At 39.9% G+C, this 986,415-nt stretch overlaps 5 protein-coding genes, 2 long non-coding RNA genes and 1 pseudogene across 24 annotated transcripts; 4 read left to right on the forward strand and 4 right to left on the reverse strand.

Moving 5' to 3' along the window:
- Nucleotides 1–6,989: 6,989 nt before the first annotated feature.
- EPSTI1 (epithelial stromal interaction 1) lies at nucleotides 6,990–122,966 on the reverse strand. Of its 7 annotated transcripts, XM_055244866.2 has the most exons (13): nucleotides 122,215–122,966; nucleotides 98,895–98,953; nucleotides 97,326–97,409; nucleotides 93,970–94,043; nucleotides 93,164–93,247; nucleotides 83,890–83,963; nucleotides 51,314–51,407; nucleotides 43,995–44,027; nucleotides 42,246–42,329; nucleotides 21,734–21,807; nucleotides 16,275–16,374; nucleotides 8,215–8,246; nucleotides 6,990–7,507 (listed from the first exon to the last, which is right to left on the reverse strand). In XM_055244866.2, exons 1-13 carry the CDS (start codon nucleotides 122,400–122,402, stop codon nucleotides 7,255–7,257), a joined length of 1,233 nt encoding a protein of 410 aa, XP_055100841.2. In that variant the 5' UTR covers nucleotides 122,403–122,966; the 3' UTR covers nucleotides 6,990–7,254. The 7 variants fall into 7 exon arrangements, with proteins under 7 accessions (XP_055100841.2, XP_055100842.2, XP_055100845.2 ...); XM_055244867.2 differs by lacking the exon at nucleotides 8,215–8,246; XM_055244870.2 differs by lacking the exons at nucleotides 8,215–8,246; nucleotides 43,995–44,027; nucleotides 122,215–122,966 and adding exons at nucleotides 103,127–103,245; nucleotides 105,122–106,805.
- Nucleotides 58,750–59,854, forward strand: LOC129464035 (palmitoyltransferase ZDHHC4-like; annotated as a pseudogene).
- Nucleotides 122,967–127,569: 4,603 nt separating the features above from the next.
- Nucleotides 127,570–127,902, reverse strand: LOC129464039 (SNRPN upstream reading frame protein-like). Its single transcript, XM_055244876.2, has one exon. The coding sequence runs from the start codon at nucleotides 127,837–127,839 to the stop codon at nucleotides 127,624–127,626; it is 216 nt and encodes a 71-aa protein (XP_055100851.1). The 5' UTR covers nucleotides 127,840–127,902; the 3' UTR covers nucleotides 127,570–127,623.
- A 4,927-nt stretch (nucleotides 127,903–132,829) lies between these two features.
- Nucleotides 132,830–134,056, forward strand: LOC129464036 (spermidine synthase-like). Its single transcript, XM_055244871.2, is given in 2 exon segments — nucleotides 132,830–133,586; nucleotides 133,588–134,056. Coding segments are annotated over 2 exon segments (906 nt in total). The 5' UTR covers nucleotides 132,830–132,840; the 3' UTR covers nucleotides 133,748–134,056.
- A 4,894-nt stretch (nucleotides 134,057–138,950) lies between these two features.
- On the forward strand, nucleotides 138,951–155,595 carry LOC134732565 (uncharacterized). The gene is made up of 3 exons (XR_010115879.1): nucleotides 138,951–139,038; nucleotides 139,959–140,051; nucleotides 155,493–155,595. It is a non-coding gene; the product is annotated as an uncharacterized lncRNA (long non-coding RNA).
- A 6,819-nt stretch (nucleotides 155,596–162,414) lies between these two features.
- On the forward strand, nucleotides 162,415–246,054 carry DNAJC15 (DnaJ heat shock protein family (Hsp40) member C15). Its single transcript, XM_055244872.2, has 6 exons — nucleotides 162,415–163,212; nucleotides 206,272–206,323; nucleotides 209,100–209,173; nucleotides 218,984–219,060; nucleotides 226,208–226,278; nucleotides 244,076–246,054. The coding sequence occupies exons 1-6, from the start codon at nucleotides 163,105–163,107 to the stop codon at nucleotides 244,144–244,146; spliced, it is 453 nt and encodes a 150-aa protein (XP_055100847.1). The 5' UTR covers nucleotides 162,415–163,104; the 3' UTR covers nucleotides 244,147–246,054.
- LOC134732654 (uncharacterized) lies at nucleotides 181,145–185,113 on the reverse strand. The gene is made up of 2 exons (XR_010116037.1): nucleotides 185,001–185,113; nucleotides 181,145–181,455 (listed from the first exon to the last, which is right to left on the reverse strand). It is a non-coding gene; the product is annotated as an uncharacterized lncRNA (long non-coding RNA).
- A 104,490-nt stretch (nucleotides 246,055–350,544) lies between the features above and the next one.
- Nucleotides 350,545–948,517, reverse strand: ENOX1 (ecto-NOX disulfide-thiol exchanger 1). 12 transcript variants are annotated; one of them, XM_055244863.2, is made up of 17 exons: nucleotides 947,968–948,517; nucleotides 821,739–821,804; nucleotides 630,661–630,805; nucleotides 554,912–555,055; nucleotides 553,990–554,124; nucleotides 503,319–503,492; nucleotides 501,887–502,093; nucleotides 497,956–498,189; nucleotides 486,488–486,700; nucleotides 462,470–462,576; nucleotides 458,409–458,526; nucleotides 434,633–434,817; nucleotides 404,835–404,942; nucleotides 400,744–400,800; nucleotides 374,072–374,174; nucleotides 361,436–361,521; nucleotides 350,545–351,508 (listed from the first exon to the last, which is right to left on the reverse strand). In XM_055244863.2, exons 4-17 carry the CDS (start codon nucleotides 554,979–554,981, stop codon nucleotides 351,377–351,379), a joined length of 1,929 nt encoding a protein of 642 aa, XP_055100838.1. In that variant the 5' UTR covers nucleotides 554,982–555,055; nucleotides 630,661–630,805; nucleotides 821,739–821,804; nucleotides 947,968–948,517; the 3' UTR covers nucleotides 350,545–351,376. The 12 variants fall into 12 exon arrangements, with proteins under 12 accessions (XP_055100838.1, XP_055100834.1, XP_055100835.1 ...); XM_055244859.2 differs by having other exon boundaries at nucleotides 553,990–554,127; XM_055244860.2 differs by having other exon boundaries at nucleotides 553,990–554,127; nucleotides 821,728–821,804.
- Nucleotides 948,518–986,415: the final 37,898 nt, after the last annotated feature.

Consider the following 986,415-nt stretch of genomic DNA (forward strand, 5'->3'; position numbering starts at 1 on the left):
AAGAAGGACCAACATTTTTAGTAATGAAGAGAGGAGTTGAGAAAGTATCTTTTCATGTAAAACTAATATAGTATTTCCCTTGCTACTCTCCTACCTTGCATTCCCATTTACCTTTTAAGAGCATTCATCCCATCAGTTTGTCTACAACCTATCCTATGAGGTAAGGTGGAGATAAGAGATTTGTCCAAGGTTTCAACATTAGTGAATGGCAGATCTACATTCTCATATCTTCCAGAAATGCAGTGGTTCCCCTTTCTTTTCCAAAATGCTATGGCTCATGGCATTGCTAACCATCTGCAGGGATTAAAGGACAGGCATTGCCAACTGCCTTTTTGCCTGTAAAGGGGCAAAGCCAGCCCTTTGGTTTGTATCAGCAGCTGCTATTGGCGGGGCTTGGGGTTATTCATAACTGATTAGCTTAATATGATATCCTTATCCCAAGAATCTTTCCATCCTTGATTACCACACCTGGGGTTGGCCAATTACCTGGGACAAATTCCAAAACACTGAGAGAAGCTCTCTTGCAGGGTGTTTCTCCTCTCTTATATCTTGTCTCCCACTTCCGAGCAGCAACCACACTAGTCTCTCTCTCTCTGTGAGTGTGAGTGTGTGTGTGTGTGTGTGTGTGTGTGTTCCGAGGTGAGCAGGCCTATACAAACCTACTCCCAAAGGCCAAGGAAGGTGAGGAGCTGAAGAAAGAAGCTGACAAATCCAGATTCTCAGAATGAAATACTTAATAGGGATTTATGAACAGAAGCCATATCTCAAGCAGCTGCGAATGGTGAATCCCTACAGTGCACTGTTACCCCACAGACCCAGGGCTTACAAATCATAGGGAATTTGCCTAAGGGGAAGATGTATGTGTTTACGATAACATCAAGGTTGTTTTGACCTAAGGGCAGGAATTATTGGTAATTATACACTCTTAACAGTAGATAAAATAGAAATTTTAGAGGCATTTTTTCAGAACTGGCGTTAATCAGAAGTCAACATGGCCGATTAGTATACAAGATGGAGTTACTCTAGCCTGCACATTCTCCCTTCTCAATGTCCCCCAAACACATGCTTACCACCATCACTGCACCACTGTGGCTGCTTTAAATGTCCCTGCACTCAATCCTTCACCAACCACCACTATACTTATTTCTTTCCATCTGTAAAAATTTTCCTCTTTTATCAAATCCATTCATTTACCAAATACTCATTGAATCACTACTATGTGCTAGGCACCATTCAAGGAACTGGGAATACAGCATTGAACAAAACAATGTCCCCAAGCTCATGGAATTTTATTCTATAGTCTTGAAATTCTTTATTAACCACACCAAATCTCCCTTCCTCTGAAATACTACATATTTTGTATTTATGACATCACCATCAATGTATTTACACAGGCTAGAAATATGAAACTCATCTTCTATTCGTCAGTCTCCATCTATATCTAGTCATTTACAAAGTCCTGACTTTATAAAATACGTCTACATTTACTATAACTACAATGTAATTTTTCTAAAGATACTTTCTGAAAGACAACCGGATCTCCAAATTAAATACGTAGGCTTCTTATCTTGATTTAATATCCTGAGAATTCCACATGCTCATTCTTTTGTCCTCATCCATATTCTCACTGCTCTAGCTCAGGACTGTCATCACGGGTCACCTTGAACTGAGGTAATCACCTCCAGCCTCCTAACAGATTGCTCTGCTTCTGGGCTTTCCTCCCTGAAATCTCTTTCTTGGGTTCACTCATGATTTATTTAAAATAAAAAGCTAAATCTAATCAGGTCCATGCCCTGCTTATAACCTTTTAAAAGTTCAAGCTACTTGATATGGCACCAAAAGCCATTCGTGTTAGGTTTCTTATCTCATTGCTTTGCATAGTTTCTATCTCATTTTTCCTACATTCTCTCTCTCTCTGTGTGTGTGTGCGTGCGTGTGTGTGTGTGTGTGTGTGTGTCTAACTCATACTAAAGTTCTTTAGTGGCTGGTTTGTACGATATTGTAGTCTCCGTGCCTAGCATAGTGCCTGGCCTATATTCGTTCCTTACTATAGTTTGAATTGAACTGGGTTTTTGCTATTGTTTTGAATTTGCATGTGTCTTTGATCTTAAGCTTTCATATGTCTGTGTCTTCCTTCTTCAACTGTAGAATGTGTTCCTTGGGGGGATAATTAGGGTTATTTACAAATGTTCTTGTTCTCTTCCTCCTTTGTACATTGCAGAAAATTGTAGGATTTTCCTTTCCACACCTTTAAAATTAAGAATAGCCACATGATTTGTTCTGGCCAAAGACATGTGAACAGAAGTAGCATGTGTCATTTCCTGGAGAAAGCATTGCCTGGAGATAGCACAGAATACTGCCACCATCTCCTCCTCTTGGTGTATGGAAAGCATAAGAACAGACAGAGCCTTTCTCAGTCCTTGACTAAGGTGAGCAGAGGCTTCTGCTGACCTGTGCATGAAGTGCAGCATGGGCAAGAAACAAGTATTGCTAAGCCAAGGAGAGGTGGGGGCTGCTTATTGTGGTCACCATAACCTTGCCTATTCTGACTGCCCCATTGCCTGAGGACAGGACCTGTACCACTTAACTTTGTGTCTCCATTGTGCCACATTTAAAACAGACTATAGACATATATTTAAATGTTGATTTCTGATTTTTCTTAATTCACAATGTCCAATTTCAAATACCCCTCTCCTATCAGTTTCTGTTCTCTCCATACTAAAGCACAATTTCTACTCATTTTAGCTCAACTATGGTTTCCAAAACAGAAATTTCTAATCAGTTCATAATCTGGTACTGATCACTGGTGTAAGGTTTTGTAGGGAACGAAATGTCACCCCCGATGACTGACGACGATTCCTTCAGCTCAGCTGTGATCAGTGTCCTCCAGGGACGGTGAGAAGGAATGTTCGGAGCACATGCCCTGCAGCTGAGCAGCAAAGCAAAGGGGTTGTAATAAATCAGCTTCCTAGGGGAGGTGCGTGTTGCAGTACAGCTGTCCCTGTAGCCTCTGTCCCAGCAGATGGCACGACAACATGGCAATAAATGTCATGAAAATGCGCCTCCCATTTGCCTTTATATGCCTTAAAAAAAACCCTTCACTTCTGAGCATGTAATTCTGTGAGCAGAAAAAAAATGATAATCGTCTGTGATGCTTTTTAAACTCTATTGTTAAACAAGGGAATATTTTTAAAGGGAGGGAGGAATTCCAAATCAGAGCCCCTTCCTTGAAGGAATGCCTAACGTGTATTTATTCTCTATGCAATCCTCATGGTAACTGGAGAGGCATATTCTTTCTCCACATGTAATTTTTATTATACTTCGCTCCAGTATTATTTCACGCACATCAGCATGGAGCTAGTTTCTAGATGTGCTAGTCCACTGAGTTATTAATAAAAACAAAGAGCCCACAACCTTCTATTTTCTTCCACCTGCTAATAGTTCCAACACAATTCCTTTTGCTTCCTCTGGCAGCCACACTTCCAAACACGTCCTCTCATAGCTGGACAAACAAGTCCAGCTAATTACAACCTATCTGCTTAATATCCTGAAATTTAAAATTAGGCTTGTAGGCACTGTTTTTATGATTACATGTTTTTAAAAATTAGAAGTTTTTAGCCAGAGTTATCACAAAACTTTGAATTTTAACTTGAAATTTTTGGCTTTATAAATGTCAAGGGTTTTACTTTACAATATGTCTACACTTACTACAACTACAATGTAATTTTTCTAAAGATACTTTCTGAAAGACAACTGAATCTCCAAATTAAATATGTAGGCTTCTTATCTTGATTTTTAAAAAGTCAACCTAAAGAAAAAATTCAATGTTTCCTTTGAACATAAAGTATTTAGGGACCAAAAGAAATGTCTCTAGTGTGAAAACATACACAAAAAACATACAAAAAATGTGAGTTCTTCAGCCTATCCTGTGAAAGGAATAAGATCTCCTGACCTGTATTATCTACAACTGTTAGCAGCAGTGAATCCGTACTGGTTGCCCCAACCTCAATTCTTGCCTCGTCAGAAGAAATTCAACCAAGGGCCGTAAGGCAGAGAGACTGAGACACGTTTTAGAGCAGGAGTGAGAGTTTATTAAAAAGTATTAGAGGCCTGGCATGGTGGGTCACGCCTGTAATCCCAGCACTTTGGGAGGCCGAGGCGGGCGGATCACCTGAGGTCAGAAATTCAAGACCAGCCTGACCAACATGGAGAAACCCCATCTCTACTAAAAATACAAAATTAGCCGGGTGTGGTGGCACATGCCTGTAATCCCAGCTATTCGGGAGGCTGAGGCAGGAGAATCACTGGAACCCAGGAGGCAGAGGTTGGCTGAGCCGAGATCGTGTCATTGCACTACAGCCTGGGCAACAAGAGTGAAACTCTGTCTCAAAAAAAAAAAAAAAAAATAGAGCAGGAATGAAAGGAAGTCAAGTAAACTTGGAAGAAGGCCAAGTGAGCAACTTGGGAGATTGGGTGCATAGTTTGGCCTTTGACTTGGGGTTTTATATGTTGGCAGTCTTCTGGAGTCGATGATTCCCTTGGGGTGGGCTGTCTGCACGCACAGTGGCCAGCCAGCACTTGGGAGGGGCCACAAGCCCAGTGTGTTTACTGGAGTCGTGCATATGCTTACTTGAGGTGTTCTTCCCTTACCAGTCGAATGTTCCTGGAAGGTCATGTATCAGTTAAACTCTGCCATTTTGCCTCTTAATGCACATGCTTGAGCTTTGTTGCCCAAATCCTGAGATCTTAACAGAAGCTGCTGATCACCAGTTTCAGGTGTTTCTATCTATTGGGAGACTGCCTTTCCTAGGCACTGGCTGCAACCAATTTTTATTTTAGACAGTCAGCTTAACAACTGGCTGACTGGCTGGGTGCAGTGGCTCATGCCTGTAATCCCAGCACTTTGGGAGGCTGAGGCAGGTGGATCACCTGAGGTCAGGAGTTTGAGACCAGCCTGGCCAACGTGGCAAAACCCCATCTCTACTAAAAATACAAAAATTAGCTGGGTGTGGTGGCAGGTGGGAGACTGTAATCCCAGCTATTTGGGAGGCTGAGGCAGGAGAATCTCTTGAACCCAGGTGGCAGAGGTTGCAGTGAGCCAAGGTCGTGCCACTGTACTCCAACCTGGGCAACAGAGTGAGACTCCGTCTCAAAAAAAAAAGAAAGAAAGACAACAAAAATAACTTGGCTGACCATCACTTGATGGTTGCTTGACATTCCTGGTGGGGGGCCTCTCCTGGCCTGCTCCTGTCTGCCTGACTATCTACTATAATATAACTAAACCCAGTAGTAGGGGAAATCCTTTGTCTTGTTAAAATAGGCCACTGGGTAGAGGTTGTTGCTTTGCAGATTTTAGGATCTATCAACATAATACCAAGAAGAAACCACAAACGAAAAAGTGGTAAATCCAAATATAAAAGTGTTTAAAAGTTTATTATTATTTTATTACACAACTGTATTGCCTAAAGTTTCTATAACAAACACCTTACATTGGAACGATTTTCTAGTTTTTATTTTCTCCAAAAAAAAGGGGGGGGACGTTAAAATTAAGCATAGAAATGGTGGAACTTTGGGATTTCCTGTCCAGTTACCTGCGAGTCAGGTTTTATTCCAATTGACTCAACGTGGCAGATTAAATGTGAAAAGTAAAATGGTGGGCTCCTTTAGGCAGCAACTCTTGCTTCTTTCCTGGTTACCTCTGCCTACATAGATAATTTATTAAGCAAGATGTTTACACCCCCACACATATTCTAGATAGTTTTGGTCATGAAGTCACAATTTTCCATATCTGCACAATTTTTAAAAAATGAAACTACACATCTGCACAAAATCTTTGGGAGTGCAGGGTAGGCCAGGCAGTGGAGGAGAAATTGACACCAACTTCCCTGAGAGCTTCCAAAGTAAGAAAGCATCCCTTTTTCCTACATCAACTCCTGTTTGCGTGGTGGAAAATGCAGCAAGTGAGGCACACCAAGCATAGACGCAAAAATCAGAACACAACTGTAAGGTAGCCAGGCTGGCAGGTGTAGGGCCAAAATGGCTGCATGACACCACAGTAAAATGTCTGCTACAGCCGCACATTTACAATCAGTTTGGTGATGTTTCCAACACAGGCTGGGGGATTGAGTTTCCCCCATATACGGCAATGATAAGGATTTCAAATGGACCAAACGTTTTATATTAGTGTCAACAGCACTAACACAGCTTCAGCTGGCGGAGGAGAGGGAAACCAAGAATATCCACATTATTTACTCCAGAGAAACTTCCTGACACCATCTGCTCTCTGTTACCCTGCACCCACCAATGTGGCCCTTTCCTAGCACACCCTTGCCTAGCTCTGAGAACCCCTCAGTTATGTTGCTTGGCCCAAGAATTTCAAAACCCCATGTTTTCCTGAATAAAGAGATTTGGAAAGTTCATTTCAACAGAGTGATCGGTAACACAAAAGATCTCTTAATGCTGCAAAGTACTATAAGTTGTCCTGCTGCAAAGATGATTTGTTGTGTTTACCTTTATTCTAGGATTGAATGCAATGCTTTTGCTATACAATGTGGTGGCTGGGGGATGGTGAGGCAGAGGGGACAGAGGGATTAAGCTAGATTACACAGCATAGAAAATCAATGCTCTTATACTCTAGGGTCTGAGAACTGGTTCAAGGTCACAGAAGTGAAAAACAAAGCCAACTGAACTAGCAATAGGAAATAGATTGCACAGAGCAAAGAAAAAACAAGTTTCTAAAACACGTACAAACCACATATGATGTCTATATTTGTGTCTAGCTGATGTGTATACAAACATTGGCCTTTCTGGAGATAAAGTGTCCCCCTCTGAAAATCAGGGTAACACTATTAGTAAGTCAAGACCAAAACAAGAGCCAACAGTAATGACAGTACTATATTTGATCTATACGGCCTGGAAAGGGGAATTAAAATGAGACCCTTCAAGAGAGAAAACCCCAATAACTTTTCATTAAAAATAAAAATGACCCATTTATACAGAAGTAGTTCAAAATTTATTTATAAATTTGTGTAAAAGAATATAAGACATTTTTTCTTTTGTACATATTTGTACCATAAAGTAGGGATTAAAATATAGAAAGACCTCCAAAGCTTTTCAAAACCTGATCTGAGAATTAGATAAGAATATGTCACTTAGACAAGCCTGTAGCACCCATAGCTCTGATTAAACTGAAAGCATCAAGTGACTCCCTCTTTTTCTACCCTACCAACATCACTCTAATTATTATACTTCCAATCAGAAAAATAATGTAGCATTTCCCTGGCAGTAGAGATTAAATATGAGTTCAGGAATCAGCTCCTTCAAACATGCATAAATGAGGACAAGGAGAAGCCACTCACTCCTGACTGCACAATCAAGTGTGTGGGCAGTTGAAATTAAGGTAAAAACAGTGAAGCTGAACAAAATCACATTAAGAAAAAGCATCTCATGAGGCTTTTCGAGGTCAGTTGATGAAGGCCAGATAGGAGTCAATATTTTCTCATATACCCTGGAAGAAAAAGAAAACAAAAATTACTGCAAGCAGCAAAATAAAATTCAAAGCCTTTGTAGTCAAAAATGAAGTTCTTGCAAAGAACACTCTTATGCATCAAGCTAAAATGACCATTTTTTAAAATTAACAACTTAAATGACCATTGAAACGATTTTATTTTCAAGTCATTGCCTTTGATTCACAAAATAGTCTTGGTCAATAAGGTAATGGCTTGTCAAGTGATGTCTTATTGCCTGTGTTCTTAGAGATAGACTAACAGAGGTCACAAATAATACAGTTTGAAAATGTTGTCACCCACCTCCACAGTTACAGCAAGGATAGGATGAACACATGTGGAACAGAGCAATTTAAATGGAAATGTCTCAAGTAGGGTTACGCTGTATTATGCAGCAGAAAGGTGACTTCTAAGAGGACCTTGAGGTAGGGAGATAGATTGATGAGTCTCCACTCCTACCATGTGCAAAGGGTCAAGAAACCTCCATCAAGCCTTCTGCAGTGCTGGGCCACGCTACGTATGGAATACACACTATTACTGTTTCTTCTAACACTTTGGGAAATTAAAATCTCAGGTTGCCTCATTGGTCATAGGAAATGCTTAACTGCCCTTGAAGACATAGGATTTAGAGTTTCCACAGCATCCCAAAGAGCCTCACCTACTGTATCAGAGGAAATATTATTTAAAGGGATTTTTTTAAGTGACCCACCTTAGATGCCTCAAAAAAACTAATAGAGAACCCTAGAAAAATTTAAAAAATGTATTTTTCACATATAAAAGCAATTATTAAAGAATAAATGTATATGTTAAGAAATATGAGAAGACTGATTTAAATTAACAATGATTAAAAAATAAAAATCAATCCACCAAATATATACACTTATTGGGGGCCTACTGCTTAAGTGTCTGTATGACACTTCAAGAAACCACTGCTTCTTTCCATGGCTTGGTTTTATCATAATTTCTGCCTTCCTCCTTTTTTTCTCTGTCTCTGGCTTTTTACTAATTCCGATACTTCCTCCAATCCTCTGTGAATTGAGGCATAGCTTTCCTCTTTCATTCTTTGGAGAAGCTCTGTCCTCATCTATCAGTCTTTAAATGGTGACATATCCTTAATTTAATAGTAATTCAAATATATTAATATAATTTAAGTTGCTAATTCTATATATTAATTTTGTCTACTTGTTATTTGCAAAACATGTCCCAAATAAAAGTTTAATTTATGGCCTCTCTTCTTACTTTTGTATGATATTCTTTTATGAACAGATGTTTTAAAATTTAATGTAGATATAGTTATCTTTTTTGTTGTTGTTGTTTATACCTTGGGTCTTACAAGATCCTTTCTCAGCTCTTTTTATAAACAGCCTCTCTTATTTTCTAAAATGTAAAAGTCTTCCTTCCTATTTATAAGATTTAATCCACTTAGAATTTTTTTATGAATTATGTTGGGACCTAATTTCATGTAAGTACTCAATTGTCCCAACAGCATTTGTTGAAGAGTCTGTTTTCCCCCAGTGATGTGCTCTGCCCCGCCTGTCATACAAAAAAATAAAAAATTCAGAAATGTTGGGTGTGCTGGTGTCAATTGCATACCACATTAAATACACAATTAAGTCCCCATATATACTTCTTTATCTTTAGGAGTGAATTGGTTACTCTCGGTTCTTTGCTTTGATTACAATTTATGTGAATCTATAGCTTATTTGAGAGCTTATTCCTATCTATTAACAAGGTATAACTCTCCTTTTATTTATTCCACAGCATCTTTCTACAAAATTTAAGAATTTTTTTTTCTTTTTTTTTTTTTTTGAGAAGGAGTCTCGCTCTGTCGCCCAGGCTGGAGTGCAGTGGCGCAATCTCTGCTCACTGCAAGCTCCACCTCCCGAGTTCACACCATTCTCCTGCCTCAGCCTCCCAAGTAGCTGGGACTACAGGAGCCACACCCGGCTAATTTTTTTGTATTTTTAGTAGATACAGGGTTTCACCATGTTAGCCAGGATGGTCTCGATCTCCTGACCTCGTGATCTGCCCTTCTCGGCCTCCCAACGTGCTGGGATTACAGGCATAAACCACCATGCCCAGCTAATTTTAGAATTTTTTACAAAGGGCCTTCCTTCCTTCCTTCCTTCCTTCCTTCCTTCCTTCCTTCCTTCCTTCCTTCCTTCCCTTCCCTTCCTTTCCTTCCTCCCTCCCTCCCTCCCTCTCTTTCTATCTTTTGCTTCTGTGGCCCAGGCTGGACTGTGGTCGGCTCGCTGCGGACTCCCTGCCTCTGGCTCCCGTGGTTCTCCTGCCCCGGCCTGCGGGCTGCCTGGGATTGCCAGCGCGCCACAACCCCTCCCTGGTTTTTCTCCTTTGGCCGGACGCGAGGTTTCACCATGTTGGCCAGGCTGGTCTCCGGCTCCTGACCTCGAGTGGTCTGCCCGCCTCAGCCTCTGGAGGTGCTGGGACTGCAGACGGAGTCTTGCTCACTCGGTGCTCCGTGCTGCCCGGGCTGGAGTGCAGTGGCGTGGTCTTGGCTGGCTACAGCCTCCGCCTCCCAGCCGCCTGCCTTGGCCTCCCAGGATGCCGGGATTGCAGCCTCTGCCGGGCCGCCGCCCCCTCTGGGAGGTGAGGAGTGTCTCTGCCTGGCCGCCCATCGTCTGGGATGTGGGGAGCACCTCTGCCCGGCCGCCACCCTGTCTAGGAAGTGAGGAGCCTCTGCCCGGCCGCCCCGTCTGGGAAGTGAGGAGCGCCTCTGCCCGGCCACCCCGTCTGGGAAGAAGTGAGGAGCGTCTCTGCCCGGCCACCCCATCTGGGAAGCGAGGAGCACCTCTGCCCGGACGCCCCATCTGGGAAGTGAGGAGGGCCTCGGCCCGGCCACCCCGTCTGGGAAGAAGTGAGGAGCTCCTCTGCCCGGCCACCCCGTCTGGGAAGAAGTGAGGAGCGCCTCTGCCCAGCCGCCCTGTCTGGGATGTGAGGAGCGCCTCTGCCCGGCCGCCACCCCGTCTAGGAAGTGAGGAGTGTCTCTGCCTGGCCTCCCATCGTCTGGGATGTGAGGAGCACCTCTGCCCAGCCACCACCCTGTCTAGGAAGTGAGGAGCGCCTCTGCCCGGCCGCCCCATCTGGGAAGTGAGGAGCGCCTCTGCCCGGCCACCCCATCTGGGAAGAAGTGAGGAGCATCTGGAAAGTGAGGAGTGCCTCTGCCCGGCCACCCCGTCTGGGAAGAAGTGAGGAGCTCCTCTGCCCGACCAACCCGTCTGGGAAGAAGTGAGGAGCACCTCTGCCCGGCCGCCCTGTCTGGGATGTGAGGAGCACCTCTGCCGGGCCGCCCCGTCTGGAAAGTGAGGAGCGCCTCTGCCCGGCCACCTCGTCTGGGAAGAAGTGAGGGGCGCCTCTGCCCAGCCACCCCATCTGGGAAGTGAGGAGCGCCTCTGCCCGGCCGCCCCGTCTGGGAAGAAGTGAGGAGCGCCTCTGCCCGGCCACCCCATCTGGGAAGTGAGGAGCGCCTCTGCCCAGCCGCCCCGTCTGGGAAGTGAGGAGCGCCTCTGCCCGGCCACCCCGTCTGGGAAGAAGTGAGGAGCGCCTCTGCCCAGCCGCCCCGTCTGGGAAGAAGTGAGGAGCGCCTCTGCCCGGCCGCCCCGTCTGGGAAGTGAGGAGCGCCTCTGCCCGGCTGCCCCGTCTGGGAAGTGAGGACTGCGTCTGCCCGGCCACCCCGTCTGGGAAGAAGTGAGGAGCGCCTCTGCCCGGCCACCCCGTCTGGGAAGAAGTGAGGAGCGTGCCTGCCCGGCCACCCCATCTGGGATGTGAGGAGCGCCTCTGCCCGGCCGCCCCGTCTGGGAAGTGAGGAGCGCCTCTGCCCGGCCACCCCATCTGGGAAGTGGGGAGCGCCTCTGCCCGGCTGCCCCGCCTGGGATGTGGGGAGCGCCTCTGCCCTGCCAGCCCGTCTGGGAGGTCTACCACGGAGGCCAGAAGCAATGTGGGGGCTGGACGTAGTGGCTCACGCCTGTAGTCCCAGCACTCTGGGAGGCCGAGGCGGGTTGATCACTTGAGACTAGGAGCTCGAGACCAGCCTGGCCAACATGGCGAAACATACGAAAAATACAACAGACAAACCAACCAACCAACCCAGCAACAACAAAACAGGTCTACCCTGGAGTCATACACTAATTTTTTCTATTTTCCTCCCTTTCTGATCCTTTATCCCACTTTCTTTTTCTTCCTCTTCCTTCTCCTTCGTCTTTGTCAAATAGAGGATTGAGTTATTATCATTGATCCATACAAAGTCCCTCTCTCATTTATTTTCTTTAATTCCCACCCCCCATTTCTATTCCCCGTCTTCCCATGTGCAACCTTCCTAATATGTTTGATATGCATCTTTTTGTTTGTATGTATTTTTAGAAAATGTTTTTGTGTGCAAAAAAAATTAATAAAAAAAAGATAATCAAAGAGTATGTAAGAGAAAAAGGAATTTGAGTGTATGTTAGGCAGTTAGTAATCATGAAAGTATTAATACTGATTTTTTGTTTGTGGTATTTTCCAGCTGTTTAAAATTTGTAACTTGTAATGAATAGTTCTAAATAAACATACAATTTTGTATTAGTTTCAAAAAAAAAAGGGTCATTCATATCTTTGGTTGGATCTTTTTATTAGATTTTTTATTTATTCCTAATGTGTAGAAATGTAGTTTTTACATATTGGTCTTCTTCCCAGATGGGGCGGCCGGGCAGAGGCGCTCCTCACTTCTTCCCAGATGGGGCGGCCGGGCAGAGGCGCTCCTCACTTCTTCCCAGACGGGGCGGCCGGGCAGAGGCGCTCCTCACTTCTCAGATGATGGGTGGCCGGGCAGAGGTGCTCCTCACTTCCCAGACGATGGGCGGCCGGACAGAGGCGCTCCTCACTTCTTTCCAGACGGGGCGGCCGGGCAGAGGCGCTCCTCACTTCCCAGACGGGGCGGCCGGGCAGAGGCGCTCCTCACTTCCCAGACGAGGAAGGAAGCGGTCTTTGTCTAATTTTAATTCAAAGTCATGTTTACCTGCTTAATCATTTTGGATAATACTTCCTTCTTTTTAATCAGAAAAACTTTCTAGACATTTGAAATAATCTGTTCCTTGAAAGTTTAATAGAATTTGGCTCTAATATGTATAGGCCTGGTCTTTGTTTAATGGGAAGACAGTAAGACATTGATGTTGATAGTGTTTGTATCACTTTGCATGCCCACCAATAATGTGTAAGGTATTCGTTTCCCCACAGCCTTGCCAACAGAGTATATTGTCAATATTTTAGGAGTTTTTTTGCCAAATAATTTATAAGAAATGGCATTTTGGTTTAATTCTTTTTGAAGTCTGCTTGGTTGTCTTTCATTGTCTCCTATTTTTTCCTCATTATTTCAAATCCAATTTTTATTTCATCAAATGTTTTATACATCATGATTTGAAATTCAGTATCTAATCATTTTAGCATATGATATCATCTGGCTCTAAGTCTTTCTGTTGTGTTTGTGATGTTAAATCACAACCACTTGTTTCCTTGTGTGTGCGGTAAGTTCCAGTTATTGTTTTATGCCTGAGATGCACCAGTGAACACAACAATCCAGTGGCCCCGCCCTTGTAGAATGTGGAACATCCATCACCACAGGGAAAGGCGAAGAGTAAACAGTCAACAGAACATACAAGGAAATTATGTTTTAAAAGTATGTTAGAAGGTGAAGAGTGCTATAGAAAAAGGGAGGGGAGCCTAGAAAGGGGACTGCAGGAGCCAGGGTGAGAGGACAGGCAAAAGCTTTAACTAGGATGCCAAGGTAACCTCACTGAGACCGTGGAATTCAAGAAAGTAAACGAAGGAGGACAAACCATATGGGTATTTCGGAGAACAGTGTAGACAGAGCAGCCAGTGCTCTCAGCAAGAAAGCTGGTGTGGCTAGAGAGAAATGAAGAAGGAGAGCAGCAGGAGAGCCAGAGGGCTAAGAAGGAGTCTGGATCATGCAGCACCTGATAGGCTGCTGGAAGGACTTCGGCTTTTACTCCAAGTGATTTGGGGGGTGATGAAAGCTATTGGAGGGGTATGCAGAGTCAGAATCTTACTTCTGTCACTCTTGTATCAAGAACAGACCGTAGGTAAGTAATTGTGGAAGTCTCCATCTAGGAGACTACTGCAAGCATCTGGATGAGCACTGAGAGAGGCTGGAAGTAGGATAATGATGATGAGGGTGGTGAGAAGCTGTTGGATTGGATGTATTGGGAAGGAAGAGTCAAGAGGATTTGTTGAAGGCTAGCTGTGTGGGTGTGAGAGAGGGATTGCATTGTTATGGAAACAGGAAAATGTGCAGATGGAGCACTCGGGTAAAGGGGATCAAAGAGGTTTTAGACATGTTAAGGCTGAAACGTCTATTACGTATCTTGGATAAGTAGAGATGTGTTGGGTAGGCAACTGGGTACACAAGTCTGGAGTTTGGAGGAAGGAGTCTGGGCTGGAAATAGAAACTTGGGAGTCATGAACATATAGATAGTATCTAATTTCATAAGAATGAATGAGGTCATCATGGTATTAAGTGAACATCAGTTCAGAAAGTGGTCCAAAGTAGATCCCTGAGGCACTTCACTGTGGAGAGGGCAGGCAGATGCAAGGCATTCAGCAAACAGGGATGAAAAGGGGTTATCACTGAGGTATATGAAAACCCAGGAGAGTACAGTGTCCCAGAAGCTAAGTAAAGAAACAGTTTCAAAGAAGAGGGAGTGATTCACCATGACAAAGAATGGCGATCAATCAAAAGATGAAGATTGAGAAATAATCGTTAGATTTTGCAATGTGGACATTTTTAGTGACCATGAAAAGAACATTCTTTTTGATGGGTAGATTCTAAAACCTTATAACAGTGGGTTTAAGGAAAAAAAAAGTAATTAGAGATAGCAAGGATAGGCACCTTTTGATGTTTTACTCTGAAGGAAGACAGAGAAACAGGGCAGTAGCAAGAGGGAAATGTGCTATCAACAGAATTTATGTTGATTTATATTATATGCTGATGGAAGTGTTCTAGTTGAGATAGAACATTCAGCAATTTGGTAGAGAGAAGAGAGTATTATTAGAACAAAGTCCCCCAGGAGGTGGAGAAGATAAATCATAAAGCAAAGCAAGCACAGAAGTGCAGATGTCTGGAGGTCAACAGAGGTGAAGGTGGGAGCCTGAGGAACTTCCCAGGTTTCTCTTGCTGCTTCTTTTAAGTAAGGAAAGCACTGATAACCCCTTTGGACTTGGATATGCCCATCCTACTAAAACTTTCACCCAATCGTCCTCACTATTACATCATGAGGAAACAATGCTCCTCTCTTTGATCTGGGAGGAGTCTAAGCAGAGATTTGTGGCTCACTAAGGCCTGCCAATAGTCATTGGTGAGCCAGATTGCCACATCCTCACATCCTCAGCAGAAGCCTATGTGATATCCATTTATGCTCTCCCATCATCTTCCCCTCAGTCCCAGATAGGTGCTTTCTAAGTTTTAAGAGCGGTTCCATAGAGAAGAAATGACAACCATACAGTGTGTTCCCAAGCCCTGACCAAAACGTAAATTCCAATTGTGTTTCACAACTAAGTTATACAAGCTTGGATAATGTCTTCAACTCACAATGGCCCATTTTCCACATGACTCCTACTCACGTATTGTTACAAGATAGTATGTGTACTTTGTATCACACAGTGCAAAGATCCTGCATTTCAATTATTTTCTCTGTTCCATACTGTCCCTATTCTGAATGCCAGAGTGTAACAGATGAGCATATATTACGGATAAATAGACACATCCAGGAAGCATTCTCTGCAAATTTGCTTATGTTCAATTATCTTAAGTATGTACACATTTATAAAATCCATTCATCAATGTAAACTACTAGATTACTAGATGTCTTTCAAAGATACATGCTATAAGATTTCTAACAGATTCACTTCTCAAACATGACCTTTTGTCTGTCAAGTATTTATTAAAGGAAGATCTTCTCTAGACTTTCTAGGTGAGCAAGCACTTGATTATTTTGTTGTATTTTTACCAGTTTACAGATTTCTATCTGATGTGTGTATATAAAGGGAGTGAGTGAGAGAGAGAGAAGGTAGTTTATGCACTTGGGCTTCAATTAAACTGTAAGACCTATGGTCTTTAGTTTTGATTTTGTACACATTGCAAACCTCACAATTATATATGTTCCAAAGCTTTGGTGCTCATTCAATAATATATCATGCACACAAAATACATTAAACACATATTGCAACACAGTTGCAAGGTTTTCATCACAGAAATAGGTAAGGACATTTCATTTTTTAAAAGTGCCTTTTGCTATAGGGTTTTTAAAAAATCATTTCATAGTGAAAAATTAACTACTGGTTTCTTTGATGTGTTAGTTTGACTGAAAGAATATATTACTAGAGAATGCTTATTATTTTTATAACCATATTTCATTTAAAATCTTTCTGAAAAAAAAAAAATATTCATTTGTTTTTTTGTAGGCCTGGGCAACGGATGATAAAAAGCCTTAGAGTGCAGGCAATGATGCTGAGAACAAAGGGCAGGTGTCATTTTGTATTGTGATTGGCCAGAGCTGAAATCAGGACTTTCTCCCTCTAGCAGAAGCTATTGTGGAATTTGCAGTAATCCCCCTGGCTGACTGCCCATCACACTGCCGAACAGCACAACAACAAAAACATAATATCTGGGGAGAAGAGGCCAAAACATATATTAAAAATTCTCATCGTTTTTATTCTTCAACATTGAAAGATGATTTTTTTAAGAGAAAAGAAAAAACTCACCCAGCTGTTACCGCTATTCATATTCCAACAGCCTCCAGATTGCTCGAGGCCACCTGGTTGACTTTTGCCTTGGAGTCGGTCCAGAAAAGCATTATTTACCCTTTAAAACAATGAAAAATGTGTGTGAGTAGAAAACCTGCTGCAGGGCTGAGAGATTTCTGAGAACCTAATGTGTTGTATGAACTGACCATGGGGATAGCTTCCTGGCTTCAGCTTAGAAGAAATCCATAGAAACTTCTCTTCACACTAACCATATGACATGCTGTTAACCCCTCTTTACTGGAGCTGGTAACAATCTTGGCTCAAGCCAAAGGGGGTACGAATTCTTAACCTGAGAGTTTCAGGCACTCATCTCCTGCCAGTTCAGCAAGACCCTAGTTCAAGAAAGAAACTACAGCCCTCAGAATCATGCCAGCTATGAACCTCAGAGGCTGGAGAAAGACAGAAGCCTCAGCATAAACCAAAACATGAAGAAGAACCAAAGATAGCTCTATGGCATTATTGTTGCACGATAGATGTCCTTCCCATATTCCCTGCACTCCACTGCCAGTCTTGCTAAAGTAAACCCCACACATGAAAAGCAGAAACGGAAGGTAGTAGGGTGATGCTTGTATTATTCTATTTCTGGAGCTTGCTACCTGGTTGTTCACGTTATCATTAATCACTATAAATATCTGTTTTATGGACCTGTGTTTCATATTACAATTTTTTAATTTAAAATAATAAATCACAGGTAACGTCGTGCTCTGAGTTGCCCACGTATGGCTGAATAGAGGCAGGGACTTGGAAGCTGAAGAAATGGCACTGCAATAGGTACCCTATGATATCAACAGATTATTTAGGAAGTGCAGAAATAAGACTATAAGCTTCTTGGAAGCAGAAATACAATGCCTGGTGCATAGCAGCAAATATACATTTATGGAAGGAAGGGAGGCAGGAACCAGTCACATGAGCCTCTTATTCAGTCATGAAGATTAGCAGAATGTGGTCATGGTGAGTGGCTACAGGCCAGTGACTGTGGGAGATTTGGGAACTTTGAGGCAAATAAAGGCTGGGTGGCAAAGTCAAAAGCTGGAGGGGGGTTCTGGCTATCTGCGCTTGCTCAGTGCTAGCTAAGATGCCAGCCATGTGTGGGCTCAGTTGCTGTCTCTCAACAACTTTAGGTCCCATCGGGCTGTGGTTCCACCTCAGCTATTATAAAGCTTCTTTCCCGTCTTACCATAAAACCTACCCAAGCGCCATATTCTAGTCAGCCTGCTTCACTGCCAAGCTCCATGTTTAAGTCACCTTCTCTGAATCTCTCAGCATGCAGATAGAATAGTATCCTACTTCGCTGGAGACTCAACTATCAAGAAAAGGAAAGTGACCCTGCTCCCCATTAAACAACACAACCACTGGTATCCTGGACTGCCTGCATGCTTGGAGCTGTTCTTTTTTTTTTTTTTTTTTTTTAATTATACTTTAGGTTTTAGGGTACATGTGCACAATGTGCAGGTTTGTTACATATGTATCCATGTGCCACGTTGGTGTGCTGCACCCATTAACTCGTCATTTAGCATTAGGTATATCTCCTAATGCTGTCCCTCCCCTCTCCCCCTTGGAGCTGTTCTTATCCAGTCTTTTTGTCATTAACAAAGATGGGCTTTCACTCAGCATCCTCCACCCCACATCCAAACCACTACAAGGCTTGTTTGCTCTACCTCCTGAACACAACCTAAATTCACTCATTTCTTTCCATGGATACCATTCTAGTTCAAATTACTATATCTTCACCTTGCTAGTGCTTTCACTCCCACCTTCCGTAATCTAGTCCCCATACAACAACCTTACTAGATTATGAAAGAAATGTCTTCCTTTTGCTTAAAATTCTCCCATGACTTCCCATTGGTCTTAGAATAAAACTGGCTTATAAAATGTTGTGTTATCTTGCTCCTGCCTACCTTTCCTCCCTCACTGAGTATCATTCTCTTCTTCACTCACTATAATCCCATCACATGGGGTGAGGTGTGATGGCTCATGCCTGTAATCCCAGCGCTTTGGGAGGCTGAGGCCGGTGCATCACTTGAGGTCAGGAGACCAGCCTGGCCAAACTGGCAAATCCCCATCTCTACTAAAAATACAAAAATTAGCCCGGCATGGTGGTGGGCACCTATAGTTCCAGCTACTCAGGAGGCTGAGGCAGGAGAATCGCTTGAAACTGGGAGGCGGAGGTTGTAGTGAGTGGAGATGATGTCACTGCACTCCAGCCTGGGCGACAGAGCAAAACTCTGTCTCAAAAAAAAAAAAAAAAAAAAAATCCCATCACTTGGGACTCAAACAGTCCAAGCTCATTTGTACTTTAGAGCCTCTGCACTTGCTCCTGCCCTGTTTGTAGGCCATCTAAGTCCATCCGTCTGCCCCCAGTCTCTCTGTGGCTGGTTGTTCCTTGTCCTTTGATGTCACCTCTGCAGTGAGGCCTTCCTAAGTAACCTGTCACCTTCAATTTCTTCCTTAACATCACCTTGTGATATGGTCCTCACAGTACACATCACCATCCGAAATAACAGTGCCTTTGATGGTTGACTTACATTTCTCTCCTCCAGATTATAATTTCCACATGGTGAGGGACCCTTCTGCCATGTTTTGCCCTATTCCCGGGGCCTAGAACACAGCCTTTATGGAGTGTGGCCTGATAATGTAGTTACTGAATGAAACAAATCTTCGTGGCGCACGTTCTTCACCCCTAAAAACAACATGGATGACGAGTGCAGACTGCAAAACAGCTCACTGGCAATTGCTCTCAATTCACTCAAACCCTGCGAAGACTGATGCCTTGTCATGAAGACATAAGATACTGTGATTCACTTTTGAGCATCAGTTACTAACAGGACATCAGAGTGGTTGAGCACTCTTTGATACTATAGGAGTGTCCTCAACTTGCCTATGTCCACAGCAGTGTGAGTCAACCAGAGATGATGAGTGGGAAAGAGTTTGCTTCTCTCAATTTCTATCAAGAATCTAAATGGGAGGGAAAAGAACCAATTTCTATCTTTGTTTAATAGTTTTAGAAAGTACATACATGCTACTGTGGTCAAAGTTGTGCTCTGGGTTTTCTTCTGAGGGTTAATTTGGATAAAAACTATTATTCAGGGATGGTTCAAGTTTGAATAAATCAATTCGGTTCATCCCAGTTTTCACCTCATGGCCCAAATCCTTTCAAGTCCTTGACCCCCATGCTCTGTCGTTTCTCTCCGGGGTTTCTACTTGTCTACTCCTACTCAAATAGTTACAACGGGTCAGGTGCAGGTGCACTCAAGCTCATTACAGGTTCATTGAAAAGCTTGTCAGGAATCTCAGTGCTTTCTATTATAACACTCAGAGTTGAGTTTTCTGCAATGTGAACTTTTAAACTGTAGAAAGCATGTTGTCCTTTTGATGCCAATAAAATTGTGCCTTTGGAGAAAACCTAATTTACATCCCCTACACACACACTATATAGCTTGTGTTGTTGCCTTGAGTAAGAATGGACATGGCTATTTTATTAAGAGTTCATTGAATATGTATTCTCACATGATAACATGGGAAAGCTCATGGCACACTTTAAAGGCAATACAAACATAAGCTCTTTTCAAAAATTGATGAAGAGCATAAAATATATATTTAATGACTTGATCAGATACTTCAAAACTAATTACTCAGTTTATTATCTAGAAAAATCTCTTCTTGGATTAAATTTGGAGCTATACATTTATTGGATCTATTTAAGTAGAATCGAAAGAAAGAGAAAATAACTTATAGAAATTAAACAGCCCCACCAATATTTAGGTATTCAGTAGTATGGAAATAAAGAATGAGAGCCAAGATTCCTATAACAAAAAAGTTAACTTTTCCACCTCTAATCAAATAGCTTGGGTGTTTATTAGGTGCCCATCAAAGATAAATATTTTAGCAATGGAGCCTATTAATGTGACACATCACTATGTTTAAGATCCTTAAAGTCTTAGAATTCATTTAATCCTCGGAAATCCAGAGAAATAACTGGCTACTACTAGTTTATAAACACAATCAGTTTATAAATACAATATCAAGTGTTTTTTAAACAGGAAGTATTTTGAGGCAGGCGGATCACCTGAGGTCAGGAGTTCAAGACCAGCCTGGCCAACACAAAAAAACCCCATCTCCCCTAAAAATACAAAACAGACAGGCATGGTGGCATGTGCCTATAATCCCAACTACTCAGAAGATTGAGGCAGGAGAGTCACTTGAACCCGGGAGGCAGAGTTTGCAGTGAGCCAAGATCCCACCACTGCACTCCCACCTGGGCAACAGAGTGAGACTCTCTCTCAAAAAAAAAAAAAAAAAAAAAAGAGAGAGAAAATAATAAACAGCAATAAAATGGCTAAATTATGGCTTACTTTATAATAAATAATAGTTAGCATGCTTCCCCACCACCATCTTACCCAACAATATAGCCTAACCAACATATCAGAGTTTTGATATTTCCTTAAATAAGAGAAAAAACATATAATTAACATTTGTAGTTTTAAAACTATTTTGACTGGACTCTGGGGACAATATAGTTCAGTCAAATAAAAGTGAGCTCCCCGCCCACAGTTAGAGGCACCATCAGAATAGGGAGCTTCCACTCAATACTTTTTAAAGTCTCTCATTTAGAAAATGAAACCACCATAACTTAAAAATACAGATTAGTGAGAGTGGGAAGGTTAAATACATTAAAAAAGGCCATTCACTATCAAAAGAATTTGTTCCTTTAAATTGTGAAAACCCTTACATTCTTCTCCAAGATACTCAAGTATACCCCTAATGAACTCAACCCGTGTCCCCCTAGAAATCTCAGCATAATAATGGCAGACAACATGGTGCTTATTAGCACTGTCCCAACAGTAACATGATATTTTACTAGGTATTCTTAAGTCTGACATTAAGATTAAGATGGAGAGTGCTTAGACTATTTGAAAATTACTTAATGGTTCTAAGATTTTTTTTCTCTAACGTATTTGTCAATATTAAATAATGTTAGTGAGTTTTGTCTGAGCTTTTGTACTCAAGTATGGGTATCTGACCATCTATATTGATGTAATTATTATAACAAAGTCTATAAATGGTAGACCATCATCTCAAATTAGGACGTTTTGTCCTATGGTAGGCAAATTAAATATACCTTAATTGAACACACAACCTAAGAACATGATTCAGTTTTCTAATGTGAGTTTATAATGCCACCTATCCAAGAAAATTGGATATTTGTGTGCATGCACATATGTACACACATGTGTGTACTTATATGTGTAGTAGTTGGCATACCTCATACATATACCACGTCCCAATAACAGATTTAAAGGTAATATGCATTCCAAAACCATATTAATAATGTTACTGTGATGTTTTCCTAAAACACTGTACAAACTTTGTAGGTAATTGATTTAACCAAGGATGCTTATTTTATTAGCCAGTTATACCTCCTGTGTTCAGTCTGGTGGATTTTGGCTCTTTCTTGCTCTTGCTGCTGCCGCTTAAGTTCCAGTAATTCACTCTAGGAACAATAAAAGTTTTAAAATATGGTTTTCGATTAACACGGTTGTACAGAAGACACCCAAATCAATTACATATTTAACCTCAACTGGTACAATATTTCATTTTTGAAACTTTTACTTAAGTACTATTTGGATGTGAAATTATTTTCTTATATATGTAGGTAGCAAATAACTGTGGCTTAGTCAAACAGAATAGCTCTGTGAGTGTAAAATTGCTAGATTAAAAGCCAATGTGCATGGTCAAGATACTAGACCAATAGGTACAACACAAACAGAGAAAAATACAATGTAAGTCAAACTCATCTATGTCTTACAGAGAACAACAAATCAAATTAGTTCCTTCAGGAATATCACACAATACTATTTCTTGGTATTTCTCTAGCATTTCTTTCCTAATAAATTCATAGCAACTTACAAATAAATATTGGACTCAATCTCTCAATCTTATAGTGCAATTCTGTTAATAAAGCATTCTCCATCCTGGAGAATAAGCACTCACCTATTATTGATTAGTTACTTCTAATACCAGCAGAACTTTGAGATCTCTGGAGGAGATACTTTGCTTCATATAAATAACATTATTATAACTAAATCTTTAGCTTTCAACAGTCTGCTTATCTTCTTGGAAGAGGCAACTTAACTTCCAGACCTAGTTACTATGTTTACAGTATTATACCAAAGAACCAATCCCAGGATTTCTCTAATTTCCAACTGTCTACCCTAAGGCAGAATAAATTTTAATCACATTTCAAAGACAAAAAAAATGCAAAGAGAAGAAAATTATTAGGCCCAAGTCATATACCAGTGCCTGAGTCAGAGAGATTTTCTGGTAGAGAAAATACTGTCACGTCTTAACACATACCAATAAAAGGTTGCTATTGTTGTTTTAACTCCCAAACTTCCTTGATGAAAAGTATACAAAAAAACTCAAGGTTCAGGCTGACATTTTATTAACTTTCTTCAAAGACCCTCTGATATTCCACAGTCCCCCAAAATAAAAAGACTTATTTCTTATACTGTGATATTCCAAATACATTGCTCATCAATCCCTAAAGCACATTACTTAACCCTAATTCCTATATATAACGCTAATAAGGGGAAATCATTGAATAATATTTGAGTTTTTGAAATCAATGAATAATATTTGTCCACTCAATAAGAATTTGTTATGCACCTAGCTGCCAAGCTTTATGCTCGTCTCACTCTTGCACAATAGGATAATTTTTTAGTCTACCAAATATTAGCACTCTTTATTAGTACTACCAAGTATACCAGTATGAAAGAAGCTCCTGTCCTCTCCCTCGTCTCCACAATCATTTTCAATTCCTGCATGTGGTTTCATAAGTAATGATCTTCTTCTTAATACTTTGCATGTTTATTCGTTTCTTAATTTTTAAAAAACTGTATTATATTTTGACTACCTACAATAGAAAAAAGATTGATGTCTCTATTACTACCTCCACCCCAATCCCAACTTCCTCTCATAGTACACCCACATCATCATTCTCTTACAACGCTTCTTTTTGTAACATTCAGTGTGGTGGGAGAGGGATTTAGAAATCCTATAGCTCCTCATTCAAGTTTCTAATTCATCCTCCTGTTTTCAACTCTAGGCTTCAAAGGTACGAGGTGCCTCCGATTCCTGAATTTAACCAACTTCTCTGTCTTACTGCTTCTTTCAAATGAGTTCTGGTTTTCCTGCTCCACTAAATCAGTTACCACTGACCATCTAGTTCCAGACTTAAAATTTTGGCTTATAGCTTTGCCACAGTCTACTAGTCTGTTCTTTTGCTCTTGTTGGCTTATGGCTTTTTTTAAAAAATCCTATATTTTCAGTGGCATATGGGGAAGAGAGTGATAAAACATAAGCAAATGAAATGCTTTTGATGTGCAATGTTTAACCAGAAAACCTTAATATTTTCGAATACAAGTCTTACCAGAATTGTATTATTTGATCCTAACAACAATTGCAAAGGCAGGCAGGCAAAGTATTATGTGATAAATGAATGAGCAATACCATCCTCACCTTACAGATAAGGAAACAGGATCAGAGACACAGTTTTAGTAACTTGTCAAGAGCTAAATAGCTTATTAGTAGCAAAATAAAGACCAGGGCTTACATTTTCTTGTATCTAATAATCTTCTGCAGGATGCATTCAAAATAAATGGTTGGAATTAAGGATATCTTCATGGTGGTTCATCATACTCAAGTATAAACAGTCATGTCCAGAACTATAGGACCCATTCACATTCAAAAGTTTAAGCAGAATACATGTAACCTAAGCACAAATCTAAATCCTTCTTGCCAAAGGATGCTGATTATTTTCACTTTCATTAACCCTATTTCTCCAAGGAGCAACTTCTAGTATCTGGCCCATTGTGAGTTTAACACAATGAATTCTGAACAAACTAACTCTCATTAGTTCTGGAGTATGACACAAAGACAAAGTATAAAATACATACATATATATATGCATACTATGACATGTTAGTTTAAAATAATTTTTAAGATAATTTTTTCAGACTTGGCAAAATGATCATGCAACTCGTCTGAGAAAAAAAATGCAATCACCGCCATAAAAAAATCCTGAAAAAGAAAACAAAAAATGAGAAAGAACCAGCTTCATCAAACATTGAAAGATATCATATGAGAACACATGGATGGGGACAACACACACTGGGGCCTGTTGAAGTACAGGATGTAGGGGAGGGAGAGCTAATGGATGCTGGGCTTAATACCTAGGTACTGGGTTGATCTGTGCGGCAAACCACCATGGCACATGTTTACCTATGTAACAAACCTGCACATCCTGCACATGAGTCCCTGAACTTAAAAGCTGAAGAAAATGAAACTATAGTAATTAAAACAATTCGAGTCTAGGAAGAGACATGATACATATGGAAATGTAGTTTATCATAAAGTTGTTGTGCTAAACCAATGCAGGAGACAGAGTTTCATGAATGATGATGGACTAGCTGACTACTGTAACAAAGATCAAAACTAGACCCTTAACTTTGATTAAATAAATTTTACAGAAGTCTGAGATTTGAGCCTAGAAGATGGGAATAGAAGTTTTCAAAGGCGGCACAGGTGAATTTACTTATAAACTTGGAGTGAGGAAGTTCCAGAAGTTATAAAAAGAAAAAGATTAATAAATTTAGCTGCATGAAAATTCAAACTTTTCATTTGGAAAAAATACCATAAAATTAAAAAAAAAGAACTGTTAATGAATGTTTAGGATATGCATAGGCTAATTCAATTTTCATTTATTCATTCATTAAATATCTGAGTGTCTATTATGAGCCAGGCTTGCATCTACATGATAGGCTATAGTAGTGAACAAGATAGATGAGATCTTTGCTCCTTTAGAGTTTATATTCTAGAGAAAGGAAACCCATAAACAAGTGAGAAAAATATCCAACCATAATCCCAGGCAGAGGATTAAAACACACTGATGTGAGATTCAGTGGCTCAGTGACTATTTTAGGTTGAGACTCAGGAAATGTCCCAGAAGGTGGGTAAGGACTTCACATAAACCAATAAGGAAAAAACAACCAAAAAGAAAAAGGGCCAAGGGATAGGAACAGGTAGTTCACAGATAAACTACAGGTTGCCTATCAGTTCAAAATGGTCATTATCTTCACTCAAAATCGAAGAAATATTAAAACAATGAGATAAAGTGTTTCTATTGTATTGACAAAAATCAGAAAAGTTTGACAGAAAACACTCTGGTACAGCATCTAAATTAGTGAAACCTAATTTAGTTTTTGGAAGTCAATTTAGCGATAAGCGTCAAAATGTAAGACATATACATCCTTTGCAGAAGTGTTCGAAGATGTATGTATATGAATATTCAGTTATATTATTGAAACTGTAAAAGATCAGGGAAAAATGTTAATGCCCACCAACAAAATACTTGCACAATAAGTGAGACCATCAGCGCAATGGAATACAATGGAACAGTTACAAAGAATAAGATGGATGTTTTTTACGGTAGAGCAGGGGCCTATGGAGAGATCACTAAGATACATTAAGTGATAAAAGATAGGTTCAGAGCCGTTTTCTTGGGACGCTTCTATATAAATAGAAAATATATACATCCATTCATTTTGGCTTTTATATGCTGGTGTATATCCAAAACATTTATTGAAAAACTACACAAGAAAATGTTAACTGTAATTAACACTGGGTAGCGGTGTTTGAAGTGTGAATGGGCAAGAAAAGGATGCTTTACTATCTTACATAGTTTTTGTTTCTTAACTTTTGAACCATGTGTATATATTATTTCCTCATACCATCAGTAGGAATTTCTTATCAGTGTGAGAGGCCATTTTTGTTTCCTTATGCTTTCCTTTATTTAAAAATCCCAATAAATATGTAATTTTTAACAGAGATATAAAAGAGCGAAACACTACATATGAAGCTAAGAACTGTTACGGAGGAAGAAAAGAAGATGGGAAGAGAGCAACATACATCATCCTATTATGGAGGCAAGGAAAGGGGAGAAGAGATAAAGACCAGGAGGGAAACGGGGACGGGAGCTGATGAGGCATCGCCATGCAAGAAGATTGCTCCAGATGGCTGAAGGGAAGGCGCTGGCATCGCTGCACTCAGGATTATTATCCTATAACTAGCAAAGCGCATTTACTAAGGAGAGGCTGGTTTTTCTTCCGTACTAAGAAGGATAATTTCAGCTAATTAATTTGTTCTGCTGAACTGACAGCCACTGACGATGTGTCTGCATGCCTTATAAGCATATTCTTGGTTCGTTTACTGAGATCCCACACAGAAGTTCAATATCTACAGTTAAGCAAATAAAAAGTAAGTTGTTCTTGTTTCAAGGACCAAGCTCGGGACATGAAAAAGCATCAAAGTGCTCTAAGCAGGAAGACAATGACATGCAACATCTGAGACATTGTTAAGACCTGGCCTACTCAATGCATATTGTCACACACCAACCATTTTCCAGATACTAGGTTCATGCTAAAGGTACAGATATCAGCACAGCTCCATCCTGAAGTAAATCACAGCATAATGAGGCAGACACACCCAGAAACAACTCTGATACAGGGCAAAAAGAAATGCATTGCTAAACACAAAATTAAGCTACATGACATGGGAATACAATGAAGGAATGCAAACAAGAGAAGGGTGTTCAAGTGTTTGTGCATGTCTTATCACTGTGCTACGCAAATCCCTACATTCATACAGAGCTGCATACAAGGGAAGGTACGTTGGTGATATGATAAACAAAATACCATCCTAGAGATTGAAAATATGGAACTTCCTATAAACATTGGCCAAGTGGTATGTGGTAAATGAGGACAACACTGCAAATAGCACCACTGCCTGTGGCCACCCGATGCAGTGCTCACCCAGGATGGCTGCTCTGCTGGGGAGCTGCAGGATGGCACCAATACCTCTGCTTTGAGCCCAAGCCAATAATAAGAAGAGGGGTTGCCATTTCCAGCAAGAGGTTGCAAACATCATTTCTCTGGGCTCCAATTGTCTGATGGTGCCCTGTTCTACAGAAGGGTCAACTATACAACAGACAGGTGTGTGTAAGGCTGGATGCTTAAGAAACCTGATGAGGTTAGAAAGAAAACATGCTCCAAAGCAAAGTTTCATTGTGGTAATTGAAGATGAACATGGAGTCATTTTAAAACCATGTCTGAATCCCAGCAGAGCATGTTCCGACACGGTTCAGCTTGACGGCTTTATGTAAACATGAAAATGCCATCGCCTGGCAAGACAAACTTCTCCCAGGAGAGCCTGTTCTCTCAACACAACAAGAGGAAAAGGATAGTGGAAGCAGGAGAGTTGAGACGATGAAGTCATGAAGTTCAAGAATGCCTTCCTTTGAAGGTTTAATACAGAAGAGCTTTCAGGGGCAGGAGGAGAGTTTAAAGAAGTCCTGGTTCTCAGGCATCCACAGTAATACCTTTGCCTTGAAGGAGAAAGATGGCCTTGGCTATCAAGAATGAGGAGAAAAGGCAGAAGCTACCACTCAAAATTTTCAGAGCACCAACCAAATCAAAGGAAATAAATACTAATGGGTGAAGTAGAGTTTAAAAATAACACAAGTAATGTACACTCTCCTCTTACTATTGTTAGTTTTTAATTTTTAACTTTTTAATTGATAGTTTGTACATATTTATAGGATACAATTTGATATTTTGATACATATGTTGTAAAATGATCAAATCAGGGCACTTAGTGTGTCCATGATCTCATGCATTGATCATTTATTTGTACTGGGAATATTCCAAAGCCTCTTATCTAGCTATTTTGTAAGGTACAGTATCTTACTGTCAACCACAGTCACTCCACTGTATAACAGAACATCAAAACATATTCCTCTTATCTAACTGTAACTTTGTATTTGCTGTTGCTAGTTCTATCATTTTAACAGAGAGAGAAATAAACTTCCAGCTACAACAATCATGGAATCACAGCTCTATGTCTCCCACCTAAAAATATTTCCTACACAAAATGCAAGGAGGAGGTAGGTTTCAAAACTTATCTGCACTCTATTTTATGATCTTTGTTTTCATTTTCATATATGTGAGCATATTTCTAATATGTTATTAAAATGTGGTAGTAATTGCTGCATGGTATTTATTCCAAACTCCAAAACCTTCAAATCCTCTATCACTGAACAAACTGTTTCAAATTTCCCATTAATCTTATGTTAAAAATAAACAACCTTGCCTTGCCCTGCCCGCCTGCCCGCCTGCCCTCCCTCTCTTTCTTTCTTTCTTTCCTTCCTTCCTTCCTTCCTTCCTTCCGTCTTCCCTTCCCTTCCCTTCCCTTCCCTTCCCTTCCCTTCCCTTCCCTTCCCTTCCCTTCCCTTCCCTTCCCTTCCCTTCCCTTCCCTTCCCTTCCCTTCCCTTCCCTTCCCTTCCCTTCCCTTCCCTTCCCTTCCCTTCCCTTCCCTTCCCTTCCCTTCCCTTCCCTTCCCTTCCCTTCCCTTCCCTTCCCTTCCCTTCCCTTCCCTTCCCTTCCCTTCCCTTCCCTTCCCTTCCCTTCCCTTCCCTTCCCTTCCCTTCCCTTCCCTTCCCTTCCCTTCCCTTCCCTTCCCTTCCCTTCCCTTCCCTTCCCTTCCCTTCCCTTCCCTTCCCTTCCCTTCCCTTCCCTTCCCTTCCCTTCCCTTCCCTTCCCTTCCCTTCCCTTCCTTTCCTTTCCCTCTCTGGCCCAGGCTACAATCTACTCGGCTTGCTGCTGCCCGCGCCGCGGACTGCCTGGGACTGCCGGCGCGCGCCACCGCTGCCTGCCTTTTCTCCTTTGGATGCAGGCACGCGTTCGCCATCTTGGCCACGCTGGTCGCCAGCTCCTGACGCCTAGTGCTCTGCCCGCCTCAGCCTCCCGAGGTACTGGGACTACAGACGGAGTCTCGCTCACCCAGTGCTCGGTGTTGCCCGGGCTGGAGGGCGGTGGCGTGGTCTGGCCTCGCGGCAGCCTCTACCCCCCGGCCGCCTGCCTTGGCCTGCCAGGGTGCTGGGATTGCAGCCCCTGCCCGGCCGCCGCCCCATCTGGAAGGTGGGGAGCGCCTCTGCCCGGCCGCCCCGTCTGGGAGGTGAGGAGCACCTCTGCCCGGCCGCCCCGTCTGGGAGGTGAGGAGCGCCTCTGCCCGGCCGCCCCGTCTGGGAGGTGAGGAGCGCCTCTGCCCGGCCACCCACCGTCTGGGAAGCGAGGAGCGCCTCTGCCCGGCCACCCACCGTCTGGGAAGCGAGGAGCGCCTCTGCCCGGCCACCCACCGTCTGGGAAGCGAGGAGCGCCTCTGCCCGGCCACCCACCGTCTGGGAAGCGAGGAGCGCCTCTGCCCGGCCACCCACCGTCTGGGAAGCGAGGAGCGCCTCTGCCCGGCCACCCACCGTCTGGGAAGCGAGGAGCGCCTCTGCCCGGCCACCCACCGTCTGGGAAGCGAGGAGCGCCTCTGCCCGGCCACCCACCGTCTGGGAAGCGAGGAGCGCCTCTGCCCGGCCACCCACCGTCTGGGAAGCGAGGAGCGCCTCTGCCCGGCCACCCACCGTCTGGGAAGCGAGGAGCGCCTCTGCCCGGCCACCCACCGTCTGGGAAGCGAGGAGCGCCTCTGCCCGGCCACCCATCGTCTGGGAAGTGAGGAGCGCCTCTGCCCGGCCGCCCCGCCCGGGAAGAAGTGAGGAGCGCCTCTGCCCGGCCGCCCCGCCCGGGAAGAAGTGAGGAGCGCCTCTGCCCGGGCGCCCCCGTCCGGGAAGAAGTGAGGAGCGCCTCTGCCCGGCCGCCCCGTCCGGGAAGAAGTGAGGAGCGCCTCTGCCCGGCCACCCATCGTCTGGGAAGTGAGGAGCGCCTCTGCCCGGCCACCCACCGTCTGGGAAGTGAGGAGCGCCTCTGCCCGGCCGCCCCGTCTGGGAAGTGAGGAGCGCCTCTACCCGGCCGCCCCGTCTGGGAAGTGAGCAGTGCCTCTGCCCGGCCGCCCCGTCTGGGAAGTGAGGAGCGCCTCTGCCCGGCCACCCACCGTCTGGGAAGTGAGGGGCGCCTCTGCCCGGCCACCCACCGTCTGGGAAGTGAGAAGCGCCTCTGCCCGGCCACCCACCGTCTGGGAAGTGAGGAGCGCCTCTGCCCGGCCACCCATCGTCTGGGAAGTGAGGAGTGCCTCCGCCCGGCCGCCCCGCCCGGGAAGAAGTGAGGAGCGCCTCTGCCCGGCCGCCCCGCCCGGGAAGAAGTGAGGAGCGCCTCTGCCCGGCCGCCCCATCCGGGAAGAAGTGAGGAGCGCCTCTGCCCGGCCGCCCCGTCCGGGAAGAAGTGAGGAGCGCCTCTGCCCGGCCGCCCCCGTCCGGGAAGAAGTGAGGAGCGCCTCTGCCCGGCCGCCCTGTCTGGGAAGTGAGGAGCGCCTCTGCCCGGCCGCCCCGTCCGGGAAGAAGTGAGGAGCGCCTCTGCCCGGGCGCCCCGTCCGGGAAGAAGTGAGGAGCGCCTCTGCCCGGCCGCCCCGTCCGGGAAGAAGTGAGGAGCGCCTCTGCCCGGCCGCCCCGACCGGGAAGAAGTGAGGAGAGCCTCTGCCCAGCCGCCCCGTCCGGGAAGAAGTGAGGAGCGCCTCTGCCCGGCCGCCCCGTCTGGGAGGTGAGGAGCGCCTCTGCCCGGCCACCCATCGTCTGGGAGGTGAGGAGCGCCTCTGCCCGGCCACCCATCATCTGGAAAGTGAGGAGCGCCTCTGCCCGGCTGCCCCATCTGGGAAGTGAGGAGTGCCTCTGCCCGGACACCCATCGTCTGGGAGATGAGGAGCGCCTCTGCCCGGCCGCCCATCGTCTGGGAAGTGAGGAGCGCCTCTGCCCGGCCGCCCCGTCCGGGAAGAAGTGAGGAGCGCCTCTGCCCGGCCGCCCCGTCCGGGAAGAAGTGAGGAGCGCCTCTGCCCGGCCGCCCCGTCCGGGAAGAAGTGAGGAGCGCCTCTGCCCGGCCGCCCCGTCTGGGAGGTGAGGAGCGCCTCTGCCCGGCCACCCATCGTCTGGGAGGTGAGGAGCGCCTCTGCCAGGCCACCCATCGTCTGGGAGGTGAGGAGCGCCTCTGCCCGGCCACCCATCATCTGGAAAGTGAGGAGCGCCTCTGCCCGGCTGCCCCATCTGGGAAGTGAGGAGCGCCTCTGCCCGGCCACCCATCGTCTGGGAAGTGAGGAGCGCCTCTGCCCGGCCACCTATCGTCTGGGAAGAAGTGAGGAGCGTCTCTGCCTGGCCGCCCCGTCTGGGAAGTGAGGAGCCCCTCTGCCCGGCCGCCCCGTGTCTGGGTAGAAGTGAGGAGCTCCTCTGCCTGGCCGCTCCGTCTGGGAGGTCTACCATGGAGGCCAGAAGCAATGTGGGGGCTGGACGTGGTGGCTCACGCCTGTGGTCCCGGCACTCTAGGGGGCGAGGCGGGTTGATCACTTCGGACTAGGAGTTCGAGACCAGTCTGGCCAACTTGGCGAAACATGAAGAATACAACAGACAAACCAACCAACCAACTCAATGACAACAAAACAGGTCTACCCTGGAGTCATACTCTAATTTTTTCTATTTTCCTCCCTTTCTGATCCTTTATCCCACTTTCTTTTTCTTCCTCTTCCTTCTCCCTCTTCTTTGTCAAATAGAGGATTGAGTTATTATCACTGATCCATATAAAGTTCCTCTCTCATTTATTTTAACTCCCACCCCCATTTCTATTCCCCGACTTCCCATGTGCAACCTTCCTAATATGTTTGATACGCATCTTTTTGTTTGTATGTATTTTTAGAAAATGTTTATTGTTTTTGTATGCAAAAAAAAATTAATAAAAAAATAAAAAATAAAAAAATAAAAAAAAATAAACAACCTTGTACATATATCTTGCCTGCGTCTCTCATTATTTCCTCACAATAAATGTATACTTTTAGATCTAATATTTTTGCTTCTAGGAAACTCTTCAGAATTTGACGTTGCCAAAGTGCCTCTCAGTTTATCCTCTCACCAGTAATAGTACTTCAGTGTTTGTGGTATATATTGATACCTACTAGTGGAAGTTCTCCTTACCCCAACAAATACACAAATTATTATTCATATTTTTCTAAAGTTTAAATTTCATTATTTTTCTCTCAGTTGAAATTTAGAAACAGTATTTTCAAATTACCTCAAATTCCATTGAAATTTATTACTAGAATTGCATTAAACTTACAAGTAAATTTGGATAGAACTATAGTTACTGAAATACTGAGTTTTAGCTTTCGGGAACATTAGCCATCTCTGCTTTATTCAAATTGACTTTTATGTATAATAACCAAAACAGCGTGGTACTGGCATGCAAACAAACATATAGACCAATGGAACAGAATAGAGAGTCCAAAAATACATCCACACATGTAGAGCCAACTGATTTTTGGCAAAAGTGCCAAGAACCTAGGGGAAAGGACAGTCTCCTCAATAAACAGTAGTGGGAAAACTGAATATCCACATGCAGAAGGATGAAATTAAACCCTTTTCTCTCATCACATACAAAAAAAACTCAATTTGACAGTTTTCACAAAAGGCGTTAAAAATAATCAACTCAAAATGGATTAAAGACTTTAAATGTAAACCCTGAAACTAGGAAAGTACTAGAAGAGAATATGGGGGAAGCTGCACACGGTGGTTCATGTCTGTAATCCCCACACTTTAGGAGGCCGAGCCAGGCAGACCACTGGAGGCTAGGAGTTTGAGACCAGCCTGGTCAGTAAGGCAAAGCCCCGTCTCTACTGAAAATACAAAAATTAGCCAGGCACGGTGGCACACACCTGTAATCCCAGATACTTGGGAGGCTGAGTCATGAGAATTGTTTGAATCCCAAAGGCAGAGGTTGCAGTGAGCCGAGATGGTGCCACTGCACTCCAGCCTGGGTGACAGAGACTCTGTTTTGAAAAAAAAAAAAAAGAAAAGAAAAGAAAAAGAAAATATAGTGGAAAAGCTCCATGACATTGGTCTGGGCAAGGATTTTTTGGATAAGACTTTAAAAGGACAGGCAACAAAAGCAAAAACAGACAAATGAGATTACATCAAACTAAAAAGTTTCTACACAGCAAAGGAAACAATCAACAGACTAAAGAGACATTCCGCAGCATGGGAGAAAATATTTGTAAACTATACATCTAAAAGGGGGTCAGTATCCGAAATACATAAGGTACTCAGACAACTTAATAGCAAGAGAACAAATAACCTAATTTTTAAAATAAGCAAAAAGGGCCAGGCGCAGCGGCTCATGCCTATAATCCCAGCACTTTGGGAGGCCTAGGCAGGTAGATCACCTGAGGTCAGGAGTTCAAGAGCAGCCTGGTCAACAGGGTGAAACCCTGTCTCTACTAAAAATACAAAAAAACAAACAAAAAAATAGCTGGGTGTGGTGGTGGGTGCCTGTAATCCCAGCTACTCAGGAGGCTGAGGCAGGAGAATCTCTTGAAAACAAGAGGCAGAGGCTGCAGTGTGCCAAGATCATGCCATTGCACTCCAGCCTGGGCAACAAGAGCAAAACTCCATCTCAAAAATAATAATAATAATAATAACAATAAAAAAATAGGCCAAAGGCCTGAGTAGCTATTTCTCGAAAGAAAACATGCAAATGGCCAACAGGTATATGAAAAAATGCTCAACATGACTAATCATCAGGAAAATGCAAACTAAAACCGCGATGAGCTATTATCCCACCCCCATTAGAAGGCTATCATCAAAAAGGACAAAAGATAACAAGCGATGGCAAGAATATGGAGAAAAGGGAACCCTTACACGCTGCTTGTGGGGGTGTAAATTAGTACAGCCATTATGAAAAGAGGTATAAGGTTTGCTCAAAAAATTTAAAATAGAAGTACCATATGATCCAGCAATCCCACTACTGGGTGCCTATCCAAAGGAAATAAAACGAGTATGTCAAAGAGATATCTGCACCCCCATGTTTATTGCAGCACTGTTCACAATAGCCAAGATATGGAATCAACCTAAGTGTCCATCAATGGATGAATGGATAAAGAAAATGTGGGATATACACACAATGGAATATTATTCCACCATAAAAAGAAGGAAATCTTGTCACTTGGAACAACATGGATGAACCTGGAGGACATTATGTTAAATGAAATAGGCCAGGCACAGAAAAATAGCACATGATTTCATTTAAATATGGACTTTAAAAAGCTGATCTCATAGAAATAGAGTAGAATCGTGGTTACCGGAGGCTGGAGTGGTTAGGAGGAAATGGTGAGGTACAGGGAGATATTGGTCAAAGGATATGTAATTACAGTTAGATATAGGGAATAAATTCAAGAGATCTATTGTACAGCAAGGTTAATGACAATAGTTATAACTAATGACAATAAATAATGATCACTTATTATATTCTTGAAAATGCAAAGAATGTTAAGTGCTCTCACCACAAAAATGGTAACTGCGAGGTAATGCATTTGTTAATTAGCTAGACTTAGCCATTTCACAATGTTTATATACTTCAAAATATCATGTTGAACATTATAAATACAAATAATGTTTTCTGTCAGTTAAAATTGGACTTTTGTGGATTCCAGGAAAGTTTTTAATTTTTTTTAGCTGTTGAACAACTATTTATATAACTGCTTTTTGATTAGATCTTTTTGTCCCATAATGTATTTTCTAATTAATTTTTGCTTGTATTTGAGAAAGTTGTTGATTCTTGTATATATTTTGTAACCAACTCTTTTTGTGTTTGTTTGTTTGTTTTGTTTGTTTTTTTGAGACAGAGTTTCGCTCTGGGTAGGGTGCAATGGTGCAATCTTGGCTTACTGCAACCTCTGCTCCCAGGTTCAAGCGATTTGCATGCCTCAGCCTCCCGAGTAACAAGAATTACAGGTGCCCACCACCATGCCTGGCTAATTTTTAGTAGATGGGGGTTTCACCATGTTGGCCAGGCTGGTCTTGAACTCCTGACCTCAGGTGATCCTCCTGCCTCGGCCTCCCAAAGTGCTGGGATTACAGAAGTGAGCCACCACGCCTGATCCAACTCTCTTACTAAACGCCATTTGTTCTCATTATTTTTCAGTTGATTCTCTTAGTTTGCACAGGCAAATTGCTCCCATCCATAAATAACGACCTACTTCCAATAATTAGAAAAGCTCTTTTATTTTTAGTTTTATCAAGTTGGTTAAAAAATATCCAAAACTTGTTCCATTCAGTTAAAACAGGGAATTTTTTTTTAGTTAAAAAAATAAGTTTTCTATCAAATAACTTTGAGTAGCACGAGGTTGGAATTCCCCGAATAATACTGGGTAACAACCAGTTTGGTAGAGGTTGCAAACATCCTTATGTTGTTCATAGTTTTAGTATTTCACCACCGAATATAATGTTGGTTATTGGTTTAGAAGACTATATGTATGTTAAGAAAATATTATTTTTAGTTCACTGAAGTGTTTTTTAATTGATAGTAAAGATTAAAATTTATCAATGTGTTTTTGTGTAACTAAAGATAGCCAAATATTCTTGTCACATGACCTATCCTATTGCAGTGATAAGATATAAAAAGTTTTAATATATAGCTACTTATCTTTGCATTCCTGGAATAAACTCTACTTTGCCTTGGTAAATTGCTATTAAGAGAAAAATTTCATTAGCTAGAATTTTCCTTCAGATGTTAATCTCTGTCTTTATAAGATTGGTCTATCTGTGAGAGAGAGAGGGAGGGAGAGAGGGAGAGAGAGTGTGTGCGTGTGTGCGCGTGCACGTGCATGAGTGTGCACATGCTTCCTTTATCAGATTGTGACATCATGGGGATAGTGAAATAAACTTCTAAAATGTTTCGTCTTTTTTCTTACTCTGAGATAATTTGTAAAGCATAGGGAAAAAAAATCTGTTCCTTGAAAATTTGAAGGAACTTGCTTCTAAAATTATCCAAGTTCAGCCTCCTGGGGGAAGTAATTCTCAGAAAACTTCAGAAATCACTTGCATTTTCATTGGTCTTTATGAATTTTAATTATGTGAGTCATTAGAGTTATATATTTTCCTAGAAAATCATTCACTTAATCCAAATTTTTAATTTATTAGCATAGCATTGTTTATAGTAACATAATTTTAATCTTTTCCAAATCTATGATTCTAGTCCCTCATTTCTAATGCCGTGTATTTGCATTTTTACTAATCTCTTCTTGATTAGGCCTACCAAAGATGTGTTCATTTGTTGACCTTAACAAAGAACAAGTTGTTGGATTTTTATAACAGCTGTTTCTTAGAGTTTTATTATTAATTTCTGTTCTTATCTTAATTTCTTCAGGATCATTTATTTTGTTCTAAATTCTTAGATCAGATGCTTAATTCATTTGTTTTTTTAGTATTGAATGGATTAAAATGTTGTAATTTTCTTTGAGTACAGCTTTACATGAATTCCCTATAAAAGGCTCTCACTACAATTTTGTATGTGTTCTACAATAATAATTTTCCCTATCATCCAATAGTTTGAGTATTTTCTGACTTTCAGTATTTTACTGATTCTTATATATATTTTGACTATAAAATCAATGACTTTCTAAATGACTATAAAACCAATAACCATGCACAATCAATAAATGCAATCAGTTTATCAGATATGTTAAGAAGTTTCTGAAAGAGAGAAAGGAGACAGGTTACATCACCAGGGAAAACCAATGTGCAGGGTACATTGGAGCTAAGTCCACCTGCTTCTGAAGGAGCTCCAGGAGGGAATACTGGGACAGTCACCAAGATGATCAGTTAGAAAACTGCACTGAGAGCAGCTTGGTGGTGGGTTCTTTTCCCTCCCACACTTGCACTACATAGTAGGCAGCACCATCATGGCCCATAAGGTAAGAAGTGAATGAGAGAGGCATGGCTGGGCTCAGGGAACAGGGCAACGTCCCAAGTACCTACTGACTATAAGAGAACACGAGTCTACTCCACACAGAAGACAAGCTCCTACATACCTCATTCAGCAGCTATCCAAATACATATAAGGAGATAAGAATAATCAAACATTTGACAAAGAATTCCGTGGGAGATAAAGATTAAAATGGAAAGAAAAAAACAGTTAATATGGTAAATAGAAAACTTATGTTTGTATAGTTACAAGTATACAAACATTAAATAAGATGAGTTGAGAAAGAATATTGCACTTACAAAGCAGAACACTGCTACTTACCAAATCAGCAATCTTGGTAAATAAACATACTCAATATGTGCCAAATAAGCAGAATGAAAAGTCAAGAAAAAATTTAGTGAGCAGGATGATCTAGCTAAAGCTTTCGTCCAGAATCCAATTTAAAAAAAAAAAAGGCCAAAGAGATAAGAAGTATAAGAAACAATGAAGGTATATACAGAACAGATCTGAAATGTCCAAAGTCCATTTGATAGATGTCCCAGAAATGGAGAGCAAAGACAATATGGGTAAAGAGACATAAAAGAAAATTAGGAAGAAAAAAGGAAAATGGAAGAGAGACATGTATTTTCAGATTAAAAGAGACAACCAAAGGCTATGCAAGATTAGAAACAAAAATAGAAACACTGTGAAATTTCTTATAGTACAGGAAGGGGGAGTGGAGAGAAGAAAAAAAATAGTAAATAAATAAAACAGAGAAAATTCAGTGTCAGTAAAAAAAACTAATAAAAAGTAAATCATGCAGTAAGAATACAAATACATGCAAATATGCTACTAATCATAATAAATGAGAACACAACAAATCTACCCATTAAGAGATTCTGAAACTAGGTAAAAGGAAAACCAGACATTTCTTTCCACTCAAAATCACTTTAAACCATGACACAGAGATGTTAAAATTAAGTGATTAAAAAAATGTCATGTAAATACTAACCAAAAAAAACTGGTAGAGAAATTATTAGAATCAGACATGATAGTCAAAAAAGAAATCAAGCTGACAAATCATTAAATACAAAAAGCAGTATACTTCATATTGATAAAATCTATCCTAAAAGGTAGGCTCCCCTTAGTCTCATTGGTCAAAACTGTATCACATGTCCACAGAGAAACCAATCACAGTCAAGGAGAATAGAATTCTCATGAAGAGTTAGACCACTTTGGGAATAAATCCCTGGAGCTGAGGTAGCACCTACCTTTTCTGAAACACAGTTCACGCAAAGTAGGATGGATACTTGAAGAAAAATCAGAGCCGTAGAGAAGCAGGCAATCAACAATATTTGATATATCACTCTGAAATTATCACAACGCATAATTTATTTCCTTGCAGCATTAGTATTATGGTTTGGCTCTGTGTCCCCAGCCAAATCTCATGTTGAATTGTAATCCCCAATCTTGGGGAAGGGACCTGGTGCGAGGTGATTAGATCACGGAGGCAGATTTCCTCCCTGCTGTTCTCATGACAGTGAGTTCTCAGGAAATCTGGTTGTTTAAAAGTATATAGCACAGCCCCCTTTGCTCTCTCTCTTGCTGGCATTGTGAAGATGTGCTTGCTTCCCCTTCGGCTTCTACCATGATTCTAAGGTTCCTGAGGCCTCCCCAGCCATGTTTTCTTTATAGCCTGCAGAACTGTGAGCCAATTAAACCTCTTTTCTTTATAAATTACCCAGTCTCAGATAGTTACTTATAGTAATGAGATAACTAATACAATTAATTACTACAAATTACTACCAGGTGATGAATCACTATAACATTTAAAAGTATAATATTGTATTTCTATGTCTCCTTTTAACTGTTTACTCCTCCCTTAAAATGTAAACTTCAGGAGAGCTGGAATCTTGTCTATCCTGATCTTAATTATAGCTTCAGCAACTTGCACAAGGCTCAGTATATAATAGGAACTCAATACATGTTTGCCAATAGAATGAATGAACGAGTGCTGGGAGAGATTACTCTGAGACAGATCAACCAGAATAATACAGTTTTTTAAAAAAATAAAAGCCAGAAAAGGAAAGCTTTAAAGTAGTGTTAGTGTTACAGAGTTCAGGGAGAAGATGGGAATTAAAAAAAAAAAAACCACTAAACTGTATGTTCAGAAGGGATTTTACATTTAGGAGGCAATTTCAGTAACAGCATTTGTGAATATAAACCAGATCATAAGGAATTAAGGATGAAGTGGGTAATAAAGAAGTGGTTACAGTAAAATTACCTTTGTCTTTTTTTAAATTTGCTAGAAGCAGAAAAAATAATATCTCTGAGGATAGCAAAATCAAGGAAGGGGTTAGCTGGTTTATTTTAGAATGGTAAGATGAGATGAGAAGTTCACGTGTGCTCTATCATCTTCTTCATGACCTACTGGCACCAACCGTGGCATATTTCTGACAAAAAAAAGGAAGCATCCAGTGGAGAAGAATGTATTGAAGATATAGAAAAAAGAGGAATTACAAATAAATTTCTAGGAGAAGGAAGTGAATCATATGTAAAATATTTAGAGTTTAAACTTGAGGAGGCTCCTTTTGTCCCCAGAGCCAAGAGTAATTAAAAATGTGAAAGTCAGAGAGACACATAGAACAAAATTTATGTGCTGTCACCTAAACTTAACCTAGATTATTTACCTAAGAATTATTCCATAGTAGGTATCCAATAAATATTTGTTGAATGAATGGAATAAACACACATAAATGGGTGCAATGATAAAAATTTATTGTGTTTTGTATCTTTTTACAGTAAACATGATCCTCCTGTTTTCTTAAGGTAAATCATTCAAGTGATAAGGAACGAAAGGTTCTACAAATAAAGAAATGCCTTCGGCCAGGTGCGGTGGCTCACGCCTGTAATCCCAGCAATTTGGGAGGCCAAGGCGGGTGGATCATTTGAGGTCAGGAGTTCGAGACCAGCCTAGCCAACATGGTGAAACCCTGTCTCTACTAAAAATACAAAAATTAGCTGGATGATAGTGGTGTGCGCCTGTAATCCCAGCTACTTGGGAGGCTGAGGCAGGAGAATCGCTTGAGCCTGGGAGGCGGAGGTTGCGGTGAACTGAGATCATGCCACTGCACTCCAGTATGAGTGACAGAGTGAGACCTAGTCTCAAAAAAAGAGAAATGCCTTTAATGAATGTTTCCCAACAACAAGACGTCAGGCAAAAAAAGAGAGAAGCAAAAGTAAGGTAGAATAGATGGATAAATATCCTTGTGTAGAAATCTCTAAGGATGGAATTATTTGTATATTAAAGCTATTCATTTTACTGAAAGCTACGGTAAGTAAAAGGAAATAATTTATGTAAAAGGATACATAATAAAAATATGTTCAATCAGTAACCAGAAAATATGTATATATCAATATTTATCTAAGTCTAGAATAAAAACAAGATTAAGAAATAAAAAGTTTAATTTTCACTATTTAAAATAACTGCTCAACCTGAAAATTAAATCCCAGATCTAGTATTCTAACTGTTAAGCATTCTCTTTGTCAAATGTTCTACTTTTAATAGTTTTTATGTTCCAAATATATATACCAAACTTTTAAAAACACTATTTAAAATCCACTAGAAGTTATTTAAAAATAAATCATATCTACAACTGACTTTGCAACATTCACTGTAGTATGCTAAGTACCTCATAATTTTAAGTTAAAAGCTCATAGAAGCAGATGAACACTTTTATGTCATTTAGCAGACATCATTAAAAGTACAACATGAAATAATTATGTACCAGATTTAGCTTCTACTTGTTAACTACTAGAATCTTACCATAACATTGCCTATTTGATTGTAGATTTCAAGATTGGGATCTTGCCAAGACAAGAAGATATTTATTTAAAAAAAAAAAAACACTAAGGGATAAAAATGTTTCATGGTTCGTCTTTGCTTACACAGGAGCTAAATAAGTAAATTTACAACTCGCATGATTTCTTTCAATGATTTAATGACGACCTATGGTGCACAAAACAGCCTAGTGACACATTTATACCATATGCTGGGTGAAACTATGAATGAGAAAGCGGTTCCACACTGTTGGGAAGAAGATAGCACTCAAAGGGTCAAATTACAGCAACACAAATTAATACAAATAGTTCATTTTTCAATGGAATTCTTACACACAATTGTTGTAATAAATTATCTTGTTGGGGAAAGACAAAGAAAAAATAAATTAAACCAAATCAAGGAAATCAAAATGGGAGTTAGAATTCTAGTTAATTATAGAACTGAAGATACAGATTTCAGACATGTTCTGTAAGAAATAGTGACAGGATTTGTCAACCACTAGCATGGCAAGAGGAAAAGGTGGAAAATAAGAATGATGGGAAAGATAAATCATTTAGTTACCTGGAGCCCCACCCCACTCCCTTTTTTTCTCATTTAAAGGATCTGAAATAAAGTGGCACTTTGGAGCTAACCATGGGTCTTTCTCGTCATTCTCATTCCATGCTGGGGAGCTTCTGGCCTATTAAAAGCAGTTATGACCATCGAGTATGCCACTGACTATTTTCAGTTACCATACCAGAAATTTCACATTGTAATGAAGATTATTCTTTAAGCACTTTTCTTAGAAGACTCTGCATTCATTTCACTGATTTCCATTGCTCAAAACATATGGAATGCCTCACATATTTTTATACCTGTGTAGTGTAACTTGGTTTCACTGTATGTGTATAACCATTTTTAGTGAATATTTATGCCCGTTTCATAACTTTGCATGCCTACTTTCTTATGCATTATCATATTCTCTGGATACCATCTCTAATTTCATATATCTTTGGTTTAAAAATAGCAGTGATGATGGTGGTGTTTTGTTTTGCAGATGAGAAGTTCACCAGTGCTCTATCAACTTCTTGGTGACCTACTGGCACCAACTACGGCAGATCCACTGTGCCTCCACGAGGCCAGGTACCATGAAAGTTTTGACCAGAAGGAGCCATCACCAGACTCTTAAAACACATCCAGAAGCTCACCTTTTATTTCCAATGCTTGTATTCTTGTTTTCAGGATTTTCATGTGTCTAAATATTTCTGTTCAGAAATTCTTCAAAATTATCTAGTACCTCAAATAAACGTTAGCAATAACTAGTAGGGGCTTGTAAGTACCTTTTGATGTTGTTCATCCTTCATCTTTTGCAATTTTCTGTTTTCTTCTGCCTTTAGAGAATCTCTGTAAGCCCAGCTTCTGGCCTGTAAAGGTACAGAGAGAAAAAAAAAAAAATACTTGATAGGATAAAATATTGTCACAGTTCACCAAGCTGCCTACTATGGGCCTGGTGCTAATAACTCAACCACGGTACTGAGCATATAGTAAGCTCTCCATACACACTTTGTTATTGAGTGATTTACACGTATGTCTGAAGATGTCCCTTGGGATATATAAAAAGAAAACTAGTGTAAGCACAATCATCCTGCACATTTGAAAGCATGATCTAAATGTTTAATTAAGCTTTAAAAATATCCCCTCAGAGATAATCAACACAGTTTATTCCTTCTAGTGGAAAGTTTAGGAATTTTCAAGAATATTCCAACTAGCTGATCAGTCAACTTTAAAGACAAGCAATAGTGGCACTGTCTTTAGAAGAACAGGCATGTCTACTGCTCATTAATGGTATCTGATTAAGCAGCTTGTCAACTAGTGGTTGATACCATATAATTTCAAGGATGCATATTTTCTAAGTGCCTGCATCCCTAATCTGGATGAAGCTTATTTCTACCTCTGAAAAGGAAAACAAAGCCTGCTCAGGAACACACGACAACAAAGCCTTTGGAAAGCCAGCACATGCAGGAGAATGCCCTTCAGTGTCTCTGACCCACCACACCAGAGTTCCACACCCTGGCATAGTGACCATGTGTTCTGACGTTTATGGCATTTCAAGTGTTCTGTTTATTTGTCATATGCTTTCTCTCCTTCGCATTGATTTGCAGCCCCAGCTTCTGTAAGGCAAAGAGCTAATAATGCTTAGGAAACTACATGGATCTCATAAAAATCTACCAGCAGCATCATGGCAGCCGGTTACATATTTCAGACCTAGTTCTCAGGACAAATAGTCCATAAATTTCAGGTAGGCTGGTTCCCCCTTTTTCCAGCCTACATGAACTTAATGTAACTTTTCTCAAGCACTTCTTCGTTCATTCTCCCATTTCTGTCGCTATAAAAACCCACATACCATCAAAAAATAAGAACCACTTCCCAGAAAAAGAGAGAAGCTTTCAAAATGGTATCATCTATGGCAGTGCCAGTTGGAAAACTGGAGTTTCCTGTGTTCAGAAATCCCTGGTTTATCCAAACCCTGCTCCATTGGGCAGGTAAACATACATCCTATGACTTTCTCTAATTTGCACCCTAAACTCAAGGGGACTGTGCTAAGACATAGAAGGGGAAAAGTGATTTTCTGACAACCCCTTCTTTTTATCTCTGACAACCCCTTCTTTTTATATTAGAGAAGGCTAGTCTTTATTACAAATATTCCATATAAGACCTAGTAAGGAAGGGAGGGAGGGAAGGAGGGTGGGAAGAGAGGACGGGAAGGAAGGAAAGGAGAGAAGAAGAAAGGAAAGAAGACAGCTTCTACTCAAGATATTAAAAGATGGAATAAAATATTTAGTTAAAGCAATTACAACTTGAATGAAGTATCTAAATTCTATTTGAATAGCCTCCCTTTAAACTTGTCATTTTGTTGTTCTTTTATTAGAATACACGTCTTAGTTTTTGACTTATTAAAAAAATAATAAGGTTACTAAATATCTTATTATTAAATAAGGTACCTTATAAAGGTCCACAGAAACTGGGAAGTCACATGGCATCCGAACTTATGAAAAGTTCAGTTACTTACAATCCTAATGCTTGCGTACCCAGCTGTGATCCCTAGGAAGGACAGGAAGTTTCTGTTCGAAACTAATAGAAGGGAATAAATTGATCACTATTTTTCTTAGCTCTAAACACCAGAAATTTCTAAGTCACTGTATTCACATATTTTTTCTAACATTGAAATATTCATTTAATACAATATGAACACTGTATTTTGTCATTCAACGAAAATACACTTTTATTTATCCTCCCCAAAAGCTATACTTATAATGTACTCATTCTATTAACAGTCTTTAAGCCTCCTCTGTGCAAGCACTGTGTCAGGACATGATTCCAGACCTCAAGCGGTTATAGCTTAGTGTGAAAGTCAAACCAGAAGACTAATGGTTACAGTACAGCATGATAGGTGTTATGATAGAGGAAGCCAAAAAGAAGGATATTTAATTAAACTAGATTGAGGACACTTTCCAAATCAAGTAAGACTAAGTTATATTTCAAAGAGTGAGTAGGAATCAGACTATGCAGGAAGAAGAGCGTCACATGAGCAAATGGGAAATAGCAGTGCATGAGTCTGCTAGGGCTTCCATAACAAAGTATTATGATACTGGTGGCTTAAAGAACAGAAATGTACTATCTTATAGTTCTGGAGGCTAGAAGTCCAAAATCAAGGTATCTTCAGGGTTGGTTCCTTCTGAGGACTATGTGAGAAATATCTGTTCCAGGCTTCTCTTTTTGGCCTGCAGACTCCACCTTCATCATGCATCTCTTCATATCATCTCCCTTGTATGCGTGCTTCTGTGTCCTGATTTCCCCTTTTTATAAAGACACCTTTCATAATGAATTTGAACCCACTCTAGGAGCCTCATTTTAACTTATTTCCTCTGTAAAGACGCTACCTCTGAATAAGGTCATATTCTGAGGTGCTAGCGGTTAGGGCTTCCACATAAATTTTGAGAAGTGTGGGTCTCGACCCATGACAAGCATTAAGTTCTCCTTTCAAGATGGTGGAGTAAAGATGTTCCTGTTCCATTCTCCCCAAAATTACCCTAAACAAAGCAGAAAATGAAATACACACAAGCTCTATCTTCAAAAACCAACAGATCCGTATTCACAGAGGAAAATCTATGAAGACAAAGTAGAAAAAGAAACACTAAATGACTTAGAGAGGAAAAGAGCAAACCTGAAGACTTGCTGGAAGGGGCTAGAGGACACCCATGGGGAGCCAGTTCACTCCACAGAGCAACATGAGGGCCCAAGAAATGGATGCACCAGCTATTGAGGAAGACAGATGGGTAATAGGCAGGTAAAAAGGAATTACTAGACAGTCTCAGTAGAAGCCCTTCACCCCCATATATCTGCTCCTGCCTTGAAAATGCAGGTGCTAATTCACCCAAAACCAACAGGAAATGAAAAGTGTATTTTCTGGATAAACTAAACCACGCATAAAGACAGCAGCAGTGGACAAATGCCAGGCTGAGAATGAAATGACTCTATAAAGTCCTGCATACTGACCAGTGAGCCTCTGAGTCGCTCTCTTTGAAGTTTTCTTCTGCTTCCTGTACCATTTCTTCTGACAAGTAAGAAGTGATATATATATTTTTAAAGTAACAAAGAAAAAGGAGTTTGGAGAAATTTTTTTTAATCTCCCCTTCTTCCCCCCAAAAAAACCAAATCAGTAAAATATTTAGAAGATAAAGTCAAGAAAATATGCCAAAATATAGAAAAAAGGTAGTCAAAGATAACTTACAGGAGAAAATCTCTAAAGTTAGAAGATAAATCCGGGTGGTCTACAATTTGAATAATAGAAATTCCATAAAGAGAAAATGAAAGGATATAAATCAGAGATAACAGAAGAAAATCATCTAGAACTAGAGATGAATTCCCAGACTGAAAATGAATTAAAAAAAGACTTTCACACTAAATCACATCATTACAGAATGCCAGAAAAAGAAAAGATGATATTAAAGTATTTTCAGGGGAAACAGAGAAAATCCCTCATATAAAGCCTGAAATTCACATGGCCTTGGATTTCTCAGGAACCAGTATTCAAAGTTAGAAGAGCAATGCCTCAAAATTCTGGAGGAAAAATATTTCCAGTTTGGAATAGTCGTCAATAAAAATGCAAGCAAAGTATAAGAGCTGAATAAAGATAGTTTCAGACATGGAAGGACCTGAACATGTTTACCTTCCATGTGTCTTCTCTTGGGAAGCTACTAAGTAATATCCTCCACCAAAACAAAGAAATAAAGCAAGAAAACAGAAGAAATGAGGCCCAGAAATCAGAGAACCCAACATGGGAAAGCAATAAAAGCAATTCCCAAGATGACTTTAAAATAGTGGGCCGGGCGCGGTGGCTCACGCTTGTAATCCCAGCACTTTGGGAGGCCGAGGCGGGCGGATCACGAGGTCAGGAGATCGAGACCATGGTGAAACCCCGTCTCTACTAAAAATACAAAAAATTAGCCGGGCGTGGTGGCGGGCGCCTGTAGTCCCAGCTACTCGGAGAGGCTGAGGCAGGAGAATGGCGTGAACCCGGGAGGCAGAGCTTGCAGTGAGCCGAGATCGCGCCACTGCACTCCAGCCTGGGCGACAGAGCGAGACTCTGTCTCAAAAAAAAAAAAAAGTGATTCTCAACCTTGGCTGCATACTAGAATGGCCCGGGAAGCTTTTTTAAACCTTGAAGCCCAGGTCACAATACAGCAGGCTCTCTGGAGGTGCAACCCAGGTATCCGTGATTTTTAAAGCTCCCTAGTGAATCCAGTGTGCAGAGGAGGCTGAGAACTATTGTGTTAAAGGAAAGTCCCAGAACAACAGCTGTGCGCCAGGCCTACAAACACCCAGGACAGGTTAAAGCAGGAGGAAAGAGGGATCCAGGAGGGACAGAAAAAAAAAAAATTGATAAGTTATCTGACAGGCATAAGTTGGAAAATTGTTTAGAAATTTGCATCAAGAGGCATTTTGTAGAACAGTCACAAAAGCTGTCAGAAGACAGTCAAATGTTAAGGAAATGCTAAAATAAAATATGCTTAAAGAGTTGTGCAGAAGATTTAACCAGAGTATACCAACTGGCTTGGCAGTGGGAAAATGTTTATATAGTCATAATAGGGAAAGCTCAAATTACTGAATAATTATAAGAATGAGAGGAAGAAATGAGTTAATAAGTTCTGAAATTGATTAGTCAAGAGATACCAACACATATTAACAGATATTCAGAGCTAACTAAGAAAAGAAACAGGTGGTGGGTTGCAAAGATGTCCCAATCCCTGGAATCTGTGAATGTTTCTTTATATGACAAAAGGGACTTTGCAGAAATTAAGGATCTTGAAGTGGAGAGACTAGCCTGGATGGTCCAGGTGGGTCCATTGTAATCACAAGGGTCATTATAAGAGGAAGGCCAAGAAGGTCAGGGAGGGTGCAGAAGGTTGGGTGAGATGGAAGCTAAATTGGAGCAATGCAGCCATGTGCCAAGGGTTTGGGGGGACAGGGGACAGATGCCCCCTGGAACCTTCAAAAGCAACCATTCCTGTTGATACCCTCATTTTAGCATTTTAAAACTCATTTTTGTTGCTGACCTCCAGAAGTGTTAAGAGAATAAATTTTTGTTCTATTAGGTCACTACATTTGTGGTAATTTGTTCCAGCAGCAATGAGAAATACTAAGTATTCAAAGTGTTGGGGTGGAAGTGGGATTCAAGCGGCACAAAGGGACACATATTAAGTATTTTATTTGACTTCCTAATGAATGAGCATGTGACACATAGATAAAAATTACAATAACCAACCTGCACTGAGTGCTCACAGTAGTGTGAGAGAGGATAGCTGGAGAGGCATTAGCTATAGAGCTTGGCCCCTCAGACATTAACGTGCACACACATCTTCCATGGATTGTATTAAATGCAAGCTCTGATTCAGGAGCTCTGCAGTGGGGCCTGAGATTGGTCTGCATCTAAATCTTTGCTCCTGATTTCAAAAGCTTTGCTTCCCCTTACCTTGCTTGCAAAAGCTTTGCTTCCCCTTACCCCTTTGCAGAAGCAAAGATTTAGACTCGAGGCCAGTCCTCCAGACGCTAGAGGACTAGAAAGGGGCCGTTCTAAAGAAAGAGACAGAATCTAGAATTAAAAGAGGGAGGGAGGGACAGAGAGAGGAAAGGGCTTTGTGCCTAAGCTAAGACATTTTGATTTTATCCTTGAAGATATGGGGGACCACTGAATGATTTGGGGAAATGAAACACCAGGATGAGATTTTTTCACATCATTACTCTTTGTTGAGGAAGTAGGGGCATAAGGCCGGGTGCAGTGGCTCACACCTGTAATCCCAGCACTTTGGGAGGCCGAGGTGGGTGGATCATTTCAGCCCAGGAGTTTGAGATCACGCTGCGCAATGGAGCAAAACCCTGTCTCTACAAAAACTACAAAAGTTAGCTGGGCATGGGGGTGCATGCCTGTGGTCCCAGCTACTCAGGAGGCTGAGATGGCAGGATGGCTTGAGCCTGGGAGGTGGAGGTTGCAGTGAGCCAAAATCACGCTACTGCACTCCAGCCTGGGAGACAGAGTGAGACCCTGTCTAAAAAAAATAAATAAATAAATAATAAAAAATGGTGGCAGCAAACCAGAGACTAGAAACCATTTCGTATTTGACTAGAAATATGCAGTGATGCTCGCTGAGGAAGGTCTGATGATGCTGGTACTTCTGCCTAGGCACACAATACAGAGAACTATATTAATCCACATGTAAAAGTGAACCCTGTAAATATCTGTTGTCTGAAGTCCTAAGCCAAAAGGAATTTTCTTGTAACCACTAAAGGATTTTTCTTGTAATCTTTTACATTGACATAATTTTCTAGTATTTATTAAATCCCCATCTGCCAATGGCAGATCCATTTTTAAAGGAGAAAAGTACAAGAGGAAAACTCTTCTCAGGAAAGTTACATTAGGTAGTAAAATTAAAGTATTAAAAAAAATATATAAATTCTTCCAGCTCATCACACCCCATATAGATGGGAATCACATAGTGTTCACATTCTACAACGTTGACCATAGCTAAAGTAAACTGCAGGTGTCCTCTTTTTACAAAGAAATGTTCTGCACAGAAATGCAATGTACATATTTGATTTTCCTAAAGCATTAGAAATGGTTCTGCAAAGCATTCTCAGAAGAATTCTATGCATATGGATTAGACAGAATGAGAAGAGTATAATATGGGTAAAAAGTCAATTAAATATATTGAACACTGAAACCGTATTAATAGTTTGGGGTCAAAATCGGAGCAGCTATTGCGTGGAGTTTATAAGGAGCCATTCTGGGTCCAGTCCCGCTCCATATTTTCTATTAATAGCTCTGAGGATCCTATGACAAATGCACTAATCAATCCACAGAAAATGCAGCTCTGGGAAACATTGCTAATGCTTTGGACGACAATATTAAAATTCAGGATGGTCTTGTTAAATTGAAGAAATGAGCCAAAATCACTAGAGCAGCACACACAGTTCTGCCAGGTGTTCCACATCACAGGATACAGGGAGCCCTCAAACGGAAAGGAAGACCAGTCAGGCAGGCGAAACTCCAGTTTGTACAGCTATCCAACTCCTGTTCTCCCTCTCCCTCCCTGACAGCCACACGGATATCCAGACAGGTGTTTAGGGCTGTCATCTACACATGATTTAACTCCACTGCCTACAGCTTCTCAACTCTTTCCCCCAGAGCCCTGTAGTGAGGGAAGAGAGATGATGGGTTTCCTTTAATATAACTTGTAGGGCCCACACTGATGAATTTAGACTTTAGAACATCACATTAGAAGCAGAAAAAAAAATTAGGAAACAACTAAAGATTTCTAAGTAGGAGTATAATGACCTCTTCCTAAGGAGTGTCATAATATCTTCCTGACATTTAAAAACATGGTCTCTATTGAGAAAGGAGTAAGGGGAGATGAAGATGAGGGTTCTTTAACAACTGATTTTGCTACCCAAACCCTGAGAAACCTGAGACTTTAAGAAACTTAAATTCGTCTTTTCTTTCAGCTACAACCCTTACCCAGAATCATCCTTAATTACACTTACTTTCTTGTCCCCAATTAGCAAGTCAATAAGCAAGCCCTGACGCTTTCACCTTCTAAGTTTTCTGACCTGCACTCTCTTCTCCATCCTCTCCCCTGCTGTCCTAGCTGAAGTCTTCATCATTCTTCACCCAGACTGATACAGAAGCCTTGGGGGGGCCTCTCTGCTTCTCTATTCCTTTAGAGCCCTCCTTTGCAATGTTACCAATGTGATCCAGAATGAAAACACAAATCTAACCTTGAGCTTTCCCTGTTTAAACATTTCCAATACCTTCAGTGCTCACAGAATGGGGTTTAGGTTTTCCAAGGTGGCGTTCAAATTTCTGCGGTGGTTTTCTACCAGGAGCACCATGAGCACGCAGTATGCGGGGCATTTCTACGTGTCTCACTGGTAAGCACTGTGTGGGGGCATTTCTAGATGTCTCAGTGTCTGGGTGGTGCTACTGGCCTTTCATGCCCAGGGGCTAGGGATACTAAGCATCCTGCAGTAATCAAGTCAACTCACACAATGAACTGTCCCACCTGAATTTCCAGAGTTAACACCATTGGGAAAGGGTCCTCATGGTTCCTGCTCACTTCTATAACCTTCTAGCTCACTTTTCTGCACTGCAGCTACATAACTCTTCTTCCGCAACACAAGCCATGCTTATTTCTTGCATTTATACCTTATTTCTTGCTCTATGTGTCTTTATTAAGTCTGATACCTGGAAAGACTCATCACTTTACTGATTCATAGTTTAAGCTTCTGCTTTGGTGTCATTTCCCAGGAAGCATCTAACACACATGGTCTGACTTAGGTGCTTCTTCCTGATAAGGCAGTAGTGCTTTCTTATTGTGATATGCTTTGTGCTCAGCAGTTTGCTTTAAAACCATTGGTGTTCTCCTTTACTAAGGTTCATTGGGCAGAAACTGTAGGCACTCAGTAGGCCTTATATAGACCTATGAATTTAAAGAATGGAAGGAAGGAAGGAAGGAAGGAAGGAAGGAAGGAAGGAAGGAAGGAAGGGAGGGAGGGAGGGAGGGAGGGAGGGAGGGAGGGAGGACGGAAGGATGGAAGGATGGATGGGTGGGTGAATGAATGACTGAGTGACAGGAAAGACTTCCCTGAGGCTGTTTTAGTCCAGGTGCCCATAAAATAATACAAGCATTATTTTATAGCTCAGGCAACAGTTGAGATCAAAGTTTCGGATCAGGTCATCTGTCTTTAGTTCCAGCATTCTATGATGTACAAGTCACTCTATATCCCTAATCTTCAGTCGCTAAATACCTCTATAAAATGTGCCAGGCAGCACTCTGCATAGCAATTCACTTACCCATGTTGAGGATTGTGGGCCACAAACAGCACTTTGACAGGCACTTCTGTCTGGCGATTCTGTGTTCAGTTTGCTCAAGAACTCAGCGGTTTTGCTACCAGGAACACAAACAGGTGTTAGTGCCTTCACAAAAATATGAATATAATTCTTTATTTTTCCTTTGGATACTAACCTAGACTTATTTGGGTGATGATTAAAATTATCCTCAGCAGAACAGAAAGTTACGTTGAGAACAAGGTGTAGCAGAAATCAAAACAAAATGCTATTGCAAGATTGCATTCTTCAAGAACAATATTTCAAAAATATACAACTAGGTTTATGAAATGTGGACCTATGACCTCATTTTTTCCACTTTATATTACTGACATAAATACAAGTCCTCTCTCAGAGCACATTCCACAGCATGGGGCCCTAATTTGCTATCTGAACATTTAATGCTTAACACTCAGACCTCAGGGTGGAGCTGTGGAACATTCATGCCCTACAACATCCTGCTTCACACCAGTTTTACATTAAGCCCTTTACCCTCTCATCTGCCTCATGGCTTTGACTGCTGTTGGGATACACAGACCCTCTAATCCAGTAGCTCTTTTCCATTTATGGATCACGGAGCCCTTTTGGACCCTGAAAGCAAAAGTGGACCCTCTGTTAACAGACACACACACACACACACACACACACACACACACACAGTCCTTTGCATTTTGTTTCAGAGAGGGGAAAAACCCTCCATAGGGTTTATCCATAGAAGTTAAAAAGTGCTGCTGATTCTAGACTGCATTTCTAATATCTCTTTTTAGCTCTGAAAAATTGACCTAGAAATGTCCTCAGTTTAAATAAGAAGTTCTCTGTTTTTACCTTAAAAACCCAAACCACGACCCCAATTTCCCCTCTCACTTATGCCAAGCATAGAACACTGGAATTGTTTCCTAGTCCTTACCTCAGCGCCTGGCCCACTCTGCCTACCCTTGATTAATTTCTACCCCTTTGTCCTTTTCTCATGTAATTTGTGGGATTTTTTTTTTTTTTTTTTTTTTTGAGACGGAGTCTTGCTCTGTCACCCAGGCTGGAGTGCAGTGGCACAATCTCGGCTCACTGCAAACTCCGCCTCCCGGGTTCATGCCATTCTCCTGCCTCAGCCTCTCCGAGTAGCTGGGACTACAGGCTCCCGCCACCACGCACGGCTAATTTTTTGTATTTTTAGTAGAGACGGTGTTTCACCGTGGTCTCGATCTCCTGACCTCGTGATCCGCCCGCCTCGGCCTCCCAAAGTGCTGGGATTACAAGCGTGAGCCACCGCGCCCGGCCAATTTGTGGGATTTTTATCTCTTCATTGCACATTCACAGCCACATACCTCATTGAGCACTGACTTATATTGCACCAGACTTGCGCAGCCTGTTCCCATCTCCCTCCCTCCTCCTGCTAGCCCTCTGCTTCCCCCTAATATTTTAAGCCCAATGCTAAGATCTGATTCATCAAGTACTTAGGACATGGGCATCAAAGGAAACACAAAGTATCTGGTAAGAACAAATGGCATCCAGTGTAGGAGGAAAACAAGGAATTAGAAACTAAACAGGTGCCAACATCACTTCAAATAATTACTTAGGTAGAACATGGCATTTGAGAAGGTCAGAAGCTTGATCTGGGGAAGGAAGAAATAAAAGTGAAGCAACATACAGAACCCTGAGAAACATAACCCTGAGAAACATTCAGCAGTTGAGACGAGCAGCCTTTCCATTTGTCTTGGATTACTTATCTCACCCAGAATAGACAAGGAGACTAATGAAGTCGCAGAGTCTGGAAGCTGCCCCACCGTCTGGGGCTTTATGAAGTCATCAGTCAAAAGTATAAAAAGAAGAGTGATGCCAGAAGTTTGGATGAGATCTCTGAATATTCTAAGCTGAGTGCAGGCCATAGGAGAAAGCAGCGAAAAAGAAACACTGTGACAAGCAAGGAAGAAACTTCAGACCAAGTTGACAGGCAGCGCCTCAGTTTACTGACTGCCACTTCTTACCTGCCAACGCCAAGCGCAAAGCTGTCTGCATAGCCAGCCTCTAGCTGCGGCCCTTGTGCCAATTATCACTGCCCCACTCATGCCGCAGGATAGAAAGCACAGTGACAGGGTCACAGGACTGCCAGAGGAATACAGGTAGGGGCCTGCAGAGGATGCAGATTACTGCCAAGTGATCAACTATACAAAGGAAGTCCCATGTTACTACACTAACTCGTATTTTTCTACTATTAGCATTAGTCCCTGGTATATAATAAAATTTCCATATATTGGCTGAACTGAAGTGGGATCCCTATAGGTAACTGTGGTTATATTTAACAAAAATAAGATGTAGAACCTGTTTGAGGGGCAAACGAAGGAAAACATCCTCGTGGGAAGTCCAACTGGACTAAGAACCCTGGACTCTAGCACTGTTTTCACCTTGCCCTTGGGGGTTCTTGGTATTATCACTACTGTGACTCTACTGCCTGTTGGAAAGGGGTGGTCCTCTTCCACTTTGTCACTCTAATCCAAGCATAAAAGATTTCTTCCTCTATTCTCCATAGAACGAAATAAAATTTACTTATGTCCAACTTAGGATCTTTAAGGGTCCTTCCTGCTCATCCTTACGTTGATTTCTATGGCATATCCTGAAAGGTCCCTTCAGGAAAATCTGCCTCAACAGAATGCAGTTGTAGCAGACTGCTAAATGGTCATGAAAATTTACATTCTCCTCTTCTGGCCACACAACTTGGCTACGTTTCCTAGCCTCCCTTGTAGCTAACGTTGGCTATATGATTGAGTCTTGACCAATGGAATGTGAGAAGTGATGAATGCCACGTCCAGTACTAACTTATTAGAAAATTCCCATGCATGTGCCTCCACACATTGCTCTCCTGGCTGGAACAGAGACAGCCCTCAAGGAAATGCTGGAAATTGTGCGTTGAAGGTGGTGGAGTCTCTATCAGTTTTGGTTCCTAAATACCTGAGTGGAGGAGGCTGCCTTTCAAATTATGATACAATGATATTTTAAAAAGCAGTCTATGCTTTTTGTGAATTCACTTATATGTAGTAAAATTAGAAACACTTGCCAAGTGAGAAGAGCAGCTCCTGGCATCCAGGAATTGATCTGATGCTCACGTCTAAATCTCAGTGTTATTATAAACTGATCTGATCCGACACTGAAGTTAAGCCTTGTTCCATTGTTGGATGTAAATAGTCACACAGAATATCCACTTCACACAGGGTCATCATGCAATCCACAAAGTACCAAACATCATCTCCTCTAAGTGAATGACCGCTACTTCTTCACTAATTACAGCTTCATAGTCACTCTAGGTCCTTCCTATATGTAAGATTTATTGAGATACCCAATCATAAAATTGTCCCCACATTCTGATGGCACCCAATCCAGAGCAACTCCCTGCCTCCGTAGACCCTCCCCCAAATTACCCAACCAAAGCACAAATCCTATAGTAGGGTCTTTCTAACATTTTCTCACTGAGATAACTCACCATTCCCTATGGTATGCATTTTCCTTTGCTGCAAAGAGTAATAAACCCAACTTGTTCAACTACAGGTATGTTCCTGGTAGTTTTTGGTTAAAGCACATTGACAAATGTTACATACCAGGACAGTGGTTACTGCTAGGGAAAGACAGAGAAGGAAGGGATGAGGGTGGAGGGATAGCTAGCTGTCTCTGTAATATTTATTTTTTTAATTAACCAAATATAAGTAATATCTTAACAATATGAGCTTAGTGGTTGATACATATTTTCTGTGTGTTTGAGATGTTTCTCAAATAAAAAGGGGGAAAAAAAACCCCACACAGACTATGGTGGTGTTTACTAGGGAAAGACTTGGCAGATACCACTCCAGATTTCATAGAACAATAGTTTCCAGAATGCCAGTGGGAAGACCAGCGTGGGGCTGGCTACATGAGAATCATCTGTGGTGCTTCCTAGAAATTACTGGACTCAGGCCTTTGACTCTAATTGAGCATGTCTGGAGTGGGATCCGGGAATCTGCGTTTCTTAAAAGCACCCCTGGTGATGTTAAGAACTACTACAGTGGTACAGATGGATATTCAATATGCATAATTATCTTAAGTCTACATGACTCTGACTTATGAATAATTCATGTTATATAACACATTTGGAAATAAAACCTCGGTGTGTCTTAGGAACTGTCTGTATAAGTACAATCTAATAATGCATTCTACATGTACTTTGCAATAGCTTCACAAACCTGAACTTTGCCACCATGAGGTTTAGGTAAGTAATCATTCATACATGCATGCATACATTCATGCAGGCAACAAATATTTCCTGAGTCTCTGCCATGTGCTTAGCAATATGGGTTATAGGACAATCTAAAGAAGTATTACTTTGCTCAAGTCAGTTTCACATAACCGGGTATGAGCAAATGACATTCACACACCTATAAGCACTCACAGCGCCCATGTAAGTAAGAGAGTGAGAGAAAATCTACTGGGATACACAAACCCATTTAAGAAATCACAAGAACAAGATTTACAAAACAAAACATGAAAGTGAGTAGTAATGCTGGGAGAACTTTGTACTTAATCAAAGTAATCAAACTATTGCATACACTTTACGGAATTCTTTCCCCTCATTTATCTGGTCTTTAATGATTTAATTTTTAATTGCAAAAGTAATACATACATACGAGTCAGAAAATAGAATAGAAATTAGATAAAAATATAAAGAAAAAAAGTGAAGGTTCTACTTAACACCTCTCTCAACCTGACTCCTTTCCCCAAAGGACAACATCATGAATTGTCAGGTATGTTTCCTGATTGTTTTCTATTAATTGATAAGTATCTTTAAAATTACATACAAATGAATAGTGGTTTACTTTGGGGGAGGATAATTAGGATAAGGCAGAGAAGGCCAGCTGTTCTCTAAAATGTGTTTCTCTGCTTCCTGCATATATAGCTAGACTACATTTCCCAGCTCCCACACAATTAAATGTGACTTAGGAGCATATATCTGCATTCTGGCCAATGAAATGTGAGTAAATGTATGGGCCAGGCTGAAGTGATCCACATCAATAACCTCTCACAGCATTCTTAATACTCTTTCCTCCTTCTGTCTGATGATGGTAACTTAAGTGAGCCTGCAAGGCATTTGCAAAGGAGAGTAGAGCCAACTTTTGCCTGCAGCTTTTAATGCCAGGGGGCGAAAGCTAACCTGACTCAAACATCAGCCCTGGATCATTCCACAAAAAAGATATAAACTTCTTGTTCTTTAAGTCACTGAAATTTTGGTGTTTATGTTTTTTAACTACAGCTTTTCCTACCCTAAACTAACAGATTTTTTTCTTTAAGTGGGATACTATATTTTGTTCTGAAAATAGATTTTTGTCATCTAACCACATCTTTGAGATTTTTCCATATTTATAAATATATATCTTATTCCTTTTGGCAGCTGAATAGCATTTTATGATATGGATATAATACATTTAACATTCTTATGGATGGATATTTACGGTTTTTTCCAGTGAGCATCCTGGTATATACATCTTGTGCAAATATGTAAATACTTTTCTAAGATATACACCTAGAAGTAGAATTTTATTCTAATATAGGTTCCCATAAATAGATATGCAATTTTTTGTTTTTGTTTTTTGAGACAGGGTCTCACATTGTTGCCCAGGCTGGACAGCAGCTTTGACCTCCTGGGTTCAAGTGATCCTCCTACATCAACCTCCCAAGTAGTTGCGACTACAGGAGCACACCACCATGCCTGGCTAATATTTTTCTAGAGGTGGAGTCTTGCTGTGTTGCCTGGGCTGATCTCAAACTTCTGGCCTCAAATGATCCTCCCACCTCAGCCTCCCAAAGTATTGGGATTACAGGCACAAGCCACTGCACTCAGCCTATTCATGATTAAACCATGCTTAATAGTGCCAAGCTGATCTACACAAATTTATATTTTCACCAAAAGTTAACTTTATGAAAGTGGCAATTCAGAACCACAGCTAACCTTCTTTAAGTACTAATCCTATCCTGTCTTACACATTCCTGTTTATCTCGGTCACCTCCAAGTGTCCCAGTCTCACCCATCATTCAATATCACTCAGTCTCTCAATCCCACACTGCCCCATATATCTACCACTTAAGCCCCCACACCTCCCTCTAGCCTTCCAAACCTTTCCAAGGGGGCAAAAATCTCTTGATCTTTAACCAAGAATTAACAACTCAGGACTCTTAATCTCATGTCAGAAAGTCTTCCTCAAATACAAAATCACCATTAGGCAAACATCCAGGTAAAAAAAAAAAAAAATGTTGGCAAGATTCATTTACGTAGGCTAAAATCATTGGGCAAATGTTTGCAGATAACAGGATATTGGTATAGTCTTAAAGTATCTCCCCCAAGACATTCATCAATTATAAAGAGAAAAACAATAACTTAACAGTGGAGATCACCTTACCAAATGATCCAAGTAAATATCACCAGTGATAAGGATACTGACCATCATGTATCCTCTGATGTGATGCACTGAGAAGGACACGGCATCACTTCTGTAATTTTCTTGTTGGAAATTCTAACTTCAAGCTATTCATGAGAAAACATCAAACAAACCCAAATTGGGGGAAGTCTACAAAGTAACTATCCATTACCCACTGAATGTGTTAAGGTCATGAAAGAGAAGGGAAAAAATGAGGTACTATCACATATTGGAGGAAATTAAGGAATCATAATGACTGAATGTTTTATGTGATCCTGAATTGGATCCTGAAATAGAAAAGGAGCACTGGAGGGAAACTGATGGAATGTGAATAAGGTCTGTAGTTTATATTAAAGTATTGTACCAATGTTAATTTTCTGATTTTGATCATTATACGATGGTTATATAAGATATTAATGTTAGCTAGAAGAAGGTTTTATTGGAAACTATTTTTCTACTATTTTTGTATCTTTTCTCTAAGTTGGAAATTATTTCAACTTAAAAAGTAAAAAAAAAAAAAAGAAAAAGAGTCTGCCTCATTTTCCCACATTGTCTGAAACCTAACCACCTCTTGAGAACAGTACTTCCCATGACCCCCGGAAATGGAGCTATTTTACTTCTCATATACATATTCCTTGGTGCCTGAAAATGAAGCAGACATCCTGTTTCCTCCCAATCTACTTCCAGACCATTACTTCCCCCATCACTTGCAAAACATGTTTGCTCCTATAGTACCCAAACACAGAATACACCATCCTCTTTGCCAACCTTCTGGTCAACCATCTCTCATTTGTTTAAGATTTCAGCCTTTGGTGCACCCAGGAGGTGTGGGCATAATGTAATTGGCAGTTGGTCAAGGCTGGTGCCAGACCCAGCCTCCTGAAGGAACCATGTCCTGCAGCTTTGGGTGCTACTGGTCATGTGAGGCACACACTGCTGCCCAAGAGGAGCTGCTCTTTGAATTCTCTGTGGATGTTGGGAGGAGGAACACCAGAGCTGCTGGCTGCAAATTATCCAAACAAGAGGAATACCCCCCAGCATGGACTTCCTAGTTCTCTTCCAGCTCTACTGGCTTTGGCGCTAGTTGGTTATGTTACGATCTGTTTTTGCTAGAAAACTCATGATTTGAAATGCCTGGTCAGGGCAGGAGCACAGATATTTTCCTATATAATTCCAGAATGTCTTCAGAAAGCCATGTAAAAATTGCTTCATTACCTCTTCCATACATGAAACCATACCTTCATTATCCTTCACCTGGTCTTCCAAGGGATGGTAAATACTGAATATACCTGGGAAATACTTGGCTACTGTCTAAAGCTAGTTCTCCTGTATTACCTTCATCTGCCCTATCTGCTTCTCATTGTAAACCCATTTATTTCCACCCTAACTTGTGTAACTGATTCTGGCATTATAAGAAAAGCAAATGAATTATTTCTTCAAGTTTATGAATTCGATGAAGTGATGTTTCTAAAGAGGTGAGGTGCTCTACTTATGATTTACGAACACCAACTCGATCTAAGCACTGACTGCAGTGTGTGCGCCATTTTGACCATCATTGGGTTTGGTGAACAACTGCATCTGGGCTTGGAACACCAGTTATTAACACTTTCTCATCTACCTCTTGATGTTGGCGGCCTTGGCTGCTGCCATGGCCATTGTGAGCACTGCATTTCTGGTCGACTTGGTGGTATTGTTGGATTTGTACTAGACTTACATTGACGACCTTGGACACTTCCAGTTTATGGACTTGATTTTTCTTATTCAGTACCTGTTCCTGACCTTTCCAACAATTGTCTTCATGCTGGGGTTGTGGCTGGGGAGGACGTTGTAATGATCCTGAGCTTCCTCCTGGGTAGCTAGCTGCCTGTGCTTTGCTCTGTACCTGGTTGCCACCAACCAGACTACTAATGAGTGGTTCAGAGGTGACTGGGCCTCATGCCAGCATTGCCCCCTCATGGCCTGGCCCTCATCAGGAAAGCCCCAAATCTACCATAACGTTCGCTCCCATGGGCTCTGGAGCAACCTTTGAGAGATCTTTCTACCTGCCATTCCATATCATGAGAGAAAGAAGAAATAAGAATGGAAGAAGTGTCACTGCCTTTTAAATATAGTATGCATTTATTTATTTAATAAAAAACCTTCAGCCTTCCTCCCTATCTTGACTACCGTCAACATGGATATCCTATGTGCTGCCCCCCCACCACAGGCTGTGTTTCTTGATTTCTTGGTCTCCAGTAGCTCTTCTTCGCTCTGCCTCAGCCACACTGCCAGGGCCATACCCTGGACATTGTTGTCATGAATAAATGTCCTCTCTCCAAACTATCTGACAAATTCCATTCCTGAACACAACTTTCTGTCATTCCATATTCTTCTCTCAAGTACTATCAATATAACAACATTCCAGTCTCTCTAGGATTTCCAAACCACTGATTCCCCACCTCTTTCTAACCATCAGCTCCCATCTATTTTAATTCTTGTGCAGCTTAGAGCCCATAGTCCATTTTTTAAATCTTTCCCTTACAAATGCCTTTCTTCCTCTTCTCCCTGCCTCCATCATACATATCTGGAAAAATCTCAAACCTAGGTCAAGTCAACCATCTGCTTTCTCTGAGTCTGCACCAGAACAAGTAAATCAAACTTGGGAAAAATAATATATCTGGTGTTTTGGGATGGGAGGTATGAAGAAGGATGGAGTGATAAAGTAGACTGGCTTCAAATGAAGTCCATTAACTCTAGCTTCATCCTACCGAATTCTTCTACTCCATTTCACTCATAAATTCTTTTTTTTATTATTTTTTTGAGACACAGTTTTGCTCTTGTTGCCCAGGCTGGAGTGTAATGGCGCGATCTCAGCTCACTGCAACCTCCATCTCCTGGGTTCAACCGATTCTCTTGCCTTAGCCTCCTGAGTAGCTGGGATTACAGGCACCCACCATCATATCTGGCTAATTTTTTGTATTTTTAGTAGAGACAGGGTTTCACCATGTTGTCCAGGTTGGTCTCAAACTCCTGACCTCAGGTGATCCGCCTGCCTCAGCCTCCCAAAGTGCTGGGATTACAGGTGTGAGCCACCATGCCCAGCCCACTCATGAATTCTTCTCCTGTACCTTTAGTTTGTTCTCAGTTCTCAGCTGACAATCTCCTCATACTTCATTGAGAATAGAGAAATAAGTCTTTCATCTTCTCAACACAAAATCTTTTAAGTCTTCCTATATCTGTACCTATCTTCCTTTAACAAAAATGTAAAGAGTGCTTCCTCAATTATAATAGGGGAAGTACTCTCCTTTTAATCATTGACTAATCATTAAGCATTGGTTATATATACTCAGGAACCTATTCATATATTCTTTCTCAAGTTTATTTCTTCTGTCATCTCCTTGTGTCTAGTCTTCCCCTCCTCTCCTGGATCGTTTCTATCAGCATACAAACATGATCAATTTAAGAAAACTTTTGATTCCACAGCCTCATCCAGTTACTGCCTCATTTCATTGTTCTCATTTTCAGATTATTCAAGAGTTACTGATAAATGCCAAATCTATTCCCATATCTCCATTTACTCATAAGTCCAATTCAATCAAGCTCCAGTTCCATCATCACACCCAAATCATTCATGTCGAGATCACAGCCATTGTCACTGGTCCTCCTCTCATTTGACCTTTCAATACTAGCGGAGAATTGACTAATTTCTTCTTCTGGAAATATGTCTGTCCTGTTTTCCATGATACCACACTCTTAATTTGCCCAACCTCTCAGATGTCCTTTCATATCTACCCGAACTCTACATGATAGAGCTCCTCTGTATTTGGTCCTGGGCCCTCTTCTCAAAACTGCAATTTCATCTTAAGTGACTTTATCCATTTTCATGGCTTTCTATTTACATGCTAATAATTCCTAAATTTATATTTCCCACATATCTGCTCAGTGAGACCAAATTCATGTGTACAACTGCCCATTTGATATCTCCAAACCATCTCAAACTTAAACTCTTGATATTTTTCTAAATATGTAAACTTAAACTTAACTTAAACTCTTGATATTTTTCTTCCCAAACCTTGGTTTTCACCTAGTAGCCCCCACCTCAGTACATGGCATCACTACACCTCCAATACTTCAAGTCAGAAACTTGGGAGTCATCCTTGATTCTTCCTTCTTCTTCATCCCCAATATCAATATGTCCTATTGAACTTACATACAATATGTAGGTATAGTCATATGTCAGAGATATTGTGAGTTTGGTTCCACTGCAAAAAAGCAAATGAAATATAAAGTGAGTCACATAAATTTTTTTATTTTCCATTCATATAAAAGTTGGGTTTACACTAGATTGTAGTCTGTTAGGTGTGCAATGGCATTATGTCTTGAAAAATGTACACTTTAAAAATACTTTATTGCTAAAAAAAATGCTAACATCTGAGCCTTTGGTGAGTTGTAATCTTTTTGCTGGTGGAGGCTCTTGTTGATACCTGCTGACTAATCAGGGTGGTAGTTGCTAAAGGCCAGAGTTGCTGTGGCAATTTCTTAGAATAAGACAATGAAGGCCGGGCGCGGTGGCTCACGCTGGTAATCCCAGCACTTTGGGAGGCCGAGGCGGGCGGATCACAAGGTCAGGAGATCGAGACCACGGTGAAACCCCGTCTCTACTAAAAATACAAAAAAAAAAAATAGCTGGGCGTGGTGGCGGGCGCCTGTAGTCCCAGCTACTCGGAGAGGCTGAGGCAGGAGAATGGCGTGAACCCGGGAGGCGGAGCTTGCAGTGAGCCGAGATTGCGCCACTGCACTCCAGCCTGGGCGACAGAGCAAGACTCCGTCTCAAAAAAAAAAAAAAAAAAAAAAAAAGGACAATGAAGTTTGCCACATCAATTGACTCTTTCTTTCATGAAAGATTTGTGTGTATCATGCAATGCTGTTTGACAGCATTTCACCCATAGTAGAACTTCGTTCAAAATGGAAGTCAATCTCTTAAACCCTGCCACCATTTTATCGGCTAGGTTTATACAATATTCTAAATTTTAAGCATTTAATCAATGTTCACAGCATCTTCATCAGGAGTAGTTCCCATCTCAAGAAATCCCTTTCTTTGCTCATCCGTAAAAAGCAATTCCTCATCCACTGAAGTTTGATCATAAGATTGCAACAATTCAGTCACATCTTCAGGCTCCACTTCTAATTCTAGTTCTCTTGCTATTTCCACATCTGCAGTGACTTCCTCCACTGAAGTCGTGAGTCCATCAATGTCATCCATGAGGGCTGGGATCAACCTTTTCCATATTCCTGTTAACGTTGATATTTTTACCTCCTCCCATGAATCACAAGTGTTCTTGATGGCATCTAGAATGGTAAATCCCTTCTAGAAGGTTTTAATTTTAGTTTGCCCAGATCCATCAGAAGAATCACCATCTATAGCCTTTAAAAATCTATTTCTTAAATAATAAGATGTGAACATCAAATTTATTCCTTGATCCATAGGCTGCAGAATGGAGACTGCATTCGCAAGCGTGAAAACATTAATCTCCTTGTATATCTTCCAGGCATCTCAAACTTAGCATGTCTGACCTTGAACTTCTGATATTTTTCTTCCCAAACCTTGGTTCTTGGTTTTGATATTTGGTTTAGAAATACTGCCAAATATCCTAATAGGTATTAGAACCAAGGTTTGGGAGAAAAATATCAAAAGTTTAAGTTTAGCCGGGCACGGTGGCTCAAGCCTGTAATCCCAGCACTTTGGGAGGCCGAGGCGGGTGGATCACGAGGTCAGGAGATCGAGACCATCCTGGCTAACACGGTGAAACCCCGTCTCTACTAAAAAATACAAAAAAATTAGCCGGGCGTGCTGGCGGGCGCCTGTGGTCCCAGCTACTTGGGAGGCTGAGGCAGGAGAATGGCGTGAACCCAGGAGGTGGAGGTTGCGGTGAGCCGAGATCACGCCACCGCACTCCAGCCTGGGGGACAGAGAAAGACTCCGTCTCAAAAAAAAAAAAAAAAAAAAAAAAAGTTTAAGTTTAGATTTGCTAACTTTGAGATGCCTGGGAAATATACAAGGAGATTAATGTTGTTTTCATGGGTGATTAGGTGCATTGTCAACAAGCAGCAATATTTTGAAAGGAATCTTTTCTTCTGAGCAGGTCTTATTAGTGGGCTTAAAATATTTAGTAAACCATGATGTAAACAGAGGTGCTGTCATCTAGGCTTTGTTGTTCCATTCGTAGAGCATACACACAATTTAGCATACTTTTTTAAGGGCCCTAGGATTTTCAGAATGGCAAATGAACATTGGCTTCAACTTAAAGTCACCATCTGCATTAGCCCCTAATAAAAGTTAGCCTGTCTTTCGAAGTATGTATTGACTTCTCCTCTCTAGCTATGAAAGTCCTAGATGGCATTTTCTACCAGTAGAAGGCCATTTCATCTACATTAAAAATCTGTTGTTAGGCTGGGCGCAGTGGCTCACCCCTGTAATCTCAGCACTTTGGGAGGCTGAGGTGGGCAGATCACCTGAGGTCAGGAGTTCAAGACAAGCCTGGCCAACATGGTGAAACACCATCTCTACTAAAAATACAAGAAATTAGTTGGGCATGGTGGTGGGTGCCTGTAATCCCAGTTACTCAGGAGGCTGAGGCAGGAGAATCACTTGAACATGGGAGGAGGAGGTTGCAGTGAGCTGAGATCGTGCCACTGCACTCCAGCCTGGGAGACAAAGCAAGACTCTGTCTCAAAAAAAAAAAAAAAAAAAAAAATCTATTGTTTAGTATACACACCTTCATCAATGATCTTAACTAGATCTTCTGGATATCTTGCAGTTTCTACATCAGCACTTTCTACTTCACATTGCATGTTTATATTATGGAGCACGCTTCTTTCCTTAAACCTCATGAACCAACCTCTGCTAGTTTCTAACTTTTCTTTTGCAGCTTCCTCATCTCTCTCAGCTTTCATAGAATTAAAGAGTGTTAGGGCCTTGCTCTAGCTTAGGTTTTGGCTTAAGGGAATGTTTTGGCTGGTCTGATCTATCCAGATCACTTGAGCTTTCTCCATATTAGCAATACAGCTATTTTGCCTTCTTATCATTCACATATTCACTGGAGTAGCATTTTTAATTTCCTTTGAGAACTTTTCTTCTGCTTCACAACTTGGCTAACTAGTGCAAGAGGTCTAGCTTTTGTCCTATCTTGGTTTTTAACATGCCTCCACACTGAGCTTAGTCATTTTTAGCTTTTGATTTAAAATGAGAGAAGTGATATTTCCTTTTACTTGCATGCTTAGGGGCCATTGTAGGGTTATTAATTGGCCTAATTTCAGTATTGTTGTGTCTCAGGTAATAGGAAGATCCAAAGAGGAGAGAGAGATAGACAGGAGAACAGCCAGTAAGGAGAGCAGTTAGAACACATGCAACATTTATTGATTAAATTCACTGTCATTTGTGGGCAGGGTTTGTGGGTCCCCAACACAATTACAATAGTAACAACAAAGATCACTGATCATAGATCACCAAATCAGATGTAATCGTAATGAAAAGGTTTGAAATATTGTACAGATTACCAAAATGTGACACTATGACACAAAGTGGGAAAATGGCACCAATAGGCTTGCTCAACACAGGGTTGCCACAAACTGACAATTTATAAAATTTTAAAAAATGAAATATCGGCCGGGCGCGGTGGCTCAAGCCTGTAATCCTAGCACTTTGGGAGGCCGAGGTGGGCGGATCACGAGGTCAGGAGTTCGAGACCATCCTGGCCAACATAGTGAAACCCTGTCTCTACTAAAAAAAATACAAAAAAATTAGCAGGGCGTGGTGGCAGGCACCTGTAGTCCCAGCTACTCGGGAGGCTGATGCAGGAGAATGGCGTGAACCCGGGGGGCGGAGCTTGCAGTGAGCCGAGATGGTGCCACTGCACTCCAGCCTAGGGGACAGAGCCAGACTCTGACTCAAAAAAAAAAAAAAAAAAAAAATGAAATATCTGTGAGGTGCAATAAAGCAAAGTGCAATAAAACAAGGCATGCCTGTACTTTTCTCTGCACTGACATCATTTAAGCTGAGCTACCACCAACTCTTATCTGGACTACTGCAGTAACATCTTTAGTAGTTTCTCCATTTCTTCTCTTGCCTTCTCAAATCTATTCACAACACAGCAACCAGAGTAGTCATTTCTTTCTGAAAAATAAAAATCTTCTACAGGTTATCCCTGTGGCTTGAAAAAAATGCAGACTCTGTGCCATGGCCTGCGTGGTCCACTTGACCTGCCTGGCTCCTGCCTGTCTTGTCAACTTCATGATCTCTTTTTTTCTCTTCAGCCCAAACACACCAGCTTCCTTTCAGGTTGCTGAGTACCCTATATGGCATTGCCTCAGCCTAGAACTTTCTTTCTCTTTCTCAGCATGGCTGGTTCCTTCTCATCCTTTTATCTTCAGTTCAAATGTCATTTTCTTGGAAAGTCGGGTCCTACCTATCATGCTAAGGAGATGTTCCCTTCCTCGTCCCATTATGCTCAGTCACTTACCCTATCTCTAACACTATGTTCCTTCATAGGAATTGTTCGAATCCTACACAGTTATCCTACACAGTTCTTTGTCAGCTTGTCTATTAATTTCCACATTTGCTCATGGAGCCATATTTGCTTTATTCACAATATATGCCTAGAACCTAGTATAGTGCTTGACACACACCAAGTGCTTATTGGTTTAGAGGATTTTTCTGTTTAGAGTTTTTAAGAGATAGGGTCTCTCCTGTGTCACCCAGCCTGGAGTGCAGTGGCGTGATCATAACTCACTGCAGCCTCAAACTCCTGGCTCAAGCGATCCACCTGACTCAGCCTCCCAAGTAGCCAGGACTACAGGCACGTGCTACCACACCTGATTCATGCTCATTGTTGAATAAATGAAAGCTCCTTCCCTAATGTGAAGTGTTATCAACCCATTGATATTTTTGCCACTGTAATAATAAAATCTATATTTGTGTTTCTCTAATCATTAGTGAAGCTGAATATTTTGATTCCTATTTCCTTTTTTAACTGCTTGTTCAAGTAATTTGCCAATTTTTGAGTTGTTATTTTCTTATTATCCTATAAACATTCTTAGTGAAATTAAGCCTTTATCCAGTATGTTTGATGCAAATATTTTTTCCTAGATTATTATTTACTTAAAATGTTCTTCATTACATCTTCTATCATGTATTTTAAAATTTTTTGTACTTAAATCTATGGTCTCTATGGCTTCTGAGATTTGTATATTGCTTAAAAAGGAGTTTCTACCCCCAAAGTATAAAATCATCCTTTATTACATTTTTATTGTGTTGATTCAATACAAATTGTCAAATTGTCTATTCTTTTGACATTGGTTTGAAAGAAATACTTTCATTCATAGTTAAAGTCCTAAATACTGAATTTTTATATAAACATGGGTCTACTTTAGATTCTCTATAGCATTCAATAATTCAATTCATAGATTGATTACAATGCCAATAACAGTTTGTTATTCCAACCAGCTTTAAAGTTTTTAGTCTTTTATCTCAGAGCAATTTCAGTTTTGGTTTTAATTTTTCCCCAATAGTCATTTTAAAAGATAGTTTAAATTTTTTAATTAAAAAATTAGCTGGGCCTAGTGGTGCACACCTGTAGTCCCCCTACTTGGGAGGCTGAGGTGGGAGGATTGCTCAAGCCCAGGATGTCAAGGCTACAACAAACCATGGTCATGCCACTGTACTCGAGCCTGGGTGACAGAGCAAGACACTGGAGAAAAAAAAAAAAAAAGAAACAAAAAATTTTTAAGTAAATAGACTTTATAATTTCATATTGCCTAATTTCTAATTTTACTCCATTTTTCTCAGGGACTGTGGCTTTCTAGGATTTGGGGTTTTTTTGGAGGTTACCAAGAGTCTTTGAGGCCTCGAACATGGCCAGTTTTGTAGTAGATTTTAGTCAGTCTTTTTAAAGTCAGTATTTATATAGAATATGTGTTTTCGTATAGTGGGTACAACATTTTATGTCTATACAATTATGCTTAGCATTGTCATTCAAATCCTCCTTTCCTTACAGAGTTTTTTGGTTCACTTAGTCTGTTAATTTCTACGGAGAATTAGTTAAATAAAAGGAAAATTTGGCAAATCCATAGTCTATATTAGAGACAAATAGTTTTTGTCGTATGTATTTCAAATCTATTTTGATAAAGATTTGTGACTCACATTTTCCTTTGGATTATATATTTTATCTGCATAAATATCTTTTATCATGTTTAATGTTTTTCACCTTGAATTCAATTTGTCTCATACTAATATTGCTTCTTTTGTTAACATTTACATATATAACTTTGTTTTCAATTCTTGATTTATAGATATCCTTTCTAATCAAATATAGCTAGATTTGTATTTTTTTAGGCAATCCAAGAGCTTTTATTCTAATAAGATAATTTAGCCTGTATACCTTTTTTGTGAATGCTGACTTATTGGACTTAATATTTTGCTTTTTTGTTACTTTTTATTGAAAAATTCCACCTTCTTTTCTGCCTTTTATTGTAAAGGCAGAAATTGATGATCAAATTTTTATTTGTTGCATTATACTTATATGTTTTTGTGTTATTTATCCTAATTTGTACACATAATAAGCACATAATTAAACATATAATAAGCACATTTTTCTATGAATCTCTGGAATTGATATCAATATCCAACATTCACTCATGCAACAAACGAAAAAAACTTATTGTAGTTCATATTCCTGTCTCTTCCTTGTGCCTCTTCTAGTGCTAAAATCCTCCATGATTTTAATTAGATCCTGTTGATTCTTATTTAAACAGAAAAACAAGCATATATTTGACCACAAATGTCACTGTCTTCTTTGTTCACAATTGTTCTGGTATCTATGCCTTCCTCTTTCTTGGATTTATTATTTGTTCGACTAGAGTTCATTTTCATATAATTTTTAAAATAAAGCTCTTAGAGCTCACATAGAAGTGAAGTTGGCTATGCAGATGGCTTGTCTCCAGGATGGGGACCACATATTCTCCCAGGTACAGCATGTTTACCAGGAGCACTTTCTGGGCCCCAGGGCCTTCTTAGTGAATCTTACGCATCAAGAAGAGGTTCTCAGGCTCTATCATTGGGGGTAAAGGCTGGAGTTGGCTGCTTACTTTCCCTCACTTCTTCCTCTGCTGTCCTTGTTGGAGTTACACTGTATTCAGCATCTCTTTCCAAACGCTATCCTAGATTTCTTATGTGGATTGTATCAATTAATCTTCTTCCGAGTTAGCAGCTATTGTTACCCCCTACCCCAGGCTATATGTGAGGAAACAAGGCCCCAAGAGGTTAAATAATGTTCTATTAATGAGGAAAAATGTTATAATTTAAACTCAGGCAGTCTAACCCCCACATCCCCTGCCCTCCCAAAAGGAGAACATGGATGGTACTAGGTTCCAGTGATAAGAAAACCAAGTGAAACTATTTTGTAAAAAAGGAACTAGTCAACTTTTATTTTTTACCAATTATTAACTGCATACAGAGAAAGACAAAAACTGGCCTGGCCAACCTACAGAATGGGAGAAAATTGTTGCAATCTATCCACCTGACAAAGGGCTAATAACCAGAATCTACAAAGAATTTAAACAAATTTACAAGAAAAAAACAACCCCATCAAAAAGTGGGCAAAGCATATGAACAGACACTTCTCAAAAGAAGACATTTATGCAGCCAACAAACATATGAAAAAAAGCTCACTATCACTGGTCATTAGAGAAATGCAAATCAAAATCACAATGAGATACCATCTCATGCCAGTTAAAATGGCAATCATTAAAAAGTCAGGAAAAAACAGTTGCTGGAGAGGATGTGGAGAAATAGGAAAACTTTTACACTGTTGGTGGGAGTGTAAACTAGTTCAACCATTGTGGAAGACAGTGTGGCAATTCCTCAAGGATCTAGAAACAGAAATATCATTTGACCCAGCAATCCCATTATCGGGTATATACCCAAAGGATTATAAATCATTCTACTATAAAGACACATGCACACGTATATTTATTGCAGCATTGTTCACAATAGCAAAGACTTGGAACCAACCCAAATGCCCATCAATGTTGGGCTCGATAAAGAAAATGTGGCACATATACACCATGGAATACTATGCAGACATAAAAAAGGATGAGTTCGTGTCCTTTGCAGAGACATGGATGAAGCTGGAAACCATCATTCTCAGAAAACTAACACGGGAACAGAAAAACAAACACTGCATGTTCTCATGCATAAGTGGGAGTTGAACAATGAGAACACATGGACACAGGGAGGGGAACATCACACACCAGGGCCTGTAACGGGGTAGGCGGCTAGGGGAGGGGTAGCATTAGGAGAAATACCTAATGTAAATGACGAATTGATGGGTGCAGCAAACCATCATGGCACGTGTATACCTATGTAACAAACCTGCACATTCTTCACATGTATCCCAGAAATTAAAGTATGATAAAAAATAAAAATAAAAAACTGGCCTGGCACTCACAGCTAGGCCTTGGTGTTCTCCTGTTGAAAGTAACCAATGTCACATAATGTCAACATCAGAAGAGGTCATTGTGACTATAATAGCTCATAACAAAAACAAGATCACTGTATAACATGTCTGAACACAAAAAAATACACGGACCTTTATAGCAGCATGATTTATAGTCCTTTGGGTATATACCCAGTAATGGGATGGCTGGGTCAAATGGTATTTCTAGTTCGAGATCCCTGAGGAATCGCCACACTGACTTCCACAATGGTTGAACTAGTTTACAGTCCCACCAACAGTGTAAAAGCGTTCCTATTTCTCCACATCCTCTCCAGCACCTGTTGTTTCCTGATTTTTTAATGATGGCCATTCTAACTGGTGTGAGATGGTATCTCACTGTGGTTTTGATTTGCATTTCTCTGATGGCCAGTGATGAGGAGCATTTCTTCATGTGTTTTTTGGCTGCATAAATGTCTTCTTTTGAGAAGTGTCTGTTCATGTCCTCTGCCCACTTTTTGATGGGGTTGTTTGTTTTTTTCTTGTAAATTGAAACTGGAAAACATCATTCTCAGTAAACTATCGCAAGGACAAAAAACCAAACACCGCATGTTCTCACTCATAGGTGGGAATTGAACAATGAGAACTCATGGACACAGGAAGGGGAACATCACGCTCCGGGGACTGTTGTGGGGTGGGGGGAGGGGGGAGGGACAGCATTAGGAGATACACCTAATGCTAAATGACGAATTAATGGGTGCAGGAAATCAACATGGCACATGGATACATATGTAACAAACCTGCACATTGTGCACATGTACCCTAAAACCCTAAAGTATAAAAAAAAAAAAAAAAAAAAATACATGGACCTTGTACGAACTACAAGAGTGACCAAAGATCCCAAAGTTATGGCTAATATGAGTGACTGCTGCTTCTTTATCAATTACAGCATGAGTCTCACTCTGGTCTTCCTTCCTTCTAGATAGAATTGATTAAGATACCTCATCATAGACCTACCCCTGCTTCCTGATAAGATCCAATTCAGAGCAAAGCTCTGCTTCCTTAAACCTTCCCCTAAATCACCTACGTATTAGTCTGTTCTCACACTGCTAATAAAGACATACCCGAGACTGGGTAACTTATAAAGAAAAAGAGGTTTAATTGACTCACAGTTCCACATGGCTGGGGAGGCCTCACAATCATGGTGAAAAGTGAAGGAGGAGCAAAGATACATCTTACATGGCGGCAAGCAAGAGAGAGCGGGCCGGGCGCGGTGGCTCACGCTTGTAATCCCAGCACTTTGGGAGGCCGAGGCGGGCGGATCACGAGGTCAGGAGATCGAGACCACGGTGAAAACCCGTCTCTACTAAAAATACAGAAAATTAGCCGGGCGTGGTGGCGGGCACCTGTAGTCCCAGCTACTCGGAGAGGCTGAGGCAGGAGAATGGCATGAACCTGGGAGGCAGAGCTTGCAGTGAGCCGAGATTGTGCCACTGCACTCCAGCCTGGGCGACAAAGCGAGACTCTGTCTCAAAAAAAAAAAAAAAAAAAAAAAAAAAAAGAGAGAGCGGGTGCAGGGGAACTGCCCTTTATAAAACCACCAGATCTCATGAGACGTATTCAGTATCACAGGAACAGCAATGGGAAAGATCCACCCCCATGATTCAATTACCTCTGACCAGGCCCCTCCCACAACACATGGGAATAATGGGAGCTACAATTCAAGATGAGATTTGGGTGGGGACACAGCCAAACCACATCAACCTGACACAGACCCAAATGCTATAAGTCCTTTCTGACATCTAAGATGGCCCATGGTTCCCCATGGCATGTCTAAGGAGTCTGGAATTCATTTTATAGGCAGCAGGAATAGGAGATAATGAAATCTGTTGTTCAACCAGTAGACTGACATGACTAAAGCTGTGTTTTAGAAAACTAAACTTGACAAAACATGTAAGACAATGAAGAGACTGTTGCAAAGATAGTAACAAAGTCATTGCAGTAGTCCAGGGGGTGACAAGTTATCACAAAAGACACAGGCCATGATTCAAGTGGCATATGATAATACTGACATCAGGGCAGTGGCAATGGGAATGAAAATGAGGTAACATACACTAGGATATCTGCAAGGAGAACTGATAGTGGGTAGAGACTGTGATATGGTTTTAACCATCAATATAATTTTACATTCAATAGGTAGGAATTCCTCTGACCAGATTTTTCATAAGCTGTTCAGTCTTATTCTGAACAAAATATGAGATTTTTGTATCTGTAAGTTCACTTTATTAGCATAAGATAGAAAGTTATGAATAGGATGACTTTCTATTCACCTTACCTGGATTATAAAATTCAAGGCTGGATTTAAGCCTACCATATGGATAAGGGATCAACTGAGCCCTTAAGTGTCTTTCAGAAGCTCCCATGAAGGGCATTAGAAGTTTTGTGAGCATATTGGAAGGCAAACTTGGTGCCTACGTGTGCATATTCAGCTGACTTGCCTGGATTCTCAGCTCTAGGAGACTAAAATAGATGAAGATGTGCCCCATAGGAACTAATCACACTATTATTCAAATGGAAGTAAAGAAGATGCATGGTTTCAGTGGCAAAAATGAAGAAAACTTTCCAATATTACAATCGACAGGCTGAGCTCAAGGTGGTGCAAGGCAATTTAGAAATAGGAAGGCCCTATTTTGGAATGGGCTTGGTTCCAAGAGCTTTTCCAACTGAGATTTTTAGAACTGAGCCCCTTCTGCCCTAGAAACAAGGCTGGAAATTGTACCTAGGAATAAAGTGCAGCCAGGAGAGGTCACAAAAGTCCACCTACCCTACAGTAAGTTTAATTACGGTACTAATCCATGTTGGGCCTGGGAAGAGGAGGTCATTCATATATGCTGATCCCAGAGAAAGCAGACACATTTCCTCAGCTTTACTTTTGCCTATTCTAGCAAAATCCAGATCTTGGTAGGAAGAAATAGAAGCCAACTGCCCAAGTCTTTCTCTCTGAGCTGTCTGTCCCACCCTCTCCAATATCCTCTCCACAGGTAGCCTGTGTTTCTACAGTGGTCACCACCCCCACACCCTACTCAGATATTCCTGACCTTCAAAGTACATATCATGACTCTCAATTACCTATTTTCCCTAACCCCCAAAAATCTCAAGACCTAGATTTAGGCCGGGCATGGTGGCTCATGCCTGTAATCCCAGCACTTTGGGAGGCTGAGGCGGGCGGATCACAAGGTCAGGAGATGGAGACCATTCTGGCTAACACGGTGCAACCCTGTCTCTACTAAAAATACAAAAATTAGCTGGGCGTGGTGGTGTGTGCCTGTAGTCCCAGCTGCTGGGGAGGCTGAGACAGGAGAATGGCATGAACCCGGGAGGCGGAGCTTGCAGTGAGCTGAGATTGCGCCACTGCACTCCAGCGTGGGCGACAGAGCAAGACTCCGTCTCAAAAAAAAAAAAGAGCTAGATTTAGTCGTATCACTCACTGTCTCTGTGACTTTGGGAAAATTTTAATTATCCAAGCCTCCACCTCTAAAATGGGGATGATACATCCCTAATAGGGTTAATCTGAAAATTATATGAAAAAAAGCCTATATGAAATGTGCCAAATACTGAGCCTGACATTCCACAGGTTCAAAATTACTTAGCAAGTGTTTTTTAAGCTTTTAAAATAATCTTTCTTCTTTAAAAGCAAGCTGAAAAAACACAAGAAGCAAAGAACAAAGTCATCCACAAGCACAAGTAGTTGTTAAGTTTGACATGTCCTTCTAGGTCCTGTGTGTATACAGACACAATATCCAATTTTATAGGATTGAGATCTTATCATATGTATCATGCTTTTTCATACCATGAATATTTACCAATTGAAAATCCCAAAGCCATATAAGTATTTTGATAACCAAAAATACACTACACGAACTCAATCTGTTAGAAAAAAAGAATGTAATCCTATCTGTCTTGGGATAAATTTTCATAGAAGGCAAAAACGGCAACAGACCTCTAGATAAAGGTATTGGCAGAGTTCCGATTAAAATACAGCATTCCCTTAATGCTCAGTTTAAAATGAAACATAAACCAACAGAGTATACTAAGTATAATGTTTCTAGGAAAATTATCAGATCTACAACATTAAAATATTAGCAAGAAGGTATGTTTCTATTTAATTACTTAATGTATTCCTGTAATACAACCAAAAGAGATACAGCTACCTCAATGGCTAGCATCAAAATGTAAATATGAACACATCTGTATACATCTCTCCCTTTTTATTTCCTTCTGCCCCTCTTCTGCCAACCTATTGAACAAGCCCTGACCTACACTGCTCAGAAGTGGTTTAACAATTCCATGTCCAACATGCATCTTTTTTTTTTTTATCAATTATAACTCAAAAAAATGTACAAATTGGCTAATTCACTAGCTCTACTTTTTATCATACTTTGTTACCTCAGGACATCTATAAAGCTTAGATATTGCAAAATAATTAACTTGGTCCACAATAAACACAGGCACTTTACTAAAAATGCACATATGGACCTATGGTTATAATCTAAGACAGTCTTCTATATATGGAGATACTAGCAAAAAGCCTTTCCTTTCACCCTCTTCCACCATTCTAGTGACTAAGTACAGAACGATGTCTAGCTCCAAGAGGCAGATTAACAAAGGTCACTCCCAGAAGACAGGACTTCCTAAAAACTAACAAAAGGACATTTGAGAAGGAATTATTTTACTACCTCTACTTTTAACAAACTTTTAGCATTAGGACTTGTTTATCCTTTGATACACACCAATATTAATTAAAATGCACATATAGAACAATGGCTAGATAATCTGAACTAATCTAACTCACAGCCTCTCTCTGCATACTTACTCCTCCCCGCACCTGCCACCATCCAATGAACAGTCAGCATACTCTCCAAAACACCAAGTTCAATGACTCTGTTCCCAAATGCAACCACTCCTGTGAAATAACAACATAAAAATACCTAAAGGGTGTTAGTCTTCTACTTTTAATGCGTTGTGCCTTGTTAAATATCTCAAAAGACTAGCTGTTTCAAATAGGACTTAAGTTTTCCACTGTAGAGACTAGATATAAAATAAGAACCCATTTGTCCAGTATGTACACAATATATAAGGTACAGCAAAGTTAAATGACATGTACATATCATACAGGGCGACAGATTAGCTGAAATTTTCTAGTATGTACTAGCAAAGCAAAACACCTTTTGCAACTTCTTCCCTCCCACCTCCCTCAACCAAACGAACAAGTACAGAGAGTAGTATACTGTTCACAGAGGTGGTTTAACAATTCCACTTCTGAAGACAGTATTTCCCATCTGTTTTTAAAAACTATTTACAAAAAGCATTATTCTAGTAGTCCTACTTTTAAATATACCACGCACTTCAAAGTATACAGAAAGAGTAGATATTTCATATAAGAACTGTCCAATACATACACGGCCCTATTGAATAAAATTGCACACACATAACAATGATTAGAATCTCAGGAATCTTCTAAATATGACCATTTGGGCCTTGAACCATTCCCTCCTTACTTCCTTCCTTCTGCCTTCAATGCAGTTGACAAGTACAGTCATGTATAATGCTTAGAGATGGTTGAACAAATTCATATCCAGAAGTGACTTACAGAAGACGAGCTTTCCTATGAATCTCAAAACAAAGTACACGGAATGTACTGATTTTACCAGGTACTTTCTCATACACTGGCACCTCTTTAGATGTTGCAAAATTAGGACTTATTTGTCCATTATATACACTATACACAGAGCAAAACTAAATGCACAAAACACACAGAAAAATGGTGCCTGAATATATTCAAATATAAACACCAGCATTTTACCTTTTGCAATTCCTTCCTTCCCACCTGCTCTAAAACATTGTATGAGTATGGATAGTACTATACTGCTCAGAGATGATTTATCAATTCTATTTACAAAAGAAGGTATTTCCTATCCATTGTAGCAAAACTATATTTACAAAGCAATGTTTTACTACTTCTACATTTAATATTCAACTGGCACTTCTAAACATCTAGATAGCCTAAATATTTTAGATAAGGAGTTAATTTGTCCACTACATACACAGTAGTCTTGAATAAACTGCACACATCTAAGGATAGTTATAATTTGAAAATGCCTTCGGCCGGGCGCGGTGGCTCACACCTGTAATCCCAGCACTTTGGGAGGCCGAGGCAGGCGGATCACAAGGTCAGGAGATCGAGACCATCCTGGCTAACACGGTGAAACCCCGTCTCTACTAAAAATACAAAAAATTAGCCGGGCGAGGTGGCGGGCGCCTGTAGTCCCAGCTACGCGGGAGGCTGAGGCAGGAGAATGGCGTGAACCCCGGGGGGCGGAGCCTGCAGTGAGCCGAGATTGTGCCACTGCACTCCAGCCTGGGTGAAAGAGCGAGACTCCGTCTCAAAAAAAAAAGAAAATGCCTTCAAACTATGAACATTCTGGACTAGAACCTTTCCTTCCCCATGAACTCAATAATGCTCAAATTTTCAGAAGACAGTATTTCCTAGGAATTTTAAAACAAAATTTATACAATATATTAGTTTACAAACTCTACTTTTGTCATACATAGGCAACCTCTTTAATATCTAGAAGGACTAGATGTTGTAAATTAGGACTTGGTTGTCCTTTATATCAGGGGTTCCCAACCCCTGGGCCAGATGGGTACCGGTCTGTGGCCTGTTAGGAACTGGGCCACACAGCAGGCGGTGAGTGGGCAGTACCACCTGAGCGCCGCCTCCTGTCAGAACAGCAGTGGTATCAGAATCTCTTAGGAGCACAAACTCTATTGTGAACTGCACATATGAAGGATCTGGGTTACATGCTTCTCATGAGAATCCAACTAATGCCTGATGATCTGAGGTGGAACGGTTTCATCCCAAAACCATCCCCCTTGCCCCATTCATGGAAAAATTGCCTTCCACAAAGCCAGTTCCCTGTGCCAAAAAGGTTGGGGATCACTGCTTTATATACACTATAAACACAGATAAGTAAGACAACACTCGCAGACGTAAGGGACAATGGTTACTCTTGCCTCACTATAGGCACATGGGCATAGAGCTCTTTCCACTTCCCCCTCCTCCCTCCTCCCCTGAAACACAATATTGTATTACTCAAGAGGTGGTTTGGCCAGTCCCCACTAAAAACAACATTTCATATGAATTTCAACAAAAAGATGTTCACAAAATGTGTTATTTTACTACCTGTACTTTTAAAACATATCAGGCACTTCAGAACATCTAGAAGAAAGCCCAGACATTTCAAAAAAAAGTACTTAGTGTTGTCAACCATGTATACAGTAGTGAGGAATAAAATACACACACAAAGCGATGGTTAAAATATGAAAATCTCTCCTAAATATGATCAGTCTAGCATGGAGCCTTCTTCTCCTCCTTCTCAGGTCTTCCACCCCAAGTCCTCTTATCCACTGAACAAATGTGGACATGTCATCCCTGATGTCACTTCCAGAGGTGGTCTCACAAATCCATTTCAAAATGTCATCCCAGAAGACATTTTCTATGGTTTTTTTAAGAAGTGAGCATTTGCAAGATGTGTAATTTTATGACTCTTCTATCATAATTTGGCAAAACCTGTTTACATCTAGAAGGGCTAGATGTAGCAAGCGTTCTTTTAAAACTTTGGGGAGGTCAGTTGAGAGCAGTTTTTCCTATGACATACACAGGTCTTCTATACAGGGCCAGTACATCTTTTCCAAAGACCAGTGGGCCTTTCCGTTGCCCAAATGTGGCTTATTATCCTACCGTTTCTCTTCTGACATGAAGGTATGGTAGATGGGAGATCAACCCCGCCTGGTGGCTTCTAGCAGTTTCATGGAAGGCTCTGCTCACCTTCCAGACTGTTAAGGCCTTGATCCGTCATCGTCAAGAATGAGGCAGGCCTCACCCAACTGGGACAGAGTGGTCACCCCAGGCCCCAATCCTGCAGGGTTCCAGGCCTACAGAGGTGGTGGAGTCGGGTCCGTCTGCAGACCCGCCTTCCAGGCCTCACCCCACAGTGCTCTCCATGGTGTTCCCGCAGCTGCCAGGCTTCCCACCCCGCACACCAGCGCCACCCAAAGGGGCTGCATCCTGAAGGCTTCATCTAGGCCAGGCAGGGTTAGACCGGGAGGCCCAGCAGCCAGCTGGGACTGGGCTCAGAGAGGCGGCTGCCTGATGGTCAAAGAGGTGGAGTGGAGAGAGGGGTCCTCCTCTGCATCAAGGCCTGGGCCCTGCCGGTGCACAGCCATGGCAAGGGCTCCAGGTGCCTGCAGTGCAGAGGCTTGCTTGTCTTTGGACCCCGCTTTCCTGGGAGGGCCATGGGGGAAGCGGCCATGCTCTGCTTCTCACCAAGCTCTGCAGGAACTTGAGTGGCTTTTTTTTTTTTTTTTGGTGAGACAAGGTCTCGCTCTCTTGCTCAGGCTAGAGTGCAGTTGCTCAGGCTAGAGTGCAGTGGCATGATCATAGCTCACTGTAACCTCAAATTCCTGGGCTCAAGCGATCCTCCCACCTCAGCTTCCCAAGAAGATGGAACTACAGGCATGAACCACCAAATTCTAAATGCCCCTTCCCTTTTGGAGTTTAGGCACAACTAACCAGCACATTAAAATAGACGTCATAGACTGCCCTAACAGACTCTTTGTGGCAATAAGATACCAAATTCCAACCTGACTCTGGTACAGCATCACATGACAGATAGCAGACCCTGAAGGAAATAAAAATTTTTTACCCCAAAATATATTTCTTCGGCATATTTTGAAATGGCCCTGTAAAGCTGTCTTTTGTGGGAGAAATTTGCATATGTAGAGACACTCTTACCCCTTCCAGGTCTTTCCCAGATCAAGGAGAGATAAGTGAGAATCTGATATTTTTAAGGGTTGAAAAGAGTGGCCTTGGGCCAGGAACATGGCTCATGCCTGTAATCCCAGCACTTTGGGAGGCCGAGGCAGGTGGATCACATGAGGTCAGGAGGAGTTCAAGACCAGCCTGGCCAATATGGTGAAACCCCATCTCTACTAAAAATACAAAACATTAGCTGGGCATGGTGGTGCATGCCTATAGCCCCATCTACTAGGGAGGCTGAAGCGGGAGAAATCGCCTGAACCCAGGAGGCAGAAGTTGTAGTGAGCTGAGACTGAGCCACTGCTCTCCAGCCTGGGCAACAGAATGAGATTCCGTATCAAAAAAAAAAAAAGAAGAGAGAGACTTTCCTTTATTGGTCATCAAGTGGTTATTAGACATGAATTTTAAATTGTTAATGTTTAAAATGTAGCCAATTCTTATGTCTCTAGAAAATTCTTAAAAGAACACTTTTTCCTAATACCCACACACAAAATGCATCTGTCCTGCTTCACTCACCTTCTTACCCTAGCTGGTTAAATAGGCTCAAAATTCAAACCTGTCTTAACACTCTTCCACAAAAACGCAATTGGAAAGATGACTACACCCCCCACCACCAACAACAAATTACCAATTAAAATTTAAAATGCTGAGATTTATTTTACCTAATGTTTTAACGAATCTAAATCATAAAATCCTATGATTGTTTTTTAAAAAAGGCTTATCAACTGTTACTTCACATCTTCTATCTAATAGAAAAGTCCACCCAAAGGTATCACACATGAATTTTTATAAGTAGTAAATAATTACAGAGACTAACAATAACCTTGAAACTTAGACCAAGGCTAACTGCCGATTTCTACCCTCTGTTTTCAGGCTCAAGAATCCTAAAACTAATTGTAAATTGTGAAATTGGAGTCTGTCCCCAGCCAGAGTAGCAGACTTAATACACCATTAATCTGTTCTGCTCTCAGCCGCTCGTTGAAACAGTCACAGTCATTTGATTTTTAGGGAAAAGACAGTACTGCAAAAGTGCATTCCAGAGGTCTTTTCCTAAAAACCATCCTGTGTGCTCCATCTGCATGTGCAATCTGCTTGTGTATTTTCAGCCAGCTTGCACGGGCAGATTAATGCGTACAATTAGAAAGCAGCCTCACAGGCATTCGATAAACTGCCTTCATTATTACACTCAGGAGAGTCCCTTTGGATGTCAATAAAAGCCTAGTTTTCTGCCTGTTAGCTAAATAATTGACAACACTAAAAATAATCAGAAGCAAATGAACGAAGTCAAGAACAAGGTGTTAAGAAAGAGCACATTAAGATTCTCATGGTGGTGCCCCAGGTTGCTATCATGAGCTTTTTCTCCAGCAACTTGGATTTATAGTCCGCTCAAGTCCATGGTTGCCCTCTCTACAGAAAAAAAAATACCATTCCTGGTCTGCTGTGTGAATCACACATTGCAGCATGGTGAAACTAGCAAAGTATTGACTGGTTTGAAAGAATTTCTTATGTATGTTTCTATTTTGTGTTCCTTCATTTGATAGTTTCAGGAGAATCTAATTTGGGAGGTGGGTGTAGGCAGTCTGGTTGGTCTGGCAAAACCTTTGTGCTGTTAAAAATCCAAAGAGGTGGCTGGGCGCGGTGGCTGACACTTGTAATCCCAGCGCTTTGGGAGGCTGAGGAGGGTGGATCACTGAAGGTCAGGAGTTTGAGACTACCCTGGCCAACGTGGTGAAACCCTATCTCTACTAAAAATATAAAAATTCACTGGGTGTGGTGGCATGCGCCTGTAATCCCAGCTACTTGGGAGGCTGAGGCAGGAAAATCACTTCAACCCAGGAGGCGGAGGTTGCAGTGAGCCGAGATCGAGCCATTACACTCCATCCTGAGCAACAGAGCAAGACTCTGTCTCAAAAAAAAAAAAAAAAAAAAAAAATCCAAAGAGCTTTCCTAGACATTTTTTTCCACCACAAACTGATTCCAAGAAGGTATGACAAAGACTTGTCATATAGAGGATCCATCTTTTCTAAATCTCTTTTATATTTCTAACTACATAATTGCTGCTTATTTCATGAGTTATTGGTCTTTTAATTTCAAAAGTAATTCAAAACACAATACTCTTACAAAGAAGAACCTCACACATATACCTCTTCTTGTGTTTCTCAATAGGCTTTAAAAATCAATTTGAGATACTTCTCAATTTTAGCCAAACTCTCTTTTTCCTGGTTATCTGGGACTTTTACAATAAGCCGAAGAAAGAGCAAGAGTGAAATGTGCGTGTAATTGAATTCAGCTCCACTGATACTAGGCCAGGTGGCTGAGGGCAAACTTTTTTTTTCTTTACAGAAAAGGGGTGATTGATCTTCTGTATTTAGTAAAACACAAACTCAAACTGGAACTATAAAAGAAAGGAGGTTGGATGCACAACTTCTAATGTTTTTTAAAACTTCAAGAATCTCTTACCCTTTACTTTGCCATAGAACTCTCCAGAGAATGAACCCATTCAACTATCCAGTCCTGTGCCCAAGGCCCCTCACTGCTAAGTAGGTCTTCCCTCTTCCAATGTAAAACTAGTATGCCACAGGACAATGACATTTGTTCTCATTTGTGACTCTAGGCTACTGAAGTTGAGAGGTGAAGCCAGCTGGACTTCTTGGTCAGATGGGGACTTGGGGAACTTTTCTGTCTTACAAGAGGATTGTAAAATGCACCAATCAGCACTCTGTAGCTGGGATTGTAAAACACACCAATCAGCACTCTGTGGCTAGCTAGAGGTTTGTAAAATGCACCAATCAGTGCTCTGTAAAAATGCACCAATCAGTGCTCTGTGGCTAGCTAAAGGTTTGAAAAATGGACCAATCAGCACTCTGTAAAATAGACCAATCAGCACTCTATAAAATGGACCAATCAATGGGATGTGGGTGGAGACAAATAAGGGAATAAAAGCTGGCCACCCCAGCCAGCAGGGGAAACCTGTTTGGGTCCCCTTCCATGCTATGAAAGCTTTGTTCTTTCGCTCTCCGCAATAAATCTTGCTGCTGTACACTCTTTGGGTCTGTGCCACCTTTAAGAGCTGTAACACTCACTGCAAAGGTCCACGGCTTCATTCTTGAAGTGAGCGAGTCCAAGAACCCACCAGAAGGAATCAATTCCGGACACAAAGCCACCAGCCCAGCCCCTAATCTCTCTGAACTCTTCAGGCTGAGCCTTGAAATAAATTCTCATTCATTCTCTACCCATGAAAGGAGAGGCAATGATACATTCACAGCCTTCATCTAGTGCCTCCCTCCCACCATATCTCTCTGCAAGACAGACAGTTTCTCCTGGTACTTAGCTCCTTAGCCTCCCACCAGCTCCTCACTCAAATGCCTTCTTTAGAAGAAGAGTGGGGAGAGACAGGCTAAGGATTCTGTGATGAAAATGAGAGTGATGCTCCTTTTAGCTAAGGAAGATGACATCACTTATCAACACTTTCATCCTACCCCATCCCATCTCCCATCTATTTTCTGGCCTGGGTAGCAGAAACACAGTACCTAACTTGCTAAGGAGCAAAGCAGAGGGTTGAGAAACATCTCTTCCATTCCTGCCTCTGAATCTTAAAGCAAGAAGGAGCTGCTTATGATAGAGGCAGGATAATTTTAGTGGCATGAGAAATCAGAAGATACTGTGCTTAGAGGGGGAATATGTTGGAGGGTGTCACAAACATGCTCACCCCAACATCTGAGTGATCTTAAATTCTGCAAACAAGGAACAACAATGGAGCGAGAGGACAGGAGGCAGGCAGTGAATATTTCATGTGAAAGTGGAGGGCCCATTACTGGCTCTGGTGGGACCAGAAATTTGTGTACAGCCTCCATAAAATAAAAGTTATATGATCCTATTCAACAAGGACCTCTGTAAGAAGGATCGTTTCAAGTGCCTGTAATAGTCAGGCACTTTTATGTCATTTACATATTTTATTTAATTCTTGAAAATGGCCTATGAGATAGATATCATCTCTATTTAAGAAAAAAAAAAAAAGAAATACTGACATTCAAAGAGTTTTAGCGGGAGCTAGGACTTTGAACCCAGATCTGCTTGGTTCTATTTCTACCACATTTAGAATTAATGTAGGGCCAGAAATAGGATTCTTTGGTTTTGTCTTTTAATCAATGTGCAGGTAACCTGGCTACCAAGAGTTAGGACATGAGCTTATCCTTAAAGCCTACATAACAAAGTAGATTACGTTATAAAGCACGTAGTAATTGCCCTATATCTATTAGCTGCTGCTGTTCACAAAATCATACTGCAAATTACCTTGGTGTATGACCACCAGTTGAGAGTTTTGCCAATAACTACTAAATGATTTCTCAATTCTTGTCTAGAAAAAAATACAAGTGTATAGTATGAGGACTGCTATAAAACCATTAGATAAATCCCTGGTCAGTTTAGACGCTGCTTAGGCACTTCAGTGCAAACATCCTGTTCCTTATTATTGGTGTCCTGGACGTCAACATAAGCAGAAGTACCTTGGATCACCAAAGGATCAAGTCTTCCAAGTTATTTATAATGGGGAATTTCTCAAATTTAGTGTTATTGACTACTAAAGGATACTTTGGTGAGTAGACGTGTCTCCCACCTTACTTACATGGTGACAGAGTTCAATTACATAATTAATATAACAGCCAAACTCCAATACCAGGTGTTTTGGCAAGTTACCATCACCTGAATTTAAAACCTGTGTGAACAATCTGCCTATAAAGGCACAAAGTTCTGAAAACATTAACTTACTATTGCTGATGCTCTCTAAATGCTTCTCTTCTAAGGTTTTCTTGAAGTCTTTTTTTCTCCTCCAGTTTATTGCTCTGAAATTGCAAATATCAAAACATAACTTATTAAAGATGCTTTAAGCAGAGTCATGATGCTAAAGTTACCCAAGGTCCAAAATCCTAAGGTTCAACTGGCCTTGAGAGTCTAATAGAGCATCCTGCTAGAGGCTCCAAGATGGCATTCCCTGTCAGACCCATGGGCACTGCACTGAAAGCCAGGAGCTCCAAGTTCTTTCCACAGCTCCCCTCTCCCAACTTGATTGGTATAATCACAGAACCAGTATTTTGCGTTTTTATTCTTTAGTTCAAATGATAGCAACATGTATTTTTTAAGCAGTGCTTTCAAAATGTTTTAATGAAAACATGAAATTTCCATACTAAGTGTGTTAAATTAAAATTATAATAAATGGTTAAATAGCTCATACAAAATTTATATATACACCCAAATTCTACTAAAGTATACGAGAAGAGATTTTCAATAAGACAACCCAACTCCCTTCTGACTTAGTATCAGATACTTAAAGCTGTTGAGGGACTGAACAGCACATGTCATTAAAAAAGCCATCCACTTGAATAGAAAATAGTTTTTTTATAATTAGCTGTTTGGAGAGCCTGGAGATAAAGGGCTTCATATTTGATATTACTGTCACCATGGCTCTGGCATATTTTAATCCAATTTAAATAACCCAGGAACGTTTGCTTTTTGCTCACCATGACACACTGTCATTTTTTAACTTGCTATGACCTATGAGAAACAAGTAAAATTCCCAGACAACAAATTTAATGGGGAGTTGAAACACATTCTGTTATCCAGGAGGATCATGAAGTTTTAAATGAATCCAAGAGAGACAGTAAGCAGCTGGGTTTGCTTTAATAAAAAATTGGATTTGCCCAGAAGAGGAACTGTGAAAGGAGAATAATGGAAATCATCACTTTCAAGCCCAAACATAAGTCTGGTTCCATCTTTCAAAGAAAGGAAAAAACTGCTTGTATTGTTCATTTCCAAGAAAGTCTTCATTCACTCAAAACTAATTACTAGTCCCATTTGGAAGGGCAAAATGGATGATGATTGCAGTTTCAGAAAAAAAACTAAAGGAAATTTACTACAGTCAAAGAGAATCAATTATAAGGCAAGCAACTGGATTATTAATGAAACACAGAATTCTAGGAGGCAAACTAATAGAAAATTGTAAAATCAAATAAACTTGCTTCTGCTTTAGGAAAAAATCCTGACTTATGAGCACAAAAGTGTTCAATTGTGATGAGTTCCCTGCCTTCCAGGGTGGGGACTGGGGGGTTGTGGTGGATCTAAAAGGGTGAAAGACAGCAAGCAAGCAGTAAGTGTTGATTCAACCAGTATTTAGAATGCTACTCAGAGAACAGTGAGAAAGCCACAAAAACAGCTAGAGACAAAAGTCTGGATTCCTTTAGCGAGGTCAGGAATTGAGACCACTAGTTTTAACCTTTTCGCTAATAGATTCCAACTCACAAACAGTCACACAGTAGCTAAATTTTATCCAACAAAAGTCTGTTTATGGCAGGGTGTGGTGACGCATGCCTGTAATCCCAGCTCTTTGAGAGGCCGAGGCGGGCAGATCACCTGAGGTCAGGAGTTCGAGACCAGTCTGGCCAACATGGTGAAACCTCATCTCTACTAAAAATATAAAAATTAGCCAGTTGTGGTGGCAGGCACCTGTAATCCAAGCTACTCGGGAGGCTGAGGTAGGAGAATCGCTTGAACCCAGGAGGCAGAGGTTGCAGTGAGCCAAGATCACGCCATTGCACTCCAGCCTGGGTGACAAGAGCAAAACTCCATCTCAAAAAAAAAGGGGGGGTCTGTTTATGCCTCAGCAGAAGTTGATAGTTGATGGAGAAGTATTTTGGGGTGAAAAAAGTAGTAGTAGTAGTATTTCTGGAATAGTTGAAAAATTGTATTCAATCCCTATTCATATCAAATGCCTGTTATATGCTTGGTACCATGTTAGATGCTGGGAATACAGCTACAAACAGAGCAGTGCCCATTCTGGAAAATGTTACAGCCTCATTAGGGACACAGACAAGAAAGCAATGATGGCAGTATGCTAAACACATTAGGGGAGAGCAGTTTGCAAATAACACAGTAAGAATGCAGAAAAAGCACTTATATGGATTGTCAGGAAATGCTCTCAAAAGTTCCACAGTCACTCGATGCCTACTTAGTGTTAGACTCCATCCAGAGCACGAGAGCCAAGAAGTTGAATAACACTGGGAATGTGGTTTCTAACTCTGGGTAAGCTGCATGTTATGAGGGTGCTTCTTTCTATGGAGAGTGGACTCACAGCTTTCTTCATAATCCCCAAAGAGCTGATGACCAAATAAAAGACCATGGCTCTAATGAGAGATAGAAATTCTATATCCAAACCAATCTTAAGCAGGAGTGTTCCAGGAGGAGGAGAAGGTAGGAACAGGGTTACTACACTCCATTATATGGGTTGTGCAGCCCAGGGGGTCCCAGCAGGCAGGAGGCGGGTAGGAAAGGAAAAATAAAGCCAGTGTTCAGCTCACCAAGATTTGTACTGCAGCATGTGGCTGCTTTGGCGCAGAGGAGGTGTCTTTTTCTGTGTCTCACAAAGGCACTATCTATCACCAGTCTGAGCACCCACAGAATTGACGGCCTGGATGGAGAATTGGTCTCTAATTTGCACAAAGGCAACCATGGGCTGGTAGTAAACCTGGACAGGAAAGGGGCGTTCCCAGAACTTACATTTTTAATATACAAAGGTACAGAGAATATGTTAGCTCGAGGAAACCCAAGAAGCTCATGGATAAATTGAACAATGTTTATAGAGAGAGGAGTAGAAGATAAGGTTGAGAAAGTAAGAAGGAATAATTATATAGGAATGTATGTGCCAAGTAAAGGAGTTTGGACTTTATGAAACCCAACAGTAAGCCATTATATTAAGCAGGAAAGGAAGTGGCTCACTCTTATAGCAACATGGAAGTTAAACTGCAGCAAGGGCCACAAATACACGAGAACCCCTGGGGTGATTCTCACAGTAATCTAGGCCATAAATTATGAGCCCCAAGTTAAGTCAACAGGTACAGGGAAGAGAGAAGAAAGGACAGTCTTGAGAAAAACTTAAGGGACAGAAATAATAGGAAGTATGACGATATGGATATGGGATGAGTAAGAAAAGGAGGAAGAGTCTAAGATTACTATCATTTGAGAGCATCAGAATGAACATATGAGTTCAATTTTGAATTTATTGGATTTGAGGTATACTTGTGGAATATTTAGGGAGAAATATCAAGCATGCGGTAAAATATATGGTTCCGGAATTTAGAAATATGGTCTGGCCTGAAGATATGAACTGCAGAAATTAGCACAAACAATAACTAGATCCTTAAATGTGGAATTTTTCATCTAAGGAGAGGGGGCCTAGGCCCAGCAGTATCAGAAGAGACCAAGGGATGGGATCTGGTAAGCATCAATAGTGGAAAAACAAGTACAAGGAAAGGATCCCAGGGACATTCAGGAGGGTGGAATTTGAAGGACAGAGTACTTAATAGTTAATTTTAAATTTTAATTTTATTTATGTATTTATTTGAGACAAGGTCTTGCTCTGTCACCCAGGCTACAGTGCAGTGGTGCCATCTAGGCTCACTGCAACCTCCACCTCCCAGGTTCAAGTGATTCTCATGCCTCAGCCTCCTGAGTAACTGGGATTACAGGTATGTACCACCACACCTGGCTAATATATGTGTTTTTGTAGAGATGGGGTCTCACCATGTTTCCCAGGCTGCTCTTGAATTCCTGGGATCAAGCAGTTGACCTGCCTTGGCCTCCCAAAGTGCCGGGATTGCAGGCATGAGCCACTGCACCCAGCCTTAATATTTAATTTTACACAGAGCAAAAATAAGTGAGGAATTTAAGAATCTTTACTGGGATCTTTTCTTTCTTTCTTTTTAAGAGCTTGGGTTTCACCATGTTGTCCAGACTGGTCTCAAAGTCCTGGGCTCAAGCAATCCTTCCTTCTTGGCCTCCCAGTGTCCTGGGACCACGGGCATGAACCACTCCGCCCAGCTGGATTTTTCAATTAAGAACACCATTGGTGATCTTAGGTAGGTTAGAACCAGAGAAGCATTAGAAAGAAAAGCCAAACTCAGCCCACCAACAAACGAGGAATCAGAGAAGGTAAGTTCTTAAGCTAGCTGAGCCACGCATCCCCTGGGGAACATTTTTTTTTTAAAATAGAGATTCTTTGGTTCAGGTGATTGTTAGAAAGTCAGTCCACAGACTGACATTTGGGAACCAAATATGGTAGAGGAGTCTTTCAAGAAGTTCGAACCATAATGCTTGAAACAGAGGAGTTGAAAGCAGACCACTATACAGAAAATTTGTTTTTAAGGTGAGAGATTTGAATACGATTAAATCCTGAGAAAGAAAAACAAAAACAAAACAAACAACAAAACAAGAAAGTGAGAGGAGAAAGGGAGCTTAACTGATGGAGAAGCAAGGTCCCTGGGGAGACCAGAGGGAAGATGAAATGGTGAACACAGGTGGAAGAATCCACGGTACCAATGAGGAAATGGACCTTCTGATTCCTCCTGAGACAGGATGGCAGTAGGTGCAGCAAAGGGAGAGTAAGAAAAGAGAAAAATAAAGATACTTAAGGCCGGCGACCTTTATTTCCTATGAAGTGAGAGACAAGGTCACGTGCTGCAAATGAAAGGAGAGTATAAGAATATAAAGCCAGCAAGGATTTTGGTAATTGGGGTTGGTTCCCAGTTACAATGCAAAGAAAAAAAAATGCTGGGCATTGGGCATTGTGAAAGACCCAGCTGAGATGAAATCTCAGAAATGCAGTGTGGCAAAAGAAAAAACAAAAGTCACATAAGTTTTTCTCTCCAGCAACCTCATTAATGTGGGTTTAGTAGAAATGAAATAATTGAACCCATCCAATTCATGCATAAAAATAATAATACTCTCTATGTCCCCCTTCCAGGAGGTTGATATAATAGATTCCAATGAGATAGTGTTAAAGCACTTCTTTACGTTTATAATTAGGTTAGGGTACTTTGCTGAGTGCTTACCAAGTGTTAGGTATTGAACTAAGGGCTTTGCATATGTTGCATCCTCTAGTCCTACCAGTCTCACTATTACATTGTTATACCCATTTTACAAATAAGGTAAGTGAAGCACAGAAAAGCTATCAGCTACACTCTTAGTACCACATGTTTATTTCAGAGATATTAACATTGCAACATTATGGGGTTAATTAGTGAGATCCTATTACATTTCAATAACCAAAGGCTTAATGCTTCCACCAAGTCATCTACAAAGAAATGCATGATGTAGGAACCACATTTCTCGGAAACACTGATGTTCCCTGAAAGTTTTCAGAAATGGAAATGTTTCCCAATTTATATAAACAACATTGAAATAATTTCCTCAATGTTGAGTTTACCCCTAAAATTGTTCTTAAACTATTAGCCCTTGCTACTACTTGCTTCCTAGAAATAAGAAAGCAACAAGTGTGATTCCTTAACAAGTACCTGTATGCAGCTCTGCATCTAATATGCATAACTTATTTTCTACCAGTTAGTTCCTACTTCACCGTATAGCATTAAAACTAACTGCGCTTCTCAGTGTCTGCATAAAACACTGTGACTTCCAGTGCTTCAAATGACTTTGACAGCCATAGCTACTGGAAAGAGCAAGGAAAGGTGTTGGAAGCCACTCAGATGTTTAGCTGGTTTCCTGAATTCTCTGAGGTTATGATACCAAGAGGTTGGGGAATCAAATGAAGTATAGTTGGTCCTCCTTATCTGTGAGTTCCATATCTGCTGACTCAACCAACTTCCGATGGAAAATATTCAGGGAATGAGGAATAGATGGTTGCATCTGTACTGAATATGTAAGACTATTTTCTTGTCATTATTCCCTAAACAATACAGTATAACAACTATTTACACAGCATTTACATCATATTAGGTATTATAAATAATCTAGAGATGACTTAAAGTATACAGAAGGATGTACATATGCTATTGCAAATACTACTCCATTTTATGTAAGATTTTGGTATCCATTGTGTTGGGGGGGGAGGCAGAGGCAGCAACCAATCTCCCATATCTAAAAGATGGCTGCATCTGGAAAATATATAATACTGTATATTATCTCAAACATATGTAGATCGAAGGCAGAATAAGATGAACCCAGGAAATTGAGAGAGTCTTTAAAATTGAGTTAGAAGATTTTCATATTTTAGGTTTGTGGGTATTATGAAAGTATGGGAAAATAAAATTATTATTTATCATGTGATTATGGGGGGGAAATGTGATTTACTCCCATAGCACTAAATTTGGGTGAAATGCTTGCTGTGGGGAGTTAGGAAAACCTGTCTATTTATGCTGAAAGAACCAGTGGCAAAACACTTGCATCTGGTAGACTGCTTTTTTACTCTAACGCTCTAATGTCTTAGAGACGTTGTCTCTGCTTTATAGATTTCTTGGAAAAGAAATTAATGCATCATTATAAAACCACATAAGTAGTATTAGTTTCCTACTGCTGCTATAATAAATTACCACAAAGTTAACAGCTTAAAACAATACAAATTTATTCTCTTACAGCTCTGGAGGTCAGAAGTACAAAATGGGTCTCAATGGGCTAAAATCAAGGTGCCAGAAAGGCTGTGTTGCTTCTGGAGGCTCAAAGGAAAATAATCAGTTTCCTGGTCTTTTTCAGTTTCTAGAGGCTACCCACATTCCTGGGCTAATAGCCCCTTCCTGCATCTTCAAAGCCAGCAATGGTGGGCTGAATCTTTCTCCTATTATCATCTCTTCGTTCTCTATCTCCCTCTTCCAATTTTAAGGACCGCTGTGATTATATTGGGCACCTGGATATTGCAGGATATGCTATTTTAAGGTCAGTTGATTAGCAACCGTAATTCCACCTGTGACCTTAATCCCCTTACCCATGTAAGGAAACATGTTCCTAGGTTCCAGGGATAAAACGTGGACATCTGGGGGTGGAGCATTATTCTGCCCACTACATGAATTATAATCTATTTTTAAATCGATAAATATCAAACACACAATAGGCCAGCTATTTCCCCAAATCTTTGCTCTCTCTAGCCCTCTAAGTTTGGCTTTAGAATGTGGGTGGTAGGGGAGGGTAAGAAAATACCTTTTTCATTTAGTGCTAAGCAGTGGTGTGCTGGTCAACATTTAATCAGGTCTAGCAGGTAGGAGGAGGAGGAGGGGAATTAATCTGCAGCATTTACTGATTTCTGCATCATAAATATGTTCCACCCCAGTCGGTTTCAAGCTGACAATGATGAAGCCAAGTAGCTCAAAAAAATCCTGAAAATGTGACAATTCTCACAGTACAAGCCAGTACAAGGAAACTACAGAACATCACTAGAAGTATATATATTGTGACAGACTCTAGGCTAGGGAATGCAAGTTACATTTCTGAACTGAATACAACTCAAGTATACCAGTGCTGTCTCCAAATTTCCCTTTGTACCCATAGGATTAACTCTTCCTGGGCCCCACTGACATGACTGGATACTAAAGAGCTGGTTGACTTTCACACCTTTCTGTCTATTAAGGATCAAAGAACATGCACAAATGCTGGCAAGGAATCCAGTCTACTCTTCCCTCACTAAATGCTGCACACAGAGATGACGACCAACCAGAATGAGACCCAGTGTCCCCTGACTTCTTTTGAGAGAGAAGGAAATGAAGGGCAGAAGGGGACCAGCAGCCGGTCGGGGGAAGACCAGAGACAAAGCTAGAAGCTCTCGGGCGGCAATAGGCTGCTTGGATTCTACTTGGCTCAGAGTTTTCTGGGCAGCAGCCATTTGCCTAGGGAGGAGGGCAGTGTGTTTGCAAGCTGATGTCCATGTGTGTGTTTGCTGTGCATTTTAAAATGTAAGTGCTCCATAAGCACAGCCATTATCACTTCCCTCGGCCATTTCCACACTAGCAATGTGAAATAGGTCATTTCTAGATGGCTAATGTTCATTTTTCTTATCTGACACAAGCTACTAACTAGTCTCACATTTAACATGAAAAGCTACAGATTTATCTACAGCAGGGAAGGCCAGGATCATGGTGACAGTGCAGGCCAATCAGCCAGAGAAATCACATCTGTGGAAGAACAAGGATGGGTCACCCCTTCTTTTGCAAGGTCACTTAAATTAATGCTCCTCGAGCTTTTATGTGCACAGGAATTACCTGGGGAGCTTGTTAAAATGCAGATTCTGATTCAGTAGGTCTGAGGTAGGACTCAAGATTCTGCTCTTCTAACAAACTCCCAGATGATGCCAATGATGCTTGTTCAAGGGCCATATTTTCAATGGGAAGGGTCTACAGATCAACTCTCTCTCCCCATCTCTCACATCCTGGCAAATTTATGCCAATAGAATTTCAGTTATCATATTAGGAAAGGGAAAAACACTACTTTTAGACAATGTTTAAACCAGGCATGGTGGCTCATTCCTGTAAACCCAGCACTTTGGGAGGCCAAGGCAGGTGGATCCCTTGAGCCCAAGAGTTTGAGACCAGCCTTGGCAACATGGTGAAACCCTGTCTCTACAAAAAATACCAAAAAAAAAAAAAAAAAAAAATAGCTATAGTGGTGTTAACCTGTAGTCCCAGCTACTCAGGAGGCTGAGGTGGGAGGATTGCCTGACCCCAGGAGACTGAGGCTGCAGTGAGCTGTGATCACACCACTGCACTCCAGCCTGCGCAACAGAGTGAGACCCTGTCTCAAAAAAAAAAAAAAGAAAGAAAACAGTTTCAACCACAAACATTTATGAATAGTGTACATTATTGACCCATGAAGAAATCAGCTATAAATGACCCACACGCCAGCCAATTATGGATATTAAATGACAACGAATAAATGATCTTTAGGACAAGAGGTTGCAACACAATAATTATTAAGGGTCTGCAAGCCTCTTCACCCTGTGCCTGGTGATGACTTACTGATTGTCTTTGTTCTACCTGAAATACAGACTATGCTCTGTAAAGGGAGTGCCTTCTCTAAAATCACATGACCTAAGCATGAATCTTCCTTTGAAGGATAAAATGGAAGGAAAAAAATTGGACGAGGAAAAGAAGAGTGGGGAATAGAAACAGAGAGAGAGAAAGATGGATAAATTTTTAAAGTTACTATAATAAAAATCTTCTACAATGAAACTATAATTGTTGATCAGCAAATGTGAACTAATCCTCCTCCTCCTTACCTTCTCTCTCTGAATTGCCTTCATTTTTTGGAGTTCAGCTTCTTCAGCTTCCTTCTTGATTCTTACAGATTCTTCTCTTTTTAGCTAAATTGTATTGAAATTACAGAGAACGAAAACAGTTACCATTTTTCAGTCTGAACTCTGGAACACAAAATTATGATGAAAGGCAAATTACAGTATTGTTTGTGCTATACCTCACCATGATTATAGGTTGTTACTTCAAGCTACTTAGATCACAGAGAATGGCCGGGCTACGTCTTCTGCCCGTGAAATTTCTGTCTTTGTGTTTCTTCATTGGTCTGTCTCTTTTTCAATGTCTCTGTCTTTGTCTATCTCTGTCTTTCTCTGTGTGTATGTGCGTGTGGTGTGTGTGTGTATTGGGAAGGGAAAAGGGAAGATAATTTTTCCTGATTACAAAACTCAGTGTTCATTGTAAAAATCGCTGGGAATCTTAAATATTTTTTGTACTACTTCCATGACTGGCATGCAGTAAACAAATCCATATTCTTAGAACCAAAACATTCCAAACATAGTAGACTTTAAACTATAGTTAAACATAGTTAAATGAAAAAAATAATTCCCTTAATCGAGGGTCATGCTGAGTGATAAAGGGCTTGGGTAAGAATTGAAGGTATGCATCTCTTCACTTCTCACTTCCTAAGAGCTTTGATCTTGAAAGCTGCCTTTTGCAACTGGTTGGAAGATTTTATACTTTTGGTAAAGTTACTGTGTTATTTCACGGTTACTTGAAAGAGCAGGTACTCATATTCCTTACCAATATTCAACTAAAAGAGATGAATTCTGACCTTTCGCTGGTATTTAGATTGCATCAGCTGGAGTTGTTGTTTCTGTCTGACTTCAGTTTCTGACTGGCTTCCACCTTAGGAAAAAAAAATCCACGAAGGTGAAACATAAATATTAAGCTGAAATGTCAGCCATCGAGGACTAATTAATACATAATAAATCTATAACATGAGTTTTCTTAACATTCGCATGCTCTTGGAAATAAGAACATAGCCAGTTTTCTAATAAGACCTTAAAGAAGGGGAATCACTTAGAAGAGAGAGCTGGATAGAAAGAGGAGGCCATATTTTTAAAACAAAAGAGCACTTTTACTAAGGTTTTTCAATCATGTAGGTATTAAAGTTTTCACTTGGATTGAAATCATACCTCAAGGTCTGTGCTAAACAGAAGAAATAGTGCCTGTCTTGGAAATTGTAGAATATTCCTCCTGCTTGAATATGACCATGCCTGAACCTAGTAAAGATGGTGATCAAAGGTGCTTCTATTGCTTTTCTTCTTCTAACTCTATTGCCTTATGTCCAAGCAGCAAGGCTCAGGAAGCTCTCAGAGGTCTTGCCACTAGACAGGTATGTAGTCTTTATAACCCAGTTTCTAAAAATACAGTGGGAATATTCTAGTTAGTAACTGATCATCAATCCATACTATTTATTGTTCTTTCCTTATATAGTCAAAATAAAAATATGGATGTCAGATTATTTACTTGCTCTCTCTTAAACCTAAAAGAATTTGGAGCCAGAAATCCTGGCAGCTTGACAATCATCTAAGAATTGCCGTTTAGGGAATTCTCAGTGTTTATGCAAGCTTGGTGTGCATATTATAAAGATTCCTTTCAAATAATTCTCTGGTGCTTTGGTCACTAAAAGTGTCAGCTCTCTGAAAGATTCACTCTCACAGAAGATGCATTAAAACAATTTGTGTTCACTATAGATCTTATAATTGAACTGAGAAAGATACCATAGGGACTTTTCTTCTGAGATCCAAAAGGTATATAAGGCCTGTTTGGTGTTGGCCCTTTGACTGCTATTGTGGGGGATGGGGGATGTTTCTTTCAAAACAGTAAGGAATGTTGACGTTTTTCTCTAATGTTACAGCAACTTTTAGTATCTCCTGCAACCATTCCAATATTGTAGGGGGTAGAGAAGTACAGGAGGAGTTGAAAATTAGAAGAAATGGAGAGAGCCACATGTCTAAGCATTTACAAGTTTTGTTCAAAACTCATCCAAAGTGTAATACATTCTAGAATTTTCTTTTCTACCCCCAAGCCCCTCCCACACACACACACACACACACACACACACATACCTGACTATCCCTAGATAATGCATATAACAGGAAGTCAAAATGAGAATCCTGCTCATTTTCTGCTAAGGCTTCAAGACAACAGATGCCAAGCACTTCAAATTCCAAAGGGAGGTAATGGCCCCTCAAAGCAAGATCTGCAAGGAGGTAACTGAAACCTACCTTGGGGAACCTTAACTAACTTCAGCCTATAAAAGAGGTTGGTTAGGTCAAAAGGAGGCAGAAATCTGAGGAAAGATGTCATTCTGAATTCTATGTCTTCTGTGTTTTGAGGAAGGAGAAATCTTCACATCAGATGAGCAGGAGAGGTTTAATGAAAATCAGCTGGAGACCTCAACCTGCATTTTTAAGAGTCTGAAGGTCTTAGTGGATTCATGCCTAGAACAGTTAGAGCCTAAAGGTATAAGGCTGTTGTCAGTTGGCCACTGAGATGAGTCCTCAAGAAGAGGTAGCTACATTACAAACGGCCCACATTCACAGTTTATGAAAAGAAAGAATGCACAAGTATTTCCTGTACTTTTAATGTGATTCTCATGAAAGAGAATGCCAACCTAAAGCCATCTAAAGGGACTTGCCTATGAGGGCCATGTCAAGAACAATGGAACCCTAAAAGGAGTCTACCAAGAGCTAACAGTGAGGCCAAGTCTTGCCGACAGGAAAGGAAATCGTCTGTATCAGGGAAATCCAGGTGGGAGATGGGTGGCAGAGAGTGGGGGATGCTGAAAAACTCGAAGAATCCCAGGAAGAAGAATGAGCAGTCTGCGTAAACCTAGGCTCAAAGAAACAAGGATCACTGCATTACGAACCCCGACCTCTCTTATCTCCCTCCACTTCCCCCTTCAATCCTAGAAAGGTCAGAATCTGGGAACAGAGCCGTGAATAGAGAAAAGTCCAGCCACACTCTGTTGCACTTGCTGTATTCCTACCTGAAACAGGCCTGGGTTAGAGCACGGGAGAAGCTCTCATCTCCATTAGTAACAGAATTTTGATCAGTACCTAAGACTGAACATTAATTACTGAAATGAGACTGTTTTAGGCCTAGAATTAGCTAGATCACTCTACTATTTGAGAGAGACCAAAAAGCTTTAATTTCTTGCATCATCCAAAAAGCCTGGGAAAGACTGGTCTCACATACCCAATCTCAGGGGCCAAGCTAGGAAAGATTAAAGCTGTTTTCTGATTGTACCCTTCGAGTCTGGCTCATTTGCACAAAGGAGGCACTTGAGATTAGCCCTTTTCACGAACTACAGTGGGATGATGATAATATTACTATTACTTCCTCTCATTAAATAATTTCCAAATTAGATTATTTTTACCTATGTTCTTGGTGGGGGGCGGGGTGTGGGGCGGGAACTTCTCTAAAACTATCACAACCGTAAGGGGCCCCTGACACAAGACATGCTTGTATTAACTAAATCTGTGGACACTGTATCCAACCCTTTAAATTTTCGGCTGCTGCTAGAAGAGAAAAAGCAAAGAAAAGATGTGAATCATTCCCATTAGGTGGCATCCCCTCTGAATGATTCAAACACCGGCAAAGGCGGCCCAGACAATTCATCACACTGGCAGCATCTGCTCCAGAGGCCCAGAGGTCTCTATCTGTAGAATAAAAACACAGGTGATGTTTCTCTTATACCCACCACCGGGTTTCCAGCTCACTCTCATCTTCCTCTTGAAACTGACTCTCCACTCCTTTTCTTCAGATTAACATTTAACTGCCATGATTAATATGCTTGTGCTAGCATTTACTCCCATCCTGACTAGTGCTATGACAGGGCATATGCAGCGCCCCAGGTAAGCTTTTTCAAAGTCAATCTAAGAGGCTCTAAATTATTTGGCAATTAAGCCATCACTGTGTTCCCACAGAACTCTGGCATTACAGGTTTGCTACTTGCAGAAAATCAGAAAAAAAAAAAAAAATACACACACACACACATACACATTAAACGCATTCCACCCAAGTAGCGCAATGTCCAAACAAACTACAATGGACATTTGCTAACAGGATCCATAGGGGGCCCCGCCCTCCCGCATTCAGTCAGCGGCTGTGCTTGCGTACCTAGCCGCCTGGGCACCAGGTGAACTGGTTTAGCTCTGTTCTGCTCCTTCCACTTCTCCAGGTTGTCCAGCTCCTGCTCCGCAACTAAGCCAGGCGAGAAATATCAAATCGTCAGTTATCAGACTTCTAAAAGAAAACCAGTCCCTTCGAAGCATAAGAAACAACTATTAGAAGGCAATTAACTACATGTGAGCATGAGTGAACAAGGCTTCCAGGTTAGAAACACAATATTCAGCCCTGACCCCTACGGGTCAGCCTGGGCCAGGCCCTGTGGCACATTCTCACCAAGAGTCAGCACACAGGGTTCAAATTTGAAAAACCACCTGGGCTCCTACTAAAACAAAGAAGTATAGATTTTCCTACCATTCTGGCATTTTAAAAACTCTATATCAAGTTAATTTTTAAAGTTTCCTATAGAAAATGTGTGCAAAACTAGAATATTTTCATGTCAATAAGAACTTTCCACACACAGGTAAATATATCCCCAGAGAATTCTGATGCTCATACTCGCTTTATGTTCAATGCTCCCAAGCTTACTGCAACTCTAGGGAGTGAGGGCTCGGTGCCACAGGTGGAGACCCTTGCTCTGGTTTGGGGCACTCCAGACCACTAAGCAGAGTCGGCTTCCTGGGGAGCAGGGCTCATTTCCTAAATGTTCACTCTGCACGACAGCAGGGGGCGCCAGAGAGAAACTAGTTCTGTCACTCCAGCGCCTCCCCTTATCTCCTCATGAGACCTGTTTCAAATGTCCATTATTAGAAAAACAAATTCTGAAACACTTCAGAATCCGGACCACATTGAGACTTAATCTCCTATTAAGTATTTAAATCAAAAGCTTGTAAGATACCAGAACTGCTGGCAGTTCCCATAGTCCCTGCATGGCTATGATTGTCATATTCTGCACTGACCCACTGTCCCACCCGGGGCTACATGTCTGGTGGGGACTCTTTAGAGATCTTTTTCCCTTTTGTGTCTTTCTGTCCATCATTAGTCATGAAGTTAAATTTCCTACCAATCATCTAATAAAAGAGACCATCGAATTTCAGCATAGCCCCACAGCTGGACTTGAACAAGCCTACAATTTCTTTGTGAACTAAACGAACTTTAGTTCTCTTCCACCTCTAAAGGATAATGCTATAACTTTAAACAGCAGCATTTATATTTGGTCTATATAAATCAGAAAATAAAAATACTGGCCGGGCGCAGTGGCTCACGCTTGTAATCCCAGCACTTTGGGAGGCCGAGGCAGGCGGATCACGAGGTCAGGAGATTGAGACCACGGTGAAACCCCGTCTCTACTAAAAATACAAAAAATTAGCCGGGCGTGGTGGCGGGCGCCTGTAGTCCCAGCTACTCGGAGAGGCTGAGGCAGAAGAATGGCGTGAACCCAGGAGGCGGAGCTTGCAGTGAGCCGAGATCGTGCCACTGCACTCCAGCCTGGGCGACAGAGCAAGACTCCGTCTCAAAAAAAAAAAAAAAAAGAAAGAAAATAAAAATACTTCACACCAAAATAATCCAACTGTAAAAAGAGAGAAGCATTCTGAATGTTAAATGAATGACTATACGTACTTCTTTGTATCTCATTTCTCCGGTTTATATTTGGTGTTATCAAGGTATATGCACTTGTGCTAAAAGGAAGAGAAAAAAAATGCTTATTACCATGAGAAACTACCAATGCATATAAGCCACCAGATATTCTTCCTTCTATTATACTGTATTTGTGATCATTACCATCGAATAGGCACTATGAAAGATAATCTTCTTAAGACCCTGGTCTGAAGCTGGGCTTGGTGGCTCATGCCTGTAATCCCAGCACTTTGGGAGGCCGAGGCGGGTGGATCACGAGGTCAGGAGATGGAGACCATCCTGGCTAACACGGTGAAACCCCATCTCTACTAAAAATACAAAAAATTAGCCGGGCGTGGTGGCGGACGCCTGTAGTCCCAGCTACTCAGGGGGCTGAGGCAGGAGAATAGCGTGAACCCGGGAGGTGGAGCTTGCGGCGAGCCGAGATTGTGCCACTGCACTCCAGCCTGGGCGACAGAGTGAGACTCTGTCTCAAAAAAAAAAAAAGATCCTGGTCTGTTCTCTGGGACCTCACAATCTTGATGTCAAAGTAAAACAAAGGACATGGCCAAATATGGAAATACAAAGCATTCCATGAAGAGTGACAAGTGACTAGTTGGTATACTGTCCTTGTAGGGCTCCACCATTCCTCTAGGTGGTGCTTGTGAGTAAATTCCTTTAAGATTGCTTTAGATTGGCATTCTCTTCCATGTGACCACACCATGGTACAGGAAACATTGGTACATTTTTTGTTCCCACAGGCTGATCCTAGAGGCCATTTGCAATGCAGCCACCTCCTCTTGATGACCTGAGTAACTAACTGGCTTTTAGGCTTTGACTTTTCTAGGCCTATGTCCACTGGGTCTCTTCTTCTAGGGACACAGGTTGAGCATAATCAGGGGCTCAGAGAAGCAAGGAGTCATTTCAACCAGGCGGATCAGGGAAGACTTTTTAAGCTAAAATATTCAACTCCATGACACTAGGAAGCTGTTAAAATATTGTGAGCTTTTGAGGGCAGAGAGTGTGCTTGATTGATGTGTATTCCAAGCCCCTGGCACAGTGTCTGGCACAAAGACATTGGCTGCTTGATAAATGTGGGCTGAATTAAAACAAAATGATGCTACAGACCCAGCGTGTGAGTCTGTGTTGGGGTGGCTCTTTTTTGAGATGATTCATGTGATCCCACAAGAGCCATGAATACTCCGTTAAGCAAAAATATAGCACAGCAACAGATTGCAGCATACATGTAGGTACAGTTTTAAGAGAAATGCTGTGGATAAACACAACCAGCTTATAACTGTAGGATTTAAGAGGGGGAAAAAAAAACCCACCCAGATACTCTTGGAAGTCTCTCTCTTCTACCTGAATATACAATTTCAAAGGGAAAATTAGCAAAGGTTGAACTGTAGAGGCCAAAAGCACTGATCAATAGAAGCCATTTCCTTCCTTATCTCATTATTTTTCTAGCAGCTAGCCTTCAGCCAGCATCAAACTGGGCTTTAATTTTAGACTTGTAAATGTGAGGTGTGCAACAGCCTTTGCATGCAAATGGGGCTGCTGGATGCCCAATTACTTAATGTATATCAGCAGACGTTGTATGTGTAGCCTAGCATGCATACAACGTTATGAATACAAAATTAGGAGGCTGCCACTGGAAATTAATCCCTTGTCCATTGCATATTCTTTGTACACCCTAAGAAACATTTTTCACTCCTGAATTGCCAGTACTTTTTAGGAGCTTGGAAGCTGCAATCCCATGGGTAGTTCCTGGAAACTTGAATATGATGCAGTGGTGAGCCATTCTACAGAGACTGAAAGCTGAAACATGAGATACTAGACGTAAATGCCAATCATGAAATTGCTACACAATCTTCAATGTCTGCTAACATTGTGGTATAGAGCTTCTCTATATACCACAGATTTGACTATACTCCCGATTCGTAGTTCTCAGCCTTTATCGTGCATCATAATCACCAGGAGGGCTTGTCCGCGAGCTTGAGAGTTTCTAATTCAGTAGCTCTGCGATGGGGTCCAATAACTTACATTTTTAACAAGTTCCAAGATGATGATGCTGTTCTTTTTTTTTTTTTTTTTTTTTTTTTTTTTTTTTTTTTTTTGAGATGGAGTCTCGCTCTGTCGCCCAGGCTGGAGTGCAGTGGCGCAATCTCGGCTCACTGCAAGCTCCGCCTCCCGGGTTCACGCCATTCTCCTGCCTCAGCCTCTCCGAGTAGCTGGGACTACAGGCGCCCGCCACCACGCCCGGCTAATTTTTTTGTATTTTTTTATTAGAGACGAGGTTTCAACAGGTCTCGATCTCCTGATCTCGTGATCCGCGCGCCTCGGCCTCCCAAAGTGCTGGGATTACAAGCGTGAGCCACTGCGCCCGGCCCAGATGATGCTGTTCTTGATCTAGGTACTACACTTGGAAAACCACCACTGTAGAGCAATCAAGCTATCTTAGAACATTTGGGATAAAAGAAAACTTAGGGATTCATAAATCACTGGTAAAGAGTTGAATCTCAGGCCAAAGATCACCAGGTCAATTGAGCAACAGTGATGAGACTCCAGTCTAGGACTTTTGACTTAGATCAGTTATCTGTCTGCAGCTAACTTTTCAACTCAATGTGCAAAGCATAAAATATGACCATCCTTTAACTTTAGCCCCTTGATAAACTTCCAAACAATGCAACCTACTTAACTGGGCACTTATTATAGATTTATTATATCGGGGCTTGCAGAGAGTGAGGGGAGATTCCAAAACAGGGATACTAATCACTTTAACAGAACTTACACTTTAGTTAGGAACAAGTCAAGAAACCACAAAAGCACCCCACGAGAATATCCAGCCACTCAACAAGAGTTCTGGATGGGGAAAAAAACAAAACAAAAAAAGAAATAAAAAATAAATTAAAAAAGAATATCCAAACAAGTCTTAAAGTGGAATGATGTAAGTACTCAGAGATCCAAAACAGTGGAGATTCATAGAGACCTCAGAAGAGTAAAAAACTGAATAGCACGAAATAAGAATAGTAAGTTGAGGCTTAAAGAATAGGATCTGAAATAGCAAAAGTGTTTCTTTGCCAGGACTTTGCCAAAAGCAGCTTCACAGAGAATTTTCCAAGTCCATGAGTCTCTCTTACGGAAATTTTGCAAAAGATTTGGAGAGAAAAATCAATTCATTTGTAAAAGATTGTATTCTACAATATCTAATCTGGTTAAGTTTTTAAGTCTGACATCAGACTAGAATCTTCCGTCTTAGGAATAGGACTTCAGTCAATCTATGGCCAATGTGTGTAGCCTACAGGTACCTAATAGAGAAACATAAAGTAAAGGGAAAGAATTAGCTCTGGATTTAGAGGGTTTTTACTGAAAGCATTTTAGCGTAAACCCAGGCAGTGGTCCCAGTAATAAACATTTTATGTAAATTTTATGTGAATTCCTCAGCAAACTTCTTAGCAATATTTTATTGACTGAAAATGCCAAACCTAAAACATGTTATAATAGTCCCAAGAAAGCATTGCCAAGTAAATGGTAAGGAACTTAGCTTCTACTCTATTTCTTAATATAGGAAGAAGAGCTTAAGTCAAAGGATATGCTTTTTATTTTTTAATATCATGTGCCAGAGTGTAATGCCTTAGTAGATACAAATATTCATCCCTTCTTTCTCAGCTTTCTCTTGACATGAATAGCAAGTATAATTTATTAATGTTTTCAGCCAATTAGTTTCTACCCACAGCAAAGACCTTTGCTGTTTTAACCTGTGTGCCATCTCTTCCAACAGCCTGACTCTCAAAGCTGCTGATCTAGACAAGCCCAACAACCAACATTTCATATTCTTGTCATTTCCTGATTAAGCAACATTCAAGCCACTGAAATAAATGTATATATTTGAAAATGAGTCTTCTTAATTACCTCATTGAAATTTAATGAAATATCTCAATTTGTAAGATGGTTTTCACTTTCCAAGAGCACACATCTATGAGATATACTAAGGGAGAATATATGAAAGAACAGACAAGATAAAATGTTTTTCTGCACCATAAGAAACATAAAATAAAAAGATATTCAAGAAATGTTTGGCCAAGCGCAGTGGCTCATGTCTGTAATCTCAGTCCTTTGGGAGGCTGAGGCAGGTGGATCACTTGAGGTCAGGAGTTCAAGACCAGCCTGGCCAACATGGTAAAACCCCATCTCTACTAAAAATACAAAAATCAGCCAGGCGTGATGGCGCATACCTGTAATCCCAGCTACTCGGGAGGCTGAGGCAGGAGAGTCGCTTGAACCCAGGGGGCAGAGGTTGCAGTGAGCTGAGATCGTGCCACTGCACTCCAGCCTGGCCGATAACAGCAAAACTCTGTCTCAAAAAAAAAAGAAAAAAGAAATGTTTCCTTTGCGAGGTCTTTTGAGTTACACAACTGCATCTTGTGTGTACATTCTTGCACAATTTTTGTAACTTTTTATCAATAAGTACTCTGAAAAAAATGTTATGTTGAAGTTATCAAAAATATCTTGGCTGGCTAAAAGTATTACATAACTATATCCCCTGGTGTGTACAAACTGCACCAGATGTAATTTAAATTTCCAATTAGGAACAACAGTGGTTTGACTGAAAAAGAAATGTAGTTAAGAGCAAAAGTTCAGAAAGAGAATTCAGTGAAAAACATAATTTCAAGCAGAATAGTAGACATGTAAAGTCTATAGTCCTGCAAAAAGTTGGTTTGAAGTTTTCATAGTTCAAGAAAATCTCATCCTTGGGTATATATAAATTGAAAAAAAAAAAAAGACTGCGGATAATCAAAGGCATTTGGATACTTATCTTTTTAGATAAGACATTCCATATTGGTTTTTGTTACATGACCTTCAATGTAGGAATCTGAAACTTACTGTTTTCAGTCAACATTGACTCAAAACTTTGGAGGCATTTAGGTTTCCAAAACTTTTTTCATACATAGATCAAATTCCCAAGAAAAATAGAAAATGACAAGACCAGGCTGAGCAAATTACCCTTGACCCCTAAGCCTGTATTATACCACCCCTGATCAAGTGTTCCACATCTCCAGTGTGGAAACGTTTATGAATTGTCTTTGGCCTCAGAAACTACAGAGGCTAAGACACTGTCTGCACACCCAAGAAGCTGATGTGTAATTGATTAGTTCTTTCATCAGTACAACTCATTGATTCTGTTAGAGGGCTGAATAGACACACAGTGGGTAAAGACAGATAAATAAACAGGAAATCATCGAAGCCTTTGTTTATAGGATGCCTTTAAGAAAATTAGAGGCATACACACCCAGGATCTCCATGGCTTAGTGAGATATTGTAAATTCACGCAAACTAGAAAAAAAGTGCTGCTTCTTTCGGGTGGAGGTAATCCCACACTAAGATACATGGTTTGGTATGTATCTCAGCCACAAATCACACCTTAGCTGGGCAAGTGTGTGTAGTCACCAATCTGCACAACCATATAGAACGGACCTGAGATGTTGTATTTCTTCACTTAAACACACACACACATAAGTAAAAGCCACACAAAAAAAAGTTAGCAAGAAGGCCGGGCACGATGGCTCACGCCTGTAATCCCAGCATTTTGGGAGGCCAAGGCGGGCGGATCACCTGAGGTCAGGAGTTTGAGACCAGCCTCACCAACATGGTAAAACCCCGTCTCTACTAAAAATACAAAAGTAGCCAGGCGTGGTAGTGCGCATCTGTAATCCCAGCTACTTGGGAGGCTGAGGCAGGAGAATCACTTGACCCCAGGAGGTGGAGGTTGCAGTGAGCAGAGATCGTGCCACTGCACTGCAGCCTGGGCAATGAGAGTGAAACTCTGTCTCAAAAAAAAAAAAAAAAAAGTTAGCAAGAAGGAGTCACACTAAAGATATAAAGAGTGCATCTGGGACGGGCGCGGTGGCTCACGCCTATAATCCCAGCACCTTGGGAGGCTGAGGCGGGCGGATCAGGAGGTCAGGAGATCGAAACTATCCTGGCTAAAACGGTGAAACCCGTCTCTACTAAAAATACAAAAAATTAGCTGGGCGTGGTGGCAGGCGCCTGTAGTCCCAGCTACTTGGGAGCCTGAGGCAGGAGAATGGCGTAAACCCGGGAGCGGAGCTTGCAGTGAGCCAAGATCGTGCCACTGCACTCCAGCCTGGGTGACAGAGCGAGACTCCGTCTCAAAAAAAAAAAAAAAAAAAAAAAGAGTGTATATGAAGTACAATATTGTAGAGACTCACCATCTTTAAGAGGCCAAAAACCGGTGATGTGATCATCATTGAGATGGAGACCAATTGGTAGGTATACTTACAAAATGTCTTGTGACTACTTCCTTGGTAAAAATAACTGTAAGAAATTCATATTTTCAGAACACAGAGATGTCAGGTCTGGGATTTGATTGGATTCCAGTTACAAGCTAATAAGTTAGCCTGTTACTGTTTCACAGACACTGGCAGAAGACATGAAATTCCTGGATCAGAGACAAAGACTTTATGACTGATGGCACAGTAGGCAGCATAAGCATCAGCTTATTTATATCTATTCTCTCTGTCCTCGAGTCTTATGATGGGAGCAACAGGATGGATGCTGCACACATGGTGTGTTTGCATTGCAGCTGATAAAATGCTGATAAAATTTTTACAGCAGATAGTAAGTGAGACTGGTCTTTGTCCTGGGAGAACAAACCTTACCTCTCAAGGTTCCCAGCTACATAAATAACTCTATGAAATAGGTTAAAGAGTGGTCTTGGCATATCCAACAAAACATAAGTGTACACGAGGCCCTAGGGGGACTCTCTTTTCCAGCAAGAGAATATTTAGTATTAACATTCCTATTAAGAATGGCTTAATGATAAAGAAATTGATATTTGCAGAAAAACCACTTACTTATGAAATGTGCTATATATTTTCTCTTCCCATTATTATTAATAGACTTAGAACGGATTATGTCTATGTCTCAAGCCTTACTCAAGGTTATCTATAACTTAAAGAAAAAAACCAGAAATGCAAGACGTAGTGATGTACTCCAAAATCTGTGCATAGAACACTTAGAAATGAAATTCATGCTTTCTTTCCGAATTTGAAAGAAACACACTTGTAAAAGAAAATTCAGAAAACTATTTTAAAAACATTTAAAAGTCACACATAATCCCACCTCTCAAAGACCACAATTACAATTTTATTTGGGTGAATTTACTTTTCATCTATGCTCTGTACATATTATTACACAGTTGCAATCATATTTTAAGTACAGCTGTACATCCTGCTTTCATTAATAAGTAGTTTTCCTAATTTGATTATATATGTAACATGCTTAATGCTCAATGGCTACATAGTATTTCATGATATTGTTGCGTCATATAACCACTCAACTATTGCAACTGTTTCAATTATTCACTATTATAAATAATCCTACAGGATGTACAAAGCATAACGCTTTCAACAGAACACTGTCCAGAAGAAAACGCTAACAGTCCTCTGAAATCAATACTTTGAACAGGAATGCGGACTACATTTAAACTTTTCTTCCTTAGATATCCTATTTACATTTCAAAAATCTGAGACAACATAATCATATGATTAATTTCCACTCTTATGTGTGAATCCCTTTATTCTTAAACCAGAAGAGATGTAGGCCCTACCCAACATTCAATCTCACTTCCTCCTTGCTAATAGCACTTCTATATTATTCAGACAGACAATGTACCCAATTAAAAGACTACAGCCACCAACCTTCTTTATAGTTAGGTATAATTATATGATTAAGTTTGAGAAATTGAGATGTAAGTGGAAGCCACTGAAAGGGATTTCTAGAAAGCCTCCTTTAAATGGTGGTAGACAATAGAAAAAGCTGTTTTGTTACTTTCCTTCTTCCTGGAAGGTTGATGTGGTAGCTGGTGCTCAAGCAGCCATCTTAGTCAATGAGGCAACCTGAATACGGAAGACATAATCAGGAATGGCAGAGCAGAAAGACAGAAGCAGTCTGGTGCTCTGTGACCATGAAAACACCACATCAGTGGTAACCTGCTGCTGTACTGCCCAACTTCAAACCCTAATTCTGTTATTTCCTATCCGTACAACTTTGAGCAAATTATTTAGTTTTTCTATTTTTTCACCTGTAAAATTGGGATAACTGTCCAGTTCATAGGATATAAAGTGCTATGAACCCTGAATATCTGAGGCAGGCCTCAGTTAATTTAGAAAGTTTAAAGGCCTGGCGCGGTGGCTCACACCTGTAATCCCAGCACTTTGGGACGCCAAGGCAGGCAGATCACGAGGTCAGGAGATCAAGACCATCCTGGCTAACGTGATGAAACCCCATCTCTACTAAAAATACAAAAAAAAATTAGCTGGGTGTAGTGGTGGGCGCCTGTAGTCCCAGCTACTTGGGAGGCTGAGGCAGGAGAATGGCGTGAACCCGGGAGGCGGAGCTTGCAGTGAGCCAAGATCGCGCCACTGCACTCCAGCCTGGGCCACAGAGTGAGACTCCATCTCAAAAAAAAAAAAAAAGAAAAGAAAGAAAGAAAGTTTATTGCCGGGCGCGGTGGCTCACACTTGTAATCCCAGCACTTTGGGAGGCCGAGGCAGGCAGATCACGAGGTCAGGAGATTGAGACCACGGTGAAACCCCGTCTCTACTAAAAATACAAAAAATTAGCCGGGCGTGGTGGTGGGCGCCTGTAGTCCCAGCTACTCGGAGAGGCTGAGGCAGGAGAATGGCGTGAACCCGGGAGGCAGAGCTTGCAGTGAGCCAAGATCGCGCCACTGCACTCCAGCCTGGGCGACAGAGCGAGACTCCATCTCAAAAAAAAAAAAAAAGAAAGTTTATTTTGCCAAGGTTGAGGACGCACCCATGACACAGCTTCAAGAGGCCCTGATGACATGTGCTCAAGGTGGTCGGAGTACAGTTTGGTTTTAGACATTTTAGGAAGACATGAGACATCAAACAACATATGTAAGATGAACATTGGTTTAGTCCAGAAAGGCAGGAGAACTGGAAGCAAAGGTGGGACGACTCATAGCAGGGAGGGGGCTTACAGATCATAATAAATAAGAGACAAACAGTTGCATTCTTTTGAGTTTCTGATTAGCCTTTCCAAAGGAGGCAATCAGATATGCATTTATCTCAGTGAGCAGAGGGCTGACTTTGAATAGAGTGCAAGGCAGGTTTGCCCTGAGCAGTTCCCAGCTTGACTTTTCCCTTTAGCTTAGTGATTTGGGGACCCCAAGATTTCTTTTCATTTCACAGTGCTTAGAACAATGCCAGAAAATAACAAATATTCTATTATAGTTTCCCATTATTTGTATTAGATCATCCCTAGACTACCTACCTTCAGACTTATTTTATGGGAGAGAAATAAAGCCATAGATACTTACTTAAGATACCTAAGGGGACATCTATTGCATTGTATGTAATTATAATAACTATATATAACATATATGACATCTATTTTATATGTAATAAAACTTAGCCCTGAATCACTAGGACATCTCCTTTCTTCATGCTGTGACTGATTCCCTTTGCTGCATCTTCTTTCATAAATATATATCATTAAGTTTTTTCTAATTATTTCTTTATATCCGTTTCTGACTCTTCCTTTTAACAACTGTATCCTGGTTCCTGATTCTTTCCTTTGAATGATAAGGACCACTGCATGAAACAAAGTAGTATTTATAAATAATACATCTTAAAAATTAGTATATATTTTTTCTCCTGTAAATGGTAGCATGATTCTGAGCCCAGGCTTTTTTCATTAAATTATTTATTAAAGTATAATGTACCTACAGAAAACGGCATAAATTTTAAGCATACAGCTTCATAAGAAAAGTTCTTTTACATTCTCCAGATTCCAAAAGAGAAAAGGAAAAAAATAACAACAGGCACAATGAGCTTTAGAATATCACCTAAAATTATATTTCCCCTAATGTTTTAAGAAATTTTAAGCCAGCTGGGCACAGTGGCCCATGCCTGTAATCACAGCACTTTGGGAGGCCGAGACGGGTGGATCACGAGGTCAGGAGATCGAGACCATCCTGGCTAACACGGTGAAACCCCGTCTCTACTAAAAATACAAAAAAAAAATTAGCCGGGCGTGGTGGCGGGTGCCTGTACTCCCAGCTACTCAGGAGACTGAGAAAGGGGAACGGCGTGAACCCGGGAGGTGGCAGAGCTTGCAGTGAGCTGAGATCATGCCACTGCACTCAAGCCTGGGCAACAGAGCAAGACTCTGTCTCAAAAAAAAAAAAAAAAAAAGAAATTTTAAGCCTAACAATCAAAGTTATATATTGTTAAAATGAATACCCATATACTATTTACTTATATTTACCAATTGTTAATGTTTTCCCACATTTGCTTTTTCTCTTTTAACCATATGAAAATAAACTGCAGGGTCATAACACATCATCCCTAAATATTTTAGCACGTATCTCCTAAAAACAAAAACAGTCTCCTACTTAAATATAATACCATTATCACACCAAGAAATTTAACATTAATATTGCCTAATAGTCTATATTCAAATTTCCAGATTGTTTCCATTTTAATATTCTTCCCTACCTTTACCTCATCCTAGCTCCAATTATGGATTACACATTTCTATGGTTTGACATGTGTTTGTAGACTCCCATAAGCTCAGACAATTTCCTTGACTTTTTTTTTTCTTTCTTTCATGACTGACATATTTGAAGAGTTCAGGTAACTTTTCTTATAGAATGCTTCACAATCTGGATGTAAGGAAATGATTATTTCCTCATGATTCGATTAGGTTAAACATTTTTAGAAAGAATACTAGATAGGACATGTTATCCAAGATGCCACTGTGAGAACAAAGGTTGTTTCCTTGTGCAACTAAATAAGCCAATGTGAAAAACAAGATCTGTCTATATGATGGAGTGCAATCACAGATTAAAACAAAGATTAGAAAAAGAGTATGTGTCACCTTCTATTGGCAATAGAAATCAAAGGGCATTGTATTAGTCCATTCTCATGCTGCTAATAAAGACATACCTGAGACTGGGTGATTTATAAAGAAAAAGAGGTTTAATGGACTCACAGTTCCACATGGCTGGCGAGGCCTCACAATCATGGTGGAAGGCAAAGGAGGAGCAAAGGCATATCTTACATGGTGGCAGGCAAGAGAGCATGTGCAGAGGAACTGCCCTTTATAAAACCATCAGGTCTCATGAAACTTACTCACTTACGAGAACAGCACAGGAAAAAACAGCCCCCATAATTCAATTTCCTCCCATGGGTCCCTCCCATGATACATGGCGATTATGGCAGCTACAATTCAAGATGAGATTTGGGTGGGGACACAGCCAAACCATATTAGGCATCATGGCCCTAGGTTTTCCACTTGGAATAAAGAGTCAAAGAGTGCAACCTGTACTTTAGAGATTTCTTTACACTAAACTCTTTGAAGTGTTTATTTCTAAGGGTCAGAATTGCAGGGGACTTTCACATTCTGTATTATTTTTGAAATGTTTGAGTTTTTATAACAAGCAGATATGACTTTACTTTTATAATCAGAGAAACATATTCCAAAGATTTTTAATAGAGAAATATTTAATATAAAGATTTCTTACAGCAGGGGCTCAGCTTTTCTTACAAGATTAGGTAGCATAGGTTTCTGCTCTCACTAGCACCATAGTAAAACAAACACTGGGCAATACTAGCCCTTGAGTTTCAATGATGGTAAACATCTTCAGTTTTTCTACAGGACTTTAATGGATTTTCTTTTAAGTCTTCATATTTGCAGGGGGTGGGGGACAGGGAATTACAAACATTACAGAACAAAGGAACCATCATCAGCCGATTCTCTGATATAGAATAGACCCTTCAAATGCAGTCATCTCCCTTTGATTATTTTCTTTCCTCTTAAGCTTTTGTTTCAGATTCAAATACATTCCGAATAGATGCAATTAACCTTAATATGTATAACCTTACAGCACTCTACTGACTTTGAAGTAAGTAACCTTACTGTGTAATTGAACTAAGTTTCTTTTTTTCTCATTTCTGCTATGGTTCTACTGATTATTATAGGTATTATGTGTTTTCAAGCTTTCATCATCCTGTTGATTTATTGTTTCACCGTTCCAGCTGTCAAAGACTTTTTGAGCAATTCCCATTCATTTTTGATGATATTGTATTTGAACGAAAATGATTGCTCCCCAAGCCTTGGCAGACCACAAATGCGTACCATACTGAGGAATGGAATACAGGGCAGAAAAGTTGGAAATTCCTTCTAAACAGGACCATAATTTCTACCCTCCTGCACAAACAGGAATGTAAATTTGATCTAATCAAACCAAAATGGTTTTTTCCTTTTCATCCACTCTATCTCTTCTGTCATGCACAGAACTGTGCTTTTTAAACTGTCGGAGGTAACCCTCTAATGGGCTATGAAATCAGTTCAACGGATTTATTTTTAATGCACAAGAATAGAAACTGCCAGAGTACATCACATATAATAAAGGTGAAAATTGTTTTGTGAAATCTTTTCAGTTATATATACCCTAATATATACTCAGTCATGTACTAGGTCATGATGTCAAATGAATTGCTCACTGTAGGCTATGATCAGAAGTCTGAAAAAAAAAAATCACTGGAAGTTACTATGTTGTTGAGGTTGCACAGTGAGAGTGAGGTAACTGCTCTAATGTCAGAGGTGTTTGAACCAGAGAGATTCCATCTTGAATAGGGGCTGGGTAAAATAAGGCTAAAACCCGCTGGGCTGCATTCCCAGACAGTTAAGGCATTCTAAGTCACAAAATGAGGTAGGAGGTTGGCACAACACACAGGTCCTAAACACCTTGCTGATAAGAGTTTTCAGTAAAGAAGCCAGCTAAAACCCACCAAAACCAAGATGGCAACAAGAGTGACCAGTGGTTTTCCTCAATGCTACACTCCCATCAGCACCATGACAGTTCACAAATGCCATGGCAACATCAGGAAGTTACCCTAGATGGTCTAAAGAGGGAAAGCATGAATAACCCACCCCTTGTTTAGCATAAAATTAAGAAATAACCATAAAAATGGGCAACCAGCAGGCTTTGGGGCTGCTCTGCCTATGGAGTAGTCATTCTTTATTCCTTTACTTTCTTAATAAACTTGCTTTCACTTTGCTCTATAGACTTGCCCTGAATTATTTCTTGTGTGACATCCAAGAACCTTCTCTTGGGGTCCGGATCAGGACCCCTTGCCAGTAACACTAACACAAGACTACCAAGCTCACCTGTCATTTGTGAAAAGCAGCAGAACAAAGGGAATCCCCAGAGAAACTTTTCTCCTGTAAACTACTTCTCTATTCAAATCATTTTAAAGCTATGATGGGCTTCATGACATGTTATCCCAAAATATGGCACCTTGGTATTTGAGAAAACAGCAAAAGGAGGAAGGCCTCTCTGACCTGCTTCCATCTTTTTCCCCTGAAGCAAGCCATAAAAAATTTCTCTGACCTTCCTCTAAGGTAGGTCATAAGATCCTCATTTCACAGGGATCTTCACTCCTCCCTAAACCCATAAGAAAGAAATGGAGACATAGAGACACAAAGAATTTGAACAAACAGGCCTTGCTAAGCTGCCCCAGTTTATGTCATTAGACCATACTCCTTTTTGACCAATCATACTTCTATACACTATCCACTCTTCATCAAACCTAAGCATAAAAAGACACAGTTTTCAGGCCAGGCGCGGTGGCTGACGCTCGTAATCCCAGCACTTTGGGAGGCCGAGGCGGGCGGATCATGAGGTCAGGAGATCGAGACCATGGTGAAACCCCGTCTCTACTAAAAATACAAAAAATTAGCCGGGCGTGGTGGCGGGCGCCTGTAGTCCCAGCTACTCGGAGAGGCTGAGGCAGGAGAATGGCGTGAACCCGGGAGGCAGAGCTTGCAGTGAGCCGAGATTGCGCCACTGCACTCCAGCCTGGGTGACAGAGCGAGACTCCATCTCAAAAAAAAAAAAAAAAAAAAAAAAGACACAGTTTTCCCTGGTTCTTTGAATCTTCATTTTTGGATGCTCCTATGTCCTATAAAACTTATGTTAAATGAATGGGTATGCTTTTCTCTTGTTAATCTATCTTTTTTTATAGGGATATCAGCCATGAACCTAGGGATACCTAAGGAAAGAAATCTTCCCCTCTATGCAACTGTAAATGTCACATTATTGCTTCTATATTACCACTCTCTTTAGCCTATAGTACTTCTCTTTTCTTAATGTCAATATAAAACAATGATAGGGCTGGGCACGGTGGCTCATGCCTGTAATCTCAGCACTTTGGGAGGCCAAGTAGGGTGGATCATGAGGTCAGCAGTTCAAGACCAGCCTGGCCAACATGGTGAAACCACGTCTCTACTAAAAATACAAAAATTAGCCAGGCATGGTGGTGGGCACCTGTAATCCCAGCTACTCGAGAGGCTGAGGCAGGGGAATTGCTTGAAGCCAGGAGGCGGAGTTTGCAGTGAGCTGAGACGGCGCCATTGTACTCCAGCCTGGGCGACAGAGCGAGACTCCATCTCAAAAAAAAAAAAAAAAACAGTGATAGGTCCTTAGCTAGCTGTACTATCAATCCTTCTATCTATCCTCCATCCATACATCATATTCAAGATCCAGAATTTGGTAGATAGACATAGGTTTAAATACTCGTTCTGTCACTCAAAAAGCCATGAGATCTTGGAAAATCATTTTATTTTCAAGACTCAGTTTCCCCATCTTTAAGGTAGCAAATGGCTTATCATGAAGAGAATATTCAATAATGTACCTGAAATACTTAACACAAGGTCTAGCACATGGCTAATCATTGAAAACACGTGAGCTACTAATTGTTATTTTGGTTTTAGTCTCTCAGGGGTACCCAGTTTAATTATTCCAGATCATAACTAATTTACTTTATGCTACAACAGGATTCCAATGCTTCATTACATTTCTCATTTCAAAAATAAGTCAAATAGTATTAGTATCTGATAATCATTGAGACATCTACCTAGCTCATTGAGACATGTCATTAGGAAGAGTTAAATACTATCTGTTGCTTTATAAACTTTCTGCATGCTAGAGATTGACTTAAATAATCCCCTAATGAATAACCATCTATATTGAGCCATCAAGAAGATTACTCATTACAATCAATCACAGATACTCTCTTCCGATGTACTATTATTTCGTAACATTAAAAGGAACTCCAGCACTATCCAATTCTCCATCTCCAGGGAAGAATACTGGCCTGATGCCTTCAGGCCACTTAGCATCTATAAGCAGAATTTTATTCTCATAATCATATAGAGAAGGAAATTGAAAATCCGGACATTGCAGTGAGGAAGAAATAGTGAAAACAGTTCTAATATGCTCTAATAAGTTTGTAAAAACTTGCACTTAATTTCAGAATATTTTATGTGGCTTATTCAGATGCAAATAATGTGAGTCAAAATGACTTAAGTTCTGTCTTAGACATAAGAAACCATACTTCAGGATTTCAGAAAATAGACACTAAATAGTGATATTTATAAAAATTGAACACTATCACTTAGTGACCTATTATATATCCCACCTTGTATTCCATCTTATAATTACAAAATACTTTACAAAATTTAACAATGCTTTTTAAGGAGAAAAGAGAAAAATCAGGATTGGCCATGATGAACTGCTCTTACTAAACCATCATTTATTCTCCCTTTATCTCCCTTGAGAGTTTGGGGATGAAGAGAAGGATTACAAAGATTATTTCCTTCCCTCAAGCATAACAAACTGGTGGGATGCAGTGAGGTTGGATTAAGGAAATTAGGAAATGTTTTTCTGGGCCCTAAAGGAGGAAATGAGAAAAAGAATGGGTTTCCCCAATCTGCATAGATAACATGCCAACAACAGACATAAATAAGATGTCTAAGTGTTGAGGTTGCACTAGGGTGTTTTAGAGACTGTATTAGTTTGAGTCCTTCAGAAGCTGACAACAAGACGGGGTTAGACATGCGAGAGATGGATAAGGGGGAATGCTTGTGAAGGATGACAGGGGGAGCAGGGGTAGGCAAGGAAAGCTTTGAGAACAAGACTGGGTCTGATTACTATTGCCAAAACCTAAATAAAAGACAGTGAGAGAGGCCTTCCCAAAGAAAATTGTATTTATTCTGGATTGAGCATTGCAATGGGAATACAGTGGGTATATTCAAGAAGGCAAAGGAAGACAAGAGTTTTTTCAGGAAAAGTGAGGAGGGTGATACAAGTTGTTTGAGACAAATATCCTTGGCTACAAGAATCAACAAGGGGAGAATCAGTACAAGGCTGGACAGACAGTTGCTAGGCAGATGTCCTTGCAGAAGTATTTTTTGTGTAAGGTTGTAGCTTTTGTGCAAAGTTGTAGTTTTTGCAGAGCCTTTTGTGAGAGTTCTTGTTATCAGCCATATGTGCATGAGAATCTTCCCTTCATGGCCCCAGCTCCACGTGTTTGACACAAGTGACCTCATTTGATTCTGACAACTTTCATTCTATGAAAGGACCAAAGGAAAGAAGATTGAGTAGCAAGATCCTCAGAGTGTTGTACAGGTCTGAGAAAATCTTGGACACAAATATGGGGAGTCTTCTAGCAAAAGTTGCCTAATAGAGGAGTCCTACACGGGCCAGGAATAGGCTAGCACTAAAACCATCCCAAGAAAATTGTATAAAATTGAGCAAGAGAAAAACAAAACAATAAAATCTAACCGGGCTTGCAGCAGCAATCATCAAGCCAGCTTGCCCTTTGGTCCACTTCCTTGTAGCTGGTTGTTGCTTGCTAGCCCAGCTTTGAGCTGTCCAATGGACAACCCCAGATTTTCTAGCCCCTCACCCTCCATGAATCCCCTTAGAAACCCTTGCCCAGAACCCATGGAAGAAACAAATGTGAGGCTTGAGAATTCCTCCTGTTTCCTGAGAATGTCGCGATGATTAAACTCTTTCTCTGCTGCAAGTGCCATTGTCAGTGTTTGGGTCTGTTGCTGCACAGAGGGCGTACAAGCCTGGCAGTCCTGCAACAGCACTGGCACCCTGGAATGCTCAACCATTGGCTGGGATGGGTGCAGCACAAGCCAGCACTTATAGGCAAGGTGTAATGGATCCAAAAGGGTGGCAGCTGGGGCTGTCAGCTGACTGTGTTCCCCACTGTTAAGTTCTTCTGAAGACAATCTGAATAACAAGTTTCTCTGGCTGTCCAGAGACCGTTTAAACTCCTGTGATATAATAAAAAATAAGTATTTGGTCATGGTCCCTGGATCCTGGGACAGAGCTCCCAAAACCCTTGGGATTCCCAGAGTGCTAAGTGTCTTTTGTATGCTAATGACTATTGGTGAGGTCCCTAGACAGCTAGCTTAAGAACCGAGACTGGTAGCTAGAGAAACCAACTATGCGATTGGAGGGTTAAAACTTTCAGCCCCATCTCAATTTCTGGGGAGAGGTGGGGACTGGAGATTTAATCACCAATATGCCTAGGTAATAAAGCCTCAATAAAAGTTCTTGAACTATAAGGTTTGGGGGTCTTCCAGGTTGGCGAACACATCAAAGCATCTACCCAGAGTATGGAAACACTTCACACCCCACCACCTACCCCTTCATCCCCCAAGAGATGCCTTATGCATCTCTTCCACTTGACTGAGTTCTATCCTTTATGATAAGCCTGTAATCATAAGTACAGTAATTTCTGCAAGTTTTGTGAGTCACTCTAGTGAATTATCAAAACTGGGGAAGGGGAGATGCATGGGAACCCCCAACTTTGTAGTCTGGTGGGTAGACATACAGGTAGCTTGGAGACTCCATTTGCAGCTAGTGTCCAGAGTCTGAAGTGGGGGGCAGTTTTGTGGGACTGAGCCCTTAATTTGTGGGATCCACACTAACTCTGAGTAGTTAGTGTTAGAACTGAACTGTGGGACACCTAGTTGGGGTCAGAGTTAGTTGCTGTTAGAATGACATATTTGGTGTCAGGAAAAAAAACACACACACACAACTCCTAATGATCCTGTAGACCAAAGCTCAAATGTCATGTCTGAGGAAAGATTTTCCTGCTCCCAAGACCAGCTCAGACCCTGGCTTTCCTTGCAAGCTTGTCCAGCCCAGGGCCCACAAGGTGCATGTAGCCCAGGTGGCTCAGGATGGCTTTGAATGTGGCCCAACACAAATTCATAAACTTTCTTAAAACATTGAGGCTTTTTTGAGATTTTTTTTTTTTTAAGCTCATCCACTATCATTAGTGTTAGTGTATTTTGTGTGGGGCCCAAGATGATTCTTCTTCCAATGTGGCCCCAGGAAGCCAAAAGATTGGATACCCCTGCTTTAAAGTATACATATTTATTCACATATTAATAAATCTCTGTCCCATCAATTAGACAGTAAGCTTCATAAGGGCTTATTTTGTGTTGAATAGTTAATTGTTCCTAGTTTTTAATTAGTTCTTTTAAGCTAGAGATCCTCTCATTCCATGGTGGTTATGAGGATTGAAAGAGTTAATATACATAGTGTGCTTTCACATACTAGGTACCACATAAGTGTTATTATTATTATTGCTCATGTTGAAGTCTCTACAATACTAATACGAAGCAGGCTACAAAAATGTTAAGATTAACATAATTTGTGGCTCACGCCTGTAATCCCAGCACTTTGGGAGGCTGAGGCGGGTGGATCACGAGGTCAGGAGATCGAGACCACAGTGAAACCCCGTCTCTACTAAAAATACAAAAAATTAGCCGGGCGTGGTGGCAGGCGCCTGTAGTCCCAGCTACTCGGGAGGCTGAGGCAGGAGAATGGCGTGAACCCGGGAGGTGGAGCTTGCAGTGAGCCGAGATCGCACCACCGCACTCCAGCCTGGGCGACAGCGAGACTCCGTCTCAAAAAAAAAAAAAAAAAAAAGATTAACATAATTTATATACAAATTCAGCTCAAGTTAAGTGTAAAATAAAATTCCATATTATAGGTTCATTTTCAAAATATCTGTTTATTTTCTTCAAACAGCATCAAGCTAAAGGACCAGGTATGGTTAGACAAGTACATGAATGTGAACTCAACCCTGTATTACTAGCACAGGCAAGACCCCATTTCCCAGAATTGGATAAAACTAGGTAAATGCATGTCTTTGTCTTATATTTATCTAGAGGTGATATAAATAATGTAAAATATTTACAAACAAGCAGAATATTAAAAGGAAGGATAAAGGTTTACTTTGGATTAGAAGTTTGTGTAAGCTTTTTTCTCTTTTAATTTGTATAGATAGCTTTGATATTTAAGGACAAGACAAAAATCACCAAGTAAAAATAATTGGGAAAGCCAGTATTAATTAATAAATACTTATAATAACTTAAGTGCAAATTCCATCAAGAACTCAATCTTGGCCTGGCACGGTGGCTCATGCCTGTAATCCCAGCACTTTGGGAGGCTGAGGCAGGTGGATCACAAGGTCAGGAGTTTGAGACCAGCCTGGCCAATATGGTGAAACCCTGTCTCTACTAAAAACACGAAAATTAGTCAGGCATGGTGGCATGTGCCTGTGGTACCAGCTGCTCGGGAGGCTGAGGCAGAGCAGTTGCTTGAACCTGGGAGGCAGAGGTTGTGGTGAGCTGAGATTGCGCCATTGCACTCCAGCCTGGGCAACAGAGTGAGACTGTCTCAAACAAACAAAAAAAAAGAACTCAATATTTTCTGAGAGTCTATCAGAGGTACTCAGAATAATTTAATGGCCGGGCGCTGTGGCTCACGCCTGTAATCCCAGCACTTTGGGAGGCCGAGGCGGGCGGATCACGAGGTCAGGAGACCGAGACCATCTTGGCTAACACGGTGAAACCCCGTCTCTACTACAAATACAAAAAATTAGCCGGGCGAGGTGGCAGGCGCCTGTAGTCCCAGCTACGCGGGAGGCTGAGGCAGGAGAATGGCGTGAACCCCTAGGGGCGGAGCCTGCAGTGAGCCGAGATCGCGCCACTGCACTCCAGCCTGGGAGACAGCGAGACTCCGTCTCAAAAAAAAAAAAAAGAATAATTTAATATATTGATAGCCACAGATTTTTACTAGTATACTTTGTTTCTATGCAAATAGGTGGTTTATTTATTTATTTTTTGAGACAGGGCCTCACTCTGTTGCCCAGACTGGAGTACAGTGGTACAATCACAGCTCACTGTAGTCTTGGAGCTCTGGAGCTCAAGCTGTCCTTCTGCCTCAGCCTCTCGAGTAGCTGGGACACAAGTATGTGCCCCCGTGCCCAGATAATTTAAATTTCTTTTTTTTTTTTTGGAGAGACAAGGGACTCCCTTGTTACTCCTGGACTAAAGCAATCCTCCCACATTGGCTTTCCAAAGTGCTGAGGTTACAGGCACAAGCCCCTGCACCCGACCACAAGTAGGTGTTTTAAACCAGTGTTGTTTTTTTTTTTAACAAGGCACAAACACTCAACTTAAGAGTGACAGCATAGTACTTTACCAGGAATAAAGTTATGTTTTACACATATACACGTGGAAAAATTAAAACCCTATGAAGTTGGTATTGTCTTATATTAAATAATGAGGAAACTGAGGCATAAAGTAGCTAAGGATTTTGTTCAAAGAGCAAGTGATGGCATAATCAGAACTTGAACCCAGGTCTACCTGGCATCAGAGCCCATATTCCTAATCCCCACACTGGGGCTGCAGGGGGAAATTAATGGAAGGATGCATACAAATCTTTTACCATATAAATAAATTCACATTATGAGTGGACAAATGAAACTGTACTATTAAAGCACTTTATCCTCTTTTTTTTTTTTCTTTTTGGTTTGTTTTGTTTTGTTTTTGAGACAGAGTCTTGCTCTGTTGCCCAGGCTGGAGTGTAGTGGCGCAATCTCGGCTCACTGCAAGCTCCGCCTCCCGGGTTCACGCCATTCTCCTGCCTCAGCCTCCCGAGTAGCTGGGACTACAGGCGCCCACCACCACGCCTGGCTAATTTTTTGTATTTTTAGTAGAGACGGGGTTTCACCGTGGTCTCGATCTCCTGACCTCATGATCCACCCGCCTCGGCCTCCCAAAGTGCTGGGATTACAAGCGTGAGCCACCGCGCCCGGCCCAGCTAATTCTACTGAGATATTTGCCATTCATTTTCCTTGGTTTTCCAACTTCATTAAAACAAACAAGTGAGAAAGTGATTCTAAGTAACTAATGGAGACGCAAAAAAAATTCAAAGTCGTCCCAACAGGATCTCAGACATCAAACCCCTAAAAGGGAATATATAATTCTGTACTTACTGCAACTGGTTCACGTGAGGAAAAAAAAAAAAAGGAAGACTCTGTGAGAGATAACTAAACACTTCCTGGTATTTTTTAATGGTTTATTTGAAAATATTTTTAGGAATCGCAAAACAGTGTGCAGTGAGGTCTTCAGGGTATTAAGGCCTGGAATAACCCATCAGAAAGCTGCCTCTTTCTGAGCAATTTGATCTAGCAAGATTCCAGCATAATTACAACCAAATAAGAAAACAGATTCAACAGTTAATACTTATGCGATGATATGAGCTTAAAAATAAATGGTTATATCTAAATAAATGCTTTTTAACAGAAAAAAAGTTATGCAAATCATGTTCATCATTAACTATTCATGGATATCAGACCATATGTCTATGACCTTTGTTACTGTTAAGTACTATAGCTTGTAGATACGTGGGTTACTTGAAAGTAATTGGCTGCTTCTACTGTGGCAAGACACTAATTATTCTGAGGAGGAAAGAAATACAACAATCTCTAATTGATTTCCAGATTATCCACCCCACCTAAGGGTAAACCTAAGCTGAATAATAATATTAAAGGCCTGGTACTTTCAAAAGCTAAGGGATGAAAGAAAATCTACTGTTTATCGGCCATAAGGCTATATACTGTTTCTTAGCAACCAGCGTTTGTCTTTCAGAGGACTAGAAGTCCATGAAAAAGGAGACACTAAAAATAAAACCATTTGGACAGTTCCAATTCACAGAGGCAGCACTTCAAAGGCAGTGATGTTGTGATAAACCATACTGTTGAGTTAAAGAAGTTCATTCCATTGGCTGGAAAGACAGGCTCATGACACTTGCATAATAAATGTTTCCCGGATACTCACGGCAGTCCCTGAACCAAAGACCAGGAATAAAAGCTACCTATCTGTTCCTGCATAGAGCACATATCAACATCAGGTACGAGAGGTACTATGGTCACTCACCTCTCAGCTCCTCTCCTCTGGTTGTAAGAGGCTAGTTTATCTGGGAGTCTTGCTGGGATGTAGGCTTGCTCCTACCTAGAGGCAGAATTTGAATCTTCTACCCCATATCACATTTCTTGTTGACCCTTACCTGTTAGTGTCTGATATAGTAATTCCGTTTAGGACACTGAGCTTAGTTTTTCTGTTTTGTTTTGTTTTGAGACAGTCTCACTCTGTTGCCCAGGCTGGAGTGCAATGGCACAATTTCCACTCACTGCAACCTCCGCCTCCCGGGTTCAAGCAATTCTCCTACCTCAGCCTCCCAAGTAGCTGGGACTACAGGCGCGTGCCATCACACCCAGCTTATTTTTTATTTTTAGTAAAGACTGGGTTTCACCATGTTGGCCAGGCTGGTTTCGAACTCCTGACCTCAGGTGATCTGCCTGCCTTGGCCTCCCAAAGTGCTGGGATAACAGGCTTGAGCCAACGCGCCTGGCCCGGCACCAAGTTTTTTTTTTCTGAGACAGAGTCTCGCTGTCGCCCAGGCTGGAGTGCAATGGCGCGATCTCGGCTCACTGCAGGCTCCGCCCCCCGGGGTTCATGCCATTCTCCCGCCTCAGCCTCCTGAGTAGCTGGGACTACAGGCGCCCGCCACCTCGCCCGGCTAATTTTTTGTATTTTTAGTGGAGACGGGGTTTCACTGTGTTAGCCAGGATGGTCTCGATCTCCTGACCTCGTGATCTGCCCGCCTCAGCCTCCCAAAGTGCTGGGATTACAGGCGTGAGCCACCGCGCCTGGCTGGCACCAAGTTTTTAAAAACAGTAAGGGAAAAGTTATTTCCATACTGGTTGGAGTATGAGTTCTGGAGATACCTGGAAAATGACATCTTACTGGATGCCTAGGCAGTTCCTACACACCCATATCTTTCAATCCTGTTGCCAGTCACAAAACTTAGGAAAGTAGTGTTCCTGGAAGGAACCAGGCTAGTTATTTACCAAAGGACTGCAAACTAGCCGACTCAATTTATAAGGTACCGCATGGATACTTTCATTTAAGCAAATGAGCTTTCATTCAGTCAAAATCCCTGTTGTTGGGCCCCTGTGGTTTTAAACTCCAAGGACCAAGAAGGTGCTTGTGAGTGAGTATGTCTGCGGCCCGGGCTCCCGCCCCGAAGCCAGGTTGTTAAAATACTCACTGCCTCTGGCCCGCGTGCAAGACGCTCTCCCGCGAAGGGCTCTCAGGGGCTGCCTCCAAACCCTGTCTCTGGTCTTCCAGGGGGCTCAGCTCCCCGTGCCGCCCATAAGTGTCCTGGGGATTCCGGGTCGGGCGGGAGGCAGGGGAGGCGCCGAGCCCGGAGCTCACCACTCTATTGCGGGTGTACATGGTTCACAGCCCTCGGGTCCCGGGCCGCCGTTGCTGCGGGAGGGATGCTGCTGGGACGCTTAGCGAGTCTCAAGATGGGATTCCGAAGTGCAGAGGCAGCGGTTTTAACAGCTGAGTTTCGGTTTCTCAGAATCAGCAGCAGACTGCGCCCGCCCCACAGAACTTCCCCTTGTATTCTCCACTGAAGCCTCCTCCGACCTTATCGCGGGTTAACAGCCCAGGATGTTGACTTGAGCTGGCTTGGTCGGCTACAGGTGAGACGGTTTAAAGTCTCACAATCACCTTAGAGGTTAATCAGAATAACTGGGATCAGCCACGGACACCTGGTGAGCGATTAGCCCGCAAAGTGACTACAATCCTGAAAGATACTTGAGAAACTGTTTAACAGGCAACTCTAATTTGAGGTTACCGCTGGATATTTGAGACTGTAAAAAATATATTAACCTTAAAATACCAGAGATTAGGTCAATAACTAAAATCATCTCAACAAAATGTCGCCTTTTATCAGTAATGACTGCTGTGTGGCTGTTCCCAATGCACATACTTTCAAGTTAGAGGAAATGGAAACTGAAATCAAAAGAAAACAAAAACCCACAAAGCCGGAGAAGTAAGCTAAGGTAGACATGATTCTCCAGGCAGCCTTGCTAAGTAATTGACTAGACATTCGAGAACTATTAAAAATACCTGCTCTGTGCAGAACAGTGTGCAGTGGTGATGTGGGGACATTTTAAAATATGGATTTGTAAGGCTCAGTTTCTGTAGGTCCAGGGGTGAGCTCTGGCATTCATATTTTTGAAAAGCTCCCAGATGATTCTGATGTGTGCCAAGGTTGGTCACCAGGGTCACAATGCCATCTACACAAAGATGAGTGAAGGCTCTTCCCTCACATTACAGGCATTCTAGGAGTATCCTAGTAGACAGGTAAACAAATGGGAATGCCACTTTGGGATAAATGAAATGACAGGCAGCTGTGGAGGCACAGGGAAACTAGGGATTGGCCCTCTGAGTAATTCAGGAAGAGGGACATTTGAGAATGAGCCACCAAAGACATAGGAATTCACCAAGAAGAAGGAGATGCTATGGCAGAGGCTTGTCACTTAAAATGACATGGTGTGCACTTAATTCCAGGGGTTGTCATGTGGCTGGAGCACCCCAGCCCTAGGTCAGCAAGGCACTTAGGAGCTGGACTGTCTTCCTTATATTATTGGTGCTTAGAACAAAAAGACACATGCAGGTTTGATAGCTAATGAAAGAATGAAATTGAAGGGTGGGCAAGGGTGGGACAGGAGAGGAGAAAATAATGACAAGGAACGTGGTAGGAAAGGCAGTCAGGATTTCTATGCCATCCTAAGACATTAGGGTTTTGTAGAGTAGGCCAGAGTTTCACAAATTTCAGTAAGCATCAGAACCACTTGGAGGAGGGTGTGTTAAAACAGATTTATGGCCAGGAGTGGTGGCTCACTCCTGTAATTCCAGTACTTTTGGAGGCCGAGGCAGGAGGATCACCTGAGGCCAGGAGTTTAAGGTCAGCCTTGGCAGCATGTTAAGACCTCATCTCTACAAAACAAATAAATAAAACATAAAAGACATTTCACATGAGAGATTAGCATAGATAAACACTAGATGAAAGAGAGAATCGAGTACTGGAAGGCAGCAGAGAGAAGGGGAGATGGCTTTTATAGTGCTTTGAGACCAGCTCTGCCACATACTGGCCACACAACCAAGGCCAAGTCTCTTATTTCCTCAGAGGTCCAGTTTCTTCCTCTGCCCTACGTGGGTATTGTGAGGAATAGAGATCATCCACATCAGTGGTTCTCAAATGGAGTTGATTTTTCCTCTAGCAGACATCTGGCAATGCCTGGAGATATTTTTGATTGTGAAGCCTCAAAGTGAGTAGGTGCTACTAGCATCTAGTGTGTAAAGACCAGGGATGCTGATAAACATCCTACAATGCACAGAATAGGCCCACAAGACAAAGAGTTGTCCTGCCCTAAGTGTCAACAGTGTTGACGTTGAAAAATCCTGATCTTCACAATAGGCCTATCTTACAGCCCCAGTAATTTAACGGTTGCTGTCTTTATGGTGACTTTTAGCTTTGTGACTGGATAGGAGGTAGAACCATTAACCTAGATGAGGGACAAGCTTTGAGGGAAGTTCTAATTGTCTGTTTAGGTGCTGTTGGGTGTGAGGCACCAGCGGGGTGAGAAACGCAGACCTAGAGATCAACAAAAAGAGGAACAGCATGGCCTTTCTGGAGGCCATCTTCCACATTGTTCTTTACTAGGAAAATACCCCTGCAACTCTTGTTTCAGAGAAGAAAATTATTTTGGTGGTTGGATGAAATTTAAAGTTTGAGGAAGGGAAAACCCACATTGGGGGAAAACTGATTCTCCTGAAGGAGCTGGTAATAGGGATGTTGGCCTCAAGAATACACTTAGTTAACCATATTTGTTTCACAACGCAACCACATCTCACACCAAAGTTTCAAACCTGAGATTTCTCACTCCATTCACTTCTTGTTTTACCTGAGATTTCTCACTCCATTCACTTCTTGTTTTACCTGAGATTTCTCACTCCATTCACTTCTTGTTTTACCTGAGATTTCTCACTCCATTCACTTCTTGTTTTGCCACATTCTCAAAGTGTTTTTAAAAATGTGAATGTGAGGCCAGGCGCGGTGGCTCATGCCTGTAATCCCAGCACTTTGGGAGGCCGAGGCAGGCAGATCACGAGGTCAGGAGATCGAGACCATCCTGGCTAACACAGTGAAACCCCGTCTCTACTAAAAATACAAAAAATTAGCCCAGCATGGTGGTGGGTGCCTGTAGTCCCAGCTACTCAGGAGGCTGAGGCGGGAGAATGGCGTGAACCCGGGAGGCGGAGCTTGTGGTGAGCCAAGATCGTGCCATTGCACTCCAGCCTGGGTGACAGAGTGAGACTCCGTCTCAAAAAAAAAAAAAAAAGTGAATGTGATTTATAATGGCAACAGACATCTACAGGCTCCTTTTGGATGCCCGAGAATGGGCTCTCTACCTGTGTATCATCCATTCTTTCATCATAGGTGTGTGCATTTGGGTGAAAATATGGGCTGGCCTTTTACTGGAATTGTTCTGGGGTGCGTTCTTCTACAGCGGTGGCTGGTGGAGAGAAGCAGAGGTGAGTGGGGAGGGTCCTGGGCCCCCATCCCCATTTAGCCAAGTACTTTAGCCCCTTATCTCTTCTACTCACTGGGCTACTGCCTAATTTTGTTTGAAGCAAGAATTCAATCGCTTTTAAGTTTGAAAAACCACCGTACTAGACAATTACCTAGGAATATGTTTTTTTTGTTTTTTTTGTTTGTTTGTTTTTGTTTTTGTTTGTTTTGAGACAGAGTCTCACTCTGTCGCCCAGGCTGGAGTGCAGTGGTGCAATCTCGGCTCACTGCAAGCTTGGCCTCCCGGGTTCACGCCATTCTCCTGCCTCAGCCTCCTGAGTAGCTGGGACTACAGGCGCCCGCCACCATGCCCGGCTAATTTTTTTATATTTTTTAGTAGAGACGGGGTTTTACTATGTTAGCCAGGATGGTCTCGATCTCCTGACCTCGTGATCCGCCCGCTTCGGCCTCCCAAAGTGCTGGGATTACAGGCGTGAGCCACCGCGCCCAGCAGGAATATGTTTTAAGAGACATGAGAAAGAAGTGAAATCTAGTGGGATTGTTAGATTACCTGAAATTTGGCCAATTAGAGGTTCATTTAGGAAATGTTTTTCTTTTCAAATGAAACTGCCTCTGGGAAATAATCATGTATTCGTTCCTTTTGGTAAATGAGTTTAATCTGAGCAAAAGACATTTTGGTTGGGGAAGAGGAGAACTGAGTGAAAAGAAAAAGGATTCCAAAAGTTGTGTAAAGAAAAATGTAAAATGAGGCATTGTTGGGGAATGGAAATTCAGAAATACAATGAGCAATTTTAGCCAGCCCTATGAGCTCTAAGAGAGAAGATTAAATCAAAAAGAAACTTTACCAGTTTGTTTTACTGCAAACATGTCTAAGTGTGTCTTCTGTCTTTCAAGAAAAGAAATGGGAATATATATCTGATTTTTAAATTAATTGCCTTAGATTACTCCTGCATTAATATGTACAAATATAGGCTGGGCACGGTGGCTCAAGCCTGTAATCCCAGCACTTTGGGAGGCCGAGGCAGGCAGATCATGAGGTCAGAAGTTCAAGACCAGCCTGGCCAACATAGTCAAACCCCGTCTCTACTAAAAATACAAATAAGTAGCCAGGTGTGGTGGTGTGCGCCTGTAATCCCAGCTACGCAGGAGGCTGAGGCAGGAGAATCGTGTGAACCCAGGAGGCAGAGGTTGCAGTGAGCCGAGATTACGCCATTGCACTCCAGCCTGGGTGACAGTGCGAGACACCGTCTCAAAAAAAAAAAAAAAAAGAAAAAATGTACAAATATATAGAGAGATACATAAACTCTAAGACTTTTCTTGTCATAAAATGTGTCAATGAAAAAAATCTTAGTTTTTGAAAATTCTAAAAAGTTACATTTCCTTAAATTTGATTCTTCAGTGGAAAGTTAGATTAATCGAAGAGATTTAGGACAGCAGTTATCTAAAGGTTTTTTTTTTTTCTCTTCTAACAAAGGAGTTATGTAAAACTCTCTGAATATTTGGTATCTCCTCATTTTTAGTGTGTGTGTATGTATGTGTTTGAGCATATTTGTATTGTGACAATTTCATGTGAAATTCTTCAAATCCTACCATAGAATTGTGGAATGGTACAATTGTGAGTCACCATAAGTTCATACAAGAAATATCTTTTGAATGATAAGCATATATCATTCTTTTCATCAGACCCTGGAGCTACAGTGGCGAACAGACAGAATCCTGTTATTCCTGCTTCATATTTAGGAGCATCTAACCACTTTATTTTAAACAAGGAGACAGAGGCTTAGAGAAGCCACATGACTCACCAGCATTGTGCACAAACTAGTGGCATAGCTAGAACATAAATTTAAGTCTTCTGAGCCCCAAGTTTAGCTTTTCATATTTTGGAAGATGATTGTGACAAAACGTCTTTTTTGACAAAATTCAGAATTTGGCATGTTGTTTACTTATTGTAATTATCCCAATAAGCAGCTGTGCATTACTTTCTTTTTTTAAAAATTATGAATAATATTTTTATTACATTGTCTGGTTTTTTCTTGGAATCAGATTCCTCGCTACTCCAATATGGCTTTAACCACCTCTTGGTTTCTCAGCTAAGAATGCCTGCCTCAGTTCAGCCTGGAAATCCACCACAGGTACTTGCTGCTGCTGAGAACGCCTCGGGTATAACTGACACTCTTGGTTGCTCAGTGAGGCAGTCCTTCTGCGTTTGACTTGGACTTCCACCTCTGGTACGTGCTGTTCTGTAGTTCGTCTCAGGTGTAAGCGATCCCTTGCCCGCTCCATCACGTCACTGACCACTCCTCAGACAGATGCGTCAGGCATCTCCGGCGGCCGCTCCACTCTCAACTTTCCAAAATCAAAATGATTATGTCAAAGTTTCTGAACCTATCAGAATCAACGTTAATAAAAACCTTAACACTCCAATATCTACCCCTATAATTACACGATCAAATGATCTCTACAATGATACTGTTTTATACAACTTGTTAAAATTTCATGAATTGCAAACATGCTATATTTGGGCTAAAATGTCTTTTCTTTAACAGTGTTAAAATAGTGAGCCTTATAGTGTAGTGCAAAGAATTCTACTTAAGAATGGAAAGATATACTAATTTTTGGATGACAATGTGTACTGTCACTTGAGGAAATGAGGAATGTAGAAATGTGCTTTAAATGGTATTTCCTACCCTCAGATAGGTGGCTGAATTTCCTTGTTTGTAAATTCAAATCTGAGGAGTAGGTAACAGCTGGCATACCTGGGTTCTAACACTGTGTAGTAGCTGTCACAAGATCTCTGCTGGCTACAGGAATGGAAGGAATTTCCCTTAACTTTGGGGAAACTTCTGTAGACTCTGTCAGTGGCGTTGGCAGGGAGATTACCCTGAAGGGTTTCTTTAGCTGTGATAAATGAATCAAACAGAAACTCTGTAAAGTACTTTTCATTTTTTGTGTGTACTTTTTTTTTTTTTTTTTTTTTTTCAAACGAAGTCTCACTCTGTCAGTCAGGCCAGAGTGCAATGGCATGATCTCAACTCACTGCCACGTCTGCCTCCCAGGTTTAAGTGACTCTCCAGCCTCAACCTCCTGAGTAGCTGAGATTACAGGTGTGCACCACCACACTGGGCTAATTTTTGTATTTTTAGTAGAGACGGGATTTCTTTTTTTTTTTTTTTTTTTTTTTGAGACAGAGTCTCGCTCTTTCACCCAGGCTGGAGTGTAGTGGCGCGATCTCGGCTCACTGCAGGCTCTGCCCCCCGGGATTCACGCCATTCTCCTGCCTCAGCCTCCTGCGTAGCTGGGACTACAGGCGCCCACCACCTCGCCTGGCTAATTTTTTGTATTTTTAGTAGAGACGGGGTTTCACCGTGTTAGCCAGGATGGTCTCGATCTCCTGACCTCGTGATCCGCCCACCTCAGCCTCCCAAAGTGATGGGATTACAGGCGTGAGCCACCGCGCCCAGCCGATCAATCTGGTCTCAAACTCCTGACGTCAAGTGATACCCGCCTGCCTTGGCCTCCCAAATTGCTGGGATTACAGGCATGAGCCACCATGCCCAGCCTTAGGAGTACCAGTTATTTTTACCCAACATCTGTTCCTTTTCCAAAGATGCCCCTTCTTAGGGAACTCCTAATTGTTCCGATGTTTTAACTCCAAGCCAACACTTTTGTGAGCCTCATAGTCCTTCGTAAATATCACCAGGTATGTAAGAAAACATGTGGTACAGTGGAAACAGTAATGGCCACAAAGGCAGAAGATCTGAACTTGAGACCTGGCAAAGCCATTTAAAGAGTTTTGTGACCTCAGGCAATCATTGAAACTCTCTGAAATTTGGTTGCTTTATTTGTAAGATGGAAATATTAATCATAATAACCCCACCTGTCCAATCTACCTTTTAGAATCTTGTGAGGGCCATAAATTGCAGCTTGATGCAGTATATATTGATGTTATAATTTTTGAGTTGTCAATGTAAGAGCTTTATATATTTTTTCTAATAATACTTAAATTTGTCCTCAAAGAATTCTTTTTTTTTTTTTTTTTTTGAGATGGAGTCTCGCTCTGTCACCCAGGCTGGAGTGCAGTAGCGCGATCTCGGCTCACTGCAAGCTCCGCCTCCCGGGTTCACGCCATTCTCCTGCCTCAGCCTCCGGAGTAGCTGGGACTACAGGCGCCCGCCACCACGCCCGGCTAATTTTTTTTTTGCATTTTTAGTAGAGATGGGGTTTCACCGTGGTCCCGATCTCCTGACCTCGTGATCCACCCGCCTCGGCCTCCCAAAGTGCTGGGATTACAAGCGTGAGCCACCGCGCCCGGCCACCTCAAAGAATTCTTAACTTCAGTTTTAGTGGCTTTTGGTTTTAAATTGCTAAAGCATCACAGAGCTATATCTGTAGTGTTTTTTTTTTTTTTTTTGAGACAGAGTCTTACTCTGTCCCCCAGGCTGGAGTGCAGTGGTGCAATCTCAGCTTACTGCAAGCTCTGTCTCCCAGGTTCATGTCATTCTCCTGCCTCAGCCTCCCAAGTAGCTGGGATTACAGGCATGCACCACCACACCCTGCTAATTTTGTATTTTTAGTACAGACAGGGTTTCTCCATGTTGGTCAGGCTGGTCTTGAACTCCCAACCTCAGGTGATCCGCCTGCCTTGGCCTCTCTAAGTGCTGGGATTACAGGCGTGAGCCACTGCACCTGGCGAGTGTGTTTTATCATTTTTTTATTATTATTAATTTTTTTGGCACACAAACCAATAAACATTTTCTAAAAATACATACAAACAAAAAGATGCATATCAAACATATAAGGAAGGTTGCACATGGGAAGATGGGGAATAGAAATGGGGAGTGGGAATTAAAGAAAATAAATGAGAGAGGGACTTTATATCGATCAATGATAATAACTCAATCCTCTATTTCACAAAGAAGAAGGAGAAGGAAGAGGAAGAAAAAGAAAGTGGGATAAAGGATCAGAAAGGGAGGAAAATAGAAATAATTAGAGTATGACTCCAGGGTAGACCTGTTTTGTTGTCACTGGGTTGGTTGGTTGGTTTGTCTATTGTATTTTTCATATGTTTCACCATGTTGGCCAGGCTGGTCTCCAACTCCTAGCCTGAAGTGATCAACTCGCCTCGGCCTCCCAGAGTGCTGGGACTACAGGCGTGAGCCACCACGTCCAGCCCCCACATTGCTTCTGGCCTCCATGGTAGACCTCCCAGATGGGGGGGTCAGGCAGAGGCGCTCCCCACATCCCAGACCGGGTGGCCGGGCAGACGCAGTCCTCACTTCCCAGACGATGGGCGGCCGGGCAGAGGCGCTCCTCACTTCCCAGACGATGGGCGGCCGGGCAGAGGCGCTCCTCACTTCCCAGACGGGGCGGCCGGGCAGAGGCGCTCCTCACTTCTTCCCAGACGGGGCGGCCGGGCAGAGGCGCTCCTCACTTCTTTCCAGACGGGGCGGCTGGGCAGAGGCGCTCCTCACTTCCTAGACGGGGCGGCCGGGCAGAGGCGCTCCTCACTTCCCAGACGGGGCTGCCGGGCAGACGCGCTCCTCACTTCTTCCCAGACAGGGCGCCCGGGCAGAGGCCCTCCTCACTTCTTCCCAGATGGGGCGCCCGGGCAGAGGTGCTCCTCACTTCTTCCCAGACGGGGCGGCCGGGCAGAGGCGCTCCTCACTTACCAGACGGGGCGGCCGGGCAGACACGCTCCTCACTTCTTCCCAGACGGGGCGCCCCGGCAGAGGAGCTCCTCACTTCTTCCCAGACGGGGCGGCCGGGCAGAGGCACTCCTCACTTCCCAGACGATGAGTTGCTGGGCAGAGGCGCTCCTCACTTCCCAGACGATGGGTGGCCGGGCAGAGGTGCTCCTCACTTCCCAGACGATGGGTGACTGGGCAGAGGCGCTCCTCACTTCCCAGACGGGGCGGCCGGGCAGAGACGCTCCCCACCTGCCAGACGGGGCGGCGGCCGGGCAGGGGCTGCAATCCCAGCACCCTGGGAGGCCAAGACAGGCGGCTGGGAGGCGGAGGCTGCAGCGAGCCAAGACCACGCCACCGCACTTCAGCCCGGGCAACACCGAGCACAGCACCGAGTGAGCGAGACTCCGTCTGCAGTCCCAGCACCTCGGGAGGCCGAGGCGGGCAGAGCACTCGGGGTCAGGAGCTGGAGACCAGCCTGGCCGACATGGCGAAACCGCGCCTCCAGCCAAAGGAGAAAAAGCAGGCAGCGGTGGTGGCGCGCGCCGGCAATCCCAGGCAGCCCGCAGGCCGGGGCAAGAGAATCAGGGGAGCCGGAGGCAGGGAGTCTGCAGCGAGCCGACTAGATTCCAGCCTGGGCCACAGAAGGAAGAAAAGAAAAGAAGAAAGAAAAGAAAGAAAGAAAGAAAGAAAGAAAGAAAGAAAGAAAGAAAGAAAGAAAGAAAGAAAGAAAGAAAGGAAGGAAGGAAGGAAGGAAGGAAGGAAGGAAGGAAGGAAGGAAGGAAGGAAGGGTGTTTTATCTTGTAATTCCTTTCAGAATAGAAATAAAGTAGTGTTTATAGTTTTACTTACCAATATAGAAATGCCTGGCACAGAATACAGTTTCCAGTGAAGCTGGAACTCTGTTGTCCTAACTAGGAGGCACTGGGCATTCCACAGACATTTTGTGACAATGTTCCATCCTGATATCTTCTGGTAGCTAATAAGAGTTTCATTTCTGTGGATAAGGCCTTGGGTTCTCCTGTTTGACTTGACTTAGAAAAGGAGTCGTATTAGGAATTTCCATGACCTTTCATGTTTCCAGGACTGGGATATGGGTTTGGGATTCGCCACAGGCACATCACATGGGTTAGAGTTCCAGACTTTGCAGTATAGTCCACAGTAGCCCACCAATTATTAGGTTGGTGCAAAAATAATTGCAGTTTTTATCATTAAAAATAATGGCAAAAACCACATTTACTTTTGCACCCACCTAAATATATGGCTCCTCTCCTTGAATTACCAGTAAGACAATCCTTGACCAAGAGACAGTGATGAGAATGGTTAAGGTAATGAGGTTACATGCAGTCTGAAGAAAGTGAGTGGTCCCTGTGTTATCCATCAATGCAGGACACTTCTCCACGTGGCCATGGACGAATCCAGTTCTCCCTCATTTCTTGCGCGTGGTTGTCAACAGAATGTGCTGGGAATGTTGTATCCTGAGATAGAAAGAAAGTGCCTGGGCGGCGCGGGCGGCTGGCGGAGCTGGTCCCGTTGTGCTGCGGCGCCGCGCGCGGCCTGCAGTACCCGGCCCGCGCCCCGCGCCGCCCGCCCGCCTGCCATGGAGCCCGGCCCCGACCGCCCCGCCGCCTCCGGCCCCGCCGCCATCCACGAGGGCTGGTTCCGCGAGACCTGCAGCCTGTGGCCCGGCCAGGCCCTGTCGCTGCAGGTGGAGCAGCTGCTCCACCACCAGCGCTCGCGCTACCAGGACATCCTCGTCTTCCGCAGTAAGACCTATGGCAACGTGCTGGTGTTGGATGGTGTCATCCAGTGCACGGAGAGAGACGAGTTCTCCTACCAGGAGTTGATCGCCAACCTGCCTCTCTGCAGCCACCCCAACCCGCGAAAGGTGCTGATCATCGGGGGCGGAGATGGAGGTGTCCTGCGTGAGGTGGTGAAGCACCGCTCCGTGGAGTCCGTGGTCCAGTGTGAGATCGACGAGGATGTCATCCAAGTCTCCAAGAAGTTCCTGCCAGGCATGGCCATTGGCTACTCTAGCTCGAAGCTGACCCTACATGTGGGTGACGGTTTTGAGTTCATGAAACAGAATCAGGATGCCTTCGATGTGATCATCACTGACTCCTCAGAACCCATAGGCCCCGCCGAAAGTCTCTTCAAGGAGTACTATTACCAGCTCATGAAGACGGCCCTCAAGGAAGATGGTGTCCTCTGCTGCCAGGGCGAGTGCCAGTGGCTGTACCTGGACCTCATCAAGGAGATGCGGCAGTTCTGCCAGTCCCTGTTCCCCGTGGTGGCCTACGCCTACTGCACCATCCCCACCTACTCCAGCGGCCAGATCGGCTTCATGCTGCAGCAAGAACCCGAGCACCAACTTCCAGGAGCTGGTGCAGCCGCTGACGCAGCAGCAGGTGGCACAGATGCAGCTGAAGTACTACAACTCCGACGTGCACCGCACCGCCTTCGTGCTGCCCGAGTTTGCCCGCAAGGCCCTGAATGATGTGAGCTGAGCCCAGGCGCCACCACTGATGCCACCCAGGACCTCGGACCTTGGAGCCTGCGGGGTGCCTCGGCCCCTCCAGCCCTGGGCCAGACCTCCTTCTGGCTCTCGCCCACCAACCAAGTGTTACAAGCCCCAGAATGCTGCCCGGCCTACCCTGCTGGGCGGACTGTCTGTGTGTCTGTCTCTCTGGCGTTCCACCTCCAAGCCTATACCAGCTGTGTACAGCGCCATCTCTCTGCCTTCTGTTGCGCCTCACTCACCAAACACGTGTATTTACAGCAAAAAAAAAAAAAAAAAAAAAAAAAAAAAGAAAGAAAGAAAAGAAAAGAAAGAAACTGCCTGAAATAGCCCAGGCCTTGTTTCTGTCCCTCCTAAGGAATGTAACATCTTGAGTTAGAGAGGGACTGCCTGGGACAGCCCAGGCTTTGTTCCTCTGTCCCCTAGAAGCAGGATGTCCTTCAAAGCTTTGCCCAGTGACATGGCCTCTGAAGTGCATAACCCAGGGCAGACTGCTTTTCGGGGTCCCTCAGCTGTGCTGCAAGTGGGGCATGCACTGTCAAGACTGCATCCTCCCTGGGCAGCTTTCTTGAGCCTTGGGGACTTGTTCACAATGGATCTGAGACATCTTCTGTTCCTTACTATCTGTAAGTAGTAAACCAGTTTCATATAACTTGTGTGTGTGTTCTGTCTCGTTAAACTCAGACAAGTAGATAACCAGTATATTGTGGACCTAAATAGTAGCCCAGGATGCAGTGGGCATAAATATATGGACTCCTGTTTCTGATGGTTGGCATAGTGAACTTTACTATTCTCCATGCAGTGGAGGTTCTCACTCAGGATTAGTAATTAGTGAACCTGCTTCACAACGAAGAGCTTGCTGTTCAAGCTTCTGGTTTTGTCAAATAGTCCTGTGTTTAGATTTTGGCTGTACTATGTACAACTGAGTGACTTTGGGCAAATCACTGAACATCTCAGGGCCTCAGTTTCTTCTCCTGTGAAATAGGAATAATATTTACATGACCTCCTGAATAGTGTTGTTGTATACATTAGGTAAGTATGAAACATTTCATATCATGTATCCAACATAGTATATTCAATAAATGTAGTGATCATTATTATTTAAGCTCTGAAAAAACAAAGTGAGCAGGGCAAAATACTTGAACAAGCACTTTACACACACACACACAAATATCCAAATGGCTAACAAATATATAAAAAGGAACTTCATTTGTCACTGGGAAATGCAAACTACAATCATAATGAGATATCTCTATACACTCAACAAAATGGTTAAAATGAAAGAGAAAGACTGTTTTGGGCAAAGAGGTGAAACAACTAAAATTCTTGCACTCTGCTAGTGGGCTTGTAAATTAATACAACCTTTTTAGAAAACAGTTTAGCAGAATCATCTAAGGCTGAACATTTTTATATCCATCAATTCGATTCCCAGATGTCCAACACAACTGTGTACACGTATTCACCAAAAGTCATATATGAAAATGTTCGTATCAGCGTTATTCATTGGAGTGTAAAACTAGAAACTACTCAAATGCCTATCAACCATAGAGGAATAAATTGCAGTATATTCCTACAATGTAATACTACATAAGAGGAGTTGCTATATTTGTTATTCTGTAAGTACTAGTTGGTCATTATCTTACTTCCTCAGGCCATCCCCATGTGTCATTGGACTTCTATCTAACTCATCTCACTTATATGACTTATATTAGTTAAACTTTAGGCTCAGCTGCAATTGTAGAGAATGAAAATAACTATAGTTTAAACACATGGAAGTTTGCTCTTAGATACTAGTCCAGGCATATGCAAGCCAGGGGCTAGGATGAGGACTTAATGGAGTCAAGGATCTAGGTTTCCCCATTTGCTCTGCTCTGCCTTCTCTACCGTGTTGCTCTTATTTGCATCCAACACATATACAATGTAGCTAGTGAGAAGGGGGAAAAGGATACTGGACGGCAAGTTCATTCCCTTTAAGGGTACAACCTAAAGATTGCATACAATGCTTTTATTTATGTTTCACTGGCCAAAATTTAGTTACATGGCCAAACCCGGTCACAAGAGAAACCGAGAAATGTGGTCTTAATTAGATGTAGGCATACTGTAGTAGCTAGCCTCCAAAGTGGCCTCCAGTGGTTCTTGCCTTCAGGCATTTATATCCCTATGCTGTTTGTTTTCTCCAATATTGAACAGGACTATCTGGTGTAACCTTCAGCATCTATCAAGTTGACTACAATTCTAGGTGACATCTTGACTGCAACCTGAGGCAGAAACATGCTGCTAAGCTGCTCCTGAATTTCTGACTCTTAGAAATTATTTGAGAAAATAACTATTTAATGTTGTTTTAAGCCACTATATGTCAGGATAATTTGTTACAAGCAATAGATAACTAAGACAAGAATTGAGAAGAGGAAATTAAAGTGAAAAGAGAACGGGGGTGGGTGTGGTGACTCACACCTGTAATCCCAGCACTTTGGGAGGCCGAGGTGGGCAGATCATGAGATCAGGAGATGGAGACCATCCTGGCTAACGGTGAAACCCGGTCTCTACTAAAGATACAAAAAATTAGCCGGGCGTGGTGGTGGGCACCTGTAGTTTCAGCTACTTGGGAAGCTGAGGCAGGAGAATGGTGTAAACCTGGGAGACGGAGCTGGCAGTGAGCCAAGATCACACCACTGCACTTTAGCCTGGGTGATAGAGCAAGACTCCGTCTCAATAAATAAATAAATAAATAAATAAATAAATAAATAAATAAAACGGGAAATGTTTGAAAGATTTTGTGGAAAGGAACAACATGGTGTTACATGTTTTTAACATGATCACTCGGGCTGGTATACTGAAAACAGACTGAAGCAAAATGTAATAGATTGAAGGTTTGTGTCCTCCCTAAATTCATGTGTTGAACCCTAACCCCCAATGCGATGGTATATAGAGGTAGGGCCTTTGTGAGGTAATTAGGTTTAGATGAGGTCATGAGTGTGGGACCCTCGTAGTGAGATTAGTGATCTTATAAGAAAAGGAAGAGAGAGGGCCGGGCGCAGTGGCTCACGCCTGTAATCCCAGCACTTTGGGAGGCCGAGGCGGGCGGATCACAAGGTCAGGAGATCGAGACCATCCTGGCTAACACGGTGAAACCCCGTCTCTACTAAAAATACAAAAAATTAGCCGGGCGAGGTGGCAGGCGCCTGTAGTCCCAGCTACAAGGGAGGCTGAGGCAGGAGAATGGCGTGAACCCCGGGGGGCGGAGCCTGCAGTGAGCCGAGATCGCGCCACTGCACTCCAGCCTGGGTGAAAGAGCGAGACTCCGTCTCAAAAAAAAAAAAAAAAGAAAAGGAAGAGAGAGAGATCTCTCTCTTTCCATGTGAGCACAGAGGAAAGGCTGTATGAGGATAGTGAGAAGGAGGCCTTCTGCAACAACAGGGGAGTGTCCTCACCAGATATCGACCCTGCTCTAACACCTTGATGTTGAACTTGAAGCTTCTAGATGTCTCAGAAAATAATCTTTAGTTGTTTAAGCCACTCAATCTATGGTGTTTTGTTGTGTCGGGCCAAGTTGACTAAGACAAAAGGCAAGGGTGGAAGCAGAGAGACTGGTTGGGAGGCTGTTGCAATAATTCAGATGAAAAATGGTGGTAGCTTGGGCCAGCATGGTGCAGCAGAGGTGGTGAGAAGTGGTGAGATTCTGGACATATTTATAAAGTACAATGAACAGGATTTTAAAAGTAAGATGAACAAGAACAGATTGGATGTCAGGCGTAGAGAAAGAGTCAAGGATGATATCAAGGTTTGGAATTTCAGTCACTGGCAGGATGGAGTTTTCATCAGCTAAGTTGGGGAAGGCTGTGAGAGGCATTTCTGATAGTGGTGGTGAGCCAGGTTATAGCCATGAGCTCATGTTTGGACTTGTTTTGAAAGCCTGCTAAATATCCAAGTGGAGTAAGTTATTGAAGTGCAAGTGTGGAATTCAGGGAAAATGCCCAGATTGGAGATACAAGTTTGGAACTCATTGTCACATACAGTATATCCAAAGCCAAGTGATTAAATGAGATTACACAGTAGTGAGTTTAGATCAAAAGGAGTCTGGGTGGCCTTGTCCACAGCCGTAAATTGTAGGAGCAACTTTAACACTGTCAAAGGAGAACTAGAATTCTCTCCCTGCTCACTCCAGTTTCAGAAGTTTAGTTAGTAAGACTGCATGGTTTCTAGGGATGGATATTAGTGAGGTGGGCCAATGTTCCAGTGGTATAGGGTCAACACTAACAGTGTAAGAACAGACAGACGTATCTGAACCTCTAAATCTGAAGTCCAATCAAGAATATTGTCATGGACAAGGGGGAAATGCTGTTGACAAGCAGCTGGAAAAATCAGTTCTTTGTCTTCCAGATCAGTGGTTCTCAATGTTGGCTATACTTTGGAATCACCTGGCAGGCTTTAGCATCACTGAGGATTGGGTCCCACCCAAGGATTCTGATTTAATTGGTCTGGGGTGCAGCCTAGACCCTGAGAGTTTAAAATGTTCCCCAGGATTCTGAGGTACAGCCAAGGTTGAAAACCACCACGGTAGCTAAAGAACGCTACAGTTAATAAGTCATCATTATCAGCACCTTTACAAGCAGCTCCTAGTTTGCTTTTTGTTTAGAAAGATGTTAGAAATGACTAAACTGTGACAGAATGACAGCTCAGGAGGCTAAAAATAGACAAAGTAACTGGGCACAGTGGCTCACACCTGTAATCCCAGCACTTTGGGAGGCCGAGGAGGGTGGATCACCTGAGGTCAGGAGTTCAAGACCAGCCTGCCCAACATGGCAAAACTCGTCCCTACTAAAAACCCAGAAATTTCCCGGTTGTGGTGGAAGGCACCTGTAATCCCAGCTACTCGGGAGGCTGAGGCAAGAGAATCGCTTGAACCTGGGAGGCAGAGGCTGCAGTGAGCTGAGATCACACCACTGCACTCCAGCCTGGGCGACAAGAGTGAAACTCCGTCTCAAAAAAAAAAAGAAAAGAAAGAAAGAAAAAGTATAGGGAGAAGCATTAAACATATATTTTAAGTTGTTTCTAAGTAGGTATTTCTCAAAACATTAGGCCAAGACCCCAAGGATGTGTGTAAACAGAATAACAATTTGGGCTTTTTTGTTTGGTTTGTACCACAGTAGGTGGTGTGCAGTACAGCAGAAGAATCATCAGCTGGTTTGTGAGGGAAGGATCACAGAGCATGGACACAGAGTTTATCCAAACATAGGCTATGTGAGTGAATTTAACACTTTTCAGAACAATGTAGAATAGGTAAGCATATACAAATTGTTTATTTTTATTTTTATTTTTTCTTTTGAGACAGAGTTTCACTCTTGTCACCCAGGCTGTAGTACAATGGTGTGATCCTGGCTCACTGCAACCTCTGCCTCCTGGGTTCAAGGAATTCTCCTGCCTCAGCCTCCCGAGTAGCTGGGATTACAGGCGCCCACCACCACGCCCAGCTAATTTTTGTATTTTTAGTAGAGCTGGGGTTTCACCATGTTGGCCAGGCTGGTCTTGAACTTCTGACCTCAAGTGATCCGCCCACCTCGGCCTTCCAAAGTGCTAGGATTACGGGTGTGAGCCACCATGCCCAGCCACAAATTGTTTATTGATATAAGACATTTTTAACTGTTTGAATAGTGCTTTCGGCTGGGCGCGGTGGCTCAAGCCTGTAATCCCAGCACTTTGGGAGGCTGAGGCGGGCAGATCACGAGGTCAGGAGATGGAGGCCATCCTGGCTAACACGGTGCAACCCCGTCTCTACTAAAAACACAAAAAATTAGCCGGGCGTGTTGGCGGGCGCCTGTATTCCCAGCTACTCGGGAGGCTGAGGCAGGAGAATGGCGTGAACCCAGGAGGTGGAGGTTGCGGTGAGCCGAGATCGCGCCACTGCACTCCAGCCTGAGGGACAGAGAAAGACTCTGTCTCAAAAAAAAAAAAAAAAAGTTAGCCGGGCGTGGTGGCAGGCGCCTGTAGTCCCAGCTACTCGGGAGGCTGAGGCAGGAGAATGGCGTGAACCCTGGGGGGCAGAGCCTGCAGTGAGCCGAGATCGTGCCACCGCACTCCAGCCTGGGCGACAGCGAGACTCTGTCTCAAAATAAATAAATAAATAAATAAATAAATAAATAAATAAAAATGAATAGTGCTTTCAGAATTCCTTCAAACATATTTCTATGTTTGTTTGCCAGAGTATAGCTCCATCTGAACCCCACTCAGCTGACCCCAAAAAGGTCACATTGTTCTTGTGGCTACAACACAGGGACATCATGTTGATGAGACACGTAGGTTTCATGGCACAGAATTGTGAAAGATAAAAGTATTTTGAAGACCAAATCCAAATCACCGTAAATTTCTTTTGCTTTCAATAACTTAACATGACTCAATGTAGAGAGGACAAGCAAAATGCTAGAAAAGTGGTACAGTTTATACTACGTCAGCATTAGATTTGGTGTTTAATTTAGGTTAAGACAATCCAGCAGACTTTGTCCCAGAACCTCATGTATTCACACAGAATCTGGCCACAAAAACAAAGTTGAGACCCAAACGAAAACGATGTTTTCCATTTCTTAGTTGTTTGATAGCAATGCGTTTTCTGAGGCGAAAGGACTGGAATCATTATGCTGTTGTTCCTTTTTAGGGTGTATATGATCCAAGAAAAACATGCTGCTGGGTTATAGAATGCTAAGGTTGAGTTTTAAACTCACTGGGAAAATAAATGTAGCAATCAAATGTATACTGTCGTAAGTAGTAATAGGTGGATTAGCTCTTGGGTACTATCAACAACCTGTGCTTCAAACCAGATGTTTAATTCTGGCTAGAATCCTAAACTGTGTTCTAAGGAGATGACTGACACTGGTATTCTAGGAATGTTAAACAAGAATGTTCTCCGTATTGTCTTTTCTTCTTAAAAGCTACATGACCTTGAGCAAATTACTCAACTCTTCTTAAATTCATTTTCCTTTTCTGTAAAGCCTCTGCTATTTGCTTTTACATGATCTCAGGGACAAATGTGATTATTCCACATGAAAAATTATAAAGTGCTTTTTATAGTTAGTATTTAACAAGTTAACAATGGCATGCTGGATAATTTGCACTTGCAGATAGTATTGTAGCATGCATTAGTGAGATGGTACCATTTTTAGAGATAATGTGAATATTCCCAGCAAGAGAGTTTAAAGATCAAAAAGAAATTTTGCGTTTATTACATTATTTATCCTGATATAACCTGTGAAGAATGTTAGTTTTTTAGTTTTTAAAGATGACATTGGGCCGGGCGCGGTGGCTCACGCTTGTAATCCCAGCACTTTGGGAGGCCGAGGCAGGCAGATCACGAGGTCAGCAGATCGAGACCACGGTGAAACCCCGTCTCTACTAAAAATACAAAAAAAATTAGCCGGACGTGGTGGTGGCGCCTGTAGTCCCAGCTACTCGGAGAGGCTGAGGCAGGAGAATGGCGTGAGCCCGGGAGACGGAGCTTGCAGTGAGCAGAGATTGCGCCACTGCACTCTAGCCTGGGCGACAGAGCGAGACTCTGTCTCAAAAAAAAAAAAGATGACACAAGCAGCTGAGAATTATTGTGCAATAATTAATATGCACACACATATTTACATATTGCACAGTAATATGCACGCACATATTTACGTACATATTTATTGGGCTACTGCTATGTGTCAGCCATTGTTAAGCATTTTCACCTATGTTATGTTAGTTCCAAAAGCAGGCTTCAAATCTAACTCATTAAACTCTCTAATGTTCTCTTTACTAGCTAACTCTCTATTTTATCATATTGGGCATTTTAAAGGGGACACTATCCAGCAAAAAAGTGAGAATTAAAATATATAGTAACATCATACACAAGGCTCCCACAGGTATATGGATGAAAGATACATGCAGAGACAAATGACAAAATATTCTTTTTTTTTTGAGACGGAGTCTTGCTGTCGCCCAGGCTGGGGTGCCGTGGCGCCATCTCAGCTCACTGCAACCTCCACCTCCAAGGTTCAAGTGATTCTCCCGTCTCAGCCTCCTGAGTAGCTGGGATTACAGGTGTGTGCCACCACGCCTGGCTAATTTTTGTATTTTTAGTAGAGACAGGGTTTCACCATGTTGGTCAGGCTGGTCTCGAATTCCTGACCTCGTGATCCACCCACCTCAGTCTCCCAAAGTACTGGGATTACAGGTGTGAGCCACCGTGCCCGGCCAAAATATTCTTTATACATACATAGTGCTGAGGCTCCGAAGCCCACATTCCAAAATATCGCGCTTTGACATGCTGAACTGAAGCCTCAAAGTCTCTCTGACCTTCCCCACTACCGTATACTGTCTCTCCTAAAGCACAGAATGAAGTTGAAGTTCCTTTATCTGCCTAAGATCCAGATCAACCCAAAAGAAAAATTGTTTTTTTTTTTCCCCTCCCTGTAAGACCAAGATATAACCATACCTGAATAAACCCTTTCACAAAACAATGTAATCTCTGTTCCCTGATCCATTCCTTCTCCTTGGTAATCCCCTCAACAGAATTCCTTTTTCCCCCTCCCATAACTTGTTTTGCCAACACGGCGTATGAGCGTCTGAACCCCTGTTGTGGGATGAGTAATCACTTTGTGGTTCTCCCTATGTACAGCTTAAAAAATTCCTATGCCTTTTCTTGAATTACTCTGCCTTTTGTGAGTTGATTTTTTAGTGAACCTTTAGAGGGCAAAGGGGAAGTTTCCCTACAATAGGAATACATTGTTATAAATCTCTTTCAGATGACTTTTTAGAATTTTCAAGTTAAGAAAATTGCAGGCCGGGCGCGGTGGCTCACGCTTGTAATCCCAGCACTTTGGGAGGCCGAGGCGGGCGGATCATGAGGTCAGGAGATCGAGACCATGGTGAAACCCCGTCTCTACTAAAAAATAGAAAAAATTAGCCGGGCGTGGTGGCGGGCGCCTGTAGTCCCAGCTACTCGGAGAGGCTGAGGCAGGAGAATGGCGTGAACCCGGGAGGGGGAGCTTGCAGTGAGCCGAGATTGCGCCACTGCACTCCAGCCTGGGCGACAGAGCGAGACTCCGTCTCAAAAAAAAAAAAAAAAAAAAAAAAAAAAAGAAAATTGCATACCTAAGAAGCTGATGTTAATGCAAGCAAACAAAGGATTTATATTGTGACCAAATGCAGGTTGAGCCACTGGCTGCTTGCAAAATCCAACAACAAGGACAAAGTGCAGTACAAAGGAGGTGACTTCATTTTTTGAAGCTAGCAGTAGGGAAGTGGGTTCAGGCTCCTGCCTTAAGAAAACCACTTTAAAATTCTCAGGCAAAATGCTAGGGTTTAAGAAGTTGGGAGGTGGTGAGGCAGTACAGGTCTACATGACCTGTTCCAGTGACTTGTGTTATTGCCCCAACTGGTGAATGGGCTGTCACCATCTCAGGCTTGTCCAGGTTGTCAATTAGCTGCAGCCTTGAGGTAATCTTCTGTGGGGGAGAAGTCCACAGGCACCTGAATTGTCTCAAGACCTGGTCTCTGGAACTTCTTCTTCTCCTTTTTTTTTTTTTGAGACGGAGTCTTGTGGAGTGCAGTGGCGCAATCTCGGCTCACTGCAAGCTCTGCCTCCCGGGTTCACGCCATTCTCCTGCCTCAGCCTCTCCGAGTAGCTGGGACTACAGGCGCCCGCCACCACGCCCGGCTAATTTTTTTGTATTTTTAGTAGAGACGGGGTTTCACCGTGGTCTCGATCTCCTGACCTCGTGATCCACCCGCCTCAGCCTCCCAAAGTGCTGGGATTACAGGCGTGAGCCACCGCGCCCGGCTTTGTTTTTTTTTTTGAGACGGAGTCTTGCTCCATTGCCCAGGCTGGAGTGCAATGGCGTGATCTCAGCTCACTACAACCTCTGCCTCCCGGGTTCAATCGATTCTCCTGCCTCAGCCTCCTCAGTAGCTGGAATTATAGGCGTGTGCGACCACGCCCAGCTAATTTTTGTATTTTTAGTAGAGACAGGGTTTCACTATGTTGGCCAGGATGGTCTTGATCTCCTGACCTTGTGACGCTCGTGACGTGATCCACCTGCCTCAGACTCCCAAAGTGCTGGGATTACAGACGTGAGCCACCACGCCCGGCCAGTCTCTGGAACTTCTAAGCATACTTAACTAGATAAGCTAGCAATGCAAGCTTATGGTGGAAAGAAGGAGAGTAATTATTATTTTATCGCTAAAAAGTTAATACAAAGGGCCACAGGCCGGGCGCGGTGGCTCAAGCCTGTAATCCCAGCACTTTGGGAGGCCGAGGCGGGCGGATCACGAGGTCAGGAGATCAAGACCATCCTGGCTAACACAGTGAAACCCCATCTCTACTAAAAATACAAAAAATTAGCCGGGTATGTTGGCGGGTGCCTGTAGTCCCAGCTACTCGGGAGGCTGAGGCAGGAGAATGGCATGAACCCGGGAGGCGGAGCTTGCAGTGAGCCGAGATCGCGCCATTGCACTCCCGCCTGGGAGACAGAGCAAGACTCCGTCTCAAAAAAAAAAAAAAAAAAAAAAAAAAAAAAAAAAAAAAAAGGGCCACAGAAGGAAAAGGGGAAAAATACCCTTAAAACCAGGGTACTCAGTTATAGTATTAGTTCCTTAGGGCTGCCATAGCCAAGTACTACAAACTGAGTAGTTTAGAACAACAGAAATTGATTCTCTCACAGTTCTGGAGGCTAGAAGTTCAAAATCAAGGTGTTTGCAGGGTTGGTTCCTTCCTTCCAGGAGGATCTGAGGGACAATCTGTTCCATGCTAGTCTTTTCGCTGCGGATGTTTGTCAGAAATATTTTGGCGCCGGGGGCGGTGGCTCACGCCTGTAATCCTAGCACTTTGGGAGGCCGAGGCGGGCGGATCAGGAGGTCAGGAGATCGTGACCATCCTGGCTAACACAGTGAAACCCCGTCTCTACTAAAAATACAAAAAATTAGCCGGGCGTGGTGGCAGGCGCCTGTAGTCCCAGCTACTCGGGAGGCTGAGGCAGGAGAATGGCGTGAACCCCGGGGGGGCGAAGCCTGCAGTGAGCCGAGATCACGCCACTGCACTCCAGCCTAGGTGACAGAGCAAGACTCCGTCTCAAAAAAAAAAAAGAAAGAAATATTTTGGCATTCCGTGGCTTGCAGCTACCTACAGCCACCTCTGCCTCTTCCATCATGTGGCCTTATTCCCCATGTATCTGTGTGTCTCCCAATCTCCCTCTCCTTTCAAGGACACAGGTTCACCCTAATCCAGTAGGACCTCATCTTAACTTGATTACATCTGCACAGGCCCCATGTCCAAATGGCATCACATTCACAGGTACCAGGGGTAGGTTTTCAAAGGTTTTCTTTTTTTCTCTTTTTTTTTTTTTTTTTTTTGGGACGGAGTCTCGCTCTGTCACCCAGGCTGGAGTGCAGTGGCACGATCTCGGCTCACTGCAAGCTCCACCTCCCGGGTTCACGCCATTCTCCTGCCTCAGCCTCCCGAGTAGCTGGGACTACAGGCGCCCGCCAACATGCCCAGCTAATTTTTTGTATTTTTAGTAGAGACGGGGTTTCGCCGTGGTCTCGATCTCCTGACCTCGTGATTCGCCCGCCTCGGCCTCCCAAAGTGCTGGGATTACAAGCGTGAGCCACCGCCCCCGGCCTGGTTTTCACAGGTTTTCAACATTTCTTTTGGGAAGGCACAATTCAACACAGAGGGTTTTTAAAACATTTTTTGCTGAAACATTTGAGTGTAAGTTGTAATCACATTGCCCCATTACTCCTAAATACTTCAGTGTGTATTTTCCTTTTTTTTTTTTTTTTGAGACAGAATCTCACTGTGTTGTGCAGGCTGGAATGCAGTGGCCTGATCTTGGCTCACTGCAACCCTCACCCCATGGCTCAAGCAATTCTTTTGCCTCAGCCTCCTGCTCAGCTAATTTTTTGTATTTTTAGTAGACAAAATACAAAAGGAATCTCACTATGTTGCCCAGGCTTGTCTCAAACTCCTGGACTCAAGGGATCCACCTGCCTCAGCCTCCCAAAGTGCTGGGATTACAGGCAGGAACCATCACACCTGGCCTACTTCAGTATGTATTTTCTAAAAATCAGGACACTCTCCCACATAACCACAGTATACCCATAAGAATCAAGAAATTAACATGGGTGCCTATTACCATCAAATACACAGATTCCATTCAAATTTTGCCAATCGTTCCAGTAAATTATTCATAACAAAACAAACCAAAAGCAAATTTCTTCCGTGTTGCATTCTTTCTTCATGATCTAGGATCCAATCTAGGACCATTTAGTTGTCCTATCTCTTCTCTTTCAAGCTGGAACCGTTCCCAAGTCTTCCTTGTCTTGAATGATTTTGATATTCTTTGAAGAGTACAGGCTCATAACTTTGCAATGTCCTTTAATATGGGCTTGTCTGATGTTTCCTCAAGATTCCAATAAGGCTCTGTATTTGGACAGGACTACCATAGAAAAGATGCTGTGTTTTTCTCAGTGCATCATATTGGGAAACACAGTATGCCAGTTTGTCCCATTATTGGTAGTGCTGACTATTATCACTTGGTTATGATGGAACATGCTGGGTTTCTCTACAGTGTGGTTATTGAATAATTAATAAACAGTTGATATGCAATTTTCAAGGAGATACTTTGAGGCTATGCAAATATCCTGGTCCTCATCAAACTTTTACCGACTGGTTTTAGCATCCATTGATGTTTTCTGCCTGAATCATTTATGATTGTGAAATAGTAATTTCTGACTCCATCATTCCTTCTATACTTATTAGCTTGCATTGAGCTGTAAGGAAAAGCTTTCCCTTTTCCCTTTGGTATTCATTTATACAAATAAGCACTTGTGGATATTTATTTTATTCAATAGGTTATAATTCATTACTATCATTACTTTGATTGTCACATTTGAACAGTGAAAGCCGCTTCATGCTGGCCCCTGTATCCTTTTTTTTTTTTTTTTTCAATTTTTTAAATATAGAGATGGGGTCTCGTCATTTTGCCCAGGCTGGTCTCAAACTGCTGGGCTCAGATAAATCTTCCCACCCAGTCTCCCAAAGTGCTGAGATTACAGGCATGAGCCACCGTGCCCAGCCCCCTGTATCCTTTTGACACGTCGTTATCATTCTTTGAGTGCTTCTTTTGCTTTCTGGTATAAGATGTTCCAGATTTCTCTTGTACTTTTCCTGCCTCAGCCGTGAAAATATCCATTTCAACAAGGAGACATGTTTCCTTTTAGTGGGGAGTGGTATTTAGAAACCAAGATTTGGGTGCAAAGTATACTGCTTTTTACTGGAGTGTCATTGCTTCTAGGCCCTTTCAGAAGACACATGTAGGAAATATGTGTATGTATACATGTGTACATATGTCTCTATTTCTGTATCTATCCATATAGGTACCTATTGACCCACTGACAAAGTATAGATAGTATGGTAGACAGAATTCTAAAAGCGGCTTTCCTGAGATTCTTGTCTCCTGGTTATTCAATCAAACATTAAAGTAGGTACTGTAGTGAAGGGATTTTTGCAGGTGTGATTATAGTTCTAAACCATTTGACCATAAGATGAGATTATTCAGGTAACCCTGGTCAATTCAGGTGAATCTTTTAAAAGCACAGAGTTTCCGCCAGCTGGGAGCAGAAGGGAAGTCAGATAGATTTGCAGCATAAGAAAGTTTGATGTGCTGTTGCTGGCTAGACGATGGGATTAGAAAAATGTGATGAGGAATACAGGCGGTCTCAGAGCTGAAGACAACAAGATAACAGAAACCTCAGTCCTACAAATGCAAGGAACTAAATTCTGCCAACAATGGCTTTGAAAGCAGATTCTTTCCCAGAGCCCCCAGACAAAGGCCAGCCTGACTGATACCTTGATTTGGGCCTTGTGATGTCCTGTGCCTAGAACCCAGCAGAGCCCTCTTGGACTTCTGACCTACTGTGAGCTAATAAATGTGTGTTGTTTTAAGCCACCAAGTTTGTGGTAATTTGTTACATCAGCAATAGAAAACCAATACAGATAGATATTGATATAAAACTATAAGTTTACACCAATTCTAATCCAATGCCACTGAGCTTTTCTAGTTTCCCCTTTTTCATATCTGTACCTCCAAAAATCAATAACCTGATTCCCACTATCTTCAAGATATTTACTTATTTGCTCAATCCCCTCATATGTAAACAACCTCTTTACCACGTGGATCATCTTGGCCTTGGCCCCACAGCACACAGTGGTTGTACTGGTTAAGTGCCCCTCAATCCCGATCCTATCACATATAGTAAATCTTACTGTTTGAGATGGCTCCCAACCAGACCTTATCACTCACAAGGCCTATGCTAGCCAAGTTGCCCCTGGTCTATGGACCCATGGATGACTTTTTTTTTTTTTTTTTTTTTTTTTTGAGACGGAGTCTTGCTCTGTCATCCAGGCTGGAGTGCAGTGGCGCGATCTCGGCTCACTGCAAGCTCCGCCTCCCGGGTTCACGCCATTCTCCTGCCTCAGCCTCTCCGAGTAGCTGGGACTACAGGCGCCCGCCACCACGCCCGGCTAATTTTTTTTTTTTTGGTAGAGACGGGGTTTCACCGTGGTCTTGATCTCCTGACCTCGTGATCCGCCCGCCTCGGCCTCCCAAAGTGCTGGGATTACAAGCGTGAGCCACCGCGCCCGGCTGACCCATGGATGATTTATATTTATGTATATTTTACTTTATTTAGCATCATTTCAGAGACAAATTATTTGAGAGATAAATGATAGGTATGTACCACTTCGTACTCTAACAACGTTATCACTTCCATTAATATGAAACAGGATTTTGCTAAGTCCCCATTGTTCTAAGAATTGTATTAGATAGGGCGGGCGTGGTGCCTCACGCCTGTAATCCTAGCACTTTGGGAGGTCGAGGCAGGTGGATCACCTGAGGTCAGGAGTTCAAGACTAGCCTAGCCAATATTGCAAAACCCCGTCTCTACTAAAAATACAAAAATTAGCTGGGCATGGTGGAGGTGCCTATAATCCCAGCTACTCAGGGAGGCTGAGGCAGGAGAATTGCTTGAACCCGGGGAGGTGGAGGTTGCAGTGAGCCGAGATCATGCCACTTCACTCCAGCCTGAGTGAAAGAGCGAGATTCCATCTCAATAATAAAAATAATAAGTATTGGCTAGATATTCTGAAGCAATTCAACATGAGCAATATGATGGCCACTGTCAGGCCACCTTTTTTTTTTTTTTTTTTTTTTTAGAGAGGGGGTCTTGTTCTGTTGCCTAGACTAGAGTGCAGTGGCAGGATCATAGCTCACTGTAGCCTGGACCCCCTAGGCTCAAGTGATCCTCCCACCTTAGCCTCCTGAGTAGCTGGGACCACAGGTGTGTGCCACCATGCCCAGCTTTAGGTTGTTGTTGTTAATATTTTTTACAGATGGGGCTCATTATATTACCCAGGCTGGTCTCAAACTCCTGGGCTAAGCAGTCCTCCCAAAGTGCTGGGATTACAGATGAGAGGCACCATGCCCAGGGAGGCCACCAATTTTTTTTTTTTTTTGGTCTGAGATGGAGTCTTGATCTGTCGCCAAAGCTGGAGTGCAGTGGCATGATCTCAGCTCACTGCAACCACAGCCTCCCAGGTTCAAGTGATTCTCCTGCCTCAGCCTCCCAAGTAGCTGGGATTATAGGTGCCCGCCACCACGCCTGGCTAATTTTTGTATTTTTAGTAAAGACAGGGTTTCACCATGTTGGCCAGGCTGGTCTCGAAATCCTGATTTCATGATCCGCCCAACTCGGCTTCCCACAGTGCCAGGATTACAGGCGTGAGCCACCTCGCCTGGCCCCATTTTTTAATGTGGTTAAGTGTAGAAGAATTAGGATCCTGAATGGATAGCTGAACTTTTACTTTGCCTGACACTTTTCTTCAAAATCTGATAGACTGTCTCATCTGGGTATTTTTTTTTGTTTTTTCTTTTAACACCACTCGATGATCTCTAATGTCATTTTGAGATGTTTTTGTAAACAAACATACTGTGATATAAAAAACATATATTTAGTTTTTTTTTTTTTTTTTTTTTTGAGACGGAGTCTTGCTCTGTCACCCAGGCTGGAGTGCAGTGGCGCAATCTCGGCTCACTGCAAGCTCCGCCTCCCGGGTTCACACCATTCTCCTGCCTCAGCCTCTCCGAGTAGCTGGGACTACAGGCGCCCGCCACCACGCCCGGCTAATTTTTTTGTATTTTTAGTAGAGACGGGGTTTCACTGTGGTCTCGATCTCCTGACCTCGTGATCCACCCGCCTCAGCCTCCCAAAGTGCTGGGATTACAGGCGTGAGCCACCGCGCCCGGCTCATATATTTAGTTTTTGTCTTAGTCCATTTTCTGCTTCTGTAACAGAATGCCACAGAGTAGGTAATTTATAAAGAGTAGTTTATTTGGTTCCTTGTTCTGGAGGCTGGGAAGTCCAAGACTATGCATGGTGTCAATATCTGATGAGGACCTTCTTGCATCACAGCATGGTGAAAGAGGTCACATGGTGAGGAAGCATGCACACAGGAGAAAGAATTGGGGCTAAATGTATCTATTTATCAGAAGCCCACTCCCATGATAATGGCATTAATCCTCTCATAATCTAATCACCCCTTAAAGGCCTCATTCCCAATACCATTACATTGGCAATTACATTTCAACATGAGTTTTGGAGGGGACATTCAAATCATAGCAGTCTTCATCCACAGTTCCTGGCACAGAGCTCCTAATATCCTTAGAATTCCTGAGTGATAGGAGTGACAGGAGCATCTTTTGTTACTCAAAAGATGTTGAGTAACAAAGCTCCTTTCAACCATACCATATCATAAACATAACATAAACCATATCAAACATATGACATAAACCATATGAAACATATAACATAAACTATATCATAAACATACTGAGTTTATGATAGTAAGATGACTCTTAGATAATGGAAGCTAATTGTCAGGGAAGCCAACCATGTGTTTAGGGAGTTGGCACTTTTAGCCCCATCCCCTAACCTTCAGGGAGGGGAGAAGGGCTGGAAATTGAGTTCAGTCACCAATGGCTAATGTTTTAATCAAGCATGCATATGTAATAGAACTTCCTATTACTATTTTGTAATTTAAAAACCCTTACGTTTATTAAAATGTAAACCCTAAACAACAGGATTTGAAAAGCTTCTGGGCTGGTGAACACGTTGAGATGATGAGAGGATGGGGTGCCCAGAGAGGGCATAGAAGCTCTGTGCACCCCTCCTCCTGATACCTTGTCTTGCGCATCTCTCCCATGTGGCTGTTTATAATAGTCATATCCTTTATAATAAACTAGTAGTAATAAATAAAATGTTTCACTGAGTTCTGTGAGCCATTACAGGAAATCCTGGGACAAAGCTCATAACAGGTTATGGGACAAAGCCCATAACCTGTGGGGTCTGCAGTAATTACAGGGTAGTCAGTGTCAGAACTGAATTAGAGGACACACACTTGGTTTCCAGGAGGGCGAAGAATTGGTTGGTATGAGAAAAACCCCACCCATTTGGTATAAAAAGTGTCGTGCGGGTAGCCAGAAACGGCTTTTCCTTTTACAGCTCATGTGTTTATTAGGAACATACTTTCTACTTTCTACACATTTCTTCTCTTTTTAGGACAGAGAGAGAAGAGGGAAGAGCTGAATTTGAAAAAATGTAAAACATAATAAATTTTAATTATAATAGGTAATACCCAGAACTTGTTTTGCTATCTAGTAGAAAAAGCCCTCCTCTCTCAACTATAAATTTGGCTGAGAGACAAGGACAAAATAATTATATATTCACCTCCATCTTTCAATAAAGGCAGAAAGAGCTTTCCATTTCAAATTTGTTTTGTTTTGTACCACATGTGGGTTAATTAGATAAAACCATGTCATGTGCCAGATTCAATCAGCCTGAAAATAATCAGAAAACTGATTTTGGCATTGTTTATGCTGTTTTGGCTCAGCTAGACAAAAGCACAAAATGTAAGTTGGCTCCAGAAAGCAACATATGTGTACTGGTGCCAGCTTTTCTTTCATGGGATTATCTCTAGCTGGCACCTGAGCAGCAGAGACTGCTCTGGGTGACCATTAGACAAATCTACATGATGTAGATACCCATTTTCCTCGATTAGACAGTGGACACCATCATGAAGGGGACTTATTTTACTGCTTTGACATAGGCCAAAACTAGCTTGCCAACTATTGGCTGTCAGTCAACTGAAGATACAAGTTAAGGTTAAAAAATGAACCCACATTTTTGTTTGGCATATCCCCTTGTGGCTTCCTTTAAGCTCATTTCTTGATTTTTAATTGGTTATAAGATTAAAAATAAAGGCTGGGCATGATGGCTCATGCCTGGAATCCCAGCACATTGCGAGGCAGGGGTAAGAGAATCACCTGAAGCTGGGAGCTCGAAACCAGCCTGGCCAACATGGTGAAACCCCATCTCTAGTAAAAATACAAAAATTAGCTGGGTGTCATGGTGAATGCCTGTAATCCCAGCTACTCAGGAGGCTGAGGCACCAGAAGTGCTTGAACCCAGGAGGCAGAGGTTGCAGTGAGCCAAGATTGTGCCACTGCACTCCAGCCTGGGCACCACTACACTCCAGCCTGGGCACCACTGCACTCCAGCCTAAGCAACACAGTGAGACTGTGTCTCAGAAAAAAAAAAAAAGATTAGAAATGAAGCCCCGAGGGCCAGGAGCGGTGGCTCACGCCTGTAATCCCAGCACTTTGGGAGGCTGAGGCGGGCGGATCACCTGAGGTCAGGAGTTCAAGACCAGCCTCAACATGGGAAAAACCCCATCTCTACTAAAAATACAAAATTAGCCGGGCGTAGTGGTGCATGCCTGTAATCTCAGCTACTCGGGGGGCTGAGGCAGGAGAATTGCTTGAACCTGGGAGGCAGAGGTTGTGATGAGCTGAGATCGAGCCATTGCACTCCAGCCTGGGCAACAAGAGCGAAACTCCGTCTCAAAAAAAAAAAAAAAAGAAAGAAATGAAGCCCAGAAACCACTCCTCAGCTGTATTTCCTTGTTGTATGCAGTTCAGTGAAATATTATTAAAGAGAAGGAGGCAGAGCATTTCCCTGTCATCCTACCTTAAGGTGGTTTTTTAGTGTTTCAAGGGATAAATATTTTAGCAAATATTCAAGCAATCAAAGAGTAAGAAATAGTCATTTCAAAGACCTAATCATGGCCAGGCGCGGTGGCTCACGCTTGTAATCCCAGCACTTTGGGAGGCCGAGGCGGGCGGATCACGAGGTCAGGAGATCGAGACCACGGTGAAACCCCGTCTCTACTAAAAATACAAAAAAAAAAAATTAGCCGGGCGTGGTGGCAGGTGCCTGTAGTCCCAGCTACTCGGAGAGGCTGAGGCAGGAGAATGACATGAACCCGGGAAGCGGCGGAGCTTGCAGTGAGCTGAGATTGCACCACTGCACTCCAGCCTGGGCGACAGAGCAAGACTCCGTCTCAAAAAAAAAAAAAAAAGACCTAATCATCTGACTGATGATGAGCCCTGCATGAGTTGGTTTTCTCTTCTCTTTTTGCTGTATAAACTATTTGACTTACTGTTAGGTAACTAGAGCACCCTAATGGCGCTGGTTCCAGGTTCTTCTTCCTCAATGCAAGCCCGCCAAAGGAAAAACCAATCAGAGAGAGGTGTTTTTCCCGCCTCGCTCTAAGCCTCACCCCAACCAATCACAAACATCCACGCAGCCCTCCTGGGCATAAAAGAAGCAAGCCCCCCACCGCTCTCTCTCTCCCTCCTGCCCAGCCCAGCCTGCTGCCTCCCATAAAGATCTCTTGGCCGAGCCGGTGTGCCGTGGTCTGAGCGTCACTCTTTCAATTACTACACAGAAAAATAGCATTATATGTAGTTCTTTTTATATTTTGAAAAGAATACTTTCTAGAATACTCTAGAGTGTGGGATGGGTGGTGATCATTGTCTCTAGTATGAATTAAACTCTTCTTGCTTAGGTCACCAGTGATCACCTAGTTGCAAATCTTATGGGAGCACTTTCTCCTTACTTGACTTATCTGTGAGCACCTGGCATTTCTCTTTTTTTTTTTTTTTGAGACGGAGTCTCACTCTGTCACCCAGGCTGGAGTGCAGTGGCCGATTTTTCTATTTTTAGTAGAGACAGGGTTTCGCCGTGTTGGTCAGGCTGATCTCGAACTCCCGAACTCATGATCTGCCCGCCTCAGCCTCCCAAAGTGCTAGGATTACAGGCGTGAGCCACCATGCCCAGATCTATTTTGTTTTTTTAAGACTTACTTTGTTTCAGGCCGGGCGCAGTGGCTCACGCCTGTAATCCCAGCACTTTGGGAGGCCGAGGCGGGCGGATCACGAGGTCAGGAGATCGAGACCATCTTGGCTAACACGGTGAAACCCCGTCTCTACTAAAAATACAAAAAATTAGCCGGGCGAGGTGGCAGGCGCCTGTAGTCCCAGCTACAAGGGAGGCTGAGGCAGGAGAATGGCGTGAACCCCGGGGGGCGGAGCCTGCAGTGAGCCGAGATCGCGCCACTGCACTCCAGCCTGGGTGAAAGAGCGAGACTCCGTCTCAAAAAAAAAAAAAAAAAAAGACTTACTTTGTTTCCATGACCCACTCTCTCCTGGCTTCTTCTATCTTTTTGGCTTTTTATTTGTAGTTTGTCACCTCCTCCCCTCTCCTTCCACTGTCCATTCCTTGAGTCTTGGTGTCCTCAGAGCATAATCTTCACTTTCTTTTCTTACTCTGTATATTTTTCCTAGCTCAGTAGTTGCCAATGAAAGAAATCTAAGAATCACCTTGGATCCTCCCCTTTCCTTATCTGTCCTATTTATTCAATCCCAAATCATCTTGCCTCTATCCCTTTTTTTTTTTTTTTTTTTTTTTTGAGACAGTCTCGCTGTCGCCCAGGCTGGAGTGCAGTGGCGCGATCTCAGCTCATTGCAGGCTCCACCCCCCGGGGTTCACGCCATTCTCCTGCCTCAGCCTCCAGAGTAGCTGGGACTACAGGCGCCCGCCACCTCGCCCAGCTAATTTTTTGTATTTTTAGTAGAGACGGGGTTTCACTGTGTTAGCCAGGATGGTCTCGATCACCTGACCTCCTGATCTGCCCGCCTCAGCCTCCCAAAGTGCTGGGATTACAGGCCTGAGCCACCGCACCCGGCCTTGACTCTATCCCTTTATCATCGAGTTCACTCCTTGGATCAGTTAGAATGCTGTGGTTACAAACACAGAAAACCCAACTAAAACTTGGCTTAAAAATAAGGTAATGGGGCCGGGCGCAGTGGCTCACGCCTGTAATCTCAGCACTTTGGGAGGCCGGGCGGGCGGATCACAAGGTCAGGAGATCGAGACCATTCTGGCTAACATGGTAAAACCCTGTCTCTACTAAAAATACAAAAAAATTAGCCAGGCGTGGTGGCACATGCCTGTAGTCCCAGCTACTTGGGAGGCTGAGGCAGGAGAATGGCGTGAACCTAGGAGGCGGAGCTTGCAGTGAGCCAAGATCGTGCCACTACACTCCAGCCTGGGCGACAGAGCGAAAGACTCCGTCTAAAAAAAAAAAAAAAAGGTAATTATTTTCTCAACAAGTTAATAAATTTAAAAAGGTAGAGAAAGGGAATTTTTAAAATAAAATAGGACTAACATGACATAAGGACTGTCTTCTTCTAGTTTTTGTTGCTATAAAAGAATACTACAGACTGGATAATTTGTAAAGAAGAGAACTTTATTTCTTACAGTTCTGGAAGTTGGGGAGTTGGTGCTGGTGTCTGGTGAGGGCCTTTGGGCTGCATCATCCCGTTGTGGAAAAGTGGAAGGGCAAGTAAGCACATGCAAAAGATAAAAGCAGGAGGGGCTGAGCTTGCTTTATAACAACTCACTCTAGCAACAACTAACCCTGTCCCATGATAATGGCATTACTCCACTTACGAGGAAGGAGCCCTCATTACCTAAACACCTCCTATTAGGCCTCAACTCCCAACACTGTTGCATTCAGTATTAAGTTTCAACATGAGTTTTGGAGGGGACATTCAAACTATAGCAACCATCTACTGCTATGCGTGGACTTTGTTTGGATCTGATGTGAACAAAGCAGCTATTTAAAAGTTTTCTGTAACAATGAAATTTGGATATTAGATGACATAAAAGGTGATCAGTAATTTTTGTTAGATGTCACAATGGTGCAGCTATGTCAGAAGATGTCCATATTTGGGAGGAATGTATACTGAAATGTCCAGAGTGAAATTTCTTGGTGCGTTTTAAATACTTAATCAGAAAAAGGAAAATAAATGAAGAATTGTGGCAGAATCTTGATAATTGTCGAATCTGGTTTTGGGAGATATGAGGGTTCATTATACTATTCTTTATACTTCTTCAATGCTTGCAATTTTAAATACAAAATTTTAAAAATTATAATAAAGGAAATTTTTACTCTCATAACTAAAAAGTTTAGAAACGGGGTAGACATGAAGTGAAGATTCATATAGTCAACAATATCATCAAGGACTCAGTTTCTTTTTAATTTCCTCATGGCTTTCAATGGTGTTTGCTTCATCCTAAGGCCATCTCTTCTCATGATATAGGGACCATATATCCTGGTTTGCTAGACAGTCTCAGTTATATCTATTGTCCTAACATAATTATTTATAGCACTATCTTTCTTTCAAATGTGACCTCATTTTGGATGACAAATTAAATGGTCACCCTAGTTTATGGTTGTCAAATGACTGCCAACTACAATTAGTGCAACACGCTTCTCTGTTCATGTCCAGCTAAAGAGAGAAGCTGCTGTCCCAGAAATAACCAACAAACCTTTTCTATAATCCCAATGTCCCAGAAGGGCAAAGTGGCCATCCATGAAACAGACATCATGGCTAGAGTGATGGGATGCGTTGGTTGGCTTAGGTCAATCAGGGGCCACCCTGAGAATAGGGGACAAAGTCAATGGATGGGTCCATGGTAGGTGGGGCCAAGAGGGTTTAAATGTGGGGAAGAATCCAGGTAAAGCCACTATACTCCTCCTTGCCATATCTTCTGCCAGTGCCCTAGTTTAGGGCTCAGCATCTCTTAGACTATTGCAATAACTTTTTAGCTGATCTCCCTCCTTTTGCTTTGGCCCAGCACTTCACTGCTGCCACAATGATCTTCTTAGTATGTAGGTCTGATCATGTCACTGCCAGATTCAACATTTTTTGATGTCCTGCTTTTACCTATGAGATAAAGTCTAAATGCCTCTGCTTATTATATAAAGCTGTTCAATACTTGGCCTTTGTCTAGTTATCTGTCCACCCTCATCCATCTTCAGTCTTTTCTTTATACTTTAAACTTTAGGAAAACTGAATGACTTTAGTATTGTTTACATACAAGGCTTTCTCACACATTGTTTTCCCAAGTCTGCCTCAAATTTATCAGTTCAGCAAATTTGTTTTCATCCCCACCTTGTCATCTTGATGCTGGCTTCTCCGACTCCTTCCTTGAACATTTCAGGCCCATTTTTGGTGCCCACTGCATTTTGTCATACAGTAAAGCCAGCCTCTTTTCTAACCAGACCAGGATAGTGGTTGGTGGGTTAATTGAAAAGCCAATTAAAATCTGAGATCACAACAATATACATATTTTAACCTTTTTTTTTTTTTTGAGACGGAGTTTCACTCTTGTCACCCAGGCTGGTGTGCAATGGCGCGATCTCGGCCCCCTGCAACCTCTGCCTCCCAGGTTCAAGCAATTCTCCTGACTCAGCTTCCCGAGAGCCTGGGGTTACAGGCACCCACTACCATGCCCACAATTTTTTTTTTGAGACGGAGTCTTGCTCTGTCGCCCAGGCTGGAGTGCAGTGGTGCGATCTCGGCTCACTGCAACCTCCACTTCCCGGGTTCAAGCAATTCTCTGTCTCAGCCTCCCGAGTATCTGGGATTATAGGCGCCTGACACCATGTCCGGCTAATTTTTTATATTTTTAGTAGAGATGGGGTTTCACCATCTTGGCCAGGCTGGTCTTGAACTCCTGACCTCATGATCCACCCGTCTTGGCCTCCCAAAGTGCTGGAATTACAGGTGTGAGCCACCATGCCCAGCCAGTAATTTTTGTATTTTTAGTAGAGATGGGGTTTCGTCATGTTGGCCAGGCTGGTCTCGAACCCCTGACCTCAGATGATCCACCTGCCTCAGCCTCCCAAAGTGCTGAGATTACAGGCATGAGCCACCGTGTCTGGACACTTTAACCATTTTTTTTTTTTTTTTTACAACATATATAAATTACTGTTTCTCAGGCCAGGCGTGGTGGCTCAAGCCTGTAATCCCAGCACTTTGGGAGGCCGAGGTGGGTGGATCACAAGGTCAGGAGATCGAGACCATCCTGGCTAACACGGTGAAACCCCGTCTCTACTAAAAAAAATACAAAAAATTAGCCGGGCGTGTTGGCGGGCGCCTGTAGTCCCAGCTATTCGGGAGGCTGAGGTAGGAGAATGGCGTGAACCCGGGAGGCGGAGCTTGCAGTGAGCCGAGATCGCGCCACTGCACTCCAGACTGGGGGACAGAGAAAGACTCCATCTCAAAAAAAAAAAAAAAAAATTACTGTTTCTCAACCTTTTTCTTCATTATCTCTACCCAAAAGTTTTTTTTTACTTTTTCCCTAATAACACTCCCTCTACCCACATGAAATTTTAGTGTCACAACAGACACAATGTATGTGTACTTTATGTATATCTGCAGGGCTGCAGGGCCAAGGCCTTTTATTTGGATGTGGGTCCTCTGGTTCAGTTCTGCCTTGGATTTCTTCCACACTGGTAATCCATCCTCTATGATTCCTAATTTGAGTTTGTTTAAAATGAAGGTGGAGCAAGACATTTTAAAAGCAAACAGTATAGAATCATAGTCAGTGTTTGTGATTCTCTTCCCATGCTCACCATTCAACAGCTTTTTAAAAATAACTTGTTTTATCAAATCTTTCCAAGGCATTTAATTTCATTTTCATAAAAACAACTATTTCCTCTCCCACAATTATATTTTATCACTATGCGATGTTAGTCAGATTTTGTAATTTCAAAGACAAGACAATTGGTTGGGGATCAACACAACTGCTGGGGGAAGGAGGCAGAGCTAGTGAGAGAAAATACACAAGGAAATAAATTGGTAAAAGAGGTAACATAAATAAAATAGTAACCAACAATTTTGTAGAAGTTACTAAGTATTCTAAGAATACTGTTCTAAGAGCTTTACAAAAGTGAACTCATTTAATCCCCACAAGAGAGGTGCTATTATTATCACCTACTTTACTAATGAGGAAACTGAGGCACAGAGAGGTCAATTGTCTTTGTCAAAAGTCCTTTCAAACAATAAATTTTTAGAACATTTTCCACTGAGATGTTTCGAAGACATACTACCAATGCAATCTGCCTTTCTTTTACAAAGTCTATTGAACATAATGTAATCTGTCTTTGAAGTGCCATAACTAATAAAAGTAGGCCAATGAAAATTTAATATGGCCTCCCTTTTGGGTTTCACAAAAATATTTTTCTTTGTTCTCAAGAAGCTGGAAAATTGAGTTTAAATCAGGAAGAGATCCTTGTGGGGGAGAGGAAAGGACTTCATGGCCCTTTTTTCCACCCTTTCTTTGCTGAGGAGGGTGAATTTACCAAAGAACCAAAGGCTGAGAACTAAGTAATCTTTGTGGATGAGATTTTTCTTTAAAATTGGCTACATCTGCAGGAGTGGATGTCTGAGGCAGCAGTGGAATGAGGTCAGTCAAGTCTATAAGCAGCCAGCCATCTGCTCTCAATAGTTTGGGGTCTGAGCTGAGATGTAATCCTGCTGAGTCCACCTCACCTCCACCTTGCTATATTCTCCCCTTCCCACTTCTTCTATTCCCTTTTTCCTGGCTTCTGCTCTGAAAGCTTCTCTCCAGTTTCTGAGCAGGGGCAGTAGCTGCCCTAACAGGAGCTGAAGCTAACCTGGGTCTTGCTCTAATTGTTCATTTGTTTCAGGCCAGCAGCCTGTTACTGCTAGGGCCCAGCCGCTAGAATACTCCAAACTCCAAGGAATCAGAGACCTTATTTGTATGTTTGACTGTATAGGTCCAATGCCTAGCATAGTTCCTCATTATCTAACAGATACTCAATAAACATTTATTGAATAAATAAATAAATGGAAGAATGACCTGTAGGCCTTGATCCAATTCATTTGCTTAGTTTACTAGTGTCCTTCATAGTTGTAGACCCATTTAACAAAAATTAATTTCTGTAATGAGATTATTTTTGTGAAGAGTCCTGGAATATTTTTTACCCAGTCCTATGAATCACTGTTTTTCATTTCCTTCCATTTGTTTCCAGTTGAAATTTCTGGCATTTCCTCTCTTCCATCTAGAAAAATGTTACCAATTTTTACCTCATCTCAATGGCTAAGCCTTCACTAAACCTTCTCTGATGACCCCTGTTAAAAGTGGCCATTCCCTCCTGTAAACTCCAAGAGCACTATGGTTGTAACTCTTTTCATAAGTGCATTATACAAGTTGCTTCCATATCCTCTCGTTTTCTTTTTTATCCCTATGTAAACGAAAAGTTCTCTGAAAAGGAATTTAGAAGAGAGAGACTATCCCAATAAACAGTTTGCAAACCTGAGAGCCACAGATTTCAGTGTAAAAGGAAGGTTTGGCTCTATTTTAAGTTAGTCCTAGTTAGCCACTTGGGATCCATCTTGAAGGATTGGTTCTTTGAGGTTTATATTTGTTTGCACAACTTCCCTGAGTCAGAATGTTAGACAAATGTTATTCTCCTTTTACAGGTAAGATTTGGAGAGGTTAAAGGATATGTTCAGTTATACAAGCCCAGAAAATAATGGAGGTACACTAGAACTCAGACCTCTTCCTTATTCCTGTAACCACCCAATGGGTTTACTTTGCTGGCTGTCTAGACAGAGCCAATTTATAAAGACAGGGGAATTGCAATAGAGAAAGAGTAATTCACGCAGAGCTGGCTGTGCAGGAGACTGGAGTTTCATTATTACTCAAATCAGTCTCCCAGAGCATTCAGGGATCAGAATTATTTATTTATTTATTATTATTTTTTTTTGAGATGGAGTCTCACTCTGTCACCAGGCTGGAGTGCAGTGGCACGGTCTCTGCTCACTGCAACCTCTGCCTCCCAGGTTCAAGCGATTCTCCTGCCTCAGCCTCCCGAGTAGCTGGGACTACAGGCGCCCACCACCACGCCCAGCTAATTTTTGTATTTTTAGTAGAGACGGAGTTTCACCATGTTGGCCAGGATGGTCTCACTCTCTTGACCTCATGATCCGCCCGCCTCCGCCTCCCAAAGTGCTAGGATTACAGGCATGAGCCACCGCGCCCGGCTGGGGATCAGAATTTTTAAGGACAACTTGGTGAGTAGGGGGAAGCCAGTGAGCTGGGAGTGCTGATTGCTCAGGTCAAAGATGAAATCATAGGGAGTCCAAGTTGTCTTCTTGCGTTATCAGTTCCTGGGTGGGGGCCACGAGATCAGATGAGCCAGTTTATCCATCTGGGTGATGCCAGCTGATTCATCAAGTGCAGGGTCTGCAAAATATCTCAAGCACTGGTGGTAGTTTTTACAATAGTGGTAGCTCCAGCAGCAATTTGGGGAGAGTCAGAATCTTGTAGCCTCCAGCTGCATGACTTCTACATCATAATTTCTAATCTTGTGGCTAATTTGTTAGTCCTACAAAGGCAGTCTAGTCCCCAGGCAAGAAGGAGGTTTGTTTTGGGAAAGGGCTTTTATCATCTTTGTTTCAAACTATAAACTATGAATTACATTTCTCCCAAAGTTAGTTTGGCCTATGGCCAGGAACGTACAAGACAGCTTGGAGGTTAGAAGCAAGATGGTGTTGATTAGGTCAGATCTCTTTCTCAGTTGTAATTTTGCAACGGCGGTTTAATTCCCAGTCCAGTTCTCTTTATACTGCTGTGCAATGCATGTGCTCATGTTCTGGTATGTATTATTATTCTGTGTCAATGTTATCTTCCCTACAAGATTGTAAATTTCTAGGACCTAACTTCTTAGGCATGCTAATAATATTAACTAAGTGAACAAATTAATAGACCCTCAAAACTTTAAATTCAGGAATAGAAAAAAAAATAAAGCTTTTTCTTCCTGTCAGCTGATTTTGCAAAGGGTGTAAGGAGCCAAAGAGCTGCCAAGTTGGTACAGAAGTTGGAAAACACCATAAGCTTCAACTGCTGGTTAATTTTTGCTCTAAAAAGCTTGATGGAGCCCAGGCGTGGTGACTCACGCCTGTAATCTCAGCACTTTGGGAGGCTGAAGCGGGCGGATCACCTGAGGTCCGGAGTTTGAGACCAGCCTACACAAATTAGCCAGGTGTGGTGGCACGTGTCTTTAATCCCAGATACGTGTCTTTAATCCCAGATACTCGGGAGGCAGAGGTTGCAGTGAGCCAGAGATTGCGCCATTGTATTCAGCCTGGGCAACAGGGCGAAACTCCTTCTCAAAAAAAAAAAAAAAAAAAAAGCTTAATAATAAAATGGGCTTTTATATATACAAATCAGCACAAACTCATTTGAGGAAGAGTAAGATTTACCTACTTGCTTACAACTTTTTTTCCCCTGCCTCAGGCTCCTGAGTAGCTGGGATTACAGGGACGCACCACCACACCCAGCTAATCTTTGTATTTTTAGTAGAGACGAGGTTTCACCATGTCGGCCAGGTTGGTGTGATCCACCCTCCTCGGACTCCCAAAGTTCTGGGATTACAGCGTGAGCCATCGCACCCGGCCACAACTTTCTTCTGTGTAATTTCACCTTAAATACAGCATTTACTTGGGGGTGGAGTAAGCAAATTGCCTCTTCAATTTCTCTCCCGGGGTGGGAGAACTGTGGCATTAAACAGAAGTGCGAACAGTAGTTGAGGGTGGGAAGAAAGGCTGCCCGGAAGGAGGTCAGGAAAGCTCAGGCAAGCCCACCCTCAGGCACTACAGCTAGACTCCGAGCTTACTCGGCAGGCATCTGATTCGACCAACATCAATCAGTTCGCAGGGCTTAAGCCCAGTCCCTTAGGGCGGCCTGGGGAGGGGGCCAGGCCCAAGTATATAAAGCTACCTGAGTGTCAGGGTTGGCTTTGCGCCTGCGAGTGTGATTCAAGAACGTCCCAGAGCTCTTGGCTCTTTTCGAAGTGTGACCCCCCCCCCGGGCTTGCACGGGACACGTTACCTAGCTCGGGTGAGAAGGATATCTTCCGGGACCCTCGCCTTTAATAGCACAACGAGCGCAGAGTCCACTGGATCTGCGAGAAGAAACCGCGCTAACTAGTTTGTCCCTACGGCCGCCTCGTAGTCAGTGCCGCGGCGCCTGGAGTCTCCGGGCAGCATTGCCATGGCTGCTCGTGGTGTCATCGCCCCAGTTGGCGAGAGTTTGCGCTACGCTGAGTACTTGCAGTCCTCCGCTCAACAGCCCGACGCCGACGTCGACCAGCAGAGACTGGTGAGTCCTGCCAGCGGCCCCCACCCCTGTCTAGCTCCCTTGTAGTTTCTGCTTCAGCCCCCTCTACCGCCTCACCCTTGAACCTTTGTACTCCCCCGCATTCGCTCACCGTCTGTGCCCTAACTAGCGCTCATTTGTTCAGTGGAGAGACTACTTTGTGCTGGGCTTTGACGTCTGGGCGTGGAAGACGGAGCAGTTCTGAGGATCTGGCTCCTCAAGGAGCTTCCAGTCTTGTCTGGGACACAAACCAGAAAATAGGCAATTGCAAATACGGTATAATAAGTGTTGTATGGGGATTTTTCTGTCTCATAGGAGGCCCTAATACCGTCTTGCAGGGGATGTGGTGGGATCAGGGACGCTTCTTGGAGAAAGCTGTAGTTAAAAATTAAGATCTGAATGAATAAAAACAGTCCATTCAGCAAAGAGAAGGGGAAAAACTGTTTCGGGTACCAGGAGTACTATCTCCAAAGTCTCCGGCACAGAAACAGGGCCCAGTTGGAAACTGCAAGTGGTGTATTCAGGATGACCTGTAGAGCTGGAAAAAGGAAGGGTCTAACAGAAAACTGTCTAACAGAAACATATAGTGAGCCACATACGTCTCGCTCTGTCGCCCAGGCTGGAGTGCAGTGGCAGGATCTCGGCTCACACTGCCAGCTCCGCCTCCTGGGTTCACGCCATTCTCCTGCCTCAGCCTCCCAAGTAGCTGGGACTACAGGCACCTGCCACCACGCCCGGCTAATTTTTTGTATTTTTAGTAGAGACGGAGTTTTACCGTGTTAGCCAGGATGGTCTCGATCTCCTGACCTCGTGATCCGCCTGCCTCGGCCTCACAAAATGCTGGGATTACAGGCGTGAGCCACCGCGCCTGGCGTATTTTTACGTTTTTTGTAGCCATGTTAAACAAGTGAAGAGACACAGATGGGTTTAATTTTAGCAGTGTGTTTTCTTTAACCTGATACGTGCACAGTTGCACGGTAATATTTCAACATTCAATATGAAAAATCGGTGGTTTAGGCTTGTAATCCCTGCGCTTTAGGAAGCCCAGGCAGGAGGATCACTTGAGGCCATGAGTTTGGAGGCCAGCCTGGGCAACATAGGAGACCCCATCTCTGCAAAAAAAAAAAAAAAAAAAAAAAAAAAAAAAAATTAACTGGGCGTGGTGGTGTGAGCCTGTAGTCCTAGCTGCTTGGGAGGCTGGATCTGGAGAATCACTTGAGCCCAGGAGTTTGAGGTTATAGTGAGCTATGATTTCGCCACTGCACTCCAGCCTGAGAGACAGAGCTAGACCCTGTCTCCAACAAAGAAAAAAAAAAATGAGGCAACAGAGATTTAGAAAGTTTTAAGTAACTTGTCCAGGATCATCCCTGGTAAGTGGCAGATCTACGATTCCAAATGCTACACTTTTTCCACTATGACTTGCTGACTCCTTTGAAATAAGGATTTCTGGATATAGTATTCAGTGTATGATATAGCTGAACAAGATTAGGCAGAAGTAATCCTTTTGTGGAGAGTTGTAAAAATCCCAGTATCAGGCTTTCAAGGTAGTTGGGAGCTGTGGTAATTGGAAGATAGAACTAATATTGGTGACTTCTACATCTGTAGGTATTTTTACTTGGAAGAGGAGAGAGTTTACAGAATCCAGAGCACCAGATAGGACGCATCTTTAGTAGTCCAGGTACTTGAAGGCTAAAGTGTAAGCCAGTGATTCTCAAACTGTCTGTGTCCTGTAATATCCTGAAATCCTGAAGTCAGATTCATAGACAATAAAATCTACCTGTAATCATAACTTTTAATAATCAATATAATGCTTTGAGACATAAAGATGAAATATTTTATTAGAAAATAACATGTCTACAGGCTGCAAGCGGCGTCTCGCTCCTATAATCTCAGCAATTTGGGAGGCTGAGGTAGGCGGATCACTTGAGGTCAGGAGTTCGAGACCAGCTTGGCCAACAGGGCAAAACCCTGTCTCTACTGAAAATACAAAAATTAGCTGGGCATGGTAGCACATGTCTGTAATTCCAGCTAGTAGGGAGGCTGAGGCAGAAGAATTGCTTGAACCTAGGGGGCAGAGGTTGCAGTGAGGGGAGATCACGCCACTGCACTCCAGCCTGGGCGACAGAGTGAGACTGTCTCAAAAAAAAGAAAATAACATGTTAACATGTCCACAATTTAAATATGTAAATACTTAGACATTACTACATTAGAAAACATAATGAAGTAATTATTAGTTGCTGGCATATTGCACCAATTTGTAGAATCACTGCGTATGTGACAGCTACCAATGCAAATTGTTTATCAAATGTATTATATTGGCTTTTCAAATAGCAGAAGGACCATTGTTCTTTACAAACTTATTTCTCCCAAATGGCGAACAATTTCTGGTAAAAACTTGAACAAAATAGTGGAATCTCCCTCAATTTACATGGCACTTGCACTTGTGGAAGATTCAGTCTGTACTAAAACAGTGTAATAATGATATATTCATATATAATAAAGTTCTGGACTAAGATTATCATAAACTTTTCACCTTAATCTTTTAAAATTGAGGGATGCAAACAGTTCTTTGTTATACAGGCTTGTCTCATATATTTTAGGACTTCTACGATCAGTAGTCTCCCATCCACCAAATATCCTCCCTTCGATTCAAATTATTGTGCAACCAAACAGAGCCTCATGTACTTGCAGAATGTCCCTAAGGGGTGGTTCTGCTTCTTTTGGGAGTTGTTGGTCCAGGCAATGACCAATAATGAGGCAGAAGATTGTTGATAATAACTTTAGGGAACTTGGAACTACCGAAAGCCATGAGAAGCTGACAAAAGGTAAATATTAGGAAAGAAAAAAAAAATGGCCTAGGTGTGGGGCATATTTGGAAATCTTATTGAAAATAGAAAATAATGTTTGTCAATGAGTTAAAGAAAAAAACTTTCACACTGTATTTTAAAAATGTAATTCTTTTTTTTTTTTTTTTTTTTTTGAGACGGAGTCTTGCTCTGTCGCCCAGGCTGGAGTGCAGTGGCGCGATCTCGGCTCACTGCAAGCTCCGCCTCCCGGGTTCACGCCATTCTCCTGCCTCAGCCTCTCCGAGTAGCTGGGACTACAGGCGCCCGCCACAGCGCCCGGCTAATTGTTTTTGTATTTTTAGTAGAGACGGGGTTTCACCGTGGTCTCGATCTCCTGACCTCGTGATCTGCCCGCCTCGGCCTCCCAAAGTGCTGGGATTACAAGCGTGAGCCACCGCGCCCGGCAAATGTAATTCATTTTAAGGTTTATGAAATATATCTTGTTGGGCTGGACATGGTGGCTCATGCCTGTAATTCTAGCAATTTGGAAGGTCAGGTGGGAGGATTACTTGAGCCCAGGGGTTCCAGACCCAGGCTGGGCAACATAGTGAGATCCCTGTCTCTCTAAAAGAAAAATCAAAAAGAAATAAATATATCTTGTCATATTTGTTAAATAACTTTTTCTTAGGTAAGCTTCTCTTTTGAAACTAAGAACTAATGTTCATTAGCCTGCTTAGGAGATTAAAATAGGCAAAATATGTAGCATCTTGAATAAAGTAGCATTTTACAGTTAATGGTTTAATAGAAGTCATAATCAAACTTTGCACTAGCAAAGCTGTTTCTAATGGAAAAGTAGAAAAAGAACTTTTTTTTTTTTTTTTTTGAGACAGAGTCTCGCTCTGTCGCCCAGGCTAGAGTGCAGTGGCACGATCTCAGCTCACTGCAAGCTCCGCCTCCCGGGTTCACGCCATTCTCCTGCCTCAGCCTCCCGGGTAGCTGGGACTACAGGCGCCCGCCACCACGCCTGGCTAATTTTTTATATTTTTAGTAGAGATGGGGTTTCACCGTAGTCTCGATCTCCTGACCTCGTGATCCGCCCACCTCGGCCTCCCAAAGTGCTGGGATTACAAGCGTGAGCCACCGCGCCCAGCCGAAAAGAAACTTTAAGAGGAGATTATTATCAAATTTTAAAGCAGTTTGAACAAAACTCAGTTTGTATGAAATAGTAGTCATTTGGTTTCCATTACTTTCCTGAAAATTGTAGCTCCTATTATTTTTATTTTTCTTCAATTTTTATTTTAAGTTCCGGGGTACATTTGTGCACGTTTGTTACACAGGTAAATGTGTGCCGTGGTAATTTGCTGCACAGATTGCCTCACCACCTAGGTATTAAGCCCAGCATGCATTAGCTATTCTTCCTGATGCTCTCCCTCCTCCCACCGCCACAACTCTTGTTATTATTAGGATAGTGTAACATGTAAAAAAACTAGACACATATGTTTCATTATAAATAATCCTGATACGTGAAAACTAAAACCTGTCAAACACACATTTTCAGGCATTTATTCATTTCCAAAAATAAGACAGTACTTTTACTATTTTGCAATGATAACATGATTTAAAACATGTTTTAACAATACTTTGAAGCTTACATTGGTAATCACATGGATTATGTACTGTATACCTATATTTTTAACTTTTTTTTTTTTTTTTTTTTGAGATGGAGTCTCGCTCTGTTGCCCAGGCTGGAGTGCATTGGCGGGATCTTGGCTCACTGCAGCCTCCGCCTCCCAGGTTCACCTGAGTCTCCTGCCTCAGCCTCCCAAGTAGCTGGGACCACAGGCGCCTGCCACCACGCCCAGCTAATTTTTGTATTTTCAGTAGAGATGGGGTTTCCCCATGTCAGCCAGGCTGGTCTCAAACTCCTGACCTCAAGTGATCCACCCTCCTCAGCCTCCCAAAGTGCTGGGATTTTGGGTGAGCCACCACACCCGGCCTAACTGATTCTTCCCCACTGTTTTTTACACCATAATAGGAGGCTAGAATGTTAAGTTTCATGGACAGTGACTTTATTTGTTCTCTGGTATGTATTTCTAGCATTTATAATGGTGCCTGATGTGTGGTAAACATTCCAAAAAGAAATTGTTGAATGAATGAATGTTATTCTTGAATGGGAAGAAATGAGAATAACTTTTCTTTCAGTGAATGGAGTAAGAATTTCCAGATGTCTACCAGTGAGTACCATACACAAAAATAGAAAATTCAGCTTATTTAAAACGTAGCTCATTATAGTCTTCCCTGAACATGCTGATTCTCCTCTTCTTTCTGCCTTTCTTGACTAGTGCCATCATCTCCACTTTCTCCTTTACTTCCACCATTCAGTTCATCAGTCACTTAGCCTCATCTCTGTACTTTTTTTCATGGTATTCCTTCCCTTGCTATTCTCTTAGTCTTTATTGTTTCTTCTCTGGCCTGTAGTGATCGCCTTTAAAAACAAGTCTCTTTGCTTCTGGTATTGTATCCTTTCTAAACTTCACACTGCCATCAGTTATTTTTCTACAATACAGACTTGTTAATGATACCATCCCTTTTTATGAGTTTAACACGATCTAAACCTTTCTCAGGATCTTACACAGGACTCTTCATGTACTGATCCTCAAATGACATATCCAGCCACGTTTCCCATCCCCTACATTGCACTGTACCCTGTACTATAGTTACATTAAGTTTCCTTCATGAAATTTTATGGTTCTGTGACTTTACTAGAGCTTTCTCTTCTGAAATTCTTTTCCTGGCTAACTCCTATTCATTTTTTTTTTAAGACACATCCAATGTGAAGCCTTCCCTGACCCCAGTTCCCTTTGCCTAGTAGAAGAAAATTGTTTTATACTGTGTGTTTCCTTAGGAAGTTGCACAAGTTTTTATTATAGTTTATTAAGATACATCAAAATTATTTATATTTGTATAAGCACCTATGGTGTGAAGTCCTCGGGAAACACGTATCTGTGATTGGCATTGTAATTGGCACATGATAGTCATTTAATTGTCTATGAAATAGCTATTAACTTCTATTATTATTGAGCAACTTAATAAATGAACATGGATATTTGATTTTAATATCATATTGACACCTGTATTTTTTCCTCGTAGGGTCCTCTTATATGTTAGCCTCTAAGGGAGAGCAAGAGTCTGTGTCTGTCTTGCTCATTGCTTTTTCCCCAGAACTTAGCATAAGTCCTGGCACATGCCAAATGAATGTTTATATATTTATGTGGTAAAAGCTAAATAAGTATTTGTTGAATGAGTGAATAGTCTCCATCTTTCCTCTCTCCATCACAACTACCACCCCTCTCGTGAGGAGGAAGAATACTTTTTTTCTTCTTCATTTCCCTCTGGTACAACTCTTGTTTTTCTTGGACTGAAATGTTCAGTCTCAAAATAGAAGTTTTAGCATTTTATAGTACTTTCAGGCAATTTATATTTATCTAAAAAGTTATTTACTGCTTATGTGAGAATAAAATGCCATAGGGAACTTGTGAACAATTTTGGTGCCTTTTTTTTTTTTCCAGCTGTAGTAGCTATGATGGAGTGATCTTTTTTCCCAGTTTTCAGAAATTTTTTGATTCATGGTAGTGGAACATTTGAAGTAATTTTTCTGTTTTTTTTAATTGTTGTTGTTGTTGTTATTTTGGTTTTCTAGTGGATATTTGAAACCAGGCAGTGGTAACAGATACACGGCCCATTTGTTGATTTGCTGGCATTATTTAAATAATGTTTCTTCTCTTTGAAATATGCCTTTTTAACTAAAATTAGATATTCTTTATAGATGGGGATGAAGTTTTAAGAATACTCATTCTCTCAGTTCCCAACGTAGTACCAGGCACATGGTTGCTCTGCCTCATAAATTTTTGTTGAATCATTAAATTAACAAATGAGTGAAACCAACTAGCTTGGAGATAAGTAGATTAGGGAGATGTTATAGAATGATGAACGGACAGCCTTAAAGAATTAAAGAATAAGATAAATGAGACTATGTCTCTTTGACTTTTGTAATAGGAGAGGCCTAAAATGTAAGTATCTAATAAATATGTGTATAATCAGAGTACGTATAATACTCTGACTTCTGATGTGCTTTTTCAAGTTTTGATCATTGCTTATTAATATCTCCAATAACACAGGCAGTCTCCAACTTAGAAATAGGTTCTGTTTTTAAAATTTGTCAATTAAATTCATTTTAACAGATTTTTGGGTAACACCAAATATATGGAAGCTATAAACTAAGTGTGTATGGAGAGGATATAAATAAACCAAGATTGCCACCCTCAAGGGCAGAGGATAGCAAACTTAATTTGCAAAGGGTTAGATTGTAAACATTTCAGGCTCTGCAGACCATATAGCCTCTGGCACACATTTACCTGTGTAACAAACCTGCACATCTAGCTGCAACTACACTGTTGTAGACTGAACACATAGACAATAAATAAATGTGGCCATGTTCCAGTAAAACTATTTATGAAAACAGTTGCTCTAGGAGGCATATTTGGAGCAAATTTAAATGCCCAATTAAAGACAGGCTGTCTAAGTGCTATCATATTTTTGTTCATTTATTTATTCATCCATTTAACACTTCATGGAGTCGTACATTATTAGGTAAGGTTCTGAGTCTAAGTGCTATAGTGGATACAAAGATGAATCAAATATGCATTTTTTCCTCAAGGGACTTGACCAGAAACTAAACCTAGACTCCTAGACTAGGAACTCCCCAGCAGTGGAGATCCTGTCTGATTCACTTTTGAGAATGACTTCTAGGGCCAAGCACAGCATGGGATAGGTTGCAGATACTTAGTAAATGTCTTTTCAAGGGTAAGTGAATGAAAGACTAAGGCATAGGTGTCTTAAGATAAATATATGGATAAAATGCTTGATTTCGTAGGAATGAGCCATGGTTTCTTATTTGGGAAATCAGAGAAAACTTTGTGAAAAGTGAGTTGAATGAGTTGAACATTGAGAAAAGGGAAGAATATGAGCTAAGTTAAGAAGATAACAAAATCTTAGGCAGAGGTAGCAAATTCAGATGCTTAAAGGGGCAGGCAGGTGGCACAAATGAGTGAGGGGATGACTGGGTTAAATGGTATTGCATTATATGAGTGATGATTATAGCAAAATGAGAGAGCACTTGCTTTTCTAAAGGAGGCAGATCATTGGAATAAACCATTATTACCAGATGTTTGATTTTTCAAAAGAAACCAGAAAGAGATAAACAAGTTTTTCTAAAATGTAGGTTATATCAAGGAAGAAAAATAAGGAAAGGTAGGTTGGGTTACAACTGTAGATAGCTCCACATGGCAGGTTAAGGAATGTAGACTAAATTTGTAGGCAGTTAATTTTGTAGGAGTTGTGTGGATCAGTGGAGGCCTTCAGGAGAATCAAGCCCAGAGCAGTGTTTAAGAAGGGTTAGAAACTAAACCTAGACTCCTAGACTGGGAACTCCTCAGCAGCGGAGATCCTGTAGAAGAGAACAAGCCTGGTTGAAAATGCGTTACAGTGGGCAGTACTCTGGGAGTGTAGAGGAGGAGATGATGGCAGCAATAAGAGTGATGATAGCCGAAATGTTTTGTGCCAGGCTTTATGCTAATGTTTTAAATGCATGAACTCATTTAGTCTATATAATAACCCTAGGAGGTATAGATACTACTACTATTATAGCCCTCTACTTGTAGATGAATAAATTGAGGCTTAAAGCACTGAAATAATTTGTGCAAAGTCACACATTTGAGAAGTAGATGAATCCCAGAGGTACTCTGCTTTGTTGCCTCTGTGCTCTTACTCAGAATATTCTCTTTGTTTCTCTTTCCCCTTCAACTTTTTAAATTATGTCAAGGTCTAACTAGGAAAACATATAACTTAAATAATATAAAACAAGGGAAATGTAATTCAAGGAATTGGCTTCCTAGCTAGTGGAGTTGTTGAGAAATGAAACAGGATGGTGAAGCAATTCAGAGATTGGGAATAGCAAGGAATCAGTAGTACTCCTAGAGCTGTAGGGCCAAAGGGAGGAGTTCGTGTTTTTCAAAACCACTCTACATTAATTGGAACCATGGATGTCTGTTAAGGGGGAGCTGGAGCCACTGCTGCTGCTGGAGCTGTTGCTAAAGACGGAGAGAAAGGGGCGGTAATACCGTGGATTCTTCTGTCTTTTCACTGTCCAGTCTTTCACCATTGCATCCCATTGGTCTGACTCTACTGGGAGCCAGCTGACAAAAGAGCCTGTAGGACTTAGCTCTTCTAACAGAACAGAGAATAGCCAAGGAATTGATTGTGAATGCAGATGGGCCTGCGACCAACACATTATCTGTTTTCAGCTGTAATTTGAGTTCCACTGATATTGAGAAATTTGAAAGCACAGTCTCCTAAAAGCAGTGTTAGAAAACACCTTTTGAAATGCTAAGTATTCCCTTAATCCACAGTGTAAGGGAAACAGTATTATTTTGTGGAATTCCATTTGCACTGTCTCCAATAGCATTTCCATGCTATTGGAGACAAAATAAGTACTGTTGCCAAGCATGGTGGCTCACACTTGTAATCCTGGCACTTTGGGAGGCCAAGGTGGGCACATCAGTTGAGGCCAGGAGTTCAAGACCAGCCTGGTCAATATAGCGAAACCCCACCTTTAATAAAAAATACAAAAATTGGCCGGGTGTGGTGGCGCACACCTGTAGTCCCAGCTACTCGGGAGGCTGAGGCAGGAGAATACCTTAACCTGGGAGGTGGAGGCTGCAGTGAACCCAGATCACACCACTGCACTCTAGCCTGGGTGACAGAGCAAGACTCTGTCTCAACAACAACAAAAAGAAATAAGCACTGTTAGCTTATAAAGAAAAGAGGTTTAATTGGCTCATGGTTCCATAGGCTGTACAGGAAGCATGATGCTGGCATCTGCTCAGTGTCTGGAGAGACCTTGCAAAACTTACAATCATGGCAGAAGACAGAGTGGGAGCCACCACTTCACATGGCCAGAGCGGGAGGAAGACAGAGAGACAGGGAGGTGCTGCATACCCCCAGAAAACCACATCTCGCAAGAACTCACTATCACAGGAATAGCACCAAGGGGATGGTGCTAAACCACCCATGAGAAATTGCCGCCATGACCCAATCATTTCCCACCAGGCCCCACCTCCCACATTGGGGATTACAATTGAAAGTGAGATTTGCTCAGGGACACAGATCCAAACCATATCAAGACAATATAGTGAGACCCCATTTCTACAGAAAACTTAAAAAATTAGTCACTTGTGGTGGCACATGCCAGTAGTCTTTGTTTCTTGTGAGGCTGAGGTGGTAGGATCAGCTGAGCCAAGGAGTTCAAGTTACAGTGAATTATGATCATACCAGTGCACTGCAGCCTGGGTGACAGAGTGAGACCCTATTGGAAAAAAATAATAAACCAATATTGATACATTATTATTAACCCAAGTCATATTTTATTCAGATTCCCATGCTTTTTAGCTGATGTCCTTTTTCTGTTCCAAGATCCCAACCAGGTACCACATTACATTTAGTTTTCGTGTCACTTTTGGCTCCTTGTGGCTGTGACAGTTTTTCAGACTTGCCTTATTTTTGATGACCTTGACAGGTTTGAGGCATACTGGTTAGGTATTTTGTGGGATAGTCTCTACTGGAATTTCTTAGATGTTTTTCTCATGATTGGACTGGGGTTTTAGGTTTTTGGGAGGAACATCAATCAGAAAGGTGAAGTGCCAGGCTGGGCGCAGTAGCTCATGGTTGTAATCCCAGCACTTTGGGAGGCCAAGGTGGGTAGATCACTTGAGGTCTGGAGTTTGAGACCAGCCTGGTCAACAAGGCAAAACTCGTCTCTACTAAAAATACAAAAATTAGCTGGGCATGGTGGCAGGCGCCTATAATCCCAGCTACTTGGGAGACTGAGGCAGGAGAATTGCTTGAACCTGGGAGGTGGAGGTTGCAGTGAGCTGATATCACGTTATTGCGCTCCAGCCTGGGCGACAAGAGCAAAACTTCATCTCAAAAAAAAAAAAAAAAAAAAAAAAAAAGAAAAATGATGATGTGCCAGTTTCATCACATCATATGAAGTGCACATACTATAAACATGTTTATTGCAATTGATGTTGATCTAATCTGATGTGGTAGTATTTGTGAGTTTTCTTAACTATAAACTTTATTTGCATACTGCACTTTTTGAAAGAAAGTCACTTTGTGCCGCCCACATTTAAGGAGTGGAGAGTTATGCTCTCCACTCCTTAAATGTAGAGTAATCTGTCAGATTATTTGGAATTATTCTGTATGGGAGATTTGTCCTTTTACTCCCATTTATTACATATTTATGTTAGTTTGGTTTCATGGATATTAATTTTATGCTTTGGATTATAATCCACTACCACATTTATTTTGTTGCTCAAGCTATTTTATCTTTGGCCATTGGGATCTCTTTCAGTTGACTCTTGTGTACCTTTGACATACTGCCAACATTGTGGGGTTTTTTTTGAGCACTTCCTTGCTTTCTGGCACTACATGGTGCTCTAGGCTCATTTTGTGTATTTCCTGCCCCAGTCCTAAAATCAGGCATTTCTCCAATGAGTCCTGTGTATGTAACATGTTATATCATGGGGAGCTTCATTCTGGGTCACAACTTCAGAACCTAATCCATTTTTATCCTCCCACCGAAATCTTCCCCAATTCCTTTATCTTTTCCCTATATAGCTGATGAGGTAAGAGCAAAAGATATCCTTGTTTTGGTACACGTGGCTGCTGCTTTCAGTCCATCAAGGACAGTAGAATTTTTCCCTGAAGCTTCAGTAAAGCGCTTTTGTGTCTATTTGGTTTGGGCTTTATTTTTGTTTTTCAATATCTGGTGTTAGGGACTGCTAATGGAGGGAGGATGCTAGGGGATTGTGAAAGGAAGTAGAGAGAGAGAAAGACTCATTAACCTTTCTGCCATTTGTCATTGTATTTCAAGTTTGTTATAGAATCTTAGTACACGTCAAGTGAACAGTGAAGAACCTTTCTTTGGGTATAAGGTTAAATATTGCATATTCATTCCTCTAAAGGACTGAATATAGTCTTCAAGAGAATGATTTTCACTTCCTTTTGGAATACCTAGAATTTTACAATCACCACCACACTGAAAAAACAGTTTTTATATAGTAGGCATTAGAACTGAAGAGAACTAAACCAAGGGAGAAAAGAATGGTACTTTCAATAGCACTTTCCTCCCCAAATAATGCCTAGCTGCAGTGATGTTAAAGTTTAATTCAAGGACTTTATTACTATATAGTACTTAAGAGATTTCTATATTTTTATGTGGTTTTTGAATAATTTCTGTATTGATTTGTAAAAAACTTTTTTCAAAGTACCAATTTATTTTTTAATTTTTATTTTTTATTTCTTTTTTTTTTTTTTTTTTGAGACGGAGTCTCGCTCTATCTCCAAAGCTGGAGTGCAGTGGCACAATCTCGGCTCACTGCAAGCTCCGCCTCCCGGGTTCACGCCATTCTCCTGCCTCAGCCTCCCAGGTAGCTGGGACTACAGGCGCCTGCCACCACGCCCGGCTAATTTTTTGTATTTTTAGTAGAGACGGGGTTTCACTATGTTAGCCAGGATGGTCTCGATCTCCTGACCTCGTGATCCGCCCGCCTCTAGCCTCCCAAAGTGCTGGGATTACAGGCGTGAGCCACCGTGCCCGGCCTTTTTATTTCTTTGAGACAGGATCTTGCTCTGTCTCCCAGGCTGGTGTACAGTGGCGTGATCATAGCTCACTGCGGTCTCAATTTCCCAGGCTGAAGTGATCCTCCCACTTCAGCTTCCCAAGGAGCTGGGACCACAGGAGTGTGCCATCATGCCTGGCTAATTTTTTTTATTTTTATGTTTTGTAGAGATGGGGGTCTTGCTATGTTGCCCAGGCTGGTCTTGAACTCCTGGGCTCAAGGGATTCTCCCACCTCTGCTTCTCAAAGTGCTGGGATTACATGTGTAAGCCACTGTGCCCAGTCCAAAGTACCAATTTAATTTCACATTTTAAAAATTGGATTCTAAAAGTCTGAAGTCTGCCTTCTTATCTGAATACTATTTCAGATTCCATTTTATTTTGTTACTTTTTTAAATTGTGATTGGACAAAATGTTTTTCAGTTTCTGTCTTTTATTTTTTCTTTTTTTTGAGACAGGGTCTCACTGTCATCCAGGCTGGAGTGCAGTAATGCAATCTCAGCTCACTGCAGCTTCTGCCTTCCAGGCTCAAGCAGTCCTCCGACCTCAGCCTCCCGAGTAGCTGGGACTACGGGTCGCACCACCACACCCAGTGCAACCCTCAACAGAGAGAAGACTGGAGTGGGTAGCTCCTACCTGCAGGCAGGTCATCCTGATAAGGGTGTCTGGCCAAGTCTGCAGGTTTTTATGTGCTCAGAATGGAGGAAGTGCATGTTGATTGGTTGATGGGTGGCCATGGGCAGGCCTGGAAAAAGCACCATCCATTTGGCCGATTGGTCATCAATGAACTTCATACTCTGGTTGGTGGACTTCATCCAGAACTGGCAGCCTGGCCCCCAGGCTTCAGGCCAGTCCTAGCTTGAAGGAGGTGTTCCTCCGGGGACCCACCCTTTCCTGCCCAGGAAACTTTCAACCTCCTGCTGCCACCAACATGCCCTCCACAGCACCCTGGCTTTAGATGCTGTGTGGAGCCCACAGGCCCATGCCAAGCTACCCTCAGCCCCTTGGCTGGACCTCCCTCCCAGGCTTGTGCCCAAAGTCTAGAGGGGGCCGAAGTGGCAGGGGGCTGGCATGTCATCACCGCTCTTAGTGCATGCACACCTGGCTGGGTTGAGACAGTGCCTCAGCTTAGCCACAACTTTGCCCCACACTGGAGTAGATGCCGGGAGTCGGGAGAGGCCAGGGAGCGGGAGCAGGCACTTCTAAGCCTGTAGGGGCAGGGGGCTTTCTGGGCCCCTGAGAATGCGGCTGGGCGGCTGCAGCTGCTCCCGGGAGCACTGGCTCCTACCCTGCCAAGCTGATAGGTGGCGAGCCTCCTGCCTGTTCCCAGCTCCCGGTAGCTCTGCTGAATGCCCAGCCCCCATGGTGCCTCCCACTCTGCAGCCAACGTCCTTGTGGGGGCCGCTGCAGATGGGCTGTAGCAGCCACTGCCTTAAAGTAAAATCGGTTGCTGTAAGGGAGTAAAAGTAGCTTTCATTAAAGGGGATGATTTCCCAAGCAAGAAGAAATAAGCAAAGCTACAAAATGTTGCAAATAAGGTGTACATCAGATATAAGCCGAAAAAGAGAGTTTGAGGGGTTCTTGCTGGAGACTTCAAAGTCAGTATAATAAAAGCTTGGAGTACTTGATAGGAAGGAGGCCAACTAGAGATGCAGTGGGATCATTTTTATGATCAGGGTGCAGATTTAAGTGTAAGGATAAAAAGGGAGACACCAAAGATCAATGTAGTTATTCTTGAAGAATGTAAGGAAGAATTCATTTTTAAAGTTTATTTTAAAGTAGACAGGTCAGAGGGTTTTCTGCCTTCTGATGTTAAAACATGTTAAACCCATCTCACCAGGTGAGATCTTCCTAAGATTTTTCTTTTTTTAGTGACCTTTATTTTTACCTCCTGATTTTAAAAAGAAATGATTATGTAATGTTATATAGTAATTGTAATAGTTACCATTTGTTGAATGTTTATCCCATGTTAAATATACTAGTTTATATATATGAATGCCCTAACTTATAAAAATTCGTATCAACCCAAGGAATTAGGTGCAGTCATCATTTTACAGATGAAGGAAAACATGGAGGTCATGTAACTTGAGCAGGTCATGGAGCTGACAAGTAAGGAGCCAAAACTCAAACCATATTTCTTTGATTCTAAAGTCTAATGATCCCAAGACTACGTTTTAATGAAAATATTCTTTTTTATAGCCTGCTTTTATTCTTTACTTAACATACGGTTGCTAAACATTCCTCAATAATATATTTAATTGTTGATCCATATTTTACATGTGCCTGAATTTATTTAATGATTCCCCCATTGTTGGGTAGTCAGATTGTTTCCATTTTTTTGTATTACAAATAAAACAGTGATGAATTTTCTCTTAAATGTTTTTATAGATTTTTCTGATTATTTTCTTAGGATAAATTTTTTGAATCGTAGTTACTAAGCCTAAAGACATTAGTATATTGAAGGTTGTTGATTCCTGTGATGAAAGTAACCTCAAGACACATTGTCCCAATTTGCATTCCCAGCATCAGTTCAGGAGATTGTTCATTGAACCATTCTTTTGATAATTTGTAATACTTTGATTTGTTGGCCAAAATGTATACCTCTCATGATTAACAGGCTGCGTACTGGAGGTATGACAGATTGTCACATGGCCCCATCCAGAGGAAAAGCTGAAAGAGGGACTGGTAATGCCACTTTCATACTTATCAAACTATTCCATTTTTGTATTAAATATAGGAGTATTAAAAATACGACTGGGGAGGCCAGGTGCGGTGGCTTACGCCTGTAATCCCAGCACTTTTGGAGGCCGAGGCGGGCAGATCACGAGGTCAGGAGATCGAGACCATCCTAGCTAACACAGTGAAACCCTGTCTCTACTTAAAAATACAAAAAATTAGCCGGGCGTAGTGGCGGGCTCCTGTAGTCCCAGCTACTCTGGAAGCTGAGGCAGGAGAATGGCATGAACCTGGTAGGCGGAGCTTGCAGTGAGCCGAGATTGCACCACTGCACTCCAGCCTGGGCGACAGAGCGAGACTCCGTCTCAAAAAAAAGGAAAAAAAAGAAGAAAAGAAAATACTTCTGGGGGAAGGGAGACCAAAGAAAATTTTGTGAAATAAAGAATTAAGGACACCAAGGACTGGTGCTAGGATCTAGCTTGACGTTAGGTAATAAAAATGACACTGTATTCTCTAGAAAATTTAAAAACCTACCTAGTAATAAGTTGTACAAGACTTTATATGTTTTTTTGAATGAGCAGATAGGAGTGTTTTGTTGAGTGTGAGCTCACACTGGAAAAAATCTTGAGTAATTTTTTTTTTTTTTTTTTTTTTTTTTTTTTTGAGACGGAGTCTCGCTCTGTCACCCAGGCTGGAGTGCAGTGGCGCGATCTCGGCTCACTGCAAGCTCCGCCTCCCGGGTTCACGCCATTCTCCTGCCTCAGCCTCTCCGAGTAGCTGGGACTACAGGCGCCCGCCACCACGCCCGGCTAATTTTTTGTATTTTTAGTAGAGACAGGGTTTCACCGTGGTCTCGATCTCCTGACCTCGTGATCCGCCCGCCTCGGCCTCCCAAAGTGCTGGGATTACAAGCGTGAGCCACCGCGCCCGGCCCAATCTTGAGTAATTTTTATAATCCATTAAAGGTAATGTGAGAGTAACTTCAGATTGTTGCTTGAAGGCATGAGCTCTGGTCTGGAATTAGGATACCTGGGCTCTAGTCCAGTGTAGACACTGATAATTGTTGCTGCAATTTGCAAGTCATATAATTTCTCAGGCCCTCAGTGTCTTCCTCATAAAATGTGGGTTTTGGCTAATGTTCTCTGTTATTTTTTTCAACTCTGTGATTCTGTGACATTGACTTAGTTTATTATTACAGTCAGAAATGTCAACATTCGTGGAAACTATTGAAAATGAAACAGAAACATCTTTTTGTATAACATTATAGTGTTTCTATACCTAGAAGTCTGTGTGTGCTTTTGCATGTACCTTTCCATGCAATCAAACAGAAATGAAAAATTTCCAGAAAAGGTCAACAAGTAAATTTACTGAGGGGAGAAGTGTGTGATTGAGTGTCTAGGAGTCTCAGGGGGTAGGGACACCAAGGGAAGGCTAAGTTGAAGACATAGGCAAAATATTTCAGAACTTAATTCAGGACTTTAGAAATTCATTGGCCAAAAAATTCTTTTTTTTTTTTTTTTTTTTTTATTTTTTTTTTGAGGCGGAGTCTCGCTCTGCCGCCCAGGCTGGAGTGCAGTGGCACAATCTCGGCTCACTGCAAGCTCCGCCTCCCGGGTTCATGCCATTCTCCTGCCTCAGCCTCTCCGAGTAGCTGGGACTACAGGCGCCCGCCACCACGCCCGGCTGATTTTTTTTTTTTTTTTTATATTTTTAGTAGAGACAGAGTTTCACCGTGGTCTCGATCTCCTGACCTCGTGATCCGCCCGTCTCGGCCTCCCAAAGTGCTGGGATTACAAGCGTGAGCCACCGCGCCCGGCCTCATTGGCCAAAAAATTCTACTAAGATTTCAGTACAATAATAAAATGATAAAAGCTGTTGGTTGGATGAAAAAGGCCCTTTCCTTCAAATGTTAGAAAACAAAACTAAGGATACTATTTAAAATTGAAAGAGATAAATTTGGCTGGGCATGGTGGCTCGTGCCTGTAATCCCAGCACTTTGGGAGGCTGAGGCAGGTGGATCACTTGAGGTCAGGAGTTCAAAACGACCAGCCTGACCAATATGGTGAAACCTCATTTCTACTAAAAATACGAAAGTTAGCCAGGCGTGGTGGCATGTGCCTGTAGTCCCAGTTACTCGGGAAGCTGAGACAGAATTGGTTGTACACAGGAGGCGGAGGTTGCAGTGAGCTGAGGTCACACCACTGCACTCCATCCTGGGTGACAGAGTGAGACTCTGTCTCAAAAGAGAAAAAAAAAAAAAAAAAGGAAAGATATACATTTAGGACTAGTGAATTAAATAGCAGGGATGAGCAAGTTAAAGAATCTCACTCCTAGACCCAAATGAACCTTGAGCTGCCCAGAAGACTGAACCTTTGAGAGCAGCTGTATCTGAAGCTTCAGGCCAAAGAACAATTCTCAGAAGTTGCATTACTAGACTTGACATGTGCCAGCCATCAAGACCCACAAAGCAAAGATATAGAGCCTACTATAGTTCTTTCTTCGTAACAAATTCGTTTCAAATGCTGAAGACTTTTTAAAATATTTTTTTCTGGCTTAATTTTCTAACTAGAATTTGGTTTTGGCTTTGAAATTTTTGTCTCTTTTTGACTTACCTGTTTATCTGTGGGGGTAATAACCTGTTACCCGGTTATCATCTTGAAATGACCCCATAATGTTAAGTAGATGGAAGTTGACTTTACATTTTACAAGTTGTCTGGTCTAATCTGTGTTTAAAATATTCTGCAGGCCTAGTCTGTTTTTAACATATTCTGTATGAAGGGGTAGTTTGCCCCTCCACACCTGTGGGCGTTTCTCGTTAGGTGGAATGAGAGACTTGGAGAAGAAAGAGACACAAAGTATAGAGAAAGAAAAAAGGGGGCCCAGTGGACCAGCATTCAGCAGACGGAGGATCTCGCTGGCCTCTGAGTTCCCTTAGTATTTATTGATCATTCTTGGGTGTTTCTCGGAGAGGGGGATGTGGCAGGGTCATAGGATAATAGTGGAGAGAAGGTCAGCAGATAAACACGTGAACAAAGGTCTCTGCATCCTGAACAAGGTAAAGAATTAAGTGCTGTGCTTCAGATATGCATACACATAAACATCTCAATGCCTTAAAGAGCAGTATTGCTACCCACCTGTCCCACCTCCAGCCCTAAGGCGGTTTTCCCCTATCTCAGTAGATGGAACATACAATCAGGTTTTATACCGAGACATTCCATTGCCCAGGGACGGGCAGGAGACAGATGCCTTCCTCTTGTCTCAACTGCAAAGAGGCGTTCCTTCCTCTTTTACTGATCTTCCTCAGCACAGACCCTTTACGGGGCACATCAGGTCTTTCCCTTCCCACGAGGCCATATTTCAGACTGTCACATGGGGAGAAACCTTGGACAATACCTGGCTTTCCTAGGCAGAGGTCCCTGGGTACTTGAGATTAGGGAGTGGTGATGACTCTTAACGAGCATGCTGTCTTCAAGCATTTGTTTAACAAAGCACATCTTGCACAGCCCTTAATTCATTTAACCCTGAGTTGACACAGCACATGTTTCAGGGAGCACAGGGTTGGGGGTAAGGTTACAGATTAACAGCATCTCAAGGCAGAAGAATTTCTCTTAGTACAGAACAAAATGGAGTCTCCTATGTCTACTTCTTTCTACACAGACACAGTAACAATCTGATCTCTGTTTCTTTTCCCCCACACTATAGATATTTAACATATCTTGTAGATGATCCCTGCCTCCCAACACTCACATTGACTAGATTGTAGTAACAGTGAGTTGAGGGCAGAATCTCAGTCAGAATTCAACATCTAACCTTTGTTCTCTCCCTGTATCCTCACATTTCCCTCCTTGGCCTAACCTCGACCCTATGCTTCAGTTTTAGCTCTACTTTTCTAAGAAGCAGTCTGTGATTCAGAAGCAGAGTACTCACCCAGCTGGCCAGCTGTCTGTTTTACTATCTCTCCATGCATATACATCCATGCAGTCAATTAACTGCTAACTTTTATTTAGCCTATACTATATACTGGGAATACAAAGGTGAATGAAGCCTACCTCTTGCTTTCTAGAGGTTCTAGAGGTTCATAGCATGGTGAGGGAGGGAAGTTTTGAAGTGTAACCTGGGATCACAATGGAGCAGTAAGCTGGGAAGTAGTCAGGTGGTGATATTTAAATAGGTTAAGACCATAACACTGACATTGATTTCTTTCATGGTTGGATGTTTACTTAATCCTGCTGCCTGTCTATAGTGTAGTAGGCCCCCTCTTATCTGTGGGGTCAGTGTTCCAAGACCACCAGTGGATGCCTGCAACCATGGATAGTACTGAACCCTACATATACAGTATTTTTTTCCTATAGTACTGGTCCCTTCATACACAATGTTTTTTCCTATATATACATAATTATGATAAAATTTAATTTATAAATTAGGTACAGTAAGAGATTAACAACAGAAATATAATACAATGGAACAATAATAACTATAGTTGTAATAAAAGTTATGTGAATATGGTCTCTCTTTCTCTGGAAATACATTTTTTTTTTTTTTTTTTTTTTTTTTTTGAGACGGAGTCTCGCTCTGTCGCCCAGGCTGGAGTGCAGTGGCGCCCTCTCGGCTCACTGCAAGCTCCGCCTCCCGGGTTCACGCCATTCTCCTGCCTCAGCCTCTCCGAGTAGCTGGGACTACAGGCGCCCGCCACTACGCCCGGCTAATTTTTTTGTATTTTTAGTAGAGACGGGGTTTCACCGTGGTCTCGATCTCCTGACCTCGTGATCCGCCCGCCTCGGCCTCCCAAAGTGCTGGGATTACAAGCGTGAGCCACCGCGCCCGGCGGAAATACATTATTATAACCATGGAAAGCAAAACTGTAAGAGAGGACTACTGTAGTTTCTTCCTCCTTCTTAGTAGCTGAGAAGCAATATAGAGCAGGCAGTCTCCTGTGTTAGGGACAGGGATCAATCAGAACATCTTTACATGAAGGGTGGTGAAACAGAAGGGCAGGAATGCATTAAGAGTCAACTAGGATGGGGAGCTATGACTCAAGTGCTCCAGCTCCCAAACTGAAAGCCAGCAGATTCAAAAGAGGGAGAGCTTATCTTGAGAAAAAATGTCATGGTGCTGCATAAGGTAGGGACCAGCTGTGGTGGTGTAGCTGGCAAGTCTAAAATTTGTAGGGCAGGCCCACAGTCTGAAAGCTTTCAGATAGGATGAGATTCTTGAGACTGTATTTCTTCTTCTTCAGAGAAACTTCAATTTTGTTCTTAAATCCTTGCAAATGTTTGGTCCGTATAGATTGGCCCACATAGATTATCAAAGATAAACTCCATAGGTGTTAGCCATATCTCCAAAATACTTTCATGGCAACCCCAAGATCAGTGTTTGACTAACTGGGTAAGCATAGTGTAGCCAGGTTGACACATAAAATTAACTGTCACCATGTTCCTGGGTTCAAGAACTTAAAGCCAAATATGCAACCTGGTTTGGCAACCCTGTGATGAGTTCAGGGGCTCCAAGTGCTCTCCAGGCTGTCAGGAAGGACATGGTTGATGACGGGAGCAAGATTTTCTGACCAGTCGTCACATTTATTCACATTTTGGTTTAAAAAAGCTGCTTTTTAAATTTTTTTATTTTATTTTTTTGAAAGGGAGTCTCGCTCTGTCGCCCAGGCCAGAGTCCAATGATCTTGGCTCACTGCAACCTCCGTCTTCCAGGTTCAAGTGATTCTCCTGCCTCAGCCTCCCTAGTAGCTGGGACTACAGGCGTGTGCCACCACTCCCAGCTAATTTTTGTATTTTTGGTAGAGACGGGGTTTCACCATGTTGGCCAGACTGGTCTCGAACTCCTGACCTCAGTTGATCTACCCGCCTTGGCCTCCCAAAGTGCTGGGATTACAGGCATGAGCTGCCGTGCTCGACCTCAAAAGCTTTTTATATTGTGATAAAGTAGAGCCATGACTCAAACACCGTTATTTTGAGTAAATGCAAAACAGTACTTAAAAGATCATTCTTGTTATTATTTATTTACTTATTCTAGACCTTTTCTGACAGTGTGAAAAAGATTATTCTTAAGAAATCATTATCTATAGTGAAGATTTAAGTTTGAGGAGTTTTTTGTTAATTATGCTGGAGAGTGGAGTAACATTCATTTGGGGTAAGCCTAAGAGTTTTGTTTCTTAACATGCTTGGCCTCTGATTTTGTTGTTTTGCCCTTTTATTTACTCACTAGTCTTGCTGTAGATACTAATGCTTGCCTGGGGTTTAAGAGAAATTAAGCAACTTAAAAACGGAGCAAATAGAAATGTAGCTAGGTTTGCCTTTCTTTTTTGCTTAATGTAAGGCTTTCATGGGAATTTGTGTTTTGGGAGAAGTTCAAATGTATTTGCTTTTGGCAGTGGAACAATAATGGTAAAGGTAGGGTATATTAATATAGATTAGTTCAATTTAGATATGAAAGTCTGAAATTTACATTGGCTTGAAGATTTTAGGGCATGATAATTTTAAAAATTCTCTTGTCATTTTATCGTGTCTGACACTTTTTCTTGAATGTAAATTCTCCTCCCCTCCTTATTCTAATCTGCATGTATAATACCCCACTTACCAAAATTATATTGATTTGCCAGCAGTCTTTCTTGTTTCCTCTCTTTTTTTCTTCTTTCCACTTGCTGTTGTTTAAATTCAAAGAGTTTTCTTTGTGGAAATTGAACCTAAGAGTAAGACAGCATAAAACACTGAGTTCAGCGGAAAGTGATTTGCTTGTGATTAACCCTTGAGAATTAACTCACTGCAAGATAACAAAGAATGAATGTTTTTGAAACATCCGGCTCATTCTTCTTTTCCATTAGTAGATGAGACCTCTCCATTTACCCCCTAGATGTTAGGAATTCTCATACTGCTTCGCTTAGGCTTTATCATACTCGTCATGGCATATTGTTAGAAAGTAAGTCCAAAAGAGAGTTCATGACGTCCCCTTTCTCTGCCGCAGAACTCTCACAGTCCTTGCAGCAAAAGGCAGTTAGTGTCATTCTTTCAGTTGTTCAAGACGATAACCTTGACTCGTCTCTATTCCTTTTAGTCGCCCAAGACAACTAAAAGGTCCTTTTAGTCCCTTTTAGTTGCAAAGACTTTATTTTCTTTGTCTTCCGTGAGACTTTTGGATATATTTACCTGGTCCAGGATATTTTGAAGCATGACCATATGTTAGATTCTTAATTAACTAGCATTGTCCATTGTATTTTCCCATTTCAAAACCTTGACTCCATATCCAGTCTTTCAGCAAATCCTATTGGCCTTACCTCCAAACTCTATCTAGTATCTCACCACTTTCCTCATTTCCATCATTAATCACTATAGCCCAAGTGACCATTATCTCTTTCATGGATTATTTTAATAGACTTACAACTCATCCCCATGCCTCTGCTTTTCATCCTCTACAATCTATTCTCAACATGACAAGTAGAATGATCCTTAGAATTTTAATTGAAATAATCTTAGGCCTCTGCTCAAAACAATGATGTATTGTATCACTCGGAGAAAAGCTAGTCTTTATGTTTACCTTATAAGGCCCAGCATGATCTGCTCCCCTTGTGACCTGTTCGACCTTGTTGCCTATTTTTTTCTCTTTCTCTTCCTGCTGTATGCACACTGGCCTTCTGGCTATTTGTTAGGCACACTGGGCACACCTGTGCTTTAGGGCCTTTACACTTGTTCCCATTGCTAGTCCAAAATCTAAGGAATCCTTTTTCTTGCTTTAATTCTTTTCCAAAAGTCATTTTTTTCAGTGAAGCTTGCCCTACTCACTTTAAATTTGTTGCTCTTGTAGCAGGACGAGCTGCAGGCAAAACCTCTCAGACATCGAGCTGTAGAAGGAAGGGCTTTATTCAGCTGGGAGCATCGGCAAGCTACTGTCTTAAAATCCAAGCTCCCCGAGTGCACAATTTCTGTCCCTTTTAAGGGCGCACAACACTAAAGATGTAACTGAGCTCACACCCAACCAATTACGTAGTAAAGAGGGCTCACTAAAATACAAATTAAGCTAAAAGCAGGAGGTAAAGAAATAGTCAAATCAATATCGCCTGAGAGCGGGCTGGGGGGGGTGGGGGGGGTGGGGGAGGGCGCAGGGCAGTGATCGGGATATAAACCCAGGCATTGGAGCAGGGAGTGGGCAACCCCCTTTGGGTCCTCTCCCATTGTGTGGGAGAGGCGTGAGCCACCGCACCCGGCCACTCTGTTTTCATTCTATTAAGTCTTGCAACTGCACACTCTCTGGTCCGTGTTTGTTACGGTTCGAGCTGAGCTTTCGATCGCCGTCCACCACTGCTGTTTGCTGCGGTTGCCGCCACAGACCTGCCGCTGACGTACACACCTCTGGATCCGGCAGGGTGTCCACTGCGTTTCTGATCCAGCGAGGTGCACATTGCCACACCCGATAGGACTAAAGGCTCGCCTTTGTTACTGCACGGCTAAGTGCCCTAATCGAGCTGAACACTGGTTGCTGGGTTCCACCGTTCTCTTCCATGACCCATGGCTTCTAATAGAGCTATAACACTCACCGCATGGCCCAAGGTTCCATTCCATTCCTTGGAATCCATGAGGCCAAGAACCCCAGGTCAGAGAACAAAAGGCTTGCGATCATCTTGGGATGACCATCTTGGGAGCTCTAAGACCAAAGACCCGCCCATAACAGTGGGAAAGTTTCTTAAGATCATTTTCATGTCATTATACCAACTTTTAGAAAATGACGCTTTGCTAGATTTTGGAAATCCAAAGAAATAAAACACAGTCCTTACCTCCAGAAGCCTACATGTTGGAAGGGATTTGAAATAGGCAAATGAGTATTAACTACTGTAATATATATTACAGTAGAAAGATCTGCTGAGTACTGTGGAGTACTGAAGAGTTTTGTTTGGGTGAGAGGTGAGTGAAGAAAACTTTATTGAGAAGATGAGCTTGAAGTTGATTTCTGAGTAAGATTTCCCAGGAGTAAAGCTGAGAGGAACAGAAGGAGTAAGAGTAAATAATATGAGAATGAAAAAAGGACCAACATGGAATATCTCTCACGTTCACATAGGTGCTGGTCATTTTTCATAACCTTGTTTGAATCATTACGAGCATGTCATGATACAGGTATTTGTATCTTAATTTTATAGATTAGGAAATGGGCCCAGAGAGAATAGCTTAGGATCACAGAATGTTGAATTGGAATTGGAGCCCAGGCCTGATTAACTTGAAGCCCATGGACTTTCCATAGCAGCCCCATACATAGCATTCAGGTGTGAAGGAGTAGAAAGTATAAGGGGCTCACGCTTGCTGCATGGATGAAAAACTTGAAGGCTTATTTAGAAAGTAAAAGTTTAGTAAGAGCCATGAGGAATGGGAAAGGGTACTAATTAATGATGAGGAAGATGATGGTACAGAGTAGGCTTGAAGGGCCAGTAGGCATCAGAAACCATAATTGTGTAATGATGCTATTTAATGAGAACATAAGATTTTTCTTTAGCTAGATCTAGCAGTCTAGGATGAGGATTCTCTGTGGTAACTATGCCACCATTTTGAAACCAATCGATTTCACTGACAATTTGCCATCTGTTGCTTTCCGCAGTGCTATTACGCATGTGCCTGGAAGTTTTTAAATCCAAAATATTCATGCAATGTATATGGTCAGAGAGAATGCAATGAAAGCTATGCTTTTTGTAATTTTTGACAAGTGTACTCTAAAGTAATGAATTTTAAAAACTTAGGCCGGGTGCGGTGGCTCACGCCTGTTATACCAGCACTTTGGGAGGCCAAGGCAGGTGGATCACCTGAGGTCGGGAGTTCAAGACCAGCCTGACCAACATGGAGAAACCTCGTGTCTACTAAAAATACCAAAAAAAAAAAAAAAAAAAAAAAAATTATCCGGGTATGGTGGCTCATGCCTGTAATCCCAGCTACTGGGGAGGCTGAGGCAGGAGAATCACTTGAACCTGGGAGACGGAGGTTGTGGTGAGCCGAGATTGCACCATTGCACTCTGGCTTGGGCAACAAGAGCAAAACTCTGTCTCAAAAATACACAAAAAACAAAAAACTTAAATACCCTTATCCCATATCACATAAATTTGTTTTTTGAATATATATCATCTTTTTTTGTCCCCATGGCGACCAAGACAAGATTATTAAAAACTATTAATTTCTAAATTTGACCTAAGTAGAATGTTAGGTTTTTGGTTTTTCTTACATAGAGACCACTGTTCCCAAACATTATGCTGGACCAGTTGGAAAAGAATTTTTTTGGTGGCATTTGTAACTGATTTCATTTTTAAGTATATATGTGCATATATTTATAGAAAGATCAGCTTGTTCTATAAGTAGAAGTATGTGCTACCCTAATTTTGTGTAACAACAACAAAAATATATTCAATAATTAGATTTTCTGCAGGCCTAGAAAATGTTAGCTACTTTTTTAAGCCATAAACGTCTGAATCTTCAAATAAAATGTTTCAAAACTAAAACTTGCCCAAGGCAGCCTTGTGAATTTTTTTTAAAAGAATTAAAAAAAAAATGCCCCATATGGCATCCACATTCATCATCCACTGCTACATATGTGTGACACTTACGGCAGTTTTAGCCTATACCAGGGTACAGGAATACACTTTTTTAAATCGTACTTCCTGATTTCTTTTATTTTCATATCCCAATTTTTCTAAGTCAAAGAAACAGCAACATTTCTCTGTTTCTGCAGAATTTAACCTGGTTATTGCCTAGTTGGTAGAAAATGACTGTAGTTGTGGTACTAACACTATGCCTGATTCACTATTTTACTATCATATTGTCTTTTCAATGTCATTTTTTCTCATTCTGTTACTGGCAGTTTAGTTTTAAAGCATCATTTTTTAAAAAACATTAAAAATAGGGGGGCCGGGCGCAGTGGCTCACGCCTGTAATCCCAGCACTTTGGGAGGCCGAGGCGGGCGGATCACAAGGTCAGGAGATCGAGACCATCCTGGCTAACACGGTGAAACCCCGTCTCTACTAAAAATACAAAAAAAATTAGCCGGGCGAGGTGGCAGGCGCCTGTAGTCCCAGCTACAAGGGAGGCTGAGGCAGGAGAATGGCGTGAACCCCGGGGGGCGGAGCCTGCAGTGAGCCGAGATCGCGCCACTGCACTCCAGCCTGGGTGAAAGAGCGAGACTCCGTCTCAAAAAAAAAAAAAAAAAAAAAACATTAAAAATAAAAAAGTACATCTTCGTGTTTACAACTGGATCAGATATGGTGTTGTGCATATAAAAGAAACAAAATATAGATCCTCTTAGCCCAAGGATATGATACTGAAGTTTAGTAAATGAGAAATAGCATAGTGGTGAAAGCATGCTAATTTTTTTCAACAATAGTAAAATAGAGAACATGTTAATGGAATTATCTGATATTTACACAGTTATGCCAAGTAAACCATAGGTTATTCAAAAACCCCAGTGTGTTTTAGATGTTATTTTATTTTTAAGAATTAAAGCCAAAGAAAGGTATGGTCAGGAGTTCTGTGTTGAGTTACTTACTTAGACTTAGATTGACTCCCTTTCTCTTATACTTCTGTTTTCTACATTCGAAACTAGTTTCTTTTTCCTGTTGGAGTCATTCACATATGTGGAAGTTTGAGGAGAATTGTTACTGTTTTACAGCTCACAAAATCTGTGTCTGAAAAGAAATACCAATGGCTTTTTAGCGAATAAAAAAATGTTAGGTAGTAGATAAATTTTTTTCTAGGAAACAATTCATATTATTCTGGACCTGTTAAAGTTTTGTTTGTTTGTTTTATTTTATTTGTTTGAGACAGAGTCTTGCTCTGTGGCCCAGGCTGGAGTGCGATGGCATGATATCGGCACACTGCAACCTCCACTTCCCAGGTTCAAGCAATTCTCGTGCCTCAGCCTTTTGAGTAGCTGGGGCTACAGGCACCTGCCAACACACCTGGCTAATTTTTTGTATTTTTAGTAGAGATGGGGTTTTGTCATGTTGGCCAGGCTGGTCTTGAACTCCTGACCTCAGGTGATCCACCTGCCTCAGCCTCCCAAAGTGCTGGGATTACAGGCATGAGCCACTGTGCCCGGCCAGTTTTAATTGCTTATAGATCTAACAGCCTTACTATTTCCACAGGAAACTTTATAAGGACTTTTATTCTTTCCTTTAAAATTTTTAAAAATTTTTTAGTTTTTTTGAGACAGGGTCTCACTCTATCACCAAGCTGAAGTATAGTAGCATAATCACAGCTCACTGCGGCCTCAATCTCCTGAGCTCAAGCAGTCCTTCCACTTCAGGCTCCCAAGCAGCTGGGACTCCAGGCACACCCCACCACACCCAACTAACTTTTTTTTGGTAGAGACAGGGTCTTCTTGTGTTGCCCAGGCTGGTCTCAAACTCCTGGGCTAAATCAGTTCTCACATCTCAGCCTCCCAGAATGAAGACTTTTATTCTTATTTCAGATTACAAAATCTGATTGTATAGGATACATGATTTAAAAAAAAATTTCAAGTTGATTTCAACTTCTAAATATGTTTTTGTTTACTATCAATTGTTCATGCTCAAAACATTTTATTTTAATACCAAATTAAAATACAAAGAAAGAGGTAATTTAGATTAAACCCTTTCAATAGAGAATTTTTAAGATTTAAAAAAATTTTTTTAGCCTTGATTTGAAATTGAATAAGGAATTTTAATTCCAGTAAATAAATGGGTTTTTGATTAGCTGTGCTGTATTTTATCGTTTTAGTGTGGATAAGTAAGATTTGATTGCTCAATTTTGGTTATTTACTGAACATCCTTTTTTACTCTAGTGATCTACCTAATTTCGGTTTCTTTTTGTTGTTTTTATTTCTTGGTATTTTATTTTATTTTATTTTATTTATTTATTTTTTTGAGACTAAGTCTCACTCTTGTCGCCCAGGCTGGAGTGCAATGGTGTGATCTCAGCTCACTGCAACCTCCGCCTCCCAGGTTCAAGGGATTCTCCTGTCTCAAGCCTCCCGAGTAGCTGGGATTACAGGCGCCTGCCACCACGCCCAGCCAATTTTTTTATTTTTAGTATAAGCGATGGGGTTTCACCATGTTAGCAAGGCTGGTCTCGAACTCCTGACCTCAGACGATCCACCCACCTCAGCCTCCCAAGGTGCTGGGATTACAGGCATGAGCCACTGTGCCCAGCTATTTTATTTTTTATTTCAATAAGTTTTGGGGGAACAGGTGGTGTTTGGTTACATGGATAAGTTCTTTAGTGGTGACATCTGAGATTTTAGTGTACTCATTACCTGAACACTGTACCCAATGTGTAGTCTTTTATCCCTCACTCGCACCCCTTACCTGCCCCGTGAGTCCCCACAATCCGTTGTATCATTTCTTATGCCTTGCATCCTCATACCTTAGCTCCTAGTTATAAATGAGAACATACAATATTTGATTTTCCGTTCCTGAGTTACTTCGCTTAGAATAATGGTCTCCAGCTCTATCCAGGTTGCTGCAAATGCCGTTATTTGTTCATTTTTATAGCTGAGTAGTACTTCATGATGTGTGTGTATATATACATACACACACACACATATGTATATATATATATATACATATGTGTGTGTGTGTATGTATATATATATGTGTATATCACATTTTCTTTATCCACTCTTTGATTGATGAACATTTGGGGTGGTTCCATATTTTTGCAATTGTGAATTGTGCTGCTGTAAACATGCATGTGCAGTATCTTTTTCATATGATTACTTACTTTCCTCTGGTTAGATACCCAAGAGTGGGATTGCTAGATCAAACAGTAGTGCTACTTTTAGTTCTTTAAGGAATCTTCATACTGTTTTTCACAGGGGTTGTACTAGTTTACATTCCTACCAGCAGTGTAAAAGTGTTCCCTTTCACCATATCCATGCCAACATCTATTATTTTTTGATTATTATTATTATTTTTTTGAGACGGAGTTTTGCTCTGTCACCCAGGCTGGAGTGCAGTGGTGTGATCTTGGCTCACTGCAACCTCTGACTGCTTGGTTCAAGTGATTATCCTGCCTCAGCCTCCCGAGTAGCTGGGATTATGGGCACGCTCCACCACAGCCAGCTAATTTTTGTATTTTTAGTAGAGACAGGGTTTTACCATATTGGCCAGGATGGTCTCGATCTCCTGACCTTGTGATCTACCTGTCTCGGCCTCCCAAAGTGCTGGGATTACAGACGTGAGCCACCACGCCCGGCCTATTTTTTGATTTTTAAATTATGGCCGTAATTGCTGGAGTAAGGTGGTATGACATTGTGGTTTTGATTTGCATTTCCCTGATAATTAGTGATGTTTAATACTTTTTCATATGTTTGTTGGCTATTTGTATATCTTCTTTTGAGAATTGTCTATTCACGTCTTTAGCACACTTTTTTTTTTGGGACGGAGTCTCACTCTTGTCACCCAGGCTGGAGTGCAGTGGTGTGATCTCAGCTCACTACAACCTTCACCTCCCGGGTTCAAGTGATTCTCCTGCCTCAACCTCCCAAGTAGCTGGATTACAGGTGCCTGCCACTACGCCTGGCTAATTTTTGTATTTTAGTAGAGACAGGGTTTCACCATGTTGGCCAGGCTGGTCTCGAACTCCCTGACCTTAGGTGATCCACCTGCCTTGACCTCCCAAAAGTGCTGGATTACAGGCATGAGACACCGTGCCTGGCCATTAGCATAATTTTTGATGGTATTATTTGTTTTTTTCTTGCTGATTGGTTTGAGTTTCTTGTAGATAGTGTATATTAGTCCTATGTTGGATACATAGTTTGCAAAGATTTTCCCCTACTCTGTGGGTTGTTTATTCTGCTGATTATTTCTTTTGGTGTGCAGAAGCTTTTTAGTTTAATTAGTTCCCATCTATTTATATTAGTTTTTGTTGTGTTTGCTTTTGGCGTTTTGATCATTCAGGAGCAGGTTCTTTAATGAAATCTTCGCCTAAACCACTGTTTAGAAGGGTTTTTCTGATGTTATCTTCCATAATTTTTATGCTTTTAGGTCTTAGATTTATCCATCTTAACTTGATTTTTGTATAAGGTGAGAGATGAGGATCCAGTTTCTTTCTTCCACATGTGGCTTGCCAGTTATCTCAGCACCATTTGTTGAATAGGGTGTCCTTTCCCCACTTTATGTTTTTGTTTGCTTTGTGGAAGATCAGTTGACTGTAAGTATTTGGCTTTATTTCTGGGTTCCCTATTCTGTTCTATTGGCCTATATGCCTGTTTTTATACCAGTACCATGCTGTTTGGTGACTGTGGCCTTATAGTATAGTTTGAAGTCAGGTAATGTGATGCCTCCAGATTTGTTCTTTTTCCTTAGTTTTGCTTTGGCTGTGTGGGCTGTTTTTTTGGTGCCGTATGAATTTTAGGATTTTTTTTCTAGCTCTGTAAAGAATGATGCTCGTATTTTGATGGGAATTGCATTGAGTTTATAGATTGCTTTTGGCAGTACAGTCATTTTCACAATATTGATTCTATCCATCCATGGGCGTGTGATGTGTTTCCATTTGTTTGTGTTGTCTGTGATTTCTTTCAACAGTCTTTTATATGATAGTTTTCCTTGTAGAGGTCTTTTACCTCCATGGTTAGGTATATTCCTATGTATTTTTTTGTTTGTTTTTTCTTTGCAGCTATTGTAAAAGGGGTTGAGTTCTTGATTTGATTCTCAGGTTGGTTGCTGTTAGTGTATAGCAGAGCTACTGATTTGTGTACATTAATTTTGTATCCTGAAACTTTGCTGAATTCATTGATCAATTCTAGGAGATGTTTGAAGGAGTCTTTAGGGTTTTCTAGTATACAATCATATCTTCAGCAAATAGTGACAGTTTGACCTCCTCTTTACCGATTTGGATGCCCTTTATTTCCCTCTCTTGTTTGATTGCCCTGGCTAGGACTTCCAGTACTGTGTTGAATAGAAGTAGTGTGAGTGGGCATCCTTGTCTTGTTTCAGTTCCCAGAGGAATGCTTTCAACTTTTCCCCACTCAGTATTATGTTGGCTGTGAGTTTCTTTTATTACCCTAAGGTATGTTCCTTCTATCCTGATTTTGCTGAGCGTTTTAATCATAATGGGATGCTGGATTTTGTCAAATGCTTTTTCTGTGCCTGTTGAGATGATCAGGTGATTTTTGTTTCCAATTCTGTTTAGTATATCACATTTATTCACTTGTGTGTGTTAAACTATCTCTGCATCCCTGGTATGAAACCCTCTTGATCATAGTGGATTATCTTTTTGATATGCTGTTGGGTTTGATTAGTTAGTATTTTGCTGAGGTTTTTTGCATCTATGTTCATCAGGGATTTTGATCTATAGGTGTTCTTTTTGTTGTTGTTGTTATGTCCTTTCCTGGTTTTGGTATTGGGGTGATAACTGGCTTCATACACTGATTTGGGGAGGATTCCCTGTTTATCTTTTGGAATGTTGTCAATAGGATTGGTACTAATTCTTCTTTGAATGTCTGACAGAATTCAGCTGTAAATCCATCTGGTCCTGGACTTTTTTTTGTTGACAGTTTGATTATCATTTCAGTCTCACTTCTTTTTATTGGTATGTTCTGAGTTTCTAGTTCTACCTTGTTTAATCTTGGAGGGTTGTATATTTCCTGGAATTTATCCATCTCATCTAGGTTTTCTAGTTTGTCCTTGTAAAGGTGTTCATAGTACTCTTGGACGATCTTTTTATTTTTGTGGTATTGGTTGTAATATTGTTATAGGAAATAGAAATAAAGTATTTGGGTAGACAGGGAGAAGAGAGTCCCTGGCAGAAAACTTTCCTTCTAACATAAAGTAGCTCAGAAATAGCTCCCTTCTAACCTCATGCAGTTCAAAGAAATCACTTCTCTAACTAAACAAGCAGCCTGAAAGATCAGGCTGTAAATCACAGAGAAACCACTGGAGCACAGAAGGAGGGTGGGCAGTCTCCTGGGTAATCACCAAACTTCACAATGGGCCCCAGTAAAAACAGTGGGCCTTAATAAGCACATTCCTTTCCCTTTAGGACACCAAGATAGCTAAAAGTGGACTTGGGGAGGCGGGGGTCGAGATGTCGGAGGCGGGCGTTGGGGGGGGTGTTGGGGGTTGGGGGGATGCCTGCAGCTGCAAGAAGATGTCTGGGAACAGACACAGAAACTCTCCCTCCCAGATAAGCAAAAGAAGGCATCACAGACTAAGTCTGCCCATATGATCCAGGAATGAAGTGAGAGCTGATAAAAAAAAACTCTGCTCTATACAGATAGCACACCTGGTCCTAACTAAATCGTCAGACCCTAGGAGGATAAGACATCCCCTTCTCACTGGCACTACCCCCGCCACCTGCCACTAACTCCCTCCTCACTAGCCCATTTGTAAAAACCCTGACATTTTTACTAACCCACTCAGGACCCCTCTCTTCAAGGGAGAGCTGTTCTTTCTTTTTGCCTATTAAACTCCTGCTCCAAACTCAAGTCTGTGTGTGTAGTGTGTGTCCGTGACCTCCATCTCCTTGACTGTTTGACCAGGAACCTTGGTATTTACCCGAGACAACGAGGCTGCTTCAATATCTCCTGTTTCATTTCTAATTTAGCGTATTTGGATCTTCTCTCTTCTTTTCTTGGTTAATCTAAAGGTCTACCAATTTTACTTATCTTTTCAAAGAACTGAATTTTCACTTCAGTTCTTTTCGTTTCACTTTTGAAACAGAACTTTTTGTTTCACTTTTGTTTTGTTGTTGCTGTTTCAGTTTCCTTTAGTTCTTCTCTAATCCTTCTTCTTTCTTTTCTCTTGCTGGGTTTGGGTTTGGTTTGTTCTTGTTTCTCTTTTTCCTTGAGGCGTGACCTTACATTGTCTATTTGTGCTCCTTCAGAATTTTTGATGTATTACATACATTTTGATTTAATATTATGAACTTTCCTCTTAGCACTGCTTTTGTTTTATCTCAGAGGTTTTGATAGGTTGTGTCACTAATGCATTCAGTTCAAATAATTTTTTATTTTTCATCTTGATTTCATTGTTGACCCAAAGATCATTCAGGAGCAGGTTATTTAATTTCTATGTATTTGCATGGTTTTGAGGGTTCCTTTTGGAGTTGATTTTCAGTTTTATTCCGCTGTGGTCTGAGACAGTACTTGATATAATTTCAATTTTCTTAAATTTATTGAGACTTGTTTTTTAATTTTTTTTTTTTAGAAGGAGTCTCGCTCTTGTTGCCCAGGCTTTAGTGCAATAGTGCGATCTCAGCTCACTGCAACCTCCACCTCCTGGGGTCAAGCAAGCCTCCCAAGTAGCTGGGACTACAGACATGCACCACCACGCCTGGCTAATTTTGTGTTTTTAGTAGAGACGGGGTTTCACCATGTTGGTCAGGATGATTTTGAACTCCTGACCTCAAGTGATCCACCTGCCTCAGCTTCCCAAAGTGCTGGGGTTACAGTGTGAACCACTGTGCCCAGCCAAGACTCGTTTTGTGGTCTATCTTGGAGAATGTTCTATGATGAATAGAATGTATATTCTTGCAGTTGTTGGGTAGAATGTTCTATAAATATCTGTTAATTCCATTTGTTCTAGGGTATAGTTTAAGTCCACTGTTTCTTTGTTGACTTTCTGTCTTGATAACCTGTCTAGTGCTGTCAGTGAAGTAGTGAAGTTCCCCACTGTTATTGTGTTGCCATCTATCTCATTTCTTAGGTCTAATAGTAAATTTGGGAGCTCCAGTGTTAGGCGTATGTATATTTGGGATTGTGGTATTTTCCTGTTGGACTTATCCTTTTATCATTATATAATGTCCCTCTTTGTGTTTTTTAACTGTTGTTGCTTTGAAGTCTGTTTTGTCTGTTGTAAGAATAGCTACTCCTGCTGGCTTTTGGTGTCCATTGTCATGGAATACCTTTTGCTACCACTTTATCTTATTATGTGAATCTGAAAATTGTTTTGTTTAAGGAGGCTAAATATAGGACCCAGATTCCTTCTGGATGGTAGGGTTTCTGCTGAGAAATCTACTCTTAATCTCTAATAGGTTTTCCTTTATAGATTACCTGATATTTTTGCCTCACAACACTTAAGATTCTTTCCTTCATCTTGACTTTAGATAACCTGTGTTTGTGCCTACATGATGATTTTTTTGCAATGAATTTTCCAGGTGTTCTTAGAGCTTCTTGTATTTGGATGTCTAGGTCTCTAGCAAGGCCAGGGAGGTTTTCCTTCTTTGTCGGGAACACCAATTATTCTTAGGTTACGTCATTTAACATAATCCCAAACTTCTTGGAGGCTTTGTTCCTTTTTTAAAATTCTTTTTTGTCTTTGTCAGTTTGGGTCAGTTTGAAAGCCTTGTCTTTGAGCTATGAAGTTCTTTTTTCTACTTGTTCGATTCTGTTGTTGTGACTTTCCAGTGTATTTTGCATTTCCTAAGTGTGTCTGTCATTTCCAGAAGTTGTGATTGTTTTTTCTTTATGGTACCTATTTCTCTGGAGATTTTTATCCATATCCTGTATTATATTTCAAGTTGGTTTTCACTTTTCTTTGGTGCCTCCTTGAGTAACATAATAATCGACCTTCTGAAATCTTTATCTGACAATTTAGAGATTTCTTCTTGGTTTGGATTGATTGCTGGTGAGCTAGTGTGGTCTTTAGAGGATGTTAAAGAACCTTGCTTTGTCATATTACCAGAATTGTTTTTCTGGTTCTTTCTCGTTTGGGTAGACTACATCAGAGGAAAGATCTGGGGCTCAAAGGCTGCTGTTCAGCTCCTTTTGTCCCATGGGGTGATCCTTTGATGTGGTGCACCCCCCCCTTCCTCTAGGGATTGGGCTTCCTGAGAGCCAGACTGCAGTGATTGTTACTGCTTTTCTGGGTCTAGCCACCCAGCAGAGCTACTGGGCTCTGGGCTAGTACTGGGGAATGTCTGCAGAGTCTCGTGATGTGATCTGTGTTTGAGTCTCTCAGCTGTAGATACCAGCACTTGCTCCAGTGGAGGTAGCATGGGAGTGAAGTGGACTCTGTAGTTTTGTTTAGTGAGTTGGTTTTCTTGAATACTGGTTGTACTAGTAGTACAGTTATTACATGGACAGACTCAGGACCTCTGTTTAGCCAGGATGCTACAGGCAGTGGAATTAGCTGTTTTCTTTTTTCTTAGAGTGTGGTTGTTCTTTTATGAGTTGCTATAATTGCTTGAGTTTGTTGGCCTCTAGCCAGGAGATGGAGCTTTCAAGAGAGCATCAGCTGCAGCTGTATGGGGGATACAAGCTTGCCCTAAGATCACCTGGATAAGTATTTGGTTTTCTCAGCTGATGGGTGGGGACATACAGCTCCCAAGAGATTATGTCCTTTGTTTTTGGCTGTGGGGTGGGTTGGTGTGGGTGGGGTGGGCGGCAGTGTGTAGAGAAGGATCACCAGGTTGGGGAAGGGTGAGGCTTGTCTGAGCTCAGATTGTCTTTGGGCAGGGCTTGCTGTGGCCACTGTGGGGTATGGGGGTGTAGTTCTCAGCACTGGGAACTTGTGCCAGGCTACAAGCCTCCCACTGAGAAAGCAAGCATGGCTTTCAGGCTCCCTGCATGCTGCATCTTCTGTGTTCATATCTGCCCTTCCTGTTTGACCCTCTCCCACCCCTTCCTTGATTCCTCCCAGGAAAATTCATGCTCAATTGAAATTATTACCTGGAACTTTCCTTCTACCTGTGGTCCTTCCCTAATTCCAGTGGCAGCCCTCCCGAAGGACCCCCGTGAGATAAAGTCAGAAATGGCTTCCCTGGGGACCAGGAGTGCTTATAGGGCTCTTCCCGCTGTTGCTTCTACTTTTAATTTTTGCTCAGCTCTCCAAATTCGCTTCAGCTCTAGGTAAGGTTAAATCCTACTGTTTCCTGGATTTTCAGGTTCCCCAGTGAAGATGCATGTTCAGAGGCAGACTTTCCCCCTCTCACACTTTGTTTTTTCTGCTGTCTCATGGAGTTTGCAATGGCAAGCTGCTTCTTTCAAAGGGTCTGTGAATTCTTTTGGTTTTCCTGGTATGTTTCTGGAGTAGTTCTTGGAGCAAAAGTTCATGATGTGAGTCTCCACATGCTGTTTCTGTGCATCCGAGTAGGAGCTGGAAGTTAGTCCAGCCTCCTCTCCACCATTTTTTCCTTTTTGTTGTTTTTAAAGATTACAAGGCCTTTGTTTTTCTTTCTGTAAAATAAGTCTTTAGAAGTAGTCTATTAATTTTATTATTAAAAAATTAAGTTTTTATTATATTATTATTGAATGAAAAGTGAAATATATGTGACAGATCTTCTGATGTGCTCTAGGAGTCGAAAATTGAATGAGAGATCCTCTCTGACTTCAGTGCGCTCATATTTATATATTTATATTTCTTTTTTTCTTTCTTTTTTTGGAGACGGAGTTTTGCTCTTGTTGCCCAGGCTGGAGTGCAACGGTGCAATCTTGGCTTACCACTTCCTGGGTTCAAGCGATTCTCCTGTCTCAACCTCCTGAGTAGCTGGGATTACAGGCATGCACCACCATGCCTGGCTAATTTTGTATTTTTAGTAGAGATGGGGTTTCTCCATGTTGGTCAGGCTCTCGTCTAACTCCTGACCTCAGGTGATCTGCCCACCTCAGCCTCCCAGAGTGCTGGGATTACAGGCATGAGCCACTGCACCCAGGATTTGTTTCTTTTTAAAGAAAGATTCTTATGTTGGAGCTTGTGAGCTAAAGGACTTCAGGAAAACCCACGGAATCCCCTCATTGTATACAGATTTTTGTGATGTTTATTTGTGTTTTCCTGAGTGTCTCACGTGTCCATGTGAAGAGACCACCAAACAGGCTTTGTGTGAGCAACAAGGCTGTTTATTTCACCTGGGTGCAGGCGGGCTGAGTCCAAAAAGAGAGTCAGCAAAGGGTGGTGGATTATCATTAGTTCTTATAGGTTTTGGGATAGGTGGTGCAGTTAGGAGCAGTGTTTTATGGGCATGGGGTAGATCTCACAAAGTGCATTCTGAAGGGTGGGGAGAATTACAAAGAACCTTGTTATGGGTGGGGGGGATTACAAAGTATATTGATCAGTTAGGGTGGGGCAGAAACAAATTACAATGGTGGAATGTCATCAGTTAAGGCTATTTTCACTTCTTTTGAGGATCTTCAGTTGCTTCAGGCTATCAAGGATGTATACGTGCAGGTCACAAGCGATATGATGGCTTAGCTTAGGCTCGGAGAACTGACATTCCTGTCTTATATTAATAAGAAAAGCAAAATGAAATAATGAAGTGTTGGAGTGGCGAAAAATTTTGGAGGTGGTATGGAGAGATAATGGGCGATGTTTCTCAGGGCTGCTTTGAGTGGGATTAGGGGCGGTGTGGGAACCTACAGTGGGAGAGATTCAACTGAAGAAAGATTTTGGGGTAAGGGGTAATATTGTGGGGTTGTAAGAAGGAGCATTTGTCGTATAGAATTACTGGTGATGGCCTGGATGTGGTTTTGTATGAATTGAGAAACTAAACGAAAGACACAAGGTCCGAATAAAAGACGGAGAAAAATAGGTATTAAAGGACTAAGAATTGCGAGTACCCAGGACGTCCAATTAGAGAGTGTCCAAGGGGGTTCAACGTTATTGTTTGCTTGGTTGGCGAGTTTTTGGGCTCTATCCTTGAGTTTTTTTATGTTGTCATATACCAGGCCAGATTGATTTAGGTAAAAACAACACTCTTCATTTAAAAATATACAGAGTCCTCTTTTTAACAGTAAGTCGAGGCCTCGGCGATTTTGGAGGAAAGAGAAATGCAAAGCCAGCAACTGTTTGTTGAAAAAGGATTAGAAACGTTTGAGGTAAAACCAGGAGCCACTAAATACCAAGAGCCTGAGAAACTGCTTGGGTGATTTGACTAATAAAGGCTGGTCTGTTATTGGACTGTATAGAGGTGGGAAGGCCAAACTGAGGAAATATGTCTGACAGAAGGGAAGAAATGACTGTGGTGGTCTTCTCAGACCCTGTGGGAAAGGCCTCTACCCACACAGTGGAAGTGTCTACCCAGACCAAGAGGTATTTTAGTTTCCTGACTGGAGGCATGTGAGTAAAGTCAATTTGCCAGTCCCGGGCGGGGGCAAATCCCCGAGCTTGTTGTATAGGGAAGGGAGGGGGCCTGAGAAATTCCTGAAGAGTAGTAGAATAGCAGATGGAACACTGAGAAGTGATTTCCTCAGGGATTTCCACGATGGAAAGGAAATGAGAGGTTCTAAGAGGTGGGCTAGCGGCTTGTAGCTTACAAGGAAGAGGTTATGAAATTATGACAGAATAGAATGGGCCTGTGAGGCTGGAAGGGGATATTTTCCTTGGTCCAGGAACTATTTGCCTTGTGTGGGAAGAGATTGATAGGTGGAAGTTTCAGTGGAGGAGTGGGTGGGAGTGGCCAGATGAGAAGGAGACAAGGGATAGAAGTTACCTTATCAGCATAAGCATTGTCCTGAGCTATGGGATCTTATGCCTTTTGATGGCCTTTGCAGTGAATGACTCCAGCTTCCGTTGGAAATAAAGTGGCTTTGAGAAGAGTTTTTATTAAAGAGGCATTGATGATGGAGGACCCTTGCATAGTGAGGAAACCTCTTTCAGCCCATATAACATCATGGTGGTGCAGGATATGTGAAGTGGGAGCAGGCATTTCAAATGGCGAAAGCAGTACAAGAGAGGGAGAGTGTGGTGGGAGGTGCCACATACTTTTCAATGACCAAATCTCCACCAAGGGAATGGCCGAAGCCATTCATTAGGGATTTGCCCCCATGATCCACACAGCTCCTGCCAAGCCCCACCTCATTACATTTCCACATGAGATGTGAGTGTGGACAAATGTTCAAACTATGAGGATAAAAAGCAAGATCTTTAGGAGATTAGCATAGAGATTTAGGAGATTAGCCTACCTATCATGTTCAAGTTTCTGTGTAGGACTCACATGATATAGACCCTTGGGCCAAGTTTACCCTGTTGCATTTTTTTTTTTGAAGATAGTTTATTGAAAGAAGTATTTTCAGAGGTGTGACCATGGTTTAAGATAACCAAGAAAGGATGATGAATCACTTAGGGACTAGCAACACTTGGAAACTGTTAATCCATCCAGGTGACAGGGCAAGGGTAGAAATCATGTTCCAGAACTCAGTGAGAGTTGTAGGCATGAAAGAGGAGCCTTCTCAACAGGAGCTGTGGCCAAACAAGAAACAAGGCAGGAAAGAAATGGGGAATAAATTATGCCTTTATTTCTCTTTCCTTCCACCTCTTTTTCTACTGACGCTTCCTCTCACTGGTGAAACCCAACCAGAAGCTAAATGGCAAGTGAATCCCTAGAAATAAGGTGAGGCAGAGATGCAGAGCAAGTCAGATAAAACTAGAAACTGGGTCTTGGGGGAGACAATTGGAAATAATCAACAGAGTGCTCAATACTTATTCGTTGAATTAAATTGAATTTTTATTGTTAATCATAATTTAGCCTTACATATTGGTAAAGTGGAAAACGAACAAATGCCTGATGGTTTAATGTTTTCTTATATACAAAACTTGAAATAAAAATCTCTGAAATTTTGGAGGCAACTGTTTCTCTCATCTTTTGAATGGTTGAAATAGTAAAAATGTTGCAATAATCTATAAAAATTTGATATTAAAATAGCTCAGCTTTTTAAATACTTTATATTTTTCTTTTTTCTTTTCTTTTTTTTGAGATGGAGTTCTGCTCTTGTTGCCCAGGCTAGAGGGCAATGGTGCAATCTTGGCTCACTGCAACCTCCACCTCCTGGGTTCAAGTGATTCTCCTGCCTCAGCCTCCTGAGTAGCTGGGATTACGGGAGCACACCACCATGCCCAGCTAATTTTCATATTTTTAATAGATACGGGGTTTCACCATTGTTGGCCAGGCTGGTCACAAACTCCTGACCTCAGGTAATCCACCTACCTCAGCTTCCCAAAGTGCTGGGATTACAGGTATGAGCCACCATGCCCAGCCTTTATTTTTTGAGAGAGTCTGACTCTGTCGCCCAGGGTGGAGTGCAGTGGCACAATCTCAGCTCACTGCAACCTCTACCTCCCAGGTTCAAGTGATTCTCATGCCTCAGCCCCCTGAGTAGCTGGGATTACAGGCACACGCTCCCATGCCCAGCTGATTTTTGTATTTTTAATTGAGACGGGCTTTCACCATGTTGGCAAGGCTGGTCTTGAAATTCTGGCCTCAGGTGATCTGCCCACCTTGGCTGAGTAGCTGGGATTACAGGCACACGCTCCCATGCCCAGCTGATTTTTGTATTTTTAATTGAGACGGGCTTTCACCATGTTGGCAAGGCTGGTCTTGAAATTCTGGCCTCAGGCGATCTGCCCACCTTGGCTGAGTAGCTGGGATTACAGGCACACGCTCCCATGCCCAGCTGATTTTTGTATTTTTAATTGAGACGGGCTTTCACCATGTTGGCAAGGCTGGTCTTGAAATTCTGACCTCAGGTGATCTGCCCACTTTGGCCTCCCAAAGTGTTGGGATTATAGGCGTGAGCCACCGTGCCCAGCTTTTATTGATAATATTAAAAGCAGTTCACATTTACTGATTGTTTGACGTATCCCAGGTCACTGTGCTAAATCTTTTACATATATTGTTATATTTTATCCTCACATAACCCTGTGAGGTGTCGATACTGTTGCTATGCTGTTAGGATGCATCATTGTACAAAACAAGTTCCACAAAGGCCACAGATCTTTATATTCTGATATTAATATTTCTATACCATTCTGTTGTTGTTAGTATTCTCTGGTTACTCTTGAAATTGAGCACCTTTTCATATGCTTTAGCCATTTAATTTTGTGTGTGTGTGTTTTGTGAAATCACTGACTTAGTCTTTTGCCCATTTTCTATTTGGTTGTCTGTCTTTTTATTATTAATTTGGAGGAAGCCTATATGTATATTTGAATATGTGCCATTAGCTATGTGTTGCAAATGACTTCTGCCATCTGTGGAAGATTCAAGCTGAGGTATTAAGAGCAGGTAGGATTTGGGTAGGCAAAGATGAGTGTTTCTAGTGAGATGAAAGAATAAACAAAATTTTAAGGAAAGAAGATATAATTCACATATGAAATAGTTGAATAGTTTGATTGGACTAAGACCAGAAAGCTCAAAATATATAGCACCAGGGAAGCCCCAGAAAATGGCAAAAATATACCTCAGCAGAAAGTTTTCTTTAAATCAATACGTCTTCTGTTCGGGAATAACCTGTTTCAGGCAGGCTAGACAACCTGAAAGGAACCCCAAAGACAGTTTGCCTCTCTGGTAGGTAGCTCTAGGCTTTCACTCCTCTGCCAGGGAATGAATCTTCTTTTACTGAAATGGCCTTGCTGTCATTGCCTTTTGACAAGGTGTGACTTAAAACTGGAACTGATGGGGGGAGAAGCCTAGAGGAAAGTCCTTCATCTTGTCCTCCGGCTCTAGATTTCTCAGAGTTTTTGCATATTAAAGTTAGAGCACCTTCATGTGGCTGCCCTTGCTGACCTGATGTTTCTCATTATAGAGTCATTCCTTGAAGGTTGGGACTTTGATTTCATATGACTTGGTGTATATTTCCTTACAGAACTTGAAGGCCAATGGCTGAATGGCTTTTTGGTTTTAGCCTCCCTTTAGTCTCAGCCTCCAGCTTACTATGTCTGCACCAATGAAGAAGTATATTCATTCTGTTCCCTAGGGAGATTATGCTAGTGTTTTAAAAGTCTCTGCTGACTCTTCAGGATTTGCCTCTGTCACCGTTTATCACACAAAAATGTTTCTATGGTTTCACTTCTTAATTTTGTATCCATTAGAATTTGTTTTGGCTCCAAATGCCTAAAACCCAAAAATATAGTGGCTTAGGAAGATAGAACTTTTATTTTTATCCCAAGTATTAACAAATAAAGGCAATTCAGGGGTGGGAAGGCAGCTCCCTGATCATCTGGAACCAATGTCTTTTCATCTCATTGTTCTTCCTACTTTATCCAAGAGGGTTGCTCCAGCAATAATGTATGCATTCCAGCCAGCAGGAAGGAGAAATGGAAAAGGACATCTCCCTACCCCTCTACAGGACTTATCAGAAGTTGCATACACTACTCTGGTTATATCTTATGAGCTAATGCTTAGTTAGCATAGCCATACCTAAGTCTAAGGGAGGCTTGGAAAAATATATCTAGCTAAAAACAGGAATTCCTGATCCTACTGAAAAAAAAAAAAAAGAGAGTGGATATTGAGGATTACCATTGATCTTTGCCACATAAATCTTTTGTTATTGTGACACTAATAGTTTCCTGAGATGTTTAAGGAGAAAAGCTCAGAATAATATGGGTATATAGCCAATTTAAAATAAATTCTCATTGGAATGAGCTTATATCTGACATTCTGAATTTTGGGTGCTTATTTTAAAATTTTTACATTGGTCTAGAAGGGTTGATGTTAACTTTTGAATTTTTTATCATTTTTGTTAAGTTTGGAAGCTTGACTTCTTTCCTAAACATTGATGTAAGGTTTCATGAAATTTTTAAATATAGCAAATGCTGTTGAACATTGCAAATGTAAAATATGGAGGAGGAAATATGGGCTTTTTATCTTTATAGAAGATAAATATATTAAACCCACTGTTAAAAATCATCTATAGAAAAAATTTTAGCAAGAGGTAATATAAAAGCTCTTGGTTAGAGTGGATTCAAATATATGGAAATTAAATGAAAATCTAGAATCATTTCAGTTCACTGAGAATTAGCTGATATAGTGAGCAGCAGATAAAAATCCCATAGACACTGCACATTTTTTTAAGTTCTGGTCTTCACAGAGCTTAAAGAAAGTGTAGTATTGTAACGTAATTATTCTCATTATTAAAAATGATTTACTTTTAAAACCCATCAGGTTACATCATAAGTAATATTCATTTTTTCTTCCATAGGTAAGAAGTTTGATAGGTGTAGGACTGGGTGTTGCGGCTCTTGCATTTGCAGGTAAGATAAAGAATATATACCAATAAATTGCAGGAGAAATATTTCCAAATAGCATCTACAGTGATTCATGAGTAGACCCTTAGTATTTTGAGGTTTTGGTTTTCAGACATAATACATTCTCATTCTTTCCACCATTTGTAGTTACTGAACATTTGTCATTGTAGCAAAATCTAGATAAACTTTATAGGGAAGAAAATTAGTGATACAAAAGCCAGGAAAACTAGCTCCAATAATAGTTTATCTTCCTGGCATTTTTTTTCAGTTTGAGGTATAGTATACTGTAAAAAGAAATTTTAATATTATGCAATGTAAGTGGCATGGAGTTCCTTCATTCTCCCATATTTATTTTTTCTTGCCGACAGGTTTATACATTTTAAGCTGTCAGTTCTTTCTAATGAGCATAGTTGTTCCGTATAGTCTATTAATTTGTCTCTCAACATATTGGTATAATTACCTTGATAAACCCAGGAGATTTTTTTCACTGCTAAAATTACCTTTTTCGAAAGAATAGTTCTTTTTTTTTTTTTGAGACGGAGTCTCACTCTGTCGCCCAGGCTGGAGTGCAGTGGCACAATCTCTGCTCACTGCAAGCTCCGCCTTCCAGGTTTACGCCATTCTCCTGCCTCAGCCTCCCAAGTAGCTGGGACTACAGGCGCCTGCCACCACGCCCAGCTAATTTTTGTATTTTTAGTAGAGACAGGGTTTCACCATGTTGGCCAGGATGGTTTCGATCTCCTGACCTCGTGATCCTCCTGCCCCAGCCTCCTAAAGTGCTAGGATTACAGGCGTGAGCCACCACGCCCGGCCCATTAGAAAGGATAGTTCTGAAGATCTAAAGTAAATTTAGTTCTGAAGATCTAAACTGTCATTAACTTACAGTAGTTTTAAATTACATAGCTATATCCTAATTAAATGTTAATTTGAGAATATGTCCTTATTGATAAAGATACTTTTTTGTTCTAGCATTTGTGTTTGTAAGTTCTATAGGTTTGATCTTGTTAATTGGATCTTTTAGGCAAAGCTGCATTCCACTGTGGCTACATGGATTTTAGTAAGATCTAATAGAAAAATGAGAAATAAGAGGGTCTTGTTTTGTATGGTATTTATTTTCTCACAATTATCATTTGAAACACTATTTTAATCTTTTGTCTTGGAAGTAATGAAATACTTCAACAATCAGAACTTTAAAATCTAGATCAGTGGTTCAGATTCTCTTGATGTTTTTGTCATCAGGGTCTTATGTCTCAGTTATATAACTTATACTTAATGAATTTCTGAGGTTTCGTGAGAAGGATGTCATGTCTCAAACAGAATTCTGACAAACTTGCACCTAAACATAAAGGAATTTTAGTATTAATTAGAGTAGGCATAGTTATGAATTCAAATGTAAGATTTTGATTTGAAATTAGACAAAGATGTATTTTTTCCAGGGTCATCTTTGTAAAATGACAAGAATTGGTGTGTGTATTCTATATAGACCACACTATTCCAAAACTCATATTACTGACTAGAATATTATATTAAATAACAGCAAGATCTCTTCCAGAGCCAAATACAACCAAATAATAGAATTTAGGAGAAAGTACACTTAGATGTGTTAGAACTAGGTCTTCTAGTTAGAGTAAACCTCCAGATGTTGCTTCTTGAAGCATTTAACTGCTTTTTAACTGAGATTAGAAGTCAGTCACTGGTTTTGAAGAATTTTGAGGTAATATAAAAGCCACATTTCATACTATTATAAAATCAAATGGAAGATGACATCAATGCGATAAGAGATAGAAGCAAGTTAGGAGATCAGCCTCATTTAATTTCACTTTATTTAATGTTCTTTATCTCAAGACCTTTTTATCTTCACATTTTCCCATTTCTGGCATCCTATCTTTCACTGTAACATGTTTGCACATAAATAACAGTATACATAGGCAGGTAAATTTTTCTAAAAGGTCTAGGTAGTTGAATTTTTGCAGTAGAACTCTTGATTTGCAAATAGGCTTATGGTTAGAAGTTGAATTAAAGCCTGTAGTGTCATATACTGGTTTTCTAGCAAGACTCTTGGAGAAAGAGATACTAGTAGAAGATACAGTCTGATTGGGGTGCAAAAGATGCCCTCAAAATAATTTAGAACCTGTTTTACTATTGACTCTTAGTTGTTAAAACTCAGGGGAGTTTTGATTATTAGGATTCCTAACTAGGGAAAGAACTAAAAATAAGTTTTCAGAGAGAATGGACATCCTCAGTGAGAAACATTGATAGTTAACATCCTTGATAAATATTTCATATGTAATTGCTTTTTAACTTTAGAGATAATTCATTAACCATTTCTGTGTTGTATAGATCATAAATAATTTGTTTTCTATATATTTCAAAGTGATTATCATAAAAAGCAATACAATTAATCATTTTGGTATTATAAATTATCTTTTATACATAATAGGACTTTACAGTTTGTTGTAGAAAGAATACTAGGATGTTGTTTTTTGTGACCTATGCCATAATATAAATGTAAGATATACATAAACATTGAAAGTTTCTAGTTTTATGATCATAAACTAGAACTCGATAAATTTAATGGCTATGATAATGGTATTAACATGAAATTTTGCCCTCCAATAAATTAAAAATTTGAAAAAATTGACCATTTTTCTGGTAAGTTTTGAAATACTAATTGAAATAACATATATAAACTATCAATAAATACTGTGGCAAGCACTTTGAAGGTGTTGATTTGATTTTGATTATAGAAAATACGTTTGCTTTTATTCCTTTTACTATTTAGGTCGCTACGCATTTCGGATCTGGAAACCTCTAGAACAAGTTATTACAGAAACTGCAAAGAAGATTTCAACTCCTGTAAGTTAAACGTGGCTTTAGTTAGAAGACTCATTTTGATTTTTGTTCGTATGACATATTTCAATTAACTTAGAAAATGTCTTGGATTTTCCAGTGTTTGTAGAAGTTTATTTCCTTCACTATGTCATTGATGAGTTTGTCTAATTTACTGGCTCAGTTTCTTTTAAGTTATTGGTCACATTATTTTTATATCTAACTTTATTCCTGGTTTTGACATCTAATTATTATAATCTGTTTAGTAGTATTACATCAACTTTGATGTAACTTATTTTACCCATTTAGTTCTGTTCATTTATTCAATAAACATTTAGTGAGTCCCCATCCCTGTGCCAGGAGCTTGGAATAGCTGATGAACAAAGAAGACATGGTTCTTGTCCTGATGAAGTTTATCCAAGAGTTGATGCCATCTTGAAATTTGAAACTAGTCCCCTTATACCATCATACCTGACCATCTCAAACATAAAATTACGAGATTCCAACCATGAAATCTTGTAGAACTTACACATTTTTGTACCAGCACTATAGCTACTCCGGGGAGCTGAATATAAGTGAAAAAATGAATGATAGTATGTATCTGTAAAAGCAACAGTATGGATTGTAGTTTGCAACCACTGAAGACAATATAAAGAAAAGTCGGTGAGGCCCTGCAGTGTAAACGTTGGCTTCAGGGAAACAGAAGCAGATCTGGGATAGATCAACTTGGTTGAGATTTGAGATTGTCACATTGCTGCAAACCAAGTTGATCATCAGCTATTCTAAGTTCCTGGCACAGGGATAGGGACTCACTGAATGTTTGTTAAATAAATGAACAGTAATTAAACAGGGAAAGTAAATTATGTCAAAGTTGATATAATACTACTAAATGTAAAACTACTAAACTACCTACTTTATTTATGTTATTTCAATAAATATTTCAAAACTTACCAGAAAGACTGTCATTTTTTCCAAATTTATAATTTATTGGAGGACAGAATGTCATGTTAATACCATTATCACAGCTTTTAAATGTATCAAGTTCTAGTTCATGATCATAAAACCAGAAATTTTCAATGTTTATGTATAGTATCTTACATTTATATTGTGGCATAGGTCACAAACAATGAATTTCTTCTTTTAGCAAAGGCATTACAGGCTTGTGAGGCTTAGTTAGCCATGAACAATGACAGCACCAAAGGATGACATACTGACAAATAATTAAACTTAGATTCAAAAAATACAGCAAGTGATTTTACAGTCCTATAAATGCTTGTCTGTGATTAGAGGGAACATAGGTGTATTTTCTGTTTTCCTATTTATATTTTATTTGGCTAAAATATTGGTAGGTATTCAGTAAATATTCTTTGAGCACCTACTACATACTACATTACCATAGGCAGTGGGATATAGTTATGGACCAAAGACATTGCCCTCTAGGAGCTTACATGTTAGTGGAGAGACACAGTTAAAAAAAAAAAAGAAGTAAGATAAATAATACCTAGAAGTGTCGAGTGTTTTTGAGAAAACCAAATCAGGGTAAGAGGCTAAATAGTAACAGCAATGAGGAATCTTTACCTTAGATAGGCCAGGTAAGGTTTCTCCAAGAAGATAAGGGAGCAGGCCATACAAGCCTCTGGTGTAAGAGCTTCCTAGGTGGTAGGATCACTGCAAAGGTCCTGAGGTGCAAATGAGTCTAGCAGCAAGAGTAACTCCAAAGGAGTGTATGAAGGGAATAGTGGTAGCTTGGGCCCAGATCCCTTAGGCCCTAATAGACAATGAAAAAAAACTTCAAATTTTACCTCAAGCCTGAAAGAAAGCCCTTGGAAGGGTTTGAGCATGGAGGCAATGTGATTCGCATTTTAGGTTATCACTCTGCTTGCTACCTAGAGCCAGAGTAGAAGCTGTGAAACCAGTAAGCGGATATTGAGATAGTCCAGGTGATAGATGATGATGGCTTGAAATAGAGTAGTAGCAATGGACACAGTAACATAGTTCTTTAAATGAATTCTATTTATATCATATCTTTCCATATGTTTATAAATAATAAATGGAGAGAATTTCAGAAATTGTTTCTTTTCTGTTATGGTGATCTTCAGTATGCTGTAAATAGAAAATTACCAAGCTTTGCAAAACTACATTATTTAACATTGTAAAGGAAGAGAGAGCAAGAAAATGAGAAAATCTTCAGTACTTGGTAGAGGCTTGCAGATAAGGCAGGATAATTCAAGAGATTATAAGGGATATGCTCATGTAACTCTTTCTTCAGTGGCTCATATGACCTGCTCCCTCATCTCAGAGGAGCCTTACTTGTCCTATTTAATATAAAGAGTCTGAGCCTGGCACCTGCATTTCTTAAAGGGAAATGATGTGTACCCCCTTTTCCCTCCTTGTGGGGCTCAGGGTAAGAAACTTAGCTTTCAATAAATCTGGCTGCTTTTTCACAAAGTGCTACTCTTAGAGTTTGCAGTAAAACATCTTAGAATATCTTTATCATTATCGTAATCATAATTATATTTTTACCTCAGTAAAGATGCAAGTGCTTTTAAACAATTTTAAAAATAGTAATCATTCCAGGGAAACTGAGAAATGAAGTATGTGCATACTTTCTCTTGGTACTAATGAATCCCAATGTCACACCTCACAGTATATACAGTGTTTTGATTTTGTAAATATTGTTAATTATTGAACCAAATAGGGTTACTAAAAAGACAGGAACTGTAATTGTGTGTCACTAAATCTCTGTCATTCAAAGAAGATTGTCCAAGGCTCAAGTTTCAGTGGGGGTTTCTTTTCATTGTTTCTTTAAACTTTATTTGCTTTCTCTAAGCTTTAACATGTTGTTTTTCAATCTTTCTCTTTTTCATACTTTTTTTTCATCTTGCTGAAATAGTGCCTTGCATAAGTTTCTTATATGGAATGCATGGATGGTAAATGTTTTTTCTGCTTTGTTAAACAGTTTGTTTCTTTTGTTCTCACTGTTAATTATCAGCTGCTAGCTCCTTGAAATCTGGTGGAGCCAACATTAGAGAAGTATAGAAATCTCTGCTGAGATTATAGACAACCTGTTGTTTTGGTTTTCTTTTGTTGTTTGGGTTTTGGGATTTTAGGTTTTGGTGGTGGTAGCTTTTTTTTTTTAGCTCTGAAAGTTCGTAGGATTTTCTTTCTTACTGATGTTCTGGAATTTCATAAGAATTCTTAGTGAGCCCTAACTTATTTGAAAATGGTCTTTAGTTCTGTAAGATTTTCTTACAGTTTTTTCTTTTATTATTTCTTCCTTTCATTGTCTCTTCTGCTTCTGGAACTCCGAACAGAAAGATGTTGGAAGTGATAAAAAGATGTCTGTCCTCTATGTCTCTTACCATTTTATCTCTTATTTTCCATCTCCTTATCTTTCTTTGTTCTTCATTCTACAATATTTTCACAGCTTATTTTCCAGATCACCAGGCTGGCCTTTAGCAATGTCCATTCTGTTATTCAGTCTATCCACCGAATTCTTCACATCGGTAATTTTTTTTTTTTTTTGAGACGGAGCCTAGACTGTAGTGCCGTTGCGCAATCTCGGCTCACTGCAACTTCTGCCTCCCGAGTTCAAGTGATTTTCCTACCTCAGCTTCCTGAGTAGTTGGGATTACAGGCACTCGCCACTACGCCCAGCTAATTTTTGTATTTTTAGTGGAGATGGAGTTTCACCATGTTGGCCAGGGGGGTCTTGAGCTTCTGACATAAGTGATCCTCCACCCACCTCAACCTCCCAAATTGCTGGGATTATAGGCGTGAGCCACTGCGCCCAGCCAACGTTAGTAATTTTCTAACTTCCAAGGATTCTTTCTTGTTTCCTTTTTCTGGCAACCCATTTTTTAATTAATGTGGTATCCTTTTGAATATTTCTAAAGCCATTGATTAGAATTTGGCCAAGTTCTGTTCTGCTTCCTAATTTATCTCCTTTTCTTATAGTCAGTTGTTAAGTGTTCATATTGGTTCTTTTTTTCTCCTCCATGATATTGGGTTTGCTCAAATGTCCAATGATCCTTGGTTGTTGATTCATATTTCTGATGACTAAATTGACTAATAGAAGTAATGTTCTTGACTTTTCTTCAGCAGTTTGGTAGGGTTGCTTCAACAGCTTAACTGAAAGAGAGTGTTGACAGTGGGCTGTAAATAACATAGGTGGGTTTGTTAACAGGCATGTCTTTCAGGGCAAGGAGACTAGAGGCAGGATTGGTACCTGGAGAGTCCAGGAGAGGTTAAGCACTGTGTATATTTTACTCCTTGGCATAGCTTCTCACCTCCCTAGGCTTCTGGGTTCTGAAATAGGATCTGCTGGTATGCCTCTTTGGTTCTCTTAGTATCTACCACCCAAAATAAGATGCGTATCAGAAAAAGAGGCATATGGTTCTCTTTCTCAGCCTGAGGGCAAAAGTGACAAGTGCCTGGCCTCTTATGCTCTATATGAGTAGGGTAGGAATGATCTGTTTATATTGTTCTGGTTTAATAAGTTTTGCTGATTTTTTATTGTTGTTGACTCTGAATTTAGTGTTCTTGTTTTCCTGAAAAGGGTTTCTTTTTTTCTCTGGTGTTTGAGGCTGCTGGGATTTTTCTGTACATGCAAATTTTACCTAGGATTTCTTTAAACTTTCTGGTTTGCTATTTATCCCATTTCTTGTTTTCTAGGCCTATTAAGGGTGTTTTAAAATTTACAGTGTCTTTTCTCATTTCAAAGGCACTTTGGAAAGCAAAAGACCTTTATGATTCAATCTGCTCTTTTGAACAAGTGCCCTTTTGCTTGTTTTTTTTTTTTTTTATTAATGTATTAATGTATATTATTGACTCAGCCAATGTCTAATTACCCCTAAATTTTTTTCTGGGGGAGAAAACCCATCCTTCATCTTTTTTTTTTTTTTGAGGCTTTTAATTTTCTGTTTGTGAATCTGTCCTTTTATTTGAATATAATTTTTTCAATTGCATTTATTTTGTTTTATGATCAAGTGAAATTTATGGAAAAATATACTCATTAAAATCATCCTTTGTTAGCTTTAAATCAAGTAGATTACTGTACATAATAAAGTTTATAGTTTATTATAAATGTGTTCTTTTAAAACTATGGGATGATCAGGTTCTTCTCTAGTTGCCTGGAGGACTTTTGTGTTTCAAGCTATTGAGTGAATGAATTAGTTAATGAAGACTTTGGTTTAACTTAGCAAAGGAGACACAAAATAATCTAACATGGCACTACAGCATTTAGTGCTAATTTTAGAAGGAAAATGATTTTGATTTCTGTCGTTTACAATATTTTATGAATGGGATAGTACAAAATAATCATTTGTAAGGTCCAGGATGTGTTTCTGTTTTTAGAAAAAAAAGGACCATTTACTCCATCTATTTGATGGTATACTTGTTCCTCACAGTAATCTCATTTTTTGGATCTAAACATTTTCTCTGACCTACCAGTGTTGTCAGAAAATGGTTCTGCAGTGGCTTATACCTGTAAGTCCTAATATAATGCAATATGGGTATATTATTTTCAAGCTTAAAAGGACCTTTCAGTTTTATTAGTGGGGAGGAGTACAGAGTTACAATTTTGTGCTTTCTCATAACATAGATATTAATTCAAACATAATAATAGATTAAAATACTGTGATAACAGTTGTGTTCTATTTAAAGTTATGTAAGACCTAAAGTTTCTAGAAGTTTAGGAAGCATGATTTTCTCTGAAGAAATGTGTAAATACGATTGACCCTTGAACAACCTGGGTTTGAACTGCACAGGTCCACTTAATCATGATTTTAAAAAATAAACTCAATGAGCCCTCCATGTCTGCAATGAAATGCAGATCAAAAATGTAGTATTCATGGGATGCAACTCACCTACACTGAGGCCAACTTTTTGTATCTGTGGTTTCTGTAGGGCTGACCATGGTGCCTGAGTATGTGCAGATTTTAGTATGAGTGGTCCTGGAACCAGTCACCCACAGGTACTGAGGGTTGAATGTATTTTAGTAGTGAGCAGCATAGCAATTTTTTGTTTTCTCTTTGTATACTTTTCTGCACACAGCCCCAAATGTTAAGTCTCTATTCTCAAAATGGTCTAGATCTTTTGGAAGGGTTGTGTTGATTATATGTCTATATAGATTGACTTACTTGTAATAAAATCAGTGTTTATATGAACTTCTTCCCAACACTAGATTTTAGGTAGCCTTTTCTGAAACTCTATGTCTACCTGGGCAAAACTGAAAGTGAAAAAATTGCTCAGATACCAATACCTGCTTTTAAGATTAATGAGCTTTGTGACTACAGTGGGAATGACAGTTTATGAAACATGATAAATTTATCTTTTATTATGCTGGCTTCAAATTTTAGAGCTCCCTAAGGTAAATAAAGACTCATTGAAATATTTTTTTCCTGAATAAAGAATTACTCTATGCAGTAGTTCAGGCATGATTTAAAAACAAAAGTAAGAACAAATATTTGGTGATACTTCTATTTTGTTATGACTAAATCAACTAATTACCTTTAATTTAGAGAGTAAGGTATGCATCTAGAAAAAATTTTGGTTTCCTGAAAGAAACCTTAAAACCAGCTCCTATTCCTCTAAGTCCCTCGTTTTTTTGAGACAGTCTGTCTCCATTGCCCAGGCTGGAGTGCACTGGTGCACTCATAGCTCACTGCAACCTCCACTTCCCAGGTTCAAGTGATTCTCCTGCCTCAGCCTCCAGAGTAGCCGGGATTACAGGCATGCACAACCACACCCAGCTAATTTTTGTATCTTTAGTAGAGATGGGGTTTCACCGTGTTAGCCAGGCTGGTCTCTAACTGACCTGAGGTGATCCGCCCGCCTCAGCCTCCCAGAGTGCTGGAATTACAGGCGTTGAGGCACCACAGTCGGCCCCCTTACTTCTTTCCATTTCTGTATGTATCTGTATTTCTCTCTATAATCTCTCTTTATATATGTGCATACTCTCTATGTATGTTTAGAAAGATATAAAATTTGTTCAAGTTAGTATGTGTACTTAACCCGATTTGATATCCTTCCTCTCCTCAAAACTTGTGTCAGGGGTGGGGGACTATTTGTTTTTTTACTGGATTATAAATTACTTGAAACTTGGAGAGTATATTATATTCTCACAGTATTGATTCATTGATAGATTAGCATCTGTGTGATGAAGGACAGTCCCTGATCTCTCATTTGAAAAGTGCCTGGTACACAGCAGTTCCTGAAGTGTTTATTGAATGAATTAATTACCAGGAATTATTTATTACCAAGTGGAAATTTATAACAAGCTGTTCAAAGAGTATAGCTTATATAAATGGCCAGATCTGACTCCCTACAACCCATTTTTTAAGCTCTAGTCATTTCCTTAGTTTCTTTTAGTATTCTTCTTTTTCTTTAATTGTATAAACAGCCTGTGCTCATTGTTGAAAATTTAGAAGTTAAAAAAAAGAAAAAAATTATAATCCCACCAGCTAAAAATAACTTTGAAGTTATATGCTTTCAGATTTTATTTCATGTAAGCATACCTATTTTTCCCTACTTCTGTAAGGAAATGGTTTCATGCTTAGAAACGTTTATGCCTGTAATCATATATGTGTATGTTTCCTCCTAAAAGCTAAGTTTGTACATCCTGTTTCTCTGTTTAGAGCTACTGAAAATAGTGTCTTTACTTGCTGTCTCCATTCCTTTCTTCCCATTCTGTCTTAAATACACTCTAATTGTACGCTCACCTCACTTTCTGTAGCTCTTCTCAGTTTTTGATGTCCTCTTTGCTAAATCCAGAGGTCAGTTTGTGGCTCTCATTTTACTTTACCTATCAGAAACTTTGAAACCATTTTTCGTTTCCTCACTCTTGACTTGTAGTTAATTTCCTCCTTTACTGCTAGGCCTTCTCAGCCTCCTTTACTGATTCCTCTCCATTTCTGTATCACTAAGTGTTGCAGTCTTTAGGGAAGACTCCCTTGGACTTCTAATTTTTAAACCTTCTCACTTCAGTCTCATGGCTTTAAATGCTGTCTGTACACTAATGACTCTCAAATGTAAAGTCTGATGTTAAGTCAGACATTCTCCACTTGGATATTTAAGACATTTCAAACTTAATATATCCAAAATCATTCTCCTCATGTCTGTTATTCACAACAAATAAACAGCTGCTCCTTTCCTAAGTCATTAAATGGCAATTTGGCAGTTTAGGCCAGAAACCTTGAAGTCATTTGCACAGCTTGGGTTCTCTGGAAAGCAGAGTGAGATAAAGATTAGCAAGCTATACCTTTATTAAAGAGTGCTCTTAGCATAAACAACTCCAGAAAGAAAGGGAAGGACAAGTTAGGCTTCAGTGCAGTCCTACCAAAAGCCTCAGCCAATCTCACAATAACCTCTAAGCAAGGATGACTCATCGTAGTTATCCCAAGTTGGGGCAAGGGGTCATAGGATTAAATGACATTACCCAGGAAGTGAGTATATATAAGAAGTCCAAGGACTGAACCCTAGAGAAATACAATGTTTCTATCCCATGTCAACCAGTCAGTAGATACAGGCTGCCCTGCAAAGTGGGATGAGCTTGACTTCCTTTAGGCAAGGCAATTCCTAAAGTGTCTGACAGCTGGGAGCTATCAGCCAGCCACAGCCCCAGTGTCTGGGGAGTAAGTCCTTCACTCCTGATGGGGGATCTGGTGAGCATATAACGGTGTCCTCAACGTCATTCTTAATTTTTTTTTTCTCTCATATCCCAAATTCAATCCATCAAGCAAATGTTAGTTCTGTTTTCAGTATACATCCAGAATGTAACCATTTTTATCACCTCCTCTGCTACCAGCTTAGTTCATACCATCATTATCTGTTGTCTGGATTATTGTTATGTTTTCTGAACTGGTCTGCTGCTTCTACTCTTGCACCTTTCTATTCTCTACATGGCAGTTAGATTACATCGAAGTTAGATTGTTATTCCAGTGCTCTGGCTTCTCCTCCCACTTAAAATTCTAAATTCCTTCCATTGTTTACAAGGCCTTCCACAATCTGGTTCCATTATATCTCCTCTTCTCCTTGTTCACGCCTCTCCAGCAGCATTGAAACCTTTTAATCCAGCTTCCCAGCCTCTCTTGGCTTACCTGTCTGCTAGTGTGACATACTCCCTGCTTCATCAGTTGCTCCCCATTCTCTGTTGGCTAGTGTGATAGGCTAAACGATGTCTGCCGTATCAACATTAAATGACTTCATCAAGGTTATCCAATGCGAAAAGTACTACAGAGCTTAGAAAAATTTCAAGCATTTTCCTTCTACCAGTCTGTTTTGTTCTTTCTCTCATATCTTGGTGTAGAAAAATTAATCTTTTTTTTTTTTTTTTTTTTTTTGAGACGGAATCTCGCTCTGTCACCCAGGTTGGAGTGCAGTGGCGCGATCTCGGCTCACTGCAAGCTCCGCCTCCCGGGTTCACGCCATTCTCCTGCCTCAGCCTCTCCGAGTAGCTGGGACTACAGGCGCCCGCCACCACGCCCGGCTAATTTTTTTTTGTATTTTTAGTAGAGACGGGGTTTCACCGTGGTCTCGATCTCCTGACCTCGTGATCCGCCCGCCTCGGCCTCCCAAAGTGCTGGGATTACAAGCGTGAGCCACCGCGCCCGGCCAAATTAATCTGTTTTAAAGTGAAAAAAAGTTAACATTTTTTAAGACTTGATATTGGTCAAAATTTCTTGAAAAGTTTCATTGTTTGGTGCTTCCCCCCGTCCCATAATTTTGAGTTGACTTCTAGTAAAATGGATTACTCTCACTGCAGCTACATGATGAGATTGAGGTCATGCCACCTCATACGTGGAACTAATGATTTCTTGCTCTTTCTTTCCTATGCAGAGCTTTTCATCCTACTATAAAGGAGGATTTGAACAGAAAATGAGTAGGCGAGAAGCTGGTCTTATTTTAGGTGTAAGGTAGGTGTGCAGCATAAGTATTGTTTTGTTGTGTGGCCAAGCTTGTCTTTAAAAAAGAAAATGTTACAATAAGGTTATATTTTCATTTAAAATTATGAGTAGGTGGCAGAGGAGAAAATATCAAATTTTTACATTTGAAAGCCTCAAATCTAAAACTATCCCACTCCCCTAAAAAACAAAACAAAATAAAACAAAAAAATAGGCAAAGTTGTGAAGTACCTTTATTCTTTAACAAGGATCTATAATATTTGAATACTAATGTTTCAGTTAACCAAAATATCCTTTTTTGTGACATTCTCTCTGGACTCAGTTTTATAATTTGATATCATATTTTTAATTATAATCCAGGATATGTTTCATAGTTCTTTTCTGCTTCTGCAGTGTGACATCAAACATATTTATTGTGCTTGTTTCACCTTAGTATCCTTTTATTGTCTAACTTTGGACAATATGAGAGAAAATGATATTGTATGATTGCTGTGTGATATCATTTAACATTTAATGTTAAGAATATTTTCCCCTGTGATATTCATTTGTTTACCATATGTTCCCTTAGAGCCTACTGTCAACTTTTTGTGTGAATTGGTTACAGTATGTCATGTACAACAAATTTTCTGATGATATAATCAACACAAGTAAGCAAATTAGATAATAAAGTCCTGTATTGACAAAAATTTTTTGATATCTTGTAAATTTTTTAAAATTTAAAGATTTTTTTTTAAAGCCAAAACATTTTATTGTTATGACCTAGCAGAAAAAACAAAAGAGTTGGGAGGAGGAGCCCAGTTTAGCTTGGTGCTTTATTTAAGAGATCTCATCTCTCCTTATCAGACAATAGAAAATAGGAAATGATTTTAAGCATGAGAGTCAGATTAGGAAGTTAGCTATGCTGCCAACTATTTCTTGCTTAATATCATCCAGAATGGCATTGTTATTTTTCCTGAACTTTTATTGGCATCCCAAAATACCCTGTTGATGATCTTGAAATCTGAGTATGAAACACATTATAAAACCAAGTACAAAGGTTTTTGAGGATATCCTTTAATATTATGCAGGGTACTTACATTGTTAGAACAGACAGGAGTTGACTATATTTTTACATTCTCTTAAGATATATATTTTTAAAGTTTTATCCCATAGAACTGAAAGCTGTATAAAATTCACTTGGAAAATTCAGTGATTAAGAGCACAGACTCCGGTGTCAAGTACATCTGCATACAAATACCAGTTTAACACCTATTAAATGGGTGCCCCCAGTTTCATCGTCTGTAAAATAGAGAAAATAGATTAGTTTTAAACTGCATAAGGTTGCCGTGAAGATTAAATTATATAATATATGTGAACTTCTTTTTTTGGAAGTTTGTTTTTTCTTTTTTAAACTTTTAGGTTCAGGGTTACATGTGCAGGTTTATTGTAAAGATAAACTCATGTCACAGGGGTTTGTTGTATAGATTATTTTGTCACCCAAGTACTAAGCCTAGTACCCAACAGTTATTTTTTCTGCTTCTCTCTCACCTCCTACCCTACACCCTCAGGTAGGCCTCAGTGTCTGTTTTTCCCCTCTTACTATTTAGCTCCCACATATAAGTGAGAACATGTGATATTTGGTTTTCTGTTTCTGCATTAGTTTGCTGAGGATAATGGCTTCCAGTTCATCCATGTTCCTGCAAAGCCCATGATCTCATTTTTTTTTGTGGCTGCATAGTATTCCATGGTGTATATGTACCACATTTTCTTTATCCTCTCTACCACTGGTGAGCATTTAGGTTGATTCTATATCTTTGCTATTGTAAATAGTGCCACAGTGAACATATGTCTGCAACACATGGTACTTACTAACTACTCAAATGTCAGCCAAGCAAAGCAGATTCTTACCCTGGTTCTGTCGCTTAGGCACTGCCCTGTATGATCTTGATCAAGCTTTTTTGTTTTTGTTTTGTTTTTAGCTTTTCTATACTTTGGCTTCTTCATTTTTGAGTTGAGAGTAATAATATTCTGCCTTGTTGAATAATGTAAATGATACGATGATACCTTTTTATAATACCTACCAAATATCAGGTGCTGAAAAAAATTTGGCTGTTTTCTTTCCATGTCTGTCACGAATGCAGAAGCTAGATATTTGTCCTAACACATTAAGTGGAAAGGTAAATAAAGCTTATCTGCTTTCCTCTAGCCCTTTCTTTTCAGTCAGGTAATGTTGATTATGACAAGATAATTTAAGATATGAGTATATTGCTGTGGATCCATTTTCTGTGATCAGTTATGTAGACTATATAACAGGTAGGTGAAGGCAATATGGAGCTGATCCTTTTGATAACCTATTTTAAAGATATGTGTACTAGATGATTGTGTACATTCTGACATACTGCATATGAGAATGGTTTATTGAAATGCATATTTGAGTCTTTGCCTTATGTTTTTCCTTGCAAGCGGATAGTGCCCTGCAATATAACTCATGTCTATAACAAAAAGCCTGAATTATTTTACAAAGCTGCCCAGGAACATTGTTTTTATACCTGGTATAGTAAGTCCTCACTTAATATCACCCATGGGTTCTTGTAAACTGTGACTTTAAACAAAATGACTATAGTGAAACCAATTTTTTTCATCAATGTTATAAAGAAAGGATGTTGAAGGAAATGACATTATTCAGGGACCTGCCATACATCATTTTGTGTAAAATCACAGTTTTTAAGAACCTGTCAACAATATTGTGTATTATCTGAAATGATGCATATTTATGATTTTTTTTTTTTTTGAGACGGAGTCTTGCTCTGTTGCCCAGGCCGGAGTGCAGTGGCGCAATCTTCGCTCACTGCATGCTGTGCCTCCAGGGTTCACACCATTCTCGTGCCTCAGCTTCCCAAGTAGCTGGGACTACAGGCACCCACCACCACGCCTGGCTAATTTTTTGAATTTTTAGTAGAGACGGGGTTTCACCATGTTAGCAGGATGGTCTCGATCTTCTGGCCTTGTGATCTGCCCGCCTTGGCCTCCCAAAGTGCTGGAATTACAGGCATAAGCCACCACACCCAGCACTTTTATGAATTTTAAGCTTTCTAAAAACTTTTGTGGAACTCTGTTTATAAACTGTATTAGTCCTTTCTCACGCTGCTATGAAGAAATACCCAAGACTGGGTAATTTATAAGGAAAAAGAGGTTTAATGGACTCACAGTTCCATATAGCTGGGGAGGCCTCAATCATGGCAGAAGGCAAAGGAGGAGCAAAGGCACATTTTACATAGTGGCAGCAGGCAAGAGAGCATGTGCAGGGGAATTGCCCTTTATAAAACGATCAGATCTCGTGAGACTTAGTCACTATCATGAGAACAGCACAGGAAAACCCGCCCCCATCATTCAGTTACCTCCCACTGGTTCCCCTCCTATGACATGAGGGGATTATGGGAGCTATAATTCAAGATAAGATTTGGGTGGAGACAGAGCCAAACCATATCACTATATGTTACTCAAAAGCTCAGTAGTAAAAAAAAAAAAAAAAAAAAAAGATGGATCCAAAACTGCTCCATTTGCCACACTGTCCAAGAACACCACTCCACATACCCCCACTGCCAGCCAGATGCATTCTAGGGAGCTGTTTGAAATCTCTGGTCTAGGTAACATCATATTTAAAGTTATATTTTCAGCTTCAGAGTGAAGTTGTGTATACTGGAGGTATATCATCATAGCTACATTTAGTTTTTATACTAAGCTTAAAAACTAGGCTTCTCTCATGTTGTTTAATCTTTACAACAACAAACATGTATTAATATTAAAATGTATTAAGGTCTAAGAGACTTAATATAATGATAACTAGAAGGAAATAAACACTTCCAGCAAAGCAGAATAGGTCTCATTTCCAGAGCTCACCATTAGGAGTCTGATCATTATTATCTTAAAGGCAGAATGTTTTGAATGCCATACTGTGCGTATGAACTTTCCTTCCTTCTGTTTACTTTAGTTCAGTGGTTGGTGGACCTCAGTGTGCATAATGCTTTATGGAGTTTTATGTACAAAACTATGTATACTGATTTTCATAGCATTGTAATTAATTATCAAGGAAATTTTGATGGAGTAATTTTCAGATTTTATTTTATGTGCTCAACTAAAACCTAATATCTAGTATAAAATGAACCTTGCCATATATCTTCTAAAAAATATACAATGGTTCAGCAGAACATTCTCCTATATATACACACACACACACACACACACACACATATATATATATGCACACATATATGTGTGTATGCGTATATGTGTGTGTATATATATGTGTGTGTGTGTGTGTGTATATATATATATATATGAAATTTGGGTTTTACTGAACTTTGGTCTTCATTATTTAGAGGGCCACATGGTGGTGAACTTTATGAAATAAGGTTTTTAAAGCTCCCCCTTTTTTACTTTAAAATTCTTTGCATAGTAATCCTTTATAACATTAGTATTTACTAATATGGAGTATTTGTTATTTTAAGGAGTTTACCTTTTACAGTCATTTTTGGAGGGTGATGTAAAATGCATTAAGCACTTGTATTATATACAATCTTAATTTCTTTTTTTTTTTTTTTTGAGACGGGGTCTTGCTCTGTTGCCCAGGCTGGAGTGCAGTGGCCCAATCTTGGCTCACTGCCAGCTCCGCCTCCTGGGTTCCTCATGCCATTCTCCTGCCTCAGCCTCCCAAGTAGCTGGGACCACAGGCGCCCGCCACCATGCCTGGCTAATTTTTTGTAGTTTTAGTAGAGACAGGGTTTCACCATGTTAGCCAGGATGGTCTCAATTTCCTGACCTTGTGATCCGCCCACCTCGGCCTCCCAAAGTGCTGGGATTACAGGCGTGAGCTACTGCGCCTGGCCTACAATCCTAATTTCTATTTTAAGATACAAATCATAGCTTCAGCCGTAAAGTTATTTAGAATCTACCTAACACGACATGCCAAATACTTACAGAACAGCTAGAAAACATAAGTAATAAAGGCAAGATGTGCCACAGAGCACCTGTGTAGCAAAAAAAGGAGGTGATAAATGTAGATTAGCCAGAGAACTCGAAATCATTGAACTGTAATTTTTCAGTGTAATATGTTATTTCTTAATAGGCAATTAAACAGTATAGTGTTCATACCTCTGGTGTGATGTTTAACAGTTATTTTCTCAAAATTCAGTAGTCTTTTAACCAGACAATGTTTAATTGTCTATCTGGGAGGTACCTACAAGCCAAAAAGTAAGTTTAGAATGCTGCCTCAAAGACATAGGTAAACAGCCAAGAGGAATACTCTTAAGTCCTTATAGGAAAATATTTAATTCATTTTACTCATGGAAGACTATTTTATGTGCTTACTCAGCAATTAATAGTGCATTTTAGTGTGCTTGGTGATCTGTCACTTACCCACAGTTTAGAGGTAGCAAGTAACTGGCAAGGAACTGCCAAAGACTAGAACAATAGCAGAATCAAGGATTGACAACTGATCGCATAGGGGAGGCACTGTTCAAAATAGAACTTAATAACATTCTAGGTCTATTTAGTAGGACTAGCAAACATCTGCAGACCTTGAGAGTTTAATTGGTAATAATGAGAATGCGGCAAGCCATCCAAGAAATGTTAAGTTAGGTTATTTACACTTTATTTTCAAAATGCAGGAGATATCTAATACAGTCTCATAAGCATCCTTTACTTTCATGTGTGCTAGGTTATGGTAAAATCTTTTTACTTATATTATCTAATTTATCTTTAAAATAAACCTAGGGGGTAGGTTTTATTACGTGTATGCTACGTATGAGAAAATTGCAACTGAGTTTAAGCAAGACATACTTTCACAGCTAATAAGTAGTAGAATCAAGAATTTGAACTTATTTCTGACTAACTGTAAAAGCACATGCTTTTAGCTATGATGTTGTGGTTCATCCATGCAAATTAAATTATTTTGAGCTTTACAATAATTACACTGTGGTTTAAGTCAACTATTATCATCCCCATTTGAGACTCAGAAAAGTTAAGTAGCTTAAACAAGATAGTATAGCTATTAAGTAGCAGTAGTAGGATTTTGTTGTTGTTAGTGTTAATTTTTTTCCCTTGCCTAGAAAATGTACTAATGAGCAACATTTCCAATACTGGATAAATTGGGTTTTACCCAAATAATTTAGGATGATTTAATTATCTTCTTTAATTTTTTGTTTACAGCATAGGCTTTAACAGCCAAGCTTTTCCCATGGGTTTTTTTCACAAAGCTAAATAACTATGAGACATAAAGAGTTTTTGAGATCCTCTGTAAAGTTAAAAGGTAACTATAATGAAGCACTTGCTACATTCCAGGTACTGTTCTAACACTTTGTAGGCATTAACTCATTTAATCCTTACAGTTGCTCTAGCCCTGTTTTACAGTGAGGAAACTGAAGCACCAAGAGGACAAAAATTTGATCAAGCTTACCCAATCTTAAGTGGCAATGCCAAGATTAAAATCCAGCCGTGGGCCAGGTGTGGAGGCTTACACCTGTAATCCTAGCACTTTGGGAGGCTGAGATGGGCGGATCACGAGGTCAGGAGTTCGAGACCAGCCTGGACAACATGATGAAACCCTGTCTCTACTAAAATACAAAAATCAGCCGGATGTGGTGGCGCGCATCTGTGATCCCAGCTACTTGGGAGGCTGAGGCAGGAGAATCACTTGAACCTGGGAGGTGGAGGTTGCAGTGAGCTGAGATCATGCCACTGCACTCCAGCCTGGGCAACAGAGCAAGACTCCTCCTTCTTGGCGGGGGGAGGGGGAAGTCCAGCAGTATACCTCTGGAATCCAAATACTTGTCTGCTACACCGTATATACCGCCTTCCTCCCAAATAACTTAGAAGCATAAGTTTTCATACTTACAGTATTGTCTGCAGAAGCTGACTCCCCTAACCTATATGTTGTTTTGTTTTTTAAATTGATTGAGAATAAGGATTGGCATTACAAAGGACTGAAGAAAAACACATGCAACATTGAATCAATGATTTATTTTGATGGTTAGTGGAATTAAGTAGAAAGCTGTAATTTCATATTTGTCCACAAGATGGTGAAATTCTCATTAGGTATAATTTCTTGAAACCCATATAAACCCTTAATTTATAATCTGCATTTGGTGCTATTTATTATAAGCACTTTAATTTCTTTTTACAGCCCATCTGCTGGCAAGGCTAAGATTAGAAAAGCTCATAGGAGAGTCATGATTTTGAATCACCCAGATAAAGGTAGGTAGAATTCCTATTTTTCATAATATGTATATCAAAATATGCTGTGAATTCCTTTCAGATTAAAGTCATTATAAATGATATATGGTTGAGATGGAAGTTTGTGCGCCACATGTATTGTGATTTTTTTCTCATAAATGAGCGTTTAGATTGGAGTTCAGTGATTCACACAAGTAGTGGATTTATATTATCTGCTTTCAAGAACTTAGTTGCTGGTTTTTATATATGACTTCCTGAACCCGTCTGATGCGCCTAGCATTTTTATCAAGAAAAATCAAAAACATGAGTTATGGACTCTTTGGTTGTATAAACTGATTTGGGCATCACGAATTGTATTTATGTAACCTTCAATGTAAAAGCACAAGAGTTAGAGGATTTCCTCCAAATCTGTGAATGTAATATGTCATAGATGATTCTGAATTTCTTAATTTTATTCTGGAAGGCTCTGAGGCTGAGCCATTTGTTTTTAACTGGCCAGGTTTTTAATGTAAACTTATCTTACAGAAAGACAATTATTATAACTTTAACTACACTACAGCTGCTTGAGAGAGAAAGCCCATATGTTCATTGCTGTTTCTGCTTTAAAATAACAGATAGTAGAAAGCTACACTGTATTTCAGATGTCAAAGGGGCGTGGGGGAGGAAAGTGAAGGGTTTCTTGGATTCTTATTTACAGACTTTCAGTTTCCTAATTATTTCAAAAAAATTAAAAACAAATTTTGGATTCCTCTCCATCCTAACCAGTACCAAAATAAGGCATTCTTTTTCAGCTTTCTCACTTAATTACTTACTATAAAAGTTTTTTTCGCTAAGCATCATCTCTGTTGGTTTTTACACTTACTATTCTTGAGTGTGAATAAACATGAAAATAAACTTTGAAAAGAGATTTTGCTAAAAATTTCTAAACAGTTTCAACAGTTACTGAAAGATTCACTCAGCTAATTTACTTTGCATTGTGGGCTTTCGGAGTAATTGGCTGAGAAAGAAATGTGTTGAAGTGCCTCCTTGAAGCCCTCTGTTTCCTAAACAGTCCCTGTTCCTTCCTGGTCAAGTGAATGCCCTTCTCTGATTGATTGCAGTAGGGTCAAGCACTCCTGTCTGTCTTTCTGGTGATTGACAAGTTGTTGATCGTGCCTGTTGGCAAGGAACCAAGTTCTAAAATGTTATCTAACAATATGTATTTTTAGATAGTTGTAGTAAAAAAGAAAATGTTTGTCTATCTTATGAGCCAGTAGTGTTTAAAGAATTACGATTTATTTTGAGATGGTATATTTATTTGAGATGAGATTGTTGACTATAGTAGGCTTACTAATATCCTTTAGTCTGGCCCTGTGTGGGGTAGCTGGGTGTGAAAGAATGGACTTGGGAGCAAGGGATCAGCATTTTTCTTTGGCTTCTACCTTCCAGCCAGCATTGTGGCCTTGAACACTCCTTTAACTCCAAATATGAGTTTTATTATTTACAAAATGACAAGATTTAATTCTAAAGTCCTTTTTGTTTGCATGATTTAATAACCTTTTATGCCTATTCAATTAATGTAGAGGCTGTACCCTATGTTTCTGTTCAGATCAGATTTTTAACTTAAGAAAGATGCTTTTAATGTTTTTGGATTATTGTTCCCTCTGAGAATATATTGACAACTGTGGACTTTTTTGTCCATATAACTGCTCATTCACCCAAAATTTATAAATATTTGGAGTTTCAGAAAGCGCATGCACCTCCTAAAACCCATCCATATACTCACAGTTAAGAACTCCTGCTCTAAGTAGAAGTGTAGTGATAGGAACGTTGGAACTTCTCTCTTTGATGGAGTCGAGAGATGATAGCTCATAAATCTCAAAATTATCTTTTGAGAAGGAAGATTGTTTTGTTTTCAGTGGGAAGCTAACAGATTTTAAACAAAAATGCCTCATTGCCTTTGGAAAGCAAAATCCAAGAGTATTTGGGGAAGTATGAGAAAGCTTTATAACATCGCCACGATACCCAAATGTGTGATACTTTTGTACTATGTAAAAGTATTGGTCCACTACAGATTGGAAATGTTTATTTAAAAAGTACACCTTTGCTGTAGCTTGAGAGGCACTGATCTAATCAATGCTGCCTCCTAAATCTGGGCTTTCTGCTCTGTCTCCGGGAAAATGTCCTATTAGCTCTCCTTCAAGACTTTTAGTGATTAAGAGCTTCCTGTTTCACAAGGCAGCTTGCTCTACTGGTGGACAGCTCTAACTACTAGAAAGTTCTTTCTTGCATTTAGATGAAATCTGCCTGCCTGCAGTGGGGAGATTCTCAACCTTTTCCCACTTACACACCTTTCAGTAAACACAAAGTATTCTCACACTTCTTTATTAGAGTGTTTAAGTCAAAATTAAATTAAATATTGGGATTAAAAACGAGTCAAAGTAATTATACTGTTGAATGGATTTTCTCTAATTACTCTCATTGTAAAATAAGCTAATTTTTATTTGAAGTCCTGGTAATAATATATTGTAATTTCTTACAGTATATTACATTTAAAAATGTGTTCTAAATATTTAGAAAAAGAAAAGGGGGGTGATCACCAAGAGTCAGCATGGATTCACTAAGAAAAGGTGATGCCTAATTAGCTTGGTGTTTTGTTTTGTTTTGGTTTTTTTGATAGATTTACTGGACTGTTTGTTTTGGAGGGTTCATCTTTCTTTTCCCTTCATCTCAATATTTTAGATTTAAGGGTTTGTTAACTAATTTTTTTGGTAAAGACATAATTTTGTTTTATGCATTGATTTTCCTTGATAAATGCTGAGATCCTTAAAAGTAAAGAACATGGCTTATTCTTCTTTATAACTTATATGGCTGACACATCATAAACTCTAAATTCGTAAGTTTTTTTGGTGAGTAAATGAATAAACAAATGGATAAAAACAAGGCAAACACTTGGTAGGTAAAACAGAATTGGGAGTGATAACTAATACATTAAGTAATTTCTTAGATTAGATTGATAGGAAACAACCTGACACTAACCTTCCATTTATTCAAAAATTACTTATTTAGCACCTACTATGTGCCAGGCATTGTGCTAAATCTTAAGACAACTTCAACAAGACAATTAGATCTCTGTCCCTATGAGATCATGCATTCTAATGGAGGAGCAGACAAAAAATAAGTAAACCTATTTCAAGTTTTAGCAAGGCAATAAAGGATATAATGAGCTAAGATAGAAAATATAAGAGAGAGGCAACTTTACATAGGATGACTGGGAAAACCTCTGTGAGGAGACGTACAGGATGAGAAGGAGCTAGCTGTGTGAAAAGTGGTAAAGAAAGTAAAGGGGCTAACGTGCAAAGCCTCTGAGGGAGGAAAGAATTTAGTGTGGTTAAGGACCTGAAGGAAAATTAGTGTGATAGAAATATAATAGGCAAGAGGAAAGATAGCATGAGATAAAGTGGTACCCAGATTTTTAAAACTAGGTGTATGTATGATGATAATGAAATACTGTAGGTTCTATATAGGATTTTAACTTTGTTCTAAACGCAAAGGGAAGTTACTGTCAACTTTTAAACAATAGAGTGATATAATTCAGTATACCTTTTAAGAAGTCATTTTTCTTTCATCCTCAATCTCCATTTTTGATTTTTAAGTATACTTTAATTGAAGTGTAATATGGGCAGAAAAGTGCACAAATCATAACTATATTCCTTCTTCACTTTGCCAACCTTTGCACTGATGGTGTAAAAATATTGGTGGGTAAAACTGGTGGTGTCTTAACATTAGTCAAGGCAGTGACACCAATCTATCCATATATATGCATATGGGAAAAATGAATCATGTGATGCCATATGCAAAATTAATTCTTAATGGATTATAACCTGTTAAAAGAAAAACTTCAGACAAATTTAGCAGAGTTTATTTGAGCAAGGAATGATTCATGAATTGGGCAGCACTCAGAACCAGAAGAGGTTCAGAGGACTCCCTTAACAGCATGAGCAGCAAGCTTTTATAGGCCAGATACAGAAGCAAAGCAGATAAATTACCTGATTGGCTTCTGCTAGGCATCTGCCTTATTTTGCATGGGCATGGTATGATGGAGCATTTACCTTGTTTGAGCATGATGTGATGACTTGGCTGCTTGTGATCAGCTGAAACTGTTTGTTATACTTCTAAGTTGGGTTTCAGTTTGTGTAAGTACTAAGGTTGTGTAGTTTATTATGTAGGAACTAAGTACAGAGACAGCCCCAGGCTAATGGCATCCTGCTTATTTAATTTAACAAACCTAAATATGACAGGTAAAACAAACTTCCATATAAAAAAAACATAGACTTAGGCAAAGATTTCCTATACATGGCATAAATTAAAGGGGAAAATTTTGCCTCTATGAAAAGAAATAACTGGTTATTTTGCCTTTTTTGGAAAGTTGACAAATATTGTTATCAAGGTGCTCTGGCCTCTTAAAAGAAATTGGGCAGCGTTCTTTACTTTCTGAACGTTTGTGTAAGATTAGTCTTCTTTATTTCTTTCTTTTTTTTTTTTTTTGAGATGGAGTCTTGCTCTGTTGCCCAGGCTGGAGTGCAGTGGTGCGATCTTGGCTCACTGCAAACTCTGCCTCCTGGGTTCACGCCATTCTCCTGCCTCAGTCTCCTGAGTGGCTGGGACTACAGGCACCCACCACCACGCCCGGATAATTTTTTTGTATTTTTAGTAGCGATGGGGTTTCACTGTGTCAGCCAGGATGGTCTCGATCTCCTGACCTTGTGATCCACCCACCTTGGCCTCCCAAAGTGAGATTAGTCTTATTTCTAGGTTTTTGTAAGCATTCACAAATGAAGCCATCTGGGCTTGGAGACTTCCTTGTGGGAAGGTTTAAAATTATAGATTCAAGTTATTTATTTATGTTTTATTTCTTTATTTTTTATTTTTGAGACAGAATCTCACTCTGTCACCCAGGCTGGAGTGCAGTGGCACGATCTCTACTCACTGCAACCTCCACCTCCTGAGTTCAAGTGATTCTCTTGCCTCAGCCTCCCGAGTAGCTGGGACTACAGGTGTGTGCCACCATGCCCGGCTAATTTTTGTAGATTACTTAGTAGAGATGGTGTTTCACCATGTTGGCCAGGCTGGTCATGAACTCCTGACCTCAGGTGTTCTGCCTGCCTCGGCCTCCCAAAGTGCTGGGATTACAGGCGTGACCCACTGCACCCGGCCAATTCAATTTATTTAAAAGATAGTTGCTTTTAATGTGAGCATCTAACACACTACTCCATCATAACCAAAAGCAAAAGTACAGAAAGTTACTTTTGAGACAGTATGACAAATGAATTGGCTAGCTGGTCATCCAGGAGGCTGGTACAGTAATCTGAGTGAGAAATAATGATGACCTAGTTTAGGAGGGAGACAAGAAAGTGAATTTGAGATATGTTTTAGAAACAGAAGCAACAGTTACTGCCACTTGATTTGATACAGGAAATTTAGTATTTCCCCTTGATTTCTGAGTCAAAAAATTAGGTAGATGGTGGAGCTATTTACTGAAATGGGGATGATCTAGAGTGGACAGGTGATTGTAAACAGGTTTAGGAGAAAAAAAATACTGTCTTGATGTTAAATGAATTAGTCAGTAGATTGTCCAAGTAGAAATGGAGAATAGGAATTGAATAAATGACTCTAGAGTTCAGAGAAGCAGACTGGACTTAAGAATCATCAATTTAAGATGGTGTTGAAACCAACCTTAAGAGGTCATGGAAAGTGAAAGTATGGATAAGAAATAGGAGGAAAAAAACTCCGAGGATCCAGGTCTAAGGAACCAAACACTTATAGATCAAGTTAGAAAAGGAGAAATCATCAAAGGAGACAAGGAACAAAATGTAAGGAGAAAATGATACCATAGAAGCTAAGAAAGGAATATATTTAAGGAAACCAGGTGATCAACCGGGCTGAATGCTGCTGTGAGAACCATTAAAATAAGGATAGAGAGGAGGGTCCAGAGTATTTTTTCCACATTGGAAGACTTTGATGACCTTAAAAAACAGTTTTAATTGGTGCTGGGCTAAGGAGTGAAAAGATGCGGAAGTTGAGTTAGCATATATACACAGCTGTTTTGAGAAGTTTTGTGAGGAAGAGGAGGAGAGAAAGGGAATAGTGTCTGCAAGAGAGGGATGAATCATTAAGGAAAAAATGCTGTTTTTTGTTTTCTTTTGCTTTTTACTTTTTTTTTTAATTATAAAAGCTTGTTGAGCAATTTTTAGCAGGTTTATGTGTCAATGGAAATGACCAACTAGAGAAGGTGATGATTTAGAAGAGATTAAATTTTGGCGGAAATAAATGTAATGTTTTAAGTCTCAAAAGTCAATTGTATAACTGTGGGACAGAGATTTGGTAGTGTTTCACATGCAAAAGAGCCATGGGACATGTATTTGATCTCAAGGCCTGTAAGATTCAACAGCATAAAAGCTGCTAAAAATTTTATGCAGTCCTAAGCTGCATAGAGGACACATAGTATCTTTATTAAAGACCAAATATTACTGCAATCCTCTGTATTTGTTATGCATTCGCTCAATTAATATTTATCCAGCTGTACTGAGCTAGGCATTTAGATGTTATCTGGGATTTTGTATCTGTTTCTGGATCCCAAATTTTTTAAGGATACTGACAAACCAAACAGTATTCAGAGGAAATTGAACAGGATCGTGAGGTGTCTGGAAACAATGTCATATGAGCAATTATTCATTCAACAAAATTTATTGAGTACTTAATATAAGCCAGATAATGCACTAGATACTGAAGAAGATAACCAAAGACCTTGCTGTTATGAATCTTATATTCCACTGTGAGAGACAATAGTAGATAGGTAATTGGTAGTTTAAAAATGGCCACAGATTCTTCATCGCTCCTCCCATCAAGAGGTGGTCTGATTTTTCACCCTTTGTATTCAGATTGGCCTTTGTCATTTGCTTTGACCAATAGAATATAGCAAAAAATGACATGTGATTTCTGAGCCTAGGCCTCAAGAAGCATTGCAGCTTCAGCTCTTACCTTCTTAGATCCTTGAGTCTACCAAGTGAAGAAGACTAAGCTCCCCTCCTGACGGAAGAAAGACCAAGTAGTGAGAGGCCTAGCTATCCCAGCTTAGGCCCTAGTGAGGCCATCCTGGACCACCCATCTCAGAAGAACCACTCTGCCAATCCACAGAAAAGTGAGAAATAAAAATAACATTGTTGCTTTTAGCCACTAAGTTTTGGGGTGGTTTGTTATGCAGAAAAGGCTGATATAAAAAATGCCCATGATGTCATGGATCATAAGTGCTTTGAAGAAAAAGCAGAGCATGAGATAGAGAATGGCAGCTGGAGGGGAGGCGGTTGCTGATTTACTTATAGCCTTCTTAGAAATTCTAAGGAGATAATATTTGAGCAGAGACCTAAGGCAGTAAGTCATGCAAAATGAAGACAGAATATTTCAGGCTGAAGAAACACCAAGTGCATAGGTCCTGAAATGAGAACATATGGTTTGTTTCTGGAATTATAAGCAGATCAGCTGGAGCATAGGAAGCAAAAGGGAGAGTGGTAGGAAATACAATTGGAGAGGAAGCCCAAGGCTAAATGATGGAGTGGCTTGCAAGCCATACCACAAACGTCAGGTTTTACTTTTAGGCATTATGGGAATGCTATTACCTGTTTTGCAGTATTAGGAAGACTATTTTGGCAGCTCTGAGGCAAATAGGGAGTCAAGAGTGGAAGCAAGGAAGTCACTAGAGAAAATTGTAGTAATCCAAGAGAATGATACTGTTTTGGATGAGGGTTGTTGTAGTAGAGGAGGTAAAGGGGGGTAAAAGGTCTAGGCCAGGCACAGTGGCTCATTCCTGTAATCCCAGCACTTTGGGAGGCCGAGGCAGGCAGATCACCTGAGGTTGGGAGTTTGAGACCAGCCGGGCGTGGTGGCGCATGTGTGTGATCCCAGCTACTCAGGAGGTTGAGGCAGGAGAATCACTTGAACCCGGGAGGCGGAGGTTGCAGTGAGCCAAGATCTAGCCATTGCACTCTAGCTTGGGCAACAAGAACGAAACTCCATCTCAAAAAAAAAGGTCTAATTCAAAATATACTTTGAAGGAACACCCAACAAAGCTTATAAATCAGGGGTAAGAAAAAATGAGGAAAGATGACTCCTAGGTTTTTGGCCAAAGCATTGGTTAGAGAAAAAGAAAATTTGCTATACTGAGAAACTTAGAAGGGATCTATGCAATATCAAATACTTAACATGTGGCATGTATATGTGAAGTCCCTCTTCTATGCCTCTATGAGGACAGAATTATGTTCACTGAGAAGAAACTAAGCAGTGAAAATTTGACCCCTATAAGGAAGACTTTTCTTATAGCTGGAACGCAAGACGTCAGTCAGCTAGTAATTATTGAAGCTTTCTGGAAGTCGGTAGAACAGGGTACTCTTGTAGGCACTGGAGCTACAGCAATGGAAAAAGTGATGTGCAGATAGAGGCAGCAAAGGTAATTTGATTGAAAACTACTAGAGGGCAACTTATTAGGGATGTCATAGAAGGAATTCATTTATTGGGTAAGAGGTAGAATCCTTTCAGACCCTTCCAACTCTGGGTTTCTGTGATTCTCTAATGATCTGATAAACCGAATCAGACTCAAATATTTTTCTTCGGATCCTCTTGTCTCTACATTATTTTTTTAATGCTATATTGAGTTATAATTCACATACCATACAATTCTATTCATCCATTTAAGGTATACAGTTCAGTAGTTCTGATATATTCTCAGACATGTGCAAACACCACACTCAATTTTGGAACATTTTCATCACTTTGGGAAGAAACCCCTTTAGCTATTGTCCCCTCATCTTCCTGTTCTCAGTTCAGTTCCATTGATCGGTCTGTCTGTCCTGTCCTAGTACCACACTGTCTTGATTACCGTTGCTTTGTAGTAAGTTTTATTATTGTGAAATGTGAGTCCTCCTACTTTATTCTTATTTTGTAGAATTGTTTTGGCTATTCTTGGTCCTTCCATAATAATTCCATATGAATTTTAGAACCAGCTTGTCAATTTCTACAAGGAAATCAGCTGAGATTTTTGATAAGGATTGTATTAAATCTGTGAATTAGAGTGGGGAATTTTGCCATTTTAACAGTGTTAAGTCTTCTGATCCACAGAGACATGATGTTTTTCTATTTATTTAGATCTTCCTCAATTTCTTTCAACAGTGTTTTGTAGTTTACAAGTCTGAGTTTTGGACTTCTTTTGTTAAGTTTATTCCTGTTTCATTCTTTTTAATGCTATTGTGAATGGAATTATTTTTATAATTTTATTTTCAGGTTGTTTATTATAAATGTATAGAAATACAATTAAGTTGTATATTGATCTTTTATCCCACAAACTTGCTGAACTTATTAGGTCTAATAGTTATGAGTGGATTCTTTAGGATTTTCAGTATACAAGATCATGTCACCTATGAATAGTGACAGTCTTACTTCTTGCTTTCCAATCTGGATGTCTTTTTCTTTTTTAACCTCATTAGACTGGCTTGAGCCTCCATTACAATGTTGACTAGGATTATTAAGAACAGACATCCTTGTCTTGCTTCTGATCTTGGGGAAAAGCATCCAGTCTTTGCTCATTCAATCTGTGGGTTTTTTGTAGATGCTTTTTATCTACAAACATACTAACACTTAGAGAACTTCTCTCTATTCCTAGTTTGCTAGGTGCTTTTTTCACGAAAGGGTGTTGAATTTTGTCAAATGCTTTTTCTCCATGTATTGAGATCATTATGTGAATTTTATTTTCTTTTGATGAGATTGGCTATATTTATTTTTTGGTGGTAAAACCAAACTTGCATCCCTGTGTTAAATCCCACAGGGATGCAAGGTTTATAATTCCTGCATCCTTTGTTGGTCGTGGTTTATAATTCTTTTTATATGTTGCTGGGTTTGGTTTGCTAGTATTGTGTTTTAGTATGTTTGCATCCACACTTATAAGATATATTGATCAGTAGCTTTCTTATGATATCGTTGTCAGGTTTCGGTGTGAAGATAATGTAGGCTTTATAAAATAAATTAGAAAATGTTCTCTCTTCTATAAGCCATCAGGGGCTGGGTTTTTCTTTGTGGGTAGTTTTTTGTTTACTGATTCAGTCTCTTGTTACAGGAATATTCAAGTTGTCTCTTCTTGAGTCAATATCAGTAGTTTGTATCTTTTAGGAGCTTGTCCATTTGCTCTAAATTATCTAATTTATTGACATACAGTTGTTTCTCTTCTTTTTCCATTGTCTTAGGTTGAAGGTTAAGTTATTGATTTGTATTGATTTGAAGTCTAAAAAAACAGGGTCTCACTCTATCACCCAGACTGGAGTGCAGTGGCACAGTCATAGCTCACTGCAGCCTTGACCTCCTGGGCTTAAGTGATCCTTCCACCTTAGCCTCCTGAGTAGCTGGGACTACAGGCACGTGCCACCTTGCTCAGCTAAGTTTTGTATTTTTTGTAGAGATAGGGTATTGCCCTGTTGCCCAGGCTGGTCTCAAATTCCTGAGATTAAGTGATCCGCGCCCCCCTCACCCTCCTAAAGTGCTGGGATTACAAGTGTGACCCACTGTGCCCAGCCATCTTCTATTTTAACATAGACATTTATAGCAATAAATTTCTCTGCACTGCTATCGCTGTGTCCCATAAGCTGTGGGTGGTGTTATTCATGTTTAATATCATTCTATTATGGTCGGAGAATACAATGGATTATTTCTGTCTTTTTCAACTTAATAAGGTTTGTTTTATGGCCTATTATATGCTCTGTCCTGGAGAATATACTCTGTGCCTTTGAGAAAAATTGCGTATTCTGTTGTTGGGTAGTGTTCTATAAGTATATGTTAGGTCTTGTTAGTTTATAGTATTAAGTCTTCTGTTTCCTTGTTGATCTTTTGTATGGTTGTTCTGTTATTGAAAGTGGGGTATTAGCTGGTATTATAAAATATTTATTCTTCATTTCTTAGTTTCTGTTTTTGTTTTGGTTGGTTTTTGCTTCATATATTTTGGTGCTCTATTGTTAGGTGCACATATATTTACAGTTGTTCCATCTTCCAGATTGATTGGCCCACTTTTCTTTTTTTTTTTTTTTTAAGATGGAGTCTCGCTCTGTCGCCCAGGCTGGAGTGCAGTGGTGCAATCTCGGCTCACTGCAAGCTCCGCCTCCCAGGTTCACGCCATTCTCCTGCCTCAGCCTCTCCGAGTAGCTGAGACTACAGGCACCTGCCACCACGCCTGGCTAATTTTTTTGTATTTTTAGTAGAGACAGGGTTTCACCGTGGTCTCGATCTCCTGACCTCGTGATCCACCCGCCTCGGCCTCCCAAAGTGCTGGGATTACAAGCGTGAGCCACCGCACCTGGCCTGATTGGCCCATTTTTCATTATAGAATGTCCCCTTTTGTCTCTAATAACATTTTTGGTTTCAAAGTTTACTTTGTCTCATTAGCCACTCTAGCTTTTCAGTGATTGCTGCTGTCAGGATATGTCTTTCTCCATCCTTTTACTTTCAGTATTTTTGTCTTCAAATCTAAAGTATGTCTCCTGTAGAGAACATATAGTTGGCTCATGCTTGTTTGCTTTTCTTCTATTTTTAATAGAAACAGAGTCTTGCTATATTGCTCAGGCTAGCCTCAAACTCCTGGGCTCAACTGATGGTCCTGCCTCCACCTCCCAAAGTGCTGGGATTATAGGCATTGAGCCACTGCACCTGGCTGGATCATGTTGTAATTTAATCCAGTCTGACAGCCTTTATCTTTTGATTGGATTGTGTAATCCATTCTCATTTAGTGTTATTATTTATTATTTACTTTTATTTAAATAATTTTGGGGGAACAAGTTGTGTTTGGTTGCATGGAAAAGCTTTTTTGTGGTGATTTCTGAGATTTTGGTGCACTCATCACCCAAGCAGTGTACACTGTACCCAATGTGTAGTCTTTCATCCCTCATCTCCCTTTTCTCTCTTCCCCCCAAGTCTCCAAAGTTCATTATATCGTTCTTATGCCCTTGTGTCCTCATAGCTTAGCTTTCACTTATAAGTGAGAATATACAATGATTGGTTTTCCATTCCGGAGTTACTTTGCATAGAATAATGGTCTCCAGTTCCATCCAGGTTGCTGCAAATGCCATTATTTTATTTCTTTTTATGGCCAAGTAGTATTCCATTATATGTATGTACCATATTTTCTTGTTTTCATGTTGGTTAATGGGCATTTAAGCTGGTTCCATATTTTTACAATTGTGAGTTGTGCTGCTATAAACGTGTGTGCAAGTGTCTTTTTCACATAATGACTTCTTTTCCTGTGGAAAGATACCTAGTAGTGGGATTGCTGGATCAAATGGTAGATCTTTTAGTTCTTTAAGGAATCTCCATACTGTTTTCCATAGTGGTTGTACTAGTTTATACTCCCACCAGCAGTGTAACAGTGTTCCCTTTTCACCACATCCACGCCAACATTTATAATTTTTTTTTATTTTTTAATTATGGCCATTCTTGGAGGAGTAAGATAGTATGGCATTGTGGTTTTGATTTGCATTTCCCTGATAATTAGTGATATTGAGCATTTTAAAAATACGTTTGTTGGCCATTTGTGTATCTTCTTTTGAGAATTGTCTTTTCATGTCCTTAGCCCACTTTTTGATGGGATTTTTTTTTTTTTTCTTGCTGACTGGTTTGAGTTTCTTGTAGATTCTGTATATTAGCCCTTTGTCAGATACACAGTTTGTGAAGATTTTCTCCCACTCTGTGGGTTGTCTGTTTATTCTGCTGATTATTTCTTTTGCTGTGCAGAAGCTTGACTGAAAGCTTTTATTATGAATGTGTGTTGAATTTTCTAAACCTATTGACATGATTATGTATTTATTTTGGCTGGGCATGGTGACTCACGCTTGTAATCTCAGCACTTTGGGAGGAGGAGGCCGCAGTGAGCCAAGATCTAGCCATTGCACTGCAGCCTGGGCAACAAGAGAGAAACTCCATCTCAAAAAATAAATTAATAAATATATATTTATTTTTTATTCTGTTAATGTGGTAAATTACATCGATTAATTTTTGAATGTGTAAGCCAGTCTTGCATTCCTGATAATAAACCTAACTTGGTCATCATATCTAGTCTGATTTGATAAGTGAATATTTTGTTTGTTTTGCACCCGTGCTCATGAGAGATCTGAGTCTGTGGTTTCCTTGTGACATTTTCATTAGGATTTGTTATCAAAGATATGCTAGCCTCATAAAAAGAGTTTAAAGTGTTTTCTTTCTCTTCTGTTTTTCGGAAAAATTCAACAAAATCATGGCCAGGATTTTTATTTATGGGAAGGTTTTTAATTACGTATTTAGTTTCTTAAATATTCTTTTTATTTTCCATTTCTTCTTATATTAATTTTGAAAGGTTTTCTTTTTCTTGGAATTTATCTTTTACATTTTTACATGCTCTGACATGAAGTTGATTAGTTTTTTAGAGAACTAATCTTTCCCTGTGTTGATTCTCTCTTGAATGCTAATTTCTATTGTGATATCTTCCTTGATGCATGAGTTATTTAGGAGTATATTGATTAATATTCTAACGTTGGGATCTTCTAGATGTGTTTGTTATTGATTTCTAGTTTAATTCTGCTATGGTCAGTTAACAGACTGTTTCAATGTTTCTCAAACTCTTTGTTTGGAGGACTTTGTTTTTTTCTCTCCGTCTCTGGTGAACTGACAGCTTTTGTAAAATACAATGAAAATGAAATTATGAGAAAACCGAAGAAAAAAGTATGTATATAAGATCCAGGTTTTACAGGAGTACACTATTGTTTCAAACAGGTATATTTTCTAAACACGTAATCTCAATTTCCAAACCTATCTATGGTCTAATAGCAGTTGTAAGTCGACATTCATCCATGGAACACACTTTTAAATAGCACCATTTATTGTTATTTTAATCTTTGAAGTTTGTTGAGACTTGCTTTATAGCCTAGCACATGATCAGTTACAGTAAATGTTCCATGTGCAGTTTAAAAAAAGATACGTTCTGCACTTGTAGGGTGGAATGTTGTATATGTGTCAGTTAAATCAAGTTTGTTGATGTTATGTAACTTCAGTGTTCTTACTCTTTCATTTTGTCTACTTGTTTTATGCATTATTGAGAAGAGGCATCACTAAAATTGTAGATTTGTGTGTTTTTCCTTTTGGTTCTCTCTTTTCTTCCTTTGTATATTTTGAGGCTATCTTATTAGGTATATTCAGATTTGTAATTGCTTTCCCTTACCAGTAGACTGACCCATGTAACACTGTGAAATTGCCTGTTTTATTTTTGCATTTTACCTTAAAATGTACTTTATCTCATAATTAGTATAACAGTGTCAACGTTATTTTTGATAGTGTATTTTTTTTATATTTCTTAAGTATAGTCTCATAAAAATATATAGTCTGCTGGATTTTTATTAATCAACTTTATTGAGATATAATTTATATAGAATAAAATGCACCCATTTAAGTGCACGATTTGATAAGTTCTGGCAAATATGTATGTGCATGTAACCACTAACAGTCAAGACATACACCATTTCCATAAGCTCCAAAGGTTCCTTTTTGCCCCTTCCCATTGCCAATCCCTCCCCAAAGCCTGGGCAATCACCATTCTTCTTTCTGCCATAGACTATAGATTAAACATGTCTTTTCTAGAGTTTCATATATATGGAATAGTATTATATACTCTTCTTTGTCTGGCTTCTTTGAAGGAAAAAAGTAGTGCAGAATGTTGGGCTCATCATAGTGCATTTCCGTTATCTCCAGGATCTTGGCCCTCAAGACCTGACTGACTTGGTAGCCCTCCAGTGCTTTTATACTGATGTGTTTATATTTTATTTAGCTCTTCTAGTTGGGTGTCAGTGGGAAAGCTGGTCTTAAACATGATGGTTCATAATAGCCAGAAGCAGAAGACCTCTGGCCATATTTAGTGGTAGAAGTACAAAGATACAGAAATACTAAGAGTGAAGGTGAGTGTTCTAATTAAATGGAACCCACTGAATTCCCCCAGAGTGTGTTATTTTTTTATTCTTTTTCTTTTCTTTTCTTTTCCTTCTTTTTTTTTTTTTTTTTTTTGGAGATACGGCCTCACTCTGTCGCCCAGGCTGGAGTGCAGTGGTATGATCAAGACTCACTGCAGCCTCAACCTCCTGGGCTTAAGTGATCCTCCACCTCAGCCTCTCCAGTGGTTCAGACTACAGGTGTGCACCACCACACCCAACTAATATAATTTTTAAATTTTTTGTAGAGACAGAGTCTTATTATGTTGCCCAGGCTGGTCTCAGACTCCTGGGCTCAAGCGATCCTCTCACCTCACCCTCCCAAAGTGCTGGGATTACAGGCGTGAGCCACTGTGTCCAGCCAAGAGTATTTTGTTTTCGTTAAATTTAGGGTATGCATCCTATCCTGTGTTATCAGTCATGATTCACTGCCAGCAACTAGGTATTTTAACCAGGAGAGCATTTAGTACAGGTTACATTTTGTCGGAAGATCTGGAGGAGCAAGTTCTATACTTGGCCTACAAGTATCATTCCTAAACAATTACAGAGCTGCTCTGTCAGGGAAGCTGCTGCCTCACAGGCTGCCACTAGAACTGTGGGAGAAGCACATTTGCTGCCACCACTGTACCACACTCTTGCTTACTAGTAGTAATAATGATAAAGAGGTGCAGGCCGGGCGCGGTGGCTCACGCTTGTAATCCCAGCACTTTGGGAGGCCGAGGCGGGCGGATCACGAGGTCAGGAGATCGAGACCACGGTGAAACCCCGTCTCTACCAAAAATACAAAAAATTAGCCGGGCGTGGTGGCGGGCGCCTGTAGTCCCAGCTACTCGGAGAGGCTGAGGCAGGAGAATGGCGTGAACCCGGGAGGCGGAGCTTGCAGTGAGCCGAGATCGCGCCACTGCACTCCAGCCTGGGTGACAGAGCAAGACTCCGTCTCAAAAAAAAAAAAAAAAAAAAGAGGTGCAGCAAGAAAGCCTTTCCCTCATTTCAGCCTTCCAAGTCTCACAAGAATGGCTTTAATTAATGGAACCTAATGTGAATGAAACACTATAAGAATTGTAGTTTTGGACTGAGGAACTTTTCCAACTATTTAGAGGTAGAATGAGGGTCACAAGAATGTCCAAATGTCTACCATGTACATAAATTAAAAGCCCTCTAACTTAGAGTGAGTGGTAGAGAATTCAACGTTATTCTGAATAAATTGTCATGTCATTTTTTTCCTCTAACATAGCTATCAATAAGTATAATATTTAATAAGACTTTCTATCATCTGTGCCTTTGATTTTTTTCCAACTGCTGAGTGAGCATATTATGGCCTATGATTTAAATATCCAGAATGCGTATCAATTAAAGGTTATGTTTAAGTTCAATTAATATTTTAATATTTGCTGAGGATATTCAAGACATTGAGGACATCACCCTGATAACTCTAAGAATTTAAACAGCTTACCACATTGACGTTACCTAATTCCTGATTGCTAGATTGTCTTCAAAGATAATCATGAAATCAACATATTTCATAACCAAGTGCTTTAAACTTTTATGAGCTTTCTTTGTAACTCTTATAGCATATTCAAGGACATACTATGATATATTCCATAAGTGTTTATAGCAATTCAGATCTTCATATGAAAATGTCAGTGGTATCCTCAAGGGCAAAGAGCTAAATATAGCTTTCTCCAGCATTACCGTTTCTACCACAACACCATGTTTGTTGATCTATTTTCTTTGCTTTCTTTTCCCTTCATAAGTTGGGTGGTATGGTATCAATAAAAGGCCGGAAAAAAGTCAGGACAATTTACACCAATACTAGCTAGATGCTTTTTGGTTTGTTGTAAGCTACTGAGATGGTTTGCACTTAAGGGGCAATACAAAATAAAAAACACAAAGAGACTGGTGAGCTGTAATATGATTGTTAGTCTGAGCATTAAACAATGACAGTATTCAGGACTAGAAGTTAGAAGGTGTATGATGTTTAGCTTTCATGTGACAGTTTGGGGCTAGTATTTTTGTATGTCAAATAGGTTCTGTTTGATTTACAATGATTCTGCATTTGAAATTCACCGCAATTTTCCTCTTGATGTTTGCATTAGAAAGAATTCATTGCAAAGAACTCTAAAAAAGAACTGACTTAATTTTGTTTTGGGGCACTGTAAATCCAAAACTATACTCTGTAAATATTCTAATAGAATCAGAGAAATAAAAATTTCTTTTGACATTATTTTTATCTCTCATTTATTAATATTAGATCATTTATCTCTATTAAGTAAATAGGTTTTTAGCACTGGATAGTACATAGTTGCCTTTTTTAAACATGCATTTTATTTTTGTGACATCATAAGACTTGATTAATACTTTAAAAGACCCCTTGGATTGATTTACCTTCTTCAAAAAGATAACCCTTTTCACAGATGAATGTGTCTTTAAAAAAAAAACAGTCATGGAAAAGACTTATTTTATTTGCCTAACCATCCACTTAATTTTAGAAAATTCTCTGGTCAAATACTTGAAAGGTGAATGTCTGACCAGTGCAATAGTTGAATGTTGTTCAAGTTATTCCTGATCATAACTTTCTTGTATCATTTTTCTCAGAGATTTTTTTTTATTGTTGGACAGTTGTAGGACTTCACTAATCAAGTTTAATTTATACTGTTTTAATTTCTAGTTAGCTTATAAAATAATTTGTCAGAGGATTAATGTGTGAGACAATATCAGAGAAGAGTATTTTTATATTTTGGGGACTTTAAAGTATGTCAATGATGAAGTGTATTTTAATTCATTTTTCTTTGTTCTCTCAGGTGGATCTCCTTATGTAGCAGCCAAAATAAATGAAGCAAAAGACTTGCTGGAAGCACCCACCAAACATTGATGCTTAAGGACCACACTGAAGGAAAAAAAAGAGGGGACTTCAAAAAAAAAAAAAAGCCCTGCAAAATATTCTAAAACACGGTCTTCTTAATTTTCTATATGGATTGACCACAATCTTATCTTCCACCATTAAGCTGTATAATAATACAATGTTAATAGTCTTGCTTTTTATTATCTTTTAAAGATCTCCTTAAAATTCTATAACTGATCTTTTTTATTTTCTTTGTGACATTCATACATTTTTTTAAGATTTTTCTTATGTTCTAAATTCCCCCCCTACACACACACACACACACACACACACACACGTGTGCAAAAAGTATGATTATCAAGAATGCAATTGGGATTCGTGAACAATGAGTAGAACTTCTCTTATTGCTTATATTTACACCCTCATTGTCTTTTTTTCAGGGAATTTGGGACTCTTGAGAACAGGCACTGGCTGATACCTCTTGGAGATATGATCTGAAATATAATGGAATTTATTAAATGGTGTTTAGTAAAGTAGGGGTTAAGGACTTGTTAAAGAACCCTGCTGTCTCTGAGACCCTATAGCTAAAGCATGAGGACTTGGAGAGCTACTAAAATGATTCAGGTTTACAAAATGAGCCCTGTGCGGAAAGGTTGAGAGAAGTCTGAGGAGTTTGTATTTAATTATAGTCTTCCAGTACTGTATATTTATTCATTACTCATTCTACAAATATTTATTGACCCCTTTTGATGTGCAAGGCACTATCGTGCGTCCCCTGAGAGTTGCAAGTATGAAGCAGTCATGGATCATGAACCAAAGGAACTTATATGTAGAGGAAGGATAAATCACATAAATAGTGAATACTGTTAGATACAAATGATATATTTTAAAAGTTCAAAGGAAGAATGTGCTAAACACTGCATGAGAGGAGGAATAAGTGGCATAGAGCTGGGCTTTAAAAAAAAATAATCAGAGATACCATATGATTGGTGAGGTAAGTGTTATTTCTTCTGAGATAAGAATTAGCAGAAATAGATATATCAATTGGAGTGATTAGAGTGCAGCGTTTCTGGAAAGCAAGGTTTGGACAGAGTGGTCATCAAAGGCCAGCCCTGTGACTTACACTGCATTAAATTAATTTCTTAAAACATAGTACCTGATCATTATCACTTTACTATTCCAAAGGTGAGAGAACAGATTCAGATAGAGTGCCAGCATTATTTCCCAGTATTCCTTTACAAATCTTGGGTTCATTCCAGGTAAACTGAACTACTGCATTTTCTCTATCTTAAAATACTTTTTAGATATCGTAGATGCATCTTTCAACTTCTAATGTTCTGTAGTTTAGGAGTTCTCAACCTTGGCATTATTGACATGTTAGGCCAAATAATTCTTTTTTTGTGGGAAGTCTCTTGTGCGTTTTAGATGATTAGCAATAATCCCTGACCCGTTATCTACTAAAGACTAGTCGTTTCTCATCAGTTGTGACAACAAAAATGGTTCCAGATATTGCCAAATGCCCTTTAGAGGACAATAATCGCCCCCACTTGAGAACCATTTCTGTAAAACTTTAATTACTATTTTTTCTTTTGGTTTATAAAATAATGATCCTGAATTAAATTGATGGAACCTTGAAGTCGATAAAATATTGTTCTTGCTTTAAAGTCCCCATATGTGTCCTACTAATTTTCTCATGCTTTAGTGTTTTCATTTTTTCTCCTGTTATCGTTGTACCTAAGAATGCCATCCCAATCCCCAGATGTCCACCTGCCCAAAGTCTAGGCATAGTTGAAGGCCAAGCTAAAATGTATCACTCTTTTTCTGGTGCATCCAGCAAAAGTAATATGAATTATCAGCTTTCTGAGAAGCAGGCATTGTATCTGTCTTGTTTGGTGTTACACTGGCACCCAATAAATATTTGTTGAGTGAATGAATAAATTCCCATAGCACTTTATTCTTCACATGGTACATACCTATAGGGGCTATAGCTTGGTACCTTGTGAAGCAACTCTTGGTGTAACATCCCTTATTTCTCATACTAAAATGCAAGAACCTTTAGAGCAAGGATCTTGCCATTCATCTTTGTAACCTCTTTAGTCCGGAGCACTTGCATTTAGCAGGCATCATAAAGTTTTACGTACTAAGAAAATATTGCTATTTTCTGAATACTATGCATCAAAAAATGTTACCACTAATTTGGAAAGCTCTGCTAAGGAGTATTGGGGCAGTCTCAGATGCACCTTTTAATTGATGTCATATTTTCCTAATCCATACTTTATTCGTGAGAATTTGAGTCACCCCAGCATTAGCTTGGAATTTCCTTAATTCCCATTTTCTTTGCAGGTGCCTTGGAGTCAGATCTGCTTTTGAATACTATCTTCCTGTTATGTGATCTTGGGCTGTTACTTAATTTTCTAGTCAATAACTCATATCTATAAAATAGAGAAAATAATCCTACACACCAGGGCCTGTTGTGGGGTAGGGAGAGAGGGGAGGGATAGCATTAGAAGATATACCTAATGTAAATGACAAGTTAATGGGTGCAGCACACCAACATGGCACATGTCTACATATGTAACAAACCTGCACGTTGTGCACATGTGCCCTATAACAAAGTACAATAAATATTTTAAAATCCTATTGAATAAGGTTATTGTAAAGAATAAGGATGTGTAAAGCATTTAGTCATGTAAACGCTAAAATATAATTTTTACTTTCACTCCCTAATTTAATTAGTTTTATCTTTAATAATACCTTGGATTCAGGGTAAAGTTTCAGTTATGTCCCAGTAATCATTTATTTTACCCTCAAATCTGCAATTTGGATAGAACATGGTGGGGACAGCTCGTCTCTATTCCTTGCAGCATTAGCAGGCTGGAGGCACCACTTCTCTGGCCAGCAAGTTGGGCCTGGTTATTGGCTGAGAGCCTCAGCTCCTTTCTGCGTAGGTTCCTCTTTACATAGGCTTCTCAACAGGGCTACTAGAGCATCGTCACCATAGCAGCTTTGGTCTGAGAGACAAAAACATGGAAGCTGCCAAATTGTTCTGGGTCTGGAAACTGTCAGGGCATCACTTGTGCCATATTCAGTTGGTCTAAGAATTACAGAACCTGCCTCGATTCAAAGGGAGAGGATAGAGAAGACTGAAAGAATCAGTGGTCATCTTTAATATGCAGCAGGACAGGTTTGGGATTTTTTTTTTCCCCTTGAGTCTGTGAAGGCATTACTTAAGAACAAAATCAGGCATGTATAATTGAACTACAACTTTGAGTATAAGCTCAAAGTTTCAGATAATAAATACAACTACTATTTTTCTGCTGTTATTGTTGTACCTAAGGATGCAATCCTAATCCCCAGATCTCCACAACTATACCTACATAGTAGAAGGCTAAAATGTATCCCTCTTTTTCTGGTACGTCCAGCAAAAGTAGTATCACGAATTTTGAGCTCTCTGAGAGCAGGGATCATATCTGTCTTTATTGTTGCAGTGAACAAGTACAGTTGCAGATATTCAGGAGTAATTATCTAAATGGCAGTATAATTAGAAAACTGAATTTTCACCAGCTACACCCCCCACCCCCAACTCCTTATCTGTAAAAAGCTTTATTTGAGTGGTTACCTGTCTTCAGTAAAGATTGCGCTTGCATATTTGCTGTCATTGCATATTCTGCTTAATTAAGCTCTGTTGATATTGCAGTTTCTGTGCATTCTTACATCTTAGATGCAATCTGAGGGACTAGGAAGGCCTTTTAAAAATAAAAATTCAGATGCAGAGAAAGTGTAAGTCATGGACAGTTAATTAAAGGGGAACATAGAAGGCTATTTAGATTTTAGTTGATGGTGCCAGCCTTCAGCGTAAAGTAAAAAATGAAGGGAAGTTTAGTAAGGAAAAAATATTGGGCTTGGAATACATTGTTTAGTCTTCAAAGCACTTTTTATGAAATATATTTTAGACATTCAGCAAATATTGAATACTTACTATATCAGGCAGTAAAGATATAAATTCATTCTTAAAATGTTCAACATGTTCAAACAAAAAACATTCTTAAACAGGAGACTTTTTCCCTCATACTTTTTAATTAACAAGACTTAGTTGCATTAATGGGCATGCTTATGACTGATCAACCAGCAGCGTCATTAGAAATGTATTTTATTCATGTGCAGAAATCTTTTGGTTGTCTTGGGGAACCTTGAACACAGAAAAGAGCTTTTATTGATAAGGTAATTGAACACACTTGACAATTAGCTTAATAAGGTTTAATATCATTTGTGGGAGAAGATGAATCAGCCAGGCTCTTTATGTCAAGAATATGAAGTTTCTCTTGACTCAACCAACTTAAGATGAGCTACAGAGACTGCAGTGAAACGCTAAATATCCAAGTACACCAGCAAATTTCACACAGTGGAACCGTGCTGTCCTCTGGCACCCTGCACCTCGCCCAACAGTCATCAACTAGATACAGGCTCCTGGCTGCAAGGAGGACTTGATGGGAATGAGTAAATGTGTCAGCATAGTCCCTCCCTTCCAGTGGAAAAGCAACCCAAAGAGCAAATCCTTTTAATGGCTGGATCAGTATCATCTACTTGTCAAAAACATTCCATGGATTATGAGTCAGAATTTTATTTATGGTGGCATTACACACATTAAGCAATTAGGACTTTTGTTAGCATAATTTATTAGCTGGAAAAGTTGAGAAGGTTCTCTGGACTCATTTTTATAGGTGGAACCTAAGTGATCTGGATCATTGCCCACCAGCAAAATTGCTGGGCATGGCGGACAAAGAAAATGTTCCTTCTAATGATTTTTTATGAGCTGAGTAGCTATTGTTCCCAGCTGAGGGCTCTTTTCCTCTTTTTATTGTTGCTGAGCAAAAGAATTTATAAAAAGCTCTTTCTTTTGTATTAAAAACCCTGCTCAATTGAAATGCAAGTTCATTAAGTAATGTTCGTTTCTCTTCCTGCCATAATAACCCTTTCCCTCTCTGTTCGATTCAATAGTGTCTAGCAGCATTGGTCCAAATTTTAAGTCTGAACAGACTATATTACATAGACGTGGAGAAATAGATATTCAATCTTCAGCATTAAGAGGGAGCTTAATTTCACATGGGTAGAATATGATCACTCAGGCTAGATGTGGGCCATAATTTTCAAATTAGGATCTCAACTTAGCGGGGGGAATCAACAGTGGCAAACTTCAATTATGACAGGATAAAAATCACATAGAGATATTGGTTCAATATGGACATCTAAACCACAATGCTAAAAACCAATAATTAGAATAAGTTCACTTTAAGAAAAGCGTTAGTAATATTAGCTAACATTTGTTTAGTGCCTGTGCCAAACATTCTACCTATGTTACCTTGATTTTCATAGCTAGCCTAAGAGGTACTATTATGTATCCCCATTTTACAGGTTAAGAAACAGGCTCAGAGGAGTTTAGGATCTTTTCCAAGATTACATAGCCAGTAAGTGGTGGGACTGGGAACCAAATTCAGACTCTGAAACACATGCTGTTTATATTATATTGCATTCATTCTAAACGTGGGAATCAGAATGAAGGGGCTTGTATGACTTTTGGCTCATTCTTTGATGCATGTGACCTGGGGTTATAAATGTGAAATTAGGTTTACGAAAGGATCTAGTGTCATTGTGCGTCATGGACAAGGAGTACCTAATCTCTTTAATTCTTCCCTGGAAGCTTATGATGTCCATCCAAGTGCACATAGCAAAAGTTCTGTTGTAAAGTTTAGCAGAGTGACTTTCTTTGACTCAGAGTGATGATGGAGGAAGCTTTGATAAGATTTTATCTGAAATGTTCATGGACAAGAGCTTTCAAGGAGAACATCCAGAGCAAGTTTCTGAAGACAGCTCATGAAAGTGAAGCAGCAGACCTTGCACAAGAAATGAAGAGATAGCTCAATGTATTAAAGATGAAAACAAGAAGACCGAATTTATTGAAAGGAGCAGAGAGACAATGAAAACAAGACAACTGAAACGAGGTAACTTGCAGCAATTGAAAGGGAATTTCAGTACTTTTATAGAATTTTTAAAAATTGTTTCCTGCTGTTTATTTTCAATTTTGAACCGGGTTATTTGTCCATGCCATACTTTTTTGCCAAATTCCAAAATTCTGTATGGTTTTATAGTTGTCTGGTGGAGTCAATGGAATTTTAGTTACCAGTCTAAGAATGTGTCTTTGAGATTGTCCAGTTAATTCTCTATTTCCAGTAGCTGTAATAAATGGTGAAAAGGTATCTGACTCCTGGAGAAAGTTTATAACTCCTTATGACTAATATTCATAACAGACTTGTGAGTTCCTTGAACACAGATACGCCTATATTCAAGAGCGTATTCCAAAGCTAACTCAGTGATCTTTCCATTTATCTATTCTTGGATTAGCGGTGCCTTTGCTCTTTCCTTCTGTAAATGTGAATAGTTAAGAGTTGACTGCAGAAGTGTTTACACTTTGGCTTCCATGCCTCTGGAATGTTTGTGCGTTGGTGGTGAGATGTGAGACTATATTTGTACAGTCTGCATCTCTTGGGCTGCCCCAGAATGTTGTATAGTGCAGTGCTGAAGAAAGCAGCAGGTACACACAGAAATGCAGCCTTTCCTGGTTAACCCTGCTTGGATCTGAGTTACACTTTGTTTCTTGACTTCTTGGGATTTAGGTAATCAGTTTGCCTTCTACTCTATCCCATTTTGTACTCGCTTACATACTACATTCTTGTTTGGGCTTTCCTTTCTTGTTTTTTGTTTGTTTTTTGTGTTTTTTTTGAGATGGAGTCTCGCTGTCGCCCAGGCTGGAGTGCAGTGGCGCGATCTCGGCTCACTGCAGGTTCCGCCCCCCGGGGTTCACGCCATTCTCCTGCCTCAGCCTCCCGAGTAGCTGGGAATACAGGCTCCTGCCACCACGCCTGGCTAATTTTTTTTTTTTTTTTTGTATTTTTAGTAGAGACGGGGTTTCACTGTGTTAGCCAGGATGGTCTCGATCTCCTGACCTCGTGATCCGCCCGCCTTGGCCTCCCAAAGTGCTGGGATTACAGGCGTGAGCCACTGCGCCCAGCCTTTCCTTTCTTCTTGTAAGCAGAGATTTTTTTAAAACCAATATGTGAAAATACGAGTACACTACAATTAAATAAATAAAATGCTTTTGTGTTTGTTTTGCTTTAAAATTGTAAAGGATAAACAAGATAGTTTTATCTATGTGGTTTTCCCAATGCAGTTAAAATAAAACCTGCCAAAATTGAATTTACACTCAATTTTTCTGTTGTATAACTCTTTTTTTTTTTTTTTTGAGACGGAGTCTCACTCTTTCACCCAGGCTGGAGTGCAGTGGCGCGATCTCGGCTCACTGCAGGCTCCACCCCCCGGGGTTCAAGCCATTCTCCTGCCTCAGCCTCCCTTGTAGCTGGGACTACAGGCGCCTGCCACCTCGCCCGGCTAATTTTTTGTATTTTTAGTAGAGACGGGGTTTCACCGTGTTAGCCAGGATGGTCTCGATCTCCTGACCTTGTGATCCGCCCGCCTCGGCCTCCCAAAGTGCTGGGATTACAGGCGTGAGCCACCGCGCCCGGCCCAATTTTTCTGTTGTATAACTCTTGAAGAACACCTCGTGTGTTATATAACTTCATCTACATTGTGAACTCTTTTATTTATTAAAAGTCTATGTTAGTCTTTCATTTTTTCTACACTTCCCTTTACTTCCTCATGAGATGCTCAGCCCAGTTGTCCCTCAGGACACAGTATCGATTGGTTCACTTTTAAAAGCAGCTGTTAGAAACCCAAATCATAGTGGATAAGCTTTTTGATGTGCTGCTGGATTCGGTTTGCCAGTATTTTATTGAGGATTTTTGCAAATTTACAAGAAAAAAACAACCCCATCAAAAAGTGGGCAAAGGACATGAACAGACACTTCTCAAAAGAAGACATTTATGCAGCCAAAAAACACATGAAGAAATGCTCATCATTACTGGCCATCAGAGAAATGCAAATCAAAACCACAGTGAGATACCATCTCACACCAGTTAGAATGGCCATCATTAAAAAGTCAGGAAACAACAGGTGCTGGAGAGGAGGTGGAGAAATAGGAACACTTTTACACTGTTGGTGGGACTGTAAACTAGTTCAACCATTGTGGAAGTCAGTGTGGCGATTCATCAGGAATCTAGAACTAGAAATACCATTTGACCCAGCCATCCCATTACTGGGTATATACCCAAAGGACTATAAATCATGCTGCTATAAAAACACATGCACACGTATGTTTATTGCGGCACTATTCACAATAGCAAAGAGTTGGAACCAACCCAAATGTCCAACAACGATAGACTGGATTAAGAAAATGTGGCACATATACACCATGGAATACTATGCAGCCATAAAAAATGATGAGTTCGTGTCCTTTGTAGGGACATGGATGAAACTGGAAAACATCATTCTCAGTAAACTATCGCAAGGACAAAAAACCAAACACCGCATGTTCTCACTCATAGGTGGGAATTGAACAATGAGAACTCATGGACACAGGAAGGGGAACATCACACTCCGGGGACTGTTATGGGGTTGGGGGAGGGGAGAGGGACAGCATTAGGAGATATACCTAATGCTAAATGACGAGTTAATGGGTGCAGGAAATCAACATGGCACATGGATACATATGTAACAAACCTGCACATTGTGCACATGTACCCTAAAACCTAAAGTATAATAATTAAAAAAAAAAAAAGAAACCCAAATCATAGACATGTGAATTTTCTCAGAAGCCATTATTGAAACTTGGATTTTTACCTCTCTTACTAGAATAAAGAAGGGAAAAAATAGAAATCAGCCCAACAATACTTTTAAATTGATTTTTACATTTATCTTGTAATGCAAATACCAAAGAAAAGTGCCTAGTTCCTTGGTTTATTTACTTATATCTTGCCTCTGTTATCTTCATATCAATTTTTGGCCTTAGCACTTTTGACTGCATAAAGAACTCTAAACATAGACAATGGTAATAGAAATGCTGACACATCTGAACTGTCAGGCCCAGAACATATTATTGAATATGACTGCACAAATGCCTGGAACCTATACTTAGCGTAAAGAATAAGGCCGCTGTTTTCAACTTCCAACAGGAGGAGAGTACAGACATATGTGCCCTCTGTTTCCCCTCTCTGGCGCTTCCATTGTCTTTACCCTATGTGTGCATGCAGGCAGGCACACACACATACAAACACATCCTGCCCCCTGAAGTGGTCACATCTTAATATCTACTAAGGCCAGTTAGACATTCTGTGGGCCGAGTGTATGTTGCAGTTGCTTAACTGGCCTAAAGGTCTCATGATGTCATGGGCACCATTGAGTGATCTGTTTCCAAATCTGTAGAAGGAGGAGGACTGGCAGTGTTGGGCTTACATAACATAAAGGGCCTGTCTACCATAAAACAGGAGCTTGGATTTGTTTTTTCAGGAGATGAATGTTTTTCACAGCAGTCTAGTGAATTAAGAACAATACACAGAATCCCACAGCAAGCGTGTTCTATTTGACTCTGGTGATAGGATTTATGTATGGAACAACAATTTTCTGTGTAGACATAATTGAATACATATTACCATGATCTGAAACCATGCAAGAATATATATGGTGTGTGGGAAACCTGAAAACAGGTACAACTGATTAAATTATTAGTTTACATTTTTTACTCAAAGTATTTGTGAAGCAGCTATTCCCTACATATGCTCTATGTAGAAATGCAGAGACGAGTAGATGATTATAATGTGTCACCATCTCTTTTTTGGACTGATTTTTTTTTTTTTTAAAGATGGAGTTTTGCTCTTGTTGACCAGGCTGGAGTGCAATGCCACAATCTTGGCTCACCGCAACTGCCACCTCCTGGGTTCAAGCGATTCTCCTGCCTCAGCCTCTCGAGTAGCTGGGATTACATGGACTGAATTCTTAATAGAGCAAGAATGGCAAAAGGCAAGTCCCTCAGATCTGGTGTGTGGCTCAATAATGCCCTCAGTTCCATGAAGCTTCTTTCCTTAGGGCTCTGAGTAAAGTCTCTGGTGTCAGAAGGTATGAGGGTCTCTTGTATTAATAATATCAAGGGAATACAGTGTTTTCCCTCAAAGCCTGGCCAGCAGTTACTCCTGGAGAAAGAACAATCTGGCTGACAAATGTGTCACCCATGTAAACTGACCAGAAATATCTGGAGCCATGAACACCTAGTGGGGTCAGCAATAGGCCAGGCAGTAATTGCTCAGTGCCTCGTTCGCTAGCAGCAGTGGGAACTGCTGTAGTGTAAATTGGTTTTAGGGGCCAAATTGATCAACCAAAAGAGGCTTAGAGATTTTTGGTGTTTGGGTTACTGACGAGGGTTCTGACTTTCTGGATCACATGATGAAATGCATGGCAGTTGCCTCTGCTGTCCTCTAGGTTTTGTGTCTCCCTTCCAACCCCCATCAGCAACCGTTTCTCGTTCTTGAGGCTGCTTAGCCTAAGAACTTTTGGTCTTTGCTGTCTGGGAGTTACAAATCCACAATGGCAGTGAAAGCTTTTCTTTCTCCCTCATCCTTTGTCCTTTCCTACTTTTGGCCTTTTTTCGCTTTTGCACCAGTTACACTTGCATCCATCTGCTAGATGCCCACAGCATCAGGGTGCTTGGGCGTGGTTCCTGCTAGGCAGTTGAGGAGCTCTGGGTCCACGACCCAGCTCTCCAAGCTGCCTCACCTTGTTTTCCCCTTCTGAAATACCACTCACCTACCTGCCCACAGAGAGAGACAGTGAGACTAATGAGAAGGGCATAGGGAGTAATGAGAAGAAATGCACAGCGTGTTCTGGACTCCTCGAAGAGAAGTGTTTGTTCAAGGCATTATTAATATTTTTGCAAGGCACAGTAACATTGATTTTTTCATCCAAGAACCATTTTGCATTTGCACAGAGTAGTCACTAGAGTGTTGAACCATTTTCTTTCCTACATGGAGGAAGTGGCTCATCCTCGGCCTAAGAGCACCAAATTTGAGTTGGCATTTTTTATTTCCAGTTCCAGGCATGAATCTTTGCTCCATTTTGCAGGTGGCTGGAAAATCTTCTGTTTGTCTAAATCTACGTTGGGTAATACTGCATCATTTTAAGTTTTCTATCTGGAGCTCGGTATAGGAGTTCACCAATGCCAAGCATGGGCTCTGTGCATAGAATGCCTTGTATAGGCTCCATGCTGCAAGCCTCCCACACTGATGGATTTAAATTTTTATTTTACATCCCAGCCAATCAGGTATCTGTCTATAACTTGGAGCCAATTAGTATTTTTCACAGAGCCAGGTGCAAAGCTGCCAGGTAACATCTGCAAGTGACTTGCATTGCTCTAATGGGATCTGCATATGTTCAGCTCTATATGAAGATGTTTTTCACTTGACATGAAGTCATCTTTGGTCTTGTTCTCCCTCGACTCCATTAGGCAGACACGCCTACGTGTGTTGCCAATTTGATCCGCTTTCAAAGGAGGTTGGTGCCTTTTCATGATCTTTTCATGATCTAATATTTATGCTGATGCCTCTTGGAAAACTGTATCTACCCATCCAAAGTGCTTTGAGAGGGGAGGGGAGGGGGTGTGGCAACACATCTCTCAGTTACTATCAAGGCATTTTCTGATAATATGTGGTCTAACCTAAATTATCCAATAAAGATTTACTTGAGGACTTTCTAAATTTCTTTTAAAAAATATATCTGATGGAGGCAACTTTTTCTCTAAGAACATACCTGAGTTCCTGTAACTTTGAGGAACGAAGACGTGGGTTCTAGTCTCCTAGTTTGCAGCTAACGAGCTATGTGACTCTAAGCAGGACATCCTTTGCTGAGCTACTTGCATTAGGTGCTCACTGATGGCCATAGGACCTGTAGAAGGAGCACAACTTTCCAAGTCACACTGACCTAAGTTTGAATCCCTGACCCACTCTGTTAGCACAGTCATCTTGTGGAAGTTTTGTAACCTCTCTTTTGGTTTCCTGACCCATAAAATGGGTATAATAATACACACCTCAGAGGGTTATTTGGAGAGTTTAATGATTTCATATAGACATGCCTGTACATGATAGCTTTTCAAAAACTGCTCATTTTCACGGCCTATCTTTTTTACTCCACTGCTTTTATTTTATTTCAAGTACTGTACAAATATTCCAAGTGGATTTTTAAAAGAATGTATAACTACCAATATTTCCAACATCCTAACCTCAACTATATTCTTTTTTTCTGGGGTCTCTTCTAGTACATATTCACATAAAGCCTTAGGAATTGATCTTATAGGAAATGCCTGTAGACAAATATGCTCATCTCTAGATTGGAAATTGAACCAACGTACTTTACAATGACACTGTGGCTAAATAAGAATACGTGTTTAACAGCTGAAAACATCATCCAAGAGCATTTAGAGAAAAAAAGAAACAGCTTTTGGCCAGGATTATGGCAAAGCAAGGTATGATAATATTAACGGCTGTTAATTACTAAGTGCCTGATATTTGTGCCAAACATTCTTTATATTATTTCTTTCATCCTTACAACACCCAGTTAGCTATGCGTCTGTTTTCAAATAACGTTTTCATATGCATAAAAAAAAATTTCACAGGAAACCAATTGGTTTAAAACAACATTTTTTATAAAATTGAAAAACGTTTTGATATAGCAATGTATGTGCCTCATTATTAATGCATTAAATATCAAGATTTATTTCACAAAGAAGGGGTTCAAGAGCATAAGGACTTTTCATAGAACCACATGGTCAGGAAGGGGTAGGATTGGATCTGCTCCCAGGTCTTCTACCCGCATAGTCTGTCCTCTTTCCCCCTTATGCTGCTGCCTCAAGACACTTAGGGAGCTTAAGACTCTTAGCCTAAGTTCCTGAAAACTTCCCTCCTGGCTTAAAGTGAATGCTGGGTAATTTATTTAGTCTGCTCGGGGTAGTCATTCATTCCAACATGATTGTAGTCCAAGGACTTCCCTTCCTTTCAGAACATTTGTCACTTGTCATGTTGCATTTAGGACGCCAGAGGAGGCATCCAGTGAAATGAACAGGAGGCACTTTTGTGACAAATAGACTTCAGAAGCCAAAGCTGGAACTGGAAAAGACCTTGCAGATCTTCAAGGCTCCTTAAGGTGCAGCCTGATGGATTTCCAGATCCGTGACATTTTTAAAATACTCGATCACAGCAAAAAGAATAAACACTGATTTAAAAGGAAGATGCCAGGCCTAGGTGTAAGAGAGAATGTTGCCATTTTTATGTCATCTTCACAGGGATATAGCAGATTTCATGAACTCAGACGTTGGAGAAAGGCTAATGTGGATTTAAATTCCGGGTCATATACTTACTTGTTGTGTGGCTTTGGACAATTTACTGTAAAATGGAGGTGTATCACCTACTTCACAGGATTGCCGTGAGAATGAAATAAAGTGATGCGTGTAACACACTGAACATAGTACCTGACACATGGCTGGCACTCCGTAAGTGTGTGCACAATTCAATTCCTTTCACTAAACCAGTGATCCTCTGCTTTGCCTGTTTCTTAGAATCCCCTATGTAGCTTTTACAAGTTATAATGCCCAGACAGCACCCCGGACCATCAGACTTTCTGGGGTGGGAGCCAGGCAACAGTATTTCTCCATATCCAGCCAACGTTGAGCATCCCTGGACTAGATGCAGGCTGAGTGAGGCCCAGGCACAGAGCACAGCCTGTCTGCAAGGGCTCTGCAGGAACACAACTCAGGAGGGCAGCAGGGGTCAGGGTCTGGGGCAGTGTGGACCTCTCAGCTCACTCCAAGAGCTGCAGGCAGGGCCATCCCCAGGGCCTAACTGAGGGCAAATCACTCTGAGGGCTTTTCTTCTGCCACAGCACTTGTATCCAAGTGAAACAGAACAAAAGGGCAGCCTGGAGAAGGATTATGATCAAAGTGGGCAGCTTAAAGAGTGATAGTAAGGAAAGGGGGAAGGAGACAGCCAAACGGGGTGGTGAGAAACAGCCTGCACCCGCACATCTGACTGCGAAGGCTCTCTGACTTTCAGTGCAACTGTCCAAAGTGATCGTCTCTTTCACCCGCTCAGAAGTCAAAGACTGGGCAACTCATTACTTTGAATAGAGTTTCCCCGAATCATTATTGGGAAGTTCAGTGCGGTCCCAGGATCAGCAGTGCAGCATCATTGGAGAGCTGGTCAGAAATGCAGAATCTCAGACCCTGCCACAGACCTGCTGAGTCAGAATCTTGAGTGGTGGAGCCTAGGAATATGTATGCATTTTAACAAATTCACAAGTGACCGTGATTGAGAAGCACTACTGTGTATAGTGAAAATAGAGCAAACTTTAGGGGCAAACAGCACTTCTGAGTTTGAGCCCCGGCTCTTTCACTTAGTGTGTGATCTTTGAAAGGTTGCTTAACTCCTCTGAACTCCTGTTTCCTCATTTGTAAATTGGGGATTAAAAGATTTACTTTAATAATGGAATCCAAGGAAATTGTGGATGAAATAGAGAGGAGGGGTCTTTGGGCTTGGATTGGAAAAAGAATCATTTTTGTTTTTCACAAATTTCTAACTAAAATTTAGCATTTTCTTTCATTATGAATGTCAACATTTGTTAGCAGCCTGTGACTTTGTCACCAGAACAAGCCACACATATTTCTTTCTTTTTTTTTTTTTTTTTTTTTGGGGACGGAGTCTCGCTCTGTTGCCCAGGCTGGAGTGCAGTGGAACAATCTCAGCTCACTGCAAGCTTTGCCTCCCGGGTTCACGCCATTCTCCTGCCTCAGCCTCCCGAGTAGTTGGGACTGCAGGCACCCACCACCACGCCTGGCTAATTTTTTGTATTTTTAGTAGAGACGGGGTTTCCCTATATTAGCCTGGATGGTATCGATCTCTTGACCTTGTGATTCACCCGCCTCGGCCTCCTAAAGTGCTGGGATTACAGGCATGAGCCACCGTGCCCCTATATTACATTACAGTTGTTACAGATAACTCCAAATATCATTTGTATTCATCGAGTTCAAAATTTCAGTTGCTTTTAGACTTGCTGCTAGATATTTAATGCATTAGTAATGAGGCACATACACCATGATATCACAAATGTTTTTTTATTTTATAAAAAATGCATTTTAAATTAATTGGTTTCCTTTATAATTTTTTTATATGCAGTTGAAAACATTATTTGACGAGAGGTCCATAGACTTATGTCACAAAACACTTTCAAAAGCCCTCCCTGCCTGGAAAGTTGTTGTGATGATTTAATGATGGAATCAAATGTGTCCAACACTTTTTAGAGACTCAAATAACAGTGCCCTGATTGTCCTCCCCAACATTGTCATGTCTTGCTTTCTCCTAAGCCTGGGCCAAAGATTCTCTAGACTTCCCTGGGGGTGTGTCAGAATACACACTGTTTGGTCAACTTTCCCTGCAGGCATTTCTCTGGCTAATCCTGGTTTCATGGAATGAGAGCTGTTGTGTGTTGAGTGCCTGCTCTTTGCCAGATTGGTGAAGTATGCTGTCTTGAATCACATGGCCAGTAGTGGGAAAGCTGGTGGGTAGTCTCCATGCTGCCATGTATATTCCTGGATGGAGCTAAGTCCGGATGTTGGGGGACAGACTAAGGACTCCTGCATCCTCATAGTTCGAGAAGATGACAGAAGGGCTATCAGTGAAATCACTAAGCACCTACAATCTGTTAGTTCTTGTACATTCAATAAGCATTAATTAAGCACTTACTATGTGCCTGGCCCTATGCTAGTCACTAGGATACACAGCTGGATAGGCCATGAGCCTTGGCTCTAAGAAGACTCTATGGGCCCTGGGAGCAGAGAAGGGTATCCTCTTCTCTGGGGCAAGAGGTGGGGACTGAAACGAGGTTCCCCTGAGCAGGTGGTTAATTTGTCAAATTGGCTGGGCACTGTAGTGCCCAGCTGTTTGGTCAGACATTATTCTGGATGTTTCTGTGGGATATTTTTGGATGAGATTAACATTCTAATGAGAGGACTTCAAGTAAAGCAGATTGCCTGCCATAATGTGGGTGGGCCTTATCCAGTCAGTCAAAGACTTTCATAGAACAAATACCGACCTCCTCCAGGGAAGAAGGAATTCTGCTAGCAGACAGCCTTCCGACTTCAGCTGCAGCGTGACTTCTTCCCTGGGTCTCCAGCCTGGTGACCCACCTGGCAGATTTTCAACTTGCCAGCCTCTATAACCTCCTGAGCAAATCTCTTAAAATGGATCTCCCCTTCTATCTGCACCTCCCATTGATTCTGTTTCTCTGGAGCACCCTAATACAAAGTCCAACTGGCTATATTCATTTGTGATTATGTTCCTATGTGCTTTACTTTTTATTTGATTATGTCTCATTACACAGTTCCTGTCCTGGGGCTCTGGGCCCCTGAGGGATTTTCATTTTATTACATAGACCCCTTGTGACAATGGTATATCTGGGCTAATGTAACCAGTGCTGTTTCATTGGGCACAAACTATTTGGGGTGCACTGGGAAGCATGCGTGTAGGAGGGAAAAGGAAAGACATTTATTAGTGCCTACTGGGTGCCAGGCCCTGTGCATTTTACACTCATTTCAGCCTCTAATACTCGGTATACAACAAGGTACATGGAATTATTCCCATTGCACAGACAAACTGAGGTCTGGAAAGGGTAAGTGACTGGTCTGAGCACACCCAGCTAATAAGAAGAATCAAAGATGGCACCCAAATCTCAGGATCTGCCTGACATCCAAGACACCCAAGGCCGGGCTCTTTAAAACATAAAATGCTGTTTCACACAAAAGGTGTTAGGCCCAGAGAAGAGGAGCCCCTTCTCAGGATAGCCATGGCTCCATAGCCCAGTAAAGCTTCCCACCACCAAGGGGCCCTGCAGCCACACCACCCCCTCCCATGAGAGATCCTCTGCATCTTGCTTGAAGCTCATCAGGAAGGTCACCAAACTGTAAAACAAAGGAACCCTTCAGTCTCAGGAGGATCTTTGAAACACTGCACCTCAATCCTTGGCCCCAGAGCCTAGGTTCCACCCAGGGCTCCAGGGCCTCAGGCATTTGGCCCATCAAGTGCTGCTTGACTCCTCTGTATCTCACCCCATTGTGACCCTGGCATTTTGCTCAGCTGATGAGGATATCATGTCAGGCAGCATTGCAGCTCTTGTGCAGCGCGGGAGATTGCATCTATTGCTTGTTTCCTTATCTGTGTGCTCTTTCATTCTATCAGACAAGGAAATTAAATTGGTCTGGCACCATTTGCTCTCTAGAAAGCTACTTTGGCTGCTAAATCCACCAAAGGAGGTGGATTTATTTGGGTGTTTCTTTCCTAAGTGAGTGAACAGGCCTTTTCAGAGCCGCCCACAATTAACTGAAAGGCCTGAGCTGCTGTGCCAGGCCCACCTGTCGTGGGGATGGAAGCCAAATGGGGCAGATGGGATCGAAGCAGGGCCAGAAAAATAGCCTCTTAATTTAGCACCAGAGTCCTCTCCCACTCTGCTCCAGCCCCCCTACAATTGGAAAAATATGGAAGGCACAAATATGAGTCAGAGAAAACCATCCAGGAACCTGGGTGTTAAAACCCCACCTCCAGACTGCAGCAGGGAATGTTAGGAAAAAAGGGCTGAAAACCAAACATCAATATTGATTTTGCTTCTGATGCCTGGAAGGGTCTCCCTTGCCTTGTCCTCTTCATGAATGAGCATTCACCTCTTCATCCTCCAAAGGGGGCCCTCGCTGTTTTCCACAGCCTCTGCGTCCCCATGTCCCCAGGCAGAGAGCCCACTGGCCCTTTTGTATCTCTGGCATGTTGAAATGACCTGCTGGCATACTTGTGGGCTGATGTTATTATGGGTTTTTTTTTTTTTTTGACTTGCCCCAAAAAGGAGCTGAGGTGGATTACAAACTTATAACTGAACTTTAAAATAAATCACTCACTTGAAAGTTGGTGGCAAGATCAGGGCAAAAGGAAATAAGAAAAATGTATGTAAAATATTTACTCCGGGGTCTTCTTGGTGGGCCATGGCTTTGGCCCTCAGCTTTCCAGCAGCCAACCCGAAGCTGGTGCCTATCAGTTCCTTGATTCACGCCGTTCACAGCTGGTCAGGCAAGGCACGGCTTTTCTAGTTCTGAGGCCTAAGAGGAGCTTCGCTCATAGTTTCTCATAAAAAGGACCCTGTGAGGGGTCATGAATAACCTCCTCAACATGTCATGGACATTGTCCTTAGGACAGACATATGTTTCATGGGGCTGTGTCATATAACATCCTTTCTGTCCACCTATGGCACCACATCACCAAGCCCTTCGGGGAAGGCAGTTCTACAGGGTGGCCAATACGATGGGACTTGGCTGTAGTTTCCTGTTAGTCTGCCTAGATTCACAAAAGTCTTTCCGGAATCTAGAGGATTCAGGATGCAGTTCTCGCTTGCCTCAATGGAGATTTGAATGAGTTTATGCAGTAGTTATGAATGAATATTCATTCTTAACCATCGCTGCTGAGCATCTGAGCCCGCACCTTGGCTTTGTGGAATTCCCTGAGCTAAGGCAGATCTTGCCTCCCATTTTAGAGGCTGAAAGTGGCAGCTACTTGCTTTTCTAGCCTCCTTTGCAGGTAGCAGGTGGCCAGATGGCCCAGTCATCACCAAACAGACACATCGCCCCCAAGTTATAACCATGACAAGGGTGCTGGCAGTGGCTGCAGAAGGATAATCTTTTTAGGGTAGCACGTGCAGCACACTGAGTGGGGGCATCCAGTGACTGGAGCTAGCAGTATCAGCAATGGAGACTGTGACCTCCTCACTTGACCCAAGCCACTGTCCAGGCCGTAGGAGCCTGAATGAACTTAGTTCTTCTGCCCTCCTGCTGAATATGTGATCCTCTCGATGTCCCTGTAATGAGTGTATATTCTGCTTAAATCAGCCTGAGTTGGCTTGGTTGCAAGAAAAAACCTGCTTGATGCAAGCAGCTGTTCTTCTCTGCTCCCCACCCATCCATATGCAAGGCATAGGAAAGTCAAACTGCTGTGAAAGCCAAAGATGCATACACACATAAGGACACAAGCCGGGTCTGCTCACAGAGTTCCTGTGATAGATGGATAGAAAACTTGTGGGCCCTGCCTGCAGCACAGGCCTGGGGGCAGAAAGACTGTCCCAGAGCTTGCTAGCCTGGAATCCACAGTCTAGATTTATACTGTCCCATATGGTAGCCAGTAGTCACATGTTACTGTTTACATATGAATTTAAATTAGTTAAAATTTAGTATGACCACTATGGAGAACAGTTTGGAGGTTCCTCAAAAAAATAAAAATTAGGCTACCATAGGATCCAGCAATCCCACTGCTGGGTATATACCCACAAGAAAAGAGATCAGTATATAGAAGAGATATCTGCACTCCTATGTTTGTTGCAGCAGTGTTTACAATGGCTAAGATTTGGGAGCAACTTAAGCGTCCATCAACAGACGAATGGAAAAAGAAAATATGGTACATAGGCCAGGTATGGTGGCTCAAGCCTGTAATCCCAGCACTTTGGGAGGCCAAGGCAGGTGGATCGCCTGAGGTAACGAGTTCAAGACCAGCCTGGCCAACATGGTGAAACTCCATCTCTACTAAAATACAAAAATTAGCTGGGCGTGGTGGCGGACGCCTGTAATCCCAGCTAATCGGGAGGCTGAGGCATGAGAATCGCTTGAGCCCAGGAAGCGGAGTTTGCAGTCAGCTGAGATCACGCCACTGTACTCCAGCCTGGGGAGTAGAGCAAGATTTTGTCCCCAGAAAAAAAAAAAAAGACAGAAAATATGGTCCATATATTAATACGTAATGGAGTACTAATCAGCCATAAAAAAGAATGAGATCCTGTCATTTGCAACAACACAGATGGAACTGGAGAACATTATGTTAAGTGAAATAAGATAGGCACAGAAAGACAAAGATCTCATGTTCTCACTTATTTGTAGGATTTAAAAATTGAAACAACTGAACTCATGGCCACAGACATAGACACTAGAAGGACGGTTACCAGAGGCTGGGAAGGGTAGTCGGGGGCTGGATGGTGGGGAGGTGGGTATAAAAAAATAGAATGAATAAGACCTACCATTTGATAGCACAACAGGGTGACTATAGTAAATAATAACTTAATTGTACATTTTAAAATAACTCTAGGAGTGTGATTGGACTGTTTGTAACTCAAAGGATAAATGTGTAACTCAAAGGATAAATGCTTGAGGGGATGGATACCCCATTCTCTGTGATGTGCTTATTTCATATTGCATGCCTGTATCCAAACATCTCATGTACCCCATAAATGTATATACCTACTATGTACCCACAAAAATTAAAATATAAACAATAAAAACATTAAATTAAATTAGTTATAATTAAATATAATTAAAAATCTGTTTCCACAGGCACATCAGCCACTTACAGAGTGCTCAGCAGCCACATGCACCTACAGACTACCATTGTGTACAGGACACATAGAGCACGTGTCCAGCATCTCACAAGGTTCCATTGCACAGTGATGGCCTAGAACCTTGACATTCCAGGCTGAGTGGCAGGATTTCTGCCTTTTTGAGTCACACCTATTGCTTCTGGTGGCTGACGAGGCTGGGAGTTCCCAAGCAATGAGGCAGCAGTTCCGCCCTCCTCCATCCTGGTGGTCTGAAATCCACACCAGCTGCCAGGACCACAGAGCACTGGGCTAAGGCTCTGGGAACACTCTTTTCCCTGCTGCATCTTCATCTATGTCCCTTTTGCTACTTCTTGTTGGCTGCTTCAGGGGGAAACAAAAGTAAGGACAACCTTGGGTCAAGTTCTCACCATCATTCTCATTATCCTGGAACCTGGACCAGGCTCTGCAGCCTGGGCTGGTGCAGAGGCCATCTCAGGTATGCAAATGAGTGTGTTATGCAAATGAGTGCCTCCTACAAATAAATGCTTTATGCAAATGAGTTTTTGCATCCTCTATCTCTCACACTGGGCTGAGCAGGGACTTTGTAGTTACCCCAGGACCCCGCACAGTGCTTGACACATCAAAGTACTCAGGAAACGTTCACTGGGTACAATGGATGTAACACAGATCCCGAGGGACCTGATGTACGACAATAATTTCCATGCAGAGTGTCTTCCTTTCAGTCCAAGGGAAGGGGGGCGACACAGTAATAATGATGATAATGAGACTGATGATATGTATATGAAAAAATGAAAATATAGAGTATGAGTTCATTATAAAAATGTAAAGAAATTGGTTACATGTGTAAAGAAATGTGGAGTTATGGGCATATTTTTCTTTTAAAATTCCTTCAACGTTGTTGTTACCCATATCAGAGTAGTTAAGAATATGCTCAGACAGACATGGTCCTCCTCTGTGAATGGGAGCCGTTACCTCATTTGGCTATGTAAGGACTAAATGAGATAATGCATGAAAAAATTCAGCGCTGCCTTTGGCATATAATAAATGCTAAGTACAAGGGAGCAATTATTGTTATTTTTGCACTAGAAATTCGTGTGATAACAATAGAGCGGAGCGGGACTCTTGGCATCCCTGTCATTTTGTGGCTGTTGCTTCCCTCCCCCCTGGAGTGGATGGAAAGCTCTGGGCCTGGGTGTGATTTCTGTATCCTGATAGCCCAGCCCTCTGCCCACAGGGCAACTGGGCCAAGTCCCCACTGCGTGCTCCCAGCAAGAGGGCACTGCCAACCTTCTCATACCTTTTTATGCTTCTTGGTTTAAGCCATGGGGGTTTGGAGGGATTTTTTTTTTTTTTTAATTTGAGATCTGTCATCCTTGCAAATGAGTTTGCCCTTTGCAGCAAATCCACACAAAACAGGGACAATCTCCAGTTTTCTTTCTGTTGCCTTTTCTCCTCCCTTCTGTTCGAGTCCTGCAGCTACTAATGAGGGCCTCTGTCAGCTCCCTGGGAGGACAGGAAGAGCTGCCTTCGCTCTCCCCCCTCTCCCTCTGTCTCTCTCTCCCAAACACACACATACAGACTCAGGAGAGCTGCCCTTCTCATCTGGTCCTCCTTTTCCTCCTCTCCCCCCGTCTTCTGCCCTTTATCTTGCTGTTTTCACACTTTCTTCCTCCATTTCTCCTGTGACTCTTTTTCTCTGAATCTCATCATCTCTTCTATTTCCTCTCGCATAATAAGTGTGATATAAGTATTTGCTGTGATTATGATGTCTCCCCCGTCTCTTTCTCTCTTTCCCTCTCTCTCTTCCTGTGTCTATCTTTGTAATCTTTCTGTCTCTCTTGGTAACTGGCTATTTCTGTCTCTCACTGGCTCTGTCTATCTCCCTCTCTGTATGTATTTCTCTGTCGTCATCTTTCTGTGTGCATCTATTTCTGTCCCTCTCCTCTCCCTCGTCTGTGGCTCTTTGGCTGGCTCTTCATGTCCCTTAAATCTTCTAAGCCCCTCTGAGGGCTGTGGTCTGAGCACAGGAAGTAATAAGGAGTATGCCCCACCCTGACCCCAGCCACCCCAAGTCCTCACCACAGTGCCTGAGAAGTGGATCCGCTCCCCCTTGGCCCAAGATAAACATGCATCTCTCTTCTTACAGCCCCTTTTCCTACAGAGAAAATACTGTGCATGGGGTCCTGCCTGGAAAAACTTCTGGTTGAGGAAGTCATTTTGTGATGCTTGCAAAACAAACTTTCAAAAACCAAATGTCTTGAAACAAAATCTTTGTGGCTGTTTAACTGAGTCTACTGGTAGACACACAGAATAACTAAGAATAACACGTTTATAGTTAAAGCATTGCACTTTATCTTCACCCTTTCATAATCTGATTTTTGATACTTCAGCCCACTCTTCTTGTTTCTCAGCATAACCTTTTTGTAGTAGGAGAAGTGCCATTATTAGTGTCTCCATTTTTAAAAGTGGGAACCGATACTCATAAAGATGCAATGATTTGCTTCCTATCAAGGAGTTAATCAGTGCCCCACGGCGCAGAACACTTATTCCCTAGGGACCATGAGCCCCTCTCACACCCCTCCATGCCCCTGTCAGCTCTAGGACTCTGTGATTTCCACCAGAAATCCAAAACATCTCCCGCCAAACCTGCCCAAGAGAGAATCTTTGTGGCTTTTTTGCACATCGTGTCCTTTGTAAGTCATTGTTCCTGCTGCACGTGCCCCCCCCATCTCCAGGCTGAACGGCTCAGAGATTTAACCATGTTCTCGGACTCAGGCCATGGCAGTGAATCTTACAGCCATGCAGCCAGAGCTGCAGCAGAAACCCTGGCAACAGAAGGAGCTCTCTGAGGGTTTGGTAGAAGAAATTACTCAAACACTCGCATTTCTACAAAAGTAGTGACACTTAATTCCTGCTATGATATTAGGATAAACAAAATGTAATCTGCTGCATTGTCCTTGCTCATCCAAATCTTATCTTCTTTTTCTATGTAAGTAATTTGGGGAAAAAAATTACAGAAACCTTCTGGAGCATTATTGTATTAGGATCCGATTTTAACCAGAATGCTGAAAATTTCATACTGAAGGCAAGTGCATAGTTGCTGTAAATGCAGGCTAACTTCAAGGTGAAGGAACTCCCCTGTACAATCGCGAATGCAAATGTTTAAAGCTACTCAACAATTTTCCCCTTGCAGCTGCCCGTTTTATCTCTTGCAAAACTAGTAATGATAGAAGCAGTTGATTATGGTTTACAATAGCAATAAACCTCTCAGAATTGGTTGTTTCCAAAATAAATAGCCATTCTGTTAAATGTTAAATAACAAGTCATAAACTGCTGAAAACAACCAATTTCTTGTGGATTATTGCCTGAATAAATTTCAGCAGGAATGGCAGATCATTAAGCTGTGAGCGTCACAGATCAAAACCATTGGATTAAAAAAAAATCAATCAATTAACTTAAATCCATCCAAAGGAATTCCCATTTTACAAACCAAGTCACACCACACATTTTTATATCTTCTTTTGAGCTTTTCCTTTACTGGTCATGGTTAGCTTGATTCTGGCCAAAATCTTTTCATTCTTTTTCAGAGATTAAAGCATACCTAACCTGGGTGGTTAAATTGGCTCATTCTGAGAGCATGCAGCTTTCCTCAGCTGCATTTTCTACAAGTCTCCATCTACAGTGTTCCAATTGATAAAACACAGACCTGTCCACTAAGTTAAACATTTGAGTCAAGGCTCGGTGGCAAATATATTCAAACTGCAGCTCTAATAGAGGCTGTTCTGGTAAGAGAAGCCAACTTCATCGGGATGATTGACAGAAGATTCCTCACCATAGCAACCAGGGTTATCTCTCTGGAATAACAACATTAACCTCCTTCATAACCAGTTTTTCATCCCTGAGTATAAAAGGCAGCTGCATGCATCTTGTATGATCCTTTATTTTTATTTTTGAATGAACAGTTAGCACTTCTATAAAAATGGGACAAGATGCAGCAAAATCAAATTAATTTTGAATTCCTCTTGAAAAAAAGCATGGCAATGGATCTTGTAGGCAGAACACTTAAAGATCAGGAAGGGTTCCTGTCTTTTCTGAGCATAGGGCAGTAGCAGGGAGAGTTCTATTCATCTGCTGTCTCTGAAATAGCCTCCTGCATCGATTTGCTTTCTGCTGCTGTGGAGGGTGGGAAGGGGCAAATAATTGTTTCTTGTTTTGTTCTTGTCTTATTCTTTGTCCTCACAACTCCCAACACGCGCACACACACACACACACACACACACACATCTTAGAGGCTCTCAGGTGCAAAGCAATGAATGGTCTATGGGAAAATGGTGGGAAAATGCATATTCTTTCTGAAAAAAAAAAAAAGCGTATTCCATCACTTTTTTTGAAAGAAATTGCTAAATGGACCCCAAACCATCTCCTCTGACTTATATCTAATGTTTTGTGGAAGCCGTGGACATTGGTGCCCTGAAATGTCACTGAAGCCCCTCAGCAGCCCCTCACAGAGGTGCGGTGCCATGCTCTGGACCTGACTTCTCATGCCAGTCTCTGCAAGTAGAAAGCATGGCACTCGAGCCACAAAGAAGAAAAACTGTGACAAGGAAAGACAGACAGTCCATCTGGATGGACCACTGCCAAGTCATGTACTTCCCTGTGTCATTCCATCTCAGATGTGTTTCCCATTGGCACCAACTTCATTGAAATTGCCACCTTGAAAAGTGGAGCCATCTAGGTTGAGGCTTCTGTGTCACTCAAGGTCACAATCTTGTTGCCCAAGGCCCTGGTTCTAACCTCAAAGAACGTCAGTCCTCTGCTGAGGAAAGAGGCTGAGCAGGGAAAAGGTGCCACCTGGGCCCAAGCAAAGGGAACCTGGGAACATGGCATTTACAAAGAGCAGGACAGCGTGGGGCCTCAGAGGGGAAAGTGGTCATTCAGCAGAACCACTCGGGTGAATCTCTGGCCTGATCTTGATGTAAGCAGACAAACTAGCCAAAAGGCATGACTGGTGGATTACAAAAGATGTTCTGTGAAGAAATGTTGTTATTACTGAGTTGGAAGTAGGAAGAACTCTTTGAGATCCCCACTGTATTACACAAATGTTGACAGCCTCCTCAGATTCCTTCAAAGCCACCTTATTTCCAAAGGTGCTGCCTGCCCCTCACACCCCTCACCCCACCAACAGCATCACTGTCTTTGCCAAGCCCTGGAACTGCCTGGAATCCAGTTGGGGCCCTGAGTCTGTGTGACCCTGTTACCAGAAAGGGCTCAATTCAGACCCCAAGAGAGGGTTCTTGGATCTTGCACAAGAAAGAATTTGGGGTGAGTTCATGGAGTAAAGTGGAAGCAAGTTTATTAGAGAAGTAAAGAAACAAAAGAATGGCTGCTCCATAGGCAGAGCAGCGGCATGGGCTGCTTGACTGAGTACACTTATGTTTATTTCTTGATGATATGCTGAACAAAGGGTGGGTTATTCACGAATTTTCCAGGAAAGGGGTGGGCAATTCCTGGAACTGAGAGTTTCTCCACTTTTTAGACCATATGGGGTAACTTCCCAGTGTTGCCATGGCACTTGTAAACTGTCATGGCGCTGCTGGGAGTGTCTTTTGGCATACAATATCACAATTAATATATAATGAGCCGTGAGGATGACCAGAGGTCACTTCCATCACTATCTTGGGTTTGGTGGGTTTTGGCTGGCTTCTTTACTGCATCCTGTTTTACCAGCAGGGGCTTTTTGACTTGTATCCTGTGATACTAGTCCTGCCAACCTCCTATCTCATCCTGTGACTAAGAATGCCTGATCTCCTGGGAATGCAGCCTGGCAGATCTCATCCTCATTTTACCCAACTCGTATTCAAGATGGAGTCACTCTGGTTTGAATACTTCTGATAACCCCATCCCTACTGCTGAGCATCCTCATTCCAGGTCACTTTTCCACTTCAGGATTTGGATAAAATACCACAGCCATGGGCATGCGACCTGGCCTCCTGAGCAGCTCCTGAGGAACCAGACAATATCCGGAAATGCAGGGTGTTACCTCCCTGGAGTGTGAACCTGAACCCAGGTAACTGGGTGTGGAGAGTATGTCCTCCCTCCACCCTGAGGTGTGATTCATCCTGGCTAACCTTTTGCAGAAGTTCCACGAGCTGAGCGGACACACTCACAGCAGCCTGTGTCTCTAGCCACTCACCAAGAAGCAGCATCTAGAGCAGCACCATTGCATCACCTTGATCCTCATCTTTCCTGCATTTCCTCCTCTTTCTTTCCTCACCTCTCCAAGGTTACACCTCTCCAATAAAGCAGCCGCACTGTAATCCTTGCCTCAGGCTCTGTATGGAGGACGGGGCTAGGAAAACTAGCTACATGAGTCATACTCAGAGCTCCTCCCTGTGGCAAGCATTTTAGGTAAAGGAGTGGGTGGTGAAAATCATAGCCTTTCTCTATGAATCAGTCCAAAGACTCTCCCCTTCATTTGCTAAATGACCCTGATGTTACGGCCACCTCTGGAAGCTGCAAGTTTCCTGAAAGCTGAGGTTGAGGAAGGGTCGACTGGTTAATCGCTTTTAAGAAGCAGTGTAATGGACCTTATTACTTAATTGACAAAGGGCTTGACTGGTGGAAAATGAAGCCTCATTGCCTCCAAGATGTTGCCATCAGTTTTCTTTAAAACAGAAAAGAAATGTTCTTGAATAATCAAAAGAACAATAGCAATAGTAGCAACACCCCAAGTTACAAATTGCCTGGGCTTTTGGCCTCCTTTAAACACACACAGGGGGCATTGCTTTTTCCTGTCCAGAGGAAAGAAAGCTGATGCTCTTCCCCTCTCACTCAATGCCCTCCTCACAAAGTCTTGCTGACACTGCCTCGTGTAAATATTTCATTATTTACGGGTGTGTTGGTTTATTCTTGCACCTGCCCAGCCATCCTGTGAGCTCTCTGTTTATGTGGAGCCCATGTGTGACTAGTTGGTTGCAGCTGGTGCTAATAAGGCCAAAGCCTGGGTTCAATCCCCAAGGGGGCCAGTTAACTTCACCTGCTCCGTGGCTAGAGGCTGCACTCGACAGCTCTGAATGGAGCTTGTGTTGTATGTAGTGGGCGACGGGCACAGGAGTAGAGGGAAGGGAGGAGATGGTTCAACATGTGGTCCCCACGTCTGCTGGAGAAACAGCCACTGCCCTTAGCACCTTCACCCCCTGCAAAGGTCAGCACTGTGTTTCTTGTTTTTTTTCCCAAGATTACTTCTTTTATCCTAAGGTTAGAGGACATGGGCATGTATGTTTTAAAATTTCCCCTTTTTATTTAATCGGCAAGTATTATGTCTTATGAGTTAAAGAGTAACGCACACTTTTTTTGCCTCAATTCCTTTGGGCATCCATTATTCATTTACTAGAACACACAGCCTACTGGAGAGGTGCATCTGTGGACATCAAAAAAAAAAAAAAAACTAGGTGGAGTTACAGTTTGTGGCATAATGTTTAGTGAAAATATTCAAGAAAAAAATTATTCATTCCACAAATACTTATTGACTGCCTATTATGTCTCAGGCACTGCACTAAAGATACAATAGTGAACAAAACAGACTTTAAAATTTCTGCTCTATGGAGCTTAAATTCCAGTGGGAGAAGGTGGTGCAATAGATAGTAAATAAGAAAAAGGTAGTAAAAAATATGTATTTTACATGACCATAAGTTTGAAGAAGAAGAATAGAGCAGGAAATGGACAGAGGTCACTAGGAAGGGTACTCCAACTATAATAGGATGGTCGAGGTAAACCTCAATGAAAAGTGATGTTAGGGCAAGGACCTGAAGTGAGGGAGCGTGAGCTGCGTAGCTAGCAGAGGGAAGAGCAAAGGTGAGAACGGCAAGGAGGGAGCATGCATAGTGCCGGGCGGGGGGCGGTGCAATGTGGCTGAGGCAGAGGGAGCGAAGGAGAGGCGATGTTCCTGAACTGAACTGGGGTCTGCTCACCTGCTGCAACAAGGTCAAACATCCAAACCGAGGTTTGCAGAGGGAGAAAGGAGGGCATTTATTTGCAGAGCACCAGGCAATGTTGATTGGGCAGCTCATGCTTAAGACCTGACCCCTTGCAAAGGTTTGCAAGCAAGGGTTTTTAAAGGCAGGGGAAATTTTCAGGAAAACAAGTTAATACAGGCAAATTTAAATCAAGGCATGGAGGTTATATGTTGGTTTGGCCTAAGAAGGTGGGATACCTTGAAGCGGGGCCTTTACACATCATAGGTGGGTTCACAGACTTTCTGATTTGCAACTGGTTAAGGAAAAGAAGCTTTGTTTAAAAATTTGGGGTTAGCAGCAAAGAATGTTTGCTCTGGCTCACAGGTGTGACTTCTTCCAGGCCCATCAGGAAGAAAGAATGAAGAGCAGCGGTCGGAGTTCAGTCCCCGGTTCCCCCTTATCCAAGGTCTGTGTGCCAGCAGATACATTTGGTGGGGGTCTAGGTTTTGAAAAACTACTCAGGGACATACGTTAAGAATTAATCTTTAGTTTCTATAGGGAACCAAACATCCCGTGACTCTAACTTCCTTGGCTGTTGTTTTAGGCTACTATTACCTTCTTGCTGATCAACTTGCCCATTTACTTCTCAGGGCCAGCTAAGTGCCTGCAATTTTCCTTGAAGGAACTTAAGATTTTTCATTTCCATGCTTGTGGTGGTGAGGGGAGCACAGGTCCCTAAGATGGGCCCTGCTCCATCTCGGGGTGGGAGAATCAGCCAAGAGAAAAGGGAGGAAGGAGAATCAGGTGGCGTCTACAGGCCCTTGCAAAGCCTGTGGCTTTTTTCTCAAAAAGTTAGAAAAGGCTTCATCAAAGATGTTGCTTCTGAGTGGGATCCCAGGAGCTGATTAGTGTTAACTCACTCATCTGCACTCCGGCTGAAGCAGGTGTTGCCAGACCATGTAATTTGGGAGTTAACGTGTGTGTACCAGGCTGTGTTTTTAGACTTGAAGGCAGAGTGGAGTTAGCATCTGCTCCTGCCCCTCCCTCACCCACCCCATCCCCATGCACTGATACACACTACCGGCCTGGGAGTCATATGAAGCTTATATGGTCCCACCATGGGGGCCCACACAAGGACTGGGATTAGTTTGCCCACCAGCCAAGCAGGTGGGGGCTCAGAACAGATAAAGATTTGTATCATTTCTTGAGCCATAGTTGTAGATGTCAGCTCATGCTTGCTAAAGAAACAAATGAAAATTAACTGGCAAGGCAACCCCAGGGCAACTGAATGAGGGAGAAAGCAAACACTCCCCGGGTTCCAAGCAGGAAGGAGCCACATGGGGGCTACTTTGGGGGGCATGGAGGAAAACGTAATTATAGAACACTTGGAGGAGCAGATAAGATTTGAGTGGGTCTTGAAGCACAGGTGAGTGTGAATCTTCAAATGGGAGGGAGAGCATGACAAGTCATTGTCCCTTTGTGAGAGGCGGTAGGAATTTTTGGAAATGTTCAGGAGTCCGGAAGAGGACCATCTAGGCTAGAATGGAGTGGCTGTGTAGGAAAAGGGCTGGCAGAGAGTGAGGCAGATTGTGGAAGTCCCAGAATGCCAGCTGGAGAAGTTTGGACTTTTGCTGAGGGTGATTCTCTGCTTTGGATGGCAGGACTGTAGCAGACAGAACTGTGTCTGTTCCCGTATGCATATAAGTGTGGGTGTGGTAGCCTTGCCAGATAGAAAATGCAAGAGAAACTCAATGTTAAGTTTGGATTTCAGATTAACAACAAATAAGTTTTCAGGATAAGAATGTCCTGTGAAGCCAGGCACGGTGGCTCATGCCTGTAATCCCAGCACTTTGGGAGGCTGAGGCGGGTGGATCGCTTGAGGCTGGGAGTTGGAGACCAGCCTGGCCAACATGGTGAAACCCCATCTCTACTAAAAATACAAAGAATTAGCTGGGCATGGTAGTGGGAGCCTATAGTCCCAGCCGCTAGGGAGGCTGAGGCAGGAGAATCGCTTGAACCCAGGAGGTAGAAGTTGCAGTGAGCCAAGATCGCGCCATCGCACTCCAGCCTGGGCAACAAGAGTGAAACTCAGTCTCAAAAAAAAAAAAAAAAAAGAATGTCCTATGAAATATTTGGGACATAAATACAGGATGCCCAGGTAAATTTAAATTTCACATAAACAATGTACCATTTATTTTATTTATTTAATTTAATTTTATTTTTTTGAGACAAGGTCTCTCTCTGTCACCCAGGCCGGAGTGCAGTGGCGTGATCTCGGCTCACTGCAACCTCCACCTCCTGGCTTCAAGCGATTCTCTTGCCTCAGCCTCTTGGGTAGCTGGGACTACAGGTGCACGCCACCACACCCAGCTAATTTTTGTATTTTTAGTAGAGATGGAGTTTCACCATGTTGGCCAGGCTGGTCTTGAACTCTTGATTTCAAGTGATCTGCCCACCTCGGCCTCCCAAAGTGCTGGGATTACAGGCATGAGCCACCGCACCTGGCCAAACAATGTGCAATTTTTAAGTATAATTATAGCTTGCAATATTTGGGATGTAGTTATGCTAAAAAAAATTCATTGCTCATTTGAAATTCAAATTTAACTGGACATTGTGTAATTTTATTTGCTAAGTCTGGCCGTCAGTATGTGATGCTGAATAAATGCTACTTACCAATACCGTGAACTCCAGGGCAGAGCCCCCTCCTGTTACACTAACTAGCCTGGAGAGTTCTGCCACCAGAGAGGCAATTTCTCGGCCACTTTTGGGTGCTGACTCAGCTCTCTGATGACCCAAGTTTATGAGTTACCCGTGAGAATATCTGGGCCCCCAGTTTTCTCAAGAGTCAGCCCCAGATCCCCAATTCTGCCTCTCCAAATCAAGGAATAGGGGCCCTGGCTTTTTCCAGCAGCAGCTGGAATCAATAAGCAGCCCTGATGTGTGGAGTGGGCTGGAACACAGCCTGCTACCTTGAGCCCTGTGGTATTGATCGCGCAGGCGGCTGTCCATAAACCAAGCAGGCATGCCGAAATGGGGTACTGTTGTCAGCCTTCACTTTCGTAGGGATGACTCTTCAGATTTCTCTCAAAGCCTGCCGGACTCAAAGGGAAAACCAGTAAGTTCTTTTTTTTCACTAATGTAATGCCTTGGGGAACTGCTGCATTACATTCTTTTTTTCTTCTTTTTTAGTGCAAAGTTGTGGGGGTGGAAGGCAGAAACCACAACAATCCTCTCTCTTTTGGGACTCTCTCTGTTAAATGTGGTCCATCATTCAGTTTCAAGAACTGAAGCACAAAATATAAAAACTAAAGTCATTTTTTATCGAAAGCCTCAAATGTACTGGGCATGATAGTGAGCAGTTTGTAAGTCTTGTGGTGTTTTATCCTTCTAATGATTCTCTGAGATTGATATTTATTACTATTCCCATTTTACAGATTCAGAAATGGAGGCTCACCCAGGCTAAGTAATTTGCTCAGGGCCGTGCATCCTGCAGTGAGTCTGTGCTATGGTCCAAACCCAGGTCTGTTTGACGTCTAACACTACTGTCTGCTCAACGAGCCCCAGACATTGCAAACACTGCTGGCTTGTCATCCTAGCTTGTCCTTTCAGATTCCTGAGTGATGAACATCCCCTGAGAAATTGTCCCTGGTTGCTCTGAAAAAATCCAGGTACCTCACTCTGCTCTCAGATGACTTTCTCCCCACCTGTGTGTTGTAGAACCTCCCTGTGGGGCTGTAAAAACACATTCAACTTTCTGTGTCCTCATTAATCCACAAGGTCCTCCAGGGCAGCGGCAAAATTGTTTTTCTACCAAGTGTGCTCCTCTCTAGCTGCAGGGACTAGACTATTGTTTAGCACACAAGCTCTATAAATATCTGCTCGTGGTTATTACTGTTTTGGAATCTCTTTTCCCATTTGTTTAGGGAGCTTAAAGGATGCTGTCCTGTCACCATGTTTCATTGTGATGCCAGTCTTCTGTGTACTTACCTATGATTTTTACACTGAGTTTTGTATTTGCCTGTCCTCACTGAGGACTCATCTGGCTGGTCCATATCAATATTAATAGAAAGGTCTTCCGTGGTTGAATGACTGAACAAGTATGGTTGTCATGTTGACTGTATTTGCACAAATCCAAGTTGGTCCTCTCAGTGGTTCTTCCTATGATTTGGTGGAAGAGTATAGAGGTAAATGAACCCAATGGGTAGCCAAATTCCTGCACCTGGGATCTCAAGGTCAATGTTTTTTGTTTTTATTTTTTTATCACAGTGATATAGGGTGTCTCTTGGAGACTCAAGAGAAAGAGGGTTGTCAATGAGAGAGGGTGAAAGATGACAGAGTGGCTCTGATCCTACCTTCTCACAAAAGCTTCTTAGAAAATTCAACCTACTTTTGAGAGGAGCACAGGTTCTCAAAAAACCCCTTCCAGGAAGTAGAGAGGCAAACTTTGCCATGATTCTGCTCCCAGGAGTAAACATGTGATCCCACATGTACTCTGCTCCTTCAGGGACGAAAGAGCTATGAAGCTGATGGTTGATCCTCAGGGACGAAAGAGCTATGAAGCTGATGGTTGATCCTCAGGGACAGATATTGGCTGAGAGGACTGGATGGATTTCAGATCTGCCCACCTGAAGCCCAAACGCTAAGGAAGTCTCCAAATGGGGATTATAGCATTTAAACATTTTTTATCTTTATGTTCTTCTGAAGGTCTGAGGCCCTTCAGACTAACAGTGATCCCCCTGTCACATTAATTCTTCTCACATAGACTGTTTTTCTTATAGGTCCTATCTGGGGCAAAGATGACTATGACAGAAATCTCAGCTTGTTCTTGCTGACAGAGTTAAATTTGGTCTGTGTTTTCTCTGCACAAGAAGAAAGCCTGAACTGTGCTGAACAACTGTCTTGAGGGCACATCCAGAGCCAAGTTTATCTCTCTCATGTTCCTCCTTTTATTGTTTTTGTTACTGTACATATTTCAGTGATGTCAGGATTTTTTTTAAGCCTCCACCTTAGGGGAAGCTCAAGAAATGGTCTGTGTTAGCACTGCTGAGGCCAAGACAGTTTCATGCATATAAGCCTGGCTGTTTATTGATCCCTTGGAATGAGAAACCAATTGGAATATCCTGGCTGTAAGAAATATAACCCTTGACCAGCCAAAGTCATTTTGTCTGCCTTCCCTGTTGAAAGAAGCACATTTAAAATTTCTCACCTGGGAGAAACTTCTTGGAAAGAATATTTCATGCAAAAGAATACACTTCTTGGACCTGAGTTGCAATTTGGATTAGAAAAAAATGACCTCGTTTTGTCTGAGCATATATTTTTGTTAGAAGCCATTCTGAGAACAAGAGCATGTGGCTGGGTGCAGTGGCTCATGCCTGTAATCTCAGCACTTTGGGAGGCCAAGGTGGGCAGATCACTTGAGGTCAAGTGTTTGAGACCAGCCTGGCCAACCTGGTGAAACCCCGTCTCTACTAAAAATACAAAAATTAGCCAGACGTGGTGTTGCACACCTATAATCCCAGCTATTGACGGGGCTGAGGCAGGAGAATTGCTGGAACCGGGGAGGCAGAGGTTGCAGTGAGCCGAGATTGTGGCACTGCACTAAGGCCTGGAGACAGAGCGAGACTCCATCTCCAAAAAAGCATGGGGCATGGGTTATTCAAGGGGTTGTTGAGTTGTTTATACATGATCTATATCTTGTATCTTGGAGTAGGTTTTGGATGCATTTTGCTCCACATCCCGAATGAGGGGTTTGAAGCTTGAACTGCTATGTTGATTTAATGCTGTGGTTGCTAGGGAGGAGGCCCCAGCAAAGTTTAGAATGTTAAAATCAAGTGTTAAAATATGCTGGGAGGAAATGCAGAACAGTTCTCAATTTCCAACATGAGAGCTTTATGGATAGTTACTGGAAGAAAAAAACCTCCAAAAATTAAAGTCAGAGATTTATATTTTGTACACATTTTGAATTTTGGAGAATGTTACTTCTTCCTCCAGAGATTTTGTTTTGCTTTTTAAATTAGCCAGGTTTTATGGAATACATTCCCTAAGGAATGCTGAAGAAATTTCCAATCAAGATTCTTGTTTCTAGTGCCTTGAGGGCAACAATTGTACCCAAAAACTTTCTCTCTTTCTTAGAATCTGCCACTTCCAGAGGCCTGTGCTTGGAAGGCAGGTGACCGAGTGGCATTTGGGTACCTTGCTGGAGAATGAATTTTAGCACCTGCTCTGGGGTGACTAGTGTTGCCAGTCCTGCTAGGCAATTGGTTATGCATCTGTTGCAGCTGTACACTTTGCAAAAGATGGATGATGGGGCATGACTGCAGAAACCTTAGAAATTAAAAAAGATATATATATCATCAGGGAGATCTTGAGAATTTGCCATTCAGAGTACAACCGGGAGAAACAAGACTATTTTGAATTCACAGGTTCAAATGCAGCATAGAAGATGGAGGAAGTGGTATTTGGCCTGATGTTTCTCTCAATGTCATTGACAACAACAAGGGTATGTGCTAAAACCAGATTGCAGTGCCTTCCTGATTTCTACTGAGGAAAGCTGTGCTTCTCGAATGCTAATGTGTATATGAATCACCAGAGGATTGTGTTAAATTGCAGCTTTTGGTTCAGTAGGTTTGGGTAGAGCCTGAGATTCTTGTTTCTTGAGCTCCCAGGTGATGTTGAAGCTACAGGTGCAGGATCCACCTCCTCCCTCACTCTTGCCAGGAGAATACCCACCATCTTTCCAATGTCTATCAGACTAGGCTGAGCACTTCCTCTAAGATCTGCTGAATCCTGGATGCTCAAGTTTGCAACACAAAGAAAAGAACCAAAAGGTGGAAACTCCCCTGGGAAGAGATGGGGTTCTCTGAGGTAGAATCAGGGAGGGAACCCAAATGGAAGCAGGGACCCTGAAGGAGGGAGCTGGATGGAGAAAACAGGGTATTAGCAAGACAAAGGACAGGGAGGGATGTCTCCATAGGAAACTGAAGCCCTTTACAACCTCCACCTTCCAAAGACTCAAGTCTGCAAGGCTGTCCTTCCACAATAGAATTCAATGGTTAAATGAAATCTACTTAGGACTTCTATTTCTCACTCATGGTAATGCTACTTTGAGCTACATCTGAACTTTCAATAAATAACTTTCTCCTAGCACCACTATAATCTCGTTATCATACCTATATCAGCAGGACACAATGGGGTACCAACAGAAAACCCCTTCATTTTCTCTTACTGTTGTCTTTCAACCCCAATCCTCCGTGACCTTGGACAGTATCTAGGGCCAAGTGCATAGCTTTTCTGATTACTTCCAGGTAATGATGTACATGCTTATCATCAGATATTAAAAACTTCAAAAACAACCTGATCTCAAAACTGTAATCTCTCAACCTATTTCAAGCTTCTCTCTCTCTAGCTCAGACCAGACTCCTGCAGACACCTGCAGGGAAAGAAGGTGTGAACAATTCCATGCTCTCCCCCCGCTGCTCTGCTGCTTCGGGTTCAGGTTGGACTGGGAGAGGGCAGAGGAGCAGCTAGGGGAGTCAGGAAGTTTTCACCTGAGCTGTTGGAATCTGCAGTTAGGAATCTGCCCTCTGTGTGACCTGAGTCCTAACTCAGCTGTCTGCTAGTTCCCAGGATAATTCCAACAGGAGCACTTACCAAGTAACGACCTCAATCAGCACTCTTCTAGATGTCACGGGAAATGAACATCCTCAAAGTAAGTCTCATTGCAGAGTAATTCAGAGTTGGCAACTTGATTTTTCTCTTTCTTGGTCTCATAAACTGTTCTGCCTCTAGGAAAGCTATATAAATTCCCACTAAAAGCGGCCCTTGCCTTGAAGACTAGTTTGCAGGCATGAGACCTTTCCCTGGGTTACTGGCAGCCCTTTAATTCACCTATGAAGCCTCTTTGTCCTGCAGTCACGGGTCCAAGAAGACGGCTCAGGATAGGCATCCCCACATTTTTTTGCTCAAGATATATAGATGACTGGAAGTGGAACTATGCAAACTGCTAAAACTTTCAGACCCCTCTTAAGAATTTGTAGGATAATGTCTACAAAGTACATTCTAGGTTTAGCATAAGATACTACGGGGAAAAGAAAGAAGAGAAAAAGAGAAGGAAGAACACTCCCCAAAAGTCCAACCTCGGAGGCTCCGTGGGTTTCTGGTCAGGCTGCCCTGATGCTCAGAGGACAAACATCGACGTGGGGCCAGTGTGAGGTGCTGACCCTTGGCCAGACGGGCTGGATTATATTCACGCCTCGGTTCCTGCTCGCTGAGTAAGAATGAACCCTTAATGCTTTGCTGCCATTCACAAGAGGGCATCAGGTTTTAAAGATTCTTTTGCTGTGGGTTGAATTGTGTCTCCCCTATGCTCCCCCCAAAAGATAGGAAGTCCTAACCTCCATACTACAGATGCGATCTTATTTGGAAATAGAGTCATTGCAGATGCAGTTTAGGTCAGACTGGAGTAGGGCAGGCCCCAAATCTAGTAAGACTGGTGTCCTTAGAAGAAGGCAGCCCTGGGCAGACAGAGACACACTGGGAGAGCTCCAAGTGACGACGAGGCCAGAACCAAAGACAGCCAGAGGATGCTGAAGGCAGAGATGTAGGAAGGGACAAAGAAGGATCCTCCCTTAGGGCTTTCAGAGGGAGCGTGGCCCTGCCAACACCTCAATTTCCAACTTTTGGCCTCCAGAACTGAGAGGTACATTTCTGTTGTTTTAAGCAATGCAGTTTGTGGTGCTTTGTTATGGCAACCCAAGGAAACTAATACACCTCACACGGCCCTTACAGAAGGATGGTAATTGCATTTGCTTGCGAGCATATCTGATCTCACTCAATAGACTGGAAGCTCCTAAGGTTCCCTGGAGCCCATTGCCTAACACAGAACAAACACAGTGCATGCCAGTAAATTTTGGTTGAATGAACAAATGTAGGATTTTCAATCTTAATGGTAGATTAAATACAAACAAAATATAAGAATTAACAAGGGAGAAAGGCCTACCTAGATTGGTGTGTATATTTCATTCACAACAACATTATATAATCTTGTTTATGATTTGCATAAATGAGCTATTATGCCATAATTTGAAACTCAAATCGGTGGCGTCTCCCTGCAACATGAATGAGATGAAACAAGTCTTCCTCTCCTCTCTGCATGTTAAAAATGATTGCTGTGTTAGTCCAATGATAGATCCCGGTCTTCACTGTCTCGTAACGTCTCAGCATCTTTTCTGGTTTCTCACTGGGGCTGGAATAGCTGCTGAGGGACTCTTCCTGCCTGTGAGATTTACATTATTTGAGATTTAAAGCAAACACTATTTCAAAACTAGCAGTAACTTCAATAATTGGCGGAAGTTAATGCCCCAAGGTGGAATCTCAGGTCATCAATTTAACCTACCTGGTTCTTAATCTCCAGAAAATAGCTGGCCTCTGGATCATTGCTGTATACTTAAGAGGCCATGACAGAAGAGTCCCAGGGCCTTGGAAAAGATGTGTGGTGATCATCTCATTGGGACTTTATTTTTTCATGGATTCCTTTCTGAATAGCAACTTAGCACATACACAGTTGAGAGGGATAACTGCATGTATGTGTGTGCATGTGTGTTCATGCATGGAGCACAAGCAGCAGAAGAGAAGGATTGGAGGACCCATATTGCAATCACTTATGGGAGGATGTGTAAGAAAATACATGGGAGATAAGAAAAAGAAAACCTAATTAATTAGAATTAATCATTAATTGCAAATTATTAACCAATTCCTTTAATAATTTTGTCTCTCTTTTCACAATTCTTTATCTTTTGTATTTAAAGATTCTGGTTCCATTTGGTGATATTCATTTGCTTCTTATTCAAATGAGATGACCAGGGATAGTTTGGGGGAATTCTTTTTGGACCCTGACAGAGCTCATGTCTTTCAATCCTATCCTTAAATTCACACCCATATCTTCTTCAGGCCAACTTTAATTCAGTCCAACACATATGGGTTGATTTCCTATCTTATGCCAGGCTCAGTGCTTGACAGTTGAATACGAAGATGAGTAACACACAGCTCCAGATTATGAGGAGTTTCTAATCTGGCAAGGGGATGAGATGCATTACCTAGGTGTGACAGGGACCTTTCATTTTCTGTCCTTACGGGTGATCTTTGCCAATCCCTGGAGGGCAATCAAGAGGTTAAGACATATTGCCTCCCAAATCTGGAGTCTTCTCTAGCTTCTCCCGGGTTGTGAGTCTCTTCTATGCAGCTGATCCTACAGGTGATCTCAAAAGCATCCCACCCAGAGGGTTGTACAGGCCCATTTCTCTTTGGGCCAACCTACACTTTAGACCTTGCCAAATTCAATACTTGAGCCTACAATTTAGACACATGGAATTCTCTACCGAATGGCTATTGGTTTGGAGTTTCCGTTTGGGTTCTAACCAATTGAGCAATGGTGCAAGCGTTCCCCAGGGGGAACAAAAAGTGAGATCTATTTTATTGTAGATGCAGCAAGTGCCCAGTGACCTCGAGAACATAGGGCTCCTGGGCAATGCTGGACTGCAGCATTGTGGGGCCCCTGGAACCAAAATCTACCTTCCGATTCCTTCCACCAGAATGGAAGTTATATGGCTCCCAGTGAATATCAGGCTGACCTCATTGAGTCATAAATGAAGGAGAAAGATGAGATAGAAGGGAGGGGAGAGCCTGTCTGGGCTTCCCAATAACAGGCCTGTCTGGTTTGTGACCCAGCATGGAGCCTGCATACAAAGGACCCATCCTGCCTGAGCATAGATGGGCCAAGAGAGCAAGAGAGGGGCTGAGCCTGTTTTCTACTTTTAAAGCCAAGCACCCCACCCACTAGCATGTGGGATGTGATCCCAAGAATTTCTGTCTCTCTTGGATCATGAATCAAGCCAGTTTTTGAAGAAGGGGAAAACAGTAAAATGGGGATCCCCCCTTTTTTAAGAAGGGGAAAACAGTAAAAATGGGGATCAAAATGTACATTCCCATACTTCCTTATCTTGGAGTGGAAATCTCTTTTCCTCTATGAAAACATGGATGTGCTATTGGGTAGGGGAGGCAGCTGAGAATGTTGCTGGCAATGAGGCAAGCAAACTACTACTAGACAAAAACTTGCAAGACTATTTTCAAGTATGTAGGGATTCGAGTTGAAATTCTAGGTAGACATTTCCTTCTCTTGTACCTTCCCCTTTTGGCCCTGCATGAGGAGGCTGTCCCCTCAGATGTTCCATGAGCACTGGTCCTGAATTTCTTCCCTCTGATCATCCACTCTGCAGCTATCTCCTCAGGTCTGCGGGTGCAGGAACACCACATCTGTGTAGGGAAAATGTCGTGCCTCTCTAAGGGTTGATTTAAGACTCTTGGAACCTAGAGCTTCAGCTACATGTGTAATGATGTTTTCTGCTGAGTCACCACAGCTGCTGGGTGCAGGTGGGCTGAGAACTCCTAAATAGGACCCAGGGAAAAGCTACAGGTGGGCTTGTCACCTTACAATCATCTATGAAGTTGCACCTTACTTCAGAGATCACACAGCCTGACCCTATAATCCTACATGGAGAAAGGGGCATGTTTCCAATTTGCCTTTCTTTTAGCTTTGCCTCTTAGGGACAGTGGACACCTCACTGCAGGGCATGGAAACATTGGATCCTCTTCTGCCCCTCCCAGGCCTGGCTGCCTTATGAGGCCATCAGGAGAAACTCGTTGTCACAGAGTGTGTGATGATGTCAAGTGCGGGGCAGTGCCCTGGATTAAATTGTTTGTAGGTCTTCTGATAAAAGCAGGCAGGAAAGAGGGTCTGCAGGTTGCTCCAATATAGACACATAGGTAAATGAGCTTATTCAGGGGAGGGAAGAGTGAGACCCCACAGGAAGTATCAATAAGATTTTGAAGGTTTTCAAAGAGTAAAAAGCTCAAACCTAACAGGTAGCAAGGGATGCACACTGGAGGGAGCGCTGGGGGAGGTTGGGGGAGGCAGAGGGAAGAGCAGAGGCCTTGGGTGAAAAAAGCAAATTCAGCCATGGTTTGTGTTCAGGAAAAGGGAGGGTCAGCTTTTGGCTGTGGTATAGAAAATCAGTAAGGAAGTGAGAAGACTAGAAAAGGCGAAGGGGCTGAAAGCCAGGCTGTGGAGTTGATACTTCATACAGGAGTATCCTGCAGTTATTAGAAGAGTCTGAGTAGAATGATCTGATCGAAGCAGCACTTTAGGAAGGCTAATCCATCACAGCGTGTAGGAGGAACTGGAGGAGAGACAGGCAGGAAGGCAGGGGTCGGGGGACTGTCAGCTAGGATGAGGATGATGATGGTGGTGAAAAGATGATGAAGATCGTGAAAAAGATGAAGATGAGGATAGCAGCTAAGATTCATTGTTTATTAATGACATTCATTATTCTAAGTACTTTGTATCTGTTATCTTATGTAATCCTCACACCCTCCTATGAGGTGAGACTGTTTTACAAATAATAAAACTAAAACACAGAGAAGTTAAGTAACTTGTCCAGGGTAACCTAGCTAATAAGTGGTGGACCTAGGGTACAATCCAGGTGCTCTAAGTTATTTATCCAGGCAAAATGCAATGAGCTGAGCAAAAGTGGAGTGGTGGTCATGGGAAGGTGGAGATGGATTGGAATGTCACAGGGTTGGAGGCCACCTGATCAGATGTGATGGCAGGAGAAAGGTAGGTGGATTGGGAGAAGGAAAGGTGGAAAGGGCCATCCAGCTTATTGCCATAGGTCACTGGGGACATAGGGGGAATAGCAATTAAAATAGGGGTGCCCAGAAGAGGGACTGGTTTCCGGGTGAAGATGGCACACCAGTCAGCCACCAGCATCTCTGATCTGCAGTGCTGCAATTATGTCTCTTTGTCCCTTACAATCATTCTTTACATGGCAACTCCTACATAATGTAAAGCGGATCATGTTTTTCCCCGTTAACATCCTTCAACGTCTCCATAGCTCTCGAATCTAAAAGCCAGTCTCCTTACTCTGGCAGACCGATTCCACAGGAGCTGCCCCAGCCTCTTTCTGGCACCGTGTCATAGCTTGTGGCTGCATCACTCTAACCACCCAGGCTAGTACCTTCAAATCTCTCTATGCTGTCATCACATTGCTTTCTCCTCCATGTGTCAATGTCAGAATCTTTCTCTGGGCCAAATGCAGTGGCTCACACCTGTAATTCCAGCATTTTGGGAGGCCAAGGAGGGAGGATGGCTTAAGCCCAGGAGTTCAAGACCAGCCTAGGCAACATAGTGAGATTCCATCTCTACAAAACATTTTGAAAAAATTAGCCGGGAGTGGTGGTGCACACCTGTAGTCCTGGCTACTTGGGAGGCTGAAGCAGGAGCATCACTTGAGACCAGAAGGTGGAGGCTGCAGTGAGCCATGTTCACACCACTGCACTCCAGACTGGGCTAGACAGTGAGATCTCATCTCTTAGGAGAAAAAAATCTCTCTCTGCTTCTCAATCAGAAAGACACCTATGTTGGTACTTAGGGTCCACTCTGAGAATCCAGGATAATCTTCCCATGTCAAGATCCTTATTTAGTCAAACCTGCAAAGACCCTCTTTCCATGTAAGGTGACATGTATACATTCCAGGGATTAGGACCTGATATTTTATGGGAACCATTACCCAGCCTCCTATAATTTCTGCTGCCCTCCACTTACTCTGTGCAGGAAATCAGCTGTACCCTAGGTGCCTAGAAGGGCATCAGGCACATTGTAGATGCTCTACTGTGATTTATTAAACTAGCAAATAAATGAATATAGCCAAGTGTATTTTATTCTAAAAAGTATTTTCCCTATATGTTCATAATTTAATAACAATACATCATATTGTTTTAATTCTAAAACAGTCAATAGCTTTGATATGACAGTCATCTTATATGAATGAAAACATGATTTAATGAAATGGCATTTTATGAGCTTTAGGCAAAGCAAATATTTGAATGATCTTGTTTAAATTAAATGGCTCTTTTGTGTTCAATAGTCAGCATCACTAAGTGTGTCTATCTTGCTAATACAGTGGCTTCATTATATTCTAAATTATACAATTTAATTACATGTAACTTCAAGCTGAAATATTGGTGAGGTACAAGTATGACCTTTACATCACTTATTAATGTTTTTTCAAATGACATGACACTCAGAAAAATTTAACAAAATCTTACGTTTTTGAATCGGCTTATGAATCAGCTAAATAAAACCTTAAGACACTGACAAACCCAGTTCCAACCTTTGCTTTGCCATTTAATGGCTGCATGATCCTGGGAAAGATATTTGAATACTGTAAGATTCACAGTCCCCACTCTATAGAGTTCTTGAGAAGAGTGAAATGAGTTAAGATAAGCATCTAAAATGTGCCTCCCAATTATTAGCCAATATTAGCTCCATCTTCCTCCTTCCTTTGCCACAAACGTACCAGGAAAAAAAAATTCTGTTTTAGATCTGATAAATAATTCCTGAAACCCAGCATAGCATACATAAACACACTGGCCTAAAATACATGGGCAGCGTAGCGTGTAGCCATCATGAGCCCCGCCTGCTTGCTTTCCCACTGCATTATTCCCTGAGAAATTGCCCCATGTGTTTTCTGGTGTTTGATCCTGTGCCAGAGCCATTTGGGTAGAAGAATGAGAAGGAGTTGAGTTGAGCCCTTTCAGAGAGGACACTCTCCTTTGGGCATCTGGTGATTATGAGAGAGCTTCTTGCCACAGTTCAGGCTGCACGCTGCCGGCAGAGGGAACGGAGGGACTGCACCGTCAGAAGGACAGAGACACAGAGAAGCAGGCGGAAGCATGGCGATGGCCAAGTGTTCTTTGGGGAGAAACAGGCTACATATGGGATAAGATTTTTGGAACATGAAAGAAGGTTCACTTTACCAATCTGAGGCTGCTCAGGCTGCGGTGCCAGAAGTCACACAACATATAAAGCAGAGTTTTTCCTCATGCACTCATCCCTCAGGATCCACGGGATATTGCTTCCAGGACCCCCTCAGATACCAAAATCCATGGATGCTCAAGTCCCTGATATAAAATGGCACAGTATTTGCATATAACCTACACACGTGCTCCTGTTTAGTTAAGTCACCTATAGATTACTTATACCTAACACAGTGTAAGTGCAATGCAAATTGTTGTTGCATTGTTTAAAAGTTGTATGATTTTTTCTTATTGATATTTTTAATTGTTTTTTCAAATATTTTTGATACGCGCTTGATTGAATCCAGATTGCGGAACCTATAGATAGAGAGGGATGACTCGTTTTTTTCCTTCTGTTCTCCCTTTACTCCAGCTCATTATTTATTTCATAGAATCTCAGGTTTGGAGAAGTCCTTAGAGATATTTTGGCTCAACCTCCTTCTCCATGCAGAAATCTCCTTTACAACATTCACGACAGATGGCCGTTGTGGTGTTGCTTTGTTATAATTTATTTTATTTAGTAATTGGTTTTTATAGAACAGCATTAAGTTAAACAGTTTATTTTTCAAGTCTCCATGGAAATGGCTCTCTTTACCATCTGTGTGTGCCTGTCATATGAGATTAGACCCTGGGACTTTCTGCCCCTTGATGGCCTGAACCGTTAGTAAGGGCAGAAAAGGGAAAAGGACTTACCTCACTTCTCAATCAAGACTCCTGGGCAAGATTCAGTGCCAGGGAACGGGGAGGGAAGGGTAGCAATGATTTAAAAGATATTTATTAGCTTGAGAAAGGTCATTCTGACCTTCGGTGTTGTTTCTTTAAAAATAATACTATTTGAGATTTTCTGATTATGCAAGTAACCCAGGTGCACAAACCTTTAAAAATTATTCTAAAAGCACACAAAATTACTAAATATTTGGGAGTCCTGCGATGATACTGCTTCTTCAGTTTTATATTCTGCCCTTTTTACATTATAGTGTGTCATTACATGTTCTTCCATCATATAAGTCCTAGTTATGCATCATATTCTGTTTTATAGCTGTGGAATTATTTACTTAACTGGCCCCTTCTGGTTTCCTCTCACCTTTTGCTTCCTCATGCTGGTCAGAAAAGCTGCCTCTGGCATAAGCACTTCTTAATCTGCCTTGACTTTCATCCAGACACATAAACGCTTGTCCCAACGCATTTGGATGGGATGATACAATTCCAGAGTGTTTCTTGGGAGTAATCATGGTGTTGCTGCGGAGTCCATCTTTGGGCTTTGTATAGTTGATGTGTTAATTACACTCTGTCAAGCCACAAACTTCTATTCCCCAAGCCTCTCTAGGCAAGTACAATCATCTGTGTGTCATGCTGCAAGTGAGGATAAGTCTAAATGGACCCTTTAAATCAGCTTGGCTGCCAACTTTGGCTCTATTGAACTGTCAGGGCCCAGGCAATGGCACGGCCAGCAGTCTTGGCCCATATTGACCAGAATGGGCTGTAGCAGAACTACCAGCCTCGCATCCTATGACAAACGACCCAGGACAATGGGTGGTACCTGGGCTCCCGCTCTAGGAGCAGGCAGCCCTGCTCACATACCACCGCTTCCACCCCTGTCTGGCTTTCTGCTGGCCCTCATCCAAATGGGGCATTGTGCTTTGTTATTGTTGCCGTAAGAAGTGGCAGCAGGGCCTGAAAGTGCAAGATAAACATTTGCAATGGGATTCCAGGGCATCTCCATGGCCTGATGCTTTGAGGAGGACAGAAATAGGAATACTAATGTCCCAGAATCTGAATCTGTCTAGAACTCACTGCTTATTGATGTGGGTTATTCTGCTCTGTAAGGGGACACACACACACACACACACCTCAACCTTTTAGAAGAAATCCTGGGTCAATAATACTCCACCTGCTGGTTCCATCTCTGAGTTCCCCATTCTTGGTCCCATTTGGTCCTGACTGAACTGCTGACCATGAGGCTGACCTTGGCCCTTGGTCCTTGGTCCTTGACAGTCTTGAGTCTGATGACCTCCACCTCCTCTTCACATGGCTCCACACGCTGGATATTGTCATCTTGCTTCCTCTCACATCCTTTGCTAGATATGACTGCTGGTTTCAAGAGGGGCCCTTGGGTGTCAGGCTAGGAGTTGTTGCATAAAAGAATCCCCTTTGGGTCTTCTTTGTGATGTGCTTTTTCACTGGGACTTAAGCAGTGCTGCTTGTGCTCTGAGTCTCATGATAGCAATGCCCAGGCTTTACCTTGTGGCTCTGGAGGGAGCAGGCATGGGCCTTCAGGAACCAGAGCAGGAAAGGAAGACAAATGACGATGCTGTGGTGGCCTGTGGTAGCAATTGATTCTGGCTTTCCGCTCTCTCCTCCCGAGTTATAGACCTTGTCTCCTAGCTGAAAAGACAGGCTCCTGATCCAGGCCTAGCTAATCACAGTGCCCCTTTCCCTGGACACAGCAACAGCCCAGGCGTGGGTGTGAGTCCCACATAGAGTTCATCAGAGTCTGTCCCTGGGATTGATTCATAGATGTTGGGAGAGAAAGGTGCTTCCTTTCCACTGGGTTTGCTAAGCAAGGGCTGCCATGTGGTATGCCATGGGTTACAGAGAAAACAAAGCTGGTACATAAAAGAGAGCAGAGACAGACAAAAATGAGAGACGGGAAAAGAGAACAGCACAGCGGAGGTGCTGAGCACTAGCATGGCCCTCGAGGCCGCTGTGCCCTCCACTGCTACTTCAATTACATGAAAAGCTGCAGCATCTTTCTCAACAATGGGAGCCCATTATTCTCTCATCTTTCATAAGTGAGCTTGTGATGGGCTCTGACACACATGGCCAAAAGGGCCCTGCCTAATGCACTTTCTGATGCCAGCAGGTGCCAGTTTGATTTGTGAATACAGATAAGACATCCCTCCAGGAACTTTAGGAAATAGCATAAGGACACTTTGAGGAAGACTTGTTTCCTGCAGGCAAGCAGGATGAAGTCTTCTGCCATAATAATTTGGATTATAAAAGGGAAGTATGACCTTGTTTGGTTATCATAAGCTGGTGAGCCAGAAATATGTAGGCTATTCTCTCAAAAATTCATACACATCTCTTACCAGATTGGCTTCTGGCTGGACCTCCTGCCCCCGGCCCAGGCCCCAGGCCATCAGACCTGCTCAGAAACTTGTCTGAAACCAAGCCGTGGAGGTCGCCTGAGCTGGACACACCCTCTACCTCACCCAACTCTCTACAGAGAGAAGTTCCTGCAAGAGAATTGTGAGGTTTTAGTGGACAGATAAATGTAGAGCAGCAGAAATAATCAAGAGTAGCATCAAGATTTGAGACTGGGGAGGCAGGTGTTTGGTGAATCCATTAACCTAGAGAAAAGGTTATTAAGGGAAGAGGAGGTATGTGGGAGAGACTAACTCAGAGTTAGACATATTACACACAAAGTAGGTGCAGAACGCCTGGCTCTACTGTGTCTGCTGTTTCAAGAGGTGCTTGGAAGCATAGGTCTCCATCTCAGGAAAGAGCTCCAGGCCAGCACATACACATGTGCATGTGTGTGTGTCCCCTTACAGGGCAGAATAACCCACATCAGTAAGCAGTCAGTTCTAGACAGATTCAGATTCTGGGACATTAGTATTCCTGACTATTTCTGTCCTCCTCAAAGCATCAGGCCATGGAGATGCCCCTGGAATCCCATCGCAAGTGTATGTGAAGTAGAAGTAGACGTCACTGGAGTGTAGGCAAAATAGAAGCCATGAGGGTTGAATAAAATTACTTAAGAAGAGCGTTATATTGGTTTCCCAGGGCTACTATAACAAATTACCACAAAGCAGGGGAGCATGAAACAACAGAAATTTATTCTCACACAGTTCCGGAGGCCAGAAATTTGAAATCAAGGTGTCAGCAGGGCTGTGTTCCCCGTGAAGTCCCTAAAGAAGGACCCTTCCTTGCCTCTTCCTAGCTTCTGGTAGTTGCTGTCCATCCTTGCCATTCCTTGGCTTCCATCTGCATCACTCCTATCACTACCTCCATAGCCACATGGCCTCCCGTCTGTGTCTTCCTGTCTCTGTGTGCCCTCTCCTCTTCTTATAAGCACATTGGTCACATTACATCGAGGGCCCACCCTAATCCCATAGGACCTCATCTTAACTATTTACATCTGCAAGATCCTAGGTCCAACTGAGGTCACTTTCTGAGGTTCTCAGTTGGATCTGAAGTTGGGGTTGGAGAGTGCTGTTTAACCCACTGTAATGGTGAAGAGAGAAAAAGAGAAAGCTAAAGGCAGAATCATGAGAAGCACGAACATTCTGGTGGTTAGTAGGGAAGTGTTAGCAAAGGAAAGAGAAAGAGAGAGAGAGAGAGAGACCAAGAGAGACCACATTCATAGCTGCTGAGAGGCCGGGTGGGGATGCAAGCAGGTCACTGTGTGTGACCATCAGAAAACACTGGTAATGGCAGTTGGGTGACTAACTAACATAGTTTGCCCAGGACTAGAGTGGCAGTCCAGGATGCAGAACTTTCGGTGCTAAAACCCAACAGTACTAAGCACACTGGAATGGTTGGCCACTCTACCCGGGAACCAGCAGTTCTATTAGAACTGAATGTGGGGAGAAGGCAGGGCTGAAGCTTAACGGCTTGGGGAATGAGTGAGCCTTAAGAAATGTACTTGCCTGGGGTGTGATTATGGTTGTGCTGTTTTTCTGACAATTCAACCACATTTGGAATTTTCTTACTTAGGATATGGGCTTGAGTTTTTAATTTAAAGTCTTTGGGTAAGGTCAGCTCAGTCCCTAACCACCAGACATCGTGGAACAACCAAGTTACTGGAGATTAAAGTGTCCCTCAACTGTCGTGAATGCCACTCTGACCCTCCTTGTCTGGAGGGGCCCTTCAGGGCATGCTATTTAAATGAACCCAATTTTGAAAGTTCACCTATCTCTACTGAATGTGATAGCTATCTTGCTCTGTCTTCAGAGCACTTATCTTCAAAATATTCAGCACCAGGCAAAAGCCTTGATTTTTCCTTGAAAAAGAAATTGTCAGGATGTTTGACTCCATCCAGACCTTTGCATGTGTGATTTCATTATTCATAGTCAGCATTCCTCTTCTGGCTTTTGATCGGTAGTTTACAGAATGTGTACATAAGGAGGCTCTCTTTCCCATAAACTGATCTCTTTACCCTCTCAGCCCGGAATAACTTTCCATTTATTCTTTTGATAAAGCGTTGATGCCGTGAGCCAGCATACATTAAATTTATCATGATACAAACACAGCACTACACGCTTATCCAGCCCAGATCAGCAACCAGATCACTGCCAGTGCCCCTCAAGTGTCTCTGATGATGAACAGCAAAGGGGACCTGTGGAATTTCTCATGACCATCAAATCTGAAGAAGGAATTCTTCTGAGAGCAGTTTGCAAAGTCTATCACCAGTATCCAGACTCTATTATTAGCTTGCAAAGTAGTTAAAGAAATCATCTCAGCCTTGACTCACTAATAAGCACTTTTAAATATATATCAAAAAGCCCTCTTAATTAAAATGCTTCAACTGCTTTCCACCTCTCTTCTGATAAAATGCCAATATCATTAACATGGCTGCTCAGAACCTGCCTGCCTCTCCAGTCTTGCCTGGCCCCAGACTCCTCTTTCCCTTCTGCTACTTCCCCTAAGTTGAATATTCTTCATTCTTCTTTCACCTGCTTATCTCCTACTCATCCTTCTCTTGTCACCTCAATTATCACTTTCTTGAGGAAGCTTTTCCTGACCCACCCCATGTCCCATTCACCTACTTGCCCATGATCCCTAGGATACATTAGAGACCTTTGCTTTCATAGAACTGCTACCAAGTCAAGATAGGCTGACATGTGACCATAGCAAGCACCACCAAAACCTCAGGGTGGATGAATGAGGATCCACAATGTTTGAAACACTCACCTTCCAAGGCCAAGTCCATGAACCTGCCCTCTCCTGGGAGCTCACGGTGTATACATGTATATAGATGTGTATTTATAACCCAATTATTGTAACAAATTATTTATTAGATATAGACATCCATATCTTCTCTGCATTTCAAGATAGAAGTACTTTGGGAATAGGAAGATACTGTGTCTGTTTCACCTTTGATTCTCCCACAGTGCCTATAATCTGCACTGACAGACATGAGATGTTCCATAAAGTTCAATTAATTAATGAGTGAAATCATGAGCAAATGATTTTTGAAATCATTTTTTCTTACATATTTTTGAGAAATGTAAGCATCTTCATCTTCTCCCATCAATATTTTTAGAAAGCTTCATTTTCCAACAGCTCTATTTAATAATGTAATTGAAAAGCAAAGATGTCTTTTTAAATATGTACAGTAAAAGTCTGTGATACTTTTGATCCCATAAAGAGTTAATTCCATTTAGTTCAATTCAGCAAGTATTAAGCGCCTATGATGTCAAATGCCTGTAGTGTGGCAATAGAATGCTTCATTTCAGTGGGATAATTTGGGATGAAAAAGTTCTAAACATGTTTCAGCTCCTAAGTCTGACTTCAGCAGTCACAAAGCAATTCTCCCATGTTTAGACTATAGCCATTCATTCATTTGTTCAATAAAACTTTACTGGACATCTATTAGATATGATCATGACTGCACTGAATTAGAGCTCTTGAAAAGTGTGATACAAAAGAAGAGATTGTGCAGGGTCTTGCCCACTTGGAAAGAAAAGTTAAATAGATAAAATACCTGAGTAAGAGTAAGCACTGAATAAGAGACCTGGGTTTAATTTCCCACCTCATTGTGTCGTTAAATAGTGAAGTGAGCTTAGCAAGTCACTCCATAGCTCTGGACCTCAATTTGTTATCTGTGTAGTAAGGGCAGTAGACTGGACGATGTCTAAAGAATATTAGGGATTAGAAAGTCATTGTCCTGGATGGCTCACACCAGTCACTGGAGTTGCTTGGCAGGAAGGCATAACAGCATTTTGTATTTCTAGAGCTCTGTCCCTCTCATGGGGCAAGTGATGGAAGAATCCAGTGGCAAAGTTAGGTTTAGCAGGAAGTCCTCTCCCAATACCAGGGGCCTGAGTCCCGGTGCCATGCTTTGTTTACCTCTATCGCTTGCAAGGATGAAAAAGCATCTCTAGGCCTGGCCCACTATATGGAATCTAATTTGTGGGACTAGATATTTTATTAGCATTTCCAACTGAACTAGTGATTTGGGGTTGGACAATGTCACAGTGAATAGATGATATATTCCTTAACTAGTGAGTATGAAACTGCATAGGAATAAGATTTCACAATGTTATGATATTAATGTACTTTCTAATATTTTATATGATCCATATGGAGATATATTATTTACAGTTTAGGGTAGATGTACATAGGTAACAAAAATAACTGGAGACTCCTTTTGGAGAAGTCTGCAATTGGATCAGTTAGCATACATTCCCTTACAAGTGACTCAAAACCCAACTAGCAATGACGGAAATTTTAAGAACATTTATTGTTTACCCAGCAAGATGTCTGAAGAGGGTGGTTCCAGGTGTCAGGGCCTGGATTTGTGTTTCTGCCATTCTCTTGCTTTTTCCCAGTCACAAGATAACTAACATAGCTGCAGATACCAAATCCTCACATGACTGATGACTGTAACTACAGAAAGGAAGCAGGGGAGATGAACAGACATTCCCTTTGTACCTCTCTCCTAGTATTAGAGAGAAAAACACCTTTCCAGAAGCTTCCCCAGCTGACTTCTCCTCTGTCTCAGCAGCAAAGAAAGTTTGAGAAAGCAGAAATCTGTGGTTTTCAACCTCTACTGTGGAAGGAAGACAAATGAAGAGCAAGTTGGGGATGTCTGTGGATAGGCTGCCAAAGTGCTTACCAGAATCCATCCCGCAGGCCACCCACCGTCTGTAGATATCTTTCCTCTCCCACAGCCACTGTGGGTGGAATGCTGTGGCCCGTTGAGAGAGAACAACTCCACAGGATCATCCAGTTACTGTAGCTAGCACCAAATCTTGCACATCTGGGTGATTTGTAGTCTCCATGCCATCACATCTCAGTGTAGATTCCTACGGTGTAGCAGTTGATACCTAAAAGAAAATGTATCTGCTTCAAATGCAATGATGCTGAAGTTTAATTTACCTTTCATTAAAACTTGCAATTGGAAAAAAATATGATAGGAAACACAATGGTCACTGTTTTTTGTGTTTTTTTTTTTTTTTCACATATCTAGTTTTGTTGATCTAGAATAATGAGGTTGAGAGAAGAATAAACTCCTTGGTTAGCCCATCTGGCAGCCTATAATCTGATCTTTGGGAAAATGTTCCTTATTCATGTCCCCTGTGACCCACCTGAGACGTTAGAGAAGACGCTCCCCTTAGAAATTGCACAGCCTGCGATTCCTCAGGGATCTAGAACTAGAAATACCATTTGACCCAGCCATCCCATTACTGGGTATATACCCAAAGGACTATAAATCATGCTGCTATAAAGACACATGCACGCGTATGTTTATTGCGGCACTATTCACAATAGCAAAGACTTGGAACCAACCCAAATGTCCAACAACGATAGACTGGATTAAGAAAATGTGGCACATATACACCATGGAATACTATGCAGCCATAAAAAATGATGAGTTCATGTCCTTTGTAGGGACATGGATGAAACTGGAAAACATCATTTTCAGTAAACTATCGCAAGGACAAAAAACCAAACACCGCATGTTCTCACTCATAGGTGGGACTTGAACAGTGAGAACTCATGGACACAGGAAGGGGAACATCACACTCCGGGGACTGTTGTGGGGTGGGGGGTGGGGGGAGGGGGGAGGGACAGCATTAGGAGATATACCTAATGCTAAATGATGAGTTAATGGGTGCAGCAAAACAATATGGCACATGGATACATATGTAACAAACCTGCACATTGTGCACATGTACCCTAAAACCTAAAGTATAATAAAATAAAATAAAAAAAAGAAATTGCACAGCCTTTCCAGCTCACTTCATTTTAGATCAAGGTTTTGGGATCTTGATATTGTCTTAGGAGTTAAACAGAGCTCAACGGTCATAGCCTGTTGTTGACCAGCCTTAGAGTCTATCTTGCAATGCAATTGCTTCAAAATCTTAGTGGGCTTTCTGATATCTTTGCTTCAAGTCAATTCCTGCAACCAATGTGTCTGTTTGGGTTCTTTAGGAAGCAGAACACTGAGATGCAGTTAGGAGAGCAAGCAATTTATTTTTAGGTGGTGACACTTCTGAAAGTTAAAAGTTAAGGAGGCTGGGTTGGAAAGGGAGAGGCTTCAGACTATGATGTAAATCTCACACCTGTCACAAGAGATGGGGTAGAAGTAGGATTGGGCAGGAAAATCCTCAGACTATGACACAGATCTGGCAGAAGTCTTTGCCAACTGAACAGGGAACTGCAGAGCAAAGACAGCTCATTAAGAGAGCTACACGTTGGGCAGAAATAGCCAGGCCCTTGGCTGCCTACTGTACTTGTCATTGTCTAGAAGCTGCTCAGAAACAGTATGATTTCCACTCCAAAGCGGAGCAGGATCCCAAAGGACCTGGAGGCTGTCAGCTAACCACTCTCACTGCAAGTTCTTTCTCGAAGGGAGATCTGATTAGGGCATCTCCATGGTGGCCATGGCCCAGGATCTGGTCTGGCTGCTTCATCTGTCTCCCCTCTTTATAGGCATAATGGTGGTTGTTCTGAAGCAATTCAAAATAAGAGGTTGGGTGCAGAGGCTCTATTTTGATCAGACCTTTGCCAGCAGACTTGCCTTCTTTGCCTGTCGAAGAATGCTGGATGAGGGGAGTTTGGGAACTTGGGAATGTTGTCAGCCTTATTTCTTGTTATGTCTACACTCCCCTGCTTCTGACTCCTGCACGTCTCCAAATTATGAAACTCTCAGTCAATTCAGACCTCACACTACTAACAGAACATCTCAGAAAAGTTCCTTTTCTTTCCTCCCTCCTGACAGATTTTCTCTAATCTGTGTTCATCTTTTTCTTGTAGGACTTTGCCAAAAGCTTCAAGAAGTAGCCAACATAACTCAACATCCAAAATGTCGCCTGCCATTTCCCTTAACACTACAGCCTCAGCTGGCACGTGACTGGAATCTCAAGGCATGACAAGCAAGAGTCCAAAGCAAATGTCTTGCTGCCACCCAGTAAGTGTTACAGACATCCAGCCTATTCCAGGTGGACCCTCACTGCCCTCTGCCCTGCCACCTCAACTCAGCCATTCTGTACTTTCAGATATTATCTGTGCTGCTCTATTTACTGCAACTAAATTCAAAGAAATATGTTTGGCTACAAGTAACAGAGGATAGGACGATAAAAAGGATTTTATTTAGTCAACAAGAAATCTGGACAAAGGTGGTTCCAGGGTAAGTTTAGCATTTCCATGACATCAAGGTACCAGGTTGTTATCGTAGCCAGTCTCTGGCCTTCCCCTCATGGCCACAAGATGGCTGCCACAGCTTCCAGGGTTATCCTCACCTAACAACATCCAAAGGCAGAAAGGAGGGTCACAGAAGAGTGTTATCTTTGCATGCCTCCCTCCTGTGATCAGAGAAGAGAAATCCTTCCCAGAGGCCTACTGGCATAGTTCTGTTACACTGCCTTCAGTTGCAAAGGAAGCTTGTAACATGAATCTCTGGCATTTTCATTCTTTAGAGTGGGAGGAGGACGAAGGCGGAGAGGGATTTGGTGCACAGCCAGACAGCAGTGTTTGCCATGGGATCATGCCTATTGATCTTAGTTTTCCAACCTCCAACTTGGAAATAGATAAACCATCTGTCTTCCCTTCCTGGGGAGTAGCAGGTTATGAGTAAATTATGCTGCCAGAGCCCAGAGAGTCCTTAAAACAAAGTACTGTCAATCCAAGGCCCTCATTTCATTAAATCCATATTAGTTTCTATTGCTCATTTGATGGCATCTGATTGTTCTCTGGGATGGGAGGTATTGGCAGAACAGGAAAAAGGGAGAAAATTAGCCCAAATCCACCTTCCCCACCACTCTCTTCCCCCAGTGCTGAATAGTCATGAGGTCCCCAAGTACTTGTTATTTCTGGGGAGCTAGTGAGCCGAGTACACAAGTCTGTGGCTGGGGGATAGATATATTCCAGAAAACTCTGTGCTGGAGCACTGGAGAGGGCCGTTGGAGAGAAGACATATTACTGATGGAGCAAATTCAGCCACCATAAGGAAGTTGGGACAGTATTGGGGGGCACTATACCTTCCTTAGCCCCTGAACCTACATCTTATAAAGCTGCTGATCCACCTTTCTGCACACATTATTCTTTTTTTTAAATTTATTTTAACACCAATGCCACTTGCCAAATAACCGTATTGTTATCTCACAATAATTTTATCTTCCCAATTTCTGTAATCTCAGGATTCTTAAAAGGGTTATGAGAAAATTCTCTTTCGTTTCCAGAAGATGCTGCCTCTGGAAGCAGGCCTGGTTGATGGCTGATTGCAGACTCAGAGGTCTTTAAACCAGTCAGAGTGCCTTGAAGAATCAAATGCAGCCACGTAATCATTATTGCCATTTCTGGCGGAAGCCCTTTAAATTGGTCCAGCCTTACTATGCCAAAGGGCTGGGGAAGCAAATGCAAACAACTACTTGTTCCTCTGTCCTCATGGACTTTCCTCTCACACATCCCTCCCACAGTTCTTGTTTTGGTCTTCCCTCCTTGTGTCCTCACTGCTTCGCCAACATGTCGCCACTACATCTCTCTGACACAAGTTTCTGCTTGCTCCCCGGTGGTTGGGGGCACACACACAGGCCTCCACTGACCACTCCAGGCTTCTAGAGACCTGACTCCTTGGGCCTTCTCAGGTTACTCAAGTTCATCATTACAAGCCAAGAAAAGAGGTTGTAATTGTGGATACTGCCTGGACCTGAGAGGTCCAGCTCAACTTGAACTGGCTTCTTCGGGACTTTCCTGGATCTGGCTTGCAACTTTTCTAGACCGGGGTCAGTTCCTCTGCTCCCCTCTCACATTCCTAACATCTGGCTAGTGCTGGTGTGGTTCCCAGAGATGGGAACGACGCACGCCCTCCACGCCAGGGCTGTCCCAGTGGGCTCTCTCCTCCACGGGCTGATGGGGCTTCTGTTTGTGAGCACTGATCTGACTCTGGTTTCCAAGAACACGGAAAGACTCTGCAATCAAAACTCAGCTCAGCCCCAGTTTCACTCATTTGAAAACTGGTAATCACAAGATATTTGTACCCCAGATGTCAGCTGGGGTCCTTTTGACTTTTGAGATTCAAATGACATTGGCTTCAGAGCATAGTGAACAAAAATGTGAGTCCTAGAGTCCATCAGCCCAGATCCTACATTCGGGTGCTCTTCTTACTCACCGTGTTCTGGTGCAGGTGATTTAATTTCTCTGCTTTTTGTCTATAAAATGGGCATAATAATACCTGTATAATTTGGGGTGCTGATTCAATAAACTATTGCAAGTGGAGCATTAAGAACAATGGCGAGCATACAATGTTACCATTCGCTCTGCCCCATGAGGAAGAAAGACCCTGTTGGATGAACTTACATTTCTTCTAGTAACTTTTGGCTCTGAATTTCTGCTGCAGCCAGAACAGACCAGTTTCAGGAACTGTCTTGACATATCATGCTCTCTGATTCTTTTCTGTATTGTCACCCCTTGCTCAATGCCACCTTGTTTCCTTCACTCTTCCAGATACTTTCTGACCGATAAAGTCGGGTATGCAGAGGCTTCCTGAAGTATTAGGGCAATGAGAAGGGTTTATATTGTGGCATTACACAACTTAGATTTGAATTGAAGATACTTAGTTCTTTTTTCTTTTTTGAGACGGAGTCTAACACTGTCACCCAGGCTGGAGTGCAATGGCACTATCTCGGCTCACTGCAACCTCTGTCTCCCGGGTTCAAGTAATTCTCCTGTCTCAGCCTCCTGAGTAGCTGGGATTACAGGTGACTGCCACCACGCCTGGCTGATTTTTTTTTGTATTTTTAGTAGAGACAGGGTTTCATTACGTTGGCCAGGCTGGTCTCAAAATCCTGACGTCATGATCCACCCGTCTCAGCCTCCCAAATTGCTGGGATTATAGGTGTGAGCCACCGCGTCCGGCCAGATGTTTAGTTCTTAAAAGTCCTTTGACTCCACAGTCCCCAGCCTCTAGCCCTCTCCTCATCTCTTTTCTGGTTGTCTTTTTCCTTAACTTTGCTTATTTCTCTGTTTACTTCGAATAAAATTATTAGGGCTTTAGCTTCTACACCAAAAATTCCTAGTACAGCACTTTCTTGCTCTTTAAAAAATTTTTTGTTTTTATTTATTTTAATTTTAAATTTTTAAAATATACTTCAAGTTCTGGGATACATGTGCACAACATGCAGGTTTGTTACATAGGTATACATGTGCCATGGTGGTTTGCTGTACCCATCAACTGGTCATCTACATTAAATATTTCTCCTAATGCTATCCCTCCCCTAGCCCCCCGACCCTCTGACAAGCCCCAGTGTGTGATGTTCCCCTCCCTGTGTCCATGTGTTCTCATTGATCAACTCCCACTTATGAGTGAGAACATGTGGTGTTTGGTTTTCTGTTCCTGTGTTTGTTGAGAATGATGGTTTCCAGCTTCATCCATGTCCCTGCAAAGGACATGAACTCATCCTTTTTTAAGGCTGTATAGTATTCCATGGTGTATATATGCCACATTTTCTTTATCCAGTCTATCATTGGTGGGCATTTGGGTTGGTTCTAAGTCTTTGCTATTGTGAATAGTGCTGCAGTAAACATATGTGTTCATGTATGTTTATAGTAGAATAATTTATAATCCTTTGGGTATATACCCAGTAATGGGATTGCTGGGTCAAATGGTAGTTCTGGTTCTAGATCCTTGAGGAATTGCCACATTGTCTTCCACAATGGTTGAACTAATTTACACTCCCACCGACAGTGTAAAAGCATTCCTATTTCTCCACATCCTCTCCAGAATCTGTTGTTTCCTGACTTTTTAATGATTGCCATTCTAACTGGTGTTTTGATTTGCATTTCTCTAATGACCAGTGATGATGAGCTTTTGTTCATATGTGTGTTGGCCACATAAGTGTCTTCTTCGGAGAAGTGTCTGTTCATATCCTTTGCCCACTTTTTGATGGGGTTGTTTATTTTTTTCTTGTAAATTTGTTAAATTCCTTATAGATTCTGGATATTAGCCCATTGTCAGATGGATAGATTGCAAAAATTTTCTCCCATTCTGTAGGTTGCCTGTTCACTCTAATGATAGTTTCTTTTGCTGTGCAGAAGCTGTTTAGTTTAATTAGATCCCATTTGTCAATTTTGGCTTTTGTTGCCATTGCTTTTGGTGATTTAGTCATGAAGTCTTTGCCCATACCTGTGTCCTGAATGGTATTGTCTAGGTTTTCTTCTAGGGTTTTTATAGTTTTAGGTCTTACGTTTGTCTTTAATTCATCTTGAGTTGATTTTTGTATATGGTATAAGGAAGGGGTCTAGTTACTGTTTTCTGCATGTGGCTAGCCAGTTTCCCTAACACCGTTTATTAAATAGGGAATCCTTTCCCCATTGCTTGTTTTTGTCAGGTTTGTCAAAGATCACATGTTTGTGGATGTGTGGCATTATTTCTGAGGCCTCTGTTCTGTTTCATTGGTCTATGTATCTGTTTTGGTACCAGTGCCATGCTGTTTTGGTTACTGTAGTTTGGTAGTATAGTTTGAAGTCAGGTAGCATGATTCCTCTAGCTTTGTTCTTTTTGCTTAGAATTGTCTTGGCTATATGGTCTCTTTTTGGTTCTATATGAAATTTAAAGTAGTTTTTTCTAATTCTATGAAGAAAGTCAATGGTAGCTTGATGGGGATAGCATTGAATCTATAAATTACTTTGGGCAGTATGGCCATTTTCATGATATTGCTTCTTCCTATCCATGAGGATGGAATGTTTTTCCATTTGTTTGTGTTCTCTCTTATTTCCTTGAGCAGTGGTTTGTAGTTCTCCTTGAGGTGGTCCTTCACATCCCTTATAAGTTGCGTTCCAAAATATTTTATTCTCTTTGTAGCAATTGTGAATGGGAGTTCACTCATGATTTGGCTCTCTGTCTTAAAGATAGTTCTAGTCCTGAAAAGAACTCAAGTTGCAGCTTTTTAAATAACAAAAATTCTCCTCTATATATGTTGATGATGATAACTAATTATGACAATCAAATATTTAAATGGCACTAATAATAAAATGGCAACTACCAACTATCATTAGCATGTGTTTTACAGCTTAGAAAGCACTTTCAAATTCTTTATTGTCCCATTTGAATGAATTTCCTTTTCAGTTTATGCCTGGAGGATTTGCAAATAAGGGCTTTGTAACAGAGGATGGCCACAAATACACATGCACATGCACACACATGCAGACTCGTGTGTAGCGCTCTGTTTCATGTGATGCTCATGTAAAGCTCCCTGAGATACAAGGCCTCTGTCAATCCATAGACAAAGTCATTGGTTCAGTGTCTATTGATCCTGGGTCCTGGGCTGGTAACCCTGACACAACAGGCCACCATGACGAGACATTACGGCCTTACTTTCTTAGTAGATATGTGTATTGAGTTTCTGAAAATTCAGAGAATGGATGGGCTCATCTTCCTCTGGGATTATTGGGTCATTTCTCAGCATGTCTGAAGCCGAACAGGAGTGAGGCCCTGATGAATCACAGTCAGCATGCACAGTTCAAGCAGGAGAAATCTGAAATTTCAACAAAGATTTAAGTACTTCCAAGCACACAGCCTTTCATCTTTAAGGACTATTTCACAGTGTGCATTTTATACATCTTTATAGGGTCGTGTTGCCATTCCTGGACCCTTATTTCTTGGCAAATTGGGGGTTGAGTGACATTTATAAGTGAATGCATTCAGTGGAAAGCTTGCCATGACATGTATTTCATTGGGAGAGGCCATAAATATTTTTTGCACACATCTGTATATGCATGTGATGCTTCATTTTGGAAAGCAACAATAACAACTGCGTCATTAAGCAACAGAGAGGCTAATGCGTCAGCTGGCCTAGTAGGAAAGACAAACAAGGAACATCTTGTCAAATCAAAATGGATTGTGCTTTGCCACCAGCTGCCTGCTTGTTTGTAGGTCCCACAGTTCAAGGGTTTGAATTGAACCTGCAGTTGTAACTTAGGATATTACCACATCAGGCAACTCACCAGCATCCTTTCTGCCCTCCAAGGTCCCTGCCCTGACTGTGATGGGAAGTTCCTAGATGTCCACAGTGTGGACCAATTATTGCCCAGGCCTTTTCAAAGTGTCCCTAGATAGCTGCTGAAATGGAACACACTCAGGCATGTCCCTAAGGCTCTTGGCTACTGTCATAGCTTTTAACACACTGCATTGTAATTGTCTTGTTGAGGAGGAAAATATTTTTTCCTCTCTCCATCTTCTGTTTATGGCAGAGTTCCCTATTACAAAAGACAGATTAACAAGAGAAAAGCATACATATTTATTTAATGTAAGTTTTATGTGACATGGGAGCCTTCATAGGGAAATGAAGACCCAAAGAAACAGTTAAACTTGAATGTTTTTACAGTCATTTTGATGAAGAGTGGAGCATCATGGAGAAATATGATAGGGCAAGGAGTGTGATCTAATGGTAACAAATTGGGGGAACTTAGCAAGGCCTGTTGATTCAGATTCTTCTCTGTGTCCTTTTGCCTTCAGAGATAAGGATATTCCTTTCCTCCTGGTATAGGGAGGGTACCTCCCACATGAAGTTCTTATGACCTGCTTCAGAGGAATATCAAGAAATCCTTCCTAGGTTTTATGACCTGCTTCAGGAAAGAAGGGCAGAGGAAGGTGACAGTGATCTTCCTGCTTCTACAGTTTTCTCAAATTTTTTCAGCTTAAAATACTGTTAAGTAGTGTGTCCTGAACCCCACTGTCAACTGGAGAATCATGGAGTTTGTAAATTTGGAAAGAAGAGCTTTTCTTCTTATAAAGAGTTGCAGCCTTCAGGCTGGCTGTTCTACAGGCTGGGAAGTGTAGCCTCCCACAGAAACTGAAAGCAGGCACTTCAAGAGAGGGAAGAATGAGATAGAAATGCATGCTGAATGGGTTAGCTAAGTATATATATTCAATAGGTTAAAAGAGGAGCTATAGGCCAGGCACACTGGCTCATGCCTGTAATCCCAACACTTTGGGAGGCTGAGGCAGGTGGATCACCTGAGGTCAGGAGTTCAAGACAAGCCTGGCCAACATGGCAAAACTCTGTCTCTACTAAAAAAAAAAATACAAAAATTAGCCAGGCGTGGTGGTAGGCACCTGTAATTCCAGTTACTCAGGAGGCTGAGGGAGGAGAACTGCTTGAACCTGGAAGGCAGAGGTTACAGTGAGCTGAGATTGTGCCATTGCACTCCAGCCTGGGTGACAAAAGCAAAACTCTGTCTCAAAAAAAACAACAACAACTATGAATATTCATGTAGGGGCATACATATGCATAGTAAGCAAACATCCATCCATCCCATGTTTGCTTTGGGGTGGAGCCTTGACATTTAAATGAATTAAAATTAGGCTTTTTACATCAAAAGGTGAAATAGAGGACACAGAAGCACACAGTGTGCAGCCTCTGTAAACCAGCCTGAACCAGTCCATGGTCAGCAGCCTCTTATCAGGAAGGAACGCTGGTTGTTTGTTGTGTTGAAACCACAAACAAGGAGGGGAGTCTGGCAAGTCTTTCAAAAGGGCTTAGAAACCCTTGGAAAAGAAGGTCTAATGGCCATTAGTGGGGGAGGGGGTATACCGAGGCATGTACGACCTCCCATCCCATCATGGCTAGGAACTCAGTTTTAAGGTTACCTTGGGGTTCTCTTGGCCAAGAGGTGGTCTGTTTAGTTGGTTGATGGGGTTAGGATTTTATTTTTATTTCTCATCATCAATCTGATCACATCTCAATCTCCATTATTAGATCAAAAACTCCATGAAGACAGAGACTATGTCCTATTTATATCCATGTACCCAGCATCTAATACAACACCTGGCATATAATTAATCAATAGGTTTGCTGATTGAATAAATGAATAGTCCTGTCCCAACAGGGAAAAGGAATTAATTTTTTTTTTCTGAATGAAATTATTTCTCTATGACAAAGTTCACCTCCTCGAATTTCCTTTGCCTCACTTTGTCTCTTGCATTGCATGTAGATGATGAATATTGAGAACATTTATACTTCATTTAGTCATTTTCTCCCCAAACAGATATGACAATGAATAATTTTATCATAAAATCAAATAAAAAGTGAAAGGGAAGTATATTGGGTTGGTAGCATAGAAGAAAGGATGCCTGGGGTTGCCGTGAGGCTGAGCTCGATGGAGATGTATCCTTCAGCTAAGAATGGGTCTCAGCCATCTCCTAGGGGCTATGAAATGTGGATGACTGTGTTTATCATGACTAGGAGGAACTTGTGTCTCTTAATGGGTGGGGCTCAGGGATGTTAAACATCCTGTAACATTCCAGTCAAATCTTTATGATGAAGAATTTTCTGCCATAATGCCATTAATATTCAATATGGGAATCATCTTTTTTTTTGAGGTGGAATCTCATTCTGTCACCCAGGCTGGAGTACAGTGACGCGATCTCGGCTCACTGCAACTAACCTCCTCCTGAGTTCAAGAGATTCTCCTGCCTCAGCCTCCCGAGTAGCTGGGACTACAGGCACCTGCCACCACGCTTGGCTAATTTTTTGTATTTTTAGTAGAGACGGGGTTTCATCGTGTTAACCAGGAAGGTCTTGATCTCCTGACCTTGTGATCCACTGGACTTGACCTCCCAAAGTGCTGGGATTACAGGCGTGAGTCACTGCACCCGGCGGGAATCATCTTTTATACTGTAAGTTAGTTTAACTTCAGGATATGCTGTTTGTTTCCTCCCTCCACCTTCTTTATTCTTTTTTCCCTTTCTTCGTTTTCTTCCTTATTTCAGTCTTTTCTTCCCTTCCTCCTTCCAATACTTACTGAATATCTACTAAGGGAAATGGATGGTAATGCTTACGAAAATGAATCAGACATAGGCTTGGCCTCAGGCATTAAAGTCATGCAGGGAAAGATGTGACATTTGTTTAAAAATAAAGAGAATTGGGCAGAAAGAAAGTGGAGGGAAGGTAAAGGTAAAATGTTATAGATCAGAGGAGAGAGAGATGTCCCTGATGTTTTAAATGAAATGCATCTTATAAATCAACACTTCATTATGTTTTGTAGAACTCTGTAGTTTACAAAGGCCTTTCCTATATGTTCTTTCATTTACATTAATACTCACTGTAACCCATCAAAGTTACTTTATTTGCCCTCAGATTTATTCCTCACTGTTTCTCTGCTCTGCTTTGTATTAGCAGGAGCCAGACTTTGCAAACTATGCCCCCATCCTTATTAGCTGGCTGCCAGCTGGGTTTAGCTAATAGGAAGCAATGGGAGATAGGGCCTTCTCCCTTAAGCAGCAGGTAGCTGTTTCTTCTCTGGGGGTCCACTTCCTACGAGACAAGTCTTCTGTGTCTGGACTCCAGAACTCTGCTTCTTCCCTTTTCTCTCCTGCTGAGGAGTAGTATAGCTTCCTGTTGTTGAAATCTCTGGTTTACTCCACCATTGCCTTATGACTCTTAAAGTCTCCACCACCTGAGTAAGCAATACTTTGTATTAAATTCCCTGGGCTGTAAATATCTGAATGGGATTTTGTTTTCTTAATTAGATCCTAAGTAGAAAGAAAGCAGTACGCTTACCACTTTAGAGATAAGGAGAAAGTTAAATGACTTTCCCAAGTTCAACCAGCAATAAGAGGCAGTCCAGGTCTGTCTCCTGACTCCAAATCCAGGCTTTTATCCACTGCCTCATACTGCCTCCCTTAGAGATTATAACAATGAAAATATAATACAAATAAAGACTTTTCCAAGATCATATAAAAGACGTATCAGATTAGAGAATTTTGTTTTCCCCTGTGTGCTTTTAAATTGAGATGAGCTTCTTTTGTTTTTATTGTTCTTGGGAAAAGTTAATATATTAGCTAGATTAGGAGAATGTAACACAAGTACAAATGGATATTAGCCTGACATTTGACAAAGTCATTCACGATAGCCTACTGGAACAATGCATGTTGGTACAGTCACATGGATTAGTAAATATTTGATGCAAGGTTTTAAAAAGTCCACATAGTACCTTATGCTGTCATATCTCATAATATTTCTATGATTATCATTATGACCTCACCTTGGAATGAGGAAAAGTGAAAGTCATATTGAAAATGTTTTCAGTTTAGAAAGTTTTCATAAATATATGAATCAGAGATACATTTGTCCAGGTTACCATACCCTGGCTACAAGGATATTTTAATTATCAAATATTACTAAATTAGTTACTGAATGTTACCAATCACCAAAATAACTAATTTAATAATTATAAAGCCCTATTCTCTGAAAAGACCTTATGGGGATGGACTAGGATCTGAAGTAAGGGCTTGGGGATATGGGCCTGGCAAAGACAGGAAGTGGGGCTCTGTGAGAAGGCTCAGTTTGGAGGGGCTGCTTGTTCAGATTTTGCTGTGATTTGAATCCTATTCTTTCTCCTGGAGAACAAGAAACTAAGAGTGGGAATCCAGAAGCATCAGGTCACATTCCAAGAGTGGTTACTTACACCACATCTGTCATCAGCCAAATCTATTCTGCCTTGAAACAGAGGAGAGAAATAGGAGGAAGGGCATTTGGGCCTTATTTCATAAAGTGCATGGTGTTGAATGCTAAATTATCCATGTCTTTGAAGGGCTGAGTTTGAATGAGTTCACATATACATCCCAGTGATTCTCAACTGTGGATCCTAGATAACATTTGGAAAATTGCAGGCTTGTTTTTGTTAGAAATAATCACTACAGGTGGTTCAGTATATGTTAGTTGTTACGACAGTTCCATACAACAAAGAATTATCCTAAAATTATCACACCTACCTCCTAGGTGGTACATATGGTACTCTGTTAGGATTGTCTGATTAATTCCATGAAGGTCTATACTCCTGGGGTTAAGGCTGTGGCTGGGGTCTCTCCTGAAAAAGAAGGACTTCCTAACTGTCGATTTTCTGGAGAAGAGGTGATTTATTAGGTAAAAACTCCCATAATTATTTGGTGCAAAACATCCAAGAATGTTTCTGCTTGGAACAGATGTAGGCCCACATACGAAAGAGGGTCAACGTGAGATCATATTAGAGAAGCTGGACTTATCACCAATTCCTTTGGGCAGTGGAAGTAATAAGTTGACCTATTTCATCTAACTCCACTAATGTCCACATTGTTAGGTTGGGGGAATGTGTGAGTCTTCCTTTGGTGCGTGTCTCTTAGGGGCTGAAGCAGCCTCCAGTGTCCAGGTGGTGATGGCAGTGATGTAAATGAAAGAGCTGCAAAGGAAGGCAAATCCAGAGAGGAAAAGAAAGCAACTGCAAAGGTCACTCATCTCTTCTCATTTGGGGAGGAGTCTCCTGCCATTGCCTACTTCTTTCTTTTTTTTTTTTTTTTTGAGACAGAGTCTTGCTGTCACCCAGCCTGGAGTGTGATGGTGCAACTTCTGCCTCCCATGTTCAAGTGATTCTCCAGCCTCAGCCTCCTGTGTAGGTGGGATTACAGATGCGTGCCACCACACTTGGCTAATTTTTGTATTTTTAGTAGAGACGAGGTTTTACCATGTTGGCCAGGCTGGTCTCGAACTCCTAACCTCAAGTGATCCACCCGCCTCAGCCTCCCAAAGTGCTGGGATTACAGATGTGAGCCACTGCGCCCAGCCCATTGCCAGCTTTGGAAGATTGAAGTGTTATGATGATATGGCTAGATGTTCATCAATCCTATTTCCTCTTCCTGGGCACATAGACAAAATTTCCAGCACTTGGTTTGGAGCCATATGACTGGTACGGCTCATAGGATGTGGTTGAAATGATATATGGCACTTTCAGACCTGGCCCTTAAAATCTCCTGTGAGATTCTTGACTCTCTCTCTATTCCCTATCTTCATGTATGGTGGAGCCATTCTATGGGAACAACCCAGTTTCCTAGATACTGGTTAAAGGAAAACTGTCTAGAGGAGTCACAACCAACACTGGACTGATACATGATTGCAAATTAAACTTCTGTTGCATTAAGTTACTGAGATTTGAGAGTTTATTTGTTACAACAGCATAGCCTAGTTTATGTACCACAACTTTGAAAGGGCATTAATCAATGAACTGTGGCTGATTCCTGGAGAAAAGGGTATAGTGGTGTATGACAAGGCTCTGCTTTCTGCCTGTTAATGACCTGGATGAGAACAGTGGTAGAATACTGATCAAATTGGAAACTGATAGGAAACAGGAAGGAATACTTCATGTATCTGGTAATAACATAAGAATGTTTCTAAAAATAACTAGAAAATTTTAAATACTGAACCAAATCAAATACATTTCTATAGGGCTAAATGGAAACTACTACACTTATATCCAAAAAGCCAATCTTACAAGTATAGAATAGACGATATGTGAAAAATGACTTCAAGATTTAAAGTGACAGTAAGGTCAATATGAGCTAACATGTTGCAGTTATGTGATATAATCTTCAGCTGCATTAATATAAATACGAAGTCTGAAACTGTAGATAGTAACATTATTCTATTTTTTAGTGATTGAACCAATACTGCGCTCTCTAAACACTTCAGATTAAACTTTAGGACTATCTCTGTAGGAAAAAAATAGTCACCATTATTGTAGGAGCTTGAATTAATGGTATGAGGAATAATCAAAAGAACTGGACAGGTTTACTTTGGAGAAAACTTACTTAAAGGGACCTTGATAATCACTGAAAATACATTTTATCGATATACTTCACATACCATTACACTCGCTCTTTTAAATTATACAATCCAATTTTTTTTATATATTCACAACTAGATAGATCACCGCTATCTAATTTCAGAATATTTGCATCATCCAAAAAGAAACCCTATGTACGTTAGCAGTTACTTCCTACTTCCCTCTCACCCAGAGTTTCTGGTAATCACAAACCTGCTTTAGGTCTCTATGTATTTGTCTATTCTGAGAATTTCATACAAAGGGAATCATATGATACATGACATTATATGTCTCACTTCTATCAGTGAGCATAATGTTTTGAAGATTCACCCATTTCGTAGAATGTATCAGTACTTCATTCTTTTTTATGGTTGAAAAATATTGCATTATATGGATATAACACATTTTGTTTATCCATTCATCAGTTGATGAATGTTTGGGTTGTGTCCACCTTGTGGCTATTAGGAATAAGGCTTCCATGAACAATGCTTCTACTAATGCACGTTTTTAAAACATTTTAAGTTCTGGGATACATGTGCAGAACGTGCAGGTTTGTTAGATAGGTATACGTGTGCTATGGTGGTTTGCTGCACCTTTTGACCTGTCCCCTAAGTTCCCTCCCCTTGCCCCCCACCCTGCAACAGGCCCCAGTGTGTATTGTTCCCCTCCCTGTGTCCATGTGTTCTCATTGTTCAGCTCCCACTTATGAGTGAGAACATTAATGCACAATTTTTTATGTGACATATGTTTTTAGTTCTTTTGAGTATTAATATGGTTTGGCTCTGTGTCCACAACCAAATCTCATCTTCAATTGTAATCCCCACGTGTTGAGGGAAGGACCTGGTGGGAGGTGACTGGATCATGGTAGCAGTATCCCTCCATACTGTTCTCATGATAGTGAGGGATTTCTCACAAGGTCTGATGGTTGTAAAAGTGACAGTTTTTTTTTTTTTCTTGTTCTGGTCTCTCTCTCTTTCTCTCTCTCTCTCTCTTCTGTCACCATGTAAGATGTGCCTTGCCTCCCCTTGGCCTTCCACCATGATTGTAAGTTTCCTGAGGCCTCCCCAGCTATGCAGAACTGTGAGTCCATTAAACCTCTTTTGTTTAGAAATTACCCAGTCTCAGGTAGTATCTTTATAGCAATGTGAAAATGGACTAATACAGGTATATACTTAGGAATGGAAATGCTGGGTCATGTGGCAACTCCATTTAACTTTTTGAGGAACTGCCCAACTGATTTACACATCAGCTGTACTGTTTTACATTCCCACCAACAATGACAACAGTTTCAATTTCTCCACAAACTGTCCAACACTTGCTATCATCTGTATTTTTTATTAGAACCATCCTAGTGGATGTGAAGTGGTATCTTATTCTGACTTGATTTGCGTTTCTCTAATGATTAATGATGTTGAGCAGCTTTTCATGTATTTATTCCCATTTGTATATCATTTTTTGAGAAATATCTATTCAGATTATTTCCCAATTTTTATTGGGTTATTTGTCTTTTTATTATCGAGTAATACTTCTTTTAATATTCTGGATACTAGACCCTGATCAGATATATAATTTGAAAATACTCTATTCCCATTTTGTGGGTTCTTTCAATTTCTTGATAGTGTCTTTTGATACATAAATTTTTTTAATTTTGACAAAACGTTATTTTTTCTTTGGTTTCTTATACTTTATGTGTCATCTCTAGGAAATCATTGCCTAATACAAAGCCGTGGAAGATTTAACCTAAGCTATCTTCATTGTCCATAATTTAGGTCTTTGATGCATTTTGAGTAAACTTATGTTTGAGTAAATACATTTTGAGTAAAAATATGGTATAAGGTACACACCCAACTTTATCTTTTTGCATGTACATATTCAGTTCACTATTTGTTGAAAAGACTATTCTTTAATTTATTTACATCCTGATGTATTATTTCCTTTCTTCTGCTTGCTTTGGGTTTAATTTACTATTATTTGCCTAGTTTCTTAAGGAAAAAGATTAGGTGATTGATTCAGAATCTTATTTCTTTTTTAAAATACAGATACTTACAGCTATAAATGTCCTCCTAAGCACTGCTTTCATAGCCTCCCTTAAGTTTTAATATGTTGTGTTTTTATTTTCATGCAGCTCAAATTAATGTCTCTCATGTTTTATTTTTTTAACCCATTAGTTATTCAGAAGTGTATTGTTTAATTTCTAGATATTTATAAATATTATAAATTTCCCTCTGTTATTGATTTCTAATTTCATTCCATTATGGTCAGAGAATATACTCTGCATGATTTCAATCCTTTAAAAATATATTGAAACTTAGTTTATGTCCTAACATGTGTTCTATCTCAGAGAATGTTCTATGTGTACTTGCAAAGAGTTTTTATTCTGCTACTTTTGGGTGGAACATTCTACAGATGTCTGTTAGCTCCTGCTGGCTTACAGAGCTGTTCATGACTTCTATTTCCTTGTTGATCTTCTGTCTAGTTGTTTTGTCTATTATTAAAAGTGAAGTGTTAAAGTCTCCAGCTATTATTGTTGAACTGTCTATTTCTTCAATTCTGTCAGCATTTATTCTATGTATTTTGGTGCTCTGTTATTAGGTGCATATATGCAAAAATTTTGTTTTGTATTGCATTGAATTGATACATCAATTTAGATAAATTGTCATCTTGGCAATATTGACTCAATATGTGTATATAAGGGTACTTCAAAACATTTGTGGAAAAAATGAAATTCAAAGATAAAAATAAAAAGTATAAACTTTATTTCCAATATAAGCTCCATCAAGTTCAAGATACCTTTATAAGTTATGGTATCAGCCATTTAGCTCATCTCTAAAGAACTGAGGGTCTTGGGAATTTAGCCATGTCAATGCAGTCATTTTTTTGCAATATTAACTGAAGAATGGTAGGTGCCCTTTAAAGATATTTTAAGATAAGAAAAAAAAAAAACAAACCCAGAAAAATGTCAGAAGGAGCCAAATCAGGTCTGTAAGGTGGATACCTAATGATTTCCTATAGAAATTTTCACAAAATTGTCCTTGTTTGATAAGAAGATAGGAGCATTGTCATGGTGGAGAAGAACTCTGGTGAAGCTTTCTCAGGCATTTTTCTACTAAAGCTTTGGTAACTTTCTCAAAATACTCCCATAATAAGGAGATATTATTGTTCTTTGGCCCTTGGGCAACCCAAAAAACTGTTGCCATGACCTTTGCTCTTGGCCAGTCTGCTTTGGCTTTGACTGAACCACTTCCACTTCTTGGTAGCCATTGCTTTGATTGTGCTTTTTCTTCAGGATCATACTGGTAAAGTCACGTTTCATCTCCTGTTACAATTCTGCAAAGAAATGCTTCAGGATCTTGATCTCAGTTGTTTTAAAATTTTCATTGAAAGCTCTGCTCTTGTCTGCAGCTAATTTAGGCACAATGGTTTTGGCACCTATTCAGTGGAAAGTTTGTTCAACTTTATTTTTTTAGTCAGGATTGTGTAAGCTGAACCAATTGAGATGTCTATGGTATTAACTATTGTTTCTGCTCTTGTTGGTCTTCTTCAATTAGAGTGCAAACAAGATAAATTATTTCCCTGAAAGAAGCTCTTTTCAAACTGACGTCTTATACTTCTTAGTGCCATCAAATAGGATTCGGTTCAGACATGTTATAACAAGTTAGTACAAGTTTATTTTTGTGCAAAAAGATTTTGAAATCTGTTCGTAGTTTTTTCATAATATTCATTTTCCATGAACTTTGTGAAGACCCCTTGTATGGTATATCTCTTCACTTACTTAGATATTTTCTAACTTATCTCAGTAATGTTTTATTGTCTCCTATGTAAAGGTTTTACATATATATATTTTTAGATTTTTTTCATATTTATTACAAATGGGATGTTATTGCAAATGGAATCTCTTTAAAAGTTTTATTTTCCTTTTTTCTAGTACAAAGATATATAATTGCTGTATTTACCATGAAACTAGTACTTATAAATTATAAATTTTAATAGCTTTAGGTTACTTTGAACTTTCTACATATATAATCTTACCTTCTAGAATAAAAAGATAAAAGCAGCCAGTTGTTTTATTTCTTCCTCTCCAACTCTTAAATATTTATTTCTTATTCTGGCTGCATTGTACTGGCTATAACCTTTATTACAATATGAACATAAGTGGTGATGGCAAGAGTCCTTGATTCATTTCAAATCTCAGAGCAAAATCTTTCAACAATTTACCATTAGCTGTGATGGTTGTTGTAGGTTTGGATAGGTATTCTTTAATAGATAAAGGATATTCCTTTCTATTCTTTGTGAACAAAGAGGTTTTTGTTTTGTTATTTTTGATTTTTTTGTTTTTGTTCTCCCCTCTCTGACTGTCATTTATTTCTACAACTCCTCGAGAGAAGTTGTCATAAGTGGCCTGTTCCATCTTCATAACAGAGAAGGGCATAGGATACTTAAAGCCTACCTATTCAAAGCATGAATTACAATATATTCCACAATGAAAAAGTGATGACTATCTCAATTTTGAAGTGGATTGTTAAACAATACAGGCTTTTAAAATAAAACAAGACCCCATTCCAGGGGTTGCAAACTGGTGACCAGTAGGGTAAATCTGGCTGTAGATGGTTTTATCTGGCCCATAGTAGTTTTAAGCTTTTGTTTTTTCTTAATTCTTCACCAGGTATACACAAATTTTACATTTACATCTGTGATTTCTGCCTTCTCTTTTTTAAAAAGATTGGTAACAATGGGCCTTAATGCAAAATCAGCTGGAGAATAAAGATCCCTTTTTTACAAGACATGTGCTCCTAAATTTGCCACTGATACTCACATATCAAATTTCTCCTTCTAATTTTGTTGTATAGTTTTGAATCTGGGCAGACTATCTGCAATTTGGTGAAAATGTTGTTTAGTATGTAAATAAACAAAAACACCTAAATTTTTCATGGTTATAGAATGCTGAATAATATAAATTGAATGAAAATAGAAAAGATGAATTAAAGGACGGGGCTGGGGGGAAGTTTGAACTTAAAGATTCCAAAGCAAGTGAAACCATGGTACATAGTTTAGAAAATGTTATATATGTACAACATAAGGTGGACTGTGAGGCTAACTTTAGGAAAACATTAGTAATTTGTGAGGGAAACTGACAGACTACAAAGGTTGTTTCCTTTATCTTCCTAACCTATCAATATCCCACTTTGATATTAATTCAAAATGTTTAACAGAATGACTTCTCTTATAGTTAAGAAAATTTACATATTAAAACACTTATTTCTGAGGATACAGTCTATCATTTGAATGAGAAGACCCAAAGAATGCCTTACTAAACAGTAAACTGCCTTTAAGTATATCATCTGTGATCAATTCAGTAAGACTAAGTCTATTACACTTCAATTCCAAGCATAAAATGTCTATCCGGTAAACTACAAAGAGTTCCTTACAAAAGAAGTCCATATAATTACAGATATTGTAGAATTCCAGGCTCTTCTCTGAAAAATGCAAAGGAATCAATGTTCGAGTACTACGGTAATCCACATCTTTCTCAGGTCAGACTATACCATATACTGCAGAAATGTTTAATCAATTTTGGCAGCTCAGGCCATGAAGCCCCACCACAACATCCTGAACTGTTAGAGTCTGACTCTTGGGTCGCTATTAAGAACTGCAGGATCTTCAAGGCTTTCTGGGAAGCTTTGCTCAGTTTGCAAATCACATAAAAGGGAAGAGTTGCCTTTTCCTGTTTGCCTGGCTTCCCTTCCAGGATTGCTTCTCTTGTCAGTTTCAGGCTCTTTGATATTTCTCTATTTTAAAGATTTCAAAGGGATGTGTAGGGAATGAGTCAAATGACACATACCCACCACCATTTGAGGCCTGATGTCCCCCGTAAGGTGGGTTGTCTCAGAATCCAGAAGTGGCTTATAGTCTGTGATAGAAATCCAATCCTCAGCAACTTCAGGGAGCAGCTCTGAGGAGCCACAGAAGGCCTTGTGGTCTTCCAGATCTGTCACTGTGGGCAGGCCCCACAAGCATGCTGCAACTGTATACTATGGAAATACCCTATAAAGCCATCTAAGAGTGAGAGGTGAAGCCAGTTGGACTTCTAGGTCGGGTGGAGACTTGGATAACTTTTCTATCTTACAAGAGGATTGTAAAATGCACCAATTAGCACTCTGTAGTTAGGACTGTAAAACGTGCCAATCAGTGCTCTGTGGCTAGCTAGAGGTTTGTAAAATGAGCCAATCAGTGCTCTGTAAAAACGCACCAATCAGTGCTCTGTGGCTAGCTAGAGGTTTGTAAAATGGACCAATCTGCACTCTGTGAAATAGACCCATCAGTGCTCTGTAAAATGGACCAATTAACAGGAGGTGGGCTGGGACAAATAAGGGAATAAAAGCTGGCCACCCATAACAAGCCAACCCTTCCAGGCTGTGGAAGCTTTGTTCTTTCGCTCTTTACAGTAAATCTTGCTGCTGGTCACTCTTTGGGTCCGTGCCACCTTTAAGAGCTGTAACACTCACAGGGAAGGTCCACTGCTTCATTCTTGAAGTCAGCTAGACCAAGAACCCACCGGAAGGAACCAACTTAGGACAGAACAGCCACAGGCTGCTACTGCAAAGAGGCGCAAACAGCAGAGATCTCAGCACTTTCAGCATCCGCAGGCAACCCTACATGCCACCCCCGGATGTTCCCCTTCCCCAATGCTCCATTCCCCTTCCCCAATGCTCCATCTGCCCGGTTGGAAGTGGTTTGCGGGAAGACGAAGGGATAGCAAGTGGTAGACTATCACTTGGTCCCCCAAGCACAGGAGAGGCTGGCCAGCATTTATTAACCACGTGGTGAACGGCACGTTGTCTGAACAGTCACCATCAGGTCCTAGCAGCAGGCCAGGTCAGCGCAGTATCTGGTGTTTGGGCCTGGACTTAGGGAACGCATCCATGGCCAAGGTGAGGTAGCAGAGGCAGAAAAGGCCAAGGCCAGCGGGCCAGCCAGCCCCTCAAACTGCAGCCCGCACTGCTGGTACATAGTCGTTGTGTGCAAACTTCGGCCATGCCAGCGCAGGCAGCACTAGCTGTTGGCTGAGCGCAGTCTCGACTTGGTGGCGGTCCGAAGACAGAACCAGGGGCTCAGGCTCTGGCTCCTGCTTTAACAGAAGCCTCCACGGGTGTCTGCTTCTGCGAACTGAGCTCCTCCTGCTGGGCAACTTCAGCTGCAAGATGAGTGTCTCGTCCCTAGAAGCCATGGTTTGAAAGTTATTTTCAATACAATGATTTCAATACATACATTCAATATATACATTTCAAAACATTGATTTTTGAATGTGAAACCCAACTTTTTTTATTAAACCCAAATTGTTCATGGTGTGTTATCTTTTTTGTAGGTTGCTAGATTTGATTTACTAAAATTTTGTATATCATTTATTGCATCTGTGTAAATGAGAGAGCTGGAGCTCTAATTTTCTTTTATTGTAATGTCGTTGGCAAATTTTGGTTTCAGTGTTATGCTGTCCTCATAAAATGATTTGGTGAGTATTGTCTCTTTTAATACTTTACAGAATTTGTCTATTTTATGTAATTTTTTCCACAAATATTTCATGGAAGTCACTGGTGAATTCTGGATCTAGAATTTTCATTAAGGGAAGGTTTCAATAGATACAGAACTATTTTGAGTTTGCATTTGGTTTTGATAAGTTGCACTTTCCTTAGGGCTTATTTCACCTAAAATTTTAAATTAATCGGCCCAAAGTTGTTCACAATGATCTCTTATGAGCTTTCTAGTGTCTAATAGGACCTGTAATGATGTGCTCTTTCTCAGCCCTAATTTTAGTTGTGTGAGCGCTCTCTATAGAAACTCACACCCCTGACCAGGGCTCATTTTTCTGGGCTGGCCAGCTTCAGCCCTGAGCCAACTCTAGCCTTGTGTCTGCTTTTATAAAATAAAGTTTTGTTGGGACGCAATCACACTTACTCATTTGTATATTATCTATAGCAGCACCACAATGCCAGAGATGAAGAGTTTCACAGAGACCGTAAAGTCTGCAAAGACCAAAAAAAAAAAAAAAAAAAAAAAAAAAAAAAAAAAAAAAAAAATTTTTATCTGGTCCTTTACAGAAGAAGTTATTTTATTCCTGATCTAGGCTATCAGTCTACTGAATGAACCAACTTTTTGTCTTAGTTTCTCCTCTCTTATGTTTATTTCAGTAATATCTTTTATTTTTTATTTAAATTTAATTTGCTTTTTAAAATCTTGAAATAGTTTCTCAGATAAATTGATTTCCAGTTCTTCTTCTTGACTGGCTTATTAAGCCATACATTTCCCTCTAAATAAGGCTTTGACTGTGATTCATAAGCTTTGATATATTTTCATTACCATTTAGTTGAAAATATTTTCTAATTTCCATTATAATTTTTTATTTGAATCTTAGGTTACTTAGCATTGGATTTCTTAATTTCCAGATATATTTTCTAGTTATTTTTTGTTGTTAATTTCTAGGTGAATTTTAGAGTCCCCTGGGAATATAGCATGTATGACTTTTTTTCTTTGAAATTTTTGAGACCTGCCCTATTCTCCAGCATATGGTCAATTTTGGTAAATATTCTGTGTGCACTTGAAAAAAAGTGCATTCTGAAATTATGTTCAGTGTTCTAAATATGTCAATTAGGCCACGTTTTATAATCCTGTTGTACTAATCTGTATCCTTACTGATTTACTGTTTGCTTGTTCTATCTATTGAGAGAGTTATGTTATAATCTCTCATTGTAATTGTGAATTTTTTACGTGTCCTTTTACTTCTGTTATTTTGGCTTTATATATTTTTCATACAAATATGGGTTAGGTACATATAATTTCAGAATTGTATGTGATCCTGGTGGATTGACCATTTTATCTTGTGAAACATCCTTATTTATCTCTGGTAATTAACCCTGCCTCAATGTTTATTTTCCTGATATTTAATAAATCGTAGCAGCTAATTCTTTGCTCAGAATTCCAATGTCCTATCTCTTCCTTTTTTTATCTGACCAGTGGATTCACACATCACACAATTCTTTACTTTCAATATTTAAATGCTCTTATAATTAGTACCTGCTTCCTATCAGCAATATATGGCTGATTTTTATTAAGTCTAATCTACCAATCTTTATATTTCATTTTCGGTATTTAGTATAGATGTACTGTATTTACTGATATATTTTAGTAAAGGCTATTTTTCCCACTTGTTATCTTTCTTTTTCTAATCTTTATTGACTCTTTTGAATTAATTATTTCTCATAATTCAAATGTTCTCTGTTAATATTTGTATTATTTTAGTAGTTATCTTAAATTACTGACTTTTTAGAAAATAAAACAATGCCTTTACCTCTCCCAGACAATGTAAGGACTTTAAATCTACTTCCCTCTCCATCAACTTACGTGATATTGTTGACATGTGTGTTGATTCTATATAAATTTTAAATCCTAGAGGATGCGATTGTGTTATAGAGTCAGTATTCTTTTACATTTACCCATATTGTCACTAGTTCTCTTGGTTGTTACTCCTTTTGGCATCTCCTTGCTTCATTGAGAAGTCATCTTTCTTCAACCTAAAGAATACATCAGTATTGGCTGGGTGCGGTGGCTCACGCCTGTAATCCCAGCAATTTGGGAGGCCACGGTGGGCAGATCAGCTGAGGTCAGGAGTTCAAGACCAGCCTGCCCAACGTGGTGAAACCCCGTCTCTACAAAAAGTACAAAAATTAGCTGGGCATGGTGGTGGGCACCTGTAATCCCAGCTACTCAGGAGGTGGAGGCAGGAGAATTGCTTGAACCCAGGAGATAGAAGTTGCAGTGAGCCAAGATCTTGCCACTGCACTCCAGCCTGGGCAATAAGAGTGAGACTCCATCTCAAAAAAAAAAAAAAAAAAAAAAAAAAAAAAAAGTATTTCCTTTAGTGTGAAGCTTCTGTGGTGTTTTTTTTTCCTTAGTTTTGTTTGACTGAAAAATGTCTTTATCTTCTTTTTTTTTTTTTTATAATGAGGCTTTATCTTCCTGCCTTTCTAATTTCCTCCTGGTTTTTATTTTCAAAATTTTAAGTGTGATATTTTCTAGGTGTGATTTCCTTCTATGTATCTTTCTTGTGGCTAATGGAGCTTGGTTAGTATCCTTTTTCTGTTGGAACATTGAGGGTCATCATTATTTCTTCAGCTGTTACTTTTGCTCTATTTTCTCTCCCTGGAACTCCCATTATAGGTCTTTCAGACTTTTCATCATGTCCCATATAATTCTTAAGTTTTTTTCCTGTATTTTCCATCTTTTTGTCCCTTTGTGTCAATCAATACATTTTATTTTGGCCTGTATTCCAGTTTACTAAATATCTTTTTAATAGTATCTTTTTCCTTTCTTTTCTTTTTTTTTAGAGGCAGGGTCTCACTCTATCACCCAGGCTGGAGTGCAATGGTGTGATAATAGCTCACTATAACCTCGAACTGTTGGGCCCAGGTGTTCCTCCTGCCTCAGCCTCTCAAGTAGCTGGGACAAGAGGCGTGCACCACCACACCTGTCTTGAACTGTACCTAACTGGCTTTTAAATCTATCCATTTGGAATCATGCTATGAGGATTTTTTAAAAACAGCTTTATTGAGACATTAATTCACACACCATACAATTCACCCATTTAAAGTGTATAATTCAACGGCTTTTAGTATATTTACATGGTTGTATATCCATCATCACATTTCTTTTTTACATTTAGAACATTTTTAGAACATTTTTATCACCTGGAAAAGAAACCCTGACCTCTTAGTCATCACCACTTAACCTCCCATTATGCCCACCTCTGGGCAACCACTAGTCTGCTTTCTGTCTCTATAGATTTGCTTGTTTTTGACATTTTATATAAATGAAATCATGCAGTATGTGGTATTTTGTGGCTGGTTTCTTTCACTTAGCATAGTTTTCAAGGCGAATCCATATTGTACCATGTATTAGTCTTCATTTGTTTTTATTTCTGAATAACAATACATGTACCATATTTTATTTATTCATTCATCTGTTGATGGATATTCATGTTGTTTCCATCTATTGAGTTTTATATTTCATTGATAGTTTTCAGTTTTAGAATGTAATTTGATTCTTTTTTATATTTTCTGGTTCTAACTCTTGTCAGAACTTCTTGTTAATTTATTGAACATATCTAGCTGTGTCTTATAGGTACAGTATCTGGGTTGTTTTTGTGGTGCTGCTCTGTTTCTGTTTCTTTTTCTCTCGTTTTTTTCTCTTTACCTTGCTTTGTTGTATACCTATTTATTCTTTATTGAACTCTTCAGGTATTTTTCATGAAAAATGGCAGAGAGAATTTGTGGCTCTGGATTATGCTATCCCCTCCAGAGAGGATTTACTTTGTTTCTGGCAGGCATTTCGGCAAGGAAGTTGATCACCTTAATCCAATCAAGCCTGACTTAAGTGTGAGGTGTGGTCTATTGCGGGTTCACCCATGTATTTTAGGCCTCCAATCCTGAAAGCCCAGGGTGTTTACCAGGGCCCCTTCTTCTTAGTGATTTCCAAGCTTTGACCGTTAAATCTGGAGCTGTTTTAAAAGCCCTTCTCTGTTTCTCAGACTCTTAGCTACCACTTTCACTTTGAACATCAGTAACAGCCGTTAAGTATCAAAGTGACCCTGAATTGTGGGTTTACATTTTTTTTGTTTTCTCCTCTTCCATATCTTTGCCTCACAAGTCTTACTTTCTTGATAGTTCTCATGTCTTTAAAAATATTTTAACAACATATATTATCCTGCTTCTCTGGTTATTCTCAGCCAGAAGGCTTCTTTGAAATAATCTAGTTGGCCGATGCTGGAAACAGAAGTCTACCCACAAATTTGCTAAGGATCATTTCTTTCAAGGATATGGTAAAGCAAGCATTCTTAAACATGGCTGATTAGAGTATAAATCTAATTCACCTCTCTAAAAAGCAGTGTTTCAGTTAGCCCATGGCCTTAAACACATTATATACCCTTTGACTCAGCCATTCTAATTCTGTGAGCAAATCAGAAATAAATTATTAGAGAGGCAGAAAATATATTTACATACAAGGATATTCATTAAAACTCTTAATAGAGAAAATTGGTTCTGAACTAAATATTCAATGATAAGGATGATAATTATGGTACATCTATGAGATAGAATAGTATGTGGTGATTCAAAATCATGTATTGAAAAGTATTTGATAGAAGTGTAAGAGATATAAAGAGGAAAATGATATATACTTTTCATGTAACATGATCACAATTTTTAAAAAAGTTATATGTTTAGGGAAAATGCTGGAAAGATACAAACCAATTTTTAATGAACTTAATGTTAGATGGTGAAATTAAGGGTTTTTAAACATTTTCCTCTTCATATATTTCTGTATTTTCAAAGGTTTTTGATATTGAATGTGTACTATTTTTATAATGGAGAAAAAGTCACAAAAAAACCCTAAACTCACTTTTAATCTGGCGGATTATATTCCATTCTTTTAATACAGACTTTAGCAAGCTAGAAATTCTTTACATTTTTAAGGTCTTAGAAATTAAGACGAAGACACTTGCAGAAAACCACATGGGATGTTGCTGGAGAGATGACAGTGAGCAGCTTCATCATGCTCCAGAGAGCAGTGGGCTGCATGACTCTAGTTGTCGTTTCAATAGTTGACAGAGGTTTCCGCCTTTGCAGACTTGGTGGTCTTCAGACTCTTATTGATTGAAAAAATACTTCTCTACACAAGTACAACAGATTTTGGAGTCTTTTTCATTGTGAAAGGCATATATCCAACCAGATTTTATTAGCTACAGTTTTTGTTTTCAAAACCTCTGGGTGTTATTAGGGAAATTCTCTTCTTGAAATTTGAAATTGATTTTCCAGCTGGATGCGGTGGCTCACGCCTGTAATCCCAGCACTTTGGGAAGCTGAGGCAGACAGATCACTTGAGGCCAAGAGTTCCAGACCAGCCTGGCTAACATGGTGAAATCCCATATCTACCAAAAAATTAGCCAGGCGTGGAGGTGTGTGCTTGTAGTCCCAGCTACTCGGGAGGCTGAGGCAAGAGAATTGCTCGAACCTGGGAGGCGGAGGTTGCAGTGAGCCAAGATTGCGCTGCTGCACTCCAGCCTGGGTGACAAAGTCAGACTTTGTCTCAAAAAAGGAAAAAAAGCAGAACAAACAAACATAAAAACTTCAAATCCATTTTCATAAGAACCAATTTTTCCCACTGTTCTTTACAGAACAGGTCATTTATGGGGGGATCTTATCTTTGAAGAGGGAGGGTAAGAAGAGGCAGTTTGGTTATTTGACTGATTACATAGCAACTCCATATGGGATATTTTATTTCACATTCTTGAGTTAATCCTTAATTAATTTCTCATATCTGACCTCTGTTTTCTTTGAAATGTTGGTGAACCCGTCTTCTTCCCACCCACCCCAACACTTTACTTTCTTCCCCGGCTTGGTTTCAGATAACTGGCAACCTTATGATGTTTATTGCTTGAGATATGGACAGGTTGGGAACTATCCAAAGTTTCTCATTGCTCATCTGTAATAATACTTTTCATGATGGCACTAGGATCCTAAATTCTGGTCTGATTCAGGAAGATGGTCTATTTTCATATTTAAATTGGCCTGAAAAAAGTAAGGTCTTGTTGATACAGGTAGGGGTCCACTACCCTGAAATGTTGCTCAAAAGCACATTTCAATTTTATTCAAAAGCTGCTTTGATGTGTATTCCCCCAAAGCACCTTAGCTGAAAATCAAATTTTATTTTAGAGCTTTATACAGACCAGTGTCTCTTTCTTGCTTCCTGTACACCAATAAAATTGTGTATTTCAATTTAACCTCAGTCTGCCTGTGTTTAAAATATAAAGCTAAGGTTAAGGGCTTTCACTGCTAGCAACCCTACCTGGACATCTCTATTTCTAGATAAAACCTTTTACTGAGAACATTTTATTGGTCCTGCAGCTCAACTCTGCCATATATGCCAGCCTATCCTATTAATCCTTAGCTACAAAAATATCAGAATCATTTATGAGCTAAAGTTTTTTTTTTTTAGCTTTTTAATTTTCTGAGCCTTTGTGGTATTATTTGGGTCAGTATGGTTGCTAGGGCTCTACCTCTTCCCACCTGCCCCCAACCCAGTGTCTCTGAGTTGGGGAGAAGAGTCTCAGGACCATGGGGACCAAGAGGCTTTAGGGCTGACCACCTACTCTAACTGGCTGTCTCATGCTGGCCCCTTGGCTTGATTTGGGATGCAAGACGCCCCATCACTTTCCTTTTGTGTTGTTCCTCAAGTCCTGGAATCTCACACCAGCTCACCTTGTTTTTACCACCCTTTGCTCTTCTTTGGGGCCTACTGCACTATTTCCAAATTTTACAGTGTGTTTAGTGGGAGGAGCTAGGAGAAATGGCTCTGCACCATTTTGTATAGACTAGGTGTTTTTAGCCATGTAAAAGGTTTCTTCTATTCAGACTTCTCCTCTTGTTCATAAAATGACACTCTACCTTCAGAGACCACATGTGATTTTAATGCCAGGATTCCAAGGCTTGTTCTCTGTCATATACAAAAACAATGATTGGGTTGAAGTGGTACAGAACCCATGAAATACTCTCTGGACCAGTTCTCCAGCAGAGACGCAGGATTATCTAGGACCCAGTTCCAGACGTCATATTCATACTTCAATGTCATACTCAAATGAGCTTGGCAGAAATACGTAAGTGTGTTAGAATTAGGGCCTGAGGAACCACTGTCATGCTTCTTTCTGCCCTTTCATGGTTAACAAAAACAGACTGACTGCTGAGCCAGGGATCTTTGTTTCTTGGAATATTTTGCCTCACCTGGGTTCTTGCCGCCTAACAGAAGCTTGGCTGTGTCCACATTTTTATTCGTCAAAGCAGGGGTCTCAAGTGAAGTGTGGACATCACCAGTGGGCTTTAGGAATGTTTGGTGGCTCCTGGAGAACTGGTAGAACAGACTGGAAACCTGGGTGTCTCCTGGAAAACAACTTCAGCCACATCCACTGCTAGAGTTCAGACAGAGGCATATGCTGTTCTTGACTCTTCTCTTTCATTTACCTTCCATATCTAAGACATCAGCAAATCTGTTACCACCATCTTCCAATATATCCAGAATCCAATAGCTTCTCTTCATCTCCCTTACTACCTCCCTGACAAGCCACTATCCACTCTCAGCAGACTACTGCACTAGCCCACTAGCTCATCTTTCCTCCCCTGTATCTCCCCTACCCCGGAAATGCAACTCAGATCATGAAACTCATCTGTTTAAATCCATCCAATGTTTTCCATCTCATTCAGGGTCAAATGCAAAGTTCTTCAGTGGCCTATAGTGCCTGGCATGATCTAGCCCTGATACTTCACTAGTTTCATTTGCTGCTTCTCTCCTCCTTGCTCATTTCTCTCCAGCAATGTCTGTCCTTAAACGTGCCAAGCACTCCCCCACTTCAGCACCCTTATCCTTGAATCCCCTGACTGCCATGTTCTTCCCCCACACATCTGCATGGCTCACTCTTCACCTGCTCAAATAGCAACCCTGTCAGGTTTTGCAGACCACTCTGTAAAATTCATTCTCCACTCCTGGGTTGCTCTTAACCTCCTTATCCTGCTCTGTTTTTCTTCATGGCCCTAGACATCACCCAACATAGATATGTACCTGTTTGCCTCTTTGCCCCATATGGAAATGAGAGATAGGACTTTAATGCATTCCTTCTGTGTATCCAGAACCTAGAACAGAGCTTGGCATGTGATGGGCTTCCACTGTTTAATGAATAAATGAAGGAGTAAATGAATCAGATAACCTCGTACATCTTTTCAAGGTGGAACTGGAAAGCCTCCCACAGGAACTCGTCAGAAAGAAGTAAGACCTACAAGAGTTTTAACCAGTAGCTGAGAATGGTAATTCTGAAAACAGCATAATGACTATCTTTAGGCCCAATGCCCACTGGACACATGTCTGGTCTTTGGAAAACAACAAGGCTGTAAATAAGATCAGAAAGATTCATTTACCTGAACTATAAAATATGAGTGTGGAAACAACACTGCTGTGGGAGTGTTGTTCTTCCCCGTTTGCCAGGCATTAGTTTTCCATCCTGTGTAACACAATACCAGACAACATCATTATGTCACAGTCCTGTAGGTCAGAAATCCAGGCAGTCTTGGCTATGTTCTCTGCTTAGGGTCTCATGCAGCTGATGTTAAGGTCTTGGTTGAGCTGGACTCTTATCTGGAGGTTCTGGAGAAAAATCTGCTATCGAGCTCATTCAGGTTGTGGCAGAATCAAGTACCTTGCAGTTGCAGGGCTGAGGGTCCCATGTTTTTTCTGGCTGTCATCTGGGAGCCACTTTCAGCTTCTAGAGGCACCTGCATTTCTCCCCACGTTGCCTATCCATCTTCAAGCAAGCGACAGCACCTCAAATCCTTCTTGTGCTTTGAATCTCTCCGCCTTCTCTCTCTACCATTAGCTGGAGAAAACTCTGCTTTTAAAGAGTTCCTTAGGTTTATGTTGGACCCACCCGGATAATCTTTCTTTTGCAAATGAGGTAGCATAATCACAGAAGTGATAGCTCATCATATTTACAGATTCCACTTACACTCAGAAGGACCCACACTGTGAGTCATTCTTAGAATTCCACCACACATCACAATCCAGCTAGGCACTAAGAGGGTTCCTGGGATCAGAGTGATACCTGATGGAGGAGTAGTGGTCCCCACTGTAACTGCAAGACCATTAGTGGGGGACTGTTTTGCCATGGGGCATATTGAAAGGAAATGGGCTACTGCTGGGAGTGGCAGCAAGATCCTTTAAGCCTGATAGGCTAGAGGCACTTTGCAGGAATAGGCCTGTTTATGCGCCTGTGATGATGACTTTATAGAGACCTATAGAAAGACTTGCAAAGAATTTCCAAAGGTTAAGTGATCCTGCAGGGCCACAGACGAATCAAATGTGAGTTATTACTGTTCAAGTGGCCATGTTTGTGTGCAAACAGTAGTGAGGACTGGAAAAATGTTCCCCAGGTCAGGGCAGATGTTAGTGACTTAATCTGATGAAGTCCTGAAGATCTGAAGCACCGATGACCCTTCTACGGCCTTGTCCTTTCAATTTCAAGATTATAAACCTGGTAAATAGCTAAGCCAGTATTCAACCACAGGTTGTCAAGCTCAAAAGCCCATGAATTTTCTCAAGAACTCTGCCAGCGATGGGAAATGGGTGGCACGCTCACCATGACACAGCACTCCTGTGCCCTATCGCTGACCACACACCACCTTCCTGCAGCCTAGGAATCATCACGACTGCTGTCGACTACCACTGGCAATTAAATCAGAGTTGAAATCCAGGGCAGAACTTAACTCCCATCCCTGGAGACCAAACTGTATCTCAAATTCCGGCAATGCCAGAACCAGAAAGATTTCTGCCAATTTCTTACTCAGCTGCAAAATCATATATTGTAAATGTTAGAGGAGTACCTTGACTCCCTCTATTGTTTAGTTGAATCTGACTAGGGGAAAGGAAGTTAAAAGAACTGAAATCTTTTATACATTTTTGGACTATTAAACTTATAATTCTGGGATTTTCTTCTCCTAGCTTTTCTTTTTTTTTCTTCTAAGTATTTCACTGATTAAAATGAATGAGAAAGGAATTAAAATGAATAAATGGCAGGAATATAGACCCAAAGAGGATACACTAAAGCCATTTGTGCTATTTAAACTTCTTAGAGGGAACTGATGATGTTAACATTAAGAGGCTGTGCTCTGTTCCCGCAGAGAAGCAGGGCAGCCTTAGGCGAGCTGTCAGGAAGCTCTAGTTGATAGAAGTTACTGGAAGCTCTGTAAGGCATTGCTAAGAAAGGTGGGGGGGCAGGGGGCATCTCTTGGATGGTGCAGCAGCTGTATTTGGAACTGGGAAGGCAGGGAAGGGGCTACTGGAGTGTCATGTAGTCCTATATTTTGAAATGCAAAGGTTATCTTCTTTGTATTGCTATTTCTAGGATGCATTCACATGATGCAGCCATCTCACACTAAAGATCAGGTACTTCTTTCTAGATATTTCTTGTTCAGACAACTGAGACAAAAAGAAAAACCATATTTGAGCCTCAAAGACAGCAAACGGAGGTTACTCTTAAATTGGCCTTATGAGCCGGTGATGTAACCCCCACCTACTGCACCACCATTTCTCAGGATCTGGGCGGAAGCCCCAGTGGCCTCAAGGTTTTCTGTGTGGCTGTTCTCCCTTTGGCCTGTTCTCGGCTACCTCTTTGTCAGACCAACTCCTGTTTAGTGGTGCATGGTAGAAACATTTGATAGCAATAACTCAACTTAAGCATACCCTGAGAATAACCCTTATAGCAGACACATCTGAATGTGGGTTTCAAGCTCAGGAATCTGGGAGTGGCCAACCCGGAGATTCATTCCTTATCTATGAGGAACACCTGAGCCACCAGCCCGTCCCACCCACCTGGAACCTGGGTCAGACAGAGTATCTAGGCCCTTTGTGTTGGGTTAAATTAAGGTTGCCAGATGGGGGTTGTTGGGAGAGGGTGCTAAGTGAAGGTGCTGTACAAACTGCATGCTTTTTAACAAGCAACGGTGGTTCTCTTGTCTAGCCTGCTGTCACTGCACCGTCTCTTTGGGTAAGTTTCCCACTGATAAAACCCTGCATCTCGTTTGCTGGTTCTGGGACTCTTCCTTGGCTTCTTGAACTTGGTGCTGTCCCTACTGAAGTGAATAGGGATCCAACATGACAAGTTTTCTTGTCTTAATTTAGGTGCATGCCTTGTGGGGCTCTTCTCTGTCTTGCAAACCTTATCAAATGCCCCAGTTACACACTTGCCTAGAGCCTTGTACTTTGCCTCAGTCACACTTGTGGTTACTACTTAGTAATGCTTATTGAATAATTAATTTATTGTGTGCTGTAGTTCTTTTTATAAATGAGATTGTCAATTTCTTGAGGCCAGGAATTAAGTCTCTTTCGTTCGCTGCTGTATCTGCAAAACCTCGCTCGGTATTTAATACTCAGGCAAGGGCTTGGCAAATATGTGTTGAATGAATTACCAGGAGAAACAAAAAAACTAGAACCCTGGAGCACTGGCTATGATAAAAACATGCAGCAGGTGGGTTTTGTTTTCAATGCACTTCTTCCTCTTGTAGCATCTCTCTTCCTGCATACATCCACACATGCCAGGCTCATGTTCATAGGGCTTAGCTCCCAGTTGACTGTTAGGTATTTCCTCAGCTAACGAACTGAGTTGACAATGACCAGGGCTGTTTTGAGCTATATATGGAGAATTTTAAACAACAGAGATGTTTCTAAACTTCAGCTGCTTGGAAGATTTTAAATTGGTAACCAAGGTAGTGATCTAGGAAATGTCATGTGCTACAAGGAGATTCTCCCCCATACTATTAAAGGAATCTCCAAAATGAGGCCGCATAGCAGATGGGGGAAGGTGGGAGGGAAATTTTTGTGGCAGTGGTGATGCAGGTGGAGTGAATTAGATCAGCTGTTTTTGTTTTTAACAGAAAATTGTGATGGTTGAAACTGTCTGACAAGACAGCTGGCATTTTTATTAAAGCCTCCAGCACCTACGCACCTCAATAATATGAGGAGGAGCCCTGCCTCGTTGATTGGTAGGTGGGTGGGTGGATGGTTATTTGGTTGTTTTCTTCTGGTCAAGCTTGACTTTCTAAATGTGTAATAAAGTCATAAGACTTCCATGCCTTTGCCCGAAATGAGCCTTTCTGGTCAGAATTAACTGTGTGTAGGCTGGTGCTCCCAGAGTGGTTGGTAGACATTTTATTTCCTTTTGTGCTCCCCCAGCAGGCAGTAGCCCTTTTAGGACAGGAAGCCCATTTCCCAGATCTGTGTCCAGAGCCTCAAGCCCAGCGCATCACAAGAGTCACTCCTTAAGACGGATGTGTTGATTTAAACCCAAACGAATGTTTTAGAGGAGCCACCTGGCCTGGCCTGGCCTGGCCTCTCTCACTATCAAGCGCTGGTTGATCATGGAGAAACAGGTCTGAGGCGTCTGGTGTGCGTGCGCATGCGCGCCCTTTCTCCTCCTTTTTTCCTTCTTTTTCTCTCCTGCCTTTCTCTTCTTTCTTCCTCCTTGTCTCTATCTCAGTTTCTGTTTCTGAGTGATTCTTCTCTGTTTCTCTCCCTTTTCCTCCGTTCTCTGTGACATAAAGGGTTTATAAGTTAAGTGCACAAGGAACCCTTGGCAAGAGGGGAAAAGAGGGCAGAAATCCAGCTACACTATGCTGGCTGAGGCGTAAGTGCTGGCATGGGATTTTGTCTGCCCAGAGAAGGCATCTTTTTCTAACGTACACAAAAGTGTTTTGGGGGCTAACAGCGGCCCTTTCCTTCCCTAGAATATTACCAGGGAAAACAGTCATTTTCTACTTTCCTCTGGATCCGGGCTTCCTCGTATCTCAAAAAACCCGTCATTACCCTCCTTCTCCCATCTGCTGACCAAACCTGGGCAGGTTGGAATTGCATTTCTATTGGAAACGTATCATTAAAAGAGTGTTTTGCAGAATTTAGGGCTTGTGTCTTTTTTTCTGCTTATCTTTTATTTTTGTTGGGCTCTTTTGAGTAGAAGAGCTAAACTTTCAATCATTTTCCTTAGATGTTTCCCTCTAATTTTCTCTTCCCAATTGTCTATATAACTAAACCCTCCTAAGCTCTTGTTGATCCTCTGGCAGTGAAGTTGTGTTTATATAACAGTGGTGTTTGTTCCATAATCTCTGACTGAAAATATTCAGGATGGGAAACCTTTGCCTCTGCAAGCTGCCTGACAATCAGAACTGCAGATAGGGAAGTTTGCGTTTTGGGAATGCTCTTGAGATTGAGGTCCATTTCTAATTATCTCTTGTATCTGTAGTTCCTGGCACATTGCTTAGCACATAACAGGCATTCGTAAAGACTGCTGAATGCCTGAAGAAGTGAGTGAATAAATCCTCCTCTAGCCACAGGCTATTTAGGAGACTCACACTAGTATTAGGAGTAGCTGGTATAAATCCCGTCAGGGCAGGCACTGACCCTTACATTCCACTGACCTGAGCTGCAGTGAGATGATACTTGTATTAGGCTGTTGTGAGATTCAAGAAACAGGAGCATGCTAAGGTTAACCCACTTAAAAAACATAAAACACATGGAAGTCAAGGAGACTGGAAACCAGCTCAGTATGTATAGAGAAGGTCTCCCACAAGACCACGCCGATCAAGAGAGCAGGAGAGATTGTTCCCTGACCTGCTGCTCCGCCATTGTGATGACAGTGATTTTGGCCTGCCTCTGCTATTCCCGTTGACTGCTGCTTGCTCTTCTCCAACCTCACACCTCTGCCTGGTGTCTGGCCTTGGAGTTTCTCCCAGTTTCTGTGGAGTCTCCTTTCTGGTGGCTGTCACTATAGGTCCCACCATCCAGCTCTTCTGACTGGGTTGTCCAGCTGTGTCCAAAAGAGGTCCTGCTGTAGAATGCAGAGCCCTTGTACCAGGCTGCATCAGGGACAGTGTCCTGGATGTGGCAAGCACCTCAGACAGGGACTATTGGGGCAGGCATTGGAGGCTTCCCAGAAGTACATGGGCTGTGTGCTTTGTAAAGATTGCTGCTGTATCTTGAGTGTCAAACCAGAATGCTTTTTCAGTTTACAGTCATACCTCATTCACTTAGGGCTGGCTGTCTCAGGAATACTTTTATGATACACACAAATGCAAATCCATGATGGTGCCAAACCTTGTGTAGTCAGTAAAAAGACAAAAGAACCCCAGGTTGACAATAGAGGGAGCACTTTTGAAGCTCTCAGGCAGGGGCACTTGCAGGTCCTAGAGACCTAGCTCTCCTTGATTTAGGGTCACTTTTCCTCAGCTGTGATCTCTCCTTATGTTCTTCACTCACAATGCCTGACAAAAGACGCTGGAGGTACCTCAAAAGTGCCAGAGGTGGTTTTACGAAGTTTCAGTGTCTTTCAAGAAAATGATTGAGGAAACAGAATGAGGCTATTAGGGATTGGCAGAAATTCTTTGACAATATAAAAGAAGGACATCATAAGACTCGTCGCAGCCTGGGAGGACTGCCTGATGATCATACAGAATTGGAAGGAATGATGTTGGAGGTTGTCAAACTTCAGGGGATTTGATGAGGACAAGTCACTGTCTCTTTAATGATTATGCTATAATGACTGTGTGCGTTGCTTATCTCATTTTGGGGAATGCATTCTCCCCACCCTCAAGCTATTTCCCAAGAAATGAACACAGGACAGTTACCAGGAGAAGCGCCCTCATCTTTCCTCTGTCTTCACAAAAGTGGGGCTCACTGACATTTTCTTTGCCAATGTAAAGAACAAACAGGGCTGAATCTGTTCTCTTCTTCCACGGTGAGTGTCGCCGTAAGTCCAGATACTGTTTCCCTTCTGGGGACTTGGCAGCTAGCCTGAACCTCCTGCCTGGGATTAGCAGGGACTGGGGGATGGAGGGGAGGCTGCCCAGGTCATCGTCCTTGTTGCCCTTGATCTCTCCCTTTAAGCAGCAGACACAGTCACTGGCGCCATCAATCTAGCACATTTCATAAACAGTAAATTCATTTTAAAAACCTGCTGCTGAGCAGCCATCTGTCTCCATTTTTGTCAATCTGCTGTTACAGCAATGCTAGTGTACTGTGAGGTTGTCTTTCATTAAAGACTCCTTGATCTGTTTTTTGTTTTTTTTTTTTTTTTGAGACGGAGTCTCGCTCTGTCACCCAGGCTGGAGTGCAGTGGCGCAATCTCGGCTCACTGCAAGCTCCGCCTCCCGGGTTCACGCCATTCTCCTGCCTCAGCCTCTCCGAGTAGCTGGGACTACAGGCGCCCGCCACCACGCCCGGCTAATTTTTTTGTATTTTTTTTTTAGTAGAGACAGGGTTTCACCGTGGTATCGATCTCCTGACCTCGTGATCCGCCCGCCTCGGCCTCCCAAAGTGCTGGGATTACAAGCGTGAGCCACCACGCCCAGCCCTAAAGACTCCTTGATCTGAAGGCGAGCACGTTAAACATGGAGATGAGTTGTGGGCCAGCTGACGGCATTTCTGACCACTAGCCTTTCATCACCGGAACCTGGAGTTTAAAACTTATTTTTGACCTAAAATGATGATATTGATGGCTTCTGTATCTTGCTGTGCTTGATTTACATACTTTAAGATTACAGAGTGTTCTAACATCCTAACTTACTACTGATAAGGTAGGAAAAAGACTGACAAGTCTTATTACCATTTAAGTATTACTGTAGATAAACTGAGGCACAGAGTAGTTAAGTGCCCAAGGTCACATAGCAAGGAGGAGAACTGGGAATATATCTGGAGCTATGGTCTCCCTCCTGAACAACTGAATCATCTCTCTGTATCTTTTTTTTTTTTTTTTTTAAATATCATGTGACCATTTCACAAAATCTCTACACATGGACATTTTGCTCTCCAGAGGCCAGTCTGAGCATAGCAAAGAGAATTGGAACCAGCTCTGAGCTGAGTTGTAGGAAGAAGCCAACACCTGGATCCCGAGCCAGTTTTTAATACATAACATCCTACAATGTATTCTCTTTGCAGCACACAGGACCTCTCTCCACTAATCATTTTTATTAGGAGGAAAACATATTAAAACCAAAAAACCTCAACAACATAAAATCACTGAAAGCAAGCCAAGGATTCAGACAGCACCAGACGGGATTGTGGGCAGTAGAAACACTCTCTTGCAAAGGAAGCATGTTAACTTACACTCAGGCCCCATAGGCTTGTCACTAGATGAAATAATCTGAAGGAACTCAGAGGGTATTTTCCTGTGCTTACCACCCCTAAGCACCCTTACAAGCCATTTTGGATAATAGAAGAAGAGTCTAGGTGGGAAGCTGGTTCAGAGCCCATCAGGATTCCATTATGCCCATGATGTTGGCATGCCCTGTGAACATGTTAACATTTAGACCTACCTAAAATAAGTCAGATCTAATCTCCAAGCATAGATTTCAAGGCAGTAAGCCACCCTGTTGTTCATTCCTGCGGCATCCTGGGTTGTTACCCCCTGCATTGCTCCCCTCCACCTTCCTTTGAGGAAAGTGCTTGGCTTTGACGTGTTCCCTCTAGTGTCTGTGATAATCCTCTTTGTGGCTCTTCTACTGCTTTGTTCTTATTTTGGACACATTGAGCAAAGCACCTGGAATTGGAAGGGTCAGCTTCCCTTTGAGCAATCAGTGGATGCCAAGAATAATACTCCTGCCTTATTCTTGTTCCTTGGGGTGATGATTAACTCTGTGTGCCAACTTGGCTAGGCTGTGGTGCCCCCTTGTTTGTTCAAACACTTGTCTAGATGTTGCTGTGAAGGTAATTTTTAGATGTGGTTAACATTTCAATCAGTAGACTTTGAATAAAGTAGATTACCCTCCATAATGTGGATGGGCCTCATCCAATCTGTTGACGGTCTTAAGAACAAAGACCAGTTTCCTAAGAAGCAGCAATGTTTGCTTCAACATGGCAACATAGAAATTCTGCCAGAGTTTCCGTCCTGCTGGCCTGCCCTGAAGGTTTTGGACTCAAGGCTGTAACATTGACTCTTACTTGTATTTACAGTCTGCCTACCTGCCCTACAGATTTTGGACTTCCCAGACTTCATATTTGCATGAACCATACCTTAAAATAAATGTCTGTCTACCTATCCATCCATCTACCCACTCAAACTATTTGTTCTGCTTCTCTGGAGAGAGGCATAAATACACTAAGCAACTAATACACTTAGTTAATTTCAACATTTCCTTCTCTACAAAGGATTAGAAGCTAATTAGAACATTCTGGAGCTGCCCCAGCCCTGCCTCTTATTAGCCCTGCCTCTTGTGTGATCTCAGGGAAGTTGCAAACATCACTGCCTCTGTTTACTCAACTGTTAAATAGGAATAGGGTATTTGCTGCTAGGTTGTTATGAGGATTAAACGATGTGCCACAGAGTAAAAGTTATGTTTTTAAAATTAAAGCATGTATATTAAAACATATCCAGCACTTTGGGAGGCTGAGACGGGTGGATCACCTGAGGTCAGGAGTTCGAGACCTGCCAGGGCAAAATGGTGAAACCCTGTCTCTACTAAAAATATAAAAATTAGCCAGGCATGGTGGCATGCATCTATAATCCCAGCTACTTGGGAAGCTGAGGCAGGAGAATCACTTGAACCTGGAAGGTGGAGGTTGCAGTGAGCCAAGATCATGCCACTGCACTCCAGCCTGGGCAACAGAATGAGACTCCATCTCCAAAAAAATAAAAAAGAAAAATTACTTGATACAATATCAAATCTATTGATGTTGTAGACATATAAAGATGTTCATGTGTGTTCTAGTATGTGAGGAAGGCGGGAGGAAATGTGGAATGCCCTTCATGTTGTTCCTGAATCATTGCTTCTCATTTTCTGGAGGAGTGTGGTTGGTGTGTTGGTGAAGGAAAATGCAGGGGCATTGGAGGTGGATCAATCCACCCTTAAATCCTTGTTCTCCTATCTTACCACTTCATGATTTAAAGCAAAGGATACTACATTTTTGAGACTCAGGACTTTTTAAGACCCTTAGTTCAACCCTAGCTCTGTAGAGGTGGAGGTCTTGAGAATGTGCTTAGATGGGTCCACAGAGAATTCACCCTGAAAAGGAAGGAACTGGAGGACACATGCTTGGCAGATGACCTTGATTAGTCACCACTAGGACGCAAGACTTCAATGTGCCTATTCTCCAATTTTGCCACTAAATTCATCCCAAATTGGTCAAGAGTGATGGCTATAAAAGCTTGAAGAACATTCTCCCCATTGGAAGCCTAATGAAGAGCTATAAAACCTGGCGAGTAGAGCAGCAAAAGGTGTTGGCAGTCGAGGACAAGAGGAAAAAAGAAAAGAACTGCTGTTAAATGATGAGGGTTTTTAGTGTGAACAGCTGTTGAGATGTCTCAGTTGGACACAAGGGCAGGGGCTTGGAGGGAAGCTTGGCACCCCACGGTCATTACCTGGTGGTGGTGGGGTGATCAGTTTTGACCAAAAAAAAAAAAGGTGTTTTGTTTGTTTGTTTGTTTGTTTTTCTTTTCTCATACTCTAGAGCAGTTGTTCTTAGCCAGTGGAGATTTTGCCCCCCGCCCCAGGGGACTTTTGGAAATGGTCTGGAGTCTTTGATTGTCATGAAGGGGGCTGGGGTTGCTGTAGTCATCTAGTGCATCTAGAGCTGCTAAACATCCCACAATGCACAGGGCAGCCCCACAAGAAAATACTCGGCTCAAAATGTTAGTAGTGCTGAGATTGAAAAATCCTGCTGTGGCGGCCCTCCGTGCCTTAAAGGAAGAGTAAGCAGCCCTGGTACAGACTGTTACACTGGTGGCAATAACAGCATAGGAGTTGCATTGCTTCTCATAGAAGAATAGGAGGCTTAAATGTATTTTGGATGTTTCCTTCAAGACGACGAATTTGCTTGAATGTCTTGCGTGGTGCTGTCTCACCCAAACCAGGTGTATTTCAGAACTGATTTGGAAATGACTTTGAGACCAGTTCACCTATTGCCTCAGCATGATGGTAACATACAGCCAGGACAGAGTCCATGACAGTAAAATGGGTTTGATGAAGTGACTTTGTTCCCGCTGTTCAGCTGGGGCTTTTGGCTCCTCGTTTGATCTCCCCGGTTAGAGTGCAGACTCAGAGTGGCCAAGGGCTGCGGATCCTCCCTTTCCTGGGCCTCCCTCCATTCCTCACAAAGGGCAGGACCTCAAGAAAGAAATGTTTCACAGAGGAAAGTCACCCCCTACTTTAATATACTTCAACAGGCTGACAACCTGAAAAAAAAAATTAGGACAGGAAGGAGAAAACCATCTCAGTGATGAATGTTCTAAAATTAGAGTCTACAATGCATGTATTGTATTTCTTCAGAATATTAATATACCCTCACTGGAATACATCATTGAGATTTCACTGGAAAATTAGAAAGGGCAAGGGAAGAGTTTCAGCCTGAAGGCTATTTTGAATATCTCAAGTGATTGAAATAAACAAATTAAAAAATGAATTTGTTATGTTCAGGACTAGATTTATGACAGGGCAGTACGTTTGAGGTCATTTTTACTGTGGCACATGGGGAAGCCTCAGAAGATTTCTGTGTCCCAAAGACTGTTCACAAAAATCTTTTCCAGATTCTTCTAGCTGTATGGGAACATAGAGAATGGTGTTTCCTATCGAAAATGTTTAAGAGGCTGTCACTTGTTCAAGATCATTTAGTCAGTGGCTAAGCCAGAACTAAAGCCAGCTTCCTGGCTATAAGACCATCACCCTGTGCTGTTCTGCCTGCCATTTGTCATGGTGTCTGACATTCCACCCTTGACAGGTAGGGAGATACAGAGATGATAGGTGTTTGGAATCACGCAGATGTGAGGATACAGCACAGCTTTGCTGCTCCTTTTCTGTGAGGCTTAACTTTTCTGCTTCTTGGTTTTCTCATATGAAAGTAGAGAAAATTATTTGTGGTTTACTTACTCGTGTCATGAAAACTTCTAGGCCTCGTAAAGCTCCTTATTATAATGCAATTATTACAGTGACTTTTTATAACATAGACTGGTGTTACTCAGATTGATTCACGGAACAGTTCTCAAGATGTGTTTAAGATTTTCAATAATTAATGTGTTTCATGGCTAAATAATTGTAGGAGATACCAGTTAAATCAAGGTAAACAGAATAGGAATTCTTAGAGCCTTCAATAGGCTAACAGGTGTGACTTAATAAGAGAATGTAATAAGCAGCATTTCACAAATATGTATGACCATAGAACTTTTTTTAAGTAGAGCATCTGATAATATCTTGTGGGATGCTAGTTTCCATGGGACACAGTTTGGGAATTACGGTAGGTTGATTATATTGATGTGTCCACTCCTTTTTTCTGGGCTCAGATATGTGACTTATTTTGGCTGATCAGCAGTTAACAGGCATGATGCAAGCAGAGACTGAGAAAGTCCTTGCGCATTGAGGCTTGCTGTCTTGCTGCTCTTTATAACTACAAATCTTAATCTTCCCTGGCTCCTTCATCATAACTGTTGTATTGAACCCCTGTAGACTCCGCTGGGGATGGTACCAGGTTCAAGAGGTCAAAGAAGAGACCCAGAGCCAGTGAATGAGACATGAGATTTTACTTGCTTACATACAGGGGAGAGAGTCCAGTGTTGATGGGCTGGACAGAATTATTGCATGGCCTAGTGGTGGTGGGCTGGGCAGGAGAACCACAACCACTTGCAAAAAAACATGTGGCTTATATAGCATTTTCACTTAACACCCTTTCCCTGACAGCCTCCATTTGGCAACTTTCATGCAACCCCAATCTCGGGGTCTCAGTCCCCCATACAGCCCATGTTCCACTGGACAGATAGGGAGCTCAGATGTTCCTCATGGATAAGGAATGAATCTCCAGATTGGCCACTCCGGAACCTCCTAGTTCAGAACACACATTCAGGTGCACCTGCCATATAGGGTCATTCTCAGATGTGCTTAAGTCAATGCTGTCAGTTGGCATTTACCATGTGCTAACCATGAGTATATGCTAGGGTTAGCCTGCTGGAAGAATGAGAAAGACGTGGGGGGAGAATGAGATTGACAAAGCTGAGGTCGTTTGACCTTATTGCCCGAAGCTAACCACTAGCCAACCACCACCAGAAATGTGAGTCTCAGCTGAGAGCCAACTGACCTGGAAAACATGAGTCCAACTAAGATCAGGAGAAATTTCCAACTTAAATTACAAACTTGTAGGCCTGTGAGCCAATCAATGATGGTTGTTTTAGGCCACTCATTTTTGCATGGTCAGTTATGCAGCATTATGTGTAGCAATGTAAAGCTGATACAGGAATTAGAATGGAAACTGATAGGAAAGTGGAATGTTCACACTCTGGCCCCAACTCTTTCCTTTATTCCTGTATGTAAAATACACTCTCTCCCTCCTCCCAAGATCCTTAAATGTCTCATCTAATCATAGCATCAAGCTCAAGGTCCAGGATCTCAAGGTGTAAAACAGGCCCTAATGCGGCTCCTTGGGTACAATTGCTTTGAGTTGAAGATCTATGAGTGAAAAAGATAAGAAATTTGACCTTCAAACCTAATGCAATAGGGTAAGAAAGGACAGAATAAGTATAATAGACAATCCTATTCAAAAAAGGAAAAAATGGAAAGCTAGTAAGAAGCACTGGCTCATAGCAATCCTGAATTCCATCCCTGAAAATGCTGCCAGGACCTTCTTTTCCAGAAGAGGGAATATTCTTGATTAGGCCTCGATTCTGCCTCCTGGAAGTGACTCCCCAGTCCATTGTTTTATAAGGCTCTGTTCTGTACCGTCTGAGTTGTCTTTTCTACCCCCTTGGCTACTCCTGTGTGCTTTAAACAACTTTCTTAGCCTGTTTCCGGATTGTGGAAATTAGAAACCTAGAGGTTTTCTTACATTTTGAAGAGTCTCAATATCTTTTAGTATAAACTGGTGATCCTTTTGTCAATATAGTACCATCAAAACTTTTGTGAGTTTCTTATAAATCTAATGGACCAAAAGCAACCCAACAATACTTTTAGAGCTAGATCTCTCTCTAGATCCAACCATGGTTGTTTGGGCAAGTTAAGTACTGGGAGACAGTGCTCTTAAGAATCCTAGTAGCACATTTGTTGAGCTTACAGGATCTGCTGTTTTCTGTCCTGTTTCTTTCCAGGGTCTTAATAGACGGTCTTAAAGACAAGTATTTGATTAGATCCTTGTCTGAGGCTATATTTTACTTTAAGACTCTTTTGCCAGCTGAAGAGACAGATGAAAAGCAATTTTCTTTTCCACCCAAGAAGTCCTAGTTCCCCTATGGTCTCTCTCAATTTGCTTAGGCACTGAACAGTTATTTTTATAGCCCTTTCATTTCTTGTAGAATCTTACCAGTATGCAGCAGACACTTTCAACATTATGCATGAAAATGTTATTGCTCAAATCTCAAGTTTATTAGGCACATTTTCTACCATCTGAATTGACACATGTAGCAGTTTTCTCATTTTTTTGTTGCTGCATATCCCATGTTGTCATCTTTCCATCCTCTTGTAGCAGTTTCCTCATAATTTTTCTAACCTCTGCCCATTTTTTTTGTTATAGCAGCACCCTAATTCTAGATAACAGTTTCAATGTTAGTTACTCGTTGCCACAAATAATGTTGCATGACAAGTCACCCCAAAATTCAGTGGCTTAAACAATCATTTATTTACCTCACAAGTCTGCAGATCAACTATTGAGGCTGAATTGTTCTTCTTGTCTCTGACATATTTTCTTGAGGAATCAACTGACCATCAGCAGATCCGGCTGGCCTTGGCTGGGGCCACTTGGCTCAGCTGCACATATGTGTCATGGCTAGCCCAACGAGCTAGCCCAATGCATTCTCATTAGCAGTGTCTGAGTACAAGAGTATGCAAACCTAACCATGCAAGAGGGCAAGCACAAATGCACAGGGGCTTCTCCAGCTTCTGCAGCCGTCTCCTTGTCCAAGGCAGCATAAATGATCAAGTCCAGAGCTGGAATAGGACCAGATTACAATGTTACAGAGCAAGAGGTATGGATATAGATAGACCATTAAATAGTGCTGTTAATAACCTCTGTATGCCATAGAAATTATTTCTGTGTAAATATAAGAATTTCTGCCGGGTGTGGCGGCTAACACCTGTAATCCCTGCACTTTGGGAGGCCAAGCAGGTGAATCACTTGAGTTCAAGGAGTTAGAGACCAGCCTGCCCAACGTGGTGAAACCCAATCTCTACTAAAAATACAAAAATTAGCCAGGCGTGGTGGCAGGTACCTGTAATCCCAGCTACTGGGGAGGCTGAGGCAGGGAAATCTTTTGAACCTGAGAGGTGGAGGTTGCAGTGAACAGAGATTGCACCGCTGCATTCCAGCCTGGGCAACAGAGTGAGACCCTGTCTCAAAAAAAAAAAATCCTGAGTTAGAACCTTGTGCCAGTGCCTCCCTGGAACAGAGTTCACTGATTTCCTTGTGGGTTAACTGTATCAGTTTCTTTTCCTTTTCTGGCTCTTTCATAAATTTGTTTGAAGTATTTTCAATCCTCCTACATTTCCTGCCAGTATCATCTTTTTAAAGTAAATTCCATATGTTTATTACCTACAGGGTTGAGTGTCACCTTCTGTTATTTGTCCTAAGTTAGTCATCCTACTGGGAAAAGTGAATAGCTGAAAGAAATAGAGGGAGGAGAAGGAAGAACCCGAGGGGTCAAAAATGATTGCCAAACCCAGAGGTATCTGGAGGTCAGTGAAGTTGTGAATGTGTGTAAATGTGGCTACATATGTATATATTTGTATCAGATGTAATATTTACATGAGTGTGTGTACAAGAATTTTTATTAGTGTGGGTATGTGTGGATGTGTATACATCTGTGTATTAGTGAATGTATATGTGTGTGGTAACGAGCATTCCTTCCCAGTTCATTGAAAATCACTACATGTGACCTGATTAATCATTGAGCCAGTTACATAAGTACTCACAGAGCAAAGCCCTATGGGAAAAGAAGGAAATATGAAACACAAAGTCAAAAGGGTTGTAAGAACAAAGCAGGAGTTGGGGGCTCTTACATCCCAGCTTTAATTTCCAAGTTTGAGAAATTCCAAATGGCATTAAGGACCATTTAACTCCTTCTCTCCCCACTTCCTTCCTCCGGTCCGAACATGGGGAAATATGGGATAAAAACATCCACGTTGCCTTCCCATAAAGTAATATGAAACAGAGGAGCACAAGATGGATTTTATCCCTTTGATTCTCCCACCGAAGTGTTCCATCTTTACTGGAGATGGAGGATCCGGGAGAAGATATCTAGTCCCTTCTCTGTCTCAAGAGTGGGATGTTGTTCTACTTCCTCCAAAATACTTTATATTTGAGAAAACATACCAGGTATGTCTTTGCCAAGACTCTCTTCCAAGAGGCCTGGTTTGAGTTAGGAGCTTGCATGTTATTCACTGGTTTTGTGAGTTCTCAGAATCTCTCAGTGAAGCGTCAGGAATCTGGGGTTCTTTGGAAGTCCTAATTCTAGTTCCACACAGTGCACAAAGCTCTTAAGACAGGTGGGAGATTTTCTGTTATGTTGTATGAAAGCATTTGTTGTTCCAGAGAGGAATCAGAAAGTTGACTCCACTTGATGTATTAGTGGTAATCTCTGAGGGGAAACACTTTTCAATTGTCAGGGGACGGAGAGGCCATGAGATTGAAAACTTTTGCTTGAAGAATTCTGTAATCCTAGATGACCTAGTATTACTTAGTCAATGGATAAAATTACAGAATTACTCTGTAAGGGTTAGTATTATCCCATTTCAGGATTAAACCTCAAAGAGATTAAATCATGTACCCATGATCACTGAATCGGGATAATTCTAGAAGAACGCTCTTGGGCACCTCCCTCTGCTGCCTCTATGGCAGGTGATCTATCCCCTCCAGACCAAATGGCTATGTACTTCATTTACCAGTCCCCCGTGGTAGAGCAGCAATACAAAAATGGGTTGACTAGGCCGGGTGTGGTGGCTCACACCTGTAATCCCAGCACTTTGGGAGGCTGAGGTGGGTGGATCACAAGGTCAGGAGTTCGAGACCAGCTTAGCCAACATAGTGAAACCCTGTCTCTACTAAAAATAAGAAAATTAGCCGGGCATTGTGGTGGACGCCTGTAATCCTGGCTACTAGGGAGGCTGAGGCAGGAGAATCGCTTACACCTGGGAGGCGGAGGTTGCAGTGAGCCGAGATTGCACCACCGCACTCCAGCCTGGGCGACAGAGTGACACTTCGTCTCAAAAAAAAAAAAGGTTGACTATAGGTTAGCTCAGTCTAGATTTCGCACTGTCCCCCGCTATCCACAGTCTAATTGCATACAAGGCTTAGCCTACAAAACCTTGTCTTAGATACACATTGAACCAAAGTTCCCTTTATCTCCTCAAGGAACAGTGAGGTGCAAAATTCTACCCTGTTGTTGCTCAGCCTTAGACAATGACAATTAATCTAAGAATTAATAGTACTTCATATTTGAAACTTGAGTTACTATGATTGCAAGTCTTAAAAATGGTGCATGATATGTTGATTTAGATATAATAATGTCTGTTTAATAAAAGACCCACAATGGTTTTCATACATTATCTTCACCTGAAGATAATGTTTGACTTCCCAGACCATACTTGCTATTCTATCTCAAGAAATACTAGAGAAACAAATCCTCACTTATGCATAAACATATTCAAAGGCAAAAGATTTATTTATTGATGAGAGCCTCAAATTGACGCATTTTTAGCCTTTTCTTCTGAAAAGAAAAATGTTTTCCAAAATGAGATTGCTACCAGATGTAGTGAATTACATAGCACTTTCTCAGATATGAAAAGCAGATGAAATGGAATATTCTGGTTTCTGATTCAGTCCTATTCTTATCTACACATAGCTCTTCTTAAGTGAACTTGACAGTGTTGTGGGCTGATATTAAGATGGACTACTTTAGTAAACAAGAAAAAGGGTTTCACTCCCTGCAATAGCAAATGAGCTTTATAATAGAAATTTCTTTGTGCATGGGAAGATATTACAATTTTCAACACACACTAAACATATTTGCTATTCAAAAAATGCATCTCATTACATGCAATGCACTTGCTATTGTACATTAACCACTTTTTTGCCTTGTATTGAAGACGTAACATTTTCTACTGTAAAATGTCTGCAATTTATTTTTATGCTTCTGTTTTTCCCATGAAGTAAATAGCCCTGTACTGATAAATGTACATTATGTAAGAGGTGAAATGTGCAGAGCAAACATCTCAGCTTGTTTGGGTATCTGTACAGTTTTGTGAGCAGGCAACAGTTAAAATTTTGGACCACAGCAGCTAATTTTATTAACGCAAACAGTCTGTAATTACTAGATTTACTGGAGTCTTTTACTTTGACACTCTCGGCAACTATAATAGATGTGTATGTTCTCTAAAATAATACTATTGTAGCTACAACTATAATTTTTCCTGACAATGTCTCTGCTGGGTTAAAAAAACCATAATTAATACTTTATTTAATCTTTGCATACTGTATACCTAGTCGACCATCATTCAAAATGGCAGTAGCCCAGAGCCATAGTTTCTTCACAGCTGAATGTATTTGACCCTAATTACTGCTCATTGGAAATAAACCAAACAAGTAAAAAGGGAGCTGTAACAAAGAATTCAGGCTTTAATTTCGTCTGTGATGAGAGAACTTTGATGGTCACTACTTATTTGTCTATAAGAGTTGCGGAAGTCTTTGCAGGTTAGAGAATTACAATTATCTTGCTAATGTCAGTCTTACACTTGAACATGTTTAATGGACTATTGGTGGGGATTAAGCTTGTTTTATACTTATTTTATCTTGTATTTAGAAGCATATGATTGACTGTCAGTGGTCAGGATAGGAATAGGCTGATAGGGAAAGGGTTTGTTCCCTTTTCTAGGAATGATGTAGTTTAAGTACTATTTTTGTAGAAACAAATGCCTTCAGTCTGCCTGGCTCTATGTTAGGGGGTGCTTTATGCATGCTGTCTTAATTATCGCCCTATGATGTAAGCATTAACGTTCCCATATTATAGATCTGGGACTAGCACCTCGGTGTGGTTAAGGGATGTGCCATGGCCACAAGGTCAGTGAATGTTGGGCCGGGCTTGACTCCAGTGCAGCCTGAGTGCTCGCCTACACAGTAGGAGACATTTCCAAACATTTGAAGCCTGGGAATGAAAGAAAGTCCACTTGCAAGTAGAGGAGGAAATTGGGAAGTGGTGGAACTAGAAGGACAGTGTTTTAGTGATCTAATATGTAAACACATTCACTATAGCTTGTTTAAAATGGTCATTTTCGGTGCGCTACACAGGATAGTTTCTTCAGCTACTTATGACGGGCTTGTTTAATATACATGTGAACCTTTTACCATTTTGATGAAAAATAAGTCAAGCTATAAGATTTTTAGAGATGTGGTATCTCTATTTTCTCAGTTTATGAGAAGAAACGGAGTATTATGGGAAAAGAGCTCTTATGTTTTGGAGATAAACCACCTGTTGAGTCCAATAAATAAACACAGTAGCCATTTTCTGAAAAAGGCTACAACCGCCCCCCCAACAACAACAAAAAACCCAAGAACCAACCTCAAAGTAAAATATCCCCGACCCTTACCAAGAAAAAACAACTTGTTGTGAATCATAATTTGTTGCATGGACGTTTGTTTAGTCTCATTTTCTACACAATTACTACCAACGTCTTCTATTTTTTTCATTTCATTTTTACCCTCAATGAAAATGAACAATTTATTGAGTTAAAAATAAGCTTCCCTACACTTTCAAATGTTGTTTTTGATGTGGTATTTAAATATTTTCCAACACTGATCAATGACTTTTTCTTACTGTAATAGGTAAAAAATACCTAAGCCAGCAAGAAGAGTTCTCATACAATGGAATATTATTATTATTATTATTATTATTTTGAGACAGGGTGTCACTCTGTCACCCAGGTGGGGGTGCAGTGGTGTAATCTCGGCTCACTGCAACCTCCACCTCCTTGGTTCAAGCGATTCTCCTGCCTCACCCTCCCGAGTAGCTGGGATTACAGAAATATGCCACCACATCTGGCTAATTTTTGCATTTTAGTAGAGTATTTAGTATAGATGGGGTTTCGTCATGTTGGCCAGGTTGGTCTCAAACTCCTGACCTTAAGTGATCCGCCCTGCCTTAGCCTCCCAAAGTTCTGGATTACAGGTGTGAGCCACTGTCCCTGGCCTATTATTCAGCCTTAAAAAGAAATGAAATTCTGATACATGCTACAGTATGGATGAACCTTTTTTTTTTTTTTTTTTTTTTGAGATGGAGTCTCGCTCTGTCGCCCAGGCTGGAGTGCAGTGGCGCAATCTCGGCTCACTGCAAGCTCCGCCTCCCGGGTTCACGCCATTCTCCTGCCTCAGCCTCTCCGAGTAGCTGGGACTACAGGCACCCGCCACCACGCCCGGCTAATTTTTTGTATTTTTAGTAGAGACGGGGTTTCACCATGGTCTCGATCTCCTGACCTCGTGATCCGCCCACCTCGGCCTCCCAAAGTGCTGGGATTACAAGCGTGAGCCACCGCGCCCGGCCAGTATGGATGAACCTTAAAGGGGTTATGCTGAGTGAAAGAAACCAGACATAGAAGGGCAAATGTCGTAAGATTTCACTTACATGAGATATCTGGAATAGGTACATTTGTGGAGATGCAGGGAATAGAAGTTACCAGAGGTGAGAAGGGTAAGAGGATGAGGAGTTATTGTATAGTGAGTACAGAATTTTGTTGGGGATGATGTAAAAGTTTTGGGTATAAATAGTGATGACTGGTTACATAATATTGTGAATGCATTTAATGTCACAGAATTGTATACTTATGACTGGCTAAATTGTTAAGTATTTTACCACAATAAAAACAAAAATTAAAAAATAAGCGTTCTGCCAAGGTATTACAATGGAGAGACACAAAGTTCTAGCCTCTATTGCTGGACCTAATACCTGAATAGATTCTGATTCAACAACTTCAGAAAGTTCCTGTGTGAGTTCTTCTTTCATTAATGTGATAAATATTTATTTAAAAGTAATGATATGTCATGTCAGACTCTGAGGTACTAGAGGGATGAGTAAGGGGGGTCTACTGCCTACAGGAGTGGAAAGACAGCCACATTAAAAAATGATTAAAATACAGTAAATGGGCTGCAATAGAAATGTAATGAATAGTAGGGGAAGCCCAGGAGAAGGGCTCCTGAGGGAATCAGGGCCTCACAGAACAGTTGATAATTGATCTGGGTTTGAAGTTTGAATAGGAATTGGGTTTATTATTTATTATTTTTTATTTCAATAATATGCAGTACATTCTCACATTTCCCACCTTGGGATCTTGGATCTAAGATATTTGCAGCCTTTTCAAATATTTTGTAATATTTTCCCCTTGGGTATGTATAGGCAGATTGGTCCCTGGAGGTAGAAAAACATCTTGGATCATTCTGTGTCCTACTTTCTAAATATTTGTAAGCAAAACCACTTTGAGAAATAATTCAGAGTAAGTGAGATGTGTTCAGGTCCATCAAAGAGCTTGTAATATAATAGGGCAAGGACAGCTGGGTGGCAAGAGCCTTCAGAAACAGTGTGGAATGGCTGTGCAGAGGCAGGAGGAGAGACTTCTGCTGGGGCATGAAGGCTTATTTCACATTTAAGGTTGGGTGGAACTGTGACAACTAGATGTGACGAAGATTGTTTCATTCAAATAGATGAACAAAAGAAGAAAAGCAAGGAAAAAGATGAATCCTTTTCAGAGAAACAGTGAAAAAGCAAGTTAGAGAGGCCCTTTGGGGCCAGATCACAGGGATCTCCAAACCTTCAATATTCTGCTTATTCTAAGGAGAGAAAGGCATGAAGAGTCTTCACCCCTCTACCAATGTGTAAGGATGGTGGAGAATAAAGGAGAATAAAAAAGGATCCAATGGCACTGGATTGGCATTGGGCTCACAACTGGATGGAATGGGTTGAACTATTAATAGAAGTATGACCCCCGAAAAGGAGAATATGTTTTGGAGTCAGTTAGCCTTAGGTTCAAATCCAGATTCAAAAGTTACTTACTGCAAAGTTGGACAAATTACTTAAAACTTCTGAGCCTCGTTATCCTTGTGTGACAAACGGGGATGATACTATTATCTTCATATAGAGTTATCAGGAGGATTAAAGAGGATGGAGTGACAGATATACGTAGTCTCCAGACCACCCTCATAGGCACAGATGTTAGTTCCTTCCCCAGGTGGTCTCCAAAGTCCCATCTGAACTTGAGAGTCTGTGAAATAATTTAGAGGATTAAAAAAAATCCCAAAATAAATGATTCACATAATTGAAGTTAAAATATATAACCAACATATTTCTAGTCAAGTAACAGAATTCATTTCAAGTATAAATAAAAAAATTACAGCCAAAATAGATTTTTCTTTTTTTTTTTTTTTGAGACGGAGTCTCGCTCTGTCGCCCAGGCTGCAGTGCAGTGGCGCAGTCTCGGCTCACTGCAAGCTCCGCCTCCCGGGTTCACGCCATTCTCCTGCCTCAGCCTCTCCGAGTAGCTGGGACTACAGGCGCCCGCCACCACGCCTGGCTAATTTTTTGTATTTTTAGTAGAGACGGGGTTTCACCGTGGTCTCGATCTCTGACCTCGTGATCCGCCCGCCTCGGCCTCCCAACAAAATAGATTTTTCTAGTGCAGAAGCTTATCTCCAGCAATGACTCTAATGTTTTTGGAAGCTGAATTAATCATTTCACTCCCCCAAGTTACCCCGTAGGGCTCATATCCACGTGTTTGGAAATGTTATTTTCTTGTCAGATCTAATATGAGGTCCCTCAGCTTTGTGTGAGCACAGAGCTCAGAGTTGGGGGTTTACCCTGTGCAGGATGTCTTTCTGCTAATGTGACCGCCAGTAATACTTGAAAGTATCAATGCATGTTTGAGAATATCCACCATGCTTTCCATTAGAAATAGCATAGGCTGTGGTACCTTCCCCTGTATCCTTACTAGATAGACTTCATGACTTTATAGACTAGCCACTTTACTGAATTCTTTTTTCCTTGTTGTTTTTCGTGTGAACTGCTTAGGTTTTCTATTTTACAATAACAGCATCATCTGTAAATGATGTCTTCTCCTTTCTGACTGTTGTGTCTTTATTTGTGTCTCTTGAGTTGGATATAAATCTGTCAGGATGATGGTGGTAGTAGGCACGGACTGATGGTAAGGGAAGGTGTGTAGGGTTTAATATGATATGGACATATAGTTTGAATGCCATAGCATATCTTTCTTATTACCAGAATCACATCATATAGAAATTTTCGGGAAAATGCCTTTTTCTTTTCTTTTTGTTTTTTGAGATGGAGTCTTGGTTCTGTTGCACAGGCTGGAGTAAAGAGGCGCAATCTCGGCTCACTGCAACCTCCACCTCCTGGGTTCAAGTGATTCTCCTGCCCTAGTAGCTGGGACTACAGGTGCCTGCCACCACGCCCAGCTTTTTTTTTTTTTTTTTTTTGTATTTTTAGTAGAGATGGGGTTTCACCATGTTGGCCAGGCTGGTCTCGAACTCCTGACCTCAAGTGATCTGCCTGCCTCGGCCTCCCAAAGTGCTGGGATTACAGGCATGAGCCACTGCGCTGGGCCAAAAATGTCTTTTTCACACTGAACTCTGAGCACATTAAGGAGAGGGTCTTTTCTTACTTACCTGTATATTCATAGTGTTAGCCCTGAGCCTGAACAAAACACATGTGTAGATATTTATGGGAGGTAAGAGTAAATACCTTAATTTATCAGAGATCAATAAAGGTACTTATCAATAAAGGTATCAATAAAGGACAAAAAGTCCAATAAGAAATTATGAATATCTTTTCATAATATCAGAGAACATTACTGTTTAGCTGTCTTCCTAAAAAATGTTTCTTTTTTTTTTTTTTTTTTTTTTTTTTTTTTTTTTTTTTTGAGACGGAGTCTTGCTCTTTCGCCCAGGCTGGAGTGCAGTGGGGCAATCTCGGCTCACTGCAAGCTCCGCGTCCCGGGTTCACGCCATTCTCCTGCCTCAGCCTCTCCGAGTAGCTGGGACTACAGGCGCCCGCCACCACGCCCGGCTAATTTTTTGTATTTTTTAGTAGAGACGGGGTTTCACCGTGGTCTCGATCTCCTGACCTTGTGATCCGCCCGCCTCGGCCTCCCAAAGTGCTGGGATTACAAGCGTGAGCCACCGCGCCCGGCCAAAAATGTTTCAATTACAATTAAGGATACTTGTCTTTTTTTTGTGATTCTTATGTAGGACAGCAGGAAGGGGGCAAAAGACAAACTCGTCTTTTTTGTGATTCTTATGTAGGATAGCAGGAAGGGGACAACATTTTAAGTCATATCCCATTTGTTATTAAAATAAAGAGGGGAAGCCCAAATTCTATCTAAATTGTTGGTCCAAGTGTGGATCCCTTAGTTTCTTTTCTAATGTGTTTTCCAGTAAACATACAGATACATAAATCCAAGAGTTAATAAGATTAACGGGCTACTTTGTACCTGCCCAGGACATAAAACAAGGTAAAATTTGTTTATTATTTGTGGATGCTATGTCATACTATTTTAAAAAATCTACTCTAATACTGTATATTAATGCTGTATAATCTCCTTTCTTGGTAATTATTTCCTCTCCAGAATTTTTATATATTCCTATTTGAAATAATGTTTTATCTCTTAATGTCACTCATGTATTTTATCATTTTTAAACAATAGGAGATGGGACTGAATAATGAGAAAAAGATTTCTTAAGGGAGAAATAAAATATATCAAAGAATAATTTGTAAAACCAATATGGTAGAAGTCATATTTATTGAAAAAAATTAATATCTTTGCTATAAAATTTGTAACGGGAATATTTACTGAATGTTTATTTTGATGCATAAACCTGAATGTTACATACCAAGTACAAGACAATAACACTAGTTTTTCCTTTATTTACACTTTATGAAAATTGTTATGCAGTCCATGTTAAAAGAACTTATGATGGAGAATTGTTACATTAGAAAAATAATATTCTTGATAAAGCATTCTCAATGTGTCCAATCATATTTTCTGCCTCTTCAATAAGGCAAGAGTCCCTGGAACAGCATATAACTTAATTTACAAAATACAATAACTGTTTAGACACATATTCAAGTTTTCTTTTGGTATGCTTTTCCCTCACTGTAAAATTTTTTCTTTTTCTTTTTTCTTTTTTTTTACTAAAACAGAAAGACTTTCAGGAAAATGTCATTTAATGATTTCAGCTATACATTACATATACAACTCTGTAGCCTAGCAACAATCATTGCTACACCATCATTAACTTTAAATATTTTGCTTGGTGAGCTATTCTCAAATGTAGCATGTTTTAAGATTTTGCCATCATTATGACTGTGGAATTATTGTTTGGTTTTCATAGGAAACAGATCTGTCACAGTATGAAGCTTTGTTTATTTTAAGGAACTGGTACACAATTACATTTCCACTCACAAGAGAACGCCACAGATATAACTAAAGGCAGGCTTCGATGGCTCCACAAAGGTTGCGTGCTGGACCAACCCCACACCTCCTGCTCCCCCATAGCACAGCCCTGGCCAGGTTCACATGGTTTCATTTCCAGAGATGCTTTGCTCTTCGCAGTTAGGTAGTTTTAATTCCTTCAAAGGCACACAACTTCCATCTTTTTTCCAGTGTGGCTCCCACACCCGTGAATTCCTGTTTGAACATTCGTGGCAGCCTCATCAAAAGCATTTCTATTTCATTTGCAGATATCTGTTAGAAAGGAAGAAAAGTCACTTTGGGGAAAGGAACTCATCTTAAAGGAGGAATGGATTGGGGAAGGATGAGCTTTCCCAGTGATATGAACAGCATTTAGTTTTCTCCTGGGCTGTCAGGGGATGTCCTTATAGAAGGAACATTCAGAAGTACTGAATGTGATTATCCCACCTCCCGAGCAGCTGGCGGGGTGGGGCATGGGTTGGCTGGGCGGAAAGTGCCGAGTTCACCCTTCATATGGATGGCTACCTTACTGGCAGCACCATTCCTGAACAGCCGTCCCCTGATATAAAAGGAGATGGGGAGGGAATTTAAGAGGGCTCAGAGCAAATCCATCACCACTCCTGGAAAGCTACTAGTGGCTTCATCCTCATCCATGAAGGACAGCAATTTTCTAATGCTGCCAAGAGCAGAGGACATTCGGGTGGGTGGATTTGTTGCCACCCAAATTTCTTCCTCTTCCTTAATTTTCATATGGACCAGAGACCATAAAGCTTTCGGAATGGAATCTAAACTCCAAAACCTGCAACAATACGAGTCTTGATATCTAGTCATAAAATTCAGGTATATTTTTTAATGCAACTTTTTTCTTCTCCATATTTTTATTAGATGAATTTTTACACCAATAATTCATTTTAAAGAACAAATCAGCCATAATCCCTCTGCTCTAGCACAGTGATTGCTTTTGTTTTCCTGTGTTAGCATGCCAATCCATGTGTGTGCATGTGGATTTTATACAGCAGGGCGGCCAATTTGGGGTCTGATATTCTGTTTGAATATCCCCAAAATTTGGGGTCTGATATTCTGTTTGAATCCTGTATCTTCATTCTTTCTTACAAAGATAATTAGTCTCTTTAAGCCTCAGCAAATGGAAATAACATTTAATAAGGATAGCATGAAAACTACTGGCTTAGCACAGATTTGGGCACATAGAAATGTTCAATGAATCAGAGCTATTACACTTTTTCATGGTGTAATCACTGTAGAGATATCGTTTTAGAGTCTACACTTTCCATTTAACAATATTAGGATTCATTTAAAAGAGACACCAAATAGACCAAGAAGTCAAATCAACTGTTCATTTAATATTCTCATGGAAAAGACTTCATATGACACATTCAATATTCCTGGGCCTATAATACAAAACTTTAGTTAAATAGAGGCAGTTCTGAAAATTGAAATAAATTGTATTCTAAAATTTTGGGGAATTATTTTGAAATCTGAATGCATTTTCCAATACACACCATGTTAGACGGATGGTTAAATTCCCAGGTCAACCGACAAAAGCCTATGAGACAGATTATGTGAAGGTTCATAATAACTTTGAGAAGTAAGTTTTCTTTCAGTCACCATCAGTGTTCTCATTTCATTCTCACAGCACTCTGGTGAGATTTGTGAGCAGATATTATGATGCATCTCCACTTTATAGCTCAGAAAACTGTGTGAACTATAGAGGGTTAAGTGTTTTATCAAAGACAGAACTTGGGAAAGAACCCAAGAGTTCTTTCATGGGTTGGGGCCTGGGCCTTGATTGGTGTGCCTTAAGCACTTCCCATGATTATCAACAGCCAGGGGTGAACAACCAGGGGTATTGGGAGGTCTTTCTCAGTAGCAGTCACCTGGGGCACTTTTTAAAAAAATCAGATCCCCCAGCCAGCCTCTTCTCTGGAGACCCTGATTCAGCTGGTCTTGGGTGTAGCCCACATAGTCCATTTTTAACAACCGTCCCAGATCATTCTTATAGTCAGGCATATTTGGGTTAAGAATGGGGACTTTTAGGCTGGGCGTTGTAGCTCATGCCTGTAATCCCAGCATTTGGGGAGGCCGAGGTGGGTGGATCATGAGGTCAGGAGATCGAGGCCATCTTGGCTAACATGGTGAAACCCTGTCTCTACTAAAAATACAAAAAAATTAGCTGGGTGTGGTGGCACGTGCCTGTAATCCCAGCTACTCAGGAGGCCGAGAGGCAGGAGAATCGCTTGAACCTGGGAGGTGGAGGTTGCAGTAAGCCGAGATGGTGCCACCGCACTCCATCCTGGGGGACAGAGAGAGACTCCATCTCAAAAAAAAATGGGGACTTAAGCCAGACAAGCTTGGATTTCACTCTGGCTAGGCCTCAAGCTGTGTGACTTTGGGAAGATTACTTTTAACATTTGTAATTCTCAGTTTCTTCAGGTGTGTAATAGATGTCATATCTCTCAGGGTATTGTAAGGATTATGTGTAAAATGTAACACAGTGCCTGGCACAAGTTCTCTCTTCTTATGTAGACATGTATATGTGTGTGTGTATGGAATACTGATAGAAAATGACACTTTATCTAAGCTTTTGTGGTACGGAGTAGTATGTGGTCAAAACTAGTTTTTCATAGGTCCAGGAGGCAATTTTCTTTAAGCCTTATGAGGCCAAGTTATCTTCTCAACGAGTTCCCTTCTTTCTTTTGGAGGAGGACAGCACAGATCATCTATGGTGGGCTCTAGTCTCCGGTCAAATTCAAGTGCCACCCCTGGCATGTCCTTCCCCAGATCAAGGAGAGGCCATAGCGGAACACACAGGCCGAGGTGCCTGCCAGCCCACCAGCACCTTGTTTCCCGTGTAACCGCCACCTCCCTTGGAAATGTAGGGAAGAATATCTGTGCCATTCGTTAGGAAGGGGAGAAAAAGCTAAGTTCTTGAGGGTAAAATAAATATCTGATTTAAAGATAACGTGTAGGAGACCAGCTGGGGTCAGAAGAGGCAGTCCCACTCAGCAGCCCTGCAGCTGGCTGTAAAAAGTGTGACAACTTACAATCACCAGGAAACTTTTCCTTGCCAGACTTTTCTGAAAACACTATTTAATTCTCACCACACTCTCATAAGATAGGGAATAATTTACCAATAAGAAAACTGAGGCCCCGAGAGACTCAGTAAATCCCACAGGGTAACACAGGCAGTAAGTGTGGACCAGACCTCCTGGCTGTGGTGCCTCGTTCTTAACCACCCCTGCCCACCTCCACCAGGGAGAGGACCATGGAGTAGGGACAGGAAATAATCCTCTTGGTCACTGCCTCTCTGGCCCTGGGTGGGTGTAGATGCCATGGAAGGCATCAGTGTACAGGCGGGCAGGGCTCCTCTGTGATGAATACTATTAGAGTGATATCAACATCAACAGCAAAAAACTGAAAACTCTCAACTCACCTGGCTCACACACATTCATATTGCTGATGCTTGGGCACCCCCACATTAACGATCCATCAAAACGGTAAACAAATCATGGGAAGTCTTGGCTAGCATGTACTGAAATGTGGCAACATCTTGTTTTCCATGGTGTCTTTTGACCTGAGCCTAGACTTTAACCACAAAGGAAGCGGGACAGAGGTAGCTACCATCTACCGAGTTTTCACTGTGGGGCAGGGAAGAGTAAGTTCTTCACCCGCATTATCTCATCAGAAAGCTCATTAAACAAGCAAGTGCCCCCCTCACTTGCTGGAGTAAAGAAAAGGAGACACAAAAGATTTGGATCACAGTGACAGAACAATCGGTAACCTCTTCCAGTTTAGTAGTCAGTTAAGTAACCAGTCACTTAACTTCTTTGGGCCTGTTTTCTCATTCTCAAGACAAGGGAATTGGAAAGAAACACACAGAATGCCCTGAGGACTTGGTTTGTGTGCTGGCCTCTCCATATCCTAGCTCTAGTCTTAGGACAAGCCATTCAAAATTTATCTGTCAATTAGGTTGTGGCAAAGATCTCAAAATGAGAGGATGTGATAGGTCTTTCGTGCACCTTAAAGCACAAAACAAATGACAGTCCCCACTTTAGTAGCACTTATTGTGTGCTGGATACTGTTCTGGAATGCTTTTCATCTACTAAGTCATTTAATACCAAGGATAACCCCCCAAAAACCACTTTACAGATGGTGAAACTTAGGCACAGAGATGTTAAATAAGCTGCCCAAGGTCAAACAGCTAAGAAGTAGTGAAACTGGGATTTGAAATCCTCGTAATTACTTAATACATATTTCAGATTTTGAGAAAGCCAGAAATTAGGGTAATGGGAATTAATCTCAAATGTATTAGCTATAGTTTCTGTTGGTAGTGTTAAGATATAACAGCTGGGTTCTGCCACAAAGATGCAAATAATATAGAGTTGTGTAGTAATTATGGAACAAACCACTTCAAATAAAAATCTATCTAAAATATCCATTTAATAAGGCTCTCAGCAGCTGGGCATGGTGGCTCACACCTATAATCCCAGCACCTTGGGAGGCTAAGGTGAGAGGATCACTTGAGCCCAGGAGTTTGAGACCAGCCTGGGCAACATAGAGAGACCCAATCTCTACAAAACATACAAAAATTAGCCGATATGGTGGCATGTCCCTGTGGTCCCAGCTACTCAGGAGACTGAGGCAAGAGGATCTCTTGAGCACAGGGGTTGGAGGCTGCAGTGAGCTGTGATTGCTCCACTGCACTCCAGCTTGGGTGACAGAATGAGACCCTGTCACAAGAAAAAAAGGGATCTCAACTAATTCTAGAAGAATTCCTTAAAGTTCTTTAAAGATATTTGTATCTCATGACAGAAGAAAGATCAGAGAGAAACCTGTATCAAGTAAGTTAGTTTTGTGATTTTCAAACTTTTCCCCTACCCTGACAAAATAACCTTTATGATATTTTATCTTTTAGGATTTTTAAGACAAATTCAAGAGAAAAATTCAATTTGTCCTTCATTTTCTCCCTATGGCCAAAGAATTTTTACTTTACAAATACTTCCACTTACTTCAGTTCTGTTCTCTTCCTAATAATTTGTCAGCTATTATCATCTTGCCGTCACAATATCCTTTGCCTTCCCACTAGTACATTCTTTGTCTTGAGAATTGAGACTCTGGAGTCATTACTTAAACCAAGCACCCAGACCTCACTGGCCAAGCTCTGAGTGAAGTTTACTCCTTTTCCTCATCTCCTGCATGATTTTCTTCCCTGAATCACTTCTGAAACCAGGGATTCTCTCTAAGCTCCTACTCCTGTTCACACATGGAGCCCTGGGTTCCAGGCGAGAGCTGTTGCTTGCCCAGCAGGTATGTGAAGGGGAAGAACTTGGAGCAGGGCCTAGGAATCCAGCCCGGCTTTCAGAGTGATGCATTCCCTCACTCCCAAGCATATTATGAGGAGATTGCAACACACATGGTTAAGGGAGCACTGTGTAGCACTGTGATATAGATTAGAGATAGATGCCATGACTATGAAATCTTTTTCCCATACACCATGTATCTGGTGCTCTAGCAAGTGGAGAGGATAGTCATAACCCTGAAGTTTTGATTATCCTCTTACCCAGGTGGCTTTTGTTCCAAGAAATTTGTGGCCTATATATTTTCAATCTTTGATATTGTCAGTGGATTCTTCCACCTGTTTTGTTTGAAACTTTCTTACATTTATTCTTTTAGGAAGGATTTATTTGCTACAAATACAAAAAAGAAAGAAAGCAAAAGTCAGAAGGAAACAGGCTGTGTGTAACCAAGGAGCTTGTGTGCTGTTAATACCGCAGAGGTCATTTATAAAATCTGCTTGATTTATTTTTTAATTTGCTGACTCTAGGCCAAGCCTACTGCCTCCTTGCCCGGCCTCTAAGCACAGTACAAATGGATACAAGCAGATGCAAATCAATTTGTTCTCATCATGGTTGGCTCCATACCCCATATCATCAGGCAAGGGAAGCCTGGTGAAGAGGGGCTCCTGTTTGGGCTACTGAAAAGACACTGGCAGAGGCCAGAGTGTCAGGGAAGCTAGTTGAAAACCAGACTTCCTTCCATGGGCAAAACTGACTTCTAGCCTTTAAATGCACATTTAAATCTTGTTCATTCTTCACATCCTGGGCAGGGCACAGTGTTAGCACACACAGACACCTCACAATAAATGTTCACAGAGAGAAATACAAAATGTAGATGGGGCAAAGGGAGGGGAGGAAGGAAGGGAGAAAGAAGGAAAAGAGGAAAGAAGACAAGAAGTCAGGAACTCGAAGGAGTGAAGCAAGAAACTGGTAGAGGAAGGGAAGGAGGCAGAAAAAATGTGATGAAAGAAGATAAACAGGAGAGAATTAAAAGGAGAAAAGAATATGGAAGGAAAATGAGGGCAGGAAGGGGAGAAGAAAGAGTGGGTAGAAAGAGGAGAAAGGAAAGAAATGTGGCAATGTTAGCTAAAGCATCCCGGAGGGAAGCCACCAGAAGAAGCATGGACTCGAGGGTACCTTGCTGTTAATCATGACTCACAGATTTCACCCTTCTCTAACTCCTAGTTCAGAGAGTATCTTCCCTACCCAATTTAGCACTTCATTAGTTCATGTCTGATTCTCAAGTCATTTCATAACTAGGCTACAAGCTTGTTGAGAACAGGGTTCTATCTTAGATTTCTTTTGTGCCTTGGCCATCTCCTCTTCTTCTCTGGTCCCTAAGACAGTGCTGGGTACATGAAAAGCACTGAATTATCCCAGCATTCATTAGGTCCCTGGTAACCTTACCAACTTCTCTCACTGTGGTGCAAAGCCTTCTTTTTGTTCTTTATGTAGTCAAGTGGGGAGTATTGTTATCTCTGCTGTCATATGCTTTCCAGAAGTGCTGTAAATATCTAAAAAACACATTCATTATAGTCTGTCTAAAGGATCACTCACTGATATTACTGTGACAGGCTGCTCTTAAGGAGAACCCCAGAATATGCATACTATTAAAGATCATTCAGGTGGGCAATCTCACAAACACTACTGAGAGCATTTCCCCACCCTCACCACCTGGCTATAGTCTGGGAAAGAATGCTATCCAATTAATTAAACAGGATCTGAATCTCCTTTCCATAGCCAAGACATTTAAATTTTGTGTTTGCAGAGGTATGCTATTAGTACAGAAGTGCAAATGATTCTCCCCTCTGTGGGAAATGTAACACATGCCCATGACCTCTCAAGCTGGTCACAGTGGTGTCGTGCCAAAATAGCAGGTCCTTCTATATCCTCCAGCCTCTGTGGCCATATTATGCCGAGTCTGGTTTTCAGAACCAAATCTTCCACACCATGGGCCTTGGGAAGAGGCTGCAGGTGTGTAGAGGGGGGCAACCAGACATGCTTGGAAAACTGAGCCTTCATCTCCTAAAGGATACATAAACAGGGAAGAGCAGACGAACCCTCCTCTTGACTGTAAGAAGTATTCATCTGCTAATGCTCAAGTCAAATGTTTCTCCTGGGCTGCTTTGGACAGACAAGAGGTTGGGCTTGATGGGCCCTGGGGCTGACAAGGGAGATTCTATGTATTGATAGATGCCATTTTCATGATAGTGCTGCCTGTTTTAAAGAGTTTGCCTGCTGTGCTCTGGGCATGATTTTTGGCTCAGCAAAGCTTCAGAAGCCATGGCCGCCCGCAGCCCTTACCCTGTCTTCCTCTGAATGAAACTTTCTTTTTCAAGTGTTTCTCATACAAGAGAACCGGGTGAATGAGAGTGGGTAATTTAGAAAAGGCCAAGAAGAGAAAAATATGCAAATATCAAGAGCAGGAATAATATTTAACTGGAAAATAGCTTATTATTGGGCTACATGGTTTTAGGAAGCCATGTGCAATGTACATGCCTAGCATAATTTAAATTAATTCCTTCCATTCCTAGTCATTCTTACACCCATATGTAGCCTTTGGGGAAATCCTGACCACAACAGTGACATTACAGGACTGCGCTGAACCTGCCTTCCCTGTTCTCATCAGTACAGGGTGGGCACTTGATTTTGCTCTCTGGATTAAAAAGTCTAAATATCCTCTCAGCCTCACTGGAATAGAAAGCATGTGGTCTGATCCCTGGTGCCCAGCAGTTTTAGAGTACTTTTTCAATATACTTTCTACCCCAGGCATGAGGAGGAACCTGACAGCTCTAGTGGGCATTTCATTCAGAAGATGGAGGGCTATCTGGAGATAGGCAGGGGACACCTCTTGTGTTTCCTCTGTGAGGGAAATACTTTCTTCATCATCTCCTAAAATAAAAGTACCAGTCTGCAATGAGATACAATTCCCTTGACTGAATCCCATCCAGAAAGGTCCATCGTCTAATGGCCAGGGACCAGGCATGTGAATTCTCTCTCCTCAGAGACTGGTAAGGGAACATCACAAATCTTACCTGAGCCCTGACGATAAGAATAGAATAAGAGCTTCCACCCGCACTGCACCTCCCTGCCCCCCTACCCCTCCCTGCCGGCCAAAACAAATCAATTCATTACTTATCAATCCCTGCCCATTCCCAGGAGATGATTTTACATACATACATACACACACACACACACACACACACATGCAGGCACACACACTTCACTGGTGATCATCATAGATTCTCAGCCTGCGATGATGGAGTGGAGGAAACAAAGAGTCTGGAATTCTTCAATAAACGACAAGTGGATTCTTGGCCATTTCAGCTCCTACTAAAACAACAACTGCTTCTCAACAAAGGCTTCCCATTTGGGACTTCCAGAAAGGGGAGAACAGAAACGTCAACAGTACAAGGGAAGGATGGTAGCAACAATAGGAATCATTTCTTGAGGGGTTATTCTTTGCCAAACACACTGGTGCAAGCAGTGTTTTGTTTAATCCTCCAGGCAAAGGTGGTGGTGATATTAAGGAACAATGATACCAGTAAAGGGGAAAAAACGGCAGAGAAATCCTTCAAATCTATATGACAACAAAGGAACATTGTGTAGCAAGTCCTTCTCATTTCATCTGAGTTGAACATGAACGCTTTCTCTTACTTCCCTGTGCATGTGAGGGGAAACCATAGAGAAAAAAATAGATGATTCTGAACCTCCAGCATTTTAAAATTCTCTAACTCCTTTCACCCTGTTTTGTTCTACCCTGTCATGAAAGGCATGAATCTGTATGACTGAAAAGATTCCTCTCAAAGGGGAAGTGTTAGATTCATTTAAGAGGTTAAACAGTTTTGGGATCATGTATTGGGAAGATTATTTGAATCAAAATAAGAACACAAGGTAGTCATTTGATGCATGCTAGCCATTGAAAATTTAGCATGATTTATCTGTGTCTGTTCAGGGACACAGCACTGCAGGCTGCTGGTCTGGTCGTACCAATCCTATGCATTTTGCTGTGTTCTATGGAGGACCTTCTTACTTATTTCCATTTTCCTTCATGACCAGAAATTTGACTTCTGGCTTCTCTAGCTTCTCTGTTTTGCTTCTGTGTCCACCCTGCTCCTGGGCTTCCCTAATATTGGTTAATGATGTTGTTTTGTTTTGTCAGGGCCCCTCCCATTGTTCACATGAATTTGACACACAAATCACATTCTTTTTGTCTCTTCTCTTTGGGCATGCAAATACTGCAGTGGGGTAGGAGTACAGCTAATTTGTGGATGGGAAAAACTGAGCTTCAGGGAGGTGAGGAATGATGTCTGGCTCTGGATGTGAGCCTGGAGGGGCACAGCTGAGAAGAATTTTGCAGTCACTTTTTTCTACTTAGAGAACAATGCTGGAAAACAGCCATTAATACAGCTTTCTTGAGTCATATCAGATCTTTATATTTTTGGGATAATTTTTCCTCGATTGTGTGAAGTCCAGAACATGGAATCCTATAAGAATATGGTCTGAGGATAATGCCCTATTAGCCACACTCACCTGATTTCACCCTTATTTTGGGAACTTTCAGGTGAATCTATATTTTTAAATCTCTCATAAGCTTTCCAAATTAATTTGGCATCTGCTAAAAGTCATTGTCATTTTGGATAACTGCTCTTCTTTTTACAAAGACAAAAGCAAGCAAAAAGAAGAGAACAATCTGCCAAAAACTGAGGTCCTTGCAAAAGAGAAGGGCTGATCAACCCCCATAGGCTGCTACGGCCCTAATTCAGTTCCTGCAGAGTCCACCTGCAGCCAGCAATCAACATGCTAAATTTGAGCAATGAAAGTTCACTCGAGCAAAATAATTTACCTTGGAGTCCAGCTGCTGCATGTATGACCAAAGATATTCTATGTTGGCTCCAAAAGGATGGACGTGAAGAAACGTTGATATGATACCTGAATTAAAAAGGCAAACATTGGAAATTATTCAAAGGCATATGAGAATCTCTGTTAAATAATGCTGTCTAACCCCAGTGACTATTTTGTCAGGCTGAGTTATGGTCTTGCCATTTCTAGCAGCACTCAGGAAGCATTCAATAATAGCACATTCTGAAGGCAGTAAGAGTAACATGGCAAACAGAACACTTTATCTCCTGGAATGATGGTAGTTAGCAAAGCTAGACTCTGAGATAATATACAGCTGAATAAATGTATTTCAAAACAAAGACTCCTGGAAGCATTTCAACTACCAATTTTATGCTTGATTTACCAATATAAAATTATAGTTATTGGAAGGATAAAATTATCTTTTCTTTCCCTCAGTGGACTTTGCAGTATGAAAATGGCTCATACAACTGTGTCAGAAATCACACCACCTCAAATTTTCCTGATAATTACAGTTGCTAGATATGAAAAGTATTTAATCTATATTTCCCCCAACTGCCATTGAAGGAAGCCCAAATTCTTCCTGAAACATTTGCTGTTCTCCCTGGTTGTCGCTCTTGTTTAAAAGGAGCCAGCTAATTCTCCCCTTCTTGCTGCTGTAATTTACAAGATCATTTTAAAAGGTCTGGGAATGGATGGTTTGGCTGCAGTTTGATTATAAATTATAAGGCTTTTCCATCGTGAAAGTCAGCTGTCAACATTGTACTGACAAATGAAAAGCTGGATGTTGATGTCAGGAATGAAGTAAAAAGCATTACCTTCCTCTTCTCCCTGCTCCTGGATCCAAAATCAAAATAGTGAACATGAGGAAGTCAACTCCATAAACTGTTGACTGCTTTTTGTTAAGAAGTTGTGCACTTGTTATTCACGATAGCAAAAAACATGGAATCAGCTCAGGTGCCCATCAGTGGTGGATTGCGTAAAGAAAATGTGGTATGAACCGTGGAATACTATGCAGCCATAAAAAAGAATGAAATCATGCCCTTTGCAGCAACATTGATGCACCTGGAGGCCATTATCCTAAGTGAACTAATGCAGAAACAAAACCAAATATTGCATGTTCTTATAAGTGGGAGCTTAACAGTGGGTAGTCATGGACATAAGAAGGAGAAAAGTAGACACTGGGGATGGCTAGAGGCGGGAGAGAGGGACGAGGGAAAGGGCTGAGAATCTACCTATTAGGGATTATGCTCATTACCAGGGGGATGGGTTCAGTCATACCCCAAACCTCAGAGTCATGCAATAGGCCTCTGTAACAATCCTGCACATGTACCCCCTGGATTCTAAAATAAAAGTTGAAAAAGAAAAAAAAAGAAAAGTTGTCCTCAGACTGATAGTTTTAGCTTTCTGTTAAACAACTTTCAAGATGAATTAAATCTGAGGGTAAGCCTTCATGTTCTGTTTTTTTGTGAGCCTTCATGCTTGGGAGCCAGGGCAGACCCTCACCTGTATGAAATGCCATCTGGGTGGGAACAGGTGCACCCAGCATTCTTGTACTAGGTCATCCTATATGTAGGTGACCTTGAATTGATCTGCCATAGGGTTTCATGGCTCCCTGATGCTATGGGATGAGTGTCAAGTTTTTAAAGAAAAGTTCCTAGTTCATCCTCAGGCTGAGAACAGACAACCAAAGGGACTCTCCAAGACCTATCCTCAGAATGCTGCTGTCCCAGGGCTTCTAGAGGTTGATGGTGAGATGGGGAGGTAGAAACAATTCCCACATTTCCCTGTAAAGGTGGAGTCTCAGTTTTTAAAGACTGACCTGTTCTTCCTGAGATACAAAGAACTACCATTTCATTCTGAGGTTATATTCTTCCTTTTTTCTTGTCAAAATGTCCTTTTTTGAAATAATGGCAATGGTAGAAGGCAATGATGATACTTTAAAAATATCTTTAGGTGGAAAAATAGCCACTTTTAATGTACTCAGGCAGCATCGTGTTGTCCCCTCTCCTTATGTATTTACTTATATTTTAATTTTAGAGACCTGGCAGCTACTTCCCTGTGTCTGAAATTCTCAGTTCTGGTGAAGTGTCATTCTAAGTAATTCTATTACTAATAAAAGTTAAAAAACAAAAGCTCATGAGTGATTTCTTTCAAAAAATTAGAATATAGTAGAACTATTTAAACATGATTATTTTCATTTGCATTTCTTTTTTGTTTTAAAAAATTTTTAATTGATTGATATATAATATTTGTACATATTTTTTGGGTACCTGGCATATTTTGATACCTGTATACAATGTGTAATGATAAAATCAGGATAATTTGCATGGCCATCACCTCAGACATTTATCATTTCTTCGTGTTGAGAACATCCCAAATCTTCTAGCTATTCTGAAGTATACAGTAAATTACTGTTAACTGTAATTTCCCTACCATACTATCAAATACTGCAACTTAGTCCTTCTATTTGTTGAATGAGAGAGTAAGGGCTGAATCACAGTTCGTGTAGAGGGAATCCCGTTTCAGGATGGTGAGTGGGGCTTTCACTGACCATCCCAGGTACTATGGCCACTGCTTTCCACAGAGAGCCTCCAACAAGTGATGGGCAGGAGAAGGACAGGGGAGGGAGAAGGAAGAGTCAGCTTTGGCTTTGTGAGCAGGTGAGGGGGTGTTCCTAGTCGGAAGCTTTTTTCTTCTCCTCCCCCGTGGGGTTCTCCCAGGGAGGTGAGGGCTGCTGCAAGGTGGGGAGCAGCATTCCTCGGGTGGACATCTGCTTACACAGCAGGGCTGAGACAGGGAGTGGCAGTGGCACTGCAGACTTTGGGGTGACAAGGGTGTATAAGTCTCCAATGGGGAAAGAGGACATAAGACATGAACAGTCTTAAGTAAACTACCCCAAGCAAATAGATAACAACATTTTTCATATTTAATATCCCCCCTGGCCAGAGAGTCTTTAACATCTCCTGCATAACCTACAGCCTTTTGTAAATGCCCGTGAGTGTATGGTTATCAACATAAATGTCTTTAGTAGGATGAACAGAACAAGTCAGAGGAGGATGGGGTGGGTTGGGGGAGAGGTTGATAACCCTTAGCCTAGGAGATGAAGTGTTGACATGGGTCATTTAGGGACACCAGAAATGGGAGGACCTAGAGTAGCCCCTTTTGTTGCCTCTGTGAAGTTGGCACCCTCTGTGAACATGGATTTGCTCCTCCACTGTCTGCTATCTCTCACCCCCAATCCTGGGTCTGCACCCCAAGGAGCTGTGCTCTTAGTCTTTGTGTGTTCTGGTTCCATATCCAGAACATAGTACACATTTATAAGAGGTATATGTTGAATGTATTTATTTGCCAGAACTGGAAATCGCCAGTATACTAGTTTAAAAATTCTATTAGTCTATTATTGATAAATGGGAATAAATAAGAACCTTAAACATTTCTACAAGTAGTAACAGATCTTTCAAAAACCAGGTAACTTTGAGGTATTATTCACTGAAAATTCTTACTCTTAACCCATCCTGTCATGGATTTAGAAGGATGGAGTAACTTGGATGTTTTGAGCAAGGAAAATTTTCATTGAAACTATTTTGCTCATAACTAAGGGGAAAATCAGATTCTAAAATCAGATTAGAAATCCTGACGTGGACTTGAGTACTCTTTTAGGAGGGTATTCAGAACCATCTCTGTGGTAGCTGATGTTAAGAAGCCATTAGCTTTTCCTTATAAGAGTTCAGCAATTGCCACTAGATATATGTAGGGCCAAGGCAGGCAGTCACAAATAGGCTTCCCAAGCTTTTCCTGTGGATGACAACCCAATTATCCAGCGTTGCTAGAGACACAGCAGAAAGGAAAGCATGAGTCACCATCCTCCCCGGTACCTTGCCTCTCCTCAGCCCACCTCCCACTCCTGCATCTGTCCATCCCTGTAGCACCACAGAAGCATCAGTCATGCCACTTGAGAAAATGTTTCCAGGCCCTGTGATTTTGGATCAGGTTCATTTGAGGGGATCTTTCTAAATAAACAAGTAAAGCCTCTTTGCAGTTTTTTTTTTTTTTTTTTTTTTTTTTTTAAAGGAACTGGGACATTCCCTGGGGATGGAAGAAAGGATGGCTGTAACTCAAAAGTTAATGAAAATACCACAAACCTGGAATATGGAGACTATTTTATGGTCCTCTGGAATGGACCTAAAGGCTTGGTAAAATGAACACTAGGAATGGAGGGTGGTGGATTTAGCTGTTACTGAACTGGTGGATCTCCAAGGCGATGGCTCAACAATTGGACTTGCTTGTTTCCATGGAGATGTAGAAGGCCTCCATATTTGGGAATGGGTTTCCAAAAGTGGAAAAAAAAATTTTAAGTGCCTAATTTAAAAAAATTTTAAAAGAGTAAGGAGTTGTCAGTACTATTGGGCTTTTTGCACATCTCAGAATCTTAAAAACTACTTTAGAAAGAGAAACTAACTAGCTCTAGATGCCTGTGGCAAACCTCGTTAGGAAGGCCCATTTAAATTGGCTACCCAAAAGCACTCTGAGCTTCTCCCATCAAAACCATCTAGTTTATTTTCATTATTGGGCCTCACCAAGACTAAGGATGCAGTATTTAAATTAACCAAATAGTGCCAGATTTGTACTGCTTCATCACTTATTTTAATACTTGAAACACTTAGCAGCCAGGAGGTGGCAAGGTGCTAGAGGCACAGCATCGTGTAAGATAGGCAAGGGGCTGGTCCTGTGGAACTTTTATCCTAGGTGAGCAACACAGATAATAAACACAAAGATGAAAAATAAAAATTTTTAGATAGTGCTTAGCACAATGAGAAAGCACATCAGGGAAGAGGACAGAAGAGAGAGCAACCTGCAGCTTGCTGGAATGCTACCTTACACAAAGCGATTGATGTGGTTTGGCTATGTCCCCACCCAAATCTCATTGAATTATAGCTCCCATAATTCCCACAGTTGTGGGAGGGACCCAGTGGGAGATAACTGAATCATAGGGGCAGTTTCCCCCATACTGTTCTCATGCTAGTGAATAAGTCTCATGAGATCTGATGGTTTTATAAGGAGAAACTTCTTTCACTTGGTTCTTCTCTCTTGTTTGCTGCCATGTAAGACATACCTTTTGCCTTCCACCTTCTGCCATGATTGTGAGGCCTCCCCAGCCCTGTGGAACTATAAGTCCATTAAACCTCTTTTTCTTTATAAAATACCCAGTTTTGGATATGTCTTTATCAGCAGCATGAGAATGGACTAATACAGCGATTAAGTGAAGCCCTCTCCCTGAGAAAGCAGACCTTCTCAAGTGTGAGATGAGAAGGAGCCAGCCATGGGAAGGCTGAGGGAGACCATTCCAGGTACAGGCCACATATAGTGCAAAGGCCCTGAGGTAGAAGTGAGCTGGCAGAACACACTGGGCTGGAGAGTGGCACATGTGTTTAGAGGTAGGTGGTGGCCAGATCATGCAGGACCTTGTGTGCCAGGGGAAAGAGTTTGGATTAGATTTAAATTCTAAATGTGGCAGGAAACCAAAAGAGTGGTTCTAAGCAGGTGCTTGACATGATCTGAATTATGTTTTAAAAATTTCCCTCAAGTTGCTGTGTGGAGGGTAGAGCAGAGGGGGAACTGGGAGGCCGGCCAGTTGGAAGTGTTTGCACGAGACTGGAGTGGTGAGTCGTGATCTGGACTGCAAAGGGAGAAGCGGACTCCAAAGGGAGAGCCAGGGGGCTGGTGTGAGCAGTGAGGCTGGGGAAGAATGAAAGATGAGTAAACAGTTTTTCATTTGAGCAACTGGGTGGGACTATTTTCTCAGATGAGAATATTGGGGCAGGAGCACATTAGGGCAGGAAAAAGGGGAATCGGGAGTTCTGTTTCGTCCTCATTAAATTTGAAATGTGCATTAGCATCTAAGGGAAGAATATTAAATGGCAGCTGGAGATGGTATACATTTGCAATGGCAACAAAAAGGGATTTGAAGCCAAAGTATTCACTGAGATTACCTAGGTAGAGAAGAGGCCTCAAGACTGAAGCCTGGAGAAGCCCAAAATTTAGAGGTAAGCTGAGGAAAACTCATCAGAGGACTCTGAGAGGGTTTAATCAATAAGAAAGTGTGGCATCATGATGGCGGAGAGAAGTATTTCCAGAAGATGTGAGTAGTCAACCACGTAAAGTAGCTGCCAGGTGGAGGGAGTTGAGAAATTGGCGACATAAAATTCTCTGGTGATGTGGAAAAGAATGGTTTTGGTGTGAGGATGCAAGTCAGACTGGAGCAGGCTGGAGAGAGAGGGGAGGAGGGAATGGTGACGGAGCATACTGCGTTGGAGGAATCCTGCTTTGGACAGGGGCAGGAAATGGACTGTTGGTGGAAAGGGGTCACGGTGTCAAGACAGATTTTCCTTCTCGTTTGTTGTAAAGGTACAAGATAGTAGAGTTCATGTTTAGAAATTGATGCACATGATGCTCCACTTATATACAAGATCACTAAGGGGTAATGCAGCTTTCATAATAGTCCTCGTATATTACAGAGAATTGAGTTGAAAAGGACCATCTAATCAAACCTCCTAATTTTATACAATATGAGGGCTTACACACTTATCACAGTGGTTTGGATAAGTGATTTGCCTTAGATTACCCAGTGGATGAAATGCCTCAATCCACAAATATTTAGGACCACTCCCCGTCCCCCACTGCTCAGGGCTGCTTAGAGATCATTAGGTATTATGGTTTCTCTTTTGCATCCTTATACAAAAGATGGGAGTGGGATGGGTTAGCCCTGTTACAGTTTAATTATATTGGTTACCCGATGAGAATAAACTATCACTTAGTGCATTCAGTTTGGTCAGCACATTATTCTCTTTGAGTGGAATGAGAAATGGAATATTGCCAGAATATATTCCCCCTACCCCCAGGCTGCTTGGAGTTTTTACTCCAAACTCTCTGTGTCAGGTTCTAAAGTTCTGGCTGAGATTAGCTTTCTCTACACCTACACTGGTTGATAGTCTCCTAGGAAGCTTCAAAAGACCCTGGGGCCCATCAGCTCACTGGGATAGAGGGGCACCTTGGGGCTTTCCAGAGACCTTGGCTCTGCAGATGAACAGCTGTGTCTCTAGACACGGTCACATCTTGCTGGGAATTACCAGAGGCCTGACCATAAACCAGCCTGAAATAGTCTTGTTTCATGTTGACACCCATATAAAAGCTCCACGGATGTTGAACTGGAGCATCAGCAGGAAAAAAGCCATGCAAAATCTGGGTCTCCTAGTAAGCCCTGAGGGGACAGTTGTCTGTGGGCAGCTGCAGAGTGATGAAGCGCATATGGGAAGTGGAGAGAAACTGTAGGAAACTGATCCAACACTTGTGGTTTGGGCTGATGCTTCTCAGTGCCTTGGGATTCCAAAAAGCTTTAATTTTCCAAAAAAGTTTGTTCCACTTACTTGGTGAGTACAAAACCTGATCTTGTATGGTTGGTTAGTTAGTTTTGTTTTGTAATATTTGTCTGTCTTATTTTTTCGATTAAACCCCCTCAGACTGTATTTGAACCTCTTAGTAGTAAATTGTTCCTGGTACCTGAAATGCCCTTAACAACTTCTTTATCCATCCAGTGAAAACCTCTTCATCCTTTAGGACTAGCTCAGCTGTCCTTTCTTCTGACAAGGCATCTGTAGCATAAGTAGCTCCTTCTCTGTGTCTCTGATTTTACTATGAACCACAGTTCATTGTAATTAACTGCGTTCTTTCTCATTGTCTATGAACTTCTTGAAGGGATATCATCTTTCCACCATCAGCTAACGCATGGGTTAGCATAAACCAGGCCAGAGTTTCTCAAAACATAGTACCAGATATGCCTGCTTTAGTATCCCCTCAGATGTTAGTACTGCAATGAACAGGATCTCTCTCTTTCTTTTTTTTTTCTTTTTTGACAGGGTCTCACTCTATCACCCAGGCAGTTGTGCAGTGGTGCTGCTCACAGCTCACTGTAGCCTGATGCTCATAGGCTCGAGAGATCCTCCCACCTCAGCCCCCTAAGTAGTTGGGACTACAGGTGCATGCCACCATGCCCAGCTAACTTTTTTTTTTTTTTTTTGTAGAGATGGGAGTCTCACTATATTGCCTAGGCTGGTCTTGAACTCCTGAGCTCAAGTGATCTTCCTACCTCGGCCTCCCAAGGTGCTAGGATTATAGGCGTGAGCCACCACACCTGTGTGTGGAGCTAAAGATTCTGCCTTTTAAATAGGCTGCCTAGATAATTCTTTTCCACAATGAAGACTGATTATTCTTATCGTAGGCTCTTGACAAATGTTTGTTGATTTATTGATATGGACATCTGTGCCTTGGAAACAAGATTTAGGTCAATGACTCATTCTTTATGGTCAGTAGTTTTCAGAGAGGAACATACTCCCAAGATTACCTTTCTCAGGTACAGCCTAAATATAACCTCAACTTTATTCACTGACATCACCAAAAAGTTATTGCTTAACCTTCTTTAAAATATTTTTCCATATTCTACTCAGCTGTTTCTTAATACCCACTTTAGGAGGAACATTCCGCTTCTGGTATAGTCTGGTTCTGTGCACGTGTGAGATGGTGACTGTGATGGAAATGATGTGTATGTCCTGATCTGCAGAGGACTCAGGATATGTAAGAAAGTCTGCCCAATCATTGTCAACCTGAGGACAGTCCTCAGGGCACCAGGGAGGTTTTAGAGAAAAGCTGCTTTGTTACAGTTAAAAGTTGCGGAGAAGTTTTTGATTATATCTGGATAGTATTTACAATGAGTAGCATCAACAGGGTGTCAATCAGAGCTGCTGGGATTGAAATCTATTGTGTTGGAATTATTATAAAAAGCAAGAGAAGACAGAGTGATACGGACCCAGAGAGTTATACTCTCAGCTCTCTGCAGAACTATTAGCTTGTCAATAAAAAAAATTTGATCCATTTTTCCTTCATAACAATATCTAGCCAAACACAGCTCCAAAACTTTGGCCCCAAATCAAAAGTAATGACTAATTCTATCCCAAACAACTTCAGTGTATGCCAATCCAACATGTAGGCCATATGTGAAATGAACTAGGAGTTCTGGCATAGACATTGAGCAATGTCAAGCTGACCTTATGTGTGGTTACTATAGCATTATGAAACATAAAATGCTACCCTGCAATGCCCCCATAAAAATAGAATTCTCTAAGGTCCAATTATATGTCAACTTGTCTCCACAAAAATTGATTACAAAATGAATAACCCAGAAATCACAATAATAAAGTATTTTCCAGGGGCCTGTCTTCTTTAGTTGAATTGGAAGACCCATTAATTGTCAAGAAGAAAGTCCGTCAGAATGGTCGAACTCTAATAATACTCAGGATCCAGATCTGCAAAATTCCAAATTATGTCAATGAAATCCCACGGATCCTCTCTAATAAGTATCAACTTTATGCCTTGAAATAAAGACTCTAGTTTTATATAATAGTCATGAGAATGTCTGAGCAGAATATACCCTTTTGCCCAGAAAAATCAGTGTCACAAATAATTATACGTAACTAGAATTGCTCATTGTTTAGGAAGTTCTAGCCTCAGTTTTATTCTTTCTGGAGATAGAATCCATTTGAAGAGCTTTTTTCTCACTCCTTTTCTCTTCCAGGCAATGCTTTGTGCCAGTGTGCATTTCTTATATAACATTTATTTGCCCCAAGAGGGCACTGATCATCTGACTATATTGGCATACAGCATACACTATAAGCATGCAGATGTGATGAAGATTTTGCCAATTAATGTTTCCAAGTTGTGGGAGATTTTCTGCTGTGTCCTTGGCCTTCTAGGCTGGCCTAGAGCATGACTTTTGTGTCCTCTCTACTGACTTAATTATTCCAAGGGAAGATTTCAGGGGGAATTGCAAAGAGTATTTATGACTGCTCCAGATGTACCAGAAGGCCAGAGGGCTCCTAGAATCATTCAGTGTATGAGAATTCTTCAGAAAAGTGTAGCCCCAGCACCAGGAAATCCTTTTTCTCTATTCTGGTCCAGAGCACTTTTGTCCCTACTACAGTCTGTATCTAGATTCCAGAAGCTTCAGGGGAGCTCTTTATGGATGCAAGATTCTGGTATCTACAAAGTATGAATGACCAAACTCAATCAGCAGATAGGATCATTTAGTGGCAGGCAGCAACTGCAGCTTTTGGCAGGATCCATTTTGCTGGTCTTGGAAACTCTTCCCCATTGTGACATTCTTTTGGAGGAGTATTCTCTCTTCGGAGGATTATCCTCTTTTGGCGGATTATACAAAAGAGTAGAAGTATATAGATGTTTTAGAAGTGGGTTTGGCAAGGAAATCACATCTGTTGCCAAACTGTCATTAAGAATAATAAAATAAAATAAAATATTGAGAAAAGTAGCAAGGTAATGGATAACCGAAGGGAAAGTTAAACTCCTAAGTTTATTTTAATCACTTAAGTCTCTGGCCTCCCTTCTACCTAAATATTCTCATATATTGATTCAAAATAAGTGTCACCCCCTGTTTCTCTTTTGCTCTACTCCTAACTTCAAATGCTAGTATTAGTAAACTAGTTCAAAAGACCAACAGTGAGGGGAAAAGTCTTGGAAAATTTAGAGTTGGTTGTGTATGCTTTTTTTTGGAGATCCTGACTAATATTTTTCTTTCTGACACATTTGAATTAACTAATTTTATATGGTTTTTTGTGATACCAAAGACATCAGCAGGCATAGCATGTTATAAATGTAATCTTCCTACCTACTCCCATTAATGTACTGCATATAAAGCACATCATTTAAAAATATTTGAAGTAGCCAACTGAAAAAAGTACATGTATGTGTGTACATATATAAATAAAACCTAATAACTACTTAGAAAACATTGAACTGTGTTCTCCAATTAAAACATAAAAGAAGCAGCCATCTCTAATGAAAGGAAGAAAATAAAGAAAAGAGATTGGTTCCCATTTTTTTAACCTTCAAGTGGACACAATTATGCCTACTTAAAGAGGGAAAAGTTTACTGCAGATCATGAATTGCTTTGTTCATACCCTAAAAGCATTATAGGGAAAAATCACACTTTGGTCACACTGAGTGACAGAGAAACAGCTGTCAGAGTTGGACATGTTTTCCAATAGAAGAAAAATTCAGTTACCAACTACATATGGGTTCGTTTTGGGTTCCTGGAACTGATAGCACATCAGCATGTCTTCTGAGACTTGTGCATGGCACGTTATTACAGCTGTATATCATCAGAGCAAAAAAAAAAATAATTGGTTTTCCTCAGAGTATCTCTAAGTTGATGTCATATTCAATAACGCTGTAGTTGAAAAATCTATATATGATGGATGAACTCTGGACTGTCTTTTGAATTTAATTCCTCATGTGCCAGCTTCTCTAGGCCCTGTTGTACCTGTCAGTTTTAGGTGAGCACATGCAGTATTTACAAAATGCAACCAGGGACCAGGCGCGGTGGCTCATGCCTGTAATCCCAGCACTTTGAGAGGCCAAGGCAGGTGGATCACCTGAGGTCAGGAGTTTGAGACCAGCCTGGCCAACATGGCAAAACCCTGTCTCTGCTAAAAATACAAAATTAGCTGGGCGTGGTGGTGCGCACCTGTAATCCCAGCCACTAGAGAGGCTGAGGCAGGAGAATCACTTGAACCCGGCAGGAGGAGGTTGCTGCTGTCAGCTGAGATTGTGCCATTGCACTCCAGCCTGGGCAACAGAGTGAGACCCTGTCCCAAAAAAAAAAAAAAAAAGGCAACCAGGCACTATTTCTGCCAGATAATGAACTGCTGAAGAACAGTTTGTCCTGCACGTACATTGGCCTCATTCTTCAGTCTTAACCATGCCACCATGGAGCCAGTCTCACCTGGCAACCCCACACTGGGGTCAGTGCCAAGGTACAGCTTGAATGAGTTCTGTGCATCACAGCATGAGGGTGGTGGCTTCCCTTCCTCTGAATTTGAGGGCTTCAAAGACAGCCTTAAACACATAGGCATCTAAGATGGGCTTCCATGCACACTGCCGGCACATCCTCATCAAGAATTCTTCCTTGTAAAAATAAGTAAGACATCTGGATCCACTGAGGATGCTTCTTTCGTTATCCTGGACAAAAGGATCCATACTTGGACAGGGAAGCTTGGAGCCGACTGTCCTGGATTAGCCTAGCATCAGTACCCTGCATGGCCCTATTTGTCAGCATTGCAAGTCTAGCCTTGGGGGTCACTTTAGGATGTGGCCTCTGCTAAGGGGCTTAGAGTTTAATCTCAGGGTTCAAAGCTGCTCTTGAGCCTGGGGATATGGCTTGGTTTGGAACTAGATGCAACCTGGTCTCCAGTTGGAAGTGGCATGCCCAAGCTTTGAAATTCAGATTTGTGACATGTGAGATGCAAATTAGCATATTCTTGAACTCAGTTTTATGTCTGACAATCAGTTAATATATACAGTTACAGAAAGGCAAAACCCCCATTAGTTTGTATGCCATTAATTTGAAATGTATGGAATATAATCTTGATGAAATTAATCTCACCTTTTACCAGAAGACAATGCTGTTTAAATTAATAAGTTAATAACTAAAATATTAAGTTAATTACCTAATAATTATTTAAGAGAACAGATGAAGACAACAGAATTTCCTTACCTATTAGCAGAGCTTCTTTCTCTGATTTTAAGCCTTGGCTTCTTTTCTCAATATTGTTCTCTCGGTCTTGGTTGACTAATGCAACTGTCAACACATTGATTTCCTATAAAGTTAAAAACCAAAAACCATATATGGGTTTATGTAGATTCTGTGCATGTCAATAAAAAACACCAGATCTCTTAAACTCTATAAATGAGGTCATCACTTCTATTTATAACTAAAGATCAAATCTTTTATACAATTGATCTATTTGCCCAACAGTAGAAAAGTAATTATGTAAAGTTAGGCTCTTAGGTACTGCTCCCCGCATACCAAGTAATTCTCTGCACAAGCGGCAAATTTGGCACAAGTTATCTTAGATTTTTGTCCATGTTTTCATTAAACTCTGTTCATTAAAACTGTATTTGATTATAGCTACTTTAACATGTTTTATTTCAAATATGAATAATCTTTGGGAAAGCATACAGGAAACTGATTCATAATACCATGCTAAAAATTTGTGTGAGTGTGTGGAGAAACGGCCTATTGGGGAGCTAAGATAGAATTGTTAGAAGTGTTTTTAAATTGAGTAGGTACGAATCCTTATGAATAAATGCAAGAGGCAGATAAAGCAAAGCTTGGTAAATTCTTTTTTTTGAAAACTAAACATGAAGAGTTGTACAACAAGCCAATAACACGTGAAACATTGAGGCTGGACTATTTTTAGTTCTTTCTGTGGTCTTTTACATTTAAAAACAGAGATGAAGATTTAACTCATACCATCCTGGACTTTTGATATTAGGACTCAAAATGGAGAGTGACTTAATGGAAAGTCAAATTAATGATCTGCATATATGACCTGCATATATGGGATAGTAGAATCATTAGGGAAGTTGAGTCTTACTGGAGGAATGTTGCTCACTGAAAGATGGTTCCAAAGAAGGACTAGTATATTGAGCAGTGGCGGGGAACCTGCAGGAATGATAGAGAACAGGTAGGGGGAGCCGAATGGATGAAGAAGAATTCAGAAGATTTGAACAAATGGGTTGACAGGTGTCCCCAGAACTGGAAGTGGTTATAGGAGAGATATTTAGATAGTTAGTACAAAGTAACAAAACTGGTCAGATCCAAGAATACAGGAAGTATTGGGAGCATGCCGAGCCTGCAAAAAGTGAAAACCACACCTGAAGGCATTCAAAGAAAAATAAACCCAGCACATGCCATCAAAACATATCTCTGAGCTTAATTTAACTTATGAGCTACTACTTTGTAATCCAGGGGTAATTAGAAATTGCCAAGAAAGAAGGCTGTACTGAGAAACTGCAGTTGGTAATATCTGATAAGCATTTTAGAGGCTCCACTTAAGGTCCCACTTACTTGCTGAAGACCAAGTGATGAAGACTGAATGAGAAATGAAAATGCATAAGGTAAAGAATTGAGAAAATCACAGTGATGTGATGATATATCACAGGGAAGAACTTGGTTGGCTAGAGGGTATAACAGGCCTCAGGCTGATGGTAGGAAAATCCCAATAAGGACAGGAGTCAGAAAGAGTTTGGGGAGTGGTCTAAGCTAAATCTGGAGCCAGCTGTACATCAAAGTTTACCAGAGATGAAAGATGCTCTTACAAATCAAAAACAGGATCTTGGGAGCCAGCCTCAATGGAAACACAATGAAGAATTTTAAAATAGAACAAATCCAAAGGCTTATTATGTAGATGGGATTAGAACATTTATAAAGAGGAATTGCAGGAAAGGAAATAGAAATTCTTCCTATGATAAAATTACATTTGGTACTTTCTGATTAGGCTGATTAGGCACTTTCTCCATTGGAGCAGAGCAGGTCTGTGTGTATACATCATCTTTCTAGGGTAGTGGGGTCAATGGGCCCGCTGAATTCTGTTAGTTATATGCCCTAAGGACAAATAGGTCCCACAGGGACATGGCACTGGACTTCCAGGCCTGGGAGGTTAAGATTGCTGAGCAGATGCAGGCTGAGGCTTTGAAGGTCTCCCAAGAGAGGTGTAGGAAGAAAGTGGATGGAAGAACATTAACTAGGATAATGATTGCATCATTAAAAAAATACAAAAAATGAACCCTGGAGCTGAGTGGAAATAATATCTCCAAGACAGGGTGATCTGTTCACAGCCTGGATGGTAATTGGGGCCAAATGAAATTATTCAGAATGAGTTTAGCAGATAACAGGCCCACATTAATTGCCAAGACTGAGTGGTGTCCTGGGGCCATCATACAGTTGAAGATCCAGGTTCATTGAAGGAAATGGACTGTAGAGGGCAGGCAGATGTCAGGAGCCAGCAGAGAAAGGCAAGGGCAGAATAGACAGACCACCTGAGAATGCTGTTTTCTCCCCAGGTCCAAAAGTGGAGTCACATAGAAAGGGGGACTCAGAGCAAGGCTGAAAGAAATGGTGCTGCATCAACAATGTCTACAAGGAGTCAGATAAGACCCAGTGACTCTTGCTTTGATGATGTTTTAGGGTTGGAAAAATTAGTATGGAAAGATAAGAGTCTTAGGGTCACCATTCTGTGGAAGTATTTCTTGAGATTGGATACTGGAGTGTGTCCTCTGCAGACCACCAATGGTGTGTTCTCACGTAGTCATGGCCAGTGACTGGAGTGGACACATCTCTCTGCATGGCTCCCACAACAGTCCAGCAGGCCTTGGCTTGATGGAGACCCAAGGCTTGGCAGACATCCCAGCTTTTGGGGACATCTGTGAGTTTTGTCCAGGTTGGAGATGGAGCTGTTTTTCTGACTCCTCTAGGAGGGAGAAGAACTATGCTGGAAGTGGTACAGTATCATTGAAGCTGATCGGGCAGGCTCCAAGGAATGCTTGCTTGCATCTTATAATAAACTGGCCTCAAGAATCTCCAAAAGGGAAAACATCATTTCCATTACAGTCAAAGGTGTGTCCAAGCATATTAAATAGTCTATAGCATAGCATTGAGTGAAGTGGACCAACTCGTGACCACTCAAAAGAGTCACTACTGACTAAGCTCTGGATCCTAAGCCTGCCTTGAGCATGGTATAAGCTCAGGCTCTTGCTGACAAAAGTCACAGAGCTAATTAGATGGGTGAATGCTTATATCATCCATTTTGCCAAAGAGAACAGTTAAAGTTAATATAGTTGTGTTTCAAGGGATAGAAGACAGGATAGTGATTTTAGACAGCCACATTATATGTTGTGGTTTTACCTTTTCCAATTATTAGAAAAGGAGAGTTTTGTTTTAATGACTCAGTAATCATGGGTTCCTTAGAAAAATAAGGTTAACTTGTCTGTATTTATATTGGTATTGTTCAGCTGAACAAGATAATGACAATTATCGATAATCTCCAAGTTTGGGGTAGTCTACAAAGTAGATATAAGCAACAACTGTACCCTCTCTCTTTGTTTTTATTTAATGTCTAGAAATCTAAGTTATCACCTTTGTCAAAAGAGCTCCATCATCATGATTGGTTAAGGTGAAGGGAATACACAGAGAGAATGTGGAATTAATTAATTCCCAAGCCAATTCCCTGTTGCATTTAAGCTAAGCTTGTTTTTACTTTTAGCCACCGAATAAATATTTATGTTACATATATGCATCACATGCCTACTATATGCCAAGGAGTTCTAAGTTTTTAAGGGTATGGCATTCAAAGTGATCAGAAGTGCAAGCTTACCCAGGGACCAGCAAGCAATTCTTATAAAAGGTCTAAAAGAAAGAAATGTGAGAAGATGAAGCTGGAGAAGTAGGTAGATCATGGTAAGAAGTGTAGATTTTATCTGGGAGGCTTAACAAGTGAAGAGTTCTCAGTTCTGCATTTTAGGACATTGGTTTGGAGGCAAATGAAACTGGAGTCAGCCTACTGCAAAAGTGTATCCATTTTTGCCTTTTGATGATGACAGTCAAAACCCAAAATCAATGGTATGCAGAGTGCAAACAGCATTTAAGAGGTGGAACTAAAAAAAAATCTGGTGACCTGGTGGCTGATGAAAAAATATTGAGAACAAGTAGGTGGCTCAGTGAACAGGAAAATGCAGAAAGAAACTAGTCTGGGAGAAGACTGTGTGTTCAGTTTTGGAAATGTTCAACTTAAGGTTTCTATACCATCTTGTCAAAATATTTTGGAGGAAGTAGGATGTGCACGTTTCTGAACTCAGAAGCACAGCTCTGACAGCTCTTTTTATGGGGCCTTTCTCTGGTTTTGTTTGCAGCAGGAAATCTTGATGTTTTCTTGTGGGACAAAGAACAGGCTTGCTTACACTTGATATAAAAAAGGTAGATTCCCAAGCTCAGTGTTTCTATCTTGTAACACAAACCACTGCATGTGCTGGCATCCTTCTGGACCCCTCTATGGAGATGCTCAGGTTATAAGATCCATGAAAGTAAGTCTGGTGAAGCCAAAATTCTTCTGGGAACAGTCTCTCAGTTGGATTTCATATTCTCTACACAGGACATTCCAACTTATCTTTTTAGTAATTGGGGAACACATATTATAGGGACATCGAATCATAAATTACGCATGGTTTTGCTCCTTTCATAAAAAGTTCATGGTCCTTATTACTCTCTCCACCCCAAATCTCTAGAGAATAGAAAGGACCTTATCAGAATGGGAAAGTTTTATCATTAGAAACATAAAGTTATAAAGACCCTTTATCCTTTTATCACCTTAAAATCCTTTAGCCTGATAGATGCAACATGCCCAGAAGAATGATGAGTCTACCAGATATTCCAGAAAAGAGGTTCCAGATGCCCAGCAATTACAAAGTAGAAGTGAGTGAGCAGGGATGGGATGGGAGGTGAGGAAGGTTACTAAGTACAAATTGTTAGTGGTATACAGAGTACACAGTGGGAAGGGAACATTAGGATGGAGATCAAGAGTTTCCTCCCAGTGAGATCTATTGGATTATGAAGTAGTCTCCCAAAGGAAGTGGCAAGAACACAGCAAAAGCACACCAGACTAGAAAATGCACTGCAGGTAACAATTCTGCACTTGACATGAGATTGGAGATTACCTAATAAATCTTTTCTCAGTCTACCTTTTAACTCTAATTAATTTCTGTGATACTTGGAAGGAATCATTAAAGGGCTGGAGAAGAGGTTTTCAATAACTGGAAACTACATATCACAGACTTTTTAAAAGACTTCTTGAAGAGTTAGCTACTCGAAGGTAGAAATTTCCCTTCTAAGAGTCCTCATCACTTACTTTGAGAAATGATCAAAGTAACTTATCATTTAGAGGAGCTCTTTTTCAATAGTTTATTGAGCTAGAATTGTGCTTTGTTATTTTGTTTTTGTTTCTCTCCACCTACCCAAGCCCCTAAGGACCAAGAAAATGGCTTCCCCAGCTTATAAAATCCTTCTGCTACTGCTTTCACTTAATCATTCCTGTGGTTACCTTACCTTTAGGGCTGTTTTCTTTCTGTTGCAAAGCTTCTTGAATACATGTTGTCCACCTGTGTCTACTGCCTCATCATCTGAAATCTCAGCTTTTTCATCAGTCACTCCAACAAATCTACTCTGAGATATTTCCAGTGACCCTCTTCTTGCCAAATGATTTTTGGGCTTACTCCTATCAAACTAGCCTATCTTCTTTCTATGCTTTGTCCAGAAATGCTCGTAGAAAGCTCTCTCCTCCTTTCCTTGCCACTTCCTACTTACATTTTACACACAGCACAAGTCCCGTATCTCCCAGAGCCATCTGTTTCAGGCCACTTGCAAGGCTTCCTTATCTGCACACATTTCCTACGCCACTTATATGGCAGTTCATCACTTATACGTCACATTTCACCTGTTTGTTTCCTCCGCAAAACCACTGCCTTCTTTAGACAGTGATCACATCTAAGCAAGTGAGGCAGAATGGCCGAACGGAAGCTCTGTTCTAAATCTGTCACATTATTTACATGCTAGATAACTTTAGGCAGGGCATTTCTCTAAGCCTTAATTTTCTTTAATGAAAAACATGGATAATATCCTATGCCTTGTCCCGATGGTTGCTGTGAGGACCAAATATAAGTGAGACAGTGCTTTCAAAAACTATAAATTTCTAGGAATATATTATGGCATCATTATTACAACCATTACTCACTTTTATGATTCACAGGATTGACTGGATATGGAACAAGTGTTAATATATACTTGGGGTACTGAATCCATGCAATAATTTTGTGTAAGACTTTGACTACAATTATATAAAAATATTTATGCAAAAATGATAACTGTGGTTGTGTTCAAATAGTGGATATTTTCTATTTTCTCTATTTTTCTGTCAGTATTGTTATTATCCTTATAATTAAAGAAAGAAAAAGAAACCAATGATATACAGTTGTTGTTTTGAAGAGCTATATGTAAAGATAGCCAGTTGCTGAATACTTAAGTGACATACTGAGTGACACCACCCACCCCCTAAACAGAGAAACCACCGCCATGTGACTTCCCCATGACCCTCCAAGGGCTGGTGGCCTCCATAGCTGCTAGTGCAAGGTGAGTGGGACAGTCGACAAGATCTATGTGGTAAAGATTCTCTATGTCACCCTGGACTCTGCCAGCAGCATACCACAAGGCTCGTTTTCCTTCCCTGCCCGCTTGTTCCATGGCCTTCTTGTGCTGTTGGCTCAGTTCTGCTAATTGCTCGTAGGCCCTACTCTTAAACATCACACTTCATGAAATCTGGGGCCCTATAGATAATTCTCAAGATGTCTATCAGCTACATTCTTATCCTTTACTCACATTTTGCAAAGTATCAAAAGCAATCCATCAAATGATCTGCCAGTTGCCAATAACCTTCAAATTATTCCTTATATGATTAGAACTGTGGTTGGGGGAGGATGGAGAATGGAGATTCCCCTCACACTTTCCTTTATGAGCCAAAGATTAGCACATAGCAGGTGCCCAGTGGCTGATAAATGAAAGAATGAGCCACAAACAATGGCCTGGAATATTGAAAACATGATGATTTGGACAAAGAAGACACTGGTTCTATTTGCCACTGGCCTGCCGTGTTTCTTTGTTTCATTTTTGCTGTTTGTACAAAGACAGGATTGAAGTGGATGACCTCCACAGTGTCTTCCTGCTCCCTGATTCCATGCCTGCTCTGTGCCCTTTTCCCTGTCTTGGACTTTCCCTTCACATTCAGGTAGCCAGCTTGGTACAGACCATATAAACTTATGCTTTATTTCTGATGCCAATAAGAATTAGAGAGGAAAGAGGAAGCAGAGTGAGAAAAACAATAAAAAACCAAATGGATGAGGAAAGGATTGATGCGCATGAGTGACTAAGCTTTAGAATTTTTTATGGTTTCTTATGGGAACATAAGAATGCATCCATCCCCAAAGAGTGAGCAGGAACTCAGGAATTTCCTGTGGGGCAGCAATCCCAAGGCCTTGCTGATCTAATCAGTCGTGAAATCTTGGCACTGCCCATCCTGAAGGTCGTGGGTTCTCACCACATCTGCCCTTTCCCAGCAGCCTTTGATGGTCAAGATCTGTATAAGGGGAGCCTCAGAGGCCCAATAGTTTTCAGCATCAGAGAGACAATCTGAAAGCAGATGTGTGGGGCTCCAAGATGCAGTCATTCATCATGATGTGACCATATTTTACATTCTGAGATGTTCCACCTCATTGGGGTTCAATTGCCGGATCGGGAGCACATACATTATGTTTTTAGACAACTCCAAGAACAGTGTTTTCTAAGATTTCCAATCGCAAAGATTAAAATAGGCGAGAACTAGCTACGGGTCACACGAAGGACCCTTTAAAGAAAGATGAAAACTCAGTGTAGTTTAGTGCCAGAGATATCCAGATACAGCATTTATCTTGGTGGCCTTCTTTCTAGGTCATCTTTGGTTACATTTATTTAACAAACATCTGTACAGTACTTACTATATGCAGGAAGTGTTATAAGCACTTGACAAATATAAACTCAATTGTCATAAGTGCTCTTCAAAGTCAGGCTATTACATTCTCAATTTACAGGTTAAGAAAATGAGGAATAATGAGGCTAATGACTTGCCCAAGGTCACAAAACTAGTAAGAAGCAGACTCAGGATCTGAACCAATGCTGTCTCGCTCCAGAGTCCTAACCACTACACTAGGTTGCCGGTTGTGTCGATATTGAGTGCCTGTGGAGCTCTGTGACCAAATCCCTCCTGAGGGCTGCCTATAGTCCTAGCTCCCTCAGGAGCCAGCAAGGCTCCAGGCAGGCCTGGTGAGCTGTGGTTCTTGCACAAACATGAAAGGAATGGGGAGCAGGGAGGAAGCAACCCAGGGGCTGGCTGAGGAGCAGCATTAGCAGGGACTGAGGGGGCTGGCTGGCTGCTGCTGTTTGCTGGTGACGGACTTCTTTAGTGTGACTTTTAACCACAGTCTGTGCAACGGGGAGGGATTTCAAAGGCAGAGTGCTGGGGTCAATGAAGAAGAAGAGGTGGGACACATGTTCTCTTGATTTGAAGGATGTGGGTAGGGGAAGGCCAAGGTCAAAGCAGCACTCCAAAAGACTATGGTTGGGCCACATGAAGGATTGGCTGGGCAGGTGGAGAGGCTCAGGTAAGGAGGCCCCCGGTGCTTCTCTAGCCACACCCCAAGGATGTGGCAATAAGGTGGAACCACAGAGGTGACAGAAGAGAGAGAAAAGGTGGATACAGAAGCCATTCTGAAGGAATGGAAAGAAGACATTCTGAAGGAAGAATGGAAAGATTCTATGTGTGAAGCAGAGAGGGGCGAGTTAAAATCATTTAAACAAGTCAAGTCTACACAGCTAGCACAATATTGATACCAGAATCAGAGATCACGAAGATTAGAAGTATTGCCTCTAGGCTGGGCACGGTGGCTTGCACCTGTAATCCCAGCACTTTGGGAGGCCAAGGCAAGTGGATCACTTGATGTCAGGAGTTTGAGACCAGCCTGACCAATATGGTGAAACCCCATCTCTACTAAAAACATAAAAATTAGCCAGGCATGGCAGCATGTGCCTGTAATCCCAGCTACTTGGAGGCTGAGGCAGAACTGATTGAACCCAGGAGGCGGAGGTTGCTGTGAGCCGAGATCATGCTACTGCACTCCAATCTGGGCAACAGAGTGAGACTCCGTCTCAAAAAAATAAATACATAAATAAAAAAGTATTTCCTCTAATATTTTAAAATATTGGAGCTGAGGTCTTAGAAAGGCAGCTGGAAATAGGGAAGATGAGGGTGATGGGCTCTCACCACCTGTGCCCTTTCCCAGCAGCCTTCCATGGTCAAGGTCCGCACAATGGAAGCCTCAGGAGATTTTTCATGGTAGTACTTCAGGCTGTGAAGGGCATGGACTTGAGTAGCTATAGCAATGTGAGTTACATTTTCTACATACTGAAGAGAAACAGCTATTTTTGAGATCAAGTGTATTTTTTCATTTGGTTATATCTACAGTGGCATTCAGGCTGGGAATACCCCTTTCCAGCCTCTCTCTTGCATGGTCCCAGTGCACCTGTTGTCCCCACAGAAGTAGCAACCGTGCTGCTTTTCACCCTCAAAGACATCTGTTTGAATTTTATGTGATGACTCTACCTGTAATCTCTACAGAGCAACAGTGTCCTCAGTACCTGGCACAGTGCTCTGTACACAGATGCAACCGATATTTTTAAAAGAAAAAATATAAATAGTAGACGCTCTAATATTACATCAAATGAATTTGTTACTGCATAGAGAGGCCATACCTCATGGGTGAAAATGACCGGCCATCATAAGGGTTTGGTCAGTACCCTGGGCCTGGAGTCAGCTAGAAGTCTATGAGGAATATATATGTATAGCGGATAGTGAAAAAAACTATGCAATCACTTTGGACATTTTACAGCCTTTTGGTCCCTAAATGCATTTATTGTAGTATCATTTTAAAATAACACAATTTAATCTCATAGACTGAAGGAGGTAAGGAAGTTAATTTTTCATTTGTATCTATTATTAATGCTTTCAATGTTTTAAGTATTAACTTTTAATTTTTTTGGAGACCAAACCATAAAAGCTTATAACCTTTTTCCTTTCCTTTCTTTTCCAAAATGTAAGACATATTTTCTAGCTGACTTTCTTAGTAATAACCTTTGTTTTCTCATTACAAATAAAAATATGTATTCACTGTAGAAAATAGACAAAGTAAAGATTAAAAATTAACTGCAATTCTACTACTGGGATATAAATGCTATTAACATTCAGATATTTGCCTTTTATTGTTTATATATAACCCCCTCCCACATATACATAACATATATGTGTTTGCGTATATACATGTATGTATATACTGTTGTTTAATTCTTATTTGAAAAATAGGATTATGATACATATATAGCCCCCAAATAGAATATTCTACATAAAGAACACAGACTTTGATAGGAAAGGATCATTTCGATTTCTTAATGTTTCCTATTAAATACTAAGAGGATCACTGCTGCCTGGATCTTAACTTAATAATGACTATCACAGTTCACACCGTGCTTAAATTGTGGTCTCAAGCTGGTAATTAAATGACTTTCTTTTGGTCTAGTTTTGTGACAGCCATGTTAAACAAAACTGATCTAAAAATGAGAAAAAAAATCCCTTTGTATCCAGTAACCCCATTCATTAAACTGTTAAGTTGTAGTATTTTATTTTTAGTTTTACTATATGCCACTGTAGACATAACCAAATGAAAAAATACACTTGATCTCAAAAATGGCTGTGTGTTTCTCTTCAGTATGTAGAAAATGTAACTCACACTGCTATAGCTACTCAAGTCCATGCCCTTCACAGCCTGAAAAAGTACTAACATGAAAAATCTCCTCAACCAATAAAAATAATAGAGCAGCAAACAGAAGAAACTAAAGTGAAATACTGTTTTAAAAATGTATGTGTGTGCATCCAGAATTAGTTGGTTTGATTTATCTTGTATGATACTAACTCTATTGCTGGTAAAGATTAATTGTATTATGGTGCTCTTGGCATGTTATTTTCTCAGTTCATTTCTCAGTGTGACATTTCTTATTTTTCTCTGCTACTAAGCACCCACTATCATAATTTTCACCTGCTGAGTTTATGTTACTAATGGTAATATTAAAATTTAGAGGGTTTTTTGACCTTTATAGTGGTAAATTAGGTCATAAAAATAGATGGGACACAATCTGATAAATGAGAAAGAGAAAGATTTGATTATTATTAAAGTAAAATCAAATTTTACAAGGTTTTCCTGGCATACTGTGAGATCTTAGTAAACATTGAGTATCTTCCTTCTCTCATACCCCCAAATTGAATTCTATTCACCGCTGCCTTGCATATGCCACATATGAGAACTATTCCAAGAACCAAGTGTTCCTCATTGCTTATGCATGGTGCGTTGGAGATCCTCTGATTATAAACCAAATAATACAAATAAGAGTGGTGATAATAATACTAACAGCTTTTATCGAGCGCTTGGTAGATGACAGGTGCTGGTCTCTTACTATCTCCATTTTACATAAACACTGAGGCACAAGTATGCCTCACTGTTTAATCTGTAAAATGGAGATAATAATAGTAAGCAGCTTCCTTAAGTTCACACACCTGGAAGTTAGTGGCATCATGACTGGGCCCCAGGCACTCACACCCCAGGGCCTTTAGTCCATGCTGCCTTCTGTCTGAATGACCTCTCAGGAAACTATAGCTTCTCCACTTGGTTCAAGCCCTTGATTCCCACCTCAAGTCTGTTCCTTACTGAGAAGCCTGCAGTCAGTCTTGAGTGAGTTCCCTTTTCAGTTGTGTGCCCTCTCTTCATTGGGCCATGTGCTCCTGGAGGACAGTGACTGCTCTGTGATCCAACACGCTCCCAACAGGCGGCATTGTGCCTGTCATGTGGACTTGGATGGACCTTGTTACAAGTGGCTAGTTATGGGTCCACTGATCTTTTTTGCGTATTATCTAAATCAATGTGATTCCTTAAGAACCAGAGTCTCACAATTACTAATGATGTATTTTCTTTTGGGGGTTGAATGGCAGCAAATTTAAACATTTGGATTAAATGACGTATCTATATACCTCAGTTCAGTATAATTTGATTGGAATTTATTGAGCCTCCTCCTCTTTTCATTTATTGAGTACCTACAATAAGGGTACATTTTGTGTTAAGATGACAAGATTCAAAGATGAATAATAGTGGTTCCTGCTATCAAAGAATATAGGAGTCTAGAGGGCAGCCAGCTTTGTAAAATGTATTAAAATACAGTATGATATAAGCCATGTAAAATATATTAAACACAGTATGATATAAGCCATGAAAAAGGAAGAGCCAGGGTGCTGGGGAAGCCCAGAGTGGCACCTAGCCTGTCCTGGGGTGGAGAGTCTGTGGAAAAGTATGGTCCGCAGACTGGTGACACTGGCATTATCTGGGAGCTTACTAGAAATGCAAATTCTCAGTCCCCAGCTTGGACCTGCCCAATGGAAAAGTCTAGGGTGGAGCCCAGAAATCTGTGTTTTAAAAAGCTATCTTTGATTCGATTGCTTATTAAAGTTTGAGAAGTATAGCCTCAGAAAACATGACTCACAGGCACAATAATTAGACAAGAAAACATATATCTAATTAAAACTTGTAAAATAAGAAAGTTGGATGATGTGATCTCTACCACTTCAGTTTTAACTGTCAGTCCACGAGACTTTTATACACGTCTTAAAGTTAACTGGAGTGATGTGTGTTTACCTTCAAGATCACCTGCAGATAATATGCAGAAGGAAGATTTGTACTTCTCACCTAACCACTCCAAACAGATTCACAAGCTGACTGAGGCTGCTGCACTTCCATCAATGCAATCATCAATCGATAAGTATTACTAATGTACCAACCTGCATAGGCTTATTACTGTGTTAGGTTCTGCAAAGAATACACACAAATTCTCCGCTTTAACATTATCTTAGTTGGGGAGATAAGCCTGTCAGAAGTGGGTTGTTCAAGATGGTTGGAATGATGATAAATTGTAGGAATCTGGAGAAGATGGTGATTGATTTGGACTGATTTTAGGGTAAGGACCTAAGAAACAGGAATTGAGGTAGGCTTAAAAACAGGCAGAATCTGCATTGCAGACAAAAAGGGCGATAAGATAAATGGAGAAGCTGAGTTATCAATACAAAATCTAATTATTTAGAATTTTTAGTGAATGGTGCACCAAGCTGAATTTGACTTGTTGACTCAAGCCATTTATTCAGGAAATCAGGCGGACACTTTTTCTGAATACCAGGCTGATAGTTATTCTGTTTTTACCAAGGGGACTAGTTTGAATACTGTCATATAAAATGGTCAAGAATGATATATATGCTTACAGCTGTGAGACTTATATGTTATGCAAATATGTGTGTGTGATTGTGCATGTGTGTAGTGAGGGGGCCAGAGAATTATACTGACACAGGTATTGGGGCTTGATGTAGATTGTACTTGTATACTGTTCCCATAGTTTCAAGTCATCTTCCTAAAAGTTGGCATGGAAAGAAATTGCCTTTGCAAATTAGATTCTGCAAGTCTCATAAACATAAGTAGCTCACCAGCATACACTGAACAGTCTGGAAACTGTCCAGACAGAGAAAGCCACTCTGTAATCTCACAGAGAGGCTGACAGAACAATAGAAACGACGTGTTACTGATCATCACAAGTCTCCCCTGCAAGGACAGTTTCAAGCTGGGAAAGCTGAGACTGAGGTTTTTCCTGGAAAAAAAAATTAATAGATTTCTACTCTATTAAGTGTTCCAAGCCCGGCTGAATGTTTTCAGGGGAACCTAGAGTTTTCAGAGAATGGCCTCCATATACCTGGCAAGGGGCTGCTGCCCAGAGAGGGTGACACGGAAAGACTTCCCTGGCTCTGATGTCTGCACAACTTAGAAATGCAGTCTTTTTTTTTTTTTCTTCTTCAGGAAACTCTTGCTATCTTTCGATAAAAACATAATTTAAAACTGTAACAAAACATGTGAATGCCTTTTCCTTTGGGCAACAGCTTTCCTTCCAAATTAAACTTTTGCTCTGCCTCAATTAGGAATACGTGGAGGAGATGAACATTGAGGTGCAGTTTGCTGAATTTCTGACATTTTGTGAGACCCTAGGTTAGATTTAAAGCCACCAGTGTGGGGTTCATGGTCTTGGAGGTTTGATTTAAATGCCCAGTTATAGCTGGCTACAAACAGGATGTCAGGTCCCCCTGGGCATGGTGGCAGGTCAGTAAGGAGGGAAGGTGTAGCTGCATTTGGTGGCCATGAACTCACAACTGGGGATGGTTCTCACTGTTAGGCCCCAGCAAGGGAAGTGGGGGTCTCCATCAGAGCTGGGAAGAGTTTTGAGGTTGGAAGGATTAGGACACATTTCAGTTTGCTGTGGGAAATTTAAACATATTTATTGCCAAGTCCAATCTTTGCTTCCCCCAGGAAGACCACCAAACATGTTACTTATAGACACTTGAGCTTTTTTGCTTCCAATTCAAGAGCCTTATTTTAGGATAAGCATTTCATTAAGTGTGGATATTTGTGCAACCGCAAACATACCTTTGATGCAAGCAAACTTCACAGCTAGAGTTGGCAGGGCAGTTGCATGATGGTGAAAACTGCTGCTCTGCCGCCTGCCAGGGTCAATTTAGAAGGGCTGATGTGCAGAGCACCATGAAACTTAGGCAGCTCTCCCTGTTCCAGTCTTTCCCACCTTTCTTCCCTTTTTTCTTCATTCTATCTTTGTGCCTACTTTTTTCCTTGTCATTTTCCTACATATTTCCTCAAAGAAATGCCATATCCCAGTGAGCTATGTGTCAATGAGATGGATGAGGTTGGAGATGAGCAGTGTGTGAAGAAATAGAGAATGACTGCCCTTTGCAGCACTGCAGAACCATCCTGGGAGAGCTAGAGAGTACCAGGCAAGGAATCCTTGCCAAAGACCAGTGTCAAGGATGGAGTCAGACCAGCACTGGCTGGTGCATTTCACAACTCTCCCCTTCCTGGTCTCACGTGTGGTTAGCAGAAATGAAGTGGTGTGGAAATCACTATGGAATATTTAATCATCTAAATCATAAAAACAAATGTCTGGGAAGCCCTGTGGCTCCTGAGTAGCATACAGAACTAAGAGGAAGGGGAGTTCACCTGCTGGTTCATCCTTGCTCCTGGCTGTTTTTATACCACTAATCCTGGTGCCTTGTCCCCTCACCTGCTGTCTTCATGAGGCACTAGGGTAATCTTCTGCTTCTGTCCACCTTTTGGACTCCCGACTCTTTCCACAGATGCTACTGAATGTTCCTCCTGTTCCTTGTTGCTCAGGGTATCAGGCAGTGCTAGGCCATATCTCTTGTGAGGCAGGAATACTGTAATTGAGCCCTCTAGGTTCATTTGACTTTAAAATGATATTGCTTGCATGCAAGTCATGTCTGTATGTTTGTATATGCATCCCTTGTTGACGGTTTGGAGCTTACCTGAAACTTCTTGGCCATAAGTAGAAATAAATGCTTAATTTTGGGGTTGGGTTAGAACTCATTTTGTTAACTTTTAATTAATCACTCTTCTTAATCTCACATATTTTCTCGAGAGGATGGACAAGTCTCATTTGGGTAAGGATGGCCATTAACCTTGGTCTGGGGTCCATACAGAGCATAGGCTCCAGAATCCCTAGGCCACAAAGAAGGTTCGGACATAGAGTTCACAGCACACGACCTCAAATAGCATATCTGAGTATTGTTCTTCTAAATTATTTATGTAGTATATAAAATTTGCCTTTCTCTTCAAAATGCAAATATTATTGAAGTTATTTCCTCTCCTGTTGAGGAACTCAGTATCTTCTCTATGTGGTAATATCTAGCCATTATTATGGGCTGTTTATTTCATTATTTACCAAGTAGGGGCTTAGCTTTAATTAAAAAAAGTCAGTGAATCTTCCTCTGTTCCTAAATTCCAATCAAGTACAAAAGCTTCCCTATTTATAAATTGCTTTAAATGATAGCTGAATTAACCAATACATTGTCAATATCCACTGCCTATTATCCATGAGAACAAAAACAAGTAAGATTTTAAAGTCGCACAGCAGGGACTGATTAAAGAAATTAGAGTATATCTGTGGCATGAAATATTAGGCAGTCATTAAAAATCACAAAACAACTGATACCACAGAAGACACAAATTATCCTTAGAGTCTATTATGAATAACTATATACTAACAAATTGGAACACCTAGAAGAAATGGATAAATTCCTGGACACATATAATCTACCAAGATTGAACAAAACCTGAACATACCAATAACAAGTAGTGAGATTGAAGCAGTAATAAAAAGTCTTACAAAGAAAAGATCAGAACCTGATGGCTTCACTGCTGAATTCTACCATGTATTAAAAAAGAAGAACAAACAGTAATCCAACTGAAACTGTTAAACCACAGGCCAATATTCATGATAAACATAGATGCAAAAAATCCTCAACAAAATTCCAGCAAACCTAATTCAGCAACAAATTAAAAAGACCATTCACCATGACTAAGTGGAATTCATCCCAGAGATTCAAGGATGGTTTAACATATGCAGATTAATAAAGTGGTACATCACATTAACAGAACCAAGAATGGAAACCATATGATGATTTCATAGATGGTGAAAAAGCATTTGGGAAAATTCAACATCTCTTCATGATAAAAACTCTCAACAGACCAGGTATAGAAGGAACATACATCAAAATAATAAAGATAATATATGACAGGCACAGTTAACATCATACAAGATAGGGAAAAATGGAATGTTTTCCCTCTAATATCTGGAAAAAGATGAGAATACCCATTTTACCACTTTTACTCAACATAATACTGGAAGTCTTAGCCAGAGCAATTAGGCAAGTGAAAGAAAGAGCATCCAAATTGGATGGAAAAAGCCAAATTAGCCTTGTTCACAGATGACATGATCTTATATTTAGAAAACCCTAATGACTCTGCCAAAAAACTGGTAGAACTGATGAATTCAGTAAAGCTGCAGGATACAAAATCAATGTACAGAAATCAGTAGATTTATATATGCCAACAGCAAACAATCTGGAAAAGAAATCAAGAAAACTCATTTACAATAGCTAAAAAAATGTAAAATGCCTAGGAATAAGTTTAAGTGAAAAAGTAAAAGATCTCTACAAGGACAATTATGAAATACTGATGAAGAAATTGAGGATTACACAAAAAAATGGGAAGATATTCCATGCCCATGGATTGGAAGAACTGATATTATTAAAAAGGTCAATACTACCCTAGCAATTTAGAGATTCAATGCAATCGCTATCAAGATACCAGTGACATTCTTCATAGAAACAGAAAAAAGTCCTAAAATTTATATGAAACCACAAAAGATCCCAAATAGCCAATGCAGTCCTGAGCAAAAAGAACAAAGCTGGAGGCATCACACTACCTGACTTCAAAATATACTATGAAGCCACAGTAACCAACACAGCATGCTACTAGCATAAAAACAAACACATAAGACTGTTAAGAGTAGAGAACCTAGAAATAAATCCATGCATTTATAGCCAACTGATTTTCAACAAAGGTGTCAAAAACATAGATTGGGGAAAGGACAGTCTTTTCAATAGTGGTGCTAGGAAAACAGTATGCAGAAGAATGAAACTAGACCCCTATCTCTCACCATGTACGAAAATCAAGTCAAAATGGATTAAATATGTAAATGTAAGACCCGAAAGTATGAAACTACTAGAAGAAAACATTGGGGAAATGCTCCAGGACACTGGTCTGCGCAAAGATTTTTTGAGGAAAACCTCAAAAGCACAGGCAGCAGAAGCAAAAATAGACAAATGGAATTACATTAAGCTAAAAAGTATTTGCACAGCAAGGGAAACAATCAACAAACTGAAGAGACAACCTACAGAATGGGAGAAAATATTTGCAAACTCTCCATCTGATAAGTGATTAACAACCATAATATAAGGAATTAAAACATAAGGAACTCAATAGCAAAAAGACAAATAACCTGATTAAAAATAGGAAAAATATCTGAATAGACATTTCTTAAAAGAGGACATACAAATGGCCAACAGTTATATGAAAAAAAAGATGAACATCACTAATCATCAGAGAAATGCAAATCAAAACCACAGTGAGACATCATCTCACCTCAGTTAAAATGGCTTTTATCAAAAAGACAAAAAATGATGGATGGCGGTAAGGATTTGAAGAAAGGGGATCCCTAGTATGCTGTTAGTGGGAATGTAAATTAGTACAGCTGTTGTAGAAAACAGTATGGAGCTTCTTGAGAAAAGTAAAAATCGAGCTACCATATGATCCAGCAATCCCGTTACTGGGTATATATTCAAAAGAAAGAAAACCAATATACCAAAGAGATATATTGATATATTGCAGTACTATTCACAATAGTCAAAATAAAGAATCAACCTAGTGTCCATCATCAGATGAATGGATAAAGAAACTGTGGTATGTATATACACAATGGAATACTATTTAGCCATATAGAGAATGGAATCCTGTCAGTTGCAGCAACATGAATGAAACTGGAGGTGATTATGTAAAGTGAAATAACCCAGACATAGAAAGTTAAACACCATGTGTTCTCACTCGTATGGGGGAGCTAAAAAAGTAGATCTCATGAAGATGGAGAGTAGATTGGTTGCCAGAGTCCAGGCAGGGTTAGGGTTAGGGATGAAGAGAGGTTGATTATTGGGTACAAGAATGCACTTAGAGAGAATAGAGTTTGATAGTTCAGTAGGTTGACAAGAGTTAACAGTAATCTATTGTATATTTCAACATAGCTAAAAGAGAAGAATTTGAGTGTTCACAGAATAATGAAAAGTGTTTAAGGCAATGGATATCCAATTGTCCTGATTTGATCATTATACATTATATGAATATATGAAAATATCACAGGTACCTGAAAATATGTACATTTATTATGCACTGATAAAATACATTTTAAAAACCTATTTAATAACATGGGCAAATGCTCACTATTGATAAAGAAAAATGTAGGTTGTAAAATTGTCCACAATATGCTATAAATTTGATAAAAATGTATATACATGCACATAAACAAAGATAATGGAAATAGAAAGAAGTGGAAACTAATTTGTGAGTGGTGAGATGGCAAATGGTTATCTTTTTATTTTTTTCTGCATTTCTACATTTTCCACAAAAAGAAAATGGTACTTAGGGATAACAGTATTTATGTATATTTATATATATGTATATTGGCTCTATAAAAGTTACCAATCTCCATTCAAAACAATTGCTTTTGCATTTATCTCTGGTAGGATTGTCATGAACCTTTCTGGGGAATGACATTCTGTCTCCAAAATGGGTAACTTTTGTTCAGATCTTGGTTTTATCTATACAGGTATCCATGTCCATGTCAGACCATTTCACACAGCACTGAAATTTGTTTCCTTTGCCTGATTTTCTCTAACCTGGCCTGGAGGAAGAAAGTATTTTCACTTCTCTAAACTCAATCTGTCAGCTTTATTAAACCTGCTAATCCTGTTACATGCTCCAAATTCACTAATGACCAAGCAGGTACCACCAACTCCGGCCCTTATAAAAAGGACAAACTTCTAGCCCCAGCCTCCAGTAGTGGAAACATTGTCAGTTGGCATTGAGGTGTCTGGGAAGGAAACTTCTCTGAGCCTTGACTGGATACAAGAACACTCACCATGAGCCAGCTTCTGTCTGTTTTTGACAGCAGTTCCCTCTCTAATCCTTCCTTGGAGCTCTGTACATGCTGGGATGGGGGTGTCCTTACAACGTCCCTTTGCAATCATTGACCTTTTCAAGGGTGCTGGGTTGGGACATGTGTGGATTTCTTCAGATGGAACTATGGGTTTCACAGTGAATTGCAGCACATGCAGTTAATTCACAGCAGAAAATGTGGTGAAACAGCTGGAAGAAGACAGCTGCATAGGGGCAGGGGTTGTAGAGGGAGAGTAGGGTTAGAGGTGGGGAAGGAAACATTGGCAGGAGAAAAGCAATAATGTTACAGGGCTATAACTGGGGGAGAAGAGCAAGTTCTGGGTATGAGCATTTAATATGTGGACAGGGTAATATATTCAATAGGGTAAAGGAAATATTAGTCCATGAAAAGTCCACCTTCTTGACTTCAAGCATCTGCAGAGCAAAGGTGACCTCAGACATCTACAGATATGGGCCCATCCCTCTCTAAAGGGAAGACAAAGTGGCTCCTGATTTTCCAGTTGAGCTTTTTTGGAGGCCGTAAAGTTCTCTGTACCACTCATTGTGCCCCACTTCTGCTAGCCTCTCCTCCCAAGCCTACCATGGAGCCAGTCCTTCCAAAAAAGGTCTCGTCTCCAGAGGATTGCTGGAAAAATACAAATAAATTACTTCAAGCTCATCATTTCCACTGTGATACTGACCTGCAGGCAGAGAATGAGTCCTGATGGAATGAAACAGGACTAGCAGGTTTTGGTAAGTGAAAGGCATGAGGACATGGAGTCAGCTCCATGTGGGGGCAGAAATCACATCTTTATAACTCACCACAGGGTCTCCAAAACTTTGCCCAGTGCCCAGTGTGTCCAAGGCTGGGTAACAGCACTGTCTAACACATGCTGATCACATCAGCACCGCAAAGCAAGGCTCACAGTACCCTATGAGGTAGGTATGGTTATTACCTTCATTTTGGAGGTGAACAAAATGGAGGTGCAGGGGTTCAGTGTATGGCTCAGGGTCACTCAGATTGAAACTGGGCTGCTTCATGTCCAGATCTGTTCTTAACCTCTACACTCTGCTGCCTCCCTCAATGAATGTTCGTGGGTGTACCAAGTAGAAACTGATGTCAGGCTGTGTGGGGACACAAATGAGGTCTCTGTACAGGTCGAGGGCAGCAAGGAGGAAGGCTGGAAGGAGAAACATATGGAGCAGGATGCAAGAGCTGCGACACCTTTGGTCCCATGCTAGTGTTTGCTGGGCTTAGTCCTGGTGGGTCTGGGCTCATTTTCCTTTTTTTTTTCTTTGAGACAGAGTCTTGCTGTAGCCCAGGCTGGAGTGCAGTGGTACGATCTCGGCTCACTGCTACCTCTGCCTCGTGGGTCCCGGTTCAAGCAATTCTCCTACCTCAGCCTGCCGAGTAGCTGGGATTTACAGGCATGTGCCATCATGCCCAGCTAATTTTTGTATTTTTAGTAAAGACAGGGTTTCACCATGTTGGCCAGGCTGGTCTTAAACTCCTGACCTCATGATCCACCTGCCTCGGCCTCCCAAAGTGCTGGGATTACAGGTGTGAGCCACCGTGCCCGGCCTCATTTTCCTTTTGATAGAGCTGTGGTGTGAAACCTTGTATCTGTCCCTTTCTGTTTTGTCTGCTCCTCTCCCAGTTCAAGATCGGGGCCCCTAAGACCAGGCAACAAGTTCTGGGAAGAAAGAATCCAGCCTGAGTTGTTTTTTACCTTTAGAAGATATGGTCCCATTCTTTCGTAGAGGCTTTTTCTTTTTTGCCTCGTTTGGTACATCAGTATGTATTCTCTCTCACACCTCCCTGCCTAAAGGGTGGAAGCTACACTCAGAAACTGAGCAGAGGACTCAGCAAGTGCAGAGGTTCCCTCACATACATCATTAAAATACATGGTTAACGATAGCCTTCTGCTGTGCTGTACTAAACTTGAAGAATGTTCTTTGCACATATCTCTTCCATACACTTCTAACGTCTTTACTCTGACAGATTTAAAGACAGCTCCGAGGATTTACTTTCTTAAGGAGGTGATGTGAAAAACGGAAAAGTCTTTTTTCTTTTGTGTTTTTGTTTTATTGGTGGATGGGAAGGGTGTTCTGTTTGACAGTGGCAACCTTCAGCATCACCAATTAAACATCTTTACAAATTGCACATGGTTTCTTTAACCCCAGTGTGGGAGTGTGAATTGAGCAAATAGAGGAATGTGAGGTAGCAACTTTTCTATAACAGAAACAGGGATGGGAGGAGAGAAAATTCATGGGAAGCTTTTAGATCAAATTGCTTTAAACATTGCTGGCTGAAGCTGTCACTGAATTTCATTCCTCCTACCTGATCCTACAGTTCTCCCTCCCCATCGTTCCCCTCCATCAGACACGCACATGCAAGGATCATAGGTGGCGATCCTGCCGGGAAGAAGGTCATCAAAAAAGATGCAAGATAAGAACATTATATATATATATTTACAATTTAAGATGTTGATTCTGTTATACACAATTACCAGGCACCAGGTTAGTTATTCAGCAGTCCTAGCAACGTGGAGATAGCTCAGAGACAGAGATGAAAAGAAAATTTATAGGTTTGCCTTCCAGGAAAGAAAATTGGGTCTGAAACAACTGAAATCCTTAAAGAAACTGGAATAAAGGTTAGTTTTAAATTTGGTTACACTTAAATGGTTGACTTGCCTATCTGTCGTTAATATATCCAGTTCCAAATACAAAGAGAAAACAACCAGCAGGCGAGAGCGTGAACTGCGCAAGTCCTCTTGGAGAACAAGGCCTTTGCAGTTGACTTCAGTTTCTGGCCCTAACAGTTTTAAATCTGCTTTCAGAAAACTTTTCTCCTGGGCATGCCTTCGCAGAAGATCTTGTGATAAGGGGCAAGGGTTGGGCTTTTTAAGGGTGTATCTGTTTTCAGACCTCAAGCATGCTGGACAACGTGTTGGTCAGATCCTGGTGGTACACAGTAGAACGTAAAAACAACAGGAAAGTAATACTGACAGACCATAAGCTAGATGAGTCTTGAGACTAAGACAAATGAGGAAATTCAAGACTCTACATATCCTTTAGTGGATTCCTTCAGGACAACTAATAGATACTATAAGGGTGCAGCAGCCGCACCGGCATTCTGAATGCCAGGCAATTCCAGAAGTTTGAAGTTCCCTGTCAGACTCCACCACACAGCTATTAATATACAGAATCCCCCAGAAACAAATATGAGATGCAACCAAGATTTATGGATATGTTAATTACAGATTTATAATAGCAACAACAGGAAGTTAAATGCCTGACACACAGGCGTGTGGTTCAATTATTTCATATCTACATTATACAGCCATTAAAAATCATGTCTTTGAGGAACATTTGGTGACAAGAAAAATATTTATGATATAATGAAAAATCAAAACGGTACAAGACTGAAGACAAGATGATAGTACTTATTTATTCATTTATTTATGGGCTTTTCCCTCTGGTCATATACGTGACTGGAAAAAACTAAAATAAAGTGTTAATGGTGGTTATCTCTGAGTAATGAGATACCAAGATTTTTTTTTTTCCTTACCCCTATATTCTTTTCTTTCTATAATTTGCAAGCTTCAAACATACTTTTGTTTTTTACTTTTATAATAAAACATAGTGGTTTTAAAAAAACAATTGTCAGCTCTCACAAGAACACCCAGCTAAGTTGGCACCAGTCCACTGTATAATTGTTATTAATAAATGATAATGCATGAAATTCCTGCCCCCACATGTAAATAATTATAATGAAAAATAATTTATTTGTCTCAGACAATAGCCTCTGGGCCAGAGGCTTTAAACCTTGTGTTCTGACTTAAAATTCATCCTGCCAAAAGTCCTGTCTGCTATATTAAATACTTTTTTATTTGTTGAGACAGGGTCTCACTCTGTCACCTACACTGGAGTGCAGCGGTGTGATCTCGGCTCACTGCAACCTCTGCCTCCTGGGCTCAAGTGATCCTCCTGCTTCAGCCTCCCAAGTAGCTGGTACTACAGGTGCGCCATGTTGCCCAGTCTGGTCTTGAACTCCTAGGCTCAAGAGATCCGCCCACCTCGGCCTCCCAAAGTGCTGGGAATACAGACATGAACCTTCACACCCAGCCTATATTAAATACTATTGATGCATGAAGAGAGAATTAATACCTGTTGAGTATGTACTCTAGGCTTGGTGTTAATGTACATGGTTTCATTTAACACACAAATGAGGAAGGCGAAGTTCAGAAATAACTTGCCTCAGTCACACGGCTACTCAGTGATCAAAGTGGATTCAAACCCTCTCAGTCGGGTTTGAAGGCCTCGTCTCTTTTGACCACCACAAGGCTGGTGGCAACTTCAGATGAGACGTAGACTTCATTTCAGGCATTTAAGAATAGATGTGCAAGGCCGGGCGTGGTGGCTCACGCTTGTAATCCCAGCACTTTGGGAGGCCGAGGCAGGCGGATCACGAGGTCAGGAGATCAAGACCACGGTGAAACCCCGTCTCTACTAAAAATACAAAAAATTAGCCGGGCGTGGTGGCGGGCGCCTGTAGTCCCAGCTACTTGGAGAGGCTGAGGCAGGAGAATGGCGTGAACCTGGGAGGCGGAGCTTGCAGTGAGCTGAGACCGCGCCACTGCACTCCAGCCTGGGCGACAGAGCGAGACTCCATCTCAAAAAAAAAAAAAAATAGATTTGCAAAATATGTTGCCAGTGCTCCTAATGTGAGGGCAAAATAATTGATGATTATTTCTTTTCTTTCACATACCCTAGTGGAGGTACTGGGGAAACTGCCAAAAGGAGACAAAGTTCAGACAGAAAAGAGGATGAGCGAGTAATCCACCAACTGGGAAACCCCTGATAAAACAGGCAGTGATTGTAAAGATTAGCCCAGCCCTCTGCCTAGGGAGGGAGGTGGCCACCCGCAGTGACTGGCAAGGACTGTCAGGCTCTGTTACTTCACAAATATCTCCCCCACCCCCTAGGTCAAGGTGCTGCTCTTCCTTTGTACTGGGTCAGAACCCCATCTCTCAACAGTCATTGCTTCGTGTTGATTACAAAGCCTACGTCATAGACTCTAGACAGGTATCTTAAAAAAGCTGAAAACTTTCCTGTAGAAGGGACAAAGACCTCGAAGATTATCTCACTTTACTTTTTCCATTGAATAATAAATGACTTTTAAAATTTTTCAAAAAGGGCCTATGGGCTAGATACTGTGTTAGTCCTGTCTTTACATGTATCATCTAAGTCAATCAGGAGATCAATTTATAATCAAAACATCTTAGCTGGAACCTCACAATTACAAGTACTTCCACATACATTATTTCATTTGCTTCTCACAATAAGCCTTAAGGAAGGCAAGGTAGGAGTTATCCCCATTTTACAAACTAGGAAATTAAGGCCCACTGCCACTTCGTCTGGCTTACTGGAACAGACAGCAGCTTCCCTGGAAGCCAGGGAGGACTGGCCCTGTGTGGAACGGATATGAAGGTTTTGGTTGAGAATGTGGCAGCCATGTGTCCCTGGAAGACAGGGTGCTGAAGAAGGGTTTTAGGGGAAGGATGGGGGTCATGAATATCAGAGTGGAAAGATAAACTATGTCTCACAACATTGCCTATGGGGAGCTCTGTATGAATGGCTTCCTCCTCTGGCTTTCCACTTTCTCAATCCTGTTCACTCCCCAAAACCAAACCCAAGTCCCACAGATCCAGGAAACATTTCTTGATTATCTAGCACAAAGAAACCATACAGGTAACACCTGAAAGTTTTCCTAGGCCTTAGCTCATTACAATGTTATGACATGTTTTTGAGATAGGCTTTGCCATTCTTTTTACAAGTGAGAAAAAGGAAGCTCAGAGAGGTTATGTAACTTGTCAGGCTGACACATTTAATAAGCAGCAAAGTCTGGATTTCAAACTACATCACATCATAGCTGCCTCAACTTCCTGTACACTTATCATGTCCTGTATCTTGTCATGTGTTTCTTAATTCCTTAACTCAGTTATAAGTTCCCCCAGGGCAGACAACTAGTCTTATATTTCTTTGTAACCCCCATTTCTGTTCCCCTAGAACTTAGCAGAGCACTATGAGCACATAAGTCCTCAATAAACATCATATGTTAAATATCTGCTGGGTAGGAACAATAATGATTAAGTGGGATTTTTCTGATACTCTGAATATTAGGCTCTCTGTTGTATATAATTAAAACAAGAGTGAACAAGAAATATATAATTTCTCCTAGCTGTAGTGTAATCAGGCATTCATTATCGTGTCTAATTCTGTGTTCTGTGAAAAGAACTGCTTAGTAAGCATTTTCTTTGATGAGGATAATCAAATACAGATATCAGAGAGATTTAAAAAAGACAAAATCATCAAACGTATGGAGAGGCAATGATCTACATGGTATAATATTCCACCTGAGACTAAAGAACTTTCAAGGCAAAAAGAATACTTTTTGACAATTGGATATTCAAGGAACACTAAGAGAGGAAGTCACGGTGTAACTGGGATCTTGTACCATCACACATTATTCTCTATCAAGAAGATGGATGAACTGTGCTACTGTTCTGGGTGAGGAACAGAGAAGGAGTACATTTCAAGGGCTATTCTGAGAGAAGGGGTTTGCTCTGAGACCTTTTCAGCATGTCGGTCATTTAGGTACCACCTTCGCTGGCAGGCAAACTTAATGAATATACATGTTATGCGCAACTGATTACCCTGTCAGGTCTCTTTCTATTTCCCTCCCAGTATATCGTCAGTTATAGTTTTGGAAATACAAAGAGCTCAAACAGACTCATTGAAATTAGAATTTTTGATGGTGGGGATTAGCTCACATACTTCTAAATTGACATTTGATAAACCAGGCTAAAAACAGCAGTGCCTGTCAATCACATTTTCTTGCCAAACCCTATATATTAATCTTAAGCTGCCAAGAGGCAGAGCTTCTGATTTCCTTTATGTGGTACATAAAGTGCTACATCCCCATATGTTCAACCAACATCAAGCAAGAAGAACAAATACCAGGTTTGTGGTACCTACATTTGAATCCTCATGGCTGTGGCCATTGGTCTCGACCAATTCCTTCGTACCTTTTAACTGCAAGTTTTAAGGAAAAACAACACAAAACAAAAAAATGAATAAGCAAGCAAATCTCTTAAGTATATCATCTTGTTAACTGATTTATCTGAGGTTGCATTTTATAAAACTTCCAATGAGGTAAAACAGATGGAGCACATATTTCTAATGAGCCTTATTGGAGCCAGTTTGAGACTAATATTTTATGAAGTTTGATGCCTGGCAAAGAATAAATGGGTCTTGGTCATTATTTTTTAAATAATAAGATTAGAAAGCAGTTCCATAGGCATAAAATGTATAAAATTGGTTCTTAAGAATAATAAATGATTTCACTTCCTAGTTGGATTGCTATTAATTTAAACCCTGCAGTGTTTGCAAGTTGCCACCAGCAAAATGATGTTATATTAACGATTATTCGTGAATGATGCATTTTCAGCTGCTTTTAACATGCTACTGTGCTATTAGACAGGTCCTCGAGAATATATTTGAATGACTGACATCTCTGGAGGACTAAAAACGGTTGCTTCTTTGGTAGAGAAAGAGTTTGGATGACATCTCCTCGGCCGCTGAGGCATTAGAAGAAATGATATTTCTCTAATGAGATTTTTAACAGTGAACATTTGAAAACATTTCTCTTTCTCAGAGGCTTAGGAGTAATCAGTTATAAGGAGGTTTCAGGAAACCTTTAATTGTCATTTTATCCTATCCTGATGCAAAACAGACATTTAGAATCAGACGGCAAAGGAAGAGGGTGAGCTGGCTTGCAACTGTTTTGCCAGTATTTTTTCCTGACTAAGGAAAGCAGCATCTCCTCCATTATCTTTTTTTATGCCTAATACAAAGTATTCACGGTAGGAAAAAATACTTAAGATTTGAAAGAAAATCAATGCACATATACCACCAATGTGTTCGATTCAGAACATTGGTTCCTTCTGGCTACTTGTGCATATTAAAATGAAAACTTCTTTAGTTTTTTAAGGTCAGTCTTAAACTCCCAGCAAAAAAAAAGCCCTACCCACTCTATGCCAAAGAAGGGGTTTTGCCAAAGGAATGGTAACATGAAGAAATTGAGGATCGGGTAGTTGATTATGGACCAAAGGCTCTTTGGCTCATTTCCATATCACTCCCACTTAAGAAAAAAGTCTGCCCACTGTTCTTTAGGGCAACATCATTGATGGTTCTACACACGACAGACACAGAGGAGCATGGGCAATGTATGGCATATATGACAAGGCAGAGGTGTGCCACAGTGATAGGAATACTGTCTATTATCACAGCACACAAAACGACTTTTTAAAATCCCCTCACTCTTTTCCTAGCTGAGGGTTTCTTATTGTAGGTATCCGTCATCTTCCTCTTCAACTCCTCTGCTCATCCCACCTTAGGTCCTGTAGCTTGTGCTCCCATGAGTTCGAGTGGGGTTAGCTCAGAAGGTCTTGTTCTTTTTCAGCAGAAGTAAAGGACTATTTTGTGAGTGTCTGTTCCACCTTTACGTGTTTACCAACATAAATGTGCCAGTTGCTCTCCTCCCTTTTAAATAAACTCCATTCTTCCCATTCCATGATGTCCTCTAACTCTGCCCTCGCTTTTTCTGCTCCTGTTTATTCTCCCCTCACTCCCTGTCTCCTGGCATTGTTCACTCCGCTGTGCTCCGTTGCCAGAACCACGGAGGAAACCCCTCCCCGCTGCAGCCAGCCCCTCTCCTTCCTCGAGCTGCAGCTCCAGGACAGCTGCTGCTTTGTTCTTCTCTCTGCTCCCCGTTCTTCTCTCCTTTAGCTGCTACTCTCCCCCAGGTAGGGCTGAACATCCTGTCTGATGGAACCGAGGTTTGTGAACAAGCTCCAGAGGTAGGAAGCTATCCTCATTGTAAAGGAGATGAAAGGCAGGAGTCAGTGGGGCCTGGAGGGACCTAGAAAAGCTGCATCTTCGCAAATGGGAAGACTGAGAGCTTAGGGGTTAGCCTGGCCTTCCCTGGAGGGGCTGGGGCCTGAGGGTGGGAAAGGTCTGCCTTCAGGACCTATCCTTTCTTGTCAGGATGCCCAGCACGGGGCAATCCTGTGAATAGTAACCTGCCAAATCTGCAGAGCAGGGTGTATCTTTCCCTGCATGTGTCCATTTGTTTAGGCCACATCTATGTGGGCACTGAAACTGTTTACGCATAGAGTTAATCTACATAAATCCAAAGAAAGCCTCAAAGGCAGTGGTCAGTGGAGGTGAGAGGTGTCATCAGTGCACATCTGTGTGTGGGTGCAGGGACATGGAAAGAACCTGTACCCTGCACGGCCCCTTTTGCAAGAACCACCAAGGGGTAGCAGGTGAGGGGCTCTTGGACAAACAGCTTGGTAATGGCACCAGCACCCAAAAACATTTGGCGTCAGGCTTAAAGATTCTTGGTATCTTTCTTGGAAAGAGCTATCCCATTTAAATTAATATTGCAGATTTAAAATTCTTCCTTCTCAATTGTATTTTCTAGGTCTTTAATGATTTTAGCTGTTTCGAATCTTCTTCACGTTCTCTTTTTTTTAAAATAATGGAGAGTAAAGTGTGATGTTTCGCCTATACCTGTGTGTGCTCTGCTCTTTAAAAATGCACGCCATAACAAGATATATCAATCCTTTCAGCAAAACTCAGAATCGATTTTTATGACTAGGGTTTGGACTTCAAAATAAAGGATTTGAGTCATTTAGAGAAAAGAGAAATTCACCCCTCCCTACTTCAGTCAAAGCTATCTAAAAGAAAAAAAATCGGGGTGAGAGAGCAGAAAACAGCAAAAGCTCAGAGCTATATCTGGTTGATTTGGAGCAAATTTGGACCAACTCAGTTCCACTTTGCTGGGAGTCTTTTCATCATATAACAGTGGGAAGCACAGTGATTTCAGGTCTCCTCAACTGCAGGCCACTGTGAATTCAGTCAACTAGATTTTTCATTTCAATCTATTATATCTGAAATCACACAGAGTCAGCCTCAGTACAAGTTACTGAATCTATATTCATCATATAAAGATAATTATTAGTTTTATAAAGCATTTTCTTCCAAAGCTATAAAGGTTTATAAACGAATATCTGTACTTTTCTCTCACAAATCACTCATACCTTTGGGAGAAAATAACTAAAAAGATATTTTCTGGACCTCAAACCATTAAAAAAAAAATCACTCATAAAGTGACATAGAGCTGACTTTATATTTTCTCAGATGTCACCTTTGAAGTTATGTATACAGTGTAAGGTTATTTATACAACATAAAACCATGATGAGCGTGAAAAATTTAATACAATCTGCATTTGATTACCCACAGAGGGGGTTGGGGTTACTGTATGCAACTTTTCCTTCAAATTACCATTCATACACAAATTACCATTCATACATTGTTGGCAGCAAGTGAAGGCCAGAAATAGGAAGGCATTTCAAGAGCTCTCCTGGCTCCTCTCATGTGGATAGTGGGCTTAGATTTCACTCTGCTGCCTGCCGAGTGTTCCATCTTACCCTGCTGTAAGACAATACTTTCCAATCCACTTATCAATGTCAGGCCACACTTTTGTATCAAAGAAAGCCAGAATGAAATGATCAGATTTACAAACTTCATATAAAAGGGCTGTTGATCACCATGGTTAGATAAGTACCCTGATGCACAGGGAGGATATTTTTTAAATGTTGCTATGAATCAGTCCTTGTTCATGTGTCTGCAGGAGTCTCATAGGTTACGCTAAACTCATTTTCCTCACTGTTAGACTTAAGAGGAAACCAGCTGTTTACTTTGAAACATACCCCATTGACAGTATTTTGAAACTTTATCAAAATTTTGTTGTCTTCTGGAAGAAACTTTCACACAACACTGGCAGGCTTGGGCAATCTAAACAAGTACAGGAGTGAGGATAGCGATGCTGGGAATGAGGTTATAAATTCCGCATAAGAAAGCTGCTAGGAAGTTTGACAGGGTTCAGACTAATTGTACTGCAGATTATTCTCAGTAAATGTTTGCACGGGCGATGCACGAGGGAGGTATGCATTGGGTTGTTTGAACTGATTCATAAATCAGAGCTGTTTCATGCACTTACTTGTTCCTGCAGGACTTTTAGTAATGCTTGTGTATGGGACTGCTCTTCCTTTGCTTGTTCCAGTTCTGACTTTTTGTTGTTTAACTCCTCCTGGATGGTTAGCAATTGCTGTGAAATTAAAGGATATTTAGCATAAGTAGGACTGAAGGCCAGGTGATTTAAAAATATCCACAATACCCATTCAAAATTATGAGTAGAAGATGTTTACACGTCTTGAAGCTTAATTCAGACCTCAGTTGTCCTTGTGTGTTTTCCACAGTAAGTATCAGGGGCATTGCAGTTTTGACACACTGTTAGGTTGTTTGTGATACTGATGCACAAAACTTGTTTTCAGATTTGTGAAGGCATGATTATATTCCTTTGAGCAAATGCCTATTTGTAAAACTACATAGGATAGTGCTAATACATTACATTCATAGATGAAAAAATTATAATATAGTCATCTTGTCCACTGTTGCTTCATTTCACGTATTATAGTAAAGCTAGCTTTACAGTAACTCTATAAAGCTACTTTGCCAAGTGGCTGGGACCACAAAAGATCCTTTTACTTTCTCTGTTATGACGGTGATGTTTTATTAGATCAGCAGGACTGAAGTCCAAACTGCAATCAATATATCAGCTGAGAAAACTGCTGATATAAACTGTCAAAACACTAAGCTATGGCCTACGCTGCTATTTTTAAGCAGGGCCACTGAAGGGATTTTTGTAAGCCCTGAGCTTCCCTTGCCCTATCAACTGTAACTCATGTGAAGGCTTTCCTTGTCTGCCAAAAGCACAGCACTGTGCAGTGCGAATTCTTTGGGACATGGTGATATGTTAATATATACATAGGCTGAAGAATACATTCAAGAGCTGCAAAACAGGCCCTGGAAACAGCTCTGACTATTCAAACTTTCTTGACAACAAAGGACTAGTTCGAAAAGACAGAAGTGCATTTCTTCTGCTACTGTACATAACAATTCCTGTACTAATCATCTGGAAATGTTAGTGGATTCCTGCCATGAAGAGACCTGTTTCCAACAGCCAGGCTACTTGTTCAGGGCCTTGACAAGCTGGCTGCAGAGCTGCCTGGCCAGTTCCTAACCATCAAAGCCTGGAGAAACACTGGCACTGGATTTCTCAGGCTTAAACCTACCAACTGGAAGGATTAAATTAAATCTCCAAAAACTACTGGTTTGGGGGGATTTCGCAGGGTAGGAAGTATCAGAAAAACACACTGCTTTCCCTGGGGCTTGCTTGTTCTGCTAACTACTGTGGCACTGGGTATAAATGTAAGAACCTACTTTGGTCCCGTAGCATAAACAGTGATTTCTTGCAATTTTCTAAAAGCTCAGTGTGTCCTATTTTACGACCTACCCATGGAATAATCAATCACATGTGAGGTAATGTACACATTCCACATGTGCTCACTTAACAATTTATGGGATTTAATTGTGCATCATTGATTAAAATACAGAAACCAAGGAGCCCTTATTGCACTTTGGCACAGTGACAAGCACCTACATTGTGTCCAGACAGTGGGGAATGGCTCTGTTCCTTCATTCACATTCCTGACTGGCGCCAGAACAGTTCCAAAGGGAACTGGTGCCCTGACTTGGGTAATGCTGAGTGAATTTTACTTCGTGAGACAATTTCAAGTCCAATCCTTAAACCTCTTTTGAAAAATGAGCCAAATGAAAGACAGGAAGTTGTCTTCAAAGGTAGGTAGTTTATGTTTGCTTATTATTGCGCTTGAGGTGGCAAAACCAAAAATAACTGATGTCCAGAAGAAGGGAGGTGGACATTAATAATGGTGTATCTGTATCATCAGACACTATGCAGCCATTTAAAATGAAGTTGCACAAATGTCTTCTAATGACACAGAAGAAGCTCAAAATGCACTGCTCAGCAAAAAAATACATCCAGATTACAAAATTTAACTTTGCAGCATATTCATAGGAAAGGATCTAGACGCTGTCTCTGGGTGGGTGGGTTCATGGATCTTTCTGTTTTGCTTGTCAATTTTCTGGTATATCTGTAACAAATACACACTGCTTTAGTAATGAGAAAAAAATCAAATGAATTTAAGATTGGGGAAGAACAAAGAAAGGAATACTACTTGGACACATCTCTCAGCTATTACCAATACTGTGAATAAATAAGAGGGAGAAGTGCATTGGAGTCTTCATTTCACCCACACACTTACGACTCTTCCTTCTATTAAAACACACACCCACACATACCCCTTTCCCTTGACCACTCTTCTTCTTTTAGCCTCCCTCTTATCTCATCCATTCTTGGATTCACACTTTTTAAATGAAATGTCTTCCCTCTCATCAGTGTTTCCTTTTCTTCTTATGTGTAGGCAATCACTTCAATGATGTAGTGTCTAGATTTTTATTTCAATGTGTTTTTCCAAAACGTATATTGTTGTCGTTTTGTGTGTATTTTTATGTGATATTATGTTTCTTATTGTTTACTATGTTTTAAATTAGCATTATGTTTTTAAGATCCATCCATGTTACTATTTTTTGTTAATAAATGAATTTATTAAAAAAATCTAATAGATTTTCCCCTTTTATTCCCAAAATGTGCTACACATAAGGAAACTTTGAAATTCCCTTGAGATTTTACTGAGCTTGATTTATTATTATTTTTTGTTATACTTTAAGTTCTGGGATATATGTGCAGAACATGTAGGTTTGTTACATAGGTATACACATGTTACTATCTTATCCATGCTTCTGATGGGGTACATCCACCCCATTTTACCCAACCTACTCTCACAGTGATGGCCATTCAGATTACCCCAATTCTTCCCGCTGTATACAAGCCTGCAAAGGAACATGCTAGTACAAGTTCCCTTATGGCCCTATGGGAGGATTTCCCTGGGATGCGCATCCAGTGGTAGAACTCTTAGGTAAAAGAGTGAATTTGGCAAAGCTGCTCTCTGGGATGGTTATGCCAGTCTACCTGCCTGTCAGTGGTGTGTAAGAGCTGCTGTGCTCTACTGAATAATAACACTAAAAGCATTGTTCAGCTTTCCAATTGTTGCCAGTTTAATAGAACACCAAGATTCTTCATCTTTGAAAAATTTTATAACTTCTTTGATTCCCTGTGATTTTAAGCATCTTATATACTTGCTAGCTATGGGGGTTTATTTATAATTTTTTAAATAGTCAAGAGCAGTGGTTCTTAATTCTGACTCTCCATTAATATTATCTGGGAAGATTTTCAAAAAAATACTTATTTCTGGGCCTGACAGAAGACCAATTAACTCAGAATATTGAGAGGTGGGACTCAGGCACTGATCATTTTTAAAACACCTTCACAGGTAATTATTCTAATGTGTAACTGGGGATGAAAACCACTGTATCCTGAAATGCTTATTTAATCTTGCTTATTTAATCTTCAGTCTACTATAATGTGACTTTAATCCCTAGTACTCTACTCAAACTGTTCTCACTACAGTCACCAGTGCCTTGCTAATTGCCAACTAGTATTCCACGTTCTTTTCTTCTCACTACACGCTCTCTCCGGGGGATTCTATTCACGCCCATGGCTTTAACTACACATCACATGTGCTGGTGCTTTACAAGACTGCCTTTACAGCCTCTGCCTCTTTCTTACCACCTACCAGACCCTTCACTTCCTGTGTTTCCAACTGTGCCCATTAGCACACCTACCCTTCCCACCCCAACCAGTCTAAACCTCTTCCCCTGGTATCCAGAGTTAAAACCCTGAAGTCAACGCTGGCCCTTTCATCATCATCTTCACAACCTCTTTGCCGGTTCCTTGACCTTTTCTCCATCCCATCCTTGCTGTCATAGTAAAGGCTACCATCTCCTCTCCTCTGGGTTCTTCCTGTTCCCCCTGCCATTTACCCGACACTCCTGAGAGAGTTGACTTCCCATGAATTAAAGCACTCCCATGATTAAAAGTACTGTTAATTCTCTAACACCTGTAGATAAAATCTAAACCACTAAACTCATCCTTCCCCAGACATGCCAGCTGCTTCCATGACTTGTGACAAGTTTCCCACTCAGAATTCTGCCTGGCTGATTCTTACTCATTCTTTAAGCACCACCTCAAATGTTACTTTTGGCCCAAGATCAGCTCAGATGATGCCTTTGTAAAATTGAAAAGAGCCCCATCCTCTCTAGGTAGAGACAATCCCTTACCAGCCATACGCTTGGGCACTGGCTTTGAGGCTTGATTTCATTCCTATTTACCCCTTTGGCCAGCTGCTCTTGTCCAGGGCAGAACCTACACTATGAAATGTGGTAGCCTTGGGTTCTTCCTCCATAAAAATGTTCTCTAATCACTGAAGCAAAGTTAGTTCATCTATCTTCTTGCTTCCAAAGCACTTAATATGGTATACCACATTTCATATCTGTCTCCCCAACCAGACTACATTCACCAATATTGAGGTCAATGATTAGGTTACCTCTAATACATAACAGGTGCTGAATGAATAAATGAATAAATGAAGGGATAAATGAATGTTTGCTCTTGTTTCTCCACTTCTATGGGATTAAACCATGATCCAACAACAAACAGTAAAAAAAAACACTCCACCAAAACAACAAGAAAAACAACCCCCCCAAAAACCACCTTAGGAATGATAAACTACTAATGTATTGTTCTAAACATATGGATACATAAAACTTTTTGAGGAAAACAGCAGTTTCATTTAAGACATTTTGATTCATTACTTGGCAGTTACAGATATCCTTTTTAATCTGAAAAGAAATATTTCTCAACAGGCTAAAGAAATCCAATCAATGAATTTATAATTACGTAATTTATTCTCCAAGTTTCACCACAATAAGCACAAAATCACCACTATCAGAAAAATAAAATCACTCCTAGACTGTTTTCTGCATTCTACAAAGTTAATGTGCTCTTTTGTTTTCAAGGAATAAACTCATAATCTAATATTTATGTATTCAAAACAATGGTGATTCAAAACTGCCACTCTTCATTTGACTAGAGGTCCTATAAAAACAGGGAGGTAGTTCACAACTAGATCATTTAAGTCAGCCTTTCTGGTCTTTTTCACTTGAAATTTATGAGTCTCTATAATATTCTTTCTAGTTTGAATTTTTAAGTACTAAAGTGCCTCAATTATAGGAGTTCATAAGCAGCTAGAACTTAATCAGAAGAGTCTCTTGGTTGGATTGGCTGATGATAGCATAATTTTAATTTAACATTTGAGAGTGTGGTATTAAACAGATGCACTATTACATTCTTTGGTGGTTACAATTGAGTGTGTTCCAGTTAGACAATTATCCATACGCCAATCAAGTGGAAACACTTGGGCAGACCATAAGCAGGTAAATAAGTGCTGTACCTGACACATCTTGGTATTTCCAGGCCACTGATTTAATGGGATCATTTGTAATGCCCTTTAGGGATGGAGACTTCAGTATGTAATGGGTCTTTCTTTCTGACAAATTCAAAGAGCATTACAAATGTTATTTGGAGCCCTAGAATAAGTGAGATCACATTTCCATTTTTACAGATGGGAGAATCATGGGCACATAGAGATTAAGTCATGTATCCAAGGTCATGCTGTCTGGGAGAGATCTACCACTTGCACAACTCAATTTTCCTACCTCAACCGGTGGTTTCTATCCTGGAAATTCACGCTGCGCTGTGAATTTGGAATGGAAATCAGAACATGCCAAACTTAAAATCCTCCTAGCAACGACTTCTATCTAAACATTCATCATTTCCACTTAGGAGCCAGGCTTGTTAAAGACATGCTTTTGTGTATACTTCTGTGAGCGGTGTGGTAAATTTGACGTCCCTTTAAGAACAACAACCCCTTCCTTGTCTCTTTTCTTAAATTGTATAATTTTGTTACCAAGGTGAAGTTTTTATATAGTTAACAGATTATATAAGGTTGGTTCCATGAAAGTCATAGATGACAGTGCAAATACCCTATGTGAAATACATCAGCCACATCTTGTTGTAAGCTGAGACTCACAGGATTGTGATTAATTCAGGAATCTTTGGCAGGATAGTGTGGGGTTAGGGGAACTTCTGTGGGATGGAGGAGTAAGTACTCTTTCTAAATTTAGGTTGGTGGTGGGTCAGGTAAACTAACACAAGGTAGATACAGACAGTGACACCAACACACACACACACACACACACACACACACACACAATTTCTTTTCTTCTTCTCTTTGTTTCAGGATTTCCCCAGTGCTTGGCTCTTTGTTTAGTTCTAAAACAATCTGCTAATATTTATTCATTCATTCCTTTAGTTAACACTGAGCTCCTGCTGTGTGCATGGTACTGGGATGGGCAATGTGAAAGATACAGAGGAAACAACAGTAAGTAGCCTCTCCTCTAGATGGTGGGTCACAAAGGTTCTTACATGTACATGATAACTAAGTCAGGATAGTACAAAGTAATCTTATAATGGCTATAACTGGTATGGTTTCCATAGGAATCCAGGAGATTTCTAGGGATCAGTTTAGGGGTCAGGAGAATGAGCTCAGGGGATCCATCTTGAATCACAACTTGTTCCACTTATTAGAAATGAGCCACTGGATATTCACGATAGTAGTCTGGAAATATTTGAACCCACAGAATGTTATCAATTTAAATTCAATGTGTTTTTACTCTTTTGGTTCAGTTTTAATAACTGTTGTTCCATCTCTGTAACTTTGCTATAAATCAGATGTCCTACTCAGTGGGATAATCCTTTAAGGCTAGTAGAGTATCACCTAAGGAAATGAGGCCCAGAGGTTTCCAAAGGGAATTCTCACCAAAGGCAAAGGTGGGTGTGACTGTGTCTGACGGTCTCATCCCAGCAGTCCTTTTAACATTTGCTCTACATGGTGATAACCATGAGAGTGTCCTGCCCCATCCTGCCTCTGTATCCTGTTGCCAACCTGATTTTTCCCAGTATTTCAGCCTGCAATCTGAACTCCACCTGTGACCAGCTCTGCCAGATCCTTGTCCTACTGTAGAGCTTGAGATGGACGTATACACCCCTTAATCCCCTTTCTCTTGGTGGGATCCTGTTACATCCCACCACCCCACAGCTTACTGTGTCTTCATGTCTCCCCAGGACTCTCCAGACCATCCACTGCTCCATCAAGTTTTGGTTCTCACTGACTTCAGAACTCTTTAGGAATGTCAGCCTTAGGTCCCACTGATGAGGTCTACCTATGCTTGTTTTCCATCTGACACTGAATCCTGAGCTAATCCCTGATTGTCAGGGAAAGTTTGAGATGTAAAAAATCAAGTGAACATTATCGCAACCTAAGAGCAAGGCTTTGCCTAAAGGCAAACACATCTAACAGGACTTCTGACAGAGGAGAACCTGTCTCTGGGGAAGGACAATCATTTGCCACCTGGTATCTACAATGCTCACTTTTCTCCTTGGGAAAAAAGGAATTGAACTAGCTTGAATTTTCTTGTTACATGGGCTGGTAAGACTACTCAAAATCTACTCTAGTTTAAAATGTCATCTGCTTCCACCTGGGGATGAAACTGCACTCAATTTACACTAAGGTATGAGGGCATCGAAGCCTATGGCCAGTGTATTAACCCTGGCGCCCCGCTCTCTGCCTCAGGCACGGTGACCCCTGGGGGAGAAACATCTCTTGGAGAGAACTCCACCATTCAGATGACTGATAACAGGAATGCTGGATCATAGAAATGAAATCGTGTTCAGAGCCTAATATCCTATTACACTAGGCTATACATATTTAATTCCTTGGGTCTTTCCTCATAAATCAATTCCTTTAGGCCTTTAATCTCGTCAATATCTTTTCTGATACTGAATTTTAAATGCCATTTTCATTGCTAGGCAGAAAGGCAATCTCTCGTTCGTGAGGAGATCAGGCTTCATTTATAGCTGAGAGATGGTGGGAGCATGGCCTTGTTCCCTGACTCTGCTGTTAAGATCTTAATGTCAGCCAGACCTCACAGCCCAGGTGCAGGCCTGCCTAGGTTGATCTCTGAGAGGTCAAGACAATGAACCCTGGGATCATGCCTATCATTACGCTGGGAGCCTGGGACAGCTATGGAGAGGAGTGAGAAAGCTCAAGTGTTTCCAAGGGTCTGGCTTCTCATGGGGGTGCCTGAGGCATGAAGGACCCTGCTGACCCCTGACCTGGCAAGGATTCCTGTGGACCGAGTAAGGCGTGAGATGAATGATGCACACTGTGCATTGAGCAATATCTCCCAGGGCAAGGGTGAAGGGAGGGCACAGGCTGTGTGTTCTCTAGGGGAAGAGAGGGCATGGAGGAACTCCAGAGAACAAGGACTTAGAGCTGAAATGTTTCCAGGTTCCCCAGGGCTGGCCTGGAACGCAGTCGGATTTCCTCTGCTGCAGAGAAAAGGAAAAAATCCAAGAATCTTTGAGCCATGAAAAATTTCCAAAGCGAGGAGTGAGTTTTTTTTAGGACCTCAAGAGGCACAGAGAGGTTGAGAAAACACAGGAAGCCATCTGAGATGCAGATTTGAGGGCCTAAGTCTGCAGGAAGTGGCGGGGCACCAAGGACGGGGCCTGGGCTACCTGCCTCGGTGTAGGAGTTAAGCAGGTACAATTGTACAAAATATAAAAACAATAATAAAACTAAAGGTGTATCCATCTATCATCACTACGCACCAGCAATTCTAAGTAAAATCATTGATAAAACTCTCTTTCCTCATAACAATCTTTTGCTGATCTAAATTCTAATTGTTGCCATTACTGTTAAGATTTAATAATATGTATGTAATCTTCAAATTAGCATATTCTGTTGCTTGCCCTTTAACAAACATTTTATGTGGAAACTGATTTGGAAAATTTCTAGCTTTATACAGTCTGCCCCAGCTCTCTCTCACACATGGACTTAGCTGCACACATTTGTTCTGATTTGAGCTTGCTTTGGATACAGTGTCTCCAGCCTCCTGTAGCACTACATATATTCTGCATTTCTATACTAGATTCAAAATAAACAATGACAGCACAGTTTCGCAAAGATGATGAACTAGAACTTGAGCTACTTCCATTCATCCCACAGGACCACTCTGAGAATTTTTATGTTTAAAATTTAAAACAATGAAACATTTTTGGTTGGCAAGTGAAAATTTTAGTTCATATGTGAAATATGTTTACATTTCAGTATTTTTAAAATTGAAAATTTTCTTTATAGATTGCTTGCTTTAAAACTAAAAGACAAATCAAGAAAATGTTACATCAGAGACACAATACTTGCCTAAATTGTGCCCTTTGCATTTGGTTTTATTAATACTTATGATTTACTGGACAATTGTTTATATACAGCAATATGTTAACTATAATCAAGAATCAAAGTTCAAACTGTTAGGTAAACTATTGAATAGATAGTTGCAATTTTTTCCTTTTATTACACTATTTTATTTTCTTGCTGGCATAAATATACATGAAGTTCAAAAGAAAAAAATTTTAGTCTGCATTTCTTTCTTGGCCATTATTATTCATTCAATTTTATGATAATTAATGAAAATAATGGTGTCTAAATTTAAAGGAGGAAATATTTAAAAAAGGATCCTCTGAGTGTTAAATTTCACTAGGTGCACAATTATCAGGCAGCCAGTGTCTGAGACTGGGAGAGTCATGACCTTGGCCTGTTGGGCAAGGGGCTGGGGAGAACTGTTTCATCAGACAAGATTTTAGAGACCATTTCCTTTGCTTGAATGTGCCCCTGGGAGGGACTGGTGTGAAAGACAGATGCTTCGTGGCATTCCCATAATCCACTGGAGTTACTAATCGTGATATACTATATCCCAATATGGCAACATTATTCTGAAAAGAAATATAGTCAAGGACTGGCAAAAAGGCAAAAATGAAGCTGCATGTTGGCATTTCAAAGGCTAGTGTGATTAGCTCCATTATCAGCTTGCTGTGCAAGCTTGAACAAGCTACTGCTCTGGTCTCCTCTTTTCCCCAAGCCTTCTATCCTTACAACTGTCTCATGAGGAATTATTTGTCATTTGCAAAGCAAGATATCAATGAATTTCTTGACTACAGAACACAGTAAAGGTGGATGTAAAAGTGGTTTGGAAGGCTCTAAAATCTATTTTCTCTTCTACAGATGATTTTCTTAACACTAATTTGCAGGGTCATCTCAGGTTCCCGTTTTTCACTTTCTTCACATGTTAAATAAATATAAGAATACTTACCAGTGGGATATTGTATGACTAAAGAACACGCGTTAAGTATGTGAGGCTCCTTGAATGGCAAAAGGTGCCCACTGAGTTAAATGAAAGTGCTGTCATTATCCTCTTTGCAAAAATGGAGACACTAAGACCCATGAGGTGAAGTGACATTTAAATCATATGAGTGGGCAGTACTGGGGATTAATATTCAGAGAGAAAGGTCGGTTGTTCAGCCCCAGCCTAGCCATGCTGGGTGCCCTCCTTCAGCCCATGTTTAAAACATAGGCCAGCCAACTTGAATTAACACCATTCATGCAATTCACAAGAGAAGGTGTCAAATACCTTGCTGAAGTAGGAACATGTATCAGTGATATTCTCTCCCTTGCCTTTGCTGGCAGTTCTGCTGCAAATGATAATCCAATTTGCTTGGATTTATTTATTCTTATCACTTTTGTTTTTTGCAATTATGTGAGGTGGTCATCACCCAACCTCTGGGCATGTCTACAGTTGTTAATGTAGAAATTTAAAATATTAACATGCTTTCCAGCCAGGTTGGCCCATTTACTTCAATCAAATGAGAACTTGATTGAACAGCTGGGTCTTGCACTAATGCCCTGAAGGCCAACAGAAATTTGTTCTTTCTTTACAGATTTTATAACCTAGTCATGATCGGAGATTATGGCTAGAAGAACCCCTATGGGTGACCTGTAACCAAAGGCCTGTGGCCCTCTTTGGAGGTACCTTTTGCAAAGTGATCTGGGCCTCATTCAGTTTAGCCACTGGAGAACCAAACAATAACTTGTTTTAGCATCATTAACAACAGATATTACCATCATCACTAGTCTCTTTGGTTGCAGGTTTAGGAAAGAAGCTTTTGCCTTAATGATTATAGAATAAGAATATGTGTTGGGGTCCAGAGAGCTTTTAGTTGAATCTTAATGGTGAGAGTTGCAATGATCTAGCCTGTTTTGCAGATCATTGAAGAGAGAAAATACAGCTGAAGGTCTGATCCATCAGCCATAGATGTCTGACTAAGGATGGAAACTTTATTATGGATTTAGAAGGTCTGTATCACCTATATTACTTAACTCCTAGTAATTGTAGAACTTTAGTGAAGTTAATCCAATGATTACAATATTCCCAATTTTTCTTTGTTAATACAAGTAAACATTTTTACGACTAGGAGAATCACACATTTAGGGGCAGGGTAAAAAGAGAAGAATAGCCCTGAACTTAGCACATTTAATCTTTAGGGGGCTCTGGAACAAGATACGTAAATAAATGGGCACATTCATCAATCACTAAGGGAAGTGACAGGGAGAGGAAGTTTGCTCCTTCCCCCAAAGTTTCCAAGTTATTTAAAAGCATTTAGGCTGGTCTGGAACCCAACATTTTAGGAGTGTCAGAGTAACTAGAACTTTTGGAGGTCTCCAAGTTTCACCTATTCCCTACTCCAGGGTCAAGCCCTGGATGAACTGGTGAGGGCTGCATTAGACAGGAACAGTTTCCTCATAGGCTTTCAACCACCTGTAGCAACTACTGAACTTCTGAACTATCTCAGATTTGCCCTTTGAACTTCAGACTCCCTGTAAGGAAAAATAATAATAATACCAGCAGCAGCAGAAAACCTCAACAAATACTGCCATTGTGAAATGTGCCACATATTCTTAACACCTGCTGCTGAAATCTATCTGGCAAAATACAATACAGCACCACCATCTTGCATAGATTCCAAAGTATAGAAAATTATCATCTTAAACCAATCTCCTCTGCTTCAGAAACATTAAATATAGAAAGCATTAAAGAAGTGAGCTGAGTTAGACCCTTTGCAATAAATGGTGTCAGCATGGCCATGAACGATAACAGCAAAAAAGGCTTCCAAGATATGAAAATTAAGAGAAATTAGAGCCCTAGCTTCACACTTATTATCAATATCCACATGCCTGTGATGAAGTGCTCCTCTAGCTTTAGCAATCCCCCTACTCTCAGTTGGCAATTGCATACATTTTAACATTGCATGTGATGTTTACCCATGAAAATTTCCAATCACAAGTTTTGCTGAAGTCATCTGAAAGTCCAGCTGCTCACAGTGATGGCATAAAAAAGATGATCATTTGTGATATATGGGTACTTTACTTAAGTTTTCACTGTAGAAATAGGGGAGGGATAACACCAAGGTTAGTGTTGATGACTTTTCAAAAGGGAAGAATAGGGAGACCACATTTTTAGGGTCTGCTAAAGACTTCATGTAGCAATCTTCTTCTGTTTACAGGAACAATATGAAAATGTAAATCATGATACAAAGCAAATGACATAAATCAGTTACATTCTAGTCCAAGTGATTACATGAGGATTGAGAGAGATTATATTGGGATTAATCTGGGAAGGTTAAATCACATTTTGTCACTGAGGTTGCTGGGGATAACCTTTAACAGGATAAGAAAGTTCCTTTCTATTCCAAGTTGTTAAAACCTTCATTTTTCTTTGGTTGTTTTAGTTTAAAATCATGGATGGATATTTGGTGGCCATCAAAATGATTGTATTATTCTGGTTTTGCCTGTTAATGAGATACATTACATTGATAGATTTTTCAAATGTTGAACTAACCTTGCATTCCTAGAATACATCCAATTTGGTGATTTATAAAATACCAGATTAATTTTGCTTTTCTAAAGGAATTATAAATCTTTGTTTATAACTGAGCCTGGCCTATAATTTTTTGATTTTAACTTTTAATTGTCCTTGTTTTATTTCAGTATTAAGTATACTAGCATTATGAATTAGTTGGAAAGTGTGTCTTCCTTTTGTGTTCTCTGAATGAGTTAAAGGTTGGTATTCTTTTTTTCTTGTTTTTTTTTTTTTTTTTTTTTTTTTGAGACAGGGTCTTGCTCTGTTGCCCAGGCTGGAGTACAGTGGCTCAACTGCAGCCTCGACCTCCTAGGCTCAATGATCCTCCTGAGTAGCTGGAACTACAGGCACGTGCCACCATGCCTGGTTAATTTTTTAATTTTTTGTAGAGACAGAGTTTTGCCATTTTACCCAGACTGGTCTCAAACTCCTGGGCTCAAGGGATCTGCCTGCCTTAGCCTCCCAAAGCGCTGGGATTACAGGCATGAGCCACCACGCCCACCCTTGGTATTATTTTTCTTATATTTAGTAGAACTTGCCTATAAAGCAATTTTGGGTCTGTTGCTTTGATATAAAATGTTAAGCTATTGGCCAGGCACAGTGGCTTATGCCTGTAATCCCAGCACTTTGGGAGGCTGAGGCGGGTGGATCACAAGGTCAGGAGTTTGAGACCAGTCTGGCCAGTATGGTGAAACCCTGTCTCTACTAAAAAAATACAAAAATTAGCTGGGCATGGTGGCACGCACCTGTAGTCCCAGCTGCTCGGGAGCTGAGGCAAGAGAATGGCTTGAATCCAGAAGGCAGAGGTTGCAGTGAGCCGAGAACGCCACTGCATTCCAGCCTGGGCGACAGGGCAAGACTCGGTCTCAAAAAACAAAACAAAACAAAACAAAACAAAACTATTCAAGCTTTCAATTTCTTTCCAATTCAGTTTTGATTAGTTATTTTTTCCTATTGAAATTTGTATCACCAAAGTTAAAAAATTTATCATAAAGCTATTCCTAATATTCTTATATTTCTTTAGTCTCTGTTGCATCTATAGTTATACCTCATTTTTAATACTGTTTTTAGGTTGTTCTCTTTTTTTCTTGATACATATTGCCAAAGATTTTCCATTTTATTCATCTTTTCAAACATTTGGCTTTGTTGATCTTCTCTATCGTACGGTTGGTTACTATTTATTTTAGTTATTTTTATTCTTTGTATTATCCCCTCTACTTTGTGTTTATTATTTTTTGTTTGTTTATTTGAGACAGGATCTCACTCTGTTACCCATGCTGGAGAATACAGTGGTGCAATCATGGCTCACTACAGCTTTGACCTCCCAGGCTCAAGGGAATTATCCCACCCCAGCTTCCCAGTTATCTGGGACCACAGGCATGTGCCACTATGCCTAGCTAATTAATTTTTTTTTTTTTTTTTTTGTACAGATGCGGTCTCAGTATGTTGACCAGGCTGGTCTCAAACTCCTGGGCTCAAGCATATCCTCCCGCCTTGGCCTCCCAAAGTGTTGAAATTACAAGTGTTAGCAACTGTACCTGGCCTATTGTTTTCTTTCAATAGAAACTGGATGCTTACCTTACTGTTACTACTTTTCTTTTTTCCTAAAACAAAGTTTTAAATTTTTCCTCTAAGTTCTGCTTTAGCTGCATCCCACAAGTTTTGATATATTATGTTTTAATTATCAGTTACTTCTAAGTATTTTTAAGTTAATTCTGATTTCTTTTGGAAACTGTAAAAATGATGTATGTTTTAAACTTTCCAGATATATGAAATTTATTTTAGTTATCATTTTTGGCACTGATTTCTAACAATTTAGTGTGGTCAAAAAATGCAATACCACTCTTTTGACATCTGTTGAGATTTGCTTTAAGGCCCAGTATGGGATTAATTTTTGTAAATGTTCCCAGTATATTTGAAAAGTATGATTTTCTTTATATGTCCTACATATTGAGCTTATAGTAGCGTATATTTACAATGTTATGGACTTCACAGTTAGGCCTTTACAAAAACTTCCTGAAAGTGAAGTGAAGTGGCACTGAAGATAAGAAATACAAACCATTAGGAAAGAAATATAAACACCAGAGAGAAGAGGACAAGGTGCACAGAGAGTGAGAGAACAAAATCATGGCATACCACCCTATGTTTAAATGACTGAAAAATGTGTAACACACTGGCTCAGCAAATGACTCAGTATAAAATGTAAATCATGGGTGGAAATATACATATCTTAATACCATGAATGAGAATTCCAAAGCTGGCCAACGAAACCCACTCTGACTGAATCCCTGAGTGATACCTGGTTTAAAATAAATTAAGATGGTAATGGTGGTGGAGGGCATAAAAAATAGAATGTAGTTGTGTGGTGGGTCAGCAGGATGAGTTAAGAGAACAAAAGGAAGAAGAATATAAGATAATTTTTTTTTTTATCTCTTTGAAAAGTCACTGTGTTGGTCTTTCATTTATAAGCACTACTTATTACACTCTTCCTTGGAAACTTACTGCCAAAGTTCAAATATACTTTCTTCTTTATTTTCTTCCCCAGTAACTAAGGCTGTTGTGGCTATTTGTTAAAGGTATGTGTGTCTGTGTGTGTGTGTGTGAAAGAGAGAGAGGGGAGATAGGAATAGAGACAGAGACACCGAGAAGAAACAGAAAGCGCAAAAACTGGAAACTGGAGAGGTAATGAGAGGCAATTATAAAAGAGGAGATAGAAATATGTAGACAAGGAGAGTCAGAGACAGAGACACAGAGAGAAGAAACAGAAAGTACAAAAACCAGACAGTAATTACCAGATGGAAGAAGGTGCATATAGATAAGAACTTGATCATGCAGGGTGTATTCACTGATCAATTGAGTGAGATGGGTGGTCTGTAAAGTGAGGAGCAGATTGGGCACTAACTTGTTTAAGTTTCCCTTGATGACTATTCAGGGTGCTTTGTTAAACAGAGGAGAAAACATAGTCTTTAACTAAGCATCTAACATCTTGGAACTGAATTCCCAATTCCACACTTTGGTTACAATTCCAGACACTTTAACTGACTAAGTTGGGCTGTTCTATTGGCCAGTATTTAAAAATGATTAACACTCTATGTTTATATGTATATGGAGAAAAAGACTGAAAGGCTATATGTAAATGTTAGCAATAGTTATATCTAGGTAGTGACACTATGAATGATTTTTATTTCCTTTTATATGTTTCTTTTATGTTTCCAAGTTTTGTGCATTGAGCATAAATTCTTTTGTAAAATGAAAAAATAAAACAAAAATTTAAATGACAAACCGAGACTCAGGAAAACTGCTACTCCCACCTATATTTCTCTTCCTCTGTGCTTTCTCTTAGTCATATAAAAAGGATTTCTTTTTGCCAAGGCAGGCAGATCACCTGAGGTCACGAGTTCGAGACCAGCCTGGCCAACATGGTGAAACCCCATCTCTACTAAAAATACAAAAATTAGCTAGGCATGGTGGCAGGCACCTGTAATCCCAGCACTCGGGAGGCTGAGGCAGGAGAATAGAATAGCTTGAACCTGGTAGGCAGAGGTTGCACTGAGCTGAGTTTGCGCCATTGCACTCCAGCCTGGGTGACAAGAGTGAGACTCTGTCTCAAAAAAAAAAAAAAAAGAGGAATTCTTCCCCCGTCTAATTCTTCTTTCTTCTTTGTTCCAATGCTGTATTTCTTTGCCCCCCATCAAATTTCTCCCTGCATTTTCTTCACTGCTTTAATTTCTGATGAGAAGGGAATTGGCTGGTCTTCCTAATCCTCATGTTGTCTCTCCTAGCCAGCTGCATAGAGGAAAGCCCTGGAGCATGAAGACCCCCAACTGCGGCCGGAGTTGAAATGGGTAATTACATCAGTTTGGCTGGGAGCAGGACACCTGCTATAGACAGAGCCATGTTGCTGGCAGGGTTCAGGGCTTCAGTGTGAATGAGTCGGCTTCTTGGCATTGGTAGACTAGAAAGAAATGAAGTCAAAGCCAGACCACAAAGAATCATTTTAGTGTCCGTAGCTGGAGGGAGAAAGATGACAATGGTCAGCGTGGAAGGCCAGTATATGTCTGCAGCAAAAGTCCGCTTTGATGTATTACATTTAAGAAAAGATCCATTTCACTATAAATCTGGTACTCATCATGTGATATAGATTGTAAATCAGGAGGCAGTTTCCAAAAGAGGTAGTGAAAGGGAAGGTCATTCAAAGGTCATCCAAAGACTGCCAGGAACACAGTGTTGGGAAAAGCAGAGCTCCTTTATCCTGGGAATGGAAGTCTACTGGAGAGTCAGGATTTCCCATTGCAGACATCAGGGAAAGCAGCAAAAGGCAGAAGGCAAATGATTTTAATAGTCTGCAGGGCAATGCCATTAGTTTTGCCCCTGGCTCCTACATTGATTTGTCTGCTAGCCTCATTATTTTGAGAAGGAATGATTACTAATGAGGATGCATTTGATGATCAAATTAATTAATGGCAGAGCAGGATAACTAATGATATGAAGCCTTTCATAGTTAAATTTTATTAGGGCTTCTCTTCCCCTTCCCAGAAGTGAAGAGATTTATTTTCATGATTCAAATTTAATAAAAGCTGCATGTATGTTACTTTCCTTTCGCAGGCTCTTGCTCTGCTGATGCAAAGACCAAATTAGGGGCTATGACACAGAGTCAGAAAACAGGCAATGGGTTTTTGCCAGTAATATTTTAGCAATCTCCAAGCATATGAAGGATGGAACTTCTTGTCTTCTGCTGTCTTGACGACTGCAGTTCTGAAGCCCTGTTTTCAGGGTACACTCTGGAAAGCCATGGTGTGGGGTTATAGAGGGAACACAGGGGCTGGGGTCAGACAGGCCTAGGCTGCAGTTCTGACTCTACGTGGTGTACCTGTGCCCTGGGTCAGTCACCTGCACCTGACACCTCTAGGTTTCAGTTTCCTACTTGACACACTGGGACAGTCACATACCCCTGAGTTGTTGTGAGGACTGCATAAAATAACGTGAAGGTGCTTTTATGAGTTAACTGGAGAGACTGGGCCTTCCTGTTGTAAGGGGCATTGGAGTAAACAGCACAGGCCACCCTGTGTCAGGAAATTATGACCTAGACTTGTCCCGACTAACTCTGTGAGCCTGAGTCTTCTTTTAAGCCTCAACATCTTTTCATATTTTCACCTGGAATATGGCAATGACAGTTCACATTTGTGAATAGCTTTTCAAAATGTCCTCACATATATGATCACATGTGATGTATGATTTTATCGCAGCAAGCCCTTACTGAGGTTGGAGGCACCTGGTCTCCAGGAGAAGAACTGGAGGTCCAGACATCCTGACTTTCCCAAAGAAGTACAGAAAACAGTGAAGCTGGAGTCACATTTTCCTTCTACTAGTTCAGTGTTTTCATTTCATTATTCATGCCCTTAAGTGGCATGAGTACGGCTTATCTTCTTCCTCATCTTATGACCTCTGGTCAGTGAAGACAGCGAGATAGTCAGTGGCCCATCCTCACTCAAAACTGCTAAAAATCATATAAGGAGGCTTCCTCTCATCTTCATTTTAAGTCTTTGTATCTTGTCCAGAATCAAAAGGGAAAGTGCTCTGAAGACTCCCAAACCTCTAACAGATGTCATGTGTGATCATTTCAAACAGGTAGGGCTTTGTAATGTAAATCCCTAGGCTGAGAATTGGAGAATTGGTTTCTATTTCTGGTTCCAAATGGAGCTAACCGTTCCTTCAAGAGTCTCACACTGAGGTGAGATACTTACCTTCTTGGGATGTACCAGGAGTGTAATCTGCAAATGTCAGAAAATGCACACACTGCCAGCAGGAACCCTACAAATGACCTTGAACAGCCTAAGGTGCCAAGGAATTATGAGGATTATCATCTTGTGGCATGTTATTATAATGCACCATCCCAATATTCTTGGCCGAGGAATGGATAAAAAATGAAATTGCAAACCCTGGAGTAGTTAAAGGAAGACCATGGTGGACCCCAAATTTGGCAACTCTTGTGAACCTTGATGTTTAAGTCACTAAACCTTTTTAAAGCCATGTAATCTGAGAGATGTACATGTTTTATGATTTTTCTGATTCTAGTAAAATGTCAGTGGCTTTTACTATGAATGTGGGAAATGTCTTCTGCATTTCCCACATCCATATTCTATTCTATCCTATTCAGAAAGAAAGAAACTTAATCTGGGTTGTTGAAGAATCAGATAAACATGGGGTATGTCTTTGCAGCCACAGCTTGTAAAGACTCCAGGTTTTTATATATGTGTAAGTGTCTATTTATACATACACATATTTATTTTTTGAGCTTTTTAAAGCTGAATATTTGACTACTTGTACATGACAGTCTAAGAGAAAGCTCCTTTCTCTACACTGTAATAAGATTTTCTTGCCCTGTCCAGTGATACTGAATTATTTTCTGCACTAATGTATAATCTGTCATATATTAAAGATATTAGGATATCATTCTTCCTGAATGAGCCAATAACCAGATCATTGTGTATGGGCTATTCCTTCCTTCTAGTTGAACATTTTTGAGGCTCATGAACTCTACTTAGAAGGTAGATCCTCCTGATACATTGCAACTTAATTTCCAAACTTTCTATCTTTAGTTTTTTTTTACATTCTACATCTAAGTATTTAAATATTTCATAATGGCTCTTAAAATTAGTAAAGTTTCAGGATACAATAACTGTGTACAAAAATCAGTAGCACTTCTATTCACCAAGAACGTCCAGGCTGAGAGTGAAATCAAGAATACAACCCCACTTACAATAGCCACGAAGAAGATAAAACACCTAGGAATACAGCTAACCAAGGAGGCAAAAGATCTCTACAAGGAGAACTATGAAACACTGCTAAAAGAAATCAGAGACAACACAAATAAATGGAAAAACATTTCATGCTCATGGGTTGGAAGAATCAATATCATAACAATGTTCATACTGCCAAAGGAATTTACAGATTCACCACTATTCCTATCAAATTACTAATGTCATTCTTTACAGAATTAAGAAAAACTATTATAAAATTCATATGGAACCAAAAAGAGCCCAAACAACCAAAGCAACTCTAAGCCAAAAGAGCAAAGCCAGAAGCATCACACTACCCAACTTCAAACTATATACTAAAAAGCCACAACAACCAAAACAAACAGCATGGTACTGGTACAAAAACAGACACCTAGACCAATGGAATAGAACAGAAAACTGAGAAACAAAGATACACACTTAACAACCATCTAATATTTGACAAGGCTGACAAAAACAAGCAATGGGGAAAGGACTCTCTATTCAATAAATGGTTATAGGATAACTGACTAGCCTTAGACAGAAGATTGATGCTGGACTCCTAACCTTTCACTGTCTACAAAAATTAACTCAAAACAGGTCAAAGATTTGAATGCAAGATCTCAAACTATAATAAAAATCCTAGAAGCCAATCTGGAAATTCTCTTCTCGACTTTGGCATTGGCAAAGATTTTTTGGCTAAGTCCCCAAAAGCAATTGTAACAAAACCAAAAATAGACAAGTGGGACCTAATTAAACTAAAGAGCTTCTGCAAAGAAAAAGAAACTATCAACAGAGTAAACAGACAACCTACACAGATTGGGAGAAGATATTCACAAACTATGCAGCTGACAAAGCCCTAACACCCAGAATCTCTAGGGAACTTAAATCAACAAGCAAAAGCCAAATCACCCCATTAAAAAATGGACAAGGCACATGAACAGATACTTCTCAAAAGAAGACACACAAATGGTCAACAAACATATGAAAAGATGCTCAGCATCACTAATCATCAGAGAAATACAAAGCAAAACCACGATGAGATACCATCTCACACCAGTCAGAATGGCTATCATTAAAAAAGTCAAAAACAACAGATGCTGGTTAGGATATGGAGAAAAGGGAATGCTTATACACTGTTGGTAGGAATAGAAATTAGTTCAGCCACTGTGGAAAGCAGTCTGGAGATTTCTCAAAGAACTTAAAACAGAGCTACCATTCGACCCAGCAATGCCATTACTGGGTGTATACGTAAAGGAAAAGAAATCATTCTACCAAAAAGACACATGCACTCACGTGTTCATTGCTATGCTATTCACAACAGGAAAGACATACAAGCAACCTAGGTCCCCATAAATGATAAATTTGATAAGGAATATGGGATATATATACACACACCATGGAATACAACTACAACCATAAAAAAGAATGAAATCATGTCCTTTGCAGTAACAGGGATGTAATTGGAGGCCTTAATCCTAAGCAAGTTAACATAGTAACAGGAAATCAAATACTGCATCTTCTCAATTATAAGTGAGAGCTAAACACTGAGTACACATGGACATAAATATGGGAGCGATAGACACTGTGGACTACTATAGGGGAGAGAGGGAGAAGGGCATGGGTTGAAAAACTACCTGTTGGATACTATGCTCACTACCTGGGTGATAGGATCTGTACGCTAAACCTCAGCATCACGCAATATTCCCATGTAACAAATCTGCACACGTACCCCCCGTATCTAAAATAGAAGTTAAGGCTGGGTGCAGCGGCTCACGCCTGTAATTCCAGCACTTTGGGAGGCTGAGGCGGGCAGATCACTTGAGATCAGGAGTTCAAGACCAGCCTGGCCAACATGGTGAAACTCCGTCTTTACTAAAAATACAAAAATTAACCAGGCACAGTGACACACGCCTGTAAGTCCCACCTACTCAGGAGGCTGAGACAAGAGAATCACCTGAACCTGGGAGGTGGAGGTTGCAGTGAGCCGAGATCACGCCAGGGTACTCCAGCCTGGGCAACAGAGTGAGATTCCATCTTAAAAAAAATAAAATAAAAAAATAAAAGTTGAAAAAAATTTTTAAAAGCTCTTAAAATACAATTTATCATTACAAAATGTTGAATTTTTCTTTTAAAGGGATTTCTCTTTTTCCATTTTTCTTATCCTTCTATGCTTGTGCATTTTCCTTTGAAAGTGGTTTTTAACTGGAGAGGAAGAACTGTTTGTTCTTCTGCATCCCTCACTACTTCTGCACATCCTTCCCATCCCTGTGTCTGGAACAGACTCTACTGTTCTGTGTCCTGCACATGCATGGGGGCTTAGGCGTGCCCTACTGTGGACCATTAGTCCTGCCATCTTCTCTTCTAGGACAGGGAAGCAGAAATAGTGTGGAGAGCAAGTTCACTATTTATCTATCTTTGTTCCATATTTCAGCCTCTTCATGTCACCTTTTCCTATTTGTCTTCCTTTCTCGCTTTCAGAAACTACTTTACTTTGTGCATCTGCCTCTTCTTGCTGATTCAGCTGTCTTCACTCCAAAGTGTGCCACCTTAAGTTCCCTTGTCCTTCCTCCTAGACATTTATGAACCTGCTTGCTGTTCCTCCTTTCTTTATATGTTTCCGGGTAGCCAGAACAATTTGCAATACTCCCCACGCTTCCCACCGCACCACTACCCCCTGCCCCGCCCCAGCCACATGGTAACCAAGAATTCATTCAAAGACTGGGTTAAAGTTAAAGGTAAAGGCCCCCGAAACAGGCTCTTGTTCAAGATGTCAGAGGCAATGTATGTGTTTGTATTTTCTTCCTCCAGAGACTCAATTAAAATGTCTGTCAATGAATAAACTTACAAAAACAAGGAGAAAGGAAAGTGAGTTCCAGGAGTTCCTAGTGTATGACAGGTTCTGACATTCAAGGGATCCCCACATCTCCTTAAAATGAAGCCTGCCTGTCAAAGAGCTCTTGGCTGGCCACTGCCCAGGAGAAAGACTCGGCCATGCAGCAGATCCAGACACAGCAATGAGCAAAGCCACAGAGCTTCACAGAAAAGCAAACCAAGCCCTCCACACCTAAATATACACAGACTGCCAGCCATCACCTAGCTCATGAAGAAACCTGTACATAAAAGAGAGAGACTGAAACACAATAGCTAAACAACTAATCCTGGAGTAAAGAGAGATGATTCAGGAACCACAAAGATCTTAAAAATCCTACTTAGTATTCTTAAAAAGATTTGAGAAGATACTGCACCCATAAAATACGAATAAGATTGCATGAAAAGATAACGATTCGAGGACAAAATAATCTCTTGAAAATAAAATGATATGATTATCAAGCAGAAACTTCAATTGGAAGGATCAAAGATAAAGTTAAAATGGAAGATACTAGGAAAAAGATGATGGGCATGGAGCGTCCACCTATTAGGTCCATTTTCTGACTGGTGGGTATTTCAGATAGAAATTAAAAACAGAAGACAAGAGTGAAAAATGATCAGGAAAAAGGAAAGCCTCCTGTCACAAACTCTGGTGACACTCTGTGCTCCTGCCTGCAGCCCTGCATTTTCTCAGTTCTCTGGAGCACTACCTTCTGAAGCTGGCTAGGAGCATCTGGTCTGCTGCACTTTTGAGGATTTCCACAATTTTTAAGGGACAAGGTTTTAAGAAAAAAAAATCCTATAAAATATTAGTGAATATGCTCATTTTCTCTCTTTCCCTAAAGTTTTCTAATCATTAAAAGCACCAATAATGCTACCACAGCCTCCTTCACCACCATAGCCACCAACACAGCTACTGCCACCATTGCCACTATGGCCCCCTTCACCAGCATAGCCATTATCCTCACCACAGCCACCTTCATCACCACAGCCACCATTACCATCACAGCCACCATTTCCACCCCAGTCACCAACTTCATCACAGCCACCTTCATCACCACAGCCACCATTACCATCACAGCCACCATTTCCACCCCAGTCACCAACTTCACCACAGCCACCTTCATCACCACAGCCACCATTACCATCACAGCCACCATTTCCACCCCAGTCACCATCTTCATCACAGCCACCTTCATCACCACAGCCAACATTACCATCACAGCCACCATTTCCACCCCAGTCACCAACTTCATCACAGCCACCTTCATCACCACAGCCAACATTACCATCACAGCCACCATTTCCACCCCAGTCACCATCTTCATCACAGCCACCTTCATCACCACAGCCAACATTACCATCACAGCCACCATTTCCACCCCAGTCACCATCTTCACCACAGCCACCTTTAACACCACAGCCAACATTACCATCACAGCCACCATTTCCACCCCAGTCACCAACTTCATCACAGCCACCTTCATCACCACAGCCAACATTACCATCACAGCCACCATTTCCACCCCAGTCACCATCTTCATCACAGCCACCTTCATCACCACAGCCAACATTACCATCACAGCCACCATTTCCACCCCAGTCACCATCTTCATCACAGCCACCTTCATCACCACAGCCAACATTACCATCACAGCCACCATTTCCACCCCAGTCACCAACTTCATCACAGCCACCTTCATCACCACAGCCAACATTACCATCACAGCCACCATTTCTACCCCAGTCACCATCTTCATCACAGCCACCTTTAACACCACAGCCAACATTACCATCACAGCCACCATTTCCACCCCAGTCACCATCTTCATCACAGCCACCTTCATCACCACAGCCACCTTTAACACCAGCCTCACCATGGCCATCACCACAACCACAGCCACTAGCCCCAACATGGCCACCTTCACCAAAGTCACCATCTTTGCCACAGCTGCCTCCATCACCACAACCAACATTAGCATCAGAGTCACCATCCCCACCACAGCCACCTTCACCACCACAGCCACCAACACAACCACAGCCACCATCCTCACCATAGCTGCCTTCATTACCACAGCCACTACAGCCATTTTCACTACCATAGCCATCATTCTCACCATAGCCAGCAACACAACTGAGGTTACCATCCCCCTCACAGATGCCTTCATCACCACAGTTGACATTACCATCCGTCACCATCCTCTCACTACAGTCACTGTCACTACCACAGTCACCACAGCTACCTTTACCACCATAGCTAACAAGGCCACCACAGCCAGCACCCCCACCACGGCCATCTTCACCACCATAGTTACCTTCACAAGCACAGTCACCTTCTCCACCACAGCTACCTTCATCACCACCCCCACCATAGTCACCAAAACAACCACAGCTACCATCCTCACCACAATCACCCTCACCTCCAGAGCCAATATCACTACGGCAGTCACCATTACCACCATGGCAACTATCACCTCCACAGTCCCTTCATCTCCAGAGCCACCATCACCACTACCCCTAACATTATTATGATCTTGATTTTGACATATAACATCAGACTTAATTATATGTGAGTTTTGGGGAGGAACTGAGTGAAAGCTTTTCTCTCTCTCTAAAAAAAACGTACTTACTAAGCAACTAAATAGTTTAAACAAGATTGCAGAAGACATGCTGAACTTACCCAAGGGGTCAGATGTAATCACTATGTTTAATTTCAGAAATACTTTCATTTATTCCTTAATAGATATTCCAAAGTCTGACCCTTACCCAACATCTGACAAAACTAACTGGGGTTACTTTGTATTTTAGGAAAGTAGTAATGTTATATTTCTTCATCTTCCATAAAATTAGTCTAAGTGGGTGAGATTTTAACAATGCACACACAGAAAATCACACATATGTTCTACTTTGAGCATAAAGAAAAAAATGCTTGTCACTTAATTTCTAAAATGCTTTTGATCACAATCATCCTACTTTTCCCATTTTTTTTTTTTCCTGATCTTCCCTTGCTAAAAGTTGTCAAGACAGTGGACCAGGCCTGCACCTTACTAATGTCAAGCTAAGAGTGTGAGAGAGCCACTGCTCCACATGGGACACTGGCTTGCTGGCCTAAGACAGCTGGTCTTCAGACTAGATTCAACACTGTTCAAAAGCATCAGCTTAAAGTATTTAGGAAGGAGCCTTTTGACATAATCATCATTAGTCATACGCACTTTTGTGATGAGCAGTTTTTAATGGTATCCTGCTATTATCCAAATATTTATTAGTCCTGTCAATATGATTTACACAAGGCTTCAAAAAGAATTCTGATTTTTAAGCAGATTATTAAAAAATTATGACATGTTGACCTATCCTCATGAATGAAAAATACTGCAAATTTATGTGTAAATAAAACCATAATGAGATATCACTATAAATTTACTACAGTGGTGAAAAAAGACAAACTGACCATGCCAGTGCTGCCTGATGAGGATGCAGAACCGGAGTTTGCAGACAATCCCGAGGGAATGCATGATGGTACAGACGCTTGGGGAAAGAGTTTGGCAGTTTCTCTGAAAGTAAAACACACTTGCCATATGACCGAACAATCATATTCCTAGGATTTACTCAAGTAAAATGAAAAATTATGTCTACACAAAAAGCCTGTAAGTGAATGTTTATAGCAGATTTATTCCTATTTGTCCCAAACTGGAAACTATCCATCCACTAACTATTGACTAGACAAACAAACTACAGCTCTTTCTTATGGTGGAATGCTACTCAGCATCAGAAGGAATGAATGCCTGATACGTACAGCAACATGGATCAGTCTTAGATTCATTATGCTAAAGAAAGAAGCCCAACTCAACAGGTTGCACACTGTTCAATTCCCCTTATATGATATTCTGGAAAAAGAAAAACTATAAGGGTAGAAAACAGAGCAGTGGTTGCTGGGAGTGGGGCTGACTCAAAAGGGGCAAGAGGGAGTGAGTGCTGGAACTGATTTATATATTGATTGTGGTAGTGGTGGTGATGTGAACTGTATGCATTTGTCAAGCTTCATAGAACGTATGTCTAAAAGAATATATTTCATTGTATGTAAATTTTACCTCAATAAACCTAACGAAAGAATTCAGTGTGGTAACCTGAAGAAAAAGAAGAGTTTAAAATATGCATAGTCTTTACTTGTACACCTAAAGGTACAAATGAAAGTCAAAAGCCTCACTATCCCTGTGGCAGAGACAGGTTAACTTCACTGCCAGTTGATGATAAGGTAAAGACTACTGTGTTACCACGGATACAAGCTCTTATTCTCTTTTGTATGAAACCTTTCATATTATTAAATTGTGACTCACATGGTGCAGGGGTAAACTCGGAAACATCCAGACAAAGTCACCAAGAGTTTTTCCATGTTAGGAACCCTCCCTGCCCATAGTGTTTTCTTCATGAACACAAAGTCACCCAAGAGTTTTTCCATGTTAGGGACCCTCCCTGCCCATAGTGTTTTCTTCATGAACACACGCAAAACTGTGTGACGTCAGTGAACATACCCTTAAGGGGTTAAAGAAAGAAAGGTTAGAAACTTTTTGGCTAAATTGAAGGCGATTCCAAAAGCCGTCTGCTAGTCCTAAGGTCATTAAGGCTCTTTCTTTTTTTGTTGTTTGTTACAGAAATAATTTCCCAAACATAGACTGTGGAAATGGTGACGTACGGGAGGCTGACCCCTCCTCTCTCTGTCATCTTTCATGTGAAACCATGATTTTCTGATTTATAAAGTGGATAGTGTGGAGATTGAAGGTAGGTTTTAAAGTCAGGCTAATTCTTTGTGGTGGGATTCAAATTAGCAAATTGTGGTAATTCATTCATACAAGGTAGGTCATGATAGAAACAAGACTTTAAAAAGCACCTATATTTTAAAACTCTGTTAAAGATGTTCTGCCGCAGAGATAGCCATACATCTGCCTAACAACCAGTAAACATTAACATTACAGCAGCCACCGGGGACCCAGTGCTTTCCATAGGTTAAGGAGGCACCGCACTCACCTCTCAGGCCTTGGCTCTCCCGCTCCCTGTCTTGCTCTTCATGATCCAGGATTCCACACAGCCCAGAGCTCCCACAGGCGCCATGCTAGGCTTGCCTCCAGGTCTTTGTCTATTCATTCCCTCATTTGACACAGATATTTTGACTGTCTACTATGTGTCTGTTATGGATTGAATTGTGCCCTGCCCCCCAGCCCCGAATCCAAATGTTGAAGTCCTAGCCCCTACTACCACAGAATGTGACCTTATCTGGAAATAAGTCTTTGCAGATATAAGTAATTAAGATGAGGTCATCCTAGAGCAGAGTGGGCCCCTAATCCTATATGAACAGTGTATTTATAAAAAGCAGAAATTTGGACACACACACACATGGAGAATGACAAGGGATGATGAAGGCAGAGAGCAGGGTGATGTGTCCACAAGTCAAGGAAGGCCAAAGATTGCCAGCCAACCTCCAGAAGCTGGGAGACAGGCAGGAGTCAGACTCTTCCTCGCAGCCTCAGAAGGAACCAACCCTGCTTTTGGACCCTAGATCTTAGACTTGTAGCCTTCAGAACTGTGAGACAATACATTTCTGTCTCAACTACATTTTTAGCTATATAAAGTACATTTCCTACTGACAAGGAGATTCTGAAAAGATATGAGAAGCTCCATTAACTGCATCCCTTGTTCAGGAGGATGGCTCAGGTGGTGATTTGAAACACTGCTCCTTTGTGGACCAGGCACGTGGCTCCTCAGTGCTTCTACAACCCTGACTGAGCAGCTCACCCTTGCCTCCTCTGACTTCTTTTAGGTTTGAATTTGCAATAACCTAAAAGACTTTATATACTTTTAAAGCAACTGGGATAATCTTTTCTAGAGGGAGAAAGGGAGAGTTGTGTAAAGTGTGACATAGTGGCTTTTGGGCTAGTTCTGGCATCATGGTCTTTGGGGAAATCGACGGCCTCTCATCTTGGCGAGGGCCCCGACAAACACCCAATGTTGGGGCATATGGACAACCCCAGAAGTCTCACACAGCAGCTGTTACATCGGTTTTCAAGAACAGAGACCTGAGCAATAACCGTAATGACATTTTCCTGGCTGGCTCTGACCTCTGAATCTCACTGATTAGTCTAACACACACTGTGAACATCAACCAGTTAGGACTCTAAGCCAAGACTCAAAAATTGCTTTAAAATGGCAGGAGATGTTTAAGACATAATTTGTATGAGTTGGTCATTAACTTGCTCACTTCCCAATCTGTGATTCTTTTTTATACTCTCCCTCTCAATTGTTTTTCACTGTTAGGTTGATGTTTCTGTAGTAGTTACCTCTAATCACTAAGATACTTCTGTAGGCAATCCATCCATACTCTGGATGTTACAGAGCAGTCAATATGGATGGGGGAATTAAAAAAAATTGACTCTATATATTTTAACTTTCCATCATTCTACTTACATTTCCCTCGTTTAAATAAAAACAATCTTTTTTTTTTTCAGAAAATATTGATTGGATTTGTATATTCAGAGGGGTAATTTAAAAATACCCATGATGATAATTTATGCTTTATTATTCTAAGGTAACTCAAAGGCCCAAACACCTTAAGAATATCAGGTACCAATTGATGTTTTCAGATACAAATCTGACTGTGAATCTTTGACTCTATTCCCTCACTGCCAACAGTCAGATTTTCCCCTCCCGTCAACATTTTATTTCCCACAGTACCTGTTCCTTTTCCCGACTCCAAAGCCCTCAACTTTCATTTCTTTTCTAACAATTGCCATAAATACACATCTTTAAATTCAGTATGCCAGGATGAAGTCTGGCACTCTTCAACAAAAACACAGCTATTGCCCTGTTTCTAAAGTTATCTATCCCCCAAAACTCTGATGCTTCATCTATTCCATCAACAAACATTTCTTAAACACGTAACGTGCTCATAGAACCTGACTAGATCCTAAGTGTAATACAGAAAAAGTGGAAACAATATAATTTACATTTACACTAACCTTGAAGACAGACAAACTGCTTTTGTAAAATCAGTTGTCGTGCTTTGAAGTTAAAAGTTCTAAGATTACAAAATGCTTGTATCATGCAGGGATCTGCTAGGTGTTTGCCATGGGGCTATATTTCACATACAGCCTTTCAATCTCCTAAATCCAAATCATTTTCCTTTATTTCCTACCTCCAGGGTGACTTCTTCAACATATTTTATTGGCTTGGCTTTTCTACAGATTCTACCCTTCCACAAACCAGTCATTAGCACTTTTCTGTCCTAGGAACTTAGCTTTTTGGTTGTCATTTCTTCTCCTTCACCCTTTCCAGCACACAGCTGCCTTTCCATTTTCATTTAATACACATATCACTTTCTCTCAAAAAAAACATCTGGGCTGGGTACCTGCTGCATGCCTTGCATGGTTTGCTGCAGGAACTGCAGTTGCTGGTCCTTGGTGAGGTTTTCTTCTGTTCGGAAAAGCTGTTCTTTTTCTTGTTTCAGCAGCTCCACCTCATTCCTGTAGGCATCCAGCTGCCAGCGGAGACTGTCATTCTCCTCTTTGAGAGCGTAGGCCTGGGCAGCCAGGGCTGAAGGACAAACAGAACGAGTTCAGGTGAGCTACCTTCTTGCTTAGCTTGAGGAGGCCTTCTGTGGGAAAGGGAGTCTGTCACTCAAGTTCTTAATGCTTGTACCAGCTCAGAAATAAAAGCAAAATGCCATACCGTGGGGCTCTATTTTGTAGTCGGTATGCATCACTTCTCTCGGAACTTTTATCTATTCTGTTTGTCCTGTCTTACATATGAATTTTTCTTATGGGCACGGGATTAATTCCTCCCAAATTCTTGTCCCTTGACCTCAATGCTAGACACCCTCACAGACATTGGTATGTGGTGCTAGGTGGTGACAACATTCAGAATTCCAGGCAACAATCATATCTACTAAATATTGTCTTCCCCTTTTCTACGGGACTGCTTAGCTCCTTGGAGGTCTGCTTTCTTTCAAATAATCAGCAGCTCTACAGGTTGAGACACGCGGCAGCATCCCAGGGGAGAGAGGAATTTATATGCACACCATTCCTTCCGGCTCTACTGCTGGCACAAACTGCACAGATTGTTTTCCTCCAACTCCTATCAGAATGGAAGCTAGTTCCATCTGTTTCACCAACAGATTAAAACTCTTTTCCTCTACAAGGCTGAGTGGTTACTCTAATACCTCTCCCTGAAATCCCAAATTCTCCACATTTAGATTCAGACTTCATTCATATGTCTATCTTATCAAGAAACCAAGACAGTTAACTCGGGGTCTCACACATCTCAAGGCTTCAGAAATAGCCAAAACTGAAAAAGAAAACAAATGGTACTAAACAAAGATTGAGGGTAGGGAAATCCCTTTCCCTAGTTTCTACCTTATTGCTTAGGGGTCTCTCCGAAAATCAACACAGCCTGCTGAGCACTCATAAAGTACTGGATCAAGAGCTTTGTATGAACTCACTCACTTCATACCCCCACTGAGCCTGTGATGACGGTGCTGGTCTTATCCCCATCTTTACAAACGAGAAAAATATGGCACAGAGAAGTTATGTAACTCATCCAATCCCACAAAGTAAGTAGCAGAAAGCCTTCACACCCAGGCTGCAGGCTCCAGAGTCTCTGCTCTCGATTACCATTGGTCCATGTGTTTAGTTCTTACCAGGCTGTCCAAAACCAGTCTCACATTCCCCCACCAACTCTCCCACCAGTCTCCCTTTAATCTTCCCCCTCACAGAAAAGCCATTCCCCACTTGTGTAAGCAACAGAAAAGTGAAAGAAAATTTGAAACGCTTGTTACCAGAAACTTCAAACATGTAACTTCCAGTAGATAAGGGCACGATGTGGAGCCCACTGCACACCAGGGCGTCAGTGCATGCGCGTTTCCAGCCCCTTTTCCCCATGTCAGAGGACCAAATCGAGGTCACCTCCTGAGTGTTCTACCTGCACATTACAGTTCCATGGTGATAAAGCTTTACCGAGGTGCTCTGAGACCATAGTGAATTCTCTCCTCAAATATCAAACGTCAAATTATGTTAATAATAGTTTTATAGTTGAGTGTTTTACAGTACTCCATCTTGCAAAACGATAATCTCTGTGTAGTACACACTGAACTACTAATCAAACAGAACATGCAATTACCCAGAAATTTCCCTACCTCAAGCCAGTAGGGATCAATTACTTAACATGCATTTACTTCATATTTACCTATGCTCAGGTCTGTGTGGGCATCTCAGACCACAAAAAGAGGAGAGAGAATACATCTCTTCTCTCAAAGAGCTTAATCTGGTAGAAACTGACACATTTAAAAAGAAACTATTGCTTTCAAAGGAAGAAAGGATAGTGTGATGTCTGGAATACAGCAGGCACTCAATAAATGTTGGCTGAATGAATAAATGAATAAATAAATGAGTCGAGATGCATGACAAAAAAAATGCATCCTATAGGAGTTTGGAGAAGAGAAATAAAAATTCAGACTGAAGGAATAAAAGAGGGCTTTGGAAGATGAAAACCCCAAGAACTTGGGAAGGATGTCTCTCAGTCAGGAGCCAGAGCATAAGCAAAAGCCCAGATATGAAAATCAAAGGTAGAACGCTTGGGGCAAGAAGGAGAGAAACTTGACCAAAAGCCAAGTGTTTGCCTGGAAGCAGTGAGAGAAAGGGGATCCACGTCAGGTGATGGGAGAAGACTGGGAAAGTTAGGTTCAATGGAGCGGCCAATTGAGAACCACTGACAGTGCTGGGGTAGTGAAAGGACATGATGAAATTGGAATTTAGGAACATTAGTTTGGCAGTGGTGCATGGAATGAACTGGAGGCTGAAGAGAATGAATAAAGGAGATTTTATTTGGTGTATGTGTGTGCAAAACCAAGGAGCAGCCACTTTTACAGTTTTCAGAGACTTACTCATAAAATCAGAAATTATCCAGCACGTACCCTGCAGCATGAGCCAGTGCTTTTTAACATTGTGCAGCCCAGCTTCGGATCTTGTCCACACCCTGAGATACCACCTCCTAACAGCTCCGTTTACCAGGCCATAAGGAAATGGTTATGAGGAATCATTTGTGAGAGGGATGTTGTAATAGGGCAAAATCACAGAAAATGCAAATGATGAAAAAAGTGTTGGCACTACATAGGCACATTACTACATTTAGTAGCATTCAAAGACACTTAAGTCATTTCCTTAGGAAGCTCTATTTGGCCCTTTTTCAATTCAGAGTGGCATTTTTATTATCATAACTGATAGCAGGTGTTTGTGAAGAAATCGATTAGTATGCAGGGATGGAAATTACATTTTCCAAATGAATTGCATAGTCTGCAAGATATGCTGAAATCTGTAGAGCAAAATGCAAGCAGCTATAAAGCATGCGCCAGCAGCATTATTTAAATAAATTATCTGAACATAAACACATATAGCAAAGTGTACCATCCATTATTTTAGGGGGATCGCTTACAAACCTATGGAATGGTACCGCTGAGAGTTCTTATTCTTGGCCAAGCCAAGTGACTACAGTGCCTGCCAAGCAGGATATAATATTGTTTGCATTCCCGGAATAGGAATGTGATATCATCACATTAAAAAAAACCCACAACAGCTGTAATTCCCCCCACCAAAAAAAAAAAAAATCAATACCATAGCAAATTCCATCAACATTTTTATAATTGGGGCACATAACTGATTTACATTCCTGATTAAATGATTTCAAGCTTGATTTTTACAAAAAAAAATTTTGTTACTCATGTGGCAGCAAGTAGTTATCTTCTAAAGGGTGAGAAATTGTATATTGACTCCACTTAGCTTCAGGCCACCTGTTTGTAAACATCACTCAGTGTCATACTGCAGCCCTGAATCTATTCCTCAGACCAGGCTGCCTGGAAGAGGCTATATTATGCTTCTTGTGCCAGAGCTGTAACAGAAAAAAAATCCTAATAATTTCTGACTTAATATAATTTCTCAGTATATTAAAAATTCAGAAATTGGAAAGGGCAACTCTTTTTATTTCTCTCTCTTCTCTTCAGTTCTTTCTGGAATACTGTACTAAATTAAAGAGTTTTGAAAAAATGTGTCATCAAGCTTCCATGATAAAATTTACCTTATGAGACTGCACAGTGAATCCACTATCCAAATAAGCATAAGGATTAAAAAAAAAAAAGTACAGTGTGCATCTTTCGGTAGGAATTCCTAAGGAGTGCACCGAGTGCCAACAAGTGGAATATCTAAGAGACGCCGCATATGGATTACCAATTTCTGATAATAAAAAAAGAATAGAATTAGACACCTTAAATGTCAACCAGACTGAATATGATTAAATCTTTTGTTGGTGATTTTAAAGGCACTGCTGAATCTAGTGGTACCTCTGGATTACCATCAATTAATTCACCAACCACCCATTTATGTATTTATTATGAAAACATGGTGAGGAGCTGTAGCATTCACAAGAAGTTTAAGGCCAGCACAGTCATCCATTTCTACTTACTCAGCACTTTAGAAAAATTCTGAATACTGGAATTTTCTGATTGGATCAAAAATGAAATAACAAAATTGGAAAAATTTTGCTAGGCAAGATTGTTATATTTCAAAACTTAGCACTAGACTAAAAAACGACCAAAGTGACACTAGTGTATGAAAATCAATCAAAGATTGAACTGCACTGCTGGAGAAAAGGCTTAAAGGTATCGCAGCATCTTGTTATATTCTTTACTAGATTCTATATAAACCATTATTCTTTATACTAATTATGGTCAAAGTGACCTCCTCTTCTGTCTCCTGTCTTACTGTGTTTCCATGGGAACAGATAATGCCATGCTTAACTTCTTTAATAATCTGGAGAAAGCCTTGAAATCTGTTTTACCAGCCTGAGCCAGGCTCAGAAAAATAATTAGCAATATATGAAAAATGTAAGTTGTTTTGGGTTATGTCCCAGTAAGCTGACAATCTGTTAATATCTTTTTCATGCTCAGGCAAGATGTAACTAAATAATAAAACATTTTAACATATTGTTTCTAACAATATCTGTGTTTCTCCAGAACTCTTAGTCTTTGTGTGTTTGGGGAACTCTGTGTTTAACATTCCCCCTCCACTTTGCCAGATGTCCTCCTGAAATGCTGGAAGGACACTGCTGAACTGTAGATTTCCTTCCCACATGCAAAGAAAGTCTTTCTCAAGAATTTCATTGGCTGCTACCCAGGAAGGCAGTTGTACCAATAGCCCCTGAACACAGGAGGGCGGAGGCAGGCTGGCCTGGCAAATGTCACCACAATATCTGTGTGCCTTCAACGGCTGCCTCCTCAGCCACGATCCTGCCTCCTGCTTCCCTGTGAAAGGGAGCTGTAGTTATGGCCCAGTGACAGGGACTCTCTCCAGCTCCTATCTGCTTCTCTGCATTCTGAATCTTCTTGTGAGGTGCCTTGAGGTCTTTAGATGCTATTCTGTGGCACAGACATTATCACGCTGTGTACTCAAACTCATGCTTCTCTTTGTATACAGCAGTGTTGCTCCTGAGAGGTGACTGCCCTAGAGGGTGCCATGTGAGCAGTTCTCATCAATGGAGCGTTAGGGGGAGTGAGGATGCCTTCTGCACAGTCCCTCATTCTCTGCCTGATGCTGGAATGAGCTTGGGTCTCTGAGTCACCACATGGAGGAAAGGTGCCCACAGGCCCAGAATATCTGCCTTGGACTGTTGTGTGCCCAAAAAGTAACACTTTTTTTTTTGGTTAGGCCATCTTTATATAGCAGCTGGTGTTACTCTAACCCAGTGTTCTCCAAACATTGGCCTGCATTACAAGCTCCTGGCGGGCATATTAAAACACACTTTTCTGGGCCCTACCCTCAGAGTTTCCAGTTCAGTTTGTCTGGGAGGAAGCCCAAGAATTAGCATTCTTCCAAGTCCCCAGGTGGTGCTGATGCTGCTGGAGACCACACTCTGAGAGCCACTGCTCAAACCGCCGCTCATTCTATCCCGATTCCTAAACTGGGGCTGTGGTTGGCTTGTTTGGAGAAATGCTTCTGAAAGAACCACATGCTTGGCTTGTCATTCCGGTTTTATTCCTTGATCTCCTTTTGTATGAGCCCCGACTCCATGTTCTGCACCTGGGAAGGCAGCCCTGTTGCATCCCCGTGCCCAGGTCCCGTGAGCTCAGCTTGCCCCTTGCCCTGGCTATCTCCTATGGAAGATTTGGGCAAAAGGCACAGTCACTATTCTGTTTTCTTCAAATAACAGTAGCAGTAATGGGAATAGCAACAGTAGTAGTGACAGCTAATGATTTTTATGTGCCAGGCACTGAGGTAAGCATATTCTTTACACAGTATCCTTTCACCCTCATGAAAACATGATACAGTCAATACGATTATTATTTCTATTTTCCAGATGATGGAAGTGAGTTTCTGGGAGACAGAGGTTGCTGGTTGGAGGTAAACAGTGTGGCTCTAGGACTATATTCCTCCATGTAATGCCACCCGGGTAGCTTAGCTCCATGTAACTGCCGCCCATCCCAGAGAAAGGAGTAAACCAGGGACCCTACTGTAGTGGCTAGTTTGCTCCTAACAGCAGTAAAACATTCAATTTCTGGCTCTATCTGGGGAGTGTTCTGCTGGAGAGAGACTGCTACAAAAGCAGAGAGGATGATCTTGTTTTAAAATAAACATGCAGGTATTTTCTGCAGGACAAACTTGGGGATGATTTATGGAGAAGTTAAACTCACCCTTCAGGAAATCTTGAGGCCTGGCTGGAACCACTTAGGGATCCTACTTTCTGCCCCGTGTCCCTCTCCTCTCAAACGGCCACACTGATACCCACTAATCCCAGAGCCCAAGAGCCTGAGTTGCTAATAATGCTTTATTGAGAGAGTTTTGTCCATAGACCCATGCTGATCTCAGGATTCCCAAAGATCCAGTATGAGACTATTCACCCCATCCAGCTGAACTCACCTATGTTTGATTTTTAAAGTGTCTGTGCCTTCAGTTAGAATAAAGGTTACAGAAACTCCTCTGCTGTTATGCTGACCTCCCATGAACTCTGTCCCCTGAGTCTACTTTGCTTGGGCTAATGAAGGCCAAAGACAAGGACCAGTACCATGTCAGAAGATCAATAGAGGCTCAGGGTCCATCATCATTGGTGGCCTCATTCTCAATGGCTGCTGTTGCCATCAGTGCCTCCCAGTGGCCAGGCATAGAGCTGCAAAGTATCCTAGGATGACATCTGCCAACAGCCTGTCTCCTGCTGGAGAGCCTCTTATGGTACCAACAAAGTACAATTGATCTGCTTTTCAATAACACCTGTATCACCACTGAAGCAGCAATCTTTCTCAAATTGCTCACGGAAATTTCTTCTGCTACATTTTTGCGGGATTATTATTATTACAACTTAGCACTGACATAACATTTCACATGTGCAGTGTGTATTCGAATCTGCACATTAGCTATTATTAGGGAAAGCTAAACAGAAGCACAATGCAGTGTCTATTTCCATCTTTGTGTGAGGCCAGTGGAATACGGGTAATTTCAAGAGTGCAGCTAAGCTAGATCCTGTTATTATGATGGCGTAAATGTGAGTCTGGAGGCACAATGGGCAGCAGGTGACTCAGGAAAAAAAAAAAATTCTCTGCTCCTTCCTCCAGAGAGCTCTTCCTGAGGAAGTACTCTGCACCAGCAGCAGAACTAGGAGGTGCTGCTGGGCTGCTGCCACTATGGAGAATTCACATCATGCCTTATCACTTTCCCGTTTACATTATTATCCTCTGATCCGACCCAAAACCATCCCCATTTTCCTCAGAGGAAAATAAGCAAAGGAAAGAGACATGTTCACTTCTTGCAAAAGCAGGATAAGTCTATCATTTAAAACGCTGTTGAAGGATGCTCTGTCAGGTGAGGATGTCTTTAGAGTCCTCCGGGAAACACATCAGAAGTGAATGCTGCAAGCATGAGCTGAGCCCCCTACTCTAGGCCAAGCCGGGGACAGGGCGGGGAAGCAGGGCTCTCAGCCCCTGCCCGGCCTGGCCTCTGCAGCTCTCAGCCCAGCCGCAGGGAGAGCTATAGATACGGAACCTGGTAGAAGCTGGTTAGAAGGGCTCCAGGAGGGGCCATCCTCACTCTGTGTAGTGGGAATCAAATAAGGGAGAGAAGGCTTCTGGCTGGAACATAAGAGCTGGGGGAGGCTCTTTTTGGAAGGCAGCAGTTGAGCTCACACATTGAAAAGCTGAAGGGAAGCAGAGAGGGACTCCTGCACAGTGGACACTGCTTTACCAAAAGATTCAGTGATCTCCAGGAGGAGGTGCCAGGGCTATGGAGGGAGAGGCGAGCAGGCTGCTTCTTTCTGAGCCCCAAGGCCAGGCAGGAGCATCTCAGGAGGGGGCACTTTCCCCCACTCTTTTCTTTTAATTAGATTTTAGTTTTCTTTTTCACTTTCAGTCCCTATTTTGATTTCCAAGATTATAGGGCCATTTTTTAAAAGTCTTCTAAAGGCTTTAAGGATTCTTTTTTTGGAAAGTCAGACTTAGCTAAGCCAAGCTAGATAATAAAATGACACTGGCTTTCAGGAATTGTAACCCCTCCCCTGCAGACAGTGCACCTCCCTTGGGTGTAGCACTCCACCACGGGCTTGGCCCTGTGTGACTTCATCCTAACTAGTAGTTGTTCTTGTCCAAAGAGAGAAATTTTAAACAGCAATCTTTCCCTCCAAAACAACTCCTCTCATTTTCTCACCAGTCTGCAGTATAAAAGCAGTGACCTCTTTTTCCTCCCATCTTACAAATTTCTTTCCTTTTTAACAAGTGGTCATTTCTAATTTTCATCAAGAAACTTTCCCCTTAAGAAGTGGCATTTCCCCTCTCCTGCTGTACCCTCTACACAGAAACACACGCACTTGCACACACACAGAGTTGTATTAATATTTGAACTGGTGCTTCTACCATATAAAACACATCCACACTATGAAATGTGAAATGATGGCCAGCTCAAACCTAAGGTATCTTCTCAGTTCTATGCATTGCTCTTTGCAAGGAGTAGCATCTTTTTTTTGTAAAGTTTTTATTTTATAATGCCAAATACTTGCAATCATGAGTTGAACAGAAAACTTTTTTTGAAAGTTACTTCCGCCTTAGGTAAACATTAACTATCCAGACTACTAAGTGGACACCAAGACTTTACTTTTATGCTTGGGCAATGACTGTGCTTGAGCGGTCTCTGAGCCTCCTCCTCTCCACTGTTCTCATTACCAACATCGAAGTTGACTTATGAACACTTACTTGTGTCTGGCAATAGGACAGAAAGTATCTGCATCCTCTCTAAATGTACAACCAAGGTAGGAGGACCCAGTATAAACAGGTAGCTGGCATCTTGAGATATCTGTACCACTTTGGTATCTCTTAAATGAGAAACCTTGGACTCATCCCAGATGTTATGAATCTGAGATTCTGGAATGGGGCCCAGGGATGTGCCTTTCAGCGTTTCCAGGGTGATTCTGATGCATGCCAACATTTTAGAGCCATCTCCCTGGCCTTTAGGGACCAGGTCCCCACTTCCTAACGCGTTCTTCATGACTTTTAGTCTTAGATTTCTTTCATTAGTTTTTCATATTTTCTTTCTTTCAGCCTTTTCCAACAGCTGAAAGGACCTTCTCTCCTGCTTTTATAACCCAACATAGCCTTCTGGGCTTCTCTGCCTCTGCCATGTCTTCTCACATTCCATTAACCTATCGGCCTGCCCCTTGCTGAATGCTACCTCATGCCTCTCCGGGAATGGCACTGTGACTGAATGCTTTCATAAATCCTACAGGCAGTGTCTCCAAAACACATTGTCCTCATCTGCTCGACATTGTTGTGCATTACTTTTCTTTGCAGCCATATGTCTGGAGAAGGTTTCTGCTATGGCAGGCTTGTGGCTTGCACCCAGGAGAGGCCAGGCTGAACCTCTGGAACTAATTGCCCTTGACCGGGCCCCGGGACCAGCCTTTTCACTGTGGGAGAGGAGGCCCCTCCCGCGTACACGTGCTTACCACACCAGTCTCTAGATTCACAGAGGCTTTTCTCCTTGGCGAGAGGCCAGGCATGCCTGCTTCCCTCTCTCACTGCTGATGGATGAGCAAACAGTTCCTGTCTATTCTCCTAGAGATAGAGAAAGGCAGGGACTCTGTCCTTGGCTTGCATCACCACTCATATCAGGCCACCCTCCACCCTTGCCCTCCCTTTTCAAGCCGCCCTTTTTTCCAGTGAACCAGAGGATACTCCAAATGTGCCCGACACAGACCTGTGAGGGGACTTCTCCACCTGGGTCTCACACGCTCCACTTAAACTAACTCCCTCTCACTTCTCCTTTCTTTGCTCCTTTATCATTGCCTATGTCAGTCACTTCCTGTCCACTACAGATTTTTATCCTTTACTCCATTTTTGTTTTCTTCTCATTCCCACATTACCTTACCTCACCTCAACCCATTTTGTCCTTCTTTCCCACCTAATAGGTGGGAAAAGAGGTAACCTTTCTCACATCCTCACAAAGAAACAGTTTTTGCTTTGTTCATTAAAATGATTTGTTTTGCATTTCTGGTGAGTATAATTTTTCAGGTAGCAATGCTTTATTCTTACCAGTGCCTCCTTAAAAAGCCTTTGCAAGTGCTGAGGTGCCAGTTAAGCACTATGTGACAGCCGTCATCCTCACATTACAGGCCAGTGGTTTTCAATTCTTTGTGCAGTGAATCACCTGGGGACTGTTTTAATAACACCGATGCCTGGGCATTAACCTGCGGCCATTGGTATGTGTATAAAGTTTCCCAGGTGATTCTCATGTGCAGACAGGGCCATGAACCACACATTCACACCTTCTGCTCTACACCAATATCAACTCTCCACATTGCCATAGTGCCTGGTATTTGCAAAATGCCACAGAATCCATTAATTGTTTATTTCTCACAGCCTTATTGAGGAACTCTCAGGATGAGCCTCATGTCATTGCTGAGAAAGCTGAGGCTTGGTGAAGGGATATTATTTGCCAAGCCATGCCAGAAATAAAACCAAGGTACTTCAAGGGCCCTCTGACCTCATCTGCTCAAAGTTACTTTTTTTTTTTTTTCCAGAGTCTTGCTGTCACCCAGGCTGGAGTGCAGTGGTGTGACCTTGGCTCACTGCAACCTCTGCCTCCTGGGCTTACACGATTCTCCTGCCTCAGCCTCCCGTCTAGCTGGGATTACAAGTGTGTGCCACCACACCTGGCTAATTTTTGTATTTTTAGAAGAGACAGGGTTTCACTATGTTGGCCAGGCTGGTCTGGAACTCTTGACCTCAAATGATCTGCCTACCTCGGCCTCCCAGAGTGCTGGGATTACAGGTGTGAATCACTGTACCCAGGCTCAAAGTTACTTCTTTACTGTATTCAGTGATTCTAAACTCCCCCTGCCAACAACACTGGTTCTCACTCATAGAAGCCCCTTTCTCAGAGCCATTCTAACACTCTTACCACCCAGATGAGCCTCTCTCCCAAAGAGAGTATGATAGTGAGCTTGGCAGTGCTTAGGCCCGACAGTGGGGAGGAAACGCAGAAGGAAGCCAAGGACTTATTTTCGGAATTCTCAATATTTCAGTGATTCAGATGGCTTCAGTTTACATTCTTCAACTGGACACATCATCACTTCTTTTTATCCCCAGAGTTTGAGTGCTACAAAATCTTGCTTTGACAAACTCAGCATTAGTCTTGGAGTCCTTGGGCAGGGGAAATGCATGTATTTTATAAACTGTCTGGATGGATAAATTACAGCAATTTTTCCCTGGGAGAGAGTTGTTCAGACATTTAAACCCTCTATATATTGAGCATGATAACCTTTCTCACATCTCCACAAAAAAACAGTTTTTGCTTTGTTCATTAAAATGATTTGTTTTGCGTTTCTGATGAGTATAATTTTTCAGATAGCAATGTTTTATTCTTACCAGAGCCTCCTTAAAAATCCTCTGTGACTGGGCGCGGTGGCTCACGCCTGTAATCCCAGCACTTTGGGAGGCCTGTAATCCCAGCACTTTGGGAGGCCGAGGCGGGCATTTCATGAGGTCAGGAGATCGAGACCATCCTGGCTAATAATTACGGTGAAACCCCATCTCTACTAAAAATACGAAAAATTAGCCGGGCGTGGTGGCACACACCAGTAGTCCTAGCTACTTGGGAGGCTGAGGCAGGAGAATCGCTTGAACCCGGGAGGCAGAGGTTGCAATGCGCCAAGATCGCGCCATTGCACTCCACCCTGGCGACAGAGCGAGATTCCGTCTCAAAATAAATAAATAAATAAAAAGCCTCTGCCAGTGCTGAGGTGTCAGTTAAGCACTATTAATCAAACACTAAATGCTTTTTAAACAGCTCTTTTTTTTCTAATTGAGAAACAGAGCTGTTTAGGCAAGTTTATGAGGTGACCTTGATTGAATTAAAGAGGTCAGCGATGGAATAGACTTCAAACCCAAATTCAATGATTTTTTAAAAAATGACTTCCTTCCAATTAAGCAGAAATTAGCATAAAATATTTTGTTTCTGAAAGGTTAAAAGAATTCCTCTGAGAAGGCAGCTCTCTTGTTACTAGCTTTTTATTGAACTTGAGAGGGAAGGGACTATGGATAGTTTCATCTAAAGTGCTTTGTTAACATGACACTGATGATCCAGCATCAATTACAATATTCCTTAGGAGCCTAAGTGTTACATAGAAGGGTCAAAAAGTCCATTTTAAATTTTATTTCTTATTTCAAAGTCCAAGAACCCAATGACTTTCAATTACAAAGAAAGAAAGAAGAAAGAAAGAAAGAAAGAAAAGAAAGAAAGAGAAAATTAAATCAAGATATAGTTTATCATTTGCAAAAATTGCAACCTAGTTCTACAGAAAAAAGCTTCAGTCGTTACCTCTTTAACTCAATCAAGGTCACTTCGTAAACTTGCCCAAACAGCTGTTTCTTAATTAGAAAAAAAGGTAGAGCTGTTTAAAAAGCATTTACTCATCTTCCTCTTAGCCCCATCCTTCTCCTTGCCATAGTCCTCCATATTTTAATGACCTGAAAGAACATCACCTTCTTCCTACCAAAAAGAGTAACATACAGAGCGAGCGTCTGATATATAATGATGGAAGCAGAATTCCACAGAGGGGAGGGGGCACCACACACAGGTGATACTTTGGGGACTACTGGGTGTGTCTGAGGCATAGTCACCCTGAGAGACACACTCGACATAACATAGTGCTCTGCATCCCACATATCTACCCCTGCCAACCTCACAGAGTAGAGTGGATGTGAATTATATAGAGAAGAGAGGCACAGGAGCGCTAGAGAAAGAGAAGGGGCTCTGAAGCCAGATACCAGCTATGAGGCTTAGGGCAAGAAACTAAACCTCCAAGAGACTTCAGGGTTCTTATCCAAAAATGTAGTCGGTACTGTGAGGATTAAATAGGTAATAGGGTTTTTTTGTTTTTTTTTTTTCTTCAAAATGAAAAAAAATCCCCCAACAGATTAAAAATTAGTTCTTCCTAATTTTAATTTCCTATCCATTCATTTAACAAAATCTTGCCCCCCTACCATGTATAATATAGTGGGCTGGGCATTCTTTATGTTCAAGTTTATGCCCTCACACTTCTTTATGTTAATCTACTAGTTTTTGGCTATGACTTTGGAGGGCACAGTGGGCAGAGACTGTGAGGACCCATGATCTGACACTATTCCAGGAAAAGCAGAACTGATGTTATGCTACGAGGATTTTTCAGAGGAGATAAGCAACCCTCTCAGATCCAAGTCTGAGTCTCAGTCTTTTAAGACTTTGTTAGCTATTCTTTCCCCTTAATCTGGCACTGTAAAGAAGACAAAGGATATGGTCCCACACACATTGTGAGAATTTACTGAATATTTGTTGTTTTAATTTTATCACTGCTTTGTATTATGACATTGTTTAAGACAATTTGTGGAGGCAAAGGACTAAGGGTAGAGAAATGGATGGCTTTAGGAGGCCCAGTAGATAAACTACACTAGAAAAGTCTAGTATTGCACGTGGAGACATTTCATAAACAACTGACTGGTAAATCACTACAAGAAAAATAAAATCTCTCATCCTACTTCCAAAAGATTTGCTAAATATATGTTGTAGATTAAGTTGTGCCTGAAAACTTGTAATCACAAAAAAAATCACAAGTATCCAATATAAACTTGTGGTATTTATTCAGCAGCTCAACTTATCATTATTTGGGGGTACCAAAATTCATTTTTCTCATTAATTTAGGACATTGGGGGAAGGGAGAAGACATATTACTTCCAAGATCAGAATTTCCCTGAGTCTGTGAATCTCAAGAAGATTGATATTACTGTAGATGAGGTCCCTCAGACTCTTATTTTTAAGCTATATTGAGAGGCACATCTCATAAAGAAAAGCCTCAGGAACAGAGAAACAGGGAGAGGCATTTCAATAAGTCTTGAAATTAGATGGTGAATCAATAAACTGGTGATCCTCAGGTAGGCTCTCCCAGACCCTGGGGGTGCAAAGAAAACACGGGATGAGATGGGAAATCAAAGGGCTGATATTGTAGCTCAGATCATTTCAGATCAACCATCAAGCATGTGCCTGAGGTTTGAGGAATGTCTTCATTTTTGTCTTTATCTTTTTGGGGACTTACGAAATGGAAAACATGGGTTGTGACAGTGTGTATGGTTACCAAAGGAAACACGTAACACAGCAGTGAACAACCCTATGCACTTCACCTCTTCAAAGCATTTCCTTTTCTTCTTTTTCTTGTCTAAAGCCATACAGCAGACTCTGCTTTCAGGAAATAAATGTCACTCAGTTAGCAAATGGGTGGTACCAATTTCCAGAATATTTTTTAAGGGTGGCATTTCTGTTGGGATGGGCTTAAAAAGAGTTTGCTGGGTGCGTTGCCTATGTTGAAGCAAATCTCCTTCCAGTTAGTGGGAAAATACAGAAAATGATGGGAAGACCAAGCAGAAGCCCCAGTAGGCTTTGTCTGGATTAATATTTTAAGGTAATAAGCATCTCCAGGCTACCTTTGCCTCCAAAAGGCATTATGGCACCATGTACACTGCAGGCACTCAAAATCCTTGGTTGATTTTATTTGATTACTGACTCTTATGGTATCACTGAAGGCATTTGAAAGAGATTCTAGAGTCCTTTTCCCATAAAATTCAGTGGTGCCATAAAAGGGTCATTAACCTGAAAAGGAGAAAGCTATTGTTGAGCTCTAGACTTTCCACTTACAATCTTGGGTAAATAACATAACTTCTCATCATTGCCAATCTCTCTGTGGGTAAGAACTCAACATTTCTGCCTGGCTTAGAATTTGAATTATTTCTTGGATCAATTATTTAATATTTATACCAATATGATTAGCTCTTAGAATAGGAAATTATAAGATTATGTGGCCTGGGAAGGTAAGCATATTATGGTGAGTTAAATGTGGAAATTCCCTAATTTAAAGCAAAAGAAGGCAATTCAATAAACTATCATTATCTGATACTAGTTACTCTTCCTTATTATTCTTGACTTTCCAGAATGACTGGAAACGTCTAGGGAGTATTCCTCAATCAACATGGATTTTTTCATAGATTCTCCTAGGTAATTTATAAATTAATATTTATTGTAGTTTCAATTATTTAAATAATACATGCATATATTGAGGACATTTTTGGAATGCATAGAAAAAAAAAAACAAAAATCACTTGTAATTACACCATCTGGTGATAATCAGTCTGAATATTTTGACCTATATCCTCACAGATTTTCCCCTAACATAAATTGTGAATATAACACATACATACACAATTGGAATTATCCATGCTGGTTTGTAACTGCTTTTATCACTTCACAACATATTGAGAACCTTCTTTCATTCCATTATATAGTCTAAACCATGGTTTCTTTCAAGACTGCTCATGGATATACCACTAATTAACCAATACCCTAGTGTTCAATGTTTAGATGTTTCTAAACTAATTCTGAGAACTGAAAATTTAGGTAACTGCTTTGAGCTGCAATGACCAGCATGCCCCAAGTAGAAAGCAAGGGCCTTTGGGACACAGCAGCTCTAGAACTTAAAGGGGGCTCATTAAAGACCCTGCAATGCCCTGCCGGAAATGCTACAATTTAAATAGACTCTCTTGTAACTTTCGCTCCAGAAATGTTTCTTCCTACTTCTCTGCTAGTGATGGGAGTCTAAAATAAAATTTTCTTTCTCTAGCCACTTCCTAGAAGGCTTCACACATTGTGTCCTAGAACTGGGGAGAAGAGTTGCTGAGCTCTTGCTCCCTCTTTGATATCAAGAGCATTCAGTCAAGTGAAAGAGAAGGGTCTCTAAGCCATTTAGATGTGGGAGAGCTTACTATAATAATAATTTCCTATAAACTCCAATTTCCAGGGCTTCTAAGTATCATATAATGGCAAGTAGAATTTCCAAGAAAGGGAAGGAAGTACTTACTTTTTAAATTAGTTATGTGGCTCTTAACTACCTATGGTTACTAGAATTCTACAAGACATCATCCTGTCTTCATTTCCTGTGTTCATGCAGTATCCCTAGCATCTTCAAGTCTTTGATTAATGAAGCTCATGTGCAACAGCATTAGGAGTCAAAGTATAATAGCTTTATGTCACCTACTGTGTTTTGATGAACAATACAGTATAAAAGCAGACGAGAATTAGGACAATGATGTTCATAAACAGCACATCACTGTGCTAAGAGGCTGGTAACAGTGTATGTTTTAATATGGCCTAGTATTGATTCTTTTGGCCGGTGTCCTACTTTAACAATGTTACAGTCACACTTCAAGATTTCAGATGGAGAGGCAGAGAAGAAAATCAATAGATACTATTTTTCCACTACCAACTGGCCTACATATATATAGCTTCTCTGCCATACTCACATTCAAGGGACCTAAAAGATGCCTTTGGAAGGTCTGGCCCAGTTACCATGCTTTTAATAACCTCAGGAATCTACCCTGACCACCTCAAAGATTTTAGCTTCATCTCTCAAAGGTCCACAGGAAAGAGCCTATGATCCAAGAAGAATACAAACTTATTTGTTCTCTATTTTCTATTCCATTAATACATAAAAAGAAAACCTTTAACAAAGGCTTACTTGTTACACAAGGACTCTTGTCTGAAACCAAAATCATGTAGAATTTTATTACTGAGCTTTAAAAAATACATGGAAAAATACTTAAGTAGTTAACTGTGCAAAAGAAAAAAATTAGAAGCCAAAACATTCTTCTGTAATGTTATAACACAATTTTGTTTTCTTCTTTATTCATTATTCTTAGTTGTTAGGTTTTCAAAAATGACCAGGTATTATTTTTATTCAAAAACAACTTTTATCTTTTAAAATGTTACATGCTGCTAGAGCGCAATGAGGTGACCTACTGAAAGTGTTTTCTATAAGCATCTGCTAGAAGCACAGGTGAGCATTTGACAAAATTCATCGATGTTGTAAAGGATAATCCGTTTTTCAAAATCAGAGATTCCTGTGTATTGCTTATAAATGAAAATGGAAAATTAGGAATAAATTCTACTGAAGAATTCTCTCCTGTGTTTAGGAAAGAACAACAACAACAATAAAAAGCTTACAAACTTGCCCAGATTCTGTCATCTAAACTCCTTCAAAAAATATCCTGATTTTTTCTAGAAGTTGTGCAAACCGCACTTAAATTCCAACAACACTGTGTTAATTTTGCTCAAATGCAAGCTGAAAACATATTTTAACATCCTGTCAGAATGAGATACTAAAAGTGTCGATAAAATGACACTAAATAAATGTAAATTTAGATTGCTGTTACAAGTGGCTGCTTGGCTCTGGTAAGACGTTAGGTTGCTATAGTATTTTCCATAGCAACTTTGCATCTTATTACATAAATATTCCCTCAGTGTCCTTAAAGCCTGCTACAGAAACAGGATTAAATCCACTCTCCTATGTAATGATCCTGCATCAAACCTTACCAGAATGAAATGCCCAGAACACATAATAAACTGTAATGTAGATAATGGTGTTCCTGGCAGTCAATAAGCATCAGGGCATTTTGGGCTGCACACAGGCGGCGGTGCGGTGACCCTGTACTGCTCCCTGGCCATGCGTCTTAACCTTTCCCAGGTCAAGGCCTCGGTGGCTCTCCCTTTCTGAAGATTGGTTGCTAATGTCCTCATTCTTCTCTCCCTGCCAACTGCCCATCAGCTCAAGCCCTCCACCAGGCTCAAGGGACTCATAGCACTAAGCAAGAAGCCAGAGCCTGACAGGAGCTGGGAACATCCTGGGCTGTCACACAGGAAACCTTGTGGAGACGCCACCCAGGTCTAAGCTAGGATCAAACAGGTATGGATTATTTAAGAACTTCAGCTAGGCCTCAACTGAGTTTCATGGAGGTGCGGCACAGTTGAGTAGTTAAGAGTATTAATTAGGGAAAGTCCTTGGTCCCATAGACACCAATGTCAGCAACACAGATTAATCTTATATAAAATACCAGATTATGGAAAGTTTGTGCATATATGACAGAGATGTCAAGAATCATGGCATTGATAGGTGCTACATAAAAATAGGATTATAAAGGGGCTAAGCTTAAAGACAGTTTAGGCTCCAAGTGTGAATTTACAAAACAAACACAGTCTGGTTGGGCAGAAGGAGTGCTTCCATTGAAATGGAATCTTCTGCGACAGGATAATTTAAATAGCATCTGTTTTCTTGCATTTAAAAGGTGAAGCAATTTACAAAAAAAAATTTCTACACTTTTCAGGAGCATATCCATTATGGAAAGGGAATTGTAACTGCACATGAAATTAGGGAACTTAAAAATTCACCCAAAATAAACATTTATTTGAATTCCTTGGGCAAGATTAGCAAGATTAAAAAAAAAAAAAGGGAAAGAAACAGGAAAGCCTTGGCTCCTTTGCAAATGAAACTCTGTTAGAGTTTAGGAAGAAAGCAGGCTACTCAGCCCACCTTGCAAGATTTCTTTTATCATCTTAAGCCACATTAGTTCTGATCCATCACATTTCCTTGTTTGGCCCCCTTGGGTTCCCAGAAGAGAAAATGCTTGCTTGTCTTTAATTCAGTGGTCAGTGATGGACACACCCCACTGGTTTATTTCTCTTTCAGGAGATGGTGCCCTCGGGTGTCATTACATGTGAAAACAGCTTAACCTTCTATGCTTCCACTCAACACAGACACCCCTGCCCTTGGGGTCTGCTGGTGACCGGAGCTTAGATCCTGGCATGTGGCCTCAGACTGAGCCATCTCACTTTCAGTGTCTGAATTCTCTTGTCCCTCTGCCAAGTTCTGAGCCAATCTCGGGTGAGCCTGCTTTCAGTTACATTCAGTGCTTCCTAAAAGGAAGTTTCTACCAGTGTGAATGACAGAGCCCCTTGCAGTTGGCCCCTTCAGTCAGCTGCTGTGCCCTGGTCTGGTATTTAGTAACCCTCTCCTTCTTCTGTGCCTGGCTGGTGATGGGGTAGCAGTGAGCCTCTTCTTAAGCTTGTGCCTGATTATAATCTTCCTGATGGGCATTTTTAAGGATCTTTCAGAAGTACTATCACCCAGAAAATACTTAATCAGAAGAAAAGGTTGTCCTGCTATTCAAAGAAATCAATGGGATGGTCAGAGAGCCCTATTATTATTATTTTTGTTACTTTTTTTTTAACATAAAGCTTCCAGCTACATATATAACTATTCAGATAGGCTGATACTGCTAGTTCCAACCGAACCTAATTATGAGTTCCTAATTTGATTTAGTAGCTGAAAGATTTGGAAAGTCTTTGTTTGAATTCTTAGTGAAATTAAAAAAAAATTCCAGGCCAAGCATGGTGGCTCAGACCTGTAATCCCAGCACTTTGGGAGGCCAAGGCGGGCGGATCACAAAGTCAGGAGATTGAGACCATCCTGGCTAACACGGTGAAACCCCACCTCTACTAAAAATACAAAAAATTAGCCGGGCGTGGTGGCAGGTGCCTGTAGTCCTAGCTACTTGGGAGGCTGAGGCAGGAGGATGGCATGAACCTGGGAGGCGGAGCTTGCAGTGAGCCGAGATCACACCACTGCACTCCAGCCTGGGTGACAGAGCAAGACTCCATCTCAAAAAAAAAAAAAAAAAAAAAAAAAAAAATTCCTTTGTACCTATGTTATGGTGAATTTTCATGAAAAACTGACAACTCAGAAAACACTCTTCATAATTTAGAGTGTCTGCTCCTATAAGGAGCTCAGAGTTTAAATGAAATGTAGTTAAAATCCAAAAACATTTGTTTGTGTATTATGGAAAGGTATAATGATTGTCTATTGAGAAAGAGACTTTTTAGTTTCACTCTTCTAAAATTTGTGTTCAAAGTACACTCATCAAATATTGGGTGAGGTATATACACTATGTAGTGATCATTTTGGTTTATGATAAATTTAATTTACCAGCTTAAGGACATCCCTAATATTTTTAACTTAAAACACTTTTTTCAAATGAGTCTTATACCCTAGAGAACTGGGTACCCTGTATCTAACTAACTCTGTGCCCCTGGGTCCATAGCACCTTGAACATACAAAATGTAGATAATCAAAACAATGCTGGGTTACAGCTCTATGGGCCATGGCCTGTTCGCCATGTGACACTGAATTTTGTATGCATAAAGTTCTGAACATTTTGTTTGAACATGCCTCTTTAATATTTGCCATTTCAATTTAATTAGAGCAAATGTTCTCAGGGTTATCATCCTCCTATCAACTTCTGGGACAAAGGCATCAAAAACATTAAGATCAGAAGAAGGGGAATATGAATTGAAGTCCACAGACTTTTATTGATTATGTAATTGGGGAAAGGCCCAGGGCCAGGTGTTGGAGGATGACTAAGATAACAAGCAGAGTTAACATTTATTGAGTACTTACTAGATGCTCAACACTGTAAGTAAAGTCAGAAGTGCCTTACATGCATTGACTCATTAACTCTCACAATACTAAAACGTGTCGGTTTGCCATCTGAGGCCTTACAATCTAGGATAGCCTTCCTCTTTCCTTTCTCCTTTTTATTTCTTGTGAACACTCTCCCGCCCCACAGAGTCAACCTGGAGGGAGAGAGGGAGGAAGGGAATGGAAAAGGGTAAGGGAGAAGGTGAAAGGTAGAGAGAGGGATGGAGGAAGAGAGAGAGAAAGAGAAAAAGGAAGAACAGATCTGGATTTTAAAGTCTGGCTTCATTTCAGTAGGAGGCAGACTAAGCAACAATAAATTTGAATTTTTATCAAAAATTATCTTCACAGGCTTCAGAGCAGGATGCCGATCTTCTTGAATGAATGCCTCAATAAATCTGTCATTATTTTCAAATTTATTAACAAAATTCATTTTCATTTTTATCAGCCTCTTAGTTTTGCTCCAGTGAACTCCTTTTCCCCTTTAAGATTCAACTGATGAAGAAGAGTGAACACCCCACCCAGAATTCTACTGTAGGTACTGCAGAATTATAGCCAAAGATATATTGCAAATTATTATATATGGTAAAAAGAAAAGTACAATGAAATATTCTTCATAACCAAAAAGCAGAGATATATTGAAACATTTTGATTATTTTTTAAAAAGTAAACCCAAGGTATCATATAAGTCCTTACACAATAAATTGTGCCTTTCCTAAAAACCAAACAAGTCAATTCTTTCCATCTCCTCCCTGCCCCTCAAAATAAAACCCATTACAGGGTGCTTTTTGTCTTAGTATGGAGACGACAAGCAAAGCTGGCCCTGGGGGACCAGAGACAGAGCACCCTGCAGTGGGTGCAGCCTCAGCACCTCCTCCTGGCACAGGCAAGTGACAACTGAAGGATATTCTCTTCTGGAATTTCCAAGAATTCCTGGGTCAGCTACTACCCCGGAGGTCTGAAGCAAAATCCCACTGTTTTAACAGATAGGAAATTGGCGGGGGATTCCTTAAAGGATGGAGAATTTCACTTCCATTTCAGCACTGGCAACTCCCCTGTTAGTGAATTAGAGTGCTACATTTTGAGAGGACTGCTCCTATGTAGGTGACTGGCAGATGCAAACATGTACCTAAAAACAAGGGATGTGTCACCTAAGAAGATACCGCTGGAAGGTGTTTCCCTTGGGCTACGGCCTCCATCCTCTCGCTTCAAGCAACAGTTAGCAGGGATTTGTCTGAGGTTTGAACAAAAGACCAGATGGGAATTCTTGCTGTCAGGCTGTGTCCCCAAATATACAGGGCTGAAAGAAAAACAACTGCCTGCCTTTGGGCCAGATCTTCAGGGCCCCGTGGAATAAAAAAGGTTAGTTGCCTTCCTTTCCCTTTAATCAGTCCTGTGCTTTCTTCAGAAACCACATGCCACGTTCTCTGGTCCATCTCATTTTGAAAAGCACGAAAAGACTTTGAACTCCTCGGGGCCTGGCATTTGAACTCCGGTTCTTTCATCTCTTCCCTCAGAACCTGGTACACAACATGCCCTGCACTTTGCTCATTAATTCTGCTGACCAAGTAACAAGACTGGTGAAAGTTTTTTTTTAAAGTTCAGGCTCTACTTCACGCTCTCATCAGATGCCTGGGGAATAAACCGAGAGAGGTGTCGGGGGATCACATCTCCGTTGATGCTTCTGCAGCAGAGGCCGGGGCCCGATCCTACAAGCATGTACATGCCGCAAGACCTCCTCAGTGAGCATACTATTCAGAGTCATCATTATTCTGGTCCTATCCTAAGCAGACTATGAAATTATACACAATTCTTACTTGGGAAATTGACAAGTTATTTAAAAAGAAACATCAGCAAGACAAAACAAAAAGCCACACATTCAAATGAGAATTTCTGACTGACGCAATTCTTTTCTCCTACACCTACCTTGTCAGGATATTAAGAATCCAAGTTTCATGTCAACTTGCCTCTCATCCAGAAGCTTCACAAAGGATGAAAGCACTTTTGACAAAAAAAAGTTTATTTCTTTATTTGAAGATCTTGTTGAACTTAAGAAATTCACACAAATCCTTGCTCCCTTCTTTTGCTATGTGAGGGTTTGTAGAATAGAAATCCTGTGAGGAAGGTGGTCTCCTCAAATAAACAAACCCAAGAGTAAAGCAGTCCTGAGGAATCTGATCTGGGCTTAGCAGGAGACCTACATCATTGACACATAAGTGCTGGGTTCATTTTTCAGACAAGGGATATATGGCTTCAGAAAATAGTGGCATGGTGCCTACTTGTATGTTAAGCTTCTGAAAGATTAAAATGAATGAATTTGAGGGTGAAAGGGAAAGTTTCTAAGGCAGTGGTTCTCAAACTTTGGCATGCATCAGAATTTCCTATAGGGCTTAAATCACAGATTGCTGGATTTCACTTCCCCACACCCCTGTAGCCACTAGATGTTTTTGATTCAGTAGGTCTTGGGTGGGGCCTGCTAACTTACATTTCTAATAAGTTCCTAGATGATGCTGCTGCTACTGGACTGAGAACCACACTTTTGAGAACCACAGCTTTAAGGAAATTAAAGCCCTTTCTCTATATGCCTGTAGGTGGGAGTTTTTTCTTATGATCATCACTCGCACCCCTGACATTCTCTTCTACAGCCCTGGAGAAACAGAGCATCCTGACCACTTTGCAGTCTTGGTGACCTGATCCTTTTAGAATCTTGATTTTGGCTTCTTAATAAATTAGCAAAGATCCTCAATTCCTGGTCACCTGCAATCTTTCTGTTAAAAAGTCTCTAACAGGTGTGTGTTTTATTCACTTGTACACATGAGGAGACAGATCAAATCTATACCATCTCTGTAATTTTCTTTTTTGGGAATGATGGCAATTATGGTTCTTCCTAGGTCCTTCAGACAATACCCTTCCAATCAGACAAGCAGTTTCCCTTGGTGTCTCATGTTTTGAATGAGCTTTTCCCTTGCCTGTTTTTACAATACCAATGAATTTATATATAATTCAATGAGAGCGTTTTTAAATCGGCAGCTCCCATTAGACAGAACACACAAAGCAAGGTTCTCTCTAAGCTTCTCTTCTTTTTACAGCCTAAGAAGTGATACCCCTAGCTTGGTACCAAATGGGGCCAGCCTTTTAATTACAGGTTAGGTGAAAGAAGATTTATGGGAAAAGAAGTCTAATTCTCCAGCATCTTGGCTCAGAAGCTAGAAAGCTTCTTCAGGGATGAAACAATTCCCATGTAAGAAGTACACTGACTAAAACCAAATTTTATCCATTACCTGATTCATCGACTCTCATTTTTTTTGTAGGGCTGTCACAGTTCTCATCATCAGACATTTCCATTTCTTCTTCGCGGCGGATGCCCATGAGCTGCTCACTTTGAGCATTCCGGAGCTCCTGCAAGTAGAGGATACACAAATGTCAGAGTCACAGACACATATGGCTTTCCCCAGTGGTCTTTGGGTATATATGACTGGCATATTAACATTCAGAATCCAAAGCTTTTATCTCCCAAATATAGCCTCACCTAACCTAAAGGAGGTTCTGAGGGGAGTGGGGTAGAGGGCAGACCGAGGTCAGGCTTAGATTAATCCCTGCTCACCCATGACTAGGGCTCTTTAGCAAATAATTTAATCTCTCTTGGGTCTCCATTTCCTCATTTGTACAAAGGGGATAATAACATCCACCTAATAGGGCTGCAAAGATTACATAGAAATACCTGTTACATGGCTGGCACATGTACAGTAAGGACTTAGAAATTATGGTTAAGAACATGAACAGTGGAATTTTAAAATGGACTGTTCAACCACTGACCCACACAGTGTGACATTAGGAAGGATTCTTCATCTCTATTAACCTAAATGGCTCACTGGAATATTATGATTAAAGATAGTTTTGAGGATGAAATGAGTTAATGCATGTACAATACTTAGCATCATGCCAGACACTTGGTTTGCTCAGTTGATAATGCTGGACATTATTATTTCTCACGCAAACACAGTGCCCCTACATGTATGTGCCCATGTGTGGTCACATACACACATAAGCACACACACACACCATTCAGACATCCAAAATTTAAAATTAGTAAGATGTTAGCGAACAAAACACAAACAGATGCCTTTTCTTTTGTATTGCACATGGTCATGTTGGGGTTATTGTTTTTATTGCAATGGTTGCTTTAGCATCACATAATTTAGAGCCACAGATCTTAAGATCATATCTTACTTTCTCCACTTATTAGGGGAGTGACTACAATCAAGTTATTTTTTTGAGACTTTGTCTATTCACTCACAAGTGAGGAATAATAATACAAGGCCGTTTGGATGCAGTCGCATATGTGAAAACTCATTGTAAAGAGTAAAGAATTACACAGGAAATTTCTTACTACTGTGCCTAAAATCAGAACATTGTAATCACTTATGCTAAGTATTCATATTATTATTTTGTATCAAGCTGTATATTACATATTTGTGAATCCTTCCTTATTCCTTCTGTTCTCTTACATGTACTATCTTCAGAAATACTTAAAACAGGGGAAAATCTCCATTATTCTTTTTCCCTCTGTAAAGTCTCTACATAAAAATCAAAGAGTCAAAATAATTTCATGTTATGATCAATAAACATATGAGTAACAATAAAACTAAATTACTACAACTAATATATTAGGGGCATGACTTTAAACATGGTTCCAGTGCCCATTTGATGGGCATGCATATATCACTCCGTGTTACGGGTTTTCTCAATTCTTTTCTCCCCTTAGCTCACAGATTTTAACTACAGTATGATGGAGAGGAAAGTATGTATTGCTAACAGCATCTGAATGGTCAACTCTGTACCCTGGGAATCACCCTTGCAAAGGACAGGGAAGGGAGAAAGCAGAGAGACAAGGTCCGAGGTGGGGTGCAGGGGCACCAATCACAGGCAGCCCTGAGAGGCCAGAGGGAAGGCAGACAAGGCCTCCTTATTTGATTATGCCATCCAGAAGAAAGAGGTGCCAATTCCATCTTAAATAACACCATCAGGCATTGGAGGCGGGTGTCACATGTGATTAGTGGGGAAATTTTTAGGCTGTGGACAGCTAATTTTTCTACTTACAAAGAGCCCAATTCCCAATGAGGTGGCTTGAAAACACTTGAAACAAGGAAAAGTCAGGTGGAAAGAATAAATGAGGCTGAAACGGCCTGTTGTTTAGTCCCTGCGATTAATGACAAACTGTCATATGGTAGTTGTTCTTGCGGGAAAGGGTGGTGGAAAAGAAAAAAAAATTGAGGAAAAAAAGCTGAAGGTGTTTCCACAGGGTGCCTCTGGTTCAGCATTAAATCACTAGTACACTCTACTAAATCTGTAGAGGTGTTGCAGATAATTAACAGATGCTGTACATGGGAATGTGGGGAAAAAATGAAGCCAATTATCAAGCTTATACACAACTGAGAAATCATCCACAATGTTAAATTACCAACTGGTATTTAATCAATTAAGCGACATGCAAGAGAAAATCACAGCTAATTTAGAATTCTGTGGCCTAATGTATATCAAAAGAGGTGGGGAAAGTAGCAGGAAGGCACAGGGACCCTTTGCAGGAGCACCTTTGACAGCTGCACTCCGTCTGTCCTTCTGGAGCATCATTTCTGTCTCCTAGTACCAAACAAAGCAAGCAGGCTTCCTTAGACCTGCATGGAAGCCTTCACACATCCTGCTCCCCACCGCACCCACGCGGAGGAGGCAGGGTTAAGCGAAGGTGAGAAGTTGAGGCAGACATGGCAGGCAGCGTGATTCAGATCCATATGTGACATTTGCTGACACTCACATTCTAATGAGGGCCTTTTTATGCTCAGGTTTATTCGGTAGCAGGCCACCAGCCTTTCTGTCAACATTCCTTTTAATCATGTTTGGTTCTTATGTGAAGAAATAAACAATTCACAGACTGATCATTCCCAAATCTGAATCATAGTTTATGGACTCCAATTTGTGTTTTCATAACCCTCAGTTTGTATATTGCATCACAAACAGAGGACTCTTTTTTTTTAAATCTTGAAAATCAACCTTGACCTGGGTCTTAAGTCAGAGTCAGGGAGAACATCAGGTAGGCACCCTTCACTTTTCTGGCCCCTGAAAAATTAAAGAGAAATCCCACCTCTTCCTTACTCATAATCCTGAACAGAAAAACAGAACTGTATCAGTCACCAACCACTGTAGGCATTAGTGAACAAAATAAAAAATGTCCTTCTTAACAATAAATTGCACTAGCATTTTAAGTGTCACATTATTGTGAAGTCATTCAGTATTCACCATAATAACAGTGATAATGAAGAATTCATTTGGTATTCATGTGGATGTTACATCTAGTGCTATTGGTATTCAACTGTAATTTAGCATTAGTTAATGGGCACTTAAAATGCTACCCAAATGATTGATATCATAGTACTTTGTGATTCCTCAAACTCTATATAAAATACTTATTTTACAAGTGTGAGTCAAAATCATTAAATAAATAAACCTTACCTTCCATAAGTTTAGGATTTTGAAAGAGGGGAATATCATTTAGAGAACTTTAATATTAACATGCTAGAGATGGAGAGGCATCCAAATGAAAAACATTCTTTCATTAAAAAAAAGAAGCAAAGACAGTATACTTACTTTTAAATTACAGGTTCAAAGCGTACACTACTCTGTGGAGTTAAAAATAACAGCTGGACGACCAACGACTAATGACACATTTTGGTCCTTCTAAGTGGCAAGGAGGTCAAATTCTAGACTGTTCTCTTGGGGGTAGGTACTCACTTCACACATGCATGGTTGCTGATGGGTGGACCCAGTTGGCCTAGATATTCACTCCCCTTACAACACTGGCTCTGGAGAGAAGTGTAATAGGACTTAATGGCTAGCATAGGGGACTAAGATGTTGCTCATGATGAGAAAATATGGATGGAAAGGCATACTTGTCCAAAGAGCAAACTGTCATCATCACATAGAACACTAAAAAAAAAGCCAACAAAAACCCTCTGTATTTAAAAGCCAGTTTTTTATTGTAAGTTCCATTTTTCTTCAAAATAATTTGCTAGGGAAAGTGTCTTGGTTTATTTCTGAAATCTTTACTATGAATGGGAAAAAGTATTTTCTCCCATTGCAGGGGAGAAAAACACTGTTCCCTAAGTGTTAAGTCAGCTGCTTTTCTGGACAAGGAACAAATCTCAGCTGCATTTGGAGCTGACAGTGACATCAGACAATGGCAGGCGGACCGCCCACTGTAACAGAAACCATCATGGCCGCAGCCATGCTATTCTCTGCCAATCCAGCTGTGTGATGGTGGTTAAAAAGTAATAATAAAATCACCAACCTCAGAATGCTTTCGCCAAATGTCTATGTTCTTGCGCTGGGCTTTCGAGAAATGGTCCCAAGCTTTTTGTCTGGTAGAAGCGTTGAAAACGGCCACAATCTGCTCAACTTTGGTGAACAAGGAAGTCAAACAAGACAAGTAATTTATGTTGTGATCACTATAGGGAAGCAAAGCAAAGACACTAGGAGTCTATGGATGATGTCACAATAGAAACAACATCATCAATATCCATCCAATTTGTGCCTTTCGTACTTACATTTTAGCAAGGTTGGGGATGTCTCCCTTCAAGTCTGTCTCCATAACTTTAGGTTAAAACAAATTCTAAGTATGACTGGGAGAAGGGCATGGGCATCTACTTCCAAGCATTCTTTAGCTGTTGTTTCAATACGTGATTTGGTCTATCTATATACCTAGATCTATAGATATATAGACACTGGTGTTGGCATCCAGATATACAGACAAAGTAATGCCAGGGTTGGGTGCAGAGAAGTGAAGCCAGGGAGAAGTGGCTGAATGAGGAAGAGCCAAACATACATCATTTTCTCTTTTGGTCTCTATCTCAAGGACTCAGTCACAGTCCTCTCAAGACATTATCCTGTCCAAGTTCCAAGTTGGGACAATGAATAGCCGTGCCATATCTCCCCTCAATCTCAGGGGGTCATTTTTCCTCCTTGGCTCCTTTTTCTCCCCCTGTTGCACTGACTGCAGCCAGCCCTCCAGCCCTCTGGCAGGGAACAGGAACCATAGCCTCTACCTCAAGACAGACCAAAGCTCACCCAACCAGCGGCACTGGCATGCAGGTCTTATTTCAACCACCATATGGCGCCCTCCATAGCTCCTCATGATCACATTCCATTATCGCTTTCACAAGGCTCCCCGCCCTCTGGCTCCCAAACCACTTGAAATTCTAACTCTATCATCTTGACTTAATTTAGTACTTCTGCTGCTTCCAGGCCTGGGGCTACTGGACTGGTAAATGTTGAGGGGTTATGAACAAAACTACACAGACAAAGGCATGGGCTCTTAGTAGCGGGTATTACGGGTGGGGCCAACTAATAGTAGACTTAATCTTGCTTAAACAGTTATTGATACAGTAAGCATGAGATTAAGGAAATTAAAGCACTGAATTAATCATATGATTAAACCTGAACTTCTAAATTTTTAGTTAAGAAGGCACAGTTAAAATTAGCTTCTCAAGGATTCTAACACCCTATCAACATAAATCTTTCAAAGTGATTCCCAAGGCTCTATTATAAAAAAGGACATCAAAGCTCTTCCAAATCTTCTGGTGTCCAAAGAATGTCAAAGAGCAATAGAGTAATCCCCACAGAAGAACAACACTTGGTGCCATAATTTTTAAAATTAGCACACAAAATAAATGCAGGATGGAGCAGAAGGAAAAAAGCAGATTCCATTCACTTACAATATCGTGAATACTTTTCTATGCTGATGAACAACTACTTCTCAATCTATGGCTGATTTTCACAGAGGGCTTTTGTCTTTTTGCTATTAATATTTTTACTATTTTCCACTTCAGGAGGATCCCAACCCCAAATCTCCTTATTTAGCAAAACCTGTCATCATGTCACATGATGAATTTATTTGACTCAATTTTAACAGGAGGATTGGCCTTCAGTTTGACTCATACTCTCCTTGGGCACATGTGGCTTCCCTCCTCGACCTCAGCTGGAAGAACTAAACTCCAGACTAATCACCTGGGGCTGCTCTAAGTGCTGGCCGCCAGCTGACCACTGATCCTTAGTGCTCTGGTTGGCTGTCCTGCAGCACAGCCGGCAGAGGAGAGAACCTGTTCCGGTGGATCGCCGGGGCTTTCTGCATGTTTTGTCTGTACACAGGCTGGGATCATTGGGAATTCCAGCTGCCTTCTGTAGGGGCAACACAGAACAGTCAGCCCCAAATCTAGGCTGGCAGGGGTGGTGATCAGGAGGTTATTAAAGAGTAATGGGCTTCGTTGCTTATAATAACACAGCTCTTTGACATCATTTAGAAAAGGAAGAACTATGATGTCCTGACACCAGTCCTAAGGGGAAAGGACAATATGGGTTGAGACTGAGTGTTTGGGTGGTAATAGTGAAAATTCTGACATCAGTCAGAGAAGGCTGTTAATAAAAATGAAACACAAAAGAAAAGTATATCTGGCCAGGCGCGGTGGCTCACGCTTGTAATCCCAGCACTTTGGGAGGCCGAGGCGGGCGGATCACGAGGTCAGGAGATCAAGTCCATCCTGGCTAACACGGTGAAACCCCGTCTCTACTAAAAATACAAAAAATTAGCCGGGCGTGGTGGCGGGCGCCTGTAGTCCCAGCTACTCGGAGAGGCTGAGGCAGGAGAATGGCGTGAACCCGGGAGGCGGAGCTTGCAGTGAGCAGAGATCGCGCCACTGCACTCCAGCCTGGGTGACAGAGCGAGACTCTGTCTCAAAAGAAAAAAAAAAAAAAAAAAAAAAAAAAAAAAAAAAAAAAAAGAAAAGTATATCTGTTCATAAAAACATGTAAGGGGCCAGAGAGAATGAAGGTAAGGAAGACTAGTAATGCACCTGGAGGAGTATAGAAAAGAAAGAACTAAGAAGAAGGACCCAATGGCCCAATAGTGCACAGGTTTAGGGGTAAAAGGAGATCCCCTAATATCTACTCAAGCCATGTGCTATTAGATATTTCCTGTTTGTGGCTAAGTGCCTCGGTTACTTAGAACACGTTATTACCATATCCCAGGGCATAAGTTCAGTTCATTCATTCATTCAACAAACATCTGGATTCCTGTTAGCTACCAGGAACTTGATTAATTGCTAGAAATATATGATCAAGGCCCAGTCTTGTCCTTGATGCAATCATAGTCTCAGAAGAGAAAGAAAGACAAGCAGATAATTATCCTGTGCAAGAGAGGTGCAGATGACAGCTTTAAAGACACAGAAAAGAGAAGAGAGTAACTAAGTAGATAGGTGGCATTAGAAAACATTCCACAAATAGGGCAACATTTCTGCCAAGTCTTAAATAGTGAAGCAATGCTTGCTTGGCAGAGAAGGCAGGAGTGGCCTGTTCAAAGGCTGGTATAGAGTTGTGGGAGGATGAGTGAAAGTAGCTGTGGGGCTGGGGCTGGGGCTAGTGTTAGGTATGAATCAAGAGGGACCATGTATGCTATCTCTGATTGGGAACTTTATATTGTAGCATTGGCTTGGGAGAAATTACAAAGGAATGAATTAAGGCAGAGGCTGTGGCATGGAGTGTGGCACAGGCAGTCATTTGACAGGGAGACTTGATAGGAGGAGGCAGCTGACTTGCTACATGGGAGGAGGAAGAGGGGTGGGAGGTACCACGATGACTGGAGCTGGGAAGTACATCCCAAACTATGAGAACAAGCACCGGTGGAGGGCTGAGAAAGAAGATAATGAATTTGCTTTCGGACATATTGAGTTTGAGATGCCTGAAGACCATCCAAATGGAGCTGAAATATGGATTAGGGGTTCAGAAAGAAGTCAGAATTCAAAGAGATATGGCCAACATTTTCTGGGCCATTCTCAATTTCTTGTATTCTTTTTCAATAGGGTAATTAATTAGATGTAAAACTAAGTGGGATTTAATTTTATACTTATGAACCTAGACACTTTTTTTCCCTATACCAATCAAAAAGCAAAACAAAAACAAAACAAAACAAAATCCAACAAAACCCCAATAACTGTGTAACTCAGGTTTGGAAACCACTCTCACAGTATTCACATGGCCCAGTTTTACTTCTCTCATTGCTGCACACACTGTCCCTGAACCAGCCATTTGTCTTGCAAATGAAAGTTCTTGGGCACACACAAAAAAGGACTCTGGAGGAGTGCTTTGATCAGCATTAATTCGTTATCATTAGGGAAAAAGCACCTCTAAGAGTATGCCCTAATGAATGTCATTCAAAGACAGCATATTTTTAAGCTCATGAATCAGGATGACTACTGGTATTGATGTAAATACACTATTCATTGCTTATAGCAGGAAACACCAGAGAGGAAGTCCATGAATTAAATGACCACTGACTACCTCTCTGGTATAATTCATACTACTTACTCTATCTATATACGATAAAACCTGTTAAGAAGTTACTATCTGAACAGGCTCTTCAAAACTTTGCTTCTCAGAGAAAGATATAACCAGCAAACAAGATGGCATTGGCATTTGTTCAAAACAAGTAGCTTATAGAAGTGCTGCGGGCAGAACAAATTGAGACCCACTCCCTACCCAATGCCTTCACCACCTCAGTGGTCTACAGAGTAGTGGCCAGAGGCCCCACACAATCCTGTATCAGATAAAAAGCATAGATTCTGTTTGATTGCCACTTACTTACTCAAGAAAGTATGCTCAAAAGTTTTGCAGGTAAAGGAAATTTTTTTTCTTTGAGGGATAACATTTTCCGAAATCTTCTATTAGCAACTGAAAGAACTCTCCATCAGAAAATTTAAATTTACCCCTCACACTTTGCAAATCTTTCCCCCCAATTCTATGTTTTAATTGTTTTGCCTAAATTAGGTTATTTGAGGATCATAAGAAAATTAAAAATGACAAATTCTTCAGAAGTATGCCCGAATGCCAGTTTTAGATATCACAGTAGAGCCCCTAGCATACCTAGCAGCTGTAAGTGACCCTAAGGGCAGGATAAACAGAGCCTTGATGAAGTTGCTAATCACTCCATACAGCTGCAAACCCTCACTAGTGGCTATTCATTAGCTTACACATATGTATGTGTGGAGATACATACACTCACCTATCATACACACATTACACACATATATGTATATATTCTTCCAGTTTTAAAAAAACCCATAAGATTAATTTAACAACTTCTTTTGCACTTTTCCCCACCCCAAAATGTCTGGACATTTGCTGAGTTTAGAACACACTTCTTACTGATAGAGAACTTTACAGACTGTCATGAGAAGCACTGGTCTTTAGCCTTCTCAGGGAAGGAAAGCTCAGAACAGGACATCCATTTATCCAGGAACAGACCACACTGAAGCAAGCTCCCTGGGAAAAAGCAGCCACTGGGTGCAAAAGCTCAGATTTCTGGGCTGCACAAGACTCCTGAATTTTGAGCTTTGGGCAGGAATGCATGGGAGATGAAAGAGAAAGGTTAGAGTCCTCCAGAGAACAGGAACACAGCCCTTTTCCCTTCATGTCTTGCCGACTGCCTTCTTTCTCACAGGCCCCACACCTCTTATATTCCTTGTTCCAGCTAAATAGCGGTCAAAGAGCCTTAATCCAGTTAGTGTTCCAAATATCTGGAGAAACTGATTAAGTCCTTAAAGGCAGTAGGCTTGCCTAAATAAAGCACCTCAAACAAATCTTCCAAGCTTAGTTTTGTTTTTTAATGCCATCTGGGCTCATGTTAGAGCCTCAACTCTGCAGGGTACAGAGGACATTTTTCTTTCTTTAAGGGATAACATTTTCCCAAATCCTCTATGAATAGCCCATGAGAGATTTTCAAAGGCATATGACACAAATGAAATAGTTGACCTCTCCCACCCCAGCTTGTTTTTGTTGTTTTAAAATACCAATAGCTAGGGGAGAAGGGACAGAAGAAAAGTGTAAGGCTTTAGATGTAGTGCTGGAATCGGTGAGCCTTGGCTCTAGACTGAAGAATTATAATGGAGGGAATGCAGTAAGTGATTCCAGCTCTCAGGATACCCAGAGGAACAAGACAAAGTCCAAGGGAGCAGCGGTAAGTGTTGGACAGCACATAAGAGGAAGCTGCTGCTATAAAAGAGATTCCCAGACAGACTCCTGCACAGTCACTCGGGTTCTGGGTCTTGAGCATGAAGGAGATGGCAGTCAGCCTGGCAGAAAGCCCAGGAAACAGAGAATGAATACGGTCAAACCCATACTTTAAGGAGGCATGGACCGGAATTTCAAATTGAGGAGGAAAAGGGCATTCTGGGGTTTTGTCTTAAGATATGTAAAAAAAGCCTCACATGACATTGTGAGTCCATTACAGCCCTCTTAAAACCGAGGCCAAAACACCAACAGCAGACATCATATTTCTGAACTTCCTGGCTAGATGAGGCCAGATATTTGTTTCTTTTAGGGCAGCATCCCTAACATTTTTGGCACCAGGAAATGGTTTTGTGGAAGACAGTTTTTCCATGGACAGGGGATTGGGGATGGTTTGGGGATGAAACTGTTCCACCTCAGATCATCATTAGTTAGATTCTCATAGGGAGCATGCAGCCTAGATCCCCTGCATGCACAGTTCACAATAGGGTTCACACTCCTGTGTGAATCTAATGCCACTGCTGATCTAACAGGAGGCAGAGCTCAGGTGGCAATGCTCACTCACCTGGTGCTCACTTCCTGCTGTGCGGCCCAGTTCCTAACAGGCCATGGACAGTACTGGCCCAGGGGCTGGGGACCTCTGTTTTAGGGAATAGAATTTGAATAGAATAAAGAGAAACCTACTGATCACAGTATATAAAAAAACAGGATGTTTTAGGCAAATTTCAAGCAAGCAAGAAATGATCAAATTGTTCAAATAAAACAGAAAGATATTAGGCATATAGTGACTTTTAAAGATTTGCATCACTCCAAGTATACTCCAGAGAATTGTAGAGCACTTTATTAATGCATATATTTAAAAATTTTAGAAAGTAAAGCAATCCATGAGATTATAAATCTAATAGTTCCTCAAAATATATAGCATTTATTAAGCTTTTTAAATCCAATAAATCTCCTGCCTAGATTACCCCTACTGACTAAATGAAAGTAATGTATGTACAGAAGAAAAAAGGGACGATATAAAAAAAAGTCTACCTTCCCATCTTGACAACTCTACCAACTTCTCTTTTTAAAGGTAACCAGTAACCACTATTAACAGATCCTACCACATCCATCCAGAAAATAAGGTTATGCATATAGTACAAACAGTGTGTACTTTTCTATGAGAAACCTTTTTTACTTACACAAAGGAGCTAATATTATATGCGCTATTCTGTACCTTGCTTTTTTCACTTAATATATCTTGGAAATCTATTCATATGTATGTTATCAATAAGGCTGCTATAAACATCTTCCAACATATCTTCGGAAATCCTTACATAAATATCTTTATAAAAAATTCCTAGCAGTAGAAAGGCTAGATAAAAGAGCACCTGAATTTTTAATTTTGAAAGGTACTGGCAAGTTACACTCTATGTCCCTGAAGTGTTTTTCAGTTTGTTTCTCTTACCCTTTGCCAACAGTGCATAATCAAATTTAGCTTTTGCCATTCCTGATAGACGACAGAAGGCATGAATTACATGGTGACCAATTGTCTGCACCAGTGATATGTATGTTTGCAGTTTCCATTACAAATAACAGAAACAAGTCCAGACTCATTGATCCTGCCCTGTATTCAGTTGTTGGCTCAATGCTAAGAGTCATCACACAGCAGCAGGAGGAGAGATCTGGTTTCTGGGGATCTTTTCTTCTTTGTGACCCTCAAAATGGCAACCCTGATCTCCTCTGGGTCTCTACTAACTCCCTTAATGGTTATGAAAATCATATAATGGTAATAGGAGATTTCTTTCTTTTTGAGACGGAGTCTCACTGTCACCCAGCCTGAAGTGCAATGGCATGATCTTGGCTCACTGCAACCTCAGCCTCTCAGGTTCAAGTGATTCTCCAGCCTCAGCCTTCCGAGTAGCTGGTATTACAGGTGCACACCACCACACCCGGCTAATTTTTGTATTTTTAGTAGAGACGGGGTTTCACCATGTTGGCCAGGCTGGTCTCGAACTCCTGACCTCAAGTGATCCGTCCGCCTCGGCCTCCCAAAGTGCTGGGATTACAGGCATAAGCCACCGTGCCCAGCCCTGTGATAGGCAATTTCTAATTACTTAGCCCTTACTGGGCCAGGCACTATGCTTGATGATTTAAAACAGTAGTTATCAAAGTGTGGCTCCTGGACCAGCATCATCAGCATCACTTGAGAACTCACTAGAAAGGCAAACACTCAGACCCCAGACCTACCAAAGGAGAAACTCTAGGGATGGGGCCCAACAGACTCTGCTTTAACAAGCTCTCTGCATGATTCCAAGGCATGCTAAAGTTTGAGAACCTCTGATGTAACACATTATCTTACCTAAGTTTTCCAACAACCCTCTGAGGTAGGTGCTAGTATGAACGCCCATTTCATTGATGAAGAAACTGAGGTTCACTGAGACGAATATTTACTTGTCCAAGGTCATGTATTTAGAAGTGGTGAAGTTGGCAATGGAAATTACATCTGTCCAACTTCAAATCATGTATTTATACCCATTATATGATGGGCCAAAGTCTTACGAGCTCTGTGGTGTGTAATGTGCTAGACTTTGTACTAGACATTGGGGATAAAAAGGGCCAAATATGCAGCTGGTCCTTGAGCTGCTCAGAGTCCCTGGGGGAGACAACATATATATGATTGAATCACAAGATGAGAATTGCTTAAGAGAGCTGCAGAGGGTGCCAAGGGAGGCCAAGAAAGGCTTAAAGGACCCCTTGGCTGAAACTTGCAGGTAGGCTGAATTTTCAATGCAAACAAGCCAAACATTGGAGGTTGTGATGGAGCAGGAAGCTGCATTTAGCGCTCTACAAAAGTATATTGAGGAACATGAGCCACGGTGCAGAAGAATCAAAGTGTCTGGAAAAAAGGTCCCTACTTCTTTTGTGTCTACCAGGCTGGAACCAATTTCTCTCAGTGTGTGCCCTCAGCCTTCTCATTTTGTCTAAAATCCAGTCTGTCCTACTTTTTTTGAAATAAAAGTCATTGAATAAGCCTCAGCAGGGGAAACTTACAGAGGTGGGGCCAAGGGAGTGTTTTTATGAATACAACACTGTTTTGGGGGTTACATGTAGAGGGAAAGACAGAGTTGGGGAACCTGTGTTAGTCACGTCTTAGCTCCAACACTAACTAGCTGTGTGACCTGAAGAAAGTGTCCATCTGTTTGAATCCCAAGGCAAAGGGGGCTGGGCTAGACCATCCTGAATCTCCTTTCTGGCTCTGGGAGCCTTTAGAACAGGGCTTAGCAAAGTTTATAAGGAAAGGAACAGATAGCAATTATTTTTGGCTTTGCAGGTCATACTTCTACCTTGCTATAGAAGGTGTCTACACACATAAGTGGTTTCTCTCCTTAAATAGAAATCCTCTCACTTTGTCTGTGGCTGCTCTTTCATGATTCTCCCCAGGTAAAATTTTCTTTGGTTGGAAAACAAACACTAAGTTGTACTTCTCTTTCAGTTACGCAGAGTCAAGAACACATCATCTCTGCTTTAAAGTAACTTTACTGACACCTTACTTTTCCTCAATTTGAAAGTGTCCTGGTTTTAAAAAATCTTTGTAAAAATTTTTTTACACATGGATTTTGTCCAGTGTAGCTCAGAGACTGTTTCCCAGAGTACCCCAATGCTATCAACACACATTCCCCTCGCCTGATGTGGGGCAGTGGCTAGAGTCCAGTCCTAGACCTGGGCTCATATCAAAGTGACAGAGTTTTCATCTTTAGCTTCCAGAAGTTATACCTTTCCTGAATTGCTGTATTTCACTTAATATGCACTCCGATTCTTTATTGTTCCAGAGTGTTAAGACTTGATTTCTATCTTACATTTTGGTATTATTAAAGATTTTTTTAAAAAACATAATGATTTGACTCAGTGTATATATTTTCCATGAGACTGAAAGGAAGGATACGAAAAAAAAAAAAAAAAAAAGACTCATTTCAGTTCTGGCAGGGATAGTGTCCCCACCATCACCTTTGGCATCCTGTGAAACAGAACATTCTGTGCTCATCCTTGATGCTGAAGTTTTTATACATATTATTTTCTCTGGATATTTATTCCCTGAGACCAAAGAGGTATTTTTTTTTAATGGAAATAATGTTTCCAGCACTTAATGCATTGGCAAATACAGCCATCAGTACAATTTTGAGGAGAAATAGAAAACCTGTCACATTGCTAAAGCAGTTATGGGGAATTTTTTTCCCATGGATGAACTACAGCAATGACTGCTACAGACATGGGAAAACATTTTAACACTTCATAAAATTCCTTTTCGACAGCAGGGGCCATAGAAGCCAAATTTCCCTTGGTGGAAATAAAAAATGTTTGGCTGAGATGTTCCTAAGAAGTAAATGATTTTAGAAAGAGCTTTTCAGGCAGAAGAAATGTGGACGAGGACACCAATCTGCCTAAAAGGGGGATCACAGTACACAGAGATCAGAAACCCCTCACATTTCACTCTAGCACTTAGCACACAACCTGACACTTGATAAATATTTGTGGAATGAATTTAATCATTCATTCAGGCACTTGAGGCTTTTACAATTTTACCCAAGAAGATAGATGAGGGGGTGACGGTGGAGAACTGTCAGTGCCCTGCGCAGCTGTCTTTGACAATAATTCTGACCAATCTTCAGTACCTGCAGAATCCAATGCACGTAATCTCAGGGTTGAAATGTGGCTTAAAATTCACAGTGTAGCCCAGGAGGAGTAACCTTCACAGCAAGGTATAGGCAGAACATTTGCACGGAGTAATATCTGATCACCTGTTCTATGATCACTTTAGGAGCTTTGAACCTCATGGTTGGGTCCTGGAAGATACCTGTATTTAGATATCCAGAGATGATAAAGGATCCACATGGTTGATATAAGAACTGTGGAATCTTAAGGGTGGAAAGGAACCTTAAGGGATTATCTAGTTAAACCCTTTTATTACAGAGATGAGAAAAAGGAGACTGAAGTTGCTTAAAAGACTTTCCCAAAGTCACAAGGCTAATTAATGGTCAAACTTGGATCAGAACCAGATCTCTCTACCTAGTCAAAAGTCTTTCCACCATTTGCAGCTTTTAAGACCTAAGATGAGGCTGATGCCATTTCCTATCACAAATGTATAAAGCAAAGTTGCATGATAGTTCTAACTTTTCCAATCTCCAGGTTGAAATAATATTGGTAACAGTACTCCAATACTCCTACTGTAAAATTCTCAACTAAAGTATATGCTGTATGCTCTACTTTAAAGAGAATGGCATATTAGAGCTAAGATAATTGAGATCATGGTTTACTAAAAAACACTTAGGCTGTGTTCTGCAATATTAGGTTCTAGCCCAATTTTCAGCACCATGTTCCTTTCCACCTGTGATTGGTCAATAACCAACATTTTTTTTCTTAGGTCTTCTATGTGCTTACAAGAATTATGCCAGGTCCAGAAGTGGCACAGTGAGGTAGAAAAGAGAACAGTAAGTGGTCCATGTCTCTATTTAGCCTAAAATCTTGCTAGAGGCAAAAGCAAGCAAACAAACCAATAAACTTGATGCACATAAAATAATTAGAAAATAAGTAAGTGCTCAAGTAGATAGTATTAACAAGTGCTGCACATCAAAAAGCTTATCCACCATAATCAAGTGGGCTTCATCCCTGGGATGCAAGGCTGGTTCAACATACACAAATCAATAAATGTAATCCAGCATATAAACAGAACCAAAGACAAAAACCACATGATTATCTCAATAGATGCAGAAAAGGCCTTTGACAAAATTCAACAACCCTTCATGCTAAAAACTCTCAATAAATTAGGTATTGATGGGACGTATCTCAAAATAATAAGAGCTATCTATGACAAACCCACAGCCAATATCATACTGAATGGGCAAAAACTGGAAGCATTCCCTTTGAAAACTGGCACAAGACAGGGATGCCCTCTCTCACCACTCCTATTCAACATAGTGCTGGAAGTTCTGGCCAGAGCAATCAGGCAGGAGAAGGAAATTAAGGGTATTCAATTAGGAAAAGAGGAAGTCAAACTGTCCCTGTTTGCAGATGACATGATTGTATATCTAGAAAACCCCATTGTGTCAGCCCAAAATCTCCTTAAGCTGATTAGCAACTTCAGCAAAGTCTCAGGATACAAAATCAATGTACAAAAATCACAAGCATTCTTGTACACCAATCACAGACAAATAGAGAGCCAAATCATGAGTGAACTCCCATTCACAATTGCTTCAGGGGAATCCAACTTACAAGGGATGTGAAGGACCTCTTCAAGGAGAACTACAAACCACTGCTCAATGAAATAAAAGAGGATACAAACAAATGGAAGAACATTCCATGTTCATGGGTTGGAAGAATCAATATCGTGAAAATGGCCATACTGCCCAAGGTAATTTATAGATTCAATGCCATCCCCATCAAGCTACCAATGACTTTCTTCACAGAATTGGAAAAAACTACTTTAAAGTTCATATGGAACCAAAAAAGAGCCCGCATCACCAAGTCAATCCTAAGCCAAAAGAACAAAGCTGGAGGCATCACACTACCTGACTTCAAACTATACTACAAGGCTACAGTAACCAAAACAGCATGGTACTGGTACCACAACAGAGACATAGATCAATGGAACAGAACAGAGCCCTCAGAAATGATGCCGCATATCTACAACTATCTGATCTTTGACAAACCTGACAAAAACAAGAAATGGGGAAAGGATTCCCTATTTAATAAATGGTGCTGGGAAAACTGGCTAGCCATATGTAGAAAGCTGAAACTGGATCCCTTCCTTACACCTTATACAAAAATTAATTCAAGATGGATTAAAGACTTACATGTTAGACCTAAAACCATTAAAATCCTACAAGAAAACCTAGGCAATACCATTCAGGACATAGGCGTGGGCAAGGACTTCATGTCTAAAACACCAAAAGCAATGGCAACAAAAGCCAAAATTGACAAAAGGGATCTAATTAAACTAAAGAGCTTCTGCACAGCAAAAGAAACTACCATCAGAGTGAACAGGCAACCTACAGAATGGGAGAAAATTTTTGCAACCTACTCACCTGACAAAGGGCTAATATCCAGAATCTACAATGAACTCAAACAAATTTACAAGAAAAAAACAAACAACCCCATCAAAAAGTGGGCAAAGGACATGAACAGACACTTCTCAAAAGAAGACATTTATGCAGCCAAAAAACACATGAAGAAATGCTCATCATCACTGGCCATCAGAGAAATGCAAATCAAAACCACAGTGAGATACCATCTCACACCAGTTAGAATGGCCACCATTAAAAAAGTGGGAAACAACAGGTGCTGGAAAGGATGTGGAGAAACAGGAACACTTTTACACTGTTGGTGGGACTGTAAACTAGTTCAACCATTGTGGAAGTCAGTGTGGCAATTCCTCAGGGATCTAGAACTAGAAATACCATTTGACCCAGCCATCCCATTACTGGGTATATACCCAAAGGACTATAAATCATGCTGCTATAAAGACACATGCACACGTATGTTTATTGCGGCACTATTCACAATAGCAAAGAGTTGGAACCAACCCAAATGTCCAACAACGATAGACTGGATTAAGAAAATGTGGCACATATACACCATGGAATACTATGCAGCCATAAAAAATGATGAGTTCGTGTCCTTTGTAGGGACATGGATGAAACTGGAAAACATCATTCTCAGTAAACTATCGCAAGGACAAAAAACCAAACACCGCATGTTCTCACTCATAGGTGGGAATTGAACAATGAGAACTGATGGACACAGGAAGGGGAACATCACACTCCGGGGACTGTTGTGGGGTGGGGGGAGGGGGGAGGGACAGCATTAGGAGATATACCTAATGCTAAATGACAAGTTAATGGGTACAGGAAATCAACATGGCACATGGATACATATGTAACAAACCTGCACATTGTCCACATATACCCTAAAACCTAAATTATAATAATAATAAAAAAAAACAAGTGCTGCAGAAGGTAGGTGAAAGGGAGATGATTATGGGTTATAATGGATAAACAAGGTTTCATGGAGGAAATGTGATAGAAGTGGGCTTGAATTTTGGCACTTGGAGGAGGGAAAATAGTTCAGCCAAGGGAAACAGCACAAGCAAATGTGTGGAGGTAGGAAAGAGGGTAGTGCCAGAAGCAAATACTTCATTTTCTAGCCAGATAGCAGCATTTATACTCGGTGTGATGTCAGCACATCTCTTCAACTCTACCTATAAGCTGTACCTTTACATTTATAACATTCTTAATTTTCATTTTATACACACACACACACACACACACACAAACACACTTAGAAAGCAAACTGTACAAAGAGCCAAGAGTCTTGGTTCTAATCTGCCTATAAACTATTAAATGACCAATGCCTCTCACATCTTCTGAGCCTCAGTTTCCTCCTCTGTAAAATGAAAGGGTTTGGCCCAACCCTTTAAGGTCCCTCTTAGCTCTAACATTCTATAATTTCTGCTTTTTATCCATGCTCATTATATGTATGGCACATATTCTTAAATTAATATTAATCAACCCTTCTGCACTGCTGCTGGCTTTCCCATTTGCCCTTTCTCCAGTTTGTTCCCTTCTCTCTTGCCAGGAAGCATGTTGGGAAAGTAGCAAAATAGGGATATCATGGAATGTTTAAATTTTTATTAGATATGTGTGTGTTGTAATTGTAAAAAGGCATGCAAAACTTATCATCTTGGCATGCATATGAATAACTGAATGTGGTAGTTAGTCCATGCTTCCTGAACTTTATAAACAGCTCCTGTATAAGCTTTGAAATCACAAGCTTTGTTCATAACTGAGAAACTGAAAGTGGGCAGGCCTATGGGGAGTTCCTGTGAAGCATAAATTTTTAAAAAGCAAAGATCAAAACTCCGATGTCTCTTAGTTGGAAAATCTGGGGAAGTTTCTGGCAAATAGACGGGTTAAGAAATGACAAAAAGATGAGACTAGGATGCTATCGGGATAAAGTGACATGACAAAGATGATTTACCTGTGTCGAAATATTTTTCTCTTTCTTCTATATCTAGCAAATGAGGTCTATCCAGCTAGCCCAGAAGGGAGGAGAAAGCCCCAGGTGCCATAGCAGGATAGATGATGTCCTCATCTAACGTCTTTCATAACTGGACATCCATGTTCAGAAGTGAAAAATTGCCCCACAAAGAAGTGAATGGATGCCGTACTCCCCAAAATTCGGGTTGGGTTTAATTACAGCCCCCTGACACTTTAAGCCAAGACTTTGCTAAAAACAATGACTGTTTGATATCTAATAGCTGGTCCTGGGGTGAAGACCAGAGATATAAAAAAGGTTAGAACTTTCATAAATATAGGCAGAACTAAACACCATCAAAGCTAGACGGTAACTGATGGACTTTGATGGAGACCTTTAAATAAATCACAACTTTTTCTTTACGTTATTATTAATGATTTGTGATGTTTTTAAAAAAACTTTTGTTAAGCACTGAACTTCAGGAACGGTGGCTGGAGAGCAATCTAGGCCAAACATTTGAGCCTATGGGTCCTTTCCAAATGAAAGCAAGAACAAGTACAGAAGCACAGAAAGGAGATAGGTGCATCTAATCCAGTTCATGGATCACACCTGAAGTTTCCCTTGTCCTATTCAACCAATTGGTTATTTCCAGCAAAATCCATAAGGGGACCCACATGCTTTTACCATGCTTTGAATTCTGCAACGTACCTGATCTTCCCTGGAAGCTGCTGAGTGAGCCCTCCGTTTGGGACACCCGGCCTGCTCCACTAGTTAGCTAGTTTGCCGATACACCTGCTTCCAAACCACCTCACAACAATTTCCCAACATGCTTGGCTGTTTAGTGAACAGGCTACCACGGAATGCCATGAAGGACAGCACTGACACTGGGGAGATCTTTTGGCACTGACACTAAGGAGATCCTTTATGTGGAAGGGAGCAGTCGGGGCTGCTATGGAATAACCAGGAGATTTCCAACCCCCTGGGAGAAGGAAAGCTGAGGTGCAATTCCTGAATACCCATACTTAACAATTCTAATCTCATTCTAAGGAAAGAAGCCAAAATGTGATTCCTGTGGTGTTTGCCAGGAATATTAATGCAGACAAATGGGGTGTGACTGGTTCTGCTTTTGGAAAGTGCAGAGTGTCAGTCACCGAGGACTTTGGCAGTTATTGTTTTACAAGTATCCCCAAAGGCCTGACACCAAACACATCTTACCACACTGAACAGAGCTGTGGAAAGCAGGAAGTACAGTTGAGACACAAACATAGCTCCACTAGAGAGAGGGAAACTTGGGACAGGAAAGGAGATGCGTTCGGATTAAAGGATGAGGAGATGTGTACATACCTCCCAGGTTAGTCAGGTTACTGCTAATAGTTTCACAGATTGGGTTCCTTTTTGCAGCCCTTTTTGTAAAAGCGCACAGAAGAGAATGGAAAGTTCTGCGGTTGCTCAATGAGATATGCAATCTTCTGGTTCTGCCTCCCAGGCTTAATTCTAGCCCAGGCTCACATTTAAGATATCTTCCATCTTCGAGTCATCTTGAAAGATCTTGGCTGTCAAAGACTCACATGAAGGCTCCTCCGAGTCTCCATTGCTGGGATGTGTACACCCCGGCCAGCACTGTAGGATTTTCATAGTCTCGGTTGATATCTGCCAACTGCTGAAATACTTCTCAGAATCAAATTACAGGGCTAAGGGGGACTCCCAAATAGTAACAGGCAGATGGTAAATACAGAGGTTGTTGGATGGTTATAACTGGCGATACTACAACATAAATTTCTGATGATTCTTTCACCCCAACTCTCCTAATATTTCCTAGCCTCTGACCAAGAATTTGGTGGTTTGGCAATTTCCAATAAAAAGTACAGCTATTGAGCTTTTTCTCTATTTGCTTCATTATGCATGCAAGTTGAAACCTTGTTTCCTGCAGATGATGCTAACATCAATGCTAAACGACTCAATGAGGTCACCAGAAATTTCTGAACTCACTGTTTCAGGGTTCCCTCCTGCCTGTCTTCTGATTTACTCACTCATTCATTCACTCATCCACCAAATATTTCTTGCATATTTCTATGTTATAAGGCTTGATATATGTTGATGACTTGATGTATATTGATGTCTCTTCCTTTGTGATGCCTGCTATAATAACTAAAAGCAGACATACCATGAAATCACTACTCATTTGGATAAGTGTTACAAAGGACCTTAATAAAGATTCAGTGGGCTGGGCACAGTGGCTTACACCTGTAATCCCAGCACTTTGGGAGGCCAAGGCAGGCAGATCACGAGGTCAGGAGATCGAGACCACCCTGGCTAACATGGTGAAACTCCGTCTCTACTAAAAATACAAAAAATTAGGCGGGCGTGGTGGTGGGCTCCTGTAGTCCCAGCTACTCGGAAGGCTGAGGCAGGAGAATCATTTGAACCTGGGAGGCACAGGTTGCAGTGAGCCGAGATCGCACCACTGTACTCCGGCCTGGGTGACAGAGTGAGACTCCACCTCGAAAAAAAAAAAAAAAATAAGAGTTGCAGTGATGGCAAATCTACTAGAAAAGGGTGGACCAGAAAGACCTCTCTGAAGGGGTGGCTCTTGATCCAAGACCTGCAGGATAAGAAGAAGTCAAGCACACAGAGTATGGCAAAGGGCACCCCAGGCAGAGGGAACAGAATGTATAAAGGCCGAGTGGTGGAAGGTGGTTTTGATGGGCTCAGGGGGAGAGGGGCCAATGGAGATGATGCATGGTGAGTCTGAGGATAACTGAAGCTAAAGAAGTGAGCACAAACTCAGGATTAAGAAACTCACTCAAAACCGCTCAACTACATGGAAACTGAACAACCTGCTCCTGAATGACTATTGGGTACATAATGAAATGAAGGCAGAAATAAAAATGTTCTTTGAAACCAACAAGAACGAAGACACAACATACCAGAATCTCTGGGACACATTCAAAGGAGTGTGTAGAGGGAAATTTATAGCACTAAATGCCCACAAGAGAAAGCAGGAAAGATCCAAAATTGACACCCTAACATCACAATTAAAAGAACTAGAAAAGCAAGAGCAAACACATTCAAAAGCTAGCAGAAGGCTAGAAATAACTAAAATCAGAGCAGAACTGAAGGAAATAGAGACACAAAAAACCCTTCAAAAAATTAATGAATCCAGGAGCTGGTTTTTTGAAAAGATCAACAAAACTGATAGACCGCCAGCAAGATTAATAAAGAAGAAAAGAGAGAAGAATCAAATAGATGAAATAAAAAATGAAAAAGGGGATATCACCACCGATCCCACAGAAATACAATCTACCATCAGAGAATACTACAAACACCTCTATGCAAATAAACTAGAAAATCTAGAAGAAATGGATAAATTCCTCGACAAATACAGCCTCCCAAGACTAAATCAGGAAGAAGTTGAATCTCTGAAGAGACCAATAACAGGTTCTGAAATTGTGGCAATAATCAATAGCTTACCAACCAAAAAGAGTCCAGGACCTGATGGATTCACAGCCAAATTCTACCAGAGGTACAAGGAGGAACTGGTACCATTCCTTCTGAAACTATTCCAATCGATAGAAAAAGAGGGAATCCTCCCTAACACATTTTATGAAGCCAGCATCATCCTGATACCAAAGCCTGGCAGAGACATAACCAAAAAAGAGAATTTCAGACCAATATCCTTGATGAACATTGATGCAAAAATCCTCAGTAAAATACTGGCAAACCGAATCCAGCAGCACATCAAAAAGCTTATACACCATGATCAAGTGGGCTTCATCCCTGGGATGCAAGGCTGGTTCAACATACACAAATCAATAAATGTAATCCAGCATATAAACAGAGCCAAAGACAAAAACCACATGATTATCTCAAGAGATGCAGAAAAGGCCTTTGACAAAATTCGACAACCCTTCATGCTAAAAACTCTCAATAAATTAGGTATTGATGGGACGTATCTCAAAATAATAAGAGCTATCTATGACAAACCCACAGCCAATATCATACTGAATGGGCAAAAACTGGAAGCATTCCCTTTGAAAACTGGCACAAGACAGGGATGCCCTCTCTCACCACTCCTATTCAACATAGTGCTGGAAGTTCTGGCCAGAGCAATCAGGCAGGAGAAGGAAATAAAGGGTATTCAATTAGGAAAAGAGGAAGTCAAATTGTCCCTGTTTGCAGATGACATGATTGTATATCTAGAAAACCCCATCGTCTCAGCCCAAAATCTCCTTAAGCTGATTAGCAACTTCAGCAAAGTCTCAGGATACAAAATCAATGTACAAAAATCACAAGCATTCTTGTACACCAATCACAGACAAACAGAGAGCCAAATCATGAGTGAACTCCCATTCACAATTGCTTCAAAGAGAATAAAATACCTAGGAATCCAACTTACAAGGGATGTGAAGGACCTCTTCAAGGAGAACTACCAACCACTGCTCAATGAAATAAAAGAGGATACAAACAAATGGAAGAACATTCCATGTTCATGGGTTGGAAGAATCAATATCGTGAAAATGGCCATACAGCCCAAGGTAATTTATAGATTCAATGCCATCCCCATCAAGCTACCAATGACTTTCTTCACAGAATTGGAAAAAACTACTTTAAAGTTCATATGGAACCAAAAAAGAGCCCGCATCGCCAAGTCAATCCTAAGCCAAAAGAACAAAGCTGGAGGCATCACGCTACCTGACTTTAAACTATACTACAAGGCTACAGTAACCAAAACAGCATGGTACTGGTACCACAACAGAGACATAGATCAATGGAACAGAACAGAGCCCTCAGAAATGATGCCGCATATCTACAACTATCTGATCTTTGACAAACCTGACAAAAACAAGAAATGGGGAAAGGATTCCCTATTTAATAAATGGTGCTGGGAAAACTGGCTAGCCATATGTAGAAAGCTGAAACTGGATCCCTTCCTTACACCTTATACAAAAATTAATTCAAGATGGATTAAAGACTTAAATGTTAGACCTAAAACCATTAAAACCCTACAAAAAAACCTAGGCAATACCATTCAGGACATAGGCGTGGGCAAGGACTTCATGTCTAAAACACCAAAAGCAATGGCAACAAAAGCCAAAATTGACAAATGGGATCTAATTAAACTAAAAAGCTTCTTCACAGCAAAAGAAACTACCATCAGAGTGAACAGGCAACCTACAGAATGGGAGAAAATTTTTGCAACCTACTCACCTGACAAAGGGCTAATATCCAGAATCTACAATGAACTCAAACAAATTTACAAGAAAAAAACAAACAACTCCATCAAAAAGTGGGCAAAGGACATGAACAGACACTTCTCAAAAGAAGACATTTATGCAGCCAAAAAACACATGAAAAAATGCTCATCATCACTGGCCATCAGAGAAATGCAAATCAAAACCACAGTGAGATACCATCTCACACCAGTTAGAATGGCCATCATTAAAAAGTCAGGAAACAACAGGTGCTGGAGAGGATGTGGAGAAATAGGAACACTTTTACACTGTTGGTGGGACTGTAAACTAGTTCAACCATTGTGGAAGTCAGTGTGGCGATTCCTCAGGGATCTAGAACTAGAAATACCATTTGACCCAGCCATCCCATTATTGGGTATATACTCAAAGGACTATAAATCATGCTGCTATAAAGACACATGCACACGTATGTTTATTGCGACACTATTCACAATAGCAAAGACTTGGAACCAACCCAAATGTCCAACAACAATAGACTGGATTAAGAAAATGTGGCACATATACACCATGGAATACTATGCAGCCATAAAAAATGATGAGCTCATGTCCTTTGTAGGGACATGGATGAAACTGGAAAACATCATTCTCAGTAAACTATCGCAAGGACAAAAAACCAAACACCGCATGTTCTCACTCATAGGTGGGAATTGAACAATGAGAACTCATGGACACAGAAAGGGGAACACCACACTCTGGGGACTATTGTGGGGTCGGGGGAGGGGGGAGGGACAGCATTAGGAGATATACCTAATGCTAAATGACGAGTTAATGGGTGCAGCAAAACAACATGGCACATGGATACATATGTAACAAACCTGCACATTGTGCACATGTACCCTAAAACCTAAAGTATAATAATAATAAAAAAAAGAAATTAAAAAAAAAAAGATACTAATGTGAGTACTAATGTGAGTACTCAAGATATACAAGACACACATGTAGTCTGCCAGGCCACATGTGACCACTAAATGTTCAATAAAATGTTGGCTGTTTCCTCTTAAAAAAAAAAAAAAAAAAAGAAGTGAGCACAGAGAGCTCTATCAGCTAGGGACAGTGAATATTCTCTAAATGCAATGGGGAGCTACTCAAAGGGTTTAGTGGGGAAGACATGACCTAATTTATATCAGATGGAATGTGAAAATAAATCAAACTAGAGTAGAAGTAGAAAGGGAGGCACTCTGTATGGCAAAAACTGCAAAATTCTTCCTAGTAGCCATTCTCCACTCCTGCCTTATTATGAGAACTCCAGTTTTACTCTGGAGCACAGTAAGCCCAGTCAAAAATTGTATTTCTCACATTCTTTGTAGTTAGGCATGGCCAGGTATAATAATTCTGCCTAATGAGACCTACATGGAAGTTAGCTGGGGATGGATTTTTGGGCAAGTTTTGCTTTCTTGCTATAATGACGCAACTCCTTCCTGTGTCTTTCTTCCTCTTTTCTTACGTGATTTCAGCCTGGAAAAAGAAGATGTGATGGCAAGCAAAGCAGCAGCAACCATCATAGACAACTATCCAGGTAAAGCAAATAGCACCAGAGAGACCTCAGCCCTGGCAGCCTTGAACCACTGGACCAGTACCAACAAACTCCACATCTGGATTTTACTGTGTCCAAAGAGAAAAATCATCTACTTGTTTCAGACACCGTTTTGCAGGATTTTCTGTTACTCACATGTCAATGCCATGTCTAACTGACATATCAAGTAACCAAAGCCTGACTTGGGTGGTGGCGGTTACAATGAAGAAGGGTGTATATTTTTGAAGGAAGAAACAATGGGACTTCTTGATGACCTAGAAGTCAGTTGTGGTGGTGGGAGACGGAAGATACAAAAAGTAGAAGACTTTGGCTTGAGAATTTATGAGAATGAGAAGGAAAAACCAGAAGAGGAGCAGGTTTGATGATTAAAAGCAAGGATTCCATTTTTGATATTTCAAAGTTGAGGTGCCTAAGAGGCAGTCTCTACTCCTCTGGTTTCCAGGAGACAGGATCTTGCTGGCCCTGCCCCACCCTTTCATTCACTCCTTCTCAGGGAGTGAGGAGCCAGCCTGTCCAGGGGGAGTGCCTGCTCTGCTCACCTACTCCCTTGCTTAGGCATCCGAAGTGTAGCCTCCAGGTAATGTGGCTGGGGCCTTCAGTGCTGCCTGAGGCTAGATGCTCAACACAGCGTCCAACATTCAGAAGCCAATTATTGCTGTAAATCTCCACGTCATTTTCCAATTTGGTGGTAATACCAAAAAGTATTTGTAGTCCCACATGCTACACTCTTCTGTCCCTCTCTCAGTTGCTTCAAATATGGGCCAACTTACACGTATATAATGACAGGTAGACATTTCGCGTTCTTTCAGCCACATCATAGGGGCCTCATTTTAATAGATGCCTCTTTCAATAGTTACTGCCAAAGAAAACAAAGTTCTCGCCTATTCATGGCTGCCCTCTTATCTTTATTGTTAGAGCCAAGGGTTGAGTCTTCCTTGCCCGTTAGGACTATAAACTGCATGGAAATTAGAACTTATTTAAAATTGATGCCAGTGAGCAAAAGGTAAAAACATACAATAATCATTTCACTGTTCAGGCATATGACTTCTTACCATAACTCTGAAGAAAGTGTATTATTAGAATTGTTTTACTGTGCTCTCTCTCATTTTTCTCTACTACCAGTTGACTCTTACTTTCCCTCCATCCACTGATCCATTCTCTTCTTCCCTCCTTTAAAAACTGCTGTTAATATTGCTTTTTAAAATTCTATCCCTAATAACCTTAGAGTTTCTAGACATACACTCTTAAATAAAGGGCCATTCCTCGAGGCTGGTGAATCTAGGTAATGTGGTCTGGTATCAGTCTGAGGACAGAGCAATCTTATTTTTCCTATTCCTTTTCTTTAAAGACAGATTGGTCTTATACTGGATATTTGATCACTTATCAGAATTTACATTTGGGAATTTGTTATATGATATGCTACACTGCTGTAAAACCTGTCTTTTGATAACGTCATGTAAGATACTTTCACATTTAAGATCTCAGTTTTGCCCTCTCTTCCATGCCATCCTGACAGATACATTATTCCTGTGTTTGCACTGATGAAAGAGGTGATAGGCATTTTGGCACACTATATCACAGAAAATAGTACTTATCTTCAGAATGGAAATATACATCCCATATGTCACTATCACATAGGGCCCTGCACCTGGTATGGAATGGAATGTGGCATTGTTACAGTGTCATTCAACGGCTTTTGCCAAGCAAGAGAACATCGGCAGCTGTGATGCATGATGCCGCTGTGACATTAACTACAGACACGGATAGAGTGCCCATAAAAAAAATATACGCCCTTTTTTTGAATAGAGCCCTGGGTAATTACGCTAACTATTGTTCTAAGAGAAAGCCCCATTTACACCCCTTCATCATTTAGACTCTGGACATAAAAAAAAAAATCACTGACATTAAGTAGTTAAGGCAATTTGCTTTCCAAATGAAGAAAGGACAAAAACATCTCTACTCTTGAGTTGCCCATTTTGACAGCCACAGCTCCCCCAGATAAAAGATCTTGAGGAGTTTTTCTGATAGTACCCTTTTCCTACACAGAGCCCAAGGAAAATGTGTTCAAGTTTACTTTCTACTGTCAGCACTAGGAGGACATAGGGGTCTGTGTGGACAGCCTGCAGGTGAAGGGTGGCGGCCCTGCAGCTATGATATGAACCTTGGTGGGTCCAGCAGGCACAGATGCATCTAGCTGCCCTGCCCTGGTGGCCAGGCTTGCTGTTCTGAGGAAAAGCTACAGAAACGTTGCTCACCTTGAGAAGTAAACTCTCAGGGCAGGGTCCATGTTCCTCCAAGTTGCCACAGAACGTGAAATACGTTATGAAGTTTGCCATTCAATATGGAGTAAAAATGGGAGATTATTGAACTACTTACCCCCAAATGAAAAAATAAAATTAATAAAAAAGAAAGGCAAAATCACAACAAAAGAGATGGCCCCCAAAATTTTACTTACATTGAGTGAGAATCCCAGTTAAGGCATTTTTAAAATTCTCCTTGGCTTCCTCCATCTCTTGCTCATGGGTGGCTTTTTCATTCATTAGCCGGCGGACGTGGCTGTTGGCCGACTGCACCATGGAATAAAACTGGTTTGCAGAGCGTCGATTCACTTCCCCTCGTTCAATCCAGGAAAGCAGCACTGTGATAGCCTCTGAAAACTTGCTATCATCTGGAAATGGAAAACCACCAAGTACAAATCATGCCAAGATGAGAAAATACACTTTATTCTTGTTCCTCTCAAAAGAAAGAGCATAGTCCAACCTAGTGGATATATTTTCAGAACTCAACAAATTAGCTTTCCTGAGACTGACTGCCATATCATCACTTAACTTCTCTTTTCCCATCTAACTTCAGGGCACCATAGAACCACTCAGGAGGTTTACACTCTCATCTACCAACTCCATGAGCTCAGCTGTAGATTTGTTCTGGTCATTCTTAGGAATAAGGTACAGCCTCATTCTTCCACCAAACCTTGATTTCTCTCTTTTTTTTTTTTTTTTTTTTGAGACAGAGTCTCGCTCTGTCGCCCAGGCTGGAGTGCAGTGGCATAATCTCGGCTCACTGCAAGCTCCGCCTCCTAGGTTCACACCATTCTCCTGCCTCAGCCTCCCGAGTAGCTGGGATTACAGGCGCCCGCCACCACGCCCAGCTAATTTTTTGTATTTTTAGTAGAGACGGGGTTTCACTGTGTTAGCCAGGATGGTCTCGATCTCCTGACCTCGTGATCCGCCCGCCTCGGCCTCCCAAAGTGCTGGGATTACAGGCGTCAGCCACTGTGCCCAGCCTGATTTCTCTTTCTTAAGATGGACTTGAAAAACTGTTACTAACCTACTTGGCCTCTACTTCATTTCTTTGTTCCTTTATCAAAAATATTATACAGTGTTACCAGTTTTCTGATTTATAGAATCAGCTGAGTTAGTGTTAAAATGTGGAAGAAAGATTGGATTACTTTAAAACTGTTTGTAATGTATGGTATTGTCCCTAAGGCAGGTAGTAGGAATAAGTCAATTCTTGTTCTACTGTAGTTCAAAACTAATTCCATCTTAGGGCTAATACCATATATTTAATTAGGTTGAAAAATAGAATATTTCCTCGTTTTCCACAAAAGAGAACATGTTTCCTGAGGTGTTCTGTGTTTGCTTTAGATGGCTATGGAGAGCCCATCTGAACCCGGTTTGAGATGTATGTGCATGGTGTGGGGGGATAGGAAGTGGGAAATGAAGTTCCGCCTGAAAATAGGTGATAAAGTTTATTTCAGAGAAAACAGACTTGCCTATTTGGGGATGGTTACTGAAACAAACCCGTGTTGTATGGCTTGGAGGTGGAGAAAAAGAAAGTTTGTGGGTGATTAAGTTAATTAGAACTGGAAGTTGTATGTCAGTTGTTACAACATTAATCGATCTGACTACTGCTGAAGGCTCATTGCCTACTTTCCAGGCAAACCTGAGGGGAGAAGCTTTTCATTTGTATTTTGCCATCCCTAGAAAATGTGCTTTAGGGAAAAATATCCTACATTTTTACAAGTAAACTAGGTAGACTCTGAATTCTAAAAATCAGGAGCAAAATTAGATTGAAAGATTCAGATTCTTACCCATTCGTTTAAAAAAATACTGAGTGCCTACTGTGTGCCAGGCACTGTCCCCTCCACTGGAGGGGCATCGGAGACATCCTTATGTATTGTTTTCATATAAACATACATACACTCCACATGAATAGACACGGGGAGATGCATGCTTGAGAAAAAGATTTCATTTCACTCACCAGATTTTAAAATCAATCATTGAGTTCTTATTAGTATTTTACACATCATACGAAACCTTCCCACCGTTGAGTGCTTTGTAAATTTATAGGGTGCTTTACAAACATCTTTAGTATTTTTTCTCCCAAAGACCTCCTCCCAGACCAGGAGTACAGCTTCCTGAGTATGGCTGCTGCTTGCCCAGGAGGTGCGTGTCCTGAATGAAGGTGGGGCTGAACCTAATTCAAGGTCCTGCGGCTGAGCTCTACCTTCCCCAGGAAAGAAAGCAGCTTTTAGGGATGTGCCCATGCTCAGCCACCATTCTAAGCCCTCTACTGCTGCACAGCAGCCTTCTAGATTTGGGGATCAAAGCTTTTTTTCTGAGCAAAGCTGCCCCCCGCCCTCACACTTTAACCACAGGAGATAACTGGCCTGGGAATGCCCACAAAACACCCTGTGAATGACAGACTCAAGTTTCCTTGAAAATCTCAACCCATAGGCACAAAACACACTTACTGAGTATTGTAGCCGCTTATACCATTTTGTTAACTCTGGAATTTCAGTCTAAGTTCAACCCTCAGTGAACTCCAGCTGCAATGGTTTCTTATCTCATTTCATGGACCAAAGCGGCTTGTATAAGATAAAATCCATCACACAACTTAACATTACGTTCAGCCCTTGGAGAGGCCCATAATTTAGCATTATGTTTGTGAGAGGCCCACTGCGACCGTTACTGGCAGAATAAATTTTGCCTCCTTCCACACTCTCTACCTCTCTTCCCACCAATATATGTTAGGAGAATGGACCTCAGAACAGACAGCAGAAATAAACCTAATGCTTAGAAGAAATCTTTTTTTTCCTCTGAAAAGATAACAACAGAAAAAGAGAACACTGACTTCATGTACTATTTTTCCCCTTTGCTATGAGTTTCATGTCTACATATCACAGAGAAAGAAAAATCCTTAACATTTTTGTTATGAGCTTTGCAGGGACAGAGTGTAATGCTGTTCACCTCTTTCTCTCATATACAGGTAGTTTTTCCTTCTCTTGCTCGTGGTCACTTAGTTCATAAATAGACTAACTTTACTATCAGGAAAAAAAAAACACTTCAATTTTAAAAATGTATGTTTGCTCAAATGGTCTGAAAGCCACATTTTTTTTTTTTTTTTTTTTTTTTTTTTTTGAGACGGAGTCTCGCTCTGTCGCCCAGGCTGGAGTGCAGTGGCGCAGTCTCGGCTCACTGCAAGCTCCGCCTCCCAGGTTCACGCCATTCTCCTGCCTCAGCCTCTCCGAGTAGCTGGGACTACAGGCGCCTGCCACCACGCCCGGCTAATTTTTTGTATTTTTTTTTTAGTGGAGACGGGGTTTCACTGTGGTCTCGATCTCCTGACCTCGTGATCCTCCCGCCTCGGCCTCCCAAAGTGCTGGGATTACAAGCGTGAGCCACCGTGCCCAGCCTGAAAGCCACATTTTATTGCCCTTCACACCTAGACCTAGAGCATGATAAGTTCACCAGTAGATTATAGTTTCAGAAAGAGGAAACAGTATTCTTAGGATTAAGCCACTGAAAATACACAATTTCAAAAGTAAGTAGCCAAGAGATTTTCTAACATGTTAACAAGTACTAGGAGGCAGAATTCCATTAGCCTAAAGAGGAATATAGTTTCAAAGACTCCCAATTTCATCTTAATTTCTGAACTTTCTGAAACTGACAGGCCGATATATGATTGATGTACTGGCATTCAAATTAAATTAAAAAAACATTAGTTAAGGCATGCTTGATAACTCCAGTCAATATTTGTTGCCATGTAAGAAGTGACTTTAATTTATATTAATTAAGACTAAGCTAGTAACTCCCTCTGGATGGCTACAGGAGGATATTGGGAGTGGTCATTTTCAATACTCAACTGTAAATTCAATTTTGTATTCAGTGGAAAGATCACTGAGAAAGCAGAAAACAATATAAACTAATTTAAACAGGATTTAGATTGCAGCATTATTAAAGCTATTCATGTGGAAAGAAATTAACACTGCTCATAAAAATCACATCAAAGACGCACTTATAAAAATTCCAAATACTTTCTGTGAACATGCTCAGGCATAACTCTGAACTGGATGCAGTTTAGAAGCTAGAATGTGCAGATGTGCTTTTTCCACCATAAGAATTGGGAACGATTGGTATATGATGGAGTGAATATAAATCATTTGCTCATTAGAAATTACCCACCGTTTTCTAATCAGGTCCTCACAATGTTAATGCACCTGAGTTAATGGACAGGTCCATTCATGGGTCTTGCCTTTTTCCCTTCCATCCGTCCATCCCCGCTTCCTTTGCTAGAGCCCTCTTTGTTAAACAGCACGGCATGCCTCCCTGCATCTGCTCATGCTGTGCACTTATCCTTGGGTCTCTCCCACTCCTAGTCCCCCTGGTCAGCTGTTATTCTTCCCTCAAGATTCAGCGTAAGTGCCCTTTTATAAAGAAATCTCTTCTGCAACTCTAGGATGAATCAGGTGTCTCTTTGCTATGTTTCCACAATTCCCCGCATATCCTGCTATTAAAGCATTAGTCGCACTGTATGGTAATTGCTGGTTTACAGATCTGTCTCCAGTTTTGAGGGGCTAATATGAGAATAAAGTTTCCAAAACGTCTTCTGGTTACTCTTTTTCCCTTTGTCTTTTATATTTTACTGCACTCTACAGTAGTTCCTCTTTATCCACAGTTTCACCTTCTGGGGTTTCAGTTACCCTAGGTCTCAGTTAACTGTGGTCAACTGCAGACCGAAAATAGTAAATGGAAAATTGCAGATATAAGCAATTCATACATTTTAAATTGCACACTGTTCTGAATAGCATAATGAAATGTCACGCCGTCTCACTCTGACCTGACCGGGATATGAATCATCCCTTTGTCCAGGGTATCCACGTTGTCTACACTACCTCCTTGTGAATCACTTGGTAGCCACCTGGGTTATCAGATCCACTGGAATGGTACAGCAGTGTTTGTGTTCAAGTAACCCTTATTTGGCTTAATAATGGCCCCAAAATGCAAGAGTAGTGATGCTGGCAATTTGGAAATGCCAAAGAAAAGCCACAAAGTGCTTCCTTTAAGTGAAAAGTTAAAAGTTCTTCACAATAAGCAAAGAAAAAAATTGTATGCTGAGGTTGCTAAAAACTAAGATAAGAACAATTTATCTATGAAATTGTGAAGAAGTAAAAAGAAGCTTGTGCATAATATATACAGTGTTCAGTACTATCCATGGTTTCAGGCATCCACTGGGGATCTTGGAATGTATCCCCCAAGGATAAGGGGAGACTACTGTATTCCTAATAGATTTGTAGCAATTAATACTGGAAAGATACAAATGCAATGGTTAAAAGTTAGGAAACATCATAGTTGATAATAAACATTTAAATTTCACGTCAAAGAGTATTTTCACATATGCCATTATCTACTAGAGATAGATGTTCTCATGACAATTAAGCTGAATGATCCTGTTATACTTCAGGCTTCAGAAGTCATTATCACTGGCAATGAAAGTTAAGAGTGATGTCAGATAATCCCACAGAAGCAAGGCCCTCTGCAGTGAGGCACTAAACAGTTTATCAAATAACTCAAAAATGTTTTTGAAAGCATTTTTAATTCTGGGAAGGTAATTGCTCTTTAGCTTTGTGAGGAGTAAATAACATTATAATGATACTATCAGATGTCACCACTGGAATCCACGCCCATCTCATTTCATTTCTGGTTATTTCAGACTTTGTTAACCTCCTTCCCTCTCCCTCTCTTCCACATTTATTGAGTACTTGGCGCATAGTAGGCATTAGAAAACTGCATGTGGGAGAACTCTTTGCTATATTCAAAGACCAGGTGCAGGAGCAGCCTTTGCGAGCTTATGAAAAATGCAGACTCAGCCTTTCTCACACCTCCAGAATTGGAATCTGCATTTTACTCCAGGTGATTTCTATGCACATGGAGGTTTGAGAAGAACTGAAGAAAGGACTCAGTGAAGGCCAGGTAAACTGGTTAGGAGCTGACCAAAGTAAGAGATAATAAAATCCTGAAGTGGAAAGTAGCAGCTGAGATAGTAGAGACTTTCAAAAGGAATAGATGTGATTCTTAAGAGCTTTGTGAGTCTCTATCCCTGTCCCCACGACCAATTAAAGAACAGCTGTCACTTCTATCCAGGAAAAAAAAGAAAGTGTTCAAGACTTGGAAATGGGCATAGAGATTACTATAGGCCCTTTCTATGGAATGCTGGGCATGAATTACCTAATTCTACAGGGGGTGGGAAACTTTAATTCTTTGGCTAATCTCTGACTAGGCTATTTTACAACTTTGTAGGAGTAGAACATAAATCGTGGCAAACTGATAACAATACAAATAATTCGTCTCTGTAACAATGCAAATTAATTTTTGTTCAGTAGAAAATGTAAATCTTTATAAAGTGAATTCTCCTTTGAAACAGTTTTAACATTTTCTTGGTCTCCTCATTAATTAGTGAGTTAAACAAAATCATTGGCTCATTTTATATTTGTAAGACAGTCATGATTTCACTGCCACAGTATTCTTTAACAAAAGACAGGGTCCATGCTACAGTCACATCTGAAAGTCCAGGGCATGGCACAAAGTGATGGGTACCTGGTGAATTTTAATTAAACTGATATATAGATAATGATGGGGAAAATAAACCAAATTGTTAAGTGTTTTTCGTTTTTGTTTTTGAGACGGAGTTTTGCTCTTGTTGCCCAGGCTGGAGTGCAATGGCGTGATCTTGGCTCACTGCAACCTCCACCTCCCGGGTTCAAGTGATTCTCCTGCCTCAGCCTCCTGAGTAGCTGGGATTATGGGCATGCGCCACCAGGCCCGGCTAATTTTGTATTTTTAGTAGGGATGGGGTTTCTCCATGTTGGTCAGGCTGGTCTCGAACTCCTGACCTCAGGTGACCCACCCACCTCGGCCTCCCAAAGGGTTGGGATTACAGGCGTGAGCCACCATGCCTGGCTGGTAAGTGTTTTTTTCCTCCCGCTTTGTGTGCACAGGGAGAGGCAGCCCTGAATTTCAGAACAATAGATGGGATAAGAGCCAAGCCGGGAGCACTGAATACGAAACTTAGGTGGGCTATAGTATATCCTTACTTACAGCTGGGTCTATAAAGGATCAATGAGGAGACAGGGATTTTATGTTTGAACAGAATGAGGGAAAACAAGGAAGACATTCTAAAATGCTTTTCTTTCCAAAGAAATGGAGGGACACACACATGTGTACACACATACACACACAAGGAAAGGTATGTCTGTAGTTATCACTGATTTCTGGCTCCAAAGATAGCTGGAAATTGCTCACAGTGTACAGTCACATAGTCATCTAAGCAGATTTGGAATTTCAGTGTGGTCAAAGCATTGCTGCTATCACAATCCCCAAATTTCTGTACATGTCCCTAAAGAAGTTTCCTTTTCCTGGCTGCTCAATTAACCCCACATCAACTAACCAGATCACAGACAGCATAAAAGGCTAAACAAACAGTTAATGTTCCCTTCTACCCCCAAAACACACATGCAACCTCCTTAACTATTTAGTAGCTGTAAAAATGAGAAAATCAAGGGGGCAATATGAAAATGCACTGATTATTCCTGCTTTAGGGTCAAGCAAAATATTTCTAAATAAAATGGCCTGTCTCGCCTCTATGAAGGTCAGTAACACATAAGGAAATAATTTGCAAACAGGCTCCTATGTTTCATATTTCCCTTACTCTATGAAGGAAGCCTGGCTTTTAACTAATGGGACATCCACTTGGCTCATAACATTATTGATTTTTACTTTCATGGAACCATAAATATTGACAACCATCTCAGCAAAATGCTAGTACCACCTCTGCCCCTTCCTTCCTCTGGCAGGCTGACATGGGGCTATTCTATATGCAAATCAGAGTCCAGTTCTCTGGAAATTATGAATGTTGATCCCAGGAGGATGGTATTCTTGTTGACACATCAGGGAATCCCAAAGGCCCTGCTTGCAAGGCTTTGTCAGGATGTCACCTGATTCAGAGAGAAACTCTTCATTTCATCACAAAATGAAAGATTACGTGAAGCTTTCTAAGAGGGTACAAAGTACACAAAAACTTTTAAATGCTCTTGCCAAGAGAAATCCCAGTGAATTAGAATATAATCCTTCCTCACTGTCTAATCAATCTCTTCCTTCCACAGTCCAAACACAGGGTTCCTCCAGGGGTGGATGGTCTGTGTTAGACACACTGAAATTCATTATCTCATCTGCCTGGTGCCACTGTTTCCAATAAAGTGTAATTATGGTGTTATTGAGCTCCTTCTCACTTTCTCAAAGCCATGCTATAAACTTTGGGTTTCTGAGCAGTTACTTCCCAGTCGGTCTTCATTAAGTTGAATTGTCTCGGAACAATGTCTATTTAACCAGCAGGATGCCTACTATTTTTCTTTTTTAGAATTTGTATTAATGTAACAGGCACTGGGTGACTCCATGTCTCAGACACTACACAAACACAACACAGTGTTACCTCTGGTTTCAGAAGGTCAAGTAGCCAGTGAATGGGATAACCTGGTCCCAGAAGATCCTCCCTCTCTCACTCCGGCACTGCCCATCCGGGCTGGCTATCTCCCCTGTGACAGCACTCTGCACTTCCCACATATAACAGGGGGATTATTATATTTATTATAATAGTGCACTATTATAAGTGGCAAATGCAAGGTGATTTGTTATTGCCTGTGTCACTCAAGACACCTAAACTCTTTGAGGCAGGGGCTTGTTCACCATTGTCCTTTCCACCACTGGCTAGGACAGTGCCAGGCATATGGTAAAATGCTGATTAACGAATACTTCTTGAGTGATTGGAAGGATGGCTGAGCACACATCACATCATTTCCATGTATATCTGTTCACGCCCAGTAGAACCACTGGCCAGAAATTCAACGTGCTCATAGATCCAAATAGCAGAAGAAGAGAGAAAAGAATTATTTTACTGAGCACCTACTATGTGCACAGTTTTAGCATTGGACAGGACATGGAGAGGGCTTTGTGGGTCATAAGAAAGACTTGGTTTGTACAGATTTTGCTAAATAAAGCTGATTTTCAAAGCGAAAACTGTAAGAATAAACAAGTATGATATAAAATAGAGGAAAAGTATCTGTAATAAATCTAAGTAAGATTTCTCAGGGGAGGAAAAAAATCAAATCCAATTAGGTATTTTCAGATTGCATTTCCATTTCCTTTCTGACACAGATTTCTTTACCTTAGGTCTTGACTGTATTTTACGTCCCCGCATCAATGAAATCATCTTCAGGGAAACAGTGTCCTCAGCTCCTCCTGTCTGGCTTTGCAACATTATAAGGAGCATGGAGTGGATTTCCTCTCTAAGGCAGCCAATTTCTTAAGCAATTAAATGCTGTTTATATTCCAAACTCTATGCTTGGGTTGAAATTGTCAAGCTTGATATTACCTGACTCTTGCCTAAGATGTATCCCCAGCTAGTTCATTCTACTGTAACAGCCATCTATTAAAATTTCCAATCTGTTCTTTCCTCAAGGGATCACACAGTACTTGGCAAAGGTACAGCTTCTGAATTCTGCAAATTATACTCATCTATATAAATATATACTTTTGAAATGGCAAGGCTTGCAAATTACTTTACCAAATTGACATCCCAATCTGTTATCCTCTAAAAGGAGAGGCAAATGCCACATACTTCATACGTGCGGAGACACTTCTGTACTGGATTCTTAAAAACAACATAACTAGATGATATGCTTTTATGAAATTCCTCCAGGAGGTCACAGATCAAGGTGCTAGTTTTTGTCACTTCTAGGTATGGACAAACTGAATACAGTTAGTCTGTGTAGATCATAATCTGATACCACAATACCTTGGATATTAAAGAAAAATTATTATTCCAGTGAATACTCCTTGTTGAGAACCTTGCTGCTGTATCTCATTTTGGACACTCCTTGTGGTTTCTAGGCTGGAGGGAAAAGTGAGATGATATCTGTATCTGCACTGCATATGCCCTTTATTAAAGGCACAGCCATGGCCTATGTATTTACATCAGTAAGACATGGTTTCTCAAAGCAGCAGAACACACCACAAGAGCATCAGCAAGAAGCATTCCTTGGTTACGGTGTGGGGATTTCAGTGGCAGCTGCAGTTGATTAAGGATTCTCAAGCCCTGGATGGGAGATGAAGATTGGAAGCACAGCACCCCCGCTGCCACTTTTTTTTTTTTTTTTTAAAGCATAGAATGTCAACTTCCTATCTTCTTAAAATAGGTGTTAGGCAGCTTTTCATACATTTTTTTTAGTGAAAACATCCAATCCACTTTATACACTGCCAGCAATACAACAGCTATGTTCTAAAACACTTGAAGGATCAATCACATCCCTCTTCTTGTCAGAAATCTGTTAATGGCTTCTCCACTGTTTATGGAATAAAACCCAAATCCAGCAATAGCCTTCAGGGCTCTGCCATCTGGCCCAGACTGCCATTCCAGCTTTACCTCACTCTAGAAAGGCAGCTTCTATGCTGAATTCCTTTCTGCTTCTGTGGCTTTTTATTCTTAGGTCTCCAGCCTCTAACTAGAATGCCTTTATGCCTCTTTTTATCCTGGGGAAAAAAATCTTATTTATTCTGCAAATTTCAAATTATACCTCCTCTATAAAGACTTTCTTGACACTTTCATCAACATTATTTGCACTGGCCCCTGAATCCCCAAAGCATATTGCATATACCTTGGTTGACAATCATGCCATTGACTTGGTATTACGGTTAATTGTTTATCTGTAGACACCTACATGTGGCCAGCAACTGTGACTTACATTCTCTCATCAAATCCTGACAGTGCTCAGTGACCTCAGGAGGGTCTGACCATCATTTGCCTGTAAAATGCCCATATGTTGCTCAGCTCACACAACTTTGGTCAGTTATAGAACCGAATTCACACGTCATCCTAACTTCAAAATCTGGCATCACTGTAGTTCACGGGGGCAGGTACTAGAGCCTTCCTATGTCTTTATTTCCCACAGCAGAAAACACCAGGGAGGGCATCAGAAAACATTAGAAGAAATAAAACATATTTTCTTTTCTTGCTAATCGTCCTGTAAATGTTGCATGTGTCCCTTCAACTGCATCTCTGAAGACAAGGATCCCATTCTATGTTTCTTTTCTATCCTCGATGGACTCCAGCACCATGTCTGCTGTTTTGCCTGAAGAAGGCTTTAGTAGTCTGGTAAACTGCACACTCTGTAGAGCTGGGGGAACATTAAGAACGCCCCACCAATGGCACAAATACTGGCCTGGCTCATTAAACACTGGGTCAGAAGATAATAGCCTGCTTTGGGGACCTTTCTGTCCCCTCATTCAGTGAGTTTTGTTGAGTGACTGTACATACACTTTTATGGAGAACATGGGTGAGCATTCTGGAAAGGGGCAGGGGTCTGTCCCAGGCAGAAGATGAAGCCCAGGTGTCTGCAGCTTCCAGGGGACCCCCCAGCTAACCCCACCGCAGCTCTGTAAAGAGTCTGTGCTTACGCCAGACTCTTACAGCCTTCTTAAGGCATAGCAGACATTGTGCTGAAGGGACGATGGTGAAGCCAGGAGAAACGCACAGGGTTCCGTGTCTGGGGATCCCTGTGGAGGAAGAAAAGCCAGCGTGGGTGGCCCATACCTTTCAGTTTTTCGGCCAGCAGAGCGGCTTCGTGCTCTGAGTAGTGCATTATGGCGGGTGGGGATGGGGGCCGGAGCCGGTCCTCCTCCAGCTTGCGCCGGTGCCGCTCCTCCCGGGCACGCATCCTCTGCTTGCATTCCCACTCATAGAAGTCATCCCTGGCCTGGGCAAAGTCCACATGAAGGCGGCCTGAATCCTTTTTGTCGGTGCTAGACCCTAATCGCATCCTGTAACCTGAAACCAATGGAAACTCTGGTCACACCATAATGTCACAATGGCCACATGTTTTTGGTCCAGACCTTCAAGGCAGGCTTATGCAAATGCTCACTTATTTCTTTGCTGTCACTACGGATACATTTTCCATAGGAGGCGGGAAACAATTATCCTTTTCCCCAGCAGTCTTGAAGCTCTGTAAAGTTAGGCCTATGACAAGTTTGGGGATAAACACACCTTGGAGAGTTGTCTCAGAGGGCTGCTTACCCATTTTCCAAACCAGTATCCCCAAGAGAAGATGATCTCAAGAACTAGGGTCTTATCATGATCATTCCTTCTTCTCCCTGGCTTCTAGGAAGCTCAGAAACAAATTTGGCATGAAGCATTTTTTTTTTCTCTACCTTTTTATGGCCTTGGTTATATTATATTTTCAGTTTACTATAATTCTATTGTATAGGTGAAATATGAGTAAATAAAGAGCATCTATGATATTTAAAAAGATCTATAAAGTGAATTCCAGACACCTCACTCACAGGTTATTGCTACATTCCCCCAGAAAATGCTGCTGCCCAATTCTCTCTCAGCAGCTGCAAAAGCCACAATTACCAGGGCAATTTTGCAATGCTGTTTTATTTCCACTTATCCTCTGGGGCGCGCAGGAGAATATTTTACCTTCAATCAAGAGGCCTCACCGCTGCCTTCCTCACAGCCCTGCAGCACCTCATCTGGTATGCAGCACCACACAAATTGTTCATGTAATATTTTAAGGCCACAGGAACCCTGTGCAAGAGCCCAGAGCTAGACAAAGAAAAAAATGGGCCTGGAAATCTTTGGGGGATTCACTGTGAGCTACCTAACTTAGATAAAGATTATGAGCAGAAATTTGATCTGAGAGATCAACACTAACAGAACTGAAACCAGTCAGCCGGCCTAACTTCAAACGAAGAAGAGTTGACTTTGAGGTTGCTCTTCAGTTTGGGGTACTCAGATTTTCAGAACATAAATCCAGGTCCCAGCAGAGACACAGCTGCTGGGAGCTGCCAGAGGAGAGAGCAACATAAGCACTTTTCCAGTATGGGGGCTTTGCAAATGAGATACAACTGTAAAATGCTAGGCTGCACTGTGCTGATGTTCAAGATCTCATGGTAGATTTCAATGGATTATTTTAGCACTTGGGGATAAAACTCAGCTGAAAATCTCTGTAGAGGCTGGCTCCTCCCCAGGAGGCCACTTCACACCTTTGAAAAGTTACAAATAAGATATTGACTTCACATCTGGTTTCTGTGATGCCATGGAACCCTTCTCACTGCTAGATTTTCAAGTGTTATCTAAAAATGGGAAGACATAACAATACCAATCAAAAACAAAAACATCCAATCACAGATGTGCCGAATTAATGCAAAAGCAAAATGTATCTTGGTTGTGGGCCATGGGAACTTAACAAGTCAGCAGGCCACAGTGATACATGCATAACAGCTGAGCAGGCAGGACTGTTTAAACTGGCCAGCTATCCCAACTGGCCAAGCACCTTTCCCCTGCTCATGTCCAGAGAATCAGTTTTCAAACATTTCTGGCTCCAGAAACACCCTCACTTTCACAGAAACATCATCATTAAGGACTTAAAAGAGACCCTGATGAGGCTGAGTCTAAAATTAGCTAGGCCTTCAAATGTGAATGTGGTCCTAAAATTAGACAGGCCTTCCAGCTGGGCTTGGGCTTGCTGGAGCCCACAAACAGGAGGGGCCGCCTGACTTCCTTCCTGCCTTTCCAGTTAATTGGCCTTGCAGATCTTCCTGGGACTGATGCTGCAGCCTCTCAAGGGCAGGGAGGCAGAGTTAGGAGGCTCCTCTGCACCCAGGTAGGGAGGCTGGAGGTGAGGCCTAGCTGTCTTCTCCTCCTACAGTAATGGGGCAGACCAAGGAGCAATCAGAGACTTGCTGAGAGAAGCGGGACCAGCACCCAGGCTGGAAAATCATAGGATCAAGTTATAATCAAGCAGCACCTTTCAATGCCTAAATTTGGGACTGTTCATCTTTGTCAGTGTCTTATGAGGCTTCTGATTGGGTGTGAACATTGTGTTGTATTAGTGTTGAAAAGGGCCTTTGATTTACTCTAACCTTCTCATTTAATCAAGTAGGGTAAAGAATACAGTTGACCTGTGAACATGGGTTTAATCTGTGCAGGTCCACTTATAGGTGGATTTTTTTCCAACCAAACGTGTATCCAAAACACAGCATTCGAGGGATGTGAAACCCACATATATGGAGGGCTGACTTCTCATATACATGAGGGTTCTGCAGGATATACATGGAGCAGGGGCGGGGGGTCCTGGAACCAATCCTCCGAGTGTACTGAGGGATGATTGCAGTTTTCTTGGTACAGCTGTAATTAGAAGCCAGGTCCCCAGGAGAGGGTTCTTGAGATAGAAAAATCAGTCCTTCCTTATCATGATCAGGATATTCGTGTTAAAAACAACCATTTCCTGAATGGTTTCTATGTTGCAGGTGCCCTGCTAAGCACTTAATATCTATTATTTGATTTATTCCTCCTCACAGTCCTACGAGGTCATACTGTTACTATCTTTATTTTGCAGATGAGAAAATGGAGGCAGGCTCTAGGCCATGAAACCCAGTGCCACAAACTCACCAGAACCCCCGTTGTCTAACAGCGGATTGTGTGTTATGAAATGTCTTCATTCTAGGCTTTGTCTTCCTTCTCCATTTTGAATTGCTTTTAGTTTTTATTTTCTACTTTGTAAAGTTTTACTGAAATAAGGGTGTTTTAAAGTTCTCCATATCACTGTCTACCTCAGGAAAGTCTCTGCAGTATTGGAATAACCTCAAGGCTTCTGGAGTTTGCACAGAATTTCATGGCAATAGAGGTGGACTGCAGAAATTAAGTAAAACCTGGCAGGAATGCTCAGATAGGTCCCCCCTGCCCCTCCCCACCCCCACCCGCTACTGTTTTCCCACGTTCCCCCATCAACTTTGCCTCAGGAATAGGGAGGTGAAATGCAGAGGCACAGACTGAAAAACGGAGGTGGGGAGTGTGAAGGAAGGGCAGTGAGTTCAGTCTGAGAATGTGTCCTTCCAAAGCCAGCCCCTAATTCTTGGGTTTGGCAAAGGCCTTGTGGACAGACTCCATTCACTTGGCCCAATACCCACAGATGGGAAGGCAGCACTAGGCCTGATCTCAGTATCTGTAAAAATCGCCTATAAAAATTGGCACCAAAGGACAAGGCTTAATGAACCACCAACGAGGCAATGATACTGGGCCTTCTCCTAGGGCCCCTAAGCTACTTTCCTGCAAGGAACGGACCTTGCTTTGGTACCTTGGTGTCCAGAAAGTGAATCTACTTCCAAAAACCTGACATTATTCTGAGAGAGTACTTTACTCCTCCAGAGGATTACATCCAGTAAGAATAATGGTCCTTAGTACTCATAATATTGCTTCTCATCTAATAAGCACTTGAGAACATTAATTAGAAACTCGATGGAATTCCTAAAGACTGGATGGTGGGAAATTGCTCCTGCAGTGAGGTACCTTCACAGGCTTAGCGCAGAGCTTCTGGCAGCCAAGGAAGAAGGCAGAATTCCTCCTTTTCCAGCCCCAAACTATGAAGACTTTGTTTTGCATTAAGGCCAAAGGGAATAAGCTCATATTAACATCACAAAACATAGCAAAATGCCTAGAAAACTCCTTATGTAATGCAAAGTACCAGAAAGGTAAATGGCTTTATCAACCATGAATTCCTCTGCAAAGCGAATGTGACAAAAATTCTTCTTGCTTTTCCGAATTGCTGTAATATCACCGCACTGTTCAAAGACTTCTTGAATAATTTCCTCAGTAGCATTTTCTGGTAATCCTCCGACAAACACGGTCTTACACCCAGGAGGTCGTTCTCTTGTGGAAGGAGGTGGAAGATCTAATAATCACAACAAAATAGAAAGTTTGGTCTTTCATTTATTTGCTCTCTCTGGTTCTCCCGGCAAAACTAAAGCTTGCAGAGTAACTTTCTCCAGACTGAGTGACGGTAAATTTCTATGCCAACTTACATTGATCCCAGGCTGTCTTGTTTCTAAGTTCCTCTCCCCTCCTGCTCCCAACCTTTACTTTCTGTGTTCATTGCTACACAGAGTGGCTATATGCTTGTCCATGAACAAAGATAAAGCAAATGTTTGCATAATTTCATTTCTCCTTTATACTACAGAAGCCCAGAAAAGGGAGAGAAAAAACTTCCCAAAGTACAAAACATGACGAAATGACAACATGATGAAAAACCTCAGCGTGTTATCTGCTTTGTCTTGTTTCCAGATAAAGGAGCGGCAAAGCAGAATACAGGAAGCATAACCTACAAAAGCACGCACAATACTTACTTGGCTGTGAAACACCGGGCCTGAAAAAAACCACTTTGTTATTATTCACATTTAAATGAGCAAACTATTAAATTTTGGGAAGCCTGTATAAAAAGATAAAATGTACAGTCTCACAACATTTTACCTAGTTTATATGTAGATTACTAAAGCAATCTCCTGAAAAGTCCACTTAAAAAAGGCAACACTGATTAATATGAATGACAAAAAAAAAAAAAAAAAAAGTCCTAGCTCTTTTAGCCCATAAACTTAGTATCTGAGGCAAAATTAAAAAAATAAAATTCTGGCCCATTTACTTCATCAAATGTATGTTTCCTTCAAGCAAATGCAATTTGGTCCAGAAACCCTGAGATGCAGGCTCCCCTCTCCCCAGCCCCCAAATTGCTAACTGTCAAATTAATTCAATTTTCCATCTAGCAAAATATATTTCAGAGTTTTTCACCCACATTTGTGAAGATGGATGGAAGTGCTCACATATTTCACACTGTGTTCTCCGGCAAACACTAGGCTTCACTGCATGCAAAAAGTCTTAACGCTGGATACACATCCCTAAATCCCACATACTGGCTTTATAGTGTGGATTCAGCTTCTGGACAGACACGTGGCCACATCCCTGTATATTTATTCTAATCGAGAGACAAAAGGCCTTCTGTAGAACGGATCCCCACTCTGTGCATTTACGTGTGAGTCACATCTGAAAATGACTGCAATGCCATTTTAAAATTTAAAAAGAAAAACATTTAAAATGAGCAAATATTTCTCATAGGTGTTACTTACTTGGATTTTGAGGAAAAAGAGTACAGCTTTTGCAGTGGATTATTTCTTTGACAACAGCCACTTCTGTTGGTGGTGGGGGAGGTACCAGTCCAAGGCCTGGTATCATTGGGTTAATGGGGGTGATTCCAGTCATCATGTTGAGGCTTGGATCAAAGCCTGGGACACAGATTGAGTCTGTAAAGCATACAAGATAACATTTTGACTGGAGATTAAATCCATTTTTGTTGTTGTTTTTGCCATTTTCCTGCAGATTATTTGACTTTATACTTTCCATTTTTCAGGAATTTCTCCTGGCATAAGATGTAATATTATAGAAAGCTATGCCAGAAGGGTACAGAGAAAAAAAAAGGAGAAGATGAACATTAAACTACATGAAAAGGAAATTATATTACTTAAAATATTAACATGGCAGAAAGAACACAGCATATTAAAATGTAAAAGCATGCACCATGAAGCTTCACTATTACTGTGAATGCAATTTTCTATTTCCTAATGTTGGTGTATTGTTTATACCACCTTATGACCCAGAATATGGGAAGAATATCATTTAACATTGAAGTGCTCTGTGAATCTAATTATCAACGTGGTTTCATCAAAAGAGCCTTCTTACCCAAGTGACCTAGATTTAGGAAAGTTCAATTTATATGTGCATACTTTATAATGATGTATTCAGGTCCCACCTAACCTATTTCCCCCGGAATAAAAAAAAAAAAAGCAAAACAAAGAGTGATTACAATTACTATGGCTGGGTTAGATACATGCAGGCATAAAATTAGCTATATACATTTCTGGTTTCTATTGAATAATTGCACTTTCTTCCTATAATTTAGTCAACAAATAATTGACCCACCCTTTTGAAATCTTTATGTCCTGTATTAAACACATACACACACACACACACACACACACAAAGTTGAAAATAGGAAGTGTGCAAAACAAATGGGTTTTCCAGCTTTTTTTTTTTTTAGTGTGATAATGAAGCAAGTGATTTCAAAGGTGGCATACAGACACTAATAAGTAAGACCTTTCTAACAGCAGGGGCTATGAAAATACTGTACTGAGTAGCCACAAGGGGATCCCGTTCACGAGGGTTTCCCTGTTGGCAGAAAACAGTCTCATGGGTGACATGAAAATGTTCCCAGGTAGACAGGCCAGGATAGACCATGGTGCCCTCCTCTACTCTGCAAGGATGAAACTTCCTTCTTGTCTCATACCATCCTATCTTCTTCTCCCTCCTCATCTTACATCACTTCCAGTCTTCCTTCCTGCCCGCCACCCCTACCCCCCACAACCCCTTTGTACAGTTCTTCTGTACAGCCTGTGCCTTAGGCCTCCGCATGGCCTCACTCTTCGCTTACCTGTGCTGAAAGGCTGGAGGAGCCCAGAAGCAGATGTAAGAATAACCACACCCTTTGTTTACTAAGAAGCTCCAGAGAATACAGAAGGTCTAGCAAAAACGTTTCCTTTCTGGGAAAAGGTTTACAGATTCCGCCAGCTACTTTGGACATTTCCACTCCTCCTCTGGGCTGAACAGAATAAACAATGTGATTCTGACCTATAACCCCAAGAGGACTGCTGTCTCATTTATTAAAAACTCCATTTAATTTCATAGTGTATCAATGTGACTTCCGTAAAAGGAGGATTTTTTTTTAAAAAGGAAAGAGCCCTAAATATAAATGACAAATAAGCATTTTCTTTCTAAGTAGTCACCCTGACATTCTAGGTACTTCTTCTACAATTATGGATCTCAGTGTCTTCATCTGTAATATGGGACTGTTTGACTGGATTATCTCTTGGACTGCTAGAATTCCAAGACTCCAGGATTCCATGCTGATGTTGCTCAGAACAAACTGACACACGAAAGACATAAAGTTTTATAAGTGACAGAGATGACTCTGTTTATTCTGTCAATCATCAGAGAGTTTCACAAGTATGATCCCCATTTTACAGAAAACAAAGTAAGGCTTAAAGTGCTTAAGTAAAACTCCTAACATTCCAAATCAAACAGATGGCAGAGTCAGCATGAGGGCCCAGGTCTTTGCCTCAGTATTTAAACATGTATTAAATGTGACTATTTCAAAGTTTCCATCTAGAATGACCCAACCTGATTATTCATCTAATACATGCCACTACTTCTTAAAATGTACTTTACCCTTAAAAAAATCAAGATGGGTCCTGCCGATCAATTCTAAAGAAGATCCAGAACAGAATGGTTTTCAACATCATCATCATTAAAATAACATATTGGCCTCCAAGGTGAATATACTAGAAAAAGAAATATTGGCAATGGGAATATTGGCATGCTTTTGCTTTTATTTAATCTCATTCCGTACATCGGCTTCATCTGTTTCTTTCCTGGCCTGGCCCTCGCTATTATTTGCCAACACAGGATGATTTAAGGCTGAAACCACTCAGGACTGCAAACCCTGAAATGAGAGCCCTGTGAATTATAATCAGCAGATGTTTCCCACAAATGAGAAGAGAAGTCTAGTGCTTGCATTCTCTTTAGTTGTTAACAGACTTCTGTTTTCTTTCTGAAGGCTAAGTAAATAAATACATGTCCAGAAATGGGGACAGAAGATACCACTCTTGTACAACGTATTTTAATATACAGCAAGAGTTGCTTTGTTTTTTTCTGAGACGTCAGTATGAGGAGACTATGAGGTTTAATGAAATCTGCATGGCAAGTGCAGTAGCTTGAAAAGAGCTTAGAAAGGAATCAACACATAAATTATGTTGGACCCGAAAGGATTGGAGATTCAGTATTTGAGAGGAGAAAGTAAGGAAGGATTAGACTTTAAGAAAAGAAAAAGAACCCATTACTTTTTTAACAATATATGTACAGATGGAAGTTGTTTTCTCTAACAGCACAAGAGCATATGATGTACTCGCTCGTTAAAGCAAACACACAAACTGAAAATCGAGGAAGACACAAACACAGGAAGACAAAGGGGAGAAGGCAGCGCAACCCGAAGAGTCAGTTCCATGCCCTGTTAGGAAAAGCCGCCCCTGTGAGCTTCAGAGATAATGAGTTGTAATTCTACTCAGCGCAAAGAGGAGGACTGCTTAAATCACAGCAAGAAAGAATCCAATTACGTATACAGTAGAACTTTATTATCAAAACTGTACTGAAACGACAGGAAGGAAGGTTATTCATCGCAGACCTAGGCCCTGTCTGGCTCCTCCCTGTGTTGCCGGCTCCAAGCAGAGAGTGGCCACAGCCAAGGCTCGGCAAAGGTTTCTTTTCGGTTGTCTGTTCCCAATTGGACGAGATGAAAACAAACAAACAAAAATCGTGTTTACTGATTCACAGGCCAGTGTTTTATCAATTGGATGAGCATTTTTCAGAAGGCAGGTTGGGGCTTTGTGTTCAGGATTTCAGAGGCATGGCAGTTGAATTAATTAAAGCACTCATTCATTTGAATTAAAGCATTCATTCAGCATTTCCTGGGCACGTACGACTGCCAGGATCCGGAGTTACAGAGGTAACAGTAGTAAGTTCCCCACTTGAGTTTGAGGAGAGGATAAAGGATGGGAACCAAACTCAGCAAAAGAATCAGGACACATGAGCTGAGGCTCAGAGGACACAGAGAGAGTCCAGGAAGGGAATTGCTGGGAGAGAGCCTGGTAGGCCTGGGGAATTCCAAACAATTTTTCATGGCTTTTTCATGGTGTGCATCTGGCAGTGTGGCCACAATGTCTGGAGAGTCTGCAGGAATTAGATCAGATCAGAGGGACCCTGCTGTTCAAGCTAGTGAGTTTCAACTTTGCTCTCCCTGGAACTCAGAGTCAGAGATGCACCCAGCCAGGCTCCCGGTGCCTGGGCCGCCCTTCCTCACTCCTTCTCTCTTTGTCTGCTGCCCGCTAGCCATGGCTTGCTCCTTTTCTGCCCTTTCTAGTCAATGCCTCAGTTAAGAGTCTCATATTTGAGATGAGAACTTGATTTCATTTGAAAGAAAGGCAGTTGAGGCCTCTTGCCAGGCAAGGCTGGGCATACTAACCAGGTTAGGTGTGGGCAGGGAGAAGGGACAGAGAGAAGTTGTCAGTACTAGGAACAAGTCTGGTCTGGAAGGAAGAACATAGTGTTTTAAGAAAATAGTAAGAGAAAGAGGGGGTAATCAGGCTAAATGGTTGCATTACAGGTGTAGTCCTGGGCTGAGGGTGTCCTGACAAAGTGGCTGAACACAGAGATTATTAGCAGCAGATAAAACACAGGTCCAGGTGGGGCAGCTGCCCAGAGGACTCTGTCTACAGGTCACAGGGCCTGCACCCCCTGGTCCAGGGTTCAGACCCAGCCCAGGGGAAATAAAGTTTGCAGGAACATCATGGAGTCACAAGTTGAGAAATACTAGGCCAACTGGAAGGTTACCTAAGCCAGGATTCAGGCAGGAGAAGCAAGACAGGATCCAGACAACAAAATAGAAGCCTAGGGTTTGGGGAAGGAGATAGACCCCTCAGTTATCAGACACGGAGCACAGGTCACAGCCTGACCAGCATAAAGCCTGCTTGGATGCTGAGTCTTAGAATGCAGGGCTCCAGAGCCCCCTTCCTCTTGCCTGACACCAGATGGACCATCAAGTCCAGGGACAGAGTGTGTGGGGCCACGTCCCAGGACTTGCGCAGGGCACAGAGACAGGCTGGAAGCGCTCTAACAAACATACAATTGTGCTGCTTCTTTTTCCAGAATTGCTGGGTTAAAATTACTGACCTATCATCACTCTGCAGAGAAGCCATGTGATACATGAGGACATTCTGTTTACCAGAAGTTTCCAGTGGAGAAACTTTTTCAGAAGTCTCCTATTGCAATTGACAAGTCTTGTTGTTCTATAATGTCATTAAATTTGTGAACTATTGAAGTAATGCTCTTTTTCATTCCATGTTTTCTTTTTTCAAGCATTCTTTAAAAACTGTTTTGTGAACAGCAGAGGAAAAGTGAACATTTAGAAATGGTGATCTTAAAGTCAAGGGATCTGGCACAGCTGGATGACCTAAGGCTGACCAGCTTTTTTTTTTTTTTTTTTTTTGACACGAGTCTTGCACTGTCAACCAGGCTGGCGTGCAATGGCACAATCTCAGCTCACTGCAAGCTCTGCCTCCCGGGTTCATGCCATTCTCTTGCCTGAGCCTCCTGAGTAGCTGGGACTACAGGCACCCGCCACCATGCCTGGCTAATTTTTTTTGTATTTTTAGTAGAGACGGAGTTTCACTGTGTTAGCCAGGATGGTCTCGATCTCCTGACCTCGTGATCCGCCCACCTCGGCCTCCCAAAGTGCTGGGATTATAGGCGTGAGCCACTGCACCTGGCCGGCTGACTGGCTTTTTAACCTCCCTGGGTTTCAGTGTCTTCACCAGGGGAAGGAGAACGTGAATACTAGATAGACATACTGGTCTTCATGGTTATCCAAGAAGAACACCTGGGTGAAGGCAGTATATCAAAGTGTGGAGACTTCAAGTCTGCAGTCATGCATTGGCTGTATGACTTTGGGAAATTCAACTAATCATTCTAAGCCTCATTTATAATATCTGTAAAATAAAGAGAATAATATTTACCTTTTAATGTTCTTGTGAGGATTAAATGGGATTAATAAAACAAAACCAAAGTGTTCAGCATAATGTCCAGCACATGGTAAATACTCAATAAATGGTAGCAATTACATACAGGATTAATAAATATGTTAATATTGTATAGAATATTTACATAACCTTATATAAATATGTTAGTAACATAGCAGACACACAATCATAATGATGATTAAAAAGTCTTTCATTTGACAAACATATGAGTGCCTACTAGGTGTGGAGTGTTTTGCTAGGTACTCTGCATTCAAAGACATTGCAATGTCCTTCCTTCACAGATGTGGAAATCTAGTGACTGAAACAACTTAGCAGAAAATACCAATACAGTAATGACACTTATTTTGAGACATTTAAATAAAGCGTGCAATGAAAACACTGAAAAGGGGACATCTAAACCAGTCTGGGGATAGGGTTTGTAAGAGTTGACTTGTGTCCCCCCAAAAGATACGTTAAAAGTCTTAATCCCCCATACCTATGAATGTGACTTTATTTAGAAATACTGTGTTTGCAGAGGTAATCAAGATAAGATTAGGTCATACTGCATTAGGATAGGCATGATCTAATATGACTGCTGCCCTTATAAGATGAGGAGAAAAGACACAGACACATAGGGAGAATGCAATGCGATCACCGGAGAGATGCACCTGCAAGTCAAGGATCACCCAGGATAGCCGGCAAACACCAGAAGCTAAGAGAAAGACATGAAACAGATTCTTCCCTGCATCCTCCAGCGAGAACAAGGCCCTGCCAACAGCTTAATTTCAGACTTTTGGCCCCCAGAACTGCAAGACAATACGTTTCTGTTATTTTAAGCCACCCAGTTTGTGGTAGTTTGATATAGCAGCCCTACCTAGAAAACAAATGGGGTTGAGGGTGGGGGTGGGGTGGGTGCCGGGGGAGTGTCAGGGAAGGAATCCCGGAGGGAGTGACAGCTGACCAGGTTCTTGAAAAGGATGACATCTGTATATGCAATGGGCATGTAAAAAGGTATCCCCAAAACACACTTATTGGGATCATAAATACAAAGATATTTCTAAATGTTCTCTTAGGAGAAATGTTCAAAACCAGTCCCCTGGAAGCAGAATAGCTCTTAGGTTTTCCCTTTGTGAAATAAACTCTGAAGACGGTTACATATTTGTTAAGAACAAATTAACCACACAGATTATGTTAACATAACAGAATACTTTATGAGTGAATGCCTACAAACTAGATCTTTAAGAAAGTGAAATTGAAAATGCTTTTGTAATCTTTCCAAAGAGTTTCAAAGGCAGTGAGGTATGTTTTTCATTTAAACCTAAGATGTATATCCAGAGTGAGTTCCTGGTGCCCTGCCGTGCACACTTTATAAACAAAGACTTAATTCCATCAATAAAACCCTCTGTCTCCTTTGACCAGGATGCAACACTGGCAGAACTGAGTAATGCAGCCGTCAACAGCTATTCTAAGTATTGTTGACTTGGGTGAGGAGATTTGTGTCCATGTTTGAAAATATGACATGACATGAAGCAAAGAGAATTTCAAAACTGACCAAAGCTGGTACGGAGAAAAACTGACTGCTCAAAGAACTCCATCAGATCTTTCCAGCAATCTGTGCATGGAGCATGCACTTGAAAAGCAAGTGTGTTTTGAGTGAGCAGGAGGTAAGGGCTCATCAAAGGTTCTGTAAAATTCACTCACACTGTGGGCCAGGAATTCAAGGGCAGAGCGGTTTCTGTGCAGAGGACTGGGTTGACACAGTCAGAGCAAGCTGCTCCATGTTTTCTGGACCTGCTGAAACACACTCTTAAAGACACAGTGGGCCTCACAGCTGAGCCATGAAAACCATGCTGGCATATGACAACCAGGTGTGGAGGGGTTCATTTTGACAAGCAGGCAACGGACACTGGCCCTAACCAAAGATTAGGAAATTCCAAAGCTGAAAGCAACCTGGGCATTACCTAGTCCTACCGTCTTGATTTAGAGATGAGAAAATGGATGCCCAGAGAAGTGAAGTGATTTGCCCAAAGTTACACAGCTAGTTAAGAGGAGAGCTGGAATTAGAATCAAGAGTCCTGCCGCTTCTTCACCGTGCACCTGAGTTCTCTGTTTCTCCAGCATGCCTTCCTTTGGATGCCTCTAGTGACACTGCACTCACTAGCTCCTGACATTGCCCATTCCTTTTTTTAACAGTTTTCAAAGTGAGAAATTTATCCCTAATATGTTGACTTCGGACCTGATAACCTGTAGTTAAATCCATTGTCTTTATTCAGTACTCCTGGGTTCCTGTAACAAGTCTGATTCTCTTTCCCACTGTTCCTGGTCAAATCCATAAAGAAAGCTCACAATAATACCTGACTCTTCTCCCATTCAGCCTCAGCACCCTCTTCCTTCAGTCCTTCCATGAACTAAAATCCACCTTTTCTGACATCTAAAAATTCTAAAAATCCACCTTTTCTGACGTCCAGGGTTATCCACAGAAAGAGGCCAGGAAGAAGCTGATCAACCTATTAATGGTGGTCTCTATCTTTCTTAGTTCTGAACTTGTAAGTATATATTTTACTAAGTTGTTACGTTATGATTAAAAAGCAATGGTCATGTTTACTCCTTGCTTTGTGACAGGCCTGTGCTGAAAGCTTCATGTCATCTCATGTCATCTCTTTGGCAGTCCCATCACAAAGTTGACAAATGCTAAGTGACCTCATTCTACTAAAACACACACGTCTTGTCTCTCTGCAGAAAGATGCTCTCATGCAACTTTGCAGTTGACATTTTGAAACTAAATGAAGGATTTTGCATTTTCCATTCAATTTTCCAAAATCTGTCTTCTTAGTTCTCCTCCTGTCTTGAATTTCTCCTCCCTTGTCCTCAATAGCTATAATGGCTAGACAACCCTCTCTTAAAGTTCCTGTTCCTTCTAATTCACCAGCAAATTTCTTCCTGCAGGACAGATTCAGCCACAGAGGGCAAGAAGATCCTCGTGTTGCCACATTTGGAAGGTGAACCATTAGCTGCCTTCCTGGCAGATGCCTACTGGGGGTCTGGAGCTTGGAGGTGACACACGGAACATGTCCTCCTCCACTTCCTCACTCTGTCCAGGTAGTTGTTGCTTTGCTCTCACCACAGCATTATTTCTGTTCTTTCCCCTCTCTACCTTCACCCCTTGGTGTGTACCAGGTTCCCTGCACCCTCAGGTTTGTGAACTGTAGCATGTGCTTATAGAAATATCTTCTTGGGCCGGGCGCAGTGGCTCATGCCTGTAATCCCAGCACTTTGGGAGGCCGAGGCGGGTAGATCACGAGGTCCAGAGATCGAGACCATCCTGGCTAACACGGTGAAACCCCGTCTCTACTGAGAGTACAAAAAATTAGCCGGGCGTGGTGGCGGGCGCCTGTAGTCTCAGCTGCTCAGGAGGCTGAGGCAGGAGAATGGCATAAACCCAGGAGGCGGAGCTTGCAGTGAGCCGAGATTGCGCCACTGCACTCCAGCCTGGGCAACAGAGCGAGACTCTGTCTCAGAAAAAAAAAAAAAAAAAAAAGAAATATCTTCTTAAGCAAATCTTCTTAGACTCCTTCCCCAACACTGATTTCTTCTGAATCCTCTGTTGTAAATTTCCAGTTTTAAGGGCCATTGCCAGGTCTCAGGGATGCACATGGGGTTACTGTCAATTCCTTAGGCTGCAGGCTCATGTGTACCAAGTTATTTTCCCTGCTCCCTCTCACTTGTTTCTCCATCTTGTCTGAATGTACTCCACAGCAAACTGCTTACAGGATTCTAGGCATCTGTCCTACTCTACTCCTCTTAGACACTTTTGGGTTAAGTAACTTTAGGGCTTGGTTGTTTCTTTTAATGGCACCACTCCTTCCCTCAGTCCTGGTTTAAAACCTCTATAGGTAACCACGTCTAGTGACCTGCCAAACCCTTTCAGATGGAGCCACCTTAGAAAGGATTTCTATATCATTGTCTTTTTTGTTCCCATTGCTAATTTAGGTCCTCATTAGCTCTCATCTGGAGTACTGCGAAAGACTTTCTGTCCCCATAAACTGTAGCTTCTATATCCCCCCGTCCCCACTCCCTTCTGCCCTTCCTCCCTCCACCTCCTCCCTGCATGCCCTTCTCACACCCCTGGAACTGGGATCAACCAGCGATGCACATGGGAGAACCATGAGAACAGGCCCTAATTGGGGCCTCTAAATTACTTCTTTCAGACTTCTTTTCATATCCCTATCTCATTAGCCGATGATTAATTTTCTTTCTGTACGATGTTATGTGACTTTGTACAGCAGGACTGTTATATAATGATAGGGAGGGAGAAAAGGACTGAATTGGCTCTTGGTGTTCTCTGCTTTGTCCTAGCTGACAAGCTCATGGTGCGGGAGCAGGCAGTAGGGGCAAAAAATTATTAAATCTTGAGAAATATTTCTGAACATTCAGTCAAGCCCCCTAAGAAGCCTTTAATTTTTATACATCTACTTCTATCTTTCTGAGGAGTGGGGACACTCCAAATATATGTTGAAAGACTAAATAAATTATAATTTCTTTCTGGCATTCAATGCCTCCTTGCTCTATAGAACTTTCTCTTTATTTGAAGTCAGGTAATAGCCTGGTGACACCATATAGATATAAAGCCCACTATAGACAGTATTTATAACAGCAGAGATGGTAATTCACAGCATGTAAATGTCTTTATAGAAAACTTCCCTTTGAAACTTGCATCTTTCTGAGACAATATGCAAGTGTTAACCTTTTGATTTTATTTATCAACCTTCATTTCTGTTTACAAAGGCATGTGAGAGATAGGTAACGTCTCATAAATTTTAAAAAGAACAAAGAAAAACATTCAATATTTAGTTTCAGAGAAAACATTCACATCATATTATTTTAAACAATTTATGTAGGTTTCAATTTAAACTTACTGCTTGAAGGGACTGAAACAACACAGAACTGGTCTCTTTAAATAATATCAGTATATAGCTGTAGACTGGGAAAGACAAAAATAGACCCTGTTTTAAAGGTAAACACATCATGAATATTCCTAAAGGGAACTGCAAATTGTGTGTGGTTTGTAAATCATAGACTGATCTAATATTAATTTAATTTTTCTACTAGACTGTGTGGGCAAGGAGAACAGGTAACATAACTATCACTTATCTCAGGGTCCAACATTGCCCTTGGCATATAGTATCCTCTTCAACAAGTATCAGTTAAATGAACGAAAGAAATTATAAAATTTACAGAATTTACAGAGTTCATCCTAAAGAGACAAGACAAAGTAGTATTTGGTTGTTGAATCCACAATGTCACAGCATAAATTCATATATGATTCTAAGCAAATGACATGTGGTATTCTTTCTATTTGTCTTATTAAGTGAATAGTAAGAGCCATAAGGGTTCTTGTTAGTAATTCCTTTATTATAGTTGGAAAATTATGGTGATGATGACTTACATTTCACAGATAATGAGGCTAAGAGGCACAAGGTATTAGGGTGTGTTCACAGAATAAATGGACAGAATTGGTCTTTGAATGCTTGTTAATATGGCATCTGGAAGGCAGATCTCATGCTTCCCTTTCCTTCTAGCTACAAGAACCCAGACCTGAGATCAAAGGATAACACAGAGGGGCAGTAGGGTAAGTATAGTCTCATCTAAATCCACACAAGGTCATCTCATACCATTCAGCTTGGGAGTGCTTGAAAAATTCAGGACAGGAACAGGAACAGGAGAGGACATCATAATCCCATGCCTCAGGGGATACTACAACCTAACAGGAACATAACTGAAAAGCAAGCTAACCAAAACAAGTTTACAGAAGAGGCAAAAATAAAATTTCACTCATTTGCTATTAAAATTTTAAATAGGAAGCATAAACCATATGCAATAAACTCAATCTTCACTTCTATATTATGGTGAATTAGTGAATTAAGGGAAAAAGAGAAAATACAGGAACTGTAGATTCTGAGTAGAGATTAGAAATAAAAGGAAGAAATAAAGTTGAAGATGGAAGAAAGGAAGTAAGTCAGAGGGAGAGGCAGCAGCAGACAGATGGAGGGACCATCCGAGTTCTAGTTCAAGGGTAGACTAACAGAAACTGTGCCTCAGTTCTTCATCTGCAAAAAAAAGAACTAAAAAGAGTATTTACCCTGACAGCATTGTTCTGAGGATTAGTATTACGAATTAAAATATGTACAAGGCTTCAAAGAATACCTGGTACAGAGTAAGCACTCAACACATATTACTATCACTTTGATAAACATTACATCATTTGTGTGTGTGAGTGTATGCATGTGTATATCAGAGTGTATATGTGCTACAAGACTGCTTTCATGTCCTTCCTTTAAAAAAAAAAAAAAGCATATCCTACTTCTCGGTGGCTTTTTAAGTTCATGTTTTATTATCTGTCCTCACTTCTTTGGGTGGAAACCAGGAGGCCTTCTAGGAAAACAACTGAGGAGACAGTGCCATATAGTTTGTCTACAAAAGAAACTTCTCCAAGGGAAATCAGAAACCTCCCCTTCCTTCTCTCCCAGGACCTAAGATATTTTTCATGCCTGGAAATGAGAGTTGCAGCATTGGGAGCTGTTTCCTCTCTGCTTTTTCTGCCAGGAAGATTAGGTGTTGTACCCGACACACCAACTGCACTTGTTCATATGTTTGGCATACCCGCTTTCCCCTTCAACTGAGTTTTCCCTTTGTAATTCTATTTTATTCATCCAAATGATTATATCTATTTTGAGCTTTTTTACCCACACACATACACATACACACACGCGTGCATACACACACACACACACACGTGTCTTTTTAATAAATTAAAACTGAGCAGCACCAGACTTTTAAAAATACTTCATTACATCCGAGGCCCTGGACAGATTTACTTATTTACATGTTGTTTTGCATTTTAATTTAGAAAGCACCAATGCCAACCCATACTCCCCCATAGCTTGTCATTTCTGGCAACATCCTGAGTAATTCCAGGGGCGAATTTTTCAGAGAAGTAAGCTAAGAGGGAATAATTTAACTAACAAATTGCCATTTAAAACTAATTTATCCTTTTGAGCTGAGTGCAGTATACTTGGAGGAGCATTCCTTAATAACTTGTTTGGATAATGTTTTTCTCCACAGTGTTGATCCCTCAACATTAGAAACTCGGAGAGCTAATTTCTCACATGAAAAACATACCCCAAACTTTTCTTCTGGAAAGGTCAAGATCAAAAGCAGAGACTATCCCCCAGATTTTTCATTTTCTCCCTTCCCTCCCCCGCCCCTTCCTTTCCTTTCTTTCGCAGAAACTATCCCCCAGATTTTTCATTTTCTTTCTTTCCTTTCTTCCTCCCTCCCTCCCTCCCTTTCCTTCCTTCCTTCTTTTTTTTTTTTTTTTTTGGAAACAGGGTCTCATTCTGTCACCCAGGCTGGAGTGCAGCAGCTCCATCACAGCTCATTGCAGCCTCAACCTCCTGGGCTGGAGTGATTCTCCTGCCTCAGCCTCCCAAATAGCTGGGACTACAGGTGTGTGCCACCATACCTGGCTAATTTGTATATTTTTTGTAGAGATGGGGTTTCACCATGTTGCCCAGGTTGGTCTCAAAATCCTGGGCTCAAGTGATCCTCCTGCCTCAGCCTCCCAAATGTTGGGGTTATGGGCATGAGCCACTGTGCCCAGAAAGGATTTTTCATTTTCAATTAAGTATTTTCCGCCCAGTTGTAACTTCAAAGAACGTTAGGTACTTCATTCAGGGGTCTACATTTCATTCTTATTCACAGAAGCATCTAGTTTTGAATTGTTACTATGCTTTTATGCAGTGCTATATTTTCAAAATCCTTTTTTAGTCATTTAAAAAGCTGGTCCTCATTATATCTCCACAAGATTTTTCCCCCTCCACAGATGAAGAAGGAAGTTGAGGTTTGGCAGACTGAAGACATCTGCCCACAGTGTCACTGGAATCACAGGGAAATAGGCTGTGGTTCACGCTATCCTGCTGAGGATGAGAACCTACTTGTTTGTAGTCTCCAGGGTGGTAAAGAGCAGAGGGGGAGAAGCAGGACGCACAGTATTCAGGGTTTAGCTGAATGTCAAGTTCAGCTTCCTCATCTCAGATGTGAGGCTGCAACCTGCCTGCTTACTTCACATTGTTATTATGAGTGCCAAACTGTATGATGGACGTTTATGTGCCAGCAATTTACAAACAAGCAATCAACACACAAATGTAAATTATAGTCAGCATTTTTTCCTATTTTGGTGGCTTCTGAGACTCTACAATGGTGCCAAGTGCCCACCTCGTCCAGAAAGAGAATTCAATATATTCAGTGTATTACTGTGTTTTAACAAGTATACAGAAGTGTGACAGGTGAGAGGGAGAGAGGGAGAAAAAGAAGGGGGTGGGGGGGAGAGAGAGAGAGAGAGAGAGAGTGAGAGAGTGTGTCTACGTATGTGTGTATCCTCAATGCTTGCAATCCATGGTTCTCAGCAGAACTGTGCCATTCTCCATGTTAGGGTCAGCCAGTTTTTATAGTTGGAAAAATTGAGAAGCAGAGTGGCATACTGCCCTAGGTCCTTCTAAGATATTTGCTCATTCAACATGTATTAATTACATACAAGTTTGCTAGGCAAGACGCTGGGGGCATAGAGGTAAGTCAGGATCCCTGGCCCTAAGGTGCCCCCAGTCCCCAGTGATGCAGATACCTGGGCACATAGCTGTGTTAGAAAGTGGCAGTGTTATTAGCAAGGCACACAAAGTACCTATATCATCATCCTGAAAAGAGCCTGACCATACTCTGAATTGTATGTGGTCTTCCTCAGTGAAAGTATCTATTTAGCTAAGCCACTGTATCCCCAAAGCCAAGCACAGAGCATTTTGTAAATACATACCCAGGTCAGAGAGTGGCTACCCCATGGGCCCCAGCCACACTTTCAATAGCAGTCATTTTTCCTGCATTTATCAAAAGACAGTTTGGGGGCAGAGGATTGTTTGGTGTTGTATTATTTATCTTTATCTATATTATTATTTACCTTTCTCCTCTTCCTAACACAGGAACATTCCAGATCAGTAGGCCTCTTGCAAGCTGAGTCTATACCAAAAGTGCACACGTTGTGGAAGACTGAGGTTATAAAGGATAAATCTGTCACAGAGACAGAGTACAAGGGCTGGCTAATCTATATTTGCTTGTTGTAACTGAACAAGGAATTTACATTTGCCAGAATAGCAGAAAAGAAATATTAGCTTGGGCATTCATGCCCTTATTCAATTTTTTTTTTTACTATAACAAAAACAGATCTTCACATTTTTTCAAATACATTTGGTCAGTCAGTCAAAAGAATTTGAAAAGCATATCACAAGTATTTAACTTCCTTCTATCAGAGAGTGATGGGACAGAGACATGAGGGAAGTGAATCATTTCAGCATAAAGCTTTTGTTAAGCAGAGCTAAGTTAAACTGAACTAAAATAGAATAAATTGGATGTATGAAGTGTGCTTTATGGGAACTTATCCTGGGACCTCTTCTGTTCAGTGTCTTTTCTTGATGTCTTGAACAAAGATCGCTAAAATACACTCACTAAATAATCACCATCAACAAGTACTTGTGTTGAAGGCATGTCAGGTGCTAAGAACACAGAAAGGTTGAAGACAAGTGTTTAGGCTTCATGCTTCAAGAGGGACAGGAACTTTCAGAGTAAATTAAACTGACAAAAAAGTACTTTAAGTTATTGAAAACCTTGCTAAAATGAAATTAAAGAGCTGAAACTCTATCCAGAATTACATGACTGACACAGTCACAGTAGATTAGAACAGAAAGTCATACATGTAAGAGGTAAATCCTAATTCCACAGGATAATGTCAGAGAAATCAGGTCCTATAAAGCATCCCTCACACTGTTCCCCTTGGCCACCATCTGTCAAGAAATGGTACCAGGCCAGCTCTTGTTATTACCATAAGAAGCAGAGAGATACGAGTTGGGAGGATCCAGGTCAGATGGACTCCTACCAACCTCTTCCAACTGAAATCTGGGCACTTCTACCCTGGCCTCACCCCTCCACACCTTGCTTGGCTGGCCTGCCTTGCACTGGCCTCACCTGTGACCATGCACACCAGCTACCTCTTGGACAGACTTTATACCAGCCTGACCAGAAGGTTTTCTTAGCTATGATGCTCACTGCTCAATTTTTCCTTTTGTCCCTGCTATAGTTTGTATTATAAATTTCATGGTTAGAAATTTAAAGTTGCCCCACAACAGTCCCTGACTGTTGTGGGGTGGGGGGAGGGGGGAGGGACAGCATTAGGAGATATACCTAATGCTAAATGACGAGTGAATGGGTGCAGCACACCAACATGGCACATGGATACATATGTAACAAACCTGCACATTATGCACATGTACCCTAAAACCTAAAGTATAACAATAATAAAAAAAAAGAAATTTAATGTTGCCAAGCATTAAGAGGTGAGGCTTTTCAAAGGTGACTAGACTATGAGGGAGGTTATGCCCTCGTGAAAGGATTAATGCTTTTACCATGGGAGTGGATTAGTTACTGTAGGAGTGGGTTAGTTATTGTGAGAGCGGGCTCCTGATAAAAAGATAAGGTCAGTCCCCACTCTCTCTCTGTCTCACATGCTTACTTGCTTTTCTGCTTTCTACCATGGAATGATGCAACAAGAAGGCCCTCACCAGATGGCTGAGCAGATGCTGGCACCATGCCCTTGGACTTCCCAATCTCTAGAACCATGAGCCAAATAAATCTCTTTTCTTTATAAATTACCCAGTCTGTGGTACTCTGTTATAGCAGCATAATGAACTAAGATACTCCCCACCTCACATTTGTGATTGTTTTGGATCGCTTTCCCACCAACAAAACTCCTAGATATGATCCCTTTTTTTCTTGAGTGAATTACCCTCTGAGTAAAAATCTAGCTTTTGGGATGCCAGATGAATTGTGGAAGAAGGTATGGGAAAAGGTAGGGTAATTATTTTAACCAAGTATTATAGGCACCAGGCGAGGTGCTAGGCATTTTTGCATACCTTATTTTATTTTATCTTCAGGGCAACAATGCAAGGGAAGTTAAGATATGGAGAAAGTCAAGTGTCAGCTAGAAGCAGAAGAGTAGGAACTTACACTCAGGTCAGTTCTATTGCAAAGCTTTTTTTGTTTCACCAGGGCTGTCAATGATAAAACCCTAAATTGGATGGATTATAGGGTCTGGCCAGAACACAGGACAAGATGGACCTTTAGCTGGTAAACACCAGTATGGCCATATCACAGTTTTAGGCCGGCATCTGTTCTGCTTGGTCAGTGCCCAAGACCTATCATTTGTTAAATATTTAGGCATCATTGTTGCCCATATCAAAATGAAATGTTTGGCAAATATCAAATGTTTGACTTTTACTCTGGCAAGGAGAGAGTAACAGTGACTGGATATGTTCTCCCACCTGAAACAACTAAAAAGCCAGATAAAGTATATGAAACATGGTTTTCAGATACTGGGCATGAGGTAATGCAAGACAATGATTCATGAAAGAAGTAAAACAAACAAAGTGAGCCATATGATTGCCCCAGCTTATTGCCGGGAGAGTTTCCGGGCTATAGCACAGGGAAGAGGAACTCTGGAAAAGTCTGACAGTCTCCCCGAGTAAAGAAATAGTTGGTAGTTTAGGATGGCAGCTTAGAGTTCATAGGGTGAAGTACCAGAGAGAAGAGAATTGCACACATGTGTGCACACAAACACATCTCTCCTTGGAGATATAAAGCAAGTCTTGAGTTGAGAACTAATCAGTGTATGTGTGTGATAAAATTACACGAAGCTGAAGAAAGAAACACCCAAAAGGTTTAGAAGGAATAATCCATAAAGATTACAAAAGACTATTCTCATCAGTTAGAGTAGAAAAGCCTCATAATTCATGAGGTTATTGGGTGGAATACTCAGAATGGTATCACCTTTGTAGTAGGACAAAATTAGCCCTAGACAAAAGGCTGCCGTGATCTCTCATAACAAAACTTAAAAGCAAGCCTCAAAAGGTTCAACTGCTTCCCAGTAACTTAAATGGGTCCTAAAATAAACTTCACGGATATGAGAATACAAAAATACCCAGCACCTAACAAGGTAAAATTAACAATGTCTGGTAACTAATGAAAAATTACCAGGTATGACAGGATAATTCCAAAACCTCTGAATATATTATTTTACATGTCAAAGGAATTAAGGATACAGATGGCATTAAGACTGCTAATCAGCTAACTTTATGACAGATTATTCTGGATTATTGATGGGGGCACAATATAATCACAAGAGTCCTAAAAAGGGGAAGAGGGAGGCAGAAGAGAATGTTGGAGTAATTTGATGTATGAAGAATTCAACTATCCATTACCAGTTTTGAAGATGGAAGAGAGCAAAGAGCCAAAAAACATAGGCAACATCTAGAGGATGGAAAAGGCAAAAAAAGTAGATTCTCCTCTGGAGCCTCCAGAAAGAAATGCAGCCCCCATGACATCTTGATTTTAGCCCAGTGAGATTTGCATGAGATTTCCAACCTACAGTAGTACTACAAGATAATAAATTTGTGTTGTTTTTAAGCCACTAAGTTTGTGGCTACTTGTTATAGCAATAGTAAAAAATGAATAAAAAGAGAAATTACACACCAAGCATACAAAGAAGCAGGAAAATGTGACCAATAATAATGAGAAAAATAAAACAGTAGAACAAAAAAATAAATAACACATAGATGACAGAATTAGTAGACAAAAATATTAAATATTCATAACTGTGTTCCATGTGTTCAAGAAGGCAGAAGGAAGATTTAACATATTAAATAGATGGAAGATTTAAAAAAGACTCAAGAATGTACTTGTAGGGATGAGAAGTACAATGTATGAGATAAAAAATCTACTTTATGAAATTAACAGCAGATTAGATGATTTATTAAAAAAGTTAGTAAACTCAAAGAAAAGCAATAGAAACTATTCAAATGAAACATGGAGAAAAAAGACAACAACAAAATGAACAGAACATAAAAGGGCTGTGGGACAACTGCAAGGAGTCTAATATATTTGTGATTAAATTACTTGAAGAGGGTGGGGCAAGAACAAATATTTGAAGAAATAATGGCTGAAGATTATCCAAATTTGATGGAAACTATAAGCTCACAGATCTAAGAAACTCGAGAATAAAAGGCACAAGAAACATGAGGGCACATCATAACGAAGTTACTTAAAATCAATGATAAAGACAAACTCTTAAGAGCATCCAGGAAAAAAATACATATTACATACAGAGGAACTAAGATAAAAGTAAGAGTATATTTCTTGTTGGAAACAATGTAAGCCAGAAGACACAAAAATAACACCTTTAAAGAACTGAAATTAAAAAAAATCTTTTCTTTGACTTTTTCTTTACCCAGTGAAAGTATCTTTCAAAATGAAAGTGACAGAAAGACTTTTTCCGACATAATAAGCTGAAACAATCCATCACCAGCATATCTACACCATAAGAAATATTAAAAAGGAATTCCTATAGGCAGAGAAAAATGATGAGCTGTAAATCTTGATCTACACAATGGAATAAAGAATATCAGAAATGGCAAATATATGGTTGAATAAAAAAAAACAATTTTTTACTTATTTTTGAACTCTTTAAAAAATAATTGCCTGAAAAGAGCAAAAATACTAACAATGTATTTTGGGTTTATAATGTATGTAGAAGTAAAATATATTACAGCAAACATAATACAAGAGTATATAGTTCTTACACTATATATGAAGAGATAAGCCAACAAAGGAGATAAAATTGAAATCATAAAGATACTAAATCCAAAAGGTGGCAGGCAAATAGAAAATTGGAATAAAAAACAGAATAAATAAAATCAATTATTAAGATTGATTTTAACCCAATCACACTGATAATCATATTAAATATAAACAGTCTAAATAAATATCCAGTTAAAAGGCAGAGATCAATCCAATATATCAGATTGGATGTAAAAACTATATGCTACTTACAAGAAACTCACTTTTAATACAAAGTCATAAATAAGTTAAAAATAAAAGGACTGAAAAAAATACACCATGCTAACATTAATCAAAAGAAAGCTGGAAAGGGGGCATGCTAATATTAGGAAAAGTGAATTTCAGATAAAAAATATAATTATGGATAAATGAGTCATTTCATAATGATAAAGAGGTCAATTAGACAAGAAAATATAACAATCCCAAACATTTATTAACTGAACAACAGGACTTCAACATATATGAAATAAAAACTAATAAAATGGAAAGATGAAGTAGATGAATCCACAATTAACAGTCAGAAATTTCAACAACCCTCTCTTAATAATTGCTAGAACAAGTACACAGAAAATCAGTAAGGATATAAAAATTTAAATAATATCAACCAATTTGACCTGACATTTATGGAGTACTTCACCCAACAAAACCAGAAAACACATTCTTCTCAAGATTACATGGGTATATTTATCAAGATTGGCCCTATTCTGGGCATAAACCAAACCTTAATAAAATTACAAAAACATAAATCATATAAAGTATATTCTGAGACCACAATAGTATTAAAATATAAAATAATGATGAAAAATATCTAGAGAATCACCAAATAATTAGAAAATAAATAATGCCTTTCTGAATAGCCTATAGGTCAAACAAGAAGCCAAAAGGGAAATTTAGAAGTATTGTGAATTAAAATAAAAATTCATGATATGCAGCTAAAACAGTACTTTAAAAATGTTTAAGGCACTAAATGCTTATATTAGAATAGAAGAAAGGTCTTACATCAATGACCATGGCTTCTACCTTACAAAAAAAACCTTAAAAAAAAGGAGCAAAATGAGTCTGAAATAGCAGAAAAAAAAATTAAGAACAGGAATTACTGAAATAGAAAAACTATAGAGAAAATCAATGAAACCAAATGTTAGTTCTTTGTGAAGATCAATGAAATTGATAAGCCTCCAGCCAGCCTCAGGAAGGAAAGCAGAGAAGATACAAACTGCTAATATTAGACATAAGGAATGTAACATAACTACAGTTCCCATACATAAATATCAAGGTATATTACAAAATTGTATGTCAATAAATTTAACAACTTAGATGGAATAGATTTCTTGAAAAACACAAATTACCAAAGCTCATTGAAAGAAAAATAAATAATCTATATAGCCCTGTATCTATCAAAGAAGTAGACTTTGTAGTTACAATTATTGCCACAAGGAAACTTCATGCCCAGATGACTTTGCTAGAGAATCCTACTCTAGTAGAAGTTAAATATTAATGAAAAAATAATACTAATTCTACACAAACTCTTCCAGAAAATTAAAACGGGTATATCTTCCAATTTGCTTTATGATTCCAGCATTACTTTTGATACTTAAACCAGATAAAAACATTAGAAGAAAGAAAAACTATAGACAATATTCAGCATGAACTTAGATGCAAAATTCTAAACAAAATTTTAGCAAATTGAATATAGTATAATGAATAATACATCATGACTGAGTAGAGTTTATCCCAGAGATACAAGGTTGGTTTAACATTTAAAAAGTAATTCATGTAATTTACCAAAATAGTAGACTAAAAAAGAAAAACACACACACACGATCATCTCAATAGATGCAGAAAAAGCATCTGATGAAAATCTGACATCCATTCTCCTAGTAAACTAAAAATCAAAGGAAATTTCCTCAGTAAAGGTCATGTACTTTAAAACTACACATATGATCATACTTAAAATGGTATTTCTTCGTAAGGTCAGAAACAAGGCAAGGATATCCACTCTATTTCTATTCAGCCATCAAGATACATGACAACATGTGTGACTTTCAGAATAACTATACTGAGTGAAAGAAACCAGAAACTGAGTACATTCTATAGGTTTTATTTATATAAAATTCTAGAAAATGCAAAATAATTTGTAGAGACAGAAGATCAGTGGTTGTCTCAGGATGGGGATGAGTAAGAAAGGAGGTTTGAGTAGGAAGGAGGAAGAGATAACAAAGCAAATAGGAAATGTTTTGGTGTGGCTGATATGTCCATTATTTTGATTGTGATGATTTCACAAGTAGATATATGTGTCAAAACTTACAAAATTGTAGAATTTAAATATGTACAATTTATTGTATGTCAATTCATTAAAGCTATAAAATATAACAGATACTTTAGGTCATAGGTAAAAAGGAAAACACTACCACAGTGAACCCAGCTATATCCAGCCAAGGTCTTGGTTTCAACTAGGGAATGCATGATAGGAGGGCATGGTTGTCCTCCCTGGCATCAACTTAAAAGCATCAAATATGCATATATAAAGCTTTTTAGTTTCCTAACAAGAGATACTTAATAGATCTCAAATTAAACAAACACAGCCAGTTATATGCCAATTCTATAGGTTTAGAAGTCAACAAGCAGCATATTGGGGATTATGGATGAACTGAACAAAATCCAGTGTAAAACATGGTACTAGATCTCAAAGGGTTTTGAAGACTATAGATGATTTGGTAGAGTGATGCTAATTCTCACTCTCAACACAATAATCCAAGAGAGGAAATTTCTCCAAAATAACATAAAAATTTGCAGGGTTTTAGGTGTCATTGTATATCTGAATTTACTCCACAGAAATTCTTCTCCCAACTTGTTAAATTTCAAGACTTCTCCTTGGAGCCATGAGCAGAATAAGAAAAACACAGATGGCTCAACTTCATGGTAATAATGATTCAAGGCAAGCAAACCTTGAGCTGTTTATATTTCAGATTAAAATAGAATTGAGGAGAGAAACATCATCCTGGGTGCTGAAATGAATATTAAGATAAAGATAGTGTAAGTATTATTAATATTGCACTGTTATCATTTTGGGTTTGCAATCCATAGGAAATCCATGTATGCTTCTGTTTGCTTCTCTTAGAACTGGTATTTTAAATAAATTCTACATGCTCAATAAATAGGGTCTATTTACTCAAAGGCGACAGACCCCATGGTACTCTCCACAAAGACTTCCCTCATGGCCTCCTGCTGCTGCTGTTGTTTATAGGGCTGCAATTACAGAAAGGATTCTCAGCAAAACGAGCAATGACACCATTACCATCAACAGGAATTCTCCTGGCACTGTGGAGATTCTTCACTGAAAGAAATACAAAGCCAGTGTGTTGCTAGTAGAATGCATGAATTTGTTTGACAATGGCTTTCTCCTTCTGGACACCACCCTGCAGGTTAATGACTCTCAATTCTGAGCATCCTTCTTCTCTCCTTCCAGCAGGTGTTTTCATACCTTTCCAAGTTAAGTGTCCCAGAATGTAAAGGCTGCCACTACAGGGAGGCAGCAGGACACAATGCATGAGACTGATCGGCAGTGGAGCCGGACTGCCTGTGTTCACATCCCGGCTGCACCACTCACTAGCAGTGTGACTTCAAACAGATAACTTAGCTTCTCTGTGCCCTGGTGTGCTTATTCCTAAAAATGAAGTAATAACAGCACTGATTTCACTGGGTGAGGATTAGATAAGGACTGAGATGCTTAGAAAAATGCCTGTCACATACACAATAAATGCAAACAATTATTATTATTAACACAGCTTTGTTGACACAATAACATTTGTAGAGAATGAATGACAGCAGCTACTCTAAGCTGCCTCCTTATGGCAAGCACAGTAGGAACAAGAAATAGAAATACTTCCTCTAACAATGCAGCAAAATCTTCTAGGAGAGAGAACCATACAAGACCAGCCTATCAAATAACAATAATTATATTAATACCACCCATTACTGAGTACCTTCTACACACTGCAGTGTGTAAAATGCATCTATATATTATCTTATTCATTCCCATAACCCCATGAATTAGATGATATAACTTTCATTTTCCAGATAACGAAACTGTGACTCAGAGAAATTAAATAATTTCCCTCAGTTCGCGTGGCTGAGACAAATATTTCCGAATAGAACCACCTGGCTCTTAGCCAGGTTTTTCCACTATGCCATGCACCTTTTCAACCCAAAAGGTAGTGGTGTGTTCTGAGCAAAGCCATTCAGGAGAAAACAAACCTGTCAGGAGGCAGAGTTTCCAACAGCACACCCTCTTTGAAACTATTAAAAGGATAGTCTGAAGTACGGCTGGGTGAAACATAGTTTCCTTGTCACACCTGAACACAGAGATAGCAATCCTCATTGCTGGGTCATCTCTCAGTGGCAGGATAATATACTTGAAAGGAAGATCAGTTGTTTCTCGGTTTTTTCCTTGGCCCCTACTAGGTACCCTGATTCAAATAAGGCTGTTCACTGGTTACTTTCTCAGAGAAGGATATTGTGCAGAAAGCTCAGAGAAAAAAAAGTGTATGGTATGTTGGCATCATGGCACTACCGGAACTGGAAGGACTGTGGCACTAGTGGAAGGTGCCCTGCTTTCTGGATGGGAGGGAAAGGTTCTCTGATGCTTAAATCAGTCCTTTTTTATGCACATTTGGGATTTTTATAATTAAAAATTAAAAAGTAATTATCTATAAGCAGGAGAAAATTTTATCTTATAATATCAATAAGTAACTCTTAGAATACTCTCAAGATTAATTTTGAGAGGAAACTTACAATCATTAACTTTTATATTAAGTAACAATTCTATAAAAACACAACAGTCTAAATCAATTCAAACCTTAAAGTAAAAATGTTTGCAACATATATGACCTATTTTGTAAAGGGGCAGAATCCACAACAAAGAACCCTAGTAAATCAACAAGAAAAAAAGAAAATGTTTCAACAGATAATAAGTAAAAAACAAAAGGGAAATTTAAAAGAGAAGAAATAGATATGGTAAATTAAGATTTGGAAAAGTTCAAAAAAAGCAAGATATTTTTCACTCATTAGCAAATATTTAAAGAAACAATAATAGTAGTTTTGGTGAGAATTTGAGGGCTGGGCTAACAATATGTGTAGGTAGCATTCAAAAGGTACTTATTGACAGGAGAAAATTTTGCCATTTTTTCTTCACTGGTAAGAAAAAATGATAAACAACTATATATTTGGAATGATATCAAGTTTTTAGGATTAAACACATTTGTTTATACATTTGTAGAAAAAAGAAACTGGAAGGAAATACATCAAGATACCTGTAGTGGTTATTTCTGCATCTTCAAATTACAATTTTTTTCTTATTTATACCTTCGTGTATTCCAATTTTTATAATAAAATTATATTATTAAAACTTTCCTTGGGGTCGGGCATCGTGGCCCATACCTGTAATCCCAGCACTTTTGGAGGCCGAGGCGGGCAGATCACTTGAGGTCAGGAGTTTGAGACCAGCCTGGCCAACATGGGGAAACCCCATCTCTACTAAAAATACAAAAATTAGCTGGGTGTGGGAACCGGTGCCAGTAATCCCAGCTACTCTGGAGCCTGAGGCAGGAGAATCAGTTGAGCCTTGGAGGCAGGATGCAGTGAGCTGAGATTGTTCCACTGCATTCCAGCCTGGGCGACAGAGCAAGATTCTGTCTCAAAAACAAAGCAAACAAACAAAACTTTTGTTGGTACATTCTAGGTTCTTAAAAAAAACAAAAACAAACAAACAAAAAAACTCTTTCATGGAAAATGGAAGAGACAGAATTCATGTTACATATCCCTCTGTGTCCTTACAGGGACGTGCTGAGGATGTATGAAATTTCTTTGTAACAATGTCGTTTTCCCAAGAGCATTATTTAAGAAGAATGGACAGGTCTATGGGAAAATTTAACTTTACATAAAATGATTTTTAGGTCTAAAAAGTCTAGTTCAGCCTGGGAACACTCTTCTAGGATAAAGGACTGAAAAGAACACAAATCACAACATCATATTAAGGTTATTTTCCTAAGGAAATAACGTGTTTGATAGGGTGCTCCCCATTCAGTATATCTGTAAGTGAAGAAAGTCAGTTGAAACTAATGTTCACCAAAGACCACTTTTAGCCACCCATTGTTGACTTGGATGTCAAATGGTAAGCATTTTGTTCGAACAATTAAAAAATCAGAAATAAAATTACTTTTTGATATTAGAATCTAAATGGTCCAAGAATATGATTGTCTTTGGGATTCTTTTTGAGAAATTAATTTTGACATTTCACTCACTTTATAAATAGAAATTTCTTCTTGGATGTTTTCTTAAAATGTTTAGAATTGATGCTAACACACTTTAGGTTATTCATTGCAGCCAACTTTTGACCACAAGCTTTCAAATTCTGGAGTATAAATATCAAAACTTGACCGATAACATTATAGAAAAAAGCTAGTGGAACACCTTTAAAAAAATGGAATGTTGAAAAACAACTCCAATTAATTTAGAAATGGAAGAAGAAAATTATGTGAAAAGATTTGGAGTCCTCTAAAGCAAATGATTTATTGAAATATTTTTTCCCCCAGCAAGTATTAATTAAGTACCTTCCATATGTCAGGCATTGTTTCAGGAACTGGAGACACAACTTTGAACAGGACAGACTTGCTTCTTACTTTCTGGAAGCTTACCTCCTAGTGAGGATTGATAGACATAATCAAAAAGTAAAGAAAGAAGTTACTTTCAGATTGTGCTAAGTGCCACTTACAGGGATGTAGGAGAGTTACCTGGGGTGAGAGAGGAGGGACGAAGCCGTTTGGTTGGTTAAGATGGTCTGTCTGAAAAAGAACTTTTGAGTTCAGTTCCTAAAAATAAGGAGCTGGCCTGTGGTGGGAAGATATGGAGGAGGAGATTATAGGCAGAGGGAAGAGAGAGAGCAAAGGCCTGAGGGCAAGAGCAAGCCTAGCATGTTTCAGAACTAAAAGGAGGCCAGTGTTGACAGGGCCCGGTGGGTAAGGGGTACAGTGACAGATGTGAGATCCAACAGGGGGCTTCCAAGGGCCTCCTCATCCCCACTACTCAACTGGATAACTACTGTCTTTTATGCCTATTGACTTTCTGCTTGAACAGTCATTTAAAAGTGTTGAAAAGTGAAAAAGAAAGGTTTAAAAATCTCTGTAAGTAGTTTTAATTTTATTCTGATTGCTAGATATATATAAACATACACATGCACACACACTTACATATACATAAACATATATATACATATATGCATACAAACATATCAGTATGTAAATGCACACATATATACATATATAAATACATATGTATATATACATACATAAGTACATATGTATATATACATATATAAACATAGATACGTATGTGAAAACAGACATATACATAACTGGTGCTTTTGAACATTTGACAAGGATTCATACTAGAGAATCAGTGGCATAGAAATCGCAGTATAGGAGGTAAAATTGGATATTAATGTTTGGAAGTACTTCAGACTGCTCAGGAAAAGTTAACCATAGGTGGGTGGAAGCTTTTCCCCAGCTGGAGAAGCTCAGTATGTCAATGAAACCGGAGGTTACTAATAAAAACACATGAATGACATGAACAGGTTTATTCTGAAAATAGCAGAGTTGGAAAATGCTAACATTAGAGACAGAGTCAGTAACAACAATGAAGCCTGCCAGATTGATGTCACTTAAGAGACATGATCTAAATAGAAAGAAACTCAACCCATTGCATGAGGATGCTTATTTTGTTTGAAGAGAAATTTATCTTGCTCAGTGGAATAAGCCAGAAGACTAAACAGGAAAAGACCATTAGGGAAAGATACCTAAAAAGCAAATCAGAACAATATGAAAAAAATAATATCTGAAAGCAACCTATATTAATAAATTTGGTTTGCCTGTTCAGAGTTCTAAAAATGACTTGTGAGGAGAGAGTACAGTGTTTCTTTGTACTCCATTACTCTTTGGGGTAAAACCTGTTTGACAAGGAACTCAGTTCAACATGACTGACAGTATTAATTATGCACCTATATGTGGCTAGCACTGTACTAGGAAGTGTCTCTGCTCATAAACAGTGAAACCTACTAAAGAGAAAAGGCATGATGTTCACACCACCTGGGATGTGGAGTATATCCATTTCACAAAATCCTATCAGCAGAGCAAATAATGGGAATAAATTGACTACAGGCCAGGGTCAAATCCTATGGTAAAAGCAGTAACTGCCTTTGGGTGGGTAGGAGAGAGCATCTCTGAAATTGGCCAGAGCTACCAGGGAAGGCTATTAGAATGAAGTGGGACTTGAGGCTGCCCTTGGAGGAGCTGGTAAAATTTTGATAGGTGGAGAGGCAGAGGAAGGTGTCTCTGAATCATTAACAGCTGAACAAGAGCTGTTCAATCTTACCCAACTGTGAGCCTGGAAATACTGCCTAATTATTAACTAGCAGGTGAAAAGAACAGAAAACAAACCACTAGTGCCACTGCCAGGCTTCCATCTGGCTGTGGTATCATTAGGAGGCCCTTATAGTTCTTGGGCAATAAGAAGGCAGCATCTTTTACTAAATTGACAAAATTAACTTACTAAATAACAAAAGTAATTTTAATTACACCCAGATTTAGCAGGGAAACTAAATAGCAAACATTCAAGTAAATGTCTCTGTTGATAAGAATATAACTAGAAAAATTCTTTTGGAAGTAATTTTGTGATGTCTCAAGAGTAACTAAATGACCATGTCATCTGTTGACCTGGCAACTGACCTTAAATAAATAGTCCAAATGGGAAATAAAAAGTCAAAGATACTAACTGCACAGTTATTGATACTATCGAAAAACTGGGAACAGCTCAAAGACTACCAACAGAGTAGTCAAAGTAATAGAAATAGATGTGTGATATCATTCACCCATGGAGTTAGTAAAAGTTAAAATTATTTTAAATAGCCCCTATTGGTGTGAGTGTAAAATGGGTTTAAATTTTATACAGGGCAATTTTGGAAATATCAAAATTTAAAATATGCATTCCTCTGAATCAGCTCCAGAAATGCTGAGAAGGGATCAACAGTTAAAATACTTAATCCACGTAGAGGGCTTTACTGACTCCAAAACATCTCCTTATTTCCTTTTTTAAAAATGACATTATCCACAATACATATGATCTTTGAAAGAAAAGGAAGAAAGAAAGATAGATATTATTGATATTCCCATTTTCTAATGAGGAAACTAAAGGTCAAAGAGGTAAAGGAATTTAACTTCCCCTAGACCTAAGTTCAGATGCCTGAAAAATCATGATGCAACTGGTTAGAATTTCACAAGGCTAAATACAGTCATCTTGTTTAAGGTGAAAATATATCTTTATTTAGACATAGAACCCCGTTTCATGGAGCCAAGCCAGTAGGGTCTAGGGAAACAATGGCTGTCCTATTTTTCCCTGGAGATGATAACACTGTTTCTACTACGCTTGACAGAGGGGGAAAAGGGGAGAACAAAAAAAATTTTTTGGTCTTCTGACCTAGCTTGTGTGAAAGAACAAATAAAAATAACTTATGCGCAAATATAAGATACAGTGTGAGTGCTGAAAACGAGGTAAGGATTATGAGAGGTCTATTATTTACATGTGTCGTGTATACTTGGAGAGCACGTTTGAATGGGGGAGGTGCGGCATTATTTCACAGCAGGAGAAATAATCATTCTCATCATTTCTAAAAGCCATGCAGCCTTCAGTCAGTTTCACAATAATCAATTAATTAGCCAAAGTAAATATTTAGAATGAGTTAAGGCACAAAGATATGAAATCATGGCATATAAATGAGCTTTAGACATGTAAACTGACTCTTTAGGAGGAGAAATTACTCAAAAGGGAGAAGTGGTATTGCACCAGATGGCTGTGTCTAATAATAACTTCAATGGACAAATGATACTTGTTTAATTATTTATCAAGGAGAATGCCTACAAAAATTTAGTAAGTTTATAAAATTTTTGGCAAGTACAAGACTGTGTCAGCCAATAATGCATTTTGAGTTTAAAATGCTGCCTCTTGGTGGCTTATTATAATACTTAATCCTAGACCAAGGATTCACCATTTTTCTGTCTCAGTTTCACCATCTATATTAAGAACTGCAAAACCTTTACCCAAATCAAGGAGTTTGGGACTCTTTAGGACTTTACTTTTTATATTAACCCCTGAATCAAATACTTCTTCCTACTTAAACAATTTCCAAAAGTGTACCATCACATCCTAATTGTCTTACTTTTGTGCCATTGCCATTTCCCCCTTAAGTTACCTCCCAATCTATCTGCCTGACTTCTAGACAAATAACTTCAAACAGTTGTCTATAGAAGGTTTCTAGTTTTCTTTTTCATTTCTCATTATTCTCTTTCATTTCTTTCTCCCTCCCTCCCTTCCCTTTTATGGTTTTGTTTTTGCTTTTTGAAAGAGGGCCAATTTAAAAACAAAATGAAAAATAGCACATCCATTACTATCTGAAGGCACTGGCTGCTACGAATCCCTTTTCTTTGTGCAGCCCTTTTGGCTTTTTGCAAGACCTCCCTATGTACCATCTCACCCGTTCCTTATGATATTGTTCAACCTTTAGCCCACCAACCTGCTTTCTATCCCCACAGCTCCACCAAAATGGCCCTTGTGAAGGTCACCAATGACCCCGGCCCCCATTGCAGTCTTTTAACTTTGCCCCTCAGAAGAAATCAATCATGCTGGCTACTACTTGGCTGAATATGTGACTTGGATTCCATAACGTTGCACACTTCTGTTTTTCTTCTAATTTTCTGACTACTCATTTCTTCTCAACCCCCTTTGCTGGCTTATCACCTTCTTCCTAAACTATAACTGCTGGAAGTTTTCAAAGCCTACTGCTGTTCCCTCTATTCTCTTTATGCCATTTCCCTCATGCCCATGCTGCCAGTCATGCTGATGAACACAGATCTCTCTGGATGTGATTATCTCTGGCCCACCCATCTCTTACTCCAGACCCATATATCTCTGTGTCTACTCAATATCACCACTTAGATTTCCCACAGGAGCTCCAACCCGGGAGGTACCAATCTGAGTGCATGATTTCTTCCTCTATTTGTTCCTCCTGTGTTTCTCACTTCATAAACCCCATTTACCCAGTTGCTTAAGCTAGTAACTTGGCATTCATCTTGATTCTCTCTCTCTCACTCCCCTGTCATCTAATCCATCACAAAATCCTAAGTCTTCTACCTCAAAATCTTATCCCAATTTGCCCTTATCTCTCCAACTTCACTATCATGCCCCAAGTCAAAGCCCTACTCACCTGGGACCCACACATGTGTGGCCTCTTAACTGATTCTCTTGCTTCTATTCCTACCCCACTTCCCAAATCCATTCTCTTTTAACATTAAATTCAATCACGGAATCCCTCTGTTTCAGGGAATGAATAAATAAATCACCTTCAATCAGTTAATTTTAGAATTAAGATCAAACTCTTTCCCAGGACCTGCAGGGCCTCTAACAACCACTTTGAGCTCTTCACATAACCAGTTCCACCTCAACCACCAAGCTGGTTGTCTAGGACTTCTCCAAGTGAGTCAAGCTCCTTCTGCCTCTGGGGTCCTCTTCTATGCTCTTCTTTCTCCACTTTCCAGAGCTGGCTCCTTCTTATACCTCAGAATCTCAGCTTAAATTTAGTCTCCACAAAGACACTGTTCGTGGTTACCTGAAGATCCATGGTAAGTTCCCCCTTATGGTCTATTATTGCAGCATTATATTATTTCTTTTATAGTAATCATTACCATTTCTAATGATACGTTCATCAGTCAGTTTACTTGTTTACTACCTGTCTCCACAATCAGAATATGAGCTCCATGACAGCAGGAATAACTTTAGGTATTCACAATAAAAGATGGTTAATAAATATGGGAGTGAAGGAGGGATACTACCAAACTATGACATTAAAACTAGTATGAGGCCGAGTGCAGTGGCTCACGCCTATAATCCCAGCACTTTGGGAGGGCAAGGCAGGTGGATCCCCTGAGGTCAAGAATTCAAGACCAGCCTGGCCAATGTGGTGAAACCCCATCTCTACTAAAAATACAAAAAAAAAAAAAAAAATTAGCCAGGCGCAGTGGCAGGTGCCTGTAGTACCAGCTACTCAGGAGGCTGAGGCAGGAGAATCATTTGAACCCAGGAGGTGGAGGTTGCTGTGAGCCAAGATCACGCCGTTGCACTCCAGCCTAGGCAACAAGAGCTAAACTCCAGAGGAGGAATGTAATATTAATTCAAATACCCATTTTTTTCTTAAGAATAAAATTTTAGTTTCAATATTTTCTATATATTTTGGTTTCATGTTTATATACACATTTAAAATCATTAATATGTTTTTCTTTAAAAGCTACTGATTTCCTTATGAATTTGTTTTTTTCATTCAAAGTGTAAAATGAATGGCTCTCCTTAGAAATATTTTGAAGAAGTATGTTTGCTGTGTTCTGTTCTCTGTGTTCAGCCACGAGAAATTGGTGTGAGGCTGCTGGAGTGGGATGGGTCCCTATCCTGACAACTATAAGTCAGTATAAGAAAGTCTGAGGCAAAAGCAGGCAAAGCTCTGCAGGCATTTCTGATATTTTACATTAGTCATTAGAAATAATTCATATAAAAAAGGAAGATGACCAATAGTAAGAGAAAATAATGTGAAGCATTGTATTTTTTAATTGCTGCTCAAAGAGAGTTCATTTTCAGCCAAAACACAATAGTACTTCGCTCCTTTGGCTGGAAGTACAAGTGATTCCAAGAAACTTAAGTATTCTCAGAGCTACCTGCTATGGGTATTTAGGCCTAAGTCCTGATAAAAGGTAATCACAAGCTTTTAAGAAAGGTATTTTTAAATTTCTTCTTTTCAAATTGGAAAGAAAGTGGGCAAATGGTTTGTAGTGTTCTAATAAAATAGATTAAAGGGGCGAGAAATCACAGGCTAAAGATTTTTTTATTCAATACATATTTATTGAATACCAATGCATAACAAGAATGGTTCCGGGAGGCATAAGAAACACAAAGATAAATAAAATATAGTTCTTTCCATTAAGAGGCTCATCATTAGGCAGAACATACAGATTAGATAGATGGATGGATGGACTAATGACAGGTGGGTGGATAGATGGATGGGTGAATGGACAAACAGATACAGCATAAAGACAGGATGAATGATTAAGCATGGTCTTCTAGCACAAAGACAGTTACAAGAATTAAAAATGAAACAAGTTATAATTGAGACTCTATGAATGTAAAGAAATGAATGTGGTTCATTAATTTGATCCATATCTCAGTTGCCTTATTGATATGATTTGGATGTGTATCCCCTCCAAATCTCATGTCAAAATGTGATCTCCAGTGTTGGAGGTGGGGCCTGGTGGGAGGTGTTTGGGTCATGGGAGCTGATTCCTCATGGATGGCCCCTTCCTATGGTAATGAATGAGTTCACTCTGTTATTCACAGGAGAGTTGGTTGTTTAAAAGATCTTGGCACCACCTCCTCTCTATCTCTCTTGTTCCCTCTCTTGCTATGTGGGCATACCTACTGCTTTCTACCATGATTGTAAGCTTCCTGAGACCTCATCACAAGCCTAGAAGATGTAGGTGCTGTGCTTGTATAGCCTGAAGAACTGTGAGCCAAATGAACATCTTTTCTATATAAACTGCCTAGTCTCAGGGATTCTTTTACCGCAATACATAATGAACTTAATGAAATAATACACTTGTGCAATATCAATAGGCTTTTCCTTTAATATCTACAAAATTCTTACTGAGAATGAATGAAAAATGAAGTCTCCTCTTGATCAACCCAAGGTTAGGCTGCTCCTGTATGGCTAGCCAATTTCATTGAGTGAAAATTCAATGGCATCCTGAACTTGGCATGTTCTTCATTAGGCAAGGAAAGGAATAAGCAAGAGTGCCTGGAGAATTTCTCTCAAATCCATCAAAAGCAGAGAAACCAGTCAAGATACATTGTTCTGTAGAACTAAACAAGATAATCTCCAGACCTCTGTCTCCTTGTCCATAATATGAAAGTGCTGTGGCAGCCAATGATGAGCAGCAGCCATAGCTCTGCATTACTACAGGGCCCTGGGCCTCAAACAAGGGCCACGAGGTGACCAAGAACACAAGCAAGCCGAGGCACAGTTGCTGGCATGAACATCCCACCAAGCACACTAAGTTCATGGGAGATGTGATCTGAGAGGTATGTGGCTTTGCCCCATGCAACATGCCATGGAGCTGCCACAGGTCTCCAAAGACAAACAGGCCCTCAAATTCATCAAGAAAAGACCAAGGAGGAGGAAGAGAGAGGAGCTGAGCAACATTCTGGTCATGGCTTCCATGAGGAAAGTGGCTGCCAAGAAGGACGAATTCCTACCCTCCCCGCATAATAAAACCTTTACAGGTAAAAAAAAAAAAAAAAATGCAAGGGCTGGACCAGATCAGTGTTAGCAGAATGATTAGCAAATAGATTTCTTCACATATGAACTGGTGTTGGCTCCTTGGAGTGCTATGTTGCAATGGAAGCACACATTCTACCTCAGTAGCAAGAAAGCCCTCTGATGGACTAGCAACATCTGCCATGAGCACAGGAATAGCGTGACACATTCACTGCTGTGGGGCAGATCCCTAAGGTTTAAAGGAAATGTTATCTCCAGGGCCAGGTGCAGTGGCTTACACCTATAATCTTGGAACTTTGGGAGGTCAAGGCAGGCAGATCACTTAAGCTCAAGAGTTCAAGACCAGCCTGGCAACATGGTGAAACCCCATCTCTACTAAAAATATAAAAATTAGTCAAGTGTGGTGGTGTATGTTTGTAGTCCCAGTTACTCAGGAGACTGAGGTAGGAGGATCACTTGGATGGCTTGAGCCTGGGAGGTCAAGACTGCAGTGAGCCGAGATTGCACCACTGCACTCCAGCCTGGGCACCAGAGTAAGACTTTGTCTCCAAACAAAATAAAAACAGCATGAGATATTATTATCTAAAGTCCTTTCAAACTCTCAAGTCTTATGATTTCCACTAACATTGAGTTGGTGTGATTATCTTCCTATATAGTGGACAACATATCACAATAAATTCTTAATTATCCATACTTTCGTTATTTTTGCCCCAATGTTGCTTTCATTCTCATGAATGTGATCTGAAGAAACACGGACTTATCCACAAGCATGGAGCCCAGCAGGAAGCTGTTTAAAGCAGAATACTTTGTTTACTCATTCAAAGAAGCCCATGCCACGTAGGTTGCAATGGGCTCAGGCACAGCAAGAGGTTTGCCAAGGGGATGCAGGTGACAAAATATGCATTTCTTGTTCTTTCCTGCTCATATTTCCGCAAAGTTTCTTTACAGAACTGTAAATTCAGAAATCAGATAGAGCCATGATGAAAACAATTACAAATAAAAACAAACAATGGCCACTTATTTGAGATTTCAGATAGCATGTACCCCGGTTACCTTTTACTGATAAGAAAATCTCTACTTGTGCTGCTCTTTTCCGAAGATTGCTTGAACTGAGACCATCTAATCTCTAGCATCTAAATTACTATTCATTTTCGTGTTTGTCCTCCGGTACCGGTTACTCAGCAGATGCCACTGCTACGTCAAAAGCCCGGAAACTGGCAGGAAAATGTCCTTCCTTTTCTCGCTCCTTGTTTCTTCAAAGCCTAGCAAGATTTGAGTTCCTTACAATGATTCTCCTGCATCACTCACATGGCTGTATGTGTGACTGACTCGGTAGGAGCTCTCTGCATCTATTAAAGACCAGATATACAAACAAACAACATCATCCCCACCAAAAAGATTACCTTAATTTTTTTCTTTTTTGAGACAGAGTTTTGCTCTTGTAGCCCAGGCTGGAGGGCAGTGGCACCGTCTTGGCTCACTGCAACCTCTGCCTCCCAGGTTCAAGTGATTCTCCTGTGTCAGCCTCCTGAGTAGCTGGGATTACAGGCACGCACCACCATGCCCGGCTAATTTTTTGTATTTTTAGTAGAGACACGGTTTCACCTTGTTGGCCAGGCTGGTCTTGAACTCCTGACCTCAGGGGATCCGCCCACCTCGGCCTCCCAAAGTGCTGGGATTACAGGGGTGAGCCACCAGTCCCGGCCAAGATTATCTTAACCACAGGAGATACTCTTCCTGCGGTTCCTGTTAAAAGTTACCATGTTGCTTTATTCCTTCCAGATATTAACCAGATGTTAGTCATTTTAGCATTGTGCATATTAATGTCTTATGTTCTTGGTTTTTAAGATTTTCCAAGTCTTAGAAAGTCAGAGCTTTAAGGGAGCCTGAATACCCGCCTTTGACAGCGAGGCACCACAAGACCCTTGAAATCTGTGCAACTTGCCCATGGCCACTTCGCCACTGTGTGATAGAGCAGGGTAGGAGCAACACCACCTCTCCAGGGCCCATGGCCCTGTGCTCTCCTCTTGCCATACTGAGTGGCTTTTCCTGCACTTTCATGCCCTTTCCAGTCTTCTCTGGTGGGTGAGGACTGCTGCACATTGGGTTCCTCTGGTGCCCCTGCAGAATCTCTGGCCTGCCCCTCTCCTGGCGAAGCCCCAGTAAGGATGACATAGAAAATTCAGACAAGGATGAAATCATCATTTTCCTCTATTATTTTTCTAAATTGCCTTTTTCCTACCCATGACTAGGCAGTATTTCCTCACAGCTGGGGATGAACAAATTCAAAAAGATGTTCTCAAATACATGGTTTCCAAGAGAGGCCACTAAGTGTTGAAAGTATAAAATGAACATTTTTGAGTGATTGCACAGTTCATGAAAATGTCTCTGGTTAGAACCTCATCAGCAGTGATTCACTCTGTGCATAGGGTCCCCATGGAGACTGCAGTCACATCACATTAGGATACTGAGGCTCATTTTTTCTGCTGAGATGGAATAAATGGCTAGGATGCATTAACTGATGGAGGTCACAAGGGGCCCATCCAGTGAAGTGAGGAGTATTTCTTTAAAGATGCCCTTGTGGTCAGAAATACTTACTGAACTTTAAGACTACCATATTTCTCCTTCCCCTTAAAGGAAAAGAGTCCTTTTGCCCTATAGGCATAAACATTCAGAAGTAAAGCCTCAAGGTCAAAATTATGTCTTCTATGATAGATAGCAAGATAATGTCCCTGTTAAAGAGGAAAATGTAGTTTATCAAAGTTCAGTCATGTTTGTCTTGATGCCCAAAACATCTTCTTCAGGATAATAACCAATTAAATGAGATTATATACTGTGTGTCTTAGTCTACGGGGAGCTTCTGTAACAAACACTACAGACTAGGTAGCTTATAAACAACAGAAGCTTATGTTTTGGAGGCTAAGAAATCCAAGACCAAGGTACTTGGAAGATGTGCCATCTGGTGAGGACCCACTTTCTGGTTCATAGATTGCCTCTTTTTGTTTCACCTTCACATGGTGGAAGCAGTGAGGGGGCTGTCTTGGGTCTCATTTAAAAGGGCACTGATCTCACTCATGAAGGCTCTGCCTTTATGACTTAATTACCACCCAAATTCCCCAATGTCTTAATATCATCACCTTGGGGGTTAGGATTTCAACATATGAATTTGGGGGTATGCAAACATTCAGACCACAGCACAGTGCTTGCGCACAGCGGATACTCAATACACAAGTTTTAATTTGTATATGCAACTATGTTTTAGGTACTTTACAGCTCAGCTACTTTTATTTAAAAATTTTTCAGTTGTAAAATTGCATTGTAAGTAAGACGGCAAAAATGTAGCATCAGACAAGCTTCCCTACCCATTCCAAGGCCAAATGAGGTTTTTTTTTTGTTTGTTTCTCCACCAGCCAAGAAGCTGGGGTGCTTCAAGGACTCAAACTTTAGTTGCAGTTTCCAGGCCTCATGTTTCAGAAGGTCTAAAATAGGCCCAGAAATCTACTTTCCAGAGGATGCTGAAACAGATGACCTGCAGAAAATACTCTAATATAATTGACTCTTGAACAACATGTGTTTGAACTTTGAAGGTCCACTTATCACCGATTTTCTTCAATAAAAGTTATACTAAGTATGCCTGCCTCTCCTGCCTCCCCTTCTACCTCCTTCATCTCTTCTACCTCTGACACCTGAGACAGCAAGATCAACTTTGCCTTTTCCTCCTTCTCCTCAGCCTACTCAATGTGAAGACGAGGAGCATGGAGACCTTTATGATGATCCACTTCTGCTTGATGAATAGTAAATGTATTTTCCCTTATCATTTCTTCTTTTTTTTTTTTTTTTTTTTGAGACAGGGTCTCTGTCACCCAGGCTGGAGAACACTAGCACGATCATGGCTCACTGTAGCCTCCATCTCCCAGGCTCAAGCGATTCACCTGCCTCAGCCTCATGAGTAGCTGGGACTACAGGTGCATGCCGCCATGCCCCACTATTTTTTTTTTTTTTTCCAGAGGCGGGGTTTTACCACCATGTTGGTTAGACTGATTTCAAACTCCTGGACTCAAGCGATCCGCCTGTCTTGGCCTCCCAAAGTGCTGGGATTTTAGGCATGAGCCACTGGGCCCAGCCCCTTCCTTATCATTTCTTAATAACATTTATTTTTCTTCTAGCTTACTTTACTGTAAGAATATAGCATATAATACACATAAATATAAAATATATGTTAATCAACTGTTTACGTTATTATAAGGCTTTTGGACAACATCAGGCTACTGGTAGTTAAGTCTTGGGGGAGTCAAAACTTATATGTAGGTTTTTTACTGTGTAGGGGTCAGCAGCCCTAACTCTGGCTTTGTCCAAGGGTCAGCTACAGTGTCACAGAGCTATGATTTTTGGGTGTGCATTGGGGACGTGTGGGTGCTTCCACATGGCTTGTAGAGAATAGTTGTCACTTCACCTCGAATAGGAGACGTCAGGAGAAGGGGATCATTTTCTACAGGGGCCAAGTCTCCTCTTTTCATTCCCTTAAAATAGGAAGTCATCCAAGGTCACTCTTCTCCCCTTCCCCATGCCTTCTTAAACTGCTCTCCAATGAGGGTAACACAAACTAACACACTTGATCCCTATAATATGTACCACACTTCAACGATTCTAGAAAAGGCAACAATTCTCTGATGATGGTTATCCTCTCCTTCTTTACAGACAGAGAAGTTAACTAACTTGCCCAAGTTTACACAGCTAAGGGAACAAGCCTGGATTCAAACCTAAGACCTCAGGCTCTAAAGCCACCATCTGCCTCTTGCAGAGACAGTTCCTCAATGTTGAAGGAAAAATTTTTTCTCCTGAAAAGACCACAGAAAGGATCCCCACATACTGCTGTAATAGGCTAACGCCCCTCTGTCCTTGCACTTTCCCACCTTTCCAACCCTCTGCTTGCCATCCTCAGCTCTGCCCATCCAGCCACCCCTCCACTTTCTTGCCCCATCAGCCCACCCCTTTTTTCACGGCTCCACCCCCACTCTGGTAGGAGTGTGTAGTCCAGCTCTGAAATTACTCTCCTGAAAATGCTCATGCCTTCTTTGTGCCCTTGTCCTTTCATTCTTGCCACCTGTTAAAATCCAACCTTGGATAAACCCACAGAGAACTTCCTTCTCTGTGCCTGCCTACTGGGAGGACACAACAGTGCTGGAGAAAACCATGCAGGGCTCTCAACGAGTGTCCAGACATCTTATCGTATTTTTCTGGTCAGCTTCCTGTCTCTCCCCCAGTGAAACCGTCAAGGGTTCTCCCTTCTCTTCCAACCTTCCATTCCTCATCAGCCCACTTATCCTCAGCAGATGACCTTGCCTGTCCTTTTCTGAGAAATGGAAGCCATTAGCCAGGAACTCCCTCCACCTGAGTTACCAAATCAGCAATCCCACCTGGGATTCCTGCATTCTGGATTTCCCATGCAGGATATACGTAGGTTGACTCAAGTTCATCTCATTTGTGTTAAACATTAAAAATTCCAAGTTTCTGTTTTCTTTGAGAGAGTGTTACTTGCTTTCAGACTGCAATGTATATATTCTCTCCCATACTGATGATCACTTTTTGGTTATTGTCATAAACCTGAGTGCATGACCACCATGGTGTTATTCATAGAATTCTACTTTATGTTACTAAGTTGTTCCTGGTTCAACTTTAGTACAATATCTAGATCACAGGACCCAGGTTCGAAAATGGAAATCTGCAGCATTCAAGGACAACAAAAAGTGATGTGCATAATAATTACATAATTGAAATCTTTAAATTTCAATGTAATACAAATAAATCTCTATGATTCTCCCCTACCCCCACCACCAATGATGTATTTCCACCCAAGGTATTTATTTTTAAAAACAAAAGTGTAAAGATAGAGCTGGCCTAAGGCAAAAAACATAGGAGGTTTTGCTTTAATCATTTTCCCTCAAATCCTGATACAGTGGAAACAGTTTAGGCAGATAGACCTGGTTATCAATTCCAGCTGAGTAGCCTTGGGTGCGTTAACTCACATCACCTAAACTCAGTTCTCTCATCTATAAAATGGGGTTAATAATATTTAGCTAGCAGAGGATTCAATGATGCGAGATGTTTAGAGTATTTGGCACATATTAAGTGCCAAATAATTATAGGTTTTATTACTATTCTTTTTAGTATGCCTAGTAAAGTCACTCATATTATAGCCTCAGATTTTTAACTTCTTATATCCCTAGGGAATACATACATTCACTTTAAAAAGACTTTGTCTGTAAACTTCTGCTTCTAGCCACCAGGAAGTAACAAGGATAGAATTTATTCTCCTACTTTAAACAACTCAAAAATCAAACAAAATATATGAAATGACGGTTTTCAGATACTGTACAACAAGAGGTGCAGGACACTGATCATTGAGAGAGGGGAAATAAATGAAGTGAAACTTATGATAGTCCCAGCCACTGTCTAGAAATTTTCCAGGGCTTAATGCAAGGAAGAGAAACCAGAACAGAGCCTGAAGTCTGTTTGAATTCGACATCTGGGGAGACCAATGCCCCTGGAAATTTCAGGGCAGAGTACAAGAGAGGAAGGAGCCAATCAGAGAGAGAGAATTTTGGAGATCTTCAGAGGTCCCCTCAGAGTCTGTGGCTGCATGTTGATCAGGAAAGGCTGAGAGGGAAGTGCGAAGGCTGGGGCAAAAGCCATAGATGGAACCTTTCTGAAGCTCACAAAGGACAGGGAGTAGCTCAAGTTCCCGAGATCCAGAGAGAAGAAACCTTGCAATATACCAATAAAGAGTTCCCAGAAGTGTTTTGCCTCAGAAATGGGACGAAATTATCTCCAGTCTAAAGGCTGCTTAGATCCATTAACCCAAGTATAAAATCAAAGCCTTGAGAGAATCAAACTGTTTCCAAGGAACTTGACTTCATCTGAAAAAAAAAAAAAATCTTAAAAATATTTTAAGGAAGACAAAAAAGGAAAGAAAAAGGAAAAATCCAGCACCTGACAACATAAAATTCACATCTGGCAACCAATAATAAATTAGTAGGCATGCAAAGAAACAGAAAAATAAGACCTATCATAAGGATAAAAATCAATGAAGAGATTCAGAAATGTCACAGATAATAGAATCAGCAGATAAGTACAGTAAAACAGCTATTATAAATATACTCCATCTGTGCAAGAAGGTAGATGAAAGCATAACCATGATAAAGAAAGACAGGGAAGATACATTTTTAAAAAAGAAGGAATCTGAAAATATAATGCTCAATTATGAGAAATAAATCATGGATGTCAAGAGGTCTGGAGGTCATAGTTACTCTTCATATCTAACTGATTGCAGATATAAAATCTATAGTTTAGATAGTCTAAGGACCAAGTGTAAAAGTGACTTTTCCAGGTATTATGCATTTTATCTAATTATTTATATAAATGAACCAAATTACATAGTCATTCAAATATATAGTTATCAAGCACCCAGCTTTAATGATAGAGGAAATACAAAGATGATTAGCTGCAGTTCTTTCCCATAGAAGAAGTCCAGCACAGTCTATTAGAGAGATGATAGAATAATTATATTAGCACATAGATGACATGTGCTTACAATTCAAGAATGCAGTATGTAACATACTGTAAACTATAAGGCAGGCTGCAGAATAATAAAAGGAAATAAAAGCGAACAATGGATGTGGAAGAGAAGTCCCCTATGCAATTAATCCATAGTTACAAATAAAAGACTTTGACATTAACCCAATGCAAAAATCCAATATACAATAATTTACATGCATGCACACACATATATACACACACTTACATCAGTATAGGAACACTCAAACTCATTTTAATATGGGAATTTGTCTGGCTTTTCTTTCTATTCTCTGCTGAATTCGAATGTCCACTCTGAGCAGAGGATACAATTTCCTAGTGTGGGATGCAAATATTTTCCCTCAGCTCATCGGGCTGTTAAAGATACTGAAGCTTCTCTACTCCAGAGGAAATCAAGAAAATTAGGGAATGTATGTATTTGTGATATATACATACATATAAAAATTATATATTGTGGAGTATATATTTAATACATGTACATATGTCAATATACATGCAATTATTTAAAAATATTTTCTCTAATTTAGTCTAGTGAGTAAGAATGCGGCCGGCATAGTTCAAAAGGCTAATGAGTAGTACATATATCAGAGTACAACAGAGCAAATAAAGATTAAGCTAATCAAGGGTGCAAACTAGAATAAAATTTAAATATATTATGTATTTGTTGTAGTATACACAGGATGAAAAAATTTTACATTAATAATTCAGAAGAGGTCAATCTAATACTAAGCAAGTAAATTTATCTTATTCATTCCATGGAATAGAAAAGTGACTATATTATATTAAGCATTTAACAAGAAGTTTGTAACATCTCTAGCCAACAAGGATATAGGCTTTTGTCATTTGTGGAGAGTTATTTGAGAACAATCTTTGATGTGCTTTAAGTGATGTCAATTACCTTATATAGTACATGGGATAGGCCAAAGCAAATCTTTTTTGGAAACAGATTTTACACATTCTCTTATCTCTAGAAATACTGTAGATAGGCTGAGTGCAGTGGCTCACACCTACCTACCACTTTGGGAGGCCGAGGCAGGCAGATTGCTTGATCAAGCCCAGGAGTTAGAGCCCAGCCTGGGCAACATGGTGTGAATTCCCATCTTTTCTAAAAATACAAAAAATAAGCTGGTACACACCTGTGGTCCCAGCTACTCGAGAAGCTGAGGTGGAGAATCACCTGAGCCCGGGAAGCTGAAGCTGTAGTGAGCTGTGATTATGCCATTGCACTCTGGCCTGGATGACAGGGTAAAATCTTGTCTCAAAAAAAAAAAAAGAAAGAAAGAAAGAAAAAGAAAAAGAAACAAACAAAAGCAATATTGTAGACACACACACATCAGCTTAGCACTAGAATGCAAGTTCCAGGAGAGCATGTGTAGCACTTACGGCAGTGCCTGCACGTGGCAGGTGCTCCATATTCCAGTCCCATTGGATATATCTAGGCGATCTACCTCTGCCCCATCTACCTGTGCCATCCCTTTTTGGACAGCAGCCTTCTAGATATAAACCTAGCCTCCCCTCTTGCCATTCTTCAATGCAATCTCTATAAAACAAGTCAGATACCTTTTTGTTAGGAGAAATAAAGAAACAAAAAACATGAGTCAGAGGTCACTTATCTCCTTAAAACTTCAGTAGTTTGCACTTCAAATAAAGTCTGTACTCCAAGCTTTGGAAGGCGTGGTCTGGCCCCAGTGTATCCCACCAGACTTGTGTTAAGCACCAACCTGCCAATCCCACTCCGTCCCAACCACCACCTCTGGCCCACATACACCCACTTTTCTCTTCTTTGAAGGGGCTAAGCTCCTTTCATCTCAGGTCTTTGAACAGGACATTTTCTGCTTTTAGAACTTTCTCATCTTTTTGAATCCTCCATTTCTTTCTGCTCTTCCCTCCTGCTAACTAGATATGTCTAATTTATCCTTCAGGTCTTAGTTTGAATATTACTACTTTAGAGGAACATTTTCTGAAGCTTCTCCAATACCTCCAAACAAAGTTAGGCTCCCAATTCCTCTTTATAACATCCCACAATTATAATTAGTCATTTGTATAATTATTGGATAACATCTTCTTTAGAGATATGTGTTCTCCATAAGAGCATCACTGGTCAGTCATGCCAATTGCTGTTCCTCTAGTGCCTTGTAAAAAATGCTGTAATACTGTGGTGAGTAAATAAGTATACCAATGTACTGTCCTAATGTCCTGGGGAAGAAAGGGTAAGTAACTGCACAGGGTGTAACAGAACTGTCACAAGTACATGAAATCAGGTACATAAATTGTGAAACATAAGTCAAGGGCCTATTTGTTTTCTGACACTTGATAGTGAGAAATCTTTCAACAAGATGGAAAATAAAAACAAAAGAGAACTCTGAGCATCGTCCTTTAGAGACCCCCACTGGTACCCGCCAGGCTGTCTGTATCCCCTTCATCATGCCTGTGTCAGAGAATGCCACCAGTAATATCTGAAGGGACTAAAGAAAGAAACTTTGCTGGTATGAGTATGATTTTCATTTCAAAAACAAGCATGTGGGGTGGTTTATCAACAGATAGTCCTGAGTGTATTTGTAAGCTGAAGAGACAGTTTCAGGCAGGATTTCCAGATTCTATTTTTTATCTCTGACCACTTCTCTCATTTCAATCTTGGAGCCCTGCAATAGTAGGAATGTAGTGGGACACAAGAGAGGGATCTGGAGACCTGGCTGCAGGGTAGGCTGAAACCTGAAGGAGTATCTGAGAGCTTCTTCCTAATTTCACGGCAGAAGTGTGTCTGGGTGTTACGGTCCCCAGGGCGTCAACAACCATCCCTATGTTGTGGCCACCAAAGCCACATCTCCATCAGGCCTTCCTTCCTGCATGCCAGGCCCATAAATCTCCCTGCTCACCACATGTTTTCTTTCAACAGGTTCCTCAAACTCAACATATCCAAAAGGAAACGAGCCATCTTACCCACCCTTCTCTTTCAGCCTTCCCCACCTTCTAAGCAAATGGCTCTATGGTTAACCCAGCTTGCAAGTCTAGAAGCCTAGGAGTCACTGTTGATTCTTCACTCTCCTTATGTTCCATGTGGTCTTAGTCATCCATTCCTGTGGTTTCTACAGTGAAATGTCTCACGAGTCCCTTCAGATCACTCCATCTCTACTGCTCAGGATAATCGCTGGCATTACTGCCATCACTGTCTCTTATCTGGGTAACTCATGTCTGGTTGCCAACCTTTCCACACCCCCATCTGTCCTCTATAGGGGTTACAAACATGTTCTGTAAAAATACAATTCTGATCCTGCTACTCCCCTGCTTAACTCTCTTCAGTGACATCCTATAGCACCCTTTATCTATTAGTAGCATAACCACTTATCATGTTGATTTGTATTTGCGTATTTACTCTTTTCTGTTTCTCCCACCACTCTAAAGCATGACAGTAAGGTCTATGTCCTGTATTCCCAGTATTTAGCATAACATCGGGCTCAATAAATCTCAGTTAAGAGAGTGATGCTTGAGGAGATGAAAGGATTTAACAAATCCCTCTTCATATCTGGGCATATTAAAGAGGATAAAGGTGTTCCTGTGAGGATTAAACAACCCAAGAAGGAAATTAGAAAAAAGTACTCTGAGGAAGCAGAGAAGAATGAAAATAAGTGGAAACACCAGTGAATGGGAGAGGGTAGTGAAAGGGACAGAGAAGGACTTGTAACCTATCTTAGCGTTCCATGAGTGAGAAAGCTAAGTTCTTCTCAGAATGGCAGGAAACAGAAGCAGTGATAGTGAACCCAGAGCTTCTGAAAAAGAAACAGCAAGGTACGAGCCAAGGAACACTTCAGGGTGCTGACAGAGCCTTGCAAGTGTGAAGAAGTCTTTTGTTGGCTCCAAATTAGTCACTGATAAAGGATGTGGCTCTATGTAGTTAATTGGCAAGTATGTTGTCTTTTTTTTTTATTTTTTTGAGACAGAGTCTCACTCTGTCACCCAGGCTGGAGTGCAGTGGTGCCATCGCAGCTCACTGCAAGCTCTGCCTCCCGAGTTCACGCCATTCTCCTGCCTCAGCCTCCTGAGTAGCTGGGACTACAGGTGCCCGCCACCACACCCGGCTAATTTTTTTGTATTTTTAGTACAGATGGGGTTTCACCGTGTTAGCCAGGATGGTCTCGATCTCCTGACTTCTTGATCTGCCCACCTCAGCCTCCCAAAGTGCTGGGATTACAGGCGTGAGCTACCGCACCCAGCCAAGTATGATGTCTTTTTGGAACATGTGTTTAAAATACCACAAATGGCATGCTGAGAAGCTTGGAGTAAAAGATGTGTATCACCCCAGAGTCAATAACGGCTAAAGAAATATTGTTGACAAAAGGAAAGGAGATTTCAAAAAGTTTATAGAAAAGCAAGGTATTATCTCATGGCCAGAGAATATCCAGAAAGCACTACTAGTTCCCATGCAGGCCTGGGCGAGAAACTTAAAACCTGGGTACTCAGCTCCTGCTTTTCAGCTCTCCTTCCAGTTGATGATTATAACTTTGGAAAAGAAATTAGGTTATACAGGAAGAGAGCAGCTGGTCACACAAGAGGTGCCAAAGCTCAGGATTTGACGTTCTAGATTTCAACTTGTGACACCAGAGGTGGGGCCTTCTGAAAAGAGACAACGTGTGCCACAGAAAACTGAGAAGAAGGTTTCAGGCAACACCTGACCACAAGAGAGTTATTTTGAAATTTGAGATTAGGGAGTGACACTGTTCAGCACAAACATAAACAAACAAAATTGTAAACTAGATCATGCAGAGGATATCATATGAGGCATAGAAGGATGGATGGTAGTGGAGAAGGATCTCCACAGTGAATATTCTAGCATCTCACGAGAGGCTTACAGGTTTGTTTTTTAATTAATTTTTAAATTTTACTTTAAGTTCCGGGATACATATACAGAATGTGCAGGTTTGTTACATAGGTATACATGTGCCATGGTGGTTTGCTGTACCTATCAACCCATCATCTAGGTTTTAAGCCCCACATGCATTAGGTATTTGTCCTAATGCAGGCATTTTTTAAAGGCTAAATTAAGTTAGGAATTCTACATAGTAGATCCCACTCTTTGAGAACTACTTATTGCACATTAGCATGGTAAAGGCCTTGGGAAAACCTACAAAGAAAGCAATTTATCTGTGTTTAACCCAGAGTTTGCCACCATTGTTAGGCCACCTAAGTATAACACTTATGCGATCTCCACTCTACCTTACAACAACAGTGAAACATGAATGTTCCAACAGACCAGTTAAAAAAACCTACATCTACGCCAATGCACAAAGTGTTGACAACAAAAACAAATCAAAGGCAACAAAAAACTTCACAAAACCAAAACGAAGTATGGGGAATAAAACAAACAAGAAACAATAATGGAGGTAAGTATCATCTCACAGAATAGCCAGGACTTTGGAGTATGGGATTTAGGATTGGGGTATAACAGTATAATGGTATATTTGGGATAAAAGGAACAAATTCAGTGTAATGATCTCAAGTAGCACTTCCTGTGAAGAAGGTAAACAGAGAAGTTCATAAAGGTGGGAGCAGAATCACAGTGTGGGGAACATTTGGTGATGATGAAAGGGGAGAGAAGTGGAAGAGCCGTCGCTGTGGAAGTGCACGACAGCACATCTGAAAGGTGTGCTACCACAGTCATGATGGATTTGATTTCCTGGGAAATTCTTTTGATAAAATCAGAGGATATAAAAATTTTATGCCTTGCTTTGCTGATAATTTTAATCTCTCAATAAATTGAAGAAGCAATGAGGAAAGGGATTTAGTGTCAGTTTAATTTCAACAAATACGGGAAGAGTGTTTGGTCATTTAGAAATATCAGAAACTTTGGGAGAAAGCCAAGTACTCATAAAATCCAGCCTCTCCATAATCCTGTCAGAAATGTTTTAAAGAGGATTTCTTGGAAGGAAGGTTACACTAAATAATCTTTAAGTCCCTTATGAAACATTAAATGCTGCCTCTAACGTTCTGCATTCACAGGGAAGAACTCCAGAGGTGGCCAGCATGACACCTGAGCAAGCAGTGGCATCTGTGGCTCTATGGCTATGTGGAAAAGAAACAATAGTGCTGCACACCAGCTACAGTAAAAAGGGCATCAGATATGTCATGTAAACATACCATAGAACCAGAAGAACTGAAACAATGTGGTCTTGGAATAAAAATAGATAAATCAGTAGTAAAGAATAGATACTTCAGAAATAGATAAAAATATGCATAAGAATTTAATTTCCAATAAAAGGCAGAATTAAGTCACTGGGGGCATGGAAAATAGGGAATATAACAACTTCCAGAGTGGGCAAACCTTTCTGCATTTAGAAATGGAATAAAGAACTCAAAATGAAAAATTAAATATAAAAACCATAAAAAAGAACCAACATTAGGAGGCAAAACATGGACTAGATAAATATTTTTAGGAAATATGAAGTCCAAGGATTAAAAGGTTTAACAAATGCCCAAATATAAACAACAACAAAAAAATTACCAGGAACCCTATTTGATAAATGGATACAGTGTGAGAATAATTATTTACAAAAGAGAAAATATGAATAGAAAATGAAAGACAATAAGGAAATAAACAAGGGTAGTTATAGAATAATTTAAGATAAAATAATAGGATGCCATTTTTGCATATCAAATTAGTAAATATTAGGTCCATATATATAGTTTGGGAATTAATTGACCAGTACTTAACAAGAAACTTGAAAATCCTCATTTCTTTTGACCTACTAGTTCCACATGTAGGAGTCTATCCAATGGAAATAATTCTAACAGCTAAAAAGCCCCATGCATAAAAATGTCCACTGCAATGTTTTAAAGCAAAATATTATTTGCTTTAAAAAAAGCAGAAAGGAGAAAGGAAGAAATAAGAACACAGGAGTAAGAAGAATATGTAATATATGCTTACCATATGGAGGTTATATAAATTATCCCATTTAAATCTCACAGCAGTTCCATGAAGTAGATATGATCACCATTTTATAGAAAAGGTAAGATGTTTTTGCATGCTCAGGGAGACTAAGTTCTTTAAAGAAACTTGGCTAGTAACAGTGAAAAAATGGAAACAGCCTAAATGTAAATAGTAGAATGGTTAAGTAATCTGGAGATTTGATGAATTATTTTTAAATTTTTAATGTAAAAGAATACAATGGAAAAATAGTTTAGGATAAGATGTTAAAAATGCATAATAGAAAATGTTATATTCAGTATGATTGAAATGCACAGAAAAAAGACTGGAATAAAATAAATAAACACTAACTAAACACAACAGAACCTGACCCTGAGATTGTATCAAGGAATGTAGTTGGCTGGTGGCCCTGACAACAAAGCAAAGTGCAGTTAAGTTATCAGGCTGTGTAAATGATGAAGGGAAGCCCAGAAAGACCCTGAAAGGCTCAAAAACAGTTTAAGCAATTTGGCTAACACAGGAGATAGAAAAAGTAATTCGGGGCAGATACGGTAAATCTTGTAGGGCTGTAATTCTTTTCATGGCAAGTTGCTGGGAAAATCATAAATTGGTCATGGTTAAAATGTCAGAAGACTCAAAATCACAAGAAAAAAATAATGAATTATGAAGGTTTTGGCTTACTCTAGAAGTCATACAACATTTTCTGAGAGAAGTAGGAGGTGAGACAAGAGTAAGTAACTTCTGCTCTCTGAATATTTCAATTAGGCAGCTGGGGAAACGTGGGTGGAAAAATAGAAACCTTTACTTTCAAGTTATTAGAAGAAAGTATCTGTCTAGGTAAGCTTTAGGGAAAAGGGGCCTGGGATAAACACATGTTCAAGCCATAGAAAATGTCATTTATGTACACCTACCTCCCTAGAGCAGACTAATCTTCAATTGTATGAATTTGATAGCATTTTGAAGAACTTAATAAATATCCTAAATATAATGTTTTAAAACTCAGCCTTTGTATTTCCTTTGTCTCCTACTTTCCCTGGTATCTTATCCATTTTCATATTCTTTCTTGTTATATTAAAAAAGAAACCATATATATTATATATGTGTATACACATATACACATACACACATGTACACACACACACACATATATAACTATAATTAATTTGGAATTTTTCATTTATGGCCACGATTGACCAAAAAGAAACACAACAAAAAACAAATGCTTGGTCAACTCAGCATAAAGTGCACAGGTATGTGGGAGTAGAACTTAGCAACATTCCAAAAGCGATTGGTTTCTATTTAATGAACACCATCTACCCTCGCCTACCTTGATGGCCAAAGAGTGAATTTTTCTTCTGCCACCGTAACAATGACTACTGCATAATACCTGGTTGTCACCTCTCCACTATAAATTCTGAGAGGGCAGACCATACTTGTCTTGTTTACTGTGGGAGCCCTTGCACCAGACAGCGGCTCAATGAATATTTGTTGAATGAATGAATGAGTGAGTGAATATACAAATCCTACTCATCTCTCCAGACTTAGCTCAAGCCCCACCTTCCTGATAACATCTTTCCTCAAAGCCCCAGTGACCGATCTGATTATTACATCACCAGTCTGCACCACTACTTAACACATCTGACTCTACACATCGTTTTTATCATTGTTTTTCAGGTGTTGGTGTTTTGTTTTGTTTTGTTTTTTTTTTTTTCAATTTAGAAAGGCTCTTCAAAGACACTTATATACATATATATTTATTCTATTTCTCAAAGCACTTTTTACAGGACACATGTAAAATCCTCAGCAAACACCTGTTAAATTCAGTGATTAAATCTTTTAGATGACTTTTGACTTTGTGATATTTCTAAACATTTTCTCTACTGAATGCACGCATTATATTAGGATTCCACCAAGTGGTGGACAGAAATCAGGGAATTTAGTGTCAGCTGAGCTGCGTTTATAGCTCTGCCACTTCAATGCTGGAAAAAGTCACCGAAACTCTGCTCTTCTGTTTCTCTATTTGTAAAACGGAAACGTTAACAAGAGCAATAACACAAAGAAATATCTACCTATCATAAAGGGAAGACAGTGCAATCAAATGGGATAATGTAGGTGAATGAGTTTTACAAATTGGAAAGCAAATAGTAGCCATTCTATTTACCAATTTTAAAAAACGCAATTTCTGTTGCAAGACTGTGTATAGCAGTAACAGTTAATGTGGCTTTTTCTGAGAACAGCTATTAGGCAGAAGAGAAAGGTGATGAGGAAAAGAATCTCAAGTACAACTTGCCAAACATGCCCCAGTCATAAATAAAAGACCGTGTCCAACACTCGCGGTATGGAGAGATTACCAGGCACCTGTCACCTATACCCTTCGGCACTGCTGCAAGCATCTCTGAAACCAGGAGAAAGCTTACCAGACACGAGCTGCTGTCCAGGCAACCCCACGGGAACCATGCCCAGGTTATTCATGGCTGTAGCCCAGGCTGTGGGATCTGTCACGGACATGTTGAGCTGGGTCGTGTCTATCGCTATACTTCCCAAACCATCAGCTGCTGTGGGGAAAACAAGTCATGATTTAGAGTCCATAGGCAAGGGTGTTTGTTTTAAAGAAAATCACATTTCTAGAGATGTGAGGCTTCATTTGGCACATTCCCAAACTACAAAAAAAATAAAGAACTATAATCTAAAGCAATGTTTTCTCTAGACATAAACACAAAGTGTTTCCAAATACTTTCTGGGAGAAAACTTAATGACATGTAGTTTATATTATACACAGCATGCTATTAAGGAGGTACCCCTGGAAAAAAATTGAAGAATTGTTTCCTTCTCCCAGTGAAACAACATTAGTTAAGTCACAAGGCTGAGAGGCAAAGCAGTAATACTCTCTTGGTAAAACAAGTTAATTGGCTTACTGTTTCTAAGTGTAATTCTTGAGTAGGCAGGCCTTCTATCTAACAAGAAAATAGTTGTCAGTAGAACTGGTCCTGACTGAGTTTATTAAGTGTTACCTCGTAATCTATTCCTTCCTTTACAAACTTTTACATTATTATATTAAGAAAATACAGGTGTCTACCTAAAGTGACTTTTCTGAAGGATTTCTAAATAAATAAATCAAATTTAAAAACAAGTAGCACAAAGCTTAAGAAAACCCAAAACAAAACAGAAGAATGTGTCAAATTTGACTTAGTGCTCTTTCATTTTCACTAGTTCTACAGACTGATTTCTTTATGGGCCCAGGCTCCTGGTTCAATGCATATTTTTCAAGGTGGGGCAAGCTTTTCCGCTAAGAACTCAAAAAAGCCTTGTTTGTGTCCTGTGCTGGCCACTGGCACTTACCTGCAGCCATCATCTGAGGAAGCTCCTGGGGAAGCTGGGTGATGTTCTCAACTCCACCTGCATCTACCATTGAATTATGAGCATCCAGGGGGGCAGGAGCACTTTGATGGCTGAGTGCAAGGTCCCCTCGGAGGTCATCAGATTCTGCAAAACGGGACAGAAGTGTGGTGAGAAACCTTAATAGTTAACTGAGATAAAACGTCAAGGAACAAACTGTTATCTATTCAAAATCAGAAACAAAGACTGATTTCCAGTCTCGAGCACAGAAGAAAGGCTGCTTCCCATTGCTCAGCGGCTGCCTTGTGGCTCAGTTATTAGAGCCCTGTGAGATGTGTGGGTCAACTCATTGACTCACCAGGAGCCTGGGCTGGCTGAATAAACAGCCCCGTTTGTGAGTACCTCAAAGGTCTTGCTTCCTACTGAAGCACCTTCACAAATGGGGGCTTATCAGTCCCTGCACAGCCTTTTCCACACACACTACACATCAATGGAGAGGGCAGAGTCAGGGCTAAACAAGATTTTTTTTAAGTTAAAAAATTAATTGATGCTGTTATTTTGGAAGATGGTCATCTGTGGAATGTATTCAGAGAGGAAAAAAAGTTGGGAGGTAGAAGGAAAAAGCAAGAACCCATTCACCATGCAGCTGGAAAAGGAGGGTACCTAAATTACAATAGTGAGGAAAGGCAGAAGAGAAGAATGGCATGCTGTCCATAAAGGAAGATCTAGAGGGTGTTAGGGAGGCAAAGGAAGAGCATTTGTTTTTTTCAGCTCATTGGAAAGATAATTTAACTGGCCACAACTTTTTTGGTTTGAATTTTCCTTAGAATTGCCCAGCTTTTATATATATATATATATATATACATATATATATATACACACACACATATTTATATATATATTATATAATATTTAGATATATAATATATATTATATAATATTTATATATATTATATATATTATATAATATATATTATATAATATTTATATATATTATATATATTATATAATATATATAATATAATATTTATATATATTATATATATTATATATATTATATAATATAATATTTATATATAATATATATTTATATTTATATATTTATAGTCTTTTAATGCACTTATCTAATAAATATAAGTAACAATTAAACATTAAAGTTACAAAGTTCTTTTCAATCTCACACTATTTATAAAATGCTATACCTTCTCTCCACCCTTAGAAATGCAAAAACAGAGCTTTCACATATATTTTAAGTGCACTTTCACCAGTTCACAACTCAGATGAGTGGCATGACAAGTTTGATCTTAATTAGATTAGATATAACAACTAAGTCTAAATATTTATTTTTATTTTAGTATAAATTTAGAAGTTTTTCTAAACCATATTCCTGTTAATGATGATTTTAGAATTAGATCTTATGGTTTGACAGTGTATCTAATGTGAAGTTCGAACCTTTTATGGCATGTCTTTTTGTTTCTTTCATTCTTAGGTATAAGAATCAGTAATCCCTTCAGCACTACTGTCAAAAAGAACTTCTGATCAGTTGAGCAGAAGTTTAGTTCAAACGGAAGCTAAGGGTTCAATTCTCAAGAACAGGTGAATAATGAACAAATAGTTTTTATGGTCTCAACAAACCCCTAGCCCTCAACTAGAGGGGTACGTAAGATAATGTGGAATTTTTTTCCAATTGTCTATCAGGAAGATGAATCACCATCATCATCCAACAGTGAATGATTCTAACTTTGGGAGCAAATTGTACTGAGAATAAATATTTTATTCCTTCCCACTATACTATCCAAATGAACTCAGAACCTGCATGTGTATTGTGCATCAATTATCTTAGGCTATGGGTGCCATTAGACAAAGAGATTCTCACCACAGAAAATAAATTCAATAGCATAAGAAATGCACAGCTAACCTAAATGTCTGGTCCATTCACCAACGATCTTTCTACGATGAAATCTCAAAGCACTTTTCTCTCTCCACTTCCAACCATTTCAGAGTAGCAAGGCAGAGTCAGGCTAGAATGTGTTCATTCTTTTGTTCAAATGGCCCTGTAGCAGAGCTGTTTCAGATCTTTGCAAGGTCACTATTTGTCTTACTTATCTCCCCAAATGAAGTTTAGTTGGCTAGCCTCCTTCTACCTCAGATTCTTCCCAAATGGGCATTAATCACACATTTTTTTTTCTCTCTAATGAGTCTGCAGTTCTGGAACACTATATCAGAGAACATCCCTCTACTTTGTAGGCTCATGACTTGTGCCTGACCCACCACATTTCACCTTGACTTTTTGCTACACTGTTTTAGGGATGGCTTTAGTTTTCCTTGGCTCTATAACAGTCTGCTCCAATGGCAGTTTTCACCTTAGTGGTTACAGTCGTATAAAGAGGCATCAAGTGTCCTAGAGACCCATCGTTTCTACCTAACACTTTCATGGCCATCTTAACAGACTGCAAGTGTTTCACTGAAAACAGTAACAAACTGCTACTGTTCCACTGAAAAAAAGCATTGTTCTGTTGGCAAGATGTGGTGTATAAACCTACATCTATCCCCCAATCAAATTCTTGTGACATTCAATGTATTATATCTCTTCAGTCTCCCAATCCAATGGTTTTAATGACATAACAACTTCGTGTGGCTACCATGTGCCTGGGATGGTGATTCTAAAGTAAGCTCTGTCACATCTTAGGAATTTCCAGTAGTCTCAAGGCTGCCGTGACATTGTTCACAAAATTTAAATTGATTCGGTCACTCATTTTGGAAGAAAGGTAATACTTTTAATTAATTATCAACTAGTAATTTATGAATAGTTGCAAGAATGATTTTGGTACTTTGTTAGCATCTATTGTTCCTATTGAATACCTGCCTCTTTAAATGATTCAAGACCATAAAGCCTAATTTATCATTCACATCAATTTCTCTGCCTTAGTTTTACTATTTCTAAACTATAGAAAAGATTAATCTTCTTAGTGATGTTTATTTACACACAGAGATGTGGGGAGTTAAAAATTACAGCTAATAAAGCACTCTGAATACAGTAGGTGATAATTATTATTATTTTATTTGGAAATGTAGTGTTTCCATTAAGGTACCCTGGGATCTTTGTGTTCTGGTAGATAATTATGTAATTAATTCTAAAACAGTGAGTAACACTTGATATTTCTAAAAGTAAGTGTTGCCCTAGTTTTCTGTGCCACACCTCAGTTGGAGCACAATATTTCACTTTCCACCATTCCTTTATAAAATTATATGATATAGGCCAGGCGCAGTGACTCATGCCTGTAATCCCAGCACTTTGGGAGGCCGAGGCAGGCGGATCATCTGAGGTCAAGAATTTGAGACCAGCCTGACCAAAATGGTGAAACCCCATCTCTACTAAAAATACAAAAATTAGCCGGCGGTAGTGGCCTGTGCCTGTAGTCCCAGCTACTCAGGAGGCCAGGACAGGAGAATTGCTTGAATCCGGGAGGCAGAGGTTGTAGTGAGCCAAGATCATGCCACTGCACTCCAGCCTAGGTACCAGAGCGAGACTCCATCTCTAAAAGAGTAAATACATAAAATAATATAATGTAATTTAAGGCTGGACGCAGTGGCTCAAGCCTGTAATCCCAGCACTTTGGGAGGCTGAGGCAGGCAGATCACCTGAGGTCAGGTGTTCGAGACCGGCCGGGCCAACATGGTGAAACCCTGTCTCTACTAAAAATATAAAAATTAGCTGGGCATGGTGGTGCATGCTTGTAATCCCAGCTACTTGGGAAGCTGAGGCAGGAGAATTGCTTGAACCCAGGAGGCAGAGGTTGCAGTGAGCTGAGATTGCGCCACTGCACTCCAGCCTGGGCAACAGCGAGACTCTGTCTCAAAAAAATAAAAATAAAAATAAAATAAAAATAAATAATATGATGTGACTTAAAAGATGTATAAATATTTTCTCTCTAGGTTTTTTCTGCCTATGCAACTACAAAAACTTTCAAGAGATTCATGACCAATTATGAAATTGGCAGTTTCTACTTACAGCTTTAATGAAGTATGAGCACCACAAGACAATCTGATACACAAAATGCCAAGGATAAAAGTACAGCTTTGTTTGGCCTTAACAGATATCTAACTTGTTTCCTGTTAAGATATATTCAAGTATAAAATCTCATACCAATTTCACAACTGTTCAAAAAATATATTTATGTTCAGTATTTCATTGGGCTAGATAATGGGGCAAATAGTTTTTGAAACTTATCAAGTCTATGAAAATACTATTTGTCTTAAAAAATGGCACAGGTTTGGGAGGCTGAGGCGGGAGGATCACAAGATCAGGAGTTTGAGACCAGCCTGGCCAATATAGTGAAACCCCATCTCTACTAAAAATACAAAACTTAGCTGGGTATGGTGGCGGGTGCCTGTAGTCCCAGCTACTCGAGAGGCTGAGGCAGGAGAATCGCTTAAACAATTTCTATAGGTACCAGGGATATACACATCATGAATAATAAAACCTACCTGTAATTGTCCACAAAACACAGATTCCTGTTAAAGGAGGGTAGAGATCAGCTAGGTATTGAAAATCCTTCTTATTGAAAAAAAGAAATAGGCTAGGTGTGGTGGCTCATATCTACAATCCCAGATATGAGCTCCTATCTATAATCTACTTTGGGAGACCAAGGTGGGAGGATTGGTTGAACCCAGGAGTTTGAGACCAGGCTGGGCAACATAGGGCGATTCCATCTCTACAATAACCTTAAACAATTAGTCAAGCATGGTATTGCCCTCCTGTCGTCCCAGCTGCTCAGGAGACTGGGGTGGGAGGATTGCTTGAGCTGGGGAGTGGGGGGTGCAGAGGTTGCAGTGAGCTGAGATTGTGCCACTGCACTCTAGCCTGGGCAACAGAGTGAGGCCCTGTCTTAAAAAAGACAAAACAAAACCAAAAAAGCATGATTTTGTTTGATCTAAGTTCTTAGGTTTATACCTACTTCAATAACAAAATACTTATGGTGAAAGAATCAGATTTGTTAATGTCTTGTAAAGAGTTGATACCAGGCCAGGCATGGTGGCTCATGCCTGTAATGCCAGCACTTTGGGAGGCCGAGGCGGGTGGATCACTTGAGGCCAGGATTTGAGACCAACCTGGCCAACATGGTACAACCTTGTCTGTACCAGAAATACAAAAATTAGCCGGTGTAGTGGCGTGCACCTGTAGTCCCAGCTACCTGGGAGGCTGAGGCAGGAGAATGGCTTGAACCTGGGAGGCAAAGGCTGCAGTGAGCCAAGATGGAGCCACTGCATTAGAGCCTCGGCAGCAGAGTGAGACTCCATCTCAAAAAGAAGAGAGGTGATACCAAAGGAAGCTTATTTCATATGGTATCTGCAACTTTCTTATTTTATACGAACTCTCCATTAGCATTGCCATGGTATATATTTACAGTAAAAAGAAAGATACGTTTCCTTCCAAAGTTCACTCTCCTCTTCCATCACTAAGGAAATACCTAACTTCGATCTTCACATAGTCAGTGCCATACTCTCTTGAGGTTATGGAAATGTTCCATGGTTTAAAACAATATAGATAATTGTGAAGTAGGTATGCTTATGTCTTAACTCTTCGATTTTTTAAGCAACTATGAATAGAAGGGGAGATGCTTCTGCTTCCTGTAATGGTAAACTACATAACTGCAGATCAATCTTCCCACTGAGGAACAACTAAAAATCTTAATATCTTTCATCAGTTTTGTAAAATTCTCACTATCATCTCTTCAAATACAAAAAGAGTTCAAAGGACATTCTCTGATTATTGTAGTGGGTTACTAATCTGGCTTCTAAGGAGAATGGGTCCTGTTAACTACTGGGTGTTTCATTTTATTGTTAAGGGAGGTGAGTGGAATCCACAAGTTTAGGGGCAGAGTAGGAATTGCTCTGTAAAGTGTGGTAAAAGAAAACACAAAAGCTGAATGTTCTGAGGGGAAAGAAAGGAGGGATCTTTGGTGCCCACCCACGAAGAAAAGACGACTACAGAGAAGATCAATGACTTAAGCAGAATTTCAGGTGGTTTCACTGGGAAGCATACTGTGTAAATCTCTCCTCAGCACCTCCTCAGAAATGTCAGCTAAATCTATGTTACTCCTCAATTCTTAGATAGGAGTAAGTTTTGGGGTATTGGGGAGCACTTAGAGGAGAGTTTCAAGAAAAGAATGAAAAGGTAGCTAATGGGATTATATAACATCCTACATGATAACGCACGATAAAGTCTCAAATCTGTTAAATGTAGAGGATGGTGATTATTCGTTAATGATCAATGTCAGCTGATTAATGGGAAATAATAGGATTAAGGTTTTGAGGAATAGATTTAGATTAGGCATATCATGGGGAATTTCTGATGAGATGACTGTAAAGTAGGAATATTACATCAAATAACACTAAAAAGCTCTTTCTCAGTGATGGCGAGAAAAGCCATTTCTTGGAAACAGTATGGGCAGAAGATGGAGTTGGACAAAGATCAATTCAGATAGGGGTGAACCCTATAGCACTTAGTATCAAACCCATGAAATCAAAAGGTCTTCTTTAGTATCGAACTAGTCATTCATATACAGATTCTCCTCCATTTATGATGAGGTTACATTCTGATAAACCCATTAAGTTGAAAAAATAGTAAGATGAAAATGTATTTAATGCTGGTAATACAACAGACAGTCCTCAAATTATGATGGTTTAATTTACAATTTTTCAACTTTATGATGGTGAGAAAGCACTGTGCATTCAGTAGAAACCATAACCCCATCACAAGTTGTAAGGTGCTTCTTGACTTGGAGTTACATCCCAATGGAGTTATGTCCCAAAAGCATAAGTTGAACCATCCTAAATCACAGACCACCTGTGTTAATAAAATCACTGAACTTTTTCCTGAAGTGTCACATCACACTACATTGCACCTAAGGAGAGATGCCATTCCTACCCTTTTTCCAGTTTTCTGTTAAGGCAGAAAGATAAAGGAGATATATACTCTTTCTCTCATGCTCTCATAGCACTCTGTACCTTGCTCTATCCCAGCACATTCACTCATATTCTAATTAGTTTATCTCTATCATGTCTCTAATAAACTATAAGCTTAGGATGATCAAGGAAACTAGTCATCTGTGCATACCCTGCAGCTAGCAAGCAAAGTACCTGAAATGTGGTAGGTGTAAAATATATATATAATATAGTTATAAATTTATAAAATATATTTTACATTTTATATAAAATATAAATATTTTACATGTAATTTCAAATGAATTCATGCAAGGAGGAAAGAAAAGAGGAAAGTAAAAATGAAGAAGGAAAAAGGAAGAGAAGGAAATAATAAAGGAACCAAGAAAAAAAAAATCTCAGTTCCAGAATTTAGTCCCAAAGCTTGGAAGTTTAAAGCTAAAGAACACAATGAGGGTAGAGGGATTTTTCTTGTATACTAGAATACAGATGAATTCAAAGTGTCAAAGAATGACAATTAAAAAAAATCTGTCAGATCTTTCAAGATAAGCTTTAGATGGACTTAACAAGTCACAGTCTAAGCTTTAAGATTCCACACCTCCCTGGCAACCAATGTAGGGTCACAAGCAGGTTACAGTGATGTTCTCCTTTTGTGAGACTTCTTGCAGCTGCTTTTTGAATGAGCTGAAACCTATAAATAACTGCATCTCCAGACCCATTAAGCAGTACATTAGTGTAACAAAGGCATATATGTACAGTACTAAAGAAGTGAAATTGTTGTAAGAAAGGAAAAGTTTCCACTTGGCATGCACCACAGAGGATGAAAAGCAGAACCAACCATTTCCCAAACACGAAATTCCATTATTGGTTTGTGATTACATCCTCCACTTTTCTACTTTGTATAGCAGCCAATTTTAAACTACAAATCATCATCTTTCCATCTTAGAGAGGACATGGTTTCTAAATGGGTAAGGTTTTACCCACGACATGTCTATCTTTGAAGAACTCTATATTGAGAGAAAGAGAGATGACCTGAAGGCCCCCCTCTAAAATCATGCAATCAAACAAAATGACAAAATTTGCCAAAGAGTCAACTCAACTAGCATGTGCAGGACAGCAGATAAGAACAATTTTCTTTTGGCACAAAGAAAAATACCACTCGGCATTACACATGTAAGCGTAGAGACACGACAAGTAAAATTATTTTTCTCAGGAAAACTTTGCTTTTGGAAAAAATATGCTTTATATATCTAAATTGAACAAATAACAAAAAAATCTTGAGACCTTATGTATAAAGTGCCCCTCTTTCCATTAAAAACAGAAAAGAAAAGAAAACAGGCCTTGATGCTACTATGGTAGTATGTAAGGACTGGTACCATCGGAGGTTTCTGGAAGCCACTGGAGGTCTTGCCACATATCCTCTGTGGGGAAGGGAGGCTACTGTATGTAGTTTTAAAGTCTTTGTATAGGCAGGTTTTAAAATATAGGAACTTTCACATTTAGACTTCTGGAGATTTTCTGAAAAGGGCAACATTAGACTTGAAGACAGTTTATGAAATACGTAATGGCTCAACTCCTTCCCCTCATTCATGGATATCAATCAACCACATACACAACCTGCTGTCACATGTTGTTTTCTACTTTCCAAAATACACAGACCATAAAAAAAAAAGTGATCACTGCTAGACTTTGCTCATGAGTAAATTGTTTAAGAAAGCAATATCATCAGTAAACATAAGCCTGGATCCATTAAAGCTAGAAGAGTCCCACTTTATGCAAAGCTTTTCTAAGCCCCTGGGATTCAGGGCAAACACATACAGGTTCATAGAGTAATTCATCAAGGTTTGAAGAATCAGGTAAAACCTGAGTTTATCAATTCCTACTTCTCCCAGATAAACATGTCTCCAAAATGTTTCTGACAGGCAACTATCCAGCCTCAGCTAGTGATGGGTGTGGCAGCTCACTGTGCCAAATAGTCCTAAGAGTTCACCGTTCTCTCTCCTGAGCACCTATCTGAAGAACAGGAGATCTAAATCTAAATTCTGTCCTCAAATCCTACCTCTGCAGTGATATGTGGTCTTGGAAAGTGACTCTTCTATCTCTCGAATAGGGATACTGAGGCTTAACTACCATCTTACCTAGCCACAGATAAATTTATAAAAGTAACTAAGGACATATCAGATAATTCTTGCCTCCCCGGTCAAATTTTTTCTGTGTTTGCACTCTTGTGTTCTCTTCACATTCACATTCTAAAAGTTCTAAAGAGTAGACAGTGTAAACAGAATGTTGTAACTAAATAAAAGCCTCAACTAAAATGGCAAAGCTATGGACTGCTGCGACAGAGCGAGAGAGACAGGAAAGAGTCATCCTGAGGAAGGGATAACGCCTCTGGCACAAGACTTCAGGTGGATGTCAGGCTTCAAAGATGTAGCCATCAAGAGAGGTGAATTCTATAAACCATACACATGGCTACAAATCAGAGAATAATTCTGTATGCATACACAGTACAGAAAGGCAATGTTGGTCACAACCCGGCCTCTTCAGCTGCACTTATACACAGAAAGCAATTTCTGTAAACATTATTCTCTTCTTACATACAGGAAATCAGACAATATATAATTCTATAATTTGTGCTGTTTTGTGCTCACTTTTTTCTTTTTTTTTATTTTTTTTTTATTTTTTTTATTTACTTTTTTTTTTTTTTTATTATACTTTAGGGTTTTAGGGTACATGTGCACAATGTGCAGGTTTGTTACATATGTATCCATGTGCCATGTTGATTTCCTGCACCCATTAACTCGTCATTTAGCATTAGGTGTATCTCCTAATGCTGTCCCTCCCCCCTCCCCCCACCCCACAACAGTCCCCGGAGTGTGATGTTCCCCTTCCTGTGTCCATGAGTTCTCATTGTTCAATTCCCACCTATGAGTGAGAACATGCGGTGTTTGGTTTTTTGTCCTTGCGATAGTTTACTGAGAATGATGTTTTCCAGTTTCATCCATGTCCCTACAAAGGACACGAACTCATCATTTTTTATGGCTGCATAGTATTCCATGGTGTATATGTGCCACATTTTCTTAATCCGGTCTATCGTTGTTGGACATTTGGGTTGGTTCCAACTCTTTGCTATTGTGAATAGTGCCGCAATAAACATACGTGTGCATGTGTCTTTATAGCAGCATGATTTATAGTCGTTTGGGTATATACCCAGTAATGGGATGGCTGGGTCAAATGGTATTTCTAGTTCGAGATCCCTGAGGATTCGCCACACTGACTTCCACAATGGTTGAACTAGTTTACAGTCCCACCAACAGTGTAAAAGTGTTCCTATTTCTCCACATCCTCTCCAGCACCTGTCGTTTCCAGATTTTTTAATGATGGCCATCCTAACTGGTGTGAGATGGTATCTCACTGTGGTTTTGATTTGCATTTCTCTGATGGCCAGTGATGATGAGCATTTCTTCATGTGTTTTTTGGCTGCATAAATGTCTTCTTTTGAGAAGTGTCTGTTCATGTCCTCTGCCCACTTTTTGATGGGGTTGTTTGTTTTTTTCTTGTAAATTTGTTTGAGTTCATTGTAGATTCTGGATATTAGCCCTTTGTCAGATGAGTAGGTTGCAAAAATTTTCTCCCATTCTGTAGGTTGTCTGTTCACTCTGATGATAGTTTCTTTTGCTGTGCAGAAGCTCTTTAGTTTAATGAGATCCCATTTGTCGATTTTGGCTTTTGTTGCCATTGCTTTTGGTGTTTTAGACATGAAGTCCTTGCCCACGCCTATGTCCTGAATGGTATTGCCTAGGTTTTCTTGTAGGATTTTAATGGTTTTAGGTCTAACATATAAGTCTTTAATCCATCTTGAATTAATTTTTGTATAAGGTGTAAGGAAGGGATCCAGTTGCAGCTTTCTACATATGGCTAGCCAGTTTTCCCAGCACCATTTATTAAATAGGGAATCCTTTCCCCATTTCTTGTTTTTGTCAGGTTTGTCAAAGATCAGATAGTTGTAGATATGCGGCATCATTTCTGAGGGCTCTGTTCTGTTCCATTGATCTATGTCTCTGTTGTGGTACCAGTACCATGCTGTTTTGGCTACTGTAGCCTTGTAGTATAGTTTAAAGTCAGGTAGCGTGATGCCTCCAGCTTTGTTCTTTTGGCTTAGGATTGACTTGGCGATGCGGGCTCTTTTTTGGTTCCATATGAACTTTAAAGTAGTTTTTTCCAATTCTGTGAAGAAAGTCACTGGTAGCTTGATGGGGATGGCATTGAATCTATAAATTACCTTGGGCAGTATGGCCATTTTCACGATATTGATTCTTCCAACCCATGAGCATGGAATGTTCTTCCATTTGTTTGTATCCTCTTTTATTTCATTGAGCAGTGGTTTGTAGTTCTCCTTGAAGAGGTCCTTCACATCCCTTGTAAGTTGGATTCCTAGGTATTTTATTCTCTTTGAAGCAATTGTGAATGGGAGTTCACTCATGATTTGGCTCTCTGTTTGTCTGTGATTGGTGTACAAGAATGCTTGTGATTTTTGTACATTAATTTTGTATCCTGAGACTTTGCTGAAGTTGCTAATCAGCTTAAGGAGATTTTGGGCTGAGACAATGGGGTTTTCTAGATATACAATCATATCATCTGCAAACAGGGACAATTTGACTTCCTCTTTTCCTAATTGAATACCCTTTATTTCCTTCTCCTGCCTGATTGCTCTGGCCAGAACTTCCAGCACTATGTTGAATAGGAGCGGTGAGAGAGGGCATCCCTGTCTTGTGCCAGTTTTCAGAGGGAATGCTTCCAGTTTTTGCCCATTCAGTATGATATTGGCTGTGGGTTTGTCGTAGATAGCTCTTATTATTTTGAGATACGTCCCATCAATACCTAATTTATTGAGAGTTTTTAGCATGAAGGGTTGTTGAATTTTGTCAAAGGCCTTTTCTGCATCTATTGAGATAATCATGTGGTTTTTGTCTTTGGTTCTGTTTAGATGCTGGATTACATTTATTGATTTGCGTATGTTGAACCAGCCTTGCATCCCAGGGATGAAGCCCACTTGATCATGGTGGATAAGCTTTTTGATGTGCTGCTGGATTCGGTTTGCCAGTATTTTATTGAGGATTTTTGCATCAATGTTCATCAAGGATATTGGTCTGAAATTCTCTTTTTTGGTTATGTCTCTGCCAGGTTTTGGTATCAGGACGATGCTGGCTTCGTAAAATGTGTTAGGGAGGATTCCCTCTTTTTCTATCGATTGGAATAGTTTCAGAAGGAATGGTACCAGTTCCTCCTTGTACCTCTGGTAGAATTCAGCTGTGAATCCATCAGGTCCTGGACTCTTTTTGGTTGGTAAGCTATTGATTATTGCCACAATTTCAGAACCTGTTATTGGTCTATTCAGAGATTCAACTTCTTCCTGGTTTAGTCTAGGGAGGGTGTATTTGTCGAGGAATTTATCCATTTCTTCTAGATTTTCTTGTTTATTTGCATAGAGGTGTTTGTAGTATTCTCTGATGGTAGATTGTATTTCTGTGGGATCGGTGGTGATATCCCCTTTTTCGTTTTTTATTGCATCTATTTGATTCTTCTCTCTTTTCTTCTTTATTAGTCTTGCTAGCGGTCCATCAATTTTGTTGATCTTTTCAAAAAACCAGCTCCTGGATTCATTAATTTTTTGAAGGGTTTTTTGTGTCTCTATTTCCTTCAGTTCTGCTCTGATTTTAGTGATTTCTAGCCTTCTGCTAGCTTCTGAATGTGTTTGCTCTCACTTTTCTAGTTCTTTTAATTGTGATGTTAGGGTGTCAAATTTTGGATCTTTCCTGCTTTCTCTTGTGGGCATTTAGTGCTATAAATTTCCCTCTACACACTGCTTTGAACGTGTCCCACAGATTCTGGTATGTTGTGTCTTTGTTCTCATTGGTTTCAAAGAACATCTTTATTTCTGCCTTCATTTCATTATGTACCCAATAGTCATTCAGGAGCAGGTTGTTCAGTTTCCATGTAGTTGAGCGGTTTTGAGTGAGTTTCTTAATCCTGAGTTCTAGTTTGATTGCACTGTGGTCTGAGAGACAGTTTGTTATAATTTCTGTTCTTTTACATTTGCTGAGGAGAGCTTTACTTCCAACTATGTGGTCAATTTTGGAATAGGTGTGGTGTGGTGCTGAAAAAAATGTATATTCTGTTGACTTGGGGTGGAGAGTTCTGTAGATGTCTATTAGGTCCACTTTATGTAGAGCTGAGTTCAATTCCTGGATATCCTTGTTAACTTTCTGTCTCGTTGATCTGTCTAATGCTGACAGTGGGGTGTTAAAATCTCCCATTATTATTGTATGGGAGTTTAAGTCCCTTTGTAGGTCACTGAGGACTTGCTTTATGAATCTGGGTGCTCCTGTGTTGGGTGCATATATATTTAGGATAGTTAGCTCTTCTTGTTGAATTGATCCCTTTACCATTATGTAATGGCCTTCTTTGTCTCTTTTGATCTTTGTTGGTTTAAAGTCTATTTTATCAGAGACTAGGATTGCAACCCCTGCCTTTTTTTGTTTTCCAGTTGCTTGATAGATCTTCCTCCATCCCTTTATTTGGAGTCTATGTGTTTCTCTGCACGTGAGATGGGTTTCCTGAATACAGCACACTGATGGGTCCTGACTCCTTATCCAGTTTGCTAGTCTGTGTCTTTTGATTGGAGCATTTAGCCCATTTACATTTAACGTTAATATTGTTATGCGTGAATCTGATCCTGTCATTATGATGTTAGTTGGTTATTTTGCTCGTTAGATGCTATAGTTTCTTCCTAGCCTTGATGGTCTTTACAGTTTGGCATGTTTTTGCAGTGGCTGTTACCGGTTGTTCCTTTCCATGTTTAGTGCTTCCTTGAGGAGCTCTTTTAGGGCAGGCCTGGTGGTGACAAAATCACTCAGCCTTTGCTTGTCTGTAAAGTATTTTATTTCTCCTTCACTTATGAAGCTTAGTTTGGCGGGATAGGAAATTCTGGGTTGAAAATTCTTTTCTTTAAGAATGTTGAATATCGGCCCCCACTCTCTTCTGGCTTGTAGAGTTTCTGCTGAGAGATCAGCTGTTAGTCTGATGGGCTTCCCTTTGTGGGTAACCCGACCTTTCTCTCTGGCTGCCCTTAACATTTTTTCCTTCATTTCAACTTTGGTGAATCTGACAATTATGTGTCTTGGAGTTGCCCTTCTCGAGGAGTATCTTTGTGGCGTTCTCTGTATTTCCTGAATCTGAATGCTGGCCTGCCTTGCTAGATTGGGGAAGTTCTCCTGGATAATATCTTGCAGAGTGTTTTCCAACTTGGTTCCATTCTCCCCATCATTTTCAGGTACACCAATCAGACGTAGGTTTGGTCTTTTCACATAGTCCCAAATTTCTTGGAGGCTTTGTTCATTTCTTTTTATTCTTTTTTCTCTAAACTTTCCTTCTCTCTTCATTTCATTCATTTCATCTTCCATCAGCGATACCCTTTCTTCCAGTTGATCGCATCTGCTACTGAGGCTTCTGCAATCTTCGTGTAGTTCTCGAAACTTGGCTTTCAGCTCCATCAGCTCCTTGAAGCCCTTCTCTCCATTGGTTATTCTAGTTATCCATTCTTCTAATTTTTTTTCAAAGTTTTTAACTTCTTTGCTATTGTTTTGAATTTCCTCTCGTAGCTCAGAGTAGTTTGATCGTCTGAAGCCTTCTTCTCTCAACTCATCAAAGTCATCCTCCATCCAGCTTTGTTCCGTTGCTGGTGAGGAACTGCATTCCTTTGGAGGAGGAGAGGTGCTCTGTTTTTTAGAGTTTCCAGTTTTTTTGCTCTGTTTTTTCCCCATCTTTGTGGTTTTATCTACTTTTTGTCTTTGATGATGGTGATGTACAGATGGATTTTTGGTGTGGATGTCCTTTCTGTTTGTTAGTTTTCCTTCTACCAGACAGGACCCTCAGCTGCAGGTCTGTTGGAGTTTACTAGAGGTCCACTCCAGACCCTGTTTGGCTGGGTGTCAGCAGCGGTGGCTGCAGAACAGCGGATTTTCGTGAGACCACAAATTCAGCTGTCTGATAGTTCCTCTGAAAGTTTTGTCTCAGAGGAGTACCCGGTTGAATGAGGTGTCAGTCTGTCCCTACTGGGGGGGTGCCTCCCAGTTAGGCTGCTCAGGGGTGAGGGACCCGCTTTAGGAGGCAGTCTGTCCGTTCTCAGATCTCCAGCTGCGTGCTGGGAGAACCACTACTCTCTTCAAAGCTGTCAGTCAGACAGGGACATTTAAGTCTGTGGAGGTTCTTGCTGGGTTTTTGTTTGTCTGTGTCCTGCCCCCAGAGGTGGAGCCTACAGAGGCAGGCAGGCCTCCTTGAGCTGTGGTGGGCTCCACCCAGTTCGAGCTTCCTGGCTGCTTTGTTTACCTAAGCAAGCCTGGGCAATGGCGGGCGCCCCTCCCCCAGCCTCGCTGCCGCCTTGCAGCGTGATCTCAGACTGCTGTGCTAGCAATCAGCGAGACTCCGTGGGCTTAGGACCCTCCGAGCCAGGTGCGGGACACAATCTCCTAGTGTGCCGTTTTCCAGGCCCGTTGGAAAAGCGCAGTATTAGGATGGGACTGACCGGATATTCCAGGTGCCGTCTGTTTCCCCTTTCTTTGACTAGGAAAGGGAACTCCCTGACCCCTTGCGCTTCCCGAGTGAGGCAATGCCTCGCCCTGCTTCGGCTCGCGCACAGTGCGCTTCACCGACTGTCCTGCACCCACTGTTAGGCACTCCCTAGTGAGATGAAACCGGTACCTCAAGCAGAAATGCAGAAATCACCAGTCTTCTGTGTCGCTGGGGCTGGGAGCTGGAGACCGGAGCTGTTCCTATTCCGCCATCTTGGCTCCACCAGCCACTTTTTTCATTATGTACTCATTTTACACCTTGACCCAACCGTGGAAAAAATATTAAGCTGCAAAGTGGAACATTTTAATTGTAGTGGATAAATAACTGACCCTTAAATGGTGGCAAACTGGCAAAGTAGTTATCTATTTTCCACAAAGCCCTGGTTAGAGCCCTTTAATTTATGGAAATCCACTTGCAATAAAACCCAGATCAGACCAAGACCAGCCTGAGCCAGTTGCTCATCCTGTTTAACATTTCTCCTAGTAGGGTGACAAATAACATGTTAGTTACTCTTTAAACAAATGTGCTCTTAATGATGCCACTGCAGCATGATGAATAAAGCATTAGCCCTGCAGTCATGATCGCCCTGGGACAGGGAACGTTAGCAGAACACACCCACACCTTGCATGGATTGCCCTGGGTGACAGACTTTGCTTTATCTTTCTCTAAATGACCACCCATAGCCCTTGCTCATGCTCTGTAACCAGTGAGCAAGAACAGTGGAGCCTTGGGTCCCCTGTGATGGTCCTTTTTGCTTCTCAGGGCTTCATAAATGGTATAGCTATATCATTGGGAGTAACCCAGAAGGCATGATGGGATAGTTAGGGGAGGTCTATGGGGGCACAGGAGCCTGATGCAAATGACTGCACAGCAGGACATCCAGTTGGAAAGTTCTAGTTCAGCAGTGAGCATTCTGAGGAAATGGGTCAAACCTTTAGTGCTGCTGGTTGTATCCAGCAAGATTTAAATGAAGGTGCTCAGAAGAGAAAAAGGCCTGAGTGTCCAAAAGGTATTCAGGCTCCTGAGGCTAAAGGCAGATTAGGGGGCACAGAAAGGTGGTTCCAACCTCCAGGGACATACATGATTCAGAAGCTGAATCCTGGTTATTTCTTGGTAAAAGGTCTTTATGTTCTAGCTGCTTTTGGAGGTCAGGCATCATCAAAAGCAGGAATTGGCTACACCTAGTGATCTCAGCAGGCCCTTATAACCCAGAAAACCTCCACGGAGGCTCCTGCTCCCAACAAAAGAGATGAGAGAATAAATGCTGATGGAAAGGCTCCAGCACTGAAGGCAAAGTTGAAGGGCCCTACAAAACACTGTTGCTACAGACCCAAGTCCTTTACCCTCTGTCTATCTTGGTCACAGATTTGCATAAAAAAGTCCTCCACCCCTACTGTCCCCCATTAACACATTCTCCTTTTCAACAGGGGAGATATTTGCCTCTTAAGAATGCCACATAAAAATCCTTCCTTACAAGGAGATGGCATTTGGAGGACTATGTTCCTCAAATAGTCTCTTTTTCTACTACAGTCGTACAGACCAAAGGACCCATCTGCCTCTGAGCAACTAGTCTCTTTTTCTAACTAGGGCTGTGTTCTCAACTAGGCACTAGAGGCATAGGGTCTACAATAATGATGGAGACCTGAAAATATTTTGTGTCAACATGCAATGAAAAGCACACTATCCAAAACAAATATTTAACTAAATGTTTATAAATTCCATATTATGACAATTCTAATTGTCAAATTTAGTATTCACATAAAAGTCATTATATTGAAAACCATTTGTAACTGGGCTATCTCACTTTGCAGAAATTACTGAGTCTGCACCATTATGGAGAAATTAGAGCTGGTTTTAAATGAAAGAAATAACTTGCAGGCAAATAATTTCAAAAGCAAAATGATTCAAAAAATCCTCTCCAAAGTTCCTATAAACAAACTTATACTAAACATCAGATGTGAATGCATTTGTTATGTTTGATCTGATATGGAGTAAGTAAATCTCCTGCTGCCTAGAAAGGTTTTAAATGGCTGTGTTCTGAGGCACTGTCTCCTTCCTGCCTACTGTGTGTAAGATAAAGTTATACTTCCTCTCAAATTTGCCAAACTCAGTTCAGGATCGAATGCCATTCCATTATTTATTCATGGATTACATAAATAATTGTGGAGAAGAAGAAGGAGGCATAAGCAAAAATTGGCTTTAAAGAATACAGATGAGAGAGAAAAACCTCTGGCTCATGGTACCGAATGCAATTTCATGTTATAAGCTTAGAGTCATCGTATGTATTTATGGTTTTATTATTTATAAAAAAGAAATTGTGCTGAATGTGCTTTGTGGGAATTGCAGTATATTGCTATTGCTACGATGGTTTATTATTCTCACAGCTAGATGGCTTAAACCCAACCTAAACAAATATTTTAAAAGAATTCCCACCAGCATTATTACTTTTTTTTCGTTTCTAGTGTTAATGAAAAAGATCTTCTGCTTTTCAAGTCCTCTGATATCTTTACTCTTGAGCAATTCCCAATTTTATGGCTCATGATGAGATAATGTTTATTGAAAAATAACAACTTAAGAAAATAACCAGCAACTAGTAGTGGTTAAACAGCGCAGTGTGTGAAGTGAGGGCATTTGAGAACCACAGTGGCTGTCAACTCCAAATATTCACCAGGCCTTGACTATTACGGCAATTAGGATGATGATTTTATGACTTACACACTGAAGTAGACATATTCTTGTGTACTCATCCAAGATATCAACTTGAAAGTGTCTACTACACACAGAATTTTGCTAATAAGATAAAAATAAGGTAGATGTGATAGTGAGACACATAATCAACATAAAACAAAATGCACCATCATGTCCAGACTTCTCACTGTATGATCAAACCCTCACTTTAATAGGGGTCACCACCTTCATTCAAACACACTCCCCAAACTCTTGCTATCATTCTTAACTATTGGCTAATTCACCATCCTTTTCTCTAGGGATAAAATTTGCACAGAAACGCAATGACACAGTTCTCTTCAATCTGAGAATAAATATCAATATACACTAGAGAGGTGGGGATTGTTTTTATTTTAAAAGTATTATTGCTGATACATGTAATGAGTTCAAACAAAGCTAAAGTCTATAAAATAAAAGGGGAATGCCATTGCCTTACTCCTTATCTGCCGGCCAACCACACTCCCCAGATGCAACCGCTGGGAAAATAGCTCCCTATATAGCAGTCACTGTGGCAAGCAGCTCACATCCTTGATCTCATGAAAAAGACTCACAATAACCTATGAGATAGATGTTATTCCAACTTTTTACAAAAGAAAATAAACTAAGGTCCAGAAGGCTATTCCTTTGGATTTTTACCCAAGGTCAGAAAGCCAATGAATGGCAGAGCCCAGGACTCAATGTACCCTAGCCTGGATGTCTGTTGTTATAGATTTGGGGAACTCCAACTTTCTCCCACAAAGAGTCAGACCAGAAGGTTCCTCTGGGTTTAACTGGCTCTAAAGAGAGAAAGAAGTCTAGGGTAAAGGTTAGTTCCATCCCTGGGGGGAGATTTATTTATGCAACATATCTTTACAAGATGTTGACTGTATGTAGCACTGTGCTTGATATCAAGAACATAACAGTGAACAAGACATAGACCCTGTCTTCAAAAAGTTTGCAATAATACAGTCAGGTGACTAAACAAACTAAAAAGTACCAGCAGACATGAACTTGCTATAGCATGGCAAATTAGATATTCTTAGGAACATGCCTCTTATAAGAAAACAACAACTAGGTTCTGGATAAAACCACTTATTTATGTATTACTAGGCTTTCTACTAGGCTTGGTAAAGGAAACCCTGCTAGACATCTGCTTCTAAAAAGAAAGAAAACAAAAAAAGTTGGCTGAAACCAGAAGGATGATCCAGGAGTAGTAAGTTGCTTGGAGGGAAAGTGCCAACATCAGCAATGCACCAGGAGATAGCCTGTCATGGCAAGGTCAAGCCCTGGTCTGAGGTTTCCATGGCAATCAGGACCTGAAGATTTGTTGCACCTTTTACATGGCCCTTACCCCAGTCAGCCTTCTCAAACCCTCGACTTCAGTTTTAGAAGTAGGCAAGAGAAAGAATCTGGGCAAACCAGCAGAAATCACTGCTGAAAGACAACTCAAGACCCATGCTTTATTGAGAGGCACATTTTTCTTAAATAAGTCAGAATAATAATTGTGTACTTAGAGAAAGAGAGAAAACAAACATATAAAGTGTCTACCTATGGTTGATCTGTAACCCAAATTGGGCTTAACTCAGTCCAAATATATATATTGAGGGCAAATTGATGGTTTGAGCTGAGAGCTTGGGATAAAGAAGGTATAAACATCATTATCAAGGACTGTCCAGGTCCATTCTCCCCATGTCAACAGCTTCTACTTGCAATCTCTAAATCACCCACACCCTCACCACAACAGTACTGCCTGATAGAATGCACTAGTGAGTGAGGCGGATGGCAAAGTAGAAAGGCTGGTCCCAGCTTTATATATAGAAAGGCTGAGAGGTTGAGTCAGGTTACTACTACTTTTTCTTACCTCATCCCCTTTCTGCCAGAACCTTTTTCTGTTCTATTTCTCTTACTTGTACCAAATACACTCTCTCTAACACAAGCTTTCTCATCATGTTGGCAGCTAGCTACAAGGAAGAGGCCTGGAATGCAGTTCTCCTTTCTACCTGTCATTGGGAATAGGAGCTATGGAAACTAGGGTTGGTGAGGCGGGTCGGGGGTACTGTGGAGGTGGGTAAAGCCACAAGCTGGATAAACCAGAAAACCCAACCTCTAACTCCTATTCCAAGGGATAGCTGACATTCTGGAGGTGCTGAAAGAATGAGGATCTATGTCAGTTATCATGTGGGACACTCAAATCAAAGTTCCCCTGCATGCTGATTAGAATCATCACCCATTGTGGCAGTTATTTTTTCATTCCCAGTAGAGACAAACTAGGGAAACCCTGAGAACTGATCTGGGCAAGTCGCTTTCCCTGACTCTCCTAAGAAATGTGCACAGCAGTTTGGCAGCACAATTTGCATACCAGAGGAGAGCTCCTGTCACAAGTACCCTGTGGGCCAGTTTCCTGAGCTTTTCCACTTGATGCTTTCAATCCTCATCTCACGAGTCATTGGAGAGGCTAACGTATAATGCCTTTTGGAGGAGCTGAAAGGAATAAAACATTACTAACAAAACTGTCATATATTTTGAGAGTTAAAATCTAGATGCCTTTAGATAGGCCCTCTGAAAGAAATGCTTTCAACTATGACGGCAGCAGCAAAAACTTTGTTAAGGACACCTTCATGAGCACAACTTTCCAGCCACTATTTCCACCTGAAAAGTACATATTCTGGTCTGCATTTTTTTTTCTACAAGTATTTTGCTTTAATTCATTGTTGATACACATGACAGCAGAATAATAAACTAGGTAGTTTGAGCCTGTGTGTGACTGGGATTCAGCATAAGCATCACAATTTTGGTTGGTAAATTCCTTTGGTCCAGTAGATCAAAATGGGGAAAGACTTGTGTAATGTGAAATTCAGAGTAATGACCAGCAATGGCAGGGATCTTTTGGATATGTAATCTGCTGTTGGAGCACATGCTAGGGGACCAAATAGATGAGCAGGCCATGTTAGGAAGGGCAGCAAGGAAAAGAGAAAACATGAGTTAATATTAAAAATGTGATGCAAAATAAAATGGAGGTTATAGTCTTATCCTTCCAATTGTATTGAGTTGAAATTGTTTCTGGATTTGGAAGCTCCTTGCTGAGCTAAACTGCAAAAATAAGATTATATGAGGAGGAAAGGTAATTTCCAAAATATATTAAACATAACACAATTACTGTGCACTTATATATGAAATCCAGAAAGCTATATTTCTTTCATGCCATGTGATCACAGTTTTGTTAGTTATATGTTCTTATTTTATGCTTTCCACTAGTTTTCTTGACTTTGCATATACTTGATGCAGACCAGTGAACACATATAAAGTGTAAACAACAGGCTCTCAACATGGAGCCTACCCAAATGGTTTAACTGTGTAGCATTGATTGTCTTGTCCACTGTGTGAGCAACGTGCACAAAATATGCATTTTGTATGTTACGGAGGTCTTGCTGATGTGGATGAAGAAGTGTGAGAACTAGGATGGAGAGGAAGCTAACCTCAACAGTCTACTCTTTAGTATCCTCCCTTTACATAAAACAAAACAAACAACTGATCAGCTACTAGTAAATAACAAACTTAAATTTGCTGAGAGGAAGTAGTTAAATAGCAATACCAAGATGTAGAGGTTAGGGAAGGTTGTTTTGCCCCTGCCTATTGACCTACATATACCGAAGCGAAATTGGAAAACTGCAGCATATTTGGTCACAAGGTCTTTCTATTTCCATTCATAATTTCTTTTCTTTATTCCCTTTTTTTTTTTTTGTTCTTCAGAGAACACCTTTCTTGATGTGGGTGTTTTAAAATTCTGATCAGAACTGGCAGTGGGAAAAGAGCTGAGGAAATAATGGAGACTCATACTTATGTGACACATTCACAAACCCTATGAATTTTTAATGAAGGCACAATGTCCACAATTAGATTTGAAATGAGGTTTTCTTTGTAGGTGCTCTTACAGTAAGTGGAGTGCAAGCGAATTTTACTTTATATTCAGTAAACGATACGAAGTGCAAAAAACACTACAATTTAATAGAAAATAAAAACAAATTGTTGATTGTTCATAGCTCCTTTTTCATCTCTTAGATTTACAAAAGTGTAGCAGTTAAAAAAATTGCATTTCGTTTTATTTAAATACCACATGGATGCCAGGGCAACTCAATGGTACAGAAAGTCATTTTCAGTCATGACCTGAAGCTGTCCTTTTGCATGGTGTGGAGAAGTTTTTGTTTGTTTTAAACTGTAAAAATGACTTCTAAATGTGGATCTTTGGGGAGAAAGATATTAAGCTTCCCTATTTGCAAACTAAGCCATTTCAGATGAACATAAAAAAAATCTAATAGTGTAGAAAATAAGGAAATAGAGTGGGCTGATGGCTACTTCGTTTGCATTTTGATTTTAAAGCTTAACTCTTGTCTTCATAGGGCTTAAGCTTCACAGAAACAGACACAGTTTCCCATCCTTCTTAGGTGGTTTCCAAAGTCCTTCAGTTTCTGGCTCCTGGTCACCTTGGCAACATCATTTCCTAAAGCTTCTGCTTCTCTTGGAGCTCCCACAACACAGGTGCTTTTACTCGTCCTTGAGCCTAGCAAGTGTGATCTTCTCTTAGTGACTCTGCACTTGTGGTTCCTCCAGATAACTGCGCAACCACCCTGTTCCCTCACCTGGGCCCTTCTCTGACGAAATGTCATCCCTGACCTCTACCTAAAATAGCAACTGCGTTACCTTCTGTCCTTCTACTAGCCTTATTTTCTTTCTCTCTAGGATTTCTTGGCATCTGAGGTTATTATTACATAGTTATTTCTTTGATAAATTAGTCATCCATGAGGGCAGGCTTATTTTTAACCTTTTAAAAATGTTTTTCTTGGTAAATTGTCATCAGCTGAAACAGTGCCTAGTATTTAGTAGACACACACCCTTCCCTCCCACATACGCAAATTCATTGATTAAATATTATGAGTGGGTGTATATATACATACACATATAAATATGTATAAACACACTGTATTAATCATTACTGTTTGATTTTCTATATTCCTGATGCTTTGACATATGGGTTCTTGCTGACACTGGAGGGATCTCCCCTCCCAGGGCTAGCCAATCCAAGAGAGCAAACACCTCACCTGGGAGCACACACTTCAAAGGCAAACCAATCAATCCAGAGCCCAGACCCTCGACCACCTCCTTTATTGGCTCTCAGATGCTGAACCACTATTCCTCTGGCTTAATCACCCTGGAGCCAAGTATCATGTACTAGACAGAGCCCTTATACCCCAGAGCTTAAATTATTCTAACTAGCCCATCCTACGCCTGTTTATCCCACCTTGCCTTGCCTCCTCTTTTGCAGAAATCACAATAAAGGCACTCTCACTTCCTCTCCCTTCTGACTGACTCTGGCGCCTCCCTGTGTGGCTCCTCGTTGTGTGGCGTGGCATGTTTCCTTCTCTTTGGAACTGTGAGTAACAAACTATCTTTTCTATGGCAGTCATCTCCTGATCTGTTGGCCTTACCACACTCAATAATAAATACTGCATTTTCAAATGCAAACAAATAAACACTCAAATAAAATTCACTGTATTGTCAAGGACCTTGAAATACAGTAATCGCCAGAAGTTATGGTTTTCCTGGACTCATAAGAAATAAAATCAGGCAGGGTACAGTGGCTCACACCTGTAATCCCAGCACTTTGGGAGGCCGAGGCAGATGGATCAATTTGAGGCCAGGAGTTCGAGACCAGCCTGGTCAACATGGTGAAACCCTGTCTCTACTAAAAATACAAAAAAAAATTAGCCAGGCGTGGTGGCGCATGTTTGTAATCCCAGCTCCTCGGGAGGCTGAGGCACGAGAATTGCTTGAGCCTGGGAGGCAGAGGTTGCAGTGAGCTGAGATCGTGCCATTGCACTCCAGCCTGGGCAACAGAGTGAGACTCTGTCTCGAAAAATGAATAAATAAATAAAAATAGAAAGAAAATGACTGTGACATTTTAAAGATCTATGTACAGTTTCAACTCTGTCTCAGCCCTGAGATTCATTTATGGATTGCTTTTGTGGTTATTATTGTTGCTTTCTACTTTCGCCCTCTAAGTTTTTTTGTTTATTTCTCTTTTTTAAGGGGGATTCAGACACTATTACCTCAAAGGAGCAGCCATGCCTTATTCTTTTTGCTAGACACAAATCGTTAACCCTATTCACCAAACAGCAATTAATTGTCAATAAAGCACATCTACACTGTGAACTCTGGTGTCAACGTAGGCTTATCAATTGTAACAACTCTGAGGGGGATGTTGATATGGGGGAGACCATGCACGTCTGAGGTCTGGGGCTATCTCTTAGTCTGTTTAGTGTTGCTATAACAGAATACCTGAGGCCGAGTAATTTATAAAGATTTAGCTCATGGTTCTGCAGGCTGTACAAAAGGCATGGTGCCAACATCTGCTTGGCTTCTGGTGAGGCCGTTTCATGCTGCATCATAGCATGGCAGAGAAGATCGAGGGGTAAGTGAACATGTGTGAAGAGGCAAAACCTCAGGGGCATCCTATTTATAACAACCCACGCTCATGAGAACATTCCTCGGTGAACTAATCCAGTCTTCCTTGAGTGAGAACTCACTCACTACTTCAAGAACAACAACAAGCCATTCATGAGGGATCTAATCCCATGACCCAAACACCTCCTATTAGGCCCACCTCCCAACACTGCCACACTGGGCATCAAGTTTCAACATGAGTGTTGGTGGGGACAAACTCAAAGCATAGCAGATATATGGGAAATTTCTGTACCTTCTGCTTAAAATTGCTGTGAATCTAAAAGTGCTCTAAAAGAATTAAGTCTTAAAAAAAATACATACACATATATGTTTATTCTCTTTAAATATAAGAAAATAATAAATCCTATCCATAATTTCCTAAATTATAGTTAGCTCTAAATATAATAAGGACACATTTCTATGACGTGATGCACTCTGAGTTTTTTCAACACATTTGTTCCCTTTTTATTCCAAAAACCATGGTACATGTTGTTCCATGGCCAGTTTGCCAGATGCTTCAACATTTCCTGCTGGAACGCACCTCAGACAGGGCTAAGTCAGGGCCTTTCAGGGGCATGGCAACCATGAAAACTGATCCTGGGAAACTGACCTTTAATATATTTTCATAGTAAGCTCAGAGGAATGTGCTGGGTGATTACCCATTACTTGCACCTGGTAAGGACACAGGCCTGAAGCTAGAGTCTTTGCACAGTACAGATGGGCCAGCAAGATATAAAGATGTCCACAGAAGTGGCCAAGGAAACCTCTAGAATGCACTGGAGGGAGCCTCAATCCAGTCAGTTGCTAACGCTGGCAGTAGGACCTTCCCTGGGATTTGATAGCCGATGCAGCTGTCTTCATGCAGTTCAGATTCACGCCTCCTTTACTTACCTTACAGAGCTCTTGCCAACATGGTCACCCTGGTGACAACCATGTGCTCTCTAACAGAAATACCTGACCCTGCTCAAGGCATTAGAAACAATAAGAGAATAATTTTTAGGAGATTGAGAGAGGTCTTAAAACTGTGCTCACATGCTTTTTTTGAAAACACGGTTTTCAAATAAAAGCAAGGGTTGAGACATCCAAGGAGCTAGTCACTCTCCCTCCACTCCTTCGGCCTTCCTTTCTGCCTGGTGTTGCACGCTGCCTCCCACATGCCAGTGCTCACAGCTGCTCCGCTGTGGGTGTGGCTGTTCCTTCTCTTTTGTATGCTTCTCTCTTTTTAGGCTCGTATAAAGGCCCACCTCCTCCAAGACACCATGTAAGATTGATTTTCTACAACCACTTGCTCCTCTGAACTCCAGAGTTCCCCAAGGGTGGTATGTCAGAGGATTTAATGTGGGACCCAACACCATTATTTTAATTTTTAATAGCTATATTTGCTTTGAGTCATGTGAAATTGATGTTTCTGTGGATTTAAAAAATGGTCAAATATTGGCAATTTCATATAGTTCAACCTAATATGTGTCAGGGAAAAAATATTAAAAGAAAACCAGACATCGTTGTTTAGGATGAGGCTAAAATGAGTACTTTATCGAACTGTGTAAAAATGAATAAGTAAATAAACGTTTTGATAGTACAGATACAGCAAAAATTATTAAGCTTGTATCCACCATTGAACCACTGACCAAACGTATTTTGACAACCACTGTTCTACGTGTCCTTTTAACGTGTCTTATTATCGTGTATGTGTGTGTGTGTGTGTGTTTTTTTGTATATCTATGTATTTGTGTTTTCTCTTCCATTAGTTTCCCAGATATTTGTATACAAGAGGCAAGGGGAGATTACAAACCTCTTAGCATAATACCCTGCACACAGAAGACGGACTTAACATAGGGATTTGTCTGGTCACTTATGATGAGATCTTACCAGGAAACACCATTTGTTTTCCTTATGGTCGTTCTAAAACTGGAAACTGATGGGCCATGCAATGGAGTATGCCATTACAGCCAGGAAACCTACAACCTGGAGCAAATGAAAACACAGGACTCCTATGGAGCACTCCACACTGGGAGCTAACCTCACCACTGGGAAGCATTAAGGGGTAGTGTGGCCTGTTGGTCAGAACATGACCATCTGGACTCATTCTCAGCAGTGTGATTGTACATTATATCCTCCACTTCTCCATTCCAACTGACAATGCCACCAAGAGCTGAGAAAGTGGAGGCCATGGGAAGCTGGTACCTACTAGGATATCCTACTGGCTCCTGTGCTCTCTGCCCAGTTACTGACCACTGCACCAAGCTTCAGATTCTGTTTAATACTGTCCTTTACACAATGGTGCCTGGGTCTTTTGAAATGGATAGGGATAATTATGATTCATATGCTTCAAGAAATAAACCACGGTACTCACACAACCTACATATTTCATTTCTATTTAAAAAACACAAAATACTTACATGCTATTGGTATTTTGAAAGCTTTTGTCACTTTTTTTTTAATATAATGGTTCAGAAACAAAATTCTGCCTGCTAATCAATCTTTATTTCCATTCATAAAAATATATGTCTCCATAATACCTGAGGCCAATAACTAGATGTTGAAACAAAGAATATTAAAGAAAAATATTTATTGTAGAAGTGTGTGGTTGAGGCAGAAGAAAGGTGTTATTTTCATCTGGGGTATCGAGAAAACACCATGAATGGAGAAGAATATGGGCTGAGTCTCAAAGGATTTAAAAAAAAAAAAAAAAAAAAAACAACCTATGTGGGAAGAGAGAGAGAGAGAAAGTGTGCAGGCAGCTCAGGCAGGAAATGGTAAACTCAAATGTGTGAAATCGGGAGCGTTGGAGGCTGCTCAAAGGACATAGCTGCCTCTTTACTATTTTACATTTAAGTCAAGTTATTCAGATTATATTGGTCTCTGTATGTATATAATGACAATAGTAGTTTTATTCTCTAAAAAGTTGCTTTGAGAAAAATGTCAAGGGATTTAAATTCATGCTTCCAAAGTACAATGTTTTCCTACATAAAGATGCTGGTTTATCAACCAGAAAACTAAAGTGAGCTTGTTTATAAAAGATAGACTGAAAAGATTAGGAAAGTCTTGACAATATAAACATACATTTACTCACCAACTCATGAAATACTAAAACTAGGTTTTACTGCTCAAAGAAAGCATAAAATAGATCATTTCAGTAGGAAGAAAATAAAGCACATTTTTTACAACATGGGAAGTAATCTCAGAATTCATTAACCAAGAGACCAAAAACAATACATAAAATATTATATATGTTAAGAGAGCTTTAAATAAAGTCATGGAGAGCAGATTTACAATGCTTTAATTAAACCAGGATAGGAATGGCAGGAGTCTGTTCACAACCTTTCATGGCAGAGAAGAGCTATATAACAACCTTGATATTGACCAGCTGCATAAAAAGTCAATAACAATATGAATATTGTTATTGACAATACTTTTGGAAGAAAGTTACTATACAGCTTGGAGTTCATAATAGTGAGGATAGAGAACATTAATTCTAATCAGATCTACATCATTGACTTACAGAAAACATATTTTTAAGGTTCAGAGAAAATATAAGTGTGATATAAACACAGGTATCAGGGCTAATAAGTGCAAGAGAGATTTAGAAAAATAAAATTTTGATTCTATAACTGGATAGTCAAAATCCTAGTGAAACAAAAAGAGATGCCACTGTAGAAATCACTATGGCTTACAATAACTTCTCTGATGAATCTTGATTCTAAAATGACAAGTAATAAATGGAACCAAGGACACGAGAGTAAAGACAAACACCAGTGTGTGGGAATAATTCCTAGAAGAATGCTGAAGAGGCCTAAATACAGGACTGGGATTGAACATTTTGGAAAACATACCAACGGGATGTTTATAGAACATATTTTAAAATATCTTCAGAGAAAGAACAAGGAAAAATAGCAATACTATTTTTGGGGAATGGTATTAGCAATACCATTATTGTTAATGGGGAAGGCCATTAACAATAAACAGCAAAGATGACAGAACTGTTCAACTCCCATTTTGTGAATCCTCCCATGCAACAAAATAATCTGCACATTGGGAAGGGTAGAATAAACAAAACACGCATGGAATTTCAGCCTGAGGTGGTGATGGGGGGATTTACTCACCAACCCAGAGCTAGCGTCAGACATTCACAGAACAAGCCAGTAAAACCCAATCCTGCAATCAACATAATATGACACTAGGTTAAATGCTTCCACTTTCCTTTCCCGAAAATCTGAGCTTGTGGCAACTTTATCGGGATTCAGTCATTTGACCTTGAGAACTTAGTGCAACTATGGAAATGGCCCATAATGACTACTAGAATTCCAAAGACTTAGTGCCAGTTTTAGAATGACAACTTACTAGGTTTGTGACCTGGGGCAAAAGATACAGGATGAGACTGATCTTCACATATTAGAAGTAAAGCAGATATAGAAGGTGAACTAGATTAGTTAAGCAACACGCCAAAGAAGGGACTTAGCGCCAATGGGTAGGGTTTATGGCAGACTGATTCAGGGTCATCCATTCTTTTTCCCATTCATTCAGTGAATATTTAGTAACTTCCACTGTGTGCAGCACCATTTTAAATTCTAGGTGAACAAGAAACTCACTCCAAAGAAGGGAGGCCTGACTAAATAGGTCAGTATAAAGCAGGTATACAGATAAATGGGTAAATGCATTAAAACGCAGGTTAATAGAAACAACACAGAAGAAAAAACAATTAACTTTGAAGGTAATTTTAGATTTTCTCCAAGTTTAAATAGAGGAAAAAATTGGTGGGGAGGGATAATAAAACACCTTAAAATGTGTTTCAGGCATGACAACACTATGATCAAAGATACTTTTGTGTGAAAAGTATGTGGCATGATACAGAAAATGAGTATTTTTGTTTGGCTGTAGTTTAAAGGGAACAGGGTGAAAAAGTAGAGAATGATGCTAACAATGTAGGCAGGGGTCATGCTAAGGAGTTTAATTCCCACAGGCAATGGAGACCAAATGGAATATTTTAAATGGGGAGTGACAGGGTCAAATTTGTAATTTAGAGCAATAATTCTTAGAGAAGTACAGAGTAAGTTCTACAGGAAGACAAGCCTGAGGAGGGTAAATCTATTTGGAGGTAATTATGGGAGACCAGGAAAGATGAGGCAGTGGCAGTGGAGATGAAGAGAGGGAACAGATTTGAGAGGTACTTCTGGAGACAGAAGAGATAGCATTGGTGAGCAATTGGAATGTGGAAGTGACAGGGAGTGAGTGACATGTGTGAGGGCCCAAGAAGGTAACATTCAAAAATGAATCCCAGGTTTCCACCTCAAAGGAACTGTTGGATAAAAATAGGGATTTCCATGGCACAAGAACACTTAAAGGATTAGTTTAGTTCAGGAGGAAAATGTAAGTTTTCCATAGAGCAATCAAATGCTTCAATATTAAACTTACAAACCATACAAAAATGTATCTGTCCCCTGGATGGCTATTTGCTTCTCTCAGTAGCCACAAAGCTATGTTGTATGCCTGGCACACAGTGGCTCTCAACCTCTGATGGGCATTGGAATTGAATCAAATTGCCTGAGGAGGCTTTTCCAAATGCATATGCCTGGTCTTCACCTCCAGGAGATTCTGATTTAGTGGATCTGATGTGAGGCGCAGGCATTTTTTAAAACAGCTCCAAAGGAGATTCTGATATGCATCCAAATTTGACAGCCACTGTAGTATACAGTCGATCCATAGCTCTTTGAGTAATTAGTTAAAAGGAGGAAGGGAAGGAGAGGGCTTCTTGAAATTTTTGAAGAAGCAGCTGCTTGACTTTCTATGCTCAACAGTGTAGTACTGCGTGAGAAATTTATTAAATGAACTTTCCTGTCTTTTAATCTTTTTTTTTTTTTTTTTTTTTTTTGAGCGGAGTTTCGCGCTTATTGCCCAAGCTGGAGTGCAGTGGTGCAATCTCGGCTCATTGCAACCTCCGCCTCCCGCCTCCCAGGTTCAAGCAATTCTCCTGCCTCAGCCTCCTGAGTAGCTGGGATTACAGACACCCGCGGGCCACACCTGGCTACTTTTTTTTTTTTTTTTTTTTTTTTTGAGACGGAGTCTCGCTCTGTCACCCAGGCTGGAGTGCAATGGTGAGATCTCGGCTCACTGCAACCTCTGCCTCCCAGGTTCAAATGATTCTCTGACCTCAGCCACCACGCCTGGCTAATTTTTGTATTTTTAGTAGAGACGGGGTTTCACTATGTTGGTCAGGCTGGTCTCGAAATCCTGACCTCGTGATCTGCCCATCTCGGCCTCCCAAAGTGCTGGGATTACAGGCATGAGCCACCGTCCCTGGCCTTCCTATCTTCTAATCTTAAGGGTCCACAAATGTGATGTTATAGTGTTCCTGGCTTCAGCTTGCAGACAGAACACTGGCTGAGAGATCACTGGACTCACTCAAATTCAATCTTTTCTTATATATTTTTTACATTATTGATGAACATCCTTTCTTATAGCAACTCATTCTTTTTTGTGTGTGCTTTTACATATTTTTCATTTACTTTTTTCTCAATGTGTGTTCCTCCTACTAGACTGATGTTCCATGAAAGCAGGCATTCTGTTTCTTTTGTTCACTATCGTATATATAAGCACTGACCTAGCAAAACACACACGTTCAGTTGATAAATGAGCAAGGAGCCAGATTTTTCTGGTGAAACATTTTAAGCCACAATGCATTATTTTCAATATGCCTATAGGTACATCCATGAGTGCATTATAGATTCAGAAAATGGTTTCAGAAATAATCAAAAGCATACAGCTATAGGCAAAACATGTTTATATATATGTATATTTTTTACCTCGAGGAAACACTTTGACTCCCAGAACTTTGATGTTATGTAAGACAGCCCCTTACATCAGCACATAAAATTAAAAATAGAGAATAAATATCTAAAAGGGTGAATTAGGCACAGAGGTTTAGCCTGAGAAATAGAAGCTAAACCTCGTTCCTGTTCCTTATCTATTAATAGATCTCAGAAGCCTGAACCTTGAAGTCTGATAAATCTAGAGCTTTCCTGTCATTTGTATCTAATGATCAATTCTAACAGTTAGATAAAAAACCACTAAATGAATGAAAAGATGAATTATTGAGAAACTTAAAGGGTCTTTTAGCAGGGCAATTAGAAGTAGAAATAAGTGGCTAACCTGAAGAGCCAGAAATGTTAAAAATCTCTGTATTAATAGCGATTATTGAAGTGTTTTTAGGTTCCAAGTTAAACATTTGCTGACAGTGCTTACTACAATATGTAGGTAACTCACGACATTTTTTAAGACATTTTACTGCCCTGAGATTGAATGTGAATTTTTTTAACACAAAAATTATCAAAATCAGAATTCTACTTTACCTAAAATTTGCCAAGCAACTACTATCTGCTACTACTTTCGCATGTATCATCTCATGCAGTTTCCATAAAAACTGTACTTTACCAATCAGAAAACTAAAAATAAGAGCAATCTTAGATGAATGCCTAAAACTAGAATGCCATAAAAAGTGTTAATTATAATACAAATCACTGCAGTATCATTTTATCCAGGTAAATTTATACATATGTATAAAAGTGTATTTTTAAAAATACTAAATATGAACCTCAATCATATTGAGGTTGTATCATATGATACAAGAATACTATGTTTTGATTAATGATATAATTTGGCTGACTAGAGAAAACATTGTTTCAATTGATGTTATCAAACAGGTATTGAAAGCAGTAATAAGACACATTGACATGATATGCTTGATACACTTGAGAAGGTTATACCACCTCTGTGGTATTCTTGCCAAAATTTTATAACCTCAATTTAATCATGAGAGAACATCAGACAAACCCAAATCAAGGATATTCTATAAGATAACCAGTACGCTTCAAAAATTTCACAGCCATGAAAGACAAAAAAAGACTGAAGATCTGTCCTATTGATTGCTGATATTTCTAATGTAAGATCAGCAGTCATTACATACTATTGGTTGTATAAATATAGGCCTAAGAAATTGGAATGATTCCATGTTGCATCCAGGGTATTAACTAAGTGTTATGATGCAAAGTTGTTTGCATATTAGCTGCAATTTCCCCCAAGACTTATAAGAAAAAAAATTCCTTATTAACTAATGACTCCAGTTAACTGATTGAAATTACATTATACTAAGCTAAATATACATGTCATTTCTTACAAGGGCTGTATGTTTTTATAAATCAGTATCTCAGCTCGAATTGTTGGAATTATCATGGTTACTTCCATTGTTCAGACAAGAAAAAAGACAGGAGGAGTAAAACAAAGGGAGAGGGGCCATTTGAAGCAAGGAGAAAGGGAAATGATTCTAAAACACATTCATTAACCCAGGACTACTACTAGATGCTCTAGGCTAGAAATGACCAGCCTGCTTCTAAACAGATTTTAATTTTTAATTCAGTAGAATAGGTCAGATATAGCTCTCCCACCTGGACATCCTGCCCTAGAACCTACCTGCCCCGAGGCAGCACTGCGGGTCTGCTGGTAATCATCATCTTTGGGTAAATGCAATCTCCAGTCAGCTACTCTCGCTCTGTATGTTGTGATCCCAAGAACCAGTAATAAAAGTTGGACTAGATCTCACAATGAAGTGGGGGTTTTCTCCTTAGATATATTTTTTAGGAGCAAGAAAAAACACTTTTTTTTTTAAGCCAGTAGAAATGTTTTTAAAGGTAGAGGTAGGAGGAGGGATGTTGGTGTTTGAAATAAAATTCTAATAAATAAAGATCAGTTTTACTACTTAATTAAAATTGGGTGGAGGCATATATGTGGGTCCAAATTTGATGCTCACCATACGAATGCCCAGACACGAGAGAGATCTCCTGGGAAATTAAAACGCCTACGTGTAGGGAGAACTGAACAGACCAGGGCCCCAGAGCCTCCGCACATGGAGCTAAAACAAGCATAGAGGAGCCGAGTCGGACTGATTCCCCAGCTCTTCACAGCCCCCAGATTAGCTGTGTATTAGTGCAGGCTGGTCTCAGCTGCCCATGAAAATGAGAACACATTTTAAAACCTGCATTTGAATTTTAAAGGTACTCAACATTTCTAGTATTGTTTACTGAAAAAGGTCAACACTCAAGTGTTTTATTTATGCACGGCAGAACCTCAGTCTAAAAGCACTAGGCTTTCCATATGGCATAGCCTGAGAATGTGTTAAATATGTAGTTCCAGAGCCAAGAATATTATTTTTTAACTTAGTGAATGCATTATTAAAAGACCTCTGCTGTGCCCACCACTGGGAGATAGGGCAAGAGGCAGCAGTGACGCTGCATTCTGAATGCACAGAGACACTGACAGTCAGTCACTCTAAATACCAATGACAATATCCCCAAACCCACACCACTCTACCCCATGCCTTGCTCTGAATTTGGCCAATCTGGAAAAAATGAAAATGGAAACATTTAAATAAAACTCATATAAAACTTCAGTTCCAAGCACAACATTTTTGGTTCTTTAGACAATAAGTGTTTCACTGAGATTTATGCCTACGGTCCTTTTCCATATCCCGGCTCTGTGTCAGCGTTCACATCAGCCCTCAGTTCTTCTTGCAAATCAAGGGTATAATATACTGATTCCTTCAAATAATATTTGTGTTAAAATTATTAAATGCCCACGCAAGTAATTTACTAATGGGATGAGAAATAATACATAATACATACCAATTTTATGACAGTAAGAGGAGTTATTAACTTTAGAATATCTGTTGTATAAATTAAAAATCTTCTTAAGTACAATGTTTTAAATATACTATGGAAAAACAAAATTAATGCCAGGAGAATCTTGACTGGAATATAGAAGTGCCTTTATCATTCTGGGAAAAATACTACTCTATAAAAGGCACATTCTCTGATAAGTTCAGAAATTATCCTTTTTATATAAATATTAATCACTTGGAAAAATGTTTTCTATAAACAGCTCCCTTAGTGCATTTTAACACATACTTTTATTTACAGACATTAGATTTACACACGTTTCCAGTATACATCTTTCGTATATAGCAAAGAGAATCTGTGACCAAAAATTCTGTTCAATTCAGATGTGGGGAGCAAATAAATGACCAATGTCCCCATATACATAGTAATATATGGCTAATTTTATATAACATGTTCACATTAAAAATAAGAATACACATTTTTTTAAATCTTCAGGAACTGTCTTCAGGAAATTTCAGAAGACTATGACTTTTAAATTATGCTTTTACTTGATCCACCTTCCAAAAGCTCAGAATCCTTATATTAAAAGAGCTGGCACTGACATAATTTGATTTAATCCTGTAAACATGCATAGAAGTCCCAATGCACATCATCTACTATGCTCTGCCTGCGTGATGCAAGATGAATCAGGCACCATCCACTGTCCCTCTTGTTAAGGAGTCCACAACTGTGCTGGCAGGACAGACATGTATATAACTGCTTACAATGTACTTGAGATAACTGGTATATTCTGGTGGTGGGAATAAGAGGCTCTGGCAGCACGGAGTAAAGAGCGAGGATCCTGGAAGGCAACCTGCGCATAGGGAGAGTGGAAGCTCACCCAAGAAGGTGACATTTGAGCTGGTTGTAAAGGATGAATAGGATCAGACCAGGCAGAGGAGAGGCATTCCAAGTGAAGAAAAAACAATTATCCACACATGCCAAGCTTTTCAGAATTGACTTTTAAAAGCGTTTTACTTCAAAAAGGTTTAAGTGTGCAATGTCTAACACGAAGCAAAAATTACAATCTAGATTGTTTCTTTATGACTAGCCTGCTTTTCTCCCAAGGATCCTAGCTGTTTAGGAAGTACAGGTAGTAAGAAGAGGATGTGAAGTACTTTGGCAGATACAGAGAAAGTGAGAACGCTGCAGTAACTGAACTAAAGATTAGAATTAGCACTGTAGGCCTGTGAGTGGGGTGGGGGGAGCTACCAGTGAGTTGAGGAAAAGCAAACGTGTTTTAAGCAGACTGCAATAGCACCCCTTTTCAGTCTGCTTAAAACATAAGCCTTAAGCTTCTTAAGAAAGAGTCTGCTAAAACACAGTCTGCCAGGCCTATCAACTACAGGGTCTGCAAGGATTTTGCTCTGAACTGGAACCTGTTAGTCAGCAGCAAGGAGAGCAAGGAGAGCGGATCATTTTCTTTCAATAATTTAATCACACTGGTGTGAGTGGAGGTGAAGGCTGAGCTGCAGCTTCACATTCTACTTCTTTCACAGAGGGCAAAGGAAGAGTAGAAAAGCAACGTCCCCTGGGTGGACCTGGAGAGAGAAAAAAGTTCTGGGACATCCCTTGTCTTCAGCTGGGTTCTAGGAAAAGGCCAGGGGTGACAATAGCTCAAGTGAAGATGGCCGGTAAATGGCTGAGAAGACCAAGAAGACAGACTGTGACCCGTTTCACAACGCCTAACTAAACCAGAATTTTAAATTCTTAAGTTAGCTAGAAACATATTTCATTGATTCACATTTAAAAAAATCAAGTTAATTCATTCATATTGGCATTTAAAAAACGTGTATAAGAGAGGTACAAAAACTGAATTGTGTTCATTGCTCACCTTTCTTTGAGTCATTTACATAGAGTCAAGTTGTAGGAAGGATGTATTCAGGAGGACAAGCCTTGAGGATTTCACTCTTTTATTATTCTCTGTATAAAAGAAGACAGTTTGTTGGATCCACGTACCACCCGCACCTCCTCCCTGGGCATGTGGCCATGAGACAGGGGGCAGAGGCTGCCCTGGGCTAGGGAGACCTGGGTTCTGGCTTCCAGTTCTGCGTCTGCCACTGACCCGCTATGTGAACTTGGGCTGGTCACAGATTTCTCAAGTAAGAATGAGAAGCAAGGACTGGACTGGGCTCTTTTCCTGGCTGTTTTCTGCTCCAGTGCTCTCTGATTCTATAGAACAATATTATGTTCTAGAGAAATGTTTTCTTCTTTCTGGGTCTTTTTTTTTTTTTTTTTTTTTGATACGGAGTCTTGCTTTGTCACCCAGGCTGGAGCACAGTGGCGCAATCTTGGCTCACTGCAAGCTCCACCTCCTGGGTTCACGCCATTCTCCTGCCTCGGCCTCCCGAGTGGCTGGGACTACAGGCACCCACCACCACGCCTGGCTAATTTTTTGTATTTTTAGTAGAGATGGGGTTTCACCATGTTAGCCAGGATGGTCTTGATCTCCTGAACTCGTGATCTGCCCGCCTTGGCCTCCCAAAGTGCTGGGATTACAGGTGTGAGCCACTGCCCCCAGCCCACTTTCTGGGTCTTATACATTTCCTGTTTTTAAAAAAGCCACTGTAATAACAACAATGTCCCATCTAGTGTTAAAACAGGGAACATGGTCCAGGACTGCAGAATGAGGAATGGCGCTCAAGTCTTTCCTGGCTTGGGGGCTCTGAAGGGCGATTGAATGGCATGGATGCTGCTCAGGTGGTTTTTGTTGGATCTCAATGACCCAACTTTGTCAAAGAGGGCATTTTTTGGAAGACTGTGTTTTACAACTTTTATGTGTGATGTACAACACCAGCATAATAGGACTGTTACCAACGGCACATGGAACAATCTTTCCTATTATTTTTACTGGCAGCTATCACCAAAAGCAAAAGAGCCTCCTGGGGATGGAGGTCATCAGGCAGCCCCTTCCTGGGAGATAAGAAGAGATTCTGGGTGTGACGCAAGCAATTCAGCTAAGCTCTGGCTCCTCACTGAAATCTTCACAGACATAAACCTGGGAGTTCTGCAGGGTTTAATCACTTCAGTCTTCCCTTTTCATTGCTTTCTTTCTGAAAGCTCCCATGAGGAAAACGTCTCCAATCTGGGTAATAGCTAACCACACACTCAGAACTTTCCAGATTCCACAGTAGTCTGTCTCCCTTCTTCCTAAATGCCAACCCACAAGAGAAGAAATCAAGGGAGGGAACAAATCTAAATACTGAGACAATGCAGGTATCTCTGGAACAAATGATCATCTTCCTTCTTGTTGGTTTGTCCTGTGCCTTTTTTTTTTCATTAAGTGCCAAGACAATTTAATTTGTATACTGCATATAAAAATGGCCTCATTTTGGAATCTACCTCCCTTTCGGAACCCAGCTCAGTTCAGTGGAATATTTGTGGAGTGACTACAGCATGCCAGACACTGTCTTAATGATGTCTGGGCTGAGAGAACAAAATGAGCCTGGACTCAGAAATTCTCCATCTCACTGCCACTTGCTCAGAGCTTTGTGGCCTAGATTACCAGAATTTTCAGTGGCAAGGATTTCCTTTTTTTTTTTTTTTCCTTCTTAAACCTGAGTTTCTTGATGGTTGAATACATCCCAGTGGCTCCTTATCTTCTAGAATGCCTAAATGCCTACTGGGCTGACGGCTCTAACTCACCCACTTGTTAACCTGCGTTGATCTCTCCTAACTGGCTGCCTCTCTATGCCCTCCATGGCTATTCTGCCTTCTGGGCTTACCTTCTATTCAAATACTTGGAATTCTTCTGTTTATAAGCCCCATCTAACTTCTGTCCAACCTTCAGCCTTGGCTTGCCAGTTTAATCTGTCTCTACTGTGATCCACATCCCCAAATCAGCTTGGTTCTCGCATGCCACAAATTGCCCTTAACTCCCTCATCCAACAATCCCATATACCTATTCCACAGTCTTCATGCCCATCCTGGGGGAGCAGTACTCTTTGACTAAAGTTTAGAATGATAGTCTCTGGTCAGTCCTGTCCTACCAGTCAAATCCTAATCTCAATCCAGGTCTGGAAGCTGCAATAATCTTGAGTACAATATGAACTGGTAATCAGCAACTGGGGTAGCTCAAACAGAATACTGGCAAATGAGATTTGCCTTAGAGGGCCATGAGAACATAGTGGCCTCTGATTAATACCAAAGAAAGAAAACATCTAGAACATTTCTTGAACACCTAGAGTAATGCCTGGTACACAATAGGAGCTCAAAAAATTGGCAAATTATAGAAAGATGTCTTTTAAATAACACATTGCAAATGTTCAGAGATATGATTGCCTATTGTAAGCTTCTTCTGGATAAACTGTGTGATTTGTGTGTATATCCCAAGGGCCCAGCACACTGCCTGACATAGTAGGCTTGATAAATATTTGTTGAACTGAAATGACTTTGTTGAGAAAAGTATGTCAATGTCACTTTGTGGAGGATATTTACTTTTCCAGGAGTGTGGATGAGCAGGACATCTTAGGATGTCTAAACTAAAGGATCAGCTTGGTTGGGCCCCTAAATTTACATGCTGAGGTGTTCTTAAGGCACTGGAGTATGGAAGTCTATCAGATGGACATGGACCAAAACAGGAGAGGGGTAGGAACTCTGCAAGATAGTCTGTGCCCTGACTTACATTCCCTGTCTACTGGAATTCTCTGGACCTTTGGGTTTCATCCAGGATGCAGGAGATCTTTTTGACATCTTTTTTACTCATTCATATGCAAAAGGAAAAATCTGGGTCTGGCCAAGCATCTCTGATGCCAGAAACATACATGAGCATAAAACAGCCAGCTATAGCCCTTCTAATGGAGACCTTCATAGCTGCCATAACAGTTGATGGATTGGTGTAAGGCTAGTGGTTTTGAAGTTATATTTTGTATTTATTGTTGAAGCTATCAGAAATGTAGAGAACACTGAGGTCAATCAAGAGTACATGATTTTCCACGTATATTAAAATGTGTTTGTGTTCCTTTCATACAAAATATAAAGCATCCATCTTTAAAATGTTCACAGCAATCCATGCCTTTAACTGAGCAGAAAAGCATACACAGATACAGAAATGTTTAGTCCCAGCCGTGGTTCCTGACAGTCATCTTCAGAGATAAATTTCCACAATGGATGTTTCAATTAAGACAGTAATATTTATTGAAAGGTAAATCATAAATGTATAGCTACTGGAAACATTATTGAACAGAAGTAATTTATGCTGCAGCTGGGGCACTGCATTTTTGCACTGCCTTGATTTTATCAGCATTTGTCAATTAATCAACATGAACCTTGTAAAACATGTTCTCTTATTAGTTGGAACAGGCAATTGCTTGCAGACTTTGCAGGAGAGGTCATTTAATAATTTGCGAACTGTGCAAAGACAGATTTAAATTAAAAATAAAAAAGGTAAACTCTCATTACCACTGTACCTAAATAGGACTTTGTTAAGCTTAGCCTTGCCAATTTAAATATCGTCAATGGTTTAATTGTTTTAAAAACTTCAAACGGCAAATAAAGATTAAGATGAAGATCAACTTAGCTCCAGGTTTTTAAAATTTAAGAGCATTTTTGTTTGCACCTTTGCCATTTCAAAGAGTTACTAGCCTTGAGGCTATAGTTATAAGACAAATTGACTATATTTTATTGGCAGAAAAGTGAAGAGAATAAAGAAAAAGCAAAAGAAACAGGAAATGCAGCAGCACAAAGAGCAATCCAGTAGTAAAGTTCTTTTTTTTCCCCCTCCTTTTTTGCCTCAACTCATTCTTCATTGCTCTAGATGAGATGTCACCTCCCTACTTTTGACTGCTGGTTCATTTTCAGTTCAGTAAGGGAGAAAGAAGCTGAGTCAAGCCCTCTCTTTGGGTAATTCATGCATCAGCACACTCGCCAACTCTCCTGGCAACCAAGAAAGCACTTTAACTCAGAGCGGCATCACCACCAACAAGCATTCTGCAGCCATCTAAAAGGACGCAACTGAGTTTAAAACGGGTAACATACCTTGGAGAGCAATTTCTACACTGGGGACTGCAGGGCTGAATCGAGAAATCCGCACCATCTTAGAAGTGTAAGTGAAACTTAAAATGAAATGGCATGCCTTAAGGCATTTCTAAGAGTAAGAATTTTGCACAGAGTTCACAGAGACAATGTTTGTTGAATGAAGATGGGCCTTGCCAGATACAGTCTAGGCAAAGTGCTTTGCTGCAGAGCTCCTTTTATAAGAGTTTAGAGGCCCAAGTTGCTCTCTGCCTGCTCAAACTGGCTTATCAATCCATTCCATTCCATTCTGTTCTCAGTTCTAAGTAAGTCATTATTTCAGGCACATTTCCCTAAGCAGACACAAACACTGTTTTCCAGTGTGAGACTCCCTTGGGCAAATTAGGTTTCCTGGAAAAGGGTCAAGGAGCGATCAAACAAAATACCTCCTAGAAACAAGCGGTTTCAGGGGGCATTGTGATTCATGCAGGCTACAAGTCAAATTTTAGACACTGGTTGGGCAGTAATGTTGAATCTGATAGGGCCAGTTATGGGGAGCAAAATCCTGCTACCTGCAGTTTCTTTTTAAGGTAATAATAAATGGGCATATTTCTTATGGAAACAAAACTGATGATCATAAAACAATCAACGGAAGGTTTCCTTTTCTAATATTTTGAATTAAAAGGTGTTTAACAAATTTTAATTTCTTAATAAAATTGTAGTAAAATAACTTTCATAAGGCAAAAGTTCATATCTTCTATTCTCACAGTCTTACCTAACAAACATGAAATACTTCTAAAATAGATACTTCTTATTGTATTTTTTTTTGTTTGTTTGAGTCACAGGGAGAAAAGTCCCTTTTATGTTCTTTTAATACTTGCTTTTATTAACCTCAGCTTCAGTTAGCTCACTTCCATATATCAAGATTCTTTCTACAACCGAAGAGACAAGAGGTAAATGCAAATGTGGGAAGGGAAGCTGCTTGGTAACATAATAGCTGCTCCCTGGCAGGAGTTATTTCTATCTAAAGCATATATACCATATTAAGAGGCCATAGTGAAAAATGAAAGGATGGAATGGCAGGTTTTCATTTGTTTTTGACATTTTAGAATACTGTAAATAAGTTTGTGTGTTTCAATTCAAATGGTTCCATTACCTCGGAGGTCTTAATCATTTGTAATAGCAATTTTGGAAGTGTTCAAAGCTTGTGCTTAAGGAGTATTATTGGCATTCAATATAGTCATACGATATTAAGCAGATTTACAACCTTCTATGTGGTTATCCCTGATCATCTTTATTTAAAAGTAAGTTCCGGCTGATGAGGTGGCTTAGTATCCTCATGGATTTTGGCTTCTTAGCCATCCCCTGCCAGAAAATCTGGCTCTGCTGGACACCCTCACACCTCTCCAAATAAACCTTAAATTTGCAAGGTGAAGTGGGGGGCAGCAGATGGCAGGAAGAGTTCAACTAAGAAAGAAGTTTACAAAGGCAGCTTTTTAAGAAAATGTACCTGGGGTTTTGGTTTTATTCAGGTACGACGAAGCCAACAGATCAGGAGGTGACTGTCATTGAGAGGATAGTTTGTCACAGTTCCAAGAAGAGCAGGCATGCCAGACCACACTGGGCTACCTGGGGAGGCACCAGGGTCAGTAGGAGGCAGAGGAAATAAGGGGAAAATGTGGGCAAGGGCCTTTATTATGGTTTCCATGGAAAGAACAGGCAAGACAGAGTAAGCAGCTTTAGGATAGCTAATTTAAATAATTTCAGCAGGCTCTGTGGTATAGGGGCGGTTCCTAATTATGCTGTACCTGGCCCTGGAGTGATTCAGGGCAGGTAAATAGTGTTCTGGATTGCAGGAGCCTGATAAAAGGAAGCAGGTAGTGGCGTGCACTCAGGATTGGTTGGTTTGAATATCAAAGGCGAGCTCACGGGCAAGATGTTTGCTATCTCCAGGAATCAGCTGACCCAGGAAGGTTTAGCATCCCAAGTCCACAAGGCCCCAAGATGTCAAAGCATTGTAAAATACAGAAAATTTTAAAAAACAACAACATGATTAATAGGAGGCTGTCTGAAACACTGCTATAAGAAACATGAAAACAGAGCTTTTCAAACTTCACTGTCCACAGGGATCACCCAGGTGTTTTGTTAAACTGCAGATTCTGATTCATTAAATCCGGTAAAGGTTGAGACTTTGCATTTCTCATAAACTTCTTGGTGATGTTGGGACCACATTTTGAGTAGTTAGAAGTAAAAATACCACGAAGGGTCTTCTCTCTGGCTCATCTTCTGTCAGGAAAGGGGAAGGACCTTACATTCTAAGTCCTACCTTGGACCAGACGCTGCAAGGCATTGAATATATATACTTGGTCTTGTTTTGCTTTAAGAGCAGCCTTTGCTAGTGGGAAAATTATCCCAATTTTATAGGTAAGGGAACTCAGGCTGGTTAAGTAACCTGCTCTAGGTCATTTAGTTAAAAGGTAGTAGATATAAATGCATCTGGCCTAAAAATCCATTTTCCCCCCACCACAATGTAAGTACACAGGGCACTGCTCTGATGGAAAATAAAAAGTCTGTTGGTAAAAGCTTCATAAAATATAAAGCCCATGAACTTGAAGAGTGGCCCATTTACAACTTGACTTCTGGAAAGAAGAGAAATTCAGAATGGTACTTATTATCTCACAATTAGAAATAAATGGTGTGTATTAATAAGTGATTATTTTATCATAGCCTTCACAAAACACTTTAAATGGGATTCCCTATAAAACTAGTGTTTTTATTAAAAAAAGATACGTACATGTACATGGTAAGATATATACAATAAAAAGTTACTCTTGCTCCTAGTCTCCTACTTCTACTGCTCATAGATAACTACTGTGGTTTGTATAGCCTTCCAGTACTGTTTCTATGCAAATAATAAACTTTTCTCATATAAATTCATTCATTTGGTTATTCTAGGCACTTGGGGAAAAGCAGTAAATAAAACAGACAAAATCCCTTGTGTATGTTATATTCCAGTATGAAGATAGACCACAAATAAACAAGTTATAGATTATATCAGATGGGGATAAATGCTAACAGAGAAAAAGGGGAGAGGGGACAAAATGTTTTCAAGTATGAATTCAGTGGTTAAAGAAGGCCTCATTGGAAAGGTGACAGTTGAGTAGAGACCTGAAGGAGGTAATTTTATTCCACACTTACTTTTTCCTTTAACAGTATGTATTAAATGCGTCACCACAGCAGGACTTACAGATCTACATTGTTCTTTTCTTTTTTTTATTATACTTTAAGTTCTGGGGTACATGTGCAGAACGTGCAGGTTTGTTACATAGGTATACATGTGCCACCTTGGTTTGCTGCATCCATCAACCCATCATCTACATCAGGTATTTCTCCTAATGCTATCCCTCCTCCTGCCCCACACCCCTCGACCGGCCCTGGTGTGTGATGTTCCCCTCCCTGTGTCCATGTGTTATTGTTCAACTCCCCTTATGAGTAAAAACATGCAGTGTTTGGTTTTCTGTTCTTGTGTTAGTTCACTGAGAATGATACTTTCCAGCTTCATCCATGTCCCTGCAAAGAACATGAACTCATCCTTTTTTATGGCTACATAGTATTCCATGGTGTATATGTGCCACATTTTCTTTATCCTGTCCATCATTGTATCTATTTATTTTGAGATGGAGTCTCTCTCTGTCACCCAGGATGGTGTGCAGTGGCATGATCTCAGCTCACTGCAACCTCTGTCTCCTGGGTTCAAGCCATTTTTCTGCCTCAGCCTCCCAAGTAGCTGGGATTACAGGTGCCCGCCACCACACCTGGCTAATTTTTGTATTTTTAGTAGAGATTGGGTTTCCCTATGTTGACCAGCAAACTCCTGACCTCAAGTGATCCGCCTGCCTCATTCTCCCAAAGTGCTGGGATTACAGGCATGAGCCACCAACCTGGCCTTATTCTTTTTAAAGACTCCATTGTACCCCATTGTTTGCATGTATCATAATATTGCTGGGCTTTTGTTATCTCCACAGGCGGATGTTTTAGATTGATCCTGTTATAGTCTGTTAGATGATCATTTGAATGGTTATAAAAGAGACTTGGGGCTTGTGGTATAAAGCCTGATTAAATAGAAAGAAACCTGAACTAAGCATGGGAAGCTATGAATGCAAGTCCAAGCTGTGCTATGCTTGCTATATCATTATTTGTGGACTTCCTTTTTTATTTTCCTGTTCTGGCCTCATGACAGGGTTTCCATTTTCCTGGCATATCTTAGGCTGTTCATCAGGCCCAGAGTCATGTCTAGGTGATTCTTCAGTTGGAGACCTAAGTGACATCCTTCCCACAGCAACATCAGTGCCAGGCTACCTGTAACACTGCAGAGTCAAATTAAAACTTACAAGCTTTCCACATTCCCCATGAAGGAGGTACTAGCAAACTTTTAGGGAGCAGTACCTCTGGGCTCTGTGCACGCTCTCCGTGCTTAGGAGGAAAGCACATGAGCTTCCTTAAAACAAAAACAAAAAGCCATACATTCTAGTCATGTTTATTTTTGCAGATAGAGATGTTTAGCACTGGGTCATGATAGAGTGGATTTCACCTTTAATGGAAGATTAATTTGCCCATTTGATTAATATCTGAGGCGATCCCTGGAATATGCCAGGACTCTACCTGGCACTATAGGAGGAACAAATACCAGTGCAATATGGTTCCTGTCCCCTGGTGTTAAAGGCAATACAGCAGGAATGAAAAGAAAGGGGAGAACGCTATTATCTGGGGTCCCTCAAAGATCCCTCAGAGAGCTTTTTGGGCCGACATGTAAACAGGTAGGGAAGTGTTCAAGGGATGGAGGTGCTACAAGGGGACCTTGGTAAGGGATAAGTGTATGTGAGTGTGTGTGTTAGGAATATGTGTGAATGGAAGGTGAACAATAATTGCACTATAAGCAAAGGACCAGATAAAGGAAAATATAGGTGTTGTACAGGAAACATGAAGTAGCTCTGTTTAGCTTAAAGAAAGAATGTGGGGAGTAGGTGTAGATGACAGGAAATGTTGGTTGGAGTAAGACTGGCAGAGGGTCCTGAGTTCTACTTTGCTATTAGATATGAGGTAGATAAATGAGTTTTGAAACATTAAAAAATCACCATCAGCTTCTTCCTCTTTTGTTTTTGCTTTATTTGGGGGGTGGGAGCATTGTGCATGTTGGTTTTATAATTTCTACTTCTCATTCCAGTAATTTTTAAAAATCAGCTTAGCATTTATTAAAGTGATATACGCCCATAGTATTATAAGGCCTATAATCAAAAAGAGTACGCCCTTCCCCCACTTTGCCTATCACTCCCCTTCCTGCTTCTCAGGGGAAACTATTTTTTTTTTTTGCTTTTATTATGAAAGATGTTTATTTTCCAGAGTGTGTAACCTCCTATATAGGTAAGACTTTTGCTGCAACCAATTGTTCTTGGTTTGGTTAATCTATAGTCTTGTCCAGTGCAGGAAAACTAGCACTGTCCAGCAACTGTAACTAGGGAGGTTGAATTTCACCATGGGAGAGGAAACCACTTTTAACTATGCTATTTACATCCCTATACTTAAGTACTGTGTGTATACTGATATTTATTAACTTATCATTTTTAGAGATTATCTGCCTTACTACTATGCAAAATAAGGAAAATTTAGCATTGTGATACTATCACACGCTCCCAAGTTTTCTTTCCTGATCTTTCCAGTGGGTTAAATGGCAACTTGGGGTTAAACTGATATTCTAGTTTACCTTACTATGACCATGTAATATTGTTTACTACCGAGACAAGTAGTAAAAGAGTATGCGTTCGATGTTGTTCAACATCTTATTTTTCCTGGTGTTGTCTTTTATTTTGCTTACCTCTTTTGTGTATCTATCATTAACCATTCATGAACTACCCAAAAGAACCATAGAACTTATACTGAAACCATTTTTTTTTTTTACACAATTAGCCCACTGGTTAGTCTACTGGATCTCTTCTTCCCTGGAGGAGCCTCCCGTCCAGCCCCTCTGGTCTAGAGGTTTTCCAGGCCAGCTGCCCACCTGTTGTCCTGGGGCTTCTTTTCAACGCCATTTTGTGAAATCCCTATGCCTCTCTCCTATGTTGGAGCCCCATTTCCTGGATCCCATGGTTTCCTCTTTGTTGGTTTACATCCTTATTTTTGTAGAGCACATTCTCTAGTAGCTTCCTGAGAAAAGGTACACGGGAGGTGAATTTGTTGAGACCCTGTGTGTCTGAAAACGTCTTAATGCTACTCTCATACTTGTTTGTGAGTTAAACTTGTAACTGAATTTTAAGTAAAAGGTAATTTTCCCTCAAAATGTTTAGGCTGTACTTCATTGTCTTCTAGCTTCCAGTGTTGCAGTCTCAGGCCACTACTATTCCTTTTACCAGGTATGATCTTTTACATGTGACATGTGTTACTCCTCTGGAAGGTTTTGGAATCTTCTTTTTAATCCTGGTATTCTGAAGTCTTAGAGTAAAGAATCCTAATGAGCTAATGAGAATCTTTTCTTACCCATCATTTTGGGTACTTTATGGTCTCTGAAAATCTGGAAAATAGCATTGTTCCATTTTGACAATTCTTCTTCTATTATTCTTTAGCACTTGTCTCTGAACCATTTTTTTCTTGTTTTCTCCTTCTGGCATGCTTATGGTAAAATGTGGAACCTCGTGGATTAATCCACTATATTTCTCACCTCCACCTCACCCCATCTCCATCTGATATGGTTGGCTGTATTCCCATCCAAAACTCATCTTAAATTATAGCTCCCATAATACCCATGTGTTGTGGGAGGGACCCAGTGGGAGACACTTGAATCATGGGGGGTGGTTTCCTCCATACTGTTCTCATGGGAGTGAATAAGTCTCATGAGATCTGATGGTTTTATAAGGGGAAACTCTGTTTGCTTGCTTCTCATTCTCTCTTTGCCTGCCACCCTGTAAGATGTGACTTTGTTCTTTCCTTGCCTTCTGCCATGATTGTGAGGCCTCCCCAGCCATGTGTAACTGTGAGTCCATTAAACCTCTTTTTTTGAATAAATTACTCAATCTTGGATGTGTCTTTATCAGCAGTGTGAAAACGTTTGGACTATCTACTTTCTAGAAAGTTTGACTTCTATACCTCTGAATCATTTTGTATTCTTCTATAAGTTTAATTTCTAATACCTCCTTCTTATTTTCTAATTGTTCCTGTTCTATAGAATACTTTTCATTTTATAGATATAACAGTGTCTCTCATCTTTCTGAAGTTACTATAGGTTTTTAAAAGCTTTTCATTTGCTTCCTGAAATATCTGTAGCTTCTCTGAGCTCCTTTAGCCCCTTTCTCTGTTTTGATCTCTATATTTTATTCTATATTTTATGTCAGTGGATATCCTCAAATATCTGGTGGCCCTTCATTACTCATTTATATTTAAGAAACATATATGTTTATTTCATATATATGCATTATATACGAAACAATTCATTTATATTTAAAAACAGTGGGTCTAGTTTCCAAGGGAAACCCTGAGTGTAGACAGGGTGTGCTTTTTCCTTGACTGGCATCCCTCTGAGGTAACAGAGTGGCGAATCTAACCATTTCAACAGGGACTCTGCCAATCAGTCATTTTTTGGATTCAGTTTCTGCAGATAAGAATCTCCAAACCCCTGCCTAAGGAGCCAGTCCCTAGCTGTAGGTTCCCTGGGAGCTATGTCAGGGAATAGTCCAGGAGGGTTTCACCTGTTCTCTCTGTGGAGTTTCATCCTCTCTCCTGGGCCCAATCCCTGAGTCCAGAGTATCTCTGATTCAATGTAGCCTAAGACTATCCCTGATGCCTCACATAGGGATGGGGAATTGGTAGTGGCAGTGTGAGCTAGGGATGGCAGGGCCTAACTACTCCATATACTCCGCTGGTCTGAAGCTCCTGGCAATCGATTCTCCTTTTTCCAGTCTCATGACTCCTAAGCCTCCGCAGCATCCCGTGCATGAATCTGAAGGCTTCGCTCAGTGCACCTCAGCTATTCCTCCTCCATCACTCTGCTGTCTTCCACAAATTGCCTGATATCTCATGTTCAGTAGCCTCTCCTCTGTTTGTTCTCTCTCATTTGCTTTGTGTCCCTGCTTTGTGATTTTTAAAATTCTTTACTAATTTCAGTGAGATTTATTTTTTATTCTTTACTAATTTTAATGAGATTTATTTTTTATTCTTTACTAATTTTAGTGACAGTAATTTTAGTGAGATTTCTGGAACAGGAAGATATGAAAGCATGTGTTCAATCTAATAAAACCAGAAGTTTCTAGTGTTATACCTTTTACTTTGTAGTTATATGTACTTATGTATTTTGTTTCGGTCTAGTTTGTTTGTCCAGAGAACTTTATGAGTTACCTGAAATCAACTACTAACCACCTTACAACTACTTTTAAGGAGGGTATTGACAAAATCATTTTACTTCTTTGTTATTTTTTAGGGATTATCAGGCAAGGTCAAGATGACTTTCCATAAATGTTATCTTTATCCAGATAACAGCATTTTGTTATCTTGGCTCCAGAAGTTTGGACAAATAATCAATTTGAGGTAGGCGCATATCAATAAGAAGGAAGGAAGACTATAAGAAGGAGGGAAGAAAGAAAGCAGAAAGGGAGGGAGGGGGGAAGGAGAAAAAGGAAACAGACATAAAAGATTTTAAAATAGAACAGCAGGAAGACTGGCCCAACTAAATAACTATACAAAGAAAAACTATGTACGTTCACTAAATAAGAAGAGAAATTTCAGAAAATCATCTGGCTTTAAGATAATTCCAAACAATGATCACTGACTTGGAAGGCAGTTAAGCAATTTATGTCACTGAATGTTAATGGTCAAACTACATTTTATCATTCAACAAAATGTACCCAAAATGCATATGAAAAGCAGTATAGTCTGCAACAAAACCTATCACATAATAAATTTTCACAATTACATGTCCAGATCAACTTTTAACTATATACTGACTCTTATCACTCTGAAATATATCTATTTTTTGGCTCAAGAATATGTGCGTATATGTATGTACCAAGGTATATATGTGTGTATTCCTCCGCTCATCTCCCAAAGAAATTTATGTCAGCTTGCAGGTAATCCTTTTACTTGAATATATGTTTATTGTCCTGCTTATATTTCTTATAAATTTGTCTACCTCAAATTATGTAGTCCTCTATCCTCTGTCATACTCAATTATGGACCAATAACTTTTTTTAAAAAGTTAACTATGTTGTCAACAACATCACTTCCAATGTAGCCATCATCATATCTTTGAGCTTAACAAAAAGCTTGACTTTACAGTCAGATTGACCTTATTTTAAATCCCCTGTCTTCCATTTACTAAATAAACTCCCTGATAGGAAAATGGACATATTCTCTATTTTGCAGGATTTTATGAGAATTAAATCATACCATGCATATTAAGAACCTGGCATACTGTAGGTACCCAATTTAAAAAAAGCTATTCAAATCAGAATATGAGCTGATATTGAAACCTTAAGCTGTCTAAAAGTACATCTTTTCCAAGTGACTAATTTTTCATTTCCATTTTTATGCATCACATCACTGGTAAGCTGGTCACCTGGAAGCAACACATCAGTTAGCCACTGAAAAGGGGTGTGCAGAGCTCTTACAGAAAATTAAGAAAATCATTAGAATGATATATTGATTATATTAAGAAAATCATTATATTGATATATTGATTATATTAAGAAAATCATTATATTGATATCTACTTTTATATAAGTAGGGGAAAGAGAGGACTGGACAAAAACAATAAAGTATTTGGCCCAGCATCAGTTTCTTGGCCCCTTTAGAATTCTATTTGTTTAACTACAAAATTAGGAGGTTAGATGAAGTCCCTCCAAGTGTTCATGACAAAGAGTTCTGCGGTTAGATGATTTTGAAACACACCTCGATTGTCTCATGCCTCCCCCTCCCCATTCTTGAAGCTTTGAAACACATATGAGTATATTCAAGGTGTCTGTTCCATTTTGTTTTACCTTCCATTATACAAACTTACTTGACTACAGACTCTCCCCCTTTTTTCTTTTCTTTCAGGTAATATTTATTGACATACTTTGGAAAAGACTGGATGAGTTATCTGCAACTTCCCACTCTAACATATGTTGCTCTGAGTTTCTCCAACTTCGGCTAAATGTTTTAAGGAAGAAAAGAACAACAGAATATGTTATAATTTTGATTGATTGATGCTCCCTCCTATAGCAGCATACAAATTTTAGAGTGGGAGAAAATCTATTATGATTTCAATGAAATGAGCTATTTTATCTTGTCCCTATGTGGTACATCAACATTTTAGACAGATGAACACCAAACCACTGACTGAATTGCTGCATAGTGGATTTGATTTGATTATAAAGACAGTTAAACGACCAGGGTACCTCTGGCAATTTTGGCAATCAATAAGTAACATGAATCAACTATGTAGTGGTCAGACTGGCTACCCAGTGATCAATCAAAACAGAAAATAGCTGAGATAAGTTAAACCTTAGGTTGCAGGACTATACCATGATATCAGCATAAAACTCAAACGGACATTCATGATGAAAAAATGTTAATGCTATCATCATACAATAAACTGCTAAAAGTATTTTTGTTAGTAAAACACTTTCATTTTTCTATCAATCTAACAACACTTATTTTTATCTGAAAGGAGGGTACTATGCTAAATGTCACTGGGACCAAAAGGATGTGTAGTAGGAAAAGGGCCAAAGATCCTACCAGAAAATGATCTAGGAGCCATATGTTAGTTCTGTCAGTAATTTTCCACGTAGCTGTCAATAATCGTTTGTTTTCTCTTTGTAAAAATAACTATCCTCTGCTGGGTGTGGTGGCTCCCACCTGTAATCCCAGCACTTTGGGAGGCCGAGATGGGCGGATCACGAGGTCAGGAGTCTGAGGCCAGCCTGACCAACATCGTGAAACCCCGTCTCTACTAAGACTACAAAAAAATTATCTGGGTGTGGTAGCATGCACCTGTAGTCCCAGCTACTCAGGAGGCTGAGGCAGGAGAATCTCTTGAATCCGGGAGGCGGAGGTTGCAGTGAGCAGAGATCGCACCATCACACTCCAGCCTGGGTGACAAAGTGAGACTCTGTCTCAAAAAACAAAAAACAAACAACAACAACAACAACAAAAAACCAAAACCGAAAAATAACAACAAGAAAAATCTATCCTCAAGGGGCTTATTGTTTAGTTAATTACACTTACAAGTTTGGGATTTTTGCTCCATGCCTTCTTATGTTACAAAATTATCCTTAATTTACCTACATAACAGAGACAAAAGTGAGTGAATATTTTGATGTTCTTTAATTAATTACATGCCATAATCCCCCTCCTTCATCGTAACTGCAGAAGTTCTCTGAGAACCTATTGCAATGTTTTCCCTTTTTCTCTTGATATGTCTCTTTACCCTCAAGGCTGCTAAGGTTTTAAATTGTTCTGTTTCTATTTTTTTCATTAAAAATTCTATCAGAAACCCCACTTCCTCTCAAGAGGAAATTTATCCAAAACCACCTCTGTGGTATCCAAGTCATAAGTGTGTTGGTAGTAGGATGACCAACTGTCCTGGTTTGCCCAGTAATAAGGAGTTTCCTACTACGTGGAACTTTCTGTGTTAAAAAATGGGATAGCGGCCGGGCTCAGTGGCTCATGCCTGTAATCCTAGCACTTTGGGAAGCTGAGGGATCACGAGGTCAGAAGATCGAGACCATCTCGGCTAACATGGTAAAACCCTGTCTCTACTAAAAATACAAAAAATTAGCTGGGTGTGGTGGCGGGTGCCTGTAGTCCCACTACTCGGGAGGCTGAGGCAGGAGAATAGCGTGAACCCGAGAAGCGGAGCTTGCAGTGGGCGGAGATAGCACCACTGCACTCTAGCCTGGGCGACAAAGCAAGACTCCATCTCAAAAAAAAAAAAAAAAAAAGGGATAGCTCTGTACAAACCAAGAGAGTAGGTCACCTTGGGTGTTAGCTTGAGAGAAGGATTGGATTTGGCACGGAAACCTGCACCAGAGAGCTGCAATTTTAATCCTATTAGAAACACTCTTCTTTCATTGCTAAACAGCTGTATACAACAATCAAACACCAGATGGATATATGAATTTAATGACCTTTAAGTTTCCTTTACACCAGTGGTTCTCAATTCTGGTTTCTTACTAAATTCATTTGGCTAGCTTTTTAAAAAGTGCTCCCTGATTTAACTGATTTGAAGGTGAGTCCTTATCACGGGCATACACGTTTGAAGTTCCCCAGCCAATTCTCATGTAAGTAAGGGTTAAGAAACACTACTTTACACACATTCTGAGATTCAAACTATAGGCCTAGCAAGAGCTGTTTAAAGCAAGGAGAAATCCACTTTGTGATCTCTGACTTGTTAATTATTACACACAAGTTTCTACTTCAACTTTAAAACAAATGAGAATCTGCAAACTGACTTTATGTATTCACCTACATTTATTTATTCACCTAGGGTTCACGATCTATAAGCATCTCCCTTGTCATGTTTGTATTCTGAACATCAATCACCACCATCTATTGATATATATTTTTTTCTTACAAGAAACTGTATTAGGCATTGTGGGGTATAACGATTTAAATTGCAAGGTCTCTGTCCTCATAGAGTCTATAAGTAGAATATATGAAAGGTGACTCTACATGATCAAGGCAAATCACCCCACTGCCAACCAATGAGGACGTGGTCATGGCCTGGGATGGTTAGGAAATCTTCATAGAGCAGGTACGATTTTTAAGGGGCTTTGAGGACTGGGTGGAATTTTAATTAGAGTGCCAAAAAAAGAACTACAAAAAGGGAGAAAAGCAGTTTGGGAATGGGTAGAGAGGAATGAGTTTACCAAAATTAAGTATGTATACAAATATTACAGTTCACACTCTAAGTCATGCAAACTGTGTCTAAGGATGCATAGAACCTTGTATGAGGCCAAATGCTGAGCAAGGGAATGTAATTAGCCCAATCACTTTTTTGGTGCTAATTACTTAAGACATTGAAAAAGAGGATTAGACTGACCAATGAAACAATTGGTTCCGAATAAACATACAAAGCTTAGTCTGTAATGTGGAGAACAAGCCACTGAACAGCAATAGCCAAGCCCCTTCCCTCTGGTGCTGGGCCCACTCAAGAGACCTGATCACACAGACAGTGAGGCAGGTGCTGCATAGATCACTGCAAGAACCCCGAGGGTCCCACTCTATCTGATCCAGTGAGATGATTTAGGGTTGAAGAAATAAATTTAGAACACAAGTCATGTAAAAAGTACATGTTACTTTATATGTGATGTTATGTGATTATCAGTCATTGATTTTCAATTACTTTTATAATGCAAGAGCTTTTCTTCTGGATTTCAGAATTAAAGAATTTCTGTGCCATTTGTCTTTGCCTACTAAAATAGTTAATTCTCATATTTATTCCAATAGCTGGTCTTCATGTAAGATATTAACTAAATGCCCATTAATGGTCTGGGTATGCAACTCAGAAAGTCAGTTGGCAAAATTAACATTTAGAAGTGGGCACCACTGGTTATTTCACACATTATTAACTTATATTACAATTCAAATAAGCTTACAGCTGGCAAAAAAAATCTCTTCTGTAAAGTGATCTCAAACATAATAGGCTTAATCAGAGATAAATTAAATTAGGCAGCCATGCATACTACAGCATATTAATTCTGAGTAGTTATTAAATACATTTTCTGTTATCACTAGTGTGAACAACATTATATGCAAACAAATTCTTCAAGAGGGTAGCAAATAAAGTTTATGTTTGGGATGCCATGTGCCTGGCATTCTCCCATGTTTTCTTAAAATGTTAAATAATCTTTTCTGCTAATAATGGCACTAGGTTAAGTCCCCATAAATTAGTCAACCTCACTCCCAGGAAATTAAACAAATGAACATCAGACGAAACTGCTAAGTGTGGTTTTGGATTTTTCCAAAGGGAACTTCTCAACTTTCTTTGGCAATTAAAAAAAAATTCATGAATGAGTCATAGCTAGAGCAAAATTGTCCAAAATGTAAGGTAGTGAATAGTCGTTACGTTAAAAATCAGTGCCTCTCATTCTCTGTTTTGGGTGGCCTATGTTGCCTTAGAATACTCAAAGAAGAAAATTATTAAGGTAGAATGCTATTTTCTAAATAAGATCCTGCCATTATGTCTCTCTTTCTTTAAACGGTAGTAATCTAAGCCAGCAAACTAGCACTCAGATCCCACACGCTAGCAAAAGATGCTTCGCCAGCAAATGATGCTTTTGTAAAAGAAAATGAAAAGATGCATCTAACATTTATACACACACACACTCATGTTGCCTTTTTCGATGCACTTTTGTCAGGTTATTTTATTCTTTGTTAATGAACCAGGCCCCTTAATTTCTGTATCCAGAAGTAATTCAAGTTACTAGGCATGACAGCCACTACCGCCCCCAAGTCTGAGAAACATGTTTCACATTCTTTGCGCTTTGCACATTTAAAACTCAATGTAAGGTGACAAGAACATTAAGCTGCCCAGTGAGCAAAATGTGAAACTAATCACTATCTGTTCTACAGATAGTGGGTACAATAATTGGCAAATTAAAGTGCCTGGGAAGAGCTGGGCCACCTGCATCAAAAAGCATCACCTTGGAATGGCTAATGAAGATAAACGCATGCAGCTAGCTTTACTGACAACTACTTCAAACACCAGCAGACTGAAAAAGCAACACTACAGTATCTATTTCATTTACTGTAAAGTACGCACCATCTGAAATTTTTGTTATTTAAAGGAAAAAATACCCAACCACTCTCAATATGTTGTATATGTGCTGGCTGAATTGAGGCTAGTACTTACTCCTAAAAAGCCAATGCTTTTCTTTTAAACTGGCAAACTGGGATCAATTTGCTTATTAAAATGTTGAATTTGTATTTTCATGACAACTAGATTCAAATAAATTAAAAGGCTACAAAAAAAGTCTAATTTCAATAAAACTGCTACTCTTATTCATCCATTCATTCATTTATTTGGCAGTTACTGAATACCTACTATGTGCAGGTACTGTGCTTGACATTTGGCAGAGAGAGACGAATGACATCTCCTTAAGGAGCTTGTGGGCTATTTGCAGGCAAGAGGCATGCTTACAGGCACACACACAGGCAACTAGAACTATGTGCTATTGTAGAAACAATTCAGAAAGGTGTCCCTTTCCCTTAGAGCCTTTCAAGAGAAGGCTCACTCTTAAGCTGAATTCTGAGATGATTTCTGAAGAGTTTTTGAGGGTGAGTAAGCTTGAGAATGGTCTTCCAAGCTGAAAAAAATAGCATGTTCAAAATTAACAAGAAGGTCAGGATCTGCTTGAGGAAAAGAAAGTGCCTTCAAAATATATGAAGGAAATAAATACAGAAATAAATATAGGAGGCAAGAGGTCAACAGACGATGAAGACGAAAGCTAGACAAGAGTGAGAATATGAAGGGTCCCAGAAGACATGTTGAGGAGCTTGCATTTAATTCTGCAGAGCAGTACTTTTCAGAATATGTGACAGAGAACCCTGGGGACCTGGGGAAGAAGGGAGTGAGGAGTGAGAAGAGGCTGAACAGTCAGGACTCAGGCCTTGTACCTCTACTCATACCACAAGAGCTTTGCCAATATCTGTTTCACCTTTTGGGCCTTCTTATTATTAGTGTTTTTGACAATTTTTTATACTGGAATAATCTTAAATTTGCAGAAAAAATTGCAAAGATAATACAAAGAGTTCCTACATGCTCCTCCCCCAGTTTCCCCCAATGTTAACATCTCACATTACCATGGCCCGGTACGTTTGTGACAACTAAGAAGCCAACATTGGTGCATTACTACTAACTCAACTCCAGACTTCATTTGGATTTTGCCAGTTTTTCTACTAATGTCCTTTCTCTGTTCCAGGATCCAGTCCAGTCTAGGGTATCACATTGCATTGAGTCATCATGTCTCTTCAGTCTTTTTTGGTCTGTGACAGTTTCTCAGTTTTTTCTTGCTTCCCATGACATTGACAGTCTTGATGTGTATTAGCCAAGTATTTTTAAAGCATGCCCTCACTTTTGGCTGATTAGGGTTATTGGGAAGAATATCACCGAGGCAAGGTAAACTTCTCATCACATCACATCAGGGGGCAGGCAAATGACATCAGCCTGACTTATCATGGTGATGTTAACCTTGATCACCTGGTTAAGATAATGTTTACCAGGCTTTTTCACTGTAAAGTTACTATTTCCCCTCTTTGGAAGCCAGTCACAAATCCAGCCCACATTTAAGGGGGAGGGTAAGCGTCACTATCTGAAGGGGGATATATTTACCTGTACTATTTGGGATTCTTTTAGAAGAAAGACTCTTTTTATTTATTTGTTCGATCATTTATTTATATTAGGATGAACTCAGACATATTTATTTTATACTTTGGGTTATAATCAAATACCATGTTATTTATTTTGTGGCTCAAATTGTTCCAGCTTTGGTCTCTGGGAGCTCTATTAAATTGGCTCCTGTATGCCTTTCACATGCCTACATCTTTTTGTTTTTTGAGCACTTATTTTTTTAGGGCATACCATGTGCTCCAAGATCTTGTATTTTTACTGTCCCAGCCACAAACTCAGTCATTTCTCTGAGGATCCCTAGTTCCTATTATTGGAGGATAATATTTAGAAACCACGGTCTGGGCACTGCATGTGTTTGATGCTACTGAGGTATCACTGCTCCCAGGCCCCCTCAGCAGAAAGAGCCAAGAAGTATAAATACATATTTAAACCCAGTTATATGCACATACCTATAATTGTTTCTGTGTCTGTCCATATGTATATTTATCAAATTAAATAGTAGTTAAGCTAACATGAAGTTAGCTGATATGTCCAACTCTAATCCAGCATTACAGCATTACAGGGTTTGTTGCAGCCCCCTCTCCTAGCTTATGGCAATTGCCCTGACAATGAGAAACCTGGCTTGCACCACCTACCATCCATTCATTTATTTGTTCAGCCTCAGTATTTGGGTCTTCTTTTGAAGAGATTTCTGTTACTTTAAAATAATAATATATAAAAGGGCTTTATTTTTATTCATTACCATCACTCTAATTGCTCTGTTTTCATCAAATCATTTCATGTTTCTCCTAGGCACCCAGGAAGACTATAATTCTCATGGTCCCTCGTATTTAGGCCTAGTTCCAGTTAAAGGGATGTGGGTAGAAGTGATACTAACCACTTGTAACCCTAGGCTCTATAATCTGTGGTGGGATTCTCTACTTATATTGTCTATTTTTTTGATATCACGTATAAGACACAGTGGAAAATTCCAATAATAAAAGAGAAAAACTATATGACAATTCAATGGAAACAGAAAAAAATCTTGAAAAAAGTAAAAATCCACTAAGGATTTAAAAACAAACACTCATCAACTAGAAATGAAAGAAAACTTCCCTAATACAATAAAATGCATCTCTGAAAATTCTACAGTGAAAATTATACTTGATTGTTAATATAATAAAAAATTCCTCATAAAATCAGGATCAAGACAAAGATGTCCACTCTCACCACTTGTACTCAGCATTTACTCCTCAAACAGGAAGTCTGAGTCATTATAATAAAGAAAAAGAACAACTACAAAAATGAGAAAGGAACAAAACTTTCTGAATGGTATATTTTGTGTAAAAAATCCCATTAAACCTACCAAACAACTATCAGAACTAGTAAGTAGATTTACGAAAATTATAGAGTACAACTTTATTTTTTATTGGAGATATAATTTATATAATGTATAGTTCACTTTTTTAAGGTGTACAGTTCATGCTTTCTAGTACATTCACAAAGTTGTGCGACCATTCTTCTTATCTAATTCCAGAACCTTTCATCACGCAAAATGAAGTCTTGTACCCATTAACAGTCACTCCCCATTCCCCCCAGCCCAGTCCCTTATAACCACTACTCAACTTTCTGTCCCTATGAAGTTGCCTATTCTGGACTTTTCATATAAATGGAATCAGACAATATGAAGTCTGTGTGTCTGGCTTAATGTGCTCAAGGTTTATCCATTTTGCAGCATGTAAATTATTCCATTCTGATTTTAGGTTGAATAATATTCTGCTGCATGCATATATCACATTTTGTTCATCCATTCATCAGCTGATGGCTATTTGGGTTGTCTATTATTTTGGTTATTAGAAATAAAATTGCTATGAACACCCATGTACAATTTTTGTGTGAATGTATGTTTTCAGTTCTCTTAGGTCTATACCTAGGAGCGAGATAACTCTATGATTAACTTTTTGAGAAAATGTCAAGGTGTTTTATCAAAGTGGTTACAGCACTTTACAATCCCAGCAAAATGCATGAAGGTTCCAAATTTACCACATCCCTGTCAACACTGTTATTGTCTGTCAATTTTAGACAATTACTACATTACTATGTACTATATTACTATATTTACTGTCTAAAAATGATAGACTATAGTAATTCGACAGACAGTTAAAATAGTAACCCAAGTGGGTATGAAGTGGTACCACGTTGTGGTTTTGATTTACATGTCCTAAGGGCTAATAATGTTGGGCATTTTTTCATGTGCTTATTGGCCATTTATAATATCTTCTTTGGACAAATGTCTGTTCATATCTTTTCCCCATTTCTAAATTGGGTTATTTGTCTTTTTAAGTGAATTTTAAAATTTCTTCATATATCTGGTATACTCTTTATCAAATATAAAATTTGCAAATATTTTCTTCCATCTTTGAGTTCTCTTTTCACTTTCTTGATAGTGTCCTTCGAAGCACAAAAGTTTAAAATTTTGATAAAGTCTGATTTATCTATATTTTTCTTTTGCTGTACATGCTTTTGGTGTTTCACTCAAGAAATTACTGCCTAATCCAAGGTTATAAAGATTTATACCTATGTTTCCTTATAAGAATTTCATAGTTTTAGCTTTTACATTTAAATCTTGGATCATTTTTAATTTTTGTATATGGTGTGACACAAGCATCCAAATTCATTATTTTGTATTATTAATACATGTGGAAATCCAGTTGTCCCAGAACCATTTGTTGAAAAGACTATTCTTTCTTCCATTGAATTGCTCTGGAACCCTTTTGAAAATCAACTGGCCACAGATATACAGGTTTATTCATGGATTCTCTATTCCATTCCATTTATCTATCTGTCTATCCTGCCAGTACCAAAGACTCTTGATTACTCTAGCTTTGTAATAAGTTTTGAAATTGGGAGCTGTGAGTCCTCTAACATTGTTCTTTTTCAAGATTGTTTTGGCTATTTTGGGTCTTTATATTTCCATATGAAGTTCAGGATCATAAATTTCTTTTTTTTTCTTTTTTTTTGAGACAGAGTTTCACTCTGTCACCAGTTGGAGTGCAGTGGTGTGATCTCAGCTCACTGCAACCTCTGCCTCCTGGGTTCAAGCAATTCTCCTGCCTCAGTCTCCCAAGTAGCTGGGACTACAGGTGCATGCCACCACACCTGGCTAATTTTTTTGTATTTTTAGTAGAGACGGGGTTTCACCATGTTGGCCAGGATGGTCTCGATCTCTTGACCTCGTGATCTACCTGCCTCGGCCTCCCAAAGGGCTGGGATTACAGGCGTGGGTCACCATGGCTGGCCTATAAATTTCTTTTAAAAAGCCAGCCAAAGCAGGTGCGGTGGCTCACACCTGTAATCCTAGCTCTTAGGGAGGCAGAATCAGGAGGATAGCTTGAGCCCAAGAGTTCAAGATCTGCCTGGGCAATATAGTGAGACCCCATTCTCCACAAAAAAGAAAAAAAAAGACAAAAGCCAGATAAGATTTTCATAGGGATGGCACTGAATCTGTAGATATATCTGGGGAGTACTAACATTTTGCTAACTTAAGCTTTCTATGATTATGGTGTGTTTCACCATTATTTAGGTCATGATTAATCTCTTTCAATGATGCTTTGCAGTTTTCAGTGTGCATGTCTTACACTGCTTTTGTTAAGTTTATTCCTAAGTATTTTTTATTGATGCTATTATAAATAAAATTGTTTTCTTAATTTCATTTTAAATTGCTCCTTGCTAGTGTATACAAGTATAACTGGTCTTTGTATATTGATTTTATATGTTGCAACCTCACAGAACTCATTTATTAGCTCATAGTCAATAGTATATTATTGACTAGAAGTGGGTAGAGTAGAAATGTTTGTCTTGTTCCCAATCTTAGGTGGAAAACTTTCAGTCTTTCACTAGTAACTGTAATGTTAGTTGTGAGTTTTCCATAGATGTTCTTTAGCCGGTTAAAAAGTTTCCTTATATTCCTAGTTTGTTGAGCATATTTATCATGAAATGGATTTTGTCAAATATTATTTCTAAGTTTACTGAGATGATTGTATGTTTTTCTTTTATTCTATTAATATGGAGTTTACACTGATTAATTTTCAAATGTTTAAGTAACCTTTTATTAGTAGGATAAATTATATTTGGTTCTGGTGTATAATCTTTTTTATATGTTGCTGTATTCAATTTGCTAGTATCTTGCTGAGAATTTTTCTATCTGTATTCATAAAGAATAGTGGTCTACAGTTTCCTTTCTTCTTATGTATTTGTCAGGTTTTGCTGTCAGGGTAATACTATAATTGTAGCTTCACCTATTAACAGAAAACTTTGAAAAATAAAAATTTTAAATTCTATCTGAAATATTTAAAAATAAAATTCTGAGTAATAAATATAATAGTAGGTATTTAAGATGTTTATATAAAATATTACTGAGCGGTTTTAAAGAAGACCTATATAAACGCAGAGATAGTGTATGTTCATGGATTGGAAGGCTTGATATTGGTGAGAAGTCAATTCTTCCCAAACTGATCCCTAGAATAAATATATTCCCAATCATAATCCCATTTGGCTAATTTCTTAGAAACCAGCAACATAATTCTAAAATAAATCTAAAATTTTACAGGAACTAGGATATAAAAACCAATTTTGTAAAAAACAAAAAAAGAACAAAGGTGGAAGGCTTATACCATCTGACTTGAAGACTTACTATAAAGTTACAGAAATCAGTGTATTCTGGTACACTGGTATATAAAGAGCTACAAAACCAATGGAACAGAGCAGAGAGCTCAGAAATAGATGCACATTTATGTGGTCATTTGATCCTTAAGAATAACATTAAGAAATTCCAATGGGGGAAAGGAACGTCTTCAAATAGTGCTGGAAGAATTAAATATCCATACAGAAAATAAAAAACTCTCCACTGACCTCACACAACAAATAAAAATTAATTTAATATGGATAATAAATCTAAACATAAAAGCTACAACTGTACTATAAAGTTTTCAAACTATATATAAGTGCGTGTGTGTGTATACATATATATAACAGAGATAACCTTGTTTTAGACAGGATACAGAAAATAATTAACCATGAAAGAAAAAGAAAGCCCTGATAAATTAGACCTCAAAATTTAAACTTCTGCTCATCAAAAGATATCACTGAGAATAAATTAGCAAGGCACAGATTGGAAAGAAATTCTTGCAAAATATACCTAATAAAATACTTGTTTATATATTTACATACATATATATTTTTATATATGGCTCATACATATAAAGAACTTCTATACCTCAATAATAAAAACACAAATAATCCAATTTAAAAATGGGAAAATAACTGCAATGAACACTTTACAGAGAAAATTATATAAATGACTAGTAAGCATATGAAAATGATTTCAACATATTAGTCATCAAGGAAAAGGCATATTAGATTATGATTAAACATCACCACAAACCCACCAAAATAGCTAAACCTAAAAAGTCAGACTGCACCAAATATGGGTGAGGACGTAGAACAACTAAAACTCTCACATTTTGTTGGTAGGAATATAAACAATTACTTTGGAAAAGATCTGGCAATTTCTTAAAAAATCAAAAGTACACCTATCTATGACCAGAATCCTACTTTTAGATGTTGACCTACTATAAATGAAGACCTATGCCCTCAAAAACATCTGTACAAGAATGTTTATAGAAGCTCATTCATACTAGTCGAAACGTGGAAGAATGGATAAACAAACTGGTAAAATGGAATACAACTCAGCAATAGAGAACTACCAATGAACTCAAGAACAGACTGGTCTCAAAAACATTACGCTATATGAAAGGAGCCTGAGACGAAAGAGTATGTAGAGTATGGTTCCATTTATATAAAGCCCTGAAAGAAGTGATTTACTCTCGGTGGGGTAGGGATACTGGGAGGGGCCAGCAGGAACTTTCTGGGGTAATATAGATTTGGGTGAACAGGCAGATACATTTGTCAGAACTTATGGAAATTCACTCATAAAAGTTGTGTGTTTTATCATATGTAAATTTTACCTCAAAAGAAAAAACAAAGAATCATAAAATTTAAATTCTGGTAATAATGCACATATTCAAGTATTTAGGAGGATATGTACTAATGTCTATAACTTGCTTTGAAATGTGTCCAAGCCGGGCGCAGTGGCTCACGCCTGTAATCCCAGCACTTTGGGAGGTCAAGGTGGGAAGATCACGGGGTCAGGAGATTGAGACCATTCTGGCTAACATGGTGAAACCCTATCTCTATTAAAAATACAAAAAATTAGCCTGGCGTGGTGGCAGGCGCCTGTAGTCCCAGCTACTCAGGAAGCTGAGGCAGGATAATGGCGTGAGCCTAGGAGGCGGAGATTGCAGTGAGCAGAGATTGTGCTACTGTGCTCCAGCCTGGGTGACAGAGCGAGACCCCGTCTCAAAAAAAAAAAAAAAAAAAAAAAAAAGAAATCTGTCCAAAAATAAGATTCATGAATGATGAACGGATAGAGGGATAGAATGATGCACAGTGGTGGGTATACGAATATTTACTGTAAACTTCTTTAAACTATTTGAAATAGTTAAACATTTCCATAATAAAATGTTTAAATAAAAAAAATCCTTTAAAACTAAGACTTTCACAAAAAAATAAATAAAAAGAAAAATTAAAAGAAAAAAAGAGAAAGCAATCCCAGCTTTGTAAGTTACTAGCCATGCTTCATAAATAGTCTAAGCATAATTTCCTCGTTTATAAAATATAAAAAATAATATCTACTATACGGGACTGTTAAAGGACTATACTTGCCAATATATTTAAAAAAGAGTTCCTGGTATAAATAAGCACTGAATAAATGTTTTAGCTACTCCTTTTAGTAAGCATAGAACACCTGTAGCCATAAACCCACAAAAATAAAACTTCTTGAAAAAGAAGACAATGTTTGCACACTTTGTTAAAACAATTGTTATGTTTGTTGCATAGAAAAAATCAGATTCACTGTGATTTTTTTCTACATGTGAATACCATTTATTAGGCTCCCTAAGTGAATGAGCTAGTAGAAAGGAAATATTATATTTTAAAAACCCCATAAGGCTTATTTTTAGAAACGGTATTTCCTTGACTTTCATTCCAGGAAAATTCTAACACACGGCACGGAGCATGTGGAGCCCAGAAAAGAAAGCCTGCCAGATGCCACAGCAATAAATAGAGTAGGGCCTTGGAGACCAAGCATAAAAGGAAAATGTGGAGCATCATATCTGCAGCACCCTTCTCCATCTGGTATTTAGCCCACTGAAGTTACGGGATTTTTGGAAATTCACCTTTGTAGGTTACCTTTAATTATTTTTCTTGTTTATTTGTCCAGTAAACATTTAAATTGCTGCCTAATATGAGCCAAGTTCTATGCAGGTCTTCCAGGACCTTTGGAAAATGAAGCTGGGTACGGAAATTTCAGGAAAAAAAAGTTCTAAGTACAGTGTAATGAAAGGTTAATACTATTTACATCTTGTCATCTCTTTTTACGATATTAATTTCACAAATACAATTTTAGCATTTCCAACCAATAAATTAAGCAACAGCATATTTTCTCAAATGGCAGGAATTCTCAGACAGGAATAAAAGGGAGTAGAATTTCTTAAGTGGGTTATGCCTCACTTTGCTAAGAAGGGCAGAAGTGAAAATAGGTTTTCATAAATTATATTTTCTATGGGTCTTGTATTATCATTTTTATAAACAGATATTTTCCATGCAAGTGGAATTTCTTCACATGATCTCTCAATTTAGTAATCTTTCTGATGAGCAAACTGAGCTGTAGAATGTTGAACATTGTTTCATCCTACTATGACTGCCATCCTTTGGCTTGTTGAATATATATTCTTGTGATAATTCTAAGAAACTATGACTAATGGATTTTTATCCAGAATTTTAAAACAACAAAAAGTTCTCTTAAATTAAATGAAAAATACATTCTATTCCCTTAACTTTTCTTTTTTGGGGGGATTACACATTCTCTGCTAAAATTTAGGATGGAATTTCTAACAGTGATGGCATTGTTCGGTAACAGTCTTTTGTGTGTGTGAAAAATTCTAAATGAGTGGAAATGATCTCAGAAATTTTATCTTGAAAATGTTTGCCTATAGTATTTATTCAAGTGTTGTCCACATTTTAGGAAAGAATTTCAAAAAATGTCATTTTCATAAAAATATGCAGTTCTCTTGTGTCTATTTAAAAGGGAAGTCCCTCTCCTACCTCCAGCATACACACTCATCTCTGGGCTATCAATAGAAGCTAAAGAAAAAATCAAAGAAACACTGGCTGCATGCCAAATTTTGGGTTAATAGGGAAGAGAAAGCTGGTTGGCAATCTCGCTTTCTATTCCTTATGTTTTCCTCCCCTTATCTCTCCTGTGCTAGGGGCGCTGGGATGTCTGTACTCTGTAACTTCTTTCTCTGAATGGAGACAGAAGCAGGAAGTCAGGTGCCCTGCACTTTAATGTCTTATTATTCTTCCCCTTCAGTAAAACCTAACTGTTAATGGGAAATAAAATGCTATATGTAAATGAACATCGTCACTTGGAAATCATCATTCTGGGCTACAGCACCAACACGCCTGTAATCTTAAAACATCCTTTTAATAGTAATGAATTTGTCAAAAAGGTATATTAGGACACCTATATTCAAATTAAGTTTACCACTGGCTTAGGTTTTTAAAATTAATACAAGTTGCTTAAGATGGTGAAAGGCCAAACTTTTGTGATTCCCTCCACTATGTATCATCCTGGAGCAAAACTCATAGGGGAAAATTAGAGATTCGTGAAGCAAGATAGCGAGGGTTTTTGCTGTTGTTGAGGTTCCCATCAAGAACAAGCTTATATTATTGGATTTACTTGAGAGTGTACAACTGCCCTTGAAATGAAACATCACCTACTTCCAACAAGTGTGCTCTCTCCCTAGTTCACCCTAATTAAGGAGGCTTCCCTATATTAATTTTGTCTCTTATACAAGCATCCTTGAGACTCTTTGTGCTTAATTATTTATGTCTATGTCTCAAGTATTAAGAGCACACTTGAAATTTAAGATTTTCTAAGTTCCTAACATTTACTAGCTTTGTTTTTTGCTTAGACCTGTTAATCTAATTTTGTCTTCTCAACACTTTTGGGAATAATGCATTGCTTATCCTTAAATTTTGCTTTGCAGTTTCTGTATGAAAGATTCCAAATTCAGGTTTCAATGTATTCGAAATGAAGTTGCTGATTCCTCTCACTGGAATTAAGACCTACACTTACTTTTCTCACTCTTCTTTATTCTATTTCAAAGTTTGATGAATATTTTCTCAAACTGTATTTGAAAACTTTAGAATCCAATACCACGACCAATCTTCCTCCTGCTAAGCCATTGGTGGTCTAATTATTACTTTTTAAGAAAAATTAATATGGACTCTGATATAAAAAGAAAAGAAAAACAAATATAGAGTGATTTCAGCAGGTCTATTATTAGACATGTTTTCTCATGTTCCTCGGTAGCTTGACCCTCATCTGGTATTCCTGAGAGAATGGGCCTACCCACAGAGAAAGGGAGAAGGAGGTAAAGAAGTTGCAGGTTTGCTGGTGATTTGAGCTGAGTCCTCATGCAACAACTTGAAGGCAGACAGATTGGAAGAGCAGTGAGTTGATTTTCTAAAGTAAAATCCACCAGGAAGAGTTTACAAGGTGAGGGAATTCTACCACATTTATAAATCAATGTGCCAGATGAGAACCTAAGGCCATCAGCAGATCTATCATTATGATGGCTATTGATAAATACCAAAATTTGACCATTGAGAAAACAGCACTACTAATCTCATACTGGGGATATCAGTACCATCACAGAAAAATTCTACTTAAAAACATATGTGAGCTAAAAGTGAAAAGCATTTCCCTGCTGATTCCACATGTCCACGACAGCCTAAGCAGTGTGGAGATGGCTAGTGGGGCAGCGATAGGGAATGTGTGCCAACATTTCTGACAGGAACTCTATTTTCTGAGGATTTAGGCTCAATTATGAAAGTCTGCTGAAAATGAAACTTGGCATAAATATTGTAGCCTAGTAGAATTCCATCAAATACAACAAAAATGAAGATTAAGGAGAGGGAAACCCTATAAACTCAACTTTCAGAAAAGACAAGAGCATTGCTAAGGAAAACCAAAGGAAGTTCTCAATACTTATTAATTAATCTTTTCATAAACCAAATTATATTTGGGAAGTGGTGAGATCATTTACAGTCTAATAATTTCCATATATGGAAGGGAATAAATAATTTAAAGGGGTAATGATTGAACCTAGGAAAGGCTGTGTCAATTCTAGAAACAGTGGCTTTTACTCTTGAATTTTTAAAAGTTCCATTTTCTTAGTGGTGGCATTGGCCCAGGCCACAATCATATACAAAAACATAATGACCAAAAAAAAAAAAAAAAAAGGTTTTAATCTCTTAGAATAGCAAAATAGAATTTGAGAAGAGCCTAAACTCTAAGATACACAGCTCTTAAAATTTTATCATAAAGGACACTTTTTTGGAGCCCTAAATAACGTGGGAACCCTAAACACAGACCTTAATTTTAATAACTCTTGGGAATGGATGGTCTCAGTTAACTCTAATCTTACATTTGTTTATAGACCTTAGTTTTCAATTGCAAGAGGTCTAAGCATTGAAGTGTTGGAGTGTTTCAATAGATCAAAGATGATTAATAGAAATTTTAACATCTCTCCAAGTCAAATGACCATGTAACCTCTACAAATATTACTGTAATCGCTACAAATATTTGTTACTTTGTTTATTCATTCAGTAATTCAAAAAAAGATTTATTGAGCACATGCTAGGTATAACACTCCATAAAACAAGCCTAAAATCTACCAAAAATACAAATATCTATTCACTTGAGAATTTCTGACAGCTCTCATTTAGTGAAGGTACCAGACACTAAACAACATTTAACTTGAGATACATCTGGAACATTTAACAACATACTAAACGTTAAAAAAAATGCATATTTTTCTAATGTGGTTCTGAAACAAAGAGACAAAAAGAAATTTTTTATTTGTCTAATGGAAGAGAAAAGGCCTCAAAAACTAGCTGACCTCCCAGATAACGAAGTGTAAAAGAATGTGCGAATGTACTTCAAAAAGTACTCTCCTGGACACCAACTGAACCCTTAGAAGCTAAAGGGGGGAAATAATCCCTTTTTCCTTCTTTTACTCTCTCTAGTTTGTCTTTGTTCTGTTTCCCTTGTCATTTCCCACTCTTCAGACACAATTATAGTTGATTGAGCTATAACGAGTAAAGCTACATTAGAAACTACTCATGGAAAAATCAATAGAAAAGGATAGAGGCAAATTCAACAGAAACAACAAAACAGAAACACTGTTAGGAAGAAGGAAGCGAGAGCTTTTTGTAGCAGAATGTACAGAACAGATATTTCCTAATTGCCTCTTCTATGATAGGTGGGACATAGCAGCATCATACAGTCACCTCATATATCCACCATAAAAGAGGAGATGGGTGGGTGCAGGCAGGTGACTGTCCAGAAAAAGCAACAGACTGGTTATATTATGAGAAAGTAAATATACTTCACTTGTGGAAAACTATACAACAATTAACCACTATGAATGAAACAGATCCCATATATTAACAGAGAGAATTATAAAAAATAAAAATTGAGAAAAAACAAGTTTCCAAGGTATATATTCAGTATGATCTCATCTATGTAAACTTAAAAAATATTGCACATATATACGTGTGTGTATACATATATATATATATACACACATACATATACATATATATGTATACACACATATATAGAGATTAATTACAACTATATACGTGATAAATGGTATAATATACAACAACCTTATTATCGTGATAGTACCTCTGGGAAAGGAGAAGTAGATATCTGAAGAACATTTAAAAATTTTTAAATATGGGGGTGAATACATATACTTTGCTCTTTTCTGTAGGTTTAAGCTACTTGACAATAAAAATTAACATTTTTCTGAAATTGGTTGTCTAAAAAAAGAAAGCTGCAGAAATTGAGACAATTAGAAGGAGCTGCTCTAGTAAGTCTAACTTTCTTACTTCTGAGCTGAGCTGAGAATATATAAGGCTGATTATTTTCCATCTTCAGAAAGAGAAACAATGGAGACTTACTGTTGAAGAGAAGTCTTGCAATGAGAAGTCAGTGGCACTTTTGGCAAATAAATGGTCATTTTCAGGTGGAAGTGAATTATCTGAATGTAGTTATATTGAGTCCTCCAGCTTTAAAAGAATGTTTCAACTCATACACTATTTATTTGAGTTACTCTTTTTTTTCCTTATGAGGTGTGAATATGAGGTTTAAGGGACACAGTTAATAGATGCCAAGTTTTCATTGTTTCTACAAGTGTTTATAGAGTCTGGATTTTGGAATAACAATTTGCACACTTACAAGTGTTGATTAGCTGGGCAAGATTGCAATTAATATTACTTTTTTAAGCTCCTTACAAAGACTTCCTTTTCTTTCAAAATTGCCAATAAACATTTTCTAATATAATCCCCAAGGAGCTCATTCACTGGGTGCTGGGGGACTCCAGCAGGAAGGAAACCTACTAACATTTTATTGATTTTGGATCATGTGTAATTCTTAGAATTAATGGCAAGGAGCCAGAGAGGTTTTTTTTTTTTTTTCATTTTTTAAATCACAGTGGAAAATAAGCCTGAAACATTTCACTAGTAAGGCAAGAGTCACTTAAGATATATTATTAAATATGAGGGGTAGAAATAAATCACAGACACAAGTGGTATTATACAGTGTGCATTTTTCTGAAAAAGCAGACTCCATGCATGAGGATTAGATATACACCCACAATAAGAGGGCATATTGATCTATAATTTTCAATATTACATCCTTGTATTTTTATTATATGCTATTTTTCAACTAGTAGAGGAACGTGTTCTCATAAAGCTAATATTTATTCTTCCATGTTTATACAGCTAGTAGTGCATTTCAGGAAATGAGAAATTCTGAGAAGCCAAATATAACTTGATGTCCTATGCAAAAAAGAAGACAAGACAGGAAAATCCCCATATTTTAAAAACCTGACTCAGGAACTCACTCATAAAGCTTTAAATAATTAAATAACACAACATAATGAAAGTCTTTTGATATTATTTTTTCTATCCCCATAAATGTAGCCTTTTCATAGATGATACATCTTATCATGTAGTATTCCTCATTTTACTAGAAATCAAAGAAAAGGACCCTTTAGTACAGTTCTCATTTTCAACACTGTACTCACTGTGTGTGTTTTGTGGAAGCTGAGGCAGATATTAACTGTAATCCCACTATAAAAATTGAGATACCCCTACTGGAAACTGTATTGTTAATTCATGAATTCTTCTCATTTTATTATTAAGTAACGTGTACTGGGGAATTCAATGATTTCTTAAACCCAAAGAAAATAGTAGTGAATGATAATTTGGTTTTTCATGGAGAGGCTGTATTCATATTCTATTATGGTAAAAGCCACAAGAGGTCAGAGCCATTTCAGGGAGAAATTCCCCAAAGGTCAATTGTTTCTATGTCCTCTCCTTTTAGTTTATAACTTTACTTGAGCCCTTGGAGAAATCAGGAGAAACAGAAGTTGTCAAGTCATTTCCCCATACTCCGCATGCGTAAAGATGGAACTGGGTGTTGGCAACGTAAGTGAGTGAGGCAGAAGGCAGAAGTGTTGAGGGGGACAGCAGGGGGTGAGGCCAAGGATGTTGGGACTAAAGGGAGAGAGCGGTTAGGCTGTAATCAAGGGCTCTTTGAGTTCCCCACAAACTGATCTTTGACTTTCTGAGGAAGCTTGTGGCCTAGAGCAGACAGCTGAAACTATGGTGCTTGGTGAAAAGTAAGTGAAAAAAAAAAATACTACTTTATTACTTACCTTTTCCCAGTCATCTTGCAGATTTCAGATTTTCTTTTTTTTTTTTTTTTTTTTGAGACGGAGTCTTTCTCTGTCCCCCAGGCTGGAGTGCAGTGGCGCGATCTCGGCTCACTGCAAGCTCCGCCTCCTGGGTTCACACCATTCTCCTGCCTCAGCCTCCCCAGTAGCTGGGACTACAGGCGCCTGCCACCACGCCCGGCTAATTTTTTGTATTTTTAGTAGAGACGGGGTTTCACCGTGTTAGCCAGGATGGTCTCGATCTCCTGACCTTGTGATCCACCCGCCTTGGCCTCCCAAAGTGCTGGGATTACAGGCTTGGGCGCGGTGGCTCAAGATTTCAGATTTTCTACCCTTTCTGTTCTCAGTAACTGACCGGCCACCTTTGTGGCATCAGCCCCACCACTTCTCCTGAGGTCCAAGCCCATCTCCATCTCCATATCCAAGAGCTGTCCTCTCTCTGCCATTTTCCTGTACTGAGTTCTAATATTATCTTTCTCTCATCCATGTTCCTATATCAAGAAAAAAAAGATCTCCTTTAAACACCAAACCAGAATTTCTCGTTCTTCAAAAGAGTCTATCCATCCATTTATGTATGTTAGTGTATTTCTAGGCAGCTAAAAAAATAAATGTAAGCTCAGAGTAGAAGTGCAATAGAGTGGAAAGAGAATGGTACCCGGAGCTAGAAAAAGGGGGCTACACCCAGCTCCATCTTTCTGCCCATTTGGGCACTGTCAGCTCTAAATGAAGTTTCTGTAGTCTGGGCAGTTGCAGACCTCCACTGCTGAACAATGGAAAGAAGGTTTGAATCTGGTTATTACAATAACTGGGGTTGGGGTAGGTGTTGGCCTTTGGTTCCTGAGAACAGTGGTTACTAAACATTCTTTTATTTTATTTTATTTTATTTTATTTTTATTTTTTTGAGACAGAGCTGTTCTCTTGTCACCTAGGCTGGAGTGCAATGGCGTGATCTCGGCTCACTGCAACCTCCAACCTCCTGGGTTCAAGCGATTTTCCTGCCATAGCCTCCTGAAGTAGCTGGGATTACAGGCGCCCATGACCATGCCTAGCTAATTTGTTTGTATTTTTAGTTGAGACAGGATTTCACCATGTTGGCCAGGCTGGCCTTGAACTCCTGACCTCAGGTGATCCACCTGCCTCGGCCTCCCAAAATGCTGCAATTACAGGCGTGAGCCACTGCACCTGGCCGGTTACTAAACATTCTAAACATGCATGGGACAATCTTGCATCACAAAGAACTGTCCCACTTAAAATGCCAATACTGCCTTGATGAAGAAACATCAATAGATGATTTTTAATGTTCCTTCAACCTATTTGGCCTCTAAAACTTAAGTGAAATGTAGGGAACTTAAGAGACTCAGGAAAGAACTGTGAGGATAATTAAAATTTTGGATTATGCAGATTTATAGGAAAAGTTTTAAAAATGGGCTTATCTCTCCCAAAGAGAAAAAGGATGATTTAAGAACTGAGACTAGGATGATACAGGGGAAGTCTGACCAATAAATTTTCTTTTTCAATGGAAGCAGAAATAAATGAACATGATATGAGCTCAGAAATTACACTGGCTTTCTTGAGAAAGACTTGAAATCATAAATGAAAGAGGGGACATTACAACTGATATCACAGAAATAAAAAGGATTATGAGAGACTACAAGGAACAATGATATGCCAACCAATTAGATAACCTAGATGAAACAGATACATTTATGGAAACATACAACCTACCAAGACTAAATAAAGAAAAAATAGAAAGCCTAAACAGACCCATAACTAGTAAGGAGATTGAGTCAGTAGTCAGAAATCTTCCAACAAAGAAAAGTCCTATATCAGATAGCTTTACCAGATAATTCTACCAAACATTTAAAGAATTAATGCTAATCCTTCTCAAACTCTTCTAAAAAATTGAAAAGGATGGAACATTTCCTAACTCATTTTATGATGCCAGCATAAGCCTGATACCAAAGTCAACCATGCCACAAGAAAACTACAGGCCAATATCCTTGATGAATGTAAGTGCAAAAATTCTCAACAAAATACTAGCAACTTTTTTGCTAGCAAAAAATACTAGCAAACCAAATTCAACAGCAGTATGCAGTATGCAGTATGCTGTTGAATTTGGAAGCCTCATACTTCCTGATGTCGAAATGTAACAACAAACTCTCTATATATTATATATAGAGTTTCAGTCATGCAAGATGAAAAAATTGTAATATATAAAGCTACAGTAGTCAGAATGCCATGGTACTGACACAAAGGCAGATACATGGACTAATGGAACAGGATAGAGAGTCCAGAAATAAACCCATATATATGGGATCAAATTATATTCAACAAGGGTTCCAAGACTCCACAAAAGTGTAAGAACTTATTCTTCAATAAATTGTGTTGGGAAAACTGTATATCCACATGCCACAGAACAAAACTGGATCCTTATTTTATACCATACACCAAAACCAACACAAAATGAATTAAACAATTAAATATAAGATTTGAAACTACACAACTACTAGAAGAAAATCCAGGGAAAAAGCTCCATAATATTTGGTCTTGGCTGTGATTTCTTAGATATCACAAGAAAAGAACAGGTAACAAAACAAACATAGACAAGTAGAATTATATCAAATTAAAAGGCTTCCATGCAGCAAAGGAAGCAATCAACAGAGTGAAAAGGCAACTTACGGAATGGGAAAAAATTTGCAAACCACATATCTGATAAGGGGTTAATATATTAAATATATAATAAACTTCTACAACTCAACTGCAAAATATCCAAATAATATAATTTAAAAATGGGCAAAGGACTTGAATAGACATTTCTCCCAAGAAGACATATAAATGGTCAACAGATACATGAAATGATACTCAATATCACTAATTATCCGGGAAATACAAATCAAAACCACAATGAAATATCACCTCAAGATGGTTATTATTTAAAAAAATAGACAAGGGTTAGTAAAGATGTGGAGAAATTGGAACCCTTGTACACTGAGGGTGAGAATACAAAATGGTAGTTCTGCTATGCAGTATGAAGATTCCTCCACAAACTAAAAATAGAACTACCATATGATCCAGCAATTTCACTTCTGGGTACATATCAAAAAAACTGAAAACAGGATCTTGTAGAGATATTTACACACTCATGTTCACTGCAGCATTATTCGCAATAGCTAAGATATGGAAACAACCTAAATGCCCACTGACAAATGAATGAGTAAACATGGTCTATATGTAGAACAGAAGATTATTAAGCCTAACAAGGAAAATCCTGTCATACATGACAACATGAATAAGGTCATTATGCTAAGTGAAACAAGCCAGTCACCGAACGACAAGTACTGCATGATTTCATTCATATGAAGTACCTAAAGTAGTCAAACTCATAGAATAAGGCAAAATTGTAGTTGCCAGAGCTGAAGGGAGGAGAAACAGGGAGTTGCTTTACAACAGGTATAGCACTTTAGTTATGCAAGATGAAAAAATTGTAAGGATTTGCTGTACAACATGCAGAGAGTTAACAACACTAAAGTATGCACTTAAAAATTTGTTAAAGGTTAGATTTCATGTTTTGTGTGTGTCTGTGTGTGTGTGTGTGTGTGTGTTTTAACCACAATAAATGAAAAAAAAAAAAAATAAGAAAAAAAGGAAATTGGATCCCTGGGTATGAAGGTTTAAAAACAAATGGATTTTTACTGGTTTCAGACAGTTCACGCAGAATCTTGCTTGTAGACTAGGGAGGAGCATTTAGGTAACTTCTCACGTCCTTCCCAGCACTTCTGTTTCTATGGATACAGTTATTAGGTTCCAACACACTGTGATATCCTACTGAATTGACAGGCTAGAGAGCTGAGGATGGAGGCACAACTTCCCATCTACCCCACACCCTAGTAAATACCCCCTGCCTCACTGTTCAATGGGGGTTAACAACTTCCCATCTACCCCACACCCTAGTAAATACCCCCTGCCTCACTGTTCAATGGGGGTTAATCATGAGGCCCAACAGCGAAGGGTACAGTGGGAAAACTGGAGTCTAGCCCAGTACTACAGTAAAATCTACTTTGATTCTTAGTAGAAATAAAAGAAACAAAAAAAGTAGAACCACAGTAAAGGGCTACTAAGAGAGAAAGCATTTGTCACCGTGGACAGAATAAAAGTACCATCAAATGAAATAAACGCCTACAGGAAAAGATGTGTCATGCTAGAAAGTACTGTGTTCCTTCTCCTTTGCTCTTCATTTAGTTTTCATCCACTCAATGTACCAAGCCTTACCCTATATCCTGTTTCTTTTTGCAGCTTTGAAAGATGCATGGACTGAATTTAGCCTTTGGTTAGGTCTTTGTCAGAAAGTACCTTCAAAATAAAGGTGTTTTACTTGGTACTATCTCAACAGCAAACATGTATTTCCAAAATGAAATGCTTGCTCTACTAGCAAGCTTTTTCTCTGAGTAAGCAACAATATTGTTAGTGATTTTTCAAACTGTTAATACACATACACACACACACACAAAACCCCAAACAAGTCCTATTCTATCATTTGTAAATCATAGGGTGAATAGCCTCTGGTAGAACTAAGTGAAAACAGGGCACTGAGTTTTTATAATTTGAAAAATGATAATACTAGTTGATATTGACAAATTCAGTTTTGATTTTCAATGTTTCAAAATATAATTTATCCACAAGGTTTTAAACAATTGAAAGTACTAAACTAAATCTGATATATGTAGATGCTTGGCATAAATTTATTGACTCTATTCAGTTAGAATTTATAAACACAAAAATAAAATTTGTTTTAAGCCAATGTGGGGTATATTTTATTTCTAATATCCTTGTTACATTCCACAGGGTATACATAAATAAGTATGACAAAATATTTATTTTCATTTAAATCTAACTTTCAATGAAATTAAGAAATGAAAATCTGTTTAAAATCTACTCCCAGAGTTCTAATTGAAATAGAGTACAAATATTTTCCATTAAAAAATACCCCTCAAACTTAATATCTTCAGTAAGAAAAATGAAAAAATTAACACAAACCTCAAAACTGCCAGCAGCTCAGAAGACAAATGTGTTCTTTGGGGGACTTGATTGAAACCATGTATTCATAAAAGTCTTTTAAATGGATGCTCTTCACAAAGGAAGTCCCATGCAAGACAGCGTGGTTCTGACATACCAGAGGCTTCTGGAAGCAAAGAAAAGCACACCGTTAGGATATGTCTGAAGTACCATTACTGCCTGTAATGGTATTATTATCACTTGTATGTATTATCAGCATGATGTTATTAATTTCTATCAATTTTGTACCCCAAATCATCTTATTCATCAATGGCAGAATGGGACAGTAACCTTTCAGTATCATATTTAGAAATTTCTAAAGGTCAGGAGTATTTATAACTAAGCAAACCTCTGCTTTTCCTCTTATTTAGGCTGGGATTGAATAACTGTGGGCAGGGTATGAGCACAAGATCGGTAACAGTATTTACTGAGTGCCTACCAGATATAAGGCACTGTGCAAGTGGCTTTTAAATCTGGGATCTTTAATACAAACAACACTGCAGTTGAAAAGTATTGGCTCCATTTTACAGATGAGAAAAAAATGCACAGATTGCTGACCTCAGGCTTAGAACCTGTAACCATCAAAGTTCAAAGGCCTCAGAGCAGGTACTTTCCCTCATCTCACTCTGTAGCCTTGGTGATTTAGAAAAATATTTCCCAAACAGAACTGACAAGAGAACAGATAATGCTGCAACACACCAAATTAATTCAAATATTACTAATTAATTAAGAACTTGTCTTGCCTAATTTACTTTAGTTTTATATTAAATATTGTCTTATTCAGTCAGGCCCACATAAATACAAATGCCCAGCTTTAAGCAGTATATTTTTTTCTACCAACTTTTCTTCCTTAGGCAGAGAGAACTTGCTGGAAACTGAGAAGCTCCTTTGTGTTTGGTGTGGGATTACACGCAGCACTACATCAAGGCTGGCACTGCAAACTTCTCATCTTCCTCTGGCCCATCCATGTGACCCACAGTTCCTCCGCTGTCCTGATGAATGAGAACACTTAGTCTTCCTGATTGCATCGGGAACTGAGCCCACATCCTCTGTGGCTATTACTGAGTGATATTACTGTATCTCTTTGGGGCTACATTCACCTTAATGGCTGAGGGTGACAAAGCGAGGGCTCTAGTTGGATTTCCATTCTCGTTTTTAGTCAGCTATCTCTATGTTTGTTTCTGATGGTTCCAGTGCAACACAGAGACCCCCCGCAACTTACCCACCACCAGCTGTCCCAGTACCCACTCTCACACTGTGTTGCAGGGCTACTGCTCACCAAATAAATGCTTCAACACATCCCTTGAAATGATAGCTTTGGATGCCATAGACTTTTGTCCTGAACCTTTTAGCTCATGGCCCCACCACAGGACCAAAAGTCCCTTAAAGAGACTAGAAAATGATGGAGCCAGGAAGGTCATGCATAACTTCTGAAATTCTTAGTTTATTGGATTTTTGGCCACAAAAGCTTCAGTCATGAATAAAGAAACAAGGGAAAATGATCGATGGTATTTTCAAGTTCTACAGAACCAGAGCCTAGGATTATCACACAAGGAAAAAAGAAAAAGAACAGAGGAAAACAGAGCTAGTTTATCTTGGCATGAAAGAAGAAAGGTGAGCTTGACAAAGAATGAAGAAAAAAGACTTGAACCAGTGGATCTAAACTAAGTGAGAGGAATGTGAAATGAATAGCAACTCTTCTTAAAACCTCATACACTAGCATTCTGTTTACTTCACACCACTCAGAAACAAATTTTCAGGCCAGGCACGGTGGCCCACGCCTGTAATCCCAGCACTTTGAGAGGCCAAGGCGGGCAGATCACTTCAGTACAGAAGTTTGAGACCAGCCTGGCCAAAGTGGTGAAACCCTGTCTCTACAAAAAATAAAAAATTGGCCAGGTGCGGTGGTTCATGCCTGTAATCCCAGCACTTTGGGAGGCCAAGGTCGGTGGATCATGAGGTCAGGAGATGGAGACCATCCTGGCTAACACTGTGAAAGCCCGTCTCTACTAAAAACACAAAAAATTAGCCGAGCATGGTGGCAGGTGCCTGTAGTCCCAGCTACTTGGGAGGCTGAGGCAGGAGAATGGTGTGAACCCAGGAGGCAGAGCTTGCAGTGATCCAAGATTGCACCACTGCACTCCAGCCCTGGGTGACAGAGTGAGACTTCGTCTCAAAAACAAAGACAAAAAACAAAAATTAGCCAGGTGTGGTGGTGCATACCTATTAATCCTGTCTACTCAGGAGGCTGAGGCATGAGAATCACTTGAACCCAGGAGGTGGAGGCTGCAGTGAGCCAAGATGGCACCACTGCACTCGGGCCTGGGCAAGTAAGTGAGACTCTCTCAAAAAAATAAAAATAAATAAAAACAAAAAAAACACAAAAAAACCAACAACCAAATTTTCAGATTAAATGCCTAAACTAGTAGGCCATTTTTTATAAAATCCTAATGGCAATTTTTAAACATTCATTCAGCCACTATTCATTATATACTTATGAGCCAAACAATAAGTTGGAAAATTCCAGGAACACTGCAGTAATCAAGATGGTCTTTTAGTCAAGCATCTTAACTGTCTTGTAGAGAGATACAACTAGGATGACAAAAACCATAAAAAGGTGGTACCAGTAGGTGTTTGTAATAATGGGATCTGAAACCAAACTTGCTGGGGGTGTTCCTGCTTCATTACTTCCTGGCTGTATGATCTTCGGCAAGGTACTAAAACTGTATAACTTAGCCTCCTTATCTGCAGGATGTATTTCCCACAAAGGCTGTTCGAGGATTAAGTAAAAGAAGCCACATAAAGTGCTTTGTGCACTGAGTAACATACAATAAGAACTCATCAAAAGTTAGGAAATGTTGGTGGGATGCAGTGGCTCACGCCTGTAATCCTAGCACTTTGGGAGGCCAAGGCAGGCAGATCACTTGAGGTCAGGAGTTCGAGACCAGCCTGGCCAACATGATGAAACCCCATCTCTACTAAATACAAAAATTAGCCAGGTATGGTGGGGCATGCCTGTAATCTCAGCTACTCAGGAGGCTGAGGCAGGGAGAATTGCTTGAACCTGGGAAGTGGAAGTTGCAGTGGGCTGAGATCGTGCCACTACACTCCAGCCTGGGTGACAAAGTGAGACTCTGTCTCAAAAAAAAAAAAAAAAGTTAGGAAATATTAGTAGTAGTGTTGTATAACAGATCATGGGTGGTATCAGTGATGGAAAATGTGCTATGAAGCTCAGAGGAATTGGAGATCCTCTCTGTTGGGGATGAATGGAATCAAGAAGGCTTCAGTGAAGAAAGTAGCATTTAAGATCAACTATAAGTAAACAGACAGACATGATTAGGCATTTACAGAAATTCTATTATAATTGAAAAGCCAGAATATTATATACTTTAGAAAAACATAGGTTCATGAAATTAGACATTATTTTCCAGGATTTGGTGTGAAAGTAGATACCTAACCTAACAACACAGCCAGGTAATAGTACAAAGAAAATCAATGTACCACTACCAAGAGAGGTACACAATCCCATGGGGTCCTGTTCTATTTAACTGTAATCCAAAAATGACACCATGGCTTTTAATGGAGGTTGGCAAGCTCTAGACATGCCAATTTTAAACTTAGCCTTAAATTTAAATCATAGGGCTTGAGACTCAAATCTCCAATGTGACCTTTCCTGGGTATTGTTCAAGAAAACATGTCTGTAACTGTGGACAGAAACCATAAGCCCTTTTACTCTGGAAAGTATAATGAAAAGATGTACTGTATTTTACGAGCACAGAGCCACAAAATGATGGTGGCTATAATTCCCTAGAAGCAATAAAAGCAAAGACTGTTTGATTTGTAACATTCATTTAGAAATGTCTTATTGCATTAATGAATATTCTTATTTCCCCCATATTCGGGACTTTAATTTAAAAAAAAGCTTGGCAGGAATCTCATCATTTATAGATTTAACATATAGTTCCTCTGGATACATTCATTTTGCAAGGGCTCACTGAGCCACACTACTTTGTCCTTGCCAGACCCATACAATATTGACTGAACAGAGGAGCTAAAAGCCCACAGTGGCTTGAATTCTCCTATACCCTCCCTGTTTCCTAGCCCTGGAAGGTCTAATCAAGGAGAGTTCTATGGTTGAAATGTGTTCAGGTGTTGCCAATGTGATAGTGTGAAGAGGTACAGCCTTTAAGAGATGATTAGGCCATGAGGACTCCTCCCTCATGAATGTGATCAAGGCCCTTATGAAAGAGGCTTCACACAGCATTCAGGTAGCTGGCCCTTCTGCCTTCCACCACGTGCAAACACAGCAATATTCCCCTCCAGAGAAACCATCTTGGAAGTGGAGAGCAGCTGGCACCACAGACAAAGGAATCTTCTGGTGTCTTAATCTTGAACTTTCTAGCCTCCAGGACTGTGAGAAAATAAATTTCTATTCTTTATAAATTACCTAATCAATGGTATTTGTTATAGGAACAACAAACAAAGGCAGAAATTGGTACCAGAAGAATGAGATGATGCTGTAATAAATACCTAAAAATGTAGAACCAGCTTTGGAATTGGGTAATGTGTAGAAGCTGGAATGGTAATGGGTAAATGCTGGAAAAAGCCTGTACCATCATGAACAGAACATTAAGGGCAATTGTGGTGAGGGCTAAGAAGAAGCAGAAGACCAGAGAAAGCCTGACTTTCTTATGGATTACTTAAGTGGTTGTGAACAGAATGTTGGTATAAACATGAACAGTAAAGATTATTCTGTTGAGATCTCAGATGGGCATAAGGAACAGGGTACTGGAAGCTGGAGGAAGGGCCGTCTTTGTTATAAAATGGCAAAGAATTATGCTGAATTCTGTCCTGTCCTAGGATTCTGTGAAATGCAGAACTTAAGAGCAATTAACTAGAATATTTGGTGGAGTAAATTCTGAATTTTCCATTATTTCAAATTGTGGGCATTTGGGAAATTTTCAGCTTGGACATGTGGAGAAAGAAAAGTAAGTGCGTTTAGAAGAGAAAACCAAGTGCATGACCAAGTGATTGTTTGGTAAGGAGGTTAGTATGGATAGAAGAAAGCCAGGTGCTTTAGAAGAAAGCCAGGAGCCACTGACAATGGACCAATGGCTCTAAACACATTTTGAAGATCTTTGAGGCTGCCCCTCCCATCACGGGCCCAGAGTGCTAGGGCTTTGAGGGCAGAATGGTTTTGAGGAAGGGGCCCAGGGTGCCTGGGGGATCTGGGGACTCACTGCTCAGGGCAATCTCAAGTCTCTGCTCCCCTCATTTTGGTACAGCATTCCTCAGCCTCCCCAGCTGTGGCTGAGTGGACCCAGCTGCAGCTGTAAACCTCGGCAGCCTCCATATGGTAGTAATTCTGAGGCTTACAGAGTGCAAGAGCTGTGAGGCACGGCTGCTTCCGCCTAGATTTCAAAGGATGTCTCAGGCAGCCTTGGGACCTAGGCATGAACTTGCTTGCCACAGAGGTGGGGCCATGGCAGAGACCCTTCACTAGTGAAATGACTAGTGGAACTGTGGGGTCAGAGCCACTGCAGAGAGGCCCCAGTAGGGCAATCCTTAGTGCAGCCATGGGGGTAGCTTCACTCATAAAATCCCATTATTGTAGAGCCACAGCATGCAACTCCAGCTTGAGAGAGCTACAAGGGCTGAACTCCAACCCGCGAGAGCTGCTTCATGGGCTATGCTCAACAATGTTGTCATAGAAGGGTCTCCTGGAGCCCTGGAGACCCAACCCACCTGAGTATGTCTTGAAGGGAAGATACGAAGTAAAAGATTACTTTCAAGTCTTAAGATTTAATGTTTGCCTTGTTGGGTTTTAGACTTACTTGGGACCTGTTACCCCTTTCTTCTTTGCTATTTCTCCCTTTTGGAATGGAAATGTCTAACCTATGTCTGTCCCATCATTGTATTTTACTTTATTTTTGAGACAGAATCTCGCTCTGTCACCCAGGCTGGAATGCAGTGGCATGATGTCGGCTCACTGCAACCTCCACCTCCTGGGTTCAAGCGATTCTCCTGCCTCAGCCTCCTGAGTAGCTGAGATTACAGGTGCCTGCCCCCACGCCCAGTTAAATTTTTTTGTATTTTTGGTAGAGACAGGATTTCATCTTGTTGGCCAGGCTGGTCTCGAACTCCTGGCCTCAAGTGATCCACCTGCCTCGGCCTCCCAAAGTGCTGGGATTACAAGCATAAGCCATTGCGCCCAGTCTCATCATTGTATTAATATTCTAGAAGCGCATAACTTGTTTAACTTCACAGGTTCATAGCAGGAGAGCAATTTGCCTTGACATGAATTGTGCCTTGAGTCTCACCCATATGGGATTTAGATGAGACTCTGGATTTTAGACTTTGAGTTGATGCTAGAACAAGTTTAGACTGGGCTACTGGGATGGAATCAATGTATTTTGCATGTGAGAGGACATAAATTTGGGAGAGGGGCCAGGGTGGAATACTATGGTTAAAATGTGTCCCCTTCAAAATTCAGGTGTTGCCAATGTGATAGTACTAAGAAATTGGGCTTTTAAGAGGTGATTAGGCCATAGGGACTCCTCCCAGGTAAATGAGATTAAGGCCCTTATTAAAAAATGTTTCACACAGCATTTGGATAATTGCTCTTCTGCCTTCTGCCATGTGAGGGCAAAGGGTTCCTCCCTTCCAGAATAACCATCTTGGAAGAAAGCTTCCCTTTCCAGAAAACTGAACCTGCCAGTGCATTCATCTTGAACTTTTCAGCCTCCAGAACTGTGAACAAACAAATTTTTATGCTTTATAAATTACCCCATCTGTTGTATTTTGGTACAGCAGCACAAATAGACTAAGAGAGTGAGCCTGCAATAGAGTATCCTTCTTTATCCCTTTCACTGAAAACCTGTCAACACTATTTTCCATTCATTCCAACTCATAACATCACAATTTATGCACTACCATTGTGTCAATTCATTCTTAGATTGCTATAAAGAAATATCTGAGGCTGGGTAATTCACAAGGAAAAATTTATTTTGGCTTATGGTTCTGCAGCCTATACAGGAAGCATGGTGCTGGTGTCTGCTTCTGGTGCATCCTCAAGAAGCTTACTATCATGGTTGAAGGCAAATTGGAGCAGGTCCATCACATGATGAGAGCAGGGGCAAGAGAGAAAAGGGAGAGGTCCCAGAGTCTTTTAAACAACCAGATCTTGCATGGACTTAGTGAGAACTCACCTATCACAAAGGGCATGGTGCTAAACCATTCATGAGGGATCCACCCCCATGATCCCATCACCTCCTACCAGGCCCCACCTTCAGCATTGGAAATCACATTTCAACATGAGATTTGGAGGGGACAAACATCCAAATCATATCAACCATAACTTCTAGCTAGTATTTATTCTTGTAGTTCATCCTGAAAAAAGCCCAAAATGGGTCATCCTCAGGCTATAATGGTGATAAACATTTGAACTAAAGTGAATAAGGCAGGGCACTGTGGCTCACGCCAGTAATCCAGCACTCTGGGAGGCTGAGGCAGGCAGATCATTTGAGATCAGGAGTTTGAGACCAGCCTGGCCAACATGGTGAAACCCTGTCTCTACTAAAAGTACAAAAATAGCCAGGTATGGTGATGTGTGCCTGTAGTCCCAGTTACTTGAGAGACGGAGGTAGGAGAATGGCTTGAACCCAGGAGGTGGAGACTGCAGTGAGCTAACACCACTGCACTCCAGCCAAGGCAACAGAGTGAGACTCCATCTCAAAAATAAATAAGTGAGTAAATGCATAGATAAGATAATTCTTAAAATGTAACTCTAATTATGTATATCCACTACTGAAGAACTTACAAGGGCTCCCTATTTTCCAAAGATCAGACCTAAGTTATTCACCAGAAATATCTGTTCCCACCATCCTCTGTAATCTCAAAACAGATTATTTCTGACCAAAACCCTTGGATCAAGTAGAAATGGTCTGCTCATTATATTATATAGTGAATCTCAACTAGAGGTGCATCACAGGTGCATGGGGTGTCACCTATGACAAAAGTGATAAATGACATCTCTCTTGCCCTCTTTCTCTGATCAGCTGCTACTTTGTGAACCACCCTATGGAGAGGCCCATTTGGAAAGAAACTGAGGGATGTTTCCAAGACAACAGCCAGTAAGAAACTTGGGCCCTTTATCTATTAGCCTATGAGAAACTAAATCCTACCAACAACCAATGAGCTTGGAAATACATTCTGCCCCAGTTAGGCAGAGATGCTGTAGATGCTGCTCTAGTTGAGATGACTACAGGCCTGGCCATTGCTTTGACTGAAGCCTTGTGAGAGACCCAGAGCTGGAGGACCCAGCTAAGGCATGCTCAGATTCCTGACTGTTGTTTAAGCAAAATTAAAATAGGGGGTCAGGCCTGAAAAATTCCCGAGCAAATACAACCAGAGGCCTTAAAAATAGCCTTAATCTTGCTTAAATTGCCAACATAAGCAAAACTTAACTTGGGTCACTTCTGATAAATGCTTACATTAGAACTAAAACTTAACCCCAGTGCATTGTAAGCAGCTAATGAACATAATTATGTGACTAGGGACTTTCCAAGAAAGTACCAAAGAAAAGGCCATTTTGTAATTGCAAACCAGTCAAATAATTTTATTTTACCTTAGCATTTTCCCAATAAATACTTGCCTCATTCTGTCATTGAGACACTAAACCTCTTGCAATCTGGTGTTCTCCATCCATAAATTATTTCTTACTCAAACTCTTTAAAATTTTATGCCTTAAATTTTAATGCAGTGATAATTTTATGTTGTTAACTTGGCTAGGCCATGGTACCTGGATATTTGCAAACACAAGTCTAGATGTTACTGTGAAGATGTTAAAATTAACATTTAGTTAGTAGACACTGAGTAAAGCAGATTACTTTCCATAATGTGGGTGGGCCTTATCTAATCAGTTGAAGGACATAAGGCAAAACAGACTGAGGTCCCCCAAGAAAGGGAATTCTGCCTCCAGACTGTCTTTGGATTTGAGCTTCTTCCCTAGATCTCCAGCCTGCTGGCCTACTCTGCAGATTTTGGACTTGCCAGTGTCTATAACTACATGAGCTAATTCCTTAAAATATCTTAAGATACTCTCTCTCTCTCCCCCCCCCCCCCCCGTTGGTTCTGTTTCTCTGGAGAACCTTGACTGACATAGAACTGATAGGATCTATACAGAGATAGATGTATAATAAGGGATTTATTAGGGGAATTGGCTCACTTGATTATGGAGGCTGAGAAGTTCCATGATAGGCCAGCCATCTGGAAGCTGGAGAACAAGAGAAGCTGATAGCAAGGCTCCATTCAAGTCTGAAGGCCTTAGAACCAAGAAAGTAGTATCTCACACCAAGCCCAAAGGCCCAGGAGCCTAGGGGCATTGCTGGTGTAAATCCTGGAGTCCAACGACAACAGAGTCTGGACTTCTGACATCCAACGGCAGAAGGAAAACGGCGTCCTGGCTCCCAGAAAGAGCAAGAATTCACCATTCCTTTGCCTTCTTTTTCCTTCTGGGACCCCAGTTGATTGGATAGTACCCACCCACATTGAAGGCAGATCTTCCCCATTCAGTCCACTGACTCAAATGCTAATCTCTCCTGGAAACACCTTCACAGATTCCCCTGGGGGCAGCCCTATCATTCTAATCAAATGCCAAAACAGTCCATCTGGGTTTCCCTTTCATCAGGAGAAGGACAAGCTCAGTGCCTACTGAAGCACTGAGAATAATTAATGCTTTATCAGCTCTCTGGGTATCCCTTTGTTTTAGTCTATTCTCATGCTGCTATAAAGAACTGCTTGAGGCTGGGTAATTTAGAAAGGAAACAGGTTTAATTGACTCACAGTTCTGCATGGCTGGGGAGGCATCAGGAAACTTACAGTCATGGCAGAAGGTGAAGGGGAAGCAAGGCATCTTCTTTACAAGGTGCAGGAGGGAAAATAAACAGAGGAACTACCAAATACTTATAAAACCATCAGATCTCATGAGAACTCACTATCATGAAACTGCCCTTATGATTCAATTTCCTCCATCTGGTCTCTCCCTTGACACGTGGGGATTATGGGGATTACAATTCAAGATGAGATTTTGAGTGGGGACACAACCAAACCATATCACTCTTAGACCAGTCACATTGACACCCAATCAACCATTACAATAATCACAATTAACTAATATGAAGATCTACAGATACTGTGAGACTAATATGACAGCCCTCCCATCACATTTATCACATTGAATTATAATTTTTGGATTCTTCTCTAATATGGTAAGCTTCACATTCTGTCAAGGCAGAGACCACGTACCTCATGTTTGCAAACAAATCTTGTACTGTGTCCAGCATAGTGCACTACATTCTTATTAAACAAATGAGTCAAAAATAAACCTTCACCAGCAGTGTCTTCATATAACCCAAGAAAATGATGGAACAGTCCCCCAACTAACTGTTTATGATTTATTTGTATCTTTACTGAAGGTACCTTTAACAAATATTGTAAGAAGGCACGTATATTCACTCTTTCACAATAATAAACGAAATAGTAGAGATGAGACAAATCATGACACATGGGAGTGACACACAGAGTGAAGTTTTATGGAGTTGGAGAATAAGATGATTGTGAAATTGAGAATAACAAATTTGAAATTTTGTAGGCTGGTTTAGAGCTATCAGAAGTATCAGATTTCTATCAGATTTCAATTAAAAGTGTTTTTGAAGATGAACATGGCATCAAAGTTTAGAGTAGGAAAAAAGGCTATTGCTATTTGAATAGATCAATTAGATAGCAGTGGAAATATAAAGGTAGGGTTGGATGGAAGAAAATGCAGAGAAAAAATTCCATCACTTAGATGAAATGGATAATGAGAAAAAAAGATGTAGTCAAAGATTATAGGAATATTTTGAGCCTAGGTGTGGGGGAGACTGTAAGAACACTGACAGAATGTGGAGATTCAAGAGGGGAGCTGGTATATGTCTGCATGCTTAGGGAGTATAAAATGATAGTGACTTTACTTTGAGATATGCCAAGTTTGAGAAATGCCACATTCCTTCCTATGTTTTATGAATACAGAAAATCTAAGTTTGATAAATCTTTCACCAAAGATCAATACAGACTATCAAAGACTATCTTTAATTTATTGTTTAGCAAGTATAATATATGGTAAAATGCACTGATCTTAGGTGTACAGTTCACTAGGCTTTGATAAATGTACCTTCCCAAATAACCTACACACAAGTCAAGATACAAAACATTTCCATCACCCAAGAAAATTTCCTTCTAGTCAAGCCCCACTCAAATGTGAAATTCCAATGTCTCTCACCATAAATGGCTTTGCCTATACTTGAACTTCATACATAATCATACAGTATACCAGATAGTATATGTTCTTTTATGCCTGGTTCCTTTTGTTCCATGTAATGATTATAATTCTTGTTAAATCTTCCAGTAGTTAATTCATAAGTATTCCATTGTATAAATGACTAGTAACCTACTTCATGTAATATTACATTATATGAATTTACCATAACTTATCCATTCTCCTGTCTATGGTCATTTGGCTTGATCCAGTATTTGGCTATTAATAAACAAGGCTATTACGAACATTCTTATCAGGGCTTTATGTTCTTATACAAAGCCATATATCCTTTCATTCTTAAGTAAATAGGTGTGAGGTTGCCAGGACATAGTTAAGATACATGTTTAAGTTTATAAGGAAACACGAGTTTTCAAAAAAATCCTGTAATATGTTATACCCTCAGGAGCACGGTACAAGAATTTCAGTATTACCACATTCTCAACAGTGTTTGGTGAGCTCAGTCCTTCTAGTGGATGTGAAGTGGTACTTAAATTTGCATTTCCTTCATGGCTAATGATGTCATTATTATGCCTTCAAATGTTTATTAAACATTCTTATCTTCTTTTGTGAAGGTTCTGTTTAAGTAATTTGCCAAATGGAAGAAAAATATTTTCTTTGTATTTTTTGAGTTGTAAAGGTTTGTTATATATTCTTTTTTTTTTTTTTTTTATTATACTTTAGGTTTTAGGGTACATGTGCACAATGTGCAGGTTTCTCACATATGTATCCATGTGCCATGTTGATTTCCTGCACCCATTAACTCGTCACTTAGCATTAGGTATATCTCCTAATGCTGTCCCTCCCCCCTCCCCCAACCCCACAACACCCGGAGTGTGATGTTCCCCTTCCTGTGTCCATGAGTTCTCATTGTTCAATTCCCACCTATGAGTGAGAACATGCAGTGTTTGGTTTTTTGTCCTTGTGATAGTTTACTGAGAATGATGTTTTCCAGTTTCATCCATGTCCCTACAAAGGACATGAACTCATCAATTTACAAGAAAAAAACAAACAACCCCATCAAAAAGTGGGCAAAGGACATGAACAGACACTTCTCAAAAGAAGACATTTATGCAGCCAAAAAACACATGAAGAAATGCTCATCATCACTGGCCATCAGAGAAATGCAAATCAAAACCACAGTGAGATACCATCTCACACCAGTTAGAATGGCCATCATTAAAAAATCAGGAAACAACAGGTGCTGGAGAGGATGTGGAGAAATAGGAACACTTTTACACTGTTGGTGGGACTGTAAACTAGTTCAACCATTGTGGAAGTCAGTGTGGCAATTCCTCAGGGATCTAGAACTAGAAATACCATTTGACCCAGCCATCCCATTACTGGGTATATACCCAAAGGACTATAAATCATGCTGCTATAAAGACACATGCACACGTATGTTTACTGCGGCACTATTCACAATAGCAAAGAGTTGGAACCAACCCAAATGTCCAACAACGATAGACTGGATTAAGAAAATGTGGCACATATACACCATGGAATACTATGCAGCCATAAAAAAGGTTTGTTATATATTCTAGATTCAATTCCTTTTTCATACATATGTATTGCAAACTATTAATATTTTCCCTTTCTGTGGCTTACCTATTAAAAATGTTTTTTTATATGGAGTCTTTAATGTTTGTGGAGTGTAGTTTACTGATTTTTTTCTATAATGTCAGTGGCTTTTAGTAACCTAAGAAATAGTTATCATCTTTTGGCTTTTTCTAGAAATCTTATAAATTTTACTTTCATGTAAAGATCTAATTCAAAGTATATACTTTGAATCAATTTTTGTGTATGGTCTGAAGAAGGTGTTAAGGTTCATTTTGTTTCTATAATTGCTCTAGCAATTGGCTCTTTTTCTTTCTTTTTTTTTTTTTTTTTTAAGAGACTGGGTCTTACTCTGGTTGCCCAGGCTAGAGTGCAGTGGAACAATCATAGTTCACTGTAACCGAGTACCCCTGGGCTCAAGCAATCCTGCCTCAGCCTCCCAAGTAGCTGGAACTACTGACGTGCACCACCATGCTCAGCTCCACCACACCCAGCCTCCATTTCTTAATGAGACTTTCTCCTATATGTAGCAAAATTGATTTGTTATTAAATCAATTTACTGTATAAGTCTGTGTCTATTTCATGACAACATATTCTGTTCCATTGATCTATTTGTCTATCCTTGTCTAATATATTTTCTTAACGCTTTTACAGAAGTCTTGAAATCAGAAAGCTAGTCCCCCAACACTGTCATTCTTTTTCTAAAATAATTTGACACTAATAAGTCCTTATAATTCTGTATAAATTTTAGAAGCAATTTATCAATTTCCACCAAAAAAAAAAAAAAAACAAACTTTTGGGACTGTGTTAAATATACACATATTTTGAAATAAAAATCTTAATATAGTCTTCCATTTGCAATTTCATTTACCAAATGTTCTTACTGTATAGAAATAGCATTGATACTTTACATTTATCTTGTATCCTGAAACCTTGTAAATTCAAGAGATTTTTGCTAAGTTCAAATAGATCTTTTTTAGATTCCTTAGGATTTTCTATACAATTTTTTAAGTAAATTTTTGAATTGCTATCTCCAAATATTTTTATTATTCTTTTCCAATCTATATACTTTTTATTTCTTTTACTGGCCCGACTGCATTGGTTAGGACCTCCAGTACAATGTTGAACTGGTGAGAGTGAACACCCACGTCTCTTTTCCTGATTTGGAAGGAAAGTATTCATTGTTAACATCATTAGTTGAAGGTTTTTCATAGATTCCCTTTAACAGATTAAGAAAGATCCCTTTTATTCCTAGTTTGAGTTTTTACCATGATTAGAGGTTGAATTTTATCAAATGCTGTCTAACTAGTAAGATAATCTTTTTTTCTATTAATGTGGATTGATTTTGAATATTAAAGAATGCATACATACTTGAAATTCATCTTTGTCAGGATGTATTATTGTATGTTAATACATAATAACACATCACTGCAGTGATTATGTGTTATTTCCTTTGTATGTTAAACATTTTTGTGTCTATGATTATAAGGCATATCAATGTGTGATTTTTTAATAATGTCCTTATCAGGACTTGCTATTAGAATTACGAAGCTCTCAAACAATGACTAGAAGTGTTCTCCCCACCTCTATTTCCTGTCTTTGTTTAAGACTGGTATTTCTTCTTAAATGTTTGAAGGAATTCATTAGTGAAAGCATCTGGATCTGGAGTGTTCTTTGTGGGAAGGCTCTGAATTATAAATTCAATTTAGTTAACAAATACAGAGCTATTCCCACTTTCTGTTTCTTCTAATATAAGATTTAGTACATTTTATCTTATTAAAAAAACTTGTCCATTTCATCTAAGATGAGTTTGTTTCTTATGGCTTCTCATACCCTATAATAATAATTCCTTCACTTGACTAAACCATATATGTTTCACTGGACCTCCTTTCTTGGTATATTAAACTCGGTGGTACTTTTTTCTCTTCTGAGAGCTTCTCCAGCCCTTACTGACATAATTTTGAACTGCCATGTGTTTTCAGTCATCTTTATTAGTTTGTTTTATCTTTGAAAAACAGATTATAGTGTCTTCAGAGGCGGAAATATCTTAAACTTTCATTGTTCTCCATGGAATTCAGCATAGTCTGTTAACATTTAATATGCGTTTCTGAGATTACGGATTTGTTCACTGTTGGTTAGCTTGATATCTATTACAGATGTGCTTGAAGCATCTTATAGTAACAGGAAGCATGAAAATATTAGAAAATAATGATAATAATAACTAAGACTGGACACATCAAAGTAACAGAAGCCAAGCTTAAAGTGCTCCCGATGGCCAAAACTGCAACAATTTGAGAAACAATAAATAATAATACTGGACTATATACCTCAAAGAATAAAATAATGATCCATGAGTTCATAATATTGTCAATAGTCAACTGAATGACTGAATCAATAAATGGGTGAGAAAAGTATCTAAATTCTAAATTTAGAATTTAGAGTTCTAAATTAAAAAAAAAAGATGGAATGAGAGAAACAATAATTAGAACATCTAGTTAGAACTGCTACAGGCAAAACTCAATGATGAATACAGAAAATGAGTGGCCAAAAGCCACTCATTTAACAAGGAGCAGGACAGTTAAAATGACTCAAAGTAGTATCCCTAACATATTAATTACTATGGTGGCTTTTAACATATGTCTACAATTCTTTCATATCCTTCCATCAGGAGATGGAACTTAATTTTTTTCCCCTTGACTGGATGATAGAATTAGTGACTTGCTTGAAACTAATATGGAAGAGGAAAGTAGTAATTGTGGAGAAACCTGGCAAGCACCACCTTAATCAAGTAATCCAGGTTCACACATCACCATTTAAAGTCATGTTGATATCATGTACCTTTGATATTATGATAAATGTACTTTACCACTGTGGTATTTTTCCCTAATATCTCTAACGCTCTTCTAACTGTGATAACATATTAGGAAACTAATGAATATTCTATGAAATATCAGACCTTTACTCTTAAATATTGTCAAGGTCATGAAAATCAAGGAAAACCTAAAACTGTCACAGATTGGTGGAAACTAAAGAAATATGATCTCTGTGGTATCCTAGACTGGATCCTGGAACAAAAAAGGGACACAGTTGAAAAACTAGTTTAAAAAAGAGTAAAGTATAGACTATAGTTAATTGTATTGTGTAAATGTTAATTTCTTACTTTGATAAATATACTATATTTAGGGGCAAGGAAGAGTAATTCAGAAACATCTTTGGTAACAGCTATAACCACTACTTCCAAAAAAGACACAGGTTGCCAATAGAAAAATAAATAATAAAGGTCAATATCCACAATACAAAGACCCTGGACACAAATCCACTTACCCACAGACCCTGATACCTGGCTCACCCATGGACCTCATCAACAGGGCCACCTGCAGACCCTGTCAAATGTCCTGCCCAGAATCTCTTTCCAGGATGACTTGTGAAGGGCTTTCCCTGCCAAAACCAGTCTATAAAGATGGAGAGAGGTGACTGCTTCTTCAAGTGCACAGACACCAACACAAAGATACAAGGATCACAAAGAATCAGGAAAATGACACCACCAAAAAGACAAAATAAAGCTCCAGTAACCAACCCTAAAGAAATGGAGATCTATAACTGCCAGAAAAGGAATTCAAACAATTATCTTAAAGAAGCTCAGTGAGCTACAAGAGAACAAATCAGGAAAATAAATGAACAAAATTAGAAGTTCAGTGAAGAGATAGAAACCATAAAAAAGAACCAAACAGAAATTCTGGAGCTGCAGTTATTATAACTGAACTAAAAAATTAAACAGTTTCAACAGCAGATTCAATCAAGCAGAAGAAAGAATAAACCCAAGGACATATCATTTCTAATTATTAGAGAAGAAAAGAAAAGTGTGAGGAAATCCCACTAGACTTAACAGCAAGCAGACTAATAGGCAAGTAAACTAATATATGGATTAGCAAACAACATCAGCAAGCAAACTAATATAGGCATTATGGGACATTCAGAAGAAGAGAAAAAGGAACAGAAAGCTTATTTAAAGAAATAATGGCTGAACTTTTTAAAACCTGAAGATGGAAATGGACATTCAAATTCCTGAGAGAACTCAAATAGGTGGAACCTAAAGAGTTCTAGGAGAAATTACTATTAAATTGTCAAAAGTCAAAGGCAAATTTGAAAGCAAGAGAAAGAGGACTCATCACATATATAAATCTCCATACAACTATTAGCAGATTTTTCAGCAGAAATGTTGCAGGCAAGATGAGAGTGGGATGTTATATTCAAAGTGCTGAAAGAGAAAAAAAGCTGCCATCCAGAAATACTATATCTGGTAAAAATGTCCTTTAAAAATGAATGAGAGACAAAGATGTTCCAAGACAAATGAAAACTAAGGAAGTATGTCAACACTGGGTCCTCCTTATAAGAAGTGTGAAAGGGAGTTCTTCAAGTTGTAACAAAAGGATACTAAACAGCAACATGAAAGTATATGAAAATATAAATCTTGGCTGGTAAAGGTAAATACACAGACTAATACATAACAATGTATATTGTAATGAAGATGTATAAATTACTTATAATCCTAATATAAAGTAAAAAGATTAAAGTTTTAAGAATAACTATAACCAAAAATGTTAATAATGCACAATATAAAAAGTAAACTATCACATCAATAACTGTGCGTAATAAACATAGTTTTTGTATGTTATTGAAGACATCTTAAAATAGACTGTTATAAGAAGTTTTATGTACACCTCATGGTAATTACAAAAGTATAGTAGATACAAAAGATAGAATAAAAGCTTATTACTACAAAAGCTCACATAATAAAACAGCAAAAAGGAAGAGGAACAAAACAACTATGAAACAAGACAACTAACAATATAACAAAAGTATTTTAGTTATCAATAATTTAAGTGGATCAAACTCACCAAATAAATACAAAAATAAGATTCAACTATGTGTTGTCTACAAGAGAAGCACTTTAAATTTAAGGACACATAGGCTGAAAGTAAAAGAATGAAAAAAATACTCAAAGCAAATAGTAAGCAAAATAAAGCAGGGGTAGCTATTTTTGAAATATACAAAATGTTTTTAAGTCAACTGTCACAAAACAAAGATCATTATATAGGGAAAAAAAGAGTCAGTTCAACAGGAAGATAACAATAGTAGTAGACTTCAATAACTCATCTTCAATATGGATTGATCATACAGAAAGTTATTGAGGAAAGCAGCAGTCTTGAATAACACTATATACCAAATGGACCTAACAGAAATGTATAGAACATTCTACACAGCAGTAGAACAAACATTGTTCTCAAGTGCATATAGAACATTCTCTATGGTAGATCACATGCTTGGTCACAAAACAAATCTTTATTTTAAAAAGATTAAAATCATACTAAGTATCTTTCTGACCGCAATGAAATCAAACATGATATCAATAACAAAAAAAGACAAAATTCACAAATACATGGAAATTTTAAAACACACTCCTAAACAACTATTGGCTCACAAAAAGAAATGAAAAGGAAATTTACAAAGTATGTTGAGAAAAATAAAAACAAAAAATATACTAAAACTTATTGGATGCATCAAAAGAAATAATAACAGGGAAGTTTATAGTATGAACACCTACCTTAACAAAAAAAAAACTAAAATGAATGACCTAATTGTATGCTTTAAAGAACTAGAAAAAGAACAATCCAGGCCAAAAGCTAACAGAAGAAAGAAAATATTAAACGTTAGAACAGAAATAAATGAACTAGAAAACAGAAAAACATTAGAAAATAATAAAACAAAGAGTTGGTTTTTTAAAAAGATAAAATACACAAGTTCTTGCCCAGACTAAGAAAAAAAGAGTCAAATAAGTCAAATAAAAGAGCGGCCATTACAACTGATGACACAGAAACAAAAAATATCATAATAAACTATTATATATGACAATATATATGAACACATTAGATAACCTAGGAGAAATGAATACATTCTTAGAAACACAGGACCTACAACACTGAATCATGAAGAAATAGAAAGCCTAATCGGATCAATGACAAATAAGAAGACCTAATCAGTAATCAAAAACCACCTACTACGTAAAAGCCCAGTATCAGATGGTTCCACAGGTGAATTCTATCAAACATTTAAAGAATTAATGCCAATATTCTTAAATTCTCAAAAACTAGAAGAGGAAACACTTTCAAACTCATTTTATGAGTCCAGGCACCCCAATTCAAACCAAGACCAAGATTCCTTTAGAAAAGAAAATAGGCCAATATCCCTGTTGAACATTAACGTAAAAATCTTCAACAAAATAACAGCAAACCAAATTCAATAGCGCATTAAAAGGGTCATACACCAAGACCAAATGGGATTTATTCCTGCGATGCAAGGATGGCTCAACATACGAAAATCAATTAATGTGATACATCATATTAATAGAATAAAGGATAAAAATCACATGATAATATTAATAGATGCAGAAAAGCACTTTATAAAATTAAACATGCTTTCATAATAAAAACTTAACAAATTAGGTAAAGAAGGAACTTACCTTAACAAAATAAAGGCCTTACATGAAAAGCCCATATGTATCATCACACTCAGTGGTGAAAAACTGAAAATCTTACTGAATCAGGAACAAGTAAGGATAGCCACTCTTACCATTTCTATCCAAACGAGTACTGAAATTCTAGCCAGAGCAACCAGGCAATAAAAAGAAATAGATACATATTTTTTACTTTGTAAAGGAAATAATTGGAAAGAAAAAATAATTTATTTGCTGATGACATGATTTTATATACAGAAAACTCTAAGAAGTCCATACACACAAAAAGTGTTATACATAATAAATTTAGTAAAGCTACAGGTTGTAAAAATCAACATATAAAAATTAGTTCTGTTTCTTTTTTTTAAAATTTTGGCTTTATTATTATTATTATTATTATTATTATACTTCAAGTTTTAGGGTACATGTGCACAATGTCCAGGTTTGTTACATATGTATCCATGTGCCATGTTGGTGTGCTGCACCCATTAACTCGTCATTTAGTATTGGGTATATCTCCTAATACTGTCCCTCCCCCCTCTCCCCCACCCCACAACAGTCCCCGGAGTGTGATGTTCCCCTTCCTGTGTCCATGTGTTCTCATTGTTCAATTCCCACCTATGAGTGAGAACATGCGGTGTTTGGTTTTTTGTCCTTGCGATAGTTTACTGAGAACGATGGTTTCCAGTTTCATCCATGTCCCTACAAAGGACATGAACTCATCTTTTTTATGGCTGCATAGTATTCCAGGGTGTATATGTGCCACATTTTCTTAATCCAGTCTATCGTTGTTGGACATTTGGGTTGGTTCCAACTCTTTGCTATTGTGAATAGTGCCACAATAAACATACGTGTGCATGTGTCTTTATAGCAGCATGATTTATAGTACTTTGGGTATATACCCAGTAATGGGATGGCTGGGTCAAATGGTATTTCTAGTTCTAGATCCCTGAGGAATCGCCACACTGACTTCCACAATGGTTGAACTAGTTTACAGTCCCACCAACAGTGTAAAAGTGTTCCTATTTCTCCACATCCTCTCCAGCACCTGTTGTTTCCTGACTTTTTAATGATGGCCATTCTAACTGGTGTGAGATGGTATCTCACTGTGGATTTGACTTGCATTTCTCTGATGGCCAGTGATGATGAGCATTTCTTCATGTGTTTTTTGGCTGCATAAATGTCTTCTTTTGAGAAGTGTCTGCTCATGTCCTTTGCCCACTTTTTGATGGGGTTGTTTTTTTCTTGTAAATTTGTTTGAGTTCATTGTAGATTCTGGATATTAGCCCTTTGTCAGATGAGTAGGTTGCAAAAATTTTCTCCCATTCTGTAGGTTGCCTGTTCACTCTGATGGTAGTTTCTTTTGCTGTGCAGAAGCTCTTTAGTTTAATGAGATCCCATTTGTCAATTTTGGCTTTTGTTGCCATTGCTTTTGGTGTTTTAGACATGAAATTCTTGCCCACACCTATGTCCTGAATGGTATTGTCTAGGTTTTCTTGTAGGATTTTAATGGTTTTAGGTCTAACATTTAAGTCTTTAATCCATCTTGAATTAATTTTTGTATAAGGTGTAAGGAAGGGATCCAGTTTCAGCTTTCTACATATGGCTAGCCAGTTTTCCCAGCACCATTTATTAAATAGGGAATCCTTTCCCCATTTCTTGTTTTTGTCAGGTTTGTCAAAGATCAGATAGTTGTAGATATGCGGCATCATTTCTGAGGGCTCTGTTCTGTTCCATTGATCTATGTCTCTGTTGTGGTACCAGTACCATGCTGTTTTGGTTACTGTAGCCTTGTAGTATAGTTTGAAGTCAGGTAGCGTGATGCCTCCAGCTTTGTTCTTTTGGCTTAGGATTGACTTGGCGATGCGGGCTCTTTTTTGGTTCCATATGAACTTTAAAGTAGTTTTTTCCAATTCTGTGAAGAAAGTCATTGGTAGCTTGATGGGCATGGCATTGAATCTAAAAATTACCTTGGGCAGTATGGCCATTTTCACGATATTGATTCTTCCAACCCACGAGCATGGAATGTTCTTCCATTTGTTTGTATCCTCTTTTTTCATTGAGCAGTGGTTTGTAGTTCTCCTTGAAGAGGTCCTTCACATCCCTTGTAAGTTGGATTCCTAGGTATTTTATTCTCTTTGAAGCAATTGTGAATGGGAGTTCACTCATGATTTGGCTCTCTGTTTGTCTGTGATTGGTGTACAAGAATGCTTGTGATTTTTGTACATTGATTTTGTATCCTGAGACTTTGCTGAAGTTGGTAATCAGCTTAAGGAGATTTTTGGCTGAGACAATGGGGTTTTCTAGATATACAATCATGTCATCTGCAAACAGGGACAATTTGACTTCCTCTTTTCCTAATTGAATACCTTTTATTTCCTTCTCCTGCCTGATTGCTCTGGCCAGAACTTCCAGTACTATGTTGAATAGGAGCGGTGAGAGAGGGCATCCTGGGCTTGTGCCAGTTTTCCAAGGGAATGCTTCCAGTTTTTGCCCATTCAGTATGATATTGGCTGTGGGTTTGTCTTAGATAGCTCTTATTATTTTGAGATATGTCCCATCAATACCTAATTTATTGAGAGTTTTTAGCATGAAGGTTGTTGAATTTTGTCAAAGGACTTTTATGCATCTATTGAGATAATCATGTGGTTTTTGTCTTTGGTTCTGTTTATATGCTGGATTACATATATTGATTTGCGTATGTTGAACCAGCCTTGCGTCCCAGGGATGAAGCCCACTTGATCATGGTGGATAAGCTTTTTGATGTGCTGCTGGATTTGGTTTGCCAGTATTTTATTGAGGATTTTTGCATCAATGTTCATCAAGGATATTGGTCTGAAATTCTCTTTATTGGTTATGTCTCTGCCAGGCTTTGGTATCAGGACAATGCTGGCTTCATAAAATGTGTTAGGGAGGATTTCCTCTTTTTCTATCGATTGGAATAGTTTCAGAAGGAATGGTACCAGTTCCTCCTTGTACCTCTCTGGTATAATTCGGCTGTGAATCCATCAGGTCCTGGACTCCTTTTGGTTGGTAAGCTATTGATTATTGCCACAATTTCAGAACCTGTTATTGGTCTCTTCAGAGATTCAACTTCTTCCTGGTTTAGTCTTGGGAGGGTGTATTTGTCGAGGAATTCATCCATTTCTTCTAGATTTTCTAGTTTATTTGCATAGAGGTGTTTGTAGTATTCTCTGATGGTAGATTGTATTTCTGTGGGATCGGTGGTGATATCCCCTTTTTCATTTTTTATTGCATCTATTTGATTCTTCTCTCTTTTCTTCTTTATTAGTCTTGCTAGCGGTCCATCAATTTTGTTGATCTTTTCAAGAAACCAGCTCCTGGATTCATTAATTTTTTGAAGGGTTTTTTGTGTCTCTATTTCCTTCAGTTCTGCTCTGATTTTAGTTATTTCTAGCCTTCTGCTAGCTTTTGAATGTGTTTGCTCTTGCTTTTCTAGTTCTTTTAATTGTGATGTTAGGGTGTCCATTTTGGATCTTTCCTGCTTTCTCTTGTGGGCATTTAGTGCTAGAAATTTCCCTCTACACACTGCTTTGAATGTGTCCCAGAGATTCTGGTATGTTGTGTCTTTGTTCTCGTTGGTTTCAAAGAACATCTTTATTTCTGCCTTCATTTCATTATGTACCCAATAGTCATTCAGGAGCAGGTTGTTCAGTTTCCATGTAGTTGAGCAGTTTTGAGTGAGTTTTTTAATCCTGAGTTCTAGTTTGATTGCACTGTGGTCTGAGAGACAGTTTGTTATAATTTCTGTTCTTTTACATTTGCTGAGGAGAGCTTTATTTCCAACTATGTGGTCAATTTTGGAATAGGTGTGGTGTGGTGCTGAAAAAAATGTATATTCTGTTGATTTGGGGTGGAGAGTTCTGTAGATGTCTATTAGGTCCACTTTGTTTAGGGCTGAGTTCAATTCCTGGATATCCTTGTTAACTTTCTGTCTTGTTGATCTGTCTAATGTTGACAGTGGGGTGTTAAAATCTCTCATTATTGTTGTGTGGGTGTTTAAGTCCCTTTGTAGGTCACTCAGGGTGCTCTGTGTTGGGTGCATATATATTTAGGATAGTTAGCTCTTCTTGTTGAATTGATCCCTTTACCATTATGTAATGGCCTTCTTTGTCTCTTTTGATCTTTGTTGGTTTAAAGTCTATTTTATCAGAGACTAGGATTGCAACCCCTGCCTTTTTTTGTTTTCCATTTGCTTGATAGATCTTCCTCCATCCCTTTGAGTCTATGTGTGTCTCTGCACGTGAGATGGGTTTCCTGAATACAGCACACTGATGGGTCTTATGGAGTCATCCTTACCCAATTTGTCAGTCTGTGTCTTTTAATTGGAGCATTTAGCCCATTTACATTTAAAGTTAATATTGTTATGTGTGAATTTGATCCTGTCATTATGATGTTAGCTGGTTATTTTGCTCGTTAGTTGATGCAGTTTCTTCCTAGCCTCGATGGTCTTTATAATTTGGCATGTTTTTGCAGTGACTGGTACCGGTTGTTCCTTTCCATGTTTAGTGCTTCCTTCAGGAGCTCTTTTAGGGCAGGCCTGGTGGTGACAAAATCACTCAGCGTTTGCTTGTCTGTAAAGTATTTTATTTCTCCTTTACTTATGAAGCTTAGTTTGGCTGGACATGAAATTCTGGGTTGAAAATTCTTTTCTTTAAGAATGTTGAATATCAGCCCCCACTCTCTTCTGGCTTGTAGAGTTTCTGCTGAGAGATCAGCTGTTAGTCTGATGGGCTTCCCTTTGTGGGTAACCCGACCTTTCTCTCTGGCTGCCCTTAACATTTTTTCCTTCATTTCAACTTTGGTGAATCTGACAATTATGTGTCTTGGAGTTCCTCTTCTCGAGGAGTATCTTTGTGGCGTTGTCTGTATTTCCTGAATCTGAATGTTGGCCTGCCTTGCTAGATTGGGGAAGTTCTCCTGGATAATATCTTGCAGAGTGTTTTCCAACTTGGTTCCATTCTCCCTGTCACTTTCAGGTACACCAATCAGCCGTAGGTTTGGTCTTTTCACATAGTTCCATATTTCTTGGAGCTTTGTTCATTTCTTTTTATTCTTTTTTCTCTAAATTTCCCTTCTCGCTTCATTTCATTTTCCTTCACTGATACCCTTTCTTCCAGTTGATTGCATCGGCTACTGAGGCTTCTGCAATCTTCACGTAGTTCTCGAAACTTGGCTTTCAGCTCCATTAGCTCCTTTAAGCACTTCTCTGCACTGGTTATTTTAGTTAAACATTCGTCTAATTTTTTTTCAAAGTTTTTAACTTCTTTGCCATTGGTTTGAATTTCCTCCTGTAGCTTGGAGTAGTTTGACCGTCTGAAGCCTTCTTCTCTCAGCTCGTCAAAGTCATTCTCTGTCCAGCTTTGTTCCATTGCTGTAAGGAACTGTGTTCCTTTGGAGGAGGAGAGGCGCTCTGCTTTTTAGAATTTCCAGTTTTTCTGCTCTGTTTTCTCCCCATCTTTGTAGTTTTTTTCTTTTGGTCTTTGATGATGGTGATGTACAGATGGGATTTGGTGTGGGTGTCCTTTCTGTTTGTTAGTTTTCCTTCTAACAGACAGGACCCTCAGCTGCAGGTCTGTTGGAGTTTGCTAGAGGTCCACTCCAGATCCTGTTTGCCTGGGTGTCAGCAGCGGTGGCTGCAGAACAGCGGACTTTTGTGAACCGCAAATTCAGCTGTCTGATCGTTGCTCTGGAAGTTTTGTCTTAGAGGAGTACCTGTCCGAGTGAGGTGTCAATCTGTCCCTACTTGGGGGTGCCTCCCAGTTAGGCTGCTTGGGGGTCAGGGTCCCACTTTAGGAGGCAGCCTGCCCATTCTCAGATCTTCAGCTGCATGCTGGGAGAACCACTACTCTCTTCAAAGCTGTCAGACAGGGACATTTAAGTCTGCAGAGGTTACTGCTGACTTTTTGTTTGTCTGTGCCCTGCCCCCAGAAGTGGAGCCTACAGAGGCAGGCAGGCCTCCTTGAGCTGTCGTGGGCTCCACCCAGTTCGAGCTTCCTGGCTGCTTTGTTTACCTAAGCAAACCTGGGCAATGGCAGGCACCCCTCCCCCAGCCTCGCTGCCGCCTTGCAGTTTGATCTCAGACTGCTGTGCTAGCAATCAGCGACACTCCATGGGCGGACGACCCTCCGAGCTAGGTGCGGGACACAATCTCCTGGTGTGCCATTTTCCAAGCCCATTGGAAAAGCGTAGTATTAGGGTGGGACTGACCTGATTTTCCAGGTGCTGTCTGTCACCCCTTTCTTTGACTAGGAAAGGGAACTCCCTGACCCCTTGTGCTTCCTGAGTGAGGCAATGCCTTGCCCTGCTTTGGCTTGCGCACAGTGCGCTGTACCGACTGTCCTGCACCCACTGTTTGGCACTCCCTTGTGAGATGAACCCGGTACCTCAGATGGAAATGCAGAAATCACCCGTCTTCTGCGTCGCTCACGCTGGGAGCTGTAGACTGGAGCTGTTCCTATTCGGCCATCTTGCCTCCACCCCTCTGTTTCTATACATAAACAATTAACTATCTGAAAAGGAAATTAAAACAATCCCATGTACAATTGCATCAAAAAGAACAAAGTACTCAGGAATAATCTTTACCAAGGAGGTGAAAGACTTGTACACAAAAACTGTAAATCACTGATGAAAGAAATTAAATCACACACAAATAAATAAATAAAAGTCCCATGTTCATGGAAAAACTTGGGATATCAAAAATATTTTGATCTGAAGAATATCAAAATGTTCACACTATCCAAAGCAATCTACAGATTCAATGAAACCTCTATCAAAATCCCAGTGGCATTTTTTTACAGAAAAAATAATACAATCCTAAAACGTATATGAAACCATAAAAGACCCTGAATAGCCAAAGCAATTTTGATCAAAGGAAAATCTGGAAGTATCACATTTCCTGACTTCAAAATACGTTACAAAGCTATAGTAATCAAAAGAGGATAACCTGGCATAAAAACAGGCATATTCGAACAATGGAGCAAAATAGAGAATCCAGAATAAACCCAGGCATGTAAGATCAAATGATCCGCAACAAGGGTGCCAAGACTAAACAAATGATCATGGAAAAAGTGGACATCCATATACAACAGAATGAAATTTTACCCTTACTGTTACACTGTACACACACAAAAAAACTCAAAAGGGAATAAAGACTTTAATAGAAGACCTGAAACCATAAATTTTCTAGAAGAAAAGCTCCATAATGTTGACTTCAGCAATGATTTATTGGATATGATACCAAAGGACAGGCAACAAGAGCAAGCAATAGATACGTGGGATCACATCAATCTAGAAAACTACACCACAAAGGAAATAATCAACAAAATGAAAAGGTAACTTACAAAATTGGAGAAAATCTTTGCAAAATGAGGGAAAATAATTTATCTAATAAAGGGTTAATGTCAAAAATATATCAGGAATTCCTACAACTCAATAGCAAAAAAATCCAATAAAAATGGGCAAAGAAACTGAGTAGACATTTCTCTGAAAAACACATACAGGTATATGAAAACATACTTAGCAGTACCAATCATCAGAGAAATTCAAATCAAAACTGAGATATCACCTCACATCTGTTAGGCTACTATAAAAATAAAAAGATAACAAATGTTGGTGAGGACACAGAGAAAAAGGAACCTTTATAAGCTGTTGGTGGGAATGTAAATTGGTGCAACCACTGTGGAAAACTGTATGGGGATTCCTTAAAGAATCAGAACTACCACTGGATAGTAGAAATCCCACTTCTGAGTATATATCCAAAGGAATCAAAGTCTGGGCCACAAAGAGATTTCTGCACTCTCATGCTCACTGAAGCATTATTCACAATAGGCAAGATATAGAAACAACCTAAATACCTGTTGACAGATGGACAAATAAAGAAAATGTGGTATATACATACAATGGGATGTTATTCAGCCTTGAAAAAGAAAATCCTGTCATTTGCAACAACATGGATGAATCTGTAAGACATTATGCTCAGTAAACTAAGCCAGGGACAGAAGGAAAAATGCTACATAATACTACTAGTATGAGGAAACTAAAACAATCAAACTCATAAAAGCAGATAGAATGGTGGTTGCCAAGGGCTAGAGGAAGGGCAAAGTGTGGAGGTATTAGTCAAAGGGTAAAAATGTTTTCAGTTATCAAAGACAAGTCCTAGGGCTCTACTGTACAGTAGAGTGCCTATAGTTAATATTTCATAATACTTAAAATTTGCAGTGACATTATTTGCTAGATCTTATGTTAAATGTTCTTACTGCAAAATAATATGAAACTTTTTGAGGTGATTAATATGTTTATGCCATAGACTATGGTGATGGTTTAATGGTTATAAACTTATCTCTAACTCACCAAGTTACATACATTAAATATGTAAAAATTTTACATTATTCTTACCTCAAAGTGATTTCTCTTTAAAAAGATAAATATCCAAAACCACTCTGACTTCAAAAGTCAGGTAGACAGTACTGACTCTTTTAGGAAATAAAAGAAACAGCTATCTTTTGGTGAGGTAATATCAAATTATTTTACATTTTAACTTTCAAGCAACTGTAAAGAGACACAAGATTTATACTTGTTCTAGATGCTTCCAGTTCAACATGGTAATCGGATCACATCAACTTATTGCATGCCTTCTCAGGTTCCAAATAGCCATAAATCTACAAAGCCAAAGAAAATTGCAGTGAATGAGGAAATGCTAGAAAAATTCTAGATGATAGAATTGAACAGGACTGAGAAAGCTACAGCCTAAGTACACGTGAGAAGTAAGGATGATCAAAAGAAGGCAGAAATTTGAGAGAATTCTGTAGGGAAACAACCAGATTTCTAGACTATACCCTAAAAAGCAAGATATCAGGCTATAATATCTGATACAAAGTTTGCAGTCAAATTTTCATTCTTAAATATAATTGTATAACACTTACTGACAGACATTTGAAGAAAGTTGGAAAGACAAAGAAGTCTGCAATCAACAAACAAAAATAACCCTTGAGGAAATTTGAGTTAATTGAGAGAATAGAACTTTTAAAACTCTAAAAACATAAAGATTTTATTAAAGAAATAATCAGACAATTATCAATTTTACAAAAATAAATATAAAGAAAATTGTGTTTAATAATTCTTCCAAAAAGCTTTTAAAAACTGAAAGAGAAATGAAAAACAGAAGACAAAAGACAAAGGATATAGAGAATCCAACCAGAAGACCCAACTACTAAGAATGCCAAGGAGAATTCCCAGTGAGGAAAGCAAAGGAGAGGAATTGAAAAGAAATTTCCATAACTGAAGGTCAGGTGTTTTCAGAATTAAAGGGCTCATCAAGAGGTAGACATAATCAATGAAGAAAAGAATCATAACCAGATATGTTTTTGTAAGAGCTCCTACAGATAAGTTTCTAAAAACTGAGGAGGAAAAAATTAGTAACTTACAAAGGGACAGGAATCGAATTTCTTGTCAACAATACTGGATACTATAAAATAGAGCAATGCCTCCAATTTCCAAGGGAAAATTGTTTTTAACTTATATATCTTAATCTAGCCAAATCTAGTCAAAATATTAAGTCACTTTCAGATATACAAAGATTCAGAGTATTTACTTCCCACAAGTCCTTTTTGGAAAAATTCTTGAGGATGTGCTTCAGCAGTAAATAAAATTAAAGTAAGAAAAGGCATGAATCCAAGCAAGAGCAAGGCAAGATGCCTGGGTACCAGTTACCCCAATCTGGGACAGAGGGAGGTATCTAGGAAAAAGGGAATTTCTAAATATTTTATTCTATTTCCTGAAGTGAAAGTACTTAAGAATGCAATAAAGGCAGATTACATAAAGAAAAGTAAAAGCAATTAGAAACTCTAGAAAAAACAAAATGTTAAACAAAATAAAGCAATATAATCATAGTATACAACTTAGATCAGTAGTTATAACTACATATTCATACCTATATATTGATTTTTAACCATCAGAATCAACCTAACAATATTACAACTAGAGTTGTAATATATTTGAAAAACATTATATCAACCTTAATAATTTAAAATTAAAAGCACATAAGAGAGAAACTGGAAGGTATTAAAGGGAGGAGTTATAGAAAGAATGATTGTTATGGTCTGAATTTGTCCAAAATTTGAAACTCAATCCTCATTGTGCTGTTATTAAGAGGTGGATGGAAGCTTTGGAGAAGTGACAAAGTCACGAGAGCTCCATCCTCGTGAATGGATCACTGCCTTATAAATGGGCTGGAGGGAACTAGCGTAGGTCCTTTTAGCTCTTCTGCTATGGGAGGATATGGCATCTTCTCCTTTTGCCCTTCCTCCTCTTCTACGTGAGGATGCTTCCATGAAAACACACTATGGATAGAACAGGCCTTCACTAGACACAGAACCTGCCAGCACCATGATCTTGTGCTTTCCAACCTCTAAACTTAGAAGAAACAAATTTCTGTTCTTTATATATCACCTAGTGTCAGGTATTTTTGTTACAGCAACACAGACTAAGTCTCATCTTAAAAAGGAATCATTTGATACTGTATATGATTGAGATAGAAATGAAAGAATAAGTATATTATTCAAAGGTATACAGGTAATGAGAACCTCTGGAGTTTACTCTCTAAAATATTTAGAGGTTTTACTCTCTAAAATAGGAGGGTATTTTAGCAATGGGGAGCTGGCAGTACAAATGAGCTAGATCATTATGTATCACACTGATTAAGTCAACAGATAATATTGAAATTTTATAAATCAAGAAATTGTGATCACATACACATGCATATACTTGATTCAGCCAATATTATATAGTTAGAACTAAAAAGGAACTAACAAAAATATAAACATAGAAACAGCTAAAAAAATTATTAGTTTTTCTTTGGGCAGTAAGTCTGGAGGTGGGATCCAGGACTATAGTTTTTCATTATAAGCCCTCCTATACTCTTTAATTTTTAAAAGCATATATATGCATTGATTGATCAAATAAATGTGAAACATTTATTAATGTTTAAAAATCCATCTGGAAATCATCCAGCTAGACTAATGCTTCATCATAATGCAGCTCTCAGCATTTAAGTAAGGTCTTGTTGGTAATTCAGATATTACTACATTGTAAAGCTCAAACAGCAATGTCTTCTACACATTCTACTCTGTGGTAGAAAATATCACAGCAATATTTTAGAACAGATGACAAAATAGCCTATATCAGGGATATTAGGTGTTAAAGAAATAAAACTGTGGTTAAAATATTTGTTAAAAATATGAGGTGAATAAATGCCTGTCCTAATGAGTCTCCCCACTAGTATCTAATATATGTTAAGAGAAAGAGGAACATTGGTCTCTCTGCTCACTGGTACAACAAAGGACGACTGCTTAAATTGCAGCCATCCTGAAATACCCTGAGTCTGTCATTTATTCCCTCTGATTTCCCATGAGAAAGATTACAAATTGCCCACTAGAATCAGGGTCTGTGAGCCACATCCTCAACTTTCATTTCTAGGACATAATAACTCTGCCGTCAATCATGGCACAGCTCAAATTTTTTGAAGCATAGTGGGATACAACAGAATTGTCACTTAAAATTGGGAATACATCTGATGTAGCATGAACTGGACTTTCTAAGTGTGTTAACTACTCTGCAATATAGATTTGGAAAATGTGAAAATGAAGTGGAAAACCTTAAAAAGACAAATGTCCAAATAAGAAAGATTAAAGAGTCTGTGGATGGTATTCTCATTCATCTTCAAATTTCCTTTGCTTTGTGTTTAAACCAAATGAAGAGGTTTTCCAATGTCATTTGATACAGGCAAACATCTGAAATTCAACAGCGAAGTCCCTTCTTGCAGAAGCCTTAAAAATGAAAGCTGGTTTGCTTTTCCTAAAGAAAGAAAAAAAATGTCTCCCCAACCCCCAACACCCACCCTTTCCTGAATGAGAATTTTCCAGCAGCTGGAAGTTTCCAGACCTATGTTCTCAGTGTTAGACAGCCTTGTATTTACTCATTTTTAGCAAAATTGGGGCTCAGAAAGTTTCATGAGTAGTGTTACACGTCAGATGTCTGTTGGAAGTCATTGTGGAAAGTGTTTCTCTGTACATATGTATAGATCTAAGTAGGAGATGGAAGTCACCAAAATAATTTTCCAACAGAACAGCAACAACAAAAAGAATAATCTATAAATATTATAGGACTGTCTTGGCATGGATAAAATCAGAGCTCAAAGAGCCTCCAGATCAATCCATGTGAGATTTTACAGGCCTTCTAGAATTGGTAACAGGCAAGGTTTTGCTTTCCTGCCAGCCGGCACTCCTATTTCTGATGCATTCATACAGAGTGATGGTTGTTACTAACATTGTAATTACTTATACAATCCTTTTAAGAATGTAAGTTCCATGACAGCAAGAATGTTATATCATCCACTACTGTATTCAATCATTTAGAAGAGTGTCTGACATATAATAGGTATTCTGTAAAATTTTTAAACGAATAAACACCTTGTAAATTTACTGTAAAGAGCAAAGGAATAAGTACAGGAGAAAGTGCTTTGCAAATTAAATTCTAAAAGGTGAGCAGTTGTTATTCTGTATAATCCAATTCCTGTTGGGGCCCACTCCTAAAGGCTCTGACAAAGCCATTGCCTGCATTTTGATTCCTTCTACTGGGCCATAATTAGACTCATCTACATGGGAGAGGCAGGATAATGCAGTTGTTCAAAGTGTAAACCCTGAAACTGGACTTCCTGAGTTCACATCCCACCTCTATGACTGACTGACTAGCTATATGATCTTGAGAAAGTTATTTAACCTCTCTATGCTTAATTTCCTTATATGTAAATTGGGAGATGATAATGATGCCTAACTTATACAGTTGTGAGAATTAAATAGATTACTATCTGTAACTCATTGAAAACAGGGGCTGGTACAAAGTAAGCATTAAATACTGCTGCTAGTGTTGTTGCTACCACTCCTATTACTATAGGGATGCAGAAAAAATATAAGGAAATTCAGCAATGTCCATACTGTGAATTTTTTCTACTAATGCCACATGCAAATTTAAGGCTATATTTTACATTGCTGAATTCCTCTGAAGTTTCAACTTCATGAACTATTCTTCTACATATTTAGTTCCTTAAAGAGCTCAATGGAGCTACAGCTCAGTAAGTTATGTGCTTTGGATAAAACAAGGATATGAGCTGAGGCATTTAATCATAGAAGCAGCCTCAGGCTCTCTATCCATTCTTGGCTTGTTTTTCAAAGCACATTGCTAAATGTGTTTTCTCTTTCATAAAGTTTTTTAAAAGTTACTTGGACATGACAAGCTTCTTTAAATATAAAACAATTTTAACTTTTATTGAGATTTGCTTCAGGAACATTCTTAGTGTTGGTAATATTTTTAGACAATAATTTTATTCAGAAGACCTTATTTTATAGATTAACTGCACAATAGAGTTCATGCAGTTATATTTACGTGGACTTTGTGCTCCAGAGTACTGAAATCCAAATATCAGTTTACTTCAGTATAAGCATATCAGATCGACCTGAAATGCTCTAGAACTTACAAAAGGCAAACGCCAAAATGAAACAACACACCACCTCTGAAGCATGTATTCTGTGCTATGAGCAAGACCTTTCAGTTAGAACTTAACTAAATTAGGTCAAGAGGTTCTCCTGGGATAAAGGAGTTTGCCAAAGTAATTCTAAAATTCCCAAAATAAGGCATACAGCACTATAACATTTCACTGATTCTTATTCGTTCTTTTATAGTGCTTGGGGAAATGTTAGACCACTGGTCTGCATCATTTCACCTCCTTGTAGGGGAAAAACTGTCACCAGCAACTGCTGCTTCAAACTGTAATAATCTTCCAGGTTCGTTCTAGGGAATCCAAAAGGCGAGCACCAGATATTTCCTTTCCTTTCCACAGGCGATCATGCAAATTCCCTAGCTTAAGGCTAAGAAGTGCGTATGTGTGTATACTTATGTATATTATGTATATACAGCCTATTGATATTATATATATATACACTATGGACAGTATATATAGTATCTATGGATATTATACATATGCCATCCGTGGATATTATATATGCGTAATGTATGAATACCGTATGTAGATGCATATCTAATATACATACATATACATGTATTCATTATTTTATAGAATCAGGTCAAGCTTTTCAATTACTGGCAGATCTACAAAGGCTGTTGAGATTTAAACTATTACAAACAGTTACATGAGAGTTGTCCCAGAGTCACAGAGCCCAGAAAGCTAATTCTAACCTGCTTTCCTTCTTATGTACTATATACTTCTAATTATCCAACATGGTTAGGTTCTCATACCATTTTGCATATTTTCATCCAAAAATTCAAACCTACTCCATCCTGAGAACAAAAGCTGGCAAGAAGCACTCAAGTGATGGATGAACAAAATGTATTAAAAAAAGCAACATTCTGACATGGAAATGTCATGTGAGCTGCCGAATGGCACACAGCTCCAAAGTCTACCATAATATTTTGAAACACTTTGCCAATGAGCATATAATTGGCTGAAAAACTTGCCAGCACTAGAGATGTTTAAATACTACATAATAAAACAATTTACAAAAAAGAATTAAATGTTAGAAGTACATTTTTAGAAAGCTTCCAAAACCAATGTGTGTGGGTTTTTTTTTTTTTTTTTTTTCCATTTTGGAGCCAAAGAAATAACTCTGATATTCTCAGTTCTCACACTTTGCCTTCCATATTTGACCTGCTGCCTATCACTTGCATTTTTGCATAACAGTCACATCAGTCAGTAATAAACCTGTATTTATTGAGAACTTCAGAAGTACAGATATCTTGGCTCAAATTGCTATAAGATCCTGCCTCATGAGGTCAGCATCTGTGCTTTTTTATGAGCATTTTTCCATCCACCCATCTTTCTAACAAGTATTTATTAAGCACCTAAGATATGTCAAGTGTTGGGTTAGATGCCAGAGAGATAATGATGGGCAACATAATGTGACTGCCACCATGGAGTTTATAGCCTATCTGGGAAGGGTCACAGTTAAAGGAATAATAATCATAATTTGTGGCTGGGCACAGTGGCTCACACCTGCAATCTCAGCACTTTGGGAGGCCGAGGCACGCAGATCACATAAGGCCAGGAGTTCAAGAGCAGCGTGGCCAACATGGCAAAAGCCTGTCTCTACTAAAAATACAAAAATTAGCCGGGCGTGCTGGTGCAAGTTTCTAATCCCAGCTACTAGGGAGGCTGAGGCAGTAGAATGGCTTGAACCCAGAGGGTGGAGGTTGTAGTGAGCTGAGATCACGCCACTGCACTCCAGCCTGGGTGATAGAGCAAGGGAAGAAAGGGTGTAAAACATTAAAAAAAAATTTTCAGAAAAACAATGGCTGGTATGTAGAGAGAAAAAGGGGCAAAGTGGTAAGAAAAAAGACCGGAGAGGTGAGCACAGGCTGGGACTATTACTGTTTTTCTAAGATCCATTCTTTCCCCTTGGTCACTCTTCTATGACCATTTATAGTTTTAATAAATACTGGACTGGGTAACTAACAACACATCCTGAAGTAATAATACACAATAAAACTATTATTCCATTATTCTTAACACAGACTTCTTGTAACCCAGTGAATCATCTGTAACAAAACCCAAAGCAACTATATATCTATTCCACCAGGAAATTTTGAGTTTTTTATTAATAGATGATAGGTCAGGCTTTATGACCATATCTGCATTTGTGACTGACATTTGCTGTATGAGATTTATTATAATGAGGACAAATAACACAAAAGCAATACATTTAAAATCAATAAAAAAGGAGAAAAATCACAAGTACTCCTTCACCTTTAAGGAAAAGTTAACCATTAGCTGTTAATTACATAGTTTAAAAAACAATATAGGTTTCAAAGAAATATAAGGATCTCAAAACTATGATTCTGCATTAATTTATTATATAAATGTTTTCATAGAAAACATCAATATTTAACAGTGAAATGTATATATTAATGCAATGTTTGTTTACGTTCAGGTACATTTATATACGCATTTGCATGTGCATTTATTTCTGTCAACAGGCAGTTACAGGAGCAGTAATAATTAGCTTTTATTCTTGTGGGTTAAGTAGAATAATATCTACCTCATGTTCACTTCTTGAGACAGAGGCGATTTTGCATTTCAGCTCTTTTTGTTGTTGGATTCTATTAAAGTTGAGGTAGAATAAAATACAATTCAAACCAGTTTTACATATCTTTAATGTGCAATTGAGAGTTTTTTGTTTTTAGTCCTAAATATTTTGGCTCCATCACAGTAAGTCCCTATGGGTAGCTGCTAAATTCTTAAACCAGAAGCAATTATATTTCGGGAGTCATTTAAATGTTTGTATCTAGCACCAAATGTATTTTTGTCTTAATAAATTATAAAATGTCTTTCCTCTCCCTAATTTTTTCTAAGTCCACCCTTTCTTCTCTCTTGACTTTGGCATATGAACTTGTACTTGTAGCCAAACACATCAGTTGAGCTGGGAGTATTATCTTAAACAGCTGGAAGGGAATGATGAAGATGCTTGGCCAGCCCATCACCTAGCCAGCCTTCCTCTGTTTCCTCCCCACCCAAGTTCTAGATTTTGGCTTCACCCATTCCAACCAGCCTCTTCTAATTAACTCTTCCATACTCAGTTGTCTAAAGCAATATGGCAAAACTTACTGCCAGTCCTATTTTGGATTAGTTTGCAGAATATTTGTGTCTTTACAAGTCATACCTTTATAACAGCTCTTGTTATATGAATATTCTACAAATTAACTCCCATCACCTATGTCTGCTGAGCATTGGAATATTAGTTGGACTGTCAAGATGCCATAGAGGAGACAGGCAGTTTCTATGGAGAAAAGCAGCTGCCAGAGGTCCAGCTCCAACTGTAGCCCCCTCTTCCTGAAATAACCTTGTCACCAGGATTGAGGCTTTCTATATGCCAGATTGTAGGTTGAGGCACCCACAGTTTCAACAAGACTACTTAGCCATGGTAGCTTCATCAGTAACTTTCAGATACACATTTTGTTTCATTTTCATGGGAATGCAACAATATTAACCCCACAGAAAGAAATGGATGCTCAGAGCATTAACTGATTTGTCCAAGGTCACGCAACCAGTACACGGCAGAGGTGGGACCAAAACGCAGGACTTCTGAGTGCCTGTGCGTCACGTACTCCAAAACAGCAAAGTCTTTGGCAATGTCTCTCAAAAATTCTCAGACTGTATCTGCATGAAATCGCTGTGGGTGATTTTTAAAATGCACGTTCCTGAATCCAGCCAAGACCTAAGAATTACATTCTCTGAGAGTGGTGCCAAGAATCTGCATTTTAATGAGGTCCCCAGGTAATTTTCATTCATAGTAGAGTTACAGAAAGGCTAAATCTTTTCTTCTATTCCTAAACTTTGGAGTATCAGTTAGTTTTTCATCAGAAACGCTTCTGGGATCTTTAAATTCATTGTCTGGGTTATCTTAGGAACAAGCTAAATACTTATATAATATTTTCTACATTCTAGGTCTTGTTAATTGATTAAAGTCTCACAACAACCTTACACGGTAGATAATAGTATTATAATACTCATGTGATAGATAAGGAGACTTAGGCACAGAAAAGCTAAAGGGACTTCCCTCAAATTACACACAAGATGTGATCCTGGGACATCTGGCTGCAGAGTCTATTTGTCAACCACTACACTGTGCTAGTGCTACAGCTTCAAACAAAGAATCACAGTCACTGAAAGGTGCTGGAGAGCAACTGCTCATGGAAATCTTTGATCTGAGCTGCATGGAACAGATCAGAGTTCCTCCAGGATGTCCTGCTCCATACTCCAATGCCTTCACAGCTCTTCTCCCTGCTAACACGCCATGTATGCCCTCCTAATCTGACAAAACCTGGACATTTCCTGGATGTCCAGAGTGAGCCCGATGTCCCTCATTGTTGTTCCCAGGGCCTAGTGCACACAAGCCTCATGGCACTAATTATACTAACCTATCCTGCAAATCTAAGCCTATCTTCCACAGGAAACTAGAACTTCCTAAGGGTAGATATTGAGCCTTATTTATTTTCTGCCCTAGGTATCTAGCAGTCAGCGAGAACTCCATAGATGTTTGTGGAATAAGTGAATGGTGGAATATACAGTAAAGAATGGTTATTCCATTTATAACAGAATTTACCAAAAGTTTCTGAATCCCTGTGTTCATTGACATATCATTAATGTCTTGACAGAAAGCCTAAAGGATAGAGAGTTAAAGCCACTGCCAACTGGAGATCAATCCATTATCAGATAAAACATCTTTGAAGTCATAATGTAAGTCAGTGGGAAAGCTTCTATGGGATCTAAAAATGTGAATTAGACACAGCTTTTCAAGGATACTCCTGTTGCACAAAAGGGAGTGTACACGTTAGAGAAGGTTTGCCTCAGTGCTATCAACATGTAAGCAGATGGGGACATGAAACTTAGCTTGTGGATTCAGTCCTTTTCTCTCCAGCTGGCAGAAGCAAGGATTTTGAGAACTCTGCTCTCCTGTCTACTGAAGGATCATGTTTCCCTGCTCTGCAATGACCATCAAAGCCATCTGGGAAAAACAAAATTCTTTTGCACAAGAACATAGGGAGCAACAGGGAAGAACAAAGCTGCAGTACTTTGGTTCTTTGGCTCCCGCTTCTGGAAAACTCTAGCTGGTATTTTATCTAGCTTGTTCTCTCAGTAGTGTAGTAAATCAAACAGGATAGTTGCAAAATGTTCTACAGTGTTGGGGAAGAAGAATTTCTTACATGCCTAGAAAGCCACCAGGGTTGTAATTAAATTCCTCAAACAAAGCAGCCCCAAACACACAGAATATTAGCTTCCCAATTTTGTGTAGTTTACTAAGCTCTTGAGATTGTGTACATGTTAAACACATTCACTGCCACTTTCTTCCTTGAAAGAGATTTTGAGTTTTCGGTCACATCAAAGAATGTATATCAAAGAAATACAAAATGGAATTTGTGATTAGTAGAAACAGAGCATATTAATTTTTCCTTCCAAACAATAGCCTAAGATGAAAACAGGCTAAAGCCATTATGCTAATCCAGTGATGGAGGGCTCAGATTACCACACAAATAAACAATGTGTGTTACAGAATACAGACTATAGTGTGCCTCACAATTATATTTTATGGTGGAATATATGTTTACAGAGCTTTTGGCCTGGTCATTTAAGAAAAATGTCCTTAGGCTGGGTGTGGTGGCTCACGCCTGTAATCCCAGTACTTTGGGAGGCTGAGGCGGGTGGATCACCTTGAGCTCAGGAGTTCAAGACCAGCCTGGCCAACGTGGTGAAACCCCGTCTCTACTAAATATACAAAAATTAGCTGGGCGTGGTGGTGGTGGGTGCCTGTAACCCCAGCTATTTGGGAAGCTGAGGCAGGAGAATCACTTGAACCTAGCAGTTGGAGGTTGCAATGAGCCCAGATCGTGCCATTGCACTCCAACCTGGGCAACAAGAGCGAAACCCCGTCTCATAAAAAATGCCCTTAAGTTTGTAGGTCTCTACAAGTTTCATGTGAAATATGGAGTTCTGTGAGAGCTGTATCTCATCGAATAAATCCCAATCAATGTCTTTGACCAGAAGTTCAGGAGTGAGTGCCCTCTGCCTATGGTCACAGGTTTAATCAACTCCAGTATGGGCCAATTATCTCTGCTACTATGGTCTGAATGTGTGTATCTCTCCAAAATTCATATGTTGAAATCCTAACCTCCAAGGTGACATTATTCAGTGGTGGGGGCCTTTGGGAGGTGACTACATCATGAGAATGGGATTAGTGTTCTTATAAAAGAAGCCCAAAAGAGAACCCTCATTCCTTCCACCATGCAAGGACACAACTAGAAGCTGCCAACTATGAACAACAAAGTTGGCCCTATCTAGACATTAAATCTGCTGGCACCTTGATCTTGAACTGTGGAAAATTCGGTTGTTCATAAGCCACATGGTTTATGGTATTTTGTTATAGCAGCCCGAACAGACTAAGATATCTGCTCTGCCCAACAGTCAAAGAATGTACTATTATCTCCTTTCAACATGGATCCTATGAGACAATTAGGCAGGAAACAGAGATGCTTGTTCAAAGAAACAGCATCCCCAAAACAAAACCAATCTAAGAAGTGCATTCCTCACAAAGAAGAATTTATCAACCATATTAACGTATTGTCCTCTCTTTTAAACTCCTATTTTTTGCTTCTTTTTATTCAGTTCATTCTCAGGAAGTGTGTTGTGAGAACAGATCTAAGCCAATGTAATCATCAATATTATCAATAGTAGGTTCCTTCTGGTAGGTGAGATATGTAGATCTCCTCTCCCATACCTTACTACCAAATTCGTCACCCGTGCAAATGTCTATTAGCAAGCAGACACAGCACAGGTAATCAGTTCCATGATAAGTCACTGCCTCTGTTCTTTTCAGTGCCCCCCAGCAGTTTGCATCAAGAGCTCAGTGAAGGCAGATACATTGATGTTCTAGTGCAATGCTCGGCATTATTTTAGTTACTATAGAACAATCCTGCTTGCAGAATGGTCTAGGCTATAAACCTACAGTGATATTAGAAAGGTGACCAGGTTTCTAGACTTGTATCACTAGATTCCCAAATTTTGTTCATTCAATAGTACAGAATCCACAAACCTTAAACTCCATTTAATCATTGTAAAAAAATACATTTCTAAGTCTTCTTTGTTGATCAGATATGTTGATAATTGAAATGTTTATGGTAACCACCTTATGCATCTTTGAAATATTAAACACTGAATTGAATATTCTCAATTAGGTGCTTCAGATACTGGTTTACCATCTCTGAGAGACAGAATAATTCACATGTAATACACACACTCCACAGTGTCCACATGGAAGAATTTAAAAGTAAATTATAGAAAGTAAAAACAAGTGGAACCTCTATTTTTAACATTCTTTCATTAAATTCAGCATCAAAATGAGTGATTCCAGGCAGTACATGACAAAACTCTCCCCACCCATGTCAAGAGTCCTTAGCAAATCTTGTTTCCTTTCTACAGTATGTGAAAGCCTGGGGATCCAGAGAGCATGGATAGAGAACAACAACAACAACCCTGAGTGTTAGTTCCAGGTATGCAAATAACCATACAAGTCCATTTAGTTTGGAATTTTTGTGCTAAAGTTTCCCTAAGAGGTATTGTCAGGCCAGCTGAGATACATATTAGTTCTTCCTCAGACAAGTGCAACAGGTTCAATTCAGTTGAGTTAAATAACATTATGGAATACATGCTTGTGTTTCTCCCAATCTCACCATCAACCTTATATGCCAGCTTTGATCTATTGGCTTACAGGACTGCATTAATCACATGCCTGCTTAAAAAAGTATTTACCTACTAATAAGAAAAAAATTCTTTAGCCTAAAAACAAAACTTCAACCTACCTCTATAGCCTGGTTGGCAACTACTTTGACCATTTCTTCCCATTCCATTGAGAATGTCAGTGTGAGCTAGTCTCAATAACCAAAATGACTTTTCACACCTCTCCAAGGATCCACCCTTAGCTGGCTCTGAGGATGTGGTAAATTATCTGTCTCACCACAGCACCTGGCAGAAAGCTTATACTGAATGTTGGTCTGGCAGCCAGACAAACTGGGCCACCCAAAGACCAGGAGACCCCAGACCCCAGGAGTAGGCCTGAGGTAGACAAAGTAGCTAGTCAGCAAGAGAAGGCAGCACCAAGCAAAGAAAGTCCAAGGAACTCTGAATCCCCTGTGATCCTCTCTGACTTACCCCCTGAAGCCTGAAATGTCTTGTGCCATAAGCAACCTTCTTGGCAGTCCCAGACTCATATTCAAAGCCCTTGTCAAGTTTCCTCTGCTCTCTATGCCCTTGATTTAGACTGCAGAATTGGTCTGGACTTGCAGTGGGTTTAGTGTCCCTCCCAGGCCCCCAGTGATATGTATTACATCTCCCTCCTTGAATGCTTTACCTTGCTTTTTAAGTATCTACTAATGTAACTGACTCCCCACTGGGCTATACATTTCCTAAATGAGCCTAGGCCCCATTCATCTTAGTGTTCCCAGAACCCAGCAAAGTGCTTAGCTCATAGTAAATGCTTTTAAAAATGTTCACCAAATAAATGAATAAATAAGTGCACTCCAGTTTAGAAATGTAATAGCACTTCCTCATTGCTGCATGGCTTGTTGATCTAGATTCTCACTATCATGACCCTGAATAGTACCCATTCTCAAACTCTTCCATAGTGGATCAGAAGCAAGCCCTTGAGCCACTTCCCCAACAAACTTTACTGGAATGTACTTCATTATCCCTGGTTTTCATTATCCTTGGTAAGTACAACAGTCAACCTGCACACACACAAGGTGTCTTGATGTTTTAATTATCTTACTAATAAGTTCCCTGAAGTAAAAGGCATGTTTGTTTTTCAATTTTATGACAATGTTTTATTTAAATTCTTAAAAACTCTCCAGTATCACTAACAAATACCATATGCAAGAAACTAGGCTAGCTGGGTGGGGCCCAAAAATGATATGATATCATCTTTCTTTTCACAGAGCTTTTTATCTACATGGGGAACAGGATATAGACCCATGAACTGAACCATCACATGAACCATGCAGACGGAGGATTAGGGAGGCTTTGCCGGAGGGGGCGCTACTGGTCAGGTAGAGATGGCATGTGAGGATTTGAGAAGAAAGTGGTACTGAGACAGAAGACATAATTTAAGCACTTAAGGTCAGGAAAGTGGCAGCAAGCAAGTCTAGGCTCTAAAATGCTTTGTAGCAACCCCAGCAGTGAGCAAGAAGAGGCCGGGATCAGGCCCATTGGAAAGGCTGGGTTGAAACAGGCTCTATTTAAGATCAATGGTGGTCACCCACCGTATCCAAACAATATGATTCTTCCAACTTAGCTAAGGGAAGGGAGTAAGGGAAGCAGGGAGGTAATGAGGGAAGCGCTTAGTGTAATTACTTGTAGAAATTTGGTAATATATGTACACTATGCCGGAAACAATGGTTTTTCCTTAATATAGCGATGCATGAGGACGTATCACTATTTTTCAAACAAAACCCAGAACAGCATACTCTGCCCTACTCTCTTATTTGGAGCTGTGTGAAAAAGTAAACTTAACTTTTGTCCAGACCTTCTGAATAAGGTAAACTGACTCATGTCTAGAAACAGGTTTTTTTCTATAGTAAGAGAATAATTAAATTTTATATTTTATGAATATATTATTAAAAACAACACCAATCAATAAACTCCAAAGGATGAGTTCAAGTTTAGACCAATGAGATAGCCACCATAAGATGTATCTGGGTACAACCTGATGTGATGACACATATTGTGCAGGGTACTATAGGCCCCTAGAGAGCAGCAACCAGTATTATCCAAAGACTGATGTCAGAGGCTCATGTCAGGCTGCTTAACAACCACTGAGCTGGGCTGGGTATTCCCGCTCTCATCAAGGGGGACTATGCCCAAATCCCACATAAGGAGGGCTGCAAAGTCTCCCCTATACCTTAGACAGACTGCACACAAGTCAAGTCCTTTGATGCCAAAGTAATTTTGTTACTGAGCCCTATAAGACCACTCTCATGTCCTTCCCCCTAAAAAGTAAGAGATATAAAATATACTTTGCCCCAGAAGGTCCTTGCTTGGAGTGAATGTAAATAGCAGGCTTTGAGTGCAAAGACTTACTGAAAATATAAATGTCCTAATAATGATTTATTTGTAAGCCTAACTCTTCTACTGAACTGGGAGCTCCCTGAGGTCAGGTCTAAATGGTGTCTCCAAGGCTTCATTCAGTGCTCAGTGGATGGTGTAAGCTCACTACATGCTTTTTTGAGTATACAAAGAAATAAGTGCTACAAGGCAGGAGAGTGGCCCTAAATGAAAATTTGAGTTTTAAAGTTGCTATGGCATATAAGTACTTGAAAGACACCACAGAAACTGTATAGAATCATGTATAGAATCATGAATAGAATCAATCCTACGTGTATAACAATTTATTTGTAGACAAGATCATAGGAGCAGCATTGTGGATATCAAGGTGGGCTCACTTTCTAATGTCAGAGGCTGGTGCTCATTGGAGTGTGCCTCTCAGTCACATCTAGTTCTTGAAATCTGAGGAAAAACTCTATTTAAAAGTAGGGAGACTGAAAAAAATGAGTCTTGGATTAACTAGATTCAGATAATTCAATATTTTTACTACTAAACCACAGAGATCTAGATTACTAGGGAACAGAAATTGCCTTGAATTAAATACCACTCTGGGCAAGCCAGTATTGGCTTAATGAACTTTTTGTGTACTGGGCTTAATAAAAAATTGTATTAGTCATTTTACACAAATATAGTAGAGCTGATGAATTACTCATAACAAAGAAAAATAATCCCTAATCCATTTTAATAATTCCCATATTTCAAAATACAGAAATTTGTCCTTAAGCACACAGAATCCTAGATGATAATACAGGCCCAGAGAAATGAAGTGAGTTGCTAAAGTCACATAACTAATTAATGAAGGAGATAAGATTAGAACCAAGGTCTCGCAATGCCTTGTGTGGCACACTTCTACCACATCGGTGATTTCCAAACAGTGCCCTGTAGAAGCCCTTCGAGGATCCTGGGACAGCAGGTGAGGAGGCCTGGCAGGCACAGCTCCCCTCTTTGCTTCATGCTGTCTTTTCATGCAGACCTTTGTGCTTTAGTGCACTGGTACCCAGATTTGTGGATTTCATGCTACTGTAAAAAAATAAAGAATGACTACATACAATTACTATCATGTCATAAAAGAAGGGATATTTTAAAACTCAAAACATTTGGAGGAGAGAATCTTGGAATAAATAGAAATTATTTATAAAACACAGCATGGTTCCACATTTTTCTCATTTCACTAAGAATAACAGGAAAAAATCCTCAATGTGGAAAGTCACTGTTCTGTAGACCTTCATTTGGGAAGCAGCGGTTTTGTGGCAAGAACAAAGAATTTGGATTTCAACCACATCACAGTAGCAGTACATCTTGAATGACTCATTTTGATTTCTAAGTTTTGTTTCTTATGTATAAAGTTCAATAGTAATTCCTGACACACACCACAACCTCACTCCCATCCTCTGCAAGAGTTGCTCCTTTCAAAGATACCTACTTCTGTTATTCTCAAAAGGTGGGCTCAGGACTACCTGCATCAGAATAATCTGAGGTGCATATTAAAAACCCAAGTTCCTTGAACCTAACCCAGATGAGGTTTCCAAGAAATGGGGTTGGTTTTAAGTGGTTTAGTTTAGAAGGCACAAAGCTTGAGTTGTTATTTTTTAATGATAGTTTACAACATCTGCTCTATTACCAGAGGCTGATGGTAAGATCATGCAGATAAAATTCCTTTGGAAAACTGCAACAACTATAAAAGTAGAAAAGAGGAGAATAAGGAAAAGGAAGACAGGAATAAGGACTAAAGAGAAGATGCGAGGAGGGCAAACCATTTATTCTTTTCTTTTTTTTTTTTTTTTTTTTTATCACTAATACTATTTTAATGAGCTGAATAGTGATACCCAAAAAAGATATGTCCAACTCCTAAGCCCTGGAAGCTCTGAATGTGACCTTATTTTTTTTTCTTTTTTTTTTTTTATTATACTTTAGGGTTTTAGGGTACATGTGCACAATGTGCAGGTTTGTTACATATGTATCCATGTGCCATGTTGATTTCCTGCACCCATTAACTCGTCATTTAGCATTAGGTGTATCTCCTAATGCTGTCCCTCCCCCCTCCCCCCACCCCACAACAGTCCCCGGAGTGTCATGTTCCCCTTCCTGTGTCCATGAGTTCTCATTAAGTTAGTTTTCTTACCTGACGAACAAGGATTGTGAACGGGATCAGTGACTTTTTAACCTCCCCATTAGCAGCTAAACTATTTTCAAAGAAAATCTTTTAAGAAAATAAATCTTTTAAGAAAGCAATGTCTTCTGACAAAGGCAGAATTGCTCTAGTAGAAGTGGCCCGGAGTTCTGTCCTGTCAATGCCCTATCTCATTCCCTCCATCCTCCTGGTAGCCTCTGAGGCCCCCTATGCTAGAAGATAATAGAATGACCTGCTTGCTCTCTGAGGTATGTTCTGATTCCAGAGAAGGTAGGTCTAACCATTAACTAATGCCATGTATTTTAATATAATCAGCACAGAAAATGTAGCCACCCAATCACCAGATTCTCCCTGAAAAGTGATTCACGCGCAGGACATCTTAAGCAGCGTGGCACACCACAAACATGATCAATAAGAAGGTACCACACTTAATGTTTTAGTCCATTACTGTTCTTCACCTAACACAGAGGTTCTTACCAAGTAATCTGCTCCCTTTCTTTCCTCACTGGACCCATGGAATCTGTTGCTTGCTTTCCATCCTCCATGGCTACAGCCATCGTACAAGTTTCAGGAAGGCCACCCAACTGCCTTCTTCACATCGTCCTAGCCTTCAGACCCCTTTAGTCCATCTCATATCTTCTTGCCAACTCCTTGTCTTGGTAGTGATATCTGAAAACAAGTTCTCACCCCATGGTCTTCATAGAGACAATTCCAACTCATTAACCCCAGACACTCACATTTCTTAGCTCCTCTCATAAGCACACTGGTCTAGGGGTCTTTCTGAGTCATCAGGGTCCAAGCTCCTGCTCCACACCTCACACACGTGTTCCTCTCTAGGCTCCTATCTCAGGAGATGACAGATTCCACCACTCACCAAGGTGTTGATATCAAATCCTTATAGTCACTCTTGACATGTTTACTTCTCTCAAATCCCCATCCCACCCACATGTATGAAACATGGCCCCTCCTCATGCCCTCCACCCTGGCCACCATCATGCCTTCCTGGCTTGCTCTCTGCTCCCATCTTCTTCTACTTTTCTTCTTGCTCAGCTCACTCTGCTCCAGCTCCCTGGCCTTCTTGCTGTCCTCAAATACACCAAGCACATTCCAGTTTCTGGGCCTTTGTACATGCCTGTTCCTCTGCCTGGAATGCTCTTCCCCAAGATGTCTGCATGGATATAGCCCTCTTTTCATTGAGGTTTCTGCTTCAATATCACTGCTTCAGAGAGGTCTTCCCTAAGCACCTTATTTCAAAGAGTGCTTCTACGACTCTATCTTTACCCTGCTTAATTTTTCTTCATAACATCACCACCTGAAATTCAATTATATATGCATTAGTTGACACATTTATTATCTGATTCCACTCTCATTTGTTGTGGAGCAGCATGAAGTCTGAGTGGTAACTTTGTTTCTGACCCAGTGTCCCTGATGTCTAGAATGATATAGGGCACTCTGAAGGTTTTCAATAAGTCAATCACTCAATCAAACAAAAATCTAACTAATCTTTAAATCCCTCATTTTATCAACTACTCCTTCACATTTAATATTAAATAAATAATGTATATTTTTAAATTTTTTAAATTGTGGTAAAACACACTTAACAAAATTTACCATCTTAACCATTTTTAAAGTACAGTGCAGTAGCAGTAATTGCATTCACATTGTGCAAGCATCATCACCATCCATCCACAGAACTCTCTTCATCTTGCAAAATGGAAACTCCACATCCATGAAACGATAACTCCCCATTGTTCCTTCTCCAGCCCCTGGCAACCACCATTCTACTTTCTGTCTCTATGAATGTGACTACTCTGGGTACTTCATATAAATGGAACCCTATAAACTACAAATCATTATTTGCAAAACTTGAATAATTCTCTTTAAAGCTTGCATCAACTCAATTCAATTTTTGACTGGCTTATTTCACTTAACATAATGTTCTCAAGGTTCATCCATGTTGGTTCTTTGGCCTATATTCCCAAAAGTAGAACTGCTGGATCATATGGCAATTCTATTTTTGTTTTTTTGAGGAACTGTCCTACCATTTTCTGCAGCAGCTGCATCATTTTGCATTCCTATTAACAATGCACAAGGATTCCAATTTCTGTACATCCTAACCAACACTTATTTTGGTTTTTTTGATAGTAGTCATCCTAACAGGTGTGAAATGATATCTCCATGTGGTTTTGATTTGCATTTCCCTAGTCATTAGTGATGCTGAGTATCTTTCCTTGTGCTTATTGGCCATTTGTGTATCTTCTTTAGAGAAATGTCTTTTCCAGTCCTTTGCTCATTTTTTAATCAGGCTGCTTGGGTTTTTGTTGTTGTTGGGTTGTAGAGGTTTTTAGCTATTCTGGGTATTAACCCCTTATGAAATATATGATTTGCAAATATTTTCTCCCATCCAGTGGGGTTACTAAATAATTTATATTCTTCATTTCTTAAGTTGGTTGGTTCTCTTAACCTATCCATAATGGTTTCTACTTTGGACAGTGTACTCATAGAGACCAGAGATGGTGCCTGTTGATTTGATCCATGCAATGCTTAACAAACAATGCTCTATGCAGGCTGGATGGTTAAAGTTTTTGAAGATTATACAACAATGTAGTGTACTATTTGATATCACTTTTCTTTCAATAGTGGCCACAAATGGAAGTACAACTGTTAATTTAAAGCACATAATGTTGCCTGATTATGAGTAAAATGTCCCAGCTCACTAGAGCATTAATTCCTACAGCATTAGTGGAGAATTAACTAGCTTTATTAAAGATTTGGAGGACTAGTCACTTTTTCATCACCCTTTAATTAAAACCTCCACATCTTCCACTTAAAAGCCTTTGTTTCACACCCATTATTTTCATTCTTTATTCTGGCCTTGAAAAACCAGGACAAAAAACAGTAAAAGCAAAAAAGTTTCTAAATGAGCTTTTCATGCTGTAATAATAAAAAGGCATAGCTTTCTAAAATACTGAAAAAAAATAAAATTTTAATGTTCTTTGAACTAGAAGGCCAGGAAAAGAAATAGAGAAAAGCAGTGTTTAGCAGAACATTTTGGAGTTAAATGTTCTTTTATGTTCTAAAATGAATTAATGCTACTACATAATTTCTCTCTACCTTCCCACTCACACTAACTGAAAGATACCACAGTTCAGGGGTACCAGTTCAACGTCCTAAAGTGGAAAGCTGTTGTTATACTCTAGCCTACTTTACTTTTTCCTTAACTTGGAATCATTATTTATTTTGAAGTAAATGGCATGGTGCAGTGGTTTGAATGTGCCCCCTCCAAAATTCAGGTATTGAAACTTAATGGCCAGTGTGACAGGATTAAGAGGTGACATGGTCATACAGGCTTGTTCCTCATGAATGGGATTAAGGCCCATATGAAACAGGCATTCGGCCCTCTTGCCCTTCTGCTGTGTGAAGACACAGCATTCCTCCCCTCTGGAGGATGCAGAAACGATGCACTATATTGGAAGCACAGTGCAGCCCTATAGACACCAAACTTGCCAGAGCCTTGTTCTTGAAATTACCAACCTCCAGAACTGTGAGAAATGAATTTATGTTCTTCATAAGTTACCCAGTTTCAGGTATTTTGTTATAGCAACACTAATGAACTGAGACACATGGCAAGACATAACCTCCCTCAACCTCGGCTCCCTCCTCCCGAAGATCTACGCATAAGGGTACCCAGCACAGACCCTCACAAATATCAGACACTTAATAATAAATTAATAATTTAAAAAACATTAGCTAGAATTTGGTGGATGTTCTGGACCAAACCTCATACTGTGTGCTTCACATTCACAATGTCACAACAATTACAGAGGCAGCTGTGGTCACTTGATGACCACTATACAATGTTACACTTAACTGCATATTTCTCCCCATAACTCCCCCAACCCAACTTACAGACTTTCTCTCCCCTAAAAATACTAGAATATGCTACCTAAGGAAAGGAGAACTTGATTTTTTTTAAAATATATTGATTTTGGAGCACACATTTCTAAATCTTTGTATGTAGTTTATAGAGTCCATTACATAGCTAATTTCAGCCCAGCTGAGAAGAAATCTAAAAATAATATGCTTTTTGGTTTCATCATTGAAACATTTATTCTTTCATTGAATTTAGCCTGATGCATCTTACAAGAAGGAAAATCTGATATAATGTGTGTGAAAAAGAATTTGACTGATGGAAAGGAATAAAAGTGAGCCAGTGCAATGTCTATACCAGGATTATTATTTGTATGATTAAAACATAAAGACACCTGAATTTATCTTTTCTGCTTCTGCTGTTTCAGTCTCATTAAGACTATGTTTCTGCTTTCTTCTAAATATTGTCTTCCATATTTCAAACATCTAATTAAGTAAACACAATACAAAGTGAGATGATATACTGTTTGGAAACCATAAAATTATAGAGTAGATAGACTTCCATTATAATCCAATTTTCATTCTGTCATAATTTTCCAAGAGAGTTTCCTTTGGGGTTAAAATTTTCTAAGCTTGATTTCAGTTCAAAACTGAATGTTTTCATTCACTTGTATGTAGAAAAGACTCAATTCAGTCCTTTCTCTGTTGATCATATGAGTGTGTTTTCTTTAAAAGTAGACCAGGCTTAATTTTGTTGATGAAACCTATGACAGACTTCTAGACCCACCTTATTTTCGAATTCTTGGGCACTTAAAATAATTACTTAAGTAATATAAAGGGTACAGAAGCCAACAGAGAATATGTTTGTTTGCCTTATTCCTCCAGTCCTACCCTATGTACAACGTGCCTCTAGCATATACCCTTTGTATACATAGGACTATTGTCTTACCATAGAAACTAAGAACTAGAATTGTTGGATCAAATGGAATGCACTTTTTAAATAGTAATATATGCTGCCCAACTATCTTCCAAAAAGAATTCACTACATTATTATAATCTCACCAAAGGCACATAGATGAGAATACCTATTGCCTATATTTATGAACACTGAATGTTATTGATCTATTGAAAAAAAGTTATCTTAATATAAAATTTCAAAATTATGAGTATTTTATTGTCCATTTAAAAAACTGTATCTCTTATCTTGCCTTTGAATATTTATTTTTCATTTTGCTGCAGTAGAGCTGTAAGTTATTCTTTTATAGAAGGTTTTGTACCTCTAAAAGTATTTTGCCTTTATGTTTGAGAATTCTAGGTTCAAAAAGTTTTCCATGAGAATTTTAAAGTCTTGTGCTTTACTATATTACAGAATCCAGGGTGGCCAAAAAGAAGTCCACTAACAGAATCCTCTTTCTTTCTTACGTAGATTTTTTAATATATAGGTTATTTTTCTTTCATCATGCTGGGAAAGTGATTGACCCACTTAATCTGAAGGCACAAATCTATCTTCGATTTAGAGAAATTATCTTATTTGTTTGATAATTGTTTTGTATTTTGAGAGGAGTGCTTCAATTTCTCAAGTAATAATAATGATAACAGAAGCTAATATATGTTAAACATTTCTGCTTGTTTTAAATATTTTACATGTATTAGGTCATTTAATCCTCATAGAAACCGTGTTACAGTAGTCCCTCCATCCTTAGTTTCACTTTTTTGAGCTTTAGTTACCCACAGTCAACCACAGTCTGAAAATATTATTGCGTGCTGTTCTGAGTAGCATGATGAAATCTTGCACCGTTCCACCCAATATGTGAATCCTCCTTTTGTCCAGAGGATCCTTGCTGTAGGCACTCGTTCCCAGTTAGTCACTTAGTAGCCCTCTCAGTTGCTAAATCAACTATCCTTGTATCTCAGTGTTGCCGTTAAAGTAACCCTTATTTGACTTACTAATGGGCCCAAAGCACAAAGTAGTGATGCTGGCAATTTGAAGATGCCAAAGAGAAACTAGAAAGTGCTTCCTTTAAGTGAAAAAGTGAAAGTTCTTAATATGGAAAGAAAAAATCATATGCTGAGGTTGCTAAGATCTATGCTAAGAATCTATCTGTCAAATTATAAAGAAGGAAAAAGAAATTCATGCTAGTTTTGCTGTCACATCTCTTCAAACTGCAAAAGTTATGGCCTCAGTGTGTGATAAGTGCTTACTTAAGATAGAAAAGGCATTAAATTTGTGGGTGGATGACATGTACAGAAATGAGTTCCAATTGGCAGCAATTGGGTTTGGTACTGTCCGTGGCTTTAGGCATCCACTGGGAGTCTTAGAACACATCACCTTGGTTAAGGGGGGACTACTGTATTCCCATTTTACAGATGAAGACATTGATGGAAGCTAAGTAACTTTCCTAAATGATACTATTAGAAGCAGAAGTGCCAAATTTACTCCTAGGCCAACTGTCTCTAGGCCCCAATCAATATAAAAAGCCAATAACTAAAAATTGTTTGCACAGCTATTAAAACAACAAACTATGAATGCAGCTGTCACACTAACCTGTCCAATCCAGATAGTCTGAGTTTAAATGCCAAGAATGCCTCTGACTCAGGATCCTTCTGAATCAGTGACTAAAGTCAGATGACTCTCCTGTGTACATATGCTGTTTCAATATTCACCTAATATTTTATGTTGCATGTGAGTGAAGGTTCCCTTGGAGAGAAGGGGAAGCAACTAAACAAAGCATCCAATGTTCATAGTATTTCAAACAATACCTATCAACTTTCATAAATGGTCTGATTCAATGGAGATAGCAAGCTTGACATTGATATTGTTAGGAACTAAAGTATATGAGCAGAGTAGACAATGTACTTACAGGATTTATTTCCTGATAGACAGAGTAGAATTTTTCCAAAAGAATCAGCGATGTACAAAGGAAAGGTGCTTCCATCCAATTATTTCCTACTTATCATCTCTGATAGGAACCCACCTGGGGGTGATCTGCAGAGTCTACCAATGTTAAATTTCTTCACATAGAGCTAGCTCATCATGCAAGTGGTACTAAGAAATTAAAATTATATGGCTTAGAAAATGGTTTAGCAGAATGCCAACAAGCAGAACTATCTCATGTGCAGATATTATGCAACCCCAGGATTTGAAAATAGTTACCTTTACCCACTAGTCCCATGCTGTGTGTAGAATAAACCAGGTTGAGAATGATCAAAAGTTAAAAGATTATAGCAACAATATAGTTACAGCAACAATCGTATAAAACAAAACTGTGTCTAAACTGAAAGTACCTCTGGCTACTTTTAAATCTTCAAGAACAGGAGTTTCCTAAATCATTAAAATCAAATTAGCATAATTAAGGATCTAAAATTGTTAGAGTATTAACATGATTACATTTATTTAAACTCAGTTAATGAAAAATTACTGTTAAACCCCTTTAAGAAACAAATTACATTAACTTATATCATTGGGTACCATTTAGATTAGCCAGTTAATCTCAATATAACCAAAATCTGTATCAGTAATAAGACTGCTAGTAATTTGTATATAATTAGAATGAAAGCTTTTTGGCCATAAACAATCTGGGGAAGTCCTTATAAAATAATAAGTGGGAAAACAAATTGTCCTACTCTATAAAAAACATTATGCAAAATAGAACACAAAAAAACTAAAATAAAATAATACTTTTTTTACAAAAAGTAAATAATACTTTTTTTTTACAAGAAGTAAAAATAGTATTATTAGGATAACAGTACTGTAGGAAGTTTTATATTTTCCTTAAATTTTTAATTTAAAAAGTTTTAATCTACAATGAACTCAAACAAATTTACAAGAAAAAAACAAACAACTCCATCAAAAAGTGGGCGAAGGATATGAACAGACACTTCTCAAAGGAAGACATTTAGGCAGCCAAAAAACACATGAAAAAATGCTCATCATCACTGGCCATCAGAGAAACGCAAATCAAAACCACAGTGAGATACCATCTCACACCAGTTAGAATGGCCATCATTAAAAAGTCAGGAAACAACAGGTGCTGGAGAGGATGTGGAGAAATAGGAACACTTTTACACTGTTGGTGGGACTGTAAACTAGTTCAACCATTGTGGAAGTCAGTGTGGCGATTCCTCAGGGATCTAGAACTAGAAATACCATTTGACCCAGCCATCCCATTACTGGGTATGGACTATACATGGACTATAAATCATGCTGCTATAAAGACACACGCACACGTATGTTTATTGCAGCACTATTCACAATAGCAAAGACTTGGAACCAACCCAAATGTCCAAGATAGACTGGATTAAGAAAATGTGGCACATATACACCATGGAATACTATGCAGCTATAAAAAATGATGAGTTCATGTCCTTTGTAGGGACATGGATGAAGCTGGAAACCATCATTCTCAGCAAACTGTCGCAAGGAGAAAAAACCAAACACCATATGTTCTCACTCACAGGTGGGAATTGAACAATGAGAACACATGGACATAGGAAGGGGAACATCACACACAGGGGACTGTTGTGGGGTGGGGGGAGGGGGGAGGGACAGCATTAGGAGATATACCTAATGCTCAATGACGAGTTAATGGGTGCAGCAAAACAACATGGCACATGGATACATATGTAACAAACCTGCACATTGTGCACATGTACCCTAAAACCTAAAGTTTTAAATTTTTGGCTTTATTATTATTATTATACTTTAAGTCCCTTTGTCACTTAACAATACACTGTGGACTTTTTTTACATTTTAAAATGTTCTTCTACGACAGTGGTTCTCAAAGTATGGTCCACAGAACCCTAGATGTCCCTGATAGATCCTTTCTTATGGTCTGGGAGGCTAAGTCTATTTTTCATAATACTAAAGTGTTTTTTGCCTTTCTTACTGTGTTGACATTTGCACTGATGGGGCAAAAGCAATGGTTGGTAAAACTGCTATATGATTCAAAAGAAACAAGGCAGATTTTGATTGTTGATGTAGTATCAAAGAACAATATCCAAAGTTATCTGAAAAGATTATTAAAACACTCCTCTATTTACAACTACTTATATTTCTGAGGCTGGATTTTCTCCATTTTCCCTAACTGAAGCATCGTAACAGGTTGAATAGTAACACAGCTATGAAGATCCAAATGTCTTCCATCAAGCTAGAGTAAGACATCAAAAAGATCTGCAAAAATGTAAAAGGATACTAACCTTCTTGTTAACATGTTTTGTTTTCAAAAATATGTTTTTAAAGAGTATCTTACGTTAAACAATGTGTTTTATTTTTAAATGTGTAAATATATATACAAATATATTAAATATAAATATATTAAAATTTTCTATTTTAATTTTTAATACAGTATTGATGGATATAACCACATGAACAAAAGCTTTTTGAAGCCCCAAATAATTTTTATGAGTATTAAGAAGTACTGAGAAAAAGTTTGAGAAGTGCAGTTTATAACAGCACTTTTACAGAAAGCACAGGGATCTTTTCTCATGGACATGCCTTAATTTATTTAGCCCTAGAATATACATACATTTCTTGAAAATGAGGACTACTGCATAAATCCTAAAGGGCCTGGTGAAAAATGTGCACCCAGTGAGTAACGACCTGATTTTGGAGCCACAGTTCACGGTCATCATATCTTCCTCCAGGAGGAGGGCTGATTGAAGAAGAGGATCTAGGACTAGATAAAGCCCCCTCAGCTATGGGGGGCTACATTCATTCTCCTGCTGAGTTTTTTTCTCCCTTCTCAATATTTTGTGTCATTTTTCTAGGATTTCCACAGAAATACATTGAAAGAAGTTGGAATACAAATTTATTTCAGTAAATTGAGTATTTTCCTTTAGCTCTCATGAAGTCTCTGATATATTTTTTCCATTTCTGATTGGCATTCTATCAGGCTGAGTCCTGTGTACATGAGTTTTGTCACCCAACTACCTTCCTGTCCTCACTACCTCTGAGTCCATCACTGGTGACGCACATGGCCCTTAATGACATAGCCCAGTTTATATGTTTTTTAACTCTAGACTTCTTAAATCAGATTACTTACACTAATTAATTTTTAAAATTAATTTAGAAATTTAAAAAAAGTCTGCCCAGAGTTTGAAAGCATACAAATTCTATAAAATGCCATTCTCTCATGCCTTATATTACTTCTCAACAAATTAAATATATACAGAGTTAGCCTCATTAAACTCGAATGGTCTCTGGGAGACCTACCTAAGTAACTCTGAAGCAGACTATATTCCCTAAAATGTATTCTGAAGTACTGAGGAATTTTCATTGTTATGGAGACATTTGAGCACCCATTTTTTAGTAGGCCAGGATATCCATGCCAGAATGCTAAACAGAGTAGAACTAAATGACAGTACAGCCATGTAAGGTTCTCGAACTGTGAACACTGATGCTGTTTATTCCATAATTTAGTGTAAAGTGAGTGTGGGAATCTTTATTAGTGATTTTCAAGTGCAAAAGTTGAAATCGTCCTCCAAAAGTTTGCACTGGCTTTCACTGTTGTAAACCAAGCCACAACCTCCTTAATCCAACATACCCTTTCCATTGTATGAGTCCAACCACAAACATACTTTAGATCCTCAAGAAATAATTTCTCAAGACAACATAGTGGAGTAAGTAGCAACCCGCTTGGGTCCTTAACCAGGTTCCTCTGGGCCTAGGATAACTGCATCTGGGCTACAGGCTTGTGTTCTAAAGAACAGGCTCAGTGTTGCTGGCAACCACTGAGTTAAAATTTCCAACCACCACACTCCTCGTCCACAGCCCTGATGCCTACCCCTTTCCTCTCCCAGAATAGGTCAGTGATTTCCACACCAGGTACAGAGTCTGATCAATTTCCAGGGATAATATTTTACCTTCTCTTACTCCTATGAAAAAATGAAAAAAAACTGTTCGCTACCCCATCCCTTAACTCCTAGAGGGTAAAGACAATAATGTTATCACAGACTGAAGATGGTAGGTGTACCTAGGCTAGGTCTTCTAGGGATTGTGGAAAATGATGCTTTTAGTCTCTTTGCAGATTACAGTATTCCAAGATGACCACAGTAGGAATGGGTGCTCCTAAACCGCAGATTCCTAAGGTGGTCTTTTCAGTCCAGTATTTGTCAACTGGCAACAATTTTGCTCTCCAGGAGACGTGGGAATTTCTGGAGACATTTTTGGTTATCACAATGGGGTTGGGGGGTGTTGCCACTAGCAACTAGTAAGCAGAAGTTAGGGATGCTGCTAAATAGCTACAATGCTCAGGACAGATCACAAAACAAGGCATTATTTAGCCCAAAATGACAACAGGTTAAGAAATTCTGTCCCAGTCTGATGTAAAATGCATGCTTCTGGATCCATGAATTTAAATGAAAATATTGCTTACATTACTTGATAGTTCATTCAATTATTTGCATTCATGTATAGTTTTCATTATCAGAGACCTGAGCCTGGCTCTAACATCTACTAGTTGTGTGACCTTGAGCAAGGAGCTTAAACACTCCACACCTGATCTATGAATAGGAAAAATAACTCCTCCACACAATTGTCACAGAGATTACACTACGGAGTACATATAAAGTGCTTAGTGAATAAAGGTTAGCTGCTGCTGCTATCATTATCATCATCATTATCATGAAAGACTTAATAACTACTAGATGCCTGACAAACACATTTTCTTGTATTCTGAAAATACGAGAAAGAATAAAGACTTAGAACCTATCACTAAAAAACTCACAGAAACACCTAGCTGAGCAAAAACATATGAGAAGACCTATCTGACTATGTAGCAAGATCCATCTTTTCATTTGCCTCTAGCATCCCAGGAAGCAATGCTTGGCCCTCTTGGGTCTTCTTACACCCTGCCTGCCACTACTTCTCCCTCCGTCGTTAACTCCATACACTGTAGTACCTCAGGCACTTTGTAGCAAAGAGTTACTCTCACAAAAAGAAATAGCAAGCTAGTGAATGACTTCCCGTGGACCTCAGAAAGGACCTCAGAAATCCTCACCATGTTCACAATTCAAGTGTTAAAAGTTTCAGCCCATGAGCAGCAGACGGTCAGCACATATCATCAGGCTACTTGCTCCACATGGTATTTTTGGGATTTGTCAGGTAGAAACTCTTAATTTAGAGGAACTAAGCATCTTTCAAGGAAAAAAAAAATTCCCCGCCAAAATACTATTCATAATTTATTTTCCTTACTGTATCAAGTGACTTTTACTTATCCTTCTTATATCACCTGATACAGTTCTGCTCCTTGTTCTGTGCAGGAAAGTTATAATTTGCACATACACATTATAATTTGTAACTGTAAGAATGACTGCAGCGTCACATTCACTAGAATAATGGCCTGTAGCATAAATAAATAGGGGTTATAAGGGAAGTATATGCCTTAGGAGAATATCCTTTAAGCTGTGCAGTTCAGAAATGAGGTTCTGTCTTGCACCATTCTACACATTCAGCGGCAGGAAAAATTATTTGGAAGGTAAAAGCTCTATTTAGATGCTGTATATTTTTTTGTTGATTTGGATTAAACCCAAACGATTATTTTTAAGTTATTGTAAAAACACTGTGGAAAAATGAATCATGTTTTAATTGCTATAATGCTGCATCATTTACTTAAACTAGAAATGATTGGTGAATCTGGTTTGGTGGTATGTCCCAAACAAGCCAATTAGTACAGAGATTAACCTCTATAATCACTCTCTAGCCAATTGCTCTCCATAATTTTTTCATAAAATTTGTTTGCATTCATGTTTTTTAATGAAGCAGGTAACTAGCCTTGCATTTTAGAATTTTAGTCCTCTTTCATAGAAAAGTTTACAATATTTGCTTTGGAGAAATTTATTGCTGATTTACTTGCATGTAATACAAAAGTCCCATACTTTGCTGAGAGGCTTCAAACCATAAGAGGATACAAGATAATTACTTTTTGGACTATTTAGGAAGCAGGGAGTTTCATTTAAAAAAAAACTCCATGGTTTCTCAACTCTATAAATGCTTCTTCAAGAAAAATATACATTCCAAACCAGAATGATAAAGGAGGCACAGAAGTGTCTGCATGACAGCCTTCTTCCTTCAAAATACATCACCCCCTTCCATAACATCTGCTCTATCATTTTGGTCACTCACAACCTTATATGCTCAGAAAGAAATATTTGTAAGATCTAACTAAAAAGTGCCCAGCTGTTCACCCTTATGCTGGGGCAGTCCTAGTGGTATATTTGTCCTGTATCTGAGTGGATGCTCTATTTGTATCTGTCTCTATCAAATGTATCAGATACATATGGAGGATGTAAGATGGATTATCTTTGGACCAATTTACATAAAAAACCAAGGAGCTTCCTCAGATGGAATGGAAGAAAATGGAGTGCCAAGGAAACAATCTGCTTCTAGGACAAGACACAATGATGTCAGAAAAATGAAGTAATGGTGAAAAAATCACACATACGTAGTCTTTGAATATTGAGAGACTGGTTCAGTGGGCACTCATGAGTCCTGGGCAGAGAAACTGCAATAAATGCAGAGCTAAAAATTAAGAATGGTTTATCTGAAATCTCAGTGGGGCACTAGAAAGGCATGACGTTGGCACTCGTCCACTGATGGGAGAGAATACTCATTACTGAGCTACACATAACTGCCACTAGATACGGGGCTCTGTCACCTTGGACGGGTATCAGTAGAAGTCACAACTCCCAGCTACCAATGACAAGTGAAGGCAAAGCAACTGGAAACCTTCCCAGGGTGGAAGGGAAATAACTTGCTGGTGATTAGTGGTAAATAAGAGGCCTCATTCACAGAATGTATGTGAGACACTCACTGGAGACTCCAGAGCTATTTGGGAGGAATCTGAGCGAGCCAGCTAGAGCCAAAGAAATGCTGTTTTGTAACTGTTACTGTGATTTGTTTTTATCCCCAGGATGAAGTGGCTTGGGAAATGTAGGAAACTTTCAGAAGTAATGATGATGACTGCAATAATAGCTACTTTATTTTCTATGTAGTTCTCTGCATTGTTTCTGTGAAGTAAGGCAACTATATCAAAATATTTCACTGAAAATTAATAAGCTCTCAAGTGAAATTATAAAAGATCTTGTGATGTGAGACACACTATCCAAATGTACTGAACCAGGTGGAGGAAACTGCTGAAAATCAATGTCTCCTCTATTTTCTCACAATATATCACAGGCAGAGAACATTACCTAGCTTATTACTGATTGGAACTAAGGAGTAGAAAAAGCACTATCTCATTTCCCTGGAGTCTCACGGTTGTATGGGGCACCCCCTGCATCTCAGCCTTTTACCCAGGAGTAACACTCCTCAAACATACCTGGAGGCAGAAGACATCCTACAGGGTACTTAGCCTCTGTCCTCCAACCACACAATAGTCCTGCCTCTCAGTGAACTGGCCTTTCCTGGGCTAAGGACCCAGCCTCTCCGGACCTAAGACTGTCACAGTGCTCTTAGTGCTAGCTGATCTCCCTCAGCCTGTCCCAGGATTCAACCCATCTGATCAGGCTGCCTCTGAGCCTGGCCCTCCTGCCAGGTGTGTGTACATTGATACAGCCACTCTGTCAGGTAATGCCTAACTTAACATCATGATATATTTAATCCTCCCATAAAATATTTCCTTCATTTCTCTTTTATTTCATCATTTTTAAAAAACCATAGAGAAAATGAGAAACTAAATGTGGAATGGTATGTCACAGGTCTGAATAAGGCTAGAATGACCCCAATGTGATACATTTTAGATTGTAGACTTGGGGTGCACATACATAAACTATTATAGACTTTGGGGTGGGCTAAATAATATTCAGATTAGGAAAACTTCCTTTCATTGCTTTTATACGAAAAATTACTATATGAATTAATGTTGAATTTTAATAAATACTTTATCATCATATAATGAGGTAATCATGTGCTTTTTCTTCTTTATAAAATTAGTATGAAAAATTACATTGAGTCAATCTTGTGTCCCTAGTTTAATTCCAATTTGCTCATGTATTAACTATTTAATATATTACTTGCTAATAGTTTCATCAGGATTTTATACTTATGTGACATAAAGTTGTTAATATCCTCTTATTATATTTTTAATGTCTGCAAGGAACTATAATGATGTCCTCCTCTTTTTTCATTCTTACCACCTGGCTATAGTTTTTGTCGTTTCTTTTTCCTTGTTTGAGCTTGAAAATTTTAATAGACTAATAGACTTCTCAAGAAAACATTTGCCTTCCCCCCCACCCCTTTTTGGAGATGGGGTCTCACTGTCATTCACACTGGAGTACAGTGGTGTGATCACAGCTCACTGCAGCCTCAAACTCCTAGGCTCAAGCAATCCTCTCACATCAGACTCTCAAGCAGCTGGGACTATAGGGGTATGTCATCATGCCCAGCTAATTTTTTCATTTTTCAAGGATGGTGGTATCACTGTGATGCCCAAGGTGGTCTTGAACTCCTGGCCTCAAATGATCTTCCTGGCTCGGCCTCCACAGTCACTGGGATTACAGGCGTGAACCACAACACCTGGCTCTTGGCTTTGATGATGATTTCTGCTGTACATTTATTTCTTGTTTTAGTTTCTAACTTTTCATTATTTTCTGCTCTCCTCTTTACTTTCCTTCTTCCTACTTTGCTTTAGTTTATTTTCCCTTTTCCTAAGTTTTTGAGATGAATGTTGTTTAATTTTTAGTCTTCCTTTGAACATATGCACTTAAGGCTATACTTTGTCCTCAAAGATGGCATTAGTTGCATTTTATATATTTTGATATGTTGACATTTTGGTAACATTCAGGTCAAAATATTTTCTAATTTCCATTGTGATTTCTCCTTTAACCCATTATTTATACAGAACTGTTTCCTAATTTTTAAATATAGAAATATTCAAGATTTTGCTGTTGTTTTCAGGATTGTTACTGTCTTGTAGCTTAAATAAATTATGATCAACTTTTGATTATGTATAAGTTTTCAATCCTTTGAAACATTTTTAGATTTGCTTTTAGGCTCACAAGTTTTTTATATGTTCTATGTATACTAGAAAAAAATGATTTTCTGCACTTGTGTATTCAATATCTTTATGTGTCCACAAAGTTTATCATATTATTTAAACTTTCTAAATGCTTACTAATGTTTTGTGTGCACTCTCAATTCCTGAAAGAGATATATCGCGATGTCTTACTCTCTGAATTTTCCTGTCTCTCCTCTTAGTTCTGTCAATCTTTGATTTAAATAGTTTATATTATTAAGTAACTAAAACTTTGAGATTATTTTAACTTCCAGGTGTATTAAAGCTTTCAAGGATGGTAAAATATCCTCTTTGTATCTAGTAATGTTTTTTGATTTAAAGTCTTATTAGTGTTAGTGTAGCTACCATCACTCTTTGCTAGGTGGAGAGCATTAGTATTTACATCTTATCCATTCTTATATCTTTTGACTTTCAACATTTCTACACACTCATATTTTAGATATATCTCTTGAATGTAGCATTAAGTTGGACCTTATCCAGTCTTACAGTCTTGTCCTTTAATTGAAACATTACATCTATTGACAATGAATACAATTACAAACATATTTGGGTTTAAGTCTACCATCTTAGCATCTACTCAGCTATTCCGAACCAAGTATCAGATCTTGTTCAGAAAAACATAATTTGTTTTTTTCCCTAACACTATTCAGCATCAACTTCAAAAGTGTATTATGAGGATTAAACACATTTATATGAGATTTGTACAAGCGCTTTGAAAATCACAATGTCCTAAAGCAAACTTTGTGTTACTAAATATGCTTCTATTAAAGATTTTCCAAAGATCTCTGATGTGGGCTCTCGAATGCAGTTTCAGACAAGTTGAAAAAAAAAAAAAAACTAAAAACAAGTATTGGCAGCATGATAAGACTCCCAAGATGACCCTTTTAAAAGAAAGAAGGCTCATGACCTTTGGCATAGAAAAGTATGTTGGAAGGCTCTCAGGAGGCAAGGGCTTGGTGAGTTTAAGGAATAGTAAAGATGCCAGTGTGGTGAGAAGTGGTGAGACTGGTGAGATGGCTATGAGCTAGGTCCTGCAGAGCTTTGTGGGGTTGTTGACTTTGTTAGAAATGTATTTCCCAGTATGTAGCGCAATATCATGATCAGGTTTACGTTTTTAATTGTTTATTCAGTCAGCTGTGGCAAAAACGAATTAGAGGAGGCAAGAATGGAGGAGAGTGGACAAGGTAACCATTCAGTCTTCTAAAGGACCCCCCCTCAAAAAAGGTGGTGCCTTTAACTTGAGAAACAGAAGCAGGTAGCTTTGAAATGCCTCTGAGGGTAGAATCAATAGCACATAAGAATCTCATGTGAGGAATAAGAGACAGGGTGATATCAAGGATGATGTCGATAATTCTAAATCAGTCAACAGGCTGATGAGAGGTGTTTGCAGTAAATTTATATCTACAGTAAATAAAGTCTAATACTTATAGACCATTTATCAAATCTACTGCATATCATTGTCTTATTTCTGTTCTTTAATATTTACAAATATCGCAAGCTTATGAAAACCTCTCATAGTTCCACACTCTCCAATCTTACACTTTTCCTCTGTGGTTTTTTTTTGCTAAAAATGATTTCAGGGACCAGATGCTATGGCTCACACCTGTAATCCTAGCATTTTGGGAGGCCAAGGCAGGAGGACTGGTTGAGGCCAGGAGTTTGAGGCCAGCCTGGGCAAGATAGTGAGACCCCGTCTCTACAAAAACAATTTAAAAACTAGCCAGGCATGGTAACACGTGCCTGTAGTCCCAGCTACTCAGAAGACTAAGGTGAGAAGATCACTTAGGGCCAGCAATTTGAGGCTGCAGTGAGCTATGACTGCACCACTGTACTCCAGCCTGGGAAAAAGTGCGAGAGCTGTTTCTAAAAAATAAGAAATAACAACAATTTCCAATAAAAGTGAACAGTGCACCACATACTATACTATTCTTTTCACAAAAGGCACACTGAACCTCAGAGGTTCAGACCAGGTGGACACTGTTTCTAAAAAAGTTAAAACATGAAAGTTTCATCGTATTGCATTTTCACAAGAAAATAAATTGAAATAGGCAGTCCTTGCAAAACACAATTTCTTTTTTCCCTAACACAATACTCCAGTACTGCTGCTTTCAAAAGAAGCATTTCTATTATACAACCATCATGTTTGTAATTGAAATAATAATGTCAAATCATTATTGGGCCTGCATTCCATTTAGGTTTTCAAGTTCTGAGCTCTGTCCAAAATAAAAAGATAAACTTTCTAATGGAATCATAAGACTGTTGAGTAACTGAACATTTTTCTTTTTTTTCTAGTTATAAAAATTATGTCAAAAAGAATCCCTCCCAAAAAAAGAGAACGGTTTCTGAACACTAGAAAAGCTTCACTCACTGTGGGGGGTTCCAGAAAATCCCCTCAGCAATCAATCTGCGGAACATCAATAACAAATGATACACTTCCCTCAGCTGCAAAAACAAACAGCAGAGATGACAGAGGTCCCTGGAATTTAAAGCATAAGTGTCTTTTTTTTTTTCTTCTTTTTTTCCAAGATGGAGTCTTGCTCTGTCGTTCTGGCTGGAGTGCAGTGGCGTGATCTCAGCTCACTGCAACCTCTGCCTCTCAGGTTCAAGCTATTCTCAGGCCTCAGCCTCCCAAGAAGCTGGGACTACAGGCACATGCCACCACACCCGGCTAATTTTTTGTAGAGACGGCGTTTCACCGTGTTAGCCAGGATGTTCTCCATCTCCTGACCTTGTGATCCACCCACCTCGGACTCCCAAAGTGCTGGGATTATAGGCTTAAGCCACTGTGCCCTGCTGTTTTTTTTATTATACTTTAGGTTTTAGGGTACATGTGCACAATGTGCAGGTTTGTTACATATGTATCCATGTGCCATGTTGTTTTGCTGCACCCATTAACTCGTCATTTAGCATTAGGCATATCTCCTAATGCTGTCCCTCCCCCCTCCCCCCACCCCACAACAGTGCCCGGTGTGTGATGTTCCCCTTCCTGTGTCCATGAGTTCTCATTGTTCAATTCCCACCTATGAGTGAGAACACACGGTGTTTGGTTTTTTGTCCTTGCGATAGTTTACTGAGAATGATGTTTTCCGGTTTCATCCATGTCCCTACAAAGGACATGAACTCATCACTTTTTATGAGTGCATAGTATTTCATGGTGTATATGTGCCACATTTTCTTAATCCAGTCTATCGTTGTGGGACATTTGGGTTGGTTCCAACTCTTTGCTATTGTGAATAGTGCCACAATAAACATACGTGTGCATGTGTCTTTATAGCAGCATGATTTATAGTCTTCGGGTATATACCCAGTAATGGTATGGCTGGGTCAAATGGTATTTCTAGTTCTAGATCCGTGAGGAATCGCCACACTGACTTCCACAATGGTTGAACTAGTTTACAGTCCCACCAACAGTGTAAAAGTGTTCCTATTTCTCCACATCCTCTCCAGCACCTGTTGTTTCCTGACTTTTTAATGATGGCCATTCTAACTGGTGTGAGATGGTATCTCACTGTGGTTTTGATTTGCATTTCTCTGATGGCCAGTGATGATGAGCATTTCTTCATGTGGTTTTTGGCTGCATAAATGTCTTCTTTTGAGAAGTGTCTGTTCATGTCCTTCGCCCACTTTTTGATGGGGTTGTTTGTTTTTTTCTTGTAAATTTGTTTGAGTTCATTGTAGATTCTAGATATTAGCCCTTTGTCAGATGAGTAGGTTGCAAAAATTTTCTCCCATTCTGTAGGTTGCCTGTTCACTCTGATGGTAGTTTCTTTTGCTGTGCAGAAGCTCTTTAGTTTAATTAGATCCCATTTGTCAATTTTGGCTTTTGTTGTCATTGCTTTTGGTGTTTTAGACATGAAGTCCTTGCCCACGCCTATGTCCTGGAATGGTATTGCCTAGGTTTTCTTGTAGGATTTTAATGGTTTTAGGTCTAACATTTAAGTCTTTAATCCATCTTGAATTAACTTTTGTATAAGGTGTAAGGAAGGGATCCAGTTTCAGCTTTCTACATATGGCTAGCCAGTTTTCCCAGCACCATTTATTAAATAGGGAATCCTTTCCCCATTTCTTGTTTTTGTCAGGTTTGTCAAAGATCAGATAGTTGTAGATATGCGGCATCATTTCTGAGGGCTCTGTTCTGTTCCATTGATCTATGTCTCTGTTGTGGTACCAGTACCATGCTGTTTTGGTTACTGTAGCCTTGTAGTGTAGTTTAAAGTCAGGTAGCGTGATGCCTCCAGCTTTGTTCTTTTGGCTTAGGATTGACTTGGCGATGTGGGCTCTTTTTTGGTTCCATATGAACTTTAAAGTAGTTTTTTCCAATTCTGTGAAGAAAGTCATTGGTAGCTTGATGGGGATGGCATTGAATCTATAAATTACCTTGGGCAGTATGGCCATTTTCACGATATTGATTCTTCCAACCCATGAACATGGAATGTTCTTCCATTTGTTTGTATCCTCTTTTATTTCATTGAGCAGTGGTTTGTAGTTCTCCTTGAAGAGGTCCTTCACATCCCTTGTAAGTTGGATTGCTAGGTATTTTATTCTCTTTGAAGCAATTGTGAATGGGAGTTCACTCATGATTTGGCTCTCTGTTTGTCTGTTATTGGTGTACAAGAATGCTTGTGATTTTTGTACATTGATTTTGTATCCTGAGACTTTGCTGAAGTTGCTAATCAGCTTAAGGAGATTTTGGGCTGAGACGATGGGGTTTTCTAGATATACAATCATGTCATCTGCAAACAGGGACAATTTGACTTCCTCTTTTCCTAATTGAATACCCTTTATTTCCTTCTCCTGCCTGATTGCTCTGGCCAGAACTTCCAGCACTATGTTGAATAGGAGCAGTGAGAGAGGGCATTCTTGTCTTGTGCCAGTTTTCAAAGGGAATGCTTCCAGTTTTTGCCCATTTAGTATGATATTGGCTGTGGGTTTGTCTTAGATAGCTCTTATTATTTTAAGATACATCCCATCAATACCTAATTTATTTAGAGTTTTTAGCATGAAGCGTTGTCGAATTTTGTCAAAGGCCTTTTCTGCATCTATTGAGATAATCATGTGGTTTTTGTCTTTGGTTCTGTTTATATGCTGGATTACATTTATTGATTTGTGTATGTTGAACCAGTCTTGCGTCCCAGGGATGAAGCCCACTTGATCATGGTGGATAAGCTTTTTGATGTGCTGCTGGATTCGGTTTGCCAGTAATTTATTGAGGATTTTTGCATCAATGTTCATCAAGGATATTGGTCTGAAATTCTCTTTTTTGGTTATGTCTCTGCCAGGCTTTGGTATCAGGACGATGCTGGCTTCATAAAATGTGTTAGGGAGGATTCCCTCTTTTTCTATCGATTGGAATACTTTCAGAAGGAATGGTACCAGTTCCTCCTTGTACCTCTCTGGTATAATTCGGCTGTGAATCCATGAGGTCCTGGACTCTTTTTGGTTGGTAAGGTATTGATTATTGCCACAATTTCAGAACCTGTTATTGGTCTATTCAGAGATTCAGCTTCTTCCTGGTTTAGTCTTGGGAGGGTGTATTTGTCGAGGAATTTATCCATTTCTTCTAGATTTTCTAGTTTATTTGCATAGAGGTGTTTGTAGTGTTCTGTGATGGTAGATTGTATTTCTGTGGGATCGGTGGTGATATCCCCTTTTTCATTTTTTATTGCATCTATTTGATTCTTCTCTCTTTTCTTCTTTATTAGTCTTGCCAGTGGTCTATCAATTTTGTTGATCTTTTCAAAAAACCAGCTCCTGGATTCATTAATTTTTTGAAGGGTTTTTTGTGTCTCTATTTCCTTCAGTTCTGCTCTGATTTTAGTGATTTCTAGCCTTCTGCTAGCTTTTGAATGTGTTTGCTCTTGCTTTTCTAGTTCTTTTAATTGTGATGTTAGGGTGTCAATTTTGGATCCTTCCTGCTTTCTCTTGTGGGCATTTAGTGCTATAAATTTCCCTCTACACACTCCTTTGAATGTGTCCCAGAGATTCTGGTATGTTGTGTCTTTGTTCTTGTTGGTTTCAAAGAACATCTTTATTTCTGCCTTCATTTCATTATGTACCCAATAGTCATTCAGGAGCAGGTTGTTCAGTTTCCATGTAGTTGAGCGGTTTTGAGTGAGTTTCTTAATCCTGAGTTCTAGTTTGATTGCACTGTGATCTGAGAGACAGTTTGTTATAATTTCTGTTCTTTTACATTTGCTGAGGAGAGCTTTATTTCCAACTATGTGGTCAATTTTGGAATAGGTGTGGTGTGGTGCTGAAAAAAATGTATATTCTGTTGATTTGGGGTGGAGAGTTCTGTAGATGTCTATTAGGTCCACTTTGTGCAGAGCTGAGTTCAATTCCTGGATATCCTTGTTAACTTTCTGTCTCGTTGATCTGTCTAATGTTGACAGTGGGGTATTAAAATCTCCCATTATTATTGTGTGGGAGTTTAAGTCCCTTTGTAGGTCACTCAGGACTTGCTTTATGAATCTGGGTGCTCCTGTGTTGGGTGCATATATATTTAGGATAGTTAGCTCTTCTTGTTGAATTGATCCCTTTACCATTATGTAATGGCCTTCTTTGTCTCTTTTGATCTTTGTTGGTTTAAAGTCTATTTTATCAGAGACTAGGATTGCAACCCCTGCCTTTTTTTGTTTTCCATTTGCTTGATAGATCTTCCTCCATCCCTTTATTTGGAGTCTATGTGTGTCTCTGCAGGTGAGATGGGTTTCCTGAATACAGCACACTGATGGGTCCTGTCTCCTTATCCAGTTTGCCAGTCTGTGTCTTTTAATTGGAGCATTTAGCCCATTTACATTTAACGTTAATATTGTTATGCGTGAATCTGATCCTGTCATTATGATGTTAGTTGGTTATTTTGCTCGTTAGTTGATGCAGTTTCATCCTAGTCTCGATGGTCTTTACAATTTGGCATGTTTTTGCAGTGACTGGTACCGGTTGTTCCTTTCCATGTTTAGTGCTTCCTTGAGGAGCTCTTTTAGGGCAGGCCTGGTGGTGACAAAATCACTTAGCGTTTGCTTGTCTGTAAAGTATTTTATTTCTCCTTCACTTATGAAGCTTAGTTTGGCTGGACATGAAATTCTGGGTTGAAAATTCTTTTCTTTAAGAATGTTGAATATTGGCCCCCACTCTCTTCTGGCTTGTAGAGTTTCTGCCGAGAGATCAGCTGTTAGTCTGATGGGCTTCCCTTTGTGGGTAACCCGACCTTTCTCTCTGGCTGCCCTTAACATTTTTTCCTTCATTTCAACTTTGGTGAATCTGACAATTATGTGTCTTGGAGTTGCCCTTCTCGAGGAGTATCTTTGTGGCGTTGTCTGTATTTCCTGAATCTGAATGTTGGCCTGCCTTGCTAGATTGGGGAAGTTCTCCTGGATATCTTGCAGAGTGTTTTCCAACTTGGTTCCATTCTCCCCATCATTTTCAGGTATACCAATCAGACGTAGGTTTGGTCTTTTCACATAGTCCCAAATTTCTTGGAGGCTTTGTTCATTTCTTTTTATTCTTTTTTCTCTAAACTTCCCTTCTTGCTTCATTTCATTCACTTCCTCTTCCATCAGTGATACCCTTTCTTCCAGTTGATCGCATCTGCTACCGAGGCTTCTGCAATCTTCACGTAGTTCTCGATACTTGGCTTTCAGCTCCATCAGCTCCTTTAAGCCCTTCTCTCTATTGGTTATTCTAGTTATTCATTCATCTAATTTTTTTCCAAAGTTTTTAACTTCTTTGCTATTGTTTTGAATTTCCTCCCGTAGCTCGGAGTAGTTTGATCGTCTGAAGCCTTCTTCTCTCAACTCGTCAAAGTCATCCTCCGTTCAGATTTGTTCCGTTGCTGGTGAGGAACTGTGTTCCTTTGGAAGAGGAGAGGTGCTCTGCTTTTTAGAGTTTGCAGTTTTTCTGCTCTGTTTTTTCCCCATCTTTGTGGTTTTATCTACTTTTGGGCTTTGATGATGGTGATGTACAGATGGGTTTTTGGTGTGGATGTCCTTTCTGTTTGTTAGTTTTCCTTCTACCAGACAGGACCCTTAGCTGCAGGTCTGTTGGAGTTTACTAGAGGTCCACTCTAGACCCTGTTTGGCTGGGTGTCAGCAGCGGTGGCTGCAGAACAGCGGATTTTCATGAGACCACAAATTCAGCTGTCTGATAGTTCCTCTGGAAGTTTTGTCTCAGAGGAGTACCCGGCCAAGTGAGGTGTCAGTCTGTCCCTACTGGGGGGTGCCTCCCAGTTAGGCTGCTCGGGGGTGAGGGACCCACTTTAGGAGGCAGTCTGTCTGTTCTCAGATCTCCAGCTGTGTGCTGGGAGAACCACTGCTCTCTTCAAAGCTGTCAGTCAGACAGGGACATTTAGGTCTGCAGATGTTCCTGCTGAATTTTTGTTTGTGCCCTGCCCCCAGAGGTGGAGCCTACAGAGGCAGGCAGGCCTCCTTGAGCTGTGGTGGGCTCCACCCAGTTCGAGCTTCCTGGCTGCTTTGTTTACCTAAGCAAGGCTGGGCAATGGCAGGCGCCCCTCCCCCAGCCTCGCTGCCACCTTGCAGTTTGATCTCAGACTGCTGTGCTAGCAATCAGCGAGACTCCGTGGGCATAGGACCCTCCGATCCAGGTGCAGGACACAATCTCCTAGTGTGCCGTTTTCCAGGCCCGTTGGAAAAGCACAGTATTAGGATGGGACTGACCCGATTTTCCAGGTGCCGTCTGTTTCCCCTTTCTTTGACTAGGAAAGGGAACTCCCTGACCCCTTGCTCTTCCCGAGTGAGGCAGTGCCTCGCCCTGCTTTGGCTCCGCACAGTGCGCTTCACCGACTGTCCTGCACCCACTATTTCGCACTCCCTAGTGAGATGAAACCAGTACCTCAAACAGAAATGCAGAAATCACCAGTCTTCTGTGTCGCTCAGGCTGGGAGCTGGAGACCGGAGCTGTTCCTATTCGGCCATCTTGGCTCCACCCCCTTTTTTTTTTTTTTTTTTTTAATGAGACAGAGTCTTACTCTGTCGCCCAGGCTGGAGTGCAGTGTCACGATCTTGGCTCACTGCAACCTCTGCCTCCCAGGCTCAAGCAATTCTCAGGCCTCAGCCTCCCAAGTAGCTGGGATTACAGGCACCTGCCACCACACCTACCTAATTTTTTGTATTTTAGTAGAGGTGGGGTTTCACCATGTTACCCCGGGTGGTCTCAAACTATTGAGCTCAGGCAATCTGCCTGCCTCGGCCTCCCAAAGTGATGGGATTACAGGCATGAGCCACAGTGCCCAGCCATAAGTGTCATCATTCATCCAGACTGCTGTAATACAATACTGTACACTGTGTAGCTTATAAAGAACAGAAATCAACTTCTCACAGTTCCAGAGGCTGGGAAGTCCAAGACTCAGTTCGTAGTGAGGGCTCGCTTCCTGGTTCATAGATGGCTGTCTCCTTGCTGAGTTCTCACATGGTAGAAGGGAGCTCTCTAGGGCCTCTTTGATAAAGGTACTTGTCTCCTTGATGAGGGCTCCGGCTACATGACCCAATCACCTCCCAAAGGCCCTACCACCTAATACCATCATCTTAGGGGTGAAGATATCAACTTATGAATTTGCAGGGGACAAACTTTCAGTCTGTAAGAATGAGTATGCATGAGGGCTGAGAGGAGGGGAGTATGTATGTTACACATGGGGACATGGAATGGGGAAGGGTGTGAAGGAAGGTGAAGGTTGTTCTTTCTTCTACTGTTTGTTATAGTGATGTTTCTCCTGGGGTTGAGCAGTAAAGAGAGGAAGGAATAAAGAGAGGAGGAGAAAAAATTGGGGGATCAGATAGAGCTCTGTTTTCCAAACATCATGTTTTGAGCTATTAGTGAATGGATCAGAAACATAAATTGTTTTGGTAAGCTAGAACAGAAGCTATCAGAGTATACTGTATGTAACAGAGGTAACATTTCATGAAATATTTTGTTTCACATATAGATGAGTGTTATTGTGTGGGTATATGTAAATTTTTGTGTGTTGATTTGTCATATAAACTGCTTTTCATATTATGGTTTGTAGTAAAAAATGAGTCATTGAACTAGAGTATTTAAGGTTCCCTGCCCCTGCTTCCCACAGTACAGGACTGTTATGTTAAAGACCTGATGTTCATTTTTTACTTGTGTTTTATGCCTTTAGAACAAAACAGTAAGTTTTTTCTTTATTTCTGTTACCCATAGTAATGCAAAGGAAAAAAAAAAACCCTTGCTTCTGACTTTTCAGAAATCCTGTCTTATTGTTCTCATTTCATGTCATACATTGATTTCCTGTTAAATAGTTTTCAAATCTCAAGTCATACTAGATCACTGAGCTTTTAAAGATTATGAAAATCATCTCTCTCCTTTATCTCTTTTGTAGATGGTTTTTAAAACTGGCATGCAATGTGGCTTTATTTAAAAATACATTCCCATCTACGTTATTGTCTTTTTTTTTTTTTGGATATGTGGTCTCACTCTGTCTCCCAGGCTGGAGTGCAGTGGCACAATCTTGGCTCATGGCAACCTCCGCCTCCAGGGTTCAAGCAATTCTCCTGCCTCAGCCTCCTAAGTAGCTGGGATTACAGGCATGAGTCATCACACCTGGCTAATGTTGGCCAGGCTAGTCTCAAACTCCTGACCTCAAGTGATCTGCCTGTGTTGGCCTCCTAAAGTGTTGGGATTACAGGCGTGAGCCATCGTGCCCAGCCTAAGTTACTGTCTACCGGAAAAAAAAGTACACAGTGAATCAGAATCACTTTCTTGCTGTATAAACTTGGAAAGTTATTCATTCTGAGTGCCAGTTTCTTGGGCTGTAAATTAAAGCTAATATTATCTCCTTATGTAGATTGTTGTAAGAAGTGGAGATGATTCATGTTAAGTGCCTGACCAAAGTTAGGCACTCACTAAATGATATTTTGAATTATAATAAAATGAGAACCCAAGCACACAACTCCTTCTTAGTAACCTCATATATAAGCAGGCCTCTTGTTGTCTACTGCCTTGAAGAGCCCATTTAATCTCCTCTCACCCCACCATGGGCCAAAACATGGCCCGACACACAGTTGATGCTTGATAAAAGTTGACAGAATTGAATTAAGGGGGGGTGCTGTTGTGTTTTCCTGATAGAGTACACTTATTGCCAAAATAATTATAGAAATCAAGTTTTATGCCCAAATTAGCTCATTAATTTTAGGCTAGGAGCATAATCACAATAGAACCACCTATCTTCCAAATGAACTACAAAGAGAACAAAAGTCAAGCTTCATCCAGTAAGCGTCACCTTACCTGGCAGAGGTTTAGCGTGTCTCTCTGCTCTGGAAAGAAGCCAATAATTGAAAGCATCTGCTGGTCAAGACAAGCAGAACATTTAGGCTGAAAAGGGAGTGATATTTCTGCTTATCTTTAAAAGGAAAGAATGAGTTGATAAGAGAGAACAGTGGTTTTGCTCTGAAACCAGCCTGACAAACTATATTGAACAGAGGTCAGTACTTATTTTCTTTCAAAAACTTCCTTTCTTCTGCTCCCATTTATACATAAACAACACACATCCCTAAACTCCATCCATTGCTTTATCCTCGAAATTCTTAGCCCCAATTGGCCTCACTGGCAGCACATGCTCTCCTGACCACACAGCTGCATCCAAGGGAGGTAGGGACACAACCTTCAATGGTATCTTTGCTATCTCAAAGAAATTCCAGGTATCATTGAAAACAATACATCTGCGCCTCTAAATAAAACAGGCCAGGCATGTTTCAGTAAACTGACAGTCTTCTCTAAAGGACCCTGAGGTGTACGAAGCTACTGAGTTTTCCCATCCTACCATCTTCAAAGTGATAAAGAAAATGCAATTCTTATGTAACTAGCCTTTCCAGCTGACCCTAGGGTGGCATTTGCTGTCTACTCTTCTACTAAACTACCTCACAAAAATCATCTTTTTGTAAAGATTCTTTGTTTCCTCTCTCATACACGCATAAGAGGCCCCAGGGGTGGAGGCAGTGTTAGGATGGGGAGGGATGGACCGGGCTCCTGGGAATGGCCTCCATCAGAGGCCTGGTCTGTAGGCCCCAGTCACCATGAGGGGTCGGTGGGGAGTGTGGAGCTTCCCAGGATCCTGCCTCTCTCCCTGTTTTCTGCCAAGCAGCAGGAACACACAATTCATTAAAGCAAAGCCAAAGGTCATGGACTGAGAAATAGCAAGAAACTTCCAGGGACTTGTTGATTTTGGAAACTTAATGTCCACGCTGTGTAACAGTGTACATGTTCCCCAGGGGGAAGGAGATTGCTATTTATGTCAGAAAGATGCTTCAGAAGAAGATGTCTCCTCCAAGCAAATAGTATATGTCTAGTTGTTGGCATCTACTATCATCTTTCCTCTTTTATTCAATAAAGTGATCCACCTTATCTGAGCTACAGAGACCTCTGATAGGTGCAGGGGAGGATGTTGGAGGGGTGCCATTTCGATAGGTTGGCATTTTCTCTGTAATGGCAGGAGGCAGTAGAACTATTTGTTTATGTTTCAAACATAAAATAATGAATCGGCACTCGAACAAGTCTTGAAAGATAAAATGTTCAGTGTTAATTGAATCTCTATATTGTGCCAGATAATATTTAAGTGCTAGGAATACAGTGCTGAATAAGGTCCTTGACCTCATAGACAGGTGTTCTAGTAGGAAGAGACAAAACAGACAAGCTAAAACAACTTTTCAAAGAGTGATAAGTGCTATGAAGACGGTTAAACATGGATAGAGACTGAATGGCTATGGAAGGGCAGATTTCAGCAGATTTAGGGAAGACCTCTCAGATGAGTTGGCATTTAAACCAAAAGGTAAAGGAAGAGAAAGAGCTGCCAAGCCCCATCAAGAGCGTCCCAGGCAGCAGGTGCAAATGCCATGCAGTGATGTGGAGGACAGCTCAGCCGTGTGCCTGGAGCCTGGTCAACTACAGGCACGTGCATGAGAAGAGGTCACAGGGCAGGGTGGTAGGGCCAGACCCCACAGGAGCCTGGGGATGGTAGGAGGAGTTCCTATGTCACTCTAACTGTAAAGGGAAACACTGAGACTGCAATCAAATAAATCTCCTTTGCCACCTCACTGTCGGAGCCCTGCTTACCACATCTGAAGGATCCATATCTTCCAGAGCTCTGCAGATTTTGACAGCAGAGACATGCTCCTCATACCCCCAACTTCTGCTTTTTCATTATTTGTGACTATCAAAACAGAATTTTGATGACAAATTATAAATAAACCAATCATTAAAATATGTAAGATCTCTCACCTATCACCATACTTCTCACTTAACCATTCTCATGCATCCCAATGACTTGAACAAAAAGAAACAGAACCAGAAAATAGTCAAAACAGTACAATTTAATCTAAATTATCCTTCTCACATCACTGAGGTTGACTTGCCAAGTCCTGTTCGTTGTCAGATTGGATTCTCTGGAAGTGAGTGCCTTCTGCAAAGTATCTCAGACATGGATAACGCAGGCAGGACTAAACTGCTTTTCTTCCCATTTGAGTTGCCAACACCTCCCTCTGGGCCAATCGAGGATTATTGTTTCAACAATACATGCAAGCTAATGGTTTGTTAAGCCGGCCCAGCCAACCATAAAATCACAGGAGAGTCAGGCCTGGCCCATCCTCTTGCCTCTGAACTGGATCGCAGTTAATATCTCTGAGAGTTCCACCCCAGGTTCACAAACCAACTGGGGAAGATGGCTCTTGAGCAAAGTCTGAATTTTGTTTCCATGAAGAAAGGTTTCTCCAACATAATCAACTACAATCACAAACAATCACAAACAATCACAATTTTTGACGCATTCACATACTTAAGTCTGTATCTGCTTTGGTTTCCTTAAATAAAAACAAGCCAGAGATAAAAGTATGGAAATAAAATAGTTTCAAACAGAGAGCCCTGTGGAAGGATGCACTAACTTAATATGTACTTCCAGATAAATGACAAGATATGTGTGTAAGAGAAGCAAACTTCTACAAACATTCATTAACGATGTGTGAAGATAAAAGTTATCTTTGACGGAAAAAGGTAACTGATAAAGACATCAAAGAGAAAGATCTGAAAGTGAACTTTCTACATACTCACCAGATAACACATATAAAGGGGCAATTTTGGTTTGTTTTATTGTTGTAGGTCTAAAGGAATACTTTCATTTTCAGTAGTTTGTCAGCAAACAGCTCAGGAAACTTTACTATTTGTAATGAGTAGTTTGAGTTAACAATAGTGACCAGATATTATAAAACCGTGTTCTGCCTAAATATATCCACAAATCTTCAGATGGCCTACAAACCCAATACTGAGGCTAAAAAAGACATGACCTCTTGAGAGGCTCTTCTAGAAAGTCGGACTCTCTGGTACTAGGAATATAGCACTGCGAACCCCAAAAGAGAGAGAGCTCTGACCGCCAGTGTGATCAGGAAAGACAGATGCAAGCCCTAACTTAGTTTGTAGGCTTGATGTCCCCACTGCTAGGGGCATTCCTGTCCAGAAACCCAAGTCCTCCCCAAGACAGTGGCTAGAGAGTATATACAAACACAATAAATCTTTCGCAGAAAAACAATGTCTTTCTATGACTAGAATTTGGCCAAAGGCTCTTCTTTTGAGTGTTAGTGATATAAAATTCTGCTCTAAAATAATAGTTTTAGAACTAAGCTTAAATTCCTGATTATTTGAACACATTAGAAAAAGAAAAGGAGTTTCTAGTTCAGAAGGCATAGTTATTTGGAAACTGCCACAGTTTCTTTTTAAGTCAAAAATAACAAAATTTCATAAAAGCAAAACAACTAACATCCCTCTCCCTGACCCTCCACAGAAACCTTTCTTAGAACTATTCTGGTTCCGGATCGGGCGCGGTGGCTCACGCTTGTAATCCCAGCACTTTGGGAGGCTGAGGTGGGCAGATCATGAGGTCAGGAGATCGAGACCACGGTGAAACCCCGTCTCTACTAAAAATACAAAAAATTAACCAGGCGTGGTGGCGGGCGCCTGTAGTCCCAGCTACTCGGGAGGCTGAGGCAGGAGAATGGTGTGAACCCGGGAGGCGGAACTTGCAGTGAGATGAGATTGCGCCACTGCACTCCAGCCTGGGCGACAGAGTGAGACTCCGTCTCAAAAAAAAAAAAAAAAAAAAAAAAAAAAAAGAACTATTCTGGTTCCACATAATAGAAACCAAATTCAAGTAAGAACAGGGATGTACTGGCACACTTAATGGAAAGTTCAAGGGATAAAGGGTTCGGGTATGGGTAGAACTAGGTGCTTAAACTATGAGGACCTTTCTCCATCTCTTAATTCTGCTGCCCTCTGCATTGGCTTCATTTTTAAGTAGGTTATCTTTAACTGGAGGCAAAATGACTATCAGGACTTCCAGATTTACGTTACGTTATGCAGCAACCTCAGTTTTATAAAAGACAACAAAACTTCTTCTGGGAGTTCAACAAATGTCTCAGGATTGGTTCTCCTTAATCTGGCTGGGTCCACATGCCATCCCTGTAGTCTGCTATTCCTGTGGTCTGAATGGCCAGCCTTGGTGGCCTATTCCTGCAGATGTACCACTTGGATTCCATAAGCTAAGAAGGGACAACCCAAGGTGTGGCTGGCAGGAAAGGAATACAAGCTGACAGACAGCACTAATGGAATTTCCATGTCTCTCCCTCCATTTACCTGTTTCCTCCTCTTTCAATCAAAAGCCTATCAAAACTGGGTTCAGATATTACCTTCTGCAAAAGCGCTTCCCAAATTCCATGGAATTGTTTACTTGAAAATGGTTAATTTAAAAAAAAACAACCAAAAAAAACCCTCTTCCTAGAGTCTCTCCTTTCGGTGTAGAAGCCCTTTCTGATCCTCCCACAAACTCTGTTTCCCTCTAACACTGAATTTATTACACTTTTTGAAACTTTTCTGTCCATATGTTTGTCTTAAGCATAATACATTCCCAAAAGGCATTTTATCCTTGCCATGTACGAAAGTCTTTGGCATAAAATAGTAAAAATTTATGGAATTAGACTGTTGTTGTTGACAGAGACAGTTCTTCTCTCTCAGAGTGTATCAATCAGTCCACTGTAATATCAGTCACATTGAATTTATTCTGAAATAACAATGAAACAGTCTCTAGCAAAACTCCCATCTTTAATGTCTCTATCTTATAAACAGAAATCTGAAAACTCAGCAACTGAGAAATGCATTTTTACCTAGTCAATAGAATTCAAACTCAGACAAGAATAGCAAAATAACAACTGCTAAAAGTACTTTAAAATGACTCATTAGGAAGTGCAAGTCCCTCTATTCAACAAAAAACCGAGTAAAATAACTAACTCATCTCTAACTTCATTTATATTTTCAGTTCATCTTCTGACTTCACAAGAATGGAAGTTTTGTATTCTACTATGATCAATACCTCATGTAAAAATAGTTACGGCACAGCAATGCATGACTTTTCAGATGATGTTATTTTTAACACTGCTGAAATTTACCATTACTTAAAATATACTAACTGCATTAGTAGATTCTAGACAATACTCCTCTGTATCTTGCAAATGTATATATGCTCTGAGCCTAATGCTCATATGGCTCCTCCTCAGTCCCCAATGAAAATGAGGTAGATCCTACAAGAACCCAGTTCCAACATATCTGGTTTCAGAATTATCCACTTCAAGTTGAACTCCTGTGATTAAGGCCTTAAAAGCTGTACTGAATTCCACATTCAGGTCCCACTGGTTCAGGAGACACTAGTATCAAGGCTCTAAGACAGAGGTCCCCGACCTTTTTGGCACCAGGGACCAGTTTTGTGGATGACAATTTTTCCACAGATGGCAGCGGGGGGATGGTTTTGGGATGAAACTGTTCTACCTCAGATCATAAGGCATCAGAATCTCATAAAGAGTGTGCAGCCTAGATCCCTCACAAGTGCACTTCACGATAGGGCTCTCGCTTCTATGAGAATCTAATGCCTTCGGTGATCTGATAGGAGGTGGAGCTCAGGCGGTAATGCTCACTGGCCTGCCTCTCACCTCCTGCTGTGCAGCCTTGTTCCTAACAGGCCACAAACTGGAATTGGTTTATGACCTGGGTGTTGGGGACCCCTGCTCTAGGGTGCAGGAGAAGGTGAACTAATATTAATAAAGGGAAGGTAAACTACTATGAGCCATGTGAGGCATGGTGCTGGGTATCCTACACACAGTTGGAGCCCCACAATATGCTATTGCTCATTCAACACGGTGTCTTCCTCCAGTGTCCATCAGCAGTTGGGTGTCATACTGGAGGGACAATGGGCTGTGAGGACTTCCCAAGAGATGGTACAAGTAGGGAGAGAACCATATTTGCTGTTCTTTATGAGAAATTAGGCACATTTCAAGAATAGTTCTGCCTACACATCTTTCTCATCTTCTACTTGACTGCAGATAAGGTACATCCAATCCTTGCTTGAGATAAGATGTGACTGCACTGCTCAGTGCCTCAATCAGCTATCACAAAAACTCTGAGAGGGTTAATTATTACTGGCCCAATTTATAGGTGAGAAAACAGTGCCTCAAAGGGGTTAAGTAATTTTCCCATGATAATGTGCTCAAAAACTACAAAAACTCTCCTCTTTATAAAGTTTCTAAGACTTATGTTCAGGGTACGTGGGCATAGCAAAGACGTGGTACTTTGTATTGTGTTAAAGAATCAATCATCTCTAGCCAATGAGCCTTTTGTGACATTACAATAGCAATTTAGATCAGTAGTTTATGTTATTAAGGAAAGGAGTTCGTATTACAAAACATGCTGCCTCTTAACTGTTTAAGAGTTTAGACCATAAGTAACCCATATTTAGAGAGCAAAACCCTGGTGTCATTGTGCTTTTTCCCAGTAACATCCTTCAAATATTATCATACCCAAGAGACAAGTTTTTTTTAAAGAAATTTTGCATAACTCTTAAAAAGATACACAATCCTAAACTTAATTTCACTGGGATTTTTAAAATAAAACAAAAATTACAGATGCTATTTCAAGATATGCTTTCTCAAATACTTTTCCAAGTATAGCATACCTAACACAGAACATAGTTTACATTTGTCCATGGTGAGGCTTCAAAATGGAGCAATTAGATCAAGTTCAGGGGATAATTTATTTTCTAAAAATTACATGGCCTTTCTTTTTAATTCTATTTATATGATGTATCACATCTATTGACTTATATATATTAAATGATCCCTGCATCCCTGGGATGAAACCAATTTGATCATGATGTATTATCTTTTTGAGGCGCTGTTGACTCAAAAGTTGTTGGAATAAAAAATAATAATAAAGAGAGAAAAAATAAAAATTATGCAGAGTATTTCTGCTTCAGGAAACTACTGACCCATTTTTTACTTTTTAAGATAAAAACATTTTTGTACACCAAAAACTTTTATCTTAAAAGGTACATTATAATTTAGTCAAATGTGATAGTCATGGGTTTCATAAGCTGCAAAAATTGATTATTACAATGATTATTAATATGATAATATGATGATTGAAAAGCAAAACAACATTTGGTATCTTAATGTCAATTTAAATTTCACCCGATCATGATGGCAAAATTGCCCACAAAGCTGTTGTAGCTGTTCCTTACACCTTTCCTCTTCTACAGCACACTCAGCCAGTGCAGGAGAGGATGGGGCCAGCACAATTGTGTCCACACACCAACTCAGACAAGATGAGGTATATGACTTAAAGGGTATGTGGTAAGCTTAATGAAATGATTTAAATAATCTTTACAGAGGCCTTAATTTTTTTCCATTTGCTTCTTTAGTTTAGAAAACACTGGTTTTATAAGGAGCTGGGTTTTGTTCTTAGCTTCTCTGTATTTTAATGTCCCACTGGCCTGACCTGGTCTCTACCTGATACCCTGATGTCTGAGTCATCTCCAACCTCTGCAGGAAGAAGCAGGGACCTTTAGCCCTGTCACTCTGAGAGGTTTCTGATCTCTTACCAACCCTCTTTGAGAGCCTTGACTTAAGAAAAAAAACGCCTAAAAATAAAACACCGAAGTATTCATTGACAGCTTCAACTTCATTGTGGGAGACATTCTCTGATGTCATGAAAGGAGCATGCCAAGGAGGCCACCCACCAATCGAGTTTTGAAATTCCTAGAAGCCATAGAAAAGGGCTCACCTCTGCTCTAGGAGATAAACAGTACTTCATAAGATATTTATTAACCTAGAGGCTCTTAACTAAAAAAAAAAAAATGCAGCCTTTTAGTATATTCTTAGAACCCTCCTCATTCCCCTTTCATTCCTTAGCTTATTTCTTCTCTTCTTCTTTCTTATTTACACAGAATCTCAGGGTCAGAAGAAACCTTGCTGGTTAAATAATTCAGCTCTTTGGCTATACATTCTCCTCCCTTCTTATTTCTCTGCATCTCCATGCCCCAGCTTGCTTCTCCTCTCATCTCTGAAACTGTTCTTCCCCCTCTCATTTGTTCTGAAATTGCTGCTGCCTCATGGTAGGCACTCCTGGGTATACACAGTAGGACCAAAATAAGCCTGACATGAATGGTTTTGCCTGGGTCATTAACTGAGGTCCAGGACTGACTACCCAAAAAGAACTACCTAACCATGTAGTCCTCTGCCTGTCTTAATACATGAAGGTAAGACTAGGCAATCAGTTATTTGTTGAGCTAATGAATGAACAAATGATTGCTTATCCAAGCAAATAGCATATCATATCATTTTCTGTTAAAGTGAAAATACAGCCCTAGGAGAATTAGGAAGGAGCTTCGCCGGTCACAGATATCTTATTACCAATTAATTTAAGGATACGGCTCCTTCCTAATGGAACTAGTCATGATAAAAAATGGGAGTTTGTAATAATATTGAAGAGGAAGAGGAGGTAATTTTGGAACCTGGGATATTCTGTATGGGGAAATATGGGGAGTGGAGATGGGGGTTGGGAAATCTGAACAGTCAGAGGCAACCTAGAGACACCACCGGTACCTAAAGACAGGTGTTAGGAGGCACCAGAAGTTGGGAATGGCACACAAAAATGAAATACAGCAACAAAATTGAACATGAATACTATTATTTAATATAGGTTTAGGTAGCTATTGTCATAACACCAATTCATATGTGCTGAATTGGGAAATCTTGGATTGAGCAGTCAATAAATAATAACTAAAGACAATAGTGAATGTAGGACCATCACCATTTCACTATTTTACTTCTCAAAACAAAACAAACAGGAAAAAAATGCTATCCCATAAGACAGACTGGGCTTGACACTTGGTTGCTCTGACAACGAAGGCCCAAAGAAAAAGTTCCTGTTTTACAGGTGTCAAAGTACTCACTGCTTCTTTAAAACTGGCTCACTTAAATATATCTGCCATATCCCTTTTGGATGTCATTTGTACAATTCACTTTTCCTTTGGTTTCTGGTTTTGCAAATTGTTAGTTCCTGCAGATAATGACAAGTAGAGGGATTAAAGGAAGTGCAGGATAATGAACAAAAAGCATCACATAAATCAGGCACACAGTGATGTTTACTTAAGGCAGATAGGTTGGAGCATTGACTGTTGCTGTTTTCCATTCTAGTCCTAGAGCATTGTGAGAATAAAGTGTCTTTCTTTCTTTCTTTTTTTTTTTTTTAAAGAGGGAGTTTCACTTTTGTTGCCCAGGCTGGAGTGCAGCTGTGCGATCTCCGCTTACTGCAGCCACCGTCTCCCAGGTTCAAGCGATTCTCCTGCTTCAGCCTCCTGAGGAGCTGGGGTTACAGGCGTGCTGTCACCACGCCCGGCTAATTTTTGTATTTTTAGTAGAGACAGGATTTTGCCATGTTAGTCAGGCTGGTCTCGAACACCTGAGTTCAAGTGATCCACACACCTTGGTCTCCCAAAGTGCTGAGATTACAGGCATGAGCCACTGCGCCTGGCTGAGAAATCACAAAGTATCTTTCTAAGTGCACTAATGCTACTTGGGGAAAACATAAATAATTACAGGTGGATCCTAGATAAGGAGACATTCCTTGTTACTTTCAAAAAAATTCCATAATCTTTGGAGATTCCAAAGAGATTTTCCATCCCTCCCGAATCATATGGAATGCAAAAGGCAGGTATACATGAGAATCCGTGTACACACTGAATCAGAAGGAAAGACTATGGCAAAAATAGTGAGCCACATTAGGGACTTAACAGAACTCTGGGCTAAAATCCTATTTCTGCCTACAGTTACCTTGAAAGGAATCCTTTGCTGCCCTTTATGTAAATGCAAGTGATTTAAAAACATAGTTAGATCTGTATAGTGCTATAGAATTTACAAAGTACTTGGGCATTCATTATCTCCTTGGATTTTTGTAATTTTTTTGTATCTCCAGTTCCAAAATGAGAAAAGTGGTGACCAGAGGACTTGTGTAGCCAGTACAAAAACATATGGTAACTGGTTTCAAAGCTAGGACTCCAACAAGGTTTTGTTTTTATTTTTGAGACAGGGTCTCACTCTGTCACCCAGGCTAGAGTGCAGTGGCACCATCTTGGCTCACTGCAGCCTTGACCTACTGGGCACAAGTGATCCTCCCACCTCAGCCTTCTGAGTAGCTGGGACCACAGGTGCACACCACCACACTCAGCTAAATTTTGTATTTTTTGTAGAGATGGAGTTTCACCATGTTGCTCAGGAGTCTGGTCTCAAACTCCTGGGCTCAAGCAATCCATCTGCTTCAGCCTCTCAAAGTGCTGGGATTACAAGTGTGAGCCACAGTGCCTGGCCCTAACCAGCCCAATATACTCTTAAACCAGCAATGTTTTCTTATTTTCAAAACTGAACTAATTATATCCTGGACAAGAATTAATACTTTAAAGACATTCTAAAAATACAAATAGCTTTAAAAATAACAAAGTGATTCTTGCATTCTTATCCTATCTTTCTATCTAAGAGCTCAAGTGTCAAATGATATCTTCCTCTCTATTGGTATCCCAAAATAGTAAACTATGAAAAAAACTGGGAACAAATTGCAAACCCGCTAATATCTCAAAGCTTTCATGAGTAAAAAGATGTTAGGATTAAGGAGAGAAGCTACAGAGAAAAAGTGCTATCATAAAACATCACCTTAGCTGTGTCTTAATAATCACACAAAGACAACTAGCATCAGCCGTATATGTGTCCTCAAACATCTGTGTTCTCAACCCTTGCTTTCTTGCCTTGTAGCAAACTTTGCTAATTTCACAGTACTGTACAATACTTCTTGGTATTATGTGAAGTACTCTATTTAGACATGTTGACTTCACTAATTAGTCTATAAATACTTGACTTTTAGCCACTGCTTTGGTAAGTGAGATAATTGCTGAGGAAAGGCCAAAGCATTTATGGTCAATCAGATGAGAAAAAGGGGAATATGGTCTTTGAGCTGAGTAAAATGTAAAACATTATGTGGCAAGGCAGAAGCTATTAGCAGGATCAATATCTCTCCTAGTACCTTAATAAATCATTACATCAAAGCCCTGACAGAGGATGGAGAAAACCTCAGTCTACCTACATGGAAGCTTCCAAATTGGAAAATAAAATTCCATTTAAATTACAAAGACCCAATTCATGTACAATGGAAACGACAAGCTACAAAACTAGTCTCCAAATCCTGGATGTGCTAAGAGTTTTGAATCATTAGTGAAGGGAGAAAAGCAGAAAGACAAAGAACACTGCTACTCTCTGGGTTGCACATTCATAATTCACGAGTGGTAAATATGTACGAATCTGCTCCACTGCAGCTAGGGATAACATACTGCTTTTTAGAGATAGCACAGAGCAGAGAAATCAAAGTAGAGGAAAGTTTGGCCGTTATAACTTACCTCCTCCCACATTTAACAGTTCTCAATCTTCTCAAATCTCCCCTTACTTAAATTGCTCTCCTTTGGGGATGGCTTCCTAAAATGAAAAGAACTTTGATACCAATGAATGTTCAATGTATAGCAAAAAGCATCCCATGGTGAGCTCTCACTGTAACATGGGGCGTAAATAATTGTATTTTTTCTAAATCTTTAATCGCTCCCATTCTCTTTGATGCTTCCAGGAAAACAAGCAAGCAATTAAAAGAAGTTACTAGGCTAACTTGCCCAGTTTTTTTTTTTTTTAACTCTAGAACTAATTATTTCTCTTTTCTAATATGTAGTAAAAGACAAAAGAAACATTTTGCAGAGATTAATATTATAGAACATTAGGCTTTCCCTTAAGGATACTGTATTTCCTCACTTATAGAGATGATAGTGAATATAGACACTATTTTGACTCCACCACAGCTTTTGCTTTGTAGTCATACTGTTTAATTAAAAATGTTTTTTTTTTCTTACAAGCTCAAATTACTCCACTGTAGATCTCTCAAACCTCATAGTAAGTTGAAGCTGAGAACTAAGAGGTCACATCAGGAAATGTATTTAGATAGGTCATAACTGGCAAATCAGCAACAAAAGAAAGCAGGGCTTCCCAACATCTTGAAACATTCATTCATGATTAATTATTTCTTTCATTCCACAATTATCTATTAGACACTTGAGTATCATGCTTGGGCTTGATGATAATTATATCAGAGAAAGTTCCCAGAAGGTTCTATTCTCAAAAAAAAAAAAAAAAAAAAAAAAAGTCTGACCATCTAAGTGGGTACATAAGTCACCCAATATTAAAATGTTAGATAACATTAGAAGATGTAAATTATATAAAAGTTGATTGTCACAAGTGCCATATATGGTTATATGCCAAAGAAGGGCTACAGTAAACTTTTATAAAGAAACCTCTATTGGCAGGGGTTACCAGGGAAGGGACTAGGGGAGAGGGTAAAAGACCTGAGCTATATAGAATTTGAATAAGTGAAAAAGAAAAGGACACATACCTCAATCAGTAGAAAAAGCCTGGGCAAGCCAGTGCAAGCACACAGTGCAGTGTGAAGCAGGAGACAGTTCACAGTGCAGATCAGTGGTAGGTCAGGATATTAAAGTCCAACCCCAACACCCAGGAAAGACAGTGGCTGGACTGCATATCTTAAGGTAGGAAAGTTTTTACTTCAGATGGGAGAAAAATAGAGAGGAGAATTCTGATACCATGTCCAAGTCCAAGACCATTTGGGGAGTCAAAATTGTATAGAAAGAAATATCTTCTCTAGAAGAAGCAGATTTCATGTATGGCCAGAAGGTGGTAGGGATTTCCATAAAGCGGTCTGAGGCTATCAGGAAGCCTGTTTCTTATAGAAAAGGGGTTTCAGAAGACCCAGGGACAAAACACAATTTCAGGAAAGGGGCACTGGGAGGATGGTTCTTTTAGCAGAAACTTCCTGACAGGAACAGGGATGAGTGCCTAAGGGAGGAGCTCCTGCCTGGGAGAGGCAAGAAAGCCAGAAATGAGAAGCAGGGTGGCTCTGACTGATCTTCCTGTTCTAAAGGGAACCTAGTGTCTTGCTGGCTCAGGAGCCTCATTCTGGGCTAGAAATAGCACCCCACTCTCACCTCACCAGCCAGCTTCCGACTGGATAAGAAGTTGAGCTGAAAACAGGAGATTCATTTTGTGTGGTGCATACCCATAGTTCCAGCTACTCAGGAGGCTGAGGCAGGAGGATCATTTGAGCCCAGGCATTCGAGGTTGCAGTGAGCTATGATCATGCCACTGCACTTCAGACTGGGTGACACAGTGAGATCTTGTCTCTAACAGAAGTTTTAAATTTTAAAAAAATTCATTTTGTGGTTATAAGTACAAAAAACCCCCAATAACGATGAGAAAAAAGATACAGGAAGATTTGTTGGTTAGGAGATCACAGCTGATAGGGTGTGTACTACTTACTACAACTGCTATTCTCCCACACTCACACTATGAACTGTCTTAAGAAGTTTAAGCAAATCTAGGCCCAGTTTCCCACTGAGGGAAATCACAAGAAGACTTAGAGGGGTCCCATCCATGAGAGCTGTACCATGAGTACATGCTACTTGGAAGGCTGCTTCTGTGGTCATTCTGAGAGCTGGGAAACCAACCTGGTGCTGAGCTGTCAAGAAGGCAGCATCTGCTGATTCTGGTACCACTGGGAAGAACAGGACACATCTTTACTAGGGAACCGGCTGCTAGTCAATAGCTGCCCCTTCTGCTCCCCAGTAAGCACCTTTCTGATTACCGTCAGTTTTTCAGCAGAAAGCCATCAGCTGTTGTGTTGATGATGGGGCTTCACTGGTTGGAAGAATTTTGCAATTCTTCCAAAATAGTTCAGTCTCCAGTCTGAACTATTCCTCTGGGTGTCCTTATTCAAGCAGCATTTAATTTGAAAACAATTAGCTGGTTGTTCACTTCCTTAAGGCAAAGCAAGACTGGATGGGCTATGGGGTTGGACTAAGATTCCAGCAAAACACTCTGAAGGAGCCAGGATGTTTCTAGGATAGGTCTGGTTTGTGTTGGCTTCAGGAAAAGTCTAGCATTTCTAACCCTGATCACTGTGAATTAGTCACTATTTCCCTTAGTTGCTCTGGCAGGCTTTCATTTATTTTTGCCTGGGTGACAAGGAGACACTTCTACATTTCAACATTAAACAGACTGGAAGATTCATTTGTTTTCTTCTTTTTTTCACTCTTCCAGGTAAAGGGAAAATTGATCCTTATGGTAAATTATAGATGAGAAATCAATGAAAGTTACAGAGACTAAAGAGAAGTAGAGTTTTATAAAAAGCAACTGGATTTGTTTTATAAAGTAGCAGATTTCCTTTTACAGGCTGGCCAACATGATCTTTGGGATTGAAATATCTTTCTGATAAGAGTATGTCTTTTCTGTCACTGAATCCTCTACTTATATCCCCTGCCACACTTCGCCCTGTTAATGAGGACAAAACAGCATGAGGAAAGTTTTCTGTTTTCCTCAGTCTCCCAATTCCTCACCTCTCTTCTCTGCAAACCACTCGGCTTCCACAACAAAAAGGATGACACAAACAGAGTAAAAATATGTTACTAGAGACTTTCTCAGTTCATGGCAGTATTCAATCAGCTAAATCTGGCAAACTCACACACATCTGGCCTGCTGGCAAGTCTGACTAGAATTCAGCTGTGCCTGTACAAGGAAGCAGGGGAACAGCATTTAGAGTGAGACAGCCCTATGGCCTGCTGAATCCTCAAATATGCAAGGGGCTTATTCACAAAATGCTTCACAAAAAATGGCTCCTCCGAACACATGCATACTTATTTGATGTTTTTATACTTTTTTTCTTTTCAGTGCTAAGCCATCTTCTTTAGTTAGAACTATTTTTATCTTTTGTCACTTTATAAACTGCACTGGAATTCAGTATTCCATGTACAACCTTACTTTTCTGTATGACATGGAAAACAATATGGGAATCAGAGGGACTTAAAACTAAGTCCATGGACCCGAATTCCCAAATTGCAGATTTAGGCCTTACTGTCTCTCAGGCAGATTAGACGACTTCTGAAAAGAAGTACTTATTTAAATATGCTTATTTTATTGTTATTGAGGTATGCATAAATTATCCCAAGTTATAGCTATTCAAAACTGTGAACAACAGAACAAGACCCAAAACTGCAGAGAATATATCAACTCAGTTGCAAAAGATAAGACAGTAGGAAATGTGACATACAGAACAATATTGGGAGTTGGCATCATGAAGAAGGTTAGCAAGATGTGTTTATAATACAACTTTCATTCCAACAGAAATTATAACATGCTAAGAGCATGGACCTCAAGGAAAAAATATCTATTTTGGGGGGCTAAGTAACTTTTGGAAAAGACTAAAACACAAACTCCTTTAGTAAAACGCAATATACTCTAGGGCTTTTCTTTAAAAGTAAGGTATGATTAAACTAAAACTTTCAAGTAGTTCAGTAAACTAAGCAAGAGCTGTTGGCTTCCCTCCAACCATAGTCCCACTTGCTAGAGATAATAACCATAAAAGTTTCATGTGCAGCTCACACATATACAAGCATATAAATCTGCATATTTACACGTGTGTATTTGCTGGTACAGGCCTAAAATATGGAAACATTTGCTATTTTATTAAAAAGTGCTCATACCATATATAATATTCATGCAACATTGATCTGTATCATTGACATAGATGGGTTTGTTCTTTTTAATGGCTATTTTATGTACTATTGAACAGGTATGCTATAATACCTATATTCCTATTGGTATGCTTTTAGGTTACTTCTGAGTTTTAACAATTAAAAAATATGCAATATGCCTTCTTACAATTATAACTTTCTAACTTGTATAGATAGAACTAAAACTTCTCCAAAAATTATTATTCCAAGCTACTCTCCTTCCAAAAGAGTAACAATTTCTCACCACCACTAGATAGTATCAACTGTTTAAATTGTGTCCAATGGACAATTGAAAAATACTCTCTTATTTTAATTTTTGCCATCATTAGTGAGGCCATCTTTGTTTGGCTGTTATATTTTTCTTTGAATAGCCCATTCATATTCTCTATTTGTTTTCTTCTACTGAGTTGTTACTTTTTACTAATTGAGTCCCTTGTTTCACAGAGAAATTAGCCCATCATCTGTCATATGTATTGCAAATACAATTCCTAATTTTTCATTTGTCTATTGGCTTTGGTTTTGTTTTGGAATGAGGAAACAGTCTTCTAGAAAATAAGACATATTAAATAATATATCGGTAATTGTAAAGCACAGATTTTATGGTTCCAGCCGTCACGTGCTTTGTTCAGGTATTATGCTTATCTTAGGTAACAAGGTCACCAGGATTAATTAGTGAAAATCCTGCTGAGTTTCAGATCGTCTCAGTGGCCCTCTATAAAGTGTTCCCACTCATCTGGCAGCCTCCTTTCTTAATCTCAGTTGGAAACTCAACCACAAAGTGGTTGCTCCTTGTATCTAGAAGTCATTTAAAAGACAGTAATCAAAATTTCTGTTCTCTTTTATTTGTTCCTTTGCTTCCCTATCAATAATTCTGGGAGGAGTGGGAGAGAGAACAGCGCATAATCAAAAGGCATACCTAGCAAATTATTATTTTATTGATAAAATAATTCAGCAAATTCTCAATATTCCTGCTTCACAGTGATTACCCTAGATTTTATATTTTAGGGTTTTGCACCTACCTCTTATCATTACCACTAACTAGAGTGTAGTCTGCGTAGGGCACCGATTAGACTCAGCCCTGGTATGGCAGGCAAAGAATGCCAAGGCAAAAGCACAGCCGACAAAGCTCCCTGTACTTGTGCAGATAGAGAGGCAGAGTATACCCCGGAGCTGAGCTGCAAGGTACAAATCCTGACCCTCCTACTTGGTAACTGTATTACTAAGAGTCAGTTAATCTCTCAGGGCCTCAGACTCCTAATACATATGATGCATATAGGAACAGTGCCATCAGAATAAGAAGAGCAGCTACATCACAGGACTGCTATAGGGTGAATGGAGTTATGATGTAAAGTAGTGCCTGGCATACACATAACATATTTTAAGTAAATGTGGCATATCAATATAGTAATTATATATAGCGCAATAGAAAAGTTAGAGTGTGATGAAATCCAATAGGCTTTACAAAAATCAAGTAAGTATTAGTACTATGTAACCACAGAAAAGGGAGGCCCAAAGGAACAGTCAAGAAATGCAGTGAGGGCCAGGCACAGTGGCTCATGCCTGTAATTCCAGCACTTTGAGAGGCCGAGGCGTGTGGGCCCAGGAGTTCAAGACCAGCTTGGGCTACATGGTGAAATCCCGTCTCTATAAAAATACAAAAATTAGCCAGGCGTGATGGTGTGCATCTATAGTACCAGGTACTTGGGACATTGAAGTGAAAGGATCACTAGCTGAGGCTGCAGTAAGCCATAATAACACCGCTGCACTCCATCCTGGACAACAGAATGAGACCCTGTCAAAAAAAAAGGAAGGAAGGAAGGAAGAGAGAGAGGGAGGGAAGGAAGGATGGAAGGAGGGAAATGCAGCAAGGAGAAGAGATGGGGAGCAACATGGCCAGATGGAAGCCTCCACCACTCATCTTTCTCATAGGAACACTATATCTTGAGTAGAAAGATGAAAAAATGAACCAATGCAAAATGATAGCTATAACAACTTTTCAAGATATAGACAGTACAATAAGATATAAATAGAAACAATAAAAAGTTAAAAAGTTGGGGAATGAAGTTTAAAGTGTAGAGTTTTTTAATACTCTTCTCTTTATTAGTTTGCTTATGCAATTAGTGTAAGTTGTCATCAATTTAAAATAATGGGTTATATTTGCAAGCCACATGGTAACCTCAAATCAAAAAAATACGATACATAAAAATTAAAAAGCAAGAAATCAAAACATACCACCAGAAAAAATCACCTTCATTAAAAGGAAGACAGGAAAGAAGGAAGAGAAGACCACAGAACAACCAGAAAACAAATAACAAAATGGCAGCAGTAAGTCCTTACTTACCAATAATAACACTGAATGTAAATGAACTAACCTCTACAATTAAAAGGCACAGAGTGGCTGAACAGATAAAACAAAACTAAACTAAACAAAAAACAAGCCCCAATGATCCGCTGCCTACAAGAAACATGCTCCAACTATAAAGACACACATGGATTGAAAATAAAGAACTGGAAAAGATAATCCATGCCCATGGAATCCACAAAAAGAACAGGAGTGGCTATGCTGGTATCAGACAAAACAGATTTCAAGACAAAAACTATAAATGGAGACAAAGAACTTCATTATATAATAATCTATGGGTCAATTCAGCAAGAGGATATAACAAGTTTAAATATAACAGTGGAGCACGCAGATATAGAAAGCAAATGTTACTAGAGCTAAAGAGAGAGACAGACCACAATACAATAATCACTGGAGACTTCAACACCCCACTTTCAGCATTAGACAGATCATCCAGACAGAAAATCAACAAAGAAACATCAGATTTAATCTGCACTATAGACTAAATGGACGTCATAGATAATTTCAGAACGTTTTGTCCAATGGCTGCAAAAGATACTCTCTTCTCCTCAGCACATGGATCATTCTCAAAGACAGACCATATGGTAAGCCACAAAACAAGTCTGGAAATTTAAAAAAAATAAAATAAAATCACATCAAGTATCTTATCTGACCACAGTGGAACAAAACTAGAAACCAACAACAAGAGGAATTTTGAAAGTATACAAACACATGGAAATTAAATGATATGCTTCTGAATAACTAGTGGGTCAATGAAAAGACTAAGAAGGAAATTGAAAAATTTCTTGAAACAAATGATAATAGAAACACAACATTCCAAAACCTATGGGGTACAGAGAAAGCAGTTAGAAAAGGGAAGTTTATAGCTACATTATAAAAGAAGAAAAACTTCAAAGAAACAACCTAGCAATGCATCTTAGTTAACTAGAAAAGGAAGAGCAAACCTAACACAAAATTAGTAGAAGAGAATAAATAATAGAGACCAGAGCAGAAGTAAATGAAATTAAAATGAAGACAATACAAATGACTGATGAAATGAAAAGTTGGTTTTTTGAAAAGTTAAACAAAATTGACAAACCTTTACCTAGATTAATTGAGAAAAACAGGTAAAGACACAGATAAATAAAATCAGATGAAAAAGGAGGCAAAGGACTGTTAGAGGCTACTATGAGCCACTATATGCCAATAAATTGGGAAACTTAAAAGAAATGGATAAAGACATATACAGTCTACCAATATTGAACCATGAAGAAATCCAAAACCTTAAAAGACAAACAACAAGTAATGAGATTGGAGCCATAATAAAAGGTCTGGCAGTAAAGAAAAGCCCAGGACCTGAGGGCTTCACCGCTGAATTCTCCCAAACATTTAAAGAAGAATACCACTTCTATTTAAATTATTCTGGAAAAAAAAAGGAGGAAGGAATACTTCCAAACTCATTCTACAATGCCAGTATTACCCTGATACCAAAACCAGACAAAGACTCATTAAAAAATAAAATAAAAAACTACAGACCAATATCGCTGATGAATATTGATGCAAAAACCCTTAACAAAATGCCAGCAAAATGAATTCAGAAGTGAAGATCTCTACAATGAAAACTATAAAACATTAATGAAAGAAATTGAAGAGTTCTCAAAAAATGAAAAGATATTCCATGTTCATGGATTAGAAGAATTAATACTGTTAAAATATCCATACTACGCAAAGCATTCTACAGAGTCAATACAATTCCTTTCAAAATGCCAATTAATTCTTCACAGAAATAGAAAAAAAAATCCTAAAATTTGTATGTATCAAAATATCTCATGTATATACACTATGTACATACAAAAATTCAAAATAAAAACATTATAATAAACAGAAAAGAAAAAAGAAATGCAACGAGGAATAGACGGAATTTGAGGAGGAGCCCTAAAATAAACAAAATCAAGTATTGTGTGTATTCTAAAAGAGGAGAAGAGCCTTACAAAAACACTGTTACCTCAGGGACAATGGATAAACTAGTGGGAGTGCAGTGAAAGGCTGTGACTGGATAGTAGGAGGGGATTACTTTAAAAATGCAGATTGCCAACATCTCAAACTCTGTTTATTTAAATGAAAATGTTTACTTACTCTTTGCTCTCAATTAATAAACTGAATCAGCTATTATCAGAGTAGTATTTCAAATGTTAATCTTTAGAGCAAATAATTTTAAAAAAGAAACACCTTTCCCACAGAAATACTGATGTCCAGGATGGAGGACTTTCCAGGCTGGTCCGTGCAGCCCCTGACTACAAATGCAAAGGCAGAGTAATGATATTATACTATCATCAGTCCCATTCATTCCTTCACTCAATAAGCATCTGCTGAATGCCTACCACCAGTCCATCACTCTCTTAAAAAAGAAGTGGTAGTGGTGAACAAAGAGAAACAAGGTCTCTACTCTCGTGAGGCTTCTATTTTAGAGTGGGGAAGGGGAGAAGCAATGGATACAGAGCATAAAAATAAACAGATGAGTAAGATTAAGATTACTTGAGACAGTGGAAAGTGCAATAAAGCAAATCAAAGCAGGTGCTGTCATGGGGTGGAAGGCCCCTCTGAGGAAGTGACATCTGAGTTGACAGCTGAGTGATGAAACAGAAGATAAGTGCCAGGAAGTCCCTGGCAGAGGGAACAGCAAGAACAAAGACATTATGGCTGGAAAGAGCTTGATGTGTTCACAGAACAAAAGCAAGGGCAGTGAGGCTGGAGTCAAGTGCCAGGGTCCTAAGCAAAAAGTAATTGTGAATTCCAACTTTGAACGTCAAGCATACATCTCTCCCTTCGTTCTGCTGACTGCCAGAGCTTTAGCAGCTCCTCAGCTCTGGACACAAAATGCATGGTGTTGAGCTCCTCAGAAGCTCCCATGGCCTGGGGCTCTCTCTCATGGATCCAGGAGGAAGCCTTGGGATCAAGAGCCTGATGTGAGGAAAGGGAAAGGACTAGGGGAGGAAAGGATGACCAGGGTGGTCACAGCTCCAGCACCCACAAAGACGCTCTTTAGAAAGTAGGGGATTTCAATCCATTTGGCAGAATTTCAGTTAAGTTTAGTTAATTTTTTAGATGAGGGAAGATTCTTGCCTTTTGTTTCCTTAGTTTGTCTGTGAGCTTCCAAATTAGCAGTTGGGACAAAATCAGGAACAGCAGGAAATCCAAGGGTGAGCTATGTATAAATCAAGACTAGCAACTAGGACAGTTGCTAGTGCATCACTAGCCTTTTAAGATTTATGTTAAAAAACAAGCAAGCAAAACCCCACCATGCCATCCTAGTAAACATCCCTTAGGATCATTCTGAAAAACAAAACAGATCCACTGATGGATAGAAAATGAATCTCACTGATTATGGCAGTTTTTAACAAGATTTTTCTATTTGTTTGGCCTAATTTTTAAATTCTTGATCCTCGTAATCACCATGTGGGTTGCCGTAGCAAAATAACTTGTGACTGATGATAATTAAGAAAAGGAAATTTAAGAAATGCATGTTTTCCTGAGCCAAGTTTCAACTAACTGTTTTTGCTACTAAAATTATGCTTTCTTATACAAATGTTGAATATAAGTAAGTTGCTCTGGGGATGTTAGTGTTTACATTTTTTCCCATTTGTTATTTATTAGCATGAATTAATATGCCAGTTTGTATCTGACACAAGATTTTTTTTTATTCTTGCAGTAATAAGACTACATTTCTCTATGTGGTCATATTGCTTTCTTGAAAAGGATGATTATCTCACAGTCAATGAACTTGGTGACAAATTATAGGTATTTTGATATTGCAGGTATAGTAATTTTAATGCAACTCATCAATGCATAGATCAATGAATTTTATATTTATTATATGATATATATTCTACTGTACTAGTATTTCTAAGGAAGATGAACACCCAGGGCAAATAAATATATTTTATTTCTGAGTTTGGAATATACAAATTGTTATTTTCAGTGGCAATAGCATATCTATCTTCTGTTGGAATGTTATTTTAAAAAATACTTCTATCTGCAGCAATACAGAAGGAACGCTGGTTATTTGGGAGATAATAATTTCTGAAAAAAATAGAGCAAAGACTAAAAGCTAAGAACTTTGAGTTATTTGTACTAAATGTTATCTAGTATCATTTGAGAGATGAATAATTGTAAGATATTGTCTCCACTCTCAGAGGAGAAAGTATGGATTTTTGAAAAATTTAATAATTTACTGAATTATATTCTAAATAAGTTTAAATGTTCACACATGTGAAAATGCTTTGTGAATTAAAAGCTACCACAAAATTTAAGGGCATGCCATTATTATTTTTGGAGTTAGTTTATCATGGCAATTCTTATAGCTAAAGCCCCATCAATTCTTCTTTTTTCAGTGACCAGGTCCAGATCATCAAAATAAGAATGAGCAGAACAATGAGCCCTCCCAGAGGAAGAGACAGCCAACAGAAAATGTTATTCCATCCAAGAAATCAATTTGTTTATTCATAATTTGAACAAAGTATTTCCATGCCAATTCCTGATTGGTCTCTCCAAGGTCTTTTTGTTTTTTAACTCACCATAACTGATGGAGGAAAATATATATACAACTAAAACCTGATAGCATAATTAGTGGGCTGGAAGTTGAGGTAAAAACCACATAACTAAATCCTTAACAGGAAGGTCAATATCAAGACATATTCATTATACTTTGAATGGTTATCAAAATACATGTGTTAGTGCAAATCAGTACCATGTGCCTTTTCCCTGTCAGTATTTGTTTTTTATCTAATTTATCTATATTATTATTTTTAAAATGTGATCTTCAGCCCAGTGAGTTCTATCACTCTCCCCTTTATCTAGTCCTCTTACAATAATTTTCAATGTTTAATATGCTTTAAAATGGGACAAATCATATCCAGGAAATAAACTGCTTACCAAGAGGCACTTTGTTAAAAAAAAAAAAAATTAACTGCCTGAAATGATTAACTTAACTGTAAAAGTTCATTTCATCCCTGTCTACATGTGGCTTGATAATTAATTAATTAATTAATCTTATATTTATGAAAAATAGGGGAAAGAGAATCATAAATGTTCATAATTTAGAGGAAAGGAACCGAGACACAGAGAGATGAGTACCTTGTAGATGAGGGATCAGTGCTTAATCTACATGTCTACTCTGTTCCCACAGTCTGCAAGGAAGAGAAACAGAATTTATAAAGTAGATTTGTAAATCCTGATAACATGAGTCAGGATATGATTGTATAACTTCAAATATCTTTGCATTTAACAAGCTAGAAACCCAGAGCTTGATATTTATTGAATTGCATACATGCCTTTTCCTGGTTTCTTGCTTACAGTAAATTTTGTGGCAGGATATTTAGATTTGTGCATTCTAGCCAGACTGCTCTCTAATGAGACTACAGCTTGTTTGGGTTTTAAAGCTTTATGACATTTATAGATGTTTACTTTGCATCTTTAAAAAACACAGAAATGCTCCCATACTATAAAAATACTGATCTCTAAACTTTCAAAGCATAATGCAAAAAATCCCTAGGTGACAAATCTTTCTTTGTGATAGAGTAATACTTTTTTCAATTCTTTGACAAGTGGCACTATTATTTATAAACTTGAGTTACATAGGATAGTATATAACTACAGCAACAATATTTTGATAAAAGGTGTCAGATAAATGCTTTGCCTGAAAAGGCTAATCCAGAAAACTTTTTTCCCCTTCGTCTTGCATGAAACCTCTTGAGCAGTCGACAGGCACAAGACACATTGCCCACAGAGAGTGGCACACACTGAGAACACACAGTATCTGACTTAAAATTCCAGCTTTTGCCAAAGAGGAGTTGTCTTCAGCGGCCATGTCAGGGTGCCCTGGGAAAAAAGACAGAGACTCCTCTGGTCTTTTCTGTCATTAAGTGTGAGAAAATAATACTTTAACCAACTAGTGTGGAGGTGATTACCTCCTCCAAGAAACATTTTGATAAACTGGCCCACTCCACTTGAGCTGCTAGGGGTGAGGCCAGATCACAAGCTGAGAGGAGGGAGAGTAATGCAAATAAGAAATAACCCAAAATGAGGCATCCCTAGCACAGTTACCAATTCCAGCTTCAGCCATTCTTTTATCTAGAGCGGGTCCTACAACTCCAGAGTTTTTTTTTTTTCTGGGTCTGCCAAAATTCAAGTTCCTACACTAATTTGTTGATTCGGGTCTATTAGTATAATTATTATTTTCATCCCCACATTTGAAACTCATTCTATGAGACTAAACAGAAGAAGGCAAATGGATTTCATTTCAAAAGCCAATTTTTATCTATTACTAGTGGCTGTCTTAGGGGTCTGATTTGAGCAGAATTCTGAGGCTGAGCATGGTGAGAAAGTACAGCCTAATGATTTCATGATGTCTGCTAGCTACGGGGATAGGGTCAGGTCCCCAGGGCTTGCAGCATGTGTAGGTAATCAAAAAAATGTTTGTTGAAACTTTGGTTTTATGCAAAATGGCTGAGGTCTCTTTGGAAAAGAAGCTTTAAAAACAAAGGTAATAGACAATCAATGGCTGTATACCCTTAGATAGAAATGCAGCCATCCACTCACTCACCTTTTATCTGAAATACTTCAATAGCCCTTCCTCACCTCTTTCCAAGCTACACTGATATAAAAATGATCTTTCTAAATTGGATCATGGTTGCTTTTTCCATCCCTGGTTCCTTATTCTCATAAGGCTCTCTTTGGAAGCATACCACACAAGCATATAAAAATCACCTAGGGCGGACAGACAGATAGGTAAATTAGACAGAGAGGTGAATGGATGGTTGGTAGGTAGGTAAGTAGAGATAGATAGATAGAACTAGGGCACTTTCATTAATCAATTTGCTGGTTATTCTCTGCATTCTGTTCCCTTGCATCAATATCTCAGACTCTTTGCTATGGCTCAGAGACCTGGGTTCTCTTCTTGAAACCTTTGACTTCATTGTAGCTCACAGATTAAGATAAAAGAGGCTCCCAGTGACACTCTCAGAAGAGGAAGGGACCCCTGGCATTACTGCATGAAGAGGCAGATTGAGACGACAACTCATCCTTTATTAAAATCTTCTCCTTAGAATATAAAGGGCAAGCTCCCTAGTGGTTTTAAAAAAAAAAAACTATCTTTCTCCATCTGGTCCCTGCTGTTTTGCTCAGCTTCATACAACCAATCATCATTCTCCAACGATGAGCCTTTTAAAGCTCCCTAACTACACCACGATGTTTCTAAAGTTCTACTTCTCTTCACGTGGTGTTTTTGCTTTTTTGTCTGCTTGACAAACTCTGATTTGGTTTTGAAAACCCAGTTCATAATCATCCCACATCACACCCTGAAAAAAGTTAATCATTCCCTTCTCTGGGTTAGCTCTGCACTGTTCCCATAAATATTTCTATAGTTGCACGAATCATGTGCTTTGTTAGTTTAAATTAATATCTATGAACTGGTTGAGAGCAGGAACTTTGTCTTAATTTTCTGTTTTCTTAGCACCCAGCACAGTTTAGGACACATTGAATATAACTGAGGATACCTTTGAGATTTTCCATTTGGGAGAAAAAGGGAATAGTGATAATATTATCCAAGAAAGGAAAATGAAAAACAGGAGCAGATTGCATTGTGAGATGCCATTTGTTTCATTTGGAGATAGTCACGTTTCAAAGTCCCAGTTAGATGTGCCACAGAAGAAATTAGAGGGTTTGGGAAATCTGGGCTTAGAGTTGGGAAAGGGGGTTGGAGCTGAAGATGGTCATCTGAGAGTCAGCAACACACAGGCAATAGTGGAAGCCGTAGATGCATATAGAAATGAAAAACTAGAAAAAGTGGCAAGAACCCTGTAGTTCACTAAAAGTTTGACCCCAAATTTAGGAGCCAATGAAGAACATGTGGATAGATGAAGACTGGAAAGAATGGTAAGGAAGAACCTAGAGGACCTCAGAGGCCAAGGACATTAAAATTTAAAATAAGAAGGGGTATCGATCATGTTATCATCTCATAATGGTTAAGTGGGATGAAAACTAAACAGATGAGATGAATTTTCTAATATGAAGAAAGGGGTGTGCAGGGCAAAGCATGACATCGAGAGCAATTTCAGTGGAGGCAAAAGCCCAGGATAGAACAAACTGCAGTCAGTCGGAGTGAATGAGTGCCTTTCAACCAGACTCATTACAGAAACTATGGCTTAAGCAGGAAGCCCTCAGTGGCCATCTGGGTGGGAAGTGGAGGGGAAGAGGGATGGAAAGGTGTGGTGAGAGGGAATTAGCTAATGGGCAAAGCAGGAAGGATTCTACTGTTTGCATGACAACATTTTACATATTGTATATTTTAGGCAAGATGTCCCTAGGCAAATGGTTCCATAATCCCTTTTGTTGATAAATGCCTATTCCCTCATTTCTCATGTTTCTATAAAGGGGAAAGAACATCAACTCCACCAGAAGATACAGTCTCTGGCTTCTCATTCACTTCTTCTTGGGAAGGAATAATTTATCTGATTTTTGAGTTTGGGAGAAGAAATTCAACTTGTCTAGCTCATTATCTTCCTCCCTTAAATTCATAAGAGGCACAGAATCTCCTATTCTGTTATGCTTTAAGCAGCCTGCCACAACAGAGGAGGATGACGGCTGTCTACCAATGCCTGTAACTGGGGGCTCAGTTTACATCGAAGGGAGTTGTATTAAGTCCATGTAGTCACAGATGCAAGTCACATTCTCCAATTCGGTCATGCTGATAATAAAGCTCATGGTATACACTCCATCTGTCTCACTCTCATGTTTGCTTCTCAACTAGATGTGAACTCAAGGTGGGAATCGGTGCTTAATTATTATTGCCTTAAAACCTTAAAATTAGGCTGGGTGCGGTGGCTCACGCCTGTAATCCCAGCACTTTGGGAGGCCGAGGTGGGCGGATCACCTGAGGTTGGGAGTTTGAGACCAGCCTGACCAACATGGAGAAACCCCACCTTTACTAAAAAAAAAAAAAAAAAATACAAAATTAGCCAGGCGTGCTAGCGCATGCCTGTAATCCCAGCTACTTGGGAGGCTGAGGCAGGAGAATCCCTTGAACCCTGGAGGCAGAGGTTGAAGTCAGTTGAGATCGTGCCAGTGCACTCCAGCCTGGGCAACAAGAATGAACTCTGTCTCAAAAAACAAACAAAAATCAAACCTTAAAATTACACTTCAAGGAGATTGTTTAAAAATAGAGAAATATAAGACCTCCAATTCCTCATCTGTGAGATGAAGGGGCTGAAGTGGATAATCTTTAAGTCCCTCCCAGCAGTCTCTACACGTTTGTTTGCTATTGTGTGCATGTATGTATCAGACAAGCGGGGGGTGGGGGGGGTGGGCAAGGAGTCAGACAAGCTTAGGTAAAAGGAAGGGAGGATTCAAAGCGAGAGCGGGCAGTCACCAGGGTAGTGAGCAGAAAGGTCTCCTAGGCTGAAGAAAAATTAAAAGATTAGAGGGCAACTTACTTATCAAGAACATTTTCTGAGACAAAAATGAAGGTTGCTATATATAAACAAAAAAATATATATATATACACACACGTATACATTATAATACATAGAGATAAACAAAAAGCAAAATACTGAATCAGGCTGGAAAAAAATTCTCCCCAATTCACCAGCCCTTCCATGCTCACATAAGCCCCTTCCCTCATTAGATTATAAGATTTTGTACCTTTGCACCTAAATTTTCCAAGATAAAAAATGAATAGGCCACAACATGCCTAAAAGCAAATGCTAGGAATTGTTTGGCTCAAATAACAAAACAGAGACCCTTAACTAAGCTGAGGACAGTGGAATATTATTTTGCTTTCTTGCCTGTTGGAAGCAGTAAGAAGATATTTCCAATTCCAACATTCCATAGACCAAGAAGCTTAGGTGAAGAGGGTTTCCACGCTCACAGCTCAATGAAAACAATGATGATCCAGGGGAGTCATGGCACGCATGTCTTCAACACTAATGGATTTCAGCTGATTCATCAGTGAACGTTTCTCAGACCAAAGTGGAGAAAGCAATTTTTGTCTTCTGTTAAACAGAAATCTCAGTCAGTCTTGCACTGAATTCTTTCACAGAAAATCTCTGCCCTTCTGCCTTTTGAGACACACAAGGTCTCCAGCGGGTGCTCCCCAGAGATGGAAGGAAGGTGTGTTCTGTGCAGTGCATCAATTGCTATGTGTTCCGTTGTGGCAACTGTGATTCGCAAGGGCATAGCTGAGCCACCACAGTTTTCAGCTGTAATCCTCCTGGAATCTATCCCTGCTGTTAGAGGGATAATTATCTGGTTATCCCTGAGGCCAGTTCTTGCCATTTTCACATAAAAATCACCTCTCGCATAAGAGATGGAATTTAAAATCATCTCCTCATACATATCATTGAGTCACTTCATTACCTCTGGGACATATATAAATTATGCATTCTTTGATTCTCTTTAAATTTTTAGAGGCTCATAGGGACAGTGAAGGATCTCATTGGTACTAAAAATATAAGGCATTCCAGAAAGAAACAATAACTTGTGTGATATTAACTGCTACTAGTGTTCCAAAGGCTCCCTGCTTGGTCAAGGAAATCACATAAAACATGGAAAACTAATAGCAGGCTTGCATGCTAATGACTGCCGGTGACAAGGACTCACTGAATGTCACTGCCTCACATCCTCATGCTATTCATTTTTCTTATCTCAGTGGCTTCTCCTTTCCCAGGACTGACTTACTTCTCTAAATTGGCACCCTTCTGAGTGTCTGCAACCAAGAAGGCACTCAAAAGTTAGAACCCACACGCCCTTATTCCCATTTATTTCTCCAATCCCATGCCTCAATCTTAAGAGAGTTATTTATCTGTACCGTGGAAATAGAGTTTTATGAATTCTCTGGAGCTTGTTTGATTTTACCTTTAGATGTGTCCAAGACTCACTATCATACATGCATTCATGTTAAAGAGAGGGCATGACATTAGCATGAATAAAATGCAATGGCTGTCACTGCAAGAATGAAGAAATGTGTGTGTTCTCATGCCCTGACATTAAGATTAATTCACAGATGTAAGCTGGTAACACAGCACAGTATAACACAACACTGGCAACACAGACATCCATGGAGGGCTACACGTTTCATTCCATAGTTCCCATTCAATATAAATATGGCTAACATTCCTTAAAGATTCAAATCCATAGTATATTGTTCACCTCCAAACTGGAAAAAAACCTAGTCCTGTCACAGAAGTGAATTCAGTTGCTTGATTTTTACAGCTGCTGATAAAAGTTTGAGGAGTTCCCAGACTTACAGGAAAAGTGAGATAAACTTCGGTATCCAGCATTAAAGGCTTCCCGAGGCAAAATACATTGTGCAATATTAATTTTTCAAGTTAAAAATTGGAGGTATTTGAAAACCACTGCTTCCCCAAACAGGAAGGAAAGCCACTGTTTGGGTAGTAAAATGTGCCAATTCTGTATAAAATGCCTTTAAGCCCTTGACCTAATGAGGTTAGTGACAGGGATATGGATGACTAGAACAGAAAATGAAACTCAGAAAGAATTTTGTTCATGAACTGCCATATTTCTCCTGTCATTTAACCAATTTTCCCTCTCAAAATTACAACATGGACTGCAAATCTTCAAGGCTAATGCTGCATATGACAGAGTAAGTGCTATTTAAAATGTAATAATATATCTGTCAATCTGATAGGAAAAAACAAAAGGCCACACGAAGGACTTTTCAGGTAGACATGGGTCCTAAAAGGTTATAAAGATGGCAATCAGGAAAGCAAGCCACCACACAGCTTTTCCCATCCGATTAGTAAAAGTGCAGTATTGTCAGCGAGTTCTGCAAATGAAAGAATCCTTTCAGCCTGAGCACTCAATGGCGTACACCCACTCTATTAAGTGACCTTCATTGTACAATACATTAATTTCTACTAAAATTAATGTTTTGGGTTAAAATCAATGCTTAGAGGACATTAATGGAAATGATTTAATATGTGTGTCATGTATACTGTTTCAAAAATTTTTAATCTTTGTAATTTGCTACAAACCAAAATTATATGAGAGGTGGAAGAACACTCAGAATTCTAAAACTCCCACGGCTGACTAAAACATACCACTTTTGTTTTCCACTTTCATCTCAGTCAGGGCATCTGTGCTATTTTAATCTGCCATGCCTGAATTATCAGTAAAGAGAAACCACTGGTTTCCTACAAACATTCTTTATCTTAGTAGGAGACTTTCCCTCTAGACTCGCTGTGTGGATATTTTCAAGGATTCACGGCAGAGACATTGGGTGTGTACGATTGAGGTTATTTAAGATTTTCCCACAATGACTGGCATCCATGTGGAGAGACACCAAATTTTATGCCTCTTTTTAACCAGTTCTGAGGCGGGGAAGGCGGAGAAGGAAAAGCAGTGTGCCTGGGGAGACGGCATGACAAGAGAGAACGCCACATTCTGCTTAGGAGCTTATTGCTTTAAAAGTTCACCTAAGATTGAATTTAAAATTTGTTTTAAGCACCTATAATGAAAGAACATTTTAGATCTTGGGAGAAAAGGTACAAGTGTCCAGCATGGAGTGAATCACTTGGCCCTTTAATATTTAACTTCACTGAAAAAGAAACCTCGTGAAGTCCTCTTAAAAGAACGCAGGGGACTGCACAGGACTTTCTCAATTGATGGTATAATGAAAACCATTAGGAAGTTTGACTCCATTTGACATCTTAAATCTCTGAGTCCTCCTTGCAAAAGGAAGCAAACAGTACCTGCCTCCCAAGTGAGAGTTGAGTGGAAAGTCGGCCAAAATGAGACAGTTTTCAGAAAACAAATTTCAGTTAAGTCTCAGGAAGCTACACCATTACTGCTTTCTCTATTCTCCGTGCCCTGCTCCTGACAGATGGGAAATACATCAACTACACTCTGGGCAGAGGTAAGTGACAGAAGATTTCAGTAGGTAGTGTTCAGGTCACACCTTCCTGAACAACTTGTTTTATTAAACGGTTCCTAAGAAGAACCTCTGCCTTCCTGTTGACCTTAAAATCTTCTCAAGAGGATTATAACACAAGATGCTTTTACATTGTGGTTATTAACAGCTACCATTTATCCCAGAGGCTCAAAACAATAGGATGAGGATTGTTACCAGAAGAATAAGACATAGATTCCTCGGTAATTTAGCAAATTTCCAGCTGTATTACTCCTTGCCCAATAAAATGCTTGGCTAGCCCTTTGGTATTTTACTCCAGGTTCCTCTTCTGTAAAGTCAACCAACACGAGTGGCCTGACAGTCATGATGCTGACAAGGGATGATGTTCACTTTGATTGTATTTTGGAGGTAAATGCCTGGGCAAAGAATATAAGAAACCACATCCTAGCAGTATGTTGTAATACATAAGTTTCTAAAAACTAAAAAACAACTAAAAGAATGCACATTCCATTGAAATGTACTGGCCCTTGTAGTCTAATGAGAAACGTAATAGAAGACAATGAAACAAAAAATATTTTCTTCAATTAATAACACAACTCAGGAAGAAACGTTAAGCATTAAGGAAAATGACTCATAAAAAGCAACCAGAGTTAATGGTTTAAGAAGTGCATATCTAACCCCATCACTTCCCTACTTAGATTGGCACCAAATCCTTAACACAGACTGTTGTAATAGGACAACAGAAGCTATTAAAGGGTTTCAAACTGGGAGGGGAGGGAAGCATGCAATCTGTCTTCCTACTTCTAAGACTCAATCCACTTGCCGCTATTTTCTGCTTTCTCTAGGAAAGCTTCCCATAGCTGACAAGGAAGTTAGATTCCCTATAGTATAATCCTGTAGGACTGTATACCTTTTCTTGACACTTATCACACTTAGAATTACTTTTTCAATGTCTTTCTCCTCAGACCTGTGATGAGCAATATGGCAGCCACATGTAGCTATTGAGCATTTAAAATGTGCCTAGTTCACATTAAGATGTGCTCTAGTGTAAAACACATGCCAGATTTGACAAACTTAGTACATACTGCTACAGAAAAAAAAAAATGTGGCCCTGCAGAACCTTGATTTTAGCCCATGAGACCAATTTTAGTCTTCTTAGCTTTAGTAACATAAGAGAATAAATTTAGGTTGTCTTAAGACACTAGTCTATCATAATTGTAACAGTAGCAATAGAAAAGTAATACATGTGGCTTCCAGAAAGATTAAATTACATATATAGATCACATAGTATTTCTATGGAACAGCACTAGGTTAGATTATAAACTCCATGAGGGCAGGAAAATGTCTGTTTTCTCCGCTGCTCCATGTTCTGCACCCAGCATGCTTCCTGACACATATAGTCAGTCCAAAATAGTGTGGATTAAACAAAGAAATTTAAAGAAGGTTTTACCCCCTTTATAATTCATAATTCAATCACTATTCCAATAAAAAATTATTAAGTGTTTACTATGAACCACACGTTGTGTAAGCCACTGAAGATACAAGTATAATAAGAAGTGGTTGCCAGAGAATGGGAGAGAAGGGAATAAGGATCAACTGCTTAATGGGTATGGATGTTCCTTTTAGAGTGATAAAAATATTTTTTTCTTTTTTTTTTTGAGACAGAGTCTCGCTCAGTCGCCCAGGCTGGAGTGCGATGGTGCGATGTCGGCTCACTGCAACCTCTGCCTCCTGGGTTCAAGTGATTCTCCTGCCTCAGTCTCCTGAGTAGCTGGGATTACAGGCATGCTCCACCACACCCGACTAATTTTTGTATTTTTAGGAGAGATGGAGTTTCGCCATGTTGGCCAGGCTGATCTTGAACTCCTGACCTCAGGTGATCCGCCCGCCTTAGTCTCCCAAAGTGCTAGGATTACAGGCATGAGCCACCATGCCCGGCCTCAATATTTTCAAACTAGATAGCAGGACCAGTGTCTGGAGAGGGCTGTCTCCACTTCCAAGATGGCACCTTATGGCTGTATTCCCCTAAGGGGAGGAACACTGTGTCCTCATGTGGCAGAAAAGACAAAAGGGCAAAAGAAAGAAAAGAGAAATTCCCTCCATCAAGCCATTCTATAACAGCACTAACCCATTCATGAGAATGAAGCCCTCACAACCCAAAATCCTCCCAAAGGGCCCCACTTCACAATACTGCTGCTCTGGGGACTCGGTTTCCAACACATGAATTTTGGAGGAGTCCTCCAGACCATAGCATTAACCATGCAAACTGTAGAAGGAGGAGTATTGCAGACAGAAAGCTCGTTTATAGCATCCCTAGATGGCTCTTCAAACTCTTGGCCTTCTCTATTAACTGACAACTTTCTGCTTCCTTGCCCCTATCCTGAATCTTTGAGTCATAGTCACCATAGTCTTCAGAGTAAAGCCTGAATCTTTGAAGTCATAGTCACCATAATTACCCAGAGTCACAGAGCCCAAGGAACAAAAAGCTGTTCAGAATGGGAAACTATATTAAAAAAAGGAGAATGGGATCCACTTTTCTGCTTACATTTGCCTCCTCTCTCTAGAATGTAAGCTCTGTTAGAGCATAGCTGGTATGGTCTTATTCACTGCTTTGTCTGCAACCACCCTTAGTAGAGTGCCAACCCTTAGTAGGTACCTTTGTAGAATGAATTAATGAACACAAAATCAAAATATTATTGCTTGACATAATTCCGCCTTTGATCTCCTCCCCCAATGATATATAAAACTTTATAACTGGAAAATCTGTTAATTTTGTTTCTACTCTAGAAGTCTTACTAGATTTAATAGGTATTACAGAGTTAATTAAGCACATGGGACCAGAAATCATATTCCTATATAGGAATTCTTGTTCCTTCATTTTGTTTTCCTTCTACTTGTGTGGCCTTGGGTAAACTACTTAACCTTCTTATGACTTAGTCTCATTATTAAAATCAAGTGATTAATATTAATATTAGCTATGTCATAGGGTTGCTTGAAGACTCAAAGTGTAAAGAATAGTGTCTGGGACCTACTAAGCACACATTAAATGTAAATTCCATAATGAGTTGAAGTCGTAAATAAGGAAGAATGATGGCTTAACAAAATGTAGGATTTTCTATCCTCTCAAAGAAACAGATGGTTTTAGGAGTAAGTTATCTGTACCCAGAGGTGTTCAAACAGAGATAATTATCCACTCGATAGAGATATTAGAAAGAAGATTTATGTATCAGAAATCCAATTACATTAGATAATTTTTAACATCTCCCTTTCTATGCTTGCAACGCTAAGCTCCCATTGTAAACTGAAGCTGAGAAGTACACAGTACACTTCCCAGATGCAAAGACAATAAGCATTTCAGTCTCCAATATCCAGCAGATGTATTCCTACTATTTTCACAAGGGATTCAGTGTCTTCTCTGTACTTGCAGAACTTGCTGTTTATCTTTCACTATCCATGTCTATGTTCTTGATCTCCCCATGAGACCACAAGGAATCGGGGTGGAGGAACCTGGGAAATGGAGCACAGGCATTCTGGGAGACAGAACACTGAGAGCTATGCTTGCTCAGAAGGCTCATGGTAAAGAAAATTGAGGGGAGGAATTGCAAAGACTTTGAGATCTTCAAATAAGTCAAAAACATAACAACAAAAACACTACAATTCTTAATTAGAAAGGAAAAATTTAAGTTTATCCAAATTCAAAGCAGCCCGTATTCTACTGTAAGTAGAGGAATATGACACTGGAAACCAACTGACATCTCCCAAAGTGGTCCTAGAGTAGGAAAGAATTCAAGGTGTTCTTCCAGATGCCCACCAATATAGCCAGCAAGGAGGGCAGGGGTAGGGTGATGAGGGCTGTGAAAAGGGGTACACCCACACGCAAGCAGCTAGTAATCACTCCTTTTTAAAAAAGAAGAGAGACCTGAAAAATCTAAATCCAGGTGCAGACTTGAGAATGAGAATGAGTCAGTGGGCTTCTATATGTACATCATCAGAACATTATCTGGGATATTCATGTCCTGAGCTCTACAAAAAATTCCAAAACACCTGCTATACCAGAAAAGATCAGTTAAATGACATTCTACATTAATATTTATGTTAACTGGGTTTTATCATATTCACATTGTCTAAAAATTAGCAATTTATGTGTGCAAAGTTAGTTGACCCTCAGCCATTTGGGTTTTTTTGGTAAACATTAGTGGACACTTTTGTTGCCAACAAGTAATGTTACATAGCATTCACAGACATAGTATGACTTAATTCTCACCAATTGTAAATTTGGAGCAGCTTCTCTCTGAGGTATTTTCAAGTGCCGACCAGAATAGCTGCACTAAGAACAGTTCTTGTATGCTCAGGTGAATACCTAAAATTACATACTTATTCTTCTTTCTACAGCAGTGAAAGCCATTTTCACCTCCCCTACAAAAGACTTTGATGTCAGTGCGTGTCAGCCTCAGTTAAGCTGTTGCAAATCCTATGTACACATTTGGGGCAGTTCTTTCAAATTCTGATGAGCTGGCCAAAAAATTGCTTCAAAATTGTTACAGTCTTTCCTCACTGTTTGCACGCAATTTTTGGTAAGCTCATTTTGAGTTCAAAGAACTTCAAAGTTTATTTTTATAGGTAAAGTTCCACCCTCTCTTAATAGAATTCTCATTTTGTACTGTATGTACAGAAATTTGCTTGAGTCTTTAGAAGTTTATTTTAGAACCTTGAGCAGTTTTAAATTTACACATGTTATTTAGTAAGTCATATTTAAATTCAAGAACTTGCCAATTTAATATAGCTTGTCCTTTAGGAGATTAATTGAAGCAGGTGGTAATAAGTTAGGACCTTGTGTTGAAATACGATAGAATAATTTATTTTAAGGCTATTGGAAGAGCTAGTTTATTTGCTATACCTTGTATTCTCTTATACTTAAACATAGAGCAAAATGGAGAGATACTCAGGTATCTCACCTAAGTTATTTTAGCACTACCTGATTCTTAATGGCTTCCTCTGGCATCAACATTTCATCAGTTTTATTCCATCCCCAGGGAGGAAAAGTCCATTTCTTACATACACAATTAAAAATCATTTTCTAAAAATCTTAAGTCTTAGCACAAGACACAGAATTATCATACAAGCCAGACAAAAAAGTTTTAAAAACATTTTCCAAACATCAGTCGTTATTGATTACGAATGATACTTTCCCTGCTCTCCTAGTGGGTATTTTTGATTGTCAAAATGAGCTGGAAGACACTGTTGGCCTTTACTGTGCAGAGGAGCCAGGGATGCAAAACCTCCTGTAATGCACGTAGCAGCCATGCACAATAAAGGACTGTGCCAACCAAAATGTCAACATGGGGATACAAGAGAAAAATACAGAAACCAATTAATAGCAGGAAATTATTTACCTCTTTCCATTTGTGATCAACCAAGTGGATAAAAAAAAGAAATTATACATAGTATCCAAATAAGCTAACTAAAATGGTAAATCATATATAGTATGATCTACATGCACGTATACATCATATCTGCACCCTGGAAACACAGAACACACCTTCTTTTCCAATATCTACAAAACAGGCACAAAATTTCACAATCTATTATGCCACAAATAAAACATCAATAAATTCCCCAAAAAAGAAAAGTATAGAAAACACTCTTGTATCATGATACAATAAAACTATCAATATCTAACAAAATTAGAAAAAATATGTCTTATCTTCTGAAAATTTTAAACTTCCCTCATAATTTGGAGGTCAAGGAAGGAAAAAATTAATAACATGCAGAAAATAACTTTTTAAAAAATTCCACAGGATAGCTAAAGTCATGCTGAAAGGAAAATTCATAGATTTAAACAGTTGATTAATAAACATGAAATAATAAAAACTAAATTAAACATTCCATTTAGGGAGTTAAAGGAAACAAAACTACAGAAAGCAGAAAAAGTAATAAATATACAGAAATATAAAGTGTCTTATTTATTTTCAATAAATAAATTGAGAAGCTGGTACCTAATTAGTTCACCAAATCAAGGGGGATAAGGAAGGAGGCTAAAACAATTACACAAAATAAAAATAATAAGAGCCAGATAATACCAACATAGAAGACATTTTCTTTCTTTTTCTTTTTTTTTGGAGACAGGGTCTCACTCTGTCACCCAGGCTGGAGTGCAGTGGCGCCATCATGGCTCACTGCACACTCAACCTCCCAGGCTCATGGGTTGCTCCCACCTCAGCCTCCTAAGTAGCTGGAACTATAGGCGCACACCACCACACTCAGCTAATTTTTAAATTTTCTTGGAAGAGATGGGGTCTTGCTATGTTGCCTAGGCTAAAGACATTTTTGAAAATTATAATTGATTCCTTTGCTCAACTCTGTGCAAATAATTTCAAAACATGGATGAAGGAGATAATTTTCTAGAAATTATTGTATGTCAACCTACTTCCAGAGGAGAGAGAAATATTACACTAATTATCACACAAATAAAGAAGATTGTTAGAGTTATCCCCCAAACTGGACACACATGCACAGACACACACACACACACACATACACACAGCCTAGACAGTATCATAGCACAACTTGCCAAACCTTTCAAATAACAAAAAATTCCAATGCCATTTAAACTCCTTCAAAGCATAAGGGAAAAAAAGACTAGGACAGTTTCCAAGTTCTTTTTACAAAGCAATAGTAACATTGATACCAAAACTTGACAGATTGCACCAAAAAGAAAATTATGGAGCAAACTCATCTTGGAATAGCAATGCTAAAATTCTAAATTAAATATTGACAAATAGAATTCAACAGCAATTAAAATAATACACCATGACTGAGTGAAATTTATTTTATTCAGGAATGTAAAATAAATTTTTTAAAAAGACCAAAAACTTAGAAATAAATCTATCAACACCAAATTACTCATTATGGCATTCAAAGCCTTTTATAGATGACACAGTTTTCTCTTCCACATTAATCCCACTATTTCAATGACAGTCAAACAATATTACTCACTTTTTCTTGTACTTATGCTATTTCCTATCTCTTAACCTCCTCTAATTTTGTATCTATGTTTGGAATGCCATCTGTCTAAACTTCCTCCCAGTTCTAAATATCCTATCTACCCATAAAACCCAATCTAAACATTAACTCAAAAAAGCTTCTTTGATTCTCCCTACAGACACCTTTCTTCTGCTGAACAACCAAAATGCTATCTTTCTTGCAGCACTCATTATATATTTTTAAAAAACATCAGGTCTTCTATTGTCATCAAGTAAACACTTGTTATTGTTAGCCATGTATGACAGATATTTGTGTAAAGGCTCCACATCTCCTATTAGATATAAACTTTTCTTTTTTTTTTTTTAGGGTAAGGGCCATGTCTTATGTACCTTTGTATTCTAATCACTCCAAGCACAAATCTTTCCATACTTAAACATTTTGATGCACGAGCACAAAAAAACCCAGATTGTAAAAGCAAACTGAAGACTTGCAAAGAATAGTTTCCCCTTAAAATGTAACTGCATGTGCACAGGATGAAGAGTTAGAATCTGAAAATCAGCTGGGCACTAGTCATGCCTGCCCTGCTATCTTCCCATAGCCAGAATCACAGCAGCATGAACTGCATTCAACCTCCAGACCAAGAAACTCTAATTACCTTCGGTGAGCAAGTAAACTGACAGTAACAGCTATTGCAGGAGGCAAAAGCAGCTACAACCTTCAATTCCAGGCACGGAGGTGGCAATAAGGAAAGAAGTCGGGATGGAACTGTTGGTTTCATTAGGTTGTTGGTTTGGAAGCAAGTATTTCACATACACACCCATCCCCCCACTATACACACCCATCCGCTTCATATTTTCATTTTTCATAATGCCAAAATATTAACTTGTGTTCTAATATTTCAGGGAAGATGTATAAGCTAGTGAGAGTCATAATGTCGAGTTTCAAAATGCATGTATAATTTGTTATGCGTGGCAGGGTGAACAGTCCTATCAGAAATGCACCCGAAGGTTTGCTAGGAACAGAATATTAAACAGAGCAGAGACTATGGGATCTAACATGATAAACTGACATTAGGTTAGAATAGTACAAAAATGCCAGATTCCAACCATTGTTGATACACTTCCGGAGAACTGGACTTTCAATATAAAGCTGTTATTCTGGGTGCAATTTTAACAGCAATGAAATACAATGAAATGACAAATCTCTGGTTCATTCTGAATACAAGAGTTCCTGTTTATTTTGAGACCACGTGAATCAAAGAAGTCGACATCACCAGCACTTTGCTTGTAGGCTAATCTAGTAGTGACTGTTGATTTCCTGCTCCCCCTGTTGATCCATCCATCCACAGCTTTAAGACCAGCCTGACTACAGTCATTCTTAATGTCACCAAAATCTCCATCCGCAGGCAAGAAGGAGATACCCAGCTGTCCCAGTTTGTTACCCGGATCACAAGCACAAACTGGGATCACTCTCTCCATCCCAACTGTGGTAGGCTGAATACAGGCCTCACAAAGATGTGAACATCCTAATCCCCATAATCTTTGAATATGCTATCTCATAAGGCAAAAAGGATTATGCAGATGTGATTAGGTTACAGATCTTGAGATGGGGAGATTATCCTGGATGATCCTATGGACTCTATGTAATTGCAAGGGTCCTATAAAGAGGGAGGCAGAAAAATCAGTGTTACAGTGGCTTAATGTGAGAAAGACTTGACAGGCAATTGCAAGTTTTGAAGATGGAAGGGGGCCATGAAGCAAAGAATGTGAACAGCCTTTAGGAGCCAGAAGAGGAAAGGAAAAGTTCTCTCCTAGAAGCTCAGGAGGCAGGGCAGCCCTGCTGACACCTTAATTCAGCCCATTGAAACCGGTTTCAGACTTCTGACTTCCAGAATTGTAAGATAACATATTTGTATTGCTTTAAGGCACTAAATTGGTGGCAATTTGTTACAGCAGTAATAGGAAATGTATAGACAGACAATTCTGTTCTTGGTCTATAGCACCACCTCAAAGCATCCTTATTCACTGATCGCTCACAGTTAACCACACTGCCACTTGACTTGCCAAGATCTATTGATTTTGCCTCCTAAATTCTTTTGTTTTTGTTTTTGTTTTTGTTTTTTGAGACGGAGTCTCACACTGTGGCCTGGGCTGGAGTGCAATGGCGTGATCTCAGCTCACTGCAACCTCCGTCTCCTGGGTTCAAGTGATTCTCCTGCCTCAGCCTCCCAAGTAGCTGGGATTACAGGCTCCTGCCACCACGCCCCATTAATTTTTTGTATTTTTAGTAGAGACAGGGTTTCGCTATGTTGGCCAGGCTGGTCTCGAACTCCTGACCTCATGATCCGCCCACGTCAGCCTCCCAAAGTGCTGGGATTACAGGCGTCAGCCACTGCACCTGGCCAAGTTTTGTTTTATTTTTATTAACAAACTAATAACAATTGTTTATATTTATGGGTTACAATGTGATGTTTTGATACATGTATACATTGTGAAATGATCAAAACAGGCTAATTAGAATATGTATCATCTGAAATATTTATCATTTCTTTGCGGTGAGAACATGTGAAAGCCTATCTTTTCCTGAAGCGTTTATGTTCCATCCATCTTTCCTTGTCTCCACAGCTACTCTCTGAGAGAAACCTTTAGCCTATGGCTCCTTACAGTTCTCCCTACACATCTGCTCAGGCCACTCCCTTCTCCAACCCCAAGCTGGGCAGGCCATTCACCAAAGTGCCCCAGAGGGTCTTTCTAAGACATAAATCTGAAATATCTCAAGACAAATGGCTTGCCATTGACAGCAGAATGACAATCACCTTTCTTTACCTGATAAAATGTCTTTCACAGTTTGACAACTACCTAAGCATCCAACTGTAATGTCTGCTTCCTGGTCAAACTTGCTGATCCACCAGTATGACATTCATACCTGGTGCAGACAAAGGCACAGAGTCGCTGTTTGTCTGCTGTTCTCTCACTGCTCTTCTAACTGACAAACCCCTAAATATCTTTCAGTACTAAACCAACTGTGTTGGCGGGCTCTTGACAGTGAGCTCCTTGAGGGCTGGGACTTCTCTTCATCTCTTTGTCTGCAGTGGCTAGCTGAGGCCTCCCTCTGAATAAATAGGAGGCGGCAAGACTTCCTTTCTCATAACCGCTAGCCTACCTTCTTTCCTGCCACATTAGCTTACTTTTACTTTCAGCTCATATTTGGCTTTGGAATTACTTTCAGAATTAGCAGCTGATACCTGCCAGGTCAGACACCATGTCCTCACACTCCTGTGTTTTCAGTGAGCAGGTGCAAGATTTAAGAAACAGTAAAAGAGGGGGTGGCTCACGCCTGTAATCCCAGCACTTTGGGAGGCTGAGGCAGGCGCATCACGAGATCAGGAGATCGAGACCCTCCTGGACAACATGGTGAAACTTTGTCTCTACTAAAAATAAAAAAAATAAAAAAAATAAAAATTAGCTGGGCGTGGTGGCACGTGCCTGTAATTCCACCTACTCAGGAGACTGAGGCAGGAGAATCACTTGAACCAGGCAGTTGGAGGTTGCAGCAAGCCAAGATTGTGCCACTGCACTCCAGTCTGGCGATAGAGCGAGACTGTCTCAGAAAAAAAAAAAAAAAGAAATAGTAAAAGAACAATCAGCTCTGATATCCTGGCCACTTCATCTAATGCTAAGACCTTCACCTTAAAAGATTTAGGGTAAGAAGCACTTGTCAGTCTCAATTTGCTCCAGATGAGGATCCACGCAAAACTACTTCTATGCTTTCCTTTCTTGGTTATAAAGAATTCCACTTTCTTTCAATTTTCAGCATAGATATGTTTTTTACTTTCAAATCATCCATTACTTTTCTCTGGCCCATCTCCAATTTGCTAATATTGTGTTTAAAATATGGAGCTCAAAATTAGGCTCTAATATAGACCTTATCAATGTTGAACACAGTGAGTAAATTTCATGTTTCTTGTGTACTACATACATTCTGGTTAATGCAATCCCAGATCATGTTCACCTTCTTGATAACAGCCCTATATTGCTGACACATATCCCTGACAGGTGAGAATGGCTTTTTACCTGTAGAGTACTTACATGTCAATTCCAATCTTTATGACAGCTAGGATAGTCTATCAGTATTTTTTTTTGGAATAATAAAAACATCACCTATTGCAAAGAGCTGTCTAATGCACTGACAGTATAGCTCATCTTGACTTGATATTCCACTCCATAATTGGAACCATTAGACTGAAAATTCTCTAAGAATTTTATTTTTAAACATGTTATATATTTATGTGGGTACATAACAATGTCATTCAAAGTAAAAATAAACACACTTATTCTTCAACTATTAGTTGGTACAACTTCACTTTAGAAGCCATAAATATCAGAAACAATAATTTAGATAACCCATGTGGAAATAGTTTTAGGAGGTATCCTCCAATTCCATTTATGGAATTCTCTTTGTATTTTCCAAAAAAAAAAAAAAAATCTATAACAGGAAAGACAGCTGAAGGCAGAGAGTGCATTTTAAGTTATCTGCCTTTCTAACAAAGCAATGGAAAGGGAGACCCAAATTATGCTTCTGAAGTGAAACGGGATAAGCTTAGCAAAAAATTTCATCTCTAATTAACTCCTTAAAAAATTTCAGTCCAGATTAAGTATATTTCTGTTAATTAACATACATAGTTAATTTCACTTTCTCATATTGACCTAGTAAAATTAAAGCATACAAATACATCTAAAATTTTTTGACATACTTTAATGGCAGATTGAACATTATCTTATTAAAACAAAGTGTATAAATAAGTGCTCTGGAGTGAAAACATCTGGATCATAGCACATTCAATCACTGTAAGACCAAAAAAGTCACATTACTCTTTAAGATCTCCATTTCTTTTACATGATAATGACAATCAGTAATCGTCATAATGCTTACAACAATCTACTTCTTCCCTCTGATGTGAGTGTGGCTGAGAAATCCATATAACCCTTAAAAAAATAAGGAATAAGATTAAAATACAAGCCTATAAAGTGGACCAGTATGATTTCTAAAATACGATCTGACACTTCAATATAGGGAAGTTGAGGTTGAAATTTGAAGTTTGAAAGTCCTACTGGAGCCTCATTCCCCATATCTCCTAGACATATGGCCTCTGAGCCGTCGTTTCCTCATTACTGTGTCAGACAGACTACAATAGTTTCAAGATTTTGTTCTTAGAGGTGAAATTCTGCTCAGATCCTCAATAAACAAATGATGAAAACAGGGCTGCTCTGGTGATGCCAATGTGGCAGATGTGGGGCACTTCGCATCCTAACCCTCCGTTCTATGGCCCCAGCAGCAGTTGCATGGAACAAAATTTTAAAACAAATGGATGAGATTTAGATATGATTGTTTTCAATTATCAAGTCTTACTGTCCCTTAACCATATGCACTTGCCAGAGGTGGAGTGAGGGAGAAGTGGTATTTTAATGGCAAAGAGCACTGGTACAGATTTGGACTTCTAATCCTTGGTAGGCTAAATATTCAGGAAAGCTCTCCTTTCACAAAACATTTGCATGATGGATAAACAACTAACTTATAGATAAACACATTGCTGAGCTCTCCAGAAAACAAGGGAAGCTAACAAAAGATGAAACCTACAAAGTAAAACAAGAATGCTAAGCGAACCCAGAAGTTGGGCCTTCCATGCAGGAAAAAATGACCAAACCAGGTACCCAGAGCTTTGGACATTAATGGAAAAAGAAAAAAAAAAAAAAAGCAAAGGGTCTGCAGAAAGTAGTGCTGTTAAGTCTGAGACCCTAAATTCAACTGGTATTAGAAATAACCTCACCCTCAGTGAAAGAGAGCACCAAAAGCCAATAGCAGAGGAAACAGATAGAAAGCCTATCTGTCCCTGCCTACTCTCAGGATAAATATAACAAGAAAATAATTGTCTCTCCTCAGAATCTACAACAGAAGACCAGAACTCGGATGGTGTGAAGTTTATATTACTTGAGGTGTCAGGAAAACTCTAGGCCAAATAATAACTATTATCATTATTAAGATAGGGTATCACTCTGTCACCCAGGCTAAATTGCAATGGCACGATCATAGCTCACTCAGCCTTGAAACCCTGGGCTCAAGCAATTCTCTCACCTCAACCTCCAAGTAGCCAGGACTATAGGCGAAGGCCACTACGCCCAGCTAATTTTTTATTTTTCATTTTTTTGGAGAGATGCAGTCTTACTATGTTGCCCAGTTTAGTCTTGAACTCCAGGCCTCAAGCAATCATCCCATCTTGTCCCCAACACACTGGGATCACAGGCATGAGCCACCATGCCTGGCCCAGGCCAAATAATTAAATAAAAGCTGCCCTAAGTTGGCTGCTTACTGAAGCCCTGATACCCCAATGAAGCATAGGCAAGTCTATTCTGCAAAAAAAAAATATCCTTAATATACATCCCTCATAATTCCCACAGATTAAGTTCAGCCAAGTATGAGCTCACAACCAAACATTAATATATGTAGGTGAGGAACCAAGCCAACAGCAAGCTACGAATTTGCTTGATGGCCTCAGGTATTAGCATTAATTGACATAGAACAGAAAATTGTTATGCCCTGAGTGGCTGAATAAATGAAAGAGGAAAAATTTTTTAATGATCAAAAAATATCCAATCAGACAAAAAAATAACAAAACATGATTTTATAAATAAAAAAGAAAACTTTTGAAATAAAAAACTTAATGATGGGTTACACCACAAATTAGAACTCACTTGAAAAAAAGATTCAGTGAACTAGAACAAAGACTTGAAGGAGCAACCCAGATTGCAGCATAGAGTGACAAAGAAAACAGAAAATGTAAATTAGAGGCTATGAGGCATGAATGATCGAAAATGAGAAGAAACACATTACAATTAAAATTGTCTTTATCCAAAGACACCATAAAGAAAATGAAGAGTTAATCCACAAACATGGTGAACATAAAACCCAAAAGGATGTTACATAGAATGCACTGAAAAATGGGCCGGGTATGGTGGCTCACGCCTGTAATTCCAGCACTTTGGGAGGCCAAGGTGGGCAGATCATGAGGTCAGGAGATAGAGACCATTGTGGCTAACATGGTGAAACCTTGTTTCTACTAAAAATACAAAAAAAATTAGCTGGGCATGGTGGCACGCACCTGTAGTCCCAACTACTCGGGAGGCTGAGGCAGGAGAATCACTTGAACTTGGGAGGTGGAGGTTGCAGTGAGCCAGGATCACACCACTATGCTCTAGTCTGGGTGGCAGAGTGAAACTCCATCTCAAAAAAAAAAAAAAAAAAAAAAAAAACCTTGAAAATGCCTATGTATCAAAAGATAAAGACAACCCAACAGAGAAATGGGCAAATGTCAGAAATAGGTATTTCAAAGAAAAAGAAACATAAGTGGTCAAAAAACGTATGAGAAAATGCTCCAATAGTAACCAGGAAAACATAAATTTAAACCAGGAGGTATCATTTGATACTCAAGATTAGGGGAAATTAGAAAAGTTGTGGTTTCCAAATGTTGACAAGAGCACAGAGTATTGAATACAGGTGGGAACTTAAACTTAACAACCACTTTACACAGTAATTTAGCACTGTATTTGAAGATACACATACCCATTGGCTAATTATTTCAATGACTAGATGTATTCCCCAGAGAACCATCTGCACCTATGTCTTAAAGATATATAAGGTCTTAGCAGCATGATTTGTAGTAGTAAAATAAAAATAAAAAACCCAACTATGAACAATTCAAATGAATCAAGAGATCATTAAAAACTTCTGAATAGTCATATAATGGAATATTTCACAGCAGTGAAAATTAATTAAGTGTAGCTACACAAATTAATACAGATAAATCTCAGGGAAAAAATGCTGAATAAAAGAAAAGCCAAACAGAGTATGAGTCCCTCTATATAAATTCAAAAACACACAAAACAGTATATTGTCTACAGATCACACATGTAGAATAAAACCATAAGACAACATAAAAGGCACAGAAAGGAGGTTTGGTGGGAGAGAGATGAGCTGCAGCAACCTGGAGAAAAGTACGTAGGAGGCACTCCATTTATTGGCAATGGTCTTTAGCTGGGCAGTGCACACACAGGTGTTCGTCTTTCTAGTCTTATAATGTAAGTACCTGTTACATGCTTTCTTTTATATGTATGTAATGTTTTGTTAAAAGTATTAAAATTCTAAAAAGAGCATTGGAGCTGGGAATGAGCAGCAAACCCCGGGGAAAACTGGAGCTTTGGCCAGATTTGTCTCAGACCCCTCCCACCTGCATTTTGTCTCAGCCGATTACAGCTCCCATCCACGAATACTGCCAAAGGAGTATGTGATAATCCTGATGTTGGCAAATAGAAGTTGGAGGTAACTTTTCCCATGGAACCTTTGAAGGCAAAAGACCAGCCCAGCTTTGACACCCTCCCCAAAACACCCCTGTGACAGGGGACACCTTCTTACAGCAGCCCACACACGACTCAGCTCCACAATGGGGGTGACTGGAGGGCCAGCCTGTGGACCCCTTACAAGAGTATCCCAGAGCCCCTCGAGAGGGCCAGTTACCCCTAATGATCACAATGCCTGCTCTATATTTTTCACCGTGTGTGGTCAACAAGCTCCTAGTCATTCACTTTAGTTGAAAAGACAAATAATTTGACCAACTTTTTGACTAGATATAAAACGTGAAAGGAGTCCAACAATGCATACAAGTCACACTTGTTATATTACTATTTAAATGTTGGTAACTTCTGAATTTAAGAATTGTGTTACCATTTGCCAGCTAATCAATATGTTTACTGAAACACTCCGTCCTTATAAGCATAACCTAGTGCATACTGCAATAATTTAAACTCTCGAGCCTCTGGGACAGGTAAAATATGTGATTAAGTAATTTATGGGAACATTCATGCAGCTTTATTTATAGATAATTTAAAATACCACCATTGCATTTTTTTAAGTAAAAACAAGTACACAAAGAAAAGAACAAAGAGAACAGCTTGATTTATTCTTGTCAGTAATAGAATATCAATATCTATTAGAATGTGATTAAAGTTAATTCCGCAAAATTAGTTTGGTTGGATTTTCAATGTTTTTACATCAGAATGCAAAACTTATTGGTATAGACTTTTCTATGCTGTAAATGCTATCTTAATGAAATATAGAAGGAAGGGAGGGAAGGAAGAAGAAATTAAGATTTTTCTAAAGACAGGCTATATGATTCAACTAAGCCAATTTAACTTAACTGCATTGATATTTGCCAGATTGCTATCCTCCTCTGCAGAGAAAGGCCCTGAAAACACTAATGTTCATCACAAATTCTCCTAAAGTCACATTAGGATCTGATAAAATCAATAATTCTTTGGCACATTAAAAATTGATCTCAAGGAGATATTGCCTTATAATTATTCCTTTGCCAGATACCCATACAAAAACACTTTCATAAATTGTTAAGGTTTTACTTAATATTCTGCATCCTTGAAGTTCTCGAAAATATCAGTAACTATCACATTAGTTATTCAGCAGCAATGTTTTGATAGTATTTCATATAGTTACAGAATACATGCCAACTAATTCCAAGAACTGCTTGTATAACTGGATTAAAAATTTCACTAATAATTATTGTAGAGAAGACCAGCAGCCAGGAGTCTCACAAAGATTGTTGTCTGGAGTGACTTCTTATCTGTTTACCTTCCTATAGGCTTTGGAGACCATTTTCCTGGCAATGAAGGAATTCTACTGATTTTGCCCAAAGTGCATCCTCAGGCCTACATCCTTTCAGGGAAAAGGAACAAAACCAATAAATGATCCCATAGCCTTATCTACATCAGAGATCAGAAATAAAATGGTTTGGAATTGAGGGTGAGTGGGGAGAGAGTGAGCTTGAGGGGCCACTGTAGGAGGGCCTTTCTAGGTCTCTGAGGCAACCACAGCTCCTCCAGCTTTGTTTTCTTGATTATTCTGTCTGCAGCGAAACCCTTAAAACAAAACAAAACAAAACAAAGAAGCCCTTCAAAGCTTACCTGAGAGGTGAATAGAATTAAGGAGAGGTTATGGAGAGTGTTCATACTCAGCAGGAATTCAAAACCATGGAGGTAGCCAACAAGGGCGCCCTCACCCCTGAGGGTCCATTTGGATTTGCAATTCTATTCCCCCATCCCCACCCTGCCTGTACACACACACACACACACACACACACACACACACACACACATACAGGCACCCCCTTTGAAGCAATTTATCAGGCTTTCTTCTGGGGAAAGTCTTGGAGTGAATATTAGTTTTCTTAACTTCTCCTTCTTCTATTGACAATGACCTGTTTTGTACCAAAGAAGCTATTGAGTAATGGAGTTATGAAGCATGCTAAAACTAGGAGTTCATGCAGGTAAAGCTATCTGGGATTTTGTGCCAGAGTCTAATCCTCTTGTCCTCTAGGTCTGGAGGCATCTCTACAAGGTCAGGGAGATGTGCTCCTACCTAAGTGATTGTCTCTTACTGTGCCCAACAACGCCAGGCCCCATTGTGCTCAGAGGAGTGAAGGGATTACAAGGAAAGAGGGCAAAATAAACTCTTCCAAGATGCACAGATCTTCCCTTCTAATATCTCTGCACCATCCAGAGATACTAGAAAGGGAGGAGAAGTTCCCTTTACAATTTGGAATGCAGTATCCAGGAATGTGGTATAATTCTTTGATTTGGGTGATAGGTATAAATGGCAGTGGTAAAAACAGCAAGTTACTTCGGTCTACAAACTGAGGTCAAGTCATCCCTTCTTAAAAACTGTTAGCTGGACTGTTCCTGTCTGGTGTAATAGTGTGAATAAAGATTAGTCTGTACACATACATACAATTCCTCAAAATAGTATCTTCATATAAGGAGAGTTATATTTGTATAAAAGAACGTGTTTGAAAATTACAGGCAATGTAGCAACAATTTCTGAATTATTCTTTTGTTTACTTAGCACTTCAGTTCAAAAGGCTAATTAGTATTTTGTTTACGCTGAGGAAGAGGGGCTGAGGCAGACATGGAACCCACAGTAACTATCTTCGGCTTACGTAGTAGGTGGTTAGGCTATATCAGGCGCTGTGTAGCCCTCCCTTTATTATCTCACTGAATTTTCACAACAACCCTGGGAAGGAGGTATTATTATCTCCATTTTGTAAGAAACAAAGAGGGAGAGAACTTACTTAATGTCTCATGGGCTCATAGCTAACTATTAGCAAAGCCAACATTCAAACCCAGGCCTAACTCCAAACCTCACGACCAAAGTTGAACCAATACTTATTGGGAGATGGTGCATGAGGCAGCAGGGAGATTCCTGGCTCACATTTTCCTTCAAGAGACTCTGCTGCAAGGAGCATGGGTGATGAACAGCCTCCAGTTGCCATACCTTTGCATCACCACAGCTTTCACTCCAAGACCAAGATTTTCCAGGGCTTCTCTCGGCCCATGTCTGAGCATGCACTAAGAAGGCTGTCAGAGGTGAAAGGCTCAGGTGGTTTATCAGAGAGGCGGGTAGAGATCTGGAAGGACAGTGCTGTGGATCTCAGATGCCTCAGAGACACCAGGGCTCCCTGGGGGTGAACCCACAGCTAGGGAAAGAGATGGTGCCTCAGGGAGGGAAAGTGGCATACCTAGATCAGAAGGAGCTTAATGTACCAGATTTTAAGAGGCTGTTAAGTGAGAAGGGAAACCAGGACCCAAATGAGGTATAGACGTTGGATGAATAGAAGTTTGTGGAGCAATAGCAGGTAGAAGGAATTATTTACATTTTCTTTTTCTTTGGTGTCTCCTGTTTTCTTCTTCCTCCTTGATTATCTAACTCTAATCTCCTTATAAAAAACTTACTCTTGTCCTTTTTCTTTCATCCTCCAGTCAGCAGAAAAACATAACTCCAATGAACATTTTATTTCTCTCTCTCTTTTTTTTATTGTACTTTAAGTTCTAGGGTACATGTGCACAACGTGCAGGTCTCTTATGTATTAGACTTATGTTCACTGTTCTCCATACAGATTAACTGAACATTAAAATTTTTCTTTCTCAAGAAGAGTTAATTGCTCTTTTAATGTGTATCATGGCCCTCAATTAACATTCTTTCATAGGGTCATAGGGTCAATGGTAAGAAGAGGGTACACTTTTCACTTTCATCAGGGGTATTTTCATAGGAAAATACTGGCTAACAAGCTTTATCCTATAAAATTAAAACACTAGTGAAAATCGAATTCACTTAGAAAATATCTATATACAATTTCACTTACTAAAAGAGCTATAATAAAGGCAAAGGTTTTTCTTAAAGCAATCAACTTCAGGAGCTACTTGCAAATTAGTGTCTGTTCTTTTCTTTACCAGTCATTAGCCTGAATTGGTACCCAAGTCATGTTACGAGAAAATAAAGACTTATACAGACCATTTAAAATTCTGTAGTCTCAATTACCATATATGCTCTTATTAATTGTTTCTAAGAATTCCTCTTCAAAATGTGTGGAAGTAATGCATCATATGGAAAGGCAACTGAGTTTTCATATATGGCTTAAAAATACAAACTTCAGAAACACAGATGTTATACCAAATTCTCACTTACTTACTCCCAGCTAAACTCAATCTCTGAGCTTTAAAAAGATTTTCTAAACCGCTAAAGATTAAAAAAAATGGCATTATACATTCACATCTGGCTCTGTCACCATTTAGGGCATGTTAACATAGATTTTAAACATCTGGGGACAGGGGGAAAGATCTATTGGGAGCTTTTCGCTACCATGACAACTGAAGTGTACTGTTGCTCAAACAGTTCAGTCTCTGCTCATCTACATTTAACACCACCACAGGCCTTCCATTTTTCACCACTTAAAAACAACAATTATCATAGGAAATAACACTCATATGTAGAAAGTTCCTAGGGAGGGTGTTTCTTTCGTTTCCATCTTGCTTTAATCCTGTTGGTAGGACAGATCCTTCCTCTTTGCAGCAATGCTGTTAAACCAGTTTATATTTTCTAGCTTTTAGACATGGAAGTCCTTCCTATATTTTCAAATCACTCAAGAGATGGCTCTTAATGACAAAGTCTTAATGGAAATGGTGAAAATAACCTAGCATTATTTTTTCTACAGAGCAGCATCCTTTCTGTGTGTTCAAAATTTAACCAATATTCTAAAGAGCATAGAATATGGGCAACAAAAATTATAGGTTTCATGTGTTAATGTTTTCTGAATGGCAGATGTACAACCTACTTTAGATGTACTATTTTTTCATTTATTCTTCGAAACTACCTGTAGTTAGTATTATTACTTCAGAAAATTAAACTATAGAGAGAGGTACAACATTCACACAACCATGTATTAAGTGCCTATGCTCGGGCAAGTGCTGTGCTAGGCAACAGGAACGTAATGGTAAAAATTACAGCATGCCCCATCCTCATGGAGTGTATCAGTCTGTTCTCACACGGCTCTAAAGAACTACCTGAGACTGAGTATTTTATGAAGAAAAGAGGTTTAATTGCCTCACAGTTCCACACGCTTAACAGGAAGCATGGTTTGGAGACCTCGGGAAACTTACAATCACGTCAGAAGGTGAAGGGGAAGAAAGCATGTCTTACCGTGGCAGAACAGGAGACAGAGAGAGAGAGTGGGGGAAGAGCCATACACTTATCAGATAACCAGATCTCGTGAGAACTCACTCACTATTATTAGAAGAGCAAAGGGGAAATCTGCCCCCACGAGCCAATCACATCCCACCAGGGCCCTTCTCCGACACGTGGGGATTACAATTCAACATGGGATTTAGGTGGGGACACAGAGCCAAATGATATCATGGAGCTTACCATCCATGGGCAAGAAAGGGAAACAAAGGGCCACTGACAAGTGGGAATGGAATCTAAATCTGACTTCAAAGCAAAAACCAAAACATCAGGTCTGACTAACTTCTAAACCAAAAGCCTTGAAGTCACCTTTGACTTACCTCTTCCTGTCACACACAATACATCCAATCCATCAGCAAATCAGGCTAGCTCTGGCAGAAAATCAATCCAGATTACAACCACATCTAACCACCCAGGTCAAAATCACAACCATCTCTCACCTGGATTATTACCTCCATTCCTAACTAATCTCTCCATCTCTAGCCCTTTCTCTATTTATTATGTTCTCAAGAGACAGACATCAGGGTCTTGCTAAAATGTTTTGTCACACATGTCACTCTTCTGTTCAAAACCCTGCAAAGTCTCCCATCTCATTCAGAGAAAAAGCTGAGTCCTTACATCAGCCTGCAGGGCCCTATACAATGTAGGTCTGGGTCACTGTATCTCCCACTGCTCACTTTCTTGCTCACTCTTTTCTGGCCCACAGGCTTCTCTATTGTTCCTCAAACACATCTGGCCTCTTCTCATATCAGGAGTCTGTACTTGCTGTTCCCTCTGCCTAGAACTCTCATCCCTTCCAAATGGTAGCAGCTTAGCAAGGCCTATCCTGCCCACATTTATGACAGCAAGCCTCCTCCAGCATGCCCTATTTTCCCTTCCCTGCCTCATCACCCTCTGCAGTACAAATCACTATCTGACATACACTTTACATGTTGAAATTGTTCAGTGGCTGCCTCTTATGTCTCCCAGCTCCACAGAGCTGACTGTGCTCATCTCTTTCCAGCTCCCATCCATTGATACCACATTGCTAGCCTGAAATCAGCTGTGATCAGCAAACACTACAAAGTAGGCCTTTAAAGAAAAAAAAAAGAAGAAGACAGCCAAATTAGTGTACAGTACTCTCCTCCTAAGAACACATAGCCCCCTTCAACAAGAAAATATGCTGCATGAAGCAGAGTTTTTGTCTATTTTGCTCCATGCTTTCTCCACAGAACCTTAGTGCTTGGCACATCATAGGAACAAGATAAATGTTTGTTAAATGGGTGAACATTTCTCCTATCCTCAAGCAGATTGAAAGTACTAGTATCAGAGCTCCAAACCTTCATTTTCAGAACTGCTCTAAGCACATTCTGTGGTTTAGAAAGCGTGGCCATTTTCCTGAACCTACTCCATCTGTTCCTAACGGGGGCTCCTCTCCACTTGCATGGTCTATGGGCAGAAGACACAAGGATTGCCAGTGCCCTCCAGTCTCTGCACATGCCTCTAACTCACAGGCGGCAAAGCAGTAAATTGGGAAAAGCTTGACAAAACTGGTTTTTCATTTTTATTGTAACTTGTTAAAACAAATATTAAACTACAGATGATACAATGTGCTATGTTAAAAACTGTAGAAAAATGTTTGTTAAAACTGTGGGTCATGTTTAAGAAGACCCCTTTAAAAACACATTGTTTAGAAAGCAAATTTTTTTTTTTTTTAAGATCCAAGGAGCAGTTTAACAGAGGCTCTAAAGGAAAGAGCAAACTGATAAGGATCTGCAGAGGAAACATGTTATTCTGTCACATACATGGAGGATAACTCTTTGGTAAGTAAAAGAGAAAGAATGTCACTGACCCACTTAAATGTGTTAACAGGGCCTTAATTCAATTTAAGTGGGAATTCTAGAACATTCGTGAGCTTGGTGAACATGATGGAGGGAAGAGGTCTGAACTCTGTGGTGCAGCTGGGAGAGTTTGTGATTAAGATAACAATCAAAGTATTGAACTAGGAGAAAAGAGGAAAGAGGTTTAATAGAAGCCTCCACCAATCATGCTTCCTTCAGGAACACAAAATTGGACAACTATTCACACACAAAAAAGCACCTTTAAAAGAACCAAAAATCACAGTACCTGGCTTTAAATTTATATCACTGAAAGAGGCACTGAAGAGGATATAAAAGACAATATTGAATTCCTGATGCTACCCCTTCCTTATCTCATGGCAGTACATCCCACCATCACTGCACTCTCCCTCCCCTAAACACACTTGGGAAAGGGAGAGTGCAGTGATAGTGGGACTTCGCATTGAAACTCAGTGCTGCCCTGTCACAGAGGAAAGCAACACTAGGCAGAACTCAACTGGCACCTACAGAGGGAGCATTTAGACCAGCCCTAACCAGAGAAAAATCATTCACCCCAGTGGTCAGAACTTGAGTTCCAGCAAGCCTCATCACTGCAGGCTAAAGTGCTCTACAGATCTCAATAAACTTGAAGGCAGTCTAGGCTAAAAGGACTGCAATTCCTGGGCAAGTTCTGGTGCTTTGTTGGGCCCAAAGTCAGTGGACTTGAGGTGCATATGACCTAGTAAGACACCAGCCAGGGCAGCCAAAGGAGTGCGAGTACTGCCCCTCCACCAACCCCAGGCAGCATAGCTCACAGCTCTGGGAAAGACTCCTTACTTCTGCTTGAGATGAGAATAAGGAAGAGTAAAGACTTTGCAAGTCCAAGTTGAGTACCTGCAACTTGGATACCAGCTCAGCCACAGTAGACAAGGGCACCAGGCAAAGTCCTGAGGCCCCCATTCCAGGCCCTAGCACCTGAATGACATTTCTAGACACATTCCGGGCCAGAAGAAAAGGACCCAATCTTGGGTAATTCATCACATGCTGACTAAAGAGCACTTTGACCCTGAATAATCAGCAGTAGGACCCAGGCACTACTCACTGTGAGCTTTGGGTAAGACTCAGAGACATGCTGCCTTCAGGTGTGTGACCCAGCATATTGCCAGCTGAAGTGGCTATGGGGAAGGACCCCTTATGCTTGAGAAAAGGAAAGGGAAGAGTAAAGGAGACTTTGTCTTACACTTTAGGAACCAGCTCTATCACAGTGGCACAGTGGGGTAGAGCATCAAGCAGGCTCTTGTGGTCCTCAATTCCAGGTGTTGACTCTTGCACAGCATTTCTGGACCAGCACTGGCCAGAGAGAAGTTCACTGCCCTGAAGGGAGAGTTCTAGGCTGGCAGCATCCAACACAAGTTGAACGAAGAGCCCTTGGGTCTTCAAGGAACAGTGGTGGTAGCCAGGCAGTACTCACTGCAGACTTGGGGCAGTGGTAACCATGAGGAGAGACTCCTCTGCTGGTGGAAAGGAGACGGAAGATTCAGGAGGACTTTCCCTTGTGGCTTGGGTGCCAGCTTAGCTACAGTAGAATAGAGAATCAGGTAGATTACTAAGGTTTCCAACTCTAGGTCTTGGCTCCAGGATAGCATCTCTAACCTGGGGGGGATCTTTCTGCCCTAACAGAAAGAACATAAACTTGGCTGGCTTTACCACCTGCTGATTGTAGAGCCCTAAGGCCTTGAGTGAACACAAGTGGTAGTATCCAGGCATTGGTTACCGCAGGCCTTTGGCAAGAACCAGTGCTGTGCTGGCTTCAGGTCTCACACAGCACAATCCCAATAATGGTGGCCACAGGGATGCTTATGTCACCCCTCTTCCAGCTCCAGGCAGCTCAGCATTGAGAGAGAGAGAGAGAGACTCTGTTTGTCTGGGAGAAAGTAAGGGAAGAGAACAAGAGTCTCTGCCTGGTAATCCAGAGAATTCTTCCAGATCTTATCCAAGACCAACAAGGTGATAGCTCTCTGAGTCTGCAAGTGTCACAGCATTACTGGGCTTGGGGTACCCTCTAATGCAGATATGGCTGCAAGGACCAAAAACTTGTAACACTAACATCTTTTCAAATACCTGGAAAACCTTCCCAAGAAGGACGGGTACAAACAAGCCCAGACTATGAGGACTACAATAAACACCCAACTCTTCAATGACCAGACTGGACGAATATCCACAAGCATTAAGACCATCCAGAAAAACATGACCTCACCAAATGAACTAAATAAGGCACCAGGGTTATATCCAGGGGAGAGAGAGCTATGTGACTATTCAGACAAAGAATTCAAAACATCTGATTTGAGGAAACTCAATGAAATTCAAGATAGCACAGAGAAGGAATTTAGAATACTGTCTAATTAATTTAACAAAGAGACTGAAATAATTAAAAAGAATCAGGAAGAAATTCTGGAGCTGAAAAATGCAGTTGACACACTGAAGAATGCATTATAGTCTCTTAAAAGCAGCATTGGTCAAGCAGAAGAAAGAATTAGTGACCTTGGAGACAGACTTACTGGAAAATACACAAAGGAGACAAAAGAAAAAAGAATTAAAAAGAATGAAGCATGCCTACAAGGTCTGGAAAATACCCTCAAAAGCCAAAAGCACAAACCTAAGCGTCAGTCATTGGCCTTAAAGAAGAGGTAGAGAGAAAGAGAGATAGGAGTAGCAAGTTTATCCAAAGGGATAATAACACAGAACTTTCCAAACCTAAAGAAAGATATCAATATTTAAGTACAAGAAGATTAGAGAGCACCAAGCAGATGTAACCAAAATAAGGTGACCAAGACATTTACTAATCAAACTCCCAAATGTCAGGGATAAGGAAAGGATTCTAAAAGCATCAAGAGGAAAGAAATAACATATAATGGAGCTCCAATACGTCTGCTGGCAAACTTCTCAGTGGAAACTTTATAGGCCAGAAGAGTGTGAAATGACATATTTAAAGTGCTTACAGAAAAAAACTTCTTATCCTAGAATAGTATATCCAGTGAAAATATCCTTCGAATAGGAAGGAGAAATAAAGGAGCAATAAACTATACAAATACATGGAAATCAGACAATAAGCTCCTAAATGACTAGTGGGCCAATGAAGAATTATGAAGGAAATTTAAAAATTTATTGACACAAATAATAAAAGAAAAACAATACACCAAAACCTCTTGGATACAGCAAAAGCAGTACTAAAAAAGTTTTTCCCCATTCAGTGCAATACTAGCTGTCGGTTGGCTATGACTTTTATTGTATTGAGGTATATTCCTTAATACCTAGATTTTTGAGGGTTTTTAACATGAAGGGATGTTGAACTTTATCAAATGCTTATTCAGCATCAATTGAAATGATCATATAGTTTTTATCCTTCATTCTGTTCATATAATGTGTCACATTGATTCATTTGCCTATGTTGAACTATCTTTACATCCTGGGGATAAATCCCACTTGGTCATGATGAATGATCAAGTTTGTAAGATCTGGAACATGACATCAATGCCCACTTTCACCACTGTTATTCAACACAACTGGAAGTCCTAGCCAGAGCAATCAGACAAGAGAAAGAAAGGGAATCCAAATTAGAAAGGAATAAGTCAAATTTTTTGGTTGCAGATGATCTGATATTTGGAAAAACCTCAAGACTTTACCAAAAAACTATTAGAAATGATAAATTTCAGTAAAGTTGCAGAATACAAAATTAACATTCAATGATCAGTAGTGTTTCTATATGCCAACAGCAAACAATCTGAAAAAGAAATCTAGAAAGTAATCCCATTTACAACAGCTACAGATAAAATGAAATCCACAGAAACTGTGTATTTCACAAAAATGTGAAAGATATCTACAATGAAATAAAATACATAAAAAATATGTATTTTACAAAAATATCTACAATGAAAAAATACTGAAGGAAAAATTGAAGAGAACACAAAAAAATGGAAAGACATTCCATGTTCATGGGCTGGAAGAATCAATATGGTTAAAATGTCCATACTACACAAAGCAATCTACAGATTCAATGTAATCCCTGTCAAAATACCAATGACATTCTTCACAAAAATAGGAAAAACAATCCTAAAATTTATATGGAACCACAAAAGATCCAGAATAGCCAAAGCTATACCAAGCAAAAAGAACAAAAGTAAAAGAATCACATCATCTGACTTCAAATTATACTGCAGATTTATAATAACCAAACAGCATGGTACTGGTATAAAAACAGACACATAGACCAACGGAACAGAATAGAGAACCCAGAAACAAATCCATACATCTACAGTAAACTTATTTTTGACAAAGATGTCAAGAACATACATTAGGGGAAAGTACAATCTCTTCAATAAACGGTGCTGAAACAACTGGATATCCATATACACAAGAATGAAACTAGACCCCTATCGCTCACCATATACAAAAATCAAATCACAATGGATTAAAGACTAAAATCTAAGAGCTCAAACTGTAAAACTACTACAAGAAAACACTGGGGAAGTTCTTCAGGACATTGGACTGGGCAAAGATTTCTTGAGTAATACCCTATAAGCACAGGCAACCAAAGCAAAAATGAAGAAATAGGATCACATCAAGTTAAAAAGCTTCTGCACAGCAAAGGAAACAATCAACAAAGTGACGAGATAACACAAAGAATGGGAGAAAATATTTGCAAACTATCTATCTGACAAGGGATTAATAACCAGAATACAGAAGGAGCTCAAACAACTCTCTAGGAAGAAATCTAATAATCCAATTAAAAAATGGGCAAAAGATCTGAATAGACACTTCTCAAAAGAAGACATGCCGATGGCAAACATGTATATGAAAAGATTCTCAGTATCACTGACCATCAGACAAATGCAAATCAAAAGTACTATGAGATATCATGTCACCCCAGTTAAAATGTCTTTTAACCAAAAGTCAGGCAATAGTAGATGTTTGCAAGGATGTGAAAAAAAGGCAACACTTGCACACTGTTGTTAGGAATGTAAATTAGTATAACCACTAGGGAGAACCATTTGGGGGCTACTCAAAAAACTAAAAATAGAACTACCATATGATTTAGCAATGCCACTGTGAGTTATATACCCAAAAGAAAGGAAATCAATATTTCAAAGAGATATCTGCACTCTCATGTTTATTGCAGCACTATTCACAATAGCCATGGTTTGGAAGCCCTCAACAGACAAATGGATAAAGAAAATGGGGTACATCTACACAAGGGGGTACTGTTCAGCCATAAGAAAGAATGAGAGCCTGTCATCTGCAACAAAAATGGATGCAAAGGAGGTCATTATATTAGGTGAAATAAGCCAGGATTGGAAAGACAAACTTCTCATGTTCTTACTTATTTGTGGGAGCTAAAAATTAAAACAATTGTACTAATTGATATACAGAGTAGAACAATGATTACCAGAGACTGGGAAGAACAGTAGGAGCAGGGGGAAGGGGAGTAGTTAATGGGTACAAAAATATAATTAGATAGAATGAATAAGATCTAGTATTTGATGGCAGGGCATGGTGGCTCAGGCCTGTAGTCCCAGAACTTTGGGAGGCTGAAGTGGGTGAATCATTGAGCCCAGGAGTTTGAGACCAGCCTGGGCCACATGGGAAAACCCCATCTCTACTAAAAAATAGAAAAATTAGCTGGGTATGGTGGCATGTGCCTGTAGTCCCAGCTACTTAGGGGGAGTACCGCTTGAGCCCAGGAGGCAGAGGTTGCAGTGAGCTGAGATAGTGCCACTGTGCTCCAGCGTGGGTGACAGAGCGAGACCCTGTCTCAAAATATATATATATATATCTCCAGTATTTGACAGCACAACAGAGTGACTACAGTCAACAATAATTTATTGTACGTTAAAAAATAAGAGTATAATTGGATTGTTTGTAACAAAGAAATGATAAATGCTTGAAGAGATGGATACCCCATTTACCCTGATGTGATTATTATGCATTGTATGCATGTATCAAAATATTCCATGTACTCCTTTAAATGTGTACACCTGCTATGTAACCACAAAAATTAAAAATTAAAAAAAAATCACAGAGTATTGGATTAGGCCAAAAGTGTACATACAGAGTTTGTGCTTATTGTGCAGAGAGTTTCCTTCTTTATTAATGAAGCTTTCTGTTTTTCCTTTCTTTAGAGTTATCAACAGACCCTAAGTAATTTATTTGTAACCGCATAGTTTGTTGGTAAAAAGTTCCCTACAATTTTCCTTATTTTCAAATATTACCAATGGCAGTAAGTTAACACATTCATGGGAGCAATGCTACAAAAATGTTAGTCTGGCCATACAGAAAACCCTGGCTTGATGTGTGTTTAGTGCTTACAAATCCCCAAATATATGAGATACATTATTTCATATCATCTGACCAATAATTTTGTAGAGCAAATATTGCAGATCTTGAATATTATAATACTCATTTTATGCATGTAGATAAGTATAAAAACTGAAGCTCACAGAGGTTACTGCTCACCAATTAGGGCAAGTACAGTTGCTGAAGTCCCAGTCTGCAGACTCAAGATCCTACTGCTCTTTCTAATGCGTGATGCTGATTCTCTTGAAGGGAAGTTTGCAATCTTCAGAGGTGTGTGTTAGGCATGGGTAGATATAAGGATTCTCTGATAAAGCCTCTGGTAGAGACATCCTGTGAAATGTCTGTGGTCTTTGTCTCTGGGTATTATCTGTCTAATCCTCTCTTGAGCTCAGGGAGTTGCAATGGTTTAAGGCTGGAAGCACCAAGTCACTGAGCTGAGAAACATCCAGGAACAGGCGTGCATGTATGATGCAGAATGGCTGGGAATCATTCCATCACGTGACACCACTTTACAATATCTTCCTTTGTTATGTGTTCCTGAAAAATGCTTTAAAAACGTATCCTCTTCACTAAAGACATTTCAGTAATTGACTCCTTAATTCAATAAATGAAAGCATCATTATTTTGAGGTCTGAGAATGGGTACGAGCATGGGGAGGGCAAAGTGTCATTTCTGGTTGAATTTCCTGAGAATAAGAACACTGGACTTTAAACAATATGATATGATTTTTTCCCCGAAACTTAAGTTATTTCTATTCTATTTAATGTCACTTATATTTTAACTATTATGTAAAAAACATTGTGTTAGATGTCAAAGGATATAAAGATGAATGAGATCATTTCTTCCCTCAAGGAATCACCAATCCAATGAAAAGATAAAACTCATCTTTCTAGAATACATTTTCCCTGTGTTTATCTTCTTTAAAAGAGTACACTGAATATTATACAACTTCTCCTTGATGACTGAGGGTCATCATTCCAAGCCAGCTGATGTGCTGGGCCACAACAATAAGCACAGCTGCAGCTAGAAATGAGTGTGACAGGAGCTCAGGGCTATTGGTCATAGGAGTTAACCAAGAACTGCCTTCTGCCATCTCAAATTGGGTGGATGAGGGGCTGGATAGATAACAGATATAAATACCCCTGATGTCATGATTGCTTTTTGGTCTTTTCCCTTTTTCCTCCCATCCTATATACGAATCAAAGACCTGCTTCATGACTAATGTGCTTTGAACCAGCACAAAACCGCCATTAGCCATCACTGAGGTATACAGGTAGCAACAGCTGAAGACCTTTCCTGTCGAGCACCCTGTAGAGTGTCCAGGTCTGACCTAAATGTTACTCCTTATTGCTGGGCCTCCTCTAACGTCAGTGTCAGCTACCCACCTCCTTTCATCACTTGAGTTTCTAAACCAACTGGCATCATCCCTTCTAAGCTCTGCCAGTTATTCTGCTATTCAGAACTCTCTCTGTTCTCAAATTACAATGTGTATAAAATGTCCAGCACAGTGCCTGACACAGAGCAGGCACTCAGTAAGTGCTAGAGCCCCTTTCCTTGTATTTTATAGTCCAATCTTTGATCTGACATTTTTCCTGTCTCTGTGTCTTTTTACGATCAGGTGGATATACATAGGTACTTCTTTATGGTTAGCAAACCAAAAAATCACAATCCATTCCTTTCTATTTGTACATATCTGTGAATGAAGCTTTTTTTCCTTTTACCCCTGCATAAGATACTTATTAGCTTATCTACACCTTAATAACTTATTTGCAACTCTATAGATAGCTTAAAGGTTCTTTTTTATTTTCATAAATTTTCTCCACCCAGTGGTTATAATTTAATAAAGTAGTCACTGTGGCTGTATTTATATTTTGTAAGTAGTTTATGTTTTGGTATAATGAATAATTCTGGATCTGAGTTATGTGACTGTGAATATATAGTCTGAGCTTTCTAGAATCTCTTCACTACCATTCTGATGCTGCCTCCTCTCATCTAATGACAACAACCTCATAGAAGAGATAAAAGTCTAAGATTCAAATCTAAAAGGCAAAGCAATTATAAAGTACAGCACATGTAGCATCTAATTATTTTTCCACATATAATGTCACAAATGCAATTGGAAAAATGTTCTTTTGTTATTTGTAACATAAACCATGTCATTTTATTTTATTTTCACTTCCTTGCAGACTTTCATTAAAGCTTGCAAGCATTATTATTGCATCGAAAAGTAATAACTTCATTATTATGGCATAACAATTAATGTAAGGTATATCAACACATATATTTAAAATGATCATTACAAATGTAAGAAAAACATTAATCTACTGCTAGGGACCTACTTCATTCATGTAAGAAATTTTTCCATCTTCTGTTCATCTGGAAAAGTGCAAGATAAATTAATCTTTGGTTCCAAACATTTTTAGAGTTGTTTTATCAGGAAATAACTTCCTATTTTCCCAAGTTTTGATATTTTGCACCTTCTCATAAGTATAAAAGAATCTCAGCATTTCACTTTGACCCATTTCAAATTTATATGGCAGATTTCCAAATGCTGGGAATTGCAAAGTGCCTGTTCTTAGCACATGATATCTACCATCTGCCCTGGCCATCAGGATAGGGTCCAGATAGTTCTCCAACGTAATATTATAAAGTCAAAGTGCTCTTGGCATTTACGTAATATTGTTGCAACATTTTGCAGGTGATAAATAAATTGTAACTTTTTCAAACTGGGACTCATCTAATTACACGCATGGGAGCACTTTTCTTGTGCTGTGTATTCAACTGTGTATGCTTGTACCTGCTCATTCATCCTCCACACCCACCCCACACAATCTGTCTGACTGAGATTTGATCATGTGAGTGCTTAGAAAGGCTAAAGGTTTGGTACCCATTCAAAATGATATTTTTAAAGTACTTATTCAACATTTATTAGATGGAGTTGGGGAAAACTTAGTTTCCATTAAGAAAAGTGTGTCTCTCTTTATGCTTAGTTAACAAACAGGGTTAGTTCACGCACTAAATGAACATATCACTTTCACTTGCGTCAGTCTTTCATTTCACAATTTTGTGGTTTCTCATTAAGGGACAGCATTAGTTATTCATATTCAGGAGGGCAGAGGTAACTCTCACAGATATGGTTACAAAGTTGCAAAACAGAAGTTCTTTTATTTACTTTCATGTTGTTAAAACATTTCCCACTTTTCCATAGTTTTTTTTTTTTTTTCCGTTCAGTTTTATGACTTACCGATCCAGGAAGATGCTTGGAAAGCACAGTAACAACTTTTAAACTTAATATTAAAAACAAATCAAATCACCCATTGCCAATAAACACACCTCTGTAAAATACTACTCAGTGTAAGAATTTCAACTGACAGTGACCTGTCAAATTCTGGCAATTCTAAAATAGGATGGTGGTGGTGCTTGCTGTTACACTGTGCAAAATATTCAATAGAGAGAGTTCAGGAATGCCAATGATTTTTTGTTATTGTTATAAAAACATTCAATAAAGATAGCTCAATAACGGCAGCAACTCTTAGTGTTATCTCCCTCCTATCCTACCTTGGGGCCCTTGTAATAAATTTTGTTGCAAATTGCCCAAATGTTATATGTGGAAAGCTAAGTTAACAGGTGTCATGTTTCCCATTTATACCACTGATGTTCCAGTGCAAGGTGCCCAGGGAAACTGCCATCCCTTAATCCAGATCTGCTCACCCAGACATACACATGCACCCATCAATCCATCTGTTAGGCATTAAGAATTACAATAGTATAAAGGACAATCCTTTGGTGTACATGTTTAAATGTTAAATATATACTGAAGGGTTTGAAGCAAGGATCTGGGAAACATGACTCCATCACACATCTGGTTCAGCCCTGTCTGGATGTCAGAATGCATCAGTCATTTTGGATTTATGTATAATGACAGAAATCAAGTCACAACCCATGTAGTCTCAAAAGGCTACTTATATGATGTTGAAGATCCACAATACTCCCTGAAGTACTGCTGATTCTTCAACTCTATTAAGAATATACATTTCTGACATTTTAAATATCTTAAGTCAGTGATTTTGGCCACTTGGGAAAAACAATGTTGCAGCATGTAATTTAGGTAATTTCAACAGAGCCAGTTCAATCTTAAATCATTATTTCTAATGCATTCTGGCAATACTTTTTTTGTAAAGTGAAATTACACAACACTTCCAGAAACCACAGAATGTGACTTAACCAATTACTTGTACAGTTTGCAAAACAAGTAAACCTCTCAGCAGTTGGGAGCTTGGCTGAGAGACCTAGGCTTGCCCCTGGCATGGTACCTTGCTCTTTTCCATGAGTTCACATTGCTTTCTAGCCTGCTAATGCACTGGCCTTATGAAAACAGATTCCCTAAATGCTCTCCAAGAGTCTGATATCACATTCAGGGTTAACATATTTTTTCCCTGGTTGCAATTCTGCAGTTTTTTACAGTCATTTATATCCAACCAATTGCTGTCAACAGGCGTCTTCACATACGAATGTTAATAGCATATTATTAAAGAGTTCCTGGTAATTTGTTTTGTGGGTAGAGTTGATAAGGGGTGACTATAGGAAGGGAAGCCAAAGGAAAAACATTTCAACTACTCTGGAAGCTGACCTCTGGAAAGCAGTCAGAGAGAACAGATGAAGGAGCCAGGCAAGCTCTTTTTGAATAAGATGGTGTGTATTACAGCTAGGAAGAGCCAACAGAGTAGATCTTACAGTGACCAGCCCAGCTAACAGCAGCTGAAATTGTTAGTCATGAAAATACAGATGCCCCCTGTACAGATTACCCTCATATTTTCTCAGTCACTAGTTTGAGAGTATCATATTTGAGAGACAGAGTTTTTCTTGATAATTGAGAAAGATCAAAAAGGGAAATTAATTTTCATTGGCAAAAAGACTACATAAATAGAAGCAACATCTTTGTTGGTGCCTACTTGTCATCAGCTAGAAAGGTCAGATTTTTTTTGCAAAAACCTTAGGAACAGGATTCAGGGTACTTTCCAAAAGAGTAACGGAAAAGCAGACTTCATGGCTCCTAGAAAGTTTACATCCAAGAATTCCCTATAATGTAAAGTTGAAAATTAATGCTTTTTCCTCCACAAGAATTTGTTTCAAAAAGTTAGTCTGGTAATTCATTCTCATAAATTGTTCTTAGTATTTTTCTCTCAGATTTTCATGATATGGTTCCCAAAATAAATCAGTAGCAAGCATCATGATCTGTGCCTTCCACTTCAGCATAGTACTTTGCTCCATAAACATAATATAATGAACATTTATGTATCACTACCTTTCTTACCTTTCTTTACTCACTTCATCATATCATCAACAAAATGTATTTGATACACAGTTGCAAATAAATATTAAGCTGTACATTTTGTAATAAATATTTCTGAGTAATAAAAATGTTCAACTGATCAAAAAATTTGATATTTGATGATGGCATTTGAAGAGATGCATGTTTATTAGCTCAATTTAGCCATTTCACATTGTGTACATTTTTTAAAACATGTTGTACCTGAGAAACACATACAATTTTTATCAATTATAAAAAATTTTGAGTGTTATATTTGAGTGATAACAAATTTAGACGAGTGTTAACAGAATACACACCTCCTTAATAAATTTTATTGTTTACTAGTCCATCTTCAAAAGTTCATCATATTAACTACAGTCAGAAATTGGTTCCTAAAGTTCATTATATTTATTACAGTCAAAAACAGGTTCTAGGAAGTCTATTGTATTTATACAATTAAAAATGACTCAACCTGTTATTGGGTACAAGGTTTCTTTTAGGATAGTGAAAATGTTCTAAAATGATGGTTGTACAACCTGAACGTAAATGAAAAAGTTATGTACTGATGAATTGTACACTTTAAATGAGTGAATTTTATGGTATGTAAATTATATCCCAATAAAGCTATTTTTAAAATAGGTCAATCAAGGACACTAAGAGTTGTTTATTTGAAAAGTTCAAAAAAATTGACAAACCATTAGCTAGATCAAGAAAAAACTCAAATAAATCAAATTAGAAATGAAAGAGGAGTGATTATAACTGATGCCACAGAAATTAAAAGGATAAGAGACCACTATGAAAAATTATATGCCAACAAAGTAGATAATCCAAAAGAAATGGATTAATTCCTAGAAACATACAACCTACCAAGACTGAACCATAAATAGAAAGTCTTAACAGATCTATAAGTAATAAGAAGATTAAATCTACTAAAATACCAAAAATTAGCCAGGCATGGTGGTGGGTGCCTGTAGTCCCAGCTACTCGGGAGGCTGAGGTGCAATAATTGCTTGAGCCCGGAAGGCAGAGGTTGCAGTGAGCCGAGATCATGCCACTGCATTCCAGCTTGGGCTACAGAGTAAGACTCTGTCAAAAAAAAAAAAAAAAAAAAAAAAGAAGGTATATTTCATTTTACCCATTTCAATCCACAATAATGAAAAATAAAAGTGTCAGCTGTCCTAGGAATGCAGAATATAAAAGGTGGGGCAACAGGGTGCTTTCCTTAGTTTACTTTGACAATAAAAACTCCTATCTCTGTTGTTGCTGGAATAGTATTTATTGGAAATCAACCTCTCAACAGTCCTCACTCATCAGGAACAGGAATCTGTGATTAGCTTGACAGCATACAGAGCACCATATCAGGGTTACTATGGGAAGACTCTACTGTGGCATCAGAAACACAAAAAACACTGGATACAGTTAGTTTATGTTGATGGTTCCGGAAGAAAATCCCACAGATTGGACAGGCTGCCTGCTGAAAGGGTTGTCACTACACACAGCATGCCGTGAACCCTGGAATGAAGGTACCCCTATCTGTGTGACCAGGACTGAACAACTCTGAGGCTGTTTATCTAAGCTCTTAGAGATTCCTGCAAGAACCTCACACTTACTTCCTCACCTGGCTTTGGACCTCAAGCTAAAAGTGCAAACAGTCTGCCTACTTTCCTCATAAACATTTCCCCAAAATAAAGGGCTTTCTTTTTTTTTTCTTTTTTTTTTAGCACTTGCTTACTTGTGTTCTCGCTTTCTCTGTCTTCCTCTCCCTCCCTCCTTCTCTCCCTGCTCACTGTCATCAGCTGGGTCCCAATCCAGTTTCTACACCTACATTCATGACTAATGACCCACCAGCAGCCCCTAAGAGCCACTAGGCTGTAATGAACATTTTCCTGCCAGTTACATGTGGTGGGTCTGGGAGGAGCCCCCCATTTCCAAAGAGGGTATGTTAAATACAGTTAGAATGATGTGGGATGTGGACTCTGGGGCCTTGCTACATACAAAATGTGGTCTGAGGACCAGCAACAAGGCATCATGTGAGAACTTGCCAAGTATGCAGAACCTTAGACCCCACCCCAGAACTACTGAATCAGAATGTGCATTTTAACAAGATCTCTTGATCTAAATGTACATTAAACTTTGAGGAGCCTTGGTATAAAATTTGAATATATTTTGAGAGAAGACTGTGGAATTTGGTGGGGGATGGGGAAGTGGTAGGATTCTTATGTACAGGGCTGTTTACAGAGTAAATAAATAACATTCATTAAATACTGAATAATTTACTTTCTTTAAAATAAGAGGAATAAATAAATCCAATTACTATATGTATAGGGCCTTGAGACATCAGTGAGCTTAATGAAACTTCAGCAGTAAGGCTTAACTACAGATTCTTATTCTTTGTATTTTAATAAATCTGCTTGCATAAGAGCTTTAAATTGTATCAGTGACAAGTAGGTATGTTTTCATAATGGAATAATAGTGAGCAATAATACCCCCCAAAGAGGCGGAGCAAGGCATAAGTAAACAAAATGTGTGTGTGTAGCATACATTTTAACAGGTGAATCCAGCATAGCATGATGGAAACTTAAGTTCCGGGGCCCACACAGGCCCCTTCCAAGGACCAGGAACTAACTTTGCATTCAAAATTTTGTTCTCTCTTCTGACAGCCTCAAAAATTATATAATCTTAAAACTTCACAAAACCTGGAACCATGCCTGATCTAATTAATCATGAAAACTCTTCTTAAGTTTATTATTATTATTATTATTATACTTTAAGTTCTGGGATACATGTGCAGAATGTGCAGTTTTGTTACATAGGTATACACGTGCCATGGTGGTTTGCTGCACCCATCAATCCATCATCTGCATCAGGCATTTCTCCTAATGCTATCCCTCCCCTAGCCCCCCATCCCCTGACAGGCCCTGGTGTGTGATGTTCCCCTCCCTGTGTCCATGGGTTCTCTTTGTTCAACTCCCACTTATGAGTGAGGACATGCGGTATTCGGTTTTCTGTTCCTGTATTAGTTTGCTAAGAATGATGGTTTCCAGCTACATCCACGTCCCTGCAAAGTACACAAACTCATCCTCTTTTTGTGGCTGCATAGTATTCCAGGGTGTATATGTGCCACATTTTCTGTATCCAGTCTATCATTGATGGGCATTTGGGTTGGTGCCAAGTCTTTGCTATTGTGAACAGTGCTGCAATAAACATATGTATACATGTGTCTTTAAGTTTGACATGATATATATATATATACGTATTATATATATATTTATATATATAAGGCTCCATCTTAAAATATATATTTTTTTATTTATATATAATATAAATATATATATTATATATATATTTTAAGATGGAGTCTTACTCTGTTGCCCAGGCTGGAGTGCAGGGGTGTGATCTTGGCTCACTGCAACCTCTACCTCCTGGGTTCAAGCAATCCTCCCACCTTAGCCTCCCAAGTAGCTGGGAGTACAGGTGCCGCCACCACACCTGGCTAATTTTTGTATTTTTAGTAGAGATGGGGTTTCGCCATGTTGGCCAGGCTGGTCTAAAACTCCTGATCTCAGGTGATCCTCCCACCTCAGCCTCCCACAGTGCTGGGATTACAGGCATGAGCCTCCACACTCAGCCGACATATAATATTTTTAAATCCTTTCAATATACACTAGGAAACATTTAGAATTATATCACTATCATTCAAGCTACAAATGAAATTAACAATTTAATTGACATATGACCTAGGAATAATTCTGCTCATGTGTAAGAAAAACTGTTTGTAATGATATGGTTCATATCTTACTCTTCTTTCCATGTTATCATTTAACATGATTAAATTTAACAAATATATCATTTGTTGGCATTTCTCTCTTCTCTTCTTCTTTTCCTCCTATTTTAACTTAAAAACCTAACTACTGCAGAGGTGGGGAGGTACTAGAGGAAACATCCAAAAATGTTCCTCAGGAATTTTTGTTTAATTTTGTTTTATTATTTTCCTCAGGTTTGAAACTCATATCTACTTAACTACTTGTATTTTTTAAAGAATGCAAAAGGTAAAACAACACACACACACACACACACACACACATACATACACATATTAAAAAGATACATTCTGGTGACATTTTAGTGACTAGTATTTCAAACTATTTAGGTAAGATATTAACAGTGTGGTTTTGAGAGTTACATGTGAGTGTATGTATGAATATATATAACTGTATGAGAGATCTAGAAATTGCTGTTCTGATCACCAAACCACTGATACACCTTTTCATAGAGATGAAGTAGCTCTGCCTCAGCATGAGCTAGAATGTATTCCGTATGTATGGTTATCAATATAAACAATCTGCCAATGCTGGGCATTCCGTGTGTTTCTGATTTTCATTTTATAAATGAAGCTGCTATGGATATCCTTATGTACACTCCCTCTTGCACTTTCCTTATTTTGTCCTGAGGATAAATCCCTGTTATGAAAATTGCTAGATAAAATTCTGGAACACAATAACAGTGTGCCTTCTGAAGAGTTTCACCAATTTACAGTACAATCAAAAGACAATTTCACTTTTAAAACATCATTTGCTAACCTGAGGGACCAAAAAAAATCTGTTTTTGTTTATATGGTTATTTTTTAAACTTTTAAAGTAAAATATACATACAGAATAGCACACAGCTTGATGAGTTATTAAAAAGCAAACAAACACCTCTCTGTTCTACCTGTAGCACTCTGTACTAGGTCAAGATACAGAATATTCACAGCTCCATGGAGACTCTCTCACATCCCTGCCAGTCACTACTCCCTCCTTCCTCTTGAAAACTAACCCCCAACCTGACATTTAACACCATAGACTGGTTTTGTAAATAACTTCTTTGGCTCAACATTCTATGCATGAGATTTACCCATGCTGTTCCTTGTATCTGTAGTTTATTCACTGTTGTTGTTGTGGAGTAATCAATTATATGAATATACCACAGTTATTTTGCCATTTTCTTGTTGATGGACATTATATTACTAAGTGCAGTTTATATATTTGGGTGATGCTGCTTTGGTCATACAAAACCTTAAACTTTTATATGATTAAATTCATCAATCATTTCCCTCTATGATTATATTACTGGTGTCCCATTTTTAAAAGACTTTTCCCACTCCAAAATTATGAAATATTTACCTATACTTTCTACCACTATGTTTGTTTCCATTTGTTACATTTATAGTTTTACTTCATTTGGAATGTATTAGGACATATGGAGTAAGTATGCATATATATGTGTACATGCATACATATCTAAATGTGTATTTACATGTGTGTATATATATACATACATACATATATACATACATGTGCATAGGTACACTTGAGTCTGTTTCTGGAAATTCCATCCCTTTTTTAAAAACATACTAATATATACTTCAACTGATAATACAAGCACAAGGTGCAAAATTCAAGTGGAATAACAGGGTATATAAAGATAGTAAGTAAGGCTTTTCCCACATCTCCCATCAGACACGCAGCTGCTCTCCCCAGGCTCAATCATGGTTTCTAGTCACATATCTATCACCCCAAAAGTACTCTATGCATATAAAAATGTACACATAAGGCTCTTATTTTTAACATTAACGTGCCTTTATATAACATTCCATAACAGTTCTAGATGTGCATTTTCATAGAAATCAATACATTTGTATTATCTCACTCTTTGTAATATCTGCACAGAATTTCACTGTATGAATTCAGTAAAAACCTGTACCCCCGATGAGCTAAAACATTATTGGTAATCTTTTGCTACTACAGCTAATATTGAAATGAATATGCATCGAATGAATAATTGTGTACATGTGAGAGTACAAAATATTTGTAGAATAAATTCTTAGAAATTCAATTCAAGATCAAAGTGTATGGTTTTTTGTTGTTGTTTTGTTTTGTTTTGTTTTTTGAGATAGAGTGTCGCCCAGGCTGGAGTGCAGTGGTGTGATCTCGGCTCAGTGCAACCTCCACCTCCCTTCCAGGTTCAAGCGATTCTCCTGCCACAACCTCCTGAGTAGCCAGGACTATAGGCGCTCACCACCATGTCTGGCTAATTTTTTTGAATTTTTAGTAGAGACAGGGTTTCACCATGTTGGCCAGGCTGCTCTCAAACTCCTAACCTCAGGTGATCCACCCACCTTGGCCTCCCAAAGTGCTGGGATTACAGGCATGAGCCACAGTGCCCGGCCAAAGTGTATGCGTATTTTTAAATTAAACTTTTTATTTTGAAATAATCCTATCTTCACATGCAGTTGCAAGAAACAATACAGAGACATACAGAGTAACCTTTGCCCAGTTTTCCTCAATAGTAGCATCTTGCAAAACTATAGCACAGTATCACAACCATGATATTTACAATGATACAGCTAAGATAGAGAATATTTCTATCACCTCAAGAATCTCTCATTTTGCCCTTTCACAGCCATATCCACTTAACTCTTTCCCCATGCTCTTCTTAGCTTCTGGCAACCACTCATCTGTTCTCCATTTCTATAATTTTGTCATTTCAAGAATGTTACATAAGTCGAATCATACGGCATGGAATTTTTGGGGATTGGTGTTTTTCACTCAGCATAATATTCTGGAGAGTCATCTAGGTAGTTGTGTATATCAATAATTCTTTCCTTTTTTTATTTTTCCATAAGTTATTGGGGGTACAGGTGGTATTTAGTTATATGAGTAAGTTCTTTAGTGGTGATTTTGTGAGATTCTGGTGCATCCATCCCCTGAGCAGTGTACACTGCACCATATTTGTAGTCTCTTATCCCTCGCCCCCCTCCCACTCTTCTCCCAAGTCCCCAAAGTCCACTGTATCATTCTTATGCCTTTGCATCATCATAGCTTAGTTCCCACGTATCGGTGAGAACATGTGATGTTTGGTTTTCCATTCCTGAGTTACTTCACTTAGAATAATAGTCTCCAATCTCATCCAGGTCACTGCAAATGCTGTTAATTTATTCCTTTTTATGTTTGCATAGTATTCCGTTGTTTACATATACCACGGTTTCTTTATCCACTCGTTGACTGATGGGTATTTGGGCTGGTTCCACAATTTTGCAATTGTGAATTGTGCCGCTATAAACATGCATGTACAAGCGTCTTTTTTGAATAATGACTTCTTTTCCTCTGGGTAGATATCCAGTAGTGGGACTGCTGGATCAAATGGTAGTTCTAATTTTAGTTCTTTAAGGAATCTCCACACTGTTTTCCATAGCAGCTATGCTAGTTTACATTCCCACGAGCAGTGTAGAAGTGTTCCCTGTTCACTGCACCCACACCAAACATCTACTGGTTTTTTATTTTTTTGATTATGGCCATTCTTGCAGGAGTGAGCTGGTATCACATTGTGGTTTTGATTTGCATTTCCCTGCTCATTAGTGATGTTAAGCATTTTTTCATGTTTGTTGGCCATTTGTATATCTTCTTTTGAGAACTGTCTATTTATGTACTTAGCCCACTTTTTGATGGGATTGATTTTTTCTTATTGAGTTCGTTGTAGATTCTGGATATTAGTCCTTTATCAGATGTATAGATTGTGAAGATTTTCTCCCACTCTGTGGTTTCTGTGTTTATTTTGCTAACTTCCTTTTGTCATGCAAAAGCTCTTTAGTTTAATTAGGTCCCAGCTATTTATCCTTGTTTTTATTGCATTTGCTTTTGAGTTTTGTTCATGAAATCCTTGCCTAAGCCAATGTCTAGAAGGGTTTTTCCAATGTTATCTTGTATAATTTTTACAGTTTCAGGTATTAGGTTTAAGTCCTTAGTCCATCTTGAGTTTTGTATAAGGTGAGAGATGAGGAACCAGTTTCATTCTCCTACATGTGGCTAGCCAATTATCCCAGCACCATTTGTTGAAAAGGGTGTCCTTTGCCCACTTTGTTTGCCTTGTCGAAGATCAGTTGGCTGTTAAGCATTTGGATTTATTTCTGGGTTCTCTATTCTGTTTCATTGGTCTATGTGCCTATTTTTGTAGCAGCACAATCCTGTTTTGGTGACTATGGCCTTATAGTATAGTTTGAAATCAGGTAGTGTGATGCCTCCAGATTTGTTCTTTTTGTTTAGTCTTGATTTGGCTATGAGGCCTCTTTTTTTGGTTCCATATGAATTTTAGAATTGTTTTTTCTAATTCTGTGAAGAATGATGGTGGTATTTTGATGCGAATTGCACTGAATTTGTTGATTGCTTTTGGCAGTATGGTCATTATTCACAATATTGATTCTACTCATCCATGAGCAAGGGATGTGTTTCCATTTGTTCGTGTCATCTAGTATTTCTTTCAGCCATGTTTTGTAGTTTTCCTTGTAGAAGTCTTTCAACTCCTTGGTTAGGTATATTCCTAAATTTTTTTTTTTTTTTTTTTTTTGCAGCTATTGTAAAAGTGGTTGAGTTCTTGATTTGATTCTCTGGCCACTGTTGGTGTATAGAAGAGCTACTGATTTGTGTACATTAATCTTGTATCTGGAAACTTCACTGGATTCTTTTATCAGTTCTAGAACCTTTCTGGAGGAGTCCTTAGGGTTTTCAAGGTAAACAATCATACATATCATCAGCAAACAGTGACAGTTTTACTTCTTCTTTACTGATTTGGATGGCCTTTATTTCTTTCTCTTGTCTGATTGCTCTGGCTAGCACTTCCAGTACTACATTGAACAGTAGCGGTGAGAGTGGGCATCCTTGTCTTGTTCTCATCAGAGGGAATACTTTCAAGTTTTCCCCATTCAGTGTTATGTTGGCTGTGGGTTTGTCTTAGACGGCTTTTATTACATTAAGGTATGTCCCTTGTGTGCTGATTTTGCTGAGAATTCTAATCATAAAGGGGTGCTGGATTTTTTTTCAAATGCTTTTTTTGCATCTATTTAAATGATCATGTAATTTTTGTCTTAAATTCTGTTTATGTGGTGCATCACATTTATTGACTCATGTATGTTAAACCATCCCTGCATCCCTGGTATGACACCCACTTGATGATAGTGGATTATCTTTTCGACATGTTGTTGGATTCAGTTAGCTAGTATTTTGTTAAGGATTTTGGCATCTATGTTCATCAAGGATATCAGTCTGTAGTTTTCTTTTTTGGTTATATTGTTTCTTGGTTTTGATATTAGGGTGATGCTGGCTTCACAGAATGAATTAGGGAGGGTTCCTTCTTTACCTTGTGAAATAGTGTCAAAAGGATTGGTATCAATCCTTCTTTGAATGTCTGGTAGAATTCGGCTGTGAATCTGTCTTGTCTTGCACCTTTTTGTTGTTGGTAATTTTTTAATTACCATCTGAATCTCACTGCTTGCTACTGGTCTGTTCAGGGTATCTAATTCTTCCTGATTTAAGCTAGGAGGGTTGTATTTTTCCAGGAATTTATCCATCTCTTCTAGATTTTCTAGTTTATGTGTGTAAAGGTGTTCATGGTAGCCTTGAATGATCTTTTGTATTTCTGTGGTGTCAGTTGTAATATCTCCTGTTTCCTTTCTTAGTGAGGTTATTTGGATTTTCTCTTTTCTTGATTAATCTTGCCAATCAACTTTATCTTTTCAATGAACCAGCTTTTTTTTCCTTTATCTTTTGCAATTTTTTTGTTTCAATTTCATTTAGTTCTGCTCTGATCTTGGTTATTTCCTTTCTTCTGCTGGGTTTCAGCTGGTTTGTTCTTGTTTCTCTAGTTCCTTAAAGTATGACCTTAGAATGTCAGTTTGTGCTCTTTCAGTCTTTTTGATGTAGGGGTTTAGGGTTATGAACTTTGCTTTTAGCACTGCCTTTGCTGTATCCTAAAGGTTTTGATAGGTTGTGTCATTACTGTCGTCCAGTTTGAAGAATTTTTAAATTTCCATCTTGATTTTGTTTTTGACCCAATGCTCATTCAGGAGCTGGTTATTTAATTTCCATGTATTTGCATAGTTTTGAAGGTTCCTTTTGGAGTTGATTTCCAGTTTTATTCCACTGTGGTCTGAGAGAGTGCTTGATATAATTTCAATTTTCTTAAATTTATTAAGGCTCATTTTATGGCCTATCATATAGTTTACCTTGAAGAAAGTTCCATGCACTGTTGAATAGAATGTGTATTCTGTGGTTGTTGGATGAACTTTTCTCTATATGTATATCTGTTAAGTCCATTTATTCCAAGGTATAGTTTAAATCCATTGTTTCTTTGTTGACTTCTGTCTTGACGACCTGTCTAGTGCTGTCAGTGGAGTATTGAAGTCCCACACTATTATTGTATTGCTGTCTATCTCATTTCTTAGGTCTATTAGTAATAGTTTTATAAACTTGGGAGCTCCAGTGTTAGGTGCATATATGTTCAGGATTGTGATATTTTCCTGTTGAATAAGGACTTTTACCATTATATAATGTCCCTCTTTGTCTCTTTTAACTGTTGTTGCTTTAAAGTTTGTTTTGTCTTATGTAAGAATTGGTACCCTGCTCGCTTTTGGTGTCCATTTGCATGAAATGTCTTTTTCCACTCCTTTACTTAAGTTTATATGAGTCCTTATGTGTGAGGTGAGTCTCCTGTAGGCAGCAGATAGTTGGTTGATGAGTTCTTATCCACTCTGTGGTTCTGTATCTTTTAAGTGGAGCATTTAGGCCATTTATATTCAATGTTAGTATTGACATGTGAGGTACCATTGCATTCATCATGCTATTTGTTGTCTGTGTACTTTGTTTTGTTTTGTTTTGTTTTGTCTTTTTAACTTGTATTTTTGTTTTATAGGTCCTGTGTGATTTATGCTTTAAAGAGGTCCTGTTTTGATGTGTTTCCAGAATTTGTTTCAAGATTTAGAGTTCCTTTCAGCAGTTCCTGTAGTGATGGTTTGGTAATGGCAAATTATTTCAGCGTTTGTCTGAAAAAGACTATATCTTTCCTTCATATATAATGCTTAGTTTTGCTGGATACAAAATTCTTGGCTGATAACTGTTTTGTTTGAGAAGGTTGAAGATAGGGCCCCAATCCCTTCTAGCTTGTAAAGTTTCTGCTGAGAAATCTGCTGTTAATCTGATAGGTTTTCCTTTATAGGTTACCTGGTGCTCCTGTCTCACAGTTCTTAAGATTCTTTCCTTCATCTTAACTTTGGATAACCTGATGACAACGTGCCTAGATGAATACCTTTTTGCAATAAATTTCCTGGGCGTTCTTTGTGCTTCTTGTTTTTGGATGTGTAGGTCTCTAGCAAGGCCAGGGAAGTTTTCCTCAATTATTCCCCCAAATATGTTTTCCAAGATCTTAGAATTCTCTTCTTCCTCAGGAAGACCGATTATTCTCAGGTTTGGTCATTTAACATAATCCCAGACTTCTTGGAGGCTCTGTTCATATTTTCTTACTCTTTTTTGTCTTTGTGGGATTGGGTTAATTTGAAGACCCTGTCTTCGAGCTCTGAATTTCTTTCTTCTACTTGTTCAATTCTATTGCTGAGACTTTCCAGAGCAAAAATGTGTCCAAAGCTTCCTGAATTTTTTATTTTTTTTTCTTTAAGCTATCTATTTCCTTGAATATTTCTCCCTTCACTTCTTGTATCATGTTTTGGATTTCCTTGCATTGAGCTTCACCTTTCTCTGGTCCCTCTCTAATTAGCTTAATAACTAACCTCCCGAATTCTTTTTCAGGTAAATCAGGGATTTCTTTTTGGTTTGGATCCATTGCTGGTGAACTGGTGTGATATTTTTGGGGGATGTTGAAGAGCCTTGTTTTGTCATATTACCAGGGTTGTTTTTCTGGTTCTTTCTCATTTGGGTAGGCTCTGTCAGAGGGAAGGTCTAGGGCTGAAGGCTATTGTTCAGATTCTTTTGTCTCATGTGGTGTTCCCTTGATGTAGTACTCTCCCCCTTTTCCTATGGATGTGGCTTCCTGTGAGCCCAACTGCAGTAACTGTTGTCTCTCTTCTGGGTCTAGCCACCCAGCAAGTCTACCTGGCTCAAGGCTGGTACTGGGGGTTGTCTGCACAGAGTCCTGTGATGTGAACCATCTGTGGGTCTCTCAGCTGTGGATACCAGTGCCTGTTCTGGTGGAGGTGGCAGGTATGGGGGTCAGGGATGCAATGGACTCCATGAGCATCCTTAGCTTTGGTGGTTTAATGGTCTATTTTTGTGCTGGTTAGCCTCCTGCCAGGAGGTGCACTTTCCAGAAAGCGTCAGCTGTGGTAGTATGGGAAGGAATGGGTGGTGGGGCGGGGTCCTAGAATTCCTAAGATTATATGCCCTTTATCTTCCACTACCAGGGTGGGTAGGGAAGGACCATTAGGTCGGGGTGGGGCTAGGCATGTTTGAGCTCAGACTTTCCTTGGGAGGGTCTTGCTGAGGCTGCTTTCAGGGATGGGGGTGAGACTCCCAGGTCACTGGAGTTGTCTACCTAGGAGGATTATGGCTGCCTCTGCTGAGTCATTACAGGTTGTCAGGGAAGTGGGGAAAGTCAGTAGTCACAGGCCTTACCCAGCTCCCACACAAACCGAAGGGCCAGTCTCACTCCCGCAATGCCCCCCTCAACAGCCCCATGTCTGTTTCCAGGCAGAGAGCAATACGAGTCTGAAAACCTGCCCCAGGATACCTGCCTCCAACTACGAAAGAAAAGGGCTTGGTTCTTCACCTGCCTGTGGAGTCTGCACACCGGATTTGTGCCCTCCTTTGAATTCTGGCCAGAAGGCTTCTCACCCCATTCAAACTGTTACAGAGTTCAGCTAGAGATGTCCTTCTCCCTGTGTGGCTTTACCCCCTGCTCCTCTCCTGCTGGATCCCTGTGGTGCCAGGCAGGAATGGCCTGCTAGGGGACCCAGTGAGCTCCCAGGGCCCTTCTCACTGTTTCCTCTACTCCTGTATTTTACTTGGCTCTCCAAATTGACTCAGCTCCAGGTAAAGTTGGAAACTTCTTCCACAAACAGACCTTCAGCTCTCCAGTGGGAGTGTGTGTTCAGGAGAGGATGGTCTCCTTTTCCCACTTTCACGGTTGGAGCACTAACAGTTTTGGGGGGCGGTATTCCAGGTCCACTTCCTTCAGAGGGTGTGTGGGTCCTCTTGGGATGGCTGGTTTGTTCTTGCAGTCGATCTGGAGCTAAAATTCACAATGTGAGTCCCCGCACACTTCTCTGTCCAGAGATGCAATCTAGTCCTGCCTCCCATCTGCCATGATGATCCCACTCCCCCTTTTCATTGTTGAATACTATTCTATGATATGTGTATATCACAATTTGTTTAACCATTTGCCCACTGAAAGACATCAGGCTTTTTTCCAATTTTTGAATATTGTAAATAAAGCTGCAATGAATATTTCTGTACAAATTTTTGTGTAAACCTAAGTATTCATTTCTCCAAGATAAATGCCCAGGAATACCATGGTCTGTATGATAGTTGCATGCTTAGTTCTTTATGAAACTGTGAAATCATTTTTCAGGGTGGCTGTACCATTTTACATTCCGACCAGCAACATACAAATGATCTAGTTTCTCTGCATCTTGCTAGCACATTTGATGTTGTCAGTAGTTTTTATTCTACTCATTCTGATTCATGTATAGTGATACTCACTGTGATTTTAACTTGCATTCCCATAATGACTAATGATGTTCAGCATCTCTTAATATGCTTATTGGCCATCTCTATATATTCTTCAGTAAAATATTTGTGTCTTTTTCTTATTTTTTAACTGAATTGTTTTTTACTGTTGACTTTTGAGAGTTCTTTATATATTCTAGGGTACTAGTCCTTTCTCAGATATCTGCTTTGTAAATATTTTCTCCCAATCTATAGCTTATATTTTCATCTACTCACCAAGGTCTTTTGCAGAGCAAAATTTTTAATTTTAATGAAGTGAAATTTTTCTGTGCTTTGATATCAAGTCTAAGAACTCTTTTTCTATTTTTAGATACCAAAGATTTTTTCCCATTTTTCCAATAGTTTCATAGTTTTGTGATTCGCATTAAGTCCATAATCCATTTCGAATTTTTACATAAGGTGTGATACTGAGAATGAGGTTCATTTTTTTGCCCATGGATATCAAGTTGCTCCAGAACCATTTATTTAAAGAGTATCTTGTCTCTAGTGAATTGAATTTGCACCTCTGTCAAAAATCATATGCACTTTTGTTCATAGTTGTGTGGGTCTTTACCTGTGTTATCTATTTTCTCACAGTGATATATCTCTATGCATCACCAACCACAGTCTTGATTACTGTATCTATATAATCTCATAAAATTGCCTAGACTGAGTCCTTCCACTTTATTTTTTTAAATTGTTCAAAATATTCTAGTTCCTTTGCCAATCCATAAAGAACTTAGAATAATTTTGTTGACATCCTCAAAAAATATTCTTGGGATTTTGATAGGAATTGCTACCAATATCTACATATCAGCTTGGGGAGAATTGACATCTTCCACTCCATAAACATAGTATGTCTCTTCATTTATTTAAATCTTTTTTATTTCTTTCATCAGTATTGTATAGTTTTCAGCATGCATTTCTTATACATGTTTTGTTACATTTACGCCTAAGGAACTCTTTTTAGAGCAATTGTAAATGGTATGGTATTGTATTTTTCAATTTCTGTGCCGATGTGTTCATTGCCAGTATATCAAAATACAACTGACTTTTGTATGTTCAGCTTGTATCTTGCAACCTTGCTGAACTAACTCCAGAATTTTTTATAGATTCTTTGACATATTTTATATACACAATCATGCCATCTGCAGATAAAAACAACTTTTTTTCTTCTTTCTCAGTCTATTGCTTTTTGCTCCTTTTCTTGCCTTTTGGCACTCTGTCCAATAAGAGTAGTAAGATTGAATATCCTTGCTTTGTTCTCAATCTTGAAGAGAAAGCATACAGCCTTTCACCTTTAACTAAAATGTCATTTCCAGGATTTTTTTTTTGTAGACTGTCATATACCGAGTTGAAGAAATCCCACTATTCCTTCTTTTTTTCCAAGAATTTTCATCATAAATAGATGCTGAATTTAATCAAATGATTTTTCTGCATCAATCGATATGATCATATGGCTTCTTTTCTCTAACCTGTTAATATGGTGGATTGCATAGATTGATTTTCAAATATTGAACCAGCATTGCATCTACAAAATAAATACCACTAAGTCATGGTAAACAATTCTTTTATATACTGCTGAATTCTATTTGCTAATATTTTGCTAAGTATTCTTACTTCTCTATTTATGAATGATATTGGTAGATAGTTTTCTTTTTTGTACTGTTTTTGTCTAGTTCTAGTATCAGGGAAATACTAGCTTAATAAAATAAATTGAGAAGTGTTGCTTCCTTTCCTATTTTCTGGAAGAGACTCTGTAGAATTAGTATTGATTATTCTTCAAACATGTGGTAGAATTCTCCAGTAAAACAAATAGGGCCTGGATATTTCTTTGGAGGGAGTTTTAAAATTATAAATCATATTTCCTTAGTAATTACAGTACTTATCAATTTACAAACATAATATTGGGTGAGTTGTGGTAGCCTGTGTTTTTCAAGGAATTGGCCCATTTCTTCTAAGTTGTCAAATTCATGTCAGTGAAGTTGCTCACAGTATTATCTTAATTTCCTTTTGATATCTGCAGGGTCTTCAGTGACATCTACAATATCTTTGTTAATATTAGTAATTTATGTATCCTCCCTTTTTTGTCAGTCTTGCTAGAAGCTAATTTAATTGATCTTTCAAACAACTAGCACTTTGTTCCACTGATTTTCTCTACTATTTTTCTGTTTTCAACTTCTTTGACTTCTGCTCATATCTTTATCTCCCTTTTTCTGCTTCAAGTTTAACTTGTTTTGTTTCAGTTTTTTGGGGTGATAAATTATTAATTCAAGATTATTTCCTCATTTTTAATGTATGAATTTAGTCCTATAAATTTCCCTCTCATCACTGCTTTATCTACAAATTTTATGTTGCATTTTCATTTTCATTTAGTTCAATATATTTTTATGTCCCCGAAACTCTGACCCATGCATTGACTAAAAGCATATTATTTAGTTTCAAAGTGTTAGAAATTGTCCTCTTATATTTCTGTTATCTCTAGCTTGATTTATTTGGATCAGAGAACATACTCTATATGGTTTCAATGACCTTATATTGAGGGTTTTTAAAATCACTCAAGCTATTATCTTTTTGGGGATATAGTCCACAGGCATTTTAAAATATATAGATATTCTGCTGTTATTGGGTGGACTGTTTAATAAATGTAAATTTGACCCTATTAGTTGATGGTTTTGTGAGATATTCTATATCCTTACTGATTTTCTGTATAACTGTCCTATCAACTTTTGAGAAAGGGGTGTTGAACTCTCCACATAGAATTGTAGATTTGCCTGTTTCTCCTTTCTGTTCTGTCAGTTTTCACTTCACATACTTTGTAGCTCTGTTGGCTCGTGCATTAACATTTAGAATTGCAATATCTTCCTGGCAGATTGACCTTTGCATCGTTATATTATGTCCAGCTCTGTCTCTGACAATTTTCTTTGCTCTAAAGTCTACTTTATCTGATATTAACATAGCCACTTTTGAATTCCATTGATTGTTTGTATATCTTTTCTGCCCTTTTATTTTCAATGTGCGTATGTTATTATATCTGATGTTTCTTGTAGACAGCATACAGTTGGTTCATGTTTTTAATCACCCTGACAGCCTCTGTCTTGATGGTTTTAGACTATCTGCATTTAATGTAATTATTAATATGTTAGGGCTTCAGTCTGTTATCTTACTTTTTGTTTTGTTTGTTCTGCTTTTCATCTCTGTTTTTTTCTTGTGTTTCAAGTAGGTTAATCATTTTAGAATTCCATTTTGATTCACCGATAGTGTTTTAAATGTATTTCTTATATTTCAGTGGCTGCTCTGGGTATCACATATATATATGTATAATTCAGACAGTCTATTAGTATCATTTTATCAGTTTAAGTGAAGTATAGAAACCCTATCTACTTTGATGTCTCTTTGCCTTCCCCGCTTAATATTTCCTCTGCATTTATTTACAACCTACATCAGAGTGTTAGAATTTTCACTTCAACTACCAAATATATTTATTAAATTCAAAAGGAGAAGGAAAGCTTAATGTTTACCCATGTTTACACATGCTTTTGTTTACTGTGTTCTTTCTCCCTTCCTGATTTCCCAGAGTCCCTTCTTTTATTGTTTCCTTTCTATTTGGAGAACTTTTTCAAACCACATTTCTAGGTCAGGTTTACGGTGACTAAATCCCTTTGTCTTCCTTATCCTGAGATGGTCTTTATTTCTCCTTCATTCCTGAAGGATAATTCCACTGAGTTTAGGATTATGAGTTGATAATTTTTCTTTCAGTACTTGAAAAATATTGTGCCACTTTATTCTGGGTTTGTTTCTCAGGAGAAATATGCCGTCCTTCTAATTGATTTTTCCTGCCTTTTTTTCTCACTTTCAAGAATTTTTCTTGAATATAGTTTTCAGAAGTTTAATTATAATGTGTCTTAGTGAAAACATTTTTGTGTTTATTCTGTTTGGGGTTTCCTCAGCTTCTTGAATCTGTCAGTTTATATCTGTTCCAAATTTGAGAAATTTTCAGCCGTTATATCTTCAGGTACTTTTCCAGCACTGCTCTCTTTCTCCTTCCTTCTGGGACGTCAATGCCATGAATGTTAGATGTTTTGTTATAATCCCACAGGTCTGTGAGGTGCTGTTCATTGTTTGCTTATCATTATTCTCTTTTCTCTCATCGAGATTGGAATTTCTACTGTTACGTCTTCCAGTTATTGATGCCCTCCTTTCTCCCCTTCACTATGCTGTTGAGTCTATCTGCTGAGCATCTTATTTCAGTTTCTGTATTCTCAGTTCTAAAATGTTCATTTAGTTCCTCTTCATATTTCCTTGCTGAGACTTTCTATTTCTTTGCTGAGCTTTCTATTTTTGCATTTATCTCAAGTGTAATTGCTTAAGCATTTTTATCATAGCTGCTTTCAAATCCTTTTCAGATAATTCTGACAGTCATCCCAATGTTGGCAGCTATTGACTGTCTCTTTTCATACAATTTGAGTTCTTCCTGGTTCTTTGTATGAAGAGAGATATTCAATTGAAAGCTGAACATTTTTATATTGTGCTCTGAGACCTTGAACCTTATTTAAACCTTCTGTTTTCACTGGCTTTTCCTGACCTTGCTCCTGTAGGGGAAGGGAGAATGCCATCTCATATTGCCAGGTATAAACGTCCAGGTTCCCCACTTGGCCTTCACTGACACCCAAGTGGGAGTTTCTTTTAACTGTTGGATATGGTTGGGGTTTCTAGATCTGTCTGTGGCCTCCTCAGACATTGATGTGAGGGTAGCCCCATGACCACTAGGCAATGGTAAAAGTCCCGAGTCTCCATTAGGTCTCCAATATCACAGCCCCAGCAAGAAGGGGCAGGGGTACATAATTTTTGTTAGGTAGAAGTGGAAATCTACACTCCCGATTGATACTGCAGCATGAATGAGGAGAGGGGACAAGTCGTTACCAGCCAGCAGGGATGAAAGTCCTCGCTCCCTACTTTGTCTCTGATATTACCCCACAGGAGAATAGTTATAGCCTCCGGAAAGTGAAAGAAAGTCTAGCTTCTGCACTCAGGCTTCCCTGGCACGTGTGAGAGTGAGGCCACAATTTTTTCTGTTGTTTGGTAAAGAGATTAGTGTCTAAAAGTGTTCTGTCTTGCTGCAATGTCCCTTTTTCTACATTTCTGGCTAGAGAGAGTAAGCTTCACTGGGAACTTTTTGTCTGTGCCCATTGGTATTCCCAGCTTGCTAGCTTCTTCAGTATCAAGTCTTGGATATGTAAGATAAGAAGACAACATAGGGAACTTACCAGCAGGTTATTCCTCTGGGTCTCATGTCCTTAACCAGTCTACTTCCTCCTCTCTGCCTTTCAGAATCTTGTGTTTGTTCTATACGGAATGTCCAGGAGTTTTCACTGTATTTAGTGGGAGGAATAGGAAAATCACATCCACTCCAATTACTTGAAAGTGGAATTCTGTATTTTTAATTCACATAGCTGTTACCTAATTGCCTTCCATAGATGTATCAATTTACATTTACATTTCAGTTGAACCAATTACATTTCTGCAGAGTTGACATTGGTTTACACCACTGGTTTTCATTCCAGAAATTGCTCTTGGCCATCTGTTTTTGCCCTCACATCTGCCATTTTAGAGTCAACTTAAGAACTTTTTTTATAGAAAATTCTTCTTATAGGGTAGAAAAGGAGTAATGGTATTCACGAGTGAGCTTCTAGTAGATGCCTTCCTTTCACTTGCCTGCCTCCCACCTAGCCCTAGTTCATTTAATTTGAAGGTGATTAGTGGAGCTTTTCTAAGCCTCCTCCACTTAACAATAGTGAACACTATGCAGAGTCCTGAGAAGGGAATTTTTATTCCAGTTCCTGGTGTCTTCCATTTTATTCTAAATCAGATTATATTAAACAAAACTTCCCTAAAGTTAGAGGTATTTTATTGGGACTATTCCCTAATCCCACCATTCTTACCATGTATGCTTATTTTTGTTTGTTTTAGTCAGTATTTTGGGAGAATGGGGTGGACTGCTATCATTCAAAGAAGCATTAAGTGGACACCCTTTATAGGCAGCTTCTTTTCAGGGGCGGAAATAAGCCATTACATGTGTAAAAACTAAGGTTGAGCAACAGCAATTTTGCCAGATGAGTATCCACTTTCACTGTTTAATCCCTTACACTTAATTACACCACATCTTTATTTTCTGGGCTTGTTTGTATGGTAGTCCTTAAACCCTACTTTCAACACTGGTGTGAAAAGAGTATTCCAAGAACAAGACAGCAGTAACTAGGAATCCCTATCATTTAAGATAGGAATACAATTAAAACACTCTCCCCTCAATTAAAGCTTATTGCCATTAATACACAGTCCCCAGAAGGGTTTTTGTTGGTTTTACTTCAAAAGCTGAAGCTCCTGCCCTTTACTACAAAGAAACATATACACATGAAGTAAAAGGATTACCTTGTGAGCCTCAATGTAGAATAGAGGGTATGTGTATAGCTATACTGCAACTTCTCAAACTAAAAAAAGATATGTAAATACTTCTGATAAAATATTTACTTATACTAGAATATTTCGTACAAAAACACATAAAAATGGAACTACACATAACACTATCTAGCTATAAATTATTGTAAAATGTTTCTTGGAATATTTTGTTCTAGTCTCTTCCTAGGCATTTATATATACATACAACCACACACACACACACACACACATATATATATATATACACACATACATACGTGTGTGTATATATATATAGGTAATACACATAATTAGATGGGCTCATATCGTAAATACCACTTTGAACTCTGCTTTATTCACTTAACATAATAATGTATTTTCCCATTTGGTTAAGTGGTCTTTAAAAACATGAGTCTTTAATGGCTGCAATAATAATATTCTGCCTTGTGAAGGTGCCGTAACTTAAACATTCTTCTATTTGTGGGTATTTAAGTTTTTACATTTTTGCCACTTTTAATAACACTGCAGTGCAAATCCTTTTCCATAAATCTTTGAGTTTATTTTCCTCAGGGTAGACGCCTAGAATTGGGATTACTGAATTGCAGCTACTAGCTGCACTAGGCTCCCTCCCATAGCAGGAAACCCTGTTCTGGGTTAGGGCCAAGTTCACTCTTGGCCTCAGCACTGAAAAGAGATTGCAGATTCTGCACCCCTCTGGCAAGACACTGTTGAGGTTCTCTTTAGAATACTTATTTCCTGTCAGTGGTGCGGCCAGGTAAGCCTGGGGCTCTTTCAGCTTGCACAAAATGTATTTGCTGCTTCTGCTCCCTAGAAGAACTGCTAGGAATCAGGGAAACTGAGTCAGATTTGTATGTTTCCTCTGGTTTGTACTCTGCCAGTGTGAGTCAGTAGAAAGGTACAAAATTTTTTTTGCAAGAACCCCTGTCTGCTAATTTATTTTAGAACAAATATAATAGTTTCCATACCACAAGGAAACAGTATCTTTAAAACAAAATCGGAAACACAATATCTACACGCAAGTAGGCTTTTATTATTTTTTCTTTTTTTTTCTTTGTTTAAAATTTAGGCACTATATTGTTTTACCACATTATCTGATTGTGATGCTTCATCTCTGATCACACGTTGCTGTCATTAAGGCATTTCTGAGGCTTTTTTTTTTCTTAATCTGGAAAGTTATTAAATTGTAAAAATGTGGCTTGTTGTATACTACCTTCTAAAATTATTAAAGAACACTCTTCTTTAAAACAAGAGTGTTCTCCATTACCGTCAAGACAAACAGCAGTAACTTTACACAAAAGAAGCGTTCATCTGTCACCCTACTTTAAAACACCCAATATTCATCAGCTGTTTGCCCTTCTTGGAGCAGCCTGAGCAGGAAAGGGTTAATGTTTTATCCACTCATGCCCTTTGATCAATTTTCTATTGAGATGTTAGGTTTTTTTCTTCTGAATTTGAGAAAGCCCTTTAGGTACTGATTATATTAACCCTATGTCTATGTCTGTCATATTTGTTTTAAAATAATTTTTCCCACTTTTCATTGCCATCTGATCTCATAGATGATTTTTTTTACCATTCAGAAATATTTAAATTTAGTACATTATATAATGTTGTCTACTTTAGCATTTGTTTTTATTTTCAAAATTAGGACATCATCTCAACCTGAAAATCATATATATTCATTAATTATATTTTCTTTTTCTAATGTATTTCTTTTTCTAGTGTATTATATATATAGCCTTATAAGATTACAACAATGCATTTCTATTATAATCTTAATTTTTTTTTGAGATGGAGTTTTGCTCTTGTCACCCAGGCTGGAGTGCAGTGGCGAGATCTCAGCTCACTGCAACCTCCGCCTCCCATGTTCAAGTGATTCTCCTGCCTCAGCCTCCTGAGTAGCTGGGATTACAGGCGCCTGCCACCATGCCCAGCTAATTTTTTGTATTTTTAGTAGAGATGGAGTTTCACCATGTTGGGCAGGTTGGTCTCGAACTCTTGACCTCAGGTGATCCGCCCGCCTCAGCTTCCCAAAGTGCTGGGATTACAGGTGTGAGCCACAGCGCCCAGCCTGATTTTTATAATTTTAATTGTTTTATTATAATTTTAAACAGTAATAAAATATCATTTTTGAGAGATTTGAGTTTTCATTGGTTTTGATACAACTCTTATCATATACTATATTATTTCATACATTAGGTTTTTATACCCTGCTAGCTGTACCACTGTGATGTCTGTTGCTTCTTAGACTGTTCACTGGAGGTGTATCATATATTTAACATCTTGTAAAACAAGTATTTTCGTCTGCTATCATTTCCTTTTTCTTTTCCTCAAAATTTTAAGTAGCTCACCCTATTTGTTCTTCTAAATGACTTTCGATTTGACAATTCAAGTTTCAAAATTTCCAAATGAACTTCAGAGTGAACAGTTCGAGTTACATTTCAATTTCATGACAGATATAATGTTTATAGCAGTAAAGATGTAAAAAGGCATTCAAACTCACTACTAACCATGGAATTATATATTATTTGCCATCAAATAAGTAAAACATTTTAAAGGTTGATAATGTTTAATGTTGATATAAATATGGGTAAAATAGGCATTTTCATAGACCATTGATAATAAATTGGTAGAGTTATTTTAGAGGAAATTTGCCAGTATCTGTCATAATGCAAAATATGAGTATCATTTGATCCAACAATTCCCCATCTACGAAACTGTCTCATAGACATTCTTACACATGTACACAAAGATACAAGGTAGTTCACCACAGCACTGTTTGTAAAAATCCCACATTGGGATCCACAAAAAAGTCCATGTGTAGGGGAATGATAAAAGTAAATTATGAAGCGTCCATACCAAGGAATGTTGTAGAGCTATTAAAAATAATGAAGTAGATATATGTATAATAATATGGGGAAATCTTTTAAGATATAGTATTACATAGAAAAGAAATTTCAGAGTAATGTGACCAACATAATGCTATTTACATTTTAAAATGTGTGTGTGTGTGTGTGTGTGTGTGTCTGTGTGTGTGGATAGGTGGATTGGTAGTGTATATATATATATATGTATACATATATTTAGAAGGATAAGAACAAAAAGGATAGTAGTATTTACTTTTGGGGAGGTGAGGTTAGAGAGTAAAAAGAGCTTATAACTTTTAAATCTGGCCGGGCGCGGTGGCTCACGCTTGTAATCCCAGCACTTTGGGAGGCCGAGGCGGGCGGATCACGAGGTCAGGAGATCGATCGAGACCACGGTGAAACCCCGTCTCAACTAAAAATACAAAAAAAAATTAGCCGGGCGTGGTGGCGGGCGCCTGTAGTCCCAGCTACTCGGAGAGGCCGAGGCAGGGGAATAGCGTGAACCCGGGAGGCGGAGCTTGCAGTGAGCCGAGATTGCACCACTGCACTCCAGCCTGGGTGACAGAGCGAGACTCTGTCTCAAAAAAAAAAAAAAAAAAAAAAGAGACAGAGAGATAAAGGAGAGGGAGAGGGAGAGAGACAGAAAGAGTGAGAGAGAGAGCGAGCACACACATGCACTGAAATGGGCAAAACATAATGCTCACTCTGACCTCAATCCAGGGGCAAAAGAACAGCTAGTTTCAGGAACTAGGGCAAGATGCAGAAAGGGGGCCAGCAGTTCTCATAAGCCCTCTCGCACCAGTCAGCACACAACTATCAATCAATGGGGAAGAAGTAGGGCCCTATCATGGGACTGACCTTCTGGCAAAACGCAGCCCCAGCACAGCCAGAATTGCTGCCAACACAGCTAGGTAGGGCTTCATTCCTAGAGTGGGGACCAAATAACTAAGAGAGCTCTGACCTACACCACCTCAGGCTGCCTGAGGTTGGAGAACTCAGGCACAGAAGTTTTGCTGTAACTAAGAGACAAGTGGGCAGAGCTGATGATGGGTCAAGAGCACTGGGTCCCATGCTCATGGTTATGCAAATAATGGTGACATACAGCAAATACTATCAAAGGGCCTCCTGTTACTGGTAGTAGTAGGACATCACATCCATTTCAAATGACAATATCTTCTTGAAGGTGAAGTTTTTGCACTTAAAGTCTGTGGTTAATAACTGTTTCACTGAACCACGGGAAGATAACTCTGGAAGAGCCAGCAGATTATCTAGTGTCTGCCCAGGTTCCAGTGTAACTTGCTGTTTGTCTTTGAGCATTATCATTAAACCTTACAGGGCCTTGATGTTCTCATCCCAATAGTCTCCCTGGCCTCCCTGAAAAACTCTCGTGGCCCATGAATTTTTGTCATGAAGCTCTTCTTACAAATATTCTCTTAGCAAAAATTATCCTATATTTGACACTTTCAATTATTCAACAAATCTAGAGGAAATAATCATACTATAAAATAGATGTCCAGAACATTCCAGCTTGCTTCACAGAAATCCTTTGGAAAGAGACATGGCAACAGCATAACCAATGGCACGGGTGGCAGAGATCCAGGAAGACGAGTCAGGAAGGAACAGTGCTAAGGAGAGGAAGAGATCAGCCACGGGAGAAATTCTGGGACACAGCAATCAATCACTAGCAAAGAAGGCGCAGCTTTGAGAATACACTAAGGAAAAGGGAGGGAGGGAGGAAGAGAGGGTAGGCGGGCAAGCACATATTCTATGTTCCATAGTGCACGGGGGGGAAAACAGGACCATGAATGAAAGGTTTGGACCATAAGTCCTGTCATAGCTCACCTTGAGATTTTGATCAAGTTACAACTCTTTGAGCTTTGGGTTCTTTTCTGTAAAATGAGAAATCAGGATTGGTGAGATGACAGTTAAGGATAAGTGGACTTCGTACACAATGAGACAAATGGAGTAGAACCACATTCTATATGTACCTAATTTTATGGAGAAAACTGTACCTTTCAAATGGTTCTGATTGGGAGTGCTGCTATGCAAAGCCCAGTGTGTTCAGCCCAGAGCTCCCTACCTTTTATGGAATTCCAACTCTCACACAACACTCATAGCTTAGAATTAGTCAGAATTAACTTACCAAGGCTCAAAATGTTCCACAGAAGCTTTTGTTTTCATTAATTTAGTAAGACTTTACAAAATTTCCTTCTCTTTGGTTAGAAATGAAAAAAGCAGGTTAATCTCATGTCTTGTTTCAACTGGTAAGCCATGACTTAACGGGGAGCAGGCTATCTGCCACAGACGATACCAAAAATTAAGGATACTCAAAAACACTGGTCCCAAATCAATTGCATTTCCACAGCCTTTGTTCCCTGAAGATCTGCAGCTCATAAACATCCAGGAGAGGCAGGTCTCTGTCCTTCCTAGCTGCAGATACTGATATAGCAGAAGGCAAATTCAGAACATGTATGGATTGTTCTGATCTCAGTGGGCAGTTGCCACATAGAATTCAAGACTTAAAGAATAGCACTCTAACAAATTCTGATTATCTCTGCTTTATCCACTGAGATTTACAAACTACCTTTTCATCGCCCATGCCTCCCCCACTATTAAAAACAGCTGTCCCCAAATTTTACAGTATAAGTCTCTAATTATTCCCTAACAAATAATTTGAAAATGACAGACACATTTCACCTTCATCCTGCCAGGATTTCACAAAGTTGAGAATATGGGTTTAATTAGAAATCCATCATTACAAAACCATCCTCATCTGGCAATAGGAAAGACTCCCATTATAATTTTCTGCTGGGATTCATTAGAAAAAGCCAAAGCAATAGAAGGGAAAAGGGTCTGAGAGCACCTCTAACTTAAAAAAGTACAACCCACTTTGTTCAACAAATAAAGGCAGAGCCTGCTTTGTTCAACTCGTCCTCTAAGAGGATATGGACTAGAAAATCTTTATTGCTGCAGCCTCATTCTATAAAATAGAACTATATTTACCTATCTTTCTTGGCCGGGCACAGTGGCTCATGCCTGTAATCCAGCAGTTTGCAGGGCCGAGGCTGGCCGATCACTTGAGGCCAGGAGTTCGAGATTATCCTGGCCAACATGGCAAAACGCTGTCTCTACTAAAACTATGAAAATTAGCCAGGCATGGTGGTGTGTGCCTGCAGTCCCAACTCCTCAGAAGGCTGAGGCATGACAATCACTTGAACCCAGGAGGCAGACGTTGCAATGAACTGAGATCGCGTCACTGCACTCAGCCTGGGCAACAGAACAAGACTCTGTCTCAAAACTAAAAATAAAAATATTTACCTATTGTTCTTCTTGATATTATTATATAAGAAATACATATTCTGGCCAACTTACAAAATTAATCTTATGATATTTTCCCTAAATTATTATGGTAAAAGTAGATTATATACTCCCTAACAAGGGCATCTGTTTTTAATCTTTGAGTAGTTGAAACCATGTAATAAGTTTATGCCTATTAAAAAATGTAATCTTTCTAAGGAAAAAATTAAATTTCAGGGTGCTCATTATCATCTCTAATTCCACTGCTCCTCAATTCCAGGATGCATGCTTTTTTCACATTTGAACATTTTTGAAAATAAGATACATCTTAAAATAGTATCTACATTAAATGTGGCTCTGTTCTTTTTTATCTTCTAAAACGCTGTTATTGCATCCAGCAATCCATGGTGTATCAGACATGAGAAAATATGCTATTTTCTGCATGCCTACAACTCACCAGGTTCTTCTAGATGCTCGGTACACAGAAACCTATAAAGAGCAGGCTCACAACAATAGGCCAATGTATTTTACAGCGCTAAAGTAGTTACTTGAGTAATATGCACCAATCAACTCAAATTTTGTTATATAATCCTTTATAACTCTCATTCTCAATAGGAAAAGAGTCTGTCCCCTCCACCTCCACCCACCTACACAAAGAATACCTACCCAGCATCACCTGTCTATCTCTGTATAACTCACTAATACTGTGTATTAAAACTGTAAAATCAAATAAGCATGGCTGGTGCTCATTGACTGAAGAAAGTGAGATATTTTAATTGTTGAGATTTAAATTATTTAATACGCCTCCCAATTACTTGTTTTAGAACATGCACATGCACGTGCACACACACACACACACGCACACACACACGTAACCTACAGCAAAATCGACCTTAAGTAAAACATAGAACAATCTTTCACTATTTTTCCTCCAGAACATTGATCCTGCCTTGGAAAGAGAAAGCAAATGATTTAATGCATCTATTACTATACTACATTTTTATTAACTAAAAATTATTTCCCCCATGCCTCCATTAAATAAATATAGATCAAATATTTAAGTAATATAGATTTGGAGGGGTATCAAGGTATATCTGATCAGGAAACCCCACATAACTTGGAACAGCCCTCAGCAAAGCTGGAACCCAAACATCAGGCCTTTTGGTTTCCAAACCTGGCTTTAGGACCTCAAAATCCTCGGTTCAGAGAGATGATCCAAGAAAGCCCAAAGCAGGTAAGAAACAAGAACTAAATCCAGGCCTCTCAATTCCATGCCCCAGAGTTTTGTCCACATTTGTTAAGAACCTAATCTGAGATATATACAAGAGTAAGATATGATCCTTCCCCCAAGGCCCTTGAGTCTCTATAAGGAATTGTGTGATTTAAATCAATACAACTGAAATCAGAGACACAAAAGTAACAGAGTAATAATAATTTTTAATTTTTTTTTTTTTTTTTTTGAGACGGAGTCTTGCTCTGTCACCCAGGCTAGAGTGCAGTGGCGCCATCTTGGCTCACTGCAAGCTCTACCTCCTGGGTTGACACCATCCTCCTTCAGCCTCACGAGTAGCTGGGACTACAGGTGCCCGCCACCATGCCCGGCTAATTTTTTGTGTTTTTTAGTAGAGATGGGGTTTCACCGTGTTAGCCAGGATGGTCTGCATCTCCTGACCTCGTGATCCAACTGCCTTGGCCTCCCAAAGTGCTGGGATTACAGATGTGAGCCACCAAGCTGGGCCATTTTTTAAATTTTTTTAAAAGAAGTCTCATGTGTCTACCAAGGTATTTCAAAATAAAAGGAAGTTTTCAGTTTGACAAAGCTATAAAATACAAATAATCAAGATAGAAACAACATGATGATAATAGTCATGTTAACATTTATTGACTACTTACTACCTAACACTTTGTAAGGTGCTTTTCATCATTTAATCTACAACAAGATCATTAGATATTATTATCATCCTAATTTTACTGAAGAGAAAACAAAAACACTGAGAGTTGCTTAGTAACTTACCCAAATTTACATATGCTAATAATCAATTCAGCCTCCAATTTCAAAGATCCTGCCACCATCCTATAAGTAGTTCTTTAAAAAGGGATAATAACCCTCCAACACACAATCACACACACACACACACATACGAACACCCAGGTCCAGTTTTATCTCTCTTTATGGTCTGCTTGCTCTGAATATCTCAAAATTCAACCACATCAAGAAAGAAAGCTGGGAGCTGGAAGCTGAGAAAAACACTACCCACACTGAGTTGGTCATTGGTAATAAATAAATTAATCAATAAGGTGAAGAATAGGAAGAGTTTAAACAAGAAAGTTTCCAACATGTTATGCTTTAATTAATCGTGAATTGAAGTAATTATTGGGAAAAAAGGACAGTATTTTTAGAAAAGCAATTAAATTTAGCTGATAGGTGTCACTGACACTAAGGTCATTTCAACAAAAAGGATTTTCAAAGTAACAGAAGCAGAACGTAGGGCAGAAGCACCCAAGAGATGGCTTCAACAGAATCAAAGACCAATTTGTCCCAATGTTCAAGGAGAGGAAAGTATAGACTTCATTTCCCTCAAGATCCCACTGGGATTGGATTCCTTTACTTAATTAACTACTCATCCATGACACTATCTAAAAAATGTTGACCCTACAGCTTTGTGCAGACAACGTGCTATAGCCTCAACTACTCTATTTATTGGAATATCAATGTTCCTGCCTAATAGAGCTCAGAATTTGAACTTCCTTCACTTAGGCTGATATTCTCCTTCCTCATTTATACTACAGCTATGTTTGTACTGAAAGGCATGAAATATTAATATTTGTGTCCATGATCATACAGTCTAATGTAAGGAAAACTACAAGTAGAAAACTAAGAGGAAGAAACACTCATTTCACTGTCTTTCAAAGTAAAACAATTACAATTATGTAGGAAAAAGTATTACTTGTAAAAATTAACTCAAAACATTTTTTATTTATAAAGAAAAATTGTTATCGATTTACATGTTTACAACTGTCCTGTCTCACATATGTGCAAGCTCCCCTACCGTATTATAAGGTTCTTGAGGGCAGGGGTTAGATTCGGAAACTTCACCTCTTACACTGGATGCCAAGGACCGAGGGTAGGTACATAGTGTTTGTGTTCTCCCACCGTCTTCCTCCTGGCAGTGAATGAACTAAGAAGACAGGCTAATGATCGTGATCAGTTTAGTCATGATAGATCCAGCACAGCACCCTGGCCATTCATGACAGATGCCTATTTAGTATGAGCTGTACAACACGGAAGTAACATCAGTGTTATCCAGTTATCTCTATGAACCACCAATTGAAACTAGATTTGATATATCTTCCCAATTGTTTAGTTTGATTTCTTCCTTTGGAATAGCTACTATTTTAAAAGTTTAGGCATATGGTAATACTTAGCAAGAAGTAAATATTTAACCCAATCTCCACTAAGTAAAGCCCTTAACATTTTATATATAATCTGAAGACATCCTGGATGTATGTGTGTATATGTATGTATATATATACACACACACATATATATACATGCACATACATATAAATATCCATATATACATAAATATATATCAATATAAGCTGGTACTGTGATATAGTGCTATTTTCTACATTATTTTCTACATCGTAGCAGCAAATCAAGATTACATACCAAGAGAAGGCATTTATCTTCCATCATTCCATCTGCTGAAACACATTAACTTTCCTCTCCTCATCTCCCTACCTCTTCAGTCATGTCTACCTTTATATGCAAAATACAGTAGCTGCTTGTTTTAAGGAGTACATAATTTCACTAACTATTCTTCTGCTCATTGTGCTTTCTCATTCCATTCCTATTGCAAAGCTTTTAAGTTGTTTGTCAAGTCTAAAATCTCTCACCTACTTTTCACTGGAGAGATTAATTTGGTAAAAATAGAATCCCAAACTGCCATTGCTCTTTTAGTCATCTTAATTAATTGTAATTAGTTTTAAAATATTCAGTTCTCGATTTCCCATAAAACTGAGGGCATCACACACACATGTGAGTTATCATTATTTCTTAATACCAGCACTTGTGATAGAAAGGTAACCATCCATTCTTTCCTGTGGTCTTTCATACTTTCAACCGTGATTAGTATGTGAGTGGCTGGTAAATAACTAATTTTATAGTGAGTGACATATTTTGAAATCTGCAAAGTATTTTATTCTGGGAATTTAAGCCAACCCTTGCATTTCCCTAGACAGCTCTGTGTATGCCTACAATTATAAGTTGAAGCAGATTCTTGACTTTCCCATTAGCATCTAACAATTTGTGAGCTTTTGATATCCATGGGATGATTTTTAAATGATGACTTTAATTCCCCAATGCACCTAGATAACTAGAAAAATAATAGACAATAAGTGAATGCTTTAGCGAAGGAATTTCACTAAGAATTTAAAGCTTCACCCAAGCTGAAAGTAATCAAATAAACTTTATAATGGTCCTGCACTGACTTCAATATTCTCTTTACATTTTTAAAGGAAGGTAGCAGCTTCAAATAACTTATTTCATGTGGACTGCATAACTATCCTATTATGTAGTAATCATTATATACAATTTACAGATGAAAAAACTGATGCTCATATATTTTAGTTAAATTGCAGAATTAGGAATTGGCAGAGTTGGAGTTCAATCCAGATCTAGCTGCCTTTAAAGCCATATTCACAGTACTACACCACCCCAGGCAGAACGTGGATCCTTGCTCTTCCAACATTTACAGTACCTTTCGGGTCCTATACCAAGTTTAAGCCTAAAAAACATATTCGGGGTTTGGTTATCTCATAGATTATACAAGTTATTTGGGTTCAATTTGTCACTGACCACACACTGGGTAGGCAGTGATAGGTCTGTAATATTAACCATAACTAAAGATAACATATTTTGGAAATTTAAAAATCAAATATAAAGAAACATGTATCAAATAATAGTTTTCCCATTAAGAATTTGGCTAAAAAATCATGATGGAAATCAAAGAAAAGTGTGTGTTTTTCTTAGCCAAAATATTTATTTATTTATTTATTTATTTATTTATTTATTTATTTATATCTTTAGAGAAGGGTTTCACTCTGTGCCCAGGCTAGAGCACAGTGGCGTAATCATCGCTCATGGCAGTCTGTAATACCTGAGGTTCAAGTGATCCTCCCACCTCAGCCTCCTTCTGAGTAGCGAGAACTACAGGTGCATGCCACAATGTCCAGTTAATTTTTTTTTTTTTTAAGAGAGGTAAGGTCTCACTATGTTGCCCAGCACAGCCTAGAATTCTTGGCCTCAAGTGATCCTCCCACCAGAGCCTACCAAAGCGCTGGGATTACAGGCATGAGCCACTGCGCTTGGCCACAGAAGTCTTTAATAAGGTTCAATTGGCATCATCCATTGTCAAAGCACAAAATGTATACTTTCATTTACTACTGTAACCAAAGATGATTAAAGAGACAATCAATCATATGCCCTTTGCACATTCTATGTAAACAATCTTTCATTACAATACCAATTAATTACCAATTCATTGGAAGTTCTGAACTCCATAGAAATTGAGTATTTAAGTAACAAGTTTGGTTGAATCCCTATTCCAAATTATTTAGTAGAACTCAGTAAGTGAAAAGAATTAGAAAATAATTCTCCTTCTCAGAATTCAGATTATATAAATTCACTTGTAAAATTTTACATAATTAAAAAATACCTTTTATGGTCATTATTTTAGCTAATTACGCACTAGTTTCTATTGGGAGACAATTCTCTACCCTGTGGTACCTTTTGTCTCAGACTACTATTCAAGGATGTCTGTAAAGCAAACAGCCTGGGAGGATAAAGATTATGTCTTCCTCCTCCAGGAAAGAGGATAATTTTGTTTCCTGGCAAGAGTCATAAAGATAATGCCTTCCTCCAGGGCAAAGGTTGGGCAAGTGTGCCAGAAACAGTTTATAAGACTGGTTATTTCCTAAACTCTGTGTTCCTCAGTTGTGACACAGACCCAATACGTATGAAGTAATCACCTGGGCCCCCTCTGCATTGCCCTCAAGGGAGGTTCCCCTCAAGCTCTACAAGATGAGAGCTTGTAGCCCATGCTGCCTGCTGTGCATTAAGCAGTAACATCCTTTATGTCTGATCCAGGAGTTTCGTGTCTTTTGCCAGCATGTATGAATCAGACAGGCTAACTTGTTACCTCACAGGCAGGGTAAAATCTCAGACCCCTCACTGCTTTTGACAGTTCTGTATGATTGATTAAATAAGTGATTGCAGAGGTTGGCTAGCTCCAAGGTAAATCTTTACTCCTCCCTCTGAAGCCCGGAACTCACAGCTGTCACTTGTGCTCATGCAATTAGGGCAAGACTAAGGAATACCATCTTCGTACATGAAATTCTTGGGACCGCCTGACGACTCTGCAGCTACTGAAATGAAGGAAGTGAAGACAAGCACAGGAGGCTTTTCCTTCTGGTGGCCACTGTTGGGTTATTAGAATCCTCATCTGTACACCAAAGACAAGCTATCCTTCTCATGCCCTGATTGATTACATGCTGTCACAGGCCGACCTGTATATCCCTGTCATCAATCACCCTCTCTCACAGAGGATATGGGAAGATTTCATGTCTCAATCACGCTCTCCAGTTTACCCCAGGGTGACAAAAGCCAGATAAGAGTCTTGGGGCACTGAGGTGATCATACTCACTTTCCTTTCTCGCCTCATCATTTAGACATGTGGATAGTAACGGCAATGTTTATAAAGCACGTGTCAATAATCGTTTTATCCTTCTCCCACACTAGAGATGCAGACAAGCAGAATTTCTATTTCCTCTTCACAGAGGCTCAGTGAATTGAAGTGGCTTGATCCAGGCCCAGATCTGGTAACCAAAGAAGCAGAAGCTTCTTACCATTCCATGTTCTCTCTACTTCACAAAACCAAGGAGGCCAATAGATGGTCTCAGCACCCATTCTGGCCCTCTCAGAGGCTTCTTTGGCCACTCTCTAACGGGCCTCGTAAGGGGCAGGGAAGTGCAGTGGTTAGGGAACACAGTCAAGAGCTAGAGTGCCTGAGATTTTAAATCCTGTCTCATTCGCTCATTAGCCAGTCACTCCTGGCTCAGTCACTTAAGCAATTTTTTTAACCTTTGTGTGCCTTAGTTTCATCATCTGTAAAACGGGGATAATAATAGTGTTTCTATTATAGGATTATTATAAAGATTGAATAAAATAAATAAATTACTCCAAAATAAAATAAATTACTGTATCTGACGCCACCATTGGTACCACTACAACTGCTTTGAGTCCCTTTTAGACACACTGATCCCTTTCTGGTTAGAAGCCCAATTTCTGATTGTCAGGCTTGGTTAGGAATTCAGGTGAACTTCCCCAGGGTCTCCATATCCAACCCTGCAAAACAGCAATCTAGGCTCACTCTGCCATCAGGAACCAAATTATCAAAAGAACGTGACAAGTTCCACAAATATTTCTTGTGGAATGAATAAACGACTTGGGAAGACTCTCTGTTTTGCAATATACATTCTGGAAGAGAAATTAGGCTTTGGGCTTGACTATCCCTATACCCCCTTTGTGAATAAATCCACATGACAGGCAGAATGATGACTACCACCAAACCCCCAAAGATGTCCAGGGCCTATTTCCTGGAACCCGTGAATATGTTACCTTATATGGCAAAATAGATTTTGCAGATGTGATTATGATTAATGGCCTGGAGATGGGAGATTATCCTGTATTTTCCAAGTAAACTCAATCTAATCACATCAGTCCTTAAAAACGAAGAACCTTTTTCAGCTGTAGAGAACCAGAGAGATGGCAGCATGAGAAGGTCTCGACCCACCATTGCTAGCTTTGAAGATCACAGCCAAGGAATGTGTGTGACCTGTAGAAAATGGAAGAGGCAATAACATGGATCTCCCCCAAAGTCTCCAGCCATGCTGACACTTTGATTTGAGCCCAGTGAGAACTGTGTTAGACTTCTGACCTGCAGAACTGTTAAAACTATAAATCTGTGTTGTTAAGCCACTGGGTTTGTGGTAACTTGTTAGGGCAACAATAGAATCTCTGGATTCTTCCACTAGGGAAAGATCATAACCCAGTACTGGGACTATTCTGTAGGGTTAAGCAACAGGAAAGCATGTATTTACTCACCAATTCATTCATTGATTCATCTTTTTGATTCATATTGAGCACCTACCACAGCCCAGACACTGTTCTTTGGGCTACAGAAAACAACAGTGAACCAGAGAGCCATGATCAGCTTCTGCAACCACGCAGCTTACAACCCAAAGCTGAGAGATTGAGATTAAGCAAGCCAATTAATAGATTAGATAACTGCAAACAGTAGAAAGTGCTGTGAAGAAAATAAAATAAGATGATAACACAGAGGGCAGAGCTGGGGAAACAGAAACCCCAGATTTGGGTGCATGGAAGGCTAAGAAATGACATTTGCCAGCCAAGCAAAGGTCCAAGTGAGTTCATAAGCCACTAACTTGTGGCTGACCTAGCCTTCTTATGGATGCTCTAAGAGGTGAAATACCTGTTTTTGAGAAATTGATATGACTTCTCACTCCAAGGAAAAGTGTGCTGTGTGAATTGCTACTCTAATTTTCCTGTCTCCACTCTTCACAAGCGTGACTTTTAAGGCTTTATTTTTACCATATTTTATGAACAGTGTAAAGGCAGCATTATCCCAGAGTCCCCGCGTATCATTTTCAGTGAGAGTACTCAGTGTTCTCCTTATCTGAATACGGATGTGGTTAGACTCCCTGTGATGGCTACATTGCTGTTACTGTCATGGATTTCCCTGTGCTGGCTGCAACCTGTATCAGCAACACTGGCTCCAAAACCAAATGCATTGCTCAGGGTTAGACCCAGACACAGTGCTAGAACCTACGCAGACCACAGCTGGCTCCACTGCACATTTAGTTATGACAAAAATGTCAAAGTGAGAAGGTGGCAAATAAAGTGTCATATCATGTAGGAATGATGGTCTCTGATATCCAAATCATACACACACAAAACAGGCCACTCAATTCATTTATTGTAATGTCTTGCTCTAATATCTATGGGAAAATAGTACAAACAACTTCAATTTTTATTCAGGTTGTCATAGTGTCAATAATTACTTCTCATAATTACCCCTTTCATAGGTTGTCTATGAAAGTAAAATTAGAACATCCAAGTAATCTGTCTCAACCGAGAGTTGCCAGGCACACACAAACAATGCAAGGCAACACAAATTACCTTCACACTCTGGTTAGTTTGTTCTATAGGTGCCTTACTGTGTGAGAAGGGGCTAAGCTGAGGAATAAAATGAATCCAATTCTGAAGCTACTCTAACCATTTCTAGTGTTGTATACGTTAATATAATGAACTTACAAATAAACAATATCTAGTAAGATGGCTTTTGTGTTGGGGGTGAGAGGTGCAGAGTTCACACTTCGATAATTCACTGATTCCAAGAATGGTGCTCAGGTTTTAGAGCCAGAGTATCTAGATTTGATTTCCAACTTCATCATATAATAACTCTATGACCTTCAAGAAGACATTTCCCTGACATAGCATCAATCCTTTTTTTCTCTATGAATTGAGGTCAAAAGTAACACACACACTGCCTGCTTCAGAGGGTTCTCACAAAATGAGAAAGACTTTGTAAACTACAGAACACAAGTGCAAACCAAAAGTCCCCTGGCCTCCCAGTGCTACAGATATGTTGTATTTAAGGCAACAGCCTAAGTCCCAATCATCTGAGCTCCATGCATGGACTAATAAGTCTGAGCTTTTCCTGGGATCCCCTCCTCAGTTACTCCCTCCAGGATTCCCTGACAGTCAGACTTACAGCCTGCTGCCTGACAACCCTCCTCTCCTACTCTCTTGAACTTTTCCTCTGCTCCACATGCCTTCATCACTCTGACATCCATCAGTCATCATCAACACCTCTGACAACGTTCTCATGGAAGACAACTTCTACAGCACAAAGAATGGGGTGAAGAGGGAAGGGAAGGAACCTCAAGGCCTCACCATCAGGGAAGCCATTTCCACTCTTGAGCCTTGCTTTTTCAAAACACGGCTGCCAAAGTGACATCGTTAGGTATCACTGACCAGTTCTTGGCAGGGGTTGGCAAATTTTACCAATAAAGAGCCAGATAGTAAATATTTTAGCTTTTGAAGACCACATCTGTCTCTGTGGCATATTCTTTGTTTTTTTTCTTTTTACCACCCTTTAAAAATGTATAAACAATCCAGCAGGCCACAGGCTGGATTTTCCTCAAGGGCCGTAGTTCACTGACCCCTGCTTTATGACACAGCCATCATCCATGCCATAGTATACTTGTTTTTTGTGTGAGCAGGAGTCTGTTGTCAGTAGGGGGAATTGAGGGGAGGCTCATTAGGTCAAGGGAGGTACCTAGAACCACTGCCCCTTGGACTTTCAAACCCAGGAGCTCAGCCAGGCATGGTGGCCTCACTCCTGTAATCCCAGCACTTTGGAAGGCCAAGGTGGGTGGATCACCTGAGGTCAAGAGTTCGAGACCATCCTGGGCAACATGATGAAACCCCGTCTCTACTAAAAATACAATAATCAGCCAGGCACAGTGGTGGGCACCTGTAATTCCAGCTAATTGGGAGGCTGAGGCAGGAGAATTGCTTGAACGTGGGAGGCAGAGGTTGCAGTGAGCTGAGATCGCCCCATTGTACTCCAGCCTGGGCGACAAGTGCAAGACTCCGTCTCAAAAGCAAAACAAAACCAAACTCCTGTAGGTCGGTCTGGTCCACGTTAACAAACTTCTTCACTCATGGCTTTTGTTCAGGGACCTCATCACAGCCCTCGATCCAACCTTTTCTGGGGAATCCTAAGCCATGAGAGAGATCAGTGCATGTCTGAATGCCAAAAATGAGTCAAGCTCCAGTTCTTACACTCAGAGCCCCTAAGCTCTATGTAAATCTAGCATGTGGCTTCCGTGTTTCTATGACAGTTAGAAGGCTGCTCCACCCACAGCACATGGTACCTCTGTGGTTAGAGTTTCCAATGACACCATCAAGCCTAGGAAAAATGCATCTGAGCCAGTCAGAATATTTTATACATTTATTAGCTACTATGATTATTATCTAAAAAGGAAGAAGAGGAGGAAGAAGAGGAAGAAAAAGGAAGAGGGGAAGGAGGAGAAGAGGAGCAGGGATGAAGAGGGAAGGGAAGGAGAAGAAACTACTGCAGAAAATTTTGCCAGGATGCAATAATGATAACAAAATTAAATTATCCTTACCTAGTACTTTCTCCTCGTAATAAAAGACTTCACTTTGAGGCCGGGCATGTTGGCTCTTGCCTATAATCCCAGCACTTTGGGAGGCCAAGGCGGGCAGATCACTTGAGGTCAGGAGTTCAAGATCAGCCTGGCCGACATGGCAAAACCCTGTCTCTACTGAAAAATACAAAAATTAGCTGAGTGTGGTGGCAGGAACCTGTAATCCCAGCTACTCAGGAGGCTATGACAGGAGAATCGCTTGGACCTAGGATGTGGAGGTTGCAGTGAGCTAAAAGCACACCACGACACTCCAGCCTGGGTGACATGGTGAGACTCTGTCAAAAAAAAAAAAAAAAAAAAAAAAATCACACCTATAATCCCAGCACTTTGGGAGGCCAAGGTGGGCAGATCTCTTGAGAGGTCAGGAGATCGAGATCAGCCTGCCCAACATGGCGAAACCCCATCTCTATTAAAAAATACAAAAATTAGCCGGGGGTAGTGGCGCATGCCTGTAATCCCAGTTACCTGAGAGGCTGAGGCAGGAGAATCACTTGAACCCGGGAGTCGGAGGTTGCGGTGAGCTGAGATCGTGCCATTGCAGCCTGGGCAATAAGAGTGAAACTTCGTCTCAAAAAAAAAAACAAAACAAAAAAAAAACAACTTCACTTTGAATCTTTTTGATTGTTGTATCTATTCTGTAAGTGCAGGCCTCTATAAGCCTATAAAGTACCCAGCTGCAAATTAGTAAATAATGCGTACTTGGCCCAAAAGTGAATCAGAAAATGGTGCCACTTCAGGTCTATGCCCTAGCACCATTTGACTATCTACAGGTCACTTTTTTGGAGGGAACAGGAGTCAGGGGTGGATGAGTGGAAGTCACCTGTTAATCCTGGTAGATCCAGCCATGTCCAAGGACATAAATGAAGAGCAGAACCAAGATGGATTCTCATCCCGACTTGAGCCCTTGACCAGGCTTCACAATAACACAGAGGCCCTAACAAGTTTTGAGTCAATGTCCACAGGCCCATTTTCTGTAGCTACTTGCAGTATGCTAACATGCTGGCACAGAAGTTAGTGATAATATTTGCTGCCATGGTGGTGGTGATGGTGCCACCAATAAAACTTGTCAGCTGAGGGCCCTTGCTCTGGACCACTTAAAGAGGGCTGATTTTGCGCAAGATGAAATACCTTAGAAACATAGAGGATAAAGTGGTCCATAGGGTTAGTAAGGTGGAGGAGGGTGACTAAGTCATGAAAGATGTATAGCGCAGACAAAAGAGTTTTTAAAATGATTCCAAATAGTGTGTGAGAGCAGACTACTGAAGTTGAGGATGAATGTTTGCACCCTGCAGAGAATGCTACACTCTAGAGTTTCACAGTGCAAGATGACCTGACTTTCATAGTGGGCAGGAAGGTCTGGGAGGCCTTGCTTTAGACTTAGGAAGAAGTAAGCAAGCCGAGTAGCTGGGATGCTGGTGATGAGCATTCATTGGTCCAAAGGAGAAAGACAAAACCAGGAGGTGGCCTGGAGATTTCCAAGGGAGAGAAAATTCAAAGCTGCCTGGGAGATGCATGGCAGAACCCTAAACAGATTGTAAAGGGGAGGAGAAAAGGTCATGACAAAGTCAAGGATGACTGGAACTCCCTGCCTGGGGAAAGGATGGATGGCTGTGTTTTAGTTGCCAAGACAACAAGCCTCAATGGCAGGCAGAGAGGCTACAGAGTCCCTCTTTGGGAGTCTCCTGCCCTCAGTTGTGCAGCACAGGCAGGTCTTCTTCCACCTGGAAGTACAATATGCTGCTCTGCTACTGGAAGCGTGTTTATCACTGAAAAGACTCACCCCAAGTATACTGGACTGCAGTAGGCTGCAATCATGCTACAGAAACATGTATTTCTCAGCATTGTTAATGGAAACAAACATCTGCAACACCTAATTGAAACCCATACACAGGAAAGATAAATAAAAACATTCTAACCTTTAGCATTATGCACAACTTTTTAAATCCAAAGAATGTTAAAGGAGAGATCTACCTTCCTGGTTGAGAGTGTACTATATATTTTCCTTTGGAAACTAAAGATACTACAAACAAATTTGAAAACGTATATTTCTTCAAAGTATTAATTTTTAAAGCGGCCAAAATTGCTAACAACCAGGGAAAGTCCCAATTTATAATTTATGTTCTTGGCATATAGTATATATTGTGAATTTACATGCATATTAAATGCAAATAACCAGAAGAGCATAACATTAAGGCTTCAAATTTATATGTGCAAAAGACAGTAAATTCTAACATTAAAATTCTTCCCAGAAAATATTAACTCCCCACATTCCCTGTGACTGTCACATAGTCAGCTGAGCAACCTCACTACAGAACTTGAGTAGTCAATAACCTTGTTCAATTAAAATTTGCATTTCCCATACCTACTCTTCTTAGCAGGCAAAGAAGATAAGACCATTTGGCACCATGTGGGACAGGGGTAAGGTGCTAACATGGCCCAGCTTTTCAAACAAATTATCTAACAATTTGACAGAAAAAAAAAGTGCCAGTAAAAATGCCACCATTGAACCACTAACATTCTCTTACTCCCTTATAAAGATTACAACACTGGGGAAATGAGGCAAAATGCAGCCGACTCTGCTCTTTCCACTACAGTAAAAATATGAGATTTGTGATGGCAAAATCATCTCAGTCAACCTGGCTGGGCTAGAGTGCTCAGTTCTTAAGTCCAACACTAGTTTAGATGTTACTGTAAAAGTATTTGATAGATGGGATTAACATCTATAATCAGTTGACTTGAGCTACAGGTTACTCTTGATCATGTGGATGGGCTTCATCTAATCAGTTGAAGGCCTTAAGAGCAAAAACTGAGTTTCCAAGAGAAGGAGTTCTCCTTTAAGACTGTAACATAGACATTCTGCCTAAGTTTCCAGCCTGCTAACTTGCCCTATGCATTTCATACTCAAGGCTATAACATCAACTCTTGCCTGAGTTTTCAGACTGCTGGCCTGCCCTGTGATTTTTAGACTTAACAGCACCCACATTTGCAAGAGCCAATTCCTTAAAATAAATCTCCTAATACATATATATGTATCTAATATATAGATAGACAGATTCTGTCTAGTGAACACTGATATAGGATTCAAAGGGATTTTCAGTGTAGAACTAAAAAAGTGCTCAGTATTATAATGCATTCTGGTGGATGGGTAAGTGCTGGTTGATCTTGATTGCAATGTAAAAATTAATGTATTCTTTGTTTAAATAATGCTACTGCTGTGCAGTACAGAATTTACTGGAAGATTTCCTTCTTGATATCCATTTAAAGAATTTCTATAGTCAACCCTAAGACAAATAAGGGTGAATTTTATTTGTAAAAGAAAAGGGGCTCATGATAATCTTTCTGGTGGCTGAGCCCAAAAGGTTTTGGGGCTCAGCTTGCTGCATTTATATTCTGAATTCTCTGTGGGTCCTAAATCTTGAGAGATGGAACTATCCCTTCATTTATGTATAGTCTGAAAACACTAATCAGACTGTTTACTCAAATGAAGCAAGTATCCACTTAAATTTAGATCAAATAATTCCATGAGTTTAATGCCACTCCAACCACTCTGTTTCTTTTTGTTCCTTGGCCTTTTCACAAGGCATCTCACAGTATTTGCTGCCACACCTCTGCTCCTCCCTTTCTTCACTCTGTGACACAGAATGCTCATCCATACACTCAGACCCCACTGCTGTGTTCACTGATGATCCCTAGACCTAAGCTTCCTTCCCTGACCTCTAATTCCTACCATGCTCCTTATTTATTGCTGTCTGGATGATCTTCTGGGAATGGGTGGGGCAAGGGCTACAGTCATAGCACATCCAAAAGAGAAATGATCGGTTTAGCAAAGTTCTATGTTTCGCAAACTGTTCCATGTCCACCGTTCCGTGATTTTTAAGCTGGGAAGAGAACCGACCTGTTCCACAAGGCATTTGGACATTCGCTGGATAATCTTCTGGTCACTTTGCTTTTTGTTTTTTTGGACTGTTAAATATGGGAGTTGTTCTCCAAGGCAGCAATCCAGCATTGACTTACACTGTCTATAACTTACCTTTATCTTCTGTCTTCTCTATCAGTCCTGTCATCAAGTCAAATTCTTTCTCCTTCTCACTCTTCTGCAGTCATTCTTAGCATGCACCAACTGTCTTCCTCCTCTCTGAGCTATTTTATAACACAGCAACAATCATCTAGATCATGTCACTTGTTGCCAAATGTTCCAAATGTTTCTTCTTGAATTAAATTTCAACTCCAGTTCTACAAGTCCACAGCTGGACTCCCTTGATTCTCCTCTTCCTGGCTGTGGTCTGTAACCTGCCCCACCGCTCCCCACACTCCCTTGCTCTCCAAGGCTCACTGTACCGTCTCTGTTCTACAGATAGCAGGACAAACTCTTTGCTCTCATTACCTCTCCCCTTAATATGCTCCCGTTCTGGAAAAGTTCAAGAACTGGTGGGTTTCCTTGATTCCACCTTCCAAATAACTAGTTCACCATGGTTTTCCACCATTCCTCATTCGGGGATCATAACGTTTGGGCTCATATCCAGAATATCCTGGGGCAAAACGATAGTAACAATGTGAGTAATCACTGTCTTGACCTCATCCAAAAGACCCCTATTTTTGCCTTTTCTCATAGTGATGTCTCAAGTAAGAAAGCTCTCAAAAATTTAAATTTCTTCTTGGCAAATCAGACATATAAACATATCCAGCAAGTATTATTATGCTTGTGTATCAGAATACATTTCCCATTGCGATTTATGCCCATGTTACATATAGTTATGGATATATTTTTAGAAAATTGTTTTTTAAATATTTAATAGCCATTAAAAGGGTAAAATAATACTCTGCTCCTTATGGAACAGTGAGATGCCATTCTAGTACTTTTGCAAGTATTTGCAATTGTAATCAGTAATGCGGGCAGAAAGAATGCCAGTGTTTTTCAATCATCACTGGCAAAAATGTAAATTTTTTTAAATTAAGACTTTAAAGATCACCTGCATTAATCTTCTGCTAATGCAAGCTGGGACTATTTCCTAGGATTCTGAGTGGTTTAACATCATCAAGACATGTCACAGGCTTCATCTAAATTATTCAATTCCTACCATACCTTATGCTGATCCTCTCAGAAGATGAATCGGGAAGAGGCAACCTAAGTGTTTAGAGAACAAAAGGAAAAATGAAGCATAGAGACCTCAGGCTAAAAGTATAAACCCTTAAGAGGATTTTAAGAACATACTATAGGACTAAAAAATGAGAACAAATCAGCAGGCCCATTAGCTGTGCAGCAAATTAAAGCACCATTGTTTCCAGTTTCAGCCTTGAATCTGGAGGGCACCAAATAGACCACGCTGTCAGTACTCTCTGTGAAAGAAGTGTGCTCTCTGCTATGTATTCTCAAGTGTTTTTCTATTTTTTTCCAGCTAATTTCTCAGTTTCCCACCTCTTCTAAATCATTATTACAAACTTCCCCAGGAACATGTTAAAGGGACAACAGGAAAATAATCAAAGTTTCAAAACACAATCTATATTTATCATGAATTTCAACTTATCTTTTTCCTTGTATTAAAAAATGAAGCTTGCTATCTTCAGATTAATATTCCTTTTATCTTAACCCTTGGGGTAAAATATGGCATGTGGATAATCCACAAACTAAATAGTCTCTGCATTTAAGAAGTAGACCATAGTCCACAGTTGTATAGTCCACATCTTGTCATCTCATCTCATAACAACAAAGTTGGAAGCAGCTCTGTCCAATGTTTTGAGAGGGCAAAAGGTCTGGAAGATCCAGTAAGACTACACAAGAGATTTTTAAACATTAGTATGTATTTAAACCAATTTATTCATAATATAGTTTCAACTGTTACATGGGACTAGGCCCAGAGATAACTGCTTTCAATTCTTTAAGTAATTATTTTGGAATTTGTTTCCACATGTGGAAATCAGTAGGTGTTGGCACGCTATTGTGCAAAGAATTGATTCCAGGTATGCAATGAGGTATGGATGTCTCTCAGCCTCAGGGAATCAGGTGGGGTTCTGAGGTAGCAGGTGCCTCTGGGCAGATCACACCTGGCCATCAGCTTCCTCAAGGTATAAAGGCATGGTCCTCATGGCTCTGCTGAGAGGCACTACAAACATCTATGGACACCCACGTCAACAGGCTGCTGCAGAGAGCACCCCTTCACTTTGTGCAGAAGCAGTCCATGTAGCTGCTGGAGGAGGTTTCATTCCAGGTATAGAAGGCACAGCTGGTTGAAAGTGGAGCTCTAGAAAGGTGTGGGCAGAAGGGCCTGGTAGGCAAAGCTATAAGGGACAGCCCCACAAATTCTGTCTATACATACCAGATATTTCTTTCCAGTTGAGTCAAATATCGTCTTTTACTGGCATCTAGGCTACCTATGGAGTGACTGCTCTAACAATAAACCACACTTTATAAATTCGGGCCTCATTATTATTTTTAATTACTTCATAGGAAAAAATTTAGTTGAATTTGAAATCTGTTGGAATTATCAGAGGATTGCATTTGTCCAGCAAAGAAGAAAGCTAAAACTATTAATGTTTTTAAAGATAACTTTAACTTTTATAGAATATGAAATGGTGGTGAAATGACTTGTTTTTTTTAAAAAATCACTACTTGTGTAGTATCTCACTGACAATGACTAAAAAGAATTTGAAGACAGAATCATTAAAATATTGATCAAGAATTGTGTTCAGCCATCTCAGGCATACAGGAAACATAAAAAGTTATGTTTATGAAAGCAAGCTCAGGTTTTTCACTGAAAAAATCTGAAAACATTTTATTTGAAGTTTTATATCTACTTAATATTCTGCAAATGAATGTCTCCAGCTTCCTACATTATTTAGTATCAGTTTCTATGCATGCCATACTAAAGACAAAAATTTATATGCACTGATTTAAATAACATGTTTCTCTTACTACTTCTTAGTTTTTCAATTTCAGGTACTATTGATTGACCTCCCAATGAGGAAGATGAGGGCTAGGTTCTTTATCACACACGCGCATGCCTCATGTTCCCATCCTCTCAGAATAATTCTGGTTGTGTTAAATATCCATATTTACATCCTTAGAAAGAATCATATAGTGTTCTCTGATTATATCTCATTTTCTGCCTTTTTGTCTGCCTTGGAATTAATCATTGTTATATTTAATTTGCGTTAGTTTCCTATGTACTTATCATGATGCTATCCCCAAAGCCTCCCCAAGATCTGTAAATCTCCTTTCAGCACAAACACATTAGATGTTTAATCAATTTTACCATCTTGAAGAACTCTCTCCTGAACCCCTCTACCTACTGCAATTTAGATCAGTTGATCACCAGTCCAGTGCACAGCTGTTGAGATCTCTTTTACCATCACCTGTGAATTCTTTTCACCTTGCTCTTGTGTTGGTCCTATCTCTGGGATACCAGGTCTTTCTTTTTATCAGTTTACCACGTCATTTATTGGACCACATTCTAGTGTTGTAAAGTTTCATGATCATCTATTGTTATTCCCTTTTAATCAGGAAACTTCTGTTTTTGAGAAATTTTGTTGAATTTTTCCTTTGATGGTTTTCTGTCCTCCATTTTTTATGTTCTCTGAATCTGGTATACTATTTTTGGATGTAAGAACCAATCCTCTAAGCTTCTTATTTTTTCTATGTTATTTTCTGTTCTTTCTCTTTTTACTACACTTTCTGGAAAATGTCCTTAATTTCACCTCCTAACCCTTATAAATTCTGTTGTGTTTCATGGTTATAATATCATGCCTTATCTGTCTGGAGATACTGATGATTTCTTTTTTCAGATTTATTCTTCTGGCCAGGCACTGTGGCTCACACCTGTAATCCCAGCATTTTGGGGGGCAGAGGCAGGTGGATCATTTGAGGCCAGGAGTTCAAGACCAGCCTGGCCAGCATGGTGAAACCCCATCTCTACTAAAAATATAAAAATTAGCCAGGTGGTAGTGGCACGTGCCTGTAATCCCAGCTACTAGGGAGGCTGAGGTGGGAGAATCGCTTGAGCCTGGGAGGCAGAGGTTGTGGTGAGCCGAGATCACGCCACTGTACTCCAGCCTGGACGACAGAGTGAACCCCTGTCTAAAAAAAAAATTATTCTTCCTATTAAGGTTGTTTCCTCCAAGTTGCGTTTTTTGTTTGCATACTTTAGTTTTTTTCTCTCATGATATCAGACATTTCCTTAAATGTCTCACGATCCTTGGCTGTCTGCGATATTTAAGGGCTGAGCACTAGAAGGTCCACAGAAAGGTTGGGAGTGTGGTTGTTGATATAGGATTTATTTTAGAATTGTTCTGGCTAGGCCCTTCCTTGAGGGAATCCCTGGTATCAGTATCCTTGAGTTCTATTTTTAAGTTAGGTTCTATTTTTAGGTGCCAGGGATGTTTCCTGGAGTTTCCTGTAGGAAAGGTATCCTTAGCTGCCTGTAGGCTAAGGAGCAGAGAACAGAAGGTATTGTCATTCTTGGGATTTGGTAAATCAGTATAATCCACAATCTACCAGATTTCAGGACCATATTATACCACTTTTAACCTTTCAATCCAGAAACCTTCTGTTTTACCAACTCTATAGAAAACATAATCTTCACCCCTCTGTTGGAGTGGAGGAGCAGTTTCCTCCTTGTATAAAGTTAGGAAGCAGATCTGAACTTTCAACCAATACTTCTCAACTGTATCTTCGCTCTCCCTTCCAGGGGTTCTTGTTCCTGAGTTTTTGCAGGGTTCAGCAGTATAATTTGGGTTACCTTTTTCCTTTCTCCTCTGCTAGATTAAAACTTCACTTTCTCAGGTCTGCTAAGTAAGTTAGCACTCATCCATCTATATCCCAAGTCCCAAAGTGCTGTAACTGTTGCCCTATTTCTTTGCTCTCATCAGTGTGTGCCTTTTAAAATAAAAATCCCTTAAACATCATTTTAGTGAAGTTTCAAGAAGGGTCAGGAACTAACACATGTATTTATCCTTAATCTGAAAACAATCAGTCAGTCTTTATCCTTTTGCATTGACATTGAAATGGGGATTACTCTTTTTTGTTCCCCCAAAAACATTAAGCCAAGGCCCAACGTTCAGGAGGAACAGGAAATAGAGAAAATAGCAATTTTTGGATTTAGATGAAACTAAATTTAATAATCGCATGATCTTATAAACTAGTATATCATTGCCCTAACAATGTATTGGACATTGTGGGAAATAAAAATATGTCTCTATTTCAAAACAGTCTCTAAAAATTCTGAAAAAGATGAACAATTAAAGAGGTCCTTATATTGATAATTAACCTAAAAGAGAGTATTCAGAGAGAAAAATCACCAGGCAAGGAAGAATGGTAAAAGGCAAACTCAGTGGAGGAAAAAGGATCTTAAACTCCATTTTGAAAAATAAGTGTTACAGACATTTCTTCTGCAGAGTTTGCATAATGTGTATTAGGTATAAAGTGATCAATTGATTGGGGAATACAATTTATTTTATGCAGACTAGGGCTCCTGGCATAAGGAAAAAAAAAAGCTCTTCTGCTTACAACACAGCTGCTTTAAGGTCTTTATTCTCCATTTCTCACAATAGTGGATCATTAAGATGTTGAAACAATTTTTTAAAATACCAGCTTAGTTCACTACCATCTTATAAAAAGAGATATAATAAAATGCATTTTTCGTGACATTCAGGTTTTAAAGTTATACTTTTACAGAGATAGAAAATACCATTATTATTTAAATAACTTCAGGTAAAACGACTTTGTTTATTGTGCCCCTGCAACTCTCAAGTCTCCAACACTATTTATGCCACTGAAATAATTGTCTTTATAGCACAGCTTTTGATAATGTGCAGTTTTAAGGACTATATTGCCTGGAGCAGAACTGACTTTAATTGGATGGATATAGATATGAGAGGAAGAACTTGATGCAGAATACTGTGCGCATTGCAAAATGGGATGACAGAATGAAGAGACAAATCTGTCTTCCCCATGGGGTCTGGGTAGGAGGCTGGTGGAAGTTAAGTATGGACGGGTGTCTGGACAAGTCTGAACACAGATGCTTTCAAAGCCAAGTAGTGGGGAATTAACTCTAAAGTACAATGAGCCCACAATTTTGTAGACAACAAAGAGACATTGATGTTTTCTGAATAGAGAGTAATGTTGTTAAAATGATATTTCAAAAAATGTAATCTGCCAATACTGTATAGGGCAGGAAGTCTGGTCACAGAAAACAGTTAAGACACTAAATAATACAGAGATCCAAAGTCATGTGAAGCTGGCCTGGACTCCTTGGCAGTAAAAATGTGAGAGAACGCACTTCAGAGCAAGAATCAATAAAAATGAGGAATCTACATTTACAGTACTATACATATAGGCAGCCCAGTAAAAGAAACGGGACTGAATTAGGACTGATAAAAGGACTTACACTGAAGTAGTTTTTAAACTAAATCCATGATATCATTTGGTTTTCAATTCAAGAAACATTTACCAAGTATCTACTATATGCAAGGCATACAGTCTTTTCTCATCATTTGTCTCATTATCTTAGAAGCCAAATGTAAAAAATTCCAGTTAATTAATTTCACAGACTGACTGATGTTCTTCCGTAAGAACAACAGATTGATTTTTTTTTATAGACAGCAATACTAATTCTTCCATCATGTCCTTCTCTTTCTGTGCACATAGTCCTATTGACTCTGGGGCCAACTCAATACAAAAGCAGAAGAAAGGCATTAAGAGAACAAGGTCCATTAGGCCCAATATTGCCTCAATTACTTTAATTCCATTATTCCTGTTCATATTACTTCTTTAATCAATAACTCTTTTCAGTTTTTCATGTTTACCCTTTTCAAAATCACAAGTAATAGGATTACAGTTTTTTGAGCTCAGTGGCAACAGAGTTTCATAAATATATTTCTGAATTTATGACTGTCTCCAGATCTGCAACTGAGAAGTCTTAAATTGAATCAAGTTTTCCAGAGGCCATTTTATTTAATAAGGCAGAGCATCTTCATGCAATATAGGTGCTTTTCCCTGTTATTCCATATGTCACTCACTGTCAAAGACAATCACACATGCTGAATGGCTTCCTAAGTATCTTCTTCCCATGTCTAAATCTTTGGGCAGTTTAACTGATTTTCAAACTGCATCTCTTTTCTGTACATATTTCTGCCTTTTGTTTAATGTAATCCTTCTACCTTCACTGACAATTATTCTTCCCCCTAAGAGTTTCATCTGGACATTATGTTAACTACTACCCCTTCCAGATGACAATTAATCAATCCCTCAGTTCTACCTCTGTAGCAGCCTTTCAAATTAAAGGAACTCTGTTTTCCTCTACTGTTTTAACAAACATTCATGCAATGTCTACTATTAACACATGCAAGAAGCTGCACTTCCAGCATAAATAGGATACAAGATAGGTATACGGCCCTTTCCTTCAACATGTGGATAGTCTAAGAATGTTATAAAAATAACTTGTGACATATAAGAAGCATGCAAAAATTGCAATATGCAGCGTCTATTCAAAGTTCTGGAATTCACAAGGGGTAAAATCATTCATGAGTAGAGAAGTTTTCATAAAGGATATGAATTTCAGTGAGGTCTTACAGGAGGGAAGGATTTTGAAAATGGAATCTAAGAGAGCAAAGTAACCAATTCTGTGTGAAAAGCAAAGCAGGCAAATCTAGTGGAGTAAATGACTCAATGCAGTAAATTAAAGAGAGCTTGACTTCCCTTTGGAAGCAGTGAGACCAGGACAAGGGTCATAAAGAAAGAGTTTGGCAGGATATAAGCACTCTTTCACACAGCCTTTCTCCCTGCAAGGAGCAGGATGAACTGAAGACATACAAAAGAAGGCTCAACAATGTGTCAAAGGATCTTCAAGATTTGATTTCTGCCATCCTATAGAGTCTCATCTAGCCCTATAGCCCTCTTCACACTTTATGCTCCAGCAATACCTAAACAGCATAGAATACACAAACATGCCCTGCCCCCTCATACCTCTCTGCTAATCTCCCCTCTTTCATTTAGAATATTCTCTCTCTACCACTCATCTCCTACCAATTTCCATTCAAATACAATCTTCTCTATAAAGTACTTCCTAATTGTCCTAAGCCAATTTAGTTGCTCTGTTTCCTATATAAAAGGTATACTTAGTTTTATAGCTCCATCATAGTCATGCAAAAATCATTGCTATCTCCCACATAAATTACAATATACTTGATACTATGCCCAGAACAATTTTTGGCATACATCAAAAGGGTACTACATGAATGAATGAATGAACGAATGAACAAACAAAACAGAGTGGTCATATGAACAAGCAAGAAAAAGGTAAGAAATGCTTGGAAAGGACAATCGTAGATTTTAAAAAAGGAAAGTAAAAATATGAAAGAATTACAGAAATTTGACAGAGCTTAGTGGTAACTAAATGTAGATGAAAGAGAATTCCAAGCTTCTGAGCTCCCTACCAAAAGCCACTGCTCTTCTTGATCATTTTTATATTACCAGCTCATAAGCACTTAACATAAACTCATGATTTAAATGAAACAAAGAAGGAACCATCAGAGGGAGAGGCAGAAGATCCTAGAGAAAGCAAACATTAAGATTCCTATTTTAACTGATTTGTGTACAAAAATTTTCTGAAAAATGTTGATAGACTCTTGAAGTATAATTTGTTTAATTAATATACTTTCCATAATATAATAATTACATTCTAATGTCAGATATCTAAGAAAAACTTACCATATTAATTATTAACTAAAAAGACATAAGAATCATTTTTCTCATTTGCCCCTTTTTAAAATCAGAGTTTAACAAGTTAGCAAATTATTATCAAGTCCATGAGAATCTTATAGCTGAGTTTTCAGAAATGTAAAATTAGTGAAATTAGAGAATGCAAAATGGAGTAAAGACAAAGCAACAACAATAAAACTCGTTTTCCACGTTCAAGGCACCTGAGGTTTTATTTCTGGGTTATTTTCTCTTTAATAATAGAGAAGTATTAGGTACACATAAGATAAGCTAATTATTAAAATAAGACTTATTGGGATGTTATAATTGTTGTAGCACACATTGTAGAGTACTTCACTGGCTATTTTGGGACAGCTGAATTACTAGAATATAATTGCTCACCAGGCCCTATCTGCAGCCAGCAAGGGCTGGCCCACCATCACTCTGTTTGATCATTGTATAACCAAAACAAATTAACTGTTTCAATTTTAATGAAACCCTATAGACATGCTCACAAGCCACACCAGGAGAGTTCACATGAAAAGTTACGGGAGACCTCTAATCAAGGGTAGTAAGCTCTCGCATAAAACGGAAAAGAAAAGTAAGCAATGGAGACACAGGATGAAGTTATACATCTGTACCTGGCATTTGGTGGAACTGTGCCTGCATGCATCACACATGCCATAAATATTTGCTGTTTGATTTACCAATTTTCTTAGGACTAATGTCAGAAAAATGCTAAAATGAATTTTTACTTTCATTTTCATTTTCTACTGCCTGTCATCGTCTTATAAATCCACTGCTGTCTAAGCCAATGCTATCAGTTGGCCATGAGACAGCCTGCAGCCCCACCCCCAGGAACACAAAAGCTCCTGTGGGGCTGGAAAAGCTTGAAAGTAAATGATTCCACCTTCCTGGAGGCCTGGGCCTGATCCACACAGTCAGTCTCTAGACACTGGCCTGCCTGCTTACAGCAGCTCCACACAGCACTAATCCAGGGGCTTAAGTGAATTTGCAGGGCTCCTAAAGATGCCTATCTCACTCCTAGGAGGAGATCTGCCCCTGGACTTTCACTCATCTCAGCAGGAGGCTCCCTTTTGCTATTAAAAAGGTAATCCTTTCCTGGAAGTAACAGTAGACATGGCTAGAAAGCTCTACCCCAAGAGGAAATAAAGAGTTTCCCAAATAAGCATCTCCAAAGAACAGACCATTTAAGTGCTACCTTGAGACCAGTATCCTAATAATTTATCAACACCCAAATCTGAACACTCAAAAGATAACTTGTAATAATGTTGAGCTAAGGAAGCATAAAGAAGGAAGAAGACGTGATTAGGGCAGATCTATTTCAGGATAGCATTTAGAGATTAAAGCCAGAGAAGAGAACGTTAAATTTAATAAGTGCGAAGCGATGCAGCTGGAAAGAAAGAATAGCCTGGCTAAGTATGATTTAAATGGTATTGAATTAGCTGGAAAGATATCTTGATATGCTGATAGAGGCAGCATGTAAATTGGCAGTTCAACCTGCGATGCCAACAGAGACAGCAGTACCGGCTCACACAAAGGGCTATATTTTATAAAAACCCCATCTGCTACTACTTTTAAAGGAAAACTCTTATCTCATTTATGAGGTTGTTTAGCTTGGACTATAACTGAAGGCAAGAGCTCCCTGAGGACAAATGCCAGCATAATACCTGCCCACCTCTGGTCACTGCACTTTGCTTTGTCAAATTAAATTTGGCCACGGCCTCTATGGTCCTTGCCATTCACTAATTCAACAAATATTAAGCAGCAGGCACCATGCTAGATGCTTTAGGGGTATCTAGAGGAATTCACTTCAGGCATGCCTTGAATATATTACAGGATTGTTTCCAGACCATTACAATAAAGCAAGTCACACAAACTTTTTGGTTTGCCAGTGCATATAAAGTTATGTTTACACTATACTATACTAATTGTGCAACAGCATTATATCTAAAAAATGAACATACCTTAATTTAGAAATCCTTTATTGCTAAAACAATGTTGATACGGGCACAGAGTGTGAGCATGTGCTGTTGGAAAAATGGTGCTGATAGACTTGCTTGATGTAGGGTTGCCACAAACCTTCAATTTGTAAAAAAAAACATAGTATCTGCAAAGCTCAATAAAACCAAGTAAATAAAATGAGGTACACCTGTACCCCTATAGTGCTAACGGCTCAATTGTTTACCCCAAAAAGATGCTGTAATCTAAATCTCTCATACATATGAATGTGACATTTTTAGAAATAGAGTCCTTGCAGAAGATCGAGTTAAGCTAAGGTCATTAGGGTGAGCCCTAATCCAATATGACTGGTGTCCTTACAAAAAGGAAACCTGGACATAGACACAGACACACATGTAGGGAAGACAGTGTAAAGACACAGGGAGAATGCCATCTATAAGTCAAGGAATACCTGAGGCTGCCAGAAGGTAGAAGAAAGGCCTGGGACAGATTCTCCCTCACGGCCTAGAAGGAACCAACCCTGCTGACACCCGAACTTTGGACTTCTAGAATCCAAAACTGTGAACGAATAAATTTCTATTGTGTAGGCCAGCCAGTTTGTGGTGCTGTGTTAAGGCAGTCAGATGAGACTAATACAGACTGGGTCACAAAAGAAGCAAGTGCAATAACAAAATTGCCATGGTCATCAGAACTCCTAATGTGGGTCTATCTATGGAAGCTTTGGCTCAGTTAATGGGTCCAGGTTTGGTCACTGGACAATAGATCACCATCATCCACATCAGTTCTATAAAGGGCATCAAACAAAAAGATGGGTCATATCCTAAGGAGAGACTAACCCAATGCGGACTGTTTAATCCTCTAAAATGATGAGTAGAAAGAAACAGAAGCAATAAAGGTTAATGGAAAATGAATCTCAGTGACCTGTTTGGGCAAATCAAAGTTGTGAGACATGCACTTATTTCTAAAGAAAATGCAAAGGAAATTTATAAGGATAACTTTAGATAAGGGGACAGAGATAAGACTTTAATTAGAAGTCTTCAATATTCATGTATTTACATAAGTGTTGAAAAGATAAAGGCTTCATGCTAAGGTGATGAAGATGAAAAATGGTAGTACCTTTATGTAAACTCTGTAGAAGTTGGAAAGAGATTTCAAGGGACCAGTCCTATTTCCTTGCTGGCTGTTTACAGAGGCCCTGTTGTAGGTACTTTGTAAATGCTCCCCAAATGCATGTTTGTTCACTGCGATCTTCTGCCACAGGCCCTCTGAACCCCGGATATAATTAAGACACACATTAGAGAATGATGCCAGAGGTATAATTAAACTACATCCCTTCCCATATGATGACAACCAACCTGCTTGTTATTTGTGGTGCACATACCATCCCTTTACCTGAGCATGGTGAGCTCTCTCTCCTCCACATATTATAAATATGACATCATGCTGGCAGCAAAGGACCTGTAAAATAAAGGCCATCTTGTTAGAAAAAACTTCAGACATCAATTTCAGAGCGCTGACTGAACATATATATGTAAGCAGATGCAAGGTTTCGCCTGCGAAGTTCGAGCTGAACATTGCCCTTTCCATTTCTGGCCACTGCAATTGAATGCCCTTGGAGAAGGTCTCCGCATGGTGCTAACTTGATAACAATCAATAAATGTGAAGGTCTCATCATAAACAAAGCCTCCGAACTGTCAATCTTTCAAAGAGTATCTCTGCTTTAAAAGTAGTCTTTGTTGCTAAAGTAGCTACACTAAAGCCAGTGCTAGGGCCAGGGCCTCCCAAATCTAAGAAAGCCTAAATAAATAAAGCAATGTGTTAATTAACGGCAGTACAATCTAAAATGTCATTCAAAAGCAGTTTTAGGGGTTGACTGTTATCACACGTACTGTTTTTAAGTATGAGAAATTCTTGCAAGTTTCCAAATTGAAATAAGAGTTACATACTTATAAGCTTTCTCTCAGGAAATGTTGTTCTGCAAACTATAAAGTGCACCTAGATATTTTCATAGGATAAATCCCAACTTTATTTTCTAGAAAGTATTTTAAAGCCTTGTTACTCAGAGTGTGGTCCATGGGCAGCAAAATCAGCCTCACCAGTGAGCTTGAAGTGCTGAGTCTGAGAACCCACCCGAGACCTACTACAACAGAATCTGCATTTTAACAAGATCCTCAGATAATCCCTATGCACATTAAAGTCTGAGAAGCATGGTTTTAAAGTGCCTTATGCATCAGGCCTGTGAGTCCTAGAATCATAAGAAATAGGTTGCCCCAAACTTCAAGACTGTCCTCTGGTATCTAAAACTTAATGGAGTCACAATTCCTCTATTATAGTTGCATGAATCTGGAAACAAATATTCTACTAAACTCTCCAGAAACACCTCACATCTGGCTAAATCTCTTTTCTTTCCAGAACATGTAGACTAATTGTAAACAGATATCTAAAAGCATAGCCAAATTTAGAAGTATTTAACGCTCTAAAGACCAGCATCTGTAGACATCAAAGATAGACATTATTTGTTCCATAACTACGTGCTCAGTAATAACTAATATTGTGTGAAGAGCCCCAAAGTGGAAGGATAAAAATTACCACATGGCATGACAGATCTAACAGGGAAAGGTCAGCACAAGAAGCCAGGGGCAGGGGAAGGTACTGGTACACACTTAGAAAGTACCTGACCCAGGTGGGAAATACTGGGAAGGTTTCCTGAGCTGAGTCTTGAAAAAGGATGAGAAAAGATCTTTCAAGAAGCAGTCCACCTACAGGTATAGTGAGTGTGGCCTTAGGTCAGGGCAGGTCACTAGACCAGCAAGGAGTCAACTACCTTATTTCAAAAAAATAACAAAATGTGATTTTATCGAGTTTTTTCAGCTTCTTTAATATTTGTATGCATGAGCTACAAATGTGACATCCCTTAGGAACATGTCTCTTCCCTTTCAACTCTCCTACAAGACAAGGAGGAATGGCAAACATCAAATACAAGATGCACTACTCAGAAGTCGGCTGCAAACTGCAAGGGGGCAGGAATAGCAGAACTGTACCTCACATTTGCTATTTGATCACACAGAGTGTCAATGAAACTGCAACCAGCAATACGGGGACCATAAAGAGAATCACATTAAAGTTAATACAAAAGTCAGGAAAATGTCTTCCGCAAGGGACACTGGCTATTTGGCAGATGCCATGCTGGGAGTAATTGAAGGCTCTCAGTGTGACCAAAGTATGCACTCCCCTCTCTGAGCCCCTCTCTTCTTCCTGAATTTAAACAGTTCTTATCCCATCTCCTTCCCCCTCACTTATTCTTGCGATTTCTCTGACTCATTTTCCTTCTCCCTCACTACCTCCAAGTGCCCTCCTATCTCTAATTCAACTCCCTTCTTTTCCCTTTCAATCTACCCATTTTTTTCACCCCTTCCTTTTGTGAGAAGAGCGAGCTAAGGGAGAGAAGGAAGGACAACCAAACATCTTTTATCCCTTTTTTCTTTGCTCCTTTCCCTTTTCTTCACTAACATCCCCACATTTTTATTTCCCTCTTCTATCCTCTCTTTTCTTTCCTGAAATCAAACCCCTGTTATCAGTATATAACCTGTCTTCCCAAGCATAGAGCTTAGAAATGATAGGAAAATTCTCGACTCCTAGACTGTTCCATTATAATTCTTGGGAGTTCTCGGATTCTCCTAACCCAATGCCAGGTCAATGATTGAGAGAAAAAAGAAAAACTTTCAAAACCTAGCATTTTCTTAGCATTTCCTAAAATGTAGAACAATTCTGGAGTATTCAGCTGCTGTACTGAAAGGGGATAAAGATGTAAAACATACTAGACAAAAGGTTTCATTCTACCCCTGGTTCTCCCTAAGTGTATTTCCTCCAATCCACCATGAAACCAACCCTTTTGTTATGCTTATTCCTCTTTGTGCATACCCGCAAAACCCTCCTGGAATGACTGAAACATGCTTCATTACCAGTAAGAGCCAGATAAATGACAAGGCAGGAATTAACAGAGTGCTTCTTTACAATGACACAGAGTAGCACACAAAGAGCCTCATTTAATGCCCCATCAAGAAGCCTTACAAGTTACAGCTTAATAAATATATGAAGATTATCGTAATATAGAAAACATCTGGTACCACTTCCCACATGAAATGCACTTATGGAGAACTCTACAGAGTAGGCTGTAATATGGCAATCTTGCATATAGTCTTTGAACTGCAGAAAAGCAATTTGGCTTCCTTTAGGTATTTCACTCTTTACTTTCAACATATGAACTATCAACGAAACTTTGTAGGCAAATCTGATTTCCCAATCTTTTTATCCCAGCCCCTAGATACCATATATGCCCCTGAAATATAGTACATATTCCCAAAATATTTGCTGAATGAATGAGTTAACTAGTCAAACAATCACTGGCCAATCAACATAAGCCTTAAGACACAACTGAATTAAGTATTTGGAGGAAAATAGGGCTGGGAGCGGTGGCTCATGCCTGTAATCCCAGCACTTTGGGAGGCTGAGGCAGGTGGATCACTCGAGGTCAGGAGTTCGAGATCAACCTAGCCAACATGGTGAAACCCCACTTCCACTAAAAATACAAAAATTAAGTGGCATGCATGTAATCCCAGCTACTCGGGAGGCTGAGGCAGGAGAATCGCTTGAGCCCAGGAAGTGGAGGTTGCAGTGAGCCAATATCGTGACACTGCACTCCAGCCTGGGCAACAGAGTGAGAGTCCATCTCAAACAACAAAACAACAACAACAACAAAACACCAGTATTTGAAGGAAAATATCACACAATAATGCGTTTTGAAAATTTCCCCTAGATTTTTGGCATTGATATCTGATATGATCTGGCTCTGTGTCCCCACCCAAATCTCATCTCATATTGTAATCCCCACATGTTGAGGGAGGGAAGTGACTGGATTAAGGGGGTGGTTTCCCCCATACTGTTCTCATGATAGTAAGATTTTATGAGATCTGATGGTTTTACAAGGCAGTTTTCCCTGCTCTTGCATGCTCTCTCTCTCGCCTGCTGCCAGGTAAGATATGTCTGCTTCCCCTTCCACCAGGATTCTAAGTTTCCTAAGGCTTCCCCAGCCATGCAGAACTGTCAGTCAATTAAACCTCCTTTGTTTATAAATTAGCCAGTCTCAGTTAGTATCTTTATAGCAGTGTGAGAACGGACTAACACATCATCTAATCGTAAGGTCAATATACGGTCTTGGATGTAACTCAACTCTCAGAACTAGAATGAAAAGAGGTGCTGCTTTGGGCAGAGACACTGAGCAGTCAGATGTGTCAACATTCTAACAGCAAATGAATAAATGGAAAACTCTAGAAAGCAAACAAAAGTTATCAAAAACTACAGCAGCCTAGAATAGATTAGTCAATCCCTCTATTTGTTCCCATGATACTCTCTATAAACACCCCATTATTACTGAAGGTCTCATTACACCATTACATTTCTTCAAAGGTTTCTGAGTCACCCTTGGAAGTGAGGACCTGATCACAGCCCACTACGATTTCCTAGGCAAGCCAAAAAGAAACCTCCAGAATAGATCTGCTCTACAGATCAGGAAAGGGACTGGAATCCTATTTTGAGGAAGGGGAAGAGGAGACATGACAAGTTGAGCTGTGTCTGGATAGAGCTCAAGGATCCCTATCTCTCTGGATTCACCTCTGAATTCAGGGACTAGGCTAGCAGTTCTCTAAGAGAGAGATGGCAAGTCACTCCATTTCAATCAAACAAGAGTTTAGTGGAAAAGCCCAGTAGTGGAAATTTGTTATATCTTGCTCTAAATCTCTTAATTTAAAAAACACGTGTTATTAAATATCATCAATAGTGTTTCAGATATTGGAATCTACTTTGTATTCAAAAACTATGAGAGGTGCTTTTTACCATTCATACCATTGACATCATTGGACTGAGATCATCACCCCTTCAGAAAAGAACTCTTTAGAAACCTACCCAATCTATCATAGAGAGAGCAAGCTTCCTGTTAACCTTCAACTCCATTGCCCCCTCAGACTTGAGCCAGTTTTAACAAACGCCCTGCACTTACATCTGAAAAGGATTTGACCCTTTGAAGAAAAAAAATGTAGACATTTCTAGGATATATGTATTTTAGTGTAACTCTAACCCAAAGTAAAGTATTTTGTAAAAACTTTAGTAAGTATTTACTAAAGTAAATTTACTAAAGTAAAGCAAAGCCTTGGTAAATTTATCCTACTTTATTACCACTAGATAATATTCCCTTTAACCAATCCTATTTCTCCACAACTATCCACTTTTTCATCACCTAGCATAAAAATAAACAAGTTTAACCATTTCTTCAGGTCTTTATGTCCATACAAAGGCTTCTTTGTCATGTACAATTTATATGAAATAAATTTGTATGCTTTTCTCTTGTTAATGTTTTTTTTAAGAGGGGCATCAGCCACGAACTTAGGATGAATGAGGAAAAGATATTTTCTCCTTCTACACCATTTTAAAACAATCCCTAGATACCGCTCATATTATATCTGCATATCGTGAGACCGAGATTTGTTACCATTCAACAAACAGGGGTTCTAATAATAAGGAATTAGAGAAAAGGTAAAATATTCTAACCTTTTCCTCTTAAGTTTCACTTTGAGATTTCCAATATAAATTTCCTAGTTATATAAAAACCACCGCTCTATGATTTCAGTGCTGTAAGTCTGATTTCATCCTTATTTCATTTCCAGAAAGAAAAAAATAGTTGCATTTGCCATCTGAATTCACTACCTACAGTTCTACAGCTATGTTTTTGTACTGGGGCATTGAAGGACAGCAAAAAGTAGGGACAAAAAAGTCTCTTACTTCCCAAAGCCATCTGAGTGCCTTCTCAGCCTGCAAATCACATGCCATTCCTTTTCTAGATCAATTCTTTGTTAGTTTCACCAGTACATCAGCATCTTCAATTTCTTCTATTTTCATCTCAATAAGCAATGGCTTACAGAAAAGATAAACCTATTTTTTTAAAAAAGCAGTTTTTAAAAACCTGCTTCCTTCCATATTTGTTTGCATTTGTGTATATACATACATATACATGTTCGATTCTCATATGATTTCCAAATTAGAACTCAAGTTCAAATGATCAAATCATGCTTACAAAACAAGATCTATAAAATTAAAACAGATTGAGGACCCCTTACCACCACTTCTACCACATCTCTGACACATACGACCCACCCAGAGGATCCACTTTTCAGTCCCTAGGTGCAGCCAAGCCCTCCACTAAACAAAGCTCTTCCTGACAGGGACTGGGTGAATGCCTCTATAAGAGATCACTGCATATTTTCATAGTTTACAAGAATAAAGCAATTACAGCTTCAGTCGTTCATGAATAAAGCCTCTTTAACATTTTAATGAGAACATTAACTCAGCTTCACTTGGTTTGGCTCTCTAGAAAGTCTGTTAGCCTAAGAGAAAGTTTCTTTAAAAACCAGTAATGAAATTGAGGCCTCTCTGTGCCCCACAGGGCATAACTGGGCTACAAACACTGGCTGGACTATTTCTCTCCTGAAGTAGCCTATATTCTTTGATAAGACTACAGTTTGGTAAATGAAAGAAGGCATCTGAAGAAATACCTTTCTCTCTGCAGTATTTGTGTGCTTGTGTGTGCTCACTCATTTTATATCTGACTTGTCTCCTAATTTGCTTTTTATGTTATACACAGCTTTGAGTACAATGTGTGACTCAATAAATGTTAAATCATACTTTTCTGCAATTTTCCCTTAATCATTTTCTACTGCCTCTCTTCTCTCTTGCAGCGTGACTGATTCCCACCAAGGCTACCAAACTGCCATTCGCCTGGAGACCCATTAAATTCAGCAGAAAACCAGCAGAGCTTCAGAAGCCAAAGGTGAACAAGAAATAATTCCCAGACTCAGTGACTTAACCTGAATTTCTGCCTCTTCTCTGGACCAAACCAGGAGCAGAGTGAATGAAAGAGTTTGTCACCTTAAGAGTAAAGCTAAAACGAACGAATGTCCAAGACACACATGCATTTGACTCTTCAAACGTCTGCTGAGTATGCATTATGCAGCAGGAATTGTTCCAGGTACTGGGAGTACAAGCCAGGAACAAGACAAGACTCTCACTCCCACAGAGCTAAAGTTCTAATGGGAAAGACAGGTGATAAACCAAAAAGAGAATGTCAGAGTACAATAGGCCAGCGCTATGAAGAAAATACAACAGGGTGATGAGAGGCTAGATAAATAAGGTGAAAATTTAAAGCCAAACAGAGCAAAAGGCTACAGCAAAATTCTCAAGGTCATAAAAAGACATGGAATAACCTTAAAAGCATATTACTAAGTGAAAGAAGTCAGTCTGAAAAGGCTGCATACTATACCATTCCAACTACATGACATTGAGGGAAAACTCAAACTACAGAGACAACGAAAATATCCGCGGCTGCCAGGGGTCATGGGGGAGGGAGGGGAGGGAGGAATAGGCAGAGGGCAGAAGATTTTAAGGCCAGTGAAACTATTCTGTATGATACTACGAGTGGATACATGTCATTATATGTTTATCCAAACCCATAGAATGTACAACACCAGGAACAAACCCTAATGCAAATGATGAACTTTGGATGACAATGATGTGTCATCACAGGTTCACGGATTGTAACTGCAGCACTCTGGTGGGGGATGCTGCTAATACAGGAAGCTATGCATGTGGGTTGTGGGGAGCTATATGGGAAATCTCTGTACATTCCACTAAATTTTACTGCCAACCTAAAACTGCCCCTCAAAATAAAGTCTTTAAAATCCTTAAAGTATAAAAGAATGTGGTGAGCTGAAGAACTGAAAAGCCCAGCTTGGCTAAAGCACAGTGAACAAGATAACCAGCAGAGTGGCTAGAGTAAGCCTGGCAGGTCATGGTTAGAAGCTTGAATTTCATTCTAAAAGCACCATGAAGCCACTGAATAGCTTCAAGCAGGGCTTGTCATTATGTGTTCTACATTTTTGAAAGGTCACTCTGATTGCTGTATGGAAAATGGATCACAGAGAGGCAATCAACAGAGGCTGATGATGGTAGTCTAGTCTACAGTAGTAGCGACAGAGCAGTAGAAGTAGATGGATTTGAAAGAGGAGCTGACAGGATTGGTGACGGACAGATTGGATGTAGGTGATAAAGGAGAAAGAGGAATCAAAGATGATTTCTGAATGATAGGAGAGACCATGCACTGAGATGGGGAAAACCCTAGCTACAAAGACCACACAAGGTGCCATGTGTCATCGTACAGATCTCTGGAAGCAGTGGGAATGTTCGGTCCTCCAAGGGAAATCAAGTTCAGCTTGCTTGATCTCTGCCTCAGCATGAATAGCAAATGTGTGTGGGTACACATATATACACACATATATGCATATATACATGGATATATGTAAACATATATGTTTTAATACTGTTTTGGAAATTCAAAGCAAGTTTTTTTTTTTTTTTTTGAGACGGAGTCTCGCTCTGTTGCCCAGGCTGGAGTGCAGTAGCGCAATCTCGGCTCACTGCAAGCTCCGCCTCACGGGTTCACGCCATTCTCCTGCCTCAGCCTCTCCGAGTAGCTGGGACTACAGGCGCCCGCCACTACGCCCGGCTAATTTTTTTGTATTTTTAGTAGAGATGGGGTTTCACCGTGGTCTCGATCTCCTGACCTCGTGATCCGCCCGCCTCGGCCTCCCAAAGTGCTGGGATTACAAGCGTGAGCCACCGCGCCCGGCCGCAAGTTTTAAATCATGTCAGCAATCTTTCGAAGAACAGACAGGCAGGGTTGTTATTGTTGTCCCAATTAACATGCAAGGAAGCTGATGGCAAATGAGGTGAAAGGTCTTCTGAATGTCGCACAGCAAGCAGTCAGCAGCGCTGAAAGGAGCGGCCCGGCTTCCTTTCAGGAGTCCCTGCCATACGTCACACCCTCTGCCTATCATCTGGAGCATGTGGGGCACCCTGCAAGCACTGTGAGAGAACATTCTCGGATGAAGTAAGGGTGGGGGTGCTGCTCCCTCGCCCGTGCCATTTTCTTTTTGCTCATCCCATTACAGGTGCTATTTTAATAATCCATAAAATGTGGCTGATAAAACCAAAAGATTGTTAACACCAAAGCAAACTTTACAGAGAGCAAATCAAATATTAAGGTATATCGTGGCATAGATTTTTAGACAGACATTTAAATTATGAACCACAAGGCGTCTACTGCACAAGCTCTCCAAATCCTTCTGAGGGCTGCACAGGTGAAGATTCCTCATGAATGGAAGAAACACTCATGCCCAGGAATCACAGGCCTATCAGTAGCCTCATCTGGAATTCTTCATCTAGTCTTTAGGTTTCTCAAAGAACATCAAAAGCACTGCACACATTTTAGGAAAAGAGACAAAAACACTAGAACCAAAGAGTTCACAGGTCTGGTCTTTGTAACATTATTTAAAGGAATACAATTTATCTAGATAAAATTACCACTAAAATAAGTCAGATCATATTTAAAGACACATGCTGGGGCAGGACTGGGAAGCCTGGACACATTGTTTAGTCTGTATACTACCTGTACAAGTTTTAAAAAAACACTTTCGTTTTTCATCTACCAGGCTTTCCCTCAGAGCTGTGAGGACTCCCACCTCAAATTTAGAAGTCTGAAAGAGAAACAGTGAAGGGGTATCCGCCTCTATGTTTGTCCCTGTGAGTCATACATTTTCTGTTCCTACTAAACGTGGGTTGGTTGTTTTCTATTTGATTTGCAGACTTCCTCTCTGCTGCTTTTCTCTAATGATATTTTTCCAAAGGACCCCTACCTTGCAAGCAGTCCCACTAAGGAACAACAGGCAATTATGCACGATCGCAGTGATCACAGTTACTGGGGCCTGAAATAACTGGACTGAGAACACCCACAGAAAGGGGTTCAGGGAAAAGAAGTTTGAGATAGCTGGTCCGGTGCACCCTGACCTCCAGTCTACAGATTTAGAAAATCACTTGTCAGGGCTAAAATCATGGTGGTCATATGTATTGCCTTCTTATGAAGATGGAGTCATTTCCATCTATTACTGGTTGTCTTGCCAACACTTTCACAAAGGTACAGGGTAATATGCTTTCAGCACACGCAAAGTAGAGTTGAAACTTGCCCTGCTGTTAAACACTCAGGTGGGTCACCCTCTGAAACTGCCCACCAAGTCTCCCACCAAGACCCTCCATCAAGGCCTTATCTCCCTGTCCAATCTGCCCTAAAGAAGCCTTTTTACTTCTGGACACATCACTTTCCCATTTTCTCATATCATTAAAATTTTCTTTCCTTTCTGGGAGTGTAGTCAGTGAGATTGGCAGAGAATACAGGAAAGGCAGATGGCAAGCATGAAGGCAAACTGGGAGTAATTTGGAGGGGCCTGGGTTCAGAGAGCCTGCTCCCAGGAAAATCCCGAGTCAGTCAGCCATGGAGATAGACTGCCGGTGGGAGGCGGGGAGAGCAAAGAGCACATGAGTGGGAGTGGCCAAAAGGAAGCAATGGGTCAGGAACAAGCAAAGATTCAAGATGAGGGCTTTTGGTGCCACTATGAGACATCATACAGGTGGCTCTGAGGCTGGAAGCAGAAGGCTGTAGGGTGCCAATGCCATCTAAACTGGAAAGGGCAAGAAACTGAGCCCTCAAAAATAAGACAAATACTGACAATCTTCTCCCTTCATACTCAAAACAACCTCTCTCTAGAGTGCTCTTTCTCTTCTTTCCTTCAAATCTTGAGCCCAATGTTTCGCACTTGATACCTTGAGGTGCCAATTATCATAGTGATGATTCTATAAAGTGCAAAATTTCACACTATAACTTTCTTTGCAAAGCAGTTCTTTACATCTATGGTATCTTTTAGTTCTCACAATGTTGTGACATAAGCATTATTAAATGCACACATCCAGACTCAAAAGAGATTTAGAATCACGCACAATGCTACACACGTGAAAGAATCTGTATCCAAATCCAGGTCTTCTGACTTGCGACCCTGTGCTTTCTAGAATATACTATTAGTCTATTTCTTTTTTGTTATTTTTATTTATTTTTAGGTTTCACATTATTTTAAATTGACAAACAATAATTGCATATTTTATGTTAGTCTGTCTCTTTCTCTAATTCTCTATTCTCTACATTTCACTAATTTAGACTTCACTAATTCAGAATTGGTGAGGCAATAAAACATCAATCATTTGATACCCTATTTATTTGGAAATCTGGGAGGTGCTATACAAATGTCCATACAATATATCCAGGAGGCTGAATGGGGAAGCTACCATCCTGAAAGTGGAGAAAAAAAAAAAACCTTGCCTTCTTTTAGTCACCAGGGCCAACATCAGCAACTTAACATGAGTATGAAATTTTTAAAATGTATTTGCTAACTACAAATGACTTAATTTTGAATTCATGTCTAGTTAATATTCTATAAAACTCAAAAAAAATCCCCCAAATATAAAAAATATGATCTTAAAGTAATGGTACTTAGTCTATAGGCTAATTTTTAAAAACTATCACATTCTTAAGATTTCTGTCACATGTCTTTATCATGTAACACAGTATCCTGTAGTTCAATTTTTCTGTGAATTCAGATCTGCCTGTCCTTGTAGAGTCTTGCATAAAGTTGGTTTTCAAATATTTGTTGACTAGATGATGGATGCATACATGAATGAATGCATGTGTCTGTAAAGTTACACTCCATGTCAGCTGGAGAGTTAAATGCCACTTCCATCAGGCACAACAGACCAGTCCTGGACTTCAGAATTCCATAGATACAGATTCCAATCTAGCTGTTTGTCAGCTACGTCATCTTAAGCAAGTTACCTCACGTCTGGATTCCAAGTTTCCTCATCAGCAAAATGGTAACAACACTGAGTAGCACACAGGACTGCTGTGAGAATAAAGTGAAGTCACACACTCGATACACTGCCTAGGTTGCAGCCATTAATATAGCTTATTTATCCTCTCTCCTCTCTCTGTCTCACATTTAGCATGACCCCTTTCCTAAGACCAACCTTGATAATGGTGTTTCAGTATATAAAACCCTGTTGTAAAGTTAATGGCCAAACATCAAGTTTATTTACAATGACTCAATTTCCCCTCTACTAACATTAAACCTATTTATTCATGGTCTAGAGATAGGTTGTTATGCATAGCAGGTGTTCAATAAATTTTGATAACTTTAGAAAAAAAAATTTCCAGGGAATTGAAGCTCACCCTTTTAGGCACTAATACTCTCTTCATTTGAAAGCTTTCAAAAATATCCTATACCCTCATCCACTATGCGAAGCAGCAGGCTGAAAGAACTCTAACCTCTTCTTGACTCAGTTATCAACATGAACTTAGACTTCACACCATAATGAAAAATAATAATTCCTTGAGGGTTTTAAGTCAGTAGATCTGCTCGTACCAAATGTCCCCAGATTTCTATGCCGTGATCATTTCTTCCATTTCTTCCTGTGATCAGCAGCATTAGGCACTGGGGAATGAACAAGATCAAGTCCCTGTCATCTTTGAAGGGTTTACCAGGAACAATTCCCAGCTATTTCTTATCTGTGGCCTCAAGACACACACATACATTTTGGTAAAAGCTTCAAGGAGGGACCCTAGTCAAAGGAGGACTGCTCCATTCCTCATGTTTTGCACATAATACCTACTCAACAAATATCTACGAAGTGAACTGAGTAAACAGTATGTAACTTTTGTAATTACTATTTGGAGATAAGTTTCTGTTTGGAGATGTTTTTCTAACCCATGGCTAGGGCCTTTACTCATTTGTGGCTATATTTCTTCATCTTTAAGATAAGACAATTGGGTTAAATTATCCCTAAGATCCTTTCAACACTTACATTCTATGATCTAATACTCCAAAGCTCCAGATGATAGAACTGCTGGAAATATGACCACTGGATAAGTGAGGTATTAGAGGACATAATGAATAAACAATGCATCCTTTGCCTTCAAATGCAAAATCCCATCAAAAAGATATTATCTGCATATCATGGAAACAAATGCCCAAAAGATTAGCTTTCTTACTTCTTTCTCTCACCTGAATACCATATACAAGAGTAGACATATTGACCTTGGAGTGTAAACATACTGACCTTTTTATTTTTCTTGTGTCAAATGTTCATAATAAAAGAAAAACCTAGTATATCTCAAAAGAAGTCAACTGCATTCAGGCAAATACAACCCTAAAGGGGTTTTCCTCATAACTAAATGCAGTAATGCAATGCTTCACTACCTTTTGTTCATTGTTATTTCCTCAAATGCCACTTGGTTCATATACTAATTTATTCACATATTTGTTTAGTGTTCCAGTTTTACTCTTTATACAGAAATGAAACCCAACTTTCTTAAAGTATGGTTTAACTGTATTAAAACTAAAACTTCTAAATTAAAAGAAGTTTCATAAGTGTACACAGAAAAGAAGTAGATGCTTTCAAATAACAAGTCAAATATTTTTCAACAAGTACCTTGAGAAGGCATTCTGAGAACAGCTTTGCCCCTAGAGGCCCAGGGCAAGAGAAGCCATGGACAACTCTCTATTCCAGATAGGATGGTGTTCCGTCAGTTCAATTCAAAGTATACCTTCCTCAAGCACTATACCAATTCTAAAGGGGATAAAAAATGAAAAAACACATCATCTCTGTCTTGGAGAAGATGCAGCAAGACTGAGTGCCTAGAGTAATGACACTGGAAAATGATGTCCCAGGATCAAATCCCAACTTCACGATAATTAACTGTAAAACTTCGGCAAATTATTTAACCTCTCTGATTCAGTGTCCTTATCTGCATAATGGTGATGATAACAGTACCTACCTCACTGAGTTGTTATGAGGATTAAATACAGAATTACTCCTAAAGCATTAAGAACAATTCCCAGCACACAGCAAGTACTCAAGGTTAGTATCATCACTGTGAACATACAACCCATGAACTTTTTTTTTCTAAGTAAAACTGAAGCTATAACAGATGTCAGGAAATGAAAAGACAAAAACAATCTGGAAAATTATTTTTCCAACCTTCATCATTATTCTTGTGTCTTCCTGATGAATCCTAACTACATCTATTCCTCAGAGAGATATACAGATAGCAGAGAATGGAGGTGTGAAGAAAGAAAAAACAGAGAAACATGAAAGGAGAGAAAGAGAGAGAGAGAAAGAGAGATCAAACAGGAGGTGCATTTCTGTATTATCCAAAGCCATTAGAAAGGCAGACATTGAACTAAAGTTGGAGAGAAGGCCACACTTGCTGCAGCCCTGCCCTGCCCCTTTCCCTTCTCCTCCCAGAAACTCCTTCCTCAAGCATTGAGCTACCATACTTTCGTCCTAACCATTTCTGTGCTTTTCTTTCCCATTTATACTTTTGTTTTATAGAATATGAGGAGAGACTTTATATGTTTTATAGAATGGAAAAGGCTTCAGAAGTCACCACCTAACACAATCCTCTCAATTTATACATGAGAAAAACTAAGGGCCTGTAAGACAAAGACATTTGTCCTGGGTTGTATAGCTCTATAATGGCACAAACAAAATCAAAACTGGACTCCCTAAGTCCATGCCATTTCCCTTAGTACAACAAAATGTATACATTTACCCAAATGCAATATGGCTAGCCCTTATCCCATATGGCAGATATTTAAATTTTTCTCTTGGGAAGAAAATCTTGAGAATTTTTTTTAAGTGAGTTAACAAGAATCTTACTGTTTTTAATTTAATAAATGTGTTTTATTACTGACTTTATTGCTTGCTAAGCCTGAAATTAGATTTCTCTATGTTTGGGCAGGTCTTGTCTAACCAATAACAGGACAACCAGACTGCAATTAAACAGATATTCCCACTTGGGCCGTAATGCATAAACACACACACACACACACACACACACAATCAAGAGGCACTTAAAGTTTCAGCACATTCTTGTTGTCACTTTTCTGGCCTGTGTTTAGGAGAAGGAGATATTAAACATTATAAGGCTCTTCTAATATACAGATTTCAAATCATTTATCTTCCAAAGGAGGAAGAAGTTTCTTGTCATTTCTCCATATGCTATTTCTAACCCCACTGCCTGCCCACTGTACTCAGTAAGTTTTCATATCTGGGCTCAGAATGTCCTCAGTATGCTTTGCCCAGATCAGTTCTACAGCCTCCTAAATGTTCACTGCTCCTTACTCCCAGCCTTCAACTCCATAATGAACGACTGAGGCTCTGAAACCAGAGCCTTATAATAACATATTTTTTAAATGGAGCCAATAAGTATACTTTTCTGTTGTTGTTATATCTCAGATCTTTAAGTATAAGGATCTGGATAAAGCAAACATTTTAAAACAAACAAAGCCTCTTGGTTTGCTTATACTCTCCCCATTTCTCTAGTATTCAAGGTAGCTATCTTCTCTTCCATTCACTATGTGGGGCTTCATAAAAGGTATGAACTCACTGTGACTAAAGGAAAGGTTTTGGCAGTCTTCTCACACTTGTTTAGATAATAGGAACATCTGAATCTGGGCCACTAAAACCAACTCAGTTCCACGGTCTAAATAGGTGTTTACTTTTAGTAGGCTAGACCTGCAGAAAGCCACTTTACTAGAACCATGCTTGGTAAGTATTATCTACATGGATCTATACTACTACTATGTGTTTTGTTTTCCTTTTTCTGTTAATTTTTCTTTCACAGCAAATGCAGGCTGGCCACCATGGGTGGTGGCGGTTGTAGTTGCTTCTCATTCACATGAAATTCAATAACAGAAAAAGTAGAATTCAACATTACAAAAACAATTGCAAAAATTAAACACTCAAAGCTCAGAAAGAGTTGAGCCAAGATTTGAAAGTTTCTAAGGAAGGGGAAAAAAACACATTGCTGCATCCTCCTACCCTGCATGCCAGCTAGCAGTGGCAGTTCAGTCTCTTCAGATGCCTCTCAGAAAAAGAAATGCCACAAATATAACAGGAGTTGAGATCCTGGGGGAGCCAATTAGATTTAAGCTGCTTTCAAAATTCTGTAAAAGAAAAAAAGGCATTAGAAAAAACCTGGCACTTGAAATGACATTTTATGTGTTCCGCTTAGGGCCTTTGGAATACTACTCATATAAGGGCTGGTTGCCATGCTTATAAAATAAACTTTGGGTTTTTAATATAACAGAACAAAATCATTAGCTAGTAAAACAAACTTAGCTTCAGAGGGAGAATGTGGCACGTCAAATCTAAGGTATCTCATCCTTTATCTTTGGAATTGTCAGCGAAAATAAGACAAATCAGGCCAAGATCAATGGTAGACACTCTACTGAGAAACTCTCCTCCTATGACTGGCTGTTGTGTAGTACTTTGAGGTTCTGGCACTTGTCAAGCAATTATTTGGGGGTGAGCTGCAAGGCAACAGAAATTTTCAGGCCCCTCACCCAACACCATACCAGTTCGTCAATTGCCTTTCGATATCCCATGGCAAGAGAGGCAGGGGTTGGGAAGGAAATGGGGAGCTCAGAAGGGACTGCAGTGTCTGCACAGTTACAGAAGCAGGTCTGGGGTCCAGCTGGTGATGGGGAGAGATGCACTACACTAATGTAATGGCTATTTGTCAGTCCATTATCATCTTTCCCAATGAGATGCAGGGAAGATGCATCAAAGACAAGAGAACCAGACAAAAGACAGTGAGATTTAAAAATACACCAACTTCAGTTGGGTTTTTGGGATGATTTCTTTTCATCCCAAGATGAAACAGCCACAGATCCACCTCCAAACTGGAGGCTCAACCAGGCTGTCCCCTCAGAGCCCCACTCACTCCTTCACCTTCCCTTTAATATGATATGAAAGCAGTCAGGTCCAAGAAGCCAGCACAGGGGTACGCGCCCTCCTGAAAAACATTCCAGGGCTACAGGACAAGGACAACTTTTTGTTCTACCGCGTAGTTGAATGTCTTGGTGACACCACCTTGACCTCCTCCTCCTGGTAGAGAGGTGGTTATTTCACTGCCTCTGGCTGGAATTCAAGTCTATAAATATGTATTTAGACATGGTTCTGTGTCAGCCACTGAACCATGTGTCGCAAAGGACACTATGGGAAGAGAACTCATATTCTGCCTCCATAGATTACCCTCTAAGCTAATGAAGATGTACATGTCTGTAAAGGAAGCAACTTTACTTGCTGAAACCCTATTATTTTCAAGGCCTACCTTAAAACGTAACCTACTCCATAAGGTTGTCCTAACCAGAAACAACATCCCCCTCACTTGAGCTCCTATGTCCTTGTCTATCTTCTATTTTAGCCATTTATGAAATTGTCTTATTGCCCCTTTAAATTCTTTAAGCAGTCATATTTTAATAAATGGTAACAGCAATATGTCAGAAAATGTCAAGTTCTTGACTGTGTGGTAGACATAGGTATCTCAATTATTGAGGAAACAAAGTGGTCAGAAAGGATTTCACTCAGCTATATGTGATGAGACACTAAAATTGAGTTGTCTAGAGGAAGGTGTTAAATTAAGTAAGAAGATGAGCAGAAGTCAGATGTCCCAGGATGTCTCCTAGCACAGATATTTAAAATGTAGGAAGTTCTGACAACCTTCTGAGTGGCCATGAAGGGTGATCAAAAGTCCTTTTATAGCAGATTCATCAGTCCCATGATAGCACCTCTAATCCACACTAGTGACAGTAACAACTGGGGAATAATAATATATTTGTTTTTGAGGCCCTGGAACATCTCTGAGGACTATCACCCTACAGAGAACAGGTGATCTTCGGAAGCACTTGAATTCCCATGTTTACATTTACCACAGCGACTGATATGACCTCTTTGGAGGGAAGGAACGAGTAAGAGCTAAACTAAGCCAATGCTTCTTTCTGCATAGTAGCCATAGTCAATCACAGACAGCGAAAGTTGTGTCTCTTTACAGATTTTTTGGAGCAATATTTTTCCCTAATTACAAAATAGGAATGCATATGTTATACTCAGTCAAACCAAAAAAAAATGATCATAGCTAAATAATACCAATATAAATATTTGAACTTTGTAATGGTTTTCAAAGAAGTAGTATTTAGAATGTCTCTTTAGAGCTGCTAGTTTTTAGAAATTACTGTCCCTTAAGCATTTACTTTCTTTTTGGCCTTACTGTGTAAATCATGCTGCTCTTCCTCAATTTCCCAGGATCCCCAAGGCCATTCTCTACAGTGCTTGCTTTAAACAAAACTTGGTGCCAAAAAGTCTGCCGCAGCTTTCAAGTTCACCCGGATGACACTTTCCCACAATGGGTCTCTTCATACTTCACTACATCCGGATCTAGTTGATCCCCATTTTCTGCACAAAGTCTCACTTCCCAGCAATTGCAATCTGCATCTTGCATAGTTTCCTTCTATTCCCCTGGGTAGGTTGCTGCCAGGAAGGCAGAGGAGAAGAGGAGTTTTTTGATGTCAACAAGGCCTCTGTGTAGGACTCACAGCTAATGGTAAGGAGTTGAGTATGGCATTTCTCAGGGGAGCCCAGGTGAGTGAAAGTGTAAGGGCACAGCTGACAGCCATGTGCGTACCTCGCTGCTGGCCTAAAGTAGGTCCTCCAACCTCTGAGCAGTAACCTGCTCATGGCTTACATCATGAAGAAATGAGTCAGTGTACTTGGCAACTCATGCCCTAAAATATATAAGGCTTGAACTCAAAAGGAAATTCTGAAAGAAAGGCATTATATGGTGACAGGTTTTTTTCTTTAAGGTGCTGGTGGTAGGATAAAGGCTAATGAATTATGAACATCTGTATTATTCTGCTGTCTTCCTCCTTCTGGACTTTTAGATGACTGTGAGCTCAACTTTGAGCTCAGCTAGTATTGTCTCCTGGGCATTCTGAGAAATGAGAACACCTTTGCCTGCTGGGAGGCATACCCATTACTTATCAAATTAGCCCTCCTCGGGAATCTAACAGACTTGTCACTGCCTTTAGAAAACACAGAAGGAAACACAAACACACACACACACACACACACACACACACACACACACACACTCTACATGGTTGAAACACTCAGAAATCTCTTAATATATGTGAAGTCTTGGCCAACATACAGCAACGAAGGAGTCAAAAGTCATGTATGAGTCCTTAGGATAATCTTTCAGCAGGCTCTTGCCACTGTCATGATTGGAATAGCAAAGGAAAAGCACCTGACCTTCTAAACAAAGAAGAAACAATCAGTAAAGCTTAGATATTGGGACTTAATAACAAAAGATAACCTTAAGCAGCTCTCGGGATATACCAGGACTTTATTTGTGTTATCTCATTTAATCCTCATGATAATATCTTGAGGTAGACTGGTAGTATTAATATTCTCATTTTTTAAGATGAGAAAATCAAAGCGTAGGAAGCTTTAGTAACTCATTCAAGTCTCCCCAGTTAATCAGTGGCAGAGATGGGATGTGAATGCATGCTATCAATTACTTCTGCTTATCAGTGGTCAATGATATTTTCTATCAGGATTAGCTTACATCCCATAAATTTTGAAAGATGAAGGAAAAGATGAGCAGAAAAAAAAATACAGGAGTTTCTTATTTTTTAACAAAGTGAAGATAATAAAGGGAAAGAACACATTGTCAGTCCATTTCTGTGTTATCTGGCTTACTGAGGCAAAAGGAGGTTCTGAAGTTGAACCATATGAATGTTGACCCACAAAGACCAGGGTTTGTTCTTAGCTAAGTGAGTCTTTGGTTAAAGATTCTCACATAGACTCTGAGACCTTACACACATGGTATCACACTGATTCAAATGCAATTTGCCCCATTTGGCTATTTCAAGTAGTCAACATACAGAAACTGAGTTTTCCTCCTGTGTCTCCTTGGGGAGGTTAGGGAGGGGTGGTGACATCATGGGAACAGTGTCTGTGTTCTCTCCTATGACTCACCCGAGTATGTCAAAGAAATGCTGCTAATGCTAGTCCTACAGCATGAATTATCCGATCTGCCAAGCAAATTCGTGTGGAAAACAGCATACTCTCTCCATCACAGCCCCAAAGAAAGGTGGGAAGGCAGCAATGAAAAACTACTCATGCAAAACCAAAGCACAAGAGAGGTGAACTTTACTCACTTCCTCCGCTCCTCACAAAAAGTATATATATGCATTTCCATTTTCATGTTGCCAGAAATAGGTAACGATGGAATTTGGTTCCTCTCTGTGCTCTCATACTACTTTGTACAAATTGCTAAATTACAGTGCTTACCATATTGTCCTATAATTAGATTTTAGGTGTCTGCCTTCTCACTAGTGTAATAACTCCTTTTTTTCCCTTACCATTTGTATTCCAAGCATCTGGTATCACATTTAACAAATATTTGCTAAACAAACAAATGAAAGGTTGAATAAATGGCATTTGCTCAAGGGCTCTCTCTAACTAGGACAAAAAGTAATGTTCTTTTTCCTCTATTCTTTGTGACTGAAGATGGCTGACACAGTCATATTGGATGGGGAAATGGATCATGTCAATCTGGAGTACTGGGTGTCTCAGATGTTCTGGCAATTACTGAATGAGTGTCGTATGTGTGGTTACACATGTATCTCACAGTTTCCTCTGCTTTTGTATTCTATAGAGTTTGTCTCTTCCCCACTCACACCCACCAAGCCAGCCTATTTCATGATTGGCTCCCTTAATCACTTATTTTCTTTGAACTTAATTAGGTCAATTAAAATCCTTACTCTAAGAAGGCACTCTTCTTATTTTAAGTTCCAGGAGAGAGAGGAGGGCGGGAAACATGACTTGACATTACCCCACAGTGCATGCTATGTTCCAAGCATGATGGAGGCTGGATATTCAGAAGACTCAGTACATCCACGGCCCTTCCTCTTGCAGAATTTACAGTCAGTGGGAGAAAGAGAGATAAATCATAAGGCCAATCAAATGTAGTAACTATAATGACAGACGAAGCACAGGGTGCTACGGGCCACACAGGAAGGAAACTAAAGCTAATCTGGAGATCAGGAAGAGCCTCTAGACAACATACCTTTTACATTTTGACCTGAGAGATAAGTGAGACTTATCCAGGTGAAAGGAGAATGTAGGAAGGGGGAGGAGGAGACCCCAAAACTAGAGAGAACACAATATAAACAAAATACTCAAAGCTACTGAGGAGGGCTGGTGTTTAAGTGAGAAGGCAAACTCAGGCTCCAGCTATTTTCCCATTGCCCTTATCCTAAGGGCAATGGGAAGCCTTTGGAGGATTTTAACCAAGGTAGTGACATTTGGATCTGAGTTTCGGGAGACAGACCTGGGTTGTAGGTAAACTCACATAGATTTGGGAGTGGTATCATTATGGGAGGTTAACTGCAGCAACAAGTAGACCTCCAACATTTACTTTTAGCAAGATTACTGTGGCTGCCATATGGAGAATGGATTATAAAACTGTGAGATTAGATGTGTAGAAACCACTTAGGATGCTATTTCAGTAGTCCAGATGAAGATGGTAATGGTAACATTTGAAATGGAAAGAAGTGGATGGGTTCAAAAGAATACTAGACAAAATTAGCAGGCCTTGGCAATTGACTAGATGAGAGGTTGGCAAAATTTATCTGCAAAGGACCAGATAAGAAATGCTTAGCCTTTGCCAGCCATATGGTTCCTGTCACCACTACTCAACTCTGCTGTTCTAGTGAGAAAGTGGACATAGACAATATATAAATGAATGAGCATGCCTGTGTCCCCATAAAAACCTATTTACAAAAAAACAGGCCATAGGCCAAATTTGACCCAAGGCTAGGGCATGCCAACTCCTGGATTAAATGAGGAGTGTGGCAATCAGAATAGTAAAATTGGCTCCCAAGTATGTGGACTCGGCATCTGGCTGTCCGGGGCTACTATTTGCAGAGAAAGGGGCACAGGAGAAGGAGCAGGTCAGAGGGAAGGAGGCAGTGACCAGTTTTAGACAAGCTGAGTTTAATATACCTGAAATATATCACCCAAGATGTGTCTAATAAGCAGTTAGATAGTTGGATCTCAGTTTCAGGAAAAAAGATCTGGGCTCTAGGTAGGTTGTTTTAGTTAGGGTCATCTAAAATATACTAACAGGCCACAAAAATCAGTGGCTTCAGTAATAAGTATTTCTTTCTCATATGATGATAGAACTCAGGCCAGGGCTGGGGGAGGACAGTCGTTCCAGGAGCCCATCTGATGGCAGCATCCATCCTACTCAGGCAAAAGGAGGAAAGTTCAGAGACAAGCATTTGCAGGAGGTTTCTATGGAGGGATCTGAACTGCCAGAGAGGTGAGAAATGCAGTTTAGCTGTGTTTGTTTCTAGGATCAGGAGTAGACTGAATTTTGGTGAACAGCTACCAGGATCTACCACCAGAGTCAAAAATACATAGAGAGGTCAAGAAGGCATGAAAATGAATAAAAGTGATTCAGGCAACTATAAAGCATGAGACCAAGGTCAGAGCTCCGAAGAACACCAATGTTAGGAGATACACTGAAGAGATAAAAGGAAGATCCAGCAAAGTAGAAGGACAAAACAAAAATAAAATGAGGAGACTGTGTTAGATACTTAATCAATGTATGTAGAAATGTGAGTACAAATTTCATCATTAAGCACTGAGCACATCTCTGACAAACTGACATTATTTGGTGCCTCTGATATTTAGATGAAAAATAAGCCAAATTGGATTTAAGAGAAAATGGCAAAATCAGCTTCTCGAAAAAGCCAGATTTTCATTACCATGCAGATGGACTGCTTTAGGGCTATGTGTCATAATATTCATCTTTTCCATTTACTTTTGTGTCCATAAATCAAGCTCTCTCTATAGGTGAAATGTGTATTCTGCATCAAACATTTTATGTGATCTTATACACATATGAAATTAATATAAATATGAATATACATACATCTGTCGTTGTATACATACACTCAACACTCACAGGATTCATTACCAAATGCATTTCTTTTTCACTTCCATTTTTTGCAATTATCCATGCTCTCTGCTTTGCCTAAGGCTTCTTCTCCACCACCCAAAGCATCCCACTTTGCATGTCTGTTCTTGGCTCTCAGTGGAAAGACCAAGGAAAAGAAGCTAGACTTCACCCTGATAACATTTTAAGTCCTTCTCCATTATTACAGAATACAACAGAGTCTGTAGCCTGAATGAAAAATCCAGGCCAGAACATCCATGCCCCATTCCTTGGCTCTTCCTTCAAGAGATCTCAGCTAGGAAAAGGGAGATCTGAAATCTTGCTGGCATGTTACCAACTAGCAGAGTGGTATCCATCAATCTAGCCTCTTCTCTCTCTTTAGAATGTAAGGTATCAGGGCAACCATGGGAGTTCTGAGATTTTTGTATTTAGAACACTCTTTTTGGCAAAACAACAGCCAGCCTTGCTTATAAATAAGTTAAAAAAAAAAAAAAAAAGAGAGAAGCAGATTAAAAAAAACTGCCCAGGAGGCACTCATATAGAAAACAAAATTAGAAACCTCTTCTATTGGCACAGCATAAATTATTAGTGTACTCAGCCTGACCAAGTGACTATTTATAAGTCTGAACACCATGGTGTTCAATAAATATAATTGAGGATGGTGACAATGCTACCCATATTTCCTTACTTAATGACACCCAGTTGGCAGTCCAGTAGCACAAATCATATGCATTTTACTCTTCCTTTACTCGTCTTCACACTGTAACTCACATCAGGAATGAATTTAACCATTGGAAATAGCCTTCCAATTAGCAAACTTAATTTTTCCTTTGATTTGAAAGAGACCAGCCAGTGGATATAAGCAAGGAAAAACTCTGCAAGCAGCATTTCTGGCTTCTGTGAGGAGACTTTCTGTCGGCTCCAACAAGTCTTTCTTATTGCTTCTTTTATAGGGTCATCATTATTCAAAGTCTGCTAGCTTCAAATATCATCCGCAAAGCACATCTAGAAATTTAGCTGCTGATGCAGATAATGTATGAAACTGAGAAACCACAACTTGTTTCCCACTAGCTAAGTTAAATATGTAGTTTAGAAGATTTTAGAACCTCTCAGCTAGTCTGAGGTGGGAGAAGGGCAAGAGTTCGCCAACACCATGTGTACATAGCCTGTGAAACTTCTTAGGCATTTGTTCAAAAGAATATCTGAATGCAAAATTCACAATTTGGACATTTTATCTAGCCTTCAATTGGCAGCTAGGCTGGAACTCCACCAACTTTGTTTAGTCAGATCCTTCTCTCATCTCTGCCATTCTTCTAAAGCCACAAAGTCAACCCTGCCATCTCCTTCTCTTCACAAGACAATCTTGTCTCCTCCATGTCTAGAAAATCAAAACCATTTACCAATACTGTGAAACTTAGGACCACCTTTCACTCTCCCATTGGCGTCATTCTTCATAAGTACCAAAACAAGTCTTTCACCTGCCTCTGTTCTCTCCCTCCACCACCCCTATCTTAGTCCGGGTGCCCGTCACTCCTTACTTAGACTAGTACAGAAACCTCTCATCATCTTCTTGCCTACTGCCTAATTTCTCTGGAATCCATCCTACTCATCTTCCATGAAAAGAAAAAAAAAAACTATCTAAAACACCAATCAGATAGTATCATGCCTCTGTATAAACCCTCACAACAATTACACCATCTGAGAATAAATCTACATTTATCCCATGGTTACAACCCCATTTCTCATGACTTCTGTCACACATTTCACACCATACACACACAGCTGCTAGTCCTCACCTAAGAGACTTTCACACTCAAGTCTCTGCCTAGTATGCACCTCCTCATTAATCACCCCACTCTCCCTTGGCTCATTATGGACTTTTTTTTTTTTCTGAGATGGAGTCTCTTTCTGTCACCCAGGCTGGAGGGCAGTGGCGCGATCTTGGCTCACTACAATCTCCGCCTCCCAGGTTCAAGCGATTCTCCTGCCACAGCCTCCTGAATAGCTGGGACTACAGGTGCGTGCCACCATGCCTGGCTAATTTTTTTGTATTTTTAGTAGAGATGGGGTTTCATCGTGTTAGCCAGGATGGTCTCAAATCTCCTGACCTCATGATCCACCCACCTCAGCCTCCCAAAGTGCTGGGATTACAGGCATGAGCCACCATGCCGGGCCACCTGGACTCATTCTTAATCCTCTCCAAATACTCTCTACCTAACTCTGTGAGTGAGCTCTAATACTTCTATATGTGAATCTACTATTGTATCTCTGAATTAGTGGATGGTAATTGACATATGGAACAGAATAGAGGAAAGAGAACTAGACCTAAAGATCCAGGGGAACTCAGTGTATGATGACTGGGAAAGCCACGGATTCTGAAATAATGGTGTTGGGATAACAAGTTAACATACAGACAAAATAATTTTGGACTCTTACCAAGTATCTTCCCCCAAAATTAATTCCACAAACATTAAATCTTTAACTGTTTTTTAAAATCAGAGAATTAGAAGAAAATTTAATGGACAATTTCTATAATCCAAGGGGAGAAAAGTTTTTCCAAGTATAATTGTAGAAGCCAGAAACTATAAGAATTGATACATTTGATTACACAAAGAAGTAGCTTTTCAATTGGGAAAAAAATGCTATAAATCTAAGTAAGAAGTCAATCAACAAATAGAGAAAACTGCATATTTAGCACATTGCCTGACATCTAATTTACTTTGTATAAACTGATTTATATGTAGAGGGATAATCTCCCTAATATATAAAGAACTCTTTGGAACAAACACAAAAAAGAGAAACCTCCTATTAGAAAAAGCAAAACGGGGGGGTGGAGCCAAGATGGCCAAATAGGAACAGCTCCAGTCTAAAGCTCCCAGCATGAGACATGCAGAAGACCAGTGATTTCTGCATTTCCATTTGAGGTACCAGGTTCATATCACTAGGGAGTGCCAAACAGTGGGTGCAGGACAGTCGGTTTAGGGCACCCTGTGCGAGCCGAGCCAAAGCAGGACAAGGCATTGCCTCACTTGGGAAGTGCAAGGGGTCAGGGAGTTCCCTTTCCTAGTCAAAGAAAGGGGTGACAGATGGCACCTGGAAAATCGGGTCACTCTCACCCTAATACTGTGCTTTTCCAATGGGCTTGGAAAACGGCACACCAGGAGATTGTGTCCCACACCTGGCTCGGAGGGTCCTACGCCAATGGAGTCTTGCCCATTCCTAGCACAGCAGTCTCAGATCAAACTGCAAGGCAGCAGCGAGGCTGGAGGAGGGGCGCCCACCATTACCCAGGCTTGCTTAGGTAAACAAAGCAGCCAAGAAGCTCGAACTGGGTGGAGCCCACCACAGCTCAAGGAGGCCTGCCTGCCTCTGTAGGCTCCACCTCTGGGGGCAGGGCACAGACAAACAAAAAGTCAGCAGTAACCTCTGCAGACTTAAATGTCCCTGTCTGACAGCTTTGAAGAGAGTAGTGGTTCTCCCAGCACACAGCTGGAGATCTGAGAACAGACAGACTGCCTCCTAAAGTGGGACCCTGACCTCCGAGCAGCCTAAGTGGGAGGCACCCCCAGTAGGGACAGACTGACACCTCAATCGGGCGGGTACTCCTCTGAGATAAAACTTCCAGAGGAACGATCAGACAGCTGAATTTGCAGTTCATGAAAATCTGCTGTTGTGCAGCCACCCCTGCTGACACCCAGGCAAAAAGGGTCTGGAGTGGACCTCTAGCAAACTCCAACAGACCTGCAGCTGAGGGTCCTGTCTGTTAGAAGGAAAACTAACAAACAGAAAGGACACCCACAGCAAAAACCCATCTGTACATCACCATCGTCAAAGACCAAAGGTAGAAAAAACTACAAAGATGGGGAAAAAACAGAGCAGAAAAACTGGAAATTCTACAAAGCAGAGCGCCTGTCCTCCTCCAAAGGAACACAGTTCCTCATCAGCAATGGAACAAAGCTGGACGGAGAATGACTTTGACGAGTTGAGAGAAGGCTTCAGAAGATCAAACTACTCCAAGCTACAGGAGGAAATTCAAACCAATAGCAAAGAAGTTAAAAACTTTGAAAAAAAATTAGATGAATGTATAACTAAAATGACCAATGCAGAGAAGTGCTTAAAGGAGCTGATGGAGCTGAAAGCCAAGTTTCGAGAACTACGTGAAGAATACAGAAGCCTCAGTAGCCGATGCGATCAACTGGAAGAAAGGGTATCAGTGATGGAAAATGAAATGAATGAAATGAAGAAAGAAGGGAAGTTTAGAGAAAAAAGAATAAAAAGAAACGAACAAAGCCTCCAAGAAATATGGGACTACGTGAAAAGACCAAACCTACGTCTGATTGCTGTACCTGAAAGTGACGGGGAGAATGGAACCAAGTTGGAAAACAATCTGTAAGGTATTATCCAAGAGAACTTCCCCAATCTAGCAAGGCAGGCCAACATTCAGATTCAGGAAATACAGAGAACGCCACAAAGATACTCCTCGAGAAGAGCAACCCCAAGACACATAATTGTCAGATTCAAAGTTGAAATGAAGGAAAAAATGTTAAGTGCGGACAGACAGAAAGGTCGGGTTACCCACAAAGGGAAGCCCATCAGACTAACAGCTGATCTCTCAGCAGAAACTCTACAAGCCAGAAGAGAGTGGGGGCTAATATTCAACATTCTCAAAGAAAAGAATTTTCAACCCAGAATTTCATATCCAGCCAAACTAAGCTTCGTAAGTGAAGGAGAAATAAAATACTTTACAGAAAAGCAAATGCTGAGAGATTTTGGCACCACCAGGCCTGCCCTAAAAGAGCTGCTGAAGGAAGCACTAAACATGGAAAGGAACAACCGGTACCAGTCACTGCAAAAACATGCCAAATTGTAAAGACCATCGAGGCTAGGAAGAAACTGCATCAACTAACAAGCAAAATAACCAGCTAACATCATAAGGACAGGATCAAATTTACACATAACAATATTAACTTTAAATGTAAATGGGCTAAATGCTCCAATTAAAAGACACAGACTGACAAATTGGATAAGGAGTCAAGACCCATCAGTGTGCTGTATTCAGGAAACCCATCTCACCTACAGAGACACACACAGTCTCAAAATAAAGGGATGGAGGAAGATCTACCAAGCAAATGGAAAACAAAAAAAGGCAGGGGTTGCAATCCTAGTCTCTGATAAAATAGACCTTAAACCAACAAAGATCAAAAGAGACAAAGAAGGCCATTACATAATGGTAAAGGGATCAATTCAACAAGAAGAGCTAACTATCCTAAATATATATGCACCCAACACAGGAGCACCCAGATTCATAAAGCAAGTCCTGACTGACCTACAAAGGGACTTAAACTCCCATACAATAATAATGGGAGATTTTAACACCCCACTGTCAACATTAGACAGATCAACGAGACAGAAAGTTAACAAGGATATCCAGGAATTGAACTCAGCTCTGCACAAAGTGGACCTAATGGACATCTACAGAACTCTCCACCCCAAATCAACAGCATATACATTTTCTTCAGCACCACACCACACCTATTCCAAAATTGACCACATAGTTGGAAGTAAAGCTCTCCTCAGCAAATGTAAAAAAACAGAAATTATAACAAACTGTCTCTCAGACCACAGTGCAATCAAACTAGAACTCAGGATTAAGAAACTCACTCAAAACTGCTCAACTACATGGAAACTGAACAACCTGCTCCTGAATGACTACTGGCTACATAACGAAATGAAGGCAGAAATAAAGATGTTCTTTGAAACCAATGAGAAAAAAGACATAACATACCAGAATCTCTGGGACACATTCAAAGCAGTGTGTAGAGGGAAATTTATAGCACTAAATGCCCACAAGAGAAAGCAGGAAAGATCCAAAACTGACACCCTAACATCACAATTAAAAGAACTAGAAAAGCAAGAGCAAACACATTCAAAAGCTAGCAGAAGGCAAGAAATAACTAAAATCAGAGCAGAACTGAAGGAAATAGAGACACAAAAAACCCTTTAAAAAATTAATGAATCCAGGAGCTGGTTTTTTGAAAAGATCAACAAAATTGATATACCGCTAGCAAGACTAATAAAGAAGAAAAGAGAGAAGAATCAAATAGTCGCAATAAAAAATGATAAAGGGGATATCACCACTGATCCCACAGAAATACAATCTACCATCAGAGAATACTACAAACAACTATACACAAATAAACTAGAAAATCTAGAAGAAATGGATAAATTTCTTGATAAATACACCCTCCCAAGACTAAACCAGGAAGAAGTTGAATCTCTGAATAGACCAATAACAGCCTCTGAAATTGTGGCAATAATCAATAGCTTACCAACCAAAAAGAGTCCAGGACCTGATGGATTCACAGCCGAATTCTACCAGAGGTACAAGGAGGAACTGGTACCATTCCTTCTGAAACTATTCCATTCAACAGAAAAAGAGGGAATCCTCCCTATCACATTTTATGAGGCCAGCATCGTCCTGATACCAAAGCCTGGCAGAGACACAACCAAAAAAGAGAATTTCAGACCAATATCCTTGATGAACATTGATGCAAAAATCCTCAATAAAATACTGGCAAACCGAATCCAGCAGCACATCAAAAAGCTTATCCACCATGATCAAGTGGGCTTCATCCCTGGGATGCAAGGCTGGTTCAACATACACAAATCAATAAATGTAATCCAGCATATAAACAGAACCAAAGACAAAAACCACATGATTATCTCAATAGATGCAGAAAAGGCCTTTGACAAAATTCAACAATGATTCATGCTAAAAACTCTCAATAAATTAGGTATTGATGGGATGTATCTCAAAATAATAAGAGCTATCTATGACAAACCCACAGCCAATATCATACTGAATGGGCAAAAACTGGAAGCATTCCCTTTGAAAACTGGCACAAGACAGGGATGCCCTCTCTCACCACTCCTATTCAACATAGTGCTGGAAGTTCTGGCCAGGGCAATCAGGCAGGAGAAGGAAATAAAGGGTATTCAATTAGGAAAAGAGGAAGTCAAATTGTCCCTGTTTGCAGATGACATGATTGTATATCTAGAAAACCCCATCGTCTCAGCCCAAAATCTCCTTAAGCTGATTAGCAACTTCAGCAAAGTCTCAGGATACAAAATCAATGTACAAAAATCACAAGCATTCTTGTACACCAATCACAGACAGAGAGCCAAATCATGAGTGAACTCCCATTCACAATGCTTCAAAGAGAATAAAATACCTAGCAATACAACTTACAAGGGACGTGAAGGACCTCTTCAAGGAGAACTACAAACCACTGCTCAATGAAATAAAAGAGGATACAAACAAATGGACGAACATTCCATGCTCATGGGTTGGAAGAATCAATATCGTGAAAATGGCCATATTGCCCAAGGTAATTTATAGATTCAATGCCATCCTCATCAAGCTACCAATGACTTTCTTCACAGAATTGGAAAAAACTACTTTAAAGTCCATATGGAACCAAAAAAGAGCCCGCATCGCCAAGTCAATCCTAAGCCAAAAGAACAAAGCTGGAGGCATCACGCTACCTGACTTCAAACTATACCACAAGGCTACAGTAACCAAAACAGCATGGTATTGGTACCAAAACAGAGACATAGATCAATGGAACAGAACAGAGCCCTCAGAAATAATGCCACATATCTACAACTATCTGATCTTTGACAAACCTGACAAAAACAAGCAATGCGATAAGGATTCCCTATTTAATAAATGGTGCTGGGAAAACTGGCTAGCCATATGTAGAAAGCTGAAACTGGATCCGTTCCTTACACCTTATACAAAAATTAATTCAAGATGGATTAAAGACTTACACGTTAGACCTAAAACCATAAAAACCCTAGAAGAAAACCTAGGCAATACCATTCAGGACATAGGCACGGGCAAGGACTTCACGTCTAAAACATCAAAAGCAATGGCAACAAAAGCCAAAATTGACAAATGGGATCTAATTAAACTAAAGAGCTTCTGCACAGCAAAAGAAACTACCATCAGAGTGAACAGGCAACCTACAGAGTGGGAAAAATTTTTGCAACATACTCATCTGACAAAGGGCTAATATCCAGAATCTACAATGAACTCAATCAAATTTACAAGAAAAAAACAACCCCATCAAAAAGTGGGCAAAGGACATGAACAGACACTTCTCAAAAGAAGACATTTATGCAGCCAAAAAACACATGAAAAAATGCTCATCATCACTGGCCATCACAGAAATGCAAATCAAAACCACAGTGAGATACCATCTCACACCAGTTAGAATGGCCATCATTAAAAAGTCAGGAAACAACAGGTGCTGGAGAGGATGTGGAGAAATAGGAACACTTTTACACTGTTGGTGGGACTGTAAACTAGTTCAACCATTGTGGAAGTCAGTGTGGCGATTCCTCAGGGATCTAGATCTAGAAATACCATTTGACCCAGCCATCCCATTACTGGGTATATACCCAAAGGATTATAAATCATGCTGCTATAAAGACACATGCACATGTATGTTTATTGCAGCACTATTCACAATAGCAAAGACTTGGAACCAACCCAAATGTCCAACAACGATAGACTGGATTAAGAAAATGTGGCACATATACAGCATGGAATACTATGCAGCCATAAAAAATGATCAGTTCATGTTCTTTGTGGGGATATGGATGAAACTGGAAACCATCATTCTCAGCAAACTATCGCAAGGACAAAAAACCAACCACCGCATGTTCTCACTCATAGGTGGGAACTGAACAATGAGAACACATGGACACAGGAAGGGGAACATCACACACCGGAGACTGTTGTGGGGTTGGGGGAGGGGGGAGGGTCAGCATTAGGAGATATATATAATGCTAAATGACAAGTTAATGGGTGCAGCACACCAACATGGCACATGGATACATATGTAACAAAGCTGCACATTGTGCACATGTACCCTAAAACTTAAAGTATAATAATAATAATAGAAGAAAAAAAACAGAAAAAGCAAAACAAATGACATGAACAGGCATACAAATTGCCTCTAAATTTCTGTAAAATTTTCAAACTCCCAAAGAAGTTCAAATTTTACATGTTCTGTATAACAGAATAACAAAGATTTTAAAAAATACTCTGAGTTGTTGAAGACATGGGAAAATGGGCACTGTTAAATACTGCTGAGAGTAAACTGATAAAAATTTGCGGGAAGTAGTTTAAGAGTACATATTAAAAATTATGACCCAGAATTTTCACCAGAATTTATCCTAAATAACAACCTAAACATCTATCAATGAGGTGTTCTTAAATTCTAGTAGCTCTTTATATTACAGTATCATGTACCATCAAAATCAATAAAATGCATATTTACAAAAAAGCTACACCCGTTATAAATTTATTTTTAAATTTATATTTGAAAACAATTTATAACACAGTTGTGTTTTTAAATAGGTGTGTTTACATGTACAAGAAGAAGAAAACTTAGAAGGATATTTCTCAAAATGTAAATCGTCATCATCTCTAAGAGGTGGAACTATGAATTCCTTCTTTATACCTTCTTTCCTATATATAGATTTTTGAATTATCTGAATTTTTTTTACAAAGAGCATGTATACTTTTATAATTAAAATAATTATGAACAATATAATTATTTCTACTGTTTAATAAGAATGAAGAAAGACAAAAACCAATGTTTGTGTGAATGGATAGGGAAGAGTCACATGTCTAAAAAAACTGCCATTTTAACTAAATTATACCAGCCACAACCAAGGAACACTCATAAAGTCCAGCTTGTACAAAGTTTGCCAAATCCAATTAACAAAATACCATAGACTGCCTGGACAATTAACACTATAGTTTTCCTTTTCTGAATCTTTCTCATACCCAAAACAGTCAGCTGATATTCTAATTCCAGTGGCCATGAAACAAGAATGAACTGTTTCGTATCCATTCAACTCTGATCATTCTTATAATAGAAAAGGTGCAGCTAATTTCCTCTCTCCCTCTCTCTCTGAAAGTTTGCGCATCTTTTGTCACAAAAAATGTTGGATGACATTTCAGCTCTAAGGATAAATGCATGCATAGGTTACCAGGACATGTTGCAAGTCTATACGCATGTTCTCATATGAACAATAATCATGTCTATGATTAGCCAATAATTCTCATAAAACAGAAGGGTATCAGAACATGGGCAGAAAAATCCAACAAACAAAAACGTCAACTAAGCTTTAAATTCGTTTTATTACCCAATATTATAAATTTTATTACCCAATATTAGTTTAAGTCCATCATTTTAAAATAGGGTTTATCAACCATAGGGAGTATGGGGAAGCTAGGACTTAGTAACTGGTCTTTCTGAGAACAAAAGAAGTAAAAGTTATTTATAGTGACCTTTTAATGTTTACCTTAGAGCTGCTAATCAGATGTAAACTGTCACCCCATGGATATGCATAATCAACTTTAATCCCTTTGCTAATTGAGAAATAGAGCTGTTAATGTCAAGAAACATTTGAAAAATGCACCAAGCCTGCTCAATGGAGGAAGTTCATTTTAAAAGTCAGAGTTTCCATATGGTAAAATCATGGAAATTAAGCTTAGGAAAAAAAAAAAAAAAACAGAGAGAGAGACTAATTTGTTATTGAGCTAGTCTGTGCTAGAACAAAATCAGTCTTAACAACCCCAAACCTGGAAATTTTGACCACTTCTTATGTTCAAAAATAACTCCCTCAGCTCTTATGAAAAATAATTCCATCACATCCCTCCAAAGTTCCTCTCCTGCTGAGTTTATGCTTTCCCACCTGCAGTGGGTCTGGCTTAGCAGTCACTTTGCCAGGACACTCATACAATGCAGTTCACACAAGTCAGTCCTTCTCTTTCTTTTACTCTCTGGTAGGTCGTCTTTTGAGTTTCCTTTAAAACTGATCACTGAGAAGTAAATGAGTGAGTCGTGTGCCAATTGTGTAAAAAAGGGATGATAATATATTCCCTTGAGTGATACTTGAAGATTGCTGTCACCTTTATAATGCCACATATGGTAGAAGTAGGCAAAATTTTAATTTATCGTTAATCTTAGAAGAGATGTGGTTAAAGCAGTCGCTGGCTGCAAGGGACAACTTTGCCCTCTCCTATTCCAAGACAAGACTCACTTCTACCCTTCCTCAGTGATTTCCTTGTTTTATAAAACCCAAGTTTTCTCCCATTTTGAGACAATCCTCATTAGTGAACATTCTCCCCCTTGAAATAGCTTCATTAAAATCTTCTCCTTAATTGTCTGCTGCATTTTGTCTAAGAAATTAAAGCCAGCCCTAAGCATGTGCCCCATCTCACAGGCAAGGCCAGCAACCATTCCGTTTCTAGTGACGACAGAAAACACAAGTCACAGTGAGAAAAGCACAAGCACTAACCGCACACATCTATGGCACCCTTCAAGATCCTGCAAGGCAAACTCAGTCCTGAGTGAGTGGGGCTTAGTCCTGAGCACATCTAGACTTCAATCTCCTGCAGTCACCAGGCCCCGCAGAGTGATATGTTCACAAAGACACACCTGATGTGAACTGCATGCTCTTCTGAGAAGGTAACCCATGATTAGCAGAATAAGCTCATATTTTTTTAAAAAAATGGTTCTTTACTCCATTCCCACCACACACTGCAGGAGTCTAAGTAGGGGTTACCTAACCTCTCTGAGCCTTGATCTCCTCATCCATCAAAGTGCTTTAACTGACCTAATCACAGCCAGGGGGCTCACCTTGGTTCAACAAAACATTTTCAGACCCATTCTCCTTTTACTTTAAAAAAATCTAACTTTTTTTTTTTTTTTTTTTTTTTTGAGACAGAGTCTGTTCTGTCACCCAGGCTGAAGTGCAGTGGCGTGATCTCGGCTTATTGCAACCTCTGCCTCCCGAGTTCAAGCCATTCTCCAGCCTCAGCCTCCTGAGTAGCTGGGACTACAGGCACGCACCACCGTGCCCAGCTAATTTTTGTATTTTTAGTAGAGACGGGGTTTCACCATGTTGGCCAGGCTAGTCTCGAACTCCTGACCTCAGGTGATTGGCCCGCCTCGGCCTCCCAAAGTGCTGGGATTACAGGTGTGAGCCACCGCACCCGGCCTCATTTTTTTCTTCACTTTTTACAAAATAACAGTTTTACTGAAATATGATCCTCGTATCCTAAATATTCCCCCTTTTTAAGTGTACAGTTCAGTGATTTTTAATATATTCACAGAGTTGGGCAATTATCACCATTATATAATTCCAGAACATTTTAATCATCCTCAAAAGAAACCCCATATCCATCAATAGTCACTCCCCATCCCCCCACTACATCCCATGATAACTACTACTCTACTTTCTGTTTCAATGAATTTGCCTATTCTAGACATTTCATATGAATGAAATTATATAATATGTAGCCTTTTGTGACTAGCTTCTTTCACTCAGCATAATGTCTTCAAAGTTCATCTATGTTGCAACATGTGTTGGTATTTCATCCCTTTTGATGCCAGAATAATATTTCATGGTATAGATATATTAATACCAGATTTTGTTTATCTATTCATCAGTTGATGGACATGTGGGTTCTTCCCACTGTTTAGCTATTATGACTGATGTTGTTATGAACATTCATGTACAGGTACTTGTATGGAAATATGTTTTCAGTTCTCCTGGATACACAGCTAAGAGATATGCTGGGCCATGTGGTAACTCTATGTTTAACCTTTTCAGGAACTGCCAAATTGTTTTCCAAAGTGGTTGTGCCATTTTGCTATTTGTTATATTTTGGTTCCTTCAGTGTCTGCTTTCTGGTTTTGGGGGGTTCAGCTGGGAAAGTAATTGGGATACTTCAAAAAGACATTTTATACATAGTGGACAATTTTTAGCCATTATAGGTAGACACAAACACACAGTGGCTGATATGAGCTCGGGAGCCACAGAATGTGGTGCTATAGGGCACACAGAAAGGATATCCATACTAGTTAGCAATGATACCTGGAGTTCAGGGACCAATTTAGGAAGATCTGGGTGGGTTTTGATATGATATAGCAATAAACGACACATAGATACACGCACTTAGACCTTTATCTCAGGTGCTTACACTATAACCAGGACAATTCAAGACGTACGTAAATAATGACAGGACACATTTTTGAGATTCCTTTGCTTTTTTTTTTTAAGAATATATAAGAATATTTCCAGCTGGCCATATCAGAGAAGATGGTTTTGGAACAGAAACCATCTTCACTGGCTTTTGAAGGATAAAAATGTTTTAAACAAGCAGAAATGAGGAGTTGCATCTCAGGCAGAGGCAACTGTATAAAGAAAGGCACGGAGTGAAACACACAAATGAGGAGTTGGAAAAAGATACAAAAGAAATGAAACAATCAACATTGAATATGAACAGTGATTTAGAAGGTGGAATACAAGATGACTCTACATTTTTGGCATGGAAGACAGGATAGACCATTGTGCCATTGACAGGAAGGATGGTCAAGTCTGAGGGAAGAACTAGTAGGAGCGGGAAGGAAATGAGTTCAATTTCAGACATAGATTGTGTTTAAGCTATCAGGGGAACGTATGTAGGTAGGGTCCATTAAGCAAATAAAAATATAGAATCAGAGCTTAAGAAATAATATTTCCTAATAGAGGTCATTGCTGAAGCCTTCAGTGGGAACACAGGGAGAAGCAAAGTGGCCTGTTATAACTTACCCACAAACAGGAAACTCAGTCCACTGAAGAACAAAGAAGACCAGGACAAGACCATGTAAGGGCTTGGGAAACTGACCAAATTTTAGGGCTCAACCTTGAGGAAGGGAGCTGGCTGTTCAACTACAATGTTCTGAAGGACAGTGCAAACACAGGCTTAATCAGGCCAGAGCTGATAACTAGGAAGTTTAATCTAGAAAGTCAGGCACAGCAGGAGGAATTTCCAATCACAGGCTAGCCATATCAGGACAGAGCTCCTGCCACTGGATCAGGAGATGAAGGGCAGAACCCAGCCTCTCCAGAACTAGCAGGACCTGGGCAAAATAGACAAGTTCCATCCAAAGGGATGGGATTCCAGAAAGACTCTAGTTCACACAAATCGGACAGATCTGATAGGCTTTGCGGGAGGGATACAGGATGGTCTGAATACAAGTAACCAGAAGTAACTCTACCTCCCCTCTGTCAACACCTGGCTTACAGGAGCAAGACTGGTTTGGGTCCCCATATGCTACTTACTGTAGATGAAGCTTCTATTGTTCCTTCTTCCCTGTTCAGGAAAGGCTCACAAACTGACTGAAGCTAAGCTTCCAGATGCTCCATCACACCAGAATCAGCATTGAGGAAGGAAACGATAGGGCCTTGCAGTACATCCACATTTGGCAGGACAAAGAAGGAAGAGAGAAAAAGAAGATACGGTGGAGAATACATTCAAACACTCTGTATTTCAGCAGAGAGTAATGATGAAGCAGGAGAGAAGGAGATCAGAGAAAATGAAGGAGTGGGCTAAAAAAAAATGGGTGAGTCACCAGGGAATCCCTTTGTGTCACTGGTTTTCACCTAAAATTTTACTTTACCATATCCAACAGTGATGCTCTATTACAAATAATGCTTTGCTTCTCATCCCACCTTCAAAAGCCCCTTTGGTTTTCAGCAACCAATATGTAAGAATCACAACTCCTACATAAGTACCTTTTGGTAAACACATTCAATCTTGACCTGGAAGCTACAGTAAAAACAAAGAAAAGACCAATTATATAAAGGTGGAAATACAGACCTCCAAAGGCCCTAATTGTCAGAGTAGCCGGCAAATATCAGAAATTTCACAGAATGCCAAATCACAGCATAAACAATAAAATGTAAAACTCAGTGGTTATAAAATAGACTGTGAGCTAAAGTTTAAACAATTAAACCATATTATAGAAAGGCATCTTTTGAAAATTTAAAATACTACAATTTTAACACATATAAAAATTCACAAAAATGAAGTTGTTTTTTTACCTCATATTTTATTGAGGCAAGAAGTAAAACAAAACAATGATCTTAACACCATGATCAAAAATAGAAACTTTCAATCAACACTGCACTTTTCACAAAATTATAAGAGGCTGAAAACTGCAAATAGCACATGTCAAGTCTCTGCATACTTCACTAGAGATATATTTATTCAAAACTAAATGTCTCCCAACGATCTTACTCTAGAAAGAACATGAGTCATATACGCTGAGAAACTCTTCTTACAGTTTTAACCTTTTGGGGAAAAAAGGCATAGCTTCCAGCCTATACACTAGTAAAGAGCCTGTGAAAAACAATTTCACAGTTTAAAAAGCAAGACTCTCTTTGGCACTGATATCCAACATTTCAGATAGAGAAGCAAAGAGCTCATCCCAGCTGATGACTGCCTCATAACTTGGGAAGCAACTGCATAATGACTAATTCTGGAGCTTGTGCAGATACTGGGACAAACACTGCAAACCTTGTAAAGGACAAAAAATCCCAGTGGGTGATAAATCAGCATGGTTGCTCAGGCCCTGCAAGTAGTATCATGGAAAAGTGCAGTGGCCCCTCATATCACACTGAGGCATCAGCTAAGAAACGACTTGAGGGAAGAATGTCTCCTGTGGAATCATCAACAAGTCAAACAGATCACTTCGTTTTTATACACTTCTGGTTCAGGAGTCTGATTTGGTGCTCTACAGAGGAACACACAACCCATGCTAGCAAAAAGAAGTAGAAAGAATTCTTTTCTCCTTCTAGAATGGTACCCCAGCACAACTGGAATTGCTAGAGGGCAGATATGCAACAGAGCATTCTTAAAGTTACTCCTTTTCTGAATACTAAAGAACTTTTCTCAGGCTTTTTGAATGAGCTGAAAACCAGTTTCGAAAGATAAGATATTAAACCATTTCTATAGGGAATAAGAACACTGGAGATTATTTACTTTGCTGTAATTACTCTGGCACATAGGGAGATTAGCTTTCAAATGCTACTAGGTTTGCATACAGAGATTTCAATAATGAAGAAAAATTAGTTCATGTTTTGAATATTTAGGGCTTGAAGTATATATTACTGCTAAAGAGTGAAAACTGGTTAATACTTGTGCAGAGAAGAATAGTTACCAAAACCATTAATTGTTTTAAAGTCTGCACTTCTTTCCCTATGAACAATCACTTATTTGGCTTATTTTCTTTCTTTTTTTAAATCAATACATAATAGTTGTACATATTTTTGGGGAACATGTGATATTTTGAAACATACGTACAATGTGTATGCATGTATAACACACATCAGGAAAACGGAGATATCCATCACCTCAAACATTTATCTTTGCTTTATGTTGGCAACATTCCAATTCTTCCATTTTGAACTACATATTAATTGTTCATTATAGTCACCCGACTGTACTACCAAATCCTTGATATTATTCCTTCTCTCCAAATGTATTTTTGTACCTGTTAACAATCGTTTGTTTTTAAAAATCATCTTGACTTTTATTAGAGCCACTACTAAATGAAAACTCACTTGTACATTCATAAACGAGTTTGAGTTTCATTAAGTCTTGGGTTTTTAAACCAAGAAGCAAGACAGCCAATAATTCCATCTAGTAAGGGGGAAAATAAAACTTCTTTTGAGTTAAATGGACAAACTTCAAGAAGAGATAAATGGAATTTTAGAAATTCATTATTTAGTGGGATATTTTCTTGGGTTTTTGAGATTGTTTACGTCATGACTTTAAGCTGGGACCAAATTTATTTCTGAAAAGAGTCTGCTAGCATGTCTCCCTTCATACATTATAGCTCATCCCCCTGCTTGCTATCTGTTAGGTGAGGAGTGGTTGAGATTAAGTGACAATGTTTGCACAGTTATTTTTGACTTTTTATTCTGAAACAATTATCAATTTACAGGAAGTTGCAAATGTTCCGTGTTCTTTTAGCCAGCTTCCCCAGATGGTAACATCTCAACATAATTATCAAATCCAGGAAACTTGGTGTGGATCATAATCCTGAAAGATACAATCCCAAATGTTGAAATCCTGAAGGATCAAAATCCCTAAATATCAAACGCCCTTTGAATCAAAATCTTAAAGTCCAAAATTCTGAAAATTAGTCACATGATAGTTGCATCATGGTTAGATGAAACTGTTACCTTCTTACTGTCTTTATTTGGAAATTGAATATGATTTAAGGAGAGCTGTGTCTTGAAAGAAAAACCTCAGCTATTCATCATGATACAAGACTTTAAGATATAATGACTGTGAAAGTCACCCAACTCTTATAAACTATCTCCAGGCAACTGTCCAAAATCTATTCTTGCAATACATTTTTTCATACATGGAATTTTAAAAGATTTTTTCTTATTATTTTAGTTTTTCACTATTTAAAATTATCAGCATTATTTTCTACAATTCACTTGCTGTGTATTTCATCTTCATATCATTTCAATACTAGAGGTACAAAATCTGTAGAGACCTTTACAGAGTTCCAATTAGTTTTACACATTTTTTTGCAAAAGAGACTCCATGAAAGTGCATTATCACAATGTTAATTGTTGTTTTTAAGCATTTGTGCATGTACATAAAAACACTGAAATTTCCTCAATAAAGAGATGTACTTTTTGTACATGTGCATTTGTAAAAAATAACATTTCTCAAGATCTCAGCAATTTGTGTGACTGTGTATGTTGTGGTGACCCATCTTGGTTTTTAAACTTATCTCCTCAAAAGACTTAAGTTGTTCATCACAGTATTTCAGATGACCACAGGTACAAAGCTGGGTGCACACAGTTACAAACCATAATGATATGCACTCATTATTTCCCTTTTTGCCTATTTCTTTATGAATACGGTTTATCTGCTCATAACTACTATACCCATGCAATTATTGTGTGCATACCTTAGTGCTTACACAAAATATCTATGTTAGTATTGTGTATTTTATTGTGTAAGGTAACCTATGAAGTGTTCTGTCGTGTTTTTATTTGTTTCATAAATAAATCCCCTTTTAAAATGCAAATATATATCTTTTAAATAATTTTTAAATTATTTTTTCCACAACTATATTTTTGGGATTTTTATCTTTCAGGATTGTGATTACGGGGATTTTAGACTGAAGGAATTTTATCTTTTGGGATTATGGCATTTGGAATTGTGTCTTTTGGAATTATAATAATCTTCCCAAGAAACTACAATAGTATGATACCCTTATACAGACTACAGACCTTATTCAGATTTTGCGAGTTTTGCATGCACTCATTTGTACATGTGTATGTGTGTATGTATGTATGTATATAGTTCTACATAGGTTTAGTCCCTGTATAGATTCTGATAACCGTCACTGTAATCAGGAAACAGCATTCTTCTATCCCCACCAGGGAACATCCTTATGCTACTCCCTCCATCCTATCCCTATCCCCTGGCCACCACTAATGTGTTCTCCATCTCTATAATTCTGTCCTTTCAAGAATGTTATATAAATGGAATTATACACTATGAAATTTTTGAAACTAGCTTTTTTCACTCAGAATGCCCTTTAGACCCAGCCAAGTTGCTGCACGTATCAATAGTTCATTTGTACCCTTTTTAGTGCTCTGAAATATTACTCTCATTTTGATCATCATACAAATTGACTGAATGCAGAAATATCTTGTTGAGGTTTAAACAGATAAATAAATAGCACTTCTCACAAGTTCCAAAACAAATTAAAAGGCAAATGAAGCAGGCAGATAGGGGATAAAAAGATATCAATGCTTTACTGTTCAGTCTGATTGAAGAATATAGCTTTATATCTGATGCCAGAGGGGTTGGCTAATACTACTGCAGGATTAAACTTATCCATTGGCATAGATGGAAAACTACTGGCAGGCAGATCTGGAAGCACGGGACATGCTGAATTCCTACTCTGTAACTCACCTTTCAGGTAATGCTATGGTCAAAATGTGTCCCCCCAAAACTCGTATGTAGAAACTTGTTATTAATAGATGGGGCCTCTAGGAAGTGGTTAAGTTATGAGGACAGAGCTCTCATAAATGGGATTAGAGTTCTTATAGAAGAAGTCTAGGCTGGGCGCGGTGGTTCACGCCTGTAATCCCAACACTTTGGGAGGCCAAGGTGGGTGGATCACTTGAGGTCAGGAGTTGGAGGCCAGCCTGGCCAACACGGTGAAACCCCGTCTCTACTAAAATACAAAAAAATTAGTTGAGCATGGTGGCACGTGCCCGTAATCCCAGCTACTCGGGAAGCTGAGGCAGGAGAATGGCTTGAACCCAGGAGGCAGAGGCTGCAGTGAGCTGAGTTTGCACCATTGCACTCCAGCCTGGGCAATAAGAGTGAGACTCTGTCGCAAAAAAAAAAAAAAAGTTTGATGAAGCCCTTTTGCCCCTTCTGTCGTAAGAGGACACACAGAAGGCACCATCTATGAAAAACAGGCCTTTACCAGACAGCAGATCTGCTGGCATCTTGATCTTGGACTTCCTAGGCTCCAAAACAGAAAGCAATAAACTTCTACTGTTTATAAATTACCTATTCTATGGTATTTTGTTATAGTACCAGGCACAGACTAAGATAGGTAACCTCAAATCCAGGAGAGGAATGACTTGGGAGGCATAGAAAAATGGGTAGTGTTCTTTCCATATTTTTCCTTCCCCAGGTGCAGTGTGTACATTCTGTCCTCTGTAGAAACATAAGGAGTATGGAATAGACATTGTAGCCAACAATCTAGATTTTCTCCCCCTTATCCCTTTTACTGTCTTTTAGTTTTTCCCTTCATTTATGGGTAACCAGAAATGTTGCTATTCCCCTGAGTGAAGACTGCTTTTCAGGGCCATAAATCCAGGCAGCTTTAGATAGTATTCTTAGATACTTCTCTGAAACGTCTCTGGGAATGTTAAACGCTTATCTTCCTTTCTACTTCAGAAGTCCTATTCATAGTCCTATTCCTTAGTTCTATAGAATATCTCGGTAACATTTCTTGAGAGTAGATTTTATTCAGTAGATGACAAATTTAAAGCAAAATATGTAATAAACAGGCAATATGCTAGGAGTTAAGAGAATTTACCTTAATTTCCAAATGAAGACTCTACCTGTTTTCATTCCCCTAATGTTTGCCCAAAAAGGAATAACTGACTACTAAAAATACCCTATGCTTACCAGTTCTATAGTAACCTTCCTTTAGAAGCTGTTTATTAGCTTTTCCTATTTTAAAAAATGACCCTGTACCTAATGGAATATATATGTGTATATATATATATTTAAAAAACAGCTTTTTGCAGTTTATAGCAAAATGGTAAAGCAGAACAGGCTATTGTATCCCTTCCTCATGCTCAAACCTGAAAAAAATTACCTTAGTAGCAAAAAACTAAAAATAACAGGGATGGTGAAAGACACCAAGAATAGGTATGCCATTGTATTCTTCTTGATAGAATTATGGATAACAAATTAAGATACTGATAGAGAAAAATAAAAAAGAAGAGTGCATCTTAATAAGTTAGGGAGAATCACATGATGTTGAACTAGTATCTTTTAAACAAAAGAAAATGTGATGTATACAAAGGAAATCAGAAAAGAAGAAGAAAAAGTAAAACAAAAAGAAAAAATAATAAACAGAAAATATATATGACTAAGATAACAGGAGTTAGTCCTGATGTAACAGTATTTAAAGTCATTATAAATGGTATAAGCCCACCAATCAAGACCCTCAGAGAAGTTCTGACTTCCAGTAATGGTGGAGTAGCTTATAACAGACTAACACTTTGCTGAAAACAGGTACAAACTCCACACAAAACATAAAAACAACTTTTTGAAGGCACTGAAGGGAAACCAAATGAAGAAGGAAACTGACCTTTGAAAGAAAAAAAACACACACACACTGGGTAAGATCTACTTTTATACATCTTTTCCCTTAGGACAGGATGGGTGGAATTCAAGCAGAAATCCAGTCTGGTTAGTATGAAGAGTCAGAGGACAGAGTCTGAGGCTGCCAGAGCACTGCAAAAAGCAACAAGGGGTGGGGCTGGTGATCCAAAACGAAGAAATGCATAGAAATAAGACCTGAATCCCGTATTTAAATCCTTGGCTGATCACTTAAATCGTGCGTACATGCATGCACAGGGCAAGACTCCAAAAAGCACAGGATAAAACCAACCAATGGAAGGCGGAAGGAACCAAACAGAGATTTCAGCATAATTATTATCTTGAATTTGCAATTTAAGTCCTGCCAGCTAGTGGGGGCTTGGCAAATAACTTGGGCTTTCTAGTGACATCACAGAAGGGCCATGAGTTAAGAATAAATACTTATTTGAAGAACTATTTTCCTTACAACTAAAGGCAAAACAAAAACAGTTCTACCCTAACAAACCCTAATATTGACCAGTGACATAATTGGATATTGGATATTATCCAATAATATGAAAGATATAGGTAAAAGACTATAGAGGATATAAAACATAATACTAAAAATAATTAACCTAAAAAATTCAGGAAAGGAGGAACAGAGAAACAAAATAGAGGAGACAAATGGAAACCAAATAGCAAAATTGCACACTTAAAAACAAATATCAAATATTACATTAAATATATGTAACACTCCTGCAGTGAGCCAAGATTGCACCACTGCACTCCAGCCTGAGTGACAGACTGGGACTCCATCTCAAAAAACAAACAACAACTATATATATTACAAATATATATATATATAAAACAAATATATATATTACAAATATTTGTTATATTTGTTATATGTATGTTATATATATATTTGTAATATATATATTTGTTATATATATAACACTCCAATTACAAGGCAAAGATTTTTAAACTAGATAAGAAAGCAAACAAATACATGCTCTATTAAAAAAGATGCACTTTAAATGTAAAGATATATGCAAGTTTAAAAAAAAGAATGAAAAAATACATCAAATATTTCACATATAAGAAAGCCTGCATGGCTATATAAATATCAAACAAAGTAGACTTCAAGCCAATGTATATTACCAGAGAAAATGAGGGTAATTTCATAATGACAAGGGGGTGTTACTTATAGAGGGCTGTTTCATTAATAAAGCTCAAGAATTTTAACATATATGAAACAAAGACTTAGTAGAAATAAGGGGAAAAAATAGAAACCATTCACATAGTTGGAGATTTTTAACACCCCTCTCCTAGGAAATTATAAAACAACAGACCAAGAGGATAGTATGAATGCAGAAGATTTGAACATTATCAGTGAACTTCAACTTAAAATATATTTGAATAGTAAACTCAACAAAGCAAAATTCATATAATACACATTCTTGTCCAGTATATTGAAAAATATTTAATGAGACAGACTATATATTGGAATAAAAAACAACTCTCAATAAGTTTTTAAAAATCAGACAGAATATGTTTCCTGTCTACAAAGTATTTAATAAGATATCAATATTAAGAGGTCTAGAAATTACCAGGCCTCTCAGAATATTCCTTCTAAACAATCCATGGGTACAAAGAAATCGTAAGTGAAATTAGAAAATATTTAGAACTAAATAATAATAACATATAAAAATGTGTGAGATTTACTAAGGCAATGCTTAGAAAAAAAATCTGTAGCTTTAAAAAGCTTATATTTAAAAAACTAAGAAAGGTTTAAAGTGAATGATCTATGCTGCCAAGTTAAGAAGCTACAAATAGAATAAATTAATACAAAGTAATTAGAAAGGAGGAAGCAATAAAATAAAGCAGAAAACAATGAAATAGAAAAGAGACAGTAATGAATATCAGCAGGGCCAATTTGGGTTCTTGGAAAAAAAAGAAAGAGGCAGAAGGAGCATACCACAACACAATTTACAATTATCACCCTAATAACAAAACATGATAGCAATATTACAAAAAAGAAAAATCACAAACCAATATCACTCATAAAGATGTAAAATCCATAACAAAATATTAGCAAATCAAGCCCAGCAATACCTAAACAGATAACACAGCTTGACCATATGGTATTTTTCCAAAAAATACAAGATCAGTTCAACATTCAAAACTGTATCTGATTAACAAAAATATTAACAATATATGGGTAAAAATAAAAACTATGATCATGGTAAGAGATATAGAAAGGACATTTTACAAAATTGAACACATGATCAAGAAAGAAAAAAAGAAACAAGTCCTAGTAATAGAAGGGAACCTGATAAATCTAAAAAAAACTCACTCTAATATCACAATTAATGTTGAAATATTGAATGCTTTTCCTCTAAAGTCAGGAGAATATCCACTCCTACCACTTCTACTCAACATTGAACTAGCAGTCTTGGATAGTGCAGTAAGGCAAGAAAGATATACATAAGGCATAAACATTGAAACAGAAGAAGTAAAACTGTTTTTTGCCCCCACCCTCATTCCCGACCCAGACAATACGGTTGCTTACAGTGAAAATTTTAAGGAATGTACATACACATAAAATTACTGGAACTGAAAAATTCCTTTAGTAAGGCCCAATGACAGAAAGTGAATATATGAAAATCAACTCTATTTCTATATACCGGCAATGAATAACTGAAAATGAAACTTAAAACAATACTATTTACAATTGCATAATAAAACGTTAGAGAAAAAACATAATAACAAATACACAAGACCTCTATATGGAAAACCAAAAAATATTGAAGAAAAAGAATAAAGACCTATGTAAATGAATAGATGTTTCATGTTTCAGTTAAGTCTCAACATTAAACCGTGACCTGCCCCAAAGTTGATTTGTAGATTCAATGCCATCCCAATGAAAATCACAGCAGGATTTTTGTAGAAATTGACAGGTGAGTCTAAAACTTGCATGGAAATGTAAAGAACCTATAGTTATTAAAACAAGAAGAACAGGGCGGGGCGCAGTGGCTCACGCCTGTAATCCCAGCACTTTGGGAGGCCGAGGTGGGCGGATCACGAGGTCAAGAGATCAAGACCATTCTGGCCAACATGGTGAAACCTTGTCTCTACTAAAAGTACAAAAATTAGCTGGGCATGGTGGCGCTCGCCTGTAGTCCCAGCTACTCGGGAGGCTGAGGCAGGAGAATGGTGTGAACCCAGGAGGCGGAGGTTACAGTGAGCCGAGATCCCGCCACTGCACTCCAGCCTGGTGACAGGGGAGAAAGATTTACAGGACCTGATTCCAAAATTTACAAAAATGCTATCAGAAAATGTGGTTCTGATATAAGGACAGAAAAAGAGATCAATTAAATGGAACAAAGAATTAAGAAATGTATGTGGACATATATTGTTAGACTAGGTAGTTAGGCAGACATGAGCAGAGTAGGAGAGGGGGCCCCCTTATGCCAGGAATGTCAGGCCACCATCAGGTGATGGCTAGGCAGTTGTTAAACTGTCTCTCTAAAATAATTGGTTGTAGCTGGTGCCAGGAAAGGCAGTTTCCCAATAGATAGAGAACACCTGAAGCTGATGATCAGCGGCTTCCCAGTAAGATCTCAGGAGTTGGGTGAGTGGGCTCAAGCATGCGCACTAAGAGGCAAACTGGCACGTTTAACTGGTATATGACCTTGCTCTAGGAACACTCGTCTGACGAGGGAAGAATGCCTCAAGTGAGCATGCGTACAACTTCAATAAGCACATTGGGCATGCAGCCCCTTCCAAGTACGGACAGGCCACTGTGCATGTGGACAGCCCACCCTAAGGGAAGAATCAAGGTAGAAGTAACACAGACCCTGGAATCATGCCAATGTATGAAGCCCCAAGTCAGAGGTCAAACAGTGCACTTGAATCTCTCAAGTCACCTGCTTGGCCCTCTTCCAGTGTACTTTACTTCCTTTTGTTCCTGCTCTAAAACTTTTTAATAAACTTTGACTCCTATTCTAAAACTTGCCTTAGTCTCTTGCATTGCCTTATGCCCCCTCAGTCAAATTCTTTCTTCTGAGGAGGCAAGAATTAAGGTTGTTGCAGACCCATATGGATTTGCTGCAGCTAACAACAGGACAAATTAATTTTCAACAAAAGCACCAAGGTAATTCAATACAGACAGAAAGTGTGATCTTTTCAACAAATGATGCTGAAACAAATGTAAATCGGTAATGAATAAATAGGCCTCACAATATATAGGTAAAGTAACCCAAGACAATTCATAGAGCTACATATAAAAACTAAAAATATAAAGCTGATAGAAGAAAAAACCTTTATGACATTAGGATGGTAAAGATCTTTCCATACACAAAACCCACTAAGGGTTAGGCAAAACAAAACAGAAAAAACTTCTGCTCTTCAAAGGACATCATTAAGAAAATGAAACGGCAAGCCATAGATTCCCAGAGCAGCTTTAAAAAAAAATAGCTTGTCTATGAGAATTATAGTTTTTTAAATAAGGATATAAAATTACTGGGGTAAAAAGGAAGAAAATATTTAAAATACACATATCTGACAAATGATGTATATACAAAATATATTTTTAAATTCTACAATTTAATAAAGAGACAACACAATAAGTAATGGACAAAAGAAATAGAACCTTGAGAAATGAAGATGCAAAAGGCCAATTAGTATAAGAAATGGCTTCAACTTGACATCATTAGTTACCTGAGAAATGCAATTAAAACCACAAATATTGATGAGGTAATAGGCCCCAATATTGAAAAACATAATACATTTCAAAGGATCAACATCATATAGAAAATTTTTATGACCATAATATGTAGTAAAATCAGAAGTTAATAACAAAGGAACAAAAAAAGTAAAAAAAAGTTTGCAAAATAAATATTAAATAACCATTACAGAAGAAATCTTATGAGAAATTATAATTTTAAGTACATTTTTAAGGAAACAAAAAAGACTGAAAACAAGCAAGTTAAACAGTCAACACAAGAATCTGCAAAGAACAAGTAACAAATTGAAACACAAAAAAAGGAAAGAATGATGAGGGCAGGGATCAATGTGAAAAACATTCATAAAGAAAGGAGGAGGAAAAGAAGGAAGAAGAGGAAGAGGAGGAGAGAAGGAGTGAGAAGGAAGATTAACAAGCTAGTTCTTGGAAAAGATTCCTAAACTATACATAGTTCAAGAAAATCTGAAAAAGATAAAAAGGTAGAAGTTGCAAGTTAAATTAAAAAACAGAAATAACTACAAACTGATTTTTAAATGAGAAAATATCAAAAATTCTTGAAAATATTAAGAATCGAAATTGTTTGAGATAAAATAGAAATCTTGGATAAAACAATAATCATAAAAAACAGAACTGGAAATAATAATTTTTAAATCTCTTCCACAAAAGGAAAATATTAAGCCCAGATCATTTTGCCAGTGAGTTTTACTTTCAACAAACAGATCATTCCTATTTTATATAAGTTATTAAAGCATACAGAACAAGAGGATAAGCTGCCCAACATATGTGATAAGAACACTGGTATCTTAACTCCAAAATCTAATAAGGACAATGAAAGAAAATCTCACTTATCAACATAGATGAAAATATGTTAATATAAACATAGTCAATCACATCCAACAGAGTATTAAAATAGGAAGGGAGAGGAAAAAGCAGGCAGGAGGAGGGAAGGACAGTGGCAGGGCAAGGAGACTGTGGCAAAGATAACAAAGACATCATGATCAGATAAAGTTTATCCCGATGTTCAGATATATCCTATGTCTGGAAAACATATTTCCTAATAATTCAATGATGGTTTGACGTTAGAAAACATACGAAAGTAATCCATCATATTAATAGATTAAATGAAAAAAATCACTTGGTTATCTCAATAAATGTAGAAATAACATTTGAAAGGTATAAAATGATTCATGTTAAAAATTATCAGAGTACTAAGAACAAGAGTAACTTCCTTAATAAGGTAAAGGTTATATACCAAAATGTACAGCAAGCATTCAATTAATTGAAAAACTTTAGACACATAATACTACCTGCTATCACTACTTCAGGCCAATACTATGAGAAAACAAAAAGAAATCAGAAGGATAATTGAAGGAGGAGGGAAAAAAGTGATGAACATAAAATGTGTCTATCAACATAGAAAAATTAACACAATCAATAAAGAGAAATGTGACCAACATAAAAAAGTAAGCTGAACCAATAGATAAGAATTAACAGAATCAATACATAAGTAGAAAAATAATAACAAATTTGAACAAGGTGATCGAATTCAAGATCAACTTATCAACATCTACAAAATTGCTCTACAGAAACAATAATCAAGTAGAAAAATATAAAAGAAAATAAGATAGCATCCACAATAAAAGAAGTATCTTGAAATTAACTTGAAAGTAAGAATGCTCAAGGAAGTCCTGGCCAGAGCATTCAGGCAAGAGAAAGATTTAATAAAAGGTATCCAAATAGGAAAAGAAGAAGTCAAATGATCTCTCTTTGCTGACAATATAATTCTACACATAGAAAATCCTAAAGACTCCACCAAAGGCTCCTGGAACTGATAAACTAATTCAGTTAAATTTCAGGATATAAAGTCAATGTACAAAAATCAGTAGTATTCCTATACAGCAATAACGTTCTAGCTGAGAACCAAATCAAGAGCACAATCCCATTTATAATACCCACGAAAAAAAAAAAATGAACTACCTAGGAATTCATCTAACCAAATAGGTCAAGGATCTCTGCAGAGAGAACTACAAAACACTGCTGAAAGAAATCAGAGCTGAAACAAATAAATGGAAAAACATATTAAGACCATGCTCATGGATTGGAAGAATCAATATTGTTAAAATGACCATACTGCTCAAAGCAACATACAGATTCAGTGCTATCCCTATCAAAATACTAACATCGTTTTTCACAGAATTAGAAAAATCTATTCTAAAATTCATGTGGAACCAAAAAAAAGCCTGAATAGCCAAAGCAATCCTAAGCAAAAAGAACAAAGCCAGAGGCATCACATTACCTGACTTCAAACCATACTTTAAGGCTACAGTTACCCAAACAGCATGGTACTGGTACAAAAAAAAGATACACAGACCAATAGAACAGCATACAGAACCCAGAAATAAACCTGCATATCTACAACCATCTGATCTTCAACAAAATCAACAAAAATACGCAATGGGGAAAGGACTTCCTATTCAATAAATGTTGCTGGGATAACTGGCTAGCCATATGCAGAAGAATGAAACTGGACCCCTACCTCTCAGCATAGGCAAAAATTAACCCAACGTGGATTAAAGATTTAAATTTAAGACCTCAAATTATAAAATTTCTAGAAGAAAACCTAGGAAATCCCTTCTGAACACTGGCTTTGGCAAAGAATTTATGGCTAAGTTCCTAAAAGCAATTGCAACAAAAACAAAAATTGACGTATGGGACCTAATTAAAACTAAAGAGCTTCTGCAGAGCAAAAGAAACTATCAACAGGGTAAACAGACAGCCTACAGAATGGGAGAAAATATTCACAAACTATGCATCTGACCAAGGTCTAATACCCAGAATCTACAAGCAAAAACAAATCAACAAGCAAAAAATAAATAATGCAATTTAAAAATGGGCAAAGGACAGGAACAGACACTTCTCAAAAGAAGATGTACAAGTGGCCAACAAACATGAAAAAAAGCTCATCACTAATCATCAGAGAAATGCAAATCAAAACTACAGTGAGATACCATCCCATACCAGTCAGAACGGCGATTATTAACAAGTCAAAAAATATGATGCTGGTGAGGCTGCAGAGAAAAGGAATCACATATACACACTGGTGGGAATACAAACTAGTTCAGTCACTGTGGAAAGATGTCTGGAGATTTCTCGAAAAAGTTAAAATAGAACTTCCATTTGACCTGGCAACTCACTACTGGGTATATACCCAAAAGAAAATAATCCATTCTATCAAAAAGACACATGTACTTATAAGTTCATTGCAACACTATTCACAATAGCAGAGATGTGGACTCAATTTAGTTGCCCTTTGACAGTAGTTTGGATAAAGACAAGGTAGTACATATGCACTGTGGAATACACTGCAGCCATACAAAAGTGAAATAATGTCCTTTGTAGCAATATAGATTGAGCTGAAGATCATTATCCTAAGCGAATTAATGCAACAGAAAACCAAATACAATATGATCTCACTTATAAATGGGAGCTAAACATTGAATACACATAGACATAAATATGGGAACAACAGACACTGGGAAATACCAGACGGGGGAGGGAGGGAGGGAAGAGGGGATGGGTTGAAAAAGCCACCTACTGTGTACTATGCTCACTACCTGGAGGACAATATCACTTGTCCCCCAAACCTCAGCTTCACATAATATACCTATGTAACAAACCTGCACATGTACCCTTTCATCTATAATAAAAATTGAAATTATTTAAAAATTGGAATCATCTTGGGAGGCTGAGGCAGGAGAATGGCGTGAACCCAGGAGGCGGAGCTTGCAGTGAGCCAAGATAGTGCCACTGCACTCCAGCCTGGGAGACAGAGCAAGATTCCGTCTCAAAAAAAAAAATAAAAAATAAAAAATAAAAAATTAGAATAATAACAAAGCTGTTAAAATAGCTTAGGAATAACGATATAATGTTGCCGCTGGACCCTTCAAACAAGAGTTTGTTATATATTCCCCCTTGTGCAGGTATTCTACTGTGTCCTTTAGTAGTATTTTAAAATTTTCTTCATAAAGGTTTTACACATTCATAGTTTTAAAAAAGAATGCACAAGATCTCTATGGAGAAACTTTAAAAACTACATTAAGATCAGATACAATGGACAAGATGAATTAACCAAGAAATATTCCATACATAGGAAAAAATTATCATCATCCTGTAATTTATTTTTCTTACCACTATTCTTCTCCAGCTTTCAAGGAGACAACTGATTTATCCCCTGAAGGCTCAGGGCCTGATTCCAAGCTGATCTAGATGTAAGACAATCAGCATTTTAATTCCCACTGGCAACCATTCCCTGAAGGTCTGGAGCTAGTTACTCTTCCAAGTATTTGTTTCCATAAAGATTCTTAAGCCTCTTATATTACTGCCTATTAGAAGTCAGGTGTTCTTCAGCAGTGTTAACTGTGTTTTTACACCTACCACTGAGTTGTAGTACTCCATATATATTCATTCAAATACACACACACACCAGCATTCGCACGTTCAAGGTTAGGTGTGGGCTTTGGTTTCTGTGACTCTGTCTTGCTCTAGACTGCCCTTCTGCCTGGTTGCTGGAGCTGCTCAATGCAGCGCCTGGGCATTCACGCTCCCCCTGAATCATCTATGTCCCAGTGGTAATAATCAATGCTGTGGCTGGAAAGATGAGAGATAAGAAGATCACACGTGAAATTCTAGAAACCAGAAATGCACCAAGTCCTATGGCACTCATAGACAAAACACCTGATTAATCTCTCATTTCAACACAAGAAATCCAAAGGAACTAACCACCAGAGAACCCTAATGTAGCACACCAAGTGTGGACAGTCTCAGAACATGCAATGGAGCACCAGAACCCTAAAAAGACTGGCCAAAATCCTGAAAAACCTTGCCACACCTTTTGGCTATGGAGCTTTTTGCCTAAGAGGCCATGCCTGCACCCAACCTGTAGCCTGTCCAAATGAATGAGTCTCTTGCCCAATTCTGACCTTCTGTCTAAGACTTCTAGAGAAGGTATCAGACCTCATATCCTATTTCTGAGACACGATAAGAGCAACATTTGTAAATTTGCTGGAATTTTCACATGTAAAGAAAATATAGCAAGTTTACCTAATCCTCTCTTCAAGCAGATATATTTGAAAAAATTCAAGATGTATATCTTTAACTGTAATCATTCTAAAACAAGACAGAGAACAGTGTTTCATTTTGAAGGGAAATTATCTAAAATTAATATAAATTACATGTTATTATTGAAAAGTCACATATGTTAAGTCTGATGTTTCTCTCAGGACTACGCTTGCAGACTTATAGATCCTATGCAATATAAATAAGAAAGCAATGATCGTATTCAATAATCTTGTGCCACACAAGTAAATGTTCTATAAACACACTACGTTCTCTTTGATAAGGCAGCCCTGGACTAAGGCTGCTCCCTGAACCTACCAGTTTCTGTACTTCCATCTCTCAGTGACTTAGCACAAGTTTTCCTTCATACAGAAGCCTATTCAATGCCTCTCTCTATCATTTCCTTCCTCAATGGCTACTCAAAATCACCTCCTTGAAAGTTTGCCCACTCTTCCCAGGTGCCCAAGCCCTTTGAGCTGTCTCAGTTATAGCTCAGCTTCCATTTGCTTTGAATTGGACTTACCTTTTTCTCTACTACTCAGTGCTGGTGTTATGGGCATGTGACTTGTGCAGCCACAAAGAGCTTCACTCTTAGAAACTCCATCTGAGTTTAATGCTCTGCTGTCATCATCTTGACATTTTTAAGAACTTTATTTTTGAACTTGTGTTTTGTAAGTGAAGCCTGATGGGACACTGGAGCATGGGCACGAGCAGAGGGGTATGCACATGTGTGTCCCCATTCCTTTCTACCTTATTTGCTTATTTGTATACAGCTTTTTTGATGCTCCATGAAGACAGAATTCCAGTGGATCCACAACGGGTGGGAGGAAGTCTAACAAGACTCAAAGCCAAGTACAAGGTAAGCATATTACATTTATGACTAAGTAGTGAGGAAACAGGGACACTGACAACCCTGAGAGGGCATGCTCTCTACTTGAACCAGAACTTGATTCACAGGCAGAAAGAAGGCAATGTTGATCTAAATAGTAGTCAACCACTTGCTAGAAATAATGTCATAGAAGAAAAGGGAAACACAGGGCAACCCATTATTTATTTTCTTTTCAGTCCTTCCTTATTTACCAGTAGTCCAAAAGGAGAGAGTGGTGGGTAGAATGTGCACATATCAAGAAGTGAAATAAAAACAACTGAGTGAGTTTTGCGCAGTGTTTCCACTGGTTTGGTAAGGACAGAGTTGTGTAATTCCAATGATTCCACATACAAATTTAGTACCCTTATACCTACACTTAAAACCAGTATTGCACAATATACAGATGAATGGTAAAATTCATGCTAATAATTTAAATTTTTAATTATTATTTTCTTAGGATATTAAATAGCAAATTTAAAACACCATAAATCCAGAGACTACATAAATAAGAAAAAGCTTTTATATATTTTATATCTTTACTGGCACTTTTTCCCCTGCTTTTTGCACAAGGGGCCCCACATTTTCATTTTGCACTGGACCCTACAAATTAGATAGCCTGCCACTGAGACATCAGTCCCTGGAGCATAGGGACTCTGCTTCATGCATGGCTGTCTAACTGCAGCACCTAGGCTATTGCTTTATGTTCATTCAGTGCTCAGTAAACACTTGTTAAACATAGAATGTGGTGTATAAGGACAAAAGATCTTAGGGTCCCAAGCTAGGAAGACAATAACCCTGCTCTCGACTCTATTAAACAGACCACACCTGGGGTATAATGTCCAGTTCTCGGGGCCACCTTTGAACAGGAATGTAGAGAAGAACGCATCAAAAGGTACTGGGTTCAAATTATTTCATCAGCTTTTTAGCTATATAACCAAACAGAAATTGATTAGCCTTTGTGAGCCTCAGTGTTCTTTTTTGCAAAATAGGGATAAAAGGGTATTTAAAAAGACAATGTAAGTGAAAGCATTTTGCAAATTCCAATGCTTTATACAGATGTTATTTATTATGATCCTAACTAGAAGGTGTCTGTAGGAAATTAACTGGAATGATGAGACGGCATAACAACAGGGCCTTAGGCAGCAGAGAGGATCTAAGAGGAATACAGCCACTGACTTCTAACAGTTAAATGTTCACAGAGGGATGTAGGTTTAAGAGTGACCAGTGAGAGCACAGTAAAAACCTCTGGGAAGAAATTTATAATAAAGCAGGAAAGGAGCATGAGGAAAAATTTCCAAAGAAGTAAACATGGGCCTGCCTGAGGACACAGTAAGTTCCCTGTCCCTTGAGAGTACAGGACTACCTAAGGTTTTAAGAAACATGTAACAACAGATAACAACTGGACATAAAATAATAATCATAATGATGGTGGTAGATATTGTTTATTGGTGCATCCTAAATACCAGACATGATGACAGGGACTTTACATACATTATCTTTTAAAATCATAACAAATCCATGAAGTGGGTAAAATTACTCTTATCACTGTTATTATTACTCTAAAGGTAAAAAAAAAAATAGGTTAAGTAATTTATCCAAGATCACAAAGCCAACCAACTTCCACTGAATTCAAAGTCAATATTGAACATTTATCTGGCTGCTAAAAGAAATAATAATGATTACAAACCCCAGGTCTATTTGTTAAAGACTCCAAAATCCTCAATTTCACACAAACATGACAATAATCATCTGAATCATGAGGAAATCTAAAAGACATACCAAGAAAATTACATCATCATAAAACAGAACTTTAAAAATATCAAGGAGACAAAAGGTTTTCTTCCTAGGGCATCAACACAGTTTGTGAGTTTCTAGCCCTTCCCAAGCTGTCCCCACACCTTAAGAAACACTCGGGGCTCTAGAGCTCTCTCTCTACACAAAGGATTCCTGAACACAGATCTTAGGCCCCGCCTTGGCAGAGCAAGTGGGAGCCTGGGCTTGCCAGACAGCACTTTTGTCCCATTTGAAGATACACTATATAGTTTTTTATATTTAAGCATCTTGAAAATCACTCTAGGAAAGCCATATTTGGGCACTTAGAAGTATAGCAGGTATGAAATTACCTCTTGGTGGGACACTGTTCACTTCCCTACCACTTAAGCCCAGAACATGATTGAAACCAATATCTGTAAAAGCAAAGCTGTGACATACATTTAACATTTCCCTTGTCAAAAAAATTACTCAGGAGCCTTGTAAGTACTCTGTATTCTACCTGTTAGGATTGTTTTGAAATGACATCACCACAAATTTCAACTGAAAATTAAGAATTGGAAGACAGCCGACTCTATCTGCTATTCCTAAAAGCACTTCAAACTCTTAATCTTCTTATGTTCATTTCAAGTAGGTAACAAAGCACTCCATGAGCACAAATGCATTTTAACAGACTGTTGCCAGTGTCAAGACAATGTGAGAGTCACTGAAGATACTCAAAATTTAAAAGTGGGTTGATATCACACTATAAATGGGACCCAAGACACTTTCTGTCCAGGTGTTGCTTCAAATTGGTGGTGGCATTTTAACCATCTATACAAATGCCTGAATCTACACACACAAAAACACATACACATGACAGGAAGAATTGGACCAAACCTTTAAGCTGTAGAAAAAAAAGAAAATGAGACTCCAGAATATTTCATTAGGATAAAAATGTTAGGATAAAAATGTCCAAATACAAGCTTTGCTACTGAAAACAGTTATTCTGGGATATCTGATCAGCCGTACAACACCTTATCTTTTCACATCACTAGGGTAGTTTTTATATTTGAAACCACATCATAAATTATACTGTAATACCTATCTGCCTCAAACACAGTAGAAAAACACCTACGCAGCATAAATCATACATGACATCACATTAGGTCTTTTAAATAATGTTGTGAACACCAGGAAAATATTCCAGAAATCCATTTTTCATGCTCTTTCTTTTCACTACTACCCAAATAGAAGTGTCTACTTTGCCTCTCCACCAGTCCCTTCCAATTAAATAAATCAAATATATACAAAGGACTTCTCATGCATGAAAGGTAGCACATGTTTCTCCACAAATAGGAGTGGCATATCTATCCTCCCTAGGACCCAAAATGCTGAGTTCAAGCAGGCCTGGTCTGTCCTCTATGTGCTGTACCTCTTAGAGGTCTGACACTGCTTCTCTTTGTGTCTATATTTTGTTTCAACAGTACCTCCAACACGTGGAATGAAAGGACAGGGGAGGGAATTCTCCTAGCATCTATGCATCCCTCACTCCTTGGCAACACTATCTTACCACATTGATAAAATAATCTATTTGCCTGTACCTATGCACAAGGACCATTTTACTCATTTGCATATCTTCCCTGACTAGCAGGATAGTAGAAACAATTAACACCAAATCCATAAGTGTAGATTAAACAAAATCCAGTCAAGTTTGCCTTTGTATTGTAACTCTGGTAATAAGTTTTAGAGGAAATTCAACTAAAAAGGAAAATGAACTTAGAGTCTGGATTTTTTTCCTAATCCATAATTATCTAATTCACCCTTTCTCAAAAGAAGGCTCTCTCTTTCTTCCTTTGTTGGCTCTTGCCTGTCTTTTCCTTTCTCCAGTTCTCTCTCACACACAGCTTGTATCTAAAGCTATGTAAGAAATGCATTTTACACTAGTGATTTAGTCAGTGTTACTCTGCTTCATCTTGCTATGAATGCAGCATATATGAGATAAGTACAAAAGAAAGAGTATCTAACTCTCTTATTCTCATCATGACCCACTGGGACAAGGGGAGAGAGAGGGCACAGCTGCCTCCATGGAATACCCTGTTGTTGGGCATGACAAAGCCAAGGTAAAGTTCTCTGGCATACCTGGAATTCAGACATGATTACATGGATATATGTCTCACCTTCCATGATTATTAAGTTGTAATTCTAGAGTATTTGACCAGCAGGAAAGGATAAGCTTTTTCTGATGGGTATTTAGAAAGAAGGGTAGAATCATTTTATTTTTAAATCCTGCTTTTAAGAGGAAACCAAATAGGGTCTCCCTTCCCACTGGTTGAACAACTATCAGCCAATCACTGTGAGCCAAACGCAATGACTACAAAAGACCTTGGTTCCCTGAAATGCTTGAAGGTTAAGGGATTACGATATGACTAACTGGACCTTTATAATCATAGCCAAGCTGAAGAATACAGGCCTCAGAGCTCACCAAGTAGTAGTATTATTCTTTTGTTGTAAAGGGACTCAAACAGAGGGACCTGAAGAGTTTACACAGTATCAGCCAAAGTCTGCTCCTCTCCCTGAGACAAGGACAAGAGCTGGATGCAAGAATTTTATAAATAAGAGCATATCTTCGACTCCTGTGTCAAATTTAACTTCCACAAGTATGAAATTTCTGCAAGAAAAGTGACTGCTGCTCTTTGCTGTTTTCATTTCTACAGCCACTTTCTTCCCTGACCAGCTAGAAGCCACTTAGATAGTTTTCGCCGGGCACGGTGACTCATGCCTGTAATCCTAGCACTTTGGGAGGCAGAGGCCAGCAGATCACTTGAGCTCAGGAGTTCGAGACCAACCTGGGCAACATGGCAAAACCTCGTCTCTACAAAAAAAAAAAAAAAAAAAAAAAAAAAAAAGCTAGGCATGGTGGTACACACCTGTGGTCCCAGCTACTCAGGAGGCTGAGACAGGAGGGTTGCTTGAGCCCAGGAGGTGGAGGCTGAAGTGAGCCGAGATTATGCCACAACAGAATAAGACTCTGTCTCCAAAAACAAAAAAAGATGATTATCTTACCTTCCTTGGTAACCAGATACAGTCCCAGGAGCATAAGATAACAATACTGTTTTTGTTTTGTTTCATTTTGTTTTCTTAACAAGCCATATACTTATACAACAAAGGAACAAAAAATAAAGTCCGATCATAAAATTAAAACATAAACCCACAATAAAGAACACACCAAAAAAACAAAACTTTAAAGTTTTAAACTCTGACTTTTGTTATGAAATTTTTCATCTTTTTTTTTTTTGAGATGGAGTTTTGCTCTGTTGCCCAAGCTTGAGTGTGCAGTGGTGTGATCTTGGCTCACTGCAACCTCCGCCTCCCAGATTCAAGTGATTCTCCTGTCTCAGCCTCCAAGTAGCTGGTATTATAGGCGTGCACCACTACACCTAGCTAATTTTTGTATTTTTAGTAGAGATGGGGTTTCACCATGTTGACTAGGCTGGTCTCAAACTCCTGACCTCAAGTGATCTGCCTGCCTAGTCCTCCCAAAGTGCTGGGATTATAGGCATAAGCCACTGCACCCAGCCTCATGTTTCAACTTTAATCATTCATTGACCACTCTATCATCTGCATGAGCTTTAAAAAATGAACTGTTGGAGAACACCTAACTCACTCAACAAATACACACATGCCTGAAGGAGAAGAATTGGCCTCGATGGGCAACGTAGAAATTCTCCTAGGATTAGAGTTCAGCTCTAAAGAAGGAAACTGAAGAAACGCATTGACTTTTGTGTGTGTGTGTGTGTGTGTGTGTGTGTGTGTCTGTGTGACAGGGTCTCACTGTGTCACCCAGGCTGGAGTGCAGTGGTGCGATCTCAGCTCACTGCAACCTCTGCCTCCCAGGTTCAAGCAATTCTCGTGACTCAGCTTCCCGAGGAGCTGGGATTACAGGCACACATCCCCACGCCTGGCTAATTTTTGTATTTTTAATGGAGATAGGGTTTCACCATGTTGGTCAGGCTGGTCTCGAATTCCTGACCTCAAGTGATCCACCCACCTTGGCCTCCCAAAGTGCTGGGATTACAGGCGTATGCATGGACTTTTGTCTCAAAGCCAAAGTGATGCACCGAAGAACACCCTGCACTTCTTAGCATTTGTTCTCGCCTTCGTGGGTGCTGGTACTGAATTTCCAGCTCTTTCACGGGGCACTTCTCATCATCTCAGACTCCAGAGCAAAGGCAGATGTCCCCCAAATGAGGTTAACAGACTCCAGTTACATTCTTTTTTAAAACCATCCTGCAGCTAATTCCTTAACACATGTTAAACCAGGTGGGAATAAGAGACCAACATCTTCCTCAGACTCAGCAATAATGGGTCCCCTCCACCCCCAGTTGAAGTTCTGCTTTGCAAGGATACCCCAAGTTGTACTGTTCATCACTCTTAGCAGAGAACTTAGACATAGATAAAAATGAACGGAATCCATGTTCTTCTCTATTTGGCTGGCAGAAAACAGAACTAGGCCATCCTTACAATGTTGTTCCAGAAAGTTTGTTTAGGCATGGAGTTCCTGCTGTCAGTTGGCTTTCTATGAGGAAAACTGGGATGGATAAAGATGGCGCTGAAGTCCATTTATGGTTGCTGTTGGGGCCGCGGGTAGAGAGAAAGGGCCAGGCAGGATGGAGAGGGAGCTTATATATTAGATCTTACATTAAATGGCTAAGTAAAAGAGAGAATTAGGCAACCCCTCTCTATTCTCCCCTCTACCCCACTTTTCCCTACTGTCCCTACCTCTAAGTAAATGTATAGAACCATTTGAAAAATATTAATAACTTTGAGAGGTTTTTAAAATAACTTTGGCTACTAGTATTATTGCCATTAACATTATGCATTTGCTTATTGATATTTTCATTTTAAAGAAGTCAAAGTTTTAAAAAGGCTAATTTTAGATCCAAAACAACCATATTAACACATCTGGTATAAACAATACTGCCAATTCATAACAAGAAATTATTTTAAGTTAACAAAAGCTCCCCCAACACTATTTTCTACTATAGAAAATATACAATAGTTTAATGTACTAAAGGCCATGGCAGCAGCTGCCAGAATTTAATACTCCTTGGGCTTTTATAAATCCAATTTCCCTTCCTCTTATTTTCCTTTGCTCTTTTTCTTTTTATCTTTCTTTTCCTTCTTCTCTGGAGAGAGGTGAAAAAACAGAAATGAGGTGGGGTTAGGGCAAGTGACCTGTGAATCGAACCAGGTCACATTCCCACAAGTCAGAGAACCTTCTTTTTCTTGAACTGTCCTTGGAGTAAAAGAAAAAAGTGCAAACCTCAAAATCCTAAGTCTTAGCTCCATTCTCTTGCCTAATGTGAGATCAAAGTCAATCTAAACAAAATAGCAGCACTTGTCAGTTAAAGATTTTGAGGGGAGAAAAAAAACATTTATTTCTTTCCATATCATATCCATTTTCCAGGCCCTTTTATACTGCAAGAATTCATAGGGTGTTAATGCACATATAAGTCCACCACAGTACTACTCACCTCTCTGGCATTTAATACCCTATCCCCTCAGCGAACATCTGGAGAGCTTGGGCAAATAGATCATTGTTTCCCAAAATGTGCACTGAGACCGAGGGCTCTCTGGGACGGTAATAGATTCTGAAGAAAATAAGCATCTCATAAATTCACTTGGGAACTGCTGTGTCTAAAAAAAACAAAACCATATTTGTTTACAGCAGAACTTCTTGGAGACTGGGAGATGCATTGGGAATTTCTAAGAGGGGGATATGGTAAGTAGTATTTCCCAAGACTTAGCTGACAACTAACTCCTTTGGGGTGAGCTGTCACTAACCTTTGTTCTATAAAACACAAGCTGGAGAAAAAATTGACCACATATCTACAGTCCAATCATGCATATTTGTGAAATATTTTCTCTGAATTACGTGAAATGGCAAATCAAAGTATGGGAAGTATCATTAAGAATCTGACTGACTGGGAAAGAAAGACTGGGAGAAAATTTCTGCCCTTTCTTTGGCTAGCTAAGCTTCTGATGTGTTCTTTCTCAGCTGTATTCATTGGATCAATAATAATAACCACTACAAAAACCACTTAGTTCCATACCTTTGTTTTGCACATGAGAAAACTGAGGCCCAAAAAAGTTATCTGCTTTGCCTGAGGTCATTCAGTGAGAAAGTGGCAGAATATGGAACAGAAAATTCAATGTTCCACAATCCAACATTCCCTGAAATTATGTTTACCCAATATGTACTCTGGATGTAATTATATATGCCAAGATAATGTATAAGATCTAAATAAGTATCTATTTAACTCAGATTACACCACTCTTCTGATTAAGTTATAGTAAAGCCTATTAATTTCTACTCTGCAAAATTGGCATTTGTGATAATTCAGCTAGGTCTAGGTAAACATTTCTCTTGTATTATTTATGAAGAAGGAATATGTCTAACATAAACACAAGTAGCACAGGGAACACTTAATTCATATATGACAGACAAAAAAATGATTTGGAAACATCTTAACAGTAACCCACCAAGAACTGAGTTTTTAATCTACTTTTCATCTATTTATTAAAACATTTTTGTAACGTTTTGTTGTGGTACTTAAATATTGAAAAATAAATTGGCACTAGAAATAGTAACAGCAGCCTTAGGTTAACATGTGCATTCTCTGCCATGTCTCCCCGTCAACCCCTAGAAGTCAATGTTTTATTCCAACTGGAATTAAGTTTTAAAAGTTAATATATTAAAGGAAACTACAAAAGGAAGCAGATGACAAAACAATAGGCTGAAAACAATAATGCCTCTCTGATGGAGGAGTATACCTTTGTCTTTACTGACAGAAAGTCAACTTTGTAAGCTAAATCTGGGTGTGTAAACGGCCTTCTCCCCTGCACTGGATCTCTGTACCATTCCAATTTTACTATATGTGCTGCCAAAGCGAGCACTGCACTGGATCTCTTCTTGAGTTACCACCCACTCTGTGGGGGACATCTCCTCTGCTCCTACTCTGGGAGACCTTCCCATTCATTTCTGGGAGAGATCCCTCCCCTCTCTCCAGAGGATCCCCACTCTATCTACGGAAGATCTCCTCTACCCTGTGGGGGATCCTCGTCACTCTCAGGGGCACTCCCTCTCACCCATGGGAGAAAGGAGCAATCTCTACTACTCTCACAATTTCTACCATCCATATGTTAATGACTCCTAAATCCTTTGCTGTAGTTGGCTACCTTAAATACTTCTGTAGGGGAGCAGCAAAGAAAATAAAGGAGAGGAGGAAAGGTGGTATCTCTAGGGCTGGCCTCACACCAGAGTACTATGTATACCCTACAAGCATATATAACTAACCTCCTTCTCATCTTTGTCCATAAACCTGATTCTCCACTTTTATTCTCAATCTGTTCTTAGCACCAGCCATCCACCAGATAGCCAAACAAGGACTCTGGGCTTCATTCTATATTTCTCAATTGCCCTGAGAACCTACATCCGATCACTCTCCAAAGTCTGCTTCTTTTACCAACAAGATGTTAACAATTCTTCCATTTTGCCTGGAGAAATCAATAAGTCTCCTACCTGGTCTGCAGGGCTCTGGCTTTGTTCCACCCTCAAAACCATGCTCAAATCAAGAAATCCCCAGAAGTCCCTGTAAAACATCATACTGGCTCCATCACATTCTTGCCTAACACCCTTCAGTAGTACCATGTCACATACAGGACAAAGCCCAAACTCCCTAGCACAGGTTCCCATCTAGCGACTGCCCACAGCCCAGCCTCACCATCATGACCCTCACTCTGTGTGATCCAGGAACTACTTGCAGCTCCCTGCAATGTCTGTGCAACTTCTGACCTGTGTGTTTTTGCTCCAGCTGTTCCTTCATCCTCACCCTCATTCCACAGGACTCAGCTCAGGCCTCAGCTCCTCCAGGAAGCATTTCCTGTCATCTGGGATAGTCTAGCTATTCATTCTCAGCACTCCTATGATACCCTGCAGCAGCTGCTGCTCTTTAACATTGCTCCCCAACTCTTTCTTCATGATGTGTCTCATCCTTGGGGGCAGAGGCAGTGTCTTATTCATCTGCGTATACCCAATTCCTATTACATAATGTATGCCAAATAAATATCTACTGAATGAATAAAACGAGTAACCAGTAATGACAAGCATAGACCCACTAAGCCCACCTTCTCTCTGAGTTCCTCCTCAGTCCCAAGAACCCCTGCCAAATTCTGGGTAATGACCCCGGGTAATTACATCAATTTGCCATACACTAAAAATTACTCTAATTTAAACTTCACTAATTTGGCTGGCCTTTCCAAGTCAGTTTTAATTAACGATGTGCTCTCTGTTGAGATATTTCACATAGACTGTTTTCTGGACTGAATTATTCTGTGTGCCTCAGTCCTCTGCCACTTTCCATGGGTAGAGCTTTGTACAGTAAATGACAAAGTTTATAATATTTTTTAAAGTTCCTGTTGAAGATATTACTCAGCAGAATAGTATAGCCACCTGTTTTCACTCAATCATAACTCCTTTCCTCAGCCAAGCTTTTTAAAGCCTAGTCCCAGTCCTGTTTTTTTTTTCTTTAGGAAGAATTTGAGAAAAAAGTCAAATTGCCATTCTGGAGTAAGAGAAGGTTGAAAATTATTAAAACATACTGGACATTGAAGGTGTAACTGCTTTTGGCTCAGAATAACCAACATATTTCAAAAATGTATTCAAAATACATTTAATTTAGTATCTAGCTTAGTCTTCCTCATGAAGTCACTGTCTAACTGGCTTAAAGCAAAATAAAATATTTTCAAGCGAAAAAGAGCTAAAGCTATCACTTATGAGTAAATGCAATCAGCACAATATTTTAGCAAAACATCACAATTTATAATACATAATGATAATAAACATTTTTGCCATTGAGGTCCTTAGCACTGCAGAGAAAAGAAAGGAGCTTGCCCCCTGGGCTTGTAATCTAAATTAAACAAGCAATATGAGTCACACAAGTTTCACAGGTGAGAGTTAATTAACATTTTATCCCAAGCAGCAAAGGAAAGGGGAAAGAAAATTAAAATCAATATTAACAGCATCAGAATTTACTTCAACCTTATAGGAGTCATCTGAAACATGAATATAATTTAAGAAGCTTGTAACACTACCAAGCCTGCCTGATAGCCCCTTGCTCCTCCTCCTACTTGGCCATCACTTAAACAACATATTTATGGGGTTGATTCTTGTGCAGCTTCACACAGCCAATGGGCAGAACTGCCTAAAGATACAGGATGGATAAGATGAACTCCAAGGACCTGTTCCTGTTTTATGACACAAAAATTTTCTCTCAGCTTTTTGTCTTCCTCTCTCCTTATGACAAAGCATGCAATGACAGAAAATACACTGAACCTGTATTCATTTCACACTGTGTTTGTTCATGAGAATATACCCTCAAATCCTCATTACCAAAGACTATTTGAAATTGATTTATAAATAATGTGAGCCCCTAGAATGTATTTCCATTCTCATACAATTAACTTCATTTTCTACCAAGTCATTGAAAAATATGTACCAAGTAATGGTGAGTGCCCAATCAGCCCCCTACAATTTTTAAAAAATTTAAAAAGTGAACTAGCTTCCCACTGCTAAACACTGAAGAACCAATACCAAAAACAGTACCCTAAAGAAAAAGACAATGCACAATTACGTCAAAGAATAGTAAGATATGTTGCCTCTTATTTTTTTCTTTTTTTTTTTTTTTTAATTATACTTTAGGTTTTAGGGTACATATGCACAATGTGCAGGTTTGTTACATATGTATCCATGTGCCATGTTGATTTCCTGCACCCATTAACTCGTCATTTAGCATTAGGTATATCTCCTAATGCTGTCCCTCCCCCCTCCCCCCAACCCACAACAGTCCCCAGAGTGTGATGTTCCCCTTCCTGTGTCCATGAGTTCTCATTGTTCAATTCCCACCTATGAGTGAGAACATGCGGTGTTTGGTTTTTTGTCCTTGCAATAGTTTACTGAGAATGATGTTTTCCAGTTTCATCCATGTCCCTACAAAGGACACGAACTCATCATTTTTTATGGCTGCATAGTATTCCATGGTGTATATGTGCCACATTTTCTTAATCCAGTCTATCGTTGTTGGACATTTGGGTTGGTTCCAACTCTTTGCTATTGTGAATAGTGCCACAATAAACATACGTGTGCATGTGTCTTTATAGCAGCATGATTTATAGACCTTTGGGTATATACCCAGTAATGGGATGGCTGGGTCAAATGGTATTTCTAGTTCTAGATCCCTGAGGAATCGCCACACTGACTTCCACAATGGTTGAACTAGTTTACAGTCCCACCAACAGTGTAAAAGTGTTCCTATTTCTCCACATCCTCTCCAGCACCTGTTGTTTCCTGATTTTTTAATGATGGCCATTCTAACTGGTGTGAGATGGTATCTCACTGTGGTTTTGATTTGCATTTCTCTGATGGCCAGTGATGATGAGCATTTCTTCATGTGGTTTTTGGCTGCATAAATGTCTTCTTTTGAGAAGTGTCTGTTCATGTCCTTTGCCCACTTTTTGATGGGGTTGTTTGTTTTTTTCTTGTAAATTTGTTTGAGTTCATTGTAGATTCTGGATATTAGCCCTTTGTCAGATGAGTAGGTTGCAAAAATTTTCTCCCATTCTGTAGGTTGCCTGTTCACTCTGATGGTAGTTTCTTTTGCTGTGCAGAAGCTCTTTAGTTTAATGAGATCCCATTTGTCAATTTTGGCTTTTGTTGCCATTGCTTTTGGTGTTTTAGACATGAAGTCCTTGCCCACGCCTATGTCCTGAATGGTATTGCCTAGGTTTTCTTGTAGGATTTTAATGGTTTTAGGTCTAACATTTAAGTCTTTAATCCATCTTCAATTAATTTTTGTATAAGGTGTAAGGAAGGGATCCAGTTTCAGCTTTCTACATATGGCTAGCCAGTTTTCCCAGCACCATTTATTAAATAGGGAATCCTTTCCCCATTTCTTGTTTTTGTCAGGTTTGTCAAAGATCAGATAGTTGTACATATGCGGCATCATTTCTGAGGGCTCTGTTCTGTTCCATTGATCTATATCTCTGTTGTGGTACCAGTACCATGCTGTTTTGGTTACTGTAGCCTTGTAGTATAGTTTGAAGTCAGGTAGCGTGATGCCTCCAGCTTTGTTCTTTTGGCTTAGGATTGACTTGGCGATGCGGGCTCTTTTTTGGTTCCATATGAACTTTAAAGTAGTTTTTTCCAATTCTGTGAAGAAAGTCATTGGTAGCTTGATGGGGATGGCATTGAATCTATAAATTACTTTGGGCAGTATGGCCATTTTCACGATATTGATTCTTCCAACCCATGAGCATGGAATGTTCTTCCATTTGTTTGTATCCTCTTTTATTTCATTGAGCAGTGGTTTGTAGTTCTCCTTGAAGAGGTCCTTCACATCCCTTGTAAGTTGGATTCCCAGGTATTTTATTCTCTTTGAAGCAATTGTGAATGGGAGTTCACTCATGATTTGGCTCTCTGTTTGTCTGTGATTGGTGTACAAGAATGCTTGTGATTTTTGTACATTGATTTTGTATCCTGAGACTTTGCTGAAGTTGCTAATCAGCTTAAGGAGATTTTGGGCTGAGACAAAGGGATTTTCTAGATATACAATCATGTCATCTGCAAACAGGGACAGTTTGACTTCCTCTTTTCCTAATTGAATACCCTTTATTTCCTTCTCTTGCCTGATTGCTCTGGCTAGAACTTCCAGCACTATGTTGAATAGGAGTGGTGAGAGAGGGCATCCCTGTCTTGTGCCAGTTTTCAGAGGGAATGCTTCCAGTTTTTGCCCATTCAGTATGATATTGGCTGTGGGTTTGTCATAGATAGCTCTTATTATTTTGAGATACGTCCCATCAATACCTAATTTATTGAGAGTTTTTAGCATGAAGGGTTGTTGAATTTTGTCAAAGGCCTTTTCTGCATCTATTGAGATAATCATGTGGTTTTTGTCTTTGGTTCTGTTTATATGCTGGATTACATTTATTGATTTGCGTATGTTGAACCAGCCTTGCATCCCAGGGATGAAGCCCACTTGATCATGGTGGATAAGCTTTTTGATGTGCTGCTGGATTCGGTTTGCCAGTATTTTATTGAGGATTTTTGCATCAATGTTCATCAAGGATATTGGTCTAAAATTCTCTTTTTTGGTTGTGTCTCTGCCTGGCTTTGGTATCAGGACGATGCTGGCTTCATAAAATGTGTTAGGGAGGATTCCCTCTTTTTCTATCGATTGGAATAGTTTCAGAAGGAATGGTACCAGTTCCTTCTTGTACCTCTGGTAGAATTCAGCTGTGAATCCATCAGGTCCTGGAATCTTTTTGGTTGGTAAGCTATTGATTATTGCCACAATTTCAGAACCTGTTATTGGTCTATTCAGAGATTCGACTTCTTCCTGATTTAGTCTTGGGAGGGTGTATTTGTCGAGGAATTTATCCATTTCTTCTAGATTTTCTAGTTTATTTGCATAGAGGTGTTTGTAGTATTCTCTGATGGTAGATTGTATTTCTGTGGGATCGGTGGTGATATCCCCTTTTTCATTTTTTATTGCATCTATTTGATTCTTCTCCCTTTTCTTCTTTATTAGTCTTGCTATCAGTCTATCAATTTTTTTGATCTTCTCAAAAAACCAGCTCCTGGATTCATTAATTTTTTGAAGGGTTTTTTGTGTCTCTATTTCCTTCAGTTCTGCTCTGATTTTAGTGATTTCTAGCCTTCTGCTAGCTTTTGAATGTGTTTGCTCTTGCTTTTCTAGTTCTTTTAATTGTGATGTTAGGGTGTCGATTTTGGATCTTTCCTGCTTTCTCTTGTGGGCATTTAGTGCTATAAATTTCCCTCTACACACTGCTTTGAATGTGTCCCAGAGATTCTGGTATGTTGTGTCTTTGTTCTCATTGGTTTCAAAGAACATCTTTATTTCTGCCTTCATTTCGTTATGTACCCAATAGTCATTCAGGAGCAGGTTGTTCAGTTTCCATGTAGTTGAGCAGTTTTGAGTGAGTTTTTTAATCCTGAGTTCTAGTTTGATTGCACTGTGGTCTGAGAGACAGTTTGTTATGATTTCTGTTCTTTTACATTTGCTGAGGAGAGCTTTACTTCCAACTATGTGGTCAATTTTGGAATAGGTGTGGTGTGGTGCTGAAAAAAATGTATAATCTGTTGATTTGGGGTGGAGAGTTCTGTAGATGTCTATTAGGTCCACTTTGTGTAGAGCTGAGTTCAATTCCTGGATATCCTTGTTAACTTTCTGTCTCGATGATCTGTCTAATGTTGACAGTGGGGTGTTAAAATCTCCCATTATTATTGTGTGGGAGTTTAAGTCCCTTTGTAGGTCACTCAGGACGTGCTTTATGAATCTGGGTGCTCCTGTGTTGGGTGCATATATATTTAAGATAGTTAGCTCTTCTTGTTGAATTGATCCCTTTACCATTATGTAATGGCCTTCTTTGTCTCTTTTGATCTTTGTTGGTTTAAAGTCTATTTTATCAGAGACTAGGATTGCAACCCCTGCCTTTTTTTGTTTTCCATTTGCTTGATAGATCTTCCTCCATCCCTTTATTTGGAGTCTATGTGTGTCTCTGCACGTGAGATGGGTTTCCTGAATACAGCACACTGATGGGTCCTGACTCCTTATCCAGTTTGCCAGTCTGTGTCTTTTGATTGGAGCATTTAGCTCATTTACATTTAACGTTAATATTGTTATGTGTGAATCTGATCCTGTCATTATGATGTTAGTTGGTTATTTTGCTCGTTAGTTGCTGCAGTTTCTTCCTAGCCTCGATGGTCTTTACAATTTGGCGTGTTTTTGCAGTGACTGGTACCGGTTGTTCCTTTCCATGTTTAGTGCTTCCTTCAGGAGCTCTTTTAGGGCAGGCCTGGTGGTGACAAAATCACTCAGCGTTTGCTTGTCTGTAAAGTATTTTATTTCTCCTTCACTTATGAAGCTTAGTTTGGCTGGATAGGAAATTCTGGGTTGAAAATTCTTTTCTTTAAGAATGTTGAATATCGGCCCCCACTCTCTTCTGGCTTGTAGAGTTTCTGCTGAGAGATCAGCTGTTAGTCTGATGGGCTTCCCTTTGTGGGTAACCCGACCTTTCTCTCTGGCTGCCCTTAACATTTTTTCCTTCATTTCAACTTTGGTGAATCTGACAATTATGTGTCTTGGAGTTGCTCTTCTCGAGGAGTATCTTTGTGGCGTTCTCTGTATTTCCTGAATCTGAATGTTGGCCTGCCTTGCTAGATTGGGGAAGTTCTCCTGGATAATATCTTGCAGAGTGTTTTCCAACTTGGTTCCATTCTCCCCGTCATTTTCAGTTACACCAATCAGACGTAGGTTTGGTCGTTTCACGTAGTCCCAAATTTCTTGGAGGCTTTGTTCATTTCTTTTTATTCTTTTTTCTCTAGACTTCCCTTCTCGCTTCATTTCATTCATTTCATCTTCCATCAGGGATACCCTTTCTTCCAGTTGATCGCATCTGCTACTGAGGCTTCTGCAATCTTCACGTAGTTCTCGAAACTTGGCTTTCAGCTCCATCATCTCCTTTAAGCCCTTCTCTCCATTGGTTATTCTAGTTATCCATTCTTCTAATTTTTTTTCAAAGTTTTTAACTTCTTTGCTATTGTTTTGAATTTCCTCCCGTAGCTCAGAGTAGTTTGATCATCTGAAGCCTTCTTCTCTCAACTCGTCAAAGTCATCCTCCATCCAGCTTTGTTCCATTGCTGGTGAGGAACTGCGTTCCTTTGGAGGAGGAGAGGTGCTCTGCTTTTTAGAGTTTGCAGTTTTTCTGCTCTGTTTTTTCCCCATCTTTGTGGTTTTATCTACTTTTGGGCTTTGATGATGGTGATGTACAGATGGGTTTTTGGTGTGGATGTCCTTTCTGTTTGTTAGTTTTCCTTCTACCAGACAGGACCCTTAGCTGCAGGTCTGTTGGAGTTTACTAGAGGTCCACTCCAGACCCTGTTTGGCTGGGTGTCAGCAGTGGTGGCTGCAGAACAGCGGATTTTTGTGAGACCACAAATTCAGCTGTCTGATAGTTCCTCTGAAAGTTTTGTCTCAGAGGAGTACCCGGCCCAGTGAGGTGTCAGTCTTTCCCTACTGGGGGGTGCCTCCCAGTTAGGCTGCTCAGGGGTGAGGGACCCACTTTAGGAGGCAGTCTGTCCGTTCTCAGATCTCCAGCTGCGTGCTGGGAGAACCACTACTCTCTTCGAAGCTGTCAGTCAGACAGGGATGTTTAAGTCTCTGGAGATTCCTGCTGACTGTTTGTTTGTCTGTGCCCTGCCCCCAGAGGTGGAGCCTACAGAGGCAGACAGGCCTCCTTGAGCTGTGGTGGGCTCCACCCAGTTTGAGCTTCCTGGCTGCTTTATTTACCTAAGCAAGCCTGGGCAATGGCGGGCGCCCCTCCCCCAGCCTCGCTGCCGCCTTGCAGCGTGATCTCAGACTGCTGTGCTAGCAATCAGTGAGACTCCGTGGGCATAGGACCCTCCGAGCCAGGTGCGGGATACAATCTCCTAGTGTGCCGTTTTCCAGGCCCGTTGGGAAAGCGCAGTATGAGGGTGGGACTGACCCGATTTTCCAGGTGCCGTCTGTTACCCCTTTCTTTGACTAGGAAAGGGAACTCCCTGACCCCTTGCGCTTTCCGAGTGAGGCAATGCCTCGCCCTGCTTCGGCTCGCGCACAGTGCGCTTCACCGACTGTCCTGCACCCACTGTTTGGCACTCCCTAGTGAGATGAAACAGGTACCTCAAGCAGAAATGCAGAAATCACCCGTCTTCTGTGTCGCTCGGGCTGGGAGCTGGAGACCGGAGCTGTTCCTATTCGGCCATCTTGGCTCCACCCCCTGACATGCAATTTTTTTCTATGTTGCCTCTTAAATCTTGCTCCAAGATTTTCTTAAATGAGAATCCAAACAAGAATTAGTTGGTAGATTTAAAAAAGTTCAGAGGGCAGAGCACGGGTTCAACAATGCTGCCTATTGATATTTTTGGTTTACTGGCCCTCAACACTCACAGCATGTTCTCTGGCCTTTCATTCAGCCCCAGTAATGCAAGACAAAGCAAGTTCTCCACTTGCCCATTAGACTGCTCTGAATATGGCAATGTCAGTGCCCATGATGCAGACAGTGACAGTTCACATCACTGACACAAATTACATCTAATTGCACAGAGGCACACATGCAGAGTAAAAGACAGCCCACACGTAACTGGCTGGGTCAGTTGCAAGACAGATCTCGCTATTATCTAGTCCCTTCCTGGAAACCTCCCTCCATACCTGGTGAAGAATTAAACTCCCTTCATACATGAAGAATATACCTTCATACCTGGATAACCAGACCCATCTCCCACAACACTGTGAGCATCATGAGGCTGGAGTACAAAAATATAAGGATTTCATGCATTCTAAATAATTTTATACCATCCACATTAGGGAACAGTAATAACAAGAACAACCCCTGCCCTACCACCTCCCAAATACAACAAATGGTAGGTAAAATACCTTCTGTGCAACAGAAGAGCAAAGACCAGATAGCAATTGCTATATGGAAGGCACAGTAACTGTGCTATTGAAAAACACCATCAGTTCAGTTATTTTCCACACAAAGAACTGAAAGATAATAACCTCTATGCACAAATGAATCTTGGGCTTTACAAACATGTCAGATGCATCAAAAGGCATTAGAGTAAGCCATATCCTATGTGGCGATTTATCCTCGACTTTGTCTGACTGCTCCATAGAAAAAGAGAGACCTAGTTTTTCAATACACCAAAAGCACTGCCCTTTAAAAAGCCTTCTCATCTTGCCTTGTACCAGACACCTGTTTTCCAAATATACCCTGTTCAGATTGCTGATCTTCAGGTTCAACCCTTCACTAAAAGACTTTCTGCATCACCGACACGGAAAAAAGCTTGAGTTATTAAAGGTTGAATTGTGTCCCCCTAAAAGGAATATTAAAGTCCCAACATCCAGTACCTGTGAATCTGACTTTATTTAGGAATAGGGTCTTTCAAGATCTAATCAAGTTAAGATGAGGTCCTTAGGGTCAGCCCTAATCTAATATGACTGGTAAACCTATAAGAAAGAGAACAGAGCTCAGGAGTTCAAGGTTACAGTGAGCTATGATTGTGCCACTGCAATACAGCCTGGGTGCCAGAGTGAGACCCTGCTCCTGCCCCCCAACCAAAAAAAGAAAAGAAAAGAAAGAAGAAGAGATACAGGCAGAACACCTCGTGACAGTGGAAGCAAAGATTGAAGTGCTGCTGTGTAAGCCAGGGAAAGCCTCAAGGACTTCGGACAAACCACCAGAAATAAGAAAAGATTCTCTCCTACAGGTGTCAAAGGAGCATGGCCCTCTCAACACCTTGATTTTAGACTTCTAGCCTCCGGAACTAAGAGACAATTTTGTTGTTGTTGTTGTTATTGTTTTAATCCACCTAGTTTCCACTTAATGGCAACCCTAGAGAACTAATACAAGGGTTGTGTCTTCCATTCTTTTACCTGCAAGCAGGGCTGCATAAAATTAATCTTGATAGGCAGACTGTGTTAGACGCTATAGAACCTTCTGTAATCTATCCTAATGGAGAAGACCTCCCAAATTAGAAATTCTTATCTGTAACCAAAACAGAAACAAAAAAGTCTTACTCCAATTCACTACTTTTCCACCAGAAAGTATCTTTGAAAACTGCTGAGGTTATCCTGCCTTCCTTTCCTAAGGAAATCCTCCTGGAGGAGGCAACAAGGCAAATCCAAAAGGACCAGCAAGCAACTTTTCACTCTCATCATGTGTTTTTCAGAATACCCAGCTCTCAAAAACTTGATGCTTCGACATCCATGGGTATGAGCGCATAGGCAATGACAACTCTCTATCATTTAATGAAATCACAGCACGCAACACTAGCAGCTGGGAAAACAGAGCATTCCTATTGAAGGCGCTATAATAAAATGTGCTCTAAAGTTTCTGGTTTGCTCTGTTTGGAACAAAGACATACAAGATATAGTCACAAAAATAGAGGACAGCTCTGGAAGACAGAATCAGAGAACTTGTTGTTACCTAGTTATGTTTTTAGAGATCCCATACCATAGTTTTACAGATGAGAAAAGTCATGCTCAAGATACATCTTTGAGGCACCATTGAGGGCTCTGGCTTAGGCAGGCTTTCTACCAGACTGTGATCCCAATGCTTCCCACCTCCAAAGGCAGGATGATAGTATTTATTATGTGCTTCAGATATCCCAACTAAAACTTGTTTTGTTCGAAAGAAAAACCAGTTTTGTAAGAAAGAAAAAAGAAAAGAAAGTCTATCATTTTAAAGTGGAAAATGAGGAACATATTACCATGTTATAAAATCCCCAAATACTCAATGTTTAAATGTATCAGAAAGCATGACATTTAGGACAACATGCTAGTAACTGGGCCTTTAAAGACCACAATTACAACCTGGCTTTTCTAAACAGATATAAAAAATTCCTTTCTGCTGTATTTAACAAAACATATAATAAAACATATTACAGTATTTACCAAACTGAGACAAACAATACAATTTATTACCACCCATTTTAAATAATACAACTACTTGTGGAATCAAGGAGGGTAAAAGGAAAAAGGCAAATGTGGGCCAGGTGTGGTGGCTCACGCCTGTAATCTCAGCATTTTGGGAGGCCGAGGCAGGTGGATTGCCTGAGCTCAGGAGTTCGAGACCAGCCTGGGTAACACGGCGAAACCCTGTCTCTACTAAAAATACAAAAAATTAGCTGGGCCTGGCAGCGTGCGCCTGTAGTCCCAGCTACTTGGGAGGCTGAGGCAGGAGAACTGCTTGAATCCAGGAGGTGGAGATTGCAGTGAGCTAAGATCACGCCACTGCACTCCAGCCTAGGCGACAGAGCAAGACTCAGTCTCCAAAAAAAAAAAAAGGCAAATGTGGAGCAAAAATAAAATGTGAGAGATAAAAGACTAGGGATAAAAATAATTCAAAATCTCTACAGTAGTAGGACAGTTGAAACACATATATATAATCACACCAGAAGATCACTCAAGGTTAATGCTTAAAACAACATCTATCCTTCCATTTATCGGTGACCATAGCACAGACAATGACAGGAAGAATCCTTGCTTCTGGAAACTTCCCGTAAAAGTGCAACATTACAGAAGGTAAAGTGAGCAATAGACAATGATGATCAAAACCCATTTTCAGGACGAACTCCTTCCATTTCCCTGCTTTTATTGATTTTTTTTAAACCCACTTTGCACTCTCTCAGTCAGCTTGGTTGCAGGGAACATCATTTAATGTACCTTATTGATTCAATCATACACATTTATACTTGTGTAGAAACTTCTGCTACAGTGCATTTATTGATCTTTTAATTATTAATGTAAGCCACAAAACCTGAAGAGCTTTATTGTAAATATTTTTTATTTTCTCAAGTTGTGACGAGAAAATTATCAAAAATTGTCAGCAAATGAAACATGGTAGTTTGCTTATTCCCTCTGAAAAGGCTAATCAACCGGTTATGTATCAAATGTACTGTCAATGAGAATTTTTTTCTAAAGTCAGAATTATATAAGCCTGAACAGTTCTCTGATGAAAACTTTAATTTCTAGAATTATTATTACTGTGATGCCTTTAATTTGGCTCTGGAGATGGCAAGCAAGTGTTCCATTCCAGTGTGGCCATTTTCAAATTGCACAGAGCCATCAGGTGAGCAAGCTGTCTGTCAAAATGGTCACAAGATAGGATCCTGTGCTAACAGTTGTGGACAAACTGTGAAGTGGCATGCATTGTCTGGTAAATTACTTTATCCCACTTGTCTCTGCAGTATGGCCCTCTAGACCTAGAGTAAGATGCATTCTCACCCAGATACTCTGTACTAGATTCAAAATGAGAATTAAGGGGACTGTCTAGGTGGGAAGCTATGCAGAACCAGCCACCAGGCTGTAGCAAAAGGCAGGTTCTGCAGGCTTTAGATGAAGTGGAAGGAGTGGGGCTGAGTTCTTACTGAAGAAAAGGGAGGCAGAAAATACATTTAGGTTCAAGGTGGAAAGAGATGAAACTTTGATGGTCATCCTTTCCCACACAAACTTCTCCCCCATCTCTCCCTCTAAATACTACTTCAGTTAGCCTTAAATAGTCAATGTAAACTTGGATGAACCAACTGAACTGGAAGATACTGTCTTAACACAGGCTTAATTCTACCCTGCCATAGATGATTTCTAGTGGAAGCCAGCTTCACGCTTAAATTTCTTTTAGAATACTGACCAGCAAATATGTTTGCCATTGCACCTTATACTTTCCAACACCAAGGCAATGATGTGTGTAATAAAATCAAGCATAACCTCTAAAAAACACCCCAGAATTTGAAATAATAATTTAAATTTGTGTTGCTACCTTCCAGAGTCCGTTAGGTTTTTCCATTTCTAGACAATAACAAGAAGACCTGCCACTTCTGGACTGGATGGTCCTGAATATGAATAGAGGGGTCACATATCTAACATGGAGCACTAACAGTAAATACCAGAAAGCCTGGGCACTTGACTAGTGACAGAAGCAGATATCCTCAAGCAAATGTTGCTCTGGATCTCTGGAGAATCTCTGCATTGCTCAGCAGTGGCAACAAATGCTTGAATAATCTGTCAGGTTCAACTCTCTTCCAAGCTTCACTGTTCCTGAGGCCACAGAATGCTGCTTCTGTTTGGTTCAGACCTTCAGTGAACTATACCAAATAGATGAGAACCCTTCCTCAGAACTGATCTCACTAGCCAAGGACACCACCCATTTACATGAGTTATATACATTATCCAAATGCATATTCAACATATTTATAGACCATGAGTGAAAAGCTGAATAACATATTCACAACTAGGAAGGAGACCAGGATTGACCTTCTAAAAGGGACCACATGGTTAAAGATCTGGTATCCACAAATACACGTCATCAAACAAGTCATAATTTGTGACCATCATGCATTTACCTTGACTTTTATTATTTAAAATACACATACAGCTAATTTGCCAATTACGCAGAACACACAATGGGCCCTTACACAGCAAACATACCTACTAATGTGGTGTCTAAGTCTTACTTTGTTCTATATCCCCCACAGCAGATCAGAAAATCAGCCTCACTGAAATAATTTCTAATAGGAAAATTTGAGCTATGTTTTTAAATCATTTTTGTGTCCTTCTGAAGACTTCCTACTTTAATTTAGACCCAAATCACCATAATCAGTTTTCTTGAAAAATCATACATAAGTAAAATGTGTATGAAAATGTTATTAATTAAATGGTATTTTCCAAATATCTTGAAGTATTAGAAATGCCAAATCCTTTATTTTAGAGTATGAATACCTTCACAAAAGCCCTTTTACTCAAGCTTAAAGAGCACATAGTACATGATACCACCTAGAGGAAAATAATTTTATAAATTAGGCCACAGTATTTTAAACATAAGTCTTTAAACAGTTTTTCAACATAACAATATGTGGCTATAAAACCAAGTATATAGTCAAACCATGCAGTAATTTAAAGTTCTCTGACATTAAATGAATAAAGAAAACAACATATTATATTGAAAACATCTAGTCTATGGCTAACTATCATTCTCTCAGGCCATGTATAGAATTACAAAGGAACTAGTTCTTAAATTACCCATTTTAAAAATTGGTCAATATTAACAGTCTCTATTTAAATAATCCACCACTCACCCACATTTAAATAGAAACAATGTTTTCATTTACTACTTTTCAAAGAGAGGTGTCTTCCAAACAATAATTCTTTAGTTGCATATCATTAGAAAGGTTTTGAAAAAATATATAAAGCAAGTAAATGTCTCACAAGCATACCAAGATGGCAACTCATTCTTCCTGGGTAATGTTTGCTCAGTTATTTACAATGATATCTGATTACAGTAATATATATAGATTTTTTTTGTTCCCAAAAACTCTGAAACCATTTTGCCTATTCATGCTAGTTTTGCCAATCACTAACTCAATTCTTAAGGAGGTCCAGCACTCATCCCAATTAAAACTGCAAAGCAAGAGGTATTGCCTTTTACCTGGCCCATTTCTGCTTTCATAGTCCTTCCAGTCCATTTCCTTTCTGAACTTTTTTTCTCAATTAGCACCCAGGACCCTTACCCTCCATACTCATGGCTTAGTGGGGTTGCCCCTTTATGGACAGTGCCCACCCTTTCAAAAATGGACAAATCTGCAAGGCCACACTAAAAAAAAAAAAAAAAGCTATCCTATCTCCCATTTCCTCTATCACCAACTGTTTCCTAGGTTCCAACTAGCTAATCAGATTAATTGATACCATTTGTTCACTAACAATCTTACACTAATTCATTTCTTCAACAAATATCTAGTATGTGCCAGCATTTTTCTAAGTACTGCAGATATACTGAACAATACCAGGCCAAAATTCTTTCCTTCATCGAAGGTTAACACAATGTTATCAATTAATAATAAATATATTGGTGAGTGTGGTGGCTCACACCTGTAATCCCAGCAATTTGGGAAGCCAAGTCAGGGAGATTGCTTGAGTCCAGGAGTTCAAGACCAGCCTCGGCAATATGGCAAAACCCCATCTCTACTAAAAACACAAAAAACTAGCCGGGCACGGTGGCATGTGCTTGTAGTCCCAGCTACTTGGGAGGCTGAGGTGGGAAAAATCACCTGAGCTCAGGAGGTGGAGGCTGCAGTGAGCTGAGATAGCACCACTGCACTCCAGCCTGGGCAACCAGAGTGAGAGCCTGTCTCTAATAATAATAATAATTATTATATAATAAATGTATTTATTTAAATGTATACAAACTTGTGTGGGGGCTAGACGATTCTAAGACCAAGAGAGAAAAATAACATAAGAAAAGAGTTGTTGTGATGAGGTTGTATTTTATTAATAAATAAGATCGTTAAATAAAGTGATGGATAAAGTCTAAAGAAGGTGAGGGAGGAGGCTGTGTGATATACAGTTAACCCTTAATAGCATGGGTCTGAACTGCACGGGTCCACTTAAACTCAAATTTTCTTCTGCCTCTGCCACCTGAAACAGCAAGACCAACCCCTTCTCTTCCTCAACCTCTCCTCAGCCTACTCGACTTGAACACAACAAGGATGAAGACCTTATAATGATGCACTTCCACTTAATGAACAGTAAAAATATATTTGCTCTTCCTTACGCTTTTCTTAGTAACGTTTTCTTTTCTCAACTTTATTGTAAATTTTCGGGGAGTCAAAAGTTATGTGCAGCTTTCAACTGTGCGAGTGGTCAGTGCCCCTAACTCCCACATTGTTGGAGGGTCAACTGAATACGGGGAATGCGTTCCCAGCAGAGGGAACAACAGATTCGTAAGTTGTGAGTTAGAAGAGCGACATTTCTGAGGCACAGAAATGAGGCCATGTGCCTGTAGTGGGGTAAATGAAACAAAAGGTAGTAGGTGTTCAAGTTAGGGAAACACCAGGAACCACTGGAAGGACTTTGCATTTACTCTGAAAGAGAAGGGAAACCATTGGAGGGTTTTTAGCAAAGAAGTGACCTCAACTAATTTACCTGTTTTTTTTTTAACAGCTTTACTGAGATATAATTGGCATATCATATCCATTTTAGATGTACAGTTGAGTTTTAGTATATTCACAGAGTTGTACAATAACGATCACAGACAATTTTAAAACTTTTTTTTTAACTTTTTAAGTTCAGGGGTACAAGTGCAGGTTTGTTACACAGGTAAACATGTCTCGTGGGGATTTTTGTACAGATTATGCCATTACCCAGGTATTAAGCCTAGTACCAATTAGTTATTTTTTCCTGATCCTCTCCCTCCTCTACCCTCCATCCTTGTTACTCCAAAAAGAAACCTCATATCCATCAGCAGTCACTTCAACCCCCACCCCAAACTCTTGGTCCCAGGCATTTCTTATAAATGGAGTCATACAATATGTGGTCTTTTATGTCTGGATTCTTACATTTCACATGTTTTTAAGGTTCATCCTTGTTGTAGCATGTGTCAGTACTTCATTTCTTTTTATTGATGAATAATATTCCATTGTCTAGCTATATCACATTTTTTTATTCAACAGTTGAAGGACATTGCCGTTGTTCCCTCTTTTTAGCTATTATGAATAGTGCTGCTATAAACATTTGTGTACTAGTTTTGTGCAGACACATTTTCAGTTCTCTCGGGTAAAATATCTAGGAGAAGAATTGCTAGGTCATATGGTAACTCTGTGTTGAACCTTTTGAAAAAGTGCCAAACTATTCTCCAAAATGGCTGAACTTTTTTTTTTTTTTTTTTTTTTTTGAGACAGAGTTTCACTCTGTGATCCAGGCTGGAGTGCAGTGGCATGATCTTGGCTCACTGCAACCTCTGCCTCCCAGGTTCAAGAGATTCTTCTGCCTCAGCCTCCCAAGTAGCTGGGATCACAGGCACACGCCACCACGCCTGGCTAAATTTTATATTTTCAGTAGAGACGAGGTTTCACCATGTTGGCCAGGCTGGTCTAGAACTCCTAACCTTGTCATCTGCCCACCTCGGCCTCCCAAAGTGCTGTGATTACAGGCGTGAGCCATCACGCCCGCCTGAACCTTTTTATATTCTACCAGCAGTGTATGAGGGCTTCAAATTCTCCATAGCCTCAACAACACCTGTTATTATTGGTCTTTTTGAATATAGCCATCTAAGCTGGTGTGGTATCTCATAGTGGTTTTGATTTACATTTCAGAGACTGAGTATCTTTTCATGTGCTTTTTGATCTCTTCAGATCTTTGCTCATTTTTTAATTGTGTTATGTACCTTTTTTATTAAGTTGCATGAGTTCTTTACATATCCAAGGTACAAGTCCCTTATCAGACATATGATTTGCAACTTTTTCTCCCATTTTGTAGACTGCTTTTTCACTTTTTTATGGTGTGATTTAAAACACAGAATTATAAAATGTTGATGAAGTCTAATTCATCTATTTTTTGTTGCCATTGCTTGTGCTTTTAGTGTCATATTTAAGAAACTGTTGCCTAATCCAAGATCATGAAGATTTACATCTGTTTTCTTCTAATAGTTTTATAGCTTTAGGTCTTATTTTAGGCCTTCAAAATATGTTTGAATTAATTTTTGCATATGGTATAACAGAAAGGGTCTAAGTTCATTCTTTTGCATGTAGAGATTCAGTTGTCCTGGCACCATTTGTTGAAAAGATTATTCTTTCTCACATTGAATTACCTTGCACTCTTATAAAACTAAATTACATTTTAACAGAATTTCTATAGTCATATTAAGAATAGACAAAATGGGCAAGGGTAGAAGCAGGGAAGCCAGTTAGAAAGCTATTATCATAAATCATGTATATTAGGGCTTGCCAGAGAAAAGGAACTAATAGATATATAGGAACACATAGAAAGAAATTATGAAGAATTGGCACACATATTATTGAGGCTGAGAAGTCCCATGATCGACATGCTGGTCAAGAAAACCAGTGACATAGTAACAATCCAAATCTGAAGGGCTGAGGAGCCCATAGTGTTAGTCCTGGTCCAAGTCCAAAGGCCTAAGAACTAGAAGTATCAATGTCCAGTCAAAGACAGGAGAAAATGGATGCTCAAGCAAAGAGAGAGAGAGAGAGAGACAGAGAGAGAGAGAGACAGTGTGTGTGTGTGAATGTGAGAGTGTGTTAATTCACCCTTCCTCCATCTTATTTTTCTATTTGGGCCCTTGACAGATTAGATGATGCCCACTTACATTGGTGAGAGCCATCTTCTTTACTCAGTCTACCAATTCAAATGTTAATCTCTTTCAGAAACACTCTCACAAACATACCCAGAAACAATGTTTTACCAGTTATCTGGGCATTCCTTGGCCTTGTCAAGTTGACACATAAAATTAACCACACACCAAAAAGGAGATAATGGTGGCTCAACCAAGAAGGTAGCACTGGAAGTGTGGAGAAGTGGTTGAATTCTGGATGTTTTGGAAGTTGAGCTGATAGGATCTGCTAAGATATTGGATGTGGGTGTGAGATAAAGAAAGGACTCAAAGTTAACTCTAATATTTTTTATTTTACAGTTAGACAAACTGCAATTTTGGGGAAGAGGGACATGATCACTCAAACTACCATGTGTAAAATAGACTGGGAACAGGGAATTGGGGGATAGGATGAAAGCCCTCTATCCTAGCAACAATTTCTATTTCAGTGAAAATCTACTGAGTCCATAGGGCACAGAGATGTCACTAGTTAATATTCCTTTACAGTGAAAGGGGCTGTTCATTCACTGAAAAGAGAATGCCTTGAGGGTTTTATTAGGGTCTTGAACTGAACTCTTTCTGTCTGTTTGTATAACAGGTTCTCAGAACCAGTTCAGGGTTGCCCAGAAGTTGTTTTCAGAGAAGCCCTGAAGCCTCATACTTTCACAGAAGGAGACCTTGATAATCTCTCATCAGGAATTTATTTGAAATGTCATTAGAACTTCTTAGAGACATCATGACTAACCTGAAACAAATAATTAACTGTGAGAACTACAAGTTTTACCGCAAGACAGTGGAGAAAACATTACGGGATAGATAGTATTTTAGGAACCCTTCAAATCACACTCCTCCAGAACATTTTCACTGGAAGACAAAGGAGCCTCATTTCCTATTAACTCAGAAACTCTTTCAAGCATCTGTCATGGTAGATTTTCTAATAGGTCCAGCCCAGGGGATTCTCAGGTATAAATCCTCAAGTTCTATTAAAGCCTCTTGAGAAGATGGTCAAGGCACAACTTGAATAGCTCATACCACTGAAATGGAAAAAAGCTCCTAAAGCTCTAGTGTCCTTTGAAGAGACTTAATTTTCCTCCCCTGGCCTTAAAAGAGGCACGTAAAGCAGGATAAGTACTGCAACACACAGGGAAGAAATGAAAGCACTGAAGATCTCTCTTTCTGCATAAAAATGGATGAATTTCTTCCAGATTTAGCAGCTGTCTTAGTCTGTTTTGTACTGCTATAACAGAATACTTAAGATTGGGTAATTTATGAATACAGAGATTTATTTCTTATAGTTCTGGAGGCTACAAAGTCTAAGATTGAGGGGCCAACATCTGTTTAGGGACTTCTTCCTCCATCAAAACATGGTAGAAGCCATCTCATGGTGAGAGAGAGCCAGAGAGAGGGGAGCAAACTTGCTTTTATAACAAACCCACTCTCACAATAGCAAACTCACTCTCATGACAATGACATTAATCCATCCATGAGGGCAAAGCCCTCATGATCTAGTCACCTCTTAAAGATCCCATCTCTCAAAACTGTTGCATTGGGGATGGGGTTTCCAACACATGAACTTTGGGAGGACACATTTAAAACCACAGCAGCAGCTTTTCACTCTATCCTAGAAACAACTTCCATTTCAGTGAAAATCTACTGAGTCCACAGGGAACAGGAATGGCACTAGTTAATGTTCCTTTACAGTGAAAGTATGAGGCTTTCTCATACTTTCAGGGCTTCTCTGAAAACAAGTTCTGGGCAACCCTAAAGTGGTTCTGAGAACCTGTTATAAAAACAGACAGAAAGAGTTCAGTTCAAGACCCTAATAAACCCCTCAGGTCATTCTTTTTTCAGTGTACCAACAGCTAATGAGGAAGCTGTGCCTCTTAGCGAGGAAAGGAGGCTAGGATACTATGTCAAGGATCTCCAAGACACACAAAGGAAGATGTAAATCTTTCCTCAGACCTGGTGACAAGACAAAGACCAAACGGAATCCCAAAATGGGCTCTTTGGCAGTTACATCTAGAGGAATGGAAGACATGATGAACTACTCTAGGAACTGGTATTAAAACAAGCAACCCAAATATAAATAAAAGACTATTTGCTTCAATTAAGTCTTAGCTACAGGAGTGTGAACTTTAATATTTCCTCAGTGTACATCTCCTCTAGTGCTTTCACCATTATCAAAGTATGTTTATACAGGGTTTGGCTTTCCAGCTATTATGGAAAAATTACTTCTTGCCAACAGTACTATAGGGGCCTAAACACAGTAAATCCTCCACTGACCTTGAACCCAAGCTAAAGCAAATAGTCACTCTCCTTGGTGCTGAACTGCCTAAATAATGCACTGCATAAATGGCTGTGAATCTAAATTACACCTACAATGCATCTTAGCATTATGGATTACCAACAATTTTTCCAGAAGGCAGTGTTTGTAGAGGCATTGCAATGTGAAGGAAATTCTTAGGGAGATAACTGGAAAAACATTCACTTGCAAATGATGATCATTTATTTATTGAACACTAGGAGTATGCTGGGCCTTGAGCTCCACAGAGGAGATAGCAGGGTGATGACAGCCTCTGGCCAGAAGGCTTCACAAGAGTGGAGGAAGAAGATGATGGTTAACAGACAATATGCGAGAAGAAAAGTAACTGCAATAGAAAGCTTGAAGTGGTGAAGCATCATGAGATGGAACAGAAAACAAAAGAGGGAGAAGACAACAAAAACGCCAACTGAAATATCTACTTAATATAAAATTACACTTCCATTTGAACCAAAATAAAATTTATCCACATGTAAAAGTGCTCATAAAATAACATTAAATGAAGAAAGCAAAATATAAAATGATTAAAACATAAAATCATACATATATATAAAAGGCAGAAAGCTGGAAGGGAATACAGAGAAATCAAAACCACTTAACAAAAATGTTACAATTGTGGACATATCAGTTTTCTTTTGAAACTTCCTTTAATCATATGGTAAGAACACATACACTATATTTTTAAAAGGCAATTAGACTATATGTGAATATTCACTACAGCTCTGTTTGTGATGGTAAAAGAAATAGAAACAACTAAAATATCCATCTATAAATAACATATTAAATGAATTCTGGTATATACATAAAATAAGCTGCTATACCACTGATATGGTTTGGCTATGTCCCTACCCCAATCTTACATTGAATTGTGGTTCCCATAATCCCCAAATGTCATGGGAGGGACCCAGTGGGGAGTGTTTTAATCATGGGGGCAGTTACCCTCATGCCATTCTTGTGATAGTGAGTTCTCATGAGATCCTATGGTTTTATAAGGGGCTTTTCTCCCTTTTGCTCAGCACTTCTCCTTGCTGCTGCCATGTGAAGAAGGACATGTTTGCTTTCCCTTCCGCCATGATTGTAAGTTTCCTGAGGCCTCCCAAGTCACACTGAACTGTGAGTCTTTCCTTTATAAATTACTCAGCCTTGGGTATGTCTTTATTAGCAGTGTGAGAACGGACTAATATAACCACTTTAAAAATTGAGGTATATCTATTTGAATTGACTTGAAGATATGTCTATGATACATGGCTAAGCAAAAGTTTGAAAAGGCAAGTTGAGAAAAATACATATGGTATAATCATATTTATATGAATATAAACAACTATATTAATATATGTCAGTGTGTACACCAGAAAGAAAAAGTTTAAAGCAATATACACACAAAATAGAAATTATGGAATGGGAGATTTTTATTTTTTATATTAATGTATGTCTGTAGGTTTGAATTTTGTAACCTTGGATTACATACGTCATTAGAAAAAAAACTTTAAAGAATAAAACTGAATTAAAATTTTAAAAAATAACTGCCATGTTAGGAAAAATTCTGTGGAAATTTATTTTATGGTAATGAGGGTTAAAATTTAAGAGGAGCTTTGAAGGGCAGAGGGAGGTTAGGGCAGGAGACAGGCAGTGTAATTAAGGAAATTAAAATAAGTGGTCGATAAGCTGGACTCTTACTTGGCCAGCAGTAAACCAATCAACACTAAGTTGAGAGGTAATAGGAATGAGAAAATCACCTGAACATAAACATAAGAGAAGGTATTTCATAGAGTACAAGAGATCACTGTTCATCCATATAATTCTGAGAAAAAGTAAGGGGGAATTTTTGAAAGAGAGAAAAAAGAAAGTAGAAAAGGAAAAAAAAAGTGAGGTTGAAAACTAGTGAGTAACGGTGAATAAAACAGCACAAAGAAAAACTGGAGGAAAGTACACAGAATTTATGAGGGGACTCATAACATATGGCCGATCTACCAAAAGCTAGTCAAGCTCAAAGTCATCTGACTCCAAATCCATTACCTGAAATCCACTTTCTTGTTTTGAAATGCAATCTGAACTTCAAACTGCAGTTTGTCTCCTCTTAACCAGTTCAGCAAACTTCACTTGAAAATCTCCATTGTTCACGTTAGTCTGCATCACCCTGCCTCAGATACTTGCAGGAAGTGGGGCAGCCAAAAGTGTTTCAGCTATTGGGACCTCACCTCCAGTTTGGCAAGCTGGGAAGTGTAAGTGGCATGCCTCAGTATAAAAAGTAAAATGATTGGCTCTACCATTTACAATCACATCGCAACCCCTACCGCTTCAGATTCCTAGTCTGAAAAATGGGTATAATCTCAAAGAATTGTCAGATTCAAGTAACAAACAAATGATAGCTCCATGCCTGGGACATAGTAGACTCTCAATAAATATTTCTGAATGAACAAATGAACCACTGTGTTATGATACTATACGGTATTATTATTGTGCACAAAAAGAAGGTATAGAAAAAGGTAATATTCTAGTGAATTCTATCACTGTAGTAAGGTCAAGTAACTTCCTTTTACCATCAAAGTCTTCCATGTACTGCTTCCACTGCCATAACTGCCCTTCATAAACAAGTTTCCCAGGCATCTGTAATCCCACCTCCAACTTTGCAAGTTTATGTCTGGACCTTTTGCCTTCTCTCTTTAGAACTATACATTCTGCAATGGTGAGGGTTGTGTCTTCACACTTCATGGACAGGCTTATAACCAACAAACCATGCAGAGAAGAAAACATGTCTGAGCCTTCCTCAGGCCCAGGCAGAATCCTCTGGTGCCAACACCTATGTGGTGCCAATGAAGGCGATTCCAGATTCTTTGGTAATGTTGAGGCAAAAACATTTTGAGGACCTAGCTATGAACAGGCCCTCAAATTGGATACCTTTTTTACTTGAAGGATCTAAGATTCAGCAATACCCTCTGGACTACAGTTTGTTAATTCAGGTCCTCAAATCCCAAAGCGATCCATGGATAGAATTCATGAAGTTCTTGAATTCAGATGGAAAACAATTAGATCTTTACTGTCACCAGTATCTAACTGAAATTTAGCGTTTGCTCCAATTAGGAATTTAGACAACAAATCATGGTAGCATTAGTAGTACTTATGTGTCACCAACAGAAATCACAGATATTTTCATATCTCATCGCAATTCTTGTTATCTCAAAATATTATCTGTTTACCACCACTTTAAAATTAGTGGTCATTATGTGCTCTGCTAGATCCAATACAATGTGATAATGAAGAAGCGTGTATAATACCATAATACAAATTTGTTTTAATAACTTGATAACTATTTCAATATAATTGGCTCCTTGTCATTCTATGTTTTATTTCATTTATATATTTTACTCTGAGAAACAGTCCATAGCCTTCAACAGACTACCAAAGATGTCCATAGCACTGAAAAGGTTAAGAAGCCCTGCTCCAAACTATAATGCCCAATTAAAAGCATTAGGCAGGTACAAATCCCATTGCTTGAAGCACTTTTAACTATAAAGATGAAAACATTATTTGAGAATCTGCAATCATTCTGATATGTAGGAGTTATTTACATTGACTAAAAAGTTCTAAACTAATGGCCTCATCTACATAACAGAGCAGCCTATGTATGAAACAGTCCGATTTGAGTTCTTGTTATTACATTTTAGCACAGAGTTAAAAACATAAGTATTTCTATCAAGGACTTGGTTTTGAAGTTTGTCTTGAATTTACTATCTGACCTTGGGCAAGTCGGTAAACCCAGCTAAGCCTCAGTTTTCTTATCTACAAAATGTTGAAAAATAATACCTCCTTCACAGCATTATTAAGAGAATTAAATAATACACCCAATATACTAAATAATGGATACAAAGTACTTAGCACAGTACCAGATAAGAAGTATTAAATAACTTACAGCAATATTATTGCCCTATTTTACTTATTAATATCATTTAAGTAAAACTTTATATTGAGTCTTTAAGATGATTTCTTTAAAGTATTCTATAATTAAAAGATAAGAGAGCATGTTGCTTCAGAATAGACTCTAATTACAGACTGCCTGGGTTTAAATTTTTTTGTACCACTTAAAAGCTGTGTGCCTCTGGATAAGTTACTTAATTTCTCTGAGGTTTAGTTTTAGATCTGTAAAATAGAGAAAATAATACCTACACCATAGGGTTGTTATGAAGGTCAAATTAGTAACCACATGTGAAGCACATTAAAACATGCCTGGAACATGGTACTTTGTAATTACTAGCTATTATTATCACGAGTAATTATGTAATAGTTTCACATCAAGTTACATAGGAATCTTCCTCTTTAATCTGAATTCTAGTGAAAATTTGTTATAAATGAAGTGGAGTCAGCCACATTAATCATACTATTTACATGAATGTATTTGACATCAATAAGAACAAGGCAGGGAATAAATTCATCTACAATTATTTACAAGGAGGAATTAGGAAGACCCCACTTCCTTTGGCTTTGTAACCAAGTTAAAGCCCATACAAGAAAGATTCTCTATAGTTCGAAATGCTTCTTTTATGGCAACAGATCTATGAATTATAGGAATAAACATAATTTTGCTTTTTTACCTTTAAACAGGTACAGAGAGGCACCTCTGTGCCCCAGGCTGGAGCTCACCTTGGAGAAGGGAGCCATGGAAATGCTGGGCTTGGTGACAACAGCAACGACAACATCAGCATCACGTAGCAGAGATGCACCTGTTTCCCAGCAGGGAACCAGCTTTGCTCCTCACAGGCAATTAGCAAGGTTTGACTTAATTTAAAACCTACACAAACCACTGATCTCTGAGAATACGACTGATGTTATTTTCTCTACTGAGAGTAACAGTAAAACAATAATAATGACAATAACAAGCACTTCACTCCTCTCCATCTTTTAAGGTAGTTGAGTAATTAGTAACTCAACAATTAGTCATCACAGCAAAACTATGAAGCGTGTGAAAGTATTCTCACCATCATCTTATTTCAGTTTTTTATTTACGAGCTCTAAGAATTCAGGATCCTTTGCTAAATATATTAATCCTCCCAACATGTAAGACAATGAATATTAAAGTCAAATTATGATACATACCCCAATAATTCGACTATACTCTAAAATTAATACTCATCACCATCTCCAGGACTTACCAAAAATGCAAATGCTAGCTGGATCTCATTTTTTAAAATTATAACAATTAAAAGGTTACTAAATCACTGTGTTAAAAAGTCAGCAGCAATAAACTTTTAGGTTTTCACAAGATGCACACAGAGGTCTCCCTTGGAGATTTAGTTGTCCAACGCATAAGCCTGAAGGTCCACTCCCAGGAGGAAGAAAAAATAGGAAGCTTCTCCCCAGAGTAGGAAAATAAAATTTGGCCTACTCTGGGTTTTAGTGACCAAAGATTATCAGGAAGTGGAAACATCTACAGTAGAATCAGTGCAGATGTGATCATTAGAGGGCTCCGTGCTTTGTGCCAGTATTATTTCCAGCATCCCTTAATAATGTCAAAAGCATAACATTCCAGCTGAGGGATTAATAGCTGCCCTAACAACAGAGCACACAGCTGGCTCTCAACACAGCAGGGGGCTTATCAAAACACCCCAGGGTAGATAGGCCTGGTCTTTAGTGCTTGCACCACGGCTCAACTACACTGAGATACCTTCCAAGTCTCCAGGTTATGAAGCTTGGTTCTCAACTCCACTCTGATGTGATTCTGCAGTGGAGCACCTTTACAATTCAGATTAAGGCAAGACCTCTGATCTGGAACCTTTTGTCAAAGGAGTCTTGGAACAAGACTGACAGATGTCCCCTCTACATCAACAGGTAGGGTAAGGGAAAGACAGGAGAGAAACCCAGAAATGGATATACATGTGTATGCAGCTACACAGTTGACACGTGGTGCATAATGTTCCATGTGATCAAATTTCTTTCAGGCCCATTCAAAACAAAACAGTTGCATGGAAAGTAATAATAGAGAACCTTTACTGGTTGGAAATTCTCCTCTTATTTAACTAAAATCCTACACATCCTTAATCACTGTAGTTTAGCATTCATTCTAGTGAGAATAATCTTCCTGGAACACAAACGTGGCCTGTTACTCCTCAGATTAAACACCTTCAGTGGCTCCCCTGGGCCTACAGGCTAAAATCCTAATACTTTGGGATGACAGACAAGACCTCTGGTTTGGCCCCTACCTACCTCTCTAGCTTCATTTACCTCTCTGGCTGCCAGGACCCCACATTCCTTGTAAGTCCCCAAATTATCTGTCATGCTCCTTCACATCTCTCAACCCTTACTGGCAATATCTCTGCACCTAGAATGTTATGTCTTTGTAGCAGTTTCAATAAATGCTTATTCATCTTTCCTAGCTCAGCTAAGGTCAGCTAACCTTGTAAAGCCTTTACCAACTTTCCTTTCCCAGGAGAGACCCACTGCTTTCCTGGGACTAACAGAATCCCCTGCATCACTGCTCTTCTGGCTGCCAAAGCACTTTACTGCACTGGGTATTTTAAAATAGGTTTATGGAATAATAGTTTAAACACAATAAACTCCACACTTTAAAGTGTACAATTTCGTAAGTTTGAACATATACCCATACCTGTGAAACCATCACCACAATCAAGGTAATGAACACATTCACTATTTCTAAGAGTTTTCCATGCCCTTTTGTCAACTCTGTCACTCCTCCCTGTCCCTCCTCATCCCCAGGGAACCACCAATCTCCTTTCTAAAGAGTCATTAGCATTTTCTGGAGTTTGAAATATATGGAATCATGCAATATGTAGTCTTTTTATTTTTGCCTTGCTTCTTTCACACAACATAATTATACTCAGATTCATCCACATTGCATGAATCAATAGTTCATTACATTTTACTGCTGAGTAGCTTCAGCATGGATAAGGCTATACTACAATGAGTTTGTCTTTTCACCTGTTGATGGACATATGGGTTATTTCAAGTTTTTGTTCATTACAAAGAACACTGCTATGAACATTCACATAGAAGTCTTTGTACAGACACGTTCTTTCCTCTTGGGGAAAAACCGAGGAGTGGAAATAAATGAGTCATGTGGTAGGTGTATGTTTGATTTTTTAAGAAACTGCCAAACTATTTTCCAACAGGCTGTGCCATTTTACATTCCCACTAACAGTGTGTGAAAATTCCATTTCCTCCATATCTTCATGAACATTTGATATGGTTTGTTGCTTTAATTACAACCATTCTACTATGTCTATTGTATTATCTCACTGGGGTTTTAATTTGCATTTCCCTAATGATTAATCATGTTGAGCATCTTCTCATGTGCTTATTTACCACCCATATTTCTTATCCAGCAGAATATCTGTTCAATTCATTTCCCCATTTTTTAGCAGGTTGTTTTCTTATTACATTTTGACAGTAATTTATATATTTTGAGTATTTTATATATGATTTGTCATATATATTTGAAATATTTTCTCCCAATCTGTGGCTTATCTTTGCATTCTCTTAGTACTATCTTTTGGTGAGCAGAAATTTTTGATTTTGATGATGTCTAATTTATCAATTTGTTCTTCTATGAATTGCACTTTCAGTGTCATATCTAAGAAATCTTTGTCCAACCCAACGTCACAAAGATTATTTCTTAGGTTTTCTTCCACAAGATTTGTAGTTTTAGGTGTTACATATATGTCCATGTGGTGTTCATTTTTGTATATATTTTAAAATATGGTTTGATGTTCATTTTTTGCTTATGGATATCTTGTTTTGGCACTATTTGTTGAAAAATTAATCCTTTCTCCACTGAATTGCCCTCATGCCTTGGTCTAAAATCCCCGGTCTATACACATGTGGATCTATTTCTGCCTCTTTCTTCTGTTCCAGGGTTCTATTTTTCTGTTGGGACACCAGTCCCACACTCTTTCGATTACTATAGTGTTACAAGTCTTGATATCAGTCAAATTTAGTCCTCCAACCTTCTTCTTTTTTAAAATTGTTTTGGCTATTCCAGCTTCATTGCATTTCTTTTTTTTTTTTTCTTCCTTTTCAGACAGAGTCTCACTCACTCACCCAGACTGGAGTGCAGTGGCGCTATGTCAACTCACTGCAACCTCTGCCTCCCAGGCTCAAGCGATTCTCCTGCCTCAGCCTTCTGAGTAGCTGGGATTACAGGCGCACGCCACTACATCCAGCTAATTTTTGTACTTTTAGTAGAGACAGGGTTTCACCATGTTGGCCAGGCTGGTCTCGAACTCCTGACCTCAAATGATCCACTCACCTGAGCCTCTCAAACTGCTGGGATTACAGGCATGAGCCACCACGCCCGGCCTCATTGCATTTCTATATAACTTTTAAGATTCATCTTTTCAATTTTAAAAACTGCTGGCATTTTGATTGGGTTTTTGTTGAATCTACAGATCAATTTGGGAAAAAAAATGACATCATAACAATATTGAGACTTTTTATCATATACAAGCTTTAACTCTCTAACAATTTAGGTCTTTTAAAATTTCTCCCAACAATATTGGGAGAAATATTGTATGGCTTCTGCACATTCTTCTCAGATGTATTCCTAAGTATTTTGTATTTTTGATACTATTGTAAGTGGCATTTTTGTTTCAGTTCCTGACTGTTCATTGCTGGTATATAGTAACACAATTGATTTTTATTTATGGATATTCCACCCCAGAACCTTGCCAGAGGACACTGGAATTAAGGCACATATACACCATGGAATACTATGCAGCCATAAAAAATGATGAGTTCATGTCCTTTGTAGGGACATGGATGAAACCGGAAAACATCATTCTCAGTAAACTGTCGCAAGGACAAAAAACCAAACACTGCATGTTCTCACTCATAGGTGGGAATTGAACAATGAGAACTCATGGACACAGGAAGTGGAACATCACACTCCGGGGACTGTTGTGGGGTGGGGGGAGGGGGGAGGGACAGCATTAGGAGATATACCTAATGCTAAATGACGAGTTAATGGGTGCAGCAAACCAACAAGGCACATAGATACATATGTAACAAACCTGCACATTGTGCACATGTACCCTAAAACCTAAAGTATAATAATAAAAAGAAAAAAAAGAATTAAGATAAACATTTTGATGCCTAAGGGGACGAAAGAAGTTGATCACAACTACCCATAGGAAAAGACACGCTATGGAAATACATTTGCTCAGGAGAGAAGAGAAATAGAGCTATATCCTCAGCATTTATATTTCTACGCCTTTGGCCTAGATAGTTTGAGCCTTTAAGCCCATCAGCCAAGTGATATGGGAAAAATTCAAATATGTAACATCAATGGTTTTTCCTAAAACAGTTTCTGAAATGTGAAACAGTATAATCACTTAACACACAAGAGAAACTCAGGAGCCTATTAACAGTAACACCTCACCTTTCTTTTGGTCTTGATTCTTTTAGGTTGGTTTCTTTTTTCCTTATCCAATTATGACCAGATTTCCTTAATAGGAATCTAGTCCTGACATTTCAGAGACATAAGCTGATGTATTTCTTCTATGTACATAGGCTGATGTATTTCTTCTACGTATCTACGTGTGTGTGTGTATATATACATATGTATACACATATATATACATATATACACATATACACGTACACATATATACACATATACACATACACATATATACATATACACGTATATATACACATATATACATATACACGTATATATACACATATATACATATATATGTATATACACATATATACATATATACGTATATATACACATATATACATATATATGTATATACACGTATATACATATATACGTATATATACACATATACACATATATACACGTATATATACACATATATACGTATATATACACATATACACACACATATATACACATATATATACATATATACACACATATACATACACATATATGCGTGTATATATATATACTTTTTTTTTTTTTTTTTACTCTGTCACCCAGGCTGGAGTGCGGTGATGTGATCTCGGCTCACTGCAACCCCCACCTCCTGGGTTCAAGCAATTCTCCTGCCACAGCTTCCCAAGTAGCTGGGATTACAGGTGTATGCCACTACGTCTGGCTAGTTTTTGTATTTTTAGCAGAGATGGGGTTTCACCATGTTGACTAGGTTGGTCTCGAACTCCTCTACTTGTATCTTTTAATTTTAGCTTTTTTTTTTTTTTTTTTTTTTTTTTTAGAGACAGGTTCTTCCTCTGCCAGCCAGGCTACAGTGTATAGTGGCACAATCATAGCCCACTGCAGCCTCAAACTCCTGGGCTCAATAGATTTTCTTGCCTCAGTCTCCAGAGTAACTGGGGTGACAGGTGCATGCCACCACATCCAGCTAATTTTTTAATTTTTTGTCACTATGTTGCTGAGTCTAGTTTCAAATTCCTGGTCTCAAGTGACCCTTCCACCATGGTCTTCCAAAGTGCTGGGATTCTATTCATATTGTGAGTGACTGGTCTTAGACTCCTGACTCTAAAATCTGCATATTAATGTATGCCTGTATAACTAAATCCGCTTCTGTTCTTATTGACCCTGCATCTGTAAATAAAATGCTGGCTCAACAATGCAGCATTTCTTGCTTGCTGCATTGATTCTCCACAATAGAAAACTCAGAGGTCACATGTTTCTCCATCCTTTAATTCACCAGAATTCTATCTGCTCAGGAGATAACAACAACAAAAAAGATACCATTGTTATAAACTCCAGAACACAAAACACTTCTCCATTCCACATAGAAAAAAATCAATGCATGTTCCTAATTTCCTAATTGAAAGGATTTTTGGTTAAACATGAGCTTTTACAGCTTCTTCCACAACTCCATATGACCATCACTGTCAGAACCATCATCTTTGAGTATGAATGACATGCTATATGAAGGGCAGAGAGAAATAGACACCAGGAGAAAAACATACAGAAATAACATCAAAGAGTGAAATCTGGTCAAAATTCCCCAACCCGCTTCTTGTCTCTCCAGGTTGTGTTACCGTCATTCAGGCCTTGGGCACTGCTTTATTCAGAGGCTCATGCACCTGTGACGCTCTAACACCTCTTACTCCTGCATGCTCTCTCTCTCTCTCTCTAAATAACCACATGTGGGCCTTACATTTCTTTCCTACAAAAAATCTTTAATGTTTTTACAATTATAATACATGTTGACAGTATAAAATTAGAAAACCCAATTAAGCCTAGATAAGCAAACTAAAATCATCATTAAACCTAGTACTCAGAGACTACCACTCCTAACATCTGGTACATATCCTCCCACACTTTTCTCCTCTGTTATAACATTTTCAACAAAAATAAAATTATAAAATCATCCACAATTGTTTTCTAAGTTCTAAATAAGTAAAATAGCAAGAATACATGTTGATTACTTTCTGGTGTGATCTTAGCAAAATAAGTAAAGCATTAAAGGTAACTGGACCTTAAACCAAAGCCATAAAATAATTATGATGTGAGACCTGAACTATCTCCAGCCAGCCCATGGTTTATTACCAAGATGAGCAGAATTAACTAGCAAATAAAGAAATCCCTTACTAACTAAAAATCAGAACACCATCCCTCAGCCACGTCATATGAGAGAGTCTAATCCACAGACAGAGCTTTAAGCAGACTATAAATATACGTGGTTGACACATTCGGGGTGACAGTGGAAAAGAGTTGAGGCTGAATTTTTCCTGGTGAGAAAAACAAAAACTTAAGTGCCAGAGGTCCAAAGAAAAAGGGCTGGGCATGGTGGCTCATGCCTGTAATCCAAGAACTTGGGAGGCCAAGGCGGGCGGATCGCTTGAGCCCAGTTGTTTGAGACCAGCCTGGACAACATGGCAAAACCCCATCTCTACATGATATACAGAAATTAGCCAGCTGTGGTGGCTCATGCTTGTAGTTCCAGCTACTCCTCAGGAGGCTGAGGTGGGAGAATCACCTGAGTCTTGCGGGGGGTCAAGGCCACAGTGAGCTGGGATCGCACCACTGCACTCTGGTCTGGGCAACAGAGCGAGACCCTGTCAAAAGGAGAGGAGAGGGGTTGCGGGGGGAAGGGGAGGGGAGAAGGGGAGGGGAGGGGTGGGGAAGGGAAGGGAAGGGAGGCAGAGAGAGAGATGTACGTGAAGCAAAGATGCAACACATCACTGGCCATTTTTATGTGCATCCGTGTGTCTCACTGGACTGGGAGCTCTCAGCAGGTATCTTACTCCTCTCTTTTATCCCCAGTGCCTGGTACTTAGTACGGATTTGCTCATTAGGGGCTATCCCAGAAGCAGTTGAGCTGAAATTGGACAGGCAGGAACAAGTCTGCATTATGCATGTTACAAAAAAGATGAAAATGATCTTCTCTAGTTATAACCGTCCCACTGTGATTTAGGCAAAAGCCATCCTGGATATGTCACGGGTAAATGTTTGTAAATAAGCAGGATATACTTGGGAGGCTGAGGTGAGAGGATCCTTTAAGCCCAGGGTTCCAGCCCTGGGCAACATAGTGAGACCGTGTCTCAAAAAAAAAAAAAAGCTGGATAATTTTAGGGCTATAAGCATCCTTAATCCAATTTCTTAACATAGACACATAATATTGATTTTCAAACTCCCAGCTGAATATTTTTCCCCTCAAACATACTGTTTCCAAGGTTAATGTGTGTTATGAAAGATAAAAATGTATGGGAGATAATTATATGAGAGACCTGATGTGGTAGATTAATTGCAAAATGGCCCTCAATTCTCTGCTCCTCTTTGTATCCATTCCCTCTGATATCTGACGTTGCAACTTCTCCCATCAAGAGGTAGGGTCAATTTCCCCATCCCTTGAACCTGGATTGGCTTTGTGACTTGCTTTGAAAACAGGATACAGGGGAAGTTAAAGTGTGCCAGTTCTGAGACTAGGTCTCCAAAGGTCTTGTGAGCTTCTCCTCTCTCAGAACTCTGCCTACCACCAAGCTGGCCAGCTGGATGATGAGACACATGTGGTTGTGTGGCTTGGCTACTTCATCACTCCAGCTGACAGTCAGCCAACCACCAGACATGAGTGAGGACACCCTCAACCAGCCGGCTCTGAGCCACTCTGTCATGTTAGCACAGATGCATGGCATTTCAGCAAAGAATTAGGGAAATGCAAATTAAAGCCATAGAGAGGTATCAATACGCACCTATCAGAGTGGCTAAAATAAAAAATGACAACACCAAATGTTGGTCAGGATGCAGAGAAACAAAGCCATTTTACACTACAAGTGAGAATGTAAAATGGTACGACAACTGTGGAAAGCATTTTAAAAGTTTCTTATAACACTAAACACGCAGTTACCTACTAGTACACTCTTGGTCATTTATCCCAAAAATGTATGACTTTTTTTTCATCTAGCCAAATAAAAACCTATGTTCAAACAAAAACCTATACAGGAATGTCCATCACAACTTTATTCACAGTAGTCAAAAACTGGAAACAACACAGAAGTCTCTCAACAGATTGGCCGGGTGCGGTGGGTCATGCCTGTAATCCCAGCACTTTGGGCGACCAAGGCAGGCAGATCACTTGAGGTCAGGAGTTCGAGACCAGCCTGGCCAACATGGTTGAAACCCCATCTCTACTAAAAATACAAAAATTAGCCAGGTGTGGTGGTGCGTGCCTGTAATCCCAGCTACTCAAGAGGCTGAGGCAGAAGAATTGCTTGAAGCTAGGAGGCAGAGATTGCAGTGAGCCAAGATCACACCACTGCACTCCAGCCTGGGTGACAGAGTGAGACTCTATCTCAAAAAAAACAAAACAAAACAAAAACAGATAAATGTTTAAAAACCTGGATTACTCCTCAGCAATAAAATGGAACAAATTATTAATACACACGATAACTTAGATAAATCTCCAGGTAGTTATTACACTGAGTGGAAAAAAAAAGACAACCTCGAAAGGCTGAACACTGTGTTTATATAACATTCTTGACATGACAAAATTATAGAAATGGTGAACAGATCTGTTGCCAGTTCACAGACAGAGGAGGGACAAGAAGAGAGGGAGGTGGATGTGCATAGAAGGGCAGCATGGGGATCCTTTTGGGATGGAAATGTCTTGTATCTATGTCAGTATTCTGACTGTGATATTGCACTACAGTTTTGTAAGATATGACTATTTGGAGAAATTAAGTACAAGGAATCTCTCTGCATTATTTCTTATAGCTGTGTAGGAATCTATATCTCAAAATAAGTTTAATTTAAACTAATTACCTGAATGGCTTTGGAGAGGTTACTAATACTCTCTAAGCCCTGGTTTCCTTATCTGTAAAATGGGAGAAAATAGGACTTAATAAGGCTTAAATTAGACGGTTAAATGATGTTTATAGTATTCTTAGTGCATGATTAGTATTCAATAAATGTTACTGTTGATAATATTTGTAGTAATAGTAGCAATAGTCAATAAACATAGTCATAAATTCAAAATTTTATTTGTTAAAGTTCTACCAGATTTGGCAGGGGTGGCAGCAAGGCAGACAGCAGTCTGAGCAAAGAAAAGGATGCTCTGTTTTCTCAAGGTCTAGAAAACCGAGAAAAACAGCTCTACCTTACAAACAGCTAGAGAATGAAACAGTTAAGTAAGTGAAAACCTGGCCACTGAAACTGATAAGTTTCTTTCTTTCTTTCTTTTTTTTTTTTTTTTTTTTTTTTGAGACTGAGTCTCTCTGTGTCACCCAGGCTAGAGTGCAGTGGTGCCATCTCGGCTCACTGCAACCTCTGCCTCCTGGGTTCAAGCTGTTCTCCTGCCTGAGCCTCCCAAATAGCTGGGATTACAGGCACCTGCCACCACGCCCAGCTAATTTTTTGTATTTTCAATAGAGACACGGTTTCACTGTGTTGGCCATGCTGATCTCAAACTCCTGACCTCAAGTGATCCACCTGCCTCAGCCTCCCAAAGTTCTGGGATTACAGACGTGAGCCACTGCTCCCAGCTGCTTGAACTAATCAGTTTCTATAAAGCTATATAAGTAAACACATATCCAAAGAGTCATAGAACCTTGGAGTTAAATTAGAACTTAACCTCACTGAACTTTTCAACCCCTCATGCTATACTGAAACAGTCTCTACAATATCTGATAAAGTTGTTTTCTTAACTTCTAGTGATGAAGCCACTATCTTGCAGAGTAAAATATAATTGTTTAACTCTAAATCAGAGGATGACACTCTAAACTGCACATCAGAATCATTTGATAAACATTTTAAAAATAAGAGTTAAATGATTTTCAAAGGTATAACTTTTTTTCATCACCTTGGAAGATGTCTCTTCAGTGTGTAGATATAGGCAACACTTAAAGATACTGTATTTAATTCTTGGATGATGTCTTAATCCAGCCAGACTACAGCATAATTAAGCTGCACCATATTAGGGCATACCCACCCACCCATCTATTCATTGAACAAATAATTACCGAGCATCTTCTATGTGTTAAGACACCATGTTAGATGCTGGAGCTACAACTGGAAGCAAGAGTGGCATAGTCTCTGCCTCCATAAAATGTCTATCAAGAGAGGAAAATAACTGCTTAATTATCACAAAATTATACACAATGGTGGAGATTAAAGAGGGGCTTTGGGAATACCTCACAGGATGCAGAAGCATCTACTTGTCTGAAAGGTTATCAACAGTAAGATTCTCTTACCTATAGGAATACACTGAGAAAATACAGATCAACTCTTTTTTCATTAGATAATGAAAAGAAACTCCTCATTTGTCTGCCATCATGAAAGAATATCCTGGTCTAAGTGCACTTTGTAAAAGGCTAGAATGTATCACCTTGTACTAAAGGTTTATTTAACATTTCTGAAACCAAGTCCTTCTAAAATGCAACATTAGGCACTGCCCTGAATCACTAAAATAGACAAATGATCGTAATTTACACTATTTTCAGTGACTCCTGGTAATCCTCATGAATGTTAGTACTGTGTATTTACACCAGGAAGACACGGAACTCTCTGAGGGTTGTAGAGGAACAGAACTCTTGCTGCATGCTGTCCCCTGCCATCTGTCTGTGCCCTCCCCCAAATGCCTGGAACCCAAGGTGTGCATGTTTGCTCCCACACTAAACATCCCTGGATCAGTGATGCATTCTGTTTTCTTTAGGGCCCATTGACTCCACTAGCACTTGTCCACACTGCCCGCCTCTGCCATCATTCCTCCCTTCTATCCTACTCTCTTCAGCTAAATTGTTCTTCTCCTTGCATTTTATAAGCTGGAACATAAATAAAAATTTCCAAGGGAATCCAAACAACTGTCATCATATATAAAGTAAAAATACTCTTTGCCCAAAACAAAGTTCACATGCACAGAATTTGTGGAAAATATTTTCAGTGGGACAAGAGGCACTGCACTTTCCTGACTTTACTTCCAGGATCACAAATATTCCAAAAGCATTAAAGTGAAAAAAAAAAACCACAAAAAAACAAGCAAACAAGCAAGCAGATACCACCTGCCTGGCAGTGAGCATTATGTCAATTATGATTATGATTATACAGAATTTTCCCTAGAAGAAGCTCAAACATTTGTACTATTATCTCCCTTGTTTTCTCCAAATTCCTGGGATATGAAAAAGGCAAGTACAATTATCATTATTTTGAGAGGGAAGTTGAGACCACCAAGATTCTAAGTGAGCTGCCCAAAGTCACAGAAAGACGCCCGAGAGTCTTCCTGCCTTCCTGTCCTCATTCTCATTCCAGGAAACAATGCTCCCAGAGCAGAGATGCCCACAAGATACCTAACTGTCCCCTCAGGTATAGAAAAATTAGGCAAGAGAATGCAAATTCCTCAGCACTAAAACCAGTGAAAATTTTTAATAGACATTTTCAATCTGTAGGAAACCCCCTTTATTTCATACAAAAACCCATGGAACTACCTCAGACAATAAAGAAAATACCCTCATGTTTCTAAATCGCCACACAGACTCATCACCTTTCCAAACACCTTGAAATTACTTCAGATAAATGCAGTAACTCTCAGAGCACTTTTTATAGAGAGAAAAAACACACTGTTCTGTGAGAGTATAAAAAACTACCTACACACTTCCACAGAAATGACTCTGCATTAGCATGTTACAAATATCAACTCCCTGCCCACTATCTCTGGATGTCTGCTCACTTTTCAGCATGAGACTAGATTGTTTTCAGAAGAATTTCATTCTGTTGGGAGGGGCCTTTCCTTGCTCTTCAACTTGAGGGACTGTAGGTCCTCTTTCTTCGCCTCTGCATCTGCTGAATTTACTCAGGATTCTTGGAATATAGCATTTTAAAGTGCTCACCATGTTCTTGCTGCTTTAAGCCAAATCTGTGTCTCCTTCCAGCTCCAATTAGTAAAATATTACAAACCTTTACAGGAAAGGAATTGGAAACATCATTCCAAGTAGTCAGCAGTAGAACAGGAAGAGAAAGAGCAACAAAAAACAATAAAATAAAAGTGTCTCTCTGCTCTTCTCTAGGGTCATGCTGCCTCTTCCTACAAATATAATTAATGCATATTCTCCTTGTCTGCTTTTTCTAAACCATATGTCCTATAAAACTGGACTAACTGGTACAAGGAAAAGGGTGATGTTTATTGTGCATGGGTGTATCTGAGATGGATAGGGCTGCTGAGATATGTCTTGAGGGATAGCTCAGTGTTGGCAAAAGTCTGAAGAATTCATCTGGCAACATCTCGATTAAGTGGGAAACTCATAAATTAAAGCAGCTCAGGGGCAATTTAAACTTCATTACCCAGGTCAGTCTGGAGCTCTAGGACGAATGTAAACTACAGATGTAGCCACTTCCATTTCCTCTAAGCAAACGTCTCCCTCCAGTTTTCCCATTGCTCCCTGTGCTGTCAACAGCCTACTGTTGAGAAGAGGGAAAGGTGTGCAGGTTGGGAGCTATTATTCGTTCCACAGGACAGCCATGTCTCAGTTTTCTCAGATAATTAGGGATAGGTAAATTAAGCTTCACAATCAGATTTGAGTTTCTTACCAATTTTCTCACATATATAGTTAACTATGAGATAAAATTTGAATTTAACTCCCTATGATTGTCTCTCTATGTCTTTTAAGTGGTAGTACTAGTAAGCATTGCAATAATCAAAACACAATATAGAAAGAAATGGAGAGGTACAACCTAAGTCTCTAGCCTCCAGTAAATGTAAGCCAGTGGCATCCATTTTCACCAGATGAAAGTTAATAATCTGGGACAAGCACTCACTCGGAATCCCAGAGTACTCAAAATGCACTCGTGGTAGCCAACTGTGGGAATTAGGCAAGATATTTACTTCTTACTATTGACAATGCAAAACAATGCTTAGTCTACCTAAAGTCAGAATACACTTTTTAAAAAGAAAGTGTCACATATGAAGCCTCTGAAGCATTACAAGAAATACTTACGGGAAATTTCTATATTTGTTAATGTAATTAAAAAGGTGTCTAAGTGATTCAATCCGTTCTCCATTAGCCCTACTAATGGGAGTTAATCAATACAATGGATAGCTGAAAAAGGCAAACTATGTAGTTTAAATATGGCTAATAAATTTACTCTCTTTATTAATGGTATAAGATGCATTGAATCTTCTTCATATTTAACTGAATTCATCATTTTTGGAGAAGTTGAAAATCTTAGAAAATAATTTCATTCAACCTTCTTACTTTTCATCCAAGGGAAGTTAGGCTTAAAATGTTTCAGGCAATAACAGTTTGCTAAGTGGAAGAGTTAGGCTTTGTCTTTGTCTGGGCTGCAATAACAGGATATCATAGATTAGGTGGCTTATAAACAATAGAAATCTATTTCTCACAGTTCTGGAGGCTGGGAAGCCCAAGATCAAGGTGCCAGCAGATCTGGTGTCTGGTGAGGGCCCACACCCTGGCTCATAGATAGCTGTGTTCGTACTGCATTTTCAGAGTGTAAACGGGGCAAGGGAGTGCCCCTGGCTCCTTTACAAGGCACTAAGCCTATTCATGAGACCCCTGCCTTCATGATCTAATCACCTGTGGATTAGGATTTAAACACATAAATTTATGGAGGACACAAACATTCAGTCTACAACAGGTCTTAATCTAAACATCCAAAATGACGTCATGAAGTGGAGCTATGAGGACTCTATTCAAAACAAGTCTGAAAATCAACTAGTTGCTTCAGTGTCTTCCCACTCCAACCCCAACCTTAGTTCGACCCTCAAGCCTCATTCACTTCCCAAAATACCAGAAACGAATACCTCTGAGAACTTCCTAGGTACAATGTCAGATTGATTTAATACTCCAACTTGAATAGAACTTCATGTCCTATTATCTTTCCCTAGCAGTTGACTGACATCTTCCCTGAGAAAGTAAGCAATTAGCAATTTTGAGCTAAAGAAAACATTGCTGAAAATGTTGCTAGCCTAGAATAAGCAAAAAAATTTTAGATCAATAATGCGTGTGGAACAACATAAAATGTGAACACTATCTAGAAAAAGAGTTACATGTATTATCACAGATATATAAGATTCATAGAGAATTTGTATCCTAGATCCATGAGAATGTATCTGATTCCTGAAGAATCCCAAAGGAGATTCCACAGCTTTTCACAACATTCCGAGGTAGCACAGTTTAATGTTTACCTCTCTTACCACCGACATAAAACACCTATTTAAAACCTGCCTACTGCAGCTTAATAGGCATCATGTTTATTCTAATTTTGCCAAAACTAAGTCAGTAAAGATTTAAACAGGGGATACAGTGCCTCAAGTGTCACCCAGTATAGCTGAGTGACACTTCAGAGGCAAAGTCTACTTTGTCTTAATTGCAGTCACAACCCTGAAACAGCTACAAAAACATATTCTAACAAAAAATTAAAATGATTGGAGAGTTAGATAAATCCTTAAGATGTTTGTGAAAGAAAACTCTGCTTGAACAGAGGGCCTTATATTCCACAATGAAACATCCTCACAAAGGCAGCTAAGAAATGAGCCCACTTGTAACAGCACAACCAGGAGCCAGGATAATTACGATGGAAACACTGTATTTCAAATCATGAAAAGACTTACACTTGATCTTCTTGTTAGCAGGGGCTGTGCAGACAGCAACATTTACTGTGAAATGTAAGGGCAGATAACAGCTGATTTGAAAGGGGATTGTGTAAATCTAGTTAAAGAGCAACTTTAGAAGATTATTTTCAATTACTAAGATAACATCATGGCTCTCAGAAAAAAAATGGAAAGGTTTGTTCTTTACACCACATACAGTGTACAAAATCTAACAAAAACGCCTGCTTTCAAGCAATAATATCAGCTAACAGCTAGTATGCCTTACCTTCACTTTATCCTCCTTCTTTAAGTTGTTTTCAATTATTTCTAAAATTTCCTCATGTCTGTGAACAAAAAAGTTACTTTTCAATCGGAAGAAACAGCTTAAAAAACACCATCTCCTTCAAAATAATTACTAAACCTTTTATATTTGCAAGTGCCAAATATAAATAATCTGTGAGCCCTCTAAACTAGGGCTAAGGTCATGAGGTAAGAGCGTTTGCAACTTGGGGTTGATTAAAATGGCATTTGCTTCACTGGCAGAACACTTAAATGAGAATATCTGGGCCTTAGCCCCCACTCACGTCACCTTAAGTGATCCATAGGAACACGCACCAATTTGTACATGGACTAAATGCAAGCTACACCTCTAGCTTAAATGGATAACCTTGTCAAATGAAACTCCTAGTTGTCATATTCTTCAACATGGCATGTATAGAGGGTGCTAATGATGTATTTAGGGGGAAAAAAACTAAATAACAAAGAACCTAGTCTAAAGGAAAAACATCAAACTGGGAAGCAGAAAACCCTGTACCTTCCCAACTCTGTCATTTACAACCAATGTGACCTTTCCAAGCCTCATCTTCCTGTACTCTCCACATGTTCTCAACATCCCACCCATTTAATACTATGCTCCCTGGACATACTGTGTTCTTCTGTGTCTCTGTGTCTCTGCTTTGAATGACCTTCTCCACCTGGACAGCCCCTTGGAGGCTAGCTTAATTCCCTTGTCTATGAACGGCACCCCAACTCCCTTGTCAGAATTAATCTGACACCCTACTGTGCACCCCTCTAATGCTTGGTAATTATTTGCTTCCTAATGCTGATCACACACTGTTAGTTATCTATAGCTATCCATTCCTCGAGTAGCTTAAGTGCTCCTCCAGGGCAGGGACATGTCATCTTTGTATATTCAGAGCTGTAGTAACATTAGGAAGCACTCAGTAAACACTTATGAAATAAACAATGAATCAGTGAAGGAATGAATGACAAATTGACTTCACCAACTTCCAATTTCATCACCTTTATAACTCGGAAAATAATCATTACCCAGTTCGTTCAGAAATCATAGTGATCAAAAGATACAATGATGCTTTTCACATCGTTAGGTAATGATTATAATAAAGATAGTAATGTTAAAAAGTCATAACATACAAATAGAGTATGATGTCTTCACATACAGTCTGCCTATACTCAATTTCAATATCTTTCTTCTCATAAAAAGAAATTTAAATTTTAGCAAAAGGGGAGATTTCATTGTCCAAAAAGTGTTCTTACGACACTAAAACTAAACCTCTAAAAGACAAAAGAATCATTAGCCATTTTATATGTGTTTCTCCTTCCATTGATTAGCTGCATTTTTCTACTTGGACATGTGGCTAGATACCGATTCTACTTTGTGATATGCACTGGACACTGCATACTCCACTCCCATGTTGCCACCTCAAAACATTCTAAAAGCAAAATTGCATTTCTCTGGAAAAACAGGTCCCTGATGCACTAAAGGACTGAGGCAACCCTTTGAAGAAAAAAAAAGGTAACTGAGGGATCCTGAAGGTGCACAGGAGCAGTGATAATGATCTCATATTTCAACTGTAGGTAACTGCGGACTGTATGTTAAACATTTTCCTCCACAGATCTACGTTCTTCCTAACCAAAACACTTTCTTGTCACAGAGAGAAAGAATCATCTTATTTGATTAAGCCTACTGCTCTAACAATAAATCCTAACACAGTTCATTCACTCGAGGAAGCATAGTATCCTAGCCATGCACTCAAGCCAAAGCACCACAATCGTCCCAGCCCCCGGGACAATGGGGTAGTGCACTGCTGTAGCTCAACCGTAGAAAGGTAAACTTTGGAGCACTGAAGTCTAAAAACACATACAGGGAACGGTTATGAGCTTGGATTTCATGATTATTTTAAGGTGACAAATAATTAAAATTATATTCAAGTCCCAATGTTCCCACTGCTCAGAAGAGTAAAACAGACTTCATTTCTAAATTTGTAGACACAGACAAGGTCAAGCTACGGACAGTCAAAAACCATCCAAAAAAATTAAACTAATTTCATCATGAACAGAAGAATGGGAATTGAAAATTCTCACTAAAAGGATGAAAAGGATATCCCAGCTGCAAGTTATCATAAGCTAGTTGGCCCATCATCTGCCCGGCTGCAGCTGCATCCAACTCTCAGCTCACCCAAAGAGATTCACGCTCTCATGGTGCCAAAATGAATGTCTCTCTTAAAAAAAAAATTGCCCAATTGAAAATAACTCTCTAATCTGCATCGTTTCAATAGAAGTGAAGTGCACTTCACCAACACAGAGCACAGGCATCTCGAATTAGCAGAGAACTATTTTTAACACATGAAGGATAAGATATGAAATTAGTTTCACGGGGAATGAGAACCTTGGAGATTATTTACTTTGCCTTAATTACTCTGACTCACCATTAATTTAGCTTTCCTAGGGCACTAAATATTTCACGCTAAGATTTCCAGTCTAAAGAGACAGGAGCAAAAATTTGGAGCATTGGAAGTTTGCAGTGGCATCTTCAACACTGAAACACAGATGTCCCCATTGGGCACTGAAGGCCATTCAAGTATGCACTGCTCAATGACATTTTTAGTTACTGTTTCTGTGTTGTTTTTAATCTTGGGATCAGAACTTGTGCCCTGAAGTATGCAGGGAGCCAAACTTTATGCAGCTTCTGTTTTACTCCTCAGCCAACAATATCACCAGTGTTCACAGCTACTCCCAGCAACTGCCAAATAGGGCAGGCAGCAATTGCCTCACGCCAAGGAGGGAAAAGTTTAGACTGTGCTTTAAAAGAAAGTTTCTAACAATCAGTGCAATTGGGCAATGAAGTCAATTCCCAATAAAGGTGACTAAGGAGACAGTACAGCAGATATTCTGTAATGGGTTCTTTAGAGCGTCAGTGGGAAATAATGCACTCAGCTCCCACCAAAGCACTTACGGTGAGCAGGGTCTGTCATACACAGCTGGGCACTTGCCAAAGCCCTCTACTCTCCCCCATGGCTCTTAATCAGTTGTCCACTGGCAGACACCACAAACATGGGCAGTGCATAGCAGCCGGCAGGAGCCTGAGGAGAGCAATACACTGGATGCCAGATGCAATACCAGACTCACTAGGACCACTCAATCTGTCAGTGCCCTCCAGCTCCACCTGGCACTCAGCAATTAGAGATGAGGAGAAGGGAGAGAGACTAACAGAGTCGAGTTGGGGGGGCTTTAGTGGCTGCCCACAAAGAACTGTTCCATATTCTAAATGTCAAATGAACTGGTTCTGTATTACATAACTCCATTCCAGTGAGCTTAAGCCATATTTCTCTCCACTAAGTACTCTACAACCTAACATTTTCCTTCTTATATACATATATTTTCACTCTGATAAAGTTGTGCTTTCATTTATGTTGTGCTTTTCTTCCTTTTTGATTACTGTTTAATTGTTCTATATCCTTCTAGCATTCTGAACCCAAATAAACATAGCAGACAAGTTCAGACATCTCCAAATCTCCACCAATCAAATTTTCTGTAATGAACATATGCTTCCCTAATAAACATTTCTAGGCTGAGCGTGTTGGCTCATGTCTATAATCCCAGCATGCTGAGAGGCTGAGTCAGGAGGATCACTCGAGGCCAGGAGTTTAAGACCAGCCTGGGCAACATAGTGAGATCGTCTCTGCAAAAAAAAAAAAAAATTTAAAAACTACCCAGGCATGGTGGCACATGCCTTGCAGTCTTAGCTACTTGGGTAGCTGAGATGGAGATCACTTGAGCCCAGGAGTTCGAGGTTACAGTGAGCTATGATTGTGCCACTGCACTCCAGACTGGGCAACAAAGCAAGATACTGTCTCTTAAAATATAAATATTTAATTTGACAATAATAAGTACTAACATTTCTTTAGCATATTTATAGCTTTAAAACATACATACACCATATTACTTTATCTCATCTATTTTTACCACTTGGCCTCTTTCCACGTTTCTCATGTTCATGAATACTCCCAACTAGCAGTCATTTTTCACAAGTAAGCCTGTTCACTTCGTCACAGTCAATCCAATTTCCTTGTTGTCTGCCTAGGTCACAAACCTTACTTGGGCCATTTACACTTTCAGTCACTTATCATTTACAATTATTAGGTGAATCTCTCCAATGCCATATCTCAATTTCAATACTTAACACTGTATTGCTTATTTTCTAGTATCAGTGAAAATAAAATAAACAAATTGCTATTAGTTAATTTCTTTTTGGGGAGACAAGAAGCAACATGGTGAACAATGTGGTGAAGGAAGGTGTTCAGAACTCTTGCTTCTTCTATTTACCAGCTATCACAGTGGGCAAGTTACTTAATCTATGTTTTGGCTTCCTCTTATTGTCATTAAAAAGGTTGCCATGAGGATTGAATAGGATGACATATGCAACTGTGCCTGAAAATACTCAAAAGACATTACCCATAACACTGAATCTTCTGCTAGGTTTCTAAATGCCCTTCTCCTTCACATTAATAAAGGCTACTATAGCAAATAGCACCCCTCTGCCACTGGGTCCCTGCAAGTGTGCCACCCTAATGAGCTTCCCCATTCACTTCCTCAAAAGGATGATCAAGGCACACTAAGTGTTGCCACCCCAGAAATCACTGATTTCTAAGTTAATTTTTTTTTTTACTAAACTCAACTGCAAGAATTTCAGAAAAACTACAGTAGAGAGCAGAGAGTAAGTGCATAGATAGATGGCCATTAGCTCCAAGCACTTTCAATTACGCTTCACTGGTCTTTACATCCTATATTGGAATGGGGAAGTAGATAGTAACAGACTGACTGCAGAGCAAGCATGTGTTGACAGCAAGATACAGGTTGCCACTCAGGGGCTCCCAAATAGTCTATCTCTAGGCCATCACGCACCAAGCACTAGGCTTACTTACGGCTAGTAGAACACATTCCTCTCCATCACTTTCTCTTTGCCTTCCTCGTGAAACACTTAAAAACCACAGGAGCTTTGATTAACCTCAAATGATGTCACTTCCAATTTGTCATGCTCAGAGAAATTTTGACACCTGAAATTCTGCTTTAATTCTGAAGCCTCCACTTAAAGGTTCAGAGACTAAAAAAAAAAGCTCACAACGGGCAGCTGAGGGATACCAACGCCTAAGTGGCAATAGTGTAGTTTCGTGGCTTAGATAGCTTATGTAAAATGCAAAAGGGGCATATCTTTTGATCCATCAATTTCTCTAATAAGAATTTACCCAAATGACATAATTGCCCAAGTGTAAAATGGTATACATACAAGTATGCTTAGAGCAGCAATGAATTTTAGAATGAAAAATTGGAAACAAATGTCTATCAGTAAATCTAAAGTAAACTCTAACAAACACCATTAGCTGCCTAGTCAGCGAGGCATTTCCGCTTCTTCTCTAACAAAACTCTTAGTTTCCAATTCATGAAGTTTGGATGAAGTTAGCATACACTTCTACCCAGATCTGAGACAATGAGAAAATGGCATTCCCCCGGTCACATGACCTACAATTATGTGTAAGTAGAAGGAATAAAAGAAGAGAAGCTCTTTTTCTCTGGAAAGTTAATGTGCTCCTAGAGATGCAGAAATTTTGCTACCATTAGGAGCATGAAAAAGAGTAAGAAATAGACAATTATAAAGAAAGAAATCCTATATCCTGATTAAATCATGCCTGAATCTCCTATCCACTGGATTTTTCGGTATGTTCTATTTATGCTAGTTTGCCCTGGGAAATGTATTACAATGAAAGGCATCCAATAAAAGTATTCGAGTCATTAAAAAATTTATTTATTGACATGGAGGCCCATTACATGTTATGAAAAAATGGATTATATAATAGTACATACAACAAAAGTCTCATTTATTTACTTTACATATAGTATACGTACGTGTACACACACACGCACACACACACGCACACACACACACACAGACTCAAGAGATATGCCTGGATATGTCAACAATGGTTATCTCTAGTAGGAATTCTGAGTAATTTTACTTGCTTTTTGTATTCTTCTACAGTGTTTACCCGGGTGCAACAACATGCATTTTTGTGGGAGAAAAATAAGCTTCTAAAAACTGGCTATTTACTGATTCTGTCTGTCTCTAGTGTGAAATAAATGGATGGCTTTGCTTCATATCCCTCTCCAAACTTAAGTGTTCCAGGAGAAAAAAAAAAAAATCAAGAAAACTAGCCAGGCACTCAAATTATTATTTCATTATAAAATTCCATGATGAAGCAATGAAAACCCTTTTAGATCTGAATTTATACATGCTGAAAAAGAAACACAGCCAGCGGTACCTAAGTGTCTTTCTAGAAGAGTGGAAATAACATTAATCAAAATGAAACATCCTACAGAAGCTAAACACTTCTTATCCCAAAAAGGGAGAATCCAAGGCGGGAGAGCAGAGGCGTAGGCAGAGCAATGACACAGCTGCCTCCAGAAAGAGCAAGAACCTTTGAGGCCACGTAAAAGCTGCAAAGGGGTTCTGAGCACTATCATATTAGACAGATGGTACCTCCCTGACTGTCGCTAGGTATCTACACCTTTTATTTGTGTGGGATAAACCCCCGAGGACCTAACCCACCCCTCAGTAAAGGAGCCTTATTCTAGTCACTCCAGGCTCTCCAAAGGTAATAATTTCAAGGAAATTACAAGACTAGATGTTCTCTGTGACCTCTTTCAGTTCTATAATTATAACTTAATTAAGTACATTACATACATTTTGTAAAGAGAGATTCTTTGAAAGACTTTTGAAAAACATGGGTTACAGACATCTGAGTGCTGCAGATTCAGGCTGGAAGTGACAGGTCTAAGAGGTAATGCTGGGTTTAGAAATATCTACCAAAGGCAAACAGAAGTCAAAGATAAAAATCTCTATTTGTTTACTGGTGATTTTTTACCAGAGTTTGTAGAATCTTCCCAAAAAGGTTTCAAAAATTGTGGCTTCTAAAATCAGATGACATCTCTTTTTTTCTTTGAGACAGAGTCTCGCTCTGTCGCCCAGGCTGGAGTGCAGTGGCGCCATCTTGGCTTACTGCAAGCTCCGCCTTCCGGGTTCACGCCATTCTCCTGCCTCAGCCTCCCGAATAGCTGGAAATACAGGCGCCTGCCACCATGCCCAGCTAATTTTTTTTTTTTTTTTTTGTATTTTTAGTAGAGATGGGGTTTCACTGTGTTAACCAGGATGGTCTCGATCTCCTGACCTCATGATCTGCCCACCTTGGCCTCCTAAAACTAAAAGGAATCTTATAGATATAAAGTAACTGCAAAGATAGTAGGATAATTTCCATCAGTTCCAAAGTTAATTTCTAGCAGTTATTTGTTGCTTTTACAATAAATTACTACACTACTTACGTTGTATTTCATGATACTGGCATTATTCACAGTCAGACGCTATTTTGTTCTGAGAAAGTCACGGTACTCAAAGAAAATAATGTAAAATAAACACCAAGTATCAAATTGTCTATACTACATGTTGGCTTTGGGATCAAGTTAAAGATGGATCCCCAAAAAGCATTCCTCCCACTCAAAATTACAAGCATGCACTAGGTTATCCATTTGTCTATTCTGTGTCTGATTCTAATTCCCTCCCACCGAGATGGACTGTTGGCAGCCTTCAATCCTACAGGGCATAAAAATGGGAAAGAAGATCCCAGCACTTTGGGAGGCCGAGGCAGGTGGATCACCTGAGGTAAGGAGTTTGAGACCAGCCTGGCCAACATGGTGAAACCCCGTCTCTACTAAAATACAAAGAATTAGCTTGGCATGGTGGTGCACGCCTGTAATCCCAGCTACTCAGGAGGCTGAGGCAGGAGAATCACATGAACCTGGAACGTGGAGGTTGCAGTGAGCTGAGACTGTGCCACTGCACTCCAGCCTGGGCGACAGAGCAAGACCCTGTCTAAAAAAAAGAAAAAAAAAAAAAGAGAAGGAAAGAAGACAATACCGAGTGGTTCTCAAACTTCAGTTCCAACAAGAATCCTTTATGGACTATCTTCAGCATTCTGCATCAGTAGCTTGAGATGGGCTGCTAGCTGTAATTTTAAAAACAACCTAGATAGATCTGAATAGTGCACCAATTGCCCTTTGGGAAACAATGATGTAGATCATTACAAGGGGATTTTGTCACTTATAGATAATCCAACCTGATTCTATAACTCTATCCTGGATCATTCTATTCTTCTCTACGTTTACGGTTACTATTCTTGTCCCTTGTCCAGGAACCCACCACCATCTATTCCTGCACTTGAAAATAATTTCCAAATTAGTTCTCTTGTTTCCAGTCTTGCCCTTTCCAATCTCTCCTCCAGAAACTTGCCAGAAGGGTTTTATGTATTACAAATCAGACCACATCACTTCCCTTAAAACCCTTCAATGACTGCTTAAGGAGTATAGGATTTCCTTTTGGTGGCTGCACAATATTGTGAATATACTAAATGCCACTGAATTGTTCACTTTAAAATGGTTCATTTTGTGTCATGTGAATTTCACCTCATTTTTTTTAAATGGCAGACAAAAGCAAAAGCAAAAACACTTCAGTGGCTCTCCATTGCACATAGGAGAAAATCCAAAGTCCCCAGCATGGTTTACTAGGTCTGGCATAATTGGGTCCTAACCTCCACCTCAGCAGCCTTGTTCCCACCACTGTTCACCCTTTCTCTCTATACTCTCCAGCCACACTGGCCTCCTTCTGGTTTCTAAAAGCCAAGCTTTCACACATCTAGACTTCATACTTGGGACTCTCACCTGGATAAACCCAACCACCCTTCAGGTATGAATTTATAAATTACTCTTCCATATAAGCCTCCTCTGACCACTTCACCCTCATTATGCCCTTTCAGAGAAACCCAGTTTTTTCAAAGTACTTATCATAAGATCCAATTACATAATTACTGTTCTGTTTATCTGTTTGATGTATTTTCCAGTAAACTGTAGACTCCCAAGACAGGAACGCTGCTGATTTTGTTCACCACTATGTTCCCAGCATCTCATGTGAACTTGGCACAACAAATACCTATTCATTAGGCACGCACAATGAATATCTAGCATGCTTTTCTCCAAAAACATTAAATCTCTACAAAATGATTAAAGGCTTATAATCGCAATATCATATGAAAATTAAAATGTTAGTTATTCTAAAATCATAATAACTAGATGAGGAAACTCAGAAACTTCTTAGAATCAACTCAATATAGAGTACATCCACCAAGCACAGAAAACAGCTTCTCTAACTTCTACAGCACCTGCTTTGTGATGCTTGATAGAATCAAGTCTCTAATGCCCAAGAAAATTCCACTTAAAAACTCTCTCTCCATGCCACAGCACATTACTAAGTAATAAGGAAAGAAACATAGTGTACATCTCTGCAGAAAGATACAATTGAAATGGATAAAAGACTAGAATTCAGAAGGATGTCAGGAGAAACTGTTAGCTACTTTCACTAGGCATGACTTTCTTGAAAAAGGGTTAATGAGTACTACCAGAAAATAAGGGCCCTGGACTTAGTCGGTTCTGAGAGATAAAAGAAAAAGGAAAATGGAGGAGAAACTCACATAAAGGCAGGCATAATTGGTGTTTTGTTACTAAACAAACTGCTCTTCAGTGATTATAGGTGTGCACGTGATTTTTTCCAATCTTGCACTTGTATTAACTAGAACCCTAATTTGTCCATGAGGCTGAAGTGTGTCTTAATTACTTGCCTTCAAAGCTTATGCCCATTTAAAATAAGCTTATTTCTTTTCCGTTGTCAGTTCACTCAGAGCCGCCTAATCCACAATCCTCCTGCCCAGCACTCACCACTTCTGATCATTATGGAGAGCAGAGGCAAGGGATGGCTTTACAGACAGGTTCCAAAAAGATCCATCTATTCATAACTGTGTGCACCAGCCCACAACACATCCCCCAGCCCTGCTCTCACTGCAAGGGCAACAGAACATCAAAACCTGAACACATTTACCATCCATGCCACAAGACACAAGTGATCTTTCTTTTCTTTTTTTTTTTTTGAGACGGAGTTTCGCTCTTGTCACCCAGGCTGGAGTGCAATGGTGTGATCTCAGCTCCCTGCAACCTCTGCTCCACAGGTTCAAGCAATTCTCCTGTTCAGCCTCCAAAGTACCTGGGACTACAGGTGCCTGCCATCATGCCCAGCTAATTTTTGTATTTTTAGTAGAGACGGGGTTTCACTATGTTGGCCAGGCTGGTCTTAAACTCCTAACCTCAAGTGATCCGCCAACATCAGCCTCCCAAAGTGCTAGGATTACAGGCCTGAGCCACCGTGCCCAGCCTCTTTTCTTTTTTTAGAGACAAAGTCTCCCATGCTCTTTCACCCAGGCTGGAGTACAATGGCATGATCATAGCTCACTATAATCTCAAACTCCTCTGCGTTCAAGCAATCCTCCCAACTCAGCCTTCTGAGTAGCTTGTGACTACAGGTGTGCATCCCTAATATTTTTATTTTTTGTAGAGACAGGGTCTCACTTTGTTGCCCAAGCTGGTCTCGAACTCTTGGTCTCAAGTGATCCTCCCACCTTGGTCTCACCAAGTGCTGGAATTACAGGTGTGAGTCACCTCACCTAGCCCACAGGTGATTTTTCAATACTTAAGTTTTCTTCGGCCAAAGCTTTGAGTTTTCCCAGGCCTCAGGTCAGTAGACCTGGTGGTGATCTGCATGGCTACTAATTTTAAGACTATTCCCATGTGTGCTACAATGCCTAAACTGCTCCTGGCATCTGAGGATGGAGTGCCCACGATTGGGTGGTTGATGTTCCCTTTTGAACATCTTAGTTAGAGATAGCACTGAAGCTTGTTCTTAATTGAGGCTCCAGCTTCCTGCTCTCTCTGCTTGGCTTGGGGCCCCTGAAGAAAGAATGAAGCTGCTAGGGGGCCTACATGGTTGCAACCAATAAAACCTCTTTCCAACAACAGAGACAGGGAGCCTGAAGAGTCACCACAATGCCCCACTGCCACCCCTAAGGAATCCAAGTTGCTCTTTTGTGCCTCCTTCCTTAAGGCAGTGTGTGTGACCACTATGGTGGCCCCCAGCTTTGCTCCATTGACAGACCTTCTTAATTTGCCTTGTTTGAAGATGCTACTTGAGGCCTGTTTTTTCTTAACCAAGCATTCTTATTAATGTTCTCGACATTGTTTTTATGATATAACCACATACACTTCCAGAAGCAATAAGGTGGAGGAGGCTGATAATACTATAAAAAGTATTTTCATGCAGTAAAGTGCCAGCCAAACCAAACCCTATGGAGCAGAGGTATGAACTGAAAGCCAACGTACATTTAGGAGTGAATCATAAGACCAGTATGTTAGTATGTTAAGGGTATAATACATAAGAGATGAGGTCAGTAAGAACTGCTGGTAGGAAATAAGATAGGGAGTGTTAGCAAATGAGGGTTTGAAGGACAGAATAACAGAGACATTGGAGGGAGACTGCCAAGTTCACAAACATGTATGAAAAAGAGGTGCTTGGAAACCACAGAAGAAGAGGGAATGAAGAATCAGCAAAGGGACAGAGATGCCTGGTGGCAGGGGTGAAGTTATAAATGCAGGTAACGTCTACCCCACCTGGAACTAGTAAGATTCTTTGGAGTGGAAGAAGCTACAATGTCAGAAGACAAAAAATCTCACCAGATTTATAACATTCCCATGCTTTGAGGAACTGGGGAATGTCTAATTAGGAAAATAGAAATATCTTCAAGATTTTCCACTGAGGAAATTAAATGCAGAGAATTGACTACTCAGGTGATGGAGGTGCAGACAGCCTACCACCAGATAGTGAGGTAATCTAGAGATTAGCATGAACAGGAAGCACCACCTCCCCTGGACTATAGCAGGAAGTAGTATTGCTGGAATCTGTGGGGCAAAGTCACTAGTAAGCAGCTAGAACCAGAGAATGTCTGTTGAGCACAAGCTGTGCTACAGACGTGAATTCCCATTGCCAGGGATGCTACCCACAGCTAGGAAAAAAAAAAAAAAATCCTGCATCGCCCTTTTCCCTGCAGTCTCCCACCAGTGCCTCCCAAGGGTAAAACACAGCAAGCCAGCTGACTCAGAAATCTGAGAAAGCAGCCTGCAGGGGTGAGCCCCCTCATATACAGAGAGGAGGAAGGAAGAGCAAGGAATGCTGTACCCAACACCAGAGGATAGAAATGCTGGTGAAAGGAAGAGGAGTTCCAGTGAGCTTGAATAAGAAGCTCCTTTTACAATAGGCATATTTTGCCGGGCGCCGTGGCTCACGCTTGTAATCCCAGCACTTTGGGAGGCCGAGGCAGGCGGATCACGAGGTCAGGAGATCGATCGAGACCACGGTGAAACCCCGTCTCAACTAAAAATACAAAAAAAAATTAGCCGGGCGTGGTGGCGGGCGCCTGTAGTCCCAGCTACTCGGAGAGGCCGAGGCAGGAGAATGGCGTGAACCCGGGAGGCGGAGCTTGCAGTGAGCCGAGATTGCGCTACTGCACTCCAGCCTGGGCGACAGAGCGAGACTCCGTCTCAAAAAAAAAAAAAAAAAAAAAATAGGCATACTTTAAAAAGGTTTGCTTATTGCCATACAATAGTCACAAAGGAATAAACAAACTAGAAGTTCTACCTTCTGGAATAGCTGACTGACCTTCCTGCCACATTCAAGCGGCCCCGATGCTGCTATGCAGAATCCACATTGGAAGGGGGTTGGGGAATTTATTCTCTGTTACACTCTCTTCAATTACAATTAAGTCAGGACTAGTCCAAACAGGTGAAAAAAATTCTTAAGAAAAATTCTACACTAAAAAAGGCTGACTTTTAAAATGAAAAATATCATAAATAGTCCATAAAAGTAAATACATATGTGTGCACACACATACACACACATAGTAAAACTGAGGAAATCTGAATAAGATTGATGGATTGTATCAATGTCAATATCTTCCTAATAAAACTGTACACTATAGTTTTATAAGATGTTATCTTTGTGGGAACTGGGCAAAGGGTACACAGGATCTCTCTGTATTATTTCTTTTTTTCTTTTTTTTTTTTGAGACAGAGTCTCACTCTGTTGCCCAGGCTGGAATGCAATGGCATGATCTCGGCTCACTGCAACCTCCGCCTCCCGGGTTCAAGCGATTCTCTTGCCTCAGCCTCCCAAGTAGCTGGGATTACAGGTGCCCACCACTATGCCTGGCTAATTTTTTTTTTTTTTTTTTTTTGTATTTTTAGTAGAGATGGGGTTTCACCATTTTGGTCAGGCTGGTCTCAAACTTCTGACCTCAAGTGATCCACCCCCTTGGCCTCCCAAAGTCTGTATTATTTCTCAAAATTGCATGTGAATCTACAATTATCCCAAAATAAAATGTTTAATAAAAAATAGTATAAGTATGTACATAATAGCCACAATTAACAAGGCTTCTTCTTTTCTACTGTGTGTCTGGGGCCCCTTACACTCACATGCTCAGTATTTCTACTGTCAGCACTCTTTTGTTCTCGCTGTTAAGCAAAGCCCAGTAAGCTCTTTGCTGACCCACTCCACCACTTCTTATAATTTGGTCTTTTCTTTGTCATTGTCTCAATACTACTTTTGCAAAAATATGGGGATGATGTCAGGTTGCTATTGTTTGATTATTCGGCCTTTGCATTTCTAACTATAGAGAGAGCCAAAATATTAGTATTCCTACATGGGACAATTAGAAGCCTGCCTTATCTTATTTCATATCTTCTAACAAGCTTCAACCTCTTCATTTCATAATTAAGCATTTAATTCAAAACAGCTCTCTTTACAGATTTATGTTTTCTTTCTCTCACTCTCTTTACCCCTTTTTCTCCTTTGGGAGCTAGTGGCCTAAGAACTGGCAGGAAAAATTGCAGTCAAAAGCTTGGCATTATATCAGAACAAGAGGAAAAAAAACAACCCCACCTCCAGCTACCACTCATTCACTTAGCTAAAATATAGGCTATCAAGCAGCAGGGAAAACAACAGATACAAATGCACAAAGAGTCATGCTAGGTCTTCCAGAAACTGATGATAGATGAAAATCACCTCTTCGCCAAGAGAAAGGGGGGAAAAATCACTATTCATCACAAAATGATGCACCACAGATCTCTCTTCAGCTCTCCTTCTCTACAACTCCACAAATCCTTCCCGTAAAATATAACTTTCTTCCTTTAATGATCTGATAGTGAATTATTCATATTCTTCAATTTATCTTTCCTTCTTTTATTTATGCTCAGACATGTACTACCTGACTATAGAAAGCCTAAGATTATAGGCAAGACAGAGGATTCCCAGCCCTTTCAGGGGTGCCAAGTCTAATGGGCAGGGCAGGGCAGGGCAGGGCAACAGGACGAGGTGGAGGGCTAACACTCATCTGGGGAATGGCAGCTAAGTGACCACATGGCGCAGGCCTCTATGTCATGCTGACTGTTTTAGAGAATCCATCTCAAATCCTTTCCGTATCTCCATCCCCACAGTTACTACCTTAGCTTAGTTACTCATGATTGAGCAGTGCCACTTCCTAGCTGGTCTCCATGTCCCCAACTCCTCCTCCATCAATCCATTTCCCACACATCTGCCAGGATCATCTTTCTAAGCTGCAAATCTAAGAAGCAATGCCCTCATCAGTAGGTCTCTATCACCTGAGGCCAGGTCTCCCAAACTTGCTTCGTTATTTAAAAAAAAAAAAAAAAAAAGGCAGATTCTTCTATATCTTATGTTGAAGAAGCCAACCTTGTGACAGAATTTAAGTACAAGTTATTTATTTGGGGAGGGGATCCTAGGAAGTACTGGTAGAGGAATGGAGAAGGGAGACAGCCATTTTTAAAGCACAGGTTGTCTAGCTGGCTATGACTGTGGGTAACTGAGGATGCCAGCATATTACCCAACTCTCTCGTGTCACTGGCTGAGGTCTATTCCTGAGGCCATTAACTGTGCTGCACTACTAAGCTTCCCCACACACGGGAGAGAAACCCCAGGTGGGGAACAGGAGGTACTTGCAGAACTGCATCCTGAAGCAGGGAGTGTCAAAGCATGAGTAGCAAACTATGTCTGCTGCACCAGGCCACGTCCCTGAAGATATCCATTCAGTGGGTCTTGGGTGGGATCTGGAAATCAGTATCGTGACAAACACATCGTGGGATTCCTATGAACAGACAGATTTGAAAAACACTGACAACACTATTAAGCTCAAAATCTTTGGTGGACTCTACCAGGTCCTCCATGGTCTGTGTCTTCTGCCCTGCCTCTCCATACCAACCTCCATGCACAGTCCACTTGTCAGAACACATTGAATCTGTGCACTTCCCTGCAAGCAGCATGTTCTCTTCCATGAGTGGCAACTGTGCCTTAAGAATCTGCATGAGGCCGGGCGCGGTGGCTCACGCCTGTAATCCCAGCATTTTAGGAGGCTGAGGCGGGCAGATCACGAGGTCAGGAGATCGAGACCATCCTGGCCAACACGGTGAAACCCCATCTCCACTAAAAAGAAAATACAAAAAATTAGCAGGGTATGGTGGCGAGCGCCTGTAGTCCCAGCTACTTGGGAGGCTGAGGCAGGAGAATGGCATGAACCCGGGAGGCAGAGCTTGCAGTGAGCCGAGGTGGCGCCACTGCACTCCAGCCTGGGCGACAGAGCGAGACTCAGTCTCAAAAAAAAAAAAAAAAAAAAAAATCTGTATGATCCCCAAAGCAAATACAGTACCATTTATACAGTAAATGCCCAACAAATGTTTATTAAAGAAATAATCCCCAAAGAAATACATAGTATGATATTATGTAAGTGGTATTGAAAGGTTCCTTAGATAAAAAAAAAAATCTTCCCTATGTATTAAAATAGGAGGTACAATTCCACTATTAAAACTAAGCAAGTACATATTGAGCACCTAATATATGCAAGACACCCAGGAATCCCTCCAGAAAAGTACTTTAACCTTTTATCAGCTTTTACACTTTAACAAAGATGTGCTGATACACAGATGTGAATAAAACCCTACAAAGGAGATAAACACCTGGGCAGTGGTAGAAAGGTAAAGGGCACTCACTGTAAAAGGAACTGGAGGTATGAAAGACTACCTATCCTATGATTCTGTCAGGGTTGTCTTCAGGGACACTACCTCCTCCCTCACAAAGATTCAACAGGATAAAGAAGAAAGTTTTATTTCAATGGCACAAACACCTGGAATTATGACTTCTTCCAGTGACTAGAAATGTGGTACTTGGGATCCAGATGGTAACTCTGGGCTCTATCCCTTACATCCACAATGGCTTCTGGGGCTTTCAAGATGCTCAAGGCGCTCTCTTGCAAATGAGACCAGAGCAAAGGCTTTGCCCACTGAAGTCATTACAGACCTCACCTGTGGCTTTTCTCCCACTGTTAGAGATGTTAACACAGCACCTTGGTCACATTCCAGTCTGGATAATTTACATTGGGGCTAGCAAACTTTACCCTCAAGCACCAACTAAACAAAGTATTCCTTTGGACTTGCTGCCATAACCTTTGTTATGCTGCTGTGGGCTATTAAAGGGCTATTCTATACTTAGGATGGCTGTATTTGTGGAAAATAAATAGCCCTGGCATTACTTTCTATACTGACAAGAAACATATTCCAAAATGTCCTGGCTAAGTTGGCTATTTTGGCTTAAAATATGCAGTGCCAGAAACAATTAGAAATTACAGTAATTTCTTCTCCATTCTCTAAACTTTTACTATCCACACAAATGAAGCTTGAAATATTTGCAGCATTACACAAAGAGGGAGAGATGATGCATTAATTCCACAAAATATATACTTAGTGTCTGCCATATGCCAGGCTATATGCTGTAGGTACCGGACACTGTTCTCAGTGCTGGGGGTTATGTTGACAGTGTAAACATGAAAATTTTCCAGAGGGAGTAATTCAAATGAATTCTTCCTATGCTGCTACATTTCTAAATATCTGAATACATTAATTTTACTTGAAAAACTACCATACACAGTTCTCCCAATCAAATACTAATTTGGCCACTTTTTTTTTTTTTTTTTAGATGGAGTTTCACCCTTGTTGCCCAGGCTGGAGTGCAATGGTGCAATCTCGGCTCACTGCAACCTCTGCCTCCCAGGTTCAAGCAATTCTCCTGCCTCAGCCTCCTGAGTAGCTGGGATTACAGGCATGCGCCACCATCCCGACTAATTTTGTATTTTTAGTAGAGAAGGGGTTTCTCCATGTTGGTCAGGCTGGTCTTGAACTCCTGACATCAGGTGATCCGCTCACCTCGACCTCTCAAAGTGCTGGGATTACAGGCGTGAGCCACCGCACCCGGCTTTGTCCACTATTTAAATAAGAGTCTGTAGGACCTTAAACTCTATGTGTTTGTGGAAGTATATGTGTACCTAAGAGTGAGAAAATATGCCTTCCTGGCTATCCTGGGGGGTAGCAAACAGAATGCTGCTTATATATTTATTTGTTTGCTTATTTTTAGCAATCATCCCATTTGGGTGGGTAAGAGTTTACAGGTTATAACAGCAGAAGCTGACATAAGAAAATTGAAAACATAAATATCTCTTGTTTAAAGCTCTTTACTGTATGAAAGAAACACAAATCAGGCCCTCTGATATTCTATCATAGAAATGAAAAGTGACAAAAAGAAAAAAATATAAGTATTGTGTGTTTGCACATACACACAAATTATCTTGCACATGAAAATAGGAGAAGGAAGTTAATTAAATCTCAAGATTCCAGCAGGTTAAATTAAATGTATGAACTAAAGAATATTTAACATCACACTATGCAAGTGGATGCAGAAATAGCTCAGAAATTTTTTAAGAAACATAACCTTGATATTCAGATTAATCCTAGTGGATCTGAAACAAGTACTTCTCCTAGACAAATTATATCCAGACGGTGGAAAATAGATTTTTTTAAAGTGAAGTTCACTTGAAATTTGCCAAATTATTATTCTTTTGGAAAATCCTTCTAGCTAGAACAAGTTAATAGCAGGCTTCTAAAACTAGGTTTAACATGCTGTAAATCCATTTATTCCCCTCTACAAATCTACTAAAATACATCTTTTCTGGTGAAAAGGACTCTTTAATGGTACTTAATACTGTCACTACATTGTTTCTCCAATCAGTCAATGTCAAGGTTTTCTACTTAAGGAATTATGTTAAAGTTAAATGCTTACTTTGGTCATAAATAACAATGGAATACAGATTATTTAAAATAGCACACGGAACCTCAAAATGTATTACACACAATATATATTTCCTAGGTTTAGAAGAAATGACTAATAATGCATATATGATCCAAGTTTTCCAACCTATAATCCATTCATTATCATTTTAGCATAAAGAAACAATCCGCACTATCACCTCTCTCAGAGATAGATGACTCATCTTCCACTAACAGGCATTAGGTAACACCTTTGGCAAGATGGCTTTGATAAAAGACTGAAACAAATATTATGCAGGGACACAGGCACCCCACGAACTTTAAAGAGCCCAGATCACTACACCAACAGTATGTCCCTTGCTTTGTAGGATAGGAGATTGTAATGAGTGATTGATTGATTAGCTATAATGTACAGGTATACAAACTGACCAATACAATCTTGAGTCTCATCCCTGTTGAAAATTCACACAGAATAAGAGATTATTAAAGACTGCCCAAAGCTATAGACAACTACCAAAGCAAGGGACTGGGCTTCCCAGTTTAGGGAAAGAGGCAGGAATCATAGGACTTTTAGAGATTGAAGGCACAATATATTATACACAATGCATCTAAGACCACAATCTAGCCTAGCATGTCAATGTTGATTTTTTACTCTCAAATGTTATTGTATTTTCTAAGTACAATATTAGAAATTACAATATTAGGTTTTCATTAAGATAAAAATCTTGGTTGCAAATGTTATGTAAACAAAAAACAAAGAAAGAATAATCAAGGAGAGAAAGAAATGGTCAAGTGTGACCCAGGGGAAGACATCCTGAGACTGGGTCTGTCACCAGGGTTGTGTCACATAATCTCACTATGCCTCAGTGTTCCTTAATATTAAAGAGTCAGGCTAGAGCCTCAGTCTCTACTTCATTCCTAGCAGTAAAATCCTGCCATCTATTTAGGTATCATAGAAAACTCAGGTTTTTGTAATATCCTAAGAGCACCTGGCAGCAGCAGAAGATTTGCTTACGATGTTTAATGACTAAAAAGGGAAGAATGAGAAGGGTCTAAACAATCCTCCCAATCTTGCATTTTTCAGTTTATACTAGGCTTAAGAGGGCAATTGAAGTTAGATGCTTCATTTCATCCCACAATAATTCTTATTATAATAAAACATTTAATATTCCTTAAAAAACATCCAAAAAAAAGAAACAGCTTCACCTTACTCAAATGAAACTTAGTGGATCTGTCTCATTTGGAGGGTTGCAATGCCTGAGCTACAGAGTGAGTATCAGGATGTGGAAGCAGCTGTCACTGCTTTGTTTTTCATTCACAGTAGGTGGTTGCCAGGCAACAAAATACTATTGTCTGTTTCCATGATCTACTGGCCAATTCTACTGGTGATAATGCTTTCTACAGTTTAAAACAGGGCCACCTTTTGGACAAAAAGAAATGAGAAAAAATTCTAAGGATGACAATAACATACATATGAATAAATACACTGAATGTACCCTAAAATTATGTGTATAAATATACAACTGTGTGCTGATATACATACAAATATTTTGCATGTATGCATATGTGATTATATACATTCTCCTACATACAAACCCATCTAAATTTAATAGGCCCACAACTTGAAACTAAATCCCTTAGGGAAATCAAGGTATGAACTAGAGAAATAAAAACACAGAATTATTTTCTTAACAATAGCAATAATTTCCAATTTGTCACATATATCAAATCCTGTTTCTTGAATAGGAGGTCCTCCAGTCAGAAAAGCAATTCTGTCTACTTATATAAAAATAATAATGGAAAGCCTTTACCATCTACTTTAGAATCATGTAATACATTTAATATGTTGTTTTACTATCATATGCTACCAATGTGTACAAAGATAATTCAAAAAGTGTTGCTGTTTACAACCAAGAATCTTAAATTTTATTCATCTCAAAAATAATTGAATTGTTCTCCCTGGAATAACCTCATGTGATTCCCCACTTTGTTTTGATATGGGTCCATGGGAACAACAGTCATGCTATGTTACTCTTGCATATATCACTAGCTTACAAATAAAATAACACACAGTGTACTCAAAATAAAGTTGTCAACATTAACTTGCATCAGTTGCTGTTTGTTTTGCATTGACAAGTCTTCTAAAGATAAGAATTACAATATTCTTAGATGTACAGACACAACATCAAAACAGCCTGAAGGAATTAAAGCTGGAAAATGCTAGAGGCAATCACGCTTTGAAATGAAGAGAAATCAGTATCATTTATACGTACACGTATATTTCTTCAAAGGCTCTAAATAATGCCAGAACAATCTGCATTTTATGCAATGCTCATCCGTCTTCCCTCACAATATTCCGAAAGCACTTTAACTATTTAATGCATCTCCTCCAAGAGGGCTTTCACTTTTTCAAACTCATTATCACTTTCAAATCTGTATATTACAAGAAACTGGAATAAGCAATATCCATTACATGAATAGACATTATTAATATAAAGTCTCTATCAAAGTGGCAACACTAGTAAAACAAAAGCAGAGTGTGTTAACCATAAGCTAAGTACCAGGCAATATTACCACTTTGCTTGACAGAGCCGTCTCCAACAGCACGCACCCACCTCTCGAGAAGGCCCACCATCTCAGCTTTCCAAGCTCGCTCACCTGTGTCTCTCCTCCAGGAATCAATTTCCTTCCCACTTTCTCCACCCTCTTCAGATCCCTTAAGCACCCTTCATTACTTTCTCTAAACTACCAGACTCATATCTGCAGCCCAATTGGCCAGGAACCTCTCCATACGCACGTATTTCCTGCATTCTCCTGTGTCTGCTTTTAAAAATTGCTACCACCAGACAAATGCAATCTTAACAAAATTAGGATTACAAAGCCAGTTTCTTTTTTCATGTAATGTTACAGCAGTGAAAGATTGAGGGAGAGAAAAGGAGAGAAGAGGAGTGTATCTGGGTGAAGAAGCGTGGCTCAGTGGCTATACAGGGAGACGCAGAGATTCCACAGAGCTGGGCTTGCCCACCTGTCGACCCCACTTTCCCCATGTGCTCGCCGCGGGATGACAACCACAACACTCCAGAACCACCCCCCTCCGAAAGAGGGCGGGGTTACGCCTTCAGCCAATCAGGAACCGCGAGCCCCGGGTGTCCAACCTATGGGGTGGCTGTGGCCGTGCAGGGGGAGGACGTGGGGTGGTCTGGGAGGGGCCGCGTCCGTGGGAGGCTCGCACGTGTCGGATCCGGAGAGGCGGGGAGGCGGCCGGCGTCCAGCGGCCGAGGCGCGGGCTCTGCACCCTGGCAGCGGCCGAGTTCGGCTGCCCCAGTGCCTCCTTTACCTCGCGCTGGGCCAGGCAGGGCGCGCTCCCGCCGACGAAGACCTGTCCAAGGTGTCGGAGATCCCCGCGAGAGGGGACAGTCACAAATAACAATAGTACCCAACGCAGACTAGGCGGGGAGGAAAGTTTCCGGCCCGCAGCAGAGCGGAGTCCGCCAAGGCTGGAGAAGGGATGCAGAGCGGGAGGGTGAAAACCTGAAAGAAGAGGGCAGCGGGAGCACTGTGTGGGCAGGACCGGGTCCCGGGGGCGACGCCCGCCGGGGGAGACGGGTGCGGGGTGCGCTGTCCAAGGTGCAGGGGAGGTGACTGGCGCGTGGCGGGCGCGGAGCCCGGAGCCCGGAGCCGACACTGGCTGGCGGGCGGAGGGGAGAGCGGGGAACAGCTGTCTGGGGCGCTGGGCACCCCCGGGCTCGTAAAAGTGAGGGAGCTTGAGACGGGGCACGGCGGGGAAGGGCGTGGGGGCTGCACCGAAGCTCCCACGCGTCCACGAACCCCTCCTTACCGGCCTCACCTCTAGCTCCACTCCCCTCCCCCCTCGCCCACTCCCCTTTCAGTCTAGATCCAGGTGCCGTGGCGGGGGCGAGACCAGAGGACCCCGGCTCGGAGCCCGGACGCCCCAGGGATGCTGCGGGCCACGGAGCTGCTTACCTGGGGCCGCCGTATGGGGAGCGGAGGCAACCCGCTGCGCGGACTGGGGCGCCGGGCGCGGCGCGGCTCCTCCTAGCCTCGGCGTCCTCCTCCTTCTTTGCTTCTCCCGGACTCTGTCCCGAGCACGGAGCTGGGAGACGCGGCCGGGCTGCAGTCGCCGTTCCCTCTGCCTCCGCCGCCGCCGCCGCTGCAGCAGACAGAGGACGCCCCGTGGCGGCTGGAAGCCTGTGTGAGTAGCGGCGCCCAGGAGAGCGGGGATCTGCTGAGGGGCGCTGGAGACTCCGCGGCTGGAGGCGCGCGGGCGTGCGCACGCGCGCCTGCGAGTGTGAGTGTATGGGTGCGCGCGCGCCCACGGGGTGGGGGAGTCGCGAGGGGAGGGGGAGAGAGGCCGAGAGATGCTCGTAGGGACCGAGGCAAAATTCTACGCCCCCGGAAATCCGTAAACGCGGGGAAGGAGGATCGAACGCGCGTCTCGCTTGGAGAAGCTGCCCACGGGGCGGCAGCAGAGGAGGAGTGAAAGTCAGCGAGGCGCGCTAGGGCTCCGGATCCCAGCCCGGCAGAGCCGAGCGGAGCGCGCAGCCACCGATGCAGCAGAGGCGGCGCCCGCAGCCCACGGTCGCGCTGCCCCCTCTCGGGAGGGGCCGAGGCTGCTCGCTCCCGCCACCACCGCCGCGGTCCGGACTGCTCTACTGGGAGCGGGGGAACCGAGAGAGGGACCGCACGGTTGCTACGGCGACCTTGGAGGCGCCGGGCCCGCTGAAGGGCCAAGAGGAGAACCCGGGCGCACGTGGCCGACTCCAGGCTGGAGCGGGCGTGTTCCAGGGTTGTGGGCTTGGGGTATACGGTGGAATTGGGCCACGTGGCCTGGGCAGATGATGCGGGGTGTGCGGCCCAGAGTGGCTCGGCCGGGGTGCGGTCAGCATTCAGGTTGGTAAGGGTGAGGGGATCCCAACCCCAGGTGACATGTTGCCTTTTTTTCCTCCTTGGAGGCTACTTTTTCTCAAAGTTATGCACTTCCCAGATAAGAGTGCCGGCCTCCTCTTTGTTAGGATTCAACTTAGCTGTGCAGGCATCTAAGCAGTGCCTCCTTAAAGTCAGGCTCGTCCAAGAACCGCTCCCACCACCGCCCCCCACACACCCACATCCCCCGCTCCTCCATCCCAACTACATTGTAATACTTTAGAAATAAATGTTTAAAGCACATTTACATTCTCTGCCTCTTAAAAGATATATTGTCCTAGTAGTATACTTTTCCTTGCTTATTTTAAATTCTGAGTGGGATTTTATTCACACAAGCATTTCTTCAAGGGTCGTAAGATCTGGGTAATACTTGAAATACCCTTTCTGGCAGGAATCCTCAGGGCAGGGATTGTGTTTTGCTCACTTTTGCATGCCCTCCAGTGCTTAGCGTAGTACTCTGTACTTTGTGAGTTCCCTGTAAATGTTGAATGAATGACATTGTTTTCTAGCTTCACGTAACCTGAAGGCAAAGACTTGGATGCTGGGAAAGTCAATACCACCCCACAAGGCTTGCTTGATTTTAACTTATGCCATTTCCCTGTGTGTGGCTATTTTCCCCCCTGGCGGTCAGAACCCCAGTACAAAGAGAGAAAATAATACTTATCCATTGTGCACCCTTAACAAAGGATGCATGTAGAAGCACTCTGCAGGGACCCCAGTGGGATCCCCTGGGTGTGAGGGGGCCAAAGCTCAGAACCTAACCTCTCAAAATGTGAAAGTCAGTGTTCATGAGCAGTTTATACTGTCCCTTCTAGAGCAGAAGGATGAGGAAAAGAGTTTTAAGAGAAATACACTTTTGTTTTGTTTTGTTTTTTGAGACGGAACCTCGCTCTGTCACCCAGGCTGGAGTGCAGTGGTGTGATCTTGGGTCACTGCAACCTCTGCCTCCCGGGTTCAAGCGAATTCTCCTGCCTCAGCCTCCTAGTAGCTGGGATTACAGGCGCCGGCCACCAAGCCCGGCTAATTTTTTTTTCTTTTTTTTTTTTTTTTTGAGTTTTTAGTAGAGACAGAGTTTCACCATGTTTTCCAGACTGGTCTCCAACTCCTGACCTCAAGTGATCCGCCTGCCTCGGCCTCCCAAAGTGCTGGGATTACAGGCATGAGCCATCGCGCCAGGCCAGAAATACACATTTCTAATAGTTTATCAGGTACGCATTTTTCTCCTGTAAAGAGTAGTGTTCATGGACACTGACCCATACATGCAGGGTCACCCCAGACTGCTAATTCTGCTGTCTGGTGTAGCACCAAGTCCACATCCTTCAACCTCGGTATTTCTACAATCATCGTCTTAGAGGCAGAAGTCTTCAGTTTTGCATTCCATGCTAAATTTCAATTCCTTTGAACTCAGGCTCGCCTATGAGCTGCTTCTCTCTCCACTCATGATACCACAGCTGTGAAATATAACTGAAATAAAGTGAAAACTAAAATGGATTTATTTGGGTGCCATGTGTTCTCTAGTGGAGGTCCCTTTAACGGATTTATCTATCTTCACTCAATTGACAATCTTCTTAGAAGACATTTGTTGTGATATTGGAGCTTTTTTATTAGGTTGAAACCTTAGATACTTAAATTTTTCACTTGAAAGGAAGCTCTAAAACTTGCAAAAGAAGCAGAAAAACTCTGATACAGAAAATAGACCTTTGACAGCCAACCTATAGAATGGGTATGAGTCAGAATTTTCCAAAACAATTTTAAAGCTTCATTTTCCTTAGAAAGTTGCTTTTAGGGTTTTGTTGGGCTCAGAAACTGATACTGGAAAATATGGCACTTTGACATGCTGGACTGAAGAAGCAGCCTCAAAGTCTCTCTGACCCTCTGTCTGCCTCCTGTCTCTCAGTCTTCTGTCTCACCCAAAGCACAGGATGAAATTGTTCTCTGAAGGTCTTTCATCTGCCTAGAAAACAGATCTGCCGAAGAAGAACGCACTTGCCTTCCCTGAGTTTTTATTAATCTAACTCACATCACAGGAAGAAAGATTGAAGCCTGTCAACACAACTGGACATACTTTTGTCCCACTGCTCTGAGGACCCAACAGACTTTATCCCAGGCCATTGTATGTTCACCAAGCTCATTGAATTCCACTAAAATTTTTTTACTATCCCCCTTAAAATCATCCACATTTCACTTTCTATTCTTCCCCTATGAAGAAGGGTATATGAGCATCTGTGTACCCCACTGGGTTATTGGGCAATCATTCTCCTGCAATTCCCTTGGATTATGCACATGAATATAAGTTTTGTATGTCTTCTCTCCTATTAATCTGCTTTTTGCGAGGTGATTTTCAGTGAACCTTTAGAAGGTTGAAATCCCTACAATTTCAACAGCTTCCCAAGTGCTTGTCTTACTTGGTAGGTGGAAAAATGTTAATAAAGCTGTAATTTCTCTGATGACCACCAAAGGGGACAGTCTTGTCTTTCTAAAAATAAATATAAGAAGCTAGCATTTAAAAATAAGAATATAGGCATATCGCAATCTTAATGTATGTTAACTTAATGTATGTTAAATACGTTAATGTATGTTAAAAGGTAATAGAAAGAAAGAATAACATAGATATATAGTGTTTCTGACCAACTTAAACATAAAAGTTTGGAGGAGCAACTAGGGTTATATGCTATCAACCCCATAGCTCCTTCTGCTACTTAAGTACTAGGTAATAATAAAATGTACAGCTGAGAGATTCATTTTTATATGTTATTATCAGCCGGATTTAAAATCAGTAGCATATTTGTAAAAGTTCTATTTTTCTTCCTAAAGGCAATGTTCCTTAACATAACTGCTTTTTTCAGTTTGCAGCACTGCAGTAAACTAGTCAATCATTAATTTAAAAACACAGGATGGTGAAGGTGTGGGGCCTGTGGAGAAACACTCTAAACTTATTTGGTCACAACTGTTTTGTCAGTCTAAAAAAAAAAAAAAAAAGCTTTCTACCTTTAAAGACTGATACATTTAGACTGTGAGATATACCATGAATTTCAAAGTCAACTCCTCATGCTAGGAGCCCATTGCCCCAAATCCTTTGAAGTGAGAAGGCAGAGACCGTTAGCTGAAATGCTGTTGATTTTAGTGGCTATGAGCACGCATAAGGATACAGGTAATTTCCCTCATAATTAGGTCCCAGATCACTTAGTCCATTAGAGTTTTAAATAATAAAAAAACACCTTGACCTGCACCTGGAAAGAAAGTACGAACTCAGTCCAGAGTATAGTACAGGAACAAGAAGCAGCCTCAAGTCATCCTGTGTGTATCCATGTCTTTAAACATTGCCTTATTCCACATACTATTTAGGAAAACTCAATTCTGACTGGAGATCAGACATCTTTAGGAAGGTAAAAAAATCAGAGAAAAAAATGTTATAGTTTATACTAAGCAAAAGACGACCAGTTTTCTTTCTTAGTCATCATTCCTGACATTTGGGGTGCAGGTAGATATATTTGGTATCAGTGGTTCTAACAGTTTATGGAGCTATATATTTCCAAGAAACCGAAGAAAGCTATGGATCCTTTCTTCAGGAAAATGAACATATTAATGTATAAAAAATGTTTAAATAAAATTTCAGGGAGTTAAGAGAACTTCCTCTGAAGCTCACATTAAAAACTACTGCCTAATTTAGATTCATTGCACCATGACATTTTATGGCTAAAGGGAAAAGAATTGGTAGATTTACTAATCTCACTTCTATTTTTAATCTAATAATTTATTTGATTGTCAACACCAAGAAGATGCATAAGCAAATCAGTAAATCGAACAAGTATTTATTGAGTACCTACCTCATAATCAGTTGTTTCTTCAAGCTGTGTTTGTTACCAATAAAGTATAAAATACGATCTATCTATTCCTTTAAGGAGCCTACAGTGTAATAATTATTATTCTTGAGGACAAAAAAGTGAACATAAGCATAATTTATCACTTGACCAGGTGCAACAAACTTCAATTTGAATTACCAGTAGGACTTAATAAAGCTATTTGTTAAATAAACCACTTGGGTAGTAATTGATTATCAGTGGCCAACGTATATATGCATATTTTCATATTCATATTCCCTAGTAGCAATCATTTAGATGATCACACCATGTATAATGTAAAAAGCTAGTCTATTGCTGTAGCGTGAATTTTAGATTGAAGATATGAAGAAGCTGACAAGGACAGATAGACCATGTGGGCAATGGCAGCTGTGGATTACCTTTCCCTGGGATCACTGGGCAGACTGGAATAAGTTAGAATATGCTAGAGCTTATATTTAACCCATCCAAGAATTTATAGGGCAACCCATGAACAGTATTTTGAAATTTCTACGTCTACAAAAACCCAGAAGTCTCTTCTTGCATAATTTTAACATTTTATTATTACTCTCCTTACAATTTTTAAAATTTTCACTTTCTCAATTTCTTTCCACTTATTAACACAGAATTATTTTTAATTAATATAATTTTTAAAAACGCAACTTCTTCACTCAATTCCTGACAAAATTATGAAGAGTTAAAAAGCTCTTATAAAGTGAATTGACATAAAGCCATTTACTTAATTAGAGCTGTTTGAAGCCCAACCATCCATGTATTGAATGCTTTATATAACCTGCCTCCCGATGGGCCCCAGAGGCTTCATATGGGGAAGCTAGGACTGTTAGTGCTATCTTTTGACTTTTCAAGAGGTGGTCTTAGCACAGCATTAAAATAACACAGGATACTGAATCATAAGATCTGAGTTCAAATCCCAGCTCAGGCAACAACTTGCTGTGTGAGATTGGGCACCACAATTTCTGAGCTTCACTTGACCCCATCTGGGAAATGTGGATAATAACACCTACCTCATCAGTTTCTTAAGAAGCTTACATTAAGTTTAAGTTACATTAAGTAACATGAGAAAGAGTCCCCTTGTTGTGTTGTAGGAATTCAGTAAATCTTTGTAAACCTTGGATCTAAATAAAAAGTGTGTGGCAGAAAATTGGAACACAGTCATGAATAGGAAGCTCCTGTAGAAATTCTTTAAATCTTTATTATAATGTTGAACTGAGCTGATTTCCTGGGAGTCCCTTCCAAGGATATTTTAAGAAAACCACAGACAACCAAAAGTTGGCAGAAACTGACACATGCAGGAAATTGTGGATTCCGTGATTCTAGAGGTGCTGTAATTCTATAAATTCTGCTGCTGTTACAAAACCCAAGCTTTGTGTTCATTTGTTTTTAATTAGTCTCTGTTTTGTTTCTGTCACACATATTCTGCCTCCCCAATGGTGCTTTGCCCTGCTAATTTAACTATGCGAACACTCATTTTACAGATTAATACCAACTGTGAAAATGTCTTTCTTTTAAATAAAAATAGTTCACTGTCCTCTCTTCCCCACCACATCCCAATTGTAAAAGTAGTGTGTGTGCTTATGGAGAAAAAATAGGCAATACAAAAATGTATAAAGAAAAAGATTGGCCAGGTGCGGTGGCTCATGCCTATAATCCTAGCACTTTGGGAGGCCAAAGAGAGTGGATTGCCTGAGCTCAGGAGTTCGAGACCAGCATGGGCAATATGGGAAAACCCTGTCTCTACTAAAAACATAAAAAATTAGCCAGGTGTGATGGTGGGCGCCTGCAATCTCAGCTACTTGGGAGGCTGGGGCAGAAGAATCGCTTGAACCTGGGAGGCGGAGGTTGCAGTGAGCTGAGATCATGCTGCTGCACTGCAGCCTAAGCAACACAGCGAAACTCTGTTTCCAAAAAAAAAAAAAAAAAAAAATGCAGTAGTATTACCTCTCAGGGACCAACTACGATTACTATTTTGGTGTATACCCTTCCGGACATTTTCTTTGCATGTATTTATCCTTCTTAAAAGTCATTCAGGTTGGCCAGGCATGGTGGCTCACGCCTGTAATCCCAGCACTTTGGGAGGCCGAGGCAGGCGGATCACTTGAGGTCAGGAGTTCGAGAACAGCCTGGCCAACATGGTGAAACCCCTGTCTCTACGAAAAATACAAAAAATTAGCTGGGCATGGTGGCATGTGCCTGTAATCCCATCTACTGGGGAGGCTGAGGCAGGAGAATCGCTTGAACCCGAGAAGCAGAGGTTGCAGTGAGCCAAGATCAAGCCATTGCACTTTAGCCTGGGGGACAGCAAGACTCTATCTCAAAAAAAAAAAAAAATCAAGTCAAGATTCAGCCATTTTTTTAATGTTACCATTTTAGAAACAAACGGTTAAACACTTTCACAAAAAGGCTCAAATGTGTTTCTTTTCCTTTCCTACACCTTCTTTCCAAGATAGGCTCTTTGCTCAGCAATCCTTTAAAACGGGATTTTCACTGGTCATCGTTGAAACTTCTTTTTATATTTCCCCACTTTTAACACTTCTAATAATTAATACTTTTCACAGCCCTTTAAAAACTTAATCTCGCCTTGTGCTGATGCTGACGTGTTCTGGAGTCACAAGCCCTGCCCTTGGCCTCTGGCCATTCTGTGGGCACTTTGCATTACTTAACCTCTACCCGCAAAACGAGGTCCAGTGCTAACCTTGGATTTGGTACTGCATTCCCTGATAGAGCAGAAAAGATTCTTGATTTCAATAAGTAACCAGAGTGTTCATTGGAGTGACCATCTACATACTGCCTCTGCAGAAGCTTGGCCCAGAGGTGGTGAATTATTTGAATTCATGTTTTATGTCCATTGCTACAGGCAAATTTTGGAAAGTTTGTTTTATTTTGCTTTGAAGAATCTATAAACAATCCTTAACAATTAATGCAAATGATAGCTAAAATTCCAATAGAATTTCCTACTTCTGCAGTTCAGTATGTGCACTAGTTTACCCAGGAAGGTATCATTATTAATAAAAAGTATAACAGTGTTTATAATTTTGCCAATTTCCTAGTTGTGTAGAGGGATATGGGTTCCCAAAGTAAAAGAGCTTCAATCCCAGCCCATCCCATTCTGCAAATCTGAGACAGAATTCTAGTGCCACTCTTAAAATGAAAGCTAGAGAACTGATGGAAGAAAGGAAGGAAGGGGAGGGAGAGAACACGAGGTGGGATTAATTATCTATAGGAGTTCTTTGTACAATATACACACTATATTGTAAATTATGAAAGTTCTAAGTACAATTCATGTGCAAGTCTTTTCTAAGAAAACAATGAGATAATAAAATGGGACACATAAGACAAGCTGTATCTTGGAAACTCTATACATGGTATAACAATATGCCCTGAAAAGTTTTGGTAAGTGCTAAATTGCAAAAGAAGAATCAAAGAATGGGTATATTGTCTCTAGCATTAATCAATGAAGAGAGAGTCATGTTTAACAAATTAGAGAATTTTAGCACTGGAAAGGTGAACTAATTGCACAGGAGCACTTACCTTGATTCTTTTGTGTGCTAAGTGCTGTAGATGTATTTGCATAGGACCACCTTGGGCTGAAAAGTGACCTTGGGCAGGAGGAGGTACTGAAGTCTTTATTCAGAGATGCCAAGTTTATAGCATTAAATCTGAAAAATGAGGTGAGAGCAGAAACAGAAACTCTGGAACTGAGAGGATGAGGCCAGGGGTCCAGAACCAAGTTTGTGAGAGTTGAGTGGACACAGAATGTGCCTCATATGTGATACCTGGCTTAGATAAAGTCCAAAGAGATGGAGGCTCTCCACTTTTATTTCCTTTGACTGCATCATCAGAAACCAGTCTTGAATATTATACAACCGTATTTGACCAGAATGATTAAAAATGAAAATAAGTATCAAAACATTTTTAAATGTAACTACTTTGGTGGCAGTTCTACTAAAATAAAGTATGCTGTTCCTCTAACTTAATATTCACAAATCAGAATCATCAGAATAAATATTAATATTTAATGGAAAGATAGGCAAGCACGGAAAAGTAAAAGTATTATGAGATTTACCATCAGATTGAGCTGGATTTGAATCATGGGTCTATCACAAGTGAACTTGGGTAAACTTTGTAACCTTGATATCCTCATCTGAAAATAGGGATTATTTAATACCTATCTCTTAGGACTTTCTATGAAGATGAAATGAGACAATGTGAAGCATCCCCTTCTTCCCTAACATTGACATATCCCTCATTAACTGATTTTGGATATAACCACTTTCACTGATCCTCAAGGGATACCAGGGGTGTGTAGAGTTTACCTTCCTCCTCTACCAAATAGACCATGGAGGTCACCTGTGTGGTTCCTCTGTGCTTCTTCAAGATGTCAGCTGGCTCTTCTTGTTTCTCTCAGTGTGACTGACTGTAGATTCTTATCTGCTCAAAAGAGAACTCCATCACATAGACTCGGGAACATCTATGTTTCATTATGAATTCTCTCTTTACTAACTTCCCGTATCTAGGCTGCATTCTAAATAAATAAAGTACTACTGGAACTCTGTTTTTCAGACACATTGATATCAGCCCAGCAGAAAATATGTACATCTGCCCTTACTCCTTCCAGCTCAACTCCCCAGCCCACATGTCACACCACATTCTCATGCTTGTAAATCGGTTTCCTATGATGTTAGTTAAAATGATTCCGTTGCTCAGGGCTAGACCACTCCTCAACTTTTATTTTTATTTTATTTTATTTATTTTTTATTTATTTATTTGAGACGGAGTCTCACCCTATCGCCCAGGCTAGAGTGCAGTGGCACAATTTCAGCTCACTGCAACCTCCACTGCCTGGGTTCAAGCGATTCTCCTGCCTCAGCCTCCCGAGTAGCTGGGATTACAGGCGCCTGCCACCATGCCCGGCTAATTTTTGTATTTTTAGTAGAGACAGGGTTTCACCATGTTGGCCAGGCTGGTCTCGAACTCCTGACCTCAGGTGATCCTCCCACCTCAGCCTCCCAAAGTGCTGGGATTACAGGTGTGAGCCACTGTGCCTGGCCCACTCCTCAACTTTTAAAACTGCAATACTGTGGACCGAGCCCCAGACCATAAAGGTCCTCTCATTAAGGAGATGCCTCTTTCGTATGACCCAGCCAGAAACATTTGGTGAGTTTCTTTCATATTATAAAAATCACAAGTTTTTGAAATAAATGAATTCAAGTTCTTCCCATATCTAAAACATTCTATGAGTCAAATTTTCACATTTAGAGATTCAGTCTGTATATTTATATTTCTTAATCTATGGCATGAGGGATTTAATCAAAGTATAAAGAGTTTCCTGGCAATGAAACTGATTGTACCCACCATCAGTTAATAAGAAAGAAGATGGAATTGTCTTCTCTGAAGATCTTTATAGTTTTTTTTCAAAGTATTTATGCGCAGTCCTTCCTAAAGCCAGACACTCAAGATCAATCAGGTACTCTTCTCGTCAAAAGATTCTCTGGTGCTATAGAAACTCTAGATTGTGGTTTTATTCTGACAAAATTTTGGTAGTTTTGTTCTGTGACAATTATAGGAGAAAAAAATGAAAGGGTAAAGAAATGAAAATTGGCTTTTAGCAGCTGTTTTAGTGAGACAATCTATGTTTTAGATTCCAGAATGGAGATACTAGTCCATCAGAGGAGAAGCAAGATTTTGTTCTTATTGCAGTAAAAGATCTTGTGTTAATGTTAAAGATATTGTGCTTATTGTGGAGAAAGATATATATATATCTTTTACCCTGACTTTGGTGAAGGGGTCATGAAGTAATCTGTTCTTGGACCAGAAGACTGTTGGAGTTCAAGGAAATCATTAAAGTTTTGCTAACAACCATGCTTAATTATTTGAATGTGTATGTGTTTTGTTTGTCTAGTCTTGTCATTAATACAATTAACTAGAATCCTGTTTGATTCTTGAAATTGAAATGTCAATTGTGACTTTGTCTTACTTTTCTCTAAAACCATTTTCACTCTCTTTATGGATATCATTTTTGCACATGCTTACCTATTACTATATAAAAATAAAATAACTGCTTTAAACATTTTAGTGAATATCCTATCAAGGCTCTCTTTTGAGCATCGTAACAAATATGAAAGAAATACGTGCTATGCATACACAGAACCACACTCCACAATTAAACCCTCACAGTGACATTCCTTAAGGAGGCAGTGTTAGCCTGGAAGAACCATTTTATAAAATCCTTCTAATGACTGCATCACTTTCAAAGCCAATGAAATTGATTTGTAAACTCTAGAACTAGATTAAGATGAGGAGTATAAGGGAAAATGTTTCCAAATTCAACTCTTGCTTTGAATTTTCTTTTAAATTTATTTTCCAGAGTTTCCTTTTTCCCTAGCCATAATAAAGCAGTCTTTATTCCATAAGAAAGCACTATTATGATACTGCTTTATTTTAGACCATTGATTTACTTTTGCGAAATGAAGATAAATAATGCACATATCTTCACGTCAGAAAACAAGTTCACGCCATGGGTCTCCTTCTTACTGTCGTACTTTGAGTAAATTATTTTGCCAACTTCTGTCCCAACTTTTTCATCTCCAAATTAGAGATAATGATTATGCTTATCCCACAAAGTTATTATGAGAATTAAATTAAAATGTTTGAATAAAAATTTTGAAAAATCTGAGGCATTGTGCAAATGCTAACATATTTGGGGGTATTACTATAGTTGTTACTATTTTAAATATTAATATTTTCAAAGCTAAATAATGGTATCATAGTGGAACTACTTGGCATAGTTTACTGAGCACAGCAAACAGTCCACTTGCAAATTGAGTTGTTCTTCATCTCAGGCCTATATCAATGTTTCCCCCATCTAGGACTCAGTGTAATTTAAAGCATGTAATAAGATGTTCAATACATTTTTTGGTCTCATCTGCCCCATGCCTCTTTCTTCTTTCCAATTTCATTTTTTTCAATCCTCTTGTATCTTTCTTTTCTTCTTGTTTTAAATCATGTAAGTTATCATTTTTCACAATAAGCAAATATCTTAAGAACTATGAAAAATGCCCATAGCACTTTCCATCTAAAAAATGCATAAGCCTTTTATAAACACATTAGTGATCATCACAAAATATTGTCTACCTTGAATGTTTTCTCATCTTTTTATCATGCATGTCTGCCTAGTTTAAAATCACAGGGCAGGAACTCTGTCTAATTCTATTTGTAAATCAGAGAGAGAGTGTTGTTGTTCAATAAATGCCAAGAAGCAACAGCATCCATATGAGGTGAATAGGTGGAAATTATTATTTCTGTCTATAGCAAGGTGAAAATAAAATGAGTGCTTTACAATTTTCAAAGCATTCTCATATCGATTATCTCATTTGTACATCACACCGACACTGGGAGAAAGCCAGATGGGGCAGTTTTATTATTATCCTCTTTCTGTCTTGTATGATAGTGGAAAGTGAGACTAAGAAGTTAAGTGACTTGTCCACGTCATCAGGGAAATCCCAGCCTACAGGATCTCTACCCTGCTCTTCTGGTTTTAAGTTGGTACAAATATTTGTGCATTCTTATGGAGTGCATGTGATATTTTGTTACATGTAATGATTAAGTCAGGGTATTCCGGGTATCCATTACCTTGAGTATTTGTCATTTCTGTGTGTTGGGGACAGTTCAAGTCCTCTTTTCTAGCTATTTTGAAATATATAATATATTGTCGTTAACTATAGTCACCCCATTCTGCTTTTGAATATTAAAACTTAGCTCTTCTACCTAACTATATGTTCATATGCATTAACGAGCCTCTTGTTATCCCTCTCCCACCCACACAGCCTTCCCAGGTTCTGCTGTCATTCTACTCTCTACGTCCTTATAATTAACTTTTTTAGTTCCTGCATATGAGTGAGAACATGCAGCATCTGTCTTTCCGTGCCTGTTCTTATTTCACTTACCATAATGACCTCTAGTTCCATCCATGTAGCTGCATATGACAGGATTTCATTCTCACAATTTCGTTATCCATTCGTCTGCTGATGGACACTTAGGTTGATTCCATACCTTTGCTATTGTAAGTAGTACTGCAATAAACATGGGAGTGCAGATATCGAACTTTTTATCCTCTGAGTAAATACCCAAGAGTGGGATTGCTGAATCATATGGTAATTTCCCTGCTTTTCTCAACTAATGCTGCAGGAACTTCATAGTGATATGGGTCTTGATAGGTCTTAAACATGTCAAGAAGTATATCTATTTTGTTACCTTTGTGAGAAAGCATTTAACTCTGACCCTGGCCCACAGCTAGTGCTTAGCAAATAGTTGTTTAATTAAAATAAGTAAATAACTAAATAATGTTATAGACATCAAGTCAGCAGAACTCATGAACTAATTATTGAATCCATGGCAAGGCCTGACATCCTCGCCATCTTGGCTGCTGCTCAACCCACAAAAACCATTACATATTGTTAGTTTTCTGTTTCATTTAGTGAAACTTGTAATGCCAATTTTCAATACTACTTTCCAGTCATATCATTCTCCCAACTGCTGCTACTTCTATTCAGTAGCTCAGGTACATAGGCACTTCTTTAATAAACTTAATTATATCATGCAAAATGCAATCAATGGAAGAGCTTTAAAAAGTTTAAGCTTAACCTTTCATTTCATTAAGAAAATGTGTGATTTATTTAAACCTTGTGAGTTGTCAAGAAAGCCCCAGAAGCCAGACATTGATATCAGGACACATGTGACTTACAATTGAGAGTCTGCTATTCATGTCCTCTGTTTGTGCGAATGGCATATAAGAGTTCCAAGACATTTGTGTGTTATGTTGAGCTTTGAAGAATGTTGAGCACACAAGCTGGATTTTATAATAAGAGAGTTGAAGAATCATAGAAAATAAAAGAAAGGTAAGAGAATGGCTGTGCATTTCTTAGTGGCTATTTTCTTTAAATGTGGCTGGAGACAGTCAGTAACATTAGCCATGCTAGATTTCGGCTGAAGGAAATGCTCAGATGTTAGTTGCTAGGAATGCCCTACAACCCTTGATTGTGCCAAAATCAAATAACAACGCACATATATGATATATGCACTAGCTTAGAGACCATATTAGCCTTCTTAACATCCTTTCTATATATACTGTAAGTTTGCAGATGCATTTTGGTCTTTCGTTAGCATTTTAGCCAAGTAACTTTTCAAAATGGTTCATCAAGGAAGCTGGTGGTTGAACTTAGTATATCTTATTTCTCAGAATCATAATCAACTCAAGAGACCACCAATCCTTTTTCACCCACACAGTCTTTCTTAAACACACATATTGTCCTATTACAGCTAACGTCATATCTTTAGTTCAGTCGTTCATTTTTCAGAAAAACTGACAAAACATCAATTAAATTATTTTCTCTTAGAAGAAAAGCTTAAAGTGAAGATCTTATGATAATATATTCTCATAACATTTTGAATAATTATAGAATATACAATCCTGGATTCATTAGTGCATTCAGTGTCAACATGTGGTCATTCAGTTTTATTATCCCTTTAATAAAGCCATCTAAGATTTGTAAGTACTTTGCCAACTTCTCATATTAAGTCAAAGGCATGAGGGACATGCAGAGAAAGTTCACAGGAGAAAGTGAGTCCCAGCTCTTTTTACACACATATTGACGCTAGGTAAATTTAAAAACGAAATTACCTAAATATCTAAATAATATGTTTTACTTGTTTAAAGTACAACAGAATTTGAGAGGCCAAGGCGGGCAAACCACTTGACGTCAGGAGTTCGAGATTAGCCTGGCCAACATGGCGAAACCCCATCTCTACTAGAAATACAAACATTAGCCGGGCATGGTAGTGCACGCCTGTAATCCCAGCTACTAGGGAGTCTGAGGCAGGAGAATTGCTTGAACCCAGGGGGCAGAGGTTTCAGTGAACCAAGATCACACCACTGCACCTCTGCCTGGGTGACAGAGCAAGACTCCATCTCAAAAAAGTTTTTTTAAGTAAATAAATAAATAAAATACTTATTGGGTGTTATTCAAGTGTGTGTATGTGGTGGTAGTGGGGGGTCATTTTATTAATAGGAGTGAGAAAATGAATGGCTTAGAAATAATACAATGTCTTGTCCTTTGGTGTTCTGTTAATTCTACCAGTATATTTCACCATAGTTAATATTCTGCACCATGTTGTTTTTGTTAAATTTTAAATGTGCTGATAGATGCTTATTAAAGTAATTCTGTTGTTATTTCTCTTAAAATAATCTCTTAAAATAATTATCCACAACTACTTTTTTGTTGTTGCAAGTCTAGATTTTCATATATGAAGTCACTTAAGGACTCACCTATGCTCTGCGTTAATTTTTAATCAAGTATCGAACATCTCCCACATTTCAGGCATTGTGATAAAATACACCAATCACTTCCTGTAGGGCATGGATTATTATTCTCATTTTTTATAGATGAGAAAACTCTGCTTCAAAAAGGTTAAATAAGTTCCTAAGGTAGGAAAACTAATAAATGCTAGAACCTGTCTAGGAATCCAAATCTGTCTTTCTCCAAGGCCTATGCTCTTTTCAGTATAGCATGTGGCCTCTCAAAATTTAAAACTATCAAGGTTTATACAAATATATGTACTTTCACACACATATACACCCAGGCAGAGTAGGATTCTTTTCTTTTGAAAAATAGCCTTGACAACCAAAACATAATTGCATTGGAAAGACATGAGTTTTGATGGTGAACTTATGACATTTTGGTATATACCTGCCTTGGTTTTAACCTTTACAAAATCTCAATTAGCATTGGGCCAACCTTGATGAATCATCCTTGCTCTTAGTAAAGTAAATATGATTTGTGAAAGAGACAGTTTCCCATTTTCTGCACCTCTAAAGAGTTGTGTCATCAGGTATAAAAGCTAACAATAGATTTAATAAGCTGTTTATTTTTATAATGAGAGAAACCCTTATTATTCACTAGGAATAGACCGAATTGGGGGATACTATAATAGATGTCAGAAATAACAATTGAAATTCTGAATGCATTAGAACCACAGCATGTTGCAGACCAATTAAAATTGACAACCAAGTGAAGCAAATACACATGGATAAATATAGAAAATTCAAGTTGCTGTTAGGGTGGTTTTTTTCCGCTTTTCTCTTTACCACTTGATATTTTTCTTTCTTCTTGATATTTCAGTTTATTTTGTTAATCTTTTCCTGCTTGGCTTCTGAATTTTAATTAAATTGAAAGCTGACAGATAATCAAACTTTAATGCATTGTAGAATACCTTAGCACTTTGATGTATTTGGTGCCCTGATGTTGGTAAACTATCACTAACTAGAAATACCAGCATTTGTAGACAATATATAATTTTCATAATCTTAAAGATGGCAAAAACAGATACTGTGCTAAACATTTCAGCCATGTGTTCACTTTTCTGTATTAAATTTAGTATTGGCAGCTGAGTAGGAGATTATAGGGTACAGCTGCTTTAACCTTCAACAGTAAATGATGCTTCTTGAATTGTCTCCATGTGCCTCTAAAATCCAGGAAGCTTAAAAATATAGGCTTGATGCTAATAATGAGAAAACACAGTAAATTAACATCACTTAGGTTGGAGGAGAGTTGGGACTAAATATATTGCTAATGAAGATTATGGAATTAATTTTTCTGAAGTTCTTGAAGAATGTTTTGTATAGGGCATGCAAAAAAATGATTAAATTTGATACAACAACATAAAAAATAAATACCTGGCAGGGTGGTACAGGGCATGGTGGTGCACGCTTGTAATCCCAGCACTTTGGAAGGCTGAGGTGGGCAGATTGCTTGAGCAGCCTGGGCAACATGGCAAAACCCCACCTCTACAAAAAAATACAAAACATTATCTGAGTGTGGTGGCATGCACCTGTAGTCCCAGCTACCTGGGAGGCTAAAGTTGGAGAATCCCCTGAGCTGGGAAGTCAAGTTGTGATTGCACCACTGCACTCCAACCCAGGTGACAGAGTGAAAGCCTGTCTCAAAACAAAACAAACAAACAAAACCCAAACCAGATACCATTTATTGAGTAGCACTTACTATATATCATGCGTTGTACTGGATGCTATACATTATCTAATTTTATTTTTGTAATACCCTATGGAGTAGGCATTATTATCACAAGTATACACATGATAAAACTGATGCTCAGAAAAGTTAATTACCATACCCAGGGTTACATGATTAGAGCTGAGACTGGAACGCCAAAGCCCATACCTGTGTCCCTTCTAATTTCAGTGACCTACCAACATCTACTGTATATTAGTTCTCATGTCAAAAGACACAATAAAGTATTTGTTCATAAATGTATTATAATGTTTAAAAAATAATATTAGCGAACAGCTAGGTGTAATCCCAATATAATTTCATTTAAACACAAATGCATTTCTGGCCTGAAGTTGATTTTTAACTTCCATCTTTTTTGAGGAAATGGCATCTGCAATGTGTATGGGGGTTAGTGGGGGAGGAGAAAAACAGCAGTTCCAGGAACACTGAAAGAAAAGGATCAAGTTAAATGCTTTCTACTCTCAGACAAGATTAATAACTCTTAAAATACTTTTCTTATTTAATAAATTGCGACAGAATCACTCAATGTGGGCTCAGAAAAGGACAAAATGATTGGGCTCCTTACAAGTAATGCTTTTTAAAAATTGAAATAAGATTTATACTAATCTGAAAACACATATATTTCGGGGTAAGGGGAATCATTCCTCACTGAATTAATTTGTAAAAAGTAGCAAACACTGCCATCTACTGGGCTTTAATTTTCTCTTTGTTACAGATTTTGCAGATGATCATAGCTATTATGTATATTGAATACGTAAATAAGAAAAGACATCCGTTACTTGTTATGAATATTTCAAGCTACCTAAAAATAATTGAGTGGCTATGTTTATTTCTTTATGAATACATTCTAAGTCATTTTATTATTGGTGTTAACAGAAATATTCAGGAAAAACAAAATAATTATCTCAATATTTTGCAAAACCTTTTGAGGAAGAATATTGCAAATGTTATCTCAATATTTTGCAAAACCTTTTGAGGAAGAAAGTTAAACTCCCCTGCAGAGACGCATCACCAAGTAAAACTTGAGAGAAATGATGCACTTTCTCTGCTCAGCTGACAACTCTTCTTCCCAAGCTGTCTGATCCATCCCAGAAGCTAACATATTTCCCTCTTTACACAAAAGAGGAGGAAAAGAGAACCACCTTTCCTAGTGAGGAGGCTGTGCCCTATGTAGTGTGTACAAATGATCATTCTATCCTTCCAGCATGGTGGAAAAGAGGGGGCTGGGTGTGCTGTACCCAATCCTCTCTGAAGGAGAACTCTGTCCTGGCTCATCTGACTCAGTCTTTGTCAATTCACTCAGGAAGATGGTTTGTGATTCACCCTCTGGTAATGCCTCAGCACAGTGTTTGTGTTCCTTGGAAGATCTGCATCAGTTTCACCTGGGGAGCTTGTTGAAGATGCATGTTCCTGGCCTGAACCCAAGACATGCTGAATCATAAACCTCTGGTCTGGCACCCAGGAATCTGCATCGAACAGGCTATTCTTTTTTATTATTATTACTTTAAGTTCTGGGATACGTGTGCAGAATGTGCAGGTTTGTTACATAGGTATACATGTGCCATGGTGGTTTGCTTCATCCATCAACCCATCATCTAGGTTTTAAGCCCTGCAGGCATTAGATATTTGTCCTAATGCTCTCCCTCCCTTTGCCCCCCACCCCCCAACAGGCCCTGGAATGTGATGTTCCCCTCCCTGTGTCTATGTATTCTCATTCAAACAGGCTATTCTTATGCATTTTGGAGGCTGATAACCACTGATCAGAATCTTGGGATTCTTACTCTTGTAGCCTCTGTGGTACCTAAGATCAAACTGCCAGTGGGAGGGCTTACCATGCTTCATCCCAGGCCTTTCCTGCAAGGACTGTTCTAGAGCCATGTAGCCCTGCACATCAGCACCAGCTGCGGCACTTTGAAAAGTTCTGCTTCCTGGGTCCCATCTCAGTGATTCTGATTCACTGAGTACCTCCTCAGGCTGCACCAATATACATCCAGGCTTGGTAAGCCGCAGCTCTAGGGAAACTCCAGGATTACCCCTGCAAAGACAGTCCCCAGAAGACTGTGAAGCAGGCAGAACATGTTTGCTGTCTCCCACTGTCTTCTGCATATACCCTCCCCTTCCTCTTGATACTCCACCTCCTGCTGTGGGCACCTCCTCTCTCTTTCACTACCAATTCTCTGATTCCTTTCATTTATCCCATTTTTGATAAGGGTGGTTGATGGTAGCTAACCTCTCTCAAAACATTAGCTTTTAATGAACTTAGGTGCCGACAGGGTGGTCTATAAAATCTGGAAATATGAAATGTTGTTTGTCATATATTGTAATGTAGCATCCAAACCAACTATGTCTTCAGACTTAGTGCTTCTTCTTTATTTATTTTTTATTTTTTTTGAGATGGAGTCTTGCTTTGTCACCCAGGCTGGAGTGCAGTGGTGCAATCTCAGCTCACTGCAACCTCCGCTCCCCAGGTTCAAGCAATTCTCCTACCTCAGCCTCCCAAGTAGCTGGGACTACAAACATGCACCACCATGCCCAGCTATTTTTTTTTTTTTTTTTTTTTTTTTGTATTTTTAGTAGAGATGGGGTTTCCCCATGTTGGCCAGGCTGGTCCCAAATTCCTGACCTCAAGTGATCTGCCCGCCTTGGCCTCCCAAAGTGCTGGGATTACAGGCATGGGCCACCACGCCTGGCCAACTGCTCCTTCTTTAGATAGAATGTCATTGTGTTAGCCTGGTAAAGGCTGCCAGGTTGTCATGAGGGGGAGTGTGTGTGGTTTGACCAGAATGTACTGTGAACAGAGCCTTGCTTCTGGAGAACTTTGTGGAAGTTGACTCATGTTAGGTATCACCTATTTTGGAGATGGTGGACACCACAAAGACAGTAAGATGTCAGCAAACCAGAGCTGTCTCTGACTTCCCAACCTGACAACAGTGACACCAAGTAAAGACATTCATCTCCAGGACCAAGAACACCCTTCTGTCACTTATCTCTAGCCAATCTGGCCATCAAACCCAGCTCACATCTAAGCCCACTGTGGAGCCCTCCTAGGCCAGGCCTGTTCATAGTGATCTCTTCTTTTCCAAAACCACAGCAGGGATACTTTGATCCACCAAATGACAACTAGTTACAGACTGTTTCAAAATATTCTTTAAGTTATGTTAAAGAAGAAGGTGTAAAGAAGGATGGTTTGAAAGACAAAATTTGGGATGACATGTAACGTAAGTATTATTCACTTTACCATTATCCTTCCAACTCATTGGAAAGATGCTCCTTGGAGGCAGGGACTATGTCTTGTCTTTTTTACATCTTGGATGGTATCTCACACAGAGCAAGTGCTCGATAATATTAGTTCATTTGATACAGCTTTTTCTCTCGCATCTCTCCTCAGGAACGAGGCATGAATAGCAATTTACTGGAGTGCTCAAAAGTGCTTTTAATGTAGGACTTGTTGAATATTCTCCGGATTGACAACTACAAAGCCGCCAAGTAGGAAATGTCTCAGGTAAAAGACCCTCTGGAGTCTCAGATTCAGACCCTTCCCAGATGAAGCCCTTCTTTGGTTGGTGATCTTAGATGCCTACCTCTTTTGTTTAGTTCTGTCAAACTCTTATTGGTTCACTATGCCTTTTTCCTGTATATAGATCTTCCCCTTAGGCAATTCTGTTATTCTCTAAGAATAATGTTTGTCCTGTTCCCCAGTCTCCCACAGCCATAGACATATCCTCTTCTAACTTACTGATGGTTTCTCTGTTCCGGTTACATTAGAAATATAACTTTGTAAAATGCTGCTGTGCAAGCTTCTAAGCAAGTTTGATTTAATTGGTTTAGAGAGGGGGCCAAGAATTTGATGTTTTTAAAATTCTCTTGGGTAATTCTAACATGCAGTCAGAATTGAGAACACTCCATTTTCTGTTTTTTTTTTTTCTGTTTTATATTGTGCTCAGCTAAGAAGTTCCTATTTTGTCTTCCTCCTCAAATTTAGGCCAGAACCCTAGCTTACAGTTTAACTGTTAAAAATTAATATTTGCAAGTATAGATATTTACCTAAAAAGCCGACAGTGATATAGACTATGTAAAATAAAACCAAATAAAATTATATAAACATAATGTATGATAGAAGAGTGTTATACTCTGCTCTACTTCTGTTACCTTGTGGAGATAACTAGAATCCTCAATTATTTTAAAGGTTTTAAGGCTAGAGATTCCCCAAATGGGTTTAAGAACTGCTTAGTTAATATATGAATTATAAATTGGTATGAAACTGAAAGATCTGGTGAAACAAGATCTTGAGAATCTCTACCAGTGTTCACTCTCCCCAGGCATTTCTGCCAATTTCAAATGCTGGAGAAATCAAGGAGTCAAGAATGTGATTTTCTTCAAGGAAAGGATTGCCTTGAATAGAATTTAGCACACATGATTCCCACTCAAATGTGCTGCCCAATAGAAGATGCTGCCAATGATTAAATCAAACTGGGTTTGCTGCCCACTCTGTAGCATTTCCAGGATTTTTGATGTTAATTACTATTGAGTACAATGGCATGGGATATTTCTCAGCCCATCACTATGTTTTGTATAGCACATAAAGTGTCTGGGGTATATGTGAATGGCTAATAAATATATGTGTGTAATAGGTTTAGCTAAAATAAAATGATTCACATTAGGACAGAATGCCCTCCTCCATCCATTTGAAATTGTTTTATTTAATTGTATTCTACACTATTGAATCCCTAATATTTCTGTCAGCAATCAATGGAAATGATGATGGCATAAAATCTACACGCCTAACATCTAATTTATCAGGAAAAATTAGTGGGTTTAAATACATAATTAGTTTATAAAATGTGGTTTTGAACACATTTACAGAATGAGAGTTTTTATCTGCCAGTTCACTGAAAAGGCCTTTATAAGTGTTTAGGGAACTTTGAGGACAATTGTAAAAGAACTTGTAACCAATTGGAGGATGAGCCTTGGAAGAGGAGCATAAACTGTTGGCCCAAAATTGTTATGAAACCATTTCATCTTCCCAAAAACATATTTTGTGTGAGTTCCGAACAGCCATTTCTCTATTTCTATTCCTCCTCCCTTGTTTTTTTTTCTCATTGCAGAATGTTAACAGAGTTTGCTAGGTCTAGGTCTTGTTACTTTTGTAAAGATACATAGATGAGTAATTGAAAAATCAAAAAGATTTGACAAATCAGAAAGCCAGAGTGAGAGACAGAATACACAAATGTGTGATTCTTGAGAGACCCCCAACCATGCTGCCTTCTCTTTAATTTGCAGACCTGTTATGTAGGTGCATTTTCTTTGTTCTCTTTTACCCTGTCAACTAAGCAGGTTAAAGTTGACCTAGCAGCATTTAATAGCTCTTTAGAGATGAAGAAGAATACAGTGACACAGCAGAATCGCTACTTTTAAGCATGAAGTTTTGTTCTTTTAGAACAGTTATTAAGATTGGGTAAATGCCTGGGTAAGATTTTTTTCCCAGAACAGAATAAAGGACTTTCTTTCCTATCTTGAAAATTAATGGAGAATATCAACAAAATAGAAAATTGTCAAAACATGGTGGTCGCCTGCTGCCACAGCAAGGACAAGGTAAAATTAGAAAGTAGATGGCAAACAGAAGCCTGCTTTGTAACAGTGAGCGACTAGCAGTGACTCAAGGGTTTTGAACAACTGATCAATTGACAAGAAAAGAAACGGGACACTGCAAGGGGTGGGAGGGAAATACATCTGTCTCTATTTTGCTCTACTAAAGAAAATTCTGTTTTTTAACCCTTGAATAAAAACCAGAAGATACTTTTTGTTGTTTGTTTTTTGTTTTTGTTTTTGTTTTTTTTTTTTTGAGATGGAGTCTCACGCTGTCACCCAGGCTGGAGTATAGTGGCACGATCTCGGTTCACTGCAACCTCTGCCTCCTGGGTTCAATCGATCCTCCCACCTCAGCCTCCCCAGTAGCTGGGATTAAAGGTGCCCACCACCACCCCCGGCTGATTTTTGTATTTTTAGTAGAGATGGGGTTTCACCATGTTGGTCAGGCTGGTCTCCAACTCCTGACCCCAAGTGATCCACCCGCCTCAGCCTCTCAAAGTACTGGGATTATAGACGTGAGCCACCACACACAGCCTAGATAATCTTTATTGAATATCATAATTTATAAGGTTACAAGCTGGTTAGAAATCATGCCATCATCCCCTTGTAGGATAATGGCAATTGACTTCTTTTCCTCTGCAACTATTTCAAAGAAGTCCAGGGAAATGTATTGCAATGGACAAAACCTTATTGGCCTATATTAATAGATGATTAGGGCCATGTGTTATATGATTCCAGGGGACAACATTCATGCAGGTGACTTACTATTTTTGCATAGCAGGTAGGACTCTCAAACCATGAACATAACTGTGCAAGACATACCCATTTGTTTTCTATAACCGAACTTAATTTCTGACTCTAGGATTCCCATCATCCATTTTTGGAGGAAAATTTATCCTCTGCCTTTCTTGGAAGCCTCCTCCAGCCCCAAATGTGCCGTTGTTCTGGGATTTTGCACATCACCAAGTGGATACTGGGAGGAGCCAGGTTTGAGCCATCTCCAGAGGCTGCCTGTTAAAGTGAATGACCCCCAGCAAGCAGAAAGGGACTGTGGGTCATCACGAGAGGACAGAAGCTGACGAGGCTGAAAAGAGGTCATTTGGAAAGTGTCTGATAGAGAATGGTGCAGATTAGAATTCCTTGGTGGGGAGGCATTTAAATAATCTGCAAATACAACCCAACAGAGACTACATTTTAATGACCATTGAGACAGAACCACAAACAGCAAAAGCTAAGTAAAGAGGCCTTTTCTCTTGCTTTTAGCCCTCCTCGTCCCCACTGGAGGGGAGGAGGGGATGTGGTATTGGGAGCTGGAGTTTAGAAGAAGACAGCAGTAGAAACAGCCTGCACTTCCTACTCCTGGTACCCAAACAAAGGCAGAAGTCAGGCTTCAGTTAAGAGGAGAGAAGCTTTAGTTTAAATTAAAAAAATGAAGTAGGACTTATGTGTACCTAAAGATAAGACTGTAGCTGTGGTTGAAAATTACCAGAAATGCTATGGAATCTCTCTGAGATGTTGCCAAGTGGTAGGGAGGATACACCTAGCAGGGCATGGGTGAAGACAGTGGTTTGCTAATTGTATCCTAAAGAGAATGTGCTTACGTGCTTTGTCCTTTCCAGTCTGGCTGTCCTCTGACGCCTCCCTGTCCTCCTTCCTCCCCAGTCACAACCATTACCTGAAGCCATTCTGCACTAGGCTCCTGCTGCCTCCCTGGAGGCTGCATTTGACTCCTCCCTACTCCCAGGCCTCCCTTTCTGGGGAAACCTCTCTCTCCCTCCTACTTTTTTCAAATTCCACTTGTTCCTGCAAATATTTTCTCCCTTATATATCCTCTGTAAACAGTGTAAGTTCTTCTATGGGCTTACATTTTATTTTTAGAAACAAAAGCCAGAAGGGGCAAAGGCTACTTTGCTTTCTACACCTGAAGTAGTGGCTATTGGCATGAATATGGAAAGGGCAAAGGACAAATTAAAATGGTGAGAAAAAGTATAAATTATATGTCAAAGCCATATGCAGTTCTACTTTGATTTCTAATGGAACTTAGTCATTCTTGAGCTGATTGGGTTTTGCTGTTGGACACAGAAGATGAATGTAACTTAAATGAATCACAGCATATTTTATACAGCATATGCTTGCCTTCTTCCTTGTGCTTTATGTGGGCTGTGTAAGAGGGGAAGCAGAGAACTTACCATATTTATAGTTAAATAATTAACCTAATAGCTCTTACACATCTGCCTTCCATGCTCAACTGGAAGCTCCATGACTGCCGAAACTATGTCTCTCTTTTCACTGTGGATCCGAATTTCTTCTCCATAGGTATATTCTTGTTATATGAATGAGTGAATCTGTCAAAGTGTCAGATATGCCGGGAGGTGGCAGCCAGGACCAGGCTACTATTCAGCCTCTTTGTGTGAAGAGCAGGGGATTTGGGAGGGGTGAGTAGACCTGGACTAAGTCCTCTCCTGAGATCCCTTACAACCCACCCAACTGTCTGGGGGCTTTCTGATTCAGGGTCAGTCTGGTCTTACATATGACCTGCCATAGCTTTGAGGGGTATAAGATATATTATGATAGGTTTTGTTCAAGCACTTGTCAAAACAAAAAATTACCAGGCTATTTCTTTTTACTTTGAAGAGGCATGATAAAATGTCATCAACCCATTAGTAGCATTTATACCTATAAACAATAAAACATCTCAACTTAGTGTTTGGCTTTAAGAGAAAAATTTTAAAAATTAAATTGCCACTTCTTCATATTTATTTAGCACATTCACAGACTAAAAAAGAAATAATTGCAGGTCTCTTAAAGGCCTTATGGCTTACTCCAAAGTCAGTAGTTTCCAACTTAACTTGGACTAATGGGTTGGTCAGCTGAGGATTGCTTTGGAGAGGGACTTACTTTAATGATTACAGAGAACACTGATTCTTAAAGACTTCATGTTCTGAAAAGCATTATAATGATGGAATGATTATAAACAATAATATTCATAGGACACTTTATAAAGAAGCCTGCCATAGTTATGATTTCATGTCTAAACCAACCCAGGGAGTAGCACATGAACCAATGGTGTGGATCCTCAGAGACATGTTTCCCTGCTTCCCCACTCCCACCCAGTCTCTGAGTCTCCATACAGCTCGGACTCAAAGATTCTCTTTTATTCCTTCTCCATGATAGTTAGACCCCCGTGCTCAGTTCCATGGTTGTTCCAGCATGCAATGGCTATGGTTTGAAATATCCCTGCCTTTCCTTTCTATTTCTTCCATATCTTGCCCATTGTCCCAAAGATAGCTCATCTTGTTCACTCCTTGAAAATTTGTGAAACATATTTGGTATTTCATTATATTCACTCTTTCAGTGTTGCTGAACTTTTTCATCTGCTTCAGGTATTAGTGGCACAACTGGGTGTGAGATGAAGGAAGGAGGGGACCATTCCTTGCACATTATGTTGCAGAGATTCCCTTAGTAGATGTATACTTGTTGAATAAATGGTCCAGAATCATACCAATTGGAATACTTTCTTAAATCAAGTTACATGTTTGTATGGTGCCCTAGAAAATGTCTAGCACTTCTTAGGTGTTCAATAAATATTAATACTGCACTTGTAACCTGAGATGTTGAATTTGGTTTTAAAATAAGCCAACAAAGTAAGAAAGCTACTTCCCAGGTATGTTACCTTTTATAACTTCTATGTTTACAACTCTACTACCATATTGAGAGAATAACTGTTTAACACGATGACCCTGTGGTAAAAATCCATACTCATTAAAAAAGAAAAGTTTGAGTTTCAAGTCAGTTACAAGTAAAATCAAATAAAGGAACAAAGGAAGGAAAGCAGGAGGGAGGGAAGGAGAGAGGGAGGGAGAAAAGAAGAAAAAAAGAAAGAAATTAAAATGCATTTGACATGTTGAATGTATTAATTCAATTGCCAACCAATCTTTTGCAGTGCCTCCTAATCCTGGACAACAGAACGTTGCTGGACAACCATGGCAAAGCTGAGCTCAGTGGACTCACCACGGATTTACTCTGATCTGCATTACTTAGATCATTAATGTCAATCCCTTTTTTCACAGTAGCTTTATGTCTGTTCACATCATTTCATTCTCAATTGCACTAGCTCTATGCTGTTATCCTCAGCTGTTATCCTTACCCTCTATCGAAACAAGAGCTCCTTTTATTTCCTTCCTTCTCACTTTAAAATTTTCTTTTTCCTTTTATCATTCTCTTATTTTTCTCATCCTGTCTCAGGAATGCTCTTTCTTCCCAAGGCTATGCCTTTCTCTCTGCATGGATCCTGTCCCTTCCTGGCTTTCCAGGACATCTGCGTGAATTACCTTCTATTCCCTTGCATCTTCAGTGTCACCCTTTTCATGAGCTCTGCAACGGTCCTATTGCTCAAGCTCTAGAAAATCCCTTTCTTTTAAATTATTGTATTTCCAGCCTTTCATTTACTATCTCATTTCTCAAAAGTGCAATAAACATGTTATTTCCCTTTTTCTACTCTTTTAAATTGAGGCATATCATCCTTCTAGTTCTCACACCTAAGGTCTCAAATTCCACCTGTAAGGGGGTGACCTTGCACTTAGGTTCTAGGCTAAATCTAGCCACAGGAAAGCAACTAGTGCAGTTAGATTCACAGTTTAGAGTGTCTGTGGAAATGCTCCACCTTGGGATGAGATTCTGCCTGCATTACTGTTACTTGAGCATACCAATGCCACCTGGATATTCACCTGCTTCAGCTTCTGCCTGTTGACCTCTTGCACGGTCCCTTCTCCCCTTCTCATATTTGGAAGAATTAACCTCAAAATGTTAACTTCATTATTGATAAAGCCAATTAGGGAACATGTCTTTAGATGTTTGGTCAAAAGCCTTGCTGAGTTGAATTTTCTCCTACAACAGCAGCCCAGAATGCACTCTCTCTGCCCTTGGTTTGCAGGCTGGCTTATGGAGAGTCAGGGGTTAAGTGTTCTTCCAACTTTGCAAAAGATAAATCAGTCATCTACTAGGAAAAGAGGAAAATCAGAGATAAGCTGAAAGCATTCCTCTCATAATTTTCCATTCCTGGGGGGTAGATTCTACATTTTCTTCCCTTAATGGAAACATGAGTCATGAGGAATAAATGCTCCCTGCTATCAGTCCTCTCTCTCCCTTCTAGGGCTTCTCCTGGTTCCTGTTCTGCCCCCAGAAAGTTTGTCTAATCTTGGCTACCCTGATCCAGCCTCCACCGGCTCCGATGTTGCTGGTACACACTTGCTCCTTAACCACACATACTGTGGTTTCTGCTTTAACAATCAACCATAGGATTTTAATTACCCAATCTAGCCACACATTCTCAGTCGTTTTCTTCTCCAACTTCTCAGCTCTAAAATTTTGAATACATCCTATTTGATTGTGGACAAAGAGGCAACGATCATGGGGTAGTGCACTATGTTTTTGTACACTGTTTCTTTTGTAAATACCGTTGTTTCTGGCAGGCGTGGCTCAACCTATAATCCTAGCACTTTGGAAGGCTGAGGCAGGCGGATTGCCTGAGGTCAGGAGTTCGAGATCAGCCTGACCAACATGGTGAAACCTCATCTCTACTAAAAATACAAAAATTAGCCGGGTGTGGTGGCACATGCCTGTAATCCCAGCTACTGAGGAGTCTAAGGAAGGAGAATCTCTTGAACACAGCAGGAGGAGGTTGCAGTGAGCCAAGATTGTGCCACTGCACTCCAGCCTGGGTGAGAGAGCAAGACTCTGTCTCAGAAAAATTAAATAAATAAATAAATAAATAAATGCCATTGTTTCTAATTTTTTTTTTTAAAAAAAGCAGTTTCCTTAACATTCAAGTATGCTCTATTCTAAGGCTTTTCTATCAGCATTCATGTAAAAAATACTTTCTACTGATGTAGAAGAGGGGTAAGAACTTTGGAGTGAAAACAGATTAAATCTTGGGTTTGAATTCCAGTTCTGACACTTACTAGTTAAATGACTTTATTTAATTTCTCATCACTTTAGTAATTTCATTTCTAAACTGGTGATTAACAGTGGCTAATGTGTATTAAATACATAATGCTAATCACTGAGGGCTTTATATGCATTATCTTATTTAATCTTACAACTCCATGAAGTAATCCTATTATTATTTCCATTTTACAGATTTTAAAAATGAGATTTAATGAACAAAAGAAACTTGCCCAAAGTCACACAACCAGTAAGTGAAAGAGTTTGGAATAAAATCTAATAAAACACATATTTGAACTCAAGTTTATGTAACTCCGAAGTTAAAGCTCTTTAAAGCTGTGCTTTTCTTTTTCTATACTTAGTGTATGCAAAGATCTCCTACAGTGCCTTGTGCTGATTATGAAGTCACTAGACAATAGCGGTCATTATCATCACTGTCATCATTATTATAAACAAAAGATTACGTTTGAGCTTGGCCATCAGTCTTTTTGCAGTGTTTTTCAATTTGGTTTCTTATTATGGATTCACTAAAAGGAGTCAATTTCTCTTTTTATATGGACACTTTGAAGTAGAATTGAAGAGAACAATTATTAGATAAATTGACATGGTTTCATTCATGTATTAGAAGGAAACATTGACATATTTCTTATTAAGCTAAGTATGAGAAAAACTTTCCTAACTATGACACAAAATACAAAAACAATAAAACAACTGATCAGTTCAACTACATAAAAATAAAACAACTTTTGCATGGCAAAAGTAATATAAAAAAAGTAAAAAGATAAATGACAAGCTGGGGAAAGTAATTGCTACTTCTGTCACAAACGAAAGATTATTCTGGCATGAAGACAGCCACATTGACCTACAGGATAGAATAGAATGCCAAGAAACAAGCTCTCACATAGATGGTCAAAAGATTTTTGACAAGGGGACCAAGACCATACAATGAGGAAGAAACAGCCTTCCACAGATGGTGCTGGGAAAACTGGGTATCTACTTGCAAAAGAATGAAGTTGGCCCCTGCTTTTATACCACATACAAAAATCAACTCAAAATGTATCAAAGATTGGGTTGGGCATGGTGACTCACACCTGTAACTCTAGTATTTTGGGAGGCCAAGGTGGGTGGATCACCTGAAGTCAGGAGTTCTAGATCAGCCTGGCCAACATGGTGAAACCCTGTCTCCACTAAAAATATAAAAATTAGCCAGGCGTGGTGGCACATGCCTGTAATCTCAGTTACTTGCGAGGCTGAGGCAGGAGAATCGTTTGAACCCAGGAGGCAGAGGTTGCAGTGAGCCGAGATTGTGCCACTGCACTCCAGCCTGGGTGATAGAGCCGGACTCTGTCTCAAAAAAAAAAAAAAAAAAAAAAGGATCAAAAATATAAACATAAGAGCTAAAACAATAAAATTACTAGAAGAAAAAACATAGTGGAAAGCTTCATGACATTGGATTTAGCAAAGATTTCTTAGATATGATGTAAAATCACAGGCAACGAAAAATAGATAAATTGTTGGACTACATCAAAATGTCAAAATTCTGTGCACCAAAGGACATAGCAAACAATGTAAAAAGGCAGCTAACCTTTTTCCTTCATTTCACCTTTGGTGAATGTGACAATTATGTGTCTTGGAGTTGCCCTTCTCGAGGAGTATCTTTGTGGCATTCTCTGTATTTCCTGAATTTGAATGTTGGCCTGCCTTGCTTGATTGTGGAAGTTCTCCTGGATAACATCCTGCAGAGTGTTTTCCAGCTTGGTTCCATTCTTCCCGCCACTTTCAGGTACACCAGTCAGATGTAGATTTGGTCTTTTCACATAGTCCCATATTTCTTGGAGGCTTTGTTTGTTTCTTTTTATTCTTTTTTCTCTAAACTTCTCTTCTCACTTCATTTCATTCATTTGATCTTCCATCACTGATACCCCTTCTTCCAGTTGATTGAATCGGCTACTGAGGCTTGTGCATTCATCACATAGTTCTCGTGCCGTGGTTTTCAGCTCCATGAGGTCTTTTAAGGACTTCCCTGCATTGGTTATTTTAGTTAGCCATTCATCTAATTGTGATTGGTGCGCTACACCCACTGTCCTGCACCCACTGTCCGACACTCTCCAGTGAGATGAACAGGTGCTGGAGAGGATGTGGAGAAATAGGAACACTTCTACACTGTTGGTGGGATTGTAAACTAGTTCAACCATTGTGGAAGTCAGTGTGGTGATTCCTCAGGGATCTAGAACTAGAAATACCATTTGACCCAGCCATCCCATTACTGGGTATATACCCAAAGGATTATAAAACATGCTGCTATAAAGACACATGCACACGTATGTTTATTGCGGCACTATTCACAATAGCAAAGACTTGGAACCAACCAAAATGTCCAACAATGATAGACTGGATTAAGAAAATGTGGCACATATACACCATGGAATACTATGCAGCCATAAAAAATGATGAGTTCATGTCCTTTGTAGGGACATGGAGGAAGCTGGAAACCATCATTCTCAGCAAACTATCGCAAGGACAAAAAACCAAACACCACATGTTCTCACTCATAGGTGGGAATTGAACAACGAGAACACGTGGACACAGAAAGGGGAACATCACACACCGGGGACTGTTGTGGGGTGGGGGGAGGGGGGAGGGATAGCATTAGGAGAAATACCTAATGTAAATGACAAGTTAATGGGTGCAGCACACCAACATGGCACATGTATACATGTGTAACAAACCTGCACATTGTGCACGTGTACCCTAAAACTTAAAGTGTAATAAAAAAAATACTTAGCAGAAAAAGAAATGCTCATGGCCTTTAAACATATGAAAGATGTTGAGCCTCACTTATTAGAGAAATGCATATTAAAATATATTTGTATAATAGTTCTCTGACCTGTTATATAGGAAAAATCCAAAAGCTTGATAATGTACAGTGATGGTAAGGCTTTCAAGAAGCAAATAGTCTCATACATTGTTGGTGTGAATATAAAAATGGTAGGTATAACACCAGGGTATGGAATTCAGTAATATCTAGCAAAATTATGTGTTTTGCTTTATGTATGTTTTCAGCCAGCAATTCCACTTCTAGAAGTCTATTCCAAAGATATACTGGCTAAAATAGAAAATGATGTTTTCATGAGGGAGCATAGATTGAAGTACTATTTGTAACAACAAAAGATTACAAACAACCCAAATATTCATTAAAAGTTGAATAATCTATGGACATCCATTAGAATGAAAAGTGCTGTAATTATGAAAAAGAAATTAGGAAGACCTCTATGTATCACTGTGGAGATATGTCCAGTATATTTAGTAAAAAGAAGCAACAAAGCCAAAAAAGTTTAAAGAGCCTATACTACACTACTTTTTGTCTCAAAAGGGATAAATACAGTACTTTTTATATTTAAAAAGAAACAATGAAATGATGAATCAAAAAAATAAAAATTGTTTGCCATAGAGGGATAAGGAAAATAAGAAGAGAGCAGAAATGGAATCCAGACCTCCCTAAAGTTACTTTATTTTATAATTTTAATTTGGAAACATGTAAATATCTCACATAATTAAAAAATAAGATGAAATAAAGATTTTAAAATGTGATTTCTACAAATATAAAAAAGAGAAACAAAATACATATTTTGTCTGTTCATTGCTAGTAGAATATCATAAGGACAAAACGAACCAAAAAAACCTGAAGTTTTTTTATTGTCAATAAAATTGTTATTGTTATTTTGAAACAAAAAATATTTGTATTAATGTGATTAGGAACTAAAATTTTCAGCACGGGAGAAAAAACTGCATCTATAAAATCAAAGGTGTTAAGGAAAACTCTATGTAATCTTTGACTTGAAAAACATAGTATAAACTGATGGGTTTTTAAAAATCAGCCCAAACTATTGTCAAAAATACAGTAGAAACTGATGATTTCCTTATAAGTCCAAAAATATTGATATTTTCTACCTCTACCCACAGAAAAGTCTGAGGAATAGTGACAACCTAGTTTTGATGAACACCCTTAATGCTGAGCTTGTGGTCTCTAAATACTATTTCCTAATTTAAAAAAACACAGAAGCTCCATGGTAAAGTAGCAGGTTTCAGGTCTAAGGCAGGGAATATAGATGGTAAGTATGTGACAATTTGACACTCCTTAAGCAAGTAAGTTACAAAAAACTTTGGGTTTTGTCAAAACAACATTAAAGGTAACTTGAGAAGCTCTCACTGGTCAGATAGGGCTATTTGAACATCAATAATAATACTGTCACTGATTACAACATCAAATATATAAAAATCTACAAGTTAATTATAATGCTTTGAAAAGGGAATCTGGCTGATTACCTTTGAATGTGGCTAGAACACTGGCTTCTTATTCTAAAAATTGAAAATTAAAATGAAAGAACCGAGTATCAATCCTGCCTCTCTTCTATGAAACATGTTTCCAGTTAATCAAAGAGCTGATGAAGCAGAATTTTTCTTCATGTAAGAATCACAGCAAATAAATCAGTTTCTCATCTCTAAAATGAGAATATTTGTGATCTACTTCATAGTGTTGCTGTGGCTCACAGTAAAGGTCCAGTACAAATTAGCTTTTATAATTACACATTTTGAAGGGTATGCTTTCTTTTAAAAAATGCTATAGAGAAAACACACAAGCTATTGAGAATATTCTTGAAAAGTATTTTTCTATTTAGAACAATGTTTGATTTCAACTTATAATAGTGCTATCCTAAACGAAATTTTATTCTCAAATGTGTTATTCCATATGCTACTCCATAAGGTCCAGGATAAGCCAGTAAGAAAAATGTGTTTTAGGATTTTTTTCTTTATCCTTGAACTTTGGGAGTTTGGGAGTTTGATTATGAAATTCCTTGAGGTAGTCTTCTTTGGGTTAAATCTGCTCGCTGCTCAATATCCTTCTTGGACTTGAGTATTGATATCTTTCTGTAGAGGTTTTTTTTTAATTTTTATTTTCTGAGACAGAGTTTTGTTCTTGTTGTCCAGGCTGGAGTGCAGTGGTGCAATCTTGGCTCACTGCAACCTCCACCTCCCAAGTTTAAGCGGTTCTCCTGCCTCAGCCTCCCGAGTAGCTGGGATTACAGGCATCTGCCACAATGTCTAGGTAATTTTTGTATTTTTAGTAGAGATGGGGTTTCAACATGTTGGCCAGGCTGGTCTTGAACTCCTGACCTCAAGTGATCCGCCTGGCTCAGCCTTCCAAAGTGCTGGAATTATAGGCGTAAGCCACCACGTCTGGCCCTTTCTCTAGATTTGATAAGTTCTCTGGTCTTATCCCTTTGAATAAACTTTCTACCTCATCTCTTAATCTTCTTTTTAAGGCCAGTAACTCTTAGATTTGCCCTTTTGAGGCTATTTTCTAGATCTTTTAAGTGTTCTTCATTCTTTCTTATTCTTTTTTCTTTTGTCTCCTCTGACTGTATTTTCAAATAGCTCATCTTCAAGCTCACGAATTCTTTCTTCTGCCTAAATTCTGATATTAAGAGGCTCTGATGCATTCTTCAGTGTGTCACTTGCATTTTTCAACTCTAGAATTTCTTCTTGATTCTTTTAAATGATTTCAATCTCCTTGTTAAATTCATCTGATAGAATTCTGAAGTCCGTCTCTGTGTTATCTTGAATATCTCATAAATTTCCTCAACACAGCTATTTTGAATTTTCTGTCTAAAAGGACACATATCTCTGTTTCTCCAGGATTGGTCCCTGGTGCCTTATTTAGTTTCTTTGGTGAGCTCATGTTTTCCTGGATGGTCTTGATGCTCGTAGATGTTCGTCAGTGTCTGGTCACTGAAGAGTTAGGCATTTATTGTTGTCTTTGCAGTCTGGGCTGGTTTGTGCCCCTTCTTCTTGGGAAGGCTTTCCAGGTGCTGGAAGGAACTTGAGCCCCAAGCCCAATAATGCTGTGGTTCTTGCAGACTCATAGAGATACTGCCTTGGCAGTCTTGCATAAGATCTGGAAGAATTCTCTGGATTACCAAGCAGAGACTCTTTTCTTTTCCCTCACTTTCCCGCAAATGGAGTCTCTCTCTGTCTGCTGAGTCCCCTGAAACTGGGGGTGAGGAACACAGGCTACCACCACTGACATTGCACCGATTCAGACTTGAAAACAGCACAGCACTGGGTTTCACCCAAGGCCCCCTGTAATCACTACCTGGCTACCGCCTATGATCACTCAAGGCCCTAGGGCTCTATGATTAGTAGGCGGCAAAGCCAGCCAAGTTTGTGTCCCTTCTTTAAGGGTGGCAAGTTCCCCTAGGCCCCAGTTGGGTCCAAAGATGCTGTCTGGGAGCCAGGGATTAGAGTCAAAAACCTTAGAAATTTACCTGATGTTCTATTCTACTGTGGCTAAGCTGACACTCAAACCACAATGCAAAGCCTTTCCCACTCTTGTCTCTCCTTTTCACAGAGAGAGGAGCCTCTCCCTGTGGCTGCCACCACCACCAGCCCATGGTGGAGTTCTGCCAGGGTACTGCTGATGTTCACTTAGAGCCTAAGGGCTCTTCAGTCAGCTTGTGATGAATGCTTCCAGGCCTGGGACTCACCCTTCAGGGTGACGGGCTCCCCTTCTTTTACAAGGCAGGTCCAGAAATGGCCATCCAAGAGCCTAGGCCTGGAATCGGGGACCCCAAGAGTCTGCTGGTGCTCTACTCCCCAGTGGCCAAGCCGGTGCCTAAGGTGCAAGACAAAGTCCCCTTTTCTTCTCTCTCTGCTTTTCTCAAACAGAAGGAGTCTTTTGCTGTAGTCACCACAGCTGAGAATGTGCTAAATCACACCTAAAGCCAACACATCTCAGAGCCCAAGGCTCATTGTGTACTACCTGGATATTGCTGTTTGTTATCCAGGGCCTAAGGACTCCTTAGTCAGCAGGTGATGAATCCTGCCAGGACTGGGTCCTTCCCTTCAAGGCAGCAGGTTTCATTCTAGCCCAGGGTGTGTCTAGAAATGTAATCCACTAGCTAGGGCCTGCAAAGAGGGGCCTCATGACTCTGCCTGATGCCCTGTCTCACTGTGGCTGGGCTGGTATCCAAGACGCAAGACAAAGTCATCTTTACTCTTTGTTCTCCTTTCCTCAAGCAGAAGGAAGGACTCACTTTCATCTCTGTGAGCTGCACTGCCTGGGGTTGAGGCAGGAGTGGTGCAAGTACTCCCTTGGCCTCGCTGTCTGGTATTGCTCTAGGCCATTTACCCCACAAGTTCCCAGGATCTAAGCCCAGCCCAGCACTAGGAGTTGCCTAGGAATTGCAATCCTTGTGCCCTAGATTTCTTTTCAAGTTTACCTAGGACATCAGAGCACTTATGGCCCACAGTGGCAAGGCCTTCAGAGAAACTCAAGTTTCCATCACTGGGATGGGTGATTCCCCTCTGGCTAGGTCTGCTCTGAAAGCCTCTTCCATGCGTGGGCGCTAGCTGAGCCCAGCACAGCTTTGCTCTCTACTCCCAAGGCAGCACTGAGTTCAGTGTAAAGTCCCCCAGTTTTCCCTCCCCCAAGTGCACAGATTCTCTCTCTGAGCCCCCAGTCACTGCTGGGGTATGGAGGAGTGGTAGTTTTGGCTCTTCGAGACTGTCTCTTTTAGCCTGTTTCAGAAATATGGAGTTGAAACTAGGTACTGTGATTGCTCACCTGATTTGGGTTCTTGTGATGATGGTGCTCTTGTGTGTGGTTAGAATTTGATGTTCCTGCTTGGGGAATGAGTGGTGCAGGCTTCTATTGGGTCATCTTGCTTTGCCCTCCAAAAAATGTATTAAATGACAATAAATAATGATTTCATGTTTTAGCAAGGAGTTTTAACCCTTTCTCATGGCAACAGAATCTCTCAGATTGGAGGACTGAGTTCAATATGAACTAACGATATGCTATGACTACCATGAAAAGCACATGTAAACTGAGGTTGCATTAGTAGAAACCTGAGTCCCAAATATGGGATGAAATAGACCTCTTCTATAAGCAACTAATAAGACTATATCTTCAGTACCTTTTTGTCTTCTTCAACTTTCATAGGACAATGTGAAGGAAGAGTATATCCAAAGGGATGTGACTAGCATGGTGAAAAGACTCGCACTTATGCCACCTAAGTTGTGATAGAAACGGAAGCCCTACCTTTCACTACATATAGAAATTAACTCAAGATGGATTAAAAACTTAAATGTAAGACCTCAAACTATAAAATCCTAGAACAAAACCTAAAAAATACTTTTGTGGACATCAGCCTAGGCAAAGAGTTTATGACTAAGTCCTCAAAAGCAATTGTAACAAAAACAAAAATTGATAATTTGGACTTAATTAAACTAAAGACCTTCTGCACAGCAAAAGAACTATCAACAGAGTAAACAAACAATCTACAGAATGGGAGAAAATATTTGCAAACTATGCAGCTGACAAAGGTCTAATATTCAGAATCTATAAGGAACTTAAACAAATCAACAAGAAAAAATCAAATAACCCCATTAAAAAGTGGGCAAAGGACATGAACAGATGCTTCTTGAAAGAAGATATACAAGTGGCCAACAAACATATGAAAAAATGGTCAGCATTACTAATCATCAGAGAAATGCAAATCAAAACCACAATGAGATACCATCTCATACCAGTCAGAATGGCTATTGTTAAAAAGTCAAAAACAACAGATGCTGGTGAGGCTGCAGAGAAAAGAGAATGCTTATACATTGTTGGTGGGTATGTAAATTAGTTCAGCCACCGTGGAAAGCAATTTGAAGGTTTCTCAAAAAACTAAAAATAGAATTACCATTCAACCCAGCAGTCCCATTACTGGTTATATACTCAAAGGAAAATAAATTGTTCTACCAAAAAGACACTTGCATGGGTATGTACTTTAATTAAAGCACTATTCACAATAGCAAAGACATGCAATCAACCTATGTGCCTATAAATGGTGGAATGGATAAATAAAATATGGTACATATACACCATGGAATACTATGCATCCATAAGAAAGAATGAAATCATGTCCTTTCCAGCAACATGGATGCATCTGGAGGCCACCATTCTAAGTGAATTAATGCAGAAAAAGAAAACCAAAATTTGCATGTTGTCACTTATAACTGGGAACTAAATGCTGGGTACACACAGACATAAAGATAGTACTGGGGACTCTAAAAGGAGGGGGAAGGGCAAGGGCTGAAAAATGGGGAGCTAAATGCTGGGTACACACAGACATAAAGATAGACACTGGGGACTCTAAAAGGAGGGTGTAGGCCAGGGATGGCGGCTCACACCTATAATCCCAGTATTTTGGGAGGCCAACTTGGGTGGATCACCTGAGGTCAGGAGTTCGAGACCAGCCTGGCCAACATGGCAAAACCCTGTCTCTACTAAAAATATAAATATTAGCTGGGTGTGGTGGTGTGCACTTGTAGTCCCAGCTACCTGGGAGGCTGAGGCAGGAGAATCGCTTGAACTCGGGAGGCGGAGGTTGCAGTGAGCTGAGATCACACCATTGCACTCCAGCCTGGGCGACAGAGTGAGACTCCGTCTCAAAAAAAAAAAAAAAAAAAAAAAAAAAAAAAAAAAAAAAAAGAGAGGGGTAGGGCAAGGGCCAAAAAACTTCCTGTTGGGTATATCTTCACTATCTGGGTCATGGGATCAGTAGAAGTGGAACCTCAGCATCATGCAATATACCCTGTAACAAACATGCACATGTAGCCCCTGAATCTAAAATGAAAATAAACATTTTTAGAAAAGAAGAACTGGAAGTATTTAGCCCAGAGAAAACAGTACTTGGTCTGGACATGGGCTAAATATTCCCAGCAATTTGAAACACAACTTATAGTCACTCTTTAAAAAACACAAGTAGAATATATTGTCTGTAATGCTTTGTAATCTACTTTTTGTCTTAACCCTTGCAATGAATTTATACTCTTGGAAATATGCACATTATTAAGTTCTTTTTTCCCCCATTATTTAGTAAAGTATATTTAGCCATTCATTTTTTCTTCATTCTACTCTAGTGCTCACCATATTAAATAGTGCTATATTGTTAATTCAGACTCAAAGA

Source organism: Symphalangus syndactylus, chromosome 15 (genome assembly GCF_028878055.3).
Source record: "Symphalangus syndactylus isolate Jambi chromosome 15, NHGRI_mSymSyn1-v2.1_pri, whole genome shotgun sequence".
Lineage (NCBI taxonomy): Eukaryota > Metazoa > Chordata > Mammalia > Primates > Hylobatidae > Symphalangus > Symphalangus syndactylus.

Bases quoted from the DNA above. Each gene is read 5' to 3' on its own strand.
- EPSTI1 (XM_055244866.2), bottom strand. From the start codon at position 122,402: ATGTACACCCGCAATAGAGTGGTGAGCTCCGGGCTCGGCGCCTCCCCT. The intron at 94,044-97,325 runs GTACGCAAGCAC...TTTTTTCCTAAG, and splicing joins CCTGGTGCCCAGGCGGCTAG to GTGGAAGCCAGTCAGAAACT. The intron at 51,408-83,889 runs GTAAGTTAATGT...TGTTCCTGGTAG, and splicing joins TTTAGAGAGCATCAGCAATA to CAAAACCGCTGAGTTCTTGA.
- LOC129464039 (XM_055244876.2), bottom strand. From the start codon at position 127,839: ATGGAGCGGGCAAGGGATCGCTTACACCTGAGACGAACTACAGAACAG.
- DNAJC15 (XM_055244872.2), top strand. From the start codon at position 163,105: ATGGCTGCTCGTGGTGTCATCGCCCCAGTTGGCGAGAGTTTGCGCTAC. The intron at 209,174-218,983 runs GTAAGTTAAACG...TTTCCTATGCAG, and splicing joins CAAAGAAGATTTCAACTCCT to AGCTTTTCATCCTACTATAA. The intron at 226,279-244,075 runs GTAGGTAGAATT...TTGTTCTCTCAG, and splicing joins TTTGAATCACCCAGATAAAG to GTGGATCTCCTTATGTAGCA.
- ENOX1 (XM_055244859.2), bottom strand. From the start codon at position 554,981: ATGGTAGATGCAGGTGGAGTTGAGAACATCACCCAGCTTCCCCAGGAG. The intron at 462,577-486,487 runs GTAAGTAAAATT...TGTTCACCAAAG, and splicing joins AACTGGGATTCTCACTCAAT to TTGAGCAGATTGTGGCCGTT. The intron at 400,801-404,834 runs GTAAGTGCATGA...TAAAACTTGCAG, and splicing joins TAAAAGTCCTGCAGGAACAA to TTAAAAGGTACGAAGGAATT.